We start from the raw sequence: 899621 nt of genomic DNA, 5'->3' as shown, positions 1-899621 counted from the left end.
TGAGAGGGCCTTCTTTTGTACCCATTGGGCATATACTGCTTTGATTTTTCCTTTTTTGAAATTTGTTTTCCAACAAATTCTTTTTTTTTTTTATTGCTTAAAGTAATACAAAGGGTATTACATATGTGTCCATTTTTCCCCCCCGGGTTTTCCAGCAAATTCTAACAGTGTATTTCTTTAGGACATAGTCTAAGCACCATCTTTGGTATAACAAAGGCCCAAAATACAGCAGTTTAAACAAAATAGAAGTTTATTTCTTATGTAACAATCTAGAAATAGGTAGTTCAGTGCTAAGCCGGACCATGTCTTTCCTTCCATAATATCTCATACTGGATTGGCTCACAATAAACACTCCGTGGCTATGTAATTGGTTTCATTGGGCCAGAACCCTAACTTTGATTAGTAAAAGTTTCTTTTCCATTTGTTCAAGGTTCTACTTGCCCCTTGGAAACAAGAGCATTTTACACTCGACCCCAAAATAAAGCCTAGATTTTAGTTGAGATGCAGATTAGGTTGTTTTAACAAAGGTGCTGTATCTGAAACAAGATAGTTCTGTTTTTTCTCTCCCATACTAGTCCAGCGGTAGGTGGTCCAATGCTGGTAGGGCAGCATTGCTGTCCTCATACATGACCTCCATGCCAGAACCTGCCGTCACCTCTGTATCTTAGACCAGCAAAAAGGCAGAAAGGAAAGAGTGCACATTTCAATGCTCCTAAGAGTGCATCCCAGAGGTAACATACATCATTTCTATTCGTTCTACTGATCTGATGAGAGACATGCTCATAAACAGATGTGATCTAACAGTTGTGAAGGTGAGAGATGAAGTTGTCTAGCTGGGCAACCACAGAGCCAGCTAATGCTTGGCAGGTCTAGTAATAAAGGAAAGAGGTGAGACTGTCCTTTGGTGGACATCTCTATCACAGTCCAGTCTTCTGGCAACCCCATATCCATATATACCCTTCTTCTGACCTATAAAACACCCTATTCCAGGGAGAAAAGCCAAAGTTCCAAGCAGTTCGAAGTGTATGGTCTAAAGATAATGTGTAGTCCTGGGTAATCTGGATAAAACGCCACATGATTCAGTGACCTATAAACTGAAAGATGAGGATGCGGTCCCCTCTCCTATGCCCTTTCCCACAATGGTGTACAGTGGTGAAGTAAGAATATGAAAACTAAAAGAAGGGGCAAGGGAAAGGGTAGTCACTGGCCCACAGTCTAACCCAGTGATCGCGAACCTTTTGAGCTCGGCGTGTCAGCATTTTGAAAAAGCCGAACTTAACTCTGGTGCCGTGTCACATATAGAAATTTTTTGATATTTGCAACCATAGTAAAACAAAGACTTATATTTTTGATATTTATTTTATTTATTTAAATGCCACTTAACAAAGAAAAATCAACCAAAAAAATGAGTTCACATGTCACCTCTGACACACGTGTCATAGGTTTGCCATCACCGGTCTAACCAAATGTTGCAAGGGGGAACCTTCAAAGAATGCCCAGGTAGTGGAGTAAATTCTTAGTTAGACCCCAGTTCTGCTCTCTAGAAGGAACTCCCTTCTTAGGTACATCTGAAGGTGCTGGTTTTACCCACTGGGAATTCTTATCCATGATCCTCTATGATTCCATCAGAAGGGTATATTAAAGAGTATGCCCTCCTGGGAGGCTGTACATCTTTTTGTGCCCAATTTCTTACTGGTGCAGTTTTGAGGGACTGTGGATTACTTCAGAGTCAAATAGACACAGGCATTTGCAAGTTAAGGCTGATAAGCTGCTTTGTCAATTTTCAAAGATACTGAATCAATTTCTGGTCTTTTTGTTCCTTTTACAATTTCTTATACAAGTAATCACAGCTGAAGATCTCAACTAGTGATATTTCTTATGTCTCACTATTCTCCATTTTTATTTACTAGGTTCTACATTTGTCCCATAAATCTTGTACCAATTTAATGGCAGTGCCCTTGCAGGCAGAAAAAAAACCAGCAGGTTTGGTTAAGAAGGCAATCCCCTTAATATGATCTTCACTGCATGTCATCTGGCAGACAACACTTTGCTAATAGCCCTTGAGAAGGGCTCTGGGTCACAGTTTTATCTTCTGCTATTGGGAGTATAATAGCTTTTGGCTTTATCAAAACAAGAAGGCCTTAAATAACCACTCTCAGTCAATTTGTACTGTAGACTGCAGGCAGAGAACTTCAGTCTTAGCAGAGCTTTATTTTCTTCCATCACTGTTAACAAAATAGCTATGGCTTTTACATGAGTTTGTCTTTCTCAAAGGACTTTGCTATAGGAGGCAGGAAACAGCTAATACTCTCTCATTGGTCAGACAATCATCTTTCTGATCATTTCCCTACAGGTACAGATTCGAAGAGCATGTGTTCTGCTTTCAAAGGAATTACGTTGATAGTTTTTTCAAATGTTTTGTGGTGGCATAAAAGGGATCAGCAGCTTCCCAGCCTTTAATATCTGTGTCCTTGCAGTCTGCTGCCTGTCAGTTAAACCAATGCCACATAGTTTAGGTTAATGCTATGGAGTCTACAGAAAAGCTTCTAGAACTGACATGTTGGCTTCGCAACACTACAGGACACAAGATCTATCTACAGAAACCTATTGCATTTCACAGGCCTACCTCAAGAAGCAAGAAAAAAATCAAACAAATGGAGACCAAAGTTAATGGATGGAAGGAAATAATAAAGATCATAACAGAAATAAAAGAGAGGCCAAAAGACAATAAGAAATATCACTGGGGGGAAAAAGCTGGTTCTTTGAAAAGATAAGCAAAATAGACAAAACTTTAGCTAGACAAACCAAGAAAAAAAAAGGGAGGGCTAAAAAAATAAAATCAGAAATAAAAGGTGAGACATTATAACTGATAATACATAAATACAAATGATCATAAGAGAATACTGCAAACAATTATAAGCCAACAAATTGGACAACCTAGAAGAAATGAATAAATTCTCAGAAACATACGCTCTTCCAAGACTGAATAATGAAAAAAAAACAAAAAAAACCTGAATAGACCAATTACTAATAAGGAGATTGAATCAGTAATCAAAAACATCCCAAAAACAAAATTCCAGGACCAGATGGCTTCACTGGTGAATTCTTTCAAATATTCAAAGCTTCAATACCCATCCTCTCAAACTCTTCCAAAAAAATAAAAAAAGAACTGAAGAGGAAGGAACACTACCAAAGACATTTTACAAGGCCAGCATTACCCTGATACCAGACAAGGACACCACAAAAAAAGAAAATACAGGTTAATATTCTTGATGTACACAGAACCATAGAATAGAGGAATGGCCTTAAAATAAACCCTAGACTAGAAAGGGTATAAAAGACATGACGTAAGAGATGAGAGAGAAGATCAAACATCCTTATCTCATTTTCTCATGAACTTAGTGATGGAATCTTCGAAACATCCCTATAAACTGGGGAAGAATCTGAAGATTTCGCAGGTAGTGCTTTACTTCCTGGGGCTTTATCCTAGGACAGTGGCCCACTGGTGCATAAAGAAACCAAGCTAGTGGATTGGATCAACATGTTTTTTTAAATGACTGAGAGTAGACTAGATTAGAAGATATCAGAATGCATCCAGTGTAGTAAGCATAACTGTAATTGGGGGACTTCTTTCTTTTATATACATTTGTACTATATGTGAAGACATAAAATATATATCTTAGTGTGGCTTCTGGTAAAAAGAAAAAACAAAACTGTTTGAAAGCTATGGTCAGAGAGACTATAAACCTTTCAGAAAACTTGCATTTCTTAGAACATGCGATGTGGTGTGTGCAGAGGAGGAACAATAGCTGAGATCAAAGGCTATTGGGCCTGAGGGCAGCCTCACAGAATCCTGTGCAATCGTGTTGAGTGTAGAGAAAGCAGAAAAGCACTGCCAGGTCTGCCAAGGGGGTTGGGGGTATGGAAAAACCAGGAGAACCAAGACCCCAATAAAGCCTAGAGCTGGAACAAGGAGCCCCAAGGACTGAGCCCCTGTGACCAGATGCAACAATAAAGGCCTCAGTCATCAGGGGCCAGCATGATGTTCAAAGGATGGAGAGGGAGCAGCTAGGAGTGCAGGAGCACTGTGGCCAGGAGTCCAAGCTACACCAAAGCAGAAACGTGAGGATAGAGGCCAAGGTTGAAAGATACCTCAATGGATGGCCACAAGACCAGGAGGACACGGAACCTCTCCCAGTACTAGTATACAGACGCCATCTTGAAAAAAAGGAGTAGGGAAACCCCTGGTGAGAACCCCAAAAGACTAAGAAGTTACCTAATAGGCTATTTAGTACTGAAAGCCACCAAAGAGCCATTTTTATTTGGCAAAATCCAGTGTTTTCTTCCATCATTACGAATGATGAGAGCAAGATGAACTCAGTTATAGAAAATAGAGCAATTAACATTTCTTGTAAGTTGGAGTCATGCTTAAATTTTGGCTTTATTACATGTAGTCTATCAAAGTGTACAAAAGGGGTATTTACCCTGTCTAGGAGTCAGGGATGACACCTATTCTTAGGATATTATGTAAACAAATGAAATATTACATGGTACCAACCTACAACAAAATGGCAAAATTAGAGAAAAGGTCATGTAATAAGTTTTTCATAATGCTAAATATATTCTAATTGAAAAGCTGTCCTTTATTCTAAAATAATATACTTCTGACTTTCCTGGTGCCAAAATGTCCTTCCGACTCATATACAGTGATGACAGCTGGCAGTTGTTCCTCTGAGGCCCTTATTTGGCAAAATCGAAAATGGACAACCTATGCTGGCTCCTAAAGTATTTGGTCCAATTCTACTGGCCCTTGAAATGCAAGCGTGGAGCTCACTGAGGAAATGTGTGTGAGAGTCTCCCCGCACAGACTAGGCAGTGCATCAATAGCTGATTCCATCCCTGTTTCATAGAGATCAGCCCTTACCAGGTAGCTTTTGCTCTTTTTCCCACAGGTTCCATCTTGTTCTCCCTCTCAGCTTTCCTAACCATACATTGTTCCAAGCCACCTCTCCCCAGGTAACCTAGAAAAAATGAAAGACATGACTTATGGGATGAGAGAGAAAGCCAAACGTCCTCTTCCCTCTTCCACCACTGGATGGACCTGAGGATGGAATTTTAGAAACACACACATGGACTGGGAAAGAATCTAGGATTTGGGGACTAGTGCTCAGCAAAGAGGAGGGTAAAAACAGGTATCTCTCTAGAAGAATTTATAAAATTGTGTCACCATTTGATTTCTAAGCTCCATCATACTATTAAACTGCATACATTACTGATAAAATGAGCCTAATTATATACTTATATCTTGCTATACACTTAGAAACTTCAGTGCCAAGTTTCTAAGTTAATTAATTAATTAATTTTCCTTCATAAAAGTATCTATGTGCCAGGGTTACTTAAAAAAACCATTAAGGAAGAAAAACATACTCCCCCCAAAAATCAGATAATACATGACATTCTTATTTATTAAGAACAGGGAATTCCACCCTGCCTGCCCTCTCCATTCATCTTTTCCCTGCTAGTTAAAGCACAGAATAAATCTACAAGGGCAGGGTGTAAGCAACATTTCCCCAGGGTGAAAGTGCCACTAGTCCCTTTAGCTCTGAAGGGAGGGATAGCAACATTTCCCCAGGGAGAAAGTGCCACTAATCCCTTTTGTTTTGAAAAGTCCTCCCCATGGGGCAGATCATCTCTAGACTCTGATGCATCTCCCTCTCCCCCATCCATCAGACTTTTGCTTACATACACTGGAGAGGTTTGGCACCCCTTAATAAACTCTGGGTGAACAATTAAATCCTAACTATTTGAATATCTCTTTTGACCAGGGGGTACTTGATGGCTCTCTGCCCTAAGCTTTGGGTCCTTTTTGCCAACTCCAGGAAAACAGGTAAAATTTCTCTCAACACCCAGTTACATATATGTCATATTTATAGTCATAGGAAACAAAATGAAAGAAAATAACCATAACACCAATAGTAGTTTTCTCTCTATAATGAAACTGAGGGCAATTTTAAATTTTTTTCCCTTACATTTTTCTATTTTAAAATTTACTAGAGTGCTCATGTATCACTTTTGTAATTAGAAAGTAAACCGTTTAACAACAACAACAACAAAATGATCAGTGCAAAGATGAACTGCAGATTGGTAAAAAGGAAAAGTAAGTGAACTATCTTAACCAATTCAACTTTTTCCTTTTAATCTCAAAAATTGGGTTACCTCATTAAATTAGAATTTTATTTCCCTTGGTTTACTCATACATAGCCTGCATAGAAAGATAAAATGTCTGCTTTATTAAAGAAAGAAAATGTTTCTTCTGCATCCTCAGAAGAAATTAGTGATTTTAAAAGTTAATCGTCCAGCCCTGGCCAGTGTGTCTCAGTGATTAGAGCATCGGCCTGCTCACCAAAGTTTCAGGGTTCAATTCCCAGTCAAGGGCATGTGCCTGGGTTGCAGGTTCAATCCCGGCCAAGTCAGGGCACGTGTGGGAAGCAATCTATCTATATGTCTCTCTAACAACGCTGTTTCTCTCTCTCCCTCCCTCGCTCTCCACTTACTCTTTCCCTTCCACCCTCTCTAAAAATCAATGGGAAAAATATCCTAGGGTGAGGATTTTTTTAAAAAAGTTAATTGTTCAATTTTAGGTTATGTTTGAAAATGGGCTAGTTCCCTATTTATTGGGTTTCTTTTATTACATTTTCATTAACAAATTAATATTTCTAAATTGCTAACCAATAATTATAAGATGTTTTATGCCCTCAGAAATCTTTGCTCAGTTCCTTTAGACCTGCTTCAGCTTCTGTTCAAAAGCTTAAAAACAATCTGATATTGAATACTTCTGAAGGACCTTTGTAATATGTATTTTTTAAAACAGGCATTTTAAAATTATATTTTAATATATTTCTTTAATATATATTTAACATATATATTTAAAAGCAGGCATTGCAGACTGACATAATTTTTTTCTAAGTACTGTTTACATTTTCAATGTTAGTTTGTATTAGTTTCAGGTGTGCAATATAGTGGTTAGACAATCATACTTTACAAAGTATTCCCCGGGATATTGCCACTATCCACCTGGCAACATACATAGTCATTACAATATTATTGACTATATTCCTTTATATCCCTATGACTTTATATCCCGATTGGTAACTACCAATTTGTATTTCTTAATTCCTTAATGTCTTTCATCCAGTCTCCCAACTCCCCTCTCCTCTGGCAACCATCAGTCTGTTCTCTGCAACTATGTGTCTGCTTCTATTTTGTTTATTCATTTACTTTGTTCTTTAGATTCCACATAAAAGTGAAACTATAGTATTGGTCTTTCTCTGACTTAATTCACTTTAGTTTGTTGAGCAACCTCCATACTGTTTTCCACAGTGCTGACATAATTATTTTAATAATCTAAGAAGGTTAACAAAGTTTACTGTCTTAAGGTTAGTATAAATAGAAATTAGAAATTCAAATTTATGACTCTATGTTTGAGCTACACTTCTTTCATTATACCCATCCCAGGGTATATTTGTCAAATAAATAAGTGGGATTAGCTTTAACTAGGTTTAGATTTCATTCTTTACATTTCAAATTTATAAACATGTGCTTGTTTTTAAAACTTCACATAGTACAGAGCATCTAGAATATGAAAGAAAAGGGCCACTTGAAAATATTCTGCCAATGGTGTATACCCTCTCAGATGTTTTATATATATATATATATATATATATATATATATATATATATATATATATATATATGTTTGTTTTCGAACTATCTCATTAAAATGTTTTAATCTAACAATTTCAACTTTGGGTTTCTTACACAAAGACCACATAAAATACACTTTGATTTCTAAATACTATAGATTTTTGCTTTGTTCTCTTTTGGTTTCTCATATATCTGTTCTTCCTGCGAATAATATGCAAACATTTTCTGGGTCCCAGTTATATTTCCAGCAGCATCTCTCCTTTAAACAGTAAGCAGCCCTGGTACACACAAAGAGAAAGACATCCATCTTCCTTCCAATCTACCGTGCATTTCTCATGTTTAGCAAGCTGTGCTTTGTGTGGCATATGCTTCAATAATCCTCTCATAAGGTTTAATTGGGACTTGGGCACTCAATAAATATTTGTGGAATTGAATTTAATTTCATTAATTATTCTGTAATTATTAAAGCATGTAGACACTAGAAGGATGATACACAGTTTAGTTTATCACTTTGAAGGTTGCAAAACCTCTACAAACCCATTCCTGAAATACTGGTGAGTTTTTGTTTGTTATTTTGGGTTCACTACAGAGAGCCTTTTGATCTCCCTCTAATCATGCTTCTTTTTTTTTTTCTTTCTTGCCCCAGATTTCTAAGCTAAAATCTCCATTGAAAATAAATTCATTTCCTTAAGCCATCTGGTGGCTTTCACTTGTAACTACAACAGCAACTAATGGCCCAGTAGAATCCTCCTGCATGCCTCAACACACACAAGAACTGTCATTTTCTTCCTGTGAATCTTACAAGATGTGCTACAATGGAGTGATAACTAAGTAATGTGTAGATGTTAAAAATCCAAGAGAAACCTTCATAACTCTAACCCAACTCTAATCACAGAGCCACTTTAATGTCAAGAGCAACATAGTAAAGGTGATGGAGTAAGAGAAGCTACACTATTTTATAATAATCATACACTAAGACAAGGTTTATTGAGCACCAAGTATGTGCCAGGCAGTTTGCCTAAGCTATAAAAACCAATGCAAGAGGCCCATGTTCTCAGAGAACAAATACAGCAAGGTAAGTGTATAACAGACATGCTACAGTGAAAATGGGGAAAACCCAGACTGGAGCTCCTTTATCCCACACTGAACACCAGGGAATGAGTGCTATTCCCTCCCAGAATATACAAAACACCACAAAATAAAATCCAAAAAAATTTTTGGAATCAGCCCCAAATAACGATTAACAAAATAATGGCATTGTAAGTGTACTATGTACATTTGTATCCTGCCTTCTGCAAAAGCCAAGAATATTCATGTCTTTGTGGAATGCATAACCTTCAATACTATGTTACCCCAAGTTGGACCTCAACAGGGACCCCAGGGTCAGTAGATAAGCTCCCAGGTGGCCACCTAACTTTAGCCAAACGGCACCTCCACACCTAGCTTTTGAAGGAGGTAGGACAGCACAGAGGAGCCAGAGCCTGCTTGCCAGGCTGCAAGCCTGTCCCTGCTAGTTCTGTCTCATTACCTCTGAACTACAAAGTGTTATGGGAGCACATTTTGCCTTGGAAGGTCAGAGAATGTTCCTGAGAGGCTGTGAAAGTATGAGCTCATTGTCAAAGAGCATTCACCAGATAGATACAGGGGCAAGGAAGGCCCTTCCATTTGATGGGGACATATGCAGCAGTGCAAAGTATTAAAATGCAAGGCATATTTGGGGACCTGCAGGTAATCCAGGGTGGCCAGAAAGGACATTGTAAACAGGGAGTGGGGAAAGCTGCAGCTGGGAAGCAAGCAAGTGCCTACTCTCAAGGGTGGCACATGGCATGTTCAGATGGGCCTTTTGCCCTGATGATAATGGGACCGCTGAAGGATTCTAAACAGGGCAATGACATAATCATTTACATTTTAGGGAGATCATCCTGGAAGCAAGATTGATATTAGATTGAAAGGATACACTACAAGAATTAGAAGGCCAGTTAGGTGGTTGTTAGTATATTCAGGCAGACCTTATGAGGATTTCCAGATGAAGTGAGTGGCAATAAAGATGGAAATGTAAGGATGGATTTGAGAAATATTTAGCAGGTAGAATCAACAGATCTTTGTGACCTGGATATAAGAGATTAGATATATAGAGGAGTTTAGGATGAGTCCCAGATTTCTGGCTTATAGACTGATGTTTCCTAGGAGCAGAATATACAGGTCTGAAACACAATGAGACATCAGGGCTAGAGATAAAAATGTGCAACTGATCAGCATCAATGCTATGGAAAAGGACTAGATTATTCCTCACCAAGATATTACAATACCCACATTCAAAAGAGATGTGTTGAACAAATGTCATAAGAATAAAAAAATGTATGCCGGGCCAGTGTGGTTCAGTGGTTGATCATTGACCCATGAACTAGGAGGTCACGGTTTAATTCCAGGTCAGAGCACATGCCTAGGTTGCAGACTCAATCCCCAGTAGGGGGCGTGTGGGAGGCAACCGATCAATGATTCTCTCTCATCATTGAAGTTTCTGTCTCTCGCTCTCCCTTCATCTCTGAAATCAATAAAAACATATTAAAGAAAAGAAATATTCTTATATACTTGAGAATATACAGCTAACCTGCCAGGCTGCATAGGAAAAAGCCTAGTGTTTTCTGCAGACCAGTGCCTGAAAATGAAGTTGGGGTAGGGTGGGTGGGATATCCAGAGGAAGGTGGCAATATGGTTTCATAAGTATGTTAGGGCTAGTTCTAAAAATAAGTGTTTCCACCAAGTGTGTGTCTAACTGCTTCAGTGTCCTATAACTGAGGTCATAGTGCTGAGTCATTCTTGTCCAGAGCAAGCTGTCACTCCATGTCTTCAGTCTTGATTGGAGCATTGAACCCTGGACCCAACCAGCACTATAGGTGGAAAATGAGGAGGGATGACAGAGCCTGCCAGGATGGAGGTCTGAAAGAAGTACCTCTGTTTTTTCCCAGCTCTCTCAGACTGGGTGGAAGTTCCAATCAAGGTCAGTCTGGGGAAATAGCAACATTATTCTACTGAAACTTCAAATTAAAAGGCCACCTCCTCCTTTAGAGGGAGGAATTGTTTCTCCTTCCCTCCATAAGTCAATTTTTCCTCTCTCATCTTCCATTCTAGTATATGTTAGAAGAAATTCATTCTAGTTAATATGAAAATGAGAAGCCAGAAATTATGAAGGATGCTTATGGGCACAGTTCTAATGATTCCATAAGTTTGTCTTTTAATCCGAGTATCAATAATACACTTATTTTTCTGTCATTTAAATGCTCTCAGTATCTATCTGGAACCAACCAGAACATTCTAACATGATAAGGAATGCACTAATTTAGGGAACATACTGAGCCCTTTTATTAATATTAAAGCTCATGTCACATTCAGGCAATCAGTGGGGACATCCTAAAGAAAATCATGACGGCCACACAAGGATATAATTGGAATGAATTTGACCCTTGTGGGGAAAAACCTCGGCCCAAACAGAACAGGTTCCGTTTTTCCTTATAGAAGTGTTGAAAAGTAAAACATATATATCTATTTCACTACTCTCTGCTCAAACATTCGTTATTGTTTTTAACGAAACTGAGATAGTCAGATAAACCAAAAAAATAGAGATTTCTCAATGAGACCACTCACTTTTCTCTAAAATGTTTTGACTTCTAATGAGGGAAGGATTCCTCTATTAATACTCTTTTTCAAAATTATTTTGGTTCTTCTCCCTATTTATTTATTTTTGTTGGTAGATTTTTTTAATGAGTATGTCAGTTTCCCCAAAAAATCTTTTGGGGTTTTGACTAGAATCTTTTTATACCTATGTCATAAATTGAAGAACACAGACATCTTTCCTATCCATGAAAGTGACAGGTCTCTGCATTTATTTGTCTTTTGCTTTTCTGCCTCAGGGAATTTTAACATTTTCTTTACACACGTCTACCTATATCTTAAATTCATCCATTCTTATTTTACATTAGCTTGCTGCACTTAAAATGTGCCCCAAAGTGCAAGCCAGAGTGTCATGTTTTTTATCAGGACACTTAAGGAACTGAAACATTCCTATTACGCTCTTTTAAGAAATCACAGAAAATAGAGGGAAATGTAGTAGTCATCTTTTGTTATGAAGAAACGGTTCGCCTTATAAGTTACATTTTGGTTGCTCTATGGAAATAATTACAAAATCACAGTGTGACTGCAGCAAATGTGAGTGTTTTGAAGAGCACAGCCTGTCAGATCCCTCTCATTTCCTTCCAGCGCAGGGTAGCCAGCCTGTCAATACCGGTAAAGCTTTGTAAGTGAAGTATCTGGATTTCAGGAAGTCTTTATGCTAATTAATATGATTCTGTCACACAAAAATATAGTAAACATAGTTTGAAGCTGGGCACATTGTTGAAGAAGTTGTACTTGAAAGAGGCTTTTTATTTAAAACTTTTTATTTATTTCTTTATTTTTTCACTTAACAGTTGACTTTCAATGTTATTTTATACTTTAGACCTGGTGCATAAAAATTTGTGCACTCGGGGGGGTCCCTCTGCCCAGCCTGTGCCCTCTCGCAGTCTGGGACCCCTCGGGGGATGTCCACCTGCTGGCTTAGGCCCACTCCCTGGGGGGATAGGGCCTAAGCTGGCAGTCAGACATCCCTCTGGCAGCCTGGCCTCGGGGGATGTCCACTTGCCAGCAGGGAACACACCTAAGCTGCAGTCGGACATCCTTAGCACTGCTGAGGAGGCAGGAGAGGCTCCCACCACCACCACTGTACTGGCAGCCATCAGCCTGGCTTGTGGCTGAGCAGAGCTCTCCCGGTACGAGTACACTGACCACCAAGGGGCAGCTCCTGCATTGAACATCTGCCCCCTGGTGGTCAGTGTGTGTCATAGTGACCAGTCATTTTCAGTCATCCTGCTGTTTGTTAGGGTCAATTTGCATATTACCCTTTTATTATATAGGACTAGAGGCCCGGTGCACAAAAATTTGTGCACTCGGGTGGGTCCCTCAGCCCACCCTGTGCCCTCTCGCAATCTGGGGTCCCTTGGGGGCCCCTTCCCCTGGCTGCTGGCACCAGTTTTCCTCCGGTGCCCGGAACCCAGGCCTTCGCTCTTCGCTGGGAGGGGCCCACACGATGGGCGAGGGGCTTAGCTCTTTTAAAAATACTTCTGAATGTTTGGTAAATAACCCTGTAGGAATCTACTTTCTGAAACATGCTGGTTGTTAAGGGCTGATTTGGGTAATCAACAAAATGTATGTTAAAATCCTAATCCCCAGAACCTCAGAATGTACCTGTATATGGAGATAAGATCTTTAAAGAGGGGATTACATTAAATTGTGGCAGTTCCAGTGGGACCCTTAGCCCATCTCACTGAAGTCCTTATAAGAAGAGGAATGTTGGGGTCCAGCCCCAGCAGGTCCAGGGTTCCCAAAGAAGGAATGACACAGAGGCAGCATTCAGGTTATCATCATAGCCAGGTTCTCTTTTTATTGTCCTGTTACATCTATATTTATACTACTTGATCCTATAAACATGCCTCTATAAGCTTTTTTTTTTTTGCATCGGGTCCATTTATTGGGGGGTCAGTCAAAGGGGGAGCTGGCTAGGGTGGGGTAGGGCAGCTACTTGTCTGGCCCCCGAGAAACCCAACTTAAGTCCAGAGCCTCGAGGGCTTAGAAGCCAAAGTCTTCCTCCACCTTTATCTGCACGGGGGCCAGCTCCGGAGTCAGCGGGACTCCTGCCCAGTGCCCTTCCTATGGCACTCGCCGCCTCTTCCAACTGCTGGGCCCCTCGCCAGGGGCCGGGCTGCTGGCTTCTGTGGGCGCTGGCGTCCTCCTGGGTGGGGACAGCCCCTCTTTCTCTGGAGGCTCGTTCTCAGCGTTGCCTGGGTTGGGGGCGTCTCTGCCCTGGCTGCCCTCGTCCTCCAGTAAGATGGTGAACTGGCTGGCCCGGTAGTTGTCACCGTAGGAGTCCAGCACCTTCATGAGGAACCTCCGCTCCTGCTGGAGTCTCCATGTTATCCTCTATATCTGATGGAGCCTGTTCAGGACCCGCTCCTTCGCCTGCTCAATCTCCCTGCAGCGCCGATCCAGCGCCTGGTACTTCCTGCGATTGAGTTCCTGTTGGCGCCGCCCTTGCTGGCCTCAGGCTGCCTTCTCCTCTTCGTCTCGCTCCTGGAGGCTGGAGCTGCCCAGACCCCCAGACACGAACTCCACTTCGGTCTCAAGCTCGCTCTCCAGGATGTGACCACCTTCAGCGGAGGCAGCGCCAGCTCCCAGCCGGGAGGTGCTGAGAACTCCTCAAAGCCCACAGCTGCCATGGCCCCCTCTCTCTGCTCCAGCTCCGTTTCCCCCTGGCTCCAGGCGCAGAACTTCCAACCTTGCAAGCCTCTAGTTTAAAGTGGCTTGCGAAACTACAGCCCATCGGATTTCACAGCCAGGCACCCAGGCCCTGGCCGCTAAGCCTCCTGGGAGTTGTAGTTCTCTATTTCCGGCTTGCCTCCCTCGACCCACCCCCACCCCAGTCCCAACTGAAAGGCCCTGCTGGCTGGTCTAACCCTGTGGCCAGGCATCTGAGTCACCTCGGGTCTTTATTCCTGTCCCGACACCACGCCATCTGACCATGGAGACTCTCCTCTTGCGAGGCCCCTGGGTCTCCTTCTGGGTCTCCTCAGCCAGGTAGTGGATCGCGTGCCCCAGCAGCGATACAGCCCTGGTGCCTGGGTCTCCTTCTGGGGCCTGGCTGTATTGCCCCCGGACCGGATGGCGTGCCCCAGCTGTGACGCAGCCCCGGGCCCTGGGTCTCCTCAGCCTGGGCACCGGATTGCGTGCCCCAGTGGCAAAAACAGCCCCGGCGCCTGGGTCTCCTTCTGGGGCCTGGCTGCGTCGCCCCCGGGGGACCGGATCGCATGCCCCAGCGGCAACGCAGCCCCAGCGCCTGGGTCACCTTCTGGGTCTCCTTCTGGGGCCTGGCTGCATCGCCCCTGGGGTCCAGATGGTGTCCCCAGGCAGCTATGCAGCCTGGCCTCTGGCCCTGCCTCTGGGTGTTCTCCCATCACTGGTGATCAGTGATCTGAGAAGCCAGGCAGACATCCGCCTCTTCCCTGCCCCACCCAGCTTCTCCCATTACTGGCCCAGGGCCCGCAAAGGCGGCCAGGTTCTCTTATCACAGAAGCCGGCAAAGGAGGCCTGGCTTCTCCGAGCAAAGGCAGCTCGGTTCTCTGGCTCTTGGCTGCCGCCTGGGTTTCCGATTGCAGTCAGCGGCAGGCAGCTTCTTCCCTCCTTCCCCTTTCGCCTCCCAGCATTGGCCTATGTTGGCAGTTAACTGCCATCTTGGCTGACAGTTAATTTGCATATAGCCCTGATTAGCCAATGAAAAGGGTATCGTCGTACGCCAATTACCATTTTTCTCTTTTATTAGATAGGATAGAGGCCTGGTGCATGGGTGAGGTTCGGCTGGTTTGCCCTGAAGGATGTCCCAGATCTGGGTGGGGGTCATGCTGGGGTGCCTGGCCAGCCTGGGTGAGGGTTTGAGGGCTGTTTTCAGGCTGGCCACACCCCCTTCAGGGTAGAGGTCCCCACTGGGGTGCCTGGCCAGCCTGGGTGAGGGGCTGATGGCTGTTTGCAGGCTGGCCACAGCTCCTTCAGGGTGGGAGTCCCCACTGGGGTGCCTGGCCAACCTGGGTGAAGGGCTGATGGCTGTTTGCAGGCTGGCCAAGCCTCCCCATAGAGAACCTCACCCCATGGGGGTGTGGCCAGCCTGGGTGAGGGGCTGGTGGCCATTTTCAGGCTAGCCACACCCCCCAGCGACCCAAGCTCCCAGCCTCTCCTTTTTTTTTCTTTTTTTTTCCCTGGGATTTATTTATCTTCTATAATTGAAACTTTGTAGCCTTGAGCAGAGCCGAGGGCTGGCCAGGGCAGGCGGGAAGCTTGGCTTCCTCCATGGCCGCCGCCATCTTAGTTAATTTGCATACTTGCTCCTGATTGATTGGTGGGCGTGGCTTGTAGGTGTAGTGGAGTGGTGGAGTGACGGAGTGGTGGTAAATTTGCATCTTTCTCTTTTATTAGTGTAGATTAGTTTCAGGTTTACCACATAGTGTTTAGACAATAATAGACTTTACGAAAGTGCTCCCCCTAATAATTCCAGTACTCACTTGGCTCCGTACATAGTTATTACAATATTATTGACTATATTCCCTATGTTGTACTTTTATATCTGAAAGTAGGCTATCTTTTTAACTCTCTATTTATGAAATTAAAAGACAACCAGCCATATAGCAAACACACATTATTCTGATAAGTCAAATAGCTTTTCCAGAGTTGTTGTTGGTCACTGATAGAAACTAGTTTGATTCCTTCAGTCTATTTGCTTGGAAAACATTCCAACACCTACATTCCCAATGTACAACTGTGGATATTAAACAATGTGATAATGTCAGCTTGAGCACAAAGAGAGGACCATGTGTGTATGATTTCATGAATTCTACTATCCCTATCCCCTCAGTTTACTTAGCCTCTTATTAACTCATGGAAGACAAAGTGCAAAGGAGACATGGTGGGGGTAGGGGTGGGGGCTGTACATGAATAAGCATTAAGACCTTCACAACATACTAATCTCTCCTCTAGTTGTAAAGGTTTGAGAAATAACTATTGTAGAAAGCAACAGAAACGAATGAAGATGCAGAGCAGCTAGAACTCTCATACTTTGCTGGTGGGGATGTAAAATGGTACCACTGCTCAAGAAGGCAGAACAGAACCTTAAACTAAGCCTGGGCCCATCTAAGTGCAGGGCCCAGTGCAACTGCACGTGTTGCATACCTGTGAAGTCAGCCCTGTATTTACCCAACACCAGTGAAAACATTTACCCACACAATGACTTGTACTTGAATGTATATAGCTGCATTACACATGGTAACCCCCAACTGGAAACAACCCAAATATTTATCAACTGATGATTAAATACATTGTGATAAATCCATAAAATGGACTACTACTTAGCAATAAAAAATGAGCCAAATATTAAATCATACAACATGGATGAGTCTCAAAACTTCCAACTAAATAAACTGAGACACAGACAGACTAAATATTTTATGATATTAATTATATGACATTCTGGAAAAGGCAAACTATTGTGACAGAAAGCAGATTATGGTTGCCTTCGGCCAGGGATTGAGAAAGGGGCTTGACTGCAAAGGGGAAAGGGGAACATTTTGGGTGATAAAAATACTCTATTATCTTGGGAGAATGTTATTGTATGTAAATTATACTTAAATGAACCTAGGGGAAAAACAATAGAAAACTGGGTATATATAGAAAAAAGTTAAATATAAGTTATGTTAACTCAAAACACAATACATAAATATTGTGCTGTCTGGATGTTTTGTTATAACTGGAACAATAACATAAATGGCCACGAGTAGGATTCTTTTTCCAGTCAGTACACGTTTTTAAAATTGTGATCTCCTTACTGTATCACAACTATAGTCAGCATCAATGTTGAAAACCTTTCCTCATATAAGGTACAGGATGTGGCTCTCACATGGTGTGATCTCCTGGTCCTAGAAACAGACGTTCTTTCTGCACCTCTCTTACCTAAGATGTCCATAAGCAGCTGTTCTTTCCTTCAGCTGTGTGGGCAGCTTCCCTAGAAACTGAGAGCAGTTACCCAGTTTCTGTAGCACAGGGTGGGAAAGAGCAACTCCAGAAAGACACTGTGGAGTCAGAATCTAGAGATGGTGAGAGTTTGCTCTCGGGCTCACACAGAGAGCATGACCTTGAACTAGGGAGGTTTCAGAGGGAGAGGGATGCCCAGAAAGCCCAAGCCCAAGCCAGATGACGCTGGGTTCTAGAGCCGTAGCTCGTGCTCCCTCCATCCATGCCTGGTTTCCAGACCACCAAAGCTGCAACTCACAGCCTCTTTAAAGAGGAGCAGGCATGGATGGAGACCATCCTGCCCCACCCAACTCTAACCATCCCAGTAGGCTTATGTCAGGTAGAAATTCAGGTTTTTCCAATCATCCAAGGATAATTTCAGAAATAATGGCAAATCTCCCAAATGAAAATAAAGGATGTTCCTGCCTGCTTGTGGATGCTTTAGATTACTTTAAGAGGATGCACACTGAGTCAGAGGTTTTACTTCCATGTATGTTTTACTTTTCATTTATGTCTGGAATAGGTAATAAATGAACTCCCAAGCAGGAACTCAGCAAGTATAGGCAGAGCACCTGTGTGCACACAGAAGCTGCAAAAGGGGCTGTGAAAATTAATAAATGGAAACTTCATTTTTTTCCAATTTCTATTTTTTTCTCAATTACGGTTTACATTCAATGTTATTTTGTATTGGTTTTGGGTGTATAGCATAGTAGTTAGACAATCATGTACTTTACAAAGTGATCTCCCTTGATGTTTCCAGCGCTCACCTAACACCATGCATAGTTATTACAATGTTATAGACTATTTTCCCTATGCTGTACTTTACATTCCTGTGACTGTTTTGTAACTACCAATTTGTAACTTCTCAATCCTTTCATTTTTCACCATCCCCAAGCCCCTATCTGCTGTCAACCTTCAGTTTGTTCTCTGCAACTGTAAGTCTGTTTCAATATTGTTTGTTCATTTATTTCATTCTTTAGATTTCACACAAAATGATTTCATACATATGAAATCATATGGTATTTGTCTTTCTCTATCTGATTTTATTTCACTCAGCATAATACTCTCTAGATCCATCCATACTATCGCAAATGGTTAAGATTTCATTATTTTTATGGCAAGTAATATTCCATCGTGTAAACGTACCACATCTTTTTATCCATTTGTCCATCGATGGACACTTGCACTGCTTCCATATCTTCACTATTGTAAATAATGCTGCAATGAACATAGGGTTGCATATATTCCTGTGAAGTAGTGTTTTGGGTTTCTTTGGACATATTCCCAGAAGTGGAATCGCTGGGTCATAAGGCAGATCCATTTCTAATATTTTGAGGACCCTCCATACTGTTTTTTATAGTAGCTGCACCAATCTGCCAACAGCTCACGAGGGTTCCCTATTCTCCACATCCTCACCAACACTTGTTGTTTGTGGATTTATTGATTGATAGCCACCTCATTTAAAATGGAGTTGGGAGGTTAGAAGAGAGAACTCTCACACCTGACACACTAAGAAACCCAACAGGAAATGACTGTTCCCTGCACCTCACGGGAAGTGACACTACTTTACTACCTCCAAAGGAGGAAGAAATGATTCCTCCTTGCCCAGTAACAGCCCAACCAATGGGAGGCTGCTATAACTCAATGAAAAGTCACTACAAACTTTTAGTTTCCTCCAATGGACTCTTCCTTTACAACAGCTCTTCCCAAGTCCATAAAAGAGCTTCCTCTCCTTATTTCTCTGGCGTTTAGTTCGGTTCCCATTCCAGTGGTTGCAAACCTTTCAGACCTCATGGACCACCAGTGATCCGCTGACCACTGCTCCAAAGGTTTCCCTAAATCTGCAGTCACCAACCTTTCGGACCTCATGGACCACCAGTTGTCCGTGGACCACCGGTTGGTGACCACTGCAAGTTAGACCACATGTCTCGAATTGCAATTCTTGTTGCTTCCAAATAAACCCACTTTGCTAGAGAAATATCTGGCCATCTATTTGTTAATGAGCAATAGTACACAAAGATGGAAATGGGAGGGAGGGCTTAGAGAAGTGCTGACATGCCCTCACCTTGGTGCATTTGCCTTATCTTCCTATTACGAGTTCAATTGCATTCCCCAAAAAGATATGTTGAGGTCCTGACCCCCAGTACCTTGGACTGTGACCTTCTTTGGAAAGAGAGTTTTTGCAGATATAATTAGTTAAGATGAGGTCATATTAGAATAGAGTGGGCCCTTGATCCAATATGACTAGTGTCCTCATAGGAAGATGATGTGAAGACACAGAGAAGAAGCATAAAAGCAGATTGGTGTTATGCAGCTGTACACCAAGGAATGCCAAAGATCACTGGCCACCACTAGAAGCTAAGAAGGGACAAGAAGAATTCTACCCAGAATCTCAGAAGAAGCATGGCCCTGCTGAGACCTTGACTTTGGACTTCTAACTTCCAGAACTGTGAGAGAGAAAATTTCTGTTATTTTAAACCATCCAGTTTATGGTAATTTTGTTACGGCGGTCCTAGGGAACTAACCCACTCCACTATACTGTCAGATTCTGGAAGACAGGCAACGCCTTGCTCACTTTCCCCCTTCAGTGTCTGTCTCAGAGCAGGTGCTGGGCAGGAAGAAGTGAAGCACTGATTCTACTCATAAGATTTCCAGAACTGTGCCCTAGCCCTGTATTGGCTAAGTAACTCTGTTGACATACAAATGGGAGGTAGGAAATGAAGCTAATTTTCTGGAAAAATTGGGAGTCTTTTTTCCCCTGTCTTAAGTCTGTGTTATAGTCCTCAAGCCCACTTGGGACCATCACTAGGGTTTGTATAGCTGTGGAAAAGATCGATTTTTGTCAGCCCCACTCTTCCAAGTGGGAATCAGCTGAACGTCTTACCTCTGGGTTCCCAGAGCACCCTGGGCAAACTTCCACTCTGGCTCGGCCACCGACTTACTCAAGTGATCTGCTTGTGCTTCTGAAGACCTTGGCAGGAAGGTGGTCTTACTTATTTCTGAACCCTCAATACCCAGTGCCTGGCACATAATAGGATTCCTGTGCGAGTGCTAAACTTAACAGACCTGCCTATTTTAGAGTTTAGTTACAGGTTCAAGAAAATTTCTGGATAATCCTTAGCATTCCTTTCCTCCATCAGAGCAACATGGTGTCTCAAAGATTTTGCTTGTATGCTGTGTGTTTTATAGGCACACCACACTCAAAGCAAGGCTGGAAAGCTGACCTGACTCATTTCTTCACTGTTTATTACATGAGGGGAAAACAAAAACCTACTGTTTTCCTGGACTGTTAACTTGGCACCTCATTTCATATATACTTGTAAAACTTGCATCAAAAGATACCATCTCTGTATGTTAATCAGCCGTCTAAAGATCAAAACTGCTTTGCAGTACGAGGAACTCTCAGAACTCATACTCTGTGAAGAATGACTTTATAGGCAACAAAATGGAGACTGAGTGCCCAATCATGAATCCTCAAAAGAACTTAATGAAGTTGGTATATGACCTATTTCTAAGATGGTAAAATTGAGACTCAAAAAGTTAAGTGACAAGCCTAAGATCACACAGCTGCTAATGGACAGAGCCTAATGTCTCTGACTCAAAACGAAGAATTTTTAAAGAACTCCATTCAGACGCTCTTCACGGGTAGGGAACATCCATATCATTTGGTCTGGTCTTGCCAAGGCAACCGGAGGTGGGGCTCAAAATTCAATAGCAACATATTTTAAGTGGATAATTCTGTGTGGCCCATGAATGATGTTATGAATATCCAAATGGCCCTTGGCAGAAGAAGGTTCCCCACCCCTGCAAGTGATAGAGTTTTAAAGAAGACAACAAAATTGTTTTTCACAAGAAGACTGGGCACTACTTATTCCAATGGGCAATGTTCTTCACAGCCATCCCTGGGAAGGTGGCATAACAGTTCTGACGACTTGCTTGTTTCATTTTGGGAAACACTTCTTAGAAGACGTGGGTCTTCCTAATCTGAGGGACATTCTTTTAAGTATTACCTCTGGTGGCAAACTTCAACTCTGAAGTCTTTCTGAGCAAAATGTGGAAAATAAAGCAGGTGGTTGAACGGGACACTAATGTTTTAGGTCAAAAACATGGCTTGCTATAAAGGTACAGGATAGATTTTCAGTGTGGACCTGGACATAGAATGGACAATTCCCATGCTGGATTTGGAGACTGGCAGAAAGGGTCTGAAATTTGCTTTCCCACCCACTAGCTGACCTTGAGCAAGTGGCCTGACCTCTTCAAGCCTGTCTCCTTCTCTGTAAAATCAGATCATCACCTATCTCATAGGGCGGTTAAAATGAGATAATGCATATAGAGCAGTCACGTAGAATTAGTGCTTACCAAGTGGTAGCCATTTTTTTAAAATATTTTTTTTATTATTGATTTCAGAGAGAGGAAGGGAGGGGGAGAAAGGGATAGAAACATCAATGATTAGAGAGAATCATGGATCGGCTGCCTTCTGCACAACCCCTACTAGGGATCAAGCCCACAACCCCGGCATGTGCCCTGACTGGGAATCAAACTGTGACCTCCTGGTTCATGGGTGGACACTCAACTACTGAGCCACACTGGATAATAGCCACAAGTGATAGCCATTATTATTGATTAAAAAAAAGACTTCCCCAAATATAACATCATTGAACATATAGCTTCAATAACACTCATCTACATGTTAAGTTCTGGTACCTGTTTCATAAGTCCAGAGGTAGGACAAACAGTTCAGTGTGAGCACTTTGGTGTCTTCTGCATCCCCATGAGTTGAATGCATTCCCATATGTTGCAGTAAAGTTAGCCCTTCCAATAGTTGCAACAATAAAATAATGCCGTATTCAAGGCCTGATCATTACTTATCTGTTTATTATTGTTTTATAGCACAAATTTCCAGAAAAAAAAGAAGTTGGCTTTTCTAAAAGAAGAAAAATCTCTCTTTAAGAAGGACTGGTAAGCAAGTGTGGCCTCCTTCCCTGAGCAGAGCTGACTCTGCATCTGAAATGATTGGTTAAATATTTATTGCAGAGTTTTACACAGTCAACTGGCTGACTGGGATTCATATCCTAAGAGAATTTTTTTCATACAACATATATTTCTTTTTCATTACACAGAGATTTATGTTCCTTGTAGAAAAACTAGAAATTGCTGACAAGCAAAAATAATACTTAAATCACACATGATCCCACCACCCAGAGATAAAAACTGTTAATATTTTTGGTGATATTTAAGTATCACTGTATATTTGTTTTTTACACAAATGGATCACATTATACACGCAGTATTATAACATGGTTTATTAACTAAGCAATACCATGAACATCTCTCTATGTCAATAGATGTACTCGTACAATGCCTCTTTTAGCAAATGATGCATAGTGATCCAGTTAAAAAATAACCCATATTTATCCAATCCTTTACTGTTGAACCCTTGAGTTATTTCAAAATCATGGCTTTTTAAAAATATATTTCATTGTTTTTTTACAGAGAGGAAGGGAGAGAGATAGAGAGTTAGAAACATCAATGAGAGAGAAACATCCATCAGCTGCCTCCTGCACATCTCCTACTGAGGATGTGCCCACAACCAAGGTACATGCCCTTGACCGGAATCGAACCTGGGACCTTTCAGTCCACAGACTGACGCTCTATCCACTGAGCCAAACCAGTTAGGGCCAAAATCATGGCTTTTGCTATTAGAAATGATACTATGATGAAGTCACCCTGGGAAGAGTGTTTAGTGAGAAGAGGACAAACAGGGACCCTTGGGATGAAATGGAGCCCAAAGGACAAGAAAGAGCAACCAGAAAACAGGAAGTAGATGATGGTTGTTAGGGGCTGTAGGGAGGGGGAAATGGAGAATTGATGTTCAGTGGATGTAGAAATTCAGTCATGCAAGATGAAAAAGTTCTAGAGATCTGTTTTAAACACTGTGTTTATGGCTAACAGTTCTGTACTGCACTCTTAAAATTTCATTAAGAGGGTAGATCTCATGTTATGTGTTTTCTACCACAATATATAAATGATGGAAGGAAGGAGGGAGGGAGGGAAGGAGGGAGGGAGGAAATTGAAGGTATCGAGGATTACTTCTCTGGGTCTGGCTTGGGTAGCTGAGTAAACAGATACCTCATTGCCTGCTTTTCCTGCAGGTCCTACAACAGTTCATTTGCTTTCTGGTCTAAAAATGCTCCCAGTTGCTATCTGAAACTGCTCAAAATTCACTCTACCTGCTTTGTGCCTCAAAAACATTAAGAGCATTTTTATTGCTCTAGTGATTTTTGTCCCCTTTTGCCTTTCATGAAACCAAGAGATGTAGGAGATGCTATGGAAGTAATTCCCTTCCAACAGCAAAGGACTCTATTACTGGCCCTCACTCTGCAATCTCTGAGCATCTTCAGAGAGTGTAATGGCCTTTAATTCTGAGTGCAGCCTGAAAGGCTTCCCCATCATGCAGCAGCCATTTTTCCCATGTCGATGCCTTGTCTCCCATTATGAAATTCACTCACCATCCCACCCCTTCCATGACTTCAGCTAGAGTTCAAAGCAGCCACCTGCTGCCCATAGGCTTTAACTACTTTACTCTTTCATGTGTGGGTTACACATGCAATGATGAAATATTTGCTTAGGACTTAGATCTACATGTTTGTCTACAGTAATACAAATATGAGTGGCTTGAGTCATCTACTACTGAATACTCTAACATACAATATGTCACCTCCATAGGTCACTTTGCTTTTCAGGCCAATTGGACCTGAAGGATTAATGGGGAAATATAATATATTGGTGACTTTAACATGACTACTTATACATTGCATTGTATGAAACAATCACACCATCATTCCTGAGAACAGTTCCCCATTTTCTTGTTTACATTACATACCAGTACAGCATGGATGGTAATAGTTCTAATGAAGTCATAGGATAGAAACTATGTGCTCTGAAACAGACTTTCTAGCCAAAAGACCATATATAAAGGTTAACATGGTAGACATGGCTCAGCATAATCCTTAATGGACTTCAAGTGTTTTTGCGAAGTTACACCAAAATCCTGGTCAAGTGTCCCCAAGTATTTTGCAATCTCATCCTAGAAGTCTTTCAAGATTATCATAGACTTCTTATATTGACTCAAAATGCTGCTGGTCTCAAATTTTTGAGGGAAGCAGTAAATTTCTTTTTGGCCATGAAAAGAAGTATGAATAGACTCATCCAGTATTTCTATACCCCGCACGTGTGATGGAGATGGTCAGCCACTTACTAATGAAACTATTTTGTTAGTAAAGGGAGAGGAGAGCCCTGTATGCCAAGGGTCATAGTCATTCATTATGCACGATTTTGTTCTTTCAGTTTCTTGAGTCACACATGGCTCTGATGACATCTGTTTTCTCAAGTTAAGTCAGCCTGGGAATAATCAGTGATCACATTCACAGTAATATTATTTTTGCCTCTTTCTTTCACCCTCTATTATAAAATCTCCAATGCCTCTCAAACTTCCTCTGTCATTACTAGGAATTTCCAAAAGATTTCTCATATATGCCAATTCTCCCAGTACCAATGAGGTATCTACCATTTTTCATGCTTTTCTGATCTACTAGTATATCTGCTACCCAGCCCTCACTACTTACAATCCCACCTGAAGTTAATATCTCCCTACTTCCTTGCCGGAAGCCGGTCCATCCTTGCTGCTTGACACAATCGCTGCAGGAAAGAAACATTTGCATAGCATATGTTTCAAGGGACCTGGCGTATATGGCATACTGTTCTTAATATGTTTGCTCCCCTTAGTGCTATGTGTTTTAACCAAGGTCACCTCTCTGAGAAATGTTGTTTCCCCAGGTAGGGATTTTTCCCTGAAGTTAGGGAGGGGATAAAACCCCTTAACTAAGTGCCAGGCAGGTAATCACTTTAACTACAAACAATCACGCTTAAACTACATAATCTTTACTCCCTGGAATGGAGATAAGAAATGCCCTAACCTTTGCAATAGAAATTTACAGGATTAAAATCAACTGGTATAAATACAGATGTAACAAGACAATAAACAACAGAACTTGGCTGGAGTTCCTGGCTAGAGATCCTGGCTAGGCTGTTGATCAACTGGATGCTGCCTCCGTGTCATTCCTTCTTTGCCGACTCCGTCCACACCTTTGGGGGTCCCTGGACCTGCTGGGATTGGACCCCAACACTTCCTCTATCCTCTGGGGCCCACGAAGAGAGCATGAATGTCAATACCACATGTACTGTCTCCTGATGCTCACGAAATGCCAGCCCCATCTCCCACCATTGGTCCTACAATGTTAGAGGATTTACTGTGCCACAGAACTTGCAATGAAGACATTCCCCTGTGTTCAGACTTCCTTTAGAAAGAGTTCCTTCCCAGGAGTATATTAGGGCCCTTTAAAAATTGGCCTCTGCTGACATGTGCTATAACAAAGGTGAGCCTTGAAGGCATTATGCTAAGTGAAATAAGCCAGACACAAAAGGACAAATATCGTATGATTCCACTTATATGAAATACCTAGAATAGTCAAATTCATAGAGATAGAAAGTAGAAAGGTTGCCAGGGGCTGAGGGAAGGAGAGAATGGAGAGTTGTTATTTTATGGGTACAAAATTTCAGTTTGAAATGATGAAAAGTTTCTGGAGATGGATGGTGGTAATGGTTGCACAACAATGTGAATGTACTTAATGCCACTGAACTGTACACTTAAAAATGATTAAGATGGTAAACCTTATGTTATTGTATAGTTAATAACAATAAAAAATAAAACATGTGTAACAAGGTAAGACCCCAAAAAATTGCCTATGGCAGCTCTACCCCACCAGACTGCTGGATAGAAGACTGTGAAGCAACTTTAGTCAAGTCAATAAAAGAAATGAAAAATAATAGATATTATAATGTGTTCTACAAACAACAACTAGAATTTGTAGAATCCACAGTGAATGAAGCCTGATACAAACCAACAAACAAAAAAACAGAAAACAAAATTGGCTGAAATACTAAACATTTACATGGTTGTGATAAATGTCAACTTTATACAGTTCAGTTGCTGCTTTGGGGATCGAAAAAAATCATGCAAATAGAACAAAATGCATTTAAAATGATCAAAGATAGGATGTCAAGGGATAGCAAAAAAGAAAATAGCAAACCAAAGCCCTGTGTTTTTTTAAACTTTTATCAGAGGATTTAGTAGTGCCCTAAAAACTCTATTTCATTTGGCTCGTTTACATGGTAGCAAGATAAGTAAGTATTGTTTTATGTTATATCTTCTTTCTCTTTCTCTATCCTTTAGCCATCTCTTCTTTTGGAAGGCCCTGCACTATTTTTCTCAGATCTCAAGGTTTACATCCTCTAATTGCATTTTATTGTTTCTCCATGTGGGCAAGCTATTTTGAATCCTATCAACATTCACTTAAGTGCCTTTGTAAGAGACTCTGAGTTAGTGGGGAAGAGGAAAATAAGAAAAACTAGTCCCTGTCCTCAAGGTACTTGCTATCCAGACTGAACCAGCACTTAGACTTAGAAGGTGGAACCAAGTCTATTTAGCTTGCTTAAAATTCCTGCTAATAGAGTACCGGTGAAGGATATCCTATCTAATAAAAGAGAAACATGGTAATTAGCGTACAACCGCTATCCTTCCCATTGGCTAATCAGGGCAATATGCAAATTAACTGCCAGCCAAGATGGCAGCCGGCAGCCAGGCAGCTGACGCGAACAGGGAGGCTTGCTTGCTTCAGTGACGGAGGAAGGAGGAAGCCAAGCTTCCCCGCCTGCCTTGCTGGCCTCTCAGCTGCACTCTAAGCAACATTGTAACAAATATAGAAGCTAAGCAAAACCCCGGGCTTTGGCCAGCAGGACCGCAACACTGTTTCAAATACAGAAGGCAAACAAAGGCCAGAAACCTGCTTTCAGCAGTGGAGGCCTAAGAGCTGGAGCCAAGCTTCAGAGCTAAAGCTGGCCCAGAATAAAAAGAAAAAGAAAAAAAGGAGCGGTTGGGAGCTTCAGTCACCTGCCAGCCTGAAAACAGCCCTCAGCCCCTCACCCAGACTGGCCAGGCACCCCAGTGGGGACCCCCACCCTGAAGGGTGTGTGACCAGCTGCAAACAGCCATCATCCCCTCACCCAGGCTGGCCAAGCACCCAAGCGGGACCCCCACCCTGATCCAGGACACCCTTCAGGGCAAACCAGCTGGCCCCCGCCCGTGCACCAGGTTTCTATCCTATATAGTAAAAGGCTAATATGCCTCCCAGCACCGGGATCAGCGGAGCAGCGAGGCCTGCCAGCACCGGGATCAGCATGACAGGGGGCAGTGACCAAACCCCCTGATCGCCCTGCGGCTCTGTGTGTGACAGGGGGCGAGGCCACAACCTCCCTATCCGCCCTGCTCTGTTCGTGACAGGGGGGAGCTCCTCAACCCCCTGATCAGCCCTGCTCTGTGCGTGACAGGGGGGAGCTCCCCAACCCCCTGATCGCCCTGCGGCTCTGTGTGTGACAGGGTGCAGCGCTCCAACCCCCCCCCCCATTGGCCCTGCCCTGAGTGTGACAGTTGCAGCGCCCCAACCCCCTGATCTGCCCCGCTCTGTGTGTGACAGGGGGCGGTGCCCCAACTCCCCTATCGGCCCTGCTCTGTGAGTGACAGGGGGGAGCTCCTCAACCCCCTGATCGTCCCTGCTCTGTGCATGACAGGGGGGAGCTCCCCAACCTCCTGATGCGCCCTGCTCTGTACGTGACAGGGGGGAGCTCCCCAAACCCCTGATGGGCCCTGCTCTGTGTGTGACAGGGGGGAGCTCAACCCCCTGATCGGCCCTGCTCTGTGTGTGACAGGGTACAGAGCCCCAACCCCCATGATGGGCCCTGCTCTGTGCGTGACAGGGAGTGGCGCCGCAACCTCCCTATCGACCCTGCCTTGAGTGTGACAGGGGGCGGTGCCCCAACCCCCCAATCAGCCCTACCCTGAGCGTGACTAGGGGTGGCATCGCAACCTCCCGATCTGCCCTGCTCTGTGCATGACAGGGGGCAGCGCCCCAACTCCCTAATCGGCCCTGCTCTGAACCTGACCAGGGGCTGCACCTAGGGATTGGGCCTGCCCTCTGCCACCCGGGAGCAGGCCTAAGCCAGCAGGTCATTATCTCCTGAGGGGTCCCAGACTGCGAGAGGGCACAGGCCGGGCTGAGAGACCCCCTCTCCCCCCCTCGAGTGCACACATTTTTGTGCACCGGGCCTCTAGTTAAATATAAAGTGACTTGACCCCTCCTTCAGCACCTTCTAATCCCATCCTCTACCACCTCCACGTAAAACTTCCCTTCAACAGTAAAATGGATAAGTAAATTGTTATACTACACTGTCATACAATGGAAAACTACAAAATAATGAGAATTAACATCTACAACTGCATCCAATAATTCAGATGAACTTCACACACATAACGTTGAAAGAAACCAGACACTGAAGGGTGCATACTGTACAATTAAATGTATATAACACACAAAAGCAGGCAGAACTAAGCTATCCTATATAATAAAAGCCTAATATGCTAAGTGTCCGGTAGTCCAGTCGTCCATTCAACCAATCAAACCGTAATATGCTAATGATATGCTAAGGCCGCTCAACCACCTGCTATGATGTGCACTGACCACCAGGGGGCAGGCAGTCAACTGGTCAGCCAGTCGCTATGATGTGCACTGACTACCAGGGGGTAGACACTCCAACTGGTAGGTTAACTTGCTGCTGGGGTCCGGCTGATCAGGACTGAACGAGACAGGCCAGACATGCCCTGGAGCCTTCCAGAGGTCCCTCCCCAGCCCCAATCATGCATGGGGGGCGGGAGGGGGGGGCCCTCAGCCTGGCTTGTGCCCTCTCACAATCTGGGACCCCTTGGGGGTATGTCAGAGAGCTGGTTTCGACCCGATCCCACAGGCCAGGCTGAGGGACCCCACTGGTGCACGACCTCTAGTGTTTTTAGAAGTCAGGAAAGTGGTTACTCTGGAGGTGAGTTGGGGGAAGCAGTGACTGGTTAGGAGCATGGGGGTGGGGGTGTGGTTCTGGAGTACTGGCGATATTTTCTTTCCAGGTCTGAGTATTGGTTAAACAGGTGTGTTCAGTTTGTTAAAATTCATTGATCTGTGCACTAAACAATATCTGTACTTTTCACTATGTATTATATTTTAACTCCAAATTTTTAAAAAATATGATCTAAGTGTACTCAGCAATACAATCTTTTCTAATATTGACAATAATTTAGCTCCTAATTTTTATAGAAACAGACAAGAATAATACTTCTTCATGACAAGTCTCAAAAAGAGAGGCATTACTTTGTTCAAAAATGCTTAAAAGGGTATTCATAGCAAAGTTCCCTTCACGTTGGGCTAAAAAGGGAATCCGTGCAACATAATGGATCTGGTTTTGTATCCTTTATCCATTCCAACTGATAGGCTAAAAGCCACAGGAAATTATGCTAAAATAAACAGTTAAGTCCATTTTTAAAGGCAGTAAAGGGAATTGGCTAACAAGAACTCCTAGTAGGGTACCAGCTGAATAACATAAATGTGTTTTTAAATTATTTCTATTAGATGAAGAAAAATGCTCTTTAAAAAACACATCTTCTATGCTAGCACCCATAAAGTAAGAGAGATCTAATGGATGCTCCATTAAGTGGGAAATTAACAACTTGTAAATACAAAAACAGACAACAAGAACCTTTAACGCAGCTACACTAAAGAAATATACACAGAGTCGATTGGACCAAATGAGCTTTTTTTAAAAAAGGTTGCCTTAAGGAATAACTCAACAAAAAGGGAATCAATTAATAGAAGAGTGTGTTCTATAGTTTAATATGTATATTTAATTTGTAGGATTGAAAGTCTTTGTGCTTTCCTTCCACATATATCTTTTATATTTGTTATATTGGCATATTGTATTTAAAAACAATTTCATGGGTCCATATTACAAAAACACAAGAAGAAGAAGAATGTTGAATTATAACCAAAGGTAAGCATCTTAAAACTTGATTAGATACATACTAAACCATGGTATTACAGATACAAAATGAATCCACAGTCTATCCTTGATTTCAAACAAGAACTTATGAAAATGGTTCAGAATATAAAATTACGGAAAACATTATAGTACATCAAAGCAAGGCAAGTTTAATTAGGCTTAGTTTGATAATTGCTGAAAACAAAGGACCTGCCTCACAGCATGACTGGTGTAAAATACAGTACTAAGTCTAGTTGATCCAAATTAAAACCGCCCTATCTACCATTCCACATGAATCCTTTTATCTGAAGTCTACAGCGAACAATGAATTACAATTCAGCTGAGAATTACAGAGGGCCGGTCGTTTTTATCAGGGTTTGCTTTGGCTAAAACCTGACTGTGTATAGTTCATTTCTCTATTTTAAACTGTAACATATGAGGACTTTAAGATAAAAGCCAGGAAACTAACCAATGCTAGCAAAAGCCAGTAGCAAATCAGTGTATTTCTTCAGCGTATTTGGACCCGTAGAATGCATTTATACACTTCCCTGTGTAAGGCTCATAGGAAAACAAAATTCACCATCTTGCAGCCAGATTGTATTCCAAATTGTTGATTCTTTAGATGGGAAGTGTAGCAATGGATCTCTCAGAAGAATTATAAAAATCTTCCCAAAATGTTAATAGATTAGGAACATCATGACATTAATTGGGTCGATGTATTATTGCTATGCTGATTTTTCAAAGTGGAAAACATAACAGGGAATCAGGAAGCCGGAAAGGAGATTGGAGGTGGAAATAGAATGCTGTCAGATCTGCTTCCCCTGCCAGTGCAGGGTCTCATCCCATCACCACAGTCTCCTCTCTGGTGGTCCTGACATCTGGCCCTTCCAGCCATTCACTGTTAACACTCTCACCTGAATTGCAGTTATAAAAAAATAAATATGATCATACTGTCTGCCCACTTACAAAATTCCACTGAAATATTAAAAATTCAATCCTCAATTGAAAAACATTCTACTTCATGGATAATAAAAAATGCAAATTAAAAGAGCGATTAAATATCATTTTTGCTTATCAAATAGGCACAAATGTCAAACAAAAAATGATTAGTGCTGGCAAGACAGTTATGTAAGAGGCACTTTTTATACATATTTCTAGTGAAAGTATCAATTAGTATAGCCTTTTGAAAATCAATTTGACTTTATAAAATCATGAGCATTAAAAGAGTCATAAAATATTTTTAAGATAGTCTCATAAAACAAAAATCATATACTTTGATCTAACTTCTAAGATTTTATTCTAAAAAGGAATATAACAATATAAACAAACAAACAAAACAGAGACAGACTCATAGATATAGAGAACAGACTGATGGTTGCCAGAGGGAAGGAGAGATGGGGGGAGACTGGGTGGAAAAAGTGAAGGGATTTTGAAATACAAATTGGTAGTTACAAAATAGTCATGAGGATGTAAAGTACAGCATAGGAAATGTAGTCAATAATATTGTAATAATTATGTATGGTGCCAGGTGGGTACTGAAAAAATCAGGGAGGACACTTTGTAAAGTATACGATTATCTAACAACTATGCTGTACACCTGAAACTAACACAAAATAATATTGAATTTAAGCTGTAATTTAAACGTTTTTAAAATTAAAAAAACAAAGTAACCAAAGTTAAAAAATTTATGCGGAAGAAGAGTGATGGCAAGTTAAAACTGAAAGGGTTAAAGAGAATAAAACGGAGCAGAGAAAACTTATTGTGCTTAGCAGATACCTTGCAGAAAACTTGTAGCCTTGACCACCGCATAGCCTAGATAAGGACTAGACACCTGGCAAGGGAGGAACCAAGGACAGACCGGACCCTTACGTCAGCAGAACAGCTTGTAGCCAGCAAGGATTAATAAAAACCTTTCTCTTCCTTCAGTCGCCGCTGACTCCTTTTTGTCGGACTCAGCCCACCTGCACCCAAGTGCTTGAAATAAAATCTCTTTTGATACTGGCCTCATGTCACAGATGCGCGACCCCAGCCCACTCCAAACCTTTCAAAAACAACCACCCTTAGCGGAAATAATGCAAAACTCCAACATTAAGAAAATGGCTGTCAGAAGGACACCTCAGGGCAGACTGGACACCTGTCTCAGTCCATTCAGACTGCTATAACAAAAATATGAACAACACAAATATTTTTCTCACAGTTCTGGAGGCTGGGAAGTCCAAAATCAAGGTGCCAGCAGATTCAGTGTCTGGTTAGAGCTCACTTCCTGGTTCATAGACAGCCTTCTCACTGTGCCCCCACTTGGTAAAGGGGGAAAGGGAACACTCTGTAGTCTCTTTTATAAGGACACTAATTCCATTTCATGAGGGCTCCATTCTCATGAGCTAATTACTTCCCAAAGTCCTCTTCTCCATCACATTAGAGGTTAGAATTTCAACATATGAATGGGGGGGAAGGAGGGACACATACATTCAGTCTATAGCAGCACTGCAGGGCAGAACTCTAAGGATAGGAAATTACACAACTAGTGTTAGTTGTGCATATATTGACTACTCTCTAAGAAAAGAGGTGAAACTGATAGTTAAGGCCATGAGTACAGGAGTATATGAGGAGAAGCCAATTGTTGCAATTTGTAATAACCTGTGAAGTTGCTAACTCTACATTCAAAAAATATATTAATTTGTTAATAATATATATACATAAGAAATTCAAATAACATTGAATACACAAAAAATTAAATTTAGCTCAATGTCAACAGATGAAATAAATCATTATTAATATTAAAGTGCACATTATTCCAGGTAGCACTCCATGCACATATAAAGATAAACTAGATAGAAGAAATAGGATCATAATATGACTTCCATTTTTATTAAAAAGTATTGCATTTAATTTTACAGAAGAAATAGAAAGAGTAAAATTAAAGGAATTGCTAATGTAGATTAATATTTTTTCACGAGATATTTTGTAAAATTATAAGGAAAAAGGAGGTTGGAGTCTTTAAGATGTATACATGTTTTAATTTTAGATAATAGCAATACTGTCTGTGATGAAAGATAAGGAAAATAGCATTCTCATATTTCCTTTCATCTTATCTTTGTTAATTATATTATTCTTTTAATTGGAATTATATGTAATACTTATATGATGTTCTGTCACCATAATGCTCACAGTTGTTTTACCTTAGTTCTATATATGTTTCTCATGTGCTTTTGCCTAGAACTGTTTATAATTAGAATGGTTCAAATGCTCATCAACAAAGGATAAATAAATTATAGTATAATTATATAATACGTTATTCTCTTCAAAAATAATTTTCAAAAATCGTTAAAACTAACCAATACATTTAAGTTTTTGTATTATATCTTTAAATATTTTTTCTGTTCCTTTTGTTAAATTTGTTAAAGTCATTGATTATGCTTATTGGGAGAATCTTTGTCCTCTTATCTATTCTTTTCTTTTTATTACCTCAACTTCTGATTTTTTCTTCTGCATGCACTGTGATACCTGAGAAATTTCCTTTACAGCAGTTATATCAGCTTTTAGTGATTCTAGTCTATTTATTGACTTAATTTTTTGTTTGTTTAGTCATGTTTCTATCTTACTCGTCAATTTGTTTCCTCAGTCCCTGTAACCTCTCTTTTCATGTCTTTCTGTTATTTTTCATCTTCCTTTGAGCTCTTTTTTATTGAAGTCATGTTCGTAAATTTTCCTGTAAAGTGGAGCATTCTTGACAAATGTGTGTTCTTTGGGTTTTGTGGATTACCATTTCTTCAACTGTGTATTTTATGCTACATTCTTCTTTTTAGTATGCTTGCATAGTGACCAGGTAGCTCTTTTTATCTTTTATCGTGCCATTTCTTTTTATCTTCCTCATATTTACCATAGAACTCTCCAAACCTTCTATTTTCTCTAGATTGCATTTTTTTTTTGCCTCCCTTCCCAAGTATCTCAATCTGTATATATTTCTATTTTCCCCTATCACCCACCGTCTGAGGACTATGTATTTTGTGATCTTCCTACGTTGTTCTAACCTGAGGGGAGAGGTGTGGTGGATAGGCAGGACTCAGCTGCTCTGAGTAGTGCAGACATTTCTAGGAAACCTTGAATACATTCCTCCTTCTGCCTAATTTGGGGTGAACCCTCTTAACTGTGTCTCCATCTTCAGTGTAATAAGACTCATTTAGGCTTTACTTCTAACAGAGTTAGTCCTACTTGTTCAGTTCCTCTCTCTAAATATTTCCTTGATCCCAGTAACAGAAAGTATAAGGACATCCCTCAGTAAGATTGTCACCAGATGTGCGCATATTTCAGTTTAGAGCACCACCTTTGGGAAGATGTATATAGGATTAAGGTAATGTGCCTGGATCTCTCCCCTTAGCTGAAATGTTATGGTATTTGTAGTATTGAGTGACATGTACACGTTTTCTTGTTTAAATCCTACTAGTAATTTTTTAAAATTGTTGTGTATTTTGCTTTTACTTTTTAAGATCGCTGTTATTTCTATAGGTATCATGGGAGAAAGATTCTGTGGTCCAGTTTCCTTCTTCCTTCTTGATGAAGATTTCTCCCATAGTCCCAATTATTAAAAATGTTGATGCTGGGTCACTCATCTCGGAAACCTGCTAAAACTGATTAGTGTTTCTAACCTAAGGAACTCCCTTTACTAGGGACAAAGACAGGCATATTTCTGTATACACTGCCAGGGTTGAGGCCAAATAAGATCAGAGTTGAGAAAAGAGATTTATTCATTTACTAAAGTCCATTCTTAACAACAACAAAATGGCTTCTAGATCTCTGTCTGTGGAGCTTCCCTGAGGAGTTCACTCAATCCACTGTATAATGGCTCTTAAAGATCATTATTTAGGCTCTTCTATTGATCTGCCCCAACTTTAAGTGTCCCTATATTATAAGCATCTGAAGTTACAATATCTTAAAAGTAATCGATCAATTAGTGTTTACTGAGTCCTACTATGTGCTCAACTTTGCACCCAGTGCTATGGAAGACTAATGAAAAGCAAACAGCCTTTGCCCTCACAGAACTTATCAGTTGGGGAGGTAAGATGTGTTCCTCCAAAAACAGTGGTATAACAGTTAAAGCAGAAAAGAAGTGCTCCACTCTGGGCTCCAACTCAGTCTAAAGATGTGATTAGATTGATTAAATCTATGAGGAAGGCCACAATAGGTCATTCCATCCAACTTCTCACATTAGAGCATTCATCACAAATGCCTGCTTGTTGAGCAGCCACTGCCAGCCATTAACTGATAACACTTTAAAATGGAGAAGTATTGAGCTCTTTGTATGTAAAAGGTTTTTGAATTACCTATTAGTCAACCAGTTGTCCCTCAGAAGCACACAGAACTGTCATTTTGAGTCACACTGAGTCAACCACAGGCTCATGAATGCTACCTTGACTCAAGAAGACAAAAATTCATTTATATTGAGCAAGAAATTAGATGTACCCATCTCTGCTACCATTTATTTTCTCTAAAACTTAATGTATACTTGTCACCCATGAGTCAAAAATCAATATCCTTTAATATAAATTTCCATTTAGGTGGCAATCCAATATAAAAGGAAGTATAAAACTAACTCTGGGTTCAAAATCCAGCTCTGCCATTTTCTGGCTCTGTGACCTTGTGTCGAAGGTTCCTATCTGTAAAATGGGACTATGAAAACCTACTTATGGCGGTTGTTGGAAGATTAATGTAATCCTGCAGAGAAAGCACCAGGCACATAGCACTGCTCAGGAACTGTCAGTGCTCTTTCCTTCTTTATGTGAGCAGTTCTCTACATTTATAGCCTTATAGGGCCCCCACATTATAGTTTCTAAGATTTCATTCATCTGGTGTTTACTAAATCTTTGATGAGTCCAAAATAGTGTAACAATTTAGAAGATGGAGAGAGTAATGAGATTCGTGAGGGCTTTATGAAGGAGATAAAAAACTAGAACTGAATCTTAACAAATACACTGGCTTTGGGTAGGTGGTGAAGAGAGGGAAGGACAAAGCAGAGGTGGGGCTTATGTGAGCAAAGTTGAGGAGGCAGAATGAATGTGGCAATAACTTGATTCCCAAAAGAAGAAAGGCAAAGCAGTAAAAATTTTATTTATTTTTTTTAAAGAAAAGGGTACAGTTATTTTATTTTTTAAAAATATATTTTATTGAGTTTTTACAGAGAGGAAAGGAGAGGGATAGAGAGTTAGAAACATCGATGAGAGAGAAACATCAATCAGCTGCCTCCTGCACGCCCCTACTGGGATGTGCCCGCAACCAAGGTACATGCCCTTGACCGGAATCGAACCTGGGACCCTTGAGTCCGCAGGCTGACGCTCTATCCACTGAGCCAAACCGGTTAGGGCAAGCTGTAAACATTTTAGAGAACCTGCTATGTGCCAAGAACGTCTGTGGGTTCATTTAAGAAAATCATTGCATTTAATCCTCCTAACAATTGTATTAAATAGATGTATATATTGGTTTCTCAGTTATTTATTGAGAAGCTTTTTTTTTTTGGAAGGAGAAAGGAGAAGTTAAGCAACTTGCTACAGGCCATGCAATCAACAAGCAGTAGAGGTAGAATTCACATCCTGAGCTGCCTGCCCCAACCTTGTGTTTCCAGCTATATGTTGCTGTCTCCACAGGGAGCAGTGCATAGATAATTAGAGTAAGGATTTACTGTAGAGGACTGAAAAGCTGGTAGATGAATTTAAAAGTATTGCTATGGGCAGTTAGAAGACATTGAAATCTCTGCATAAATAGTAGTTATTCTACTGCCCTATTAATTGAATTATAAATATAATTTATAGGTATATATAAATTGTACAGGTATATCATTTATCAATAACTAAATAAATGGTAGAATATGTTTTTTCATTCAGATTAAAGGGGACATGGCAACTAAATGCAATATCCAATCCTATACTGGATTCCATACTGACAGAAAAAGAAATGCTTTATGAAAGAGATTATTGGGTTTATTGACAAAATTGGAATTAGGATGGTAGATTAAAGTATTCTTTCAATGTTCAATTTGCTAAACTTGATTACTGTATTAAGGTAAAATAAGAGAATATCCCTGTTCTTAGGAAATGCTCATTGAAAGAATAGGGTCTGGGATACATGCCACTCACTCTCAAATAGTTCAGAAAAATTTATATCTATATCTATCTATAGAGATGGAATGAAAGCGCCCATGAAGTAGCTGTTAACTATAAGTAAGTCCATATAAAACATAATCAAGGTTTCTTTGTCCTATTCCTAGTTTTGCAACTTTTCTTCAATTTTTCAGTTATTTCTAAAAATGTATAGTGTTTTAGACTATATATTTTTTAAATTTGGAAATTAGTTACTTAGATAAATATTTAAGGTCTAAAGAGGAATAACTTTTGAACTAAAAATCTGGTGTAACACTTTTCTCTTTAAAAAAAAATCAAATTTAATTTATCCAGAATGAAGGAATTTAATGAGCACATAATGTGTTCTAGGCCCTTTACAAATTTTCTCATTTAATCCCTGTAAACCCTGAGAAAAGATAACTCTATACTAAGAAGGGCTCAAATTTAAAAAAAAAAAAAACACAACACAGAACTTAGCAGCCATTTCTACACAGGAGCATCTCACACAAACTGCACTCCACAGAGAAGCCTGCACTAAACTGCCTGCCTGTACTGTGTTTCTACCATCTGAGCCAACCCTCATAAAGGAGTTCCTGGAATCCTATTTCAACCAATAGAATTTTTCCCATCTAATTGGAGCTGCACAGCTGTGACCAACTAGAGAAGCTCTATTCTGACTAATCAGGGCAGTGTGTTTTGGACCAATCCAACTGTGAGGATTTGGAGTCCTTTTTTGCATAATGACAGACCAATCAGGAACCATGGGTTGAGACCTCTGTTTATATAAACCAGTTTCCCTCTGGCTCTGGGAATATACTTCCCCTTTCCACTGATGTTTTAAGACTGTGTTTCCCTGGCTGAGCTGAAACACCAAAGATGTCTTGCTGAACAGACTAGCACAGAGCAGAACAGACCAGCATATGGGCAAAGAGCAGAGCAGGACTGTCTCCTAGTAGGTGGAAAGGGTCCTGGCTCCAGGGCTGCCTTACAGCTGTACTATATCACAGTTGAGCTGTTTTGCACTAGTTTCCTTCTTCACCGCACCCCATCTTGGGGATTCCTGTGGGTGTTGAATTGGTGCCAATGACCATTGGTTGACATCCTTAAAACAAGCCTAAAAGGTAGAGTTTATGCCCATTTTTCAAATGATGAAACCAGGATCAAAGATCTCACAATCCCTAAGGTAAGGGGCAGAAACTGAATTTGAATCCAGGTCTGTCGAATATCTATAATGTCAAATCAAACGTTTATTAGTAAACATTTATAAGTATGACTATATCCCAATCATATTTTTATATATAAAATAAAAATGTGCCCACCCTTTTCCTGGATCATTCTAAAAGCACAGTTTGGATTATTTGTAATGAAATGCACTGCCTCATACATGTCCCTTCTGAAGTTTTGATGAATGAGGTGGGTCACCAACTAAAGAAGCTAAATTGTGAAGCAAAGAAAGGAGATGCTGCTGCAAAAACTACTGGCCAGAATCTCACCTGACTGCAACTGCTCTACCCACCCATTAGATTCCAATTTTCACTCTACACATGCTTGACCGTGTAGAGTGTAAATACAAATACACACACACACATGCCATGTGATGGCCCTTAATCCCTGACTCCCTTCCCACCCAAACCTCTACACTCCCAACTTGGGGTTCTGTCTTTTCCTCCTCATCGTTCCCACCCCAGCAGCACCTGTTATCAGAGAAGGACTCTAGGGGCTCAGGGCCCACAGTGAAACAGGACCACCCAATGTCCCATCTCCAGGTTATTTCACCCAACAATGCACTTCACTGACTCTATTTCCTTTGCTATATTCTCTATTGTAATTCCAAACAGACCCAAATGATGTTAAACTAGGCTAAAAATGCCTTTGGAGAGCACACAGAATGAAACTGAATGTAAGAAGAGGTGTCAATTATCACAGACTTGTTCATCTTTTCCCTGCCATGGTGGTATTTGAAATTTTTCTATTACTCATTTAGATTCCAGTCTCTGAGCTCCCCTCTCCTTTCTTCCAGCTTCTAAGTCAAACAGATTTTTCTCAGCAAAATAACCCCTCGGTTACTATCAGGGACAGACTGGTATGTGGGCTACAACAGATGTACAAGACAAGCTCTACAGGCATGTTAAAGGGTTCAGTGTCAAGATAAAATTTATCTAATGCAGCGTTTCCTCTCAAGTGCAATTTATCATCCCTTAGATGTTGAACCCCTTATAAATATTAGATTCCCTTTAAAAAAAAAAAAAACCTGTTTGTTATTTTACCCTTGGTTCAGGACAGGCTTTAAAATTAGATTGACTCATTTTATTTCTGCTTGTAAATTCACTTTCTCTACTTCCAATTCTAATTTTTCCCTTTGCATTGAAATTCAATTTATATTCTAACGATTTAAAAAAACAATGTCAATTAGAATTTGGCACTTTTGTAGAAGCTGTTTGTTCCAAAATGCCTTTTAGCACATCCACATCAATGCAGTGTCTGTCTATTGATGGACCCACATCCTAGGAAAACTGATGGTGACTACAAAGTCACCCGGTGTGTGCCTCAGGTGTGATAATATATCTGATGTCATGAAGTCTTTGCTGTGACTGAAGAGACTCCTAAAGAGACTTTAGTTGCTTCTAAAGTGATTAAGTCCAATGATGATAGACTATTAGAGCTCAAAGCTCTCTGCCAGTTGATTCTATGGCAGCGAGATTAGGGAAAGGAGCAGTAGTCACAGAGCATAAACCTAGAGAGTGATTATCAGATACTGGGCCAGAGAGGACACCAGGTCATGTCACAGCAGCATGTTCAAAGAGGTTGACAAAGCCAGGGCCTCCTGAGGTAAGAACTAGAAATACCAACATATAACAAATAGACATTAAAAATCAGAGGAAGATGAACTTAATGGTTGGTGCATTAGTTAAGCAAGCTAAATGAGGCAAAGTCTAGAAATGGGCCAACTGCTGATTCCCTTATTTTTATAAGAGCTTGGAGGGAGCAGAATTCAGAGACCGTTCAGCCCAACACCTGTGCTGAATGAGATCCCAAAACATGTAACTCCCTGTGAGGCATTCTGTGGTTTCCCCAACTGAAATTAATCACTTGCTCCCAGTACTCCCACAGCACTTTTTTACCTTATTTACAGCCCTTGAAATAATGGATGTGGAAGTGCTTTGTAAACTGAAAAGCAATATACAAATGTCAGATGTTGGGAGTTTAGCAGGGGAGCAATAGATAATGCAACTATTCCATTCCGGAGTCAGGAACCAATTGAGAGAGAGACACGGGGAGTCAGCCAGATGGAGATCAACTCCTCGTCAGACTTATTACTGATAACAGCTGGTTCAGATGCAGGGCCACAATAAACTTCCTCATACTTCAGAATTAAGTACCCCAGAATGAACGCATCCACCCAGTCCATGCTGATTGTGTGCATGCTTGTGACAGGCTAACCAAGGAGCCCAAGCTAATCAGAGGAGTCATTCCTCCTCCCCTGGGAGGTGTAAGTGAGGGAGCAGAGCGCCAGATGTGTTACTCTAAGTCCCTCCACATAGTAATACAAAGAGAGAGAAACAGAAAGTCCATTCACCACCATAAAGGATTTTCTGTGCTTCATGCTTCGGTCACTCATGTATACTTGGCAGGTTCTGAGACAGATACTCAATGAAATCTCAGAGAGTGTATAATCTAGTGGAAACTAGTAGCAATCCAGTGTGGCAGCCATACATTAGGAAGAGGGGAGTTCATTCTGCCTGGGTGAGCTGGGTAAGATTTCCTAGAGCAGCTGATAATTGAGCTGGCTCTTGGAGTATGAGTTGGAGTTCACCAGATAGAGAAAAGGAGGGGAATTATTCCCAGCAAAGGAAGCAGCAGGGCAAAGACAAGAAAGCTCAAACATGGAGCTTCTTTATGGAATGAACAAGGCACAAATAAACAAACACACAAAGGCCTTTGAGAGTACAAAGCTATACACTATATTTAACTTTTCTCAAGTTTCTGAAGGCAAAATTCAAATTAATGTCCACGCTTTATATCTCAAGATAAAACAGAACAGTTTACCTTTCTAATCATATTTCACATATATAATGAAAATTTTGTTATCTGCTTTTGCTTCTTTTAAAAAAATATAAGTCCAAAAAAATAAGTCCCAAAACAACCTTTATAAACCGAAATATAAGGGGTTCAGTCTTAAAGCTCTTTACCAAAAGGTACAGTTCATTAGACAATGGAAAACAAGAGAGGATATCATCAATTACCTATGTCTCTTAGAACATTAAAGGGAATTTACATAGTCTATAGCTACATTTAGTAAAGACCCTTTTCTTATCCTATCTACTTCTCTCTTACTCCAAATCTGGTCAGAACTTCCCTCCTCCACAGCCCACTCCAAAATAAATAAGGCCTTCTTCAGGTAAGGGAAGGGCACACCCCCACCTAAATCATCTATGTTTTATATCCTAACATATATTTGCAATATATATGAAATAAGTGATATATATATATATATACAAGTTATGTAGGCAAAAATATAAATTCCCCTTCAATATATAGAAAATTCATTGGTCATTCAAGAATAAAATCCATATCCAAACATATTTCCCACTACATTGGAAAGCAAAACATTTTGGTTGCTTACTCCAAGTTTAATTTTTAAGATCCTCTTACATGCATTTGTCATAATTTTGTTTTTGAACAGCTTCCTTCATCCCAGGGAATGTAATTGCATCCATCTGTCATCTGAACTTTTTCACATAAGCTTTCCCCCAAAGTCTGAGGACAGTGCTTGCCTATAAACTCTAATATGTCAAAGTCACTTTCTCCAACTGTTCTCATCACATCCACTTCATCAGACACTTTTCCCAATTCTAAAGATGCCCCAGGGCATGTGCCCTTCACCAGCCTTAGTCTCCACCTGGCTTTCCTAATCTTCTGGGGGGGGGGGGGGGTTATGGTTAAACTTAATGACTCAGCTGGGCCTCACACCAGCATCCTCAACAAACAACACTAATCAGAACTCTTGACCAGAATACTTCTAAATGTCAGCCTGTCCCCACCCTCCACATGTCCCCACTTCTGTTCTTAGAGACCCATTATTCTGGCATGATTATGACTCAGAACACCAAATTGCTCAGAAAAAAAAAATATATCTGTAAAAAATGACAAGGAGTTAATATATGTAATACAGTAAAAGACAATACCCCCCCCCCCAAAAAAATTAAGACCCTCAATTGATAAGTGGATAAAAAATTCACCAAAATTAAAAACAAATGATAAACTCAGGTAAAATTTTAACCCTCTTTAGTAATCAAAGCATTACAAAATAAAACAATGATATGATAAAATTTGATGACAAAGGTATTCAAAAGATGACATCTAATGCTGTCAAAGGTTTAGGAAGACAGATAATCTAACACACTTCTGATAAATTGGTATAATATTTAATGAAAACAATTTCAGAGCATTTCTTTCAATTTTAAGATTCTATAATAAGGATAAAATGGGAATAAAAATGTATGCACAAGGATGCTCATCAGTATTTGTATTAGTCAGCATTGTTTAGAGTAGCAAGAAAAAATAGAAATGTCCTTAATGTCTATTTATAGACAAATAGTTAAATATGCATGATGCTGATAAAGATTTTAACGCAAAAGAAAATATTTATATATGTATGCATGTATAGTACAATTATGGAAATACTAGGGGCCCGGTGCACGAAATTCGCGCACTGGGTGGGGGCGGGGGGAGTGTCCCTCAGCCCAGCCTGCCCCCTCTCACATACTGGGAGCCCTCAGGCGTTGACCCCCATCACCCTCCAATCGCAGGATCGGCCCCTTGCCCAGGCCTGACGCCTCTGACAGAGGTGTCAGGCCTGGGCAGGGTCCCTCATTTCCCCCCATCACTGGTTCTGCCCCCAGCCCAGGCCTGATGCCTCTGGCCCAGGTATCAGGCCTGGGCAGGGGACCCCCAGACCCCTCCGATTGCTGGCTCTGCCCCTTGCCCAGGCCTGATGCCTCAGCCAGAGGCGTAGACCCCCATCACCCTCTGATCACCTGATCGGCCCCTTGCCCAGGCCTGACGCCTCTGCCAGAGGTGTCAGGCTTGGACAGGGGACCCCCATCTCCCCCCGATCACTGGCTCTGGCCCCCGCCCAGGCCTGAGGCCTCTGGCCCAGGAATCATGCCTGGGCAGGGGACCCCCATCTCCCTCTGATCGCTTGCTCCACCCCCCACCCAAGCCTGATGCCTCAGCCAGAGGAGTTGACCCTCATCACCCTCCGATCACCAATCACCGGATCGGCCCCTTGACCAGGCCTGAGGCCTCCAGCAGAGGTGTCAGGCCTGGGCAGGGGACCCCCAGCTCCCCGCGGTTGCAGGCTCTGCCCCTGCCCAGGCCTAACGCCTCTGGCTGAGGCGTCCGGCTCGGGCAGTGGGGACCCGCAGCTGCAGCAGCCCTGCGATTGTGGGCTCTGCTTTAGGCCCAGGCAAGGGACCCCTAGCTCCTGGGACTGCCAGCTTCGACCGTGCCCAGCTCCCATCGCTGGCTCCACCCCTACTTCCTGCTATCACTGGCCAGGGCGGAAAAGGCGCCTGATTCTCCGATCATGGCTGGGGGGCAGGGCAAAGGCGGCCCCAGGGCCGCCTTTGCCCTGCCCCCCAGCTCTTAGCTCCCCCCTGGGTTTCCGATCACTGTCAGTGGCAGGGGGCTTCTTCCTGCTTTCCCTTTTGCCTCCCTGCATTGTGCCTACATATGCAAATTAACCGCCATCTTGTTGGCAGTTAACTGCCAATCTTAGTTGGCAGTTAACTGCCAATCATAGTTGGCAGTTAATTTGCATATAGCCCTGATTAGCCAATGAAAAGGGTATCGTCGTACGCCAATTACCATTTTTCTCTTTTATTAGTGTAGATAGGTAGCTATGTACACTAAAATATTAACAATGATTGAGTTTCATATATTTTCATCAATTTTTACAGAGAGGAAGGGAGAGGGATAGAGAGTTAGAAACATCGATGAGAGAGAAACATCGATCAGCTGCCTCCTGCACACTCCCCACTAGGTATGTGCCCGCAACCAAGGTACATGCCCTTGACCGGAATCGAACCCAGGACCCTTGAGTCCACAGACCAATGCTCTATCCAATGAGCCAAATCGGTTATGGCAATGATTGAGTTTAAATAATGGAACTACGGGTGATCTTTTACCTTACCTCAGCTCTTCTATTCAAATTTTCTTTATGTGTTATATGCATAGTAAGGGGAAAACTTTTTAAAAACTATTTGAATTGAGAGTCAATAGACCTGCCACTAAAAATATTATTGAGCTTTGGATAATTCATATCATCACTTTGAGCCTAATTTTTAAAACCTGAAAGTGTGGTGGTTTTGCAATGTGTTGGGTTGATGTGACTGAACTGGTTCCTAAAATCCATTTCCTTATAACCTCTCAGCTTTGACAGGTTCCTGAGTTGGGGAAAGTAGCATTAAAGCAGCAGCCATATTTTTCTTAAGCTCAGTGGGTTGGTGCAAGCTGCCAGGCAGCTTGTGTACATTGTCACTTACGTGCTGGCTCATCTTGTTGTCATGGGACAGCTGTCAATTCTGAAGTTGCCCTGTCTTCCCTCAGATCTTCTCTACATCCTGGACTCGCTGTGTGTGTTTACCTCTGTGATGAAGGACACCTACACCACCCAGCAGGACATCTACACCACCAAGGTCAAAGGCAACAAAGAATAGACACGGGTTTTATACCATCCTCATGGGCTCCAACTCATGGGTTCCTTCTTATCCTGACTCTCCTCTGCTTTACATTTCTCTTTCCTGTCTCCCCCCTCCTTGCAGAATTCAAATCCCAGAATCAAACACAAAGAGAACAGCCATAGAAAGACTTTTTAATCACCTCTCACAATTGTGTAAGATCATATTCTCTTAAAAATAAATGATTACCTAGGGTTCCTGCTTCTCTTATTGAACCATGACTGATACAGAAAGTAAGAGATGGATGGGGTTTATTTATTAAAGTCTAAGTTTCCTTTCAGCACTGGAGGATTCTAAAGTAACCTCAAAGTCTCTTCACATCCATAATCAATTGAAAATTCAGAGAGCCATCTTCTCTACACAAAATTAACAGCACAAAGTTAGATGGCTTAGGGTGAGGAGGGTGAGGTGCTGAGTACACATGGATATCTTCTCGAGTCCCAAAATCTCATTAAAAAGATGGTAAAGTAATTTAAACGATGTAAACCCACAAGAACCGAGAGAAGAGCCAACAGTAGGAGAAGACTTTTTTTTTATTTTCTTTTTTTTTTATTGCTTAAAGTATTACTTTTAATAAATTGCTGGGAGACAAAGCTGCTGGAGACCAATTCCAGCATGTCATGATTTCAAGAGTTTCATCAAAAGGTTGATGAGACTTAGGGACTCAACAGGGTTGAGTCACACCTGTAGTCACCTGTTGGGAATGGCTGAAGGCATTTCCCCAAACCTGAATAGGAAACTGATTGTGGCTGCCAGACAGTTAAAGGGCATCTTAACCTACATGTTATTGCCTCCTACTGGCCAAACACCTGTACAGCTGTAGGCTAATTCCCCCATTCTGACAATGGACTCTGTACCAAACCCTGACCCTTTGAAGTGTAAATCTCTGTCTTTCCTCAGGACAAATTGTGTTATTAAAAAGCATGGGGTCCCCCCGAAACCGGTTTGGCTCAGTGGACAGAGCGTCGGCCTGCGGACCGAGGGGTCCCAGGTTCGATTCCGGTCAAGGGCATGTACCTGGGTTGCGGGCACATCCCCAGTGGCGGATGTGCAGGAGGCAGCTGATCGATGATTCTCTCCCATCGATGTTTCTGACTCTCTATCTCTCTCCCTTTCTCTCTGTAAAAAATCAATAAAATATATTTTTTTTTAAAAAAAAAAAAAGCATGGGGTCCTGGGGACGGAGAGAACCTATGACCTTAGACTTTAGGACCTTAAATCTTAGCTCCTTTAGCTAAGCTCCTCTGACCCCCAATGCCTTTCAAAATTATCTTTCGTCTCTGGACTCTTTATTAGTCTCCAGATTCCTATGTAATCTACACACGGCCTTTTCCAGATTCCTGAACCCTTCTTGATGCTGGGACAAGAACCCCAGCAAAAAGCAGATGAAATAATGGTAACTAATGAAGGCAAACAAAGGAAGTATTAGCTTAGACAGTGGTTGGCAAAATACCGACTTCTGCACATGGGCCACGAAGTTTCAATCGCACTGTACGTGCACGCCCGCACATGGTATTTTGTGGAAGAGCCACACTCAAGGGGTCAAAGAGCCACATGTGGCTCGTGAGCCGCAGTTTGCTGACCACTGGTTAGAACATAAATGAAGCATCTGCAAGACCTGAAAAACTGTAGACTCTGAGATAACAGGTGACTCAGGCACAGGTATGAGAAGTGGTGCTGAGAACTCCAGGAGTAACTGAAGTCCTGCCTATTGGATATGTGATCCTTCAACCCCCATTCTCCCCTTGCACAGTGAGCAGAACTGCCATAACCAGGCACTTCTCTCTGGCCAAAATTAAGGAGGCACGGAACAGACTGACATACCTCAGTGTGGGGATGGGGTGACGAGGACAGATAAATCAAGTAACATAGGCTTATATGCATAGCCCATGGACACGGACAATAGGGTGGTGAAGACCTGGGGGTTGGACGTAGCAAGGTAAAGGGGGAGAGGAAATGGGAAATATCTGTTATACTGTCAACAATCTTAAAAAATATTTAAAAATAAATATCTAAAAAATGTTTTAAAATTTATCTCAACTTTACTATCTGGGGAGAAATTAGGGCTTAGTGTCACCACAGAGTAGAATCCTCCATTTAATTCTATGTGGAGGCTCCCCAGCATACCAGCCTGCTCCTCACCTGTACCACTCAAAAGCCTGATAGTCAAAAACCCCAATTAAATGTAAACAAATATTTGCGAATGTAAATGAAAAAAATCAAGCAGAAACCCATCCCCCCTAAAAAAAAGAAAAAATTAAAGATAATTCGGGCACAGAAGAGAACTAAAAGCACAAACAGAACAAAGTCTGTAAAACCAAAAACTATATTCTATGAGTAAATGAGCCATCAAATATAGTAAGTAGCTCATTCCCTTCTCCTGTTCATCATAGTCTTCCAGTTTTCTTCAATCTGTTAGTTACTCTACCATACTGGTTTCACAGGTAAAAATAATTCAGTCCAGTAAAGAAGTTAAAGTATGGTTTGGAATTCAGGAAAATAGACAAGCTATTTTTAGAGAAGTGCGGGAACCATTTTTCCTCACTGCAGTTCACAGAACTAAGGCTTGAAACCTAAATCTTCTTTACTTTATTCTTCCCACATTTCATCAAGTTTCAAATCATATTAATTCAATTGTTAGATTTCCCCTTCAGGCCTTCTTTCCATGCTCTCTCTACCTACCTGATTAATTGCAGCAGCAGGTTTCTAAATACTAGCACAGCAATCCACTTTACATGTTATAGCACATTCATGTTTTGACTCTACAACTTTGAACTTGTAATTGTGCTACTCATAAATCTTTGACTTTTTATTATAGACAGAGTGAAACTTAGATTCTGGACTTGGATTCGAAGCCTTTCAGGATCAGTCTTCTTTTCCATTATTCCTTTCACAGACACCTTTCAGTGCAGCCAGCCTGAACTGTTTGCTGTTTCCTATACAAGCCCCTTCTTTCCTCTTGGTATCTTAGTTGCCCTATGTCCTTACTCTAGAAAACGTTAAATCCTACTCCTTTTCTACCCCATGTCTTTCCATTTATTTGTCTAAAGAAAAAATTCTTAAAGAGTCAGGTCACATGTTACTTCCACCAACAAAAGTGCCAGAGAGCTTGAACAGTACTTTTTTGGCATGGCTGCCATCACCTTAAATTTTAATAGTTGTGTGCTCTAGCTATTTGGCTCTGTGGGTTCGAGCGTTGGCCTGCGCACCGAAGGGTTTAGGATTTGATTCTGGTCAGGTGTATACTAGTGAGGGGATAAGAAAAAGCTCTTAGAATTCAAAAAGCTGGCTGCACAGTGGCTGGGTGCCAACCTGTGAACCAGGAGGTCATTGTTGAATTCCGGTCAAGGGCACGGGCCCCAGTTGCGGGCTCAATCCCCAGTGTGGGGCGTGCAGGAGGCAGCCGATCAAGGATTCCCTTTCATCATTGATGTTTCTATCTCTCGCTCCCTCTCCCTTCCTCTCTGAAATCAATAATATATATTTTAAAAGCTGGCTGTACAATTTCTGGGATTTTAAAAGTGCAATACAGGAGTCCGGCCTTATCTGTGGGGGAGATGTTCCAAGATCCCCAGTGGGTGCCTGAAACTACAGATAATACCAAATCCCGGGTATACTATGTTTTTTTCCTATACGTACACACCTCTGATAAAGTTTAATCTATAAATTAAGCACAGTAAGACAGTAATAACACTAATAATAAAGTAGAACAGTTACAACACACAATAACAAAAGTTATGGGACTACGGTCTTTATCTTCCGTTCGCTCAGAATATTTCATTGTACTGTGCTCACCGTTCTTCTTCTTACGACGTGAGACGATAAAAGGCCATCGTGATGAGACGAATGAGACATCATTCAGTAAAAGCGAGTGGCACTTGAACACAAGCACTGCGACCCCTCGCACAGTCCGTCTGGTAACCAAGGTGGCTCCTCGGTGACTAACCCTCCGGAGCGGCTGAGCCTGGAGACACGGACTAAGCAATGGGTCTCGTTCTCAAGATTCGCGAGATTTCATCACGCCACTCAAAAACGGAGCGCCAGTTAAATCTTAGGAAATGTTCATTTCTGGAATGTTCCGTTTAATATTCTCTAACCTAGGTTGACCATCCAGTAACTGAAACTGCAGAAAGTGAGCCCCCCCCCCCCGCCCTAAATAAGGGGGGACCTGACTCATCCCTTTGTCCCGCGGCTCCAGATTTCGCTCCCCCTCCCGTTAGTCACTTAGCAGCTGTGTTATCAGATCAACTATAGCCCTGCTGCAGTGCTCGTGTTCAATAACACCTATTTTACTTAATCATGCTACATTCCATAACTTGTATTAAGTATGTTTTATAATTGTTCTGTTTTATTGTTAGTCTGTGTTGTTCATTTCTTCCAATGCCTAACTTATAAATTAAACTTTAGCATAGGTATGTACATATAGGAAAAAACACAGTGTATATATAGGGTTTGGTACTCTCTGCAGTTTCATGCATCCACTGGGGATCTTGGAAAGGGAGAACTACTGTATCTACTTGAACTAAATGTTAGGTGTAATCTCCATATAGTGGCAAAGGAACAATGACATTAAACCCACAGAGAATAAACCCTAATATGGTACTTTGTTAGTGAGCAGTATTTAACAGTGGTTCTCAACCTTCCTAAGCCGCGACCCTTTAATACAGTTCCTCATGTTGTGGTGACCCCCAACCATAAAATTATTTTCGTTGCTACTTCATAACTGTAATTTTGCTACTGTTATGAATCGTAATGTAAATATCTGATATGCAGGATGTATTTAGGCGACCCCTGTGAAAGGGTTGAAGGTTGAGAACCGCTGATTTACAAGCTAATGATCATGTAAATAATGCTTCTTATTTTTAAGTTTATAGAATCAACAACTAGAGAAATCTTGGAAAAATCACCAATGGTTACAGAATACAATACATCTGTTATCAACTTTGATGTGAAAGGAAGTTGGGGAGCAGTGGAAGGAAGGATGAGAACAGAGGTGTCCTTTTTGACATCTCACAAAATTAAGAATCAAGACACAGTGGCTGGAGCATGCATGGACCTGGAGATTATTATGTTAAGTGAAATAAGCTGGTCAGAGAAAGACAAATTCCATATGATCTCACTCATATTCAAAATCTAATGAACAAAATAAGCTGACGAACAAAATAGAAACAGAGGCAGGATACATGGAACAGACTGGCAGTTGTCAGACAGAGGGGCAGAGGGGGGATGGGATGAAAGAAGGTGAGGGGATTAGCCAAAGAACATATATGCTTAGCCCATAGACACAGACAACAGTGTGGTGATGGCCAGAGGGAAGGGGACTGGGGTGGAGACTGGGTGGAAGTGGGTAACAGGGGGAGGGATGGGGACATCTGTAATAGTGTCAACAATAAAAATAAAGGTTTTGTTTTTTTTTAAGAAAATGAAAGGTAAGTATGTTGTTTATAGAGGCAGAAGTCATCCGAGGAAGAAAAAAAAAACAAATAATTCTCCTGGGTCATACAGGATCTTGGAAAGAAATTGATACTGATAAAGAAGCAGTGATACAAATCTATTTATATTATTATATTATAATTTGTTTTAGACACTGTAAAAGTGACTAACCAAAACCAAAACAGGACTGGTTAAAGAATGTGGTTGCCCTGGGGAATGAGCCTGAAAGTAAATATTATTAATATATGCTTGGGGCTACTAAAGCCACTTTAAGAGGAGAGCTGCCTGCATAGAGGAATGGGGATCAGGAGACAGAGACAGAGAACAATCTAGATCTGATGATACCTATCCTTGGAGTCCCTCAGTCAAGCTGAGTATAGAACTGGACTTCTGATTATGTAAGCAATCTTGGTGCATTCAGGCTGCTATAATAGAATACAATAAACTGGATGGCTTATAAACAACAGAAATTTATTTCTCACAGTTCCAGAGGCTGGGAAGTTAAAGATCAAGGTGCTGGCAGATTCAGTAGCTGGTTAGGACCAGCTTCCTCAGAGTTTTTTCAATGTAAGCTCATATGGTGGAAGGGGCAAGGGAGCTCTCTGGAAATATCTATATAGATATAGATATAGATATAGATATAGATATAGATATAGATATAGATATAGATATAGATATAGATATAGATATAGATATAGATATAGATATAGATATAGATATATAGATATAGATTAGTATAGATTAGATATAGATATAGATATATACTAATTCCATTCCTGATGACTCTACCCTCATGACCTGACCTAATCACTTCCCTAAGGCCCCACTTCTAAATACCATCGCCATGGAGGTTAGGATTTCAGCATATGAATGGGAGGAAGTGGATACATTCAGACCAAAGCATAAGCCATTCAAGTCTGCTTTTGAATTGGGTTTTTGGAATTTGTCCTTCAAAATGCTGAATATGCACCAACTGTTTCTCTTGCTGCCCCCTCCCCACCTCCATGAAGGCCTTAGTCTTTGTGTCTTTATAAACCTGCATTGTTGGATACATTATGTTGTGTATTTTCACAAGTTGGAAGTTCCTAGCTATATGAATTAATAGTAAAATTAATTAAGTCCAAGTTTATCTAGCAATGCTGTCCTTTAAAATAAGGAGATAGTGTTAATTTGAAGAGACTGGATTGGGTGCCAAAATTGACTTTCTGAGTTTGGGGTCTCTCTGGTACCCACAACAGGAATACTCTTGGATTGAGTCCCAATCCAAGAATCCAGTTTTGTTTTTGTTTTTTTATCAATTCTTTGAATAATGGAGTCATAGATTATCAGAAATAAGGGGTCTTGGAGACCACCTACTCTAACATCCCCATTTTTACATCTCAGAGGTTAGTTAGTTTGCTCAGAGGACATGCTAAGAGTTAATGGCAGAACCAGGGCTGGACTCTAAGTTTCTCCAGACTCTTTGGGTTAAAGCTTTGGTGGGGGTGGGGAAAGGGAAATAATAGCAAAATGAAAGCATCAAGTCTGCCCAGACAAGTAAGGGACGTAAACAGGAACGGAAAGGGGCCTTCGTTAACAAAATCTGACCACTGGTCCTCCCCAGAGACCTGTCCACTGCTTTTCTGACTGGGGCCATTTGCAGCAAATTAGGAGGTCCTTCTGAAACTCAGATCCTGGACCTAGGAGGCCAGGACACCTGGAGCCTCTAGGTGTGCAGAGCAGTGCAAGGGCCCTCAGTCTGCATCACTGAGGCTGGCAGCACCCTGGCACAGGGCAGTGCCCTCTAGGTCTTTCTGCTGGGTTTAAAATGCTTTTCAGTCCAAGAACCTTTTAAAAACCTAATCAATAGCAAATTGTGTATGAATGTTAGATGATGGCACTAAAGGAACATCTAAAGGAGAAAGAAAAAAATAACACAACAAAAATACTACCCTTAGTCTTGTTAGGGTCGAGGAAGGAGGAACGCACAACGCCAAAAGGGGTGAAGAATTATGAATTTATTAGGTCATCTGGATACCCAGGTGAGCTGAGCCCCAAAATGGCACCAGCACCCATAGACAGGGAGTCAGAGGTTTTTAAAGGACTCTAGGCGGGCTTTTTCTGGGCGGAGAATTCTCTGTGCAGGTCTGGATTCTGGGAAACTCCGGAGGGGAGAGATAGTGGTCTTAGCAAGTGGAATGTGGTCTAAGCAAGTGGAATGTCCATTGTGAAGTGGCCTAAAGGTCAGTTCCCAGGGGAGGGAGTATCGATTCCATTATTTGATCAGACCTAACAAGTTTCACTATTCTCACCCATGAACTGTCTTACTTTTTTTTTTTTCTTTTCTTTTCTGGCTTTTCTCCATGTGCACACATAATTTTTGCTTGGTTGTAATCAGAAGGAGCATACAATTTTGTATTAAAGTAATAAAGTTTTAATGATATATTAGATAGAGAAGGCAAATGGCTATAAAGCAAAATTTATGCAGGTTTATAGGGAAAAATCTATTTTAAAGGGGAGAGTATAGGATAATAGCACATATTAGAGCAGTACCTTTGGGATGGTGCTTATAAAGATTTTAATAACATTTCTTCTCTTTTCTTTTTATATTGTTCCTTGCCCATCATGGTGAAATAAATGTAATATATGTTTAACCTATATTTGTACTATTTGATTTTTTAAACAAGGATGGTAGTTAAAAAGAAAAAAAATCAGAGATCTTAGTGCTAGAAGGGAACTTCGAGATATTACTTCCAACGCAGTGAGAGGCAAATTGTCCATAGCATTTGGAATTATGCAATCGAGGCCCAATTTTACCTCCCTCTGTCTTGCCATGCAAATCCAGCTAACCTCAAGTAATGAGTCAGCAAGCATTTATCAATTACTTACCTTAAGTTTACTGCTGGGCATTATTAGGGGTGGGGAGTCACAAAATGGTAGACCATTTGCCCACATGTTCTTAAAACTCCCCGAAAAATGAAGGCAAACACACATTAAACTGTTGGTGAATTGGCCTGACATATCCTATCTAATAAAAGAGAAACATGCAAATTGACCATACCCCCAAACGCTTCCCATTGGCTAATCAGCAGGATATGCAAATTAACTGCCAACCAAGATGGCGGCTGGCAGCCAGGCAGCTGAAGCGAACAGGAGGCTTGCTTGCTCCAGTGACGGAGGAAGCCAAGGTTCCCGGCCTGCGGCAGCCCAGCTCTGAGCTCCGGATGCAACAATGTTGCAATTATAGAAGCTAAACAAGCTCCAGATAACTGCTTTCAGCCGGCAGTGGGCTCAGAGCTTAGAGCGGCAGTGATGGCAAGAGTTTCAATTATAGAAGCTAAACAAAGCCCAGATATCTGCTTTCAGCAGCCGAGGCCTCAAGCTGGAGCCGGCCTCAGAGCTAAAGCTGGCTCTCAGCTCCAGTGACAGCCATAGAAAGTAAATAAATCCCAGAATTAAAAAAAAAAGAAAAGAAAAAAAGGAGAGGCTGGGAGCTTCAGTCACCCGCCAGCCTGAAAATGGCCCTCAGCCCCTCATTCAGACTGGCCAGGCACCCCAGTGGCGACCCCCACCCTAAAGGGGGTGCGGGCAGCCTTAAAACAGCCATCAGCCCGTCATCCAGGCTGGCCAGGCACCCAAGCGGGACCCCCACCCTGATCCGGACACCCTTCAGGGCAAACCAGCTGGCCCCCACCAGTGCACCAGGCCTCTATCCTATACTACAGTCAAGGCGGGACAGCGCGAGCTGCCATCTGGGCCCCATATGCAGCCCTGGGCAGCAGGGCATAAGCCCTGCCCCCAGCCGGGACCCTATGACTATTGGAGAGCAGGAAAGTGCCGCTGGGCCCTGGGTCGCTGTGGTGATCCAGCCATCAATAAGTAGAAAAGTGCGGCCTGTAGGCAGCCCCCAGCTGCGCCTGATCAGGGAGTAGGAAAGCCCGGCCTGTGGGCAGCCCCAAGCTGGACCTGATCCAGAAGCAGGAAAGCCCGGCCTGTGGGCAGCCCCAAGCTGGGCCTGCTCCCCGGTCGCCATGGGGACCTGGGAGCAGGAGAGCAAGCCCTGTCTGTGGGCAGCTCCAAGCTGGGCCTGCTCCCCAGTTGCCATGGAGACCTGGAAGCAGGAAAGCCCGGCCTGTGGGGAGCCCCCAGCATGGCGATCCTGGATCAGGAAAGCCCGGCTTGCAAGCAGCACCCCCATCCTGGCCATAGCTCAAGGGAGGGTACAACATGCAGTGGAGGCCAGGAGCCTGAGAGATCAACACAGAGGGGCTCCTGCTCCAAGCCTTCATGGTGTGGCTGGGGGCAGGCCCCCAGCAGACACACACACACACACACATACACACACACACACGGGACACCTGCTCTGAGCCTCTGCTGCCAGACTGTGGCCATCAGTAGTTCATCTGCTGAGGGCTCCCGGACTGTGAGAGGGGCAGGCTGGGCTGAGGGAACCCCCACCCCTCAGTGCATGAATTTCGTGCACCAGGCCTCTAGTTATATATATAATTGTCATTTCTGTCTATATCTCCTATTTGGAGGTAAGCCCCATGAGGGCAAGAACTTTGTTTGCTCACTGCTGCATCAGCTCCCCCTCTGACTCTGTCATCTTGGGCTCCTATAACAAAAGTACCATAGAATGAGTGGCTTAAACAACAAACATTGATATGTCACATCTCTGGTGGCTGGTAAGTGCATGATCAAGGTGCCAATAGATCTGGTGTCTGGTGAGAGCCTTCTTCCAGTCTTGTAGAGGGCTGGTGCCTTCTCACTTCATCCTCATACAGCAAAGAGGAAGTTCTAGTCTTCAACTCCTTAAAAGGGCATCAATCCCACGGTGCGGGGGGTAAAGGGGGTGGGGGACTCCACTCATGACCTCATCCAAATCCAACTACCTTCCAAAGGCCCCATCTCCAAACACCACCATGAAAGGAATCAGGGCCTCAACATATGAATTAGGAGAAGACACAAACATTCAAGCTATTGCACCCTCCTACAGTGCCTGACCATTGTGGCTCCCAACGTGTCAGCTGACTTCTACTTTCTGTTGCATTCTTACTAGATTTGGAGCCAAACATACTCTTAGTAGATTTCTCCAGTTCTGAACTTCAAGCTAACTGCTCTTTTTCATCTCTGTATCTCAAATAACATGTCAGATTTTTTTTTTTTGCTTATTTGAGAAGATGAGCAGTCTTTGTATCTCATAACCATTTCACATGGATATTGTAATGAGAAGACTAATCATCTCATGTGAACTCTCCATCAGCTTCCCTAAAATTTAAACACAAATGCCACCTGTCCCTGCCAGTGTATTGGTCAGGATAAGTTGTTTTGTCACTGTCATTATTTAACGAAGCGCTAAACTGTCTTTCCTCAATCCAAAATCTATTAAGCAAATACTAATACAGCTTTTGTCATGTTAGCATTGATGTGTATATTTTTGTAGTTCTGCTTATATCTATGTATACATGGCCCTACATAAACTGATATTTGTATAATGCATACCCATGAATGCTCATGGAGGAATGTCACTCCATAAATATATCTCTGTGTGAGGTCCTTCAGCTTGCTTGTTGTTTATACAAATATATGAATGTAGATAAAAGTTCAATGAAGGTCAAATATGAATAAATAAATTCAAGGAGTTATCATGAAAGAGGGGGGAAAACAAATGTGTAGGACTCATATGTGATTTTCACACTGAATTGTGAGGACTGCCTTTAAGAGAATCTTGTTTTATTTCCAGAGTTATCTTAGAAGTTCTTTTCTTTATTATGTCCATGTAAAGGAGCCCTCAAATCAAAGATTAATCCCCTAAAAAGACCCAAACCCCTCCCCAGCTCTTCTTCTCCATTCTGTGTGTTCCTAGAGGACAGAAATGAATCTTTTTTCACCTCTGATCAACAATACCCAGCATCCAACACAAGGGTGGTGCTCAGAAAAGAAACAAGAAGGGAGAGAAGAAGCTGGTCAAAGAGGGAAAGAAAACAGGATGGAAGGAAGGAGAAACAAAAAGGAGGGAGGGAGGGAGGGAGAGAGATGGAAAGGAGAAGGGAAGGGCAGAGGAAAGAAGGAAATCAACCTTATTCATCATGAGTAGACATTAACACATAGTAATAAAACTGAGTTAACAAGCCACTGGATGGTGAGCTCTACCACTGGATTGAAGGGGCACGGAGAGATGTCATGCCCCATTCTCTGCCCCATTTCTCTCCTGACCCTCCCATGGACTCTCAGGATGATGGACTTCCTTGGTTTACCTCCATGAAGTCATCTTATCTACACAGATGCCCCTCAGCTGCATTCTCATTGAGGTTCTGCTTATCCAAGTGACATTGGGAAAGTCACTTAACCTCTCTGAGCCTTATATGTAAGGGTGTTTATTCATTAAAGGACACACTATGTGATCTCTAAGATTGTGCCCTGCCCCAGAATCCTGAGGCTTTGTTTGTGACTGTGGCCCTTCACTTCCCCCAGTCTCCTCCCCAGGCTGGTCATCATTTCACAGCACTGACCACCAGGGGGCAGGTGCTCCGACTGGTAGGTTAGCTTGCTGCTGGGGTGCAGCCAATCAAGACTGAGTAAGACAGGTCAGACATGCTCTGGAGCCCTCCTGCAGTCCCTGTCTGGCTGGTCAACCTCCCACATCCCTTCCCAGCCCCAACCGTGCACCAGTAGGGTCCCTCAGCCTGGCCTGCACCCTCTTGCAATCAGGGACCCCTCAGGGGATGTCAGAGAGCCGGTTTCAGCCCGATCTTGCTCGATGCAGGAGCTGTCACCTGGTAGTCAGTGCACTCCCACAGGGGGAGCCCTGCTCAGCCAGAAGCCGGGCTCACAGCTGGCGAGCACAGCGGCAGTGGCAGGAGCCTCTCCTGCCTCCGTGGCAGCGGGACTAAGCCATCAGTCGGACATCCCCCAAGGGCTCCTGGACTGCGAGGGGACACAGGCCAGGCTGAGGGCCCCACCCCCGAGTGCACAAATTTCATGCACTGGGCCTCTAGTATTTTATATTATGTGTTTTTACTGCAATAAGAAACAAATATTTTTTAAAAATTGAAAACACAGAGTCATGAAAGAGTATGGAACTCAAGGAACCATAGGGAACATGGTGTGGTTGCAGCATGAGGCACGTGGACAAGGAGTACAGAGGTGAGGCTGGGAAACTAGAAAAAACTCATGAAGGACCTTATCTACATAAGACCTTCCTGCGGAATGTAAAACACTCTGCTTATTTGATAGCTTTGGGAATCATCAGTCTGCTTTCTAATCTCTGAATTATCGGGCTTCTACATTATCAGAAAGTTTCTCAATAGTAAAAATGTCATTTCAAAAATTAATTTGGGGCCCAATAACCAAGACAGTGACTGTCTAGTGAATTATCTAGTGAGGCTGTGGAGAGTAGAGGGAGGTTGGATTTGAGATATATTAAAGAAGCAAAATTAATAGGTTGGAATGAATGATGGGAGGACAATGTATTGATATGCCAAGGATACTTTTGATTGCCAGAATATTTAACATAAACTGTCATAAACAATAAAGGAAACTGGTCCTCTCATGTAATGAAAAAATACAGCAGTAGAGTGGGCTTCAGAAATGCTTCATTGAGAGACCCTAGGCTCTGACTCAGTTTCCTTGTAACTTGCTTGGCTCTGCTCTCCTGAGTGAATGGTTTGTATCCTCGCACTGGCTTTCTTCATGGTAGCAAAGTAGGCTCCACTTCTCTAGACCTCATATTTGCATACCACTTCATTCAAAACAAAAAAAGAGTTTTTCCTCCCTTCAAAATTACACAAAAATCCCAAATTTACTCTATTTGTACCAAACTGAACCAACCTCTGGGCTGGGGGGGATCAGCTTAGACCTCTGAGCCAATCTCTAGGGCAGGAGAGATGGAATTATGCTGACTGACTCTAACTAATCAAGGCCCACAGTTGTCAAGGGACAGGGTAAATGCTACCCAAACCACATAGCAAATACAAGGTGGGGGTGTAATTCCCCAAAGGAAATCTGGGTGCTGTCTGTGAGCAATGGGAGAGGGGAAGAATGGGCACTTGGTAAGAAGCCACCCCTGCTCCATGAGACAGAATAGGAAAGACAGAGGCACCAAGGACAGCACCAAGACTTCTGGCTCAGGTGGCTGTGGATGCTGACACTCTCAACAGAGACTGGAAATACATGAGAAGAAACAAGCTTGGGGGTAGGGGCAGAGAGGTGAGGGGGACCCATGAATTTGCGGTTGAGTTTGAGTGACTAAAAGATACGTAGGCGGAGATGTTTGATGCTTGATAGTCAGTTCTGGATCTTTCCGGTAACCCCACATAAATGAAACCACAACTAAGTGGTCCCACTGTTTCCATAACACTATGCCATGTCTCCTTAGAGTTTTGAAATATTCCACAGTTATTGATTAGCCATTAGTGATTCCCTCTGACCCTGCCTAAGCATTTCCTCTTCCTCTTTATCACTACAACCTACAAATCACTGGAAATGGGGTTGAGCAGGTGCAGATTGGAAGACAAAACATTTCTCTTAATGTGAGAAATTAATTTGTGGCTCTAATCACCTCAAACTCTAAATTTAAAAAAAGTCTACATTCTCCCAACATTAGAATAGAATTCAAGTTTCATCTGAATAAGGAAAGTAATCTGTTGGGAATTTTTTTTAAAGGACCTAAGCTGCTAAAATGTCATTCTTACCACATTGTTCAGGAAAAATAATTTTAATTACATTCAAATCTATAGAGTCATTTTTGAGTGGTATTCACAGGAGCCTAAAGGCCTGGGATTTCAGAATTGACGAGATACATTAAACAAAACCAATGGGAAAGAGCAAATGATAATGAGGTGGGGGGGGCGGGGGAGTGGGAGGAGACGTGATTTGAGAATCAGAAATTTTGAGTCCTAGAGTCAGCTCTGCCATGAAGCCACTCTATGACCTTTGTTGAGTCACATACTCTCTGGACTGTAGTTCTGTCATATGTAATCGAGGGTGTCCAAGAATAAATGTTCTCAAGTTGCCTTTTACATTTATGAGAACAACACAGAAAATTAAGTCCAGACTCATTTCCCAGAGCTACTTGTTTAATTGTATACAACATAGCCTTATTGGTTGTTCTATATCCCTGTGAAATATTCAGAGAAATGACCTGGAATTTTCCAATTGGCAGATGCCAGAACAGAGACCAAGGGAAAGTTCCATCTGAGGTGATCCAGAAAATCACTGATGACTCAGAACTTGATGAACAAAAACCATATTGCATCCCATAAGCCAGGTCCTGGAGCAATCAACTAAAAATAAAAGTCAGTTAGCTCTTGAGCCTACCCTTAGCCATCATCCCTTTCCCCACACTTTCCCCACCCTTCCCCGCCACCCCCCAAAAAATAATTTAGGGAAAAAAGTAATTTTTAATGTCTCCATACATGGAAGCCCTGCAGGCATGCTGACTTCTGGAGGCAGGGAGCACAGGGGACCACCAACCGGCAGGGAGAAGCCCTGCCAGGAGGACATGTTACCTTAGCTGAGTAACTACTCTGCACCAGGCTGTGTAAATAGGAAGGAAAGATTTAGACAACTCAAAAGACTAATCTTATATAATAAAAGCCTAATATGCTAAGTGTCTGGTCATCTGTTCAGCCAATCAAAGCATAATATGCTAATGATATGCTAAGGACGCTCAATCGCTCACTATGACATGCACTGACCACCAGAGGGCAGACGCTCTGACTGGTAGGATAGCTTGCTGCTGGGGTCCAGAGGATCGGGACTGAGATGGGCCAGACACGCCCTGGCCAACCTCCCTTGTCCCTCCCCAGCCTCTATCGTGCACCAGTGGGGTCCCTCAGCCTGGCCTGCACCCTCTCACAATCCGGGATCCCCTCAGGAGATGTTGGAGAGCCGCTTTCAGCCCAATCCTGCAGGCCAGGCCAAGGGGCCCCACTGGTGCACAGATTCGTACACCAGGCCTCTAGTTGCTTTAATAAGTTTCAAGAAGCAGCTGCTGACCTGCAGTCAGCTGTAGATGTTCTCTACTCCATGTTCAGGTTGCTGAATTAGCATTGCAAATGATCTCTACCCAGTTCCCAGTTTCATAATTACCCGTCTAGCTAGTCTTTTCTTGTTTAATATTCAAGAGTGAAGCCATTCAGTATGGTGTATGTCTCCCCATTCCTACATTGTATCTCCTGAGATCGTTAGGGGCATCAAGAAAGAGTTGGAAGTAAAAAAAAGGATAGTAGAACACAGCAATTTATAGAGGCAGTAAACTGAGGCTAAATGATCATTCCCATGAACAATAGCTGGGTAATGTGCAGCATACGTAGCCAGGAATAGGCTAAGATCTTCTTCCATAAGGATGATGTTCAGGACCAAATCTCACCTGCAGAAGTCAGAAGGCTCTGGCTTGTGCATAATCAGTCTACAAGACATCTGAAGAGACTGTAACTCAGGGCATTAAAGACCCATGTAATGAGAACTACATACAGTTTCATATTTAGTTCACTTGAACATAATTACACAATAACAACAAGAAAAAATATACAGCAAGCTTCTGAGATGAGCATCCAATGTCCCATCCAATGAACATCCTTTGGGGAACTGGTGAGTAGCCTTGGTCAGATGTGGCGAGAATTGCCTTTGTCTGGTCCTGTGGGCATGTATTTTCTTCTCACAGGATCCAGATCCTGCCGCTCCTCGGTGTCCCAGGCTGTTCTTGTTCCCTACCATTCTGTTCTAGAATGGTTACTTCCTGACATCAGTGTTATTATTACTAATTTCGGAAAATAGCTGTCTCTTGGCCTCAGATTTTAAAATGAGCCTTCATCTAGTGTAGTTACTGAGGAGTGCTTGCCTTTCTACCGTGCTCTCTGTTGCATGCCTATTTGCCAGTTATTTATCATCTCAGGACTGGCTTTTTCTCCTACACTACTGGGGCTTTCTGTCTCTCCCTGAACACCTCTGCCTGAAACCTCCAAATCCTAGAGGAAGATATGGAATTTATAAGCTCACTCCTTGGAAGAGGAATCATAACTTGTGAATCCAAATAGAAATTGTTTCCCTTCCCCACCTCTGCATAAACATTTCTCATTTCTCGCTTGCTACTTCCAGCACGCTCTTCCTCCTATGGGAAGGCAGCCATAGATTTGATTTTTAACCATTTCACATCCTCTGTGTGTTACTTCAAACTTGCCAAATTTGCCCAAGACCAAAGTGGGTTCTCCTTGCATTCTGATTCTGGTAAAATACTGTCATTGTATCAAAGACTAAATTAAGACCATAAAAGTTTTGAGAACAGATGATCCTAGAAAATTAATCATATTTTTTTGTCTTCATAGACCTTTTACTTTCTAAGGATTGATTGAGGGTAAATTGCTGTAGGCAGAATCTATACTTGGCAATCAAATGTATTTAAATAACAGAATCTATGCTGCCAGGATATTTTGTCCCTGACATGTTCTAGATCTAGATCTGAGCAATCTGACTACAATCTTATATAATAAAAGGCTAATATGCAAATTGACCGAACAACTGAACAACCGGTAGCTATGATGTGCACTAGCCACCAGGGGGCAGATGCTCAACACAGAAGTTGCCCCCTGGTGGTCAGTGCACTCCCACAGGGAGAGTGCTGCTCCCACCTCCGCAGCAGCGCTAAGGATGTCTGACTGATGGCTTAGGCCTGCTCCCCGCGGACATAAGCCATCAGTCGGACATACCCCGAAGGTGAGAAGTCATAAGCTGGGCTGAGGGACTCCCCCCCCCCCCATCCAGAGTGCACAAATTTCGTGCACCGGGCTTCTAGTACTATATAAAATGTTTGAACCCTGTTTCTATAAAGTGGCATTGTTATCAAAGTATATCTGGTGTTTCCATCAAGCACATTGAAAACATTTTGCCACTATGAGTCAACAATCAATATTGGTTCTCAGCTAGAAACATTGTTTTAAAAGCCATTTTCAGGTGAAAGCAAGCCAGTGCCCATCAAGGGATGAATAGATAGACAAAATGTGGTATATCCATACAATAGAATGCTATTTGGACTTAAAAAGGAAATAAATTCTGACGTGCTACAACATAGATGAACCTTGAAATAAGCCAGTTCAAAAACGACAAATACAATATAATTCCACTTATATGAGATATAAGAATCAAATTTAGAGAGAATAATGGTTGTCAGAGGCTTGGGAGGAAGGGAGAGTGAAGAGTTAATGTATAATGGGTACAGAGTTTCAGTTGGAGAACATGAAAAGTTCTGGAGATGGATGATAGTAATGGCTTCATAATAATATGAATTTGCTTAATGACACGGAACTGTACCCTTAAAATTGTTAAAATTGTGGGTTTTATGTTAAGTATAGTTTACCACAATTTTTAAAGTATGATGTAAAAATTTATTTCCAACTGAGAATTTTTAATATGCCCCAAAATATCTGGCTCAGTGGTTATTTCCCAATGACCTGAATTAGTTGCACTGCAGTATTAACAATGTATACATAGCATCCAAGTATCAGGAATATAGGTAAGTAGTGATATTCAACTACAAAGATTTCAAAGTTCAGAGCAATAAATCACCGATGCTTTTTCTTGGATTTCTGGATAACCCTCTTAATGGGGTTTATCAGGTGTTTTTTTTAAAAAAAGGTATGTCTTGTATTTTACTCTCAAGGGGAGTAGACATGCTAAAAAGACAAATGTATGGCAAATAGTTCTCCATGACATGTCACTCAGGAACACTCTTCTTTTTTTCTTTTTTTTAAAAAAATATATTTCTTTATTGATTTCAGAGAGGAAGGGAGAAGGAGAGAGAGATAGAAACATCAATGATGAGAGTGAATCATTGATCAGCTGCCTCCTGCACACCTGCTACTGGGGATTGAGCCTGCAACCCAGGCAAGTGCCCTTGGCTAGAATCGAACCTGGGACCCTTCAGTCCGCAGGCTGATGCTCTATACACTGAGCCAAGACAGCTAGGGCAGGAACACTCTTCTTTGGTTGGAAGCCAAGCAGTGCTATTTGCCATTCTGCCTCCCAATCTTGGTCCGTGCAGGGTCCCCCGAACCCCGCCCACTGCTCTCCAGTCTGAGGATACTCTGCTCACTTCACTAAGTAAAAGTGGGAAAGGTTTTTACATCAGGAGCCAATTACCCACAGTAATAAAAAATATCCATATATATTATCTTCTTTTTTAAAAAGAGAGATCTCTAAAGACGTCACATTTCCTGTTATATGGTAACTGTTGACTTTATCAACTTCAAATAAGCTATATGATCATCACATAGAAGCTGAAATGAAAATAAATCCTAGGTGAAGCCCTAATGAAAATAAGTCATTTCCTTTATTTTCTTAGTAACTTTGCAGATGACTCTGCCTTTAATTCCCTTTTCCACCTCTGGCTCTATTTCTGGGAGGAGGAGGAGGAGGAGGAGGAGGAGGAGGAGGAGGAGGAGGAGGAGGAGGAGGAGACAAAAGGGGCCCGGGAAGGGTGGACTTTGAAGCCAGAGAATGGATCTGAGCCCTGGCCCAGCCATGTACCCACTATGTAGCTCTGGCTCTCTCCAGACCCCCAGCTGTCTGCCTGCAAAATGAAGATGATAATACAGGCATCTATACTGCTAGGTTGTAGCAAAGATTAAAAATTACGTATGGATAGCATTTGAAGCAGAGCTTGGCACATAGATGCTCAATAAATCATAGCAGTGATCATGATGTCTGCATCCCAAACACACTAACATATGTCATGCACCAATATCGTTATGCAGCTCCATCGCACCTCCCTCACCATCCTCAGGAGAAGGGGTTCTGTTCATAGTAACAGGTAAACAGCACACAGAAGAATACCCAATACTTTCTCTATATACCATTTCCCATTTTATCAGTGTGGAAAATTGGGGAAATAACACAAATACAATAATAATTTCTTCATCAGAAAATGCTGCATCTGCCTTTAACATTCAAGATTTAGATATGAGATAGACTTATCTGTCTTGGAAAAATTATGTGCTCACTTTCAAGAAACAGGACCCAGGCCAGAGGATTGATTGCTTGATGTTTTTCTTGCCACCATGGTTCTTTTTGTCCTACCCATTCCTCACTATTCTCTCTTTTTTTTTTCATTTTGAGTGAATTACCTGAAATATAAACATACAAGCTAAGAGCAGAGTCAATTTTTAATACAATTTATTATTGTCAGAGAAGATGACTATGCACATTCAAAGGGAAATTTACCTAATACAGTGTCTTGTCTGGAGTTGGCATCCTCATTCCTCAGTACTGGTACAAACACCAAGAGCACTAATGCATAGTTATAACCGACGCCTTAATTAATTTGTCTTCCTGCCTTGTCCCTTTGTCAGAGAATCGTCTCCCAATCTTCTTCCTGTTGAGTAAGCAGTGGCAAGTGACCTCATTCCCTCCACCATGGCCAGTTGGACCAAGGAAGACCATCTGATCCAAACTGTGCCAATCAGATTCTCTCTTCCAAGAAACAGTCATTGTTTCAGAAATTGAGTAAACTGGGACAAGGTTAAGAGTAAGTAAATGATACTGGGTCTGTATGGAAGTAAACCTGATAAATGTGGTCTGCAGAGAGCAAAATGGAGAGAGAGAGAGAGAGAGAGAGAGAGAGAGAGAGAGAGAGAGAGAGAGAAGTGAAGAGAGAGAGAGCCTTTCTCCTGAGATAAAGACTTCCAATTGCTGGTTCCAACCCCTTGGGTTCTTTCAGAGACACATGCATCATTCTGAGGACCTTCTCTTTTTGCTTAAGCAAGCTTCAGAGGGTTTTGTTCTCTGAAAACAAAGAGTCTTCACTTTTCAAAAGAAGACATAGAGAAGGCCATGAGACATATGAAAACATGCTCAAAGTCACTAATCATCTGAGAGATGCAAATAAAAACGACAATGAGATACCATCTCACACCTGTCAGAATGGCTATCATCAACAAATCAACAAACGACAAGTGCTGGAGAGGATGCAGAGAAAAAGGAACCCTCTTGCACTGCTGGTGGGAATGCAGACTGGTGCAGCCACTGTGGAAAACACTATGGCGTTTCCTCAAAAAAATTAAAAATGGAACTTCTATTTGACCCAGTATCCCACTTCTAGGAATATATCCTAAGAAAACAGAAACACCAACCAGAAAGGATATATGCACCCCTATGTTCATAGCAGCACAATTTACAATAGCTTAAGATTTAGAAACAGCCTAAGTGCCCAACAGCAGATGAATGGATTAGAAAACTGTGGTACATCTACACAATGGAATACTACGCTACTGTAAAAGAGGAATTCTTACCATTTGCAACAGCATGGATGGACCTGGAGAGCATCATGCTAAGCAAAATAGCAAAATAAGCCAGTCAGAAAAAGATAAATATCACATGACCTCACTCATTTGTGGAATATAATGAACAACATAAACTGATGGAACAAAAATAGAACCAGAGTCATAGAAACATTGAACAGACTGTCCAACCTATGAAGGAAGGCAGGGGTTGAGGGGGAAGAGATCAACCAAAGGACTTGTATGCATGCATATGAGCATAACCAATGGACACAGTCGGGGGCGGGAGGCGGTAAAGGCATGTGCTGGAGGGTGGGGGCAGCCGGGGAGTGGTCAATGGGGGGGAAAGGAGACTTATGTAATACTTTAAACAATATAGAATTTAAGCTAAAAAACAAATAAACAACAACAACAACAACCAAAAAAAGGGTCTCTGAGACAGTGTTTTGCATCTTAGCCATTCACCCACCTGCATGATGCCATCACCACGGCCACTAGCAGTGGCAAAAAAAACCCACTCCCCCAAATGCCGGGCGTTGGGAACCTGCACTCCATGGAGAGCAGCTCCAGATACCAGAAGCACATCATGTGAGCTGTAGGAGAGTCCTTAGCCCAGGGGTACTGCTGGTAAATATTTAACAACCAGCTCTCCTGGGGGCGGGGGGGGGGGGGTGGGGGGCATGATCTGAAGCATTTGCCAATTTCTGTGGTGTAAAGACTCCCACCATTGCTACTTCAAACATGATATCACTGAACATGAAGTTTGAAAGGGATATTCACAATTGGCTCTTAGGAATCAGGACAAACCGCTATCTAGCCTACATTTTCTGATTTATAAGTGCAAATGCCCCTCGACTTACAATGGGGTTGTATCCTAATAAACCCACTGTAAATTGAAAAGATCATAAGTAGAAAATGCATTTAATACATTTAACCTACTTAATATCATAGTTTAGCCTAGCCTACCTTAAAGGTGCTCAGTACACAATATCCAAAAAACGCTGGCAACACAGTTCACTGTAGAGTATTGGCTGTTCACCCTCATGACCCCATGCCCGATGTCCAGCATCATGAGAGAATATTGATTGTAATGCATATCAGGGGCCCAGAAAGAGATGATCAAAATTCAAATTTTCTACTGGATGTGTATTGCTTTCATACATCGTAATGTTGGAAAATTGTAAGTTGAACCATCATAAGTTGGAGACCATCTACACTTCTTGACTCCCTTTTATTACTTGGTTCTTGTTATCTTACTCTTGTTTTATCAGCTCCATGTCCCTTATTCCAAACCAATTTAAATCTCTTTTGGCAAGGGTGTAGTAAAATTATTTTTAAAATATAGTATCATTCCTCTCTGAGACCTATAGTTTCATGCTCTCTCAAACACTAACAGAATAATAATACCTCATATTGCATACATAATTACAGGTTCTAAATTACCTCAATGACATGCTGTGGCAGGGAGAACACAGGCTTGGCCATCAGACTGACCTGCTTTGAATTCCTACATAAAGGATGCATTTGGTAAATATTAGATTTCCTTTTACATTCACTGACTCATTTATCCCAAGTATCCATCCCGGACAAGTGTTGCTCATGTGCCTGACAACCAGAATCAGTAAAGATTCCTGAACAAAGGTCACAACTTTTCCTGCACATCTTTGGGAAACCTCAAGTGCTTTGTACCAGAGACCAGAAAGAAATTTAGGGAACAAAAGCCTTAGTGCTTGTGCTCTACTTTGAACTGAGCTGTTGTCATCTTTGTTTTTTGCTTGAAAAACACAAATGAGACAATAACTTAAACTTACTAGACATCATTTCCCTCCCTAGACTTCCAAACTACTCAACCAACCATTCCTTCCATTCTCCTCACTTCCCCCTTCCACCACCCCCACCCTGGTTTGTAAGGAACCCAAACATCCCCAGGTCCCACTAGCCTTTGGGAACCAAAGAGGTGACTTAAATCAATGTTTCCTCTAACGCTCCCTGGAGAACTTCTAAATCTAGACTCAGATTCCATTGTATACTTTCTTCAGCAAGGTCTGTGTTTTGGATGAAGGTTTTCAAAAAGATTAGCAACAGATTTCTCTAAATAAAATCTCACACAAAAGTCCTACAACAGATAAAAAGTAGAGCTGATCCTCTATGGCTTTTTAAGTCTTTTCAGTTTTCAGCTCTCAAAGAATGGAACTGGCTGAGTTGCAATGATGGTGCCCAGAGATACCTCTGAACCTGTTGAAAGGGCCTTACAGCATCTCTGGGAAACCCTAGGGCTCCTCTCAGGGATCCTTGGGGCATAGTTTGAAAACCTGCAGGGAGAAAAGCTACACTAAGAAGCTCGCCCTGCCTGTGGGCAGGAGCAAAGTTGATTGAGATCTGGGGACAGGAAAACCAGTTAGGAGATTCCTGCAATTGTTCAAATGAGAGAGAATGTAGTCCTAAACTGGCCTAGGAGACATTTCCCAGATAAAGTCACTAAAATAGACAACTGATTGGATGTGAGACTCGGGAGAGAGGATAAAGATAGCTCTGATTTTTCAGGCTTATTTGTAAAATTTAAGGTGCCATTAGCTCTCAGAAAGAGAAGGAAATAATCAAAATTGTTTGGAGCATGTTATATATTTTGTATGGAATAGTTTAGCTTCTCTCTTTGAACTTACCCATCTCAGAGAAAGGAAGTGACTTGTCCACCAGTTCCCATTGGAAACCAAGAACAAGTAAAGACCCCATGTGGCTCAAGGGCTAACACCCATAAACCATGAAGCACAAAAATATAAGCCAGTTCCAAGGGAATAGGACCCCAAGCTGTGAGGTCTACTTACCCCAAAGTCATAGACAAATGGTCAAGATCATTCTCACAAATAAAGAATGTTTTCTCTCTCCAGGCTCAGCCTTTCTGAGGACAAGGGCTGGCAGCATTACCATCAGCCCCGATGCTGTCAGATCAGATACTCAACAAATGTTTACCGAGGGCCTACCCTCTTGGGCTTAGCCTAGAGAGGTGAAATTACTGGCTCCCCTCAGGATTCAACCAGCTGAAGCGCACAGATGGGGTCTCTCAGACCACTGATCTCCAGAGTAAGTTCATCTGTTTATCTCGGAGTGATCCACAAATAACTGTTCCTTGCAGTTATGACCAGGGACTCTGCGCTCCGGGACCCAGGCTGGATGCACTTGGCTGTCACAGTTGGAGAGCTGTCAGAGAAAGATCTTCCAATGCCAATCTTCTTTCTCCCTCTGTTTGCCCCTGGATCACCAGAGAAGGCAGATGGCGCACTGCAAACACATCCGTAAACCAGGAAAATGTGAACCATGTTGATAATGGAAATCCAACATAGGGCACGGCAGCCCATGGGGCCGACGACAGTAGTGAGGCCGCTGGGTGGGAATGAAGGCAACATTCGGTCAGCACAGGACGGACATCCTCAACAGGGATGAGTATGTCCTACAGAGTAAGCCTCCTCCACCAGCCACCCGCTGTGAAACTGTGCCTTAGTTTCCACATCTTTAAAAGGAAATTATGCTTAATATATCCTCAGTAGAATATAAGCATAGAGATTCTAGCACAGTGACTGCCGCCTAATAAGCACCCAATAAATGTTGACTGCTCTTAAATACCTGTCCATGAAGGAGTGGGCTGCCCCAGGGGTGAAGAGGTGCCTTATCACATGATTATTTACTCGAAATTTAGACTCTGTTATCAATAATATTGCAGAGGAGATTTCAGCGTGGGTGGGGAGTGAACCCCATGTGCTTATTCTAAAGCAACTTCTGATGCTAAGACTCTGAATTATTGGAGTCCAGTCCATCATTGCTTCATGGGCACCTGCATCACCCCGTGTTCACTCAGCCAGCATTCGTGGGACACCTACTAAGTTTAAAGCCTTGTGTGGACAGTGGGGAATTTTAACCACAAAGTAAAGCCAGCTTGTTTACACCCAGCCACTGTGGCCGTGGATCTAACGACCCTGGGAGGAAGACACAGATAGCCTACGTGCACTAATCAAACCAAGACCTGGTTTCTATTTCTGCCTTTTGGATTAGCTAAGGGATTGGCAGGTCTTAAAATTGCTCCAAGCTGCTTGACCATGATGCCAGACCTGCCACAGAAAACATCCTGCCAAGTGTGATGCTGTTTATCAAAACAAGGTTTTAAAAATATGCATTTTCTTTCCATTTCCACTCCATTTTCTAATCAAGAAATACATAATCCCAGGAGAAAATCAGCTTCTCGCTCTCTCCCCTCCTCCCTGCTCTGTCTCCTCTGCCTCCCTCAGTCTCCCAGAGCTTTCTTCTCTCCCTCCCCACTTTCTCTCTCCCCCACCCCCTCCAGCTCTTATCATTTTAAGCTGTGTGCATGCCATTCTTCAGGGGATTAAAGTCAAATTTAGTCTTCTGCAATTGTTATTACCTACCCCTTGGCTTATGAGATGCATTTGCCTGCATTTGTAATGCATCAGTAACTTCCACTCTCCTCCACTTGTAAACAATGCATTATATTAAATAGCCTGTGTCTAGCCTTGTATCGAAACAGACAATAAATTAGGACTTCCAGTCTTGGTTTTTACCGATTCCTAAACCTGCCAGTTACATGCCTGTCCGCCCCACTGAACATTCTCTCTAAAGCTGAGAATGCACAAAGCCCTTGTTCATCGTTCTCCTGTCTCCATCACTGCTGCCGGCTGTCAGTTTCACACCACCAAGCAGATTGTAATTGGCAGGATGAGGTGCAGAAATAGGGAATGGTTTGAATATGTGGTTCTCACCACACAGGCACATGCACACACACACACACACACATGCACACACAGAGCCTTTCTGCCTTACAACATTCTGCACATTTAGAGACTTGATATATGAAGCTCCTAATCAGAACCCACAAGGGCCACCCTCATTTGCTAGCCCATGGATTGGAAGCAGAGGAAAGAAATACAATGCAATCAGCGCCCTGTGCCATCCTCATCCCGTGCGGGTCCTGCCTGCTGGATGGATGCTGCTTTGGGAATGTGCCCTGCGGGGAGCCAGCCCTTGTGTTTTGTTGGGCAGCTTCCCTGGGATCTGAGATCTGCAAGTCTCCCAAGAGTCACAGTGGTCCTGCTAAGCCTTGAGTGAGGTCCCGGATCAAGGAGCAAACTGAAGCTCACAGAAGACCACGTAGCTTCTGTGAACCTTTTCCTTCTGGGAACTCAAAAGTCAACGTCAATCTCACCACCATTCTCATACAAAATCAGATCTAGCTGGACTGGGTCATTTAGAACAGGGTTCCTCAACCTGAGCTAATGTGATGCTTTCAAGCAGATAATTCTTTGTTGTGGGGCTGTCCTACGCATTGTAGGATGTTTGACAGCACAGCTGGCCTTTACTTACAAGATGCCAGTAGCAGCACACCCTGATTCAAGATCATCGAAAATGTCTCCATGCCCGGCCACGGTGGCTCAGTGGTTGAGCGTCGACCTATGGAGCAGGGTGCCACAGTTCAATTCCCCGTCAAGGCACATGCCCGGGTTGTGGGCTCGATCCCCAGTGTGGGGCGTGCAGGAGGCAGCTAATCAATAATTCTCTCTCATCACTGATGTTTCTATCTCTCTCTCCCTTTCCCTTCCTCTCTGAAATCAATAAAAATATATTTTAAAAAGGAACATGTCTCCAGACATTGCCAAATGGGCCTTGCAGGGCCAAATCACCCTCTGGTAAGAACTGCAGCAACCTAAAGTTATGTTTAGTCCCAATGTCTGCCCACAGTTATAGACTTTCAGGCCTAATAAGGAGCAGAGAGTTCCTCTACTCCTGTACTTTTCAAAGTGTGGTCCCCAGACCAGCAGCAGTAGCATCACCTGGAACTTTGTTAGAAATGAAAATAATGGAGCCCCACCTCACATAGACTGAGTCAGGAACTCTGAGGTGCTGCCCAGCAATCTGCTCTAATAAGCCTTCCAGGTGATTCTGACAGAAGCTGAAGTTTGAGAGCTACCATGCTATTCCGATGCTCACCTTTTACAGACAGAAAAACTGAGACCCAGAGAGGTAAAGTGACTGCCCCAAAGTCACACAGCTACATTAGACCAGACCAAAATACCACCGAATTATTCTCACGGACACACACACACACACACACACCCCTAGTAATTTTCTCATATCAATCTTCAGCCGGCTTCTTGCTCTACCTGCTAATTTATCCCTTTGCCCACCTTTCTGAATTGCACCATTCTTTGTGTTTGTTTCCCTGATCCTGACCCCATTTGAGATATTGTCTACTAATAACGCTGAGATTGAGTTTAACCATCTTCCTGTCTGTACTCCCTTTCTATTAGCAGTGGGCTGTATGGCAGTCCATATGGTGTGAGTGTGGGCCTGTGTAGGTTTGTGGGTGATCTCTGTGTTTGTGTCTATATGCGAGTGTCTCTATGAACGTGGCTGTGTACAAGCCGGAGCAAGTGTGTGTGTCTGGAAGGTTCATGAAGGAGAGAGGTTAGGGTTACCATGGAGTGGCCATGCTCCTGCTCACTCGAGCCCACATCTCTGAACACAGGCTCAGTAACCTGTGACAGCCCCTGGCAGCTTGTCCCTCAGTTTGAGGCCAGTGGCAGGCATGAATTTTGTGAGGCAGATTTCAGCAGGCAGAAACTGACATGTTCCTTCTTTCAGAGGGGATGACAATAAAAATTCATCTCTTGGGGCTTTCCAGAAAACACACATGTTAACCCACAGTCAATAGATTTACTATATTTGACTAAGATTCTAATAGCCTTTCTGATGCTTTTCTCCACAGAACTAATCAGTTGTTAGAATTAACAAGTTATGCCCTGGTTGTTGTTGCTAAGTGGTTAGAGCATCAGCTGGTGCACTGAAGGGTTGTAGATTCGATTCCCAGTCCAGGGTGTGTGCAGGAGGCAACCAATTGATCTCTCTCTGCCGGGAGCCGGTCCATCCTTACTGCTTGACACAGTCGCTACAGGGAAGAAACATCTGCACAGCATATGTTTCAAGGGACCTGGTGTATATGGCATACTGTTCTTAATATGTTTGCTCTCCTTCTTGGTGCTATGTGTTTTAACCAAGGTCACCTCTCTGAGAAAGGTTGTTTCCCCAGGTAGGGATTTTTCCCTGAAGTTAGGGAGGGAATAAAACCCCTTAACTAAGTGCCAGGAGGGTAGTTAATCACTTTAACTAAGAACAATCATGATTAAGCTACATAATCTTTACTCCCTGGAATGGAGATAAGAAACACCCTAACCTTTGGAATAGAAATTGATAGGATTAAAATTAACTGGTATAAATACAGATGTAACAAGACAACGGAAGACAGAACCTAGAGACAGAACCTAGACAGAACATGGCGGGAGAACCTGGATAGAACCTGGTCACAGAAACTGGCTACAGAACCTGGCGACCGAGCCTGGCTGGAGAACCTAGAGAACCTGACTGGAGAACCTAGCGAGAGAACATGTCAAGAGAACCTAGACAGAACTTGGCTAGAGATCCTGGCTAGAGAACCTGGCTATGATGATCACCTGAATGCTGCCTCCATGTCTTTCCTTCTTTGCCGACTCCGTCCACACCTTTGGGGACCCCTGGACCTGCTGGGGCTGGACCCCAGCATCTCTCTCTGTCTCATATCTCTCTCCCCTCTTTCACCTCCTCCCTCCCTTTCATTCTCTCTAAAAGTCAATGGGGAAAAAATATCCTGGGGTGAGTATTAACAAAGCAAAACCAACAAAAATACAGCTATATTTACATCAGATGGACACAGCCTCTGACCCTTAGTCTTCTTTGAACATTAGTAGTTTAAAAATGGGGGCGGGGGGCGGGTAGAAAAGGGTAAAGGGGGGATAAATGGTGATGGAAGGAGACTTGACTTGGGTGGTGAACACACAATACAATATACAGGTGATGCATTATAGAATTGTACACCTGAAGCCTATATAATTTTATTAACCAATGTCACCCCAATAAATTCAGTAAAATAAAATTACAACCTTGAAAAAAATATATAATTTAAAAATAAATAGATTTTCTGGCTCAGAAGAAACTCTGAACTACTGTTTGGTTTGAATCCTGATTTTAATCAAGTGTAGATGTGCTTAGGTCACTATAGAAATGTATTTATGAGACAGAATGACCCAGGCTGAAAATCCACAAAAAAAGCTGGAAAAAGAACCCAGTTCTGACTTTGATCAGCACAGTTATGTCCTGACAAAGATTCTTTCCTTAGCCAAACTGTAGTCAGGCTCCTCTGAGCCCTCTGCTGAACTTGGTCCAACCTTGGGCTTCCATCTCTGTCCTTATAGAGTCCAGTCTCAACAAGAATCCTTCTAAGTCAGTTTTGAGTGACTCTTCACCCTCAATACATGATCAGCCGCAATATCTAATCAATTTCCTCATCCCCCTCCATCCTCCAGGTGATACGGGGTCCCCCTGGCCTGCCTTCAACAAGAATTCTATTGAGTCTGTTTAACAAGAATCCAGCTATTTCTGATGTCTCCTCTTAGTAATTTTTCACCCACTGAACCTCACCCTGCTCCTTGTCTATAAATCCTCACTTTTCCTTGCTGTATTTGGAGTTGAGCCCAATGTCTCTCTTCTACTGTGAAACTCCATCGTAGTAGCTCTTTTGAATAAAGCCTTTCTTGCCATCTCTAACAAATAACATGAGTAATTTTTTCTCTTACAGCTTCCACATCAGCCAGGATGTATTCATTCCAACTGGTGTAACAGATTCTTCCTTGAAAGGTGCTTGGGGTGTAGGAAAGGCCACTCCTTGGACTTGGGTTCTGGTAGCAAGTGTGAAAAGCTAGGATGCTGAGACAAGATGAGATCACCAGGCCATCCTTCCCTACCCAGGACTTGAAACTTCCGTGAACTCCTAGAAATGGGAGGATTCCATTCCCAGGAAGGGATTGGAGAAGAGGTCCCAAATGAAATGGGAAAAACCTGGATACATAAATAGATGAGACCATATGAGATGGTCTTTTTATCATTAAAAATGGTAGAATGTTGGCCAGCTCACATGGTTCAACCTCATAACATTCCTGGGTCTCTCAGCTGTTGTGTGAATACCCGCTATATCCAAGGGACCCAAGGCACTGCTGGGAAGAGGTGAGGGAGTAGAAGATAGATGGCTTCAAAGACCTTGCAATCAAATTCAAGACTCAGAAAACTAGAAGTGTGTGCTTGTCTTATTTCTGAGTCAGAAAAATCAAAATGCAAATCTGCATTTCTCCTGTACCTGCTTGTCTTTATGAGGAAGACTCTATGCCAGAAATTACTTTTTGATTTTAAAAAACAACAACAACAACAACAACAACAACAACAACAACAACAAAACAAAACAAAAAAAAACAAAGAAAAGAAAACTAGTCTCTGGTGATAATCAGCATTTATTAAGTATGTTTGTTTATTTTTTAATCATTCCTGTTTCTAGTAGGTGAAAATCAGCCATAAGAAGAAAAGGGCCACCCAACAAGAGACAGTCAAACCTTACTTCCTCACAAAGGAATGGTTCTCTTGCAGGACTAGGCAAAATACAGCATGCCTAAATCCAGAGCAGGGCAACTTAGAATGTGTCTGTGAGCTGGTGGCTGTCCACAAGCTGGTTGCTACCAGTTTGTGACAAGTAAGTACAGAAATGGAAAGTAATCTTTTAAAATCACTTATAGCAATTTGACACTGCAATTGTATTTCTGTTTACTCGAACAATAAAAAATTGGAGTTTGAATTTTGTATGTCTTTTTTAAATTCATTTTTCTAGTTACTCAATGTTATTATATTTTACAAAAGTATCAGTCCACAGTGGATTGGAAATTTTTTTAAATCTTTCCCCACAGAATCTGACAAATACAGAAAGATAGACATCAGCTTAATGTAAATGATAGCATTGTCATAATATTTATTATGTATAAGGTCCTGTTATAAAGGCTTGCAACATGAACTCATTTACTTGTCACAACAACTCTGCAAGGTAGGAACTATTATTCCTCCCATTTCACAGATGGGGAAAGCAAGGCAGAGAGAAGATAAGTTATTTTCCCAGTGTTGCTCAATTGGTATGTGACAAGTGAGATGAGAATTCAGGAAGTTTGGCAGTTGAGTCTATGCTAGTGACCTCTGTCATAAGACTCTACAATAAAATATGAAACAACTTGATTCATATGCAAGTGGTAACATGTTAGGAAAATTAAGGAATGATTAACACCAAAATTACCAAAGAAAGACACCTCTGGGAGTAAGGAATGCTGGGAATGTCACCAGAGTGTTACAAATACCAAGCCTCAAAGGTCTGATCATGATTTACGGCTTAACGTTTCGAGGGATATAGATGAGTGTTCACTTTATTATTCTTCAACTATACACAACACATTTTATACACTCTTTTATGTGCATGACACATTTCACAGTTTAAAAAAAATTTAAAGGAGTAACTAGAGCTGTCAACCAACGGCATCCACAATCTCTGGAAACAGACAAGTACAGCCATTCTCCTCCAACAGGCACATGACAGCGGGAGATCAGAAAAGGACCTCAACTTTTCCTTCCTTTGCTCAGAGTCTAAAATTCTTCCTTAAGAACTCAGTGGAAGGAAGAACCCCACATTACCTGAGAATTTGAACCAACACCTTTATAAATTGGTGCAGAATTAACAGTTAAGGCTGATGGAAGTGCCACACTTGAGAAAACATACAAGAGCACAATTTACAGTGATAGAAGGTATGAGGAACTTCTTGACACATCCCAAGATGTGTGATTTATATATTAATTGTGATTTATATATTAATTCTGGGTAATATGGGCCCCACTTCAATAAACAGGTGGAGCTACTTGCCTCATAAGAGACTGAAGTGAAATGGGTGATTGTGCTACACAAGAACTCTTTTTGTTGCTAAGGAAAGGCTGGTCTTGGTAGGCTTGAACCACTTTTGGGTGTCCCAACAACAGCCTCATGAGATGAAGATTCGCCAACCTACTCACCAAGAAAGCTGGTTGATCTGCCAGGCAAATCAACAATTCATCATGTGACTGGGAGGTTTCAGACTCCTGGGGGCAACACCTAACCAACTGAATCAGAACACCTCTGGGGTTTATGTAAAGCAACTCAAAGCTGATTTCCCTTCTCTATTATTCAAATCCAACTAGATAAGCAAGGTTGGTTGGTTTTTTGGTTGATTGGTTTGTAATGAAGGAAAATGGAACGAGCTTTATTTTATATGTATCTCCAGTCTTTAACTCAAGTTGTATAAAATAAGACCCTGAACAAAAATTCACAATTATTTCCTTCCTAGATAATCAAAGGCCACCTAGGAGTTTCTTTTCTCTCTCAATGAACAAATGTGCCTATTGTAAGGAGGAAATGAGCACTTCTGGGAATTCAGCATAAGGAAATGACTGGCTTCTTAAAAGCTCCCGGAAGTGACACTTTATACATCTCCTCCAGTGCCCACTGCCAGCATGCGCTCCGCCAGCCAGACCATGATAAACTGCTGCTGCACCAGGTCAAGTAGACATACCTTCTTTCTTCACGTTTTCTGCTTCTTTGTTACAGATCACTTTATTCATTACTGACTCCCTCACCTGAAGTAAAGAATCTGATAACTGTATATAAAAACCCTGCTTTCATGACAAAAATGCCAGAAATACCATGATTTCTGGTCAGAAGGCAAAGACAGCTAAACGTTAAGTCGAAAGTCATCTGAATGTGACTAAGACTTTTGTCTAAATGATTTATTGGTCTGTCCAGCACAATTATATCCATACCTCTCATTTCTTAATTCATGAATTTTTATGAAAAGGAGAAAAAAAGTGTACTTTAAAGATAGTATCTTTTAATCCACAGGCTCACTTGAAAATGGAGATTGACATTAAAATACCACATACCCGATGCCATCATAATGGAATTCCTGCCCTGATTATTTCCTTACAATTACTGAACAAGGACTATAACTTCAAAACAGGCTTATTAAAGGTTCCAATTCATATCTATTTAAGTCAAATGGCTATTTGATGACTATAGCCATCAAGATATCCTTGTGTATTAAATAAAATACATAGCTTATTTTAAGATAAATTCTCTGGTCTATAAAAAAAAAAAAGATAAGCATTTCTATTTTTTTTGTTGTTTTCTTTTTTCCCCCCTGCAAGAATCCTCCATCTTGTTACCTTTTATTTTTTAAGTCCGGGGGGGGGGGGTCCTTTCTTTTTTTAAAATATCAATTTTTAATTTTTCAATTATAGTTGACACTAGGGGCCCGGTGCACAAAATTCGTGCACTGGGTGGGGGGGGGGGAGTGTCTCTCAGCCCAGCCTGCCCCCTCTCACATACTGGGAGCCCTCAGGCATTGACCCCCATCACCCTCCAATCGCAGGATCGGCCCCTTGCCCAGGCCTGATGCCTCTGGCCTAGGCATCCGGCCCGGGCAGCGGGGACCTGCAGTGGCAGCGGGGGGTGCCGCGATCGTGCGGGCTCCACCCCTGCCCCTGCAGGACGCCTCTGGCTGAGGCGTCCGGCCCGGGCAGCGGGGACCCACAGCTGCAGCGGCCCCACTATCGTGGGCTTCGCTTTAGGCCCAGGCAAGGGACCCCTAGCTCCTGGGACTGCCAGCTTCCACCGTGCCCAGCTCCCATCGCTGGCTCCACCCCTACTTCCTGCTATCACTGGCCAGGGCGGCAAAGGCACCTGATTCTCCGATCATAGCTGGGGGGCAGGGCAAAGGCGGCCCCAGGGCCGCCTTTGCCCTGCCCCCCAGCTCTTAGCTCCCCCCTGGGTTTCCAATCACTGTCAGTGGCAGGGGGCTTCTTCCTGCTTTCCCTTTCGCCTCCCTGCATTGTGCCTACATATGCAAATTAACCGCCATCTTGTTGGCAGTTAACTGCCAATCTTAGTTGGCAGTTAATTTGCATATAGCCCTGATTAGCCAATGAAAAGGGTAGCTCGTACGCCAATTACCATTTTTCTCTTTTATTAGTGTTGATTTGAGGTATATTTCTTTGTCTCCTCATTTTGGCAGCCTCCCTGTGTTTGTTTAAATGTATTAGGTCGAGCTGCTACATCTCCCAGGCTTGGTAGAGTAGCTTAATGTAGTAGGTGTCCTGTCCAGTCCAGTGGCACAGCCTCCCCATTTACCTGAACTGTGCACTCTAGGTGCATGCCAGCCCCCTCCCAGTGTGGGCGGTGTACATCCTCTTGTTGTAGTTGAGCTTTGATTGCTGTTGGCATGTCAATGGAAGGGATTTCTCCCCTGGCCCATCAGTTACAAGGACTGGCATGACCACCATGGAGAATCAGCTGTGCAAGGGCCCACCCCACAGAACAGGACTTACTTCAGTGGGGCTCTGGTGCCCACTGAGTTTGCCCCTTGAGTGTGTTACTTGTGAAGATGGTTGTGTGGTGCTTCAACATGGTCTGAAGCTGTACACCAGGTATACTGGTTCTGGGGCCTCCCAGGAGGAACAAGGCAAGGTCAGCCACTGCCTATGTTCTGCCCAGGGCTACTTGGCATGAGCTGCAAAGTGATCTGCAGATGGCCACTACTTGTGCTAGGTTTGGAGGTAACCAGGAGAGGCCAAACTGTGAACCAAGGTTGGGTGCTGCTAATGCCAGCCTAGGGGCCACTTAACAAGAGGTACAGGACAGGCCAAAGCCAGATGCTGCTTGTTTGAGAGATTTTAGTAAAATCTAAAGCATGGCAGGCCATTTATATGGAAAATCCACTGGAGAAAGCTTGGGTGGGCCTGCAAATTTGTGGGGCAGGGCCTCAGGGAATCAATCACCAGGGTGGGTCAAAGAGTGTGAGCCAGGTTGATAGAGATGCAGATATGGCTCCCACCTGCTGTCTCTATGAGAGAAGGGATAAAAAAGGACAATGACCTCCACCAATACTTCTGTCTGGGAGAAAGCTACCCCTTCAGCTCTCACTCTGATGCCAGACACTTCAGTTACTCCCTGTATGTCCCTGGTGCCTTTCAAACTGCTACCCTAGTGCTGGAGCTCAGAGAAAGTGAATCTGAGTAAGTCCATTTGTAGACCCTTTAAGAGGAACTTCCTGGAACTCCAGCAGCCTTTCATCTCACTCAACCGCAATCCTTGCTGTTTTTTACTGACAGGAATTATATGGACTTCTCTTCCTAGCACTGGAATATTGTGAAGGGGAGCCTGGTATGGGGCTGGGACCCCTCGCTCTTCAGGGGGAACCTCTGCAACTGAGTTATCCCTCAGTTTTAAAAATATGTTTTTATTAATTTTATACAGTGGGAGGCAGAGAGAGAGAGACAGAGAGAGAGAGAGAGAGAGAGAGAGAGAGAGAGAGAGAGAGAGTAGAGAATCATCAAGCCCTAGCCAGTTTGGCTCAGTGGATAGAGTGTCAGCTTGCAGACTGAAAGGTCCTGGGTTCAATTCTAGACAAGAGCACATGCCCAGGTTGCAGGCTCAAACCCCAGTGTGGGGTGTACAGGAGGCAGCCAATCAATGATTCTTTCTCATCATTGATGCTTCTATCTCTCTCCCCTTCTCCCTTCCTCTCTGAAATCAATAAAAATATATTTTAAAAAAGAGAAAGAGAGAATCATCAATTGGCTGCCTCTTACACTCCCCACACTGAGGATCGAGCCCGCAACCCAGACATATGCCCTGACTGGGAATTGAACTGAACTGGCAACCTCTTGGTGCATGGGACAACACTCAACCAACTCGAGACACACTGGCAGGGAGATCCCTCCCAATTTTTATCTGCCATTTGAGACTAGCCCATTCCATGTCTCTGCCCCTCCTACCAGTCTCAATTTGGCTTTTTCTTTATATCCTTAGTTGTAGGACTTCCCTTCAGCTAGATTTCAGGGGCTTCTCAATGATGGTTATTCTGTAGTGTAGTTGTAATATTGATGTGGTGTGGAAGGAGGCAAGTACCATGTTTGTCTACATATGTTTTGCCATCTTGACGGGAAGCCTGAAAAGCAAGGGTTTTCATTCAAAAGGCCTCTTAGTAAAATTAGGTACTACATAGGAGCATAACTATAAATGATAGCTAGTGAATAAGTTGAAATAAAAACGTTATCACCTTTGCTAATTATGTCAAGAAGAAATTTAAGTCAAGGGTTTCCAAGGAGGAATGATGGTTGGAAATCCATCATTAGATAAGTGGCAACTCTTTATTAGGAAAGCGTTATGATTGTTGGTTATGATGTATCTTGGTACAGTGATTTTCAATGATAGTTTTTAAAATATTAATGCCAGACCCTAGCTCCAGACTCACTAAATCAGAATTCCTGGGGGTTGAGTCTAGGCATCAGTATTTTTAAAGATTCCCCAGCTTGGGTTGAGACTCACTGCATTAGTTAACAGAATTTAGTTACCTGAAAAGGAAAATGATGCTTTTAAAAGGGTTTGACTTTTTCCCTTGAGCACCAGACAAATTGTGTTGATTAATTAACATTTTCCAAACAGCAGCAATGAATTAGCTGCTGCAAATGTTCAGGCCATGGAATTAGACATGACTCCTAGGCATCAGATTAATCTCCCCAGATAGAAGGTTGAACATGGATTTCTGAGAACGAGGCTTGGCAGACAACAATCAGAGAAAGGTTAACCTTGGCTAGGCAAGTACCACATAGGGAGCAAAAAGACAAAACTATGGACTCATTTCTACATTCACTCAAGTACTTATTAAGTGCATCAGGCACTGTGCTAGTGGCTGTAGAGTCTGAGATTAAGAGAATATGGCCAAAGGCCCCAGAGAACTGACAGTTCTAATGAAGAAAAACATATGTAGACAAACCTTTCCAGCCATGCACTATGTAATCGAGGTACATAGCAGGACCTTGGGAAGCACAAGAAGGAAGCACTTGTGCCAAGGTCCTCGAACCAATTCTAGGAACAACGCAAGTGACATATGAAGTTGGAAAGGTAGTTGGGGGTGGGGGATGTCTGCCATCTAAAAATTTTGGAGCCCTGGCTGGTTTGACCAGTGGTTAGAGCCTTGCCCCACGAACTGAAGGGCCACAGATTCGATTCCAGTCAAGGGCATGTAGTTGCAGGATAGATCCCTGGCTCTGTGTCGGAGCGCGTGTGGGAAGCAGCCAATAGATGTGTCTCTCTCACATCAGTATTTCTCTCTCTCTCCCCTCTTCCTTCTTTTTCACTCTCTCTAAACATCCATGGGAAAAATATCCTCAGATATTTTTTAGATTTTACCTTTGAACTGATGAGGTGTATTTTGAATAGGAAAGTGCCATGATCAGATTCACATTTAGAATGACCATGCAGTTTAGAGAGCCTTGCTACTCAAAGTGCAGTCCACCAACCAGCATCACTTGTTAGAAATTTTAAAATCTCAGACCCCATCCCAAACATAGTAAATCAGAATCTTCCTTTTAAAAAGCTCCCAAAATGATTCATATACACATTAATGCTTGAGATGCAGTCAAAGAGAAGTTTTCATGAAAGAGATGTGAGACTTTAGGAAGACCAGTTAGAAGACTATGGCAACAATTTGTTAAATCATCCCTTTAAAGAGCTCTTTAACAACCATCTATTGATAGATCTATGTATAGACTGTCCTTCAAAACATCCAATTGAAAGTAAAATACTCAAGCAATACTTGTGTAGAAAAGCTGAATTTTCTCAAGTTACCTCCATTTTCCACCAGGTCAGCCAGAATCCTACAGACATAACCATACACGAGAACCACAGATCATGTGCACTGGGATATGCAGTGCTATCTATTATAGAATTCCAGATACAGTTTCAGCAGAAAAGAGGAGAGATCACTTTGTATAGTTTTGGTGAGGGTACAGACAATGCAACTGTAGTCTTTGTCTCTCTGTTATCTCAAAGACCATGAACACTACCTTGGTAGTGGGGACCCAGAGTCCCAGACTAAAATCAATTGTGATTTTTACAATTACTGATTGGGTGTTCTGAAGGAGAAGGAGAGAAAGAGATCTGAAAAAAGAGACGGGAGGGGCTGTTTAGCTCGGTGTGGTCTTTGGTGGAGAAAGTTTCCTCTTTGATCATGGGCAAAAGAGATGATGGGGTTACCCTGAGGCACTCCTTTTCATCAGAAAATAAACATTCTATAAAATGTGAATCTTGAAGAATTTGAAAGGAGGAGTGTGATCTACTAGGTACAAAGTGTGTGGGGGGGAGGGGGGTGTAAAAAGGACAACAAGCAATTAGTCTATAAATAAGCACAAGAGTACCTCATCTTTAACAACAAGGGCATTATTGAGCAGGGTTTACAAATTGGACTGGGATTAAATGAAACCTATTTTAAGCCCATTCTTGAAACTTGCTATTTAAAGGAATCCTTTGTAGCATGGATAATCACTCACTAATGAAGCTTTTGTTAAATCCGTAGTTCTACAAAGCTGAAGTTCCCAAACAGACGGTGATTGGGAGATCACCCCACAGATACCTGGAAGAACTCACTTTGTCCGTGTGCCAGAGAACTGAGCTCTGAGAGCCCAGTGGTTCAGGAGCCCACCTTCGAAAGGAAAGAATCCTGCCTTTGGGGGAAAGTACATATGTAGTTAGATAAAATAACACAGATCTTGCTGACTAAACGAGAATTTAAGACCCAGGAGTCAAGTGAAACAGGTAAGGAGAGAGCAGCTGGATTAGTAGCCAGCATATCAGAGGTAGAGAGAAGAAAGAGTGAGTGACCACCAAAAAAAAATCTGGAGATTGTACTTAAATCATGATTAAATACTTCTTTACTCATCTCAGAATTTCTAGTGCTGGTATCTAGAATATTTCCAAATATCACTAATTCAATAACCTGAGAAAGATCTGCGAGATATTGACTAGGTAAAGAGACATTTTGGTGGGGAACAATGTAATATACAAGAATTAATGTTAATTGAATGGTCTTGCATATCTTGACTCTAAGTGCCAAAAGGAGATATCCCTCTGTGCTGGAGTTCTTTGAATGCCTTCAGAGAAACGATGAAGCTTGAATTGGAAATTAAAACATGGGGAAAGTTTGGTAATGTGGAAAGGGGTAAAAGACAACCAGAGTTAAATCCAGAGGTATGGCTATTTAAGACTACCTCTTTAAATTACCAAATGCAAGTCATAAACTCTCAAATAAAAAGATGTGTCTAGCTATAAGCACGGTATAGAACTCCAAGAGTGAGCTCAGGATGAGGAAATAAGGACCAAGTATGTTTCACTTCCCAACAGTTATCTAGGATGTTTACTAGATATCCTCAGCACCTCACACTTTCCACAAAGTAGAATGCCCCCTTCCACAGCCCACAGCTGAATGAGAAGGAGGTTGGGAGATACAGAAGCACCAGTCCAGTGAATCAAAAGAGAATTCAAGGTGTTAAAAAAAAAATCCAAGAGATGGGCCAATGAAGGGTCAAAAAGGGGTTAAGTAGAGTCAATAAAACAAAACAAAAAACAACTCCATTTAGATTTCAACCAAGATTCCTACCAGCTATTTCTCAAAAGCTTTTAAGATTTCATGTAACTTAGCAACTGACCTATGCTTGTTTTCTGTTTTGTTTTTATCCATGTCAGTTTCTCTGTAGTTACTCTCAGAAAAAAACAATGCTTAGGATTGTGCATTTACTGAGGGATGGGAAGCAAGCAATCAAAAGTACGTACATCTTTTTGACAAGGTTGTGACAAGACAGAACAGCAAAAAAAGATGAGCACAACCCATGGACACCAACAATAGTGTGGGGAAGGCCTAGGGTGGGCAGGAGCTGGGTGGAGGGGGCAAAAAGGGGGGGAGGGGATATCTGTAATATTGTCAACAACAACAAAAATGGCTCAATACTTGGGGTCCTCAAAAGAAAAATCAAAGCCTGAAGGCTGTCACTTGGATTCAGACATGCCCTCAGGAATGTATGTCCCAGAAGAAGGCCCTGCATAGGACTTTTTTTTTTAATGCTTTAAGATTTTGCTCCTTGCCTACCTGAAAATCAGAACCAAACCTGATGATTCGTCTTCATAGACCCTTTACTGTATCCCACATTAAATCAAAAGGGTTGGGAAATAAATCAGGCTTTCTCAAAGTTGACTTGGGGTCCCCAAGAGAACCCTATCCCTCCATCCTCATCAATTCTTGTTCTCTCTTTGTAGTTAAGAATATTTGGAAATGCCATGGCCAGTAGTGAGCTCTCCCAGTTGTTGGAATGACTCTCACTGGCAAGATAGAAAGAATCACACACACACACACACACACACACACACACACACACACACACACCTTGTCTTCTTTTTTTAAAAAAACCTGATAACTGTTGTTTTTTAAATAAAATAAAATATTTGTATCTTTGAGGTTAAAGCCTTTACCTATCACAACAAATATTAATGTTTGAGTAGTTACTAGATATGAAATGGTTCTCTCTTTTTTTAATTTAAATTCTTTATTGTTGAATGTATTACATAAGTCTCCTTTTTCCCCCATTGACCTCTCCCTGGCCACCCCCAACCCCCAGCACAGGCCCTTATCCTCCCCCCCACAACCCCCCATCTGTGTCCATTGGTTATTCTCATATGCATGCATACAAGTTCTTTGGTTGATCTCTTACCCCCTCACCCCTCCACCCCACCCCCACTCCCCACCCCCGCCTTCACTCATAGGTTGGACAAACTTGCTGCTGCCATGCTGTGGCGGTTACAGGGACAGCTCCCAGGCAGCATAATGTGAAATATCAGCACCACCCTGGTGGACAGCTCTTAGCAGAGCCCGCTGTGGAACCTGTCCTAGAAATTTGTTTCAGTAATGTAAAGAAAGCGAACATCTATAGGGAAGATAGTCAATAATATTGTGATACTTATGTATGGTGCCAGGTGAATACTGGAAATACTGAGAGGAACACTCTGTGAAGTATATGATTGTCTAACCACTATGCTGTACACCTGAAACCAATACAAAAAAAGAAAAAGCAAGTTCCTAACTGTGCTCTCAGCCCCCTTTCACTCTGCCCTGCAACAGAGCCAAAAAGTTGTGACCCTTTCTTGACTTAAGGGGGAGTCCCACACTCCCCCATGATGTCCATATTGCTTTTCATTTTAGAGAGTTATGACCTGGAGGTAGGTGGTTATTTGTACTGGTTTAGACCTCACTGATACCACCAGGAATTCCAGGTCTTTCTAGCAAGCCATTCTGCCATTCTTAGCTTGTTGGGTTTGTCATCTAATGGTCTCAGGATAGCTAACCCTGCTCCAGGTATCACATCCACATCTAAGAAACACAGAAGGGAGAGGCATGTCCCTCCAGTAACATCAGTTCATTTTATTAAGAAAACAAGGGTTTTCCCTAAAGCATTCTAAGACTCCCATTTAGGTCTTATTTGCCAATAGTGTCAGATGACCACTTTTGATGCAAAGGAAACTGAGGAAATGAGTATTTAGCTTTCCCATTCTTTGTAGCTAAAGAGGGCAAGGCAGAGGGGATTAACATGATCAGCTAACATGTCTGCCATAAGCAGTGAAGTGACTTCCTCATCAATAAAACTGTATAGTTCTTGCACCTATTTCATAGAGATGATATAAAAGTTCCATGGTATGGTTCCCACAAGACACAGGACACAAGGCACACCATGTCCTGGGACAAGCACTGAATATCCCATTGTTGTTCAAACAAAACTCTGGGTTGCAATGTGATGCTAATGTCTATGAAGAACTTTTGAGACAACAACGGTGCACATCAATATAAAAGTAATAGGAAGCTTAAGTCTTCATGACCTCAGAGTACAAAACAATTTCTTTTTTAAAAGGTTGACAAATTTGACTATATTAAAGTTTAAATCATCCCTAATTCATAGAGGAGAAGCTGGGACTCGGAGAGGTTAGATAACTTGCCCAAGATTACATAGTTAATATTCGTGACAATAACTGCCATGTATGGAATACCTAGTATATGTTACATTTAATACCACAACCACCCAGAAAAATAGGTAGCATTATTCCCACTAAGTTAACCTAGCTTGTAGGTCAGAAGAACAAGAATTGGAACCCAGGGCTGTCTGATTCCAAAACTCTCCCTGTTCTAATGAGGTATGTACTAGCCCTTCTACCATCCAGAATGATAAAAAAAACTGTTCAAGCAGGTCAGTTCTAGGACCTGTCCTTTCAAGAAACAAATCAAACCACTGCAGATCATTGGAAGGGAGAGAGTTATCCAGCATAACCCATGATGAGGCAAAAATGTTGACACACCTTTGTCCTAAAACCTGCAGACAAATGAGCTGGGCTTTCAATTCTGGGGTCCATCCACCCACCACCAATTTCTGCCCAACTCCCCAGCTGACCCACAGGTCCTTTCACCCCCTCTGGAGGAATCCTTCTCCTCCAAAGACACTGCTGTTGTAGCACCTGAGACACCACATTGTGGTGGCCTTGGAAAGTGGACACATCTTTGGAGATGTTATTCATGCTCATAGTTTATTAAAATTGACTTTAGTCCATTCCCTTTTTAACAGACAGTCCACTAAGAACAAAAGGAAATGGAGCCTCATGTGGGTTACATATTTTGAAAGGAAGTGGGGAGCTAGATTAGGTAAAATGGAAAGAGCACTGGCTTGAGAGTCCGGAGGTTGGGGTTCTGATTACAGCCATGCTTCTCCGCTCATTGGTTGACTAGGTAAGTCTTTTCAGCTGCATGAATCTCAGAGTCTCTTAAACCTCAGGCATTGAAGAGGCAGGAAGCAGGTCTGAAAAGACAGTTTTGTGAAAGAGATGTCAGAACCTTGCTTAGCCGTTAGATATTTTGAGGTCTCTGAGTGAAATTCAGGGCCAATATCTTGGGGCAGCCAGTTAGGGGGTGGAAATAGGTGGCTGGAGATCCAATGCAATCAACACACCCTGAGAAACCCAGGAAGACTATATCCTCCTTGGATTTCCTAGTAGAGGAGAAAATGGAAGTCTTATCTTTGCAGACATCCAGCCCCATACTGTCCTTCCATGTAGTGATACGAGTGGCCATGTTTCCCTTCCTAGGGAAAAAAATGATCTTAACTGAAATCCATTTTTGAACAGCCTGTTTGCTGGTATGTCCAATGGAAGGAAGCTTCTTTATTCAGTCAACAGATTGGACCCAGCATCAGCTTTATGCCAGGCACTGTTGGAGATACAGAGAATTCTAGAAGAAATGTATGCATCAAGCCCAACACTAGGAGCTTCTCATCCATTGTCTCATTAGAGTTTTAGAGGTCACTATTGCAAAGTGAAGAGGAATAAACTGCCCTGAGAAATTCAGATGAGAACAATAATCATAACTCCTAATATATATTAAGTGTTTAGCATGTGGCAGGTACTGTTCTAAGCATTTTGCATGCATTAGCTTATGGACATAATGTGCTATGGAGAGGTCTCTTCATTTCCCCCCTCCCTTTCTTACTTTTCCTAATCATTGTGGCTTCTATTTCCTGTGTTTCCATCCTGTGCTGTGTGAGGCGTCTGAGCCTGTCTTTGCTCTCAGTCCATAAAGTGATTCTGGGAAAGAGAAGAGGCTGGTCTCAATAACTGGAGAGCCCCCAGGGTAGCCTTGACCCAAATGGACGCTTCCAGGGAGAAAAGCAGGAAGAACAGTTCCTCAGAGAATGGGTACATTAAGGAAGAGACATCCCTTAGGAAGTGATCTGTCACTCATGACATTTTAAATGGAACTGGAAGAGTCAGAGGACAGAGATGAACAGAAAGGAACCCCCTGACTAATGCCCAGAAAAATGGATGAACTCCTCCCAGTGTTTATCTCTCTGACTCCCTGGCTTCCACTCTACAGCCTCAGGAACCGAGTGGAGAGCTCAGCCTGGCTCAACACAAGGACTCCAAGTTTTAAGCCCAATTAGATTCTCCATTTGCTGCTTGACCCTTGATCTCTTAAGTAGTGTCTACACAACCTCAAAACAACTTATCAGTTGAAACAGAAAATTCAGCCAGTCATTTACCTAGAGATCTGTGCTCCAAATCTTTGGACTGGTTTGAAAGGATGCTTTTATTGAATTGATTAAATTGGCCAGATGTTTTCCCTTCATTTTGGCATGGCCTCGGGTATATATCTGGTTACAGCACTAGAGCCTGAGGGAAGGGTGAATGAGGAATGAATGTGCATTTTTAAAACCCAGGGTTTGGTGGCCTGCATTTTGTTTGAATAAATTAAAGTGAGTACACTAGGTTTCTGCAAACCAAATCTACATAAAGAGACTCCTCCCTGGTGATTACCCTTCATTAGTAACATGTATAATTCACAGGGCACTTTATAGTTTATAAGGCAGTTCCACATATATTATTTCCTTGACACTCAATGCAAAATAAAATGTTAGTTTTCTTATTTCACAACCAAGAACCAATATTCTTTCACCCATAAGAATCACCTCCCTCTGGTATCTATCTATCTATCTATCTATCTATCTATCTATCTATCTATCTATCTACCTATCTATCTATCTATGCCAAGCAACTGGAATGGCAGAACAACCAGTGGCTATGATGCACACTGCAGCTGCCAAGGGGCCCGATGGGGGCCCTGATCAGCCCCCCAACCACCCACTGCTCCTCCCCCTGGCTGGCCCCATCCCCAATCGGCCCCACCATTGGGGGCAGGGCCAGCCAACTTCCCATGGCCCCTCCTCCCCACCGGCCCGGCCCCAATTGGCCCTCATTGGGGCAGGCCTGCTGGATAGCCCCCCCTCCCGGCACAAATTGGTGCACTAGGCCTCTAGTATCCTATATAAAGTTTGGCCTTCTCGTGCCTGTCTATCATCAGCTCAACTCGTGGGATCTGAGATCCTGGGGTCATTCATACCCCCCCAAAAAGCAAATCTGTCTCCAAAAAATACTTTACAAAAACTTGTAGTCAAGATGACACAGTAAGGTCAAATTTTGGTGAACCTCTCTTCTCCCACACATAGATAATATGGATTTTAGAAAACATTTAAACATAAATAGCATGACTTGAAAACCAGATAAACATTCCCATGTGCTATAAAGAAGTGGAAAAACAAAGGGTGACAGTGAACAGGATTGAATAGGCCTGGGGTCTCAGGGCAGACAGTGGCAGCTGGGGACTCCACTCCTGAAGATAATGGGCATGCAAAGTGTTCTTTGTGAGACTGAGGACAACATCTGGGTTTATCCCTAAAGCCAGAGTGGTGTCCCTTTACTTCCCCAACTCCCTCCACTTTGTTCTTAAAAAGAGACATTAAAAACTGGAGCTTGATAGAGGATTTTCAGAGCAGTAAAACTACTGTGATGATGGATACATGTCATACATTTTCAAACCCATAGAATATGCATTGCCCAAAGGGAACCCTAATTAACCCTAATGTAAAGGCTGATAATGATGCATCAATGTAGGTCTATCCATTTGTAGCAACTGTACCACTCTGATAAGGAATGTTGATAATGGGGAAAGCTATGCACATGTAGGGGAAGGGGTCTATAGGAAATCTCTGCATCTTCCATTCAATTTTGCTGTGAACCTAAAACTGCTCTTTAAAAAAAGTCTACTTTTTAAAAGTGCTGCTGAGAGCTCCCTGGGGCTGTGCTTATTTTGAATGGGGTTCTGGGAGCTTCAAGTTGGCTGTAGGAGGACCCAGAGGCAATCTCTCATAACCAGGAACTAATCAAGCCAACCACTGACCCGGCTGGGTAAAATGTTGCTTAGAGACAAATAAAATGAGACTTGCCATCTTCTTTGCTGGCTACTCCATCTCTTACAAATCACTAAATATTGGAGGGCCCAGGGCTGTATCTGCAGCCTCATTGGGCTCCATCTACACTCACCCTCACCCCTATTACATTCTTATAACTTAAGGTTTCCCAAATTTATGCTTGTAGTAGCCTTGACCTCCCACTCTGAGCTCTAGGCTCATATAAATACACTAGAGGCCCGGTGCACAAAAATTTGTGCACTCAGGGGAAGGGGGGGTCCCTCAGCCCAGCCTGTGCCCTCTCTCAGTCTGGGAACCCTCAGGAGATAATGACCTGCTGGCTTAGGCCCGCTCCCGGGTGGCAGAGGGCAGGCCCAATCCCTAGGTGCACCCCCTCGTCAGGCTCAGAGCAGGGCTGATTGGGGAGTTGGGGTGCCACCTCTGTCATACACAGAGCAGGGCGGATCGGGAAGTTGCGATGCCACCCTCAGTCATGCTCAGGGTAGGGCCGATTGGGGGGTTGGGGCACCGCCCCCTGTCACACTCAAGGCAGGGTCGATGGGCAGGTTGCGGCACCACCCCCTGTCACGCACAGAGCAGGGCCCATCAGGGGGGTTGGGGCTCCATACCCTGTCACGCACAGAGTAGGGACAATCAGGGGGCTGGGGAGCTCCCCCCTGTCACGCACAGAGTAGGGCCGATAGGGGAGTTGGGGCACCGCCCCCTGTCACACACAGAGCAGGGCCGCCACTGTCACACTCAGGGCAGGGCCGATGGGGAGGTTATGGCTCTACCCTGTCACACACAGGGCCCGTGGGGGGAGGGGGGGCACTGCACCCTGTCACACACAGAGCAGGGCCAATCAGGAGGTTGGGGCACCACAGCCTGTCAAACACAGAGCCGCAGGGCAATCAGGGGGTTGGGGAGCTCCCCCCATCAGGCTCAGAGCAGGGCTGATCAGGGGGTTGGGGCACCTTCCCCTGTCACGAACAGAGCAGGGAGGATAGGGAGGTTGTGGCCCCGCCCCCTGTCACCCACAGAGCCACAGGGCGATCAGAGAGTTTGGGCACTGCCCCCTGTCACGCTGATCCCGGTGCAGGGAGGCCTCTCGGCTCTGCTGATCCCGGTGCTGGGAGGCATATTACCCTTTGACTATATAGGATAGAGGCCTGGTGCACGGGTGGGGGCAGGCTGGTTTGCCCTGAAGGGTGTCCTGGATCAGGGTGGGGGTCCCCACTGGGGTGCCTGTCCAGCCTGGGTGAGGGGATGATGGCTGTTTGCAGCTGGTCACACACCCTTCAGGTTGGGGGTCCCCACTGGGGTGCCTGGCCAGTCTGGGTGAGGGGCTGAGGGCTGTTTTCAGGCTGGCAGGTGACTGAAGCTCCCAACCGCTCCTTTTTTTCTTTTTCTTTTTATTCTGGGCCAGCTTTAGCTCTGAAGCTTGGCTCCAGCTCTTAGGCCTCCACTGCTGAAAGCAGGTTTCTGGCCTTTGTTTACCTTCTGTATTTGAAACAATATTGCGATCCTGCTGGCTGAAGCCTGGCGACTAAAGCAGGTTTCTGGGGTTTTGTTTAGCTTCTATATTTGTAACATAGTTGCTTAGAGTTGCTGCTCAGAGGCCGGCAAGGCAGGTGGGGAATGTTGGAGTCCTCCATCACTGAAGCAAGCAAGCCTCCTGTTCGCTTCCAGCTGCCTGGCTGCTGGCCGCCATCTTGGCTGGCAGTTAATTTGCATATTGCCCTGATTAGCCAATGGGAAGGGTAGCGGCTGTACGCTAATTACCATGTTTCTCTTTTATTAGATAGGATTCCATGAGGACAGAGACTGTCTTAATTCATCTGTGCATCTCTCATGGTACCTTGGGCAAGACTGAGACAGCGGGTCTCAGTGAGAGGTGCTGCATTAAATTCTCTGCCTCCTAAACCCAAAGGCGAGAGTGGAGATTGGTCATGCAATCTAGAAAGTTCAGGATTCATTTCTCTGGCCCGTAGTTTCACTTGCATGATGCCCAAGGGGGATGTGTCCTCATGGCATTCCTAGAGAGTCCGTCCACCTTCGCTCCCACATGAAAGCCACATTTCTCCCAACCTTGACCACAATACCATCACCAGCTCAGGTAGGAGAATTGGGACTTTCAGATCTCACACAACTGGAAACAAAAATAGCAGAAATTATTCAGCTCAATCAGAATCATTTCTAGAATAAATCCAAGTGGGTCCTGGGACAAGATATGAAGGAATTTCTCCCGACAAAGCAGAGGCAGTTGGTGCAACTTACAACTGGAACAGTCACCCATTGTAGTTGGTAGCCTCTAAAAGAACCTCCAATCATCTCTCCCGTCTGGTTTTCACACTTTTGTGTAATCACCTGAGTATGGACTGGATTTGTTGACTCACTTCGAATGACTAGAATGTAGCATAAATAATGGTACATCACATCCAAGATTCAATAATAAAAAGACTAAGGCTTCCTTTTGGGGTTCTCTTTTGCTTTCTCCAGAAGAAGCCGGCTGCCACATGGCAAGGCAGCCCTGCGAAGAGGCCTACACAGTGCGGACCTGAGGCCTGCCAACAGCTACACCAATAAGCGTAAAAGCAGATCCTCCCCGAGTTGAACCTTGAGCTCTAGCTGACAACTTGACTGCGGTAAGGGACCTTGAGCCAGAATTGCTGGCTAAGCTTTTCCCAGATTCCTGACCCACTTAGAAACTGTCAGATAATAAATGTTTGCTATTTCCAGCTGCTATATTTTGGGGTGGTTTATAATGCAGCAATAGATCACTAATATACCAATTTTAACATGCATTGAACCCACAAGGCCTGAATACCAATTTAACTGTTTCCCACAGTTGTTCAGGATCTTAACACACACATTCAACTGTTCCACATACATTCAAGTTCAGTCATTTATGCATATGTTGGTATTCCATTCACATCCGGATGCTACACACGGTACTTAAATATCAAAAATTCATTTAAATGCACACAAAAGATCTTAGATGCTGCCTTGCCCCAGGAGAAAGTAGTCTGAAGCAAATCTTAGGTGCCAATATAATCCCAGGGCTATCATGATTGGGGGGGGGGGGGGGCGGGAGGAGGAAGAAAGGTCGGGAAGGACGAGACAAATACCAGGTGGTATGTTACAGATCTGGCTACAGCTTCACAAAACAACACAGTCACTTGCTTAGTCACACCGGAAGTCTCCAGAAAGGCCATATGGAGTCATGGCACTTGGAACGGTCCATTAGGGGGGGTGAGAGTCATTTATTTGTTGGTTCCGTCATGTCTCCTGTCTCTCCTTGGTCAGATTTCTTCCAATGGGGTGTTAAAACCACCCTACACTTCCAGGTGGTATTATCCAGCTCCTCCCAGCCGCCACTGGGGAAACCAGTCCGATGCTGTGGTCTGCTGCTTCCCTGAAACCAGACAGAAGGCAGCCAAAGCCTCTGCATGGGCGTCAGGTCACTCCTGGGCATTGGACCTGTTGTGGCTACCACCATGGCAGACGTTACAGAGACCTTGCCAAAGTCCGGTGCGCGATCAGGGGGCTTGAGACAGATGGCAGCGTTAGGAGATGAGGTGACAGGGAGCAGCTGGGGTTCTTTGTTGATCAGACAGCCAAGAGCTAGAGGGCAGGTGAGGCTGAGCAAATGAAGAGGGGGCGGAGTATAAACTGGGTCTGGAACAGGCCTACTTACAGGTCAACACCCACTCATTGGGAAGCTACTTTTATATTTGAATTGTATATGAATATATACATATTCAGGTGTTATCCATATTGACTCAGACTTTATTATTGTCCCCTGAATGCAAGGAGGAGCCACCCTATACAGTTCTGCAGCTCTGAGCAGTTTTGTATCAGGGAGGCATCCTTATTTCTCAGGAGAATTCCACTTGCCTGGAAACTTAATATCGTTTAATTCCATTGTCTGGTTTCATATCATGATGTCACCAAGAGTGCAGGAGATTGGGAGCTGACTCAGGATGAGATTGCAACTATGACCGGAATCAGAGCTACAGAGGGCTCTGGAGCTGGGATTGTCCTTCGGGGTTGTCCCCAATGAAGCCAAAAGACCCAGACTTTGTATGCCTGTATCAGCCAGTCATCCGCAGGCCACACCCTGAGAGGCATGTAACCTTGGACGCGGCAGTTCCCTGCTGCCAAGAGCAGATCTCAGCAAGAGATGCCACTCTGAGTCTTTGCAGCCAGTATTCCTGATGGCCAGGGGATGGGCTCATTAGTGCGAAAAGGGATCTCGATAGAATGCCAAGGTATCCAGTCTAGTGTGCTACCATCTGGACTAAACTTCTCATGTGAAGATTTACAACTTAATCTAACTCTGGTTTTCATCCAAAATTAAGGAGGAATTAGATTCATCCTAGGCATTTTCCAGAGTCAAAAAGGCTTCCAATTAGGTGTCATGAAAGATTCCCAAGACTGGTTTAGAATAATCACATGAAGCTTCTATTTTTCCTTTTTCTTTCTTTCTTTCTTTCTTTCTTTCTTTCTTTCTTTCTTTCTTTCTTTCTTTCTTTCTTTCTTTCTTTCCTTCTTTTTTGTTTTGTTTTGTTTTTGTTTGATTGTTTGTTTGTTATTGTTGTTAATCCTCAACCAAGGATATTTTTCCATTGATTTTTAGAGAGAGTGGGAGGGAGAGAGACAGAGAGAGGGAAATATCAATGTGAGAGAGACAGGTCAATTGGTTGGTTGCATCCTGCATGCACCCCGACAAGGGCCTGGGACCGAGCCTGCAACCAAGGTATGTGCCCTTGACCAGAATCGAACCAAAGACCCTTCAGTCTGCCGGCTGACACTCTAACCACTGAGAAAACCGGCTAGGGCACATGATGCTTCTTTTTAGGCTCAGACGATTCCCTGATTCACCAGAGTGACAGCAACGGGAGCCAGACCACAGGTAACTCCAACTTCCAGGAACCTTTTCATTTACAAACACTCTGAAATACAGATTCAGCTTTCTTAACCGCCATGACTGGATTTCCTTGCCCTTTCTGAATCAAAGGGCAAGCCCAGCTGTTTGCTCCAGATCAGGAGAACATGGCCCTGTTGCCTCCTTGAATCTAAAAACAAACAAACAAAAACAAAAACAAACAAAAAAACTAGTAAGATAAAATAAAATAGCCTCACTCTAGGTCAGGAAATCTCACAACCTCTCCACCCCACCCCCACCCCAAATGTGGCCAAACTCTTGTGATCACTCTCCTTCGCCTCCCCCTACGCTTCCCTATAGTCCCTGCTGGCACAGAGACTGCAGGATCCTGTCCCTGTGCTCACGTGCTCACGTGCTCACGTGCTCAAACTCTGCTTACTTACCAGGCCCCCAGGGCTGCAAAGCCAGTGCTTCTCCAAGTGCAGTCTGAATGCTTTGGGTCTGACTCAGTAGGGAATGGGTCCCCTGTCCTGTTTTTTTTTTTTAGAGCAGCTGTTTTGTTTGTTGTTTGTCAGCGGTGGTTTTAGTCTGTTTTACACACTGGTCTTTATGTAAAGGGGTTTTCTGAAGTTGAAGAAAATAAATTTGAAAACCTCTCTTCTTATTCAACATTCAAGTGTTTAGCATCAATGACCTCAAACTGACTCCATTTCAGTAACTAGGGTCCCTCTTTCAGAGCGCACCCACTCCCATCTAACACTTGCTACTTTCCCACTTTAACTTTTTTTAAAAAAAAAGTAGGCCTTAGCAGTATCTAGCTGGCATTATGTAACCTTTTCTTTTTCCATCCTGTTCCCTTTACAGTTGCCATCTATTATAACAAGCAGTATTTGCTTACTGTCTACATTTATAGCATAACGTTTTCATCTTAAATAAATACATTTCAATTCTTTAAATGAACAAACTGAAAGAAAACTATTAAATCATAGAGGAGGCGCATAAAGTTATGGCAAAGAACATGAAGGTGATACAGGGATGAATGCATCCTCTGTGGGCAGTTACGTCATGCTGGGCATCCCATCTGTGGTCCATCAGCACCATCATCCAAACACAGCACAGCGAGATTCTCCACCTTATTGTGCGTAAGAACCAGAGAATCTAATGCAATATGTTGGAAGTGAGGTCCAGGAATCTGCATTCTTAACTGGCACCTCAGCTTATTCTGGTGTCTGATGATTCCTGCCCCAGCATATGAATTCTCCAGGTCCACCAAACCAGAATCTCTTAAGGACAAAAATCATGTCTCACTCATACTTAGCTGTGTCATGCACAACATAATCAGCTCTCAAATAAACATTTAGGGAATACTGCCAGGCAGGTAGGGCAGAAAACCCATGAAATCAAAAATGTCAAGGCCTTGCCCTAGCCGGTTTGGCTCGGTGAGTAGAGCATCGGCCTGTGGACTGAAGGGTCCCGGGTTCGATTCTGGCCAAGGGCACATGCCTGGGTTGCGGGCTCAGTCTCCAGTGTGGGGCGTGCCGGGAGGCAGCCAATAGATAATTCTCTCTCATCATTGATGTTTCTATCTCTCTCTCCCTCTCCCTTCCTCTCTGAAATCAATAAAAATATATTTTTTAAAAAAGAAAAGAAATGTCAAGGCCTTTCCATTATACAAATAGGTAATGAAGCTCAGAGACATTGAATTCCTTGTGTCCGACCCTTGACTATGAACAGCAGAGCCACACTGAAGGCCAAATATCTGGGCTCCTGGTCAGACAGCGTTCTTTCTTCAGAGTCCTAGACCACTGCCTCTGGAATTGGCAGGCCTCCCTGAACTGGAGCAGGACTTGACAAGAACTTAGAAGATCCTGGGCACATATTCAGTTAGTTTGATCCATTTCCTTCACAGTGTAAATTTAAGCCCTGAATTTTGCAAAAGTATAAGGAAGACTAAGTAAGAAACCTGGATAGGTCTGCATGACTGAAGGAAAAAGAACAAGCAAGTCTTTCCTAAGGAGTCAGTTGCAACCTCTTCGAATGCAGACGCCAGGCCTAAATGCACCCTGGAAACAAAGGAATGAAATGCCTTAGTCACATAAGGAAGTTGTACCCCTCCCCAACGTGGAGAATGTGAGGGCCTATGTGGCCATCTTTGTGTCCCTTCTGTTATTGCCACAATAAAGAGGTCTGCTCCAGATGAAGAGAACACTGGCCTGTGAGGAGGGGTGGAGTGGGAGCAAGCCGGTGGACTCAAAAGAGAACAAAAATTTTACAGCAAGGAACATTTCAGCAGCCCAATTAAGAATAGTGGGCCAGTAGGAGGGGGGAGGGATCAATTGGGGAAAAAGGAGACATACGTAAAACTTTAGATAATAAAAAAAAAAAAAAATAGTGGACCAGGAATTAGAGATGAACCCACCTGTCAAAAGATAAATTAGAACAGATGAAGTCACTGACATGCTATTCCTAGTCTATGATCTTTAGTACGCTAATAGGAAAACTATAATAACAAGTCTTACTCTGAAATGTGGCCTAGCTTCCCCCGTCTTATAAGAAAAAAATCTTGGTTCTGCGCAGCATGAGCTGAAATGGGCTGGAGGAAGCCACAAGCATGAAGCAAGGTGGAACTGAGCTTCCCCACCCCATGCAAGGAAGCACATGGGATGGGTGTGGGAGAAGCCGAATTCAAGCGAAAGGCTCCCAACAACAGTGATGAGGTGCAGGAGGCAGGAGTGGGAGCCAATCTCTGAGGCTCTGGTATGATCTGCAGGAAGGCTTGAGGCCTCCAATGGTCATCACAGATTGTGGAATGGGCCAACCATTCCATACACCATGCTAGTTCACCCAGGTATAGTGAATCACTGGGAATATCAGCAGAGCTGAGTGGAATGTTACTTGTATTTGACTTTTTATCAATCAGAGACCTGGCAGGAAATGGGTGACTCCAACTCCAACCTGCTCTCTCTTCTCCCTTTCCCCTCCAAGTGAATATCCTTTATTACACTAAATCTAATAATCAACTGTCACCATGCAAACCTATCATAATATTATTGACTACATATTCCCCTTCACCTTTTTTACCCCCACCCCACTCCTTTCACAAGAACCAAGAACTAGTATAATGATGAATGTTATAATTATCTTTAGTCTCAATTTAAGGAAGCTCAATTTAAGATCCAAGATGGTGGTGGAATAAGTGAATGTTACACACACCTCTGCCCAGGACAAACTGGAATTACAACTAAATTATAGAACAATAATCCTGAATAACCAACTAAGGACTAGCTGAAGAAAAGTCTTATGACCAAGGATTTACAGAAGAAGCCACATCAATACTGGTAGGAAGGGTGAAGATGGGGAAAGGGCTGGCCCCACTCAGATGGGTGGCGGCTGAGGTTCCAGAGGGATAGTTCAGCTGCAGGAGGTTTCCCCTTAGAAGTGTGGGGTCTCAAACCCAAGCTGGGATCCCCAGCCCAGAGTACCAACTAACAAAGCCCAAAGTGAGTAGAAGAAAGAAAATGATAAAGATCAGAGCAGAAATTTTAAAAATAGATTTAAAAAAATACAAAAGAATATTCTATATATGTCCCCATTTCCCCCCAATTGAGTTCTTCTAGCCCCCCCCACACTGTCCCCCTACTTCCTACCCCCTAATCCCCCACCTCCCCACCTTCCCACTTCCCCACCCCACCCCAGGCATTCACCATCCTACTGTCTGTGTCCATGGGTTATGCATATATGCATACAAGTTCTTTGTCTGATTTTGGTTGATTTCTTCCCATCCACCCACACTTCCCCACCTGGGTGAAAAAGGTGAATGGATTAAGCTTTTAAAAAAATAATCATCCACAGACTACAGCTTGGCAATTACCAGAGGAAAAAGGGGGTAGGGAAGGGAATAGGGGAATGAATGGTGATGGAAGGAGACTTGAGTTGAGGTGGAGAACACACAATACAATATACAGATGATGTATTACTGAATTGTACACCTGCAACCTATATAATTTTATTAACCAATGTCACTCCAATAAATGCAATACAAATATTAAAAAAAAAAAAAAAAAGGAAACAGAGGTTTGCAGTTAGGTGGGGGCCTTGTCTCCTCCAGGTGGCCTGCTTTATCAGAAATGGGATGGAGCCTCCCACCTGCACGACCAGCATTGTTCCCCACGCCCCAGCCCCTGTGGAAGTGCATGAGGCCCCGGAGAACGCACGCGCAATGCGCTCTGACCGCTCAAGGGTTTTCCCTCCTCTTGGTCTCCTGGGCCTGGCTGTTCCACTCTATTTGCCAGTAGCTTCGGACTGAAACTGACAGGCTGGCGGGGGAGCTGGAGCAGAGCGGGCTGGGAGCCCACCGCGGGGAAGGGGAGCGTGGGGGAGGGGCCGAGGCAGGAGGAAGGACGGGGATGGAAAAATCCCAGGTGACTGTGGAAGAGATAAGGGAAGAAACAGGGACATCAGAATGAAGAGAGGGAGACAAAGAGAGAAAATTTGGACAGCTGAGGAGACACAAAACATGCATAAGCCTTTATGAAAGAAAAAAAAAAGAATGGACTGATGATGGCTCATTTATTAATTATTAACAAACAAGTAGCACTAATGAATAGCATCATTAAAGGGCATTTTGTGAATATTAATGTGTAGTTATATTCTAAATAATGCTCTCCCCTTGGCCAGCCAATTTCCTTCCAATCTTTTAACAACCACCACCTCCACCAAAACCCCTCACAACTCTGATTCTGGGTCTCCCATAGTCTGTATCTCTAACAAAACACTGTTAAAAGTAATTTCTTACATTTATGTTTACTGTCTCCCTGCGCTAGAGCATACACTTTACAAAGCCATGGATTTGGGGGTATTTTGTATACTGACGTGAACACGTACCTAATATACCATAGGTGCTCAATAAGTACTATGTATTGAAAAAATACTACTACACATGAAAGAGCTTCCTTCAAAGTAGGATTCCGCTCTTCAGTCACACGTTTCTCTCTCTGAGGACTTGCAAGGGAGGGGAAGAGAACCTCCATTTAGCCGTGAGCTCTGCCTTTCCCTCTAAGCAGGCTTCTAGCCCCAGAGAAGCCGGAGCTGAGAGCCCATCCCAGAGCTCCTGCCTCCCCAGCACATAATCAGTCTCAGAGGTGAAAGGCTCCAACCCTCTCCTTTTACAGATACAGACTTTGGATCCAGTGAGGTAGAATGAGCTTCCCACAGTGAGCTCCGGTCTCTCCGCTCTGCTGATACACAGGGCTCTGTTGGTAGGTGGCCCATGGCCCAGCTCTTGGCACAATGCCACAGATAGAGGCTACTCTGCGGCCTCACAGTTTTGGTTTGGTTTTCAATGTTCTTGTCCCACTTCACAACTGCACAGGTCTGTCCTTTCCCAACCTTCCTGGACCCATGATGTAGTCAGTGATCCATTCAGGGAGGGCATTTGGCCCAGCAGACCAAACTTCCGTTTGGATTTCTCCGGGGGAGGTGGCTCTGGCAGTAGTGTTTTAGTTTTCGGGGAGCTGAGGAGAAATATGTTTTGTAGAGGAGGGTAACCTTATCCAAACTCTAAGATGTGGGGTGTTTGTTTTTTTCCTAAAGAGCTTGCAGGCTTTTGAAACCTACATGACAGAGCTGAAGTTCCGATTCAATGGGAGGAAATGACTGGCCCGGGAATCTCTCTGTGAGTCAGGGTTTTAGGAATACAAGTGTCCCCTTTCCTGGCTCTTTGCCTGCTAATTCACCCTTCTCCCCATTATCATCACACCTTGGGTAGGGAAGAGCCATATACACAAGAAAAATTTCAGGCAATTTTTTCCCTAGATCCTTTCAGATCTACTAGTAAGTAAGCCTGAGATATAGGAGCCTGTTCTTACCTATACTCGCATCTCAAATGAGTGAACCGCAGCATCAGAGGTTGCCAGGAGAGAACTTGGAGCAAGAAATAAGAAGCCCAATGCTTAAAATAGGCCACAATGAATTCTATTTGTTGAGCACCTAATATTTGCCAAGCATTTTCCAATTAGTCATCCTCTGACACAATCCGCACAGCAATCCTGAGTCATAGGCTCAGAGATGTTAAACACCCTGCCAAGTGTCACACAGCCGGTAAGTATCAGAGCTGGCATTCAGACTGAGCACTGCAGGACACCAGAGCCCACGCATTTATTTGCTCCTTGAAATGCTGCCTCCCTAAGTGCCGGGGACCTGCCCCAGCGGGTCCAGGGGTTCCCAAAGGCGTAGACGGAGTCGGCGAAGAAGGAATGATACGGAGACAGCGTTCAGTTGATCAGCAGCCTAGCCAGGATCTCCAGCCAAGTTCTGGTCTCGATCTCCAGAGAGGTTCTGCTTAGGATCTCTAGCCAGGTTCTGTACAGGTTCTCCAGCCAGGTTCAGTCACCAGGTTCTAGTCAGGCTCTCTTGCCAACCTCTGCAGTCAGGTTCAGTCCAGGATTCCTTGCCATGTTCTCCCGCTAGGCTCTGTCTCTAGGCTCTGAGGCCAGTCCCTCTCCAGGATCCTCCGGCATGCTCTCTCCAGCGAAGTTCTTCTGTCTCCAGGCTCCGTGTAGGTTCTGTCTTCTTGATTCTGTTCTAAGTTCTGAGTCTTTCTGTCTTGTTACAACTGTATTTATATCAGTTGATTTAATCCTATCAATCTCTATTACAAAGGTTAGGGCGTTTCTTATCTCCATTCCAGGGAGAAAAGATTATGTAGTTTAAGCATGATTGTTCATAGTTAAAGGGATTAATTACCCGCCTGGCACTAAGTTGAGGGGTTTTATTCCCTCCCTAACTTCAGGGGAAAATCCCTACCTGGGGATTCAACCTTTCTCGGAGAGGTGACCTTGGTTAAAACACAGCGCCAAGAAGGTGAGCAAACATATTAAGAACCGTATGCCATATATGCCAGGTCCCTTGAAACAGCAAGGATGGACCGGCTCCCGGCACCTAAGATCCTAGGTGTGTTGGTCACAATGGAGCGAAGGACCAGACTCCCGTCTGCCTTCAGGAGGATGGCGCTTGTCCTTCTGAGGCTGCCATCTCCATGAAGTCCTTTCCATCCCACATGTCCAGGTTAGGTTTTTCACAGCTTCTGTTGCCATGGCATTAGGGGCTGTCAACATCATTTGAAAACCCAGAAGAGGAAAATAAGAAGACTCAAGCTCTTCGATTTGAGAGCTGACCAGTTCTTTTAAAAGATAAACTAAACCTGGTCCTTGAATCAGAATTACAAATAGGAGGCAGATAATGGCACTTGTAAGCCTTGGAGTTATTTAGCTTCTTGCTGCAAGAAGTTAAGTTCACTTTTTAGACATGGCCTTTTTCTTCTCCACAGGCTCCAGCAGGAGCCCCTAGAAGAGACCGGGACAATTCCCTGTAGGGTTGAGACTAGAGGGAGAGTCATGGCCCTGAACCATGTGTCTGAACTTGTTCCTTTTCACGTTTCTCACCTCTGGTACTGTGACATGTATGTGGAAATTTATGTGAGGGCCATGGTTTGCTCCACCAAATTTAAAAGATCAAGATATAAATGTGATGTAAGGTTTGTGGACTAATAGGGATGAGAGGCATATTACTGTTTCAACTTCTGGGCAGAAGCCCAGAGAGATTAAGCAAAATGAAGGAGTTTCTGCCACCTGCCCGCTTAGATATTGAGACTACCTTTCCTGCTGCAGGGAGAAGCAGTTTCCACTCTCCCTCTAGAATGCTTGAAATATGTTCTGTCACTCAATCTCTTAGGTCTTTGGTTTTTCTCCAGGACTCTACTTGCTCTTAGTCAGTTGGTATGTAGTGGAAAGAAAATGCCCTTTGGAATTAGGCAGACCTGAGTTTGGAGCTCAGCTCTTCCTCCACTGAATAGATGTTTGATTTTGGACAAGTTATTTAATATTCTCTCAGTCTCAGAGCTGAGAACAGCCTGGATTGACCCATTCGAAACCCACCATTCTCTGATTTCCTGTCCTAGTTTGCTTAACATACTGTTTCAGAAGAGTCCAGCTCCTTGCTTTATGCTTCACTATCCCGGTGCTTGCATTTCAAATGTTTTTAATATTCAGGTTTGGATTCCACATCTCAAATTCACCAAGTTTTTCTAGTTCGACAGTATGGTTAACGTCTTGTGGGCAAGCTCTCAATACAGAGGGATCTGTTGGGAGTTCTGTAACAGGAACACAGAGTAATTTCCAGTGGCTAAGCCACTCACTGATGAAAGAAAGGGAGACAGAGCCCTTGCTTTTATAAAATGTGTTATTTAGTAACCAATTTTTCCATTTGAAGGTGAGACCAAGGATGTTAAGCATTGTTTGTTTAGTCGTCTGTGAATCCGTGCTCTCAGTTCTCAGCTCTCAGCACAAATTGCAAAGGAAATTTTATTTGAAATTTTCAACAGTCCTAGGCTTGGGCAGAATATAAATAAAAGAGAGATGGCCTAAAAGTGCAATTCTAGAACTTTCTACCTCAATCAGTGCACTCGAAAATTGAGCACAATAGATACTAGTTAGCAGGAATTCATCCTCATATTGAAACTAAACCATCTACTTACCAGTCTTGTCAAAATCAGTCCCATAGTGAGTAGGACTTGGGGGGGGCGGAAGGGGGACTAATATTCTAATAATTCAGGAGTTGAAAGCTTTCACAAATCCTTCAGTACCCAACAGGCCTGAGTTAAAATCCTTAAGCAAAGGTCTCGGGGATTTGGGGAGAAAAGGAGGTAATCGATTTGGGGTTTCTTTTGGGGGTGATGAAAATGTTTTGAAATTGTGCTGATGATTACATAATCATGAATATAATAAAAAATCATTGGACTGTACATTTTTAAATGGGTGGAGTATATGGTATTTGAATTATAACTCTTTAAAGCTGTTTTAAAAGTCTCTACGTATCTAATTGTCAGTTTCTTTATTAAAAATGGGAAAATACCTTAAAAAGCTGTTGTGAAGACCAGGTGACTGTAGTGAAGTGACTAGCACTGGTTTACAGTAGATGCTCAGTTAATAGAAGCTGTTATTGTCAGAGTAGCAGTAGTAATAGTAACTATGATAGAGAAGGTAGTGACATCATTCCCATATGTTTCTGAGTTTGTTGTGGCCCCGAATGTTCTTCCGTCTCTAGATTATTACCTATACCATTCATTTGAAAAATTTTTAAAGTAATGACCTATCTTTTTGTGATAGCTCTTCTATTGTTGTCCAATGCAATTATTCCTATATTCTATTCAGCTAGTTTTATAGTTAAAAGTAGCTTTTTGCTTGTTTACATCATCTTTCAACCTAGACAGTGAAACCCCAAGGACAGAGAAAGTATCTCAGTGCCCCTCCCAGCAAAACTTGCACTTGGGAGGTGCTCAATATGATTCCCTGACTGGGTTTTATTATTGGATCTGTTTTGAGTATGAAATTAATCTTTTTACAGCTCTTTTATCCCTCAGTTTCCCCACCTGTTCTTTCTTTTCTAATTTGCATCTGGTAGCCTATCAATCTCATCAATGCAAAAGTGTGAATAATTGGCCTTTAAAAATGGCTTCCTCCACCTTCTTACCACCCCTGTGAGGCAGACAACACCCCAGAGCTGAAAGGAAGAAATTATTGTTCCAGCTGACAAATTGTCAGTTAGACAATCTTGCACGGAAGGATGAACAGGATACCCTTTTGATATGTTCCTTTGAAGAAGATTAATAAATGTGTCCCCCAGAAACTCTTTATATTCAGAATCTTGGTCCTCAAAACTGGCTTCCAAAGAGCAACAGGGTCTTGCTACTTGGTACACATCCCCTTCACTGTTGGCCTCTTGTTCTATGCAACTAAAGGACATATTTCCTACTGAAACAAAGAAAAACTACACACGTCAAGTAATTAAGTTAGCAAATGAGGCTTGGCACCTAGAGGAAATAGAATCAGCTATGATTAAGAATGAATCTCAATAGCTAACAAGACAGAATTCACAGAAAATATCTGACAGAAAATATCTTCTCACTACTGCCACTTTAGGTGATCTGACACATGGGGCTAAGAATGGCAGGAGTGTGAAAGAGCAGTTGGTCTAAGAAGCTCAGTAGAGTGGTTTGGGGAACTGCTTGTGGGTTCAACAGCAGGTCCAGTGAGCACTGTAACTTTGACAAGTGACCTAGACTCAGCTTTTGACCAACCCCTGAGTGTATTAGAATGCTTTTAGCTGCAAGTAACGAACACCCTCGCTCAACCAATAAAGAACTTGATTATCTCATATAACAGGAAGGCCAGAAGAAATGCAAGTTTCAGGACTGATTGATTCAGTGGCAAAGTCACCAAGGACCCCCTTTTTTTCATATCTCTGCCCTGCATTCATGGTGTTGGCTTTAATATTAGGCCGGTAGTAAATTGGCAGCAACAATTCTCAGCATCTCATCCAGACACTTCACCATCTCTTAGGGGTAAGGGAGCCTTTTTTCAGAGTCCTCACAGCTGTAACCACTGGCACAGAGAAAGGAATACCCTTCCCCCAATCGGTCCTACTCTGGAGCTGGGGATGAAGTCGGCTTTCCACAAGCACATGGCTCCATGGGGAATAAAGAATAGATGAACACAATTGGAGTTGTGTTAGGAAAGAAAAAGGAATGAAGGCTTTGTAGACAACAAGCATGATCATTACACAAACCATCTTAGATATAATAAGTGGAAAGGGCTCAATGCCTAAATGAGCACATACGCAGGAATTGCATTGTTCACATACTTAGGGATATAGGGCTTGCTCTCCCTTAGAGAAAATACAGAGTAGTTTTTCCCAGGAACTCTAAAGGAAAGTCAACTCATTCCAAAGATCTGGCAGCAATGAGTGGAAGTGACATGAAGGTAGCTGGGGGCGGGGGGTGGATGGGAACAAGTAGGCAATGACTAATAAAAACCCACAGGCTTCTGTGAGGTTCTGAGATGTCCAAATGCCAGTGGGACTGAGCGTGGGGGAAGGGATGTGTCACTAGCTGTTTCCAGCAGCACTGTGACCGTCTTATAAATCAAAGGTGTCAGTGTGAGTGTCCCTGGCTTATTAAGTTAATGAAAGAAAAGAAAAAATGTTTTCCAGTTACAAAGGCGACCAAAGCAAAGTTCAAAGACAACAGCCAACTCAAAGCAGGATGACAAATTTCCCTTTGAATGGTCCTGGGATCACTGGCTGTACCTCTCTGATGGGCATGGTTTGACACTTTCATAGCTTACAATGATTAGGAAACTGGAAATGCCAATATCTTCTGACCAAAGGTTTTGTAGGGACTGTTATTATTAACTATTGGGTAGCACTCGGCAGTTAACAGAACAATGTCTCATAAATGAACACATTAATTTTTACGTAAGGGATGTATTTGTTGTTATCCTCCTTTACAGCTCAGGAAGATGAGACTCAAAGAAGTTAAATAACCTGTTCTAATCTTCTTGGTGAGTGAAGAATTCAAAATATACTCAGGGTGGCCTTTCATAGAGATAGAATATCCATGTGTCTTTTGTTGCATAATTTGTGACATCTCTGAGGTCCTAGGGATAGTTAGAGGCTGTCTTCCACCTTGGCCTGAAATGAGCCTAAAATTCCTACTAGTAGAAACGTGCCCATTTTGCTAAGGAACCATGTCTGCAAAAGGTCCATGTTCTGCCTGGGAAAGTGGAAAAGAAATGGACATCCAATTCTCTGTCATTATACTTTAGTATCCATCCATGCCTTCCCTGAAATCCAGGGCTGTTTAACTCACTCTTGCATGGAAAACAGAGAGCCAGAGGTCCTAGGAAAGAAAGAGCATACTTAGACCAAAGGGAATGAGATCAGCTATGGCAGTGGTTCTCAGCCTTGGCTGCACATTAGAATCACCTGGGAATCTTTTTAAAATCCTGATTTCTGGGCCTCATCCTCCGGAAATTCTGTTTCTTTGTTACTCATGTTGTGGCCCCACCCCATAACAAAGAAACAGAATTTCTGGAGGATGGGGCCCAGAAATCAGGATTTTAAAAAGATTCCCAGGTGAGTCTAATGTGCAGCCAAGGTTGAGAACCACTGAGCTATGGGGAAGGGGGAAGAGATGCCACAAAATTCCATCTTCTTTCTGAATGGGGCAGAAAAGGTTAGATAAATGCTTCAAGCAGCTGGAAAAAGAAATGGGAGCTTTAAAGCCCAAAGAATAGACTTAAATGGGAAATGATTACTAGCCTGGAGTAAAACCCAAAGGAATCTGAGTTAGGCCCCTGGATGCTTCCTTAAGACCACAGGTTCCAATCTTCTGCACAGCTTGCCAAGGACACTGAATCAAACACTCAGAGTTCCCCAATGTAAACAGCCACAGAGGCCCAGCTCCGTTTCCGAAGCCCTGGGGCGCTGTCTTCGGTGCTGAAGGAGCACAGCCTGGTGCCCGGAACACACTGAGACAGCGAGAGAGGTGCCAGGCTGCGCAGAGCCCCACTTCTGATTTAGCTCCCGAGTCACGTGGCCCTCAACCCTGGGATGTCTTGTTTCAGAACTGGGACAAAGTGCCTTATATCCCCACCTTTACCTTTACTCCCACCACCCACATCAGCTTCTTGAAGGCACAGGAAAGGGATTTTTGAAGCTTCAAGATCTGTACCTGCCCAACTGCCAGGTTAGATGATTTGTCACTAATGTCCCAAACACCCACTTTTCATGTCCCATTTCCTCGTTCTGGGGTTCTTCCTTCCTCTGTCTCACATTTGGGTTCTCAGCTCTTCCACAACTTGCTTCCCAAGCCCACTCTTGGAAGAGAGATTGGTAAGACGTCTTTCATAAACCAGAGTGAATTTAAGTCGGCGTGGGACTTCATTTGAAACCTTACATGCTCTGAAATGAAAGATTACACCACCATTTAAGAAAGATATTTGGGAGGCAATAAGGGAGGAGGAGATTTCTCTGGGCTTATAATGTCACACCCATAGGCAGCTTCCTATTATCTCTACAAATAAGCAGTCCTTGCTACTATTATCATTACACAGTGTAAAAGGATTGGGTATTATAAAAACAACATATTTAACTTACTACACACCGAAGATATTTAGTCATTCAAGTGAAACAAGGATGACTAACACACAGGCCTTATTTTCAAGGCATTCCCAGTCTAGTTGGGGGATGGGTGGCACATTGCAAACTAATCGTTTATATGCCAAGACATGAGCCATGTTTCATGGGATTCCAGAGACCTGCCTGGAACATCTAAGCATGGAACTAGAAAATGAGTTTATTAGGTTAATAAAAGGGGCAGGAAAAAAGGGCACAGTTTGTAGTTAGAAAATGGGGGTTCCAGTCCTCAATCTGCCAATTAGAGTGTAATCTTGGGAAAGTCGCCTGTAAAATGAGAAGAATACCAGGCTTGCTGAGTTATTTTAGAGATGAGTTGAAATAATATGAAAACATACTTCCTAAACAGCAAGCCACTATTAGATTAAAAGCTAACCATTTCCTGACGGTTTGAGTGACAATCCCTAAGCTTGTGTGTAAGTGCCATGAAGGCAGGGATGGGTCCTTCTGGCTGGTTACGGTGCCGCGTACAGCATCATGTTCCCGGACAGAGCTATCAAGAGCTTTCTGATTCCAAAAGAGCTCTGACTCAGAGAAGAAAAAGTACAATGTCTGTCCTCAGTGGCCAGTTCTGCCCAAGCCACCCCTGGGGTGTGGGGCAGAGAGGTGCAATAGAAAAAAGATGGCTCTCACAGGAGGAGTTGGCCTAAAACAGTAGCTCCAGATGGAATTTCAGCTGGAAGCATACAGCAGCAGCTGAGCTCAAAGAAATGACTGAGGTTTTCTGGACCTACTCACTGGCTGGTGGGTGAGATGAATCAGAAAGAAATAGAGGACAGGTGGTGCAGGCAGAAGGGAAAAGAGATGGGATGAGGAGAAGCAAAAGAGAGGTCATGATGTAGAGTCACATTCCAAATCTTTTGCTTGGGTGGAAAATTTCAACTAAGGCAACTGCCACTGGATATCGCTATAATTTCATGAAGAGATACATTTTAGAAAGAAAAATAATCACAGATTATTAAAGTTGGAAGAGACCTTTACAGTGATCCAATCCAGCCCCTTCATTTTGCAGATAAAATTAGGGCCAAGAGAGGTGAAACTCAAAGTCAAAAAAGCAAGATTTAAAAAAATATATATAACTGGATTCAGGTCTTCAAATTCTCAGGTCAGTTTGTTTCTTGCTTCTTAATAATTGAATTAAGGTGAAATTTGAGGTGCTGGAACAAATAAACCCAACACTGTAGAGACTTAAGTAATAAATAAGTGTTTTTTTTCCCCCCACTCATGTAACAGTCACAGGGTGAGTGGTATATTGAGTTGGATTCCCTAGGAAATAGACTAGTAAGGAAACGCATGTGAGAGGTTTACTTGAGAGCATTTTCTGGAACAGCAGCTGGGGAGAGGAATTCTTGTGATTGCAACAGAAGCTTCAGCCAATACCACAGGGTGCTCTGTAGCTGGGATACCTTTCAGAGTTGTCCAAAATTGACGCAGGGGTTGGTTTTGGGGCAAGGATGTGGGACAGACCTTTCAACCCAACATTGACCAATCATTGGACATAGGCTGCCCCTCAGGGGAGGAACGGAACTTCAGGTGGGCAGCTCTCTTTGGCTAAGAGCATTCCTGAAGAAGAACACAAATGTGAATCAGCAGCAGCTAATGTTCCCAGAATCTGGGGTGATAACTGCTTCAGGCTGAAGGGGAAGATCTAGACAGCCCACCCAGTATTCATTAAAGTAGGCCAGGTTTCAGGAAGAGTGCAGCAGCCTGATCCATATGGTCATTCAGGAACCAAATCACTGCTTGGTCACCCTTAGAGAATCACCATCATCCACGTATGCAAAGCTGGGTCACCAGAATGTCTGGGTTCATGCCATGAAAACATGGTGGAGACACACCACCATCTTTTAAAAAATGTTTTTTATCGATTTTAAAGAGGGGGGCGAGGGAGAGAGAGATAGAAACATCAATGAGAGATCCATCAGCTGCCTCCCTAACACCCACTGGGGATTAAGCCTGCAACCCAGGCATGTGCCCTGGCCAGGAATGATCTGGTGACCTCCTGGTTCATGGGTCATGCTCAACCACTGAGCCACCAAGCCTTCTGAAGATGTGATGCAAATGCATTTTTCTTCTTCCAATTTATAATCCTACAGCCACATGAAACCTGCAAAAGTCTTCCTTCTTACATTCTCTCAAGCCTCCAATTCAGAGAATGAGGAGTTGGGACCTATGCTCAGGGTGCTTACAATAGTCATGCAGAGGACACATCGGGAATCAAAGAGGTCTAGGTGTGACCAACTTACCTGGGACTCCAGTCACAAAGGAGGAATGACCAGGCCTGTTCTTGAGAGTACAAATGGGATTGATCCTTCTTTAAAAAGTGTTCAGAGGTCCTTAGAGCTATAGGTGAGTATAGCTCTGCCCATGAACATGTTCTTTTCTGTATATGCATCCTCACCATTGCTTTTCTTTAGTCAGTTCAGTTCTTTGTATTTTACAAAGCACATTTACATCCTTTAACTCAGGGGTTTCCAAAAAGTGTGCAAGCACGTATGTATCCCGGGGATTTGGGTGGAGGGAGGAAGGGGGAAATATACAGAACCATCCATTGAAGTGCAGAAAAGGCAAAGATAACAAGAAGCATGTTATCCTGAGGGAAGAGTGAGAGTTCCACACTGTGTTATTTTAGAGATGAGTTGGAAGGGTTAAGTGGAGTTGCTGATTATGTAATACTAGGGGCCCAGTGCACGAAATTCGTGCACTGGGTGTGGGGCGGGGGGGAGTGTCCCTCAGCCCAGCCTGCCCCCTCTCACATACTGGGAGCCCTCAGGCATTGACCCCCATCACCCTCCAATCGCAGGATCGGCCCCTTGCCCAGGCCTGACACCTCTGGCCTAGGCATCCGGCCCGGGCAGCGGGGACCCACAGCTGCAGCGGCCCCGCGATCGTGGGCTTCGCTTTAGGCCCAGGCAAGGGGCCCCTAGCTCCTGGGACTGCCAGCTTCGACTGTGCCCAGCTCCCATCACTGGCTCCACCCCTACTTCCTGCTATCACTGGCCAGGGCGGAAAAGGCGCCTGATTCTCCGATCATGGCTGGAGGGCAGGGCAAAGGCAGCCCCAGGGCCACCTTTGCCCTGCCCCCCAGCTCTTAGCTCCCCGCTGGGTTTCCGGTCACTGTCAGTGGCAGGGGGCTTCTTCCTGCTTTCCCTTTCGCCTCCCTGCATTGTGCCTACATATGCAAATTAACCGCCATCTTGTTGGCAGTTAACTGCCAATCTTAGTTGGCAGTTAATTTGCATATAGCCCTGATTAGCCAAAGAAAAGGGTATCGTCGTACGCCAATTACCATTTTTCTCTTTTATTAGTGTAGATACCTTTAATTCAACTAACCCCCCACCAAAGTGGCTGTGTGGCCCAGAAAAATTTCTGTGAAGAAATCCCAAGTGGAAGTGGCTCCTAATGACATAAGCAAGAAGAAAGGTGGAGCTGACACTTCTACTCCTAGTAAGAGTTCAACCATATTACAACCATATTCACAACCATATCACAATATTGAAACAATAATGACTTATTTTGAATCAAGAGAAGATAGCCTAAACATGTTTGAAATTATCATAATTATTTGAAACATCATTTAACACCCCCTACTGTTAATAATGAACCTCATCCTTAGTATATATTATGACTTGAGATATTAGCTAATGATATTAGTGTGCTATGTAACTTACAAATACATAAATATACAGACATTGGAGGTAAACATGCAAATAAATTTTCACTGATGGAGAGCTCAAAAATATTTGGAGATCATTGTCATAAGTCATCTAAACAATTCTTCACGGTCTTGCTGTGAGTGGTGTTAATTTGCAGATGAGAAAACTAAAATCATGGTGGCAAATATGTCCAGAGACCATCTGCTATAACATATATGTGGAAGTGAAGAAAGACTATGGTACCCCAAAAGGTGAGTGAGAAATTCAGGGAAGCATCTGGGGGAATTAAAAAGTCAACTTCAGCCTGGCTGGCATGGCTCAGTGGTTGAGCATCGACCTATGAACCAGGAGGTCACAGTTTGATTCCCGGTCAGGGCACATGCCTGAGTTTTGGGCTCGGTCCCAGTGTGGGGCGTGCAGGAGGCAGCCAATCAATGATTCTCTCTCATCATTGATGTTTCTATCTCTCTCTCCTTCTCCCTTCCTCTCTGAAATAAATAAAAATATATTTAAATTTTTTAAGTAAACTTCTCCCTCATAGTGAATGAGTCCCAAGCTCTGCCCTGTTCTATTCCCAACAGATTATGCTGGGAAAGCCAGGACCACAAAGACTATCTCATCTCATTCTATCAGTCTGATGCCGTCCTCAACCATGGAAGTCTACAGAAACATCGCCCTTTTATGAAAAAAGTCAGGCATTTGCACTAGGATGCTTTAAAGACCCTGTCACAATCCCCATCCACAAATACAAGTGTTGCCTTAGCAGGAAGCAAGATCACAATCCCAAAAGATTAAATCTGGCTTCACAAGGGGGAACTAATCTTAGCAAAAGCCACATTTTCTCAAATTCATCTCTTTGGAGGTTGCAATATTTAAAAGTAAATTTCCTCCCACCATGAAAACTCCCTGGGTGGAAATAGCCTCTGGAAGAATGGAAACCCAGTTCCCTCTGCAGCAATGCAGGCTGCCTCCCCAGCTCAGAAATGTGCTGTGCTCAGCACTTCTGTGCTGATGCAGCATCCATGGTCAAAAAGGCGGGCGGCTGCAGCAGCCGCAGCAGCAGTTGCTCTAGGGGGTGGAAATCAGATTGCACCATTTCTACCTCATTTGGCAGCAGAAGCACCGAGTCACAAGGAAGATGAGGTCCTAGTCCAGAAGCGGCTGGGTTATGTCACTCTAAAGGTGGTGAGTAAAATGGCTATTAGGTTTTTGTGCTATTTCCCTAAGTGAAGATTCTGGGTATAAGAGAATGCATGTGTGTCTGTGTGTCTGTGTGTCTGTGTGTGCCTGTGGATGTGTGATTGTACACATGTATGGACACTGATATTTTCACTGAGCAGCAGTACGTGGAAAGCTGTAAGTGGAATAAATAATAGAACGTAGTGTCATGAAGCTGGAGGGGGGTCAGAGATATGCATTCCAAGCCTCTTGTTTCACCGAAGAGGATCTTGAGGTTCAGAGAAGTGAAGCCCTTCGCTTGAGATTATGAGCTAATAAGTGGGCAGGTCTTGGACCCAGGGTCACGATTCCCAGTCAGGATCCTTCCCATCATCGCTCTACATGGGGATGAGATAACAGGCTCTATGCCAAGTGACCTGTATGCCTGGAAATAGACTGAAACCTGCAGCCACAGCATTAGTGTCACCGAGACACTTCTCAATGTTTCCAGTAAACATAGGAAGCCATTTCTGACTGACTGCAACCTGGGGACAACAGCAAAACAGCAGCACGTGCTTGCTATAAATTGCTCCAATCCTAATGGCTGCCTCCTCCCTCGAGGTTATTCTTTGGGTCACACAGCAAACAAAGTGTATCCAGCACCGCAAATCTTCCCAGCAGGGTCAAGTGGGCTGCTGATAGGCTGGAAAGTGCGCTTCATCAATAATATCCACCTCTGCTCAGAACAAATATTTGCTGAGTACCATCCCTATGCCAGGCACTGTGCAAGCCGCCATCACATTCTTTATCTCGGTTCTCACCACAGCTTCGTGAAGTATTCGTATCCATACCTGCCAAATAAAACAGAAGCCGGGTGAGGTAAAAAAGATAGGTGAGCTATTTTCGGTCTTTGAAAAATTCCTAGTTCTCAAAGAACCATGGTTTTTTAAATAATTATTTTCCATGGTCCTCCTTACCAGAATGACCATTACCCTTAAATTGGAAGGCAATGTTCTCTCCCTAATGAAAAGCAATTATTTGCAACATTCTGGATCAAACGTGTAGGCAGAGTAGGGACAATGACTTTGTACTCTAAATTAGGCATTGTACGGGCCTTGTGAGTTTCCTCAGGTTTTTCTGCTATTTTTCTGGGTTCTGGTTCAAGGTAAGATTGCAGAATATGCTTAGGAACCTTGACTATTTCATGCAGCTCTACCCCTAATGGTGTAATATGGAATAAGTCACTTTACTTCTCTGAATCTGTCTACTCGGTGATAAACTGACCGCTAAGATGAAATGATCTCTATCCTCCCATTGAGCATTGGTGTGTTTATGTTTGTGTTCATTCACACACACATTCAGAAGTTTCTTGAGTTCCCATGACATGCCAGATGTAGTGCTCCTGCTAGAAGGAATTTTCGAGATAACCTCTTTCAACTCCAAGCCTGGGGTGATTATTTGCCAACAGAGTTCTAGTCAAGCCTCATCAAGATGCTACCAAGCACACTTCTCATGAACTATGTATGCCTTACCTCGAGTCTCCCTCCAAGTTCTAAAGGATATTAAAGGATTTGAATTTTCTCTCCCCTTGTTCTTTTCTATAGTAACATGCACTGAGTAGTTACTCAGTAAAACACAGTGCCAGGCCGAAACCGGTTTGGCTCAGTGGATAGAGCGTCGGCTTGTGGACTGAAGGGTCCCAGGTTCGATTCTGGTCAAGGGCATGTACCTGGGTTGCGGGCACATCCCCAGTAGGAGATGTGCAGGAGGCAGCTGATCGATGTTTCTCTCTCATCGATGTTTCTAACACTCTATCTCTCTCCCTTCCTCTCTGTAAAAAATCAAGAAAATATATTTTAAAAAAAAAACAAAACACAGTGCCAGGCACTGTGCTAAGCAGTTTTCATGCATTTTGTCATTTAATCCAGACAGCAATTCTATTCAGTAGGTAATATGATTAGCCTGATTTACTAATGAAGAAATTGGCAACCTGACCAAAATTGTGCAGGTAAAAGGCGGTGTTTGGGATGATGAAAACGTTCTGGAAATGGGTAGTGGTGGTGGATGCATAACATGATGAATGTACTTAATGCCACTGAAATGTACAATTTATAATGGTTTTATGTTATGTATATTTTAGCATGATGATTTTAAAAAGTGGTGGGGTCTTAAACCTGGGTAGCATGCAACTGCAAAATCTTCTACTGCTAACCAGTGCTCACGCATCCCCACCACAGACAGGACTCAGAAAGAAATGTGTTCCCTCTCCAATGGCGGGCTTAGGATTTTTTTAACTTCTTAAAAAAACACACAAAATCATGCCCACAAATGGGGAAAGTCCCTTTCTGTGTGATGAAGGTCAGCAGTAGTCTATTCTGAATTATGATCAGATCCCCAAGCCTGGAAGAGTCAGGAATCATTTCCATCTTCCTTCCCCCACTTCTCTCTTAGCTGTCTACAAATTCAATTCAACTTCAAACACATTTAAATGTCAGGTATCTCCTTTGCACAAGATCCTGGCTTACATATTTTAAGTGACGAGATGAGAAAGAAAAAGTCTCTCCCTCAAAGAGTTTACAAGCAAAAAGGGGTAAATACACAAATAACTACAGAAGAAAAGTCATTGAATAGAATTGCTGAGTACCCATGCTAGATATGAAGGCCACGGAGATGAACAAAACACTGTGTAGTCAGTCCGCTGCAAAGGTGACACAGATTCTGTGAGAAGACCCTTCAGAGGAGAGGGAGAGACTAGATTCGGCTGAGAGGGAAAGGTAATTGCAATGGAGAGATGGTTCTCCTCAGCCACAAAATAGCCATGGACCTATTACAGATAAAGTATTGGAGTCCAAATCTTGCCACCAGTCATCCCTTTCTCCAGTCGTTATTTTTTTCCTTCTCCTTTCTTAGGCCTGCTCTGATTTTCTTTTTTTAGCTCCTTCCATTGGACACTTAGCTCATTCATCATTGGTCTTTCTTCTTTTCTAATATAAATATGTTAAGGCTATAAGTTCTCCTTCAAGTATTTCTATGACTACAAGACACAAAGTCTTGATATATAATATTTTAATGAATGTAATTAGTAATTTACAATATGATTTCTTCTTGGACCAGCGTGTTATTTAGAAATGCTTTCCTCTCCCTGCAAATGCATAAGGAAAGCTGGTGAGTTTCTTTTTGCTAATGATTTCTCACTAAATAATATTGCAGGCAAATAACACAACCTGTATGACAGTATATCGTAGTATTTATTGAGAATTCATTAATTGGGTAGTACATGATCAAGTTTTATTAATGTCCCCAAGTATCTCAAAAGAATGTGATTTTTACTAATTACTGATAAAGTGTTTCCAAGCTTGACCATTAGAGCAAGTTTGATGGTGTTCAAATCTACATCCTTTCCAACTGTTTTTATCAATTACCAAGAGAGATAAATTATCTTGCTATCATTTCCAATTTGTTGTTTTTTTCCCTGAAATTGCTTCATTTTTTGCTTTTGTATTTTGAAGCTATATTTCTAGGGGCGTACAAGTTTAGAATTCTTCTTCTACTTAATTGTTCTTTTCACATGGTTCATTACATGGAGACCACCTTTATCACCAAGAATGTATTTTTTCAAGTCTGTTTGATCTGACATTAATAATCTACACCAGTTTTCTTATGGTGAGTATTTTCCTGTTACTTCTTTTCCTATCCTTTTCCTTTTAGTCTTTTTTTGTTCCATGTTTTTTATGTATCTCTTGTAAAGTCTAGTCATATAGCTAGACTTTATTTCTGGTCCAGCTTTATTTCCTTCAAGCTCTGCTAGGCAATTAAATGATCTTATCTAAAAAATTTAGGTATGCATTTCCAAGAAGTTTTCAGGCTTCTTAATGCCAGAAAGGACCCTGTTATTTAAGAAGATTTCTGAAGGTACTATTTACAAAGTCTCCCTTAGAAAATTAAAAATCAGCCCTTTCTCTCACTCAGTCTGTGCAGTTCCATCACATACAACAAGTTCTAAATGTCATCTTGTCGCTCCCAGACATCTCCCCAAAACTTCACATCCACGTCTAAAGTCTTCAGTGTCTCCTCTTGTTCCTGCTGATAGATTATACCAGAAGTAAAATGATGATAAAGCAGTTCTTGCAGGTTGTCACTTCCTTGAATACAGACCTTAACTTTAAGGCTCAGGTCTCCAAAAGAAAGAGAGTTACTTAGACCCATGGAAAACGTGGTTACAATAGGCCTCCTCTGCAATGAATGGTAATGCCATTTCCAAAAGATGTTGGGGGAACTTCTCTGGCTTTCATCAAGAACAAAGCCAACTATACTAAGTCTTTCTTGGCCACTAGCAACAAGGCTGCTTTTTTTTTTAGGTAAAAAAATAATGTCTTTAGGTAATATTTATTGAGCACTCACTATGACAAGGCACTGTGTTGTGTTTTCTGTGCAGTGCGCCCTTTTTATCCTGCCAACAACTCTCTACGGAAAATGTAACTATTATCCTTAAAAGAGAACTCACACGTTTGTGGTTCTGTCAATGCTGTGCTCAGGCCCAGAGAGAAATCAAGTCAACAGACTCTACAAGTCCCCCACGCATAGAGTTCTCCCTCTTCTTATCTGTACCCTCTCTGGTTTCCTACAGGGTTGTGCAGCCCTTTTGTCTTTTATTTTCAGCCACTTAATAATGGTGTGACCATGGGCAAGGCATGTCACTCCTGGGGGTCTCAATTTCCTCATCTTCTAACTCTAAGATTGTCTCTTGTCTCTGATCATTCCACATACAAGGGCCAAGACTGCCAGTCAGATGGAGGAGGCATCGTCCCCCACCAGCTTAAGCTCCATTTCTGTGGGAGTTCCTGAGACCCTCAGAATTCACAAACTTTGCCCCAGAATTCAGGAAGCATTCATAGCTGTATTTCTCCCTATTTCATAATATGCTGTTTTTACAAGGCTTGTTCAGTCAAATTATGAGTCAACTACAAGATTCATCATGAAGTAATCCTGCCCCAGACTCCCCTTCTGCTCAGATCTAGGCCAGCCATGGACCACACAGCACATGGCATTGCATTTTGCCTGCTCTCCTCCCTGTACTCTCTTTTTCTGAGACATGGAGGGGATGACAGGAACAGGAGTGGCCTACCCTAGGCCTACCTTATCCCTAGGCCTACCTTTCAAAGAGAAAGAAAAGTACAAAAGCTCGCACTTACTGGGTTTTCTCTCAGTATACACTGGCCCTGTGATGTGGGTTTTATCAAGATCTCCATATTGCACATGAAAAACTAGCCCAAAGTCTCTGAGTAGGTAGGTGATGTATGTGGTCTCACATCTGTGTTGGCTCCACGGGCCCTACTTGCTCTCACAGAGTCCACCCTCTGTGGTCAAAGAGGACGATGACCCATGCAAAGCCAGTATAATTTCAGAAGTGCCAGGAAACCATTCCCTATCTCCCCCAAATAACCATCCCTCACTCGCTTAGGGGTTCAGAAAATGCTGTTCATTGCTATTACTGCCTTTGAAAAATTCCCCAAGAGCATAAACTTGAGTTGAGTTGAGTTGAGTTGAGTTGAGTTGAGTTGAGTTAAGTTGAGTTGAGTTGCTGTCGTTCAAGCATCGCGAGGGAGCTTTAGGAGAAGGGATCAGGGAGCAGAACTAAGAAAGGTTGGGAATCCGGGTGAGGGGACAAAACCCTCACCTTCCACTTACAAGTAAGAGAGGGATTAGGCTTAGTGGGGACAGTGGCTCGTCACTTTGCAAGGTCACTGTAGCAAACCAAAGACTAGAACCCAAGTCTCTGCCTCCCAGACCAGTAGCCCACACCACAGTGCATTTTGCCAGCATGGCAGTCTCCTTTATTAGAGAGGGAACTCTCTTGTAACAGTGTTGTTGTTGGCATATGACTAGTAAGGACTTTGGAATAAAATGCCATCTTTTCCTGTCTTAGAACAGCTCAACAATTTAAACATATATATTAATCAGAGGGGGGAAAAATCCCCTAAAAATGAAATTCCCATCCTTTCTTTCTTTATTCCCTCCTATTTTTTCTATCCCTTGCTTCAGTCCACCATTTTCTTTGGCATTGTTTAGTGTCAGCCCAGGGTATCTGATCATGCACCAAAAACAGGGAGAACATCTCTGCCATGTAGGGGTCCCTCTTATCAGCCCTATGTCCCCCAAGAAGCAGGAGATCACCCAGGACCAAATGAAAGCATGCTCCCTTTGATTTACAGTCCTCCTCCAATAGAATTTCCCAGGGCACTCTGGCCCCCAAATGAGGCCCTAAGTCTTTCTCTATTTTCTGGCTTCCCTCCCCCAACCCACCCCAGGTGATGAAATGCTGTGGCTGTTAAGATGCTGTTTAAATGCAGAATGTTATTATCACTATATATCACCCAGATCAGCTTTCTAGATCGTACTAAGATGTCAGAATGATGCGTGCCAACATTTGTATTATTTAGGATACAGTATACTAAGTTTATGTTGATTACTCTAAGTATCATCTTTGAAAGATAACTAGCATTAAAGTGTTGATAATGTTCCACTTTTGCAATCATATTTGCATAGTGTACAACAGACTTTAGCAGGAAAAATGATCTTAAGTGGTGTTTCTCATCTACTCTGTCAGTGTCATGGTGCTTTGCTTCAACTTGGTTCGGGGGGCAGGACAAACGCTGACAATTTTTAATTTTTTACATCAGCTTTACATTATGTAACGTTATTCTTGTTCCTTCTGGGAAGCCCGCAGTATGGAGTGGTAATGGGGAAAGCAGAGTCTTTGGGGCCCGATCACAACTGGATTCCAGCTCCAGCTTATGCACTTGAGGAAGTCACTTAACTGCTCACCTCTTCTGTGGAACAGAGTTGGCAGATTGTGAGATTTTAGGTAATATATGAAAAATGCCTAAATAGCCCCTTGCCTGGCACATAGCTGGCTGCTATGAAGTGCCCCGCTTCGTTTTACATACAGTGTGTTTAAATACCGGTTTATGGTATTTTTGAAATTAAAGATGGAAAATAAGCCGATATTCCCCGAACTGTACTTGGAGCTGACGACATTTTGGCCTCCCAGCAGAGTTATATATGCAGATAATCTGTTTGATGCTGCTCAACACAGAAGGGACACTGATTTTCTTTTATGAACAATAGTTGAATGTCTCCTGAGTGTCAGCTACTGGGAAATAAATATTCTAGATTTCATCTATTCATTCATTCATTACAAACAAGCTATCCTCCAAATGACCCCCTCGTTCTTCCTTTTCCCCCCTCACTTTCATTTTCACACTCCCCCCAGGCCTACTTCAGCCTTTTGCCCAATTGGATGCTATTTTTCATTTTCATCTTGTCATCACCTAATGTCCAAATATATTTAAATCATCCTCAGACACAATCCTACAATATATGAATCACATTTGGGGGGGTTTCCCTCTGACTTGTCAGCTGACTCGTTTATGATTGACAAGATTTCCATTTTAGCAATTTCTACTAATTCTGCTTCAAATCTGTATATTTAATGAACACACCAATCGGTAGCTCCTTATTAGTCAGGACCATTTTTTCGAGTGTAATGCGCTGGTTTCATAATGTATTGTACATGGTAGCTGCCTCTAAATGAAACTCAAAGGAAGCCTTGTCCGGTTCGCATTAAAACAGTGTCTGGTATATGAATACGAACATTTTATCTCAACCGGGGTCCTCATCCTTTATGCACATGAACACTGTTTTGCATGATCCCATCAGACTCTTAAACACAAACCAGGCTTTTTCTTTGTAAGGTATGTGGAACTGTATGTCTCTGCATAAAGACAGGGGGGAAAAAACAGTTTGCCTGCACCGGAACACACACACACACACACACACTCCAACTTCTCCAACACAAACACAATCTGACACATGCTAAAAATTGCCTGAAGCACTGGCGAGTTGCAGATCTTCTTCCTGGGGCAGGTAATTCATTAGGAAAAGCTTCATGTCCAATGTACCAATTGAACAGGAAGATTTAGTTGTGGTGCTATCAGAGGAGACGGGGAACAGGGTTTCTTTCGGAGAACCCTGCGGTAGATGCCCATCATAAGCATTGCAAATGAATCCTTAGTCTTCATCCTCCTGCAATCTAGGTCAGGATGGAGCTAAAGAGGAGGGCTTTTAAATCTGCTTCAGGGCTCAGGTTGGATCTGCTTATGTGAGGGGACAAGCGGCAGTTATCTTGTGATGAGGCATTTGGAGGGAGATAGAAAATGCTTTCTCCTCATATAGGGATCTTTAACTGACCTAGAGAGTAAATCGAGAATCAGGAGGGGCTGTACTTTCAGATGAATGCCACTTAAACACACACACACACACACACACACACACACACACACACACACACACACACGGGCGCGCACGCACTACTTTTCCCTAAGCTTTCTGTGTTCAACTTTACAGGCCTCAAATAGTGTCTGCCAGATAGATTCTAAAAAGGAGACACTATCTTCCAGACTCAGGAACATGTGGATTTTTTTAAAAACAGTAGAATCATACCCTACTTGTGTTAAAAGGAACGTTAGAAGTCATCACTCCAAGCACCTCATGTTGAAGAAAAGGATATGAAACAAGAACAGAGAGTGACTTACTTGCCCAAGGTCACACAGTCGCCTTCATCATGCCAGCATTTAATTACTTTCGGGTTTTTGTTTTTTAGATTCCTTTTTTGTACAATATGAATAATGTATTAAATAATACAGGAACAAAACAAATTGGCTTGGTAACTGCCACCTGATAAACTGGATATGTGTCAGAGACTCCTGTCACATGCCTCATCCTTCCCCCCAAATGATTATGAAAGGATGCTGTTTCCCAGACCTCCCCTGTCTGGGGTCCTTCTTCAAAACCTCTCTCTCTAGCTTTAATGTGATTATTTTCTAGGCATGTTGTGGCACTGGGTTTGTTTAGCCAAAGGCTCTGAAACTTCTGTGCGGCTCTTGCCCATCCCTCTGAGGCCACAAGAGACTGGCAGTGTGTATTTCCCTAAATTTGTTCTGAAATATCACTAGCACTAGAGAAACTTAAATTTAAAACAAAAACAAAAACTTGATTTTCAAAATTAAACCCAAGCTACACATGAAACGTACTTGCTAGGACCAGTTGGCTATTTCTTTTACTTATCAAAATTATAAGGAAACTTTAAGTTCAAATATGATGTGAGAAATATAAACAGGCAAGAAATGAAGAGAACTGGATTTGTTCTTAACTTTCCCACTGAATTTGCTACAAACCATCCACATAATTCAGGAAGGAAGTGTTCCTGCTCTCTAGGCCTTGTTTTCCTCTTCTATTCAAGAAAAAAAATGATCTCTGGGGTTCCATCATTAGTTATGCCATTCAAATATTATCTCCAAAACTGTTTCATTTTTATTTTTTCTCTGAAAGCCACAGTAACTGCAGAACTGTCTGTAGCTGTTTCCAAAGACAGAAACTGACATTAAAGGAACACGGCAGTATCTGCTAATTTTAAGCTTTTTGAAGGAGGTAGTTTCACTATTGAAATAATTCTCCAAAACGGTGTTGATTGACTTTGGACTAAGAGCTTATGAATCTACCTTTCTAAACAGTGTTTCCCCCCATTTCATGTTCCATATTGATTTGTAAGGGTCCCCCCTTGGTCCCCCCTTTTTTTTCTTACTTTAAAATATTTGTTAAGGCCAGATAAGAACTGGGGTATGGAGCATGCTGTATGCTTATGCACAAAAGATAAGTAAGAGCAAGCCTGGTTCTTATCTAGCCTGAACACTTCAGTAGAAACAGAGTTTTGTATTCCGTTTTCCCGGCCACCACTACTTGAAGGTGATAGAATATTCTATTTGGGACACCTTTAAAAAACTAGGAGCACGTTTAAAAGCACTGCAGAGTGTTCGGTTATTTTGATTTCTGCCACATAATGAATCCCTCCTCCTGAATGCAAACACCAGCAAGGAATGCGTTAGAGGATCCGCCATCGTATTAAAAATTAAATCCGGCTGCATTTCATAATGGGCTTTTCTTTTTAAAGCAAGGTTTCATCTTCTCACCATGGAAATTGCGCTCTGATGGCCTTTCTTTATGGTTAACACTGAGGCATCAGCTGAGGTCAGAACCCTGCTTCTCTGAACAGGGAACCACAAATGTCACCGACACATGGTACACTTGGCAAATAATATATTTCTTTCCAATCTCCTGTGTCTTCAGTTTACCTCGCATCAAGCTTGCGGTAAGTCGAAGAGAGTTTATTTCTCCTATGTTCCTTCCTTCCTCTGGTGGGACCAGCCTGGAGGCAGGCAATTTACAATGAATTCAAAAGTACACCTCTTTTGATTTTTGTTGTTGTCTTTATTTTAACCTCCAAGAAGGAAGAGATTTAACTCAGTCTTCACCCTAGGCTAAGCTAATACTTAGGTCATGTCTGAGCTCTCTGGGGAACCCCTGCTTTATACCATCCGAGGGGCAATGGTGTCTTTTCACGTGGAGCAGCACAGCTGTCCAGCCATATGGGCCCCAAACAGCCCAGTCAATCGGATTTGGGGAGGTTTTAGAATGTAATTTCTTAACGTGTTAGTATTTGGGGTGAGTTTGATCAGGAGTATAGACAGCTCTTAAGCCCCAGGGTTTAGGTTTTAAGAAGCCATCACAAATGCCCCAGCATCTGATCTGACTGTTTAAAAACAGATATGAAATCTGTGACTGGGGGAGGGGAAAGGACTCCTGACCCCCTCATAGGAGAAAGCCCCAGGGGTCTTCTCTAACTATTAATTCAGCATCAGCTGCTTTCTCCCCCCGCCCCCCCCCCTCTCCACCCACCTCCCTTTTCTTTTTTAACCCGGGGCTCATCATTTAAGGCGTTCCCACTCAGGCCTGCAGAGCCTGTTACAAAACCATCGCCGGCTCCCCTCCCCCCATGCCGCAAGATGAGAGAGCAAATAGCCTGCATTGCAGCAACAGCCTGGAGGACTGCTATGAAACCGTCCTCCAGCCACACAAAACCAGGCCTTGAAGAAAAACCAAGGAGAGGGCAGCAGCGGTATGTCCTGACGCCCTTCGGTCAAGACAACCTGAAACTCTGGTCGCAGCCCCATCCCTCCAAGTCCAAAGGGTTCTGGAAAGGTCTGCTTCAGGAATCTTTAGTGACTAAAAACACAAACGGTCCTAAATCTAAAACCCTAGTCAACATGGTGGAAGTCTTGAGCTAAGCGACCGCCTATGTCGTTTTTCCACCAGAAAGGTATTTTAGTTTGAGGGGAATGTTATCAGAATGTTAAGTTTTCCCCGGGAAAAAAAAAAAAAGGCCCAGATGATGGCTCTTTCCAACTAACTGCCGTCTTCAGAAATTGAAAAATGCATTGCAAGGATGTTTTATATTCGTTTCTTCTCCTCTCTCGGTCTCTCTCTCTCTACTTCTCCCTCAATTTAAACCAAAGCTCTCCGCTTCTTCGAATTTACAAAAACTGCTTATTTTTAAAGCTTTCCGTGGTACTTTGTTGGAGGCAAAAAGCTAGTGCTAAGAGGTTTTGAAATCTCTGTCATTCTTTTATTGGGACAAATACCCAACAATTGACAAGAAGCGAAACGGCCTTGAAGCGAGCCGGGCAGCGCCCAGGGTCACCATTCATTCGGACGGCCCCCGCGGGTGGGCGCGCACCTGCGGCGACCCCCGCAGGATCGCTTTGGCCGCCGCGCACGGGCCGTCTGATTTGAGCACCAGCTTTCAGCTGTCAGGGGCTTGTCTTCCTCTCCATCTCTTGTTGCTCTGAATCTAGCGCAGCTCAAGAAACACTTAAGAGTCGTCCCCCCCCCCCCCCCCCCCCCAGTCATCAAAGAAGAAAATCTGGAATAGGAAAAGCAGCCATGGGCCCTGCGCGGGCGGAAATCTCCGGGGCTGGGGTCGACTCCCGCCGCTACTGAACGGAGTCTTCGGAAATACCGCAGCTTTCTCCTGCCTGGCGCTGGGTTTTTAGCGGGGGTGGGGCGGGGGTCGAGGCCGGGGGCGTCCTAGGGTTTTGTTCTTACGGGCAGATTCATTCTGAGGGCTTCCTTAAGGCCTAGCTAACTCCGTGCTCCCGGAAAAACACACCACACCGCCAAAACCTCCACAACAAAAGGCGCTTTCCCGAAGTGAATCTCAATGTCCGCGGGACGGGTGGCGGCCGGACGTGGAGACGCACTTTGTGCCTCTAATCTCCAGCGTCCATCTGGCCCGGGCGGCCGGCGGGGCGCCGAGGGCTGGGATGGGGGAGCCGGGAGGGGCACGCGCACGCATCCAGAGACGCGGGCACGCGCGCCCACTCTCCTTCACATTCACCTTGACTGCAGGGGTGCGGGGGATGGGACTGCTTTACCCCCCTTCCACCTACCCTTCTTCCCACCCCCCGCCGCTGTCCTGCCCAGACGCCTGCTTGGGCGGAGAGAGGGGGTTGGAGGTGAGGAGGTGCAAAGGCGCTCGGAGCGGCGGGACAGCCGCGCGCTCTCCGCAGTGATGTCAACCGCATCCGCCGCATCGTCCCCTCACCACCTCCACCCCGGCCTCGCCCGCGCCGCGGCCCGCGGAAACCTTGGGGTCGAGAAGCAGAAGGCGTGCGGGTGCCCTGAGCCCCCCCACTCCATTTGCAAACGTGGGAGAGACAGGGAGTGGACCAGCCGCGCTGCCGCAGCTCCCGGTGCGGAAGAAGGGGAAGGAGGAGAAAGGGGCTGTGGGCCCAGGGGTAGTTGGACGCCCCAGGTCCCGTGGGGGAGTCTGCCTGGAACTGGTGCTGCCGGGTTTACGTTAGGGGTCTCAGGGCACGGACCCCTGCGAGTGTGGCGCGTGTGGGCACGGAGAAAGCTCCCCCTTCTCCCAGGATAGAAACGGGTAAACGGAAGCGCATGTGAGTGTGGGGGTGCACATCGCCGCCTCCAGCTTTGGCTTTCCCGCTCTTCCGAGCGCTCCCACTTCTCACTTTCCCCAGATCCGCATTTTCTTTGGCACAGCTCTCCCCGAGCGAGAAGGAGAGGGAGGTACCCGGGGGCAGTGAGAATGACGTGTGCTGGTGCAGAGAGGGGGTGGGGGGCTGCGGGCCGGGCTCTGTGGACCGGCTCCTAATCCTCTTGTTTTCGGTACAGTCAGCAGATGTGGCTTCTTTTAGCTGAATAATCCGTAAAAGGAATAATAATTTTTTTAATAAAGGAGATTCGGCCGCACCCAACGAGGACGGCGGACGAGATGAGGGCTTGGTAAGGATCAATGAAAAGGCTCCAAATTCTCTGTCCCTCTCTGCCTGCCTCTCTCCCCTCCTTCCCCTCCCTCCTTTCCTCTCCCCTCCCCCCTTCTTCCCCATCCCCTGCAATCCCCACTCGACGCGAGTTCACGCAGAGGGCTGGGTTTCCAGGCTGAACCGCAACTTGCGCTGCGCGTTATTATTATTCATCTGAGGGTACTGCCGCCACAACCTTTGCTCCTGCGCTCCTCTCCTTCCCCCCCGGCCGCCGCCGCCAGCGGTGCAGTCCCTCCTGCCCGCCAGCTCTGGTCACCAAAGGGAGATTCGGAAATTTTTTTTGTCATGCTCATGATCATCATGATGCTTCTTATCACGGTTATCATTTCCTCCTGCTAGGTGGAGCGACCGGGCGCGCCTTCCCGCCGCCCGCCCCTTCCCCCGGGAAGGGGCTCTGGCTGCCGCTCCCTAGATGTGCCTTCCGCTCTGCATCCCTCCCTCTGTCATCTGTCTGTCTATTCTCTCGGTCCCTTTTATTCCAGTAGATCTGCTGCCTTTCGTTCGGCGGGGCTGACACGCTGCGGACTGCAACCAGTCTGTGAAGAAAGAGGAACAACAAGGCAAAGACCTGGAGTGGTACCCCCGGACAAAGCACTCGGAGCTCGGCGAGAAGGGATGCGCGAGAGCGCTGGCTCGGGAATTCGCGAGATCTCCGACGCCCAAGGCGCCCGCCCGCGCCGACCTCTGAGGGTATTCACATTGGATTGTATCTATCCTTTCGGTGTGCTGGGGCAGTGTCCGTGTTGGGGAGGCGTTGGGTTTGTTTTTTCTGGGAGAGGGAGCTGGGTTGTGGGAGGTCAGATAGACTTCGCTTCGCTTTCCCGCTCCCCTGCCTCACCTTGTGGAGGTCTGAGTGTTGGAGGAGAAACTGGGGACCAGAAGGCTTAGGGGAAAGTGGGAGCCCGAGACGTTGTCTGGAGGGCTGGGGCAATAGTGGGGCGAGGGAGAGGCGAGATGGGACGGGCCAGTTAAAGGGGACTGCGAGAAGAGGGGTCGGGAGGGTAAAACCCCTCTTCGAGTTCACAATATGAGTCTTGCTGGGGATGTGAATACGGGCGGCTGTCATAGGCGGCTGAGAAATTGATGAAAATGTGATCTGTCCATGTGCACACAGAAGGAGGCGTTTGGATTTGTGTGTAAACAGAGTGGAGAGGTGGAGGGGGGCAGGGAGGGAGGGGGCTTCGCATAATATCTTATTATCCCTTTGGCTTCGGGGACTCTCCTCCTCCGGCCCTCTCCCTTTTTGGATCCAGGGAGACAGCCGCATTAGACGCGAGTGACCTTTTAAATCCACGCCCGCCCCTTACCTGGTAAAACCCGTTGACAGTTTGGGATGGGGTGGGGAGAGGGGCAGGGGTGTTTCGAAGACATATATATTCTCTCTCTCTCTCTCTCTCTCTCTCTCTCTCTCTCTCTCTCTCCCCCTCCCCTCCCCTCCCCCCGTCTCCTCCCTAGCTCTGCCCCCCCCCCCACTCTTTCCCTTCCTCCCTCCCACCTCCCTCCCTCCTCCCTCCCTGCTGCATTTTGCATGAGCTATCTAGGTCATTAGCATTTTAGCGTATGCAAGACTTGACAAAGCTGATGAGGGGCCAGATGGGCCTCGCTCTTATGGGTTTTTTCTTTTCTTCTTCTTCTTCTTCTTCTTCTTCTTCTTCTTCTTCTTCTCTCTCTCTCTCTCTCTCTCTCTCTCTCTCTCTCTCTCTCTCTCTCTCTCTCTCTCTCCTTTTTCCCCTCCACCACTTGGGACCTGAGAGAGGACCGCAGCAGGCGGGTCCCGGAAAGCTGGTTCCCGGATCCCTGCCGCGGACCAGGGCGGCTCACTCAGCGGCACGCCCAGCCCCGCTACGCCTGGACTCGGCCGGCGAGGTAAGGGCGGCGGTGGTGGCCCGGCCCGGGCAGCCGCAGTCGCGCCCCCGCTGCCCTCCTGGTCCCTCTGCTCTGGTCTTGACCCTCCTAACCCCCTCAGTTTCCTAGGCCAAGCCGACGGCGAGATGGGTGGGTAGGGTTGGCCGCGCTGGGGCGAGGTGTGGTTGATGTTTTTTTCATTGTCTGGAGCTGCAGGGGAGGCGAGGCGCGGGGAAGGGGCGAGGGGAGTCCGGGTAATTAACACGGGGGAGGCACCCCTTCGCCTCCCACTTCCACTCACGCCCTCCACCCCCTCCGCTTTGCAGGAAAAAGCCTGGATCCGAAAGGATGGGGGAGAACAAAGAGCCTTTGGAAGACGTCGCCGTTATCTCATTGTCTGAGTGACTGGGGGAGCTGCGGTGGAGAGGATGCTGTGGTCCTCCCCTCTCCCCGCTGTCAGTGCGCACGCACCAGCGCCGCTTTTTACTTCTTTTTCCCTGTTTGGTTTTTGTGTGTGTGGTGTGTTTTTTTTTTTTTCCCATTCCATCTTCTTTCCCACCCCCTTTTATTTCTTCCACCTTTCCTCCCTCCTCGCCTTCCTCAGGAGAAAGGCCTCTCTCTCCGTGTTCACAGCGGACCTTGATTTAAATGTCCATACAATTAAGGCACGCGGTGAATGCCAAGAATGGGGCCGGCTGAGCGCCGTGGTCCGTGAGGACCCGCCAAGGAAGGAGCCACGGAGCCGAGGCGCCCTCCGCAGAGCCCAGTGCTGCGGATTCAGGCTGGAGGGGTCCTGGGCTCCCGGCGGCAGGAGCCCTTGGCGCGGGGAGGTGTGTGATGTGTGACAGACCGGGGCTGAGAAACCGAAGCTGTTTCTGTGACCAGCGCAGATTTGTGCGAGCACCGAAGGGCGGTGGGGGTGGGGGAGGCGGGGTGCCTGTGAGCGCATTGCGGAGTGCTTCTGTGTGCCTATTTTTCTCTAGGCTTGGGGTGCATTGTACGCGGGTGGACCCTTTTCTCTGTGGCTGTGTTTTTGTTCCGGGCTTAGCTTTTGGTTTGCTCTTTTTAAAAATAATCTGGCATCCAGAAGACTGGCCGGCTGTGCCAGGGCTCGGACTGCGGCTATCTTGTGTTCTGCTTGAGATCTGGGGGGAGGGAGGGAGCCCGTTGGGAGGGAGGAGGGAGATGTTTGTCACCTTTTGCTGTAGAGCTGTGGGCACCTGGCTAGCTTAAGGAAGTCATTGGGATGTATGGGGAAGAAGGAACGAATTCCTGGTGGGTCCAAGGCTCCATCAGGGCTGAAAGCATGGCCAGGGCTCTCGGGAGCATCTCACTTCCTCCTTGTGGCTGTAATTGCAGTTTTAGGCAGAGATCCAAGAGCTGCGAAGGAAGGGAGAGGCGCAGTAACCTACGCGGGGGGGGGGGGGGGGGCATTCCTTTTAAAATCCTAACGGAAGGAAAAACAGAATGTGTACCAGTGAGGCTCTGAGGAAAGTCTGTTTTGAAAAAAAAGCATCAGGGAATGCAAAGGGTCAACCGTCCTTCATCCCGAAGAACCGGCTTCCTTCCCATCACTGGACCTAGAGCAGCAGCTGGTCCTAGGGACCCCCTTCACACAGCCCCACCCCACCTCCTGCTCTGTGGTGACCCCCAAGCTGTGGTGGAAGGCGGCAAGACCTAAACTCATTAATTTTCCGGTGGAGAACATGGAGGAGGGGCAGGTCCCTGCCGAGAAAAGAGGCCAAGAGCTGGATCTTCCTACCCAGGAAGCCTGCTGCATCGCTTCCTCCCCTCCCCTCCCCCCCCCCCCCACCCCCACCCCATGCCCTTAGCAGCAGAGGCCTGTCTTTGCAAGGCCAAGGCCATAAGGATGCTTAGGACTTTAGTTTGATTACTAAAGTACACAGTAATCAAGGCCGAAGAGGCTCCGTTGTAGCTTACTGAGGAGCTCTTTCCTCTCCAGAGCCTCAGTCTAACCCACTAAATAAATTAGTATTCGAGGATATCCTAGCCTCCCAAATATTTATTGAGTACCTACTATGTGCCAATCATCGTGTAATCAATATTTCTGATGTTCTTCCTTTGCCCTCCTAAGAGGGTGTCTGGCGAGGTTAAGTGTGCCGGACACCACCTAGAGATTTCCAGAACCGGCTCTGGGCCTGCAGAAAGGTGCGGCAAACTGCTCACCCCTGCGAGGAAGGCTGCGGTTCACATCATGCAAACTATAGGTGCGGGCTGTTCCTCAAGCCCCAGAAGGCGAGCTTAGCTGGAGGGCAGAAGAGAGGCAGCTTCACTGGCCCCTGAGCCTTAGCCAGGGTTGTCCTAAGAGGCACTGGCAGCCGTGCCTGCAAAATAGACCTCCCTCCAAACAGTGCCTCCTTGGGGTGTACCTTCCCTGGCCTCTCCCCTCCCTCCTTGCTGAGAGGCTGCTGGCCCATGATGACCAACCGCTTGCCCCTCAGTTGTCCACATTAGTGAGCCTCGTCTCCATAATTGCTTGCCCGTAATTCCATCAGACATGGCTACACCCTTTGCTGATGTGCCTGCTCAAGTAATGTCCCTTTTAGTTGGAAGCCTAACACACTTCTCCCTGAGAGCTGAAACCGCAGGCACCATGGACAAGATGGCCAGGGTCCTGCTGCCGGTAATCTGCCATGGGAGGGGCGTCTCTTTATTACTTATGTAAACTCTTGCTTTCAGAAAGCTTTAATGTGTGTGGGGATTGTCCTGTGCTCACCAGGTCTCATTACACAATGTGTTTTTATGTGGGGCTTTCATGGCCGAAAATGGCCGAGATGAATGTGCCACTCTGCCCCCTGTGTAATTCCAAGGCCCCTTTTGTGATTTCCAAATAGAGGTTTTGGAGTGAAGGTCAGTCCTGGCTTCTTCCCTTCTTCTACATTTGGGGCCTATTTGTCTGCGATATTTATGTAAGAGACTTAAAGAGCTCTGCTTTTCCGAGGCATTTATGTAACTCTCAGCACCATCTTTTTCCCTATTTGAGCCTCTCTAATTACATCCAACGATTTAAGTGAAGGGGGACATATACGATTTGTTTAATGTAGAACATGTTGGAGGCGGTTTGCTGACAATATGCTAGGAAGGCCCGCACCGGCTCACACACGGTACCATCATTATGGTCCTCATGAGGGTGGGAGCTCATGTTTTTCAAGGTGAATGTACCAGATACTTTAAGATGGATTCAAAGTAAAAAAAATAAAAAAAAAATGGTAATATTCTTCTTTCCCTGCCAGTGATGGCCCAGGCCCAGATCTCTGTTTAAACAGAAAGAAAACTGATCAGAGACAAAGGTAAATTCCTCTATCAATTCTGTTACCAAAGGGGTGTAAAAAGTGGGGACAGTTAACTGTGGACGCATGAGGAACCTTAGCCAGAGAAATGTTTGGGAGAGGGGTAATTTCTCAGCAGGCATATGCTCATATACACACACACACATACATACATACATTTTTTTTTCCACATAACCATACCCCTTGCTAATATTTACAGAAAAGCATTTAACCACACACACACACCCATCCATCGATACTGTCTCCACAGGGAAATAAATTTTGTCCTTCCCTCGACTGAACTTACATAACACCCCCACCCCTTGTTCCAACCTGAGAATGGAGTTCTCTGGGGGCAGCTGCAAAGCATTCTCCCTGGGACAGATGGAGCCGCCCTTCCTCTATACTGTGGGTGGTTTCAGAACCCCATGAGTCAGCAGCAGCTGAGGGCTGTGTTGGAGCCTGTGTGTTGGAGGCTTGGCTGGCTGATTCAGGGTGATGAGTATGTCAATAATAACAATTATGAGAATGATGATACCTAATAAAGATTTTTTTTCTTCCAATCGACAATTCTTTCTTTGGGTGTTTTTGCCAAGCCTTACTCCATTTGACTTCAGTTTTAGGATACGGAGATGTAATCTTTAACTGCTTCTCCAGTGTGGACATAGGATAGGAGAAAGGACTTCAGATGGGCTTTCTGGGAACCAGTGTGTGCTGTCCTGGGCCACGGAATGCGGGTCTGCCAGAGGCCTGGAGAGATCTGCGCCAAATTTAGATGGCCTGGAAAGAAAGCAGGCCCTCTCGGGAGCAAGGAAGGTTCCAGGTCAGAAAGGAAGTGTCGGTAATTCTCAATCGGTTCACCTGCTCATTTTCTTAACCTCTTTTGTCTTAAAATGCAAATGTTAACCGCCTCTCCCCCCCCCCCCAAAAAAAAAGAAGACTTGGGTCATGCTGCATTGCGTTGCATAAGCTCAAAAAGTAAACCTCCAGGAATCACAAAGGGCTTTCTCAAAAGTGAGGGAGGTTCATTTAAAATTAAAATCTAATTTACTTAGTTCTTAACCATGGGACCCAGGAAGCAATCTTTTCTCAGGAAGTTAAGTTTGCTGCTTCGTGTAATGTTTTTAAAGCGGTTCACGGTGGCGATCAGAGTGCTTGGGCCCTGCCCCTGGGTTGGGGTGCCCGGCTCGCCCTTGCCACCCACCCTGCCCACCGTCCCCTCTCCGGCTTCCCAGTGACCTGCTTTCCAATGTGCATGAGGCCTTTGTTTTCTTTCTCCGAATGCCCTGAGACATCTAAATTGAGTAAGATGACGATGAACAGGCGCTGGCTTCCCTTTCTTTTTGGCTCCTATTTTCCTGGCTTTGATTAATTTTTTTCTTGCCCAAATCAAGAAATTTGGGACCCCAAAGACCTGGGTCATCCATCACTTCTCCAAGCTCCGGACTGATAGGAGGTGCAAGGGCAAGGACAGCCCTCGGAGAGTCCAGCTTTTTTCCTGTCCGCACATCTCTGTTTCCCCAATTTCACTCTAGCGCCAAATAGACACCTGGCGACAACCTTTGGACCTGATCAGGGAATCGGGTTAGGAATGGGGGGTGGGTCAAGGTGGGGTGCATCTTTGGCTTCAGAAAGGCAGGCGCCGAACCAAAGGCCTTGTTAGAATGAATGTCCTCCCTCCCCGCGCTCCCGAGCCGAGCGCAGGCCTCGGCCTAGACGCCGCGTCCTCCCCGCTGCGCTCCGGGACCGTCTGTCCTTCTCCCCTCTTCCCACCCCGGGCCTTCTCATCCACGACAGCACCTGAGCCTGGAGGACAGCACCCCGCACCTCAGAAAGCCTCCGACTGTGCGAGCACAGGGGCGGATGGAGGTGGCGAGGGGATGACGACCCGCCGAAAAGTCCCTTCTTAGCCGTTCCCTGGCCCCCTCCCGCAGAACGCAAGGATGAAAGCACTGTAGTGGTTTGGGGGTTACGGAGGAGGGTTTTTCGCCCCAGTGCATCCTCCCTGACTCCCCTTTACACCACCCAACCTCCTCGGTCCTCCTAACCCTCAGCGACAGGGCCGGGCGCCGGCCGCTGCCCTTGGGACCCAGCAACCCACCGCCCCCAGCGACGCGTCCTTCCCACCCCCACATCCCTCTCTAAGGAGCCCAAACAAATCCCTCTACCCAGGAGGAACCCACGCGCATCTCCTTCCGTCCACGCGGGTCCCAGGTCCTACGCCAGGGGAGATGGGCCGCTTCAGCGCCGGCGGGAAAGAGAGGACCAGACAGGCTCCTTCTGTGTTCGGAACCTCCAGCCCCAGCTCCTGTCCCAGCCCAAAGAGGGGCGGCCGCTCCGGGGCGCTGGACACGGTCTCCTTCTTTTCGCTCATCGGCTGGGCCCGCCAGGGTGCAGAGTTACTGATGTAGGGCTCCTTTGGCTTAACAGGCCAGTGCCCTGAAATAACCTTCAGAGCCCTGGTCTCAAGGTCATGTGCCCCAGGAAAGGGGGGAGGGCCGTTGGCCTTCAGAGGCCAGAGGTCAGGACCAGACCGGGCCTCACCAAGGTCGTGGCCCCGGAAGCTCCTGACACACTGGAAGGTGCACCTGGACTTCACAGGGGGTTCCTCTCCGCCCCCTCCCACCCTTCCACAGATGGATGCGGCAATATTTATTCCCATTTAATTGAGACACTGGTTTAATTTCAGATTGCTCCAGCTTAAGGCCCAATGGGGTTTTCTGCAGCTCTTTTCCCCAGTGCCTCTAAAGAAACTAATTGCTGTTAATATCCAATTTTGGGCTTTATTATTCGTTAGCCAATTATGGATCCCATAGCCCAGGCCCCTCGCTGCTTACAGTCTCTGCTGGAATCAGCGAACACTGCCTGGCTTCGCCTTTCTCCCTGCGCCTCTATTCAAACCCTTCCCCCACCCCAAGACGATTTACTGGGCACATCAGTCATTTTGTTTGTTTGTCCCAGCACTCAGCCCAGTTGGGGGGTTGGGGTACTTTCCGGCTTTTTTCCCCTTTTCAGGGCAATTTCTTCTTTGCAGGTGAAGTAAATAATTCCCACTTTTAAAAAAAGAAAATGGAAGTGTTTTCATTCTCTCTTCGCACGCCCCCCTCGCCCCCCCCCCCTTTCATTTTCTGGAGCCATTTTTGGAATAGCATTTCTCAAGCAGAAGAAAGCAAGGTGCCTCAGCCTCAGAGTGCTCTCCCCTCCCCGCTCCCCTGTTCACCTCCCCAGGAGCCTGGCCACAGCCCCGCGGAAAGCTGCTGCATATATAACACCATCGATTCCACACAAAGTGCTCAGACGAAGTCATTTCACATTTCAAGGAGGGAAACTTGAAAAGCAATTTGGGAAAGGCACCATTTGCAGCGATGAGGAGAGAGCTTTTGTCTCCTCTCCCACAGATGCCCTGGAAACCCATCCTCTTTTACTTCCTTTCCATGTGCAGCTGATGCAATTGGGGGCAATAGCTTTTTTTTTTTTTTAAGTGTTCTTTTGCCTCATTTTATTCGTGTGCCCTGAGTTCATTGATATATGAACAGAAGCAAATGCTCCCCATTCCTGGTGCTCGGAGAATCAGGAAAATAAAAGTAAAAATCATAAAGGCAGCAGGAAGGTCCTTCTTTGTCTGTTTTCCCTTCTTCCCTCATTTTGAAAAAAAAGATGCTTTAAACGCTCTAATGTGCATTTACATTTGCCTCGAGCCGTTCTGTAGCAACCTGCGTAGTGTCAGCCTCGGAATCATATGGAGAGAAAACAAAATGCCAGGGCAGCTGGCTTCGGCTGGGGCCTCCCATGGCCACCTGGAGGCCTGGCCTCTTCTGATGAACGGAGATCGCTGCCTGGGCATCCTGTGGTCGGGTTTTTCGAAAGGGGGGAGTCAGGGCGAGTGTGTGTAGGGTTGGGACATTATTAGGAAGGTGCCTTACACATAAGGCTCAATAAATACCACCCAAAGTGGGTGTAATTAAATTAATAGCAGCTGTCCTTCTGCTTTTCCTGCAGAAAAGGCTACAGCTATGCCTGAAGGCCTCTTGGGCAGAGGATAGAGTAGCCTCATAGGAAAGGAAGGGGCTTAACAGTGTTTCTGGCTCCTCCCCTACTGGGTGAGCCCTGCTTCACTGACCCAGATGTGTGGAGTGTGATTTTCAAATAGTTCGACACACATACCCATCCCAGACATACATTCAAAGAGTAAAACAAAACAAAACAAAAAAACCACCCCTTTTCAGAGACCTTTCTATCTTCCTTGCAGAGCACTTCTTTTACTTTCTAATGACCCTTCTACTCCAATCTCTTCCTTCATCACCCCTAATTCACATCTCACCCAAGGTCTTCCCCAGTGCGGTATGCCCTAAATAAATACATAATCCATTTCTAGTTCCTTCTACTCCCCTCCCCCAGCCCCTTGAAAAACCTCTGGGTGTCCCATGATCAAGAGGTGTTAGGAGAAAAGCTGTGAGGTTAAACCATTTCACACTAATATGTGAATTGCTGAGTCTCTTAACTTTCCCAGGGATATTTACATTTGAGAGGAGTCACTTACATAACAAGTGAAATCTAACCGTAGGCGTTTCTTGTGAAGGCATCCAAAAATGGGAGAGCAGAACAGCACTAACTTCCCCAGTTTGGGGGTGAGGATGGTGTCATCACCCCTTCATCCCAGACACACCAATTGTTCAAACACATAGTTAATGAGAAAACATTTATTTCAAAAGCCCCCTACGAGTTCTTGTTGTTCCCTCCCCAAGCTCTGACCTTCTGCTAGTCCCACTTGAAGGCAGGTAGGAGCGCTCTGAGCCTTTAACAGAGACAATGTGATTTTTGCATATTCGTCTAGGTCAAAGGCCACCACGCGTAAAGCCAGCCTTTCCATGTCACTTTGCATAATTGTAAATTCTGGTGTCACCATTTCATAAATCACAATGAATTATTGGATTAAATACTGGACTGTGTGACATGGTGAGCCCACTAGTCCAGTAACCCAATATAAACTCAAAGGAGTTCCAGGCAAATTGGGAATTGAGCAGAGCCTGACGTTGTCATGTTCCAGGTCAGGTATTTTCACTCTCCTCTCGCCAGTCAGACCTTCCCTTGTTTAACTGGAGCTCCCTCATCTATTTGACACCCTTGCTGTGTCTGAATTCCCGTGTTCATATACCATGTTGTGAACAACGGCAAATCCAGGCCCAGAGCAAGTCCTTGTACGGCCAGAGGCAGAACAGTTGTGACTTTTTAGTGCCTTTCTGGCTTCCCACCAGCCTGTTAGAAAACTTGGACTTGGAAAATGTCAACCGTCTCTCCCATCTCTCCACCCTTCCCCTTCTCCTTCAGCATCTTGCCACCTTCGTGTGGATGATTAATCAATAGCAACAGCATTGCGTGAGAGGTTAGGAGCCTGGTCTGCTGCCAGCCCATGCTGTACTCCTATTGCGTTAAACCTGTCTTACTCAATTCCTAAATCACTCATCGTGCTATTGACTAAAAACCATCCAAGACAGCATTTGGGGCAGCTAGGGAAAGAATTTAGTGTGATCCCAGGGCCTCTCAAAAGTCTAGAGGAACTGGGTCGCTTCCATTTTCTGAGGCTTCCGGGACATATATATATAAAAAATTAAGAAATGCCAAGGCAAGGTTATTTGCTTATAGTGAAGAATTTGAAATCACCTGATTAATACCTGCTTTCAGTTCTGTTCATATACCCATGCCATGTATAGCATCTTCCACAAATATTCTCAGAAAGTCTCCACATAAGGCCCTTTGTAGTTGTTGTTTTCCCTTTTCACTTGGAAAGACCGATGTCAATCACATTTTTTTTTCAATTACAGTTGACAGTCAATAATATTTTGTATTCATTTCAGGTGCACAACATGGTGGTGAGACAATCATGTACTTTACAAAGTGTTTCTCCCCTTACCCCCCACCCGGATATTTCCAGTGCCCACCTGGAACCATATTACAATATTATTGTATATGAGGCCTTTTGTGGGCCTGGCACCCAGGCAGAAGGTCTGTATGCTCAGGCTTATTTCCCAGCCCCCGGAGAGAGCACAGTATAGTGAGTGTGACTGCAAACTCTGGCATGAGACTGACTGCTTCTGACTCTTGGCTCTACTACTAGGCTGTGTGACTTTGGGTAAGTTACTAAACCTCTCTGAGCATCCGCTGTTAAAAGGAGATGATAATAATGCTGTTGTCAAAATTAAATTAGATAATGCATGCTGAAATATTTAGTATAGCACAAAGCATTGTTCCATAGAAATATAATGTAATCACATATGGAATTATAAATTCTCTAGTAGCCTCGTTTTAAAAAGTAGAAAATGACATGTAACATTAATTTTAATCATATGTTTTATTTAACCCAATACATATAATCCCAAAATATCATTTCAATATTTAAGCAATATAAAAAGGATTAATAAGATGTTTAATATTCTTTTAGTCATACCGAACCTTCAACATATAATGTGTATCACACTTACCATGCATTTCAATGTAGATGCTAAATTTTCATCAGAAATACTTGCTTTGTATTTAGATTTTGTAAAATTTATAGTTGAAGTAGTAAATTCATATACCCAAGTTAGTTCTAACCATTCTTAAATGTTTCCTAATAACTGAGTAGAGTATCTGTTTTTAAGCTTATATTAAAAAGACTGTTCTTTGGTTGCAATAGCTACATTTCAAGTGCTCAGTAGCTGAATGTAGCTTGTGGCTACCACATAATATCTGGCATATGGTAAGTGCTCAATAAATGCCCACTAGCCATTACTTTCAAGGTACCATCTCTCTTCAAACACAGGGAGCAGCTTCTTCTCTTCCCTCAGACTCCAAATCAGAGGCCAGGCCTGTCATTTGCTGCACACATGGCCTGTGAGATGAGCCCAGGCCCAGCATCTCCAGGGCCTCCTTGGGGTATAGTTTTTCGTCACTGATGGGGCCACTTGCCAGGAACATCTTCCTGACTTTCCCCACTGTGGTTCTGGGAAGCCTTTGTGAGTTTCGGGACTATTTTGCTGTGCATGTGTGTAACAAGTGGGGACAGCAAGGCTTTTGTAGAGGTTTATTCTTAGAAACAAGAACTCGGTACATCTGTGCAGCAGAAATGACAGGACTGACATGGTCACACCAGTGACTGACATTTGTTCCGATTCACAGACCAAATTGTAGATGGAAAAATGTAGGCATGAGTGTGGGGCATGTTCCTAAATTTAATTCTGTGCTACTTTCTCATGCTGTTAATTACAAATCTTCCCAGCTTCCTCATATTTATTTTTCTAGCAATTTGTATTGAAATCTTGCTGTACGTAGAATGCATATGACAGCTAGGAGGGATTTCCAGATAAGACTCCCTCCCTGCCTGCCCTCAAAAATCTTACAGTCCAGTACAAAAAATAAGTAGGATCACAAAGCCAAGTGTGATTGGTACCACACAAGAAAGACGGTCAGAATTCTAGGACAGGTCGAATGAAAGAGATGCATTTTCCAATGAGAGAGCTAGGGAACCTTCAAGAGGCAGGTGGGAGGGATATGGGTGTGGTGGTGAATCCTAAATGGTAAAATTAGCATGATCACCATCCCAGGGCTAAGAAAGGTTGGCAGGACCACACCTAGGTATAACAACAATATATCAGAAAGAAAGTTTGGGACCAGATTGCATGTGGGAATTGCTGGATCATATAGCGTCTTAGTCAGCTCGGGCTGCCATAACAAAATACCACAGAATGGCTGGCTGGCTGGCTTACACAACAGAAATTTATTTTTTCACAGTTCCGGAGGCTGGAAGTCCAAGATTAGGGTGCCAGCATAGTCGGGTTCTGGTGAGAGCTCTCTTTCTGGCTTGCAGATGGCTGCCTTCTTTCTATGTGCTCACATGGCAGAGAGAGAGAGACTGGAGAGAGGGCTCTGGTCTTTTCTTATAAGGGTAATTATGATGGGCCCACCTTTATCTAAACCTAATCTCCTGTTAAATACCATTTGCCATCTTTTAAATACCATCACTTTGGAGGTTAGGGCTTCACATATAAAGTTGGTAAGGGGAGCGGGGGGACACAATTCAGTTCATAGTACATAATACTTCTATTTTTAATTTTTTGAGGAATCACCATACTGTTTTCCACAGTGACTACACTATTTTATGTCCCTACCAACTGTACACAAGGATTCCAATTTCTTCACAACTTCACCAACACTTGTTTTCTATTATTGTGTGTGTGTTTTTATACTAGTCATCCTAATGGATGTGAGGTGGCATCTCATTTTGGTTTTTTATTTGCATTTCCTTTATAACCAATGATGTTGAGCATCTTTCCATGTGCTACTGGCCATTTGTATATCTTCTTTGGAGAAATTTCCATTCAAGTCCTTTGCCCATTTTTAATTGGGTTGTTCATTTTTCGTTGTGTTGTTGTGACAATCATTGGCATGTCTGAGGCAGTTCTAACAAATGTAGTGGAATCAGCAGTCCCTTACCCATTGAATAAAGTCTTACCATGCTAAGTCTAGTATCAGGTAGGTGCCCTGGTCACCTTCATGCCTACAGTCATCATGTGTCTCCTGGCTGTTTGTGCTTAAATCCTCATACCTTCCTCCTTGGTTGGGCCTCTACAACCCCTTGTTACATCTTGCTTGCCTCCAATTTCTGAGAGTGCGGCTAGTCTCTAGAGGGGGTCAGGTGAAGGATTTAAAACAGCAGTACATTCACATCCCTGACCCTGACTCTTGCATACTATTCAGAACTCTGATGATTTTAAGTGACAGAAACCCAATGTGAACCATCTTAAAAATTAAGGGGAATTTATTGTCTCCATGGAACCCTCTGAGGAGAATCGTTACAACTCAAGGACAGCTGGAACTCAAACATCTTTCTCTGAGTCTTCCTTCTCTGCTCCTCTCTGCACATATTTGATGCCTCTCTCTTTCTGCAAAGTTGGCCTCTGCTTCCCAGATCCACACAGCAAGAAACATGGCCATTGGAATTTCCCAGCCTTTGTATTTTATAACCCAGCTTAAGTTGGGCACCCACCACCGAGCCAATCAACTTGACCAAAGAGATGGAAAACCCTAATTAGTCAAATGTGAGTTAGGTGTATGCATGGTGCTCCCATGGTAACTGTAGGTGGGAGGGAGGAGCAACCTCCTAGAAAAAGGTACTGGCCTGGTAATACCACAGGTATCCGCTAGGACCACTTATGTCCTATAAATGATGCCCCTGGAATTATGCAGTGCACAGACTATGTGATGGAAGTCCTGGTGAAATATCTTATTTCTAAACTCAGACCAATCAGATTGGCTTCTTCCTCCCACGTCCTCCCTCCTCAAAATATCTCAATACTGGAGCCCATCCGGTCCTCTGGAGTCCCATGGTTTGAAATGCCAACCATTTCTTCTAACCCTTGTGCCAAAGTCCCAGCATTTTTCAGTGTCCAAGTTTAGCTTATGACAGAAGCTGGTTGTGAAGACCACAAATTGTTACTTTTTTTTTTTTCACCAACTGTATAACATTTGGTGCTTTTCATAACACCACACTGCTTCTGTCTTACTGTGCTGTCTCTCTCCATAGCAAGCCACCAATATTTCTTGTCTCCTCCCTGAAAAAGAAAACCAGAGAAAAAAGCACCAGAAATGCCCATACTCTCTTCTCCCACCGGTTCCTTGATCAGAGAGCAATTTGGAACCTGAAGGAAATCCCTATGGAGAGGCCCTGCTCCCAAGTCTCACTAATTCTGGGTTTAATTCTCTCTTGTGAGCCAGGCATTGAATTACTGCCTCCACCCACAGCTCCTGTTTTCCATTGTCTCATCTAATAAAGGTTCCAGATCTGAAAGTCTCTGAGACCCTAACCCTAATCCAATTAAGCCCTGCAAAAGCAACTAGTCTCAGGAAAGACAAAAAGGTGAAGAAGTTAATAGCAGACAGAACCTCCACTGACAAGCTAAATTAGCCTTGCCCACCTCAGGAGAAATGTTAAAAGCAGATTACTACGACTGCTGTTGGTGATTAACATTTGCTCAAAATCTAAGTAGGTGATTTTTTTCCCCCAAGTTAAATGTTAACCCGAGGAACGAGGGACAATAGCTATGGGAGAGGAATGTGAAGGAGACAACAGAAAGACCAGCTTGTCGATGGATGTCTTCTTCCCAAAGTAGTTGGGATGGAGAAAGCTGAGGAACAGTTCCCCGTATTTCCTTCTCAGGTAAGAAAGATGGAGACTCCTCATCATCATTTTACAAGCTGTGTTCCCGGATGGGAATGGAATAGGGAAGCAGCTACAGGCCTGACCTTGGAGGAGCCAGGCCAGAAGCTACCTGGAGGCGTTACAGTTTTGTATTTTACCTTTGTCAGCTTGGACCACCATAACAAATGCCACAGACAGGGTGGTTTAAACAAGGGACATTTATTTCTCACAGTTCTAGAGGCTGGGAAGTTCAAGATCCAGGTGCCAGTCATTTCAGTTCCTGATGAGGCCCCCTCTTTTGGTTGCAAACGGCTGCCTTCTCCCTGTATCTGCACATGGCAGAGAGAGAGCTCTGCTCTCTTCATCTCCTTATAAGGGCACCAGTCCCACCACAGGGGGCTCCACCCCCTACACCTCATCCAAACCCACATGTCTGATTTCCATAAGGTCATAGGTTGGTCCCAGTTTGAAAAAGTGTCAGAAACACCAGAGACTTTTCAAGCAGAGGAGATACCTCCTTTCTGAAGTCAAATACTGACTGTGAGCAGATCCCTCACACCCCAAATTTTGATTCATTCCACCCTAAAGCACATCACAATCTCCACCCCACCCCCCAGATCCATCCTACCTGTGCTGTCCAGATCCCCTCGGACGGATGAAGTGATGCTTTGGAGTGGTTTATACCAACTCGTGAGAGCTATTCAGGAATTTTGCAAGAACCATTGGTAGAAGTCTGCAGTGGTGGGAGTTGTTACACCATGAAAGTCAGCCAATGCTACAAACGAGGGCTTTTGTTTTTGGAGATTCAGTTTACCTGCACATGACTGAGCAGATGCTAAGATGAGATTGAACCTGTAAGGATTCTATTAGAGAAAGCACCTGTGTGTGTGTGGGGGGGGGGGGGGGGGCGGAATGAGAAGGTTGCAAGAGCCATGTCAGACAGCAAAGCAAGTCTAACCCCAAATTAGGGAAGAAGAAAGGGAAAAAAGGTTGGGAGAAGCACCATAAACTCTATATGCATTGGAAGGAAGGTTCTGCAAGGCTGCTGGGGAGTCCTCGAGCCAAAGTCAGCCAGCAGTAGACAGCTCTCAGGACTCAGCCTGTCTTAGTATTCCTACAGACTTGGGTCATTTACAGGGAGTAGCCTGTGGGAAGTGTAGCCTCAGTGAAAATGCAGGATTTCCAAACCCAACAGCCAGGGCCCTAGGGCATTCATGGTCCCTGTTGTTGGTGGTCCTTGAGGCATGTTCTCATTACAACCACAGTCTGCCCCTTGCACCACACCAGAAGGTACAGGAAACAGCTCCCCTACGGTTCCCATGGGCCTTTTTTCCTGAGAAATGAGTCACAGCCTCCATCACTGAAGTTGAACTTGGGGCTAGAACTGAGCATCCTCCTCCCCTCCTCCACTCTTCATTCTAAACCCCCCTCGCCTTTCACTCCCAACTCAGCAGGTGTGGGTGGCTTACCTGACGGTATGACCTTCATTCCTGAAGGGTCTAAATCATAATCATACCCTTCGCAGTTTGGGGTGGCGGCGTGTGTCTATTTACAGTTACCATGGAAAAAGAAGTGCCAGGAAGCACCCCAGTGGGTTGCCTGGGTTCCACACCTGTTCCTCCCTGCCCCCACTGTGTAAAAGCACTCCCGCCTCCTCCTGCTGATGAAGGTCAATGACTCCTATCCATATGGTGACTCCTTTTTCGCCTGCTGATGCCTATGCACAAGGATTCCAAAGTGTCCTGGCAGCAGCCTTAATTTGCTGTGTCTTGCTGTGTCTCCTGGCAAGGGTGTGCCCTCTTTTGGGACCTGGACCTCCAACCCTGCAAAGCCGAGAGTTGGGAATAGGAGACACAAAACCCATCTAGTGGGTCATTGAGTGTGACAATAAGGAAGTCACTTCTGCTTCTACCTCTTGGTTTCCTTCCTTTTAGAGATGCAGTCCCATATACAGGTCTTTGGGCACTGAAGGGGGGCACCTCATCCTTTCAGGGTATTTCCTCAGCTCACACTTCAGTTGTTCTTTCAGAAGGCCACTCCAGGATTCTTATAAGGCCAGCTGTCTCAGAATAGTGTGGTATGTGATGCAATTAGTAAACCCCATAGTCATGGGCCCACTTCTGAACCTCCTTAGCTTGAGGAATATCCCTTAGTTGGATGCTATGCTCTATGGGGATCCATGCCTGTGGATCAGGCATTCTATCAGCCCCCAACAACGGTGCTGGATGAGATGCTGTAGGCAGAAAAGGCAAATCCATGCCCAAAATAAGTATCTACCCAGGTGAGGAGGAACCACTGGCCCTTCCAGGCTGCCATCGTTGAAGGTCAACTCTGCTGCTGACATTCAGAGGCAGCAGTAGCTCTATTGGCCTTGCTAAGTGAGAGTCCATGCTGTTGGACCCAAAGATGGACTCCATCTCCAGCACCTCAGCCATTCTGTTCATGTGCCTGTTGTGCCAGTTCTGGGGAGGCCAGTGACAGTTGACATCACTGGCTAAGTCATTTTGTGCAATTGATTGTTCAGAGGCTCTTTCTTTTTTTTTTCACTTTTTTTAAACTTTATTTTATTTTTTTGCTTTTCATCTTTTTTTTTAATTATTATTATTAGTTAAGGTATTACAAATGTGTCCTCATCCCCCCCATTCAGAGTCTCTTTCTTGATAGATGTTTCCAGGTGGACATTAAAGTGCTATAAAAATTCTCATTTGTATGTCCACATGCCTTTGCCTCTGACCTCCTCAGCCACTGCCCAGGATCTGCATATATTCTCACCAGTGGCCATCTTTCCTTCCATGCCAAGTGGATGGCCAAGTGTACTGCTCACAGCTGTGTTCACTGGGAAGATTTTCTCTCTACACTGAGTTTCTGGGCCACCCCTGAATGTGTGACTGTTAATCCATTTTTAGTTTGCTTCCACATATCAAGCCAACCCATTTGTAAACCAATCTTGGGATTTCCCCCTCTATTAGCTGGTCCCACAGGACTCTGAAGACAGCCATAGGTGTTATATAACCTATAGGGGCACTGGTGCAACTGTGATGGATAGTGACATGAGGGTCTGGGCTACCTGCTTCTGCAGCTTAGCTCCGACTCAATCTAGAATGGTCATTTCTATTTTATAATAGACTGCAGCTATTCAATTTATGACTTTGCAGGTTTGACAGCTCACAATAGACAGTTCTGAAGGTAGAATCACTGGGTACCCTGCGGTCCAGTTTCAAATTTCCAGAACTCAATTCCATTTTCGCCAGGGCCCAGTAATATCCTGAAAGCTGATTCTCAAAGGGTATATCAATCTCTGAGGGCCAGGCCCTGCTCCAAATCCCAGGACCTGCTTTGTGATTCTCCCACTGGCACTTGCCATAAGCTCTGTAGTGTGTCTTTTCCCACTACTGACACCTCCAGTCCCACGGGATCTGCCAGATTGCATGGCCCAAGTGGCATGGCAATTACTCCACCATCTGGATTTGCTGAATCACCCTCTCCTATTCTGGGTCCCACTCAAAGCTGGCTGCTTTTAGTGTCCCCCAGCATGTGAGCAAGAGCAATATTCATAGGTGTGGAATGTGTTTCTTCCAAAACCTGCACAGGCTTACCAGTGCTGGGCTTTCCTCATTGTTGTAGGCTATGAAAGATACACAATTTGTTTTTGTTGTTGTTGTTTTGGAGGTCCCTGACTACTGGATTCCTCAAAATGTTACTGAAGTGGCGAATCTCTGAATCTTCACAGGGCTATTATACCACCCACTGGAGTGCATAGGCCTCACCCATGCCTCCAGCACACTAGCCACCTCTTGCTCCTCCTGACCAACCAGCAGGATGTCATCAGTGTAACGGTGTAATTCAGATCTCTGGACTATATTGTGACAGAGGGTGGAAGAGTTCATATAGATTTGAGACAAAACTAAATGAATATTGCTCACCCTGCAGGAATAAAAACTGGTTTTGGTCCTCTTTTCTAATTGGAATGGAAAAGAATGCATTCACCAAATCACTGGCCACATACCATGTACCTGCTGTTTGGTTAACCTGCTTAACAATGATACACAATCAAGGTTGCTAGTTGGTATAAGCCTGTGGCAGTCTACGGCCATTTTCAAGGGTACAGCCAGCTTTTGTAGAGCCCAGGCTGGTGAATTAAATGGGCCACCACAGTTACATCCTTTAGGTTTTCAATGGTGACACTAATCATCTCCTTCTCCCACCCCCACCAGAATGTGTTCTTGTTTTTTATTTACTTTCTTTGGCTAGAGGGGGAGGAGGGAGATAAGTTTTAGAGGTTCCACTTGCCTTCCCTACTATCATAGCTTTTATGACATAAATCAGGACCTGATGTGAAGGTTACTCCAACTGCCAATTATATCCATTCCAACTGTGTGCTTTGGGCCTGGGGGAAAATGACCACTGAGTGAATCGGAAGACTCGGTGAAGCCACCATGAGCTGGACTTTAGCCAGGACTCCATATTACCTTATCAGGGAATGTAAGGACAACTTAGAACTGTGTCATCTCAGGTCCTGGCTCTAATGATCTTCAAAATGTTTGGTTTACTCCCCTTCCCCCAGTGTACAATCACTTGGGGAAGGACTTGGGAAATTATCACAATGTAGGTTCCCACCTTCTGGGGACCACCTTTTCAGTCAATGGGTTTCTGATTTTAAAATTGGCTCAGGAGAGAGAACCTCACTATGCTGATCAACTGAATGCTGCCTCCATGTCATTCCTTCTTCGCCGACTCTGTCCACACCTTTGGGAACCCCTGGACCTGCTGGGGCTGGACCCCAACAAGAATTCAGTACTCACTTGGCTTAATGCAGAGCTGTACAATTCCTGGGCTCAATACTGATGTGCTACCAGGGCAGGGAAGCCAATGCATAGCTCCATCCACAGCTGGACATAATATCCAGTCCTGACCATATAGTAAGCCTGACCAGAGAATCCAGGCATCCTCAGAGGCCAGCCTACAGCCTCACTTGAGCAGGAAACCAAGCCAGCAGTCCTATCCAACTATCCTCAGCCAGTGGCACACCACCCCCATTCCTATCTTCACAGCTTGAACAGTTGATTTGCCCCAAAATAGACCATAATAGAGGCCCACCTACCCAGGGACATTATCAGCAGATACATCTGGAACCCAAATTTGCTAAAGCAAACGTGTAAGGACTGGAAGATAAGCTCAATTACTCAAATATGCAGATATCAATGTAAGGAATCAAGAATCAGAAAAAAAAAATCAGGTAAATGTGACACCACCAGAAGAACCTAATAAAGCTCCAATAACTAAGCCTAAAGAAATGGAGATCTATGAACTTTCAGACAGAGAATTCAGAATAATCCTCTTAAGGAATTTTTGTGAACTCCAAAAAAAGCACAGACAGACGACTACATGATACTAAAAAACAAAACAAAACAAAACAAAAAGCACAGAGCAAAATAAATAAGTAAATAAAATAAATAAATAAAATTGTCTCAGGTCTAGGAATTGAACACAGAATCTTTTTTTTTTCTTTCTTTTTTTTTAAATTAAATCTTTATTGTTCAGATTATTACATTTGTTCCTCTTTTTTCCCCCCCCCATAACTCCCCTCCTCCCAGTTCCCACCCCACCCTCCACCCTCACTCCCCACCCACTGTCCTCATCCATAGGTGCACGATTTTTGTCCAGTCTCTTCCCACATCTCCCACACCCCTTTCCCCCCCAAGAATAGTCAGTCCATTCCCTTTCTATGTCCCTGATTCTATTATAATCAACAGTTCATTCTGTTCATCAGATTATTTATTCACTTGATTCTTAGATTCACTTGTTGATAGATGCATATTTGTTGTTCATAATTTGTATCTTTACCTTTTTCTTCCTCTTCCTCTTCTTAAAGGATACCTTTCAGCATTTCATATAATCCTGGTTTGGTGGTGATGAACTCCTTTAGCTTTTCCTTATCTGTGAAGCTCTTTATCTGACCTTCAATTCTGAATGATAGCTTTGCTGGATAAAGTAATCTTGGTTGTAGGTTCTTGGTATTCATCACTTTGAATATTTCTTGCCACTCCCTTCTGGCCTGCAAAGTTTCTGTTGAGAAATCAGCTGACAGTCGTATGGGTATTCCCTTGTAGGTAACTGAGTTTCTTTCTCTTGCTGTTTTTAAGATTCTCTCTTTATCTTTTGCTCTTGGCATTTTAATTATGATGTGTCTTGGTGTGGTCCTCTTTGGATTCCTTTTGTTTGGGGTTCTCCACGCTTCTTGGACCTGTAAGTCCATTTCTTTCACCAGGTGGGGGAAGTTTTCTGTCATTATTTCTTCAAATAGGTTTTCAATATCTTGCTCTCTCTCATCTTCTGGCACCCCTATAATTCTGATGTTGGTACGCTTGAAGCTGTCCCAGAGGCTTCTTACACTATCCTTGCATTTTTGGATTCTTTTTTCATTTTGCTTTTCCGGTTGGATGTTTTTTGCTTCCTCGCATTTCAAATCATTGACTTGATTCTTGCGCTCCTCTGGTCTGCTGTCGGGCGTCTGTATAATATTCGTTATTTCATTCCGTGTATGCTTAATTTCTAGTTGGTTCCCCAATATAAGATCGAGGGTCTTATTAGTTTTCGTGTAGATCTCATTAAGTTTATCGGCAGCTTCTAAACAGTTCTTGAGAGACCTTAAAAGTGTGGTTCTGAACTCTATATCTTCCTTTGACAATTTTGTCCTGTTTCTTTGTCTCCGCATTTTGTTATGCTTCCTTGGTGCACCCCCTAGTGGTCTTTGTTTGCAGTCTTATAGTTAAATCTTGATTGTTGTAGCTAATTCCAGGGAGGGTTTGACCTCCAGGCCAAGTGGCTATGAGGATCAGCTGTGTCAGCAGTGAGAGAACTTCTGTCCTCTAGGGAGGTGCTAATCTAGCCTTTGCCTGAGGCTATCCGGCAAATGCCTCTGTGCAGGGCTTGGGCGGGGCGGGTCGCACAGGATCAACAGGGTGGGCCGGAGAGAGCAGTTATGGCGGCTCTCAGTCCTGTCCCCAGGGGCTCTGCCTCTCTGAGTCCCAGCACCCGCTGCAAAGCTCGGAGAGAAAGCTGCACTCGCTCTGACCGAAGCCAGACAGTCCCGCTTCTCCCGTTTGAGTCTGGGTCCCTAAAGACTCGCCCGGATCTGGAGCTCAGAGTCTGCGACTCCCTCCCGATTGAAAACAACAACCGCGCCCTCCGCTGCCAGCCCACTCCGCGCACTCCGCACCTCAGAATTTGACCTCAGCACTGCGCCTCCTCTGAGTGTCCGTGTGTGTTTCTCTTTCCTCCTAGTTGTAGGACTTCCACTCAGCCAGCGTTCCTGTGGTTCTGGGTGATGTCCCTTCCGTTTTTTGGTTTCACTTTTGAAGTAGTTGTTCAAAGCAGCAAACTCCGGCGTTAACCTATGCCACCATCTTGGTTCTCCGAACACAGAATCTTGACACCTTTTTTGATACCTATCTATTTTTCCTCTAAATATGCCGTACTCTAATCAACCATTCCCACAATTCCCTGCTGGTTTTTACAGTAATCGTGGCCTCCTGGCTTCTGAGAGTTAACTGCGGCCATCTGGCCTCTATTATTCGGGGCCCTCCATCCCAATGTAGGTTCCTGAGCTCAGCTCTGTGACCATCTCTCCTACTCCTTCTGGCCTGCAGAAAAGAGCCACTGCTGGACTTCATTCATTCCTGATGCCTTTGGTGAGTGGTGTGTTCTCTGGGCCCTTCCTTAGGGCATAACCCGCTGGTGGACCTTCTTCTGCCCCTGTTATTAGCCACTCTAGCACACCCATTTCCTCTTTGGGTCTCCTACTACCATCTTCCAGAGTAACTCAGGTGTTTTCTACTTTGCTTGGTGCTGACCATTGGTTTGGTCAGGCTTCTAAGAGCCACCCCAGCAAGCAGCTGAGTTTTTCCATTTCCTGGAGTCCTCAGTAGGGTGCTAACCCTCATGTCCTATGAAAGTGCCCCCAAGTCAATACATTCTTGTTTATCTAGCTTCGAATTCCAGCCCCTTTGATCACACACCCTAAAATCCAATCCCAGACATGCCCCCCTGGCTCCTGCCAGTACATGCTGTCTAGTTTTTAACAATTCTTTAAGTGCACATCTCCAGCCAGATTTAAATCTATGCTGAGATTTAACTAGTTATCTGCCTGGCAACCAGGAGAGGAGGTGAAGTCAGCTCCTTCGGAGAGCACCTGGTGCCTTGTAGGGGCAAGGTTTCTGCAGCATGTTCTGGCACAACGGAAGTGCTGCCTCTTACTGGGGAAGGGTGGGTTCCATCTGCAAGCCCAGAAGGTCCAGGGGTGGCTGGATGCCCCATCCCATGATTCAGGGTCCCAGGTCATCTTGGTCAGCTCAAGCTGCCATCACCAAATACCACAGACTGCAGAGCTTACACAACAGGATTTTATTTTCTTACAGCTCTGAAGACTGGGAAGTCCAAGATCAAGGTGCCAGCCAATTTGGGCTTTTTTGTTGTTTGGGTTGTTTTGGTTGTTGGTGTGGTTTGGGGGGGGGGGGATGTTTGTTTGTTTGGTTTGGTTTCTGGTGAGAGATCTCTTCCTGGCTTGCAGATGGAGAGGCATCTTCCTTTTCTCACAAGACCACAATCTTATCAGATTAGAGCCCCACCCTTATGACCTCATTTAACCTTAATTACCTCCTAAAAGTCCTATCTCCCAAAATACTTCTATTGGGGATTAAAGCTTGAACATATAAATTTGGAGGGAACACAATTCAGTCCATAGCACAGATTTTCCCAGAGTGTTGTCCTTTGCATACTAGACCTGCCTTAGCTGAGTCTTCAAACATCTCTGCAGCTCTGTGACTCACACTCAGCCCTGTGAGGTCTTCAGCCTGCTGCTCAAGCGTCTCGGCCTTTCCACTCCGGGTGGTAAGGGCCTCTTTGTGAACTACCACCAAAGCATTCTGGCTCTTGCCCTTAGCTAGTACCCGTTTGTTAGTAGCCCTCGTCTCTCATTATCCTTTTGCAGTTGCATCAGTAAAACTGCAGTAACCAGTCAACTCCATTGTCTTTGTGGGCATTGATCCCCCATATTTTTCAAATTCACACATCATCATACCTGCCACAGCATTCCCCGCCACCATGACATTTCCCAGGTCACCACCCATGAGCCTTCAGCAGTTGAACCACCACATTGTACCTGAGACTATCCATGTCCCACATCCTAACCTCTTCGTATGTGGGGTGGTGGGTGATCCAATCCCACACCCCCATCTTACCCTCTGTTTTCTCAGACCACTCTCAATATCACTTGTGTTAGTCCAGGTACTCTGAGAAGCAAGCACTGAGAAGGGATTAAGCATGTAAGAATTTTATTAGAGGAAATGCCTATGGGAGAGCAAATTGGGAGGGAGCACAAAAGGCTGGAGAGCCATGGCAGACCATGAAGCAAGCCTGACCCAAGGGAAGGAGGGAAGGAGGGAGGTTGGATGGAAGCACCCTAGACTGCCATGAAGTCTAAGGAAGTTTCAGCAAAGCCATCTGGGAGTGCTGGAGCCAAAGTCAACTATCAGAGAAGTCCTAGTCTCCTTTCACACTTGGTCAGCGGCTGGGAGCTCCCAATGGGAAGCATGGACTCAGTACGAAGACTGGATTTCAGAGCAAAGCAGGGGGCCCTTGGTCAGTTATGATCCCTGTGGTTAGTTAGATGTCTGCGAGGTGCAGTCAGCACTCTACAGTGCTCAGGGCCTTCTCTGACTTCAATTGGGCAGAAAGAAAAAAATGTTACTTTCAACAAAAGAATAAGCACGTAATGCTTTTCATCCTATATTACAGTGGTCGGCAAACTCATTAGTCAACAGAGCCAAATATCAACAGTACGACAATTGAAATTCCTTTTGAGAGCCAAATTTTTTAAACTTAAACTATATAGGTAGGAACATTGTTATTAACTTAATTAGGGGACTCCTAAGCTGGCCTTTGCTAAAAATGTCCTCAATCTGATTGAGGTACTTTCGCTGAGGTCGACCCCTTCCAACTCTCCCATCCTCAACTCGTGCATGAATCGCGCGCGTGCCTCCCCGCGCTGCGTATCCCGTCGCCCAACCGATGGACACCCCCCACTTCTTCTACCGCCACTTCTTCAAAATAGACTCGCCCAGGCCGAAAACTGACTTCTGCGCATGGGCCACGAAGTTTCCATCGCACTGTACGTGCGCACCCGCACGTGGTATTTTGTGGAAGAGCCACACTCAAGGGGCCAAAGAGCCGCATGTGGCTTGCGAGCCGTGGTTTGCCGACCACTGTCCTATAATGTTGATCTAAATATCCACCTCTGCTAAAAAAAAAAAAAAAAATCACAGAGACAATCTTCCAAATTTCTGCATCGTCTCCATCATATTGGTAGGTATTGTCATTTTCTCTAACAGGTCAAAGATAACACTGCCATTGGTGGCAGTCAAGGAGGCTGAGAGCGCTAAAGACCATCTTCACATTTCATCCCACATTTGTTCAATAATTGGCTTCTGGAAAGCCCACCACCAAGTATTCATGATGATTTGCTATGGCCATGGTATTGCTTCTGTGATGTTCATGATGCTCACTCAGCTGATCTTTGTACATGAAAGTTAAATGGTCAGTGAAGGCATAACCCCATGCAACCTCTGGAAGGAAAGGAGTGAGCAGGCAAGATTCTGTTCCTTTACCCAAAAGGGAGAAACTCGAGTTCATGGTAGCAGAGCAGCCACTGTGCAGGGAAGAGCTGTTGCAAGCCTGAGTGCCTCTCGTTGCCAAAGGCATCCCACAGGTACATTCCTGTGCCAATCACTTTGTACACCCCCATTTGGTTTTTTAAATTTTTATTTTATGTCCCATTCTAAGTCCTCCTAACACTAGTCAAAATCAATTTCTAGTCACCAATGGCAGAGTCCCAAAAGCTCCTTCTAGCCTAAACTCATATAAAATATAGATTAAAAAAAAATAAAGCCTCTAGATTGTCAACTCAGCATTTATTGAGCTCCTGGTGCATACCCCACTGTTCAGTCCTGAGATACAGTGATAATAAGATACAGGCCCTACTTTCTAAAAGCTCCCAATCAGCTCTTTCACAATCCTCACGCCCGTCACTGCATTTGGAGTGCCAGGGTCTAAATTATTCACAGAGGATAAAATGGTCTATTTTGGGGTAATTCCTATCACACTTCATGGTGACTGCTTCCATTTTTAAAATAGCCTCAAGTGTGACTATTAATCAGGATATCATTAAAAATAATATCTGTCAGGATGACATTCATTTCTGTGCCATAAATAATGTCACCAGCACTGAATTTCTGAACAGTGGAGCATTTACAAAGTTACAGCAGAAGTCTGGGTAATGAGCTTCCGGAGGACAGGGCTGTGTCTTCTTGTCTCTCTAACACAAAGCACCTGGGACAGTGCCTGGCACAGACCAGGGGCTCAGCTCATGTTTGTGGAATTAATTTGAACATTCCTACATCTCACATTATGACTCTGTTCTGAAAGGATGTGGTTCCTCTTCGTGATGTCAAGCTCTAAGTTTCTAAAAGCTTCCCCCAAATCTTAATGTCCTGGATACCCATTATTACTTTGTAAAAGTATATTCATTCTCTTACATCTTTTAGTGAATACATTTCATAAGTTCATTAGTCAATGTGTGAAAAGGTACATTGTTCCATTGGCAAATCTACCTCTATTAAAGGTCAAGAACTACCCCCTTTGGATATAAATCAATGTCAATGTTGCTTTGTCCGTTTCTACTTTTTTTAAAAATATATCTTATTGATTTTTTACAGGGAGGAAGGGAGAGGGATAGAGAGCTAGAAACATCGATGAGAGAGAAACATTGATCAGCTGCCTCCTGCATGCCCCCCACTGGGGATGTGCCTGCAACCAAGGTACATGCCCCCGACCAGAATCGAACCCGGGACCCTTCAGTCTGCAGGCTGATGCTCTATCCCCTGAGCCAAACCAGTCAGAGTTCGTTTCTACTTTTTTCTAGTACTAATAGTCTAGTTAAGGTTTTAAGTTAGGTTTTGAGATAGTTGTAGATTCACATGCAGTGGTAAGGAAGAATACAAAGTAATCCCACCGACCCTATAGAACAATATCACAACTGGGACATTGGCATTGATTCAATCCATTGACCTAATTCAGATACTGATTTTACATATGTGTGTGTGTGTGTGTGTGTGTGTGTGTGTGTGTTGTTTAGTTCTATGCAATTTTATCACAATCACAGTCAAACTTCAGAATAGCTCCAGTGCCATAAAGATCCTTCATGCTAGCCTATTATAGCTACAGCCAGTTCCCTCATTCCAATGCCTGGCAACCATTAATCTGTTCTCCATCTCTATAATTCTATATTTATAGAATATTATGTAAATGGAACCATACAGAATATAACCTTTGAGATTTGAGATCCATGCCAGTCCCTGACTGTATCAATAGTCTGTTCCTTTTTGTTGCTGAATAGTATTCCACAGTATGGGTGTAGCACCAATCGCCCAGCAGATGGCAACCAGCGGGTGTGGCAGCAAGGGGCCCAGCCCTAATCGATCACCCTGTAGGTGGGATGGTGGAGCATATGAAGGGGCAGCGCCAGGCCATGGTGGGGTGCCAGGTGGGGCTGTGAGGCTGAGGGCGCAAACTGGGGCTGCAAGGTTGGGGGCGCAAGATGGTGCCCGATCCCCACAGGCCACCCCAAGGAACCCCACCCGTGTACAAATTCGTGCACTGGGCCTCTAGTAAAAATATATTTTTAAATGCAATACTTTTATATAGCACAATGTTTTTCTTTCTCTTTCTAATGCTTTTCTTGATTAGACCCTATACTTGGTCAATTTTTTTGGCTCCTTGAAGGTGATGAGCTCAGAGAACAGTCAACTATTGTCCATAGACATTATTTAGCCCAAGGAGCTATAAGTATAGTTTAGATTATTATTTTTTCTCAGCATTTCATCTTTCATTTACCCATGCTGAAACTTATCTGCCTATTTTCTATAGCTTAGAGAGTCTAGAAAGAGCTTCTTTCATCATATGACTCTTAGTTTGTGTTCTCATTCTCTGCTAAGTCCTGTGTGATCTGCAAACTTGTATATAGGCCCGGGGATTCAGGCTGGCTTTTCTCAATTTCCTGTCACTGTGTTTCTTGCTAATAAAAGTCTTATCTATGACTGCTTTCATCAAAAGAAGAAACTCATTTGACTTTTCAAAACCTCGAACCAGCTTTCTGAGTTCTAGGAAACCAGCATCATTTCTGTCTAGGCTAAAAATGAAGACACCAATAAGCTACACCAGTGGTTCCCATACCTACTGGTATCTGCACATCATACCCAGGTCTCATCTCCAGTGCATTACATCTGGAGAAAACCCAGAGCATGAGCACTTTTTAGAAGTCCTCAGGACTCAAACAAATTATAGTAAATCCATACATTAAAAACAAAATAAACCTGAGAAAGTTGTTTTCGTACTTATAAGGAAAACTCTCTAAGAGAGAGTGTTATGTGAATGAAGTTGGTTTAAGTCAATATGCTACCATTTGTGTAGGGGATAAAAATATATATTTGTTGGTGCTTATATATGTATAAAATATCTCTGGAAGGATTTTTTAGACTCTAGGGACAGTGGTTGCTTCTGAGAGAGTTCTAGCTGGGTGGGGGATTAGGATCAGAGGGCAACTCTTCACTGTGTACCTTTGAAAATCTGCTGGATATTACAGCTGGTAAATAGATTGTCTATGTCAAAACTCAAATTAAAATTAAAGAAGTTAAAATGAAAGCCAAGTGATGCTGATGCACAGCCAGGATTGAGAACCACTGTGCAACACAGTCATGAGCTGACAGTGACAGCTTCACGTCCAATTATACATTTCCTAGACTGTTTATTTAATTGCTTATTTGGGGAAATGTTGAAAATTCCCTGTAGGTGCCATACCACTTAGCTTTTTAAAAATTGAAGTGTGCCCTAGCCAGGTGGCTCAGTTGCTTAGATCATCATCCCATACACCAAATGATTGTGAGTTCTATCGGTCAGGAGACATACCTAGGTTGCGTGTTCGATCCCCAGTCAGGAGGAATACTGAAGCCAGCCAATCTCTCTCTCTCTCTCTCTCTCTCTCTCTCTCTCTCTCTCTCTTTTCTTTTCCCCCTTCCTCTCTCTCTAAAAATCAATAAAAAACATATCCTCGGGTGAGGGTTAAAAATAAAATTGAACCTGGCCTGTGTGGCTCAGTAGATGAGCATTGGCCCATGAACCAGGAGGTCAGGGCACATACCTCGATTGCGGGCTTGATTCCCCTGGTCCCCAGTAGGGGGATGTTCAGTAGGCAGCCAATAGATGTTTCTCTCTCATCGATGTTTCTATCTCTACCCCTCTCTCTTCCTCTCTCTAAAATCAATAAAAAATTTTTTTAAAAAAAATTAAGGTGTGACATAAATGAGAAAGTCTTGATGAATTTACATGTGTATACCTGCATTCAAATCAAGGTACAGACCATTGTCAGCACTCTAGAAGCTCTGCAGGGCTCCTTTCAATCAATAACCCCCTCCAGGGATCACCACTATTCTACTTTCCCTGCTTCCTGAACTTCATATACACAGAATGCAGTGTGTACTCTTTTGTGTCTGGCTTCTTTCATTCAACCTTATGCCTGTGAGACTGATCCAAGTTGTCACATGTAGCAGTGGTTTGGGATGTTTTTGTTTTGTTTTTGGGTGGGGGTTGCTAAGTTGTCTCCCAATTTACCTATCTATTCTTCTGTCAGTGGACATTTTGGTTATTTGCAGTTTGGGGCGACAGGTATCCCCTGTTTTTCAAGTTTGCTTTATGCCACTTTGCCTTTATGTAAGATCTACAGCCGTACCTGTTTTTGCCAATCGAAAGGAATCCAAAAAGGATTTTTGCTTTCACAAAAAATAATAATAATAAGACGACAAGCAAAAATAGCGTTCAGCATTTGTTTTGCAGCCATTTCAGAGGTAGCATGAGCAGTGAGAGTGAGCCCACCAAGCTCCTTCCCCAGGAACTAAATTCAGCACCGTCAAGCCGCATAGCTTTAAACAGTGTCTGTGAGCATCTGTGCTTTATCTCGATTTATTTTGTGCATCCCTGCTTTTACTACATGTTAGTGTCATTTTAGGTTTTAGACATTATTTCATATGATTTGGTAGGTTATTTTTAGGTCTAGAAACATTTAAAAATTTTTCCCTGTAAATGAATAGTAATTCCTTCTTTTATGCCATTTCGGCTTATGCAAGTGTTCATAGGAACGCTCTACTTTCAGATAGTGGGGGAAACCTGTAATATAAGTAAAGCTATACGACTGTTGTTATAGACATAGGCACGCATTGCTCTTGGGTACTATTGCACCTTCTTAACAGCAGTCTTCAATTGTGTGATGAACTGTCCAATGTTTATATTTCCTGAAGGCTTATCAGCTCTATGAAGGTAGGGCAAGATCTATGACTGTTCACTGGGGAATCCCCTGAATAAAAGGCCAATACCCTATTGGCCTTCACCTTTCCCATATTCTATCCTGGAATAAGAACCTGATGTCTGCCGAAACCGGTTTGGCTCAGTGGATAGAGCGTCGGCCTGCGGACTGAAAGGTCCCAGGTTCGATTCCGGTCAAGGGCATGTACCTGGGTTGCAGGCACATCCCCAGTAGGGGGTGTGCAGGAGGCGGCTGATGGATGTTTTTCCCTCATCGATGTTTCTACCTCTCTATCTTTCTCCCTTCCTCTCTGTGAAAAATCAATAAAATATATTTAAAAAAAAAAAAAAAAAGAACCTGATGTCTGGAGATAGGCAGCCATCTCCTGATAATGAGAACAAAAGCAGAAGAAAGGAGCAGGCCGCGTTGAAGTATTTTGGTCTTTGATGATGTCATAGAACCATGGCACCAACCCTGGATTGCCTACCTTCAGACTGGTCTGCAGGAAGAGAAAGAGGAAAATAAAAATAGATGCGTAGCCCTGGCTGGTGTAGCTCCGTTGGTTGGATGCACTAAAAGGTTGCCAGTTTGATTCCTGGTGAAAGGTGTGCAGGAGGTAGCCAGTTGATGTTGCACTCTCACATCGATGTTTCTCTCTCTCTCTCTCTCTCTCTCTCTCTCTCTCTCTCTCTCTCGCAATAAAAAAAACTCTAAAAAAATAGATGCACAGAATAGAGCAGAGATAAGGTCTGATGGGTTTATCTCAAATCCCGGTTTAGTCCTGAGACCTGGCTGCAGACTGCCTTCCCATCTTGCAATGCACCCTATGTCTCCTCATAAATCCTTCCTTTGCTTAAGCCAGCACCACTGGATTTCTGTTACTTCTACCAAGGATCTCACCTCGGTCTGTACTTTAGCACTGTGTTATCACTGAGGTTTATGATTTTGTCTCTAACTCATCAAGAAAGGGTTAAAAAGATGCTTGATCATCTCGAATTTGTGAGAAGTGGGAGCGTTATCACAGTGTGGTAGCACTAACATGGGCTGTGGAGTTGGACAAAATTGGATTCAAATTTCCATTCTGGCACTCAGCCAGCATGTGATTTTAGCCAAGTTACATAAGTCCTCTGAGCTTACATTTTTCTTACTGGCTAAGTGGTGATAATACCTATTTTGCAGAGCTGTTAAGGTCTGAATGCAATAATGTATGTAAAGAGCTGGCAGATAATTAGTATTCAATAATGATATAAATTGGGGAGGGTGGAAAGGTATGCATTATATCATAGAAAGATTTACCTTGAATGTGACTTTTTTATTTATGGGATTATCTTTTTTTAGAGAGAGAGAGAGAATTACCTTTTCCCCTAATGATGCCAGATGGTAGACCATCAATACACACTAGTCCAGACTTAAAGTATTGCAAACATTATTTTTAAGTGTCAATAAACCATTAGAAAAATTGTGTGCCAGCTAAATAATATCTTCAAAGTAAGATTTTTAAAATTTATAGGCACTGTGTAAAGAGATTGGCAGCCCAAGGCTGCTCCCAGCTTTGCTGGCCAGAGCCTGGTGACAATTCGGGAGTCTCGGAGCACCAGATGACTTCACAGACCGCACGCCGCCTGCGTTCGTCTAAGCCCCAGAGGCCTGGTGCAGTCTCTGGTCTAGAAAACCACGGCCACAGGTCTGCTCTTCATCACGGACAACTGTAGCTTTAAATACAAGACAGCACTTTGCAGTCACACAAATCCAGATGGACAGCTCTCCCAAAGCCAAATCTATACCCAGGACCCAGATTTCTAAAGGAAAATGCAGCCAAGGCAGATACCAAAACAACCCAGGGAACACAAAGTCCCCGTCGCCATAAAGTCATTGATCACTCTGCTGCTCAACATTGAGCAGCACATGCGCAGTGTGAGGGCGGCAGGCCTGGGGGTGGGGGAGGACCGCGAGCCAGGCGCTGAAGCCCAGGGAATGTGCGGGGTGAGCGAAGGTCAGCAGAAGACAGCAGGGACAGTGGGGAGGGCATATTCTCCCCTAACAACACAGTCCACTCTGTTTTCCTTCCTTGTTGAAGTGTGAGGGCTAAAGAACATCTTCAAAGCTGAACCATCCAGGACACTTCATTCTTCCTGAAGACACTGCAGCTCCAGCTCCTCCTCTCAGCATTGCAGCCCATGACCTCAACTTGGCCAGTTTGCTCAAAAGTGGCCGGGCCCCATCTTACTGCCCTGTGCTGACCAAACTTGCAAGAGACTCCTTGGTAAACCAGCTGTCTATTGACTGATTCTGTTGGGAAGGTGTGCCTCCTTAAGGTTGCCCTCATTTGGTAACACCCCTTGCTCCAAACCTTCTTGTGCTCCACCAACGTGTATGTCCCTATGTCCCTGTGTCCATGTCTTTAAGACCCTTCTCTTTTTTTTTACTAAACTATTTATAAACTGTTAATGATGATGGTGGGTGGTCAAGGATAGACTTTTTCTTTCCTAATTACAATAATAATAGTTACCATTTATTGAGTAGTTATCGTGTGCCAGGCATTTTGGTGTTTCCCATTCGTGATCTCACATAAGTCTCAACTCTCTGCAATGGACATTATTGTTATCCTAATTTTTACAGATAATGGAATGGAGGTTCAGAGTAATTAAGTGACTGAATTGTCCCGATGGTGCAGCATGTTTATTGAGGTCACTATCCATGGGATGAAAAAGATGGGAACAGGAGTGGGCAGAAGGAGACGCTGAGCTGTGATGCAGCTCACTGATGGCCTCAGCCAAACCATAGAAAGCTCTGGAGCTAGCATGGCCCTTGCCTCAAATAGGATTGGGATAGCCAGCCCTTTATACTCCCTCTCAATCAGTCATTGGACATGGGGTCCCTCAGAAGTGTGGACTTTGGGCGAGGAAGCTCTGCAGCTGAGGCAGACCCCAAAGGGGATTGACAGCTGGAGACTGTGCTGACCGCTTCCAGCAGCTGGAGCAATGAGTCCTTCCTTGACACAGGAACCGGGAAGACTATCACCAGGTCCAGAATGTTCAGAAAACCCCACAACTAGTGAGTAGTAAGGGCAGGCTTGGAACAGAAGCCTCTCTGATGCTAGGACCTTTCGATAGCACCTCCCACAACCCTTCAAATTGAATGTTCACTTATCAAAAGGTTGTTTTCTTTTATTGCTTTGCCTACAAATTAGTCTCTGCCTCCAAGGTGGTGGCTCCCTTGGGAGCATTTATGAATCTTGCCTAAAGGAGGATGAGCTATGCACTTCTATGGAAGAACGGTGGCCTCAGTAGTGTTGACATCCTGAGCCCTTAGCCCCGTGGTCGGCAAACTGCGGCTCGCGAGCCACATGTGGCTCTTTGGACCCTTGAGTGTGGCTCTTCCTAAGCCTTAGGAGTACCCTAATTAAGTTAATAACAATGTACCTACCTATATAGTTTAAGTTTAAAAAATTTTGGCTCTCAAAAGAAATTTCAATCGTTGTACTGTTGATATTTGGCTCTGGTGACTAATGAGTTTGCCGACCACTGCCTTAGCCTGAAGACAAATCAACAAATGTCTCTGTCCCCAAATATTCTCAATGGTCACTCAACCAGGATTCCAAGCACACATGGCCACAGAAGGAAACCAACTAACCCAGCAGCCCCACTTCATCCCACTGTCCTAGAATAATTTTCATCCATTTCCTTTTTTAAAAATTAACCTGTGAGATCTTTATTTAATTTGCTCTTTCCTAGCAGAGCTTTTTGCATAAACAAGAATGAGTTAAGCCCTAACCAGTTTGGCTCAGTGGATAGAGCGTCAGCCTGCAGACTGAAGGGTCCCAGGTTCGATTCCGGTCAAGGGCATGTACCTTGGTTTCGGGCATATCCCCAGTAGAGGGTGTGTAGGAGGCAGCTGATTGATGTTTCTCTCTCATCTGATGTTTCTAACTCTCTATTCCTCTCCCTTCCTCTCTGTAAAAAAATCAATTATATATATATATATTTTTTTAAAATGAGTTAAATAATGTTAGAGTCACAAATCAATTTTGTAAAAATGACACTTGAGCTCTGTAGGAATTTGAAACCATATAGTTTTCTCAAAATGACATCATTCAGGGGTAACCACTGCTAACATTTTGAGTATATCCTTCCAGAAAGTTCTGTGCATGTATAAAGACTAAACTATACATATTCAATTTTACATCAATGGGAATAAGCCACACAGGCTGTCCTGCAACCTGCTTTTTCCCTCATCAGTGTGATAGGGGCATCATTCTATGACTACAGATTTTCACACAGGAGCATGTGAGCAGTTGACGATAATTCTGGAGATATGGACAGAGCTGGGGAGAAGTAGCTGGCTGAGATAAAGGTATAATGAGAAGACACTGAAGGACTGGAAAATTAAGTTTTTTTATTTTTCTTTTTTAAGTATTTTTATTGATTTCAGAGAGGTAGGGAGAGGGAGAGGGAGAGAGAGAGAGAAACATCAATGATGAGAAAGAATCATTGATCAGCTGCCTCCTATACAACCCCAACTGGGGTTTGAGCTCGAAACCTGGGCATGTGCCCTGACCAGGAATCAAACTGTGACCTCCTGGTTCATAGGTCAATGCTCACCCACTGAGCCACACTGACCAGGCCAGTTTATTTTTTAAATGGCTTATTCTGACTACTGGTTGTCACGTGAACATTTATGGCCATTATTCAGTCCAAAGTCTACATCTAAGTGATGTTTCCATGGTGTTCAACCTCAGACATGGGGGAGGCAAATATCAGGTTTCCACTCAACCCATTCCTATCCTTAGGGTTCTTTAGTTGGAATACATTAATTATCAGAGAAAGGGTCATCAAATATAAAGGATTTCCCATCTTTATTAATCTTATCTGTCTGCTTTCCAGAAACATTAAATGTTCATAATACAAAATAGAGAGAATTTTTAAAAAGAGAAGAAACGTAGCCCACTCATAATTCTACCATCCAGAGATAACCAGTAATTATTACTGTGTTGGTATATATCCTGCCAGTCTTTTTGCTAAGAATATATTTTTTCTTTACAAATAGAGCAATCATATTGTACAAACTGTTTTATATTTGAAAACTAGAGGCCTGATGCATGAAAATTCATGCAAGAGTAGGCCTTCCTTCCCCCTCCCCTGCTACCAGCACTGGCTTCCCTCCACAACCCGGGACCCAGGCTGGCTTCCCTCCGGCCCCAGTTTTGTCAGGGAGGAGATCCAGAAGATGTCCGGTCTAATTAGCATATTACCCTTTTATTATTATAGACTAGAGGCCCAATGCATGAAAATTTGTGCAAGAGTAGGCCTTCCTTCCCCCAGCTGCCGGCACCAGCTTCCCTCGGGCACCCAGGACCCGGGCTGCTTTCCTCCTCCAGGTACCCGCAGGCACCCGGGACCCAGGCTGGCTTCCCTTCAGCCCCAGCTTCATCAGGAAGGATGTCTAGAGTGACATCCAGAAGACGTCTGGTCTAATTAGCATATTATCATTTTATTATTATAGACTAGAGGCCCAGTGCATGAAATTCGTACATTGGGGGGGGGGTTGTCCCTCAACCCAGCCTGCACCCTCTCCAATCTGGGACCCCTCTCACAATCCGGGACCATTGGCTCCTAACCACTCGCCTGCCTGCCTGCCTGCCTGATCTCCCCTAACTGCCTCTGCCTGATGGCCTGATTACCCCCTAACCACTCCCCTGCCAGCCTGATTGCCCCCAACTGCCCTCCCCTGCCAGCCTGATTGCCCCCAAATGCTTGCTCCCCCATGCTGGCCTGATCTCACCCCCTAACTGCTTGCTCCCCCGCCAGCCTGATCGCCCCTAACTGCTTGCTCCCCCGCCAGCCTGATCGCCCCTAACTGCTCCCCTGCCGGCCTGATCACCCCTAACCACCTCTGCCTCGGCCTCTGCTACTGTGGCTTTGTCTGGAAGGAAGTCGGAAGTCCAGAAGATGTCCGGTCAACCTGGTCTAATTATCATATTACCCTTTTATTAGTATAGATATTGTAAACATCTTTCTGGATCATTAAATATTCTCCTCCATTTTCAATGGTCAGCTAGTGTCCTTAAGTGCTACCTTTATTTGTTCAACTAGTCCCCAGTCTGCAGCAATGTAGGTTGTTTGAAATTATTTGCTTTGTAAACACACTGTCATGAGCATCCTTGCAGGTAAATGCTTGTATGCATTGCCATGTTAAGATTTCATAGCTCCTGTCTATTCTTACAACCCCACCCTACATCATACCAAAATTGTAAAATGTACCTCCAGTTCACATTCAATAGCATCATTTTGCCATAAAAAAATTAAAAGGATTTTTATAAGTTGCTTTTGAAATTTAGCTCTGAAAAACATATTTAATTTGGCTATGGCTTCTCAGCCACCATTTAGTCAATACCAGAATTCTTGTGCAGTGAGAATATCAAACCTACAGGTTTTTAATATAATGAAATTTTATGAACCATAAATTTAATAACATTAAATTGATATAAAATTGTATTTTATGAATGTTTAGTTCAAGATCTGTTCATTTTATTTATTTACTTATTATGTTTTAAATTTATTTTTATTGATTTCAGAGAGGAAGGGAGAGAGAGAGAGAGAGAGAGAGAGAGAGAGAGAGAGAAACAGCAATGATGAGAGACAATCATTGATTGGCTGTCTCCTGCATACACCACAGTGGAGATCGAATCCACAACCCAGGCATGTGCCCTGACTGGAAATAAACCCTGACCTCCTGGTTCATAGGTCAACCCACAACCACACCGGCTAGGGCATTTTTTTTATTTTTTAAAAAATTTGGCGATATACATTTTTTTCTAGGTCTTACAGGTTCTTTAAAACTTATGGATCTCACAGCGTGACTATAGATCCTAATAGATAAAGTTACATGACAAATATTGCTTAAAGGGGTCAATAATCTAGAAGGATTTTGAAACAAAGCATGGCCACTATCACTCTTCATAAACTGCAACCTGACTCTCTGACCCCTTCTTCTCCTCCTGCTGCCCCTCTCTGCAAGTGAGGCAAAGTGACTGCCTGTAGGTCAGCAGTTGTCCTTGGGAGAAAGGCATATTGCTTGGTTTCACACAACGGCCAGCTTTCGATTTGGCAGAGAGGAAAGGTCATATAAGTCAGCCCCCACTTTGGCACATGAACTTGCTCTTGCCCAATGGATATCTGCTGAGATGGACATGCTAATGTATTTACATGGACACATGTCAACAGAGCTCAGAAGATGTGGCATAGTGATGGAGGCACAAGTCACCAAAAAAGCCCTGCATCGGGACCTCCTGTCCTCTCTCCATCCAGTGCTGCCTTCCTGGGTCTGTGAGAGCTCACTTTTCCTCTTGTGATCTCATGAGGCTGGAGATCTTCATTCGAAAGACATCTTCAGCACAGAAGACATGAGGAAAGAAAGCCACCCCCTTCCCACCATCTGGGATTAGGCAGGCTGCAGGCTGCAGCCCCCAGATACATAGCAGCAGGACTTCTCAAACCATCTCCAAATGTCAAGTGGAGGAATGAATTACAGCTCATCAATAGATGCTTTTCTCTTTGAAGAGACATTTTAGGAAGAGGAAAAGGTCACTGCCTGCCCCTATCCTTCCTTTCTCACTGTTTTTATTTTATTTTTATTTTGTGGGGTTTTTTTTTTATAGACCTTATTATTTACAGCAGTTTTAGGTTCATGGCCAAATAGAGCAGAAGGTACAGAGATTTCCCACTGACCCCCTGCACCCACACATACATAGCCACCCCATTATCAACATCCCTCACCAGAGTCTCACTCATTATTTTTTAAAAAGTATTTTTATTGATTTCAGAGAGGAAGGGTCAGGGAGAGAGAGATAGAAGCATCAAAGATGAGAATCATTGACTGGCTGCCTCCTGCATGCTCCACATTGGGGATCGAGCCTGCAACCCAGGCATGTGCCCTGAGCAGAATCGAATCGTGACCTCCTGGTTCATCATTTGACACTCAACCACTGAACCACACCAGCCAGGCTCACTCATTATTTTTTCAACCTCCTTTATTTTTCCCCTTTTTTAAGCCTCTTCCCACCTCATGTTCTTTTGGCTGTAGCCCTTTACCACGGGCATAGAATCTCTGCGGCTTCTTCCTTAGGACTTCACCCCAGCTGTTTTTCCTGGTGTGATTCCACCGCACAGTGCTGCATGCTGAAGGAGTTTGGTGGTGTTTATTAATGTATGTTGCATGGGAGAGGTTGAGTGGTTATCAGTAAAAGGCTGCATTTTAGTGGAATTGAAGTGTCAGTTTAAACCAACCGTCTGTAGAAGCCAATATGATTTTTCTTATCAAGGAGATTATAACCCTTTCAGGGAATAAGGATGCTGTCATATATTTCTTGCATCCCAACACTTAGCATAGCCTGTGTTTGTAACAGTTTCTGCTGCTCTAAAAATAATACCAAATTCTATTGATGTCCCTAACCAAACATGTGAAAATAACCCACTTCCTCGCCCCCAAACTCCATTTAGGGGTATAGCCATAGATGATAGAACATAAAGAAATGCAAGAAAGTGGTTTTCTCAAAATTCAGGGTAGCCCTCGCTGCTTTGGGTCAATGGTTAGATTGCTGGCCCACAGATTGAAGAGCCTCGGGTTTGATTCCGGTCAAGGGCACGTACCTTGGTTGCAGACTTGATACCAGTTGCAGACTTTATATTTTTCCACCCACATCTCAGGAATCACCTAATTGGGTCAATTCTACTACTGGAATAATTTTCCAACCTATCACCTCCTCTCCATCCTCACTGCCGTTGCCTCAGGCTAGATCCAGATCATCACTCGCCTAGCTTAGGGCAACATTCTCTTCTCTGCCCAGGATCCCTTACAGATTCTCCAAAATCCAGTCTTCCTTGACCCTCCAGACAGCATTAGTAACCCTCTCTCAATTGGGCTTATTTCATTGCATTATAATTATCTATAAATACCAGTATTTTCCTGGTCTACAATTAGACTAAGCTCTTCCAGCAAAGGTGTTAGTGTCTTCATATTTTCATCCCTTCCTGTCTAGCACAGAATCTGCAACACCACAGATGTGTTTGCTGAATTAATGATCTCCTGGAGATCTTTGCTAAAATGGTTTCAGATAAAAATCATATGTAAAAATAAGCAAAATGTAAAATATACAAACAATATAGAAATTACAAAATAAAGATAAATCTCCTTCCCCAAACCCAGTGGTCCCCCAAAGATGGTCTGTATGTATATTTTCCACTTACAAAACATGGAATTAGAGGAGAACCAAGATGGCGGCATAGGTTAACACCGGAGTTTGCTGCTTTGAACAACTACTTCAAAAGTGAAACCAAAAAACGGAAGGGACATCACCCAGAACCACAGGAACGCTGGCTGAGTGGAAGTCCTACAACTAGGAGGAAAGAGAAACGCACACGGACACTCAGAGGAGGCGCAGTGCTGAGGTCAAATTCTGAGGTGCGGAGTGCGCAGAGCAGGGTGGCCGAGGAGGGCGCGGTTGTTGCTCTCAATCGGGAGGGAGTCGCAGACTCTGAGCTCCAGATCCGGGCGAGTCTTTAGGGACCCAGACTCAAACGGGAGAAGCGGGACTGTCTGGCTTCGGTCAGAGCGAGTGCAGCTTTCTCTCCGAGCTTTGCAGCGGGTGCTGGGACTCAGAGAGGCAGAGCCCCTGGGGACAGGACTGAGAGCCGCCATAACTGCTCTCTCCGGCCCACCCTGTTGATCCTGTGCGACCCGCCCCGCCCAAGCCCTGCACAGAGGCATTTGCCGGATAGCCTCAGGCAAAGGCTAGATTAGCACCTCCCTAGAGGACAGAAGTTCTCTCACTGCTGACACAGCTGATTCTCATAGCCACTTGGCCTGGAGGTCAAACCCTCCCTGGAATTAGCTACATCAAGATTTAACTATAAGACTGCGAACAAAGACCACTAGGGGGTGCACCAAGGAAGCATAACAAAATGCGGAGACAAAGAAACAGGACAAAATTGTCAATGGAAGATATAGAGTTCAGAACCACACTTTTAAGGTCTCTCAAGAACTGTTTAGAAGCTGCCGATAAACTTAATGAGATCTACACGAAAACTAATAAGACCCTCGATCTTATATTGGGGAACCAACTAGAAATTAAGCATACACGGACTGAAATAACGAACATTATACAGACGCCCGACAGCAGACCAGAGGAGCGCAAGAATCAAGTCAATGATTTGAAATGCGAGGAAGCAAAAAACATCCAACTGGAAAAGCAAAATGAAAAAAGAATCCAAAAATGCGAGGATAGTGTAAGGAGCCTCTGGGACAGCTTCAAGCGTACCAACATCAGAATTATAGGGGTGCCAGAAGATGAGAGAGAGCAAGATATTGAAAACCTATTTGAAGAAATAATGACAGAAAACTTCCCCCACCTGGTGAAAGAAATGGACTTACAGGTCCAAGAAGCGCGGAGAACCCCAAACAAAAGGAATCCAAAGAGGACCACACCAAGACACATCATAATTAAAATGCCAAGAGCAAAAGATAAAGAGAGAATCTTAAAAACAGCAAGAGAAAGAAAGTCAGTTACCTACAAGGGAGTACCCATACGACTGTCAGTTGATTTCTCAACAGAAACTTTGCAGGCCAGAAGGGAGTGGCAAGAAATATTCAAAGTGATGAATACCAAGAACCTACAACCAAGATTACTTTATCCAGCAAAGCTATCATTCAGAATTGAAGGTCAGATAAAGAGCTTCACAGATAAGGAAAAGCTAAAGGAGTTCATCACCACCAAACCAGGATTATATGAAATGCTGAAAGGTATCCTTTAAGAAGAGGAAGAGGAAGAAAAAGGTAAAGATACAAATTATGAACAACAAATATGCATCTATCAACAAGTGAATCTAAGAATCAAGTGAATAAATAATCTGATGAACAGAATGAACTGGTGATTATAATAGAATCAGGGACATAGAAAGGGAATGGACTGACTATTCTTGGGGGGGAAAGGGGTGTGGGAGATGTGGGAAGAGACTGGACAAAAATCGTGCACCTATGGATGAGGACAGTGGGTGGGGAGTGAGGGTGGAGGGTGGGGCGGGAACTGGGAGGAGGGGAGTTATGGGGGGGAAAAAAAGAGGAACAAATGTAATAATCTGAACAATAAAGATTTAATTAAAAAAAAACAGGGAATTATCCTGTACACCTATCTAGCTTTCTTTTGCTGTCTATATCTAGGAGACATTCTCTGGAATTTGTCTCAGTCTATTAAACAGCTGCATAGTATTCCATGGTATGTATATTTACTAGTACTTAACCAGTCCCCCATTTGGTGAACATTTATTTTTTTAAATATATTTTATTAATTTTTTACATAAAGGAAGGGAGAGGGATAGAGAGTTAGAAACATCGATCAGTTGCCTCTTGCACACCCCCCACAGGGCATGCGCCTGCAACCAACGTACATGCCCTTGACCAGAATCGAACCTGGGACCCTTGAGTCTGCAGGCTGACGCTCTATCCACTGAGCCAAACCGGTCAGGGCTTTGGTGAACATTTAGACAACTTTTAGTCCTTTGTTATAACAATGTTCTAATGAACTTATCTTGAAGTTCCATTTTTTAAAAAGTGAGCAACCCATTCACATGACTCAAAATCCAAATGTAAACAAAGGTATAAAGTAAAAAGTCTCCCTCTTTCCTATAATCCCATTCTTCTTCCACAGTCCTAGCCATCCATTTGCCCTTCATGGACGCAATTAATCTCACTACTTTCTTACCTCTGTCTATATTGTCATACTTTTAAAAGAATATATCCAAGAGCTAAATTCCAAGTACTAATTGTTGGATCTGGGTATGTAGTTTTTGAACTTCTTTGTTTTGTTTTGTTTGTTGATACTGCCAACTTGTTCTTCAAAAAGATTGTATGGATATAATTAGTAATTAGTAAATATTATTTCAATAATTAGTACAGTTAACTCTTGAACAACATGGATTTGAACTGCATGGGTTCACTTATACATGGATTTTTTTTTGTTTGTTTTCAATCTATCAGTGGGAGTCCCCGGATGCAGAGGGCCTATTGTATACATTGACTACTCCTTTTAGGTAGGGCACTTGAACATCTGTGGATTTTGGTATCTCCTGGGGGTCCTGGAACCAACCCTCTGTGGCTACTAAAAGACAACTTAAATTTTGGGAAAAGTCAAAAGTTATACCCAGATCTTCAAATGCAAGGGCACCTTTAACCCCTGTATGGTTCATGTGTCAACTGCAACACTAATTAGGACTTAGAAAACACTGATTTAGAATTTTACCAGCAGCAAACAATTTTTGTTTCCCTACATCCTTACCCACACTGGCTATTTTCAAACCTGTAAATATTTACCAATCTGATCAGTGATAAGAATAATGTGTTGCATTGACCTACAAGTCTTTAATTATGAGTGAAGGTGAACAGTTTTTTATATTCTTATTGCTGCTTGGATTTCTTCTTCTGTGAAACTGCCTACTTGGGTCCTTTGTTCATTTAATCTATTAGGTTGTTATATTTTTCTTAGTTGTTTATAAGTTTTTCTGGCTTGGCATCTGCAAATATTTTCCCTCCTAACACACTTACAACTAAATCCACACAATTCAAAAGTTAATGTTTCTCTTTAGGGATATAATTTCGTCTTCCCAATCAGATTGTAAATTCTTTGAAAACAGGGTCCAAGAATCTACTCTAATCCTAAATTGCATGGCCAACTCTGGTTGATCAGCTGCGACCTTCATTCTGGGCACTTGACATGGGCTGAGATCCTCTGGGGAAGATTCGTGTCTTCTGTAGTTACAGAAAAAGATGAGATTTGCCTTCCTGGGTCAGCCCCTCCATCGATCCAGTCTAACTTTCCATCTGACAGCAGCAACAAGAAACACGTTGAAGAGAATCCAATTACCCTCTTTGACATCCGCTTCAAAAGGTTAGGGATTTATCCTATGCATCACCATTTGAGATCTCTCTTCCATCAATTCATCTAAACCCTTCCTGAACTTCAGCCCGTAGTCCCACTCCAGGCACCACAGGCAATGAGTTCTTTTGTTTATAAAGCAATAGATCAACTTCTGGTTCAGGAGGGCAGTATTATATGTAAGCGCATATCATTCTTCCTGCTTCACTCCAAATACCTATAGATAGTAAATTAAAAATAGGTTTGAAATATTAATATAATGTTCCTTTTATTCATTCTAAAACTTTCTTCAACATTTTCTTTGACTTTTTAATTATGTATAATTACATACAGCGAAAGACAAAATATATAATTATACAGTTTCATTAATAACATTAAAGGGAATGGTCATGTACTCAAACCAGGGCAAGGAAGATCATTGTCAGGGTCCCCAAACCTCCTACGTCTCCCTTCTCCACAAAGGGAAGGTAAATGCTCTCCTGAGTTTTTGTTGTTAATCCTCACCTGAGGATATTTTTTCCATTCATTTTTTTAGAGAGAGTGGAAGGGAGGGGGGGGGGAGAGAGAGAGAAACATCAATGTGAGAAAGACATATTGATTGGTTGTCTCCTACACACACCTCAAGCCTGCAACCAAGGTACGTGCCCTTGACCGGAATCAAACCCAAGACCCAGCAATCTGACCATTGACCCAAACCAGCAAGGGCTATTCTGACTGTTGAGAAAACCATATTCTTGCATTTCTTTATGTTCTGTCATCTATGGCTATACGCCTAAATGCTACACTTTGGTTTGGTTTTGAACTTTACGTAAATGGACTGTCTGTATTTTTTGCCTTGTTTCTTTCCCTGAACATTAAGTTTTAAGGGCTCATCCATGGTTGCTGAGAACAGTTCTAGGTCATTCATTTTCTTTCTAAATGGTCTTTCAGTCTAGGACTATATCAGAACTTAATTATGCATTCCACGATGATGGACATTTAGGTTGCTTCCAGTTCAGAGTTATCATGAGTAATGCTGCTATTCTTGTAAATGGATCCTGGTATATGTGTATAGAGGTTTCCCTAGCGGTATCCTCAGAAGTGAAATTGCTGACTTACAGCATGCATTTCTTCAACTACTGAATATTACCAAAGGTCTTTCCCGAGTGGTTACACTAATTTTCACTCCCACCAACAACGCCTGAGAGTTCTATACACTCCTCAACACTTAGTATTGTCAGAGGGTTTTGTTGTTGTTGTTTTAATCTTTATTGTTAAAAGTATTACATAGGTCCTTCTTTTCCCCCCATAACCTCTTCAGCTTTATTGAGATATATTCACGTATCACACAATTTGTCCTTTCAAAGTATACAACTTGATAGTGTATAGCAGTGATGGCAAACCTTTTGAGCTCGGTGTGTCAGCATTTTGAAAAACCCTAACTTAACTCTGGTGCCGTGTCACATATAGAAATTTTTTGATATTTGCAACCATAGTAAAACAAAGACTTATATTTTTGATATTTATTTTTTATATTTAAATGCCATTTAACAAAGAAAAATCAACCATAAAAATGAGTTCGTGTCACCTCTGACACACGTGTCATAGGTTCGCCATCACTGGTGTATAGTGTATTCACAGAATTGTGCTTCCATTATCACAATCAATTTTAGAACATTTCTCTATTCATATATCAAATCATCACAATGTACACTTTAAATGTCAAGTTATTTGCCAGGTATACTTTAATAAAGCTGAAAAGGGAAGACTTAATGTTTTAAAAATCTTAAGAATTTTTGAATTCCTCCCCCCTCACCCTGTGTGCACACATACACACACACACACACAAATGTCCACACCCCTTAGACATCACTGCTCATACCCCCAGCCCTAAGCAACCATTAATCTACTTTCTGACTCTATAGATTTGCCTCTTCTGGGCATTTCATATAAATGAAATCATGCAATGGGGATCTTTGTGAGTGACATCTTCCACTTAGCATAATGTCTCAAGGTTCATCCATGTTGGGGCATCTATTAGTTTTCATTTTTATTCCAAATACTATCCCATTGTATTGACCACATGTTATTTATACATTCATCAGTTGATAGACATCAGGTATCCATAAATGTTTATGGATATCCATTCAATTTCAAAGATCTATCTGTTTATTTTTATTCTAATAGCACATTGTTTTAATGACCACCCTATCTAATAAATAGGTAATATGCAAATTGACCATCACTCCAACACACAATATGGCTGCCCCCATGTGGTCAAAGATGGCCACCACTGATGGCCAGCAGGGGAGGGCAGGTGGGAGGGACCATGCCTGAAAGGGAGGGCAGTTGGAGGTGATCGGGCCTAGAGGGGAGGATAGTTGGGGGGAACCAGGCCTTCAGAGGAGGGCAGTTGGGGAGGACCAGGCCTTCAGGGGAGATCAGTTGGGGGCAACCAGGCCTAGAGGGGAGGGTAGTTGGGAGGGACCAGGCCTGAAAGGGAGGGCAGTTGGGGGTGACCAGGCTGGCAGGGGAGGGAAGTTGGGGGTGACTAGGCTGGCAGGGGAGGGCAGTTAGCAGCAATCGGGAGGGGAGCAGTTAGGCATCGATCAGGCTGGCAGGGGAGTGGTTAGGGGGTAATCAGGCTGGCAGGCAGAAGCAGTTAGGGGCAATTAGGCAGTCATGCAGGTGAGTGGTTGGGAGCCAGCAGTCCTAGATTGTGAGAGGGATGTCAGACTGCCTGTTTAGGCCCAATACCACCAGGACTGGGACTAAATGGGCAGTCAGACATCCCTTGAGGGGTCCCAGATTGGAGAGGGTGCAGGCTGGGCTGAGGGACACTTACCCACACACCATACATGAATTTCATGCACTGGGCCTCTAGTAGCTTTATAATAACTCTTGGTAACTTATAAGATATCTGCTTCAACCATGTTCCTCTTCATGAGTGTCCAGACTCTTCTTGGCCCTCTGCATTTCCATATATATTTTAGAGTCAGCTTATCAAATTCCACACAAAAAAATTTGTCTGGATTTTTTATGGGGATTGCATTGAATATACTGATAACATTGAGTAGAAATGACATTGTATAATATTGAGTCTTCCAAACTACAAGCATGGTATATTTCTCCATTTATTTAAGTGGGATAACTTTTATTTATTTTGGCAAAGGCATTGCACAGATATTTTAATAGATTTCATGTATTTTATGTTATTATAAACTATATTCAGTTATTTTTCCATTTTCTTGTAACTAAAATTATAGAACTATAACTAATTTTTGTACATTGATTTTTTTTTATCCAGTCAGTTGGCTAAACATTCATTAACTCCAATCTTTGAATTATAAATTTTTTAAAATATATTTTTATTGATTTCAGAGAAGGAGGAGGGGAGAGAGAGAGAGAGAGAGAGCGAAGAGAGAAGCATCAAAGATGAGAGAGAATCATTCATCTGCCTCCTGCAGGCCCCCACTGGGGATCAAGCCCACAACCCACAACCTGAACATATGTCCTGACTAGGAATCAAACCATGACCTCTTGGTTCATAGGTCAACACTCAACCACTGAACCACACCAGTTGAGCTGAACTGTAAATTCTTGTGGAATTTCTTTGTATACAACCAGGTCATTTACAAATGATGAAAATCGTGTTTCTCGTTTTAATTTTGTTTTTCTTGCATTACTGTGCTGATTAGGACTTCTACTGCAATGTTGAATAGAGTGGTGATAGTGGATCCTTATCTTGTTCTCCATCTCAAAGAGAAAGTTAAATTTTATTAAGCGTTTGCTTGTCAAAGCTTTGGGTTTTGTTTATTTTGTTCAATTGTGTTTTAGTTTGTAGTTATCTTTTATACGGTTAAAAAAGTCTCCTTCTATTGCTATTTGGCTATGAATTTTTATCATAAATGGACATTGAGTTTAATCAAGTGCTTTTTCTCCATCTTTTGAAATAATGATCACAAGCTTTTCTCCTTTAATCTGCTAATGTAATGACTTACATTAATTGTTTTTCTAATATTAAACCAACCTAGTTTTCCAGAATAAACCAGCTTGGTAATAACATATCATCTTTTTTATATATTGCTGGATTCCATTTGCTAATATTTTGTTTAAAATTTTTTGTATTTGTGTGAGATTGACCTATAATTTTCTTTTTGCATACTATCTGTCAGATTTTGTTGTCAAGGTTATGACAGCTTCAGAAATGAGTTAGAATGAACCTCATTTTCTGTTTTCTAAAAAAATTGTGTATGATGGGATTTATTTGTTTTTTTTTTGTAATGTTGGGTTGAACTTGCCAGTGAAGCCATCTGTTTTTAAATTGGAGCGTATAGTCCAATTATATGTAATGCAATTGCTTACATATTTGGGTTTAATCCTAGTACCTTATTTTATGCTTTCTAATTATTTCATGTATTTTCAGTTTCTTTTCCCCCTTTCCTTGCCTCTTTTCACTTGATTATGGTTTATCATTCTATTTTTCTCCCTGCTGATTTGTAAGTTACATATTCTGATTCTAATAAATACCCAGAAATTAAAACATGCATAATTAACTTACCAAATTCCAAAGTTGGTCAGTATTTATCCTTTCCCTAGAAAATTAAAAATCTTTAAGACCCTTATCTCCATTTATCCCTCTCCAACATATTTGCTATTTTTGTCATGTATTTAAACCTTCACAACATAATATTTTTTATCTAATCAATGATTTAGATTTTATCTAAATATTGACCACTTTTTCTTTATTTCTTAATTATTTCTGTTGGAAACATATCCTTTGGAATTTGCTTTATTGAACTTCTGATCATAGCATACTCTCTCTCTCTTTCTCTCTCTCTCTCTCTGTTATATGTATAAAAAAAACCTCTATTTAGCTTTCATTTCTTTTTTAAATTTTTATTTATTGATTTTGAGAGAGAGACAGAAAGTAAGAGACATCGATTTGTTGTTCCACTTATTTATGCATTCATTGGTTGATTCTTGTATGTGCCACAACAGGGGATCAAACCCACATCTTTGGGGTATAGGGACGATGCTCTAACCAACTGAGAAAATTCTTAGCTCTTCTCTTCAAATATTGTTGTTGCCCCCATTTTCTCTCCTCGCCTTATGAACCTTTGTTGTTGTTTTTTTAATATATTTTATTGAATTTTTACAGAGAGGAAGGGAGAGAGATAGAGAGTTAGAAACATCGATGAGAGAGAAACATCGATCAGCTGCCTCCTGCACATCTCCTACTGGGGATATGCCCGCAACCCAGGTACATGCCCTTGACCGGAATCAAACCTGGGACCCTTCAGTCCGCAGGCCGACGCTCTAGCCACTGAGCCAAACCGGTTTCGGCATGAACCTTTGATTAAATATATGTTAGACATTTTTCACGCTGTCTGAATCTTTTTTCTATATATATTTTTTATCTTTTTGTTTCTCTGTGCTACCTTCTGGAAAATTTCTCAGTCCTCTCTTAGGCTATTAGTTCTCTCTCCAGCTATGTCCATCCATTGAGCTTTTATTGTCAGTTTTGTATGTTCTCTTTAGATGCTCTATTTTGCTTTAACTTTGTTGTTGCTATTCACTGCCATTTTCTTAGAATAATATTTAAGCTTATTTTTTTAATATTTTTTATTGACTTCAGAGAGGAAGGGAGAGGGAGAGAGTGATAGAAACATCAATGATGAGAGAGAATAGTTGATCAGCTGCCTCTTGCATTCCCCACCCTGGGGATCAAGCCCACAACCCAGGCATGCACGCTTGACTGGAATCGAACCCAAAACCCTTCAGTCTGCCGACGTTTTATCCACTGAGCCAAGGCAGCTAGGGCTTAAGCTTATTTTTTATTTTAAAAAACTATATATTTTATTGATTTTTAACAGAGAAGAAGGGAGAGGGACAGAGAGTCAGAAACATTGATTAGAGAGAAACATCGATCAGCTACCTCCTGCACACCCCCTACTGGAGATGTGCCCGCAACCACAGTACATGCCCCTGACCAGAATCGAACCTGGGACCCTTCAGCCCGCAGGCCGACGCTCTATCCACTGAGCCAAACCTGTTAGGGCTTAAGCTTATTTTTTAAATATACTAAGCACAGTTGTTTGATTGTGCCTAACAGTTCCAATAGCTTGTGCCTTTGTGGGCCTTGTCCTTTTGTCCGCCCTGGCTCTCCGTCACACTTCTGTTCTCCTTTTGCATTTATTTTCCTTGTGTGCTGCTACTGTACTGGAAAGATTGCTTATTGGAAGTATTTGGCACCTGAGATGAAGCATCTCTTCCCTGGAGAGGATTTGCATTGGCTCCTGCCTGATGTGGAGACACTGACCAGTCCAGACCCCGCCTGAGGTTTCCTAAACCACCAGATGACACAAACCTGGAGGATGAATCCCTTTGAGGGCCAGTTTGTCCTTACCCTAATTATGTCCTTACATAATTTGAGTTTCAGATTATGGTCATCATTCAAACTGTCCTTCCCCTGAGGCCTTTTCTTCTTAGAGTACCAGAAATCTCACAGTGTTCCACATGAGGAGAAATCCTTAGCGTTAACCAAGACAATGATGTCTGGGTTTTTTCTTTTTAACGACATTCCCTATGATATCAAGAAGCTTGTTGTCCCTAGAAGTCGAAGCAACACGTTATGTCAGTTTCCTAGAGACATGTTATGTCAGTTTATAAAACAAAACAGTGTGTATTAGGTGTCTGCCATCAACCAGATGCTGTGGTGCCAGGAATATAATGCTGAGAAATACAGAAACCATCCCTCCAATGGCTACTTAATTTCTTTCCTGCTCATAATTGGTGGCTTAAAGACTATTTTATTTTTTTGATTTATGACTTTGAGGGTAAAATAAATCATTGTGTCTCCATTATTTTCCAAATGCTACTATTCCTCAGAGAACCCAGGGCCTATTCGGGGACAAAACATGAAACAGCCTGGGTAATTCAATTCTACAGTAATTTATATGGAAGGCCTTTTGTAGGGAATACATGGGAACTAACGCTCATTGAGTTTGTAATGACTAGATGCTCAGTACTCCACATTTATTTCTTACCTCACACCTGAGAGAGACACATTATTATCCCATTTTACAACGGGAGAAGCTGAAGTATAGACACTCACCTTCCTGAAGTCATGCAGTATGATCGGCAGCTCCCAAAGATCTCTGCCTCCTGATACCCCCATCACGCCGTTGTATTATCTCCTCCCCTTGAGAGTAGCTAAACAGACTTTCAACTAGCCCTCTCTCTTCTGCTCTGGCTCTTCTCATTTGTTCATCCTTATGAAGTGAGCTGCACTATGAGAGGCCCCTGGGAAGAAACTGAGGCCGCCAGTCCAACAGGCCATGAGGAACTGAGGCCTCCCAACCACCACACATGTGAATGTGAGAGCAGACCCTCCCGCAACAGAGCCATCAGATGAGACTGCAGCCCCCACCTTCAATGCAGCCTCATCAGTGACCTGCACCAGAAAACCCAGCTAAGTCACAGCCAGATTCCAACCCATGGAAACTGTGGGGTAATAAATGCTGTTGTTTTCAGCTATTAAGCATGTGGGGGGAGGGGAGGAGGGTGTTATACAATAGAGAACTAACACATACTGCAAATATGGGGCAATCTGATATTTGTATTGGAGACCACACTATCTTCCTGGGCACGGTTATAAACTAACAAATAACTAAACTCTCAGAGGAGGGGCTTTGAATAAAAATTTCAAGGAGAGTCCAGACAATATACGTCATACAAAAGTAGAGCTACACGTGTTTTTAAAGCACAGGTAATTCAACTCTCTCATTTTACAGGTGAGGAAACCGAGACTTCCCCATGCCCGCGGCCATTTGGGATAGGGTCAGGACTAGACCTGAGTTTGTTTCCCATCTAAGTCTTTGTACTGCTTTATTCTCACGTACCTTGCTAAGTGAGAAAATGCCTTCTTGGTTTTTTTTCACTAATGTGTTTTGTATAAAGGGCCAGTCTGTGTTATGTAGTAACAAATGCTGCTGTGAGAGTAAGGAAACCAATACAATTGGTCCTTGATGATCACAATAATGAGAAATTGCTCAATGTTCTCTTATTCCCTTTGTTCTCCACCTCCTACTCCAGCAGCAAGAAATGGACACTGAATGGATTCGTAGGAGCCCTGGGTAATGGGTTACCTGGTTGCTTTATGAATAGAAAATTGTAATTAGGCCACACATAGGCAAGAGAAAAGGAGTGAATTATGAGAGTTGGATTAGGTACTTTATCAACCAGAAAAATTGCAGATATTTTGTGGCTCCTGGGAAGTGCAAGGTGAATTTTTTATGGTCCTGAGGAATACTCAAAAGAAAAAAACAGAGCATTCCATGCTTGATGCATTCAATGGCAACTTAGCAACTTCTCTTTTGTCTGGGCCTCATTTATAGGCTGTAATGTTACATAAGTCCACTAGAGGTCAGCATTTACACATATCTCCTTTTTAATTTTTTTATTATTAAATTTTTGGGGATGACATTGGTTAATAAGATTAGATAGGTTGTAAGTGTACATTTCTATAATATAGCATCTATATATTGAATTGTGTGCCCAACATCTGGAGTTAAATCATCTGTCACCATACTAGTATACAGGGGTAGGCAAAAGTAGGTTAAATTACCAAATATCATTACCTAGAAGACAAGTTAAAAGTAAGGGTCCAAAATACTAATAATATAATAATAAGACAAATAATACAATAATCAATCAATAAATAGTTATACAAGAATAAACTCTGTTTCATGTACTCACAACTATAAACCTACTTTTGCCGACACCTATAACTTACCCCCTTTACCCAGTACGACCCTCTCTCATCCCCCTTTCCTCTGGTAACCATTATACTGTTGTCTGAGCCTATGAGTTTCCACTTACCAATTTCTAATGCAGAATTTTGAAAATAAAAAATATAAGTAAATGAATAAAGCAGAATTTCCACCGTTTTCATCTCAAGACTAAACTGCCTTGGGACATTTTGTCTGCCAAACAAACTATATTCATTAAGACCTAGTTAATTTGGGTCTCAAACTTTTATTTACAAAATGTACGAATCATATGCATCAGACGTATCAGATCACTCTGAGATAATCTGAGTTTATCAAATTCCAGCACACCCCCGCCATCAAATTCCAGCACAACCCCCCCCCCCAAAAAAAATTTTAGCTATTCTTCTCATAGGGAAATGTACTATACCAGCTGAAGTTTTGAAATGCTAAAAATTAAAATACATAAAGCAGGACTGCAGGGAAAGAGGGAGGGAAGAAAAACAAGAGTGGAGAGGAAAGAAAAAGAAAAAGGAAGAAACTAAGGGTGGGAGAAAGGAAGAAAAGGAGGAAGCCTGAGACCCATGATGACTTCTCAGTTCCTCTGGGATTCAGAGGCCCTGGTTTTGAGAAATACCAATTTTAGTTCGAGGAGTCTGACTATCTTCTCAAAGTAGGATAGTTATATTCCTTTTCAAAGTAGGACAGGCATATGTTCTTTTTTTTTTTTAAGAACACTCATTTTTTAAAATATATTTTATTGAATTTTTTTACAGAGAGGAAGGGAGAGGAATAGCGAGTTAGAAACATCGATGAGAGAGAAACATAGATCAGCTGCCTCCTGCACACCCACAACTGGGGATGTGCCCACAACCAAGGTACATGCCCTTGACCAGAATCGAACCTGGGACCCTTCAGTCCACAGGCCAACGCTCTATCCTCTGAGCCAAACTGGCTAGGCTCTTCTTTTGTCTTAATCTATCCTTGTGCTGAAGAAATCTTCTAGCTCAGGCAAGCCTAACCACAAGTTCTGGCCAACGATGAATGTTTTGGACTTGGAGGGGTGGTATCAGCTGAATTCCAGCATCTACCCACATTTTGGTACCATAAGCTTTTGGGGAGGAGACATCAGGTCAACTGGAGGCAAAATGAAGTTAATCACCTTGACCAGGTTGTAATCTGCTTGAAGTCAGGGACACCATAATCTATGTCACCTTTTTCTCCAATATCACACAGAGGTTGACACACAGCATAAATGGATTGGTGATAATGTATTAAAAACCAAGAAGTACTGTAAGCCACCTAATGTAAAAAGCATCAATTCTGCAATCTATGACTCTCAAGGCACCTGTGGAAATGGGCAATACACTATACATCCAGGATTTAGATATATGATTCATATTTAATACTCAAGTTGGGAATTTAACAGCTGGCAAAACTCAGAGAATTCGAAAAGGAATATTAGGTATATTCCACGGCTGGGGTATGTTGACTGCAGTAAAATATTGTTTGGTCACAAGGTGGCGCTGTTGCCTTAGCGTCGGTACTCGCTTTAGCTGGGTCCTTAAGTGTCTCAACAGATGAGGCTAAATGACCCCCTACCTAGATTCTTTTCTGCTTGTTCGTTTGTTTACATAAAATTGGGGGGGGGGTGACATTGGTCAACATGAACATATAAGTTTCAGGGGTGGGTTTCTATGTTACAAGATCTGTACAGATTCACAGCCAGACTCTTCACCTTGGCTTCCTCTGAGACTCAATTTGATTTTATCAGAGGAGGAAGAGACGGAAACGAATTTTACAGCTCATTTCCTATTTCTGACAAGATTACTCAGCTAGCAAGTTAAGTATAGTCTGTCTGGGCTCCATTCTATCTCTGTCTCTATTCTATGGGGTCATTGGTAAGACATGGCCAAGGTCTTATTCCTTGTGCAAGAGAGAGACATGAGGGTTGCATATGGGTACAGGGGGGCTGGAGGGAGGTGTCCAGAGCTGAATTAAAAGGTGTTGTACGAGGCTCTGACCATGTTTTCAATAACAGAAAGCAGGAAAGGTTATCAAATACTATTTTATATACACAAAGTGGATTTGGAAGCACTGCTTTTATTTATTTTGTTGTTGTTGTTAATCCTCACCCGAGGATATTTTTCCATTCATTTTTAGAGAGAGTGGATGGGAGAGGGGAGAGACAGAGAGAGACACATGGATTGGCTGCCTCCAGCATGCACCCCAACCTGGGCCGGGGATCCAGCCTGCAACTGAGGTACAAAGTACATGCCCTTGACTGGAACCGAACCTGGGACCCTTCAGTCTGTGGGCCAATGCTCTACCCACTGAGCCAAATCAGCTAGGGTGGTTATCAAATACTTTTGCTCACCATTCAGAATCACTGAAATAGATAGTAACACTTAGCTACATCCAATTAAATGAAGTTGAAACTGCAATAAATGTAAAGTCTCAGACCTGGATCCAAAGAAATGAGTGGCCCCAATTCAGCTTAACACCCCCACCCACCGTCCTGTGAACACATTTGGTTTATATCTACTCTGCATCATGCTTTATTTAATCCTTGCAGCAGCCCCACCAAGAAGCTATGCTTAGCCCCATTTTATGGATGAGGCAAACGGAGGTTAATATCTTGGCTGAAATCACAGAGCTAGTGGGATTTGAACACATCTTCCCCTCTGAGAATGCTTTCTGTGTGGCCTGTGCAGCCGCTCCCACAAACATCAGGGAAGGAGGTGGGGCCGGTGGAAGGGGGATTCCCTGGAAGGCGGGTTCTTTGTGAGGACCCCTGAGGGGCCTACACAATAATATGCTCACGGCTAGAATTTCATCTCTAAGTTATTGTGACTCTGACGCACTACAACGTAGTGGCTAAAGAACACTGAATCTGGGCCCAGCTGCCTGGTTTGAGAGTCAGCGCTGTCACTCCCTGGACATAAAAAGTTGAAGTGATCTACTAAAGTTGATGTGCCTCAGATTCCTCATCTAGACAGTAGGGATAATAGTAGTGACTATTAGAGAGTTGTGAGAATTAAGTGAATTCAATCCAGGTAAAGCACCTTCTATTGCACTTACACATTGGGAAAACTGTATTTCTGCTATTTTTTAAAAAAAACTGCATTATTTGTTATTATAATTAGATGGGTTACAGTAATCAAATTCCTACTCAAAAATGAAATCAGAGAAAGCTTTAAATCAGCCAAACAATGTTTTATGTTGGTCTCTCTAGCTGTTGTTTTTGTTGTTTGGGAGGAGGGGTAGGGTTGTTTGGTTTGGTTTTTAACAAATCAAGGCTGCTCTATCCTATGAGCCAGTGGGCCTAGGCTTTTATGTGGCTTTAATGAAGAGAATCAATAGTTCCTTTGAAATACTTTCTATAATTCCCAAAAAAAGTGGAATATTCCTCCCAGGGCAACATAGATATCAAAAAACTAAAATAAAATAAAAGTCCCTCCCCACAGCAAGACTTTTCTATTCTAGAATGACTTTGAGTTCTCAAGAGCAACAGGCAGAACAAAGGCAGTTAAATCTTCTTACATCCCAGGAGATAAAGCCCTTAATTTTTTTTTTTTTTTTTACTTAATGTCATTGAACTGTATTCTTAAAAATTGTTAGCCTGGCCCTAACTGGTTTGGCTCAGTGGATAGAGCATTGGCCTGTGGACTGAAGGGTCCCAGATTCGATTCCGGTCAAGGGCATGTACCTTGGTTGCAGGCACATCCCCAGTAGGGAATGTGCAGGAGGCAGCTGATCAATGTTTCTCTCTCATCGATGTTTCTAACTCTCTATCCCTCTCCCTTCTTCTCTGTAAAAAATCAATAAAATATATATTTTTTTAAAAATTGTTAGCCTGGCCTGTGTGTCTCAGTGATTGAGCATCGACATATGAACTAGGCAGCCACAGTTCGATTCCCTAGCAGGGCACATGCCCATGTCTCGAGATCGATCCCTAGTGGGCCGTGTGTAGGAGGCAGCCAGTCAATGATTTTTTCTCATCGTTAATGTTTCTCTCTCTCTCTCTTCCTCTCCCTTCCTCTCTGAAATCAATACAAATTTTTTTTAATTGTTAAAGTGGTCAATTTATGTTATATATATTTTGCCACGGTGAAAAATATCTTTAAGGAAAAGTCACCTAAGAGAGTTCAGCAATGAAACTCAGTCGGTTGGGTGGGAAGCCAGTTTTCAAGGCAGAAGCTATGAACTACCCATCCTGCAATAAGCAAGTGCGCGTCTTAGATGGCTTGTGAACAATGACTTCAGGGCCAAACAGCAACATTAGCTTTTGGAAAAGTGATAGGTTACGGGTGACTTCAATTCAGATATAGATCCCCTCCCCAGCAGGAAGGTGGAGCAATCTCATGTGAGGGGCTGCCTTCCCATCCTGACATTTCTGACTCCTCCTAGACCAGCTGCCACCAGTTCGCTGACCCTCACGATCATCCACCTGCCCACGACTGTGGGGGAAGGTGGGAATGCTGGTATTCTCCTGGATGAGCCTGGTCTCCTGTTGAAGTCCCTTTGTGGAGTCTGCCCAAGATTCCACCACCTCAGCCATGGTTCAACTGCGTGTCAAAGGGCTGGGGGACTTCCAGGCAGGTGGTGTTAGAAATGACACAATTCTGGCTCCAGGGATGGCTCCAAGAGTCTCTTCTCCCCAAACATGCACGCAGTGCTAGACTGACCCATGGGAGTCCTATAGGTCAATTGTCTGGTAAGTCTTCTCAAACACAGAGCAGACCTCTAGTCCCTGAAAGACCAAGTCAAGGTGTTGAAACTTCTGTTCCTCTTTTGGGTGCCTGGTGGTTTGAAATTAACCTTACCTTCCCAGGGATTGGTTTCTTCATCAAAGAGTTTTATCTTATAAACAAATCTTAAAATGTAAAAATAGTGATGGTTGTCATTAAACTAAATGAGATGCTGCACGTGTAATTGCTTAGGGTAGCACCTGGTTCAGAATTGGTGCTCAGTAAATACTTGCTTCCCATCTCCCATTGAGTCCATATGTGGCTTAGAAAAGCAGATGACTTGCAAAGTCTTTAAGCTGGTTCTATATCCTGGACTTGGTTTGATCAAGGGGAACTATTAAAAAACTTATTTATAATTGTAAACTGTTCAGTAACAATTATGAAAAATTGCTTATATGGGAATGGCTCATTGATTACAAAAAACACTCAGGTCCGGCCTGCATGGCTCAGTGTTTGAGCGTCGACCTATGAACCAGGAAGTCATGGTTCAATTCCCAGTCAGAGCACATGCCCAGGATTCGGGCTCAGTCCCCAGTGTAGGGCATGCAGGAGGCAGCTGATCAACAATTCTCTCTCATCATTAATGTTTCTATCTCTCCCTCTCTAAAATCAATTAAGATATATATTTTTAAAAAACCACTCAGTTACAGTATAAAAGGTGTGAAACAGTTTGTGATCCCTGTTTTGAAACTCACTGTCAAGCTCATTGGAGTAACCTGATTGTGTTATTGCCCTTCTTTTGAGAGAGCCACATGCAAAGCTGTTTTTCCTTGAATGGGCCTTAGTCTACCCGTGGGAGACCTTCAAGCCTCCTGCTCTTACCTCTGATTATTCTATTGCTACAAAGCATCTATTCTCATGATTCCCAAGTCAACATCCCCTGTCTTTATTTTTTTTACATATAATTACATTTTATTTATTTATATTTTAAATTGTTCAATTACAGTTGACATTCAACATTTTTCTATATTTGTTTCTGGTGTACAGCACAGGGGTCAGTCAATCATATAGTTTATGACAGCCGTGGGCAAACTACGGCCCGCGGGCCAGATCCGGCCCGTTTGAAATGAATAAAACTAAAAAAAAAAAGACTGTACCCTTTTATGTAATGATGTTTACTTTGAATTTATATTAGTTCACACAAACACTCCATCCATGCTTTTGTTCCGGCCCTCCGGTCCAGTTTAAGAACCCATTGTGGCCCTCGAGTCAAAAAGTTTGCCCACCCCTGGTTTATGAAGTGATCCCCCCAATAATTCCAGCAGCACCCCCCCCCCCGGCACCATACACAGCCATCACGATATTATTGACTATATTCTCTGTGCTGTACCTTACATCCTGTGTCTATTCTGTAGCTTCTTAATGCGTTCAGCTGCTTTATCCAGCCCCTTCATCCCTCTCCCATCTGGCAGCCCTTAGTTTGTTCTTTGTAGCTAAGAGTCTGTCTTGATCAAAGCTGTGAGGTCCACTTGCAGTCTATGTGCTGGTTGCATGTGTCCTGTTTTCTCGCGCTATCCTATATAATAAAAGGTTAATATGCAAAGCGACTGAATGGCAGAACAACCGGTTGCTATGATGCACACTGACCATCGGGGGGCAGATGCTCAACTCAGGAGCTGCTCCCTGGTGGTCAGTGTGCTCCCACAGTGGGAGCGCCACTCAGCCAGAAGCCCTGAGCCGGGCTCACGGCTGGCAAGGGCAGCAGCGGTGGCAGGAGCCTCTCCCGTCTCCGAGGCAGTGCTAAGGATGTCCCGCGGCTGGCTTAGGCCCACTCCCTGCGTTGGACATCCCCTGAGGGCTCCTGGACTGCGAGAGGGCACAGACCAGGCTGAGGGACCTGCCCTCTAGTGTTCTATAAAATGATAAATTGCCTGATAATCTAAGCTTAAATTCTCCGAGTACCTTTGATTTCTTCATTTCCAGATGGTTGAACCCCTAGCATAGCTCTTTCTAAATAGAGCCTCAGGGCCAGGACTAGATCAGGCAGCCAGGTGCCTCAGGTGAGGCAAACTGGGAAATGAAAGCACAAACTTTTAGGTGGCACCCATGCTCAGGGTAGCACAAGTGCAGGGACTCCCTGAGATTGGGTGCCTCCTTAAATCTTGCATCCTAGGGACCTCCCTTGTCTCACACCTAGAGATTGAACGTTTGTGTCCCTTCAGAATTCATGTTGAAACTGAACCCCCATTGTGTTGGTATTAGGAGGTGGAGCTTTGGGAGGTGATTAGGTCATGAGGGTGGAACCCTCATGAATGAAATTAGTGCCCTTATAGGAGATCCCAGAGAGGTCCCTGGTCCCTTTGCCATATGAGCACACAGTGAGGTGAACCAGGAAGCAGGGTCTCACCAGACACAGAGTCTGCCTGCTTTGATCTCGGACTCCCCACCCTCCAGAACTGTGAGAAATAAATTTCTGTTTATTTCTCTCAGTCTGTGGTATTTTTGTTATATAGCAGCTGGAACAGACTAAGATACTCACCTTAGTCCCGCCCTGTTGACCCTTCCTTCCTATCCCTGCAGCCACAATCCCTGCTCCTGATCTGATCGTTGCAATGACTTTCTCGCTAGGCTCCCCGTTTCCACTGTCCTTTAAGACCAAAGTCAAGTGTACTGTTGCTTTCTTCCAGCATCATTCCCTTAGGAAGACTGCATTTGTGCCTCATTTGTGCTCTCAGAACACCATTAAGGCACTGGTCACCCAGCATTGTGGTTATTTCTTGACACGTCTGCCCTTCTCTTGAAGGCAAGAACTGTGACATCCATCTTAGCGTCCCCAAAGAATACACTGGCACAGTCATTCATGAAATAAGAGGTGGTGCAACCAGGTAGCTCTGGAGTTCAACTGCCTGGATTCAAACCCTGACTCTGCTCTGTACTCAGCCATGACTTTGCGCAAGTCACTTAACCTTTATCGCCCTTAAGTTCTCCACCTATAGAACAAGGCAACCCAAGTACCCACCTCATAGCACAGTCGGCAGGATGGGGTAAGGCTGTCATAAAGTTTGCCTCCATAAAGGACCATTCATAGTAAGTGTTTGCTGAACTAAACTGGCTCTTCCCTACACGTCAGTGTCCAACTACTCTTCCGAGGCTGTCCCTTTTGTCATATCACTCCCCTGATCAAAACTCTCCAGGATCTTGCTCAATTAGGGATGAAGCTCCAACTCCTTACCTTCAGTAGGTATTGATTTATCTCTATTTTAAAAACATGTTTGTTATTGTTTAAATGTTTCTTTAAGGACTATTTTTGTAAAGGCTTGTTTTGTAATTACTAGTTGGTCACAAGAAAATGGATCTGTCCAAATTAACCTTCAGAAGCAGTTCTGAGAAGCTACCTGTAACTCAGTGGCTCCCAGTCCTGGCTGCCTATTAAAAGCCGCTGGGGAGCCTTTTAAAGCATACCAAGGCCTGGCCCAACCCCAAGAAATTCCAGTCTAATTGGTCTTGGGTGTGGCTGGACTCTGGGATTTTTTTTTCCATTATTTTTTTTTCTGGGACTTTTTTTTAAAAGCTCCTCGGTGAGTCTAATGTGCAGCCAGTGTTGCGTGGCACCCCTTGTCGCCTCTGCTTTGTCACACCTGGTAGGACTTTCATGCCAACTCACCTGCAATCACACAGTTCTCAGAAGCTTGCTCCTTGGCTGGCTGTTCCTGTTCTTCACTTGCCTGGTATAGGCCCAAGTCACACCAGTTCCTGCCCTGAAGGATTTACAAAGAAGTACATTCTGATGTAAGTCAATAAGCCTTGTCTTCAAATCAGGCCACAAACACACCTTAATTCTCCTTCATAACTTCCTGGATCCTCGATCTGGTTTATGGTTTACTGATAACATCCTGGATGGAGAACCTGCTTCTGGCTTGCAGTGACCTACTCACCCCATGGCTGGGGCTGGAATCTCAAGTTCTCTGGGCTCCTCCCTGGCCCCAGCCTTTGCCTCCTGATTGCCACCTTGATAGGTGCTAGCCTCTGAGCGTTTACAGTCTTTACTTCCTTCCTGCTGTTGTAACCCAATCCTGGCCACTTACTTTTCTGGTAGAAAACTAGGTGACAAGCTGGGCCTTAAACAACAAGGGAGAAAAATGTCTGGAATGAGTTACTGCAGGGGAAGGGGAAGGAGAAGGGGCAGTTCTGCGGGTGCTACTCCTTCTTTATTCCCTCCTGCAGTTTTGCTTTTCTCCCCTTTATCACACGTGACCCACGGGGCCCACGTAGGAAATCAGAATTACTTTTTCAGTGAGAGCAAGAAGGAGATTTCAGAATCAAATCAACCCATGTTGGAAAGAAAGTAGGAAAGAAAGTTACAAGTGGCAAGGATTCCACATTTACACAGGTCCTTCGCATAATGTCTGTATCACTCACCTGGAAGGACCTTGCTCTTTAATTAAAGCCCCTGCAACAGACTTGAGATGTGTCATCTTCTCCCTCCTTGCCTTGGGCCGTGCAGGACTAAGCCGGAAGTCCCATTTTAATAAGCAATTGATCCCTCTGCACTTGTCAACCAAGGGCAACCTACTTCACAAATCTATCTAGTCTGACACCTCAAGGAGTTCTTTAACTCAAGACTTTAAAGGCAACTAAAAGATTCGTTGTCCTGATACACCAAGGTTGCGGGTTCAATATTGGGTCAGGACACATACAAGAAGTAACCAGTGAATGCATAAATAAGTGGAACAACAAACCAATGTTTCTCTCTCTCTCTCTCTCTCTCTCTCTCTCTCTCAAATCAATACATATATATTTAAAAAAAAAAAAAGAATGAGAATCCACACTATGGAGTGAGAACTGTGCACCATTTACTCTATAGTTAGCATAAACATCTATAATAATAAAAGCATAATATGCTAATTAGACCAGATGTCCTTCCATCTGACCTTCTGGATGAAGCCAGGGCTTTGAGGGATACCCTGATTCCGGGTGCCAGAGGGAAGCCGGTGCCAATAGCCGGGGGATGGAAGGCCTACTCTTGCACGAATTTTGTGCATTGAGCCTCTAGTAATCATATAAATGATAAATATAAGTAACATGGAGTAGTGTTTGATATTAATTTCTTCTCTAGACCTTGGTGAATGCTTAGACAAATCTCTTTGCAGAGTCTCCTACTTTGTCATGGTTTATTTCATCATCAGCTTCCCATCCTAGTCTATAATGAAAAAGTCATTTCCTGACATGACCGTTATTACTAATTCCAGAAAACTCACAGTCATGGCTGGCAATTGCTCAACCTTCAGACAATATTGTAGCATTTTAACTAATTATTTTTTTTTTAATCAGGCAAGTCCAGGGAGAGGTTCTGAAGGATAATTGCATCAATTGTCTGTCTCACCAAGTTTGAGAAGAAGAGAAGCTGAATGAAGACCAGCTTGAATTTTATGAAAAACATATCCCTAGTAGCTGAATGAAGTGATTTGTTCGGTAAAGGCTCAGCTGTACATTGGATGATATCTACCAGAATTCTGTTTTAGCCTTTTCATCTTAACAGTGGCTAACCCAGAAATCTAGCCACACCTTAAAGCTGCTCCTTTTTTATTACAGCACAGTAAAGTTTGTTTCTTTATTTTCATAAGGTTGTTTTTTGTTATTAAAATACGTAATTCAAAATAAAAAGTAGCCCTTGCCGAAACCGGTTTGGCTCAGTGGATAGAGCGTCAGCCTGCGGACTGAAGGGTCCCAGGTTCGATTCCAGACAGGGGCATGTACCTTGGTTGTGGGCACATCCCCAGTTGGGGGTGTGCAGGAGGCAGCTGATTAATGTTTCTCTCTCATCGATGTTTCTAACTCTCTATCTCCCTTCCTCTCTGTAAAAAATCAATAGAATATATTTTAAAAAATAAAATTAAAAGTAAAAAACAACAAAAAAATACCAGGCTGGGTGGCTGAGTGGTTGAGCATCGACCTATGAACCAGGAAGTCATGGTTCAATTCTGGTCAGGGCACATGCCCGGGTTGTGGGTTTGATCCCTAGTATGGAGCATGTAGGAGGCAGCCAATCAATCTCTCTCTCCCTCTCCTTTCCTTTCTGAAATCAATACAAATATATAGGTATATATTTTTAAATTTAAAACAAAAACAAAAAGCCAAATGAAATAATACAAAAAAGAAAAAGATACATCATTCAGAAAATTAATTAACTAAATGTTACAAAAGCAAAAAAAGCCATGAAAAGATTATTGATTACAGAAAATTAGGAAAATATGAAAAGTGTAATAAAAAATGAAAATTAGCCATAATCCTCCCACTGAAATGTAACATTTTTGAGGTATTTCTAGTTTTTCTTTTACTGTATATTTATGGGTGTGTCCTAATAAATGCATATTTTAGATTAAAATGGGATCCTGCTACAAACTGCTTTTTGTTAGTTATTGTTAGGATGTATTTTTTTCCATGCCATTAAATATTCTTCCAAAACATAAACTTTAATTATTGTATTTAATAACTCCATCCTAATGTAAAAAAACATATCACAATATCACAGTTTAACTATTTCCCTATTGTTGAAAGTTTAAACTATTTTCAATCTTTGAATAGAAAAATAAAGAAAACAACCCAACTGACTATTCATAATCATAAATGTTTATGACTCCTCTAGTCATTTCCTTAAGATAAATTCCTTGGACATGGAATGATTGGTTCAAAAGTAGAAACATGTTTAAAAATCTTGAAATTCACCACTTAGCTGCTCCCTAGAAGAGTTGTACCAACATGTGTATACTTTCTACTAGAAATATCTAAAGTGCTGTTTCCACAGGGACTGTCCCCCTGTGGTTTTAGCACTGAACGTTTCACAATTCCAGGAAACCCCTTCACAAGACACAAGAAGTCCTTCTTTTCTTTTCTTTTTAAATATATTTTTATTGATTTCAGAGAAGACGTGAGAGGGAGAGAGAGATAGAAACATCAATGTTGAGAGAGAATCATTGATCAGCTACCTCCTGAACACCCCACACTGGGGATTGAGCCCACAACCTAGGCATGTGCCCTGACAGGGAATCGAACCGTGACTTACTGGTTCATAATTCAATGCTCAATTACTGAGCCACACCAGCTGGACAAAAAGTTCTTTTCAGCAGAGGAGGTGTGAAAGATTAAGGGAAAAGTACAAACTCATAGGGCAGCCAAAACACAGGGCTAAAAGCAACACTGTTTTCAGTGTTGAAGGGAGACCTCATAGACGCTCCACCTCCCGTGGTCACTGACTGCTGCTGCTGGCCACCGTGACTGTCAGTTCTCAGTGACTGCTCATCCCCTGTTACATCATTAGACATCATCCGACTTCACTGTGCAACTCAGGTGCCTTGTAATCATGAGCTTGAAAGTCTGCCTTTCACTCTGCCTGTGGATTAACTGCTGTGCTCTGTTTGTGTTGAGAATTTGTTGGTATTGAGTGCTAGTTTAATTTAATTTTTTTTTCTTTAAATATATTTTATTGATTTTTTATAGAGAGGAAGGGAGAGAGATAGAGAGTTAGAAACATCGATGAGAGAGAAACATCCATTAGCTGCCTCCTGCACATCTCCCACTGGGGATGTGCCCGCAACCCAGGTGCATGCCCTTGACCGGAATCGAACCTGGGACCCTTGAGTCCGCAGGCCGATGCTCTATCCACCGAGCCAAACCGGTTTCTGCTAATTTAATTTTTAACATCGTGAATATTGTGCTCATGTTTCTAAGATTTAAGATGACAATACCAACACTAGTATGACCCAGACGCCACTTGACCATCATTTTACTGACAGACAGAGGACGAAGGTACCTGATTAAGGAGATAAGAAACTAAAACACAGCATACTACACAAGAGCAGAAAATAATTTTGGGCCCTAGCCGGTTTGGCTCAGTGGATAGAGCGTTGGCCTACAAACTGAAGGGTTCCGGGTTAGATTCCGGGCAAAGGCACATGCCCAGATTGTGGGCTCAATACCCAATAGGGAGTGTGCAGGAGGCAGCTGATCAATGATTCCCTCTCATCACTGATGTTCTCTCTCTCCTTCTCCCTTCCTCTCTGAAATCAATAAAAATATATTTTTTTAAAAAAAAAAGAAAGAGGAGAATTATTTGGGGTCAGGCATGGTGGGGAAGGGGATGTGAAAATACACATGGAGACTGACTCTAAAATGTCCGGGATGAGAAAGGCAAATCCTTCTGAATCAATCAAAATATATTTTGTTTCTCCAAGACAGCAATGCTTCATGGAAAGGAATGGCCACTGAATTAGTGTGAGTGTACTCCGCAATGGATCACAAATTCTTATATCGTTCCCTTGATTGCATTTCCTGATTCAGAGGTTAAAACCTCAGTGTCCTGTGGGAGAACAAAAGAGGAAATTTTGACAACAAATGTATTGGCCTCTTACCATGTAGAGCTGATTCTGGCAAAGATTAACCAACCACTCTGCTTTATACAGTGTACCAAGTGATGGGTTAAGTCACAGCAGCGATAGTAATAACGAAGGGGATCAGGCCGTAACCAGTTTGGCTCAGTGGTAGAGCGTCAGCCTGCATACTGAAGGGTCCTGGGTTCAATTCTGAGCAAGGGCACGTATCTCGGTGGCAGGCTCAATTCCCAGTGGGGAGTGTATACTTGAGAAATCTTTGTTTTCTGAGCTAGCTGTTCCCATGTTTTCCTTAAAGAAGCAGTTTGGGGCAGGATTAAGAGTAAGGCTCTGGTGTTACAGGGACCCGTTTGAGTCCTAGCCCCCACCCCTGTAGACCTTGAAAAAGTTTCTCCGTCCTTTGACTATTACTGATGACTTCTTTCTTTGCTTGAGATCAGCTAAATACTCACTTTCGTTTTTCTCTTGTTTTTCAAGTCTTTACATGTAAGCCTTTCGCTTGTCTGGAATGTAGGTTGGCAAATGATGGCTACTTCGGTCTACACTTCTAAGGAGGTTTTGCTTCCCTCCCAGAGTCGATGCAAAGGAGGGAGCCTGGTGCAGCTGTCCCCACTCTGTGCCGGGTCTGGTTCAGCTGCCTCTGAGTCATGCTGTGGCATCGGGAGGGCTTCATAGCTTCTGCCTTTCTAGTGGGTAGATCAGCTTCCAGATTGGGTCCCAGCTGAAAACAAGTCTCCCTCGGTGGCATAGAAAAATGAACTCTAAGACAACTTCCTATTACAGAGCCCCTGGGCTGCAGCTGTCTTGGGTTTCTCTTTAACCGCTTCGTGCCCAGTGCCTAGAAGATGAAACCCACACGTGGCATCCTTGGCAGCCTCGGTTGTTTGCTCTGCCCTTCTCTTCCCTCCAATATCAGGATTTGGGTGCCCCACCCTCATGTTTCCTGCCTAGGTGTCACCTTCTAGATCTGAATCGAGATGACTCAGAATAGTCCTTTTCTCTCCCCAGCCAGGCTCAGGCCCCACCCAACTGCAGCTTCAATCTGTGACAGTTTCCCTGGGAAAACAGGATCTTAATTACCTGCCTGGTATCAAAGGAGGAATTCCATGGATGTTTTTTCCACTGTAACAGCAGTTGGCTCCTCTGGATTCACAGGTTCTGCCTCCAGGGGATTCAACCAACCTTGGATAGAAAGTCAGTTGAATCTGCATATTTGGAGGCTGTGGATCGGAGGGCCAACTGAGGAACTTGAACATTCTCTGATTTTGGTATCGATGGGGGATCCTGGGACCAATGCCCCTTGGATACTAAGGGATGACAGTAATTATCTTCAAATAAATTCTAACCTTCTGGAAATGCAGTTTGTCATACTCACTTTTTCAGTCCTTCTCAGATGCGTACCTTGCAATGAGTATATATACAATCAAAAACTAGTTAGATTTAACTATATTTGGAGAAAAAGTACCAAGAATGAGTAAAGGAAGAAGAGTGTCGTTCACAGCAGGGATTCCTCCCTAGGTATAATTCTGGGTATTTCTTTTTTTCCAGTGGTAACTTCATCCAATATTTCTCGGAGAGCCCTCTTAGTGAGAAAAGTCAGTTGCTTCTTCTCAGGCTCAGAGCCCTAGGCAAAAGTTTACCTCCCGTTTACTCCACGCTTTCTCCTGTGGTTTCAAAAAAAATCCCTTTAAATTCTGAGTCAGATTTGTTGATGAGCTGTGAAAACCTCTGAGTTTAAGGGAGCTGCAACCTTAGATCTGACTAATCTAATCCCCAAGCAGTCAATGCATTTGTACCACAGCCTATGAATATTTTATGGACGTTTGTGTGCTCACTAATGGGCCTGAACTGTACATACCGCCTTGAATAACACCAAAAGGGGACCCTCTCTGACCTCTGTCCCTAAATGATTTATGGACATGAACTAGGCCTTTCAGAGATTTATCACTGATGTTCTTCAGTGATACTTTTCAACAAAAGGGAAAGTCAATCTATGTTCCTACTGACAGTGAACACCTTGGGGGAGTTTAGTGTGAAATCTGTGTGTCTGGGGAGGGCTTTTAGTCTCAGATCTTCAAAGATTAGGATGGACTTACATTTCCTAAAGAAGGGCAAAGTGATGTTCTATTCCACGACCCAGGCTTACTTTTTTCCTGGAAATTTTTGTCACTCTAGGTCAGTGGTCGGCAAACTCATTAGTCAACAGAGCCAAATATCAACAGTACAACGATTGAAATTTCTTTAGAGAGCCAAATTTTTTAAACTTAAACTATATAGGTAGGTACATTGTTATTAACTTAATTAGGGTACTCCTAAGCTGGCCTTTGCTAAAAAACGTCCTCAGTCTGATTGAGGTATGTTCGCTGAGGTCGACCCCTTCCAACTCTCCCATCCACACTCGTCTTGTATACTTGTTTCGTCTATCTCCTTTCCGAAAACCGACTTCTGCGTATGGGCCATGAAGTTTCATTCGCAGTGTACATGCGCACCCACACGTGGTATTTTGTGGAAGAGCCACACTCAAGGGGCCAAAGAGCCGCATGTGGCTCGCGAGCCGCGATTTGCCAACCACTGCTCTAGGTTATCAGTCAAAATAATTAACTTAAGGGCATCTCTCCTCTCCTGGCTCTTCTACCTCTGTGTCTTTTAAATTGGAACAACTGAGCCCTGGCCAGTAGCTCAGTTGGTTAGCGTGTCGTCCCAATACACCAAGGTGGCAGGTTTGATCCCTGGTCAGGACACATACAAGAATCAACCATTGAATGCATAAATAAAGTGGAACAACAAATTGATCTCTCTCTCTCTCTCTCTTCCTCTTCCTCTAAAAATCAATTTAAAAAATAAATATATTGGAACAACTCAGTCATCTAGCATAGATCGATTGTGTCAGCTGGGTGCTTGTCACTGTGAGCAAAACCAAAGATGAGAAGACATTATCCTGCCACTGAGTCCTCCATCTAATTAGAGAAGACAGGACCTACATACATTATTTACGTCGGCTTGTAACCGGATGCTAATATGGTACAGTGCTAGGAAAGTTTCCAGAGGGGAAACAGTAATGTGTGTAGGGTTAGTGAAGGACGACTTTATGGAGAAAATGGGGTTTGAATGGTTAGACTTTAACTGGCAGAGGGAGGGCATCCTAAGGAAGGTAGCAACTTGAATGAAAGTAGCCAAAGCAAAAGTATGGGATATGGGAGACTGTAGGAACTAGGGAGAGAGCAGAAAAGCGGTGCTGGGGAAGAAGGGAACGCCACCTCCCATAATAAGGTAACCCGCAGGGCTGTTGGGTCAGCATGAGGAGAGGACTCTTCTGCAGCAGAGCCCAGTAACCTCAAATCTATACTTCTGATTTGACTCTTGGGGTCTTTCCCCAGCCTCCACTGCCTTCACCACATTGGCCTCAAAGGTAGACTTCTTCCCTTTTAGAGCTCGGTGCAAAAGTCCCTTCCTCGGCTTCCCCTTAGCACAGGTCAAATAAACATACAGAGAACACAAAGGAAGCTGACACATATAAATAATCGAGTTTACGAGGTTCACCTTGCTCTCTGGGGCTCCTAATTCCTGTCTCATTCCCAATCAGACCCCAGGGAAAGAGGGCCTTACCTGGGTCCACCCTCCCTAGCACATTTCAGGGGACATCTTTAGCCTCCAACACCCAAGAAGACTCTTCTAAATATTCAAATTTCTTAAAAAAGTCAAAGCCAACTCCATGCAGCCTCCTAAGCTCACAAGGTTGTGGCTTTGTCCTTTCAGGAGAAACCTAACTCTATGACCCCAGAGTGAGTCCCATATACAGGATGGATGGACACTTTCTGCCCAGAGGTATCTTTTGGGGAGGGGTCATGCAGAGGCTTTGAAAGCAAGGACTTGGGAAGGCTTAGAGTAGGATGATGGCAATGGGGGTGGAACAAACAGGTACAAGAGATATGGCTTTTAACTTCAAGGAGCCCCATATGAGCTTTTTGCAACTTATGCGCCTGCAGCTATTGTTTGATGCAGACCAGTGTTTCTTTCCTTTACCTCCTTTCTTTTCTTTTCTTTTTAAAATATATTTTATTGACTTTTTACAGAGAGGAAGGAAGAGGGATAGAGAGTTAGAAACATCGATGAGAGAGAAACATCGATCAGCTGCCTCCTGGGGAAGTGCCCAAAACCAAGGTACATGCCCTTTACTGGAATGGAACCTGGGACCTTTCAGTCTGCAGGCCGACACTCTATCCACTGAGCCAAACCAGTCAGGGCTGTCTTCTTTCTTTTGATTCTACTTTCTACTTCTTAGCTGCCCACTCCATCTATTGGCTCCTTTTTCCCTCCGAGCTCTGGAATGGGGTGGAATATCCCTAGCTTTGCCTTCTGTGTGATCTCCCAAGCAAGGCATACTGAACCTCCTCTTTTCTAGGGCATTGTCTTTAAAGGGGATTCCCATACTGTTCTGACAAACAAACAAAGAGGCAGCAAAACAACTTGAAAAAGTTACAAAATTCCCAGAAATCTAACCCAACTTCTTAGTCTGTACGGACCATCTTAACATCTTTTTTATCTTTGTATCCCAAGCACTAAACACCATAGTACCAAGCCCATGGCAGGGAAGTTTGTTGACTAAGATAATAAATGAATTAAAACAAGGAGAACAGAGTGATGTCATAAGAAGCAAGGGAATCAAAAGCTTCAAGAAGGGGATGGTCAATAACACCATATATTACAGAGAAATCAAGTGAAATGGGACTGAAGGCACCCACTGGGTTTGCAATTAGAAGGTCAGTGATATACTTTGCTACTACAGTTTTATTGGTGGAGTGAGGGCAGGTGAACGCATGATTGAACTAATAGTTAGTTGAGTAATGACAGGTGAGGAAAAGAAAACAGTGAGTGTGGATTATTATTTGGGGGAGCATAGCTATGGAGGAGGTAGCTAGAAGTAGACTAGGCGTTGAGGGAAAGTTGTGCTTGTGTTTTTCCAGTTTTACTTCTGTTCTTGTTTTACCATGGGAGATTCTCAGCTGAGGGAAAGGGGCTAATGGAGAAGGAAAGGTTGAGAAGTTGGTGCTGAATACAGTCATAGGTAAAAGTGTGGGCACAGGGCGTTTAGGGAATTTTCCTGAGAGCCCTGATCTTTGCAGTGCTGTAGGGGCAGCGTGATTTGGGAGTGGCCATGTTGGACTGGGGTTTGAAAAGAGTGGTAAAGGCCCCCTGGTTGGGGGGGACTGAGCAGGAAAGAGGATTTCAAGTGCTACCAAAGGCCACTGAGATCAGACACCACAGATACGTGAGGGCACCAATGGGCCCGGATGTGTGACTTCCTCCAGCTGGGTTCCTGGCCAATATGGGAGCATGAGAGGAGGGAAATGACCTAAGTTTAGGAATTTACAGGGCATGAGTGATGTTGACAACACAGTCAAAAGAGAGGTTTGGGTTAGAGTTGTAAGGAAATAAATCCATCGATGAACTTGAGAGCGAGGAAAGGGGTAAGTTGAGGAACTGGAGGCTTGGTACTTGGGCAAAGGAGAATGAGTCAGGTTGGCTGAGGTTGAGGCTGTGGAGGAGAATTACCGAATTTCATAGGCGGCACAGCCTGAGATCATGGCAGGGTGCAGGTGAGGCCCTGCCAGTTGCTGGTTGATGAGGAGTATCAGTAAAGCACGCAGAGTACCAGATACTATGGGAAGAGGCAGGTTCAGGTAGTAGTACCAGTAATGGCTGACAGTCCAGGGAAGGCACACAGGGGGACCCAGGATTTGCATTCAGGAACCTCTAGCTCAGGCCAGTGTGCAAGATAACTTGCCTCATTGATTCTCAGTTGCCCATTTGCCAAAGGCCATAACAATAGCGCCAACCTCATGGGATTGCTGTGAAAATTAAATGAGATCATATATATGGGGGCACAATGCCTGGCACATCATAAGCACTTGATAAATAACAGCTATAGGCCACTGCTATTACGGAGGCCGAGGCTTCCACTAGGAATTCACACGGTAGGACAGGTAATACTAACATACAAATGCACAAGAGGACACATAGGTATGGCCTTCTTTGTGGAAACAGCATCCATTTTTTGAACCAAACACACTAGTGTTTGCAACCCAACCCTGTGGTTTACTTGAGGCAAGTCATTTAATCTGTCTGAGGTTAATCATGATGCTGTGTTGTTAATATCTTCATTCCCCAAAATGCCTGCCTACTAAGTCCCAGGCATTGTACCAGATGTCGGAGATAAAGAGATTTGATAAAGACACTCTCCTTGTGCTCAGAGTATAGCTGGGGAGACAGGAAGAGACAATTATAATTGGGAAAACCAAGAGCTTTGCCAAAGCTAAGTCTGAGGCAAGCAGGCAAGTGCTGATTTATGCTGGCGAGATCTTTGGCCTTGATGAAGTGATTGGCGCATTCCCTCCTTTATAGAAAAGCAAAAGGTAGAATCTAGTTCCCTCTTTTTAAAAATAATGGCATTTTAGAAACTATTTTGGAAAGTAGAATGGTGAAAAGCAGATCTTTTTGAATTCCTGTGGGTTGAGTAAACTGCACGTACACGCTTTCCATCTCGAAAGATTGTGGAGTGGGATCAGATCACAGGAGCCCCGCAGTGGCACTTCAGTAAGGTGCTCAGTTCCTCAGTTTCCCCATCTGCAATATAGGGATAATAATAGTAACCACTTCATAGAGCTAGTGTGAAGATTAAGTGAGTAAATTCATGTAAAATGCTCAGGACAGTATCTGGCACACAGTGAGTGCTAGCTATCATGCTATGTTAGCTACCATGATTCTGTCAATGATGATCTTTTTTAAAAAATATATTTTATTGATTTTTTTACAGAGAGAAAGGGAGAGGGATAGAGAGTTAGAAACATCAATGAGAGAGAAACATCGATCAGCTGCCACCTGCACACCCCACACTGGGGATGTGCCCGCAACCAAGGTACATGCCCTTGACCAGAATCAAACCTGGGACCCTTCAGTCTGCAGGCCGATGCTCTATCCACTGAGCCAAACCGGTTAGGGCTGTCAATGATGATCTTATTAAAAAAACAAAAGGCAAAATATCTTCCTTAGCCTGGGCAGGAACTATCAGAAACGGATAAAGGGTGGACCAAAGCAACAAAAAATAAACTAGAAATCAGTTTTAGAAAATGTAGATTTGCCAAACGTCAGGACAAAAACCAAAAACCAAAAGACTTCTGATCAACACAGCTAAAATCAACATTAAACAGACTTCAATGTCTTGAATCTATTGACCTAGTTACTAGTATCTACATCATAAATATGAGCTGCTATCTGAAGTACCTGCTTTTTATAAGAACAAAGATCCAAGGGGGTGGCTTATTTACTGGTTCTTTTTCTCTTCTCTCTCTAATAGTCGAAAAGAGAGAAACCAACTGTGAGTGGGCAGCGTTCCAGTTACCTGGTGTGAAAGCCCCCACACTCCCGGGCTACAGGTTGTAACTGGCATCTCAGCCCTTTCTCTCTCAGGATTCTCTCAGAATCTTGTCTCCTCACCTTTATTGCAGGAGTCAAAAGAGAGAGATCAGTGTGAATAGAAGTCAAAGGGGAGAATAGCCCACAGGGGGTTTTCTCTACAGTCCCTTGGGGAGCTACTATCATTTTCTTCCAATCAGATGTTTCCAGGAGCGTTCAGCTGGTTTTGGAACTTTAGAGAAAGTCCTCACCTCTTCCCTATTATATGTCCCCTCCTTCAACTCCTTAGGGGCTTTCTCCTCTCTGAAATTTGAGCTTAAATTTAAATACAAAGTTCCCACAGAAGCTGTGTAGCTTCTCTTTTTCTGCCTGCCTTGCTTCTGTTTAAAAGCTAGATTCAAGCTATCACCAGAACAAGTCTTTAAGAAGAGAGAGAAAGTAAAGAATGGATGCCCAGGAACCATGAGAAGAGTTTTCCCCCCAATGCTTATAAATAAGAGCAAAAGGGCAGTAGAGATCATCAAGCAAACAATTCCAATATAAAAGCTTATTTCTTTTTTGAAAAATGATAGTGATAGTAGATATCAATTGTTGTGTGCATTAAGTGTTTAAAGATTCTCCTTGGTAAAATGAAAAAGCAATTCTTGGTTGGTTCTCATTTTATTTGTTTGGGCTGTGAAAATCAGAAAGAAAGAGAGAGAGAGAGAGAGAGAGAGAGAGAGAGAGAGAGAGAGAGAGAGAGAGAGAGAGAAAGAGAGAGAGAAAGGAAGGGAGAGAGAGAAAGAAAGAAGAAAGAAAGAAAGAAAGAAAGAAAGAAAGAAAGAAAGAAAGAAAGAAAAAAGAAAGGGGAAGGAACTCTGTACTCTTTAAGCACTGGCTGATCCATATGCCAAGGTTGTGGGTTCAATCCCGGATCCGGCACATACAAGAATCAAACAATGAATGCATAAATAAGTGGAACCAGTCAATGTGTTCTCTCTCTCTCTCTCTCTCTCTCTCTCTCTCTCTCTCTCTCTCTCATCAAATACATATAAAATCTGTGCCCTTTAAACACTAATTCTTCATTCCTCTATGCCCAGCCCCTGGCAACCACCGTTCTACTTTCTGTCTCTGAATTTCATTACTCCAGGTACCTTATATAAAGTGGAATCATACAGTGCTTGTTTTTATGTGCTTGACTTATTTCATTTAGTATTATGTTTTCAAGGTTTATCCATGTTGTGGCATGTGTCAGAATTACATTCCTCTTAAAGGTGTTTTTAACCTTTTTGACAACTCTGCTTGTATTGAAGCTCTTTCAACAGTGAGGTGGTTGGTTAAAGGGCAAATCTTACCAGCTTTCTGTATTTATTCATCTGTAAAATGGTTCTGAGTTCTGTGCTGTCATGTAAACATATCCAACCAGGTGTCATAAACCCGTCGGATCTAGACAGGTGAGTGGTAAAGCAGACTGGGTGGGGCTATGGTGAACTGGAGAGACCTGCCTCTTATAAAGGTGGCCACTGCTTCTCAATTCCAGTCTATATTTCCAATATGTAATATAGGCCCAGTATTGTATATGAAAATCTCCTGATTTTCAGGCATTGGTCAATACTGTTGGGCCAAACAGAATACATTTGCAGTCCAGATCTTGCCACAGACCACCAGTAAACAGTCTCTGTTTGGGCTTTGTTAAAAAAAAAAAAAAAAAAATTCAACTGAGTAAATGTGAAAATCTAAGTGATTTGTGAATTGGGCAGCATCCCATGCAGCAACCAGAAGGGAGCTCTGAGTAGAGCAAAATGGAAGGGTTTTATAGGAAAAAGGGTGGGACAAGGGAGCTCTTAGAAAAGAAAAGATATCGGGGGAGGGCAGGGACTTCTTTGGGGAAGAGAAGGGGAAGGGTTTTTATGGTGTAGATTGCCCCTTCTTTCTATGGGAGAAAGGAGAGGGCCTATTGGACAGATCACTGTTGCTTGACCAAAAAATTCCATACTGGATGATTAAGAGACTGTGTTTTTTTTAAAAAATAGCTTAATAAAGAAATATTTTAGCACTAGCTGGGTGGCTCAGTTGGTTGGAGCATTGTCTCCTACATCAAAAAAGTTTCGGGTTCAATTCCTGGTCAGGGCACATACCTAGGTTTCGGGTTCCATCCCCATTTGGGGCATGTACGGGAGGGCAGCAGATCTCTCTCTCTCTCTCCTTCCCTTCCTCTCTAAAAAAATCAATAAACATACCCTCAGGTGAGGATTAAAAAAAAAAAAAAAGAACTAATTTTAGCCCTGGCTGGGTAGCTCAGTTAGTTAGAGCATCAGGTTATGCCAGGGTTGTGGGTTTTAGGTTTGATCCTGGGTCAGGGCACATACAAGAATCAATCAATGAGCTCATAAATAAGTGGAATAACAAATTGATGTTTCTCTCTCTCTTAGAAAAATCAATAATCAATAAAAAAAGAACTAATTTAGTGTGGCTTTCTACTGCAGGCTAGACTATACATGTAAGTAAGATACAGTTTTAAGAAGTACACAATAGGAGAGACATAAATAGCTGCAGTATAAATGCTATAACAGAGAAAAAATGATGGCTAACATTTATTGAGCACTTTTTTTGTGTGTGCCAGGTAGGTTTTAAGAGCTATACATGTATTAACTCATTTAAAACGCACAACAATCCTACTGTCTTCATTTAACATATGAAACAACAAGCACAGATCAGTCAAATCACTTGTGTGAAGTGACCCAGTTGGAAATTGGATTTGAACTCAGATTGGTTCCAGAGACCAAGGTCTAGCCTGGAAGGGAGGCAGGGGGTGGAGAGGTATATACTTTACTATATACTATAAAGACATCCAGAGGAGGTAACTTTTGACTTGTCTTGACGGATGGTTTTGGTAAACAAGGCCTGGAGGGCAATCTAGGCAGGGGAAATAATTCGAGCCAGGAATCAAACACTAAATTGGCAGGTAATGAATCTGAAGAGGTTGCAGGGTCTCCAATGTCAATTACTTAACTATTTGTTCTCACATGAGGTATCAGCTCATCGACAGATTATGAGAACAAGAACGGTGTAGCAGAGGGGAATTTGCGAGGTCTCTTGAGAGCCAAGCGCTCAGTTCTCCCAGCCAGCCACGACCACCTTCAGGGACTACAAATCCCGTCAGGCAGCGGGGCGCGCCCAGAGCCCAGCGGCCTGCCCCGCCCCTGCCCAGGCCCCGCCTCCGCCCAGGCCCCGCCCCTATTCAGGCCACGCCCCTCCTGCCGCAGCCCCCTACCGCCGGGTCAGCCCCGAAGAGTTGCCCGGTGGCCACGGCAGACGGAAGCCGAGCGAGAGTCTCGGCGGTGGCGGCAGGATGGGAGACTCCAAAGTGAAAGTGGCCGTCCGGATCCGGCCCATGAACCGAAGAGGTGAGAACCGAGCCCGCCCGGGGCCGCCTCAGCAGAGGCGGCAGGTGCCTGGTGCGCCCCTTCGCGGCGGCCGCCCTGTGGGGTCCGGCTGCCCCGCCCCTGGAGTCCGCATCCGGGCTGGAGGGCGGCCCGCGCTCCCCGAAACCCTGTCCTCCACGCGCGCCCCGCCTGTGCGGGACGCCCCTCCCCTCGTCTGCACCGCGTCCCGGGGCGCCGCGGGCCCCACGTCCCGGTCCGCTGCCCCTTCCGCCGGCGCGTCCACCCCGCCCCGCGCCCTTTCTCCCTCTCGCCCTCTCGCTTCCCCCTGCCCTTCCAGGAGGGCGCCCTCGTCCCTGGCCCCGGGCTCCCTTCCTCCTCTCCCCACCCATTCCCCTGGGCCCTGGCCTCGCGGGTCCCCGCTGTCGCCCTGCCAGCTGTCAGTGCGGCCCCCGCCCCTTCGGTCTCACCCCTCCGGCCAGGCCGGCAGCCAGGCACCCCCAAGCCCCACGTCACCGGCCCAGTCGCCCTAACCCTGCACTTTGGTGGCTCGAGGCAGGGAAAATGGCAGGGAGTGTGGTCTGCGCCTCCTGAGAAAGCACCCAAGTGCAAACATTGCTTTTTGACGGTGTATTCCTTTACCCTGGACGGTCACATAGGGTGGGAAGGACTTTGAAGTTGGGTAAAAGATGTCTCCCTACTCCCACACTTTCTGACTGTTGAGAAAGTTTTGTTTTTGCTTGAAGTCATATTGCTCATCTCTCAACAATAGTTTAAAGTGCCAAGATTCTTGTGAAATTGTATCTTTCAGACATTCTCTCCAATCTGCAGGGAGGGTAGAGAAAGCAGATAAACCAAGTACATTTTAAATCCTCTTTAGACAGGCAGATGGCGTGGAGAGAGCCCCAACTCCAAGTCCGAGGGCTTTCATATTCAACTAGCAGTGTGACTGGGCAAGTTACTTTAAATGAGATGATATATTTCAAAAACACTTTCTGTATAAGGTTATGTTATTGGGGGAGGGGGGGGGTCACTATGATAATCCCAGGAGGTGACTTTTCAAGATTCTTAACTAATCAGAATCATTTGTATGTTTCAGAGTCGTGTTTTAAGTCAGCGACTGTCAACCAGTGTGCTAGGAGAATTTTTAAAAACATGCAATACCTGATTGTTTAGTCAGGGGCACTGACCTATTTTCCCTTAGATTGTCAAATAAAGAAATGACAACAGCTAAACACCATAGCCGTCTGGTGTGAATGAATCAAAATTTAGATTTTGAGGGAAGTACTATCATTTTTTTTGTTATATAAGCAAAAATATGTATTTTTTGGCGTGCCACAGAATTCTAGTAATTAGTTTATGTGTGCCATGAGCTGAAAAAGGTTGAAAATCGCTGTTCTGAATTGTTCTTACCACTTCTTTGCTCATAAGTGTTGTTTAAGTCTATGTAAGAATCATGAGTTGTTTTCCACTTTTCCTTTTTGCTATCTTTTGTGTATAGTGAGATTATTACATATAGCTCGGTCAGTTAATATATACTTTGGTTTGTCCTTCTCTTGGGAGTTGGTTTATCTCTTCTGTTGGAGTTACAGCTTCTATTGGAGTTGGCGATTCCTTCTGTTCCTGCTAGGTCAGCTTAAGATTGTCATGTGACAAAGAATTTTTCCCTAATAACTCAAACTAGTTTAGTCTTGACCTCACTAGTTCCATGCTCTGAGAAAATGAAAGAACTTAGAGGAACTCTGAAAGTTTTCAAAAGCTTCTGTTCCTTGTTCAGGCATCTTTATTTAAATTCACCTTAAATTTATTACCATTGCAATGATTAGGAAAAACTTTAAAACAGACAAACAAAAAGAAACACTAAGCCACATAAAACACAACTGATGTAGGATTTGATTCTGAAGGGATGACTTTAGCACATTCTTAAAATTTCTTTTTCATGAAAAACTTGGAAATGTCAGTGCTAAAATGAGGCAGTTAACCAACCACCACAAAAGACCTGTCTCAGGTAGAATCCCCCCTGCCCCGCCCCCCTCCCCCGTTTTAGTTTTGAGGGAAGTACTATCTTTTTTACTTATAAATTGTCATTAGATTGTAATAATTATCAGTATCTGAGTTTTGATGGAATAATCATTTTAGCTGTGGAATGGATGTTAGCTTTTCCTTTGGCTGAACGCATTTTTAAATTAAGGTTTATATATGGGTCCATTATCATGTAAATAGAAGTGCATTATTTGTGATAAACTGCCTCATGGTCTTATATTTCCTGAAAGCACATGGACTTCTTTTTTCAGTGATTACCACAGATAATTAAAATTGATTCTATTTCTATTTTGTCACTAAGTAGTTGTTCACATAAATCTAGAGGTTTTTATGGAACGCAATGTAGTGAAATTTTAAAGTCAGTGATATTTAAACTTCCATCTAGAGTTTGTTTGAAGAAGCTAAAACAAAACCATATTCCTTTCCAGTAATTTTAAAATGAATCATATTGCTTTGACTAATTATTACTTTTGGGAAAATTAATGTATTAAGTAAAAGTATATGATTATGACAAATAGTAAACTTTTAGTCATAATTGTTTCTCTCTTAATATATTAGTGTGGGATCAACCTCAGAATGACTCTTCACAAATAAGAATCAGATGAGAATGGGTTGGTTACTGGGATGCTGTAGTTTTACTGTACAGACTTTGATATTTGGAATCACATTAGCTACCTTTTGAGGAAAATCTGAAATTTGCAAGAAGCTCTAGTGTACTATTAAGTTCTTCATGTGATTCAGTGTCTGACTGTGCTTAGGTGTTAAGGTAGTTAGTTGGCTTATTACTTTACATTTATCGGGTGGAATAAATGTTTCAGTCATTTTTGCTAAATTAAATAACAAGAGTTGTAATGGCTAATGAATATGCTTTTTAAAAAAATGTTTATTGTTGAAAGTATTACATATGTCCCCTTTTTTTTCTCCCATTGACCCCTTATAGCCTGCCCCCCATCCCCTTAATTAATATTCTTTTGTCTGGAATATCTTTCTTTTTTCTAAAACATATTTTAATGACTTTTTACAGAGAGAAAGGGAGAGGGATAGAGAGTTAGAAACATCGATGAGAGAGAAACATGGATCAGCTGCCTCCTGCACACCCCCTACTGGGGATGTGCCCACAACTAAGGCACATGCCCTTGATTGAAATTGAACCCGGGACCCTTTAGTCCGTAGGGCAACGCTTTATCCACTGAGCCAAACCGGTTAGGGCTGGAATATCTTTCTTGTTACACATTTAACGTTATACTAACAAAACAAACAAAACATAAAAAGGAAAGTCTCTGACATCCTTCCATCTTGACAACTCACACTCGTTTTGTCTTATATCCATTCCACTTTGTGTTCACAGGCATATGTAATTTTACAGTTCTAATTTTACTTTTGAAAAGGATAGACTTGTTTTGTCATGAGCTCTTGAAGTTAGTTCTATTTGCAAATATTGTTTGTTTTTTATGTTATCTTTTAGACTCATACAACTCACCAGGTAACTCTGGTTGTGTTCTTCTATATACTGTAAAGAACACCCATTCATACATTATTAATCAATCTAATTATTAAATGAACTGAAAGTTTTACAAGCATAATTGATGGTACTAGTGAGATCAGTGACACTCTCCTGTTCAGGAATTTGATCTTTTATAACTTTAGGTGGTTTAAAAGATATTTGATACTTATTGAGTGCCTGCTAGGTGTGTAGCTTATATATTATGGGCTCTTATTACCTGTCCTCAAAGGACTGCCCATATTTAAATATGTATAAGATCAACTACCAAAATTTAATAAATCTATATAAAAAGTATTTGGAAAATACCTTTGCTGGCTACCTAGCCTAAAGTGGTGAAATCAGAAATTACACTAGAAATTTAGCTAGGGAGAAAAACAGTAAAATGGATTATATTGAAAGTGTTAGTAAGCATGGACAATATATATTTATTTCATCAGGCATTTCTCAAGGGTTTACTTCCCATTTTACAGTACTTGATGCAGTGAAAAACATAAAGAAGAATGTGATATCTAGTAGAGCTCAATGCATAAGTAAATTACTGTCTAGTATACGTGGAAAGATTATTATATAGCCACTAGAGGCCAGGTGCATGAAATTCGTGCATGGGGGGGGACGGGGTCCCTCAACCTGGCCTGCACCCTCTCCAATCTGGGACATCCCTCTTGCAATCTGGGACTGCTGGTTCCTAAGCACTCACCTGCCTACCTGCTTGATCGCCCCTAACCACTCTGCCTGCTGGCCTGATCATCCCAACTGCCTCTGCCTGCCTGCCTGATTGCCCCTAACTACCTCTGCCTACCAGCCTGATTGCCCCTAACCTCTGTGCCTGCCAGCCTGATCGCCCCTAACTGCCCTCCCCTGCCAGCCTGATCGCCCCTAACTGCCCTCCCCTGCCGGCCTGATCGCCCCTAACTGCTTCCCTGCTGGCCTGATCGCCACTAACTGCCTCTGCCTTGGCCCTCGCAACTGTGGCTTTGTCCAGAAGGAGGACCAGATGACCGGAAGATGTCTGGTCGACCTGGTCTAATTAGCATATTGCCCTTTTATTAGTATATATTAAAAATGATGAAAATCAAAACCATTTACAAGGAAGACTGTTTTCTATGTTAGAAGTAAAAACAGAATGTAATATGGTATGTGTAACTATATTGAATCTTTTATGGTAATCCACTGAATCTGCTATTATGATCATCAACACTAATAAAAGAGAAAAATGGTAATTGGCGTACGAGCTACCCTTTTCATTGGCTAATTAGGGCTATATGCAAATTAACTGCCAACTAAGATTGGCAGTTAACTGCCAACAAGATGGCGGTTAATTTGCATATGTAGGCACAATGCAGGGAGGCGAAAGGGAAAGCAGGAAGAAGCCCCCTGCCACTGACAGTGATTGGAAACCCAGGGGGGAGCTAAGAGCTGGGGGGCAGGGCAAAGGCGGCCCTGGGGCTGCCTTTGCCCTGCCCCCCAGCCATGATCGGAGAATCAGGTGCCTTTTCCGCCCTGGCCAGTGAGAGCAGGAAGTAGGGGTGGAGCCAGCAATGGGAGCTGAGCACGGTCGAAGCTGGCAGTCCCAGGAGCTAGGGGTCCCTTGCCTGGGCCTAAAGTGAAGCCCACGATCGCGGGGCCACTGCAGCTGCGGGTCCCCGCTGCCCGGGCCGGACGCCTAGGCCAGAGACGTCAGGCCTGGGCAAGGGGCCGATCCTGTGATTGGAGGGTGATGGGGGTCAACGCCTGAGGGCTCCCAGTATGTGAGAGGGGGCAGGCTGGGCTGAGGGACACTCCCCCCCCCCCCCCCCACACACACCCAGTGCACGAATTTCGTGCACCGGGCCCCTAGTTATTATATAAAATGTAAACAGGAATGGGCAAAGGCTAGAAAGAAACATGAAAAAAATGATATTGCTTATTCTCTTTGGGAGAATTTTATTTCCTAAAAACTTGCTCTTAGTGTTGTCCAATATTGAAGTGTGCTTTATGGTTCATGCTTATGCGGAAATGACTGTCTTGTGAAAAGATAAGATTAAAAGGTAAACACCTATAGCAGATTGCTAGGTAACTAAGTGCCAGGTGAGTGATAGGGAAATATAGGAATTTAGAGGAGTGAAAGATCCCTCGAAGGTGGATGGTTAGGGAAGGCTTCTCTGGGGAGGGAGAACTTAGGCTGGACTTGGAGGAGGGAGCATATGATTGGAATGGGTGCTAGATAGGAGGGAGGGGAAAGCATTGGTTTTTGAGGAGGAAGTATGGCCTGAGAGCAAAGGCACAGAAACAGGAATGAGCTAGGCAAGTTTAGGCAGCAGAGACAGGCTTAGCCTGCCAGAAAGGAGGGTTCTATGAGGTTGACTAGAGAAGGATGAGATTAGAAAGGCAGGGTGAAATTACAGGGAGCCCTGACGCTAGGTAGGCCCAGAAGTCCGGGTTTAGGGTGCCTGGTCCATGTGCTCTAATTTAGCTTTTTAGAACTTCATGTGGGTCTCAGACACAAGCATGAAGGAGAAAGATTGCCAGATCTCAGGGCAAGATTGCAAACTTGGGTAGATGACTGATTCAGGATATAGCCGGGCAACATTTAAGAGCTCATGATGAAAATGAAGCATGTGAATGGGAAAAGTAAGGAGGCCGGTCAAAACCAAGCAAGCAGTCATGAATCAGAGACAAAACTGAAGTTGCTCTCATATCTTGGCTATTGTAAATAATGCTGCAATGAACATAGGGGCACACATATCTTTTTGAATTAGTGTTTTGGATTTCTTTGGATAAATACCCAGAAGAGGAATTGCTGGGTCATAAGTTAGCTCTATTTTTAATTTTTTTAAAAATATATTTTTATTAATTTGGGAGAGGAGGGTAGAGGGAGAGAGAGAGAATCATTGATCAGCTGCCTCCTGCGCAGTCCCGACTGGGATTGAGCCTGCAACCCGGGCATGTGCCCTTGACCAGAAACGAACCCAGGACCCTTCAGTGCGCAGGCCCACTCTTTATCCACTGAGCCAAACCAGCTAGGGCTATTCTTAATTTTTGAGGAACTCCATACTGTTTTCCATAGTGGCTGCACCAGTTTACAATCCCACCAACAGTGCATGAGGGTTCCCTTTTCAAACAAGTCAGAGAAAGACAAATACCACATGATTTCACTTACAAAATAAACCAACAAACTCGACAGAAGCAAAAATAGATACAGAGAACAAAATGATGGGAGAGGGTTTAGGGGAATGGGTGAAAAAGGTGAAGGGATTAAGAAGTACAAATTGGCACTTATAAAAATAGTTATAGGGAATACAAAGTACAGCATAGGGAATATAGTCAATAATATTATAACTATGTATGGTGTCAGGTTGGGTACTAGACTTATTGGGGTGAACACTTCGTAAATTATATAGATGTCTAATCACTATGTTGTATACATGGTACTAAATATTGTATGTCAACTGTAATTGAAAAAAAATTTAAAAAGACAAGGTAAGACTGAGGAAATAGGAGGAAGCTTAGAAGGCCCTGGCAGTCAGTTAAGAAATAGCTAATCCTTAGCTTAGGAAATGAAGGGGCAGGGTAGGAGGTGAGAATCTGTTTGAAACAAGAAGGTGTTTTGACCCTGTGGCCAATGGTGATTCTTTGGCTTTTTCAGAGAGGACTGATGTTGGAGTTAAAGATGACTGGATGGAAATTTCTGACATGTTTTGTAAAACAGAAGATACTTGTTTTCATAGCAGCTGCTGGATATGCTAATGGAAATGAGACACACACATCTATTACACCATTCTTTTGTTTCTACTGTCAACTCAGTGACTGAAATAGGAATTTATACACATAGGGCCAGAGCTTTTGGAGAAGAAAGTATAATTTTTATAAAATAATATAAAAATGTGTTTGAATTGGTATTTACTTTTATTCCCTCACCTCCATAAAACAATGGCTAATATATAACTTTTCTAATTCTTAAGTTCTGAAGATGGAAGAAACCACTGATAAAACTATTCATTAAGCAGATGAGTTGAGATGTTTATTGAGCAGAAATGAATTTAATATTGATCTTTATGCTTGCTGATCAAGTCTCCTTGTGTTTAGCAGAGCATGCTCTTTAAAAAATTTGGCAAAGGCCATCAGTGTACTCTATGGGGAAGTGTGTGAAGGTGACTGGTCTATGAGATACAAATCCATGACTTAATTGGTACTGGGCTTTAGCTCTCAGAAGCTGTAGATATCATTAAAAGATGGTATTGAGCCTGGCCAGGGTGGCTCAGTGGTTGAGTGTCAACCTATTTAACAGAATCTCAGAGAGGTTAACTCCCCGGAATTACTAAACCGTTATTTTGGAGATTGAATTTCACCTGCTTTGCCATTAAAGCCTATACTTTTACTATTATATTGGACACTAGAGGCCCAGTGCATGAAATTTGTTCACTGGTAGGGTCACTTGCGGCTGTGGGCTGCCGGCCAGGTACTCCCTCCCTTCTCCTGGCTGCCTGCCACTGCCACTGCCACCGCCGCTGCAGGCCGGGGCCTCCCTCCCTCCCTGGCCCACCCCGTCCCCTGGTTGAACTCCCATACAACTCTTGGTCGAGGGGTCAAGGGTACCTTGCATCGCTGAGTTTATATAATTTTCAAAGATGTGCAGGATACACAAGAAACATAAGTCATGATCTTTGACCAAAGAAGCTCACTGTTTTGTTGGTAATAAGAGATGCACAGGTGAGTCAATTATAAGAATACATCTACACAATGCAATGATGACAATGCATTATGAATTAAAGAAATGGGGGTGGGCCTTCAGAATGATGAGGAATGAGTTTAAGACTGTGGGCAAAGTGGAAGGCATGGCATTTGGGGTACACAAAAGGAGTGGTAGGAATTAGCAAGTCATTTGCAAGAACAGTGAAGAAATTAGATGTAAAAATTCAGATATCAGGAAGGAGACAGTATAATTCACAGTTATTCACAGGTAACAGTGTGCTGACATGGTCCCAAGTGCAGAATTAGATTATTTCACTTAATCCTCACAACAATGCTAGGAAGTATTTATATTGTAATTCCATTTTACACATTAGAAAATGGGAATTTAGGCAAGTGTAGCAACTTGCCCCAAGTCACATAACTACAAAGTGGAGTAACTGGCGACTGGAACCTAGACAGTTAAACTCCAGAGCCCAAGCCCTTAAATTCTATGCTTTGTTGGAAAAGTTGAAAGAGTAGTTGGAAGAGTATGCAGCGGTTCTCAACCTGTGGGTCGTGAACAATGAAAATACATCCTGCATATCAGATATTTACATTACGATTCATAACAGTAGCAAAATTACAGTTATGAAGTGGCAACAAAAATAATTTTATGGTTGGGGGTCACTACAACATGAGGAACTGTATTAAAGGGTTGTGGCATTAGGAAGATTGAGAACCACTGGATAGGGAGTGAGGGGTGAGAAGAGTGATGAAAGTTGCCTTTCCTGAAGAAGAGAGGTTTGTGGGGAGTAGAGGGATATGAAATTATTTAAGTGAGGTATGGGCAGATTAAGAAGGATGTCAAACATTGTTTGAGGAGTACAGTGACTATATAGACTATAGAGCAGTGGCACTGTTAAAGTGATACTTTAGGAAGATAAATTACTCTGTGTGCCTTTACTGTCCCCACAAGCTAATAAGTTAACTTGCTACTATTTCATGGATGCTGATAGAAGACATGGGACTCCTAGGTCAGAGGACTTGCTCATGGCACAGCAAGCAGTGTGAGCAGTTTTCCTTGCCTGCAAATCTCACAAAGGTGATGAGGAGGAGTCTAGTGGGTTTGTGTTGCATTTGAGGAACACTGAGCTTGGGGAATCCGTTGCTTTAAAGTGGTGAGCAGGCCTACTCTTTGTCCTGAGGGAAGAACTAGTCCCTCAAGGTGGTGGGCTGCAAATACATTTCTGGGAGATGGGCTGGGTAAAGAGCTTTTATGGCCTTGCATTCTAGATTTACCCAGAAAGAAAGTGTCAAGGCGATTTGAAAGAAATTTAGGAAATATAGAAAGACTAACTACAAAACTTCTGATTAAGATGACTAATTGAATAAGTCATCAACTGGGATCAGAAGTATAAGAGAAGCAGGTTTTACGGTAGAGGTATGGGATATGACGAGTTCTATTCTTAGACACTCAACAATATTTAGTCTGTGTCATGTGCATGTACTGTACCTATAACTATGAATAAGATAAGAAACTCAACAGACTTGTTGATTTTTAGGTGTCTGAAGTGCAGCCAAGTGAATGGATCTAGAAGACTGTTGTATATATGAGTCTGAAACAAAGGGACCGGAGATACATGTAGATTTGGGAGTCATTACTATATTTAGACGATAGAATACCAAATTAAGGCATGTTCTTTATTTGGAAGGAGGACACAAGCCAAGGAGGAAGACATAAGGAGAAGCAGGTGAAAGTAATGTGGAAGCCAGGGGGGAATGTGTCCCAAAAAGGTCAGTAGACAGATATCACAGGAGTGGCATGCATGATAATACTGAGTTGTCTTCAGCGGATTTGGCTTGATGGCAGTCAGTGGTAATTTTCAGAATAATTTTGACTGACTGAATGAATGAGTCGGCGTGTTGGTAGTGAGCTGAGAAAAAAGTGGGTGTGCCAATGTGGAGGCAGTGAGTTACATGGATGTTCTTTCACAAAGTCCATGTAAAAAGGAAGGATGAAGAGTGGTATCCAGAGATGTAGTTAGGAACAGGCTTTTTTTTTTTTTTTTTTTTAAGGTTGGGAGATGTTTAAGCTTTGTTATAGACAGAAAGAGGTAACAGAGAGGGGAATTTTTGAAATATGAGAGGAAGAGGATAATTATATAATGGGAAAGCCCTGGAGTGCTTAATTTTCTTGATGAAGTAGAATATGAGGTTATTAATTAAGAGTAAGAAGAATTGAGTTGGCTGAGATCTTTAGAGTAGTGAGTATTTAGAAATATGACTAAAGGATTCTAACCATATTTTATAACTATTGAGTGCAGTGGGTCATTCCTTCTAAGTTTTTAAAAAAGATATAATTCATGTATCAAAAGTGTATAATTCAGTGGCTTTTAGTGTATTTGCAGAGTTGTGCAACCATTACCACTATCCAATTCCAGAACATTTTCACCATCCCAAAGAGAAACTCTCTCCCATTAGCAGTCACTCTTCACCCACTCCCCACTCCAGCACCCTCCCCCTCTTCCCAGCCCCTGGCAACCACTAATCTACTTCTGGTCTCTATGGAGTTGCCTATTCTGGACATTTCATATGAATGAAATAATACAATTTGTAGGCTTTTGTATCAGATTGTTTTTACTTGGCATATTGTATTTAGGGCTTATTTTTGCATGTGCCCTGACTGGGGATCAAACTCGCAACCTTTTGGTATCTGGTTGATGCTCTAATCAACTGAGCTACTTGTCCAAGGCCAATACTTCATTCCTTTTTAAAGCTGAATAATATTTTGTGATGTGAATATGTTGTATTTTGTTTGTCCATTCATTGGTTAATGGGCATTTACCTTGTTTCCACTTTTTGGTTTTCTATCTATATAAAACACTAATATGCAAATTGACTGAACAGCAGAACGACCTGTGGAATGACCAGTCGGCAGGGGCAGGGCTGGCAAGTGGGCAGCTCTAGGCCAGCCAAGGCAGGTGCCAGCAGGGGTCCCCCGATTGCCCCACCAGTTGCCCCACAGATCGGCCCTGATCGCCGGCCTGGCCTAGAGACCCTACCCTATATATTGGGAACAGTCTTTTAGATTTAAAAATTAAAACCTGGCAAGGCTACTCTAACACTGAAAAAATAGGATGATGCAGTGATGACATGCATGGACTCTGGCTTGCACATTTTGTGGTCAGCCCTGATTCTGACACTTATAACTTCTCTCTGCTTTAGTTTTTCCACCCATAATATAGGGAAAATGTTACTACTGCCTCAGAAGGATCATGTTATCTACTACTTTTTATAATCAGGGCAAAAAATTGTAGCTGCCCATAGAACAGCAAGATGCCTTTCACCTGTATGAAAAGTATGGTCACTGGTGCATGCAGCGTCCCGGATTGTGAGGGATGTCCGACTGCCAGTTTAGGCCCGTAAACCGGCAGATGGACATTCCCCGATGGGTCTCGGATTGCGAGAGGGCGCAGGCTGGGCTGAGGGACCCTTCCCCCCTCACCCCCCATGCAGGAATTTTGTGCACTGGGCCTCTAGTTATGAATAATACTGCTATGAACATTTGTGTGTATGTTTTTCTGTAGGTGCATATTTCCATTTCTCTTGGGTAATTATATCCATAGAAGTGGAATTGCTGGGTCATATAGTAACTCTAACTTTTAGGAACTGTTAAATTATTTTCCAAAGTGACTGCACCATTTTGCAATCCCCTAAAAGGTGTGAAGTTTCGTTTTTCCATGTCCATACCAACACTTGTTCTTGTCTCTCTTTTTGATTATTGCCTTCCTAGTGGGCGTGAAGTGGTATCTCATTGGGGTTTTGATTTGTATTTCCTCAATGTATAATGATATTGAGCACAGGTTAATGTGTTTACTAGTCGTATGCATGCATTTGGAGAGATCTCTATTTAAACCTTATTTTTAAAATTGTCTCTTTATTATTGAGCTTTAAGACCTTTTTAGCCGAAACCGGTTTGGCTCAGTGGATAGAGCGTCGGCTTGCGGACTGAAAGGTCCCAGGTTTGATTCCAGTCAAGGGCATGTACCTGGGTTGCGGGCACATCCCCAGTGGGGAGTGTGCAGGAGGCAGCTGATCGATGTTTCTCTCTCATCGATGTTTCTAACTATCTCTCTCCCTTCCTCTCTGTAAAAAATCAATAAAATATATTTTTAAAAAAAGACCTTTTTATACATTCTAGATACCAGTCCCTTATCAGATATATGATTTGCAAATGTTTTCTTGATTTTTGTGGGTTGCCTTTTCATTCTCTTAATGGTGTCCTTTGAAGCACAGAGTTTTTCATTTTGATGTGGTCTAATCCAGTTTATCTATTTTTTCTTCTGTTGCTTATGCTTTTTTTAAACTACTTTTTATTATTATTAATTTATTTTTAATCCTCACCTGAGGATATTTTTCCATTGATTTTTAGAGAGAGTGGAAGAGAGAGGGAAAGATAGAGAGAAACATTGATGTGAGAGAAACACATCAATTGGTTGCCTCCTGCACGCGCCCCGACCAGGGCCTGGGCCGGGGAGGAGCCTGCAACTTAGGTACATGCCCTTGCCAGAATCGAACCTGGGACCTTTTGGTCCACAGGCCAATGCTTTATCCACTGAGCCAAACCGGCTAGGGCTATGCTTTTTTTTTTTTGTCTAAAGTTTTGCATATGTCTCCTTTCCCCCCTGATTAACCCTCCCCCCCTAGCCATTCCTATCCTGGGCAAGCCCCCACTGCCCCAGTGTCTGTGTCCATTGGTTATGCTAATATGCACGCATACTGTTGCTTATGCTTTTGATGTTGTATCTAAGAAATCATTACTTAACCCAGGGCCACATGGATTTATGCCTATGTTTTCTTCTAAGGGTTCTATAATTTTAGCTCTTACATTTAGTTCTTTGATCCACTTGCAGCTAATTTTTCAATGTGGTGTGAGATAGAGGTCTGGTTTTATTCTTATAAATGTGCATATCCAGTTGTCCCAGCACCATTTGTTGAAAAGACTATACTTTTCCCATTGGATTGTCTTGGTACCCTTGTTGAAAATCAGTTGACCATAAATTTGACTGTATATTTCTGGATTCTCAGTTCTATTTAATGACTTATATGTCTATTCTTATGTTAATACCATACTGTTTTGATTACTCTAGCTTTGTAGTGAGTTTGAAATTAGTGAGTGTAGTCTTTCTGTTTTGTTCTGCTTTTTCAAGATTGTTTAGCCTATCCTGGTTTTGCCTTATAAGTTTTTAAATACCTATTTTATAGCCTTCTGAAGCTGATTAGTTTCTTGAATATATACATTTTATATTTTGGGCCACATAGATTATTTTAATTATTTTCATACTATAAATTCTATTCCCCATATCAACCATCATGTCTTGGATCTTTCTTTATTCCTCAGCCTTTTCTTTAGCCATGTTAGAGTTTAGTTATATTTTTTTATTTATTGAATAGATTTTTTATGTTCACTGGTAAAAACATAAAAGTAGATTATTAGGATATTTTATATATATCTTACTGGAAAGCAAAACATCAGTTTGCTTTTTATGTATGGGCATCAGGTAATTTTGTTTCTCCCTAGGTCATTGGGCCTTAAGGGGGTCCCAAGCAGCCTATAAGTATAGTAAAGAAGTATAAGTCATATTCCTTATGCTGCCAATAATAATATTACATTCCACTTGGGAAAGCAAGTCCTTTATACATGAAATATTAACGATGAATGTTTTGTTTATATGAGCATGCATAGACATTTAAAAGTATTAGGAATGTGACACAAATTAGTTGGAAATAGAACCGTATAGCATGCAAGATTTGCAATTTAATTAAAATGTGAGTCTTATAAATAAGTTATTCTCTTTTAAAAATCGTGAATTTAAGAGTAAGTTATAGTTAGCTTTTTAAGAATGTAACTGGAAGGAAAAAGGAGGTACATTTATATTTCTGAGTAGTAGGTTTATTTTGAAAATAATTACTAATTTTCTGGAGAATTAGAAAAGCAGAGTACTAAATAGGCAACTCAGAATTATTTTGTCCACACTGAGAATGATGCAGGTCTCAGATGAAACATGAGTTATGTAAAGGGAGTCTCCCAGGTCCTGCCCATCTTTTACTATGATGTCATTGGGGAATGAGCCATAGCTGATTTATGCATTGAAGAAAGACTTGTTTCAAATTATTGTTCACTTTGCAAGGTGACTAATTTGCTGGCTGAATAAGCTGAATTGTCAGCTGTACGTATTTTAATATTCAAGTTGAAGAACTTGACCTACAAAGGGATCCTGTTTGGGAAATAATGTGGGATCTTTAACATCAGTGAAGTAAATTTTTCTTTCTTTCTTTTAAGGACACGTGGATACATCAAAGCATTCATGGTTTGAGTACTATAAATAAAATTTGATTAGTCATAACATAAACTTATAGTACTACTTAACATTAAGATCACTCTGTTTTTTTATTGGTTTCCAGACATACTGCTAATGAAATCCCAACTTTATTATTTTAGGTTTCCCTAGGAATGTGTTACTATAATAACGATGAATATTTGGTGCTATTTTTTTTATTGTGGTAAAGTACCCATAGCATAAAATTTACCACCATAAACCATTTTTTAAAATCTTCACCAGAGCATATTTTTTCCATTGATTTCTAGAGAGAGTGAGAGGGAGGGAGCAGGGAGAGAGAGAGAGAGGGAGAGAGAGAGAGAGACCTCGATTGGCTGCCTCCTGCATGCACCTCCTGCTGGGGCTAGGTTACTTGACTGGGAATCGAACCCGTGACCCTTGGGTCCTTGGGCCGACATTCTAACCACTGGCAAAACTGGCCAGGACTTTAAACCATTTTTAAGTGTACAGTTCAGTGACATTAAGTACATTCATTTGTTGTGTAATCATTACTACTTTTCATCTTTCGAACATTTTTTATCTTGTGAAAACTGAAACCCTATACTCATGAATCATTAAACTCCCCATTGCCCCCTCAGCTCACCCCTTGGCAGCTGCCATCCAGCTTTCTATCTCTATGAATTTGACTACTCTAGGCACCTCATATAAGTGGAATCGTACAATATTCGTCCTTTTGTAACTGCTTGTGGCACTTAGTATAAGGGCTTCAAGGTCCGTTCGTGTTTTAGCAGAATTTTGTTCCTTTTTAAGGTTCAATATATTCTGTTAAATGTATATCACATTTTGTTTACTCATTTATTCATCAATGGTCATTTGGGTTGCTTCCACCTTTTGGCTATTGTGAATAATGATGCTATGAACATGGGTGTACTTCAGTGCTATTTTTGTAAAGGCAGTGAATAGCAGCTAACCCTCATCTTTTTAATTTAAGTATTGTTCCAAACAAAGGAAGATGCTTATCTTTTGGATTTTGGTGGTATTTTTTTAAATTTAAAAGAAATTTAAAATTCAGATTAAGGCCTAAATTTGTTACTGCTATTTAATCACTGTTTTGCTTTCTAAGCCATATAGAGCAAGAAGTTTTTTTTATAAAATATTTTTATTAATTTCAGAGAGGGAGAGAGAGATAGAAACATCAGTGATGGGAGAGAATCATTGAATGGCTACATGCCCCACACAGGGGATTGAGCCGGCAACCTGGGCAATGCCCTGACCGGAATTGGACTGTGACCTCCTGGTTCATAGGTTGATGCTCAACCACTGAACCACACCAGCCTGGTGAGCAAGAAGTTTTTCATGGAAAGAAATGTCATACTTAGAATCTTATAGCCATATAATTTAATTCAACCAACCAGTAGCATTTGATGGGACTTTCACTATAGCATTTTATTTAAAGCTAGAGGCCTGGTGTACAAAATTTGCACATTTGTGGGGTGGGGGTCCCTCATCCTGGCCTGCGTGCCCTCGCATTCTGGGAGCCCTCGGGGGCCCAAGCCATCAGTAGACATCCTTAGCGCTGCAGAGGTGGTAGAGGCTCCTGCCACCACTGCTGTGCTTGCCAGCTGTGAGCCCGGCTTCTGGCTGAGAGGCGCTCCCCCTGTGAGAGTGCACTTAACCACCAGGGGGTAGCTCCTGTGTTGAGCATTTGCCCCTTGGTGGTCAGTGTATGTCATAGCGACCGGTTGTTCTGACATTTGGTCAATTTGCATATTAGTCTTTTATTATATAGGATGCTGTCATATACCTGACCCTTAAATTCTCTTCAAATCTCACTGATTTCTTAGCTTGGGTGTTTGTGTCCTAGACATTCCACCTATATTCTAAAGAGTCTTGTGAAAAGCCTCCCCTTAATATCTATGTATCAGTCAACAGAGCTGGGGTGGGAATTTTGTTTGATAATGAAAACTGAGCTAATAAAGAAGTAAAGATAGTTGTTTACATTTTAAAGGCTACCTTTGATGTAAGTTAGATGTAGGGGCATTTGTAAGTATTGCACTCTTGAGGACAAAATGATTTTAGGTTGGATATATTAGTTATTAGGCAATTCTTTATATTATACAGGATTTTCCAGGGATTGATTGGTTCCTTTATCATGCCATTTAATACTTACAAATTATTGATTGTATCAAATTTCATGAAGGGGAGAAGGAAAGAACTGTGAAGAGGACAGAGAAAAGCATACAAATATTACAGAAAAAAGTTTGGATTTCTTCTCAATTCAAGATCATTTGAAATGAAGGCAAAACACTACTTTCTGTGTGTGTGTGTGGGGGGGGTGTTATTTTATTTATAGTTTTTCAGGCATTCGTTCTAGATATATACTTATGCATACAGAACTATACATGCAGCTCCTTTGCTCAGACCAAACGTTCTTGCAAGAAACTAATAATGAACCTTGTGGTGAGGGGTGAGATAGTAGATTCTGAGTCACAGTACAGTTTCCGGAGAGTTGATAATGCTTTTATTATAATACAGATTTGACTGTAAGGGGCCAGCCAATACAGTATGCTCATCCAATACTTTTGTTCCTTTTTAAAAGTTCAATAATACTTTGTTAAATGTATATGTGTGAGCATACCATTAAGGGCTAGTATTAACAAAGTATGATCATAGCAAACTTTGTTGAGCTCTGGGCCTAAGGAAAAGGAATAAGTGAAATTGCATGTTTGAAAAGTTTTTGCAGTGTGGCTGAGACTTTCTTGCCACATTTCTGGAATAGTCTAGAGTGAATTTAACACAAAGCATTAATGCTAATTGACTATGGTGGAACATACGCCTTTTTGGTGGTTAGTCTTCTACACCTAGGTAAAACATCGCTCTGATGTTTTCCTTTGATTTCTCTTTGCCTGAAAATGTCTTGGGTAAAAAAGCAAACAAACAAACAAACAAACAAACAAACAAAACAAACATAAAAAACCACTACATTTTTTGTGCTTCTAAGTTATATCTTTGAGAATTAATGAAAAATAACGGATACAAAATAAGTTGACAGGCACTAAGAGAGAGATTTTTTTTTTATTTGTCTTAATTATACAAGTTAAAAAAAAGAGAGAAAGAAATGACATTTCCTGGCAGTGGAAATACTTTAAAGTTATAATGATAATGTGATATTTGACCAAGGTTCTTTGGGAAATACAAAATGACTAATGTAGTACAGCTCCTTTCTTAGATCATATTTTTGGGTAGTGGAGATAAGGCAGACAGAAAGTTTCATACCTTAGGTCAGAAAAATATAAGAATATATAAAAATATGACACCATAAACATAGCCTATATGTAAAAAAAAAGCTTTAGTAAGGTATAATTTACACATCATATAATTCATCCATGTAGTGGTTTTTATTATGCTTATGCTAGTTGTGCAACTGTCAGCATAATCAACTTTAGTATGTGTTTATCACCCCAAATAGAAAACCATATCTACTAGCAGTCACTCTCCCCATCTAGGCATTCACTAGTCTATTTGCTGTCTTTATTTGCCTATTCTGGACATTTGAAATAAATGGAATCATACAATATGTGGTCTCTTGTGACTGGCTTATTTCACTTAGCATAAGCTTCACCCATGTTGTACTATGTATCTGTACTTATTTCTTTTAATTGCCAGATAATGTTCCATTTTGTGGATATACCACCTTTATCCATTTACTAGTTGATGGACAGTTGGGTTGTTTCCACTTTTTGCCTATTATGAATAGCCATATAATACTGTTATGAGCATTCATGTACAGACTCTTGCATAGACAAAGGTTGTCATTTCTCTTGGGAATATATCTAGGATTGGGAATTGCTGGGTCATATGCTAATTCTATGTTTAACTTTTGAGGAACTGCCAGGCTATTTTCCAAAATGACTGCACTATTTTACATTCCAATCAGTACTGTTTGAAGGTTCCATTTCCCCCCAAGTCCTTGTTATTTATTATCTGTCTTTTTAATTCTAGTTATGCTAGTGGTGTGAACTGGTATCTCATTGTAGTTTTGATTTGCATTTCCCCAGTGTCTAATGATGCATCTGTGCTTATTGCCCATTTTTGTATCTTTTTTGGAGAGAAGTCTATTCAGATCCTTTGCCTATTTAAAAATTGGGTTATTATTATTATTATTATTATTGAGTTGTAATAGCTCCTCCTATTGTCTGATGTAAGTTCCTTATTAAGTATATGGTTGACAGATAGTTTCTTGATTCTGTGGGTTGTCTTTTTACTCTCTTGATGGTGTGTGTCCTTTGAAGCACAAAGGTTTTTCATTTTGATGTGGTCTAATTTATCTGTTTTTTCTTTCGTTGCTTGTGCTTTTGGCGTCTAAGAACCATCACGTAACCCCAAGTCATGTGGAATTACCCTTATGTTTTCTTCAAAGAGTTTTATAGTTTTAGCTCTTACATTTATATCTATGATCTATTGGAGTTAATCTTTGTGTATGAATTAGGAAGGAATCTGACTTCATTCTTTTGCATGTGGATATCCAGTTTCCAGCACCATTTGCTGAAGAGACTATATTTTCCGTATTGAATGGTCTTGACACCATTGTCAAAATCATTTGGCTGTAAATATGAAAGTATATTTCTGGATTCTCTGTTCCATTTATCTGTTTATCCTTCTATCCTTATGTTAGTACCACACTGTCTTGATTACTATAGTCTATAGTAAATTTGAAATTGATGAATATAGCCTTTCTACTTTGTTTTTCTTTTTTAAGATTGTTTTGGCTATTCTGGATCTCATGCATTTTCATATAGATTTTAGGATCAGCTTGTTAATTTTTGAAATAGGAAAAAAAAAAAGCCAGTTGGAATTTTGATAGGAATTGCCTTGAATCTTGCAGACCAATTTGGGGAGTATTACCATCTTAATGGTATTAATTCTGTTGATTCATAAACATAAATGTTTTTCCAATTGTTTAAATCTTTAGTTTCTTTGAAACAATGTTTTAGAATTTTCAGTGTACATGTCTTGCACTTCTTTTCAATTTATCCTTTAGTGTTTAAATCTTTTTTATGGTAGTATAAATGAAATTGTTTTCTTAACTTTATTTTTGGATTTTTCATTGCTGGTGTATAAGGAACACTACTGATTTTTGTATATTGATTTTTATTCTACAATTTCTCAGAACTTGTTTATTCCAGTAGTCTTTTAGTACATTTCTTAGGATTTTCAGTAAACAAGATCATATCACCTGCAAATAGAGATAGTTTTACTTCTCTCTAATCTGGGTGCCTTTTATTTGTTTTCCTTGTCTAACTGCCCTGACTAGAACCTCTAGTACAATATTGAATGGAAGTTGCAATAGTAGACATCATTGTCTTATTCCTGATGTTAGAGGGTAAACCGTGCAGTCTTTCACCATTAAGTATGATTTTAGCTGTCGTTTTTTGTTTGTTTGTTTTTGTTTTTTTGGGTGCCCTTGACCTGAATCGAACCTGGGACCCTTCAGTCCACAGGCCGACGCTCTATCCACTGAGCCAAATCAGTCAGGGCTAGCTGTAGTTTTTTGTAAATGCCCTTTATCAGGTTGAAGAAGTTTCCTTCTATTCCTAGTTTGTTAAATGTGTTTATCACGAGAGAATGTTGGATTTTTGTCAAATGCTTTTTCTGAAATAAATTACTTTAAAAATGACTATTTTTCCGTTGTTTTTTTTTTCATTTACAGAAATTGACTTGCATACCAAATGTGTGGTGGATGTAGATGCAAACAAGGTTATTCTTAATCCTGTAAATACTAATCTTTCCAAAGGAGATGCCCGGTAAGTTAAGAAACGATTAATGGGTTTTTAAATGACTGAAAGCAACAATGGCTACTGAATTGAGTTCATCTTATCAAATATCAAATGCTTACTGTATAGAGACATATTGCTGTCAAGGTGAAGAGATGAGATCTATAATATGCAATGACTACCAGAATGAGTTCTTTAGATTACATTAGAAGCTCAGAGAAGAGAGCTTAGATTAGATGCTAAAGTAACTGAGGAATGCTTCTTCTTGAAGGAGATGATGCTGGCTGGAGGATTAAGTAAGATGTAAATGGGAAGAAGTTGGGTAGAAGAAAAGGCTTTTAGGTTGTTCCTCAGTTCAGGTTGCTTTTACTTTTGCTAGTTTGAATCCGGTGTGTCTATCAGCCATGTCAAGTGCTACCTTTTCCTGAAGGCATTCCTGCAGCCCTCATTTATTTTTTTTTATTTTTTATTTTGAGAGTATGCTTGTTAAAGCTGGGTACAGTGAAACCAGGAAGGGCTTAGGATAGAAGAAGCAACAGGAGAGAGCCCAGGCGAGGCTGCTTTGGCCTCTAGAAATGTTATAGGAAAGAAATGAGCCAAGGAGGCTGCTTTCAGCTCATTGGAGAGTCAGCGAAAAGGGGGCACTGGGGACAGGTTCAGGGGGTTAGCCCAGGATGAGCAGCTGCTGCCCATTGCCCCCTGGTTGCAAGTCTCATGGGGCCTGTGGGAGAAGGAGAGGGGGTAAGGAAAGGCATAGATGTGCTCCAGGGAGGGAGAGCACACTCAGTGATTCTTTGTTAAATTTCTGTGAGCTGTAATCTCTACTACCTAATTTAATTATTATGTATTGTTTTGGATTGTTCATTGTAGGTCTCCAGTAGATGTTAAGGTCTTGGAGGGAAGGACTCTGTTAAGACTTGAGGAAGAATACTTGAGTTTTGCTTTTGGACTTGGATCATTGTATGAACAAGAGGGAGGGAAAGAAGGTATAAAGAAAGTGAAGCTGGGGAAGAAGGAAGAGATTAATGCATGTTTTTTACTCAGTAAATGCAAGGAAATTAATTTAAGTAAAGAAACTGGGATCAGATTATAGAAGATCTTGAAAGCAGACCAGGAAATATGGCCTATATTTTTGGGGGTAAGATGTTACCTTTGACAGTTTTTGAATGATATGATTAAGGAGGTGGATTAGGAAAAAGTGTCAGTTGGCAATGTAGAGAATGGATCAAAGTGGGGGAAAGACTGGCTTTTTACAGCAATTAGCTATATCACAAATGTTTTTGTATTGACCCTGGGAGTGGAGAGCACAGGTTAGAGCAGTGATGGCGAACCTATGACACGTGTGTCAGAGGTGACACGTGAACTCATTTTTTTGTTTGGTTTTTCTTTGTTAAATGGCATTTAAATATATAAAATAAATATCAAAAATATAAGTCTTTGTTTTACTATGGTTGCAATTATCAAAAAATTTCTATATGTGACACGGCACCAGAGTTAAGTTAGGGTTTTTCAAAATGCTGACATGCCGAGCTCAAAAGGTTCACCATCACGGGGTTAGAGAGACAGCGCCTGGCATGATGCTTTGCACAAAGTAGGTACTTTATAAGTACTTGTAGAAAAAGTGTTACACAGTATGTGGAGATACATGCACCATAAATGTTCTTTGGAGCTGAGTTTAATTGAGTTGACAAAAGCACCTGGAGTCAGAAAATCTGAAATTGAATCCTTACTTAACTAAGTTACTGTAGCTAGTTACTTTAACTTTTCTGAGCCGCATCTGTGTGATGCCTGCCTTACCTGTCTCAGGTGTTTTCTGAAGATCAAATTAGTGATTGTTAAAGTGCTTTGTAACACAGAACCTAGACACAGAACATGGCAAAAGATCCTGGACAGAAACTGACAACAGAACCTAGAGACAGAACCTAGCGAGAGAACCTGGCTGAAGGTCCTAGAGACAGAACCTGGCTACAGAATCTGGATAGAACATGGCAAGAGAACCTGACTAGAACCTGGTGACTGAACCTGGCTGGAGAACCTGGACAGAACCTGGCTGGAGAACCTAGCGAGGGAACATGGCTACAGAACCTGGCTGGAGAACCTGGAGAACCTGGCTGGAGAACCTAGCAAGAGAACATGGACACAGAACCTGGCTGGAGATCCTAACCAGAACTTCGCTGGAGATCCTGACCAGAACTTGGCTGGAGATCCTGGCTAGGCTGCTGATCAACTAAATGCTGTCTCCGTGTCATTCCTTCTTCGCCGACTCCGTCCACACTTTTGAGGACCCCTGGACCTTCTGGGGTTGGACCCCAGCACCCTGCCCCCCACTAGGGTGGACTCAAGCTGTAAATCCAACACCAGGTTTTTGGGACCCAGAATTGGCCAATCCCCCCACTACCACCACCCCATGTCGTTAAGCTGAGGATCTGGTCAGTTGGGCCAGAGAGATTACAGCCAAGACCGTTACCCTGCAATCATGCCCAGAAGTGACCTCTCAGATACTTCTCCATTTGTAGGTCCCCTGGGACAGCAGAGGCAGGGAAGGCCTTTTCACCCTCTGGACTACCTGTGTTTGGTGCCCTGAGGCCTGGAAGGCTGAGCAGGGGTCTGAGGAAGAAATATGACTGCCCAGGGGGAATGTCACAGAGTGAGTCACCCACCCTGCCAAGGCCGCTAACTCCCGGCAGGGATATCCAGCTCGGCCAGGGCTCGGCATTTGTTGGCCTCTCTTTGGATGGCAGTGAATATGGCTGGAGCTGGGTTGATTCAAGTTTTGATATTTTCCCATCCAAGTACTAACCAGGCCTGACCCTGCTTAGCTTCTGAGATCAGACGAGATCGGGCGCGTTCAGGGTGGTATGGCTGTAGACAAAGTTTTGATATTTTAATCATCACAGATGTTTTTGCATATATTTCCAAGAAAGATTGCATGAAAGATAAAAAATAAAATAAAGTGCTTTGTAAAAGTGTCCTACAAATGGTCAACTTTGTTGTTATTGATGTAGAGATACTTCTTCAACATCTCTAGAGTGTGGATACTATCCGATATGCTATTATTAGAGTGTGAAGGATATAGATGTGTCAGAAATGATATTGAGATTTTGAGCCTGCCAATTGAATGACCTTTTTTTGTCCTGAGTATTCATTGAAATTATTAATTTTGGGGGCTGTTTATTGCTGTTACACTTTTTCATCTCTAGTCTAGACTGTTGTTTTATTTGGAAATGTGGGCACCTCTGAACAAACTTGGCATTAACTTATGGTAGAAAGAGTTTGGGCTTTATACATAGGCTGACTTGGATTCCAATTCTGGCTTTGCCAATTGCTAGCATGGTTATCTACCTGTGTACCTTGTTGCATAACCAGTTACCTCAGAAGCCTAGTAGCTAAAACAACCATAATCATTTAATATCTCGTGATTTCTGTGGGTCAGGAGTTCAGACAGGGCACAGTGGGAATTGTCTCTGCCCCATGCTGTCTGGGGCCTAGCTGGAAGACTTGCAGGCTGCGGGCTGGAATCATCTGGATGAGGTTCGGTTACCCGCGTCTGGTAATTGATGCTGCTTGTTGGCTGGAGATGTCACTGGGGCAGTGGACAGAGCACCTACTCACAATCTGGGGGCAGGTTCCAAGAGCAGGCATCTCGAGAGAGAGAGAGAGAAAGCCGGTGGAAGCAGTATTGTTTTCTATGTCCCAACCTTGAGAGTCATGCATCGTCACTTCTGTCACATTTTTTTGCTCAAGGCCGGTATAAAAATACATGGTTTGAAAAAGAGGAAACAGACTCATCTCTCAATGTAGGAACTTCAGCGTCACATAATAAAAACAGTTGGCCTGGGATACGTCTTATGGCTGTCTGCCACAAGGTTGTCATAGTATCTACCTGATAAGGTTGTTGTTAGAATAAAATAAGCGCATAGAAGTTAAAAAAAAAAAGATTTTCTTTACCTTTGAGATCTTTAAATCTCAGAGATTTTTGCAAGAATTAAATAGCACTTTTTGGTTCCATAGAATATCTTGCATGGTTCTTTTTTTTCCCCATATGAAAAAACGAATTGAGTATTAGTGCTGCAGAGTACCATCTGATGAAAAATTTAACAGAGACAGTTTTTAATAAAGTTGGTATGTAATGGTTTTTGGTTTTTGTTTTTAAATATATATTTTTATTGATTTCAGAGAGGAAGGGAGAGGGAAAGAGAGGTAGAAACATCAATGATGAGAGAGAATCATCAATCGGCTGCCTCTTCCTCACCCCAGACTGGGGATTGAGCCCACAACCTAGGCATGTGCCCTGACTGGGAATCGAACCGTGACCTCCTGGTTCATAGGTTGACGCTCAAACACTGAGCCATGCCAGCCAGGCTGTAATGGTTTTTGTTGAAGTAGTGTTAAAAAGCACAGCTTTTAAAAAAAACAGCTTTTATTGAAGTATCTAATATACATATAGAAAAGTGCACATAATCTGATGAATTTTTGTTAAACATACTCTGATAAACAAACACCCAGATATAAAACAAGAACATTACTAGTATGACAAAAAACCACCTCATGAGAAGTACTTTTCCTTTTAACGTAATATCAAGGTGAAACGAGAAATGTAGAAATTTTGGAATGTAGCAGTTCAGTGGTATATGTTCACTTTATAACAGTTGAGGAAAAATAGGAAAGCACAAATTAAAAGCTATTTTATATGATATGGAATTAATTATAGTTTAGTTTATAGAATGACTGATAGCCCATAAAACAAGTTATGGTTTTCTAAGGGTTGTACTTGTAGCTAGAGAGCCAGGGATTTGAAATTAACATGTAAGTAATTTGAGTCAGTTTGAGTCACTAGTCAGAAAGGTTCAAATTAATATTTTTCCTTTAAAAGCTACAATATCCTTGCTTTTGAATAGCATCCAATTCTATTAATCTAAGACTGTCACTAATTTTATATGTATACTTAACAGCTAAAGTTAACCATTTCCAGTTTAACAGCTTAATCATGAGGATTTGGGAAACATTTTTGCTATGATATATATGGAATTTCAAAACTGTTTTGAAAAATAAATACTTAAAATTCAGAAAATTGATAGTACAAGGCTAGTTGAGATTAAGATGCTGACTTTGGTGGCAGGTTTGATTCCTGATCAAGGCACATAACTGGGTTGCGGGTTCAATCCTCAGTTGCAGCTCATGTGGGAGGCAGCCGAGCCATGTTTCTCTCTCACATCAATCTCTCTGTCTCTCTTTGTGTCTGTTTCTCTCTTTCTCTCTCCCCCTCCCCACCCTTCCCCTTCCTCTCTCTAAAAATCAATTAATAAAAAAAAAAATGCTGACTTTGGCACCAGACATCCTGGGTTGAATCCCAGCCACACTACTTAACATGTGTGATATGGAGCAAGTCACTTAATTGTCCTCCACCGCAGTTCATTCATCTGTAAAGTAGAGATTATAATAGTACCTGCCAAAAGATTATGAAGATTATGTTATGAAGATTAAACTGGTTAAAATATGTAAAATTACAGTGCCTATTTATTTATAATAAACCATATATAAATATTAGCTATTATTTGGGTATTATTGTTATTGTTATTATGACCTGTATTTAAGTTGTAGTCCATGGTATGTTTAGTGAGCTAGATATAACTTCCTAAAGGAAGTAAAATTTTTTTTAAACCAAAGTGTATTCAATACTTAAATATACACGCCCACCAAGAAATTACCTAGCTCTATAAAAAGTCCAGCTTTGCAAAGTCAGAAACTATTTGTCTAGTTTGCTCAAAGTTGATGAGTCTCTTAGGAATTAAAATGCCAGCTGTTACAGAGATAGGATCCTTTATTTTATGTTTACAGTAAATAAAATATTAATCCTTGCAATCTGGGCTTCTCTTCTTAGTATCAGCTAACTTGGGAAACCAGGTCAAAACATTGCTTGTGAATATGGGTAAGAACAAAGGGACATTTTATCAAATGCTGAAAAGATTAAGGATGAACTCTTTTATTCCACAGCACCCAATTTGAGCACTCTAGTGTGTGTTGAAACATGCCAGATCAGTCCTTTTCTTATATATATAGTACTCAATACACACTGCTAGATTTGATCTATTTATTTTCTCATGCACAGGTACACTGCTTATACCACTACTAGTACAATTAAATGCCTTTTTAGAATTACCTCTTTGTCCTGCATCAAATTAGTGTTCTAAGTTGGTCCTTGGGGTTTTCCAAATCTTTGTCAGCAATGTATGTACAATCATCTTTTAAAAGACTAATTAATTATCTATTCTTAGTAGATTTTTACAAGTGTAATTCTCAATGTGTGGTTCTTAGCATTTGGAGTCCTTTTTGTAACTAGTTAGAATAGTACCTTAATGTAGAACACAGCCCTTTTAAGTAACAAGGTAAATCCTTAAACTTATTTTGTTTGAATATCTTAAAACGTATGCATATTTTATCCTATAATAAAATGTTAATGCTAGTTAGCCTATCACCATGATAGAACAAAATATATTTTCTTTTTAACTTTATTTAAAATTTTTTTCCTTTTTTTTGAATTTGTTGGAGTAACACTAGTTAACAAAATTATACAGGTTTCAGGTGCACAATTCTATAATACATCATCTATACATGGTATTGTGTGTTCACCACCCCAAAGCAAGTCTCCATCCATCACCATTTATGCCCCCTATACCCTCCTGCACTCCCCACCCCCCTGCAATGGCTCTTAAATGCTTCCACCCAGAGGTGGTGGTATGTGTCTCTTCTGTTTGCTTAGAATTCATTGGCCGGAGGAGGTCACACGACCAGACCTATCTTTGTGAGTGCCTAGAGGGAGTTTCAAAATAGTTTCTTAGGCCAAGTTTTATCTTCTGCCTTTTGCCTCATTCCTTCCTCTACCCACAAAACAGGCCTTTCCTGCTAACTCAGGCTAAAAGGTAATATTGTTTTTTAAAGGGGAGTGAGGAGTGATTTCCCATGGGAAGTGGCAGCCTTCACTTTATGAAACATTTTTATTATAAAAGTTATGTACAAGTGAGTTTGGAAATGGGAATGCATTTTCCCATAGGAACCAATAGTCATTTCTAGTAAAAATGCTGTTCTATTAAAAAAGTGACAACTCATATAATCATATTTTTAAAATTTTGATCTAGAGCAGAAGTGAGTTATAGCTACTTCCCATTTCATCACACATATTAAAAAATATGTATGTTGCTCTGACCAGTTTGGCTCAGTGGATGGAGCGTCAGCCTGCTGACTGAGGGGTCCCGGGTTTGATTCCGGCCAAGGGCATGTACCTTGGTTGCGGGCACATCACCAGTAGGAGGTGTGCAAGAGGCAGCTGATCGATGTTTCTCTCTCATCGATGTTTCTAACTCTCTATCCCTCTCTCTTCCTCTCTGTGAAAAATCAATAAAATATATTTTTTAAAAAATAAATAAATAAAAAATAAAAAATATGTATGTTAAGATTGAACAAGATTAGTAATTTTTACTACTTATTGAGGACATTTTTAAGTGAAAAGGATTTTATTTTTTTGGTGCAGTGTGTGGTGATAAAGAATGCAATGACTACCTGAAACTAATGTATTTTGGTGTCACTATGCCAAAGGTGTCAAGTTTTACCTACCATTGTTTTTGCACCATTAGTGCAAATATCAACACAGTGAAAAAGGCAAATGTCTTGTATTATGAAAATAGTTTTGACCTCAAGATTCCTGAAAAGCTCTGGGTGGCCCCTAAGAGTTCTCATACCACAATTTGAGAACCACATTTAGAGATTAATCTAATTCATAAACTCTATGGATGTCTTTGGTTTGTTTATATTTAAACTACTTTATTAAGATACTAGAGGCCAGGTGCACGAATTCATGCAGGGAAGGGGTCTGGCCAGCTCACCCCATTCGGAGCTGATCAGGCAGGGCCAGCCAGGGGGAGGGGTTGGCCTGCTGGCCCCGGCCCCTTGTCAAACTTCCAGTTGAGGGGAAAATTTGCATATTAGCCCTTTATTATTAAGATATAATATACATACCATATAATTCATTCCTTTAAAGTAAAAAGCAGTTCAGTGCTTTTTTTAATGTTGACCCTGACAAAGAAAATACTTGTTGAGAAGGGCTCCTGGTGCTAATTGGGCTGAAATTAAAAACAAAAACAAAAACTAGAGCCTGGCAGCTATTGCTGAACAGGGCCTCTCAGCAAGCTGTGCTTTAGGGAGAAGTCTGCACGAAACTGCCTGCCTCCCTGCACTGTGTTTCTGCCCAGTGAGCAAACCCATATAAAGGAGTTCCTGGAGTGTATTTCAACCAATAGGGCTGAGACTTTCCCTGTCTAATTGGAGCTGTGTGGCTATATCCTCAGTAGCATCTTCACCAACCAATTAGAGCAGCTCCATTTTGACCAATCAGGACAGTGCTTTTTGGACAAATCAAACTGAGGATTTGGAACCCTCATTTGCATGACAATAGATTAATCAGGGGCCAGGGCCAGGGACTGCTTTCTCTAAGTCAACTCCCTTCTGGCTCAGGGGAATACACTTTCCTTTTCCAACTACAACTGCATTTTTCCTACCTTGAGCTGAAACCAAAGATGTCTCAGCTCAGCAGAGTAGAGTGGAGTGGAGTCATCTTGGCACACCAGACCAGACTGAGGAGAGGCAGAGCAGAACTGTCTATCCAGAGAGGGGTTGAGAGCCACCTCATCCTGAGGGTCATCTCACAGCCATGCTTTCCACCCCTATGCTGTTTCATAATTGAAATGCAACATTATTGAGCTGTTTACACTGCATAAAGTCTCCTCCTTTACTGCACCCCAAATTGGGGATTCCTGTTGGCGTTGAATTGGCTAACAACCACAGGTTGACAGACATGTATTTACCGAGTTGTGCAACCAACACCATTATCTAATTTTATGACATTTTAATCACCCTATTAATCTACTTTCTGTCTCTATAGATTTGAGATTTGCCTATTCTGGACATTTCATATAAATGAAATTATATAATTAGTGGCCTTCTGTAATTGGCTTCTTCTGTAATTGGCTTCTTTTACTTAGAATAGTGTTTTTGAGGTTTATTTTTGTTGTAGCATTTATCAGTACATTCTTTTTTATGGTGGAATGTTTCATTGTATTATATTTTCTTCAGTTGATGGATATTTGGGTGGTTTCCACTTTTTGACTATTAGGAATAATGCTGCTGTGAACATTTGTGTAAAAGTCTTTGTGTGCACATTTTCTTTCTGTTAGGTAGGTATCTAGGAGTGGAATTGCTGTGTCATATGATAACTCTATGCTTAACATTTTGAGTAACTGCCAACTTGCTTTCCAAAGCAGCCGTACCATTTTATATTTTCACTATCATTGTATGAGGATTCCAATTTCTTTTGCTTTTATTTTTTTATTTTATTTTATTTTTAAAAAAATATATTTTATTGATTTTTTACTGAGAGGAAAGGAGAGAGATAGAGAGTTAGAAACATTGATCAGCTGCCTCCTGCACATCTCCTACTGGGGATGTGCCCGCAACCCAGGTACATGCCCCTGACCGGAATCGAACCTGGGACCCTTCAGTCTGCAGGCCGACGCTCTATCCACTGAGCCGAATTGGCTTTGGCGAATTTCTTTTGCTTTTAAAGAACTCATTGACTGTAAGGAAAATGGTGATGATTCGGGCTAATTGAAGAGTGCATTCAAATTACAGCTAAAAAGCAAAACAAAACATTGTGTTGTCCAAACAAAACAGGTCTTGGCCAGATTCAATCCTAGGCTACTGATTTAGAACCGCAGGTTCTAGTATACTTTTCTATTGAACAGTTTTTCTTATAAGGTGTTTAAAAAATGAGCAAAATTTTAACACTATAATATTCCCAAAGGTTTAAAGAATAAAATACTTTTATGTACCTATCACTCATTTTCATAAATCATTACCAATATAATGTAAGCCTTTTGTGAACTGTCTTTCAATTTTAACCCCTTTCCTCTCTACCATAGTTAACCACTTAGCTGAATTTTTTACCTTTCCTTTGAATTTCTTTATTATTATTATTATTATTTTTATTTTTTAAATATATTTTATTGATTTTCCACAGAGAAGAAGGGAGAGGGATAGAGAGTTATAAACATCCATGAGAGAGATCGATCAGCTGCCTCCTGCACGCCCCCCAGTGGGGATGTGCCCGCAACCAAGGTACATGCCCTTGACCGAAATTGAACCTGGGATCCTTTAGTCCGCAGGCCGACGCTCTATCCACTGAGCCAAACCGGTTCGGTGATTTTTAAAAAAATATATATTTTTATTGATTTCAGAGAGGAAGGGAGAGGGAGAGAAACAATCATTGATTGGCTGCCTCCTGCACGCCCCCTATTGGGGATGGAGCCCACAACCCAGGCATGTGCCCTTGACTGGAATTGAACACAGAACCTTTCAGTCTGCAGGCTTATGCTCTACCCACTGAGCCAACCAGCTGGGGCTCCCTTGAATTTCTTTGCATTTTCATATATATATTTGCAAATTGTACAATATGTGTACATGGATGCCTTTTTCTAGTAAAATATCAGATTAGATATGTGACTCAAAAAAGATTGAGTGGTCAAAATATAATGCCTGCTTTTTAAAATAAACTTTTTAATTAATCTATTGATTTTAGAGAGAGAGGAAGGGAGAAAGAGAGAAAGGAAGAAACATTGATTTGTTGTTCCACTTATTTATGCAATTCTTGTATGTGCCTTGACCAGGGATCGAGCTCCAACCTTGGCATATCTGACATGCTAGTCAGCTGAGCTACCCAGCTAGGGCCAATACCTTATTTTTAAAGGCAAAACAAATTGTATTGAAAGGAACCAAAAATAATATTCAAATTTATTATGGGAGGAAAGGTAAAAGTTGGTATTTCATCAAATAATCTGTTCCTCCTTTTTTTCTCTTAAAAGACCCAAACAAAACAAAGCTTTTTCCCTTCTAATCTGTTATTTTTGGTATATACCAAGCAAGAGTAGCAGTGATAATTGTTTTAGTGTCAACTCTTTGAAGAGACTGGATCAGTGACCCTGTTCAGAAGTAATCATGCTTTAACACCAGAACTGAAACCTTATTTCTTTATACTGAAAGAAATCCTCAGTATAAAGTGCCCTTTTCAATCCATTGGTCAGTTAGTTCATTTTCTTTTTTACCCTTGTTTTCTATCGTGTGTGTGTTAACACTACAACCATTAATACATTAACTTACTTTCTCTTATAATTCTTTTCTTATTATCTTGCCCCACCAAGTGTAAGATTTTAAGACCAGAATTTTTTGAAGTAGAAAGCATTTGGAGGGTTAGACTTCAAGATCTTAATGAACCTGAACACTGATTTCTGTAGTATTTTGTGAAATGGCCTGTTCTTTGGTATGTGTTAGAGTCTCCAACATGGACAGAATAAGCCATAAATGGCATAGTTATGCAGAGATTTTCAGGTTTTATAGTAATAATATGGTTCTTTCCTCTCCTTCCCATTTGGTTATATTTAACCTAGTGATTAATTGATAAAGTGAAGATTATAACTGCCATTCTAGTGAGAATGTCTGAGATGTGGATCTCAACTAGCACTGTTAGTAAAATCATTACAAATATTTTTATTCCTTCTGATTGTTTACTAGACATCAGTTTAGTCAAGATTATTAGGTAGTTAATGAATGTCTAATATGATCAAACCTTTTTTTTGGAGGTTCAGAGTACTCTAATTTCTGTATATATCCATTCATGGGTATATATGTATATATTTATTCATATATTCACATATATATATATATATATATATATATATATATATATATGCAGAATTAAGTGAGGTTGAACCATGCATATACATTTTTCTTATAAATGTACTGAGTACTGCTACTGAGGGGAGGGCATTACGCCAATAATTGCTTTGAAATATATGAAAGCTGCTTTTAGCCTTCTAAATTAAAAGGTGGATAGAACAGGTCTTGTTTGCAAAATAAATTCAAGACCTACTTCCAACAGAAAGAGAAGAAGAAGAAGAAGAAATATATGAAGTCTTTTTAAGACTAATTTCTTATTAGTGGAAGGCATCTTTGGGTCATATTAGATAATGACATTTAAAATTTCTCTACTGCTATACGGATGCTAATTTAGGTAAAGATTTTAATTGAAGGAAGTCATGCAAAATGTAATTATGGTATATACAATAGACTTGTTTGTTCTCTTTGCTGTGAAATGACTTGAGTGAGACTAATAATTCTTCCCAAATAGAATTTACTTCTCTGGAGAATAATATGTGGTATGCTTTAATTTCATAAAGAGGCTCTTCCTAGGGAAGCCTGTCCACCCTGATTATGTCAAAGTAAAGTGGGGAGAGCACTGGTCAATGTACTCAGAAACTTTAGATGATTACGCATAAAAAATTACCATGACCATTGAGTGTACAAATAATTTACGACTTTTAAAAATATATATTTTTTATTTCAGAGAGGAAGGGAGAGTAGAGAGATTTAGAAATACCAATGATGAGAGAGAATTGTTGATCGGCTACCTCCTGCACGCCTCCCACTGGGGAACAAGCCTGTAAACCAGGCATATGTGCCCCAACCAGGAATTGAACCATGACCTCCTGGTCCATAGCTTGACACAGCCTCTCAGACATACCAGCCGGGCTTTCTTTTACTACTTTTAAATATAGCTGTGAAAATGAATCAGGGAGACTCATAATAGCATATATATATATATATATATATATATATATATATATACACACATATACATATATGTACACACACACACACGTATATGGTTGGATTCATATCATTGCATAGTTTAACAGTAGCAGGTAATCAAATAGCAATAAATTCAGATTTTTTGAAGTTTTACCAGCAAAGGCTAGTAAATTGTTAATATGAATGTTTTATAGCTGATTAGTAAAACTGTCTAAACAAAAATTAGTCTGTTAGAATAGAATTAATTATATTTTAACATTGACATTGAATATAGTATAAGCATCTCATGTTTTTATTGCTTTTATTGGTATAGCAATAAGAAGGAATACCTTTTTTTAATACCAGAAAAGAGAGTCTCTGTCACTGTGCCAGAAGTATGACTTGGATACTAGCATTTGATATAATGAGGATCAGGATTATGTGTGTATAGTTAGTTACTAGATTAAGCAAGTTATAGATCATAGCATTTAAATGCTTTAAATTTCCCCAGAATTCTGGATTCAGCATAAAATTATCAGATAGTATATGATATACTAGACAAGATTTAATTACAAATAAAGTTTAGGTGAAACTACCAAGTCCCACTATTGAGATTTAAAAATTTGTCTTTGGCAATAGTTATTTTTAGGGCTCTTTGTCTCCATCACTAGGGTAGGAGTTGGTGCTAATATAAACCAAATATTGTATTAGAATGTAGCCTTCTGTTTTAAAAAGGAAGGTAGCAGTATTCCATGCAGAATTATGAGATGAGAAACCAATCCAATCCCAAAAAGTTACTATATCACAGTGTGTTAGGAACCTTTATGATTCGTTCAACAGTTGAACAAGTCTTGGCCAAGTATTAAGCTAAGAGTTAGGATAATCTTTATTCATTCTTAGTTCTATTAAGTTGTGGTTAAATTAGTTTAGCACACAGTGTTTATAAACATACTAGAGGTCTGGTGCACGAAATTCCTGCATGGTGCAGGGCCCTCAGCCTGGCCTGCACCCTTTCCAATCCGGGATCCCTCTCACAATCCGGGACCGCTGGCTCCTTACTGCTCACCTGCCTGTCTGCCTGATCGCCCCTAACCACTCTGCCTGCTTGTCTGATGTCCCTAACTGCTCCCCTTCTGGCCTGATCGCCCCTAACTGCCTCTGCCTTGTCCCTGCCATCGTGGTTTTGTCTGGAAGGATGCCCAGAAGATGTCTGGTCTATCCGGTCTAATTAGCATATTACTCTTTCATTAGTATAGATTAGAAAAACAAAAAATAAAGCAAAAACGAAACTGAAAAGTAAAAAGAAAAGTGGAATTATTCTTTTGTGGACTTTGTAAGATTAGATTTTTGCAGACACAGCTTTGAAATGATTCTATTGTTTATTTTTAAGCATTGTCCATTTTTCTATGAGAGTGATGTTTAGCTAAAATGAAAAATGATTTCTTTTGCAAATTAGTAGTTTAGGATTTTGAAGCCTAGTTAAGTTTGTTATTCATTAATACAAAGAACAAACTGATGGTCTCCAGATGGGAGGGGGGTGAGCAAGATGGGCAAAGAGGTAAAAGGAATTAAGAAGTACAAATTGCCAGCTATAAAAATAGTCATGGGGATATAAAGTACATCATAAGGAATATAGTAAAAAATATTGAATTAATTATGGTGCATGATGGGTAGTAGACTTATCGGAGTGACCACTTCATAAGTTATATAAATGTCTAATCACTGAAACTCATATAACATTCTATGTCAACTATCATCTACACTAATGAAAGAGAAAAATGGTAATTGGCGTACGAGCTACCCTTTTCATTGGCTAATCAGGGCTATATGCAAATTAACTGCCAACTAAGATTGGCAGTTAACTGCCAACAAGATGGCGGTTAATTTGCATATGTAGGCACAATGCAGGGAGGCGAAAGGGAAAGCAGGAAGAAGCCCCCTGCCACTGACAGTGATTGGAAACCCAGGGGGGAGCTAAGAGCTGGGGGGCAGGGCAAAGGCGGCCCTGGGGCCGCCTTTGCCCTGCCCCCCAGCCATGATCGGAGAATCAGGCGCCTTTGCCGCCCTGGCCAGTGATAGCAGGAAGTAGGGGTGGAGCCAGCGATGGGAGCTGGGCACGGTGGAAGCTGGCAGTCCCAGGAGCTAGGGGTCCCTTGCCTGGGCCTAAAGCGAAGCCCACCATCACGGGGCCGCTGCAGCTGCGGGTCCCCGCTGCCCGGGCCGGACGCCTAGGCCAGAGGCGTCAGGCCTGGGCAAGGGGCCGATCCTGCGATTGGAGGGTGATGGGGGTCAACGTCTGAGGGCTCCCAGTATGTGAGAGGGGGCAGGCTGGGCTGAGGGACACTCCCCCCCCCCCCCCACCCAGTGCACGAATGGCGGTTAATTTGCATACTCACAATGATGAGAGGCGAAAGGGGAAGGACTGAAGAATGGTGATCAGCAACCCAGGCAGCAGGCACGAGTTGGGGGGTGGGCAACGGCTGCCTTTCCCCACCCCCCAGCGGGTGATTGCCATGGGAAAGCTGGGGTTGCCGGCTGGCCTGTGGCCCTGATCGCCAGGGCAATTGGAGGGCAGGAGGGCCGGAGCCAGGCCAGGCGGCAACCGCGGACCCCCACCATGGCGGTGGAAGGGTGGGAGGGCAGGGTGCAGGCCAGGCAGCAACCCCGGACCCCCACCATGGCGATTGAAGGGCATAGGGCTGGAGCGCAGGCCAGGCCGCAACACCGGACCACCGCCATGGCGATCGGAGGCGGGAGGGCCTGTGTCCCTCGACCGCCATGGCGTTAGGATGGCGGGAGGGCCGTGTTGCAGGCCAGGCAGCAACCGCGGACCCCCACCATGGCGGTCGAAGGGCGGGAGGGGGGGGTGCAGGCCAGGCCGCAACCCCGGACCCCCACCATGGCAACTGATGGGCGGGAGGGCCTGCGTCCCTCAATTGCCATGGTGATCGGAGGGCGGGAGGGCCTGAGCGCAGGCGAGGCAGCAGCCGCAGACCCCCACCATGGCAATTGAAGGGTGGGAGGGCCTGCGTCCCTCAATCGCCATGGCGATCGGAGGGCAGGAGGGCGGGGCGCAGTCCAGGCATCAACCCTGGACCCCCACCATGGCAACTGAAGGGCGGGAGGGCCTGCGCCCCTCCATCGCCATGGCGATCCGAGGGCAGGAGGGTGGGGCGCAGGCCAGGCCACAACCCGGACTCCCGGAACCTCTCTTAAAGGTTCTCTTAAGGCAGTTGGCGAGGGACCTTGGAGAGCCCCAGGGGGCCCTGGTGCCAGCAAAATAGACCTGGGGCGGCTCTCCCCAGAAGGTCCAGAGAACAGCCACTGCAGCCCGCCCCCACCCCAGCGCAAGGCATGGCACGCTGGGCCCACCCACCCCCTCCCAGAGGCCCCTGGCTTGCTCATGCAGCCCTGGTCACATCACCGGAGCAGCTATAAGGCACAGAAAGCACCATGGACAGCCGCTTGCTCCCACTTGCATTTGCTAAGAAAAGGCTGGAGGGTGTGAGGGCTGGCTCACATCTCCTTCTCCCTCCTTTTGCTCCTCCTCTGGCTGCTTAGCTCGCCCAGCTTCTTATCCAGGCTCCTCTGCAGCTGGGCCCACTTGGCGGGGTCCAGGGACCGGTCCTTGGCCCCACTGCCAGCGTACAGCACTCCCACCCAGCTGATTCTCTGCGGGGCGTGGGCGCAGGCCCTCTCCCCACAGCCATGGATCTTGGGCAGGCAGTGGCTGAGGCAGTAGCGGTCCGTGGCTGCAGTGTGGGCAGAGCAGTCCCGGATTATGAGAGGGATGTCCAACTACTGGTTTAGGACCAATCCCTGTAAACTGGCAGGACATTTTTCGAGGGGTCCCAAATTGGAGAGGGTGCAGGCCAGGCTGAGGAACACACCCTCCCCCGTGCACGAATTTCGTGCACCGGGCCACTAGTTTATAATAATAAAAGCATAATATGCTAATTAGATTGGACAGCTGAACAACCTTCCGGGCATCATTCTGGACATCCTTCTGGATGAAGCTGCAGTGGCGGAGGCAGAGGTGGTTAGGGGTGATGAGGCAGGCAGGCGAGCAGTTAGGGGCGATGAGGCAGGCAGGCAGAGTGGTTAGGGGCGATGAGGCAGGCAGGCGAGCAGTTAGGAGCAATCAGGCAGGCAGGCAAGCAGTTAGGGGTGATCAGGCAGTCAGGCAGAGTGGTTAGGGGTGATCAGGCAGGCAGGCAGTTAGGAGCGATCAGGCAGGCAGGCGAGTGGTTAGTGGTGATGAGGCAGGCAGGCAGGGTGGTTAGAGGCAATCAAGCAGGCAGGCAGACCAGTGGTTTGCTGGATTGCGAGAGAGTGCAGGCCAGGCTGAGCAACCCTTCACTGAATTTCATGCACTGGGCCTCTAGACCTATATAATAAAAGCCTAATATGCTAAGTGTCTGGTCGGCCAGTCGGCCATTCAACCAATCAAAGCATAATATGCTAATGATATGCTAAGGCTGCTCAACTGCTCGCTATGACGTGCACTGACCACCAGGGGGGCAGACAATCAGTGGACCAGTTGCTATGATGTGGAGTAAAGGAAGATATGGGTGGAGAGGAGCATGTCTTTTGCTTTTGCTGTGGTGAATTAGAAAGAGAGAGACAGGATGGATAGAAATTCCCAACAGCTGTAACCAGGGCAGGGGAATTCCCAGGTCTGTTCATTTGGGCAGCTGTCCAAGTAGGACAGGACATATAGTCCTGACACATGCATCTTTTTATTCTGTTTTTGCAAATACCTGTCTTGTCTCCAGCTATATTTTTAGATCTCTTTGGGTTAGGATTTGAATCCTCCTGAATTATTCATTTTTGTAATTAAAAAAAAGTTCTTATTGATTTGAGAGAGAGAGGAAAGGGGGAGAGAGAGAAACATCGATGTTAGAGAAACATCAATTGGTTGCCTCCCAAATACCCACACCCCAACTGGGGACTGAACCCACAACCTGGTTTTGTGCCCTGACTGGGAATCAAACTGGTGACCTTCCGGTATACAGGATGACATTCAACCAACTGATCCATACCGGCCAGGGCAATACATAAGCAGTTTTGATTAGAGTTCTTTATTTTGCAAACTGGGATTTTTATAGCAATAATACATATATCTAATTTTCCATTAAGGTAAACCTTTTCCTTTTTGTTTTTCATATGGTATAAGCATTTCCAAAATTATCAAGTCTTTTTAAGAAATAAATTTTACCCTATGAAATGAAAACCATAAGAATGTGTGCATAGTAGCTGCTGTTTTATTATTGTACTTAATTATTTTGTTTGATTTACATATACCTCTGTGTAGAAAATTGGTGACTTGGTGTTTTGGTCATGTATAGCAAATAAACTTCCTTTCTCAATTTTATTCTCATAAAGTGTTGCCACAACTGAAACCCTATGTGTAAGCAAAATCTTTGGGTGTTCAGTTATTACTCCCACTTAGTCACTCATCCAGGCATCATCATCCTTGCAATGTGCTATCCTCTTTGGGGACTGGAAACTGCAATATAATGGGAGGGACCAGACATTGTATACACCTTTGGCATTATTTTGCATTAGTCATTCTAATTAAGTTATATAAGTAGTACAAGAAAAAGCAATTGTGTGAAAATCCTTTCTCTGAAAGACTGAACCTAATGGTCACCTTTGTCCATTTCATCAGGAAGGATGCTTAAAAGTAGGATATTGGGACAGACTGGTTAAAATGAAGTTGTATCTTGGCACTGAACTAAGATTTTGTGCCTTGCCATTTCCATAAGCTTCACTGAAGTTTCCTGACCCTGATTTCATCTCTGTCCCCCATATCAGACACCTCTCATGTGCCACTTCAGATCCTCTTGGCCTCACTCTCCCCAGAGCCTTTGATCACTTTTCAACCCTGCCTGTTGCCAACTCAAACTGGACCCTAGTCAACCTTATGTGGATATAATCTGACACCTCATGCCTTGCTCTCCTTCCCTCTTTTCCCTGGGACTGTACTCCATGATAAGCTTTTAGAACATTCTTTTTGTATGCCTTTGGTCCATATACACATGGGTTCTCTTGCTTCTGTACTAAACTGTCAGTTGATCTGATGTATTTTGGCCTGACCGGGTACTATTAATAAAGATCTGAGCTTAAAAACTAGGAAGAAAATTGGTCTCTTCCTCATAGAGTGAATTTATTTTTAAATTTATCAACCTCATGAGCATTAGAAAGGATCTAGGATTGAGGTGCTGCTAGTAGAGGTCAACCATCGACATTGCTGGTAAGGATAGGAAAAGGCAAGTTTGGGTTGACAGACATCAGAGAAATATGACTCAGACTAGGGTTTGAGTTCTGGGTCTACCAGCTGTGTGACTTCGGGAGTTTACATCATCTCCCTGAGCTTCAGTTTCCTTTTTTGTGAAATCGAGGTGATAACACCAAAATATGGCTCTTGTAAGATTGCCGTGGCACAAGTGAGTTATTTATGTAAAATGCCTGTCACATGGTAGGTACTTGGTACATTGTAGCTGCTGTTATTTTTAATTTATATTTTTCTGGCTGACTTTCTTTCTAAACATTTTATTTATTTAAATATGTCACATTTTAATTAATTTTTTTCCCAAACAACACTGCAGAAGCTAGGCACTCAGCAAATATTTATTGGCTGGGTTAGACATGTAGTAAACTATCATATCATGTTCCTAATAACAAATCATGTCCTTTGACTTTTATTTGGCAATAATCTTAGGTGACAAGCTGTAGTTCAAAATGTAGTTTTTTAACCTTCCAGATAGCAACTACAAGATGTTTATTTCTGGGGTTGTGGGTTTCCTCCTAAGAGCATCAATTTGCCTAATATTACCCAGAGTTGGTTTTCTTGTTCTGAGAGAAGAGCTATTATTATCATAGTAAAAGGAACTCATTGGTCAAGGTCTTTGAATGCTTGGAAAGTATAAGTCCTGCAGAGACAGTACAGAGTTCTTGGAAATATAGGAAGTGAACAGGATCTTCTCACTAAGGAGAAAAAGCATGATATTTATAGGCATTATTATTACTTATAGTGTGTTGGATAGTTTTCAAGGTTTTACCTACAAATACAACAAAATTAGTTACAATAAAAGATATAGGTACCATGATTCTCCCAAAATTTTCTGAAGGAGAAAGAGGCAGGAAAGGTGTTAATGTGATTTTATAAGATCACACGATTAGTAAGTGGCAGAGCTGGGATTTGAATTCAGGTCTGGCTGCGTTTCTCTCTGCAAAGCTAGATGTGCTCACTGCTTCTCATTGCCTTCTAAGATTTTCCTGAAGAGTGTCTTCTTAATCTTTACACATTTGAAAAAGTATATTTGGTTAATTCAGATTAGAGCAAAACTATAGGCATTCAATAGTTATTGACTGATATCATATGTGCAACCCTGGCAAGTTGCCTGATAAGGGAAAGATGAATATGACATGCTCTTTTTTTTTTTAAGGAACCTACATTCTGGAGTTAGAAAAACCCATATATAGCTAAGTATATTACATTCATTAATTCACTCAACAACTTGGAATTGTCTTCTGTGTGTCAGGATGGTGTTGATCCTAAGAAATCAGTGATGAACAGAAGGACATTTGGTCCTGGGCTTCATGGAGCTTATTAGTCCATCAGGGATATCATAAATGGATCTAAGCAATTTTGGCCCTTTATTACTAGATATTAGTAACCTCCTATCATTAAAGCTAGCTGAGAGAGCTTACTGCCCTCCTCCCTTATAACCACACTACCCAGGGAGTATGTTATCATGAAATTCTGACTGAATTCTGCTACATATTTATTGTTAGGCAGGCACAACATTAGCCGTACAACCTGTTCCTATAAGCTCAGTGAAGTCATAGCTTTCCATCACCTTACTAGAAAGTTTCCCTTGACAAATGTAGCAGGATGTGATATCCTCTGGTTAGAATTATGTGACAGAATCTGAATTCAGGTCTGGGTAGAGCCCTCAGCCAAGAATATTAAACCACAGGATGCTAGGTTTAGAGAGTTTTATACTTTGTTCTCCAAGAATGGAGATATTTGTATAATATTTCTAGTCCATTTTACATGGTTTTTGATATTTCTGATAGATTTAACACTGTGCATTGTACCAGTGAAAAATTATTTCTGACATTCCTTGTGCTGATTAATGAAAAAGATAGCTGAAGGCATGTGAAACCTGTTTTAAGAGAAATTTTTTATCTATTTTTGTCATGAACCCCTTTAACAATGTGATAAAGTCTGTGGACCCTTCTCAGAATAATCTTTCAAAAGGGTAAAATGCAAAAGATTACAAAGGAAAGCAAATATAATAAGATATAGTTATCAGAAAAAAATTATAATACGTGTGATCCAGTAATATAATCTTCTTTATTACAGTATGAACTAACAAGATCTAGTGTTGGGAATAATTGCTTTAATTTCCAAGTTGTGATGCATGTAAATGCAAGATATTTGCAACAATTGACATGAAAATAGCTGCGATTTTTAAAAAAATGGTATTTTTCTTGATTTCAAAGAATAAAGGAGATGGGGAGAGAGATAGATGATGAGCCCTAGCTGGTTTGGCTCAGTAGATAGAGTGTCAGTTTGCGGACTGAAGGGTCCCGGGTTTGATTCCAGTCAAGGACACATGCCTGGGTTGCGGGGCTCGATTCCAGTGGGGGGTGTGCAGAGGCAGCCAATCAATGATTCTCTCATCATTTCTATTGCTCTCTCCTTTTCCCTTCCACTCTGAAATCAATAAAAATGTATTTTTTTTAAAAAAGAAACATCAATGATGAGATAGAATCATCAATCTGCTGCCTCCTGCATGCGCCCCCCCCCCCCCTTGGGGATTGAGCCAGCAACCATCAGAATTCAACTGTGACCTCCTGGTTCATTGAGCCATGCTGGCTGGACGAAAATAGCTGTGATTTTTATTGGTTACATAGTCATTGCTAATCTTGTTTTCATTACCTACATTTGGAATTGAGGGTAATCTCTAAATTTCAGAAGTTGTCGAAAAGTAAAAGTGTAGCTTTTTCCCCCTCCGTCTTTATAGATGTCCATCCATTCTATCTAGGTTAAGAATCCCTACTGTAGAGTATGTGTTCTTGATTACATGTTTCATATGCTACCCAATCAACCCTAGAGTGTATATTCATGATTAGGATGTCAAGTATTAACTAATTATCCCTACATGTTGATTAAAACTAACACATGCATTTATCACTGTTTTTCTTTTTTGTATAATTTTCTAGGGATCATGAGACTATACAAATAATACAGTGTACAAAGAATTTCATAGGAGAGGCTATGAAGTGTTTTAAAATAAAGACAAAAGCATCTCGTCTAAAATAAGGACAATATGATGAGGATCTAGACATACATGAATGCAATGATGTACTATGGCTATTAGAAAAAATGGGGAGAAAGAATGAAAGTTGTAATTCTTTAAGGTTGAAAAAGAGCTCACAGAAAAATAGGTGATTAGGGCTTTGTTCTGTCTGGTTCATGATATTTCAGATATAGAGAATAGCATGACGGTGTGGGGTGGTAGGGGAAAGACAGAATGGAGCCACACATGAAGGAGGGCAAGGCCTAGAAGGTTCTTCCACATGGGAGTGACATAATTAAGTAGTCATAGTTATGAGCACTTTACACATGCTTAGTTACTTAATTCTCACAGCAATCCTATTGCTATTTGCATTTTACAGATGGAGAAACAGGCAGGGAGAGATTAAGTATCTTGCACAGAGTCAAAACTAGGCCTTGTCTGGCTCCACTGGACTCAAAACAACTCAATACAAGATTACACTGATGACTGTGGAGGATAGATTAGGCGGGAGCATTACTGGAGATAGGAAAATCAGGTCAGACTGTTAAAATGATACTGGCCAGAGGTGGTAAAAGAGGCCTGAACACTGAGCATTAGAACAGGTGAAAAGAATTTTCCAGCTTGTGGGAATCTACCCATTTGTGTTTTCAAGTTAGAAAATAGCCACAAAATAGGATATGAAAGTTCAGTATTTCTGAGTAGAGATTTTCACCAGCCAGTTTTAAATATGTACTTGGCTGGATTGCTTCCTGTGTTATAAGTATCCGTCCCCATTGAAGAGTGTTCATTATGAGCAGGATTTTATTATAATCTCCAGTTAATGTTTGCAGTAAGCACCCCCTTAGCCCTTGTCAAGACAGGAACACCAGTGGAAAGGTCTCCAAGTGTTACATTGTATGGTGACTAAGCTTACAGTTGTAAAAGATACTTAGACCTTGTCACAGCAAAAGAAACATTCAAAATCTGGCTCATTTCCTTGCAATCAGTTTAAGAAAACTTCAGAGAAATGGGAGGGAGTTTTAGGTCAATGCATTCAGGATCTGGAGCAGGATTGACTCATCTTTGATGTGAAATACAGCAAACACCTCAGTAAGCCCTGACTTCCTAGGCCCAGGAAGAGGTCTCTGGCAGTATAGTGAGTTCTCAAATAAACAGATTCAAGAGGGCTCCAAAAATAAGAACTTATATGACTGTCTGGCAGATAAATAACCAGGATCTGTAGTTTTCCACAATATGTTTGATTGGAGCTAAAGGAAGTTTTTAAAACAAAGCTAATCTACATTCTGCATTGACAGAGGGGCTAAGTCAATTGGTTTCTGGATACAAACCTTTCTATTGGCTGAGTCCAGATTCAGCATGTGGCCTCAGTGATTTGACAGACATTTCTTAGGAGTTTGTATGGGGGGGGGGGGTGGCAAGGGGGGTATGGTGGTAGGGAAGGCCCATAGATGTCCTTTCCTTGCATGCTCACCCGTATAATCCTAGCTTTTTCATTACTTTCATAGGCCTGGGAGAGATGCCTCTTTATCTCAGACTCCCTGGTATTTCTGGTCAGAAGTATTGTTGTGTTGTTTTTAATCTACCATAAAGCAGTGATGATTTTCTGGTCAGTCAAGACAAAATGTTAAAATTTTCACCCCCATAGCCTCTCAGATATGTTCTCTGTATTCCCTTCTGTATTTTTCACTCCTATATTTTTATTTTTCACTTTTATGTTAAAAGATTAATGTTCTGATTTAAACTATGGTTTCTTAATAAGTAGATTCTGTTTAAATTTTGTTGTTAATTGCAGTTATCAAATTATAGATTTCATGCTGGAAAAAAATAGTTTTTTTCTTTTTTTCAAATATGTTTTTATTTTTTAGAGAGAGAAGGAGGGAGAGGGAAAGAGAGATAGAAACATCGATGAGAGAGAAACATCATCAATTGGCTGCTTCCTGCACACCCCCTGCTGGGGATCAAGCCTACAACCCAGGCATGTGCCCTCACTGGGAATTGAACCGATGGCCTCTTGGGTGCATGGTCTGCTGCTCAACCAGAGCCACACTGGCCAAGCGAAACAGTTTTTTGTTTTTGTTTTTTTTTCTATCCTGAATACTCATCTCTAAGTTGGAAAACTGGAATTATTCTTTTAGAATGCATTGGCTAAATGCACAGATAAGTTTTTTTAAAAAGTATTTTTATTGATTTCAGAGAGGAAGGGAAAGGGAGAGAGATAGAAACATTAATGATGAGAGAATCATTGACTGGCTGCCTCCTGCAGGCCCCCTACTGGGGATCGAGCCTGCAACCCAGGTATGTGCCCTTGACCGGAATTGAACCGGTGACCCTTCAGTACTAAGGCTGACACTCTATCCACTGAGACAAACCAGCCACGGCCACAGGTAAATTTTTAGGGTATTTCTTTCTTTTTTCTTTTTTATATTTTATTGATTTTTTACAGAGAGGAAGGGAGAGGGATAGAGAGTTAGAAACATTGATGAGAGAGAAACATCGATCAGCTGCCTCCTGCACACCCCCTACTGGGGATGTGCCCAAAAACCAAGGTACATGCCTTGGAATTGAATCTGGGACCCTTCAGTTCGCAGGCCGACGCTCTATCCACTGAGCCAAACCAGTTAGGGCTTATGGCATTTCATTCAAGTTTTTTGATGTACCTTATTCAATAAGGATTCAATAAGGTAGTTAAAACCTATTTTTATTAAATCATACCATGAAGTATTTCAATTACAATCTTCATCTTATTTCAAGCTATAAAATAATATTTTATGCCAACTACTGAGTGGTTTATAGTTCAGTTTATGCTTCTCTTTCATTAAATGCATAGGAAAAGTCTAACCTTAATGTTTAAAAAAATTAATGGACTTCTTTATAAATCTTTTAAAATTATTTTTAAAAACTCATTATACCAGAGTTCAATACACATGTTAATCCAAAGAATACCATGTCTTTATCGTAATCCTTGTTTTGTAAGTAGCTGTTGCAGATTAACTTTTTATTATTACAAATTAATGAGAAATAGTATATTGTTCTATCTTTTCTTTTATCCATTTTAAATTACTAGATGTATATAATTTAAATCTCTACTTGATCACTTTTTAGTAATCTTTTTAAAAATGTATTCTATAAGATAGCTCTCTTTAAAATGAGTATTAAAACTTTTGTTTAGCCCTAACTGGTTTGGCTCCGTGGATAGAGCATCAGCCTTCGGACTGAAAGGTCCCAGGTTCGATTCCGGTCAAGGGCATGTACCTTGGTTGCGGGCACTTCCCCAGTAGGAGGTGTGCAGGAGGCATCTGATCGATGTTTCTCTCTTATCGATGTTTCTAACTCTCTATCCCTCTCCCTTCCTCTCTGTAAAAAACAATAAAATATATTAAAAACAACAACAACAAAAACTTTCGTTTAGATTTAAAATGAGGTCAGGCCCAGCTGGCATGGCTCAGTAGTTGATCATTGGTCTGTGAACCAAGAGGTCATGGTTTGATTCTGGGTCAGAGCACATGCCCAGGTTTCAGGTTGATCCCCAGTGTGGGGCGTGCAGGAGGCATCCGATTGATGATTCTCTCTCATCATTGATGTTTCCAGCTCTTTCTCCCTCTCCCTTCCTCTCTGAAATCAATACAAAAATATTTTTAAAAATGAAATCAGGTTATTTTACAGAAAATATGTTTGATTTATCGATTTTTAAAATAACATAATCAAGATTTGATAAGATATGTAAGATAAAGATTTGATGATAAAGGCACATTCTAGTTAGATGAGTGGTCGGCAAACTGCGGCTTGCAAGTCACATGTGGCTCTTTGGCCCCTTGAGTGTGGCTCTTCCACAAAATACCACATGTGGGCACGCATGTACAGTGCGATTGAAACTTCGTGGCCCATGCGCAGAAGTCGGTATTTTGTGGAAGAGCCACACTCAAGGGGCCAAAGAGCTGCATGTGGCTCTCGAGCCGCAGTTTGCCAACCACTGAGTTTGATCATAAGGCAAACTTTTCCATAACTTAATCAGCTAAATATTCAGCTTCAATGTTTGGAGGAAAATATATTTAAATCACATCATAAGATGAAATCATTTTGTCAAATAATAATATTTTGTCAAAGGTATAATGAAGTTTTGATTTTTCTCAACCCTTTCTGAATTTCAGGGGTTAAACAAAGTTCCACTAAGTGAAACAATAGCAGATGTAATTAACTTGATAAGTTATGATAGAGTCTTTGTCATGTATCCAAGTAACAGAGCAAATGAGTACACTATAACCTGGGTCACAACTCCTTTTGTAAGTCAGATAGTTTCCAATTCTTTGCTTTTAGGAGACCTAATTGCTCCATTAGCTTATAGATTTAAAAAATAATATTTGATGTAAGATCATTGTATGTTTTCTGGGGAACATGCATCATGGCAGGAGTGCAAAGATTTGAGTGATGTTGCTATCACACACCTTCTAGTTTCATCCTCTATATTTGTTTTTTTTTTTTTTTTAATTATCATCCTCTATATTTGAGCAAGGTTTTCAGTGCTTTACTTTTGTTAAGGAAAAAAAAAAAGGACTATAATTCATGCTCATTGCTCTTTTATTTTAGTCATAAGTCAGTCATCCCATGGATTCATTTCATTAAAAACTGTTTTTTCAATACAATTTTTACTTTTTATGTTTACCAAAAATTGAAATGTATTTGTTTTGTTCTGATGAATCATGTACTACCAGGAATATTGATAGCTCAATGCAGAAGAAAAGTAACCAGATAAATTAAAATTTTTAATTTATATGGATATTTTTGCAGAAGAGAATGATTAGGATAAAATACTTTGTGGAATGAGAATATGAGTTCATGGGGAGAAAGTGAAGATATAAAATTACTGACTATAAAAGAAGAGGGTTTTTTCATTTAAAAAATAGTTGATAGGATCAGTAATAAAATATCATTACCCAAATTTACAGACATTTATGGTACTTGGACACTGAGGGATATATTAAAAGGAATTTTATTTTAAAAATACAATATTTCAGAAATTATATCCTTTTCAGTTATTTAAACTCATTTTTGAAAAATGTTATGTGAGAACTTAAAAATGTAAGAGGACTTACAAGGTTTTTTGTGGGTACATAAGCAAAAAACTTAATAGTTACTCTAGCTAATATGTGCATATCTTGGATTTATTATTCTTAGACTCCCTGAAGAGTTTAGCTTATATGTACAACCTCTTTTCCTACTGTTTTTTAAAAAATATATTTTTATTGATTTTGGAGAGGAAGGGAGAGATAGAAATATCAATGATGAGAGAGAACCATTGATTGACTGTGCCTCCTGCACACCCCCCACTGGGGATCAAGCCCGCAACCTGGGCATGTGCTCTTGACTGGAATGGAACCTGGGACCCTTCAGTCCACAGGCCGATGCTCTATCCACTGAGCCAAACGGGCAAGGGCTTTCCTACTGCTTTATGTAACTTTTATTTCTTCTGTTGGTCATTTCTGTGATGTTTTTACATAACATATTGAAACCTGTATTTCTTTGTAAATACATTTTAAACATTACCCCTTCATTCCTTCTTTACCAAGACCTTCCCTCTTTTCTATTTCACAACCCAATTGCTTTTTTCATAAGTTGACATTATTTTGTCTATATGTATGTATGTATTCATCCCTACACCTCCCTATCCACCTGCTTGCCCATTTACCCATCCATCCATCCATCCATCTCTCTATCTCAGTGCTAAACCAGGTAGTGTTTAGGATTGCTTGTCCTTCTCTGGGTTCATTATCACAACCCATAAGCTATTTGATGGAGTGTGTTCTAGCATAAAATTTAAATAAGTTATCATAAATTCCATCAATTGCATCAGATTATATCACATTTTTGTTTGCTTTGTATTTGGACCATGACTTAATTGAATAGCTTTTTATTTTTCCTGGAGTTTTTTTTTTTTAAAAAAAATATATTTTATTGATTTTTTACAGAGAGGAAGGGAGAGAGATAGAGAGTTAGAAACATCGATGAGAGAGAAACATCGATCAGCTGCCTCCTGCACATCTCCTACTGGGGATATGCCCGCAACCCAGGTACATGCCCTTGACCGGAATCGAACCTGGGACCTTTCAGTCCGCAGGCCGACGCTCTATCCACTGAGCCAAACCAGTTTCGGCTTTTCCTGGAGTTTTATCTTTTATTCTGTCTATAGCACATTCTTAAATTTTTCCTTCTCAAATTCGAAGTTATACCATTTTATTAATTTTCTCCAAAGATCTCTGTCTCAGAGCTTTCTGTCTTGTGGTTGCTTTCTAGACCTGCTCCTATATAACTGTTATCTGGAATTCAGTGAGGAATAAGTTACATTTTCTGGCTCTTTTTTAGGTTTTAGGTCATGATTTAGATCATGATTTCTTAAGGAAACTGGTAGTTTAGAGTTCAGTGTGTAACAATAAGAGAAGGACAACATGTTGACAAAGATATACATAGAAAAAGTTGTGTCTGGAGATTTGAGGACAGACTTATAAGGGAAGATTTTACTTTAGAGAGACTGTAGCCACGGTTAACCTGACTCCTAGTCTCTCATTTCAGTAAACATTCATTGAATACCTACAATTTGGCAGGCAGTCAACTAAATTTAGGTGCTGAGAGATATATCAAGATAATGAAGCCGGGCCTGTCTGGTAGTTCAGTTAGAGTGTGGTCAGGATACGCCACAGTTGTGGGTTCGATGTTCAGTCAGGGCACACATAAGAAGCAACCAATGAATGCATAAATAAGTGGAACAACAGATCTCTCTCTCTCCCCTCTCTCTCCCTCTCTCTCCCTCTCTCTCCCTTGTTCTCCTTAAAAAAAAGAAAAGAAAAAAAAAGATGAAGGAGCTGGTGTGGCAGACTTGTAAGCAGTTGATACAATGTTATAACCAGCAGCTAAACATGTTATAAGGAAACATGCATGGAGTTCTGGGAACCTCATATTTTCATCCTTATCCCATTCAGTAAGCACAATGTAACTGTACTCATAATGTCCCAAGACCAATAGGTGTTTCAGATAGGAAGCAGGTTTAAGCAGTTCAAGGGGGGAATCAATTGATACCCATAAAACAGGGATGGGAGAGGTGGTGTTAGGAAAAGCCACCAAATTTATATTAGTGAGTGAGTGATGTGATTAATACAGCAGAATGAACCATTTGGAGGGGGTGTCCTAATAGCCCTCCACCTTGGAGAACATGTAAATGAATTTACAACTGATGGAATATGACTGGGGGAGGATTTTAACCCTGGCACCCAGGGCCTTGTCTCCCTCCTCTGGACTAGCTCTTTGGCATTTTCTCCAAACTAGTTGACTATAGAGTAAAATAAGACATTTGCTTCCCCTTGTCATCGTAGTCAAAGGCATTCATCATCTTACTTTTGTGAGAGATTCTTCTCTCTGTTGGGGTTTTAGAAAGCCCGTACACACCACCCCCTTTACTTCCCACCTCAATTCTGAACTGGTAGTCATGGGATCAGCAAGATAGAGAGAGGAAATATACAAATCAAAAGTTAAAACACTAACACGTGCTGCTTTTCCTGTGCCAGGCACTGTTCTAATCTTCATAGCAATCCTATGAAATAAGTTCTCCTGTTGTCTACATTTTACAGATAAGGGAAACTCGAGCATGTGCCCAGGGTCACATAGTACCAGGTGGAGCCGGGATTCAAAAGCAGCAATTTAATCCTGGAGCCTAATCTCTTTACCACTGTGTTTTCCTGCATCCCATTTCATCTCAGTTACTGATAGGGCTGTTGGAGAAAATGGCTTTAGGGCTGTTGGGTAAGTGGGCTTCCTGGTACTGGACCCCTGATTTACAGCTTTTCCCAGGCTTCCTGCGTGGTATGGAGGAGCAGTGCCCAAGTACCCAGCTCCTTCTCTTTAACACCATTAACTCCATAATTCTTTCTTCCCTTCCTCAGGAGGACACAGTGAAGGGGCTTAGAGACATCAAGGAGTTTTTCTTGGAGTTCTTCCACCTGGAAACAGGGAGAATGAAGAATCAAATATTCTCTCCTTAGCCCTCTCAGTTCATTTAAGACCAAGTGCTTTGGGGGAACTAGCAGAGGTTGGGCAAGAGCAGGAGAAGGGGCAATCTTTCCCAAACAAGATTTCAATTAAGCTGAACCTCGCCATGTAGCTTCTTCAGCTGTGTGCCGCTGTATGTACTTATCCACCTAGCTTTCCCTGGTTTGTAGCACACTTTCTCATGGTGCCTACTTTATTTGAAGACAAGGGAAAAAACATACAACAAACAAGAAAACTCAAATCAGGTCATTTTAAACAAGCATCTTTCTTCAGGTTTCCTGAAACAAGCCAAGTTGTCTTTAACTTGTTCTCCCACATCATTTGCCATAGAGAAAGAGAAGCAGAATGTTAAAGTAGAAAGAGCATAGTTTTAGAAAGAGAAAGTTCAGTTTGAATCCAACTTTGTCACTGAACAAATTATTTAACCTCTCTGTGCCATTCTTTCCTCACTATTCTATAAAAGAGAGTGTAAGACCTACAATAGGGTTGGTGTGAGGATTAGAACTAAAGTGTACTAAGTATTTGACACTCAGTAATAAAAGGTAGCTTCTATTGTTAATAAAGATATGAAAACTACAGACTTAAATCTGTTGAATGTTTAAAAAATAATTTCAACAGTTATACAAGCAAGTTTCTTAGGCAAGTCTCCTTTTAACACTGTTGGGAATTGGGAATACTGACTGATTAATATTCTGGGATTTCATCTGATTATCTGCAGATACACTCATGTATGAAGGTGAGTGCACAAAAACGAATCTGCTAGTATACCTCCTATATGTGGTACTGGTGACATGTTGTATGTAAATTGAATTTTAATTTTAAGAATTCATATCCTCGTTTACTTTTTTATTTCCAAGATTTTAAATTTGCATTCAAAAGCTTCCAGTACTTTTTTCCCCTTTGTCCTTAAACTAATGCATTCAGAGATTGCTGCTTTCTTCAAAACATTTTAGCTTGGTTGAAGAATACCGTAAGTCCTGAAGGTATCCTGTTTCTTTAAGAGCTGGATGGCTATATCTTGGGACATAGCCAAGGTGTTTTTTTCTTCTCTAAGATATTTCCCATGCCCTGTGTCCCTGTTCCCCACATCCCCTGTCTCCTCTGTGTTGCACAAAAATTGATGTATTTTGCTAAATTGTTAGGTAGGCGAGACAACTCTACTACCTAGATACCTGTATCCCCTCTGCCCCTACATCACACATCACTTAGTCTACTTGGGGACTGGAACACATTTTCTAGACGTTTGTTTGCCTAATCAGGAAACCATATTTCGTGCTGGGGGTTGAGGGGGGGGGAAGGAAGGCAGAAATAAAACATGAAAACTAATGAAGGGAAGAAAGAGCCACTACATGTACTTGACTTTAGCAACTTGGTTCCAGAAAGAAGATGCAGTATTGCTGGTCTCACCAGACCTGTATGTTTCTGATTTTGTCCCTTCAGCAGAATATTGCTTCACCCTTGGTTTGAATCGCCAATTGAGTACTGTATTTAATTGTTGACCTTGAGCAAGTTACTTAATCTTTCTGAGCCTTAGTTTCCCGACTTGTAAAATGAGGAAGATAATAGGATCTATCCTTTAGGGTTGTTGTGAGGGTTAAAGAAAAGAGTACACGAATGCATCTGCAGTAATTCTTGGACCTGGTAAGAGAATGAACATATATTGAATCTAGATTTGAACCCAAGCCGAGCTCCCAAGCTCTGTCCCTTGCCCCATTCCTACATGAAATTATACAAAAGTGTGACATTGAGTATGTAGGAGTAGCCCCACTTGATTACTGAAGTAGCAGAGAGGTCTGATGTGGTTAAGTGACTGTTAGGATCACAAAGCTAATGCAATGCAGAATGAAAACTCAATGAAGGGTTTCTAGCCCTAATTGCAAGCGTAGAGTGCTTTTTCCTACAGAATCCTGCCATGGAGACAAGGTGTTTAATATCTAGTGATTTGTTATTTTATTATTTACACTAGAGGCCCGGTGCACGAAATTCGTGCAGGAGGTGGGGGGAGGGTGTCCCTCAGCCCAGTCTGCATGCTCTCCAATCTGGGACCCCTCAGGGGATGTCCGACTGCCAGTTTAAACCCAATTCCTGTGGGATCGGGCCTAAACTGGCAGTTGGACATCCCTCTCACAATCCGGGACTGCAGGCTCCCAACCGCTCGCCTGCCTCCTGCCTGATTGCCCCTAACCGCTTCTGCCTGCCGCCTGATCACCCCCTAACTGCCCTCCCCTGCCGGCCTGGTCGCCCCTAACTGCCCTCCCCTGCAGGCTTGGTTCCCCCCCCCCCAACTGCCCTCCCCTGCAGGCCTGGTTGCCCCTAACTGCCCTCTTCTGCCAGCCTGGTCACCCCTAACTGCCCTCCCCTGCAGGCCCAGTTGTCCCCAACTGCCCTCCCCTGCTGGCCTGGTCACCCATAACTGCCCTCCCCTGCTGGCTTGGTCACCCACAACTGTCTTCCCGTTGGCCATCTTGTGGAGGCCACATGTAGTGACCACATGGGGATGGCCATCTTTTGACCACATGGGGCCAGCCAAGTTGTGTGAGGGTGTGATGGTCAATTTGCATATTACCTCTTTATTATATAGGATTGAAAGCTTCTTGGGACTTCAGCTGTTAAGTCCATGGCACCATCTGATTATAGGTGTTTTAATAGTTAGACTTAATGCAATAAAAGAGTACTTTGACATAGTGATTCAGGTGTATGTGCTGAATCATCCAGTGTGATGTCAGTAATTACTAAAATAAATTTGTACATATTGATCTTGGTCCAAAACAGATTGACCTGAATTTTAACTAGGCAGTTTTACATATATGGACCGTAAAACAAGTATTAAGTGTGAAGTTAAATACATTCTGACCATATGACCCCGCAGCCTTACTCTTAGGTATCTAAGGGAATAAAAATGAATGTCTTCACAAAAACTGTGAAGGAGCTCAAAAGTGGTTAGAGATAAAAGTAATAAATGAAGTAATAGAAATGGTATAGAGAACTAAGTATGAATGAGAATAAGGAAAAAGTGTGGATTTGAGCAGGAGTTTGTCAATCCTTGTAATAGTCTAAAAATATAGATAGAAACTACATTGTGAGAATTTTTTTTTTTTCCTTTGAAGTGAAATAGAAACACTTCTTAAAAGGCTTTCAACTTTATTCATTGGTCCTAATGGAAATGCAAATTAAAGTCTCTTGATGAGGTGCCACTTCATACCCACCTGAAAGGCTAACTATATATAAGATAGACAATATTAAGTGATGGTGAAGATGTAGAGCAACTCTAACTGTATTGTGTATGGGAATGTAAAATTGTACAGATGCTTTGGAAAACAGCTTGATTGCATCCTAAAATGGTAGATATACACTTACCCTGTGACCCAACCACTCTTCTCCTCGGTATCTATGCAAAGGAAATGAAAGTCTTCTATTTAGAATAGCCCTCAACTGGAAATAACCCAGATGCCTATCACCTGGGGAATGGATGAACAGAATACACTTCAGCATCAATGCAAAGGAACGGGGAACTGATAACATGCTACAACATGGATGAACCTCACAACCATGCTAAGTGAAAGACACCAGATGCAAAAGACCACATTTTGTATGATTCCATTTACCAGGTGTACCGGTTAATAATGCAGAGTTTGATATCAAAGAAAACAAGATAATTTCAAGAGAAACATCAAAAGTGCTTTTTTCAAAGTAATGTCCATTGCTAGCACACATTTCCCCATCTTTCAGGTACTTTGTGGATACCGTCCCAATAGAACTTTTCTTGTTTTGAGGCAAACTATTCAGAGGCCCAATTTTCCACTTCTTCGCACGGTTTGAAATGCTGCTCAGAAAGTGCATGTGCCATCGATTAGAACAAGTGGTAATCTGAAGGAGCAAGGTCTGGTGAATATGGCGGGTGGGTTAATACTTCCCAGGCAAGATGATCTTTTAACATGTCTTTAACTGGTTTTGAAGTGTGTGATGGTGTGTTATCATGAAGCAAAATTACTTTGATGTGTCTTCTGGAACATTCTGGTCGTTTCACGATCAAAGTGCGGTTCAAATTGATTATTTGTTGTCGGTAGTGATCATTATTAACAGTTTCACATGGTTTTAGAAGCTCATAATACACCACACCTTTCTGATCCCACCAAACGCAGAGCATTGTCTTCTTTCTGAAGGGATTTGGCCTTGTAGTCGATGCTGATGGTTGACCTGAATCAACCCATGATTTTGTGCATTTGGAATTCTCAAAATTAAATCCACTTTTCATCGCCAGTCACAATTTGATGCAAAAAAGACTTTCTTTTGTGCTGTTGAAGCAACATTTTACTGATGACTTTTCGGTTTTCCATTTGTCTTTCGTTCAGTTGATGTGGCACCATTTTCCTTCCTTTAAAATCTTTCCCATTGCTTGTAAATGATCGGAAATTGTTTGCTGAGCAACGTTTAATCTTTCTGCAAGTTGTTTTTGAGTTTGACACGCATCTTCATCCAATAATGCTTGTAATTTTTGGTCTTCAAACTTTTTCAGTTGACCTGGACGTTCTTTGTCTTTCACATCGAAATCATCACTTTTAAAAGCGTTTGAACTAGTGTTCACAAGTATCTTGAGATGGAGCATGTTCAGCATAAGCTTCCTGAAATATACATAACTTTTTCTTCAAAATATAGTAATGAATTAAAACTTCCCACAAATGCTCTGTTTTTTGGCATGAAATTCAACATTTTTAAGCATAAAAATATCTATGATGTTAACACCTTCAGCAAATTTGACATAGGAAGTTTTGAAGCTTACTGTCAATACAACAAAATAGCATACATATCAAATCGCATATATATCAACATATGTGTAACTCCATCTATTGAAAAATCTGCATTACTAACTGGTACACCTAGTATATCAAATGTCCAGAAAAGACGAAGAACGGAAAGCGGATCAGTGGTTGTCTGAGGCTGGGGGTAGGACCTGTAGTTGACTGCAGTCAGGTTGAGGGAACATTTTGGAGTGAGGAAAATGTTCTCAAAGTAGATTGTGGTGAGGGGTGCACAGCTCTGTCCATTTACTAAAATTCATTGAATTGTTCACTGAGAATGAATGATTTTGTGGTATATACATTAGATCTCAATAAAACTGTTAAAAACCCACATAAACATATATTTAGAATATATTAAGTTGTTTATATTTTTAAAACAATAGCATTTTTTTTTTAGATTTAAAAAAATTGATTTTTAAAGAGAGGGGAAGGGATTGGGAGAGAGAGAGAAAAATCAATGTGAGAGGGAAACATTGGATTAGCGGCCTCCTGCACACCCCCTATTGGAAATGGAGCTTGCAACCTGGGCCTGTGCCCTGACTGGAAATTGAACTGGCAACCTTTAGGTGCACAGGAAGACACCCAACCAACTGAGTCACAGTGGCCAGGGCTATTGCATTTTTTAAAGGCATCAGAATTGGTAGCTCTTAAGAAAATGCCAAGGTTTTAATTGAACTTTGTGATTATTTGATTCCTCTTTCCAATCTCTTCAGTAGCCCATTATTGTCTAATTCACACAAAGCGTAATGAAACCTGGATGATTATTGATGCATGTAGTTTAAACAATCCTTTTTGTCTAATGTAGGGATTTTCTTGGTTTGGGGTTCTCTCTGGCTCTTGCTGGTTCAGGCATTTTTTTGTTCCTCACAATATCTATCTGTACAGCTTTGTTCTTAGGCTGTAAAACATTGCCACTTCCTGGTAGTGGCCTCAGTTTAATCCATAATTCTTTTTCCTCTTTCTATAGCTTTTTTTAAAATTAATCCTCACTTGAGGATATTTTTTCCCATTGATTTTTTAGAGAGAGTGGAAGGGAAAGGGAAAGGTATACCGAGAGAAACATTGATGTGAGAGAGACACATCGATTGGTTGCAATTGATTGCATACCACATGGGCCTTGACCAGGGCTGGTGTGGAGCCTGTAACTGAGGTATGTGCCCTTGACCAGAATTGAACCAAGGACCCTTCAGTCCTCGGGCCAATGCTCTATCCACTGAGTCATTGGCTAGGCAGGGGTGGGCAAACTTTTTGACTTGAGGGCCACAATGGGTTCTTAAACTGGACCGGAGGGCCGGAACAAAAGCATGGATGGAGTGTTTGTGTGAACTAATATAAATTCAAAGTAAACATCATTACATAAAAGGGTACGGTCTTTTTTTTTTTTTTAGTTTTATTCATTTCAAACGGGCCGGATCCGGCCCCGAGCTGTAGTTTGCCCATGGCTGGAGGGCTTGGCTTGTTTAAAGCTTTGTTGGGTTGGGGCCAGAGTAGCCTTTTTACTAGGGTGAGTTTAGCTCTAATCCTAACTTGTGGGCTTTCTGGGCTCTATGCCAAATGCCCCCTAGTGTTTAAGATCTTTCTACTGTGGCTGGTTATAAGTCTTGTCCCTGTATGAGTGCTGGAAATTGTTCATTCTACACTTTCTTTTCCAATAGTAGTTCTTTCCCAGATAGTGTATATGTATATATGGCCACTTGGAGTCTTACCTGCCTGTACAATTTAGTATTCAGTCTAAGATGGGGGGGGGAGAGGGTCAGATTCCTGAGTTCTTTCTCTGGATTTCTTCCTTCTCTCTGGCCAGCAAATTCCAGCTGTCTCAGCTTCTCAGATTTCGCATCTCTGTCTCTGGAGAGGTGGGAAGAGGTAATATTGTGGAAAGCCGTCCTTTAAAAAAAAAAATTATATATATATATATATATATTGATTTCAGAGAGGAAGGGAGAGGGAAAGAAATAGAAACATGAATGATGAGAGAGAATCATTGATTTGTTACCTCTGGCATTCCCCACACTGGAGACCGACTGGGACAGAGCCTGTAACCTGGGCATATGTCCTGACCGGGAATCGAACCATAACCTCCTGGTTCACAGGTCAATGCTCAACCACTGAGCTACACAGGCCGGTGTGAAGAGCCTTTCTTGCTTAAGGAGTTTGAATTATATCTTATAGGGGATAGGGAGCCAGTGAAGGGTTTTAGGCAGAATTATGACCCGATCAGTCCTATATGGTTTAGATACATATTGGGTGAGTGAAGAATCGTAGAAAAGAGACTGGAGGTAGCTAGAGCACAGTTAGGAAGGTATGTGGTGGACAGACCTAAGGGGAGATGAAATAAGGCATTACTGTGTGTGCTTCCTAATTGTATGGCTCACTCCATTACTTCCCACAAGCCTCTGTGCAGACGCCATTCCATGAAGTTTCTCCTGACCAAAAGGTCAACCCCAGCTCTCCTCCTTATCCCCCACCCCCTTTGCTGTTTTACTTTTTTTCTATAGCACTATTATATTTTATATTTATTTATTCTATTGTAATAGAATTTGAAATCTTATAGGGCTAGGGTTTTTATCTGATTTGCTCAACAGTTTCTCCAATATTGAGATTAGCATCTGTCTTTTAGTAGACTAGAGGCCCGGTGCATGGATTCGTGTACTGGTGGGGTCTTTTGGCCTGGCCTGCACCCTCCCGCAATCTGGGACCCCTTGAGGGATGTCAGAGAGCTGGTTTTGGCATGATACCCGCAGGCCAGGCATATAAGATCTTTGGTTAATCTCTTCCCGCTCTCCCCTCCTTTCCTCTGAGATTCATCAATCTGTTCCATGTTTCCATGCCTGTGGTTTCCGCTCCTGCATTGACAGTCTTTTCCCTGGTGATCAATGTGCATCATAGCCACCAGCTGGTTGGCCGGTTGCTTAGGCTTTTATATATATAGATACTCAGTACATACTGCTGAATGAAAGAGTGAATGGGTTTGAGAGACATTTCAAAGATGAAAACCATATTCCAGGAAAGGGGTAAACACAGTAATCTTCAGTTAATTAAGCAGTTTATGCCCTTGTAAGTAGTAATTATTTAGTTGGGAATGGAAATTAACTCTCCACATAAGGTAGCTAAGGAAATCTTCAATAGGCAATGGATTTGGGGAGTAATTCTAGCAATGAGCTAGAAATTTCAATCTGCTAGCTGACTTAAACCCCATTGCATCATGGATCAAAATCACAATAATGATATCTAACATTTATTGAGTGTACACAAATGTATGTGCTCCGGGCCTTTTAAAGTATGCTTTTGTTCCCCCAGAAGTTTCAGGGTTTTCCAATTTAAGTCTGGATTCTAAATATATGAATTTCTTTACAATATGCTTATTGTAAGGACAAGGGCTACTAATTCTAATGACATTATTGCTGCAAGTGACATTTGAGTTTGGGATTCCTGGTTTAGGATTTGATAGCCAGGTTTGTGTGTTGAGGAATTAAAGGGGATCGCATTACGTAATTGGGTGGGCGGACTCTGTAGTGTAGTCCTGATATGATTGTGATGGCACTCCATTTTAGATTCTTGGGATTAGATTTGGAAACCATCTCTTTTTTTATGTGAATTTGTGAGTCTCTAATTTCTTTGACTATGAAGAAAATCCTGTTCTGTTTTCTTTCTTAGTAGCAGGAATTTGAAACTCGGCTGCCTGCCTGGCAGGTCCATGTGGAAGATAGCAGTGTCGGTATGTGGGAATTCAGGCCTAGTGTTTCCAGATCTTCTGAATTTTCAAGAGAATTTTAATGTGAAATCTTATGATTTTCTACTTTTGGTCAATACTGTGAGGACTAAAAAAAAAATAAATAAATAAAAAAATACAGCTGTGGGCTATATTGGGCTTGTGGACCTTGAGGGTGTGACCTCTGGTTTGGAGACTGAAGTATGGAACTGGATCTAGAAAGGGTGAGGGGAGGGGACAGGAGAGTTAATTAATTTCATATTCAGTAAAAACCTTTTCCACATAAATCCAATTCAGTCATGGAGAAATCTCAGCACATTACTACAATCAAGGAAGCGGATGAATTATCCTATATAATAAAGAGGTGATATGCAAATTGACCATCAGTCCAACACACAAGATGGCTGCCCCCATGTGGACACAAGCTGGCCAGCAGGGGAGGGCAGCTGTGGGTGAACAGGCCAGCAGGGGAGGGCAGTTGCGGGGGAACAGGCCTGCAGGGGAGGGCTGTTGGAGGCAACCAGGCCAGCAGGGGAGGGCAGTTGGGGGGGACCAGGCTCGCAGGAGAGGGCAGTTAGGGGTGACCGGGCCAGCAGAGGAGGGCAGTTGCAGGAGACCAGGCTGCAGGGGAGGGCAGTTAGGGGCAATCGGGCTGACAGGGGAGCAGTTAGGCGTCGGTCAGGCTGGTAGGGGTGTGGTTAGGGGGTGATCAGGTTGGCAGGCAGAAGCGGTTAGGGGCAGTCAGGCAGGCAGGCAAGCGGTTGGGAGCCAGCAGTCCTGGATTGTGAGAGGGATGTCCGACTGCCCACAGGGATCGGGCCTAAACGGGCAGTCAGACATCCCTAGAGGGGTCTCAGATTGGAGAGGGTGCAGGCTGGGTTGAGGGAGACACCACCTCCCCCCAACCCCTGCATGAATTTTGTGCACCAGTCCTCTAGTCCTGTATAATTAAAGGCTAATATGCAAAACTACCAGTTGCTATGACATGCACTGACCACGAGGGGGCAGACACTCAATGCAGGAGCTGCCCCCTGGTGGTCAGTGTGCTCCTATAGAGGGAGTGCCGCTCAGCCAGAAGCCAGGCTCATGGCTGGTGAGCATAGCAGTGGTGGCGGGAGCCTCTCCCACCTCCTCAGCAGTGCTAAGGATGTCCGACTGCTGGCTTAGGCCTGCTCCCCCTGTATGTCAGTCAGATATCCCCTAAGAGCTCTGGACTGTGAGAGAGTGCAGGCTGGGCTGAGGGACTCCCCCCACCTCAAATGTACAAATTTTGTGCACCGGGCCCTCTAGTAGATTGATAAATTGTGAAACCTTAGATAACCACAAATACTGAGAAAAGTAAAAATTATAAGACCTTTCTTTGCTTGGAGTCTAAGAGTATTTCAATAGTCTATCCAGCTGACCCATATGTTAAAAAGTTTATATCATGTGGCAAAATGATAGATAATACCTGGGCAGTAGAGATCATTTTGACTTACAGGAATTGGGGAAGAAAAACTCACTTTTGGTTAGGGTTCTTGTGGAAGGATTTTTGAGGGAGAATGAATTTGCTCTGAATTTTTCTCACATGAGTAGGACTTATATAAACAGTTGTTAGTGGGAGTGGCATTATCTGAGTGTAGGTCTGTGGAATACAGGAAGTTAACTAGCTTGCTGGAGAGGAGGAATCTTCAAAAGGTGTGATGTGGGGTATGATGCACCACCTAGGTTGGTTAACCTCTGATGTGCTAGTGTTCTGCAAGTGTCACTGATAGAAATGTTGAAATATACTAGTAACTTGTTGAATGCTTAATGTTCGTTTTTTTTTGTTGTAAATAAAAAGTTATATAAGTAATCTTGTGTAACATCTCATTCATTCTACATCCTCATTAGATGCTCTCCTATTCTCGCTTTAGATAATTCCACTGATGGGAACATACTGTTTCTTTCTTTAAAAAAACAAAAAAAAACCTCACAGTGCTAATTACATTAAATAGATATTCCCTCGTATTTTAACTTTCTCCAGCAGGTCCTGCTGGAGTTCTAGTCTCTGAAGTGACCTAGAACAAGTCTGCTTTCCCCCTTACCCTAAGAGTGTGAGTCTTCTCACCTCTGAAGATGGGCATCATGTCTTCCTTTAGTCTGCTCTGGTCCAGGCTACATAGTTCCAGTGCTTTGATTTATTCTTTCAGTGATAGTGTTTTTAAACCCCTCTATATCCTGAATGCTGTTCTCCAAAATACCCCACTCTATTACTGATACTTTAAAAATTAATTCTTCAAAATTGAATGGAGCATTCCAAATGTCGAAGAAACAGTGAATAGGGCTTTTAGTGATATTTGTACTTACTAAGTTGGCTAGATGAGCAAAGATTGATAAGCCTCCTTTGTGAGTCTTGTCAGTATCTAAATTTTCAGTTGGGTCAGCTTTATTTTTTATGTGAAAAGCACACTGGGGGAGGGGTGACAGGAAAAGTGATGATCATCACACAGATTGTTGTTCGGTTGCTGGTACTGCCAGCTAAGTCCAAGAAAGCAACAACATCATTACGTAGTTTGGCTGTATTAGAATAAGCTCTTTGTGATGTATACATCCATAATAGAGTGGGGTGGAGTGGGATCTTGTTAAAACAGAGATTCCAAATATTTCTAATTGTAAAGGTTCCAGAAACTTAAATCTTTAAAATTAAAAGAAGTGATGGTATTTGATATAATGTTTGACAGCAGTAATTGATTTATTACATCATTCTACTGACATTGCTTTGTGTTTTACACATACACAGTACTTCGTGGTTTATTTTTGGACTCAACATCAGTTTTATTTGTGTAATTGCCAGGAATGTTAATAAAAATGAACAAGATCACTAAGATATATAAAATCATCACTAAGTTTCTTCTTCAGATGGTGGCATTCTCAATGTTAGGAATATAATTTAACTTATTTTTTTGGTGTGATTTATTATTTAAATAAGAAATGAGCATAAGCCAGATGAGTAAAAAGAAGGAAGTGAGTAGCTGATTCATAGATGCAACCAAATCATTTGTTGCTTCCAGGCTGTCCTCTTCCTAAAAAGCACATCCATCCATGTTGGTCCACCTGGGCTGTTAACATCTTCAGTAACTAGACAGTCACCATGTGGGAAGCAGCATTTGTTGCAGGCAGGACTCATCAATGGGTGCTAAGATTTGTGGGTGAAAGTATGGTGAGATATTGTATTTATGTAGTCTCAGTCTCCCCCACAAGAAAAATGTACAGAGGGAAAATTAATAATGTTACAATGGAGAAACCTAGCAGATACAACTGTAACCAAGTGGTCAGAGGTTACCACCCTCAGTAATGAGGCAGGGACATCATCATGTGCCTCTGGTATGACGCACTGAGCAGGGCATGGCATTGCTTTTGTGTTGTGCTTGCCAAAGTGCGTAACCTGAATTTAGTCATGCGGAATCATTAGACAGACTCAGATTAAGGGACATTCTACAAAGTAACTGGTCAGTACTCCTCAAGTGTCAGGGTCATGAGAGTCAAACTGTCCCAGATTGGAGGAGATGTGACAATTGTATGCGATGTGTGATCCTGCACCAGAAAAAAGACATCAGTGGGGCAGTTGGCAAACAAAGGTTGGCTCTAGATCATTTAATAAATCTTGTTGATGGTTAATTTCCTGGTTTTGATCATTATAACTGGTTATATGAGGTGTTAACATTTGAGGAAGCTGGATGAAGGGTAGACAGGAATTATTTGTACTATTTTTGGAGCTTTTCGTAAGTCTGAAGGTATTTCAAAAATGAAGTTAAGCCACAACCACAATATAAAGTAATTAAACTCAGCTGAGAAACTAAGACTTTCATGCTTTTACCTTGTGACGTCTCTTTTGATTGGTTAGGGGTGATTTTCCTTGCTTTCTAAATCTCCACTGTGATCTGGTTAGCTGAGGTTTCTTGTTGAGGAACTTTGGGATAAGTGAGACATTGCAACTACATTTTGAAAGGTTTTGTTTAATTAATTAATTTACTCATTTATTTTTTGTACAGAGCTGTAATTACATCTTTGGGTTTCCAGTGGCTCTGTAGGTTATTTGAGCTTTACTGTTGTAGCCACCAGAATCCCTGACTGGAAACTTAGCCCTGTAATTAATTTACTAGTTTGTTTCTGTTTTTATTATTATGTTCTAAATACAGGTTAATCCCATGAAGTCTTCTGCTATGTGTCATATATTTATCAAATTTAGTATTTGTTGGTTGTTGCCTAGGAAGAGCTGATTTTTGTGTAAAACTATTTTATTTAAAATTGAAATATTATACCACATATCTTATTTTTCTCCCAGAAAAGACAGGTTGGAGTTTTTGTAAATAGAATGAATAAGTAAACTTACATTGGCATAAGCACCAAGTGGTGATCTTTCATTGGGTAATAATTAGAATGGGGGAAATTAATACATGGAAAATATTCCTGTTAATGGAAGCAGTTATTAATATATGACTCTTAGATTCTTAAATCTATAAGGAACTTGACGCGACTATTTTGACCATTGTGGGAGAGGAAAAGAACATGGACTTGGGAGTCAGGAGACCTAGCTTTGCATCCCAGAGTCATTGCTGCTTATTATTGTATCTTGGACAGGTCAAGCCTTAAGTTTCTCATCTGTAAAACTGGAATAATAGTAGTGGTTTGCACAGTTATTGTGAGAATTAAGTGAAGTAGCATGCCATGTGCCTGGTCTAACTTGGGCGTTTCATGTGCTGGCTCTGTTCCAACCTCCAGCCAGGTTTACAACTAAGCTGTCTGCAATCAATGAGAATCTGCTTTGCCTCTAAAGACTATAAAAAGATGATAGCATATGTCAGTAACAAGTCGTTTCCTAGGGACGGTTTCCCATATCTCTTATTCCAGAGAAATTATTTTCTTTTATATGTTAGCCACATTAGCTATTACTACAAAATCTATTAGACAACTGTCACTCATTTGTGAGATGTTCCATTGTGTTTTAGTGTTCTTACTGAAATTGTCTAATACAAATAGCACATTGAAGTCATTTTAGGAGAAAATATTGTATGAGACAAAGGACAAGAAGATTTACAGACAGTTGGAGGGAAGCATTTTCATGTAATTTTCGGTTTGAGCTGGCATTTTGATCCTCTGAGAGAGACCAACTATTCCCAAAGTTCCAGTCATTGTTCCTGTTTCACTCTAGTTTCAAAAGTACTTTCAATTATTCTTCAGTTTCCTGATTTTGATATTGTGCTATTGGTTTGTAAGTGAACATCATTGTTTTTAGGAATTCTACACTGAAGTGTTTAGAGCTGAAAGGGGCATGTCTGTGACTTACTCTCAGATGGTTAAGAAAGAAATAATATATGTGTGTAGTATATGTGTATGTATATATATATGTAGCTATATAGAGAGGAGGAGAGTGGCTGGGAAGAATGATATATTAGCCATGGCAGTGTTAACAATTGATGAATTTGGGTGAAGGGAGTTCCTTGTGCTTTCTTTATGATTTTACTCTAAGTTTGAAACTATCTCAGAATTACACTGGATTGAGTTATATTCCTGTACCTGAGGAGATGTAAGTGGCAGTTTTGGGAGGGAGGGGGGTTAGAAGCAACTGAGGAAGCATAGAAAGTAAGTAATAGGTGAGTAATTCAGTAAATTCACTGGCAAAAAAAATTAGGTGTTCCTTTAACTTATTTTTCTTCAAATTCATTTTGTGTAGAAGGGCCTATGTAGAAAGAGAGGAAACTGCTGCTATATCAAAGCAGAGAAAACTAATTGGAAGTGAAATAAGATGATAAAAAGTAAAGATTTTTACATATGTACTTATAAGACATATACAAGGATAAAAGAATGTATAAGGCAGAAATATTAGTATTTTAAAAATTAAAGTAAAAATTATAATTAATCTTTTTTCTAACATAGAGGCACAAGTTAGTTTTCTATAATTAGCACTCTACCCTACTAGTTAATTGATCCTATATTTTAAATTGCTGTTTGATTTTAAAATTAACATGTTGTAGTCTTAATAAAATTTTACATGATGTTTATTATCATTTTTTACCCTTCAAAAAGAATCTTTTAACTAAAAACGTTTTTCTTAAACCTTTTCCCTTTTCTTTCATGTCAACAATGACATCGCTTTGGGGAACTCAGAAGCCAGCCAAAGGTAAGAGATTTGGTGTATTATGTGAAGCTTGTTAAGATCTGGGGTGCATATTTTTGAAGTACTGGCAATTTTTTTCTCAAAAACTATTTTCTCTTTGCCACTTCAGTAAAAGTAATCAGCGTATTCATAAGTTCGAAGCCATTTATTGGCATAAGAGGGACCGGAGCGTTATGGAAAAACTGTATTTGTACTTTGACCAATTATGGCCAGTCTCCTGGCAACAGCAACACAGATTCCTTTTGTGCTCTGCTGTTCACCATGGATTGGCTCAAAACCTGTTGTTCCAATCTGTGGTCAGAACTGCACTAGGCAGACTCATCTTTGTTGCTCCCAAGACAGCTGGGGACACATTCTCAGGCCAACAGAAACCTGCCCTGGCCCACAGATTCCTCAGAAGGGAACATGCTTTCATCTTAGATTTGAACCCAGATTCTAAAGAAACTTCCTTGGGTTGCGTCAGTTCCTGTATCTCATGGAATTTATAGGTGTGCTAAAGTGGGCACCAGAACTATATTTTTGAATTGACCATTCTCTGAAGTTACTTGAAACCTTCCAGGAAATTCAGATTTTTATCTGCATTCTTAGAATTCTTTTTTTGAGTCCATAGTTGAATTGTAATTCCATTCTCTATTATTGTTGCTAAAATATGTATAGGCCTGGCTATTTGGAACTCTGAATGAGTAAAAAAAATAGTTTAATATGGCACTCATTTCTTTATATATGTAAAACTAATTTTATTAGTTTTATGTCATTTTTTTCTATGTAAAGGTGCTGGATTATTATTTTTTTTATTGATTTTAGAGAGAGAGAGGAAGGGAGAGGGAAAGAAAGAAACATTGATGTGGAGAGATCCATTGGTTGCCTCTGCATGCACTCTGACTGGGGATTAAACCTGAAACCTGGGCATGTGCTCTGACCAGGAATTGAACTCGAGACCCTTCAGTGTATGGGACAACACTCCAACCAACTGAGCCACACTGGCCAGGTCGGTGTTGGATTATTTTTGTTTTCTTATTTTTTTGTTAGAGCAGGGGCTGGAGATTGCAGTAAAGATGTGAGGAGACATCATATGACTATTTTAAAACTATTCATGTTTTATTTAATTCAACTGTATATTAATGTTTAAAGAAAATGTGTTGATATAAAAAGTATGGAAGAACCAACACCATGTTATTAACATTGGTTACCTCTAGGGAGTGGTATGCTTGGTGAATGGGAGGCCTTTATTTTTTACTTTATGCTTCTGTGTTATTTGACTTTGTTATAATGAATGTGTGTTTCTTCTCTGTTACTTGAAAAAAAGTTTTTATTAGAATAGTTAAGGGAAAATGGTTGTTTAGAAAGAAAAGGGCTTGTCTGCTTTAGGAAATCCATGGCTGGAAAATTCTTATAATAATTTATAAAATTGCTAAAACTTAAAGAAGACCATTCAGTGTTGTTAGTAAATATGAATTAAGCGTTCATTAGTTTCCAACTTTGTACCAGGCTGTGGGGCTCTCAAAAAATTGGGGGAATAAAGCTCATTTAGCCTTGAAGTAGAGAGCCTACTGGTGAACAGACTGCTGGCTCAAAGGCTGGTTCAACTCCCAGCCCCTCCTCCTGCCAGCCACCAGGTTCTTAACTTCTTTGTACCTCGATGTCCTTTGTACCTCAGTAGCCTAGCATGGACTTATCAGCTGTAATAAATAGTTACTTTAGTGATAGCTTCTCATCTGGAATTGAGAATAAGAAATTCAGTTTTTTAAGGAATCCCTAAATTAAAAAGAGAAAGAAAAGAAACCAACTCATAATAACGGAGAGAGGACTTCCTTTTAGAGCCCGATCCTTGATAAGTATACAAGTATGGTGATGGAACCTGAGGCGCTCAGGTTCCCAGAGAAGAATCAGGATGGTTCCTACTTAATCTTATTAAGAGTAGAAGTAAATAAAATGATCAGAGATCTGAGAGTTGAAAGCTAAAACAGAAGAAACTTAATTTGAGCTTTACATTTTATTTCATCTTAGCCTGGCTGAAATGATTCTCACCCTGGCTGATGAATGTACTTGGAAAAGCAGCCCCTACCTGATATTTTTATACACAGACCTTGGGGACGACTTTCCACCTTCCTTCTTCTTTTTGTCTTCTCCCTGTTGGAGAATTGCTAACATAGTGAACCCCCACCATTATTGATAGATACATGTTTTGCTTTGGAAAAACGTTGAGGATTAGTTGCAGCTAGGTGGTAGCTTCTGGGCTCCAGGGCTCCTGCCTCTTGGGTGTTTTAAGCTCTTAAGCTTCGGCTTGCCTTTCTAGCCTGTGTTTTCCATCCCTGCCCCTTCCCAGGCAGCACATGCCTTCTCTGCCTGCTGTTTTGCACAAAAATGGGTGTTCTGATCCTTCCCTTCTTGAAGGTGTTTTTATTTTTATTTATTTTTAATTAATTAATTTATTTCTAGATACCAGGCACAGAACGACGATGCTCTGGTCAGGCTGTATAGATTTTTTTTGTACAAATATGGGATCATGGTCTAGACTTTCATAACTTTTATGTTAATATATGAACATTTTCTTATTAGTCTTTTACATCTTAAAGCTGTACAAAATTGCACATGGATGTGTAATACTTTATTTAAAGAATCTGCTATTTTATAGCTATTTTCAACTTGATGTAGTAATCATCTATACATTTTATTTTATTTTTTATTTTTTGTAAGAGAACAGTTATTTGGTAAATCACAGAGGTGGAAAAGGAATTCCTAGAAGAAATGGGCTTAGGACAGTGATGGCGAACCTTTTGAGCTCAGCGTGTCAGCATTTTGAAAAACCCTAACTTAACTCTGGTGCTGTGTCACATATAGAAATTTTTTAATATTTGCAACCATAGTAAAACAAAGACTTATATTTTTGATATTTATTTTATATATTTAAATGCCATTTAACAAAGAAAAATCAATCAAAAAAATGAGTTTGCGTGTCACCTCTGACACGCGTGTCATAGGTTCGCCATCGCTGGCTTAGGAAAACAAGCTTTAGAGGTAAAGGAAGCGCCATGGAGCTTGGGAGTGAGGAAGGTGCTTGGGGCAGAGAGGAAGAGGGAGAAGGGAAAGGGAAAGGCACAGGCAAGCTCTCAGGAAAGGAGAGTGCCTACATTTTATTTTTAAGGAAATCTTTGTTTTCTTTCAGAAAATAAAAATGTAGAGACTACATAAAAGCAGAAAGAAGAAAACAAAGAATACAAATCTTATGCAGAAATACACTTTATGTATATGTGTGTGTATAATAGCCATCTTATTGTACATATTGTTTTGTAACCCCCTCTTTTTTTCTTACTCACATTGTGAAGTTTTCCATGTGAAATAAAATTTATATCATCTATTGGGTGCTTATTTGTGCATTGTAAGACTATAATTTAATAATCTTCATTCTGAGACAATGTTTTTATTTCACTATTATGAACAGTGTTATCAATGTTATAATGTTATAAGTATGTTAAGATTTTGTTCTTTTTTAAAAGGTTTTGCTTTTAATATACACTATTATTTTTATTTTTCAACAGGTGTTTGCATACGATCATTGTTTCTGGTCTATGGATGAATCTGTCAGAGAAAAGTATGCAGGTAAGATTAACTGCTGATAATACAGAAAAGGTGTCTTAATGGTTTTTTTCTATAAATTATCAGTATTATTTTGTGTAACTTTAAAAACTGTGTAGAGAATTTCCTCTAGTCTTTGCTGTTAGAGTTTTTGTATTGGTTGAGAAATGGGAGCTTCACAGTGAGCTGTTCTTGGTTTAAGGTGATCAAGTTAGATTGATAGGACACACGATTGAGGTTATCTTACATGCATTCGAGGCCTTATGTGGCACCAGTCGTATGCAGTAGCCACTTAGAGTCCCTTAGATGTCTGTGATGTGGTCTAGAGAGGCAGTTTAGTGTAACGAATACAAAACCACGGAGAAAATGAAACCTTGAGTTTTAACCCAGGTCCTACTTCTGACTGCCTCTGTGACTTTGAGTAAATCACTTACCCTTCAGTGTTCTGTTTTCTGTCTCTATTGAAGAGGAATGTACAACGTTCTCTGTAAATTTGCTCTGGAATTCTGTTATTCTGTTGCTCTCTTTGATGATGACTGTCTCAAGCTCCCTTTCATCACAAGTTTAGGACTACAGTGATAGCCTTTTATTTCCTTTATTCCTAACTGCTTGCCCCACCTGTTTCTAAGCAATCACTCTTAAATGTTGAGTGTCATATTGTATTGACTTTTATCATGAGAAACAGCAGTTCTACAGCTGTTTCAAAAAGTTAAGGTCAGTTTGTTCTAGCTGGTCCAATGATGACTTTAAAGAATGCTTCAGTCGGAAGTATGTTGATGATGTACTAATCTGGTAAATTAACTAGGAAGTGAGGCATAATGGAGTGCTATTTATAGCATTTAAAACATAACAAACATAACAGCATCCAGGCCTCTCATATTTAAAGTGTGTCCAGATCCCACTTCCAGCTTGTGATGGCTGAGGTGTTTCCCCAACACCGCCACCAAACAATGCTGCAGACACCAGGTGCATGTCCTACAATTAACTCCATTCTGACACAGTCTACCTGGAGATCGCATCAGATCCCACAGGTTAAGGGTTCACTCCTACAAGACTGCCCCCACCTCCACACCTCACTTCAGACACCAATCACAAGTCCAGGTTGTTACCTGTGCTTCTGACCAACCAGGTGTAGATTAGAGGTTCCAGTGATTCCCCTCCTTGGACCAGAAACACCAGTTGCTAGTTCAGGTTGTTACCGGTACTTCAGACCAATTGACTCCATATCTACACTAATAAAAGAGAAAAATGGTAATTGGCATACGAGCTATCCTTTTCATTGGCTAATCAGGGCTATATGCAAATTAACTGCCAACTAAGATTGGCAGTTAACTGCCAACTAAGATTGGCAGTTAACTGCCAACAAGATGGCGGCTAATTTGCATATGTAGGCACAATGCAGGGAGGCGAAAGGGAAAGCAGGAAGAAGCCCCCTGCCACTGACAGTGATCAGAAACTCAGGGGGGAGCTAAGAGCTGGGGGGCAGGGCAAAGGCGGCCCTGGGGCCACCTTTGCCCTGCCCCCCAGGCATGATCGGAGAATCAGGCGCCTTTTCCGCCCTGGCCAGTGATAGCAGGAAGTAGGGGTGGAGCCAGCGATGGGAGCTGGGCATGGTCGAAGCTGGCAGTCCCAGGAGCTAGGGGTCCCTTGCCTGGGCCTAAAGCGAAGCCCACGATCGCGGGGCCGCTGCAGCTGCGGGTCCCCGCTGCCCGGGACGGACTCCTCAGCCAGAGGCGTCCCGCAGGGGTGGAGCCCACGCGATCGTGGCCCCTCCTGCTGCCACTGCAGGTCCTCGCTGCCCGGGCCGGACGCCTAGGCCAGAGGCGTCAGGCCTGGGCAAGGGGCCGATCCTGCGATTGGAGGGTGATGGGGGTCAACGCCTGAGGGCTCCCAGTATGTGAGAGGGTGCAGGCTGGGCTGAGGGACACTCCCCCACCCCCCCCACACCCAGTGCATGAATTTCGTGCACCGGGCCCCTAGTGTATGTATATATATATTTAAAGAGTGAGAGAGATATAAACATCAATGAGAGAGAGACATCAATCAGCTGCCTCCTGCATGCCCCCTACTGAGGATGGAGGCCAAAACCCAGGCATGTGCCCTGACCAGGAATCAAACTAGTGACCTCTGGTGCATGGGCCGACGCTCAACCAACTGAACCACACCAGCTGGTCCAATCTATATATATAAAAGCCTAAGCGACTGGTCAACCAGTTGCTATGATATGCACTGACCACCAGGGGCCAGTCAACTTGGACAGATGAAAAGAGAAACAGGTGATTGAATCTATGAAAGATTGCAAGCAGGTGGGTCTGAGCTGCAGTTTGCATTGGGAGGCCAGGCCTTCGGCCCAAATTCCGCCACTCCCCAGACACCATTCTGGAGGCGCAGTGCCCCCTGACTCCCGTCAACCCCTCCAGCTGCGTCCTCCCTGGGCAGCCAGGACTGAGGGATAGAGAGAGGGAAAAAAGAGACCAGGAACTCTGTTTCTAGTGCCCACCTCCTCCTATCAGACCAGAGCCACCCTAGGACTTGCAGGATGGCATGCAAAGTGGGTGGCCTAGCTGCGCAGTTATTGCAACTCCCTGGTCTGCCCCGGGCATCCCTCAGGCACTCACCCCATTTCTCCGAGCCTCAGTCTGCACCGCTAGCGAGGCTGCGGGAGCTCCGCCCTAGGGACCAACTTCTTTATACCTGGGTGCAGCAGACCAGGAGATGGCGAGGGGTGGCGGTGGAAGATGGGGGCAGACGCTCAGCTGACTGGGATGAGCAGGGCCCGGATGAGTGGGAGCGGTTCCTCCCCAGCCGCCTGCCGCCTTGCACACTGCTTCACCCCTTGGGGGATGTTGGATGTTAGATTCAGCCCGATCCCCACAGGCCATGCTGAGGGACCCCACTGGTGCACAAATATGTGCACCCGGCCTCTAGTTGGCTATAAATCAGAGGTTTCCATCAACTCCTCCTTGGGTTTGATTGATTTGCTAGAGTGGCTCATAGAACTCAGAGAAACATTTTACTATAGGTGACCAGCTTATTATTCAAAGGTATAACTCAGGAACAGACAGATGGAAGAGATACATAGGGCAAGGTATGCTAAAGGGCATATAGATCCCGTGTTCTCTACAGGTGCACCATTCTCCCCAAATTTCCATGTGCTCACCAACCTGGAAGCTCTCCAAACCCTGTCCTTTTCTGTTTTACTAGAGGCCCAGTGTACGAAATTTGTGCACTCATGGGTGGGGGGTCCCTCAGCCCAGCCTGCGCCCTCTCAGTCCGAGAGCCCTCGGGGGATGTCTGACTGCTGGCTTAGGCTCGCTCCCTACCACCGCTGTTACACTTGCCAGCCATGAGTCCTGCTTCTGGCTGAGCAGCACTCCCCCTGTAGGAGCGCACTGACCACCACGGGCAGCTCCTGTGTTGAGCATCTGCTCCCTGATGGTCAGTGTGCATTATAGCAACTGTTCGTTTCTCCATTTGGTTGATTTGCATATCAGCCTTTTATTATATAGAATTAGAAGCTTCAGTACATGATTGATTAAATTATTGGCCATTGATGATCAATTATATCTCCGGTTCCTCTCTTCTCCCCAGAGGGGAGGTGGATTGAAAGTTCCAAACCTCTAATCACATGATTGGTTCTCCTGCCAAGCACCCCCATCCCTTGGTGCAGCCCGAGAATAACCTCATTAACATAACAAAAGACATATAACTTTTGACACTTAGGGAATTCCATTTGAGTTACAAAAAATATATTTCTTAAAAAAATCCCAATATTATCACAATATTCATGACTTGAGTTTGAATGGCCTATTTGATTTAGCCTGTAGAGGAGCATTTGACCTTATTATTTATGTTCATGGTAGAAAGCTAGAAGAAATTTTCAATATCTTCCACTCTGTCCTAGCTGGTATATATTATGAACCCTGTAATTTAAAATTGCCACTGAGTAAAGAAAAAAAAGAGTCCCTGGAGAATTGCTGCTAGTCACCATAGACCACTGGTTTCAAAACCTTGGCAACAAAAGTAAAACAGGCTACCCGTGAATTATAGAGAGACTTGAAATTTTGTTCCAGAGTAGTATTTTCTGCCTGGTAAGACTATTTTTGCCTTAACAGCTTGTTTAAAAAATAAAAAAAATAAACGTTTCCAGTGAAAAAATTACTGAGGAAAAGGAGAAGAAATTTATATATATATGATTGTTTTGAACTCAGTATCTATTGAATAAAGCATTAGCTGAGAGGTATATAGTTAATTTCAGTTCCACCTAGGTCCCAAGGTTAAATTTCAGATATTTATAATCACAGTTTACTGAATTAGTAGTTCATTAGCTTTTTAAAGCATTGCAGAAGATTTTTGGCCAGTGTTTATCGGGAACTTTTTACTCATTTTGTCTCAGGTACTAACTAGAAATATCCTGAAGAACATTAGTCTTTGGAAGCATTTATCAAATTTAAAAGTATTTTTTTGGAGAGAAGCTGAAAAAAAAGTGCATTTTTGAGTTTTTTTTTTTTTTTTTAACTGTTCATGTGTAGTTTTGTCTTAAAACATCCTTTCTTTCTCTCTCTTTTAGGTCAAGATGATGTTTTTAAGTGCCTTGGAGAGAATATTCTTCAAAATGCTTTTGATGGCTACAATGCATGTATCTTTGCCTACGGACAGACTGGTAATATTAAATGATATATGGTTTTTTTAAAAATATATTTTACTGATTTTTTTATAGAGAGGAAGGGAGAGAGATAGAGAGTTAGAAATATCGATCAGCTCAGCTGCCTCCTGCACACCTCCTACCGGGCATGCGCCCGAAACCAAGTTACATGCCCTTGACCAGAATCGAACCTGGGACCCCTCAGTTCACAGGCCGACGCTCTATCCACTGAGCCAAACTGGTTAGGACTGTTGTTTTTTAAGGGTTATGATAGAAAATATACCAAAAAGGATGCATATTGTAGCATCTTATCAGTTATGATGGATAAGGAGCATTTTGACTTCTGTACCTCTGTGGTCACTGTGCTTAAAGTGAAGGATTCACTGTTTTAAGGGTATATTGTACCCTTGTCCAATTGAAAACTGTTCTTCATGGAAAAATGCTTATGATATTGTTAAGAGGCAGAGTGTATAGTATTTATAAGGGCGGTGGCTCTGATCCAGGTTATCCCAGCTCCAACCCTGTTTCTGCCATTGACTAGCAGTGAAACTTGCCCCTCAGTTCACTTGTCTGTAAAATGTTGATAATTATAGACCTTTCTTATTGGGTGGGTTGTCACAATGAGTTAACATGTGAAAACTTTTAGAAAAGGCCTGGTACGTAAGAAGTGGTGTATTAGCCCAGGTAGCATGGCTCAGTGGTTGAGTATTGACCTATGAACCAGAAGATTCCTGGTCAGAGCACATGCCCTGGTTTTGGGCTTGATCCCCAGTGTGGAGCATGCAGGAGGCAGCCAATCAGTGATTCTTTTTCATCATTGATGTTTCTCTCTCTCCCTCTCCCCCTCTCTTCCTCTCTGAAATCAATAATTTTATATATATGTATAAATATATATAAAAGGAGTGGTGTATTAGTTTAGAAATTATGATAATGAGATAAAGTGTCAAGTGACAAAAGCAGCAACTTGTGTTTAAAAGTGTGTTTATAGGCCATGGCCAGGTAGCTCAGTTGTTTAGAGAGTTGTCCCAGTACACCACGGTTGCGGGTTCAATCCTTGGTCAGGACACATGCAAGCATCAACCAAGCTATAATAATAAAAGCGTAATATGCTAATTAGACTGGACAGCTGAATGACCTTTCGGACCAAGCCGGGGCTGCAAGGCTGAGACAGCCTCCCCGGCTGCGAGGGTTGAGCCCCTTGCATGAATTTCATGCATCGGGCCTTTAGTGAATGCATAGATAAGTGGAACAATCAATCAATGCTTCTCTCTTTCTCTTTATCTCTCTTCTCTCTTCTCGCTCCCTCCCCCCTCACTCTCCCTTCTTTTCCCTCTGTCAAATCAATAAAAAAATAAATAAAAGTATGTTTATAAATCACTGCTACTAAAAAAAGAAACAGAATAATACTAAAGAGTGTGATTGCTTGGATTTTTTTTCCTTTCTATTTTCTGATGTTTTCTACATTGTCTTTAATGAATATGTATTCTTGATACAATGGAGAAAATAATTTTATGGTAGGAAAAGATTACTCTGGTTTCTACACTATTGTCAAGGGTAGTAGGTTACTTTGCTCTGGGGCCTATAGGGATAACATAATTTTTGCGGAGTGGTTAGTGGTTGAGAGTAGGCACAATAGTATTATTGATCATATGCACCTTCCCTGTTGATTTAGAAAACTATTTTACAGCCCTTTTAGGTAATTTTTTAAACTCTGAAAATGCTTAAAGAAGTTTTTGTTTTCTTCTTGAAGGATGTTTACTTTTGACTTTTCCATGTGCAGTAGGAAAGCTTCTGTACTTAATAGTCTCATCATTATATTTGGGTATATTTCTTATTTTATTTAGGGCATTTTCCTAAGTGCTAGTAATTTATTTTGAGCATTGGAAAGAGCTTTATGTATTTCAGCTTCTCAAAGAGACAGTAATAACTGCAATTTTCATTTTTTTTAGGATCTGGAAAATCTTATACCATGATGGGCACAGCTGACCAACCTGGATTAATTCCAAGACTTTGCAGTGGACTCTTTGAACGAACTCAGAAAGAGGAAAATGAAGAGCAGAGTTTTAAAGTAGAAGTGTCCTATATGGAAATTTATAATGAAAAAGTCAGAGACCTTCTTGATCCCAAAGGGTAAATGACTTTGAGACTTTACTATTACAGTATTATGGACTAAAATTTAAATTTGGCTTAAGTAAAATTTTTTACATTGAACTCTAACAGAGTTTTTTACCTAGTTATGTGTGATTTTATCTAGATTCCTAGTTACTGTTTTTGTGATTTGCTGTTAGTTGCACTGAGTGGCTTTCTGCAGCCAATTTTGGGCTTTTGAAGTTTGGGCTGAGATGGGGCAGGGAAGTGTGGGTGAGCAGCACCTGTTTGGGTCATACTGCCTTCGTTATATACATCCTCATTACTTAGTTTCCAGATAACTTGTATCCTTAGTCAAGTAGGTAATTATTGTTTTTTTAACCAAGAAATTTCAGGAGGAAATCAGCTGTTTGTTTATAGGCTGTGGAGAGAGAGACAAAGGGATATGAAACCTGGACTCTAGGATCATTAATCTTAAAGATTCCTAGGTTGTTAAAAAGTCCCAATTTATGGCATAGACTTTGAAATAAAAGTGGCTCAGAAGTATTAGAAAGCCTTAAAAATGTTGTTCTCACTCTGCAGTCATATCTGAACCTAATGGAGAAGATAAGAGGTATCTGAGGAAGTCTGTTCATTGCACACAGCATTTTCTGAATTCTGATTTTAGGGAAGTATAACAGTGAGCGAAAGAAACAGATAATAACCACAGCTTGAGGCTTGTGGATGTAGTAACAGTGTCCAGGAGGTCAAAGAGCCAAATGAGCTGAGGCTTACAGAAAGTGCAGAGGGTAACGAGGGGACAGTGAGTTATGTTTGGATGAAGATGGTCAAGGAAAGATGGTCTTAGAGGCAGTGAATGATAGTGATTCATTGAGACCGTTGCTCAATCACAATGAGCATCTTTGCCCGGAGAAGGGAAGATTCACTAGAGCAGCGGTTCTCAAACTGTGGGTCGCAACCCCTTTGGGGGTCGAATGACCCTTTCACAGGGGTCGCCTAAGACCATCGGAAAACACGTATATAATTATATATTGTTTTTGTAATGAATCACTATGCTTTAATTATGTTCAATTTGTAACAATGAAAATATATCCTGCATATCAGATATTGACATTACAATTCATAACACTAGCAAAATTAGAGTTATGAAGTAGCAACGAAAATAATTTTATGGTTTGGGGGTCACCACAACATGAGGAACTGTGTTAAAGGGTCGCGGCATTATGAATGTTGAGAACCACTGCATTAGAGGGTGCTTGATGAATTTTGTGCTGAGTAGGAGTTTGTTGACAGAGAAGTCAGGTGAGAACCATTCAAGCACAGGGACAGCCCATGCCATGTTTGGAGAAATCCCTGGTTTGGAGAGTGACCAGCTGTCCAGTGTGACTGGAGGGCAGGATGCATGGAAGTCAGAATAGGGCACAAAAGGAGGCCAGACTTAAGGAAGGTTATGGCCTGAGCACCCACATCTTGCTGAATATTGTGCCCTTGTACTTTTTCTGGCTCTACCCTGAAAACTTTCTCTTGCACTTTCATCTCTGTGAGGACCATCATTTTCTTAGAAATCCAGCCTAGACCTACTCAGAAGTTTTTAGCTGGCTTCATTCTTGTGTTTTGTATCCCACAGTACATGTGCAGCATAGCTTAAACTATATCTACAGTTTTTTCATGGTCTAATAATTTCTTATATGTTTGTCTTGTGTATAGCTTAGTAATTAACAGCTTGAGCTTTGGATTTATCTAGCTCTGATCTAGGCCCATTAATTGTTACCTATTGATCAAGGTCCTTATGCTTTTTAGGCCTCATTTGTACAGAGGGCATGATAATATTACAGAATATCTCAGAGGCTATTGCAGGTAGACTGGGACGCTACATTTGAGGCCTTAGGACCTTTATGATGCATAGTAAGTGCTCAATAAGTATTAGCTGTTGTTATTGTTGTCTCCCCGATGGAAGTTCTTGAAGTTTTTTATAGTGTTTCTGAACAGTTGAAGTAAATAGATAAAAACTATAAAAGTGAGCCCTAGCCGGTTTGGCTCAGTGGATAGAGTGTTGGCCTGCGGACTGAAGGGTTCCAGGTTCGATTCCGGCCAAGGGCATATGCCTAGGTTGCGGGCTCGGTTCCCTGGACGTACAGGAGGCAGCCCATCAGTGATTCTCTCTCATCATTGATGTTTCTATCTCTCCCTTCCTCTCTGAAATCAATTAAAATATATATTTTTAAAAAACTATAAAAGTGATATTTTTTTCAGTGAAAGACTATTTGAGAGAACTTTGCTTTGTTATTCAAGGACTAATTTTATTAATTTTGCATGTACTATGTGTAATAATGTAATTCTAAGAGGCTTACTTATTTTTTAACTAGAGACCTGGTACACGAAAATCGTGCACTGGTGGTGAGGGGTCCTTCAGCCCGGCTGGTGCCCTCTCACAGTCCAGGACAGGGAGCGGACCTAACCTGGCAGTCAGACATCCCTCTAGCAGTCCAGGACCCCTGGCTCCTTACTGCCCGCCTGCTCACTGCTCCTTAGTGCTGCTGTGGAGGTGGGAGAAGCTCCTGCCAGCGCCGCTGCACTCACCAGCTGTGAGCCCGGCTTCTGGCTGAGCAGAGCTCCCCCTATGGGACCACACTGACCACCAGGGGGCAGCTCCTGCATTGAGCGTCTACCCTTTGGTGGTCAGTGCGTATCATAGCAGCCGGTTATTCTGGTTGTTTTGCCATAATGGTTGCTTAGGCTTTTATTATATAGATCATAAATGAGGAATCCCAGCAACAACACAGAGTGGTGCCTGGTACACAGTGCCTTGTTGTGTTGTATTTTGTGCCTTTAAATCAATGCAGCAGATTCAAACAACAGCAGCCTCCTGAGCACCACACCCTCTGCCTGAGGAACAGCAGCTGTACGTGAAACCTCCCCCTACCAGCCAGAAGAGCTACCACAGCTGTGAACAGCACCCACCAGAGGAGCTGCTGCCAACTGAGAAGCAGCTGCTACCGCAACTGCCCGAAGAGCAACCACAGCCCAAGGAGTCAGTGCCACCAAGGGAGCAGCCACTGAACGACTCAACGTCTAGATATGTCAGTGAGATCAAACATGGGTAGACAAAGAAACCCCCAAAGGAAAGAAAAAGAGGACTCACCAGAAAAGCAGCTAAGTGATAAAGTGATACAGAGGCATGCAACATGACCGAAAAAGAATTCAGAATAAGGGTCCTAGAGTTCATAAACTGGACGGAGGAAAAAATCAATAACATATGCAAGAAGCTAGAAGAAACAGATGAAAAAATCAACAACTTAAGTAAGACCCAAGAAGAAATGAAGAGTGATATAGCTGCAATAAAAAACACCATTGAAAGTATCAACAGTAGACTAGGAGAAGCGGAGAACCGAATTAGTGAATTAGAAGACAAGGAAGCAAAACACACCCAAACTGTACTGCAATTGGAGAAAAAAATTAAAAGACAGGAGGAGAGCCTAAGGGAGCTTTGGGACAACATGAAACAAAACAACATACGAATAATAGGGGTGCCAGAACAACAGAAAGAGGAACAAGGATTAGAAAACCTACTCAAAGAAATAATATCAGAAAACTTCCCTGAGGTGGGGAAGAAAAAAGTCACACAAGCCCAGAGAGTCCCAAACAAGGTGAACCCGAAAAGACCCACACCAAGACACATCATAATTACCATGGCAAATGTTCAGGACAAAGAGAGAATCTTACAAGCTGCAAGAGAGAGACGGAAAGCTACATACAAGGGATCTCCCATTAGATTATCAAATGACTTCTCAACAGAAACACATCAGGCCAGAAAAGAATGGACGGAAATTTACAAAGTGATGCAAAGCAAAGGACTGAACCCAAGAATACTCTATCCAGCAAGGCTATCATTCAAAATTGAAGGGGAAATAAGAAGCTTCACAGACAAAAAAAGACTAAGGGAGTTTATCACCACCAAGCCAGCAATGCAAGAAATGCTAAAGGAACTGGTGTAAAAAGAAGAAATAAAAAGCTCAGAAAGAAAACAGCCACACAAAAAAAGAAATGGCTACAAACAAGTACCTTTCAATAATAACTTTAAACGTAAACGGACTAAATGCTCCAACCAAAAGACATCGAGTGGCTGAATGGATAAAAAAACATGACCCATACATCTGCTGTCTACAAGAGACCCACCTCATTAGAAGGGACTCACACAGACTGAAAGTGAAAGGATGGAAAAATATCTTTCAGGCAAATGGAAAGGAAAAGAAAGCTGGGGTAGCAATACTTATATCGGACAAAATAGACCTCAAAGTGAAGGCCATAACAAGAGATAAGGAAGGCCACTTCATAATACTAAAGGGATCAATACAACAAGAAGATATAACCCTGGTAAACATATATGCACCCAATGCAGGAGCACCCAAATTCATAAAAAAACTCCTGGAAGATATCAAAGGAGAGATCAACAACAATACAATCATAGTAGGGGACTTTAATACACCATTGACAGCACTGAATAAGTCCTCTAGACAAACAATCAGCAAAGATACAGCAATCCTAAATGACTCACTAGATCAGATGGACTTAATAGACATCTTCAGAACACTTCACCCCAATGCCACGGAATATACATTCTACTCAAGTGCTCATAACACATATTCAAAAATAGACCATATGTTGGGTCACAAGCAAAGTATCCCCAAATTCAAGAAGATTGAAATCATAAAAAGGGTCTTCGCAGACCACGATGGCATAATATTAGAAATAAACTACAATAAAAACAACCCAAAAATACTCAAACACCTGGAAGCTGAATAGCATGCTATTAAATATTGATTGGGTTACCAATGAAATCAAAGAAGAAATTCAAAACATCCTGGAAACTAATGACAATGAAAACACAACAATCCAAAACCTATGGGACACAATGAAAGCAGTCCTGAGAGGGAAGTTTATAGCTCTACAGGCCTATCTCAAAAAACGAGAAAAAATGATAGTAAATCATCTAACTCTACAACTCAAAGAATTAGAAAGACAGCAACAAGAAAACCCCAGAGTGAGCAGAAGGAAGGAGATAATAAAGATTAGAGCAGAAATAAATGACATAGAGACCAAAAAAACAATACAGAAAATCAATGAAACCAAGAGCTGGTTCTTTGAAAGGATAAACAAAATTGACAAACCTCTAGCCAGACTCACCAAGAAGCAAAGAGAGAGGACCCAAATAAACAAAATCAGAAATGATAGAGGCGAAATAACAACAGACCCCACAGAAATACAAATGATTGTTAAAAAATACTATGGACAGCTCTACTCCAACAAACTAGACAACACGGAGGAAATGGACAAATTCCTAGAAAAATAAAACATTCCAAAACTCAATCAGGAAGAATCTAAAAATCTCAACAGGCCAATAACTATGGAAGAAATTGAAGCAGTCATCAAAAAGCTTCCATCAAACAAAAGCGCAGGACCAAACGGCTTCACAGGGGAGTTTTACCAAACATTCAAGGAAGAACTAAAACCTATCCTCCTCAGACTACTACAAAAAATTCAAGAGGAAGGAACACTTCCAAGCTCATTCTATGAAGCCAGCATCACCCTAATACCAAAACCAGGTAAAGACAATACAATGAAAGAGAATTACAGGCCAATATCCCTCATGAACATAGATGCCAAAATCCTCAACAAAATCTTAGCAAATCGGATCCAGCAGTACATCAGAAAGATCATACACCATGACCAAGTAGGATTTATCCCAGGGATGCAAGGATGGTACAATATGTGCAAATCAATAAACGTGATACATCACATAAACAAATTGAAAGAAAAAAACCACATGGTCATATCAATTGATGCAGAAAAAGCATTTGACAAAATTCAACACCCATTTTTGATAAAAACTCTCAGCAAGGTGGGAGTAGAAGGATCATACCTCAACATAATAAAAGCCATATATGACAGGCCCACAGCCAACATCATACTCAATGGACAAAAACTAACACCATTTCCCCCAAGAACAGGAACAAGACAGGGATGCCCACTCTCTCCCCTCCTGTTCAACATAGTACTGGAAGTGTTAGCCATTGCAATTCGGCAAGAAGAAGAAATAAAAGGCATCCAAATTGGAAAAGAGGAAGTAAAACTGTCCTTATTTGCAGACGACATGATATTTTACATACAAAACCCTAGAGACTCCACCAAAAAGCTACTAGACTTAATATATGAATTTGGCAATGTAGCAGGATACAAAATTAACCCCAAGAAATCTGAGGCATTTCTATACACCAATAGTGAACTTCAGAAAGAGAGATTATAAAAACAATCCCGTTTACCATCGCACCAAAAAAATTAAGCTACCTAGGAATAAACTTAACTAAAGAGGTAAAAGACCTCTACTCAGAAAACTACAGGACGTTGAAAAAAGATATAGAGGAAGACATAAACAGATGGAAGAACATACCGTGTTCATGGATTGGTAGAATCAACATCATTAAAATGTCCATACTACCGAAAGCAATCTATAAATTCAACGCACTTCCCATTAAAATACCAATGGCATACTTCAGAGATCTAGAACGAACTCTCCAAAAATTCATCTGGAATAAAAAAAGACCCCGAATAGCTGCAGCAATCCTGAAAAAGAACAAAGTAGGTGGGATCTCAATACCAGATATCAAGTTGTATTACAAAGCCACTGTTCTCAAAACTGCCTGGTACTGGCACAAGAATAGGCATATAGATCAATGGAATAGAATAGAGAGCCCAGAAATTGGCCCGAACCAATATGCTCAATTAATATTTGACAAAGGAGGCAAGAACATACAATGGAGCCAAGATATTCTCTTCAATAAATGGTGTTGGGAAAACTGGACAGATATATGCAAGAAAATGAAACTAGACCACCAACTTACACCATACACAAAAATAAACTCAAAATGGATAAAGGACTTAAATGTACGACAGGAAACCATAAAAATTCTAGAAGAATCCAAAGGCAACAAATCTCAGACATATGCCGAAGCAATTTCTTCACTCATACAGCTCCTAGGGCACTTGAAACTAAAGAAAAAATGAACAAATGGGACTACATCAAAATAAAAAGCTTCTGCACAGCAAAAGAAACCATCAACAAAACAACGAGAAAACCCACTGTGTGGGAAAACATATTTGCCAATGTCATATCTGATAAGGGCCTAATCTCCAAAATTTATAGGGAACTCATACAACTTAACAAAAGGAAGATAAATAATCCAATCAAAAAATGGGCAAAGGACCTAAATAGACACCTTTCAAAAGAGGACATTCAGAAAGCCATGAGACATATGAAAACATGCTCAAAGTCACTAATCATCCGAGAGATGCAAATCAAAACAACAATGAGGTACCATCTCACACCTGTCAGACTGGCTATCATCAACAAATCAACAAACGACAAGTGCTGGAGAGGATGTGGAGAAAAAGGAACACTTGTGCACTGCTGGTGGGAATGCAGACTGGTGCAGCCACTATGGAAGACAGTATGGAGTTTCCTTAAAAAACTGAAAATGGAACTCCCATTTGACCCTGTGATCCCACTTCTAGGAATATATCCCAAGAAACCAGAAACACCAATCAGAAAGGATATATGCACCCATATGTTCATAGCAGCACAATTCACCATAGCTAAGATTTGGAAACAGCCTAAGTGCCCATCAGCAGATGAGTGGATTAGAAAACTGTGGTACATCTACACGATGGAATACTTTGCTGCTCTAAAAAGGAAGGAACTCTTACCATTTGCAACGTCATGGATGGAACTGGAGAGCATTATGCTAAGTGAAATAAGCCAGTCAATGAAGGAAAAATACCACATGATCTCACTCATTCATGGATAATAGAGAACATTATAAACTTTTGAACAATAATAGATACAGAGGCAGAGCTGCCTCAAACAGATTGTCAAACTGCAGCGGGAAGGCCGGGGAGGGTTGGGGGGCAGGAGGTCGGGGGGTAAGAGATCAACTAAAGGACTTGAATGCATGCATACAAGCATAACCAATGGACATAAGACACTGGGGGATAGGGGAGGCTAGGGGACTGTCTAGGGCGGGGGGATAAAATGGACACATATGTAATAACCTTTGTAATACTTTAAGCAATAAATAAAAAATAAAAAAATAAATGAGTACTTAATTTTATCGAATATTTTTCCTACATTTATTGAACTGACTGTATGTGTTCCCCCCCCCCGCCCCCCACTAGTCTATCAATGTAGTAAAGGCCATGAATCTTTTTCCAGTACAAAAAAACACAAAAACTGGAAACCCCGAGATAAGCCCAATTTTAAGTTTTTAAATCATCATCAAATTCATTATTTGTCGTCTTTTGTCTTTATTCATGACCGAGGTTGGTATGTAATTTTCCTTTCTTGCACAGTTAACGTTTATTGAGTTTCTGCTCTCTGTCCCACATTCTGTGAAATGACAAGTAGACTGTTTGTATTTATTTGACTTGGCATTCTTTGTGGTAGCAAATAGACATCCCACAGTGTACCCTTTTGAGAGATGTGATATTTTACCACATTGTGAAGTGTTTGTTGCCAGTCAAGATTTTAAATTTTGGTTTAAATTCTTCTGGGATCAAGTCAGTGGTTTTATTTTTTTTGGAGCTCTGTTGAATTTAATATGTATTTTATGGAGCACAGTTGAATGCTTTAAAAAACAGGTTGTTTAAAAATAATTTCTTTGTTTTTAATGCACAGAAGCCGTCAAACGTTAAAAGTCAGAGAGCACAGTGTGTTGGGACCCTATGTCGACGGACTTTCTAAACTGGCTGTCGCAAGCTATAAGGTAACAACATCCTTTATGTAATTCGGTGTAGCAGTTTTTTTGTTTAATTTGTAATTATCATTATTTTTGAAATTTAAAAAGTTACAGCAGTGTCACTTAATAAACTACTTTTTTACATAATATTTTACTTACAAAGCTGTACATGGCTGTCAGGACAGTTTAATTGTGGGAGAAGGTGTACATTTGCAAGACACACCTATTCCTCTATTGTAAGATACACTTTTTTGTGTGTTTTACAAGCTCTAAAATTATGATGTTCCTTACAATGATAAATATCAGCTTTTTGTCCTCCCTGAGAGTACATAAAATAGTGAAGTTGCTTATGATTGAGTGGATATAATGAAATACAATGTACAAGTTGAGAAGATGGAATTCAAAGCCTGTTTCTAATCTGAGAGAATCACTGCCTTTAGTTAGTTCTTGTCATTTTCAAACTCAGGGCTCTGCTTTGTGTGAATCCATCGGTCTTTGCGCACTGGAGAAATGGGGGTGGGGTGGCATGCTGTGATGTAATGTACATTGAATTGAGAGTCTGAGAATGTTGATCCAGTGACACTTAATCCTTTTGTTCAATTTCTGTTTGACTCTGGATTCTTTACCTCACCTACCCTCTTTGTCCTAATTTTCAAAATGGAAATTAGTTTTATAGTCTTGACTATCTGATGAGGTAGGTTCATTTGTTTCTTTGTTCATTAATGAATTCTATCATTTGGTCAATGACACTTCACTTAGTAAATATCTGTTGAATACCTGTCATGTGCCAGGCATTGTGCCAGATGCTGAGGATATAAAAAAGAGAATGAGATGGTCCATTACCTCAAGCTGCTTACAGATGTTATAAAGTTATTATGAAACAACATGGTTTTAAGTGCTGTGGTAGATGCATATTTGAGGAGGGGTACCTAACTTAAATGGATATGTAGGTGTCTGTGAAGGCTTCCTTGGAGGAGATCAAATGGGATAATGTATGTGAAAGTCTTTGAGAACTGTAGAGCAGCGGTCGCCAACCTTTCGGACTCATGAACCACCACTGGTCCGCGGACCACCTGTTGGCGACTGCTACTCTAGAATATGTCTATAAATGTTAGGCATTGTTGATGTATTAATTATGATCATTTGAGAGCATATTTATGCAACATTGGAGAGCAAGATTGTTTTGAAAGCTCAAAGGAGATTGGATGTTAAAAAAATTAAAAGTCTCAATACAGAGTTCATGCATGAGGCAAGAGATTAGAGATCAGTGAATAAATGTAGGATAAATAGGATAAAATTTTACCCTACACCTTAGGATTGTCAGATTTAATGGGTCTAAAGTGGATTTAGAATGGATCTAGAACATTGTGATTTTTTTCCATTGTGGTGCCTATTTATATATCTTTTTACAGTTAATATTTTTACTTTGAGGCATTTTATTTATAATGTTGACGTTTTCCTTAAGCATTATTTTTAAAAGTTTATACAGCAAAATAGAACCTTATGGTTTTCAAAGGTTTTTATATGTGTATGTCAGGATTATGTTTGGCTACATATAACAGGATTTAAGTTCTTTGGAATATGAATTATTATGTTTTGACGATTCTATGTTCTCAGTATCTTAAAATGTACCTGGCACATAGTAGGTGCTTTCAATATATATTTGAGTGAGTGAATGAAAGATGAATGAATGAAGGAATGAATGAAAGAACGAATGGTGAAAGGGCTGCTATGGTGGCCCTAACGATGCTGTTAGGAAACTAGATTCCTGCCAGCTCTGTGGTAATGCCCTTATTCTTATAGTTCAAGGTGGCTCTAGAACCAAATGCAATAGTATGCCTATCCCCTTTAAGCACAATTCCCAGTGACCTGTATTATACTTTACTTCTCATTCGCTAAAACTTAGTCATATGGCCAGACTGAGCTTCAAGGTGTCTGGGAAATGTCCCTTAGCTATGCTGCAATATGCTCACTGAAGACTGGGTTCCTTTACTGGAAACAGGAGGAGACTGGATAGAAGGAGGCAGCTAGTGGACTCTTACACATATCATCTTTCTTGTTCCTCAATTAAATCCTTATAATGTAGATGATGTTATAGCTCTGCATTGTTACCTATGAAACTCAAATTCAGATTAAGTAACTGTTTTAGAGCTTGTAACATTTTTTAAAATGAAGATCCCATGATCTTTCTGTATTGCATCATGCTGTCTCTGTTTTAGCAGTAATGCCAACAAGTAGTGCAGAAATTCATCTCTTGAGGTTTTTATTTTTAAAAATAGGTCTGGTAAGATATAGTTCAAGATAGTGAGATGATGCTCTGCTTGCTTGAGAGGTTATAAATTATTTTTGCTTTTTGCTTATTCCTGTAATCTAATTTAATTTAACAGTTAGCTTCTATTATTTCTGTAATTAAAGAAATTAAATTTTTTTCAAACTTCCAGATGAGATGAAGATTGGCATGGCATATTTGTCCATTTTATGAAACTCAACATATGGTGTCTAAACTTTTCTAATTCTCAGTCAAAGCTGCCACTTTATTTACACCTACAGAAAATCGTTTATTTTATTTGTTTTCATGGGCAGTATTGGCTATTGTACTCTGAGGTTTAATGTTCGTTGAAAAATAAAGTGTAAATGTCAACTATGGCTGAATAAGTAGTGAAACTTTTCATGTATTTCCTAGTGTAGCAGAGTTTTAATATATATTAGATGGATAATGAAATGTATGTCTGTGACTTGTTTTCACTTAGGATATTGAGTCTTTGATGTCTGAGGGTAATAAATCTCGTACAGTTGCTGCAACCAACATGAATGAGGAGAGTAGTCGATCCCATGCGGTCTTCAAGATCACCCTCACACATACTTTGTATGATGTGAAGTCTGGGGTAGGTGTTCAGATGTATGTATGACCCCCGCCCTCCTTTTTTTTTAAATTTGTAAAGTGGATCATGGTTTATCTTATTCTCTTCGGGTGTTAGATGACTCGAAGTCCTAACTAAACATGTGTATCAGTTAGGACACAGGACAAGAAACAAAAGCTACTCTTGGTAAACAGAAAGAGATTTAAAGGAGAGATTTGGGGGCTTGCAAAGTTGTTGGAACATCTGAGGAGGAGTGGGTTCTAGACTGAATCTCTAGGAAAAACTTCCAGAACAACACAAGCTTATTGACCAGGATGCTACCCCTGAGGCCACCACTATGCTGTGGGTGTGAGTTCCAGGCATACCCCATAGCTGTGACCCAGGGCAACATACTACCACGATCCTGCATGCCAGCAAAAAACCACACACACAAAAAAGGATGGCCTTTGCTTTACTTCTGTTTTCCAAATCTTAAGCTAGTGTGTCTGACAGAACCCAAGTCATCCCATAACCCTGGCCTGCGACTGGGAAATGTAAGTTTTAGCTTTCCACCATCTCCAGCTAAAGAAGGCGGAGCAGAAGTTGTACAAGCAGATGGTCCAAAGTCTTTGCCACAGCATTTTTCCCCCACAGCATTTTTTTGAGCTTTGAACTATGATGGCTAATGGTATAAGCTAATGTTAGTACTCTAGTTGATTCAGTGGAGAGACTTTTGAAATATTACCTTCTGCTAAGCAGCTAAGTTTTAGAAGGAATAAATTGCACTGGGGAAACTGTTATATAAGTTGCTAGATTTATAGAATGATTTGTTTGAGTATTTGGTTTTGAAACTTGTAAGAGTAAACAGAGCCAGAAATACATATGCTTCTACACACTGGAAACATCTCTGTTGACTTACACATTTGTGTTTTCCTCTTTTAATATGAACTTTTGCATATTTTATTATGATGACCACCCCCAGCAAATCGATTTCAAATACCAGAAACTAAAATAATTACCCTGGCAAAGCACTATATTTTGGCAGGATTTTTATTTGCTGAAAGCTTATTTTTCTTCTATTGCCATCACAGCAAGATTAGTGTAACAACAAAAAGTTCTTTGTTTCCTATTTCCTTTTCAGCATAAAGCAAAAAACATACTGAAGCCTTTTTTTTTTTTAACCATAAGTACTTTTGATTTGGAAAGCTGAATATCCTTTTGTAGCAATATGTTTATTTATGGAAATAAATATGAATGTATATTTTAAAGGAAAGTTTTAAAAAATGATCCAGTCTATAGAATTTAGCATTGATTTTCCACATTTTTATATTGCTGCCAAAAATAAAATGTTAATGTATGATTTAATATAAAACATTTTTTATATTAAAAATTTATTTTTCAATTACAGTTTACATTCAATATTACTTTGTATTAGTTTCAGGTGTACAGCATAATTGTTAGATAATCATACACTTTACAAAGTGTTACCCTGATATTTCCAGTACCCACCTGGAACCACGTGTATTTAGTACAATACTAATGACTATATTCCCTATGCTTGTGCTTTATATCCTCATGTGTTTTGTAACTACCAATCTGTACTTCTCAGTCCCTTCACCTTTTTAACCCTTCCTTCTGACAATCACCAGTTTGATCTCTGTATCCAGAATTTTGTATAATTTTGTGTTTACAAGATTGTACAGTTTTCTCACGCTGGTTTATAGCAGCACAAACTAATTTTGAGAAAACAGTAACTCTTTAATAAAGGATTTCTATAATAAACTCATTCTGTAGAGATGGTATCACCTTTTGCATTCCTTAACTATGTATTAGTATTTGTCAATTTACTTTCTAGACATCTGGAGAGAAAGTGGGCAAACTGAGCTTGGTGGATTTAGCTGGCAGTGAGCGGGCAACAAAAACCGGAGCTGCTGGTGACAGGTTGAAGGAGGGAAGCAACATTAACAAGTAAGTTTTTCAGGAGCTTACTTTATTGCTTTGTTGATTCAATAGCCAAATAGGTGAACTTCTGTGGTTATTAAATAACTAGAGGCCCGGTGCACAAAAATTTGTGCACTGGCGGGGGGGGGGTCCCTCAGCCCAGCTTGCCCCCTATCACATACTGGGAGCCCTAGGGGATGTCCTACTACCTGCTCCCTGCTCCCCTTGGGGAGTGGGCCTAAGCCACAGTCTGGCCTCCCTTTGTGGGAATCAACCAGGCTGATCAGGGGAAGGCTGCAGCCCCATCACCGCACTGTTGCAGCCACTGCCAGTCAGGGCAGCCACCAAGATGTTTTCATCAACACGGACTCCAGTCCCTTTACCATGAAAAAAATCCTTCCTTCCTTCCTTCCTTCCTTCCTTCCTTCCTTCCTTCCTTCCTTCCTTCCTTCCTTCCTTCCTTCCTTCCTCCTTCCTTCCTTCCTTCCTTCCTTCCTTCCTTCCTTCCTTCCTTCCTTCCTTCCTTCCTTCCTTCCTTCCTTCTTCCTTCCTTCTCCTCACCTGAGGATATGTTTCCATTGATTTTTAGAGAATGTGGAGGGGAAAGGGAAAGACAGAGAGAAACATCAAAGTGAGAGGAACACTTTGATTGGTTGCCTCCTGCATGAGCCCTGACCTGGGCCCGGGCCAGGGAGGAACTTGCAACCTAGGTACATGCCCTTGGTCAGAATTGAACCCAGAATCTGCATTGGGCAGGCCGAGGCATTATCCACTGAGCCAAACCAGCTAGGGCAGGATATGACATTTCTTAACCCTCCAGCAGCAGACCTTCCTTTTTGTCTCCAGGAGTGTAGTAAAAAAAAAAACCCTAGATCACCTATTTGGACTCTCATTACCCAAGTTACTAAGAATATTACCAGTGACCACAGGGAGCTTAGCCAATCAGCAGTCAGAAAAGGTGTTTCCTCTGTAGTTCACACCAATTGCCAGTATGGCCCCTGCCGGGCCTAAAGCCTCTGGCTGAGTCATTAGCCCTGGGCCGGGTCACCCCCAGCTCCCCACCGCTGCCACCATCAACGATCGCTGGCTGGCTCCTCCCCGGCCCAAACCTAAAGCCTCAGGCCGAGGTTTTAGGCCTGGGCCGGGGCACCCCCAGCTCCCCACAGCAGCTGCCACCACCATCAAGGATCGCTGGCTGGCTCCGCCCTGATTTCCCGCTGCTACAGCCATCAGTGATCCCTGGCTGGCTTCTCCCCGGCCCAAGCCTAAAGCCTCTGGTTGAGGTGTTAGGCCTGGGCCTGGGCCGGTGCCCCCCCCACCCCCCAGCTCCCTGCCGCTGATCGCTGGCTGGCTCCCCCCCGGCCTGGCCTAAAGCCTCAGGCCGAGGCTTTAGACCTGGACCGGGGCACCCCCAGCTCCCCGCCACCAATCACTGACTGGCTCCGACCCGGTTCCCTGCCAAAGTCACCATGAGGATCACTTGCTGGCTCCGTCACGGTCCAAGCCTAAAGCCTCTGGCCAAGGCTTTAGGCCTGGACTGGGGCACCCCCAGCTCCCCGCCCCCACCGATCGCTGGCTGGCTCCGCCCCCACCGATCGCTGGCTGGCTCTGCCCCGGTTCCCCGCCAAAGCCGCCATCAATGATCGCTGGCTGGCTCCGCCCCAGTCCAAGCCTAAAGCCTCTGGCTGAGGCGTTAGGCCTGGGCCGGACCCCCCCATGCTCCCCACCATCAACGATCTCTGGCTGGCTCCTCCCTGACCCAGGCCTAACGCCCCAGGCTGAGGGTTTAGGCCTGGGCCGGGGCACCCCCAGCTCCCTGCAGCCTCTGCCATCAACTATCGCTGGCTGGCTCCTCCCCGGCCCAAGCCTAAAGCCTCTGGCCAAGGCTTTAGGCCTGGACTGGGGCACCCCCAGCAACCCGCCGCCACCGATTGCTGGCTGGCTCCGTCCCGGTTCCCCGCTGCAACTGCCATCAAGGATCCCTGGCTGGCTGGACCGGCCCAAGCCTAAAACCTCTGGCGGAGGCTTTAGGCTTGGGCCCGAGCACCCCCAGCTTCCTGCCGCTGCTGCCATCAAGCATAGCTGGCTGGCTCCGCCTGGTTCCCCTCCGCTGCCGCCATCAATGATTTCTGGATGGCTCAGCCCAGGCCCCAGCCTAAAGCCTCAGTCTGAGGCTTGGGGCTGACATATGCAAATTAGCCGCCATCTTGGCTGTTGACTAATTTGCATATCTCGCTGATTAGCCAATGAAAAGGGTAGCGGTCGTACGCCAATTACCATGTTTCTGTTTTATTAGATAGTATAAGATTCTGGGTTGATTAAGGCTATAATGTTTTGAATGTTTTTCAGATATATATTGTTTTATGAGCTTGAACTTATTTTATGTTTTGGTCAGATGTCTGATGGGGCTGAGGAGTACAGCCTCAGCCAATCAGAGGTTTCTCAGGAGTGGCTTTTTGAGATTTGGGGCCTGGCAATTCTTTGTCCATAGGAGTGGTCCTGTGTACCATATTCTAGGATGTTTAGCAGCACCCCTGGCCTCGACCCACTAGGTGGCGGTAGTATCTGCCACCTCTCTCCCTCCACCCTAAGTTGTGACAGCCCAGATTATCTCCTCACATTGCCAGCTGCTCCCTGTGGGAATACAGTCACCCCCAGTTGAGAACTGCTGGTCTAAGCTATAGAATAGAACAAAGGTAATCAGTCAATCAGAGTCCAGCTGTTGATCTTGACCTGAGTGTCACTGTCTGAACAAACAGCAGCATGTATAAGGGCCACATCTGGCTTTCCTTTTTATGACTGCTGTGGTGCTTATTTATTCCTAGAGGTTAGGGCTTTATGAAGTAACTAGTGGCCCAGTGCATGAAATTCATGCATGGGGATGGGATGTCCCTCAGCCCGGCCTGGACCTTCTCCAATCTGGGACCCCTTGGGGGATTGGGCCTAAACCGGCAGTCAGACATCCCTCAGACATCCCTCTTGCAATCTGGGACCGCTGGCTCCTAACTGCTCACCTGCCTGCCTGCTTGCCTGATCACCCCTAACCACTCTGCCTGCTGGCCTGCTCACCTCCAACTGCCCCTCCCCGCCGGCCTTCTTGCCCCCAGCTGCCCCCCCCCCACCAGCCTGCTCGCCTGCAATTGCCCCCCACCCCCCACTGGCCTAATTGCCCCCAACTGCCAGCCTGATCATCCCCAACTGCCCTCCCCTCCTGGCCTGATCGCACCTAACCTCCTCTGCCTTAGCCCCGCCACCATGACTTTGTCCAGAAGGTCTCCCGGAAGGTCTCCAAGTCTAATTGGCATATTACCCTTTTATTAGTGTAGATAGAGTTCTAGTGCACAGGTGGGGGCCAGCTGGTTTACCCTGAAGGGGGTCCTGTGTCAGGGTGGGGGTTCCCTTGGGGGGTGGAGTTGGCCTGGGTGAGGGGTCTGGGGTGGTTTACAGGCTGGCCATGCCCCCATAAGGCTGGGGGTCCCAACTGGGGCAGTGCTGGCTTGGGCGAGGGGCTGGGGCGGTTTGCAGGCTGGCCAAACCCCCATTGGAGTGAGGGTCCCCACTGGAAGCAGGGTGGGCCTGGGCAAGGGGCTGATGGCCGTTTGCAGGCTGGCCATGCCTCCATCAGAGTGAGGGTCCCTGTGGGGGGTTTGACCAGCTGGGCGAGGGGCTGAGGGCCATTTGTAGGCTGGCCACACCCCTATTGGGATGGAGTCCCCGGGGGTGGGGTGGGCCTGGGTGAGGGACTGGGGCAGTTTGCAGGCTGGCCACGCCCCCATTGGGGTGAGGGTCCCTGCGGGGACGTGGCCTGCCTGGGCGAGGGGCTGAGGCCTGTTTGGGGGCAGTTTGCAGGTTGGCCAAGCCCCTGCCTTTGTCCGGAAGGTCTTCAGAAGGTCTCCCGGTCTAATTAGCATATTACTCTTTTATTAGTATAGATGTTTTGTTCACCAATTCTTTCGCATAGCTATATTTTCTACCTTGGGCTAAAATGTTAGCTCCTGTGGACAGGAATTTTTCTGTCTTTGTAGCTCCCAGAAGGACATAACCAGTCATCAGTAACCAGCTGGAGATCATAGAACACCATCATGCAGATTCTATTATTATCCAATGGCGATATACAGTATATAACCAATCCTAATATATAAAAACTCTGTGTCATAACAACCAGTAACGACCGAGGCCCATCCAACTGGAAGTCAGTCCTGCAGTCAGGGCTGGGTTGCGACCAGTAACAACCAAGGCTCCATCAACCAGAAGTCAGCCCTGCAGTCAGCGCTGGGTTGCGACTGCTTCTGCTGCAGGCGTGGTGCCCCAGCACTGACTGCTGAGGGAGCTGTGAATCAGGGCCTGAGAGAGGCCTGAAGAGAGAAGCAGGGATTGATCCATTGCCTCTGTGGCAGCTTTTGATCAGCACTTGCCTTTCTCTTTCTCTCCTCGTCTGGCCAGCAGTGGTGCCTCCATTTCTCTCCAGGCCTCAACTGGGGCTGCTGATCAGCCCTGCCTTTCTGATCAGGCCCTGTTGATAGGCCCAGAGATGCTGACTGGCATAGGAACCGACCAATCAGAACCAAATCTGGGTGCTGTGGGGAGCCAATGGCTGCCAAGGAGGCGGAGCTTTTGACGCAGACTGGCATAGAAACTGATCAATCAGAACCAAATTGGCCAGCAGAGGAGGGAAGTTGGGGGCGAGATCAGGCCAGCAGGGGAGGGCAGTTGAGGGAGATCAGGCTGGCAGGCAGAGGCAGTTAGGGGTGATCAGGCAGGTAGGCAGATGAGCAGTTAGGAGCCAGCGGTCCCAGATTGCGAGAGGGATGTCCAACTGCTGGTCCGACTGCCTGTGGGATTGGGCCTAAACCGACAGTCAGACATCATCCAAGGGGTCCCCAATTGGAGAGGTACAGGCTGAGCTGAGGGAAACCCCCTTCCGTGCACAAATTTTGTGCACTGGTCCTAGTTTTTATATATATATATATATATATATATATATATATATATATATATATATATAATGTTTTGATTAATTGTATTGTATTTGTAGCTTCCTTTCTTAAAGATATGTGTGTTCATGTCATTATCTTGACCCAAAGGTTTATAGCTCACATCTTTATTTATAAAAACGAAAAAAAAAGCCGAGCTAAGCAATTTTATTGCTTACAGTAGTATTAGAGGGATATCAGTTTTAGAGTTCATGTGTTTTTAAACGGAGCAGCAAAATGCTGACAGTAGTACTGTTTTCTTGCAGGTTCAAAGGCATCTTGAGGTTCAATCTTTGTGCTGAAAAGTGATACTTGATATACTCCGTTTTTTATGATTATTATGGTTTGTTGCACCATGCAGGTCCCTCACAACCCTTGGTCTGGTTATCTCAGCCCTAGCAGATCAGAGTGCTGGCAAAACCAAGAATAAATTTGTCCCGTATCGTGACTCAGTTCTCACTTGGCTGCTCAAAGTAAGTTTTTTTTTCCTTCCTGGTCTACTCTTGGTGGTTGGTAGCAGGAAGAATAGCAAGCAGAATATTAGTCCTTTGCAATGATCATTTCCTCCATCATTAGGCTGTTAGATGATAACCATAATTTAATTGCTTAAGCACAGGTTTCTTCCTGATTCAGCAGAACTGGAAGCAGTGGGAGTTTGGTGCGCACTGGATCCCACAGTTTCCCTGGGATTTGAGGGAATAGAAGAAGGACCTCATGCTAATCTAATAGGCAAGTGAGGCATAGGAAAGGAGTTTCCACCTTCTTACAGACCCAGCTGGACCGCTGTTTTTCTTACAGATGTCATTTATTTGACTGACATTTTTGGACCTTGCATTTCGGTTTAACTTCAACACTACTCATGACCATTTTAATTTGCTTTCAGCTTTTTAAAGTGTTGTTTAAGAATATAGAGCAGTCACATAATGATTCTCTGACTGATTCAATGTCAATGAGAGAAATGTAAATGAGAAAGAAAGAAAACACCTGTGTGAAGTGTCGTGGAGAACATTGCCCTCTCATTGCTCAGAGTTTGGTAAGGGAGATATGATCTGTACATAAAATATTATAACATGAGTCAGTGATTCCACAAGAGATAGTAATAGGAGTTCGGGGGAAAGAGAGACTAATTCCAGGTTTCCTTTGGTCTTCCAAGGTTCAGTTAATCTTGATGAACTGAATATTGGACCGGGAGTTAGAGGATATAAAATCTAGTGACAGTTTAACTCTTTATAGGGTGGTTAACCCACAACACAATATTTTCCTACAACCCCTCTTTTCCTTTTTTTTTTTTTAAATGGAGTAATAATTTTATGAACCCTGTTTAGTCTTGTGATAGCTTACTTTCTCCTTGATCAAGATTTATGTATTGAACACCCATTACTCATTGTGCCAGAGTTTGAGACTATAAAGATGAGTTAAACATAAGTCCCTGAGTAGCTTAGTAGTGGACACAATTTTTTTTTTTTTTTGGATTGTTTCTGCTGTGCACCTTTGGGCAAGGTGCCTACATTCTTTTTTTTTTATTGCTTAAAGTATTACAAAGGGTATTACATATGTATCCATTTTATCCCCCCGCCCTAGACAGTCCCCTAGCCTCCCCTATCACCCAGTGGACACAATTTTGACGTAGTCCATGACATGTTTAGAGAACTGTGTTTGTAAAAGGAGTAGGATTTTCTTCTAGTTTCTATACCCTCCTAAAGGGTTACTAGTATTCAAGTTTACTTTTTAGAACTCTGCACACCATTTGAAAATACAGTATTAGTGTAATTTGCCACAGTAGAAAATCAGGTACGTTACTTCCTTTGGCCAAAGTGAAGTAAAATTGAAATTTAAAACAAAAAAATAAACAAACAAAACTTTTAAAAAATAACTCTACATTTTATTTTTCAATTACAGTCACTATTATTTTATATTGGTTTCAGGTGTACAGCATAGTAGTTAGACAATCATATACTTTACAAAGCGTTCCCCCTGATACTTCCAGTGCCCACCTGGCACCATACATATTTATTGCAATGTTATTGGCTATATTCCCTATGCTGTACTTTACATCCCCATGACTATTTTCATATATATATATATATATATATATATATATATATATATATATATATATATATTATTGTTTTCAGAGAGGAAGGGAGAGGGAGAGAGATAGAAACATCAATGATGAGAGAGAATCATTGATCGGCTGCCTTCTGCATGCCCCCTACTGGGGATTGAGCCTGCAACCCTGGCATGTGCCCTTGACTGGAATCGAACCCAGGACCCTTCAGTCCGCAGGCCAACACTCTATCCACTGAGCCAAAGTGGCTAGGGCCCCATGACTATTTTCTAACTACCCATTTGTACTTCTTAATTCTTCATCTCTTTCACCCAGTCCCCTAACTCCTATCCCTCTGGCAATCACCAGTTCATTCTCTGTGTCTATGAATCTGTCTCAATTTTGAACAAACAAAATTTATTAGTTAAAAGCTACTTCTAAATAACTCTTGAATTAAAGAGATATTACAAAACATTTCACTACCAAGGAAATAATTGTACTGGTCTTCATAAGTTAATTATTAACCTTAAGATATCATTTGTTTAATTTCCAGAAGAAATCTCAATAAGATACTTACTTCTTTCTCAAAGTTTCCACAAAAACATTTCCTAATCATTCATGGTTATTCCCTGCATGTGCCTGATTTAAAAGACAGAATAGTTATTGTCCTATTGTTTCAGTGTTGCTACTTCAGTCCACTTAAATAGACAATAGGAAATACCTTTTGTAGTTGATATAGGTAAAATGGCCTAGGTCCGTGGTCGGCAAACTTCGGCTTGCGAGCCACATGCGGCTCTTTGGCCCCTTGAGTGTGGCTCTTCCTAAGCCTTAGGAGTACCCTAGTTAAGTTAATAACAATGTATCTACCTTTATAGTTTAAGTTTAAAAAATTTGGCTCTCAAAAGAAATTTCAGTGGTTGTACTATTGATATTTGCCTCTGGTGACTAATGAGTTTGCCAACCACTGGCCTAATGGCCATTCCGTAGGCTGGAGGCCAGGAGAACTTAGTAGAATCAGGTACCATGCTAAGTGCTTCATGTACATGGTCTCAGTTACCCCTGGAAGGTAAATGGTGGTGTTCCTGTTTTACAGAAGAGGCAATGGAGACAGAAACAAGGTTGGAATGCTGGGCTTCGCTGCCCATCTTCTTTGTGTAGGCAAAAGGTCATCAAAGGTTATTTTTGATTAGGAGGAGAAGCACTTGACTGTTGCCAGTGTTGATAGAAATTATTGGAAATACTTGAACTTGAGGAACAAAACAAAACCCTTTCTTAAAAATTTGACTTTATATTGTTTAGTAAAATTAGGTTAAAATAGTAACTTCTATGTGTAAATTTTCAAGCTTAAAAAATGAATACTTCTTTTGATTTTTGTCTCTTTTTTTCCCTTAAAAACTATGTGACCTTCTTGCTCTAACTGGTTTGGCTCAGTGGCTAGAGCATTGGCCTGTGGACTGAAGGGTCCCGGGTTCGATTTTGGTCAAGGGCATGTACCTTGGTTGCGGGCACATCCCCAGTAGGAGGTGTGTGGGAGGCAGCTGATCGATGTTTCTCTCTCATCGATGTTTCTAATTCTCTATTTCTCTCCCTTCCTCTCTGTAAAAAATCAATAAAATATATTTTTAAAAAAACACACAAAAAGAACTATGTGACCTTCTTTATTTTGTTTGACTTAAGCAAGATCCTAAGTAGGGACATTTTTGCAAAACACATTTTGGGGTTTAAACAGTTTTCCCAAATGCCTCTGGGAATCCATTGAGATGCAAATCATTCTCCTTTGAAGTGGCTTTTATGTCCCTGTTAGTTTTTCCTTCTTTAATTCTTAATTAGTCTAACTCTCCCTATCCTTGTTTGACCTGGTATGATTCTGGTATTCTCCAATGTAACTTTTATTAAACTTATAAAAGTGCTCATCGTATATAAGACTTGCAATTTCTTTGTAAAGTTCTTTTTTTTTTTCATTGTATTTGCATTATAATTATGCTGTGCTCTTGATTTTCATAACATCTGAGAGTTGGAGAAACTATGATACTCCTGGTCAGGCATAGATGTGAGTGCTCTTCTCTCAGGGGCCGTAGAGGGCTTACTCATTTGGTAAGTGGCCTGTGGAGAACCATTTTGTATTAAGAGGATTTTGGCTTCTGTGTGTAACCTTCTAAATATGGTTCTCAACATCAAGTAACATCTGGTAACAAATGCTCCAATAATGATTATCTTTCAGATTCATCCACTTTCCCCATTCTTATTGCCACTTACATAATGGAGACTTCATCTCTCGCTTGCATGATTGAAACCTCTCCCTTAAGCTTTCTTAGTCCATTTTGTTCTTTACAGTTAGGTTGCATTTTCTTTCTATATTAATGCTCTTCTTAAACTTAAATCTCTTTAATAACTTTCCAGAAGCCCTTACAATAAAGTCCGAATTCCTTAATGACTTGTGACTTACTAGGTCCTTCATAATCTGACCGCTCCCTACTTCTTATTGTTCACCTTTTGCTCTTGATATTATCAATTCTAGCTAAGTGACTTCTAGGACTTTGCTCTGACTCTGGAACATTCTTCCTCCTCTTTTCAGTCTGTTACACCACTCTCCTTCCCTTTGCCCCAGTGATGCTTGTTCACCTTAAGGTCTCAAATATCACTTTCTTTGGGATCTTCCCTAACCTTTTGAGATTGGGCTCTCTGCTCTTTCTCAGTTTTCCCAGACCATACTGTATTTATCCCTACTTTAGTTCTTATCGTGTAGTATTTGCTCACCAGCATCACCCCCTAGATCAGTGGTTCTCAACCTTGGCTGCACATTAGAATCACCTGGGAATCTTTTTAAAATCCTGATTACTGGGCCTCATCCTCCGGAAATTCTGCTTCTTTGTTATGGGGTGGGTCCACAACATTAGTAACAAAGAAACAATTTCCAGAGGATGAGGCCCAGAAATCAGGATTTTAAAAAGATTCCCAGGTGATTCTAATGTGCAGCCAAGGTTGAGAACCACTGCCCTAGATGGTAAACTCCATGAAGAGTTGAATGAATGAATAATTTCAACTCTGCTCTGAATTAGCATTATTACCTTTGGTAAGTCGTCATTCTTTCTGGGTCTCAACTTCTCCTCTGTAAAATGAAATAATTTCATTAAATGACTTCAAAGAGTTCTTTAAACAATTCTGACTTCCAAAATTAAATTTCTCTCCTAGGGTCCATTTAATTTGCAGTTGCTACATTCGAAACAAAGCTCAGCTGATTTGCCTAATTAAACAATTAAAGAGTAAACAAGAAGCTTCATAATTTCTCCTTGAAAGAGTGCCAGGTCTTTTGTTGCCATTTCCTTTTTGCTAATGGCCTGAGGCCATTTTTGAATATAAGCATATTGTTGTTGCTCATGCACAAGAGCTTTTAAAATATCAAGGATTTGTTGTTTGCCAGGTTTCCTTTTCTCAGCACAAATTGAAGCACAATGTGCCTGCTTTCTCCTTTGCCACTTATTGTTACACATCCCCCTTTTCCCAGCTGTTCATGTGGGCTAACAGAATGCCGGGGTTCTTGAAGGGCAGCACCCCACCACGGTGTTGCCAGTGAGCTGAATTGCCATCTGAGATGTAATTCCTGTGATCTTTATATATGGCATTGGAATTTCATTAATGTGCATGGGATTCTTCTTGACATTTTTCTGAACGTTCCAGAGCTGGGCACCAGCAATGTGAGATCAGCATCTCGAAGTGAATAGTGAAGCACACACTCATACAGGCTTCATAGAAATTGCCCTTGCTTCCTAAAGCCCAGATGACTTATTTTTTCTTCCTTTTTCATGCATCAGTGTATTTCCTAACTAGATAAAATGATCTTAGCTATGTTTTCTGTGTAAACCCAAATTTTCAGTAATGGACGAATAAGCAGACGCACTGTCTGTGATTATATTGAACTGTTATGAACTCCAGGGAATGATTTTGTTTCTGGGTCTAGGACACAATAATTTGGGAAGGTGTCAGGTCACCTTACTTATTCCTCAGGTCAAATCATATTGGACTTGAAGGCAGAATACAATTGTATTAGAATATTGTTCAATTTACTAGTTCTGGATCTTTAGGCAGAGTATTTAACCTTCTTTGTCAGAATAAACCTCTGATTTTTTATTGGTAGAATGGGAGACTAGTAATTCAATTTACCAATGCTGAGGATGAAATAAAGTCTATGCCCAAAGATTGCATAGATCACAGATGCTCGAACACATTTTAGATACATTGATATTGGAAAAACTTTGTATCTTCTAAAGTAAGAATTTTATGTCAGTTAATGCTGCCCAAAAGTAATGTTGGCTTTCTTATGATCTAATGAATTCCTTATTACTGGCCTGTTTGAGTGTTCTCTCTAATCTTGAGACTATATTCAGCGATATTCTGTTACTGAAAGAGGGTATTGAATTTATTATCTTGGGTAATTCTTCTCATCCTGGGATTGTATATTAGTGTATGAGTACTTATCTATTGCTATATGACATATTACCCCTAGACCTTATCAGGTAGAAACAACAATCATCTATTATCTTACAGTTTCTATGGGTCAGGATTCCTGGTGTAGCCTAACTAAGTGGTCTGGCTGGCATCTGCCATGTGGCTGCAATCAGAGTGTATGGGGTTGCAGTTATCATAAGGCTTGACAGGGGTTGCATATGCTCACCTAAATAGTTGTTTCCAAACTCATTCCTATGGTCCCTTCAAAGGACCACCTCATCTCATGGCAGTGGTGAGAGAAAACACCCATGATAGAAGCTACAATCCTCTTATAATCAGAAGTGACATGCTATCACTTCTGCTGTATTCTGTTTCTTAGATGCAAATAAACAAGTTCTGTCCACACTCAAGGGAAGGTATTACTACAAGGAGGTGGAAAGCATTTTAGAGGCTGCCTGCCATGGCCATTGTATGGTGAAGTGGAGTGGGGGTGGACTTGATTTCCCAAGGCTAGTTTTGTAATTCAGTTATATTTAGTTATTTTTAATATTCTCAAGTGAAAGTGGTATTTTAAATTTGCTGGAGCCTATTCAAACCCCCTCTCACTATACTTTTCAGTTTTAGTATGATGAGGGTGAGTACCTTTTGTTCGGCACCCTTGTCTGGCCTGTGGAAGTGGTTGTGTAGAACATAAAGTCTATTTTAGTAGTTTTAGAAGTGGTATCAAAGGAGTAAAATGAAATACCTTTAATGTATCTTTTGTTTAGTAAGATTGTAATTGTACCTTTTTGTATAATTATTGTTTTAAAAACTTTATAAGGTGATTGATCAGCAACACTTTCTGGGCCATTATTTAGGCTTCTCAGAGATTCCAAGTATAAGGCCTTGTGGAGTAGATTGTAGGTAATCACTCTTTGATCAGATAACAGTATCATAATTGTTCAGTTCCTCTAAGGAAGATTTTGTAGGCATTTAAGAAATTCTCTTTTTATTCTGAGTAATTGGCTGACTTATAGCATCATGTTGTCTGTTAAAAGAGAACAAATTGTCTTAAAATTAATTCTTATTAAACTAAAATATAGGTAGACTTTATTGTATTTCTCTGCCCATTCTCAAAAACCAAAATTCCCTTTTGCAGAAAAGTAACTTCGCAGAAAAGAAAGATCATGGGACAGAGAGTCAGTGTATCTGTATTTTAGTCCCAACTTGGTCCTTAAATATGTGTTTGACCTTGGGATATTATCTCACCATTTCTGACTTCTACTTCCTCATATGATGTTCTCTACCAATTTTAAAATGCTACTCAATTTCTCCTTCTCTAGGACAGTCTTGGGGGCAACAGTAAGACAGCCATGGTAGCTACTGTGAGTCCAGCAGCTGATAACTATGACGAAACCCTTTCAACTCTGCGGTATGCAGACCGCGCCAAGCACATCGTGAACCACGCTGTGGTGAATGAGGATCCTAACGCACGAATCATCCGAGATTTAAGAGAAGAAGTAGAAAAACTCCGAGAGCAGCTAACCAAAGCAGAGGTATAAGGCATAGCTGAGTGATGCCTTATGTATGGGTCTAGGTCAGGAAAATCTAGTAAAGCTAAACTTGAATTTTCTTCCCCTTTAGCTGTAAGTGATGAGTAATTCACTTAGAATTTTTGAATTTCCTATAGGAAGAGAGATTTGAGATGAGTAATAAATAAAGGAAGACAGATTGTCATAATTGCAATTTAGAGAATTTTTATAGGTGTTAAAAGATTCAATGGGAAGAAAGAATAAAAGGAATTGAGAAACTGTTTCATTCTATAGTATAGGTAGCAGACAAGAGAGAAGAGGTGTAATAGAATAAGGGAGAATAAGAGAGATACTTAAAAAATGCATATAATTAAATTTTAGTGCAGAAAATGGTGGAGAATGTGCATAAACTAATTGGAAGAAGAATAAAACAGATTTGTGTTTATCATTTGTTCACTGTCAGAATGGAAATCTTAAGGAGATCTTTCATACCTTAATAATCTATTTTTGCCATGTTGTGGTTTAAATTTTTTTGTAGAAAGTATATTTTATACCAGCAGTACCCATCTATTTAGTGGTACTCTATTTCCAGTATTCTTTGAGCATTCTATAATATGTGCTTTTATGTTCCATAACTGACTTTGAAACCTACACAATTCTCACCTACAACTGAATGCTCAGCCTTTTGTCAAAAGAGGAATAAAATATCAGAATCATGATTCCTCCTCTAATTAGCCTTTCTGTTCCCACAGTTTGCCAGCACTGTGGGACTCTTTCCTGTGGCAGGACCATAGCTTTCTTCTTTGTCATAGCCTGTTTTCTGGTAGTAAATTGGTAAAATACATGGTCAAAACTATTATCTTGACCATATTTTTGCCTGTTGAATTTTATCCTATGTTTAAGGAATACTCTTAAAGTTCATCAGGATTCTTTGAAATTTTGTGTCTCTGTTCTTGATAGTAATAACACCATCTAGTTTGCAACATGTACAAATGTAGTCTGTGCGTACTTGGATAAATACCCAAAGTCGTCATCAGTAAAGACTAGAATGAATCTTGTATGACTGATATACGGCTGAGGGGGATTTAAAGAATAAGCCCTTGATAGCTTGAACTATCTCATTAAATGTTGGAGGAAAAGGACAAAGAGTTGTCTCCCTTTCATACCCGTCCTGAATGACTGGATTTGTCTGTGGGACCCACACAGCCCGGCTGCTGTGCATCAGTGGCAGTCAGTTAAGTCTCAGGTAGATCAGAGACCTCAGGGAGCCAAAGAGCTGAGAGGAGGCAGATGGTTACTTCTGGTTTGTGGATTTAGCTAATCCTTTTTTTTAGCACATCTTATAGACATTTCATGAAATAAACATTTTGCTTATAGGCAATGAAGTCTCCAGAGCTAAAAGAACGGCTGGAAGAATCAGAGAAGCTAATCCAGGAAATGACTGTGACCTGGGAGGAGAAATTAAGGACAACCGAGGAGATCGCCCAGGTTCGTGTTCCCTGATTTAGAGAGAAACCTCATGGCAGTTTGTGCCAGGCACCTCAGAGGGCGTTTCTGATTCTATTTTAGTTTTCTCGCTTTGAGGATGGCAAATATAGCACCATTAATAAGAATCTAATGCCAAGAGTTCATACTTTACAAAGTTTATTTGAAGGATAAAAAAAAGACATGATTACAATTAATTGTTCATCATGTAAGAAAGAATTTTTTAGGGTAATAAAAAAATTTTTAATGAAGAGCTACTTTATAGCCTCTGGCTCTGAACATCCAATTCTATTAAGTACTTTGCAGACCTACAGAAATTTGCCCCAACCACAAAATTATTAGCAGTAGATATTAGGTTGTGAGATTCTTGCTTCCATATGACAACTCAGTAAAAGTAATATGAAATTCTTAAATCTGAGGTGACTCTCATTTTTAGAACACTTGATATCGAGTTGTGAAATCTTAGGGTGGAAGCATTAGCATTTGGATAAAATCCTAAAATGTCCAGCTAAGTCATAAAAGACTTACGCTATGGCTTTCCTGTTAGATGGTTCATTCTGCCTCTGTTTTAGAAACATATATGATAATGTAGAGCTCAGTACCCCTTCAATCAGTCTTTTCATGATTGGACAACTCTAATGTAGCTATTTAATAGAAGTCTTTTATTCTTTTATTTCTGCTCATTGGCCTCAGTTTATTCTTCCAAAGCTAAAAGAAAAAGTATCCCAATTTTATGTAGTAACTAATAATAAAATAGTCAATTGGGTTCACATATGTGTTAGGGCCTATACTAAGTACAGTATTTTATTTAATCCTCCCAACAGCCCTGAAAGACAATTATTGACCAGATATTTAAAATCACCTCTGCCTCTTACCCTCCTTTTCTAAACTTAAAAATCTCTTGTGTTTTCAACTGTTCCCTGGATTGGCAGGCACATAGAACTTGCCATTTATTTTGCCTCCCAGCAGATTACATCTTTAAATGTGCTGTCCAGAACCAATCTATATATATCAGAAGTTGTAGGACATTACTATTATGTAGTATGAAGTGGGATGTTATATTTATAGTAATGCAAACGAGGCTTTAAGTCCATTTAAAAACATTTTTATTATAGTCAACTTCAAAATTGATAAGAGTATAATAAATCCACATATACTCATCACCGAGTTTCATTAAAGGTCAATATAATATATGACCAATCTTATTTTATCTATGTCACCACATTGGGTTATTTTAAACCCTATTCTTCAAGTTACAGAGAAGACAATATACCAAGGTATAAACTTTATTTCTCATTACATATTTCACTCTTCTGTTTTTCATAAACTATATCATTCCGATAATTGTTCGGTTGGGAACTAATTTGTGTGAACTCTTTGAGTTCTCCAAAATAAAACATTGACTTTGAAGTGCTCTTGTGCTTGGATTGCTTTGCTGATACAAAAGAGGGTAGGTCTAAGTGAGATTGCTGTGCTAGCGAATCTTATCTTTAGCATCTTTCCTTACCTAGCTGTTCTCGGCCTCTCTCAGATGTCCTTTTTGGGGACTATGCCTGATTTTATCTAATGCCTTATCTTTCTAAGCCCCCAGGCTTCAGTACTGCTGAGCTTTCTTCTCCTCTCTCACTGGATCTGTTGATCATTGATCTCCTTCCAAAATTGCCTTACATTCTCTGAAAGGTATCTCTGACAGTATAGCAGAAATTGTTAATAAAGTCTCCTGAGATAAAAATGGTCCACGGCCAGATAACCTTGAGAACATCTGGGTAAACTAAGTTAAATGGATTTCATTTTTGAAGGACTTTCCACATGTCTGTCCCCAGTCTGGGCTCTCAGAGTGCTCTGTGCACTGTGGCAGCTTCTCTAGTGGGCCAGCCCCACGCATCCCTGCCATTGAAGTCAGGGGCAGCTGTCTGTACCCTTCCGACCCTAAAGCCATGCAGTACATTACTATTGTTCAATTTTTGTGTGTACAGTTTTATTACCTAACTAGAGGCCCGTTGCACGAAGAGATTCGTACAATAGGCCTTCCCTTCCCCTGGCTGCCTGCACCAGTTTTCCTCCAGCACCCGGGACCCAGGCCTTTGCTCAGGCCCGGAGCCTTCCGTCTTCGCTGCTCCGGCCTGGAGCCTTCTGTCTTTGCTCTGCCGCTTTGCGCCTATGTATGCAAATTAACCACCATCTTTGTTGGTTTAATTTGCATACTCTTCTGATTGGCTGGTGAGTGTAGTGGAGGGATAGTCAATTTACATGTTTGTCTATTATTAGGTAAGATGAGTGAGTAAGATTCTCAAGAAAAAAGGCCTTACTTTTTGTTTCTCAAGTAGGTGTTCAATAATATTTTTGAGTAAACAGACAGAACTCAAGTTGACTAATTTCTAAGCCCAGTGACATACCTGTGATACCAAACAATCTCTTATTTTCATTTTTTTCTACTCTTGAAATCAAAACCTGGACATGATCAGGAGTTAGCAAGTATGTTTCTTTTTATTCTTGGGATAATTCTTTAATTGCCTACCCAAATTCTTATGTAAAAGATTCTTGCCTTAGAAAGGACTACACAAGATAAGTCAGAATTGCTCTCCTCATTTTAGGAACATGTTCTTTATCAAGGGTAATCATTTCTTAGAACTGAAAGCTGAAAACTCTAATGTCTGATGCTACACCAATCAGAACTTCTAAAAGAACCCCGTAGTGTTTTTTGTTAGAAGGGAGACTTGATTAAAAAACCCAGAAACAAAATATCCCAACTTTTGTAATAGTATACTTCTAGGCGAAATGTATTGACTGGATTGCAGTGGCCATGTAAATTAGGATGGTATCCCTAGAAACAGCAAGATTCTGAAGCTGTGAGTTAATTATACTGCATATTTATTGTGTGGCCCTAATTAAATGACTTTGCATGTTTTGTCTTTCCCCAGAATCAAAAGTCCTTGGTGGCAGTGATTCATTACTGCTTGCTATTTATAATGGCCAGACACCTTTCTCTGACCCAATTCATATACCTTAATTATAGAGCATCAGTTGCAGGATTCATATGTATCCATTCATATATTGAGGATTCAGTGACAGTAGGCACAGAAAAAGAAACGTTCATATTCTTATGAAAATAGCACTTGAGTGCATATGCAAGTTTTATTTTGATAAATTTATAAGACCAGCGTTTGAGTGCTCACTGTGTGTTATGCTTTGCGCTGGGAGTACATAGTGGATAGATAGGATGCATGCCACGTAGAGAAATGGGCAAGTAAACAGCTACCAGTTGAGAACAAGTGTGCTCCAGCTAGGAGACACAGGTGTAAAGTCTCTTAAGCTAAATAGAGCATTCTCCATACTTGCAGGGACCTGGAAGATGTTCCATGCAACTGCAGTATAGGTTTTGAAAGTATGAGTGACAAGATGTGACGATGGGAGTACATTAAATAGGCCAGATTGAAGGGCTTTGTGGACTTCGCTGAAGGAGTTTGGCTTTCATCCTGGCTGGGGAGTCACTGAGGCATCAAGTAGAAAGTGTGTTGAAAACTTGGCTGTTTATAAACATCACAGTTGAGTAAAACAAATGTACATTTGCTCATATGTACAGAATTAAGTGAGAAAGTTGAATTCAAGATGTTATTTTCAAGAATGAAAATTGAGAACTTAGTATACTTGGTTGTTATTTGTAATGGCTTTATTTTTCAAAATGAAAAAATTAATAAAGTAAAATAACATTACATAGTTTGGAAAGAGAAAAAAAATGCAATCTATGTATATAAAAGCCTAAGTGACTGGCTGACCGTCCGGTAGCTATGACATGCAATGACCACCAGGGGGAAGACGCTCCATGCACAGGCATGGAAACATAGAACAGACTGATGAATCTCAGAGGGAAGTGGGGAGGGGGAAAGGTGGAAAGAGATTAACCAAATATCTTATATGCATACTAGAGGCCTGGTGCACGGGTTCATGTACTGGTGGGGTCTCTTGGCCTGGCCTGTGGGGATTGGGCTAAAACTGGCTCTCCGACATCCCCCGAGGGTACCTGGATTGTGAGAGGGCGCAGGCCAGGCCAAGCCTCTAGTAATCTATAATGCCATGTTCTAAGTTAACATATTTGACTTATAAGGTTATTCAATAATTACTCTAACATAAGATCCTTTATATCTCACTGCATCAATAGCTATGGAATTAATACTTCTCTAATACCTTTACAGGAGCGACAGAAACAACTTGAAAGTCTTGGAATATCCCTTCAATCTTCTGGAATTAAAGTCGGGGATGATAAATGTTTCCTTGTTAATCTGAATGCTGATCCTGCTTTGAATGAACTTCTGGTTTACTATTTAAAGGTGAAGTAATAGGCTTTGCTACTATTTCCTGTCACGAAATAGAACAGTGTTTCACAGCATTTTTTTTTTAAATTGGAGACCTACGCTTATTCAAAATAATGAATTAGCCAATTGTTTTTATTTGAATAAGCTGAAGTGTAGAAAAATCTTGGGTTTCTGGAATAGTTTCCCTTTTAATTTTTTGAGTGATATCATTCAACCTTGTAATATAAACAATGATATTCTGATTTTATTTCTAACAAATTAAGTAGCTTAGCTATTATTCTTTAATTTGATTTATACCAGATTGTTAAATACACTACTTTAAAGCTTAAGGAATGACTTAAAACTGATTCATTAGTAGACTGAACCTTTTGTGGTTTATATGAAGCATGCCTTTGTGTGAGTGCTTTGTTAGCTTACAAGAGGAAATGTTTGAAGAAAGTTATATTCATAGGATCACTTGATATGAAAGTTGTGTTTCCAGTAACTCTTAGGAAAATTTAAAAATTTGGATTATCAACTTACAAAAAAAAGAGAGAATAAGTCACTTAGAGACTGGAAGGGTCAGAGTGTGGAATAGGAATAAAACAAATGCTGATGTATATTGAAAGCTATAAATAGTGGGACACATCAGGAAGAAGACAAAAGACAAATTTATGAATCCTGAGATTACATAAATCATGAGGAGTGACCCCAAATTGTTTTTATCAAGCCCAGAGCATAAGTGAGTTATATAATGGACTATATGATTCTCACAGGAGGTTAATAAATATTAGGAGGAAAATTTCCCTCCTCATAATATGTGTGGTTTTAACTAAGGTGACTAGGAAAGTAAAGATAATGAACTGGTAAAGTTGGAAACTGCTTTAAAATGAGAGAATTGTGTGGTTTCATTTACAAAGAGACTAAAGAGTTCATGACGTATTGGCTAGTTTCCCAGTTTTTTTCAAAGATATCCTGGGATAACTAACTACATGGTGTAATTTTGAATACCATGTTTTATTACTGGTATTATAACTGTGGTTAAATCATGTCTTTGATACATACAATCGTGTGGGTTATCAGGTACTTTGCTGCAATGGGAGCAACACTGTGTTTCTAGTCCACATCACTATTTAACAGAAGTTTGATCTCAAGTCCTTTGCCATCCCCTGCATATTCTTCTCTATAAATGGAAGTTTTCTCTGTCTGGCAACCTCACAGACTTCCTGTGAGGATTAAATGAGATTGTATATATAGAAGCTCCATATAAACAGAAGGACTATACAAATATGAAATATTCCACATATCATTTTCACATTTGATATTCTCTGTGGTACTTTATGCACATTATCCTTATCGAAAAAATATGATGTAGTATTCTCTCTCTCACTTCCTCTCTCTCTAAAAATCAATTAAAATTTTTTAAGCCCTGGCCAGTGTGGCTTAGTTGGTTGGGCATCATCCTATGCATGGAAAGATTGCTGGTTTGATTCCTTGTCAGGGCACATGCCCGGATTAAGGCTCAATTCCCTGTAGAGGCAGCCAATTGATGTTTCGCTCTCATATCGATGTTTCTCTCTCTCCCTCTACCTTCCTCTCTTTCAAAAAAAATCAATTAAATATATATGATGTATTATCACATCACTTAATGTGCTTCTAGACAGTGTTGGCAATATTTTGTTAGAATGTCAGCTGTAGATATTCACATCTTTAGGAGAGATGCAATATTAGAACAGGACTTGAAATATTCTGCCCTTTTTACTTCTCAGAACTACGAATTCTTTCTCTTTCTGATGTGGCGAATTTCAAATTGGAAAACACAAACACAGACACTCCAGAAAAAAACTGATTCATATCTGTTCCTTAACTAAAAAGTTAAACAAAGAAACTATTTAAAGGCTTTTGGAGGGTAGTCAAAATATTTCTGGCCGCCTTGTGTGGAGGTGCTGGGATTCTGTTTCAGACTGTGTGGTGAACCCTGCTTTGGCAGGATTTGAGGCAGGGTGGATTTCTTCACTGTCCAGGCCAACCCCATGACGAGAGTATATTCATGACCAAGCACCTTCAAAAGGATGATCTCAGTCCAAGAACAGTTTTTGCTTCAGTAAAGCTATACCGTGATGTGGGACGGATGAATTCGGAGGCTGTGTATTTTGTATTTTTTTGCTTTCAAATTCTCAAGTCAATAGAGATGCTGGGCAGATGACCTAACATCTCTGGGCATCCCACTTGTAAAATGAGGGCACTGGATTAAAATATCTCTAATGTTCTTCCTAGTTCCAAGTTGTATGGTTCTCTTCCAGAACAGTATCTTCCATTTATTTGTTCTGTCTAGAACTGGCAGAGGTGAGGTATGGTGGCCAAACCCTAGATCAGTGATGGCGAACCTTTTGAGCTCGGTGTGTTAGCATTTTGAAAAACCCTAACTTAACTCTGGTTCCATGTCACATATACAAATTTTTTGATATTTGCAACCATAGTAAAACAAAGATTTATATTTTTGATATTTATTTTATATATTTAAATGCCATTTAACAAAGAAAAATCAACCAAAAAAATGAGTTCGCGTGTCACCTCTGACACGCATGTCATAGGTTTGCCATCATTGCCCTAGATAGAAGATAACTCACAAGATAATTTTGCAACTTATTTTCATGTACAGGCAATCCGTGCTTTACATAGTGATGATATACATAAATTCTAGTTGCCATGATTTAGTAAACAATGTTGGCACTGCCCCAACTCATGAGATTCTCTAGATGCACGGCCAGAGGAACATAGTGAGGGTGAATTTATCAAGGTAAATAGTGAAAGTGGTTGTGATGATAAAGATGTGTCAAAGGGGTGCGCCAGACAACACTTAGATAAGGAACTCCCATAGATATTTTGCAACATTGAAAGCACAAAGGATAAAATGATAGAAGTTTAGAAAGGAGTATAACAGTTTGCCAATGCATGGACCATAAGCTCACTTTGTATTGTAAGTTATGTATTGAGAAGATGGCAACCACTGTTCAGACAACTCTGGAAAAGCTTTATATAAAGAAAAATAAAATGCTTTAAATTTCAGTGCAGCATCCTAAATAAATGTTTCACTAGTTTTTCATTTCCCTGTACATTATAGCAGTAAGAGAATTCTTAATGTTTTTATAGACATTTTTAAAAGTCATAGGATAATTGCAACTTTCCCATTGATTAGTAAGATCTCCTTGCACAGTTATTTTTATGTCCTGTGCTCACATGCAAAGCAAGACCTGCCTGAGTTCTGAGGTCAACTTGGAGATTCATTCCAGCATGAGCCAATCTTCTAGAGGGAAGAGCTGCTTCCCTCACCTTATAAACATTATGGTAGTAATATACTTCCCCCCCTTAAAAAGCTTTATGAAGACATATTAGAAAAAGAAGGGGGTGGTGGTTACCATCCTAATTCAAACATGCAGGGATGTTCATAGTCAATATTTGGTATATTTATCTGTATCCTCTGGGTCTATCCCCATATGTATGTGTATGGATTTATACTGATACATATTTTTAAATTATAGAAATGGGATCATAGTGTGATTGAGTCCAATCACGCCTCTGAATCATCCAACCAAATCTTTCAGGAGAGTTACTTTGCTTATGTAGTTCTGGGTCTACTCTTTTCACATGTCAGCTATTTTTTAAAGTAATTTTTAAAATTTTCAATTATAGTTGACATACAATATTATATTAATTTCAGGTGTACAACAGTGATTAGACATGTATATAACTTATGAAATGATCACCCCAAAAGCCTAGTACCCCCTCTGACACCATACACACACGTAAGTCAACTATCAATGGCTGGGAAAGCAAGGGCGATTCTGAAGGATTTGAGGCATATTATACCTATGCACACTTGATAAAGATTTGTACAGTGATTTAGTAGAAGCTTCAAAGCACATGTTGACCCCATAGCATAGCTCCCATTGAAAGAAAACTTCATGTTGTTATCTTTGCCAATCACTAATTGAGGTGATCAGAATGGCAGGACAGCTGTCATTCAGTGCTTATGGAGCTGTGTACCAAGCTTCAAGAAAACCAAGATGAATAACAAGTTGTGGCATGTTAGAAGTTCTTGGATGGCAGCAGTTTGGATCATCTATTTTAGTATTGAATGTAAAAAAACAGGCAGATAACTTTTCTTCCTTCTCTACCTCCATTCCAGAAAAGCTGTCTTCAGAGTCTTGGTTATGTTGAGCAAGAGTGAGTTCTTGGTTAAAGAATTTTTAAAAAAATGTTTTTATTAATTTTAGAGAGAGAGGAAGGCGGGGGGGAGAGAGGGAGAAAAACATGATGAGAACGAAACATCAAAATTGATCAATTACCTGGCTACCTCCTGCACGCCCCCTGCTGGGGATTGAGTCTGCAACCCGGGCATGTGCCCTGACCCTAAATTCAACTGGTAACCTCCTGGTGTGTGGGTTGATGCTCAACCACCATTCTTTAACAGCATGAGCCACACAGTCTGGACTGTTAAAGAATTTTGATTATTTAGATATGTAAAGAGTAACAAAAACTTTTTTGCTTATTTTCCCTGGCATTCACTTACTTTTCCCTTCAGAAATTGTGAATATTGATAAGGTTGAGGGGCTGCACAGGCTGTACTAATATGCTGCTTTCCCTGATTGCAGGAAGGGAAAAACCACACTGTGCTATGTCACTAATGAACATGTCCTGTCTCTCTCCTTTATTTCCCCACCCTTTAGGACTTAGTTGATCAAAGGGAGAGTCTCAAGAAAGCCACAAAGGTAGTAGTTCATTCATAAAGGAAGCAAGGTCCATTAAATTCATAGAATAGTGAACTAATCATCTCCAGTGAAATTAAATTTAAATGAAGAAAGGTTAAAAAGCCATTTCTATTTTTTATTGTTTCCGAGATTTTAAAGCAATATTTTGTGTTTGCTAAAGTTTTCCCTAAAACTAGTATATTTTTTGAATTTTTATGAATTTATTTGAGCCAAACTGACAACATATGCCAAGGAGCAAGATCTCAAATGCTCCCTAAAACTAGTATTTTTAAAGAGTCATTCATTATACTCATATATCATGTAGAGACTAAAAGCCTATCCCTGATTAACTTTTATTTTAATTACCTTGTTCCTTCACAGAATTTAGTTACTGATTAGATAAACTTCTATACCAACCCTTGATAAGTTAATTTTTTCCTCATTGATATTTTATTGCAGTGTTTAGAGCTCTATAGGAAGAACTTATCAAAAAGCTTATTGTTTAACTTGTTTAAACATCAAAGAGTAAAACTTTGTCAGAATTGAGCTTTTGGAACTTGATATTTGAGATTTCAGCAAATCATCATTCAAATTAGGATAGATTATAACCCTAAATGAGATATTTAAATAATCATTTATAGTGTAAGCTCTATAATTAGGAACTCTCCTGTTTTTTGGCTTTAGTGGCTCAGTGCTCAGCTCAAAATAGGTGCTCAATATATTTGTTGAAAAATATAATTTTTCATTTAGAATTTGGACTAGACAAGTACATGTTTGAGTTAATATCTTATTTCTGAGAATTTTAAAAAAATTTATTGCTGAGATTATTACAGATGTTCCGGCCCTTTTTACCCCCATTGCTTCCCTCCACCTGGTTCCCGCCCCACCCTAGGCCTTCACCATCCTATTGTCTGTGTCCATAGGTTATATGTATAAAGTTCTTTGGTTAATCTCTTCCCCTCCCCTCCCCCTTCCCTCTGAGATTTTTCAGTCTGTTCCACATTTCCATTCCTCTGGTTCTATTTTTTTTTTTACTCCTCACCTGAGGATATTATTTACATTGATTTTTAAAGAGAGTGCAAGGGAGAGGGAGAGACAGAGAAATACCAATGTGAAAGTGACACATCTATTGGTTGCCTCTGGCATGCTCCCCCAACCTGCAACCGAGGTACGTGCCCTTGACTGGAATCGAACCTAGGACCCTTCAATCCGCAGGTCAATGCTCTAGCCACTGAGCCAAGAATAAATATTCATCAGTTTATTTTGTTCTTCAGATTCCTTGTTTGTTTATTTTGTTTTTTAGATTCAGTTGTTGATAGATATGTATTTGTTGCCATTTTATTATTCATGTTTGTTTGTTTGTTTTCTTTTTCTTAAAGAAGACCCTTGAACATTTCATTTGATACTGGTTTGATCATGCTGAACTCCTTTAGCTTTTTCTGTGAAGCTCTTTACCTGACCTTCAATTCTAAATGATAGCTTTGCTGGGTAGAGTAATCTTGGTTGTAAGTTCTTGCTATTCATCACTTTAAATATTTATTGTCACTCCCTTCTGGCCTGCATAGTTTCTGTTGAGAAACTGACATTCCTCTGGGTGCTCCCTTATAGGTAACTAACTGCTTTTCTCTTGCTGCTTTTAAGATTCTCTCTTTGTCTTAACCCTTGGCATTTTATTGATGATGTGTCTTGATGTGGGGCTCTTTGGGTTCCTCTTGTTTGGGACTCTGCACTTCCTGGACTTGTATGTCTATTTCTTTTGCCAGGTAAGGGAAATTTACTTATTTTTTCAAACAGGTTTTCAATTTCTTGTTCTCTTCTCCTTTCTGCAACCTCATGATGCAAATGTTTCTCCACCTCTATCCCCAGTACAGAAAAGGATTCTACAGGCATAATTAGGACTCCTGCTAGAATTTCCCATGGTAGGAGGAAAGTGATTAGATGTAGAAATGGCCTAAGGCTAGTACTTTGGGGCATTTTTCTTTTTTAGATGATCTTTTTCTCCTTGGATTCTTTTTTTTTTTTTCCTTTTGGAATTTCTCTCCACCTTTTGTTTGGTGTTGTAAGACAGGGAAGGAGGAACCCAATTGGGGAATGGAGTCAGGCATGGAATAGATTCTGCTATTGAATATCACAAAAGCATTACTTATAGTTTACACCTGGTCAAGCCCTATTCTCCAGGTTAAGAAAGTATGTGATTGGCCATGAAGCCTCAGCTAAAAGTGAGCAGTAGACATTTTCTGGAATGTCCTCTGAGATATATATATATATCTTGAGGATTGAACAGGATACCATGGCACAGTGCTGGATCCCAACCCTTTGTTTCCTTGGAAACACCACTGCAATGTTGTTGAGAGAAGAAACCCCCAGAAAGAGGGAAGTAAAAATACCACAGGGAAAGAGGCCTTTATATTAGATTGAGATCCCAGATGACCTGGGAAGAACTAGAACTCAGAATATAATTAGAAGTGTTACCAGCCAAGAAGAGAGAATCATCTTCTTTTGAGTCTGAAGGGAAGGTTAAGGGAGATGATAGTTCATTTATTTTCCTTTTATATTTACTTAATCCCTTTGTGTGTAAGGCCTGTGTTAACTGCTTGGGTTACAGTGGGGAGTAGGTGTGGCTCTTCTCTGCTCTCATGGAGCTTCCATGTTAGCTCTGGAGGTGGCAGAGCTATATCATCTCTGACATGGAAAGTCAGAGCTATGTAGGAATTCAAATGTGAGAGTGATGGGTGGCTATTTCTAATAGTCAGTTCAGGATTCACCTCTCTGAGGATATGCCCATAAAAGCTGAGATAGAAATGGCAGGAAACTACCAATATCAAGAACAGGGGAAGAACATTTCAGACAGAAGAAACAGCCAGTGTACTCAAAGACCAGGTAAAAGGCCAATGTGACTGGGTGTAGCTCCAGGAGAGAGAGAGAGTGGTGGGTGCTAGCATAGGGGCTGGGGGCAGATCACAGTGTTTTGTAAAGCCTGGTAAGAATTTGGATTTCATTAGACCTTCAAAAGGAAACCACTAGAGAGTTTTAAATAGGGGGATCACATGATCAGCTGTTGTGGTGGGAGTGGACAGGGGTGGGTGAGTAGACATAGAAAAATAGTAGGAAGCCCCTGTGTTCACCCAGGCAGGAGACTAGGATATGACAACAGAGGTGGGGGAAATGAGCTGATTCCTTATATGTTTTGGAGGGTGAGTCCATACAGATTTCCTGATTGACATGGGGCGAGGAGTAGACTGATAAAGGATAGAGAGGACTTGAAGATAGCATTTTAGCTTTTTAGTTGCCTAACTGGGTGGTGGTAACACCATTATTTTGGGGGACAGGAATAGAGTCATTGTGGGGGTGGATTGGGGGTGGAAAAAGGCTCTGCTTTGGCCCTTTTACTTTGAAATGTCTTCAGACAGCCAGGTTCTTCCAGGTCTGCAAGAAATAACGGTGACTGAGATTAGGATTGTGGTCATAGAGGTGGGGAATAATGGAACTCAAGTCTGTAGTTCTGGGTTGGTGATTTAATTTATTATGTAGACAGTATTTAACACTAGATTGCCCAAGGAAGTCATTTTGACTGCTTTTTAATTTCAATTAGAAAAACAATTATGTATATAAGGACACAATGTCTTAGAATTTTGTGACTTTTTGTACAACATATAAATGCATTTATTAATAATTGTAGTTACCTCCCCCTCCTTCATTTCCGGTATATATATATGTGTTATACCTATATTGCCCAAAAGCAGTCATTTTGACTGCTTGGGAAATTTTAGACTCTTATTATTGAATTGAGTAAATTTCTTATAAGACCAGTTCGGCTCTGTATTGAAATAACAGTTTTCATTTTTTTTCGATTACCGTCACATGATAACATGCAAGTACATGATAAATTGTTGATACTTGATAAGTTGCAGTTGCTCAATAAGCTAAACTAGTACTTGTTATTCGAATCTTTATGCAGTGATACTTGTTCTAATAAGTTGTTTATTTTATTTCTTTTGCGCCCCAAATTCATGAAAGAAATGTCGAATAGAAGTGAGTTATTGGAAAAGCTAAGGAACATAAATGAAGAGTGCTCCGATATTATTCTTTCACAATGCAGTCATTTTGACTGCTTTTGGGCAATATAGGTATATACTAAATTTCAGTCTTTCTAGTGTTAAAGCTCATGGAACTGGATGAGATCCTCCTGGTCAGGAGTCAGCCACCTAGGCCAAATCTAGCTTCTGGCCCAGGAGCTAGTACATTGTTTGGATGGTTGAAAAGAAATCAAATGAATCTTAATATTTCAAGCACCTGAAAATTATATGAAATTCAAATTTAAGTGCTCATAAATAAAGTTTTATTGGCAAGTAGCCACACCTGGTCATTTGTATATTGTCTGGCTACTTTCACATTACAGGGCAGAATTGAGTAGTTGCGTGTGACTCAGAAGCCTAAACTATTTCATATCTGACCCCTGACTTAGCTGAGTAGAAGGAGAAGGTGGCCTAGGACACTTCCAGCTCATGTGAACATTTAATCATGGATGGACAGTCAGATGTTGAAACGCATAAGAGGGAGCTTGATTTTTATATCCATTTTCTCAGTAACCTGCAAAAAGTGAGGCTAGTGATTGGAGTGTAGAGAATTGCGTAATTAGGGGGTCTACGGTGAAAAAAACACACCTGTCATATCTCTAATGAGGTTTAAAGAGACTATGTGATTCAGAAAATAATTTTAGTCTTTTTAGTTTCTTACATTTGAATAACATTTTATCTTTATAGTTGACTTATCTTAATTGAGACCAGGTAAGTGATGTGCAATTTAAGTACGTGTAGTTTTCAGAGCAATATTTTTGGTACATCCTTGGCCAATGGCTCATGCTCTGAGAGTAGCATAAAATATTTGGAATCAAGATTGCATTGGAGCTCTGGAGTTTTGCTCAGTGGTTAGAGTGTTGCCTGTATATCAAAGGGTTGAGGATTCGGTTTCTGGTCAAGGGCATGTACCTGGGTTATAGGTTCGATCTCTGGCCCCAGCCAATTGATGTGTCTCTCTCATGTCAATGTTTCTCTCTCTCGTCCTCTCTCCCTTTTACTCTCTCTAAAAATCAAAGGAAAATATATCCTCGAGTGAGGATTAACAACAACAAAAAAAGATTGCTCCAGAACCAGTTTGGCTCAGTGGATAGAGCGTCGGTCTGCGGACTGAAAGGTCCCAGGTTCGATTCCGGTCAAGGGCATGTACATTGGTTGCGGGCACATCCCCCGTGGGGGGTGTGCAGGAGGCAGCTGGTCGATGTTTCTCTCTCATCGATGTTTCTAACTCTCTATCCCTCTCCCTTCCTCTCTGTAAAAAATCAATAAAAATATATATATATATATAAAAAGGTTGCAATGGAAAATAATGATTATAGTAGAGGCATTAATATAAAACTGTAGTTTTCAGTTTAAAAGGTATAACTCAACTCAGTGTATTATTCCCTAAAGGAAATAGAACTTGTCAAATGATTTTCAGAGAAAGCCAGAAATTCCCCATGCTATTCCATTTGCTTTAAAAATCTCTTAGCTAAGGTAATGGATTAATTAATATAAGAGGGCTCAGAGTAGATTATTTTACTTTGTATACATGTAAGAATATGGTATTAATCAGTGTATTTGATTCATTTGTAGGAGCATACATTGATAGGTTCGGCAAATTCCCAAGATATCCAGCTGTGTGGCATGGGAATTCTTCCTGAACACTGTATTATAGACATCACGCCAGAAGGCCAGGTTATCCTGACTCCTCAAAGGAACACCAGGTAATGTACTTTAATTAGTGTTAATGTCACAATAATTTTTTAAAATATATTTTATTGATTTTTTTACAGAGGGGAAGGGAGAGGGATAGAGAGTCAGAAACATCGATGAGAGCGAAACATCGATTAGCTGCCTCTTGCACACCCCCTACTGGGGATGTACCCTCAGCGAAGGTACATGCCCTTGACTGGAACTGAACCCGGGACCCTTCAGTCCCAGGCTGATGCTTTATCCACTGAGCCAAACCAATCAGGGCATGTCACAATAATTTTTAAGAGGAAGAAAGTACACCAGTTGGAGGACATTTAGCCTTGGTTTGCTTTTAAGTTCACTTAGTGAAGATATCCACTATATTGTAGGTGGCAGGAATGGTATCAGAAGTTATACCAGACCTGGGCTCAGCAACCTCAGTACTTGAGTTCTGGCTAGGGAAGAATTCACAGCCAAGACTCAGACTATAAGAAAACATTTATTTGGAAAATCACAGAGGTAGAAGAAGTAATTCGTAGAAGAAATGGGCTTAGGAAATAAGTTTTAGAGGCAGAGTAAGAGCTCTAGGAACTTGGGAGTGAGGAAGGTAATGGTAACACACCTGGGGAAGTGGGAGGAGGAGAGGCAGGGGAGGAGGAAGGGAAAGGCAAAGGCATGGGCGGGCTCAGGAGAGGGAGTGCAGCGGGGTCCTCCTTTCTAAGATTTTAAGGGTGGAGATTTTAGGGGAGGTCCCAGGGGAAGATCTCAATAGACTATTCAGCAGCTTTCCAGGTGTGTCCTGTCATGGTTGGGGTCTCCATTGATTGATTGCTTGGCACCAGGGCAGGGGGTCATTATTCAATGCATCTGGTCCTGAGGTCAGCCTTGATTGTGGTGTTGCTTGTCTGGTTTTGCTGCTTTTCTGGAGCTGAAATAAAACTGAGGTCTAGATGTTATCTCTAGGGAGGAAAGGTCAGGGGGTCCAAACTGCATGACCAGCAGTATGCTAGGGGACAAAAGGTCACCCTGGGGACCAGGTCCCACCCTACAATTGTCCTTTGCTAGGCTTTCCACCCTGTACCAGCCCATTGTCTTTGCTCTGCTCATGTTTAACTGCCTCCCACAGTTAGTTACCACATTCTTTATGTTAACTTTTTAATCTCTCTTAAACCCATTTTCCTTCCTCTCTATACCCATTACCGCAACTTATTTATATAAGGCCCTCATCAGATCTTGACTAGAATCCCTGCCAGCACCCTGATCTTTTTCCTGCTCTACCCACTGTACAGCCAGGTGACTTTCTAATCTTTTTTATACAAAACTAGAGGCCCGGTGCACAAAATTCGTGCACTGGGGGGTGGGGTTCCCTCTGCCCAGCCTGCCCCTCTCACAGTCCAGGAGCCCTCAGTGGATGTCCTACTGGTGGCCACAGTCTGGCAGCAGAGGCTTGGAGCAGGCGTCCCGTGTGTGTGTGTGTGTGTGTGTGTGTGTGTGTGTGTGTGTGTCCCAACTGGGGGTCTGCTCCCCAGCCACATTGGAGGCTCAGAGCAGGTACTGTGTGTGTGTGTGTGTGTGTGTGTGTCTGCTGGGGGCCTGCCCCCACCATGGAGGCTTGGAGCAGGAGCCCCTCTGTGTTGATCTCTCAGGCTCCTGGCCTCCACTGCATGTTGTACTCTCCCTTGAGCTCAGCCAGGATGGTGGTGCTGCTTGCAAGCCAGGCTTTCCTGCTCCCGGATCACCATGGCAACCAGGGAGCAGGCCCAGCGGGGGGCTGTCCACAGGCCCGGCTTTCCTGCTCCCAGGTCTCCATGGCAACCGGGAGAAGGCCCAGCTGGGGGCTACCTACAGGCCGCACTTTTCTACTTACCGATGGCTGGATCACCACAGCGACCCAGGGCCCAGCGGCACTTTCCTGCTCTCCAATAGTCATAGGGTCCCGGCTGGGAGCAGGGCTTAGCAGTGCGGGGCTTAGGCGGCACGGGGGTCCCGGCTGGGGGCTCAGGTGGCACACAGGGGTCCCGGCTGGGGGCGGGGCTTATGCCCCACTGCCCAGGGCTGCACATGGGGCCCGGATGGCAGCTCGCGCTGTCATGCCCTGCCTGTAGTATAGGATAGAAGCCTGGTGCATGGGTGGGAGCCGGCTGGTTTGCCCTGAAAGTGTCCTGGATCAGGGTGGGGGTCCTGCTTGGGTGCCTAGCCAGCCTGGATGACGGGCTGAAGGCTGTTTGCAGCTGGTCACACCTTCTTCAGGGTGGGGGTCCCCACTGGGGTGCCTGGCCAGTCTGGGTGAGGGCCTGAGAGCCGTTTTCAGGCTGGAGGGCAACTTAAGCTCCCAGCCTCTCCTTTTTTTTCTTTTTTTTTAATTTTATTCTGAGATTTATTTACCTTCTATAGCTGTCACTGGAGCTGAGAGCCGGCTCCAGCTCTGAGGGCTGAAAGTAGGTTTCTGGGTCTGTTTGGCTTCTATAATTGAAACTCTGTTGCCATCACAGCAACTCTAAGCTCTGAGGCCAAAGCTGGCTGAAAGCAGGTCTCTGGAGCTTGTTTAGCTTCTATAATTGCAATATAGTTGCTTAGAGTGCAGCTCAGAGGCTGGCAGCGGCAGGCCGGGAACGTTGGCTTCCTCCATCACTGGAGCAAGCAAGCCTCCTGTTCGCTTCAGCTGCCTGGCTGCCGGCCGCCATCTTTGTTGGCAGTTAATTTGCATGTCCTGCTGATTAGCCAATGGGAAGGGTCAATTTGCATGTTTCTCTTTTATTAGATAGGATTCCTTACATCCCTCCTATTTTTCTCCTATTCCTCTTCCTCTGACATTTCTTGGGTCAGCTAACTTCTAAAGCTCTGTCATTATCTACTTTGGGAAACTTCCTGTTTGGTCTAAATCAGGGGTCCTCAAACTTTTTAAACAGGGGGCCAGTTCACTGTCCCTCAGACCGTTGGAGGGCCGGACTATAGTTTAAGAAAAGACTATGAACAAATTCCTGTGCACACTGCACATATCTTATTTTGAAGTAAAAAAACAAAATGGGAACAAATACAATATTTGTATTGGCATGTGGCCTGCGGGCCATAGTTTGAGGACCCCTGGTCTAAATTAAGGGCCCCTATTGTGTATTCCCAGTGTACCTTATGTTTCTGTGTTGTATTCTTATGGTCTGTTAATCTTTATTAACCCACAGTGGACTGAGAACTCTTGGAAGACAAGGACCTTTCCTTTTTATATTCTCTATCCTTAGCATGTAATATAAGACTAGTAAGTAAGTACTCAGTAAGTAATGAATGAATTAAGAGGCATAACATTAATAAATGTTTGTTTCCTTAGCTATGAAACTGTTAGCTATCTTGTTATATAACTGTCTAACTTATAGGTGACTAGAAGCCTGGTGCACAGAATTCATGCACTGGTGGGGGGTGTGGCCTGCGGGGATCAGCCCGCTTTAGAAACGTCGCTCATCCCGGTCAGCCAAGCAGCACTCTCACTGTGGGAGTGCACTGACCACCAGGGGGAAGGTTCTGCATCTGTACCGTGGTAGTCAGTGTGCGTCATAGCGACTGATTGATCGGTTGTCCTGGTAGTTCTGTCGTTCAGTCACTGGACTTTTATTATATAGGATGGTTAACTGACATACTGATCTGAATTTTGATCCATTTCATCGTGTGATATTAAAAAATCAATAGTGATATTAAAAAATCATTAGTATCATCACTAATTTCATCTGTAAAGTCTGTATATTGGGAAGCTATTAAGCTACTGCTGAAGGATATAGGTGAGAAAGGAAAAGAAAGAGCAAGCCTGGCTGGCATGGCTCAGTGGTTGAATACGACCTATGAACCAGTTCACAGTTCAATTCCCAGTCAGGGCACATGCCTGGGTTGTGAGCTCGTTCCCCAGGGTGGGACATGCAGGAGACAGTCAATCAGTGATTCTCTTTCATCATTGATGTTTCTGGCTCTCTCTCCCTTTCCCTCTGAAATCAATAAAAATATACTAAGGAAAAAAAAAAAGAGCGGAAGCTGGCCTGGCACTTCCAGCTCTAGGGCATGTTATTTTCCTATTAAATAATCGCACAGAATACACCCTCAGGCAAGGTCACTCTGTGTGATAATAAAGTAAGACAAAGCAGGCCACATAATAATTTTGTTTCAGCGTAGACAAAAGCCAAGGTCACTGTGCCACACACAAAATAGCAAACCTCTTCTCTTGGCTGACATGAGCCACTCCTTCACTCATTACAACTTTATCCTCATTCTAGTCTCCCTTTTATAGGTAAGATTTCTAAAAATAGCTCATCATAGAATTACTCCTGCTTTCTGACAGCATCCCATGTAAAGAGGACCCCCACTTCTTTACACCCTCTCCCAGATCATCCAGCTAAAGCCCCAATCCTGCAACAAGTCCTCAACACCCTCTCGCTGATGCCCCAGGCTTCCTAAGGCGTGTCTTTTTCCTCTGCATGAGTAATAAACCCAACTTGTTCAACTACAGGAATATTCCTGTGGTCTGTAGTTGGAGGACGTTGACATAAGTTTTCCAAAACTCATTTGAAAGCTTGAACTTTGCAGTTGGCAACAAGTACTGTCAGTTGTTTTCCTCAAAGTGAAAGACTGGCTTTGTTTATTTTCAAGAAAATGTCTGCCAAAAGACCACTTTGTATATGTCTTTGACTCAGACAGTCATCATACTTTGGAATGCATTAAAGCAGTGCCTTTTGTGTACTTCTCATTTTGTCACCTGTGTTTAAAAAGTTGTGTACTCAAGAGTCAAGATTTCATACAAGTCATAATTTTTACTGCTTTGTTAAGAACATTCACAAACAAAACATTTTTTTGTTTTTAAATATATTTTTTAATTCTTTATTGTTTAAAGTATTGCATATATCCCCTTTTCCCCCCATTGACCTCTACTCAGCCACTCCCACCCCCCAGCACAAGCCCTCACCCCGCTACTGTCTGTGTCCATTGGTTATGCTTATATGCATGCATACAAGTCCTTTGGTTGATCTCTTACCCCCACTCTACCTCGCACCCTCCCGTGCCTACCCTCTGAGGTTTGACGGTCTGTTCGATGCTTCTATGTCTCTGGATCTATTTTTGTTCACCAGTTTATGTTATTCATTATATTCCACAAATGAGTGCAATCATGTGATATTTATCTTTCTCCAACTGGCTTATTTCACTTAGCATAATGCTCTCTAGGTCGATCCATACTATTGCAGATGGCAAGAGTTCTTTCTTTTTTTAAAAATTAAATCTTTATTGTTCAGATTATTAGTTGTTCCTCTTCCCCCCCCCCCCATAGCTCTCCTCCACCCAGTTCCCACCCCACCCTCTGCCCTTACCCCTCCCACTGTCCTCATCCATAGGTGTACGATTTTTGTCCAGTCTCTTCCTGCACCCCCACACCCCTTTCCCCCCAAGAATTGTCAGTCCACTCCCTTTCCATGCCCTGGTTCTATTATATTCACCAGTTTACTCTGTTCATCAGGTTTTTTTATTCACTTGATTTTTAGATTCACTTGTTGATAGCTATGTATTTGCTGTTCATAATTTTTTTTTTAAAATGTATTTTATTGATTTTTCTTACAGAGAGGAAGGGAGAGGCATAGAGGGTTAGAAACATCATCAGCTGCCTCCTGCACACCTCCTACCAGGGATGTGCCCGCAACCCAGGTACATGCCCTTGACCGAAATCGAACCTGGGACCCTTCAGTCCGCAGGCCGACGCTCTATCCACTGAGCCAAACCAGTTAGGGCATGTTCATAATTTTTATCTTTACCTTTTTCTTCTTCCTCTTCTTAAAGAATACCTTTCAGTATCAACACTAATAAAAGAGAAAAATGGTAATTGGCATACGAGCTACCCTTTTCATTGGCTAATCAGGGCTATATGCAAATTAACTGCCAACTAAGATTGGCAGTTAACTGCCAACTAAGATTGGCAGTTAACTGCCAACAAGATGGCGGCTAATTTGCATATGTAGGCACAATGCAGGGAGGCGAAAGGGAAAGCAGGAAGAAGCCCCCTGCCACTGACAGTGATCGGAAACCCAGGGGGGAGTTAAGAGCTGGGGGGCAGGGCAAAGGCGGCCCTGGGGCCGTCTTTGCCCTGCCCCCCAGCCATGATGGGAGAATCAGGTGCCTTTGCCGCCCTGGCCAGTGATAGCAGGAAGTAGGGGTGGAGCCAGCGATGGGAGCTGGGCACGGTCGAAGCTGGCAGTCCCTGGAGCTAGGGGTCCCTTGCCTGGGCCTAAAGCAAAGCCCATGATCGCGGGGCCGCTGCAGCTGCGGGTCCCCGCTGCCCGGGCCGGATGCCTAGGCCAGAGGCGTTAGGCCTGGGCAGGGGCAGAGCCTGCAACCGCGGGGAGCTGGGGGTCCCCTGCCCAGGCTTGACACCTCTGCCGGAGGCCTCAGGCCTGGTCAAGGGGCCGATCCAGTGATTGGTGATCGGAGGGTGATGAGGGTCAACTCCTCTGGCCAAGGCATCAGGCCTGGGTGGGGGGCGGAGCAGGGGATTGGGGGGATATGATGGTCCCCTTGCCCAGGCCTGAAGCCTGGGTCAGAGGCGTCAGGCTTGGGCGGGGGGTGGAGCAAGCGATCAGAGGGAGATGGGGGTCCCCTGCCCAGGCATGATTCCCGGGCCAGAAGCCTCAGGCCTGGGCGGGGGCCAGAGCCAGTGATCGGGGGAAGATGGGGGTCCCCTGTCCAAGCCTGATACCTCTGGCTGAGGCATCAGGCCTGGGCAAGGGGATGATCAGGCGATCGGAGGGTTATGGGGTTCTACGCCTCTGGCCGAGGCATCAGGCCTGGGCAAGGGGCAGAGCCAGCAATCGGAGGGGTCTGGGGGTCCCCTGCCCAGGCCTGATGCCTGGGCCAGAGGCATCAAGCCTGGGCTGGGGGCAGAACCAGTGATGGGGGGAAATGAGGGTCCCCTGCCCAGGCCTGACGCCTCTGTCAGAGGCGTCAGGCCTGGGCAAGGGGCCGATCCTGCGATTGGAGGGTGATGGGGGTCAACGCCTGAGGGCTTCCAGGATGTGAGAGGGGGCAGGCTGGGCTGAGGGACACTCCCCCCCCCCCACACACACACCCAGTGCACGAATTTCATGCACCGGGCCCCTAGTTTCATATAATGCTGGTTTGGTGGTGATGAACTCCTTTAGCTTTTTCTTATCTGTGAAGCTCTTTATCTGACCTTCAATTCTGAATGATAGCTTTGCTGGATAAAGTAATCTTGGTTGTAGGTTCTTGGCATTCATCACTTTGAATATTTCTTGCCACTCTCTTCTGGCCTGCATAGTTTCTGTTGAGAAATCAGCTGACAGTCGTATGGGTGTTCCCTTGTAGGTAACTGAGTTTCTTTCTCTTGCTGCTTTTAAGATTCTCTCTTTGTCTTTTGCTCTTGGCATTTTAATTATGATGTGTCTTGGTGTGGTCCTGTTTGGATTCCTTTTGTTTGGGGTTCTCTGCACTTCCTGGACTTGTAAGTCTATTTCTTTCACCAGGTAGGGGAAGTTTTCTGTCATTATTTCTTCAAATAGGTTTTCAATATCTTGCCCTCTCTCTTCTTCTGGCACCCCTATAATTTGGATGTTGGTACACTTGAAGTTGTCCCAGAGGCTCCTTACACTATCTTCATAGTTTTGGATTCTTTTTTCTTTTTTCTTTTCTGGTTGGGTATTTTTTGTTTCTTTGTATTTCAAATCTTTGACTTGATTCTTGGGATCCTCTAGTCTTCTGTTGGATCCCTGTATATTATTCTTTATTTCAGTCAGTGTATGCTTAATTTCTAGTTGGTCTTTTTTCATATCCTCCAGGGTCTCACTAAATTTATTGGCGGTTTCCAGAAAATTCTTGAAAAACCTTATAATCGTGGTTTTGAACTCTATATCTAGCCATTTGCTTTCCTCCATTTCTGTCATTTGTGACCTGTTTCTTTGTCTCTGCATTTTTTATGCTTCCCTGTGTTGGTAGAGTGGCTGTGTATGCTAGGTGTCCTATAGGGCCCAGTGGCTCAACCTCCCCAATTACTTGAGGTTGACACTCTTGGTGCACCCCTTTGTGGGCTTTGTGCATAGTCTTGTTGTAGTCTTGTTGTAGTTAAGCCTTGATTGTTGTAGTTATCACTGGGAGGAATTGACCTCCAGGCCAATTGGCTGTGAGAATCAGCTGTGTCTGCAGTGGGAGAACGTCTGTGCTGAAGACACCCTTCTGGGGCAAGACTTGCTTCAGTGGGGCTTTGGTGCTCACTGAGCCTGCCCCCTGAGTGTGTCCCTTATGGATCTGAGGAGTTGTAATCTGGATGGTCCCATGACATACATGTTCTGATGGTCCCACTCTGACCACTGGGTACACTGGCTCTTGGATCTAAGGAGATGATAATTTAGCCTCTGCCTGAGGCTACCCAGCAGGAGCTATGAAGAGATCTGCAGATTCCCCTTCCTTTTTTGAGGTTTGGAGGTGCCCAAATGAGGCCTAGCTGTGAAGCAATGCAAGCCACTGTGGGGCCTTGGGCCTTCTCTTTAGAAGTTCTGGGTCTGTCTGGCCCAGCTGCAATTTGTTAGGTAATCTTCAGATTGCAAAGGGCCAGGGCATTCATATGCAAAAGCCTCTGCCGCATCCTGGGTGGGGCGGGTCTCAGGGAATCTACAGGGTGGAGCAAGCAGCTATGGCTAATCTTCAGCCCTGTCCTAAAGGGCCCCGAGTCTCAGTGTCCCGGTAATTGCTGCAAGCACCTCTGAGGGAAAGCCGCCCTCAAGTTCCGAGTTCTGCCTGCTGCCAGGCAGTCCAGTTTCTCCCCATATGAATCTCCCCAGAGACTTCCCAGAACTGGAGTTCAGAGCAGTCGGGAGCTTGTGACTCCCTCCCGATTCAAAAAGACAGCCGGGTCCTCAGGTGCCAGCCCCTTTCCATGCACGCTTGAGCCTCTGTACTTCTGCACTTTACTTCCACAGCTCCTCTGAGTCTCAGTGTGCTTTTCTCTTTCCTTCTAGTTGTAGAATTTCCGCTCAGCCAGCCTTCCTGTAGTTCTGGATGATGTCCGTTTTTGTCTTTTAGTTTTATTTTTGAAGTTGTTGTGGGAGGCAGCAATTTCTGGTGTTTACCTATGCTGCCATCTTGGTTTCTCTCAAGAGTTCTGTCTTTTTTACAACAGCGTAGTATTCCATTATGTAGATGTACCACAGTTTTTTAATCCACTCATTTGCTGATGGGCACTTTGGCTGTTTCCAAATCTTAGCTATGGTTAATTGTGCTGCTGTGGACATAGGGGTGCATATATCCTTTCTTTTTGGTGTTTCTGATTTTTTTGGATATAGTCCAAGAAGTGGGGTTACTGGGTCAAATGGTAGTTCCATTTTTAATTTTTTGAGGAAACTCCATACTGTTTCTACAGTGGCTGCACCAGTCTGCATTCCCACCAGCAGTGCATGAGGGTTTCTTTTTCTCCACATCCTTGTCAGCACTTGTTGTTTGTTGATTTCTTGATGATTGCCATTCTGACAGGTGTGAGATGGTACCTCGTTGTCATTTTGATTTGCATCTCTCCGATGATTAGTGACTTTGAGCATGTTTTTATGTCTGTTGGCCTTCTGTATGTCTTCTTTTGAAAAGTGTCTATTTAGGTTCTTTTGTCCATTTTTTGATTGGATTGTTTATCTTTCTTTTGTTAAGATGTATGAGTTCCCTATAAATTGTGGAGATTAAACCCTTATCGGATATATCATTGGCAAATATGTTCTCCCATGCTGTGGGCTTTCTTGTTGTTTTGTTGATGGTTTCTTTTGCTGTGCAGAAGCTTTTGATTTTGATGTAGTCCCATTGTTTATTTTCTTCTTAGTTTCCATTGTCCTAGGAGCTGTATCGGTAAAAATATTGTTACGACATACATCTGAAATTTTGCTGTTTTTAAATTTTTATTTTATTATTTTTTAAGTTGATTTTAGAGTGAGAGAGAGAGAAACATTGATTGGTTGCCTTCCACATCACCCTCTTGAACGGTGATCAAACCTGAAACCCTTTGGTTCACGGGGGGACACTCTAATCAACTGAATAACTGGGCCAGGGTAACAAAATATTTTTCTTTTTTTTTAGATTGTGTAGCTGTGAATGACCCAATGATGAGTAATGTTTGGTGCCACTTCCTTGATTTGTGCTAAAACGTCAGAATCGAACTGTGACCTCTTGATTCATAGGTCGATGCTCAACCACAGAGCCACGCTGGCCAGGCTGCTGTAGCTTATAAGAATAAGCCCACATATGCCCTGGCTGGTGTGACTCAGTTGGTTGGGTGTAGTCCCGTTCACTGAAGGGTTGCTGGTTCAATTCCTGGTCATGGCACATGTCTGGGTTTCTGGCTAGATCCTCAGTAGGGGTCATGCAGGAGGCAGCTGATCAATGATTCTCTCTCATCATTGATGTTTCTTTCTCTCCCTTTCTCATCCTCTCTGAAATCAATAAAAATATTTTTTTTTTTTCAAAAAAGAGAAACAACCACAGTATAATGCCAGCGAAGTACTTTGGGAACTTAACAAAAGCAAGGTACTGTAGGCTGGTTGATACTTTTATGGGAAGTATAAACCAAACTGGGCTTTTGAGAGCTGAGTAAGATTTGGGGGGATGGAGAAGAATGGGAACCCTATTTCAGTTTGTAGGATGGGTATAAACCTGGCTTTGGAGGAAGAGTCAGCCATGTTTAGTGGACCAAATCTAGAGGTTTTTGTTTGTTTGTTTTTCTGCAGGTGAGAGTTCACTAGAAGAGGGAAAGGAGGAGATAAAGAGGGCTTCCTTTTATTAGACCTTTAATGTTAAGTTAAAGACCTTGACCTTAGCCCGAGCTGGCTTGGCTCAGTGGATACAGTGTCGACCTGCAGATTGAAGGATCCCAGGTTCAATTCAGGTCAAGGGCTCATGCCTAGTAGGGGGCTTGCAGGAGGCAGCCAATCAGTGATTCTCTCCCATCATTGATGTTTCTATCCCTCTCTCCCTCCTCCTTCCTCTGAAATCAATAAAAATATATTTAAAAAAAGAAAAATAAACAACTTGACCTTTATCCTATATCTAAGCAAATGAGTTATTCAACAGGAGAGAGGCATGATGACACTAATTCCAGGAATACCATTTTTATAGCAGTATGTATGAGTTTCTATTTATTTCCTTCCCTCTCCAAATTCTTCACTTTATATCCTTCTACCCACCATTTCTTCTGTTTAACTCCATTGTCAAGGTAGACAGAATTGAAAAATCTTCTATGTATTGACAGGATATGAACATTTTTGTATGCTATGGCCAGTTACAGAAGAATTTAACATTGCTCTCATTTCTTATTACTGATATCTATAGTTACTTCTAGCATCCCCTTGGTTGACTGGCTTTTTTTTATCCACGAGATTGGACATACTTGTTTTAATTGTAATGTGTACTGCTACCATCTTCCTATTTTTGCCTGTAATCTATATATATAAAAGCCTAAATGACCAGTCAACTGGACAACTGGATGACCAACTGGTAACTATGATGCGCACTGACCACCAGGGGGCAAATGCTCAATGCAGGGGCTGCCCCCCCCAACCCCCCCATGGTTAGTTCGCTCCCATAGTGGGAGCGCTGCTCAGCTGACCGATGGGCACCAGATGGGCATGAGCTGGGCTCATGGCTGGAGAGCACAACTGCAGTGACGCGAGCCTCTCCCATCTCCGCAGTAGTGCTACTGAGCCACGGCGTCACCAGCAATGGTGGCAGGCACAGCGGGGCCTGGATGAGCGGGAGCGGCTCGGTGCCCAGCCCTGGGCTCAGACTCCTCCCTGGCCACCTGCCACTTCACACACTACTACATCCCCTGAGGGGTCCTGGATTGCGAGAGGGCACAGGCCAGGCTAAAGGACCCCACTGGTGCACAAATCCATGCACCAGGCCTCTAGTGTTATATAACAAGTTTAGAACTTTGAAAAACAGAAGATAATTATTGTACTTAGTACCATAAACATTTTAGGTGAATTAGCAAAAAAGTAGATATAAATAATAAAATTCACCAAGGGCAGGTTTTATTTTGGGGAACTGATTAATTCGTTTTTTTCTAGTAACCATATCTCTGTGGTCCTAGAAAATTAAAGGAGAAAACGTGATAATTGTTGTTTACATGTTTGACCTCTTCTCTCCACAGAACATTTGTAAATGGCTCTTCTGTGTCCAGTGCTATACAGCTACACCATGGGGACAGGATATTATGGGGAAACAACCACTTCTTCAGGTATGACATTATTCATGGGTCTTAAAGAGGATTATTGAAGACTATACTCTGAAATAAAAGAATATGTATTGAAAAGTGGACATAACTCCATAAACTTTATATATTTTAGTGTATAATATTTACTTATTTTCTATATGTGTATTTATATACTATATTCATGGTAGGGCAAAAGTAGGTTTACTGTTGTTCTTATGGAAAATAATATAATTAATAAGTAATATAATATAATTAATAAATATATAATTAATAAAGAATAAACTTTGGCGTACTCACAACTGTAAACCTACTTTTGCCCCTCCTGTATATATGTTTGCTTGTAGCCCAAGAAACATATGAACCATACACTCAGGAAAAATGGTTTACTTACACATTTTTTCCTTTTTATTTCTCAGTAGAAGATGATTATTTTGCCATCTGCTATAAAAATTAATTTTTTTCTGACATGCTTATCTTTGTTGTTTTCTTAAAAACTTATAAATAGGGATTGTAGTACTTTTAGCTTCAATTAGCAGCAAACTTGACTGTAGTGACTTAAATAGTTTATTTCTTTGACAAAACAAGAAGCCCAAAGGAAAATGGCTGTTGGCATTGGCTAAGCCCCTCAAAATTGTCATGGCAGAAGTCTTGTCATTGTCCTGACATTTCTCATGGTCTAAAGATGGCCACACCATTCCAGAAGTCTTCTCCAAGTGCCCAGCAACCTTCCACTTAGGTCTCATTTGCTGGAATTTGCTTCTTGGCTGAGAGGGAGGCTGGCTGTGCACACATTGTTTCTCATACAAAATTGGTGTTGTGTTGGCAAGGAAAAGCAGCTGGATGTTGTATAAAATTAAAACCCAGTCTGTTTCTCTTCCTGTAATTGGTCACTGTGCTTCAGATACCAAACTGACTTTTCTTATAATTCATGAAGATCCTTTGCTTGTAGGCCAGATGATATTTTGATTATTGAAGAAAGGGTAGAGGGGTACAAAATGTGTGGAAATATTTTTTTCTTATCAAACTAAATCAAGTATAAATTTCTTGGCTTAGTATTCAAAGCCTTCATACTTTGGTTAAGTTGATCTTTTCAGAGTTATTCCTCACAACTAATACTATACAAATTTTGTGTATCCCTATGTTGTTTCATTCATAACTTCTCCTAGCTTATAATAGTTATGTGGCATTGTATCATACTCTCTGTTGTAATTATTTGCATGTACATGTGTGTTTTCTTTCTACTACTCGAATATAAACTGAGTATAGTAATTACCTTATATTTACATGGTATCCCCTTGGCCTCTAACAAATGCCAGTATTTAATGAATGAAATGAATGTGTATATCTTTATTTTAAAAGTGACCTTTTTTTCCCTAGATTGAATTTGCCTAAAAGGAAAAAGAAAGTAGATCGAGAGGACGAGGAACAAGATACCTCCATGAAGAATGATACCAGTTCTGAGCAGCTGGATGTAGACGGAGATTCCTCCAGCGAGGTATCCAGTGAAATCAACTTCAACTATGAATATGCACAGATGGAGGTTACCATGAAGGCTCTGGCTAATAATGGTGAGCAGTTCTGATGTGCATTTTAGAATCTATTTTTAGATTGAATTAATTTTTTTATTTAAGTAGAGTTGGTATATGATTTTATATTGGTTATATTAGTTTCAGGTGTACAATATGGTGATTCAACATTTTTACACTTTGAACATCCCCTAATTCTAGTCACCACGTAAACTTATCACAATATTATTGACTATATTCCCCTTCCTGTTTTCACACCCCCTTTTCTGGTAACTATCTCTTTGGTCTCAGTTTCTTTTAAAGTTGGTGGAGAGTTAAAAATGTTTATAACTGAGATGCTTTAAATGTTAACAACAAAAAGAAATTCTTAGTTATTCTCTTTATGCTATCCTTTTCATGTCTTAATTTAATTTATTACATTTATAAAAACTTGATTCTTTCTGCCTTGATCTACAAAGCACTGCAAACTATCTTCTCATTGATAGAATTTTTCAGGTTTGAAGCTTGATTATCACTGGCTCATTATTGTAGTGGATTTCTGGAGCATTAAACGGTCTCTTAGGTTACGTGTGGAACTAGTAGACCTGCTTCTTCTGTATGGAAGGTAGTTTGGCATAGATCTGACAGAACAGAAGATAAGTAATTGAAAGCAAGGAAAGCTAAGTTTATTCCAAACTCTCTTTAAAAATCTTATTATTATTAGGATGACAAACAACAATCCTATATAATAAAAGCCTAATATGGAAATTGTGCCCTTGGGCGGTCATTCGACCGGGAATTCCACTGGGAGACCAGGAGTTCGATGTGTGCTGACCACCAAGGGGCGGCACGGAACATGGTGGGCGTTGGCAATGTGCTGAGATCTCTTGCCGGCTACCTGGGGGCAGGGGCGATAGGGACGGAGGTGCGGTGAGAATGTGGGGTGTCCACCAAGCTCACTCTCACTCCCCCTGCTATCCTCCCCCTGGGATGCCAGGGCTCACGCACGGAGGAAGCCCCTATGCTCAGGAGCTGGGTGCCCACGAGGAGCTTGCCCTGCCCCCGTGCGGCCTCTTCCTGGTGAGCTGGGCCACAGCTGGCCGGACTGCAAGGGGTGGTCAGGCTCCCTGTGGGTTCGTGCAGGATCTGGTCTGCTAGGCCGGCCGGGACAGAGCATGCTGCCCTCCCAGCTTCCTTGCAGCACCATTGGGTGGCACAGAGGCCCACGCTGCACCCCGGGTTGTGGCGTCTGGCTGCGCTCACCACATCTTTGCATGGCAACTTGGGCGCCATGACTGAGGTGGAAGGGGGCATGCAGGAGCCTGGGGGCTCAGGTGCTGCCCAGGGCCCAGAGGTCAGCTGGGACCTGCCCTTTCACGATCGCAAGGCCTAGGGACTGCACCCGTGCACGAATTTCGTGCACTGGCCCTTTAGTATAGAATAATACTTGAAATAGATTGTGTTGTATAGTTTACCTTTTATTCATTATTTACCTTTTTAAAAATCATGTCTAGATCCAATGCAGTCAATATTGAACAGCGTAGAACAACAGCACGAAGAAGAAAAACGATCCGCATTAGAGCGCCAGAGACTTATGTATGAGCATGAATTGGAGCAGCTACGAAGAAGGCTGTCTCCGGAGAAACAAAACTGTCGCAGCTCGGACAGGTTTTCTTTCCAGTCCCCCAGCGCTCAGCAGCGATTGAGACAGTGGGCCGAAGAGAGGTAGGTGGTGCCTTGGGCCTTTATTATATGCATAACATATGCTTATCACCTTTAACCCACCTAGGTTAAGATACAAAGTGGAAACATATAGAAAATACTTTAGAAAGAATCATATTAAAAGAGAGTGGCACAGCTAAGTACCACTTGGCATTATCTTTTTTTTTTTCTTTTCTTTTTTTTAAAAAAGGAAATTGTCCATTTATATTGACTTATTTAAAGCTGCCCATGTTTGGTGCTGCCCTGTTTTTAGTTTGTATGACTTTTGGATGTGGATAAACAAGTATTTGTGTTTAGAAGTTACACTCTATTATTGTATTATGCTTTAGGTTCTGGAGCTTGGGTAGATGCTTTTTTAAAAAAGGAAAAAAAAAAGAAAGGTGGTTATCTGGACTGATTAGCTCAGGTAGGTAAAGCATGGTGCTAATGAGACTCAGATTGCAAGTTTGATCTCTATGCTGGCTAATTGGCATTGCACTAAAATGTCTTATTCGTGGTTACAGACAGTACTTAACTAACCTCTTGCTATTCAGAGTTTGGTCTGCAGACATGCAGCATCTCTGTCACCTAGAGATTGATAGAAATAGGACATTTTAGGCCCCTCCCCAGACCTACTGAGTCAACATCTTCAGTTTATCAAGATCCTCAGTTGATTCGTATACAGTCAAGTTTTGGAAGTATTCTAGGGCCTGTGTGTTACGCCAGCGAGAGCCAATGCTTATAACATAGCCCAGATACAAGCGCATGCATGGGTCGGTGTCAGTGATGTATTCCCTGTGTGCGAAAGACAGTTGTAAAGCTTGGTTGGCAGTTTGGCATTAACATGTCATGTACTGTATAATATTCTCATGTGCTGCTTGATGGTTATCTCTCCCTCCCCCTATTTTTTTTTTTTTTTTTAAAGAGAAGCAACACTGAATAACAGCCTGATGAGGCTAAGGGAACAAATTGTTAAAGCCAATCTGTTGGTGAGAGAAGCTAATTACATTGCAGAAGAACTGGATAAAAGAACAGAATATAAAGTAACCCTACAGATTCTAGCCTCCAGCCTCGATGCCAACAGGAAGGTGAGGTGGCCATTAATGGAAAAATAGATATTGTTGAATAAAGCTGCTTTATATTTCACTAGTGTTTATTTAAACACCAGTGAGTTTGGCCTCATCCCTATCTATACCCCCACAATCCAGATCTTTTTACACTTGTCCTCCTCTGTTTTTTGTTTTAGTTTTTACTGATTTCAGAGAGATGAAGGGAGAGGGAGAGAATCATTGATTGCTGCCTCCTGCATGCATCAAACTGGTATCCTCCTGGTTCATGGGTCAGCACTGAACCACTGAGCTACACTGGCAGGGCGAGAATTATCTTTTAATATTCTATGTGTAGTTTTACTCACTTAGAACTTTATTTTGCTTGTTGGTATTTGTAGGACAAACCATGGGTGCAGTTGGAATTCACAGATGAAAAATATTAGAGGAAAGGCAATCATGATGAAAGGTACAGGGCTCAGTTTCTTCTAGAAGACTAAGAAGAGCAAAGTTGTTTGTGTCGAAACTGGGGCTATTTTTTTCCCCATTAAGCATGACTGCAGCCCTTTTCTGTGTATCCTTGCCTGGGCTCTGTTGAAAGGAGCAACCGCCTAGGGCACAGGTCCACACCTAGAAGTGACTCTCTCCTGGACACCTGATAGAGTGTGTTTATGCCTTTTTATTTTTTTACTGGTGGAGATGATGCACATTGCTGGGGGTGAACAGCCATCTATATATATCAAAGCCTAAGCGACCAAATGACTGACTGACTGGTTGATCGGTCGCTATGACGTGCACTGACCAAGAGGGGCAGATGCTCAACGCACAGGATTAGGCTTCCTCCTGTCTGGATCAGGCCTCTGGGGATTGGGCCTGCGGGCATCGGCCCTGCAGGGATCGGGCTCCCTCCTCTCTGGATTGGGCCTGCAGGGATCAGGCCCAAACCAGCTATCCAACATCCCCTGAGGGGTCCCAGATTGTGAGAGGACACAGGCCAGGCTGAGGGACCCCATCAGTGCACGAATCTGTGCACTGGGCCTCTAGTTATTTATAAACAGCTACTAATCCCCTCTATTATTGATTTAATTAATTAGCATTTTCAGAATAGAAAGAGGAGTTAAACAAGGAAGTATTTCTTAAGGAGATAGTCTCCTTAACTCAGGCTGGGTCTTGCATGTTTTTATCCAACAAACCTTTTTTTTTGTACTTGAAAATTATTATTTCACTTAATGTCCTGTCCATGCTGTGATGCTGTTTTTTTTCTGGTCCTTACTCCTGGCTTTGTACCCACCTATGTCTGGAAATTTTTGGTAAGGGACAGAGATTTCTTCTTTTTCTTTTTCCAGTCCCTGTTGTAGTTATTTGCAGCAGGACCATGTCATGATGCATATTGCTCATTGCCATTTAGTCCCAGTTCTGGTATTGTCCCCCTGAAAAGCTACTCCCCACAAATCACCAGTGAGACTTTTGTATTTCTTCCCTACCCAGCTGGATATGAGGTGAAAGGGCCTTTACTGTAGGTGAGAGAATGGTGATTTTTGACCTTCAGAATTCTAAATTCTTTGTTTCATTATGTAACTTCTCTTGTTTTTATTATTTTTATTTTTGAAATGATTATAGGCAAGATGTTATGCACCATTGGTGTATTTCATAATTCTCCAAAGTTCTAAGTAGACATGACAAGCAGTTGATAAATTTATCCAATAAATCTAAATTTGATTAGATAATTGATATTAGATAAATTGTTATCTCTGTTGTGTCCCGCTGGGAGAGCTGAACAAGGGCATTTTGTTTTTACTTTGTTGTTTTAAAAAGTTTAAATATTTTTCCACATTAAAAACATTGTTTTTATAAGCTAGAAAAAATTTTGATGAAATGCTTTCTTTTTTTGAGGTGAAATTCACATTACAAAATTAACCACTTTAAAGTGAACGATTCTGTGGCATTTAGTACATTCACAATGCTGTGCAGCTAGCATCTCTGTCTTGTTCTATACTGTTTTAATTTTAAATTTAAATTATGTATATTTAGAAATTGGTATAATTTATTGCCTTCAAATGGGTAAATAGGTACTCTTATAAACATTTTGTGTTGTATGACATTAAGATGCTACCCATTCAGAAAAATTTAAACTTTTGGAAAGTGAAAGATACTTTCTTAACTACCCGTCCCAGGAAACCTTCCCCTGTCATTCAATATTTATGACTCTCTTTCTACCCACTGATATTCTGTGGTCATATGATGGCCCAAATAAAACATTTTTTACTTCCCATTACACATGGTCTTGTATTTTGTGTTTTAAATTTACATTTATATCTGACTGCAATATTTTAGTTTTGGTTGCACTTGGATATACAGGCACTATATTATGCTTTGAGATTTCTGGGAAGCTTTGCAATGAATAGAATAACGAATGAGAGCTGTTTCAGTTTTGGTTGATGACACTTGACTGATAGGTATAGAATATTTAGGGTGGACTTCCATGATAGATATCTTTGTATTTCACTTAGTCACTCTCCCTGTCTTTGCAGCGAGGCTCTCTTCTTAGTGAACCTGCAATCCAGGTAAGAAGAAAAGGAAAAGGAAAGCAGACTTGGTCCTTGGAAAAATTGGACAACAGGTTGTTGGATATGAGAGACCTTTATCAGGAGTGGAAGGAGTGTGAAGAAGATACACCAGTAAGTTATTTGAGAAAACTTACTTAGCTCGTACTTATAGAAGGAACCAAGCATTTCGGAATGAGCCTATCCATTTTAGGGGAAAATTGTTCATTTTTCCAAAATAGTAAGCCTATTTCTAGGATATTTATTTTAATCCTCTAAGTTGTTTAGCTAACCAAAAATGTTAATAACCCATTGTTCCGGCATCTTCTTTTGTTCTCTTCCTCATTTTGTATCCTCTGGATTTCTGATAGAATTTTCTATAGTCCAAACTCATTTCTGCAGGTGTTAACATGTTTCTGTCTCCCAGACTGCACTGTGAATTTATTTAGGACAGAGACCATGCTCTTCTCATTTCTCAACACTTTAACCCTGTAGGTAATATACCTACAATATTTGTTTTGTTAATTGAACATCAGTGATATCTTAACATTTATACTATTAGGAACATATTTTGAAGGTGTCTTGACCTTAAGTAGGTGCCATAGGTATGGACTCTGGTACCCTCCCCTCAAGTTGCCGGTTTTCCTCATTTAGGCCAGCTCTATCTATACTGTACATATTTAAAATAGAAAGATCTATTATGCATATTTTTACATATTTTCAATACTCCTGTGTTCGCATAGAGTTGTTTTAATTCCTTAGCTTCTTGTTTTTCAAAAGTTTTCAGTTTTCCAAATTGTCATCAATAAAAATGAATTTTTACTTTATATGACACTAGAGGCCTAATGCATGAAATTCATGCAAGAGTAGGCCTTCCTTCCCCTGGCTTCCAGCACCGCTTCCCTCCGGCACCTGGGCCCTGGGCTTCCCTCTCTCCAGCTGCCGGCAGGCAACTGGGACCCGGGTTTCCCTGCAGCCACCGGCAGGCACCCGGGACCAGGCTTCCCTCCTAGCCCTGGCTTTGTCTGGAAGGTCGTCTGGTCTAATTAGCATATTATGCTTTTATTATTGTAGATGTTTTTCCTAAAATATATTTTTATTTTCTTGTGTATTCCTTTCCTATTTCACCATAGAAATAAAACAACATTAATAGTAAATACAAAAGGACCCATCACACCACTCTCCTATAAGGGGTCACCTCTCATTAGTAGCAACATATCTCATATTTTTGTAGGAACAAGTGGAATAGATATGAATGAAAAATGAAGAGTTCTCTAATACATTTTACTTCTTTTTCTAGTCAGTGTATGTCTTCTATGTTTTCATGGCACGATTACCAGGTAAAGGAGAAGGAATGATAAAAGTAATGACATAGTCACGGGGATGTAAAGTACAGCACAGGGAATATAGTTAATACTGAAATAACTATGTATGGTGGCAGATGGGTACTAGACTAATTGGAGTGATCACTTCATAAGGTATATAATCGCTGTGCTATATACCCAAAACTAATATAGTATGTCAACTGTAATTAAAAAATAAATTTTTTAAATTTAAAAAAAGAAATAAAAGTAATGGCATTATGGGGATTCCTCTCTCATGGGTGAAGAATGCTGACCATTTATTCTAAAATAAGAATGGGGAGGGGAGAGAGAGAGTGAGCACAATACAGTGCTATACTTCAGCTGAGTTTAATGACTTTATTAGAGTGCATCAAAAGTGATGGGTTGAATTCATTTTATTTTAGTCCATTTTCTTAATTTGTATGTTCTGAATCTTTTTGAAGGTAATACGGTCTTACTTCAAGCGTGCCGATCCATTCTATGATGAGCAGGAAAATCATAGTCTCATTGGGGTGGCAAATGTCTTCCTCGAGTCCCTCTTCTATGATGTGAAGTTACAATATGCTGTTCCAATTGTCAACCAGAAAGGAGAGGTTAGTGTCCTATGCATGCCTTTATCCTTCAGAGAATGGTTCACTTAACAGTAGAGTATTGATAATATATAGTTACCATTTTTCATCAATAATAACAAGCAATAGTTAATATGTGTTATTAACACCTGTGTTTTATACTGCCTTATGGTGATTATTCCAAGTGCTTTGGGGGAAAGGAACTGTTAGAACCTAGGCTTCTAAATTCTCATATACCAGTAACCTAACCACTTGACTCTAAAGCAGAAGAAAGAACAAACTCTGGAAAAAGGACCTGCTTTTCCCTCATTGTTGCAGGTGGCAGGTCGGCTGCATGTCGAGGTGATGCGGATCAGTGGCGACATTGCGGAAAGGATTGCCGGAGGAGATGACGCTGCAGATACCTCCTTTGATAAGGAGACCCATGAGAACAAACTCACATGCATGGTAAGTCCCAGTTACATTTACAAGTAGGAGAAGTGTGATGGATTTTGAGGATTTTAGGTAGATGATAAATATTATGTTCTTTTTCAAATTTTGAAAATAGCTGTCTCAAAATAAATCTTTAGTATTTAGTATTTTATCATATACTAGAGGCCTGGTGTATGAAATTCGTGCGTGAGTAGGGTCCCTAGGCCTGGCAAGCAATCAGGCTGATTGGGGCCTTCTGGCTGCTGGCTGAGTCCTTTCTTCCCTGGCTGCCAGCTGCCGACCAGGGCCTTCCTTCATTCTGTGCTGTTCCCTGGTGGTCAGTGCATGTCATAGAGAGCAATCGGACTCCCGGTCTCCCAGTCGAACTCCTGAGGGAACAATTTGCATATTAGTCATACACACACACACACACACACACACACACACACACACACACACATATACTAGGAGCCCAGTGCATGAATTTGTGCACCTTGAAAGGACCTGTGGGCCACGAGGCTGCAGTAGGCACAGGAGTAGATCTCAGCCCATCCTCCATGCCCCTGCCTGGCCCCCAGTCCCCTGTCTGCTGGCAGCCCTGCTCCCGCCGCCGCTGCCCCCACACACTGACGGCACCATTCCCCTCGCACCCACCGATGGTGCAGAGTGATTGGGGCTGATGCCAGCAGCAGATACGAGCGGGGCTGGCACCGTCAGTGAGTGGGAGTGGCAGCTTCTGCCCCAATTGCCCCTTGGGAGCAGGGGTAGGTGGAGAAGCCCTCAGGGGCTATCAGGGCCGGCAGCTGCCACTTGCACCTGCTGCTAGTGCCGAGTGATTGGGACCGGCGCCGGGCACTGGCAGCAGGTGCAAGCGGCGGCTTCGGCGCTAGCTGTGGGTGTGAGCGGGGCTGGTACCAGCAGCAGATGCGAGCACTAGGTGGGACCGCAGTGTGTGGGAACAAAGAATGTTCAGTAACCACCAGAAGCTCGCCCGGATAACAGTGACCGGCGCCCCACCTTGGTCTGGTGCCTTGCCTTAGTCTGGCGCCCTTGCTCACCTGCTCCACCATCCTGCCGCGGCCAACACCCACCATGTTCTGCACACACCCGCTGGTGGTCAGCATATGTCATAGCGACTGGTTGTTTGGTTATTCAGTTGTTCTGGTTGTTCCACCATTTGGTCTATTTGCATATTAGCCTTTTATTATATAGGATAGCTGTTGATGTCCTGGTTAGCCAGGTACTTACACTACCTTCTGCTGTGAAGCTTTGGAGAGGTTACCTCTTTCCTCTGGGCCATTTCACTCCACATTTATATGGATTTGTGTTTATTGGAAATTTTTTATAGAGAAGCTCAGTTTTTTCACACAACTCAGGCCTCTTGATTCCTGCTGATGATAGAACTGTATTCCAGCCACAGTCCTGTTTCTATGCTCCTGCCATAAGTCACTCTTCACCCTTGTTTTCTATGATTTTTTTCTTCCTCTTCCCCCACGTGCCTTTGCCTATGCTATTGTCATGCCCTAATTGCAAGGCCTTTTCTTCCTGCTCTTCCCATGCATGCCATTCATGGGCTACGTGTTGAGTGTTATCTGTCAGACATTGTGCCAGGCACTGCAAATATAAAGATGAATAAGACAGGATTCCAACTCTCGAGGAGCACTCTGTGTGGTTCGTGCATATGTATAAGGGAGGCACAAAAGTGAACAGAAGACTCCAATGTTGTGTAACCCTGGTGCTCTGAGAGAGGTAGGCCAGACATTCTGGGACACAGAGGAAAGGTAATTGATTCTGATAGTAAGGTCTGAGGAAAATTTCTGGAAAAATGAGATTCCAAGTGAACTTGAAGGAGAGTGTGTTATGTACAACTCTTACTCCAGAGGGAGCTATGGCATTTTCATGGGAAATTGCTCGGTAGATTTTAGGTAGGTTATCACATTCCTGTCATCACAGTCAGCAGAGGTAGTGCCACCTCTGTCACTCATGACAGTGGGGAAAAAAAATCCCCTCATACATTTCCAGATCCACTCCAGTGGGCCATCCTGCCATTGCTTAAGAATCACAGAGAAACCAGTTAAAAAGGTTTTTGAGGAAGAGAAATTAGCAAGGGGAATTGAAACAGTGTACAAGACCATTCATACATGAAGTAGAAGAAGCCTGACCTGAACTCTTATTTCATAATCCATCCTATGTCCAGTCCTGGGTCTCAGCACATGTTTCTAGGATGGAAGTTGACATTGAAAGTAGGCATTAGCTGCAAGGCACGGGAAAGCTAAGGCTGTTAAAGTTGGGCTACTTTCTGTATGTCTTTGCATATATTAAGAAGGCCTCATATGTTTTAAGTCTATTGCTTCAGGATTAGCAGGGGATTCTTAATTCCTAAAAGGTTACTCTTTATTGTATTGTACTTGTTTTGCTAGCATGTCCTTTAAAGTTATAGGATTATCAAAGATGGAGACATAGGTTTGATGACTCCATATGGCCCATTTTAAAGGTGATGGACCAGTAAATGCAGCTGTGTGAACGATCAACTGTGTGAGTTTACTATTAGTAAAGTAACACAAAAGATACTATCTCATTTGGAAAATTTATCTTTATCACTGTTAAGAAGTAGTATGTCCTGGGTAACAAGCTTTTTAAGAAAATAATGTTTAAAAATCTGAAGATTTTTTTTTTTATTGGAAGATAATCAAACATAAAAGTAGTGAGAAAGGTGTTATTGATCCCCTTTCATCCTCCTTGGACAATTACCAACTCGTGGTCAGTCTTCTTCCATTCATACACCTAAGCCACTTCTGCACTGACTCCTTCCCTTGGATTATTTTGAAGCAATTCCAGACATCATATTACATCCTTATAATAAAAGCCTAATATGCAAATCTATCAAACAGCGGAATGACCAGTCACTATGATGCACAATGACCACCAGGGGGCAGACACTCAACGCAGGAGCTGCCCCCAGCCTGCAGGCCCCAACTGGTCGCCCAACTGATCGGCAGCCAGGCCTAGGGACCCTACCCATGCACAAATTTTATGCAACGGGCCCCAAGTCGATAAATAGTTTAGTATCTCCAAAAGAAGAGTACTTGCCCTAGCCAGTTTGATTCAGTAGATAGAGCATCGGCCCATGGACTAAAAGGTCCCAGGTTCCATTCCAGTCAAGGGCACATACCTCAGTCGAAGGCTCGATCCCTGGCCCTGGTTGGGGACATGTGGGAGCAACTGGTCGATGTGTCTGTCTCACATTGATGTTTCTCTTTCTGCGTCTCTCCCTCTAGCTTCCACTCTCTCTAAAAATCAATGGAAAAATATCCTCGAGGGAGGATTAACAACAATAAAAAAAAGTACTTAAAAAGATCAAATAAAACTAAAATATCATAATAAAAAATGAATGCTTTCTTAAATATCATGAACTGTCCAGTCAGTTTTTTTGATTGTCTTAGTTGACATGTCTCTGAAGTCTGTCTTAATCTTTAGGCTCAATCACTTGTGGGTGGTGTTCTTCTCTGTTTCTCTTTGTCTCTCATTCTCTCTTATCCTACAATTTATTTTAGAAAATGGGCTATTATATTTTCTCATAGTCTGCATTTTACTGATTGGTATTATTTAACATGTTATGCTGTATTTTTCATTAATTGCTAGGTATGGGGGAGCAATGTATGGGAGAGAGGATTAGAGAGGGTACTTCATTATTTTTCCTTCAGAAGGCACATTATGTCTGCTTCTCTTTCAGCGTGGTTAACAATCATTGGTGTTCATTACCTAGACATTTCATTAGGCATTAGAAAAGAATGATGCTATAATTCTATTTTTCCTTCAGTTATTAGCTGAATACTTCTATAGAGAGAATCTTTCTATTATCAACTATTTTCTCTTCAGAGATACAGTTTGAATAGGAGAGGCGTGGTAAATGTTCCAGTCTCTCCCATTATTTACTGATTTTAAAAATAATGAATTGGTTTTCCTACCAATATCCAAAAGCATCCAAGGAGATTTCTTTTTGGTTTTAGTTTTAATATCATTATTGAACTCTTAGATTTAAATATATTTGATGTGTTTCAATCCATTGTATTTATTGCCTATATTGAAGTTCAGATGATCCCATCTTTGGCCTGCGGGGGCTCTTCGGTTGGTTCATGAGTCCTTTGACACAACCTTAACCCTCATAAACTCTACTAGCTTTCTTGCATTCAGATACGACGAATATTCTGGTCTCGTTCTGTACGTTCCCTGTCCTAAATCTGGAATCAGTCATTTCTCCAGGGAACCTGATTCCTTTTAATGGAAAGTGGTTTTTAGAGACCATATTCTGAGCATATAATAGCCTTTTGTATAAAAGGAGGAAGACAAATAAACTGTGTGATAGCAACAAAATATTATTAGAAAAAACAAACCAAACCAGTCTGGGGACACTTGGATTGCATGAGTGAAGAGTTTTCGCCAGCCATAAAAGAAGTCTGGGTTTATTTTTCTGGGGTGAAAGAAAGTTTGTACATATTAATATTTTCAATTACATTAGATACAATTAGTGTATTTTAAAATTCCAAACCACATCAATGTCTTCTGACATTCCTGGGCTCTAGTATCTTGAGCAATGGTGAGCTGATTGGAGTCTGTGTTATCCTGACACCTTGTGGTGATTTTTGGTTTCTGTAGACAAAAACTAAAACCGAAAAAGAAACCCAAACCTATGTTCTAAATATTCCTCATTCTGTTATATCCTGTTATTCTTCATTCCTGGCAGTCTCATTCCCGAGAAGTTGCCTGTAGGGAACAGTTCAGTATATAAAGCCTTGTGTTTGCTTATTTATTTCAACCCCAAAACTGAGATCGATGTCTAAAAAGAAGGCTTTCAGGTGGAATTCTATCACAAGGAGGTACCTATTGAACATCTATCCACTCAAAGCCTTTTCATTCATTTCATTTAATTGGTAATGGTCATTCCTCACACTGGTATCATTAGCTAGCTATCCTGTTACACCTAGGAGAAAAACTAAGGAAACTAAAATGTAATTTTAAAAGTAATTTTTTAAAAACGGAAGCTAATAAGTGGCAGAGATTTTTATTTGGGTCTATATACTCCAGAATCTTATATTCTTCCCAAATACGACATTGCCTCATCTTAAAGAATATAATAATCACTTTTAACATTTAATAAAAAAGTGATAGTTTTTTAAATTTAAGAAAAAAGTAATTGCTGAATACAGCTTGCCGTATTTGGTTCGGAGGAATAAAATGTGTTAGTCAATTCATCTTTCATAGCCTGTCAGGGAGTTACCATCTAGATTTGCAAACTCTTGTTGCTGTCACAGGAAACAGTGGATAATAACAGGAGTTTCCATTCATTGCTTAGCCATTATGGACCTGGTATAGAAGAAAATAAAATCATTTGCTTTGTGAGATTTTTCTGTGGCATTATTAAGACTTCCTCAAGTGCTAAGACTATTATATTTGTGTTTGATGAACTACATCACATATTCAAATCTACTTTTGTTAAATTTATTTGCTGGGGATAGAGTACAACCTACAACATGCAAGAAAGAGACCAGTTGAAGAGTAAATAAATGCTCAGTCATATGAAAGTTGGCCTAATGGGTTATAAAATTAGAATTTATAAAATCAGAATTTCACTTAATTAATTTTAGGGTTTAGTTTCCTTCATAGTGGGGGAGTTTTAGAATATTACAACTTAATACAAAAACTTCAGTTTAAAAAATCAATTTGATGCTACCTGTCAAAAGAAATATTTAGAAATTTGTCTGCTTTAAAATCTGTTCTGGGCATTTCTTTAATCTTCACCGTTCACCCCTCCAGATCTCTACAGTATACATTCCTGAGGCTTTTAAAGTTTCCTCCAAAATGCTCTAGTCACATGTAGTAGTCTACTTGAGAACCTTATTAAAAAGAAACAAACTTTAAAGTATCAAGTAAACGGTTTTTTGCTTATTGGCACGTACATGTTCTTCATCATTCTTAATAATTCTGTGTTCTTATGATGTACAGTATTCACTAACCAAATTTGTATCATGGAATGGTGTTGATATTTGAGAGCTTTCTTCTTCTGAGTTGATTATTGTTATTATAGGATGATTATGATGATGTTATAAGAAATTAGAATTTAAATGTTTTTCATTAGTCTATAAATGCTTTAAGACATCCACCTTTATAGTCAAAGTTATTGCCTTTGTTACCCTTGTCAACCTCTTGCTAAATATGACTAGGGCAGAAGTACAGTCCAGAGTTAATGGGATTTGGTCAACATAAACCAACAGTTAGTGACAGTCAGGACTGGAGTCCATATCTCTAAGTATTTCTTGGAACTCTTTGACATAAAAACTAACAGAACCTTCCTTTCCCTTCAGGTTAAAATACTCCAAGCCACTGGGTTGCCACAGCATCTGTCCCACTTTGTATTCTGCAAATACAACTTCTGGGATCAACAGGATCCAGTAATGGTCGCACCGGAAGTGGACACCTCATCCTCTCCTGTCAGCAAGCAGCCTCAGTGCATGGTTGTCTTTGATCATTGCAAAGTAAGTATGTCTTCTAGACTTGGTCAGTATTTAATTACTCAGGCAGACACAAAACAAGAAAATGAACCTTATTTATTTGAATAATTTGGTACTGATATGTGTCTTGGATCAGAGTTTCTTAGAATTGTGCTGTATTAAAAATCTGAAGTGTTATCAGTACATTACGCACCTTAAACTTACACAATGTTATATGTCACTTATATCTCAGTAAAGCTGGGAGAAAAAACAAAACTAAACCAAAGTGTCAATGCAGTTAACTCCTCCATAATCAAAAGTTAACTTTTGTGTGAATACATACACACATTAGCACTTTCACATATGTGTGTATGTGTGTGTTGTTCTCCAAAAGGAATCTAGGTTTTATATTAGATTACTAGGGGCCCGATGCACAAAATTCGTGCAAGGGTAGGCCCTCGCAATCCTGGCCACCTCGGTGGCTACCTCGCAGCCCTTGCTGCCTCGGCTGCCTCTCGGCCCTTGTGGCCCCAGCTGCCTCGTGGCTCCGGCTGCCTTGCAGCCCTGCAGCCCTGCCCACTGGTCATTCTGGAAGGTCGTCTGGATGGTCACTCCACTGTTCGGTCGATTTGCATATTATGCTTTTATTATTATAGATTGGAGAAATTGTCATCTAAAAAAGTTAAGACACCAGTGTTTTAGAGAAAGTGAAGACAGAAAAGAGACAAAAACTAATTTTACTGAGTACCCAGTGCTCTGCTAGGCACTGATGTTATTCTCTCATTTGACCTTTACCACAGATATATTTGATGAGGGTGCTTTTTTTCAGCAGAAGAAACCAGTTCAGAGAGACCAGTTTGCCCATGGGTGGTAACCAGCAGAACTGGGAATGTCAGATCTTAGATACCTTTTTCCTATTGTGGCACAGTTGACCTATCTCATTTTTTTTCAAGAGAGAAGTCTCTAATTGTTTAAAATATAGAAATACCTTTAGTGTATTAAAGATCAAGAGAGAGTGAAAGAGATGGAGATTCTATCACTTTTACTAATAAATTATTTTAGAGCTTCATTCTAACTATTGCAAAATGCTGTCTTAAATCTATGTTGCAAAGATGGACAGGGTGGGAGAATTTTTCAAAATTTAGGTGATTTTTTTTGTACTGATCATTTTTTCTTTTCTTTCTCTCCTATTATTGGAGATAGCTTCCTAAAAACTGGGAAAAATATTCTTTTATATCAAGATATCATAGATCATTGTTATAATTCTTTTCTTGTTATATTGTAATCCTATCTAATAAAAGAGAAACATGGTAATTAGCGTACCTGCTACCCTTCCCATTGGCTAATCAGCGAGATATGCAAATTAACTGCCAGCCAAGATGGTGGCCGGCAGCCAGGCAGCTTGAAACTAACATGAGGCTTGCTTGCTTCAGTGACGGAGGACTCCAATGTTCCCCGCCTGCCTTGCCAGCCTCTGAACTTGCAGTTTGAAACATTGTTACAAATATAGAAGCTAAACAAAACCCCAGAAACCTGCTTTCAGCCCACCGGGATCTCAGAGCTGGAGTTGATACAGTGTTTCGACTATAGAACCCAAACAAACCAGATACCTGCTTTCAGCAGCAGAGGCCTCAGAGCTGGAGCCAGAGCTAAAGCTGGCCCAGAATTAAAAAGAAAAAAAGGAGGAGTTGGGAGCTTCAGTCACTCTCCAGCCTGAAAACAGCCCTCAGCCCCTCACCCAGACTGGCCAGGCACCCCAGTGGGGACCCCCACCCTGAAGGGTGTGTGACCAGCTGCAAACAGCCATCATCCCCTCATCCAGGCTGGCCAGGCACCCCAGTGGGGACAACCACCCTGATCCAGGACACCATTCAGGGCAAACCAGCCTGCCCCACCCGTGCACCAGACCTCTATCCTATATAGTAAAAGGGTAATATGCCTTCCAGCACCGGGATCAGTGGAGCTGAGAGGCCTCCCAGCACCGGGATCAGTGTGACAGGGGGCAGCGCCCAAACCCCCTGATCGCCCTGCGGCTCTGTGTGTGACAGGGTGCAGCGCCCCAACCCCCTGATCAGCCCTGCTCTGTGGGTGATAGAGGGCGGCGCTCCAACCCCCCCTCCACGGGCCCTGCTCTGTGTGTGATGGGGTAGAGCCATAACCTCCCCATCGGCCCTGCCCCGAGTGTGAGAGTGGCGGTGTCCCAACACCCTGGTCGGCCCTGCTTTGTGGGTGATAGAGGGCGGCGCCCCAATCCCCTGATCCGCCCTGCTCTGTGCGTAACAGGGGGGAGCTCCCCAACCCTCTGATGGGCCCTGCTCTGTGCGTGACAGGGTGTGGAGCCCCAACCCCCCTGATGGGCCCTGCTCTGTGTGTGACAGGGGGCAGTGCCCCAACCCCCTGATCAGCCCTGCTTGTGGGTGATAGAGGGCGGTGCCCCAACCCCCTGATCCGCCCTGCTCTGTGCATGACAGGGGGCAGCGCCCCAACTCCCCAATCGGCCCTGCTCTGAGCCCAACCAGGGGCTGCACCTAGGGATTGGGCCTGCCCTTTGCCGCCCGGGAGCAGTCCTAAGCCAGCAGGTCGTTATCTCCTGAGGGGTCCCAGACTGTGAGAGGGCACAGACCGGGCTGAGGCACTCCCCCTCACCCCCCGAGTGCACAAATTTTTGTGCACCGGGCCTCTAGTTCTTAATATAATTGTTTATACTTTTTAAAATGGCTCCCAAAGTATTGCTAACAGAACAGAATACAATGCTGGTCTTTCACAATAGATTTTCAAGGTGAAACATTTTTTAAAAATTAGAGGTATCATTATTTTTAAAGTCAAGAACCTTAGACCATGTGAGAATTCATTCTGGATGTAATATAACAGCAGTTCTGTTCTATAACTAAAACAGTCTTTTCTATTTCTCTTCTTCATGAAGCATATGATGCTAGGTACAAGTTATCATAAGGTAACCAGAAAGTGTTTCCTCTTCTGTGATTTTTTTTAGGAGTTTTCTGTTAACATTACTGAAGACTTTCTTGAGCACCTTTCAGAAGGGGCACTGGCAATTGAAATATATGGCCATAAGATGACCGATCCACCGAAAAACCCAGCCCTGTGGGATTTGGGGATTATTCAAGCAAAAACACGTAGTCTTCGGGACAGGTGAATTTTGGAGATCCATCTGATTACAAATTACTAGAGATTAATACTGCCATTTATAAAGGTTGTCCTTTCCTGGGCATCATCACTAGTGATAGATGGTGGTGCTTCCAGGGCATTAATAGCACACTTAAACTTCTTTAGAGGATGAACTTTGAAGTGTGATAGAAGAAAGCTAAATATATGGGTAGTTAAGAATACAGAGTGAAATAAATTTTTGGAGAATAGATAGCTTATTATGAATTCTAATTAATCAACTGTAGAGAAAAGGGATCAAGATATGCTCTAGAATTCAAGTTTACTTATTTTTCTTTAGCTCAAAGTTCTTTTCAGGTGGCATCGGTGATGGGAGGAGGTAGGCTCATTTGTTTACCAGGATTTTAAAAGAAGAGTTTTTAAAAAAAGAGTTAAAAGGAAATGAGGGAAAGAGCACATATATTTGTACTTTTCATCTATTTTTTAAATGAAAACCAGATTTTCTTTTTTTGCAGTTAGAAAGTTTTAGAAAATTTTAAATTAGACATTGAGAGATTTTTCTTGATTCTCTTTTCTTATGTGAGCAAAGATACTTGTCAAATTCCTAAAGCATATATTTATCTACTTATGAAAAGATAATCACTGTACTTGCTCCTGTCCCACTGGTTACAATGTTTAGATTTTTAAATAATCACTGAAATAGATTTGTAGTTTTCATACCTTTTTATTTTTTAAGTATTTTTTTTTTATTGATTTCAGAGAAGAAGGGAGAGGGAGAGAGATAGAAACATCAATGATGAGAGAATCATTGATTGGCTCCCTCCTGCAACACCCCCTACTAGGTATCAAGTCAAAAACTGGGCATGTGCCCTGACAGGGAATTGAACTGTGACATCCTGGTTGATAGGTTGATGCTTAACCATGGAGCCACACCGGCTGGGCATCATACCTTTTTGGAAGGCAGCTATGCTCACCACTATACCACCAACGCCTCATCATACCTTTTTGAACAAAATAAAAGAGCCATTTCTAGTTCTGGTGCTCTACATGTTCAGAGAAACTCCTCTAGTAATGAACTGTGGAAATGGCCCCTGCAAGTATAGTCTTAGTTCTGATACTATTTGTTTAAGTTTGCTTTCAATTATATTTGCTAATATATACTTGCATATTACTTGTTGAACTACAGATCATTCTATTTCACTACTTTGTTTAGAGGTCATTGTCATTGTTAATTCTCATGTAGGAGCCTAAGCTGCCTGTATTGAAATAGAAATGTATGACTTTCCAAGAACTTCAACTGTTTCCTAGATGGAGTGAAGTCACCAGGAAAATGGAATTCTGGGTTCAAATCTTGGAACAGAACGAGAATGGTGAATACTGCCCCGTAGAAGTAATTTCTGCAAAGGACGTGCCTACAGGAGGAATCTTCCAACTCCGGCAGGTAACAGAATTATAAATGTTATTTTGAATGTTCACATTAAAGACTTTGGTACCATAAAGCTTACTATTGGATTTCTTTGACAGAAATGTCAGTGGTAATGAAAGCTAGACTGGCCAACTCCATTTCTTATGTTAAAATCATCTCCTACTTCATGTGTATTTTCTTTCATTTAAAAAAATGCTTTTATTTATAATATTTTAAAACCAGTTTCTGTTAGATTTAAGTAATAAAGAGATAAGCTTTAAAGAACAACTTAGCATTGAATTGTGCAAAATAAAACATATCAAGCAACATTAGAATATTTATAGAAACAAGGAGAAACAGTGTGATGAACAAACCTCCAGAGTCTAATCCAGGGGTGGGCAAACTTTTTGACTCGAGGGCCACAATGGGTTCTTAAATTGGACCGGAGGGCCGGAACAAAAGCATGGATGGAGTGTTTGTGTGAACTAATATAAATTCAAAGTAAACATCATTACATAAAAGGGTACGGTCTTTTTTTTTTTTATTTTTTTTTTAGTTTTATTCATTTCAAATGGGCCATAGTTTGCCCATGGCTGCTCTAAAATGTATAACTGAAATGAGGCTTAGTATCTTCCGGTGGTGAACTAAGTCTAATTAATTTCAGAATAAAGAGAGCCCCATGTGGGCTAAAGTAACCAAAGAAGGCAGAATGAGGATAGCAACTAAGGTAAGGTTGATAAACAGCAATTGATAAGGCTGAGGTGAGAAGGTGGAAGGTATCCTACACTCCACCAATGATTTGGGAGCATCTAGGTAAGCAAATTTCTGGAAATGGCAAGTAGTGAATTCAGCTAGGGAGTATACTGAATAGAAGATGGCAATAAAAAGAAGGCTGGAGTCAAATTATAAGGAGTTTCATTTTCAGTCAAAAGAGAACCATGAAAGATATCTGATCAAGGGAAAATGAACCCAAGCTTTCAAATTATGAATGAAGAAGAGGAAGAATAAGTTGGGGTGAGGCAGAAATGGGGGAAGAAGATTTTAACAGTACCAGATCCTGTAATTACAGTAGCCAAAGAAAGGTCCAAGTGATATAGCAGATAATAAATGTGTAAAACCATTATCACTTCGTGCTTTCATAAACAGGAGATGGCATCATGATGACTACTACTGAGTGGGGCATTGCTAAACAATGCCAATCCATTGAAGTTAATGTCAGGAAAGCATACCAATCTCCTAAAATAGTACTTCTCGAACCCAAATCACCTGGGGATCTGGTTAAAATGTAAATTCTGATTCACGTTTCGGGTGATGCTCTCTACCTTTACATTTCTAACAAGCTCTCAATATTGCTGTCCATAGACTACATTTTGAATAGCAAGATGCTAAAACATCTTTCCAAAAAGCCAATATTTGATACACTATGTTTAATCCATTATAGTTTATCTAATGCTTTTACATATGCCTAGGAAATTCCTTATAAAGGTATTTTATTATAATTTGCATCAATGCTGTATTGGTTTCAAAAGCTACTATTTTGAAAGTCCAAGATAATTCAAGATTCGGGGTATTCAAGATACTCAGAAATATTTCCACCTGGACAAAATCAACTTTATATAATGCTGTTCTATTGCACTATAGTTTTGTTATTCTGGCAAACTATATAGAAGATGCTATTGCCTCTAATCTTGGGGCTGAAGTAAAAGCCCTAAAAGACAGTACTCCACCTTTTCATAGTGCACAGCAGTGGACTTTGGTAAAACCCACTGAACATGACCTTACTGGGCCCTTACCACCATTTCTTAATCCTTGAAAATAAGGGTAACAATTTATTTTAAATATCCTATTGAAAAACACCTGAAGATTGCAAAAATTAAATTCACACATCATCCTGCTGTTTAAGATTTCTATACAAAAAGATATGCCTTGAACTAAAGTTTTTTTTTTTTCACATAATCAGTATCATTTATAAAGCTGTATTACTAATGTAATATATTATACATGTATACACTCAGACACACACACCCGTATTAAGATTGGCTGATCTTAGGTTAGATTCTTGGGACAAAATTTAAGACTTCTGAAATCTCAAGTTTCATTTTTAACCAAATTAATGGGCAATAACATCCTTTTAGGTAAACTGTCTTCAATATGTATCAATGTCTAGAGAATATATATAATATCTTAAAATTGGCCGTAGTTTGCCCATGGCTAGTCTAACCTGTTAGGGTCTCCCATGAGTAAATCCAGTGACCTCTCAGAACCTTTAATCAGGTGCAGAGTGGAGGTGGTGATAATACCAACTTTGTAGGGTTGGTGTGAAGATTAGAGATACTGTATATGAAACACAATGCTTGGCACATGGGAGGTGGGAAATAATTTTTTCTCCTGATACCAACCAATTCTCGGCAGACATTAGTGGGTGTCCTATTCAATTCAGTTTGGACCTTACCTGCCAGAGTTAGCTCAGACTCCATAGGTTTTAGGGCATAGACTTAATCACAAAAGTGCCCTTGCTTCTGATTCCTGTGCTAAGTATCGGGTTCCCAGGTTACCCATACTTCTGTTCGACTTGGTTGCAGTCAGGGGCTCCCATAACACTCCTCCTAAGGTTTGATAATTTGCTAGAATGATTCACAAAACTTGGGAAAGCCTATTACATACTGCTACCAGTTTATTATAAGGATACAATGCAGGAATGGCCAAATGGAAGAGATGCATGGGTCAGGTATGGGATGAGGAATGAGGAACTTCATGTCCTCTCTGTGTACACCACTCTCCCAGCACCTGGATTTGTTCATCGACCAGGAAGCTCTCTGAACACCATCTTTTGTAAGTTTTTATGGATGTTCCATTATGTAGGAATGGTTGATGACACCATTTGGCCATTGGCCATAATCTCCAGCCCCACTCTCCTCTCTCTCTGAGGGGTGAGGCTGAAAGTTCCAACTTCTAATCAAGGCTTGGTCTTTCTGTGCACAGGACGATGCTCAACCAACTGAGCCACTCCAGTCAGGCCAAGGCTTGGTCTTTCTGATGACCAAATTATCTGGGGGCCTGCCAAGGGTTGCCAGATTAAAAGTCACTTTATTAAAAGATGTGCCTATAACCTTTATCATTCCGGATAGTCCATGGGTTTTAGGAGCTGTCTGCCAGGAATGAAGGACAAAGATCAAATATGTTTTTATGATACCACAGGAGGAGTTAAATAAATGCCACTAGGCAGGTATGAATACCTGCCAGGAATCAATTCAGCAGGGCAATGTGTGGGAACCATCACTTGCCCCCAGGCAGGTTGGAATCTGGAAAGTGTCTATAGTGCTAACTAAAGATGAGAGAGAGCCTAACCGGTTTAGCTCAGTGGATGGAGCGTCGGCCTGCGGACTGAAGGGTCCCAGGTTCGATTCCGGTCAAGGGCATGTACCTTGGTTGCGGGCACATACCCAGTGGGGGGTTTGCAGGAGGCAGCTGGTTGATGTTTCTCTCTCATCGATGTTTCTAACTCTCTATCCCTCTCCCTTCCTCTCTGTAAAAAAATCAATAAAAAATATATTTTTTTAAAAAAAAGATGAGAGAGAATATCTTAATAGAATTTACATAGTAGATTTGGAAATACTTTTTTGCCATGCTTTATGTTAATTCAACATTTAGTAAAATATTGCATCCTATGATAGTTTCCATACTTTAGAACAATAGTCAAATATTAGAATGAATGTTACTCTAGTAAATGAATGTTTAAATCATTCACAGCAAAATATGGGAGAAGGTTAAAGGAAAAAGAAAGTTTGCTTAAATATTTAAGTTTCTGAATGTTTTAATAGGAGAAAGATGAGAAGCATTTATACTCTAACCCCAGCAAATGAATTTTAGCAAATTCTTCATGCATATAAGGTCAAGGAACTGAAAGCAGAAGGAAATTAGTTTAAATTATAGCATGAGATATAGACATAAAATAGGGTTCTTAAGGGTGTGAAGAACATCTTTTTCTGAACATCTGTTAAATCTATATATATCCTTGTTAGCTGCTTTAGAAATTCATCTCCTGGAAGGCAAGACCAGATAATCTTCTGTGGTTTAATGTAAATTGAATACTTAAGTATTTGTCATACTTCTGACAACCTATATTTTAAGTGTTTAAAGGTAGATTGGGTTTATCAGGAAAGACTCTTTTTGAAGGATGTGCATCCTCACCGGGATGCTGGAAGTATCATGAAAAGGCTGGAGATTTTTTCATATGTAAAGGACAGGAATAAAGAGTAAAGATACAGCCCTAACCGGTTTGGCTCAGTGGATAGAGCGTCGGCCTGTGGACTGAAAGATCCCAGGTTCAATTCCGGTCAAGGGCATGTACCTTGGTTGTGGGCACATCCCCACTGGAGGGTGTGCAGGAGGCAGCTGATCGGTGTTTCTCTCGCATCGATGTTTCTAACTCTCTATCCCTCTCCCTTTCTCTCTGTAAAAAATCAATAAAAAATATTTTTTTAAAAAAAGAGTAAAGATACAGAGATTGGAATAAAGTAGAAAGTAACGTGGGGAGAGCTGGAAAGCAGTGACAGAAGAGGTTGTAGCTAATTCATAGAGGGTGTTGATGGTAGGCTCATTGAATTTAATATATTTCAAAATTGGAACCTACTGTTCTTGAACAGGAAAATGGCAGGGAAAACTGGTTAGGTTAACATATGAAATTGCTGTTTTATAGTTTAAAAAAATGGTTAAATATCAGCAGTTACAAGAAGTTCAGTTGAAAAACAGAAAGAAATTCAGTCAAACTGTTTAAGTATACTGATCAAAGCTCTTCCTGTGGCACACTGAGCCATTCCTGGATCTTTTTCCTCCTTTTCTTCCCTCTCTTTATCTGGAATCCTCCCCAAAATATATGTACTTTACCTTTCACATTTGGGCACACATTTAAAATAGATCACTTTCTGTCTTAGGCAAAGTAAATAATTGACTAAACTATTTTAGACAATTAAAATGTTTTCTGAGGTATTCTTTCCACAAAATACCTGATGCATAGTCCTTAGAAAATATGAAATCACAAGACATCTGAGACCCATCTTTTCAAATCAATCATTGCCTTAGTTGACTTTACTGATAACACAAAGCTCTTGGGAATTAAAATCTGATGGAAGAGGGGAAGAGTAACTGACTTGAAAATGTAACTTTTTTATTCAAATTGCTTTGCAGAAAGCTTTACCAATTTATATTGCCACAAATAGTGTATGTAATTTAATTACTTTGGGCAATATTGGAAATTGCCTTTTTAAAAGATAATTGTCAGCTTCGTAAGTGAAATAAGTATGTATCGTGTTAATTTTAATTTGTATTTATTTGACTATTAGTAAGTTGAACATTTTTTATTGTCTAGCTCAGTGGTTCTCAACCTTCCTAATGCTGCAACCCTTTAACACAGTTCCTCATGTTGTGGTGACCTCCAATTTCATCGTTACAAATTGAACATAATTAACGCATAGTGATTCATCACAAAAACAATATGTAATTATATATGTGTTTTCCGATGGTCTTAGGCGACCCCTGTGAAAGGGTCGTTCGACCCCCAAAGGGGTCGCGACCCACAGGTTGAGAACCGCTGGTCTAGCTATTTGCATTTCTTTTGTTAGAATGTTTTCTTTTAACGTTTCTTGTTAAAAATGTGTAAACCATATATTTGTTCTGTGACTTTCTATTTGCTTAAAAGCTAATTTTTCATGATTAGCTTTTCAGTTGGTAGTTTGCTATTTCACATTTAAAATATGAGAATAGTATCTCCAAATTAAATGCTTTTCCTAACATCAGCCTGTAGAGGTCTCTGTAAACCAAATTTTTACAAATCCAACCGATTTCAAGAAACTCTTAAAATTGTCTGTGATACAGGGGCAGTCCCGGCGAGTACAAGTGGAAGTGAAGACTGTGCAGGAGTCTGGGACGTTACCACTGATGGAAGAAAGTATATTGTCTGTTGGCATTGGGTGTGTGAAAGTTAGAGCACTCAGATCCCCGAAGACGCATGAGACCTTCCATGTGAGTTACTCTGCCTATTATGTTCTTGTAGAAAGACTCATTAGGTGAGAGTATCTGGGAACCTGTCAGAAACTGCCTTCCACAAATAATTCTTTCAGTATTCCTTTTGTTTTCCTTTGCTGTCTTTTTTTTTTTTTTTAACCTGGTATTTCACTGTACTGGACTGTTGGTTTTGCCCTGGTATGTGTCAAGCTGAGGGTTAATCAAACATCTCAGCCTCCAGAAAGTCCTCAGTGCCTACTCCTGATTAACCTCCTCCATCACCACCCTCTGCAGAAACCCCCTACTGGCTTGTAAAGACTGTCTGCCAGCAGGTGTTTGATTTCCCCTGGGGAGTGGGACTATAAACCCAGCAGGGGAAGTATTGTACTGGTTCCTGAAAAAGGTCAAATGTATGTTCTTCACTTTCCCATAAGAAGCTCAAGGGTTTACTCTAACTTTCTGAAAACTATCAAACCAAAAGTGAGGGTAAGCATGGGCGGGAGATGAAGCAGTATATTATTCATTAAAGTAGAAAATGTGAAGTCTGGGGAAAGATTCAGGTTGTTTAGCATTGCCTGATGCTTGGATAACTGTTTCAGTTCTGCATAATGTATTCTTTTCTTTCAGGAGGAAGAGGAAGACATGGATAGCTACCAGGTAATGAAGTACCTGTTAGCCTCATCATATAAGCTTGATTAAAGTACCCATTCCTGAGTCTTGCTATACTGTTACTTAATAATAACACAATTAATTCTGATTCAAATATTGCTTTTCCTCAGATTAATACAGTAGGGAAGAATGAGTGTGTCATAGACTGTAAAGCCATAGCCTGTACAATCTGTTTAGGTTGGGAATCATTTGTGATCTTTATCCTTTTCCAAACCTGGAGCTCTCCACCCAGGTTTCCTACAGATCTATTTCTGCAGATTCTCTACCTTATTTTTTCTGTCCTTGAGTGGACTCACACACCCCTTTCTCGATAAGAGCTGTCATACTGCTCTTCAGTCAAGCCATGCTCCTAGATATTTGCCTTATTTTAAGCCAGGTATTTCTTCTCCCACTTCATGCAGTTATACGGGTTTGGTTTTGTATCTCCTCCTGCCCCTCCCCTTTTTCTAATCTGTAAAATTCTGTTTATGTCTATTAAGTTTTATCTTGTTAGTCTTGTTAGGACTCTCAGAGCTCTTTGGATCCTGATTATGTCATCCAGTGTAGTCACTCTCCTGGTTTTGCATCATTCTAATTTGATAAAAATGTCTGCCTTCCTATATAAGTCACTGATAAAAACATTGTATCAGAGAGGGTTAAATACAAAGTCCTATGGCACAACAATAGAGACTTCTTTGAAGCTGACATTATTTCACCAATCACTGTTCCTTGGATGTGATATTTCAGCCATTTCTGATCTCATTCAAGTAGACTCATTGTACATTTCTCCATCATGTCCACAAGAATGTCATGAGCTATTTGGTTAAGTGCCTTAGTGAAATCCAGATACACACCATATCCACAGCATTCCACTGATCTACCCAGTCCTATACCTTTATTACAAAAGGAAATGAGCTGAGATTGGTGTACAGTCAGGTGTTGATGGGCAGAATTGTTTGGCTGTTGATAATGCCCCTGTTCCCACTCCCCTTCCCCCACCAAGCCAAGGGAGAGAAACATGAAGACTAGTCAAAATGTTGAAGACTAGTGAATAACTTTGAAGAATTCTTACAGTGGTCCTAAGGGATATAAATATGAAGATTATTGAGTAGCATTTATAATTTTTATCCAACACTGATAAAAAACTGGTTCTGGAGGTCAGAGAATAGATTTTTAGAAAGTCTTACCCTAATGATGATGTTTTAATTTCTGAAAGTTACTGTTCTGAATAATGGCTGGAGCCAACTAGTGACAATAATAGACATCTGTATATATAAAAGCCTAAGTGACTGTTGCAACCAGAATGACTGGAACAACAGATCGACCAGTTGCTATGACGTGCACTGACCACCAGGGGGTACTCAATGCAGGAGCTGCCCCCTGGTGGTCAGTGTGCTCCCACAGTCAACCTCCCGCAGCCCCTTCCCCTCTTATTGCCACTCCCCCCCCCCCCCCCCATCGGCCCCAAAATAACTAGAGGGCTGGTGCACAAATTCATACAAAGGTGGGGTCTGGCCAGCCCGTCCCAATTTGGCCAGGCCAGCTCGGGGGAGGGGTCGTGGGTGGTTGGCTGGCTGACCCCGCCCCCTGGTCGAACTCCCTGTCAAGGGGACAATTTGCATATTAGCCTTTTATTATATAGGATACTTAACATTTTTGAAGCACATTAGAGTAAGGTAAGATAGAGCATCGTTTTAGATACATCGCCTACACATTATATTTACTGTCATTTCCCTTGTTTTCTTCCAGGATCGGGATTTAGAGAGACTACGTAGAAAATGGCTAAATGCGTTAACAAAACGTCAGGAGTACTTAGATCAACAACTGCAGAAGCTTGTTAGTAAACATGGTAAGAGGAGCACATTGAATATTTCTCTCCCCGCCATTTGCAGCCACGTAAATTAGAAGTAAATGAACACATCAGTTATGGGGATGGCAAGAGCATAGGAATGTTACTGTGTCATAGCCTTTCCAAAGAACATTTATCTAATTGGAGTGATGTCTCTGCATAGGTCTCCTCCAGCCCCCACCAGATAAAGAGAAAATATGGTACACAAAGTAAACATTGTCCCTCAAAAATAACTTCGGGAAGATGCTAACATTTCTTGATTTCTTGTCCAAAGTACTTAAATCCTCTGACTCTGGAAGAAATTATTCATGTCCTCTTCCACTGTAGGCCTTCCATGAATTGGGCATGGCCTCTGTAAGAGTACACCAGCCTCACTAGCTTATAGTGTTTTTTGTTTGTTTGTTTTTAAAAGTGTTTTCTTCTTTTTTAAAAAATATATTTTATTGATTTTTTTTTACAGAGAGGAAGGGAGAGGGATAGAGAGTTAGAAACATCGATGAGAGAGAAATATTGATCAGCTGCCTCTTGCACACCCACTCCTGGGGATGTGCCCGCAACCAAGGTACATGCCCTTGATCGGAATCGAACTCGGGACCCCTCAGTCCGCAGGCCGATGCTCTGTCCACTGAGCCAAACCGGTTAGGGCTAGCTTATAGTTTTTTTTAATCATAATTTTTTTATCATGACTTGAGGAAGTCATAAGTTTCTAGTGAACCCTCATCATAAAGTAACTGAAATATAGACATCCTGTTGATACACAGGACAAAAGTGTAAGTAGCAAGTGAAATAGCCCTATCTGATCCTCATTCCTGATGTTTTAGACAAAACAGAGGATGATGCTGACCGTGAAGCTCAGCTTCTAGAGATGAGGTTGACTCTAACTGAGGAGAGGAATGCGGTTATGGTCCCCTCCGCCGGCAGTGGGATTCCAGGGGCCCCAGCAGAATGGTATGCATGCCGCCACGTGTCTCCTAAGATTCTAATGCTCACTAAGCCAACTGCTTTCTGTAGGAATTTTGCCTGTGCTTTAATTAATGGAAGGCTCATTGCAGCATATGGGGGGGAAAGTTGTTTGAATTAGAGGAAGTGTTTAAATTATTTTCATGAGTTGGAATAACTATGGCCTAAAATTGTTTTATTAAATAATATTGTTATGAGCTCAAATAATTAAGATTTCTGAGAATCTAAATCAATATTTAGTACCAGTGCACTTAGCATTTTAAAAAAATAGTTAATATGTTAATTACTTGGGTCATTCCCTTAAAAGACCATTTGGTCATCATAAAATTGCATCTCTAGGAGTTTTTAGTTTTGGTCTTGTGAAAACTGTACTGTCAGCAGATTTCTGTGCCACTTTATAGAAATTAAAAATAGTAAATGAAGCCATATGGGGCCCTTAGGTATATAATTTTATAAGAAAGTAACTTTAAACAAGGAAGCCTCATTTATAAACAGGTATATGCATCTTAGAAGACGGAGTTCTAATTTCAGAGCACATGATAATTACACCCGAGAGCACCCAAGAAGAGAGGCAGCACTTACCGTCAGGGCTCTGTGGCATCTCTGATGTTTATTACAGCAAACCCAGCAGCAGAGTTATTGTTGGCTGGCTGTGATTAAGGCTGTGGCACCATGTCCGGGCTGCTGAGACTGTCTGCTTTATTTGAGATGCTATTTGTTCATTATGTTTTAGGACCCCAGTTCCTGGGATGGAAACACACATTCCTGTTATATTCCTTGACTTAAATGGTAAGTTAGGAGGTACTTTTGGAAGGCTTACCTCTAACACATTACTCTCCATGTAACACTTAGATTCTAACAAAGGATGCAGTTGTGCAGTTCTGTAGGCCTAAGGTTAGGGTTCATTTTATGAGTGCCAAAGGACTTGATACTTGACCAAGAATGAACTTTCTGAAAGAGTAATATTTTTGTAACAGTGATAGGTATGTTTCATCATGATGCGTCTCACATATCATTCTACAGCCCGCACTGCTGTGTGCATGCTTTGTTCTTTCCTCAGTTTAGGAAGGTAGTCATGTTTTCCTGCACTTAAAATTAAAGAATAATTCTTAGAAAAGGCTTCTCTCTGGAAGGGACTAATGACTAGTGATTGCTTATGTCGCCTGTTTTCTTTTATCTGGTGCTTCCTTAGCATTGCCTACTAAAGTTAACACTTTTTCTGTGAGTTCTTATGTCATTCACCCCTACCTTGCCTATTTTTTAATGTTATTTTTTTTCTGACATTTTATGGTCATGTTAAAATATCTTAGGTGTGGCTACATTTTACATATACTTTATCTGACAAGGAAAAATAAAAATGTAGAGGTAGATTAAAGAGCTAAAAATAAGTTAAAAGTCAGCAGTTGAATTCCTAAAACATGTGCAGAAGAACTGTATATTAAAATTAACTATGTTAAATGGGCAAGATGGGATGTCCTCAGGGGTTTTCTTTCACTGAGCTGGAAGTGAGTTATGATATCTGAGGTTTTTCGCATCTTGTGCTGGTTAGCTTATTTAGACACATGGGAGAGTTTCATATGCACACAGAGTTAGAAAGAGTACTTAGCCACTTCCACTGTCTGTCCACCTGATAGGGTTTTAATGTATTGCCACAGCGCTCTCTCCTACCTTGTTCTCTTGAATCTTGAACCTAAAGGTGACTCTGGCCTAGTCTTATGCTCAGTTCCTGGATAGGTGAGCAGTGTGTGTGTGTGTGTGTGTGTGTGTGTGTGTGTGTGTGTGTGTGAGAGAGAGAGAGAGAGAGAGCGAGAGAGAGAGAGAGAGAGAGAGAGAGAGAGAGAGAGAAGACTAAGCCTAAAGAAGACCTGTTAGTATGGCTATTCCTAGACATGATCAGGACCTTCTTCAGCCTTATGCCCATTGTTGGTCTGCCTAAGCCCACATACTAAAAGGATACCTTTGATGCCTACTCACAGCTTATGGATAGGGAGTTGGGGGAACAGGTTTGGAACTGAGTAACCAAAGGGACAGTGACAGCTAAGTGTAGTTTGTGATCCTGGATTTGAACAATGGAAAAATTTGAGTATGGGCTCTATCTATATATATAAAAGCCTAAGCATTGAATAAACGAATAAATAAATAAATAAATAAATAAATAAATAAATAAATAAATAAATAAATAAAATAAAAGCCTAAGCGACTGAATGACCAGTAGACCGGTTGCTATGACACGCACTGACCACCAGGGGGCAGATGCTCAATGCAGGAGCTGCCCCCTGGTGGTCAGTGCGCTCCCACAGCGGGAGTGCCACTCAGCTGACTGACAAGCGCCAGGCACAGGGCTCACAGCTGGCCGCCACAGCCCCAAGACCACAGCAGAGCAGTAGCGAGCCTATCGAGTAGCAGGCAGTGGCATCAGCAGGTGCAGCAGGGCCAGGATGAGCAAGTGTGGCAGGCAGGAGGAGCAGGTGGTGTTGGACTGCTGGTTTTGGCCTGATCACTGCAGGCTATGCCAAGGGTCCCCACTGGTGCACGAATCCATGCACTGGGCCTCTAGTATTATATAATTGGCTACAGGAACTAGAAACCCCTCCAGTTTCTAGTTCCTGTAGCCAGTTGATTCTTTTAATGAACTCAACTGTCAGATAATCAGAATCATTCTCGCTTCTCCTTTTTTCAGTCCACTCTCAGGTAATTTGGGTTATAATCTTATCATTAACATTTATGGACTGACCTTGAGTAACCTCTTAGGTATTTTGGCTTCAGTTGCCTTTCATGTAAAATAAGGCATAAAGGTAGGAGATTGGGTAAGATAATTTCTTGAGGCATTTTTCATCTCTAAGATCTACGAACTGTTTAATGGTCATCATCTTTGTCATGTAAGATTTTAGAGCCAAAGGAAATGAAATTTGAGGCAGAAGGATTTTAATACCAAACACATTGAAATTTAACTGGTAGGGGTTGTCCTTAAAATGATCTTTGTATGTAATGGAACTTCTTTGCTTTTAGCGGATGATTTCAGCTCTCAGGATAATCTTGATGACCCAGAACCTGGTGGATGGGATGCTACCCTTACTGAAGAAGAGGAGGACAAGTTCTTTGAACTGCAGATTGTCAAACACCATGATAGAGAGGTAAGTAAAACATAACTCAGGAGGATTGGATGAGAAGTAGTTTCCTTAACCTTTCCCTGAGCCTTTTGAAACAGCCAGCAAGGTTGTTATTTCAGTGCTTACATTTCTCCAGAAATGTAAGTGGAAACTTTCCATTATGGCTTCCAGAAAGAATGGAACCACTTCCAGAAGGAGTGGATTATCAGATTAGTCCACACAACACTTACTTCCTCTCCTGGTGAAGGCTGAGTGTTAGTATTCGTTGTTCAGGTCTGCAGGACCCACTCTCTAGGGAAATGCTGCTGAAGTGAAGAGGTAAAATGAAACCATACCTGGGATTGCTTTGAAATTCTTCAGTTAATACTTTCTAAAAAAGGGGGGGCAGGGAAACAATCAATGAATCCAGTGTGGTAAAATCCTAATAATGTTTGAATCCGAGTGATGGGTGTACTAGTACAGTGGGGGTTCATTTAAAAATTTGGAGTATATTGGGAAAATGATAAAATACTTTAAGGAAGGGAAGTTGATGTGATGCTTTGAAGAACACATGGTCACTTAGGGGTATGCCTAAGATGCACAACCTGGGTCTCACAGGGGGAAGCAGTCAGACAACCTAGCTGTGGCACCCTCTGTAAACGGACACGGGCCCTTCCTTCGTAGTCAGTGTCTCGCGTGATAAACAAAGGCTGGGGAACCATTTCAGATTAAATTAGAATAAAGGGACCGTGACAGCTAAATGTAGTTTGTGATCCTGGATTGGAACAATGGGAAAATTTGAGCATGAACGCTATATTATGTCATAGTATTGCATCGATGTGAAATTTCCTGCATATGATAATATTCAGGAAGTCAGAGGGTAAGTCAGAGGATGCCCTTGTTCTTAGACGATAATTGCTAAAGTACTTAGGGATGTAGAGTTATGTGTCTGTAACTTACTCTAAAGCAATTCAGCAAAAATTAATAATAATATCACAGTGTGTGTATGTGTTGTGAGGAAGAGGGAAAAGAAAAGTGGCCAGTGTTAACAGTTGATGAATCTAGATGAAAGATATGCAGGAGTTCATTGAGCTGAATTTGCAAAAAAATTTTTATGTTCATGGCTGGCAGGTGAGCTTTTTTTTTTTTTTTAATTTCAAATCCAGCCAGCAGAGAACATTCTGCTCTGTATTCCCAGCCGAGGGTGATCGTGGCCACACCCTCATACTCCACAGTCTTCGGGGCAGGGCTCTTACAGACTCCCTCATGACTGGCATGTTCCACCTCAACCCAAGCCAAGGTGTCTCTTTGTGAGGTTTCTTGTTCTTAGGAGAAGATGGGAAAGCATGCCCTTTGTGTCTTCTCTGCAGGTGAAGGCGGAAGCTTCGTGGGACTCTGCAGTGCACAGTTGTCCTCAGCTCAGCAAAGGCACCCCTGCGGATGAGCGAGTGTTTCTGATTGTGCGGGTGACGGTCGGGCTCAGCCATCCAGCTGACATGCAGCTAGTGTTGCGCAAACGAATCTGTGTCAATGTGCATGGCCGGCAGGTGAGTCGCTCATCCTAGTGGAAGAAGTGACTGGAAACAGGGCAGGGCCATGGAGCGACCCTCTGGCCTCCCATCCCACAGGCTCTGTGCAGCATTGTGTGCTTCTTTTCAAGGGCTGTTCCTGGCCTGTAGCTGGGCTTGCTTCCATTCCAGAGCATGTCACCCTGGCTTCCTCCGAGCCAGTAGTAAATCATTACATTGGGCCTTTATTCTTGTATAGGCACAACTTACAGCCCTTTGTCAGGTGCCACAGAGCCTTGTCGAGGTGAAGTTCGCCGTTTTTGACTTTTCATCTGGGTCCTCTAAGATGAGAAGGTTCACTGCAGAGAGCCTTTGTTTGTGCTTCTTACCCTTTGCTTTCCATACCTTTCTTTCCTTTCAGTCATCTCTCTGAATTGGCTGATTCATAAATTTGGGACGTGGACTCTTATCTGGCTTTGGGGTAAAAGATGAATAAGTAATAGTCTCAGTCCTTAAAGAGCCAGTGTCCGTTGGCATGTGTCCATGTATAAACAGGTGACTCTCCTCTCCTGTGACTGTGCCCTGATGCGGGTGCTCACCACGTGCTGGGAGAGGGCAGGTGCGGAAGGGAGAGTTCAGGCTGAGGACGTCGGGGGAGACTTCAGAGAGCAGGTAGCATGTGAGCTGCTTTTTTGCAGACAAGGAAGGAGCTGTTGGCTGTTCTGTGGAGAGGAGGAAATATGTGCAGGGGTGGTGAGGATGGCAAGGGCGTGGCAGGCTTGGGGACCTGGAGAAGCAGGGGTGCGCTGCAGAGCCAAAGGCCATGACCGGCATGGTTGCAAACTAGATTACAAAGGACCTTGTGCCACATGAAGGACACATTTAGTGGAACATTTCTAGGTGGATATAAACTCTTTCCGTTATTGGTTTTGCAAATACAGGATTTGGGAGGTTGATTCTAGGGATTCTTTTTAACTGTCTATGCTCACTCTTTGGAGGCCTTCCCAGTACACTGACTAAAACCAGAACAGATGAAAATAAATCTTTTCATTTAAAAGAGCACAGTCATGGTTGACAGAGTCCTAGATGTAATCGCCACCCCTAAAAATTAATCTTTAGTTCTAAATGTCACACTGATATCAATCTTCGAAATGAAGACTGGCGGTAACGCTGTTAAAATTGCAGCTCTTTAGCTGGGCAATCCAACATCAATAAAGCCCAGGTCGTCGGGTTAGCCAGAGATGCATATGGTGTGTCTCCCATTCACTCTTCTCTTCATCTCCCTTTTCTCAGAAGGCGCGATGGATTAAAATCGGCACGCTGGGGAACATTTTGAAGAGTTATTTGCCATTTCAGAACTAGAGATTCTGGTTGCCAAGCACCAAGACTAACCTGGTACAGCTGAGACTGACTGGGTACTGGCCCCACAGAATTTTTAACAGAAAGGGTGCATCGTGGTGTCACCAAGTTTTTTCTACATTTTTTGTTTGTTTTTATTTTTTGTTTCAGGGACAAGGACTTGCCACATTTTCCCCCTGGTTGAAATGATTTGATAGTATCCAGCTGATAATGAATGAAATTATAGTATTTTAGGGCACGGCGGTTTTCGTCCCAATTTCAGATATTTCATTTCTAAAAACGACGTCTGTATAAAAAGAGCAGGGACTTCCTTAGGAGCCTAATACGTGCAAGTCAGCTTCAGTAATTCCATAGACATAGAAAACAAGAATGGGAGATAACAGCAGCACCCACACTTTCCCTCTCCCCTCTTCCCCCCTCCACCCCCCACCCCACATACACACACCCATTAGAAAATAGCTGTAGCTCCTCTCTGGCCAATGGACTGGTAATGGCTCAGCTTTGCGGGCTGCAGTCGAGAGAGTGAAGAGATGAAGTAACGGTTTCTTTGCATTCTAAAAGGTTAACATCTCTTTAAAAAATTAACTAAAGATTACTAAATAGGAAAGAAATTATTCAATAGGTTTGTGAAAATATGTATTCCTAAGACCAAGCAGCTTGATTTTTCTGTTTTCTTTGGGGGGTTTTCACATATTTCCTGCTTCCCTTTGCATGAGGAAAAAGGTTCTCTGTTAGTTTAATATTCTCTCTTCTTCTTATCTTTATTCACCAATTATATTCTGCCCTCATCCCTGCTCTCTTCAACCTCTACAGGATGTTCAGTCTTAGCAGCATCTTTAAATGAGTCATCTATGCATTAATTCAACAGTTCAATTCTTAACTGCAAAGAGCACAGTCAGCATAAACAATGACCATGCACTCTTAAATCATCCTTCATAACGATCCTGCTTTGGTCAAGAATTTAATGCCCGAAGTTGTCAATATTCATGGTACAAGATGTCCATCGTACTGGAATAAAAAAAGTGTAAGAGTCACCAGTCCTTGCTTACCTCTTAGCTAGAAGGTCGTTTTATTGTGTAGAAGTTAACAGCCTTATTTCCGTAGCCTTTAAGCAGAGTTGAACCGGATGCCTGGTGTCAGTTTCCAGAGGTTAGGGTCTGTGCTCTCAGTGTGTGGATGTAGGACCTGTCACCCATTCGCACATGTAGACACACAGGTTTCTAAAATGGGTGGCGTGCACTAAGACAAAGTGGAGGAACCTGTGTTTGGTGATTTGGATTTCAACGTGCATAGATTGGAAATATGTTCTGTTTCTTTTTGGTTGGAGTGAATGCAATATCATTTACGCTGTTTCTCTGATAATATAAATTCAGTTTTTGAAGTGGAAAACCGTATCTTCTGTTTTGTTTTTCTAGGGTTTTGCTCAGAGTCTCCTAAAAAAGATGTCTCATCGAAGTTCTATTCCTGGCTGCGGAGTGACTTTTGAGATTGTCTCCAATATCCCAGAGGTGAATGATCATATGAAATTTGAATTTACTAAAAATAAACATGTAAAAAGAGCTAACTCCCTGAAAAGCCACCTACCTAAGGAACATGTACTAAATAGAAATGTATATTTAGGGACATGCTATAAGATTTTAGAGGAATTTCCTAATCTTGACTCAGTAACATGTACTTGTGACTCTAAAGCAGTGTTTCTCAACCTTCTGGCCCTTTAAATACAGTTCCTCATTTTGTGATCCAACCATAAAATTATTTTTGTTGCTACTTGATAACGTAATGTTGCTACTGTTATGAATCGTAATGTAAATATCTGATATGCAGGATGGTCGAGGCGACCCCTGTGAAAGGGTCGTTCAACCGCCAAAGGGGTCGCGACCCACAGGTTGAAAACAGCTGCTCTAAATGTTCTGGCTTTAGTATTTTGTTAAAGAAAAACATTGCTTTGAAAAGCAAATCAACCTGGCCCACATGGCTCAGTGATTGAGCATCAACCTATGAACCAGGAGGTCACGGTTCAATTCCCAGTCTGGGCACATGCCTGGGTTGTGAGCTTGATCCCCAGTGGGGGGCATACAGGAGACAGCCAATCAGATTCTCTCTCATCATTGATGTTTTTGTCTCTCTCTTCCTCTCTGAAATCAATAAAAATATATTAAAAAAAGAAAAGCAAGTTGACACCTTTTCACTGATAAAAGATAAAGAGGAATAAGTGGTACAAACTTCCAATTATAAAACAATGTCACAGAGGTATAATGTACAGCAGAGAAAATAGTCAATAATATCATAATAACTTTATATGATGGCAGATTGTTACTAGACTTATTGTGGTGACCACATTGTAAGGCATATAAATGTCAAATTACTGTGTTGAACACCTAAAGCTAATTTAATGTTGTATGTCAACTATCCTTCCTATATAATAAAAGCCTAATATGCAAATTGTCCCCATGACCAGGAGTTCAGTCGAGGGTGGGACCAGCTGGCCAACTGCCCGCAGCCCCGCCCTGGCTGGTAGCAGCAGTGGCAGCAGGTGTCCGGGGGAAGGTAGGCCCCGGCCGGCAGCCTCCAGGGACCCTACTTGTGCACAAATTTCATGCACTGGGCCTCTCGTCTATATCTATATATATAAAAGCCTACGCGACCATTACAACTGGTTGACTAAATGACCAGTCAATCGGTTGCTATGACGTGCACTGACCACCAGGGGGCAGATGCTCAACGCAGGAGCTGCCCCCTGGTGGTCAGTGCGCTCCCACAGCCAACCTCCCGTGGCCAGCCAACCTGCCATGGTCCCTCCCCCCCGGCTGACCAGGTGGTCAGTGCGCTCCCACAGCCAACCTCCTGCAGCCAGCCAACCTCCCCCTGGGCTGACCGGCCGGCCCTGATCGGCCCCGATTGCCAGTCAGGCTGAGGGACTCCACCATGCACAAATTCATGCACCAGGCCTCTAGTACTTTCATAAATAATAAACTTTTAAAAAGACATGAGGTAATATTGTAACTCTCAAAGGGAGCCAACATAAGATAGCAGAGATTTAGGGTTTCATTTTGGAGCCAAACAGAAATCTTGTTTCTTTAACCTATTAGTGAAGTGAACTCTCATAGGTTACCCTGAGTCTGAATGTTTTCATTTATCAGAAAAGGTTAGCAATACCTTCCAAAGAGGATTGTTTTAAGAATTGAATGAGACAGTATATACAAATTGTTGTGTACATGCTAAACTATAAATTGTAATTGCTGTTATTATTGTAGTTACTATTGTTATTTTATTATTATTATTTCTCTTTATGAACTAAGTGAGATATTCACAGGACTTAAACAAATTGAGCTTAAAATGTCCCTGACAGAAGATTATTGTAGGATGCAGTTTATGCTTCCTAGTGTTTCATCCCTGATTGAGAGACTTATTAACTGGGCACTGCATGCTGGTATTGGAGGCCTTCTGTACATGAGCAGGAGAAATGAGGGGCCTATGAAAAGGATTCAATGACAGAGAGAAAGAGGAGCAGCCCTTGCTACACTCACTGTCTGAAAGCAGGAGTGAGTGAGGAGGTGAGACTCCTTTCTCAGGAGTGGAGCACGGAGCATGGAGTGTGAGCCCTGGGGGCATGCCTTCTCTCCTCACATCCATCCACGTCAGCCCCATTCTCTTTATTTGAGGGTTCAGTGTGTATTCATTCATCCTGTTGAGTATCTGAACAATAGATGAAACAATATATATTTTAATACAGAGAGCAGTTTTTGGAAGAAATTTCTTGTATTGCAAAACACTTTTTCTTTCAAATAATGTCAAATAGTAACTTGTTTTTCCTGGATCTTCAAAGTGTTAGACTTTCATAGTAAATATTAACTGTTAAACTATTTAATTTGGAGGCTGCTGAACAAATGTTAAGTCTGTTTTCAGAGTTAGACTGCCTGCAAAATCTTGGGTCCATAATAGATCACTCTTTGCATACTTACATGTTTAACTAGAGACTTGCTGTTTATTCTCTGCATCCGAGTGTTTTGTATGTTTTCCTGGTTGTTTTAGATCTTAACTCTATAAGTGGTTTGAGTGTAATTGAGAAACAGTGACAGCTATAATGAACCATCTTCACTTTTCCTTCCTCTTCTCATCTTTCTGTCCCCATCACTTCACCCCTCCTATTTGTAGTTTTCTTATCCTCTTTACAAGTGTTTTTTTAAATTTCTTTGTTGATTAAGGTATTACATATGTGTCCCTATCCCCCCATTATTCCCCTCTCCCCCCTTTACAAGTGTTTTTATTCTTCAGGTGGTATGGTTTTCAAAGGGAAGAAATGTGGAGGAACCAGCTGAAATATAAACATAACCTCATGTGTTTGGGCTACCTGCTAATAATTAGCTAAATATCTCAGTTGGCAAGCGTAATTTTTACATTGCCAAATTCTGATGTAAAGTAAAAGGGAAAGTGAGTCTTAAAGCCTACAGTAAAAGGACTATACTTAGTTTATTTTTTTATTTAAAAAATAAAAAGATCCCTTAAGCCCGGTCAAGGTCACGTACCTAGGTTTCAGGTTCACCCCACTCCAGGTCGGAGTGCCTGGTGGGAGGCAACCAATGGATATGTCTCTCTCACATCGATGTTTCTCTCTTTCCACCTCCTTCCCTTCCTTTTTCCACTCTGAAAATCAATGGAAAAAGTATCCTCTGGTTAGGATTAGCAACAACAAAAAGATCCCTTAAGAAGCTAGGTCTCATCATGAAAAAGCCCCAAAAAGTCCTTTTGTGTTCCATATTGCAGAAGCTAGGAGGGTTTGGTGGCAAGAAGTGATCATAGGCCAGAGGGCAACAAGAAACATCTTCACATGTTTTTTGTTTGTTTGTTTGTTTGTTTGTTTTTAGCAGTGTGAATGCTTTCATTGCTGGTGGGAGTATAAAATAATATACCACTTTAGAAAATAGACACCTACCTCATGACTCAGTGATTCCATTTCTAAGTTCTTACCCAAGAGAAATGGAAGCATATGTCCATAAAGACTTACACAAGAATATTCATAGCAGCCTCTCAAAATAACCGGAAACCAGAAACAACTCAAACATCCATCATCAGATGAATAGATAAAATAAATTGTGGTACCTCCATACTGTGGAATCTTGCTCAGCTCTACAAAGAAATGAACTATATGAATGAACCTCAGAATTATGCTGAGTGAAAGAAGCTAGACACAAAAGAGTATGATTTCATTTATTTGAAGTTCCAAAAAAGGTGAAATGCTTAACATGTATAGTCAGAGAGATTGTCTCGCCTTGAGGAGGGCTGGGATTGATTGTGAAGCGCATAAATGAACTTCTGAGTTAATGGAAATGTTTTATGTTTGATAGGTGTGTGGGTAACATGGAGACATGTGGGTTTCTTAAAACTCAAGTATCCCCTTTCTTAGACAATCAGGATAATGTCTGTACCCTACAGACACCGAAAAATATTCTGTGTTGAGTGGAAAAATGAATATGTACTCTAGCCTTGCCTCTTTTGCTAATTATGTGGCCTTCCTCTTTCCTCATCTATGAAATGAAAATGATTTCTTTTCAGGGTTATTAAAAGGCTCAAATGCATTACTATAGGAGTCAAAAATTTTGCCATCTCTCAAATTCTTCCTTATTTTATCCATCCCAATACTCATTTATTATTATTTTTTATTATTATATTTTTTAATCCTCACCTGAGGGCATGCTTAGAGGGAGGGAGGGAGGGAGGGAGGGAGGGAGGGAGGGAGAGAGAGAGAGAAAAAGAGAGAGAGAGAGAGAGAGAGAGAGAGAGAGAGAGAGGTGAAAGAGAAACTTCAATCAACTGGTTGCCTTCCACATGCACCCTGACCAAGGATCAAACCTGGAACCCAGGCATGTGCTCTGATAGGGAATCAAACCAGCGACCTTTGGTGCACAGGATGATGCTTAATCAATTGAGCCACTCCATCCAGGCTCTAACGCTTATCTAAATTTTTAAAAATATTTTTGGAAGTTAGAATGTGTCTTATAATTAATGATATCTTAAAATTAGTAGGCAGACATTTTTTTTCTTCTTAGAGGTATATAAAATGATGGGTTTTTTTTTTCTTAAAGTTGATGGCATCTTAAGATGCAGTGGCATATGGATATATATTTTGTAGTTTTTGACAAATTCACAAGTAAATAAAGTATCTGATTTTCCCTGAGCAGAATAATTTGTTATGAACTAAGCTTGCTGGAAATAAATACATTAATCTGTCCCTGCTCCCCAACTTGTGCATATCCCATTTATATGCATGGCCCGTCCATGTCAGACAGAGGAGCAGGGTTGGGCTGTGCTGGAAAGCACAGTGAGAATTTCCCTGGATGCTTCTCTTCTTGGTTGGCTCTGCCACTCCAGAGTTGAGGACAGAGACCAGTTGTAGAAGCCGGTACATCTTGAATAGTCTGTGGTAGGCTGCTTAGTGAAAGTGTTGAAACCCACCCTTCTTTCCACCCTTATTCTCCATCCCCATGTCTGCCTCTTACTAGGATTGTTTGGATCCCGCCCTTATCTAGCTGTTCCCCAGCTCCTCATTCTTCTCTATTGCCCCTCAAGATGCGTTCCTAAAATATAGTGGTGGTTATATCTCCAACTAGCCCACCAAATCCTTTCTTTTTTTTTTTTTTGGTGCCCTTGACCAGAATCGAACCTGGGACCCTTCAGACTGCAGGCCGACGCTCTATCCACTGAGCCAAACCAGTCAGGGCCCCACCAAATCCTTTCTAACCAGTAATGCTTTTGTTTTTAGTGGAAATCAAAAAGAGAACAGCTTTGTTGAGAATGCACTATTTCAGCTACATTGTGTTTAATTAGCCTTTCAAAGCAACCTAACCACCATTTATACCATGGTTTCTGTGGGGAAGTGCTTTCTGAGTTCCAGAAGCTGACTTTACAATGGGCCTATATCCCATTTGTTAGCTCAGTACTCTGTATGAACGTGTGTCTGTATAGATCAAGACGCTATTAACACTGTTTTCTTCTGCAATGTATTTAATTTTAATATACAACTTTCCATTCTCCAGGATGCCCAAGGAGTAGAGGAACGAGAAACATTAGCGAGAATGGCAGCTAATGTGGAAAACACGGCTTCTGCTGACTCCGAGGCTTACATTGAAAAATACCTTCGAAGCGTGCTGGACGTGGAGAACCTGCTCACTCTGGATCGCCTTCGCCAGGTCAGTCCGTGGCGCTGGGTGCAGTGGGGCTGACCCAGCCCGATTCTGTGTTTGACTTTCGGCATCCCAGTATTGTTACTTGTAAACTTCGAAGCATCTACTTAAGTGGAACATATTAATTTAGCCTTGCTGGTGTAGTCTGTGAAGATGCAAGAGTTACATTTGGAAAGTTATTGTTTCCAAGGCACTATGTGGTATCTAGTTGCGTTGGAAGTAATGGGAGAAAGTATTTAACTTTTGCTGGCTAAAGAATCATTTTAAAAATGCCTTCACACTGGGCAGTAATGTTGCTGAAGAACTAGGCAGTAGTGAGGCACAGTGGGTCCTTGCTTAGCTGGACAAGCCTCCCACAGCCGTAGAACAGTCTCCAGATGGGAGAATAGAAATGCCAGCAGTAAACCTAACCCTTAGGGAAACCCTAAACCTCATGCTACCTAGCAATTTGAGACTTTTTGCAACCAAACATACTCATGAAAAATAAAAATGAAAGATCTGATTTTCATGACCTTTCTCCTGGGACTGACTTCTGCCAGCTTCAGGGGGGCCGTCAGTATAGAGGAGAGAAGCATCTAGTAGCCTGTCAGCTCTGCAGCTAACTTTGGATAGTCCACAGCAGGGGTCCTCAAACTATGGCCCGCGGGCCACATGCGGCCACCGAAAACATTTATCCGGCCCGCCGGGTGTTTTTGCCGCCGCTGTGTGCATAGGAATTTGTTCATAGTTTTTTTTTTAAACTACAGTCCGGCCCTCCAACGGTCTGAGGGACAGTGAACTGCCCCCCTGTTTAAAAAGTTTGAGGACCCCTGGTCCACAGTATTGTAGTGGGATCACTAGTCACGTGGAGTGACAGCCATTATGTACAGAACTAGGAATGTATATGTGTAAATGGTCACTCAAGGCTTGCTTTCGCTGGTATTGCTTCAGAGTGTGTCTCTGATATAGTTTCCCTCTGGTTCTGACTGGCAGGAAGTTGCGGTGAAGGAGCAGTTGACGGGCAAAGGGAAGCTAAGTAGGAGGAGTATCAGCTCTCCCAGTGTGAACAGAGTGAGTACATGGCGTCCCATTCTATGTCGTGCTTTTGTCTCCTTTCTCTTCTCTTTCCTTGCATAGCTCTTCCCCATCCTTTCAATCTCACCGCAGATATCATTTCCTTGTCTGAACGGGTTGAAGGGCCTCTGTTCTCTTCCCTGGAGAATCTGTGCATGGCTCTGTCCCTGCCCTTCCTGATGTCGGGGGAAGTACCATTGAAGCACCTCTCTGATGTTTCTCGTTTCTCTAGCACCGGTGGTACCGTCACAGTGACTGGGTGTTCTGTGACCAAGTGCCCAGGGCAAGCCATTTGAATTTTCTGGACTAACTTATTTTTAAATTGAGGAGAAGCCTGGGCTAGGTTTACAATCTCAATTGCTTACAGGCCATCCAGGGTAGTATAAAGGAGTAAAATAAGTTAAGTTTGTTTCATAACAGTGTCTTAAGTTTGTTTTTTTTTTTAAAGACATGAATGTATAATTTATGTGCATATGAAGCATGCAGATAATTCTTCACAAAGAAATATGCTATGGCCCTGATTTACCTCTCCTTTTCTTACTTTTGATAAAGATATGGATATAGGAAACATTATAAAGTCCTTTGTCTGGACTTTACATGAAGAAAAGCCATACTACAAGCATTGTGACAAAGAGCAGCTGACTCTCAGCCTTAGCCTTTGAGAGACAATAGTGATATCCGCCCCCCCACCCCCACCCCCCCGCCACACCGAGTGACTGAAAGACATCACTCGGTGCTCTCAGACTGAATGGTTGGGATCATTCTCTGAGGTTAAGAAGTATCACTTTAATTCAGCATTCATATCTCTCGTTCCTTCAGAAAATGATACGTTTAAATGTACTGATACATGTTGAGATTTATTATTTAGAATCCTATGATTTAAAATAGCTTGTGTGTATACATTTGCTATGAATACCCAGAAAAAGGAGTCATAAGATCAGATACATAAGATAACCAGTAACCTGGTATCTTTTAAATGAAAGGGGATAAACAATAGAAGTATTTCTTATTCAGGCCCAGTTGGTTGTTTCCTTAGCATAAACTGGATATCTGATCTTATACAAACCTCCCTTCTTAAAATTGGGGCTAACCAATTTGATTTTAAAAAAATGTGCCTCTCATCCCAAAGGCCACTAGTCTACGTTTGCAGCTGTGGCCTTGGCTGCCTGTCTGCTACTACCCAATTGGAACAGTCTGTTGACTCAGTTTTCAAAATCTTGTATTTCCAGGGCCTTAGATTTATGTACTTTTACACATAACGGACTAATCTCCCTCTTTATTTCTTCTTCAGTTGTCTGGCAGCCGACAAGATCTCATTCCTTCTTACAGTCTAGGCAGCAACAAGGTACGCGTTAAAAACTATTTTCTGTCAGTCTCAGACCTGTTTCTCGTTTGGCTTTCCTCTCAATGACCACACACTAGTTTTGTAGGCCCAAGCCTCTCCTACTCTTCTATGCATGTGGAATTTATTGGAATGTGTTTAGAGTTAATTTCTTTTTATCTGATAGAATATGATTTTAGGCCTTCTTGTTACTCTAATTTTTTAGGATTCAAAAACAAATTGGTTGTTAAGTTCATATATCTGTTTAAAATACTCTTCTTGTTTGTGTCAGAAAAGGAACATCAAATCGGATTTTTAATAGTAAAATATTGATAGAATGATTGAAAATGTATAAGAAATATGAAGATGATATATAAAAGTTAGTATTTTTGTTAGAAGAAAGAAAAATGAGGGAACAGAAATTTTGTTATCTGGAATTTATTTACTTGTTAATATAGCTTTCCCCAATTGAACATGTTGTAAGCATAGATATCTCATTGTTATTAACTTAAAGGGATCTCTTGAAGATGTCACATATGACAATTTTCTGTGTGATATTTTTTGAGGATCGTGGTTAGATGTTAGCACTCTCAAATGTGGATAACATGCTCTATGTTGATATCTTAAACCTTAGGGGTTGAACTAGTGGGAGGGATTTATCACCAAGGCGAAGCTCGGAGGGCAAGTGCAGGAACAGGAGCTGGCCAGAGCGAGGAGAGGAGTCCTCAGAGAGGGAGGAAGGCCTGGGAGGCAAAGTGGCTTGGAAACTGGAGGAGAAAGGGTTCCAGATTCTTTAGAGACATAAAGTGAGAAATGAAAGACTATTTTGGATGTGACAACGAAGAGTGTATTGGAGACCTCTCTGGGCAGTTTCTATGAAGGGCTGGGTAGAAGTTAGCTGGACGTGTCATTTAAATGAGTAATTATAACCTTACACACTTCGGTTACTCTTCCAGGACTTTCCTTGTTTGAGTCATCTTGATTTCTTGGGGTGTCTGGGTAACTTAATGAAATTATGGAAAGCCTGATTTCCACCCTCGCAGATTTTTCCCATGTCAATGTGCTGTCCCAGCAACAGGGATATGGATGCCTCCACTCTATTGCAATATATATTTTCAGTTGGTGTACACTTCAAAAATTTAAATACCCTTTCTCCCCAGTTTGCAATCTTCCTCAGCCGTGGCAGTCCCACCCTCTGACAAACATTGGAGGTGTTGTCAGGGAGAGCGGAGGGGCCAGCTGGCCATTGCTAACTTTGTTCCCAGTGCAGCCGTGGAACGAGCCCTGAAAGGGTACCAGGCATAACTGGGCTTCGATCAACATCTGCTACTGTCCCGTGCTTGTTTCCAGATCTGCAGGTTAAAAGGATGTTCGCATATCAAAAGTAGGGACCTTTGCTTTTTCCTAGGGGAAAGGTAGAGGAAAAGTGTTCTAAGACAGATTTGTATGGAGGGGCCTGTTTCAGGAATAAGGAAATTAATGATAGAGGATTATAACTGTAATGCTCAAAAACAAAGTGGAAAGAACACTAAGCAACAGAGTTTTGATTTCAGGCTCACTTCAGTAGGGAGTACAGGGTGGCCCCACTACTTTCAGACTAGGGGCCCTCAGTAGTTTTATCATCCAAATCAGAGCATATTAACAGATTTTTAGGGAAAATAAATACTTTAAAATTATATTTTCTTACTAGTGAGAAAAGAACCCCCTTGACCCCCTCCCTACTGCCCCAGTGTTAGCAGCATGGAACAGAGTTCACCCTGTGGCTTTTTAAATGAAACAATGAAAAAACATCTTCAAATATGGCATTGCCTGGAATTCAAAGTTTTTTATTAATGCTACCCATAATATAGTTCCTCAGGATTGAGTAGTGTTTAAACTAATTAACGTACAAATTATCTAAACCCTATTAAATCCCTTTACACAGCAGCAGTGCTTATATGCATATGAAATTACCTGAGTACAAGGGAGTCCATTGTCTTAATGGCAGAAGATTAGAAACAAACTAAATGTCCGTTGGTTTAATCTGATTACATACATTTTATATGCACCTGGGTGTGCACATACATGTGCAATAAATAAGTGGGATGCTGTGCAGCTGTAAAAACAATAAGGAACCCCTCCAGGTACTAATATGGAAATTTAGTGTATAAACTTAGTATATCACCAGGATATACTAAGTAATTAAAATGAAGTGCAGGATGTATAGTAGGCTGCCATTTGTATTATTGAAGGAGGGGACAAGAGGGGAGTGTGTGGCAATTTATAGATTTGCTTATACATACATAAGAAATTGTATGAGGATATATGAGAAACTAATACCATTTCTTATCTGCCTGGGAGAGAGAGGGTGGAAATATGTGGGGAACTGAGCAGACACGGGGAGGGAGGTAGGCAGCTTCTCATTTTGAATTGTATGAATGCCTTTTTATATTATTTGGTTTTGGAGCATGTGAACAAATTACCTCTTTACAAATTAAATAAATTAAAATGTAAAAATTTTATTCTCTATACCTTTCAAATTGCTAGAAGTTTTTGTTCTCTTGTATGTATTGGGTTGAGAGGGTCTCCCCTTAGTTTATCCCTAACAATTTGAGCACAAAACCCTAAAGGAAAGATGATTGAAGAAATTGTTTTGGGAAATCTCAGAGACTCACGTTGTTTTTTTCTTTTCTTTTGGGGACTTCCTATATTCTTCAGTTTTCAGAGATCCAAGGAGAGGTAATTAATCCATTAGGTTTGCCTAATGAGTGGGATACAAGTACTATCCTACTACCTAAAACTTACCACTCTTGCTTTTGCCTTGGGATTAGGACTGAATTTTTAAATGTAATTTTTATAAGATGACTAAATTTGACTCTGTGCTAATTTTTTGGGGCTCACCCTTTTGTAAAAAAAACTTTGGTTGTCAGTATGTATGATTCCTTTCAAATGTTCCTCGTTAACTGGGCCTAACATTGTAAAAGTACTTGTCAAAAGAGACCAGGAACTAAGGCATCTTACTGAATTTAGAAGGCTCCGGGATGGGAGGAGTTGGAGTTAATTTGTATTAAGCAAATAGTACAAATAAATATTTGGGAACTTTTCTGAAGATGTTCTTTTCTGAAGCATGGGATGGGGGAGAGGAGTGAAAAAATGGTGCAAGTGCTTTGAGCATTCTTTCGACAGCACCGAACTTAGCTCAGCTGGACCATCTTGGTTTCTTTGCACAGAAGTGTTTAATGTTCAGGAGAATTGAGTCAGAAATATAATTTTATCATGGACTTGATGATGCTTAAAATGCTAGAAAATTTGTTTTTGAAATGATTGAAGATTGTGATTACATTAGTTACACCTACCTTGCCAACTTGCATGGCTTTTTCTGGGTTGTTTACATTAATCTATGTATCTGTCCCTCTGAGCTTGATTATGAAACCAGACTTGTACAGAAGAATTTGATGTGCTGTGTCCTCCCCTGTGTGACATTGGAACGCTCAGGTTAGCCGCAGTTACGATTGGAATCAGGGAATTGCCACAATGTAGATTCAGGACTCCATTCTTTCCTAATTTTCAGTTAATGTCATGGCAAAGATTAATCGTTTGGGAGTAGAGCGACACTAGAAGGTGCGGCAGGGAGGGGAGAGGGAGTGGTCAGGGCACTAAAACCGTCTAGTTTGGCCTATACCCCTTTGAATCCAGCCAGTCATATTTCACATTTCCTTATTTATTGATGCTTGTTACATATTAAAATTGCAATAGTTTTACTGAACTCCATCGAAATTGAATTTTATGAACTATTCCCAACTTTTAAATTCACCTTAGGGCCCAAAATAAATCACTCTCAATAAGCTTTTCAATTTAAAAATATAAAATACCCCTAATTGCAGTGATGTTTCTATTTATTTATCATTACTGGATATTTCATCATGATTGTTAAGGCAATTTTTTTTTTTTAGATCAGATGAAAACTTAGCAAACTTTGCATGACCAGTCTACCAAGATGGGCTCATATTAGGTGCAGAATTAATTTCAGCAGATTTTTTTTATAATTAGGTGCAGAATTAATTTCAGCAGATTATTGTTTCATCTGAAAACACAATGGAATACTACTTTGCTGCAAAAAGGAAGAAAATTTTACCCTTTTTGGCAGCATGGATGGACCTGGAAAACATTATGCTAAGTGAAATAAGCCAGTCAGAGAAAGACAAGTACCATATGATTTCACTCATATGTGGAATTTAATGAACAAACTGAACTACCAAGTAAAATAGAGACAGACTCACAGAGAGCAAGCAGGCAGCCTGGTGGTGGGGTGGTATTGGGTGGTATTTCTAAAGCCATTTGAGATGGAATTATATTTTTAATAAGCTTGCAAGATAGCGTTTAGAGTTTTTGATGCAAAGCTTAAATGAGTATTTGGTTAACAAAACTGAGTTGTGTGTTTTGGCCACATTACCTTCCTGAAAACTGCCCTGAGTTAGTTAGTTAGTTAAGGCTGATGCCAAAGATGCTTTGTTAGTGGCATTAGAAGCCACCTTAGAATCTGGAATGTCACTTTATATACCTTTTTGTCACTTTCCTGATGGAAAACCAAACCTCTTTACAGAAAACCCAAAGGTTCCATGTCTGTCAGAAGAGCCATAGTGGAAAAGCAGAGGTGGACAGGGGACCAAACCACATTCCAAGTCAGCTGAGAGACTCCTGTGTTTGCCTGTTCAGTTTGCCTTTAAACGTGGTGCTAGCTACAGAAATGGCTGTCTCGAATAGGGTTTTATTTCCTTGATTTCAGCCTGGGAGCACAAATAATCCCTAATACGTATGAAGCTGGTGTAGGGATCCAAAAGGAAGCCAGAGTTTTCTCTTGCGCCTCCTCATCTGGGCTGATTGAAGTTCAATAGACAGGCAGGCAGAAAGTTGAAAGCGGATCAGACTTATCTTTTCAGATTTAAGGGTATAGATTACTGTGATTGAAGTTAAAACAAAACAAAAATCCCGCCATACGCTTGGACTTTGAGAACTGAGCTCATAAGAGAGCAGAACAGTCCAGCGGCCCATTGTGTGGCCAGGTGCCTTTTATTCGTTGTCCCGAGTTCATCTCCCTCTAAAGTACCTTTAACAGAGATGCTTCCTCCCACCCCCGACATTTCAGTAAAGGGAGAATAACCGTAGAACAGCCAGGCATGTGCATTTTATTGGAAAGACACAAGTCCTTGTCCTCGGGGGCAGTGTGTATAGCTAGACCCTGAACCACAGGTTTCATTTCTGGCATGAGAACGGGGCACGTACTGCGGGAGATAGAGGTGTAGTGGATGGATTTAGTGAGTGTTTCCCCGGAGGTCTGCGGGTGTCGGAGAGGATGAAGGAGTGTTGTTCCCAGTTTATCATCCACATTTCTTGTTCCCTCCGAAGCAGGGCTCCTTCCAGCCCAGAGTGATTTGAGACGCTCTGTGTCCTTGTGTCTGGTCGGCGAGACTTGGGAACAGTTAGTATTCACGATTCCTCAAGGTTACAATGACGGTGAAGGTAGATGGATGAAGGGAAATGTGTCTCCGTTTTTCATTATCCGATAGGCCAGCAGTATGGCTAAGGCGGTATTAATTAAGGTACCGCATGCATCCTTTCAAATGTTCTCACTTGAGATATTTGAATATATGAGACAGTAAGAGTTATTGCTTTCATTGTGACTTGGTAGTAACATTGTGTGTGGGAGTGCCAACGGGGAGAAATTACTCGGGGAGCTGGAGAGCCCCGGGAGCGCCTTGGGGAAGAGGTGACACCTGCACTATTTGTCATTGGACCATTATGCACCGAGCAGCCGAGGTGCTGACTCCAAATCAGCTCCTTAGTTTTCTTAAGGGACAGAGTGCCACTCTGTCAGCTGCCAAACAAGGCAGAAAAATAGAAAACCTGAAAATAAATTTATTCTCAAATTAAGTAAGTTGTCTTCAAAACAACCCTGCACAAGCTTCGCACTGTGAACAGCAGGAGGCTTCTTCCCTCTGCGGAGCTCTGAGGGCGTTGGCCCTCGTGTCCGGCCCCCTGATTGTGAAGTCCCAGAACACAGAGCTGCAGCTGCCCGGGCAGGAGAGATAATTACATTTCAATGCAAAGAACATTAATGAAACAGCCAAGTCTGTAAGTCAGTGTGTGATTCATTCGCTCTTGCCATGAATTATTTCAGATTCACGGTTTCCCGAATCGTCTCTCATGTCTGTTTTTGTTTCCTTGCTTCCTAACGCTAAACATCATGCCATTTTTTTTAAATATCAAGTGCTGAGAGAGTTCCTAGGGAAGAGTGTTCTCTCAGGTAAAGAGGATCCAGATCACTTAGGGCTTATTGATTTTATGATCAGTACTCAGGTTGCCACTAAAAGCAGATAGGTTTCCAATACATATCTGAAACTTAAGAGGTCTTTCCACCTCCATCCATCTTCAGGCTCAGTGAAGACCTCGCTTTGCAGGTGATTACTAATGAGAACTCAAGTGGGTCGCCAGGGTCACGCATCTGTGAAATACTAGCCTGAATGAATATAAAATACCATTATTTAACTCTAGTGATTATTACAGGATCAAAGGGAACTTGAAGCATTTAAGAGATTTGCATCTCATCTCAATTACTGGTTTTTGTCCTTGTAATGTTTGGTTGGAGTTTCTTTCTGTCCTAGGTGGGACTGATGTTAAAAGTGCTCTGATGGTATCACCATTTTTATGGCTCACCATAAGCTGTTGCATGGTACATTAGTCCACCGCCTGACTGGCATTGTTCGGGTATTATGCCAGGACATCTCTTTAATGGGAATTTATAAAATAAGTTGAGAGTGCAATAAAACTTGTTAATCCAGAGACTTCCATTATTGGAACATGTGATTGCTTGATTTGGGTTTAACTGGAACTTATCTTTAATGTCTATTTAAAATGAGAAGCATGGTAGTACACAGTTGTAGAATTTTTACTTTGATGACGATATGTGAATGGATGGAAAGATGCACCCCTGGAGAGGAGAGGAGAGACGCCTGCCTCCACTGGAGTTGTTCCTGAGTCAGTCGGGAGTCTGCCGTGGGAAAGGGCATCTCCGGGCAGAAGTCAGGAAGCAGAACACAGGGAGGCTTTCAGAAGGAAGGTGTTAGTATATCCATATTTTGCGGGAAGCTGCATCCTGTAGTAGGAAGAGTGTGAGGATGGAACTGAGGAGACTCTAAGTGCTAAACTGGAGAGAGATCCAAATGTGAGGTATCACTACTACTTGAGAAATGAATGCTCTAAAGCAGTGGTCGCCAATCTTTCAGACCTCATGGACCACCAGTGGTCCGTGGACCACCGGTTGGCAACCGCTGTTCTAAAGAAGAAAAGTACATCGTCAAACTGGTCATGTCCTGTCCAGGGAATAAAGCTTTAGTAATGTACAACAGTTTTTTCTTAAATATCTTTAGATTTTTTTTATTGTTGTTGTTAAATTATTGAGTCAAAATTACCAATTTTCTCCTATAGGCCCGGTGGGAAAGTCAACAGGATGTATCGCAAATCGCAGTTTCCAGAGGAACCTCTCCGGATGCAGCCCCATCCCTCCCTGGTTGTCCCCAGAATAACCATTCTCCTGATCCAGGTAAGTTAGGGTTTCATTTGCCAATCACTGTCATGAAGTTCCAGCAGCTTTCAGAAAGAGTATAAATCAGGATTTCCTTCCAGGTTCTACTAGTTCGTGCCCATCTGGGTTTTCCTCTTTGTCTTAACATGTTGAATTCCACTGATTTGTGAACGTTGAATTTGTCTTGCATTCCTGTGATAAACACTTCTCGATAGTGATATGTTATCCCTTATATTTGCTTGATTCTTTTTGCTGACATTTTAAGGATTTTTGTGTATATGTTCTACAGTGAATATCTGTCAGTACTTTACTCATAATAATAATAATGTCTTTGTTAGCTTTTGGTATCATGATTATATTGGCCTCATAAAATGACTTGGGAAATATTTTCTTATTAGTCTTCTCACAGAACCAACATTCGGTTTTATTTTCTATTTCATTGATTTCTGTTATTTCTTCATTTTACAAATTTGGCATGCTGTGCTTTCATTATTATATATTCAAAATATTTTCTAATTTACCTCTGATTTATTTTTTGAGCCATGGATTATTGAGCATGTTAATTCATTTTCATATATCTGGGGGGTCTTCTTATTGATTTCTTATTTAATTTAATTATAATTAGAGAATAGACTCTTTAACATTTCAGTCTTTTGAAATTTTTGGAGCCTTTGCTCTGTCTTGGTGAACATTCTGTTTGTACTTGAAAAGAATGTCTATTCTGTTTTGGGGCATTGTGTTCTGGGTATATCAATTAGGTCATCATGCTTGTGATCATCTCATCTCTGCCCTTATTGACTTTTTGCTATTTGTTCTATCAGTCACTAAGGGGAGGCATTGAATCTCCAAGTATGATTGTGAAAATTGTCTATTTTTCCCTTTAATTATACAGGTTTTTTCATCATTCACTTAGAAACTCTGGGTTAGATATAGACTCATTAAGGATTATTATTTTTTCCTGAGGAAGCGATATTTCTCATTATGAAATATCTCTTTATATCTCTGGCAGTAGTTACTTTGAAATATGTCTTGCCTGCTATTAATATAGCCACATCAACTTTCTTTTGCTTGTTGTTTGCACAGTGTATCTTTTTCTCAGTTTTCAAAATTTTAGCCTATATTTGTCTTTAAATTAAAAGTGACTATCTTGTAGACAGCATATAGTTAGGATTAGCTTTTGTTTTAAATCTAGTCTGACAATTCTGCCTTTTAATTGGCATCTTTAGTTATTTTACATCTAATATTATTATTATGTCTGCCATGTTGCTATTGGGTTCTGTTTTTTTAAATTAATAGAGAGAGAGAGAGAGAGAGAGAGAGAGAGAGAGAGAGAGATATCAACTTGTTCCACTTATTGACTTACTGATGCATTCATTGGCTGATTCTTATATGTGCCGTGATTGGAGATGGGACCCACAATCTTGGCTTATCGGGACTATGCTCTGACCAACTGAGCTACCCGGCCAGGGCTAGTTTCTATTTGACCTTTTCATTTTTATTTTTTCACTCTGACCTCCTTTTTGTCTTCTTTTAGTTTAATTGAAAAATATATTTTAGACAATCATATAGTCTAACTACTATGCTGTAAACCTGAAACTAATACAAAATAATCTTGAATATAAACTGTAATTGAAAAATAAAAATAATAAAAAGAAGAAACCCAGTGAAGGATGGAGAGTTGTATAGGATCTCATAGCTATAAATAAAATAATTATCCTCTCCCCCAAAAAGACAGGAAAAATTTAGTGTTTGATTTTATTTCCTGTTTTGGCCTTTGGGTATGCCTGTATTTGTTTGATTACTTAGTAAAGTTTGTGCTCATCCTTGACCTTTCACAGCTTATGAATTAATATCATCTCCCACTGCCCACATATAAGAGCCTTGCAACAGTAGTTCCATCTGATTATTCCCTCCCTCCCGTATTTTGTATTGTTGTTGTTGTATCTTTTACTTTTCCAGATGTTATTGAACCCATTTTACAGTGTTACTTCTTTTGCTTTAAAATAACCACTTTTAAGGAAATTAAGACACTAGAGAGAATCTTTTCTGTTTTCCATCATAGTCATTATTTCTGGCATTATTCAGGCCTTCCTGAAGATCTTATCCTCATCTGATATCATTTAGCCCAAGGAGTATTCTGTATTATTTCTTATTATGTCATTCTCTTGGGGAAGAATGCTCTCCCCTTTTGAGAATATCTTTATTTCACCTTATTTTTTAAGGATATCTTCTCTAGATAATTTTGAGTTGACAGTTTAGTTCAGCACTTCACAGATGTTACATTATCTTTTAGACTCCTTTTCTGATGAGAATTCAGCCGTCATTTTTGTCACTTTTCCCTTACATAATGTCTTTGTTTATTTGCTTTCAAAATTTTCGCTCTCTTACTTTTTAGCAGTTGGACAATGATGTGCTTAGGTATAGTTATCTTAGTATTTATTGTGCTTGGGTTTTACTGATGTTCTTAGATCTGTAGGTTGAGTTTTTCAAGAAATTTGGGCAATATTCAACTATTAGTTCATAAAACTGTTTCTACTGGACTTTTCTCTCTCCCTTCTGTTTAATATTGCGCACGCAGGTTACAGAAGCTCTATTTCTTTTCTAATTTCTATGTTTAATCTTTTTATCTTATTCTTGTTTCTTCTGGTTGGATAATTTCTTTTGTCACTTCCAGTCTTCTGCTAAGAACATTTAGGGAACTTTTTATTTAAATTATTATTCTATTCGGTTCTAGAATTTACCATTTGCCTCTTTTTTTGTAATAGTTTTACTTTCTCTGCTGATGTTCCCTCTCTGTATATTTGTGAAGACCACATTCTTCTTTACATCCTTGGACCTGTGTATAGAAGCTTCTTTAAAGTTTTTACATGCTCAAGCCAGCATCTGGACCATCTCATGTTCTATTCTGTTGACTGCTTTTATCTTTACTATGGGTCATATTTAATGAGTTTTTACAAATGTATATGCCCTTTTAACTGCTACCCCAGACAAGTATAGCAGATTTATGTGACTCCCCCTGATCAGCCAATGTTCTGATTTCAGATTAGTTTGCTTGTTCTACAGGTTCATATAAAAGGAATCATACAAGCCCTGGCTGGTGTGGCTCAGTTGGTTGGGCATCGTCTGGTGCACCCAAAGGTTGCTGGTTATATTTTGGTCAGGGCACATGTCCACGTTATGGACTTGATCGCCAGTAGGGGACATGCAAGAGGCAACCGATCAATGTTTCTCTCTCATTGATGTTTCTGTCTTGTCCCTTCCTGTCTCTCTAAAAATAATAAACTATTCTTAAAAAAAAAAAAGTAATACAATATATATATATATATATTTTGTGTTTGGTTTTTTGGTTTTTTTTTTGCTCACCATTTCTATTCAAGTCATCCATACTGCTGCATGTATCACTAATTTATTCTTTTTTACTGCTGAGAAATATTTCATTATCACAATTGAATTTATTACCATTTTTAATCAGCTCTATTTATGGGCATTTGGTTTCTTTCCAGTTTTTGGCTACTACGAATAAAGCTTGTTTTTATATAAGTCTTTTTTGTGAACATTTGTCTCAAGTAAATACCTAGGAGTGAAATACTGGGATATAGAGTGCCACCTTGCTTTAAAATTCGGTAAATGTATATCTATCTACCTGTATATATAATCAGTGCTACTTGATTTACATATTTACCACTTCGCTTTGATCATTATTGCCACACTGTATTGTCTTGTACCACACTGTATTTTTCTGAGTTTAGTTTCTTTTTTAGTGAATTATATCTATCATTAGTGCTTTTAAAAATCATTTTTAGTAAAAACTATGTCTTTTATACATTAAAGTTTTTATTTTGCTCTCACTTTGAAGAATCTTTTTACTATGGAAAATACCAAACATACAAAGTAGAAAGAGTACCATGATATGCCCTTTCAAGTACCCCTCCTGATTTCAAAGTAATCAGTTTCTCACTAGTCTTATTTATCTTTACGCTCACTACTTCTTACCCTCTAATGACTATTTTGAAGCAAATCCCAGATATTATTTTATCTGTGATTATTTGTACATGTATCTCTAAAGCAATAACCACAGTAACATTTTACTCCTAAAAAAATAGCCCTGGCCGAGTGGCTCAGTTGGCTGGAGTATCGTCCCACACACCAAAATGTTGTGGGTTAATTCCCTTGTCACATACACAGGTTGCAGGTTCAATACCTGGTAAGGGGCTTGCAGTAGGCAGCCAATAGATGTTTCTCTCTTGCATGGATGTTTCTCTCTTTCTATCCTCTGGTGAGGAAATAATCTATATCTCTAAAAAGCTAAGTGACCAACTGGTTGTCCGTCTGACCGACTGACCAGCCAGCCGGTACATATGACACGCACTGGCAATTGAAAAATAAACGTTGACTCATGCATGCGCGATACAGATAAAGCTCTCTAATTAATTGCCTTTCAATGTGCATGAATATGTGCACTGGGCCACTAGTAATAATAATAATTATTATTAAGTATTATCAAATATCTCTTGTTAGTATTTCCATTTCCCCAATTGGATAAAAAATATATTTTATGTATTTTGAATGAAAATCCAAGTGGGGTTCATCCATTGTGATTAGTTGATATGTGTAAGTCTGTTTAATCCATGTGCTCTTCTCATTCTTTTTTTCTCCATTGCATTGTATTTGTTGAAGAAACTAGGTTTTTGTACAGTAGACTGTACATTCTTCTTTTTGCTGGTTACATCCCCATGAGGGACATGATTCTCTGTAAATTGGTAGTTAGATGTATAGCATTGATCAGATTCTGGCTAATTTGATGGAAGGAAGGGAGGAAGGATAAATGAATGGGTAGTTTTGTGTACTTCCCCTCAGGAGACACCTCGTGTCTGTCTCTCTTTTTGTGATAGATGCAGCCTTTGGTTGACAATTGGCTAGATATTTATTTAATTAGGGGTCATACTCACTCTAGAATGTTAGTTTAACTGCATATAGAACTCTAGATTGTCCCTAATTTCTTCCCCTCAGCATTTAGATAATTATATCTTCTGGCTCTTTAGTCATCTTAAACTTATATTCTGTTTATCCCTTTTCTTTTGGTTTGTTTCTCTCTTCCCTATTTTTGCCTTCTTGTAAAATTGTTTGAGCTTTTTGAATTCAGTTTTAATGTATCTCTTGACATTATAGCTATCTCTTTGCTTTATTTTTTAGTGCTTGCTCTCATGCTGACAAAACATCCTTACCTTTTCATAGGTTACTTAGAGTTAATATTACACTACTTTGTGTAAAATGTAGAAACCTTAAACTGTATAAGTCCACGTACAACTGTACTGCCCGTGAACTAGAGTCATTTCAGGGTCAGCATGGAGTAGATACCGGTGGTTGTGTACTTCTCTTTAGTCAGTATCCCTTACAAGTTTCTCAAGTTGTCTTGCTTTAAAAACAGTGTTATGAGGATACAGTGTTTTGTCTTTTATGAGTTGGATTAGATTTTCCTAAAAATTTAGTTTTATTCACTAAGGGGAAAGAAATCTTATATCGTAGGCATTATCTGCACATTTGATCCCAGTGTTTGGTAATTAAGAGCACGTAAGAATATGGTTGGTTCAGGGCCTCTGTTCCCCTCTTGTAAGAACAGTTAGAACACTACTCTCCTCCTGAAAGGTCATTTCATCATTTTCATGCAGTAAATAGCATCAAGAATTAAAGTTGAATAAGACATAGTTCCTGACTTCAAAGAGTTTAAAGTTTATATGGAGTGCTACATGTGTGTGTTATCAGCTATGTGATTTAAAAGTAAAATACCAGTTAGTGACAGGACTGGGGTTGGGTGACCCTGTGCATACTAACAGGAATACTGGAGATTAAAACATTTTAGAAGTACCCCAATTGTTGCTATTTAATTGGAAAAGGAAACCCCAATGTGTTTGGGGTAACTATAATAATACTTGTTTTTTAATATTAATTTTTAAAGAATTCCTTTTTAAATTATATTGTTATATATGCTTACAAATGATCCTTGTCAAGTTTGCAGTAAAGAGAGAGATGTCTTTGTAATTGTTTTTCTTTTCCTTTCAATATTTTGACAGGACGTAGTAGCCAAGTGGCCTCCTACCTGACCCCAGTCAAATCCTTCGTGCCACAGATGCCCAAGCTGCTCAAGTCCCTCTTCCCTGTGCGCGACGAGAGAAGGGGCAAACAGCCATCTCCCCTTGCACATCAGGTAAGAGCATCAAGAAAGCAACAGTGAAACCCTGGCCGCTATTCTCAGTGGTTAGAGCGTCAGCCTGTGCACCGAAAGGTCATGAGTTCAATTCCTGGTCAAGGGCAGGTACCTGGGTTGCAGATTCCATCCCTGGTTGGGGAGAGTACGGGAGGAACCTATGGATGTGTATCTCACATGAGTGTTTCTCGCTCTCTCCTCCTCTTCTCTCTCCCTCCCTTCCTTCCAGTCTCTAAAAATCAATGGAAAAAATACCCTTGGGTGAGGATTAACAAAATAGAAGAAAGCAGCAGTGAACATTTTTTTCTGAGATTGCTGGCAAAATGGTGCTTTGTGTTGCACTGAAGCTGGAGTGAGAGTGATGTCAACAATGGGGGGTGGTGGGAGGGGTAAAAACTGGGCTTTTAGATCTGGTAAAAGCTTGTGATAATTTCTCTTCCCCTTTCTTCAGAGATAACAGAGCTGTTTAAACTTATTGACACACTCAATCCTTTTTGCTTTTAAAAAATGCCAAGTACACTCCTAATGTGATTTATGGTAATATCACTTAGAGCAACAATAGTAAAATTTATGAAGTGCACTTAATGTTTCTTGTGTATTGCCAAACAGAAAATGTAATTCTATTTTTAATTCTTGATTTCATTTCAAACAATTTCATATCATCACTGTTCTTCCTTCTCCACCTTTTCTTCCTCTACTGTGGTTTACCTGTTCGTTCACTTAAAATATTAAAAGTGATCATTTGTCTTATTTCCCCATTTTCTCTGAAACTCAACTCAGCCTTAGAATAAGTTTTAGAGAAAATGTGAAAGGGCTTTCCAAATAATCAGGAAACTGTTCATATGAGATGGTGAATGGGAAGCCTGTTGGCAATGCAATTTCTGGACTTATATAGGTGTGCATTCAGCAGAAATTGATAAATGAGGATTTATTTATACTCATTCAAAAACACATACAGTGCAAGTTCGGTTGTTGAAATAGGTCTTTTGACATCAGCTTCTCCACATTCACTTAAACATTCAAGTCACAGAAATGCAGGTGAGTTCCTGTCTGAGACCTTAACTACTTAAAAGAATCTTCCAAGTTCATAAATGCATATGCAAGGGCGATGGTGTTAGTTTTGTAAGGCTGCTGTGCAGATATATAATATTTTCAGCTTAGCATTATATAAACATATACATAAGCATACATGTACACATATTGGATGAAAAAATTAAATACTGAGATTTTGGAAGTGTTTAACTAAATTTAACTAGGCATATAATTGGTGTTTGACAATTATCAAAATGAATCTATGAGAGCTAAAAGAAATAGCAAGTCTAATACTTGGTGGGGTGAGGATAGGCAGAAATTATTTTCCCAAGGGTTTGTTATTGCATTCAGTATTCTGTTCTGATCTCCCACATCATTATTTTGCAAAGTATGATTTATGGACTGTGTCAGAATTTCCATGGTAACTTTTTAAAAAGGCAACTAAAAAATATATACAGCCTGGTCTCAAGCCATGGCTCACCTGGGGCGCCTTATAATCTGCCTCTATATGCAGCCAAAGTGATTCCTAGTCACATTAAAGCTTGATAGCCACCATTTTTCAACTGCTATTTGGTGAAGACAGAGTTATAGACATTAAAGGAAATCAGAATGGCATTAGAAGTCATTGAATCAGCCCACTATAGTTATAATTTTTTAAAATATATATTTTTATTGATTTTAGACAGGAAGGGAGAGGGAGAGAGATATAGAAACATCAATAATGAGAGAAAATCATTGATCAGCTGCCTCCTGCATGTCCTGTCCTGGGGATTGAGCCCACAACCTGGGCATGTCCCCTTGACTGAAATTGAACCCGGAAACTTTCGGTCCACAGGCCGACACTACCTATTGAGCCAAACCAACTAGGGCCAGTTATTATTTTTTAAAGCTTCTCTAAGTTTTTGATGTAGAAGTCAAATCATGTGCTACAATCAGAAATTATTTTTACTGTTTGATAGTAAGTGATTGTTTCTTCTGCACGAACAATAATGTGTCAGAAGTGAATCTAGTGATTGGAGAATAACTCTAATTTGTAACGTCCAATTTAAGAGAGTTAATCTCACAATATCTTGAAGATATCTTAGAGCAGTATTTGCTCATTCAGCTTACTTTTTTTGAGCATATATGAGCAAAGGTGTTGGGGGAGGTGGTCCCAAGTGTTCAATATTTCATAAGTAAATGGAAAGATAAAGCTGGACTTACCCTAGCCGGTTTGGCTCAGTAGATAGAGCGTCAGCCCTCGGACTGAAGAGTCCCAGGTTGGATTCTGGTTAAGGGCACATACCTCGGTTGCAGGCTCGATCCCCAGCCTGGTCAGGGCATCGCGGGAGGCAACCAATCAATGTGTGTCTCTCACATTGATGTTTCTCTTTCTCTGTCTCTCCCCACTCCCTTCCATTCTCTCTAAAAATCAATGGAAAAGTATTCCCGGGTGTGCCGGGAGCCGGTCCATCCTTGCTGTTTCAAGGGACCTGGCATATAGGGCATACTGTTCTTAATATGTTTGCTCACCTTCTTGGCACTATGTGTTTTAACCAAGGTCTCTGAGAAAGGTGGTTTCCCCAGGTAGGGATTTTCCCCTGAAGTTAGGGAGGGAATAAAACCTCTTAACTAAGTGCCAGGCGGGTAATTAATCACTTTAACTACAAACAATCATGCTTAAGCTACATAATCTTTACTCCCTGGAATGGAGATAAGAAACACCCTAACCTTGGGAATAGAGATTGATAGGATTGGAATCAACTGGTATAAATACAGATGTAACAAGACAGAACTTTGAAGACAGGACTTAGAAGACAGAACCAAGAGAGACAGAACCTAGGCACAGAACCTACACAGAACGTTCTCTAGAGACAGAAGAACTTCGCTGGAGAGAACGTGGCAAAAGATCCTGGACAGAAACTGGCCTCAGAACCTAGAGACAGAACCTAGCGAGAGAACATGGCAAAAGATCCTGGACTAAACCTGACTATAGAACATGGCAAGAGAACCTGACTAGAACCTGGTGACTGAACCTGGCTGGAGAACCTGGACAGAACCTGGCTGGAGATCCTAACCAGAACTTTGCTGGAGATCCAGACCAGAACTTCGCTGGAGATCCAGACCAGAACTTGGCTGGAGATCCTGGCTAGAGATCCTGGCTAGGCTGCTGATCAACTGAACGCTGTCTCCATGTCATTCCTTCTTCGCCAACTCCGTCCACACCTTTGGGGACCCCTGGACCTGCTGGGGTTGGACCCCAGCACGGGTGAGGATTAACAAGATAAAAAAGTTGGACTTAGCAGAGATGCCCAATAGTAGGGCTAAAATGTTCCAACTGGTTCGTGAACTGAAGGCTCTTTACTCAAGGTCATCAGGGAGTTGCCCCTTCCCTGCGCCATCTCTGTCCCTGTCTGACGACCTTCCAGCTACAACCTGCTGGAAACACTTCGTCGCTAGGCTTTATTCAGTGCCGCAGCGTCCGCCAGGTTTCCTTCTGCGGACTGCTCAGTCCCTCTTGATTGCCTTCCCTGGGCCCGCTTATTCCATAAGCCACTGATACTCAGGTGCCCCAGAGCACTAGCCTGGGCTCTCTAATTCTTATCTTGGGTGATGCCATTCAGCTCCACGGCTTTACCTATTCATACACTGACAATGCTCGCATTTCCATCTCTAGCCCATACGGCCCTGAGCTCTGGCTTTGTGGATCTCATTGCCCATTCAACTTCTCCACTTACATATCAGGGAGGCATTCACAGTTTATAAGTCCAAAACATTACTGTTTGTTTCAGCTCACAAGTCTGCTTACTCCTAGCACACAAGATGCTAAAACACGTGACCATCTTAGGGTGTAGCACAAACATCCACTTTGCTTACCTCTTACAAGCAGTGCACCAGTGAAACTGTGTAGGTACCACTCCCAACCCAGTGACCTCTGACCTTCTCCATTTCCCGTCACTCATAGTGCCACTCTTGTCTCTGGCTGTTGCAGTAACTGACCAGTTGGTCTGTCTGACACTGTTTTTGCCTCAGGACAGTCTCTCATTTACAAAGTAGCCGGAGTGATCTTCCACACCCTTATATTAATTCATGACTGGAAGCCTTCCACTGTTTCTCACTGGAACGGGATAAAGTAAATTCCTTCCTGTGTGATGTGGTCCCTGATCTTTACTCGTATTCCCTTTATTCTCCTCTTTGTTCACAATACTAAGCCATATTGGCCATTCTTTTGTTTGCTTGTTCGTTTTAAACCTCAGTAATACATGAAGTTCTTTTTGGTCTTAAGAGTTTTTTTCCCTTTCACTTGGACTGCTCTTTTCCCAAGTCCTTTTTATGGCTTCTAGGTCTCATGTAGAGTAGTTCACTACTAGTGGAGCCATGAAAGGCTACTGTGAGGAAGTATGTTTAGTGTAGAATGGCCTTGACCAGCCAAACTGAAACAACAGCCTCCACCATACACAGTGCATGGGATCACCGTCCTTAATTTTCCCCTTGGGAGTTATTGTTAGGTCTCTATGTTTATTGATTATCTCTAGAATATAACCCTTGAGGGCAAGGGAATATTGATAACAAAATGACATATATGCAGATTATAATATTAGATAGATTATATGTCCAAGAGTCATAAAGTGGTATAAAGGATTATGTTTACAGTTGCTGTTTAGAGGTGAGAGAATCACATCTGAGTGGGGATTTGAGATATCAAGACATATTGATGAACCTTTTTTTCTGGATTGATGTAAGTTTCACTAAAGAACCATTCCTGCCCTGACCAGTTTGGCTCAGTGGATAGAGCGTCAGCCTGCGGACTCAAGGGCCCCAGGTTCGATTCCGGTCAAGGGCATGTACCTTGGTTGCAGGCACATCCCCAGTGGGGAGTGTGCAGGAGGCAGCTGATCGATGTTTCTCTCTCATCGATGTTTCTAACTCTCTATCCCTCTCTCCTTCCTCTCTGTAAAAAATCAATAAAATATATTTTTTTTAAAAAGAACCATTCCTAAAGGAGGGAAAAACTTTGCATGTCGTTCTGCATTTAGTTGATCAAAGATGCATGTGTTTATCTCAGATCATGACTATCTCTGCTAGAGCTCTAAGGGAAGTAAATTCTTTTAAATGGCAGTATCAATATAGAGGTCCCACTACTTGGGCTACTTTAAATATGCTTTAAGTTGTTACACCTGAGTGGTGTTTTACCCTTGGAAATGCAGCCCTTTAGTGCCAATGGAATCCCAAAATATCAGCAACAAGAACATGGGGCATTGGCTACTTTAGTGTTCCCCAATTTTTTACTCTAATGGCATCCCGTTCATTTGGAAATCGGAGTTAAAACCTGAAAGTTGAGGTCCTGTTTTTGATAATCTAGCCTTCCCCTCCCTGTGGAACCTCCCAAGACTTCTAGGCACAAGGTTGGCTTATTTCCAACCAAACTTTGCCCCCCGAGTTTTCTCTGCTATTACTCAGGGGTTAAAGGGAGGGGAAGAGGGGGCTCTGTGTTCTCTAGGCTTACTCCAGACTTAACGGCTGTAGGTTAATCAACTATATCCTAGCTAATAAAAGAGTAATATGCAAATTGACCATCACTCCAACACACAAGATGGCTGCCCCCATGTGGACACAAGATGGCCAGCAGGGGAGGGCAGTTGGGAGGGACCAGGCCTGAAAGGGAGGGCAGTTGGGGGCGATCAGGCCTGCAAGGGAGGGCAATTGGGGGGAACCAGGCCTGCAGGGGAGGGTAGTTGGGAGGGGACCAGGCCTGCAGGGGAGGGCAGTTAGGGGCAACCAGGCTGGCAAGTGAGGGAAGTTAGGGGTGACTGGGCCGGCAGGGGAGGGCAGTTACGGGCAATCAGGCAGGCAGGCAGGCGAGTGGATGGGAGCCAGCAGTCCTGGATTGTGAGAGGGATGTCCGACTGCCCTCGATGGGTCCCAGATTGGAAAGGGTGCAGGCTGGACTGAGGGACACACACTGCCCCCCCCCCCCTCGCCGTGCACGAATTTTGTACTTTTGTACATTGGGCCTCTAGTCTCATAATAAATGCTTCATCATTCTTCGGTTGTCAAGCTCTTGCTTAAAGTTGGGAGCCCAGAAGTGATACAGTGATCCCTGTGCTTGAAAATAGTGCAACTGTTAGCTCCTTCTTCTAAATAATGTACTTTTACCAAAGTAGCATATTATTGCACTCTCTCTCTTTTTTTAAAGGCAAGTATTATTAGCCCATCATGCTTCTGGTCAACTAGCAGTACCTTTTTTTTCTGTTTATTTGTGTACACTCTTGTCAATGAGTTCTCTTTTATTATGATGTTGTTTAACTGATGTGTAAAAATACTTAAATAAGGAACTTTAGATTCATTTCTAAAATTTTGCATCTTAATTATGTTTTAACATTTCTAGGCTACCAAGATATTTTTGAGTGCTTATTTTTTGTTCTAGCTATCATCTACAAATTTTTAAAGGATATAATCTGTCTGTGTTTGAGTCATAAACAAAATACTGAACATGATAGGGCAGAAGGGAGAACCCTGTCATATGCAACTAGAGACCATTCCTCAAGTCACAGAACACAGAGCAACACATTTCAGCTCTGTGTATGCAGACCTTCCGCCACATTTCAGCTCTGTGTATGCAGACCTTCCGCCACATTTCAGCTCTGTGTATGCAGACCTTCCGCCACATTTCGGCTCTGTGTATGCAGACCTTCCGCCACATTTCGGCTCTGTGTATGCAGACCTTCCGCCACATTTCGGCTCTGTGTTTGCAGACCTTCCGCCTCCAGTCCGCATTTCTTCCTCTGCCAGAGAGGCTGTGCGTGACCATGGGCTTCCTCTGTACCCCCAGTCTGGTTAGCCTGAGACAAATTCATGCTGATGGACGTTCTCGGTCTCCCTAGTCAGTACCTGGCCCTGCCATAGTCTGTGAGGTGTGACTTCCCAGGAGCGTAAGGACTACACAGACTACCGTGAATCTTGCTCTCTCTTTTGATTCTCTTTTTTGTTTGCTGCTAATGCCTTGTTAGTTTGCTAACTTTGGCAGCATAGATAAATAATCAATAACAGACTAAATTTGTAGGTTTTAGAATGACATCAAAGATAGAACCCAGAAAAATAGAAATCAATGCATATACCTAAAAATAGAAATCAGAATCTGGATCAGTTTTACTGTATAGGAAGGGATGAATGTTGACATGAATATTGCATAAGATAGTAAATAATTGTAGTGTTGCCTAAGATTTAGCATGTGAAACAACACCCAAAAAGAACCCAAAATTAGTTTGCAGATCAACAGACAGTACATGGTAACCAAATAGACCATGTATGATGGCATATTCTTATTCCTTTCCAAATCCCAACTTTCTCTTTTCATCATTTTTAAAGCCATTTCTCTCTCGATTAGCCCCCCTAACTGCAATGAAAGGTATTAAAACTTCTTTCTTCTCCTGTTTCTGTCCACGTTTAGTTTGGAGACTTAAAATGCCTTCTCTGGAGCATTCACAATAATGAAGAAACTTACTAACCCACCTAAACACTGCCTGGTCTTCTTGGGCATTAGACCACACTCAGGTTGTTGCCCTGAGTCCTGGCTATGTGACACGAGAAATATGTTGACCAGTTGGAAGGATTTCAGAGAATAACATCCAAAATGATTTATGAGGAAAGATTAAAGGAGTTATTTATAGCTTGACCAAACAATGACTGAGAGAGCTGCCTGTATAAGCATGCGAGGCAGATGGACACTGAAGGCGGGAGGAATCATGGAGGCTGGCTCCTGCGGCCGTGGCATGAAAGCACGGAACGACAGAAATGAAATTAATGAAGGGAATGGTAGCGGCTGTGGATAAGTCAAGTAGTTTATAGATAGCAGGATACGCTCTTAAAAAACTATGGGATTTCTGTCACTTCTATTTTTAAAAAATAAGATTTTGAGCATATAAAAATAGTCCAGGTAAGAACTGAGGAATGGAATAGGTCCTGTTCCACTCATTGTTCGTATTTTCATTGTTCAAGTAGGTGGAATAGATGTAGAGGTTGTATAATGAGGGAATGATTATTATCAAAAAAATGCTTTTAATCAGACTGTCCTTGACATTTTCAAACAAGAATGTTCAGTTCCCTCCTTCATGCAAAGATACAACCGCAGTAAAACTCTAATGAAAAGATTGATGCTTATTAACTTGTTCTTTGGAAGCAGCGGGTTCTCAGATCAAGGTGCTATAGTTTGGGAGCATTGTATTCCAGTGTTTGCAAAGACTCGTGATCTTTTCTTGTAAGGGAGAAGTTAACAGTTTATTAGAAGATTTAGAAATAAAGATCCAAATATTTTACAAAATATTTTGGTTTGACCATGTTTATAAAGAAAGACTCAACCGAAGGACTTGTATGCATGCATATAAGCATAACCAATGGACACAAGACACTGGGGGTTAGGGGAGGCCAGGGGATTGTCAAGGGCGGGGGGGGGGGGGGGCGGGGAGGAGACATATGTAATACTCTTTGTAATACTTTAAGCAATAAAAAAAAAAGAAAGACTCATGTTTCTCACTTTTATGGAGATACCTTTTTGTTTGTCATTGATTTCTGTCTGAGTCCCAAAGATGCAAAGACACCACATTGGAGGAAGTGACAGCTGTCTTTGACCTTCTGGTGCAAGTTTAGTAACTAATCTGGAAAATAATGAACTGCAATTAATGAAATCTGTACTCATATTCAAGTGTGTTTCTCAGACAGCACATACAATAATTGAAAGAACTTCCTGCTCTCTAATTAGTTAGATTGAATTAATTTGGCGTAATAGCTTTTCTCCTGTTTCTAGGAGTTGGTGTTCAGATGAAGCTATTTATGTAATTCAAACTTAGGGACTCCAAATGGCATCTTTGGTTCATCTGGGGAATTAAAGAGTTAATGCTCGGAGTTAATGCCCACCGTCACACACACAGTCACAGTTCCAGCCTGTCTTTGTTCCAGTGTCCTGCACTTTGCTCAGGACGGCCTTGTCAACCTCAGGGAGTTTTCTTTCTCCAGTTTCAGCACAGCTTCCGGTGTGGGAGACGGGCAGAGCCTCGAGAGAGAGCAGCACCCTGCACATCTGTGGTGCTGATTAAAAAGATGCTTGTATGGTTACTCCATCTTTCACGGCAGTGTTCCTTCCGCATATAAAATGGGAAAACAAACCAGCCGCTGGTCCTTGCTTTGTGTGTGAAGGCGCTGTTTTAGGCTGCTCATATTTGGGCTCCCTTGATGAAAGGGACCACATAAATGCTGACTCCTGCATCTGGTTCATCATCTTAACTAACTAAACTTCGGAAAAGGACCTGACTGTGTTCTCTAGCCTTTGGTTTGCCTTCATTATTCAGGTCCTTGAACAAATAATGTATATGAGCATTTCCCCCTGTAATTTAGTGCCACACATAATAAATGTATTTGGATATGGCATGCTACATTCACTGCTCTTGAGTTAACAGAGGGAGGTTTGCACAGGCCTGCAAGCATGCAGGCTCGTGAAAGTCAAGGCAAGTGCTTTCCCTTCAGTTGCTCTAGGGATGAACTCTTAGGCACTCTCTCTGATGGTAGGAGATGTTTATCTCTGTTTCAGTTTTCCAAAATCATAATATGTTGCTGTCTGTCTTTGCCCCAGAATATGGAGACTGACAAAGTTGACTTCAGAATCAGGGTTAGTAGCCGATCTGAAAAAGAATAAAAATAAGGAAGTTCCTGAGGCAGTACAGAAGTCGATTGAAGAGACCTCGGTCTGGCTGTTATTTTTCAGAAACTGGCATCGTATGCTCTTGTGTGATTCTGTGGGTCAGGGATTGGCAACATTTTTTGGTAAAGGGCCAGATAGTGTTATTTTAGCTTTGCAGACCATACAGTCTCTATCGGTATTAGCCATAGATAATACTAAACAAATGAGTGGTTGTGTTCCATTAAACTTTATTTAGAATGCTGAAATTTGATTTTCATGTAATTTTTACATCTCAAAATATTCTTTTATTCAACAATTTAAAATAAAAACCATCTTTAGCTGATACAGCATACCAAGCTGGTAACAGTCTAGATTTAAACCCTATTTTTACCTTTTGAGATTACACAGATACTCCGTGTTTTAACTAAACATCCTTCATCCTTCATAGACATTTGAAAAACAACCATTATTTTGGATGAAGTAAATATTATGTTCTCTTTTTAAAAAATACAAATTATTTTTTCATATAAATATTTAAATAAGTTTTAACAATTATGTAGAAATTTCAAAAGTAAACTAGCTAAATTCTAAAAATAAGAAACTGTATTTTTTCTGACAATTCCAGAAATATTAGTATTTAAATTTTTCTATATGTAGTACTTCTAATAACTTGAATTAATAATACACATATTTTATACTGAAATAAAAAGTCTGTTTGGATGGTCTGATTGACTTTTATCCACTGATAAAATAGTTTACTTGTTGATGGAAGAAATAGACCTTTTAGTTGTTTGTGTAATTAAATAGGAATATCAGTGCCTATTTTTGAGGAGCGTAGGGACTGTGTTGGCTCTGCTCATACTGTCTATCCCCAGCTCCTGGTACAATCTTTAGAACATAGTGGGCACCTGGAACATATTTGTGAATGATAAATTAATAAAACCTAAGGTTCTTTGTTTGAAAGAAAATGGAATTAATGTATCCTGAATGGCTTTGGGACTGCTAAATACAAGTAGAAACTTCAGATTTTTTACATCAGATATCGTTGTTGCTGGTTTAAAAATGTGCTTATAGCCTAGCCTGGGTATAATGGCTCAATGGTTGAGCGTTGACCTATGAACCTATGGTTTGATTCCTGGTCAGGCACATGCCTGGGTTGCAGGCTTGATTCCCAGTGTGGGGCCTGCAGGAGGCAGTCAATCAAAGATTCTCTCTTATCATTGATGTTTCTATCTCTCTTTCCCACTCGCTTCCCCTCTGGAATCAATAAAAAAAATATTTAAAAAAACTTAGAGGATATTATTAACTTAGGAACCATTAGAAAATGACATTTAAAACTTTGTCAAATTCAGGATAAGGGATGATTATTAGGAAAGGTTCATTTTCAAACATAAAAATTGTGTCAGAAAGTTTGTGTTTTTGAACAAGTGACTATTTTTGGCTTCAATTGATATTTCTTCTCCCCTCTATGTACACCTATGTCCAAATGTCTGTTCTTTTCCAAATTCTTTGTAACTGTACAGTTCAGCCTTCTTTGCGGCACCTAAATGATTGATTCATTCACTTATTTGTTTATTCATTCAACAAGCATTAGGTTTCTGTTTTATGTGTGGGAATACAGAAATGAATGGGCCATAATCCTGCCCTGCAGAGAGCTGGGTTTCGAGTCCCTTAGAAACATAAACATAAGTGGATTGATGTTACAGATGCTATAATATGTGTATGTCTGGGTGACTCGCTGAAGGCAGTGGGCATTTCTACCTACAGTTTCAGGAGAAGTAGGTCGTGCTTGAGTTGACACTTAAAAACAAATAGGTATCCACCAGGTGGAACATGACTCCCTAGGGGAGGAACAGTGAGAGAAATCTTTTGCAAAGCCGAGTATTTAGGGAGTTCAGAGTGGGTTAGCACAACAAGCCTGGAAGGGCCCAACCTCACGGAGAGGTGAGGGTCTTCCATGCCATGCCAAGGAGCTAAAACAGTTCTTTTAAAAGGGGTCCCCAGAATAGTTTTTATGCCTCATTATGAAATTTTGAGCTAATCTGGACTATTTTCATTCATTTGGCCTGTGAAAGCCAGAGTTAAAAATGAGGAGATAGGATAAGAGAAGTGATCATCATCTTTCCCCTGGAATATTTCTAAGCAATTCTTTTGCCTGTGACCTACTCATCGGTTAAGTTTTAGTGATGCCTAGTGGACAGCATGATTGCGAGTTTACCTGGTGCTTGAAACTCAGTCCTTTTCCATCTCTGTCTCTAATTCACTGGGCTACCGGGCTGCATTTAACCAGTAGGTAAATATCTCTGAGCCTTGATTTCTTGCTGTGAAATGTAGATAATTATACTTCTATTCACTGGCCTCATGGGACTTCTCCTTAATATTTATAGCTCAAAATACTTTGCAGTCATTTTTATTAATAGTTACCAGATGTGTCGTAAGGATTAATGAGCTTATGATCTGAAATGTTTTGAGCTCCTGAAATAGGAGGCAACTGCCTGCACCGGGGATATGCAAAATAGCATTAAAATGCAAACAATACACATTTGGAAATTTGAGCTGTTATGTGTGAAGGACAAATGGCACACTTTAGATTTCAGTATACTTTGTAGGTATTTTTGGTGCCCTTAATAAGGTTGCTGAATTAATCACAGGCCATTTCCAAAAATAGAAAGCCAAGTACCGCCCACCCCTGCATGCGTGTGCACTCACACACGTACAAGCCAGGAAGAGCTTGGAAACTAATTTCTAATTTCTGCTAATTTCACTGTCACCAACTTCCTATGCATCATCTTTGACTGTTTCCTCTACCTTTAGCCAACTGTTTTCAAGTATTCACCAGTCTCCTTTATATATCTAAATTTTTATTTCTATTTTCTTTTTCTCTTACTATCCGAATTCAGGCTCTCTCTTTAGCTCTCCACCAAACCATTAAAGCAACTTCTTAGTTGATTTCCCCACATTTCGTATCTCCCCTATTTAAGGATTCATCTTCCGTAGAAATAGCTCTTACGACCACCTCATTCAGGAACCTTTGGTTACTGTTTCTTGCCTGTGAAAATCAACCATGTGCTCGCAAGGCCTCTCCACATGGCCCCTACCTTCCTTCCCTCTGCTCAGTGCTGGCCAGTCTAGATCCTTCTCTCTTCCCCTAAGACCAGGTCGACGAGTAGCTTTTCCCAGGGCAGAGATGGGAGTAGAGGGGACACATCAGACACAAGGTGGCTCTTTTCCATCCTGACCTGGTCACGCCATCTTCATGTCCGAAGTGTCCCTACCCTGGAAAATGGCACTCAGTGTTCAAGGCCTGCCTCGGAGTAAAATCAGCCTCGCGAAGGTGTGCTAGGCCGGTTCCGTGTATGAACCCTTGCTTTCAGAAAGTCAGTTCTAATATCTGTCCTGTTTCTTGACATGTTACTTGCATACACATCCTTCCCACAAATGAGCCTGCTAGTCTGTGGAGAGCAAAGCCCGTGCCTTTCTGATCTCTGTGTTCTCCACGGTGTCATTGCAGCTAACGCCTGTCACAGTGGGACCTGCCAAGTCCTTGTTGAACTGAAGTTTACAGCAACTCACAGCCCGTTACCTTCTTCATTAGGGCGCTGTTATGGGGAAATTTGCAATGTACAGAGTAGAGAGGGTCCTGTGCTGAATCTCTATGTATTTGTCACCCAGCTTCGATCAAAACAAGCACGTGGCCAGTCTCGTGTGTCCGTACCCCTCTCTCATGAGCGTGGCCCCGTCAGACATCCTCTGTTGGAGAAGACTCTTCCTGTGATCCCGCTTGTCCAGAGCTGGAATCTGGCAGCCACCACTGCCTAGCACCCCCTGGAGGGAGGCACCCCAAGTTGCTGGTGCATGGACAGGAGGAGTGGGGATAGTTCCTGTATTGTCATAATGCTCCCGACCCACTCAGACCTGATCTGACCTTGGTTTTGACATCGTTTTTAGCCGTTTCAGTCATTCTTGTTCTGGTTCACATTGTATCTGAATGGGGGTGGCTGGCATCTTTATGAAACATGCTGCCTGATTAGGAAGTGGCCATTGAGCATGAGTGACAGCGACAGGAAACCCGTGAGGGCAGATGTGGAGCCCTGGAGGCAGGGCACCGGGAGCCCCGGTGGTCCTCCGGGTCCCTGCATCGTGTCAGAGCCCATCTGGTCCTGTAATTCATTTCAGCTAATATTTTTTAAGCATTTACTGGAATTTTGTAATTACTCTGAGCCATAAAGAAAAGTGTAAATTATGTTTCTATGTTTCATTTAGGAGGGCAGGAGTTACATCATCTTAGAAGAGGTTTCATCCCAGTGCTGACAGTTCCATCATTGGTAGCATTTTTATACATTAAGGGGGAATGTTTCATCCCAATCTCGTCTATTTTAAATAAGATCTAACTAAAGAATGAAAGTATTTTGGAGTTCAAAGTTAAGAAATGTTTTCTCTACGTTTACTAAGAAATACGCTGTGAACACACTTGCGGGAGACTTGAGATAACATGGGAACCGCGAGCCTAAAGAGAGCGGCCCCGGCAGCGGAGGGCTGTGTGGAGAGGGGCGGTGCTTCTCGGATACACTCCATGGGCAAGTTGCTGACAGCAGAGCAGGGACGGAGAGCTCCTGTGAGGATGGACAGGGGGGGCTTTGGGAGAGGGAAAGGTTATGTGCCCTGGGAGTTGAGGGACAGGCTGGAGGCCTTCCTTGTGCAGTTGCTGCCACCAGGGCATCCTCCCTCGTCTGTCCCGTTGCCACCCCCAGGGTCTTTCTTACACACAGCTCTGACCCTGGTCCCTGCCTGCAGCCCAGGAGCTCCCATGTCTGCGGGTGAAGTGTGTTTTCTTCAGCTTGTCCCTGGGCCCTTCCATCTGCTGAGCCTTGTCTCCTGCCAGTTCCCACTCCATCGCCTCTCCTCTGTGCCTCTTCTCAAATCTTACCTGCAGCAGAATGGCTCCCTCTAGCACTTTTCTCCCCAACCAGCCCCAAGGCCCCTACTTAGTATCCTTTGCAGGAAGTGGTGACGTGGTGCTGTGAGCTCAGGTCACCCCCACCCTCACGGAGCCATTTTGTCCCAAGAGGTTGGCCTGCCCGGTAGGAAGCAAGACTTTGGCCGCCCAGCCTTAGTGTCCTCAGACTCTGACCAGGGAGTCTCCGTGGCATAGGAGCCTCAGACACCCAGAGACATCACGGGGAGGACCCGAGTGCTCAGGGCGAGAAGGGAGATGGAAGGATATGGAATCAGTGATGTGGAGTCAGTTTAGGTCAGTGACCGTCTGCTTTTCTTCTGGACACTCATACTGCACGCGCACGAACTTCAGCTTTCTCTTCTCATGTGAGGGAGGACTCAGAGCCCGAGTTTGTTCTGCCAGGCCAGGGCGCTCTTAGGACTGGGCATTCGAGGTCCCGGCTCCTGCATCGGAGCAGGGGGACCTGGGAGGGGAGCGGCTTTGTTGAGGGAAGAAGGCAGAAGCGGTGGATTCCTGGCTCTTGGGAGACAGTCACATCCCCTCCGCAGTCCCACTGCCCTTGTCAGCCAGCCACTACTAAGTGAGTTTCTGACTCCGTCTCCTTCCTCTGACACCCCCTTTCCTTGTCCTGGTGCAAGTTATTTCTTCCTCCTTTTCCTTTAATGCTGCTTGAATGGCGTGTCCACAAGTACCGAAGTCCTTTCTTGTGATGTTGCTTGCACCTCTTATTCAAGCCCCTGTCACTCACACCTGCTCTGTTGCTGGAGTCTCATTAGGGATTTGCCTACATTGGTCTTTAAATATTTCTCCAGCCAGTTTGCCTTCCACCACCAGATCCTTGCCCTCAACCTCCGCGCTCTCCGCTCAGGCACCGTGGCGGCCCTACCACTTCATACCGAAGCCACTCTCCCTCTACCTCTCCGGCTCTGTCTATGCCCAGAGCTGTGCTCCCACCTGGCTTCCCCGCACCTCACATCCTGTGGCTACTCACCAGCTTCCTTTTACTCCGTGAGTTTCCTGGGCCACCGAGGCTTGGTTTGAGTACCACCTCTTGCCTGCAGCCTCTCCTAAAGTCACTTTATCAACATAAACTCCTGGTCTTTCCTGTCCTAGTAACTTCTCTCCAGAGTCCTGAGACGCGTGTGTGTACAGACACAGCCTGTGTGTAAGGACGGGAGGGGAGCCGAGTGTGAGCCATCACCTGCATTACTGGTTTCAGCCTCTGTCTTGTGTTGCTAGATGGGGGCAGGGGGGAGCTGCTGGTTCTGCTCCTTATGTCTTCCATGTCTGTGGATAGTGTGGCGCCCCTAGCACTAGGCAGGCTTGTTGGCCATGACTTGTTAGAATTCCTGAAAGTTGGCTGGCTCTGCCGTCTGTTCAGTTGAAATACTTTCTAGCTATCTGTTCTGCTCTTGATCTCTCATGCCCGCCTGTCCACTTGTTTCCTTAGCCGGTGCCCCGCATCATGGTGCAGCCTGCCCTTCCGGACCCCAGGACGACCAGGGTGGCGGAGGTGAGTCAGCTGGGTGGGGGTGGGGTCGGGGGGGTGGTCACCTGGCTGGTGGGTGGCTCAATGCTGTGAGCGTTGAGTCCACACCATGGTGGTTTTATTCTAGCATTCCCATTTTGATCATTAACCACAATATAGGCCACTGTCTTCTCCCTCTCTATTTTCCTGTTACACTTGCTATTTCCAACTTGTTAATCATATGATTGCTAAACTTTGAGGTGCTTAGCTGCTGCTGTCGTCTGCTGCTTTAATAGCCCACCGCCAGGCTCAGGCGAGTTCTATAAACAGAGCAACCTCCTTATTCTAAGTGTGTGCTTAATTCTCAGTTTTGCATTTCATTTTGATCCGCGTATCAGCGTGAAAAGACGAATGCTAAGCTGGGAGGGAGCGGCCTCTTATGATCTCCCACAGATGAACAGCACTTCTCGCCTTATGAATAGCAAGTCTATTTTCTCCCACTGTGCGCTCACTCTCAGGAAATGCCATCTCTTCATAGGAAAATTTTATTTATTAAAACAACAGCAAAAGCCCAATAATTGGAAAGGAAATTCAGACCTCAGAATCCACTCCTTTCTAAAAGGCCCCTTCCAGTCAGTGCCCTTGGCACTCACGAGTTTAACTACAGATACACCACGGCCCCTCCCGTGGATAATACTTGTCATGCTGCGAGGCCAATGGGACCGAGTGGGAACGAGTCCCCTGCTGGCGGGGCACCGGGTGTGGCACCGCCTCTGCCGCTCAGGGCAGCACGGCTGCTCCTCACGGTGTTTCCCAAGCCGAGGCTTTAGTGGCAGTCCCCAGAAATGGCACTGGTGAGGGTAAGACCCAAAGATGCAGACAGGTTTCCACTCACATCAACTCCACTCAAGTGGGAGCAGCTGCCTGCGGTGCGGACGGAAGGAGAGGCTGCCGCCTCGCTCGGCGGGGAGGAAAGCGGCAATCGGCGCCCCTCCGCCTGTCGGTCTCTCACTGTGGCTGGGATCTGAGCCCCGAGCCCCTGTGCTTCCCTACTGGTGGCTCTGGGTGAGTCCTTTGCCTCTCTGAACCGTGCTGTAAAATGAATGTGGTGCTGCTTTGGGGCCATCAAAGAATTCGTGTGGAAGCAGATAGGATAACACCAGGGAAATCAAGGTCCCTGTCCCTAGTGTCACCTCCTCAGGACAGGATCAGGCTGCGAGGGGCCTCACCAGGGGGGACTAGGGCCACGCGCTCTCTCAGGGCCACAGCGATTGCTCATACTCTAGACCCGCGTGCTTTGTGCCTGTATTCTTCCCTACCTGGCCAGTGATGTTAAAAATAAAAGAGAAAAGGATAAATAAAACATGTATAAGTTGCAAAAGAAAAGTGATTGAAGGATTGCCTAATCTTTTAGAGTATTTATGCTGGTGACAGTTATTGATCTATCGGATTTAGTAAATTTTGCAGCCTAGAGATCCATCACAAAAATGGGCTGTTAATCTCAGGAGGTGCCGTTAATTTCGTACCCGAGAGTGTGCCTTGTGGGGAAAGGAGGGCCTCTGGAGACAGGAATATAAATGACGAGCCACGTGGAAACGCGTGATTTATCAAACTGCTGAGTTAAGCCAAGTGACTGTAAGAGACTTATAGATCTCAGCTGTTTCCCCGTTCAAATAAATCCTGTATTTCAAATGGAAAATGGCCATTCCTGTAAGATAAATAATCTTTCCGTAAATATTGGAAAACATATTTCTTTTTTGTGAGCGGCACCCTCTCCACCGCCCCGACCCCATCCCCGTTCCTGCTGTCTCCTTTCCCTGTCATTGTGAACTGGGAATAGAAAGATAATCTGCCACCTTCTTCAGGTGACTTAAGCTATCCCCGAAAACACCCTGCGGGCCCCTCAGAAACAGCGGAGTTCAGGTGAGCAGTGGCTGTCCTCACGCCAGAGGGACTCGGTGTGAGAGGGAGAGGCCGCCTCCGGCTCTGTCCTCAGGCTCCACGCTCCTCTGGGGGCTGGCTGCTGCCTGGCTGCTGTCTCCTGGGATCCGAGGGCCTCCTGACTGTGACATGGGACCAGCCTTGGGCAGCAGCCTGAAAGGCGGCCTCTGGGGGGTGGGGACGCTCAGGGAGAGGCGCACCTACAGGCAGCCTCTGGCTACCTCCACTCCTTTCAGCCAGAGCAGGCCCTGGGGCCCCTTCCTGGGACCCCAGCTGGTGAAGCTAAGCTGAAGCCTTTCAGGTCCTTCAGTGACATCGTCAGTTTGACTTTGCAGGAAAAGGGTTCTTCTGGCCTCTGGTGATTCTGACGCATTGGGAAGTCGGCGCCAGGGCTTCTGTTTCCACAGGAGCAGAGTTCTTCGCCTGGGTTCAGGGAGGCGGGGGACGCCCGCTGGGGGAAAGAGGGGATGGAGATTTTGGTGTGCACCTACTGTGTGCCACGCTCTGTGGTGAGGCCGTGACTGCCTTGTACCACACCGATCCCCCGGGGCAGCCCCATATGTGTCGTTGACCACACCAGCTGGGTGTCTCAGGAGTCAGCTCCATCTGATGGCGTCAGACCCCCAGGCTAAGGCCTCAGTCCCACAGGGCGGCCCTCCACTTCCGCTCCAGTCTCGAGTCCAGGTTGTCAGCCGCACTTCTGACTGTCAAGCTGTAAATCGAGGTTCCCAGGACCCCTTCTTGGGTTTGATTAATTAGCTAGAGCTGCCCACAGAATTCAGAGAAACGTTTTACTCACTGGTTACCAGTTTATTATAAAGGACATAACTCGGGAATAGCCAGATGGAAGAGAAGCGGAGGACAGGGATGGGAAGGGTGCAAAGCTTCCACACTCTCTGAGCACAACACACCTCACACCTCCCTGTGCTCACCATCCCAGACACTCGCCAACACGGTCCTTTTGGGTTTTTATGGAGGTTTCATTACAGAGGGATGGGTGATTAAATCACTAGCCATTGGTAACTGGCCATTGATTCAGCCTCCAGCCCCTTTCTGCTCCCCAGAAATCAGAAGTTGCAACCCTCTAAGCATGCTTGGTTCCCCTGGCAACCAGCCCCCATCCTCAGGGGATTCCTAAAAGTCACTTTATTAACATAGATTCAGGAGTTGTTGGAAGGGGCTGGTTCTGAATATCAAGACACCTATGTCCCTCTAGCCCAGGGGTGGGCGAACTTTTTGACTCGAGGGCCACAGTGGGTCTTAAACTGGACCGGAGGGCCGGAACAAAAGCATGGATGGAGTGTTGGTGTGAACTAATATAAATTCAAAGTAAACATCATTACATAAAAGGGTACGGTCTTTTTTTTTTTTAGTTTTATTCATTTCAAACGGGCCAGATCCGGCCCGCAGGCCGTAGTTTGCCCACGGCTGCTCTTGTCCCTTAGAAAATGCTAAGGGTTTTAGAAAGAGCTCTGTGCCAGAAATGGGGGCGAAGACCAAATACATATTTATTATAAATCACAGGATCACAGGTACCTCAGAATCCCGATCTAGAAGGTGAGGAGGTGGTGGGGCTGGCCCCAGGGTGTTCGCTGGGCTCTCAGCTTGTTCAGAGCACAGCAGGGCCCTCGGGTCACAGGAGATGAGGGGTGGAACTGATGCTGCAGCCAGGCTGCCCCCCACCCCGCAGCACCCCCCTTTCTCCATCAGCACTGGGAGGCTCCCACTGACCTAGCAGCCCGCCTCAGCCCTGTGGAGGTGCTCGGCTAACCTTGACTTCTAACCAGATACACTTCCCCTTTCCTGCTTCAGGCTCCCCGAGAGAGCACGGGGGTGAGTGTGGCCCCCGACGTGACAGTGCCGACTGCCCCCGCGGTGAAGACCCACGACAAACCCACTGAGGTGCCTTCGCCGCAGTGCGCGGCCACCAACACCCAGGTCCCCGAAGTGCAGGACGGGCCACCCAGCCCCGTGAGCGAGGCCTCCAGCGGGTACTTCTCTCACAGTGTCTCCACCGCTACGCTGTCGGAGGCCTTGGCCCCTGGCCTGGATGCTGCGGCCCAGGGGGGTGGGCAGACGCCCGGCTCGCCCCCTCCTGTCCCCTGCCGGGCCGGCCCGGAGACCGAGCCCCTGTTTCCGAGTGCTGCTCCCGGAGCTGACAGCGCCCTCCCTGCCTCTCCGGAGGGACAGACCCGCCTTCTGTCACCACCTGTCCCAGCAGCGCAGACTCCAGGGAGTGACGGTGACAGTGGGGCCCCCGCCCAGGGAGCAGCGTCCTCAGAGCAGCAGCATGAAGCAGGCACTTCGCCAGCTCCTCTGCCCCCTTCCGCCCCCCAGGAGTCTCCCAGCCCGCAGAGCGGGGGCGACGGTTCCCCCGCCACCAAGCCGCTAGGAGGACTCAGGGACCAGGCCCGGCCAGCCACCAGCGCAGAGCCGGCGGTCTCCAAACCACAGCTGGCGCCTGACCTCCTGTCCCAGTCACCTGCCCCAGCCTCCCCGTTCAGAATCCGCAAGGTGCGGACCTCGGAGCTGAAGTCCTTCACGCGCATGCTGGGCGGGGACCCCGGCTGCCCCAGCGAGGAGGACCCACCGGCCGCGGGAGGGCCTGGCGATGGCAGCTCTGGAGGTCAGACCCCGGAGAAGCTGGAAGTGTCCTCCGATTCTGAGGAAGCCAGTGAAGTCCCAGAGTGGCTCCGCGAGGGAGAATATGTCACCGTGGGCGCCAACAAAGGGGGCGTCGTGAGATACATTGGGCCCACCGACTTCCAGGAGGGTACGTGGGTCGGAGTGGAGCTCGACTTACCCTCAGGTGAGTGCTGCTTGTCAGGATGTCCGGAGCACAGGGGCACTGAACAGCCTTGTCTGCCCTGCCCTGCCCCTGCCCCTCCCCTCCCCTTGTCCCTGCCCCTCCCCTCCTCTGCCCCCCTTCCCTCCTCTCCCCTCCCCTGTCCCTGCCCTGCCCCTACCCTACCCTTCCCCTACCCCTGCCCTGCCACTGCCCCTGCCCTGCCAGAAGCTGTCTGTGTGCCCTTAGCACATCATTTGACTTCTTAGCTCCTGGAGTCACCACTTTTTAAAATGAGGCATTTTTTCCTAGATAAGCTTTCCCAAAGCATTTTAAGAGTCAGGTTCTCTTTTTATTAGAGTTTCTCAAAAACCCAAGACATTGATTGAAAGCTACTATAAACGTGGTAATGAATTTAAATGCCATGATTTCGTTAGTCACAGAAGCACTTGCAGCTGAACTGTAACAGTAGCCGCACCTGCCGTCCTGGCTCAGGTCACACTCCCGGGCCCCGTGGACCCAGTGGGTCTCGCTCCTGGGCCCACAGCTGGACCAGGTGACAGGGTGATGGAAGGTCCGCTGCCGGCCAGACCGGCCCAGCTCGCAGCGGCGGGTCCTCGCTCGTGGAAACACAGGCCGGACTTAAGGACACAGTTTGTTCTTTGGGTTTTTGTTAAAACGTCTGTTGTGAGACAGTTTATACCCCATCAGATCCACTTGTTTGCAGTGTACAGTTCAGTGGTTCTTAGTATACTTACCAAGTTGTGCACCCATTTCCATTTAATTTTAGAATAGGTTCATCACCCCCAAAAAGCTGCATGTCTATCAAGACACCCCCCACCCCCCACCCTAGGAAACCATTCATCTACTTCCTACATACAAAAGGTTTAAGTCTTGACTTCATGGAAGTGGGAGCCCACAGAATGTGGGCTTCTGTGTCTGCTGCTCTCACTGAACAGCGGTTCCCAGGCTCACCCGCTGGAGGGGTCACTCCTTTCTGGGCCGAACAGCATCCCCTTGTTGGGATGGCCTGCGTTTTCATCACTTGTGGGTTGATAGACATTTGGGTTGTTTCCACTTTTTGTTTTTGTGTGAACAGTCCTGCCGGGAATATTCGTGTTGGAGTTTTGTGTGGACACCCATCTCCATTTCTCTCGAGGAGATCCCGGCATTAACTGTGTCTAACACTTCGGGGACAGCCAGGCTGGTCTCTGCTCCCGCCCCTAGCAGTGCAGTGGTCCAGGTTGGGCAGCCCCTTCCCTGGGTAAGGGCTGGGCACCGCTGTGATGGGTTTGGGAGAGAGGGGCGTGGCCTGTGGGTGGGGCTGATGAGTGGAGAAGAGAAAGCTCTGGTGGGGGGGAGGTTCGGGCAGAGGGAGAGTTGGGGTGCTTTGCTCTGTGACACCCAGGCCTGCCCCACACTGACTCTGTCTCTGGGCCCCTCAGCTCAGCTATGAAGTCACTCATTGTCTTTGATTTTGGCAAAGAATATCATAACTTGGAAGTGGTCCTAGAAGATTATTGTAGCACAGGCTGGAATATTTTTTAAATTCCATTTCTGCTTAAATGCAAACGGGAATTGGGAAAGAAGTTTGTATTTGCAATTAAATTAAGAATTAAAGGGCGATTAGCAAATAGATGAATTCATCCCACAAATAAATATTATGCACCTACTGTCCTGGATTCTGAGCAGAACAAAGTCCCTGGTTTCACCGGACTTTTCTTTCAGAGGCAGATAATTATCAAACAAACAAGTCAATAAAATCTGATGATTACCATCAGTGCTGTGAAGAAAATAAAATGGGCTAAGCAGGTGGAGGGTGGTGGGAGTGGGACATTTTAATAATCCTGAGGGGAGCGAAGGCATGAGTGATGCAAAGGAGGAGGTTGGGGAGCAGCGACAGGCCAAAGGCACCGCAGGCACAAGCTCCGCACAGGAACCAGCTCGCGGCATTTGAGGGGCAGCCAAAGACCGGCCCAGGAGACTGGAGTGGTGGGGTGGCCAGTTCACGAAGGGTAAGGAATTTAAGGTTTAAAAAGACGCCTTTCTTAGGAGAATAGGCTTGGGATAAAGAGCAGGAACAGGAAAGCCACATAGGAGGCTGTGCAGGTGTCCAGGCCGGGATGCATGGTGGAGTCAGGAAACCTCAGGACTGAGGGTGGTAGAATGTCAGGGCAGAAAGGAGCCAGGAAACACCTGAGTGTGGCCCGAGGCCAGGGTCATGCCCGTGGAAGAGCCTGAGAGCAGGGCGGCCGCAGGGCAGGGGAACCAGAGTTCTGTTGGGCAGGTGGAGCTGGAGGTGCTGGTTGGCCGTCCAGTGGAGACCAGATGTCAGAGGGGCCACTCTGGGTCTGGAGGCACAGCTCAGAGGCATCAGTGTGCAGGGGGGAGAGCCGGGGAGGAGCCAGTGAGAAGGGAGGTGGGAGTGTGACCCAGGAGCCCAGTGGCGACAGTGGCCAGAGTGGGAGGTGATCCTTGTGGGCCTGGGGAGTCGGTGGTGGCGCTGAGGGGTGGTAAAGAGAGAAGGTGGGTTAGGTTGTGCAGACAGTGAGTGCAGAAAATTCGTGATCGATTTTGCTACAAAGATGGTGTTTCCCACCCACCCATCCATCACCATGGGGTATTGACATTGGGGGTCAGGCTGGTCGCTTTGTTCAGTCCACCCCCAGCCCCACCCCCACCCCCAGCCCCTGCTGTGTTCTCCCCCTTCACCTCAAAGCATTTTTACTCATCTATAGTTTGAGGAAAAATTCTACATATTCCATCTAGATTGAAAACAGTCTGTTCCCGGAGTGAGGTGGGGTAGCGCAGGCTCTGGGTTAGCACATCAGCTGACCGAGAGCACTTGTGTCAGTGGTTCTCAACCTGTGGGTCGCGACCCCTTTGGGGGTGGAACAACCCTTTCACAGGGGTCGCCTAAGACCATCAGAAAACACATAATTTCATATTGTTTTTGTGATTAATCACTATGCTTTAATTATGTTCAATTTGTAACAATGAAAATACATCCTGCATATCAGATATTTACATTACGATTCATAACAGAAGCAAAATTACAGTTATGAAGTAGCAACGAAAATAATTTTATGGTTGGGGGTCACCACAACATGAGGAACTGTAGTAAAGGGTCGCGGCATTAGGAAGGTTGAGAACCACTGTGCTAGATGGTGGGCCGCAGGGCTGCGCTGTGCGGAGCCATTTCTCCATCTTCTCTTCCTCTCCCTCAGGTAAGAACGACGGCTCCATCGGGGGGAAGCAGTACTTCAAGTGCAGCCCTGGCTACGGGCTGCTGGTGCGGCCGGCCCGCGTGCGCAGGGCGGTGGGCGCGGCCCGGCGGCGCAGCGCGGGGCTCCGGCTGCAGGGCGCCCCCGAACCCCGCCGGAGCAGCACCCTCTCCGGCTCCGCCACCAACCTGGCCTCCCTGACGGCGGCTTTGGCCAAGGCCGAGGGCACCGAGGGGCTGCGGGTGGACAGGAGCCCCAGGAACCCCGAGGACCGCAAGTCCTGGGCCAGCTGAGCCCGCGCCGTGGACTCTGACAGCGCGGACAGCCCGCCGGGAGCTGGAGCCGAGGCCGCCTCACCTCACACCCTTCCCCGGGGAGCAGGCAGTGAAGGCTTTTCCCACGATGCAGGGCCGGTGGCCTCCGTTTCTCCCAGGACTCAGACGGAGGAGGAGGAGGGGGCCGTCCTCGGGGTGGCGGTGGGAGGTTCTAGTGCCCAGAGTGGCCCTGGCTTGTGGGGAGGGGCCGCCCTCGGTCCCCTGGTCGCGGGCTCTCCCCACCTGGGGCTGCTGCTGTTTTTCTGTTCTGGCAACACCATTAACCTCTTAACTTAAAGAATAACTAGTGCCTTTCCCTCTGCAGAGGCAGGGCCTCCCCCCTCCTGGTCCCCCCACCACCACCCCCCACCCCCGCAGACATCCCCGCACCAAGTACCACCCGAGGTGCCTGGTCGCCTCCTGCGCTTCTGGGCCCAGGTCCCCGGCGACCCCGAGACGCCCACAGGGTTTCTTGGTCTCCTCTGTGGGTGTTTTAGCATCTTTACACCTGGGAAGTTTTCTCTTTTCCACTTATTCCCTTAACAGAGTGTCTGGAGTATATTTATTTATATTTATTTTTCAAAATCCGAAATGATTCGCGAATCACAATCGACGGCCCAGGTGCGCGTGTCCGGGGCCTGCCCCGCGTGTCGGCCCCTCCTCACGTTCCGCTGACAAAGACACACAGTGGTCTTACTCCGGACCGGACCCGGAGAACTGCGTGCTGCTGCCTCGGCGACAGCGCCAGCCAGAGGCACCCCCACCGCATTTGGTGCGATTCTGGTTTCTGGGAAGGTCCCTGGACCAGTTTAACTTCGTGGCAGTTCTCTACCCCACTCCCTGCCTGCCTGCCAGCCTGGGCCTTCGGGGGGCGCTGCTCCGTCCCCGTGGCAGAGCCGCAGGCCTGGTCCTCGGAGGGGGAGCCCCGCGACCAGTGCTGGCCCCAGTGCGGACGGCTCACAGGCCTCGGGTCGGGTTTGACACGGCACTCCCGGCCGTCTGCTTCACGTGCAGACTCTAAAAACAACACCCAGAAAGCCTGTATTTAAAAAACCCCGTTTTCTAGGGATTTGAAGCCCCCCTGAGAAGTGCCCGGCTTCCTGCCCGGGTGGGCTGCTCAGAGCCCCGCCGGGACGCCCGCGGCTGCGCGCTCAGACCTCACGTGGAAGCGGCTGGGGGCTGAGGAGCCCTTACAGCTCCGCGTGGAGACGCTCAGCCTCCACCCTCCCCGCGGGCCGCCGCCCGGGAACCTGCGGGAGCGGCTGGGCTCAGGCCGCCCGCTCACCCTGGCTCCGCCGGCCCCGCAGACCTGGGGCGCCCAGAGCGGCCCCCGCCACGCGGCCCAGCAGGGGCCCGGGGGCCACCGCCCGCCCCTCATGGAGCTTTATTTCAGCCCATATTCCTAGTCCGGGCGCCGAAGGGACCGTCTCGCAGGGACCAGGCTGAAGCAGGGAAAGTTCGGTGACTTCCGTTTACAGAAGCTCCAGCTCCTGACCCCACCTGGGCTCTCGCTGTCCGGGAAGCAGACTGCCCGCCGCCATCACCTTGGCCCCGCCCGGCTGGCCCAGGTTTTACTCATTTAACCCCACGCTCCGCTCGGTAAACTTTTCACCAGGACCCGCGGCAGCTGCCCTCGGCGTCCTGTGCTGTCCCCTCGGCACCCTGGCCTGGGAGGTAGGTGTCTCTGTTTCTCTGGTCCCGGCAGCCAGACACGAGGGCACGGGGCCGCGGGGCCTTCCCAGCCTCCTCCCCACGGGGCGCCGCTGGCCTGCGGGCTCGCCCTCCCGCCTGCAGCTGGGCCCCTGGCCACTGATGGAGGTGCCAGCACCCCCTCCCTTTCCCTGGGCGGAGACCACCGCTTGTGGGCCAACCGCCGCTGGCACCCAGCTCGCTGGGGGAGACGCTGGGAATGGAAGGTGTGGGCGTTGGTGAGCCTCACCTACTGGGCCGAGTGCTGGCTGGGGCCCATGGGCTCTGGAATACGGAGCAGCCACCTTCCCCAGCCGCCTGGGAAGGTCCGCGGGGTGAGGGGCGCCCTGCTCTCTCTCGTTCGGTTTAATTAAAACGGGAGAGACGTAGTGGAATTGCCGGCTCGGTGGGGTTTGTTGGCTGAAGCTGTAACAGTGGAAGAGCCTTGAGTGGTCCAGTCAGGTCAGCCTGTCGCCCGAGGAGATTCGGGACCGTCCCTTTCTCCCAAACCCAGTCTCCTGCCCCCAACTCCACCCTCCCGGAGGCAGTTTCCTTGCGGCCTGCGGGGTTCCCTGGCCTGGCCCTGGATGAAGCGCGGGGACACTGAGCAGCTGACCAGAGCTGGCTGGGTTCACAGCTCTGGGTGTTGGTGGGGCGAGGGCTGGGGCCCACGTGGAAGGCAGGCGCCTCCTAGGGGAGAGCGCGTCCCAGCGATCAGCTGGCCGCGGGTTAGAGCCCCCGTGTGGGGACGTCCTGGCCATGCTAGGAGACGTCCCGTGGTGCCTTGGTGCGGGGGGTGGGCTCGCTGGCCCCCTGGCTACCCATTGCTGTCAGAAACCAGCATGTCCTGCTTGGGGCCATGCTGAGGCCTCATGGGGCAGGGTTTGGAGTCTTGGTCCCTGCAGGGCCAGTGCGCCAATGGCTTGTGCAGGGAGCGCCATCGGGTGTGGGCACCATCGCTGTCCACCTCCTGGTGGCTTGCAGTGCGTGGTGAGGAGGCCTGCCCCCCCAGACTCGGTCTCACTCTTGTGCCTCAGTGCAGACTGAGGTGGCTTGTGACTGACAGTGTGTGCACTAGGTGCCACTAACACCATAACCCAGACCGTCCCCACGGCCCAGCGGGCATCGGGCTGAAGGTGTGGGCCTGAGGGTGGTGTGAGGACCAGAGCCCGAGGAGCGCCTTCGTCCGGCTTCTTTCTCGCCTTACTAATAAGCAGGCCTAACTTTAAACAGCGTCAGCATCAGGGTTTGAGACGCAATTCCTAGCAGGTCCCTGGTGCTGGGATTTAGTGTGACAGCAGGAGGGGAAGCTGGGGCCAGGTAAGGATGTGTCAGCGTGGCCCTACGAGGCTGTGGGTGCCACACGAATACCCCAGGCAGACACTGTGGGGACCTTCCTGGCCTCTGCTCCCCTCTGCACTGCCAGCCCTCATCCCTCGGGGACCGAGGACAGTGGGGGCGGCGGCTGTCCTGATGCCCAGCCTGGCCAGAGGGGGCAGGAGGGCAAGAAAACAGCTAGTAGTGTGACTGGGGCCAGCCATGAGGGGCCTGCGTGTCTAGAGAGTGAGCGAGCTGTGAATGGAAGCCTCGAAGAGTCCGAAAGGCTTCACGGTGTTCCGATGCCCCACCTCCTTACGTTTCCTCCTCCCGCCTTAAAGTCCCGTTTGCGAAACTGACCGAAGTCCATGGGTGTTTATTTTCCTGGCCGAGGCCTGCCCTGGGCCGCCCCTCTCACAGTGCCTTCAGCCCCCAGGGCCGCCTCAGGCTGCCTGTCGTGCCTTATTGTGGGGACCCGGTGCAGCCTCTATTTTATGCCCAAGACACTGACTTGACGGTCCCCACATGCCTTTTTCCCTCCTCCAAGCCCATCGTGCCTTCTGCCCAGCTGTCGGCAGCTTCCGTTGGGAGAGTCTTGGGCCCTCTCTGTGTGTGGACTTCTGTGAATATGATGGGCTCACATGTAAAGAAGGGATTTGATGGGAGAGTACATTGATTTGTTACACATGAAATGGAAGTTTAAGAAAACCCAAAGACTCTATAATAAATTGTAAAGACGTGATGGTTTGTATTGTATAATGAACTAAGCCTCTGTAATTTTGTACCATACATGCCTTTCCACCATAGGATCAGCTGCTTCTAAATAAAATTAAATGATTTCATGCCTAAGTCTGAGGTCAGTCCTATTGCTTTTCCCTCCCCGACCCTGATTTGGGGGTGTTTGGGCTCCTTCTAGACTGTTCCACAGGCAACGGGCTGTCGGGTTCTGAGTGGTTAAGATTGGCTTTTCACATGTAGCCTGAAGGGGGAGGTCCAGGGAAGCAGCCAGTCCCCAGCTCAGCTCCCCAGTCCCTGCTCACCTCCCTGGCCCCTGTGCTCTCTGTCATGTGGATTAAAGGACCAGGGAGGCCCAGGTGGTTCCGTGAACAGTCTTAGGTTGAGACTTCTTACAGGAGCCAAGAACCAATAGAAACTTTCTGTTGGCCTTAGACCCAAGGTAATCGGAGCTTCTGGGCTGACGGGGACAGCTGGCCTGGGAGTGGAGAGGTGGGGAGAGGTCACTTCTCTGGAGCAGGGATGTCCAGCCCTCAGGACACGCCTGCCTGGATCTGTGGAACTGGCCCCATGCCAGACCCCCAGCCGAGGAGTAGAGGCTCCTTGCCACTGCCGCACAGGTGGGTTACCTTGAAGGTCCTGCCACAAGGTGTTTGGGAGGGAGGAGGGTTTTGGCTGTGGACGCTGTCTGGGCTGGTCCTCCTCCCACAGGCTGTGGAGCCCGATGTTGGTTGTTGGGGCCTGTTTGCCCACGAGGCCAACATTCTCAAGTCCTGGCACCCAACTGTAGACAGTGCGGGTTCCCAGCAGCTCTGGGGACATCAGCCCAGTCCCTCGGATCTGGGAGGGTGAGCTGGCCTCCTCTGAGGCCACCTCAAGGCCCACTGGGGGTCACGGGCTCAGCCCGGCACCAGGGAGGGACACAGACTTGCTGGTGGCCCTGCGCAGAGCTGCGTCCTTTCCTGCGTCCTTTCCTGCGTCGGTGCCTTACTCGGCCTTCGTGCGCTGCAGCCACTTGGAGGGCTGATTGGAGGTGGCCATCAGTCAGAGCACATCTCAGCGGGACTTGTTTGTATTCATAAGTGCCCAAGAGTTCTCAGAGATAAGCACTGCCAAAGAATGACAGGAACTTGGCCGCCAGGAGCTGTGCTGCTCCGAGGCAGGAGTCTGAATGCAGAATTGATCTAGCTCCTAGGATAAATCTTATTTTCCGAGCTGCTACTGACTCTCTTGCAACTCAATGAGGTCTCCTTTGTCTGCATCAGGCTACGGGGCTTTACGGTCGCTCAGACCCAGAACGGATGCTAGGGGATTTGTCACATTTATTTCGCTCACTCACCAAATCACTCCGTGAACAGCGGCACACCTGCCCTGGCGGGTCTTAGGTGCACAGTGCGGGCAAGTCTGTCCCGAGGCGCCCACAGTCGGGCGGATCCACAGGGCATGATGCCCCAGTTGGGCCCCAGAGACACCGGGACTGAGGAGGTCACCTCTAGGGACGTGTAGGACTGGGAGGAGATGAAGGCACGAGGGCGATGGGAGGGGACAGTTCCCAGGGGGACCAAAGGACAGAACCCGGAGGAGCAATTCTGGCCGGAACAGGGATGAGTGTCACCAGTACTGCCCCTCCCCACCTGCCCACTTCCACCTGGCAATTTAATTGGGTTTGGGGCGGCTGAAATTTTTGCATAGTCTTTTCTAGTTATGTATAGTGAGGAAACGGACGGTTTACGTCAGGTTTTCTCTGAGGGGGAAGTAAATTGATTGTCTTTGGGCGAGGGGAGAGCTTGGACACTGTCCTCGAGTCCTGCTTAAACATTGGATACCAACCATTGGGCACCTTTAAATAAGCGCTAAAAACAAAGCCTCAGGTTCATTCTGTTTGCTCTTTGCCGCTGAAGGGGAAGCCCCAGCAAAGAGGCGCTGGATCCTGGCAGGAGCGGAGGGTGCAGCTGACACTGCTCAGTGCGATCTGTGAAAGGCGGAGGAACTGCTAGGAGCTGGGGCTTCCGGATGGAGGTGGCAGATGGCGGGAAGGCTGGTGGTCTGGTTGGGAAGCTGGGTGAGGGGCGATGGGGGACAGGCAGACAGGAATCAAAGCATTGGCTGGAGTCAGAGGTGGAAGGACCCAGGGGCTTTCCCTCGACCAGGTAGTTTGTCACCTTAACCCCTTCACGGTCCTCAGGTCGCTGGGGGCACCAATCCTTTTCTAAAGCAGACAGACCGCTCCCACCCTTGTTGGTGCCGGCCGCTCCTCTCCCAAAGAAATCCCAGCCAGTCTTGTTCAGTTATACATTTTATTCTCTAATAGGTACAATACTAAAATAAACACAAATTAAAAAAAAGTTTTATTAAAACAAAAACTGTACAAAAAAGCAGTATATACTACATTTTAATTACAGAACAGTCTACTGTCCAAAAGGCACTAATCCAGAATAGGAGATACAATGATACAGGACTCATTGAACTATTTTAATTAATACAATAGAGCACTTGTTCCTTGGACCATTTACATCTAGAAACAAGGGCTTCTGCTACAGTCATCACACACTGTTAGAAATATGAGTCCCACAGGTGAAGGTGCAGTATCGCGCTCCCTGGAGAAGGCTCACATCGGGGGACCGCGTGGGGCTGAGGTGTGGGCAGCGGGATCAGCGGCCCAGGGCTGTGGGCCTCCTTCCTGAGGAAAGGCTGGCTGCCCTGGGCACCTGGAGCTCGTCTCCCAGCCTGGCCTCCCCAAGGGGCTTTCTGGCCGTGACCGGCAGCCACTTTCCCCGCCTTGTGTGTTAGCACCGGGAAAGGGGGTTCTGAGATGCTCGGGGAACCTGCTGGAGGGCTGGGTGGTGAAGCGCCAGCAGCTCAGCAGAAGGGAGGCATTTCGGTAACTTGATCTGAAAAAGGCAGCAACTACTCAGAGGGACAGGGGTCCAGGGGCGGCCAATGAGCTGGCACCACAGCCAGGCAGACCCCCTTCTAAGAGGCCCTGTGCCCCCTGCTCCTCTGGGTGAGCGGGAGAATTTGGTAAACAGATCTGAAATCTCTTGTTCTGGAAGCTGATCTCTAGAAGTGGGATTTCGCTTCCCCAGGCCCTGCCGGCCCTCGGTCCCACCCCAGCCCCACGGGCAGCACGCGCCGGGCTCTGTCCACTTACCCGAGTGCGGCCTGGCAGCTCTCTAGAGCCTAGCTGTCCTTCTCTAATGGACTCTGGACTAAGGGAGAGGGATACTGCAGCTTCCCAGATGGTGTCATACACATAGAAGACGAAGACAGGCATCTGATGTTAACAAAAATAAGTAACAAAGAAATAGGATGAAACCAAATCTCTTCTCACAGCATCCTATACTACATCCTCCTTCTGCTTAGCAGAAAATTGTACGTACACAAAAATACAAATACACAATTTTGTAGAACAGTCTGATTTTAATATATTTATATATATTTATATTTATACGAGTGGCAGGTTAGTTCATTATATAGAGCTTTTTGCACTTTTGGCTCATATGCAACAAGGCTTATAAATTCAGCTTTAGCTTTCATTCAGGTTTTATAGCTTTTGAACAATTGTTTTCACATTTAAAGCAGCATCCAATTTGCACTAGGAGTTTGTGGTGATTACAGGAGAGATGGGGACAGGAGGTTACTGATGGGGAAGGCAGAGCCCGGCACATATACATTCCAGTGTGTGTGGCCATGTGGGGAGGACGGCTATGGGAGAAGCTGACCATGGTGACCCCTTGAGGTAGACTGAACACCTTACAGCAGACTCAGACACAGGTGCGACGCCCTCAGGGACACATGGTGCACAGGTGGGGGACAGACTGGGACGCCAGAGGGAAACATAGACTCAGACACAGGAGAGCCCCCCCGGCCCCCCCGGCGGGAGGCTCGGACAGCCCTGCAGACACGCGAGTATTTGGTGGATGCTAAGGACTCCCAGGCAGCCCAAGGGTCTGGCCTGTGGTGTCGGGTCACATTGGAGGCCAAGCTCGCTTTCCATCTCTCATGCGCGGTGCCAGCTACTTCCCACCTACAGTGCCGGTACGACGGCTTGCACATCACTCCGCCAGGAACCACTCCCCAGCACCCGGCTCGCTGCAGAGTTCAAGGCCAGTTAAGTGGAAGGAACCCGGGCCTCTTCCTGCCTCTAATTGCATTGCTCTGTTGTTCCCCCGCTCGCTGCACTCTCCCTACATTCATCTCTCTCTCAATTACAACCCGGGTAATTGACAAGCACTCAGTAGAACCTGTAAAAATAGCATCCGGAGAGCTGAGGGGCGGCGACTGGCATCCAGGCTGGTGGCCTCCAGGAAGGCCTTACTGCCACGTCACCGAGGCAACATCCCCCGTTCATCACTTTCATCCATCGGCCGCCCTCCTCCACCCGACGCGGGAGAATCCCTCGGGCAAAGGGTCCCCTGCGTGTGAAGTGATGCCCAGGGGTTGGGATGTTATATTGTCTGAACAAAAATGTTGGATTATTAATGAAAACAAAGTGTCTGGCTATGGATTGTTCCAGTTTGCAAAACCTTCTAACACACCAACAAGCCATGTGAGCGTTGCTTAGTGCCCAGTGTGAGCAGCCAGGGGTCACAGGACAATCCCGTGCGCCCACCGAGGAATACAGGCCCGGGTGCAGGTCAGACTGAGAAAAGAAGCAAACACAGAATCTCACACTCACTTTCAAGCCGCGCTTCTGATCCCCTTCCCGCAGGTGCAGTCCTCCCCGAGCCCCGTGCGCGGCTCTTCTGAACCTCGAGTCTAGGAGGAGAGGATGGGGCGCCAGGGTCCCAGTCCCAATGGCGGCAAATGAGTCATCGTGTCTGGAGCCATCACCACGTGACTCTGACAGACAGCTGCTGCTCCCCCACCTTCTTCACTCAGTAGCTACAGACCTTGCTAAGCAGGCCCCCAACATTCGCTCTGAACCAAGACCATGACCCCATCGACAGAAACACCCTGAAGCAGCAGCACGGGAGTGACAGGCCCGCCCGATGGGGTGCGCCACGCGGCCCTTGCAGCTGTTCTGCCTGCAGAGGCTGGGACCCTAGACAGCAGCCACCGCGCCTTCCCTGGAGGACGAAGTGCAGGTGGGGAGGGCGGGGCGGGGCACCGAGACCCTCCGGCAGGTCCCAGAGGTCCGTAACTTGCTTAGGCACTTAAATCAGAGACCTTCATGCTCAGAAGGTACCGCATACCGTGGCCGTGGCCAAGGAACGGAGGGGAGCCCGTGGGGAGTCAGAGAAGGCTGTGGGCTCTTCCAGGGGAGGCAACGGGGATGTTCTTGGCATCTGGCAGGGACGGCGTCCGCCTGGCAGCCTGGGGGAGTCTGGGCTGGGCCCGGCGAGGCCTTTCTTTCTCTCGGAGTTCTGCAGCCCAGCGCCGGGCTGCGGGGCTGGGGGAGGTGCGGGCTGCACGGACGTGCTCTCTGTCAAGGGGAAGAAAGAAGACCAGGAAAGAAGAGGCCCTTCCGAGAGGAGTGTTTTGCAAAACCAGCGAACAGCGAAGAGCCCGCGGCCGGGAACTTTGGTTTTGGTTCGCGGAGCCCCTTTCAGACGCGGCGCTAAGGGGTTCACTAACAGACTGGGGTGTGGTTTCACGGCAGATAACCAACAGCTGCACGCTCGCCCTCGTCCATGCCCTCTCATGTCTGAGCCGCCCACCCTCCAGGGCCCTAGCATGAAAGCCAGTGGAGTGTCACGTCACCAGGGTGGCTGCTGTGCACGCTATTTGGCACTAAGGCCCTGCTTCCAGCTGAACAGCTTCAGTGTGTGACCGAGTGGGAAACCGACCCTCACTAGCTTACGCCAGGCTCCTGGTTCCAGTAAAGCAAACAAAGTGGGCGAGGCTGCTGTGCTCCCAGGAAGCCAGAAAACAGGACTGGGGCCGAAGCTGGGCCTGGAAGTGATGGAAGCAGCAGAAGCTAACGGAAGCCTGGTTCTGGGTCTGTCCGGCTGGTGAGCCATGTGCTCCTTCGGAGGGAGGAGTCAGTGTCTCACCAACATGTCAGTGGTGCCCAAATGCCACCAAAGATGCCAATCTGGATTGATACCTAAATGGCAGGTGTGGCTGCCTTCCTCCCCTTGTGTTGACAACCAAAGAAACAAGGTCCCTGTTACAGGGACCATCAGCCCCCGAGCTGACCTGGGGACCTGGGGACCTCACACAGGCCACTCCCCTGGGGCCTTGCTCTTGGGCTTAATGGACGCCTAGGACAGAGCAGATCAGAAGAGACAGAGCAGCCCTGGAGAAAGACTGAGAGAGGAAAAGAGTTGGGGAGGGAGGCGGGGGGAACACGGACTCTCAGTTAGGGAGTCCTCAGTGAGCTTGGCGCCATGTCCCTGAAAACAGTCGCCGAACCACCGCACAGACCCTGGGCGGCCCGCCCCTTCGCTGGGTGCGGCTTTGCAGGCCACTCAAGCTCACGAGGACCCCAGGGAGCCAGGGGCGGGCGGACATGGGGACACTGGGATTGCAGGGCCTCCAGTCCACACAAGCACTGGCCCAGGCCCTCTGGACGGTGACCAAGGGGACGGCAGAATGAGGTGGAACGGCTCAGCAAGACCCCGTTAAACAAGCAGGCTGCCGACAGGTGCCAGGCTCTCCGAAACGCGAGAAGAGTTGAGCAGAGAAAACGGGGTGGTGTGAGAGATCAATATTTCCTTGCATCACTTAACCGGAGCTACCCCCAGGAGAGCTCGAGAACCCCAGCCCCTTGGAACTGGGGCTCTAAGACAGCTGTGACATTCCTCCCAGTGACAGGCAACACCTCCACCCCGCCCTGGAGACGCACAGCCCAAGGCTCTGCGCTCCTGCTGCCCTGCTCGGTGTCTAGATCATCGGGCGACACAGTCTGGAGTCCGAGGGAACCAAGTGCACAGAAGGATGCCGAAGCCGTGGTGCGGGAGGACTGCCCAGAGCTGTCCCATGAGAAAATGGAACAGGTCAAAGGCAGGGACTGATGCAGAGCACTGCAGCACACTCCCTGATACCACCTACTAAGATGGAGGAAACGCCCGGAGATTTTCCTGGACTGGACTCCACGAAGGGGTCCGGCACAGGGCAGGGCCCGAGGCTCAGTGAGCAGCGGAAGCCCTCACGCTGTGCCCGGCACATGCGCGCCCAGGAAATGCTGCTGTCGCCAGGGGCGCCCAGGGCTCCGGGGGCTGCATGTCTCTGCTAGCGTTTCCATCTAGAAGGCAGCATCTCTACTCTAGTTTCTTGTAATCTAATAGCGAGTTATCTTTCAGGAGCTGGGAAATGAGAGGAGGGATGGGATACTTTTTGGGGTGATATACCCACCATCTTCCCAACTGTGGAAGATGGACAAGATCCCACTGAAAAGTCTCAGTGACTTCACACGTGCTGTGTGTCGGGTGGGGTTGACAGCCATGTTTAGATCTCACAGGGGAGAAGCAATGAGTAAAAACCTTGTATGGCATTGCTTTTCCTGATCTAGCCCAACTATACATGTGACTTTAGGTATTTCGAAGGGAACAAAAATTTTAAAACCCCAAAGGCAGAACTTTTTTCCAAATGCTGTGTGTGTGTGGGGGGGGGTCTGGGTTGCGGCCAACCTCAGCATTTCATGAAACCGGAGTAACCAGCACTGGGTTAGGATTCCTTCTGGTATGTGCAGAGGGGGAAAGCCTGTATGAGGATGAGCAGCAACATGTGAACAAAAGCAAGAGCTGGTCTGTTTAGTGTGCTGGCCAGGCAGGCTCCGCCCTGCTGGGATGACGCAGCTTATCAAGGGGCTTTTGTGTGGACTTGCTCTTGATCATACACTGAGTAGACTCTGCCGGTGAGGGAGAGGCCAAAGGAAGCAGACTCTAGAGAAAGGCTGGGTAGCGACCTGCAGCTCCCGGCCAGGGGGAGGCTCGGGTGTGAACAGTGGGCAGCGTCGGGCAGGGGACTGTGTGCAGCGTCAGGACCACGCGATGGGCCGCAGGCCGCTGACAGCGCTTGGTTAACCTGTGCAAGCGCGACGGGGGACGCCTGGTGGAACTCATGCATGTCCTTTTGCTCCAGTAACTTCGGGACATCGCACAGATCAGGATTCCATTCATGCCTCACAGCTGTTGAAAGCCCATGTATGTTAGCTCCGTATGTGTCTGTGTCATGTGATCCAATGAGGAAAACCCTATTTAGCTCATGTGAATGCCTATTTGATAATGACTTTCTGATGGAGACGGCAATGGAAGTATCAAGTCACAAGGACATTTTTAAAATCCTAGGGGGCCAGTGAAGCAATAAATGGCTGGGGCCAGGGCAGCAGCAGACGCTGGCAAGCGGGACGGAGGGACCGGAGGGCCCGTCGATGGCTGACTCAATTGGGATTCCGACGAACGGCCGTGGGCAGGCTGGGACTGATGCGAGGGGCAGGTTTCAGAGACTTAGAATCAAATGGGGAACCATGTCCAAAGGCTTCCATTTTGAAGCTGAAATATCTCTAAATCCTTCTCTCTCACTTCAGAGAGGACACAGACACCCTGTCATTACTTCGTTTACTGAGCTGCGGTTCCCAATGTTCTGGGGAGCATCGTGCTGAAGGGAACAGGGTGGGGGAGCTGCCACTTTCAATCGCACGGAGGACAGAAACCCTTTTAATTATGACCATGCCAATCCACATCTCGCTAAGGCAGCTAATTACAGTCAGGAGGACACTCAGTCATTCAGAACAATTGTCATCATATTTCTATATACTCATTCTGTGCCACCCCCTCAATTACCATGGTTACAAGTTGAAAGGATTCAGGCAAACCTTCGTTTGATCACAGCACACCAATGTGGATTTGAGAGTTAATTATGGCTGTACAGCCACTTTTATTTTAAAGGGAGAGAATGGAAATGCAGCCGGCATCCCAAGATGCACGAAGCGTGCCGAGCTGTGTGCACAGGCCCTGCTCGGCCAGCGCGTGGCAGGTGGTGACTGTGCCCTTGGCTGCTGCCCCACGCAGGCAATGCCGTGGGCACAGACACCCACCGGAGGGGACAACAGTGGGCAAACTGATCCAAGAACTTGCCAAGTCAGAGTGACGTGTTGGGAGAGAAAGGCAAAGCGCCCGCAGAGGACTCCTTCCCCTTGTTCTCAGGGAGCTGGCTAATGAGACGAGGTGTGAAACGTGTGTAAACTCTGGTGTGAAACGTGCCAGGCAGCTCTCACTTCAGTGGCATCAGCTGGAGTTAGTTCCAGGAGGAGTGACGGAAGGAGTCCAGGGACATGCAGTCTGGGCCCGAGGGCCGCGGTGAGAAGGGGATTTTCCCTCTCTTCTCCGCTCCTTCCCTTCTTCTCACAAAAGAAAACCAATGTTACCGGAAACTGGGTTTCTCAGGCCCTTCGCTTTCTTTTTGCTGCTACTTCTCTTCCCCACCAAGAAAGAGGAAAGATGCGGATGTGGAAACTTCTCAGTTCTCTAGCTTTTGAATGTGCACAGACATGAACGAAGCTGTGCCCAGAGGTCAGTGAGCCAACCTCGGCCTCAGCTGGAGAGAGAACTGAGACAGCCTTTCCCAGCACAACCTGCTGCACGAGGAGCTTCAGTATCCGGCAAATGGCTTCCTAGGCTCGATGACTAGAAAGCCTTTCCCACCTCCCAGTTCCCCCGAGAGCGGTAAGGAAATCTCTCCTTGCAAGGAGCGCGCAGCACAGAGAAGGGCCCTGCCCTGCATGCCCCGCCTGGGAGGCCCTCCCTGGACACCTGGCCGGGCATGGCTGCCTCCCAGGAAGACCTTCCGTTCTCCTGAGGTGCAGTACCTTCCCCCGAGGTAACTCAAGCCTGACGAGGTGACATAAATTAGACCCTGGAAATGAAGGGACAGTAAAGGGTTTCAGGGCATGCAGCTCAGTTTGCCAAATTCAATATGACTGACAACCGATCCCCAAATCCTGAGAAAGCATCCCTGCTATTTAGCGAGCACACAGCAAGGAATGTATCACATGCGTAATTCCACCCGCAAGCCACTCCTGCAGCACCCCGACACCCACCAGGACACCACCAGGAGGAACTGGCCAACATGCCCGGCGTCCATGTGGGAAATCCTGACAGAGCCGGCTCAGTAAAGCTATCCGTGGATCTGGCTGAGCTCAGCGCAGCCCTGACGAATGCAGTAGTGAAACGTCACTAATACAACAACAACAAAATGACATGAGACTTAAATCACAGGCAAGAGTAACACAGAAAACCAACACACAGCAGAGGGTCAGAGCTACTCGGTGGACGTGCTGCCAAGCACAGATCACCAACAAGACAATTATTGCCTAAGAATCTGTGAGACTCACTGGGGAAAAATACTCTGGTGGTTTTCTGTAAAAAAAAGGGGGGGGGGGCGGGGCAGAGACATGCGCTAAATGGGAAGAGTGCTTCTTACCAAACCTTTCAGAACAAAGAGAAAGGACTTGAAGTTCACATTTTTAGGACAGGAGTGGGAGATTATTTATGAAAAACGGATTATTTCCGCTGTTATGGGTAGAGAGAATGTAGCTGGTTAAAAAAAATGGGCTGAGAGGCAGGAGGAGTGTCGTATGGAGATGCGCCGCACTCCTGCCCTGGAAACCAGCTCCAGCCAGGAAGCCCGCGATGAAGCTCCGTGCTGGAGCCGAGGCAACGGAAGAGCTGCTGTTCAGACGAAAGGATGTGACCGGAGGTCCTGATGAAAGGAGAGTAGTTACACTTGATGCCTGAAGGTTGGGGTCCAAGAGAAATTCAGAGAGACAAAGGCCAAACGCAGAAACGAATCGTCCCCTCTGAGGTAAAATGACCTGGATGCCTGGCCCTGCGGAGCTGCTGCGAGCCCTGGTCCGCCTGCCGTCCACCCGACTGGAGTCCTGGTCTGCACACGTCATGTGTATGAGCGTTTCCTCATCCACATCTTTTTAGGGGGTCACCTCTACGGAGCTGAGTAAAGGTGCCCTTCGGGGTCTTCCCGCTCCAGGCCTTCCTTTCGGCGAACGGGTATGGGAATGTGGGGGCAGGGCGGTCCCACCAGTGGCAATGTGCAGGAACCAGAGGCCACAGGCAGGTGGACGGTGACCACACTCCTCTGCCCCAAGACGCTATTTGGTCCTCGCTGCACTAGCCGTCTCAGGTAAGAGTGGACTGGGTGCTCGCCCTGGCCGTCACGGAACGTCAGAGTTACTGACGGAGAGGCAATCTCATTAGGATGGTCCATCGTTAAAAGGTCCCTTTGTAAGGCTCTGTTTTAGGAAGGACGTGTACCCATGTGACCACAGTAATTTGATGAAGTCTTAAAACAATAACACAGACAAGTTACATGAACTGGGCAAGCCCCCCACCCCCTGCCTTCTGATCTTCCTCACACAGAGAGATTAGCCCTGGAGAAAGCCCACCATGAAGGGAGAGGAGAGAGACCGGACGAGCACGGGAACAGCAGGGGGTTCTTTAAGAGCCCAGCTATTCCCTTCAGTTTAGGGTTTATACTTTAATATCACATCTCAAACCTAAAAAAAAAACTTCAGAAAAAGTATTACCATCCAAAAATATTACAAATTAGTGGCAACTCCATATGCCATTATAATAACTAAGGTAACTTGGACAAGAGAGTGGAACCGAACCTGGTAACAAACAAAAAAAACAATAGGCCCCAGAGAACTAAATGTCTACTCCTGGTGAGGAGCACGAGCACGTAAGGCAGGGTCAGGGCGAGCCAGCAGCCCTCCCGCTCCCACGGGGTCCACCCGGATGGGCGCCCACAGTGGTGGGCACATTCCTTCCTTCGCCAGATCCCAGATGGGGCAGCACTGACTCTGGATACTCCTCTCCTTTCTTTCTTCTTTGTCTTTCCCCCTTCCTTAAAGGTCTTCAAACAATGAAACCTTTTAGCTCCTTTCTGGCAATCACTGTAGTTCTTTAGAAACTGAAGTTGTCTTAACAGTTCGAGTCTGTTTCCTTAAAAAGACCAGCAAGAACTAACTAACGATACATGACGAGCAATCCCATCATAAGGAAGCGATCACTGATAATAATCTCCTTACAATAATCAGTCATGGATGTGGCTTGTCAGACAGTGTATTTTTCTCTCCCCTCCCCACTTTTTTTCTGATTCAGCCTAGAATAAGCCAACAAAATTCCACAGAAATTGAGAGATACAAGTTATAGTTCTTCTAAGTCATACAAAAGGAAAGAAAGATAACACAATCTCCTAATCCAAACGAAAAGTCAAACACAGCAAGAAAGAAAACGAGTGGGGATCATTCCTGAGAATAACAAATGCTACTCTTCAATCTGTTGGTTCAAGTAACACAGTAAAACAGAAAAGGCTACTCCATTCTACTTCAATTCTTGGAAGTGAAAAAGTATATACATTTCCCCCTGAAATCCACGGACAAGAGCAGGCCAGGCCCTGCTGACAGCTCCTAAGTCACAGACCCACACAGTGGCACTGTGACGCCCGCACAGAGGCTGGCTCCCACTGACGTAAGCGGGGCTCACAGACAAGAGCTGGTGGCGTCAGCACGTGCCTACAGTGGAGTTAGACCAGCGAAAGACTGGCGGACATGCAGTATCTCACTAACGAGAAAGAGAAAAAGGTCGGTCAGTAAGTCTCACTCTCTCAATGGTTTTAAGTTGAATACATTTGGGGGGGGGAGGTAAGGAAATGGCACCTTCTTTTATCTTAGAAGTCGTTTTCAGGTAATGGACAAAAGGGCCCACAGTCCCCTTACACAGGCCCCATTGTCCGCAGGAAGCAGAGGTGGACCAGGCGAGAGCAGCCGGCGCAGCCCCTCTCAGACATGCCCTCCGCTGACACCCGAGGGCAGGGCCGTTTCCTTACCGCAGTGACAGTGTGTCATTTAATCGGGATGCTGAGAGATCATTTTCATACAGGGCCAGCAGATGTAATTTTCTTCGATGCATGAATAGTTCATCATTTTTGCTACTAGATGACAAGGTGATCACAGGGTGACTTTATAACGCAAGTTCACTGTTTGGTATTTTGAGTTCTCAAAATGAAAAAAAGATTTATCAAATATAAATATCTTTAAGAAGTAACAAAAGTGCTACATATGTGATCAAGGAAAAAAATTCCATTAGGTTACTGCTGCTTAAAGAAGATTAAACTTTACAAATATTACCACATCCATTATCAATATGGCTTCCAATTATTAAATAAATTGCCTGTAGCAATACAGCTTTTCACACGGCTCCAAGGACAGAGTAAAGAGAACACCAAAGCAGTCACACCCGTCATGTCACGCAGACCCACCGCCTAAGCGGCAAACGTCCTGTTTTTCCTGCTCCTGTGTCGGGAAGTTAGCATCTGTGAAAGTCAGTCAGCAACACCCACCGTAAAGTCCTCTAAACCCCTCACATCGAGGGGGCTCCAGGTGCTGGACACAAAACCTGGAAGTTCGTTCACTCATTTTGACCTTAGCTTCGTCCTTGAAAGACTTTTTTGGCGGCAGGGAAGGGGACACAGGAGGCAAAGCAGCTCCTGACGACTCCGGCACTTTCCCAGACAGGCGAGGCCGTGCCACGCCTGACAGACAGCGGTTCTGAGCTGGACGTGGCCTCCACACACATTCAGCTCATGTCACTTCCCAGGGCCTCTCAAGCTGGGGGTGTTTTTAAGTGACTTCTATTTTTGTCTTTTTTTGTTTGTTTTAATCATGGTCCCAAAGGCAGAAGGCAGTATTTTATCTACTGAGTCACACAGCTGTGAGAGGACTGGATGTCTGTCAGGCATGTTACCATCACCTCAATCTGAGCTGGGGCTCCCCCGCTGCAGGCCCAGCACAGGCCGGACAGGCATCGCCAGCCCCAGGGTGACTGTTGTGAGGCACGGCTTGTTGAAGCTAGAAATCAGGGACCCCCACCCCGAGGTGGGGCTCTAGTGCTCCTTTCACTGTGGACACTCCCCACCTGGGCCGTCAGTCCCGGGCCACACTGCCTCAGCCTGCATCCTATCAGCCGAGGAGGGAAGGGGACAGACGGTGGGACAGGGACCGACGGCACCCGCGGTTTGCATGTAGCCTAGTGTCTGAGGCCCGGAGGGCTATCTAAATACCTGGAAGCACTTTCTTGGAATGCTAAGACGGAGCAGCGAAATTTCTAGCCTTGGGGCCGGGAGAGGGAAGTGTGGTTGGTTGGTTGCTTATTATTTACTGGGAATTAATACTGAGAGAGTATATGCAAAGGCTGAGGGCACCATGCCATCTTCACAGAACAAGAAGACCCTAACGGCTAACTGACATACAAGAAACTGCAAGTTATACTGTGAGAACACGTGTTAAGGACCGAGGAAAGTCTGCTAAGGTGCTACGTCTAAACTAAGTTACTCTCACGGTCGCCCTCCCCAGTCAGTCGTCATCCAGGGCCTCTGTCTTGATTTCGTTGGCTCCTTGTCGGGCCAATGCCAAGATCGTGTGGTTGACGGCTGCCATTTCCACAGCTAGTGAGATGGGGTCCTGGTGGTCACTATGGCTAGTGCTGTCATCCTAGACGTGCAGGGATAAGAAACACACGTTAGAGGACTGGGACAATCTCCAGCTCACAGAAAGGCATGCTGGGCAAGAGGAGGCAGAGCGGCTGGAGGCGGAGGAGAGAAGGGGTGGGGCTCAAGACCGAGTGGGGTGAAATGCATTTAAGTAGACACTGAATGGATAGTCCAGAGATTTCGGGGTGAGAGTTTTAGGATTCAACAAACAAGATTTTTCTTGCTGTGCATTGATTCTTTCTTTCAGGAAGATTGCTGGTGATGATAATCAAATCTGCCTCATTCTAGTTTTGCAAAAAACAGAGCACTAGTCACTGAAGGCCATGATAGTGAGCTATTAAATCCTGGATGGTGCTCTTACAAATGGATTATTAGAATTCATGGTATCTCTCCACTGAACTGAGAGAACTAGACAGGAAGTTAGACACCAACATCTTATGGATAAAACTGCACTTTTGTAAAAAAATAACCACTTCTCGATGACAACAGCAGGGAAGTGTGGTTGTGGGACAGCTCTGGGAGCATGTGCAGCGCCTCCTGCTGTGCGGGAAGCGTGGCCACCTTAGCTGGAGTGCGAAGCTCCCTTCCCACACTGAGGTGTGAACAGTAGAGCTGGGAGGAAACTGGCCTTGCATTTGTGGCACTGAACACGGGTTACAAATAAGGGGTAGGTTTCCCACCTTCAGGGGAAATCTGCATCAAAGAACTTTGGGGAGGGTCTGTCCCTTCAGGGGACAAAAGGGTGGGATATGCTGCCCTTAGGGCATCTGGAAAAAAGGTGGAAATGACCCTTCTACACCGTAGACTAAACTACCAGGAATGTTTCCAATGAGGAAGACTTCCAACACTCTCTAGGGGAAATGTGGAGCTACGATGTGGAGCCCAGAGAGGAACAGGTTTCCGGGGAAAGTACCGGCGGTTTCATTCTCTTTCTCATGGATTGGTCTTAGGTGGTGAAAGGGTTGGGCATGGAAAGGCAGGCATCATCACACAGTGTCTGTGAACAGGCTGTGACTGGAGGCAGAAGGAGCACAGTGGGCGGGATTTAAGAGCTGGCTGAGGAGCAAGGGAGGGGCATATGCCATAGGAAAGTTTCCTTCCTGTGGTCCAGGAGAAGAGACCACATTCCAAATGGAAATGAATTTCAAATCCTATAAAAATGTAAATGAAATCTGTCAACAGATATGGGGGGCGGGGAACTTCCCACGTCCTTAGTTACTGACTTTTTCCATCCAGTGGCTACAGTTAAATATATTTCTGCCCCCAGGCAATGAAGAATAAGTTGGGTGAGGTTCAGGACATGCGTTTATGAGGGTGTGTGTGTCCATGTGCCGGAGACTCTGGAAGAACCACTCATCTCAGCACACGGTTCCCACTGGGACGGGGCGCGGGGGGGCCTTCCACTGTGCGCCATCACCATCGTGGTGCTTAGGCGTGGGTACAGCTACCCAGCAGCCCCTAGTGTTTCTCAAACAGTGAGTGTGTGTGTGGTGAATGGTGTAACTTGCTTGTTTGGATCAGATCCTCCTCTCTTCTTCTACCTTCTCTGCTTCTCTGACTCCCTCTGAACTTCTTCCCTCCTCCTCCTCCCCATTGCGTACTTGCCAAGTATCCTGTTGTATGACAATAAATCCATGTGGGTGAATAGCGATTTCTCACAAATTCAACAGGACAACTGAATCTTACCACATTCCTTTCTAATTACACAAAAATCCAACTAGACACGCGAGTACCGTGTGGAGGGACATCAGACTGTCTCCTCTTCCCCCCCCAAACCAAACGCACCACAGAACTGAGCTGTCACACTCTCCCACCCGCTCTGTAACCCTGATCCTCTGCTCAGCCACTTACCTGCTCTGAGTAGTCGTTGCCGTCAACATCGTCACTGTTGGAATGGCCCCCTGGACTCTGTACATCTATCCCATGACTCTCCAGGATTGCTGCTTCTTCGAAAAAAGCAAATAGATCCCTAAATTATCTGTTACAGCATCATAATGACCTAAATGCTGAACTAATTTCCGTGTTGAGGAATTAGAAAGTCATTAAACAAGAACCTAGATTCCCTATGTTGTGTTTCTTTTAAATTGCAGACAGATGGAGTTCAGGGCACGGAGGTCAGGGGAAGGACACGTGTGCATTCTGGGACCCTGCTGCTGTGTGGGCTGCGTTTGTGTGGTTGACTGTTAGGTGCTTAACTGATACTTACCAACTAATAACACGGACCTCCTATCTTGGGGTTCGTTAAAGTGTTTGAGATTTGTAATGATGAAGAGGGAGTAAGTTTAAAATGAAATACAGTTTTAGAAGCTGAAAACCACTCCCCTCCCTGCCATAAGCTCATCAATTCTTAAATGCTCCCTTCTTTTTGAAATCTCTGCCTTTTGCTATGTTCCCTGTCTAAGATTCTTTCATTCGAACTCTAATAATCAGATGTTCCTTAATACTGAGGTCATAACCCAGTAATAACAAAGAAGCTGGGGTATCACATTCCCTCTCTCCAGACCTTACAAGTATCTTTAACATGCACCACAGGAGTAACTGCTCAGAGACCATGTCTCCTTCTAGAGTCTAGAACATTAAGAATAATGAGTTTTAGAGATAATAAGGGCATTATTATTATAACACAAATACTTTAAATAATACTAACTGGGTTATTAAAAATACAATGAAGAAAAACATAAGGCAATTCTTATTAGGTTTGAAATGTGGGGTACTTTAGACCTGCAGTTCTAAACTGAAGTCCCACTTACAATAGGCAGTGTTAGCCGCCCGGGAGGAGAGGCAGCCTCCCTGATACATTACCGATATTGGCTCTCCTCTTGATCTCCTTCCGCCTGTTGGCAAACCAATTATACACTTTCAGGGAGGTAACTCGCTCCAGGTCTGACAGCTTTTTGCCTGTGAATGCATGTAATAAAATTCAGATAACCTATATCTAAGACTAGTTTTAAGGAAGAATACTTTTCTTTTTTAAAGGTTCTTTTGATTGTATTTATTGTTGAAATAACAGATACTGGGTTTTTTTTTGTTTGTTTGTTTGTTTTTGTAAACCTAGTACAGTGTTCATACTCAAATTATTATTGAATAAAGACACAAATAGCAACTAAGAACATAAAATGCCTTAATTCAGAAAGCCATGCAATCTTAAAGAATTCCAGCATTAATACAATCCTAAAGGATCTCACAGGTCAGTCTGCTAGGGCTGATGTTCACAGGAGAGCACACAGAGGCTTCGTTTAATTAGCATCATTCTAGATCAGTGGTTCTCAACCTTCCTAACGCCGTGACCCTTTAATACAGTTCCTCATGTTGTGGTGACCCCCAACCATAAAATTATTTTCGTTGCTACTTCATAACTGTAATTTTGCTACTGTTATGAATCATAATGTAAATATCTGATATGCAGGATGTATTTTCATTGTTACAAACTGAACATAATTAAAGCATAGTGATTAATCACAAAAACAATATGTAATTATATATGTGTTTTCCGATGGTCTTAGGCGACCCCTGTGAAAGGGTCGTTCAACCCCCAAAGGGGTCGCGACCCACAGGTTGAGAACCGCTGTTCTAGATGAATGTGCTGTTCCTTAGCAGGTTTCCAGACAGCTGGTTTACGTACGTCTTTCAGATCTTACACTAACTAGTTACCTGCTGTCTCGTGTTTTCTTGGAGACTAAAGGTTACTTAGTCATCCGTTACTGTAACTCTGCTGCCACGCAGCATGAGCAGGTACATTTTAGATTTATTATCTTCTTTGCTATCAAATGTGCCTTCTTAGGGACAGCACCATGCTTGCCAACAAGGACCCACCTGCACCTTCCCCTCCCACCCTGTCCTTTCCTGTCTCAGCTTTTAATCCACGTGGGTGGAGACACCAGAAAACAGGTTAGGGCTTGATGAGCTAGGGGTAATGTGCTTTCCAGGAAGGGTCGGAGTTCCCACAGCTTTAGGGATGGGACTTTTAGATGATGCTGGAGCTGAGTTTGTAAGCTCTGGACTTTTAAGCAGTCAGGCTTCTAGCTAAGGGAGAATCAATTACTATTTTATTATTATTAAGCATTTATACTTTAATTTATAGCCTTTAAGCCAATCACATTAATGGGCCAAATGGAGATGAATTGGATTGTCATAACTGAATGATTTCTGGTAACAAAAACTGTAAAATGTGGACTATCTTAGCACCTGGAAGAAAGGACGAGTGTGTTTAAGTGGCTCTGCTGACGTGCATGAGAGCAGGACCTCAGAATAAAATCCCCCAGTCCCTCCTGGCTGAGCAGAAGTCCTCCCAAAGCCAACTCCAAACACAGTTCTCTCTTCAGTTGTAAATTATACAATTTACAATTGTTAAAACAAATCTATGCCAATATTTTTATTAACAAACGCTGATTAAATATTTAAACTATTTTGGAATTGATACATTTATGCTATTTTTTGGAAAAAGAAATCTACAGCCTTTAAAAAAGTAATTTCAAGGTCTCGCATCTTAATCAGGGACACTCCCTGGAAACATTCCCATACGAACGTCTGATTGGAGTAGCACATTCACATCCCCACGAAGTCTGGTTTGACCAGGACAGGGCGTGACTCTCCACAGGAGAATGGCAGAGGAGAGCACGGAGTGGGATGAGTCAGGGGCTGTGTCCCCTAAGCGAGGACCTGAAGCCAAGACCTGCACCGCAGGGCACAGCTCGTTGCCTTACCTGGCTTCTGTATAACTGCATTGCAAGCGTTTGCAATTTCTTCTCTCTTTGCTTCATCTGGATATTGGTTCTCATTGAAGTAACTGCAGAGGCAACCAATTAAAACACAGTTTTTACTTTTAAAATTTGTTCTCTTATAACACCAGCCCATGAGAAACACTTCCTTCTTTAGGGTGTAGCATTAGAGTGTCTAGTCCAGGCTGTGCAGTGGCATTTTCTGAGGGTGGGATGGTCTGTGCTGTGCTGTCTACTATGGTGGCCCCTACTCTCACGTGGCTGCTGAACATGTGAAATGAGGCTGATGTGACTGAGGAAGTAAATGTTTTTTTTGTGTTTTTTTTAAAAATATATTTCATTGATTTTTTACAGAGAGGAAGGGAGAGAGACAGAGAGCCAGAAACACAGATGAGAGAGAAACATCAATCAGCCGCCTCCCGCACATCTCCCACCGGGGATGTGCCTGCAACCCAGGTACATGCCCCTGACCGGAATCGAACCTGGGACCCCTCAGTCCACAGGCCGCCGCTCTATCCACTGAGCCAAACCAGCTTCGGCGAGGAAGTAAATGTTTAAGGTGATTTAATTCTAGCGAGTTTAAATAGCTACATATGACCAATGGCTACTACATTGGATAGCACAAGCCTAGCCACTGCTAAGCTTCATTCAGAAATGTCCTTGATATGAAAGCTACTGTGATATGCATGGCTGGCTGAAATCAGAGTTCTGTTACTGAGGCACTGTCACAATAGGGTTTTTCATGTGTGTCAGACTGTTTGTAGTAGCCAAAATTGGAAATTACCCAATTTTCCATCAATAGAAGAATGGCAGAACAAATTATGGGACATCTATATTTATACACAGCTATTTTAAAATGACTAAGAAAAAAACAAATTAGAGCTCTATCCATTGACCTGGAGGGATGTTTATGACCTATCCTAAGTGAGAAAAACAGTCTGCAGAATAATGTGCCTGCAAAAGCACCATGATGGAATTTGAAAAATTCCTGTCTATGCACATAAATTTGCATGGATAAAAGCTAGAGGAATACACATCAGGCGGTAAATATTGATTAGTTCTTTGGGGGGAAGGGGATTAGTGGGAGATGTAACAGTTCTTTATTTTTGCCTTTCCTCTATTGTTAAACAGTACATAGGTACTTATTGTACCCTCTGCACAACAGTGTGCAGAAGAAATGGGGTTGACTGCACCCATCATCAGACCTGTAAGGCTATATGTGAGAGCAGAATGCTTGTTAGTGCTACTTTTTCCGTCATTTATGAGTTTTTAAAAAAAGAAAAAGAACTTTCATACTTTGAACCTGGAAACTTACGATCAGGAAATGATCTTTTGTCAAATTCTGGTACCTCCCATTTCTTCAAGGGCTTCCCCTCCCCTCACACACCTGTCCACATTGGGGGAAGTGCCATTCTATTTGGAGTAAACATGGGAGGCCCCTAACCCTCCCAGTGAACCCCCAGACCCCACCACCACTCCTCTCCCCCAGCCCTCCCCCTGGAGAGCATCCTTCGCTGCAGTCCCACACAGCGGCTGCCAGCACCAGACGCCTCCTTTGCTAAGGCTGAAGTCATAGAACTCTATCATCCCACCCTTTCAGCTCCCGTCCCCCACTCTGGTCTGCTTTAGCCCACGATAAGCATCTCTTCCCATGTGGTTTTCCATCATTTTAAGGACTCCAGTGTTCACAGTGAGGATTTTTCAAGTCTGTCTCCATAAGTGCTCCACTTCCACATCCCTATTGAGCTTTATCTTTACTACACTTCCGCTACTTACTTGGGCAAAGGCTCGCTGGATGAGTGCCACAAACCCAGCAGCACTGGCATCACCGGGGAGCTTGTTAGAGAGGCAAGATCTCAGACTAAATCAGAGTTTTTTGGTTTTTTTTTGTTAGATGGTTTAATTGACTTTTAGGGAGGGGACGGGGGAGAGAGAACCATTGATTGGCTACCTCCTGCACACCCCCTTCTGGGGATCAAACCCGCAACCCAGGCATGTGTCCTAATGGGGAATCAAACCTGCAACCTCTGGGTGCATTGGACAATGCTGAACCAACTAAACCACACTGGTCAGGGCCAGAATCTGAGTTTTAACAAAATCTCCAGGTGACTTGGTTAATGTTTGAGAAGCACCACATTAACTCATTCCTTTAAAATTCCACAGCAAAGACAACAAAAGCAGATACTACACACCTACTATTTGTCCTTGCACTACAGGTGAAGAAGAGAATGAGATAGGTTCTGACGTCAAGGAGTTGATAATCTACTGAATAGAGAGACATATAAATCAATATACTTGTGGTAAAATCCCACAGGGTGTCTAGAGAGAACTGTGGGAGCAAAGATGAAGACATGCTCAGTGTTTTTTGCAGGAGCCTGGAAAGACCCAGCAGAGGAAGTGCCACCTGAGTTAGGCCTGAAGATGCGAGGGAGTTTGCAAGGCAAAGAGGAGGAACATTTCATGCAAGGGGAACAGCATGTGCAAAGGAAAAGCAGGTAAAGGCCTTTAGGAGTCTGTGCAGAGTGTGGTGAGAATATGGGGGTCACAAGAGAGGAGGACATTCGCCTGGAAAAGTAGGTTGGTCCAGTTTGTGATGAGCCTTGCCTGTTCTTTAAGTAGTAAAGACTTCACCCAGAAATCGAGGTTTTCAAGCCACAAGAGATATGCTCCCATCTATGTTTTGAAAGATTAAGTTTTCTAGACTCAACCCTCAGAATTCTACCTCTATAATCTTAAATTCTGAAATTCCCCAACTTTCTACTTACATACTCCTCCTTTTCAAAATATTCTTCATTTTTTTAATAATCTTAAATTCCTTAACTCCCTAACCTCCAACTTTTAAAAAAATCTGTTTATCTATTGCTTTTCTAAGGAGACACTTAGATCATGTAGCGTTTCTGCCCCTCATCATACCTACACAGCCAGTCTCCTACCCCGCAGAAAGCACCTTCCACTTGTTTCCTTCATCCTCCTCTCAGGTACCAAGTGTTCTTGGACGAAGTCATTAAATAGAACAATCAGTTTCCTTAAAAACCCAACTTTACTTAGATTCTTCATTTCATTTTTTTTAAAATATATTTTATTGATTTTTTACAGAGAGGAAGGGAGAGAGATAGTTAGAAACATCGATGAGAGAGAAACCTCAATCAGCCACCTCCTGCACACCTCCTACTGGGGATGTGCCCGCAACCCAGGTACATGACCTTGACCGGAATCAAACCTGGGACCTTTCAGTCCACAGGCTGACGCTCTATCCACTGAGCCAAACCGGTTTCGGCGGATTCTTCATTTCTGATGAGAAAACTTCAGTCCTTTCTTTTAAAAATGTTTATTTTTCAATTACTATTGATATACACTATTACATTAGTTTCAAGTGTACAACATAGTGGTTAGATGGCTATATGACTTACGAAGTGATCATCTCAGTAAGTCTAGTACTCACTTGAAACAATATGTGATTATTACAATATTGACTACATTCCCTATGCTATATTTTACATCCCCATAACTATGTTTACAACTGGAAATTTGTATATCTTAATTCCTTCACCATTCCCCCAACCACTCTCCCATCTGGCAACCATCAATTTGTTCTTTATATGTATTTGTATTGCTTGTTTATTTTATTTTTTAGATTCCACATATAAGTGAAATCCTATGGTATTTGTCTCTGAGTTATTTCACTTAGCATAACACGTTCCAAGTCTATCTATGTTGTTACAAATGACAAGATTTCATTCTTTTTTATGGCTGAGTACTATTCCACTGTATATATGTATCATATCTTTATTCATTTGTCTATCAAAGAGACAGGTTGCTTCCCTACTTAGCTATTATAAATAATACTATAGGGAACATAGGGATGTACATATCTTTTCAAATTAGCGTTTTAGATTTCTTTGGATAAATACCCAGAAGTGGAATTGCTGGGTCATATGGTAGTCCTATTTTTAATTTTTTGAGGTAGCCGCATACTGTTTTCCACACTGGCTGCACCAGTCTGCATTCCCACCAACAATGCATGAAGGTTCCCTTTTCTCCACACCCTTGCCACCACTTGTCTGCTAATTTGTTAAAGACAGCTATTCTGAAAGGGTGAGGTGATCTCTCATTCTGGTTTTAATTTGCATTTCTCTAATAATTAGTGATGGCGAGCATCTTTTCATATGTCATCTGTATGTCCTCTTTGAAGAAGTGTCTATTTAAATACCCTGCCTGTATCTTAAAAAATTTTTTTTTTACTGACTTCAGAAAGGGAGGGAGAGAGCGAGCTAGAAACCTCAATGATGAGAATGAACACTGATCAGCTGCCTCTTGCACACCCCTCACTGAGGACCAAGCCTGCAACCTAGGCATGTACCTGACTGGGAATTGAATGGTGACCTCCTAGTTCATAGGTTGATGCTCAACCACTGAGCAACACCAGCCAGGCCCCTGACCATTTTTTAATCAGATTGGTTTGTGTGTTTTTAAAATATATTTTTATTGATTTCAGAGAGGAAGGGAGAGGGAAATAGAAACATCAACAGTGAGAGAGAATCATTGATTGGCCACCTTCTGCACGCCCCCCACTGGGAATTGAGCCTGCAACCCGGGCATGTGTCTTGAACCCTGACTTCCTGTTTCATAGGTCGATGACACTCAACCACTGAGCCACGCCAGCCAGGCTGTGTTTTTATTTATTTATTTTTTGTGTTAAATTGTATGAGTTTCTTATATAGTTTGGATATTAACCCCTTAGGGTGTATCATTGGTGAATAGCTTCTTCATTCAGTAGGTTGTCTTTTCATTTTGTTGATGGTTTTCTTCACTGTGCAAAAACTCTTTAGTCTGATGTAGTCCCATTTGTTTTTTTGTTGCTGTTGTTTCGCTTGCATAAGGAGACATATCCAAAAAAATATTGCCAAGAGCAATTCAGAGAGTTTAGTGCCTATGTTCTTCTAGTTTTATGGTTCCAGGTTTTACATTTAAATTTTTAATGCATTTTGGATTTATTCCTATATGTGGTGTAAGAAAGTGGTGTAGTTTCATTTCTTTTGCAAGTACCTTCCAGTTTCCAACCACCACTTACTGAAGAGACTGTCTTACCCTAGTGTATGTTCTTGCCTCCTTTGTAACAGATTGATTGACCATATAGAAGTGGGTTTATTTCTGGGCTCTCTATTCCGTTTATCTATTTTTATGCTAAGTACTATGGTTTTGATTACTATGGCCTTGTAGTGTATAGTTTGATATCAATTAGTATGATACCTCCAGTTTTGTCCTACTTTCTCAAGATTGCTTTGGCTATTCAGGGTCTTTTTTGGTTCCATATACATTTTTGGATTATATGTTCTAGTTCTATAAAAAATGTCATTGGTATTTTGATGGGGAATACATTGACTCTTTAGATTGCTTTGGTCAGTATGAACATTGTTAATTCTTCCAATCTATGAACACAATAAATCCTTACATTGATTTGTATCATCTTTAATTTCTTTCCTCTGTATATTCTAGTTTTCCAAGTACAGGTCATTTTACTCCTTGGTTAAATTTATTCCTAGGCTTTATTCTTTATGATGCAATTATAAATGGGACTGCTTTCTTAATTTCTCTTTTTGATAGTTCATTATTGGTATATAAAAAGGCAACACATTTCTGAATATTTCGTATCCTGCTTCTTTACTGAATTCATTTTTAGTTCTAATAGTTTTTTGGTGGAATCTCCAAGGTTCTCCCTCTATAGCAGTGGTTCTCAACCTGTGGGTCGTGACCCCTTTCACAGGGGTCGCCTAAGACCATCCTGCATATCAGATATTTACATTACAATTCATAGCAGTAGCAACATTACAGTTATGAAGTAGCAACAAAAATAATTTTATGGTTGGGTCACAACATGAGGAACTGTATTTAAAGGGTCAGAAGGTTGAGAACCACTGCTCTATAGTATCATGTCATTTTAAATAGCAACTTTCACATCTTCCTTCCCAATGCAAATGCCTTTTCTTTTTTTGTCTGATTGCTGTAGCCAGGACTTCCAATACTATGCAGAATAAAAATGCTGAAAGTGGACACACTTGTCTTGTTCCTGATGTTTAAGACAAAGCTTTCAGCTTTTCACTGTTGGGTATAATGTTGGCTGTGGGTTTGCCATATATGGCCTTTACTGTGGTGAGGTATGTTCCCTCGATCCACATTTTGCTGAGAGTTTTAGCATAAATGGCCACTGGGTTTTGTGACATGCTTTTTCTGCATCTATTGATATGATCATTTGATTTTTATCTTTCAATATGTTTATATGCTATATCACTTTAATTTGTGAATATTGAACCAACCTTGCATCATGAGAATAAATCCCACTTGATCCTGGTGTATGATCTTTTTAACGTATTTCTGTATTCAGTTTGCTAATATTTTGTTGAGGATCTTTGCATCTATGTTTATCAGGGACACTGTCCTATTCTTTTGTTGTAGTGTTTTGTCTGGTTGTGGTATCAGGGCCTTTCAGTTCTTTCTAACCAGCTCTAATACTCTTTTCATGCCCCACTTACCTGAAATCTTTCCACTTCTTAAGTCCCAAGACTTCAAACCCACTACTGTCCTTTTTGCAGATGACCTTGCCTCCTCTTTTTCCAAGATGGAGGTTATTTAAAACTAGGGGCCTGGTGCATGAAATTCCTGCACTGGGGGGGGGGGTGTCCCTCAGCCAAGCCTGCCCCCTCTCACATACTGGGAGCCCTCAGGGGATGTCCTAGTGATGACTTAGGCCCACACCCTGCTCCCCTTGGGGAGCGGGCCCAAGCTGCAGTCTGGCCTCCCTTTGTGGGAGGTGACCGGGCTGATCAGGGGAAGGCACCAGCCCCATCACCTCGCTGCTGCAGCCACTGCCAGTCACCGCAGCCAGCAAGGTTTTTCATCAACACGGACTCCAGTCCCGTCACCATGAAAAAATGACAACTTTCTTTAGGCATTTTCAAGATATGCCTTTCATATAATAATAATTTTTTTTTTATCCTCACCTGAGGATATGTTTCCATTGATTTTCAGAGAATGTGGAAGAGAAAGGGAAAGACAGAGAGAAACATCAAAGTGAGAAGAACACTTTGATTGGTTGCCTCCTGCATGAGCCCTGACCTGGGCCCTGGCCAGGGAGGAGCCTGCAACCTAGGTACATGCCCTTGGTCAGAATTGAATCCAGACCCTGCCATTGGCAGGCCAACGCATTATCCACTGAGCAAAACCAGCTAGGGCAGGATATGACATTTCTTAGCCCTCCAGCAGTGGACCTTCATTTCTTTCGCCAGGAGTGTGGTAAAAAACCCTAGATCACCTTTTTGGATTCTTATTACCCAAGTTACTAAGAATATTACCAGTGGCATACAGGGAGCTTAGCCAATGAGCGGTCAGAAAAGGTGTTTCCTCTGTAGTTCACACCAATCGCTGGCTTGGCGCCCCCCTGGCCCAGGCCTGATGCCTCTGGCCCAGGCTTCAGGCCTGGGCAGGGGACCCCCATCTCCCACCGTTCACCGGCTCCACCCTCACCCAGGCCTGATGTCTCGTCCAGAGGGGTCGACCCCCATCACCCTCCCATCGCCGACGGGCCCCTTACCCAGGCCTGACGCCTCTGGCTCAGGCTTCAGGCCTGGGCAGGGCACCCCCACCTCCCTCCAATTGCCAGATCGGTCCCTCGCCCAGGCCTGACGCCTTGGCCAGAGGCGTTGACCCCCATCACCCTCCGATCGCCAGATCGTCCTCTTGCCCCGGCCCGACGCCTCCACCAGAGGTGTCAGGCCTGGGCAGGGGACCCCCATCTCCCTCTGATTGCTGGCTTGGCCCCCCCGATTGCCAGCTCAGCCCCCCGCCCAGGCCTGACGCCTCTGGCCCAGGCGTCAGGCCTGGGCAGGGGACCCCCATCTCCTACCTCCATCACCGGCTCTGCCCTCACCCAGGCCTGACACCTCGGCTAGAGGCGTCGACCCCCATCACTCTCCGATCGCCGGATTGGTCCCTTGCCCAGGCCTGACGCCTCTGCTAGAGGTGTCAGACCTGGGAAGGGGACCCCCATCTCCCCCCATCACCGGCTTCTGGGGCCAGCCTGGGATTGGATCCGATCACTGGCGGCAGGCAGGCAGCTTCTGGGGTCGCATATGGGGGCCTGGAAGGCGGCTCTCGTGCTGGCAGCTGCGCTGTCCCGCCCTGCCTGCAGTATGCAAATTAACTGCCATCTTTTATGGTGGTTAATTTGCATATTGTGCTGACTGGCCAATGGGAGGCGTAGCAAAGGTATGGTCAATTACCATGTTTGTCTATTATTAGATAGGATCAGTTTAGTTAATGTTTTTAGCTTCTCAATTTCTAAACTTCTGAGTCACTGCTCCTTCATCCCATGATAGAGGAAGACATACTCTCCTCTTCCAGGTCTACTTCTCCCTTGTGTCTTTGTTCTCATCCCCCACTTTCATTTTCTCAAACTCTCCCCTTACTTACATGCATACCCCAACTTTCCCCCTACCCATGAAATTACACTATTTTACTGAATCTATGAAGTACATTTCTTCATTATTATAATCTCTAAAATCAGGATATATCTTATAACTGGTGGTATCTGGAAATTAACTAGCAATGCTTCCCCCCTTGTTAGTATATATGATAAAGGTGCGTCTTATAAGCATGGCTTTTGTAGAGCTGATGGAATATAGCAGTTGCTAAGACCTAGAGGTTCTATGTTTCAACAACAGCTCTATGGTCACTATCTCTTTTGGTAACTCTTCTTCTAAATTACTGCAAAGTCTGTGACTGACACTGTATTCTCCAATGTCTGATTAATATTCCTAATGCACATCTCTAATCATGCCACTATTCTGTTCCTCTCATGCACCTCTTTCACCTTGTATTATAGTTTCCTACTATCCTGAAAGCCACCTGAGGACAGGATGTAAATCGGACTCATCCTTATACAAACAGTTCATTGATGATAGTGTTGACAAGCAATAAAGATCAACAAAGTCACCATCAACCCAGCACAGGGGCCTCCCATAGAAATGGCTATCAGTGTAAATGAACAATTGACAATCAATGGTATAGGATTATTGCAATAGGGCCTCAAAGGTTATATACTAAACAGTTACAAATGCTATGGGTGGCTGGAAGACAGGTGGCAATTAAGACTGATTTTCACATGCTTAAAATTTCTGCAATGAATACATGCTGTTATAAATTTTTTTAATTAAAAGAATTTTGGGAAAACACTGAAACAATTAAGAACTAGTTTAATGATTAACACAAGTCCATAAACAATTTGTTTGGAAAGTGTATGTGGATCAGTATTTTTGGAAGCTAAGTTAGTATTTGTAATTATCCATGGCATATACTACTTGAGTTAAAGTTTTTTTTTTAAAAATATATAATTCTTTATTGTTCAAAGTATTACACGTCTCCTTTTTTCCCCCATTGACCCACTCCAGCCCTCCCTCACCCCTGCCCCCCGACCCGAAACCTCACTTCCCATGGTCTGTGTCCATGGGCCATGCATATATGCATACAAGGTCCTTGGTTGATTACCTTCTACCCCCCGCCTTCCCTCCGAGTCTCTGGATCCACTCCGTTAATCAGTTTATTTTGTTACTTAGATTCCACATACGAGTGAGATCATGTGGTACTTGTCTTTCTCTGACTGACTGATTTCACTTAGCATGAGACTCTCCAGGTCCCTCCATGTTGTCTCAAAGGGTAAGAGATTCTTTTTTACTGCTGCATAGTATTCCATGGCATAAATGTACCACAGCTTTTTTTATCCACTCATCTACTGATGGGCATTTGAGCTGTTTCCAGATCTTAGTATTGTAAATTGTGCTGCTATGAACATAGGGGTGCGTACATTCTTTCTGATTAGTGTTTTAGGTTTCTTAGGATATATTCCTAGAAGTGGGATCACTGGGTCAAATGGCAGCTCCATATTTAATTTTCTGATGAAACTCCATACTGTTTTCCACAGTGGCTGTACCAGTCTGCATTCCCACCAGCAGTATACTAGGGTTCCCTTTTCTCCACATCCTCGCCAACACTTGTCACTTGTTGATGACAGCCATTTGGACAGGTGTGATGTGATATCTCATTATCCTTTTAATTTGCATCTCTCTGATGATCAGTGACTTTGAGCATTTTTTTCATATGTCTCTTGGCTTTCTGTATGTCCACTTTGGAGAAATGTCTACTTAGGTCCTTTGTCCATTTTTTAACTGGATTGTTTGTCTTCCTTTTGTTAAACTGTATGAGTTCCTTATATATTTTGGAAATTAACCCCTAATCAGATGTATCATTGGCAAATATGTTCTCCTATGTAGTGAGCTCATTTTTCATTTTGTTGATGGTTTCTATTGCTGTGCAGAAGCTTTTTATTTTAATGTAGACCCATTTTTTTTTATTTTCTCCTTAGTTTCCTTTGCTCTAGGAATGTATTGGTAAACATACTGCTATACAAGAGATATCGGAGATTTTGCTGTCTATGGTTTCTTCTAAGATTTTTATGGTTTCATGACTTACATTTAAGTCTTTTATCCATTTTGAGTTTATTCTTGTGTATGGTGTAAGTTGGTGGTCTAGTTTCATTTTTTTGCATGTAGCTGTCCAATTGAAGAGACTGACTTTACTCCATTGTATGCTGAAAACATTAATTTTCATTAAAATGTACTACTATGTAATGGGTATGTTGGGTATCACTCACCTTTTTCTTGATCAATAATTTTTAAATATTTAAAATATTAATTCAAGATAGACAATATAATCTAAACTGACAAAGTCATATTTTAAGATATGTCATAGTAAATATTTAAGTTTAAAATGTAATAATCATAATTTTTCATTGCAAAGCCCTTAAAGCTTGGGAGGGGAGGAGGGCAGACACATAATACTGATGTGAAGTGGAAGAGTTTGTTTTTTAAATTATATTTTATTGATTTCAGAGACGAAAGGAGAGAGAGAGAGAAACATCAATGATGAGAGGCAATCATTAATTGGCTGCCTCCTGCACGCCCTCTACTGGGGATCAAGTCTGCAACCCAGGCATGTGCCCCTGACCAGAATCAAACCTGGGACCCTTCAGGCTACAGGTCGATGCTCTATCTACTGAGCCAAACCAGCTAGGGCAAAGTTTAAGAGTTTTTAGGCAGGAAATAAAATATTCAACAAAAATGTATTACATGAGTAAGAATAAGGCACTGTACTTGAGGAGTAGATGTAAGTTCAAAATATCGGCCTTGATCTTAAGAACATGTGGTTCAGGTGAGGAGGAAGATATGAAAAAGTTAAACAACAAAAGGAGTGAAAACAGTAACATAATTATGACAAACCAGAATAAATCTAGTTGCTAATCCTATCTAATAAAAGAGAAACATGGTAATTGGCGTACGACCGATACCCTTTTCATTGGCTAATCAGCGAGATATGCAAATTAACTGTCAGCCAAGATGGCGGCCGGCAGCCAGGCAGCTTGAAACTAACATGAGGCTTGGTTGCCTCAGTGACGGAGGAAACCAACGTTCCCCGCCTGCGGCTGCAGGCCTCTGAGCGGGCAGTTTAAGAAACTCTGTAACAAATACGCCCAACTTCAGCCAGCAGATTGGCAACATTGTAAGCAAAGGCCAGAAACCTACTTTCAGTCGGGGAGGCCTAAGAGCTGGAGCCAAGCCTCAAGGTAAAGCTGGCCCAGAATTAAAAAAAAAAAAAAAAAAAAAAGGAAAAAAGGAGCGTTTGGGAGTTCAGTCACCCCAGCCTGAAAACAGCCCTCAGCCCCTCACCCAGACTGGCCAGGCACCCCAGTGGGGACCCCCACCCTGATCCAGGACACCCTTCAGGGCAAACCAGCCGGCCCCACCCGTGCACCAGGCCTCTACCCTATATAGTAAACGGGTAATATGCCTCCCAGAACCGGGATCAGCGGAGCCGTGAGGCCTCCCGGCACTGGAATCAGCATGACAGGGGGCAGCACCCAAACCCCCTGATCGCCCTGCGGCTCTGTGTGTGACAGGGGGCGGGGCCACAACCTCCCTATCCACCCTGCTCTGTGCCTGATAGGGGGGAGCTCTGCCCCCCCACGGGCCCTGCTCTGTGTGTGACGGGGTAGAGCCATAACCTCCCCATCAGCCCTGCCCTGAGTGTGAGAGTGGCGGCGCCCCAACCCCCTGATCCGCCCTGCTCTGTGGGTGATAGAGGGCAGCACCCCAACCCCCTGATGGGCCCTGCTCTGTGCGTGACAGGGTACAGAGCCCCAACCCCCCTGATGGGCCCTGCTCTGTGTGTGACAGGGGGCAGCGCCCCAACCCCCATATTGGCCCTGCTCTGTGTGTGACAGGGGGTTGCTCCACAACCTCCCCATCGACCCTGCCTTGAGTGTGACAGGGGGCGGCGCCCCAACTCCCCAATCAGCCCTGCTCCGAGCCCGAGCAGGGGCTGCACCTAGGGATTGGGCCTGCCCTCTGCCACCCGGGAGCAGGCCTAAGCCAGCAGGTCGTTATCTCCCGAGGGGTCCCAGACTGCGAGAGGGCACAGGCCAGGCTGAGGGACCCCCCCCTCCCCCCCCCGAGTGCACAAATTTTTGTGCACCGGGCCTCTAGTCCTATCTAATAAAAGAGAAAAATGGTAATTGGCGTACGACGATACCCTTTTCATTGGCTAATCAGGGCTATATGCAAATTAACTGCCAACTAAGATTGGCAGTTAACTGCCAACAAGATGGCGGTTAATTTGCATATGTAGGCACAATGCAGGGAGGCGAAAGGGAAAGCAGGAAGAAGCACCCTGCCACTGACAGTGATCGGAAACCCAGGGGGTAGCTAAGAGCTGGGGGGCAGGGCAAAGGCGGCCTTTGCCCTGCCCCCCAGCCATGATCGGAGAATCAGGCGCCTTTGCAGCCCTGGCCAGTGATAGCAGGAAGTAGGGGTGGAGCCAGTGATGGGAGCTGGGCACGGTCGAAGCTGGCAGTCCCGGGAGCTAGGGGTCCCTTGCCTGGGCCTAAAGCGAAGCCCACGATCTCGGGGCCGCTGCAGCTGCGGGTCCCCGCTGCCCAGGCCGGACGCCTCAGCCAGAGGCGTTAGGCCTGGGCAGGGGCAGAGCCTGCAACCGCGGGGAGCTGGGGGTCCCCTGCCCAGGCCTGACACCTCTGCCAGAGGCCTCAGGCCTGGTCAAGGGGCCGATCCGGTGATTGGTGATTGGAGGGTGATGAGGGTCAACTCCTCTGGCCGAGGCGTCAGGCCTGGGCAGGGGGCGGAGCCGGGGATTGGGGGGATATGATGGTCCCGTTGCCCAGGCCTGAAGCCTGGGTCAGAGGCGTCAGGCTTGGGCGGGGGGTGGAGCAAGCGATCAGAGGGAGATGGGGGTCCCCTGCCCAGGCATGATTCCTGGGCCAAAGGCCTCAGGCCTGGGCGGGGGCCAGAGCCAGTGATCAGGGGGAGATGGGGGTCCCCTGTCCAAGCCTGACACCTCTGGCGGAGGCGTCAGGCCTGGGCAAGGGGCCGATCCTGCGATTGGAGGGTGATGGGGGTCAACGCCTGAGGGCTCCCAGTATGTGAGAGGGGGAAGGCTGGGCTGAGGGACACTCCCCTCCCCACACACACCCAGTGCACGAATTTCGTGCACCGGGCCCCTAGTAAAGTATATAAATGAATGCTAAATAAATTCAGGGTGGAGAGATATCTGTATGGACTAGGCCAGTGGTCGGCAAACTGCAGCTGGCGAGCCACATGCGGCTCTGTGGCCCCTTGAGTGTGGCTCTTCCACAAAATACCACGTGCAGGCGCACATGTGCAGTGTGATTGAAACTTCGTGGCCCATGTGCAGAAGTCGCAGTTTGCCAACCACTGGACTAGGCTGATCAGGAAAACTTATTGATCTGGGCAGCTTCTGAAGGATGCACAGTCTCCACGCATTGGAGAGGAAAGGACAAAGTTAGCAATAAAGACAAAGATACAAAGGCATAAAAACATAAGCTGTACTTGGAAAACAGAAGGCAACTAGTAATATAATCTGATTAAACTATAGGAGTTATTTATAGGGTGATCGTACATCTTGGCTTGTCTGAGATAATGCTGTTGTCTTGGATTATTAACACATTCCCTTTCACTCCCCCCGGAAGTATCCCATTTTAGACAATAACTGGTATGGTCACCATCACATATTTTACTTATCTGAATTTAATGTCAACAAAAATCCCCCAAGTGTTTTCCATATGTGCTCTGAAAGAGAACATTTGTTAATTGCTCAGGAAAAAAGGAAGCATTAAAGATAACAATAACTATAGTTTCTATATAGTTACTCACAAGAGGAGCTTTCTAAGCCCAAGGAATCTGCTTGGCTTGTAACAGATATTCAATAAATAACTATTTCATCAACAGATGTGTGAATAAATGAATATATGAAGGAATAAATGAATGAAAGAAGGGAACAAAGGTGAAAACAGTGGTTTCAGTTAAGACTTTTGAAAAAAAAAGTTTTATTGATTTCAGAGAGAGGAAGGGAGAGTTAGAAACATCAATGATGAGAAAGAATCACCGATTGGCTGCCTCCTGCATGCTCCCTACTGGGGATTAAGCCCGCAACCCGGGCATGTGCCCTGATGGAGAATCAAACCGTGACCTCTTGGTTCATGGATCAACACAACCAGTGAACCACATTGGCCTGCTCAGTTAAGACTTTTAATGAAACCAATAATATCTCTTTTAGGAAAAAGCCAGTTGGAAAGTCGACATATTGTACATTATCTTCTCTAGGTACTGTGGACAAAAGGGGCCACATGCTAACCTGACAAGCTCAAGGAAGGCCTGCATGGCCGTCTTGCAAACTCTAAGACCTAAAGTAAGCAAAAAGGATGGTCTGAAATTAAACTTTAACTAAAAGCAGTTATGGTGGGTAGTCATGTCCTAGGCCTGTATTTTCAATGACAAGGTCAATCTATACCTTAACTGAGCCTATTGTCGTTTTGCATCTAAGATAACATAGCTATGAAATGTCTGGTAACTTGTAGCTTCCCTTCGTCCAGACCCAGAGCATAACCAAATGCAACTAGGTGCCTGGAGAGAGACCATAAGTGCCTTCGCTGTTATTGTTACCATGTTAATTGTTGACTATTAACAATCCTGTACCCCTATGTAAATGAAGCATGTTGTCTATTATTTACTTTTTATTCAATTCCAGAGGTTTCCCCACTTTGCTTTCTCCCACCTCCCTAATCTATCACCAATGGATTTCATGTAACCCATGTCTCCTCTTTTGATTGTAATGTATAAAACAAGGTGAAAAACCACACTCCAGAGCACTGTCCCAACCCACTGAGATTCTGTTTCCCAGCAATTGTCAACAGTTTGGCTCAAATAAACTCACAAAAATTCTTTACAGGTTTGAATGTTTTTATGTTAACATTACATTCAGGGGTTTTAGATGAAGATATAGCTAAATACAATTATATTCGTATAGTGTTTATTTTTGAGTAGTATAGAACCAATCACTATTAATGAAGATGGGAAATAAGTGTAATGATTTTCAGTTTGGACATTGATTAATCATTCATTTAGTCACCCCAAAATATGGAATGAGTCCTAGTTTATACCTGGCAATTGGCTAAATGGTCGCAGATAAACCAGACAGACAAATCTTCCCATTGTAGTCACCAGGGGATACATGCATATAACAAAACACATTATAAATATTGTAAAATGGACTATATTAGTGGTATGAGTATAAATATAGGAGCAGAAAGGAATCAACGTTTGTGCTGGGTCATAAAGAAACAGCAAGGAGGGTGAATGGAGAGAAATAATAGGAGGCAGAGGAAGCACCGTGCATAAAGAAAGGGGGTAATGAAAGAGCTTAAAATGTTCTGAAATGGGAAGGAGTTTGGTGTGTCTGGAATATATTGTATGTGAGAACAAAATGAAGAAAAACATTGGGTCCAAGTTTTTAAGCAGGGGTATTATATAACCAAACTTATTTTTGTAGGGAAATATCTCTGGTGATACTAGAGGCAGAAGCCAGGCAGCTGTGGCAATAGCTGAGGAGAGGGTATGAAGTAGGCTGAGACATGGAAAGAGAGAGGAAAGGTAAGATTCAAGAGATGTTTCAGAATGGTAATAAAACTCACTCAAGACAGCCTCACCTCCCGGGTTTAGGCAACTGCCCCTTTCCCCCAATAGCCTTAGGTAGTACACACTAGTTATTATTCACCTTCAAGCATTTTAACCTTTATGCTGAAAGAATAGGAAGTTCTATAGCTATTAGGTAGATACATTGTAGAACTTGGCTCTAAGACTCTTACAGGGACTGTGTCTGAACTGGAACTCTAGAGTTCAAAACATACTTCTGTCCATGTAAGAATGTTTATAGCCCTAGACATTTCTAAGACAAAAAAGAGGAAGAAATATACAGAAACCTACAGGTAACTGTAAAAAAAGTGATAAAATAAATCCACAGGATACTACACTTTTTAAACAAAGGACATTGTCAGCTGAGTAATCGGTGAATATCTTCACAGAGAGAAACCAAATGATGGTTTTGCCAGACAATGACAGCAAAAGAATTAAAATGAAGAGTGGCAAAATAATTTACATGAGATGAGAAACCATAAGCTAGTAACAAATGGAAATGTCCTTGAAGCACTTTCATTTCAATAACACTGAAGTCTATAAAAATTGCAGCCAGAAATTCCTCCTTTTGTGCCTTAGTGAGCACACAGAAGAGACAGGGACTGACTCTTAAGCAAGGAATAATGCCATGCAAATGAACATTGTTTTTTTTCTGTGCCTTTATGCGAACTATCTCTCCTGAAGAGAGATTTTAACCTTTAACCGTTGCAATAATTCAGATCAGGATTGTCAGACACTGCCCACTATCTACAATCATATACATTTCTTCATCACTTAGTACAATTACTGAAGAAGAGAATATTACACTAAAACACTTTGGAACCTAACTGTCCCATCTCCTATTTGAGAGTGTTAAATAGTCTTCGGCAACAAAGTAATTAAAATGTTTTCTTCTCTCTCTTTTTGTTTTTAAACAGAGTGGAGGCAGAAACAAAAGGAATGGGGAAACCTTCTTTAAATACACCAATTCTCTTTTGTTAATCCATAAGGAATACCTTCAGTTCACTTACAGACCAGAATAGTAATATTCTACATTTTATCCAAAGATGCCAAAGCCCCTCTGATACTATTCATATCTTTAAAAACCCCTAGAAACAATCAGGGACTGGAGAGAAGTAAGAGGGGCGGAGCTAGAAATCAGCTCTGCACATGACTCCTCCTCACTTAACGTGGTCTTCAGGACAAAGAGGAATCTTGGAAGATTACTCACTGATCAACCTCCGCATTTGAGAACTGGGACAACGACAAGCTTCCCCAAAGTTGCAGAGCTGGCTAGGACCCGAGACAAGCCTCTTGAATCCGAGGTCCTTGCTCTTTCAACCACTGCTTGTGTAGGAAGTTGTTGGGTGCAGCAGGCTGAATAGTGTTACCTGAGAATTCATGACCCCCTAGAACTTCAGAAAGTAATCTTTGCAAACCCAATTATGGTAAGGATAAGATGAGGTCACATTGGGTCCTAAATCCAATGAGCGCGTCCTTATTAAGAGAAAGAAAAGAACACAAGCAGAAAGAGGACAATGTGGAAGTGGAAGCAGGCACTGGAGGAATGCATCTGTAAGCCAAGGAGTGGTGGCAACGGCCAGGGGCCCCGAGGAAACTGACTCTGCTGATGCCTGGATTTCAGATTCTGGCTCCAGAACGGTGAGTGAAAATCCTGCTGTTGTTTCAAGCCACCCAGTCTGTGGAGATTTGTTATGTCCCCTAGGAAACTAATACACCAGGTCAATAGAGTCAGTACAAAAAAAGGGGAATGGTCTTAGAGATAATGTGATTCACTGTCATAGCTTGATGGACTTAATTTTACTACAGGCATCCACCTGGCAAGTAGACGGAAGAAGCTCTTTCTGAAAGTAACAGTCTGTCAGCTGAATAAGGCAATTTCTTTTCTAGAAAGTCTGGTCAAATACTGAAAAATTCTAACTTTACTCTTTTTCCTTATAATCCAAATTGGATTTCTTGCCTCTTTTTGATGGTTAACACTGTTCTTCATTTGAACAGTTTTATAAAAACTTTCCATTTCAAAGCTTTCCTGAACTTTTTTAGATTGGCTACTCTTTGATAACAAATGGGCTGAGAGAGTGCTATATTCATCTGCATCTTCAGTAACTAGTGCATCACTGGTTTTTTAAATCTTGGAACACTAAGTATAGATAAATAGTTCTGTAACACATCACACAGGTTATCCATATTGGTATGAGTCAACAAAAACCTGCTCAGAGATATGTAATAAAGCATGTACAGTAAAGACTTCTGGTCAAGATGGCAGAGTAGGTTAATGCTGTGCTTGCCTCTACCACAACCACATCAAAGCTACAACTAAATTATAGAACCACCCTCATTGAGGTCCACGTGAACAGAAGTCCTACAACTAAGGATATAAAGAAGCAGCCACGACTGACTGGGAGGAAGAGGTGCAGACTCAGAATGGGTAAGACCCATGTGGCAGTTAAGAATCAGGAGGGATATCTCAGCCGTAGAGGTCCTCCCGGAGGAGCAAGGGGTGTCAGCCTGGAGCAACGGCACTGACTGAAATGAGCAGGCCTCTGGATGAGACAGGGCTGCTACAGACACTGGCATCTTCTTAAAGGCCCGAGCACAGCACACTTGCTCACAAACCCTCCTAATCTCCAGCAAAGGGACAGCAGTTCAAAAGCCAGGAACACAGGAGGACGTAAAATGACTAGCTGCGGGGAGAGGGCTGGAGGAGAAAGGGTTGGAACAGTTCACTCTGGAGACGGATGTGCTGGCTAATGCCACTGTTCCTTTGTTGAACCCTCCCACAACTCAGTGGGCCCAACACAGATGGGTGCCAAATCTGAGCTCTCCATTAAGCTAGCTAACACTGTTCACCCTGCCCTGGTGATTCCTTGATACCAAACTATCACATGCAGAACCTCTACCAGCAGTTCCTCCACACAAGGAGCCGCCTGCCTCGGACATTCCCAAAAATCTCTCCAAGGTCCACAAACTCCAAATAAGCAGCATCTGGACTTGGTGTGCCCTGTACCTCCTGCTGAGCTACCCCAGGGCCAAAAATCAGCGACCAGTCTCAACCGGCACTGTGACTCCCATCAGGCAGCCCCAAGCCTAGCATAAGCAGTGACCGGTTTGGGCTTGGAAAGTAGCCTCAATTAAGTGGCCAGAAACTCGGCATAAGTAGTGGCGGCCTCAGCTCACATAGTGGCGCCCACTAAAGGGAGCTAAGCCTGACACTAGTGGCAGCTGGCTTAGGTTCTCGGAACAGCCCCTCCCAAGTGCCTTCAAGCCCAGCATAAGTGGCACATAACGTTGCAGCTCCTAACACACAGCCAGCCCTAAGCCAGGCACAAGCAGAAACTAACTTTGACCTGTACCGAAGCCTCTCCAAGGAGGCTCCACAGCCGACACACCCAGTGGCTGGCTTCAGACCACACCAGAACACCATCCAACCAGCTCCACTAACAGAGCCCCGCTAAAGCAACTCCCACACAACAGCTCATTCACTGTAGTCAACAGTCAGCCCTCACAGCCAGGCAGCATGAGGGTCAATCCCACCAACTAATGTGCCAACAGCAATCCAGGTTCAACTAACTACAGCAGAAGGGCATACTGAACCCACAAGGGACACCCCTGGAGCACCTAGCTAACTAAGCTGGCTAGGGAGACTGCACCACTGGGCCCCACAGGACACCCACAAAAGGCCTCTTCTCTCATCTGGAGATGTAGCAGGTCTACTAATACATTGAAAGAAACACAGGCAGGCAGCCAAACACAAATGAAAAAAAAAATATGCCAAAACTCAATAAAAAGAACTAAACAAAATGGAGGCATGCCATCTATCAGATACAGAGTTTAAAACACTGGTTATAACAAATTGCCAGTTATAAAAATAGTCATAGGGATGTAAAGTACAGCATAGGGAACACAGTCAATAATAATGTAATAACTATGTATAGTGTCAGATGGGTGCTAGACCTATTGAAGTGACCACTTCATAAGTTATATAAATGTCTAATTACTATGTTGTATACCTGAAACTAATATAATGCTGTATGTCAACTAACTGAATAATAAAGTTAAAAAATAGTTACAGAGATGTAAAGTACAGCATAGAGAATCTATACTAATAAAAGGGTAATATGCTAATTAGACCAGATAGACCAGTCATCTTCCAGACAAAGCCACATTGGTGGGGGCCAAGGCAGAGGTGGTTAGGGGCGATAAGGCCAGCAGGGGAGGGCAGTTAGGGGCTATCAGGCAGGCAGAGGGGTTAGGGGCTATCAGGCAGGCAGAGGGGTTAGGGGCGATCAGGCAGGCAGGCAGGTGAGTGGTTAGGAGCCAGCATCCTGGAGGGATGTCCTGTGGGATAGTCCTAAACTGGCAGTCGGACATCCCCCATAGGGTCCCGGATTGGAGAGGGTGCAGGCTGGGCTGAGGGACCCCCTCCACCACTCCGTGCACTGGGCCTCTAGTATAGTCAACAATATTGTAATAACTGTATGGGGTCAGTAGGGTTCTGGACTTATCAGAGAAATCACATTGAAAATTGCCGAAGCCAGTTTGGCTCAGTGGATGGAGCGTCGGCCTGCGGACTGAAAGGTCCCGGGTTCGATTCCGGTCAGGGGCATGTGCCTGGGTTGCGGGCATATCCCCAGTGGGAGATGTGCAGGAGGCAGCTGATCGATGTTTCTCTCTCATCGATGTTTCTAACTCTCTATCTCTCTCCCTTCCTCTCTGTAGAAAATCGATGAAATATATTTAAAAAAAAAAAAGAAAATTATATAAATGTCTAATCACTATGTTGTACACCTAAAGCTAGTATAGTATTATACGTCAACTGTAATTGAAAAATAAAAATAGCTCACTATCCCTAATACAACTTTTTCTCTTGCTACAATTTAACATTTTTCTGAAAGTCCTAGCTAGTACAATAAGACATGAAACAGAATTAAGAAACAAATTGGGAAGGAGGGCCACAAAACTATCATTTGCATATTATACTTTATCAAGAAAACCAAGGGATAAATTGAAACACCTAAACATAATCAGTGGTTGGATACTATATACACAAAAATATCAAAACTTTCCCATATATAAGTAATAACCAGTTCGACAAAATAAATAATATGTATATTCATGAGAGCAAGAAAAATGAGAAGTAAAAATACCTAAAAGGAATATATATAAACCATGCAAAAATCTGAAAGATATAAAAAAGATATAAGAAATAAAGGGGCATCTAACATATTACTAGGTAAGAGTGAATAATATGACAATGTTACTTCATCCCAGATAAATTTTTAGTTTTAATGTACTTTAACTGAATTAAAACACTTTTTTTTTCTAGTGGGAGTGGTATAAGTCAATAATATAATTTTAAAGTTCATCTGGAAAACCAGATAAAAATGGACAAGAACATTGTGAAAATAAATAATAATAAATGGGCCCTATTTTGTCAAATATAATGAAATTATAAAGTTATAATAGTCAAAACTTTGGTTTAAGAATTGATAAGGTCATAGAACCAACATATAAAATAAATTTATATGCCAGAAAGAATCATAAATCTAAGGAGGAAGAGAAAATTGGCTACCTGGAAATTAATACCAATTAGATCCCAACCTTATGAATCCGATATATTAGGGTTAAATGTAAAAGTGAAATCATTGAAAGAAAAACAAACTAGAAGAAAACATCTGGATCAGGAGAAATAAGTAATGGAGCCAGTCCAGACATAGAGCACTGGATTTGTCTACATTTAAATAAAAATGAAATAAATTGCAAATACATACAAATGTAAAACAGAGGGAGTTAATGGTTTTATTCTATAAGGAGCTGGTCTACACCTCAGTAAGAAACTGTGAATATACAATAGAAAAATGGGTAAGGGAAAAGAATAAACACCAGAAGATGAAGTATGAATGGTTAATAAATGTATAAAAATGTTTAGCCTTACTAGAAACAGAAGCTTATATATGGACAAAAATAAAACTCTGCTTCTCACCTACAGAGCTGATTTTCCCTCACCAAAAAGATAATTACAGTAGGCATAGGGGGTGGGGGGAGAAGCAGGCTCTGGTGAGAGGAGCAGCGTATGCACAAGGCCACCATTACTTATGTGGATAAGTCCAGCTTTGTGGAGGGAGGTGGTGGTAATATGCCAAACATATCATTGCTCTTAAGAAAAAAGGTAAGTACCAGGGTGTTCATGTCAGTACTATTTAAAAAGGCAAAACTGGGAAGAATTTAAATGTCTAGTAAAGTAATAATGGTTAAATAAATTATGGTAAAGTCTATTTGAAGAAGAAAGAGGGAGCCATTATAAATCACATTTTCAAAGAACACATCAAGACCTAGGAAAATGTCAGTGAAAAAGGCAGATTAGAAAACCATATATGAGTTATTCTAACTATGTTTAAAACACATAGATGCATATAGAAACACTTAATGCACCAAAATATTTTCAGTGGTTTTTTTAATGAATGGAAATAGTTTCTTCTTTATACATTATGTTTTCTAAGTAGTTTACAATAAAAACATTACCGAAAATAAAGCTAAATTGAGTTATGCAATATTACAGAAACCTACCTCTGATTAATTTTATAACTTCTTTTCAAAATAGGTTTCTCTCTTTCACCATCCCTATATCTGTCTATAAACTGGCAACATACTGTTATGAAGTTAGGACCCAAAGTAAATACAGTGTCAACTTAAATGTCCAACTGCAGGGTACTAGGTAATAGTACATTCTTTTTTTTTTTATTATTGATTTTTTTTTAATTTTTTTTTTTACAGAGAGTAAGGGAGAGGGACAGAGAGTCAGAAATATCGATGAGAGAGAAACCTCGATCAGCTGCCTCCTGCACACTCCCTACTGGGGATGTGCCCGCAACCAAGGTACATGCCCTTGACTGGAATCGAGCCTGGGACCTTTCAGTCCGCAGGCTGATGCTCTATCCATTGAGCCAAACCGGTTAGGGTGGTAATAGTACATTCTTAAAATGGATTTAATCATTAAAAATCATGTTTTCAAAGAGCATATAAATAATACTAAATACAAAACTGTATAACTTTTTGTTTAAGTATATATATATATATATGTATAGATATATAGATATAGATATAGATATAGATAGATATATGTACTTAACAGAAAAATGACTGAAAATAAATACATGAAAATGTTAGTGATTATCTCTAAAGGATGGTATGAAGAGGTATTGGAAGTTTCTTTTTTATTTTTTTGCATTTTACCATATTTTACATAAGTATCAGCTAATTTTTTAATTAAAAAAGCATTATTTAAACATAATGCTTATTGTCTCAAAGAATGAGAAAAATAGAATTGCATAAATTTATTTTTTAAAAATTTATTTTTTATCTTAATGCCCTGTGGCAACAAATTTACACTTTAAAAATTTGTTTTGCAAACACACAGTAATACAATGAACAAAAGATGTTCTGCACTAATGTAATTTTTTATAAATAAGTGTTCATTTTTAATTCTACAGACTTAAATAATGGCTCTCCCAAAATCAGCTTTTTGGAAGGTTCACGTGAGTATAAGAAAAAAACTAAAATATAAATGTATTCTATTATAGATGAAGCTGTAAGTTTTCATGGCTTTGTAGCTTAAATGTTTTTTTGGGGTGAGGAAAGACTGTGAAAAGGAAACTTTTAAGTAGAAAAATTAGTACTAGCCTATGAACAGATAAAAGGATTCAGATATGAGAAGTTGAATTTTGGAATCCTAATTCATAAATGGACCGGAATCCCAAAACATAGCTCATTACAAACGGATTTAGATAAACCACAGAGTAGATCCTGACAAAGAATCAAAGAACCCAGAGACAAGCACAAAAGGATAGGTCAACAAACTGGCAAAAAATCCTGTGACAATCTGGGAAGAGCTCTTCATTTCATTACAGTGGAAACCCCACCATTCGGTGCATAGGTACCTACGAGGTAGGCCAGCGAGTTACAGAACCACAAAGAAATGACGTCACCTAGGAGGCAAGGAATAGACCGAAAAAAAAATGATAGTAATTTGTTCCGAGACCGAGCTCGTCAAGGAGCTTGTTAACTCAAATTACTCTATCAACTCAATGCAAAAAATCAGTCGAGAGACAGCTGGTATCTCAAAAAATTCGTTAGTCGGGACACTGGTATGTCAAGGCCCCACTGTATACCCGCTTTCTGACAGGTGGTTACTATGGAGTCACAAAGTCCTCAGTACTCGGATTCTCTGCCAATGAATTATACCATGGACCTCAGAGTGATCGTGTGGAAGGGATGTGTGATGAGGGTCGCAGCAGAAGGAGCCATCATCTCGTGTTGTCTCTTTGGTAACTTGGTGGAAGGAAGATGAGACTTCTTTATTTTTTAAATATATTTTATTGATTTCTTACAGAGAGGAAGGGAGAGGGATAGAGAGTTAGAAACATCGATGAGAGAGAAACATCGATCAGCTGCCTCCTGCACACTTCCGATTGGGTATGTGCCTGCAACCCAGGCACATGCCCTTGCCCGGAATCGAACCTGGGACCCTTGAGTCCCCAGGCCGATGCTCTATCCACTGAGCCAAACCAGTTAGGGCGAGACTTCTTTCTATAACTCCTCAACCCTGTCACATTCCGGCAATTCTGTAAAACTACCATGGACCACAGTCCCAAGAATTCCTGAACACAGACATGGAGTTAAGCCTGTGAACACCTGTGAACAACCCACCCTTCCCATTGATGCTCAGAAGGTGCTGAGAGTAACAAGAGAGACCAGGAAGCTGCTGCTCAGACTTCTCTATCAAATCAGCAGTCCTCGTAATATCAGAGTGAGCATTCAGGGGTCTCCTTCCTCCCCCAGGGTTTAGGAATAAAGCCTGAAGCTCATGGTAGCTTACCTTGAAATGTCTTTGATGTCTCTTACTTTGTCTCAAAACATGATGTAAATTCTATATTCTATTCAATATTATATGCATTTGTTTTAATACCAAAATGTTTCGCATTACCCATCCCCCCCCCTCAAAAAATCTTCACATAAAGATGATCTAGAAAAATGAAAATTTTTTAAAAAAACCAGAACTTTAAACTGGAAAGAAGCATTACCAAATCTGCCCCTTTATTTTGCAGATGAGGACATGAACTTGACAGATGAAGAGCCAAGAGAGGGGACTTGACTTGCTCAAGGTCACACCATCTAGAACTCAGATTTCCTGACTCAGTGCATTGGCTCAAAGGAATAGCCATTATTCAGCTAAGACATAATATTGGTTCAGACTTCCTCTAAGTTGTAATAAATCATTTAACCAAACTCCGGTAAATTTCACAAGAGCTTCTGGAAGCAAAGATGTGGTAACAAGAAACCTATGACAGCCCAGACCACAGCTATATCACACCATGGGTGTTTCCTCCTGGGAAAGGGGATTTGATTGCTTTGGAGACAGCACAACTCTGACGGCCTTTCCCCTGGGCAGAGAATTAATAAACTCTGGGGCTTCTCCCTCAAAACACATCACACATGGTTAAAGTCTATGTATATAGTGCAGTTAACCTGTCGTAGAAAAGTTGGCAATAATCTTCAGACACTAGCACCAAATAAAGGCTTCCAAATTCTCATCAGGGTGGTAAGATGCCTTTCTTCACATGTTTAAAAAAGAAAAATCCATCCATGAGAGAATTATGGACACCATGTCTGAAATGTGCCCTAACATAACATTTTCATCTCCCAGGTCCTTCACTGCAAAGATTTTATGTTTAAACTAGAGGCCCGGTGCATGAAATTCATGTGGGGAAGGGAAGGGGGGCCCTCAGCCCAGCCTGTACCCTCTCAATCCGGGACCCTGCCGGGGTCCAACCCCAGCGGGTCCAGGGGTCCCCAAAGGTGTAGACGGAGTCGGTGAAGAAGGAATGACATGGAGACAGCGTTCAGTTGATCAGCAACCTAGCCAGGATCTCTAGCCCGGATCTCCAGAGAGGTTCTGCTTCGGATCTCCAGCGAGGTTCTGTAGCCATGTTCCCTCGCTAGGTTCTCCAGCCAGGTTCTGTCCAGGCTCTCCAGTCAGGTTCAGTGTCCAGGTTCCAGTCAGGTTCTCCTGCCAATCTCTGTAGTCAGGTTCAGTCCAGGATCCCTTGCCATGTTCTCCCGCTAGGCTCTGTCTCTAGGCTCCGAGGCCAGTCCCTCTCCAGGATCCTCCGGCATGCTCTCTCCAGCGAAGTTCTTCTGTCTCCAGGCTCCGTGTAGGTTCTGTCTTCTGAATTCTCTTCTAAGCTCTGAGTGTTTCTGTCTTGTTACAACTGTATTTATACCAGTTGATTCAATCCTATCAATCTCTATTACAAAGGTTAGGGCGTTTCTTATCTCCATTCCAGGGAGAAAAGATTATGTAGTTTAAGCATGATTGTTCGTAGTTAAAGGGATTAATTACCCGCCTGGCACTTAGTTGAGGGGTTTTATTCCCTCCCTAACTTCAGGGGAAAATCCCTACCTGGGGATTCAACCTTTCTCGGAGAGGTGACTTTGGTTAAAACACAGCGCCAAGAAGGTGAGCAAACATATTAAGAACCGTATGCTATATATGCCAGGTCCCTTGAAACAGCAAGGATGGACTGGCTCCCGGCAGGACCCCTCAGGGGATGTCCGACTGCTGGTTTAGGCCCGATACCCAGGATATCCCTTTCACAATCCGGGACCACTGACTCCTAACTGCTCACCTGCCTGCATGCCTGATTGCCCCTAACTGCAACCCTCCTGCTGGCCTGGTCACCCCCAACTTTCCCTTCTGCAGGCCTAGTTGCCAACTGCTCCCCCACCCCCCCGCCGGCCTGGTCTCCCCTAACTGCTCCCCACCCCCGCTGCTGGCCTGGTCACCCCTTACTGCCTGCCCCCCCTTGCTGACCTGGTCACCCCTTACTGCCCCCACTGCCAGACTGGTCGCCCCTAACTGCCCCCCTGTTGGCCTAGTCGCCCCATGCAGCCTGCTGCTCAGTCGTTTGGTCGCCCCTTACTAAGCCCCCTGCTGGCCTGGTCTACCCACGCAGCCTGCTGCTCAGTTGTTCGGTTGCCACTCATTAAGCCCCCTGCCAGCCTGGTTGCTCCATGCAGCCTGATGCTCAGTCGTTTGGTCGCCCCTCACTAAGCCCCCTGCTGGCCTGGTCGTCCCACGTAGCCTGTTTGATCATCCATTTGGTTGAGATGGTCACTTAGGCTTTTATATATATAACTAGAGGCCCGGTGAACAAAAATTTGTGCACTCGGGGGGGAGTGGGGTCCCTCAGCCCGGCCTGTGCCCTCTCGCAGTCTGGGACCCCTCGGGAGATAACGACCTGCTGGCTTAGGCCTGCTCCCGGGTGGCAGAGGGCAGGCCCAATCCCTAGATGCAGCCCCTGGTTGGGCTCAGAGCAGGGCCGATTGGGGAGTTGGGGCGCCGCCCCCTGTCATGCACAGAGCAGGGCAGATTTGGAGGTTGTGATGCCACCCTCAGTCACACTCAGGGTAGGGCCAATTGGGGGGTTGGGGCACCGTCCCCTGTCACACTCAAGGCAGGGTCGATGGGGAGGTTGTGGCACCACACCCTGTCACGCACAGAGCAGGGCTAATCAGGGGGTTGGGGCGCTGCCCCCGTCACACACAGAGCAGGGCCCATCAGGGGGTTGGGGCACCGCCCTCTATCAACCACAGAGCAGGGCTGATCAGGGGGTTGGGGCGCCGCCACTCTCACACTCAGGGCAGGGCTGATGGGGAGGTTATGGCTCTACCCCGTCACACACAGAGCAGGGCCCGTGGGGGGGTGGAGGGTTTGGGGAGCTCCCCGCTATCAGGCACAGAGCAGGGCTGCTCAGGGAGTTGGGGCCCCGCCCCCTGTCACACACAGAGCCATAGGGCGATCAGGGGGTTTGGGCGCTGCCCCCTGTCACGCTGATCCCGGTGCCGGGAGGCATATTACCCTTTTACTATATAGGGTAGAGGCCTGGTGCATGGGTGGGGCTGGCTGGTTTGCCCTGAAGGGTGTCCTGGATCAGGGTGGGGGTCCCCACTGGGGTGCCTGGCCAGTCTGGGTGAGGGGTTGAGGGCTGTTTTCAGGCTGGGAGTGACTGAAGTTCCCAACCGCTCCTTTTTTTCTTTCTTTTTTTTATTCTGGGCCAGCTTTACCTTGAGGCTTGGCTCCAGCTCTTAGGCCTCCCCGACTGAAAGTAGGTTTCTGGCCTTTGCTTACAATGTTGCGAATCTGCTGGCTGAAGTCCAGCGGTATTTGTTACAATGTTTCTTAAACTGCCCGCTCAGAGGCCTGCAGCCGCAGGCGGGGAACGCTGGCTTCCTCCAACGATCCTCCGTCACTGAGGCAAGCAAGCCTCATGTTAGTTTCAAGCTGCCTGGCTGCCGGCTGCCATCTTGGCTGACAGTTAATTTGCATATCTCGCTGATTAGCCAATGAAAAGGGTAGCAGTCGTACGCCAATTACCATGTTTCTCTTTTATTAGTGTAGATTTATTTACTCACAGCAAGCTAACAGCTACTAGACCAGTGATGGCGAACCTTTTGAGCTTGCCGTGTCAGCATTTTGAAAAACCCTAACTTAACTCTGGTGCCATGTCACATATAGAAATTTTTTGATATTTGCAACCATAGTAAAACAAAGATTTATATTTTTGATATTCATTTTATATTTTTAAATGCCATGTAACAAAGAAAAATCAACCAAAAAAATGAGTTCGCATGTCATAGGTTCGCCATCACTGTACTAGACCCTACTTGCTACTTGACCAAAAGGTTCCAGGGGTAACAATGAATTTAGGAGCTGAGTTGTTAAGCACATTTTAGAAAACAACACAGGGTTACTATCACTTGTCCAGTAACGTGCAGCCCTAAATGAAGGCTACCGTAGGAGAGATTGTGTGACAACTCTAGAGCAAGTTTTTTTCTAATATGTATTACCTTTCAGTCATTAGTCTTTCTATAAAGACATGAAAAGAAGACTACCAACAATTTTCTGGAGTTGTCAGACAAAAAATATAAAATGAACAAAATCTAAGCCAGAGGAGGTGGGGGGCTGGGTGGAGGTGGGCAAAGGAAGGGGGGATATGAGGACATCTGTAATAGTATCAACAACAGAAAACAACAACTGAGAATCAGTATTTCTTTTGAAATGTGTCTCTTGACTGCATACCAATAAATTCATTAAATGTCCAACCCTCCGTTTTATTTTAATAAGGAAGAAAAAGAACATGCACAAGAGGGCAGTGTTTGGTTTTGGTGGCCCATGGACTTCCTATTTCCCACTGAAACCATCCAAGGTGAGTGGTAATATGGGACACTCATGCCAGTGGAGACCCTGGTACCTTGGAGAGTGTGTGGCCACCAGATGCACACTATCAAGGCACTGAAGCTATGCTGTGCCCCTTGCTGCACCTGTTTCACTCTGGCTGGGGAGCACCCATATATATCTTCCTATCCATTTTTGCCAGCCTTTGCTGGTAGAAAGTAGGTTTATAAAAGATTTGTAAGGTGATTGGGGATTGTTAAGTTTCTTATACTTAGCATTCAAGTTGTCTTGAGGCAGGGAGCCTATTTTTAAATATGAAGCACTGAATTATAAGCTGACCACTTACCAATCTGTCACTACTGACCAAAAATTTATAATAATGTGAAGATCAATAGAATAGGTTTGATAAAACCAATCTATTGTCCCCTGTATGGTTTTTCCCATGATCAATACTATACTTCTGAAAAGATGACTCCCTCTTGCCTAAAAGGATACAGAGTCTGTATCTAAAATGAGAAGTCGTCCTCCCAGGGGGAAGTGTCAACAAAGAGCAAACCAACCACAGACAACAGCATAGGTTCTGGGAAAATCAGAGGTGCACTGGTTGGGGAGTACCCTGATACCTCCCTGAGAAGGGAATACACAATACTTTGCACTTAGGAGTACTTACTACTTTCTCTTAAACCTAGCATTTTACTTCCTGTGTCTTAGGCTTGTTTTAGTGGGAGTCCATCAAACTATGTAGGATATGGATAAATGACTCTCTAATTGCTTTTTAAAAATTGAAATTAATTCTAATAACATTTGACAAAAAACATGATATTTACATAATATTGTCCAAGCTGAAAGGTTATCTTACAAATTAAATAAATTTCTTCACAGTGATACTACAGAGCAAATCTGGGGTATAGTCATGTTTCAAGGACAGTATTTTGATGACAAACTAGGGTTTCTATTAGCCCAAAGATGATAACTGTAGGATAGTCGTAAAATAGAACTATAAGGTTTGTCTGGCCTTTTAGTGGATGACATGTCAAAGTTGAAACCAATAAAATGGAATATTTGGATGAGGCACTATTATGATTGAGATTTCTATGTACACCGGCTTTCAAAGTATAAAGACCATTTTTAGATTCTTCCTATCACGGAAACCACATAAATCCATGGAGGCTTCCTCAACTAAAAGGCAACTATATCAGAAGTAGGATATTTATAAGTTCATATTCCACTAACGCAAGATCTTCAAACATCAAGCACATATGCAAATCTTGGTACATGCTGTGAGTATTTAGTCTGTCAATAATGGTCTCCTAATACATTATTAAAAGGGCTAGGACCACATCTCTATTGTTAAATACTGTATCCCTCAGTGTCTACCACAATGAGTGGTACAGAGTAGAAGCTCAATAAATATTCGTTGAGTTGAAAAAAGAAAAGCTCATTAGTTTTCTAGTTAAGTCTACAGTTGGACTCCATCAGTACTAACTTTAATAATATGATGCTTATAACTCTGCTGCTGGGGTTAATCACATCTTCATTGGTGACTCATTACACACACTACCAAATTTACCAAACTGTACTTCATTTCTTTGTAAGCTCTGCCACAGAGCAGAATGGGGAACATGGGGCCTTTGCTCCTGTTAATTGGCTTGGGGACTACAGAAATGAGGGATCTGTTGTTTGTACAAAATGGAACTGCTGGCAGATCCTCTGTAAGAAGATGAGGAGAACTTTAATCTGCCTCAAAACATTGTGATAATTTCTCTTTCAGCTATTTCTGTTTGACCAAAAAGGAACCAGGAAGTATAATTTGCCAATTTAAAAATGCATTTAAGAACAGTTCATCTTCTTACTGGCTATGAGAAACGGATTGGGATAACTCTCCCTGTCAATAAGTGGGGAAGTTTTGTTGTTTTTTTCCTCAAATAGTCTAATGGACTGAGATGAGGTCATGCCCAGGCTCCTACTGTCTTATATAAATGTTAAGAATTTCCTTCTATTTGCAGAGGTACAGGAGGAGTTCATGATGTTCCACCCAAGTCATTCCATAAGGAGTATGAAAGAGGATGAACTCCTTTTAAAATCCAACTTTCAGCATCCATTAATTCCAAAACTTATAGTGCATTCTTGCAGCGTTTTCTATCCTAAAACAGCAATGACATCACAAGAGAGAGAGAAAGGAAGAACCAGCTTGCCAAGGGTTGACACAAAACAGCCTAAGAGAGGGCAGAGTGCATCTATTTTAGGTTACCATTCGTTAAAGACAGGACAGGCATCAGATTTTAGAGGACTCAAATCTACTCCCACAAAGTGGTTTTTGGGGACAGGGAAGCAGGGGAATAACACAATGGTCAGGCGAAGGCAAAATAACACTGAGGCATTTGAAAGTCACTTTTCTGCTGTATTTGAGTCATTTTCACTGGATCACTTTAAATCATGAAATTATGTATCATTGAACAAACAAACTTAAACAAAGTTAGAAAATACTGCATTACTCTACTCCCACCCCAAGACTATTATGTCTGGTAGGGAAGACTGGGTATAGCAATTTTCTAGTTTTGCTAAGTTGCAGTGTCTTCTTAAATATTCAATTTACTGAAATATTCAATTTACTCAAGCAACACTCACTGATGTCAGACTTTATGTACAGCACTGTGCTAGCCTATGTGCCTCCTGAGTATAACCAAACTCCAGCCTGCAGGAGCCCATAAATTACACTACTGAAGCACCAGGTAAATTTACTTAACAGATGGTAAAAGAGTCCATTCTGGTAAAGCTATGACTCAATTTTCTTCCTAACAATGCACTGCTACAACAGAAGTCAGAAGGAAAACTGGATTTGATAATAACCCACGTTTATAATACAAGAAAGCAGAGGGGAAAATGGATCAAAAGATTTTTTAAAAACTGAAAACAGTTGAAATTTCAGCATATTTCCCTGAACACATAGAAAAGGGAATATTATTTAGGCTGTGACTTCAAAAAGAAAGGCTGAGCCCTAGATGGTGTTGCTCAGTGGTTGGAGCATCAGCCCACAGACTGAAGGGTCCTGGGTTTGATTCTGGGCAAGGGCACATACTTCAGTTGCAGACTAAGTCTCTGGCCCTAGTCGGGGTTCATGGGAGAGGCAACCAATCAATGTATCTTTCTATCATATCCATGTTTCTCTTTCTCTCTCTCTCTCTCTCTCTCTCTCTCTCTCTCTCTCTCTCTCTCTCTCTCTCTCTCTCTCTCCCCCTTCTACTCTCTCTAAAAATCAGTGGAGAAAATATCTTCAGAGGAGGATTAACAACAAAAAAGGCTGAGAAGAATTTTCAAAACAGTTCCAATTTTTAATTCCCAGGATGATTCACAAAATCCATTCCCAAAATAACGAGTCCCTGTCATAAAAGAGTCATTATAAATGAGTTATATGTAGGAAAAAAGTGGCACAAAAGTGGATGTAAATACAAATGTTTTGAGAAAAACAAATGTTGCAACTGTGGCAATACAGGTTTTTCTGGGTAACCTACTTCCCCAGCCTCATTTCCTGCCTGACTGACCATACACTCCAGTTACCCACTTTTTCATGCCTCTGTGCCTTTGCATATACTGCTTCCACTGCCATATACTTTCTTCCTCTTCCCAACTCATCAAAATCATGCTCCACAGGACCCAGCTCCAACATCATCTCAGTGTTGCCTTTCCTCCCACCACTCTCCTCTGTGTCCCACTGCACTTTGTACCTATGAGGGAGGAGTTTTTAACCTGCCTCCTCAGACAGACTGAAACCTCATTGAAACCTGACCCTTAAATATGCTTCAGCACTGGTGATGAATGACTTCCTTGTGAGTAAAACAATGCAAGACTTTTATTGGCTAAGACTTAGAAATACAGAAAATAGCCAGAGCTCCAGTGGCGCAATTGGTTAGCACGTGGTACTTATAAGAAATATAGAAAATAACTCTTCAGAAAATGCCATTTGAAGAAATCACAGCATTCCTTTTGAAAGTTCTTATTTAATATTTTTGTACTAACTGTTTAGTAGTAGGAAGAATATATTTATTAAACACCTACTATGTGTGTAATATACCATGCTTATTTTGCATGCACTGTCACTTATTTAGTATTAAATCATAGCACCCCTTTTATAGCAAGTAATTTGCCTAAGGATATATAGCTCATAGCACAGTTGAGACTGAAACCCCAGACTTTTTAACTCAAAAAGTTATATTTTTAACAACATTATCAGAAAACACAAAAGACAAAAGGTAACAAAAAATATACTAACTATTCAACACTTAGGGTGAACCATGTATTTAAAAGTATTTCCATCCAAATCTTTACCTTTGTACGTCTATGACTTTTTACATTACAGACAGTCCTCGGGTTACGTTGGACCCGACAAACGTCGTTTCATGGTTAATTGCCATCTCCCATCCTATCCTATATAATAAAGAGGTAATATGCAAATTAACCCGCACGCCGTCACACCTTCACAAGATGGCTGCACTCACAGCAGAGGCAGGGTTCCCATAACAAGCTGTTATGAGTGATCAGCAGGGACCTGAGGTTGCGTGGCGCTGGGCCAGGGGACCTGAGCTGCGCCCCCACCTGGCGGGGCTTGATGGGGGACCTCAGGCTGCATCCCCCACCCTGGTGATGGGCCGGAGGACTTGAGGCCGCGACCCCGCCCTGGGCCAGAGGACCTGAGGCTGTGCCCCCCGCCACAGCACCAGGCCAGGGGACCTGAGGCTGCGCCCCTCGCTCGGCAGGGCTTGATGGGGGTGGGGCCAGTGAGGTCTGGATCTCACCCAATGGGGGTGGGGCTGGCCGAGTCTGGGTCTCACGTGATTTCGAGGTGCGTGTGGGTGGGTGGGGACTTGACTCTAGGTCCCACAGCGCGCCCCAGACTCTGACAGGAAGAAGATTTTCATATACATTTTACTAATATTCTTTCATCTCTGACATTTCTATTATAGAGAAAGGGCAAATAGCAATATTAAAATATTTCCTCTAATTAATTCTCTTTTAATGTGCACAAATTTCGTGCACTGGGCCACTAGTGTGAACAATAAAAGTACTGATTTGCCTTCCTTGTTAAAAAATATATAAATTGTATCTGCTGACAACTGACTGAAGTTTAAGTAGCATTTAAGCTAAGAATCTCCCTTTGATTTCATTTAGCTATATTTGTTCACCATTTCTGCAGAGAATAAGAGAGACCCTAAAGATAAAGTTTGTTTTTTAGACTGAGAACCTATCTCCAAGAGGTTAATTAACTTGGCTAACCTCACACAAAAATAAGATTGAGTTGCTTATTTTGAATCCATAGCCATGTGAACCACAGAGTATGATTTTTTAAAAAGTATATTTGTGCCCAAACTGGTTTGGCTCAGTGGATAGAGCATCGGCCTGCGGACTGAGGGGTCCCAGGTTCGATTCCAGTCAACGGCATGTACCTTGGTTGCGGCCACATCCCTGGTGGGGAGTGTGCAGGAGGCAGCTGATCGATGTTTCTCTCTCATCGATGTTTCTAACTCTCTATCCCTCTCCCTTCCTCTCTGTAAAAAATCAATAAAATATATTTTTAAAAAAAGTATATTTGTTGAACTTCTCAGCCCTTTTCTTTATCTTCTTTAATTTTTATTGTTAAACATTTATTGAACATCTGCTAAGTGTTAAACTATATACTGAGAATTGGTATTCAAAGATGAATAAGACAGAAGTCTTTATTGTATTTAACTAAATTTCTTCTTGCCTGTGTTTCTTAATTTCTTATTCCTTTCAGGCCTTCTTATTCCTTCATTTTCCCTCCTGAACTCTTTTCTATATCATCTCCTTCCTCATCTCCTGTTTCTTTAATTTCCCAAAAAGTGAATATCCATTTCTTCTTCCTGTTCACACTTTTCTTTTAAGCACACCTCCTATCCTACCCCTCTGTTGTTCTCAGTTGCTTCTTATTTGATCATAATGTAACCTGAAGTGTGTTCTTTAGTATTATAATTATGAAGTATTATGCTCCCATTTTATTTAAAAAGCAAATTAGTCAATACAACTGTTTGTAAGAATTACTAAATCTAATCTAATAAAAGATGAACATGCAAATTGACCATACCTTTGCTATGCCTTAAGCCATGCCCACCGGCCAATCAGAGCGACTATATGCAAATTAACCCAACCAAGATGGCGGCCGGCAGCCACGGAGCTGAAGCGAGCAGGAGGCTTGGTTGCTCCAGTGATGGAGGAAGCCACGCTTCCCAGCTGGCTCTGAGCTCCACTCAAAGCAACAAAGTTTCAATTATAGAAGACAGATAAACCCCAGATACCTTCTTTCAGCAGGCCATGGCCACGGAGCTGGAGCGAGCAGAAGCCGGTTCTAAGCTCCACTGAAGGCAACAAAGTTTCAATTATAGAAGGTAAATAAATCCCAGAATAAAAAAAAAAGAAAGAAAAAAGGAGAGGCTGGGAGCTTCTGTCGCTGGGGGGCTGGCCAGCCTGAAAACAGCCCTCAGCCCCTCACCCAGACTGGCCAGGCACCCCAGTGGGAACCCCCCACCCTAAAGAGGATGTGGCCAGCCTGAAAACAGCCATCAGCCTCTCACCCAGGCTGGCCAAGCACCCCAGTAGGGACCCTCACCCTGAAGGGGGTGTGACCAGCCTGCAAACAGCCATCAGCCCCTCACCCAGGCTGGCCAGGCACCCCAGTGGGGGCCCCCACCCTGAAGGGAGTGTGACCAGCTGCAAACAGCCATCAGCTCACCAAGGCTGGCCAGGCACCCCAGCGGGACCCCCACCCTGATCTGAGACATCCTTTGGGGCAAACCAGCTGGCCCCAACCCATGCACCAGGCCTCTACCCTATATAATAAAAGGGTAATATGCAAATTGACTCTAACAGCAGAAAAACTGGGAATAACTGGTCACTATGACACACACTGACCACCAGGGGGCAGATGCTCAATGCAGGAGCTTCCCCCTGCTGGTCTGTGTGCTCCCACAGGGGGAGCTCTGCTCAGCCACAAGCCAGGCTGCCGGCTGCCAGTACAGCGGTGGTGGTAGGAGCTTCTCCCGCCTCCTCAGCAGCGCTAAGGATGTCCGACTGCAGCTTAGGCCTGCTCCCCACTGGCAAGTGGACATCCCCCGAGGGCTCCCAGGCTGCCAGAGTGATGTCTGACTGCCAGCTTAGGCCCAATCCCCCAGGGAGTGGGCCTAAACCAGCAGGTGGTCATCCCCCAAGGGGTCCCAGACTGCAAGAGGGCACAGGCCAGGCTGAGGGGACCCCCCTCTAGTGCACAAATTTTTGGGCACCGGGCCTCTAATGTTATATAATTTTCAAGGGTCCTTCAAGTTCTCAAAATTGTATTGTGCTATGATTCTAAAGAATCATAGTTCTTGTTTGTGTGAATCCTTTGTTCCCTCTTAGACTTCTTATAGGAAAAATACTTCCCACCCTAGAATTAAATCTTTGGAGAATAATTGGTACTTAGCATAACAACATGAATAGACTAAATTCAAAGAACAAAATCAGCTCCATGATAACTGAATTCTATCAGAAGATTTGTATGTATATCCACAAAATCTATCTCAGTACCTTGTTTGGCAATCAGCTTGTATTCTTATCCTGCAGTTTCTACGTTAATATACATCTTCTATAATAAAGAGGTAATATGCAAATTGACCATCACTCCAACACACAAGATGGCCACCACAAGATGGCCGGCAGGTGAGGGCAGTTGTGGGCGATTAGGCCAGCAGGGGAGGGCAGTTGGGAGTGACTAGGCCAGCAGGGGAGGGCAGTTGGGGGAACCAGGCCTGCAAGGGAGGGCAGTTATGAGTGGCCGGGCCTACAGGGGAGGGCAGTTGGGGGGGGACCAGGCCTGCAGGGGAGGACAGTTAGGGGTTGACCAGGCCTACAGGGGAGGGCAGTTGGGAGGGACCAGGCCTGCAGGGGAGGACAGTTAGGGGTGGACCAGGCCTGCAGGGGAGGGCAGTTAGGGGGGACCAGGCCTGCAGTAGAGGGCAGTTAGGGGTGACCAGGCAGGCAGGGAGGGCAGTTAGGGGCAACCAGGCTGGCAATGGCAGGAAGTTTGGGGTGACGAGTCCAACAGGGGAGGGCAGTTGGGGGCAACCAGAATTGCAGGGGAGGACAGTTAGGGGTGACCAGGCCAGCAGGGAAGGGCAGTTAGGGGTGACCGTGCCAGCAGGGGAGGGCAGTTAGGTTCCATCGGGCCGGCAGGGGAGAAGTCAGGCGTCGATCAGGCTGGCAGGGGAGTGGTTAGGGGGTGATCAGGCTGGCAGGCAGAAGCGGTTAGGGGCAATCAGGCAGGCAGTCAGGTGAGCGGTTGGGAGCCAGAAGTCCTGGATTGTGAGAGGGACATCCCTCGAGGGGTCCCAGATTGGAGAGGGTGCAGGCTGGGCTGAGGGACACCCCTTCCCTGGGCATGAATTTTGTACACCGGATCTCTAGTATTATAATGAAGAAATATCTTAAGGTATTGAAATACCTAAAAATGCAAAGAAATCATTATTCACCTACCTTTTATCAATATGGGTAGTGAGAATTACTTCTTTCTTCCTTATAAAATGAGGAAATTAAAAACATTCTCACTGCTTAGAATACATTTCCTTATTTTTTCATTTTATTTCTAGGAGTAAAACTGTCTTCAGTACTTCACAATCACAAAGAAACTTAAATCTCATTTTCTTCGTTATGTTGCTGCTGAATTGAGCAGACTAGTTGGAAAAAAAAAAAAAAAATATATATATATATATATATATATATATATATATATATATATATATATATATATATATTTATCTAGGATCAAAGAAACCATCTGACTAGGATAGTACTTTTGTTTGGATAGGAAATTCAGTAAATTTTTTCCCAATTTCTTTACATTTGACCATGATACTTTTTTTTTTTTTTTAATTTAGGGCTGTATTTTATTTTATTTTTAAAATATATTTTATTGATTTTTATTACAGAGAGGAGGGGAGAAGGATAGAGAGCTAGAAACATCAATGAGAGAGAAACATCCATCAGCTGCCTCCTGCACGCTCCCCACTGGGGATGTGCCCATAACCAAGGTACATGCCCTTGACAGGAATCAAACCTGGGACCCTTCAGTCCGCAGGCCAACGCTTTATCCATTGAGCCAAACCAGTCAGGGCAACCATGACACTTTTTTGCAAGTGGCTAAGGCAATGGTGGTAAATCTATTAAGTGGAATGTCATGGTAAAATGACAGATATGGCCTAATTTGAAGAAACATGTGAATGAAATAGTGTTAAACAATAGAAGAAAAATTGCATTATTACAATACAGTAGGTCCTCGGGTTACATCAGAGATCTGTTCCTATGGCGCGATGTAACGTGATTTTCACCATAAGTCAAACCCACCTACATCACTCACATGGAGCACATACACAGCAATAATAAAGTGAAACAGTAAAAAAAATTTAAAAGAAAGATAAAAATTCCTGACCTTCACTTGTGGTAAATAATAAAAAACATAAAGCACATATGTACATATGTTGAAATGATGGATTTTTTAAAAAAATAAATAAACTAGTGGCCTGGTGCATGAAATTCGTGCACAATAAAAGGGAATCAATTAGAGGAAATATTTTAATATTGCTATTTGCCCTTTCTCTATAAAGAAATGTCAGAGATGAAAGAAAATTAGTAAAATGTGAATAGCTTCCTCTTGTCAGAGTCTGGGGCGCGCCACAGGACCCAGAGTCAAGTCCCTGCCCACCCACACACACCTCAAAAGTCATGCGAGACCCAGACCTGGCCAGCCCCAACCCCATTGGGCGAGATCCAGACCTGGCTGGCCCCCCCGCCCCCCGTCAAGCTCTACTGGGCTGGGGACACAACCTCAGGGCCCCCGTCAAGTCCCGGCAGGCGGGGGCGCAGCCTCAGGTCCCCCAGCACACCCCCATGTCCCCCAGCCCAGTGCCATGGCCTGAGGTCCTCCGTCAAGCCCTGCCGGTGGGGGCACAGCCTCAGGTCCCCTGCCCCGGCCCGGCGCCATGCAGCCTAAGGTCCCTGCTTGATGGCTCATTATGGCTTGTTACGGGAACCCCGCATCCACTGTGGGCGCAGCCATCTTGTGATAGCATGAGGGTTAATTTGCATAATATCTCTTTATTATATAGGATGATACAAGTTGTCATTCAAAGAAACATCTGGATAGGTCTCAATCTCTCAGAAGAATAGTATAAGGAAACATTTATAAGCGTTTCTGCTCTGAGGTGTAAACTTACTAAAATGAGCAGGTCTCTTCATGGAGTTCTGTTTAGTATGAATAATACTGGGACATTACACAAAACAATACACAAGAATACTGCTAAGGAAGAAAAAGGTGATTATTTCTCTATTTTACAAAGTAACAGGATTCTCTTCAAGAGACAGTGTTTTTCCTTTTTTTAAAGGAGGGTAAATCTTACTAGGAAAACAAACAGTTATTTCTCTATTTTTATGGTAATTAATATTATTTTATCAAACTGACAAATAACAAGCAAACCAAGAAGGACAAAACATTAAAAGAAAACATGAATTCATGAAATGGGAGCTAAAGTAAAGACTTCTTGTATAAAAAAATTTTTAATTGCCCAGTGGTAATTAAAGGTAATAAAAGGCCCTGCATGGGTGGCTCAGTTAGTTGGAGCATTGTCCCTTGCACCAAAGGGTTGCAGGTTAGATTTCCAGTTGGGGCACATATGGGAGGCAACCGATCGATGTTTCTCTTTCTCTCTCTCCCTTCTCCCTTCCTCTGTCTCTAAAATAAAAAGAACAATAATGTTTTTTAAAAAGGTAAAAGAATTATGGGAAGCAGCACCATGAAAACAGGGCAGGTTAATATCATACAGAGATTATTATAGAACACCACAAAAGAAACATCTTCCAGAGTGACTTCAAGTTTGAACCTATGCAACTCTTTTGTCTATATTTTATTTACACCCACAAAAGTGGATACCATATATCACCACATCATCATAATTCAGTATATTCCAGAGTCAGAACACTAGGAAACGAAATGTTCCCTGCAGGTCAGGGTTTTGATGACTGGCAAAACACTACCAAGCTTGCATTGCAGTTGTCTGAACCACACCCAGTCTGCAGTTAAATATAGAATTTAGTTTCTGGAACTATTGGTTTTCTTAACCTTCACAGTCCAAGTATTCACTGAAAACATTAAAAGTAAAAAGGAGAAAGGAAAGAGGCTGAAACCAAAATCCAAGTACTAATAAACTGTCCTGGGAAGAATTCCAAAATGCAGAAAATACCAAGAGAATTAAATTACAGAAACCTCAAGCAACATTCTAGAAACACTCTACAAACGGATCTGTTCTATGTTGATTCTCCCAGGATGTATAAACACACATAAAATGCATCTGTGCACTAGACCCATGTCTCTAATTCAGATGAGATATTCAGACTTATAGCTTGTCAGGTCAACGGCAGTGATACCAAATTTAGAGCTATGATTTAATCTTGGTTTGTTATAATATCACGGTTGTGATGCTATTTTTCCTTGTGAAGAGGTACTTTTATCCTAAAAAACTATTTATAAATTTTGGGGGAAGAGACACTGTCTAGCTGCAATTTTTAATACTGATTCTTTGCCTGTTGGAGGAGGTAACAGGAGAATATTTTGGGTTAATGTTTAAAGTTGTTTTGGAGGTTGACAAAGGTAAAATCAACAACAAAAACTGTTTTCATTATAATTTCATGGGGTTTAGTAGTGCTTCTGTTTTATACTGTTCACTGAAGATGAACATGAAAAGAATCTAAGAGGAACAAAAAATATAGGTATTATGGGTATACTGATAAAAAAAAATAAAACATGTAACAGTTTAATTTACAAACACACACAGACATATTTACTTGCCTTCATTTTCCTGAACACACCTAGACAAAGACTCATCATTCAACTACTCTGATGAAAAATATGCGCAATAAATTACCTATACACACAAATATGGCTCCAAAGTGGGTACTCTTAACCATTATCTTCTGTTGCTTTTGCCTGTCGCAGCTAGGTACTCTTAGATTTATTCCTGTATCTAGCTAAAGTCCTTTTTAAGTTGTTGCTTCTTTCTATCTTGCTTAATTGGAACTGAGAACCTGTATAAGGAGATTTAAAGGTTTCTTTTATCTTCCTGTCTTAAGACCAGCATAGGTACAATAGCCAGATCCCACTCTTCTGTGTCCCACTCATATAGCCAGCACTCCAGAGACATACCAGTTTCCAAAGCTAAAAGACTATCCAGACCAAAACTCTGAATGCTTAAAAAGGAAAGAGTACATCAGAAGATGTTAAGTGAAATAAGTCAGACAGAAAAAGCTAAGAACCATATGATTTCATTCATATGTGGGACATAAACCTGAAACTCAAAGATAGAGACAACAGTATGGTGGTTACCAGAGGGAAGAGAGGTGGGGAGGAAGTAAAGAGGGCCAAATATATGGCAACAGAAAAAGATCTGACTTTGGGTGGTGGGTACACAATGCAATATGCAGATGAGTATCATAGACATGTACACTTGAAACTTATGTGGTCCTATTAAATAATGTCACCCCAACATATATTTTAAAAGTAACTTTGCTCCAAGGCCACAAAGCATCCAAAACTTCTAACCATTCACTCTAAAGACGTTTCAGGCCTTCTACTCTAAAATGTATTCTCTCCATCCCTAGCACTTTACCTCATACCTAGTAAGTAACAAAGGGATACAGGATTGCTGAATAAAAGTCACATTTGAATCTTACATTATTTGAATGTGCAGATATTTCTGACATACGATATAGATGCCTTTTTCCTCTTGTGAATATGTAAACTACTTAAGGTAAGCTTAGCTCAGTGATAGCACATAAGCAGATAGATGTTCTATAAATAAATAGCTCAATGAATAAATATTAGTCAATTTTCTAAATCTATTTTACTCATTAAAATCTAGTCAGGTCCTCTTTAAACAATGATAACAAAAATCTTTTTAATTATGGGAAATGGCAAACCTTCAAAGTGTAATAAACCATGAGTCCCCTTGTACATATTAGCCAGCTTCAACAATTAAGAATTGTTTTGCCATTTTTGTTTCATCTTTTCCCCATTACAATCTCCATATGCTCTCAAGCAGATGGAAGGTTGCAACACATGTTAATCTAGTGGCATCAGACTTCAGAGTTAACAAAGGCCAAGTCCATACATTAAAAACAATCTGCATACTCCCAAATAAAAAGAACACTCCTCTTTAGTTAATAAGCAGAGCTCAAATCTATGGTTAGCATTGTTTAAAGGTCTGCATGTGGCTAGGCCACTTATTAGGTGTGTGGCCCTGGGAATTTACTCAATCTTGTAAAGCCTTGATTGCCTTATTAGAAAAAGGAGAAACCAGGGCTGCTACCTTTGCATGTTTTTGCCAGTGTATCTTCGGGCTAATTCTCTAGATGTGGGAATGTTGAGTCAAGGGTAAGCCCATGGGTTATTTTCCCTGATATTGTCCAATTCCTCTCCACAAAGTTGTGCCATTTTGCATACTCACAAGCCATATATGATAGTGCCCATGTCTCTACAGCCCAATCAATAGAAAATGTTGTGGAACTTTTGGATTTTTGCCAATGTGATAGGAAAAGAATGACATCTCAGTATAATTTGAATTTTAATTTCTCTTACCATGAGTTAAACTGAACATCTTTTCATATGTTTAAGGACCATTTTCATTTGTTTTTCTGCTGATATCTTTAGTCCATTTTCTATAGAGTTTTAGGTCTTCTCTCCCTTTTAATAGTTCTTTTATACTAGTATACCAGGGATAATTTTAAGTGGCAAATAGTTTTTCAATTTATTTTTTTTAACTTTGCTCATGGTTCCCAATGTTTTTATTTTCATTTAGAAATGAAATTTAGCAACCCTTTTTTACCTTAGTGTTTTTAGATTTTTGAGTCATAGTTAGGAAAAATTTCTCCATTTCCAGGATATGGAAGAATCACTTGTGTTTTCTTCTGTTACTTTTATGGATTCACTTTTTTGATTCATTTGATTCATTTATCTTGGTATACAGTGTGAGGAATAGAATACTTTTTTACTTACACTAATATATGTAAGGCTAGTACTTTGCTGGCTTTACAGTTTGTGCATATGTATTTATTCACCCATTCAGTCTAGAAAAAAACATCATGCATTGCTCTGAGGCTAGGGGATTTATATTTCATGTTAGAAAATAAAAAGTCCCATTTTCACAGATAAAATTCATACTGTAACCTTCTCTACGATTGCTTTTTGGAAAAGTTTTTTGCATTTTTGCAACATACATTCTTCCTGGTTATACCATGTAATATAAAATTAAACCAAAGACAACCAATTCCTGGATTAAAGACACTCACCAATTAAAATTAAGGTTAAAAACTGAAAATTAAGATTAAATGAAGTCTTATGCAGAGCTGAGTGCTCAATATCTTTTATACTGAAATTTAATCACTGTGATACTATGGGTAGTTCTTGTTGCCTTGGAAATAAGAAGTACTGCAAAGCCTTTGACGTTCAATTATGAAAATGCACTAGGAATATCACTTATTGGTATTAATGTTACCAAATTTTAAATTAACCCTTCCTTAGATTGAAACGTGATAAATGTATATTGGTATCTTCGAAAAAATTAAATAGCTGAGTCAGTAGCACAATTAGAACTTATACCAATTAGAAACTAATATGAAAACTTATTTTTTTAGGCAGAGAAATATGTACAACATTGCAAACCAGTCAGATGTTATTAAATTCACATCTGTTACATGGTAGGTTCTGAAGAAAAAGAATTAAAGAATAAAGATTTCTTGATGAGAAAAATAAATCAGATTGTAAATGTCAGGTCTCTAGGACAATAAATCTCATTCTTTCACTTTAATCAAGCATATAAGGATTCATTTTATTCAATAAATGGCTTTACTCTTATCTATAATAAAGAGAGTGAGGAAAGGAACAGATGATAACATCAATGATAACCTATAATCTTATTTTGGCTACTGGATCCAAACTTTTCCTTAAGCAAATGCTTAATTGTCAGCATTTTATTTTATTTTATTACTATTATTTTTTGGCTTCTGCATGTTCTTATTTCTAAGCTCCCATCTTCCCCCCCCCCCCTCTCTCTCTCTCTCTCTCTCCAAACTTTTCCTTAAGCAAATGCTTAATTGTCAGCATTTTATTTTATTTTATTTTATTACTATTATTTTTTGGCTTCTGCATGTTCTTATTTCTAAGCTCCCATCTTCCTCTCTCTCTCTCTCTCTCTCTCTCTCTCTCTCTCTCTCTCTCTCTCTCTCTTTTTAAATCTCCCTCTCTTTCAGGTAGTGATGTTAATGAGCTGGGAAATAATCAGGAAGTAGGCAGGAAGAGAGATGATAAAGTCTTAGATGACATATAATTCACTATTAGCTATTGAAAAACTTCATTTTACAGATGAGGAAGCTACAGCTCAAGGGTTTGTAACCTACACAAAGTTACACAGTTGGGTTAATAGCAAAGCCCAAACCAGATCTTCTGGCTCTGAGTCAAATGCTCTTTATAGTACGCCATTTGCTGGTCAGATGAGACAATTGGAAAGAACAACACATGAAGCTCTCTCAATGTAATTATGTATTCTACATCAGCTAGAAGCTAAACAGTTTCATACATGCAATTTCATTCTTATTACTGAAATTATTGAGAAATCTCAATATAAAAATTCATTTGGTTTTACCTCTGCTTAATAGATTCTCTTTTTGTTCATTTAATCTTAGGAAGTAAAAATCTCTAATGGAAAATTATTATCTTATTACATACTAGAGGCCCAATGCACGAAATTTGTGCAAGAGTAGGCCTTCCTTTCCCCGGCTGCCGGCACCGTCTACCCTGTCACCCAGGACTCCGGCTTCCCTCTGGCACTCGGGACTCGGGTTTCCCTCTGGCTACCGGCAGACACCCGGGACCTGGTCTTCCCTTCCAGCCCTGGCTTTGTCAGGAAGGTTGTCTAGTCTAATTAGCATATTATGCTTTTATTATTATAGATAAGACTCTCCATCAAAACAAAATCCTATAAACATTACTTATAAGCAGGAGACTAAAGGATAATTCTACTACAGATTCGGCCTAAATATATTGAACATTTCATAATCATATTTATTTATTTTTACCGTTTCATATGGGAAAAATGAATCTAAGGTCAATTCAGCTTTGAAAAGTACTGAGTACCACGCTGGCAGGTATGCTCAGTGGTTAAGAGCATCGGCCCTCAGACGTAAGGGTTGCAGGTTCTATTCTCAGTCAAGGGCACGTACCTGGGATGCAGGTTCACTCAGATCGGGGCACATTCAGGAGGCAACTGATCACTGTGTCTCTATCACATTGATGTTTTTCTCTCTGACTCTCTCTCCCTTCCCTTCCATTCTCTCTAGAAATCAATGGTAAAAAAAAGTCTTCAGGTGAGGATTTAAAAAAAAAAAAAGTACTGACTATCTACTATGGATCAGGTCCTGGTGCTCTAGTCAGAGAAGTAATTACTAAATCAAGGCAAAAAAAACACCCCAAGTATTTCTAACCTTTGGGACTAAGCACATTTAGGCCAAACTCCTTACCAAAGAAAGTTAAATCTCAGTGGCCCTTCCAATATTACACTGATACCAAAAGCAGACAAAGAGATTACAAAAAGAAATAAATTATAAGCCAATATCCTTGATGGGCATAAATGCAAAAATCTTCAATAAAATATTAGCACACTGCATGCAGTAAAACAATTAAAAGATCATATACTAGGAGACAGATGGCGACTGGCAAGACAGCAGGGGGAGAGAGAGTGTAAGAGAGTGAAGGAGCGAAAGGGGAGTGTGTAGACATGTCTGGAGAGTGTGTGTATGTGAGCTAGGGACAGTTAGATCCTGAAGGACTCTCGGGGGCTGGCTGACCAGGTGGTCTTAGATTGCGAGATCCCACTGCTGCTGCAAACACTCCCGGGCGGCTGGCGCTGGCACAGAAACCATGCCATCTTCAAGGACAGAACTGCTGTGACTAGGATTCTAACCTCACCACCACTCAGACTGGCCTCAGATGCAAACCGGGATCCTACAGCCACTCTGGACAAAGACCTGCTACCATGGCAGCTGCAGACCCAGGGACACTGAGGCTCCAGACATCCAGGCCACAGATTTCTGTGAGTCACAGAGGGCATCCCCCTCCCTGCTGGCCCGCAGCAGCGGCATAGGGCCTGCGCAATCGGTGGCACATGAGTGGGTCTCCTGCTGACACCGGGAGGCTGTGCAACCCTGTCCCCCTAGCAAGCCAGGGACTTTATCAGCACACGTGCTGAAGGTCACACTAAGCGCCAGTGACTTTGATTCTCCGCATGTGCACGCGGAGACTCTGTTTATTGTCGTGTGCACACGGGGACCCTGATTCTCGGGGCGTGCTTGAGGCCACACCAAGCACCAGAGACTCTGATTCTCGATGCTCGGTGTGCATACATGGGGACTTTGTTCCTAAGTACAGGCATGCAGGGACTCTGTTTCTCAGCGCACGTGTGCAGGGACCCTGATCTCGGCGTACGCATGAGGCTGCACTGAGCACCAGTGACTCTGAATCTCAGGGCAGGCACATGTGGCTCCTGCCAACCATTGCAGCCACACGTCTCGGTGTCTGAGCTCTTCAGTGACACTCTGGTGTCATGACGCTGCCGCCACACACGGCTCAGACCCCCCCAACTCGGCACATGGACCTTCTGGTGATAGCTAGAATGGAGAGACAACAAAACAATCCTCAAAGGAAAGAAAAAGAGTAATCACCGAGAAAGGAAATAAGTGAAATGGAGGCATGCAATATGTCAGTAAAAGAATTCAGGGTAATGGTTATACAGTTCATAAACAGGATGGACAAGAAAATCAACAACCTATGCAAAAATCAGTAAGAAATCAAAAGTGATATAGCTACAATCAAAAATGGGATGGAAGGTTTCAATGGTAGACTAGAAGAAGCAGAGGACCGAATTAGAGACTTAGAAGATGAGGTAGAGAAACAAGCCCAATCTGGGCAGCAACTGGATAAAAAAATTAAAAAGCATGAGGAGAGCCTAAGTGTACTTTGGGACAACATGAAACGAAGTAACATATGTATAATAGGGGTGACAGAAGAATAAGAAAAGCAGGCAAAGTTTAGAGAATATATTTGAAGGAATAAAGACAGAAGACTTCCCTGATATGGGGAATAAAAAAAGTCACCCAAGTAGAGAGAGTCCCAAGCAAGATGAACCCCAAAAGACTCACACCAAAACACGTCATAATTACAATGGCAAATGTTAATGACAAAGAGAGAATCTTAAAGGCTGCAAGACAGAGAAAGAGAGTTACCTACAAAGGATTCCACATCAGATTATCAAATGATTTTTCAACAGAAACACATCAAACCAGAATGGAATGGAATGAAGTATATAAAGTGATGCAAAGCAAAGGACTGAATCCAAGACTACTCTATCCAGCAAGACTATCAATCAAAATTGAAGGGGAAATCAGGAGCTTCACAGACAAAAGAAAAAAAAAAGGTTAAGGGAGTTTATCACTAATGAGCCAGCAGTGCAATAAATGCTGAAGGGAATGCTGTAAAAGGAAGAAATAGGAAGGGAGAGAGGAACACAGGCATAAAGAATAGAAATGGCTACAAACAAGTACTTATCAATAATAACATTAAATGTAAATGGATTACTAGTAAATGCTCAAATCAAAATATATTGAGTGACTGAATGGATAAGAAAACATGACCCATATATTGCTGTCTACAAGAGACCCACCTCGGAACAAGGGACTCACACAGACTGAAAGTGAAGGGATGGAAAAATATCTTTCAGGCAAATGGAAATGAAAAAAAAAAATAGCTGGGGTAGCAATACTTATATCTGAGAAAATAGACCTTGAAGTGAAGACCATAACAAGAGACAAGAAAGGCCACTTTGTTAATTCTAAAGGGATTGATACAACAAGAGGATATAACTCTGGTAAACATAAATGCACCCAATGTAGGAGCACTGAAATACATTAAAAAACTTCTGGAAGATAGCAGGGGAGAGATTGAAGCAATACAGTCATAGTAGGAGACTTTAATACCCCTTAACATCACTGCATAAATCCTCTAGACAAAAAATCAGCAAAGAAACAGCAATCCTAAATTATTCACTAGTTAAGATGAACTTAATTGACATCTTCAGAACATTCCACCCCAAAGCTACAGAATATACATTCTTCTCAAGTGCACATGGGAAATTTTCAAAGATAGACCACATATTGGGACACAGGAAAAGTCTCTCCAAATTCAAGAAGATTGAAATAATATCAAGCATCTTCTCAGATCACAATGGCATAAAACTAGAAATCAACTACAAAAAAAGCAATCACAAAAATTCAAACACTTGGAGGCTGAACAGCATACTATTAAACAATGATTGGGTTACCAAAGAGATCAAAGAAGAAATAAAAAAACACCCTGGAAACAAATGACAATGAAAACACAACAATCCAAAATCTATGGGACATAGTGAAAGCAGTCCTGAGAGAGAAGTTCATAGCATTACAGGCCTACCTCAAAAAAAAACAAGAAAAACTGGTAGTAAACCATCTAACTCTGCAACTTAAAGAATTAGAAAGAGAGCACCAAGAAAAGCCCAGAGTGAGCAGAGGGAAGGAAATAACAAAGATCAGAGCGGAAATAAATGACATACAGACCAAAAAAAACACACACCACAATAAAAAAGATCAATGAAACCAACAGCTGGTTCTTTGAAAGGATAAACAAGATTGATGAACCTCTAGCCAGGCTCACCAAGAGCAAACAGAGAGAACCCAAATAAACAAAATCAGAAATGAAAGAGGCAAAGTAACAACAGACCCCACAGAAATATGAAGAATTGTAAAAAAATACTATGAGCAACTCTATTCCAACAAACTGTTCAACCTAGAAGAAATGAACATATTCCTAGAAAAATACGACCTTCCAAAACTCAACCAGGAAGAATAAAAAAATCTGAATAGGCCAATACCATGGAGGAAATTGAAGCAGTAATAAAAAAACTTCCAACAAACAAAAGCCCTGGACCAAACAGCTTTACAGGGGAGTTTAATCAAACATTCAAATAAGAAATAAAACCTATCTTCCTCAGACTATTCCAAAAAATTCAAGAGGAAGAAACACTTCCAAGCTCTTATTATATGATTCCAGCATTAGCCTAATCCCAAAACCAGATAAAGACAATACAAAAAAAAGAATTACAGCTCAATATCCATCATAAACATAGACGCCAAAATTCTCAACATAATTCTAGCAAATCAAATCCAGCATTACATTAGAAAGATCATACACCATGACCAAGTGGGATTTATTCCGGGGATGCAAGGATGGTGAAATATCCGTGAATCAATAAACGTGATACATCACATAAACAAACTGAGAGAGAAAAACCATATAATCATATCCACTGATGCAGAAAAAGCATTTGACAAAATCTAACACAGTTTCTTGATAAAAACTCTCAGCAAGGTAGAAATAGAAGGATCATAACTCAACATTATAAAAGCCATATATGACAAACCTACAGCCAACATCATACTCAATGGGCAAAAACTAAAGCCATTTCCCATAAGAAAAGGAACAAGATAGGGATGCCCACTCTCACCACTCCTGTTCAACATAGTACTAGCCATTGCAATCAGACAAGAAATAATAGGCATCCAAATTGGAAAAGAAGTAAAATTGTCATTATTCGCAGATGACATGATATGGTACACAGAAAACCCTAAAGACTCAATCAAAAAACTACTAGACTTAGTAAATGAATTTGGCAATGTAGCAGGATACAAAATTAACATCCAGAAGTCTATGGCTTTTTTTATACACCAATAATAAACTCACAGAAAGAGAATCTAAAAAAAAAAACAAAAAAACCCATTTATCATTGCAACAAAAAAATTAAGATACCTAGGAATAAATTTAACCAAGGAGGTAAAGGATCTGTACTCAGAAAATTACAGGATGCTGAAAAAAGAGATAGATAGAAGAAGACATAAACAAATGGAAGAATATAGCATGTTCATGGATTAGTAGGATCAACATCATTAAAATGTCCATACTACCCAAAGCAATCTATAAATTCAATGCAATCCTCATTCAAATACCAACAGCATACTTCAAAGACCTAGAACAAAAATTCTCCAAAAATTCATCTGAAATAAAAAAAGACCCCAAATAGCTGCAGCAATCCTGAGAAAGAAGAACAATGTTGGAGGGATCATAATTCCAGATATCAAGCTATACTACAAAGCCACTGTTCTCAAAACTGTCTAGTACTGGCACAAGAACAGACATATAGACCAGTGGAAAAGAACAGAGAACCCAGATATCGACACAAGCCATTATGCTCAAATAATATTTGACAAAGGAGGCAAGAGCATACAATGGAATCAAGAAAGCCTCTTCAATAAATAGTGTTGGGAAAATTGGACAGACACATGCACAAAGATGAAACTAGATCACCAGCTTACACCATACACAAAAATAAACTCAAAATGGATAAAGGACTTAAACATAAGATGGGAAACCATAAAAATCTTAGAAGAAGCCATAGGCAGCAAGATAGCAGACATTTGTCGTAGCAATATCTTTACCAACACAACCCCTAGGGTAATGGAAACTAAGGAGAAAATAAACGAATGGGACTACATCAAAATAAAAAGCTTCTGCACAGCAAAAGAAACCATCAACAAAACAACAAGAAAGCCCACTGCATGGGAGAACATATTTGCCAATGTTATCTCCGATAAGGGTTTAATCTCCAACATTTACAGGGAACTCATACAACTTAACAAAAGGAAGATAAACAACCCAATCAAAAAATGGGCAACAGACCTAAATAGATACTTTTCGAAAGAGGACATAAGGAAGGCCAAGAGACATATGAAAACATGCTCAAAGTCACTAATCATCCGAGAGATGCAAATCAAAACAACAATGAGGTACCATCTCACACCTGTCAGAATGGCTATCATCAACAAATCAACAAACGACAAGTGCTGGCAAGGATATGGAGAAAAAGGAACTCTCTTGCACTGCTGGTGGGAATGCAGACTGGTGCAGCCACTGTGGAAAACACTATGGCGTTTCCTCAAAAAAATAAAAATGGAACTGCCATTTACCACTTCTAGGTATATATATCCCAAGAAAACAGAAACACCAATCAGAAAGGATATATGCATCCCTATGTTCATAGCAGCACAATTTACAACTGCTAAGATTTGGAAACAGCCTAAATGCCCATCAGCAGATGAGCGGATTAGAAAACTGTGGTACATCTACACATTGGAATACTACGCTGCTGTAAAAAAGAAGGAATTCTTACCATTTGCAGCAGCATGGACGGAACTGGAGAGCATTATTCTAAGTGAAATAAGCCGTCAAAGAAAGATAAATATCACATGATCTCACTCATTTGTGGAATATAATGAACATCATAAACTGATGAACAGAAATAGATACAGAGTCAAAGAAGCATCGAACAGACTGTAAAACTACATTGGGAAGGCAGGGGAATGTTGGTGGGGTGGGGTAAGAGATCAACCGAAGGACTTGTATGCATGCATATAAGCATAACCAATGGACACACACATGGGAAGGGGGAAGGGAGAGGGCATGTGCTGGGGGTAGGGGAGGCCGAGGAGAGGTCAATGGGGGAATAAGGAGACATATATACTACTATTTGTAATACTTTAAACAATAAAAAAATTCATATTCTTTTCATTGCTATTATATTTGATTTTTGTATACTGACCTTATATTCAGCAACCTTACTATCTAACTTTAAAATGCATATTGTATGTCAACTATAATTGAAAACCAAAAAAAATATTTAAAACTTAAAAAAAAAGATCATATACTGTGATTAAGTCGGATTTATTCCCAGGATGCAAGGTTAGTTTTATATCCAAAAATCAATTAACGTGAAACACTATGTAAACAAAATGAAAGATAAAGTCATATGATCATATCAAGAGGTAAAAAAAAGCATTTGACAAATTCCAAAATCCATTTATGATTAAAAACTCTTACCAAAGTGGGGACAGAGGAACCATACCTCAACCTAACAAAGGCCATGTATGACAAATACACAGCTAACATCATACTCAACAGTGTAAAGCTGAAAGATTTTTGCTTAAGATCAGGAACAATAGAAGCATGTCCACTTTCAACACATTTATTCAACATAGTATAGTGTTGGAATTCTTAGCCACAGTAGTCAGACCAAAAAAAAATGGAAAAAACAAACAAACATCCAAATTGGAAACAAAGAAGTCAAACTGTCATTATTTGCAGATTACATGACACTACATATAGAGAACCCTAAAGATTCTATCAAAAAACTATTAAACTGATAAATTATGTAAAGTAGCAGGACACATTAACATTCAGAAATTGGTTGCATTTTTGTATACCAGTAACAAACTATCCAGAAAGAGAAATTAAGAAAACAATTTCATTTATAACTGCATCAAAAAGAATAAAATACCTGGGAATAAATTTAACCAAGGAGATAAAAGACTTGTACTTGAAAAGGTATAAGACACAGAAGAAAGAACTTAAAGAAGATACAAATAAATGGACGGATTGGAAGAATTAATATTGTTAAAATATCCATCCTACCAAACCAATCTACAGACTCAATGCAATCCCTATCAAAATAACAATGACACCCTAGGCGGATTGGGTCAGTGGAAAGAGCGTCAGACTGCAGACTAAAGGGTCCCAGGTTCAATTCCAGTCAAGGGCATGTACCTCGGTTTCAGGCTTAATCCCCGGTCCTGGTTGGGCATGTGCAAAGGCAACCAATTGGTGTATCTCTCTCTCACTTCGATGTTTTTCTCTCTCTGTCTCTCTCTCTATCCCTTCCACTCTCTCTCTAAAAAAAAAAAAAAAAAAAATCAATGGAAAAATATGACCAGGTGAAGATTAACAACAACAAAAAATACCAATAGCATTTTTCACAGAACTAAAACAAATAATCCAAAAATGCATATGAAACCACAAAGACCCCCAAAAGCAATCTTGAGAAATTAAGACAAGATTAAAGGTATCACATTACCTGATATCAAATTATACTACAAGGTTATAATAATCAAAACACCATGGTACTGGCATAAAAACAGACACAAAGATCAATGGAACAGAATAGAGAGCCCAGAAATAAACCCATGCCTATATCTATGACAAAGGAGGCAACAATATACAATAGGGTAAAGACATTCTCTTCAAGAAGTAGTGTTGGGAAAAACTGATAAATACATGCAAAAGAATGAAACTTTACACTTTCTTAAACTCAAAATGGATTAAAGATTAAACGTAAGACCTGAAACCATGAAGCAAGAAGAAACATAGGCAATAAACTCTTTAACATCACTCTTAGTAATATTTTTTGGATGTCTCCTTGAGCAAGAGAAACAAAAGAAAAAAATAAACAAATGGAACTACATTAAGCTAAAGAGTTTTTGCACAGGGAGGGACACCATTAACAAAATGAAAAGACTGACTAGAAGAAGATACAGATAGCCAACAGACTTATAACAAGATGCTCAATAACACTGATCTTCAGGTAAATGTAAATTAAAACCACTATGAGATATCACCTCACACCAGTCACAAAAGCTATCATTAACAAATCATCAAACTAGTGCTGTTGCGAAGTGTACATAAAAGAGAATAAGGAACCCTCGTGCATTGTTGGTAGGATTGTAAATTGGTGCAGCCACTACTGAAAACACCGTGGAGGTTCCTAAAAAAATTAAAAATAGAACTACCGTATGACCCAGCAATTCCACTTTTGGGTATTTATCTGAAGAAACCAAAGTACTAATTCAAAAAGATATACTCAGCCCTATGTTCATTGTAGCATTATTTACAATAGCCAAGATACGGAAGCAACCTAAGCGTCCATTGATATTTGAATGGATAGAGTAGAAGTGGCACATATGTACAATGGAATATTACCTAACCATAAAAAAGAATGAAATCTTTCCACTTGCAACAACATGGATGGACCTAAAAGGTATTGTGTTAAGTGCAATAAGTAGACAGAGAAAGACAAATACCATATAATTTCACTTATATGTGTAATCTAAAATACAAAATAAACAAACAAAACAGAAACTGACCCATAGATTCAGAGAACTGATGGCAGCCAGATGCGGGGGTGGGGGTGGGGGGGGGGGGTAAGGGGGGGTTGGGGAGATGAGTGGAAAAGGTGAAGAAATTAAGAAGTAAAACTGCAGTTATAAAAATAGTCACAGGGATATAAAATACAGCAAAGGGAATAGTCAATAATATTATAATTATTGTATGTGGTGTCAGATGAGTACTAGCCTTGTGAGGGGGATCACTTTGTAAGTTATATAAATGTCTCATGACTAAGTTGTCACCCAAAACTAACATGACATTGTATGTTAAATATAACTGAAACATTTTTACGAAAATTTCAGTGGCCTCCTATATAATTATTCAATTATTTTGTTGAAAACAAAACAGCAAAGAGATTTTCTAAAATATAATATATAAATCTAAATTTTAAAAAATTTCTTCTAAAGTTTAAGTTACTGAGGACTCTCTTAAATTATATTTATAGATGTTAACTCAAGTTTTATGAATTCTCAATGGTAAGAACGTATTATTTCAATAATACAACATTTATACTACTCCGAATTACTTTGAGAGATAGAACCTAAATCCCAAATCACTTGTTTGAAATGAAAATTGTCCAAATCTATCTAAAATGTCTCTCTTTGGAAAACTGCTCAAAGGAAAAAGAGATCTGTACCTTTCCATGACAGCGAGGCACTCCTTTCTCCAGGTAAATCGACTCCCTCGCCGTAATCTGAAGGTGCCTGATGTAGCAGAGACTGGGGGAGGCGTTTGTCTCCATTCTGGGTCTTCTATTGGAATGGGGGCCGGTCTCATACTTAGCGTAGCCCCTGAAATAAACAAGTATTTTTTAGCAAATATCTAAATATATCATGAAATCAGCAGTAATAAACTTTTGCCTCTTCATTGAAACTTGCAGACCCAATACATTTGATATTTATATATTTTTTAAAAATAGAAATTATTTGACCAAAATAAAAATCCAAAGAAACAAAAAACTCTTCCTTAAAAAGTCATCATTAAATTATTTTATGTCTTTTTTTCCAGTCTGTCATTTGTCTTTTATCTTTGTGTCATTTTATTGAAAGAAAACTCAAAATTTATCTCTTTTGGAGAATAAGTATGATATTTAGCCCAGTGACAGTCTGACTACCTTCCTCTGAAAAATCTCTTTTGAAATTCCTATTTGGAAGTTTTAATCTTTTTGAACAATTCCCATCTATGTTCAGAAATTTTCTTTACCATTCAAAGGATTTTTTGTTATTGAGAAAATGGAGCCCTAAAAGTAGAGCCCTACAAGCAGGCAGGAGCTGAATTTAAAATAACCCTAATTTTGGTAAACTCTAAGTCACATATAGCATAAAAGAAAATAGGATGATATTTGATATGCTTTAGTGTACTGACAAAATCAGATCTCCATAGGTGTACTACCTATTAATGCTAAATCCCATTTTCTGTTACTTCTGTCATATAATTAAAACAAACGAAAAATATATTTATAATTGAGATATTATACTAGTTCAGACTAACCTTTTCTCAAATAGCCTGAACTGGTGATGATGCATGTATTCATTCATTTATCATTTACCAAAACCTTCTTACATGGCTTGTTCTAGGCTAGAAGCAATGAATAAAACAAACAAACAAAAACAAACAGAACAACAACAACATTGTCTTTGAGTTTCATAGACTTCATTCAAAGAATATAAATGTAACTTGGTAATGCTATCATAGAATTCACTCCCTGGCTCTTCCACTGTTCTTCCTTTCTTAAAAAAATTTTTTTTCAATTACAGTTTACATTCAATATTATTTTGTATTAGTTTTATATAAGCAGCATAGTAGTTAGAAAATCATATACTTTACAAAGTAGTTAGAAAATCATATACTTTACAATACCCACATGACACCAGACATAGTTATTATAATATTATTGACTACAGTTCCTATTCTCCCACTGTTCTTTCATTCTTCACACTTTGAAATTCATCTTCCCAAGCATAATTATGATCATATCACTCTGCTGATTAAAAACCTTCAAAAAGTTCCCTCTGACTATGAAATAAAATCTAAACTGTTCCTATAGAATAAAATCTAAACTCGATATAGCCCTAGAAAAATAGGTTAGACTGGTTAGAATTATGTGGAATAACAATAATGCACATATTAATAAATACATTTCTTTCTCCATAATATAAATCATACTTTATTTATTGTACCTTAAAACTAATACCATAGGTAGCATTTCTACATCATCACATATTTAGATTTCTCCTTAAGGGCTATAAGATCATATGCATTCTCTTATACAGATGCCCAGTCCTGATTTCCCTCTCCAAACCTGTTGCCCTTATGTATTTCCCGTTGGAGTAAATGGCACACCATTCTTCAAATTGCTTAGCTCTAAAATCTAAGATTCATCTTTGACTTCTCTATATCTCCCACATACTAGATATCCAGTCCAAAGGCAAATTCTGTCAATTTTATCTTCAAAACATATCCAGAATCAAATCAATTTGTTTCCTTTTGCCACTACCACTTTAGAACAAGCTAGCATAATCTCTCTTACTCATAACTTCTTGGAATAGGTTCTAAAGATGGTCCTTCACAGTAAGTCCCACCTCCTGGTAATCATGCCCTTGATCTGGGCTGGTCCTGGGACACATTTTGGCATCACAAAATGGAAACAGTTCAAGGCTAGGTCATAAGAAGCTTTTCAGTTCTTAACCAGATCTCCTTGATGCTGGCTCTGGGGGAACCAGCCGCCACGTAAGTATGACTAACCTGAGACCACAATGTTGTAAAGAAGACCAAGCTAGCCAGGTAGACTGAAAGATGCCCGGCCAACCCCGAGGTGCTCCTGCCAAACTCATCCAGGTGCCAGACATTTGAGAAGAAAAGCTATTCTAGATGCAGGACACACCATGAGACAACTGCAGAACCCAGCTGAACAGAAATAAAGCCCTCAGCATTGTTTAGTCCCAATATAAGCAATATGGTAGTGAGCCTCCAAAGTGGTTCCCAAGGATCCCTGTCTCCTACTATTCACCTGTTGTGTAGTCCCTCCCCGTGCTGTACCAGAATTAGTCTGTGACGGTACGTGACTTCCAATATTAGATTATAGAATACACGGTGGAGCCTGTCTTGGTTGCCTATCTCTTGGATCACTGGCTCAGGAGAAACTAGCTGCCATGCTGTAAGGACATTCAGGGAGCCAATGGCGAGGCCCATGTGGAGAGGACCTGATGTCTCTGGCCAGCAGGCAGAAAGGAACTGGGGTCTGCCAACACTCAAGTGCATCACCTTGATAGTACACTGTCCAGCCCCAGTGACTGTAGCTCTGGCAGACAACTCAACTACAACCTAACGAGAATGCTGAGCCAAACCATCCTAGCTAAGCCATGCCTGGATTCCTGCCCCACAAAAATTTTGAGATAATGTTTGTTGTTTTTGGCTGCTAGGTGGTGGGACAGTTCTCCAGTTTATTTCCCCATGTTCCTTGATACACTGAGTATTATAAGTATTACTAATTATTCACATTTATAAACCTAGGCAAAAAATTTCCCTTTAATACAGATTTTACTATTAGTAAGAATGAGCATCTTTTCCTATTTACCATAGCCATTATGCACCTTTTCTTGTGTTTGTATCTTATGTCCTTTTTTCTTTTGTTATTCATCTCATTGGTGCATACGAACCACACCAATTGCTAGTCATGTATAGGTTACAACTATTTTTCCCCCAGTTTGTCATTCATCTTTTATTAACTAGTGGCCCGATGCAAAAAATTCGTGCAAGGGCCTCAGCCCTCGCTTCCCGGCTCCCTCAGCCCCCGAAGCCCCAGCTTCATCCGGAAGGTCATCCAGACGGTCTGCTCAGTCTAATCAGCATATTAGCTCTTTATTATAGAGGATGGTATGCTTTGTGGTCCTAATTTTTATGTATTCAAATCTGTCTATATGTTCATTTATGGTCAATTCATTTTGTATCATACAGAATATTTTTATAGCTTTTTATTTTTGTAAAAACCCTTAACTTCTTCCTGTAATGAACGAGTATATCATCATACATGATTTAGAGATTCATGACTTAAAACACATGGCAAACTATGTGTTGCCATTGTTTAAAGTTTTATTTGAACACGGCCATACCAGTTCATGTACACATTGTCCTTTCTTTTTTTTTGCACTACAATGGCAGAGTTGAATAGCTGTGACAGAGACCACATAGCTTACAAAGCTTAACATATTTACTATCTGGCTTTTTACAGAAAGAGTTTGTTGCAGACCCCTGGTTTAAAAAATTCCTGGCCTACACACTGTGAAACTCTAAACTAAAATCCTTTTTTAGACAGTTCAAGAAAAAGGATTCCATGCTGCCAAGATATCTTGGCAATTAGGTCTGCATCTAATTCCAAGCTAACAAAGTTTAGGTGTAAGAAGGAACTATGGTGCTGGAGGGTTTAAAAATCTTTATTTTGGTACTTTTCTGAATGCAAACAAATTACAGCCTGACAAGGGCGCTGGAATTTATCTAAGTAGACTATGTAAATTTTGTTCTATAGCCATGATAAAAGGTCCAAAATAAAGCCAAGCTGTTATTATGGTTGATCAAGGTAGAGGCAGAAACAGACTGGAAGAGGTAGTAGGTCCTCTCATCCAAGTCCTGGCTCTGATAAAAGAATAGAGAGATTCGGAGCTTCAGTGGGTGGAGGATGGGGAATAGGTCAGGGAATTCCAGATAGTGGGCCACATTTATATTTATGGCATGCTTTCTTAGGTAAGTAGAGTGATAAATGGGTACAAATAAACAAAGAATACAAATAGTCTTAACATAATCATGAGATTGAAGGAAATATGGCAACTGATAATAATGGTTCTTTCCTGGTATTGGGGTTTATTGGTAATATAACTTACGCTTCTTTATAATATTCTGTGTTGTCCAGGTTTTTTGTAAAAAGTTTAGATAAAATAAAACTGGTCAGGAAGTAAAAGAAAGGGAGAGAGAAGGAAGGAGGGAGAAAAGAAGGAAAAAGTGAGGAGTGGCCTGATTACTTTAAAAGAAATCAAGGTGCCCTAACTGGTTTGGCTCAGTGGATAGAATAGCAGCCTGCGAACTGAAGGGTCCCAGGTTTGATTTTAGTCAAGGGCACATGCCCAAGATTGCGGGCTTGATCCCCATAGGGGGCATTGCAGGAGGCAGCCAATCAATGATTCTCTTTCATCACTGATGTTTCTATCTCTCCCTCCCTCTTACTTCCTCTCTAAAATCAATAGAAGTACATTAAAAATAATCAAGGTAATTTTTTGCGAGAAGGTAGAAATTCTGAATAATTTCAAACTTGTAAACATACTTCATTTGAAACAATATTATCACTTTACTTTTGATTGAAGGCTTTTTTCTTGGTCCCTTTTCTTTTTCAATGTAACAGTATTTAAAATAGCACAAGAAGCATTCTGGAAACACTCGAATAAACAGAATTTTGTTCCAGAAAACTTGGTTCATCTTGCTTTGGTCAAAATGGATAAAGAACAATGAATAACTAAAAAATGGGTTCAAAATTATTGACTTTGATAAAAACATACAAAGATACTAGACTGCAGGAACAATGCATATATAAGACTTACAACCCCTTTGAAATAAAATATAGGCGTTCTGTTGTTTTTTTTAACAACCCACTTCCCCCCACCCCGCTTTGAAGGAAGTGTGTTACCTATTTTCTTTATAGAAATATTTTTTTTCACCTTATATTTGGGCTCCCATTAAGACAAAATTTTGCACGTTTATATAGCAACTCTAAACCTAAGGGGGGGGGGGAGGGGGAAACACCTCTTCCTAATTTGCAGATGGATTTGAAATTTTTAATAAATGTTTTCTTTGTATATATAATCTTATCAGGGTTATTTCTGGGTGCACCTTCCCCAATCAGCTAATCAAAGAATGACTACCAGCATGCCATCACCACTCACTTCATAAAAGCTAGCTTCTCCATGAGTAATTTATCATCTTCAAGTCACACACATGACTCCCTTGAGACTCTGACACTCTGCAACAGTGAAGGGAGGAGGAATTACTTCTGTTTGCCAAATTTACTTCTTGTGCTTGCTGCACAAGCCTCTGGCAAACTTTATTTAATTGTTTAGTTTAGAAATATGCAGAATCTGTGCCATGAGCCAAGAGGAACTCAGCAAACCCTGTCTGCTATAGTAATGTTTAAATTAGACAAGGGAAAAGACTATAGAGCCTCATTGAATTAAATAAAGGGGCTTTTGATGTCAACCATGCTGAACTTAGTACTCACTCTTTTTAAAAAATAGGCACTTTCTTATAAATTTTTTCATAAGAAACAAAATGTTTTTGATCAGTTTCCATCAGACTATCTTATTAATATGCCTTGGCAGGCTTTGGGTTATGCTGGGAAATTCTGATGATGGTTCTGTTTATCGGAGAACTACACTATATCTCTATGTATTAGATTGTCAGTAATAATAACCTAAATACCCATCCTATTATTTTTCTTGCTTAATCCACCTTAAAGAGAGACCAAAAAAACACACAACAAAACCAAAACAAAACAAAACAAAAAACACAAACTCACTACCAACAACAAAAAGCCTTACCCAAATGGATCCAGAGTGAAGAGGCTGAAAAGAGAACTTCAATCAAGGCATACAAGAGAGAAATATTCTGAGCCCAGGAATAGAATATACAAACATTTTTTATTTGTCTTGAAATGTTTAAATTTACATAAATGAGACAAAGTACCTTTCCATTCTGAATTTTTTTTTCTCAGAATATATATGCAAAGGAATGGTACTACTTACATTTCTTCTGATGAGCTATCTATCCTGCCTAGGAAAAGTTTATGAAATAAAAGGGCCTACTAATAAAAATCACTGACATCTTTTTATTTTTTACTTTTTTTACCTAACAGATTCACAAAAGCAGGTTTATACCATGTGAACCTAGGTTCTCGGTTTTTTTAATATTTTAAATGCAGATTAACAAAGCAGATTAATTTCTTTTGTTTCCATCCCTCTTTGCCTTCCTCCCTCCTTCCTTTTCATTATACCTTATATGTAAAATTTGAATATATAGTACAAGTACATGGTATAAAATTTAGAAAGAGACAAAGGTTATTTAGTTAACAGTCACTCAGATCCCCGCTCCTGAGCTATCCTTATCAACTCTTAATATGGCCTTCTAGAGATGTTCTGTGTTTATTTAAATACGTACGTGTCTGTGAGTATATAAATGACAAAATGCTATATTCATTGTTTTATATCTTATTTTATTCACTTATGAATTTAATATTATCACATATAAATCCAATTCCTATAAAGCCATCTTTTAAAAAATAGATTTATAGCTTCCACAGTATTCCAATGTACAGATTACCAAATTTATTTAACCAGTTCTCAACTAGGGACATTTAGGCAAATTCTAATAATCTCTGCAATGACCTGCAGAGAAGATTCTGACATACTATATAAGCAACAACTTACTAGACAGTGGATATGACATTCTTAGGTGCTAACATAAGTTTAGTTCATTTTACCCAAACATAATAGTAGTTTCAAAGTGTCCATGGAATAAGAAGAAATAATAATTCTTTAGCTAAAATAAATGTTAAAGTCTAAGGCAATGGCATAGGTAAATGTAATACTTGCCTCATCCCACCACATCAAAAATACAACTAAACTACAGAACAACCATCAAGAACTGCCTGAAATCTAGCTGAACGGAAGTCCGACAAGTAAGGATATAAAGAAGAAGCCACATCAAGATTGGTAGGAAGGATGGAGCCGCAAACAGGCTGGTTCCACATGGTGAATAAACACCGGAGAGGGATATCTCAGCTGTGGAGGTCCCCCTCTGAGGAGCGAGGGGTCCCAGCCCCACCTGAGGCTCCCCAGCTCAGGTTTCCAGTGCTGGGAAGAGAAGTCCCCATAACTTCTGGCTGTAAAAACCAATGGGTATTGTGGCTGAGTGATAGGGAGGCTGCTGGAGTCCCGGGCAGCTTCTCTTATAGGGCCCATGGACGGACTTACTCAGACTCGCTCCTTCTGAGTTCTACCTCTGGGACAGCAGCTCAATAACCATGAGGGACATACAGGGAGGAACTGAAGTGTCTGGCATCAGAGAAAGAGCTGGAGGGGCAGCTTTCTCCCAGACAGAAGTGTTGGCAGAGCCTCTGTTCCTTTTCTGAGCCCTCCCCCAACAGAGGCAGTAGGCAGGCACCATATTTGAGTCTCCATCACTGTTTTCCCCAACCAGGTGATTCCAAGACCCCACTCCACCAACTTTCCTGCCCACCCAAGCTGTTTCCAGTGACTTTTCCAAATAGTTGGCCTGTCTTGGCTCATGCCTCAGATTTTTCTTAAATCTCTCACATAAGCAGCATCTGGTCTTGGAGTGCTCCGTACTTCTCGCTAAGTGGCCCCAGGCCAGGCACTAGCAGCAGCCAGCCATGGTTCACAGCTTGGCCTCTCCTGGGCACCTCCAAGCCCAGCACAAGTAGCAGCCATCTACAGATCATTTTGTAGCTCATGCTGGGTAGCCCAGGTAGAACATGGACTGCCTGGCTGACCTTGGCCTGCATCTCCTGGGAGGCCCTACAAGCCATCACACTCTGTAGACTGCTTCAGACCATGTCAAAACACCATTCAACCACTTCCACAGTGACACACTCAAGGGGAGGACTCAGCATGCACCAGAGAACCACAGAAGTAAGTCCTGCTCTGTGGGGTGTCCCCTGCACAGTTGCTTCTTCACAGTGGTCACAGCCAATGGGCCTTGGGTGAATCCCTCCCATTGACATGCCAACAGCAATCAAGGCTTAACTACAACACAAGGGTGTACACAACCTACATGGGGGGTGAGGGCTGTGCACCTGGAATGCATAGCTCAGGTGAACGGGGAGGCTGTGCCACTGGACTCTACAGGACACCTACTACATTAGGCCACTCTACCAAGCCCAGGAGACGTAGCAGCTCTACCTAATACATTGAAACAAACACAGGGAGGCTGCAAAAATGAAGAGACAAAGAAACATGTCCCAAATGAGAGAACAGAACAAAACTCCAAAAAAATAATTAAACAAAATAGAGATAAGGAATTTAACGCAGTGTTCAAAAACACTGGTTATAAATATGCTCAATGAACTTAGGGTAAGAGTAGATGAACTTACAGAGAACCTCAACAGTATAAAAAAGGACATGGAAACCATAAAAAATAACCAGTCAGAAATGAAGGATACACTAACTAAAATGAATAATTTACAGCCCTGGCCAGCACAGCTCATTTGGTTGGACATCATCATCACTGAGAAGTTGCGAGTTTTATTTCCAGTCAGGGCGCGTGCCCGGGTTGTGAGCTCAATCCTTGGTAGGGGGCATGCAGGAGGCAGCGAATCAATGTTTCACTCTCATATCAATGTTTCTCTTTCTCTCCCTCTCCCTTCCTCTCTCTCTAAAAATAAGAAAAAAAAATATTTTTAAAAAGAATAATTTACAGGGAACCAATAGTAGAGTAGCTGAAGCTGAGAATCAAAACAGCGATTTGTAATATAAGGAAGCAAAAGGCACCTTTTCAGAACAGCACAACCCCTCCTGCCCACCCACCCTCCCACCCCCCAAAAAAAGAGAAAAAGAAAAAAAAACAATCCCCAAAGTGAGGATAATGTAAGGAGCCTTTGGGACAACTTCAAGCATACCAATATTTGCATCATGGGGGGCAGAAGAGAGAGAGCAAGAAACTGAAAACCTATTTTAAAAAATAATGATGGAAAGCTTTTCTAACCTGGTGAAGAAAATAGACATACAAGTCCAAGAAGTGCAGAGAGTCCCAAACAAGATGAACCCAAAGAGGCCCACACCAAGACACATCACAAGTAAAATGCAAAAGGTTAAAAACAAAGAATCTTAAAAGCAGTAAGAGAAAAGCAGTTGGTTACCTACTAGAGAGCTCCCATAAGGCTGTCAGCTGATTTCTCAACAGAAACTTTGCAGAACAGAAGGGATTGGCAAGAAATATTCATAGTGATGAAAAGAAAGTACCTACAACCAAGACTATCATTTAGAATTAAAGGACAAATAAAGAGCTTCCCAGACAAGAAAAAGCTAAAGGAGTTATCACCACCTAGCTAGTATTACTTGAAATGTTAAAGGAGAGGAGAATTGCAGAAAAAAAAGATAAAAAATGTGAACAATAAAATGGCAATAAATAACATATTTATCAACAATTGAATCTAAAAAACAAAATAAATGAACAAGGAGAACAGAAACAGACTCACAGATACAGAGAACAGTTTGATGGCTGCCAGATAGGAGGGGGTTGGGTGAACAGGTGAAGGGATTAAGAAGTACAAACAGGGAGTGACAGAATAGTCATGGGGATGTAAAGCACAGAATAGGGAATACAGTCAATAATTCTATATAATAAAAGGCTAATATACAAATAGACTGAATGGCCCTTACCGGTTTGGCTCAGTGACTAGAGCATTGGCCTGTGGACTGAAGGGTCCCAGGTTCGATTCTGGTCAAGGACACATATGTTGGTTGTGGGCACATCCCCAGTAGGGAGTGTGCAGGAGGCAGCTGAATTGATGTTTCTCTCTCATCAATGTTTCTAACTCTCTATCCCTCTCCCTTCCTCTTTGTAAAAAAATCAATAAAATATGTATATTTTTAAATAGACCAAATGGCGGAAGAACTGAACAATTGGTTGCTATGATGTGCCCTGACCACCAGGGGTCACACATGGAACATGGTGGGCGTTGGCAGCAGAGCACGGAACACGTAGGGCCTCAGCTGTGGCAGGATGGTGGAGCAGGTGAGCGGGGGCGCCAGACCAAGGCAGGGCGCTGGTCACTGTCACTGGGGCGAGCCTCTGGTGGTTACTGAAAATTCTTTGCTTCTGCGCACTGTGGTCCACCTGGTGCTCGCACCTGCTGCCAGTGTTGGCCCCAATCACCCCTGAGGGCTTCTCCGCCTCCCCCTGCTCCTGAGGGGTGATTGGGACCAGCAGCCGCTGCTTGCACCCACTGCTGGCGCCGGCCCCAGTCGCTCTGCACCATCAGCGAGTGCAAGAGGGGCTGGTGCTGTCAGCTCGTGGGGGCTGGGGGTGGCGGCGGGAGGGGCTGGGCAGGGGCACGGAGGATGAGCCAAGACCTGCCCCTGTGCCCACCACAGCCTCTCGGCCCACAGTTCCTTTCAAGGTACATGAATTCGTGCACAGGACCCCTAGTATTATGATAACTATGTATGGTGTCAAAAGGGTACAAGATATATTGGATGATCACTTAGTTATATAATGTCTAATCACTGCAGTGTACACCTGAAATTAATATAATGTTATATGTAAACTGCAATTGAACAAAAAATAAAACTGCACTTATCCAGCACTTATCTTTAGAAAGAATTCTATAGCATATTAGCTCTTATAATAAAGATTGAAATATAAATAAAATCTTTAAAAATTAAATTTTAATTGCTAACATCCAATTACTGTTTATGCAATGAAAACTACCAACTCAATTATGAACTCATTTTTCAAATTATATCCTACAGAAAAATTGAGAACTCAGAACCAGTATAGATTTGATTTTCAAATTAAAAACAAAAACAAGCCGAAACCGGTTTGGCTCAGTGGATAGAGCGTCGGCCTGCGGACTGAAGGGTCCCGGGTTCGATTCCGGTCAAGGGCATGTACCTGGGTTGCGGGCACATCCCCAGTGGGAGATGTGCAGGAGGCAGCTGATCGATGTTTCTCTCTCATCGATGTTTCTGACTATCTCTCTCCCTTTCTCTCTGTAAGAAATCAATAAAATATATTTAAAAAAAAAAAAAAAAAAAAAAAAAAGCTAGCAAACAAACAGAAACCACCCAGAAAAAAAGGGATAGTTGGCAATGCAACTTTATTGAACAGCAAATGCATATGACTAGGGGAATTTATTCTTAGCAGGGGCACTATCTCCATAAAGAAAACAGCTTCTCATCAACAGCTGGATGAATGATGTTAGTCCTTTCCCATTTTTCTTGTTTCAATGCCTTAGTTCCAATTTTCTCCAATTTCCTGCTGATGGCTGAACCTAGCTCTGGTTCCAAGATAGCTTGAAATAGGAACTAAGATTAAAAATAAAACAATTTTCAGAAGAACACAATATCCACCTCAGTGCTAAAATCTGAATTCCAACAATAGTATTCTGCAGTGGGAAGTGGTATCAGATCAACTGCAAAAATGCTGCACCTTGGTCTCTCCTTCCTGTTTCTAGTTAATTTGTTTTCCTGGTATCCAAGTTCCTGCTTGGGACTGGAGCCCAGCCCTGAATCTCAGTGTGGAAATTTAGCACCACCAACTGTGATAAGATTATACAGTAGGCATTGTTCTAAGTGCCAAATACAAGTGACAAATTCCTTCTCTTAAGGAGGACCACTGCCTGACACAAATGACTAGTATTTGCCCTCCAAATTCTTCATTTTGGAACATCCTGACAATCTCTCTGGTGCTCCCTGGTAACCAATTTCTGGAATGTGACCAGGTCATGAAACCCCCAAGCACAATTCCTTAGTTACTTAGCTGAACCCTTGCTACCAGCCAGCCTAAAGCTGCTCTATTAATTAGACAGACAAGTGCCAAGCTCTGTCCCTCTCCATGTGATTTGCTCTGCTGTGAATTATGGAAGAAGTGCTATCTTTGGGAAGATTGCTGTAAGCTGAGATTGAAGTGCTGCTGTGCTGTCCTATACAGTAGCCACTAGCCCATGGGGCTATTCAACACTTGAAATGTGGCTGATTGGACATAGGTGCTTTAAGTGTAAAACATATTGTATTTCAAAGAATCAGTACAAAGAGAAAGAAAGATTAAATGATGAATAATAATATATATTTCTTAAATAAAATATATTAAGTTTAGCTATTACTCACCTTTTAAAATGTGGTTATTAGATAATTTAAAATTGCACATGTCATTTGCATTATATTTCTACTGAAATGTGCTAATTTAGAACATTTAACTAATGGCAGCAACAAGAGTCATTATTTTTGAGAGGTCTGTTATGTCTAGATATCATTAGAAAAATATTTAAAAATGAAATTCCTTTGCAGAAAAACTGCCAGCTAATAAATGCTGAAGGAATGTTAGATTAGACTATCACCATTTTGCGATCTCCATTGGAGCAACTGATTCAGATGAGCATCATATCAAAGGATGCTAAGACTAGTGGCAAACAGTCAAAGAGGAGAGTCATTCAGTGGCAAAATTACACCTCGTAGATTATTTATAAACTATAACGACAAGACCTGGTGACCACTACTTTTAACAAATGATCAAACTTAGCATATGAATAATGCTACAACCTGCCATTATACACCTCTGGATATGTGGTAAATTGAGGTAAACATTACTTAACAAGCATTTTGCCCCAATGTTTTATTGTGAAAATTTTCAAACATACAGAACAATGAAAGAATTTATAGCAAAAATCTGTACTCATACTATCTAGTATTTTACAACACAGTACTAACTTTATCACATTTCTTTATCATCTTCCTATTCATTTTACTTTTATGCATTTCAAAGTAAATTGCAGGCATTAACACATGCCCTCTCTAAATAATCTATGAAGTATTCTTGCCAAAAATGTTTAACCTAAATCTAATCAAGCCTCTAATCCTAGCTTCCAGTTTATGGGAAATACTTAAAGAGATTAGTTAATTGATAATAAAAGAAAACTAAAAATCCAGAATATGAGACATTATAATATTAAATGATTTTAAAAGTTTGTCATGAAAAAAGTTTAAGTGAGTAGATTTAAGAGTCTTAAAACACATAACAAATTCCAACTTGTCAACCTAAATCAGACACTATTCAATTTTTAAAAAGTTATCAAAGACATTCTTATAACATCTACAGAAATGTAAATATGGACTGGATATTAGATGATATTAAGGAATTATTGCTGGGGAGCACAAGAGACTTGGTTGGAAAGTTGTAAGGAGGACATTCCGAGAAAAGAAGTGTGTAGAAGGCCGCCTGCCCTGTTCATCGGAATTCCGACTTAGGGGAGCCTAAGGGGAGTGTGGAAGGCAGAGCCCCTAATTATTCCTTGACCACTCCAAACAAGTCTGTGCATGTGCAGACCCCCGGGTGTTTACTGGAATCCTTATGCTTAATCCCTGGATGTCCTTGCCTTGAGGACAATGTAAACACATGTGTCCTCCCAAGATTACTCACCCTACTGACTTTATCTAAAGATAAAAATTCCAATAAAAGTCTAATGAGGCAGGCAATCGAGGCTGCCTGGCTCTTTCAGCTGGGCTGTCCCTTAGCCCTCTCCCCCACAGTGAAACTGTGTCAGAGTAATCTGTTCATCCATTGTTCAGGGGCTGCTGATCAGCCCCAGCAAATTATTATTAATTTTCTTAGGTATGATCATAGGAACTGTGTTACATAGGTGATTACTCTTTTTTTGGAGATGAATGCTAAAGAGAGTGTGTGTATGCATGCAAACATACATATAAGTTTTTTTTGTTGTTTTTTTTAAAATATATTTTATTGATTTTTTACAGAGAGGAAGGGAGAGGGATAGAGAGTCAGAAACATCGATGAGAGAGAAGCATCAATCAGCTGCCTCCTGCATACCCCCCAGGATGTGCCTGCAACTAAGTAAGGTACATGCCCTTGACCGGAATCGAACCTGGGACCCTTCAGTCCCCAGGCCGACGCTCTATCCAGTGAGCCAAACCGGTCAGGCCTATATATGTAAGTTTTTAATTAATTTATTTTATATGAATAAAGCAAATGTAGCAAAATGTTAACAATTACTGTATCTAAGAAGAGGGTGAACAGATATTCACTGTGTTGGTCTTTTAACTTTTCTGTACATTGAAACATTTCAAAATAGAAACTGGGGGTCAGGTAGATAAAAAATTCACTGCAGAGAGGTTAATATGTTCTCTTCTGTTTGGGCCTGCCTGGGCTTTTCAGGTCAAGAATGTGATCTCTGAAAAATATCTTACCACAGACACACAGAAATATATGTCTCTATAACATTCTTTATTCCTGCCTCAGGGCCAATGCTATTATTAGCTAAGAGTCTCCAATATGCAATATTACAACTGGTAATTCAGTCTGTAAGCAAAGGATTTAATGCTGTAATATTACAGAAGACAGCTCAATCACAAGGTCAACTTGACATCGGGCTCACTGCCATCAGTCTGTTATGTGTAGATTGAGACAGTCTGTCACACAACTTCAGGTTTTACTTTATATACCACTTGTTAAAAGTATCCTGCACTAGAATTTGCCTATCCCTGGCAACCTCAGACACAAAGGTTTCTGTGATCGTTTTCCTTAAGATTTTATTCTACTTTCCAACCTATTGCTGCTCCCAAAGTCATTTGGACAGCTTCCGCATAAGTCCAAAGACACACTTACCACCCAGGTAATTAGAATTAGAAAACCATTAGCAGAGATCATTGGATAAGGTATAGCATGGAGTAAATGAAAGTATAAGTTTATACTACTAAAACAAGATTAAAGAAAAAAAAAACTAGACATGGACTCTTATGTGTACCTATAGTTGAGAAGAAGAAAATCGCCCACTGACAACCATGACTTTTCTTTCCAACTCTTGTTAGAAATATCAAAAAACTGGAAACAAAGAGGCACCTTAGATGACATTAGACACTAAATAAAAAACTGGTACAATAGGGCTTAGGTTTTGCAGTTTTTCTTTGGCTTAAAAGAAAAACAGTAAAGTCTGAAACTACCACGATGAAGACAAGGCAGCACATGGACTCAATAAAGCAATTAATTACATATGTCTCATTTCATATGTAAAGAAAAAAGAAAATGATATTTACCAGGGTTTGTCTTCTCCAGTTGATACCATCGGTAAAACGCCCTTTTCTTCTGCTCACTCAGGTCTGATCCCTGTTGCAACAGCCAGTGAGAGATCCGGCTCTGACTGATACCTATGTAGAAAGAGAAACAGCTGTTGCAAGTAATGAAGCTGCGGGGAACTTAAGGAGGGTTCTCTTGGTTCTAGGCTACTTGTTCTTTATTCTCTTCTTTATAAGAAAGCTGCAACTTAAACAACTCTTATATTGGGCTTCTTGGTAAAAGCTGGCTAAACGTGCTAGGATATATTCAGAATTATCTACTAGAGGTCAGCATTTTATTAATCAAGATTTGAAAGTGGTCTCTAAAATCAATCTCTAAACCTGGTCCATAAATATGAGATACATGAAGAGATTCCTAAGTAACACTTATTAATCAGAAATTGATTAGATTTGTGCTCCTCCAACCACCACCACCTCCACCCCAATCCTGGTTTAGAATATTAGAACTTTTAATAGATATTGAAAAGAAAAAAAAATCAAGCCAGCAAGTTTTGCTACTAATTACTGATACTGATAAAAGAGTTAGGGGCTGGGGAAAAAAGAGGTCATTGAAAATGCTCTCTTCAATAAAGTTTCTGGCTTATTTGTTAATTCATTTAGGCATTTCAGATTCATTACCATTAGTACAGATAACTAAGAATTGGAAGACTTTTAGACTTCTGCTGCAATATGACCTCGTAAGAAATCTCAAGTGGTAAAGGCAGTCTTCTAACACAGACTTTTCAAAAAACTGAACAGAATATAAAGCAGAAGTTTCCAGCTATAAGTAAGAAGCTCTTGACAGCAATTAATTTGAAATGGGGAAAACCTCCACATGTGAAATTAAAAAAGCATGTCTAAAACTGACTAGTATGAGAATCACTTGCTCCTTCTGGTCATTATAACTATTCCAAAAATGAATAATTTAACATACAACTGGCAAAGCAAAGAATAATAGGAAAGATGAAACTGTCTTATATGTCCATAAGGCACTTTCTAAAGGACCAGTCAGCTATCAGAGAGGGTTAACAGTATCTTAACTCTCCCAAGGAATTACTTATGGTAACTGATAGTACTGAATACCACCTGTGACAACACCTGTTTAAAGCTATAATGCACAACAGGAAGAGTGGTTATCATGAAGTAATCACACCCCCTAACATGAGAAGCAGGAGGCCTGGTGATTATATTTAACTCATTAAAAGCAAGCCCCTAGAGTTTCATACTTTTAAAAACCTATGTTAGAAGAAAACTTGCAGAAATGGGGGAGGGAAGCTTTGTTAAAAGACAAGTTGGGCTGTGAAGCAAGGTTCCCTGATTGGAACCACCTTTCATTTCCAAAGGGTGAAATTCAGTTTTCCAAAACCTAAGTGATTACATTCTCAAATAATTCACACAGTGGTTTTCCAATGGATTGACAATCTATGTGAAGCAGGTGCTGGCAGCCAGCACTCTATGCTTGTTCTAAGAGAATGCAAATTATTTAATGTTGGCTGTCTTTAGCAATGCCTTACCACAAGTCCAGATTCAGATTATTACATTACTTTTAACAAGAGTAAAGAAAACAGTTTTCCACTATGAAATCAAAATTGATTTTCATGTCAACAAAATAAAACATTTTTATGTGGATTCTTCACATCAGTACCATACTACTCAAAACAAAGAGAATTTGAGGAAAATCTTTTAAGAAAAGATAGACTATATCAGTACTGTTACTTTCAGTATTGAATCTCCCCCACACAGATCGTACAGAATAAACACTGAGCCCACTAGATTTTAGCGCTGTCCCGGTAGTGAAGGAAGAGGGCAAAAGCCCATCAAAAGATTAGTTAAATTATGGTATACTCACATAATAAAAAAACTGGGCAGACTTTTAAAAGTAATGTTCTAAATCAGTCGCCAAAAACAAACAACAACCAAGAAACAAAACCAACCAACCAAAAAAACAAAAAAACCCAAAACACACCATCAATACCAAGTTTTGGCAAGGACAGAGTATATGGAACTCTCATACTGCTGGCAGGAGGGTAAAATGTCAGGGTCATTTGGGAAACAATGGGGCAGTACCTACTAAAATTGACCATATGCATACCATAGGACCTAGCAATTTCTTTTCCTCACACGAGGATATTTTTTCCATTGATTTTATTTTTTTATAGAGAGTGTAAGGGAGGGGGAGAGACAGAGAGAGAGAGAAACATTGATTGGTTGGCTCCTGCATGTGCCCCAACCAGGGCCAGGGATCGTACCTTTGAATGGAATTGAACCTGCAACCCTTCGGTCAGCAGGCTGATGCTCTAACTACTGAAGAAATCAGCTAGGGCTTTTGCCTCTTTTTTAAAAATGAGTTTAGATTTGTTCCTTCCTGCACACATCCGAACTAGGGATTGAACCCAAAACCTGGGTATGTGCCTTGACCAGGAATCAAACCCGCCACCTTTTGATGTATGGGATGATGCTCCAACCAACTGAGCCACACCAGCCAGGGCAACCTAGCAGTTTCTTTCCTCAGTATACAGAACACAGAAATGTGTACATGCTCAATAGCAATGTGTTCAAAAGACATGTACAAAAAGGCTTCTAGTCCCCAATTTGAACCAACTCAAACACCCATTAACAGGAAAATGCATAATTGTGGTACTTATGCATTCTACTATAGTCTACTATATCAAATAGAAAAAGGACAAACTACTGCAATATGCAACCACATGGATAAATCCCACAAAAACAATGTCTACCAAAAACCATCACACACACATAAAAAAGCTAGACACAGCTGTATGAATCAACTTATATAAAACTAAAAGAGACACAATCTATATATATTAAACCCTAATATGCAAATAGGTGGAACAGAGGAACAACCAAACAACCAAACAACTGGTCGCTATGACATGCGCTGACCACCAGGGGGTGTGCACAGAAATGGCGGGTGTTGGCCACAGCAGGTGAGCGGGGCTCCAGACCAAGGCGGGGCACTGGTTGCTGTCATCGGGGCAAGCCACTGGTGGTTACTGAAAATTCTTTGCTCCAGAACTCACACCTGCTGCCAGCTACGGCCCTGCTCGCACCCGCTGAAGCGACAGCCCCTCTCACATCCGCTGCCGATGCTGGAGCTGCTGCTCGCTCCTGCTGCCAGTGCCTGACGCCAGTCCCGATGGCTTAGCTCCATCAACGGGTGCTAGTGGCAGCTGCAGGCCCCAATCGCCCCAGAGGGCTTCTCCACCTCCCCCTGCTCCTGAAGGCAATCAGGGCAGCAGCTGCTACTCACACCCACTGACAGCACTGGCCCTCCTCACACCTGCTGCTGGCACCAGCCCCAATCACTCCACACCATTAGCGGGTGCGAGTGGGGCTGGCACCGTCAGCATCAGTGTGTGGGAGCACTGGTCGCAGGAGCGGGGCTGCCAGCAGACAGGGGACAGAGAATCGGGGGCCGCGGTGGGAGGGGCCAGGCGGGGGTGCGGATGGGCCGAGACCGCCCCTGTGCCCACCGCAGCCTTGCGGCCCACAGTTCCTTTCAAGGTGCACAAATTAATGCACTGGGCCCCTAGTTATCTATATGAATGGCTACCTAAAACTAGGAGGGAGCAGGTTCATTACTGGGAGGTAGTGTGAGGAAAGCTTATGTAGTGATCAGCACTATTCTTGATCTGGATCTGGATGGTGGTTATATGCATGTCTTCACTTTATAAAAGTCACTAAGCTAGACACTTTTCTCTGTATATATTTCAATTTAAAAAAAGATTCCCGACAAAAGATTTTAAAATTCTGTGTAGTATTTAGAAAATAAATGAATATATATCAATATGGAAAGATGCCCATGATATAAATAAAAAGTATATAGTTTTATAAGTATAGCCATATTTACATAATCTTCATTCTGTTTTGTATAGTAACGAAAACTTATATGTAGCCAAAAATAGAGTGGCACACTTCCTACACTGTAAACCTCCATATTGGTTTTTAATCATTCTACAAATATGTATTAATTTATTTTATATTTAGGCTTCCCTTATAAACATGACATACTTTACTGGTTGTTTTATAAATACTGCAATTAAGTTAAACAACAAAGAAGTACAAAAAAAGTTAATTTCAGGCTTTCCTCAGCAGTTCCACTCTGAGGTAAACAATGTTATCTGTTAATATATATTGCTGCACAATTTTCTCTATGCATAATTATTAATTTAATAAAACAAATGGAGAGAAGGTAATAAAGAATATCCTTCTGTCTAGTCTTTTGTGTGAGAGAAAATAAAAAAGAACTTCTTCACTGTAAATTTAACTGTTCTTATATAATAAATACAGAAAATGAAGTTATAAAGCAGATAGTTTTTCTAGAAGTGTTATGAAAATTAAATATGTACAACACATTTTTTCAGTGATTCTTCTCGGTTAGCAGCTTACTGATAGGCCACGTTCTCTAACTCATCCTTCTGGGGCTCCTCCGTGCCTTTGGAGCTTCGGGTGACCTTGGTGACACAAAAGGCCTTGCAGCTTCTCTTTACTATCAGTTTTTGTGTTTCTCCTTGGGAAAAATGTTTCCCTAACTCTCCTCTTCCCACTCCTGAAAAAAAAAAATGCTCCACAAGTTTTAACTCCTCACAAAGCCTCTTTTCTAACCTTTCACAGGGCAGAAGAAAAATTTACATACAACCCTCATACATTGAGACTAAAACTAACCTCTGATTAATTTCTTTCCAATAAGAAAGTGATCACATTGGGCTCAAAGGCCAAAAAAGCCTTTTGCCAGCCTCACTGAGATTCTTTTCTGAGCTTCAGCTTTATGAGGCTTCTTCAAGTTCCTCAAATGCTATGCTCCCTTCCACTAGAGGGCTCTCTACCACTACCCATTCTTGTCAAAGTCTCTAATAGTACACATTAAAATGGGTATTCTTTAAGAAGAGGAAGAAGAAGAAAAAGGTAAAGATAAAAATTATGGACAACAAATACATATCTATCAACAAGTGAATCTAAAAATCCAGTGAATAAAAAATCTGACTAACAGAATAAACTGGTGAATAGATCAGAATCAGGGGCATAGAAAGGGGGTGGACTGACAATTCTCGGGGGGAAGTGGATGTAGGGGGTACGGGAAGAGACTGAACAAAAATTGTACACCTATGGACAAGGATGGGGTGGCGGTAAGGGCACAGGGTGGGGTGGGAACTGGGTGGAGGGGAGCTATGAGGAAAAAAAGAGGAACAATTGTAATAATCTGAACAATAAAGATTTATTATTTAAAAAAATGTATCCTCTTCCTTCCACTTCCTGTGGAATGTGACACTACTGGCCACTCACATCATCTTCATCCCTGGAATTCTGGCTACAACTCTCCAATGCAACTTAAGGAATTGCTTTGCTAGCTTCTTACATGTTAGTGTTCCTAGGTTTACATCTTTAAGCATCTTCTCTCTATACACTCTTTCTTGGTCATCTCAACTATTAACTATCAACAACCATGAATTAAAATATCATCTAAATGTCAGAGCAACAAACTGTTTTTGAAACCATTTGCTAGTTAACTTCATGAGAATTTCCCACAAGTCTTTAACACAGTAAACTTAACTCATTATTCTCTTCCTTTTAATCTGATCTTCTTCCAGTGTCCCCCATCTCAATTTTATCTTCTAATCTACTCTTTCCCCCAACTCTTAAATGCTTACTAAATCCAAAGTTTCCCTTCGTAAAATTCTCTTCATGTTTTCTCCCATCCTCATTCCCGCAGCTTGTAATCTCAGTCTCTTTTGTTTGGACAGCTGGACAAACTGATAAAAAAAACCTAACCATTTAAGATCCAAAATTCTCACGATAAGATCCTTTTTAATTGGAAGATCATTTTACAGTTGAAAAAGTGAAAGGTGCTTCTTCAAGCAATTTTCTACTTGAGAAATGCAGCCACCTCTACAATTTTCCTCCCACAATTGTTAAGTTAAAATACATGCATGCATTCTCAACAAAAATAACTCACAAACCTGCAGATGAAAAAAAAAAGTCCTTCATCCCCAACCCTTCTCTTATTCTCTAATGTAAACGTATTCTTGTTTATTTGATGTGAATCCTTCCAGATTCTTTCGTATGCATTTAATATATAAACATATGTGCACACACACACCTAGTTGTTTTTTAAACACACAGTTATTCTCTACATAAGAAATAAATTGCATTTCTTACATAATGTCTTGAAATTTTCTCATGTAGTACATTATGAATCTTCATCATTCTAATGGCTACATGGTATTCTATACAATAACCCACTTAAATATTTGTTTATTATTGAACATTATAGTTGTTGCTAATTGTTTTACTATTATAAATGATGATGCAATGAACACTGTCTGCATACCTTTGTGCATATGAATAAATACTTTGGGATGATTCACAGAAGTAGAATTTTTAATTCGTACATTTAATTTGTTATAGGTACTGCCAGATTTTACCCCATAGGTTGTACCAAAATTTTACAATCTCTAACCCATAGTCATGAGACATTCTCACCTTAGTTAAATATTATGAAACTTATTTTGAAAGTCTGACTTTCTCTTTGTAAACACAAAACATGCTTATAATAAAAAGGAATTCTAAGCAATTCAAAGTAGAAATTTTCAGAGTAAAGCTAACTTTAAAAACCCATCTAAAATCTTACCACTTAGAAATAACTACACCCATTATAAAATCACTCCAAGCATAAAAGTAAACATAGAATAGGTAGAAATAATTACTAAAATGAGATACTATAAACAGAACTTTAAAATTAAAAGCATCAAATTTAGTTTGATCTGATTTTAACCCAAGAAAAAATATTTAAAATAAACTAGAGTGAAATGAAAGCCTGAGGTTACTAAAACAGTACACTAAAGCAAGGAAAAAGAATTATACAAAAACATTAGGAAGTTAGAAGCATTATTGTCTAACTTGTGGGCAGTTTCTAATGACTCCTGGCTAAAAAATGCGAAATTAGCAGACGGTGGTAGCCAACTTTCAAGATGACGCCTAATGATCCTCTTGGTCTTTCAACCTTTGTGCAATCTCCTCCAACAGTACTTCAGGGTTGGTCTCTACAACCAGTAGAATATGACAGAAATGATAGCCTCTAACTTCTGGGATTAGGTCATGAAAACATTACAATTTCTGCCTTACTTGCTCTCTGAGATAGTTGGTTCTGCCATGTTGTGAGACCACTCAATTAGACCTGTGGAGAAATCCATGTGGCAAAGAAATGAGGCATTCTAACAGCTATGCAAGGGAGCCATCTTGGAAGTGAGTTCTCTAGCTTTAGTTAAGCCTGCTGATGACTGCAATCCCTTGAGACACCATGAATAACCACGGCCTCTCTAAGCTGCTCCTGGGTTCCTGACCCATAGAAACTGAGATAATGAAGAGTTAGGTTTCAAGTTGCTAAGATCTGGTGTAAATTTTATGTTGCAATAGAAACTAACACACATACATAGACTATACCTTCTCCATCTCCCTTCCCAGCCTTCACATCCAACTCCTGATATTTGGAAGTCATTTTTACATGGCCAACATTTACATTCTGTTCTGAATTCATAATTCCCGTAGTTGTTACTCATAGTTTTAGATTTAAATGAATTCAAGATTTACCATATACAGTTTCCCAATTCCTAAGCTCTGAATTTTTGTTTTTGAGGCATATTTTGCATATAATAAATTGCACTACTCTTTAAATGTATAGTTGAAGGAGTTCTGACATATGTATATACACGTGACTGTTGTTCAAATAAAAATATAAATAATTTTCATGCTCCCTGAAGATCCCTTTTATCCCCTTAAGTTAATGCCTAAATTCTATATTTTTAATTTTATTTTTGATTGGTAAGATTTCTTCATAAGCAGTTTTTATCAGTACAGGCATGTACCGCATAATAACGTTTTAGTCAATGACAGACTGCATATACAACTGTGATATACCATATAGCACAGGTATGTAGTACGCTATACCATCGAGGTTTCTATGATGTTTGCACAACAATGAAATCGCCTAATGATGTATTTTTCAGAATGTATTGTAGTTGTTAAGCAGTGCATGACTGCCCGGGTTTATTGGTGCTGTATCCCCCAGTTCTTGTATGCTTGTATTTGTCTTCCATGTTTATACTTTGGGGACAACTTTACAATAGAAATTTTTATGGGTTAGACTTTATTTCAAAGTCTATTAAATTGGAGTGACGTCAGTGAAAATAGTAGAGTAAGGAGCTCTGAAAAATCAGTACTCCATAAAAGCAATGAGAATAAAAGCTGCTCTACTATAAAAGTGCTGGCAAAAATGGTCAGAGTCAACTTTTTCATAACTTTGGAAATTAACCAAAGGCTTGTAACAATCCAAGGAGTGCCTTTTTTTTTAAGCTGAATTTTAGTAAGAACAGCTTTATGATATTTTGAACTTGACTTCCACCCACTACCCTCATCCCATCATCAGAGTAGACTTGAAAATCAACATTCCTGCAATCACAATGAAAACCAGGAGTGTCCTCAGAGCCACTAGAGGGGGTGTAACAGGTGTGGAGTTCTCCAAAACACCATTCTAAGAGAACTGTCATTATTTGACCTGTCTGGGGATTCTCTGAAAAATTCCCATTGACATGACCTGTCCTTATTTCGCCGGATTCAGACTTCATTCAGCGTGAACAATATTTTTCCTAGGAGAATCAAAGGAGGGAGGTGGTCTGTTAAAAATTATCAGTGGCAATCATTTAACACTGCAGGAGCCTAAAGTGATGATAACAATTGGGGCAAATAAGAAGCTGATCAAAATATTTTAAAAGCTGAGGAATGAGATTAGTCTATAAGGATCATTGAAAAGCTCTGTCATATTTCTAAGAATCTAGAAGGCCAGGCCCATGGGAGGGCTGTGCACATGCTTAGATCTATGTATATGACCAGGGCAACAGGCATGCACAATAAAAAACTGTGAAAGCACTATGTTCTTACCTCTAGTTAGTTAAGTCTTGAGAAACGGTGAAAAGAGAATGTGAAGGCTAACGCAGAATTATTAACTGCCCTCCTGAGCATTAAAGGCATGCCCTAATACACATACAGAAAAGCTGGGAAAGTTTTTAGTTCCAGGTATTTAAGGAAATCTCTGTCTAATAACTAGCTGATCACTAAGCCAACAAGAAAAGGACATCAGCCCTGGCTGGTTTGGCTCAGTGGATTGAGTGTCGGCCTATGGATTGAAGGGTCCCAGTTTTGATTCTGGTCAAGGGCACATGCCCGGGGTTGTGGGCTCAATCCCCAGTGGGGGGTGGAAGGGCGTGCAGGGGGCAGCTGAACAATGATTCTCTCTCATCACTGATGTTTCTATCTCTCTCTCCCTCTCCTTTCCTCTCCAAAATCAATAAAAATATATTTTAAAAAAGAGACATCAGTAGCCATACACCACAAAGACTACTGATTTTACAGAATTAGTTCAGGAAAGTCACTAAAAAAAACAAAAACAAAGAGCAACAACAATAAACAGAAATAACAACAAATCCAGGGATGGGGAAGAATCTGATTTCTAGAATTTCCCTATTATATTATTCAAAGCGTCTAGTTTCAAAAACATGCCGGGGTCCAACCCCAGCAGGTCCAGGGGTTCCCAAAGGCGTAGACGGAGTCGGCGAAGAAGGAATGACACGGAGACAGCGTTCAGTTGATCAGCAGCCTAGCCAGGATCTCCAGCCAAGTTCTGGTCTCGATCTCCAGAGAGGTTCTGCTGTTTATTGTCTTGTTACATCCGTATTTATCCCAGTTGATTTTAATCCTGTCAATTTCTATTACAAAGGTTAGGGCGTTTCTTATCTCCATTCCAGGGAGTAAAGATTATGTAGCTTAAGCATGATTGTTTGTAGTGATTAACTACCCGCCTGGCACTTAGTTAAGGAGTTTCATCCCCTCCCTGACTTCAGGGAAAAATTCCTACCTGGGGAAACAACCTTTCTCGGAGAGGTGACCTTGGTTAAAACACACAGCGCTAAGGGGAGCAAACATATTAAGAACAGTATGCTATATACGCCAGGTCCCTTGAAACATATGCTGTGCAGATGTTTCTTTCCTGCAGCAACTGTGTCAAGCAGCAAGGATGGACCGGCTTCCGGCAAAAACAAAAGAAAATAAGACCATGCAAAGAAACAAGAAGTGTTTTTGAAGAAACATAGATGTAAGACTTACAAGACAAAGATTTAATCAGCTATTTTAAAGATATTCAAAGAACTAAAGAAAACATGTCTAAAAAACTAAAGGAAAGTATGAGAAAAGCCACACCAGAGTATCAGTAAAGAGACAAGAATTATAAGAATCATAAAGAAATTCTGTAGTTGAAAACTACAATAAGTTAAAGTGAAAAGTTCACTAAAGAGGGTCAACATCATATGTGAATGGGCAGAAGAAATAATTAGTAAGCTTGAAGACAGATCAAGTAAAATTATCTAGTATAAAAAACAGAAGGAAAAAAGGATTGAAAAAATAGAGCAGAGCCTCAAAAACCAATGGGACACCATCATGTATACCAACATACACACAATGGAAATCCCAGGAGAAAAAGAGAGAAAAGTGAAGAAAACATATTAGAAAAATAATGGCCAAACAATTTCCTAATTTAACAACAAACATTAATCTACACATGCAAGGCATTCAATAATCTTTATGTACAGTAAACTCAGAGAATCCACGCCAACATCATAATGGTTGAAAACCAAAGACAAAGAGAAAAATTGAAAGCAGCAAGAAAAGTAATTCTTTATGTACAAGGTATGTTCAATAAAATTAACAGCAATTTTCTCATCAGAAACCAAGAAGCCAGAAGGCAGTAGGATTATATATTCAAAGAGCTGGGGTAAGGGGAGGCATGAGCATCAAACAAGAACTCTAATCCAACCAAACTGTCCTTCCAAAATGGAACATTAAGACATTACCAGATGAACAAAACCAGAGAGATGCTAATACCAGCAGACCTGTCCTACCAGAAAAAGAGTTATTTTAGCTAAAACAAAAGGACACTAAACAGTAATTCAAATACACATGAAGAAATAGTGCCAATAAAAGTAACTGTTAGGTTGAATTGAGCAATTGAATCGATATCCCTCCCCTGGGAACTGACCTCCAGGCCATTTTGGAATGGACAGTTCCTTTCACTGAGACAACATTTCACTTGCTAAGCCCATTATCTCTTCCCTCCAGAACTGTACAGAGAATTCTCTGCCCAGAAAAAGCCTGCCAAAAGTCCTTTAAAAACTTCTGACTCCTGTCACTGGGGGTTGGTGCCATTTTGGGGCTCAGCCCATCCGGTATCCAGATGACCTAATAAATTCATAATTCTTTACCACTTTTGGTCTTGTGTGTTCCTCCTTCAGCGACCCTAATAGTAACTACATCTTACCTAATAATAGACAAACATGTAAATTAACTGTCCCTCCGCTACACTCACCAGCCAATCAGGAGAGTATGCAAATTAACCCTACAAAGATGGCAGTTAATTTGCATACATAGGGGTGAAGCAGCAGAGCGAAGGCTGAAGGCTCTGTCTGGAGCCGCGAAGACTGAAGGCTCCATCCAGAGCGAAGGCCTGGGTCCCGGGTGCCGGAGGAAAACCAGTGCTGGCAGCAAGGGGAAGGGAAGGCCTATTGCACGAATCTCTTCATGCAACGGGCCTCTAGTAGGTAAATATAAAAGACAGTATACATGTATTTTGTCTTATAATTCCTCTTATTCCTATTTGATTTAAAAGAAAACTGTATAATGCAATAATTATAAGTCTAAGTTGATGAACACACAATACATAAGCATGTAATTTATCCTCCTTTATAATAAAAGCCTAATATGCTAAGTATCTGGTCGTCCAGTCAGCCATTCAGCCAATCAAAGAATAATATGTTAATGATATGCTAAGGCCGCTTAACTGCTTGCTATGACATGCACTGACCACCAGGGGGCAGACGTTCCAACTAGTAGGTTAGCTTGCTGCTGGGGTCCAGCCGACTGAGCAAGATGGGTCGGACATGCCCTGGAGCCCTCCCGTGATCTCTCCCCAGCTGGCCAACCTCCCATGTCCCTCCCTGGCCCTGACTGTGCACTGGTGGGGTCCTTGGCCTGGCCTGAGCCCTCTCGCAATCCGGGCTGAGGGACACAAATTTCGTGCACTGGGCCTCTTGTATGGCAATAATAGCACAAAGAAGGGGATAGGGAATTAAGCTATAAATTCTATACTATTGAAATTAAGTTTGTATTTATCCAAACTAGATAATTAAACTTAAGATGCTAATGGTAATTCCCAGGGAAAATACTAAGATAATAATTCAAAAAAATATAGCAAAGAAATGACAAGGGATTTAAACTGGCACACCAGAAAATATCTATTAAACACAAAAAGAGAAAGTAATCAAGTAATAGGAGAATAAGACAGATACACGACTGAAAACAAGTTACTTGGTCATTAAAAAAAAAAAAGGAAAATCTTACTCTTGGTGACAGCATGGATGGACCTGGAAAACATGCTAAGTGAAATAATCCAGTCAGAGAAAGACAAGTACTATATGATTTCACTCATATGCGGAATCTAATGAACAAAATAGACTAACAAACAAAATAGATACAGACTCATAGGTAGTGAACAGATGGACAGGTATCAGAGGGGGAGGGGTTGTTGGGCTGGATGAAAAAGGTGAAGGGATTAAGCAAAAACAACCACCAATAAAACCCTAATAGACAACAGTATGGTGATTACCTGAGGGAAGCGGGGGGCAGTGTAGAGGGAGGTGAAAGATGGTGTGGAAGGAATAAATGGTGATGGAAGGAGATTTGACTTGGGATAGTGAACACACAATATAATATATAGATGTACTATAGAATTGTACACCTGAAACCTATATAATTTTATTAACCAATGTCACTTTAATTCATAAATTTAATTTAAAAAAAAAGACTAAAAACAAATGACAAAATGGTAGACATAAATCCTCCCTCAACATAATTACATTACATTTAAATAGATTAAGCAATGCAATAAGAAGACAGAGATTGGCAGAATGAATGAAAAAAACCATCTAAATGCATACTGTTTACAAGAGATACATTTTAGATTCAAAGTAAAAAAACATGGAAAAAAAATAAATGGTAACCAAATGAAAACTCCAGTGGCTATAGTAACGTTAGACAAAATTTGTTACAAGAGACAAAAGGACATTTTAGAACAATAAAAAAGGATTAATTCCTGAGGAAGACATCATTAAAAACATATTTGCACCAAGCAATGGAGTCCCAAAATATATGAAGCAAAAACTGACAGACCTGAAGAGAGAATAGATAATTCAAAAGTAACCGTTGGCTGCCCAGCCGGTGTGCTCAGTGGTTGAGCATCGACTCAGGAACCAAGAGGTTTCTGGTTCGATTACAGGTCAGGGCACATGCTCAGGTTGCAGGCTCCATTCCCAGTAGGGGTGCATACAGGAGGCAGCCAATTGATGATGTTCTTTTCTCACAGATGTTCCCATCTCTCTATCCCTTTCCCTTCCTCTCTTTCTAAAAATCAATAAAAATGTATTTACAAAACAAGACCAAAGTAATGATTGGAAACTTCAATAGTCCATTTTCAATAATAGGCACAACAAGAAGACAGAAGATCAACAAGGAAACAGAAAACTTGAACATCATAGTAAACCACCGAAATGTAACAAACTTCTATAGAACAACAGCAGCAGAGCACATTCTCAAGGGTATGTGGAACATTCTCCAGGGTGGACCAAATGTTAGGCCATAAAAAAAAAAAAATCTGAATGATTTTTAAATCATACAAAGTTTGTTCTTCAAGGTCAATGAAATAAAAATTAGAAATCAGTAACAGAAAAAAATTGAGAAACCCACAAATATGTGAAAATTGAAAAACTTAGCTCTTACCAATGTGTCAAAGAAAAAAATTATGAGGAAAATTAGAAAATACTTTGAGATGATTAAAAAACACACACATTCAACATACAAAAATGTATGAGAAGTGCTTAGAGGGAAATTTATTGTTGTAAATGCCTATATTAAGAAAACAAAAATGATCTCAAATCAATAACCTAGACTTCCTTTCCACACAGTATTTGTCTTTTTCTGACTTATTTCACTTAACATAATGCCCTCAAGGTCCATCCTAATTGTTATAACTGACAGGATTTCTTTCTTTTTAATGCTGAATATCATTCCATTATACACACACACACACACACACATACACACATACATATATACATACATACACACATATACATACATACATATCTTATATACACACAGACACCATATTTTCTTTATCCATTCATACATCAATGGATACTGTTGGTTATTTCCATGTTTCAGCTATTGTAAACATACTGCTATGAATATGGGGGTGCTATATTTTTTAAATGTCCATTATTAAATTAAATGTGGAAAGATAAGAAATATAATAGTTAACATATTCAGTGTCAAGAAGCTTAGCTTTAGAGGGTCAATTTTTAGAGAGGGACAAAGGAAAGATGATTGCTGGCCCAATATTAAGCAGTATAATGATTAATAATGATAATTTTAAAACTTCTACAGCATTTACAGTATGCCAAACACTTTACATAAACTAATTCATTTAATTTACTCAAGAACCCTGATAAGTAGTTGATATTATTCTTATTTCCAAAACAGGAAAGCGAGGCTGAAGACACTGAGTAACTTGCCCAAAATTATATAACTAGTAAGTGATACAAATCACATTTTGAATGTTTAAAGTTATGCTCTTGACTACTGCACTATACTGTCTCTATATACTAAAATACTATGTCAAGAACAATAGCTTTGCAGCAAGAAAAACAGCAATTAGCTATGGGTAAACAGTTGAATCTCATTTAGCCTCAGTTTTCTCATCTATAACTGAAGAAGTTACCATTTGACTTTCAAATATATAAAAGTTAGCACAGAAACTAGCACTTGATAAGTGTTAAAATAAAATTATAGCTAAAAATAAAAACCCTCCAAAAAGGGAGGGTTAGCTAACAAGGTACACAGTAGTAAAAATCAGTGCCACTGGTTATCTACAACTCATTTAGAGGGCAATATGCTGTCCGGGTAGGTATTTAGCACAATGATAAAGCTAAGGTACAGACTTAAAAAAAAAACAAAAACAGGTTTATTGTTCTTACTAAACATTATTATGCATGATAATAATTAGTTTTAACACATTTCAAAAACACTTGTTATGTCCTAAAAAAAAGAAGATAAGCTGGTAATAAATTTCCTTAAAAAATATTTAGCAATACTTCCATGTCTCTGGATCTATTTTGTTCATCAGTTTATTTGGTTCATTACATTCCACATATAGGGAGATCATGTGATACCTGTCTTTCCCTGACTGGCTTATTTTGCTTAGCATAATACTCTCCAGATCCCTCCATGTTTACAGCTGCATTGTATTCCATTGTGCAAATGTACATCTTTTTTATCCACTCATCCACTGATGGGTCAGAGGGAAGGGGGTTGGGGGGCGTGGGAAGAGATTAACCAAAGAACTTATATGCATAATCCATTAACACAGACAATGCACAGTAGGCCTGGGGGGGGCCAGGGACAGAGAAGGTAAATGAAGGGAAAAAGGGGGACATCTGTAATATTTTCAACAATAAAGGTGAATTTTAAAAAATAATAAATAAAACACCAAAAAATATTTAGCAATAGAAAGGCTTGGGCACAATCTACAATCTTTATGTCAAAAACAGTGAAAGCAGAAAAACACATTTATGAAAATAACATTATAGTTCTTAAAATGTCTCAAAACATTACATAAAGATCACATTTAGAATGTTTCTAAAATTCTTTTCCTGTGTTTCTCATCAGAAACCATGACAATAAGCCTGGGACAATGTTATATTGCACATGCATATTAAAATCAATGTATTCAAAACCAAGATGTTGTTCATGGATCTGCTTGGCAACAGATTTAGAGATAGGTCACTTGGTATTTTAAAAACTACCACAGGAAGCAAAATCTCATAGATCAAGTACATGAAAACTACGTTTCTTTACTCAGGTATACTAGGGCACAGGGGAAAAGTTATTGCTGTATTGAAAGCAAATTCGGTTTGGTTTGTGGTTTGTAATCCTATTTTAGGCAATTGGTAAGAGAAGACTAATTTCTGCCAACAGTAAAATCATGTAGAAAAGTGCTAGCATTTTGAGATAGTAAAGACACAATAATCTCTACTTTTATATTTTGTTCTGTTGAACGCAGTACAGGATACCAGCCTACAGGATTAGATCTACCTAGTAAGTCATGACCAAGGGTAAGATATTCTCTATAATAAAAAAGCAGTCTCAAAATAAAGATATTTAAGGAAAAAGTAATATCAATTCTACAACAATTCTTCTAAAAATACAAGAGAAGAGAAGATTCAGTGGAGTTTTTCCCAGAATGCAAGGCTCATTTAACATTTAAAAATCACTCAATGTAATTCACCATATTAACAAGACTAAAAAAACAAAACCTGTGGTCATCTCAATAGATGAAGAAAAAAGTATATGACCAAGTAGAATATCATTCATGATAAAAATTTTCAGAAACTAGAAACAGAGGAAAATGTCTCTTGAAGGGCGTCTTGAAAAGGGCATCTATGAAAAACCTACAAAGATCCTACTTAATTGTAAAAGATTAAATGTTTGCTCCCTAGGATTGGAAAAACAGCAAGAATACCTGCTCTCATCATTATATTTACAGTGCTTGTCAGTACAATAAGGCAAGAAAAATAAAAGACATACACAAGAAATGAAGGAAATAGAATTATCTCTATTATAAAGAACATGATTGTCCATGTAGAAAACCCTAAGAATTTATCAAAAAAGTTATTAGAATAAATAAAAGAATTTAGCAAGGTTACAGAATAGAGGGTGAATATACCAAAACCAATTATTCTATGACATAAAAAACAAGCAATTGTAAATTGAAGTCAAAGACAGTATAATATAATAGTACCAAAAATGTAAAATATTAAGAGATACATTCAACATATGTGCAAAGCCCGGTTGGCATGGCTCAGTGGTTGAGTGTTGAACACCCATGAACCAGAAGGTCATGGTTTGATTCCCGGTCTAGGCACATGCCTGGGTTGCGGAGTTGATCCCCAGTGTGGGGCATGCAGAAGGCAGCTGATCAATGATTCTCTCTCATCATTGATGTTTTTATCTCTCTCTTTAAAACAAATAAAAATGTATTTTAAAAAATATGTGCAAAACCTGTACACTGAAAACTAAATGGAGAGATATACCATCTACGTGGACAGGAACACTCACCATGATTAACATCAATTCCCAATGCTAGATTGAGTTACACAATCACAATCTCACGACAAATAGGTTTTTTTGTAGAAATTGAGAAGTTGATTTTAAATGTATGCCTTAATGCAAAAGACCTAGAATATCAACAGTGATCTTGAAAAAGAAAAGCAAAGTTAAGAGGCATTATATTTTCTGATTTCAAGACTTACTATAAGTCTATAATAATTTAGCTTGTATTGGTATAAGGATAGGCATAAAGACTAATGGAACACAATAGAGAACCCAGAATATACCCACACATACATATTCAATTGATTTTTTATAAAGGTGCCAATGCAACTGAATGGGAAAAGTCTAGTCTTTTGACCACTGCTGCCATTTCAACAAAGGGTGCTCCCACAATCAGACATCCACATGGAAAAAAGTACATCCTAACCTTTACCTCACACATATACAAAAATTAACTTGAAATGATTCACATACCTAAATGTACGAGCTGAAACTAGAAAATTTCTAAAAGAAAACTTAAAAATTCTTTATTTAGGCAAATTTTCTTAGGACACATAAAGCATGAACCATAAAGAAAAAAAAGATAAATATAACTTTATCAAAATTAAAAACATTTGCTCTTTCAAAGACAATATTAAGAAAATAAAAATGCAAGCCTCAGACTAAGATATGTGTATATTAACATATTTAAGGATTTGTACCCAGAATATACAAACAACTCTTATAATCAATAAGGCAAACAACCTTATTAAAAAAAACAATGGGCAAAAGACTTAACAGGCATTTCACCTAAGAAAACACATGAATAGCAAATGAGCATCTGACAAGTTGCTCAGCAAAATTAGCCATCAGAAAATTGCAAAATAAAACTAGAGTGAGATGCCATTACATATGCACTAAAATGGATAAACTTAAAGAAAAGTACAAATACCAAGTGCTGAAGAGAATACAAAGCAACAGAAATCTTGTATATTGCTGATGGGACTGAAAAGTGGTCTAGCGACTTTGGAAAACAGTTTCGTAGTTTCATAAATGTTAAACATGTACTTACCAATAACCTCAAAATCTCACTCCTAGGTATGAGAAATGAAAACATATGTCTACACCAAAAGTGTAGGCAAATGTTTATACAACTTAATTCATAATAGCTAAAACAACTCAAATGTCCCTCAACTAATTAGTGGGTAAACAAATTTTGCTATGTCCATTTAATGGACCAGTATTCAGCATTTAAAAGTTTCACATGTAACAACACTAATGAATCTCAAAGCATCATGCTATGTGAAAAAAGACACAAAAGAATATGTATGTATGATTCCAGTCACATGACATTCTAGAAAATGCATACTATACTGACAGAATGCAGATCAGTGGTTAACAGTGGAGAGAGGAATTTGACTGCAAAGAGGCATGAGGAAACTTGTTGAAATACTGAAATTTTTCTGTATCTTGATTTTGGTAATGGTTATACCACTGCATAAATTTGATACAACTTAGAGACCTCTACTATTATGCAATTCTTAATAAAAGTGATTAAAAACAAAGGAAACGACACATTTCCCCTGCATATCTCAAGTTAATTCTGTAAGGATCAAGTGCTATAGCCTAATTTATCTGAAGTTGACACAGTCTGATATTACAAGCTTTTTTTGTTTCAAAAATGTGTAGGGAAAAAAAAATGTGTAGGGCTCTCAGATATCAAGGCCCTCAAGCTTGATTAGTTTGGTGAGTTCAAGCTTCAGTTCCTTATCTAACTAAAGTTAGTTACTACACATTACTAAATCTAGTACATCTTCCTGACAAAACAAGTATTTGTATAAACTAATGTCAAATTCTCTAAGATCTATCTCTGAGTAAATTCCAAGTTAGCAGGGTTAATTCCTTAATGCATAAAAGACCATATCTATAGTTTATAAAAAAATGGTCTTTATTCCCTTGAAAGCCTTCTGCAGGAAATTATAAGATTGCCTGATGACTCACATGGACTACAGCTGAACTTTAGGTTTTGCTATTTTATCAGACATAAATATCTTCTTTCTACCATTTATCCCTGTCCTGTTATTTTTTTTAATATAAGGAAATCTCTTATATAAAAGGCCTGTGGCCATCACGCCGTAACACTATCACAACCAAAGGAGCAGCGGCTCTCCCGGAAGGCGGGGCGCAAGCTACTAGCTGAGGAGAGCTATGAACAGCGGAGGGCTGGGCAGCAAGCTACAAGCGTGATGGGCGGGGCGGCCAGCTGAGGCAAGCGGAAGCAAGCTACTGGCGCACAATTTCGCGCGCACAGGGCCTCTAGTATTTCATAACTCTGTAAAAGGAATATTAAACCTCAAGAACAGACTTTTCTCCACAATCTTAGGAAACAGTAATTGCGGGAAACAAAAATAAAAATTACTGAAGGGGGTAAAAGCACATCTGTGCCTAACCTTTAAAAGTCACTTTGTCAAAGCTTATGGTAGAATAAAAAAGTTTAAATTATATTTTATACTTTAAATACAGGTGAGTCCTGCCAGTGTGGCTCAGTGGTTGAGCATCAAATGGATACCCATGAAGCAAGAGGTCAAATTGTTCCATGCCTGGTCAGGGCACATGCCAGGGTTGCAGGCTTGATCCCCAGCAGGGGTTGTGCAGGAGGCAGCTGATTGCTGATGCTTCTCTCTCATCAACGTTTCTCTCTCTCTCTCTCTCTTCCCCGTCTTCTCTAAAAATAAAATAAAGAACATATTTAAATACAGGTGAAAGAGAAATCTTGTTTTATTCTTGAAAACCAATCTTCATAACTTTTACACTAAAAATGTAAATTTCAAATCCTTTACATTGCATTTGAGATGATGAAAGCCCTGGTAAAACAATGAATTTCAAGAATTGTAGAAAAATTCTAACAAAAAGTATATTCTGAAATGATTTTTACTTTGATTTTTCACTGATCCATCACCAAAGTGAGAAAATACGGGTATTCAGATTTAGAGGCTGGATGTTTTCCTATGGGAAAAAAAAGTAACTTTGTGTTGTGCCTATAATAGTTTTCCAACAAATTGCAGAAGAGAGAAAAAGTGAAATAAAAAGTAAGACATTTTGAACCACGGAACACCATCTGTTCTTATTCTCCAGAGGCTGCAAAACAAGAGAAAATCCTAAAGTGTACTCTGCAAAAACATTTATATTGTTGGTAATTGAAGTCCATTCAAAGATTTGAAAAAAAAATTTCTCCTAACAGAAACAAAAATTCTAAACCTTTTCAATTTGGAGATAAAACTTACAACTCACATATAAAGATCTACCCATTTTGTAGCCTTCAAATTGGAGATCTATATAAAACTAATAAAATTCATTAGGTAGAAATTGAAAACATTTTGTTAAATGGGCATAATTATATTTGGTTGTATTATAAGAGGACAATTCCCTAGTCTGTAATTTATGCCCTACCAACATTGCTTTTTTAATGAAAATATAAATTCCACTTGTTTACAGTAGCTTTATTCATAATTGCCAAAACTTGGAAGCAACCAAGATGACCTGCAGCAGGTGAATGGATAAACTGTGGTATATACAGTCAATGAAATATTACTTAGCACTAAAAAGAAATGAACCACCAAGACATTACGGAACCTTAAATGCACATTCCTAAGTGAATAAATTTGTTTCTATTATAGAAATCTTCTAAATCTATAAAAAGAAGCCAACCTGAAAAGACTACATACTGTATAATAACATTCTTGAAAAGGCAAAACTATGGAGACAGTAAAAAGATCAATGGTTGCTGTGGGTTGTGGGGAGGGAGGAACAGGAGCACAAAGGATTTTTAGGTAGTGAAACTATAGTATCATCTTGTGACACTATGAATTATGAATGGTTGTTATTGTACACTTTTCAACATCCCGTGGAATGTACAAATCCAGTTATACTTAATGTAAACTATGGATTCAGGTGATAATGATGTGTCAATGTAGGTTCACAGATTATAACAAAGACCACTGTGGTGCCATATGCTGATAATAGGGGAGACTGGACATGTGTGGGGACAGGAGATATATGGGAACTCTCTGTACTTTCACTCACTTTTACTATGAACCTAAAACTGCTCTAAAAAAAATAAATTCTATTTTTAAAAAAGGTTTAGTAACACTTTAGTTTTCAATATGTTCTGAAATGGTCTTCTTAAGGAAAGGAACGATATATACCCACATCTATAAAGAAATTATTACAATTAAATTGAATATGTAGTGTTTTTATCCTTCATTTTAAAGATAATTGAAAAAGGGAAGTGATCTAAGTATAGCTAGAACATTTCTAAAGCTCGGTCAGAGCTTCTATTTATATAAATTCTTATATTTGGGGATGAGTCACTAGATACAGTTATGATGCACTCTTGTTAAATGTACTTAACAGTTTAAGAACAGAGCAGAATTTGACAATTAGAAAAGATACTTAGAAAATATTGGTTAAAGCCCCTTGTCCTGAGTAAGGAGACGGAGACAGGATTGCAGCTTCGCCCTGGTCCCAGGCTGTTTCATGGCAGGGAACAAGTTTTATGGCTGCTTCTCCATTACAAGAAGACAAAGTTGTGATAAAGTTCTTAAAATTCTGAGATGCTATTTTTTCCTTCTTCCGTTTATTTATTTCTTTAAAAGGACACGAATCCAATTAGTATATTTCTTTGGCTGATAAGCTTCACTCAAGCTCTGCCCATTTACTCATTTATTCTGCCCACTTGGTTTTTCCCAGAGGTTATTTAAAAAGAAAATCATGTTTTAAGAATGAAAACAGCCAAAGGAAATGCTTTACCTTGAAAGTGAATATAAAACACACGTTTATTGCTAAGTGAAGGCCATGCTCCCCACCCCACCACTGTTTGTGAGAATTTAGACTCTTGTTCAACCTTTTAGAGGCAAAAAATCCACCCTTGATGGGAGCAGCTATGACTCTGTGAAAGAAGCTACAAATAACATGCTGGGAAATTCAGCAGGCACTGCTATTATATCCTGTTTATACTGTCATTTTTCCTATCAGTAGGATATTATTTATACAGACCCCACCCATGAACTTCTTGTTTATCTTATTATAGATATCCTCTGAATCTATAAAAAGAAGTTTCTGCATTTGTTTCTGGAACAAGCACGTGTTATAATTTTGCATCTCACTACACTTTTTAATTTAGCATTTTCTTCTGCTGTGTATCACTTTTTCTCCTTTTAATCTCAGAGTTGAGTTATTTTTCATACATTAAAGTCAAACTTTACTGACTTTAATAGACTCCATTACAGGACAGAGATTCCAGACAACCACATCCTTAACTTTAGTTTGGGGTAGATTCTAGCACGTAGATTCTTCTAATATACACTTGACTAATTTGTTTAAAGACAGAAAAATGTACCTATGTACTGACCAAGTACCTAGTGAGTCAATTACAAGGACAAGTTCTCAATTATTCCATCTTTCTCCTTGAAGGAAATTCCTGCCCCTGAGTTTAGCCTGATGAATGGATGGGCTGGATGAAAATGTAGCACAATAAATACATGAGGAATACATGAATTCAGTAAGCTGACCATGAGACAATTAACCACCTGGTTATGAATCACCTTCATTCCCTGGCCTTATGTAAATAACTGAACTGAAGTAGATAAAAGAAAACTGTGAGTTCCTTAAGGGCAGAATTCATGTAGTATTTGTTGAACAAATAATTATTTCTGGAGAGGGAACATCACTGGACAAAGTTATACTGGATACATTTTCACATGTACAGCTGTGTTAGCTCTACCAATGCTTGTTTTATCCTACAAGGCAGCACTACAGGCAGCTTGGTAAACGTGGTATCTTCAGAGACCATGTAGGTAGGCTCTTTGGGAATGTGTAAGAAATATCACTGCTTTTAAAGAACATTACTCTAAAACAGGGGTGGGCAAACTTTTTGACTCGAGGGCCACAATGGGTTCTTAAACTGGACCGGAGGGCCGGAACAAAAGCATGGATGGAGTGTTTGTGTGAACTAATATAAATTCAAAGTAAACATCATTACATAAAAGGGTACGGTCTTTTTTTTTTTTTTTTTTTTAGTTTTATTCATTTCAAATGGGCCATAGTTTGCCCATGGCTGCTCTAAAATGTATAACTGAAATGAGGCTTAGTATCTTCAGGTGGTGAACTAAGTCTAATTAATTTCAGAATAAAGAGAGCCCCATGTGGGCTAAAGTAACCAAAGAAGGCAGAATGAGGATAGCAACTAAGGTAAGGTTGATAAACAGCAATTGGTAAGGCTGAGGTGAGAAGGTGGAAGGTATCCTACACTCCACCAATGATTGGGAGCATCTAGGTAAGCAAAATTCTGGAAATGGCAAGTAGTGAATTCAGCTAGGGAGTATACTGAATAGAAGATGGCAATAAAAAGAAGGCTGGAGTCAAATTATAAGGAGTTTCATTTTCAGTCAAAAGAGAACCATGAAAGATATCTGATCAAGGGAAAATGAACCCAAGCTTTCAAATTATGAATGAAGAAGAGGAAGAATAAGTTGGGGTGAGGCAGAAATGGGGGAAGAAGATTTTAACAGTACCAGATCCTATAATTACAGTAGCCAAAGAAAGGTCCAAGTGATATAGCAGATAATAAATGTGTAAAACCATTATCACTTTGTGCTTTCATAAACAGGAGATGGCATCATGATGACTACTACTGAGTGGGGCATTGCTAAACAATGCCAATCCATTGAAGTTAATGTCAGGAAAGCATACCAATCTCCTGAAATAGTACTTCTCGAACCCAAATCACCTGGGGATCTGGTTAAAATGTAAATTCTGATTCACGTTTCGGGTGATGCTCTCTACCTTTACATTTCTAACAAGCTCTCAATACTGCTGTCCATAGACTACATTTTGAATAGCAAGGTGCTAAAACATCTTTCCAAAAAGCCAATATTTGATACACTATGTTTAATCCATTATAGTTTATCTAATGCTTTTACATATGCCTAGGAAATTCCTTTTAAAGGTATTTTATTATAATTTGCATCAATGCTGTATTGGTTTCAAAAGCTACTATTTTGAAAGTCCAAGATAATTCAAGATTCAGGGTATTCAAGATACTCAGAAATATTTCCACCTGGACAAAATCAACTTTATATAATGCTGTTCTATTGCACTATAGTTTTGTTATTCTGGCAAACTATATAGAAGATGCTATTGCCTCTAATCTTGAAGTAAAAGCCCTAAAAGACAGTACTCCACCTTTTCATAGTGCACAGCAGTGGACTTTGGTAAAACCCACTGAACATGACCTTACTGAGCCCTTACCACCACTTCTTAATCCTTGAAAATAAGGGTAACAATTTATTTTAAATATCCTACTGAAAAACACCCGAAGATTGCAAAAATTAAATTCACACATCATCCTGCTGTTTAAGATTTCTATACAAAAAGATATGCCTTGAACTAAAGTTTTTTTTTTTTACCATAATCAGTATCATTTATAAAGCTGTATTACTAATGTAATATATTACACATGTATACACTCAGACACACACACCCGTATTAAGATTGGCTGATCTTAGGTTAGATTCTTGGGACAAAATTTAAGACTTCTGAAATCTCAAGTTTCATTTTTAACCAAATTAATGGTCAATAACATCCTTTTAGGTAAACTGTCTTCAATATGTATCAATGTCTAGAGAATATATATAATATCTTAAAATTGGAAGGTACTATTGAAGATCAGATCCAATTATTTCATTATAGTGGGGAAGAACCTAAGGCACAGAGGCTGAAAGGGTCAAAGTCATGTAGCTGCTACTGGCATATTAAAAAAAAAGAAGGGGAGAAACAAATTACTTTTCACATCTATCAATATACAATGCATAATCATGTATTAATGACAAAATGTAGTTAAAAGAATTTCTGGTTACTCTCATGACTAAGGCATAGTTAGGTTTTATTAATCACTGATATCAAAGAAAGAAACACTACATACCAACAGAGAAAAAAACAAGCTACTCAAATTTAATAACTATAAAAAATGCAATCTGAATAGAGAATGACACATATACACCACATACTTGGGATGGGGCTGCGGTGGGTGGGTAATGGGATGGGATATAAAAAACAAAGAGAAGACACTGGTAACTCTTATCTTCTCAGTAATGGATTGAGAAAAGCTTTCACATACAGAAAAGTGGTTTAAAAACACAATAATTTCTTAATTGGTAAAACTGAGGATTAGATTTGGAGGACTGCAAAGCTTTTAAATATATGAAATGGAGGTAGCAGTTGGATGTGCATGTGTCATGAGCTCTGTCAAAGTTACAAGAAAACCAGAGAACCCTTTTTTGGCCATAAAGTAGGGTATTTTGTGCTTTTTAGAAATGCTATTAAAATTTACTAGCACACATTAAAAAGAAATCACTGGAGAAGTTCCATGATATCGGAGACAATGGGTTTTAAATCACCGGCATATATTATTGTGCCTAAATTGACAGATCTGCACTGCAATGCAGAAATGTGAGCAATAATCCAACATCTGCATCAGAAGGCAGAGACTAGACATGATTCCAGAATAAAGGGCTCTTCAGCTCTTACCTGTTACCTGTGCAACAACTGCTTGGGAAATCCTCCGATTGGCAAGAAAGGCTTTGATTTCCTCTTTTATCACACTGCTGTCCCTCCTAACAAAAACAGAAGACAAGACCAACAATGTATGTTGAAGGTAGAAATCCTCATCTTTGCTAAGAAAGGTGAAGCAGAGAGGTGGGGAGAACATAGAGAGAAAGGACACAAAAATAAAGGTAAACAGACCAAGCCTGTATGAAACATGAAATTAAAAGAAACCAAGAAACACCAATATTCAAGTTCTAAAACACCACACCATTAGACGGACGCTTTAGTGAATGCCACAGTTGATACGAGTTTCATACCAGAGGATGGCTAATCTTATGCTGTGAATAATTCACATTAGGAACAAGGCTGCCACATGGGATATATTAAGTTTCATTACTGTGGGATGAATACATCTTACACAGACAGAAATCCTAGAAAAATAAAAAGCAACAAGGACAAAAATCAGTTGTGAGTAGATTGTGGGTTCCCGTGTTAACTATGCAACTGCATAAATAAGATGCAGTTCATTTTAAAATCTTTGTTAAAGAAAAGAAATCATCATTCTCACAACTGCTAAAATATTAGCCACTTTAAGAAAGACTTTGCCTTTTAATTTGCCTTCTTTTCCTGTATATAAAAAAAATTTAAGTGGGGTTACATATAGAATTTTAATATAAAAAGGCACTTAATTTCCTGTTACATGTATTATACAGAATACTTAATACTTAAACCTACATTATTTTCTGCATCCTTGGGATCGCAAATTATAGACCTGATTTTTCCTCCACTAAGATTCCTTAATGATTTTTACTTATTTAAAAATTCAACAAATTCTTAAAAGACTAGACATTCACTAGAATGACAATAAATGGCAAGATTTCTGTTTCTCCACCAGAACAAACAGAATACGTAAAATTATACTTAAACTTACCAATTGTTCTTTAAATGTTTTATGTACAAGAAGATTATATAAATAGAATGCTAATTTTTGTTGATACCCAAAAGTAACAGAGAGTAGTGGTAACTTATCATCTAATATAGTGGTTAGCAAACTATGGTCCTGGGCTAAATCTAGCCTCCCACCTAAAAATGGTATTCACAGATGAAAATTTGCAATTGACTTAATGGCAGAAAAACACTATCTTCAAACACTAATTAAAGCAAAATATCATCCCCTCCCCAATTCTATTTTTCTCACTAGTAGGCTTTAATTTTTAAAATGTATTTAATTATTATTCTATATTGAGTTTTGTTAATAAAAATGTGTGCCCAGCCCTGGCTGGTTTGGCTCAGTGGATAGAGTGTTGGCCTGTGGACTGAAGGGTCTCGAGTCCGATTCCAGTCAAGGGCACATGCCTGGGTTTCAGGCTCCGTCCCCAGTGGGGGGCGTGCGGGATGCAGCTAACCAATGATACTCTCTCATCATTGATGTTTCTATCTCTCTTTCCATCTCCTTTCCCTCTCTGAAATCAATAAAAATATATTTTAAAAAAATAAATAAAATAAATAAAAATAAAAATATGTGCCCATTTGATTTCTCTCTTGTGTATAAATTATCTATATTATATCCTCAATTTTGCCTCTGGTCCACTAAGTCTAAATGTTTACCATCTAGCCCTTACAGAAAGCTTCCTGACTCTTGATCTGAGACAAAGAGATCATGAAATCTTTACAAATCATTTTGTGAATGAACCACAAACTCTTCTTAAGAGTTCAAGTCCTTGGGGGTAGGGTGAGATCAATGGGGGAAAAAGGAGACTTATGTAATACTTTAAACAATAATGAATTTAAATTAAAAAAAAAAAAGAGTTCAAGTCTTTCTACAGATTATTTGGAGAAACAAAAGTACCCTTTCCAAAAGGAATCAGCTATGACTTAATTTACAGCAGATATTTTAGACCCTTGGTGAGGAAGGGCTACACACTCTATTAGCGGATTCCATGCTCCCTTTTCAGGAATTCTAGAAAAGAACAGAGAGATGACAGTAGAAACAGCTTCTAATATGGAACGCTACCACACATTCCTAATCTACCAGTTGGAAATCCTAATAAAAAAGATTCCTAAAGGGAGGAAATAGAGAGTCAGCTGGCTAATCCAACACCCAAAATTTGTCAGACTGATCTAGATAAGAGCTAGACTCCTTCCAAAATGCTTGCTATATATTTGAAATATTTCCTTGCCAAATATGCATTTTCATTTTATTTTAAAATTGTGAATGTGACAAAAGAGGCACAAATAAGTCAAACAAAAACTGCTGAGTAAAATACAAGTAACGTAGACTAAACAAGCTGTCAAATATCCATCAGTAATCAGCTGAGCAAGAGATAACTTCAGCAGTATCTATTTCAACTGGCTGATATATGTAAAACAACCAAATCATTTAGTTTCTGCAGAATTAATGTGAAAAAAATGTAAATAAAGCATTGTATTTCAATGTGTAGTGTCCTTCTTGGAAAATAAAACTTGAGTTTAAGAAAATATTTATTAGGGTAAATTTTAAAAATGTGCTTTTGTGGGGGGGGGGGAAGAGTATTTTCTTGGCCACTGATTTAAACTGGAATTTAAATCAATTTATTTTAAATCTAATTAACCTAGAGTAGACACTAAATCATAGAGTGGAGATAATACTTAATTATTCTAATGGGGAATATCCAGTTTGTGACATATTCACAGTCTTACCGTATGATATTATTAAGAACGGCAGCAAGACAGCAGCCATTCACTTACACTCTCATAAACTATACTTTTAGATACTTGGCAAGTTTATAAGTACCCACAATGAGTCTTAAAAATCTCTTAACTGCTTTACCAGAGAGAATCTTTTTGAAATGAAAAATAAATTTAAGACTTGAAAGGTAAGGGCGCACTTGGGTAAGTCATTTAATAAACCTTGGCCCTGGTTTCATCATCTGGCAAAAATAGAACACTAATACAGCTGTCACAAAGCTTTTGCTATTTTTCTCCAAGCAATGAAATTAAAATTAAATGAAATTTAATACTCAATGTGCATATAACGAAAATTTTTTCAATGTAAACATTTTGAAACTATAAACATACTACATGAACAATGACTATTATTTTATAAAACCTCAGAAAGAATTCCAGGAAAAGAAGAAAGAAATGATCGGCTATATAAGATTGAATTAAAAATCTGTATTAGGTACTTTAAGGCACTGTGTAAAGATTTCTAGAAAGTCACTTTAGATATAAGCAGTGATGTGGTATTCAGTTAGTTTTACTTGGTTCCTTCAAAATAGCACAGCATTCAACTTTCTTTGTGTTCAATTCTTTTAAGTATTTCAAAGACTTCCACTCTTTTGGGGTGCCTATGTTATTTAAACTTTCACATATTCCCCCCTCATTCTCTCCTCATTCAGCCTTTAACAACCTCCCTCTCCTACTGTACACATTGTACCCTGTGAAATCAAGTTTCTTGGTGTAAAAACTTTTGTTACTCCAATTCTAACTCTCTCATTTTCTCCCCAGTGATGGTGAACCTTTTGAGCTCGGCGTGTCAGCCTTTTGAAAAACCCTAACTTAACTCTGGTGCTGTGTCACATTTAGAAATTTTTTGATATTTGCAACCATAGTAAAACAAAGATTTATATTTTTGATATTTATTTTATATATTTAAATGCCATTTAACAAAGAAAAATCAACCAAAAAAATGAGTTCGCGTGTCACCTCTGACATGCGTGTCATAGGTTCGCCATCAATGTCTACCCCTTACTTTCTCTCTTCATCTGAAATTTGACATTCTCTTTAAAGAGAATGAATCCCTTTTGCTCCATTGTGTTATACAATCTCACACTCTTCATGATTTTTACTCCTCAGGTCTTATGGAAATAAAGTCGTATGTAGGCTGATCTTTCTTTGATTCCATAGATTACTTCCAAAAGAAGCTACCGCTCAATTTGCATCTAACCACTTGAATTCCGTGTCATCTCCTCCTACTGCCTTTTCCAAACACAGCCATGCTGGATTCACCTATCTGAGCAATTTCCACATGTAAGATGAAATTCTTCCTTTCCATCCTCCATTGCCATTATTTTTATAACTTGCTAAACTTTCCATTGTGATCTAGAGACATTAATATCTAAATGAACTAATCAGTAATGCCTCTTTTTGAAATCACCCTTTTTAAAGACACAATTTGATTGTCATCTATTCAGAGTTCTCCCTGATCCTCAGAGCTAAAAAAGATATTTTCTTCCAAAAGCATGCTATTATTTCAATTATACTACCCATATGCTAGTATGTTACATGCTATTCTGTATTACAGTTGTTTATAACCTAGCCTTCTCTCTCTTACTAGCCAAAAAAGTCCTTTAGCACAAAGATTGTCTTATTCATCATAGGGTTTGCAGATAATAGAGCTTAATTTGTTCAGTGAATGAACAAGTCTATAGTTGGAGATAAAAGGTTATAAAATAGAAAACCTTACCTAGATCATTTATAAAAGTTTTAAAATCTTAGTCTTAAATATGTTTCAACTTCCAAACCAGAATGGAAAAAAAGAGAAATTTATTCTAGCTCAAAATGACAATAATTTCTTTTCTAGGACAAAGAATATTAAAGAACGCATATTTAAAAGTGGAATGCTTTGAGATCTTCCATAGTCTCTTGTTTGATAAACACTACACATTCTTTAGCCCCTCCCCCTCTTAAAAGTAGTCTTTTAAAAAAATTTTGTTGATTTTTTTTCAATTTTGGGGGCGGGGGGTGACACTGATCAATATCATAGGCAGTCTTTTATCTCAAAGATTTCCAGAGATGGAAGACAGACTATTTCAAAGATGGAAAATATAATTGCATACAAATTCTTTCACATTTAAATAAAACCCACTCCTTTTAATTTCCACTCATGGAGATAAACAAAACATAACTTCAAAACGTTTTAAAGATAACTTTAAAAGAAAAGCTACTTTATATGTATAAACAATATGGTAACTGAGTATTATTACTTATGGATCATAAGTACCCTACCTACACAAGGAAATACCCTATTGTTAGGGTTATAGGTAACCAACTCAGAATAAAGTCTGGGAATCTTGTATAAAATGCTAACATACATTATTATAACACTAAACTCATTTCAATTGTTACTTTACAATATATATACAACAGAACAGATACTTTAATAGATGTATACTATGATATTTGCAGAAATATATATACCTACATATAAATACATATATTAATAGATGCGTTTAAAAAATATTAATGTGAAATGGGTCATCATTCTAAAGTTAAGAGCTTTAAAGTCTTTCCTAAAATGTTATATTCAGCCATCTATGGAGAATTCATATTCTAGTTTCCCATTCAGGTTTTTTACCCTGATCAATTAAAAAATGAAAAAAAATAAGTTACTTTATTTTTTATTGTTTCTTAACAAGTTGATCAGGCTTTGTTAAAATTTAATTTCTAAAAAAAATTTTCTTTATGTATCTTGAAATTGCTAAAAGTTAAGTTGTGTGGACACATGGGCTATGAATTTGAAAAATACATCTTATAATTGAGTGCTATAGAAGTTGGGAAATGTGAGTATGCAAGAGATGAATTACTAATATACAGGGTGGGGCAAAAGTAGGTTTACAGTTGTTTGTATGGAAAATAGAATGATTAATAAATAATAATATAAGAATAAACTGTATTTTGCATACTCACAACTGTAAGCCTAATTTTATCCAATGCTGTATATGATATACTAGTATGTACAAATGGAGGCAGGAAGGCATTCAGGTACCAAGTAACTGTTCTCCCCACCTAGAGACCACCAAATTCAATACACTAAAATATGACCATGGTGTTGTGCAATCAGCAAGGGCAGTGTAGCCCTAAATGAGCACATGACACTCAGAAAGATCTACTGTTCAAAAATTTCTCTAACATTCTACCAAATAAAAATTCATTTGTTTAGTAAGTGGCAAATATCATGGGAGTTGGGAAGGGGGACTTAGCCCATTAAGGCATTCGCACTTTGTCTTAAATTACATTAACCACTGCTCCTAAAATCTTATTGATATCTACAGACATCAAAAATTTATTTACAGAGGCAACAGACAAAAGCGGTACAATGATAATAAAGACATGAGTTAGAAATCAGACTCTGCCACTAAAAATTTACCATGTTCTTGATCCAATTATTTAATTTTTGTGAATCTCAATTTCTCTGCTCCATCTCACAGCATGGTTGTAATGATTAAACTGAGAACAGACATGCAGTAAACTTCTTCCTCCAACCTAATAACTGTTATTATCTGTAAACTTAAGAAAAATGAGCAGTGGGCACAAAAAAGGAATGTAGGCGTGGGAGGGCACAATGGCAGAGGACCACAGAGAACCAGAAGGTCAATGAAATCCCTAGATGATTAGAGGACACCAAAGTAGTAGTTGTAAGAAATTGAAGCAGAGATAATGAAGAAAATAAAGTCCTAACTATGCAACAAAATGATAACATGTAAATTAAATGCTGATAACAATATACAAACATGTATATAATTAGTGATGAAACTTGAATGTATGTAATTGCAGGATGTAAGTACACATCTTAGTCACTGATAAATAGATTTTCTGTTTATTTTGAAGACATACTTGAATTACAGTAAAATGTCAACCTACAAGCTAATAGTCAAGTTTTAGACCCTGGCCAATCTTCCAGAGCCTTCTGTTTAAAAGAAAGTTTTCCCAAACTTCTTGTTAGCCTTATATACGTATGGGAATTAACTGCCTTAACTCCCACCAAATTAACCAGTAACTATTTATATGGAACTCAAATCTTCCAGAACTTGTACTGCCAAATATACTACCCTTATTACATAGTCTAGCCCACCTGTAATCCTTTTAAGACAAAACACACCTTGCCTATTCTACCATTTACTATTCCCTTACCTTTAAATAAGGTCGTTATATTTCAAAAGAGAGGCTATCTTTTAAAGTTTTGCTCAAATTCATCATCCACTTAATAGATTATGCCCTCACCATGTACCAAGGACAGTTCAGATCCTAGAGACACAACAGTAGAAAACACAAGATTGCTGCCCTCCAAGTGTTCCAGGTCCAGTGTGAAACCATTTCTACCTGCCTCTGTTGAAAGTGAACTTCTTTTCTCAGTGTTTAAAGCCCTAAGTGCTTTAACTTATCTTACAATAGATTACATTAAACATATATATGTGGCACCTATTGCTAAAATTAGAACTTTAGCTTCTTAGGAGTAAAAACTGTATCTTTTTCTTCCAAAGAACACTACCTTTAATATAATAGGAGCTTAAAATTATTGTTTGAGTTACTGGAGGGGAAAACTTGAAACTGGATATATATTCTGTATCATGATAAAATCACCTTATCCCTCAGAAAAAGAACTTATAATAAATTTAAGGAATAGAAAGTGTCTGTTAGCAATGCTGAAAATCCAGATGTTAGCAATTACAACCATAAGGAGAAGGCTAACCTTTGCTTTGACAGAGAGAATGGAAAACACTTATCAAGTAGCAAGTGATAGGGCTAAAGTTGAAAAGAGAAAATTTGAATTAAAACATAAAATTTAAAATTTTTCTTTCATCTCCAAAGGGGCAGGGGGAAATCACAGTTCTTATAGGTAAGTAGCTGAAATACAGTTTATTACTTAAAATCAATGTAAGAATAGACATTTTGGGGACTCTGAATAAGCAAAGGAACCAACCTCATTAATTCCTCCACTTTATCATCTACATCTAGGTCCTCTTCTGAGGCTTCAAAACTGTATGACCTCTGACCAATGCTGTTTACATGGTAGCGAGTCGGTGACATCTTTCCATTGGATGTGGACAATCGCTCGTTATTCTCCCTCCCATTTTGATTGGTAGTGCAAGGCTGTGGGGAGGTATCATAACTGTTGCTAGGCGATGGGGACATTCCTGAATGCTGGGTCTGTGTGGAAGCTGTAGCTGTAGAGGAAGATGCTGGAACATTGTTGGTACTATTCCCATATGAACTTCCTCCATAGCTGGACCTTCTTCCAAACTTGTCACTATGCTCTTGATCAAGACGGTCCAAAGTTTCCAAGGCATGGAGGATTTCATGTTTAGTCATTCCAGTACGCCGAAGGCGCTGAAGCAGATCTATCTGTTCTATGGTAAATCTGGGTTCATCTGTATAGTGAGACATGGTTTCCAACAAACTGAAAAAATAAAAATAAAAAAATCAGTCCCTTGATTTACAATATCTATTAAAAATTCACTATAGAGAATGCCCAGAAGATGCTGTGCTTCTTCACTGAAAATGTTTAAGACATTACTATTATAATGACCCAAAATTTCCATTATGGCAGTAATACCAAAAAACAGATTAAGTAAATACACTATTAAATCCAGGCTATGTAATTTCTCATAGGTGTTTTTCCATCAAGTATACTATTCTGCACTAGAGTATTAATAGAAAGTTGCTGAAAAATAGATGTATGCTCTTGTTTTGCTAAATATCAACAAAACTGACCTAGGAACTCTCTAAATTCATTTACTGTAAACAAACCATTTGATATGCTAAACTCAAGCAAATACTAATAACCAGCAAAAATACTTACATAGAAAAGTAAGAGAAGTACCTAAAAAAAAAACTTACTAAGCACCATTTTACCCACTATATAGTAATTTCATATTTTATCTCTGTAATGCATTCTGTTGATATCCTGAGAAATGGAACGTTCATGGTTGTAGCCAAACTGAACTATTCATTTTTCTCAGGAAATTGCTCCTACATTATGTTTTCTTTAACTAACACAAGATACTGTAGCCCATCAGAAAATGTTTCAGAGTTAATAACAATATAGTCATGTGCCACAGCACTGGTCAACAATGGACCACATATACAATAGTATCCCAGAAGATTATCACCTACTGACATCGTAGCCATGGTAATAGCCTTTGTAATGTTGTGAAGCAATGCATTACTCCTGTGTTAGTGGTGATGCTGTGCAAACAAACCTACTGCCAGTCGTATAAAAATGCAGCGATACAACTATGTACAGTAGATAATGCCTGATAATGATGATAAACAACCATGTTACTGAGCTGTGTATTTACTATATTTTATTATTTTATCATTATTTTAGAGCATACTCTTTCTACTGATAAAAAAAAGAAAGTTTACTGTAAACAGTATGCAGTATTACCACGGCAGCAGCTTCATACATCTCATGTTTACAGGGTTTCTTGAATGCATCATTTTCTCTTGTGCTGTTTGTACAGTAATATGCTGTACAGACTTGTAACCTAGGAGTTATAAGCTATTCCACACAGCCTAGGTGTATAGTAGCTATACCATCTAGGTTTGTGTAAGTTCATTCTACAATATTCACATAACAATGAAATCGCCCAACAACAAATTTCTCAGAATGTATCTCCATAATTGGCGCATGACTTTTACAAGTTCAAGAGAGTTGTTAAGTATCATCAAAAAACAAACAAACACAAAAAACACCAAACCACGACTTTTCTATTTAACACTTTTTAAAGTGGTAATTTCTTCTATTTTTATTTTTATAGTTCTAGTGCCGAATTGTATACACAGGCTCTCAACTAAGTGTTTGCTGATAGAAATAAATGTCAAGACATTTTCTCATCCTTTCCAGGTAAACATACACTCTGGGCCAGGTCCGCTAAGCCACTGGAGATGTTCTTTCAACCCTCTACATTAAAAAATGTTTAAACATTCACATCTAAGAAGGCAATGAGCAAGAATTTCATATAATGTAATCTCACTTAATTCTTACAACAACCTTCTGTGATAGATTTTTTATTTTACTGTATATTGACTGATTGATTATTGAGGAAACTAAGGCTCAAAATGATTTGGAACCTTGTAAAAAGTCTGATTAAGAAGCAGAAGAAAGATTTAAACCTAGATCTTACTGACTCCAATATCATACGTCATTCTGCTTTCCAATATAGGCACTTACTGGAATCATGATTTGGGATTTGGTTACTGTACTCTTTTAAGTCTCCAATTAAAACCACTTAGATAAAACTGCTCTACTAACAGACTAGGGGTTCTAGTAAGTTTTTTATATTTAAAATCTTTGCTTCATCTAGAATTTATATTACTTAATTAATGTGAATGGATTTGAGCTTTATTTTTCCCCCCAAGAGGATAGCTGGTTGTCCAATATGTTTTACTGAGTAATATGTTTACTCAGTAACATATTACTTTTCTCGTAACATATTACTTATTTTTTATATACAAAATTTATATACAAAATTTCCACACAAACTGTACCTAACTTTTAGATTCTCTATTATATTACATTGATTTTGTCTTTCAAATACTTTAAAAATAAGCAGGCAGAAATCTAGAATTTTTATGTGAAATCATTCTAGTTTTAGAGATAGGCTCATTAAGATTAAAAACACACATATTTTGTGGATTCAAAAGAACATGTTTCAGGCCATTTGTGACAATAGCCACAGTATCTGCTTTATACCTATATACATTATCTTATGCATTCTTGAATAATCATAAAAGTCCTTATTTTCATGATTATTACATTCTTTCTTGATAGTCTAGGTTTTTTCCTCCAGCCAGCCTATATAATAAAGGCAATATGCAAATTGACCATTACTCCAACACACAAGATGGCCGCTCCCATGTGGTCAAAGATGGCCAGCAGGGGAGGGCAGCTGTGGGCGATCAGGCCAGCAGGGGAGGGCAGTTATGGGCAACCAGGCCAGCAGAGGAGGGCAGTTAGGGGTGACCGGGCCAGCAGGGGAGGGCAGTTAGGGGTGACCCAGCCTGCAGGGAAGGGCAGTTGGGAGCGACCGGGCCAGCATGGGAGGGCAGTTAGGGGTGACCCGGTCTGCAGGGGAAAGCAGTTGCAGGCGACCAGGCCTGCAGGGGAGGACAGTTTGGGGGGACCAGGCCAGCAGAGGAGGGCAGTTAGGGGTGACTGGGCTGGCAGGGCAGGGCAGTTAGGGGTGACTCGGTCTGCAGGGGAGGGTAGTTCGGGGGGACCAGGCCTGCAGGGGAGGACAGTTCGGAGGGGACCAGGCCTGCAGGGGAGGGCAGTTGGGAGGGACAAGGCCTGCAGGGGAGGGCAGTTGGGGGTGACCAGGCTGGCAAGGGAGGGCAGTTAGGGGTGACAAAGCCAGCAGGGGAGGGCAGTTAGGGGCAACCGGGCCATCAGGGGAGGGCAGTTAGGGGCAATTGGGCTGGCAGGGGAGCAGTTAGGCATCAATCAGGCTGGCAGGGGAGTGGTTAGGGGGTGATCAGGCTGGTGGGCAGAAGTGGTTAGGGGCAATCAGGCAGTCAAGAAGTTGAGCGGTTGGGAGCCAGCAGTCCCGGATTGTGAGATGGATGTCTGCCTGCTAGACATCCCTTGAGGGGTCCAAGCACCAGGCCTCTGGATTTATAATAAAAAATTATAAACATACAGACAAGTTTAAATATATTTATAGTGACCCTATACACTAACCACTTAGATTTTACCATTAACACTTTACTTTCTTTATCATATATCTATCCATTCCCTTATGCATCCATCTCTCTACTCATCTTATTTCTTTATGCATTTCAAAATCAGTTCTAGACATCTGTACACTTCTCCCCTAAATACTTCCACATGCAAATCATTGACTAGAGCTCAGTATTTGTTCAGGTTTTATTTATTTTGAGGTCAACTTTTCATAAAAGAAAACACACAAATCTATGTTTACTTTTCTATGAGTTTTGAGAAGAAGGCACACATGTGAAATTCAAATCCCTACGGAAATACAGCATTTTGCCATCACTCCAGGAAGTTCCCTCGTTTCTTCCCTTTCCCTCAGTGGCAACCACTATTCAGATTTTTTTCCCCACCATGAATTACTTTGGTCTGTTCTAGCAAACCATACAAATGGAATTTCTATGTACACTTTCATGTAAGGTTTCTTTCACTGAGCATAAAGTTTTTGAGATTCAGCTATAATGTTGTATGTATCAATAGTTTGTTCCTTTTATTTCTGAGTAGTACTTCATTCTAGGAATATGCACAGGTTTGTTTATCCACTCTATTTTAGACACTTGGACTATTTCCAATTACTAGCTATTCTAAATGCTTTGGCTATTATAATTATACTCTATTAATTTTCTTGTTAACTTAATATATCCCCCTCTAATATATCATTACCTATCTGGTTGGGTGAGAAGAAAAACTTTCAACCAGAGTAACTCATTTACTTTTTCTACTGACCAATTTCAAAAGAATATTACACCTTGCTTAAAACAAATAATAGGTTATTAAAATGTTCTGTGTTCTATGCTAGTTACATTACATGGTGTATTCACTGTGAAACTTCACCAAGTTGCACACTACTGATTTGTGCATTTTTCAATAGATATGTTATACTTAAAGTCTGTTGAAAAAACTATATGAACATTTTCCTAATGGTTTATAAGAGACACTTAACACTTTAGTTTCTAGCAAGTGCTTATTAGTACAGTAGTACTCCTTTATCCACGGTTTTGCTTTCTGCTGGTTCAGTTACCCATGATCAACTAAGGTCCCAAAATATTAAAGGAAAAATACCATAAATAAATAATTCATAAGTTTAACCTGTGTGTCGTTCTAAGCAGCATGACGAAGTCTTGCACAATCCTGCCCATTCTCCCTGGGACGTGAATCATCTCTTTGCCAGAGTCCATACTTAAAGGCTACCAGGCCACCCACTCATTAGTCACTTAGTATCCAGTTAATAACTCTGACTATCCGGTATCTCAGTGCATGTGTTCAAGAAACATTTTACTTACTATAGGTCCCAAAGTGCAAGAGTAGTGATGCTGACAATTGGGAGATATCAAAAAGAAGCTGTAAAGTGCTTTCTTGAAGTGAAAAGGTGAAAAGTTCTCAGCTTAGTAAACTGAGGTTGCTAAGAGGATAACAATAAAAATTCTATCAGTGAAATTGAGAAGGTAAAAGGAATTTGTGCTAATCTGCTAAGAGAGACTACGTTCACATAACTTTATTATACTGTTACAATTGTTCTATTTTATTGTTTGTTACTGTTGTTAATCTATTACTGTGCCTAATTTATAAATTAAACTTTTTCATAGGTATGTATGTATAGGAAAAAAACATAGTATATGTAGTGTTCAGTACTATCTGTGGTTTCCAGCACCCACTGGGAATTTTGGAACATATTCTCTGTGGATAAAGGGGGAATACTGTTTATTAATCCTTAATTCTAGGAAGTTATTTTTAAAAGTAGCTGCCAAATCCCTTTAGTAATCCAAATATACCTCATAATTTGTTAATTTGGTAAACTGAGGTTTCTATACATTATTCTCTTCCCTTAAAAATGACTTCAGCCATCATGCTTTTAAAATACTTCATAAGCTGGCATGCCCTTACTTTAACTATGAGACTTTGAGAACTATTATATGGACCAAAAAAACACACCACCCTCCGCCCCAGAAAAATCATAATATTGAAGGAGACCAAAGTTTTGTCACCCCAAAATGTACCTTTTGGGATATTGATTTTAAGCTGATTATAAAGAAACAAAGACACTAAAAGAACCTTTGACCCTCCCCATTTCCTGCCTAAGGGAAGTCAGATAGAAAGTCCTGCTTCAAGAAGGGAATCTTTACACACATACTTTAGAACAGCGGTTCTTAACTTGTGGGTCGTGACCCCTTTGGCGGTCGAATGACCCTTTCACAGGGGTCGCCTAAGACCATCCTGCATATCAGATATTTACATTACGATTCATAACAGTAGCAACATTACAGTGATGAAATAGCAACAAAAATAATTTTATGGTTGGGTCACAACATGAGGAACTGTTATTAAAGGGCCAGAAGGTTGAGAACCACTGCTTTAGAATTTTCACCTTACAATAATATGAATTAAATATGGTAGACATGCAAAAACCTGTTCTGCTGGATTCTCCCCTCAGTCCCATTGTTTTGGGGTTGCCTGGCAGGAATCTGCCATGTGTTCCACTCTCTTGGCTACCTATGAATTGCCTATTTCCCTTCTAAATCTCAGACCCATGCCCCTTTCTCCTTTCTCCAAAATGGCAGGCATATAAACCTCAATTGCTGAATGCCTCTTTGGATCACATTATGACACTCCGAATGTACATTTAACAAACTTTGAACATTGTGTCCTGTTATTCTGTCTCTGTTAATTTTATTATTAGCCCAGCTAGAAGAATTTAGAAGATGTGAGGAAAAATTATTTTTACAGCCCCACAATACTTTCCTATCTTATTTATGTCAGAGCAGATAGTAATATGTATAACTCTTCATATTTCTCTGTACAGAGCAGCACTTTATATTAGCATGAAAGTAAAATAAAGCATATGAATTTAATCTGTAACTAGAAAGTATCCATCCTAAAGCTGGTATTAGAACTAAAGATTCCACAGTATCTGAAACAATGTAATATTTTATGTCATTTCAGATTCACTGGCGATGGGACACACTTTTATTCCAAGAGTCATAAAAGGAGGTAACAGAAAGGACCCATTAATTTTGTCTGCCTAGAATGCCTCATTGTTTCCAACCACATGTTCTTGGGACTGCCACTTCCTGACCAGTGGGGTGGACACACAGAAAGCCAAGCCTAGCTCTCTTCAAAATATTTAGGGTAGATTAGCAGACAGTCACTATAACTACATCCAGTTTCAGGAAGATGTTAATCTGGTACATTCCTCATTATGTGGAAGAATCTAGACATGCAGAGTAAAGAAGAAAGCTTTGCAGTGTTCATGTCCCTTGTTCTAGTAATTTCTAAGCCCTTGCTACATTCCTGCTCTTCTTGTTGTATTAATATGTAAGAGAATAAATTTCCTTTTATGCTTCACCTTGTTTAAATCAGATGTCTGTGCCTTGCACCAAGAGAGATCCCCAATACCAAAAGCTACATTTAAAGTAAAAAGATCTACAATTGCTAGAATGGAATGTGTGATCACTATCGAGTAGAATGATAATGGCATAACGGGCAGGATCAAATCATACATATGACACTGGAGGTACAATATTTTACTGAGAAAATGCCAAGAACAGAAGCTTTCTTGGATACTGACAATAATATACCAATATGCATTATTATAAACAAAGGCACACATTCTGTAATTTCCAAATTTTCATTCTCATAATTTACTTACTTTTAGCACATAATCATGCAATTACGGCAGTAAATGACCTACAAAGGTCATCTAAGTCCATGACACCAGCAATTCTTTCATAACAGAAAAAGATAACATATAAGAACAGAATTAATTTTCATATGTAGCACAAGGACTATTCACAGGATGAGGAAGATTTTTCTGCTTTAAATTACTTATCTGAATGCAGACTCAGGCCAACAATAATTGAAAATGTGAGAGAAGAATTTCAACACTGCAATAATACAGAGCATAAAATAACAAATTCAGGAATTGTGGCTCGTTCTAAAAGACCATACTATCAGACCATAATAGTAAACCTATTTTACAATAAATTTTATCCTTACTTAAATATGTATGTAAATGCTTCTTGGAGATAGCATGAAGTCCAGAACACTTTCTTAAACTAAATTCTATACACACGTGGAGCAAAAAAGGTGAAAGTACTCACAAATAATTTATCTTGAAAGCATATGCATAAGAAAATGACATTACTTCCTTACTTGTAATTCATCAACACTTAATGATACTTTATTGCATAACACAGCATTTTTTCCAGCTTGATTCTGTTGTCTTTATCATTTTATCCAGAATGACTAGGCAAAAGATGGTCTAAGTCATAAGTTAGCTTTGTATTGATTAAATGGTATTTACTGCATGATAATTTAACACATTCTAGAGTCAATCATAATATTCATCAACTAAAGATGTACTCAAACCCTTCTTACTAGGTGTAACAGTTAATAATGCGGATTTTGTAATCAAAGAAAACATGATAATGTCAAGAGAAACATCAAAAATGCTTTATTCAAAGTAATGTCTATCGCTAGCTACACATTTCCCCCATCTTTCAGGTAATTTGTGGATACCATCCCAATAGAACTTCTCTTGTTTTGAGGCAAACCATTCAGAGACCCAATTTTCCACTTCTTCGTATGTTTTGAAGTGCTGCTCAAAAAGTGCTTGTGCCATTGATCAGGACAAGTGGTAATCTGAAGGAGCAAGGTCTGATGAATACAGCGGGTGGGTTAATACTTCCCAGGCAAGATCTTTTAATGCATCTTTAACTGGTTTTGAAGAGTGTGATGGTGCACTATCATGAAGCAAAGTACTTTGCCATGTCTTCTGGCACATTCTGGTCATTTCACGATCAAAACGTGGTTCAAATTGTTTGTTGATTGTCGGTGGTGACCAGTGTTAACAGTTTCACCTAGTTTTAGAAGCGCATAATATACCACACCTTCCTGATCCCACCAAACACAGAGCACTGTCTTCTTTCCAAAGCGGATTTGGCCTTGCAGTTGATGTTGATGGTTGACCTGGATCAGCCCATGATTTTGTGCGTTTAGGATTCTCAAAATTAAATCCATTTTTCATCGCCAGTCACAATTAGATGCAAAAAAAGACTTTCTTTCGTGCCATTGAAGCAACATTTTACTGATGACTTTTCGGGTATCCATTTGTCTTTCATTCAGTTGATGAGGCATCCATTTTTCTTCCTTTAAAATCTTTCCCATTGCTTATAAATGATCGGAAATTGTTTGCTGAGCAATGTTTAATCTTTCTGCAAGTTATTTTTGAGTTTGACACGCATCTTCATCCAATAATGCTTGTAATTGCTGGTCTTCAAACTTTTTTGGTTGACCTGGACTTTCTTTTGTCTTTCACATCGAAATCATCACTTTTAAAACGTTTAAACCCGCATTCACAAGTATCTTGAGATGGAGCATGTTCACCATAAGCTTCCCGAAGTATTCAGTAGCACTTTTCTTCAAAATAAACTAATGAATTAAAACTTACCGCAAATGCTCTTTTTGGCACGAAATTAGACATTTTTAAACGTAAAAATATCTATTATGTTAACACCTTCAGAAAATTTGACATACGAAGTTCTGATGCTTGTTATCCATACAACAAAATAGCATACATATCAAATCGCATATATTTCAACATATGTGTAACTCCATCTATTGAAAAAAATCCGCATTATTAACTGGTTCACCTAGTACTTATAGCATTCTTACATTATCCTCTTTCACAATTAATACTAAGCATCAGCCCTGACCGGTTTGGCTCAGTGGATAGAGCGTCGGCCTGCGGACTCAAGGGTCCCAGGTTCGATTCTGGTCAAGGGCATGTACCTTGGTTGCGGGAACATCCCCAGTAGGAGGTGTGCAGGAGGCAGCTGATCGATGTTTCTCTGTCATCGATGTTTCTCTCTTCTCTATCCCTCTTCCTTCCTCTCTGTAAAAAATCAATAAAATATATTAAAAAAAAAATACTAAGCATCAAAGGAGTGATAGTCTTAAGAAAATGCCAAGAAGAAATGAAGATTTACTAGGGACTGAGCTTGACAGTATGGTAAAATGATTCCATAATTCAAACCAATAGGAGAACTGATAAAAGTATAAGACTAGAGGCTATGACAGTAGATAATAATATAATAAAAAGATGTTGAGAAAAACAGGATTATATTCCAATGTGTCAATCACACTTTAATAGATATTTTAAATCACCACTAAGACTGAGATTTCTTTTTAAGCATCAAGCACACAAGTTTATAGAGGGGGGAGATATAGATTTAAGTGTGGAATCAGAGAACTGGAGATCATTTAGACAAAAATCATTAATCCAGCTAAAATTTATTGAGTGCTTGATATGTGTCAGACCCTGTATGAGACGCACAGGATACAACAAGGAACATATCAGGCAAAAAATCCTGGCCTCATGATGCTTACATTCTAATGGCTGTAAGAATAGCCATTTAAAATAAATGGTTAAAAAAAAAAAAAGGAGTAGGCATGGGGGGAATTATGTAAAGCCATGCAGTGCCTTCCCACTTCCCAAGGACACAACTAGTTAGCATAGACTCAGGTTGCAATTTACATCTTCTAGACCTATTCCAGAAATTTTTCCATATATGATAGCATCAATGAGAGGAATAGGAAATTTTAATGAAAAACCTAAATAAGAAAACCCATCTTAATGTCTACTTACTGGATTATAGAACTGTCAACCAAAACGGAAGGAATTTAATCCAGAGACTGCATCAAATTTTAGAAAATACTTATGCTAAAGACACTCTGTATGAGACTCTGAAGATGCACTTAATGAGCTAATAGATACTTTATCTTCTCTAATATCTGAAATTCCCGGAATACTTTCATTCAGAGGACTATTTAATATGAACTAGTGGTTACAGTTCATATCCTAGCACAAAATAACCTCTCAACATAATACCACTATCTCAATTTGTACTAGTAGTTTTTGCCTGACTCGAAAGAAAATCTAGCAACCACATCAGCTAACAGGCTTAACTACATGCTTATCCCCAGTAGGTAAAGGAAAATGGTTAAGGTGCTAGGAGTTTCCACATAAAAGGCAGTATTAAGGTTAACATGCTTCTAATATTCTGCTTGTCACAAGGAATCTAACATCTAACACTAGCTCTTTCAAATGGCTAAATATCTACTTCATGTTTCTAGGCTGTTAAGCAGATTAAAATAATAAGCAGAGTAATTTTATGTTCAATTAAAACTTAATGTCAGACTTCAAAGTTAAAAACAGAAATTGTAAAAGAGAAAGTTGCTAGATTTGAAAATTCACCAAAGAAACTACCACATTATTATGAAAAAAATTCTTTCAATCTACAAATGTCTGCTATCATTTTCTTTTTATTTCTCGAAGTATTACAAAGAGTATTACACATGTCTCCCCCCCCCCCACTTGACATTCCCCCGGCTTCCCCCACTCCCCAGTGTCTTGTGTCCATTAGTTATTCTCATATGCATGCATATAAGTCCTTCGGTTGATCTCCTACCCCCCCCAACCCACCCCAGGGTTCCCAGGGTAGTATGACATTCTGCTCAATGCTGCTCTGCCTCTGTATCCATTTTTGTTCATCAATCTATAATGGTCCTTATTATCCATAAATGAGTGAGTTCATGTGGTATTTTTCTCAGCTTCCCAGGGGCCATCTCAGCCTCACAGGGGCCGTCCCAGCCTCACCAGTGCCGTCTCAACCTCACCGGGGGCGATTCAACCTCACCAGGGCCGTCCCAGACTCACAAGGGCCGTCTCAGCCTCACAGGGGCCGTTTCAACCTCACCGGGGCCGTCGCAAGCTCTCCGGGGCTGTCTCAGCCTCACAGGGGCCGTCTCAGCCTTACTGCGGCCACTTCGAACTCACCGGGGCTGTCTCAACCTCACTGAGGCCGTTTCAACCTCACCGGGGCTGTCCGGGGCTGATTCAACCTCACTGGGGCCATTTCAACCTCACCGGTGCTGATTCGACCTCACTGGGGCTGTCTCAGCCTCCCTGGGGCCGTCTCAACCCCACAGGGGCCGTCCCAACCCCACAGGAGCCGTCTCAACCCCACTGGGGCCGTTTCAACCTCACCAGGGCCATTGCAGCCTCACCGGGGCCGTCGCAACCTCCCTGACGGGGGCCATCCCAGCCTCTCAGGGGCCGTCCCAGCCCCACAGGGACCACCTCGGCCTCACGGGGGCCGTCTCAGCCTCACGGGGGCCGTCTCTGCAACACGAAGTTTGGCATTCTGTCCTTTGTTGGGCGGCTCCTTGTTGGACAAAATCTCCCGGCGTTCCTGGTGGCTGAATATCTGGTATGCTTGCTTGGATTTCGTTTTCTACCAAGTGCTGTCTCCCAGCGTCCCATGTGAGACTGGATCTGGTGGACCTGCCTGTGCGTTTGCTGGTATAGCGGTTCCAGGTCGCCGGCCCAGCCGGGTCCGGCTCCGGCTTCCTCCGAACCTGATTCTGCTTCTTGAGGAGTTGAAATCTGCATTCTGCTGGGCTGGGCTGCAAAAGTGCCGGTGGTTCTCTTTGTGCCACTAGCACAGCTTGGGTGGGGATGTAAATTGAGTAGGGCGGGGTCCCCGGGAATCACCAGGGTGGAGCAAGGGGCAATGGCGTCTCCACGCCTCCTCGCCTCTCCGTGACTCAGCGTCTCGCGTCCCCGAGTGCCAGCGAGCAGCTCCATGAGACAGCCACTCTCACTCTCCAGCCCGTTGCAAGGCCGTCCTGCCTCTCCCAGTAGGGGTCTGGGGCCTCAGAATTCTGCCCCAAACCAGCTCAGTGGACTCGAGAGTCTGCAACCCCTTCTAATTGAAAAAAAACGCGCATCCAGTTGCAGTCCGCCTGGCGCGCGACTCCGTATCTCCATTCTTGGAGCCTCTGCACAACATACTCAGTCTCAATGCTCTTCTTTCTTTCCTTCCAGTTGTAGAGCTTCCACTGGGCCACCTTTCCCATGGTTCTGAATGAAAACTGTTTGTTTTATAGTTGGTAGTCTCAATGTTGTTGTGGGAGGCAGCACGCACAGGTCTGTACCTTATGCCGCCATCTTGGTTCTTCTGTCTGCTATCTTTTTTAAATAATTATCATAAGGTTTGTAACTTTATTAAAAATAATTGAGAAGACAAAAATTAAGCGAAGGACTAGATACTTACACCACTGGGAGGGAATTGAGCATACTTTACATGAGGTGAAGCAATATCCTTTCTAGAGATGATCAGCGTTATTTACCATTCTGTAAATAAAGACAGAAAATCCAGAATTATTTGTTAATAAAGTATTGAATTAAAAATTTAATTATATAACTCAAGGATATGAACATTTAACATCAGTTAATCATGTCTTTAAAATTATTTTGAAAAAAGACATTGGTTTAAAGCAAAATTTTAAAAATAGAAAAGTACCAGTGATAGCCTTCAAAATTATTCACTTGGAAAAAGTATTGAGCCTGGCACACATAGCTCAGTGGTTAAGTGTTGACCTATGAATCGGAAGGTCACAGTTCGATTCCCAGTCAGGACATATGCCCAGTTGTGGGCTTGATCCCCAGTGTGGGGTGTGCTGGAGTCAGCCAATCAATGATTCTCTCTCATCATTGGTGTTTCTGCCTCTCCCTCTCCCTTCCTCTTTGAAATCAATAAAAATATGTTTTTTAGAAAAGGTAATGAACATCAAACGCCTTTTCATCTGTTATCAAACACCATCCTAATATATATATAATAGTGACATTCAAGGTAACTCTTTGATAATAACATCAGTGCATTTATGCAGAGTCCTTTAAACAAAATCATACCACAGCATGATTGCAGCTAAAGGTCTTAACTGTGTGGTAGATTCTGGGGTCTCCAAATATATTACTTATTTTACTGCTAGCCAAATGTTGAGTGACTTTATTTCTCTAAGTCTCAATTTCTTCATCAATCAAACAGGGATAACAGATAGCTAATTCAACAAGCTACACAAAGTTAAAACATCCTCAAAATAGTGGTGATGAAATATTTGACAAACTATTGAGTGGCAGGGGCTATTACCACCAATTTTAAAAACAATGAATACCTATAATGCATTTAGATTACAGAATATAGTGTACATTAATAATGGAAGGACTGAGTCTAGTACTTTCATTTTCTGATTAGCATTCTACTACTTTATTCTCCATTCAGACACTTTGATCCCTTTCAATTCAGACATAGATGTTAACACAAAATGAAACCTACTATTCATGGTTTAGGAGCTAAAGATCATGTATTACTGCCTGAACTTACTAGCAGTTTCAAACCACAATCTATAGAGACAAATATTTCCATTAACTCAAAATTAAGATTATAAATTAGATGAAAGTTAAAAATGTTGATGTTGTACTTAATTTTCTTGCTGACTTAAGAAATACCTGTCCTCAAAAAGCAGATACAAAGTACAAAGAACTCTACTTAAAATGTTGCTGATTGCATTTCCTAGACAAAACAGCAACACCAAGCCACAAAACTGATTACTGGTCAATATACAGTTTTCACTCTTGCTAATGAAGTAGCTAGGTAGGCTGGCATTGGCAAAAGGTCATCAGTAAGATATGATCCCAGCAATGTAGGAGCTTATTAAACTACTAGAGGCCCAGTGCACGAAATTCGTGCATGGGGCGGGGAGGGGGGAGGGGTGTCATTCAGCCTGGTTTGCCCCCTCTCACAGTCCAGGAGCCCTCAGGGGCGGGAGGTGACCCGGCGATCAGGGGAAAGCGACACCCCCATCACACCTCTGCTGCTGCCACTGCCGGCAGCGCAAGCCTCGGCCGGCCCTGGTTACCTGAGCCTTGGGTGGCCCTGAGCGGCTGGGCAGCCACCATCTGAGGCTTGCCTGAACCTCAGGCTGGCCCTGGGTGGCTGGGGGGCTGAGGGGGCTGGGAGACTCTAGAGGCAGGCTCGCAGAGCAGCCGGGCCCGGCCTTGCCATGCACCTGCTGCCCCAACGGGACTGAGGGGACTGGATGCTGCCATCTTTGAGGGTGTGACAGTCAATTAGCATATTCCCTCCTTATTGGCTGTGGGCGCCACCATCTTTGAGGGCATGGCAGTCAATTAGCATACTCCCTCCTTATTGGCTGTGGGCGCCATCATCTTCGAGGGTGTGGCAGTCAATTAGCATATTCCCTCCTTATTGGCTGTGGGCGCCACCACCTTTGGAACAGCGTGAGGGTCAATTAGCATATTCCCTCTTTATTAGACAGGACGGGGGAAGATAAAATAAAAAGTAGTTACACACACACACCTATAATCTATATATATAAAAGCCTAAGTGACCATTACGACCCAATGACCAGTTGCTATGACACACACTGACCATCAGGGGACAGATGCTCAATGCAGGAGCTGCCCCTTGGTGGTCAGTGTGCTCCCACAGTGGGAGCACAGCTCAGTCAGAAGCCGGGTGCACAGCTGGCGAGTGCAGCTGCAGTGGTGGTGGCAAGCACAGCGGGTGTGGTGCCTGGCCCCAGCTTGGGCTCCTCCCCGGCCATCTGCCACTTAGCACACTGCTATATCCCTCGTACCCCATAAGTCTGCAGTTACAATCTCCAGAGAACAGTTGAAGTGCAGACACTCGGAGTAACCAGGACAAGCCTGATGCCACTGCCAGACTCCTGGAACTCTGCCTCAGGCATCGAGATCAAATCTCATCCCTTACCTATTGCCCCTGAGTTACAGAGGAAAGCAGCAATATAACAGTGGCCACAAGATGGCAACTGACAATTGAGGTAAAAGTCAGAGAGATGGATCTGAAGGGTGGAGGCGTGGGCAACAGAGCACCCCCACCCCCCAAAATTCCCAACTTTGTGTTGTTCACCTCAGAGTGTCTCTTATCCAGCTCTGAGCGGTGGAAAGCATCCAGCAAGGCCCAAGGCATCCACCAGGGACCTCCTAGCCAGCAAGGTGCAACCTTGGCCATAGAAGGGACATTTGGAAATACTTTTTCAGGAAGCTGCGGGGAGGGGAACAGACTCCCCACGCAACTTCTCAGTGGCTCACAGGAACATGGAAACTCCCCAGGCATGCAGCGCGGCTCCCAGACCATGTGCCCTTGATTTTCCTTCAATGGGCACAAATCCGTGCACCAGGCAACTAGTAACAGGCACAATATGAATACACTAAAAATACAAAGTTTATGAGAGTAACAATTTGGAAATTAATTTACGTTATAGAGAACTGGGAAAACTTCTCGGAATGAGATCTCAGCTGTTATGTGAAGATTAGAATAAGACTTGCACCAAACCAAGGTGAAGGGAGGTGAGAATCATTAGAGAAAAATTCCAGAGAAAAAGAACAGTTAAAGGAGATTATGAGACATTTATAAAACAGAGTAGAACCAAATACCATAAGTTAAAGATAATTAAAAATCTACTACAGCCGAAACCGGTTTGGCTCAGTGGATAGAGCGTCGGCCTGCAGACTGAGGGGTCCCGGGTTCGATTCCGGTCAAGGGCATGTACCTGGGTTGCGGGCACATCCCCACTGGGAGATGTGCAGGAGGCGGCTGATCGATGTTTCTCTCTCATCGATGTTTCTGACTCTCTATCTCTCTCCCTTCCTCTCTGTGAAAAATCAATAAAATATATTTTTTTTAAAAAAATCTACTACAGAAAAAGACATCAAGGCCAGCTGGGTTCTCAGTAGATTCTTAATCTTTCAAGAACATAATTCAAATAGTATTGAATCATAGAAAAATGTTCCAATTCATTCTATGAAGTCAGAATAACTCAATACCAAATCTAATAAAGGTAGTACACAAAACATACCATAAAACAATTTCACTTAAAAGTTAAATGTAGAAATTCTAAGTAAAAAAATCAAATTAGACAATAAAGTCCAGCCACATATCCAAAAAGTTATACTGTTATAATTTATTGCTGAAATGGAAGAATGGTTCAACCTAAGCCAATATACCAACATATTAAGTAGGAAAAAAATCTTATGATTAATATCAGATGCTAAAAAGGCATCTGGTAAAATTAAGCCACTAGTTTCAATAAAGACTCTTATGAAAAAAAATTAAACATCTTTTGGGGAAAAGAACAATAGCAACTGGAGAGCAAAAACACTAAAACTATTTCAAATAAAATTAAGGTTATACACACACACACACATATGTGTGTGTGTGTGTATATATGTATATATATATATATATATATATATATATATATATATATATATATATAGAGAGAGAGAGAGAGAGAGAGAGAGAGAGAGAGAAATGTACATGTAGATTACTTCTATATGGAAATTTTATGATCTATGGAAGGGATCCAACAAGAGTGGTTAGGCTGAAAACAGGGTGCAAAATGGACAGATAGGGGCGGGATAGGAAGAAGACTGCTCACAGGAAACTTTCAAAATTATTTTAGTCATATAAATGTTATTACTCATTTAATAAATCAAAAGAATAAAATTAGGAATTAGAGCAGGAAGCCCACTAAGTCCTTTATAATTCAACAATGACTTGAAGACTATAGTACACACAAGTACTGGAATGAAAGAGAAAAAATCATCTTTTGCTAATGATTTGATGGGATACATAGATAACTCAAACAATTCTAGTAAAAGAAAACTAAAATTAAAACAATAAATTGAGGTGTGATATAATACACTTAAAATTAATAAAAATTTCCCCTAGTTTATCAGGAAATACCTAGAAAAATATTTCATTCATGGTATTAACTTTTCCCCATATGTATGAATTACTATATCGAGAAATAACCCCAACAGATTTTAAAATGTCAATATAAGATCTTAAAGCTATAAAGGAGCAAGTCCAAGAACCACCAAGAAAAATGAAAAGGAGAAAACCAAAAGTGGACTTCATTGACCAGATACTGAAATATTATTAAAATCAATATGACACATGCATAGGAACAGACACACAGATGAGTGGAACAAAATAAATAAATATACAGGGTGGGTCAAAAGTAGGTTTACAGTTGTTCATATGGGAAATAATACAATAATTAACAAATAATAATACAAGAATAAACTGTGTTATGTGTACTCACAACTGTAAACCTATTTTTGCCCTACTCTGTATATTCTACCACATATGAGAAAATGTACAAGTCAAAGGTTAAATTTTAATTCAGCAGAAAAGGATAATATTTCTTAAATAATCATCACAAAACTAGTTTTACCTTGCAAAAAAAATTAGATTTTTATTATACAGTGTCTATGTATGTAAGTATGTGTGTGTGTGTGTGTGTGTGTGTGTGTGTGTATGTATTAGAGGCCCGTTGCACAAAGAGATTTGTGCAATAGGCCTTCCCTTCCCCTGGCTCCCGGCACCAGTTTTCCTCCGGCACCCGGGACCCAGGCCTTCTCTCCGGCCGGAGCCTTCAGCCTTCGCGGCTCTAGATGGAGCCTTCAGTCTTCGCTCCTTCGCTTTGCCCCTACATATGCAAATTAACCACCATCTTTGTTGGGTTAATTTACATACTCTCCTGATTGGCTGGTGAGGATAGCAGAGGGATGGTCAATTTAGATGTTTGTCTATTATTAGGCAAGATGTATATGTGTGTGTATATATATCCTCTCTAATAAAGAGGTAATATGCAAATTGACCATCACTCCAACACACAAGATGGCCGCCTCCATGTGGTCAAGGATGGCCACCCCCTTGTGGACACAAGATGGCTGGCAGGGGAGGGCAGTTGTGGGCAATCAGGCCAGCAGGAGAGGGCAGTTGGGGGCGACCAGGCGGCAGGGGAAGGCAGTTGGGGGGACCAAGCCTGCAGGGAAGGGCAGTTGGGGGCAACCAGGCCGGCAGGGGAGGGCAGTTGGGAACGACCAGGCCAGCAGGGGAGGGCAGTTGGGGGGACCAGGCCAGCAGGAGAGAGCAGTTAGGGGCGACCAGGCCATCAGGGGAGGGCAGTTAGGGGCGACCAGGCCATCAGGGGAGGGCAGTTAGGGGTGACCAGGCCAGCAGGGGAGGGTAGTTAGGGGCAATCAGGCCAGTAGGGGAGCAGTTAGGCATCGGATCAGGCTGGCAGGGGAGTCGTTAGGGGGTGATCAGGCTGGCAGGCAGAAGTGGTTGGGAGCCCGTAGTCCTGGATTGTGAGAGGTAATATGCAAATTGACCATCACTCCAACACACAAGATGGCCGCCTCCATGTGGTCAAGGATGGCCACCCCCTTGTGGACACAAGATGGCTGGCAGGGGAGGGCAGTTGTGGGCAATCAGGCCAGCAGGAGAGGGCAGTTGGGGGCGACCAGGCGGCAGGGGAAGGCAGTTGGGGGGACCAAGATTGGAGAGGGTGCAGGCTAGGCTGAGGGACAACTTCCCCCTCCATGCATGAATTTTGTGCACCAGGCCTCGAGTATATATAACCTCCAGGTGGAATTAAAACAAATGTAAAAAATAACAGCGATACATTCTATAACAAAATTTAGTAGATGATATGCCTTCCAAACATTCTTAAGAAGCATGAACTTTAAAAGATAGATATAAGGAATTTAAAATTTCCTATTATAGAAAAAACTATAAACCAATGAAGTGATTAAATCAGAAAAAAAAAAAATCTGACATGTAGAGAAAAAAGCAGATAGATCCAAGTTGTCAAGTTTATAAAAACAACAACACTCAGACTTACTTGAAATCAGTGAATCAGCAATTAGTCTAACAATGAAATACAGTGTTCTCAAACTTATTTTGTGCAGGAAGGCTATTCGAGAAGCAATTTGTTCAAACACCAAATAATTTTTTTCCCATTAGAAATAGTGTAAATTGAGACCCCAAATGATTCCATTTTAACCTTTCTTATATATAATACATGTCTAAGGTACTGTTTAATCTATAAACAAACACTTAAATTTATCAAACTACCCCCTACTAGCCTTAAAGGAATCATGTTCAGCACTCATTCCAGGGGTATCTTTTAGGAAGTCAGTGTGCAGCATCTGCACTGTTTCATATCACTGCCTCCAAAATGCTGTCACTGGTTAACTGCTTTTTGCTTATCCAATTCAACAACAGTTTTCTACCTCTTCAATTGCCTGTGATGATTGTTTCTTTTACACCCTTAGCAACATTAGCACTCTTGATGGCCACATTATGTTTTAAAATTGTGCTAATCATCCATTTAGCTAGTGACAAAAGCAAAGACAAACAAACAAAAAACCCACAAAAATGTTCACAGCACAATTTCCTAAGATGTCAGCAAGACAAAGTTTAGCTGTAAAGTCATATTGGCCCATTCTCTCTGTGGCCTTAAAGATGACTTTTGTCATGCTGATGTATTAACAAGAAAGGTTTGTCTGCAGAATTAATGGAGACTTTTTTTTTCCCTGAACAACTTGGTAGAGAACCGAATCTTTCAAGATGGGAGATATTCGAGAACTGAGATTTGACTGTATCACTTTAGCAAAAATTTAAAAGATTGATAATATCTCAAGAGGGTACTGCTGTATTTCACTAATCTAAATGTTAATTATGACATCCTTTTGGAAAGTAATCTGTCAACATATAGAGTGTCCTGCCAAAATATGTGCACACTTTCAATAATTGTAAAGGCAGTGTTCATTAAAATACATTTCATTTTCAAAATTGAGCTATCAACTGTTAAAGTGTGTACACATTTTTGGGACACCCTGTATATCTAAATATGTACATACCCACACATAAATACACATATATCTAAGTATATGAGCATGGAGAGTAAAAGGAAATGAAGTTGAGGTGAAGGATGGGTATGTATAAGAAATACAGGTTAAAAAGGATAAATGCACCCTGGCTGGTATGGCTCAGTTGGTTGGGCATCGTCCTGGGCACAAAAAGGTTGCTGGTTGAATTCCAGGTGAGGGCACATGCCCAGATTGTGGGTTTGATCCCTGGTAAGGGGCATGCAGGAGGCAGCCGATGTTTCACTCTCACACTGATGTTTCTCTTCCCCCTCTCCCACCTCTCCTTTCCTCGCTCTCTAAAAATCAATTAAAATGTGAGTTTTTTAAAAGAAAGGATAAATGCATCTCTGAAATAGATAAGAGCGTACATTTATGTAATGAAATTATAAAAGTTCTTATCAGAAATGGATTCAATTATCGAATGATCAGTTTAGGGTTATCAAAATCCTACACAAAGTCAGCTGGAACAATGATGAAGCCTACTATCAGCATTGTTGACCCCTGAAGAAAAATATAACGCAGAAAATGCACTGGGAGTAAAACCTGTAGATGCTATGTTACCCACAGGTGGTAAGAAGGCTCTTTTTACCCTAGTTTTTCTCTTTAACATAAAACGTAGTTAAATGTATAAGGTAAAAGAAAAGATGAACTTCGAAACACACACAATAAAAGATGCCTGCCTCCCACTCTGAACTCTATTTTTCTCTTCCACCCAGACACCAGCCACAATTTCTTCATACAACTTTGCACACATGTGAGTATAACTTTAGGATAAATTCCCAGCAAAGGAATTGTTATGACAAAGAGTATATACATGTAAATTACGATAGACGGATATCATCAAATTGCCTCCCAAAGAGGCATCCACCTTCAGGAAATGCTTAATTGTGAATCCAGTATGTCAGTGGTGATTTACAATTGAATTTACATTGTGCAGTTGAGCATGTTTCTGTTTCACTCAATAATGGTAAACAAAGGGCAGAATATTTAACTCAAGGAATAACGACTTAAGAAACAAGGAGTGTAAGGCTCTGGGAAGAAAACAAAACATAAGAGTGAAGAGTTAGCTTAGCTATAGTATGGGCAGCAAGCAAACCATCAATGCAAACACCAATTAGTGAGACCCTTAAGACCCTTAAAGCCCAGATTTGGATGCCAAAAAGAATTCTCACAAGTTTGAAACAGCTGTTACAGAGCCCTTTCATTTCTCTTTTAGCACTTCACACAGAACCCAGTATTATCCATCTGAAATATGTATTTAAAATAAAACAAGAAAATGTTAAAATACAGAGGTACACAAGCCTCACGATCCCATGTGTTAGATACTATTACTACTTCCAATTTACAGATGAGGAAGTGAACCTTCTTCTGGACTAGAAAAACACACACAAATATATAATAAACATAATACATGGAGGTTATAAAAAATTCATAAAACTCCACCATAACAAATACAAAATGAACATCCCTACCCCTTACCCCTGAGTCCTTCTGTCCAAAGATAAATACTATTAAGCTTCCTGTGAATCCTTACAAAGATAAGAAATAAATGTACATACACCTGCAAATATCTAACATACAAGTTTAATGTGGTTTTTAGAAACCTTTTCTTATGAAAGTTTGCAAACATGTACAAGGGCAGAAAGAACGGAGTAATAAACATGTATGAACCCATTATCCAGCCTGAATAATGAACCAATCCCCTCCCTACTCCCCTAGATACTTCCAAGGAAATTCCACACATTTTGTCATTCTAAGCACACAACTATTAGAAAGCTGTAATAGCTGGTTTCCAAATCCACAGTAGATTAGACATGAAAATTTAGAAAGGGGTTGGGGAAAAGGCTTTACCACAAGAAAAAAATGATAACTGCCTTAAAAGAAAAAAATAAATGAAAACAACTATTTAATTATAAATGCAGGGTGGGGCAACAGTAGGCTTACACTTGTGAGTATGTGAAACACAGAATTAATTTATTTTATTATTGTTAATTACTTATTTTCTATAGGAACAACTGTAAACCTACTTTTGCCCCACCCAGTACATACATGTAACAGTGACACATCAAAAAGAATAATGTTCAGGAATTTTGTTTCAAAAAGGCAGGAAAGTATGTGATACATTTGTTTTTAAAACTTTAAATGAAAAAAAAAAAAAAACAAAAAAAACAAAAAAAAAAAACCAAAACTTTAAATGGTTAAAAGAAAAGTTTACATTTCAGGAAGTTAACCAGAAGTTCTTTTCACTTATGTCAAACATTTTTTTATTTCCCTTAAACAATGCCAGATAAATGAGGCCTTACACAATTAGCTGTGATTTGAGAGGACATGGAGAGTTTAAGATAAAGAATGGTTGGTGACATGTGAAGAAAACAGAACCATTGATATTTGGATTTTAAAACTCAGATTAAAATATTAATCTCTCAAATAATGCCTCTAGGAAGTTTAAAATGGTAAATAAACTATTTAATGAATACTTCCTTGGGTAAATGCTTTAGACATACAGACTCATTTAATCTCACAATCCCCTGAGGTAGGTAATTAAGACAAGATACTACTTGCCCCAGGTGAATCAGCTAATAAACTTCCTTTTCTTATTAGAACTGGAGATATGGTTGAAGTACTTGTGTTAGGCTTCAGCTTTCTTCAAAATATAAGATTAGGTATACTATTTATTTTCATTCTCTGGAGCAAAGGTTTAATTGTGACAGGTACTATGCAACAAACTGAACAACAGATATACTCCTAAATATCTGATGATGCTTTTTAAAAAATATCTAATGATGTTTGCATTATTTTACTCATTATGATTCATGATTAAAGGTACGCATGTCACATATCATGGCAATTTCTATTCCAAAAGAGTTATTACATATACTACTTGTTAAATTTCTAAAGATCTATGGATACTTATATCGCTTTCTCTACATTTCCACTAACAGGGAAGTTTTAATGGAGTTTTACTGCTAACGTTCTTCCTTTTATGATTCTAAAACTGTTTCTTGTAACTTCAACCCACTCATCTGGTTAAATCAATAAAGACTAAATTTCTTCTTTCCCTTCCACAAGGCAGCCTTTTAATATCTGCATAATCTTTGCAAAAAGTCTCCATGCAAAATATTCCGTCTTGATTCTAGTTTGACATGGTTTTATTTGCCATTATCCTTTCTTCTCTTAAAAAGTGACTCACCAAATTCAACACAAGACTCCTCCAGAGTGCCTAACCAGAGCAGGACACAGGGAACTATTAGTTCTCCTACTCTGGACCTAAAATTATTCCTTTCTTCCACCACCAATTCATTTTTGTGTGTATTAAATTTGCAGGTAAAAGTCTTCGGCATATTAATTCAAGAAGCAGTGGTGAAACATTTATGATGTAACTGAACCAGGCTTTCCTTTCCCAGGCTCCCTTTCCCTAAACCCAGCTTTGTTTTTGGGGACACACACACACACACACACACACACACACACTCTCGCACAATCCCACCATAGTTCCTTTATGGCTTCTGGAAAGGGGTCTCTAGATCAGCAGTCGCCAACAGGTGGTCCGTGAGGTCTGAAAGGTTGGCGACCGCTGCTCTAGATGACTATACCTCACTGCTAGATGACCTTAAAGCTTTATCAATAAACACAATCAGAAGAGCTACATGACTGACTGCCACATGCTCTCCAGAATTTACTTATGATAGTCTAGTACAGGAATTCTAGGTTTTGACTACTTTCAGCTATATAGTGGTTTTTTATGTTATCCTCAATATGTTCTTTACTTTTTTTCCATTCTAAGATAATTATATAACCTGAAAATACAAATACACATTTCCCTATTAATAGCAGGTTACTGATAAACTTTATTGAACTATGTTGTGAAACATTAGGAAAGACTAACTCTTAGGTCAGAGGCTGAGCCACCATCTCTGCCTCTATAGGCGGCCTCCAACCATTAGCACCTTTGTACCTTTGTAGTCAGTTTAGTTTCTGAAAGAGTTGCATTTGTGTACTCTGTGGCTTGATTTCACATTTTTTTGATTCATTTAAGTTCAAAACACATCTATGGACCAGCTGCTGTTTATACTACAGTATTTAGCATTCCCTACTATTAAAGTTTCAGGGTATTCTATTCCCATGGGGTTGTTACTGTTAAATTATACATGACCCTACTCCATTCAAATTTTTACCTGCAAATATGTTATAGCAAGCAACACTTTCTCTCTAGGACAGACTAGAATAGTTGTTCTCCAACTGTGCTGTGCATCAGAATCACATGGGTGTATTTTTGTTGTTGTTAACACTGGTCCCCCATATTCTCCCCCTTTGCCCATCTCTACTCAGCCCCTGTCTCCTCTCCCTTGGCCTTCACCGCATTATTGTCTGTGTCCATGGGCTATGCATATGTTCTTTGGCTAATCTCTTCACCTTCATTTATCCAGTCTCCTCAAACCCCCTCACCTCTGAGATCTGTCTGTCTGGGAATATATCCTAATAATCCCAAAACACCAATCAGAAAGAATATATGCACCCCTAAGTTCATAGCAGTTATTACTTACAATAGCCAAGGTCTGGAAATAGCCCAAGTGTTCAACAGTAGACAACTGGATGAAAAAGCTGTGGTACATTTACACAAATACTGCCCGGCTGTAAAAAAGAAGGAAGTTACCCTTTGCAACAGCATGGATGAACTTGGAGATTATTATGCTAGGTGAAATAAGCTAGTCAGAGAAAGACAAGTACCATATGATCTCACCTATATGTGGAATCTAACGAACAAAATAAACTAACAAAACAGAACCAGAGGCATGGATAACATGGATGTATTTTAAAAGCACAGAAACCCTAGCCAATTCTGGAATTACTGAATCCAAATACCTGGAGGTGGAGGTCCAAACATATTTTTAAATAGCTCTCGAGGTAATTCTACTTGGAAACTACTGGTCTAGAGAACAACAAAGAATTCTAATAATGCAATACTGTATCTCTTGTGTAAATGCAATGTTTAGGCATAAAGATAATTTTGAGCATAACATCACCCACAATAACACCTATTTTTTTCCATATCAACATTCCAACTCAAATAGATTTAATTAGTTATTCATAATTGAAGGAAAATTAGGTCCAGGATAGGAAAAGCACTTAAGGTATGTCTACTTCAAGGAAATTTATTTAAGAGTCATTGGTCAAAGCCACTCATAAATATTTCCAAACTAGTCATCTTTTTTTTTTTTTTTAAATATATTTTATTGATTTTTTACAGAGAGGAAGGGAGAGAGATAGAGAGTTGGAAACATCGATGAGAGAGAAACATCGATCAGCTGCCTCCTGCACATCTCCTACTGGGGATGTGCCCGCAACCCAGGTACATGCCCTTGACCGGAATCGAACCCGGGACCTTTCAGTCCGCAGGCCGACACTCTATCCACTGAGCCAAACCGGTTTCGGCCAAACTAGTCATCTTATATAGTAAACTAGAAGCCCGGTGCACAAAAATTTGTGCACTGGGGGGGGGAGGGGAGGGAGGGGTCCCTCAGCCCGGCCTGTGCCCTCTCGCAGTCTGGGACCTCTCAGGAGATAACGACCTGCTTGCTTAGGCCTGCTCCTGGGTGGCAGAGGGCAGGCCCAATCCCTAGGTCCAACCCCTGGTCAGGCTCAGAGCAGGGCCGATTGGGGAGTTGGGGCGCCTTCCCCTGTCATGCACAGAGCAGGGCAGATTGGGAGGTTGCAATACCACACTCAGTCACGCTCAGGGTAGGGCCAATTGGGGGGTTGGGGCACCGCCCCATCACACTCAAGGCAGGGTCGATGGGGAGGTCGTGGCGCCACCCCCCGTCACGCACAGAGCAGGGCCCATCAGGGGGGTTGGGGCTCCGTACCCTGTCACACATAGAGCAGGGTCAATCAAGGGGTTGGGGAGCTCCCTCCTGTCATGCACAGAGCAGGGCCGATCAGGGGGTTGAGGAGCTACCCCCTGTCACTCACAGAGCAGGGCTGATAGGGGAGTTGGGGCACCGCCCCCTGTCATACTCAGGGTGGGCGGATCAGGGGGTTGGGGCGCCGCCACTCTTACACTCAGGGCAGGGCCAATGGGGAGGTTATGGCCCTACCCCATCACACACAGAGCAGGGCCCGTGGGGGGTGGGGGATTGGGGCAAGGCCCTCTATCACCCACAGAGCAGGGCCGATCAGGTGGTTGGGGCGCCGCCACTCTCACACTCAGGGCAGGGCCAATGGGGAGGTTATGGCTCTACCCCGTCACACACAGAGCAGGGCCCGTGGGGTGTGGGGGTTGGGGCACCGCACCCTGTCACACACAGAGCCGCAGGATGATCAGGAGGTTGGGGAGCTCCCCCCTATCAGGCACAGAGCAGAGCTGATCAGGGGGTTGGGGCGCCTTTCCCTGTCACGAATAGAGCAGGGCCAATAGGGAGGTTGTGGCCCCGCCCCCTGTCACACACAGAGCCCCAGGGCGATCAGGGGGTTTGGGCGCTGCCCCCATCACACTGATCCCGGTGCTGGGAGGCCTCTCAGCTCCACTGATCCCGGTGCTGGGAGGCATATTACCCTTTTACTAAATAGGATAGAGGCCTGGTGCACGTGTGGGGGTCAGCTGGTTTGCCCTGAAGGGTGTCCTGGATCAGGGTGGGGGTCCCCACTGGGGTGCCTGGCCAGCCTGGGTGAGGGGCTGATGGCTGTTTGCAGCTGGTCACACACCCTTCAGGGTGGGGGTCCCCACTGGGGTGCCTGGCCAGTCTGGGTGAGGGGATGAGGACTATTTTCAGGCTGGGACTGAAGCTCCCAACTGCTCCTTTTTTTCTTTTTTTTCTTTTTTATTCTGAGCCAGCTTTAGCTCTGAGGCTCCAGCTCTTAGGCCTCTGCTCCTGAAAGCAGGTATCTGGTTTGTTTAGGTTCTACAATCGAAACTCTGTATCAACTCCAGCTCTGAGATCCCAGCCAGCTGAAAGCTGGTTTCTGGGGTTTTGTTTAGCTTCTATTTTTGTAACTATGTTTCAAACTGCCAGCTCAGAGGCCTGCAGCGGCAGGTGGGGAACGCTGGAGTCCTCCGTCACTGAAGCAAGCAAGCCTCATGTTAGTTTCAAGCTGCCTGGCCGCTGGCCGCCATCTTGGCTGACAGTTAATTTGCATATCGCCCTGATTAGCCAATGGGAAGTGTAGCGGTCGTACGCCAATTACCATGTTTCTCTTTTATTAGATAGGATACCTCTACTCATCTTACATAGTAAGTACTTGACCCAGCCAAGGCGTTCTCTTAGCCCCTTAGAAATGGAATGCCCTCTTCCCCCTTTCCAGCCTCAGTGACCCATACAAATAAGACAGCAACACCTCCGCCCTGAAACTGTCTGCTAGTAGAGTACTATAAATATACTTGCTATACTATATTATGATAATTCGTACACAAATTTGTCTTTGTCTACTAAAATGTGAGATTTTAAGAGCAGGGATTATTTCTTGTCTTGTCAATTGTAGTTCCAGCTCCTACCAATGTGCTAGCAACATTGTAAGCAGTAAATAAATCCTTGATTAGTGAAGAAAGAAAATAAAATGCCTATTTTCAAGTCTCATTCAACTAGAATAATCTTTAGGGTTCTGATGCTAAAAACACCAAAAGATTTTATGTTACTAAATTTTAAAATAATGCAATTGGAACATTTTCCTAAGACAATTGATAAGCATTTATTAAGAACTAGGGGCCCGGTGCACGAAATTCGTGCACTGGGTGTGGGGCGGGGGGGGAGTGTCCCTCAGCCCAGCCTGCCCCCTCTCACATACTGGGAGCCCTCAGGCGTTGACCCCCATCACCCTCCAATCACAGGATCGGCCCCTTGCCCAGGCCTGATGCCTCTGGCCTAGGCGTTCGGCCTGGGCAGCGGGGACCCACAGCTGCAGCGGCCCCGTGATCGTGGGCTTCGCTTTAGGCCCAGGCAAGGGACCCCTAGCTCCCGGGACTGCCAGCTTCAACCGTGCCCAGCTCCCATCGCTGGCTCCACCCCTACTTCCTGGTATCACTGGCCAGGGCGGAAAAGGCACCTGATTCTCCGTTCATGGCTGGGGGGCAGGGCAAAGGCGGCCCCAGGGCCGCCTTTGCCCTGCCCCCCAGCTCCTAGCTCCCCCCTGGGTTTCTGATCACTGTCAGTGGCAGGGGGCTTCTTCCTGCTTTCCCTTTTGCCTCCCTGCATTGTGCCTACATATGCAATCTTAGTTGGCAGTTAATCTGCATATAGCCCTGATTAGCCAATGAAAAGGGTATCGTCGTACGCCAATTACCATTTTTCTCTTTTATTAGTGTAGATCAGCTATAAGCTAAATGCTGTGCAAGTGGAAAGGATACAAAAAAAGGACGTTGCTCTTGATAGTTAGGTAAGTAATATGTGTATTCCCACAACCAACGAGACTTCCTGTCATTGGTTTATCTACATCACAGAGCCCTTGGAGCCAAACTCTAAGACTTTTGATGCCCCCCAGGTAGCTAAATTACTAGACTGAGAATTCATGAGTTCAACAACTCCATGTTCCTTAATCTATGACAGTTTTCCAGAGTTCAATACAAAAGGAAAACTTAAAATCTGAATGGCAGTCTTCTACCATCATTATAAATAATTTTAAAATTCTATGTGACTATCATTCAAAAAAGGAACTATCTCTTGGACTAAAACAAACACATACAAAAACTATTCCTATTGTCATATACCTAGAATATTTTGATGTAAAAGTTTACTCACAGAATCAATCCAGATGCCCTGATCTATTGCTCATTCATGTGGTTTTTGAAGATCTACTCTTTTTTTGCAGGCAAAGTATATAATACACTGATAAGCAATTTCCAGAGCAAAACTTGTGCTTCTGCACTTCTGGAACAGCCAATATCTTCCTACTCATTTTGCATTTTCCCTATCCCAGCAGTTTCCCAATGCATAATAAATGAAATAATTGTAGAATTAGAGTAAGAGATTTCATTAAGCTAGACTAAAGTGAATCATAAAATCTTATGTTAAGCTTGAATTGATGTTAACAATGTTTTCCAATCACCTCAGCTTTACAGATAAAAAAATATTGATAATAGGAGCCAGAAACCCTGGCTCCCAGGGTAGTGCTTATACTAATTTACCTATGAATAAAAGCAAAAATTCCAGTCAGTCTTTCAAAAACTTAGGGTCTATTAAATGCATGTCTTTTTAAGAAAAACTATACAATGAGGTAATTTTTAGGTTTCCACTATCTCTAGGCACTTCTTTTTATGCCTCAATCCTGCACAATCTTGTATTTATTCACTTATGCTTTCAACAAATATTTACTGAGCACTTATTACATGCTAAGCACTGGCAAATATAGCAATGACAAAACAAAATCACTGTTCACATAAAGCTTACATTCTGTGATCATAATAGGTACAACAGAAAAAAATAAAGCTGAGAAATAATTTAGGGATTGTGGGTGATGGGGTTACAATTTTAAATAAGATGCTCAGAGAAAGCCTCAATGAGAGAGTTAAAACAGAGTAAAGCCTTGAATGAAGTTAGGAAGCACGTCATGTAGACATAGGGAAAAGAATATTCAAGATCAAGACCTTGAAGCAGAAATTATCTATCATGTGAAAGAATAGCACCAAGAACAATGTGGCTAGAGTTGCATGAGCAATGGGTAATGTATTAGAACACGAAATCGGAGAAGTGAGGGCTACTGGGAAGGACCAAATCAGAGAGGAAGCTACAGTTGAAAATTTCTACTAAAAAATACTAAATATTGCCCAGGCTGGCATTCTAAGTGGTTAGAGCGCCAGCCTATGCACCAAAGGATCATGGGTTTGATTCTGATCAAGGGTGCCTACCTGGGTTACAGGTTCTATCCCCAGCCCCAGTCGGGGGCGTGTGAGGGAGACAACAGATGTATTTGTGTGTGTGTGTGTGTGTGTGTGTGTGTGTGTGTGTGTGCGCGCGCGCGCGTGCGTGCGTGCGCGCGCACGCACACGCGCACGCACGCACGCCGTCTCCCCACCCCCCCCCCGCCCCCCAAGTCTCTTCCTCCTTTCCACTCTCTGAAAATCAATGGAAAAAATATCCTCGGGTGAGGATTAAAAAAAATAAAAAATATTAAAATTATCTTAGGGATTAAATCAAGCGCCTTACTAGCAATGATCCAATTGAATAGCAAACAGCATGAACTGCTAATGGTAGAATTTATGATATCAGCAGATTAGTAGAGATGTTATTTTTGGACATTCCCAGCATCCATTAAATTGTACTTCAGAGAGCATTATCAACTACTCTTAAGACTAGCTTTGAAGCATCGCCTTGTCAATTTACTAGGAAGTGAGTGCTGAAACAAGGATTAGAAGGCAGAGGATGAGGGAATTCACATGCTCTCTATTGAAAGAGAAGTGGAGAAGTGTTTTACCTCCCCTATCTCAGGAGGATATGCTAATATATAATTCAAAATAAGGAGGTAGCCAATCAAATAATATTCTACAACTAAAAGTGGAACACAAATTCCAGGGAGCCAACATTTGCTGTACCCCAATACTCATAATACTGTAAGCATCCCAAGGACAACAACAGTTTCTCTTATTTTCTACATTCCCAGTCTACTCCAGTCATTTTAGGGCTCACATTTTGTACTGCCTGAGGAAACCTACAAAATGAGAAAAGGCTCCTCTGAGCTCTCCCAACCTGACTTAGGAAACACACAGCTTTCTCACACTCCTGTCTTTAAAACCTGAGGCTGCAGATAACAATCACATGTTCTCTACTTCTTTTGTTCCTCTGTATCTCCCATTCCCAGCAAGATCATGAACTGCACTCCAGAATCATAATGGTGTACCTCAATTTTATCTGCTAAAGTCTCCATATATTTCAGATCCCTTATTCTAAATTATTTTCGCCAGATTATCTCCTGACAAGCTCATGCGTTCTCAAACTATCATGACAATTACAAAGTATAATGCATCATACAAACAAATAGTATTAATATCTTAAGTTACTTATTGTAAGATACCAAATATAACTATCAAAAGCATCTTCTGTACTATAGATTTCTATCTGATTATAGATGGCAAGACTTCTTCAATCTTTGGAATAATTTCCAGACTCAAATCAGTTTTAATTTTTTTAACATTGTCTAACCAGCATGAAGAAAAAAAGGAAACAAAAAACTATATCTGTATCACAGGCTCTTTGGTACTTCTTTTATATGAGTTAATATATAAATAAAAGTAAAGATTTAAAAATACATATCAAGTCCATTCAGGTTAAAAGATAATCCCTATCAAAGGCAGAGAGTGATTCAGTCTTAAGATTCTGAGTTTACTTGTATACTTTATGCCACATCCCCAAATATTGTTAGATAACTTTGACAGAGAATAAGTTGTCACTTTAAACTGAAATTTATAGCTGGAAAAATGCACTCTTTATATGGTAAACTAAAACAAAACACAAGTATATACTAAACCAAGTGGTGCCTATTGCACTGCCTGCAGGTTCTTTTATGTGTGATCTTCTCTATCTTACTTAAGACCTTCCTGCTGCTGTATTAATATAAGCCATGGTTTCCAACTCCATTCCTCCTACCTCCATTCTTACTCATGTTACCCATAGTTAAGCAAATAATATTTCTAAAATGCAAAGCTGGGAGTAGGAATGAATAATACAAATAAGACTTGAGGCAAGACTGCTTTGTGTTTGAAAAATCAGGTTCTACCACTTATTAGCAGTTTGATCTTATACAAATGTATTAATCTTGCTAAGCCCTGGTTTTCCATCTCTGCAAACTGTGGACAATATCCACCTCAAGAGGTCACCATGAGGACTGAATAAATTAAAGTAAAAAAGCCTCCTAAAGTGGGACCCAAAAATGTTTAGCTTGAACCACCAGTCTTTCAAAAAGGTTGTCACATTCAGGGGGAAAACTGATTTAAGGACACTATCAGAGAACAATGTAATGGCTGGAATTGAGAATATTTGCTTTCTAGTAGTGACCTTGTTGTAATTAATCTAGTTTATTAATAACTAAAAAGAACAAATGGAAGGCCAAACTTTATAGGCATGCCATTTTTGCAAGCTGCAGTTTAACATTCCCCAAGCCCATTCCCTGAAGATTGATGGGGGAAGGGATGGTCAGGGGCAGTTTAGACACATGCCCGGTAAAGTCTGAATGAAATGGGGAAGGTACTTGTCTGTTAGTCACACCTGGGAACAGGTCCCTGGCCAGAGTAGGCATGGCCAGTGCAAGTGCAGGAAGATTTGAGATACTGAAACTCCTAAACAAAGGAGTTTGCTCTCTTGCCTCTTGGTTGGGCTCCTGGCTTGCAGCGCTCTCACACTCCCACACACAATGGACTAATGGACTGCAACTAGCTTAATGCTAAACTGGATCCAGCTCTACATCGAATGGAAACTCTGGACACTGGCTTTGCTTCTAACTCTGAATTCCCAGCTGCACATCTTCCGGGATTACATTAAGGGCAATGGGACTTTGCAAATGGAGGGATGTAACTCCATGCAAATAAAAGTCACTCATCCTTCCATGCAAACCTCAGAAAATTCTTTTTCTGAAGATATCGTAAGGACATGGCCTACCCCCAACATTCAGTCGGGATAGGGAGGCCCCACTCCCTTGAGCAACGGAGAAAGGCTATCCACACATTTCTCTGGAAATAGTAGGGGAGTGTATTTGGAAAACTAAACTATGATGAGAAAGTAGTTTTGTGAGTATGCAGAAATTCTGAGTTAAGTAGATAGCTCTTAGCCAAGAACTGCTTGGACAAGGCTTGCTCCCCACTGTCCACATCCTGTATCTGCAAGAACTCATTGTCCCAAGTTTCTTATACAAAATTCAGTTTTTTAGAGTGCCTCTAACTAACCTTTTAATTACTCTAATTATGAATAAGTGACTGCCTATTTGAGAAAAAGCCTCTAAGGCAATAATTTCTAACCATCTTGAAGGAATTATTTTCATCTCCCAAAAGCTATGTGGATTGGCATGGGAGCAATGCAAGTCTCTGACAGGAAGAAGGAAGAAGTGATACTGACAACTGTCTACCCCTCTCCAGTGAGAAATTCTGAAAAAAATGGAATCAAGAAGCAAGCAATAGTAGAGGTCTACGGGTAAGTTTTTGGTCCAATGGGAACAGTAATCCAATGTTTGGAGAATTTGGCTCAAGATATTAATTCATTTTCTAATAACTCATAGAATAAACCACAAAGAATGCTATGAATGAATTCAGACAGAAAAACCTTCCTTGCTAAGCTTTATATTAATACTTATAATATCTATGATCATGTTATTCTCACCCCTTCAAAAAGTGACCAAAATCTAATGAAAATCCTGGTAGAGAATATGGAGAGAACATAATAAATATTAGTATTTTTGGTGCCTGGCTGCTAAAATTCCATCTACACCTCTAAAACACAAAATGCTTGTCAGAGGCATAGCATACGGTGACTAAATGAATAGAAATGTGATATCAGAATCTCATTATTCTGTGTTCTCCCTGGAAAACATCAAGATGAAGGAAATTCCAAATAAAGATTTAAAAAGATGAGCCATGATGACATGGAGAAATAAATATTTAAGAATCAATGGAACATCTAGAGTCAATAGCTAGCTGATAGCAGATATGAGGAACTAGAATATGTGGGAGTCAGAGCTAAAGTAATAGACTAAGGGGCTGCCTCTGTATGTACAATAGCCAAGAGCATAAACTAAAGATTTAGGGAGTTGGATCAATCCCATCAATCCCGTGGATGTACTTTGCTTGGACTACAAGGTATTTAAAAGTCAGGAGACTAAATACAAATGTGGAGGCTTTTATTTTTATTTTAAAAATTGCATCTCTCCATCCGGCTGAGTCACCACTGAGTTTGTAATCTCTAGTGTGCCAACAACAGGATGGAATTGAATTGCACTTCCCCTTTTACATGAGGCATGCACCCTCCAGTTCACCACAGTCCCTACCATCTCTAGACACTAAGTATCAACGCTATTTATCACTAAGATTATACTGTGGTTTGTTCATGACAGAGAAATAATTCTTTATACTCAGGTCTTTGTGACAACAAAAACGAAATCTATTTTTTCCCATATACCTGGCCATTGCCTGAGTAATCAAGAAAATGAGGTGGTAATAATAAAGCTAGTTTATTTGCTGAAAAGGAAGAGTCTAGAATATAAACTAGACATCAAAAACAAAACTTCCTCAGAATTTAGTAACTGAAAATGTTTTGGGGATTTACTCTATAGATATACACAAGCAAAATAAATTACTTATGTTCAATGTTATTGTTTGCAGCAGCATTTGTAATAGGAACAGATTAGAAACAATCTAAATGTCCATTAAAGGGACTAGACAAATAAGTTATGGCATAACTTAACCATACAATGCAGCCACAAAAATAAATTCCTTATGTGCTAATATGAAACAGACTCCAAGTGAAAAGAACAAGGAAGAGCAGAATATATATATATATATATAAAGCAGAATATATATAAATATTTATACATGCATAAAGTATTTCTGGAGGGATAAATAAAAAATTGGTAATAATGACATAATGATTCCCTCAGGGAGGAGAACTTGGTAACTGAGGAATAGAGGTGCTAGGAAACTTCACTGGACATATTTGTGTAGCTTTTGAAGTTTGTAGCAGGTAAATAGGTACATATTAAAAAAATCATTTTTAAAAAAATGTAACGGTTGGCTGGGCTGATTCCAAGTATGATTAAGAATTCAGCAACTATCAGAACAGTGGTCTCTCTCCACACAGTATATGATATTCCGCTTTTTAGTTCACAGATGATGGAAATTTCAGCGGGAACGTAAAGGAAGTTGAGGGGGTGAGAAGGAGAGTGAGATGAAATAAGAACAATGGAAGAAGTGACATAGTGTCTTTTTCCACTTAGCTCTTTGAACTGGTTTTGAGCCCAGAAGGAAGGAGTAAAAGGGTAGATTTAAAAGATAAGAAACCTTTTCAAGAGACTGTGAAACTGTAAGCACAAACTCTGCTTCTCTGGAACTTGGAGACAGTGTGACAGTGTGGTACAGGTGGGGGTGGGACGGGGTGACACAGGACTCTCTAACTCAGCCCTGCACTTTGCACCTCCTGGGTACTCTGAAGACTGGCGGCTTTGAAAGCACTAAAGGCAGCATTCCTGGCAGGACTGTCCTCACAGAGGACCCAGCAGCAGTGGCAATGATAAGGCACCATACTAGGGTGGCTAGAAGGGGATGGACTTCCCAAGGAGGCTGTAGGAAAAGAATATTCACTTCTGTTCCTTGAATGCACGTTACATTCCACTCAAGGACTCTCAGAAACACATAAGGGAACTCTGAAGAGGGCTGGGGGTTTGTGCAAATAAGAGGGAACTAAAAATTATACTCCATCTATATATAGGTGATGAAACCTAGAAACAATTATGCTGCAAAAACATGGAAGCATTATTTAGAGGCCTGAAATAACAGAAAACAATACTCTGCCAAGACAGCCAAAAGGACAGTCTTACTGTTGTGTGTGTGTGTGTGTGTGTGTGTGTGTGTGTGTGTGTGTTTTAATTAGGAGATTGCTCACTGAACAGGATGTAAAAGAGAAAAAACACGAGGATGGCTGGAAAGAGGTTACTCAAGGCTCTGCTGGGAACAACACACTTAGTTATGCAGTACCTACTTTCCAAAGTGAAATCTTTCAACTGCTTTAAAATGTTTCTTTTCTAAGCTATTGAAAGCAATGAGATCATGTTCTTGATTAAGTGCCAGGTTTTTCCCCTGCAACCCAGACTGTTGAAGTTAAAAAGAAGAAAAATTAGGGGAATGAAAAGGGTAAAGATAGGAAGAATTGGGAACAAAAAACAGAGGGTAAAACAAAGAGATTTTAATAGGCTAGGGATAGAAAATTATGGAATGACCAAATATAGAGTTAGTTTTAAAAGTTGAGACTATCTTGCCCTGTTCCAAAAATACAACAAAGCATCAATTCAATTTACTTAACTGATGTTTTCCTATCCCATTTTATCCAGAGTTAAGATAACATATATAATCCCTTTATGCTTTCCAGTACAAGTGTTAATTATAAATACATAGATTAAGTTATTTTTGAAAGATGGGATTATATGGGGGCTTGCTGAACAATAAAATGAAAGGACTCTGAAGTCTAGTCTTAGGCAATTTTGGTTCATATGTTTTTCACAAGTGGAAATAAATGATATTCATTACCTTAAACAATGCACAGTGAGAGAGATAATTTCTAAGAAAAGTAAGAAGTCAAATGAACAAGAACTAGAGATTAAACTCCATCTCAAAATGCAACTCCTATGGTTTATAGAATAAATAACATGGTCTATGAATTATACAGTTGACTCTTGAACAACACGGTTTTGAACTAACCAGGTCCACTTATATGTGATTTTTTTCATAAATGCTATAAATGTATTTTCTCTTCCATGACTTTCTTAACTTAATGTTTCTTTTCTCTAGCTTACTTTATTGTAAGAATATAGTACTTAACACATAAAACATACAAAATGTGTGGTAATCAACAACTGTCTGTTATTGATAAAGTTTCTGGTCAACATCAGGCTATTAGCAGTTAAGTTTTGGGGAGGTAAAAATTACATGCAAATTGCCCTGGCAGGCATTGCTCAGTGGTTAGAGCATCTGTTTGCGCACTGGAGGGTGCCGGGTTCAATTTTCAGCCTAGGGCAGTGGTCAGCAAACTGTGGCTCGGCAAACCGCGGCTCGCGAGCCACATGCGGCTCTTTGGCCCCTTCAGTGTGGCTCTTCCACAAAATATCGGCTCTTCCACAAAATACTGACTTCTGCACATGGGCCACGAAGTTTCAGTCGCACTATAAGTGTGCGCCCGCATGTGGTATTTTGCGGAAAAGCCACACTCGAGGGGCCAAAGAGCCGCATGTGGCTCATGAGCCGCGGTTTGCCGACCACGGGCATAGGGCATGTACTTGGGTTGCATGAATGTTCGGGTGCACGTGGAAGACAACCAATCAATGTGTCTCCATCACATCAAGGTTTCTCTCTCTCTCTTTCCCTCCCTTCCACTTTCAAAAAAAAAGGAAAAAAAAATCAATGGAATGGAAAAAAATTGTCCTCACTCCTTGGGTGAGAATTAAAAAAAAAAAATTACACACAGATTTTCAACATTGCAGGGGCAGGTGCCTCTAACCCAGGGGTGGGCAAACTTTTTGACTCGAGGGCCACAATGGGTTCTTAAACTGGACCAGAGGGCCGGAACAAAAGCATGGATGGAGTGTTTGTGTGAACTAATATAAATTCAAAGTAAACATCATTACATAAAAGGGTACAGTCTTTTTTTTTTTTTTAGTTTTATTCATTTCAAACGGGCTGGATCCGGCCCGCGGGCCATAGTTTGCCCACGGCTGTTCTAACCCCACATTGTTCAAGGGTCAACTATATATTTTGTATCCATGACAGTCTCTTCCACTTATATCATTAGTTTTTTAACGTAGTTATATGTTTGAATAGCACTTTATACTTTTCAAAGTATCTCTATATTTCTCATTTAATGTTCACAATACCCTGTGAGGTAGATAGAACAGGTTTCATTCCGTTTTAAACACTAAAACATACACAGAATGGTTAAGAAAGAATTTACAAGTCAGTTGTAAGCCAAGGATCCAATGTTTGTCAAAGTAATGTTTGTGGACTACTATTCATCTCACTTAACATATATTAAGTGATAACTGTATTCCAGGTACTATAAGCAATCTATATATGCCCAAGCGACTGAATGACCAAACAATCGGTTGACCTGTCGCTATGATGCACACTGACCATCAGGGGGCAGACGCTCAAGGCAGGGGCTTCCCCTCGGTGGTCAGTGCACTCCCACAGCCAACCTCCCACACCTGGCCAACCTCCTGCGGTCCCTCCCTCCGGCCAGCTGGCCCGATCGGCCCCAACTGTCTGTCAGGCTGAGGGACCCCACCCATGCACTAATTCGTGCACCAGGCCTCTAGTAGGAATATAACAGAGACCAAGAACACAGTTTCTACCTTACTGAGCTTCGTTTAGTGGGAGTCATCTTAATAATAAAAGGCCAAGAGGCGTCACAACCAAAATGACCAAACAACCGGTCACCATGAGGGGACCCCCGCCATGATAAGGGGCATGGCCGGCCTGCAAACTGCCAGCGGCCCCTTGCCCAGGCCAGGGAGGCACTGGGGGCCAGGCGTGTGCAGCACAGTCTTTTAAAAATAAAGAAAGACCCGCTGGCGCTCTGAGGCACCTCCTGGCACTGGCCACCCTGCCCCCACCCCCACCCCGAGCGGCCCCCGGCCCCATGGGGCTGGAGAGGTTCACACCACAGCCGGTGCAGCGACACTGGTTAACTTTGCTGGGGAGTCTGAATTGGACTGAATGGACTACAGCTGGCGGTGCTGGCCAGGTTAAGCTCCAGGAAAATGTTTTGTAAGACGAGTGGCAAGCCTATTCTCCCAGTAGAGTTCTGATCACTGAGAATGATGTGAAGGAAGGCCTCCAGAAGTCTCACATTTTATATGACCGATCAGGAGAAGAGCACTACAACTGCATCTCTGCTCTGCATAAGTCGATGCAGACTCAGACCTGAGCGCCTCCCTCTACTGGCTGGCACGCATGCTCAGAGGAGAGGACCCGCTCTATGTGGCAAGGAGGCTAGTGAAGACATAGGTCTGGCAGACCCATCCGCATTACCACAAGCAGTGGCCGCCTACCAGGACTGTCACTTCATAGGCATGACCAAATGTGAGGTGCTTTAGGCCCAGTGTATAGTCTATTTTGCCAGAGCTACAAAGTCTATTGAGGTGTACAGCACCTACAACAACGTCAAATTCTGCCTGCGGAACCACCAGGGGCCTCTGCCCCTGACTCGTTGCACCTGAGGAACGCGCCGACCCGGCTCATGAAGGACCTGAGCTATGGCAAGGGCTACAAATACAACCCCATATACAGTGAGCCTGTGGAGCAGGTACACCTGCCCTAAGAATTGAGAGGAGTGGATTTCTTCAAGCAGACGCGATGCTGACTCTTTGAGGATCTGTCAGCGGAAGGATGTTACTTTCTTTTCTTTTTTCTTCTTCTGTGTTTTTAATAGGAATGGCCAGAAAGGAGTAAATGAATTGTGAAGTTGGTTTCCTGGTAAAAGTTAAAACAGCCCAACTTTCTGTGCCAGAAATTTAAGAGTTTCTTAAGTGGAGGCACAGCTACTTCAGTTAAGTGTATAATGTTGAATTGTGTTCATTTGCACTCTGCAATGGTTATGCATATGGAAGTGTCTGGCAGCTTTGTGCAATGAATTAATGTTATAAGGAATTATCTATTTTGTCATAGTATTTAAATCATAATGTCATTTCAGAATTCAGTTCTGTAGGATTTATTTTTCCCTTTTAAAAAATGTATATTCTGGGTAGTTTTAGTTGGTAGAAAAATGTAATTGTGATTTAATACTGCCTACTGTTCTGGGGTATTATTTTTATATACATATGCAAAGGTCTTTTGAGCCAATAAAACTATTTCAAAGTAAAAAACAAAAACAAAAAAAACTGTATTGGGGAGGCCAGCGAGGCTCCGGTGTTCGGGGGCAGCCTGTTTATGCCAGGACCCGGGTGAGTGGCCGCACACATGCAGTGGGCATGTGCTGGGAGTGCGGCACAGGCATCATATGGACATTTGTGTGTGAAAAGGTGTGCACAAATACATCTTTGTGTGCATAAATACATCTGTTTCTCAGAAGCATACCTGGAAAGGTGTTTTATCTGTAATAGGCAGTTTTGAAGATGTGATCCAGAGCAGGGATCTGTAGCGAAAACACACACACAAGAAAAGGTTTCTGATACTAAACACAAAGCTGTAATTGAAGTGTTTATGCCCAGATGCACTGTGAATCAAACATATGGTGATATTTATCACCTGGTGGGTCTGTTTGAAAGGTTTGGTCGATCAGGTCTCATTTCACAAAAATAAAATAATGTAACTAAGTGATTACTAAATATATATTTCTAAGGCAAAGTAGTTTACCCACTTTGTATACTTTTTGCATGTGCATAGCACATCAAGGCTGTTTATAAAGTACTAGAGGCCCAGTGCATGAAATTCGTGCAGGGGGGGGGGGGGGAAGGTGTCCCTCAGCCCCACCTGCAACTTCTCCAATCTGGGACCCTTTGGGGGAGATCCCTCTCACACTCCGGGACTGCTGGCTCCCAACCGCTCACCTGCCTGCCTGATTGCCCCTAACCGCTTCTACCTGTCAGCCTGATCACCCCCTAACCACTCCCCTGCCAGCCTGATCGATGCCTAACTGCTCCCCTGCTGGCCCGACTGCCCCAACTGCCCTCCCCTGCTGGCCCGATTGTCCCCAACTGCCCTCCCCTGCCAGCCCAATCGCCCCTAACTGCCCACCCCTGCCAGCCCAGTAGCCCCAACTGCCCTCTCCTGCTGGCCATCTTGTGACCACATGAGGGTGGCCACCTTGTACGAGGGTGTGACCATCAATTTGCATATTACCTCTTTATTATCCTATCTAATAATAGACAAACATGGTAATTGACCGTACCTTCGCTACACCTCCCATTGGCGAATCAGTGCAATATGCAAATTAACCGCCAACAAAGATGGTGGCTAATTTGCATACTGCAGGCAGGGCAGGCCAGCGGGAGCCGCCATCCGGGCCCTCGTGTGCCGCCTAAGCTCCGCCCCCAGCCGGGACCCCCGTGTGTGGCCCTGAGATACGGGACCCTGCAGCCGCCATCGTGATCGGAAACCAGGCCCCAGGCAAGGCGGCCCCCCGGGACCCAGGAGCCGCCTTGCCTATGGCCTGTAATTGTGATCGGAAAGCAGGGCCGCAGGCAAGGCGGCACCCCAGGACCCAGGAGCCACCTTGCCTGCAGCCTGTGATCCTGATCGTGATCGTGATCGTGATCGTGATCGTGATCGTGATCATGATCAGAAAGCCAGGCGCAGGAAAGGTGGCACCCCAGGGCCCAGGAGCCGCCTTGCCTGCAGCCCGTGATCGTGATTGTGATCGTGATCGTAAAGCCGGGACACAGGCAAGGCGGCCCCCTGGAACCCAGGAGCCCGTGGGCAAGGTCTGCAGGCGAAGCAGAGATCAAGCTATGAGGGGGAGGGTGGGGGGCGGAAGGAGCTACAGGGGCAGCTCTGGCCGGAGACTGAAGACTCCCGCCGGAGCAAGGAGCGAAGACTGAAGGCTCCAGCCACAGCAAAGACTGTGTCCAGAGCAAAGATGGCAGGCGGTGGCCATAGTGAAGGTCTGGGTCCTGGGTGCCAGAGGAAAACTGGTGCTGGCAGCCAGAAGAAAGAAGGCGTATTTCACGAATCTTTGTGCAACGGGCCTCTAGTATAGGATAACTTGGATGATGTGACAACATGGATGAGGAAGGGGGTGTGGCCAGTTGTTTTTAAAAATTGGGCACCTCACAGTTTTTAAGACAAATGTGTTCATTCCCAGTGGGGAGTGTGCAGGAGGCAGCTGATCGATGTTTCTCTCTCATCGATGTTTCTGGCTCTCTATCCCTCTCCCTTCCTCTCAATAAAATATATTAAAAAAAAAAAAAAAAAAAAGACAAATGTGTTAACCTAAAATCTTCAGAAGGCAGTGTCAGGGGTCTTTTAAGACTTTTGTATAGGCCAGTGATGGCAAACCTATGACACGCGTGTCAGAGGTGACACGCAAACTCATTTTTTTTGTTGATTTTTCTTTGTTAAATGGCATTTAAATATCCTATCTAATAAAAGAGAAAAATGGTAATTGGCGTACGACGATACCCTTTTCATTGGCTAATCAGGGCTATATGCAAATTAACTGCCAACTAAGATTGGCAGTTAACTGCCAACTAAGATTGGCAGTTAACTGCCAACAAGATGGCGGTTAATTTGCATATGTAGGCACAATGCAGGGAGGCGAAAGGGAAAGCAGGAAGAAGCCCCCTGCCACTGACAGTGATCGGAAACCCAGGGGGGAGCTAAGAGCTGGGGGGCAGGGCAAAGGCGGCCCTGGGGCCGTCTTTGCCCTGCCCCCCAGCCATGATCAGAGAATCAGGTGCCTTTTCCGCCCTGGCCAGTGATAGCAGGAAGTAGGGGTGGAACCAGCGATGGGAGCTGGGCACGGTCGAAGCTGGCAGTCCCAGGAACTAGGGGTCCCTTGCCTGGGCCTAAAGCGAAGCCCACGATCGCGGGGCCGCTGCAGCTGCGGGTCCCCGCTGCCCGGGCCGGACGCCTCAGCCAGAGGCATCAGGCCTGGGCAGGGGCGGAGCCTGCAACCACGGGGAGCTGGGGGTCCCCTGCCCAGGCCTGACACCTCTGCCAGAGGCCTCAGGCCTGGTCAAGGGGCCAATCCGGTGATTGGTGATCGGAGGGTGATGAGGGTCAACTCCTCTGGCCGAGGCATCAGGCCTGGGTGGGGGGCGGAGCCGGGGATTGGGGGGATATGATGGGTCAGAGGCGTCAGGCTTGGGCGGGGGGTGGAGCCAGCGATCAGAGGGAGATGGGGGTCCCCTGACCAGGCATGATTCCTGGGCCAGAGGCCTCAGGCCTGGGCGGGGGCCAGAGCCAGTGATCAGGGGGAGATGGGGGTCCCCTGTCCAAGCCTAACACCTCTGGCGGAGGCGTCAGGCCTGAGCAAGGGGCCGATCCTGCGATTGGAGGGTGATGGGGGTCAACGCCTGAGGGCTCCCAGTATATGAGAGGGGGCAGGCTGGGCTGAGGGACACTCCCCCCCCCCCACAAACACACACCCAGTGCACGAATTTCGTGCACCGGGCCCCTAGTATAAAATAAATATCAAAAATATAAATCTTTGTTTTACTATGGTTGCAAATATCAAAAAATTTCTATATGTGACACGGCATCAGAGTTAAGTTAGGGTTTTTCAAAATGCTGACACACCGAGCTCAAAAGGTTCGCCATCACTGGTCTAGGCCTAAGACATAAAAAAGCAGCTACCTTTTTAGGATGTGGCCTGAAAGAAACCTATTATTTTCAGTTATTACTATCTTCAAAGTTAAATAACATTTCTGCAGCCTTTTTATGTGAGGGTTTTTTTTTTTCTTACTTTCATTACAATATTTGAAAAAGGTGTTGTCATTATTTTAAAGCAATCGTTTTTTCCTCTCAATATCATAGACCTAAATTTTCACACACACCCCAAAAACTGTTTATTTGAAGTAACTTATGCATCTGGACTCTGGGTGACCTAATAAGCTCAGTGATTAGACAGGTGCTTTATAGCCAAGGTCAAAGGCTCTTTCCCCTGATTAGCCCTTGAGGGGGGAGCAGCCAGAGGCTCTCCTGACCAGCATAGGAAAAGGTGGGAGGGGCAGGAAAACCATTAGAGGAAAAGGAGTGGGATTGGAAACTCCCTCCCAACCACCCTTAAGAGAGTTCAAACACTGTGAGCAGCGGCGGGTGGGTGGGCGGAGCTGCGAGAGCAGCGGGGCGGTGGGTGGGTAGGGCGCACGTGGGTGACCAGGGCAGCGGACTACCATGCATTTTCACGCGCTGGGCCTCTAGTCTCTCTATATAAAATCCTAATGTGCAAATAGACCGAACAGCAAAACAACCGAACAACTGGTCACTATGACATTTGCTGACCACCAGGGGGCACGAGTTGAATATGGACGGTGTCGGCCTCAGCGAGATGGTGGAGCAGGTAAGCAGGGGAGCCAGACCAAGGCGGGGCACCAGTTGCTGTCATTGGGGAGAGTCTCCAGTGGTTACTGAAAATTCTTTGCTTCTGCATGCCGCCGTCCTGCCCAGCGCTCACACCTGCTGCCAGTGCCAGCCCAGCTCACTTGGTCAGTGGGTGCAAGCGGCGGCTGCCGGCCCTGATCACCCATGAGGGCTTCTCTGCCTACCCCTGCTCCCGAGGGGCGATCAGGGTACAGCCGCCTCTCACACCCACTGCTGGCACTGGTCCCAATCACTCTGCGCCATCAGCGGGTGCGAGTGGGGCCAGTGCCATCAGCACATGGGAGTGGCAGAAGTGGAGGAGGCAGGGCTGTGGCAGAGAGGGGTTGGGGGGGCCATGGTGGGAGGGGCCAGGCGGGGCCACGGAGGATGGACCCCTGTGCCCACTGCAGCCTTGCCACCCACAATTCCTTTCAAGGTGCACGAATTCGTGCACTGGGCCCCTAGTTATTTAAATAATTATACAAATACTGGTAAATGGCAAAGTTTCACTTGTGACAAGTGCTGTGATAGGGAACCCAGTGCTGTGAGACCAGAGAGTAGAGCTAGGACAGTATTCACCAGTAAATAGTGATAGGCTAGGAAAGGATTTCTTAGGAATTAATGATAAAACTCAGATGTGAGGATAGCATCATACAAAGAAAGAAAGGAAACACTAATTCAAGGTGAAGAGCAACATCATGTACAAAAGACCTACTGTGGGAGGGGCCGTGTAAAACACAAGAGACTGAGTGAAGAGCAGTATGGTTGAAAGAGGCCTGACCCTAATAACTTTCCAGGTGATATCAGGATTTCCCATGTGACCTTAGACAACAATAAGATTTGAGTGACTACTGCCCTAGTTTAATGATTGTCTTATGGTATCTAGTTGTTCACTCAGAAATAGGGGTCGGATTAAAATGAATGAAAAAAGAAGGGAAGTGCTATGTCTATTAAAAAGTTGCCAAATTATCTGCATTCTAGGGAATTTTATCACTTTTAATTTAGGGCATAATAAGAGAATTTATGAAAGTGGTGACATCTGCTCTGGGCTTTTAGATTGAATTTCCATTGATAGGGGATAAAGAAGCTACTGCAGATAACGAAATGAAGATGGAAAAGATACACCTGCTGTTTCATAGGAATGTGAATATTTTATTTTAATGTAGCCTTTCCTAAGTGGTACTTTAGAAATATCATCGCCATAATATCATCAAGTTGTAGAGGTCTTAGATCTTACAAAGCTTTGCTTAATTTTATACTCACTACAAATTCTGTAGGGTTCAAAGGCACACATTAAATCTCTCGATTTTGCAGATAAAGAAAGCCAGCTGAATGGGTTGACTTGTGCAAGGTCACATTTCAACAATGCTCTTTCCTTTTAACATTATAGATTCATGATCATCAGGATGTGGAACTCATATCAAAATTTGTTATCTGAAATATAGAGAACTGACTAGGCTTGGGATATGAGATACATAAGAATTCTACTATGATAATTTCAGGCATAAGCCAGTTATTTAAATGAAGGTAATGTGACAGACAGTGAGATAGAGAAAATGACAGTGAGACAGAGACTCAAATGAGGCACCTTGATGATGACTAATAACTATAACTGAGGTATTAAAAAAAACACAACTATTGTGAACGGGGGTGGGGATGGGGAGTGGGCGGCAACAAAACATTAAGTACAATCTACTAACTAAGGGATAATTGAACATATACAGGAGACATGCTTCAGCTTCAAGTAGCACTTTCTGATGTTTTAAAGTAAGTTTTTAGTTTTCTTCCAGGTTGCCTTCAAAATAACTCTTGATCACACTGAAAATCTATGCTGTTCTAACACATAAAGGACTCAATGTAAATAATAATCTTTCTATTATTAATAAACTAGAGACCCAGTGCATGAGATTTACGCACTAGTGGGAGGGGGTTTCCTTTAGCCTGACCTGCACCCTCTCGCAGTTCGGGAGCCCTCAGGGGATGTCCGACTGATGGCAGTGGGACATCCTCAGTGCTGCCATGGAGGCAGGAGAGACTCCCAACCCTCCTGCTGCGCTCACCCAGCCATGAGCCCGGCTCAGGGCTTCTGGCTGAGGGGTGCTTCCCCGGGGGGAGCACAATGACCACCAGAGAGCAGCTCCTGTGTTGAGCATCTGCCCCCTGGTGGTCAGTGCACATCACAATGACCGGTCGTTCTGCTGTTTGGTCGATTTGCATATTAGCCTTTTATTATATAGGACTAGGGGCCCGGTGCACGAAATTCGTGCACTGGGTGTGGGGCGGGGGGGAGTGTCCCTCAGCCCAGCCTGCCCCCTCTCACATACTGGGAGCCCTCAGGCGTTGACCCCCATCACCCTCCAATCGCAGGATCAGCCCCTTGCCCAGGCCTGACGCCTCTGGCCTAGGCGTCCAGCCCTGGCAGCAGGGACCTGCAGTGGCAGCGGGGGGGGGGGGGGGGGGGGGGCGCCGCGATTGCGCGGGCTCCGCCCCTGCCCCTGCAGGATGCCTCTGGCTGAGGCGTCCGGCCCGGGCAGCGGGGACCCACAGCTGCAGCGGCCCCGCGATCGTGGGCTTCGCTTGAGGCCCAGGCAAGGGGCCCCTAGCTCCTGGGACTGCCAGCTTCGACCGTGCCCAGCTCCCATCGCTGGTTCCACCCCTACTTCCTGCTATCACTGGCCAGGGCGGCAAAGGCGCCTGATTCTCCGATCATGGCTGGGGGGCAGGGCAAAGACGGCCCCAGGGCCGCCTTTGCCCTGCCCCCCAGCTCTTAGCTCCCCCCTGGGTTTCCGATCACTGTCAGTGGCAGGGGGCTTCTTCCTGCTTTCCCTTTCGCCTCCCTGCATTGTGCCTACATATGCAAATTAACCGCCATCTTGTTGGCAGTTAACTGCCAATCTTAGTTGGCAGTTAACTGCCAATCTTAGTTGGCAGTTAATTTGCATATAGCCCTGATTAGCCAATGAAAAGGGTATCGTCGTACGCCAATTACCATTTTTCTCTTTTATTAGTGTTGATATCAGGCCTCTACTGCAAAATATTATGGAAGATACAAAGACAAGATCTTTCTTTAGTCCCAAAGGTCTATACTTTGGCAACACCAATAGGTACATTCACTAGATCATATTCAAGAAAATCTGTTGGTCTTTATTTTCATAAACAGAAGGAACTTTTTTTTTCAAAGAACAGAAAACCTTCAAGCTACGAATAAGCAGATTCCATGTTACGTAGAGACTGATCAAAAGAACTAGATGCCTTTGGCTTATAAATCTATCTGGCAAGTACTCTGTCGGGGAAGCACACAAGACTTGGTTGGAAAGCTTGTAAGGAGGACATTCTGATAAAAGGGAAGTGTGTGGAAGGCCACCTGCCGTGTTTATCAGAATTCCGACTTAGGGGAGTGTGGAAGGCAGAGCCCCTAATTATTCCTTGACCATTCCAAACAAATCTGTGCATATGCAGACCCCTGGGTGTTTAATGAAATCCTTATGCTTAATCCCTGGATGTCCTTGCCTAGAGGACAATGTAAATACATGTGTCCTCCCAAGATTACTCACCCTATTAATTGTATCTAAAGATGAAAATTCCAATAAAAGGCTAACGAGGCAGGCAATCGAGGTTGCCTGGCTTCTTCAGCCAGGCCATCCATCCCGTAGCCCCCTCCCCCACGGTCAAACTGTGTTGGAGTAATCTGTTCATCCATCATTCAGGCGCTGCTGATCAACCCCGGCAGTGCTATATGAAGTGATAATGTACTGATACATATAAGACTAATTTCCCTTAGATTTAAAAGAAACGGTAATAATTTATTACCACAATCCAAAAGACTTAAGATATTTGGATAGAAATACTGATCCCCACTACAAAAACCCTCAGAACTAGTTTATAAATCTCCTTTTCCATCTCAGCTATACTACCCTCACTACCAATCTTACATCCTTCTTGTCTATCTCTCCCACCTTGTCTCAATGAGATAGTTTGGGGTGACTGAAAACATGGTGGACCTACAACAGAAAAAAGGAACATAGAAGGAAACAACGTTGTTTTTTCCTTTTGAACTCTTCAATATTACTGTCTCATAACATCTTATCTACCTTAATATAAAGTGAAGAACAACATTATACCTTAAAAGTAGAATGATGGTAATGTTTTCTATTTTTCTTGCCCTAAAATCCCTTAATTTGGCTTTACTGAAAGTGGCCTTGGTTGCTGTTATTTTTTAACCCTCTTGTTCAGTGGTCCTTAATAGAAATAAGGTTCTTTACCTCAGTAACACAGACAATTTAATTAATAATGGATGAGTCTCTACAATCTAACTTTCAGATGTTAAGAAACTCATTTTTCTCTGTGCCAAAGACAAGTGGATTTGTGAAGCAATAAGAGTTTTTCTCATTTGACATGAAATCATTCTCCTTTTAGGTAAAAGTGCCTAATATGTTCTTGGGAACCACTTAACTATCTTTCATTTCTCACAGTAAATTAAATGTTTTAGAGTACAGCCAGCTGAATTTTGCTACACTAAAAAGTACATGGAGGAAGTTTCCAGGCAAGTTACACCAATGACCAATGAGTTCTATTAGCATTATAGTTCAAATATATAACACACAGTATAGCTTTATAGTATTATGATATTTATTCATATCATAATAAATGATTATTACTTATTATCTCTATACCTTTAGAAAATGTTTTTTCAACTGCTCCTAAGATTAATGCTGGTTAAAAGGACTGGTTTGACATAAAACTATAGGGCATACAACACAAGTAGTGGAGCAGTTATTACCTTAAGAAAAAGTGGGGGGGGGGGGGGGAAGTGACCACCAATTTTTTATTTTTATAGACAACAAGGATCAGAAGGATAAACTGGTGTTTACAGATCTGGTCATACATCCATTGACACACTAAAAAGTTTCAGTGTCTCCTTAAGAGAAAATTATAGTTGGTTATGTGAAAAAGAGTATTTTCAGAGTTATCATTTTGCAAGAGGAGAAATTAAGGATCAATTACCTAGAGTAAAAAACCATGATGATGATGATGATGATGATAATACATTAAGTAACAATAGCAATAACACTATTTTTTCATATCTACTTATTTGACCATCATTGTAATCCTATAAGATAGGTATAGTTATCATTTCACACAAAAAAGAGAAGACCAAGGCTCAGAAAATGTAACAAAACATTAAATAATTTAGTAAACAGTATCTCTGACAAGTGCCAGAGTTAGGATTACATATGACAAGTTCCTGATTCTAAACCCAGTACTCTCTCTTCTACACTATACTGGAGTGATGGATTGCAAAATAAGGGTATAAACTACTCCCATCTCGAATTCACGTTTCTTCGTAATGTGAACTTGTTACTGTTAATATGTTCTGGTGTTTCGTTTTTCTTGATTTCAGAGAGAGGAAGGGAGAGGGAGACAGAGCTGGAAACATCAATGTGAGAGAAACAGTGATCGGTTGCCTGGTGCACACACCCTACTAGAGATTGAGCCCGCAACCTGGGCATGTGCCCTGACTTGGAATCCAACCTGCGACCTCCTGGTACAGCCAATGCTCAACCAACTGAGCCACACCGGCTGGGATTTGTTGCTCTTTAACTATATCTTTCAAAGAAAGAAAGTTTTTAATTTCAATGAGGTAAAATTTAGAAGTATTCATTTTCTTATCATTCGTGCCTTTTGGGCTTTCTCTAAGAAACATTGCCTTAGTAAAGTCTCATTTCCTTTTGTTTCTTCTAGCAGTTTTACAATACATTTCAGTTCTTAGGTTTAGGATTATAATCCATTCAAGTAAGGGTCAAGGTTCCCACCTCTATTCCCCCATAAGAATATACAATTCCTTCAGCACCATTTGCTCAATGAGTTGCCTTGGTACCTTTATCAAAAATCAACTGACCATACCCTACCCAGGTTGGCTCAGTAAATAGAGCATCAGCCACAGACTGAAGGGTCTCAGGTTTGATTCTAGTCAAGGGCATGTGCCTCAGTCCAGGCTCAATCCCTGGCTCAGAGCATGTGCAGGAGGCAACCAATCAATGTCATTTCTCTCTCTGCCTCTCAACCTCCCTTCCACTCTCTCTAAAAATCAACAGGAAAAATATCCTTGGGTGAGGATTAGTAAAAATAAAAAAGCAATAGACCATAAATATGTGTCTTTATAGATTATGTTCTGTTCAACAGAGTGACCAACCCTTATGCTAACACAGCCGTGGGCAAACTATGGCCCGCAGGCCGGATCCGGCCCATTTGAAATGAATAAAACTAAAAAAAAAAAAAAAAAAAAAGACCGTACCCTTTTATGTAATGACTAGGGGCCCGGTGCACGAAATTCGTGCACTGGGTGTGGGGCGGGGGGGAGTGTCCCTCAGCCCAGCCTGCCCCCTCTCACATACTGGGAACCCTCAGGCATTGACCCCCATCACCCTCCAATCGCAGGATCAGCCCCTTGCCCAGGCCTGACGCCTCTGATAGAGGCGTCAGGCCTGGGCAGGGGACCCTCATTTCCCCCCATCACTGGTTCTTCCCCCAGCCCAGGCCTGATGCCTCTGGCCTAGGCGTCCGGCCCGGGCAGCGGGGGGCGCCGCGATCACGTGGGCTCCGCCCCTGCCCCTGCAGGATGCCTCTGGCTGAGGCGTTCGGCCCGGGCAGCAGGGACCCACAGCTGCAGCGGCCCCGCGATTGTGGGCTCCGCTTTAGGCCCAGGCAAGGGGCCCCTAGCTCCTGGGACTGCCAGCTTCGACCGTGCCCAGCTCCCATCGCTGGTTCCACCCCTACTTCCTGCTATCACTGGCCAGGGTGGAAAAGGCGCCTGATTCTCCGATCATGGCTGGGGGGCAGGGCAAAGGCGGCCCCAGGGCCGCCTTTGCCCTGCCCCCCAGTTCTTAGCTCCCCCCTGAATTTCCGATCACTGTCAGTGGCAGGGGGCTTCTTCCTGCTTTCCCTTTCGCCTCCCTGCATTGTGCCTACATATGCAAATTAACCGCCATCTTGTTGGCAGTTAACTGCCAATCTTAGTTGGCAGTTAACTGCCAATCTTAGTTGGCAGTTAACCACCAATCTTAGTTGGCAGTTAACTGCCAATCTTAGTTGGCAGTTAATTTGCATATAGCCCTGATTAGCCAATGAAAAGGGTATCGTCGTACGCCAATTACCATTTTTCTCTTTTATTAGTGTAGATGTTTACTTTGAATTTATATTAGTTCACACAAACACTCCATCCATGCTTTTGTTCTGGCCCTCCGGTCCAGTTTAAGAACCCACTGTGGCCCTCGAGTCAAAAAGTTTGCCCACCCCTGTGCTAACACCACACAGTCCTGATGACTACAACTTTATGGTAAGTCTTAAAGTCAAATAGTGTAATTCCTCCAGTTTAGTAGGTTTTTTAAAAATGGGTTATTCTAGGTCTCCTGAATTTTCATATATAGACTCAGCTTATCAAATTCCATAAGAAAACCTCCACAGGTTTTGATTGAGACTGTGTTGACTCTATACATCAATTTGGGGAGAACTAAAAATTTTAAATTATTGAGGCTTCTGATCCAATGTATATATCTCCATTTAGTGGGGTCTTCTTTAATATGTTTGGTGGCTTTCAGTATTAGGTCTTGTACACAATTATTATTAACTAGAGGCCGGGTGCAAGAAATTGCATGAGTGGGGTCACTCCATCTGGCCGGCGATCAGGGCTATCTCGCCCAGTCCTGATTGTGGCTAATCAGGGCCGGTAGCCAGGGAGGGACTGTGGGAGGGCTCCATGGCATGTCCGGCCCCGTCTCGCCCAGTCCCGATCAGCTGGACCCCAGCAGCAAGCTAACCTACCGGTAGGAGCATCTGCCCCCTGGTGGTCAGTGCACATCATAGCAACCAGTCGGTCAACCACTTGGTCGGACACTTAGCATATTAAGTTTATATATATAGAGATTGTAACAGCATGGAATGCATGGCACGCACTTTCCCTCCAGCCCCTGGTCTTGGAGACCTCATGTCCTTCCCAGGCTCTGCTCACCCTCTTCAGCTGCCACACGAAGTAAATTGCACTGTGTGCATGGAAACCCTTTACAGGCTCCATGGGTGTGTCTTTACTTTGCTGCAGTTCTGATTACCCTAACAAAAGGAGAGACACCCTCATTATCGGGTAACACCATTGTAGTAAGACCCCTGCTCAGCCTACTGCAGCAGTTTTAAATAGGACATGGTTCACCCTAGATGGTTTAGCTCAGTGGATAGAGCCACGGCCTGCAGACTGAAGGGTCCTGGGTTTGATTCTGGGCAAGGGCACATTCCTGGGTTGCGGGCTCAATCCCCAGTAGGGGGTATGCAGGAGTCAGCACTTCGATTCTCTCTCATCATTGATGTTTCTATCTCTCTCCCTCCATCTTCCTCTCTGAAATCAATAAAAATATATTAAGAAAAATAAAAATAAATAGGCCATGAATCAAACGTCACTGCTCTCCTCCATCCAGTCCCCTCAAACCCTCTTTTGTCTTCACCACATCCCCCCACCTCCTCCACACACACACACACACACACACTCTGCTGGGGTCTGTAAAATGGGGTCAGGATTTCTACTTCAACCACATCAGATTAAAGGTTTTCATTTCTAAAAAGTTGTCATAACTTCTGAGAAGAAACACTTTATAGTATTTGGCAGGCACTCAACACACATGATTTTTCTTGAATTTAATTTCAATCTGCTATGACAAGTGCATAAAAACACAATTTTGATGGTCATTGTTATTGCCTCTATTGGTATCACCTTGATTATGGCTCTTTTAAGTAATTAAAAGCACAATTATAGAAGAATGTGGTGCTATCTTCATCATAGCCAAATCTTAATGGAATAAGCAATATGGGACTACTTAAACAACATGTAACACATCCACATAATACAATACTTTGCAAATGTGAAAAAGAATGAGAAAGTACTCTATCTACAGATATGAAAAATTTCCATTACATAATTATCAAATAAGTTGAAGGAAGCATATATGTGCTACCTTTGTCAAAAAGGAAGTAAAAATAAGAGTATGTATAGAGAAATTCTGTAAGGATATACAACAATCTAAAATTAGTGTTAGATATAAAGGGGTGTAGGAAGGGACCTGGTGGATAAGGGACACATTTAGAGACCTTCTGTCACTACATAACATCCTACATTTGTTAATTTCTAATCATATGGAATATATTAGGTATTGAAAAATAATCTAACTAGCTTTAAATCTCCTCACCTAAAATATGTATAAATTAATATTAAGTTCAATGGGGAAAATAACTTTTAGTTAAAATGTCATGCTGAAAATCAACAGGCTAATAAAAATCAAACAAAAAAACGGGGGTTCAGGAGAAAGGGCAGCTAAATATTTTTTAAAAGGATTTCTGGTGACTCTCTCAATACCATATTATATCATAATAATAAATCAGTTGCCAATAATTTATATTCAGAATACTCAAGTAGGTACAGAGATACATGATCCTTACCCTCAAAACTTACAACCTAGCCCTAGCCCATTTTGGCTCAGTGGATAGAGCGTCAGCCTATGGACTGAAGGGTCCCAGGTTCGATTCTGACCAAGGGCACATGCCCAGGTTGCAGGCTCGATCCCCAGTAGGGGGAATGCAGGAGGCATCCAATCAGTGATTCTCTCTCCTCATTGATGTTTCCATCTCTCTCTCCCTCTCTGAAATCAATAAAGATATCCTATATAATCAAGAGGTAAAATGCAATTGACCATCATGCCCTCGCACAAGATGGCCACCACCATGTGGGTACAAGATGGCTGCCACAAGATGGCCAGCAGGGGAGGGCAGTTGTGGGTCACCAGGCTGGCAGGAGAGGGCAGTTGGGAGTGACCAGGCTGGCAGGGGAGGGCAGTTAGGGGTGACCAAGCCGGCTGGGGAGGGCAGTTGGGAGCGACCAGGCTGGCAGGGGAGCAGTAGGTGTCGATCAAGGTAGCAGGGGAGTGGTTAGGGGGTGATCAGGCTGGCAGGCAGAAGTGGTTAGGGGCGATCAGGCAAGCAGGCAGGCGAGCAGTTAGGAGCCAGCAGTCCAGGATTGTGAGAGGGATGTCCCAGATTGGAGAGGGTGCAGGCTGGGCTGAGGGACACCCCTCACCCCCAGTGCACGAATTTTGTGCACCAGGACTCTAGTGTGTGTGTGTGTGTGTGTGTGTATATGTGTACATGTGTATATACGGGTGTGTGTGTGTGTGTGTATATATTTATTATTGATTTCAAAGAGGAAGGGAGAGAGAGAGAGAAAGACAGAAACATCAATGATAAGAGAGAACCATCTCTCCTGCAAGACCCCTACTGGGGACAGAGCCTACAACCCAGCCATGTGCCCTTGACCGGAGTTGAACCTGGGACCCTTTAGTCCACAGGCCGATGCTCTATCCACTAAGCCAAACCAGCTAGGACAAGATATATTTTTTTGAAAAACAACTTACAATTGTCATGACAATTGTAACTAAGGTATTGTAACTAATTTTAAAACACAGTTAAAAATAAACAAACAGCCGAAACCGGTTTGGCTCAGTGGACAGAGCGTCGGCCTGTGGACTGAAGGGTCCCAGGTTCGATTCCGGTCAGGGGTATGTGCCTGGGTTGCGGGCACATCCCCAGTGGGAGATGTGCAGGAGGCAGCTGATCGATGTTTCTCTCTCATCGATGTTTCTGGTTCTCTATCTCTCTCCCTTCCTCTCTAAAAAACCAATAAAATATATTTTTAAAAAAATAAAAAAATAAAAAACAATAACTTAAGGCACAAAAGCCTAATACCAAATAATAAACAGTACAAATAATACATGTTCCAACATGATTCAAATAAGCAAATAACCTCCAAGGCTCAAATAAATGAAGACTTCATAAAGGAGGCAGGAATTAGGTAAGTGGGGGGCGGAAAAGAATATTCTAGGGAAGTCAAATTGCTGTAACAAAGATGCTAAAGGAGAGAAAAAAAAACACAAAGTATGCTCAAGGATATTGATTAGACTAGTTTCAAATGGAAGGCTAGTCAAGGTAACAATGAGGGAAAAGGATGAAGTCTAATAACTACAGTAATATTTGATATTTGTACAGTATTTTGCATACATTATCTCATTTGATAACCAAAACAACCATCTGAGAGAGAGTGGATTATGGAGGGCCCTGAGTAACAGGCTATAAATATCTAGCAGCAATATCTAAGAAGGACTATGCCATCATTAAAGGATAAAGAAACTGAAGGAAGGGAGATTTATTATGAAAGTTCTGGTATAAGTTAATAAGGACCCAGGTTAAAGTGATTGCAGTGGGAATAGAAAAGACAAAGGAAATTCCTAAGACTGGTGATAGCTGTGGAAGAAGACTAAACAGGCTGCCAGGGCTCATACCTCAGTTACTGGAATGATGGCATAATTGAGAGAAATATGTAAGTTCAAGTGGAGATGAGCTGTTTTTAGTAATAAAGAGTCCGGTTTCAGATAAAATATGCGAGTTTGAAGAAACAGCAGCACATCCAGTTTCTAGAGCCTCTATTAAACATTCCAACAAGTCTGTTCTAAGTCCACCATCATCTAGCCAAGTGAAACATGTTTCTCTGCCATTAGATCCAATGCCTATCATCCTCAAACAGATTGCTGATATGGGATAGAGGAATGAGAGTGACTGCTTAATGGGTATGGGGTCTCCTCTGGAATGACCGAAATGTTTTGTAACTAGATAGGGGTGCACTAAGGACCCCTTGGGGGATGTCCGCCTGCCGCCTTAGGCCCGCTCCCAAAATGGCAGTTGTACATCCCTCTCACAGTCCAGGACTCCTCACTACTTACCACCGGCCTGCTTGCTACTCCTAAGCACTGCCACAGAGGTGGGAGAGGCTCCCGCCACCACGACTGTGCTTGTCAGCCATGAGCCTGGCTTCTGGCTGAGCAGTGCTCCCCCTGTGGAAGCACACTGACCACCAGGGGGCAGCTCCTGTGTTGCGTGTCTGCCCCCTGGTGGACAATGCGCATCATAGCGACCAGTCATTCCACCATAATGGTCACTTAGGCTTGTATTATATAGACTAGAGGCCCAGTGAACAAATTCGTGCAGGGGTGGGAGTCCCTCAGCCTGGCTGGCGATCAGGGGCGAATGGGGCCAATCAGGGTCATCTCGCCCAGTCCATGAGAAAGGGCTGGGGGAGGTTGACTGTGGGAACTCGTTAACCACCAGGGGGCAGCTCATGCATTGGGTGACTGCCCCCTGGTGGTCAGAGTGTGTCATAGTGACTGGTCATTCAGTCGACTGGTTGTAACTGTCGCTTAGGCTTTTATATATATACTAGAGGCACAGTGCACAAAAATTTGTGCACTCGGGGGGGGGGGGGAGTCCTCAGCCCGGCCTATGCCCTCTTGCAGTCTGGGACCCCTCAGAGGATGTCCACCTGCTGGCTTAGGCCCGCTCCCTGGGGGATCGGTCCCAAGCTGGCAGTCAGACATCCCTCTGGCAGCCCAGCAGCCCTCGGGGAATGTCCACTTGCCAGCAGGGAGCAGGCCTAAGCTGCAGTCGGACATCCTTAGTGCTGCTGAGGAGGTGGGAGAGGCTCCCAACCACCAACGCTGTACTGGCAGCCATCAGCCTGGCTTGTGGCTGAGCAGAGCTCCCCCTGTGGGAGCACACTGACCACCAGGGGGAAGCTCCTGCATTGAGCGTCTGCCCCCTGGTGGTCAGTGTGTGTCATAGTGACCAGTCATTCCAGTCGTTCTGCTGTTAGGATCAGTTTGCATACTACCCTTTTATTATCTAGGGTAGAGGCCTGGTGCATGGGTGGGGGCCGGATGGTTTGCCCTGAAGGGTGTCCTGGATCAGGGTGGGGGGTCCCACTGGGAGTGCCTGGCCAGCCTGGGTGAGGGGGCTGATGGGCGTTTGCAGCCAGTCACACCCCCTTCAGGGTGGGAGTCCCCACTGGGGTGCCTGGCTAGCCTGGGTGAGGGGCTAATGGCTGTTTTCAGGCTGGTCACACCCCCTTCAGGGTGGGAGTCCCCACTGGGGTGCCTGGCCAGCCTGGGTGAGGGGCTGATGGCTGTTTGCAGGCTGGTCAAGCCCCCCCCCCCAAGTGGGGACCCTCACCCCATGGAGGTTTGGCCAGCCTGGGTGAGGGGCTGATGGCTATTTTCAGGCTGGCCACACCCCCTTTAGGGTGGGGGGTCCCCACTGGGGTGCCTGGCCAGTCTGGGTGAGGTGCTGAGAGCCGTTTTCAGGCTGGCCAAGCCCCCTGGCGACGGAAGCTCCCAGCCTCTCCTTTTTTTTCTTTTTTTACTCTGGTATTTATTTACCTTCTATAATTGAAACTTTGTAGCCTTGAGAGGAGCTCAGAGCTGGCCAGAGCAGGTGGGAGGGAAGACTCCTGCTCGCTCTAGTTCCGTGGCCACAGCCAGCTGAGAGCAGGTATCTGGGGTTTATTTACCTTCTATAATTGAAACTTTGTTGCTTTGAGTGGAGCTCAGAGCCCGCCGCGGCAAGCAGGAAGCTTGGCTTCCTCCATCATTGGGGCAACCAAACCTCCTGCTTGCTCCAGCTCCGTGGCTGCCGGCCGCCATCTTGGTTAGGTTAATTTGCATATAGTTGCTCTGATTGGCTGGTGGGCATGGCTTAAGGTGTAGCAAAGGTCTGGTCGATTTGCATGTTTGTCTTTTATTAGTGTAAACTAGTAGCCCGGTGCACGAAATTTGTGCACTGGGGTGTGTGTGGGGGCGGGGGAGGGGCCCCTCAGTCTGACCAGCACCCTCTTCAATCCAGGACCCCTTGGGGAATGTCTGACTTCCTGTTTGTGCCCACACTTTTAACAGATGACAGCTCCATTGTTGTTTCTTTCTTCTCATGCTTAAAACCTTTGGAATTAGTAGGTATTCAAAGTGTGTATACATTTTGGGGAGACACCCTGTATATCTCTAGTCAGCATTGAAATGAACCAACAGCGGATTTGGAACCCCCAGACAGGGAACCTCGCTCACTCCCCGCATGTCTCTCCAATTCATTTTCCACCTTCATGGGCAGGAAGAGAATCAATGTTTTCTCTCATTAACTCGGAAATGCACATCCTGTCACCCGCTGCCTGGCAGGAGTGCGCTAGGCCCCAAGCAAGCAAGGCTGTTAGGGCAGCCTTTGCTCATGGGTGCTGGCACCTAATGTGCACATTCCTCCTCTGCAGTTGCCCCGAGTATCCCACTGTTTCACTGAGAGGATGGAACTCCTCACCGCCTCTGGGTTCTTGATCTTGAATGCTGAACGAAGGCACCTCAGCTAGGGCCACCTGCGCCCACCAGCTGTGTCTGTCTGCACCTGCTCCCGCCTCAGCACCTGCATTAGCCCCACAGAGGTGATCTCATCGCTGCACTGGCCTCCGAAGGAACAGTGCGTCACCACTCCGCCCTCTCACTGTCATCTCACAGATGCCCACCCTCAGCACCCAGAACACCGAGACACTCTCCAAAGGACGTGAGCGTGTCAGAGGGGACGTGTGCACATCCTATGGGGGATTTAGGCATGCTGGGGTTGATGGAAGTGCGGCGGAGGGGCAGGGGGAACTTGTGCGCACCTTGATCTGCGACTGTTGCAGGCGCACGAGGGTGACGCCAGGCGTCCCGCCCCACCCCGGCTGCTCCTTCCCTCCACACCTGTGTACTGGCCTGGAGTGGCCAAGGCTGGGTGGAAGCCAGGCGTCCTGCCCTGCCCAACCCCGGCTGCTCCTTGCCTCCACACCTGTGTACTGGCCTGGAGCGGCCAAGGCTGGACGGAAGCCAGGCATCCTGCCCTGCCCATCCCCAGCTGCTCCACCCCTGTGCGCACTGCCCACTGGCCCAGATCGGCCGGGGCGGGGTCGTGAGGGACGCCTTCCTACAGCAGCTTGGTGCCTGTGCACGTGCACACTGCCCACAGGCCCGCCATCTTTGTCAAGTTAAATTTGCATATCACTCCGATTGGCTGGTGAGCGTGGCTGGTGGGCGTGGCTTGAGCGTAGCGGAGGGATGGCTAATTTGCAGGTTTCTCTATTATTATATAGGATAGGTTAGTGGCCTGGTGTATGAAATTCATGCACGGGGCGGGGTGTCCCTCAGCCTGGGCTGCACCCTCTCCAATCTGGGACCCCTTGGGGGATGTCCAACTGCCAGTTTAGGCCCAACTGCCAGTTTAGGCCTGATTCCTGGGCCTAAACTGGCAGTTCGACATCCCTCTCGCAATCCGGGATCGCTGGCTCCTAACTGCTCACCTGCCTGCCTGCCTGAATGCCCCTATCCACTCTGCCTGCTGGCCTGCTCGCCCCCAATTGCCCCCCCACCAGTATGCTCGCCACCAACTGCCCCCCCCATGCTGGCCTGCTCACCCCCAACTGCCCCCCCTACCAGCCTTCTTGCCCCCAACTGCCCCTCTCACCGGCCTGATCACCCCCAACTGCCCTCCCTTCCTGGCTTGATTGTCCCTAACTGCCTCTGCCTCGGCCCCACCACCATGGCTTTGTCCAGAAGGACATCCGGAAGATCTCCCAGTCTAATTAGCATATTACCCTTTTATTAGTATAGATTACTGTTTCACCTACTCATTATTTTATAGAACTTGGCAATCTTTAAAAAAATAGACAGATGAAGTCTTTTCTGACACTCTTCTATCAAAAGTCAAAGCAGAATTTAAAAATGTCCTTCCTTTGCTTCTAATACCACCTTAGGCATATTCCTATTATGGCAGTAGTCATACCACTTGCTTCATTTATTACGTGTACCAGTTAATAATGGCAGATTTTGTAATCAAAGGAAACACGATAATTTCAAGAGAAACATCAAAAGTGCTTTATCCAAAGTAATGTCCATCGCTAGCTACACATCTCCCCCATCTTTCAGGTAATTTGTGGATACCGTCCCAATAGAACTTCTCTTGTTTTGAGGTAAACCATTCAGAGACCCAATTTTCCACTTCTTCGTATGTTTTGATGTGCTGCTCAGAAAGTGCATGTGCCATCGATCAGAAAAAGTGGTAATCTGAAGGAGAAAGGTCTGGTGAATACAGTGGGTGGGTTAATACTTCCCAGGCAAGATCTTTTAATGCATTTTTAACTGGTTTTGAACTGTGTGATGGTGCATTATCATGAAGCAAAATTACTTTGCCACGTCTCCTGGCACATTCTGGTCATTTCACAATCAAAGTGTAGTTCAAATCGATTATTTGTTGTCAGTAGCAATCAGTACTAACGGTTTCACCTAGTTTTAGATGCTCATAATATACCACACCTTCCTGATCCCACTAAACGCAGATCATGGTCTTCTTTCTGAAGCGATTTGGCCTTGCAGTTGATGTTGATGGTTGACCTGGATCAACCCATGATTTTGTGCATTTGGGATTCTCAAAATTAAATCCACTTTTCATCGCCAGTCACAATTTGATGCAAAAAAGACTTTCTTTCGTGCCATTGAAGCAACACTTTACTACTGACTTTTTGCTTTTCCATTTGTCTTTTGTTCAGTTAATGTGGCACCCATTTTCCTTACTTTAAAATCTTTCCTATTGCTTGTAAACGATCAGAAATTGTTTGCTGAGCAATGCTAATCTTTCTGCAAGTTGTTTTTGAGTTTGACGTGCATCTTCATCCAATAATGCTTGTAATTGCTGGTCTTCAAACTTTTTCGGCTGACCTGGACATTCTTTGTCTTTCACATTGAAATCATCACTTTTAAAATGTTTAAACCAGCGTTCACAAGTATCTCGAGATGGAGCATGTTCACAATAGCCTCCCGAAGTATTCAGCAGCACTTTTCTTCAAAATAAAGTAATGAATTAAAACTTCCCACAAATGCTCTTTTTGGCACGAAATTCGACATTTTTAAGCGTAAAAATATCTATGATGTTAACACCTTCAGCAAATTTGACATTGAAGTTTTGAAGCTTGCTGTCAATACAACAAAATAGCACGCATATCAAATTGCATATATGTATTAGCATAGGTGTAACTCCATCTATTGAAAAAAATCCGCATTAACTGGTACACCCAGTATATTCCTATCTCATCAGACAGTAGGCCTTATAAAGTTTGGGGAATGAGTTTCATTCATTTTGTGTGTGTTTTTTTTCCTAAAATCTAAGCACAGTCTTTAGAATAATGTGTGCTCAATATATGTTTTTTTCATTAATTTATTTGAGGAAATATTTAGGTGTGAGGACTTGAATACATGCTTACATGGAACCATTAAATTAGATCAAGTTCATAACAATTCAACCATAGAATATCTTGCCTTAACAGATATGTTGTCTTCTATTATGTCAGCACAAAATAGTGATGGGATAAATTTCAAAAGTGCCAAAATAACTTAGTCCCTGACACATACTTCAAGTACAAAGAATAGGGTGTACTTAAACCATCCTCCTCTCCAGAAAAAAGAGCCTAAGTTAAAATTTCACTGGAATGAAGGTCACCTAATATGTAGAACAAAGTAGCTATCAATCTTTGTTTATAACATCACTATGTCATTTAAAGGGTACATAAAGATGGTGTACGGCATACCATCCTACATAATAAAAGGCTAATATGCAAATCGACCGAACGGCAGAACAACTGGTCACTATGATGCACACTGACCACCAGGGGACAAATGCTCAACGAAAGAGCTGCCCCCAGGCTGACAGCTGGCAAGCACAGCTGCGGTGGCAGGAGCCTCTCCCGCCTCCACGGCAGCTCTAAAGATGTCCAACTGCCGCCTTACGCTACACCCCTAAGCCGGCAGTTGGACATCCCCCAAGGGCTCCCAGACTGCAAGAGGGTGCATACCAGCCTGAGGGGACCCCCCCCCCCGCCCAGTTCACAAATCTCATGTACCAGGCCTCTAGTATACATATAAATTATTAAATTATTTCCAACACTCTTATTTTGTATCAATCTTTTATTGTTTTGCTTAGAAAGGAAATTCCTGATATGAGCTATAAAAACAAGAGAAGAAAAATTATTTTACAGAAACTACTTATGGTAGACTTTGCTAAATGCTTTTTGAAAAAAAATTTTTTAAACTGACAAAACTTTGATTTTTTTCTAGCCTATGAGAAAGAGGTAGACCGGGTTTGTCAAGTCCAAGCATAACTATGACAGTTAACACAGAAAATAGCATAGGGATTTCCCAGATTTTATTCCAATGTTTTCACATTAATAAAACAAAAATCACTCTTTTCTGACAAAATGTTTTAGTCAACATCATAACTGATAACACTAACAGAGCACTAAGTATTTAGCAGGCACTAAATCTATTTGCTTTATACCAAGTAACTCATTTAATCCAACTCTATGAAGCAGGTGACAGTATTAACTAGTTAAAAGATCATAGAGCTTATAAGCAGCAGCTCCATTATTCAAACTCAGATAACCCAGCTCCAGAATCTATGCTGTCAACCAGTACGCTCCCCTAATTATATTCCACACACAGCCAATACATGTATGTCTCTATCATGGGTGTGAACAAATATGAATACAAGTAAATGTGTATCTCTCACTAACTATAGTGAATTTGAACTAACACCAAAAATTCTCATAATAATGACACCGATAATTTATTCAAACTTTAAGTAGATATTGCCTGGGGTTTTAATTTACAAGTAAATCTAAAGAGCTTATCAGTTTGGTGTGAACAAGTCTGTCTCATTTACAATGTATTCCAAGCCCCAACTGCAGGTGCTTCTTTCATAGTAGGAACTTAGAGATTTGATGAATGACTGAATAAACAATATAAATAAAAGGTTAACATATGGATTGGAAACTAGAGCTGTTATAAAGTTTACTTGGCTAATCCTAGAAGAAATATTTTTAAATGCTGCATTTGTTACAATAAACATAATTGTTTATTCGTAAGCCAATTTTGTATACAATACATCTCTAGGCCTAGCTATTGAAAAAACACTGTTCTTTAAAATATTTAATATTTGAAAGATCTTTTTGACTAAGGCTTTCATTTTCAAAGTAAGGTAATATTAACTTTCCCTTAAAATTCATATTTCCAGTTACCTTTGAACTTTAAAAAGGATCAACAAAGACTAAATTTTTCTAACAATGATCTGTGAGTACTCATATTGGCAACAAAATTAGGTATATAAAAATTCAAATTATTTACTACCTTTCAAAGGTATGTTTTTTTTTGCCAAAAGAAAGTTAAACAGGTGTGTGTATTACTTTAACATCCAAAAACATACACAGGTCACTGCTGTTGTGGATACCCTACATCAGGGGTCCTCAAACTTTTTAAACAGGGGGCCAGTTCACTGTCCCTCAGACTGTTGGAGGGCTGGACTATAGTTAAAAAAAAAACTATGAACAAATTCCTATGCACACAGCGGCGGCAAAAACACCCGGCGGGCCAGATAAATGTTTTCGGCGGGCCACATGTGGCCCACGGGCCGTAGTTTGAGAACCCCTGCCCTACATCTTTCTTCTGCATATACAGTGGGGTCTTGACTTACGAGTGTCCCGACTAACGAGTTTTTTGAGATACCAGCTGTCTCTCCGCGGATTTTTTGCATTGAGTTGATAGAGTAATTTGAGTTAACGAGCTCCTTAACGAGCTCAGTCTCGGAAGGTATTAAACTCATAAGTCAAGGCCCCACTGTATCTTCTATCAGGGTTAAGCCTTCACCATAAAAGTAAAGTTAGCGACAACAGGAACATTTAGCAACCAATATTCCATCTGTCACTTACCTCTTTGTGGGTATTTTGACGAAGAAAAATAACTTTCTTGTTTTTTAATTGCCTAATTTTTCAGTTTAGAATTGACAGTATAAGAAATGCTTTAAAAGTTTGGCTACTGTCTTCAGAAGAAGCTCCTATTATTTAAAAATATATTGTAACTTTAGTAGTCTTCACTGAATTCAGGTACGTAAATGACTTTGATAAACATCAGAAACACCATCAGCAGACGATTTTTTAATTATTGGTTCACTCATGTCCCAGAAAAATGACTATGTTTTTGAATGACCTCTATTCTACTACTTTTACACATTTTTGCTAAGCGAAAGACTGGAAGCATTTTAACTTGGGGTGCTGGTGATAAAATAATGTTTAGACACTCAAATGAAGTACATTTAATCAGTTATGGATTTTGGTAATGAAACAGAGAACACCACTAGAGACCCAACAGAGATAAAGAATGATGTAAAAACAACTGTATGTCCATAAATTCAGCAACTCAGATGAAACAGACCAACTCCTTGAAATAAATAAACCATCAAAAGAAATAACCTGGCCCGCCAGCATGGCTCAGTGGTTGAGTGTTGATCTATGAACCAGAAGGTCACAGTTTGATTCCCAGGTAGGGCACAAGCCCAGGTTGAGGGCTCGATTCCCAGTGGGGGGCATGTAGGAGGCAGCCGATCAATGGATCAATGATTCTCTCTCATTGCTGATGTCTCCCCTCTCCCCCCTTCCTCTCTGAAATCAATAAAAATAGCTGATTAGTCCTACAGTTATTAAGGAAATACTCCAACAAAGAAAACTCCAGGCCTGGATTGTTTCACTGACTGCAAGTGGCCAACTTGAAGAAACAGGGAGAGTCAGCATTAAGACAAAGCAGAAACTGTACAACTGTGCTGTCTATTACAGTAGCCCCTGGCCATGTGTGGTTACTGAGCCCTTAAAATGTGGTTAATCCCAACTGAGATGTGTTGTAAGTGTAGCATATAATGATTTTGAAGATTTAGCATAAAAAAGAATGTAAAATATCTCATTAGTAATTTTTATACTGATTATATGTTGAAATGAAAATATTTTGCACGTACTGAGTTAAATGAAAGATGTTAAAACTGTCATCTTTTTACTTTTTGAAACATAGTTATTAGAATATTTAAATTTACAAATGTGACTTGCATTTTATTTCTGTTGGACAAAGCTGCTCCAGGAAATTGAGAATGCAAAGTGAAACAATACACCACCAAAAAGATGACTGATGATATCCTAGAATCTCTGGATCAACTTTAGCCCAAAGCCTGTCTTGACTTAGGAATTTTGAGATACATTCATGAATAAATTCCTTTTATAGTTTTAACTTAGCTTCTGCAGATTTTGTAATTGTGCAGCTAACGTATCCTAACCCATAGTCTAATCTAGCAGTATTTTTCTATTGCCACTTTTGAAGAAATACAACAATGTTCTGTAGAATTTTTCTTTGTAGTTCTTTGACTCTATTTGTATGTTTACAATGCGCCCACTGGCTTTTATAAAGCACTTCTTCCATTACAGGTATTAAAGCATAAAACTATTTTTAAACAGTGGAATAAATTCTAAGCAAATAGGTAGGTTATCACAGAAATAATGGAGAAAAAAAATTTCTCACTGAAATGAAAACCACATCTTCATTTATTAATTCAAACACTAATGAGGCCCTACTTGGGCTACAGATCTTAAGTAGGTTTCATTGCCACATCATCTGTCCTGGTGCTGCAGTTCAAAGGACACTTACTTATACAGATGTTTGTTGTGATAAAGGAGAGTGAAAGCATGTGTTCAGATATTTGCCTCCCTGCAAAACAGTGTCTCTGCATAGTTAAAAGTGGGAAAAGATGATTTTGATGGAATTTAGTATTTTTTAACCTTCCTACTGACCATTCTTTAATAGATATGTTATATATTGATCCCACAATTACAAATTCATTATTACGGTCCTAAACATAGATTTTACTATATAAGTTCCAGTAATTTTCTCATCTCCACTTTGACAATTTAGGTTTATAAGATTCTAGGTCTAGCACAGTGGTTCTCAAGCTTCCTAACACCACGACCCTTTAATACAGTTCCTCATGTTGTGGTGACCCCAACCATAAAATTACTTTTGTTGCTACTTCATAACTGTAATTTTGCTACTGTTATGAATCGTAATGTAAATAGCTGATATGCAGGATGTATTTTCATTGTTACAAATGGAACATAATTAAAGCATAGTGATTAATCACAAAAACATTATGTAATTATATATGTGTTTTCTGATGGTCTTAGGTGACCCCTGTGAAAGGGTCGTTCGATCCCTAAAGGGGTCGCGACCCACAGATTGAGAACCCCTGGTCTAGGACATTAAACTCAGCTATCTCAAGTGTCAAAGATATGCTGGCAAAACAGGTCCCCCAACAAACAAACCAGGATATCTGGTTATAAATAGTGACAATTATTTAGCATCACTCAGCAAACAAAATCTAGGATTATAAAAGTACTTTCTGAACTAGGGCTAAAGAACAGAGTAAGGTATGCAGCCAATGGTCTCCTATTTCATTAGCCCTTGTGATTCTTTTAAGATAAGCAATAATTTTACCAAGAATTGAAAGACTCCTACTTCAAAACACATCAGGAAGAGAAAGAAAACACAAGCCAAGGATTAGGAGAAAACCCCGTAACTGTTAATTATATATCTGATAAAAGATGCACATCTGGCGGGGGTAAGGGGAAGAGATCAACCGAAGGACTTGTATACACATATATAAGCCAAACCAATGGACATGGACAACAGGGGGATGGGAGCATGAGGGTGCGGGGCGGGGGGGGGAGGGGGGGCGGGGGGGAGGGGGAGGTTAGGGGTTAATGGAGGGGATGAAGACACACTTGTAATACCTTAACTAATAAAAAAAAATAAAAAAAGAATTAGAAAAATAAATAAATAAATAATAAAATATGGATATGCAAAGTTAAAAAATCCAATTTAATTATTTCCCAAATAATTCTGATAGCATTTAACTTTTATCTAGTCATTCATTTTTATTGTATTTTATAAAGCATCATCTACACTAATAAAAGACAAACATGCAAATTGACTGTACCTTTGCTAAGCCTTAAGCCACACCCACCAGCCAATCAGAGTGACTATATGCAAATTAACCCAACCAAGATGGCAGCCGGCAGCCAGGGAGCTGGATCAAGCAGGAGGCTTGGTTGCCCTAATGATGGAGGAAGCCAAGCTTCCCACCGGCCTTGGGCGGCTCTGAACTCCACTCAAAGCAACAAAGTTTCAATTATAGAAGGTAAATAAACCCCAGATACCTGCTTTCAGCAGGCCGTGGCCATGGAGCTGGAGTGAGCAGGAGGCTTGGGTTGCCCCTGGTGATGGAGGAAGCCAAGCTTACCTCCCGCAGGCCCTGGCTGGTTCTGAGCTCCTCTCAAGGCTACAAAGTTTCAATTATAGAAAGTAAGTAAATCCCAGAATAGAAAAAAAAGAAAAAAAGGAGAGGCTGGGAGCTTCCGTCGCCGGAGCTTCTTGGCCAGCCTGAAAACAGCCCTCAGCCCCTCACCCAGAATGGCCAGGCACCCCAGTGGGGACCCCCACCCTGAAGAGGGTGTGACCAGCTGCAAACAGCCATCATCCCCTCACCCAGAATGGCCAGGCACCCCAGTGGGGACCCCCACCCTGAAGAGGGTGTGACCAGCTGCAAACAGCCATCAGCCCCTCACCCAGTCTGGCCAAACCTCCATGAGGTGAGGGTCCCCACTGGGGGGGGCTTGACCAGCCTACAAACACCCATCAGCCCCTAACCCAGGCTGGCCAGGTACCCCAGCGGGACCCCCACCCTGATCCGGGACACCCTTCAGAGCAAACCAGCCGGCCCCCACCTGTGTACCAGGCCTATATCCTAGATAATAAAAAGGTAATACGCAAACTGACCCTAACAGCAGAAAGAATGGGAATGACTGGTCACTATGACACACACTGACCACCAGGGGGCAGACGCTCAATGCAGGAGCTGCCCCCTGGTGGTCAGTGCGCTCCCACAGGGGGAGTTCTGCTCAGCCACAAGCCAGGCTGACAGCTGCCAGTACAGCGTTGGTGGTGGGAGCCTCTCCCACCTCCTCAGCAGCGCTAAGGATGTCCAACTGCTGCTTAGGCCTGCTCACCGCTGGCAAGTGGACATCCCCCAAGGGCTCCCGGGCTGCCAGAGGGATGTATGATTGCCAGCTTAGGCCCAATCCCCTGGGGAGCGGGCCTAAGCCAGCAAGTGGTCATCCCCGAGGGGTCCAGACTATGAGAGGGCACAGGCCAGGCTGAGGGACCCCTCCCCCCCGCCAAGTGCACAAATTTTTATGCACCAAGCCTCTAGTTAAGCTAATAATTGGAAACAAAAATCAATGTGTTTTGCCACAGACAGTTTGGGGAAACTATTTACATAGCTTTCCCACTATCCTACACTTGGCTACCATACCTACCAGTGTAGGTCAAACTAAGTGTTTTTTTTAAAAAAAAAACACAAAAAACATGCTCTCAGCCATGGCCAGTGTATCTTCGTTGGTTGAGCATCAGCCCATGCACCAAAGGGCTGCCACTTCAATCCTGGTCAGGGTTGGGGCTCAATCTCCCATATGGGGTGTGCAGGAGGCAGTCAATCAATTATTTTCTCTCATCATCGATGTTTCTATCTCTCTCTCTCTCCCTTGCCCTTCCTCTCTCTGAAATCAATAAAAACATTAACAAAAATTTCTTTCAAATGTTCCAATTACTCTGGTGGTATATTTATCAATGCCAAATTCTAAGGTCTTCTGCATAACCCAGATTTTAATAGATATTCATCTATTTTTTTCTGTTTTTATAGATTTTCAAGTTTACAACTTACAGACAAAACCTCAAATTATATAAAATTTAAATTCAAATAAAAATAATTCTAGTCCTTGAACTCAGGTAAATTATGATCCTAGAAAAAATCTTGTAAATCAAAACAAGGCAAGATGATTAAATACATACATTTCAGAGCGGAAGAAAGAGGGAGAGAGAGATAGAAACATCAATGATGAGAGGGAATCACTGATCAGTTGCCTCCTGCACACCCTCTACTGGAGATTCAGCCCACAAACTGGGCATGTGCCCTTAGCTAGAATCAAACCTGGGACCCTTCAGTCTGCAGGCCGATGCTCTATCCACTGAGCCAAACCAGCAAGGGCCAAGCTGATTATATTTTTACTAGAGGGCCGGTGCACATAAATTTGTGCACTCAGAGGGGTCCCTCAGCCCGGACTATGCCCTCTTGCAGTCTGGGACCCCTTAGAGGATGTCCACTTGCTGGCTTATGCCTGCTCCCTAGGGGATCGGGCCCAAGCTGGCAGTCAGACATCCCTCTGGCAGCCCAGCAGCCCTCGGCGGATGTCCACTTGCCAGCGGTGAGCAGGCCTAAGCAGCAGTCGGACATCCTTAGCACTGCTGAGGAGGTGGGAGAGGCTCCTACCACCACCGCTGTACTGGCAGCTGTCAGCCTGGCTTGTGGCTGAGCAGAGCTCCCCCTGTGGGAGCGCACTGACCACCAGGGGGCAGCTCCTGCATTGAGCGTCTGTCCCCTGGTGGTCAGTGTGTGTCATAGTGACCAGTCATTTCCAGTCGTTGTGCTGTTAGGGTCAGTTTGCATATTACCGTTTTATTATCTAGGGTAGAGGCCTGGTGCATGGGTGGGGGCCGGATGGTTTGCCCTGAAGGGTGTCCCAGATCAGGGTGGGGGTCCCGCTGGGGTGCCTGGTCAGCCTGGGTGAGGGGCTGATGGGCGTTTGCAGCCAGTCACACTCCCTTCAGGGTGGGAGTCCCCACTGGGGTGCCTGGCCAGCCTGGGTGAGGGCTGATGGCTGTTTTCAGGCTGGCCACACCCCCTTTAAGGTGGGGACCCCCACTGGGGTGCCTGGCCAGTCTGGGTGAGGGGCTGAGAGCCGTTTTCAGGCTGGCCAAGCCCCCCGGCGACAGAAGCTCCTAGCCTCTCCTTTTTTCTTTTTCTTTTTTTATTCTGGGATTTATTTACCTTCTATAATTGAAACTTTGTAGCCTTGAGAGGAGCTCAGAGCCGGCCAGGGTGGGTGGGAGGGAAACCTTCTGCTCGCTCCAGCTCTGTGGCCATGGCGGGCTGAAAGCAGGTATCTGGGGTTTATTTACCTTCTATAATTGAAACTTTATTGCTTTGAGTGGAGCTCAGAGCCGGTCGTGGCAGGCGGGAAGCTTGGCTTCCTCCATCATTAGGGCAACCAAGCCTCCTGCTTGATCCAGCTCCCTGGCTGCCGGCTGCCATCTTGGTTGGGTTAATTTGCATATAGTCGCTCTGATTGGCTGGTGGGTGTGGCTTAGGGCACAGCGAAGGTACAGTCAATTTGCATGTTTGTCTTTTATTAGTGTAGATTTTAAAATAAAACTACAAACCAATTCAAACATATTCCTAGGCCCATTTAGAAATTACTGCAAAAAACTGTATTTGAATCAATATAACACATTGATGGGGTCCAGCCCCAGCCGTCTAGGGGCCCCATAGGTGTGGATGGTGTTGGCAAAGAATGAAGGACACGGAAACAGCGTTCAGATTATCAGGATAATCAGGTTCTTTTTTTATTGACGTTACAACTGTATTTATACTATTTGATTCTATAATCATGCATCTATAGTTACATCATGGTATGTTTTGGTTCCTCCTTTGATCTTTTACAGTTTCTTGTTTTATGTTTATAGTTTCTTATCTGACCTTTGCTTAAAATCTAATTTCTATTTAGCTCTGCTGATTTTAATCTTATCTATTGTCTATGTTTCTACATTCTATTCTAAGGTTAGTCTCTCTGTTCCATTATAAGGGCTAGTTTGTTATTTCTATTCTAAGGTTACTATTCTATTGTTCTACTGTTAAGCTATAAGGAAATAACTGAAGGAGGTTTTCCTATTCTATGGCCTAAGTAAAGGTTATGTAGCTTAAGCATGATTATTCTTAGCTATGGTGATTAACTACCTGTCTGGCACTTAGTTTAAGTCTTTCTGCTTGAATAGCTCGTATAAGATTTTTAGATAAGGAGCCTGCCTGCATTGTTTGCGGTGGTATTTCTTTAGCTGTTTGATAGTTGTCCTCTTAGCCTTACTGGTGGTCTTCCTTCAGACTGTCAGCGGGTTTTTAGGGGTATAGGCTTCGGTACTTTCTCTGGTGGGTAGACCCCTTGGGATGTGGGCCTAGCAAGTCCTAAATTTATTGCTAACAGTCTTAGTCTAAGTTCCTCATAAGTGGTACATGGTATTTCTGTAACACTAGGGGGTTTTACTGATTCATTCCCTTCCCTAGTCCCATTAATCCCTAACTCTAGGGAAGCATTCCCAGCTGGGGAAACAACTTTTCCCGGGGAGTTGGCCCTGGTAAGAACACATAGAGCTAAGAAGGTGAGCGAACATATTAAAAACAGTATGCCATATACACCAGGTCCCTTGGAACATATGCTGTGCAGATGTTTCTTCCCTGCAGCGACTGTGTCAAGCAGCAAGGATGGAACGGCTTCCGGCACAACATGATGTCCCAAATGTGTGTCAATGAATAAAATCAGGTAATACAATAACCAAACATACATATATTATTTAACACGTTAAGCACCAAGCCTGTTTTCTCTTCCTTTCTGTTTAGCCCATGATATCTGATTTCACCGATATGCTGGTGGCACCAGTGAGTGACCGGTCCGGACTGAAAGTATAGTGTCAGTCACCGGTGACTGACATGACGCTTAACGTGTTACAAAGCGTCTACATAATCCAAGGGCCAGCAAATGCCTGTAAGACTCAGGATAAAAGCAGAAGAGAACTTGCCTAAGATCCCATATGGATGGAACACTCTCAGCCATAAGATGAAATACTGCTATTTGCGACAACATGGATGGATCTTGAGAATATTATGTTAAGTAAAGTAAGTCAGAAGAAGTACCATGTGATTTCACTCACATGTGGGATATAAAATTGAGAACAACACATGTATAAACAAGACAAACTAACAAAAACTCATCCACACATGCCCTGGCTGGTTTGGCTCAGTGGATAGAGCATCAACCTGCAGACTGAAGGGTCCCAGGTTTGATTCCGGTCAAGGGCACATGCCCAGGTTGAGGGCTTGATCCCCAGTAGGGGACATGCAGGAGTCAGCCAATCAATGATTCTCTCTCATCATTGATGTTTCTAGCTCTCTCTCCCTTCTCCCTTCCTCTCTGAAATCAATAAAGATATATTTTTTAAAAGACCAAAAAAAAAACAAAACAAAAAACCTCATAGACACAGACAACAGTATGGTGGTTACCAGAGGGAAAGAGGGATGGGGCGGTGGTAATGAGTAATGGGAGTCAAACATGATGAAAGATTTGACTCTGGGTGGTAAACACATAGTGCAATATATAGATGATATATTATAGAATTGTACATTTAAAATCTATATAATTTTATTAACCAATGTCACCCCAATCTACACTAATAAAAGAGAAACATGCAAATTGGTGTCACTCCGCTATGCCCACCAGCCGATCAGGATGAGTATGCAAATTAACCCAACAAAGATGGCGGTTAATTTGCATATGCAGGCTCAGAGTGAAGACTGAAGGTTCCGGCCCAAGTGAAGACTGAAGACGACTGAAGACTGAAGAGGCTTGGCTTCTCCACTGTGGCTGGAGCGGAGAAGCCTCGAGCCTTGCCTTCTCTGCTACAACCAGAGCAGAGAAGCCTCCAGGCTTGGCTTCTCCACTGCGGCCCCAGAGCAAAGGCCTGGGTTCCAGGTGCCGGAGGAAAACCAGTGCCGGCAGCCAGGGGAAGAAAGTCCGATTGCACGAATCTCTTCATGCAATGGGCCTCTAGTAAGTTTAATAATAAACAATTTTTTTAAAAGAAAACAAAAAAGAAAAAAATCATTAACAGAAAGTGCAGGGGAGAAGAGCTAACATTTTCTCCCAACAACTACAGAAATAGTAATTAACAACTTTATCAACCCTGTGCTAATTCAGCTTAATCCTCTAGCTCTGAGAAGATTAATCATCTATTCAGGTTATATTTCCCACTGGGTGTTGGTTACTAGATAATTCATTAAGATATCTAAATTTCCAGTTTCTGGATTTCTCTGACTAATCTCTGATTAAATTCTAAATAACTCCATTTTTATTAGGCAATGAGTCAGCTTGCACAAATTCATGTAGCCAAAATTATGTATATATTCTGAAAATTCATATAATTATAGCTGAAAAATGTGCTAGTAATACAAAGACTGCATATGTGTTAGAATCAAGTCTTTACCTAGTGAAAATTGAGGAGCTGAGTTTAAGTATTTTAAAGACGTGTAAGAAATGTTTTGGGAGATTAACCAAAGAACTTATATGCATACAAGAGTAGTGGTCACCAACCTTTCAGACCTCACGGACTACCAGTGGTTGGCAACTGCTGTACTAGAGGCCTGGTGCACAGATTCGTCTGCACCGGTGGGGTCCCTCGGCCTGGCCTGTGCCCTCTCGCAATCTCGGACAGGATGTCAGAGAGCTGGTTTCGGCCCAATCCCTGGCCTGACCGAGGGACCCCACCAGTGCACCGGGGCTCTAGTATGCATATAAGATCTTTGATTAATCTCTTCCCGCCCTACCCCCTCTTCTCCCATTCCCTCAGAGATTCATCAGTCTGTTCCATGTTTCCGTGCCTGTGGTTTCCACTCCTGCACTGAGCACTGCCCTCTGGTGGTCAGTGACATCACAGGTACCAGTCAGCAGGTCAGCCAGTTGCTTACACTTTTAAATGTATTGATATGCATTATCCATGGACACAGACAACAGTGAGGTGAAGGCCTGGGGAGGGAATGGGCACAGGATGGAGGAGAGAACATTTGTAATATTTTCAACAATAAAGGTAAATTTTAAAAAAATGTTTTGGTAAAAGGAGACTAGTCATGGGGTTTAATATGCAAAGGTTCAGATGAAGGTAATTTTGAAATTATAGAGGACAATCATGGAAGTTAGCCTGTTTAAAATACAGTTATTAAATAGGATAACGCCAGCGGGTACCAGTTTTTGAAACACACACAAAAATGATTAAATATATTCATGAGAGGAACCGGAACCCAGCAAAATAATTAATTAGCTTCTAGATAGAGGGATTTCCTATTTATTTCAAATAATCAAAGGTCACTAAAATCCTATCACCAAAACATGTAAATCAAGAGTGATTGTTACTATTCTCTTTCTAAGGCCACTCGACATCATCTCTGTTCTTTCTTCTCCATGATGTCCACAAATCCTACCAATACAGGGCAAGAGAAAACTCAGTTGTAATATAACATTTTCTGATGCTTGCAGATTTTTAAAATTTGTCTGCTTTTGCTTTTGGTGCATGTGGGTTCTTTCCTTTTTTGCTTGTTCATTTATTTAAAAAATAGCTCTCAGTGAACTTATTTTTAGAATAATTACTTTTAATAACAAAAAAATCCTTCAATTTCTTATTGCTCATATAGCTCTTAGCCAACCTCCATCTAATCAACTATCACAATCAATCACAGCCTTCTAGAGTTCCCTTCTAAAAAAAAGTGACATGAGATGTTAAAGACTACTAGTTCATATACTCCACTGTGTTCCACCTAAGAGTAGGTTGGTTTGTCCCCTCACTGTTTACAACAATTGTTTTTGCAGTTGTAGATTTGATTATATATTATCTAAACCAACAAAATATCAGTATGAAAAATTGTTTCTATAAAAACTAAGTTGAAAAAATTGATGGAATAGCTCAATTGGTTGGGCGTCATCCCATACACCAAAAGGATGCCAGTTCGATTCCTGATCAGGGGCGTATGGGAGGCAGCCGACTGATGTTTCTCTCTCTCTCTCTCTGAAAAAATAAAAATATGGAATCTTTTGTTATTATAGATTTACTTTAAAAAAGAAAATACTAATTGACTGGATGTGAAGACTACTGTAATAAACTTGGAGAAAATAAAAAATATTAAGATTTGACTCACAGGTTATATCATAAATGTCTAAGTTCTCCCTCCATTTAAAGACATCAAAATTTGAAATCATAAATATACTTGATGGATACAGATTATGCATGAAAATCTGATGTAAAATGCCAGTCTATAGACTCAGGGCCTAGAAGTGACCCTAGATCATGGTTTCTTGACTCTTGCACTATGAACATTAGGACTAGAGAATTCTTTCTTGGGGGTGGGGGTGGGGAGTAGGAGCAATACTGTCCTGTGAATGAAAAGATGTTTTACTGAATCTCTGGCTTCTCTACTACTCACTAGAGGGTAACAGAATTGCCACCCTGTTGTGACAATAAAAAATGTCTCAAACACTGCCAAATATACCTCAGGGGGTAAAATCATTCAATTGACAACCATTGCCCTGTATCAAATAATTGATTAATATATGTATAGTTATATATTTTTGTTAAAGTAAAATGCTTAAGTAATCTGCTTTTAATGATTTTTGCTATAACCAACTTTTTTTGATTAATTGATCTACTATTAGTTCAAATTAAGTAATTAAAGATGGCTGTTCTATACTTAGGAAGTAAGAAAAAACACCTTTATCTGGTAAAATGCCAAATAAAATAGCTTTGCTTTATATATAATAACATTCCCATTGTTTCCACATTTTTTCCTGAGATCAAGACAGAAGCACAGGATTACTGGGTAGGTAAGAGCACGGAGAGGAGAATAAAGAAGCAGCAAGGGGAAAAATAAATTTAAGAAACAATTTCCAGATAGTTGGAGAAGCAACACAGAAGAAAACACTATCTCTTGCCTACATAGTCCTATTCACAGCAACATTTACTGCAGGCTCATTCAACATCAGTAAGAGAGGTTCCTACACATAAACTCCAGAAATCTTAAATGTCTAATGTCAGCTGAATGCTTATAACAAACTGTGATTCCCTCATTGAAGATGCTCAAAAAACAAAAAAAAAATAAGGTGAGTGTATGTACTGACACCATTATATATTGTTAAATAAAAATAAGTTGTAGTGTGATACAATTACATAAGTAGGGATTAAGAATATGATTTATACATGCAAAGAAAAAGATCAGATAGTAAACCAAATCATTAATAGCATTTATCCCTGGGATGTCAGAAGGTTTTTTCCATAATTGCCACAACAATCTTCCCTTCATAGATCTCTTCTAGAGCCTTGACACTTTCTCTTTCAAGAGGTAGAGTCTGCGTTCCCTGCTCTTGAACATGGTCAGGCCAGCATGACTGCCTCAATGAACAGAATGTAGCAGAAGTAACACTGTGGTTTTCAAGGCTAGGTCATAAAAAGTGATATGGCTTTCTTTCTCTTTTGGGACACCTTCCTTTGGAGCCCTGAGATACCATGAAGAATTCCAGCATTCCTTAAGCCACCATACTAGTGACCACACAGAGGCAGAGAGAGGTACTTAAGAAGCTGAAGCTGAAACTAGACCTCAGTTATTTGAGTTCTCCCAACTTGGACATTAGACACATGAGTGAGCTAGCCTTCAGATAATTCCAGGTGAGAAATCCCAAGTGAGAACCTCTTAACGGAGCCAACCCCCAGAACCCTGAGAAAGAATAAAATGATTGTTGCTTTAGTCTACTAACTTTGTGGGTAGTGTGTTATGAGCAACAGACAACACAGGGATGAAACGTGTCAGGAAGAGAAGGGGGCAGCTAAACTTACTTTATATATATTTCTTTATTGCTTGAATCTTTTCTCTGTAATAACTTTATAATTGCAATGTTTAAGTCCCAAGATCTCCTGCTGTCATGGTAAACAGGGAAAAACTGACCTTATCCTCAGAAGACAATGAAACTAAAATCCCTACCTATTATCTACCCCAAACGTTCTTTTTTTATTTCATGTGTGTGTTAATCCTCACCCGAGGATATTTTTCCATTGTTTTTTAGAGAGAGTGGAAGGGAGGGGGAGAGACAGAGTGAAACATCCATGTGAGAGAGACACATCAAATATGGTTGCCTCCCACAAGTGCCCGAGGATCAGGTCTGGGGATTGAGCCTGCATCCAACGTGCCGTTGACCAAATCAAACCCGGGACTTTTTAGTCCATAGGCCTACTCTCTATCCACTGAGCCAAACCGGCTATGGCTACCCTGATCATTCTTAACCACTGCCATTGGTACCAGCATTTTACAGCAAAAAATATTTGTCAGGAACTTAGACTTGGCAATCTATCTAGTGCTAAGTACTATTTTTTTTATGGTGGATCAGAGGAATTACCGAACCAAGAGTAACTCAGATATAGTATTGACATCTGTACCACAGGGTTGAGTCCTCTTTTATCAAAATCAAATTGTGAGCTTCTTAAAGTCTAGGCCCATGTCTTACTCATATGATATGTAACCAATATTGTTTAGATGAATGAGAATAAATGAACTCTGAAAATTATAGGAGGAAGATAAAGAACATAGAGGACGATAAGCCAAAAGGAGACTCAAGGATCTTACATTTCAACTAAGAATCCAATTCATACACATGAAATGAAAACTAAAATATTTAAAATGTGATATACCTTACAAGTAAATCCCCCCAAAAATTATATATGCTTGTGACTGAGTACATAAATGCCGTGTATATATGAAGTAAATGACTGGTCCAAATGTGACGGCCTCACTGGAAAAGGATCTCCTCCTCAGAGACAGAAGACTTTAAGTAAGTTTTATTAAGAAGGTTTTTACTGGCAAGATAAGGATACACAAGCATATTAAGTGGGGTAAGTAGCAAATACCAAGAAATAAAGGCTGATAACATATAATAGGAAGAAAGGTAATTTACTTGAATGTAACAGATAAAAAATATCTTAAGGAATAAGAAAGTAGGATGCTAGGTAAGGGAGGGAAAAAATGTTAGAGAAACTTTAAAAAACATAAGTATTGCTCTGACCAGTTTGGCTCAGTGGCTAGAGCGTCGACCTGTGGACTGAAGAGTCCCAGGTTCGATTCTGGTCAAGGGCATGTACCTTGGGTTGTGGGCACATCCCCAGTAGGGGGTGTGCAGGAGGCAGATGATGGATGTTTCTCTCTCATAGATGTTTCTAACTCTCTATCCCTCTCCCTTCCTCTCTGTAAAAAATCAATAAAATACATATTTTAAAAAAAAAACACAAGTATTAAAAATTGAAATGTAAGACAATTCGAACTAAGGTACAGTACCTTCTTAAATGATTTGATAAAAAGTGTTGATGAAAATTAGTGGTCGGCAAACTGTGGCTCGGCAAACCGCGGCTCACAAGCCACATGTGGCTCTTTGGCCTCTTGAGTGTGGCTCTTCCACAAAATACAGGCTCTTACACAAAATACCGACTTCTGTGCATGGACCACGAAGTTTCAATCGCACTGAACGTGCGCGACCGCACGTGGTATTTTGTGGAAGAGCCACACTCAAGGGGCCAAAGAGCCGCATGTGGCTCGCGAACCGCGGTTTGCCGACCACGGCATGGAGTAGAGTAGAAGAGACAGGAAGGCCAGTTTATTGCTGCTCAGCAAGAAGTGATAACCATGGCAACTACTCATGTAAAAAGGAAGAGTAGTACCTAAGAGATGTGACGGTGAAAATATCAGCAGAACACTGATGATGAGTTAATGGGAAAGGAGAGAAGTACAAAAGGGGAGTACAAAGGGAAGGTTTGTACTTATGTTTACCCTTTAAAGGGTAATTTAAAGGTTTTAAATCTAGGAACTTCAAGACCAGAAGTAATTCTTAGTAGGAAAAGGATAATGGAAGGAAGAAGACCTGGATAGAAAAGAAATTTAACTAAGAGGAAATAGGCATTTGCATCAAATGCAGCTTAGGCCTAGAAGAGTAAAACTAAAAAAAATTTTTAAATTAAATTAACAAACAAAAAAATAAGTAGCTAGGAAAGGATTGTTTGCAACATACACAAATTCTAATGACTCAGCAGGGGAGTAAAAACCTTATAAACAGAAGGACAGGCCAACTAATAACGAGATTAAAAAATTGCCTTAATCTGTGCCAACCACTATTTTAAGCATTTTACTAATATTGCCTCATATTCTCATAACAATCCTATGATATGAGTATTATTATTTACCTCCAATTTATAGATGGAGAAACTGAGGCAGAGCAAAGTCTACTCAAAGTTACAAAGTAAGTTACGGAGGTCAGATTTGCACCTAAGTGGCCCGGCTCCAAATTTTATGTTCTCAACTAGCTCAATATTCTAGGGTCAATTAAGACTGAAAAGAATGATGCCAGACCTAAGGGGGAAAAAAGGCAAGGAATTCATTTGTGAGAGCAAAGATTCAAGAGATGGTTGGATACCAAAAGTAGATACAGTGGGGGGAAAATCTTCCTCAATAGATCCAGAAAACTAAAATAACAAAGAATTTACTGACAAAGGGGTGGGAAGGTCTGCCTAAGAGTCAGTATGTAAAATATAAACGCTTAAGAAAATGAACTGCCCAGCCTATGTGGCTCAGGGGTTGAGCACTGACCCAGGAACAAAGAGGTCACAGTTAGATTCTGGTAGGACACATGCCCTCATGCAGGCTTGAACTCCAGTAGGCAAGGGATCAATGATGTTCCCTTCTCATCAATGTTTTTATCCCTATCCTCTCCCTTCCTCTCTCTGTAAAAACCAATAAAAACATATTCCAAAAAAAAGAATATGAAATGACGATAAATCATTATAGACTAGATGTTTGGGGCATAATACCAACCATTATGAAAAGGTATTATTTTTTTTTTAATTTAGAATCCAACTTTAATGAAGATTATATTCATGCAAACTCCTGCATCCACCACTTGACAGAGAACAACACTCCAGGCTGCTCACCGCCCTCCATGGGCGGGAAGCTGGCTCTACCCATGTCAGGGGAGGCGTCAGGCCAGCACCCCAGCTGGGACTTCTCACCCCCCATGCTGACGGCTCTGCTCCCGTGTGTGCAGCTATGATCCAGAGGATGTCTGTGTTGAATACAGAAATTGCCACGACACTGGTCACAAGCCACTGGCAGCAGTGGTCCTCTTCCGCGGCCCAAGGCCGAAAGGACGGGGAAAACTGGGCCCCAGAAGCGACCACGGTCCGCCCGAGCCTGGGAGAGAGAGCGGCCTTTTTTTTATTTATTTATTTATTTATTTTTTAATTTCCAAGGTACTTTATTGTTAAAACAGGTCACAACACTAAGCCTCGGGTTGGTTCTGCCAACACACAAGCTACAAATGCTTGCCTGGCGGCTGAGGGGCGCTCTGCGGTAGCATGTTTGAGAATTGAATAAAAATCCATATAAAACAAATATTCAAATAGTTTCCATAGGAACACATAAGTGTGACCCCGTCGCATAGGCCTTCCACCTTGTTCCATCTGTGCCACCCCCACTTACAAAGACATTCCAAACTAGCAATCATTAAGTTAAGTGGTCCCCCCAAATCCCATAAGTCAAGCTACATTCGCAATAGCCATGCTTAATCAAAACATAGGTCACTGCACAATTTAGTGGCAAAGCAATTACAGAGGATGTTTAACATAAGGCAGGTATCTGCCAAGGAGGAAATATTCCAACTTACAAACAGGTATTTAAGATTACCAAGTCCTCTAACATAGAGCCAAGCACACAGTAGCATCTCTCATTAGGTATTATGCTTCCCAAATATTCTGAAGACCACATCAATTATCTAGTATTCTTATGGAAAACGCATATCCCTTGGCCCATCTAAGATTTTTAAGAATATGAAGGTTGCCCTAGCCGGCTTGGCTCAATGGATAGAGCGTTGGCCTGCAGACTGAAGGGGTCCCAGGTTGGATTCCGGCCAAGGGCACATGCCTGGGTTGTGGGCTCAATCCCCAGTGGGGGTGTGCAGGAGGCAGCCGATCAATGATTCTCTCTCATCATTGATGTTTCTATCTCTCTCTCCTTCTCCCTTCCTCTCTGAAACCGATAAAGAAATATATTAGAAAAAAAAAAGAATATGAAGGTGGAGCTCAGGAAGCTAAAATTTTAATATTTTTTTCCAGGCAAATATTTTGCACAAAAGTTGAGATGCACTGCCTTCCTCTGTTGCAGCCTAAGTGTTAGAATTCTGTGACTCCCCAACTGTTTATCTCATCTCCTGTGGCTTTGTAATCTTACTCGGATCTTCTAGCTTCTTTACTTGCCTATGCTTCACTTGTGTTTATTTCTAAAATCTCAGTCCTGCCGAAACCGGTTTGGCTCAGTGGATAGAGCGTCGGCCTGCGGACTGAAGGGTCCCAGGTTCGATTCCGGTCAAGGGCATGTATGTTGGTTGCAGGCACATCCCCAGTGGGAGATGTGCAGGAGGCAGCTGGTCGATGTTTCTCTCTCATCGATGTTTCTAACTATCTCTCTCCCTTCCTCTCTGTAAAAAATCAATAAAATATATTTAAAATAAAATAAAATAAAATAAAATCTCAGTCCTGTTTTAGTAACCTAATCCAGACCTGGCTTTGGAGTTTTTAGCCCTGAAACCCATATCAACTCCAATACTGACATAGAGAGAAAAAAAGCTCTCGGTCCTTTCCCTGACATCATGGAGCTTTTGTTAAATATAACATATGGTGTTGACGGGACACTGGACTGACTCAATATGTTAATTCTTACATAGCCAGATATGTGGAGAATTTGTCCAGGATGAAAGACATTTTCTAGGAAAATAGTTGTCATCATAGACAATGTCTAAGAGAATCTTAGTTTCTGGACTAGTGAAGGAGGCAGTTATTCTAAAATGTCTCTCTCTTTTTTAAAAAAAAATTGATTGAGAGAGAAAGAGGAAGGGAGAGAGAGAGAGATCTATTTGTTCCACTTATCTATGCATTCAATGGTTGATTCTTGTATGTGCCCTGACCAGGAATTGAACTCCCAACCTTGGCATATCAGGACAACACTCTAACCAACTGAGCTACCCAGCCAGAGAGAGCTCTAAGATGTCTCTTGACACCAACAATGAGACAAACGGTGGCCAAAAGGTTAAGTACTTGATATGAGGTAGAACAGGGGTCCTCAAACTACGGCCCGCGGGCCACATGCAAATACAAATATTGTATTTGTTCCCGTTTTGTTTTTTTACTTCAAAATAAGATATGTGCAGTGTGCATAGGAATTTGTTCATAGTTTTTTTTTAAACTATAGTCCGGCCCTCCAACGGTCTGAGGGACAGTGAACTGGCCCCTGTTTAAAAAGTTTGAGGACCCCTGAGGTAGAACAACAACAAAAAAGCCTTTCATTCTACCAGAGGCGCTCCTTGATAGCAACAACTAGGGTCCTAAAAGAATGGCCAGCAGTTCTCAACCTGTGGGCCGCGACCCTTTCAAGGAGTCACCTAAGACCATCAGAAAACACATATATAATTACATATTGTTTTTGTGATTAATCACTATGCTTTAATTATGTTCAATTTGTAACAATGAAAATACATCCTGCATGTCAGATATTTACATTACGATTCATAACTGTAGCAAAATTACAGTTATGAAGTAGCAACGAAAATAATTTTATGGTTGGGGGTCACCACAACATGAGGAACTGTATTAAAGGGTCACGGCATTAGGAAGGTTGAGAACCACTGCTTTAGCAGATCTGTGTGCGAGTCACTTGTAGAGACAGAATATTCATGGCTCTAGTGCTACCTCTGGTTCTCTTTTCTTAATCCTGACTAGTTTCACAGTCCTACTTTGTCATCTTTCTGGTTTGCCTGAGATGACTAACATAACAACTAACACAAAATTATACTGGGAGACTTTTGACATTTCCTGCAAATTATCTGATCCTTCAAAAAAAGGATTAGCCCAGCCGGTGTGGTTCAGTGGCTGAGTGTCCACCTAGGAACCAAGAGCTCCTCGGTTCAATTCCCAGTCAGGGCACGTGCCCGGATTTTGGACTCTATCCCCAGCAAGAGCTCCTCGGTTCAATTCCTAGTCAGGGCACATACCCGGGTTTTGGACTCTATCCCCAGCAAGAGCTCCTCGGTTCAATTCCTAGTCAGGGCACATGCCCAGGCTTTGGGCTGTTCAGGTGGCAGCCAATAGATGATGTTCCTCTCTCATTGAAAAAAAAAATCAATAAAAAATTTATTTTTTTTAAAAAAAGGATTAAATCCAATTCATCTTTGTATCCCAGAGTACATACCAGTAAACATGCACTGCTGGACTTGACATGTTTAACTGAGTATGCCCTGTTCAACCCCTGAAAAAGAAACTTCCTCATACAGAGTACCCAAAAGCCTTAGCTTCATATAAAAGACTAGAGACCCGGTGCATGAAATTCATGCACTGAGGTGGGGGGTCCCTCAGCCCTTCCTGCACCCTCTCGAAGTCCAGGACCTCTTGGGGGATGTCAGACTGCCAGCTTAAACTAGGGGTATCGTGCCTAAGCCAGCAGTCGTACATCCCTCTTGCAATCCAGGATCCCTCGCTCCTTACCGCCCACTTGCTCACTCCTTACTGCTCGACTCGCTGCTCCTTAGTGCTGCCGCAGAGACGGGAGAGGTTCCCGTCACCACCGCTGCACTTGCCAGCCGTGAGACTGGCTTCTGGCTGAGTGGTGCTTCCCCTTTGGGAGTGCACTGACTACCAGGGGACAGCTACTGCGTTGAGCCTCTGCGCCCTGGTGGTCAGTGCACATCATAGCAACTGGTCGTTCAGAGTGTTCTGCTGTAACAGCTGCTTAGGCTTTTATTAGATAGACTAGAGGCCCGGTGCACAAAAATTTGTGCACTCGGGGGTAGGGGGTCCCTCAGCCTGGCCTGTGCCCTCTCGCAGTCTGGGACCCCTCGGGGGTGACCACTTGCTGGCTTAGGCCTGCTCCCCAGGGGATTGGGCCTAAGATGGCAATCAGACATCCCTCTGGCAGCCTGGCAGCCCTCAGGGGATGTCCACTTCCCAGCGGGGAGGAGGCCTAAGCTGCAGTCAGACATCCTTAGCTCTGCTGAGGAGGCAGGAGAGGCTCCCACCACCACTGCTGTACTGGTAGCCATCAGCCTGGTTTGTGGCTGAGCAGAGCTCCCCCTGTGAGAGCGCACTGACCACCAGGGGGCAGCTCCTGCATTGAGCATCTGCCCCCTGGTGGTCAGTGTGTGTCATAGTGACCAGTCATTCCCAGTCGTTCTGCTGTTAGGGTCAGTTTGCATATTACGCTTTTATTATCTAGGATAGAGGCCTGGTGCATGGGTGGGGGCCGGCTGGTTTGCGCTGAAGGGTGTCCTGGATCAGGGTGGGGGTCCCCACTGGGTTGCCTGGCCAGTCTGAGTGAGGGGCTGAGGGCCGTTTTCAGGCTGGCGGGCAACTGAAGATCCCAGCCTCTTTTTTTTTTTCTTTATTCTGGGATTTATTTACCTTCTATAGCTGTCACTGGAGCTGAGAGCTGGCTCCAGCTCTGAGGCCCGCTCCAGCTCTGAGGCTGTGGCTGGCTGAAAGCAGGTATCCGGGGTTTGTTTAGCTTTTATAATTGAAACTCTGTTGCCATCACTGGCGCTCTAAGCTCTGAGGCCTCGGCTGGCTGAAAGCAGGTATCTGGGGTTTGTTTAGCTTCTATAATTGAAACATTGTTGCTTCTGGAGCTCAGAGCCGGGCCGTGGCAGGCGGGGAACCTTGGCTTCCTCCATCACTGGAGCAAGCAAGCCTCATGTTTGCTTCAGCTGCATGGCTGCTGGCCGCCATCTTTGTTGGCAGTTAACACATTGTATGCGGAAAACGTATTTATACGTTTTACGTTGACTGGAGGTAGTAGAGCGCAGGACACTTATTAATACGTTTTTTATAGACTAGCGGTAGAATGCGGGTAACGTATAAATACGTAAACTAAAGTTATCGTAATTTTACTGAACGTTGCCATTTGCGCAAAAAATTAGCAAAATTGGCCCGCGCTGTTAGCGCACGATAAAAACTACACGCAAACAATGTGTTAATTTGCATATCCCGCTGATTAGCCAATGGGAAGCGTAGCGGAGGTATGGTTAATTACCATGTTTGTCTATTATTAGTATTATTTGACCCTGTGCCTTACTTGCCAAGGTCATGGAATAGGAATAGACATATAACTCATGATCATGCCATGCGTTCAGATTTCTCTGTCCAACTGTGTTGGGGTCCAGCCCCAGCAGGTCCAGGGGTTCCCAAAGGTGTGGATGGAGTCGGCAAAGAATGAAGGACACAGGGACAGCATTCAGTTGATCCGCATAGCCAGGTTCTCTCTCTTATTCTCCTGTTACATCTGTATTTATACCATTTGATTTTAATCCTATCCATTCTATTCCAAAGGTTAGGGCATTTGTTATCTCCATTCCAAGGTCACCACTCTACTGTTCTGTTAAGCTACAAGGAAGTAACTGAAGGAGATTATCCTAAGTAAAGATTATGTAACTTAAGCATGATTGTTCATAGTTAAGGTGATTAACTACCCACCTGGTACTTAGTTAAGGGGTTTTACTGATTTATTCCCTTCCTTAGTCCTGTTAATCCCTAACTCCAGGGAAAAATCCCCACCTGGGGAAACAACCTTTCTCGGAGAGGTGACCCTGGTTAGAACACATAGTGCTAAGAGGAGGAGCAAACATATTAAGAACAGTATGCCATATACGCCAGGTCCCTTGAAACATATGCTGTGCAGATGTTTCTTCCCTGCAGGGACTGTGTCAAGCAGCAAGGATGGACCGGCTTCCGGCACAACTGAGCCAAAGTAAGCACACTGTCACCACTAAGAGGTAAGCTTTAGTTGAAAGAGCAGTTCCAAATCCACCTGCGACTCAGTTACAGATAAAAATAAAAAAATAAATAAATAAATAAAAAGAAGAAAAAAGGCAAATAGAAGTGGAAGGGAGAAGTGAGAAAGGTAGATGAAGCAGGCATGGAAAAACAAGGCAAGACAAGAAACCATACATCTCTAAAATGAGAGACAGAGAGAACTAGCTTCTCAGATTCCATACAGTTCTCCCATTCACACAAAGTCTAGTTCTTTAACAACCCAAAACAGTTGGATCCTTATAACAACCTCTCCTTGGAAGCTAAACAATTCATGACTAAAGCACTTAAATTAAAAAACAAAAGCATGTATACCAAGATAAATAAAAAGCTGGTTAACAGCTAAATCCAAAGAGAAAAACAATTATATCACAAAGAAAGTAAAATCTCAGGTAGCCACAAAACCTCTCTATATATGAATGCCTTATCAAGAAGTCCCACTAATATTTACCATATTCTGGTCAGTGAAACAAATTAGAATTTAATTATCTTTTCAAAATAAATTATCAGTGTTGACAAATAAAAAATTGTTTCAAACCCAAAGGAGATATACCTGTTGATCTATTTGAAGATAATTTATTAGCTGTCGAAAGCAGACCTTTGTTGTTTGATTGTTTGTAATAATCAGCAGTATGTTGGATTAGCAGCCTCATCTTTGACAAGCTTTATAACTCATACAACTAATAGAGAGGAGACAAAGTATAAACAGCCCTGTAACGAATCTTTAGCTTGATGGTCCTTTGTTGTACTTAGACTAACAATAGTCTCAAGATTTCCTTATTTTCCTCTAGAAGATCCTTTCTCTGAAAATAATCTTTGAACTGATTTTGAAGCGAGTTCTCTTACAACAAACCCAAAATAGAACTCAGCATGAGCTCACAATTAATTAATTTGACAAATTTGCTTCAACACTGTCAAAGACCAAACTAATGTCAGAATAACTGTAATCCTGGTCACCTATTACAGATTCTGGCATACTTCCTCTCTGGCAAGAAATATATAATTTAAACCTTGAATTTATTTAAATCTTTCACAGTTTATTTACAGAATTTTTCAATATTCCTGTTAATTTATCCTTAAAAAGCTTAATGGGTACTAAAAAGACCTCAAGTAAAGCTTGTAAATTTTTATATTTTCAAAACCTGAAAAGTTTAATAGAAATTTTCCATAACGCATGATGTGTCAAAAGAATTTCTGAACTACTACAAAAGGCAAAAGAGTGAAATTACTGATCCAATAATTAGGTTTTTCTCCTTAGTTATACTGACAAGACAGCATTATGAATAAGGGAGGAATTATTCAATCTCTGTGGTGACAGAATAGTTCTGTATCTTGATTATGGTGGTGGTTATAGAATCTCCACATGTGATAAAATGGCAGAGAACTATACACACACTGTACCAACGTCAATTTCCTGGTTTTAATATTGTAGTAAACTTTAGTAACTAAAGTTATGTAAGATATAACCATTAGGGGACACTGGGTGAAAAGTACACGACCCCCTCTACTATTTACAACTTTCTGTGATTTATAATTACTTCAAAAGTAAAAGAAAGCAAACAATTCATGAGTTCACTTAATGATAACAAAAATACCATATAAAAAGCAAATTAACCTAAATACCCTCCCTGTTGCCAGGCCAGTGTAGCTCAGTGGTTGAGCACCAACCCAGGAACCTAGACATAGTGGTTAGATTCTGGATCAGGGCACATACCAGGGATTTGGGTTCAATTCCCAGTAGGGGGCATGCATGAGACAGTCAATCAATGATTCTCTCTCATCATTGATGTTTCTCTCTCTCTCCCTTTCCCTTCTCTCTCTGAAATAAATAAAAATGTTTATTAAAAATAATAATAATAAATAAATAAATACCCTCCCTGATTAGCAAACTAGGAAACTGAAACCTAACCAAGTAATACAAACTTACATGGTCAGTAACAGAGAGAAGATACCTAATTAAAATGCTGTCAACTAAACATTCTATTTCAGAAAAATGGAACTTAAAATTGGAGTAACCAATTACTTGTGCTCATTAAATAATTTTTTGTTTTAGGGAAGAAGACCAGGTCATTTGATGCCTACAGTGCATTAGAAAATAAGCAATACATATATATTTTTTTATATTGCTACTAGAGACCCGGTGCAAGAATCCATGCATGGGTGGGGTCGATCCAGCCAGCCCCGATCGAGGCCGATCAGCCAGGGCCAGCCGGGGGGAGGGGCTGCGGGCAGTTGGCTGGCTGGCTGGCCCGGCCCCCTGGTAGAACTCCTGGTCAAAATCCTGGTCAAGGGGACAATTTGCATATTAGCCTTTTATTAAATAGAATACTTTATTTAAAGGAAGAAACTTTTTTTGTTAATCCTCATCTGAGGATATTTTTTTCATTGGTTTTTAGAGAGAGTGGAAGGGGAGGGGGACAGTGGGTGAGGGAGAGGGAGAGAGAGAGAGAAACATCGATGTAAGAGAGACACTACGACTGGTTGCCTCCCACATACTTGTGCCCTGAAAGGGGCTGGGGGTCAAACCTGCAACCCAGGTACATGCCCTTGACTGGGAATCAAACCCAAGACACTTGGTGCTGGGCTGATGCTCTAACCACTGAGCACACCAGCCAGGGCAAGGAAGAAACTTTTTTTAAAGGGAAAAAACCTCAAAGAAATTTATATTTAACTTTAGACCTATCACCTTTGGAGGGAAGTGGCATCTCATTGAAAACCATGATACAGTATTCTAAGATCATGCCATCTTCTCAGAGAGGTCTACCTTAGAAAAGAGTGTACAGCAACTATTCTTGACCTGCGTGGTTCTAAACTGCTATGTAAAACTAAACATGGGCTATCTTTGACTCAAAAAAAAAAAAAAATGCATTTTCAACCAAATAACGATAATATTCAGAATAGCTGCTTTCAAGTTCTCCACAATGAACAATTATGTTCCATAAAGGTAAACGCTGGCTAAATTAGTGGTTGCAAACCACAGTCATAATATAGCATCCTACAAAAATTACACTCTAAAGTCTGAACTTATACCTTAGCTATCATCCTGCTACTTCTATACAACCGTTTTGGTAACATTTATCCTTGTGAGGCTCAGTTTAGTAAAAACAAGACATTCTTTCTCCTTGAGAGGAATGAGACACAGATATAAATCACCATATGTGTATCATCTAGCACTCTGGAAAACCAACTGAAGCAGTGTGTAAGTATAAACATTAGTATGTAAATAAAACAGATGATTGTCTAAAGTGGCTTCCAGATCATATAATGCAACTATTCAATTGTCCCAATAGTAACTTAAAGAAAACACATTACTTGAAATGGAGTGAGAATTCAGATTTGTGGGGAAGAAAGTAAAAGAAACTACACAAAGTTAATAGATCTTTAATGAACTTAGGTGAGAAGATATAAAAAATTGGTGTATCAAGGGGAAATCTAGGTTAGAAACCTAGAAAAATGTATTAACATGGCTAGGCAAGTGATTTTTTAAATTGTAGCCTGAATTAGTCAATAATCTAACTAGTATTACTCTTTATTTTGGTAAAAAAAAATAAAAGCCAGAATAGCAAAATATACCATCATTCTTTATACAGTAATGTGCTTTAAATTTAAAGTTCACAATTAATTCTTTATTTTTGAAGATACTACTAACAAATGCAACCTTCATAGACTACTGTCCAACCTTCCTTATCCATGCTACAGAGTATTTGGTTTGGTCTACCAGTTGGCATGGCTAAGGGTCTGAGATCAGAAATCATAAAATGTAAGGCAGGAACCAGAACATAAAATTATCTGTTACAGCACAATTATAATAGTTAACACTAATGATATGCCAAAAGCATTCTAAGGATTTAACAGCATTCTAAGGGCTCACAATAATTCTATGAAGGAGTATTTATTCCCATTCTTTAGATGAGATAATCGAGGCAGAGACAAGTTAAATGACTTGCTTAAGGTCACATAGCTAGTAAGTGGCAGAGGCAGGATATGGACACAGGTGAAATGACAGTTTGGATGTAATCCAAAAGGCTAAAGAGCCATTGAAGGATTATAGTTGAAATATGGCTGAAAATAAAATTCACATTTTATTTTAGTGAGATTCCTAATTGGATTGAAGAATGACTATGGAAAAACACTAAAAGCAGGAAGATTAGTTAAAAGGCTGATGTGGCAAGCAAGACTGATGAAGGCCTGAAAATAACAATAGAATGAAAATAAGTGAATAGATAAACACAAAGGATACAAAATCAACTTGACTTCATGACTGGATGGAGACAATAAAAATTATTCCATAGCTTGACTGTCTAGACCCAACCCAATAGTAGCTTCATATTTCAATCATATGATTACTGTATCAAAATCCTAAAGCAGGTAAATTCAGTCTTAAGTCATCTTCATTTCACCAATGGCCATAGCATTTGACTTCCCCTCTTTGAAAAAGTGATTATATATACTAAATCTACCGCCACTTGGTAATTCCATACTAATTGTTTAATATTGATAACCACATGCAGACCTCTGATAAACCACTGAAGGTGAGATGGACAGAAAAGCTACAGAGAATATATTTAATATGTGGAATTGAGTAAAAATTTTGATCATAATCAGTACTCTAAGTGTAAGAAAAAAATCTAAATGCCCTTTGAATAAATTTGATTCTAATTTTATCATTTATAAGGAGGGATCTGTTACCACCTATTTTAGGATTTTAAAGAAGTAAAATAACACAACTTTAAAGCTAAATCAACTATTGTTATTTTTTCTCCTTCTGTTTGTAAATGTAAAAAATAAAAAAGGCAAAAAACTATCCTTATAAACCAAGCCAAAGATCTTTAAAATATTGCACTAACATTATAATAACCATTGGAAAAACTTACTGTAACTTCAACCTTATTACCACTGTAAGGGTAAAAACTATGCTAATGCCAGGAGCTTCCAGTAACTAAATGCTCTTGGAAAGTGTCCAAGACAATGTTATAGTAAATTTCCAACTTGTTTCATCTAACATCAAGAAAAACAAGTTATCTAAAGCATTGGATTATGTTTTAAAAGACTCTAACTAAAAGTTTTATGTCAAATAATCACTCAGAAAAAATTTTACACTGTACTTACGATGGGCCCTAAGTCTGGTAAGGATCAACTTGGGGGATAGCTGCACTTACTAATCTAAGTCACATATTACTTAATATTATTTTGAGAAAATTTTCAATACCATTCTGAGAGAACTAGATTTTGACAGAATCTATTAAAATAACAGTTGACAATGATGCTGCAAATCTCCCTAGATTCCATATCGAGGACAGCATGTGATGGTGGTTACACTCTGATTTCTAGCTTGAGCCCCTTTACCCTCCTATTATTGTGGCTCAGATTCCTTTTTCATGGTGTAAAGTCTGATAGATATATACCGATGTCATGTATAAGGAAACATAACGGTGTTTTGTAACTGTGAGTGCATATGTGAATATGCATACATAACACTCCAGACAAGCTGGGATTTCCACTCATAACAACTGGTTTAGAAATTAAAGTTCTCCTAAATTGAGAAGTAAAAGCCAGGGGTTATAAGAAAAATCTAGCCAAATAGTAAAGGGAGCTATAAAATTAATTATGGAGACAAAAAAACATCAAAATAAGGCAGGTTCACCAAACAAACAAAGCCAACAAATTTTCACTAAGCATCTTTAAGTTTATCTGTAAACGCTGACATTTTTAAAAAGTTGAGTGGTGCACCAACTTACATTTATGAAAAATGACATCATAGAATAAATGTCTAATTCCCAAAAGTAATAATTCAAGTTTAAAGATCTGCATATAAAAATAATAGAAGCAAGAGCTGCAATGAAATGAATAGAAAAAGCAAACATGGTTTTACAGGAAACATTAAAAGTGGGATAGACTAAATATAATATACAAAAGACCCAAAATGAAGGAATTAGGCAGAAATATTCCCAATGTGTTCAATATCTACTGAAACAAGCAATGCCATTCCAACTAATACCTACCACAAAAGTTGGCATAAATGAGCTACTTCTATTATTTTTTTTAATGATGAACCAAGGAGAGATTTGTTACATATATTTTGTAATTTACCAATACTGTGCTATTAAATTTATATTAGTGATGCTTCAGCCAAGGATTTGTGCTAAGAAGACTGAAATCTGTTAGTACCACAGTGAAAATGATGCCTCACTAGATATTCAACATAAAGCTGACCCCTAAAGGTTCCTTGATGCACATCTGCAACAATACGGTATACTAAACTAGCAACAGATTGGTTAAAAACAGTTTGGATTTTCAACTTCCATAACACAGGCAACATTTTTAGAAGCAATCATATTAAAATAAATGTGTCTTTCACAGTTACAGGATGAAATCTTAAACTGGCAGGCACCAATGCCCTGATTTCCTACTTTTTTCGTAAACCATATGACTTCCACATGCTGAGAACGTTTTATGCTTTAACCTGCAGTAAAGGCTTTACATCATTTTAATGCTCAGTGCTTAAAATACAACAGAATCACCCCCAATGAATGCAAGGAATATATCTGGTTTACTTTAAATCGGACTGTTAGAGAAAGTTCAATGAAAGCTTTCCCAGTAACTTTGCATTTCCATAGAAGAAAACAAACAAAAAGAAAAACCTGAGGTAAGGGCAGGCAGAAGAGCAAATACTGTTATACGGTTCCAATTCTCAACAGACATTTTAGTTTTATTTCTAAAACAATTATTGAACATTTTAATATTGTATATCTAACAATACCTTTCACACACAAAAAAATCACTCTATTATGTAGTTATTTAGGATTTTTCTCTAGTTTTTACAAAGTAATGTTTCAGGTTAAGATAGAAGGTTAAAACAAACAAATTCTGGAAATCCTAATCTATAACAAACTAAAGGCGCTACTTTGTATTCTAAATTCAAAATTTAGAAGACATCAATTTTGTCTTTATTCAGGTCAATCTAAATATATATGCTACCTCATGCATACAGTCAGCTTGTATTTGTGAACTACCAACTGCAGGAATTCCAATTCAAAGGTTATAAAATATACCATAAAATTACATACTGTATCTATGTGACTTTCAGTTTCATAGGTTCAAGAATTGATAGGTTTGCAGTTGCTAGGTTCAAGAATTGATAAGTTTGCAGCCAAATATGTAAGTACACTAAATTCTCAACAGTCTAAAGAGATATTATGCCAATTCCTTTGGTTATTTAAAAGTCTATTACAGTAAAAATCTGTCTCGTGAGAAGGGATATTGACAAACTTATATTTCAGACTGAAGGAAACACAAATTATATTATCTTAAATTCTCCTGGTGTGATGTGATTAAATATTATAACGACTGTGAGAAACAACATGTTGCAATCCCCTTCCCTTTATACCTCTAACTGAAACTTGGGGATGGGGATTGGGGGGAATCATAATGCATTTTCCAAACGACTTATAAACGTAGTTCAGCCAGCTCTCACAACTCGGTTGTGCAGTTTTAAAATAAGTTTCATGCAAAGCACTGCAACCTTGCTGTGACAATTACCTGTGGCTAAATGCAAAATAAAAACAAATGCAGGTCCTTTTCACCTAAAGATGTGTTTTACTCACAAAACCACAAAAAGCACAACCTTATTAGCACAAACTAAACAAACAGGCACAGGAGGCAGTACGTCCATCCAGGAAGAGCAAAGTACAATGCCAAGAAAGAAAGGAAGGAAGGACTTCAGCAAAGAAGGAAAGGAAGGAAGGAAGGAAGGGAAGCGGGAAGGAGGGAAGGCAGAGGTCTGCACAGCTGCAGGATCTCAGGGAAATGAACTCGTCACATCACGCCGCCCTACAGCGAACAGGAGGGTTTTTAAAGCGTCAGGGCAATTGCATAAAGCGATCACTTCATACCGTTCAACTTCGCACGGTACCTGGAATGCCAGCTGCATTCGCCCCTCCACTCACCCAATGCCTCCTCGCTCTTCGGTGCCGGCTTTCAGACAAATGCGAGACGGAACAGGGTGGGGTACAAGGAAAACACACACAGCGCCTTTCAGCGACTCCCCCCCACCCCACCCCGCCCCGCCCCGCCTCCAAATAATTTCCAACAGTTTTTCCTGCCACGCAAATCAGTCGCCCCATCTCAAGATGCACAAGTCATCCTGTGTTTTTAAGGAGACACATGCCAGCACTCCCGACCGCGACCCCGCGCGCCCGCAGCTGATGTTTAATGTGTTCGACACCCAGACGAGGAGCTAGAGATACACCTACCTGCTGTTTTCGGGGAGAGGGTGGGTGGAGGACTCCTTTCGAAGCAGCCCCAATCGTGTCACCAAAACACGGTTCCGGAATAAAATATTAAGAACACTTTTTTTCTTTTCCCACCTCATCTACCGACTTCAGGGATGCAAGAACCCCTCTCCACGCCACCTCCGCTCGACAGTCCTCCCGCCCGGAGTTCGGGGTGGCGATGCGTCCGGGGGGGGGGGGGGGGCGGAGGCGGGCAGGGCGGGCGGGCGGGCGGGCGGGCAGGATCGGGCGACGGGACGCCGGCGAGTTGCGAGCCCCGCTGCCTCGCACCGCGGCGCCGGCCCCGAGGTCCAGGTCCCGCACCTCGCGCCCGCCTCTCCGCCCAGGCCCAGGGCGCAGCTAGGACTCCAGCTGCCTAACTTCCCGTCGCTAGACCTCCATTCAAGGCTAACACGTTCCCCGAGGACACGTCACCCAGTTTCAACCGCAGTCACACACCCCAAACAAGCCCACACGCCTCCAATTCACCCTACAGTTTCCCAAACTCCAAGCAGGAGACCCCACCTCCGGGAGTCCAACCTTCCGCCCAGAGGAGACGAGGAGAACTGAGTTGGGGTGCAGCCGACGCCTTTCAATGACCGCCCCCCACAAACCGCCCCACCCCAGACCCTCGTCCGGGGTCACCCCCTCGGAAGCCCCCTGCGTCCTCCCTCCTCTCAATCCGGCCGTTTCAGAGACCCAGCCCCAGCCCACTCACTTTCTCCCCAAAACCCTGCAAAAAAAAAAAAAAAAAAGTGGAGAGAAAGAAGTGAGGAAAGAGACTTGAGGTAGTCCGGCTTTAAAACCGCTCGACTCACCTCGGAATCGTTGCCGAGTTCTCTCCGCGCGGCACAGCCCCCTCCCCAACGTCCCAGTACGAAGGGCTGAGACCGGGAGGAGGGGAAAGCGGGAGGGGGAGGGGTGTCTTCCGCGTGGGGCGCCGGTCGGGAGCGGACTGGGGAGGGGTTGAGGTCCGCGCAGGAAGAGGAGGAGGGGGAGGGGAGGCCCCTATCTCCCAGTCTCCCCCTGAAAACCTCCCTTGTCTCAATCACATCAGACTGACTGTCTTTGTCTGGCTGACAACCGCCATATTGATATCAACAGCCCCGCTCCCACCTGCTGCAGCCGGGCGGCCCTGGGAGTTGTAGTTCCTACCTCCCCTGAGTAAACGTGTGGGACTTTGCGTTCAGAGACTCCAATGAACTACAACTCCCGGCAAGTCGCGCGCCCACCGGGAGGAGGGGAAAGGGGCGGCAGAGCCGTGGGGACTACACATCCCAGAATACCATGGGTACCAGGCCCAGACTGTGGACATGAGGTCACGCTGGGGTGGAAAGGCAGGATGAATTGGCGGCCGGGATGAATTTGAGCGGACGGAAGGAGGTGTTTCGAGAGAAAACGGAGGAGAAGGAAAGATAACTATAGTTCCCAGGATGTATGGAGGCATGACTACATTTCCCATGATGCCCCGGAAAGGGGGCGCAGGGAAGAAAGACTACAGGTCCCGCGATGCTCTCCGCGGGCGAGCGGCGGAGCTTGAACCGGAAGACGCTTTCTGGGTTTGAGGAGTCCAGTGACTGGTGTTCAACAACCAAAAGTCCAATATGAAACTGGTGAGTCTCTTATCCTAGGTCAGAGGGCAATGGTTGTGCCATATCCTTTGGACTTAGTCGTTTCCACGTGGCGAAGGGAACCGTGTCTATAGGGGTGGTAATTAGGGAACTAGAAAGTGCGGTGAACTAAGGAAAGCTGCTGTTTGTTGTTTGAGGGGTTTCGAATCACACCTCCCTACCCCACCTCGCACACAGCTGCCAGGGGATCTTAGACATGCTTGGTGGGTCCCTTTGGTTAGATCAGTGGTTGACTGAAACATTTCTTCACCGACCAACTAAAGGTGGGCTTCATGAACTGGGTTCGGCTGGTTTCTCAGCTGCCACGTGAGTGTTGTAATAGCTTGTTAACTTCTTTCCACGCAGTTGGCTCTTGTTTAGCGTTTCTTCTTACCCTTGTTGAGGGGCTTTGTTACTTATGGGTAGGGGGTAGAAAATATTAGACAGAGGGTCATTATTAAATTTTCTGTTATAGGCTCCTAATTGCACTCGGAATCCAGAGAAGGACGAGGGCAGGGTGTGCTGCTGGGGGATTTGAGGCTTAAACCTGTAGAGCAATGGTTCTCAACCTTCCTAATGCCGTGACCCTTTAATACAGTTCCTCATGTTGTGGTGACCCCCAACCATAAAATTATTTTCGCTGCTACTTCATAACTAATTTTGCTACTGTTATGAATCGTAATGTCAATATCTGATATGCAGGATATATTTTCATTGTTACAAATGGAACATAATTAAAGCATAGTGATTAATCACAAAAACAATATGTAATTGTATATGTGTTTTCCGATGGTCTTAGGCGACCCCTGTGAAAGGGTCGTTCGACCCCCAGGTTGAGAACCGCTGCTGTAGAGCCTGCTTATAGATGGATTGAGAGGAAGTGTTAACACATTAGAGTGGGGAGCGCCCCTCTAGTTGCTAGATGAAATGCTGCCGATTCATGAATTGCTTCATAAAGCCAATTAGATCTTCAAGTTGAAATAAAAAGACATTACAGTCGTTAAGGACTTCATGACCCAAGGTTAGATGGAATGTGCCAGTCTACCTGGAGTCCACATCACAATACCCAAAACACCTGGCTTCTAAGAAAACTCAGACCTTTATTTTGAGCCATTTTACTATCATTGTGCACGCAGACCTAACTAGTTTATTCCAACTGTGTGGAATTAGTTAATAACGTATTTATGAGGACAAAAGCGTGTGCGATGCTGTACCTTTAAAAATCATGTTCCTGTAGCCAAATATTGTCAAGCTTTACTTTCTGTAATTTTTATTTTATCTTAAAATATATTTTTATTGATTTCAGAGAGAAAGGGAGAGGGAGAGAGAGATAGAAACATCAGTGATGAGAGAGAACCATTGGTTGGCTGCCTCCTGCACGCCCGCTATCGGGATCAAGCCTGCAACACGGGCATGTGCCCTTGACTGGAATTGAACCCAGGACACTTAGTCTGCAGGCTGATGCTCTATCCACTGAGCCAAACGGACGAGGGCATCTGTAATTTATACAAAAAAAAAAAAAAAAAAAAAGCCTCACCCCCTCCCATTTATGTAATTACTTGAACATGTTTTTTCAAAGGACTCACACCCCTATCTGCCCTTTGGTAATTACCATGCTGCAGGTATATACTTACTTGCTCAGCAAAGTGCCAGCTATTTTTTGAAAGCTCAGAGAAAGTATTAAAAGTAGATTCAGCTCCAAAACTCTCTCTGTTTAAAGCTGTTTATGTAAGGGGAGGGCACAGATCCGTAAACCTTGAGAATATCAATTTGCTTCTAGGTACCGTGTGCTAGACACTTAAGAATGCAGAATTGAAAGTCACCACTCTATCCCTAAAGAAGTGTGCAGTATAATAAAGGTAGAAAAGTAAGCCAACGCTCTAATTCATGGTAACACACAGGCATGTTTAGGGCTTGGAGAACTGAGGGAATGATTGAGAGACATTCTTGGAAAGGTGACTCTGGAATTGCTAAGAAGGAGGAGTAGGCTCGGGTCTTCCATGAAGAGGAATCAGCTTAGGAGCAAAAAGCTTTCGCCTAAATCAGTGGTTCCCAACCTTGGCTGCACATTAGAATCACCTGGGAGTCTTCTTAAAATCCTGATTTCTGGGCCTCATCCTCCGGAAATTCTGTTTCTTTGTTATGGGTTGGGGCCACAACATTAGTAACAAAAAACCGTTTCCAGAGGATGAGACCCAGAAATCAGGATTTTAAAAAATGCCCAGGTGATTCTAATGGGCAGCCAAGGTTGAGAACCACTGGCCTAAATGGTTGGAGGACAGATCATGTGTCTTCAATAAAAGATAAATTACGTTGAGTGTGCTTGGTGTGAAGGCATGCAAATGTGAAAGTTTTTCCGTAAAAACTCATTTGCTGAGGTTATCAGAGAGACATAGTTTATTTGACAGTTGTGAATTTATTCTTGTATTATTTATTAGTAATAATTATAGCCTGCATGTCTTTTTCCATACAAACAACTGTAAACCTACTCTTGGCCACCCCTGTACTTTGGTTTGCTCATAATATCCTCCTGCTTAATTTATTTAGAGATGTGAAATCATGGAAGGGAAAAAAGTAGAAACTTTTTTTTTTTCTTTAAGAACCAAAAGATAGCTCTGAGGAAGTGTTAAAAACTCATTTGGGCCCTGGCCAGTTTGGCTCAGTGGTTAGAGGAGTCTCAGGTTAGATTCCCGGTGAGGGCACATACCTATGTTGCAGGTTCCCCAGCCCCGGTAGGAGCGTGCAGGAGGCAACCAATGTACAAGTCTCTCTCATTTTCTCCCTCCTCTACCTCCCCCGCCTCCTTCCTTCCTTCCACTCTCTCTAGAAATCAATGGAAAAAATATCCTCAGGTGAGGATTTAAAATAAAAACACACGAAAAACTCATTTGGTAGTTAATACATGATCTGTAATGCAGAATTTCTATCAACATAGCAAAGTGGTTTCAAAAATATTGACAGTAAATTAGACTCCTTTTGTGTGATGTGCCTCCCGTAGAGTTGTAATAAATATTCCCATGGCCTAAAAGGTTTAGCTTTGTGTACTGCTTCTGGAATATGTAGTCAGCCATGTCTTACATTTATTTCATGAAACAGAAATACATTTTATTGAGCACATTCTTGGTTTTGAGATTATGACTTCCAAAATACCCTTCCCAGTCTGTGACCGCACCTTAGTCTACTTCTGTTGTTGAACAGGTCTGTTTCTCTCCAGTCCTGCTAATACTGCCTTTGTAGGGGCTCTTTTCACTTGGCATTTGGAATTCAAAAGACCTTCTATCTGGGCTGCCTACATTCAGTCTTTCCCCTCTCCAATCCATGATCTACTCTGCATCCTGAAAGTTGTTTTACACTGCAGTAACATGAAACCCTTTGCCCTTAGGATGAAGTTTTATAATTTTCACTTGACTGACTTGGGCCTGCCTGCCTCTCCGGGTGTGTGTCTAGCCCTCATCTCGTTGTTCTCCCTGTTCCAGTGATTTTACACGTCTTCCAGTTCCTTCCACTTTCCCTGCTCTCTTTTGCCTCTGGGACTTGACACTATGTTCCTTTGCCTACAACACTTTCTCCCTGCCTAATTTCTTTATACATTTCAGTCTCTGATGAAATAGCACCTCGTCTTCCAGCCAGTGTGGTTCAGTGGTTGAGTGTTGACCTATGAACCAGGAGGACACGGTTTGATTCCCAGTCAGGGCTCGGTCCCCAGTAGAGGGGGTGCAGGAGGCAGCCGATCAAAGATTCTCTCTCATTGTTGATGCTTCTCTCTCTCCCTCTTCCTTCCTCTCGGAAATCAATAAAAATGTATTAAATTGTTTTTTTTAAATAGCACTTCCTCAAGGTTTCCTTTAATTAGGTACCCACCCCTCTTATATGTTTCCATGGCACACCTTTTGTAGCATTTGCGGTGATTAGTTTTATTTCTGCCCTCTCTCTTTTAGACTGTGTATTCCCAAGGCCCAACATAGTGTGACACCACTAAATAGTAGTTGAATAATATCTGAAGGCTTAGCAAGTCTGTAAATATCATTGAATAAAGCTTAAGGGGTAAAGTTAAAACGTTACAATAAGCTGCAAAATTGGAGTAAAAAATAAGGGCTACCCTTTATGGAACAATTACTATGTGCCAGGCACTGTGCAAGGTACTTCCTATTCAGTGGCCCGTTTAATCCTTTGGTCTAGGCCCCAGGGATGGTAGTCCCATTTTACAGATTTAAAAAAAAAACTGAACCCAGGGAGGTAATGTCGCTCAAAGTTACACAGAGGGGAAAAAGCGGCATAGAACATGCCAAGATTCCTTCCTCAGGGGTCTGCTGCTTAATGAGGGCAAGGGCTCCAGCACCTTGCACAGTGCCTGGCACGTTCTAGGTTCGCTCTTAGAGGAAGGACGCTAGAGTGCATACTGAGAGTTTATTTGAAGCCATTTTTTTCTTAATAATTATAGTTTGTTAACATTCTGTTAGAACATACGGGTCCAGGGGAAGTAAAAATAATCAAAGGATCACTGTGGGGAAAGCCTTTAGGTCTGACACCTGGGAGACTCTGGAGAGGAGGCAGGGGGAGGCGTGTTCTGAAGGGAAGGAGCCCCCTCACCCCCACCTTCCCTTCTTACCTCTCATCCGCTCTTCTGGGCTAGTTTTAAAAGTATCTTTAAATGGGAGTTTGGTTAAATTAAGATCTTAAAAAAAGATTAGTGGTAAAAAATTGAAGTTTGGAAACTTTCTTGATAATACAAAGGACTCCATATCAGATCATACCAATTGAGTGCCCAAGTTAGTTTTTTTTTACTACCCAAGTTAGCCTCTGATACCATTTACAGCTCTCTAACTTTACACATTCTCTCGGTGGCTTTTTACACACCCAAGGGAAGACAATGCATGTCATTATAATGTAATCCTTAAATATCTCCTTCTTAGAGAGATATCAACTGAACGGATTTTAGGGACTGTCTGTAATATGATGCAGTATTCAGGCAGCTTTATTTAACTGAAGAAATTCATTAGGATCTTCAGGGAACCAGAATTGTTTTAAAAGGAAGAGGAAAATTAAAAATGCATCCTCTAAATTAACAAATTTTAGAGCACGTTCTCTTTTAGTATAGATTGAGCCTAATTGGGTACACCCTCATGTCCAGTTCAGCTAAGGATAAGGAACTAGAATTCACCAGGGAACTTATAAAAAAAAAATACTGAATACACTGATAGAAATTGACTTTGAAGCATCATGACTAGGAATTTAGTCATTCAAATAGATGAAGATTAAAGTGAATAAAATGATAAGCAGCTCAAGAATGCAGCATGTGTCATACTTCCTATAGATCAGGAGTTGCCAACCTTTCGGACCTCACAGACCACCAGTGATCCGCGGACCACCGGTTGACAATGCTGCTATAGATAGTTCCAGAGATGGAGAGAATTTTCTAATTAATTCAGTCAACAAAGATGCAACTACAGTATATCCTTGGCATTCAGAGTTTTAATACTTTCCATGTTGACTATTTACATTTGACCCCAAAGATTGATGACAAGGAATTATTTGTAATTTTGCTGAAGCACAAATTTGAATGTGACTTTAAGATGAATGATAATCCTGTATGAATGGTCCTGATTCCCTAGAATCTATGGATCTCTGCAGTTATTGTTGCTCTCTTGTTAAAGGTCTGAAAGAAAGCTCATTTAAATGCTTGATATGCTATACTTTTTTAATTTGGTAGAGGAAATTATATGCTGTAGTTGTATTTATAAATTTAAAAACTCAAGAAAGCCATAAGACATATTCTTTAGTGTTCTATGCTCTCATTACTACTGGCTTTGGGGGTGGCTCAAACTTTTAACTTGCCATTTCTCCTAGGAAAAGAGATGGAGTAAAAAAATGGATTCATGGATTATTCCTAGTGGAGTAAAAAAAACAAGTGGAATTGAAGTTTGTATAGAAGATCTTTGCTTGAAAGGGGCAAATCCTGCCCCAAGGTTAATTGAACAAATCTTTAGAAAGTGTGGATCTGAGAGGGATGGATTCTTTCTCCAATTTACACAATTTCAGAGTTCTTTTGGCTTCCTAGAATTTGGATTAACGGAAAATCTCTTGCTGTAAATTACAAACATTCACACATTGACTGATGCTTAATTCACCTATTGCGGTGAGATTGTTAAAAGGTCAACCTGACTTCACCATCTTTTCTGTGTTTCTTTGCTGGTTGGTTAGAGTGCCCTCCTGTGTCCTTAGGATGTAAAGGCAATGGCTACAGTATGATAGGTTTTTTCTCCTTTCATATGATTTCCTCAAACTCTAAAAATCTATGACGTAAGTCCAAGTCACTTACCTTGTTCAGTAGTGTTCTGAGATAAAAACAGATCATTTATTTTTGGGCATTTCAGAGCCCTAATGGTTGCTGTGAAGATTAAATCTTTTATACTTATTAAGCCCCCCCAAAAATGTGTACTAATGATGAATTTTTTTAGGGTAATAATAGTTGAAGAAAAAAAATATATGTATGTATGTATGTACCACTTACTAAACAAGCATGACAGCAGTGCTGTTGCTTATAGCTGCACAAGCACATTTGTTTTGTGACTGGTTTGATCTAAGTACATAAATCCCTCTGCCATTTGCTGCTGTGATCAACAAAGCATACTGGACAGACAGGGCTAGGAGTGCAGCATAGCCGTGGAACTCATAACGCCTAGCATTCCTAATGGAACATTCACCTCTTGGCTTGCTAAATGCCAACAGAGGCCCAGGCCTGAACTGCCCTTCAGATCTCCATCATCCATTTTATTCATTCAACAAATCTTCCTGAACATTGGCTTCCTCTGTGCTAGGCATTACTCAAGGCACTGGATATATTTCAGCGAGCAAAACAGATTTATGAAACTAAAGTCTAGCAGGCTCACAGTGCATTTCAAACAATATTACAGTGAACTTCCTGATGTGGAATTATCATTGGGCACTGGTTCAGTATTTTTTTTTAATGCAATGGTCAAAAATATATTTAACTATGTCCAAGAATATGCCTTCTTAAAGTTGTAACAGGTATGGCCAGCTTGCCCACTAGTTTACCAATGTACCCAGTAGTGTATGAGAATTCATTTCCCAGTCCTTGCCAACAAGGCCATCTGTCTCTTTACTTTACAAAGTTACATTGTCTTAATAATGTAACTGTTTTCTTTCATCAGTCCTCACACCCTCTTGTCTGTTAGACGTTAGCCACATTTCGTAAACAGAAATGTATACGAAAGGGGAGCAAATTTCTCCAGATTAAAAAAAAAAAAAAGGTTTTTTAAAAGAATCTATGGTGTTGCTTTGAAAATGCTGATGCATGGGTGTAGTAATGAAGATGACGGAATCATGTTATCAAGCAAAGTGGAGAGGCAGCTGGGCCAAGTGTGTGTAAATGACAGGAGATCCCTCCTACCCCCCAGAAAAGGTGAGATGAAGCTAGGAGTTGACATCTCAGGAAGACTAACAAAGAGGTATTTGCTAGAATTTGTACATATCATGAGAAAAGGCAGGAATGCAAAGGGTTGGTGGAATGGAGAATAGGAAAGCCTGTGTAGGATGAAGGAGTCAGCTTGAAAGCCCCAAGGTGCTTAGTGATCACAACTAAGAACTATGTGGTGGGAACTTCACTTTGAGAAAAACAGGAAGTTTAAATTGTCCCTGATTGACCATATATCCGAAGGAGATGCCTAAAGGTGTAAAACATTTAAATTTAAGCATAACTGAATGAACTTCAACTTTCTGAAAGGTTATCAGATAGATGATGTTTTAAACAGTGATTCTTTTTAGGACATGTAAAACTAAACACCCTTTTTGCCCTTAAGGTACAGTTTATTTTTCACTTATGTTTATGAAGGGGGCTGAATAATAAAATGTCTTACATTAATAAATAATCCATTTCTCAGATTTATGGCCTAAGCAGAAGTTTTCTTTCCCTATATACAATACTTACGCATTTTTCTATTCTAATAAAGTAGAGGAAGGCATAATTGCATGTTCTAACTTAGTAATTCTTCCCATTTTTTTTCAGCATGTGGAAATATGGGTAAACAAGCAGTATAGTAGTAATATAAATGGTATTATTATAATTGTTACCTTTTTAATATTTGTAAACAACTTTATTGAGGTATAATTCACCTACCACAGAACTCATGCATTTAAAGGACATGCAATGACTTTTGGAAAATTTACAGTTGGGCAACAATCACAATTCAGTTTTAGAATATTCCCACCACTCCAGAAAGATCCCTTGTGCTCATTAGCAGTCAGTCCAGGCAACCACTAATCTACTTTCTGTCTGTAGATTTGCCCTTTCTGGTCATTTCATATAAATTGGCTCATACAATATGCGGTCTTTTGTGTCTGACTTCTTTCACTTAGCATAATGTTTTTAAGATTCATCCATGTTGTAGCATGTATTGCTCAATAATATAACACTATATGAATACATCACACTTTGTTTATCCAGGTACCAGTTGACTGAAGTTTTTGTTTCTAATGTCTCCGTATTTTTATTTCTTTGTCTTGCATAAATGCACTGGCCAGACCCTCCAGTATAATATTGAATAGAAGTGAAGGCAGATGTTCTTTCTATCTTTTCCCCTTTTCTGATTTTAGGGGGAAAGCAGTCAGTCTTTGTTGAATGTGATGTGAGCTGCAGGTTTTTTATAGATGCCCTTTATCAAGTTGAGGACGTTCCCTCCCATCCCTGGTTTGTTGAGCATTTTTCTCATGGACAGGTCTTGGATTTTATCAAATGGTTTTCCTTTGGATAGCAAGATGATCCTATGGTTTTTGAGTTTTATTGTATTAGTATGGTATATTACCTTAATTGAATTTTGAATGTTAAGTCACGCTTGTGTTCTAGGGATCATTTCCACTTGGTCATGATGTGTAATCCTTTATAGTTTTGCTAGATTCGGTTTGATATTTTGTTGGGGATTTTTTCAGATCCATTCATGAGAGATACTGGCCTGCAGTTTTCTTAGGCTATCTTTGTTTGGTTTTAGTATCAGAGAAATATTGTTCTCACAGGATGAGTTGGGAAATGTTCCCTCCTCCTGTCTACCCCGGGAGGTGTATGAAGAATTGATATTATTTCTTCTTTAAAAGTTTGATAGAATTCATCAATGACGCCATCTGGGGCTGGGCTTTTCTTTGTGGGAAGATTTTTAATTGACTAATTTTTTTTTAACCCTCGACAATATGTTTATTGATTTGAGAGAGAGAGGAAGGGAGGGGGGAGAGAGAGAAACATTGATGTTAGAGAGAAACATCTATTGATTGCCTCCAGTGTACACCCCAACCGGGGATGATCCATTCTAACTGACTGAGCCACCAGACCGGGGCACTAATTCAGTTATTTTACTTGCTATCGGTCTCTTCCGATTTTCTGCTTGTGCATTACTTTTTTTTTTTAATTGCAGTAAAATACACACAACATAAAATTTACTGTTTTAACCATTTTTAAACGTATAATTCAGTGCCATTAAGTACTTGTTCATTGTTGTGCAGCCCTCACCACCACCCATCTCCAGATGTCACTTAGCATAATATCTTCAAGGTTCAGCCAACCAGCTGGGCTTTCTTCCTTTCACCTGAGGAAATGCTTTTATTGATTTAAGAGAAAGAGAGAAACATCAATGAGTTGCCTCATGCATGCGCCCCCACTGGGGATGGAACCCGCAACCTGGGTATGTACCCTGACTGGGAATTAAACCCATGACCTTTCAATGTCCAGGACAACACTCCAACCATTTGAGCCATATGGTCCAGGGTGGGTTTTTGCTTTTTTTTATTCTCTCTACAGCCTTTTGTTGAGTTTTCTTATTTTAATTTTTAGTAGTTTTCCCAGTTAATTCTGTTGGGTTTTCCACCTGTTTAACTTTACAGATAATTTTTTTACACCTCCTCCTCCCCCCCCTCACTCCACCCCCCCCCTCCCCCTGTGGTGTGATTACATTGTTTTATACTTTAAGAATAGTTTGGACTAGTCGTGGTGGTAGGCATCTCTGTTCTATTTCTGACGTGAGTGGGCATGCTGCTCAAACTCAACATGTCACTGCTATGTTGAATTTTGTCTTGAAATTTTTGTATATTTTAATTTATCTACTGTAGCTGCTTTCTTGCTAATGAAGTGAGATTCTTTCACATAGCCCAACAATATGTTATTTTCTAAGGGGAAGATCTATTTATGTTGTATTGTTTATTCTAGGCAGTTAATTATACCTTGCAAGCTTTTTCCAGACTTTTGAGAAAACAATGGTTTTTATAACTTAAAATCTTAGATGGTGCATAGCAGACTCATAGAAATAAAAGACTTTTATGACCTTAAAAGAAAATTGCAAGGTTTCCTTGGAAAACAGAACAGCCAGAAATAGTTTCCCTCTCTGTACTTAAGAGACAGGCCTGATAAAGGCAAGAAATGTAAACAAAACAGTCTGTTAAAATAAACATAATTACCACACCAAAAATAATCTCTATAGAAACAAAAAGGATTTTGGAACCTTAGACAGTAGCTTATTTATTTTAAGCTATATTTGATTCACGCTGTGTAGATCCAATAGGAAGAAACTGTTGATGAATGACTATGTGATAGTTAAAACTAACAGATAAGAGAAAGAATAACAAAAATCCAACAAATGTTAGTAAATGCCTATATTGTACAAAATCTCCTTGATGCCGTGGGGCATACAAAAGATAAATAACACATAGACCCTACCTGTCAGTAACTCACTATTTAACAAACCATAGACAGTGTACTGTGTATATTATTTATGCATGGGGCTAAGTGTATGTAGTTTTAGTGATAGACCATGATAAAGGCAATAGTAAGGTATGGAAGATTAGAATCATGAAAGATGAATTCCAACCAAAGAATCAGGTCTTCCTAGAGAAAGAAAATTTCAGCTGGTACCTTGGTTGACAAATACATTGGCAGAGGAGCATTTTATCTTACTGTGGGTGGAAAGGAGAGTTGAATTAAAAAGCATTTGGCCCTTGACAGTGTAGTTCAGTGGTTAGAGTGTCAGCCCGCACACACCAAAGGATCATGGGTTCGATTCCCATTGAAGGGCATGTTCCTAAGTTGCAAGTTCAATCCCCGGCCCTGGGCAGGGTACCTTTAGGAGACAACCAATGGATGTGTCTCTCCCCGCTTCTCTTCACTTTCTCTGAGGAAAAAAACAATGGGAAAGGTATCCTTGGGTAAGGATTAATGAAAAAAAACCCACAACGTTTAGATTCTGTTGTGTTTTTGACACACACTTAAGTAATAATAATAATGGAAGTGAGAGGAAACTTTGAGAGGTGATGTATGTTTATGGATAGCCTTGATAGTGGTGATGTTTTAATGGGTATATACTTATCCCCAAACTCATCGAGTTATTTACACTAAATATATTTCAGTGCATTTTTACATGTCAAGCATACCTTAATAAAGTGGTTTTAAAAAAGATTTAGAATGAGATGTTCAGCTCTATAGCAATGTGTACAAAAATGGGCACATTTCTATTTTCTCACATCCTCCTTATTCAGAATATCAACAGTTTCATTCAACATGTGTTATTAACATGAAAGATTTGTACATTTGATTGGAGCACTAGATCACTGCAGTTGGGACCAGGGGCAGACTTATTGAATGTATTAGAAGTTAGATGGGTAGATTGAAGCCACAGTGGTGGATTTTAGATATGAGACTTAGTGCTTTGGACAGTAACAGAAAGTTTAGGAGCTTAAAGTAAGAATTTTAAACACCTGGAGCCTTATTCATCCCTTTGGAATCGGGCAAAGGAGTTTGGAAATAAAAAAAGTACAATTCATTGCATTACAGAAAATATTTTCAAATAGTGAAATATAATCAAAACAGGAAGCATCAGCATGTTTAGCAAATGCATCAAAGCAAAGTCAGAATTACCTACTTAGAACAGGATTTTTCTAAGCACCTTATGAGGCCCTCATAAGTAGTAACAGAATTCATAAACACATCAGAATGCGAAAGGGATCTGGAGAATCAATGGGACCATTTGATGGGCACCATATAAGATGAGTGCCCAGATGGAAAAAGAGAACAGAAACACCCAGTGAATTCCTTGACTTCATCTTTATTGAGAAAGTTTGGGAGGATCCCATTTCTACAGAACTGATGAATACATGGGATATTCTATGATAAATTCATAGTCGCATCGACAGGTTGAATATAGGTAAATCACTGGAACGTGCGATGCCATCCTCAGGGTATGGATATACCATATGTATAGGCATATAATTTCCATACCGTAAAACGAACATAAATTATCTAGTTGTTAATCCATCTATGTACTTGTGTCCAGCTCCTTTAACTCAACATATTCTCAACCTAATCCTCTTAGCCATTTACAAGTTTTATAGCATTTTGTTAATCTTTTTTCTACTTTCTTGCTCATTGTCATTGCTATAAATTTTCAATACCATTGTTCTTAAATTGCCTTTACTGTTATTTAATTCATCCCAATATTATACTTACCATTTTCATACTCTTTCTCTTTTTAAAATGGTCTTTACCTTTCTCCATCATAATCATATATTGCTTTTTACTAGCACTTTTATCAGCGTTAGTGTATTTTTTCTTATAGGACATAATATTGGGTCATCAAACACCTGAAAACCACTCAAGTAAAACAAATACTATAGAACAAAAGCAAACCACAGTGCATAGGTCAATCATATATGACCTTTAATACAATGTCTTTTTGGTAGTGGTAGTACAGCTTTTGCTTGGATCATAGATATATACATAGTTTCAATGAAAAGTTAGAGTAGAGTAGTACTTGTTAATTTATTGTCAACTATTTCTACCCTAACTTCTACCTCCCATTTCCTCTCCACCTCTTTTAAAACTTGGTTGCCAATAGAAATCTCTATGTTAATTACTCTTTATTTAAAAAAAAAAAAATGAAAAAAAAATCTGCTTTAAAGAAATCTGGTTAATGTTTTAAAAAAATAGGTCAAGAGTACAGAATATCGAAAGTAAACAGTGAAGGTTCCAATATGATCAACACCCTCTCCCCAGCAGTAACCACTTTTACCAGTTTGGTATATATAGAGTATCCCCCCCCCCCAAAAAAAAATTGTATGCGCACACTTTGAATAATTATAAAGGCAGTGTTTATTAAAATACATTTCATTTTCAAAATTGAGCTATCAGCTGTTAAACTGTGTATACATTTTTGGGGGACAACCTGTATGTGCTTCCAATGAATTTTAAAAAATACTTTGATGTCATATACATAGCTCTGTGGACTCTTTTTTATCAACTATAATCAATTTCTAACATTTTTAAAATTCTGGTGCCCAACAGCCAACAGTATTTATTCTCAAGTCAGCCCCTCTCTCATCTTTAATGTTTACTGTCAACATTCTCACTCTTTCTGAGCTTCTCTGTGGGAGGGGCAGGGGGCGTGGGGAAAGGCTTTTTACCACCACTTTCTGCTTCTTTACTCATTTTTATGAAAAGCCAAGTCAGAGGACAGGATCAGGATAAACAGGCGGGCGCTACCATAAGTGTCATGGTATTTAGCCACTCCTCAACCAGAAAGTGACTTCTTTCTCTGTGTTCACCATGCATGCTACAGATTTTCTGCTCAAGTGGAAAATTACCCTCTCTTTTATCCAGCTGTGTAGTCATTTTGACAGTGAGTATGATTGACACATTTAACAGCTCTCCTGCAAGATAGAATCAAGAAATAAAGCGGAATAAGTGAAAGATTACCAAATAAAATTGAAATGTATTTATAGAAGTCTCTGAGTGTGTCAGGTCCTGGCCCAAAATTCTTAGCAGGGATAATAGTATCAAATTAGGCAAATTGGGCTCAGTGGAAGCAATTTAACTCAGGGTGGTGAGGTATAAGGCAAGGAGTCTCAGTACTCCCCTCTTTCCCTGACACATTACGAATCTTAAACACCCTGTTTGGGCATGGAGTGTCTCCTAGTGAGCTGCATTTACTGATGTCATTGAATGTGTATATACTCTGGTGTGTTGGTGGAAAGGAAAGCTCACAAGCCTTGGAAGAGTGAGGTTCTTCATTTTTAAAAGAGGTATTTGGACTAGATGATCTTGGAATTCCTTCCAGCTTATAAATCATGTAATTTTTTTATACTTTCAGAAAGTGAATTGTAAAAGAATACAGTGGCACAGACACGTCTTGTTGGCAGGTTATATAAAAGATCAAGGATTTTGGGTGCCCCAGTGAAATGGTGGATGAGGAAATTTGAGGCCCAAAGAGTTTAGGGATTCATGGGGGCTAATACCAAATTAGAAGCACAATTAGAACTAATGCTTTATGCCTAGGTTAAAAGGGATATTGGATGCTGTAGTATACAGCCCAGCAACAAAATCTGACTGGCTTAATTTAAGCTAAAAATAATTGTCCACTTTGGGAAACAGTTTGGGAGTTTCTTATAAAGTTAAACATATATAACCCACTCTTTACTTATGCCAGGGAAATAAAATCATATGCCCCAACAAAAACCTGTATGTGACATTTTATAGCAGCTTTATTCATAATCATCAAAAACTGAAAATAATCCAAATATCCATCAGCTTGTGAATGGATAAGCAAATTGTGGTACATCTATACAATGGAATATTTTCTTAGTAATAAAGATGAATGGTATTTGCAGAAACAAAGGTGAATCTCAAAAGCATTATGCTAGTAGTGTGTGAGGTTTCCAACTTGTCAATCTTTAATTCTGACCCTTCTAGCGAGAATGCAGTGGCATCTTATTATGGTTTCACTTTGTATTTCTCCAAGGACTAAAGTTTAGGATCTTTTAATTTGCCATCCATATGTCTTTTTCAGTCAATGCCTATTCATATATTTTGCCCATTTTTATTTCATTGGTTGTGTTCTCAGGTTGAAAGAATTCTTTTTATCTTCTGTATTCAAGTACTTTATCAAATAAGTGTTTTGCAAGTATTTTCTCCTAATGTGTGAGTTATCTTTCATTTTCTTAACAATGTCTTTTGAAAAACAAGTTTTAAATTTTTATTATATCAAATTTATAGATTTTTCTTTTATGGTTCTTGCTTTTTGTGTCTAATATTAGAAATTTTTGCCCAACCCAAGGCACAGAGAGTTTCCTGTTTTTCTAGAGTTACCCTTTCCAATATAGTATCCACTAATTGCATGTGGCTATTGAACACTCACAATGTTATTAGTATGACAAAGCAACTGAATTTTAAGTTGTATCTCAATTTAATTAATTTGGTTTTTAAAGGTTGACATGCAATTCATTTATTGAAAAAGTTTTAGTATGTTCATAAGAACTTGGATATGTGGAGCTACTTTTTTCAACTGTGAGTTTTATGAAATCTAAATGCATATCAAGTATTTCAGGTGAAAATTTGGCATCTAAATTGAAGTACACTGTGAATATAAGGGTCACACCAGATTTTAAATAGTTAGTACTAACAAGTGATGTAAAAAATATGTGAATAAAATTTTATATTGATTATATATTGAAATGATAATTTAGATATAGTGGGTTAAATATATTACTAAAAGTAACTTAAACCTGTTCCTTTTATTTTTTTTAATTTAGCTACTAGAAATTTTAGAATTGTGTGTGGCCTGCATTGTGCGGTATTTCTTTTGAACAGTGCTTTTCCAGAAGTTTTATTTTAGCTTTTACTCTTAATTTTATGATTCATTTTTAATTCAAAGCCCCTTTAACCCCAGGATTTTATGATTTTTGTGGAAGCTAAGAATCTGGTGAGCATTGGGGGAAAAAACTAAATTTTTTTTTAAAAAGTGTGGATTTTGTCATTAGGAAATAGAACATTTAAAAAGTATTAAAATACGCTAGTGTACCGCTTCTGGAGACATGGAATCGAATGTCAGTAGTCTGAATGGACTAATCAAATACTTTCCCTTATCAGTCTATTCCAAGCTGTCTGCCTTAGAGGTAATCTAGCAGGGATTTGATAGTGGCACAATAGGGACACAATATTGAGGGAGCAGTTAGAAAAGATGACTAGAAAAAACTATAGTCACTGTTATTTCTAAGATTCTTTGATGTTTTGTCCTTTCCAACTCTTCTATCCATATTAAATCTGTCACTCTTAGCATAGTGCACTGTCAAAGTCATTCTTATTCCTATTCATTGGAATGATGTGAGAGAAAGCACTTAGAATTTGTGCTGATTTGAGTGCGAATTCAGTCTGTTATTAACTACGTGATCTTGAGCCTTGACAATTGAGTTGGTATCAACAATATTTACTTTATTCACTTGTTGGGAAAGAGCTGATTAAGTATTAGATAGAAAATATTTGTCAATAATTCTTACTGTTAGTGAAGGTAATTCATACAGTGAAATTTCTAATTCCTATTCTGCTCTAACCTAAGGTCCACTTTTATTTTTATTATTATTTATTTTTTTATAGCTTAAAGTATTACTAAGGGTATTACATATGTGTCCATTCCCCCCCCCCATTATTATTTTTTTAATAAATCTTTATTGTTCAGATTATTACAGTTGTTCCTCTTTTTCCACCCATAGCTCCTTTCCACCTGGTTCCCACCCCACCCCATGCTCTTACCACCCCCCACTGTCCTCGTCCATAGGTGTATGATTTTTGTTCAGTCTCTTCCCTCATCCCCCAAACCCCCTTTCCCCCGAGAATTGTCAGCCCACTCCCTTTCTATATCCCTGATTCTATTCACCAGTTTATTCTGTTCATCAGATTTTTTTATTCACTTGATTTTTAGATTCACTTGTTGATATGTATTTGTTGTCACTTTGTTGTTCATAATTTTTAACTTTTTTCTTCTTCTTCCCTTTCTTAAAGAATACCCTTCAGCATTTCATATAGTACTGGTTTGGTGGTGATGAACTCCTTTAGCTTTTTCTTACCTGTGAAGCTCTTTATCTGACCTTCAATTCTAAATGATAACTTTGATGGGTAGAGTAATCTTGGTTGTAGGTTCTTGCTATTCATCACTTTGTATATTTCTTGCCACTCCCTTCTGGCCTGCATAGTTTCTGTTGAGAAATCAGCTGACAGTCGTATGGGTGCTAACTGTCGTAGGTAACTAACTGTTTTTCTCTTGCTGCTTTTAAGATTCTCTCTTTGTCTTTTGCTCTTGACATTTTAATTATGATGTGTCTTGGTGTGGTCCTCTTTGGATTCCTCTTGTTTAGGGTTCTTTTCATTTCCCGGACTTGTAAGTCTATTTCTTTCACCAGGTAGGGGAAGTTTTCTGTCATTATTTCTTCAAATAGGTTTTCAGTATCTTGCTCTCTTCTTCGGGCACTCCCATAATTCGGATGTTAGTATGCTTGAAGTTGTCCCAGAGGCTCCTTACACTATCTTCATATTTTTGGATTCTTTTTGCTTTTTGCTTTTCCAGTTGGGTGTTTTTTGCTTCTTTGTATTTCAAATCTTTGACTTGATTCTTGGGGTCCTCTAGTCTTCTATTGGATCTCTGTATATTATTCTTTATTTCAGTAACTGTATGCTTAATTTCTAATTGGTCCTTTTTCATATCCTTGAGGGTCTCACTAAATTTCTCGGAGATTTCGAGAAGATTCTTGAGTAGTCTTATAACCGTGGTTTTGAACTTTATATCCAGTAGTTTGCTTTCCTCCATTTCTTTTGTTTGTGACCTGTTTCTTTGTCTCTACATTTTGGCTGTTTCCCTGTGTTGATAGAGTGGCTTTCTGTGCTAGGTGTCCTATAGGGCCTACTGGCTTTGTGTGCTAGGTGTCCTATATTACCTGAGGTTGACACTCTTGGTGCACCCCTTTGTGGACTGTGTGCACAGTCTTGTTGTAGTTAAGTCTTGATTGCTGTTGGTATCACTGGGAGGGATTGACCACCAGGCCAATTGGCTGTGAGGACCAGCTGTGTCTACAGTGGGAGAACTGCTGTTCTGGAGATACCCTTATGGAGCAGGACTTGCTTCAGTGGGGCTTTGGTGCTCACTGAATCTGCCCCTTGAGTGTGTTGCTTATGGATGTGAAGAGTTGTACTCTGGTATGGTCTCACTCTGACCACTGGGTACACTGGCTCTTGGATCTCCAAGGAGGTACAAAGTCAGCCAATGCCTGAGGCTACCCAGCAGGAGCTACAGTGAGATCTGCAGATTCCTCCTCTTTGTTTGGGGTTTGGACGTGCCCAGATGAGGCCCAGCTGTGAAGAAATGCAGGCTGCTATCTAGGCCTTCTTTTGGAAGCTTTGGTGCTCTTTGACCCAGCTGCAGTTTGTTGGGGTTTGGACGTGCCCAGATGAGGCCCAGCTGTGAAGAAATGCAGGCTGCTATCTAGGCCTTCTTTTGGAAGCTTTGGTGCTCTTTGACCCAGCTGCAGTTTGTTAGGTTTTAGATTTCAAAAGAACAAGCCATTCATATGCAAAAACCTCTGCTCACAGCTTGGATGGGGTTGTAAATTGGGTGGGGTGTGGTCTCAGAATCATCAGGGCAGAGCAAACAGCAATGGCTGCCAGTCTGCTCTGCCTCAGAGAGGTCCTGGGTCTCTGTGTCCCGCGGCCCCGTGCAGGAACAATGATCCCTGCAAGCATCTCTGCGAGAAAGCCGCCCTTGCGTTCCGGCCCAATGCCAGACAGTCCAGTTTCTCACTGTATAAGTCTGGGTCCCCAGAGTCTCACCCGGAACTGGAATTCAGAGCAATTGGGAGCTTGTATCTCCCTCCCGATTGAAAAAGACAACAGCATACCCAGTTGCCAGCCCGCTTCCACACGCACCTCCGTACTGCCTACCAGTTTCGATGTGCTTTTCTCTTGCCTATTAGTTGTAGAATTTCCACTCAGCCAGCCTTCCTGTGGTTCTGGATAATATCCGTTTTGTCTTTCAGTTGTAGTTTTGATGTGGTGGTGTGAGGCAACAAGTACAAGTGTGTACCTGTGCCGCCATCTTGGTTCTCCTGGTCCACTTTTATTTTTAGAATTCCTTTTCAAATGTCAGCATTGATGTGTATTTTTATGAATATGTATATTTGATAAATATAGCTATCATATTAATATGACATTTCTGGTAAATAGGTAATTATATCAGTTGAAAATTTTACCATAAAATTATAAAGCTTTGCCTGGTCTTGTTAGAGAAGTGTTTTGCCAAAGTTTGTAAGACTAGATAGCATCAAGAAGTTCATTAAAGATACCGAAGTAATCTCAATAATTTAAAAATCTAGGAGTTACCTTTGTTTCTCCCCTCCCCCCAAGATCATATATTGTCGAATCATCCTTCTCATGAGGTAATATTCACATTTTATTCCATTTCATTGCCATTTCAGTAGTTTTTAAGTCTTGTTCACTTTGCATCAGGATAAGTGAGATATCAAAATGAATATTATAGACCATTATCACTACCAAGCACAGTTCCTTGAAAATTAACAAATATACCTAGCAAATGCTATACTAATACTAAAATATTTATCCATTATGACCTATTAGATTCTATTTTTGCACCATGATACTTTTGTCATAAGGAAAATAACACTGCAGATTTTCACAATAGTAGGAAAGGTGTAATTACATAATTCTGGTGTCTGCGGAAGTATCTAATGACAATACAGAAAAGACACCCTTAGGTAGATGTTAATAGTTTGTACTTTTTGGGAGGTGAGGGGGAAAATCAGATCTCCTTCCTGCCCTCCCCCCTTTAAAGACAAGTTATAACTAAAGCTAAGATCAACAACTTTCATTTTTTTCTCCCTCACCAGAGGTTGCTACTTTCCTCAAGTTAGTAGCTGTGTATCATACCTTTATATGCTTTTATTAGTTTAGTATATGTTAAAGTATGTATATTTTTAGCATTTTTAGGTATTGCCAGATTGTTCACCAGAGTGGTTCTACCAGTTTATACTCTACTAGAGGCCCAGTGCATGAATGTGTGTACGGATGGGGTTCCTCGACCTGGCTGGCTATTGGGGCCGGCCGGCCAGGGGAGGGACCGGGGAGGTTGGCCGGCTGCGAGAGTTTGGCTGTGGGAGTGCACTGACCACCAGAGGGCAGCTCCTGTGTTGAGCATCTGCCCCCTGGTGGTCAGTGCGTGTCATAGTGACTGGTCGTTCAGTTGACTGGTTGTAACAGTCACTTAGGCTTTTATATACTATATAGACTAGAGGCCCAATGCACCAATTATGGGTACGGTCTCTAGGCCTGGCCTGCAATCAGGGCCATCCTCCCCAGTTGCCCACAGCTGGCCCTGAAACCTGCTGCCACCAACCCCTGGTTCCCCTTTTGCCATATGGTGATCAGTGCCTGATGGCCAGGGGAAGGGACTGAGAGGTTGGCTGTTACTGCCCACTCACCAGCCCCGCCCCCGCCATGGGTTGCCCTCTGTGTGTGGGGTGACCGGCGGGGCGGGGGCCTTGGCCTGGCACCTCCCACACCTCCCACCACCCACCCCTGGTTCCTCGTTCATCATCAGGTGCTCGGAGCCTGCCAGCCGGGAAAAGAAACAGAGAAGTGATCAGTGCGCCTCGTAGTGACTGGTCCAGTGGTTGTTCTGATTGTTCTGCCTTTAGGGTCAATTTGCATATTAACCTTTTATTATATAGGACTAGAGGCCCGGTGCACAGGTGGTGGCCAGCTTGCCTGCCCTGATGGGGGTCCCGGATCAGGGTGGGGGGTCCCTACTGGGGGGCTGGCTGGGGTGAGGGGCTGTGGGCGGTTTGCAGGTCAGCCACGCCCCCTACCGGGGTGGGGGTTTCCACTGGGGGGGCGCTGTCCTGGGTGAGGGGCCACGGGAGGTTTTCAGGCTGGCCACACCCCCAATCAGGGTGGGGGTCCCCGCTGTGGGCGGGGCCTCCTGTGTGAGGGGCCACGCCCCCAATCAGGGTGGGGGTCCCTGCTGGGGGGCGGGACCGGCCTGGGTGAGGAGCCATGGCGGGGGGTTGCCAGCAGCCCTGCCTTCAATCGGGGTGGGAGAGGCTGATCAGAAGTGGGGCTAGCCAGGGGTAGGGGCTGGGCGTCATAGCAACCAGTCATCCAGTCGTTATGGCATTACAGTCGCTGGCTTTTTATATATATAGATTACATTCTTCCCAATACTTAGTATTGCAGTCTGTTTAATTTTAGCCAACCTAAGGCTTGTATTTCCCAGATTATAGTGAGATCAAGCATCTTTTCATATCTTCATTTATTGACCACTCTTGCTTCCTCATTTCTATTTCTCAGGTAATTTTTTCAAATGGATTACAAACTTTCCCAGCACCATATATTGGTAGTGATATTTTTATCATATATCAAAGTCCAAGATATGTATGCCTCTTTTTTGAAGTTTATTCCTAGTTAATTGGTCCATTAGCTATCCCAGTGCAATATCCTACTGTTAATCACATTATACTAAGTTGTAATATCAGAAAATTTAAATACTCTCTGATCATTGTTCTTTAATTTTTTTACCTAATCCGTATGATTCTTAAACTCTATGAAAAAGTATATTAGTGAAAACTGCTATTTTTTGCAGTAGTTTATTTTCTATTCAGTTAACATTATCTTTAAGTAGAGATTTATAATTTTTTTGGTAAAGATTTCACACTTTTTTATACTTTTATGATACATTTCATTTTTTGCTATATAAATGGTATTCTGTTTTTTTTTGTTTTTTTTTAATATATTTGATTTTTTACAGAGAGGAGGGGAGAGGGATAGAGAGTTAGAAACATCGATGAGAAACACTGATCAGCTGCCTCTTGCATGCCCCCTACTGGGGATGTGCCCAAAACCAAAGTACATGCCCTTGACCAGAATCGAACCTGGGACCCTTGAGTCCATAGGCCGACGCTCTATCCTCTGAGCCAAACCGGTTAGGGCTAAATGGTATTCTATTCTAATACAGGCCGACGCTCTATCCTCTGAGCCAAACCGGTTAGGGCTAAATGGTATTCTATTCTAATGCTTATTTGTGTTTACTACTTGTTTATTGCTGGCATATAAGAACTCAGTTAATTTTGGTATGTTAATTCTTGTACCCAACAACCTTGATGAACTGCCTTATTAATTGTAATAGTATGTTTTCAGAATGTCTTCTAATTTATCATCTGTGAATGATGACAGTTTTATTTCTCTATTTCTAACATTTTATATTTTACTAGAGGCCCGATACACGAAATTTGTTCAAGAGTAGGCATCCCTTCCCCCAGCTGCAGGCACCGGCTTCCCTCTGGCACCCAAGACCTGGGTTTCCCTCTAGTTTCCAGCAGGCACCCAGTCCCCAGGCTTCCCTCAAAGCCCCGGCTTTGTCTGGAAGGTCGTCCGGAAGGACATCCGGTCTAATTAGTATTTTATGCTTTTATTATTATAGATTTTTCTTGTCTTATCACACTATATAGCATTTTCAGTATAGTGTTGAATTTAAGCAGTCATAGTAGGTATTCTTGTTTTGTTCTTGACTTGCAGAACTGTTTCTCATGCTTCATCATTAACTATGATGTAAGATTTGGTTAGGAACCCTTTATCAGATTAAAGAAAATACCCTTCCATTTATAGTTTAAATCAGTGTTGCCTTGAATCAGTGTTGGAATTTTTCAAATACATTTTCTGAATCCATTAAATTTGTTTTACCCTATATTCATTTATGTTTGAATTATACTAATAGGTTTTCTAATATTTTACCAGGAGGCAAAACCATTATACAAAAATTATTTTGCTAAAACTGTTTTTTTTTAAATATTGTATATGAATCAAAAACAACCAAACTCACTTCTTTATTTTACTGCCAGTGAGAAAGGCAAACCGATCTTCATGTCTCTGCTCATAGAGTTCCACAGTGGACATATGCGTTGGTTTAGAGAAAGAAAAAAAAGAGGGGGAAATTTGTGATGTCATTTACAGCTTACTTCATTAACACTAATGCCTTTTTAAAAAAAAAAAAAAAAAGAAAGAAAGAAAGAAAAAGAAAACCAGCCCCTCTTTAATCTTGTTTGGGAGAATTGCACAGCATCAAAAAAAAATTCTCCCAAACAAAATTAAAAAGCTTTTGGCATTAACTTAACCTAACGGTTTTAGGTCACATAATAGATATTTAGAGGCAGTTTCAGCAGTAACACTACTTTGTAGTGAGAGAATACTATCACCTTTTTTCGAATGGAAGGGAAAATCCAGCAAAAGAAAATTACTGCTTGTGATGGATTGCAGGCCAATTTAATAATTTAATCTAATTGGGACTCTTGCTTTATCTTAAGTTAATCATATAACTAATTTTCATTGTTCACAACAAGACTATAAATTCAATCTACATTCTTTATCAACTTAAAAGATGGCCTTTTGGGACATGTCATCTCTGCATGGTTTTGGGGGGTCCCTGACAATTCCTTTATTTCCGTGTAGCATGGCATGCTGTGGTAGTTAAGTGTACACTTTCTGGGTCTCACTGTCCTGGGTTAAGTCCTGGCACACCCTTGCAACTTTGTAACATGTGCAACTTCATAATCTCTGTGCCTTATGTTCTTCACCAATAAGATGGGAAAATTATTACTATCTCATGGCACCCTTGGGAGGATTAAAGGAACTAAACGTAAAGTTCTTGCAGAGTGCCTGACACTTAATAAACACCATATCTTAACAACTACGTATATTAAATTATTTTAACCAAGACTAGGGAAAAGGAGAACATACAATGTTTTAGTCCAGAGTTGTGAGATTTATTGTATCTTATAAAACTCTTTGATTCACTTTAACTCTTTGTTATTTTTGTTATTTAGAAATAAAATTAACATAAAAGCATTGCTATGTGCTTGTTAAGCAAAAAAAAAAAAAAAAATTGTAGAACCTTATTTTGGCTAGAATATTCACACTGTACACAGTGGCTGCATCTTCCTGGAGGGCAAACTAGCAACTGACAGTGCTGGGGTCCAACCCCAGCAGGTCCAGGGGTCCCCAAAGGTGTGGACGGAGTCGGCGAAGAAGGAATGACACAGAGACAGCGTTCAGTTGATCAGCAGCCTAGCCAGGATCTCTAGCCAAGTTCTGGTTAGGATCTCCAGCCAGGTTCTGTGTCCATGTTCCCTCGCTAGGTTCTTCAGCCAGGTTCTGTCCAGGTTCTCCAGCCAGGTTCAGTCACCAGGTTCTAGTCAGGATCTCTTGCCATGTTCTATCCAGGTTCTGTAGCCAGGTTCTGTGTCCTGTTGTCTTGTTACATCTGTGTTTATACCAGTTGATTCCAATCCTATCAATCTCTATCCCAAAGGTTAGGGCGTTTCTTATCTCCATTCCAGGGAGTAAAGATTATGTAGCTTAAGCGTGATTGTTCGTAGCTAAAGTGATTACCCGCCTGGCACTTAGTTAAGGGGTTTTATTCCCTCCCTAACTTCAGGGAAAAATCCCTACCTGGGGAAACAACCTTTCTTGGAGAGGTGACCTTGGTTAAAACACATAGCGCTAAGGGGAGCAAACATATTAAGAACAGTATGCCATATACACCAGGTCCCTTGAAACATATGCTGTGCAGATGTTTCTTCCCTGTAGCGACTGTGTCAAGCAGCAAGGATGGACCCGCTTCCGGCATGACAGTATTTGTAAAATTGTTCATTTGCTTTACCTAGTCTTGTGGGATATACAAATGTCTAAGGCATTAGTGAATGCCACTCTAGAATAGAATTGTGTCTCTAAAATGCTGCAAATTAGTCTCCCCAAATTTAGGTAGCCTCTTCAGCCCCTTAATGATTCTGTAACTACAGAATTAATAGTGAGCACAGGCCTTGTGTCAGGTGCTATATCCATTCATTTAGTCCTCACAGCTTTAGGAGAGTAGCTTTATTACTACATCTTACAAATGAGGAAATTGTGTCTTTGCAAAGTTAAGTAACTTTTCCAACTCATATGTCAATAACGAGCACCACCAGGATAGGAGCACACAGTCTTACTTCAAACTCCCTGCTTTCATCATTTCTCCTCCCAAGTAGTCGACTTGCCTGTTTAGGGCCCTTTAATTGATTCTGGACAGCTATTACTAACATTGTAGCTGCATTTTGGTGTAGATTCTAGATGGTTGTGACTGTAATTCTGATGGGAATAAGCAGTGAAACAGATCTTCTGATATATTACTGATGACATTGTGAATAGGTACAGCCTTTTTTTGGAAAGCATTTTGGCACATATATCAAGAGCCATAAAATGCTCATATTTTTTGACCTAGTTAATGCCACTTCTGGGAATCCTCTAAAAAAAATAGTCCAGTATGGAAAAAAACCTTAAGCACTAAAATGATCACCACAGCCATGTTTGTAATAGAGCGAGTGGGAGCAACACTAAATGTTCAACAGCAAGGGAATGATTAAACAAGGGATGGTGTATTTATTTAAGCAGCCAATAAAATGAAGTATGATGCACCAAAAAACAAAGTTGTCATGTGTTTTAAAGGCAGCATGCACAACAGTAGAGATACTAAAATTATAGCCTTTACCGATATGAAAAAAAGACAGGGACTAGAAAAATGATTGTGGCTACAATTTTTCTTTTTATTATTTTTCAAACTTTTTGTAATGTAGGTTCATTTCTAATTTTAAAATTGAAATCACATGATTGGTTAATACTTCTGTGTATTCGTCTTACAGGGATTGCAGGCAGCATATTAGGTACAGGCAGAGAGCATCACTGGAGACAGGTAACCTTGAGGAACCTTGCAGGTGCCTCAGTTACTGGTTGTGTGAACCTCAGGAGATTCTGTTGATCCACAAAGTGAGCGGTGCTATTTGGGAAACACGAGTGGGATTTTTAGAGTCAGGGGACTTTGCTGCGAGTCTTTGGCTCTTCTCAGACAAGCCACTCAACTGTGTAAAGCTCAATTTCCTCATCCATAAAAATGGAACTAGTGAGAGCAAGGTCTGGCACTCTGTTAGTAGATGCTATGAAAGTCTTCCATTCAGTTATGGCCCTTATAAATTGCTCCTCACCTTTCTTTATCCTTGTGTGACAGGAGCAAATGTAGTCTTTCAGCTAAATTCTCTTGCCTCAAATCTTTTGAGCAGCAGCTTTTTTACACGTTAATCTTCTGCCTTCTGGCGTAACCTGTTATCCATAATTTAGAGTTAAAAATGAAGATAAGAAAAATGTGGTGATTCAGTGTTGCTGGCTAGATTTCTAATTTTGTTTTAATATTTTTTCTAATTATACAGATGTAATAAACGCTTATTGTCAAAGGTTTGGAAAATACAGGAAGCAGAAAGAAGAAAATTACACCATATCTTTCCACCCAGTGATAACCATTGTATACAGTTAATTTTATTTCTTTTTAGGTTTTTCTGAATATCTGATTTCTTTTTAAAAGGAGAAATATAGGAAAGCTCCTATCAGAACATTTGGCTTATTTGGGGCAAGTTTAACATAATGCTTTGTGTTCATTTTGAGATAGTTTAACAAATAATTCTTAGGGATAAGAACAAGCTAACCATGGGGAACTGTAGGGAGGATAGAGTAGGGATTAGTAGGGAGATGTATTTTTCTGTAATTCTGATACCTATCAAAGAAAGAACTTATGCAAAGTATAATTACCCAAATCATGCTTCCTGGACTTTTTAAGGACAATTAATATATATATATATATATATATATATATATATATATATATATATATATATATATATATATATACATACATATACACACACACACACACACACACACACACGTGTGTGTGTTGGTGTGTGTGTGTGTATATATATATATATATGCCTAAATGACTGTTACAATCGAACAACCAGAATGACCAGCCGCTATGACATGCACTGACCACCAGGGGGCAAACTCTCGACACACAGGAGCTGCCCCCTGATGGTCAGTGCGCCCCCACAGCCAACCTCCCACAGTCCCTTGCCCCTGCCAGCCGGCCCCCCACAATAGGCCCTGATCAGGGGGCTGGCCGGCCAACCTCTCTGGGTCCCTCCCCCCAGCCAGTTGCCCCCCGCCCCCCCTCCCATAGGCCTTGATCGCTTGCCCTGTCCAGGTACCCCACCCGTGCACGGCCTCTAGTATTAAATAATTTGTACTGTTTTCATTATAAGTAACTTTATACTCTTTCAGACCATGAGTTGCAAATTTTGGTTTGGGAAATATAATCATCATACATAAACGGAATAAAGAAGCTTGCGAAATACACTCTCTTTGGATCTTGGCCTTATCCTTCATAGAACATGCAGTTTTGAAAAATCACCAGTCCCACACTAGTTGGCTTGGCTCAATGGATAGAGCATCGTCCTGCAGACTGAAGGGTCCTGGGTTCACTTCCGGTCAAGGTCATCCCAGTAGAGGGTGTGCAGGAGGCAGCGAATCAATGATTCTCTCTCATCATTGATGTTTCTATCTCTCTCCCTCTCCCTTCCTCTCTGAAATCAATTAAAATATATTTTTTAAAAAATCAGTAGTCCCTGTAATGTCCTCTAGAGAAAAGTAGGACATTTATTCTGTGACAGAACAAGCAAAGCAACAAATACCTGGGAAGACTTAGCCTGAGGTGCTGAGGCCACGTGGGCCCAGCATTGATGTCACATTACTCTGACTGGTGCTGGTCCTGTACCTAAAATTGGAAAGGAAGAATGTACTTGTCAAGGGATTAAGAGCATCAGTCCCTCTATTTTCTGGGCTTTGCTGTATGTGATGACTTTAAAAATGAGGGAAAGGTCTTCTCCCTCTTCTTTACTCTTTTTTCTTCAGAGCAGCAATCAAATTACGATAGGTCACACAGGGCACACCCCATATAATTCTCAGTATGGCATATCACTCCCCCTGCACTGGGGAGGATGTGAGAAATGTTTGAGGTCAGTGCATGTCTTGCCTCATCACTCTCCTTTAAAGACTCCACTGTGGCTTGTGCACCTTTGCTTCTGAGGTCTGCTGCCACAGCTGAGAGACGCTTGACTGGCTGGGAATAGGTGTTCCTCCTGCTTAGTATCTGCACGTCAGGGAAGTCACTTGTCCTTTTGCGTCATTTTTCTGACGAGGCTGTGCCATCACCCCTCATTGACGCTTGCTTGCTAACCCTCTTCAGCCATTCCACTTTGAGGAAAATCACTTGACTTATTTATAGGAGGAGAAAACCAAACCCATCGCACAGTTCGAGAATCTGGTGTAGGATGCAATTAATTTCTACAGCTTTAGGCAGTACCTAGGTGCAATGAGATAGTGGGAATTTGGAAGTGTCACTTGAGAGTGGACCAGGTAACTATAGTTTGGAAACTTTCTATTTCAAATAATTACTGTGCTTGCTTGAGGCATAACTTGGTACCCTACGAAAAATAAGGTCTGATCTGAGACTTTTGAGTATTTGGAACTGCTAGGGGAAGTGGTATTCAGAGCTGTAAAAGGGAGAAAACCACATAGAAAGTTATCTGTTTACATGCTGTTCTTTTGATAGAAAATGATGAATTTAATTTACTGTACTTTTGGGGCTTTTTTGGTAATTGATTATTGATAAAAGTGATTTACTTTTTTCAGTATTGCCTGTCCGGGCACCCAACCTTACCATGCAATGTGCTTAAATTCAAATCAACCACCATTATGTTGGACTGTGGACTGGATATGACTTCCACCCTCAATTTCCTTCCTTTGCCACTTGTTCAAAGGTATGTGTTGATGCATCTGAGACAAACTGAGCTTTAGTTTGATGGAAAATGGGTACCCATTTATGTAAAGGTTACCGTATCTTGTGTTTTGTCCTAAGTTTACTTTGTTCCCTTAAAAAAAATGTTCTTCATCAAAATAATTTCCTTTGGCTGGGATGATGGAAAGTGTTGTATTGATTTATTGATTGACTTCTTTATTATAAGTTCTGAGCTTCTGTAAAATGTTCCTGCAACTGCTCAGTGCAAGTGAGGTCATGTGTATTTCATCTTTCCTGCTAATTCATATAAATGGTCAACTGATGAGCCCCCAAATTGAATTTTAGAATCACTTAACTGCCTTGGCAGGGACCTGACATCATAGAGCCTGACAGTTCTTTCTGATAGGTAGCTATGCACTATTTTTATACTTGTACTAGTCAGCTATAGATATCTTAGTATTGGATATGAAGCAAAAGTCCATGTCTTAAAGCAGATAGGTTATCCCAGGCATATAATCAGTGTTGTTTACTCTTTTAAGACCTCATCTAGGAAGCTTGCTGTTATTTAGAAGCAGCAGTTTATTAAAAACAAAAGTGCTAACTTTTAGCAGCACATTAGTCCCAATAGCAAACAGTTATATCGCATACAAGAGGGGAAACAGCTATCTAAAACAGATTTAAGAGCTCAAAAGTATATAGCAAGCTAAAGTAAACCATCTGTTGCATCCCATTCATTCCTGAAGATGTCACTGTGTGCAATGATTATTCATAATGATAACCCTGTGAACCCATCTAGAAAAAATAAAAATAAAAGTCAACCATTGATTTTTTTTTTCCTCCCTGAGCTAAGAGCTACAATAGGTGATGAGGAAAAAGTCAGAGATAATTCCAGCTTACATTTTATGCAAAGCTCAGAAAATTCCATTATTATCACACCCAGCACTTAGAAATACATTTACCATCCACAGGTATTATCCAAAAGAGAAAGGGGAAAAAAAAAATATATATATATATATATACTAGGGGCCCGGTGCACGAAATTCGTGCACTGGGTGTGTGTGGGGGGGAGTGTCCCTCAGCCTAGCCTGCCCCCTCTCACATACTGGGAAGCCCTCAGGCGTTGACCCCCATCACCCTCCAATCGCAGGATCGGCCCCTTGCCCAGGCCTGATGCCTCTGGCTGAGGCGTCCGGCCTGGGCAGCGGGGACCCACAGCTGCAGCGGCCCCACGATCGTGGGCTTCGCTTTAGGCCCAGGCAAGGGACCCCTAGCTCCCGGGACTGCCAGCTTCGACCGTGCCCAGCTCCCATCGCTGGCTCCACCCCTGCTTCCTGCTATCACTGGCCAGGGCGGAAAAGGCACCTGATTCTCCGATCATGGCTGCCCCCCAGCTCTTAGCTCCCCCCCTGGGTTTCCGATCACTGTCAGTGGCAGGGGGCTTCTTTCTGCTTTCCCTTTCGCCTCCCTGCATTGTGCCTACATATGCAAATTAACCGCCATCTTGTTGGCAGTTAACTGCCAATCTTAGTTGGCAGTTAATTTGCATATAGCCCTGATTAGCCAATGAAAAGGGTATCGTCTACGCCAATTACCATTTTTCTCTTTTATTAGTGTAGAGATACACACACACACACACACACACACACACACACACACACACACACTAGAGGCCCGGTGCACAAAAATTTGTGCACTCGGTAGGGGGGGGGGGCCCTCAGCCCGGCCTGTGCCCTCTCGCACTCTGGGACCCCTCGGGACATAACGACCTGCTGACTTAGGCCTGCTCCCGGGCGGCAGAGGGCAGGCCTAATCGCTAGGTGCAGCCCCTGGTCGGGCTCAGAGCAGGGCCGATTGGGGAGTTGTGGCACCGCCCCCTGTCATGCACAGAGCAGGGCGGATTGGGAGGTTGCGATGCCACCCTCAGTCACACTCAGGGTAGGGCCGATTGGGGGGTTGGGGCACCGCCCCCGTCACACTCAAGGCAGGGTCGATGGGGAGGTTGCGGCGCCACCCCCTGTCACGCACAGGGCACGGCCAATCAGGGGGTTGGGGCGCTGCCCCCTGTCACGCACAGAGCAGGACCGATCAGGGGTTTGGGGAGCTCCCCCCTGTCACACACAGAGCAGGGTCAATCAGGGGGTTGGGGAGCTCCCCCCTGTCACGCACAGAGCAGGGCCCACCAGGGGCTTGGGGAGCTCCCCCCTGTCACGCACAGAGCAGGGCCCATCAGGGGTTGGGGAGCTCCCCCCTGTCACTCACAGAGTAGGGCAGATAGGGGAGTTGGGGCACCGCCCCCTGTCACACACAGAGCAGGGCGGATCAGGGGGTTGGGGCACCGCCCTCTATCACCCACAGAGCAGGGCTGATCAGAGGGTTGGGGCGCCGCCACTGTCACACACAGGGCAGGGCCGATGGGGAGGTTATGGCTCTACCCCATCACACACAGAGCAGGGCCCGTGGGGGGAGGGGAGGGTTGGGGCGACGCCCTCTATCACCCACAGAGCAGGGCTGATCAGGGGATTGGGGCGCCGCCACTCTCACACTCAGGGCAGGGCCAATGGGGAGGTTATGGCTCTACCCCGTCACACACACAGCAGGGCCCGTGGGTTGGGGGGGTTGGGGCACCACACCCTGTCACACACAGAACCGCAGGGCGATCAGGATGTTAGGGAGCCCCCCCATCAGGCACAGAGCAGGGCAGATAGGGAGGTTGTGGCCCCGCCCCCTGTCACACACAGAGCTGCAGGGCGATCAGGGGGTTTGGGCGCTGCCCCCGTCACGCTGATCCCGGTGCTGGGAGGCCTTGCGGCTCCGCTGATCCCAGTGCTGGGAGGCATATTACCCATTTACTATATAGGATAGAGGCCTGGTGCATGTGTGGTGGCCAGCTGGTTTGCCCTGAAGGGTGTCCTGGATCAGGGTTGGGGTCCCCACTGGGGTGCCTGGCCAGTCTGGGTGAGGGGATGATGGCTGTTTGCAGCTGGTTACACACCCTTCAGGGTGGGGGTCCCCACTGGGGTGCCTGGCCAGCCTGGGTGAGGGGCTGATGGCTGTTTGCAGCTGGTCACACACCCTTCAGGGTGGGGGTCCCCACTGGGGTGCCTGGCCAGTCTGGGTGAGGGGCTGAGGGCTGTTTTCAGGCTGGGACTGAAGCTCCCAACTGCTCCTTTTTTCCTTTTTTTCTTTTTTATTCTGGGCCAGCTTTAGCTCTGAGGCTCCAGCTCTTAGGCATCCGCTGCTGAAAGCAGGTATCTGGTTTGTTTAGGTTCTATAATCGAAACTCTGTATCAATTCCAGCTCTGAGATCCCGGCTCACTGAAAACAGGTTTCTGGGGTTTTGTTTAGCTTCTATATTTGTTACAATGTTTTTTAAACTGCAGGCTCAGATGCCGGCAAGGCAGGCAGGGAACGTTAGTTTCCTCCGTCACTGAAGCAAGCAAGCCTCATGTTAGTTTCAAGCTGCCTGGCTGCCAGCCGCCATCTTGGCTGGCAGTTAATTTGCATATCTCGCTGATTAGCCAATGGGAAGGGTAGCAGTCGTACGCCAATTACCATGTTTCTCTTTTATTAGATAGGATATATATATAAATATTGCCGGGGTCCAACCCCAGCAGGTCCAGGGGTTCCCAAAGGCGTAGACGGAGCCGGCGAAGAAAGAATGACACGGAGACAGCGTTCAGTTGATCAGCAGCCTAGCCAGGATCTCCAGCCAAGTTCTGGTCTCGATCTCCAGAGAGGTTCTGCTTCGGATCTCCAGCGAGGTTCTGTAGCCATGTTCCCTCGCTAGGTTCTTCAGCCAGGTTCTGTCCAGGTTCCCCAGCCAGGTTCAGTCACCAGGTTCTAGTCAGGTTCTCTTGCCAATTTCTGTAGTCAGGTTCAGTCCAGGATCTTTTGCCATGTTCTCTCCAGCGAAGTTCTTCTGTCTGTAGGTTCTGTGTAGGTTCTCTCTGTAGGTTCTCTCTTCTAAGTCCTGTCTCCTGAGTTCTGTGTCTTGCTGTCTAGTTACATCTGTATTTATACCAGTTGATTCAATCCTATCAATCTCTATTACAAAGGTTAGGGCGTTTCTTATCTCCATTCCAGGGAGTAAAGATTATGTAGCTTAAGCATGATTGTTCGTAGTTAAAGTGATTAATTACCCGCCTGGCACTTAGTTGAGGGATTTTATTCCCTCCCTAACTTCAGGAGAAAATCCCTACCTGGGGATTCAACCTTTCTCGGAGAGGTGACCTTGGTTAAAACACAGCGCCAAGAAGGTGAGAAAACATATTAAGAACCGTATGCCATATATGCCAGATCCCTTGAAACAGCAAGGATGGACCGGCTCCCGGCAAAATATAAATACAGTTGTTTTAGGCACTGCATCACATATGTCTGACAGGTTATTTCTTATTAAAGTGGCCTGAAATTATTGTCTCTTTCCCTCTCCCCCCAAAGATTAAAGTGTTCATTTATTTGATATTTGCTGAGAATCTGCACTGTGCCAGACGAGGGGATATAGACAAGAACAAGACAACTTTCCTTTCCTCATGGAGCTTATAGTCTGTCAGGAGAGAAAGAATTACACATTTGAAGATTTCAGTGTACTTGTGTTTAGAAAACGACTATATATGTTGATAATTACTAAGAAAAATAAAATACAAGGTACTGTGAGGGCTTCTAAAAGGGGCCTATATTCTCTGTGGGGTCATGGATTAGCTAGGTGTTCAAAACCTAAATTGGGCAGACAATCCTAGTTTTCCCTTTCCTGTTAAATCCTAGTCTTTACCTAATTCTTGTATTCTCACAGCTCTGGCTCAGCATTAGAATCCACTGCTGCTCGGTCTACCCCTTGTCATTGGTTTTCTCTCAGAGGGAAGATAGATAGATAGATAGATAGATAGATAGATAGATAGATAGATAGATAGATAGATAGATTTTTTTTTAATACTAGAGGCCTGGTGCACAAAAATTTGTGCACTCGGGTGGGGGGGGGGGTTCCTCAGCCCGGCCTGTGCCCTCTCGCAGTCTGGGACCCCTCGGGGGATGACCACCTGCTGGCTTAGGCCTGCTCCCCGGCGGGTTGGGCCTAAGCTGGCAATCAGACATCCCTCTGGCAGCCTGGCAGCCCTCAGGGGATGTCCACTTGCCAGCCAGGAGCAGACCTAAGCTGCAGTCGGACATCTTTAGCGCTGCTGAGGAGGCAGGAGAGGCTCCCACCTCCACCGCTGTACTGGCAGCCATCAGCCTGGCTTGTGGCTGAGCAGAGCTCCCCGATGTGGGAGCGCACTGACCACCAGGGGGCAGCTTCTGCATTGAGCGTCTGCCCCCTGGTGGTCAGTGTGTGTCATGGTGACCAGTCATTCCCAATCGTTCTGCTGTTAGGGTCAGTTTGCATATTACCCTTTTACTATATAGGATAGAGGCCTGGTGCACGGGTGGGGGCCGGCTGGTTTGCCCTGAAGGGTGTCCCGGATCAGGGTGGGGGTCCCACTTGGGTGCCTGGCCAGCCTGGGTGAGGGGCTGATGGACATTTGCAGCCGGTTACACTCCCTTCAGGGTGGGGGTCTCCACTGGGGTGCCTGGCCAGCCTGGGTGAGGGGCTGATGGCTGTTTGCAGGCTGGCCAGGCCCTCCGGCGATGGAAGCTCCCAGCCTCTCCTTTTTTCTTTCTTTATTCTGGGATTTATTTACCTTCTATAATTGAAACTTTGTTGCCGTCACTGGATCTGAGAGCCGGCTCCTGCTCGCTGCAGCTCTGAGGCCACAGCCTGCTGAAAGCAGGTATCTGGGGTTTGTTTAGCTTCTATAATTGAAACTTTGTTGACGTCACTGGAGCTAAGAGCCGGCTCTGTGACCACGGCTGGCTGAAAGCAGGTGTCTGGGGTTTGTTTAGCTTCTATAGTTGAAACTTTGTTGCTTTCGGAGCTCAGAGCCGGGCCGCGGCCAGCAGGGAACCTTGGCTTCCTCCATCACTGGAGCAAGCAAGCCTCCTACTCGCTTCAGCTGCCTGGCTTCCGGCCGCCATCTTCGTTGGTGATTAATTTGCATATCTCGCTGATTAGCCAATGGGAAGCATAGCGAAGGTACAGTCAATTACCTTTTTTGTCTTTTATTAGATTAGATATTTTATTGATTTTTTTACAGAGAGGAAGGGAGAGGGATAAAGAGTTAGAAACATGAGAGAGAAACATCGATCAGCTGCCTCCTGCACTCTCCCCACCGGGTATGTGCCCGCAAGCAAGATACATACCCTTGACCAGAATCGAAACTGGGCCCCTTCAGTCCACAGGCCGACGCTCTATCCACTGAGCCAAACTGGTTAGGGCAGAGGGAGGTTATATCAGTGGGATGATTGGCAGCCCGTATAGTTTCTTTCAAAAAGTATCTTCCTTTGCTCAGTTCAGAATCCTCCGAGATGTACTTGGCTAAAATAGTATCCCCAGTTTCTCCCTATCCCAGCAGTGGGCAAACTTTTTGACTCGAGGGCCACAATGGGTTCTTAAACTGGACCGGAGGGCCGGAACAAAAGCATGGATGGGGTGTTTGTGTGAACTAATATAAATTCAAAGTAAACATCATTACATAAAAGGGTACGGTCTTTTTTTTTCAATAGTTTTATTCATTTCAAACAACACGGATCTGGCCCGCGGGCCGTAGTTTGCCCACGGCTGCCCTATTCTCTCATCCTGCTTTATTTTTCTTCATAGTGCATATCATTGCATTATATATACATTAGAGCAGCGGTTCTCAACCTGTGGGTCATGACCCCTTTGGGAATCGAACAACCCTTTCACAGGGGTTGCCTAAGACCATCGGAAAACACATATAAAATTACATATTGTTTTTGTGATTAATCACTGTGCTTTAATTATGTTCAATTTGTAACAATGAAAATACATCCTGCATATCAGATATTTACATTACGATTCATAACAGTAGCAAAATTACAGTTATGAAGTAGCAACAAAAATAATTTTATGGTTGGGGGTCACCACAACATGAGGAACTGTATTAAAGGGTCGCAGCATTAGGAAAGTTGAGAACCACTGCATTAGATGCTCAGTGCACAGATTTGTGCACAGGTGGGGTCCCTCAGCCTGGCCTGCAGGGATCGGGCCAAAACCAGCTTCTCACATCCCCCGAGGAGTCCTGGATTGCAAGAGGGCAGTTCTCAGGTGATGCACTCCAGAATTGGGTTCCCTCCTCTCTGGTTCCGACGTGTCACCCAAGAACCCCAGCTGCCAAGTCACTGCAGCTTGGCAGTTGAGCATCTGCCCCCTGGTAGTCATTGTGCGTCATAGCTACTGGTCAGATGGTTGGACAGTTGCTTAGGCTTTTAGATGATAGATAGATAGATAGATGATAGATAGATAGATAGATAGATAGATAGATAGATAGATAGAGTTAGATGATAGATCGATAGATATTTGGTTTATATTATTGTCTTCTCCACTAGAAGGTAAGTATTATAAGGGCAGGGGTTTTGTTTGTTCTCCACAGTAGCCTCTGTACCTAAAACAATTACTGACACATAGTAGCTTCTCAGTAAATATTTGTCATGTGAATGAATCCCTTTTTCTTCCCTAGATTCCAACCCTTCTTGCCTTCTCAGAGCCATCTCACTTCACTATTAATTGTGATCTTTCCTTTATCTTGAACCCTTCCATCTTAACTCAGTTTTTCCCATTTAATTATGCTGTCACTTCTAACATAAAATTTAAGAACAAATTTTTTTCACCTTCTCTCAACTTTTCTTTTCAGCATTCCTAACTCCTCCAACCTGTGCCTTTCCCATACCACCCACCAGAATGCCTCTCCCTGAAGTCGCAAATGACTTCATGTCATTAGTTCTGGTGCACAGTCTTCTTTCTACTTGAGCATTCAGCAGCACCCTCCCCCTTATATCTCTGACTCTTCCTGTTCTATCTACTTTGGAGATGCATCTTTCTCCATCTGGCCATCACATATCAGAATTCTTCAATATGTAGTCCTGGACTATAAGAGTCTCCACCAAAGGAATTTAATAAATGCTCAGGGCTTCCATAACCATCCAAACAATCTATATAAAAGCCTAAGCAACTGTTATTTTGGAACGACCAGTCACTATGATGCACACTGACCACCAGTGGGCAGATGCTCAACACAGGACCTGCCCCCAGCCTGCAGGCCCCGATTGCCGACGTGGCCTGCCGGCCAGGCGGAGAGACTTGGAGGTTGGCCGGCAGGCCCCAATTGCCTAATTGGGACCGGGCCCTCGGGCTGGGATGGGGAACTAGAGGTGGGTGGCAGTGGACGCCAGCGGACGCCAGCAGCAAGGGAAGGAGGAGGCGGGGAGGCAGGGAACCTGATCGGCCCTGATCACCGGCCCAGCCAGGGACCCCACCCATGTATGAATTTCGTGCACCAGGCCTCTAGTCTATAATAATAAAAGCGTAATATGCTAATTAGACCAGACATCCTTTGGACGAAGCTGGGGCTGCAGCTGCAGGATATAGGCAGTCACCATGCCTGCGAGGAAGGGATCCACTCTTCGAAGGGATCCAGTCATCGAAGGCCTACTCTTGCACGAATTTTATGCATCGGGCCTCTAGTATATGTATAAAAGCCTAAGCAACCGAATGACCAGTCGCTATGATGTGCACTGACCACCAGGGGGCAGACATTCAATGCAGGAGCTGCCTCTGGTGGTCAGTGTGCTCCCACAGCCAACCTCCCGTGGCCGGCCAACCCCCTGTTGTCCCTCCCCCCAGCCAGCCGGCTCCGATGGCCCTAATCGGGGTGGCCGACCAACCTCCCGCAGTCCCTGCCCCTGGCTGGCCAACTGCCTGCAGTCCTTCCCCCCAGCCTACCGGCCCCAGTGACCTTAATCAGGGCCGGTCAACTAACCTCCCGTGGCCCCTCCTCTCAGTGGGCCAACCTCCCACGGCCCTGATTGGCCCAATTGCCGGCCAGGCCTAGGGACCCCACCCGTGCACGAATTCGTGCATCGGGCCTCTAGTAACTTATAAATGTGCATCTTTAGTTAGTAATTCTCTTCTGAGCTCCAGATTCATGTTCCTAAAATAGTCATATATCCAAAGTTCCTCTCTTTGGTGTGCCTTTGAAGACACTTCAAAACTCAATGTGCCCCAAGTTGAGTTCCTTATTAGACTTGGTCCAGAAGAGGCGAGCAGCCACTCCCAGACTTGTTCCCCCCTCCCCACCTTAGTGGATGGCATCCTGTTATAAAAGCCAGAAAACTGGGAGTTTACTTAAATATACCCTTCTTGCTCACTCCCCATGTCAATTGAGTTTGTCATTAAGCCTTGTCATTTTTTTTTAAATATATTTTATTGATTTTTTACAGAGAGGAAGGGAGAGAGAGAGAGTTAGAAACATTGATGAGAGAGAAACATCGATCAGCCGCCTCCTGCACATCTCCTATTGGGGATGTGCCCGCAACCCAGGTACATGCCCTTGACCGGAATCGAACCTGGGACCTTTCAGTCCGCAGGCCGACGCTCTATCCACTGAGCCAAACCGGTTTCGGCAAGCCTTGTCATTTTTACCTTCTACAGTGCTCTAGAATCCAGTCACTTCTGTTCAGTGCTGCTGTAGTCATTGTCCTCTTTTACAGGCATTATTGCTTTATAAAGCCTCTTAGCAACTTTCTTCAGTTCTGATCTTGCTCCTGCCTGAATCCAAAGTCATCTTTTTGTGTAACTTTTTACTTTGAAATCACTTCAGATTTACAGAAAAGTTGCAAGAATAATACAAACAATTCCCAGTTATCCTTATCAGTTGTTAATATCTTATCACATTTGCTTTGTCGTTTCCTCTGAATGTGCATGCATGTCATTTTTTCTGAACCATTTCAAAGACACAGATACGATGCTCCTTTACTACATAAATGTCTGAGTGCCTATTTTGTAAGACATTCTCTACCTAATCACAGTGCAGTAATCAAAATCAGAAAACTTACATTGATTTCATACTAGTATCTATGCTTTATATCTTATTCATACTTCCCAAGTTACACAAATTCATATCTACATATATAAAAGCCTAAGTGATTGTTTGACCGTTCTACCAGTAGCTATGATGCACACTGACCACCAGGGGGCAGACGCTCAACACACAGGCATGGAAACATGGAACAGACTGATGAATCTCAGGGGGGTGAGGGGAGAGGGGTGGGCAGGAAGAGATTAACCAAAGATCTTTATGCATACTAGAGGCCTGGTGCATGGATTTGTGCACCGGTGGAGTCCCTCGACCTGGCCTGTGGGGATCGGGCTGAAACCAACTCTCTGACATCCCCCGAGGGGTCCTGGATTGCAAGAGGGCGCAGGTCAGGCCAAGGGACCCCACCGGTGCATGAATGCGTGTACTGGGCCTCTAGTTTTACTATAATGCCCTTTATAGCAAAAAAGAAAAATAGTGATACAGGCCCAGGATGCTCTCCAGATCACGTGTTTCATTTGATTGTCATGTCTTCAGTCTCCTTTAACACATTAAGCGCCCAGTCAGTCACTGGTGACTGACACTATACTTTCCGTCCGGAAGACAAAACAGGCTGAGCACTTAATGTGTTAATCTGAAGGAGTTTTGCAGTTTGTCTGTCTGTCAGGGCCTTGTCATTTTTAGGAGTACAGGCCAATTATTTTATTAGATTAGATTGGGATTATTTTTGGTAGGAATGCCAAACCAATGATGGAGTATGTTATCAGCAGGCACATGGTGTCAGTTTTCTTCAGAACCATCTTTTATGATTACAAATCTAGCCTCACCTCTCACTTATGTAAAACAATGATCTTTCATTGCTCTTAGGTTACATACCAAGTACATCTTGGTATATTAAGCGTTAAGCCTGTCCCTCTAGTATCTTGCTCTTTGTTTCATTTCAGTTTCAAAGAAATCTTATCTCCTGCCCAAGACAGTCACACATTGTTCTTTCAGCCATGAAGGCTCTTCTCCCCTCCTCTATCCCACCCTCTTTAGCCTACTTAGCCAGAGCTTATCGCTCAGATCATTTATGACTCCAGTTTCTTCACAGAAAGGACACGGAGAATGGCGTTCTAGTTGGATGAGGAGAGGTGGGGTCGGGGGAGTGTGTGGGACTCTTCTTGAAATTTCATTGGAATAACCTTTTATGTAAGGCAAGCATGTCAAACTCAGAGGCTAACATGGGCCAAATAAACAAGGTTTAAGTTTATGTGAGCCACAAAAAAAACAAAAGCTTCAGTTTTCATGGGAATGTAGGTTTATTTCTATAGAGACATGCTGAATACAAAGGGCTGAAATAAATGAGTAATCGTTAACAGAAAATAATAGAACATTTTAATAAAAATTAATATTTTGTCTTGAACATTCACTTACCAGACACTGAATAACTGCACAAATTAATAAGGGTAACGTAGATAAACCTATTTTTCTTATTCTCCGTAAGCGAAATATTTCCTGTTGCGCACACCAAACAAGTCAGTACAAAACTAATGACGTGGCAATCAGCTGCTAAAATATTTGCTTATTAGTATTAGTGGAGAGAAATGGTGCACCTGTGCATAAGGCGTGTAAGGAAAATGAATGCAACAGGATTATAGTAATCGGTCATTAGCGAACATTGTAGTTATTAATAATTATATATACAGGATATTGTAAAAATTAAATTACCAAATTTTTATTAAAACGTTTCTTACATACCGTTATATTGGCTGGGCTGCAAAAATATTCATTGTGGGCCACATGCTGCCACAGGCCACAAGTTTGACATGCTTGATGTAAGGTGTCCATGCCAGAGGCTGGTGAGAGTGAGGGGAGGAGAGTACTGAACCTCGTAGCCTACTTTCTCTGTTCCCTCCAAACCCTGTCCCTTGACCCAGTTTCTCCTTGACCCTACTACTATCCAGATCACCCTCAGTCGTCATAGAACCAGGCAAATCTTTTGATGTTGCCTACCAGTGGTGGGCAAACTCATTAGTCAACAGAGCCAAATATCAACAGTACAACGATTGAAATTTCTTTTGAGAGCCAAATTTTTTAATCTTAAACTATATAGGTAGGTACATTGTTATTAACTTAATTAGGGTACTCCTAAGGCTTAGGAAGAGCCACACTCAAGGGGCCAAAGAGCCACATGTGGCTCGCGAGGCGCAGTTTGCCGACCACTGGCCTAGACCATCCTGTCACGATTCGTACTACACTGCTTCATTGTTTTTAACAGCTTGTCTGTGTTGGGGTGATAGTTGATATGTCTGTCCTCCAAGAGGACAGGTATGTTTTGCTCACGGTCGTATCACCAGCACCTGAATGCTTGACACATAAATAAAGATCCATTGGAGGATTACTCATTCTCCTACACTACAAATGATGAGGCTGTTCTGTGTTTCCTTCTTCTGGAAAGACTTCCTCCATCTTTTTCTCATAGCTCCTATCCCTGCTCTCCCACAGCACTACTCACTGTCAGGATTTTTTGCTTGAGTCCTTAACACCTACTTACCCCATCATAGCTTTTATTTTATTCTATTGTATTTGCTGTTTACTATCTCCCTATACTAGAGTGTAAACTCCTCAGACTCAAGGATTAATTTATTTACTGTCATATTCTTGCACTTTGCATACATTTTCAGAATAAGTTTTATAAACATTTTGGAATGAATGAATGTAGTCATGCCTCTTTCATTATTTTCTGATCATAGAAGTAATGTATTTCAAAGTAGGAAATTGGAAAAATGAAAAGTATAAAGAAAAATTAATTGCAAACCATAGTTGTTCTGTTTCACTATTTTTCTAGGTGATAGGTTACTTTTAAATGCCTCCTTAGGTTATTTATTTACTTATGGGAATAATTTACCAAATTTTTTAAAAAATGGATTTTATATACATGCTTAAATCCTTTTCCCTTTGTTGCTTAAAGTTTACTAACTCTTTATGGTTTAGTCATTAACTCATTGGAACTCAGCAATCAAATATTTTCATTCCTGTAGTCAACATCCCTTTGCCATTGGGTGACACATTTCTGTGGCTCTTCATCTTTGCTATTGTTATAACATGGTCATGCTCTCCATCCCATCTACTGCCCATTTCTCAAATCCAAAATAACTATAGGTACTTTATTGAAGGCTGTGATATAAAAAAATGTTTAACTGAAGTAAAATTTTTACTTGAAAAAAAATATTTCCTAATAAGCAGTATACCTTTCCTAATCATTTGTTGAGGACAACTAATGGAATCAGTCACCGCTGATTGAAGGCTGATTTACATGTGATGGGGAATGGAGAGAATGCAGGCACTTTGATCCAGTTTTCTTTGTAAAGGGATGTGGGTATTGACAACCGTCACTTAGAGAGCATGCATGAAATGAGAACAGTACACATTGTCTTGGCATTGCAATTTTAAACTGATCTCATAGTAAATATATTTTTCAAGAAGTAAAAAGTCCATAGTGAAGACACAATGATTATGAAATGAGGTGGGAATTAAATGGCTAGTGACAATAGAATATTTCTCTGAGAGGTTAGAGCAGGAAAATCCCAGAAGTTTTTGTTTTTAAGCTTATCAGTTATAATTTATACCAACCAAATTTGATTGTCCTAGTAATATTTTTCATTCCCAAGTATAAAATCCAAAATTCTTGCTTTTGGTTAATAAAAGCAAAATGTAAACCGTGACTGTAAGCAAAGGGTATGTGAGACTTCATTGTACTTACATTCTTGCAACTTTTCTGTAAGTTTGGAATTCTGTCAAAGTTACCCCAAATTTTTCACTTAAAAAAAATTAGATGCATATATATTCAGGTTTTTAACCTTTCCTAGAAGATGTTTGTGTTTCTGTTTGGCTCTCATAGCTGTCACTTACTTACAAAATCAGACTCTGATAAAATTATTTTGACAAGAGGATAAGGGACTATATACATTAATTGAGTTTCTGATTATAGGGTCTTTTAGTCCTCAATCCTTACTTTGCCCTTAATTTTTACTTCACAGGCTAATTTTGTGGTGACGTGCTAAATTCCTTTTGCTCGTGCTCCTGACGTGCTTTTCTTCACACATCACCTTGATCATTAAGTTTTTCTTTTACAGCATTTTTTTTCCTGAACTATTTGCATTTTCATCTACCAACATAATTCCTCTGGTCAGATAGTAGATAAGGTTAAATCCTGAGATTACCAGAAGTGAATGATTTCTGAAAACAAACTATTTCAATATATCATATATACATGAAATTAACCTCACCTAATAATTACTAGACATCATTTTGTAACACTTAGGAAAACGAGCATCATTTTCCAGCATTGGAAACTCAAGCCACAGGTGACAAGTGACAAATCTACTTCTAAGTTGTGAATCCAGACTGTGAATTTGACTAGAACGCAGGCATTTTCATGTGCAGTGAATTCTGGCTGATAGGCAGCTGAGTGTTCCTGTCCGAGCCCCTGACCTCTCTCTCTCTGAGTCCTTCTCATCCACAGATGCTGGTCCCAGGGGGCCTCCCTTCCGGCTTGTCAAACACAAGCAAGGTGAAGTCAGGGCCAGTGACTGGAAAACTATAAAACGCTCTAATGTCTTATCTTGCCTTTTTCTTTATTGTTCTGCGTAGTGTTCTTTTCAGTTTCCCAATTTATTGCTAAACTGTTTGGCTTTTTAATGATCCATTGCCATATGAATCTTAAGCTTGATACAACAGGGTTCTTTCTTTATCTTTTCAATTAGTATTTTGGGTGAGCATCGCTGCCAATAATTCCCAGCTGTTTTTAACTTTATGGAGACAATATAGTCACCTTGAAATTACTAAGGATTATAATCTATTTAGCATAATTTAATTTTTTGTTTTGCAGTCCCAGGCTGTCTAATCTTCCCGGCTGGTCCCTAAAGGATGGAAATGTTTTCTTGGACAAGGTAATGAGTAACTGAAGTGTAGCTACACCCAGTGGAAAACCCTCTTGTCATACGAGGGCCACCCATCAGTAATGTGATTGATGGGCTCATCCCCCCGCCAAGCCCTCCCAATGTATTCTCCCTGAAAAAATCCCAGGATCCATGTAGGGTCTTTAGTACTTGGTGATTGTTGTTTTTAAGAGCCTTTTAGGGAATCCCTGTTCAGATTCAGGTCCAATTTTCTCATGTGAAAAAATTAAGAGCTGCAAATACATTTTATCACCACGAAGAGAAAACAATTATTTTTTATTTGCAATGAGATTTTCAAAGGTGATATTATTTAGAGAATTCCACCAACTATACGGCTGGAGGGAGTAAACTTTAAAAAAAAACAACTTTAAAATTCTCTAGTATGTGAGTTTCAAACTGCTTTTTCAGGGGTCAGATCAGGTAGGGCATTGTAAAATTTGGGTCTTTGGGGGTGAGGAGTGGTCACAGAAGGTTGCGGGAAGGTATTGTCATCATCTGATCAGATCACATTGACCTCTGGGTGAGGAATAGACTGAGTGCCAGTGTTTAACTTCCCAGGCGGTGCGTTCTGGGAGGATTAGGGTGAAAACATGTTCTTAGGTAAATTCGTGTGGAGGGCCTTTCAGACTACGTTCTATGATCTTATTCCAGCCTTTCCTGTTAGCCAGGAATGGACACTATAGTAGGTTATGAAAAAAAGAACATAGTTCTAGGAATCTAAGATATTTGGGGTCCTATCAACTTTAATTACTGATTAACAAGGCCTAAAGTAAATAACTTCTTTTTTCTAGGCTATTAAGTTTTTGACATTAGATTATCTTTTTTAAAAAGACATTTTTATTGATTTCAGAGAGACAGGGAAAAGGAGAGAGAGATAGAAACATCAATGATGAGAGAGAATCATCGATTGGTCTCCTGTCCGCCCTCCACTGGGGATTGAGCCTGCAACCTGGACATGTTCCCTGACCAGGAATTGAACCATGACCTCCTGGTTAATAGGTCGACGCTCAAACACTGAGCCACTGCGGCTGGTCAACATTAGATTATCTTCACAGTAATTTCTTCCTCAGATCATTATTTAGGCAGTTAAATTATAAATGAGAGACCAAAGGTAATAAAGGGTTAAAAACTTCAAAGCTCATCCATGCCATTCTTAGTCTTCTAAATCATTCTTTCCCATGTCTCAGGATTGAAAGACTGATTACGTTTAAAGATCCTTAAAATGATTCATCTAAATAAGGCATTTCCTTCCTGTAATAGATATCTATATATACAAAAGCCTACGTGGCCATTACGATCAGTCGCTATGACATGCACTGACTACCAAGGGGCAGATGCTCAATGCAGGAGCTGCCTTCTGGTGGTCAGTGAGCTCCCACATCCAACCTCCCATGATTCTTCCCCCCAGCTGGCCAGCCCCGATCAGCCGAGGGACCCCACCCATGCACGAATTGGTGGCACCAAGCCCCTAGTTGTTAAATAAAGAGGTGTTCTTTTTACAGAATTAATTTCTGTGAACTGCACCCAACCTCAAGTGCAAGCCAAGTGTATAATTTGAAATGAGATTTCCCTCACAGTTAACCCATAAAATTATGTGACATTCATGAGTTGTGCACCTGAAGTCAGTCTGACTCTTCTGCTAGCTATGAATTATTCTTCCCTGAGAAAGGCTCACAAGCATCCCATTACCAGTGCATTGTGAGCAAATGACTTGCTTGTGTACGTGAGAGCATTTCATTAGAGCAGTGAGTAAAACACAGTGACATTGTGAGTGCGCAGAATGGCAGGCCTGCTTCTGCAGTCAGGAGGGAGAGACTGGGAGGAGGCTCTGTCATGTGAGGTGGGCATGCCCTGGTGCGTGTAGCCTTGTGGGGAAGATGATTATGTAGCCAGTTTAAGACCAGGCAGAACTTTGAAATTTCCCAGGACTTACCTGCAATCATTTTTAACCTCATCCTAAGGGATTTGGGAGTCTTCTCCCATTGAACATAATTGCTTATTTGTTTTTAGCTGGCAGATGCATTATAATTAAGACCTGTTTGCAGCCTCTTTTTGGCTCAGCCTTTCACTGGTTAAATGGTATTCATGTAAAAAGAGGAATCAGAGTTTACACTGAAAGGTGAGGGGAGGAAATATTCTGTCAAGGTTCTGCTATGAGACTTGTAAAATTCAAAAGGAAAGTAATATATAATTAGTACCCTATCTTCAAATAAGGATTGAGAGTAAAATCATTCAGACTGAAATATAAATATAGATACACTAGAGGCCCGGTGCATGAAATTCATGCACTCTGGGGTGGGAGGGGGGGAATCCCTGTACCCTCTCAGCCTGCGCCCTCTCGCCTGTGCCCAGGAGCCTCTGGGGATGTCTAACTGATGGCTAAGCCGTCAGTCAGACATCCTTAGCGCTGCTGTGGAGGTGGGAGAGGTTTCCACCACCACTGCTGTGCTCACCAGCCGTGAGCCTGGCTTCTGGCTGAGCGGCGCTCCCTCTGTGGGAGCGCACTGACCACCAGGGGGCAGCTCCTGCATTGAGCATCTGCCCCCTGGTGGTCAGTGCATGTCATAGCAACAGGTCGTTCTACCATTTGGTTGATTTGCATATTAGCCTTTTATTATATAGGATATACATAGGAATATATAGAAATATATGTTCAGTGACTAATGAAAACCCAATAGAACAAAATTCTTGTTCTGGAAAGAGCAAACTGTCAACCAAACTACATATCCTATCTAATAAAAGAGTGATATGCAAATTGACCATCACTCCAACACAAGACAGCTGCCCCCATGTGGACACAAGATGGCCAGCAGGGGAGGGCAGTTGGGAAGGACCAGGCCAGCAGGAGGGGGCAGTTGGGGGGGGACCAGGCCTGCAGGGGAGGGCAGCAAGAGAGGACCAGGCCAGCAGCGAAGGGCAGTTGGGGGTAATTGGGCTGGCAGGGGAGCAGTTAGATGTCGATCAGGCTGGCAGGGGAGTGGTTAGGGACTGATCAGGCTGACAGGCAGAAGCTGTTAGGGACAATCAGGCAGGCAGGCAGGCAAGCGGTTGGGAGCCAGCAGCCCTAAATTGTGAGAGGGATGTCTGACTGCCCATTTAAGCCCGATTCCACACTGGGCAGTCGGACATCCCTTGAGGGGTCCCAGATTGGAGAGGGTGCAGGCTGGGCTGAGGGACATACCCTCCCCGCCCCCCCCCCCGCCCCCCATGCACGAATTTCGTGCACCAGGCCTCTAGTATATATATAAAAGCCTAAGTGACCAAACAACTGGTTGCTATGATGCTCACTGACCACCAGGGGCAGACATTCAATGCAGGAGCTGCCCCCTGGTAGTCAGTGTGCTCCCACAGTGGTAACGCCACTCAGTGAGCTTATTGAGCAGTGGCGGCGGCAGGTGCAGAGGAGCCAGAATGAGCAGGAGTGGTGCAGTGCCTACTCAGGGCTCGGGCTCCTCCCCGGCCGCTTCACACACCTGCAGGGATCTGGCCGAAACTGGCAGTCAGAGATCCCCCAAGGGGTCCCAGATTGCAAGAGGGCACAGGCCAGGCTGAAGGACCCCACTGGTGCACGAATCCACGCACCAGACCTCTAGTTTTTTTTTATAAAGTCATAGATAGCTTTAACTGGGTGGTACAAGAAATCCTCTATAGATTTCAGTTTCAAGTGTCAGTGAGGGAAGACAGAAACTCTAGTGGCCTTCTGGAGGCATTGCAGCAGACCCTGTTGGTGGCCCACTGTTCAGTGTGCTCTACCGTACTTCCAGCTGCCAATCCCTGGATGGTTCTCCAGAGAGTTCTTCCTGCAGCTCTAAAATGCAGAGGTTGCTATATAAGTACCTCAAATTCCATGTCCCCTGGGTAGGATAACTCCAGGGTGATTTATGCACCAGAGTGTCCCCATGGATTAAGTCCCCCTTGCCCACAGAGGTGTATAGCTCAATAATGCATCCATTATTGGCCCTCTTCCTTTCCTTTTGTCACTTGCGCACCCTCCCCCTGTTTTTCAGCACCTTCCATATAAGCTTGCACTCACCCTTTTCTTGGGGATATTTGTGTGGGAGTCCAAGCTAAGGCAGGCATATCCAATGTGGTAGGTCATGAGCAGTGTGGCGAGTTGTGCTACAAATATGCTTTTTTCTTTTGGATGATTACATTTGGCTTATAATCTCAAATAAATTGCATGCTCTGCAAGGACAAAGATTATATTCATGACGATAATGGGGGGGGGGGTAGTTTAATTCCTACCTTCTACTCTTCATCCCCCTCCTTACTTGCCCCTTGGCCCTGATTGCATAATAAAATTACTGGAGGTGCTCGTTATAAATACAGGTTCCATGACCTCATCCCCAGAGTTTCTGATCCCTTGGCTGTTAGGTAGGGCCCAGGAGTCTTGACTCCATCAGTGTGCCCATGTGTATTCTGATGTTGCTATTATTCGAGAAGCACTGGGTCATGAATTATGGAAGCAGCATGTGTCCACACGGCTTCCTCGAAAAGCCATCAAGAAATATGCATTCAGGTCCTGAGTCTGCCACCTACCAGCATTTGTTATCCTGAATAAGATACCTAACCTCCCTGAGCCTACACTGGAAACAGTTGGCCTGCATAACCTTCTAGCTTCTCTCCAACTCTAGCCGTCTCTGATTCTTCATGGAAAATTTGGTTTGAGGATGAAATTTCTTTGTTGCTGTATCAATTGGATATTTCTCCCTAGAATTTTTCCTTTTCCTTTCTTTTAGGAGCTGAAGGAGTGCTCAGGCCATGTATTTGTGGATTCTGTGCCTGAATTCTGCTTACCAGAGGTAAGATTAAAGTGAATCTCACTGTAGAAACAAAGCATGTCTCGTCATCTCTCAAAATGAAGTCAAGAAATAATTTTAAGGGGCTTAGCTTCTCTCTTCAAGTTGAAATGAATCTGTTATTTCAGCCACTTTGTTACACAGCTGAAATATCATTTAGGAGTTCTTTCTGTTGTCTGGGCATCATTTGTCACTCTCTTCCTCCTGTTCCTAGCTCTTTCCATAATCCCCACTGACACTTGTGCTCTTGAGCAAAGTAAGGAAATAGCTCAGACCTTTGTTTTGTAATTACAGTGCCTGTGACTTAGATTAGCCCTACTTCTCCTCGTCTTGCTTAGAGTGGGTAACTGGGAATTGCTGTTCTTCAGCCAGTGCAGCAAACTGTAAAGTTTCTTGCTGACCTGAAAGATCACATTGAATATTGCTTGAAAGTCACGAATTCTGAACTGAGTTATGGATATCTGTCATTTACATATTACCATCATAGTGAGACTCAGTATAAGAGTCTTGGGCCAGTTTCATCCTTTAAAGGAAACAGAGATCAGTTTCCATTAGTTTTAAAGGAAACGAATCTCGGCTGACAGGCCTAATCCCCTGAGTGGCCTGGGCGCTCTCAGCGGACAGATGGAGTGCAGGGGAGCCAGTAGCTAATCCGGGGTTCCTGAGGAAATCAGTGCAAAGCTGCCATCCTGTCTTCTCCTTGCCGCCCAATGGATCATAGCACCTGTGGAAAATTCTTGCACAGTCCACTGCCAAAGAGAAAAGAAATGGAGAGCTCTTTCCCTTATTTTTGTCCTCTCTTCCTCTCTTTCCATTTCTGCACTTTCTTTGATACCCTATAGATAACCATTTTTCTCTCTTCTAAGTACGTGTATGTGCCCTTTGCTGTACCCGAGTGGAAGAAAGGAAGGAAACCAATGAAGGACGTGGTCATTGAAGGTAGCAGCAAAGGGGGAGAGTTTGAGGTAAAGTAGTAAGAATAAGGGTGAAGGAAGACAGTGATCGAGAATCCTGAGCTCTCCCTGCCTGCAGTTAGCCTCCCTGTCATCTTCATTTGTCATCGAGGAACTGGTGGGGCAGTTCCCCATCTGTTCAAAGACTCCTAATCCGGTGCTGTGTTTACTTCCAGTGCACCACACACGGCACTGACTGCTGCACCCTCGTTTACGGACAACAGTGTGGAACCTGAGTTGGTGTTCTCATGACTTTTTTGGCCTGCTCCATAGGTTGCTAAACTTTAAAATTAGACAATTACCATTTTGCAATTCAGCTTTGGCCAGCTCAAAGAGTATTGATATATTTAGGATTCTAGAGCCGTATAATTTTTTTCAACTTCTGTCATAACTTATAGCTTGTATAACAAGTTAGTAATAGTTGCCGTTTTAAGGTAGAACCAGAGCATTGCATCATCAGGAGAAAATAGGAGAGTCAGAGGATCAGGAGAGACATGCTTACTAAGCCCAGACTTCACTGACTTCGGTGAGTTGTGCAGACCTAACCCCAGTCCTCATGGAGTTTATAATTTATAATCTTGTATGACTACCTAAACATCCTACTGTCCCCTAACTTCTACACCAGGGACTGCATATAAGGCCCAGGACAGTATAATAGGCAAGCAATAAATTGGGGTAGTTTTGACCCCGTTTATGGGCTGTAGAACCCAAGTGTCCATATACAGTTTAAAATTAATTATTATTGGATTTCACTGAGTAAAAGTATGTAAGTAAATATATAAATGTGAGTATATAAATGTGGCCTGGATATTAAATTTATTTCTCAGATGGAAAAATGTTTATGTAGACACTGTTGACATGTATGCAGACAGAGTATATATATGTATTTTTTTCCAGATGTCCCACCAAATTTCTCATCATTATAGACTCTGGGCTGATTTTGTTAGACATTAAAGAGAAAAGTCAAATATTCTTACGCAGGTCCTGTACATGGCAGGAAAGGAAGGTAGAGAAGCTTCGGAGCTTGGCTGTTGCCTCAGCTGTCCTTCCCCGTTTTCTTCTGGGTCTGTCACTCTGCCTCTCTGTCTTCATGTCTTTGTGTAAAAGTGTTTCTAGACCCGGAGGTCATGGCTCGATCCCAGTCAGGACACATGCCCAGGCTGTGGGCTCGATCCCCAGTGGGGGACGTGCAGGAGGCAGCCGATTAATTATTCCCTCTCACCATTGGTGTGTCTATCTCTCTCTCCCTCCTCCTTCCTCTCTGAAATCAATAAAAATATATTTAAGTAAAATCAACAATAAAAGTGGTTCCAGAGTGGTGGCGGGGCTAGGACCAGCAGAATGCTACGTGACCTTTCATGGTGAGGGCATTGTCTGGGAAGTGCAGTGTACGACATGGGGTCAAGGGTGAGTAAGTTGAATACTGTCATTAAGCCGTTGTTCACACAGATTGCCGTTGCCCTCGGCAGTGTGTAGCTTTTGACCTCGAATCTGCATGCCGCCCTCAGGAGCTGAGTATGCCTCAGCAGCCTTATTAAATTAACTTATTTCATGTGTCAAGTCACTCAACCAGAAAATACCCACAGCAAAATGGTACATTGTCTCTGTCATTTGCAAAGACGGCACAGACATCTCTGTCACTTCTCCGTGGGGGACGTACTAGGGCAATGACCCGTTCTTCCGAAAGACTTCCTCGACTCGCCGCATGCTGTCCTCAGTGCACCATGCGCTTTCCCGGGGGTAACTTCCGTGAGGGGGACTCCGTGGTTGAGGTGATTGCGTCTCAGCTTTCCCCACAGAAGGTGCTGCTTATAACTGCATCCCTCCAGCAGCAGAGCCGAGGCCAGTCGTGTGCCGGCTGTGCAGCTGGAAAGGGACAGATGAATCAGCAGGATTCTTGACCCGAAAGACATTTACTATGTAAGGGAGAAAGTGATACTCGAGTTGCCATGGTACAGAGTAATCGCTGCCATAGAGGGACATGCATGAAGTGCTTGGTGGTTCTGAGAAGTGGTTTCTTCCATCTGGGCAAATCAGTAAGAGGATCATTTCCTTAGAAGAGAGTTCTCATAAAATTTACTGAACATGGTAGCATTTTTCCCTCACCTGCCAACTTGTCTTTGCCATTTTCACATGACCTTAATGGGAAAAGGGGTAGATTTGGGGTTAAGACTAGGGTAAAATAAGAGTATAATTTCCTTTTGTGACTGCCACTACTTTTTTCTTTTCTTTCCTTTTTGGCGGGGGGGGGGGGGGGGTATGGGGGGGCGGTTATATCCAGCACTAGTGGTCAGAAGTTACCTTAAAAAAAACAACAAAAGTCAGTTCCCGCCCTAGCTGGTTTGGCTCAATGGATAGTGCATCAGCCTGTGGACTGAAGGGTCCCAGGTTCTATTCCAGCCAAGGGCACATGCCTGGGTTGCAGGCTCGATCCCCAGTGTGGTGCTTGCAGGAGGCAGCCAGTCAGTGATTCTCTCTCATCATTGACGTTTCTATCTCTCCCTCTCCCTTCCTCTCTGGAATAAAAAAAAAAAGAAAATCGGTTCCCACGTTTGACTTTGGAGGAGCTGCTTTCTCTGTGCTGCTCCCTCAGCTCCCGCAATCCGTGGCGGGGCCGCATTGCATTCTAGTTCCCCTCACAGGCTATATTGTGCTGTCTCTCCGCTGTGTTCCCTGGTCTCACCTGCCAGGCAGCATTTATCCCCACAGGGGTGACTCAGAACTAGCTTTAGTGCCTCAGGGCGCTGCTGGTGTCCAGGCTGCGTTCTTGGTGTTAGCCCTCCTGTCCTGCTACCCAACGTCAATATCAGGAAACGTCCTAAGGTGAGAACAGAAGTGTCGCAGGAAGACCATCATCACTCCGTAGCACCCAAACTACTCTGCATTCTGACGGCATCCCCTTTCAGTCGCAGCACGTTGATCTATGGGCTCGCAACAGATATGCATCATCCCCTCTCCTTTCTTTTCAGACAGAGCTAATAGATCTGTCTACGGTAGATGTGATCCTCATCTCTAACTACCACTGCATGATGGCGCTGCCCTACATCACCGAGCACACCGGGTTCACAGGCACGGTGTACGCCACCGAGCCCACCGTGCAGATCGGCAGGTGAGACACTGCTCTACCCCGTGAGCATGAGGCCCAGCGCTCCTTCCCTCACTGGTGACTGCTTAATAGAGCGCTGTGCCAGGAGTGATCGTTACTTCCTCCCCAGCAGCCGACCCGGAGGGCAGGCATGAATAGACAGCTCTCTAGATAAAACAGATGGTCACTGGACTCTCCCAGAGACTGATGCTGCCGGTAGTCTTCACTATCTTTTTTTTTTTTTTTTTGAATCAAAGCTGGAAGAAGGAGTTCCTGAGACAGGTCCTCTGTGCAGATGCTAATCAGGGGAGGTAACATTTGATAAGATGCCACAAATATGCACTGCAAAGAGATTCAGGAGAAAGGAACAGCATATTTAAGAAAAGAAATTTTATTACTTTGCTTTCAAAATGTCCCCCCTTTTATGGGTTAGTGCGGACCAAATGCAGACAGCGTGTAGAAAACAGGATAAGTCACTAGATGGGTAAGTTGTCTGGACTGTTAGACTGAAACGCCAAACTCCAAGGAGTAAAACCTCAGGCCTCCTTTGACTCAGAACGCCCTGCTGTCTCTTTCTCTGCCCCTCCCGAGCCTTCATGGTTGCTGCAAGTAACCATAGCATCAGTTAGTGAGAAGAAAGTTACTCCAGGGAAAAGAATTGTGTTGAAGCAAACTAATAAGTGTGGTATAAGATGAAACTATCAAGACCAAAAGTATGGGTTCTAGTGTCTTGCAGAAGTCCAACAAGATGGAGTTACTGGAAATAAAACAATATGTCCTTATTTTTGTGTTAAATCACATTACCTGCAGTGTGTATAGGAAAATGTAAAGGATCTGAGGAAGAGACATTATAGGGCCATAAGACATGGGAGGTGATGGATCAGTTTCAGTGGGAGGATGAGGTGAAAACATTGGACTCCAGTCTGAAAAAGTTAGAGCGGTTCTCCTGAAAGCTGTAACCAGAATGGTAATGAGCCTGGTCCCAGATCTTAGATGCTGGGACTCACACTGCTCCTTCAAGTTTTAAGGAGGGGTGGTATTAGGAATAAATAAATAAATGGAAAGGAAGTGAAGATGCTCAGCATGCAAGTGCGAATACATCTGTGGTTGATGGGGACCGGATTGGGGTCCGTACAGATCATCTCTCCTGGGTTACGCAAGGGGTCTCATGCTGTTGAAAACCTGCTTCCAGCTTATTGGTCTTCCTGGAGTTATCCAGGATTCTGACAGTTCTCTGTGCATGAACCCCTCAGAGCATGCGGACCATTGACCCCATCGAGTGGGTTATTTCTTGCATCCCCTCCGCTGTGGTTCTGTGATGGTCCATCTCTCGATGTGCACAGCCTGCCTTTGGTAGGTCCTTGAGTTAGGCCTTTAGGATCAGTCTTTAGAGCAGGGGTGGGGAACCTTTTTTCTGCCAAGGGCCATGTGGATATCTACAGCATCATTCGAGGGCCATACAAAATGATCATTTTAAAAATTAGCCTGCTGTACTTGGTCAAACATTTCATTAGCTCACCCATCATGCCTTGGCAGGGCCAGACCAAATGATTTCTCAGGCCTTATATGGCCTGAGGGCTAGACATTCCCCACCCCTGCTTTAGAATATTCCATATGGAATGTTATTAATCCCTAAGACACACATGAAGAAAAACTTTACCAGTTTAAATTGGTCATTTAATATCATTTTCTTTTCTTTTACTTATCTATTTTAAATATATTTTTATTGATTTTAGAGAGGAAGGGAGAGAGATAACAACATCCATGATGAGAGAAAATCAGCAATAGGCTGCCTCCTGCATGCCCCAACACTGGGGATCGAGCCCGCAATCCGGGAATCAAACCGTAGTCTCCTGGTTCATAGGTCAAAGCTCAACCATTGAGCCTCCTGGCCAGGCCATTTAATATCATTTTAAAAATCTTACCCGACCCCTGCTGCCACAAATAGCAAGTACTTCACAATTTAACTTTTTCTCCGTTTGTATTTTTAGTTACATAAAGGCAGCGATCTTAGAGTGAGAATTAAACCAGATGCCTATCTATTTCAGTGTTTGGAGATGAAAACATGCCAGGCTTGTTTTAAAGGTGAACTAAATCATTCATATTCCAAATTCTTAACTTGGAAATTCAATAAGAAGCTAGATTTGTATTCAACTTTATGTAAAATGGTGCCCACATTCATATGCAACAGAGGGAAAGATAATTGGGGAGGGAGCAGGCAGACAAGCCCGTTTCTGTTGGATTCTGTGTTAGAGTGCGGTGTTTCCCTAGTTCTTCTATGAATTTTCATCACTTCTTTTGTTTGATTAAACTCAGGCTTCTCATGGAAGAGCTGGTGAATTTCATTGAAAGAGTGCCCAAGGCGCAGTCTGCCTCCTTGTGGAAGAACAAGGACATTCAGCGGTGAGCAGAAGGCCTGTATGCCCCCCTTATGTACAGCCTTAGATTCTTTTCTCCCTGTTTATGAAAGGGTTATGTTTGATTCAACCAACATAATTTGAGAGGCAACCATGCCATGGGCAAGGTATTGTGCTGGGCCTGGGAGTTTTTAAAAACTAGTAAAACAATTATCTCTGTCTTTGAGGTATTCAGGAGTCGGTGGAAATCAGACAGCAGGTAGATTACAAGTGGGATGGATGCATTAGATTTGATGCTTGAACACAGCACTGTGGGCTCTCAGAGAATGAACTCTGCTTAGGGAAGCTGAGGAGGACTTCCTTAGGAGTGACTTTCTTCTTAGAGGACGAAAGGACTTTTGCAGATGGAAAAGATTCAGGCACAGCAACCTAGGATATAGTGTATTCAGGGAACAGGGAGAAGCTCAGGGTGGATTAGATTGGGTAGAGTAGAGAAGAGAGGATGAAGCTAAAGAGGGAAGTTGAGGCAAATAATGAGGAAACTTAACGTGTCACGTTTGAATATTATTGAGAGTGGGAAGTCCATCAGTGGAGGTTTATGAGGAAGAGAATGACATGATCAGGTATTTGTTCTGGGGAAGGTAACTCTAGCAGCATGGAGAGTGGATGGAAGTGTACAGATGGGGGCAGGAGACCAGCAGGAAGACAGTGTCAGAAACCCAGAGGAGAGAACAGAGGCCTGAACTAAGGCAGTAGCAATGAACATGAAGGGTCTAGCTTAAAAGATATTTCTGCAATAGAATTGAAGAGAATTGGTAAGAATTGTGAAGAAGCTGAGATGTTGTAACTAGAAAGGTACGAGGAGCCCTGAGTGGAAGCCAAGGGGGGAACCCAGGCTTGCCAGTGGTCTCAGATACTGCAGACGGATCAGCACGTAAGGTGGATGAGGCCCTTGGCTGTGGACATTTCAGAGAGGTTAGTTTCAGTGGCCCCTGGATCAGAAACCAGAAGATAAGAGGTGATATAAGTAGAAAGATAATAGATGAGGCAAGGGGGCAGCTTGGTTCCACTTCAGTGCTCTCACACTTCATTGGCAGCGAGGACACTAGTCAGACCTAACATACTACAGTGTCTCTAATCCTGCCCACTGCTGCCCTCACCTCCAGGCACCACAGTCACCCAGCCTCTGGGCCTGGCATCCAGAGTCAAGTCAGGGCTCGTCTGTGACTTCTCAAGTAGCATGTGTTCCACAAACTGACCAACACCCCTCTTTTCCATCTGTCTTGCCACCGAGTTCTCTTTCCTTCTAGATCAGTGATTATTCACCATCTAATAATCTAACATTAAGAAAGTCAAGAATACATAAATGTAGCTAGGAGAATGTGCTTTGTTTTTATACTAGTACTGTAACTATTTCAGAGTTTGAGCATGTAAATTTCCTCTATGCATTCCTTTGTATGAATTATTTATTTTATTTAGTGTAGGTAGCCCTATTCTCAATGTTTTATTTAATACATTTATTTTTTATTTTTTTCGATCCACACCCGAGGACATTTTAATTGATTTTAAAGAGAGGAGAGAAGGAGAAAGAGAGAAAGAGGTAAACAGAAACATAGATGTGAGAGAGAAACATGAACTGAACCCGCAACCCAGATATGTGCCCTTGCCAGGAATCAGTCCCACAACCTTTTGGTGTATGGGACAATACTCCAGCCAACTGAGCCACACCGGCCAGGGCTAAATTTAATTTTTAACATTATCATTTTACAGAAGAGAAAGCAGGCACAGAGAGGTTAAATAACTTGTTCAAGATCACCCAGCTACTGAGCTATAGTAGGATTTGGATTCATACCCAGACAGTCAGGCTAGTCTGGTTCCAGAGTCTGTGCTTTTAACCACTGTGCTGGACCGCCTCTTGGATACACACACATTTCTTCTCACATGTGTGTGAGACCCCGTTCATGTGAGGAAGGAGGAAGGGTGTATAACTGCACATTCTCTCCTGTGTCTTACGGATCTTCTTCACACCTCTGTGTCCTCACTTGGGGATATGGTGTCTGTCTGGTTTGGGGTTAGGAAACGTTTTCTCTTACACGCACATGTCTGAGTCTTTACATGGTTACCTGCTTAATACAGAGACCCCTCCTCTCATTTTGCATTTGTATTCTCTGCTCCCTTTCCTCCTGCCATTGCTGTACCTTCTACCCCTTTTCTTTCTCTCTCCCACGTGCTCCCTGAACCACATTGGACCCAGGTCTCTACATCCCTCCTTGGAAACCAGAGAACTTTGTTTCCTTTCCCCGTGGAACATGTATGCCTTGGCTCCCCTTACTTCCTCCTTTTAAATTTATACCCTTTATAATATTCTGCTGCAAATAATTTTGGCACACCAGAAATGACGTTCAAAGGTCACTATTTCCTGACTCCCAAACCCTGGGCCAAGTCTTAGGAAGTTCCAAGTCCTTATTTTTCCTTTTCTTCTGTGACCTTGAGCAGAGTCCTTGGCAGTTTTCCTTTGCCTCCCATTTATAAAATACAAGATAACTGGCTTACAGAAGAAGTGCTATTGTATATTAGGGAGAGGTGAATTGAGCTTGAAGAAGCAGAAGGGTAGGGTGGGGCTGAAAGTTATTTTTTAAGAATCTTAGAAAATCTACCTTTTAAAAAAGTGCTAATTGAAATAAAATCTTGAATTTGCTATCTCGCCACCTGGTGGGCAAAATTCAGACTTGAAAACCAGCTGGGTTAAAGGAGCAGAAGGAATAACTTGTGCTTTTGGAGAAAACCATATTTCATTATTTCATATATCATGACCATATTTCTGATCCTGGTCAGGTATTTTGTTTTCACTTTTGAGCATGAGTTGAACTATGCTTATTGATAGAGAAAGAGGAGAGTCTAATTATTGGAAAGAATATATTGAGGTGTTAGAAAGACAAACCAAGAAAGCTGCATCATCTTTTTTCTCCTGGGTAAGCTCAGCATACATATCAGAAATGGCACAAGAATTTGAAGAGTTATTTTATAGTTGACATCAGACAAAAAAATCCTTTTGAAATATCCACCTAGAATTTAACCTTGGCCAGCGTACAAAAAGTGCTTCATTTGGGCAATATTTATGCTAAAGGATTTATGTCACTTTAAAATTTTTCTGTCACAAGCCTCTTGATCTCTAGGGCCCCAGAATACTATGGCGAATGATATTGAGAATCACTGCTTTTTGCTGTCTAGTACGTTGACATTTTCCCCAAGTTCTCTTCATTTGTTGTTGTTTCTTTTTTTTCTTTAATTTCTGCACTTTCCTTATCTGATTCCTCTAAAGTAGGCATCACAAACTCAGGTGGTTCCAGGCATGGGGAAGAGAAGCATAGGAGTGAGGGGAGAGCCAGGAAGTGTGGATCAGAGACCTTACCACTCTAATGGCACAGCTGACACACAGCTTCAGCCGATGGTGACCATGTGAGAATATGCACCTGTCACTGACAAATCTTTTTTATTTTTTTTTTTCAAGAGAAACTCAAAATTTGGATGTTTTAAATGTCATTTTAAAAAGTCTCTTGAAAATGTTGGCTCACACATTAAAATAAAATCCTGTACGATCCATCTATAAACACCTCTGTGAATTCGATTTGAGATTTGAGCCCCCAATTTTTTACTTCTGCTGAAGCCTCATGCAGGCAATCTCTTGGTTAAGTGCCTTGAATGAGTGCATTTTAGTAGCTTAAGTTGCTAATAAGACCATCAACTAAAGAAAACAATAAATTAAAATTTTTCTAACTCATTGGTCAAAAGAGTTTGACAAAGTCCCTTAAATCATTTCCCTTAAATCATAGTTTGAATTAGCATTTGATTTAGTATTAGTATGTGTACCAAAAAAACTACTACTCTTGCTTTTTGGCAGCTGTCTGACTCCCTGCCTCAGGTGACACTTCTCCTGAGATTTATTTAGACGTTAACCATCCTTCTTCCTCATTTTGACGTTGCAGTTTAGTCTTCTTGAGAAAAGAGAGTTTGAAGGGTAGGAAAAGGAGAATCCCTTGCAATATAATTTTTGAGTTTCTGATTTTCCCATACCCACTTCAGAGTAGATATTTTAATGGGAAAATTCAAAGCAAAATATTTCACTTAAGAAACAAACCCATCCTCTAGCATTTTTTTGTTTCAGGCTGCCATTTTTTCGTATAAGACTGGAAATCTGCAATTATAATTCAGGTTATTGTCATAGTGCTCACAAGCATTAAGGAATTATGCACTGATACATTCCAGGCTGAAATGTTTTGGCAATTTTCAGTACTCAGAGTTTAAAATGTGAGTTCATACCTTACAGAAGATACAAAAGAAAAAACAATCATATTCTAGTTGAAGTTCCTCGGCTCTGACACTTCTTTGGTATTTATAGAGGAATTTATCAGGTCTAACTCTCGTAGGAAGAACATTAAAGCTGTGGGCTTGGAGGTCAAATAGGCTGGTGTTTGAATTTCAGATCTGCTTCTTGGTAGCTTGCGCAAGTTATTTCTTCTAGGCTCCGATTCCTCATTTATAAACGAGGAATAATATTAGCAACTTCAGAGGGTTGTTGGGGGGATTAAATGAGCAATATGAGTCAAGTCTTTCCCCCCCCCCCCAATGGTAAGCACATAGAAGTACTCAGTAGACGCCCTCATCCTTCTCACTTTTACTGATGCACTTGGCTCACGTAGCCTCCTGTCAATTACTAGGACACATCTGCCTTCCACAGACTAATTTTTTGTTAGATTTTGCCTTTCCTGATAAAAGCAAGGTAGGATAGTAGAAGGGAAACCATTCTCTCTCTCTCTCTCTCTTTTTTTTAATTTTTATTGAATTTATTGGGGTAACATTAGTTAATAAAATATAGGTCTCAAGTGTACAGTTCTATAATAAATCATCTTTATATTGTGTGGTCACCATTCAAAGTCTCAAACAATTTTCTAATTCTGTTGCCTCTAGTTATTTAGTACTGTCATTTAGATTCTGGGATTCAGTCTCCTTTTCTGTAAAATAAAAGAATTGAGTTAAATTATCTCTAAGCTCACGTATGTTACAGTTTTTAAAGATGTCCAAGGGAGAGGCTCCTTAAACAGATCCTCGTGGAGTGGCGGTACTTTGCTGGAGTCCTCACAGTGAGTTCTTCAGCATTGCAGTCCCAGAAACTTAATCATGCCATTTCGCTCAGAGTTGATTAGCCTCTGATTGAGGCTAACCCAACTCCCAGGATATTGACTAACACACAGAAATTCCATGTAATCACATTACACTGAGACGTCTGCCTGGCTCCTGAATTAGAATGGTTCATCTCTCTAGGACACTCTGTTTTGGTCAGCAGGTCCACTTACGAGATCAAATTATAGATAAAGAGTTTTTTCATGAGCACAGAATTAAAGCAGAGATAGTTTAGGTGCTCTCAGGAATTGTTTCTGTTACCCTGTGGTAGCCTAAGCAATTGCCTTTGTCCTTTTTAGAGATAAATTGATATAAAACAAAATTCCGGGGTTTTAATCTAGTTTCAGGTTACTATTAAATGCATGGTTTTTGAAACTCCACATTCAGTGAACTATCTAGATGTCACTCTGCTCACTCATCTCCACCCCACCCCACCCACGTGTGTGTCAAGCACAGTTTGCTGTAATGAGAGGAAACAACTTTTCTGCTGCTTATATTCTTTTGTATTTTGCTCTTATATTCATTTTGTTCATTCGTTCATCAAAGTCTTAGAAAAAGCCCAACCAATGTTTTATTTATAAGCTTCTAAGTGGTTCCAGTGGACTTTCACGTCTGCCCTTTTCACAAAAACTCATGCTCATGTGCTGCCTGTGCTTTGGGTGGGAGAACAGGCAGAGCTCTGGCCTGGTGTCAGAGCACTGGGAGGTCCTTTAGTAGGCACTCGAGTATGATAAGAACAAAACAAAACAAGGAAATCTTTTAGAAAGTACTTATGAAACATTTAGACTCGGAGAACTTGACTTTGATAAATTAGAAAGCCAGAAAAAAACCCAGAGCTTGTTTACACTGTATTTCCTTATCAGCCAATCATCCTAATGGCTTTGAATGGCTCTCTAAATGCCTCTGTATGATAATGTCCGCAGGTGAGCATAAGGAGAGTTCTCGGGAAAGCTAAGGTACAAGATGTTAAAGACAAGATGTTAGGAGATAGAAAGAAGTAATGACAAATGGACTAAGTAGCTCAAAAGAGTAAAAGGAGATGTTAGCAAAAGGAATTCGTGGGTATAAATATGGAATTCAGAGAACTTCAAACTTACTTGTTGATTAACTACCAAGTGCCTGGCATTATAATAAGTTCGTAGAAAAATGCCCCCAAAAGTTTAAGACAATCCCTGTACTCGAGTTTATCAAGGAAAGATTAGGTACCAAGTGGCAAGACTTAGGCTAGTCTTGGCAGGGTAAGTAGGGTTTGAATGAGGACAGAGATTATTCTAAGACAGTGGTTCTCAATCTTCTGGCCCTTTAAATACAGTTCCTCATGTTGTGACCCAACCATAAAATTATTTTCATTACTATCTCATAACTGTAATGTTGCTACTGTTATGAATTGTAATGTAAATATCTGATATGCAGGATGGTCTTAGGCGACCCCTGTGAAAGGGTCGGTCGACTGCCAAAGGGGTCGCGACCCACAGGTTGAGAAGAAAGGAGCAATGTGGGTGAAAACATGGTAGAATGGCTTAGTTCAAATAAAATCAGCCAGTGCACACCAGGCAGGAGAGAAAATAATGGAAAGATCACATTATGTAAAACAAGAATGAAACTTTTTACCTTTGAAAATGCCAACAATATATTTTACCGACTTCTAGTTTAAGTCTCTTGTCTAGCTGATAGAAAACTTACCCAAATTGTTTGGGAAAATATAGTCACCAAACCTATATGAGAAAGGAAACCTTCTAGACATTTCCAAATAGAGAAATGGCAAATAATTAGGTAGTTTTAGATCTGAAAGGTGTAGTGAGTATATAAGGTACCCAAAAGAATTGAAGAATAATAGGGTGAGGGGGAATTAATATGTACTGAATATCATATATATTTATTTACATATCAATATCTATTTTACTACGCATTTGCTGTAGTGCTCAGAACAATTTGGGAGGGAAGTTTTTAACCCTCATTTAGAAATATGGCGGGGGGAAAAGAGCTTAATTGCTCAATATTGCAACTAAAAGAAGCAAAAATCAAAATTAAATGAGATATGCATATCAGCCTTCTACAGAAGTTCTGTACAGACAGTTTGTAAAGTCATTGAAGAGACCCGAGAAAAGCTCACACTGAAGGAAGGTAGTAAACACTGCCTCTGTCCTGCAGCAGGCCTCAGGAAGCTTTCCTGTGGATTAATAACTGGGTCATCTGGCTCTGGGTCTCCCACCGGCCGGTTATCTCAAGCTCCACTGGGAGGGATCCCTTCTCGGCCCACTCATGTGGTTGTTGGCAGGATTCGGTTCCTCAAGGACTTTGGGCCGAAGCCTCCCTCAGGCCCTTGCCAAGGGCTTCCCCTCTTGTCATCTCACAACGCGGCAGGTGGTTAAATCAAAGCTAACAGGCAAGAGGACCCAAGCTAACCTTAGAAGTGACAACCCGTGGCCTTTGTCATATTACTGCACTAGAAGCAAGCCACACTCAGGGAGGGGATCAACACAAGGGGCTGAATACGGGAGGTGGGATCCTCAGGAGCTGTCAGAAGCTGCCTGCCACAAAACCCTAAACTGAGCAGGTCAGCCGAGACTCCGCTGGGACCTGCTTAGCCTCCTCTTCTGGCTCACTGGTTGATTCCTCCCTGCTGTGGTCACCGCCTAGCCCACTGTCCTAGGGCTCACTTCCACCCAGACTTACTGGTGCGTACAGATAGGACTCATTAGTACCGACTCACTGGTTCTTACCTTTCCTGAAGTGTTAGTTACGAGAACAGGTATCTGTCTTTATGTTGGCACTATGCTCAGTGCGGAGGACACAGAAATGGAAAAGATACTACTGTGTGAAAAATTCTATATAATAAAAGGCTAATATGCAAATTGTCCCCTCATCCAGGAGTTCGACCAGGGGGAGGAGCCAGTTGGCCAACCGCCCACGGCCCCTACCCCCAGCCAGCCCCACCCTTGATCACCCCTCCACCGATCGGGGGCAGGGCTGGCTGGCCAACCACCTGCGGCCCCTCCCCCTGGCCAGCATGGCCTGATCAGCCCCGATTGGAATGGGCCAGTTGGACCCCACCTGTGCATGAATTTGTGCACCAGGCCTCTAGTATGATATTCTATCTAATAAAAGCCTAATATGCTAAGTGTCTGGTCGTCCAGTTGGCCATTCAACCAAAGTGTAATATGCTAATGATATGCTAAGGCCACTCAACTGCTTACTATGACGTGCACTGACCACCAGGGGGCAGACGCTCTGACTGGTAGATTAGCTTGCTGCTGGGATCCGGCCAATCGGGACTGAGCAAGACGGGCCAGACACACCCTGGAGCCCTCCCAAGGCCCCTCCCCAGCTGGCCAACCTCCCGCATCCCTCCCCAGCCCCAGTCGTGCACAGGTGGTGATCCTCGGCCTGGCCTGCGCCCTCTCGCAATCTGGGACCCTCGTGGGATGTTCGGAGAGCCAGTTTTGGCCCGACGGTGGAATGACAGGTCGCTATGAAGCGCACTGACCACCAGTAGGCAGATGCTCAATGCAGGAGCTGTCCCTTGGTGGTCAGTGCACTCCCACTGGGGAGCGCTGCTCAGCCAGAAGCCAGGCTCACAGCTGGCAAGCGCAACGGCGGTGGCGGGAGCCTCTCTCACCTCTGCAGCAGTGCTAAGGACATCCGACTGACGGCTACTGGACTGCGAGAGGGCAAAAGCTGGGCTGAGGTACCCCCCCCCCCCCCCCCGCCGCCAGTGCATGAATTTCGTGCACCAGGCCTCTAATAATGGGATAAGAAGATACGTTATTGTTTTTGTTATTGTGTTTAACAAGACTCTTCTCCTCCTTCCAACATTGCTTTACTAAACGGGTCATCAGAAACCATCATGACTATTTCTGTTTACACAAATGGTTTCTCCAGTTTCTCTGGAACGTAAGTTTATAATTTCTGTGCTATTTCTCCTGAGGGGAGGAAATGATGGGAAAAGATCCAGGCTGAAATATGTGTGAATGTTCAGTCTTCCCTCTCCCCCTTACCCAAGGCTGGGATCATTTGCTAGCTTACTCTGGAGGCTGCATATCTGATTGTTCACCTTCCAGCAGAGAGTGGAAACAGTAAAGGAACCAAATGCCTTACTTGGAGAATGTTTCAGACTTGAATCGGCTTAACTTTCACAGAACATTGTCCTAGATGGGAAGGGGAGAGGATGCTGGAAGGGCCTTCAAGGGAAGGAAGTAGAGCCCGGGTGTTAGTTTGGGTAATGGCAGTACTAGTTGTCAAGATATGAGGGGGAAGGGCAGAGGAGAGAAAGCAGTCTAACCCTAGGCTTGTGTGTGGCTGTTTGGCTCAGCCTCTCAGAGAGGCGGCTCAGTGCAGGGCCTTGGCAAATCTGAAGGCAACTTATAACAAATGCCGTTGGGGCGAGGGATGCAGTTTATTATGCTTCTCTAGCCCAGTGGTTCTCAACCTTCCTAATGCCGCGACCCTCGTGGTGACCCCCAATTTCATTGTTACAAATTGAACATAATTAAAGCATAGTGATTCATCACAAAAACAATATGTAATTATATATGTGTTTTCCAATGGTCTTAGGCGACCCCTGTGAAAGGGTCGTTCGACCCCCAAAGGGGTCACGACCCACAGGTTGAGGACCGCTGCTCTAGCCACTCCCACAACAGCCTTCCAGCTCTCGGATAAAGTTAAGGAGCCTTCTGCTCCAACTCAGCACAGTGTGAGAAGCCTTTATTTTTTATGAAGGGCAGCCCTAGGAGGCCCAAGCCATGAGGTTCTCTAATCCTGAGGAATTCACAGAAGTGCCTGGGCCACTCAAGTTCATAGTCATCGCTGCTCATCTGGGTAAATCACCTTGGGTTGAATTGTTGGAAGACACAATGCTCCTGGGCTGTGATGGCTGTCTGTGCTGGGGAGGGCTGGAGACCATCTGTACTCAGTATCTATTCTCTGCCAGACACTTGACAACTCTGAAAGGAAGGTGATATTCTCCCTGTCCTACCAATGAGGAAACTGAGGCTCAGAGGTCAAGAGGTAACAGAGGGAAAGAGGTCTCTTTTTTTCCCATGATGTCATAGTGCCTCTGAGAGAAACTCCCCTTCTTCAGTGTGGGTGGCAGAGACACAGGGAAACCGAAGGGAAAGGGAAGCAGTGGCCTTGACCCCTGCCCGCAGTTCGTCCAGCAGAGCTTCAGTACCTCTTCCCTGTCCCTCGTACTCGGGCTGTTTCCCAAAGAATAAAGGACGTGCCCCTGGCCTGCTCCAGTGTCCCAAGGTGGAGAAAAAGTGGCAAATGGTCTCGGCTTTAAAGCAGGAGTAGGGCAGCAGTAGGCATCGTCCACACAGAAGGTGAGGAAGGCAACGGGGGAGGTTGCAGGCTCGAGGGAGCCTGGCACTGAGAGCGGCTTATAGCTCAGTAGCATCGACCCTTGAACAGCAGGGTTTGAATTGTGCAGGCCCACTTCTACATGGACTTTCTAAAATAAACTCGTACAGTATTGTAAATGTATTTCCTTTCTGATTTTCTTATTTACATCTTTTCTTTTTTTAAAAAAACATACGTTTTTATGGAATTCAGAGTAAAGGAGAGGCAGAGAGAGAGATAGAAACATCAATGATGAGAGAATCACCCATCAGCTGCCTCCTGCATGCCCCACACTGGAGATCAAGCCCTCAACCCAGGTATGTGCCCTAACCAGGAATCGAACAGTGACCTCCTGGTTCATGGGTCGATGCTCAACCACTGAGCCACACTGGCCAGGCTAACATCTTTCTTTAGCTTACTTTATGATAAGAATACAGTATGTAATACATTTGACATACAAAATATGTTAATTGACTGTTTGTGTTCTCGGTAAGGCTTGTGGTCAATAGTAGGCCATTAGAAAGTTTTGGAGAAATGAAAGTTATATGTGGATTTTTGACTGTGCAGGGATCAGCACCCCCATGATGTCCAAGGCTATAGGCTGAGGCAGGACCTAGATAAAGAAGGAATTTATAAAGCCATGCTAATGTTATCAGACAGGGACCGGCCTAGAGCGGGTGGGCTGTTGACTTTGTGCAGGAGAGGTTTCACCACACGAGTGCAGGTGATGTTGAGAGCACGTTTGTTAAAGCTGAGGACAGCAAAACAAAGGAGAGACCAAGGGAAGAAGCAGCAGCAGGAGCAGCCTAGGAGGCACTCTGCTTTGACTCCCTAGAAATGTCGTAGGAAAGAAGTGAGTCAGGGTGAGGCTGCTATGAGCTCCCTGGGATATGAAAATCTTTATTGAATAAATACTGTGAAACCTAAAGCAAGAGGACAGATAAGTGAAATAAGAAAATCTTCATTGACTCTTTATGTAGAAGGTATTTTGTTGCTGGAGTGACAGAAGTGAGTCAAGGTGGGGCTGCTTTTAGCTCACTGGAGTCAGAGAAAAGGGGGGCCTGGGAGACAGGATCAGAGGGTTAGCCCTGGACGAGCTGCCACTGCCCACTGCTCCCCTGGTGGCAAGTCTTGTGGGGACCTTTAGAGTTTACAAAAAAGAAAGTAAAAAGTTCATGCCCGAGAAGGGGCATGGGTGTGCTCTAGAGCAGCGGTCGCCAACCTTTCAGACCTCACAGACCACCAGTGGTTTGCGGACCACCAGTTGGCGACCGCTGCTCTAGAGCAAACATGCGCTGGTACCCTTTGTCTGGGGGGTTTTATCTCTCTTCTGTGGGCGAGCATCTTAAAGGAGGGTTTCAGTAGAATTTTCATCAGCTTTCCAGGTGCATTTTTAATATGCTGATGCATCAAAATGGGCATAGGGGCAAGTGTGGGATTATTCTTGGTTCACCTTTGCAATTTTATTTTTATTTTGGGCCTGTCTGGCTCTAATTGGGTTTTTGTTATTTGTTCCCCTGACTTCATCTGCCCTTGGGGTTGGCTGACACAAGTGGCATTAATTGGGTCTCTGTCCTCTATCTACCCGACCAGAGTGATGTAAGCTGTTTATTCTCTGGTCAGGGAGGAGAGGTGTATACAGTATGCACCGTTTGTTCTCAGATGTCCTTGGTAAGGGAAGATAAGATCTTGCGATTCACTAGCTGTCTGTAAATCAGTCAAATTGTTTGGCCTTGTTTAATTATCTTGTCTCAGTTTCCCCATTCCACTTGCCCAGGAATTTTTCTAGCTGCTTACTATTCTACCTCACTAAGAGCCTTAGATTTTATCCTGATTGTAATGGCAAGCCGTTACAGTGGAGGAGGGTGTGTGTTAAGATTTTCATTTTTAATATGTTATTTAGGACCTTCTGTGCGTGAAGGCAAATATACAGTCAAGGATGGATCATGGTTTTTAAAAAGATTTTTTTTAATTGGTTTTTAGAGAGGAAGGGGGAGGGAAGGGAGAGAAAGAGCGCGCGCAAGTACAAGAGTGAAACATCAATTGGCTGCTTCCTGCACACCCCCTGCTGGAGATCGAGCCCACAACCCAGGCATGCGCCCTGACTGGGAATGCAACCAGTGACCTCTTGGTGCAGGGGTTGATGCTCAACCCCTGAGCCACACCAGCCAGGCCACAGCTCTTTTATTGCTTTGTATTGTTATAAATTTTTCTTAAACTTGAGCTCCTTGTGAGCAGAGGCCTTTATGTTGTGCCTGTTACATCCCTTACAGGGCTTAATGCTAAGACTGCAGTCAGGACTAAGTAAATCTTTATTGAATAAATACTGTGAAACCTAAACCAAGAGGACAGATAAGTGAAATAAGAAAATCTTCATGTGACTCTTTATGTAGAAGGTATTTTGTTGCTGAAGAAACAGGTAAAGGGAATTGTAATAACGTGATCTGTATGCTATTTTGGCTAAATCTCTAGTATGCAATTCACAGGCCATATAACATTATTAGGATAATTTTTCCTTTCTGCACAACTTTTTGTTTCTCCTTGAGTTACTAATTAACTTGTTTGCTTATTTGCTTCGTTTTCAATGTACTTATTACAAATTTATGTCCAACCTCTGCCTCACTTGTAGCAGTCTCTCCTCAGTATGTTCAAACTCTGTTTTTTAACAATTTTATCGTAAGAAATCCTCTCGCAGAGTTTTCTCTCTTCCCCTGGTCTAATTGTAGCTGCTTTCGAGCCTGCTGCACAGCTTTCAGGTTAGGATGATCTTCACCACGATCCTGAAGGTTTCTGTGCCTCTTTCTTCTGCTGGAAGCACCGTTTTCTAAGTCCTGTCCTTGCCCCTGCCCCTCCTCCTCCTTCTTTTCACCCTCATTTTGCTGGGCACATCCTCCAATAGCTTCCTGAGAAAGCATACTTGGGAGGTAAACTATCTGAGACCCTGCACGTCTAAAATGCCTTGTTCTACCCTCACACTCGGATAGAAATGCAGATTAGATATAATTTTTTCCTAGAATTTTGAAAGCATTGCTCTATTCTTCTAGCTCCCAGAAATGCTATTGAAAAGTCCAAGGCAATTGAGTGTAGGTTTTTGGTATGTATCCTGTAGATTGCTCTGTGGAAACTTGTAGAATTTCTCTTTGTTCTCTAAGTTTATGATGTCTTGCTAAGGTATAGTTTTCATTCATGTGCTGAGTCCCGAGTGGGTGGCAGGAACAGGGGTGGCCCATCTTCAACTTTATTTCCAGACGTACCTACTGTTTTCAATTGCTGAGCTTTTTGTGGGTTCTGCAGTATAAATTGAGGCTTGAATTGAACTTTCCTGGGTCTGCTAAGACAGTTACCATTTGACCTACTTTTTACTTTCCAGAATGCTGTTGCTATTGTCTCTGTTTCTCTTTTTCTTGAGGGTGTGCGCATGCATGTGTGTGTCTGTATGTGTGTGTGTGAAGCCCTTTACTGTTAGTGCTCAGGGATATTTCAGGAGAGAGCAGAGCTAACACACACATTCAGTTCATCAGAAGTTCCTTCATCTGTATTGTCCTGAGGCTCTCAGGGAAGTCACTTTTCAGGTCTGTTCTTGGTTATGTTAGAGCAAGTGATAAAATGTATTTCTAATGACCCATTTTGTTTGTTTGCTTGCTTATTTTAATGGATGTTCCTGAGGCTGGTCTGAAAGATCACAAATCATGTTTTACTTTCCTCTTTTATGCCAAGCCTCATCTGCGTTTAACCAAGCCCATTTCTATTGCTTTGCTGGCCCATGAGTAAAGTTTTATTTCATTTATCTTTTGTGAACATTTATCTTATGTGAGATGCCATATAGAAATGTTCTATAGTAAGATGTATGTGGTAAGCCCTAGAACAACCACTAAGGAAATAACTTAAAAGGGGCGGGGGGGGGGGGTATGAAAGAAGAAGCTACAAACAAAAATATTCACTTACTATCTTTTTTTTTTTAAGTAGTAAAGGAAAAATAGATGAAGAAAAGACGTGAGACATAGAAAAAATTTAAATTGGCAGACAAACCATCTATATCAATAATATTAAAAAATGTAAATGGCTTAAACAAGTCAGTCAGATAACATCATCAGACTGAATAAAAAGTAAAAAAGATCCAGCTATATGCTGGCTGAACAAAATAAAGAACGGAAAAATAATAGAAAAACTCCGTGAAACCAAAAATTGGTTCTTTGAAAGGGTCAACAAAACTGGCAAACCTTTAGCTAGATTGACCAAGAAAAAAAAAGAGAAGACTTAAATTACTGGAGCCAGAAATGAAAGGGGACAGTACAGCCAAGAGAAAGAAAAAAGATCACAATTCCATGGACAGTTATGTGCCCGTAAGTTGGACAACTTGGACAAAATGGACGGAGTACTTGAACGGAACCTCTAGAACCTAAAGAATTGGCATTGTGATGCACTTACAGGCTGCTGCCCTCTCCTCTCAAGGACGCAGTGGAAGTGTCCACCTGGAGAAGATGCTATACGATGCAAGAGGTGAACTCCGCCCTGAGTAAAATCCAGCTGGTGGGATATTCTCAGAAAATTGTGAGTGTTGATATGATCTTAAGTGATTAATGAATGCATTTGATTCATATTGGTTTTATGGTAGGATCCCCTAGTTCCCTTTATAAGCCATTTGATCACTAAGAATCGTGTACTTGTGCATGCTGAAGACAGAACAGTGTCAGTCCCTTCCTCCATCCCTCCCAGGTTCTTCCTGGGCGGCATTTGATTGGCCAGCATGTGATAAGTCAAGAGAAAGGCATGTCATTCTACCCACTTTAGGACAGATTTTGGACAAGGGAAACAGGAAACAGGGAGCATAAAAGAGATCAGGAAGCAACTTGCAAGTGTAACTTTTGAGCTCTGACCTGATAACGATAAGGTTCCCGTTTCTGTCAGCTTATGCCCAGAGTCATTCGGTGTAGAGCAACCATGAGAATAACACCTAACCTGTAAAGAAAAAGAAAACGGACGTATTTGTCTCTCCGGTTTATTTGGTAATATATCCGCTCTGCCTTTCACTGAGTGAGGCCAGAGTGCCTGGTGCCATGTGGATGCACCGAAACTCTCTGAAAGGTGACAAGTCAAAATGATGGGGCTGCTCTCTGTGTCTGCCACATGGACTCTCTCTGTTTTATGTCAGCTCTTTTCTCCTACAGACTCACCTGCATGTCTGCGTTGCTGAGAGCTCATCACTTCTTCCTGCGGTTCTTTTCCAGGAGCTGTTTGGTGCGGTCCAGGTGACTCCGCTCAGCTCCGGCTACGCCCTTGGAAGCTCCAACTGGATTATTCAGTCCCATTATGAGAAGGTGTCTTACGTCTCGGGATCCTCCTTGCTTACCACACACCCACAGGTAACTCTGAATTCTCATTTAACAACTCAGCTTTTTGGTTACTTAACCCAAATTTAGACTATATCCAGAGTACCATCAGCAGTGTTTTAATCTACCTAATTTTGGTTTCTATAGACACTTTAAATCATTGTAAGAACACTTAACATGAGATCCACCCTCTTAATAAATTTTTTTAAAAATATGTTTTTATTGATTTCAGAGAGAAAGGGAGCGGGAGAGAGAAATAGAAACATGAATGATGAGAGAGAATCATTGCTTGAATGCCTCCTTCACAACCCCTACTAGAGATCGAGCCCACAACTCAGGCATGTGCCCTGACTGGGAATTGAACTGGCAACCTCCTGGTGCAAGGATCAACACTCAACCACTGAACACCCCGGTCAGGCTAAATTTTTAAGTGTAGAAGACATTACTGTTGACTGTAGATACAGTGTTGTACAGCAGCTCTCTAGAGCTTACTCATCCTGCTGCACTGAAACTTTATGTTCCACACGTACACTTTATCAAAGTTAGATTGTTCATGTCCCACATTTAGAATCTCTGGCTCCCCTGTAAGGTCCTGTTGCCTCTAAAGCCACCGCTAGGATTCTGAGATTTCCCAACACTTCGGATAATCATAACCTGATGTGGAAGAGAGATGGACACTTGTTTACTCAGCAGATATTCGTTATTTAACATTATTAAGGACCTACTATGTGTCCAGCACTCCTCCAGGTATGAGAGTCAGTGGTGACCCACAGGCAGAGTCCTTGCTCATGGACCTGAGTTCTGTGGATGTATGGAGAGAGGATGGGTGCAGAAAATAAATTAGCCAAGTAATTTCAGGTTGTGATATAAATACTGAAAACAACAAAGTCAGGCTGTGTGTAGAGTGATGGAGACTAGTTTAACTTGGATGGGCAGAGAAAGCTTCCGGGGAGGATCTGTTGGAACAGAGACCTGAAGAAATGACCACGTACAGCAGTGAGGGCAAAGTATTACAGAGACATGACAGATGAAGGGCCCCTACAGCAGGAGCAGCCGGGCATGTTTGCAGCGCAGAGGCCACTCAGACTGCAGCATACTGAGTGTGGTCAGCAGAGATGTCCGGAGATGAGCAGAGGCCTGGCCGTGTAGGGCCCGGTAGGCCATCATGAGAAATTTGGATTTTATTTTCATATGTAGAGGGAAGCTATTGGAAGGTTTTACGTTGGTCATTCATCAACAGTCATTTTGGCAATAAGCTAAGTACATAAACTTAGTTATAAATGCATTAGTTATTCCATTTTAGGTGTTTTTAAAGGATTTATTATTCATTTTATAAATGGATTTATTATTCATTTTATAAATTCTGGTTCTTTCCATGTTTGTAAAGGAGGGCCAGGGATATTATTAGATAGCAGATGGGTGGATGAATGAATGGATGGATGGTAGATAATTTGGAGAAATCCAAATCCCACTTTAATATGGGTTAAAGAAGGGCTGCTGTAAGTCTAGAACTACAGGATGCTCCTGAGCTGCTACTCTGCATTGTTTTTTTGTTATACCTTCTTTTATAATCAAGTTTCATCTCAAGGTCTTGAGGGGACAAGTTGGAATTTTTTCCTATAGCTAGCAGAAGTCTGGGCCTTTCCCGCTTATTGAAATCAAAAGCCCATCAATGTCATCTTAACCTGCTTCATTGAATCAAATTTTCTTATTGGCAGCTTCTATCACTCCTGATCTATTCCTCCATGAAAGACAGAAAGATTACTTGGCTGCCAACTCTTCCTATTTGTCCTGCTTACATCAAAGCCTTTACAGTATTATTGATGTAATTTCCAGTAAATTATTCTTATAAGGTTCGTAAATTTAAAGAGAAAATAAGGTTTTGAAAGTAATGAGTATCATACTTAAGTAATTAATTTTAATTCATAACTGGCAGCCAGTATTGTATATAAAAAAGAAAATAAATTAAATTTTCTTTTACCCGAATAATGGAATTCTAAGGGATAAGAAAAGTTTTGGTTTGAGAAAACTTGATAGTGTACTTCAAAAGGCAGCAAACTATGGCCCATGGACCAAATTTGAACCCCCCACAAACCTGTTTTTGTAAATAATGTTTTCGTGGACTACAGCCACACCCATAAGTTCATGGCTTGTTAACGGATGCTTACACACCATTATGACAGTTAAACTTTAAACTTGACAGAAAGAGGCCAACCACCGGTCTACTTGAGTGGAACCCTCACTAGCTAGGAAGAATAGAGCAGGCCGTCCTAGTAATCTCATAAGCACAGGGGAATGTGGCTTTGGGTTTAGCCTGAGGCAATAAGAATGGAAAGATAAGTACAAGAAAACATTAGCAGTTCTTTAATTCAACAAACATATATTGAACTAGAGGCCCAGTGCATGAAAACTCATGCACTGGAGGGGAGGTCCCTCAGCCCAGCCTGCCCCCTTTCACAGTTTGGGAGCCCTCAGGGGCAGGAGGCGACCCGGGGATCAGGGGAAGGTGACGCCCCCATCACACCTCTGCTGCTGCCACTGCCTGCAGCACAAGCTTCAGCTGGCCCTGGTTACCTGAGCCTCAGGCAGCCCTGGGCGCCTGGGCAGCCGCCGCCATCGGAAGCGTGCCTGTGCCTCAGGCTGGCCCTGGGCGGCTGGGGGGCCAAGGGCGGGTCTGGCCACACTGTGTGCCTGCCACCCCCCAACCCCCAGCGAGGTTGAAAGGACTGGGCAACTCTGGCAGGGCTGAGGGGACTGGGCACTGCCATCTTTGTGGGGCATGCCAGTCAATTTGCATATTCCCTCTTTATTAGATAGGATGCTCACTGTCTCTGGAGATTTCATGCTTAGAGGACATAGAGAATGGTTATAATGACACTAATCTAGGTGCCAAGGAGGAGTTGGCTGGGGTTGTCGGTTTTAGAAGGTGTTGGTGGGTGTGATGAAACAGAAAGTTGAGAGAACATTGGACAGACAGAAATGCAGAGCCAGACCATGATGTGAAGGCAAGCCTGGAGAGGCATCAGACTTTTAAAACATATAAATGAAGGGGTAAGGGAGAGAGAGACTGGGCTGTAGGGAACATTTACCACTAGACAGTGGGAGGTAGGAAAATAGTCCTGAATAAAAATGTTTGGAGAGTTGGAGGAGAATTGAGGCCAAAGAAAGTACACCATCCCAAATGCAAGAGGAAGAAAACTAGCCTTTTTTTTTTTTTCATTTCCCTATTTTATTTATTTATTTATTTATTTATTTATTTATTTATTTATTTTTAAATAATTTTTATTGCTTGAAGTATTACATATGTCTCCTTTTTCCCCCCCTTGACATTCCCCCAGCCCCTACCCCCTAGTGTTTTGTGTCCATTGCTTATTCTTATATGCATGCATGTAAGTCCTTCGGTTGATCTCTTAAACCCCCCCCCCCCACCAAAACCTTCCCCAGGCTTCCCACTGTAGTTTGACAGTCTGGAGAACTAGCCTTTAATGAGGACAAGGTCTCAGTATTAATTTTAAAAATTTGATCTAATATTCAGTAATCATGTTGAACTCTCACATTCTAATATTTACCTTTTGATGATAAGATCTGCAAAGGAGTAACAGCTTTGTCACTTCTCTTCCCAATCCTATATCTTTTACCTCTTTTCCCGTCTTACAACTAGGCTCTTTAGTCCCATGTTAAACAGAGGTGCTGATCGTGCCATCCTTGGCTTGTACCAGGTGTTAAAGGGAACGCTTTTGTGGTTTCTTCAATAAAGAGAGTGCTTACTGTACATCTTTATTTATCCATTTAAGGAATTCCTCCTGTGTCCTAATTCTCTGATTTTTAAAAATCGGATACAGATGGTATACCTTCACAGATCTTTTTCTGAGTCTGTGAACTTATCATGTGATTTCTTTCCATTCAACCATCAATGTAGTGAATTGTAATGTTAGCTTTTCTCACATTTAACCACCCTTGCATTCCCTGGGTAAATGTTACATGATCACAGTTTATTATTTTTAAATGCCCTCCTGGAATCAGTTGGGCAGTATTTAATTGAGGTGTATAATTTATATTCATGAGTGAAAATGAACTCATGTGTTATTTTTTTTGTACTATCACTATTTATTTGGAAGCAGGTACATTAATTAGCTTCATTAAATGATTTGGGCATTTTTTCCCTCTTTTTCTAATGCCACGGATAGACAAATAGGGGCTATCTTTTCTTAAAACTCAAATTCTCTATAAAACTGTCTAGGCCTGGGATTATCTTTTTAATTTTTTTCTTGGTTATTGAACTCTATTTTCTAGGTCAGGATGTTGCCACTTTGGGCCAAAATTTATCCATTTTGACAAGGTTTTCGAAACATGAAATTGTTTCAACTTACGGAATTGTATACATTATCCTTTTATTTAATTTTTTTGTTTAAGTCTATTTTCATTTTAAATTTTATTTTCAGTACCTCTTTTTTTTTTTTAACATGGTCACATTTGCCAGAAGTTTGTCTACATTATGGTTTTTCTTCAAAGAAAAAGTTTTTGCTTTCAATGGTTTTTTGTTTTTGTTTTTTGTATTTTCATTCTTTATTCTTCCCTTTATTATTTTCTTCCTTGGGTTTATTCTGTTACTTTTCTTTTAATACTTATCTCATTTGCATTGGTCTTTCTTTGCTTTCCAATAAGTATATTTAAAGCTGTCAGTTTCTTAGTATCATTTAATTCTGCAAATTTTTTATATGAAATGCTTTGTTTTTGATCTCTCAGCATATCATAATTTCCTTCATAATGTTCATGATTTAAAGACCAAAGTTATTTTATAGTACTTTTGTCTGTTTCTAATCCATCCAGTATGGTTAGACTTAGACAAGACTTTTTTCAAGTCATACTTATGCTTCAGGATTCTAAATTTTATTTATTTTGAAAATGTTCTACATATGTTGGGAAAGACGGTACTCACTGTTGAATGAAAATTTTTCTATATGAACTTATTCATTTGAGTTTATTGTTTTACTCAAGTCTTTCATAACTTCGCTCAGCTACCCGTTTCTGAAAACGTGTTGACTTACCTGTTTCCCTCTTTAGTTTCACCAGTTACTGCTTTTAATAATTTTAAGCTGTATGCTCTGTGGTATATAGGTTCATGATCATTATGTTTTATGGATAAATTATTCATTTTATCAGGATGATGTGTTTTTTTCTCGATTAAAACTGCATTAAAAGCCAAGTGACTTCTCTCCCCCTTCATGTTTGCTGTTATTTTCCATCCCTTTCTTTTCACTCTTTCCCTGTCCTTTTCTAGTGAGTGAATCCCATGTAGAAGACATGGCCAGGGATGTTTTTCCTTTTTTAATCTAGAGAGTCTCTTTTGATTGGTGAACCTATTTGTGTTTCTTGTAACTACTATTGTATTTGGGACTTATTTTTGCCTTCTTATTTGATTTTTTATTTCATTTTTTTTTCCCATCCTTCCTTGCCTCCTTTTGCAGGGCTAAATTTTTTTCTACAATTTGAACATACATATTTTATTTTTATTCTTCTGCGTTGTTCATTTTTCCTACAAGTATCTAAAGACAGATCACGAGAATTCTCGTGTTTTCTGCTCTCAGGCTGTGGCCAATCACGAGAATTCTTTAAAAATATATTAGCGCGTAAGAGCATGTAATAAATAACTTCAAAATGCAATGGGTATTTAATTTTAAAGCGTGCCTTTAACATTCATGTAAAACGTTTTTTATACTTGTTCAATAGAAACTTATCTGGCCACTGGGTAAAGCTAGCAATAAAACTACTGGTCCGCAATGTGTCAAGCTTAGCAATATCTATATCTTTCCCTCCAGAGCCACACCTTCCTCTTATCTCCCATCTTTTTCCTCTTCCTTCCTCCCCGCTACCCCCACCCACCATGTTGATACTGTCCAGAATTTTAGTTCTGGGTTATTTAGAATATACTTAGGGTGGTTAATATATTGCTTGTTGAGACAGCAGTGAACTTTATTGAGGTGGGGGTTTTAGTTTGTTTTTCAAATTTCCCGTATGTCTCATAATCCTCCTAGATTTACTCCTCTTTCAGAAATATTTGAGGAATATTTACTGAGGGGTCTTAAAATGGTAAACCTCATGAGGCCTTGAAGTTTTTAATTTTTCTCACATTTATAAATGATAGCTTCATAGATATAAAATGAAAGGAAAGGAATGTTGAGCCTATAAAGCTTTGAAAATATTACTTTGTTTTCCGCTTGTACCCTTGTTGCAGTTGAGAACTGTGAAGCCCTTCAGAATTGTGTTCCTTTGAGGGATCTGCTTTTAGAATTTTAATTTATCTTCAATGTTCTTAAAGGTTACTGTACTATATCTTACATGTGTGCTTTTCCTGTCTATAAGTGTAACATAACACTCTACGATCTTCCAATTTCCTTTATGTAGAAAAATTCTTAATCATTTTATAAATTCTTCCTGATGGAACTTCAAGTATATAGATAGTAACACTTTTATGTTTCCATCTCTCTTTCCTTTTATATTTCCCATCTTCTTCTTGAAGCCTCCTGAAAAAAATTCCTCTTGATCCCCCAGCTCATGAATTCCTTCTTTGGCTGTATCCATACTGCACTGCAACGTATGTGCTGAGGTTTTTATTTCAACAAGTATATTTTTACGCACAGTATTTCCAAATATTTTTCTTGATACTTAGTCATTTTTATTTTACTTACTTGTTTTTATTTTATTTGTGTGTGGGCTTTTGTCATGCATAGTCTCCTCTTCTGTGTACTAATTTGCCACGTGGGGTGGGTTTGTGGCTTGTTGTGTTCAGTAGGTGGTGTGTTCCTCTGGGGTCCTATGCTGTTTCCCTGTGAGCTCTCACTGCTTGCCCCCCAGGAAAGCCCTCTGCTCCAGGATTTGTCTCCCTGACTTGTTTCCCACCGGTTAGCCTTGGAGTGTGAGAGACAAGCCAGGGCTTTAGGTCTGCCTGCACCGTCTGTGAACACTCATCCTCCATCCTGGCGTTTTCTTCCTCGCAGTGTGTGGGAGCAGCCACAGTCTGCCAACAGTAGCATAGACGAGCGAGAAGGGGACAAGGTGTTCTTTTCCCAGCCTCTACTCTCCCACCATGCCCAGGCCTCTGTGGCTCTTGCCATTCTGTCCCTATTCCAGGACCCATGGTTTCCCCAAGAATTTATTCTAGTTTTTTACTCTCTCAAAATTTGTCACTTTCTCTTATATCTAAGCTGTCCCTCCATTTAGATTCTAAAAGGGAGCCAGCAGCTCACTGTCTTTGTCTTGTCAGGAAGCATAGTGGAGTTTTTGTTTTGTTTTAAAATAATATTGCCTTATATTTCTTATTGGAACATTATCTTTAGTGTAGTAATTTTGGAAAACTTAGCAACCTCAGAGAAAAAATAAAAATTGTAATCATCTTAATACAAAGAGATAACTATTCACAGCCTGCTTTTCTGCTCTTTCTGATTTAACTATTTAATGAATTTTTTTTAGGTTATTAGTATTCCACCACAGGATGTTTGATATTTGCCTGGTGGTCCATCATATGGGCATACAATAAAATGTTTAACTTTTATCACTGTTGGACATTTTAAGTTTCTCTTTTAATTTTTTTTCACTGAAAAATACCTATACCAAACAGATGTTCAGGGTGCCCAGAAACAGGGTATAGGACATTGTTTAGAAACAATAATACTAATAGAACAAAACAAACAGTAACCGTTGGCTAGATCCCATAAGTGCATTAGCTAAAGCACTTTTGGTTATTAGAGCCAACGCCTTTTTGGCCTTAGAAATCAAATTAATGGATTTGCTTGTGGGTTATGAACCTATATTTGAACACCAGTTTTTCTCTTATAATGGTTTGAAAAGGCAACTTAACACTCATTATTTTAATAGCTTCCTGGCCATTTTGCCTGACTTCCCAGCAGGACTTGAGTTTTAGGTGTGCAAATCACCAGCGTAATAGGGCAAAAGCTACAAATACCTGGAGTGGGGAGCTACGGAATTCCTGGTTGGTGTTAGAAACTGACCTAGCCCAGGACCCTGATACAAGGCTAAGGCTTGAAGCATGGAAAATTGTAGTGTGTGACATATTTTGTTGGTGGTGTTGCCCTTGGTAGCGTTTTGGTGTGTTTATGGTGTTGATCTTTTTCTGTCCTTCTGACCTCGAAAGGGGCCTGAAAGGGCATTCATCCCACCACGTCAGCCCTCCTGGCCTTGAGGACTCTCCCCGCCTTGGTCTCTAGACTGGAACACATTTGAGAGACGAAGCTCAGCCAATCACGAGGCTGTTTCTTTTTTCTCTCATCAAAGGAGGATAGGTCAGAATAAACCCATTTGCTCTCCCTCCCCTCAACACTTGCAGCTTGCCAACACTGGACGTACTATTGTGTCCTTATTCTTTTAAATCATTGCATCTCTTAAATTTCCCTTTGACTATGTCTCTGACATTTTGGAGGCATCTTAAAGTCTTGGTTTCTCCGTTGTCCTATGTGTCTGACCCATTCCCAAATGTTGGTTTTTTTAGTGTCGTGTAGATCTGCTGCTTCCATTTCACCTGCCATGAGATTACAGTGCTTTTCCCTTTATGTCTGAGCTGCTGTGGGGGTTTTCAGCATGACCTCTCTCTAGTTGGTCTCACCCTCCTCCTTTGGGTGTCCTATCCAATAAAGAGGGAATATGCTAATTGACTGTCACGCCCTAAAGATGGTGACGCCCACAGCCAATAAGGAAGGAATATGCTAGTTGACTGCCATGCCCTCAAAGATGGCAGTGCCCACAGCCACAAGATGGTCGCATCCAGTCCCCTCAACCCTGCAGGGGCGGCAGGCGCACGGCAAAGCCGGGCCCGCCCCCATGCTGGCCCAGCCGCTCTACGCACCTGCCTCCGGAGACCCCCAGTTCCCTCAGCCCCCCAGCCACCCAGGGCCGCCCGAGGCTCAGGTACCAGGGCCAGCCGAGGCTTGTGCTGCCGGCAGTGGCAGCAGCAGAGGTGTGATGGGGCGTCGCCTTCCCCTGATTGCTGTGTCACCTCCCGCCCCTGAGGGCTCCTGGACTGAGAGGAGGCAGGCCGGACTGAGGGACCTCCCCCTACAGTGCATGAATTTTCATGCACCGGGCCTCTAGTTATCTATAATTATTATAACCAAATGTCTTCTCGTGCTTCAGACTATTGACTCCTTATTGCCCACCTACCAGTCTTCCTGATGTTGACCTTTTTGGCCCTTGACCAATTATACTGTCTCTTTTTTTACTAATCTCTTTCCTCAGCCCCAGAGTAGACTTTCCATTCCAGGCAAGTCAGGTCATTTGGCATCTCCAGGTTTCCCTCCCCAGCCCTCCTTACCTTCCTGACTTCCCGTGTAGCATTTCCCAAGATGCAATGCCCTTGCCTTGCCTGTCAGACTGTGTGCTTTTTTCATGGGCTCATTTATTCAACAAATGTTAATTTAGTATTCGCTGTGTGCCTGGCATTTTGCTAGGCAATGGAGATACACAGTCCTTCCCCTCAGCTTCATAGTCCTTTGGGGATGCAGACAGGTAAATAGGCAGTTACGATCCAGTGTGATTGGTGCTGGGATAGGAAGAGTTGGAGGCCATGGGGCATGGGTAGGAAGGACATCTTGGTGTGGGGGCGGGAAGGGGTGTCACGGGGAGGTTCCAGAGGCAGCGACCTGGGCTGTCTTAAGTTCCTTGGTGAAAGAAGGAAGGAAACCTAGAACCAAACTCCATCTGCCCAAAAGCATACACAAGCAACCTCCCTGGCCGGGTAGCTCTCTGGTCCGCATTCCTCCTAGCATTCATATACTCAATGCTAGCTCTTGATATTTGCATTATTCTTCTATGGCTTTTTGAAAAATCCTCTTTTCTGATTATACATACATGTTTTCTCTTCAACTTAACTGTAAGCTTCTAGGACCAAAAGACTGGGTCTTCTTTTTCTCGTGTCCTGTGCAAGCGTTCAGTAAAAATTACCCAGCAGAGGACCGACATGATAGCCACAAGCATCCGTGGGCTTAGGGTTTTTCAAAACTTTATTCTACAAGATCGATTGTAATTGTCAACTTATTAGGTGTTTTCATTTGAGTCTTGTACACAGTGGAATTTTCTGTTCCTGTGCATTTGAACAAAATGCTCCCATTTGAAGTGCTCAGTGCATGGCTATTGGTAGCAGCCAGTGTATACATTTGCCCTCGGTGGGACCTGGCGATGGTGGTGGGGTCAGCCTGTTTGGAGAGGGCCACTAACAGCCTTGTCAGCCTCCTTCCTCACAGTAGCACTGGCCGTCAGCAAGAAACGTCTCCAAGTTATAGAGCTAAATAAGGAGCATGTTCGTGTAGTCCCAGCTTCCGCATCTGGCCTGACATGGAGTATTTCATAACTTCCAGCTCGGTGGGATTCAAGTTGTAGAACTGCTTTTTGGTTTTTTTGTTTGTTTGTTTGTTTGTTTGTTTGTTTGTTTGTTTTAAGTTACAACTGAGATGTGTGATGATTTTTTGTTTTCTTTTTCCCATCACCATTTATCCCCTCTATGCTCTTTTCCACCTCCACCCTCCTCCCCGCCCAGTCACCACACTGTTGTCCATGAGGTCTCTCTTTTTTTTCCTTCTTTGCTCAACCTTCCCCCACCAAGCACCCACCACCACCACCAGAGCTGTCTGCCTAATTTCTTTCTATGAGTCTGTCTCTACAGCTCAGTTGGTTAGAGCACCATCACTTTATACAAGTGCTTTTGTTTATTTTTTTATTATGGGCATTTAATTTTCAAAGGAAGGCATTGCCGATGGCTGAGGTTCAGAGATAATGGTTTCAGGGCCAGAATTTGTTCTTCCTTATATGTTTTCATTTAGAACATATGGTGGTTCTTAACTTTTTGGGGTCATGGCCCATAAGACAATCCAATTAACTCCACAGAGAAATGTACATAGGCACAGACAGAATTGTATATACCATTTCAGGGAGTGCTGCACCCTCTGAATTTCCCCATCTCCCGTCAGCCCTGTGGATCACGATTGGCTTGTTCAAATAAGACCCATATAAAATTCTTACCATTTTAAGCTGAAAATACTGCTCAACAAAACTTGGTGCCTTTTGTCACCGTTCCGGTTTCCTTGTGTTTGATGCATGATAGTTAACATTCCCAGGCTCACTACACATGTGCTACTAAACCACTGGACTCCACTCCACCTTCCTTCTCTAGAAGCAGTGGGCACATTTGTATTTGTTGGAGAGGCACAGATAGGCAGAGCAGGTCTTCCCAAGCAGCAGAAAAGCTCTTAGACACATTAGTGTAACCTGCAAATAGGAATTAGAAGCTATTCAGTATAATTGTCATAACTGTAGTTTTTCTATATTCTTATTAAAGAAATGTTTTTCAGGTTGTAAAGCAGCTTATATAACAACAGTTATGTTATTTAAAAAAATAATGAAGCCCATATACCTATGCTTATATAAAATGCTAAAGGGAAATACATCAGAAGGCACATGTACTCAGAGATAACAGTGCAGGTGGTGGGTCTTTGCTGTACTACAATTTGGAATTTTATTTTTTTACTAGAGGCCTGGTGCATGAAATCACCCCCAACTGCCCTCCCCTGACAGCCTGGTCGCCCTTAACTGCCCTCCCCTGTAGGCCTGGTCCCCCCCCAACTGCCCTCCCTCTCCTGCAGGCCCGGTCGCCGCCAACTGCCCTCCCCTGCTGGCCATCTAGTGGCTGTGGGCACTTCCATCTTTGAGGGAGGGGCAGTCAAAAAGGATGTCCCTCAGCCCAGCCTGCCCACAGAGATTGGGCCTAAACTGGCAATCAGACATCCCTCTCACAATCCGGGACTGCTGGCTCCCAACTGCTCACCTGCCTGCCTGATTGCCCCCAACTGACCTCCCTCCCCTTCAGGCCTGGTCACCCCTAACTGCCCTCCCCTGCAGGCCCAGTCGCCCCAAACTTCCCTCCCCTGCAGGCCTAATCGCCCACAACTGCCCTCCCTTGCTGGCCATCTAGTGGCTGTGGGCGCTGCCATCTTTAAGGGCGGGGCAGTCAATTAGCATTTTCCCTCCTTACTGGCTGTGGGCGCTGCAGTCTTTGCAACAGCATGAGGGTCAATTAGTATATTCCCTCTTTATTAGATAGGATTGGGAAATCTGGGTGGAACAGGGAAGGGAGGGATGAGGCCTCTTAGTAATCTGTGTTTCTGGCTTTTTTTCTGCTAACATTCCGATGAGTATGTTATTTGAAACCGAGGAAAAGATGTGTTACAAATGAAAACACTTAGGAGCTCTCCAGGAGCTCAGTCATGGAATCATTTTTGTTGCCAGTTTGAATCCTGATGTAATTAGGGAAAACAATAAAAAATTCAAATTGTGCCAGGTGAAAATAAAAATACAACAGCCTGCCCTGGCTCAGTTTGTTGGGCATCAGCCCATGCACCAAGAGGTCATTGGTTCGATTCCTAGTCAGGGCACATGCCTGGTACGGGGTGTGCAGGAGGCAGCAGATCCATGTTTCGCTCTCACATCAATGTTTCTCTTTCTCTCCCTCTCCCTTCTTCTCTCTAAAAATCAATAAAAATATATTTTTAAAAAACATCCTGAGGATCACATAACAGTGCACCATTAGACTTCATAGTTCACAAGAATATCATGAATATTATCATGAGACTCTCAGAAATCAGTGAAGGGAGATGGGCGAAGAAATATGCCCATTTTACAAGAAACCCAGCTCCAAGCCTTGGCTGAGGCCATGTGGCCAGTAATGGTATTGGAAGGAAGTCACGTTTCTAATTCCTAATCCATGTTCTTCCTGGTCCCTCTGCCACTGAGACTTGGGGAAAATCACCTCGACTCCTGGAGTCCCAACTTCCGCTTTTTCATAAAAGCATTGATTCCAGGTGCTCGCAGAGTTGCTTTAAGAATCACATTACACAGTCTAGTCGTTCTCAAGGCGTGATCCCCACACCAGCCCAGGAGCACCTCCGGGAGCTGGTTAGCAGTGCACATCCTCTGGCCCATCAGACCTGCATCAGAAGCCCTGGGGCCCACACTCCCTGGTTCAGCCAACTCTGCAGGTGATTCTGATGCAACTCAAGTTTGAGAAACCCCCCCCCCCCATGGTAAATGTGAGATCATATTGTGAAAGGAGCAAAAAACGTTATAGAAATCTGCTGTTTTCCATTGAAATAACATTTATATAGAGTGAAACCCTAAGATCTTACATGTACAACGCTGTGAACTTTGATATCATGTGCTCAGCACCCCAAAGAGTTCCTCACACCTCCTCCATCCCCCATCAGTCCCCACACCCCATGGGCAACCACGGTTTAGTGACAGACTTCCTCAGGGGAAGTAAGAGGTGATGAGTTGGACATAGAGCAATGTGATATTCTCTTTTGCCTTTATATTTGTGGGTAACATCCCTTTTTAAATTACTAAGCATGGCTCTCTGATTTTTCAGCCCATGGACCAGGCATCTCTCAAAAACAGCGATGTTCTCGTCCTGACAGGCCTCACCCAGATTCCCACTGCCAACCCGGACGGCATGGTGGGCGAGTTCTTCAGCAACCTGGGTATGTGCACCCCCCGCTGACTCGTGAAGTTTGTGTTTCAGTACCTACCTCTGCAGTGTTTTGCCCCTTCCTTCCTATTTACGCCGCAGGTGCCCCCTTTTAAGACCTTTCCCCGTTTTCTCTCACCCTTTTTGCTCATCCTGCAAAACCAGTAGTCGACAAAAGCACTTCTTAACCCTTTGAGTGCCAACCAATATCCTAGGAACTATGCTAAAATTGCCAAGGCTTTTTTGCTGATTTTACAGCAATTTAGGAAAAAAATTATGATAGCGCTCCCCGGCACTCTAGGGGTTAAGCAGCTTCAATCTGAAGGTGCAGTAAAAATAGTTGTTATAATGGTACCTTCGAATTTTGAGCATGCTATGCAACAGGTACTCAGCATTCTCTCACTTGTTCATATAGAAAATTCTTATTTAATCTTGTTGCTTCGGGTGGGATTCGGTGTTGGAGCAGGGGTCCTTACAGTCAAAGGTTGGACAGCAGGTCCTCAAGGAATGTCGTTTGTTTCAGCAGCATTTCATTGTAGGTTGTGGAGATGCCGTAGGAACCTAACTGTTGTTTTTATCAATGAGCCTGTGGTAAAATTGGCTTCATATGCATTGCTCCTCTTAACCCCTAGAGTGCCGGGGAGCTCGGTCGTGCTCCTCCTGCAGTGTCACTATTAGATGCTAGTAGTTCACTCTTTATTGACAGATGGCACCTAAGTGCAGATTACTTATGATGCCAAATGTTTGTAGTTCTAAAATTGACCACTGGCATTTACCTGCCTAATTTTTTACAGGTAATATGATTTTATGAAGTTTACTCAGTTTTTGTAGCCCTAAAGCTTCAAAATGGCGTCCAGTTCTAAGTCTGCTTTTATTAGTGATGATGATATTGCTAAATATGTCACTTCTTGTTGTGAAGATGACGATTTTGTGGAAGATATTGGAGAAGGGTGTCCCTCTATTTTAACATTATATGTTTTCAAATTTTTTTTACTAGTATTTTATAATACAACTAGAGGCCCGGTGCACAAAAATTTGTGCATTGGCCGGGGGGGGGTGGTCCCTCAGCCCAGCCTGTGCCCTCTCACAGTCTGGGACCCCTCGGGGGATGACCACCTGCTGGCTTGGGCCTGCTCCCCGGGGGGTTGGGCCTAAGCTGGCAATCAGACATCCCTCTGGCAGTCCGGCAGCCCTCAGGGGATGTCCGCTTGCCAGCAGGGAGCAGATCTAAGCTGCAGTCAGACATCCTTAGCGCTGCTGAGGAGGCAGGAGAGGCTCCCACCACCACTGCTGTACTGGCAGCCATCAGCCTGGCTTGTGGCTGAGCAGAGCTCCCCGATGTGGGAGCGCACTGACCACCAGAGGGCAGCTCCTGCATTGAGCGTCTGCCCCCTGGTGGTCAGTGTGTGTCATATTGACCAGTCATTCCCAGTCGTTCTATTGTTAGGGTCAGTTTGCATATTACCCTTTTACTATATAGGATAGAGGCCTGGTGCACGGGCGGGGGCCGGCTGGTTTGCCCTGAAAGGTGTCCCGGATCAGGGTGGGAGTCCCACTTGGGTGCCTGGCCAGCCTGGGTGAGGAGCTGATGGCTGTTTGCAGCTGGTCACACCCCCTTCAGGGTGGGGGTCCCCACTGGGGTGCCTGGCCAGCCTGGGTGAGGAGCTGATGGCTGTTTGCAGCTGGCCACACCCCCTTCAGGCTGGGGGCCCCCACTGGGGTGCCTGGCCAGTCTGGGTGAGGGGCTGAGGGCTGTTTTCAGGCTGGCCGGCAACTGAAGCTCCCAGCCTCTCCTTTTTTTCTTTCTTTTTTTTATTCTGGGATTTATTTACCTTCTATAATTGAAACTTTGTTGCCATCCTGCTCACTCCAGCTGTGAGGCCACGGCCTGCTGAAAGCAGGTATCTGGGGTTTGTTTAGCTTCTATAATTGAAACTTTGTTGCTTTCGGAGCTCAGAGCCGGGCCACAGCAGGCAGGCAACCTTGGCTTCCTCCATCACTGAAGCAAGCAAGCCTCCTGCTCGCTTCAGTTGCGTGGCTGCCGGCCGCCATCTTGGTTGGCGGTTAATTTGCATATAGTCGCTCTGATTAGCCAATGGGAAGCGTAGCGAAGGTATGGTCAATTACCCTTTTGTCTTTTATTAGCTAGGATCAGCAAACAATATATGTCAAAGATGAAAACAAATGTAATAAAGGTTTCCTTAAGTTTTTGAATATGTCACTTCATTTACTTGCGATTCATAATTTTTTTCCTAAACTGCTGTCAAATCATCAAAAATGCCTTGGCAATTTTAGCATAGTTCCCAGGATATTGGTTGGCACTCAAAGGGTTAAAGTCACAGCACCTACCAACAACATTAAGTGAGGACTTACTGTACATGGACTTTAAATTCACAACAGTGACACCACTGAACAGGTGTATGTTTTCTTATGAATATTTGGTGGTGGTATTTTTTTATTTGGGGGGAGAAGACTAAATTGAGAGACTTGGGGTCTTTGCTACCTGGAAGAAATTTATTTTCCTTTGGATATAATTGTCAATAAAATCAAGAAGTCCTGCCTTTCTTTTAGAAAAGTGCCGGTTGGCTAATGTCTTAGTCAGCTCTGGCTACTGTAACAAAATACCATAGACTGGGAGGCTTAACAAGAGATGTTTACCTCTCTGTTCAGGGGGCTGGGAAGGCTGTGAGTAGGTTGCCAGCGTGTGAGGTCCTGGTGAGGACCCTCCTAGCAGAGGCCACCTTCTTGCTGTGTCTATAGCAGAGAGGGGCAGCTCTGGTGTCTCTTCCTCTTATAAGGGCACGAATCCCCTCCTGGGGGCTCCACCCTCATCTAACCCTAATGACCTCCCAAAGCCCTGCCCATAAACCACCACAAGGCAAGTCAGGGCTTCAGTGTGTGGACTTGGGGGGACGCTAACATTCCCACAGAAGTAGGAAAATGAAACAAATCCATATACTGTATACACGTTCCATTCTACTTTTATAAAGCTGTTCTTTTGATACTACCATTTTCCTCCTGGCTTCAACTTCCACAGCGCTGACCGTCCGGAACGGAGGAAACGTGTTGGTCCCCTGCTACCCGTCGGGGGTGATCTACGACCTCCTGGAGTGCCTGTACCAGTACATCGACTCGGCCGGCCTCTCCAGCATCCCCTTCTACTTCATCTCCCCCGTGGCTAACAGCTCCCTCGAGTTTTCCCAGATCTTTGCTGAGTGGTATGTCTGTGTTCTCTCTGAGTTCTACTTTGAGGCAGCACAGTCAAGCAGTAAGAACAGAAATGATCCCACTTCTTCCCACGGTCCTGGGAGACTTTCATTCTGTGGCGTTCCCGTACTGGGATGCGAAGCTGTGCTAATGAAGGCCAAGTCTGTCACAGGGCTAACTGCTGGAGAGTAGCTGGGAAGGGAGGGAGGACCAAAGATAAAGACGTAACTTAGCCAGCACTTTCCAGACTAGCAACAGAAATGCTACCATTTATCTTCTCACATGCTGTCTTCTGCCTGCTGTTACAAAGTAAAATTGCATCCTAGACGCGAAAAGGATGTTAAAGCCCACGCTCATGTTGTCTACACTTCTAATGCCAAATCTGAAAGAAAACTCTATATCTTCATTTTAATAGCATGACATGTGACAAAATTAAGTTTTATTACAGGACATTGATCAAACGTAGGGAGAGTAAATTACTGAACAGTAAGATGTCCGTGAGCCTTTTTAGGACTCCTTAGATGCCTGTTTGAATCTAACGCACCTTGGCCAAAAGAAGGGCGGGAGGAGGAAACAGGTCAGCTGTCACCCGGCACCCAGTAGTGCCTTAGGGTGGTGTTTCCAAGCATTCAGGGCTGTGCAAACACATACAGAGTGTGTCATCCCTGTGAGTGGTGTGGTGGCCTCCCGGACACACTGTGCTACTAAGTTTCTCATGAAAAAGGAATGTGTGCCTCATCTCTGCCACATCTCATATGCTGCCCCTCAGCTCTTCCTAAGGACTCTCCCCTTTTCGTTGTGGTGGGATCTTTTTCTGTGTGCACACTCAGGCGGCTTCTCCATCCCTGTGCACGTCATTCATGTCTGCCGGGGGATTGAGACACTTACTCCCCAGTTCGAGTTGCCAGTGCAGCTCAGTGGCTGTGACAAGCAGAGAGTTGTGTCTCTGAAAAGGGTATGTCACTCTCCCCTTGATACTGCGCTCAGCCAGTCAACACAGTCCTGGATTGGGTCAGAAGGACATTCGCGGGACAGCTGGTGAAATGTCAGTCAGGTCTGGAACTTGGCTCGTCGTAATGTACTGATGTTAATGTTTTATTTTAACAAATGTATCACGGTTGTGCATGATATTAACATCGGCGGCAGTGGGTGAAGGACATACGAGGAGCTCAACTATCTTTGCAACTTTCCTGTAAATCTAAGATTATTTCAAAATAACAAGGTTACGTCTTAAGAAAAAATGTATTGAAGAATTTTAAAGCTTAAAAAAGTGCTTAAAAGAGTTTTCTGTCCTGAGTGCTCTATAGACACTGGATTTTATTCTGTAGATGCTGAGAGTCACTGCAGGACATTTTTACTTGTACTTATTACTTATTCACTGCTACCACTAGGTGGCACCAATGAGCCTGTGTGCCCAGCTGACTGGCTTATCCGCTTTTCCTCTTTAAGGCTTTGTCACAACAAGCAGACGAAGGTGTATCTCCCAGAACCACCTTTTCCTCATGCAGAGGTAAGAAAATGGTCTGCTGGGATCAGAGACCATTCTTTCACTCAGAAAGAACTTTAGGTGAATGGACATGGATGGAGATAGCAGGCCATTAGACAAAAGTGAAATCCTTACGTAAGCTCATCGCCCTTGTTTCCCATAGGCGATGACAGTGGAGTGTTCTAACTCCAGGTCCATCACTTCCCCTTACTAACACCGTATGACCAGTGCATTCACCCTTCGTAGCCTCCCTCTGTTCCGTTGACTGCACGAGGAATTCTATTCTATTATCTACCAAAATGTTTGCATAGCAGATTTTTTATTGTAAAGTCTTTCCAGTTATGTTAATCATAGATGTGAAGTTTTAATGATGAAAATGATAACATATCAATTTAAAAAATTGGAGGTCAAAAGGCACAAACCTCCAGTTGTAAACAAATGAGTCCCAGGGGTGTCCTGTGCCCACGGTGACCAGAGTTAATGCTGAGAGCTGCTCACAGCAGATCTTACGTCCTCGTCACAAGGGGAAATTGTGACTATACAGCGACAGATGTCAGCTAGACTTACCGTGGTGACCATTTATGATGTACATACAACCAAGTGATGATGTTGCTTGCATACCTGGAAGTAATGTTACTTGTCAATTATACCTCAATTTTTAAAAAACAGGAAAATTTCCCTCCCTCACAGGATGGATGAGTGTTTCTATGCAGCTGTGTGCCCTGTTTTGTTTCAGTTTTTTTTCTTCCACCAAACATTGTATCACCGGCATTTTCCTGTGTGTCTCGTATTATTATTGCAGCCTAATCTGGCGTATCATGTGCACATACTATAATGTTCTTAACCATTTTCTCTACCACACAATAGAATTTCTCCCAATTTTTGTCTTATGTATATGTGTGTGTTTTATGTTTATATATATTATAACATACATAATTTGAAGATGTTTACATTGGCATCAGCACTTTAGGGAACTGGCAGTAGGGTACCCTCCAGAGCACGTGGTAATTCCGGATGGTCAGATGCAGTAGTCCCTGGACAGTTCGGTCCAAGCGACAAAATAAGAGATGAATTTATCTTGGGTCCTGTGCATTGATCAGGAGAACTGCAGGAACTCTAGGTGATGCCTGGAAAGTGACTCAAGTTACGTGCAAAGACGTGCTATTCTTAGAGACCCATTCATCTCCTTGACGTCTCTGGATCCAGTAGACTTATTTGTCTTTTAGACAGCGCTCACCCATTTAACTGGGGCAGGTAACGACCGTGGCCAGCTAGGTTACAGAAAGAACGTCAGTTTTGTTTGCTTGTAACTTGGGAGGAAAGTGGGAGTTGAGGGCTTGCTCCCTACTGTGCATGTCCCATCGGAGCACGTGACACCAATGACAGTTTCCAGACCCCCTTCTGCACGAGGGCTTGCCTCAGGATTAACCCGTGTCATGGTAATTCCATCACCCACTCAACAGCACCTCCGGGCAAAATTCCCTTTGGCTTAGTGGACACCTAGGGTCTCTGACGTCTGGATTTTTGGGATCTGACCTTTCGATGCTGGAGTAGGGAGGTGGGGGCAGGGTCGAGGCAGCAGGCAGTGTCTGCCCAGGGTCCTAAGATGCTGTCTGTGGCTGTGGCTGTACACGGTGTTGCCTTGGGTCGGCCTGACGTTGGGAGGGTATTATCTAGTATTGGGCTGGAAGGGAGACCTTTTTGGTTCCAAATATAAACGTTTGAGGCAAGTTTGGGGCTGTGCACGGCCTGCCTCTGCCTTAGCTCTCTGTGCGATGATGTCACAGCTCCCAGGCTTCCGAGAGCCAGTGTGGCCTTGGTCATTATGAAGCTGCCACAGGAACTGACGCTCCAAAGGAGGTCCGTGTGGGTAAAGAGTGGCTCTTGTGGGAGGTGTGTACTGGTGGCAGAACTGGGTGAAGCACATGTTTTGGGAAGGTGACCTGAGACCGGGGACTTGGGGGCCAGGGCTCGGAGTGTCAGGAAGCTATAAAGCAGGGGGTGGGGAACCTTTTTTCTGCCAAGGGCCGCTTGGATATTTACAACATCATTCGCGGGCCGTACAAAATTACCAACTTAAAAATTAGCCTGCTCGCCCTGACCGGTTTGGCTCAGTGGATAGAGCGTTGGCCTATGGACTGAAGGGTCCCAGGTTCGATTCCGGTCAAGGGCATGTACCTTGGTTAAGGGCATATTCCCAGTAGGGGGTGTGCAGAAGGCAGCTGATCGATGTTTCTCTCTCATCGATGTTTCTAACTCTCTATCCCTCTCCCTTCCTCTCTGTAAAAAATCAATAAAAAAAAAATATATATATATATTTTTTTTTTTTTTTTTTAAATTAGCCTGCTGTATTTGGTTAAACATGTCATTAACTCACCCCAATGCCTTGGCAGGGCCAGACCAAATGATTTTGTGGGCCCTGTGCGGCCCGAGGGCCGGATGCTCCCACCCCCGCTATAAAGGCAGACAGGACTGCATCAGCCGTAACAACCTGAAAAGCTTCCATTGAGTGAAAAAGTTACATTCTAGATTTAAAAAATGTTAATCTTTGGCAAATTATAATGAGATTCACTTGTATTTTTAATTTACTTCTGGCCTCCCTCCCACCCAGACAGGCTAACGTTTTGTATATCGATTCTAGCTCATTCAGACCAACAAGCTGAAGCACTACCCCAGCATCCACGGCGACTTCAGCAACGACTTCAGGCAGCCGTGCGTGGTGTTCACTGGGCACCCTTCCCTCCGGTTTGGGGACGTGGTCCATTTCATGGAGCTCTGGGGGAAGTCCAGTCTCAACACTGTCATATTCACAGGTAAGTCACGCCCTGCCCTTTCGCTGGGACCATCACTGAGCTCACCTACCAAGTAGAGACCCAGGGACAATTTTGTTGTTGCTGTTAATCCTCTCCAGAGGATTTTTTTCCATTGATTTTTAGAGAGAGTGGGAGGGAGGGGGAGAGACAGAGAGAGAGAAACATCTTGTGGAGAGACACATCGATTGGTTGCCTCCCGCACACGCTCCAACCAGGGCCGGGGATGAGCCTACAACCGAGATACATGCTCTTGACCAGAACTGAACCTGGGACCCTTCAGTCTGCAGGCCGACGCTCCATCCGCTGAGCCAGACTGGCTAGGGGGACAATTTTTTTTTAATCTTCCCCCAAGGATATGCTTATTGATTTTAGAGAGAGGGGGTAAGGCGGGGGGAGAGAGAGAACCATCAGCGTGAGAGAGAAACATGGATCAGTTGCCTTCCTAGGAGTTGAACCTGTGACCATTTGGTGTACAGGACGATGTTCCAACTAACTGAGCCACACCAGTCAGGGCCAGAGATAGTTTTTAAAATAAGGCATAAGTATGAACACTCTTTTGTCATAAATATTAAAGGATAAAGAATCCAGGGAAAGAGTCAGGTAAAGCACAAGGTCTTGGTAAGTAACTGTCAAAGCTTTTGCATCCGTGTTTGCAGCTCTTCCCCAGAGACAGATTTCACCGCACTGCTGAGGGGAGGGCTGCGTAAACTGCTTCAAGGGAGTCCTAGTCGCCAGCCTGTTTACCTTTAGGGCTCGTTTCCTGAACTGGATCTTTCTGCTTTGGTGAAAGTTCGCTCCGGCTTGAACTGCAGGTTTTTTTTCTGGAGAATGAACCCCTCAGAGTAAAATAAGTCCATTAATGAGACCAAGTAGAGTTTTTACTTAATTGCTATATTATGTGATCAATTTAAGGCCCTCGGACAGCCTCGACATTTGAACGTCTTACGGGCTGTGCAGTAAAAAACCTTGCTCTGAAGTCATCCAACTTGCTGTCCCCTCGGCCAAGCTGCCTCCGCCCCTGAAGCCTGGCTCCCCTTGTGACCTGGAGCCCGAGGTGGCCCTCTCCTGGGCAGCTGTGTGTTGGGTGGGTCGTGTGAGAAGGCACTTCATGCAGGGCCTGCACACAGAGCTGTTGCTTGGGTGCCGTCTTACAGTTATTTTAAACTTCATGGAGCAGAGGCTACTGTGCCCACAGCTTCGGGGTCAGGGACCCTGTGGGTCCTCCCCGTGCTCAGCCTGTTTGTGAGCAAACAGTGCCGTCAGCCAGAGGCCTCCGGGAGCAAACGGTGCTTAAACAAACTCGGGCTGACTGACTCATGGCGATGAGGGGAAACGCGGCCACAGGCAGGCGTGAGGCGGGGTCACAGACGTGTGACATGGATTGGGTGTCTCAGTGACTCGTAGCCAGAGGCAGGAAGAGTGGAGCCGGGTAGGTAATGTGTGTGGTGCGGACAGTGCTGTGGTTCAGGCAGGATTACGGGGGCGGGGGTGGAGGGGGGTCTTGTTTTTGTCTGGGTCCATCGTGGTCACCAAGTGGCCTTGGCTGGGTCAGTGTTGGTGAAATCGCTATGTCCAGCAGGAGAAGGTGGCCAGCCTGGGTGCGGGCCCGCTCCTGCCGACACCCCGCTGGCAGGAAGTGCAGAATCAGAGAGCAGCTGCCAGCTGCTTCTTTCCCGGGTCCCCTTGCAGCCCTGGCGGAGGAAGTCAGCCACCGAACCTTGATTCCTGACACCCAGAAGCTCACCGCTGTCTGGTTCTGCTGAGCAGGGCCGTGCAGGGACGTCGCCTGCAGTGGGACCAAGGGTGGTCTCTCCTGTTTGAGGAGGTGCTGACTCATGGACAGTGGCACACCCGCTCTGTATAAACTTTTCTTTAGCCAGCTGGACGAAGTCAAGGCTCTGCGATTGTCTGTGACCGCCCTGAATAATGAATTTAAGTTTAAACTGGTTAGTTGGGCTTCGAGAACAGACGTGTCCACATGCGTGATGTCTGCTAGAGTCACAAGTTTTGGACCAGTTCTTCCAGTTGTGTTACAATGACGATGGGAATTGCAGCTCGCACAGTGGATGAAAAGAGGGGTCAGCCACCCTCCCTGTGCTGGCCCATATGGGGGTTCCTACGTGCTCTTCTTAAGGAAACAGGATCCACCGGAGGGTGTTAATGTAAACATGTGGGCACTTGGGCAGCTGTCGTGAGCACAGCAGGTGTGCAGGTGAGGAAGCACATGGGGGCAGGCTGTGTGCACGCCAGGGGGGAGCCAGGTCTTCGGACCCAGCGGGGCAGCTCCTCAGGCGGAGAGAACCGTCCCCCCCAAGCAGACAGCACGAGTGCCTCTTGGGGAACAACTGGTCGTCGTGACAGGGTGGGTCCCCGTCGGGATGTGCTGGGCTCTGCCGACAGGAGTAGCACTTTGCTCCCATGGGGTCCAGGCCCTTCCCGTTTTCTTCTGGGTGCATCTTTCTGTGGCCTGTGCTGGCCTCCGGCCTGAGTGTTGACCCGGAGCACTAGAGTCCAGGGCCACATTTCTTCACTCTGAAGTTACTGTTCTGTATTTTATCTCTTGTGGGACACTGAGTCTGTGTGTGTGTCCTGGTCTTCCTCAAATTTTCATCTAACTTTTGTAGCATTTACTGATGATTCGGGACTGAATACGTTATTACTGTGATGGTTGCCAGACAGTGATTTCTAAACAATTTTTATCATTTCTTTTGCATTTATTAACTGGTATTTTGTTGCAAACAAGAGCTTTCTCTTCTCACCCACTTATTTATCCCTCATTTAGCTCATCGACCCCTTTATTCACACTCATACCTGCCATTGCCCCCCCATCCTACAGGGTTCGCCCTGGTCTCTCCCTGTCCCTGGGGGTAAGTGGCTCCTCTCTCTGGTGATGAGGGGCCCGGCCCCTTGGAGCACTTACTCACTGGCTCACCCTTCTGACACCTGCTTGCCCTGACCGTACCAGCCGTCTCCTCGCAGGGCAGCCGCTCTGCTCCCCGCACTTAATTCGTCTCATCTGTGCTTTCCTTAGAACCCGACTTCTCGTACCTGGAGGCACTGGCTCCCTACCAGCCCTTGGCCATGAAATGCATTTACTGCCCCATTGATACCCGGCTGAATTTCATCCAAGTGTCAAAGCTGCTCAAAGAAGTGCAGGTAACCAAGGCAACCGTGCCAGTGTCTCCTGTGACCTGTGTCCTGGCCTCCGTGGGTGTGTCTGGTGCGAGGGCGGGGCCTCTGGGGGCGTTCCTTCCTCCCACAGCGGCTCAGCGTCTGCAGAGCTGGGCATTTCCCTTCACACTTCAGCGTGGGCTTCACACCCCGAAGGAAGCGTCCATTCCTGTGAACTCCAGGTGGGAAGGAGGAGCAGGCGTAAAGACTGTCCTTTCTGTGAGGACCATTTGTGTCCAGTTAAAAGCCAGCTGGCCCCCCAACCCCCCAAAAAGTCCTCACAGAGCCAAAGGCAGCTTCCCTGGGACCTGGACGGATAGCTGGGAGTGCAGTGGGGGATAGAAGGGGAGCAGTGTCGTTTTGCTTTTCTTCGGAAGTTCAGTTTGGTTTGGTTTTTGTTCTTGCTTTCGTTTGCTGCGTGTTTGCATTTTGCACTTTCTGCCCCAGAGCAAGGGGAGAAGTAGTTGGGTGAGGTGGGAGGTAAAGGGAAGACATCTGGACAGAAGGAGACTGGAGAGAGAGCAGGGGATGGATGAAAACCGCCACACGGGGTCAGCTACACTGGGCGGGGGTGTTTGAGGGTTGGGGGTGGGGAGGCAGTTGGAATTGTCGGGAAGGATGGCTGAGAACAGGCAGGGGCGTCTCTGACTCCCCCCCCCCCCCCCCACGGTATCTTCAGGACCCCAAACGAGGGCCACGGTGGCCCGCACCCGACTCCCAGCTCCTCCCTCAGCAGGTGTGATGCCCCTCACGCCGCGGCCGGGCATTCACTCTCCTCCGCAGTCTCTGACCGCAGGATGAGAGACGCCAACACAAAACTCAGAGGAAATGTAGCGAGAGGCCGGGAAGGCTGAGGCCCAGGAGGGCAGGGAAGAGTGTGGCTTTCTCTGGCCGGGCTTGGAGCAGTTCCCGCCTTCGGGCTGCTGGGTGGTGTGACCCCCGCCCCCTGTGCCCAGCACGCTGGGTGGTGAAGAGCCTGTGGTTTCCATTCCTGGGCAACTTCACCCGCATTCCTTAAGCCAGCGGGTCCTCGTCCAGCCCCTCAGCCGGCCGGTGCTGAAACTGGAGAGGCTGCCTGGTCTCCCGGGTGAGAGACGGGGAGTCCTCAGGCTGGGACTGGAGTCGGCTCTGAGGCAGGTAGAAGGTGCCTTGCCTGTCACCATGGCTACGGTGCAGGGCTTGCCTGAAGTTGCCCTTCTGTCCCCCACGGCACTCATCTCTCCTCTCTGGCCACTTGGGTTTGAGAGGAAAGTTCACAGTGGCCTGGAAGTGCTGAGCCTTGTCTGTGCCAAAAGGGAGGAGCAGCTGAGGAAGGGGCTTCTGAACGGGCTGCTCTGCCTCACGGCCTCCTCTCCCTCCTCCCCCCTCCCATCCCCCGGTCGCTCAGCCCCTGCACGTGGTCTGCCCCGAGCAGTACACGCAGCCGCCGCCCGCGCAGGCCCACAGGATGGACCTGATGATCGACTGCCAGCCGCCGCCCATGTCCTACCGGCGCGCCGAGGTCCTCGCCCTGCCCTTCAAGCGGCGCTACGAGAAGATCGAAATCATGCCGGAGGTGAGCGGGCGTCTCTGGGAGCAGCCCTGGCTTTCTTTTCGGGTTTGTGTCAAATGTGTGTGAACCAGAGCCCCGTAAGCCCTTAAACAAGTCGGTGGGAAGAGGTGGGATTTCATGTTTTCATTCACATTTTCCAAGTAGTGAAGCGACAGCTGGGAACATCAGGGCTGCTGACTGCTGCTCCGATTAAGGTTCTGCATGCGACCCGGGAGGCCCGGATTTTGATCTACGGACGTGGTCTGTTGAAGTCTAAATAGTTTAGTTACATGGGATCTGAGCCTGTGTTAACAGGGAACCGTTACACAGCGTACCGTCGTGGGGACCTGTAGGTTGCGTGAGAGGCTGGTCTGGGGGAGGCAGGCAGCAGTCAGTGCCCGGCTCCCGAAATGGCAGGCAGGTCGCTCGAACATGGTTTTCGCAAACAATAAAAAGAGGCAGGAAACTTACTAAGAACAGTGTCCCCAGAATTCTCTTTGGAGTTCAGAATAATGTCCAGGTCTGGGACTGACGTCTCAGCTCCGGGTGGTGCTCATTTCCTGCCCAACAAAGGCTGGTGGTGGGGCAGGGCCAGGTGCCACCAGTGGGGACTCGGTTTCCGGGACATGCAGTCCTTCCCAGAGTTACCCTCAGTTATTTTAATTAAGAGCAATAGATAAAGGAGATCAAATGAATTTCAATAATTGACTTAGATCCCGGCCTGTTTGGCTTAATGGGTAGAGCATCAGCCCACAGACTGAAGGGTCTGGGTTCCATTCCAGGCCCCAAGTGCAGGAGGCAGCCAGGCAGTGTGTCTCACATCAGTGTTTCTCTCTCTCCGCCCCCCTCCCTCTTTCCCACTATCTCACTAAAGATCAATGGAAGAAATATCCTCAGGTGAGGTTTAAAAATAAGAATTGACTTAGATAAAAGTGATTCACCAACACAGAACAGTCAAGGTGGGTTTTTTTTTAATGCAAGCAGTCTGCTCTTCACTACCACACGTGTGTCACCCACACGTTACACCCATTCTCGTTTCACTCCTGGACCCTTGGAGGGAGCCGCCACAGGGCCCGTGCTCTCTGCAGCCAGTGTGGCCAGACTGAAGAAGTGACAGTGTCTACTGTGAGCCCCGGCTGGAGAGAGGGCAAATGTGGGGAGAACGGGCAAGGACGAGAACCCCTCTTCCTGCAGGGGACGCACAGAGAGGCGGGGTAGTCCAGGCCCCAGGCTCTGAGAGCATGGAGTATGTGCCCAGTGCAGTCACTCCAGGCAGCTCTTCACCCCTGCGGGGGAGGGAGGAGTAAGTGGAGTGACTGCTGGAGGCGATCCGAAAACTCATTTGTAGTGAAGACTGGTGACCAAGGTGGAGTGAAAAAGCTAGGTGATTTCAGCCCAAGCCAAATTATAACGTCAAAGCAATGATACCAGTTTTCTTATAAACCTTATAAATGGGTCATAAAGGCAATTTTTTGAAAGGAGTCATCACAGACACCTTAAGCAATACTGTGGAAAGATGTACGGCTTCTCACATAGACTACTTTGATGGTCATTTGGATGTTTGTGGTCTGCTAATTCTTTAAAAGGAAAATTATTAATTTTTCGTTAGAGATTGTGAATGCAGCCGCTCAAACCCTCCTCTCGCCCTCTCAGCTGAGCAGCTGACTTGCATTTCTAATTACAGTTCATTCCTGAGAAGTGGCAGGGCTGCCTCCATGAATTTTCTTGGATGCTGAGAGCCAGGGATAGCGTGCAGCAGGCTCTGTGCTCCTCTTTCAGGCCACATCCTCTCATGACCGAGGGGATAAAAACTCTCAGCTCTGAATGCCCAGTTGTCCTTGCTCCATACCTCACTAGCCCGGCCTCCTGGCTCCTCTGCCTAATTATAATGGAAGTTACCTGTTTATGGACCCTCCCTATGGGACAATACTAAGCACTTCCCATGGACTGTCACCCGCTCTATGAGACGGGCACAGTGCTTCGACTTGGCACATGGAGCTAACCATCTGCACCTCCGGATGTTAAGGTGGTTTAACATACAGGATTTTGCTTTTCATTTTCTCTGCATTTTGCTCATCTCAGAGTGAGAGATGCCTGCTCTGCCCTGAGAAAACCTCAGGTGACCACCAACATGTCTGTCCACAAAGGTCACCCCAACACAGGTTACAGATCCTGTCTTTTAGGTGAGAGTGGAGCCCCCAGGTCAATTCGCACTGAAAATGTGAGCCCCACAATGGACAGGCCCATCCCGGGAGTCCCAGTTTCCATACTAGAGGCAAAAGGAAGCCGCATGTTGTTTCCAAGACAGAAACAAAAATATTAAGACGTCCACCGAGAAACCATCTGACTAATTGGTTTCTGGCATTTCTCATGCCCAAGTTTATCCTTACCCATGATTAAACAGTCCTTGTTAACTTGCCTGTTCCCTTTCTAAGTCACCAGAAGAAAAGACTACATCTGCTGTTACACCTCTGACACTGAGCCAGAGAAGGAAGGGATTGACTGGGGGGAGGGGGGGAAGGTCGCTGCAGGGGGTGCACAGCACCCCGTTCTATTCACGAAGCCCTTCAAATGCTGTAGGAACAGAGTAGCAGCTCTGAGACCTGCCCTGCCCGCCCTGTGCACCTGCAGGTCCCTGGGTAACCAGCTCCATCGCCCTGTCGGCCAGCCTTCAGTCCAGGGTCCTCCTGCTGCCAACCCTTAGGTTCATATTGCCAGTGTTTGTTTTGTTTCAGTAGTTAACATTAATAATGATATTTTTTTATGGGGAGAGAAGAAAGCATGTTCCCCCTCCAAAAAGAAGCAAAGTTTTTGTTTTGTTTGTAACACCAACATGGAGCTAACCATCTGCACCTCCGGATGTTAAGATTGTTTAACATACAGGATTTTGCTTTTCATTTTCTCTGCATTTTGCTCATCTCAGAGTGCGAGATGCTGGCCCAATCTTTGGATCATCTTTGTATTTACTTTCTAACTTAGAGTTGTACAGTGAGGTTGAAGGGTTAGGTTTAGATTTCAACACGTTAATCCAGCCGTTCTCAAACTGTGGTATCAAGACTTGTTAAAAATTAGAACCCCAGCTCTAGCCGGTTTGCTCAGTGGATAGAGCGTCGGCCTGCCGACTGAAGGGTCCCAGGTTCAATTCTCGTCAAAGGCACGTACCTTGTTTGCAGGCTCCCAGCCCTGGTCAGGGGCATGAGGGAGGCAACCAACTGATGTGTCTCTCACATTCAGTGTTTCTCTGTTTCTCCCTCTCCCTTCACTCTCCAAAAATCAATGGAAAAAATATCCTTGAGGGAAAAACAAAAACAGAGCCCAAAGAGCTTTTGTTTATGCGGATGATATTAATGTTTGCTAACTAGAAGTTAAAACTAACAAATTTAAAAATATTTATTAATTCATTCCAAAGTAATATAAACCCATTAGATGTTAACATAACTAACATATCTTCTTTGAAAAATGTATCTTTAAAAAAGATAATGGGAAGAGCGGGCACTGCTTTACATTTGCAAGTCGCGTTAGTCCGCAGGCTCCGAGCTACCAGAGAAGACTTGGGTGTCTTCCCGGAGCCGCCAGAGGTGGAGAGGAGGTGGTCGCGGTTCAGATGCCAGCCCCGGGCAGGCTGCGGGCGTGCTGTCCGCTGGGTGTTGACTAACAAAGGGGAAAGCAGCAGGGTCGGCACCGGTAACCGCAGGAATCTGGGGAGGCCTCCAGGCAAAGCACGCGGGACTGTGCCTGGGACACTGGTTTGTTCTCTTTCCCTCCTCAGCCCAGCTTATCTGCCACCGCACGCCTTCCCTCTGTCATCCCTTCCTTCCTTCCTTTATTGCAGTAGAGAGAGATAATAGATAATTTGCGTGATGTAGTTTGGGTTAAAAATTAATTTTTTACCTTCTTTCTTCCCTGAAGTTATTTGGTCATTTATTATTGTTTTTTAATCCTCACCCAAGGATATTTTTCCATTGATTTTTAGAGAGAGGGAAAGACAGAAACACATTGATTGGTTGCCTCCTGCATGAGCCCCGGCCGGGGAGGAGCCTGCAACCCAGGTACATGCCCTTGACCGGAATCGAACCCGGGACCTTTCATTTTACAGACTGACACTCTGTCTATCCTCTGAGCCAAACCAGCAAGGGCCATTTGGTCATTTTAGACCAAAATAATGTAAATAAAAATGCAAAATAAAATAAAATAAAGGTGACCTTTAAAGGCTCAGCTTTATAACACTTGCCGATTGGTACCTTTCCCAGCAGGCTGGCAGGGACGCGTGGGGAGCTCTGCACAGAGGGCGGAGCTGTAGCCCCCATGCCCCAGATGAGAGGGCCTGACCGAAACCCCTTTGCTTCCAGCTCGCAGACTCACTGGTGCCCATGGAGATGAAGCCTGGCGTTTCCTTGGCAACCGTCTCGGCTGTGCTGCACACTAAAGACAACAAGCACGCGCTTCAGGTACCGCGGGGGAGGGTGGCCGGGCGGGACCCCGGGAACCTCCAGGGCCTGGAACTACAGCTCCCTCCGCACAACGCCCTAGCACTCAGCCGGCTCCTGGACACTACTTCCCAAACCAGCGAACCCGGGGACCAGACTACCTAACGGATCAGATGCGAGACCTAAAGAGGGCGCTGCCTGTAAACCCTCCACTGCTTATTGCTCACTGGCCAGCGCCTTAGAGAGAAAGGGGAAGAGAAACTGCCATTCACAGAGATGGGGCCACCCATCATCCTAAGTGCTGCTCACGGCTCTGGAAGTTCCCCATCACTCAGAGCTCCGCGGGTGCCCACCCAGCACTGCAGGGCACTAGGTGGTGCTGGGGGAGGGGAGCTTTAAAATCAGCCCAGGTGGCACCCTCCCACCGAGGCCCAGAAATACTAAGCACAGCTGCCATCGGGGCCGAGGGCCTGGGCCTCCCTGTACAGCTCCACGTGGGTGGGTAGCACCTTGCAGAGCTGGTCTGCGTCACCGCTCGCCCTGCATCGTGGGAGTGTGAAGTGTGCGGGACACTGTGCTGGGCCCCGTGCTCCGTGTGACTGGCCCTCACAGAAGTCTCTCGCCGCGGCGTTACGGGCACCTTCTCTGGGCCAGGAGGGTCCTCACCAGTCAGTGACCCACAGCCAGTGTCCCTTGCGGCTGTGCTATTGCTGCACCTGCAACTGCCAACACGGGTTAACAATTTACTCAGAAAACACTGAACTGAATCAGTTAAAAATTGAACGTGGCTCTTTATCAAAGGTGGTGTCTTTGCCAAATAAGGTGTGATGTGTGGAGAGCTGGCATTTGCTTATGCGGATTGAGGACTCCAGGTGGAGCCCCGGGGCCTGCAGACTTGACACCACAGGCGGCACCAGGCTAGCTGGGCCTGGGGTGCCCACAGGTTGTGTGTGTCCTGACCCATGTTCCCTCCCGCTCCAGCCCCCGCCCAGGCCAATCCAGCCCACAGGTGGTAAGAAGAGAAAGCGGGTGACGGATGACATCCCCGACTGCAAGGTTCTGAAGCCCTTGCTGAGCGGTTCCATCCCAGTGGAGCAGTTCGTGCAGACCCTGGAGAAGGTGAGCACGCGTTCGCACGTCTGCACGGCCCAGGAGCTGTCCTCTCTCTCCGTGCCTCCTGCTTTCCACTTGGTTTGGTCTCCACTGAGTCCTGTCCCTGTGGCGTCTGCCTGGTCCAAGGTCATGCCAGGGGCAGCCTGGGGGAGAGTGAGAGGTGCACGGAGCGGGCCCTCCTTCCATCCAGTACCAGGTAGCGAGATGACAGCCTCGTCAGGTGCCACTCCTTGAGCAGCTAGGCTGAGGCCTTTCTCAGAAACCTGTGGCAGACGAGCAGGCGGGGATGGGGGAGGGAGAAGGGTCTGCCCTCCCTTCTCCACAAGCCCCGGCTGGCGTGGCCTGGTCCCAGGGATGAGTCTCGGGGGAGTGTCGGGAGAAGGGGCAGTGTTACTGGGTCCCCGCGAGCTCGCCATTGCCGGGCGGGAGTTGTGAGGCGTTGCCTCAGAGAAAGGGGTCCCTCTTCCATCGCAGCAGCTGGTCACACCTTGTCCCAATGGCCGCCCCTCCCAAGGAGCAGGCTTCTCAACTACAATTATAAGGAAAATAATTTAACCTTAAAGGTTTTTAGAATTTTGGCTTCAGTCACAGAACTTCAAAGATTTTAATGTTTACAGAATCACAGAATCCTTGCTAGAAAGAGGGAATTAGCTAAACGTATTATTCATGCTGCTTCTTGCAAGAACTGCAACTAACTGGAATAAAAAGTTCCAGGAAAAGAGACTTTCTTCTTTTAAACCATCAGCTGCTGCCGTTCGTCCACACTAAGTCCCTCAGTGGCTGAGTGCTTCCACATGGGAAAAGCTCTCTTTATTGGGATTTGTTTTCTCCATTGTCATTTCATTGTCCCTGAAGGAAGGGCTTCCACCAGGTTGTGCGGCTCCCCGGCCCCTGGTGGTACTGTGGGTGCTCCATGGGCGTCGAGTGGGGGACATACCAGTAAGTGCCTCCTCATGACCTTGCAGCAGCCCCGGTCCCTGGTGCCGGGACTCACCCTCGACTTGTCTTTTAAACAACTTGCTTCCCCGGAAAGACCTTTACTTAGTTCTTCTGCCCAGCTCAGCGCCCAGGTGACCCGGGCGCTGAGCCCAGGACCTGACCCTGTTGCCTCCACCATCTCTGCCGCGTTCCTTCTGCAGGAGGGACGTTCGTCTGCCCCACCCCACAGGTGTGCTCGCGAGAACTAGGTGGAGCTCCTCAGGTCTGGTTCCTCACCTGTTTGGCATCCCTTTCAGGCAGATCGGTCTTCTTTCCACTTCTTTTCTTTTTTCTCAACATTACGTCTGATGTGTAAGCAAGTCCTGTGATTCGCATCGGAGACGGCTGGAGAGGCATTTGCTGTGCGGCGTTATTTCCTTCTCCCTGAGCGGGATGTGCCCGATCACCGGGCTTGTGCTGTGAGGAATGGCATTTTCCTGGGCAGGACTGAGCCTTGTCACCAGGGCTCATGGGCTTGGCGCGGAGGCTGCTGGCGGGGAGCCCAGTGTCCCAGACCCCTGACCTGACCAGGCACTGGGCTGTGCTCCTCAATCACAAAAGTGCACGCAGGTTACAGAAATTCTCTTTTGTTTTGCATGTTCGGGGGCCTCTTTTGAAGTACAGTTGACCTTTGAACTACACAGGTTTGAAGTGTGCCGTTCCACTTATACATGGAGCCTTTTCAATACATCCAGTCAGCCTTCCATCTCCCTGGGTTTTGCACCCACAGATCAGAAACAGTATTTTCGATCCACAGATGGAGAGCATTGTTAACACTATTTCATATGAGGAACTTGAACACCCACAGGTTTGGTATCTACAGGGGGTCCTGGAACCAGTTCCTGGTGGGCGCCGAGGGCCAACTGTGGCTAAGTTTTTGGGGAGCCAGAAGTTATGTGTGGATTTTCAGCTCTGCCGACAGTCGGCACCCTGAGCCCCTGCGTTGTCCGCGGCCGCTCTGTGTGAACTCGGGTTGAACTGCAGGAGGTCTGGTCTGAAGGATTCACTGAGGAGGGTCAGACACGCCGGTTTCTAGACACTGAGCTTAGCTGTCTGGGAAGGGCCGTGGTTAGGGTTCTCAGTTGCTGAAATACCCCCCTGCCTGCGGTCAGTCGCTGCTCCTCAGAGTCCCCACCAACCTCCTCCTCTTTTCTGTTGGAGCAGCATGGCTTCAGTGACATCAAAGTAGAGGACACAGCCAAGGGCCACATCGTCCTGCTCCAAGAAGCTGAGACCCTCATCCAGATAGAGGAAGATTCAACCCACATCATCTGTGACAATGACGAGATGCTCAGGGTACGACTGCGGGACCTTGTCCTCAAATTCCTCCAGAAGTTCTGAATGGAACACGTGAGCCATGTCTGCTTCCCTGAGATCCCACCGCCCTTCACACTCTGCCTGCCCAGCACAAGCCAAGTGAGGGAGGGCACACAAGGTCAGCCAGGCCTTTGTGGCGGTCTCTGACCTAAAGGAAAAGGCTCTGAGGGCCATGTCAGGAGAGAGGGCCACACCTGCTGGTCTGACTTGCAGTGCTGTCTCAGGCAAGAGCTTTTGCTTTATTTAAGCTTTCGACTCATTTTCTTCCCAAGCCTGGCTCTCTTGGGTAGCCAGGATGGTAAGACAGTGAGCCGAGTGGCATAAGAGTGACAGGAGGGGAGGGGAGGGGAGGTGAAAAGATGACTGACTTGTCTCTGGTGGCCAGTGTTTGTTTTTCATCGTGTCACAGGCCTCAGGTGGGGAACCAGTGACTGTGTTTTACTTGCTTGTCTACTGTGTTGCATCTGATAAGACAGATGATCCCAAAAAAATTAGTAAAATTAATCCATTTATCTGTGTTTTATATTGTGAGCCCATTTTGAGAATAAAACTTATTTTTATAGGATTCTCTATGCTCTGTTGAACCTACAATTTACACTGATACAGTATCTGAAAAAATGTGGAAATATTCAGACTAGCATAAATTTAAAAAATACTGTAGCAATTTTTTTCTTTGGTGAGCATGTTTACTAATATAACCTGGCTTTTTTTTAAATATAAAATTCAGCCCTAGCTGGTTTGCTTCAGTGGATAGAGCATCAGCCTGAGGACTGAAGGGTCCCGGGTTCAATTCCAGTCAAGGGCACATATCAGGGTTGTGGGCTCAATCCCTAGTAGGGGACGTGCAGGGGGCAACCAATGATTCTCTCCCTCTCTGAAATCAAAAACAAAAGAATCTAGAAGAATAGGAGAGTCACATTTAAAAAAATAAAATTCATAGTTTCCTTAAATTGTTTGAAAAAGTGAACTTTACCTGAGCTGTGTCTCTAATGAAAACCCCCAGCCTTGACCTTCTGGGAGGGTTCTGAAGAGGGGGCTACTAAATTAGCGGTCACCAGCCTGTGGTCCGTGAGGCCCCAAAGGTTGGCGACCGCTGCACTAAATGACCTTTACCTGTAGAAACCTTTCCCACAGATTCTCCGCATTAAGTTCAGTGCCCAAAGATCCACCAGTAACAGTAGTGCATTTGAAGTAATGCTGCTTCTGAACTGTTTCAGTTACAAGATGATATCTAATCTAACAGCATCACTTGTAGCACACGTGCAAATTTTTCAGATATTAAAATGTGGAATGCAAGTCTTAGAAGTAGTCGCCTATGGTAGTAGTCCCAGCTCAGCCTGCTGGTCTGATCAAATTTTTTAGACTGAAGTTCAGCCAGAAAGTCAGTCCTCCAACTCAATTAGCAGCTAAACATCACAAAGGGATTTATGTATGTGTGTATATGCGTGTATGCATACATGTACAATAGCACTATAGAGCTGCTTGCTCGAGTTTTATGGAGAGTTGGATATCAATTCTCCCTTTGGAGTAAACACATAGTGAGAATGAATTCTTCGTTAAAGGAGGAAAAAGACTACTTCATTTTTTGCCATTTCCAACTTTGTCAGATTGGAGCACAAGAATGCTTACCTAGGTGTTTTTTAAGGTACAGGTCATTCCAGTCAAAGGCCCTAGGATGTGTCTATGGAATAGACTGGGAGCCTTCAACCATGAGAGAGAATAGACATTACAAGAGACGGATGTGCCATGGGCAGGAAAATTTAGTTTTTAGGAGGAGAATTGTAAATAGCATCACATGTAGGTACGCTTCCTAAATAAAACTTTTGAGAGAATCAAGTTAAAAGTTTGTTTTAAATCATGAAAATACAAAAACAGTACAAAACAGAGCTCAAAAGAAATCAAATGGTTATTTTACTTACAGGTCCTAATAATGATACATTCAGGAATGACTGGATTGGTTCAAGTTTGCTTTCTGTTTAAGTGCTTGATGAGAACACAGGGAACTGATCCCTAGAGAGGTGGTTACTACAGAGACAACCAGTATGTATATGTAAATTAGTCAAACGGACAGGGAATAATCTAGAAATTATGACCGTTTTAATCAAGTTACTCCCACCTACTCAGTGGGGGGAAGCCAAGGGGAGGAAGAAGCAGGGACTCGCTCATTAGAGCAGAGAGGAAATCTGGAGCCGGCCTCTCCAAGAGCAGCTGTCACTCCACCAGAGCTCGGGTTTCTGGATCCCACACCAGGTGGGTGAGTGGAAGACCCAGAAGAAATGGCACACCCGTCTTCAAGGGCTACCCACACTGACGGAGAGGCAGCCCCCTGACCATTGGTGCTGACCTGGCGAAAAGTCTGACACCTGGAAAGGCTTGATTACATAGTAATTAGAAAACCATTAAAAATACTGAGGAGGAACCGGATGTTATTATTTCATCTTTCTAAGAAGCGATACAGCTGTTATGTAACGAAGTACCCCAAAACTTAATACAACATCATCTCACCGTTTCTGTGTGGCTCAGCTGGCTGCTCTTGGCTCAGGGTTCTCTCCCCTGGGCTACAGATGAAGAAACTGAGGTGCAGAGGTTAAGTAACTTTCCCCAAAACACATAGCCAGTAAGCGGCTTCTGCTTTGCCATCGTGTCGAAGGTGGGTATCCGGGAACAGGAGCCGGCTAGGAAGGGAAGGTGGGCCTGTTAGTCCATTTCTTTTCAAGCAAAGGTAACAACTCCTCTCCATGATCCCTGGAGAACATGAAGCTTTTGGCTGTCTCAGGTGGCCTATACAGGCAAGAGTTGACTTTGCCAAACTACAATGACGTACCAACAGAAATAAGAGTGAAGAAACCTCCCAAGTTATATGATAACTAGAAGCCCAATGCATGGATTCGTGCACATTGAAAGGAAACTAGAAGGTGGTGGCGGGGCGGGACTGGGTGAGACCGGACAGACATGCCCTGGAGCCAACCTCCCGCGGTCCCTCCCCAGCTGGCTGCACCTGGGGTAGCCCTGGGGCTTGAAGGGTGTCTGCAGAGTGAGCGTGGTCCCTCCGGGAGGTGGGGTTCCTCGGCCTGGCCTGCAGGGATCGGGCTGAAACTGGCAGCCCAACATCCCCCAAGGGGTCCCAGAATGCAAGAGGGCACTCTGCAAAGTTGCTGTCGCTTGGCAGCTCCTGCATTGAGCATCTGCCCCCTGGTGGTCAATGCACGTCATACCTACCGGCCAGTCAGCCGGTCGCTTAGCCTTCTGTATACATAGATATATTCACAGAGCCATGTAAACTGGTGGGCAGGAAAGGGAGACACTCCTTTGGCACCTAGTCCCATTTCCCCCTACAGCCCTAAGGAAAGTTGAATGTTGTCTCATTGTTTCATACCATACTGTGGGGAAGCAGAAAATATCAGATGGTCTTAAATTCACTGCAGTGGAATTGTGTGTAAATAACATGAACCTAAGATGAGGTAAAAATAACCAACTATAATTCTGGAGGAAATACGAGTAACAACTAAATCCTAGCAATAGGCAGTATAGAGTTGAGCCAAAAATGTCTAATCTTGGTGGGGGTTAGAGCCAACACTGATCATGAGTTTATTCTCTAAAGATTAAATATCACAGTCTCCACTGCTTCTTGGTAGCCTGTTACAGATTTTAATCACATCATAAAAACATCATTTTACCATCTATCAAAATTCCAATGGCATTTTTCTCAGTAATAGAAAAAGCAACCCTAAAATGTCTATGGAACCACTAAAGACCCTAAGTAGCCCTGCAATCCTGAGGGAGAACAAAGCCGGAGGCATCCCACTTTCTGATTTCAAGCTTTATTGCAAAGCTATATAGCAATCAAAACAGTATGGTGCCATCATAAAAATACACACAGAGACTAATGGGATCGAACTGAGCCCAGACATAAAGCTACACATATACAGTCAACTAATACCTGACAGGGGAGCCAAGAGACTCAAAGAAAGAGCAGTCTCCACTAAATGGTGGTGGGAAAACTGGGAACCACATGCAGAAGAATGAAATTGGACCCCCACCTTATACCACTCACAAAAATTAACTCAAAAAGGATTAAATACTTAAAGGTAAGACCCAAAACTGCAAAACTACTACAAGAAAACAAGGGTAAAGTTCCTTGATGCCAGGGGTTCTCAACCTGTGGGTCGCCACCCCTTTGGCGGTCGAACGACCCTTTCACAGGGGTCGCCTAAGACCATCCTGCATATCAGATATTTACATTACGATTCATAACAGTAGCAACATTACAGTTATGAAGTAGCAACGAAGATAATTTTATGGTTGGGTCACAACATGAGGAGCTGTATTTAAAGGGCCAGGAGGTTGAGAACCACTGATGTAGGCCTTGGCAACATTTTTTTTTTATGATGCCAAAAGCACAAGCAACAAAAGCAAAAATAAACAAGTGGGACCACATCAAACTAAAAAGCTCCTGCGCCACACAGAAAACATCAGCAAAATAAAAAGGCAGCAACCGAATGTGAGAAAGTGTGTGTAAACCATCTCTCCGATAAGGGTCTAATATTCAAAATATATAAAGAATCATACAACTCAACAGCAAAAAGATGCTCTGATTTTAAAATGGGGAAAGGACTTGGATAGACATTTTCCATAGAGAAAACAGAAATGGCCAACAGTACATGCAAAAGTGTTCAATATCACTAATATCAGAGAAATGCAAATCAAACCATAATGAGATATCACATCATTCCTGTTAGAATGGCTATCATTAAAAAAACACATAATTGCCCTAACCGGTTTGGCTCAGTGGATAGAGCAATGGCCTGCGGACTCAAGGGTCCTGGGTTCAATTCCGGTCAAGGGCATGTACCTTGGTTGCGGGCACATCCCCAGTGGGGGGTGTGCAGGAGGCAGCTGATCGATGTTTCTCTCTCATTGATGTTTCTAACTCTCTATCCCTCTCCCTTCCTCTGTGTAAAAAATCAATAAAATATATTTAAAAACAAAACACATAATCAAGTTTGGCAAGGATGTGGAAAAGGAGAACAATTGTGCACTATTAGTGGGAATGTAAATTGGTACAACTACTATGGAAACCAGTATGGAGGTTCCTCAAAAAATTAAAAATAGGGCTACCATATGATCCAGCAAGATGCCGTCAGTCATCAGGGAAATGCAAACTAAAACTACAAGATACCATTACCCACCAGAAAGGCTAAAATTTCAAGGACTGACAACACCATAGATTGGTGAGGCTGTGGGAAAAGCAGAGCCCTATTATCTGTGGGAGTACAAAACATGTGCAGTCACTTTGGGGAAAAGTCTGGCAGCTTCTTATAAACATGTAGAATTTATAGATACAGACTGGTGGGCGTGGGCAGGGGAGGGGAGGGGAGGGGAGTGAAAGGGTGAAGGGATTAAGAAGTACAAACTGGTCATTACAAATAGTCACAGGGGTATAAAGCACAGTCAATAACATTGTCAGTATTATTGTAATAATTATATATGGTTGGTGCTAAAAATATCTGGGGGAACACTTTGTAAAGTATATGATTGTCTAGCCACTATCCTGTACCTGAAATAACACAAAATAATGTTCAATGCAAACTGTAAATGAAAGGTAAAATTTAAAAAAAACTAAACATGTATATGCCTACCTTATCACACAACAGTTCCACTCCTAGGTATTTACCCCAGAGAAAAACATAAACCCACAAAAAGGCTTGCACAGGAATCTTCAGAGCAGTTTTACCCATAATAGCCAAAAATTGGAAACAGCCCAAGTGCCTGTCAACAGAATGGACCGATGCTGTTACACTGCATTTGGGATACTACTCAGTAATAAAAGGAACAAATTAGTAATACAGCATGGGCTGAATCTCAAAAACACGATGCTGAGTTTCTTCAAGACTCACTCAGAAGAGTAAACAATGTGCAACACCATTTATATAAAACCTTAGAACAGGGAAAACTAACCCAAGATAAAGAAAAAAATCAGAATATTGGTTCTGGGAGAGTAGAGAGGGAGACTGACGAGGAAGGAACATGAGGTAACTTTCTGGATTTAATAGTAAATGTTCTATTTTTTGATAGGGGTTTGGGTTACATAGGTGTATGCATTTGTCAAAACTCAACAGAAGATGTACTTACGATTTGTGTATTTCAGTGTATAAATTTAGTATGTAAATTTTCATTAAATGCATAGAAACTAACACTGACATCCAGTTAATATGTGTGTGCTTATATTTAGAAGGAAATGCATTAATGTAATTCACTTAGAAATATACCAAAAATAGGATGAATAGAGGGATGGATATAGAGATAACTGTAAAGAAAGTACAGTAAAATGGATGTTAGGCACACAGACTCATACCGTAAAAAGTATTTAAGCTTATCAATACATTTGAAATGTTTCATAATTAACTATTGGGACTAATAGTTTAAGTAAATAGAATCTAAATAGTTTAAATTCTAATATGACAACCATACAATACCACCAGGATTTATAGACAAATAGGGAAAAAGTAAAACAATTTCCCTAATAAAACCAGGTCAAGAAGCAGGTGAATTAAACAGCAAACCAAACGCGGCCCTCGGGCAAGGCTTCCCACCTAAATGCTCTCTTCTGGAACCCATCCAGTGTCGTGTTTTTCCTGACATGCTCTCTTAGCCCCTTGTCAATGATGTGAGTTATAACAACAGTGACTGTAGAACTTCTCCACCATCCTGTGCCAGGCTTCTGTCACCTGTCTGGTTAGTACCACAGCTGTAAAGTGTTCCAGAAACACTGCAGGAGGCAGCTGATTCGTGCTTCTCTCTCATCGATGTTTCTAGCTCTCTATTTCTCTCTCTTCCTCTCTGTAAAAAATCAATAAAATATATTTTAAAAAAAAAAAGAACTGGTTACAGTTTCTGCTCTGCAAATGAATAGGCCCAGAAAGATGGAAGAGACTGGTGAAGGGACATAAAACTTGTGCTTGTTGAGAACAAGTTCGGTTGTGGTAACCGACCTAATATACACTATGTATCTAAAACAGAAAACTACTTGGGAAGCATGAAAACACGCTTCTTATGCTGTGATACTCAGCCTCCATGAATGTTGGTATAATTGTAAATAATGTCAAACTCCATTTTCTAGCAATTATTAATTATATAAGGGAATTATGTCTGCAGTGGCCCTGTCTTGTCAGTCATTTCTAGTGTCCTGTTCACGTCTATCAGGAGTATATTTGTTGAAGAGTTCCTTATGATTAGTTATGTTTTATGGAAGTGAGCACACATCCACCACAACATTTAAGCACAGGACCATTAGTCTACACTTTTAATAAATGTACCAATTAAGAAAAAAATAATTCAACCCCAAGGACAGTGGAAACTGAGTCCTAACCTTCCCCGGTTGGGGCTCCATCCCCATTCCCTCTAATAAACTCCCCTCTTGCTCACTGCGTCCGCCTGTTTCCTTGAGCGACTCCAATCTTAGTCTTAAACAATGAACTGGCATTAAAATAAATGGCAAACAGAAAAGAACGTTACCCGAATAATAGTTCATTTCTATTGTGTGCCAAACAGTGGACTCGTCACATTTATACTAACTTTCAACATGTAAGATATGGCAAGATTTTTGCTATTTTACAGATGAAAGTTTAGAATAGATAACTTGAGGTGGGCCTTGAGAACATTATGCTAAGTGAAATAAGTCAGAAAAAAAGCTAAGAACCATATGATTTCACTCATATGTGGGATATAAAACTGAAACTTGTGAACACAAACAGAATGGTGGTTGCCAGAGGGGAGGTTGGGGGAGGTGGAGGGGAGAATGGGGTCCTAATATATGGTGACAGAAGAGTTGACTCTGGGTGGTGGGCACATGGTACAACATACAGATCTTGTAACAGAAACCCACACCTAAAACCTATATGTTCACGTTGACCAGTGTCATCCCAAACAATTTAATAGAGTAGATAAATTGCTCCCCACCACAGCTTAATGGACAACCTAGGATTTGAACCCATGTAACCTATTCCAGAGCCCATACCCTTAACTGCAATATTATCCTTCCCAAACACATTTTTGTAAATACTTTGGAGCCGATTTCATTGGCAATACTATCAACCACTAACATTGGCCACTTGAGCTTACCTGGTTAAGTCCAAGCAGGAACTGTCAGGGGCCCGTGTTCAGTAAAACGCCCATTTCTACAGCCTTGTGCAACTTCCTCAAGGCTCTCTGGTCCCAGGACAAATTACGACAAGATGGACAGTTGGAAGACTAGGAACATGGCAGTCAAAACTCCAGACCCAAGTGGGCATTCCCACCCTATATGACACATCTACCCGCCTCACCTGCGCGAACCTACCTAATCGATTGTCAACACTACTTGCAGGTATCAGACTTTTGGGTCCCACACGCTTAGGATTGTCAGTGTGACCCAAACTCCCAACCACAGAGCCTAGGACAGGTGCCCCCCCCCCCCCCCAATTCAGCTTGCCCCAGTTTCCTGTCTTCTTTCCGATTTCCACCATCTGCGACACCCGACTCACGCTCTCTCCGAGGATGGCTTTGATCGCACAGCCAAGCAGCAGTCGGAGCCACAGACACCAAAGGACTGAGCTCTGACAGTTGAGAAGCACCAACTAGACGTAGGTACTTTCAGTGACTCCTCGAATCTCAACAAAGTGACCTCTAGACCAACCCAGGCCACTCCAGGCCAGCCCTGTCCTCTGTGCATTGGAACACACGCACACAAGCTCCCCTGCACTCGCCACATCCACATGTTTTATTTATTTATTTTTTATATATATGTTATTGATTTTTTACAGAGAGGAAGGGAGAGGGAGAGAGATAGAAACATCTACAAGAGAGAAACATCCATCAGCTGCCTCCTGCACACTCCCTACTGGGGATGTGCCCGCAACCAAGGTACATGCCCTTGACCGGAATCGAACCTGGGACCTTTCAGTCCGCAGGCCGACGCTCCATCCACTGAGCCCAACCGGTCAGGGCCACACGTTTTAAAATTACCATGAAAAATTAACGGTGGCATATATGCCACATGCCATCCCACATCCCACTCACACCAGTTAAATGACCCCTGGATTCCTCTCTGACTGATTGAGTCATCGCAGAAGCAGGCCAGGCCAGGCAGCTGGGTCCGTGCCTGTGTGCAGTGTCACCTGGGTTTAGGAATGCTGCTCCAGGCTGTGCTCTGGTGGCGCCCCGGAACCAGCAGGCACCTTCTCTCAGGTCACTCTCTGTCCTTGCAGAGGAAACCACAAAAGACCACCACGCTGATTGAGTTAGTCTCCATGTATTTTATTTTTTTTACAAAAATCCCATGTCAGACCATTGTGCTCATGACTAGAAAGGGTGGGCGGATAGACATGGCATGGATAGCAGAGAGCTCCCCCTTCTAAGTGTCATCATCTCAAACCAGGAGCTTGTGAGCACACAGGCAGGCAACTACTGAAGGGGTTACCCTCCCGCACAGATGGGCCCTCAGCCCTGTGCGCAGGCCCCGGCTGGAAGTGCGCCCACAGCCGACAGAGCCTGGCCAGGTGCCCAGTGCAGAATGGCTGCCGAGCACCTTGGGAGGCCCTCACTCGGGATTCCCCTCGCGGAGAAGAGCAAACCGCTACCTGGAGAGCAGGATGTCCTGGGCCCTGGGTGTTGCCTTCAACGGCCAAGGAAACCCACGTGGCTCTTCAGAGCTGTTCTGTGTTCCAGGTGAGTCACAGGTGGTGCAAGTGACATCGGGCTTCCCAAGGTAACGATCAGCTCCAAAGGCCTTCTAAGCACAGAGCGCGCCCCCTCCCCCCCAAGCCACGTGGCAGAACCCAGCAGCCAAGCTCCAGGAGCACCTGACCCACAATCCAGAAGATCCGCCTGCCCTGCTGCTTGCTGCTGAGGAGTGTCTAACAACACGGCTGTTTTCTTAGTGTCCACCAGAGCCTGCTGTGGGGTCCTTCATGTCAGTGTCCATCCAGGTCCCAATAGAGCATCCTTGTTTGAAACTCTGGCATCACAACCTTGCCTACAGCACACGCTGACGTTCTCCATGATCTCAGCCCGTTCGGCTACCCCTGGATCCACCAACAGCCTTCAGGGACCCAACGATCTGGCTCCTCTGGAGGGGATCCTAACACAGACGGCTCGTTTCCCACCACGTCCCACTGAAGGGCGTATATTAGTTCCTCACATTGAAATAAACAAGATAAAAATAGCAGCCACATACATAGCTCGACACACCACACTCTTTGGCTTCCCGAGGGAAGAAGGCTACTGCTAAAAAGAATACAGTCAGAAGTCAAGGAAAGGACGCTAGAAAGTTAGGATGCTGGGAGTCTGGACCCTCTGCTGGGTTGCTGAGCAGTGTAACTCAATCTAGGCAGCCGCCTCGGCACAAGGGCCACGAGAAGATGCCGCTGCGGGCCTGGAGGACACCACCCGCCCTGGGAGCAGCCCTGGTCCTGCTTGCCCGCAGAGAGGCCACTTAGGTCAAGCTAGCCCTACGGTCGGGTGTATCTACAGGACAGAGCCTGGCTTCAAAATGATACTTGAAGAGAACCCACTGGTACAGGCAGGTCACAGGAGAATGTGCCCCCAAGAAATAGAAGCACAGGTGTCAAGGTCTGGGGAAGACGGACCGGTTTAAGGCATGTGCATGACCAGGACAGACCTGAGCTTTTGTTCAGGTGCAGAAAACCAGCTACACTCCACTTCACTGGAAGGAAGTGGGGTCCAGAAAAATGGCCAAAGGCATGGGCTGAATCCCTGCCAAATGCCACTAACACCCTCTTTGCTTATCCTACTGCCGTCACCACAAAAGAAAAATGAGCTTTTTCTATCTCAGCCCAGGGAATAGAAATTTAAACCCAAGGAAAGTGACAATGTGGGTGAAAATGCCTATGATATTTCAGTCAGAAGTCAAGGAAAGGGCGTTAGATCCTCCCATTGTTCTGGCACATACCAAACCTCGGGGTGTTCTGGAACAACCAGGCATTAGGGATCCAAAAACTACAGGTAACATACGGTGGAGGGGAAGGTGAATTTCACCCAGGTATTTATCCCAAGGCAGCTGCCTTGCGTAAGACTCACCGGCCAGCCGGGTGGGGGGCCACAAAGGATGCTTGCTTATTCCAAGTCACAGAGAGAAGGCCCACCTGCAAACCACTTCAGACCACACCTGGGAGGGCAGCCCGCCAGTTCTGTTCTCTTACACAGGAGACAACCCTCAGGAAAGCCTGAAGCCAAAACACATTTATAAAAGGGGGGCGGACAAAAGAGCTACTTGGAAGTGCTGCCTTGGGGTCCCTTCCTTCCTCCTTCCTCTGGTTCCAACATGGAAGAGAAGGAAAAAGCAGGGACAGTCCTGGAACAGCATGACCTCATCGTGACTCTACATACACCAGTGATCCAGCACAAGGAAGCTCAACTGTCCCCGAGATGCAGGTCCGCCCTCCCCAGGAACTCAAGGGAGAGGAGACAGGAGTCACGGAGCGCCGTTGGCAGTGCAAAGGGAGAAGGAACAAACCGACAGGTCTGATCTCATCCCAGGCCCATAAGAGGGCCAGCCGGCCCTTTTTTTGTTTCTGCACATCCTCTGGGGAGAATGGAGATGATCTTTAAGGATGAGCCAGATCCCTAAGGCCAGGATCCATCTCCACCAAAAGAGAGAACATCAGGAGCCTTGGTGGGTCCCTCACTTTGTGAGACAGACAGAAATTTCAAATTCCCCCCAAATATATATATGTATATGCATGTGAGTATGTGTGCGATATATATACATACACATACATATGTATATATACACACACACATATATATAAATAAGCCTTGAATGGCAAATCTGAAACATTTTCTTTTTAAATAATAATAGTTGTTACTGGATTTAAAAACCACAAACCAGCTGTCCTGGGCTTATGACCTGTGTGAGTGACTCTCCAGAGCCCCCATGTCCTCAGTGTAAGCTATCAGTCAGTGCCCTGTGCAGGGAGTCCCAGTGTCCTCTGTCCGGGTTCCAGGCCCAGCGTGGCAGCTTCAAGAGAAAGGCAACTATTTCCTTTCCACTCTTCCCGCCGCCTCTCCCAGCATAGGGTCTGGGCCACCCACCCAGTGGATGTGCCTGGGGTCCTTCCACGTCTAGGAGCCACCTCCCTCACTCTGCTCATCCTCTCCCCAAACCTGCAAGGCCCCTAGATGAACTTGAAGCACTTGGTCTTGTCGTGGGGCAGGCGGGTCTTGAAGAGCACAGAGTCCACCCTGAACTGCGTGTACAGCAGGGGCATGTAGCCGTACACCTTGACAAAGAAGTTGATGCATTTGTGCCGCTCGTGAAAGTGGGAATCATCGTGGGACAAGGCCTGGGGGCATCCTGGGCATCGGAAAGTCCACCGTGAGGTCACCTTGGAACAGGGAAGAAGGAGCACAGTGAGGATCACAGGGGCCAACGCTGAGAAACCCCACAGCTTAACCAACCCGATGCGTCCACGTCCACAGGGAAGACACGGCCTCAGACAGCCACATGCGCTCAGAGGGAGTCAGGGCCAGTGCCCTGGCTGCCGCCTGCCACACACGTGGCTACAACACGTAAAGGGGCTCTTCCCAACGGCCTGTCATTAACAGGTATCAGGAGCTTTAAAATGGTCAGTGTTACCTGTTTAGTAACTGCGGCTAGTGTTCTTCTTGGCTGCCCAGAAAAATGTAGGTATAAAGTTGTTTCTCAATTATCTTTAATAGCAAAATACTGGAAAATGACCCATCAAAAGGGAACTAGTTAAATAATTATAAAATACTACACAACCATAAAAAGTTTTTAAAATTACAAAAGATATGGGACCCTGGTCAATTTTTCCCAGTGGTCAGAGCATCAGGCCACAAACTGAAAGGGTTCGATTCCTGGTCAAAGGCATGTATCTCGGTTGCAGGTTCAATCCCCAGTCCCAGTCAGGGTGCAAGCAGGAGGCAACGAATCAATGTGTCTCTAACACATCGGTGTTTCTCTCTCTTGCTCTCTCCCCCTCCCCCTTCCCTTCTACTCTCTCTAAAAATTAATGGGGAAAAATATCCTCACTCCTTGGGTGAGGATTTAAAAAAAAAAAAGAAAAAGAAAGAAAGGGGAGGGAAAAAGACATGGGAAAGTAGTCATATTACAGTTTAGTAGTTATTATTAGGAAATTTCAAGCAATTAGAAAAGTATGGAGAATAATGTAACAGCTTCACTATCAACAATGTGGCCGACCACATAACATAAAACCCCTCAGCACAGAATACCTGGCAGAAAAAACCAGGGTAAGATAGATGTAAACCATCTCTTTAAATATATGCCTGAGCTTATAATGAAAAATAAAATCCTCAGAGGCCAAAAGAATGGAAAGGCCTGAATGTAGTGAGGCAGCCAGGAGCGTGGGGTCTTTATCAGACTCGGGAGGCAGGAGTGTGAAGTCAGACAGGAGACTGTGTGAAGCAGCGGGACCCGCTGTGCCCGGACGCTGCGTGGATAGAGGCAGCCACAGAGAGCGACAGGAAGGAAACGTTTCTGCTCAGTCTCCGCTCTAAGCGGAGAAGGAGCAGCACTTCTGACCACTTTTAAGCACACGCTGGCCCTCACACACCGGAGGCTGGCATGTATGTTGCTGTGTGTCCTGAATAGTCCCAAGATGCTCACTTAGCTTACACGGGTCTCAAGTAGACCTGAGGGATGCAGGAGAAGGAAATGCAAATCCTCTCAGGTGCAAACTTAGACCTCAGAGACACAGGTAAAATCCCAAAGAATATAACCTCACAATCGAAAGTCACAAACAGTGCCTAGCTGGCGTGGCCCAGCGACTAGAGCACCAGCCCAAGCGTCGGGTTTGATTCCAGGTTAAAGGCATGTACCTGGGTTGTGGTTCACTCCCAGCTGGGGCACATGCGAGAAGCAACCAGTTGATTTGTCTCTCTCACATCAATGTTTCTCTCCCCACCCCCACCCCCAACTCTCTCTGAAAAGCAATGGAAAACATATCCTCATGTGAGAATTAACAACAACAAAGTCACAAAGCCCTAACCAGTTTGGCTCCGTGGATAGAGCGTCGGCCTGTGGACTGAAGGGTGGGTCTCAGGTTTGACTCCTGGTCAAGGGCTTGTACCTCGGTTGCAAGCTCAATCCCTGGCCCTGTCTGGGCGTGTGCAGAAGGTAACCCATCGATGTCTGTCTGTCTGTCTGTCTGTCTGTCTGTCTGTCTCTCTCTCTCTCTCACATTGATGTTTCTCTGTCTCTCCCCTACCCTTCCACCCTCTAAAAATCAATGGAAAAATATTCTTGGGTGAGGATTAACAAGAAAAAAAGTCACAAGAATGGAAATGAGTCACATAAGGAAGAAACAAACAACAGAATCAGATCCCAAAACACTGCAAAATAGCAGGATTATCAGAGTGACTGTAACAATAAATGTGTATAATATTACGATGCAATTTTGAAAGACTTCTCAAAGTTTAATGGAAGAAACAGGGACTATCAAAAAAGTCCTAACAGATATGAAAAGGAACCAAATATGAAAAGGAACCAAATAGAACAACAGAAATGAAAAGTATATTGAGTTAAATCAAACTCAATTGATGGGCAATAAGAAAATGTTAGTGATGAAAAGTATAATAAAATTATTATATGGAATATATGGAAAATACTGACAAAAAGCTTTAAAAACATGAAAGCAAGATTAAGAGACATGGAGAAGTGACACTGTATGATTCCATTTATATAAAATTTAAAATGGCAAAGTGATCCTGGAACAGAAAAAAGACAATGACTTCCTCCCCTTCTCCCAGCTGAACTCCTTCCTGCTTGGAGCTGCACTCTGCCCCTGGGGCCCAGCGTGCTCTTTACCTGCCCCACCCCGGTGGAGGGGTGTGGAGGACCCTCCCATTCTCATGATGACTGCCCACTCACCCCCAGAGAGCCCTCTGCCTCTGGCAGTCCTGCTCTGTGTATGCTTGAGGCTGGGAAGTTTAGGTTCAGAAGTGAAAGCTCAGGGCCACCAGAGGGCAGACCCAGAAAGCTGGTAGGACCTGTACCAATCGGGCCAGGACAGCAGAACAGAACTTGCCACTGTGCCCACAGCAGAACACACATATCTCCCCCTCCCACCCTCTGTGCTGGGCTCTAAGGGGGCCTTGGAATCTTCCACCTGCTCTGCCCGGTTCTGGTCAAGCTCACTTGTGGACTCGTTTTGTACTTAACCCTGTTGACCAATGACCAAGCATTGGCTTAAAGGCATCTCCTGGGTTGCTCCTCTAACCTCTCCAGTTAGTGGGAATGTGGCTAAGGGAACTGTAGGGAATCGATCGGCCTGGGGTGCATGTGTCTGCTGCAGACTCTCCATGGTCCAGCAGTCCCTGCCAGTCCAGAGCCTCTCTACGGTCTTCCCTGGGGGAGCAGTGTAACTGTCTGGCCTCATTCCCGAGTGTGGCCTGCGCCATAGGTGTGGGCTAGTTACGCAGTCAGCTCCCCGTGCTCTCGTCAGGCTTTCTACCCCAGAGAGCCATGGAATGTGGTCCAAGAATGTGGGAACTGAGAGTTTAGGGCACACAGTTGCTCACATATGCTCTTGGTTACACTTTACATTATTCTACTACATTATCATTCTAGCAAAAACTAAGGAAATCCAAAAAAAGGATAGACGAGTAATATGGTGTATCAATACTGGTTCCTTCACTGGGACCAGTGGACCACACTGATATAAGATGCTCATAACAAGGTAACTGCATGGAGTAGGTGGGAATTCTGTACTAGCTTCACAACTGTCTGTAAATCTGAATCTACTTTAACACAAAAAGGTTTATCTTACACATAAGCCACAGTGTTTAGGGATGGATGCTTAGGTGACAAAAGCATAAAGGAAAACAATGGTGTGAGCACCCCTGAAGGCAAGATAGTGACTGTATTAGTGTCCTAGGGCCGCTAAAACAAATGACCACAAACCTAGAGACTTAGAAACAAACGTTTATCCTCTCACAGTCCTGGATGCTACAAGTCTGAAGTCAAGGTGTCCATCCTCTCAGAAGGCTTGGGGAACAGCTTGTTCCCTGCCCCCTCAGTTCTGGTGTTGCCAGCGATCCTCGGCTTGGAATATGATAATGTTATTGCCCATAGCCATTACAGCGCGCATTAGGTCTCCATGGCTTATTTACTACTCATTCTAAGTCTGTACCTAAACATCATTAATCTTATCCCCCAAATCCTTATTCTGCATAAAGCCTACTTATAGTCTAGATCTTTTTCCTCCTGGAAAATGTAACATTACAATATTCAAAGCAGCAATTGCTCTAAGAACATTAACTCCCTGTTCTTTAGTCAGTATTGTTAAGATATTAACATTATTAAAAGAACACTGCTAATCATAAATCCAACCAACCTTTCTAATTTTGGGGGGGTTTTTTTGTGTGGTTTTTTCATTAATTCTCAACCAAGGATATTTTTCCACTGATTTTTAGAGAGAGAGTGGGAGGAAAAGGGAGAGAAACATTGATGTGAGAGAGACACATCGATTGGTTGCCTCCTACACACACCCCAACCAGGGCTGAGGAACCTGCAACCAAGGTACGTGCCCTTGACTGGAATTGAACCTGGGACCCTTCAGTCTGTGGGTCAACACTCTATCTACTGAGCCAAACTGGCTAGGGCCAACCTTTCTAATTTTAACAAGGGAGAGAACAGTTCAACAGTGTACTTTTGAAGTATTTAATACAAAAAGAAATTACTATTTTAGAATACAAAATAGTACATATACCTGATGCTATTGAAAGAAGGTAAGTTAAAAATAGTGCTAACTGGTTCTATACTATAAAGTGCATAACTGGACTCAGAATTTGAATAAATTAACTCAAAATTTGAAGGCATTCTTAATTTATTGGGCCTTTGATTTTAAAAAGTTCACCCTGGCCGAAACCGGTTTGGCTCAGTGGATAGAGCGTTGGCCTGCGGACTGAGAGGTCCCAGGTTCGATTCCAGTCAAGGGCATGTACCTTGGTTTCGGGCACATCCCCAGTAGGAGGTGTGCAGGAGGCAGCTGACCGATGTTTCTCTCTCATCGATGTTTCTAACTCTCTATCTCTCTCCCTTCCTCTCTGTAAAAAATCAATAAAATATATTTAAAAAAATAATAAAATAAAAAGTTCACCCTGATCTTGAATTGAATTCCTCTTATATTCCCATAAGACTGAGAAAATTCACAGAGAATAATTACTTCTTAAGTTTTCACTTGGTAAGAGGCATGTATACCATGTGCAAATTATTTCCATCTCATTCTCTACACTGAAGAGATTCGGCCAGTGTTTAATTAGTCTAATAATATAGACAAACACACTTTGATGAAGGTGCAAAATTCATCATGTCTGTAAGAGTTTCAGGTGACACCTAATCACTCAGAGCCTGACTTTCATGGCTGTCTGACCTATGAGGGAGGTATAAATGGAAGCACACATCTTGGCTGACGTCCAGTCCCCGGCCACATAGGAAAGGAGAAGGAATAGAAAATTTCACCAATCACTAACTTCTTTCTAAGGCTTTGTCTCCCAAACCGTAGAGTTTGCAAAGAAGTATGCTTTTCACTGTTTTATATCAGATCTATCATTGTACCTGGCAAACATACTACTTTTATGAAGATAACTGTGACTATTATCAGTCATAATTTCTAAAAAACCCACACAATTGGATGCATTATTTTGCTAATTATTCTTTTGTGAGGCTTTAGCACAGCGGTTCTCAACCTGTGGGTGGCGAACCCTTTGGCAGCCGAATGACCCTTTCACAGGGGTCGCCTAAGACCATTCTGCATATCAGATATTTACATTACGATTCACAACAGTAGCAACATTACAGTTATGAAGTAGCAACAAAAATAATTTTATGGTTGGGTCACAACATGAGGAACTGTATTTAAAGGGCCAGAAGGTTGAGAACCACTGCTAGCAGAAGGCACTAGGATAGAAGAAACTATGGGGTTATCAGGAGATAAGTTATAACCCTGAGCCATACTTGGAAAAAGGCTTGCTAGGTATAAATGGATGCAGAAGGCCCCCAAATGCTTTTCTATCTCTCTTTGGTGTTATTGTTTTACATAAACGTTTTTTTATTGTTGACAGTATTAAAATGTCCCCTCTTTCCACTCCCCTTTGTCCACCTCCACCTAGCCCCCACTTGTTACCCTTTGTTGCATGGATCCAATGTCCTTTGATTATCACAATGCTTCCCACCAAAGATATGATTTATCGTTATTAGTACAGACTGCTGGTTATTTATATAAAACTTACCTTCAATATGTAAAATATTATATACTCATGGCAGTAATGACATACATAAAGATAACTTATTATTTTGTAATATTAAATAATATGCCTTTTAAACAATAATAAAATAAGACCTTAAGTAATGTTTCTAAGGACATCAGGCTATGGCATGAATACTGACAGAGCACAGTCATAAATACTGCTCATTTGAATTGACACACAGATTCTCTAGTATTAATCACTATGAAGGCCCTTACCAGGCCTCCCCTAGGCCTCACCAGGAGAGCTCTCACTCATCTGAACCTCCAGTGATGACAGAAAGGGTGATGGAAATGGTCTTTCTATGCGCTGAGCATGAAATTGGGATACTCTGATCAAATCTATTCAGCAACTCAAAGATAAAAACAAAACTCAAATTTCTAGAATTCTGACGGCACTTTTGTTCTTGTTTTACACTAAATAACTTTTTTAGCAATTACTTATGTGCCAGGCATTATTCTTGGAGCTTTACATAATTTAACCCAGATATTCTTAAATCTGTGTGCCACAGGAGTCGCCTCCACTCTGACTTGGCAATCTGGGGAAACCTGTGGACTCCACCTCAGAATGTTTTTAAATGCATAATGTTAACTACATGCGATTACAAAGGAAACAAGTTATACTGAAATACAGTAATACATGTGTTCTTTTCTAGATCTAAATGCATTTGGTAGTTAATAGCAGTGATGATCACAAGTGGCACTTTGAGATGCAACAGCAAATGTGATATGAAAATGTCTGAGTACTACTGGTGACAAATCACAATTACTGCAAAGGCTCTTATGAATTGTAGCTTGTTTCATAACTGATAAAAATTCCAGTTAGAAATTAGTAAAACTTAAAGATGTAACATTTTTCCCAACCAAGTTCCAAATCCTCCTAGTTCTATCTATTTTACCCCCCCCCTTTTTTTTTTTATTTTACCCTTAAGACTGAAGAGCCACTGAATTAACAACTAGTTTAAACTTCAGACAATCCTTTTTTGGTTGATGGTATCATTATCCCCATTTTACAGATGAGGACTCTGAGGTACGGTTACATGCCGCACTACTGCAAACTAAGTGAATTCAGTGTTCATGCACCCCAGACCCATCAGTAGTGGAACCCTCACCTTGATAGGGGGTTTCCGAGTAATGTGGGAGACAAGGAAGTTCATGGCAATGTCCTCACAGTTGATGTATTCATCCACCATATCTCGGATGGCCTGGGGCATCACATAAGAATACAGGTAGGCATAGTACTGTCAGGGAAAGAAAAAGAATCACACTCTGTTAGAGGCCATACTTCTTTGGCTTTTCCCAAAAATATGAGCAGATGCCCTGGCCAGTGTTGACTAAGTTGTTGGAGTGTCTGAGCAGATGCCCTGGCCAGTTTTGACTAAGTTGTTGGAGTGTCAGCCTATGCACCAAAGGGTCAAGAGTTTGATTTCCTGATCAAGGGCACGTACCTGGGTTGCAGGTTCGATCCCAGCCCTGTCAGGGCACGTGCAGGAGGAAACCAAGCAATGTGTCTCTCTCACATCAATGTTTCTCTCTCTCTTTATCTATCTATCCCCCATCCCTCCTCTCATCCACTCTGAAAAATCAATGGGAAAATATATCCTCCAGTGAGGATTAACACAACAGTGTGGACCTAGGGGCTGTTAGGAAATGGGAGAAAAGAGGTAGCCATCACTGGCATTTAAGGAGTTGGGGCCAGGGTGGCTTAGCATCCTGCATGGCAGATCTTCTGCAATGAATAATGACCCCTTCCAAGTTGCCATTATCACCCCCTTAGAGAATCGCAATTTCATTTAATTTCCTTAGTACCTCAGTGATTTTACAACAATCTAAAAATTTGTCAAATCAGGTCAGACACTGGTTCAGCTGAACAACATTCTCTCTGACAACAAAAGCCTGGCCATCTTCTCAGACTTCTCAGTAAGTCATTGAGCCATGAAATATCCAATCTCTCAGCGCCTCACATACAAAGTCTAGAATCTGATCACTTCTCACCACTGCCACTGGCCTCCCTGCTCCAAGTCACCGTCATTTCTTGGCTGGATTACTCATATTGTCTAAATGGTCTCCCTGCTGGGCCTGCCTGGCATGGCTCAGTGGTTGAACCTTGACCTATGAACCAGGAGGTCATGGTTCAATTCCTGGTCAGGTCATATGCCCAGGTTGCAGGCTGAATCAATGATTCTCTCATCATTGATGTTTCTATCTCTCTCCCCCTCTCCCTTCCTTTCTGAAATCAATAAAAATATATTTTAAAAAAATAAAAACTAGCCGAAACCGGTTTGGCTCAGTGGATAGAGCGTCGGCTTGCGGACTGAAAGGTCCCGGGTTCGATTCCGGTCAGGGGCATGTACCTGGGTTGCGGGCACATCCCCAGTGGGAGATATGCAGGAGGCAGCTGATCAATGTTTCTCTCTCATCGATGTTTCTAACTATCTCTCTCCCTTCCTCTCTGTAAAAAATCAATAAAATATATTTTTAAAAAATAAATAAATAAAATAAAAACTAAATGGTCTCTCTGATGCCATATTTTCTTCCCTACAGTCCATTCTCAGCACAGCAGAGTGATCGTGTTAAAAGTCCAACTTAACATGTCACGCTAAACCAGCGATTTTCAACCAGTATGCCACAAGCATTTTAAAACATGCAATACCTGACTATTTAGTCAGGGACACTTACCTCTTTTCCCTTAGACTGTCGAATAAAAAATTGACACCAACCAACACAACAATAGCCATCAGTGTAAATTAATCAAAATTATACCTATTTTTTGTCAGATCAACAAAAAGGTTGAAAATCACTGCTCTAACCCCCTCAATGGCTTCCCATCTCACTCAGACCAAAAGCCTAAGTTCTGAAATGTCCTGCAAGGCCCACAGAATGGTGAGCCAAAGCTGGCTCACACCTGCTCATGAATGTTGACTGCTAAGTTTTCAGAAATGTTGTAAGACTATTTAGAAATTTTGTGAACTTGTTATGAAAAATAGCTACTATTAAAAATATAATTGTATAAACTTAAATAACTGTAATAAAAAATAAAAACCTAAAGCTCATCACTTAATTAAAAAATTGTTATATTTTACTATCATTAACTAAATTTCACTGTTATCTTAAGGTTGTCTATGTCTATCATATTTATATGGTGAAAATACTATACAATGATGTGCAAATCCACATTTCTTCCCAACTCCATGTTTAGTGATTATGTCGATAACCTGAAATCAGCCATAGTAAGAATATTTACATTACAGAAATGGGCAAATGCTATAAAACAGGGTACATGTTAACTGTGATGTGTTGCAATATGGTGATAATGAATAAAGAGGTAAGGTGCTCAATAAAACTGATTTATGTATTTTATTACCTTAAATATGGAATCTACGTAATGAAAAACTGATCACACAATTTTTGTAGCATACAGTGGTTTGCTGGTTTGGTGGCAAAGTACTTGAGAGATGGTGAACTTAAAAGATGAGCCCTAGCTGGTCTGGCTCGGTGGATAGAGCATCGGCTTGAGGACTGAAGGGTAGCAGATTCGATTCTGATCAAGGGCACATGCCGGGTTGTGGGCTCAAGCCCCAGTAGGGGGCATGCAGGAGGCAGCCGATCAATGGTTCTCTCTCATTGATGTTTCTATCTTTCCCTCTCCCTCCGAAATCAATAAAAATATATTTTTTGGGGAAAAAAGATGAATTATACATTTTTCTTTTAGAAAAAGGCAGGTGATTAAGATATGTTGACCCTTTAAATGCCAGTGGCTGCCATTATATGCTGATAAGAAAATGTATATTAACCACAACCCATATCATCAAGAGAAAGGTGAAATTATAACAAGAATTGCCTTTAAAAAACAGAGAAACCATTATGAAAACACTTGCTTAGCAGTATTTTCACAATTATCTAATTTTAATGCCAAAAATAACTTACGAAAATCTACAAAAATTCTCAGATGTATACATTTTAAAAACACACAAAAAAACCTTCTGTAACCTGTTTAAAAATCTCCTGAACAAAAAGTTGAAATGAAGTTGGAAACTACTCTTAAATATAATAATGTAACACCTCATTGGTTTGCTAAAAAAAACTGAATGGCTACATGGAAGATGGAAATTCTAGTCAATTTCAGCAACAAGCCACCAAATTGGTTGATGAGTATCATGACTTAGTAAGCCCAGCAATAAGGTATTCTTCCAGGGACAGTGATTAAAACCAAGTATCAAAAATATGCTTAATTTAGAAATAGATCTCTGACTTGCCATAACATAGTGTCAAATCAAGATTTTCAAAAACAGTAAGGCATATTCAATCACATTGCTGTCATGAAAATTAAAGAATTAAGTGAGAATACTTTGAAACTATTTCATCTTTATCTCAACCTTACAAAAATTTCTATAAGTATGATAGTACACATTTATAAATATAACTCATAAATAAGTATACATATTTGTGAGGTACAGGTTCAAAATTTCTATTGATAGGCACTTACAGTAAAAAAAAAACTTGATTGCTTCAATAGAGGGTATTATGCTAAGTGAAATAAGTCAGGCAAAGAAAGACAAACACCATAGGATTTCACTTATAAGTGGAATATAAAAAACAAAATAAACAAAACACAAACTGACTCATAGATACAGAGAGCAAACTGATGGCTGTCAGATGGAAGGAGTACTGGGGGCGAGGGGGTGTGAAAAAGGTGAAGGGATTAAAAAGTACTGATTGGCAGTTACAAATAGTCCTGGGGATATAAAGTACAGCATAGGGAACATCATCAATAATATACTAACAATGTATGGTGTCAAGTGAGTACTAGACTTATGGGGGTGATCACTTAATACGTTATGTAAATCTCTAACCACTATGTTGTACACCAGAAACTAATATAATATTGAATGTCAACTGTAACTGAAAAAAAGACTGTTCCAGATTAGGGAATGACTACTTAATTGCTTTCCAGGATCAAACAAGTAAGGCAAATACACAACATTTTAAAGAAATGGGTGTAAGAAAAATAGTCATGGAGAAAATAAGCACATACATGCCCAGGTACAGGAACAGCGGCTACGCAGCTCCAGCCAGTTGGTGTCAGGCAGAAACACTGCTCTGTGTGACCTGACTTTCATTTTCATTAAGGTCCCAATCTTTTTGTAGAGTAACATTCTGTAAGCCACAGAAGGCTTGGGGGCTGCTAGTTTGTAAACTCTGCTCTAGATTTTCAAACAGAAAAAAAACAAAACCCAAAACCCTAAGTTTTATTAATTATTTATTACTTGAAAGTAAAGAGATCTGACTACTGTAACTTTTATAGAGCCATCAGAAAATTGAGAAGGCAGACTTTTCAGAAGACAAATTCTCAAGTTATTTATGAGCAGACACTGCTAAAAATCAGTGGCTCTTTCTCAGACAACCAGTGTGAAAATAAAAGACTCCTAGGTAGTTTTTCAGCCAGATGCTCTCTACTCCTCCTTGCAATCCCCAGCCCAACCAAAGCCCATCCAAGTTTAGAAAATAAGCACAAGGGCAAGACTCAAGAATGGGATAAGCGTAACAGTTATACTTTAAAAAGAAAAATGAGCTGCAAGTTTAATGACTTCCTAGGCTGGTTCAAATGTCCCCAGCGAGATAACTTTCAAGGTCCTATTTGAGATGACTTGCAAGATGCCACCATCTGAGATATGAAATAAACGAGGAGCAAAAGAGTTGAGGGAATTGAAGGGGGTGGGAAATCACGGGCTTCTTGGAGGAAAATTCCATTTGAAGGATCACAGGGACATATAGAGGATGACCTGGAAACAATTAAATATACAAGTACAGATCTCAAGGAAGGGCCAAGGCTGGAATATAGAGAAATCATCAGCTTAGGTGTAAGAAAAGCCACAAGACCTTGTGAGTATGAGAGAATGTCTAAGGAAAACACAAAGTAAGAAGAGCACTAGATGAAGCTGGAACCCTGAGATACTTCAACATTTATGGGGAAGACAGTATGGTGGGTGGGTCTTCATAAGGGGAATGAGTCACCCAGAATGACCGGCAGCATAGAACGGAGATTAGGATGACGGGCCAGGTACTAACATCCTAATGACTGTGAGGGAATGATTATGAGGCTGGCGGACAGCAGCAACAAGACAGATGCCATGAGCCTCCAATGAGATTTCATATGTCAGTTGAGAATTGTCGAGATATGTCATTGATAAGCAGTGATAAGTTCTCTACACCTTTCCTGATCCAAAGTATAAATCTGGGAGATGAGTAGCCTCAATCCCTGTTTGCAGAAAAAATACTTTTCTCCTTAGAGAAAAGTCAGGTTTCCATCAGGTCAAAGAGACAGAGGAGGTGTTCCATGGGTTGTAGGCAAGGTGGTTATCTGAGAACAGGGATTCTTCAGAGTCCAGAAGAAGGAACTGAGAGGGAAGGTACAGAGCAGCACTACCCAATGGAAATATAATGAGTCACACATGTAATTTTAAATTTTCCAGTAGCCACATTTTTAAAAGCAAAAAGAAACAGTAAAATTAATTAGCAATATATTTTACTTAATCCAATATATCCAAAATAAGTGCATTTCAGTATTCAGTAAATATAAAAAATTACTGAGATAGCTTGCCTTCTTTCATGTTAAGTTTTCAAAGTCTGGTGTATACTTTACACTACAGCACATCTCAACGTTTGAGCACCAGCCACATTTCAAGCGCTCAACAGTCACAAGTGGCCAGTGGCTACTTTATAGAACAGATGAGAAATTGAGAGAAGATGAGTCAGGAGCAAAGAAACAAAAAAAATAGAACAGTTTAGCAATAACAGTACAGGTGAGGAGTAATAACTGGAGGGGTTTGCATGTTGGATAATCAATGAAAATTGGGATGTGGAGGCATGAAGGTTACAAGCTCTAAGGATTCAAACAGAATACAGAGCCACAACAGATAGAGGCCTGTGGTGGGGCTTGGGAGAGTGGTGGCGAGCCTGAGTCAGAAGAGTGCCAGACTCAGCCCTCTGTGCCAGGCCGTATCTGGAATAGCAATGTTGAGACTGGATGTTAGTTTAGCACAATGCTCTCAATTTTAGAGATGAGGAGGTAAGGCCCAGAAAGATGAACTTAATTCACCTAGTGGCCTACATACAATTGTATAGGCAGTCTTCTCACCCTGACTTTTTATTCCAGAGTTGCTCTAAGCATCTTGATCTCTGTCTTTAAAAACAGAAATAACTTATTTCTAGCAAAGAAGGGACATATGAGAAGCACTAGGAGAGATAAATTTAGGGCAGCATTACACTGCAACATAAAGGCTGAATTCTAAACAAGTTCATGCCATTCTTACCAAATCTTGTCTTACCTTGTGAAAGAAGGCAGCACCTGTCAGCACCATGGACAGCTCACAGGAGTAGTTGGAGTTGTAGAGCCAGGACTGATGAGGGATGTCCCACGCATGGTAACGGCCAGGGAAACCCACAATGCGGTCCCGTGCTTCTCTCCACACCCTCGAAAAGCACAAGTATATGTACACACCTAAGTACAAAGCTCTAAGATTATCAGAAACATTTAAGATTGCTGCCTATATCTTGCAGGTTCTGGTTCTTAGGCTGTTCCTTCTTTTTGTTGTTGTTTTTAATAATAAAATCGCAAGCCAAATAGGATAAAAACAAGTAATGAGTGACACATGCAGCTTCCTTAATAAGCACCAGCTTATTTTTACTGCTTCTCTAATTCCTGACAGCCAGCATCTCTCCCACCCTTACAGAAAGAACAAGCTGGAATAACATGGGATGCATAATATTCTGCTAAGAAGCAGAAAGAAGATATAAATGTCTACTCCTATTTACTTTTTATCTAAAAAGTTTTATTTTTAATGAGCATGCTACATTAGTACACTAGACATGTATGTATATAACTGATGTATATTGCATACTTAATTTTTCCTTTTCCTGAATGAGTATACTATAAAAGAAGCTTAAAGACCACTGGTCTAAACACAGGAGACTGCTGCCTGGAGTAAGGTCCAACAGTCTTTCTATTTTGCCTTTTTATTGAATTTATTAGGGTAACACTGGTTAATAAAACTGTACAGGTTAGCCCTAGCCAGTTTGGCTCAGTGGATAGAGCGTTGGCCTGAGGACTGAGGGGTCCCGGGTTCGATTCTGGTCAAGGGTATGTACCTCGGTTGCAGGCTTGGGCACTGGTCAGGGCATGTACAGGAGGCAACCAATCAATGTGTCTCTCTCACATTAATGTTTCTCTGTCTTTCCCTCTCTTTTCTACTCAATGGGAAAATATCCTCGGGTGAGAATTAAAAAAACACATAACTCTACAGGTTTCAGGTGCACAATTCTACAACACATCATCTGTACACTGTACTGTGTGTTCACCACCCCAAGTCAAGTCTCTGTAAGGTCCAACAGTCTTAATTCCTGATTTAAGCAGAACTGAGGGAGAGACCTACACCATAAAAAGTGGTCTACAGGACCATGTAAATAAAAGATTTCATAAATGCAATAAATAAATTGGAAATTCAATGTTTCCAGGATAAAATTTTACATCATCCCCAAATTTACAGGTAAAACGACAAACAGAATTAGTCCCCCAGTTTTCCAGGCTAAAATCCTAGAGCTGAAAGCACTTCTGCTCCACAGAACCCATCAGCCCTGCTTCGGGGTCCTGTAAACAATGAACCACTACTTCCCACTTCACCTCAGCCCCAAAGAGAGCTTTAAACTGCTTGAGATGAGGGTGAGGGCAGGATTGAGGGGGTGAGGGGACACTGGGGGGATAAGGACACATTTGTAATATCTTATTCAGCCCTAACCGGTTTGGCTCAGTGGATAGAGCGCTGGCCTGCAGACTGAAGGGTCCCAGGTTAGATTCTGGTCAAGGGCATGTGCCTTGGTTGCAGGCACATCCCCTGTAGGGGGAGTGCAGGAGGCAGCTGATCGATGTTTCTCTCTCATCGATGTTTCTAACTCTCTATCCCTCTCCCTTCCTCTCTGTAAAAAAATCAATAAAATATATTTTTTTAAATAAATAAAGTAATATCTTATTCAATAAAGGGAAAAAAAATAAAAAATAAATAAACTGCTTGAGAAAAGCCCTCATCACTTACATGGAAATTCAATTCCTAAAACACATTTGTTTTCACTTCAAAACAATTCCTCTCCTATTAAATTCAAAAGCAACTAATCCAGTCCAACAGATAAGAAACCACACTTGTATCACCTGGGCTTTCTGCCATCTCCTGCCCAAGTCACTACCTCTATCCTAATTTAGAACCTAAAACTATCTCCAAATTATTAATTTAAAAAGCTATAAGAAATTTCTGTAATATAATTTGACATATCCAGGATTTAAAGATGGCTAGTAAGTACACCAAATATTGACATATGTTGACATAACCAAATAGTATATCAATACCCCTAAAAATTCTAATCTCATCCTAACCGGTTTGGCTCAGTGGATAGAGCATCAGCCTGAGGACTGAAAGGTCCCGGGTTCGAGTCCCGTCAAGGGCATGTACCTTTGTTGCAGGCACATCCCCAGTAGGGGGTGTGCAGGAGGCAGCTGATCGATGTTTCTCTCTCATCGATGTTTCTAACTCTCTATCCCTCTCCCTTCCTTTCTGTAAAAAATCAATAAAATATATATTTTTTTAAAATTCTAATCTCATCAAATGCCTATTGCTCTTACTATCTCTGAAATATCATCAGAAGAAAGGATTGGAAACTAAGTGTTTCAGTTATCTGATGTGGCTGATTTAAGTCTAAAATGTAGACAGTTCTTAATAAAGCAAAACCTCACTTGCTATGCAATATTAAAAGGTAACATACCTAATTAGTTAAAGGCTGTCAACCATGAGATGGCTGACCAAATGTTAATTTTCTATTAAATAATAAAGAAAAAATCAACGTGGAAGCACTGACACAAGATAAACTTAATTTAAAGACTTAAATAAATTCCTGGGATGATGCATCAAGAGTTTTAGATAACACGGTCACAATACATATTTGAAAGTCAGATATTCAAAAATATTGATTATATATAATGCTACCAATTTACATTTGAAAGTGTTATACATAATAAGTTCCTTAACATTATATTCAAACTTATGCTGCACTGAATATTTTTAATCTATATGCTATATCATAGATCATGCTTTGGCATACCTTCCCTTTGATGAATTATTCTTTAAATGTATTAAAAGGATAACAACTACCATACAAAATGAATGAAGTACTGACACATGCTACAAGATGAATGGACCTTGAAAACACTATGTTAAGTGAAAAAAATCAGTTACAAAAGGGCATATATTTTGCCCTGGCCAGTGGGGCTTAGTTGAGATTTGGAGCATCATCTCATACACCAAAAAGTGGCAGGTTTAATTCCAGGTCAGGGCACATACCTAGGTTGCAGGTTTGATCCCCAGTCAGGGTGCGTACATGAGGCAACTGATCAATGTTTCTCTCTCACATCAATATTTTTCTTTCTGTGCATGTCTCTGTCTCTATCTCTCTCTCTTCCTTCCTCTCTCTAAAATCAATTTTTTAAAAAAGAGCACATATTTTATAGTACCATTTATATGAAATGTCCACAAGAGATTAATGATTGCCTAGGCTTTAGAGGGGCTGGAAGGAAATGTTAATGGGGACAGCGTTTCTTTTCGTGGTAATGAAAATTTCTAAAATATACTATGGTGATGGTTGCACAACTTTGTAAATGTACTAAAAAACATTGAATGGCATATTTAAATGAGTGAATGATATGCAATGAATGTTACCCAAAGTGAATTGCAAGATAAATGATCAAACACCTGGATGTCACAGTAACTGTCAAATTGCTTTAAAAGTTTTTAAATGCTTACCTTCAATTTTAAGCTTAACTCTCTGTGAACAGGCACTAAACTGTCCACGGGCCCATACACCAGTCCATGACACATTCTGAGTAGCTCTGATCTACTCCATTCTCTTTCCTATGTTCCCTCAAGTGATGGGAACATTATCTTGTTTGGGATATTAAGCCCAAATAAGAACTACTAAATTTTTTTTAAAAGGTGTTTGAGTGGAAGTTCTGGAATCAGACAAGCCTGTTAGAATTCCAGCTCTGCCACTTACTTTCTAGCTTCACGGTTTTGTTCTCTTGGATCTTAATTTACTCCTGGGTAACATGGAGATGACTACAACTTACACCAAGTTTTAGGAGGATGAATGAGATATGCCAACGCATTCAACTAGTCTCTGGCACATAGTACAGATTCAACAAATGTCATTCATCATAACCACCTCTTCTTCCTCCCCCTTTTTCCTCCTGGATCTTTGCATCCGATCCCATCGTTGCTCAGTGGATTGGCTGCCTCTTGCATGCCCCCTACTGGGGATCGAGCCAGCAACCCAGGCATGTGCCCTTGGCCGGAATCAAACCTGGGACCCTTCGGTCCACAAGCCGACACTCTATCCACTGAGCCAAACCAGCTAGGGCTGACTTGGTTATCTTTCATTTGCAAATGAAAATGTTTCTTGATTGAAAATCAGCTCCTCACCGAAACCCAAACATGATTTCATCATGCCGGAGATGAGCATCATCATCAATAGACAGGATGGCCTCTGTCTCAATTTCATTCCAGGGCAAGAATCGATTATTCAAACTGTTCTTCTCAGTACGGACCACCTGTAAAAAGGAAGGAAAAACACTAACGATCAATGCCACATTATAGAATGCAAAACCAAAACTGCCCTTAGGTCAAAGGAAACTGGCTAAATTTATTGAGAAATTTTGTCTGGTTACCTACCACTTGTATAATCTAGCATATGACTTTCAGGGATAAAAACTGCCTTATAATAATGAGGAGTACACATTTTAAGCCCTATTTATTTGCTAACTAATTTCCTGGTGAAACAAGCTAAAGCTGAGGATTATTTCACACATGTGATTAAACACATTCTAAGGAAATAAAAAATAACTTTCCCAAGAGAACACAAGGTGGCAGAGCCGAACTGAGATCTTATTCCCTGATCTGGAATACCCCGTTTTGCTCCTAAACTTTAAAACCAAACTCAGAAACCTCTTGAGTCTATGTCATTTCTGACCAATTTTAAGGCCTTTTTTGGTATTAAAAAAAACAGGATTGCCTATCTTACTGAGGTGAATTACTTCACCTGTGCAATTTCTACCTGCAACACTGAGTACACATACAAAAGCTTTTTCTTTCAAGGTGTACCTAAATTCAGTAAAACTAACAGTTTCTGTGTACACAGCAAATCCCAATGCAAGCAATCTCTATCCAAAGTGACCCATATGTGCAAAGCAGTATTTTCTTCATAAAACAAAGATTTGTGCCCAAACAGAACTACATTATAATTTTTAGAAATTATATTTAAGCCCTATGTCAGATAAGCATAGTTTACCACAATGTAAGTAAGTAGCTTTGTTATTCACCTTGTCCCATAATCCTATCTAATAAAAGAGAAAAATGGTAATTGGCGTACGACCGATACCTTTTTCATTGGCTAATCAGCGAGATATGCAAATTAACTGCTAACTAAGATGGCAGTTAACCGCCAAAAAAGATGGCGGCTAATTTGCATATTGCAGGCAGGATGGTACAGTGCCATCAGAGAGCGGGTTGGGGGCGTGAATGCCAGCGGTCGCCCGGACCCGATCCCGCCGGCAGACCCGGACGCGGCCAGCGGGGCGGCTGCGGTGTCCGCCCACACTCACGCCCTCAACCCACGTTGGGGGCGTGCGTGCCCACGGTCCCCCGGGACCCGATCCCGCCGGCTGACCTGGACACGGGCTGGTGGGGCAACTCGCCCCCAACCTGCTCTCCCGCCCAGCAGGGGACCCTCATTTCCCGCCATCACTGGTTCTGCCCCCAGCCCAGGCCTGATGCCTCTGTCAGAGGCATCAGGCCTGGGCAAGGGGCCGATCCTGCGATTAGAGGGTGATGGGGGTCAACGCCTGAGGGCTCCCAGTATGTGAGAGGGGGCAGGCTGGGCTGAGGGACACTCCCCCCCCACACACACACACACACACCCAGTGCACGAATTTCGTGCACCGGGCCCCTAGTATGCAAATAAACAAGGATGACCATTCTTAGTCTTTGATAGCTCATCTTATTTTTATGGTATCTATTTCTAATTAATCCAACTAATGAAAAACCATCGTATTATTTTCAAAAACCAGAAACAAAGCGAGCTTCTTCGGAGGTGATCTTTTTAGAAAGCCAGGATGGGTCATCTTATTCTAAACAGAATGTTTTACCTGTACTGAGGATAACTTCTACCTAACATGATGAATGTAATTATATTCAGGGTCTAAAGGTTTACAAATGATTTCAAAGGTATTTCCATATCCTCACGAGTATTGTTTCTTCAGCTTAAAATATTCTTTCTCCTGTTTTTCTACCAAAATTATTCTCTCCCTGGAGACCCAGCTCAGAGGGTTCCTGTCACTACCCTCCCCTTGTCAAAATTAATCACTTCTATATTCTTAAAACAAAGCCCTCATACTTCAATTAATTCAATTAATGCATTCTAGCACACTCAGAATCCAATTAGTTGAGAGGGAGAAGGACCTCAGAGATCATCCGGTCCACCTCTCACTTTATACATGGACAATTAGCAAGTGACAGAGCGACACTCTCCTACCTTCTAACTCCAAATTAGCCTTTTTCTGCTAATCATATATTTATAAATCTCGTTAAACCAAAGCCCCAAGGCAAATGCATTATTAATTTCTGTAGCATCAAGAAAGAAAAATGCTGCTAAATAAGAAAGCTCATGAAATAGTTTATGTTTACTTTATTAAAGAGCTTTTTAAGACTGCCTCAGCCCCAGATGAGTTTCTCTCAAGTCAAGACAAGGAAGAACCTGTAATAGATTTGCTACTCCATAGAACAGATGTCAGAGCTAAGCAACAGACACAGAAATCCATCTTGCCCTACAGCACATTTGACCAGTATAAAAACCCCTGAGCTTATAGCCCAGAATCCCAGGCTCAGATACAGCAGTGACAGAACAAAGGCACTGAAGCCTGAATCAGGGGAAAGAGGAGGGGGAGACAGCCAAGTACACAGTGCAGTAGCTGCCAGGCTCCATTCTGCGGGGAATGGGAAGGTGGCCAGAAGTAGCAGAAGCCAAAAACCAAGCGTGGCAATGGTGAAACATCATCTATCTTAAGACACACCTGAGTTCAGAATGTTAAAATGTAAAATAACATCTACCTTAGAATCAATGGCCTATGTACAGTAGTTGTTCACACAAACGCCCCCAACAAACTACCCTTGCTCAGATCATTCATTTTATTTACATGCCTACTATTCACTTAAATACGGAACTGGAATTCTGCAGGTTCAGATGAACAAAGCTCCCCTCAACTCTAGCAATGAATAAACACAGCTTAAAATCCAGTAGAGAATACACATACCTTAAAATGAAGAAAAAATGATTGAAAAATCCAATTCTTTCTATGCCACTTTCTATTAACAATTTTGTGGGTTAATCACCAGGAGGATTAGCTACAGCAAAATTAGTAACCCAGGAACATAGCACAGAGCTTCAGTACTCAGGTGTGATTCAAAGACCAACAAGGCGGGCATCACCTGGCACTCTTAAAATGCAGAACTGCAGGCCTATCCCCAAAACTACCAAGTCAGAACCTACAGTTTAACAAAATTCCCAGGTGACTCCTATGCACATTAAGTTTTGAAAGGTGCTGGTACAGAGGATTTTAAAAGCCTGGCTTTGGAGTTAATCAGAAAAGCTTGAGTTCATATCCCAATTCCACCGCTTACTAGCTGTGCAAACATTTAAGTAAGCAGCCTTTTGCTAAATCAACACAGCACCATCTTGTATGCAAAAACTGAAGTTGTTTACCAGCCAAACTTGGCAATCTTATGAACAACCTAATTCTTTTTTTAAAATATATTTTATTGATTTTTTACAGAGAAGAAGGGAAAGGGATAGAGAATCAGAAACATCGATGAGAGAGAAACATCGACCAGCTGCCTCCTGCACACCCCCCACTGGGGATGTGCCCGCAACCAAGGTACATGCCCCGGACCGGAATCGAACCTGGGACCCTTGAGTCCACAGGGCGACGCTCTATCCACTGAGCCAAACCAGCTAAGGCCGTGGTAGGCAAACTGCAGCTCACGAGCCACATGCGGCTTTTTGGCCCCTTGAGTGTGGCTCTTCCTAAGCCTTAGGAGTACCCTAATTAAGTTAATAACAATGTACCTACCTATATAGTTTAAGATTAAAAAATTTGGCTCTCAAAAGAAATTTCAATCGTTGTACTGCTGATATTTGGCTCTGTTGACTAATGAGTTTGCCAACCACTGGGCTAAAGCAAACAACCTAATTCTTAATCTAAAAGCAAGAAACAACAAAAACCTAAAATGATCGTGATGTGCTACCTAGAGTGTATCCAGTTTTTTTGTCCAATTTACAAGGTAAATCAAATCAAGAGGACCTGTCTGTCCTTTGGAAGACTTAGGTCTAATACCAAAGTGTTTTGTCCTAGATTTCACATCCAGCTATTGAGCAAGCTTATTAAACTCCATTAGAACAACTGCTATGGGTTCCAGGAATACATACAGTGCTTGTCCTGGCACAACTTCTCTGGGCTGGATGACAGCAACTTTCAGGATTAGGGAAGTGAAGCAATAACCATCAGAACAACAACAAAAAAGCTTTAAGGATTCACAGAAACACAACATCAAGTACTGCAGCAGCTTACTGTGGTTAGCTCACAAACAACTGTGGTCGCTATGTCTGCCTTAAGAATCCAGAGCAGTGGTTCTCGCCTGGAAGTGATTTCTACCTCACACTGACGTGTGACAGGATCTGCGGACATTTCTGGTGATCACAACTGTGGCAGCGGGGAGGTGAGCTATTTACATTCAGTGGGAAGAGGCCAGGAATGCAGCTAAATCCTACAAAGCACAGGACAGCCCCACACAACAAAGAATTATACAGCCCACAAGTCTCTGGGGCCACTGCTAAGACACCCTAATTTATAGTCAACCACCAGGAGACAGCAAAGCAAACTTCCAAGAATAAATGTAGCTCATTATTTAAGGACAGTCACCTTTCCCCCATAACAAAAAAGAGAGTTCTAGCCTTACAAACTCTGCAAATACAAACTGAAATTACTAGTAAAGCGGGGGCGGAGGGGGAGGGGTGCTTTCTTCTAACAATTTTACTTCAAAGCGATAGTACTTAAAGGCTAGAAAAAGATCAGCAAACCACCATTATCCATTCTGGCACCAAAATCAGAAGGACAAAAGACTCAAATATCTGTAATGCAGACATACAAATCAGCATTGGTGGCTGTTTAAGAATAGCCATCAGAATGTTAAAGAAATGAGTAATCAGAAAGGTAAGCCAAAGTAGTATATCATGTTTAGGAAATATTCTCATTTTTGTTAATGTTTTATTTCTACTTAAAACAATGCTCCTCTTCCTTAACAATGCCTATGATTACACCTTAGTAATGTGACCATGAAGACTTATCTTCAAGTTACTAATATAACTACTGGTGTAACACTGACCAGAATGTATAGAACACAGTGCCTGGCACACAGATGTTCAACAAATGTTCTATAAGTGAATGAATGAATGGATGAATGAATGAATGAATGAGTAGGAAGCAGTACCTAATTTAGCCCTGCACATTCTATTTTCAGAATGTGAAATAAAGACTTGAGAAGTTTATATATAAAAATCATAAACATTCAATATACTGACACCTCTTAGAATTGAGTCTAGTTTTCTACAGCAAAAAATCCATCAACCTAGAACAATCAAGTCAGGAGCAATGCTCACTAACATTCACTTTTTTGTTTCATGTGCAATGCTCCCGGATGATGCTTCACTAGTTCTTCTGTTTAACTATCATTCATAAAAGCCTTGATTTTCTCATTGTACCTTTCTTCTCATCACAATGGGCCAGTACAGCAATCATGGCCAAGAACCCTACCATATGCAAATGTATACAAGTATATGCAAGATCAAGAAATTAGTAACTTCAGTTAACATTCAACTTGGTCTTGAGGAATTCTGGAGTTTCTGAATAATAAAATAACTACTACTCTAATAGGGTCCTTTCTCCTAGTATGTTAACAAGGCATTTAAGTTCTAAATCTAAACAGAATCAACAATCTACATTAATTAGCAAAGTATCAATTCACATCATAAATTAACTACCATGATAAATCTGATTCCCAATTAGCAAAGATCTCTTAATATGCAAGGGATGGAAATGTATCAAGAACAAATGAACATTTCAACAATTTAGAGATAGTTAGTTGCTCAAGTGAAGCAGAATGAATTTGGATTCAAATGGAGGAACCACCTAAATGAAAGCAGCTCATAATTAGTCATAAGCAGGCCTAGGTAGGCAAGAAAAATAGAACATGAAGAGATTAAGTGAATTAACCCTAGTCATAAAGTAGACCACAGACAGAAAACACAAAAATGTAGAATATACCTGAGAAGCAATAAAATTAGAAAATGTATGTGAAAAATATAAAACCATACAAACACAAATGCCACCTACTAAATTCAGCAATTTAAATATACTTACAATGTCCTTTTTTCTCTTTAAGGTCAAATTTTGCCCAGCCAAACCAAATCTCCAGTCATGCAATCAATACACACACATAATGGTAATGAATCCACTGCTGAGAATGAAACTTATCTTACAGGCAATAAAGGTAAACAGCTACAATTTTGTCTTCCATCCTATCCTTTCCTCTAACTTAAAGAAGTAACCCACCATAGAGCTTGATAATCAAGAAAACGAGGTCTAGGTAGAAGCACATCATCACATGTGCTTACTTGTAAGGTATGTGAAATACAGTTTGAGGCAATTGGATGGGAGGTGATCCACAGAGAGAAAACAACTGAAAAAGGAGCATTAAAACTTCTCAGTTTTTCAAGAGATTCATTCATTCAATGAAATTGTGGGAGCAAAAAGTTAGGAAATGCAAAGATAGAAGGGAAAGGAATAAGAAGATAATACTGTGAATTGGTTTTCCATTTATAACTTAGTTTAAATTTGGATTATAAGTACATTTTAGATTATGAGATAAGTCTGAACTTATGAGAAAAAGTTGGCAATGATCCCCATGAAATTGTAGGTAAAAACAGGATAGGTTAGGTTCACCATCAAATGAGAGAATGCATATAAAGAGCATGACACTGTGCCTACCCAGCACATACAAAATGCTCAAAAATTGTAGTTATTATAACATGAGATTAGTATAACCTCTTCCTAATTTGTAAACACTTTATTTAAGTATACATATGTGATGTATGTATGTGTGTGGGGGGGAGGAGGGGAGAGAGAGAGCGAGCGAGCGCGCGCACGCCTTTCCAAGAAAATTTGATCTGGCTGAAAACAGAAAAATATCCACTGAACTATGGTCAGAAGTCCTAACACCTAAGTTCTAATTTAGGTATTAATTAGTCAAGTGGTCTAAAACAATACAACTCTCAGTCTCCCTACACTTTTTTTATATATATATATTTTATTGATTTTTTACAGAGAGGAAGGGAGAGGGATAGAGAGTTAGAAACATCGATGAGAGAGAAACATCGATCAGCTGCCTCCTGCACGCCCCCCATTGGGGATGTGCCCGCAACCAACGTACATGCCCTTGACTGGAATCAAACCCGGGACCCCTCAGTCCGCAGGCCGACGCTCTATCCACTGAGCCAAACCAGCTAGGGATCAGTCTCCGTACTCTTAACTTTGAATTAGTAAAAAGAGAATATATAAACTAAGAGAGGGAGACATTACCTAAAGATTGATTTGCTGCAATTAGTAAATCATTTACACAACTTGACTTGAGCAATTCCTTTATACATCTAGAATTTTTGCTACTAATTTCTAATTTCTAGTAGCTTTCTTTTATATGCTTAAACAGAAAAAGAGAGCCATAGCATTAGCCACCAAGCTATTAAATAAAATATTATCTTACACACACCCAGATACACCAATATTTAGTGAAGTCTGGTAGTCCAAGAAGTTTTTACAATCTTGGACCTAAGAAATTGGACAAGGCTTTTCATCTTAGCTGTGCTCAGAAATCATAATTTTAGAAAATTATCATCTGATATATTCAAGGAATGTTTTTAAAGAATGGGCACAGATAAAAAAAAAATAAAGCAAATGCCCTAGCCAGTTTTGCTCAGTGGATAGAGTGTCGGCCTACGGACTGAAGGGTCCTGGGTTTGATTCCAGTCAAGAGCACATGCCCAGGTTTTAGGCTCAGTCCCGGGTTGGGGGCATGCAGGAGGCAGCCGATCAATGATTCTCTCTCATCATTGATGTTTCTATCTCTCCTCTTCTTTCCTCTCTGAAATCAATAAAATATATTTTAAAAATAAATAAATAAAATAAAGCCTATCAACTTTCTAAGAAATGAGACTTTTGAATTCTCTACTCTTGCCTGAGGTCTAGTCAGAAGTAAAACCTTTCACAACCTAATTGGCAGAGGCTCAACACTGAATATTAATGACAACAAGTTTACTACATAGCCAGTTTCTCTTCCAGTCTTTCTCCTTTTCCCTAAATAGACTATTAGGGAAATAGTATTAAAATCACTACCCTGGCATGACATCAAATTCCCCAAATGGAACTCTCCTTTTTGAATTCTACTATTAAGGGCTGAAAAAAAGGGAAAGGGGCAGTGAAAAATAATTTCATATCTCTATAGTTTTCATTTGGGGGAAAAATTGTGCATTGTAGCCTTACTACTTCCACAGAGACTTTAGAGTCTACTAGGAGGTGCCATATGCTTATCGCTGAAGTCACCACCTCTACCACTACTGCGATGGTCCCAGCTGCCAGCATCCCTCACCTAGGCTACTGCAATAATAGCCTTTGAATTGTTTCTGCTCTTTTCCCCCTAGCCCCACATATATCATTTACTAAAACCCTCCAATGGCACCCTCACATACATGAAATAAAATCTAGATTCCTTACCATGGCCAATATCATCTTACATGTGCTGCTCTCTACTTCTCCAAACTTCTTTCAAACTCTCCCCTTAATCACCCTACCCTAGACACCCTAAGTATTCTTGCCATGTCTTGAACATGACAAGCTTCTTGCACTTGCCATTCTCTGTATGTTCCTCCAGATTTTAGAATTTACATGGCCCATTCTCTCACTTCATTCAAGCTTCTGCTCAAATGTCACCTCTTCAAAGAGGCCTTCCCAGGCACCTGTGTAAGTCAGCTATACCCTTTATGGAGAAAAGAAATAAAAATTAAAAATCAAGGCACTGGCTGTCACAAAGCTGAGAAATGAGTATACAGTGTGAAGATGGGCAATGTTTTGAGTGAGCAAGAAAATACCGTTCATAACTGGAAGATGTCCCCTTCCATAACAACCCGAGTTTTAAAACTCAAAGAGGACAGATTCTGGTGTTTTCATTTCCATAAAATGCTCCAACAAGGCAACCCTATTTATTGCTATTTTCCAGAATATCCAGCAGAGTGTGGAAGTTGTGTTAATTGGTCAGAATAAAGTAATAACTCAAATCAAAATTTTGGGTGAGACTATGACTCCACAAGGGATCACTTGGAGGTTTCTGCTTCCAGGAATGCTGAACAGGCTCCTGCCAGACCCAATCATCCTACAGATGGTAACTACAAACTCTGGGGAAAAATATCAAAAAAACAAGTACCTGAAGGTACTAGAACAGAGGACGGCGGTGACAAATTATAGAGGGGAGCTGAAATTTAGGAAGGAATTACCAACATGGGGATAATATTATTGCTTTTACCCTGAGAGTAGGCCAGAGTGGACACCATGCAGAGCAGCTTAAACTCACATATGATACCCAAGTCTTTCTAGTCTGAAGAATAAGAGGGAAAAGTTTGGGGCAACCACAGCTCCTGGGAAGAAAGTAGGTTCCAGAAAGGAGTGAGCCAAACAGGAGGAGCTCCAACTGGATATAAATTACCCAGTCTCTGGTCCACACCAAAACCATGCATGCTTGGTACTATTTGTAAGCAGACCAGCTAAAGTCTAAATTAATTGCCTACTAAAACTAAAATATCAACACTTTCAGAGACACAAAACAAAATCCAAAGTCTCCACAACATAACATTCACAATATAAAGTTATATAAAGTACAAAGAACCAGAAAAACATGACCCAGTCCTCAAGAAAAAAAAATCAATTAAAACAAATCCCCAAGTAACTCATGATTGAATTAGTTGTTATAGTAGACAAAGATATCAAAGTAGTTATCATTCTTTATATTCAATGAAGTAAAGTATACTCAGAATGGGGAAAAGACAGGAAATCTTAGCAGAAAAACAAACTATTATTTTAAAAACATGGAAATGTGGGAACTACAAAATACAGTATTTGAAATTTAAATCTACTGGACTATCTTACCTGGCGAGATTAACAGTAGACACAAAAATCTGTGCCCTGGATGATGGATTAATAGAAATTATCAAAACTAAAAAAGAGGAAAAAAGTATTTTAAAGAAATGAATAGAACCACTGAGAATTGTGGAACAATATAAAATGTCTAATATACATATAATGAAGCCCCCAAAGAAGAGGATAGAATGGGGCAGGAAAAAATATCTAAATAAATAAAATTTCACCAAAATATGATGAGAAACATAAGTGGACAAATTCAAGCTTAGTGAACCCCAATCTGAATAAAAATCAAAGGAAACTATGCTAAGGCACATCACACTCACACTGTTAAAAACCAAATACAAGAAAAAAAAAAATCTTGAAAGAAACCAGAGAAAAACAACACATTATATAGAAAAACAAAAATCTGAAACACTACTTATATAGCATCAGAAACAATGGTGGCCTAGAAACAGTGGAACCACAGCTACCTTTTTTTAAAAAAAGTGCATGAAAGTGGTGATCCCCAGATATTAAGGGTTTTTTTTGTGTGTGTTTTTTTCTCAAGACTAGCCTTCAAAACCTTGGCACAATACTACTCTCCATTTGACTTCCATCAAGTATTCTTTGTTGTAACTCTCCAGGAGGTAAGGAATCTGATTCAACTCTTTACAAAATAGGCAAAAGACAGAGAAAGAGCAGTCACCCACCATTACCACCTCTGCTCAGAAGCCCCACACCATTCACATGAAAGATCTACTTCAACTGGTGACACTACCCCATCTCTGTGGTTGGAATCCTGTCACCTTGCCCAGGCCCTATCCCATTTGAACTGAAATTGTCTTTACATAAAGCATTTGGGGCAGGAGGGACCAGGAATGGTGTCCATGAATAACCTATTTACTCCAAGCCAGATCTGACTTAGTTCCCCCTTTGTTATGTAAATAATAGGAAAGAATGAAGAATTTTAATATATAAATCCCAGCAGGTACCCCTAAGACAATCTCCCTCTACTCAAACACCTAGAGCTCAATAAATTTCTTGCCAACAAATATCTAGCTTTTGTCCCAAGTGCTTAGATGGGAATCTGAGCATAAGAGAAGCACAAATTGTTCAGCATTTTCTGAAATGGCATGTGGGTTCCTGGGTTGATTCATGCAGCCAATATGCTCATTTTATATCATTTTCCCTGAAAGACTGAAATATGAGAGGCTGCCTGGGAACCACCCGCTGCTAATTTTAAAGAAGACCTGCTAACTATAATGTAATGGATAGGGTACATCTGCGTCTCAGGTAGAAAAACCACTCTGAGATGCCTCATAACAGAACCTTTTTTCCACAGGAGAGAATGCTGCAAGTCTCTCTTAACCCTAATACCTGGGTAGTGCTGGCTCTATTCTCAAGAGGTCAGCAAATCAAGTGCTGCCCCCAAACCCCGCTCTCTTTAATACAAAGCATAGTCAAAATGTTTAGGGAATGGAGTGAAAATTCTCTAGTTTGAAACTGTTTTCTTGTTTGAGAAAGTTTCTGGCATTTTCGCACTAGGCACTGTATTATTGCAATAAGCTAGCTGCCCAGTAATCAAAGAGGACTACTTATTTCCCACCAGAATTAAAAGAAAGGATTAGTTCTGGTAAATTCCCTGACAAATTTCAGTCATTGTTACGGGGTGGCATCAGCTTCTCTATACCCCTATCGAATTCAAAGAAAACGCAGGAAAAATGAAAAACAAAAGCTGCTTTATTGTCCTGTTTGAGCAGCATCTACCTTTTACAGAACAATTTTTATTTAATTTCAATGACATTCAAAAAGTTGTAACTGAGAAAGAAAAAAGTGAGTGGGTGCAAGTCTATAAAGAAGTCTCCCCATTTATAACACTTTTCTTGATATACAAGATAAATTCTGGGATCAAAAATTTTAATTTATTTGTTGTTCTTTTAGAGAGTGGGAAAGGGAGAGACGGAGAGAGAGGAAACACTGATGTGAGAGAGACACATAAATTGGTTGCCTCCTGCACATGCTCTGATAGGGCCCAGGCTAGGGAGGAGCCTGCAACTGAGGTATGTGCCCATTGACTGGAATCAAACCGGGGACCCTTCAGTCCACAGGCTGACGCTCTATCCACTGAGCCAAACCAGCTAGGGTGAGATCAAAAATTTTTAGAACCCTATGCAGTCCTGAATAGCCTCAGATTATAAAATCAATTAAAATACTATAAACTATTAGCAGCAGTAGTAAGCACGTAGCAGCAGTAGTATTAGTAAGAGAGAAAACTTAAAAGATTTGAACAGAAGAAAGTAGGCAATAATAGCTATGAAAAAAAGGGAAATTATAAAGAGGACACAAGAAGAAGCCTTTATTAGTAAGTTAAAGCTGTCCAAAATATAGGCAGAATAGCCATACTGCTTCAACATAAAAGAATAAGTAGGAATTAATAATTGGGCATCTTTCTAGACTCTGTACTTGTATTATTTTCTATTCCTCTTTAACCTTAAAGTCAAAGAAGTTAATTAATCAAAGATCACAAAATGACTATTTAATCCCAGGTCTATATAGCACTTCCAAACTCAAACTTTTCTATTATATCATGCTGCTGCTTAGAAAATATTTCACATAACCAATGGACACGGACACTGGGGCAGTGGGGGGCTTGTCCTGGGGGTGGGCCGGAGGGGGGGGGGGCAATCGGGGAAAAAGGAGACATGTAATACTTAAAAGAATAAAAAAAAAAGAACTTGAAAAAAACATATTTCACATGAATTAGTTCTCAATGAAATAAATTTTTTAAAAACTGGTCTGGCCCAAACATTTCCCTGCCAGACAAATTCTTCCTAAAAATTACATTAATTTTCTTACCCGTCTAGCAACACATGCCTGATCAGATCTTCTGCCTGTCTTTACTACCTTTTTTCTTGAAAGCACATATGCTGCAGAATAAGTAGTTGGACGTTTACTTAAGACCTACTCTAAGGCCTCGCATTTAAGAGAAATGGGTAATCTTCTAGATTGTCAAATCTACATCAGAAGGTGGATAAATAAAGTACTCGGAACTAAAATCCAATCCGGCATATTTGGCTATATTTTTCCTGTAAAATACAGCATCCTAACCATGACAAATAAAATAAAGAATGAGAAAGAACCTACAAGAGACTACAGAAAAGGTTCAGGATTGCCAACTCCCAAATATAAACCCTGACTCATCTTCCAAAAGACTTCTATAATATCCTGATAAATAACACAGGTCTTCCTAAATCCTTTGGGAGGTGACTAAAACTGTAACTTCTGGAGTCAGACATACTAAAGCTCAGCCCCTCCATTACAAATCATGACTTTGAGCAAAATAATTAATCTCTCTAAGCCTCAGCTTCCACAGATACGAAATGAAATAGCAGTAAGTTCTATAAATGCTAAATTACATTGCCAAGATCACAAGTGCTTCTTAAAGGTTAGCTTTTCATCATCAATCTCATCGTCTTTGTTATGATGTAGAAATCTATGGAGTAACTGAAGGGGTTTCATAAACCTTCATGAGGCCAGTATCAATTTTAGTTTTGGAGAGTCTTAGAAGATTTAAGGAGTAGCAGAGATGGAACTGGCAAGGCCTGAAAAGACTGAAAAAGAAGCAAGCAGAAATATCATGGGGAGGAAAAATCTGTATAGGTTAAAAAGGTGTATATATATTATACATGCATTTAGAAAAGAGATTAGAAGTTAAACACTATCTCATGCAATAAAACAAACTGCTCATTTTCTATTACCATGATGGGGACGCCAATGTCAGGCCACAGAAGGTCTTCTGATGGTAGTTTGGGAGAATTCCACACCACCACTACCTTGTTCAGGTAAGGGAGGCCGTTCAATCTCTCTAAAGAGTTCATAAGCACTTCCTCCCGCTCATAAGTCAACATCACAACTGTGAACTGCTCCCGTGGAACATTGCCTCCAAGTGCTGCCTGAAACTCCTTGCCAGAACCCCCAGCTCCACCACCAATCGGCCGAAATCCAGTCCCTGAGCCCAAGAATTTGGCCTCTGAAGGTAACACAGGGTCAAAGGGTGTGTGGGGGAAAAGATGGAAAGGCCCTGGAGCAGAGTTCCAGCTGCGGTAGAAGTCAGTGACGGTCAAGGTGAAGTTGCGGAGGTATTTGGGCGAGGCGTAGGGCGGCTCAGTTTCTACTGGCCCCAGGTCCAGGTCCCCATTGTCAGCCATGTTGGGGTCTGTTCCAGCCGCCTTGCCTGAACGATGGGGGATCTCAGCTGCTGCCTCTTCCCGGATGGGAGCAGCTGGGATCTGTATTCGAGTCCTAATCATAGCCAGCACGGTACTGAAAATACTGTCCGCGGTTGAGAAGTAAGTCTCCCAGAGAAAGCGGCCTTGCCGCCTCATAGCCAGTAGATCACTATCAGAAAGACTTCGTAACAGGAAGTGAACCTCAGTAACACGTGGCTTGGGCACCACCAGGGCCGCCTCATTCCACTGCAGCATGTCATGGTAAGGAAGCTGGACTTGCTCCCCCAGCACAACTGGGACAGCACCAACTTCCAGAGCTTCAAAGAGCCGTGTTGCACATCCGGATGAAATAACCAAGTGAGGGTCCCCAGGAGTGATGATGAGGGCAAAAGTGGAAAGCTTCAGTAATTCTAAGCGGTCCTCCCGCTCCCCACACAGTGCCCACTCAGTAGGCAGACTGGGTTTAGGCTGGTTTTTGCAGGTAAATTCTACCAGGACCTGATCTAGCTTGCTGTCCTGTACAGCTTTTAGGGTGGCAATGATACGATCATCATAGTCAGCTGGGGGGTCACCTTCCATTTCTTCTTCAAAGGATCGGGCCTCCTGAAGGCTAGATCTTAGTGATTCAATCTTCTCACCCTGGAAGGTGAAGAGATATTTCCGTTTAACTGGCACCTGTGGTGGGATTTCCATGAAGTTGGGCTCTGACATGGCATGGACTAGTGGCGATACTACCAAGTCAAAGCCAGGTCTGTACTGGGCAGCATAGAAAGTGGACTGGGCCACCATGGCACGGCCAGTACTGACATTATATAGTAAGTTCTGTGTATCTGACTTCCGTGATAGGTTGATGATGACATGGTTGTGTCCATCTGTCCGCCAATGTGGTAGAGAATACAACTGCTTCTCAAGTTCAGCAGGCCGCAGCACTACTGGCTCCTGCATCTCTCCCACTAATATCACATAGAGGCAGGCAATATCCGCATTTTCTGTAACATAGATGTTGGCTCGTACTGTAGCCTGAAAAGCCTGCTTGACCAAGGGATCCAGGTAGCTGCCAAAGGCAAACTGGTCACTGTCATAAACATAGACTGGAAAACCAGAGGTGAGAGGGCAGCGAGAATAATCAAAACAATTGTGTAGCCGACAACCCCGGATGACCTTTGGGGGAGGAAGGCCAGCATCGTCCTTCTCTGGGAGCAATCGGATGGGCAGAGAAAGTTTGGGCTGATTTTGGGCCATCAGCTCCTTGTAAGAGTGCTCAGTCTGGCTAATGACATTCTTAAGTTGAAGCAGGTCCTGCTTGGCATTCTCAATACTCTTCTTACAAGCTTCAATCTTCAGGTTCAGCTTGGCAATTTCACTGTTCAGCTCTTGCCGCTTGGCTTCCAGCTGCAACAGCTCTTCACTTACAGACTCACGGATTCGGCAAAGATCCAGCACATGCTTTACCTCGCACAGCTCATTACCAGCCCGTGGGCCAAAAATCCTCTTGCCGGCCTCATCAGCCTCATCCAGAGTGGTGAGATAATAGTGAGCAATGAGGGGGAAGAAAACCAGAATGATGAAGAGCGTAAAACTGAGCCATGTGAGTCGGATACGGTTGGACCACCGTAACATACAGGTTTGACCTCCATTCCCCACACCCCCATTCCGCAACATGGTATAGCCTGTCATGAGTTCCTTTGTGGCTCTTGCCCTCTCTGATCACGTTGGGTCACTCGCCATAACCATGAGTTTCTAGTAGACAAAACTCAATCTCTTTTTACTCACACGTTTCCATAAGAGTTAGTGTGCTCCCTGTACAAGGCACCAAATAAAAAGGAAATTTCATTTTCCTCAGCTGTAGTTGAAATGGTCTCTGACTCTATTCCAGCAGATTTTAAGTTCTGGCTGTTGACCAAAGAACATGTCCTTAATCTTTATCAAATGGTAAAGGGTACCACACTGTTGAGATGAAAAGGAGGTCCCTGATGATGAAACCCAGGAAAAATAACCTGGAATCAGACAGATTTTTTCAACAGCCATAGCTCTTGTTCCTTGGTTTGGCTGGCCAACAAATATGCATAGTTACTATTCACAGTTATAAAGTAGCTGGTTAGGACAGAAATAAATGCCAGCCTGTTGTCGATGTCATTGCCAACAATCAGGCCTGCAAAAAAAAAAAGAGAACTGTGTCAGTCTTGAAGAGATTATGTTCAACAACCCTGCCTGCCCTCAGTATACTTCTAGAAAAATCCTTAAATCTTTTTACACACAAACATACACCCTTCTTATTTAACTGGATATAGAGCAGCATTAGAGCCCTGTAAAATGATGATCTCATTGATGTTTCTATCTCTTTCTCCTCCCTCTCTGAAATCAATAAAAATATTTTTGAATAAATAAAATGATCATGCCGGAACCGGTTTGGCTCAGTGGATAGAGCGTTGGCCTGCGGACTGAAAGGTCCCAGGTTCGATTCCGGTCAAGGGCATGTACCTGGGTTGCGGACACATTCCCAGTAGGGGATGTGCAGGAGGCAGCTGATCGATGTTTCTCTCTCATCGATGTTTCTAACTCTCTATCTCTCTCCCTTCCTCTCTGTAAAAAATCAATAAAATATATTTAAAAAAATAATAATAATAAAAATAAAATAAAATGATCAACTACATTCAACAGAAGGCCAAGATACTTGCAACATTTTGTTATTCTAGACTTAGAAATCGCCTTTAGTTGAGGAGAAACATCTTCTTATCCAACCATGGTAGTAGCTATGTTCATTCTTAACATGAAAGTCTCCTTTAGAGCTACTTAAAAAAAAAATCTATTAAGAAACTCAGTTTGTTATATTCAGAGATGAAGAGTTGAAGAGAACTCCTCTGAGCTTTGCCCAGCCGTAGATGCAATAATCCTGATACAAAATATATTTCCCAGTTTGCTTCTCTTTTATCATCTGTTAATAGACATCATGTGCTCCTTCTTAAAATATAAATAGTAACTTGGCTTTTAAAAAGAACAGTATACTTAGAAATGAGAGGCATTATTTCTTATCCTTTGGAGACAGATTTGCTCAGACCTTATGCCTCAGCTTTCTAATCTCCCAAAATGGAGATAAGTGTATGGAGATAACAATACATTGTGCTGCTATGAAAATAAATGATAGAGGATGTGAGGATACTTTGGCCTAATAAATCTTGAAACAACATTCCCAATCCTGTTCTCTTACCAAACTTTACTATCACAGGCTACCAAAGCTCTTTAGTTTTACCTCAAACTCAACAAATCTAGAACTGAATTCATAATATGCTATGCCAATGAATACTCCCAATTTAATTCACTGATTCCCTCCAGAAAGTGTTTATACCCCATACTCTTAACATGTCTAAAGCATGCTAAGTATAACTACGGGAGATTTTAAAATGTAAAGAATTCCTTGATCTCATGGAACTTCCTTTGGCTAAGAGATAAGACAAACAAATAGCAAGGGTACTACTACAAGGCAGTATACAATAGTACTTCACAGATAATCACTCTTTATAGCTTCTACCTTTGTTCAAGATGTATAACTATTAAGGGTTTGACAGTCTTCTCTCCCTTTAAATAAAAATAAAAGTTGATGACAATATTAAGGCTTGAGGATGTAAAGCAAGAGATAAGGACAACAACAACAAAAATATAGATCATGGAAAAGTTAAATCTGGATGATCTAAACTTGGATAATTAACAGCTGACCAAATATCCCAAAGGAATGGAGGTTAATATTTCTAAAGCATTATCCCTCTCATTCCAATGTTAAAATCTTTTTGTTTTCAAAAGAATATTTTCTGCATTTATGAAGAAATCATAACAAAGACAGAGTGGATTAGAGGAAAAAAGGAAGGCATAATCCAGGCAGTCCAGCTAATTCATTCCCTCCTTACCATATGTTTAGGATCCTTCTTTTCTCTGACTCATATGGCATTATATTTTGGCATATAATTTCTTGATATAGTGAACTCCAGGGCTTGCTGTCCTGATAGAAAGTAAAAAAGTGACATGCTATTAGAAAAATATTCAATACTGAAGGTTCTTTAAAGTATTTATTTACTGTCCACTATGAAGAGGCCTCCCTTATATAAATAAGGTAACCATAGAATTTAAGGTCCAAAGAAAGAGGGACACTCTTTTAAGTGAAAAGGGAAACTAATAATAAACAATCCAGATATATGGTTATCTATATGTTCTAAGAGGGAATAAATCAAAACACTAAAATATAGAAGTATATACCAAGACATTTATAGAGGAAACTATCTGGAATTGGCTTTAAAATAAACAGGATGAGGATGGTGAGAAGTGTTTGGAGATATAGATGAAATAAGATTAGTTGTGAACTGTTGTTGACACTAAAATGATGAGGACACATGAGGGTTTATTATATACTATACTCTCTTTTATATATGTTTGAATATTAAAAGCTCAAAAATACAGGGTCTAAACAAAATGTTTTTCAAAAGTCATTTGGAAACTGACTATACTTAATCTAATAATGCTAGTGCTACCAATTTATATATAAACAGCTGGAAATGAAAACAAATGTTCTAATGGAAACCAATATTTCAACACTGATTCAAAAGAATGTATCCCCTTCAGGTTTTCTCTACTTGACTCTCATCCTTCAGACCTTAACTTGCTTGGCATTCCCATTAAAGTGGCCTTTCTTAGGCCCTGACACTGGAAAGAGTGTTCCATGGCGAGACCACCGCCTGTCCTGCAAGCTGGACCTAGTCCAGAATGGAGGTTGCTTTCCACAAACCCCCAGAGAAATTGTCTGATGGTAACCGATGTTCATTCTGACATTAATCAGCACCCTTCCCTTGCCTGCTGATATGTGCTGATTCCTGGAATAGGCTGACCTGGTCAAGCATGTAAAGTAATTCCTGTGCCTTGTAGCATTATGTACTAGTACCTGTGCTATTCCCCCTGTACCCTATATAATTCTTTGGCACCTGCCAAGCAGTGTGGGGATCCACTGCATCTTGCAGCTACCCAAGACATATCTCATATATAAGTTCCCTTAATAAATTCTATTAATTACTGAAGTGACCAGCCTCTTTCTCCGGACTTTCCCTGCCTTCCATTTACAGAGGTAGATTTTCACTCTCAGGTCTTTGCCCTGGGTCTATATGTACTAAAAGATACTTTCTGGCATTGATCTATTGATTTTCTTTATAGTATCTTTTCATTTATTTATTTATTACCTACCTTCCCTACCAAAACCTAATCCTTGAGGGCAGGATCTTGTCTGCTTGGATCACCACTGTATCACCAGTACCCAGCACAGTGTCTGGCACACTATAAGTATTCTTTAAATATCTGTTAAATAAATGAATTATATCACTGATCACTTCTTTCTACAAACTCTCAGCGTTTCCCTTTATTTTTCCATAAAACTGAACTTTCTGGTGTTTCACCTATTTCCTTAACTTATTCTCCCATTGTGATTTGTTGGCACATCATTCTTGCTCTGCTATGTCTATCTAACTGCCTACTACAGTTCCATTTATTCATGCATTCATTTATTGATTCTTGTATGTGCCCTGACCGGGGATGGAACCCGAAACCTTGACATATTAGGATGATGCTCTAAACAACTGGGCTACCCGGCCAGGGTTGTATTTTATATTTTTTACTGGCCCATTCTCTTGGTTCTCCATCCCAACAGCTCTTTCTCTGGTTCGTTCCACCACTCTTGAAATACAGTTGTTCCTTCGTGGGTTGCGCTTTGCCCTCTTCTTTCTCTGCCTTCACTTACTAGAGCTTGCCAATTAGCTTCAATTAGCCCCCCTAAATGGATAATTCTCAAATTTACCTCTCTAGCCTTGACCTCCCTCCTGATATATCTTTTCCAATGGTGAGCAACACAGACATCCACACCTTAATATTCCTATGGCCGCAAAGGTACATCTCCTAGGAGTATAAGGTTAAAGTAGTGTCTTCTCCCAGCAAAGAGGGGAAAAAATTTTCAAAATACTGTACACAGTTAGAAATTTATAATTTAGATCATGGCTGATGCCCTACTCTTCACTCTTTCTCTAATCAAAAATAATGTTTGCTCATAAATGGAAAGTAGAATTATTAATCTGCTAACCACTCAAGCGCTTAAAATAAGCTTGATCCTGGAAAGGTAAAATGGCAAATAATTCAAATGTCCCAGTGGTGAGCTGAGAAGTCAAGTGAGATAGAGTTGCCATTCAGAAATTCTGCATATACTACGTTCTCCCTTCATCTTCTCAACATACCAGCGCCCTCTATCATCTCCTCTACTTTGCAGAGCCATCATTTCTAACATTCCTTATCACAAAGGCAAATTATTATAGGACCTTACATTGAAGAGTTTTTTGATATAGCAACCATCCTACTGACTTTTCTTCTCTTAAAACTAAAACACTCTGATACTGAAATTTCCTATAATGGATTTGGGATAGCTCTCTGTTTATTTAGGTGTGAATGCCTTTCAACAAAGGTGTATAACTTTTTTCATACAAAAGCAAAACTAAACTAAACTGAATTGAACAAAGGTAAAATAATCCATGGACAAGCGAAGGAAAACAGAAGGGAAGAAATAAGGGAATCCTGCTTCCATCTGGACTGCTGTTATGCATTGCATCTGAAAGATATAAAGGGAAATGGGGCAAAAGAGAAGCTAGACACTTTCCAGATGTTCCCAAATGCAACCAACTGACTTGAATATTTTAAATAATTATAATAGCTAACATTTACTGAATTTTTAATGTGTGCCAGGTTATACCTATTATGTACCTTAACATAGTTAATCTTCACAACAATCCTATGAAGTAGGTACTACTATTATTCCCATTTTGTACATGAAGAAACCAAAGCACAAGCTTAGGTAATTTGTCCAAAGTCATCCACGTTGAGTAAAACTTGAATTCAAATCAAAGCAACGCTAACTCTAAAGCCCACACGTTCAATGTCTTAGTCATTATGAAAAAAATGCCTATGATACTAACTCAAGGAACACAGTAAACAGGTACATCATGCATAAATTACTTTTAGATTATCCACATTACTACTGCTCCACTGAAACCATGGACAATGATGAATTAAAAGCACATGGCAATGCTACTCCAAAACCTAAAGCCACCTCTATATTCATAATTAAAGCATTTATGTGGATGAAAAAGTGATCACAACGTGACTAGCTCAGGGAAGGCCTGATTGGTGAGCCTTACAAACTTGGAAACCAAACGTTACCATAAAGAATGGTCTGAACGTAACAATTCCTAACTGTGTCATGGCAGGTAGTCACATCATAGGCCTGTAGGTTCCTTCTCAGAGGTCAATCTTTACCTTAAGTGAGCCTGTCTATTATCTTTTTGCACCTAAGACAATATACCTTTACTTTTTTCTTTTACTTTTTTATTATTATTATGTTAATCTTTATTGTTGAGAGTATTATAGTTGTCCCCTTTTTACCCCATTGATCAGCCTCCATCCTGTTCCCACTCGGTCCCAGTCCTTCACCATCCTACTGTCTATATCCATAGATAATGCATAAATGCATGTAAGTTCTTTAGTTAATCTCTTCCCACCTCCCTCTCCCCCTTCCCTCTGAGATTCATCAGTCTGGTCCATGTTTCCATGCCACTGGTTCTATTTTATTCATCAGTTTATTTTGTTCATTAGATTCCACATATAAGTGAGATTAAGTGATAGTTTGTCTTTCTCTGACTGGCTTATTTCACTTAGCATAATAATCTACAGGTCCCTCCATGCTGTCTCAAAGGGTAATAGATCCTTCTTTTTTACAGCTACATAGTATTCCATTGTATAAACGTACCACAGTTTTTTTTTATCCCTCCATAACATATCTTTAAATGCAAGAGTAACATGCCTTTAAAATGTAAGCGTAATCTTCATTTCCAGACCCCTCAAGGCACAACCACTGCACCAGAGCACAAGACCACAGAACCAACCCCTCATCATTATCGCATTCTCCACACACCATCTCTCTATGTGCTGTAAATGTTAATTAACTAACCTGTACCCACCAAAGTAAAAGAAGTATGTGTTTCTCGATTTAGCCTTTTATGCAATCCCAGAGATTTCTCTGCTTTGCTTTCTCCTGTCCCCTTAATCTACCACCAGTGGATTTCATGTAAACTTCCTTAAGGCTCCTCCTTTGATTGTAATGTATAAAATAAGCTGGAAATCTGCCATTTTCCAGAGCATTTTTTTTTAATCAGTTGAGATTTTACTTCCCAGCAATTATCATCAGTTTGGCTCAAATAAACGCATAAAAATTCTCCATAGGTTTGGATGTTTCTTACATCAACATCTACTAAACAAAACAAGAAAACATATACTCAGAGCAAAATATCTTTGCCTGCGTACCTATGACCTACCTGTGTATCTGTGCATATGTAGTATTATTTTTTTCATTTAAATCAAAATTGGCCCATCAAATGGGCACAAATCCATTACCACCCAGATGCAGGTTCTACAGAACTATATGCACATTGTTGCTGTTACATCCACTCCCACAAGCGCTTCAAATTAGGTAAAGATAGTTCGGTACAGGAAACCATTTTAGTAGGGTTGTTGAAAGCAATATTTCAAATGTTTGGTTATGTTTTTTAAATCCAAAGGAAAACCATTTCCTGATTTCCTACTCAGCATGACAAAAAGCCTGCTTCACAGTACCTAGTTCAAAAATCAGGAAGCACTAAAACAAATTTCCTAGTGTTATCACTATTCCTAAGACTCTGACTTCTATTGTTCAAAACAACAAAAGGCACTTTCCAGGAAAGTTAACTGTAGATAAAGAATGACTTGTATTTATGTAATTCACAAGTTACAAGAGATCAAAACAATGTGTTTTTCATAATACAACAACCATAGTAGTTTATTTACTGGGTAAACTTAACCTAGTTGTAAAATAAAACCAGGCATACTTCAGAGATACTGCTGCAGGTTTGGTTCCAGACCCCTGGAATAAAGCAAGTCAGAATCTTTCTGCTAGTGGAGTGTCTGGCCTTCAAATTGTAAAAACACACATCTATGAAATGCAATCAGTCAAAGCACAATAAGTTATGTCTGTAGAAAATTGTCAGCAATTAAGAACTAAAATCAGGTGAGAAAAACTGCTGACATACTGAGTTGAGAGTAAAGATTATGATGCAATCACACGACCACAGAGTTAAGCTACCCTTATTACAGAGCGTTTAGGAAAGGAAAAAGGTATTCTTTGGGCTCAAGAGCAGATTTCTAATACAAAGATGTTCCACAAATGCCAATAGCAAACGAATCACAAAATACACAAAAGGAACTCATCAATAAGTTATAAGCATTCCTTCCACTGCTCAGTTCTATATAGGTATTAACAAGTAAACTAAGATTATTGATTAACCTGTTTAGTCAACAATGAACCTGAACCCAGAAGCCTCACCTCCCAGAATAGGTCCTCAGTTTGAAAATTATGCCACTTCTTACCTGTTTTCCCTTCCCGTAAGTTTGATAACATCCCACAAATTCAAATCCTATTGTCTCTCCAGTTAGCTTTTAGCTCATTACAATTCAGATTCACAACTCACCTAAGAATTTTTTCACATAAACCTAGACCCACCCAACATTAACTGAGTCAGAATTCTCTAAGGGGGCGGTGAGGGGGGCAGCCCCAGGTGCCTGTAGTTTGCCAAAGCCCACAGGTGATTTTAAAGCAGACAACAGAACTTTAACACAAAACCATTGGGTTAGCAAAGAACTAATGACATTCTCCAATGAGACTGATGACATCTGAATCAACGTAATTACAGACAACTGCAATATACCTTTTTCACACATTGTTTGCAGGTAGTTTTTATCGCGCGCTAACAGGTGGCGTGGGCCATCTTTGCTAATTTTTTGCGCAAATGGCAACGTTCAGTAAAATTACGATAACTTTAGTTTACGTATTTATACGTTACCCACATTCTACTGCTAGTCTATAAAAAACGTATCCCGCGTCTATAAAATACGTGTCCCGCGCTCTACTACCAGTCAACGTAAAACGTATAAATACGTTTCCCGCATACAATGTGTTCATATAGGATGTCTACAGACTATACCAGTGATGGCGAACCTATGACACGCATGTCAGAGGTGACACGCAAACTCATCTTTTTGGTTAATTTTTCTTTGTTAAATGGCATTTAAATATATAAAATAAATATCAAAAATATAAGTCTTTGTTTTACTATGGTTGCAAATATCAAAAAATTTCTATATGTGACACGGCACCAGAGTTAAGTTAGGGTTTTTCAAAATGCTGACACGCCAAGCTCAAAGGGTTCGCCATCACTGGACTATACCATACATCTTTGGAAGATGTGGGGAGTAGGAGGGATTTTCCACTTTTTATAACTGTATTTATATTTATAATGTAGTTGAGATAACACATTTTATGTATGTTATCTCATTTAATCCTCACATCAACCATCTGGGGATAGATATTGTTCTTTCACTTACAGATAAAGAAGAGTGAATCAAAAAAAAAAAGAAGAAGAAGAAGAGTGAATCACTGAGGTAGGTAAATCTTGTTCGAGGCCCTACAGCAAGCAAACAGAAGTGCCCAGATACAAATCCAGGTCTATCTGACCTGTACCCTGCTACTCACATATTTACTACTTGTTTACTTAAAGAACTCATTTTGTCTTTATTCATTTTACAATAAGCAGTATTATTTTTGTAATTAAGAAAAATATTGGCCTGGCCATTGTGGCTCAGTTAGTTGAGCATCGTCCCATACGTCGATTCCTGGACAATTGCCCAGGTCGTGAATTCGGTTCCCGGTCAGGGTGCCTACGGGAGGCAACCGATAGATGTTTCTCTCTCCTCTCTCCTCTCTCTCTCTCTCTCCCTTCCTCCCTCCCTCCTTCTCTCTCTAAAAAAAAAAAAAAAAAAAAAAAAAATCAAAACATATTTTATTTAAAAAGAAAATATTATCTTGCTGCAGTCACTTCAAAGTACAGCACACTATGCTCCAGTGAACACATGAAAGATAGAAAGCTTTGTTGCTGATATGGAGAGTTAGTGGTCTGGACAGAAGATCAAACTGGTTTTCTCACTGCTAAAATCTTAACAGATTTGGAAGCGAAGTGTTCCATTGGAACTGGAGGTATCAGTGTGAATACCTAATCTAATAAGATTCCTTGAATAAGCAGCTGATTTCAGGACTGTACAAATAAAGTAAAAATGAGCCTGAAAAATCTTCTTTTGCCAGAAAGCAAAGCAAAGATGTACTCAAAAAAAAAAAAAGAAAAAGAAAAGTAGGGCATATGGAAAAAAGGACACAGGATCCAGTTTGAAGGAATCCAGCTGCCACTGGATAAATCTGGGACATTTTAGCTATCTAAATAAATAGTACTACCAACAACTTATCTCCCAATAAATGAGATACCATGTATTCATACAGAAATAAATGATTGATTATATAAAGAGAGAGAAGGAAAAAATTATTCATTTGGAGAATTCTACCTAATAAACATAGGAAAGGCAGATGGAGATATTTTAAAGCTATCATTTAGTGGCTATCAAATTAATAACTGTTGCAGGAAAGATTCAGCATCTATATATAAAAAAGCCTAAGCAACCGAATGACTGGTTGCTAGGACGTGCAGTAACCACCAGGGGGAAGACACTCAATGCAGGAGCTGCCCCTTGGTGGTCAGTGCGCTCCTACAGCCAACCTCCCCCCAGATCAGCCCCGATCACTGGCCAGGCCAAGGGACACTATCTGTGCATTAATTCATGCACCAGGCGTCTAGTTGGATATTAAGATTCATTGGTAAAAGGCTGATGAGAAAAAGTGTATAAAAATTATATATTGTAGGCCCTGAGAAAGAAGATACCTACTAAGAAGGGCTCCTGGTGAGTTTATTGGTCAGAGCCTAGCAGCTGTTTCTAAAGAGGGGCCTCTCCAGCAAACTGCACTTCAGAGAGAAAACCTACACTGAACTGCCTACCTGCACTATGCTCCCAAAAACTCAACCAGCCTTTACTAAGGAGTTCCTGGAACCAACAGGACTGAGACTTCCCATCCACCTGAAGCTGCACAGTTATATCTTCCATCAGCATCTTTACCTACCTATCAGAATAGCTCCATTCTGACGAATCAGGACAGTGCTTTTTGTACCAAACTGTGAGGATTTTGAGTTATCATTAGAATGAGGACAGATCAATCAGGGTCTAGGAGTGGGGCCTTCTATCTATATTAGTCAGCTGCCCGCTGGCTCAGAGAGCACGTTTTCCCCTTGCAGGCAGACTGCCTTTCCCTGGCTAAAGTTGAAACACCAAAGACATCTTGCTGGACCAGAGCAGAGGAGGTGGAGCAGGGCAGAGTGAAGTGGAGCAAACCAAAGCAGAGCTGTCTAGCCAGAGAGGGGCCTGGGCCAATGCTGCCTGGCAGCTGTGATGCTTCATAATTGAGCTGTAACACTATTGAGCGGTTCTAGTCTTGTTGTTCTTACAGCTGTGCTGTATCATAATTTCATCATAAGTGTTAAATTATGTGAAAATAAAGTTACCAAAATGGGAAGGGGGGGGGGGGATAATAAAGTACAGCACACTAGATTTTTCAATAAATAAGGTTACAATGAGCTCTTGGCGAAAAAATAAAGGTCAGACTCCTGCACAACAAATCAAATCCAAAACTAAGTCCCAGATAGATTCAAGAGGTAACTGTAATAAATGACAACATAAAAAGAACAAAAGGAAAACATACAAGTAATTTTATCCCAAGTATAGCCACTTTTATAGCAATCCAAGCAAAAGCAGAATCCATTTTTTAAAAGAAGTTCAACAGATTTAACTACATAAGTATCAAAGGTTTCTGTATATTAAAAACAAAAAGTTTAGATTCAATGAAAAGACTGAGGGAAGCATTTATATCATGACGTTACTTTAAAAGATGTGAAGGCAATACAACAGTCATTAAATAAATAGGAAATTAAACCAAAAAAGGGGCCCAAATGATAAACATTTTTAAATGTTCAGTCATCCTAGCAATCAAAGAAATGGAAACAAGATACAGTGATATTTTCTATTTGTAAATCAATAAAGAATTGTAAAATTTATAATATGTGGTCTACCCAGGGGCAAGGGTAACATTTCCCACTCTCTGCTGCTGGGAGTGAAAACTGGCACACCTTTCTGGAGAACAATTTCACAATAAGTAATAAAAGCCCTGAAACTCTGCCTACCCTTTGACCCTACACTTCCATTTCCAGAAACTACTCTTAAGAATCATGAATGAGAAAAATATTTGGCTTCAAGGATATTCACACTAAAACATTACAAAGTATACCACTTATTAGTAACAAGGCACAGTATATGTGTGTACTATGCCGGCAGCTGCAGTGTAACAGGTGTTTTTATACTGTACTAGAGGCCCGGTGCATGAAAATTTGTGCACTTGGGGGGGGAGGGTGTCCCTCAGCCTGGCCTGTGCCCTCTCAAAGTCCGAGATCCCTCGGGGGATGTCCAACTGACAGCTTAGGGCTGCTCCCTGGGGGGGGGGGATCGGGCCTAAGCTGGCAGTCAGACATCCCTCTGGCAGCCCAGGAGCCCTCAGGGGATGTCCAACTAATGGCTTAGGCCCGCTCCCCCTGTGGAAGTGAGCCTAAGCCATTAGTTGGACATCTTTAGCACTGCCACGGAGGCAGGAGAGGCTCCCACCACGGCCGCTGCACTGGCCAGCCATGAGCTGGCTTCTGGTTGAGTGGCTTTCCCCCTGTGAAAGCGCACTGACCGCCAGGGAGCAGCTCCTGCCTTGAGCGTCTACTCCCTGGTGGTCAGTGCACATCATAGCGATTGGTCATTCCTGGTCATTCTGCCATTAGGGTCAATTTGCATATTACCCTTCTATTATATAGGACTAGAGGCCCGGTGCACAAAAATTTGTGCACTCAGGGGTAGGGGGTCCCTCAGCCCGGCCTGTGCCCTCTCGCAGTCTGGGATCCCTCGGGGGTGACCACTTGCTGGCTTAGGCCTGCACCCTGGCGGATTGGGCCTAAGCTGGCAATCAGACATCCCTCTGGCAGCCCGGCAGCCCTCGGGGGATGTCCACTTGCCAGCAGGGAGCAGGCCTAAACTGCAGTCGGACATCCTTAGCACTGCTGAGGAGGCAGGAGAGGCTACCACCACCACCACTGTACTGGCAGCCATCAGCCTGGCTTGTGGCTGAGCAGAGCTCCTCCCATGTGAGAGCACCCTGACCACCAGAGGGCAGCTCCTGCATTGAGCGTCTGCCCCCTGGTGGTCAGTGTGTGTCATAGTGACCAGTCATTCCCAGTCCTTCTGCTGTTAGGGTCAGTTTCCATATTACCCTTTTACTATATAGGATAGAGGCCTGGTGCACGGGTGGGGGCTGGCTGGTTTGCCTTAAAGGGTGTCCCGGATCAAGGTGGGAGTCCCACTAGGGTGCCTGGCTAGCCTGGATGAGAGGATGATGGTTATTTGCAGCTGGTCACACCCCCTTCAGGGTGGGGGTCCCCACTGGGGTGCCTGGCCAGTCTGGGTGAGGAGCTGAGGGCCGTTTTCAGACTGGCGTGTGACTGAAGCTCCCAACCTCTCCTTTTTTTCTTTTTTCTTTTTTATTCTGGGATTTATTTACCTTCTATGGCTGTCACTGGAACTGAGAGCCAGCTTTAGCTATGAGGCTCAGCTCCAGCTCTGAGACCTCGGCTGCTGAAAGCAGCTATCTGGGTGTTTGTTTGGCTTCTATAATTGAAACACAGTTGCAACTCCAGCTCTGAGGCCGGGCTGGCTGAAAGCAGGTATCTGGGGTTTTGTTTAGCTTCTATAATTGCAACATTGTTTCTTAGAGTGCAGCTCAGAGGCCAGCATCGGCAGGCGGGAAACCTTGGCTTCCTCCATCACTGGAGCAAGCAAGCCTCCTGTTCGCTTCAGCTGCCTGGCTGCCAGCCACCATCTTGGTTGGCAGCTAATTTGCATATCTCGCTGATTAGCCAATGGGGAGGGTAGCAAAGTTACGGTTAATTACCATGTTTCTCTATTATTAGATAGGATTAGTAGGAAGATAAACTGAAAAATAATTTGCTACTTGTAACAAGTCTTTAAAATGTTGCTATCTTCAACACAGCAATTTCACTTTCTAGGAATATATTCTATGTAGACAAAGATTTGTATTACAAAGATGTAATCACCACTATATTCTTTACATTACCCAAAAGGATTATAAACATCCAAGAATTAGAAGCAAGGTTAAATATAAAGTATGACAAATGCATGTCATTAATATGACTATCATGCTGTCAAAATGATTTATTTTCAATCATTTTAAATAAAAAGGGAAAATGTTCACAATATAATATTAAGTGAAAAATAGAGACTAATATGTAAGGGAAGAGATAAAAGCAGAGTTGTTGGGTTTTTTTTTTTTTTTTAAAAACTAAGGTCTTCAGATGGATTACTTGATGTGCAAAGTATCTAGGGAGTAAACTGTAATTTCTCTAAGGTACCTGCTTCTCAAGAAAATGTGATTTTTATTTTATGCTATGGACGCATTCTATAACTGATATCATTAGTGCCCTAAGCCACCCACCCTAAATGAGATAGAAAATGAAGTGAAAGTTTGCTAAGCCATATATAAATCATCTTTATGGCTCTGGCATCCTACTTCATCCTTTGTGGGTGACTTCAACTCGAGGCTTCAGTTTTGTCATCCCTTTAGCCTTCTGATTCATCAGACTCCCTAACTTCACAATTCCTTGTCCTTCTTGACTTACATACTCCTTATCCTTCTTTAACTCATAAAGGGATGGACTAAATGACCTCAAAGATCCTCTTAGAATCTAGGACACCACTGACTTACAACTGCCTTGCACACAGAAAGCACATACAAATTTGTTTTATTGGGGGGAACACATTACCAACATCCCAACTCAAGGCAGCAAGGCTACTCCCAAGGCTATTCCTTGGTTTCACCTCTAAGATTTCAAGCACAGTGCCCTCCTTGAAAGCTCCCACCCCTTAATTTTCCATCGAATCCATTAATACAGGTTTGGGTCCTCATCAACTATTTTCTCCATTCTAAGCCACAGTGTTTTCATACTGTATTTTACAGCTCTACTTCAGAAATAAAGAAAAGAAATCATGCTAGGAAGAGTCAGGGCTGGAAAGAAAAAAAAAAAAAACAGGAAACAAAAAGATTTTTGGAGTCTGGAATATCTAAACAGATAAAATTTCATAGAGAAAGGCAAAGTTCAACACTTAGGTCCACAAACTATGTACATGGAAATGACTTAGTTTAACAGCAGCACATGCACACACAGAGTTATGGCTTGAGCTGACAATAATTTCAGTGAGTCAAGAATACATTGCCGAACCGGTTTGGCTCAGTGGATACAGCGTCGGCCTGCAGACTAAAGGGTCCCAGGTTCGATTCCAGTCAAGGGCATTTACCTTGGTTGCGGGCACATCCCTACGGGGGGGCGTGCAGGAGGCAGCTGATCGATGTTTCTCTCTCATCAATGTTTCTAACTCTCTATCCCTCTCTCTTCTTCTCTGTAAAAAAATCAATAAAATATATTAAAAAAGAATACATGACTATTTAGAACAAAAACCACCACCTTATTTTTGTGTGTGTGTTTTCTTAAACAAAGTATAGTGTCAAAAATGAAGGCGTTAAGGTTGCTGTCTACGCTGTACTCTTTTAGATGACACTGTATGCTGAATACTGTATTAACAAAGTAAATGGAGGGCAGAGGATTAAGAAGCTGGTGAGGGGATTTGAAACTGTAAAACAAGAAACATCAGAAGGAAATGGAGATAGTTAGCCTGAGGAACAGAAGCCCTAGGAAAAGAAGAGACATGATGGCTAATCTCCAAAACCTGAAGAACTTTACAACAGAATATGAATAGACTTGTCTATATGGCCCTGAAAGGTGTCCATCGTGGAGGCAAACTGCAGCTCAATAAGGAAAAGCCTCCTAAAAACTAGTCTACAAATTAGAAAGGGTTTGTCCAGGGAGGTCCACGTCATTGTAAGTATTCAAATAGGGACAGGCCAGTAAATATTATTGGTCAGTTCAAGAATTCTGTCACTTACTACATCTAGCCTGGTAAAATAATTAAGCCTCCCCAAGATTCAGTTTTCTTTCCTAACTTCCTTCCCCTCAAAAAAAAAAAAAAAAAAAAGGAATTTTGGCCCTGGATGGTGTTGCCCAGTGGCAGAGCAGCAACCCTAGCACCAAAGGGTCTCTGGTTCCATTCCCCAGTCAAGGGCAAGCACCTGGGCTGCACGTGTAGGAAGCAACCAATGATATTTCTCTCTCACATGTTTCTCTCTCTCTCCTCACCCCTCTTCCTCCCCCCCCACCCCCCCACTCAATCTAAAAGCAGAGGGAAAATATCCTTGGGCAAGGATTAAAAAGGAAAAAAATGTATAACATTTAGCCTCCTATTTCTCAGAGTTAAAGATCAAAATCTACATGGAAAAAAAAATTATATGAAAGTACTATATGATGGAAAAGAACTACAGTAACCTAAGACATTGTAATCTACCATCACCACATATTTATGTCTTATCTCTCTTATCATACACAGGCTAATGGCATATTTTCAACCTAATTCATGTTTTTATTCCTCCTTCAGCGTATCAAATATTTGTTGGGAAAAAAGTTTAAAATGAAGTTGGAGAAGTGGGTTAAAATGACAACAATATAAGAAGATAAGATAACAAAGAAAAAGTCACTAAAGCAAATATCCAGGATGTTAATCATTAATGTCACTGACCAGTCTAAAAGGTACTGGGCACAGTCAAATGGAGAAATAAACAAAAGTAATGCCATGTATTTGAGGAGGTGCCTATACTACACAGCCAGCTGCCTTGCTCATTCTGTTAAGGATTGCATGCATATATGTACTGTCTATATTTCTTACGTATATGATGCTGCTTTCACTCTACAACAGCAGAGCTGAATAGTTGCAAACCTAAACAGTTACTATTTGGCCCTTCACAGAAAAAGTTTGCCTACTTTTCTGTAAAAATACTATCAGGTTATAAACCACAGAGGTGGCTGAATGCTGAGACATAATTCATCTTTCTATGGCTCCATCCCTGGGATTTTAATGGGTCATATCAGTGCATGTGAGCAGAATTCTACACTAACCATTATGGCCTACGTGTAGGAGTGGTACTTATGTCACTAAATGGAGTCTTCATATACCTCTTATAAACTCGAGAGTACAAAAATTTTAATCCTGCTTCTCTTCCACCTAGTAACATCACCAAAGAGATCTGAAAAATTCTAACTGTACAAGAAATGTGGGCTGGTTCAGGTAGAAAAAGATCATGCTTATAGGTGAGCCTAACCCTGTCCCTCTTGAATTCTCAAACTCACTCTGCCTGAGCCCCGCCACTTTCATGGAACCTACAAATATGTGAAAAATCCTTTCTTTCCCCTAAGTTATTCTATTATTACAGGTTTTCAAAAGAAAGTTACCAAAAATTAAGAGAAAACAAAAATGAAATGGAAATAAATATGTTAAGACAATTGTTGAATTAATATGAAGTTTTCCAAGTTAAACTTAATATCCAGGAGAAATTAGTGCACACTTTTAGGACTTTACGAATGATTCCTATTCCTTACCTCACTCTGAAAAATAACTATATGCAAAGACACCCAAATCTCTGCCAACAACAGATCTGGAGGGATCTTCATTTTTTTCCCTAATGCCTAACTCTACTATCCTTTCAGGCAATATTTCCAACCCTCCACCAGGGGACTACTTAACCAGTCTCACCTCAGATAGGGACCCTCCCCCCCTCCAGACCCCCCCACACACACACCCCTGCCACCACCTCACACCCCTACACTCACTCCTCAATGACTTTTCACTCAATAGCTAGCCCAGTGTCCTGAGGGAAAAGGCGTGTCCTTATCTAGTCCCCATCCATTCTTCTGCTGGTTGCCAAACCATCCTTTGAACTTTCCCCACTGTCTTAGAACTCCATTTCTCAGGGTTAACCCTGACTCATTTCTCTCTCACCTGTTTACTTCAAGTCTTTTCTGATGCCTAATCATTAAGAGATTCCAATTACACACCAAACATCTAATGCCAATCACCACCCCTCCAGAAAATGAGGAGTGGGGGGGATGAACATAGATGCTTGTCAATCTTTTGGTTTGTAGGTATGCCTCCTGAGAGCATCAACCATATCTTTGGGTAATAAATAACTAATGTTTCAAGTATGCTGAAGATCCACGATTCTGATTCTCTTTCCAAAAAGCATCATCTAAGCTTAGTTGCCTACCTACTTCTAAATACTTATGAGGGTTCCTCTGGCTCCCCACAGGATAAGGTATTTTTAACCCAGCAAATAAGAGTTTAAGAAGATAGCTTTTCTTTCATTTAAAAGTCCCCCTGCTAAGTAAGTTGCTGAGAATGCTTAGCTTCTACTCAAAACTATCAAGGCCCCACAGGTTATCATCCCAGAGCACTCTGATAACAGCAGTGCTAATCAAGACTAATTGCCGAGCAACACAGGAGGAAATGTAGACGATCTACATGACGGTAACACACCAAGACTTTTTAGTAAAAACAAAAGAACACACGGGGAGCCCAGCCTTCAAACGTGAACCTGCCTACACTGGGAGAACAGCACGAAGAAAGAAGAAATGCTACAGATGCCTCTTCAGTAGCTCACACATGGAGGGAGCAAAAACGGGCACGTGCTGTTCCGATTCCCTCCTCCTCAGGAGTCCCACCAAGAGGACTTGCTGAAGCCCTGAGAATGTTTGAAAAGGAAAGAAGACAAAGTCCAGGTGAAGGGGAGAAATCCACCAAACCCAAGTCCTTTGATCGCCGCAGATGTCTAAAAGGGAACTGAAACACTGGCTCAACGTGGGGAAGAGGGGAATTCCCTGGCTGCAGAGTGGCAGCCGAGCCAGTCTCCGGAGCGTCCGGGCCAGGACTACTCGGCCAGGGTTTCGGCAGCGTAGACATGCGCTCCGCAGCCCGTCTCCTGCCCGAGCGGCGCCAGGCCCAGCGCCCCAGAGCCCGGGCCTGGCCCCCAGCGCCCCAGATGCTCCTGCCCCAGCAGCACCTGGACCCGAGCACAGGAAGTGGCTGTTCACCAGGAAAGGAGGTGAGCCTGGCGAAAAGGAGCCTGCGGGAGAGCAGCTGCAGGCGCCGGTCCGAATGCAGCGCAGAGCAGATGTGGGAGTGTGTGCACAGGGAGCCCAGGAGGGGGGCCGTGGGGAAAGCCCCTTCAGCGACCGCAGATGCTCGACACAAGCCGCTGGACAAATGAGGGGGGCAAAGAATGGGGGGGGGAGGCTTTAAAGCGCAGAGGAGGCTGCACAGCTGAAGCCGAGCTCTCGGAAAAGGGAATGGAAGTGGGTGGAGGCCACCAAACCGGGGCTGCAGGGGGCGTGCGGGGGTGGGGAGGGCGTGTTTAAAGCCCCACCGAGACCCGCTAACCCTCCTCGCCCGTGACTGAAGCCCTGAGGGTCCACTCCCCGGGCCGAGCCGCCTGGGAAGGCCTACTCCTAGACCGCCAGTCCCCCCGCGCCGGGCAGCAGCCTCCGCGGGCTCCGGCGGCCCCAGCGCGGCCAGACGCGGTGCCCTGCGCAGCGCGGCCCCCAGGTCCCTACCACGAGCCCCTCCCGAGCCGCCGCCCCCGGCCTCTCCGGGCTCCCGCCGCCAGGAGTCCTACCGGCTTCCAGTTCAGGAACGAACCGCCGCCGCCGCCGCCCGTGTGAAACTCGGGTTCCCAAACGCCGCTCTCGCCGCCTGCCGCCCGCCTTCCAGGCCGCGCCGGCCCCTCGGCTCCCCCTGCCGGCCGGCAGCCATTTCCGACAAGTGACTGCGGAACTTGCCGAAGTGCGAAGTGCGCCGGCCGGAAACGGCCGAACCCGGGCGCTCGGGAGCCGCGGAGCGGGCGGCGTTCGAGACTTTCCGGGCGGCGCCCGAAGGACCGCCGGGGCCTCGGCTCCGCTCCACTCCGCTCCGATGCGGGACTGGCCGGCCCGGGAGCGGCGGCCCCGCGGGGGATTGTGGGAAACGCGGCGGGAAGGAGGACGCCGGGGGTGAGCGGGGCCGTGCGGGGCCGGGCGCTCCGACCCGCGCCCTCCCGGCGCCCCTGGCTCCCTTTGGAAGACCTCGTCCGGGGAGTGCGGAGAAGGCTCCCGGCTGCTCTGGAACGGGTTCCCCTCCGGAGCCGCGGCCGCCGGCCCCGTGAAATTCTAGCCTAAAGATAAACCCAGCCCCGTAGAAAGGCCTCCCTCAAGGAGCTGGCTGGGCTCCAGAGATGGTCGGGAGTTTTGAAACACTGAATACTTAACCACAAGACAAAAGGCTGCACGGCTTGAATGCTTAGGAAAGAAATACCGGAGTTTTGCAACAAAAAAACAACAACCAAAAAACCTTAACCCAGTCGTGTGGCAATAATTAACCAAAACAGAGAGGAACCATTTGAAATATTTAGAGCCAACCCCTGTGACCTTTTCTCCAGTCCTAAGCTACCGCGTGACTGTCCACTTCCACGCTTGCAAAGCCAGGGCAAGACTTAACCGAACCGATGGGGATGGATGGGGTTGGGCGAGGGAACTCTGACCAATCCTAAAAGGCACACCTGGTCATTCCTGTTAACTCAAGAATGAGTTAAAACCATTCTTTAAAATCGATAAAGAATCTTTAAAACTGCAATATAATCTAAGCTCAAATCTGCATGAACGTGATGTTTCTTACATGTTTTTAATGCCCAAGGGGCAGGGCTTCTACTCCAGGGTTTTGTCACCAGGGAACCCAAACCACACCAGGACCTGGAGAAGCTGGCTCCCATCCCTGTGCCTGGGTGGTCCGCTGCTTTAGACAGACTGCATGCACCCCAGAGCCGGGCTCCACAGCTGCCACAGCCCATCTACACACCCTTTTTGGTGGGGCCCAGACCCATGCTCTAGCCAAGAGGCCAACAAAACACGGAGGACTGCTTAGTGTCCCACGGGGGACAGTTTGAACTAAGGATTCCATTTGCAAAACAAAACTTTAAAAAACTTAACACCCTGTTTTCCAGAGCGCACTCTTCATCTTCCATCCCCATCAGCCCCTCCTCTTTCTGATGCTCCTTTTCTTTTTTTTTAGTTCATTTTTTTTTTATTTCTTAAAGTATTACAAAGAGTATTACACATGTCTCCTTTTTTCTCCCCCTTGACATTCCCCTGGCTTTCCCCACTCCCCAGTGTCTTGTGTCCATTAGTTATTCTCATATGCATGCATATAAGTCTTTCGGTTGATCTCCTACCCCCCCCCAACCCTCCCCAGGGTTCCCACTGTAGTTTGACATTCTGCTCAATGCTGCTCTGCCTCTGTATCCATTTTTGTTCATCAGTCTATAATGTTTCTTATTATCCATAAATGAGTGAGTTCATGTGGTATTTTTCTCAGCTTCCCAGGGGCCATCTCAGCCTCACAGGGGCCATCTCAGCCTCACAGGGACCATCCCTGCCTCACAGGGGCCGTCCCAGCCTCACGGGTGCCATTTCAGCCTCACAGGGGCCACCTCAACCTCACAGGGGCCGTTTCAGCCTCACCAGGGCCGTCTCAGCCTCACCGGGGCCGTTTCAACCTCACTGGGGCCGTCTTGACCTCACAGGGGCCGTTTCGACCTCACCAGGGCCATTTCAACCTCACCGGGGCAGTTGCAACCCTGATGCTCCTTTTTCTTCTCTCCTTCCTGACATCACCTTACTCCCCCCTCTTATATTTTTCTTTCCCCTCACACTTCACTCTCTTCTCTCCTTTCCCCTTTATTTCTATGACCTAACTCAGTGGTGGGCAAACTCATTAGTCAACAGAGCCAAGTATCAACAGTACAATGATTGAAATTTCTTTTGAGAGCCAAATTTTTTAAACTTAAACTATATAGGTAGGTACATTGTTATTAACTTAATTAGGGTACTCCTAAGGCTTAGGAAGAGCCACACTCAAGGGGCCAAAGAGCCGCATGTGGCTCTCGAGCTGCAGTTTGCCAACCACGGACCTAACTTATAGTCCTACCACCATCACATGTGTACAAAAAACAAAGCCTTTTTGTTGAGGAAAGTCAGAGAGAGGGAAGCAAATTTTTACAAATCAAAAGCATTCCAAGAGATGAAAATGGGGAAAACTGTTGCCAATGCAATGAATAGCCTAAGTTGTTGTGTGTATGTCTCTGTAATTCTCTCCCTCTCCCTCCCTCCCTTCCCCCCCCCCCTCTTTCTCGTTCATCTTCTTGGCTTTCCTCCAGAGATCTGTGCAGCAGGCAGAAATCAGGCAGTATGGGAGGAGACTCCACAGAAGCCACAGTAAGAATCACCAGGTGATGGTTCATCTCCACACTGTGCAAGAGAGAGCCTGCAGATAGTTGCTACCTAAAGGACACAGCCTAAAAGTCTTCTTACACATCCAAATGACTTAACACATGGCTGCCCCTTAAGTCAATTATTCGATTCTATCGATAACCAAGCTTTAGGAAGAAAAAGGATACTCATCCAAAATCTGGTGTACCCTCAACTTCACTGGAGCCCTGGTTGCTGCTGCTGACCACCTTCTGCCTCCTCTGTATCTTGTGAGCCTGTCCTCTCCTGCTGCTTCTTCCTGTCAAACAGCTCTAGCTCACACGGTTCGTATCTCCACCTAGGCAGGACTTGGGCTACCTTCTTTTTCCTCTCCACACTCTCTTCCTTGCCAGTTTCAATTAGCTTCCTTGCATCATCGTCTCCTCTAAGCAGATCCCTCACTGCCACACTCTTCCAGTTTGCCAGCTGCAGGCAGGCATCCCATCATCACCCTATTAATACATATTTTATAAATACTTAATTGCCAGGCAATATGCGAAACCCTTTATTGGCATTGTCTCGTTTTAATCCTACATCGAGGTATCACCTTGCACTGTTTTTTAACAGTCATATATGTAGATATGTATCTGCTTCAAGGAAGCAGGAAAAACAAACCACTGTGCTTTTGGTACCAAACAGCAGGAGCCTATGGGCTCTTCTCGCTAGAGCCGTGGTCGGCAAACCGCGTGCGGGCGCACACGTACAGTGCGATTGAAACTTCATGGCCTATGCGCAGAAGTCGGTATTTTGTGGAAGAGCCAGTATTTTGTGGAAGAGCCACACTCAAGGGGCCAAAGAGCCGCATGTGGCTCGCGAGCCGCGGTTTGCCGACCACTGCTCTAGAGAACAGTCATAGGGACTCAGCAGTACCCAATCTCTTTCTTAGTTACAGATTTTCAATTCCCAGAAAAGACATGATTGGCCTGGTTTGGGTGTCCTGTCCATCCTTCAATCAATGAGCTTAGGCAAACCAGCAGGTCAACCTTCTCTAAACATGGCTATTGGAACCACTCCGTATAGAGGGCTTGTTCTCAGAAAAATAAGTTGTGTGTATGTCTCTGTAGCCATACAACATTCACCCATTTGTTCATTCATTCCAGCAACAAACCATTGAGCACCTATCAAAATATATCAAGGTTCTTTCATGTATGCAAAATGTTTAAAATAATACCCTGCTCTATCATGAAAGTCACAACATAAAATGGTAAGAAATCACCAGCCGAAACCGGTTTGGCTCAGTGGATAGAGTGTCGGCCTGCGGACTGAAAGGTCCCAGGTTCGATTCCGGTCAAGGGCATGTGCCTGGGTTGCGGGCATATCCCCAGTGGGAGATGTGCAGGAGGCAGCTGATCGATGTTTCTCTCTCATCAATGTTTCTAACTCTCTATCTCTCTCCCTTCCTCTCTGTAAAAAATCAATAAAATATATTTTAAAAAAAAAAGAAAGAAATCACCAGATAAAATGCATAACAATATTCATCCACAAGAGATAATCAATTTAATCACATGTGATGAAAGATAATTCACCACACCCTACACATATATAATATGTATAATATTATACATATTATTATATGCATAATTAGTAGCAATGTATACATATTCAACAAAACAAGTTCATGGCAGCACCATTAGGAATAGACAATAACAGAAAACTGCCCAATGTCCGTCAGCAGTAGAAGGGATCAAGTATAGTGTATCCACACAATGGAATACAGCAATGAGACTGAAAGCTCCACAAATATATACAATATTGATTTATCTTACAAACGATGTTAAGCAAAAGAAACCAGCCACACACAAAAAAGTATATAGGGTATGATTCCACTAATATAAAATATAAAAAACAAGCAAAACTACCCTTAAGGAGTAGTAACCAGAGGGGAGTAAAAGGAACCACATGGGTGCTAGTAATTCTGTTTCTTGAGCTGGGGAGTGGTTACACAGGTATGTTCAGTTTGTCAAAATCATTAAGTGTACACTTGCCATATGTGTCCTTTTCTAGAGATATTATCCTATCTAATAAAAGAGAAACATGCAAATTAACCATAACCCCAACACCCTTCCCATTGGCTAATCAGCAAGGTATGCAAATTAACTGCCAACCAAGATGGCGGCCAGCAGCCACGCAGCTGAAGCGAACAGGAGGCTTGCTTGCTCCAGTGACGGAGGAAGCCAAGGTTCCCCGCCTGCTGCTGCCGGCCTCTGAGCTTGCACTCTAAGCAACTATGTTGCAATTATAGAAGCTAAACAAGCTCCAGAGACCTGCTTTCAGCCAGCTTCGGCCTCAGAGCTTAGAGCTGCTGTGATGGCAACAGAGTTTCAATTATAGAAGCCAAACAGACCCAGAAACCTGCTTTCAGCCCTCAGAGCTGGAGCCGGCTTTCAGCTCCAGTGACAGCTATAGAAGGTAAATAAATCCCAGAATTAAAAAAAAAGAAAAAAAGGGAATTAAAAAAAAAAGAAAAAAAGTTGCCCTCCAGCCTGAAAACGGCTCTCAGGCCCTCACCCAGACTGACCAGGCACCCTAGTGGGGATCCCCACCCTGAAGGGGGTGTGACCAGCTGCAAACTGCCTTCAGCCCGTCTTCCACACTGGCCAGGCACCCAAATGGGACCCCCACCCTGATCCAGGACACTTTCAGGGCAAACCAGCCAGCCCCCACCCATGCACCAGGCCTCTATCCTATACTACAGGCAGGGTGGGACAGCGCAAGCTGCTATCTGGGCCCCATGTGCAACCCTGGGCAGTGGGGCATAAGCCCCGCCCCCAGCCGGGACCCGTGTGCCACCTGAGCCCCCAGCCGGAACCCCGTGCCACCTAAGCCCTGCACTGCTAAGCCCCGCCCCCAGCCGGGACCCTATGACTATTGGAGAGCAGGAAAGTGCCGCTGGGCCCTGGGTCACTGTGGTGATCCAGCGATAGGTAAGTAGAAAAGTGCGGCCTGTAGGCAGCCCCCAGCTGGGCCTGATCTGGGAGCAGGAAAGCAAGCCCGGCCTGAGGGCAGCCCCCAGCTGGGCCTGATCCGGGAGCAGGAAAGCAAGCCCTGCCTGAGGGCAGCCCCCAGCTGCGCCTTCTCCCCAGTCGCCATGAGGATCCAGGAGCAGGAAAGCAAGCCTGGCATGAGGGCAGCCCCAAACTTTCCCTGCTCCCCGGTCACCATGGTGATCCGGGAGCAGGAAAGCAAGCGGGCAGCCCCAAGCTGGGCCTGATATGGGAGCAGGAAAGCCCGGCCTGCGGGCAGCCCCTAGCTGGGTCTGCTCCCTGGTCGCCATGGGAATCCGGGAGCAGGAGAGCAAGCCCAGCCTGTGAGCAGCTCCAAGCTGGGCCTGCTCCCCGGTTGCCATGGAGACCTGGGAGCGGGAAAGCCCGGCCTGTGGGCAGCCCCCAGCTGGGCCTGCTCCCTGGTCGCCATGGCGATCCGGGAACAGGAAAGCCCGGCTTGCAAGCAGCACCCACATCCTGGCCGAGCTCAAGGGAGAGTACAACATGCAGTGGAGGCCAGGAGCCTGAGAGATCAACACAGAGGGGGTCCTGCTCCAAGCCTCCATGGTGTGGCTGGGGGCAGGCCCCCAGCAGACACACACACACACACACACACACACACACAGTGCCTGCTCTGAGCCTCTGCTGCCAGACTGTGGCCATAAGTAGGACATCCACTGAGGGCTCCCGGACTGTGAGAGGGGCAGGCTGGGCTGAGGGAACCCCACCCCCAGTGCATGAATTTCGTGCACTGGGCCTCTAGTCCTTCAATAAAACGGTATTTAAAAATAAGTAATTAATGGTCAAAGCAAGGGGCTTTTAATCGCCCTTGAACACTGCCACCATGATTATCATTGAGTTGCCAATTATTTCCATCCCCACCCCCACCATTATACCACCTTCTTAGAGGCCCTGAGCACCATCAGCCTTTGGAAAGAGCCCCCATCCTACCCATGGCCTCCTCCCCTTCAGCCCCAGCTGACTGGGCTTCCTCTCATCTGGGAACTTGGGAGTGGGACACTGTAAAGCCAAGTCAGGCAATGGACAGTGGTTCATCTAATGACTTGTATATATTTGGGGAAGGAAATTCTGGATACATGCCCGGTGATAAGCCAAGAAAGCTGGTCTGCAGAAAACAGAGCCAACATACAGAAGGAGACTAACCAGGCTATGGGAGATGGAGGGAGAGCCTCTAAGGATGCTCATTTTCCAGTTATAGGCATGTGTTCCAGCTGTCACAGGGGAGCCTGAGCCTGGCCGGTCAAAATAAATAAGTGAAATTAATTTTTGAAACCTGACTTATTTAAGCTTGTATGAATAGCTTTCTGTTTGTGGCATATATTATTTCATTTAGTTCTTAAAAGAACCCTACACAGTAACGATTCCCACTTCAGAGATGAGAAAACTGAAGCCCAGAGCGGTTAAGGAACTTGCCATATCACACACCTGATGATGATGGTGCCAGGATTAGGACCCAGGCAATCTGACTCGAGAGCATGAAATTTTAACAACTTGCAAGGCAAGAGAAATGCTGGAAATGGCAATGTGAATTATGTGTTGCATTCATGGATTTAACTAAGGCATCTGATTTTGTTTTAAATGAGTTCAAATGTAGAAAAGTTTACAAAAGATTAAAAGATGGGCTGTCTACATAGGTTGGTAAGCATTTCTTTCACAAGGGAATTATAGTTTGAGTTAGAGATGTTAAAGAAATATAAAATGCCTATAGTGCGACCAATCATATTAAAGAAAACGGTTCTTATACCAGGAAATTGTTTAAGATTTAAGCAAAACGCTCTCTTACAGGGTCTTCACCAATTACCCATTCTTCCCAAAAACGTGACTATCCAGAAGGGGGTGTTAGTCCTATGGAAGGAGAAACTGATAAAAGTTACTTAAGTCCTGGGGAGGGAGATGCCAGTGGTCATTTTTCGTGGTGACAGCTGCTAGACCCACAATCCACTCAGCAAGTCTCTCTAGACCAATTACAACAACCAAGCCATTGGTGACCCCCAGCAACCTTCAAAAACTGTGATTCAGGAATCATCAGCGAGTTTAAGTCGACAAGAACTTGTCTACCTCTAATGCTTTGATTTTAAAAGAAAGAGCAGCCGAAACCGGTTTGGCTCAGTGGATAGAGCGTCCGCCTGCGGACTGAAAGGTTCCAGGTTCGATTCCGGTCAAGGGCATGTACCTGGGTTGCGGGCACATCCCCAGTGGGAGATGTGCAGGAGGCAGCTGAGGCAGCTGATCGATGTTTCTCTCTCATCGATGTTTCTAGCTTTCTATCTCTCTCCCTTCCTCTCTGTGAAAAATCAATAAAATATATTTTAAAAAAAAAAGAAAAGAAAGAGCAGATAGCTACTATGCCAGATCTTTACCATACATAAATGACTGAGCAATCTGTGGCTTATAATTAGAACAATGCATGACAATTTCAGGATTAGAGTTCCAAGGTTACTCCTCCTGTTGGTCCACCAACACCAAAAAGACAAAAGGTAACCCTGTAAGGCTTCACAGATAGCACTCAGTAGCCTGCAAAATGGCTCACTCTGAAAGTCCTGGCTTTGACGTTATCCTTTAAAAGAGGCTGTTTTTTAGCCAGCAACAGGGAGGACATTTTGGGCGGTTTGCAAATAATGCAGTAAGAACACTGAATTAACATCACCTCCAAAACCAAGCACAGATTATTACCAAAAATGGATTTGTTGCCCTAGATGGTTTGGTTCAGTGCATAGAGCGTTGGCCTGTGGACTGAAGAATCCCAGGTTTGATTCTGGTCAAGGGCACGTACCTCAGTTGCAGTCTCCTCCCCAGCCCAGGCCCTGGTCAGGGTGCATACAAGAGGCAGCCAATCAATGTGTTTCTCTCACATCGATATTTCTCTCTGTCTTTCCCTCTCTCTTCCACTCTCAAAAAAAAAAAAAAAATCAATGGAAAAATATCCTCCAATGAGGATTTAAAAAAAACAACAACACAAAAACAAATCTGTTAACTCATCACCTCATGTCATAGTACTAACTACCGTGCATGTGGCTGTGAAAAATAAATTTTGTACTAGTTTCAGATCAGGAAGCTTAGCCTGATTCAAACCTGCTATCTACATAAGATACCTAATTTGTAATGGCCAATTAAGATTCTAAAAATTGCCGAAACCGGTTTGGCTCAGTGGATAGAGTGTCGGCCTGCGGACTGAAGGGTCCCAGGTTCGATTCCGGTCAAGGGCATGTGCCTGGGTTGCGGGCACATCCCCAGTGGGAGGTGTGCAGGAGGCAGCTGATCGATGTTTCTCTCTCATCGATGTTTCTAACTCTCTATCTCTCTCCCTTCTTCTCTGTAAAAGATCAATAAACTATATTTAAAAAAAAAAAGATTCTAAAAATTAGTTATTGTCCCTGAAATATAATGTATCTGTACCTTCTTCCTTCGAGGGCCCTTTCCCCTGTGAGTTTTTCTTCTCTGCCCACCATTTCAGCACAGCTTTGCAGAGGCAATCACATTTGATGATCAGTAGTTATTAAAAATGTCATCAAAATTTCCTAAGCTTGCTCCTAGAAGTTCCAAATAAAGATACAAATGTTCCCGCCCTAGCCAGTTTGGTTCAGTGGATAGAGCAACAGCCCTCAGACTGAAGGGTCCCAGGTTTGATTCTGGTCAGGGGCACATGGCCGGGTTGCAGGCTCGATCCCCACTAGGGGGCATGTAGGAGGCAGCTGATCAATGATTCTCTCTCATCATTGATGTTTCTCTCTCTCTCTCTCTCCCTCTCACTTCCTCTCTGAAATCAATAAAGTATATTTTTTTAAAAAGATACAAACGTTCCCAAAGGCAACCATAGAGGCACCCAGCATTTACCCCACGTTCTGCCCGTGAGTAGCTAAAACGTGTTCAGTTAGACACAACATGCCACAACATGGCACGTCTGACTGAAGAACAGTGTAATGAGAGCTATAATCAGAGAAAAGAAGGAAAATTATGCGAGTGTTGATGGCTGAGTTCCAATGTCATATATATAGGCAGCTCTATGACTGCAGGGCTGTCACCAAAAAAAGGTAGCCATAGTTTCAAAAAATCAACTGCTCACTACTTTTACTTAAAAACATCTCATGTAAACAAGGCATTCCAACTGAAAACTGGCAAGATGTCATAGAAGTATTTAAAGAACATCAGTTAACTTCTCAGTTTAACCAATTTGGCTGTAAAATCAAAACTGAAAGTAATCATGATTCAAAAAGTAATCATGCTAAAAACTTTTAAATATGTATATAACTTAATAACATGTGGAGGTTACGTATTTAAAAAACAACAACTCGTAGTTTCTACCAACCAGATTTTCAAAAGAAAAATGTGTAGGTTTTTAACCAACTCATGAATGTTTGCAACAAGATTGTATTGAAGAGAAATTTTTTCTCTATTTTCCTAAATATTGTTCAAAATTATTTCTCAACCTCCTTGGTGAGAGCATGATTCTACTGGGACCCAGTCAATCCCAAAGCAAAATAAATATTAATCCTTTCAACTCGAGCATTCAACCTTGCAAATGTTATGCTACAGGTCAAAAATGGAACCAAATAAATATGTGATCCCATTTCTACACATCCATCCATGCTGAGAGCCAAACTCACAACCCAGTCCTCATTATCACGGATAATATCACGTATTTTATACTCTTGTGAAAAGGGACACACATAATTACATTGTGTAGGTGATGAAGAAAAGCATATTTATAAAGTGAAGAGGTAATTATATAGAAAAAGGATGGCTGACATAAATTATGAGTATAATCCAAAAATATGTTAACTACATGAAATATACTAACTCAATATGAAAATACTTTATTTTTAAATCTTTATTGTTGACAGTATTACATATGCCCACTTTTCCCCCATGAACCCCCTCCAGCCTATTCCTGCCCCCCCCCAACCCGCCCAAAAATACTTGAAAAGCTCAATACCAGTATGCATTTGTATTACTTCCATTTGACTATGCTGCAATGATGCTCAAAATTTTCCTCTTATGTTTCATAGTTAACTAAACACTAAACATTAATAGCAGGAACACTAATTAACAGAAAAAAATCATAAAAACTGATAGATTAAATGTTTGCCAACTCTGTGGCTTCCTTCCAGCTCAAGAGCAAAATTTTATAAAATTGCTATCTTCATATATTGATCCTTTCCATTTCTTCTTCTTTCACTTACTCTGAATGGACTAGTATGTGTTTCCACATGATTCTCATAGTCTTCTCTAAAGGTACTAGAGCATTACATGTCTGTCTTAGGACATTTTGTGGAGCAAGATAGGATGAGGTTCTCATCAGTCCACAGTTAAATGAGAAAAGCAAAAGCAAGTTAGTGGGTTTTTAATAAAGCTGAATTTATTCAATTGAAAGGACTGTCCTTTATTTTGAGAGTATATTTCCCTCCTTTATTGTGTTAAAATGTGTGTGTGTGGCAGGGAGTGGGGCGGGGAGAGGAGGGGGGGGATGAGGGTTGTTTGTTTTTTGTTAATCCTCACTGGAGGATATTATTTCCATTGGTTTTTTTTAGAGAGAGTGGAAGGGGGGGAAAGAGAGAAACATTGATGTGAGAGAGACACATCAATTGGTTGCCTCCTGCACACACTCCGACCTGGGCTAGATATCAAAACTGCCCTTGACTGGATTTGGAACCTGAAACCCTTTGGTGAGAGGGCCAAGGCTCTAACCACTTAGAAACCGGCCAGGGCAAAATGTGTTTTTTATTAAATGATGGTGGTGGAAAGTGGCAGCTTTTTCTTTATCTTTACTACATGACACAATATTGAAACATGCCTATTTTGCCTCTCACACACCAATTACTTTTTATTTTACTGGTCCATTAAGTCCAAAAGTTGGCCAACTGCCAGCCTTCATGGCATTTTAAAGTATGAAAATACACACACACACACACACACACACACACACACACACACACAGGTTTTTGGAAAAACTCCCATGATAACCAGACTCCAAAATGTCCCCAAGGGTCCCTGCCCCCTGGGATTCATACCCTTGTGTAGTCCCCTCCTGCCGTGTACCAGGGATGGTCTATGTGATCCACAGAACACAGCAAAAGTGACTACCTGTCACTCTTGAGATTAAGTTATACAAGGCATTTCAGCTCTCACTGTGGTTGCTCTCTCTCTCCTCCACCACTTGCTCTGGAAGAAGCTAGCTGCCACATCATGAGAAACACTCTGGAGGCCTGTGTGGTGAGCGGAGCCTTTCTGCCAACAGCCAGTGAGACTGGACACAGACCCTCCAGCCCCCATCAAGCCTTCAGATGACTAAGCCCCGGTCAAGCCTTCAGATGACGGACCACAGCCTCACAAAAGACTCTGAGCCAGAACCACCCAGCGAAGCCACTCCTGAATTCCTGACCTACAGAAATCGGGAGATAATAAGCAGTTGTGTTTAAAAGACTAAGCGTGAGGTATTTGTTATGGAACAAGAAATGCAACTCCTCTCTCTTTTTCCAGCTGTGAGATGAACAGCTCTCCAGCCCCAGTGCAATGCTGAAACCGATTAACATGTATCTGTGCCTATAGTGGGAGAGAGAAAGGCTTAGCAAGGACTGTGACCTCCATTACCCTGGCTTTGGTTTCCTTCTCCGTTGCTTTTTCAACTTTTCTCATACTGACTAGAGTACTCGGTAACTGAATAATCCATCTCTAGCAAGGGAATAGATTCTACACGTTTGTAGGCTTAAAGGAATCACTCTATGTAAAGATGGTATTTTATGATACTTTAGAAATCTGGTAAATTTCTATTGACAGAATCCCTCACCTTAGTTGTCAAATCTTTACTAGACCCATCCCTACCTCAACAGAGGAGCATATATCATATACAGTGAGAAAACAGAAGCTACAGACATGATCTCCTACTTTCCCTCTTCCTATCTTTAAATCTATTTATAAGTACTGGGGCAAATATATATATATACACACACATATATATATATATGTATATATATTACTTTTTAGCTGATGCCAGAGTTCCTCTTAGGGATAGAAAATGCTTTCTTGAGGAAATTACCTTGATATGACGCTTGAAATATAAAAGATTGACTTACAATAAATCTGTGAAACAAGGAGATAGCTATACAGATTACTTTAAAAAAAGTATGAGAACTGAAAGAGAGCAAAGAGGAGAGGAAATTGGGGGGGGGGGGCAGGAAATGACAGCATGGGAGGTTAAGCTTGGGAAGAGAATTCCAGTAATGGGGGAACTGAAAGCCTGTTTAAAATAGAAATATCTGTTATTGGACTTAACATTGTTTGTGTTGCTAAGGATCTGAAATCCCCTAAGCCTTCAGTAATATCACGTGATAAATGCCTTATGTGAGTGATTTGTGGTAAAATCAAGGGAAAAAGATGTGGGGGAAGAAGCAGGTCTGAGTTGTATAACTGGGTCAACATGGAACCAAAGAATAAGAATTGAGTTACAGGGGTGGGAGCAGGCGGGGAGAGGTCAATAAGGGAAAAAGAAGACATATGTAATACTTTCAACAATAAAGAATTTAAATTAAAATAAATACTAAAGTATATAAGCAAAGAAAGAAAAGGAACTGAGTTACAATTGAGATGAGGAATTTAGTGGAAGCAGGAGCTTCCAGGAATTAACAGAAATCTTGGCATTTGAAATTCCCAATTGATGTGAAATGGGGACTTAAGCCAATTTCACTTAAATCTCTAAAAAAGAACGCTACCTTAGCTGATACCTGGGTCCATATTCATAGATTCTTCTCACAGGTGTTCTGGCCTTTGACAAAGGAATGTTCAAAACTAGGCACCCTTTCTTTTAGTGTGATCTAATATCCATCCTTTAGACCATGCTCCATCAGTTCATTATTCTCTCTTTGATACGTACAGTCAACATCTTCCTCATTACAGGGATTTCCCCCCGCTGCTTATACACAGACTCCAGCCCAAACTACCACCATCTTACAATACCAGCCTTGAACTCAGGAAGACTTAGAGTCCTGGTTCCATTATTTATTTGTGGTATAACCTTGGGCATATTGCTTAACTTCTCTACACTCTCTCAGCTACAATTTTAACAGAAAATGAGGATAATAATAGTGCCTATCTCAGTGATGGCGAACCTTTTGAGCTCGGCGTGTCAGCATTTTGAAAAACCCTAACTTAACTCTGGTGCCATGTCACATATAGAAATTTTTTGATATTTGCAACCATAGTAAAACAAAGACTTATATTTTTGATATTTATTTTATATATTTAAATGCCATTAAACAAAGAAAAATCAACCAAAAAAATGAGTTCGTGTGTCATCTCTGACACGCGTGTCATAGGTTCTCCATCACTGGCCTCTCTCATATGAGTATTGTAAGGATTATCCTGGATAATGAGTATGAACTGTTAGTCCAGTGCCTGGTAAATAAATAGCAAACCCTCATTAATGTTAATGACTATCATCTTCATACACTAAAACTTCTAAAAGAATAATTTCTACTCTATGTCTCCTTCCTCTGCCATTCACTCTTTAATCCCCAGAAGGCTGGCTCTTGCCAGTCTATTGAAATTGCCCTCATTAAGGTAACCTCACTCATTAATCCCACTGAATCTTTTTTCCCCCTTAATTCTTTTTTTAAATTATTGTTTAAGGTATTACAAATAGTAGTACATATGTCTTTTTCCCCCCACTGACCTCCCCCTGCCTCCCCTACTTCCCCGGCACTTGCCCTCCCCCGCACCCCTACCCCCAGTGTCTTGCGTCTCTTGGTTGTGCTTATATACATGCATACCAGTCCTTCAGTTGATCTCTTACCCTCCCAACCCTCCCCTGCCTTCCCGCTGTAGTTCGACAGTCTATTCGATGCTTCTTTGCCTCTATTTTTGTCCAACAGTTTATAATGTTCTTTATATTCCACAAATGAGTGAGATCATGTGGTATTCCATTGTGTAGATCAGTGGTCGGAAAACTGCGGCTCACGAGCCACATGCGGCTCTTTGGCCTCCTGAGTGTGGCCACGAAGTTACAATCGCACTGTACGTGCGCGCCTGCACATGGTATTTTGTGGAAGAGCCACACTCAAGGGGCCATAGTTTGCTGATCACTGGTGTAGATGTACCATAGTTTTCTAATCCACTCATCTGCTGATGGGCACTTAGGCTGTTTTTCAAATCTTAGCTATGGTGAATTGTGCTGCTATGAACATAGGGGCGCATATATCCTTTCTGATTGGTGTTTCTGTTTTCTTGGGATATATTCCTAGAAGTGATATTACTGGGTCAAATGGAAGTTCCATTTTTAATTTTTTAAGGAAACGCCATACTGTTTTCCACAGTGGCTGCACCAGTCTCCATTTCCACCAGCAGTGAAGGAGGGTCCATTTTTCTCCACATCCTCTGCAGCACTTGCCGTTTGTTGATTTGTTGATGATAGCCATTCTGACAGGGGTGAGATGAATCTTTTCAGGCCTCCATTAGGAATTCTTCTCCAGTACTTGGTAGTCCTAGTCACTCACCTTGACATGGTGCAATCTCATGACGCTGCTCTGTCACCAGCCTTTCTCTTTCTTTCACCAACTCTCCTTCCCCCATCATCCTTTGGGAGTGAGTGTGTCCAAGATTCCGCCTTGGCCACCTCTGTTCTCATGCAGCATTCCCTGGGTAAACACTCACAACTTCAGCAGCTCCGTCTCTAACTTTAACCTAGACCAGTGATGGCGAACCTATGACACGCGTGTCAGAGGTGACACGCGAACTCATTTTTTTGGTTGATTTTTCTTTGTTAAATGGCATTTAAATATATAAAATAAATATCAAAAATATAAATCTTTGTTTTACCATGGTTGCAAATATCAAAAAATTCCTATTGTGACACGGCACCAGAGTTAGGGTTTTTCAAAATGCTGACATGCCGAGCTCAAAAGGTTCGCCATCACTGACCTAGACCTTTCTTCTGAGCTCTTGAGCCAAACTGCCCACTGAATTTCTTGTACAAGGTGTTTCACAATCCCAAACCAAACCAAATTTACAGAGCCTGTTAACAAAACCATCATTTTCTCTACCTTCCCCAAGTCTTTCCTTTCCCTAGGAATTATTTTCATCGTTAACATCAGCTGTTACCTTTCCTGTCTCCCTTGCTGTGATTGGCTATCATACAACGCTTCCCCCAGAATGCTATGGCTCCCTCGCAGTCCTGCTCTATCCCTCCTGATCCCAATGTATTTCACACTGGATTCAAAGAGCAACTACGCCACAAAGTTACTATGACTGCTCTTGGCCAAATCACTTAACGCCTCAGTTTTTTGTGACCATTAAATGAGATAGCATATGCAAAATGGCTGGCACATAGTAGGAATTCAGCAAGCATCCTCCTGCTTCCCCTTCCTCCAAGTCTTCCTCATCACCTGGTGTAATGCAATATCCACCTAGATCAAGCATGTCAAACTCACGGCCCTCGGGCTGCATGCCTTGTTTATTTGGCTTGTGTTAGCCTTTGAGTTTGACATGCTTGACCTAGATGGTCTCTTTAGCCCTTTCTCCCCAAAATTGTGCTTGAGTTAATTTTTCTAGAAAATAAATGTGATACTATGATCTCTTTGCTTTAAAATCTTCAACATTTTCTTTTACTTATGGAACAAAGTTCAAATTCCTTAAAATGATAAGCCCCAACTGCCTTTTTGGTCCATTCTCCCCCAGCCCAGTTACTCTAAAAAAAGAAAGTGGCTGCTCACCAGCTACTTCTTATACAAACTGGCTTACATTTCACACATTCTGATCCCTCTGGTTGTAATTCCCTTCTCACACCCAAGTTCTTTTGTTCAACTGGCAAGCTTTTTCATGCCCCTAAAGATCAATTTCAAATGCCGTCACTTATATGGCAACAAAAGCTCAGGCAACAAAAGCAAAAATAAGCTAAAGCCTCTGCATGGCAAAGAAATCAATTGATAAAATGAAGTGGCAATCTATAGATTGGAAAATATTTGCAAACCATATAACTGATAGGGGTTAATATCTAAAATACACCGTATAAAGAACTACAACTCAGTGTCAAAATCCAAACAATCCAATTAAAAAATTGGGAAAAACCTATGTAGACATTTTCCCGAAGACAACATACAAATGGTCAACAAGTACATTAGTCAACATTACTAATCATCAAGAAATGCAAACAAAACCACCTCACAATATGTCACCTCACACTTGTTAGGATGGCTATTATTGAAAAAAGACGCGAGATGACATAAGTTGCTAAGGTATGTAGAAAGGGACCCCTTGGAGACTGCTGGTGGGAATGCAATTGGTATAACCACTGTGAAGAACAATTTGGAGGTTCCTCAAAAAATAAAAATAAAGCTACCATAAATGAACTGTCTATCAAAGGATAAATGATAAAGAAATTGTGGTATTATACAGACGGTCCTCGGGCTACGTTGGAGATCCGTTCCTACTGCACGACGTAAGGCAATTTTCACCATAAGTCGGAACCCACCTACATAAGCACCTACGTCACTCACATGGAGCACATACACAGCAGTAATGAAGTGAAACAGTAAAACAAATTGAAAAGAAAGATAACAATTCCTGACCTTTACTTGTGGTAAATAAATAATAAAAAACATAAAGCACATATGTACATACGTCGAAATGACAGAAATTTTTTTTTATAAGTAAATGGGAGATGGCGACATAACCACGAAACAATGTACGTCGAGTCCAACATAACCTGAGGACTCCGTGTGTGTGTGTGTGTGTGTGTGTGTGTGTGTGTGTGTCCTATATAATAAAACCCTAATATGCAAATCGAACGACCCGAAGAACGATCGGTCGCCATTATGTGCAGTGGCCACCAGGGGTCAGACGCTCAACACAGGAGAGGGAGGTGACCTGTAGCGGCAATCTGGGGTGGGGCCAGCCAGCAGGCGGTGCCAGGTCGCCAGCCAAGGCGGGTGCCAGTGGGGGGGTGGGGGGCTGATCAGTGGTGGGGGGGGCTGATCACCCCACTTGCTGGTTGCCCCGCAGATTGGCCCTGATCACTGGCCAGGCTTAGGGACCCTACCCTATATATTGGGAACAGTCCCTTAGATTTAAAAATTAAAACCTGGCAAGGCTACTCTAACACTGAAAAAACAGGATGATGCAGCGATGACATGCATGGACTCTGGCTTGTGGACTCTGGCTTGTGACCATTTTGTGGTCAGCCCTGATTCTGACACTTATAACTGTGTGACAAAGCCAATTACTTAACCTCTCTGCTTCAGTTTTTCCACCCATAAGATGGGGAAAATGGTACTACTGCCTCAGAAGGATCGTATTATGTACTACTTTTTATAATCAGGGCAAAAAAATGTAGCTGCCCATACAACAGCAAGATGCCTTTCACCTGTATGAAAAGTATGGGCACTGGTGAATGCAGCATGAGGGATGTCTGAGAGCACAGGCTGGACTGAGGGACCCCGCTCTCCCCCACCCCCACCCCCTGTGCATGAATTTCATGTACCAAGCCTCTAATATATATATATATATAATAATATATATATATATATAAATAATATATATATATATATATATACACACACACACACACACACACACACACACACAAACACACACACACACACACATATACATACTAGTGACCCGGTGCATGCAAATTCATGCACTGAAGAGGGGGTTCCTCAGCCCAGCCTGCCCCCTCTCACAGTCCGGGAGCCCTCAGGGGCGGAAGGCGACGCCCCCATCACACCTCTGCTGCTGCCACTGCTGGCAGCACAAGCCTCAGCTGGCCCTGGTTACCTGAGCCTCGGGCGGCCCTGGGCGGCTGGGCAGCCACCATCCAAGGCTTGCCTGCACCTCGGGCATCAGCTGGGCAGCTGACATCTGAGGCTTGCCTGTGCCTCGGGCTGGCCCTGGGTGGCAGGGGGCTGAGGGACTCCAGAGACAGGCGTGCGGAGTGGCTGGACCCGCCTGGGGACAGGCCCAGCCATGCCGTGTGCCTGCTGCCCTGGTGGGGCTGAGGGGAATGGGCGCTGCCATCTTGTGGCTATGGGCACTGCCATCTTTGAGGTTGTGGCAGTCAATTAGCATATTCCCTCTTTATTGGCTGTGGGTGCCGCCACCTTGTGAGGGTATGATGGTCAATTAACATATTCCCTCTTTATTAGATAGGATAGATAGATACATACTAGTGGCTTGGTGCACGAAATTCATGCACTCGGAGGGGGTCCCCTAGCCTGGCCTGTGCCCTCTCACAGTGCAGGAGCCCCACGATCAATTGCCCCAAAGAGGTAGGCCCCGCCCAACCATCTGGGGTTCCTCGATGGATTGCCCCAAAGAGGTAGGCTGGAGCCGGGGGTCCCACCTCCACAGCACACGTGGGGCCACGGGAACCCCAGCGGAAGCCGCATGGGTCACATGCAGCGTTAAGCCCCACCCACCCTGGTGATGGATTGTGATGGCGTGATGGCATGAGGGCGTGACGACCACCTAGGCCAGCGGTTCTCAACCTGTGGGTCGCGACCCCTTTGGCGGTCGAATGACCCTTTCACAGGGCTTGCCTAAGACCATCCCGCATATCAGATATTTACATTACGATTCATAATAGTAGCAACATTACAGTTATGAAGTAGCAACGAAAATAATTTTATGGTTGGGTCACAACATGAGGAACTATATTTAAACGGCCAGAAGGTTGAGAACCACTGATAGGCTTTTATTAGTATAGGTATATATATATATATGTAAATATAGACAATGGAATATTATTCAGCCTTAAAAGAGAATAATATTCTGCCATTGTGACAACATGGATGAACCTGGAGGACATTATACTAAGTGAAATAAGCCAGATGCAAAAATAAAAAAATCTGCATGATCTCCTTGGAATCTGAGAGTCAAATACACAGAGGCAGAGAGTAGGATGATGGTTGCCAGGGGTATGGAGGGGTGGGAAATGGGGAGTTATTGGATAAAGAGTACAAAGTTGCAGTTATGTAGGATGAGTAAGTCTAGAGATCTAACAACGTAATGACTACAGTTAATAATACTGGATTTAATACTGGAAATTTGCTAAGAGGTGGATTTCAGGTGCTCTCATCATACCAAAAAAAAAAAAATGGTAACTATTTTGGGTTGAGAAAAATGGAAATATTAATTAGTTTAATTGTAATCATTTCAATATGTATATCTACACAAAATCATCATGTTGTATACCTTAAATATATATACAATTTTATTTTTTTTAATTTATTTAATTTTATGTTGTCACTTAAAGGGTGACACCTATTCTTAATTGGTTTAGATTTTTTTAAACACTATTCTATACATGTACATACACAAACATACAAAAAGGGAAAGAGAGAGAACAATATAACAAATTCAGCAAAATGTCAAAAATTGGTCAATCCATGTAAGAATCGTTTGAAAATTACCAAAAAAAAATAAGTTGTAAAACTATATAGTTCTGGCATTTATGTAAATCTGAAATTATTTACAAAGGAGAAGAAAGTATGAGGCAAGGTAAACATGAGGTAACAATCAAACAAACCCAAGTTGAGGAACATTTTACCAAGCTGGTCTTTACTCTAAAAATGTCAATGGCATGAAAAAAGAAAGGAAGTTAGGAGGGAAGAAGGAGGGAGGGAGGGAGGAGGGGCAGGCTGAGGAAATGTGTTCGTGATCAAAGGAGACTAAAGAAGCATGACAACTGGGAGCATTTGAGATCTTGTTTCCCGGCAATTGTCGTCACCTTTGGCTCAAATAAACTCATAAAAAAAAAAAAAAGAAGAAAAAGAAACATGACAACTAAAGGCAGTGTAAACCTGAGTTGGATGTTGGATTGGGGGGAAAAAAACTACTGTAGAATACATTATTGAAACAAGTAGTGAAATTTTGAAAATGGATTCTTTATTATATAATAGCATGACAGCAATATTAAATTTCCTGAATTTAAAAATTGCACTGGGGTTATATGCAAGAGAATGTCTTTGTTCTTAAGAAATACATCCTGAGGTATTTAGGGGCAAAGGATTATGATGTCAGCAACTTTAAAATGTTTCGGCAAAATTAACAGCAACAATAATAATGTAGGGATGGGGATGGGGACTGTATCCAGAGAGAGAAGGAAAAAATACAGCAAAATGTTAACGACTGGTGAATCTGAGTTAATGTTTACCATGCTTGCATCTGTTCTGGAAGCTTGGAAATTTTTTTAAAACAAAAAAGATTTTTAAAAATCATTTATGTGAAACCTTTCCCCACTGTCTCAGAGAGAATTAATGCTGCCTCCTCTAAGCTGCTGTAAATGTTTTTATTTTACCCTCAAATGCTCAGATTGGGTTGTAATTATTTGTTTAAGCCTCTGTCTTATTCGATCAGATTGAGAGCTTCCAGAGGCAGGGACTTGAATTGCCTTCTGGGATTTAAGAATGGGAGGAGTGTTCCAACGCAGGGCCACTTAATGTTGCTGGCGTGGCATGACTGGAGGACTTTGATGCTACAGTTTGAGGTCAGAGCAAAACATGGCTGGACATCTTGAAATGAGAACCAGGATAGAAAATGAACCTTGATTTGGAGCAGAGTATAGTGCTGGGGTTAATTGAGTCAACACGCCGCTCTGTCCCTTTATGGACTCTTCTGCAGGCAAAGCTGAAAGCCCATGGAGGGTCCCAGGCAGCTACACAAAGGTGCTATGTTTATAAGGGAGAGGTCTCATGAAAGGCGGAGCCAAACTGCTGTTGATGTCTGGAATACAACCCCCTGAGAGTGGTCTTTTCATTCCAACACGCCTACTGCAGAAGGGCATCCCTGTCCTGGGTTGGCCAGAGGTCAACCTATGGGTTAAGTGCTCCAACGGTTAGATGATGTAAGAGAAACCATGCTCTTCTTGCTCTGATGAAGAACATAACCAGCTCCGTTGGTTAGAACAGTGGTTCTCAACCTTCCTAATGCCGCGACCCTTTAATACAGGTCCTCATGTTGTGGTGACCCCCAACCATAAAATTAATTTCGTGGCTACTTCATAACTGTAATTTTGCTACTGTTATGAATCGTAATGTAAATATCTGATATGCAGGATGTATTTTCATTGTTACAAATTGAACATAATTAAAGCATAGTGATTAATCACAAAAACAATATGTAATTATATATGTGTTTTCCAATGGTCTTAGGCGACCCCTGTGAAAGGGTCGTTCGACCCCCAAAGGGGTCACGACCCACAGGTTGAGAACCACTGGGTTAGAAAGTCATCCTGATGCACCAAGGTTTCAGGTTGGATTCCTGGTCAGGGCACATACCAGAATCAACCATAAGTGGAACAACAAATCTTCTCTCTCTCTCTCTCTCTCTCTCTCTCTCTCTCTCTCTCTATATATATATATATATATATATATATATATATATCCATATCCCTCTGCCCCTACCTGTAAATTTAAAAAAAAATTTTTTTTTTTAAGAATATAGGAAACACTCTCTCCCCATGGCTTTGAAATAGCTTCCATCCTTCTCTCTGCCCATTTCTCTTCCTCCTCCTCAAGGAAGATAACATTACTTACATGACTAATGAGAACAGGTTCAGGGTCATTACACTCTCACTGCCCAGGCTGCTTTTGGATTTCTCTTTCAGATATGTCTGCCCCACTGGCTGAATGCTTTCTTCTGTCCTTCACGTGGTAAGGGATAAAACAGTTCCCGGTGAGTTTGCCTATGTCTAGGGGGAAAGTTTAACTTCTGGGAAAAGAAATGGGCCCAGTCAGTATGGCTCACTGAATTGAGCATCGCCCCATGTACCAAGAGGTCACCGGTTTGATTCCCAATCAGGGTACATGCCCGGGTTGTGGGCTCAATCTAGGGGGTTTCTATCTCTCTCTCCCTCTCCCTTCCTCTATCTCTAAAAATATTTTTTAATCCAATAAAAACATATTAAAAAAAAAAAAAAAGAAAAGAAATGGGAAACCTATTTGGCGTTGGGTCCAAGTTACACTCTCTGACCAGCTTTCAGCAGCAAAGAAGATGATATTTTAATGCTGGTCTGTTTCCTCTACCTATTATCAGCTGGTCCAGGACTCGGGAAAGAAAAGGGACATGAAGGACCCCCTCAGGTTCCCGGCCTGTTTTGCTGAGCTTGGACCTTGGTGCCGTTTATGGTGCCTGTTCTGCGGCAGCCCTCAATAACTTTCTGTTGTCTTGAACTCCGACAGGGTGACACACAGACGCAGAGCTGCTCACAGCTGTCACAGGAATGGTGGTCGGTTTCCTTTTTTAATCGTACAAAGTGAGTTTTGAAGCGTCTCTAGCTTGTCCGAGGGCTCTGAGGCTACAGGGAAGCAGGCTTCAGAGAGCAGAGGAGAGCGAGCTGCGCCTTTGTTCCTCTCTCTGACTGCATTACCGGGAGTGATGTCCCAGGGCAGCTGTCAAAGAGCTTGACGGCAATTCTAGCAAGAAGGTGGCCGAAGCACAATCCCAGCAACAGTGATCAAACATGTTTTTTGAAATCTCCCTTTATCCTTGAAATGCCTTGTGCTGCTGAAAGCCTATTCATCACTGATCACTCGTCTGTAGCGAGTCGTCTCCTTCTGTGTCTGTACAGGGAAGTGACAGCCCGGAGGATCTGGGCAGAGACCACGGCTCCTAGGCACCGTAGGGGAGTCGAAAGGTCAAGTAAACAGCAGCTCGAGGAGGTAGGAGATAAAAAGGCAAAACAGAAGGAGAAGCTACAAGACAATCATCTTACTCAAAGGGGCTTTGGTTTTCAAAGTGGACGCCACGGCCCTGTACTACTTGTACTGTGACCATCTCCGGGGCCTCCATCTTCCTTGCATGCCATTCCTCTTATCTTGTCCGCGCCTCTCCTTCATTCATCCTCCCTTCTCTCTCCAGGGTGTCCAGTTTCCCTGTGAGTCTGCTACCTCCTTCACCTCGACCTATAAACATGCCCAAGGGCGTTACACCCCAGAAACTTCAACCTACCCTCCAATGACCACTCTCTGGCCTATTCCAATGTCACCCAGTGTGGCATGGGCCAGCAGCGTCAGCATTGCATGGAGTGCATTTCAAATGCAATGCAATTCTCAGCCCCCTCCAGACCCACTAAATCAGAAGCTCTGTGTGTGGGAGCCCATGATCTGTTTCAACAAGCTCTCCAGCGATTCTGACACACAGATTTGAGAAATGCTGCCTGGACTCCATGTCTCTGCTTCCTGCCATTCTGGATTGCCTTCCTCTGTCCCTTCTTTTGTTTGTTTGCTTTTTAATAATCCTCACACAAGGATAATTTTTCCATTGATTTTATTTATTTATTTATTTATTTATTTATTTATTTATTTATTTATTTTAAGGAGAGTGGAAGTGAGGGGGAGAAACAGAAACATTGATGTGAGAGAGACACATTGATTGGTTCCCTCCCACACCCCAAGCAGGGCCGGGGATCAAGCCTGCAACCAAGGTATGTGCTCTTGACTTGAATCAAACCCCGGATCCTTCATTCCTCGGGCCGATGCTCTATCCACTGAGCCAAACTGGCTAGGCTCTTCCCTGTCCCTTTAATGTCCAGGCCCCTTCTTTTATGGAGCTATATTCTTTCTCTAAATGACCTCAGCCACCCAGAGGTGGATGTGGTTATTTGTTTAAACACAGGTATGCTACATTTGAGAATCACTCACCCCTGGCCTCTTCTCTGAGCCCCCAAAATGTTCAGTTGCTTTCTGGACCTTCCTAAACTTAGTATGTCTAAAATGAACCTAATATCTCCTCCGACACCTACCCAGCATCTATTTTAACCACCTGGGCTGTAGGGTAGCACTGCCACCCATGTAGTCACCTTCAACTCCTCAGCGTCCTACTTCCTCTCACTCACTCTGGTTGGTCTCCAAGTACAGACAGTTCCATGACCACCACTGCCTGGGTGTGGGCGCTGACAACTCTCATCTTCCCTAATCATTTCATCCCGCATGCTGCCACCTCACCTCCTCCTTGGTTAAATCTCTTTAACGAATCTCCACTGTTTATATGATAACTTCTGAGCCCAGGAAGAGAACCTGAGACCCAGGCATATCAGGACGATGCTCTAACCAACTGAGCTACCTGGCCAGGGCTCGAAGATTTGTGGGTGTTTTTTTTAAACAGAGCCCAGGAAGCATTCAGTCCTTTGGTTGCTGACAGTAACAATAACAATAAGTGTGCTTAAACACTGTTCACATATCATGAGCTTCTTCAACCTGATCTTCAGAGACTCTGTCAGCCAACAGAGGTAAGGAAATGCTAAAAGGCACAACCACGATAGCAAATTTACTTGCATGAGTCTCCTCTCCCTCCTCCATGTCACAGCATTTGGACCACAGGAAGTATAACCTGTGTTTCAATTGTTCAGCAATTTAGGTTTGCCTGTTCTATACTTTTCACAGAAGAACACGAGTTCTTATCTTCTTTATCGCACTACCAAGAGACATCAAAGTTCTCTGGGATTATGGTTTGTTGCCTTTTTAGCTTTTGGCTCAATTTCAAGATATGCATCACCACCAAGCATCTTAACTGCAAATAGACTAGACCCGAGGTTCTCAGGGTTTGTTTTGTTTTGTTTTTAAAATACATTTTTATTGATTTCAGGGAGGGAGGGAAGAAGGGGAAGAGGGAGGCAGAGAAAGTGAGAGAGAGATACATCAAAGATGAGAAAAAATCATCGATCAGCTGCCTCCTGCATGCCCCCCACTGGGTGGTCGAGCCCGCAACCCAGGCATGGGCCCTTGACCAGAATTGAATCCGGGCCCCTTCAGTCCGCAGGCTGATGCTCTATCCACTGAGCCAAACCAGCTAAGGCATCTCAAGTTTTGAGTAGGCATCAGAATCACCCAGGAAGCTTGTTATGATGCAGATTTCTGGGTCCCGCCCTGGGAGTTTCTGATTCATTAGGTTTGGAGGGAACCGAGATTTTTCTCGTTCTAACACATTCCAGGTGATACTGAGGCTGCTGGACCAGGCACTACACTTTGAGAACCGGATGATCTGTACCTCCAAGAGAGACTGATCTGATCTGCCGGAAGAAAACCCTATCATAAGGAAAGCAAATAATTACAACTACCCAGTTCCATAACCTCCACCTCCATCAAGTGACTTAAGGGAGGAAAATGTCAGCGAGGGACGTAAAAGCTAAGTGTTGGAAAAGCAGGAGGACACGGTCCTAAACACTCTAAATTCTGTTCTCTGAAAAATAACTGCAGCAAAGGAAGGCCACACATCACATACAAACCACGCCCATAACTCCCATCCTCCTGGGGCTCCAGTGGAAAGAAGAATTTTAGCAACGACGACTCTTACCCCAGTCCAGGGACTGATGTGTCAGCATTAGGTGAGTCTGAGTAAAGAATCCAACAGTATTTGAAGCAGGAGCTGCGGTGCCGATAGGAAAAGAATTAAGGATTTGCTCTCACACTATTCTCTCCATCTTTATGTTGAAGGGAATTAAATAGCATGAATACCAAAATAATACAGAAGAGGAGGCACTTGAGGTGGTTAATTTTATGTGTCAATTTGACTGGGGCAGGAGGGGTGACAGGGTCCAGATATTTGGTCAAACATGATTCTGGGTGTGTCTGTGAATGTCTTTTTGGATGAGATTAACACCTGAATCTCAGTAGATGGAGTAAAACAGATTGCCCTCCCCTGTGTGGGTGAGCCTCACCCAGCAGTTGAAGGCCTGAATATAACGAAAAGGCTGAGTGAAAGGGAACTCTTTCTGCCTGCCCGCCTTCAGCTGGCACACTGGCCTTTTTCCTGCCTCCTGACTCAAATGGAAACACTGGCTCTTTTTGGGTCTCAAGCCGTGGGCCTTTGGACCATCAGCTCTCCTGGTCTCCGGCTGCAGATCTTAGGACTTCTCAACCTTCATAACTGGATAAGTCAATCCTTAGAATAAATCCCTTTACGTATTTGTATATACAGATGCTCCTCGACTTATGATGGGGTTACATCCCACTAAACCCATTGTCAGTTGAACATCTAGTAAGTAAAAAATGCATTTAATGCACTTAACCTGCTAACCATCATAGCTTGATCTAGTCTATCTTAAACGTGCTCCGTACCCTTACATTATCCTACCGTTGGGCAAAAGCACCTCACTGCTGCTGCCCAGCATCATGCGGGAGTATGGTACCACATACCACTTTTACACCTTGTAAAGTAAAAAAATCCTGAGATCAAACCATCAGTCGTTGGAGACTGTCTGTCTGTATGTGTACACACACACACACACATATATGTATATGTATATGTGTATGTGTATGTATGTATCGCCTAGTAGTTCTGTTAGGAGAATCCTCTTTAATACAAGAGTGGACATAAATTCCTTTGTAAATCACCTGTTTCCTGCTTTTACGTCCATTTCACTAAATCAGCACTATGTCTAGCACCTCTACCAATGTCCTTTAAAGGATGTCTGTAACTTGACATTTCAGTAGAGGTGATTCCGACTCAGTGACTCACTAATGATTTCAGCTCTGTTGTGCAGTCAGCCCCGGACGTGAAGTCAGGGTTGGGACTTGCTGGAAGAGAAGCACACCCCCTGTAATATCCTAGGTAATGCAGATTTTTCTCTGTTATTGTCTGAGAGTAGGGAAGTTAGAGATGGTATCAAAAGCAGAAACAACATTTGCGTCTTTGTGATTTGCAAGGATCCTGTTCTATTTCTGTCCTTTGTCTTCAGTCTTCTGTGTGTTCTACTACGAAAAGGACGGGGTGGTCTCCTCTGTTTGCCCCTAATTTTGTAACACACACACCTATCTTCTCAAACTTCTGAAGCTTTTAGGTGTACTTTTTTGTTGTTAATTCTCACCCAAAGATATTCTTTTCCATTGATTTTTAGAGAGAGTGGAAGGGAGGGGGAGAGACAGAGAGAGAGAAGCATCGATGTGAGAGAGACAGATCAATTGGGTTGTCTCCTGCACACACCCCAACCAGGCCAGGTATGGAGCCTGCAACCGAGGTATGTGCCCTTGACCGGAATCGAACATGCAACCCTTCAGTCTGAGGACCAGGTGTACTTTTGAAAGTAAAGAGGCCATGGAAGACATATCAATTAAGTTAGTAAAAGTGATGGCATTTTGGAGGAGTTGGTAACATGGAGAGAAGCACCTGATAGGCATGAAAGAGAAGACAGACTGTCTACCTTAAAACCACTTGATGTGCTGATGCAGGTAACTACTTTCATAACTATTCCATAATAAAATAATGTCCAAGGGCCTTGATATGCAACACAATTGGCATAAAGTTAGACACTTTCCTTGGAGTCAATGCAGTGCAAGTTTAAGGAACTCTGGAACCCCATTCAGAGTAAGAGAGCTACCATCCAGGGCCTCATGATTCTGCTTCTGCTGGAGCCAACAGGGCTGTTGTATAGGTTCCTGGCACCTAGTGGATATTTGCCAATCTACCAGGCCCAGGTAAGTTCATATATTAGTCGTGATGCAGGGCATTAGTCATGATGGGGCTGGCTTGTGAAGACCCAGATGATGGGATATGCATGGTAGCTTCCATTTATTGAGCAATGATAATTACGGTAATACTTAACTCTAGGAAGAAGACAGTTTTAAGCAATCTGCCCAAAGTCATACAGCTAATAAGTAACAGAGCTGACCCCAAGTGCTTCTGATTCCAAAGTACCTACTCTTAACCACAATTCACTTCTGCCTTCCCAAGTGTTATCAATGACTAATCTTTAAGGAAATATATCACCAATCAAGACTAGGTGAAAAAAAAAAAAGATATCACATTAGGCATGGGCTAACTATTGAATTAGGATGGTAGCCACTTGGCCAGGAGGCCAAGAATCCCAGTATTGAACAAAAATATTCACAGTATCTTTTATGCAGAATGAGGGAGGGGCTGACAAGAACCCCTTCTCTGACCAAACTTGGTTCGGCTCCTCTGAGCTCTCTTCCTCATTAGCCCGTGTCCTGGACCTACCATCCTCGGACCCGCTGAAGTCAAGTTCAAAAAGAATCCTGCCAAACCAGTTTAGCAAGGATCCCCCAACCATTAGTATCACATCAAGTTCCTCTTAGTAATTGTCTATCCATTGATGCACCTTATCCAGTCCGTTGGCTACAAACCCCCAGCTACCCCTGTTGTATTTAGAGTTGATTTCAAACTCTCACCCTGATTGCAACAGTCTTGAGCCCTATTGCATTACTGTAATCTTAAATAAAATCTTCCTTGCCTATTTACTTGTTCAATGCAATTTTGCTTTGTAGGGGCATAGGTAAGCACTGGAAGAACTCTGTTAGTACCACCGCATTCTCTCATCCTTGCAAAGTAGTGTCAAAGTAGCTGGTAATGAGTCAACAAGACTACCAGCACTGGGAGCTCCCAGATCTTCAAGTCCAGTCGGCAAAGGAAATTGTCCAGAATGCTTCACTGAGGGAACCTTTCTGCAAGTGGGAGGGGAAAAGAGAGGACTGGGCCACAATTTTAAGAAAGAAAAGAGCCTTCCAGTTTAAACTGCTGAACTGAGTACAAGATCCCTCTCCTCTCCCATCCAAGGGCCCATTGAAATGCCAAAAGAGATATTTTGAGGAAGAATGAAATAGTAACAGCAGTGCAAAGGTGGCCATCGGCAGACCAGAAATCTTGAGAACTCCTAGAGTGTGAAAAGTGTTAGCATGGGTTTGACCAAGAAAAAGCTAAGGAAACCACAGCTCAAACACTTCAGGGAAACACAGGTCTCTAAAAGGAGTTCCCAGGAGGCTTCAAATTGGGTGGCAACAGACAGAAAGTGCAGAAGTGTCCAGAGACCATCATTAGGGCACTTGGTTAACAAACGGTTTTGTGAGCATCTGGGAAAGTTGGGCTCCCAGTGTCTGCCACCTAAACAAATTAGGCTTCTGCCATCAAGATAAACATGAAAAACCAATCTAGAAAAGAACAAAAAGAGAGTGTTTGGTAATTAAAGTATAATTGGGGGGGCAGGGTTCTGGGGGAGCCAATAGAAGGACTACGTTTATCAGAATGTACACAAGCAAAGACTCAATCTGGAAGTAAAGGAGAGCTTCCAGAATAATGAAAAAATAGACACTGTGAGTTTTAGTTGTATATCTGATAGCACTGTAATTAACCTAATTATTAAAAACTAGAGGCCCGGTACATGAAATTCACGCACTGGAGGGAGGTACCTCAGGCCCGCCTGCGCCCTCTTTCAGTCCAGGACCCCTCGGAGGATGCCCGCCTGCTGGCTTAGGGCCTAAGCAGTCTGGGGCTCTTGCAGTCTGGGGACCTTTCGCTCCTTACCGCCCGCCTGCAGTAGAGGCAGGAGAGGCTCCGCGCAACCGCCGCTGTGCTAGCCAGCCAGGAGCCCGGCTTCTGGCTGAGTGGCGCTCCCTCCTGCATTGAGCATCTGCCCTCTGGTGGTCAGTGCGCGTCATAGAGACTGGTCGTTCTGCCGGTCGTTCCAGCATTTGGTTGATTTGCATATTAGGGTTTTATTATATAGGAAAGGAAAGGAACATAGGGAAGGCCAAATATTATAGGCATGTCATTTGTGTAGTTTCGGCAGGAAGCTGCAGTCTAACACTCCCCAGGTAGACACCGGTTTATTCCACTCAGGTCCCTGGGGGAAGGGACTGGACTGGAGAAGAATAGATACATGCCCAGCACAGTCTGGGTAAAATAGGGAAAGTACTTGTCTGTTAGTCACACCTGGGAACAGGCCATTGGCCAGAGTGGGCATGGCCACTGCAAGCATGGGAAGATTTGAGGTATTTAATCCCCTAAACAAAGGAAGTTTGCTCTCTTGGTCTCTCTTGGTTGCCTTGGGACTCTTGTTGCAGGGGGCACGCTCTCTTGGCTCCACTGCATTCACCCACATGGCCCACAGCCCTTGGACCCCACCCAATGGACGACTGGACTGTAACTAGCCTGATGTCAAACCAGACCTAATTCCAATGGAACAGAAACTCTGGACACTGGATTTGCTTTTAGCTCTCCTAAACCCCCAGCTGCACTTCTTCCAGGACTGGATTAAGGGAAACGGGACTTTGGAAAGCCAGGGATGTAATTCCACACAAATGAAAATCACTCACCCTACCATGGGAGTCTCAGAAAATCCTTTTTCTCGAGATATCATAAGGAGCCCACCCCCAGAACCCAGTGGGGAAGGGAATAGCCACTTCCACTGATAACATATCTACCATAATTTTAAATGTCAAACTCACCCTTCTGAAAATATACATGGCTTAAACACACACACACACACACACACACACACACACACACGGATATTTATGTACTATAAAATGTAATTTTACTTTTTACTGAGTATCAGCTCTGGGAATTCATTATAATAGACAATAAACAAGCACATTCACCTTGTGCATAATGCTGAGGTAGACTGACCTAACACCGGGTTAGGACCCACTTGTATTTTTAAAGGGTAATATTTTTAGAAAGCAATATTTTCTCATTTGTTTTCTTCCTCTTTTCCCAGAAGTCTAGTCTCTTTGTAACTCTTTGTAACTGAGCAGCCATCTTCTTGAGCCTTAATTTGAGAGAAAGATGGGGGGAAAGGCAATAAACCAATCTTGTGTAAGTCACTATTACAGGAACTTTTAAGATGAGGAAGAATCTGGACCCCAAGTGTTGGGGGTCCTGTGATCAGCCTATGGCAGCCATTTCCTCAGCCCTCTCACAGAGAGGCAAGAAGAGATGAGCATAGCCTCTCCCTGCAATGCGTTCCACCCAGGGGAGGTCTGAGAAAGCAGTCCTACAAAGTGGAAGAGAATAGGGCTTTCAGTGAACAGTGGTGGTTCTACATGGTATGAAGCACCAGCAGTTTTAGGGAATCAGTTACCAGATATTCAACATAAATTCAACAATTTAGCTGCCTGAGATCTTGCCTGGGACGAAGGAGCAAATTCTTCCTCCCCCCAAGGGTCCTTCTTCCACTTTATGAGAGAATACAACCTCTCGCCCATCCCAGTCTCGCTGTGGCACATTTCCCTGTGCCCCCAACAAAGAGGATTGGAACGACCAGTGCTGGATCTATATATATTTCATGTTAAGGCTCTATAGTTTAGTATCTATAGTTTATATAACTATGTTTACATTTGATATTGTATTATATACAACGTATTATTTATATAACCTACTTATACAAAATAGACATATGTATTATTTATATAATATATAGTCTTGATAGGAATATATATAAATAGATACATATGTTGCTATTATGTATCTATTCCTGTATATACTATACATATATTCATATTAAGGCTTTCTATTTAGATGTGTATATTTTAATACATATACATCCACATACATGCATACATACATATATGTACATTTATATTTATGCTAAGCCTTCATACCATCATAAATACATGCACCTATTGTGCATATATGCGTGCACATGCACACACACACACACACACATATAAAATAATAAAGCCTCAACATGAATATACTTTGTTGTAAGATTATGCAGTTATCTATGATTACCAAACTTCATCAAACTGCATACTTTGTTGACATATTTTATTGTATGTGAGCAAAAAAACATAGAAAGGAAAACATCCCCATTAAAATAGGAATAGAGGGATATTTCTTTAGTATAACTGACAATATTCATGTGTGTACAAGGGCTTAACACACACACATACACACACATATGTATTCAAGAATTACTTTTAAGGTTAATATGGACCATTCTTTATAATAAAAGCCTATTATGCAAATCGACCAAACAGCATAACGACCGGTCGGTATGACGTGCACTGACCACCAGGGGGCAGACACTCCACGCAGGAGCTGCCCCCAGCCCGGCCAGCCAAGGAGGATGCCAGCGGAGGGCCCCCCAATTGCCCCACCGGTCACCCCGCAGATCGGCCCTTATTGCCGGCCAGGCCTAGGAACCCTACCCATGCACGAATTTCGTGCACTGGGCCTCTAGTACACTATAAAATATGTGCTTTACAGCTATGTGAGCTTAAAATTTTTTTAATGTGTGAGTGGGCATGTAATTTTACAAAATTCCTCTGGAGAACATGCAAGCCAAATAGTTGGGAGACTACTGGATACCAACACAGGATAATGCATATGGGTGAAGCCACTAGAGTAGAAACTGAAAGAACAAAGACACAATTAAGTCCATTTCTTGCTACTAGGACGTAGGCAAACTAAATTACAGTGACTAAATGTTTACATTCGTGGTAGACAGAATACGTTTAAAAGCAGCTCTTTGTTCTCCTGCTCACTGTGGGGCAGGTGCTGGCACAGGCTGAGGAAAAGAAGTGACGGGACAGGCATGCGATTAGACTTGCTGATGTGGAGTCACTGGATTGAATCTGGATAGGAGCCCACACAGGGGCAAGAGAATCTGTGAGCCCAAGTCACAAGGCCTCATCCCAGCATCCATTCCATAACTGCTTGAAACAGGCCTCATGATAACTACGTTGGGGCAGAAATCGGTTCCGTTGAACTCTAACCAAGTATAAGAACTTTATATCAGTGAGGTTTAATGGGCTTATTCTCCCAAATTGCACTGGCAACAAATTTACTGTGCTCCTAGAATGCCGTGTTATATTATTTATAAATGCAATTCAAAAGCAGTAAAAGGCTTGGCCCCTGCTCTCAATAAATTCGCCTTCTAATTAGAAGGACAAGTTCCAAATTGAAACAACTTGAGAACAATTCAAAGCAACATGTAAGAAGCATATAATAATCCCCCAAGAGAAACATGTATTCTCGTTCTTTCTGGGTGGTAATATAAATTGACACAACTCCCTGTGGAAAGAACTTGAGCACAGAGATCAAAATTAAAACTAAATACCTCCTTTGACCTAGGAATTTAACTGCTGGGAATTTATCCTTCTGCCATACTTAAGAAATAACATGATATACAAAGTTGCTCACTGCAGCATTATTGTAAATAACAAAAGATCAGAAAGAACTCAAATAACCTTGACTAGAGGGCTGGTTAAATAAATCATGCCACCTATAAAATGGAGTATTTCAAAAGTATAAAAATGCATGAGGAAGCTTTCAATGCACAGAGTTTAAAAGTCCCCAAGATACATTAAGAGGGGGTGGGGAGGAGAACAGCAAGGTGCAGAAAGTGTGTATACCAGGCATCCTTTTGTTTACAAGAAAGGAAAAACAAGAATACAGACTATACTTGTATTTGCTTGAATATTCATAAGGTAAAATGTAGACCAGCGGTTCTCAACCTGTGGGTCGTGACCCCTCTGGGGGTCGAACGACCCTTTCACAGGGGTCGCCTAAGACCATCGGGAAACACCTGTATAATTACATATTGTTTTTGTGATTAACCACTATGCTTTTAATTATGTTCAATTTGTAACAATGAAAATACATCCTGCATATCGGATATTTACATTACGATTCATAACAGTGGCAAAATTACAGTTATGAAGTAGCCACGAACATAATTTTATGGCTGGGGGTCACCACAACATGAGGAGCTGTATTAAAGGGCCGCGGCATCAGGAGGGTTGAGAACCGCTGCTGTAGACAAACACACTCCAACACTCAAAGCTAATTACTTGCAGTAACTTGCCAGAGGGTGAACACAGGGTGGAAGAGGGAGGGGCAGAAAAGGAGACTTTTGCTCTATAAAACACAGCTATATTTTGAACCATGTGACTCTCTTCCTATTCAAAACAATTCAGAAGAGAACAATAAAAACAAACATGCCCCCAGGAGGCCGAGCATCAGGAGGAGGAAGCTGGTTCCTGTGGGGCTCCTCCCGCCGCCACCCCGTGGAGCCTGGACCTCAGCTCTGCCAACAGGCAGGGAAATGAAAGGGAGGGGAGCACGGTTTCTGGGCTGTTTCTGCCGGTGCCACCGTGTCCCAGGGTTTCTGAGCCACTGCCCAGCTGACAAGCTCCCTGCCAGGTGCCTCTCCTTCACCAGGGCCCTTCCTCCCGTCCCGGGGAATGCTCATGACCAGCCATCCACACCAGTTAGCAGAATCCTCAAGCAGCTGGCTTTAATTTTTGCTATGGGAGGGCAGAAGGGGGCGGGCAGGGTCGATTAAGTAAACTTCTATTAAGGGAGGAGTGAAGCAAAGAGGTCAAAGAGTCTGGGACAGATGTCTGGCCGGCGGCCAAGTCAAGCTTGGAACATACTCCCCAAGATACCACAGAGAAATCTGCCCGAATGCGAATGCTTCTGGCTTCACGCTGTGTGATCACGGGTGATTTTTTTCTGTCTTTATGCTTTGATGTGCTTTTCAATGAAACATTTTAATGAGCACAGATTACTCTTAAAACCCCCCAAAATATTGCATGCAATGTATCTACCAAAAACCAAATCAAACCTCTGTTTTTAGGTAATACAGAAACTGCAAGGGAGAGGAAGCTCAGTCAGATAGGTAGCATAAGAATTTTACATACATAAACAATAAAAATAAGAATACTAGGATGCTGAAGATACCACCTGACTGTAGGTTGGGGCGACCTGCCGAGTGAGGCCAGGGAGGGTGGAACTGTCCAGGGTTCCAGGGCAGGAAGGACCATCATTAAAGAGATGGCTGCACAGGTCAAGAGCCAGCCCCACTGTCTTCCTCCCGCTGGGTTTGAAACTTGATATCCACCTCTTCTAAACACTTCCCTCCATCCACTCTCTAAACCCAAATGGTGATGGTGGCCCCATTCATGTCAGTAACTTAATAAGGACATTTTGAAACTTGGCCAACCTTTCCTCGGCTCCTTCGTAATCATGGGAAAAGTAAACTACCATTCAAATGACTTCAGTAGGCTTGGGCATAGCTGAGGCTAACAAAGTTTTTCACCATTTAACAAATGTCTTATTTAAAGGAAAGTCCGTCAAGTTAGATGCAAAATCCAGCCCCTCGATGCTTGGAAAACATACAGTGCACCTTGATACTTGCAAGGGATCTACCCTAAAACCTTTAATTAATATCCTTTAAAGTTATTACCATAATACATACATTTGTTTTACCTGGATTTACAAAAGATTTATAATATAATCTTTTGGTTAAATATATTTGACAACCTTCACAAAGTTTAAATTACAAAGACTATTTTTCAGAGAAATGACTTTGAGTTATTACAAATAAGCCCTGAAATACCGCAAGGATTCATTATGTCTCTTAAGTTGTTAAACTAATCAGGCCCATTTAATATACTTAAAAAATTAAAAGTTTTGCCAAATAAGAATATACATATATTTTTATTAAAATGAATCTTCTAGAAATTTCACTCTGCTCTAGGAAAGAAGTTGCAAAGATTCAGAGCCGAGTTCAAACAGGAAATTCTCAGGAGTAGCAGGTATATTGTCAGTGACACCGGACAAGCCTAGAGTAATAGTTCCTTATGGAAGGCCCCTGGCAGTAGTACTCCAGATGTTTGTAGCCCACACACTGGGGTGTTCACAAATTATTTCCTGTGCTTAATACACACTTCCAATGAGCCATGTATAACATTTAAAACCTTGCATATTGTTTGTTCTTTACATATATTTTTAAACTCTGCATTGAATCTAAAAATATAAACTTTATATTGCCTGCTTGTCATTTCATAATCATTATTACTTACCAAGAAACTGTTATCTTGAGGTGTTATGTCTTACAGAAAAGCAAGGTTCTTTGTCAATTGTTTTATGGTCAAGTCTATAACCATGTCATTTAAGTTTGTCATTTACTATTGTTTTGCTTGGATGCATTTATAAATGTGTTAGTTAAGTCTTTGAAAAGATTCATAACAAGGACACTGACTTACTCTACATTATAGGTTTCTAAACAGTCATCTCTTTAAAGTAAAAAATTATAGAACTCTAAATAACTGAAAATATGAAATACCAGCAAATAATCAGGATAAACAAAAGATTACTTATTCAGTCTTTCAGAGATATGAAAGCTTGTTTTATTTCCCTAGAACAGTTTGGAAAATTATACTTCCACTATGGAAGCTTTTCTATTTTTCTCCTTGCCTGATCCCTCCAGAAATTGGCAATTCTTTATAAATGAGTTATGACAATATGCTTCTTTGCATGAATTCAATAAGAGCAGTTTCCAATTGTGGTTTTATTACCCAAGATTTTGATGGGGATGTCATGTCTAAGAGAGACATGCCTGTCACTAGATGTCACCAGAAAGCCTTAAGAAGCCAATAAGAGCCCCTTGGAGAAAGCCTGGTACCTTGCTTGATCATGTGGTTCATGGCAGTCTTTCCAAGTAAGGAACAAAGATTGCTTTCCTGAGACATGGCAAGGAAGGTACCTCAAGACATCATTGAGGAATTCACCCAAGTCTACAGGTATTGCAGAAAAACCTGATAGCAACTAGGTGGCTCAGCTTCTTTGCCCTGAGGAACTAGTTAAAGCTCAGTGATGAGACTGCAGCAAAGCAGGTTTTTTAAAAGACTATATAATCAATTGCTATTCATATTGTGTTCATACAATCAGGCAAAATTGCAACTAGACTTAATTTGGCTCTTTAATAAAAACGAGGGTAATTTGGGGGGGGGGATGTGTTTCAATAGACTCTATAATACACATTTGTGAATTATGTCTTCAATTAATTGTCTTCAAAGTTTTCTTGCTATTCTAGCTTTTGGCCCAATAGTAGTAAGATTTGTAACACATTTTGTCTCCACCAGGTTATAAGCCCTACTTTTACTTAGGAAATACCACCCCTAGACACCATCACAACCTCCTTCTGCGCCCAGGTCTCACTGTCCCTCTGACAGAGAGCAAGGATCTTTTGGCTTTGAAGGAAAATGTCACTCCCTTTCAGCAGGAAGCAGCTACAGAAAAGATCCTATGCCCCTTTTCTCTGAAAGAATTCAGTGCCAAAAATCCTTGAGGGAGGTGGGGATGTTAGATAGACCCCCCCCTCCCCCCCCCCCCCGAGTAAGGACGATGGGCCAGGTACAGAAACTCACCAGGGCAGAAAGCTCCAGGTGCCTAGCACGGGGCAAAACGGGGAAAACAAGAACCTTGCCCCCAGGGTAACATATCTTCCCCTAGCAGATCACTGGTCAGGCAGTTTAGACCCCTTGACCTTTTCCTCCCTGAAAATAACATCTAAGCCTCAGTTGTATTTCAGCTCCTGGCCCAGAAAAGCAGCAAAACCAGATAAGTGATGGTGGCTGCTCAGGACCAGCTTTTACTTCCCATGTCACTCAACCCAAGGTTTCCTCGGCCGTGGGTATTACAGACAAACTCCACTCAGCATACCACCCCCAATCTTTGGGGGGTGGGATAGAAAATGAAGCATACCCTAAAGAAGAATATAGTCAAACTATGTCAGGAGGCTTGTCTGCATTGGCATTGGGTATTGCCAACTGCCCTGCTCAGGATTAGAGTAGTTCCCTAAAGTGGACTGGTTTGAGTCCCTACGAAAAAATATATGGGCGACCCTTTCAGGCTGCTATAGGAACAGATGCATATGTAGATCATGTTGTTAAAAATCAAGAGTTATATGCAACATATAATCAAACGCTGACTGTACTTAATAATGCAGCATGTGTTAGGGATTTTTTTCTGTCACAGGCCCACTACATTCCTTCTTAGCAGGAGACAGAGTTCTACTCAAAACATGGAAAACCAGATCACCAGACAATCAACATGGAAGGGACCCTGGAACATGCTTCTCACCACTCCAACTGCTCTGAGGCTGGCAGGGGTAAAGCCCTGGATCCATCATACCAGAGTGAAGAGGGCACCAGAAGGGGAAGAATGGGTGTCTGAACCCAAGGAACACCTCAAGGAGGAACCTATGTAAACAGACCTTTACATCTTGCCTAGTAGGAGTTGGGACACCTATTGCTAATATACAGAATTACACTCATCCTATTCATTTTGGGAAGAAAGTCACATATGGGGACCTTTATGCTTTGGGACCCACTGACCAGGAAGAGGATGCAGGGATGTTTTCTCTAACGGTTGCTGCAGTAGCTCCTGTGGCAAATGTCTGACTTTGACCAGGTGTTCTAGTTATTGTCTTTTAGTATTAATAACTTCAATATAAACTATCCTGATAATTCCACCCTAGTCATGGACATACTAAGCTGTCAGCTGGTTGGTTTCTGATTCCAAAAGAAAAGTTACTAACAAATAGAAAGGGGAAGGGGGGGGGGGATGTTAGGACTGCAGGGCGATAGGATTCCGAATGGCCATTCGTAAGCTTCCAGCCACAGGAGACCGAAGACCAGAAGGAAAAGCAACAACAAAGCCTCGCTGGACACCAGGAATCAGGTCACATAAGGAATTGAAATTTTCCAGAAGACGCCTAATCACAAACCTGCATTCCATCCGCATACCAAGCCCACTGACCCAGAACCACTAACGCAAGAGCTTCTTGCCAGTGACTGCACATAAGGATGAAACTGCAGCTCCTGGGTGCTGTCAACACACCCAATGTCCCCTTGGCTCAGTGCTGTGCAGCCCTTCCCTTTGGATAGCCCACCCCCCACCCCCTTTCCTTAAATAAATTGAATTTTTCTTTATCCACCATCTGAGATGGCTATTTAGCCTGCCCATATACCACCATGTTAACCTTTCTGACATACTGTGAAGATTAAATCAGGTGACAGATTTTAAAGTGCCCAGAATATTATAGGAACATTCAGTATATGCTGCTACTATTAGAGGACTCATGCTAACCTTACAAAGGTCAATTGACAAATGCAAGTGGAGTGCAGAGGCCAGAAGACTGAATCTGCCCCCTCCTCCCATCTTGCCTGGGCTCCCAAAGATTGCAATTCTCTCCCTATAAGAATGTTCTCGGTTTTCCTTATTAAATACTGTCTTGATGTAGAACCATTATCTGAAGGGAAAGTTTTGGAGCCATTCTTTCTTGGGACTGGGTATAGCCAGATTCTATATTTAAGGAGACAGAAAAGTTTAAGAATACTAATTTCTTTTTTAAAAAAATACATTTTATTGATTTTTTACAGAGAGGAAGGGAGAAGGATAGAGAGTTAGAAACATCGATGAGAGAGAAACATCCATCAGCTGCCTCCTGCACACCCCCCAGTGGGGATGTGCCCACAACCAAGGTACATGCCCTTGACCAGAATCGAACCCAGGACCGTTCAGTCCGCAGCCGACGCTCTATCCACTGAGCCAAACTGGTTAGGGCAAGAATACTAATTACTTAAATAGTTAGAGAAATGTAAGTCATTTAAGTAATCTTCATGCCATATTGTTGAACTTAATGATGAGGGGAAGGGTGTGTGGCATATGCCAGTAAATTTGAAAGTTTGAAAAATTATGACTAAGTTGGAGTATGAGAGAGAAGGTCAGGTTTCAGGAAGTCAAACCCCTGAAGTATTTGGTCCAATGTTCTTATGTGATACAGACTACAATATAAATATGATGATAGAAGATTGAATTAGAGAAAATATTGTAATAACATGAGTTCAACAATGAAATCTTCCTGAAAAAAAATTTTTTTGAGTCAAATTCAGCACAGGGTAAACTAATGTCATAGTGACCAACTGGAAACAACGACATCAACAAAATCCTAAGAATCTGCAAACCAGACAAGCTTTTAGGAAAATATACATATGATTATGGAATGAAAAGAATTTTTAAAAAATAAAACCTGAAAGCATAAATAATAAAGAAAAGATTGTGAAATAGTTGACGATGGCAAAATTAAACTTGTCTATACATCAAAATACATAAAAAACAAAGTAAAAGACAAACAAGAGACTTGGAGAGCTCTCTGCATGGTATATCATTGGTAAAGAAGTAGCAACCAGAACACACAATGAACTACTTCAACCATTAAGAGAGAGAGAGAGAGAGAGAGAGAGAGAGAGAGAGAGAGAGAACACAATGAACAAAAAAAGCAAAGACCATAAACAGATAATTCAACAAAGAGGAACTACAAATGGCCAATAAACACATAAAAAGATGCTTAGCCTCATTAGTGATCAGGAAAACACAAACATCTGTGAAACACCATTTCACATGGATCAGGTTGACAAAAAATTTTAAAAGTCAGGCAACAGTAAGCATGGCTGAGGCAGTGGAGAAGCAGAAGCTGTCATGTACATCATCAGAGGGTGCTGCCATTGTGGAGAGAAATTTGGCCCTCGGCCCTATCAACGTGCATTCACTACGACCCAGCAATTTTAGCTGGGTCAGCGGTAGGGAACCCTTTTTCTGCCAAGGGCCATTCAAAACTATCAACTTAAGCCCTAGCTGGTTTGGCTCAGTGGATACAGCGTGGGCTGGCGGACTGAAGGGTCTCAGGTTCGATTCTGGACAATGGCACATGCCTGGGCTGTTTGATCCCCAGTAGGGGGCATGTAGTAGGTAGCCAATCAGCTGCCAATCAATGATTCTCTCTCTCTCTCTCCCTTCCTTCCTTTCTGAAATCAATAAAAATATATATTTTTAAAAACTACCAGCTTAAAAATTAGCTGCTATATTCGGTCAAACATTTAATAAACTCATCTCTAATGCCCTGGCAGGGCCAGACCAAATGATTTCACTGGCCTTATTTGGCCCATGGGGTGGATGGTCCCCACCCCTGCCTAGATCAACACCCCAGAGAGAAATTCCTGAACATGTGTACCAGGACACAAGTACAAGGATGTGCCCTAGAGCATCATGGGTAAGGGTATTTATCCATACAAATATAGGTAGCAAGTGACAGGAGGAAAGCATGCACAGTAATGATAATTCAGGACAATGGTGGCCTCTGGAAGGGAGGGAGGGAGAAGAGTGAAATTGAGGAGAGCTACACAGGGGGTTTCCACTACACCTAGTTTTATTTTTATGAATGTAGTTGACATATAATATTATATTAGTTGCAGGTGTACAACGTTGTGATTCGACATTTATATACCTTATGAAGTGCTCATCACAATAAGTCTAATAACCACCTGTCATGTTACAGTTATCATATTATTTACTGTAATATCATATTATTATTTACTATATTTCCTATGTTGTACATTACATCCTTGTGAGTTATTTTAAAACTGAAAGTTTGTTCTTCTTCATTTTTTTTAAAGAAGGGTTATTGATTTTTAGAGGGAGCAGAAGGGAGAAGAGAGAAACACTGATGTGAAAGCTAACATCGATCACCTGTCTCTCGCATACCCCCTACTGGGGATGGAGCCCCCAACCTGGGCATGTGCCCTGACCAGGAATAGAACCAACAACCTCTCCGTGCACGGGAAGATGCCCACCCAACTGAGCCACACCAGCCAGGGCAGAAAAAACGTTTGTACTTCTTTTTTTCTTTAGCTAAGTAACATTTTTAAAATTTTAACTTCATTTTATTTTTCACACCACCATTTGTCCCCTCTGTGCCCTGTTCTACCTCCACCTACCCGACCCCGACCACCTCACCATCACCACACTGTTGTCCATGTCTAGGAGTTCCTTCTTTTTTTAAAATTTTTTGTTCAATCTCTCCACCACCCCCAGCCCCCAACACACACCTTTCACCAGAACTGTCTGCCTGCTCTCTACTTACGAGTTTGTCTCTACTTTGCTTGGTAGTTCAGTTTGTTCATTAAATTCCACACTAAAAAAAAATAAATCCAATTAAAAATGGACAAAAGACCTGAATAGACACTTCTCCAAAGAGGACATCCAGATGGCCAACAGACATATGAAAAGATGCTCAATGTCACTAATCATCGAAGAAATACAAATTAAAACCATGAGATATCACCTCACACCTGTCAGAATGGCTATTATCAACAACTCAAAACCAGTAAGTGTGCACTGATGACTGATGCAGCCACTGTGGAAAGCAATATGGAGTTACCTCAAAAAATTAAAAATGGAACTACCTTATGACTCAGTGAGTCCACTTCTGGGAATTTATTCGAAGAAACCCAAAACACGAATTCAAAAGAATATATGCACCCCTATGCTCATAGCAGCATTATTTACAACAGCCAAGATTTGGAAGCAGCCCAAGTGTCTATCAATAGATGAGTGGATAAAAAAAGCAGTGGTACATTTACACAATGGAAGATACATACTTAAAAAGGAAGAAGATTTTATGGAGAACATTATGCTAAGGGAAATAAGCCAGTAAGAGAAAGACCAGTACCATATGATTCCACTCATATGTGGAATTTAATAAAAGTTTGTACTTCTTAATCCTCTTCCCCTTTTCCACCCATCCCCCTACCCACCCCTCTGGCAACCATCAGTTTGTTCTCCATATCCCTGAGTTTGTTTCATTTTGTTTGCTTCTGTTTTTTGTTTTAGATTCCACATATAAGTGAAACCATATGGTATTTGTCTTTCTCGGTGACTTACATCTATATTGTTTTCTTTTAAAAAAGTAACTGGAGCAAAAAGCAAGATGGTACGACGTGACAAAACTAAGCTGTGAGCACATGATATTCTTTGTACTGTTCTGAATGCTTGAAAGATTTCATAACAATAATTTTTCAGATTCCAGCAGTACTTATCCAGCATTACTTTGATGGCATGAACATTCCAGATAGTTGGGCAACTGTAAAACAGGAGGAAGAGGGATATTTAGAGCTGGAGGAACCTCAAGGCTCTGGGCTAGGAAATGAAGATACATCACCGTGAGATGTATACAGGAGGCATCAACTGTTTCCTTCAAGTTAGCCGGCTAGGGTGACCAGCACAACACAAGGAATTCCTCTGGGAGCCCCCACCGATCCCCATCTATGCCTCTCTTTCAAGGCTGCATCCTGACCTCTCCCTCTAATTGTGACCTCTTTTCTACACAGGGCGGAGAGTCAGCTGGGATTCCTAATTGATTCAAAGAAATACTCTAAGCAGAGCTGTTACTTATTCTTTCTCTGATCACTTCCTGCAGAGATAATTAAGTATTTTAATTAAAAATGAGAAAAATCAAATTTCATTCCCTCACTGCTCCTACTACAGAGCAGAAAAGTATTGGCAAGAATGTCAAGAAAGAAGCATTAGCAAAAATATATACATACATATATATGTACATACATACATACATACTTACCACCAATGACTCACTAAGTGAAGGTAGGAAGGTGGTAAAGTAAGCTTTATTATTTTTTAATGTTTTTTATTAATTTTGAGAGAGAGAAACAATGTGATCGGCTGCCTCCTGCACGTCTCCTACTGAGCCCACAGCCTGGGCATGTGCCCTGACAAGGAATCAAACCAGCAACCTTTCGGTGCATGAGACGATGCCCAGCCAACTGAGCCACACAGGCCAGGGCGGTGAAGTGAGCTTTAGAGTCGGACAACCTGGGCTTGCATATCCAGCTCCTATACTTGTTTCTCAATTTACCTGACATATCCTCTCTGATGCTCATTTTCCATACTATCGAGTAACAATAATAATCCCTACCTCACAGGGTTAATGGGAAAATAAGATTATGTATGCAAATCACTGGCACATAATACATTAATAGTCATAATAGTAATTCTTATCAATAACCATGGATTGGACTACATTGTATTTAACCTTTGCTTCTACTAGGATGTAAGCTCCATGATAACAGGGAAGTAAGTGTGTTTTGTCTGTTTTGTTCACTGACGAAAACTCCGACACCTAGAACATTGGCCCAATCTAAGCACTCAATGTTTGTTGACTGAACAAATGTGAATCTTAGTATTTAGCACATAGTAGGCATTTAACAATTACTATTTATGGAGAGCTTACTCTGTGCTGGGCATTACACATTTTGCATCTCATTTAATTCTTACACTAACAATATATTATACTACTCATTTCTGGGCATTATACATTTTGTATCTCCTTTAATCCTTACAAAAATAATGTATTATCCTATTCATTTTATAAATGAGGAAACTGTGGCCCAGAGAAATTCACCTACTTCCCCAAGCTCACAGAGTTAGATGGGAGAGCCAGAATTTGAATCCAGTTTGACACTTTTCAGATATTTGTTAAATCAATTAATAACTAATGGCTCAGAATTAACTTGACAATTTAGTGAATGCTCACAGTAGTTAAGAGTGACCAGGTGAACTATTACTAGTATTAGTTAAACAATAAATGAATTACTGTTAATTTAGTAGTTATATGTATCTATGGCTTTGTAGCAGAAATCGGCCATGTTCCAGTGCACAAGTGGGAACACTGACATTTTCAGTACATCTACTGGGGTAGAAATGAGCAGGGAGTTCCCCACCGTTTACAGAGAACGTTACAGAGCAAAAAGCTGTAAAGTAAATGTCGCAAGGTGACAAAGAGAATTAGTGAGTAAACCAGAACTAAAACCCAGTCACCTGCTCTCTTCTAACAAGACTCCAGCTTAATGTAGCTACGAATATGGAATCTGCCACAGAGAGGAGAAAGTGGTACCAAGGCAAGAAAGTAAAACCACTGTTGCCCTTCGGGCCCCTATTAGGCATTTTAACAGTTACTATGTATGGAGAACTCAACTATTAACATATACATTTACAATCAAATACTTGTGAGGAAAAAGTCATATAAAATAATGACATTAATGGAAACCATTTTGTTTGGAGCAGGTTTTTAATTTAAAAATAACTTTATAGAAGTTTATTGCAGAAAAGTTGTAAACACGGGTGAGAAAAACTTAATTTCATTACCACCGTATAATACACAGTATGTGTACTAGTATATCCTCCTAGTCATTTGTGTACATTTTTATTTTTTTAAAAAGGGATAAAACTGTACACATCTTATAACTTAAGCTTTCCAATTAATAAATTGTAACCATCTTCATATGTCAGTAAACACATTATTTTAAACTGAGGAATTCCATTGTGTTTATTATATGTTAGGTCCCCATGGTTGAAAATTCAAGTTGTTCCTAATTCTTTCCCATTAGAAACAAGGCTGAGATGAACATGTTAGAGCTAAATCTTTTTGCCTGTGTTCAATTATTTCCATAAGGAAATAGATAGATTTCCAGAAGTAGACTTGCTAGGTCAAAGGGCTGCATTTGGAATTTTTTAATTTAAGCACAAACATCTGTTTCAAATATATTTTTAACTTGTCTTTCTAGTTTCTTTTTTAGAAACAAAAACTATGATAAATGCACAGCAAGCCCCAATGGAGATTGGTTGATTGAGCATCTCCTTACATATTCCCTTTCTCTCTCCTTTCAGGAAAACAACATCCCCAAGTTAAGAAGAAGGAAGGAGGACCGATGAAAACAAAACAATAATGTTGACCCCGAGTAAGAAAGACTGGTGGCACCACTCACATTCAGGGACATAAAATTCCATCATCAGAGGCATACACAGAACATTGCATTAGGCACCATGATAAGATTTCAAAGAAATTAGATATGTAGGTCTAGTCCTAGCCCTAGAGAAGCTTAAAGTTTAGTTCTAAAGCAAAAACATTAACTCCTTGACAAGACTCAGAAACATGTAACAAGTCCACATGCAAGAGGTAAAGGGTAGGTAACTCAGTTAACTGAAATAATCAGGTAAAGCAAGGGATCATAATGAAAAGGTACATTGAACATTTTATTATAAATTAATGCTTGAAGAACATTTATGCACAATCTCTGAATTTTCAAGGAATTTCCTTTTGGAATAGGTCCATTGTTGAAGTCTTCTAATGCTTTGGTCAACCAGTTCCTTTTGGGGGTTCCTTAAAATGCTTTTTAAATTTTTTAATAAATTAAAATTCATAAATAAAAATTAACTAAAAATTGTCTCCAGTATTTACTTTCTCACCATACCCAATTCTATTTTAATTGGTTTTAGAAAGTCACTCTTACCCAGTCTATTCCAAGCATCAACATGGTTTTCAGGGAAGCAAATCTCTTTCCCAGCTCCTAGCTCATAATGGACATCCATCAGTGAGCCTCCCAGAGGAATGGAGAGCAGTTCACACAAAGAGTTAAACAGAGAAGTCTGTTATTTCTCTTACACAACATGAATGTGTGTCTCAGATCAAATCCAGATGGCATCTCCTCAGTAATTACCCTTCTGAGGTGAAATGGTGGAACAACTAAATCAAATGTGTAACTTCCAGTTCTTCGTGGTGGTGTTAGCGGACCAACAACATAGGATGTCAACCCAACCTGACCTGATCTGTGAGGACAGACTCTATGGGATACTTTAGACATCCCTAGACCAGCCAGTAATTTTCATCCTAAGAAACTGATAGAACCTATTGACAGGTACAGGATCTGGAAGTACATTTTAAGAAGGAAAACATGTGCCCAGCCAGTGTGGCTCAGTGGTTGGGCATTGGCCTATGAACCAAGAGGCCATGGTTCGATTCCTGGTCAGAGCACATGCCCAGGTGGCAGGCTTGATCCCCGGTGAGGGGTGTGTAGGAGGCAGCTGATCAATGATTCTCTCTCATCAATGATGTTTCTTTCTCTCCCTTTCCTTCCCTCTATAAAATCAATAAAATTTTTAAGGTAAAACATGTGAGCTATAGGCATAAGATTCCTTTGAGATAATATAAAAATCATACTACACTAGTCTGGTAAAAGCGCTGATATCATAAGCTGCTCTGGACTGAAAGTCATGACCTCTGAGTTCTAGTCCAATTATGTAAATAGCTCTGTGGTTTGTGCAAGATACTGAGCCGTACTGAGCTCCCCCTTCCTAATCTGTTGAATGAAGTGAATTAGTGCTAGATGGTTACTAAGATCCTCTTCAACTCTAAAACCTAACTATTCTTTAAGGAGGACCAATAAGCATATAAAAAAGGAAAACAGTAGGCATTATACTTTTAGATTTTCCAGTAGCAAATCGAATCTATCCAGATTCTAATATCTAGAAGAGAATGGGAAAATCACCCAGCACAATCACATCTCATTTTATTTTACAAGTCGACAAATATTCATTGAGTGTCTACTCTGTGATGCTGGGGATATTTCACAAAACAAAGGAAATACCTGCCTTCACAGACCTTATTAAATTTAATAAGCAATCACAATAAAGTGTGCTAAGTGCTAAGATGGAAAAGAAGGATGCTCTAACAGGAAGAGTATGTACATAACGCATTATGGAAGGCTCTTCTCAATACAGTCATGGCTTATGTTGAGACCTGAAAGGATACGTAGTGGTTACTTAGGAAAGGGGTCCGGAGGGAAGTGGTGCAGGAGGAGGGAGCACCACGTGAAAAGGTGTGGAGCTGGGAGAGAGCTGGCTAGCCTGGCACCTGTGGCTGGACTGTCCAGAAAAAGGGATGAAGTGAGAAGTGAAAAGAGAGGCAGTTGCTGTGTCGCTCAAAGCCTTGCATAAGAACATAACAAGAAGTTTTGCTTCAGGCTTTCTAGCAAAGGTTTGTGTAGGCAAGTGATGGGATCAGATAAACATTTCCAAAAAGATTACCCTGGCTGTGATGTGAAGAACAGATTGTAGGGCAGCAAAACCCAGAGCAGAAAATCACTGGGAGGCTATTACAGGAATCTAGACAAAAAGACAGTGACCTGAACTTGAATATGAGCAGCAGGTACGAAGAGATATTTAGAAGCTAAGCCCAGCCGGTGTGGCTCAGCGGCTGAGTGTTGACCTATGAACCAAGAGGTCACAATTCAATTCCTGGGCAGGACACATGTCCAGGTTGTGGGCTCCATTCCCAGTAGGGGGCATGCAGCCAATCAATGATTCTCTCTCATCATTGATGTTTTTCTCTTTCTCCTTGTCTCCCTTCCTCTCTGAAATCAATAAAAATATATTTTTTAAAAACTTGACGATTAAGCAGTTGGGGGTGGGGTGGGGTGAGGAATTAAAAATGATTCCTAATCCTGACTGGTTTGGCTCAGTGGATAGAGCGTCAGCCTGCGGACTGAGGGGTCCCAGGTTCAATTCCAGTCGGGGGCATGTACCTTGGTTGCAGGCACATCCCCAGTGGGAGGTGTGCAGGAGGCAGCTGATCGATGTTTCTCTCTCATTGATGTTTCTGGCTCTCTGTCCTTCTCCCTTCCTCTCTGTAAAAAAAATCAATAAAATATATTTTTTAAAAAAATGATTCCTAGACATCCAGCTTAAGAAATTGGGTAGAAAATTTTCCATTGTGTTTGCTAAGAGGATTGGATATAAACCCGCAGTTGCTGGGAGGCGTTCTGCCTTCATTTGGAAAGAAGCTGCCTGAGAATGAAACCACACAGAGGAAAACAAAGCTAAGAGACAGGGGTGAAGCTGTTTGTGACACCCTTATCTCGCGTCTTGAGACCAGCTGTCCCTGATCCATCCCTGGACTTTTCAGGCATATGAATCATGCATTTTCTTTGTTGTGGTTTTTGGTGCTGGTGGTTTGGTGAGTTGGTTGTTTAGTTCACTTTGAGTTGGGGTTCTGTCACTTGGAACCAAGAGAGTTATGGGAAGAGTGGGGACAGTGACGGCAGAAAGCCCAAGGTAGAACTACCACTGAAGACGTGACACCGAGGAAGTTGAGCCCAAGGAGAAAGCAAGAGGAGAAGCCCAGGAAAGTACAATGCCAGAGAGGCATGTGGTCAGTAAAGGCAGATGCTATTGAGAGATAAGACAATTACTAAGGCATAAGCATTGGCGTTACCAACAAGGCAGTAGCTGGTGGCCTTAGTGGGGAAGGCTTCCATGGAGGGATGGGAGTAGAAACCCAACTGAAGGAGGCTGAAGAGTTGAAGGAGGAGGAACAGTGAACAGAAACGGTTCTAAAGCTGTGTTGTGAAGGGGCGGGTTGCCAGAGGGAGATGTTTTCAGACTGATGAGACAGAAGAATGTGTAAAGGCGAATGAGAAGGATGCAGGAGAGGAAATAATTACCTGAGAGAGGCCCTGAGAAGGGAGGAGGAAGAAGGTCAAGAGAACAGGTCAAGGCACAGATTGAAAGGCTGGCCCTAATTCAAGGGAAGGATCCCTCTTCCACTGAAACAGGACAAAGAAAAAAGGAGGATGGCTGCAGGATTAACAAGATTTCTTAGCATAACAGCAGGAACTTCAAGGTGTTACTGCCTGACACCTCTATCTTCTCCTTAAAGTAGCAGGCAGGGTCATTTGCCAAGAGTGAGGAGAACATGAAAGTGGGAGTTTCAAGGAGAATGGAGGCTGTTTGGAAAATTGCCATGGAGAACAGGAGAGAGACTAGAAAAATACAGAAGAATTGGCTGGGAACTAGGAGGGCCCACCCAATGACAAAAACCATCCCACAATTTTACCAAGATCTTGGAAACCGAAGAAAAGATGGAATCTGTGTGTAAATGTTTGATTATCCTGACACTGATTTATAAAAGCTCTCTTTTATAAATGAAAAGTGTTAGTACATTTTCATATTTTTCATTACTGATATAAAAGGGGAACTTCTCAGTTTGCTGATGGGACACTCAACGTTTCTGCACAGCAAACTGCCAACCTGATGAAGATAAGCCACAAATGGTGTGGCAGAGCCCAACGTGGCCGATGAAACTCAGCAGGCTAGCATGAAATCATGAATCTGGGTTTTAACAAACAAAACAAGACTCAAACTGTCACTTTGAGATGTCAGTGGTCATCCAATTCAGAGATCAAAGTTACCAGCAACAAATCCTTAAGAGCAGATACAGCCCTCGGGTTGAGCAAATACCAAACACCAAGAGGCTACTAGATAAGGTCCTTCTCAGTGTCAAGACTCTCAAGTTTCCATCGAGAGTGATAAGAGTTCATGTGAGACATTTGCACTTGAAAGATCTCATCTACTGGCCACTAGTCATGAATATAGGGTGGGGCAAAAGTAGGTTTACAGTTGTTTGTATGGCAAATACAATAGCTAATTAATAACTAATACAAGAATAAACCATGTTTCAAGTACTCACAACTGTAAACCTACTTTTGCCCCATTCTGTATTTTCAAGTTCTATCCTTACATTTCGTTTCAACAACAACAAAGTGTTTGGACCATATTGTCTCGGCATTTCCTAAAATGTCTTCTTTGAATTGCAATGTATTTTTTTTTAGTCTTCATTGTTGAAAATATTACATATGTCCCCTACTTCCCCTCACTGAGCTCTTCTAGCCCACCCCCGCCCTGTACCCCAGGCTTTCAGCACCCTATTGTCTGTGTCCATGGGTTATGCATATATGCATACAAGTTCTTTGGTTGATCTCTTCCCACCCATCCACCCTCCCCGCCTTCCCTGTGGGATATGACAGTCTGTTCCATGTTTCTATGACTCTAGAGTTTTATATCTACTTCAGAGAAGCATGACATGAATACTCAGAATAGTGTCATCTTTTAGAGAATATTTCCTATTGAATTATCCAACATTTTTCATAAGGGAAAAACAAACAAAATAAGAAACCCAGGCAGGAACTTTGCCATCCTAGGCCTTCTTTGCATGGGTTTTTATTTATCTGCCCCACTTCTCACCTATCATTTCCAGGTTCTTGAGCTAGAAAGTTCATCACTCCTGGCCCTGCAGGGTACTGATTCTCTTTTTCAGTCTTCACACATTTAGGTTACCATGTCCCCAAAGCGAGGGGATGTGCTAAGATTACATCATCCCTAACCTTGAAGGAGTCAACAATGGATGCCAATAGAGTGACAGGTGCTGTGATAGCAAGTAGAGGAGCAAAGATGTTGATAGGATCATCCCTTCCAGGAAAGCCTCACTGAGGAGCTGACATTTCAGCAGGCCTGAAGAATGAGGATTTCTCCAGGCAGGGGAGATGTGTAATGCAGAGGCTAACACCAACAGTAGTTAGCATAAATGCAAAAAGACCCATTGGAAGGCCAATGGACTTTGATATTCAGCAGGGCTGAAAACCAGCATAATATTGCCCTGCTGTGGGCTCAATGGCTGAAGGCAATTCCCTAACCTGATAATTCTTTTACTGTTTACCAAACTTTACCTTTGACATGCCTGTATGCATTCCTAAAGGGCAAATGTGTATTCAAGTGAATAAAAGCTGACAGGTCCAAGGTGTCAGTGAGCTTCTCCACTAGAGAGAGGTTTCCACCTGGCCCCCCATGCCTTCTAAATTCATATTTTTTGTCTAGTGTTTTGTGCGAGGCCCCTTCTTCAGATCCTGAACCCTAGCCGTAAAAGGTTGCAGCAGGGTAACACTGGAAAGCAGAGGGAGCAGCAGAGTATAAAAAACGTAAGATGTGGAATAGGCGGACTCCCAGGGGCTGTAATTGCACAGCATGAATGTAGCATAGGGAGGGCAGGGAGCAGTCAGAGGATGAGTCTAGACCAGGGGTGGGCAAACGTTTTGACTCGAGGGCCACAATGGGTTCTTAAACTGGACCGGAGGGCTGGAACAAAAGCATGGATGGAGTGTTTGTGTGAACTAATATAAATTCAAAGTAAACATCATTACATAAAAGGGTACCGGCCGGATCCGGTCTGGGGGCCGTAGTTTGCCCACGGCTGATCTAGAATGAGGCTTGCTAACTGTTCTTTTTATATCTTTGTATGTTTGCTTTTTAGTTTGTATTTGTTTACTTTTCCCTTTGTGTTTTAGCAAAAATTCTCTTCCAAACATTCTAATCTTATCTCAGCTAGCCTGGGGGAAAAATGATTGATTCACACCTGGGCCAGGTTAAAGTTTAAACTTAACTGTTCTTAGGCCATATGGTCTCTGGTCTGGTCCCTTCTCACTTGTCTAGACCAGCCGTGGGCAAACTACGGCCCGCGGGCCGGTCCGGCCCGCTTGAAATGAATAAAACTAAAAAAAAAAAAAAAAGACCGTACCCTTTTATGTAATGATGTTTACTTTGAATTTATATTAGTTCACACAAACACTCCATCCATGCTTTTGTTCCGGCCCTCCGGTCCAGTTTAAGAACCCATTGTGGCCCTCGAGTCAAAAAGTTTGCCCACCCCTGTTCTAGATGAAAATGGACACTGTTGTTCATGGTGTCCAGAAATTGTTAATGTGGCTGCATTGAGAACACAGGTTATATTTCCATCACAGTAACTTTATTGTAGTGGTGACAATGAGATCTGTAACATAAAAAACAAACAAAAAAACAAACTCACAGAGACCAGATTTCTGAGCCTGCTTCTTCAATAAGTTCTAATCCCAGATTTGCTGAGCTTGAAGAGTTTGTAAATAGATGGTCCAGCCCATGCCCTCTCTCGCTCCTCAACCTGTCTGTGTTGGCCCTGATATAGCCTACCACATCTTTTGTCCATGGGCCCAAAACTGAGGCCCATGGGAATTTTGCTCCTTCTGGATCCCATCTCTATAACTCACCTCTGGGCCATCTTGCTTACACTGAGGTTGGCTTAGTTTGTGCTCTGCAGCTGCCCTGAGCCCTGGAGGTTTATTTTCGATCAGGGGTCAGAAAATACATTCTATAAAGAGCCACACGGTCAATATGTTAGGCTTTGCGGGCCCATTTCTGTCACAACTATTCAACTCTGCTGTTGTATCAAGAAAGGAGCCACAGACAATATGTGAAAAGGCTATGGCTGTGTTCCAATAAAACTTATGGACACTGAAATTCAAATTTTATATCATTTTCTTTCTTTTTTAATTTATTAATTTGAGAGAGAGAGAAGGAGTGAGAGAGAAACAATGATTTGTTGTTCCACTTATTTATGCATTCATTGGTTATTTCTTGTATGTGCCCTGACCGGGGATTGAACTTGCAACCTTAGTGTATTGGGGCTGACTCTTTCACCAACTGAGCTACCAGGTCAGGGTTTATATCATTTTCATATGTCATGAAATATTATTATTCTTTTTATTTTTCAACCATTTAAATATGTAAAAACCATTCTTAGCTCAACAACTGTATACAAACAGTGGGCCAGATGTTTCCAGTGACCTAGAGTTTGCCGACTCCTGTTCTAGACACTAATCCCCAGGGCAAAGATGGCCTCTTTCCCTTTTACCTGATCAATTCATTATTATAACTGATACAAGTAATACCAATCTATACCATGTGACGAGCATCTACTAGGTGCCAGGTGGTATGTAGCACAGAGAGCTGCTTTGAAGAATAAATGAAATAATGCATGTAAAGTACTTAACATAATGCTTCATCTGAGTTAAGCATCATTGATTGTTAGCTACTATTACTTTTTTAATTGTTTATATATCTTATCTCTGATCAGTAAAATGACTCATACAAGGTAGATATTAACATCCTATTGAGGATCATAAAAATGAAGTCATTTGTGAAATCACATGCCTATTAAGTAGCAGAGCTAGGAGTAGAACCAGATTTATCTGACTTCAAAGTCCCTGACCTTCCCACTGCAGCACAACCTGTTTATCTGCAGCACATTCACAGGCTAGTGGTGAACTGCTGACCTACCCAGCAGCAGCAGGCATTTATGCCCCTAGAGCCTGCCATCTTGTGACAAGAGTAGCACAGGGCTTACTCTATTCTTGCTTCAAAGCTTAAGTGCCTGTTGGACCACTTAGTTCTTGTTTCCTGCCAAGGGATCCTCTCGCCCCATGAGAACAGTCAAGATGACGGAGCTCAATAGGCAATTAGACCTTTTCCCGCTCGGCTATCCTATTCTGCCCGAGTTTCCAGGTTCTTCTGACTCATACTTAGGTAACTTCCTGCAAGTGACACTCCCAGAATCCTACCCCTGCAGCATTCTAACAGAAAAATACTTTACATGTTCGTGATAACTGCAGATGCTTTCTGCCAAAGGTAAGAAGAGTGCTGTTGCATAAAAACCATTCATCTGCATGACGTTTTTAGAGTTGTCCATAAAATGTTACTAAAGATATTGTACATAGCTTCAAAATTATATTCAAGGGAGCCCATGTGATAAATCCTTCCTTGAATTTAGATCCAGAAAAAAAAAAGTCTCTCTATAATTGAATCTGTATATTTTATCTCGTCAGAAAAGAAAACCTGTTTCCTTTTATATCGTGGCTTCCAAGAAATCTAAAGCTAAATTCCATGCCAAAATGTCTCATCTCAGCTGCCTGATAGGATCTATTTCTACTTCACTGCTATGACCGCTTCTATGTTTTATAATTTTAAAACTAGCTAGAATATATTGTGTGTGTCTCCTATATGCCACGCATTGCGCTTTCCCTGCTGCGCCTCTCCTTAAATGGTTTCAAATGGTGCTTGTTTTACTAAACTAGTGCCTTATTTTGCAAGTTATGTTTTACCTTGCATCCTACACCCCAGGTCTCCTAGAAGCAGCAGGAGATATTGGATTTTTTTAAAAAGGGGCTTGCCCTGGTCTGGTGGTTCAGTTGGTTGGAGCATCATCCCATACACCAAAAGGTTGGAGGTTCAATCCTGGTTGGGGTGCATACGGCAGGCAATGGACTGATGTTTCTCTCTCAATCAAAGTTTCTCTCTCTCTCTCTCTCTCTCTCTCTCTCTCTCAAATCCTCGGGTGAGAATTTTAAAAGTGTGTGTGGTTGGGGGGGGGGGGGCCTCTATTCACAATTTGAACATAGTTGTAAAGAGCCAACTTGGCTTTCTCCTTAGAGGCCACAAGATGGGGATGTCATTCCACAAAAATCAGAGTTTTCCTACACTGCACTGTCTTCTATATCTCTTCCCCTTTCTTTGCCTGCATGTATCACTCTGATCCTCCATGCAGGCATTAGGAACGCCAGGCAGTCCCCACCTTTGGTCTGTGCCAAGGGTGAGTTACATGAGCAGGACTCCAAGCCTTCTGCACCTGTAGCCCTAGACATGGTCCTAATGAGAATCCTTCAGCTCTGGGCGGCTTCCTCATTGGAATCACAACTCCCTTCGGCATTTGACACCCTGCCACTTGACCTCATATCAGCTCCCCTCCGACTCTACCTGTTCTCCTAACACCTTTCCAGGAGACATAACTGAGAGCTGATGTCCAAGGGTGACTGGCAGAGCGGCTAGAGTAAGGCTGGCAGACAGTTGTTTCTAGACGGAAACACTGGAAACTGGAGAGGATAGTTGGCACAACACGGTCCCTCGAATATCTGAGAATGAATGGACGAATGAACTAACTCTAACTCATCACCACTTTCCCCTAAATACCTAGACAAAGCCAGCAACCAGCCACTGAATTCTAAGCACTCAAATTTCTTCAGTAATTGGTAAGCCTATGAATCTGCTGTATCAAGGGTGATAAAGACGGAAAGCTTGGTTTCTCTATCCGCTTAAATAAGGAAACCACCTCTGTCTGTTGGCCCAAAGCTTTTGCTTTGAACTCTCCCTTTGCCTGAATTTGCTCTGTGACTCTGGGAAAATCGCTCGATAACTCTGGGCCTCACTGTTTTCCTCTGTAAAACTGGAGATGTCACTAAATGGTGTCTCCAGTACCTTCCAGCCTGACACGTCTGCGATCTGCCTCTAGGCATCCAGCTAGCATCCTTTTCTTGGGCGGGTTTCATGGGATGTGTTTCACTTTTAGAGTGAATTATGGGGCGCAGCTACAGTGTTTGGACAGGTTCAAGCCTTGGACTGAGGAGAGGCACAGTCCTCTCATTGCTATGTGCAAGTCCCAGCTTGGAGGGCAGAGCCTTCCCAGCACAATTATAGCCAACAGCTGTAGTTGTGAGCTTGAACCTATGGTCCGGACACGTGGCCCCACGTGCCTGTGTGATAGAGTTCAGGTGCATGTAGTTGAGTAGAATTGAAACCAATGAGAATGTTGTAAACATCTTGATCACGTCCTTACTTTGCCTCGTGGCATCTACTATAAAATAAAGACACAGCTTGTGGGCGCCCTCCATCAGAGGAGCTGCGTCCCACTGAGACCCAGCTTTCATTCTCTTGTCTATCCTTTCTAAGCCTTTCATCACCTCCACTCAGGGTCACTGAACCAGGCTGAGCTGGCATGAGTATGCCATGGCCGTGCCGGCTCCCCACAGTGAATTTCCTGGTCGTCCTGCTCACTAATTTATCACATGCCCCTGGACTTAGGTCATCTGTTCATATCATAAAGTTTACAATTTTAACCATTTCTAAATGTACAGTTCAGAGGCATTAAGTACATAAGCATTATCGTACAAAAATCACCACCATCCATCTCCGTATCTCTTTTCATCTTTCCAAACTGAAACTCTCTCCCCATTAAATAGCAACTTCCCATTCCCCTCGCCTCCTGGCCTCTGGCAACCACCGTTCTACTCTTCATTTCTATGAATGTGACCAAAAGTGGAATTGTACAGTGTGTCCTTTTGTGACTGGCTGATTTCACTCAGCAGAATGTCCTCCAAGTTCATCTGTTGTAGCAGATGTCAGGATTTCCTTCCTTTTTAAGGCTGAATAATAGCTCATTGTATGGATATACCACATCTTGTTTACCCATTCCTCCACTGATGGACACCTGAGTTGTTTCCACCTTTTGAGTATTGTAAATAATGCTGCCACGAACATTGGTGTACAGATATGCTTGAGATCCTGCTTTTACTTCTTTGGAGTATATATCCAGAGGTGCAATTGCTGGATCACACAGTAATTCTATGGTCACTATTTTGAGGAACCACCACACTGTTTTGTTCCATGGGACTCTTGCAGAGATGGAAGTGTTTCCTGGGCACTGCGGTCTTACTGCCATGCTGACCCGAGAGGTGTTTTCAGGGTATAGGGTTGCCTAGAAGGGTTGTCTTGCCTCATTCTTTAGAGGAGCAGGACCCTCCTGCTATTCAAAATGAGTCCTGCACTAGACACTGGACCTAGGGCTGCTCCTTACCCTGCCTCAGTATGGACGTCCGTAAAGTGGGCTAATAATACCTAATTTATAGTGCTTTTTATAAAGGTCAGGGATGATGATCACTAAGCACGGAGGTAAGCTTACAAAATGAAGATGTGAATATTAACCTGCTGGCTGCAAAGAACCGTTATGAAAACCAAATGAAATAATGTATGAGAAAGCGGAAACTGGTCATGCATTCTGTAAATGCTAAGCCCTCATAATTTCTTTCCTAATCATTGCTGCCGCCTCCTAACAGTTCTTCCTGTCTCCTAGCCTCTTACGTCTATCCTTCACTCAGGCTTCAGGGTGAGCTACCTAAAGCAGCTCTGATCCTGTCACTCTCCCACTAAGTGTTCAGTGGCTCCTCTCACCCTTCCCAGGCCTTCTGTGATCTGACTCCTATCTCTCTCTTTAATCTTATTTCTTATCTTTCCAGGCCTCATCTCTTGCCACTTTATCTCCATGATTTTGTGAATGTGATAATTAGTTAATGTTATAATTAGTATCATAATATAATAAGCAGCTTTTTAAATACTGGCACCTTAAAGATGGAAGCCAAAGGGGAAATATTTCTAGGTACTTTATTCCTTTCTTCCTCCAAAATAAGTTGTGTGTTTTTCATTTGAGCTCCTCATGTCTTCACAGTTCTTCTGAGAAATGCTGAGAAATATCCTAGGCCCCTAGCTGTATGGTTCTGATGACACAGCCCCCAATCAGAAATCATACCCATGGCTATTTTTCATGAGGAGTGGGCTAACGCAATGAGTCCAGTCTTGCACTCAGTAGGTATCTGCTCAAGCAGTGAGTAAACTATGAGTTGTTTGTTTGTGCTAACTCCTGTGAACTCCAGTCTGTGGCTAGAGGTCAATTGTTATTGTTTTTTAGTTTACCTGTTTCAGCAGCAAGAACTGTGCCAGCTGTGCCTTTTTTGAAATAATAAAGGAATTGGAAGGTTGTAAAAGCAATGGGCCAACAGTTTAAATTAATCCAACGTGCATGGTATTTACAGTTAATGTGGGAAACACCTGCTCCACTTATTTTTAGGGAGCCCATGAATTTGTCTATACCAGTGGTTCTCAACCTTGGCTGCACATTAGAATCACCTGGGAATCTTTTTAAAATCCTGATTTCTGGGCCTCGTCCTCCGGAAATTGTTTATTACTAATGTTGTGGCCTCACCCCATAACAAAGAAACAGAATTTCCGGAGGACGAGGCCTAGAAATCAGGATTTTAAAAAGATTCCCAGGTGATTCTAATGTGCAGCCAAGGTTGAGAACCACTGGTCTATACATTTCTTCATATGGGTGTTAGCATCTTTCTACATGAATCTCTTGAGGCTATGGGCTTACTGATGCTTGCAATCTACTAGGCAATGTTAACTTTAACATGCTCTTAAACTGTTTCTTTTAAGCTTCAAACAGCACCCTCCAGTTACTATGGGTGTGTTTTTTTCTATTCATGAATTATTAGATTTTAGTTTTATCTTTTTCATTTATCTCCACTAACTGAGGATGTCTACTAGATAAGACAATTTTTTAAAGTATTTTTTTATTGATTTCAGAGAGGAAGAGGAGAGAAATAGAAACATCAATAATGAGAGGGAATCACTGATGCCTTCTGCACACCCCTCACTGACCACGGAATCAAACCGTGACCTCCTGGTTCATAGGTCGACGCTCAACCACTGAGCAATGCTGGCCAGGCAACAATTTTTTTCTTGCTTTTTATCTTTTAAAGGTTTAGCTTTTTTACTCACAAATACACAATGCATTTAAATAAATATTAATGTCAGATGTGGAAAATATTTTCCAAATAGAAAATATTATACATAATAAGCAATTCATAATTTCGTATTTTGTTAGAGAACTGACACTTCTGAATGAAAGTACCCAGAGATGGAGTTAAGGACCATTAAGAACCCTAGCTGTTTTGGCTCACTGGATAGAGCATCAGCCTGGGGACTGAAGGGTCCCAGGTTCAATTCCGGTCAAGGGCATGTACCTTGGTTGTAGGCACATCAGGCAGCTGATTGAAGCTTCTCTCTCATCAATGTTTCTAACTCTATCCCTCTCCTTTCCTCTCTGTAAAAAATCAATAAGATATATATATTTAAAAAAAGGACCATTAAGAAATTCTACTTAACAAAGATTTGGAATCCTAATATGTAACTCCTAGATTCTTTCCTTGGGAATACGTGAGGTGATAATCCCCACTTTAAAATAATTTGAAAGAATTTTCTTATATATGATTGCTATCTCAAGTCAAGAGGTGTGTCCAGCATTTTACATTTGAAAGGAACAATAAAGATAATTTAATCTAACCTCTTCTTAACAGTAGAAATGTTTTTGCAAGCAAGCTTGCCTGATTTCCTGTCTTCTGCCTTTTAACTACAGCTAATTTATTCATCAGAATCATGTTCACCTGACGAATTTATCAGGCAGTGTTCCGAATTATAACCTTTATCACTAAGCAATAAGAGAAACTGCTTAGATTTCACATGTAAAATCCATCGATACGAATATACTGAAATGAATATCTATATGGTGAGGGTTTTAAAGAAAAATGTACCTTTAAAAATATAACTTCTTCTACATTGGGATAGAGATCGGAGTAGTCCTCTCTTCTGAGCTTTTGGAAGCGGGTAAAGGTGGCGTCACCTTAGACCTGCAGCCTGGAGCTTCCCGGTTGGGATTACTGCGGATCGGCATTACCACCGAGGGGTGCTAGGGGAACAGGAAGCGAGGTCGAACCGAGGGAGCCAGGCAGTGCGCCCAAAACAAGCTGCGGAGGACAAACACCGGCGACCTCAGCTCTCCCGGCTGCCCCAGATTCCAGGGCTCCCGTCTGCCGAACTTTTTGAAAAGTTCTAAGTGTGGAACCCCCAAACTAGGGTCAGCCGAGCTGGGAGGGGCTCCGGAGGGTTGGCAGCAAGGGATTTTGGTAAGCAGCGTCCTGGAGAGGGGTCCTGGGGACGGCGTGTTTGGGTCCATGAGAACTTGAGAGCACCCACCAGCCTGAATCTCCGGACGGCCTCCACCTGATAGGGTGGCGCGGGCGGGACTCGCGCCAGGCGCCACTCACTCAAGTCCCTGAAACAGCTGGGCTCAGACCCTCGCCCCCAGGGCGACATGGATTCCGACCGACCTCTGGTTTCCCGAGTCCTCACAGCCCAGCCCGCACCTACACAAGTTCTCACACAGGCTCACCCCACTGCGGGGCGTGCTTCCATCCACAAGCTTGAAATCACCCGGCACCAGCTCCCAAACCAGGCTCCCAGAGCCCAGCAGAGACTGGAGAAAGGAACGGGGAGAAAGGAGCGCAGACAAAAGAGTTCTAGAACAGATTCCCTCCACCAAACCGGGATGCCCCGGCTCGAAATTTCAGCCGCTTCAGGCGTTCCCGTTTGCACAACCAGTAAGAGACTTCACGCAGCGCCCCCAACCCCACCCCCTACCTTGTTGCGGCGCCAGGTGGCGCGGTCTCCGCTGCTGGGGAGGGCGCGACCTGAACCCCTGCTGCTGCCCGCAGGAGGGACTACGGCGGCGGCGGCGGCGGCGGCGGCGGCGGGCCCTGGCCCCGCCCCACGCGGCCCCGCCCCCGGGACGCCCCGCCCCGCCCCTCGGCAGCCCGGCCGCACTTCGCAAACCTGCGGTGGCTCGGCCGCCCAGCCGCAGCTCCGTCACCGCCCGACGCGGGGACTACAGAGCCCGGTGCATTGTGGGAAGCGGAGCCTAAAACTGAGCCTGCGCTGACCCCTGGTGGGCGCAGCTCCAAAGGGAGCCCTGGCCCCGCGGCGGGCGAACTTGCGGGAACCGGGAGAGGTGCCGCTCAGAGGGGAAGGCTGACTGCCCGCTCAGGGCAACTGCAGGGACCAGCATTTGTTGCAAAACGCTCACATCTCGGTAAGATATAAAAATAAACCAGGTGCTTTAGAAGTGCCTGGGGCCACCTCCCACATAAGTATAAAATTAAAGCAACTTTTAGACGAGGGAAAGCTTTTTAAACTAAGGAAAAAAAAACTTTTAAAATGTAAGACTGAATGATGTCAAGATTTAGGAAAAAATCTGCACACTTAGTTTTATTTCTGGTGGAACCACAGGCTCAATTAGTTAAAAGAATAATGGATTAATATGTAACAGGAAGTACTACACTATGTAATCCAGGACTTTCTCTTCTGGGTATATACCTGAAGGAAAGTTCAAAAGAAGTAAAAAAAAAAAAAAAAGATAAATTATACGAAAATGTTCATAGTGAATAATTAGAAAATAACAAATGACTAATAATATGTGAAAGGCACAAACATAATATGTTGCTCTTTAAATAACACTATGAACATTATCACTATGTAGAAATATTTCTATCAAATAAGGTTAAATGAAAAACACAACACAAGAAAGCACATAGCCAATGATTCCAAGTATGTGATAACACTGTATACGTGTTGACAAATGTAAAAAGAAACTTTGGAGCAATGTAAATAGTTTAGAGTTTAATGTGCCTTAAGATTATTTTACTGTGTTTTATTTATTATTTTATTTATTGTCTAAAGTTTTACATATGTCTCCTTTTACCCCGATTGACCCTCCCCCGCCAGCCATTCCCACCCCTATTATTATTATTTTAAATCCTCACCCAAGGATATGTTTTTATTGATTTTTTAGAGAGAGAGAGGGAAATGAAAGAGAGGGAGAAACATTAATGCAAGAGAAAAATATCGATTGGTTGCCTCCCATACGAGACCCAACCAGAGATGGAACCCATTACCTAGGTATATGCCCTGACCAAGAATCAAACCTTTTGGTGTACAGGACAATGCTCCAACCAACTGAGCCACCTAGGGGTGGAATTGCTGGAAGGAAATAGGGAAGTTGTAAGAGGTTAAGTTGAAAGGCTTAAGATTCTTTTATTTTAATTAAATAACTTTTCAAACATTTCTAAGTTGTTGGGACTATTTCTAATTTTGGATAGCATTCCGATATTTCAGTTTCCCCTCAAAATAATAAAAAAAATGTACCTAAAAAATGTTCTAAGGTTTTAGAGACCATGACAGTTTTACTTGTCAGCAAATGCTGGTGGGGCACAAAAGAAAAGTCTGTTTATTGGACAGTGTATTCGTTTACTACAGCTGATGTAACAAACTGGGTAGCAAACAACAGAAATGTGTTGTCTCACAGTTCTGGAGACTGGAAGTCTGAGATCAACACGTTGACACGATTGATTCCTCGAGGCATGAGAAGAAAAAAATCTGTTTTAGGCTGCTCGCTTGGCTTGCAGATGGCCATTTTCATGTTCACATGGTGTTCTCCCTGTATTAGTGCCTGTGTCCAGTTTCCCTCCTTTATAAGGACATCAATCATGTTGGATTAGGGGTCACCCTACTCCAGTATGACCTCATATTAACGAATTACATCGGAAATGACCCTTTTTCCAAATAAGGTCACATTCTGAGGCACTCGGGGGTTAGGACTTCAACCTATGAGTTTTGGAGAAGTAACAGTTCAACCCATACCCGAGAACAAGAGCTTGGGATTCCAAGTGTAATCTTATGAAAATGGCACACCACCCCACAATGACAAAGATAGTAATCATGTACATTATGTAATCTCAAATGCATCAGAACACTAACAACTTAAACACAGTAAAACCAAACTGATGGACTTCTGGTCAAGATGGCGGCATATGTAAACATGGTACTCGCCTCCTCCCACAACCACATCAAAATTACATCTAAACTGCAGAACAACCATCATTCAGAACCGCCTGAAATCTGGCTGAATGGAAGTCCTACAACTAGGGAATTCAAGAAGCAGCCACATCGAGACTGAAGTTGAAACTGAAGCTCAGAGAAGACAACTAACTCATCTGAGTGTTTCCAGAGGCTATGATCATGGCCTCATCAGGCCTTAATTTTTTCAAATCTTGCTAAGTTTCAATGGTGAAAATACTATCATTTTCTAAATTGTTTTTGGGTGATGTTGGATATTTCCTTATGTTTGCCAAATTGATTACAACTTCCTTCTTTCTGTCCTTTAACACCTTTCAGGCCTTTCCAGTTGAAACCAGGGATGTTAATGAGATAAGATAGCCCAGCGGCTTCCTATGAGTCAGATCTACATCTGGTGTGTCTGGCCTCCTGCAGGAAGAACTGAAAAGACATGCCCAAATACCTGGAGGCAGAGTGGTGTCTTTTGCATTTAAACATGAGACACGGGCAGAGAGGACATGGGTTGAGAATTATAAGCAGGATCCCTGTCATTAGAAGGCACACAAATGCCCTCCTGCTGAAGAGCTCAGCTTTAGTTCAAGAGGCCGGTAAAAGCCCTCTCTGCTTGGGGTGGATACCCTACAAGGGTGAAATCCAGTCTTCTGGAACTGAGCCAGCCTCTCCCAATTAGCCCTGCTGCCGGGAGCCGGTCCATGCTTGCTGTTTCAAGGGACCTGGCATATATGGCATACTGTTCTTAATATGTTTGCTCACCTTCTTGGCACTATGTGTTTTAACCAAGGTCTCTGAGAAAGGTTGTTTCCCCAGGTAGGGATTTTCCCCTGAAGTTAGGGAGGGAATAAAACCTCTTATCTAAGTGCCAGGCGGGTAGTTAATCACAACGAACAATCATGCTTAAGCTACATAATCTTTACTCCCTGGAATGGAGATAAGAAACGCCCTAACCTTTGTAATAGAGATTGATAGGATTGAATCAACTGGTATAAATACAGATGTAACAAGACAGCAAGAGACAGAACTTAGAACACAGAATTCAGAAGACAGAACCTGCACGGAGCCTGGAGACAGAAGAACTTCGCTGGAGAGAACATGGCAAAAGATCCTGGACTGAACCTGACTACAGAAATTGCCAAGAGAACCTGATAGTGATTTCAGGAGAACCAAGATGGCGGCATAGGTTAACGCCAGAGTGTGCTGCTTTGAACAACTACTTCAAAAGTGAAACCAAAAAACGGAAGGGACATCACCCAGAACCACAGGAACACTGGCTGAGTGGAAGTCCTACAACTAGGAGGAAAGAGAAACGCACACGGACACTCAGAGGAGGCGCAGTGCTGAAGTCAAATTCTGAGGTGCGGAGTGTGCGGAGCGGGCTGGCGGCAGAGGGTGCGGTTGTTGTTTTCAATCGGGAGGGAGCCACAGACTCTGAGCACCAGATCCGGGCGAGTCTTTAGGGACCCAGACTCAAACGGGAGAAGCGGGACTGTCTGGCTTCGGTCAGAGCGAGTGCAGCTTTCTCTCCGAGCTTTGCAGCGGGTGCTGGGACTCAGAGAGGCAGAGCCCCTGGGGACAGGACTGAGAGCCGCCATAACTGCTCTCTCCGGCCCACCCTGTTGATCCTGTGCGACCCGCCCCGCCCAAGCCCTGCACAGAGGCATTTGCCGGATAGCCTCAGGCAAAGGCTAGATTAGCACCTCCCTAGAGGACAGAAGTTCTCTCACTGCTGACACAGCTGATTCTCATAGCCACTTGGCCTGGAGGTCAAACCCTCCCTGGAATTAGCTACAACAATCAAGATTTAACTATAAGACTGCGAACAAAGACCACTAGGGGGTGCACCAAGGAAGCATAACAAAATGCGGCGACAAAGAAACAGGACAAAATTGTCAATGGAAGATATAGAGTTCAGAACCACACTTTTAAGGTCTCTCAAGAACTGTTTAGAAGCTGCCGATAAACTTAATGAGATCTACACGAAAACTAATAAGACCCTCGATCTTATATTGGGGAACCAACTAGAAATTAAGCATACACGGACTGAAATAACGAATATTATACAGACGCCCGACAGCAGACCAGAGGAGCGCAAGAATCAAGTCAATGATTTGAAATGCGAGGAAGCAAAAAACATCCAACTGGAAAAGCAAAATGAAAAAAGAATCCAAAAATGCGAGGATAGTGTAAGGAGCCTCTGGGACAGCTTCAAGCGTACCAACATCAGAATTATAGGGGTGCCAGAAGATGAGAGAGAGCAAGATATTGAAAACCTATTTGCAGAAATAATGACAGAAAACTTCCCCCACCTGGTGAAAGAAATGGACTTACAGGTCCAAGAAGCGCGGAGAACCCCAAACAAAAGGAATCCAAAGAGGACCACACCAAGACACATCATAATTAAAATGCCAAGAGCAAAAGATAAAGAGAGAATCTTAAAAACAGCAAGAGAAAGAAACTCAGTTACCTACAAGGGAATACCCATACGACTGTCAGCTGATTTCTCAACAGAAACTTTGCAGGCCAGAAGGGAGTGGCAAGAAATATTCAAAGTGATGAATACCAAGAACCTACAACCAAGATTACTTTATCCAGCAAAGCTATCATTCAGAATTGAAGGTCAGATAAAGAGCTTCACAGATAAGGAAAAGCTAAAGGAGTTCATCACCACCAAACCAGGATTATATGAAATACTGAAAGGTATCCTTTAAGAAGAGGAAGAGGAAGAAAAAGGTAAAGATACAAATTATGAACAACAAATATGCATCTATCAACAAGTGAATCTAAGAATCAAGTGAATAAATAATCTGATGAACAGAATGAACTGTTGATTATAATAGAATCAGGGACATAGAAAGGGAATGGACTGACTATTCTTGGGGGGTAAAGGGGTGTGGGAGATGTGGGAAGAGACTGGACAAAAATCGTGCACCTATGGATGAGGACAGTGGGTGGGGAGTGAGGGCGGAGGGTGGGGCGGGAACTGGGAGGAGGGGAGTTATGGGGGGGAAAAAGAAGAGGAACAAATGTAATAATCTGAACAATAAAGATTTAATTTAAAAAAAAAAAAGAAATTGCCAAGAGAACCTGACTAGAACCGGGTGACCGAACCTGGCTGGAGATCTCAGACAGAACCTGGCTGGAGAACCTAGCGAGGGAACATGGCTACAGAACCTCGCTGGAGATCCGAAGCAGAACCTCTCTGGAGATCCAGACCAGAACTTGGCTGGAGATCCTGGCTAGAGATCCTGGCTAGGCTGCTGATCAACTGAACGCTGTCTCCATGTCATTCCTTCTTCGCCGACTCCATCCACGCCTTTGGGGACCCCTGGACCTGCTGGGGTCGGACCCCGGCACCCTGCCATGTGGGTGAGATGAGAAGCTTGAAATCTTCACTGAGCCTTACCTCCTGACTTCAGAGGTGACGGGGACCCAGAGAATCTCTGGGAGAAATGAGGTTCTCCTAACACTTCTAAAGGAACCAGAAGCCCAGTCAGCAGTGTACTGATGAAACAACCACTGGCTCTCCAGAAAGAAAAGCTCAGCTCTGTAGTATATACCAATTTCTGTGGTGTAAATACTCCCATCATAGCTGACTTCAAACTACCACAAGAGGTCACTGGGGACAGAGTTGGGGCTGCAGCACACTTCTAAGCCCAGGTAATTGCTTAACAGTCAAAGTGGGAAGTTTGTGGGCAGGAAGCCATATCTGGCAGCACCCAGTGAGAAGCAGACAGAAGGGGCATCCTGGTGGGTTAGGGGCAGACCCTCCCTCTGGATAGCAGTGTTCGGAAGGCATGGCAGTGGGGTGACCCAGGGTCTGTACACAACCTCCGGGGCAGTGGAGATGGGGATCGGGCAGGAGGAAGTGAATTCTTCCAGAGGTAACAGAAGCTTTCTGCCAAACTCTTTTCTACCCAAACTCGCCCAAGGAGAAATATATCATCTGAGTTTGCCTTTATCTATTAAAGAAATTGAATCATAGTTAATAATTTGAGGAAGAAATGATATTTATTCTCTACCATCCCTTCCAGAACACAAAGGAAACACTTCCCAATTCATTCTGTGAGTGCCGCATTATCCTACTCCCCAAGTCAGCAAAGACATTTCAGGAAAGGAAAACTACAAACCAGTATCTCTCATGCATAAAAAAAAAAATCCTTAACAAATTATTAGCAAATTGAATCCAACAACGTATAAACCCAACGTTTAAATCCAACACCATGACCAAGAGGTAGTTACCTCAGGGATACACAGCTACTTCAACATTCAGAAGTCACTGTAATCCAGCGTATCAACAGGCTAAAGAAGAAAAATCATAGGATCATATCAATAGATGAAGAAAAGTACTTGAGAAAATCCAACCATCATTCATGATTTTAAAAATTCATGTTGAACCTGTTCTAAAAAATTAATAAGAGCCCTAACCGGTTTGGCTCAGTGGATAGAGCGTCGGCCTGCGGACTGAGGGGTCCCGGGTTCGATTCTGGTCAAGGGCGTGTACCTTGGTTACGGGCACATCCCCAGTAGGGGGCGTGCAGGAGGCAGCTGATCGATGTTTCTCTCTCATTGATGTTTCTGGCTCTCTATCCCTCTCCTTTCCTCTCTGTTAAACATTAATAAAATATATTTAAAAAATTAATAAGAAAATAAATTTCACCTGGGTAAATATTTGGTCAAGAATCCTGAGAGCAGCCTTAATCGGTTTGGCTCAGTGGATAGAGCATTGACCTTCAGACTGAAAGATCCCAGGTTCGGTTCCCGTCAAAGGGCATGTACCTTGGTTGCGGGCACATCCAAGTGGAAGGTGTGCGGGAGGCGGCTGATCGATGTTTCTCTCTCATCAATGTTTCTACTTCTCTATCCCTCTCCCTTCCTCTCTGTAAAAAAATCAATAAAATATATTTTTAAAAAAATTTTTTTTAAAAGAATCCTGAGAGCAGACTCACCTTGCTAGAGTTTAAACATGTTATAAATGGACAACGATCACAAGGGTATATAATATGAGATTAAAACCCCAAGTAACTTTTGCATTCAAGATAGGTTTTGACCACAACATCATGCCACTAGGCTGGTGCTGCTTTTCCTTTGTGCCATCAGAATGCTCTCCTGGACCCAGGCAGGCAACGTGAATGAAGAAAGAGCCCTTTGCCCTTTGCCAAGTCTAAGGGAAGGGTGATCCCGGAATGCCAAGCCTGTGCGCTCACAATGGAGGCTGGACGATGAGGTCTAGGGTGACAGGGCCGCCTTCGGCTGCTAGAAGTGAACAGAATCCCTTCTGTATTTAATTAACCCTGTGTCTCCTTTGACATTCCTCTGGCAAGCTTCGTCTTCAAAGCATAAGGGCTTAGAAAATAACAAGTCTTTTCCAGACATAAAGAAAGAAAAGAACAACAAAGGAGCTGTGCCCAAGGGCAACAGAAAAGCTATGACAGTATCCTTTCTGTCTTTAAGTGGCCTTTCACTTCTGGGGTCAGGGTGACAAATCCCTTTGTGCCAGACATTCCAAAAACGAGGTCATTATCCCCTCTCGCCACGCAGGGGTGACTGTCACCCGCTGGCATTTCAGTACAGTATGACACAAAACTCCCGCTTAGAAAACGGGAAGATTAAACCCATTTAAATGCACATAGAGTCCAGAATATGAGAATGAGATGAGACCATAAAAATAATTTTTTTTATGTCCCATTTCTTCAATGAAAAAAACCCGGCTCAGAGAGGTTAAAAGACAGGATAGGAGAGGCAATACAGGATAATAGGATCAAACAGATCAGAGCTTGATGCCCAAAGGTGAAGAAGTCATTTTACCAATTTGAGCCCCTGTTTCTTCATCTGCAAAGTGGGGCTAACACAAGCCATTTCACAGGGGTTGGTGTGGAAATTAAGATAGATAACTTGCAAAGCAAGTTCTTGCTACACAAAAGTGCTTAATAACTCTTTTCTTTTGGCTTCCAGTGTCAGAGCCTACACTCAATGCCTGGATCGGGAATCCTCTTTCCTCTGGTCCAAATGACAGCCACAGATAGTGCATCTGCAGGGATCAGGTCAAATCGGGGGGTGAAAGGGGTCACTGGGTGTGCACAGTGGCTCTGTGGGCTTTGTCTCTGCCTCTGCCACTGATAAGCATGAAAACTAGATCCACTTATAGTTCAATTTTTCATCTGAGAAATAGGGCAGAGGTCATCAAAAGCTGCTCTTGTCTGGTATTCTGGAAGCCTTCCCAACTGTTAAATTCAGTGAACTTAGCTTAATCAGTATTTATGTCTACATTTGCTCCGGTCAGGGTAATGAATCAAAAATCAGTGAATGTAATCCACCCGAAGTGTGTGTGTGTGTGTGTGTGTGTGTGTGTGTGTGTGTGTGTGTGTGTGTGTTAGATTGGGAATGAGGGGAGGTTAATGGGAATGGGAAGGTGGTCCTATTCTAAATGGAAAATGATCAGGGTCCTCAGGTCCCCATATTTTCAAGAAGAAAGCCAATAGGCTGAGAAAAGGTGGCTGCATGAGCGTGAGAGGTTCCAGGGATTTGGAAAGAGAAAAGAATGTTGCCCTAGCCGGTTTGGCTCAGTAGATAGAGCATTGGCCTGCGGACCAAAGGGTCCTGGGTCGATTCCAGTCAAGGGCATATACCTTGATTGCAGGCTCTTCCCCGGCCTGGGCCCTGGTCAGCGTGCATTCAGGAGACAACCAATTGATATGTTTCTCCCACATGGATATTTCTCTCTTCACACTCTCTAAAAATGGAAAAATATCCTCAGGTGAGGATTAAGAATGTTGGCGGAGGAAGACCGAGGCAATGGCAATTAACAAAGAGCATTAGGAAATTTTCCCTGTGGCTCCCCAAATGTATATTTTTCAGCCCTGAGCTCTGCCCAGACCTCTACAACATTTGAAATGTTTCTGTGCCTCAGATACACCCACTGGCTCCTGCCTCAGAGCCTTTGGAGGAGCCGTGTGTCTGCCTGGAATGTGCTGCCCTCAGATCTTTTCATGACGGGCTCCTAGAGCTCAGCTTTTTTTTTTTTTTTTTTTTTAAATTTTTAAATATATTTTTTATTTCAGAGATGAAGGGAGTGGGAGAGAGAGAGAGAAACATCAATTATGAGAGAATCATTGATTGACTGCTTCCTGCACGCCCCACATTGGGGATCAAGCCCACAACCTGGGCATGTGCCCTGACCGGGAATCGAACCGTGACCTCCTGGTTCATAGGTTGATGCTCAACCACTGAGCCACACCAGCTGGGCCAGAGCTCAGCTTAATGTCACCATCTCAGATGACCCTTATAAGAGGCCACCCACCCATTCACTCACTATCATGTCACCTTATTTTAATTCTCTGTGCAGCTCTTCTCACTCGTTGAAGTTTTCTTGTTTATTTCTTTAGTTACTATCTGTCTTGCTCCGCTATAAGGGGAGCTCTAGGACACAGCAGGGATCTTTTCAATTTAATTTACTGTATCTTAGTGCCCAGAAACTGTTCTGGCATATAATAGGCAATCACAAATATTTGTTGATGGAATAGAAGAAGGAATGAACTCTAAGCTACCAAAAGTGAACTAAGGAGCATTATTTGAGGGGAGTGTTCATTTTAATTGAAGCCCCAGACTGTCTCACAGGCCGATGTTCGGAAGCGCACCGGGTAGCAGTACAGGAATGAGGAGAGAGCGGGCAAGAATCCCAATTGGCTGGGTATCTTTACCAGGAGACGTCTGGGAATGGAGTTCTCTATGTCTTTCTGTAATGAGATGAGCTCAAGTATCTGTTCTAAGACAGTTAAATTGTGTTCCAGATGCTCTCTGCTTTGCAAGTGCTATGGTCTTTTTTATCTGAGACCATCTGGATGGGTGTGGCTGTCTCTAGCTGGGGCTCAGCAGTTGCTAAGGAGGATCAGTTAGCTGTAGCAGATGTGAACATTTGCCTTTACTTGGGCTTTCTCCTGCCCCACCCCACTCTCTGCCTACAGAAATCCTACTTGTTCATCTTTAAGGCACAGCTAAGAATGCTACAGCTTCTGAGAAACTCGTGATAGCCTCCAGTTGAGATTAGCCTATACGTTCATATATTATCTTTTTTTAAAGAGCAGATTTTTAAAAAAATATACTTTTTTATTGATTTCAGAGAGGAAGGGAGAGAGAGACAGAGAGAAACATGATGAGAGAGAATCATTAATTGGCTGCCTCCTGTATGCCCCCTACCAGGAATCGAGCCCACAATCTAGGCATGTGCCCCAACTGGGAATCAAACAGTGACCTTCTGGATTGTATGTTGACACTCAACCACCAGCTAGGCTATTCCTTCTTTTATTTACCTTATATTATAATTACGTTTATATACCTAGAGTTACCCTTAAAGAATGTTAAGTTCATTGAGGGAGGAATCATACCATTCGCTTTTTTCATCTCCTCTCAACAACTTTCACATTTATGCAGAGGAGGTGCTCGATAAGTGTTAGTGAAATGAATAAACCAATAAGAGAGGGCAGAGTTACTCCTGCTCAGGCAGTGGCTAAACACCAAGTTATGACTGAAGAAAATAGAGAGGAGTAGGGATCTTAAACTCTGACAGTATTTACATATATTCATGTCTACCTTGTCTCCAAGGTAAACCGAAGCCTTGCTGAGATTTGCTCAGGAAACCCCTAATAGGCACCCCAAGGTCAATGATGTCCAGTCATCCTAAAGGCTGAAGATTAAGTTGTGAGTATGAAAAACAGAGTTTATTCTTGTATTATTATTTATTAATCATTGTATTATTTTTCAGATGGGCTGTGGGTTTGATCTCCAGTCAGGGATCAGGGCCTCTGCAGGATGTCACACATTGATGTTTCTCTCTCTCTCTCTCTCTCTCTCTCTCTCTCTCTCTCTCTCTCTCTCCATTCCTCTCTCTCTCGAATCAATGAAACTATCCTTGGGTAAAAATTTTAAAAAAATTGTAACCTCTTTATAAAGCTTTGTCTTCTCCATTTTTATTGCTTTTGTGGTAAGTTAGAAAATATTCAATACTGAAGAGCTATCTGAAAACAGCCACCCGCATTTCCTAGACCTCAACATTCTGTAGCTAAGTCTTCATTCTCTGTGCTGGAACCCTCCTTTTTCTTCCCTTCTGTGTTTCTTTCTTTTACAATTTCCTTATATCCCTCAGCACTTCCCACCCTCTGGCAACTTACCAGGTCTTCTACAAACAGATAGGAATCTCTGTGGAGGGTTCTTCTCCCTCCAAGGCACTTTGGATGAAAGTAACCAGGGGTTAGTAGGTTTGGTACCTACTAAGTCTAAACACACATACACTCTCTGCCACAGTCATTCCACTCTTGGGTACATACAGTAGAGAGCTGAATGTCTACCCAAGACATGTACAAAAATGTTCACAGCAGCTTTATTCATAACAACCAAAAGCTGGAAACAACCAAATGCCCACCAACAACAAAATGGATAAAGTGATTTATCACATAATGGAATGCTGCACAGCAAAAATAAGGAATTATTCTATATGTAGAACACTACACATGGATGAATCTCAAAGGCAATGATGAAAAAAGAAGCCAAACACACAAATCCCTATCTTTCTATCTATTTCTCCATATATACAAGTCAAACAGGCAAAGCTAATTTATAGTGATGGAGACTGGAAAAGTGGTTACCTTTGGGGAAGGGGGAATACTGACTGGGAGAGAGCATAAGGGATCCTATCTTATATGGTTTGCAGTGCCCTGGCTGGTGTGGCTCAGTTGGTTGGATATTGTCCCATGCACCGAGAGGTTGCTGGTTCAATTCCAGGCAGGGCACATGCCCGGATTGTAGGTTAGATCCCCAGTAGGGGGTGTGCAGGAGGCAGCTGATCAATGTTTGTCTCTCTACCTCTCCCTTCCTCTCTTTCATAAAGTCAGTAAAAGCATATTAAATGTGTGTGTGTGTGTGTGTGTGTGTGTGTGTGTGTGTGTGTGTGTGTGTGTGGTTTGCAGTTACATGGTCCTGATATAACATGTAAAAAATTGTCAGGATTAATGCACTTTATGTAAGTTATACCTCAATTAAAACATCAGAAAATATATTAAAATTTAAAAAATAAAGTAACCCATGTGTTACCACAAATTCCAAAACAGGAAACAAGCTGTGCTCCCCACTACTTCCCACATTTTAATTCGTCTGCCTCCTCTGTGTCGGTGCCAGGATGGCATATGATGGTGCTGTGAGCATATGATGTGAGGAAATGTGCAAAGCAAGCAGACAGCACGGCAGATGGAGGCATACTCACCTTGCGAGATGAAGCAGTTCAGACCTTCCTTTTGCGGCTTTCTCAGATGTGCATCTGGAAGATGAGCGTATGCCCTGTGATAGACGGTGGAATAAACAGTTTCTCCCCGACTTCACCCTCACATTCAACCTCAGAGTCAAGGGACATTCTCCCTTAAAGCTCCAACATCCATGCTCTCATTTTTCCCGGTTTCATTCGCCAAGGGCATGTGGTACAGTACCCATCATGCCTCTGTTCTCTCCCTTTCCCTCTTCATCACCTATTTTATCCTCTTCACACATCATTCTCCATGTTCTCCTTGTTATCTTTCTGCTTTTTCTACCTCTCTGTGATTCCCTCTTCTTTCCCAATCTTCTCACTCATTTCTTTGAGCTAGAATGTACAAGAAAGAGCTAAGGGTTTTCTGCAGCATTCTGAATTATTTAATTTTTAAAAGGAACTTGGAAAAAGCTAGATTTTGTTGTAGAAAACACCTTTCCCATTAAGGTAAACGCATGTGTACATTATTACATAGAAATTTGATATTCAGACAACATGGCTGTCACTCTAAAAATTAAAAAAACCAAGCCTGTTGAAATTGTAATGTGGTGGGCTTGCTGATTTCTCCTCAGGAAAACCATTTCCAGAAACACTGTTCTTAAGTTCTGAATAGATTTGCTCAAAGTGAAAGCCACACCAAATTTTTAAATGACCTCACTTCATATGCACATTAACTTACAGAATGCCTAATAGTAGAAAGGCAGTTATGGGCGATTTGTTTCATTGATACTTTATGACCCACAGAGAGAGGAGTGGGAGGGGGTGTGGGTGGAGGGGGGACTGAAGCTTCCCTGGGGGAGGGCCAGACTGACCAATGAAAGGAATGTGTGTAGAGACTAGGCAAGTGGGGCAGATGAAGCCAGGGCTGGAACGCAGGAGGCTGCCCATTGCCTCGCATTCAATCCCATAGTCCTTTTTATTTTTATTTACAGATCCTGCCTCAGGTTTATTCGTACAAATCGCACAGGAGGCCACACCAGTCCTTCCCTTCTCACATTAGCAGGCAGAGGCCTCTACTCTAGAGCCTTCGTGGGGCCCTGGGCGTCTCTGGGAGCCAGAGCCTGAGCTGGAGCCGAGGTGCAGCTGCAGCTTGGGTCTTGGTTTGAGCCTGGCCTTGGCCTTTGGCCAGCAGGGCCTGAGAGCCTTGGGCATGTGGGCACAAGCACCCTTCCCACACTTGGGGTGAATGATGTCGGCAAGTTGATTGAACTGACGGCTGGCGGCTGCCCTGTGGGATCTTGGGCTTGACCTCCTTGGGCTTCATGAGGGCCTTGATACCTCGGCATGCGCGCTCATGGCCGTGGCGTTGCTGGCCTGCATCTTCTTCCGGCTCTTCTTGTGCTTCTTGGCAAAGCGCATGTTCCTCAGGAACTTGGGGTCCACTCCATTAAGAGACTTGCATTTTTGTGCTGAGGGTTTCTGTCTTTCTTTCTTTTTTTTTTTTTTTTTAATATATGTTTACTGATTTCAGAGAGGAAGGGAGAGGGAGAGAGAGATAGAAACATCAATGATGACAGAGAGTCATTGATCGGCTGCCTCCTGCATGCCCCCTACTGGGGACAGAACCTGCAACCCAGGCATGTGCCGGAATCGAACCTAGGACCCTTCAGTCCTCAGGCCGATGCTCTATGCACTGAGCCAAACCAGCTAGGGCCTGAGGGTTTCTTGATACCATTTCTGTGCCATTTTCAGAACTGATTGTGGGTGGTGTGTTTCTTGGACTTGGCTGTGTTTGCATCCAAGCCAGCAGCTCCTAAAGCACCTGGGACCTGGAGAGCTCAAACTCTCAGTCTGTAACTACCTGTCACTACTGGGAAGTAAGGCATGACGTGGAGGGTCAGGCTGCAGGGAGGAAGGAAAGGGTGCTCTCGTGGCAGCGGCTCGGCCTTTCCTCTGCTGTCAGGAAGAATTCAGCCCTGTCGTTAACAGCGCACACCAACTCACCAAACCAGACCACATGCGACCCTCCCCCACACTAAAGAAGGCCATCTACAAGGGAGGCTGGGGGCAGCGGAAATGTAATTCTACCCCACCTCCAGCAGCCCATCAACTAGTATTTCTTACACCTATTTACTCCACTTCTCCCACAAGAAGTGCTGGGAACGGAACATTCTCCCTCTCACATTTCCAGCAAGGTATGGGCACTCTATAGAGACTGGTGTCTAGGCAACTACAACGGCCCTGCCTTTGATTCAGCCCCGTGGGGAGCTACTGCTATTATTTAGACAATCCACAATAGGAATATTGAAAAAAAAAATCATGCCATTTAACCTGATTCTCAGTTCCAAAATCTTCAAAATTAGGTATGATAATGCCTACCAGCAGGGCTGTTTTGAGGGCTAAGTGAGATACAGTGCCAGGCTTATGGTAGGTTCTCAGTAAACATTGGTTCCTTCCTACTCCCGTCCCACATCCCTTAAAAAAAGATGAGTTGAGCCCTAACCGGTTTGGCTCAGTGGATAGAGCATCAGCCTGCGGACTGAAAGGTCCCAGGTTTGATTCTGGTCAAGGGCATGTATCTTGGTTTTTGGCACATCCCCAGTAGGGGGTATGCAGGAGGCAGCTGATCAATGTTTCTCTCTCATCGATGTTTCTAACTCACTATCCCTCTCCCTTCCTCTCTGTAAAAAATCAATAAGCTATATATTTTTTTAAAAAAAGATGAGTTGGTAAGTTTATTTCCTCCAGACTACTTGGCCAGCAACCAAGATATACTGCCCCATGTGGGCAGGGCCAACTTGGTTCAGGCCTGCTGACCCATCTGTCACTCCCCATTCTGTCAGGTTTGTGACCATTTGGCACAGCTGGTTTGATGTAGGAGCATTTTGATATGGCTTGAAACATCATCATTTTTTTTTTTTTAACCATAAGAAACATTACTAAATACTGTGAGGAACAGTTTTAGGTGCAGACAGGGGGAAAGGCTGAATCTTATTTCTGAATCCTGGATACAGGGCACTTACAGAGTGAGCTAAACTAATGGTGGAGGCAGAGGCTAGACACAGGAATTCGCAGACAGGCATTCACACCAATTTTATTTGGATCTCTTTAATCCTCACCCAAGGATATTTTTCCCATTGATTTTTAGAGTGAAAGGGAGAGAAGGAGGGAGAGAGGGAGGGAGAGAAGAAGGGAGGGAGGGAGGTAGGGAAAGAAAGAGAGAGAGAGAGAGAGAGAGAGAGAGAGAGAGAGAGAGAGAGAGAGAGATTGGTTGCCTCCCACATGCACCTTGACCAAAGCCAGGGACAGAACCTGCAACCCTGCAACCCAGGTACATGCCCTTGACCGGGAATCCAACGGGTGACTCTGAGGTCCGCAGACTGCACTCTAATCACTGAGCCAAACCAGACAGGGCTTATCTGGATCTTAAGGGCAGGATTATGCCAGGATTTTTAGACCAGAAATTCCAAATCCCAAGTTCTCAGGAGCAGTTTTATATCTCAAATAGAATTCTGTCAAAGAAGAGAGATATCAGAGAAAGGCCGAGGGACATATGTGAGGGTGGAGAGCCCAAGAAAGAGAAGGAAGGACTGGTGGTCAGTAGACTCAGGGGCTCTTATCTGGGGAAGGAGTGAAGGGTTGAAATTGAGACCAGATGAAAATGTATGAAGGTGGGGAGAGTATGTGGGACAGAGAGGGGAGGAGAGAGGGTGGGGAGAGGTGACGGTGAAGAGAAACCTAAGGAGGATAGAGGTGACTAGGTTTGAAGAAAGGGGAGAGTGTTTGGGGGTAGAGAAATGGAGAAAACATGAGAAATGTGAAACGAAGGAGAAGGGATTTTAGTTTATGGCATAAAAACTGCCCTTAGACAAACAAACAAGAGGCTCCCTCAACTTGGGCTATCACTTAATCTCTGAATGTCAAGGTAACATTTCGCAAATGGCTGTAGGTAAGAGGGGAAATGCTTCGCTAGAGACCATGCCCCTGAGGCCCAGGTTTCTCTTTTCTCTCCCCATATGCACCGAACACAGTGACAGTGCAAGTGCTCAGCTAGTGATACAGGTGCAGATACATACCACCCAAGAGCCATTCTCAGATTTAATATCGTTGACTCTGTGAGCTGCCCTTGGGGATCATTCCTGACAGGGATGATCAGTCCCTTCATCAGAGGGTAATTGTTAAGAATAGATAAGATTGCTATTACTCTATATGCCCTTATTTACTTGCCTATAAACTTCAGAAGCAAATCTCTTAAGTATTGAACTGATGATCTATAAAACTATATCTCAAATGAAGCTGTGAATTGAGAATTTGTGAAGCCTTTGGAATATATTTCTCTTGAATTGGTGATTACAGCTCCGGTGCAAGCAAAATATGGCTATTTCTTTCATGTAGGACCGAAATACCATTTCTTTTTTTAAAACATTTTTTAAAATACATTTTTTTATTGATTTTTTTACAGAGAGGAAGGGAGTGGGATAGAGAGTTAGAAACATCAATCAGTTGCCTCCTGCACACTCCCTACTCCTCCAACCAAGGTACATGCCTTTGACTGGAATCGAACCTGGAACCCTTGAGTCCACAGGCCGACGCTCTATCCATTGAGCCAAACCGGTTAGGGCACCATTTCCATTTTTAAAGAGGTGGTATGATGTAGTGTTTAAGGGCATTGATTTTGGAGCCAGCCACAAAGTTCTAATCCTAGCTCTATCAATATTAAGGGTGTAACCCTAGGAAATTTACCTTATCTTCCCCTATCTCAACCCCATCATCTGTGGAATGGAGATGATAATATAATTGTGAGGATTAAATTAGTTGATATATTCCAAGCATTTAGCACAATGCCAAGCATATATTACATAATTTTTAAAGTTCAGAATTTATGAAATTAAATATTAGTGGAACAAAACTTCCATACAGTTCAAGTTTAAAAAATTACAAACACATACCACCATCAAGTAGAGTGTGTATGTGTGTGTGTATAGTTTTTTTAATTCTATAATAATAAAGATGAAAATAATTATGAAAATTTAAACATGGAATGATATAATTTCAGCTTTAAAAACATGAAACATTAAAAAACAAAATGCTCCACTAGTATCATTGTTCATTTATTTTGTGCAAAGTTTCCCATTGCTGAAAAAGATTTTACTCTACACTGCTTGGGGAACAGTAAAAAAAAACCAATAGTTATAAGCTATTTCCAAACATTTTCCTATGAATCCATCTTCATATTATACAATTTTTAGTTGTCTTATATCTTGTTAAAAAATATTTTAAGGAAAAAGTCTTTGTGAACTTTTTCAGTGTCTGCAATCACTTTATTGACTCTGAGTTACATTTTTTGTCTGAATTGTTTTTACCTTCATTGCTTTTGTCTAGTATAGCTGGAGATTTTAACACGATGTTATCTAGATCAATTTCAATAGTGTAATGCTCATATTCTGCTTGTTCAAAAGTCTTGAACACTAAGACTCATTCTTGCAAGAGAGTCTTTATCAATTATTTTTTCTCTTCTTAAACATTACAGAATATGGAAAAGAAGGTATATTTACCCCATTTGTTAAGCAATGTAGTGTCTAACTTTCTAAATACTTCTCAAGATGTGAATGTTTCAGATTTAAAAACACTATGATGGCCCACCCACCCTCCCCTGCCTTCCCTCTGAGATTCTACAGTCTATTCTATGCTTCCATGTCTCTGAATCTATTTTGTTCATCAGTTTATTTGGTTCATTAGACTCCACATATGGGTGAGATCATGTGATACTTGTCTTTCTCTGACTGTCTTACTTCGCTTAGCATAATACCTTCCAGGTCCCTCCATGCTGTCTCAAAGGATATCAGTTTTTCTTGCAGGTGAAGCAAGATGTCCCTCAAGGGCCAGCTGCCCTGCCCTGTCAACACTGCTGCTCAGCTGGGAGCATATGCCATCCTGTCTGAACTTGGAGGTTAAGATCCATATAAACATACTGCAAGATATGTGTCAGAATACCAGTTTGTTCCTGATCAGAAGGAAGAACTTGAAGAAGCCATAGAAAGAATTCATAAAACTCCAATGGGTCAGGCTCCTTCTGAAGCAGAGCTGAATTACTTGAGGACTGTAAAATCCCTGGAGATGTACCGCGTTGACCTCCATCCCGTCTACGGAGAAAACCAATCTGAGTATTTCTTAGGATTAACTCCAGTTGGTGGTGTTGTCTACAGGAATAAAAAGCAACTGGGAAAGTATTTCTGGCCTCGGGTCACAAAGGTTCACGTCAAGGAGACACAGTTTGAACTCAAAGTACTGGGAAAAGAGTGCAATGCAACGTCATTCTTTTTGGAAGCTCGGAGTAAAACTGCTTGCAAGCACCTTTGGAAGTGTAGTATAAACATCATACATTGTTTAGAATGCCAGCGAATGAATCAAATTTTTTGTCAGGAAAACTCAGCAAGTTTGGGTCCATGAGTATAAGCACCGGGTGAGTGGCGGGACAGCATGGCAAATGAGTGGAGATCTTTCTATTCGACTTCCCCAGCCAGATCAGAAGGTGGCAAGAAGCCGAAGCAAGACGTATCCTAAGAGAATAGCACAGACAGCCAGCTGGATCAAACAGCATAAATCGGGTAATTGCAAACATGGGAAATGAAGGAACAACTAAAATCATTGCACCTTCACCAATAAAAAGCTTTAAGAAAGCAAAGAATGAAAATAGCCCTGTTACCCAAAGAAGCAAACTTCATGCGCCACGGGAAGAAAATGGTCCCCAGAGTGGACACTCCAACTCCCCCAATGACCGCACCAAGTCCCCAAAGTTGCCCATAACAGTGGTGAAGACTTAGATCTAAAGCAAAGGAGGAGGTCACGCTCACGCTGTAACACAAGCCATGGTAGCGAATCAGAAAATGCAGAGAACATCGGGAAGGGCCGGAGAACTATGTGGTTGATTCAGTGCCTCAGTGGGAAGCTGTGTTAAGGAGACAACAACAACAACAACAAAAACCCAACACACACACACACACACACACACACACACACACACACACACACACACACAGTGTGTGGCGATCCAGACACAGATCTCGCTCGAGAAGCCCTGATATCCAAGTAAAAGAAGAGTTATGGAAGCATATTCAGAAGGAACTTTGAATCCGTCTGGGTTGTCAGAAGAACAAAGAAAAGAGATTCCACGCACTAAAATAGAGACTCAAGGTGACCCGACCCCATCAGACATTCTCGTTCTCCGAGAAGTTACCTCCGGTACCGCAGGTCCCAGTGTTCAGATGGAGAGCGGTCCGTTCTGTCGGAAGTGAATTCAAAAACGGAGTTGGTACCCCCACTCCCTGTGACCCACTCTTCAGATGCGTAGGGTTCTGGTAGCTCCACAGTTCGTCAGAGAAGAAATGGGTCAAAAGATAGCCTGATTGAAGAAAAATCTCAGACAAGCAATCTGGCTGGAAAACATATAGCAAAAACAATAAAAACTAGCCAAGCTTCCCACCTCAAGATAGAGACTTGATCCCAGTGAAGGGTTTATTTAGGATGGAGGTTCTGAGGGGGTGGGAAGGGTGTGTGTGCTGCCTTTACTTTGAAACTGTGAATTGTAATTATTCAGGTATCTTGGACCTGCAAGTGTTTCTTCAGAAGAAAATAATTGAGTCTGTTGCTTCTTTTACAGGTTTCACTACAGTGTATTTGTGCTGAAGGGCCTTTTTATTTGGTAACTGGAAGGAAAGTCATCTTGTAAAAGCTCATTTTCTGGATGTCATATCCACCACCCAAACCAGATGCTTCTGGACACCTGGACTGCAGCTGGCCAGCTGTGCAATAGTGCAAGTGGGATGAAGAGTTCTCCCCTTCTAGGTACCCTCCACCTGTGCAGATGCATAACCGAGGCCACATCACCTTCACACTGTAGATACTTTTATTCATATACGTGTTCTTTGTAATGCTGTATTTTGTGGCATGAAGTTCCACTATTATTTACAAATGTAGAGTTTTGTTTGAAAGCATTGCTTTTAATTTCTAGTGTCCTTGCCTTGTTTTCAGGGGGGGGGGGAAGCTATCTGTGGATTTCAGTCTATAAATTCATGACCACCCTCACAAAAATTAAAAAAACTAAAACCCTATGATGGCAGCATTATGCCAACAAAAATCCTGGAATGTTGGTACATCAGAACATCAAAACATGGGATTGCAATCTATACTCTTGAGTGTCAAAGATCTGCTCTACTTGTTGAGATCAGTAAAGGAGTGTCTCATATTGCTCAGATGACTGTCAGACCTTCCAGTTTGTTTCTGCCTCTCTGCAGCCAACTGTTCTGACAGCCCCGCAAGCTGCTGAAAATGAATCCTGTTCACGGATTCAAATTCCATTAGGTTTCCTGCTTTTCAGCTTACTTTCCTCATCCACGCAGTATGCCACCCCAAAATGTAACACCAGGGAGAGCAATTATGGTTCTTCACTTTTTTCTCATCACGCCCTCTTTGAGAAAATGAGGAACTAATAGGGCTTTCCCCATAAAGTGGACATGTTTATGTTATATTCAAGGGATCCATGAACTACAGGTTAAGAACTCCTGGTCCAAACAGGGCTACAGAAAAGTGGAAGCAAAGAGAAAGATGCAGAGAAACAGAAAGGTAGAGAGATGGCTAGAAAGAGCCACAGGGAAGAACGGGGGCAGCAGAGAGAAGGGCTGACACCAACTTCCACCCCTTCTCACCCAGACTATGGGCTAAACTTTGAAGATGAGCATTCCTCAGTGCTGTTTAATCTCCCTTCCCATCTTTTCTCTCCTCCAAATGTACTCCACTCATTAAAAGGGAGCAGTATTGTCTTAAAACGTAATGATACGAACCATCCTAGAGTAACATCAAGAGGAAATCCATGCTGCTGAGTGGTGTTATCTTAGCAAGTCATTCACTTCTCACGGCTCCTGTCTCTCCTTACTTCAAAGAAGGGATCCACATAGATGAAAACATTTTCAGTCAATACAGTGCCAGCTCAGAAGTTGTCCAGGGGTCAGGGGAAGTCCCAGGTGTCATGGATAGCAGCAGGAGCAAAGGTTGCCACACAACCTGAGGGTTCTCTCCCTTCCAGTACCTGTGGGCTATAGGAGCAGGGAAGGAATGAAAGGAACCTTCCTTTCTGCACTTGTGTATAATGTGGTCTTATGATCAAAGAATGTGCCTACCTATATTGCAACCATCAACCTAAAGTAACTAAATCTGATCTTTGGATCTTTGCTCTAGGCCTCTTCCCTTTCCTTGGAGTGTCAGTTGGGGACAGCCTAGGAAAACATTTTAAAGTTCAGCTCTACAAATTCCAACTTATTTTCCAACTTAAGTTTTAACTCCAAGTATATACACTTGACTCTAGGGTTTTCATTCTAGAGTTCTTACCAAGAGATAAAGAGCTACAAGATTTCTCTTGTACTGCAGGGGGTTTGAAGCGGGGATAATAAAAGAAATGAAGTTCCTGGATTAGGCCAACCCCTTTACAGGAAAAGGGACTCCTGACATAATATTCTCAACCTTGTGTTGTTTTCTTAGGGGTTATATTTCCTAAGCATCTGGGGACTGGGGGTAGGAATTGCTCAAAAGAACAGAAGCTTTCATTTGGATGACTTAGTGCAAACAATGACCCCATTCAAGGGATCAGGGTGGGATGGGCAGGGGTAATGCAATTGAAGAAAGGAATAGATCAAGTGTGAAAATTCTGTGCCAAACAGCCTCTACAAGCTTCCTTCCAGCTAATCTGACCCTTTTCAACGAGAAGCATGAACTAAATTGTTGCTTTGATGATCTTCCCACTTTTTTCCCACTGAGGTGAACATGGAAGCTGTATGGCATCTATTCATTTGCAGCCCTACAAGAGAAGGCTCTGGGCCAAACATAAATAATGAGCTCCTCCCCTAGAGTCAGTCAACAAGTGATGCTCATTAGTAAAGCTGACTCAAAACTGGCCCGTCACCTCCCTAGAGTTGTACTGTGCCCACGAGGGTAGCTAGCAGATGTCTGCATACTTCCCATGTGCCCACCCCATGGCATGGGCAAGCTGCTGCTTAGCAAGGGATTCTGCGGCAAAGGGGAAGACAACTAGAAAAGTATTCAAAACGATTCATCATCCCCTGCTTATTTGTCCATCTGTCATATAGAGGATTTACTTATTGCCTAGGGCCGTGGTTGGCAAACTGTGGCTCTCGAGCCACATGCAGCTCTTTGGCCCCTTGAGTGTGGCTCTTCCACAAACCACATGCGGGCGCAAGTACGGTGCGATTGAAACTTCATGGCCCATGCGCAGAAGTTGGTTTTCGCCTGCAAATGAATATTTTGAAGAAGTACTATTGATATTTGGCTCTGTTGACTAATGAGTTTGCTGACCACTGGCTAGGGCAATAAGATGTTTTTCAAAGTGTGGTCCTTGGACCAGAAGCATGAGAATCGTGTGCTTTTAAATTCAGATTCCTGGGTCCTGCCTCAGACTTATTGAATCTAAATCTCTGATGAGTGGGCCTGAGAATCATTTTTCTTCCCATACTATCCTTCCCTCCCCACCCTCAGGTGATTTTTATGCAAAAGAAAATTTGAGAATCTCTGTTCTAGAGGAACACATTCTTCTCTGAAAGTCAGGGGAAGTGGCTTCCTAGCCCCAACTTTCCTACCAGCTTAGTAAGCTTCTGTTTTATCATGTCTTGGGTTGGATCAGGAGTCACCGAAATATTTTAAGATAATTATAGATTTACATGCAGTTTTTAAGAAATAATACCCATACCCAGTTTCCCTCAATGGTAACATTTTTTGTAACTAGAGTAAAATATCAAAACCAAGAAATTGGCATAAATACAATCCATCTATTTTATTCAGATTTCACCAGTTTTACACTCTCTCACTTGTGTGTGTGTGTAGTTTTGTGCAATTTTATCACTTGTAGATTTGTGTGATCATCACAATTAAAATTTAGAATGATTCAGTAATTTCTTTTCTTTCTTTCTATCTTTCTTTTCTCTTTTCTTTCTTTCTTTTTAATTCTCATCCGAGGATACTTTTTCCATTGATTTTTAGAGAGAGTGGGAGGAAGGGGGGAGAGAGACATCCATTGGTCGCCTCCTGCACCCCCAGGGATGAAACCCACAACCCAGGTATGTGCCCTTGACCAGGAATCAAACCTATGACCCTTCTGTACATGGGCCGATGCTCCATCCACTGAGCAACACCAGCCAGGGCTGATTTAGTAATTTTTAAAATGGGAGTTCAGTCTAGGTGCTTCAAGGGATGCTGTAGTGAAGAGAGAAAAAGAAGGGTTAGGCTTATGTGGGATTTTAGGCACTTTCTCTTTAAACAGTCTTTATCTGTTTATATACTGAGACTTACTATGCTGATGAAAGAATCCCATAGCTAAAAGCCTTTGGTTTAGTCCAATATTTTCTTTTTTTTAAAAAAATATATTTTATTGATTTTTTACAGAGAGGAAGGGAGAGAGATAGTTAGAAACATCGATGAGAGAGAAACATCGATCAGCTGCCTCCTGCACATCTCCCACTGGGGATGTGCCCGCAACCCAGGTACATGCCCTTGACCGGAATCGAACCTGGGACCTTTCAGTCCGCAGGCCGATGCTCTATCTACTGAGCCAAACCGGTTTTGGCAATATTTTCATTTATAGATGAAGAAACTGTATGCACATGTATCTATGTGCTCCAGCACATACACTGATTTATTACTCAATCTAATGATCAACATTGATCTATAAAATTAGGATAGAGCGTCGGCCTGCGGACTGAGGGGTCCCAGGTTCGATTCCGGTCAGGGGCATGTACCTGGGTTGCGGGCATATCCCCAGTGGGAGATGTGCAGGAAGCGGCTGATTGATGTTTCTCTCTCATTGATGTTTCTAACTCTCTATCTCTCTCCCTTCCTCTCTGTAAAAAATCAATAAAAAATATATTTTAAAATTAGCTAATGATCAACATAAAATAAACTACTCAGAAATTCCCCCCTTCCCTTCAAATGTTAACTCCTTAAAGTTAGCAATATATAACAATAAGTTAGGACCTTTTCCCACCTTAATTGTCAGGAGATACTTTGAGGTTCATTGCCTGGCACATAGTCATCAATCAGTGCCTCCAGGAAATATTGGATTTTCATTGGCAAACAGAGTTTGAATAATTGATGAAAATGTATATATACATCTCTTCATTTCCTTTCAATGATTAAGGAGAGATCGTTGTAAAAAAGAATGTCCCATTCTTCTATGATAAACGTCACAGAAGTGTAATGTACAGAATATAGTATATACTGAATTCTTCACTGGTTTTATAGAATCTGGAGAAACGTATTCAGTTCTGTGGAAATTTTTAAGAGGAATATTCACAACTGGAGTCTTTGGAAGGGAACTACTGGGTCTAAAAGGAAGTCATGAGAGAAGAGAAAAATAAGACAGGAATTGGAGAATGGGACATATTTTGCCTAGAGAAAAAATTTGGATGAAACAGCATAGTTTTTCTCAAATGTTTAGAAAATAATACTGTGAAGGAATTACTGGATATCTGTAGGGCAATACCAATGTGTGAAGGTAACAAAGAAATACATCTGTCACTCAGTATATGGAAAGCGTTTATATAATAAGCTGCCTCAAAATGGAATGGAAGGCTTTACAGAGTAGTGAGCTTCCTATTACTGAAATCATTCATGCAGAGGCTTATAAAAGATGGTTCTGAAGAATTCCCATACTGGGTTAAAGATTGAACCATATGATTTCTAAGGTATCTTCCAACTAAAAACTGCATTATCCAGGCAAGAAACTCTAATAGTAGTTTAAATCCTGGTCTGCCTTCTTATGCAAACAAAATAAGAAAAACAAAAACACCCAAAAGTGATTTGCTTATGTGAGTAGGCTTTCCTGTTGGGAAATTGATATACTTTAATGTATTCCCCCCCCCCCGCCCCCTTTCATGCTTTAAGGCGAATGTATTCAGTTCCTTTTCATGCAGCACATAGTCAAGTATCTATGTGCTTGTTACTCCTTTTCCAAATCAAGTTTGGGACAACCTTTGAGGATCCACCTATCCTCCATGGTGCGCCATCTTGCACTATGTTTTAGGAAATATCTTATATAGGGGGAAAGGAACATTCTTGTTGACCTACAGCTTAGCCAGGTGGGGAGTGTTCTGGGAGGAGAGCTAATGTCTGCTATCTCTTCCGGTGTTGCCGGAGGCTCACAGTAGGGCCATGTCAGTTTGTACCAACAAATGCCTTATAGAAGCCATTCAGATATGCCACCGCAGGGAGGAAGGCACAGAGGAGGAGTGAGAAGAGACTTGACGTCCTAAGATGGCGTGAAGAGGCTAGCGGGTAGAAAGCCAGGAATAATGGAAACGAAGTTGTCCTCCTTAGGAATACATGCCAAGCAGAAAGCCTCCGAGAAATCCACCAGCCAACATGATGTTCGTCTTCACAAACAACACGATCTCCTCGGCTTTGCTTTTCACCTCCATAGGGAACTGGGTGCTCCTCTGGCCCTTCAGCTGTTCCTTGGCTTTCTTCATGTCCTTCTCTACTTGTTGCCAGTCAATTTTGATGTACTCGGCATGGTTCGCAAGCTGGAGGAGGAAAAAACCTCCTCCCACAGCTGTTGCAGCCAACTTCCCAACTTTCTGGAATATGAAGCCGGTGCACCAACCAGTGACGCCTCCAATTATCAGCTGGGCGGCCATGCTATACCTTTCAGTTGCGGGTCCAGATTCCTGCCCGAAGAGCTTATGCCACCATTGTTGCTTTTTAGCCAGTTCTGCAAGGTCCAGTGAGTCAAAACGTCCCTGACTGGACACGGATAGTCCAGCGAGCTGGTCTCGCGATGACACCCGCGAAGGCTGGGCGCTGGCCTGTGGGTCAGATGTTTCCATTCCCACGGCCGCAGTGGAAGAGGGCGGAGCGCGCTGGCGGCTGCTACTTCCCCCGCCCCTACGCACGCTTGCAACTGCGTCACAAGGCTCCCGGGGCTGTATCCAATGGATTCGTGTTTTGCAGCAGATATTCACTGAGCCCCTATTATGTGCCTAGTACTGAGGATACGTGTTATGTACAGAGGATGTGACAACGTACAGAGATGGGTCTTAACCTGTATTGACAAAGTAAATGTGAAAGAGCCATGATACATGATGGTGTGTGTTTGTCTGCTATGTTCCAGATTGTGAATCCTATGTTATGAATGAAAAGTGATTATTACAAGAATATCCTAATTTAAAAGTAGCAGTCTAATAGAGTCTAGAAGGTGATTTTTAAAAAATATTTTATTGATTTCAGAGAGGAAGGGAGGAGAGAGCGAGAGAAACATCAATGATGAGAGAGAATAATTGATCGGCTGCCTCCTGCACATCCCCTACTGGGGATGGAGTCTGAAACATGGGCATGTGCCCCAACCTGAATCTAACCATGACCTCCTGGTTCATAGGTCAAGGCTCAACCACTGAGCCATGCTAGTTCGGCTAGAAGATGATTTAAAAAATTATATTCAATCAGGTACTAATGACAAAACAGAGAACAAATTATTTTATTTTATTAAAAATTTCCAGTTTATAACCAAAATATACAACCACTACATTTAAAATCAGTTTGTACACTCACAGTTAAAGTGCTAAGTAAAAACATTTACAAAAACTGACAGTAGTCTACTGTAAACAAAATAAATCTACAAGAGCAGAGTGCAAAGCACATCCAGCTAATGTAAAAATACAGTTCATGCTCTAATCAAGTGCACTTGCCCTATACACATCTCAACAATAGTAACTTTCCCACTCACTTGGAAATGAATGAACAATTTTCAATACACAAAAGAGAAACATGAAGAACTAATGCCACAAAATACATGTCTTTAGCATAAACACTTTCTATCTAGATGTTTATATGATAAAGCAAGATTAAAATTTTAGAATTGCCTTGTCAATTTAATTCAAAACAGGTTTGGAAACTAAATTGCTAACTGCCAGCTATTTAAAAATAATAGTTTTAAAAGGAAAATAATGAAAAAAGAAATAACTTTTCTACCTTTATATCTCTTGAAAAAAGAGAAGGTGGTAGTCATTCTTGATAACAGTGAAATGAAGACTTTGTGTTTTTTTTTTTTACAAGAATGGACAGTGTTCACCTGTAAATTAGTATCAATGAATAGAGCTGGAAGATAGGTCAAGACTGAAACACAGGCCATCTCAGGAGAATAGTGTGGATGATGGATACCTAGGATGCTCTGGACACAACCTTAAACTGAAAAAAAAAATAGGATCAGCATGGCACTGACATCATAGAACCCATAATTACAAGTGACTAGTTCCCTTCCTCAAGGTCACTGAAAATATACAGCACTTTCAGACATTTCATGGGTTTGGTAAAAAAGGGGCAGATTCCTAAGTTCGGTCATTTAATATCTCTTGCCTCACAATAGTCCCATCAACACTGAGATTATTTTCACTTTTGTCTTAAAACTTAATATTCTATTAACTGATAGTAATTTGCACTGGCACTAATTTATTTTAAATCTTTATTGTTGAATAATGTGTTTGTTCTTAAATACAGATTTCTCTTTAAGACAGAGGTAAAAGGGTTACAGTCACCAATACTTTAATGTTAATAAGTTAAAGCAAATTTCCTTCTTCCTAACACTTGAGATGTTATACTTTGGAAGTATCGATAAGGAAGACTGGAGATAAAAGGCAGCCCTGTCCATGTGGCTTAGTGGTTGAGCGTTAACCAGGAGGTCATGGTTCGACTCCCGGTCAGGGCACATGCCTGGGTTGCAGGCTCGATCCCTAATAGGGGGTGTGTAGGAGGCAACCAATCGATTATTTCTCATCATTGATGTTTCTATCCCTCTTTCCATCTCCCTTCCTGTCTCTGAAATCAATAAAAACATAAAAAAAAAAGGCAGATAGTAATATCTTGGGGAATGTAAAGGAGAGGGTATGTACTTGGGCAAGACTCATGGTATCAACTAAGAAGAAATATACCAAGAAGTTATTGAGAGGTCAAAATAAGCTTTCTCCACTATAAAAGTTTATCCAAAGCCAAGACACTAAGATACTGGAATGTACTAGATCAACTCTTGTTAGCTAACCTGTTACCCTTATTATTCATGATATTATTAATATGAGGAGCTGTAACAACATCTGAATTTGGAACAACTCAATTTACAACCTTTTAGATCACAGCTGTAAATAAAATTGGGGATTTCATGTATAGAAGAAGCTTCATATTTTTATACTCACTTTTATTCTTATCACTTGAAATCTACATATATAAAAGCCTAAGCAACTGTTTGACTGGTAGCTAGATGTGCACTGACCAGGAGGGGGCAGATGCTCCAACTGGTAGGTTAGCTTGCTGCTGGGGTCCAGCCGATTAGGACTGGGCAAAATGAGCCGGACACACCCTGGAGCCCTCCTGCTGACCCTCCACAGCCCCAATTGTGCACGGGTGGGATCCCTCAGCCTGGTCTGTGCCCTCTCGCAATCTGGGACCCCTCGGGGGATGTCGGAGAGCCGGTTTCAGCCCGATCCCTGCAGGCCAGGCCAAGGGACCCCACTGATGCACTGGGCCTCTAGTATAGGTATAAAAATCTTTAAATGGCATTTTGAGGGAAACTTGTTGGCTATATAGCAGTAGTTTTATCTCCAAATGCCTACCAAGAAGATAAAATTCTATAATTAGCAAAATTTGAGTCCATATTAGATATGAGGTGGGGGAGTCTTTTTGCCTTTAAGTGATATTTACAGACTAATCCTTTATATATGACAATATCTAAGGTTATGAAAGAACTACACATTGACTTAATGAAAGCTTACGTAATTTAAGTATTCCCAAAAGATATCTGCTTCAATTACTGAAGTCTTTTTTATAAATATCTTTGAAATCTGGACAATTTAACAAAACAAAGCATTCCTTGGTAGCCCTGTGGTTATCTGTAGTTTGAGAGTCTCCTTCATAAAGCCTCTGATAGGCTGATAAGAAGAGTTGGGATGGGAACTCAATATATCTGTTCCAAAGATCTTTGTTTGGTTCTTCCTTAAATATCTATAATAACAAAAGCATAATATGCAAATTGACCGAACAACCGAACAGAACAACCATCCAGACGACCTTCCGGACGACCATGCTATGACATGCACTGGCGCCAGGCCAGCCAAGGCGGGTGCAATGCGATTGGTCAGGGGGCCCCACCATCATCCCACGATCGCCCCGCAGAGGGAGGCCCAGGCAACTGGCCGGTGGGGCAATTGATCGGGGGCTCTGCAATTGCCCCAAAAACGGAGGTCCAGGCCACCCTCTGCTCAGTGATCGACCATGGAGCCGTGCTGGGTGGGCGGGGCCTCCCTCTGCTGGGTGATCAATCACAGAGCCCCATGATTGCCCTAAAGAGGGAGGCCCAGGCTACCCAGCTGACAGCGCTGTGGCGGGTCCTCCCTCTGCAGGTTGATCGATCTGGGGACTCCGTGATCAATCGCCCCACAGAGGGAGGCCCAGGCCAGCCAAGTGATCGCACCCCACACCTGTTGCCTGCAGAGGGAGGCGACCAGTGGTGGGGAGGGGGAGCAGCGCCACACAGATGACAAGCAGTGGCAGCGGAGGGGGCGGGGCCACTGCTGGCAGCCAGGGGAAAGAAAGCCTCCATAGGCCCTGATTGCCAGCCAGGCCTAGAGACCCTACCTGAGGGGTCCCAGATTGCGAGAGGGTGCAGGCTGGGCTGAGGGACTGGACCTCTAGACCTATATAATAAAGGGCTAATATGAAAATCGACCAAATGGCAGAATGACCAGTTGCTATGACATGCACTGACCACCAGGGGGGCAGATGCTCAATGCAGGAGCTGCCCCCTGGTGGTCAGTGTGCTCCCCCAGGTGAGAGCTGCTCAACCAGAAGCAGGGCTCACAGCTGGCGAGTGCAGTGGCAGTGGTGGGAGTCTCTCCCGCCTCCACGGCAGCACTAAGGATGTCTGACTGCTGGCTTAGGCCCACGGGGAGTGAATCTAAACCAGCAGTTGGACATCTCCTGAAGGCTTCTGTGAGAGGGCACAGGCCAGGCTGAGGGTGCCCCCTCCAGTGCACAAATTTCATGCACCAGGCCTCTAGTATATTATAAAATGCTAACACTTGATTACTTTTGACCAACAAAACTGGCAATTTCATATAGTTCAGAATAACATTATCCAACTATGACCACACAGTAAGAATCTGCTTGGTCTGATTCTAGAAAACACAATGAAACAGTTTATGTACAGGAGTTTTTTGTTGAGATGAGCATGATAACTTAACATACACAACACTGTATAAATGTTAAGATAAAGCAAAACAGAAAAGGCTTAAAAAATAGAGAGAAATGTTTGGCAGGCATTTAATTAATTCACATATAATGCCTTTTCGATTTGTGACATTTGTGATTTTATCAGCTTTTAAAATTTTGTTATATTCTCTAAATAACTGTCCATGTTTATGTTGTTTAAAGAAGCTCACATTATGTAAATGTGAGCTTTGGGTCTTGCGTATTACAAAAAGTGAAATAACTGATAACTATTAACTGTAGAGACATAAATTTATATAATCTCCCAATTTCACTATCAGATTAAAGTACAGCAAAATTAGTATTTTATTAATTAAAAATGTTTAAATGAGAAGAAACAGCTTTATAGCTTTTTCAATTAATAAAAAATAAGACAATTCAATAGATTTTCAGTGTCAAATTAACTTTTCTTTTTATGGCTGGGGGAGGGTGGTGATATCTTTATCATGCCAAAATAAACTTCAATGAAAACAAGAAAACTCTCAAAAATAAATTTTGGCATCTATATAATAAAAGCCTAAGAGGCCATTAAGGCCAGTTGCTATCATGCACACTGACCACCAAGGGGCAGACGTTCAATATAGGAGCTGCCCCCTGGTGGTCAGTGTGCTCCCACTGGGCTCACAGTTGGTGAGCGCAGTGGTGGTGGTGGGAGCCTCTCCCTCCTCTGCAGCAGTGCTAAGGAAGGAGCAGGGAGCCAAGTAGTAAGAAACAGCAAGCAGGCGGGCAGTAAGGAGCAAGGGGTCCCAGACTGCGAGAGGGCACAGGCTGGGCTGAGGTGCATGAATTTCATGCACCAGGCCTCTAGTTTGAAAATAAAAGCAAGCAAGTTGTTTGAAGCTAGTATTAAAGATGTATGAAATGGGATTATTCTAGTGAAGTAAAAAAAAAAGATAAAGAATTCAATTTACTCTGATAACTCACAGCTAGGGTAGAAATAGCACCTGATAACAAGAGAACTTCCAGACTAATATTTTTATATCAGAGTCCTTTTTATGATTAAAAAAAAATAATTTTAAGCTCACATATAAATAAAATACATTATTTTCAAGTACATCGTTTTCACCTCAACTCAATGTAAAGAACTACTGTGTTGTTCTTTT

At 42.5% G+C, this 899621-nt stretch overlaps 5 protein-coding genes, 1 long non-coding RNA gene, 2 other non-coding genes and 1 pseudogene across 22 annotated transcripts; 6 read left to right on the top strand and 3 right to left on the bottom strand.

Moving 5' to 3' along the window:
- Positions 1 to 187110: 187110 nt before the first annotated feature.
- LOC132234230 (uncharacterized) lies at positions 187111 to 193242 on the top strand. Its single transcript, XR_009452877.1, has 3 exons — positions 187111 to 187304; positions 188847 to 188987; positions 192911 to 193242. It is a non-coding gene; the product is annotated as an uncharacterized LOC132234230 (long non-coding RNA).
- Positions 193243 to 202549: 9307 nt separating this feature from the next.
- Positions 202550 to 420103, top strand: KIF13B (kinesin family member 13B). 3 transcript variants are annotated; one of them, XM_059697576.1, is made up of 40 exons: positions 202550 to 202701; positions 222926 to 223019; positions 267647 to 267659; positions 271196 to 271256; positions 275803 to 275895; positions 277827 to 278007; positions 286694 to 286781; positions 289505 to 289639; positions 291450 to 291562; positions 296870 to 296981; positions 304324 to 304536; positions 305890 to 306000; positions 310191 to 310325; positions 320692 to 320822; positions 332945 to 333031; positions 334385 to 334575; positions 336027 to 336237; positions 337139 to 337301; positions 339791 to 339937; positions 341589 to 341738; positions 342033 to 342161; positions 348488 to 348658; positions 351606 to 351763; positions 353045 to 353177; positions 359016 to 359162; positions 359772 to 359801; positions 361542 to 361641; positions 362463 to 362589; positions 363335 to 363390; positions 365611 to 365735; positions 367061 to 367237; positions 369973 to 370065; positions 375592 to 375744; positions 376711 to 376788; positions 378083 to 378136; positions 385577 to 385691; positions 391745 to 391878; positions 407971 to 408033; positions 411742 to 412738; positions 415942 to 420103. In XM_059697576.1, the coding sequence occupies exons 1-40, from the start codon at positions 202647 to 202649 to the stop codon at positions 416229 to 416231; spliced, it is 5814 nt and encodes a 1937-aa protein (XP_059553559.1). In that variant the 5' UTR covers positions 202550 to 202646; the 3' UTR covers positions 416232 to 420103. The 3 variants fall into 3 exon arrangements, with proteins under 3 accessions (XP_059553559.1, XP_059553560.1, XP_059553561.1); XM_059697577.1 differs by having other exon boundaries at positions 407971 to 408037; positions 411752 to 412738; XM_059697578.1 differs by lacking the exons at positions 362463 to 362589; positions 363335 to 363390.
- Positions 234852 to 234974, top strand: LOC132236329 (small Cajal body-specific RNA 15). Its single transcript, XR_009453269.1, has one exon. It is a non-coding gene; the product is annotated as a small Cajal body-specific RNA 15 (non-coding RNA).
- An 11693-nt stretch (positions 420104 to 431796) lies between the features above and the next one.
- HMBOX1 (homeobox containing 1) lies at positions 431797 to 638050 on the bottom strand. 9 transcript variants are annotated; one of them, XM_059697585.1, is made up of 11 exons: positions 637736 to 638006; positions 556028 to 556107; positions 543123 to 543599; positions 535424 to 535509; positions 509555 to 509665; positions 494365 to 494518; positions 439151 to 439233; positions 437250 to 437345; positions 436299 to 436393; positions 435989 to 436060; positions 431797 to 434448 (listed from the first exon to the last, which is right to left on the bottom strand). In XM_059697585.1, exons 2-11 carry the CDS (start codon positions 556048 to 556050, stop codon positions 434311 to 434313), a joined length of 1335 nt encoding a protein of 444 aa, XP_059553568.1. In that variant the 5' UTR covers positions 556051 to 556107; positions 637736 to 638006; the 3' UTR covers positions 431797 to 434310. The 9 variants fall into 9 exon arrangements, with proteins under 9 accessions (XP_059553568.1, XP_059553569.1, XP_059553570.1 ...); XM_059697586.1 differs by having other exon boundaries at positions 436299 to 436390; XM_059697587.1 differs by having other exon boundaries at positions 436299 to 436387.
- Positions 638051 to 638258: 208 nt separating this feature from the next.
- On the top strand, positions 638259 to 743100 carry INTS9 (integrator complex subunit 9). Of its 2 annotated transcripts, none has more exons than XM_059697574.1 (17): positions 638259 to 638530; positions 666954 to 667081; positions 681856 to 681916; positions 686665 to 686727; positions 690647 to 690786; positions 693079 to 693165; positions 708068 to 708188; positions 708866 to 709000; positions 722394 to 722505; positions 725530 to 725710; positions 727149 to 727209; positions 729827 to 729998; positions 733030 to 733154; positions 734557 to 734724; positions 739050 to 739148; positions 740109 to 740246; positions 742383 to 743100. In XM_059697574.1, the coding sequence occupies exons 1-17, from the start codon at positions 638522 to 638524 to the stop codon at positions 742557 to 742559; spliced, it is 1977 nt and encodes a 658-aa protein (XP_059553557.1). In that variant the 5' UTR covers positions 638259 to 638521; the 3' UTR covers positions 742560 to 743100. The 2 variants fall into 2 exon arrangements, with proteins under 2 accessions (XP_059553557.1, XP_059553558.1); XM_059697575.1 differs by lacking the exon at positions 638259 to 638530 and adding an exon at positions 638620 to 638854.
- An 8708-nt stretch (positions 743101 to 751808) lies between these two features.
- EXTL3 (exostosin like glycosyltransferase 3) lies at positions 751809 to 867847 on the bottom strand. Of its 4 annotated transcripts, none has more exons than XM_059697581.1 (7): positions 867711 to 867847; positions 790321 to 790412; positions 785948 to 788570; positions 772339 to 772466; positions 768148 to 768292; positions 761932 to 762060; positions 751809 to 754918 (listed from the first exon to the last, which is right to left on the bottom strand). In XM_059697581.1, exons 3-7 carry the CDS (start codon positions 788093 to 788095, stop codon positions 754709 to 754711), a joined length of 2760 nt encoding a protein of 919 aa, XP_059553564.1. In that variant the 5' UTR covers positions 788096 to 788570; positions 790321 to 790412; positions 867711 to 867847; the 3' UTR covers positions 751809 to 754708. The 4 variants fall into 4 exon arrangements, with proteins under 4 accessions (XP_059553564.1, XP_059553563.1, XP_059553566.1 ...); XM_059697580.1 differs by lacking the exon at positions 867711 to 867847 and adding an exon at positions 807120 to 807261; XM_059697583.1 differs by lacking the exons at positions 761932 to 762060; positions 867711 to 867847 and adding an exon at positions 807120 to 807261.
- LOC132236320 (small nucleolar RNA SNORA1) lies at positions 859460 to 859595 on the top strand. Its single transcript, XR_009453261.1, has one exon. It is a non-coding gene; the product is annotated as a small nucleolar RNA SNORA1 (small nucleolar RNA).
- A 16301-nt stretch (positions 867848 to 884148) lies between the features above and the next one.
- On the top strand, positions 884149 to 887710 carry LOC132236098 (band 4.1-like protein 4A; annotated as a pseudogene).
- A 5831-nt stretch (positions 887711 to 893541) lies between these two features.
- LOC132236097 (FUN14 domain-containing protein 2-like) lies at positions 893542 to 896168 on the bottom strand. Its single transcript, XM_059699504.1, has 2 exons — positions 896154 to 896168; positions 893542 to 894191 (listed from the first exon to the last, which is right to left on the bottom strand). Exons 1-2 carry the CDS (start codon positions 896166 to 896168, stop codon positions 893583 to 893585), a joined length of 624 nt encoding a protein of 207 aa, XP_059555487.1. The 3' UTR covers positions 893542 to 893582.
- Between the last annotated feature and the right edge of the window lie 3453 nt (positions 896169 to 899621).

Source organism: Myotis daubentonii, chromosome 5 (assembly GCF_963259705.1).
Source record: "Myotis daubentonii chromosome 5, mMyoDau2.1, whole genome shotgun sequence".
In the NCBI taxonomy this organism is placed as follows: Eukaryota; Metazoa; Chordata; class Mammalia; order Chiroptera; family Vespertilionidae; genus Myotis; species Myotis daubentonii.
This window is presented reverse-complemented; position numbering and strand designations above follow the sequence as displayed.

Excerpts from the sequence above, each read along its gene's own strand:
- KIF13B (XM_059697576.1), top strand. The coding sequence starts at position 202,647 with ATGGGAGACTCCAAAGTGAAAGTGGCCGTCCGGATCCGGCCCATGAAC. Across the intron at positions 333,032-334,384 it reads GGAAACAACCACTTCTTCAG|ATTGAATTTGCCTAAAAGGA; the intron begins GTATGACATTAT and ends TTTTTTCCCTAG. Across the intron at positions 351,764-353,044 it reads ACACGTAGTCTTCGGGACAG|ATGGAGTGAAGTCACCAGGA; the intron begins GTGAATTTTGGA and ends ACTGTTTCCTAG.
- HMBOX1 (XM_059697585.1), bottom strand. The coding sequence starts at position 556,050 with ATGCTCAATTCCCTCCCAGTGGT. Across the intron at positions 494,519-509,554 it reads ACTGGAGAAGACAAACCCTG|GGGCTACGCTAAGTATGAGA; the intron begins GTAAATATCATT and ends TGTTTATTTCAG. Across the intron at positions 436,061-436,298 it reads GCAACGACTACTCAGAGCAG|GATACTTGGCAAGTACGCAA; the intron begins GTAAGTGGCTGA and ends GTCATACAACAG.
- INTS9 (XM_059697574.1), top strand. Across the intron at positions 690,787-693,078 it reads CCCACCGTGCAGATCGGCAG|GCTTCTCATGGAAGAGCTGG; the intron begins GTGAGACACTGC and ends GATTAAACTCAG. Across the intron at positions 727,210-729,826 it reads CACCTTTTCCTCATGCAGAG|CTCATTCAGACCAACAAGCT; the intron begins GTAAGAAAATGG and ends TATCGATTCTAG.
- EXTL3 (XM_059697581.1), bottom strand. The coding sequence starts at position 788,095 with ATGACAGGCTATACCATGTTGCGGAATGGGGGTGTGGGGAATGGAGGT. Across the intron at positions 768,293-772,338 it reads GAAATCATGTTTGGGTTTCG|GGTGTGGAGAGAAGCACGGG; the intron begins GTGAGGAGCTGA and ends GTGCTTTTCGAG. Across the intron at positions 762,061-768,147 it reads GTGCTGCCTTCTTTCACAAG|TACTATGCCTACCTGTATTC; the intron begins GTAAGACAAGAT and ends TTTCCCTGACAG.